The sequence below is a fragment of the Onychomys torridus genome, chromosome 9 (genome assembly GCF_903995425.1).
Source record: "Onychomys torridus chromosome 9, mOncTor1.1, whole genome shotgun sequence".
NCBI lineage: Eukaryota > Metazoa > Chordata > Mammalia > Rodentia > Cricetidae > Onychomys > Onychomys torridus.
The window spans coordinates 53,207,453-54,360,885 of record NC_050451.1 but is presented as its reverse complement, the minus strand read 5'-3'; the positions used below and the strand labels follow the sequence as shown (position 1 = coordinate 54,360,885).

At 45.1% G+C, this 1,153,433-nt stretch overlaps 11 protein-coding genes, 1 long non-coding RNA gene and 1 pseudogene across 33 annotated transcripts; 6 read left to right on the top strand and 7 right to left on the bottom strand.

The window, feature by feature from the left end:
* Positions 1-25,463: 25,463 nt before the first annotated feature.
* Scara5 (scavenger receptor class A member 5) lies at positions 25,464-116,235 on the bottom strand. Its single transcript, XM_036199481.1, has 9 exons — positions 115,907-116,235; positions 111,386-111,503; positions 94,318-94,446; positions 54,854-55,528; positions 49,162-49,242; positions 47,240-47,338; positions 45,915-45,962; positions 29,434-29,628; positions 25,464-27,491 (listed from the first exon to the last, which is right to left on the bottom strand). Exons 2-9 carry the CDS (start codon positions 111,495-111,497, stop codon positions 27,355-27,357), a joined length of 1,476 nt encoding a protein of 491 aa, XP_036055374.1. The 5' UTR covers positions 111,498-111,503; positions 115,907-116,235; the 3' UTR covers positions 25,464-27,354.
* A 17,677-nt stretch (positions 116,236-133,912) lies between these two features.
* On the bottom strand, positions 133,913-179,226 carry Nuggc (nuclear GTPase, germinal center associated). Its single transcript, XM_036198519.1, has 18 exons — positions 179,184-179,226; positions 175,297-175,401; positions 174,625-174,733; positions 171,703-171,925; positions 170,355-170,585; positions 167,329-167,538; positions 163,166-163,341; positions 161,890-161,908; positions 161,208-161,297; positions 152,267-152,372; positions 151,339-151,472; positions 146,501-146,665; positions 142,208-142,365; positions 140,855-140,993; positions 139,540-139,648; positions 138,922-139,058; positions 136,254-136,344; positions 133,913-134,121 (listed from the first exon to the last, which is right to left on the bottom strand). Exons 1-18 carry the CDS (start codon positions 179,224-179,226, stop codon positions 133,976-133,978), a joined length of 2,391 nt encoding a protein of 796 aa, XP_036054412.1. The 3' UTR covers positions 133,913-133,975.
* A 12,245-nt stretch (positions 179,227-191,471) lies between these two features.
* On the top strand, positions 191,472-259,948 carry Elp3 (elongator acetyltransferase complex subunit 3). 2 transcript variants are annotated; one of them, XM_036198955.1, is made up of 15 exons: positions 191,472-191,595; positions 195,667-195,766; positions 201,011-201,149; positions 204,065-204,135; positions 204,796-204,859; positions 206,459-206,527; positions 208,834-208,988; positions 220,818-220,979; positions 222,699-222,825; positions 225,558-225,751; positions 234,581-234,671; positions 236,684-236,749; positions 238,034-238,261; positions 238,990-239,071; positions 258,794-259,948. In XM_036198955.1, the coding sequence occupies exons 1-15, from the start codon at positions 191,577-191,579 to the stop codon at positions 258,868-258,870; spliced, it is 1,644 nt and encodes a 547-aa protein (XP_036054848.1). In that variant the 5' UTR covers positions 191,472-191,576; the 3' UTR covers positions 258,871-259,948. The 2 variants fall into 2 exon arrangements, with proteins under 2 accessions (XP_036054848.1, XP_036054847.1); XM_036198954.1 differs by having other exon boundaries at positions 191,472-191,712.
* A 105,166-nt stretch (positions 259,949-365,114) lies between these two features.
* Pnoc (prepronociceptin) lies at positions 365,115-391,285 on the top strand. 3 transcript variants are annotated; one of them, XM_036199479.1, is made up of 4 exons: positions 365,115-365,238; positions 378,610-378,759; positions 387,283-387,673; positions 390,836-391,210. In XM_036199479.1, the coding sequence occupies exons 2-4, from the start codon at positions 378,634-378,636 to the stop codon at positions 390,919-390,921; spliced, it is 603 nt and encodes a 200-aa protein (XP_036055372.1). In that variant the 5' UTR covers positions 365,115-365,238; positions 378,610-378,633; the 3' UTR covers positions 390,922-391,210. The 3 variants fall into 3 exon arrangements, with proteins under 3 accessions (XP_036055372.1, XP_036055371.1, XP_036055373.1); XM_036199478.1 differs by having other exon boundaries at positions 365,116-365,496; positions 390,836-391,285; XM_036199480.1 differs by having other exon boundaries at positions 365,117-365,496; positions 387,283-387,729; positions 390,836-391,285.
* Positions 391,286-396,197: 4,912 nt separating this feature from the next.
* On the bottom strand, positions 396,198-434,797 carry Znf395 (zinc finger protein 395). Of its 3 annotated transcripts, none has more exons than XM_036198687.1 (10): positions 434,555-434,797; positions 406,772-407,036; positions 405,335-405,540; positions 403,083-403,192; positions 400,525-400,763; positions 399,846-399,946; positions 399,091-399,379; positions 397,463-397,555; positions 396,781-396,884; positions 396,198-396,500 (listed from the first exon to the last, which is right to left on the bottom strand). In XM_036198687.1, the coding sequence occupies exons 2-10, from the start codon at positions 407,012-407,014 to the stop codon at positions 396,389-396,391; spliced, it is 1,497 nt and encodes a 498-aa protein (XP_036054580.1). In that variant the 5' UTR covers positions 407,015-407,036; positions 434,555-434,797; the 3' UTR covers positions 396,198-396,388. The 3 variants fall into 3 exon arrangements, with proteins under 3 accessions (XP_036054580.1, XP_036054577.1, XP_036054579.1); XM_036198684.1 differs by having other exon boundaries at positions 406,772-407,033; positions 434,555-434,607; XM_036198686.1 differs by lacking the exon at positions 434,555-434,797 and adding an exon at positions 429,167-429,185.
* A 13,236-nt stretch (positions 434,798-448,033) lies between these two features.
* LOC118590897 lies at positions 448,034-455,804 on the top strand. The gene is made up of 3 exons (XR_004945870.1): positions 448,034-448,242; positions 453,298-453,558; positions 454,997-455,804. It is a non-coding gene; the product is annotated as an uncharacterized LOC118590897 (long non-coding RNA).
* A 17,758-nt stretch (positions 455,805-473,562) lies between these two features.
* On the bottom strand, positions 473,563-525,604 carry Fbxo16 (F-box protein 16). Of its 10 annotated transcripts, none has more exons than XM_036198688.1 (11): positions 525,343-525,604; positions 520,308-520,443; positions 519,634-519,648; positions 510,573-510,608; positions 504,640-504,846; positions 503,189-503,353; positions 498,095-498,324; positions 493,407-493,509; positions 482,047-482,214; positions 476,217-476,242; positions 475,373-475,440 (listed from the first exon to the last, which is right to left on the bottom strand). In XM_036198688.1, the coding sequence occupies exons 2-11, from the start codon at positions 520,404-520,406 to the stop codon at positions 475,431-475,433; spliced, it is 1,059 nt and encodes a 352-aa protein (XP_036054581.1). In that variant the 5' UTR covers positions 520,407-520,443; positions 525,343-525,604; the 3' UTR covers positions 475,373-475,430. The 10 variants fall into 10 exon arrangements, with proteins under 10 accessions (XP_036054585.1, XP_036054587.1, XP_036054584.1 ...); XM_036198689.1 differs by having other exon boundaries at positions 519,634-519,645; XM_036198692.1 differs by lacking the exons at positions 476,217-476,242; positions 482,047-482,214 and adding an exon at positions 473,563-473,700 and having other exon boundaries at positions 475,238-475,440; positions 525,343-525,601.
* A 3,900-nt stretch (positions 525,605-529,504) lies between these two features.
* On the top strand, positions 529,505-595,515 carry Fzd3 (frizzled class receptor 3). Of its 3 annotated transcripts, XM_036199899.1 has the most exons (8): positions 529,505-529,736; positions 537,746-538,255; positions 552,341-552,537; positions 557,032-558,049; positions 580,881-581,029; positions 583,254-583,487; positions 588,572-588,584; positions 592,539-592,683. In XM_036199899.1, the coding sequence occupies exons 2-8, from the start codon at positions 538,067-538,069 to the stop codon at positions 592,623-592,625; spliced, it is 1,887 nt and encodes a 628-aa protein (XP_036055792.1). In that variant the 5' UTR covers positions 529,505-529,736; positions 537,746-538,066; the 3' UTR covers positions 592,626-592,683. The 3 variants fall into 3 exon arrangements, with proteins under 3 accessions (XP_036055792.1, XP_036055791.1, XP_036055793.1); XM_036199898.1 differs by lacking the exon at positions 588,572-588,584 and having other exon boundaries at positions 592,539-595,515; XM_036199900.1 differs by lacking the exons at positions 529,505-529,736; positions 537,746-538,255; positions 588,572-588,584 and having other exon boundaries at positions 552,480-552,533; positions 592,539-595,515.
* On the bottom strand, positions 566,222-567,002 carry LOC118591524 (annotated as a pseudogene).
* A 40,235-nt stretch (positions 595,516-635,750) lies between the features above and the next one.
* On the top strand, positions 635,751-728,697 carry Extl3 (exostosin like glycosyltransferase 3). Of its 2 annotated transcripts, none has more exons than XM_036199168.1 (7): positions 635,751-635,833; positions 701,600-701,689; positions 703,662-706,273; positions 713,567-713,694; positions 720,945-721,089; positions 723,366-723,494; positions 725,977-728,697. In XM_036199168.1, exons 3-7 carry the CDS (start codon positions 704,126-704,128, stop codon positions 726,184-726,186), a joined length of 2,760 nt encoding a protein of 919 aa, XP_036055061.1. In that variant the 5' UTR covers positions 635,751-635,833; positions 701,600-701,689; positions 703,662-704,125; the 3' UTR covers positions 726,187-728,697. The 2 variants fall into 2 exon arrangements, with proteins under 2 accessions (XP_036055061.1, XP_036055060.1); XM_036199167.1 differs by lacking the exon at positions 635,751-635,833 and adding an exon at positions 685,711-685,995.
* Positions 728,698-736,744: 8,047 nt separating this feature from the next.
* On the bottom strand, positions 736,745-825,202 carry Ints9 (integrator complex subunit 9). Of its 3 annotated transcripts, none has more exons than XM_036199318.1 (17): positions 825,065-825,202; positions 793,374-793,501; positions 786,845-786,905; positions 783,736-783,798; positions 781,052-781,191; positions 778,922-779,008; positions 766,413-766,533; positions 765,609-765,743; positions 758,355-758,466; positions 754,473-754,653; positions 749,209-749,269; positions 747,139-747,310; positions 743,271-743,395; positions 741,543-741,710; positions 739,722-739,820; positions 738,816-738,953; positions 736,745-737,307 (listed from the first exon to the last, which is right to left on the bottom strand). In XM_036199318.1, exons 1-17 carry the CDS (start codon positions 825,071-825,073, stop codon positions 737,131-737,133), a joined length of 1,977 nt encoding a protein of 658 aa, XP_036055211.1. In that variant the 5' UTR covers positions 825,074-825,202; the 3' UTR covers positions 736,745-737,130. The 3 variants fall into 3 exon arrangements, with proteins under 3 accessions (XP_036055211.1, XP_036055212.1, XP_036055213.1); XM_036199319.1 differs by lacking the exon at positions 825,065-825,202 and adding an exon at positions 824,980-825,052; XM_036199320.1 differs by lacking the exons at positions 781,052-781,191; positions 793,374-793,501; positions 825,065-825,202.
* Positions 825,203-825,563: 361 nt separating this feature from the next.
* Hmbox1 (homeobox containing 1) lies at positions 825,564-966,085 on the top strand. The gene is made up of 11 exons (XM_036198652.1): positions 825,564-825,870; positions 875,276-875,355; positions 882,014-882,490; positions 891,685-891,770; positions 921,845-921,955; positions 932,366-932,519; positions 956,430-956,512; positions 958,691-958,786; positions 959,852-959,946; positions 960,163-960,234; positions 961,906-966,085. The coding sequence occupies exons 2-11, from the start codon at positions 875,333-875,335 to the stop codon at positions 962,041-962,043; spliced, it is 1,335 nt and encodes a 444-aa protein (XP_036054545.1). The 5' UTR covers positions 825,564-825,870; positions 875,276-875,332; the 3' UTR covers positions 962,044-966,085.
* Positions 966,086-975,763: 9,678 nt separating this feature from the next.
* On the bottom strand, positions 975,764-1,132,954 carry Kif13b (kinesin family member 13B). 3 transcript variants are annotated; one of them, XM_036198619.1, is made up of 40 exons: positions 1,132,816-1,132,954; positions 1,115,950-1,116,043; positions 1,079,473-1,079,485; positions 1,076,139-1,076,199; positions 1,073,458-1,073,550; positions 1,071,414-1,071,594; positions 1,066,309-1,066,396; positions 1,063,828-1,063,962; positions 1,061,993-1,062,105; positions 1,060,844-1,060,955; positions 1,052,500-1,052,712; positions 1,051,096-1,051,206; positions 1,049,914-1,050,048; positions 1,044,703-1,044,833; positions 1,041,498-1,041,584; positions 1,040,040-1,040,230; positions 1,038,818-1,039,028; positions 1,037,188-1,037,350; positions 1,035,756-1,035,902; positions 1,034,414-1,034,563; positions 1,033,973-1,034,101; positions 1,027,448-1,027,618; positions 1,026,317-1,026,474; positions 1,023,705-1,023,837; positions 1,021,008-1,021,154; positions 1,020,411-1,020,440; positions 1,018,742-1,018,841; positions 1,017,920-1,018,046; positions 1,017,169-1,017,224; positions 1,014,856-1,014,977; positions 1,012,905-1,013,081; positions 1,010,172-1,010,264; positions 1,007,873-1,008,025; positions 1,007,574-1,007,651; positions 1,006,003-1,006,056; positions 999,079-999,190; positions 997,874-998,007; positions 985,267-985,329; positions 982,048-982,807; positions 975,764-979,481 (listed from the first exon to the last, which is right to left on the bottom strand). In XM_036198619.1, the coding sequence occupies exons 1-40, from the start codon at positions 1,132,868-1,132,870 to the stop codon at positions 979,216-979,218; spliced, it is 5,547 nt and encodes a 1,848-aa protein (XP_036054512.1). In that variant the 5' UTR covers positions 1,132,871-1,132,954; the 3' UTR covers positions 975,764-979,215. The 3 variants fall into 3 exon arrangements, with proteins under 3 accessions (XP_036054512.1, XP_036054514.1, XP_036054513.1); XM_036198621.1 differs by lacking the exon at positions 1,132,816-1,132,954 and adding an exon at positions 1,132,505-1,132,525; XM_036198620.1 differs by lacking the exon at positions 1,132,816-1,132,954 and adding an exon at positions 1,116,987-1,117,082.
* Positions 1,132,955-1,153,433: the final 20,479 nt, after the last annotated feature.

The following is a 1,153,433-nucleotide window of genomic DNA, read 5'->3' as shown; positions in this document are numbered from 1 at the left end:
ACAAATGAAGGGGTAGGTCGCAGAGTCTGGCAAAGGTATAGGGTAGTCCGGAGGCGTTCATTGGAGAACTCTGCTCGGTCCATCTCTCGCGTCCCGTGTCCCGGAACCAAGAGAGTGAGTCCTTCCCGATCCTTCGTCTTCTGCTTCCTCCTCTGCCCCGCCTTGTGGGTGTGACCATTACCGAAGCCTCAGTGGGGGTTGGAACTTCCAGGCCAATGCTGGGATGCCTATGTTTTTAAATTCTTGTGAGGTAATGTTGTCAGCCATATTACAAGAATTACTCAAGATTTGTTAGTCAGTTTTAAGGTGTAAAATTATCAAGTACTTTTATTTGAAAGAAGCTTACCTTTCCGTGGTTTTGGGGGGTGCAGTAGCACTTTTCAGCCAGCAGGAGGCGTTGGTATAGCTCCAAAGCAAGGCCTGTTAGTGACCTTGGCTGGCGGCAGCTGAAGGCAGGAGCCACCGGAGTCAAGGTGGCAGGGAGCCGGCATTCAGGGAGGAGTGGGAATGTCTCATTCACAGCGGTTTTCGCTGGTCTGGGGGCTAAGCCAGGAAACTGACACCCGACTTGCTGTTCCCTTTTTTGGGAATGGGACCTTGTAGGCGTCCCCTGGTTAAATGGAACTTTGCAGGCGTTTTTAGGTGCCCGCCAGCCGCCAGCCAGGAGGAGGCTGAGGGAGCGAGCCGCCTGGGCCTTTGGAATTTGCCCCACGTTGGGCGCCAGATATTGGTGAAATTATTAAGGCCACTCTACGTAGTTAAAAGGGAAGTTTATTTTGTGGGGTAACTTACAAATGAAGGGGTAGGTCGCAGAGTCTGGCAAAGGTATAGGGTAGTCCGGAGGCGTTCACTGGAGAACTCTGCTCGGTCCATCTCTCGCGTCCCGTGTCCCGGAACCAAGAGAGTGAGTCCTTCCCGATCCTTCGTCTTCTGCTTCCTCCTCTGCCCCGCCTTGTGGGTGTGACCATTACCGAAGCCTCAGTGGGGGTTGGAACTTCCAGGCCAATGCTGGGATGCCTATCCACTACATGTGTATTTGTGTGTGTGGTTTATGTATGTGTATACATGTTCTCATATGTGTATATGCACATGTTTAAGGGAACTGTATGTGTGCATGCATGCATGCATGCATGCATGTGTGCATGTGTGTGTTTGTGGCCAAAATTTATGTTAGGAGGTCTTCCTCAGTGGCTCTTCACTTTATTTATGGAGGCAGGGTCTCTTGCTGAACCCAATTCAGCAAGTCTAGTCTAGCCTGCCAGCTTTTCCCTGGGAGCCCCTGTCTCTATCGTCCAAGTGCTGGAATCACAGGTGGCTGCCATGTCTGCCCAGGGGATCTGAACTCTGGTGCTCATGCTTTCACAGCAAGCACTCTATCTACTGGGTCATCTCCCCAGGCCTCATCTTAGTCATCTTAATCCATGCGCATGCATTATTACTCCTCAGTAAATATTAGTGGGATAGAATTAGGTTCTCCTGAGCTTTCTTGAGATGAGTTTTCTTTCACACCACTGCCTTTGCCTTGTGTGTTCCTTGGTAATCTCATTACTCCGGCTTCTAAGACCCCAAGCCTGCGTTCCCCTGAACACCCCTAGATTCAACACATCTGCATATGTGGACTTTCTGATCCTGTCCAAGTTAGACTCATGCTGTAGTTTGGTATGATTTAATTGTGTCCATCAAAGGTCTATGTGCTAGGAGTATTGCACATCCCCATCCCCAGCTATTCAGTGCTACAATAATGAAATCTCATCACAGAAGGTATGCTGAATTGGATGAGATATCCTCCATATTCTCAGACATCCAAATATTTAGTACCCAGCTGGTGATACTGTTTGAGTATGTTTAGGAGGTGTGGCTTTCTTGAAGGAAGTATGTCACTGGGCTTTGAGTTTTCAAAAGCCATGTGTTGTTTATAGTGTGCTGGCCGCCACCTGTGGCTAGAGATACAAGCTCTCAGCTGTTCCTGCTGCCATGCTGAGGCTTGCTGAAATGCTTCCACACCTTATGGTGATGGACTCTTACCCTCTGGAACCTTAGGCCCAAAACAAACCCTTCCTCCTATAAATGTCCTTTGTTACAATGTTTTGTTTCAGTAATAGAAAAGTAACAAATACAGAAGGTAACTAGGTCTTCTGCCCCATCCGCAGAAAGGATTAATGCATGCCTCCGGGAACTAGATTAGTTGCTTCAGGAATGGATTGTCATAAGGGAACTTTGTACCTCTCCAGAACGCTTCTCTGCGTATGCCATTTACCATTCTTGTCTGAGCTGTGACCACTGTGGTGTGATTTGCTGTGTTCTCACATCAGAGCTAAGCAGAAGTCACTCCAGGCTCTTGAACCTCCTGAACTGTGAGCCTAATAAACCAAACTATCCAGACTCTGATTCGTTGTAACAACAAGAGAAAATGGATCAACACAAGTCTTTTTGTTGTTATTAACCCTGATGTGGCTTGACTGGTTACCAAAACTATACCCACAGTCATGATTCCTAGGAACTGTTGGGTTTGGCCAGCTGTAAACCACAACAAAGGCCTCAAATCTGCAAAATTCCTGAGATAGCCAGACTCTAAGGCAGGCAAACCTTCTCAAGCAGGAAGAGAATTTCATGAAAGGGCCCTTCTACTCTACGAAACATGGAATAGCATAACCTGGATTCTGGTTTGATCAGGCTATAATCTTGCCTCCACATTCTAAATGTTACAGGAAATCTTTCCAGAATTATGATCTATTTCTTTTCTTCCTTCCTTCCTTCCTTCCTTCCTTCCTTCCTTCTTTCCTTTCTTCCTTCCTTCCTTCCTTCCTTCCTTCCTTTCTTTCTTTCTTTCTTTCTTTATTTATTTATTTTCTTTTTTTTTTTTTTTTGGAGCTGAGGATTGAACCCAGGGCCTTACACTTGCTAGGCAAGCACTCTACCACTGAGCTAAATCCCCAACCCCATAATCTATTTCTAAGCATGTTATAGCCTACAGGAGACTTTTAAGAAAAGGCTTAACACTGTTTGTTGCGGGAGAAATTTTGTTTTGATCCGTTGATCCTCCTACCCCAAATAATTTGCAGGAAGAGTGGATGATTTGATTCCCCTTGCAAAGAAGGAAAGACAGAAGAGAAAATAAAACCTCTTTAGAATTCTTTGGAGGAGCAACATGGAATTAGAGACAGAAAACGAGGCACCAGTGGCAGGCTGTTTACCTCCAGTGAGCACTACGTGGGGGATGCCTTGACCACAGAAGTGGTCACTAGAAAGAGTGCCGACTCCCTTTGACTCTATTTTTCAAGTGCGATGTATTTTCCATGGAACTTGATTCTGCTCTTAGCTCGGCCTGCCTGTGGCCACTTGGTTACTGGAAACCTGCTGTACCAGTTCTCAGCTAAGTGGCTTTGGCAAGGCCTCTGCTGGCATTTAATCACTGTAAGAAGCCTCCAGAGACTTTATTAGATGTAGGAAGGATTGCAGAGCTGTTAGCCTGAGCTGGATGAAGTCCAGTGCAGCTGCAGTGTTCTTCAAGTGTAGAACTTCCCAGAGAGAGATGTTAAACTAGCTGAAAAGCATTCTGGGATTTAGTCTCAAATCATATTACGAAAGATCACGAGTGTCCCATAATTCACAGCATTCTTGGAAACTATTATGTAAATCCTACTTTCCCATTCAATATATTTTGATTTCAGACATGCCTAATGTGCATTCATGGCTAAATGTCAATGTACATACTCTTATCTCTCTTACTGGAGAAACCCCTTTGTATCACAAAGTTCCTATGGCAGCCATTTAAATGTGACAACGTAAACACACCAGGGTCTCTAGTTAAAGGAACATAGTGCATAGTTTCATTCAGTGAATATCCATTTAGTGTTTTGATATTTTATGCATCACAAGAATTAAGTCTTGGCTTCTTCTGAAATGTGTAATTTGGCTCACTTAGCCAGGCTTATTTCACCTTCTATAATGGATGTCATGGTTTGAATCTGGTGTCCCCTGCAGGTTCATGTTTTGATTGCTTGGTCCCGAGGCTTATGGCACTGTTTGGACATCTGTGGGTCACAGAGGAGGTACAGCCTGGCTGACAGAAGCAGGTTGCTGTGGGTTTGCCTTTGAAGTTATACTTTCTTTTCATTCTGCCCTATGTTCTCTGCCTCTTCATCTACAGCCATGTTAACACACTTCTGTCCTATGTTCACACTGCTGTCCTATGTTCACACTGCTGTCCTATGTTCACACTGCTGTCCTATGCTCACACTGCTGTCCTATGCTCACACTGCTGTCCTATGTTCACACTGCTGTCCTATGATGTTCACACTGCTGTCCTATGCTCACACTGCTGTCCTATGATGTTCACACTGGTGTCCTATGTTCACACTGCTGTCCTATGCTCACACTGCTGTCCTATGCTCACACTGCTGTCCTATGTTCACACTGCTGTCCTATGTTCACACTGCTGTCCTATGATGTTCACACTGGTGTCCTATGCTCACACTGCTGTCCTATGATGTTCACACTGCTGTCCTATGTTCACACTGCTGTCCTATGCTCACACTGCTGTCCTATGATGTTCACATTGCTGTCCTATGTTCACACTGCTGTCCTATGTTCACACTGCTGTCCTATGCTCACACTGTTGTCCTATATGTTCACACTGCTGTCCTATGATGTTCACACTGCTGTCCTATGCTCACACTGCTGTCCTATGCTCACACTGCTGTCCTATGTTCACACTGCTGTCCTATGCTCACACTGCTGTCCTATGCTCACACTGCTGTCCTATGTTCACACTGCTGTCCTATGATGTTCACACTGCTGTCCTATGCTCACACTGCTGTCCTATGATGTTCACACGGCTGTCCTATGCTCACACTGCTGTCCTATGATGTTCATACTGCTGTCCTATGCTCACACTGCTGTCCTATGTTCACACTGCTGTCCTATGATGTTCATACTACTGTCCTATGATGTTCACACTGCTGTCCTATGCTCACACTGCTGTCCTATGTTCACACTGCTGTCCTATGATGTTCATACTGCTGTCCTATGCTCACACTGCTGTCCTATGATGTTCACACTGCTGTCCTATGTTCACACTGCTGTCCTATGCTCACACTGCTGTCCTATGCTCACACTGCTGTCCTATGCTCACACTGCTGTCCTATGCTCACACTGCTGTCCTATGCTCACACTGCTGTCCTATGCTCACACTGCTGTCCTATGTTCACACTGCTGTCCTATGCTCACACTGCTGTCCTATGATGTTCACACTGCTGTCCTATGCTCACACTGCTGTCCTATGATGTTCACACTGCTGTCCTATGCTCACACTGCTGTCCTATGCTTGCACTGCCATGGATCAAACCCCTGTTTTTCTTTTCCCTCTAGGAAGGACTCTGACTCTCTGAAAACATGAGCCCAAATAAACCTGTCTTTTCTTGAGTTGTTTCTACCTGGCATTTCGTCACAGTGATGGGAAAAGAAATGAATATAGAATAGTCCTGTCTTAGTTAGGGTATCCATTGCTGTGAAGAGACACCACGACTACAGCAACTCCTATAAAGGAAAACATCTCACTGAGGTGGCTCACTTACAATTTCAGAGATTCAGTCCACCATCATCATGGTAAGACATGGTGATGTGCAGGCAGACATGGTGATGTGCAGGCAGACATGGTGCTGAAGAGGTAGCTGAGAGTTCTCCATCTTGCAGGCAACAGGAAGTGGTCTGTCTCACTGGGCATGGCTTGAGCATATATGAGACCTCAAAGCCTGCCTCCACAGTGGCGTACTTCCACCAACAGGACCACACCTACTCCAACTAGGCCATACCTCCTAATAGTACCATTCTCTTTGAGGGACATTTTCTTTCAAACCACCACAAAGAGACTGGCAGATCTCTGTGAGTTTGAGGGCAGCCTGGTTTACATAGTGAGTTGTAGGTCTGTCAAGGAAAACTCTGTTTCAAAAAAAATAAAAGTGGGGGCTGGCTGTTGATCAAGTTGGCAGCATAACTTGGCATTATTCATGTGGCACTGCTTTGTAGGCAAGCAGAATGTGAAATTCATCAGGTCATGGAGGCTTGCACCAAGATTTAAGAAGCAAAGCCTGGTGAGTTTCAATTGTTTGCATCAAGTCCTTAAATAGGCTACATATGAACTTTTTAGGGTGAATCCGAATTGTAATGGAGACCACAGGATGTTGGAGATGTAGGAATACAGGGTATCTGCAGAGGAAAGCTGTAGGCACCAAGTGGATTTGGCTCAAGAAGGAGGCCAAGTATGCTTTGAGTTGCAGGGCTGCTCCAGCCTGTTTGAGTCCAGATGATGCCACTACATGCCCAGATGCTGGGCTGCAGCTACAGAATCTAATGTTTTCCATGCTGTGCTTACGTCTTGCCTTGGTCCAAAGTTTCCTTGCTATTCTCCTTTGCTCCTCTTTTAGAGTCCGAATGTTTACTCTGGGCCATTGCATACTGGAATTATGTAGCTTCCTTTTTTAATTACAGGGGCTTACAGCTGAGAGACTGCCTTGAGACTTGGTAAACTCTTGGAACTTTGGACTTTTGAAGAGTGTTGGGACTGTTAATGCAATGGGGATTAAAATTTTATTATATTTTAATTGTATGTGTATTATATTTTAACTCACCCCCCCCTCTCTCTCTCTCTCTCTGTGTGTGTGTGTGTGTGTGTGTGTGTGTGTGTGTACAAGTACACACAACCACACAACAGCCAGAAGAAGGTAGCAGATTCCCTGGAGCTAAAGTCACACACTGTGATACACCTGACATGGGTTCTGGGAACTGAACTCCCATCCTCTATAAGAGCAGTAAGTGTTATGATATATACACATGGGGGGACCCCAGCTGGCCAGGGTATCCCACAGTTGCAGGAAAATGTGCCGGCATGCTGGACAGATGCAGTGGTGGGCAGCGGGTAAGACACACCCTGAAGGCATGGCAGCGGCCGTGGCAAGGGACATTCATTCACAAACCAGGCGCTGCATCTGTGTGGAAAGAGTTTATTATAATTTAGAGATAAAGAGACAGAAAGACAGAGAGGAGAGAGAGGAAGAAAAGAGAAGAGAGGAAAAGCAGAGCTCTGCGCACCTCATGGCAGGGAAGAAAGGGAGCAAAAGAGAGAGAGTAAGGGGAGGGGCTTTTCCTTAAAATGAGGCTTTTTCCTCAGGATGCAGTGCAGCGCCAAGGAGTGGGATTTTAAGGGGCGGGGTCAGAATATTAACACTAAGTGCTCTAAACTCCTGAGCCATTATCTCTCCAGCCCCACTCTGGGGACTTTTGAAGTTGGACTGTTGTAGAATATTACTTTAACTCTGTAAAGATGTGTTCCATTTGTTTATGCTGCAGAATATTATTTTAACTATGTAAAAGTGTGCTACATTTATTTATGCTGCATTTGTTTAATTATGAAAAGATGTGTTGCTGTTTTACCTTGTCTGTCTAAGGCACCTGATTGGTCTGATTAAAAAGCTGAACAGGCCGGGCAGTGGTGGCACACGCCTTTACTCCCAGCACTCAGGAGGCAGAGCCAGGCAGATCTCTGTGAGTTCGAGGACAGCCTGGGTTACCAAGTGAGTTCCAGGAAAAAGGCGCAAAGCTACACAGAGAAACCCTGTCTCGAAAAACAAACAAACAAACAAAAAGCTGAATAGGCCAAGCAGGAGAGGGATAGGTGGGGCTGGCAGACAGAGAGAATAAGTAGGAGGAGAAATCTAGGTGAGAGAGAGAGACAGAGACAGAGACAGAGAGACAGAGACAGAGACAGAGGAGAAAGAGGGAGAAAGAGATGGACACGCCTGGGGCCAGAAGCCAGGCAGCTGCCAGGCAGGAGAAACAGTGAAAGTTAGATACACAGATGGAAAGAAAGGTCAAAAGCCCAGAGGCAAAATGTAGATGAAGAGAAACAGGTTAAATATTTTATAATAGCAAACGAGAAAGGAGCATAAGGTCGAGCATTCATGACTAATGTTAAGTCTCCATGTCATGATTTGGGAGGTAGTTATTAGCTCAAAAGAGAAAGCATGTTGCATTGAACTAAATGCATTCTGCATCATGGGATGGACACAGTTCTTTTGGGGCCAGGAGTCAAGTGTGTTAAGTATTTGTTTCCTACCTCAGGAAGCTATTTTGGAGACTGCAGAGCCTCCACAGGATGGCATCTAGCTGGCCGAGATAGGTCACTACAGGCATGCCTTTGAAGGTTATACCTACTTCAGGCTCCAACCTGTTTTCTCGGCCTACTGATCAACAGCTGAGGGAACAAGTTACTACTGCACAGTCTACCGCCAAGGACTGAGGTACTTTGCTATGATGAGTTGGAGCCTGCCGACAGTCAGCTGTGTAGCTGGGTAGAGGCATGCGGATTGTAGAGACAATGAAGAAGACAGAAAAGAGTCGAGAGGACTCCAGTCAATGCCAGACAGCCCTGAGTTTATTTCACAGCCAGCTTACAAACAGTTTTGAAGGACAGAGGTAGAACAATGCACAGCACAGGCATTCAGCCGCTATCTATCCTGCCTTGCGTCAAGGAGCAGGGTGTTTCATTTTCTATCTCCATGTGCCTCCGGCTGGCAACAGCAGCCTACATCTAGCTAGATAGTGTGTTCCTTCCCATGGGCTAATCAGGATTTTCTCACAGCCCTTCAAGGAGACTCTGCAGGCCAATCAGGACTTTCTCACAGCCCTAGAGCAAGCAAGCTTGAATCTATTGACTCAGAATAGACTTCAGATTCAAACTGGGAAACTGAGTCAGTTATGGGCTCCCACAATGATGGACTATGACCTTCTGAACCCATGAGCCAATACGAATCTTTCTTTTCTTAAGTTGTTTCTGTCCTGTATTTTCTCATAGTAAATAGTGCAGCAAATGCAGTACATTTGCCTGCAACTAATGTCTACTCCCAAGAGGTGGCAGTGTTTTCAATACTGACCGTTCTTCCTTCTAAAATCATATTTTAAAATATTTCATTTTCAAAATAAGAGAATCAGGTCCCCCCCCCCTTTTTTGAGACAAGCTCTTATGTAGCAGCCCAAAATGACTGTGTAGCAGATGACCTTGAACTTCGGATCCTCTGAGCACAGCACTGGGGTTACAAGTGTATGTCCCCGGGCTCAGTTTACATGGTGCTGGAGATGGCACTCAGGGTTCTGCGTGCACTGGGCAAGCACTGAGCTACATCCATAGTCCCTTGATTATACATACTGTCACTTTCAGCTAAACCCACTTATCAACTTATTCGACTGCTTGCTTATATCGATTTTTCTTCACTTCTGTCGGGGCTCTAGTCCTCTGCACGATACTTTTCTATGCCACCAAACAAATGGCCACACTCTTATTACCTTAAAACAACAACAAACTTACTGAGCAATAGGCAAGGAGAGCCCCAGTCTCCGACCATGAAAACATGCTGGTGGCGTTCATGAGTCAAACTCAGAACATAGGCTCTGGAAATTATCCTAAGGGCATACAGCAAATCAAGAAGAATTTCTTCAAGAGAGACCAGTAAAACTTGTTTAGAACAGTGGAAGTCTGTGGCATTGAACCCTGATTCCCATCCCCCTCCCCCAACACTCCCTGTTCAGTGTGTCAGAGACTCCACCCTCAACAGTGATGGACAGTCTCCATCCCACCTTCTCAGCTATGTGCTCAAGTTCAGGTGGGTCCAGCGAAAAGGCCAGCTGCTCTCGCCTTTACCCAGCATCCACCTAAAGGGTTAAGATTCTGTACTAGGAAACTCACACTGAAGACAAAGGCTCCAATCATCTGTGCCCCAGCTCTGTTCTCTGTTTGTAGGGAGGAGGTCTCACATGGGAGGCAAGCCAAGGAGGCCAGAGGCTAACACTTCTATCCTGTCATTTGCTTAAAGCGGGTGCTACTCAAAAGAAAAGCAGGCCACTTCTACATCTGCAAGCACCAGGCTTGCGGCTTAGAGATTTCATTAAGGGGAGAGACAAAGTGCCTAGCTTTCCCTCAGAGGACCCACTTAATTCAAAACAGACTGTGAGGAGGTTAAGGTCCCAGCAGCAACTGGAGGTCTGGGTTGTAAGCAATTAACATGAGTATGTTAGCTTCACCACTCTACCAGAGAGAATCAGGGAAAGGGCTAAGAAGAGCATTCTCCTTGTCACGGTAAACCACTGGCATAAAACCCTTGCTAAGGGCCCCACCTTGTTAGCTCAGACTGTGAAGAGGTTTCTAACCCAGAGCATTTTTAGAGAATCATAGAGCGATACACAGAATTGTTGTGCAATACTTTGATTGCATTCTGACAATAAAGCTTGCTTTGAGTCAGTGCTAGTCACCAGCTGGCCCAAATTAACCATAGAGGTTTTGGAGGACTGAGGAGAGATAGGAGACAGGAAGTAGTAAGATGAGGGCTGAGAGAGGATCTCAGCCCTTCTGGATGGAGGGATGGGAGAGATCATTCAGGCCCAAGGCCATATACCTGAGGAAAAACCAGAAGCTTCGTATCTCGAGGAGACATGGGCCCGTCAAAATCCTGGCGTGGTGGGGGAGGGGCTCGTGAAGCAGAGGAGCCCCTGGCATTGCTAGTTGCTGAGGGAGGAAGAATGAGTGTGTGGCTTCTGGTAGGTTGTCCCTGCTCCGTACATGGCCCTACACTCACACATATCCTGGGAGCTTGAAGCTGGGAGACAGCCGTGTCCTTCCAAACTCACAGGGACACTTCTCTAGTCAAGTATTAAGAGGCATGCTTCAAAGAGGGGAATAAGCCATGTGGGCTCCACCTTCACAGTGGGGCTGGGGGGGGCGCTATTTCTTTATAAATAAGCATGAAGCCAAGGTTCGGGCTTCCACCTGCCATCTCTGTGCCTGAGAGGCTGAGGCAGCAGATTACCATGAGTTCTAGGCCAGTCTGGACTGTGAAGGGATGGGAACTTGCCTCACAATTAAAAAGAAAAAAGAAAAAGATAACCACATTAAACAACAGTAGCCTCGGTGGCAGGCGGCGGCTCAGAACAAAAGGCTTAAGAAGTCGAGCTTAGCCTTTCTCTCCCACTGAGGGAGTATACAGTGTGCATCACTATTACCTTCCCAGGTCTCATCCCACGTGAGGATACAGTATCATCCCCTCCCGAGGGCACGGCAACAAAACGCCATGTGCTGTCAGCTCCCTGAGAAGCTGGCTCTGGACGTAGGGTGGACCCTGCCACATCTCAAGTGTCCTTCAAGAACCCTTGTCTGGAGAAGGGCTGGCACCCTTAATTCTGAAACAGGGAGGGAAGAGAAGATTAAAAAAAAAAAATTCCCAAGAGTAAAAGCATTGTGTTCTTAGAAGGAGCAAGAGGGTGAACCACAGATTACAATTGTTTATGCCACAATGTGAAAGTGCCTAAGTGAGAAACAGAAGCGGCATTTCAGCCATGATGGAGCTCCAGCTGACGATCTCAACTTCCCCAGGGGGGTCAGCAGGATGCTATGAGCACTTGGTCTGATGATGGTGGACAACAGAGTTAAATGGTAGCTGTGTCACCAGTGATCTGGCCAGGGCCCCTTTGTCCTACTTGGACAGATATCACTGTAAGCAATGAGTAGCTGTGGTAGCACTGGGCCCTTGAGTGTCAAAGGCTTGTGAATGGATGGAACTGGGAAATGTAGGTGCTCATAGCCTTGAGATCCAGAGACTCAAGTCTAGGTAATCCGATTGGAAGCTTATTGGTTTGGCCTTTGGTTGCCAACGGGTACCTGGCACTTGGCGATGTCAGCAGCAGTCAATAGCAGTTAGTGCCTCCAGTCACAGCTCCTAACCTCAGGTGTCAGGGCCCTTGGCCTCCAAGGCTTATCAGCACCCCCTGGTATTCTTCGGGAATCCAGGGCTCATGGTCTGTTTTTGACTCTGGATCTTCACAGTCTTCTGCTTTCTGCAGTCTTGGGCCACCTTCCTCATTCCGTGCTCCCCCGGCCTTTGTCGCCTCCACCACCTCCACACTTGGCCTTCTCTGCTCCTCACCACACCTATGATGCTGCCATCACCGTCTCCATGGTAACTGTGTCAGTAAAGAATGGGACTCTGCCTCTGGGTGGAGACATGCCCTTGTCTCCTCCAAGTTCAGTTGGTCAGTCACCTGGCCAAGGGACCACCCCTCAGGAGGATGGATCTACCTTGCTGAAGAGAAAAAGATGAATAATCATCCCTTTAATGAGATAATGTGTGTTCCCCACCCCCCTCACCTCCCCATCCCCTCCAGAATTCCTACCCTCTCTTCAGTCATTCCAGGGCTGCCATGGGGTTCTGTTGAGTCTGCCTCAGAAGCTAACTTTTCCTTTTTCTGTCTTCTCATCTACATTTTTCTTTTGGATGTTCTCCAGGGCTTAAGTAGTTTTCCCTAACGCTCCAGGCTTCCATCTTTCTCCAGAGTCCTCTCCTCCAAGCAGCTGCGGAGATAGACAGTGTATCTGCCCTGGCGTTTTTCTTTTAAACTCTGATTAGATTACTCTCGAGCTTTCTTCTGGGTCTCTTTATTTATTTATTGTTTTTTTAAGACAGGGTTCTCTGTGCAACAGCCCTGGCTGTCCTGGAACTCACTCTGTAGACCAGGCTGGCCTCGAACTGACAGAGATCTGCCTACCTCTGCCTCCCGAGTGCTGGGATTAAAGGTATGCACCACCACTGCCGGGCTTTGGTTTTTCGAGACAGGGTTTCTCTGTGTAGCTTTGCGCCTTTCCATCTTGCTCTGCAGACCAGGCTGGCCTTGAACTCACAAAGATCTGCCTGGCTCTGCCTCCCGAGTGCTGGGATTAAAAGGTGTGCGCCACCACTGCCCAGTGGGACACTGATTTCTATGGTAACACGTGGCAACTCCACCAGAAATAGCTTTGAAAAGGGATCCTAAGTGAATTACACTCAGCGAGATGATACTGATAGCAAGTCTGTATGTTATAAGCATTCTGAATAGGTCAGCAAAGTCCTACAGGAGAGGAATATGGGTTTTCCACTTCACCCCACCCCATGCTTCTGCTTGCTCTGACCCCAAGGCAACTGTATTAATATACAAATAAAATCACATTTCAGTACAAATAAAATATCACCATTAGGTCAATTCTAGTAAAGCTGCCACGGAGGCAGGGGCTGCTGCCACTTCTGTGGCTGGACCGTCGACTGCCACCTCTTCATGAACCAGCTCAGCCTGTCCTAATTATGACAAAGTCACAAGTGGGTAAAGAAATGACCCCGGTGCTGTTGACACACCATGGGGCAAACACAGAGGACTGAATCTAGACTGACTCAAAAAATGACCTAAGCGAGCCAGATGCACGCACAGGAGCACGGTATGGAGTTAGTGTGGCGTCCAAACGTGCTGACAGGAACACGGACTTCCAAGCTCTCCCACCTGTCAATCACCATGAGGAGAATGGTCTTCCTCCTCTCATCCCTCCCTGCAAGGCCCAGGGTAGCCACTGGTAGACTCATACAAAGTCTTGCTTGGGCCTAAAGGTTCCTGTCACTAGTGCAGGCTGTGACTGGCACAGGCCTTCTGAAGAGGAAGTCATTTTCAACAGCTCTGTTAACAATGTTCCTTGAAGCTGGAGGCTGTTCTCTCTAAACAGTTCACTGCTCAAGGCTTTCAGGCATGAACGACAGTCCTACTTTTGACAGTTTCAAAGAAAAACATCAAAGATGCTTCTAGGAAAAAAAAATGCCTTAATACCATAAGCAGCATTTAATTCTGCTTGATGAAGCTTAATCCCAGCCCCTGTCCCTAGGGAGAGTTGTCTGGTTTGCCAACACAGTAGTCTCTGGTGAGCTTTGGTGTATCTCAGTGGCCCTGAACAAGAAGATGGATTGGAATCTGCTGGTCGGAAATGGAATGGGACGGGAATGGGCAGATCATTTCATGTGGGGTTTGCTTTGAAGAAGAAACAGGACCATGGCTGGAAGTGCAATCAAGAAAACCATGTTCTTAAGTCATGGCCAACAAGCGAGGACTTCATTCACTCCTTCCCTTCATCATTTACAGGCTCTTGACATGTGCAAAGCCTGTGCTATTTGCTCAGGAGACAAAGCTGATTGGGTCTGCGGCCCCAGGCGAAAGACAGCTAGCTGGATACACAGTTCTCTCAGAAACACTGGACGGGACAAACGGCCTGATGTGTGGCGTACAGAACAGAGGAGGTCGTGCTTGTAACAGCAGATTTTTCTCCTGTACTGGTTTTGGCAGAGTGGGGTGTTTGGATTTTGCTATTGCTGGGTTTTTGTTTTGTTTTGTTGTTGCTCATGTTTGTGGGGTTTTTTTTTTCCTTTCTTTCTGTGTGTGTGTGTGTGTGTGTGTGTGTGTGTGTGTGTGTGTGTGTGTGCCACAGAGTACATGTATTGCTCAGAGGACAACTTGTGTGAGTCAGTTCTTTCTGTCTACCATGAGGGTTGTGGGGATTAAATGCAGGTCACCAGGCTTGTGTGGCAAGTGCTTTCAGCTGCCGAGACATCTTGCCAGCAGGTGAAGAGGTTTTGAGCTAATAAAATACTGGATTCAGAAGAGAAGAGAGATACCATCTAATCCCAGGTCTTCGTCTTATAAACACAGAAATGTGAGTCCCTCGGAGGCTAAGAAGCTTGCCCAAGGACACATCCGGCCAGAGGCCAACTCCGGGAGAAAGCTCTTATCATCTGCTTCCCCACTGCAGAGAATTTTCCACTGCGCTGTGCCAGATTACACACACACACACACACACACCCTGCTTCTACACTCTAACTCCTATACCTTACCACTTCTTTAAATGGTAATGTTAGTGAATTCCACAAGTCAGTACTTATTTTCCACATTCTGCCAATTAATTGTGGTTTGGGGATAATCCATTCCAAGTCCCTTGGTTATAAAGTATGGCATCAGCTAATCTTTCTTCAAGGTAATTCATTCCAAACCTTGGCTCAATTACACCTATTATAGCTGAGGGTTAGCTCATTCTTCAATTACACCTATTATAGCCGATGGTTAGCTCAGTCTTTGAGTTAAAAATCAATAGTGCTATTAGTTTCTTTCTTTCTTTCTTTCTTTTTTTTTTTCCGCCTCCATATTAGTTTCTTTCAAGTCATGATTACTGGAAGGAACAGTTTGTTTCCTGTTTGAAGACAGGATCTTACTCTGTAGCCCTGGCTGGTCTGGAGCTGGTCTTGAACTCACAGCAATCCACCTGCCTCTGTCTCCTAAATGCTGGAATTGAAGGCCTGCACCAGCACACCAGGCTCTGGAATAACTGTACTAGTGGGAGATGCAGGCTCTCCACAGGACATGGTGACATAGAGATCCTGAGGAGTGAAAAGGGTCAGGCTTGAAGGAACTCTGTCCTCACTTGGTGGGTGACAAGAAGGAGCAGTCTGGGGTCTGCTTTCCTTGGTTTCCAGAGGCCATAGGAAGAAGGACTCACTCTTATTTGGAGGCCCTGAGCCTTCCCACCTCTTCCCAGAAGTCTACACTGGGCCACTATCATCTGGAAAGTATGAAGTTTATTTGGAAGCCAGAAGCATCTTCCACTGCCTCTAAAGCGGGCTACTTCCATAGGCAATAGCACATCAAAAAAAAAAAAAAAAAAAAAAAAAAGACCATTGTATAAATAGGCATTTTCTTAGCCAAGGCTCCTGGCTATCAAATTAATCTCTGGTGGCCTCTGCCTCGAAAACCGCTCTCTCAAAGGGTGTACACCTAAGGGAAGAGGTGGCCATATGGGCCAGGATGTGTTTAGAAAACATGGCACTGATACAGCTTTCTGGTGTGGGTCAAGGTGGCCAACATTGGACATGGGGATGGGGGCGGCAAAACAATGGCTGGCACTGGATGTCTGAGGGTCCCCAAAGTGAGCAGTGATGTGATCTTTTATATACCTGTTAGTGGCAGAACCGCTCTTTTGTGTGATTCTCTATAAATCTAGCCTTGATGTTCGAAGCATGCCTTCACTTTCTGTGTTTGTCTGCCAGCCTGTTTAGGTGTGTGTGCTTACCTTATGGCCTGTGAGCCTGTCTACGTGTGTGTGTCTGTGTGTGTACCCAGGTGTCTGCCTGCCCAGTGGCTAGTGGGTGTAATAACAGTAGCTAGTGTGCCGGTAAATGCAGTTTTTCTTAAAGCCTTTCAGGGCACACATGGTTCTAAAGGACAGAAAGGTTGGGCCATAAGGCTTGGGACGTGGAACACTGAATGTGCCTGTTGGCGTACCCGCTTCCTCTCTCTGTTTGCAGCTTTCTCACCTATAAAACAAGAAAGCCGGTTAGGACGAGCTCTGAGAGCCTGTCCACCTCTGACAGCCCACTCTCTGAAAGCTTTGATGAGCCTTGCTGCTCCTCAAATGGCTGTGGGTAAGCGGCTGCAGCAACGTCTAGAGCATCTCAGAGATGCAGAACGCTGAGCCCTGTCTCAGCTCTGTTGACTTTTTAAGGTGATCCCTTGTACTTCGACCTGGCTTTAAAATTGAGGCTGGCCCGACACTCTTTGTAGATGCTTCTCTGACGGTTCCGGTCTGTTTCTCTCGTTAGCCGGTAGATGTCACCAGAGAGCTGACAGCAGACTTGTGGAGGAGGAGGTAAACTTGAAGTTTGATTTGCTCCTTGCCTTTCAGGAATTCAATTTTGCTCTCTGACCCGATGCCCTGAGAAACTATAGACAATGGAGTCCCAGTATGGATTTTGAAACTACCCATACTTGCTGATACTTAAGTGCCTGTCAATTTAGGAAAGAATTGAACCGAAGGGCCTCCCAGCAGACAACATACACGGAATAATTTTAAAACACAAAAATGTTGGTCTGTTCTCTTTGTTTTTGTGTTTCAAGTCAGGATCTCATCAAGTCCGGGCTGGCTGAAGACAAAGCTGAAATCAACCTCGAACTTCTGATCCCTCCTGATTCCTCTTCCCAGGGGCTGGTATGGCAGGTGTGTGTGTGCACCATCCTCACCTGCTTCCAGGCAGTGCTATGCTTGCTGGCAAGCACTCTAGAAACTAAACCACATATCCAGCTCATCCATCCATCCACCCATCCATCCACCCATCCACCCATCCACTCATCCATCCATCTACCCACCCACCCACCCATCCACCCATCCACTCATCCATTCATCTATCCATCCATCCATCCATCTATCCACTTACTTATTTGAAGTTTAGATAAAATTATGTTGGATGTTTCTAATAATGTCATCTAATGAACTGCAACCTATTCTGGTCCTAGAATATTCAAGAAGGTATCTATGTCATACTTCAGTTTTTATTTTTTTAAGTAAGATTTATTTGTTTTATTTGATGTGCATGGATGTTTGGACTGCATTTATGTGCAGTGTGTGTGTGTGTGTGTGTGTGTGTGTGTGTGTGTGTGTGTGTTACTCAAGACCAGAAGAGGGCACCAGATTCCCTGGACCCAGAGTTACAGATGGCTGTGAGTTACTGTGGGTGCAGGGTACTGAACCTGGGTCCTCTACAAGAGCAGCCAGTGCTCTGAACTGCTGAGCCATGTCTCCAGCCTCCATGTTACACTTTATTGCACACCAGTTCCCCATAGCTTTAAATGATAATGGCCACCTCTCCGATAAGCCAGAATCTTCCATGTTGTTCAAACTGTTATTTATATAACACTTCAGAGTTTGCAAACCACTTTCAAATTAACTTTTTTAAAATCTTCATAATTAAAAGTACATAGGATACATCCATTTATAAGGATGGCCCTGAAGCCATTGTCCATTCATGAATTTGTGGAATCAAGATCAGCATCTAGGTCCTTCAATCCCGTATTCCTGTCAAATAAAATTTTATAGGAAACATTGATTTGGCCTACGCCCAACAGCCAAACCAATATGGAATTTAATCACAGTAGCTGGCCTTTATTTAGTTCATGGCAGGAGGCTCTGTAACCAGTTAAATAATTAAGCTGTAACCAATTAAATTGTCTCTTACAGTTCTATTTTCTATAAATGTCAGATTACGTTGTTGGTTGGAGTTCTCAGAATCTGCTCCGGTTTGGGAAGCAGCCTGATCCTTGAACCATTTTTGGCTTTTGTTTTTTCTTTTGCTTACTTTTGTTTGGATTTTCTTGCTCAAACTAATTTTGCTAAATGTAAATGGTCACAGGAATTTTCCTTTCAACGTTCCATAATCTTTCTATTGAACCAACAACCTCCACTAATTATAGTAAAATTTCTGCTCTATAATTATGACAAGGTGTAGTCAACCACCATTGAGAAGTTTCATGTGGGGACTTAACATCTTTTTTTTTTGTCTTAAAATCACTTTATTATTATTATTATTATTATTATTAATTATTATTATTATTATTATCATTATTATTTGTGTGTGTGTGTGTGTGTGTGTGTGTGTGTGTGTGTGTGTGTGTAGACATGTGCATACCACAGTGTATATTTGGAAGTCAGAGGACAACTTGAGAGAGTTGGTTTTCTCCTTCCAACATGAGATCTGTCTGGTTGAACTCAAGTCAAGTTTGGGAGGCAAGCACTTTTACTGACTGATCTATGTTGCCAGCCCTCCATCTTTACGTGCCAATATTTTCTTCAGCAGTAAGGAAAGAAGTAGGTGATCCCATTGTGTCTGCAATCAGGAAGCTGCTTCCAGGTTTGGAAGGGGGTGTTCCAACCAAAAATGGTGACATTGGCCTGGAAAGCAAACCACATCCCTAGTTCCCACCAGGGTCTCTTCTTTCCAAGGCAATGGGGATCCTCTTTGTCCCTCTCCATCTCCTTTCTTTTTTCAGATATGAAATCTGAGTCTCAGACAACATGGGCTGCTCTAACAAACTGCCACAAACTAGTAGCTTATAAAGAAATGGGATTTCTCTCTCACAGATCTGGAGGCTAGGAAGCACAACACCCAGGTGTGGTCAGATTTGATGTTTGGTAAAGTCCCAATTCTGCCTCAGAGAGAGCCATTTTCTTAACACAGATATGACAAAAGAGTAGGCCTCTTAAAGGGAGCCATTAAAGGGAACACTAATCCCTGACCTAGCCACTGCCTGAGGGCTCCAATTTCTACCATCACCTTGGGCGTTAGGGTTTTAATGTATGAATCCAGAGAGCTCGCAGACATTGAGACTATTGCTCTAGTGTTTCTCAGGCCTTGCATCCAGAACTGATGAAACAGTGGGTGACTACTGCCCTGTCCCTGCCCTCATGGAGTTGACTGGGCAAACAGGAGTGGTAATGTGGAGGGAAAGGATGGGGTCACATGACAGCTAACAGTAAGGGGAGCCCGGCCTGGGAACCAGACAAGTGCCTGGTCCCTGAGCTTCAGAGGGGTGAAATGGGTGTCTCATTTACTGCTGAGCCCTCAATAACTGTTTCTTTGTTTTTCCTAAACCTGTAGTTAAGAGTCAATCTGAAATGAGGAGACTTTGAAGTTTGACGTTTAACATCTTAGTTGTGCTCACATGCAACGAAGGCTTCTTCATTCTAGAGATTTCCCATTGATTGTTCTGTTTTGCAAATCAGTCTGTGGGTGTCAGGGGAGGGCAGGGGCAGTTGGGTGTTCTATGTGCACACGCAGTGGGCAGCTTCAGGACAGAGGGAGATCTCATTCACTGCCTCTTCCCTCTGAGATAGGTTCTGGCACTCAGCTGGCAGCCAGCCTATCCTAGCAATCCCCCTAATGCTTCCCCCTACAGTGCTGGGGTGACAAGCACATAAGGCCACACCCAGACATTGACAAGGGTGCTGTACTTGAACTCAGGTCTTCGTGCTTTTCCCTACTGAACAATCTGCTGAGCTCTTACTGGGGAGTATGTGAGCCCCTCCCCTACAAATGCTCAAGTCTGTGTCCTTTCCGGTCCTGTAGCTTTCCTCTCCTGGCCATGCACATAGGGGTCTCTAGACATGGTGGGAAAGCAGCAAAGCCAGCTGGCTGCTTCTCCTTGTTTGTTGCCACATTCACACTTGAAAGGTTTATGTTCACATCTGTTTATTCCATGTTGTTGACAGAGTTCTTAATGGGCAGTCCCCACCTCTCCTTCGCCCATTCAAAGTTTGGATTGTACATAAATATTGAGCTTTCTGTGTTTACTGAGAGGACTGCCTATTTTTCTCCTCGAGTTTGTTAATGCGAAGAATGGCAATTATGGATTTTTATTATGTCAAACCAAGTTTGCATTTCTAGGAAAACTCCACCTCAGCCTGACGTATAAGTCTTGATGCTTGGTGGGTTCTGTCTGCTAAAATGTTGTTTGTGGCTTTGGTATTTGTGTTGGTGGGTGGGACTGGCCTGGAATCTCCCTGCTTTCCCATGCTTTAGTCTCATTTCCTTGTGAAAGTGATTCAAGTGTCACACAAGGAACGTGTTCTCCCCATTGCGGTGCTCCGTGAAGCCGCCTGGACAGAACGCTGGGTTCTGAGAGTGCTGGGTTCACCCTGTAAGTCATCCGGTGCTGCTTCCTCTGTGGAAAGGAGTTCAACAACAGGTTCTAATCTCTTGGACTTACCACGCCATCCAGGGCTTTCTCTTGATTTTATTTCCACATATGTCTTCAACGGTAGCTTCAGCTAATTTCCCAAAATTGCACTGGGCATAAACTTGCTCATAATAGTCTTTTGTCGTGTTCTCCTGTGTGGCTACATCTCTTCTTTGCCCTCATTCACATTCACATACTTTTATTTCCTTTTAAAATATCCCTTTGGATTAGTCATTATTATTGTTAGTTTGTGGTAGTAAGGGCTGAACTCAGGTCTCGCGTGTGCTGCATAAACACTCTGTCGCTGAGCTGCATCCTGGGCCTTGGAGACGTTTATTTTGAAAAGGCCTTGCTAACTTACTCAGGTTAACCTCGAACTTACTTTCTAACCCAGGCAGGCCTTGAACTTTCAGTCCTCCTGCCTCAGCCTCCTGACTAGCTGAGATGACAGATGTGTGTCGCCGTACCCAACTTATTTGTCATTTTAAAGCTCCATGACCAAAAACAAGTTAGGAGGGAAAGGGTTTCTTTGACTTACACTTCCACATCCCAGTCCATTATTGAAGGAGTCGAGGTAGGAACCTGGAGGTGGGCACTGAACCAGAAGCTGTGGAGGAACACTTTTTTTAAAAAAATGTATTTATTTTTATTTTATGTGCCTGCTCATGTGAGGGTTTCAGGTCTCCTGGAATTGGAGTTACAGACAGTTGTGAGCTGCCGTGTAGGTGCTGGGAATTGAACCCGGGTCCTCTCAAAGAGCAGTCAGTGCTCTTAACTGCTGAGCCATCTCTCCAGGCCCCCGGAGGAACACTTTTAATTGTGTACTTACACAATGAGCTGTTGTGTTTTGCAAACAAGCACCTTCACACCACTGTGTATTTCCTGCCAGTGGATAGTATTCCTCCTGGATGGTCAGGGTTATACTGAAAGGTAGTGACAAGAACAGTTTCTGCCATCACAGGGACCAAGTTTGTACACATGTATACTTTTCTCCCTTGTACTTTCATGCAAAGAGTGCAGGCAGGTCCTGTTTACACCTGTGAGTGTGGTAAACAGGCCTCTCACGTGGTAGATAATCTATCAGCACATGATAAGTGAGAACATAAACAAAGGGTGTAAGAACTGTGCCCATGCCACCTCCCTATGAGTTTCTGCAAGGAGAGCATGCTGATTCATGGTGAGTCTGCCTTTGTCCACTGCAGAAGTATGAGGTCTGTCCTCAGGACCACAATGTCTCCAGGAATGGAGCCCGGGTGGATGACTAGGCAACAGATACCGCCTCTGTTTACAGAGAACACAGCTTGGGGAAGAAGAAATTGTCCCTGGTGATAACTCTACAGGGCCTGAGAGGCAAGTGAGCTGGGCGAGGGGCCACCGAACTGTTAGCAGCTCTTTGGAGCCACAGCACAGGCAGCTGTTGTCCAGCCTACTTGGACACCTGTCTGGTTTAAACCTGTTTGTATTTGTACTGAGATGATTTCCTTGTTGCTCGCCCATGGCTTGGTTCTTCAATCCCCAAAGGAGAACTAACTCATGGAGAGCCTGGGGCCTGACCTTGGAAGGGAGTCTAGAGGAGAGGGTCTGGAGGAGGGGAGGAGATGCCATGGGAGAATGCTACAGGAAGCTTTTGCTTCTTCAGTCACCTCTTCCTTCCAGATCTTTCCAGAGCTCATCTTTGCCAAACAGTGCTGTGTTTGAACAAAGATGTTCCCTGGACCAGTATGTAGCCACAGGGAAGACTTCTACTCCTGGCCTTGGGAATAATTACTGAGATTACCCACCTTCTGACACAATTGGAAAATTGCGAATTGCTCAACTTTCTTGAAACCTATCATTTAAGACATTGAACAATATGAAACATGAAGACAGTGATCCCCGAGCGGAGCAAGTGGGCAGCTCGACCTTGGCCTAGATTCTTTCCCCGCAGCATCAGGACCAAGCTGAGTGTAACCACTGTACGGAAGTGAGGAATGATGGCTGGAGCTCAGAGGCTGAGGTCTGCAGAATTTCTCAGTACTTGAGAGGAGAGAACGATACAGAGAATGTTCCAGGAAGGTGCATGGGCATTTCTGTGAAGCCTTGGCAACTCAACATTGATCAGCACAAATGTGAAGCTCACGTGGCTGATAAACTTCTAAAGAAAGATCTCTGATGAGAGCCTATGCTACTGGCTCCTCTTGAACTTGCTCAAGGTCTCCTCCAGGAGATTAAATGTTCTTCCAGAAAGTTCCTTTACTTACTTGGTAGAGAGGGGCAGATAACAAGGCACTAACAGGCAGAACCCATTTGGCTCCACAGAGCCATAGGTGGAGGGAGGAGAAGAGGGTAAAGTTTGGGTGAGGCAGGTTCTACAGATGCTTTCAGGTGGGAAGCTAGTTCACACACAGAACCAAACTGATTCACACTCTGGACCTGTTATGGAATGTTAGCATGACTTTCATTATTTTGTCATCAGAGTTACTGAAGAAACTTGGGGTAGGGGTTCCCAAAACTTGTCCAAAAATATGAGCATGTTTGTCTACTGGAAGTGGCTGTGTTTGACTTCTGGACAGTGGAGAGGACAACACAAAGTGGTGGCCTTCCTCCAGGCCCTGTTTGCACAGCCAGAATTGCTATGACACGTATGGGGAGCAGGCTATCATCTAGACCTTTGGAAAGAAGAGGAAAAGATACTTCCTTGATGGATTTCCAGAGACATCTGTTGTGTTTTAACACACTACAATGGCTTACAGCAAACTTAAGGTGTGAGAATTTCCTTGAGCCACTAACCTGAATATCTGGCAGGATTGTGTTGTGGAATACTACTTCAACTAGGCAAAGATGAATGGCCAATAGGTAAGCAGTAGAGGGATAGGCAGGGCTGGTGAGCAGAGAGAATTAGTAAGAGGAGAGATCTAGGCTTGGGAGAAGAAAGAAGAAGAGAGGAGAGAACAAGGGGAAAAGAGAGGGGGCTGCCCAGGGCCAGCAAAGGAGACACCAGCCAGCAGACACAGAGTAGCATATATAGAAAGAAAGGTAAAAAGCCCGGAGGCAAAATGAAGGTGAAGAGAAAACAGGTCAATTTAAGTTAAAGAAAAAAAGCTAGCCAGAAATGAGCTTAATAAGGCCGAGCATTCATAACTAATAACAAGTCTCTGTATCGTGATTTGGGAGCTGGCTGGTGGACACAAGAAAGCCTGCGACAGGACTGTGATGCTCAGACCTTCCCTCACAGGCTGCTGGCTGCTGTGGTTCTATGCCTGGAACACTCCTCCCTACCTTTAGATGATAGGGTCCAGGAACCGCACACTCAGTACCTAACTGGACCACCTCAGCATCCATGGGACCCCAAGGGAAGCGTGCCCCCAGGGGACATTTTAGAGGTGGGACAGGAAACATAGGTGTCCTTTTGTGGTGGTCTGAATGAAAATGGCCACCACTTCACAGGGAGTGGCACTATTTGAAAAGATTAGGACATGTGGCCTTGTTGGAGGAAGTGTGTCACTAGCGGTGGGCTTTGAGATTTCAGAAGCCCAAGCCAGGCCCAGTGTCTCTCTCTTCCTGCTGCCTGCCAGTCCAGATGTAGAACTCCCAGCTGCTGCTTCAGCACCATGTCTGCCTGCATGCTGCCATGCTTCCCGCCATGAGATAATGGACTAAACCTCTGAGTTATAAGCCAGCTCCAATTAAATGTTTCCCTTTATAAGAGTTCTATGTTCCTGGTGCCTCTTCACACTCTTCAGTAAAACCCTAAGACGCCTTTCCTTTGTCGAGTACAAACATGAACACTTCCTTTTGACTGAGATCAAGCGAAGTTCAAAACTGTTCAGTCATGAAGTTCAAAACTGTTCTGTCATGGATGGGCCCTGAGGGTTGTTCTGCTGCTTGGAATCTGCTTCTTTTGGTGACCACCAAACGGGGCTTAGACACCATGGTTCTGCCGAGATTTGAGTGTGTCCCCGACACACGCATGTGTCGGGACCTTGATTCCCCAATTGGGTACCAGGGGTGGAATCCTCATGGACGGGTGAGTGCCTCTCTCCCCAGAAGTGCCCTAATCACAGGACCTGTTTAGCGATGGTGGTTCTAGTTTCTTCTAAAGCAAGCCTATCCCCATGCTTGGTCTCTGTGACACAGACTCACAGACTCTTCCTTCTGTGGTGAGTTGAAGCAGCATGAATCCCTTGCCAGATGTGTCTGCCCAGTTAGTTTTGGACTTTCAGTACATAGGTAAACCTCTTTTCTTTATTAGTCTACCTTGTCTCAGATATTCTGTTACAGCAACAGAAAATAGTCAAGGTGTTCTATCAGTCCAGACATGTGTGTTGAATGTCTTCTAGAAGCACCAAGGAGCCTTTTAAGGTACAGCGCATGCTAGCAAACCTCTCTGGGAAATAATCAGATTGCCTTACCATTCTTCTCCACGCTCCCTGGGTTTTCAAGAAAAAGACTATGATGGATCACTGTGGTGGCCATTCTTGGCTGCCAGCTTGATTATATGTGGCATGAACTATAATCCAGAAACAGAGAGCACACGTGTGATCCTGATCTTTTTTTTGCGGGGGGAGGGGTTGAGACAGGGTTTCTCTGTGTAGCTTTGCGCCTTTCCTAGAACTTGCTTTGGAGACCAGGCTGGCCTCAAACTCACAGAGATCCGCCTGGCTCTGCCTCCCAAGTGCTGGGATTAAAGGCGTGCGCCACCACCGCCTGGCAGTGATCCTGATCTTGAGGCAGAAAGATAACATGCCTTTGATCTGGACCACACCTTTTGTTGGAATACCATAAAAGGAAGTGGAAAAAGGAACGGTGTTCTTTGTCTGCTTGCCCTCACCTTAGTACATCCATTCCTTCTCTGAGATCCCAGCAGACCAGCTGAGACACCCAGCCTTGTGGGACTGAGCAGCTTCTGATTCTTAGACTTTCCGTTCATAACTAGCCATTGTTGGACTGCAGCCTGTGAGTCATGAGTCATTCCAATAAATCTGTATATATATGTATGGAGAGAGAGAGATTCATTCCACAAGTTCTGTGACTTTAGAGAACCTTGACTAATACAACCACTTGTTAGTGACATCTTTTTCAAATGTTTGCTTTATTGAAATTCTTTCTTACAAAAGATCTGAAGTATTTTAGGCCTAGTTCCCATTGGTCCCTGAAATACAGTCCACGGTCATTTCCATGTCCTCATAAGTAGGTCTGTAAACTAGTCGACTTTATTTTTATGATTAAAATACTTTTCAACACTGCTTTCATAGATATAAAACCAAACTTGTGTTTCCCCCATGTAAAGACCAAGTGAGACAGTTACCTGAGTCTTCATCTTTGGGGTAACCGGGTTCTTTCCCAGAATTATCTAAGTGATGTTTACACACTTTTAAAATATCTTTTTTTAAAAATAACAACCTTTAGTATATCTTTTAAAACATAACTATTGTGATGTGCAGAGCGATGTAATAAAGAGTGCTATGCTTATACAGGTATACATACATGGGCTCCAGAAGATGCATGAGTACATGCATGTTATGTAAACACAACAGTTGGTCAGATCATGAGAACAGTAGTGAGTAACGCATATTGTAAGCAAGATGATCAAGATTGCATATTGGCTTAGTGGCCAGCCAGGATCTTTGGGGGAAACAACACCTGGAGGTATCTAGGTCTTCCTCACCCCAAGCAAGATAATGCTCACCTCACAGGATATGTGAATGTGTCTGTGACTCTACTATAGCCAGACAGGTCTGCACTCAATTGCTGTAGTGTAGCTCTCCCAGTTCTAGAACACATGTGCCATCCTCCTGTGCCAACAGCAGAACATGTTCACTCTGTAACCAGGAGGGGAGTGCAGCTCACAAGCTGAAAGAGGCCCCAGACAACTCATTTCCCATGGGAAGGCTATAGAGGATTCACACTTCTTTCTGCCCTTGGGGAATTTATCAGGTCTGTTTCCCTCTGCTCACAGGACTATATTCAAAGAGGCCTGAAAGGTATAATGTCACCAACTGCCCTGAGACACAGCTTCAGGTTAACGTGGATAGCTCCCATGTCACCCTCCGAATCAGCCTTCCTGTGTGGATGTTTGACTTAGAAACTCTTCCTGTCTGATCTTATACATGCTTGCTATAACATTTGGAATATACAACTTTCTAACAACCAATGTCTACAACCCAAGCTTGTTGCTCAGGCCTAAGAAGGGTATACCAAGGTTCATGGAGGAACCTGGTCTCAGTCTTCTCATTCTTGGTCTTCTAACTTGGAAGCCAGATGAATGGGCCAGGTGAGCACTACCTGGAGGCAGGGTCCTGCCCTGATTAACATGCCTTGTATTAACACAGCAAAGTGGTTAAGTGATTTCAGCACCCGAGATACAATGTAGCACAGAACGGCAGTTGTTCCCTTCTCTTCCCAGCTCCAGCTGAGGTTCTTTTGGTAGCTGGCATTATGTTATGTCTCCTATAGCTGGCTTCTCCTCTGCCCCTTCCCCAAACTAACATACAGTGTGAAGAGACAGAGAAAAAGAAAGGAAACAGAGTCATTAAGGGTTTCTACTTGCTGGGGAGATGGGTGATGAAACTCTGGAATTTAGGAATTATCTGCAAAATAAATGACTCATAACACCCCCCACCTCCATTGCTGCTCTTGCCTATGACATCATATCAGCATCCATCCGTAACATCGATCCCTAGGCCCTGTGGGAAGTCTTCAGATAGCTGAGCATACTGGTGGTTCAGTTGACTGGGGCCCCCCATGTAGAAACCCCAGTGGGGAGGAAAAACAGAATGTAGGTTCCATTGAGCACTTTGGAATAGCTGTCTGGAAAGAAAGTGACAAAGGGTCACCTTGGAACCAGAGTAAGGCCAATCGGCAGCAGGGTGGAGGGTGGTGTTGGCCTGGGCATGAGCCATGGTTAGGTAGCTCCAAGCCATCCTCCTACCCCAGGGATACAGGAATGTGGTCATGTGGGGCCCTGGCTTTGGGCCGTGCCCACTTTCAGAATGTAGTACAGGTCACTCCAGCATCCTCAGCATGCCCACAGTTTGTCACTCCCCATTTGGCGAACTGGCAGTGGAAGATGGAGCTCTCGGTTCCCTTGCAGTTCACGTCGTCCATCCAGATCTTCCCTGTTCCTGTGAAGAGAGGTACACACAGCTGCTTAGCGGTGATTCGGGAAGCAGAAAGGAGGAGAAAAGGGAAGATGCCTGTAAACAACATGACCACGGCCTGGCTGGCCCTGCAGGTGCTTCTCAAATCTGGCGGAGGCCATCTTCCCTCTCTGCTCTACCAAGAATGCATCTTTATGATAGGCTTAGCTGCCTATAGGTAGAATAAGAGTAAGAGATGATATTGGTGTTTGTATCTTCTATGAAGATAGTCTCCACCAGGGAAGATCTGGTACCAGATTACACAGCTTATTGCTGGCAGCCTCTAGTTTCCAACTCACATCCTGCCACCCACCCACCTATCCACGGGCTCACACTTAGTAACAGACTCACCCTGACACTGAGATACAGTATCTTGAAGCCTTTATGAATGAACACTTCGGCAAGGCCTAATCAGAAAGGTAATGTTAGACAGATCCTGGATTATCCAGTGGCCCAAAACTGAATTTGTTAGTACCAACATTGCTAGTACCTACATGGTCTCATCTTGGGAGCCCAAGATCATAGTTCCAGAAAGATAGAAAGTCCCTAAATCTGATATTATAGTCAGACATCCTCAAACCATTAAGTCAATGGGTTAGTTCCTCAAATACAGAGTCCCTACAGCTTGTGGCTAGCCTTGTCCAGCCAGCTGTAATGTGTCAGCCTTCTGGGGACCTGAAACCCTCACACAGAGAGCCTGGTGCTTTAACGGGCTGTCACAGAGTAGCATCAGACCCCCAAATGCTGTGGACTTGGTGCCGATATCTTTCTATGAACGTCAGGGGTTAGGGCAGCGGGGATACCTTCAGAGCAAATGGAGGACTTGCCTGTGGAAGAGAAAAGAGCCTGACCTGTGTTGGTGTCACTGCTTACCCCTTAGCGTCCCCCGGGAGTTTCGCGATACCCCCACCCCCCCCCCCTTACACCCCAGTCTCCCTTGAGTGCTGGTGGGAGCTGGGTTTTCAGTAACTGTCAGAGCTCAGCACAATGCCTCCTGGTGAACAGATGAGAAAACCAAACAACAGGGGTTCTTTTACCATGGGGTGAGACTGAGACTACAGCCTGGGGCTGTCTCGTAAAGCACCAGTGACCATTCATTCTTTAAACAAGTGGTCTGAGGGTCTCTTTTCCGCTCAGCAAGCACTCTCCTGTGTGTTTAGAATACACCAGTGAACAACAGGGGTGACAGAGACATACAGAGTATGCCACAGGAGCTAAAGTGTGTGTGTGTGCATTATGAGCTGAGGTGTCGGAGGGCTTGGAAATCTCCTTGCAGGAGACAAAACTGAGCTGACTTCCAGAGCTGTCAAATAGACCACACTTTCTCCCCATCAAATGGAATGGAAAGCTTAAGCCTTGGGTAAGATGGAGGGCTTGCCTGGCACCTTCCAACCCCCAAAGCCTCTATGGTGGGTAACTGCCACTCACAGGTCACCAGACACACCATACATTGAGTGTGGTATGGTCAGCTCAAATCCTAGTCCCCTGGACACCAGCATGCAGATGTTCATGACAAGTGAGTGGCAACACCTTAGATCCCAGGGGCCTATGCTGGAAAGCAGCCCAGAGTCTGTAAGCCCTTTTCCCAGACAAGCACACCAAGGCTCAGAGTAGAGAGAGGCCAGGCCCAAGTACACACAGCTGAGGAGCAGGGTACACAGAACTAAATGGGCTGGAGACTGCCTGATCCATGCGCTGGGAACTATCGTTTTGGGTTCAAGTCGACCCAAGTTTCTCCATGTTCAAGTTCTATAGAAAGAAAGTGTATGAGACACGTACTGAGAACAGGACTGAGGGTTAGGTGCCCCCAGGAAACAGTTGGCTATATCACATGAAGGTGATATAGGCTTTGGGGGAAAAGGCCAGGCCTCGATTCCATGGTTCTCTACCACAACATCCAATCTGTACCTTATCTTACCACCCTTACCTTGCCCAAAACGAGCTGTCCGGTAGATCTCCTCAACACCATGGAAGCCCAGCATGCGGCACACGACGTTCCCATCCTTCCTGTCCCAGCCATCGTCACACACTGTGCCCCAGCGACGGTCATGAAACACCTCCACTCGGCCCTCGTGTGGTCCAGAGCCATTCACCAGGCGAATCCTTGTGAAATCCGTACCATCTGCCAGGAGAGTCAGTCACCATTACTGCCTGTCTCTGGACACCCCAGGGCCCCACCCAGGCCCTGTCCATGACTCTCCTTCCACACAAGGAAGAGAAAGCTAGGGCTAAAACCATGAGACCACAGTGTGTCCACTCCTGCTTGTTTTGTTTGGTTGGTTTGTTTTGCTTTGTTTTGAGACAGGGTCTCATGTCGCCCAGCTGGCCCTCCCAATGCTTGGCTTATGGCTGTATGCCACCATGCCCAGCTTTAGCCTAACTCTCTGTCAGCTTTCTTCTTGCCAACTGATTTCTACAAGAGTTTTAAGTTCATAGCAAAATTGACTAGAAAAATCTCTTCGCAGTATTAAGTGAGTTTCATTTCACTGGCCCAGGCAATTTCCATTCATTTTATGAACCGGGCACCTAGCCACCCCTGACTGTTACTGAAACCCCAGCCCCCACCAGCACTCAAGGGAAACTAGGGGTGTGGGGGTGGGGAGTATGGCGAAACTCCCTGGGGACGGTAAGGGGTAACCAGTGACACCAACTCAGGTCAGGTTCCTGCCTGAGCTCGACCTCAGACTGGCTTGCCTCTGTCAACACCAGATCACGTGACAGTGTGTGTGTATCATGCTGTGCAGTGAGGCGGAGAACAGAAGCCTGTGTGAGATCAGAGGAGGCAGGAGGAGGCTGTGGGTTCCAGAGCAAGCCAGGCAGCATTGAGGGTCAGGTCAGAGCAAGAGAAAGAGCCGGAATGTGACAAGAAGAGTGGGGCTGATCTTCAGGGAGTCCCTGACTTAGCCTCTGTGCTTTGCTCCGCCTGGCATCATTCTGTTCCCTTAACCACGTGGCCAAACGGATGACCAAGCATCTCTTAGAGTACCATGGACACACCTATGAGCAGAGGATGTACCTTCACGGAGCTCATACTGCTGGCTTCTTCCCAGCAGTTTCTGCCCCAGGTAGAGTTTTCCTATTAAACAATCACTCATCATCCAGAAATGCTCCCGCCCCATCTTTTTTAATATGTCTGCCTCCACTGAACCAGAGCCGGTACCCGAGAGGCAGCCTCAGCCAGTGTAATGGTTTGAACGTGGAATGTTCCTGCAGGCTACTGTGTTTGAAGGTCCTACGCTGGTGGTCCTCTTGGGGAAGTTTTGAACTCTTAAGGGGGTGGGGCCTCTGGAAGAAGTGGGAAACAAGCCTAGCCCAATGTCCTGTTTGCTCTCTGCTTCCTGGTGGCAATGTGACCAGCTTGCTTCTCTCTCCTGCCCCCATGCACTCCCCACCATGGCTTCCCTGCCATGCCCTCCCGTAGCTGGAAAACTTCAGTTGCTTAAGAAATTGTTCCTCATCTGAAACATGGCGGACAAGGGACAGTTATCCCAACTTGACAGCTTGTCCCCAACCTGCAGCTCACAGCTTGTGGGTGGAGCTTTCCCTCTGTAGCCTCCACCTTCCCGAACTTAGCTGAGATACCAAGATGCCCACAGGGCTGGATCTCAGTTCTTTTCCCTTCTGCTCTGGGGTTGGACATTGTGGACCCCACAACGCCTGGAGGTAGAGGTCTTCCCTCTTGTACTACAGTTATCCCAAGGCTTAGCCCAGAAGCATCACTGCGTGGAAGAAACTGGTAAAGTAAGCAGGACAGGATTGGCCCCTTGCAGCCAGGTGGCCTCCTTGCTCTTGCAGGTCAACTGGCCCATTGCTTTACCCACAAGCTTCCCGGGGTGTCAGTGGTTCTGATCTCTGCTTATGGCTTTCTACTCAGCTGCCCCAGCTCCTAGAAACTGCCTCCTGTTCCTTGTCCTGCTGAATTGTCTTTCCCATTACCTAGGCTGCTCCCGGTGCCAACCCTACAGGCCTCACCCATGCTCTGAAAGAAAGCCCCAGGGTTCCTACACCCAGACCTGCCTGAGTAAAAAGGGAAAGGGACACACTTGAGAAAGAGTGGGTCTGGACTAGGGAGTACCGCATTTCCTGAGGCTGTGGCTGGCAGCATCTTGCTGCAGCTTAGCGGTAGGCTTCAGATGTCCCATCACGTAGCACATGGAGCTATTTTAGTTAATGGTTACACAATCATTGGGCTTTTCCAATCATCACAAATGACAGAAAAGCATGGAATTTACCAGCTGGCTAAGACTTTGAGATGGCATAAAGCCTTCATGTGACGCACGAGGGACCAAGAGCCCCAGAGAGGTGATGTGACTTATCCAAGCCATCCCTGTGAGTAGGAGAACTGAGGTCTGCACAGGGTACTTAACCCAGGGCCAGTGCTGTGCTCTTTTCTCTCTCTGAGTCGTCCATTCTTCCTGAGATCTGAGCAGGTCTACTAATCTGCCTTACAACAAAGACGGAGCAGAAGCATGGAAAAGTTATTTTAGTCACCCTGGGACTATCGTGTTGGCTAGAAATTCAGAGAAACATACCAGCTTCCCCTGAGTCTAACGGGTGAACCATGATGACCACAACACCCTTGCAGGGCTCAGATTTGCTGAGTGATGTTCAAGTGGACGTGTTGCTATGTTAGGAGGGGAAGGACAAACCAGCCTCTGCATTGGAGGAAAGCCTGCTGAATCAGCCTAGCTCCTGTGCATTACCTCTTCATTTCTTATAATAGGCCGTTGCATGCACTTCTGTTTCCAATTGCTCACTTAGTTCTCCATCCAGAAGCACCTCTGGAACCCCCAAGCACCCTCCTAGGTTAAAATGGATGCCAAAGGAGCGTGGAAGCAAAAGCATTGTCTTCCACCTTGAGCCACTCAAGTGAACCCAGAAATGAAAAGGAGAGGACCACAGGGTGCCAGCAATGTCAGGGGACTCAGGGACTCCCAGGCCACCCCCACACCCATGCAGAGATGAGGAAACTGATATGGAGGAGGCAGCTGTTTCTGGGAGGTCAGGCCTCCGTCTTTCCAGAGCACGGCTTTTCCTCACTCAAAGCACTGGGTCATCCCACGAAGGGAAGCTGCTGACAGCTAACTCTGGAGGCCCAAGGCAGGGGCTGGCACTCCTCAGAGCAGAGAACTCCACTTGAGGTTGCTCTCTAGGAAGCTCTCGACCTCAGGCTACATGTACCTATTTCCCTTGCAATGACAGTAGTGGATGCGGAGTGTTGATCCAGGCTAGCTTTGAGCACTAAACACCAGCTTGATCCGCACGGGTGGATGCATGTCTTCATGGGTGATTGGGACCAGAAAGCCCCTATGAGCACCTCAGCACTCCTGTCCCTCTCTTGTACCCATCTTAACTTTCAGGGACCGGCAAGCTAGCGACAGGGACACGGGTGTATGACCCCATCATTTTTGGACCCAGCGTTGTGAGGCATCTCTAGGCCATGCCCTGCTAAGCATGGCAGCTGTGCATCTGAGGCAGCAGACCCAGCAGTGAGGAGGGGAGTAAGTCAGGGAAAGGAGCTACATGGGCGGGGCCTACCAAGACATGCAGCTGGTGCTCTCTAGGGTCTGCTATTGGAGACCTTCTGCCTCTCTCCTTCACTGCCACCGTCATCTCCCAGCCTGATGAGAGGATCAGTGGAACAAGGTCTCTTCAACCCAAGCCAGACCCCTAGGAACCCTCCTTCTAACTGGACTTCAACCTTGGCTTCCAAGAAGACAGATATCATTTCCAGCAGCTCAAAGTCAATGCCCCAGAATCGCTGCAACCCTGCTTAATGGTGCTGTTAGAGCCAACAGTGAGTTCCTGGAGCGGCCTCAGAGTCTCCCACGCAAGCACTAACGGCAGGACCTCTGTCCTCAGCATCTTTCGAACAAAAGCAGCCTATTTTGATAATCATCCGTTACCAAGTCCATGTGGGCTGCCCTGGAAGCACCCCACTTCCTTCTTTCTGTAACTTTACTTTCCTGGCCCCTCCAAGCCCTGCACCTCCTTCCCGGCCCCTCTTCATCCTCCACTGCAACACCTCAGTTCAAATCAAGATAGAGTTCACTTCGTGTGGAACTCTTCTCCCAAAGGCAATAGTTCCTGATGTTTGGATCTGTTTAGTACCCCGTCACCAATGCTGATTTGACTTCGCCCAGTTCATGTGGTACAGCTGTGACATTTGATAAACTGGTCAAGGGGTGTGCTGTGCCCACGGCCCGTGGCACTTCCTTATGTGTGGGAAAGGCTCCAGAAGGACCGTTTTAGCTCTGTCCAAGCCACCGTAATGAAAATTCCAGAATCCCTCAGAATCTCTTAAGAATTTGAGCTGGGGACTGTGGAGAGGGGGGTTGGAGACAGGAGCAAAGGAGCTGAGACTCAGGAGTTGGAGTCTCTAGGCCATGTCTGAGATGATGAGACCCTAGACAAACTGACCCCTTACTTATGGCAGTGGGCCCAGAGATGCCTTGGGTTCCAATAACCCCTTCATTCCAGGCTGTACAAGGCTTGCCAAGAGGATGGGCCTTTTCCCAGGCCCCATCACCTAAAGTCACTCAGATGACTTCCAGAAACAGCTGAAGAGAACAGAACAGGAACCAATGCCACACCCATCGAGGGCTGACTGCTAACCTGCCTCTAGGGGCCCCCATTGTGAGTAGAGGTTTGCTTAAAGCCTAGCAGACCTCCTCCTGAGGCCCAGATGAGCAGAAGTGGGCCGCCTCTGCCCTCAGTGGCAGAGTTAGAATGTTGGTGCCGCTGGCCAGTGCCATCTCTGGTCACAAATAGAAAGGTGACTGAGAGCAGCAGTGGGTGTCAGGGATGGATTCCAGCAGACCCATCCAGCAGCACACGAGTTACCTCTGTGCATCTCCGTGCACTGCTGGGGACGGCTTACACAGCAGAGGTCCCAGCAGAGATGGCTTGCAGAAAACCTCTCTGCGCCGCCGATCAGGGGCTGCTCTCTCCAGTTGGATTGGTCTCCTCCTCATTTCCTCTACTCTCCCCAGTTTCTGGCTCCCTTGTAGGCTACAGGGGAGGGAGTCGGGGTGCAGAAGGCTGGCTCCTGCTGTCAGCAACTCTGCACACTAATGCAAACTGGATGTGACTTGCTAAGCAAGGCAGCTCCGGAATGATCCAGGAATTCGGCACCATGGCCCAGGCCGTTCTTGGGCACCTAACACTGCCCTTATAAATCTAACATGTGGGGATTCTTCTCTCAGAGGAAACATTGCTTGGCTCTCCCTGACTTGTAAATACACATGTAGCTGAAGCAGGATCCTGGGGGAAAGAGTCTGGATCTGGGTCATGATTCCCTCAGCACCAGGTTGGGAAGTGGCTTTGGACTTGGGCCCTTCCCCGCTCCAGACTCCAATCTCTGATCTTTCCAAGGCCCTGACAGCTGCTCACCCTGCCTCTGGGCATGGGAGAGAAGGCACAGTATCTCTTGGGAATCCACCTCAGGACTTTCAAACGGGCATCTGGTTTCATTTCTAGGGTGTTGGCGTCTCCGGCTATCCCTGGCATTGCTTCATCCACAGGCTCCTTTACCTTGTTAGCACACCCTGTTTGGGGTTTTTGTGGCTTTCACTGGGGGGGGGGGCAAACTGTGAAATATCTCTCTACTCTCAGTACAACTGAGCAAGTTGCTTCATCCCTCCTCACCTGGGCAGATCGGGAGGGTCACATAAGTGGCCTGTAGCTGCCTCTCTCAGAGCTGGTTTCCAGGCTGAAGTAACCTTGGAACTCCCAGCATGCCTTGGTCAAGAATGGCTCAGAGCTGTCTCCACACCCAACCACATCAAAGCCAAGTCCTGGGCATATCACAGGGGTGGCAGCGGGGCCAGGGGTGGGGCCGGGGATGTTTCGAGTGAAGCAGGAACAGTGCAGGGAATGGAAGCCTGCCCACTGGCTGCCCCGAGTGCCAGGTGCTATGCACAGCGCTCCATACCTGCAGCCTGCTGTCATCCACAACAGCTCCATGAGTCAGCTGTCATAGCTTCTCTCATTCAACAGAGGAAATGGGCCCAGAAGCGTGTCAAGTGATTTGCCTGGGATTGCACAGCTGCCACAGGGGGGGCCCAGAGCCAGAGCCTCTCCTTCGCCACACAGATCGAGTCTCGGGCTGAACACTGGTGGCTGCCTTCCGACAGTAGCTCTCTCCAAATCTAAGGTGCTTTTCTCTCTATTTAGGAGCCCCACGGGGTCTTCGGTGCTCACTGTCCTGAGCTCCAGGGTCTGTGACTCCAACTTCAAGCCATGTCTGACCACACACCAGCTGGGCAGAAAGCCTCCAATACAAGGACAATTTTGAACAGTCTGGGGAATTTTGAATACTTTGATGGTGTCTTCATGCAAAGCCACAGCAATGCTGTGGCAAGCCAGATGTAGCATCAGCTGAGCTATATGCTCACTGCCTGTCCAGCGTTGTAACACACATGGAGGTCACCTCTGGGAAGGCTCCTCTGATGGGTGCTCCCTGTCTTTGGGAATTATTATACTGCAATTTCTTCTCCTGGATCCCTGTGCACCCCCACCCCTCCACTATGTTATGAGAAGATGACAGCCATTCAACATCCGGTTGTGTCTCCATTTACACACAGAGACCCTGGTGAGGCAGGGAAGTAGGTATGGAGGAAGTCATCAAGATGAACATACAGGGTTAGAGAGACGGTTCAACGCTAAAGAGCACTGGCTTCTGCTGCTCTTTCAGAGGACCAAGCTTCTTGGTTTCCAACACTTACATTGGGCTGTGCACAACCAGCTGTAACTCCAGCTCCGGGGGCTCTGACACATTTTTCTGGCCTCTGTGGGCACTATACACACACACACACACACACACACACACACACACACACACACACACACACAAATAATAATAATAATAATAAATAATATCTTTAGAAAAATATTAATACAAGCAAAAAAAATGGTAGAAGGACTGGGAAACAAAACAGAATGCCCATAAAAGTCCCATCTCAGAAGTCAGTGCCGTGTAAATGACTATAAAGGATCATAAATGGGCGTGAGAGGACTCGAGGCTTTTGAGTCTGGGACCTGTCCCAGCTCTCTAGCTTCTTCCACTCTCAGGAGTGCCCCTTTCTCCCTTTATAACTATTCTATCACTATTCATGGTCTATATCTTTGTTCTGGTATTCCAGAATTTAGAAATCTTAGCAGGTACCCTCCGGACTCAACCCCAAGCTTTAACAATGGCACAGCGGAAGTATTCCACACATCGTACTTAGTGAGAGAGTAGATGAGCGAACAGGTGAGTGGAACTCAGGACCACTTTTTAAGGGCTCTAAGAACAGGATAGAGCACTAAGTAACTCAGAACCTTCTGTGGCTATGCATCGGAGGGTCCCAGAACCTGGGGAAATCTGCTTCTAAAGCAAGGGAGCAAGCCCAAGCTCTGGTCAGAATAGTCAAGTTCCTTGATGTGTGTCTTTCCTGCCTTGCAGTCCCCTCTGCCAAAGCCAAACAAGAAGGAAGAAAGGCAGTTGTGGAGGATAGAAATAAACACACAGGGCTGGGAAAATGGGCTCTGTCGTTTCTGCAGCTGCGGAGCGGGGTGGAGGTGGGGGGCCCAGGGATAATTTGGACCATCTGCCCATTAAGAAAGCTGAACTTTCATTCTCTTATAAAGGAAGAGCTCCTCATGGCCTGAGCTGGCCTGGAGAGTCCCTACCCCCTAGGCTGGGGTGACACTTCTCAACAGGAAATGTGATCCATATGGGAGCATGGAAGCCATCCCTGAAGCGAAGGAAGGTTTTTCTGGGGAGGCTCTCCTGGAGGGCATTGCCCATGGGTGTGGATATAGAGAACACCATTTACTGGGGGAGGATCTGCTCTGACCCTAATGGGGGACTTGGTGCCTCTTCAGGGTGTATTATTAGATGTTCTCAGTGGACAATTGCCACCACCCTCCTCCAAGGAGAGTGAAGAAGGGCTCTAGGTCACCCGAAGAAGTGGCCACTCCTGGGTCTTCCCTGTACTGTCTCTTTGGATGAAAGTTACACCCAGATACTAAGGACTTTACTAGGTAGAAGATGCAACAGATATATCCCCTGAGGGGCCCTGATTGCATTGTTATCTGTCTGTCTGTCTGTCTGTCTATCTATCTATCTATCTTATCTATCTATCTATCTATCATTCTATCTATCTATCTATCTCCATCCATCCATCCATCCATCTATCTATCAGTGAGTGCTCTTGTCTTCCTCTATTTTTCTCCATCTTATTTTTTTGAGTCAGGGTCTCTCCCTGAGACTGACTTCACCATTCAACGGGACTAGCTGACTAGGGATTCTCTTGTTACTTGCCCAGCACTAGGATTCCACATGTCTGTCACCATACTGGGGCTTTTGTTGTAGGTTCTGAACTCGGGTCCTCTTGCTCATGTGGCAAACACTCTACCAACAAAGCCACCTCCCCACTCCCCAGTATTGGCCCTTTAAACTGCTGACTCATGCCTTTCTCTCCCCAGCTTGGTCACATAGTCACTGAAACTGAGTACACGACTCTCTGATGCTGCTGTTCCTGGCTGCCTGGTTCCTGGTACTTGTCAATAAAGATGTGTCTAGGGGCTAGTGACATGGCCCCATAGTTTAAGGTGCTACCAAGCCTAACAACCTGAGTTTAATCCCTGGGGCCGACATGGTAGAAGGAGAGGTCAGACTCCTGACCTCCTCAGATATACACAATAAATAAATTCATCTTATTTTTATTTTTTTCCTTTTTTTTATTATTATTATTTTTTAATCTGGAGCTGAGGACCGAACCCAGGGCCTTGTGCTTGCACACTCTACCACTGAGCTAAATCTCCAACCCTCATCTTATTTTTAAAAGGTGTGTCTTGGGGCTAGAGAGATGGCTTAGGGGTTAGGGGAGCATTCTGCTCTTACAGAGGACTTGAGTTTGGCTCCCAGCACCCACACGAGGTGGCTCACACCATCTATAATTCCAGCTGCAGTAACTGATGCTTCCAACTATGGCTGTGGAGAGGGTCGAAGCCCGAAGCTTCTCACAACGACATTTATAAGTATCCACCAGGCAGCTGTGTGGCTAGCTGAGGCTCTTCTCTCTCCTCTTGTTTTCTGGCCTTTCAAACGGCACCGAGACTAGCGAGCCAACAAACCTCTTTTTTATTGTTAGGGCTAGTGAGGAAGTCAGGAGAGCCAGGAGACAGTCAAGAGTGTTGATGCTCCTGTCAGCACGCCTTGAGCCTTCCTTTCTCAAGCCCTCCCAGGAGAGATGCTGACATTTGAAAGACCTCTCTAGCAAAGGCTTTATGGATCTATTGCTTAACCAGCGCCCCATCCCCTCAGGCCCAGTGGCCACTCCTAGGGATGTGTTCTCTCTTTCCACACACTAGTTCCTATGTTAGTGTGGGTCCTTCCAAGTCCAGGGCTAAGCACCCGCAAGTCCATCCTGTAAATCCTCACCTGGAGACCCAGCTTAGCACTAATGCTGCCGCCCTGGGTTGAGGACCTGCCCCTCGGGAGCGTCTGCCTTTGTTTGATGGATGGCGCACTGAGAACTCAGTGACAAGGGTGGTGAGGGTGGTCCGTTTGTGTGGTGAAACTCAGCATGAGCCAGAGTGAAGATCGTAGTGGGGACCGTGGTGTGGTGACAGGTGACAAGTGACCCTCCCAGGCTGAGTCAGCAAGGAAACCAGTGTGCAGCCCTGCCACCACGGCACCCACAAGACCTCCCGGGAGGTCTTCTCCCATTTCCTTCTTTTTCCATCTAAGTATCACTGACCTCTCCTTGAAGAAAAGAAGCTGGTTACCACCCATGTGGGAGGCAAGGCCATCTGAAAGCGACCCTAAGTACCCTCCATGGTGTTTTCCACATCCAAGGATGGGGAGAGTCAGAGGTAGGACGTCAATCAGTGGCGGTCCTCAGTCTTTTCCACTCCATCTGCAGGGTTCTCATCTGACTCTACCATCCAATTTCACAAGGAACGCAAGCTCAGGGTCCCGGGAACTGGGAATCACTCGAGTTTGTTTGAAATGCTTTCTAAACAAACAGTCCAGCCATGCCTAGTTTTCATGTATAACTCAACTTTGCTTCAACTTAAACATTATTTGTACAAAACCCACATCAATGGCCCCAAACTTCAGTTCTTTGGTGGTTTCAAGGCCTTTAAAAAAATTTAGTTTTTTTTTAATGTGTATGTCGTGTATGTGTGTGTGTGTGTGTATAGACCAGAAAAGTGTGTTGGATCTGCTGGAGCTGGAGTTACAGGCATTGTGAGCCACCCCATGTGGGTGCTGGGAGTCAAACCTCAGTCCTCTGGAAGAGCGCCACGTTTGCTTAACTGCTGACCCATCTCTCCAGCACCATCAAGGCATCGTTTGCTCACCTTCTGCCTGAGATTTGGATTGCTAAGAGTTGTCTTTCAGGGCAAATCCCAGAGAGTGGACATCTGAACCCTAAGGGAACTGCCTCCAGGTCCTGGGCAGAAAGATTGACCGGCCCAGAGCCATGGGGATGAGCTAGCACCATGCTGGACCCAGAACAGTAAACTGGTTGGCTTGACTAGCAGGCATGAATACCCTCACAAGAAAAGCTGTTGAAAGCAGCCATCTCTCCCAAATCCTGGCTGCTAACTCTTGCTCAGTACAAATGCCAAACACTCATTTGTTTATTGTTTCCTAACTAGCTGCCCTTCTCAGGCACTGGCCCTTGACTCCTGTATTCATTTAGATGTGTTTAGAATACAGCTATTAGCATTCTGTTAATGACCTCAGCACTGTTGTGTTCCCAAGGGGACTTCCCTTCTTTCAGCACAGACATCAGCCTTTGCTCCTTGCTTGGGCACAGGACCCCATTCCTGCCTCTCTTTAGCCTACCAGGGACGGCAAGAGCATCCTTTATAAGGGAGGAAACAGGAAGAGATGCCGGCTCTGGGGGACATTTTAGCAAATGACTGAAATCAAGGAGGTCATGGGAAACACCAGTTTCAGCAACTGGCTCTAAAGTGGGGACCCTGTGAGTTTGAGCACTGAACCTATGGAGTCCATATTAACTCCAGGCAGATAAAGTAGGACACCTGGCTGGTGCCAGGAAACTTGTGGTACAAGGAAAGCCCCCTTGAGTCATAGCATGTGAAGGAGCTCAGAGGAAAAGCTGCCCCAAGGTGCATACTGTTTGTTTATAGAGTTTCATGGAGTTGGGGTCTTATCTTTGTTTGGGGTGATGTTTCTAGAAAAGATCTTGTTATAGATGGAGCACTTCAAGACCCAAGCAGAAGGTGGAGCAGAGGGGTAACCTGTACTTACAGAGGGGACTGTTCCCAGGGGAGGAAGGGCCCACCAGGCAACCTCAGGTGCTGGGAAGGAGGAGGCCATGAGGGATGACAGAGCCTCTGGCTGGCTCTTCCTCCAGTCACCTCCCAGTGCTCTACGTATGCCCTACTTATGCCCTACTGGTGGCTTCCCAACGTCAGAGAGAGGGTCAAGGCTAACCTCCTGACCACTGCAAAGTTCTGGGCTGGGGGATTCTCACTTGTCCCCTGGACTCAGATTTTGTTTCTAATACCGCAGACTGTCACTCAGCCCAGCTACAGGAGTCCAGTTCCTTGTACGGTCCCCTCGTCTGGAATGCCAACGTTCTCCCCAAGGACCTCCTGGACCTCACCTTCTCCTGAAGGTCACCTGTAACTGTTAACAAATCCTGCTCCCGCTGCTAGATGGAAGTTCCTGGTGTGAACACACAACAGACATTTGCCAAAGGAATGGGCGACTCTTCACTCACAGGCATTCTCTTCATCCACATACCTACCTTCTCATGCTGACAGAGGTAAGGGAGGCCAGTTCCCACTCCCCGAGAATCTCCTCTCTTTCCAAGTCAGTACTGTCCTGGACCCTGTGTCCCGATCCCTGCCTGCTCTGGAGCCGGCTCTGCTCTGTTTCATCTGGATCTTCACACGCCTCATTCATCATTTCTTTGTTATTTCTCTCTGGCATCTTGCATTTTGCTTCAAGCCAATTTTCCTGTGTGAAATGTGGTATCCCTATACATTTTCAGTTATTAGATGTGAGCTTTAGTGTGTGTGTGTGTGTGTGTTCCTTTTCCATTTCCACATTGCTTTCATCAAGCCATTACCAGACACCAGAAGAACAAGGAGAATGAATGAATTGGTGAATAACTACCTTGCATGAATGAGTGAGTAAACACTAGAGATAAATGCAGATGCCTCTGCATCCAGGGTATCAGTCAACCTCCATCATCAGGAAGCATGTCAAGGGCATGAGGCAGAGGGCTTGATTGGCAGACCCAGAGCCTGTCCTGCACAAGTCTGAACCCTGCTCAGTGCCACAGAGACATGTAAGAACAGTCTTGGCCTGGCAAAGTGCAGACCAAACAGCATATTCCTTAAAAGTAACTGGGAAATGCTGAGGAAGGAATTAGCACCTTCCACCCGAACTACTCAGGATGGACATCACGGCCCAGGAAGGCCTGAACTGAGTCAATGACAGCAGCAGAGAGAGAGTTGTGTGGACTCAAGACCAGACAGCCTTACTCATGTCCTGGACTTCTCTTACCAAGAATGCCAGGGACCATTGGCAGGTTCCTCTCAACTTCCAGTCCCTCATCTTCCTACCATGGGTATAACTGTGACTCTTGTAGATCACTGTGGAAACTAAGAAATTGATGCTTCCAGAATCTCTCTAATATTCCAGAATCTTCTTACCAGGAAGAGTAGATATTAGCAGTGTTATGCAAATGGCCCATTTTCCTTAGAACCATGGTTTCCCCTTAATCATATTGTTGCTGAGACATTCGAGTTACACAAGGATTTTAGGTTATATGCATAATTAACAAAGCAATATTCTTTGCTTACCATAGAAGCAACAGCCTCATCTCTTCAGGCCTGAGATAAGAACAGTTTTTGGTGTGACATTATTCTAAATAAATTCTCCAAAGCCCAGGTATGGGAGGACAGCAATCTACACACTTCAAGGAGTCCCTTCCCCTTCCCTATTTTAAGTAGAGGTAGCAACATCTCAGTAGCCATTGGAAAACTATCTGGAATCTCCCTCCTTTGATCCCTCATGTGTTCTGTGTGTGGGGTATGTATGTGTGTGCATACACACATATGTATAGAGGATCCTCCTGTCTCTACCCCCAAAGCATTGGAGTTACAGATGTACACAGTCACACTCAGCCTCTTACATGGGGCCTCCATTCTTAGTCACTGAACCATCCCCTAGCCCTTGTCCATTAATTTTGAGCTCAACATTGCTGTTGCATACGTGTGTGCATGTGCATGCGTGCGTGCGTGCGTGCGTGTGTGTGTGTGTGTGTGTGTGTGTGTGTGTGTGTGTGTGTGTTGGAGGAGGGTCCCCTGGGACCCAGAACCCCTTTACTAAAACAACAAAGCACACACAAAATATTAAGCATTTCCCCAATTTTCTGAACTTCCAATGATAACTATTGACTAACATCACCTCGGAACTCACTCCACATTCAGCTGCACATCCCTGCCCCCATGTGAAACCAAACTAAGGGAAAAAAAAAAAAAACATTTTTAAGCAACCTGAGCTTATATACTGCTTAAAATGCATGCCCCAGGATTTAAACAAAACTTCACCTATACACATATATATTTATCTTGCAAACAGATCCTATACCAAGGTAAAAACAAACGTCTGTCTTCCTTGGAATGTGCTTATGGATCCTGTTATTTCCCCGGCCAAATCGCCAGAAGCCAAATATTTAATGGGATGATCGATGTCTAAGGCCTGAAGGGAAAAATGAAATTCTTTACTTCTCATCAAGAAAAACACCCAGCGATCTGGATTCTAAACCCAATGCAGCCATCATCTATGTGGGTAACCTTGGAGTCCCTCCACTTCCCTGTTCTTGGTCTCTGTTCAATGACCTGCAGGGGTGGAGCAGGGAATGGAACAGGACGAGAGCTGAAATCTATCCAAACCCTCAAATCCCACGACTCCAGCTTCAATACGGGTAAACACTGGCAAGATTTTTGTTCTGAAAAGCATCCTAACGCTGCCTGCAAACATGGTCCCCAGGAATTTTCTCTAATACCACACACTATCCACTAGCCAGTGAGAGGTGTCCACTTGATGTTGTCATGAACACTGTTACTATAGTAACACCTCCTGTAGCAACCTTGGGCATTTGCAATGCAGGTGAACCTGAGGTATTTGGTAAAGGTTTCAAGCCTCTGGCAAAGGCACTACTTGTCAGAACTCAGTCTGGTGAGCTGGCCCCGCACCACCAGTTCAGGGCTTTGAGACTCTCTGGTACTGGGAACTCACACTTCGGACCCCATAGATCCCACAGTGGGTCTGCCCACGGCCAAGGGCATGACTAAGAAAGCCCCAGTAGTAGGCACTGTGTCCGTCACCATTTCCATAGTTTTCTGAAAGATGAGCTGTGGGCCTCTCCTCAGAGCTTGGGTCTCAGGGATATAACTAATACCTCAGGGACAGGAGGGCTGAGGGAAGACAGCAGGCGTCTGCATATGACTTGGCTTGGCCGAAAGCAACCTAGGAAGCGGAGGCTGTGGGAAGGCAACCCTGCTGCATCACAGACTCAGACCTCAGTTCGGAACTGAGGCCAAGGTCCCATCAGCCTGGGCCTTCTATCAGCATCTAGAGCTGTGAGGGTGGAGGAACTGACTAGAAACTTTGGAGAGCCCAGCCCTACCATCCAAGACTCCACTGTCCCAAGACTGTGGTCTGACTTTTCATTCCCGATTCAGGAAGCCAGGGCCCCAGTGTTCAGTGCTGGGCCTCTGACAGTGGGAAAGGAAAATGACAGCTTTCCGATTCATGGTTCTAGAAGCCTTGCCCTTCTTCATGCTGTAAATAGCTTCCAGTCTGCCAAGCCCCTCACTTTCTAGTTCCACAGCACAAGGAGACCATTTCCGGGGTCTTTGAAGAGAAGCTAAGAATTTTGTACAAGCTGTGTCTGCTTTCTGTGTGAGCCCTAGGCTCCAGTCTGGGTGTAGTCTTCTCAAGACAGGAAAGAAACTTTCCCTCCCCTGGGAAACACATCGAGAGCTGATGTCAGTCCCTGGCTGGGCAGTCCATAGACTATAAGGTCAAGTGGATGGGTGCTCTTCCCCAGCCTCTAGCTGGGGAGCCTCACACCATTCAGCTTTATCTTCTACCACCTCAGCCTCAGAGCCCAACCAGCTCTGTCCAGGGAGGTAGTGACCATGCTCATTGTACAGGCTGTGACCTCCTGTTTGGGTTCTCTGGTCAGCTAAGAGAACAGTTGGCAGACAGTTCCTGGTGAGACCCCTCTGGTATGTGGGCAGCATTTCTGATCTCACTCTCAAAGGCCATCTTTCCACACAGTTCCTCCCTTCCTGCCCAACCCCACACGAGCTGCTTATTTCCCAGAACTAAATGTCACACTCCAGTCCTTCTCAGCCACCTCGGCAGCATTCTGCCACAAAGGCTTGAACTACATGCAGGAGCAGGCAGTACCCTAAAGACCACATTTGCCACCCTGTCCTTTAGAGGAGGTCCTCGTTAATGCACCAGATTGTGCTTCCCCAGCACCTCTACTCAGGTCACATCCCTGAGAGCAACACCCAGAACACAGGTGCCCACAGACCTGCTAATTCACCCATGCCCTCCTGAATATAGACTCAGAGCCAATGGCACCATGTGCTGGATGTTCTGTTCTTGTTTGGAACTTGGCTAGAAGGGTCTATGCATTCTTCCCCGACAATCTCCCTGGAGTCTACATGTATCACACTGGGGGAAAATACATCTCATAGAAATGTGGTTCAGCTAGGGCAGTCAGTTTGCAACTGTGACAGGAAGGGTTTCATCAGAGATGCCCATTCCCACATAAAACGACATGGTTGGCCAGGGAATGTCTCTAGCCTCATGGCCCCAGAAGTAGCAAAAAAAGAAAACATAAGGGGTTCCACTTAGCTTCTGCACCCTTCCCTGAGCATCACATGAGCTGTTTCTGCAAAGTCTGAAGCCGAGTTTTGTCAGATATCTCCAGTGATTTTAGGAAGTATACTGAGTGGGTGTATGACATGGAATGTTAATGGCTACTACTTCATGAGCCCTGAATTAGGCATCCAGACTCTGTCATACATGGACCAACTTGGTCAGTTCTCACCATAGCCCTAAGAGGTCAGGACTCTTATACTCTCCACTTTATAGATGACTAAATGGAAGCCCAAAGTTGTGTCCAGGCAGCTAGTGGCGCTGCTGAGAGGAAACCTCTAGATCCACCCAATAACCCCAGGCCAACACCTTAGTGGACCCCCATTGCTGGGCCAGTGGGGCTAAAAGAAAAAGGGGGAAAGGGAGGCTCTTTGATGTTCAAGGCCCACAGCATGGCTCCAGCACTGACCCCTGACCTTCCAGGGCTCCACTATATCCCCACAGCACTCAGTAACCCAGCAGAACTTCCTTACCCTGTATCTCTCCTCTCTCTCCTTTCTCTCCTTTCGGGCCTCGCTCACCTGCAACAGAAGGAAAACAGGCATTAGGAGTGGAGACAAACCCGATTCCTTAAGACATTATCTTTGGATTTGTTAACCCATGGCCAGGGAAACCCTCAGGCAGCATCTAGCAGCCACCAGAGGGCACTGTGGGGAAGTAATTATGACATCTGCTCTGGTCAGGCTGGGAAGGAGTGAGAAAGTCTACTTAGTGGAAGTACAAGAAAGCCCCGTCTACCATACAACATAAGGGATGCCTAGAACAGAGAACGGGGCAAGTGGGTGATGAAGCAAAATCAGTCAAAACCACATCGCACAACTACAGTGAGGAAGGGGACTGAGCTCCAGCTGTCTATGGAGACAGGTTATACATCAGGCTGCGTTTTCTGGTAAGGGAGACTGTAAAACGGCAGTTTCCAAAGACTTGTAGAAGTTCCTTTCCAGGGTTGCATTAAAAGATCAGAGCTTTCAAAGCCGGACAGTGGTGGCACCTGCCTTTAATCCCAGCACTCGGGAGGCAGAGGCAGGCGGATGTCTGTGAGTTCGAGGCCAGCCTGGGCTACCAAGTGAGTTCAAGAAAAGGCGCAAAGCTACACAGAGAAACCTTGTCTCGAAAAACCAAAAATAAAAAATAAAAAAGAAAGAAAGAAAGAAAAAGAAAAAAAGATCAGGACTTTCCCCAGCTTCCTCCTCACCCTCTAAAGAAAGAGAGACTATCCTGGCACTGTGCAGTGGGCAATACAAAGGCAAGGGGGGGTCTATTTTAAGGTTTTCCAGACATACATCTGCAAGTCAAAAGCCCACTACATACTGTGGGTGAAGAAAGCCAGTCAGAAAACGCCAGGAGAGAGTATTTACTGTGACCCGAGGTTTGAAATAAAATAAAGCAAAACAAAACCAGCCACATACATGGTTGAACACATTTAGGGAAACATCCAGCAGCATGTGCTCTGAAGAATTTGCAGTGGTTATTCTGAAGAGTAAGAGTCTAAGGGGCCAAAGAAGAAAGGACTTCCTATTTACTGTACCCTTCCTACGTGTCTGTACTACCTAGCTGTCTTTCAACAAGCATGGACTATCTCTACACCACCTGTAAAAGTCACATGTTTAGAGAGAGAGGGGGAGAGGGAGGGGGAGAGGGAGGGAGCAAGGGGGAGGGGGGGAGGGAAGGAGGGAGGGAGAGCTCTGTTAGATGGCAGAGGCTGAGTGTGACTCCTGGTCCACCCACTCCAGTGTCCTAGGCTGCTCAAGGACTGAAGGTATGTGAAGCTCCAGGGTACAGCAAACTTCAGTATTACCTTTGAACCCACGCATGCCCATGGGGCCTGTGGCCCCTAGTTTCCCATCATCACCCTTGGGACCAGGCAGTCCTGGGGTACCTCTCTCTCCCGGCAGACCTGGGGTGAGAAAAGACAAGGGTGAGCTGCAGACTCAGGCCTGAAAGGTCCATTAGATGCCACTGTCTGGTTTAATGATTAATGTGAGCTTTGTCTTCCATGGCCTTTGCTACCTCTCGCTTCCTCTCAGCTCAGAGCATCCCCGTATGCACCTGTATCACCCCTCCCTGGTCCTTTATCCTTGAAAGGCCTAGTAGTGCTGTGAGTGGATGGTACTGAGTGGGTAGCCAGTCCCATTCAGATACCCACAAGCATGCTGGACTTCTAAATTCTGAAAACATCTTTTGGATTATTTTCTGTGTGCCAGGTATAGAGAATCTCATTTAATCCCCATGACATGCATGAAGGTATTATTTTACCCATACTACAGATAAGGAAACTGAGGCTCACAGATGGTAAGCCACTTGGGCACACACACAGCAGGGCTTTAGAGGCAGGATCTGAGTCTTGTTCTTTCTTACAGGAAGTTCATGATTGGTCAACATCTTGTCATACTTTCGGCTAAGAGGCTCATTGGTCTGTAGGGAGGGGATGCTATGGGGATAGCATTAATAGTGAGAAGAGGGTGAAGTAATGCCTCAATCTATTTAAAGAAAAACAAAACATCCCCTTTCTTTTATAAACAAAGAGCCAACACCAATCAATGGGTACATAGCCTGTCACCCTGTTAGGCCTCGTGCTCCAGGTTCTTGGCCATCAGACCCCGTGGCCACAGCCTGCACTGAATGCACCATGGTGAGCCAGAATCAACAAACAATTTTATGGGGCAAGAGCCCAAGGTCCCCAAGAGTCCTAACCCAAGTCTAGTCATCGCTGCAGAACACAGCTCCCTTAATCAACTGCCTAATTGTTCTTTCCTGCTTGGAGAACAAGCTGGTTTTCATTGGGCTTTTTTTCCACAGTGCAAGAAACCTATCTCCCAGTTACTACCCCGGGGCTACTATCAAAGGACTGGAGGAGGGCAGTGGCCTCCCAAGGGTGTGAGGACCGCAAAGAAACTGATGGAGTGTCTTCATTCCCTTCTTGACAGGATGCATCCTTTCCCAGAGTCTAAGAGTCCTGTGGCAACTGATCTCTGAGCCTAATGTAAGATGTGCCCAAAGCTCCCCACCCTATGATTCATGAGGCAGGAGAAGTGACTCCACAGTCCTGAGAGCCTCAGGACATCCTCAGCCATGGAGCTGAGGATGGAATGGAGGTCCTTCTGGAGATCTCCCCTGCCTTGCCCATCTTCTCTCTATTGTCTGTAATGTACCTAGAGATTGAGCAGGAAAAATTCCTCAAACACATAACCAGAACCTTCCCCAAGAGGCTTCTTCTCCCTACATCATTTTGAAGCCTCTTCACTCAGAGGAATATTGCATGCAACACGGGCTCAGGAATGGGCAGACTCCCATGTTTGACAGAGTCCCTGAGAAGAAACTTCTAAGACTATCAGCCTAAGAAGAATATAATCTTTTTAGAAGGTTCTAAATCCCACCCCACCCACCACCAGCCATGGGGAATCAGACATCAGGAAGTGAGATGCAGCAGGGGAATGTCAGGCCCCTAGCATCATGGAACACCTTCACTTGAAGGTTCTGGCCATGTGAACCCTGATTCCTATGTGGGCAGTGCCTTAGGGGACCTGGGGGACTCTTTACATTCTTCCTTTAAGATCCTGGTACTTCTTAGGAAAAAAGCATGTGGCCTGTTCTATGGTTAGACTGACAACCTCTTAGTTATCCAGTGGAAGAACAATGGAAGTCTCTTATCCCGAGAAAGAGAGGGTCAGGGATGGACTTGAAACACTCCCCCCAGTCCCTCGCAGGGTACCCCATTACCTCGAATTCCAGGGAATCCAGGAATACCTGGCTTTCCATCCTTCCCTTCATTGCCCTGGTCACCTTTGGGTCCTGGTGGCCCTGAAAAATAACAACAAGAAGCCAGTGATGAAAGGAAGAGACAGAATTCTTCTTTGGAAGCACACAGATGTCAGCCACTCAGCTCTGGGGGGCACTAGGGGAGGTTCCATGAAATCTCAAGAAGAAATAGGTGCTAGCTAAGAAGGGTGAAGGGTATTTGGGACTATTACTGCCTCTCTCAAATCCATATGTTGAAATTCTTACCCCCAAGGTTATGGTTTGGAAAGGTGGGGCTGTAGGAGGGGACTGGGTTTATATGAGGTCATGAGGATGGGGCCCTCCTCAATGGGATTAGTGGCTTTATAAAATGAGGCAGAGGTAGAAGGATGGTGAGCTTAGGACTAGCCTGGGCTATATCACAAGCTCCCATCTCCTGTCTGGGGTTAGGGGACACCATTGAGCTTGGTACTAACTAGCACTCACGTATGCCTTTCCTCTCTCTTCATTCCTGTCCCCCTCCCCCCATGCTGCCAGAATACAATAAACAAGTAGTCATATATACACCAAGAAAGGAATCCCTCCACTGAACCCAACTACACGAGTACCCCGAACTCAGCCTTCTAGCTTTCAGAACGGAAAAGAAAGAAATGCCTGTAGTCTAAGTGCCCCAGCCTCCATTTCAGTGGTCAGGGCTGACCAAGACAGAGTGGAGAGTTCTGTGCAGAGGAAGCAATCCCTACAGGAGCTGAAGGCAAAGATGCAGCTGTGTAAGCCCTGGTGAAACTAGCAGGGGGGTTTGGTGGGTTGGGAAAGGGGGGGGCGGGTACTGGGAGCCCAGGTGCTGGATTTGACTCTGACAGGGGAGTACTAGAAGCCTTGGAAGGGGGTCTGGGAGGAGAGCCCCATCAGGTCTGCACACGAAGAAGGGAGGAAGATGGGTGGGCTGTATTTGAGAGAGGGAAGGACAGGAGGAAGGTGAGAGACAGGGAGGCAGTGGCTGTCAGAGGCATGGGGGGATAGCCAGGCTGTTTAGAAAGTAGGACAGCTTTTGGCTTCCCCTGAGGAAGTGGTGGAAAAGGCCAGGCTAAGCTCAGGTTTCCAGCTGGGCACCTGGGTGGAGGATACGTTTCTAATTGCTTGTGAGTGGGGCTTCCTTCCAGGAGAGGCTGCAGTGTGGCCGAGATTCAAGCATACGTGACTGAATTCAGTCTCCACGCCTCTGCCATGTGTTGAAGTTGCTTGTCTGAGGCCGTACAGGCAGCCAGCTGGTGAAGGAGCCAGGCTTTCAGTCCAGGTCTGTCCGGCACTTAGCCTTTCTGCCACACCCATGAGACCAGACATCCCACCCTTCCCACCTTCCTGCCATTCATTTTGGCACCTGCTGTTCCCAGGCTGGCAAGCCTAGACGTACCCCCTGTCAACTTCATATGTCTACAAGCTGGGGTGCTTCTTATCACTTGGTGGGTGACCTTTCTCAGTCCCATGGTTCTTGATGGTACAGGCATAAGCTGGAGAAGCAGACCTGGGGTATTTTGATGCAGCCCTCACACAGCCTTGCCCTGTGTTCTTTTTTTTTTTTTTTTTTTTTTCCTACTTCCCAAAAGCATCCTGTATACCTGGCCCTGCTGTGGGAATCCAGGCTGCAAGCACTCACCTCTTGCTCTACTGGCTGAGTGGTGCTCCCAACTCATCCATCCCCAGAACCTCCTCACCTTTCTTGGGACATTGGGTTTCTACAGATGTGATTAGTTAAGGTCATACTGGAGTGAAATGGACCCTAATATTGTGACTGGAGTCCTGTAAATAGACAGAGACACAGGACAATGGAAGCAGAGATGGGAATAAGGCATCTGAAGACCAAGACTGCCCCGCCACCAGAAGTTCAGAAGACACAGAGTGATGAGACCCTGTGAATGCCTTGGTTAAAGGCTTTCGACCTCTAGACAAACTGCTATTTTTAGCCCCAGTCTGTGGTGTTCTTCCAGGAAACCAAAACATGTAGGCTCACAGCAGACCAGTGTCTTGCACAATCGATATTTGACAAATAAATGAATATCTGAGGTCACAGGGTGTTCATACATACAAAACAACCCAGCTGCCAAGATCGAGATGTACTGATATATTCCAAAAGTTGGCACTGTCCTCAGACCTTAACCAAAGCTGACAGCTACTAACAACTCAATGGCACAAGAGCAAGGGAAAAGTGGTCAACATCTTTTAAACTCACAGGTTACATAAAGCATCGAAGGAAAGCTGGAGTTGTTAGGCATCATCTTATTTTTTATTCCAATTTTCAGATAACAGGATCAAGATAGGAAACCTGTTTTTATCAAGAATTACACTGTCCATGAAAGGCAGGAGTAAGATTCAAATGAGTTCCATCACCCCCACCCTGTACCCCATCTCCATCCCAAATCCAGAAGTCTCCCCTCCAGGTCAAACTCTGCAGCAAAGGAAACCTAGCACAGATCTCTGTTGTTAGATTCCACCCACCCCATGACACTCTTCATCTCTCCCTGCCAGGGACCCTGGGCTCCAAGAACTGAGCCCTCTACAACTGTGCCAACCCACAGCTGGCATTCTGAGGTGACTTCTGGGCAGTATATGCAGTTACAGCCTTAGTTATGGCCAGCCTTGCTCATGTGAGCCTTTTTACTTCTCAGATTTTTACCATCTCGTGTCTTTTCATTTTCTGAGGTAGAGCGCGGTGTGGAGGGGGTTGGGACAAAGTCTGTCTACTATCTGAGCCCACATAGACCCGGCCACTGACTGCTCTGCTTCCATTTCCAAAACTACAGGACCCTGGGCATCTACTCTTTCTACAACATAAGAGCAGGGTTTCTCCTTCCTCATTCAAAACATCCTGAACTAAGAAAAGGACAGGGCAGAGACTGCCTGCTCCATTCCACAGCCAGGAGAACATCACATCCACGAAGTCCAGGGGCATCCCTGCTGGAGAGACCCTCAAGGGCAAAGGAATGGGGACAGGATGTATCCATCTACTCACCTTCTCAGAGTATCCTGCATCCACTTTGGGGAGGGTGGGAGGACAGAGGGTCATATAACCCACCGAGGACATTTACACCTACCCCAATCCTCCTACATCAGATCCACTTGTTTCACAAGTGACTCCATTATACAGCAATGGTCCACTTCTATTAACTGGAAGCCAGAGTCCCCTTGGCAGACCTAGAGCCCAGCCCCCACTCCTTAGCACCACACTCTGAGGAGGACTCCCTCCTCCATCCACTAGATGGTGTTTTCTATCGGAAAATAAAGCAACTGCCAGATAAAACTGCTTCGAAAACTCGTTCCCATTAATCAAGAGGTGTGCTTTCTGCATCTGGGTTGACATTTGACTTGGATAAGTCACTTCCCCTCTCCAGACCCTGTGACTCTCCACTATGATACAGGAGGATTAGAACAGATGATTTTAGAGGCCTAGTTCTATCCCCAAGAACATTAGAAGGCTTGCATTTTAGCCATCTGCCTATGGCTGGGCGGCCCACCTCAAGGCTTGCTGTCCCAATGACTTCTGGCATGTTTTCCCTCTCTGATTTTCCTTCCTCCTCCAGGGATACCTCTCTCTCTCTCTCTGATAGCCTACGTTCTCTGTGCCTATAAATCCCACACACAGACAGATTTTGACAGACCTCATTGATGCTGAAAAATCCAAAGCAGAAAAACAAAACAATGTTCCCGGAAGATGAACGGGGGTCAAAGCCCACAGAAACCCGCACAGCAAAGTGAGAGAATGAAAATGGCGGGGGGGGGGGGGGGGGCAGCTCGAGGACAATGCAAATGCTCTCATCTTTGAAAAAGACATGCACTTGAGTATTTGCGGATTCTGAACTAGAAGAGAGCAAAGGGGAGAGGTGTTGTGTATGTGTCTGCATACATGCATACATGTGAGTTATGCATGTAGGTGTCTGTCTACATGTGCATATGTGTGTACCTATGAATTATGCCTTCATATATATGTATCTGTTCATATGTGTACATATCCATGCGAGTTGTATGCAGGTGTTTGTGCACATGAATGTGTGTATGCTCCTGAATTATGCATGGAGGTGTCTATATGTGTGCTTGTGCATGTATATACCTATGCACGTAGTACATGTGAGTTACATATGTAGTTGTCTGTGTACATATGTATAAACACATGTGAGTTATGTCTGCAGGTACCTGTGTTTGTGAATGTGTCTGTGCATGTGAGCTATACATTCAGGTATAGCTATGTGTCTATACCTGTCTGTATAGGCATGTATGCATATGTGTGTGCATGAGTGTGTATGTGTGTGTATTAGGAATTAGAACTATGACAGGAAGTCCCCTCCAACAGTAGTATAGAAAAGCATGGACACATGCAAGCGCACTCTGGCTATGCGCTGCTGAAGGCCCCAGGGTGATTATAGCCTCCTCTGGTCACCGTGGCAGCTCAGAGGAGGGACTACAGCATGATGAAGAGAGGACACAGGGCTGAAAATGAACTGGAGAGATGCAGGTTCTAGCTACCTCTGTGTGCAAGTGGAAGGCAGACGGGACCAAAGGGGACACTCCAGCGAGCATACCAGGACTCACAGAAGCATGGGTTCCCAAACCTGGCTCCACTCCCACCCACCCTGTAACCTGGGCAGGCTGTTTAAGCTTCCTGGGTCTCGGTGCTTATGTCAACACACAAGGGGACAGTGACACATCCCCAGAGAGGTGCTGCTCTTGAGAGATGCTGTGTGGCATGCCCTCGGCACAGCAACATGCAGCAGGTATACCAAAGAGGACAGTTTCAGCAGTGCTGACTGCCAGACCAATCAGGATTTTACGAATTCCACAGCCCTGACAGGGGAGAGGCTGGTTTCTCAGAAGAGAGTAGAGTGGGGTCTCTAAGCTAGTAGGTGTTGTGTGGGCTGGCTAGTTTTGTCAATTTGACATAGAATCATGGGAGAGAAGGGAGTCTCAATTGAGAAAAATGCCTCCATAAGATCAGGCAAGCCTGTAGGGCTTGCGGGTGGTGCAAGCCCAGTGCTGGTGGTTTTGGGTTCTATAAGAAAGCAGGCTAAGCAAGCCATGGAGAGCAAGTTAATAAGCAGGACCCCTCCATGGCCTCTGCATCAGCTCCTGCCTCCAGGTTCCTGCTCTGTTTAAGTTCCTCCCTCCCCCCTCCCACCCTCACTTCCTTCAATAATGGACTATGATATGAAAGTGTAAGCCAAATCAACTCCTTCCCCAATCTGCTTTTGGTCATGGTGTTTCATCAGAGCAGTAGTAACCCATTCATGAATAACTTCATCCATTCATGCACAGGGTCTTCTGGTCTAGACCAGCCTGGTCTCCATCTGTTGATCTTCCCATCTCCCTCCTGAGTGCTGGCTTACAGGCATGTGCCAGTACACGCAAGTTGTATTCAGGAAAAGAATCAAATGTTCTCTGCCTGGACAAACATATTTTTCTAACGGCCTAGTAGGCCAGGTTCAAGTTTGGAATTCTCCAGTCCTTGGAGCTCCACTCATTTGGGCAGAACATTCCAGGGTCATACAGTGTAAGACTTAAAGATGAAGATGTGAGCTTACTCTATCACTCTGGGGTGGGTCCTTGGGATGAGCTCTGTAGGGGGAGGCCTGAGCAGGAAGGGCAGGCAAGAGGCACTGTGGACTGGATTGGATCCCTCAAGTACCTTTGGCAAGGGTGATGTTCCTCAGGGCAATGGAGTGTTCCCAGTCCTTGAGACGCAGGTCCTCGGTCACCACATTGAGCATGGCCAACTCCTGCTTAAGCTGCATCTCCATGTCCATGTGCACTAGCCTCATGCGGCGGGTGTCTGCGCTGGCATTGCTCACCAGCACCTGCAGGTCCTGCAGCCGAGTGCTGTGCAGGGCCACGTCATAGGACAGGCTGTGGTTGAGGCCACGCAGTGCGCCACCCACATCAGCCAGCTCCTCACTCAGGACGCCCACCCTGTGCGCCAGCCCATCCAGCAGGCCCTTATGCTGCTGCAGCAGCAGCTGGCTGTGATTGTTCTCCACCTGCAGCTGGTAGAGTTCCAGCTGTGCGGAGTCACTTTGCTGTCCTGTGTGGTCACGCAGCAAGGCCACCGCCTGCTCTGTCTGTGCCGCCTGCGCGTGCAGCCCCCACAGTGTACCCTCCAGCCGCTGCACCAAGCCTGCCAGGGCCAGCAGTGAGTCTGTCTGGTTCTGCAGCGCATCCTGAACCTTCCACACCTGTTCTGTCAGGTCCGCCTGCAGTGGAGGCTGCAGCAGCCGCAGCTGCATGTCCCGGAAGCTCTCATTCAGCTGGTTCACACTTCGAGTCAGAGCCTTCAAGTCATCTGGGGAGCTTCGAGGCCTGGACACTGTGGAGAAGGTGAGAAGTGAGAAGGGGTTGGGCAGGGAGGTCCAGATAGCAACAGGCAAACCACTGTATGTATGGCATACAGTATGTGCTCAGTAAAAGATGGATGAAAGGGAGAGATGGCCGATCCTGAGTGCCTCAGTCGATCTCAGACACTAACAGTGGTCCCCAAACCTATCTGCCACTATAATCACCTGCAAATATTGCTGACACTGTGCAGGACGTGGGCTTTGGAACTTTAAAAGATTCCTAGTCACTCTAAGTTAGAGCCTAGTTTGTGCTCTGTTGCACAAATACACACATCATGTATTAGTTGATCCATAGGAAATGGCTGTTTTTTCCCCATTGGATAGATGCTGGATATGGACTGGATAGGTTTTGTGGACTTCAACTTAAGATATTGGTTATTCTCTCCAAAGCTCAGGGAACATCCTGGTAGAGGGGGTGAGAAGAATTGTAAGTGCAGGAGGAAGGGTTAGTGTACAAGCATGTCTTCCAAGTATGGAAGGGCCTTTGTCCTCATGAATTCACAGAACCCACACAAGATTGGTCTGCCAACATTCTGTCCTAGCAGAGAGAGGGCTTCATGAGGCTCCATCCTCCTTGAAGAGCTATTGGCAGTTAATGGCTGCTGGAGGAGGGAGATGTTTTCTTCAATGATGTGGCCTCTGGTTAGCTGCCCATGCTACTCTAAATACTGCTTACCCACGTTCCTGTAAGTAACGCTAATTAAACTTGGTTGCATGTGCACATGCACACACACACACTGAGAAAAAGTGTATGTGTGTTATGATCCCTTCCACCTCAGGAAGCAGGTACCAGCAATCATCTAAAGTTCTCCCCATGCACCTAAGGGAACTTAATAACCTAATGCCCGTGATAACATTAAGAGATGCGGCCTTTTGGGGGTAACTAGTCATGTGGGCAGAATTCGATAGCACAAACACAGTTATGACTTGTCCATGAAGTTCCAGGCAACTGTCCACCCTATCCCCATAGCAGGACATACAAGAGGTGCCATCAGGCCTTGAATCATCTGGGGCCTTGATCCTAGACTTCCAGCCTCCAGAATGAGCAAGAAATTTCTGTTGCTCATAAATTATCCAGTTTAAGGTGTTTCATTATAGTGGCCCAAACAGACTAAGCCAATCCCATTATACCTGCCTCTTTTTACAGCTAGACCTGTTGATGTGGCCCAGGGTAGCACAGAAAATCCTACCCCAGTGAGCTATCCCAGAACTGGGCTTTCCTCTATGCCTTCTCTGGAGCTGCCTAAAGCAATCCTATCAGGCAACAATCTGATCCTTCCCCTTCTCTGCCTCCTTCCACCCCTGTAGGTTCCCTACGTTCGTCCCCAGCAAAACGAGCCACCCCTGCCCCTCCCAACATTCCCTTGTGAATAGAGGTCTTTTCCCTGGTTATGAAATACCCTGAGGAGAAATCTTCATCACTGGATTCTAGCATCATGGTGTCTCCTGGGTGCTGGGGTGTCTAGGGACCATGGCTCTGCTTGGTGGAGTCTGAAAAGGAAACCAGTGGCTATAGTGGGAGTAGGAGCCAGAAGGATGAGATAATTGTGCATTGGAAATTTTGAAAGCCAGAGATCCAGGAACTTGGTACAAAGCTTGGTCAAACAAGAAAACAAGCATACAACTTCTCTGTGAGGAGTCTGCACCGGGAAGTGATAGGAGACAGGAGGGGTGTTGCTAGGCATGCTTATATTCTATATTATAGAGACACGCTTGCACTGCCCGTGGTAAAAGGGAAGCAGCCCGCACACAGATTGCTAGCTCAGCATCTACATACTGTTGGGAGTTTGTTTGTTCTGTGATACCTCCCCACTTCAACCCAGACTCCCTTGGAGGAATACAAAGTTGAAACCAGCAGAAACTAACTTGACTCAGCATTTCTAGAAGTCCTGTGGCCCACGCAGCCACAGAATGAGGGGAATACACATGGAGTAAGCAGAGAGGCACAGACATCACACGTCTCAGGAACATGGCTGACACCTGAGCAGAGCAGTTGACACCTGAGTCCCTGAAGGACTGGCTGGTTCTGCTCTGTTTTCTCCCTGTGAGATCTGCGGACTGGATCTCGTCTGCTCAGATTGCCAGCACTGTGAATAAAGGGCAGTGTGAAGGTCTGATTCCTGTCTCTGATTCTGACATCACAAGTACCATGAACAGAATTCTGGCTGTGGGAGGGAAGGAGGCAAATGGGTGCTGAGGGTTCTTGGGCCACATGATAACCTGCTGCTGTGCTCCGTCTGTGATGTTCCTGGGATCACACAGCATTTGTGGTGACCCGTGGTGATATTTTGTTTGTGTTTCAACAATTCACACTACAGTGACCCTTTTGGAATATGCAAGTCGCTTTAGATACGGTTCTGGGGTGTGGAGCTGAGTGAAGGAAGCCTTGGAGGCCTGCTTCAACGTCCCCCATTGCTCTGGCAGTGAAAGTCACTCTGCCTCTCCACTATCAGTTAGTTCTGACGGAATATTTTGCATTCTTATCCATGGCTCTTTCCCTTTGGTAGAAAGTAGGACCTGTGCATTTCCCAAGGTGGCCCTTCAGAATTTCAAAGAAACACATCATCCCTTTAATATGTAGGATCTTTTCTGCTTAAAAATCCACACTTCCTCATTCATTTTCTCAAGGCTAGGCTTAGCCTCCAGACATGCTGGCTGCCGTCTGTCCTTGCTCTAGTCAATCACACCTTAAAGGATGAACAAAAGTATGGACAGATGGAACCTGGCAGAAGGATCAGTTCCTTTATTTTGGTCATGAGACTTCTGGTGAGGTGGCCCAAGCCAGGCTTGGTCAGCCCCCTCTCGGCTCTGCACAGCCCAGCCACTGAATGATCCTCACAGCCTCTGGTGAACTGGACATTTCCTGTTCTACTGATGAAGAGACTGAGGCCAGGAGGTGGAATGACCATTAACGACATGCCTCCTGACTCTTGTTCCCATGGCCCACACCACTGCCACCCTGAACTAAAGAGCTGTAGATATAAAAGCAGCTTGCAGGGGGATGACCTCATGAGCAGCCACAGCCAGGAGTCCACAGACTGTGAGCTGAAGTGATCACAGCAGGACACTGTGTCTGCATGTCCCACTGACATGGGTGAGAAACCGAGGCAGAGCAGGTGGAGAACAGAGATCCCAACACTTCCCCCTAAGTCTCTGCTCTCGGGACACCCCAGAGCTCGGGCAAACCTCAGTTCATCAGAGGTGGGAAGGCCACCCTGAGGTGTGAGGATTCTGTTTCTGACACTGTGACTGGGAGTGACTGGGAGAAAGAGTGCCAGCCCCTTGGTTGAAGCCACAGGTGGTTTAAGGCCACATTTTCCCACAGACCAGGTGGTGAGATAAGCAACTCCTTCTTCTCCTTCATCCACAGCCCTGAAGGCCCCAGGCCCTGCCCATCTGGCCCTTCTCTCGTCTTTCTCTTTGTCCAGGAAATGGAGCTAAGTCTGTGTCCACATAGGGACAGCTAACAATTAATTACCTTTCCCCCTCCCGGGGAGTCCCCAGGAGTCCTTGATCATTGTATAACAACCTGAATACAAATCCAAATTAGAAAGAAACTCTTCCCCAAGGCCACACCCTCCTTCAGAGCCCCTCCCCAAGGCCACACCCTCCCTCAGAGCCCCTCCCCAAGGCCACACCCTCCTTCAGAGCCCCTCCCCAAGCCCACACCCTCCCTCAGAGCCCCTCCCCAAGCCCACACCCTCCCTCAGAGCCCCTCCCCAAGGCCACACCCTCCCTCAGAGCCCCTCCCCAAGCCCACACCCTCCTTCAGAGCCCCTCCCCAAGCCCACACCCTCCTTCAGAGCCCCTCCCCAAGGCCACACCCTCCTTCAGAGCCCCTCCCCAAGGCCACACCCTCCTTCAGAGCCCCTCCCCAAGGCCACACCCTCCTTCATAGCACTGTTTGCTTTGCTTTCCCAGCTCCACCATTCGCATACCCAGGCTTTACAATGCCATTCCTGCAGTTTAATATTATAATTATTTCACAAGAATTTTATCATCTTTCTCTTAGTCTCTTGCAATTTTGTTGACTGCAAAGAGTTTCTAGGGACACACTATTATCTCAGCAAATAAATGCAGACTTTTTCTTTCTTTTTTCCCCTTTCTTTCTCTCTCTCATTCTTTCTCACTTAAGATTTTTATAACAATAAAGTCTCAGAAGTTGGAATAATAGGCAAAAAATATATAGACATTTTTACGACTTAAAAAAAAATCCCGGGGGTTGGGGATTTAGCTCAGTGGTAGAGCGCTTGCCTAGCAAGCACAAGGCCCTGGGTTCGGTCCTCAGCTCTGGAAAAAAAAAAAATCCCATAACCAGATGTGCTGGCTCGCATCAAATACAAAGGCAGCTGAGGCAAGCGGATTGCCATGAGTTTGAAGCCAGCCTAGGCTACACAGTAAATTATAGGCCAGCCTGACCTACTGAGTAAGACCACCCTCCCCTCTGTCTCAAAAGCCAGAACCAACCGAACAATAAAATCATTTTCAACGACTCTCCCCCAATTATGCTAATTCACACTTATAGCATAGATGTTAAAGAGAGCCAGTTTCAATACACCTTTACTTCACTACGCACCACGGTTTTCTTATTGCTCATTCCACAGATCGAACGTGGCACTGTGTTATTAGGATAATTCTGTTACAGAAGCAGCCTTTTCAAGGTGATGTGCTTGCTCATTGGAATGGCCTAGATAGCTTAGGTCCGTAGACCAATCAGATCACTGTTTGTGAGGTCAAATATTTTTGGGGCCCCATCTCATGCTGGCCAAGCCTAGAGCGATGTCCTTCCTTCGGGACCATTTACGCACAGCAGAGTGAATTATCTCCCTCCAACAGTGTTCTCTGCTCAGGACCCGCCCTCCCCCTCTAATTCCTTCCAGATGGCTGCTGTCCTCAACAGAGAACAATTCTTGCTTGAGTGTGACTCTCTTAATTCGTGTTTATGCTAACAGCTCATTTATCTCCCCGCCTGGCATATCTACTTTTAATGTGCTTTAATGATTCTTCAACTTTTATACTTTCACAAGTGGAAAAGTAAACCATAGACTAACAATAACAACCGGCATCTCCTGAGTCTTCACCGTGTGCCAAACATTCTTCTGTGTGCCTTCCGTGCTAATACGAAGAATCTCAAAGACCCTGCCACATCAGCCTCAGATATCATTAGCATCCGCATGCTCCAAATGAGGAGACTGAGGCAAGCAGAGGGTAAGTCACACACAAGATCGCAGGGCCAGGAGATAGGGGAGACTGACTTTGGACAGTTCATCTCCAGTATGAACACCTCTCTGATGGGGGATTGAATGTGGAGAGCGAACTTTGTAACAGACACACTCAGATGCAGAACAAGTTTGGAAGACAGTGAACTCCCTAACATAAACCCTGGCTGGAGGTAGGGTACTCGGTAGAAATTACAGGGCTATTTAATTTTAGAACCTGACTTGGTATTGATTGCTGGGTCCTACTTGATGAATTTATGGCTATTTTATGACAATGTATAGTCAGTGTGTGAACAAACGCCTGCCTCAGACTGCAGTAGGATTGGGCTCTTGATCCTGGCCTTCCATCCACACTCAGTTCTGAGTCAGCTCCCTGGGCACAGCTGTCCTGTTCATGAATAAACCATCATCTTTAGGCTCAGTCAGGGTGCTCCAGATGTGGCCTGACCAGATAGCTATTCTCCAGCATAGCAAGAGTGCGCTAACAACAGTGAAGGCCTTGTGTGTGACAGGCCGGATGTTTAGTGACACGAACATGGGGCACTGGTGTGGGGGGAGGGGGCGTATGTTCATCAGATGTGTGTGTGTGCATGTGTGTATGTGTGTGTGTGTGTGTATGTATATGTGTGCATGTGTATATGTGTGTGTCTGTGTGTGTGCGTGTATATGTGTGTATATATGTGTGTGCATGTGTGTGTATGTATATGTGTGTATGTATGTGTGTGCATGTATATACGTGTGTGCGCGTGTGTATATGTGTGTATATATGTGTGTGTGTGTGTGTGTGTGTGTGTGTGTGTGTGTGTGTGTGTGTAGGTCAGTTTCAGGTGTCGTTCCTCAAGCACCACATGACTTGTTTTTTGAGACAGAGTCTCTCACTGAAACCTAGGTCTTGCCAATTTGGTGAGGTTGGCTGACCAGTGAGCCCCAGGAATCCTCCTGTGTCCACTCTCTCAGCACTGGGATGACAAATAGATGCCAACAGGTCCTAATTTTTATGTCGTTACCGGGGATCGAACTCAGGTCCTCATGCTTATAAGTCAAGAACTTCACCAATAGAGCCGACCCTTCAGCCCTGTATCCTGCATTTTTGTACAGGACCACACAGCTATCATGCCACTTCATTTTCAACCCACCTTTCCCTGGGAGGTGCAGAGGACAAAATTCATCCTCTTAATTATCTGGGATGGGATGCCAAGAGAGTGTCTGGAGCATAAAGCAAGGGGGAACTTGGGCTGTCTGCCCCATACTAGTTCTCTCCTCTGAATCTGCTGCCAGGGTAGTTAGTCCAGGCAGGAAAGAAGATGGCAGTTGTCACCATCTGCTGTCTGTCAAACAGTCCTGGTGTTTACAAGTTGCTCTTTTGCACTTCTCCATAAGCTTGGAGAGTAGGAATGGCCACACCCATTTCAGGTGAAGCAGATCCTAGAAGGGTGTGGACAGGTCTGGCTGCGGGGCACGGAAGGCCCTAGAACCACAGCTGTCCTCCACCTCACAACGCTGCATGGGGCATCTGCCTTTTTTTTTTTTTTAAGATTTATTTATTATGTATATAGTATTCTGACTGCATGTGTCCCTGCAGGCCAGAAGAGGGCGCCAGATCTCATTCATTACAAGTGGTTGTGAGCCACCCTGTGGTTGCTGGGAATTGAACTCAGGACCTCTGGAAAAGCAGTCAGTGCTCTTAACCACTGAGCCATCTCTCCAGCCACCACCCCCCCCCTTTTTTTTTTAATCTAGAAAAGTCCTGAAGGGAGGCACTTGCCAAGTGTCCTTCAATGTCCCTGTGGTCCTTCCACTCCTGAGGGCTGACAGTGTCATTGTTCACAGCTGGGAAAATCTAAAAACTGGCCTTCCAGACACTAGCTCAAGGCCACCCAGCTAGTAGGAGTCAGGGGTAAGCCTACACTCCTTCAAGGTCCCAGCACAAACCCTGCCTTATCATCAGGCCAGGGACACACAAGACCGGCAGGCAGGTATCAGAATCACAGAACATTATATTCAAGGCAGAGTGTGGGAGAGGGGAGGCTGAAAGGTAATGACCATGCCAGCAGTTCCAAAGAGGTGTCAGGAGTAAGTGGCTTTTCATGCTTTTCAGGTAAGCTGTGGCACTGGACTATGCTACCTGAGGTCATGGTGAGCAATTTAAGTGCAAAAAAAAAAAAAAATCGTTTATAAGCAGAGTTCAGGGGCCAAGGGTGGGAGGTGGGGGTGGGGAGGTGGGGGGAGGCAGCTCACTGGGTCAGGTACTTGCTGTGCAAGCATGTGGACCTGAGTTCCATGCCTACGTAAAAAATCTGAGCATGGTGGCCTGAATTTGCAGATCCAGCACTGGTGAGGCAGAGATAAATGGATGCTGGGGCTTACTGACAGTTCATTTCCAGTCAATTTCAGTCAATTTGAGGCCAGTGAGAGACCTTGCCTCCAAAATAAGGTAGAGAGCACCCAAGGGACACCACCTCCTGGTTGACATTTAGGTCTCCATGTACATTATTGTTTTGTGTTTAGTCCTGCCAAAGACTTTCCGCAACTGGACATCAATTTATCTTTTAGCTTGTGTTTTCCCAGTGAAATACCTTGGGACAAAAGATACAGCTGGGGCTTATGCATTGCTACAGTGTCACATTACCCCCTCAACACCAGGATGTAGTTGGGTCCTCTCACCTCCACCTATCACTTCCACTTTGTCCATGATGGGAATGGTCAGGGTGACTCCAGCACTTGTGACAGGTCCTGCAAGGAACCCAGGCAAGTATGAAAGCTTGCATGGCCCAGTGTGGCCCTATGTCCAAGGAAACACAGCAACGAACCAAATAAAAATTCCTGGCAGCTTTTCCCCATTTGGGGGACAAAATGCGTGCATTTTTGCTGTGTGTTTGGCCCCCACATGATGCAGGAGGGCCTGACCCAAACTTACCACTGTCACTCTGGAGTTCAGAGAGCAAGTCTCACTAAGCTAGTCCTAGGGGTAGGGGGCAGTCATGGAAGTCAGCTCCACTGCCATATGGAAGACCACAGACTGGGAGGCTCACACTGGAGGTTGGCAGTCTGAGTTCAAGTGCCCCCAATGGCAGGTTTCTCCTAAGGCCTCCTACTGGGTCTGCAGGACACTCACATACCTGCTTTCCTGCTATCTCCTTACAAGACCGTGGGAGCATGACCCACCCTTATGACATCACTCCTCCTTAAGTTCCTCCTTTAAATCTCATCTCCAGTTTACGCCTCCTGGGCATGGAGTACAAACGTTCAGTCCGCAACAGAGTTCTAGACTATCCCCAGGGAGCTGGAGACACACAGACCTGGAGCATGGATTTCTGTCACCCTCCTTGTGGGGAGAGAATGCTCTTTCCTACCAGCAGATGGAACCCACACTCACAGCAAGTACCTGACCCAGTGAGCTGCTCCCCCACCCACCCACCACCCACCCCTGGCCCCTGAACTCTGCTTATAAATGATTTTTTTTTTTTTTGCACTTAAATTGCTCACCATGACCTCAGGTAGCATAGTCCAGTGCCACAGCTTACCTGAAAAGCATGAAAAGCCACTTACTCCTGACACCTCTTTGGAACTGCTGGCATGGTCATTACCTTTCAGCCTCCCCTCTCCCACACTCTGCCTTGAATATAATGTTCTGTGATTCTGATACCTGCCTGCCGGTCTTGTGTGTCCCTGGCCTGATGATAAGGCAGGGTTTGTGCTGGGACCTTGAAGGAGTGTAGGCTTACCCCTGACTCCTACTAGCCGGGTGGCCTTGAGCTAGTGCTTGGAAGGCCCGTTTTTTAGATTTTCCCAGCTGTGAACAATGACACTGTCAGCCCTCAGGAGTGGAAGGACCACAGGGACATTGAAGGACACTTGGCAAGTGCCTCCCTCCAGACGTGGTGAGCGCAGGGCAGAATTCTAACAAGAGTGTGGAAACTTGCTCAAAGTCTATAATGTAGTATATATTAGTATAATGCATGGGAATTAATTTGGCTGTTTGTTTGTTTTTTTTTAATTATGTGTATGCATGTGTGTCTGTGTGTGGGTATGAACGAGAAAATACAGGTGCCTATGGAGACCCGAAGAAAATGCTGGCTCCCTTAGAACTGGAGTTAGACAGCTGGGATGCCAGCATGAACTCTGAAGTGTGTAACAGTACTTACAGTATGGAGGGAGCCTGGCGGCCAGCATGTGCTTTGGCTTGTCAATGGCACCACAGATAGCCGTTTGCTCCTTCTGCTGACGATAAAGGAAATGGCTTCTTTTGATGGAGAGGAACTGACTTCACAAGTTCCCAAGGACTTCTGGATTTTGTCTAGCCCCTAGAATTTGGGGAAGTGAAGTTCCCTTGGGACCTGATAGTTGTGAGCTACCTACCGTAGGTGCTAGAAAACAAACCAGGATCCTCTAAGAGCAGGATGTGCCCTTAACTGCTGGGGCATCTCTCCAGCCTCTTGGCTGGGATTTTTTTTAAGAGTTAAAAAAAAAATGTCTACACCATTTGTCCTACTAATCCAACTTCTGGGAACTTACTGTTAGAAAAAGTTTTCAAAAGATGGAGGAAGGTTTCTGTTTATTTACCAAGCTTGAACAGGAGAATTGTGGGGAAGAGACTGGGTCAGTTACAATGTGTCCTTGTGTTATTGCAAAATATGTCTTTGTTCTTCACTCCCTTTCCTGGCACAGGACTGATAACCACTCCAGAAGCTGCACAATACTATCAAAAGTGTCTTCTGGTATGCTAATGAAGTGAATGACGGTTGGCCTCCAGGGACCTCAGGAATGGTGTCTGGTCACTAGAAAAAGCAAGGGACAATTTGGGACAGTTGGGATTTTTTTCAGTCCCAGCATACACACACACACACACACACACACACACACACACACACACACACACACACACACACCAACCTTTAGGAAGGGAGAAGGTGCTGAAGGTTGAGAGGCTGCCACTGGCCATTGATGTGATCAATCATGTCTACATAAGGAATCTTCCAAACCCCAAGGGACTGAGTTTGTAGTGCTTCCGAATATCTAGAGGATGACATGCCAAGGAACTTGGGTGCTCCTGGCACCCACACTGGGCAGCTCACAGGTCCAAAGAAAACTGCCTGCTGTGCCCCAAGCCCATCTTGGTGTCCATCTTTGGTAATTCCCTTTATGATAAATCATTAAGCAGAATTGCTTCCCTGGATTTTCTAGCAAATGAACTAACCCCAAAGACAGGTTTCTGGAAACTCTGATTTGTAGCTCAGCAATCAGAAGCACAGGCAAAACAGACCTGGGCCCGAGGCTGGTAGTGGAGGTGGCACATCTTGGAGACTGAATCCTCAGCCTGCGGGGACTGATGCTACCTTTGGATAGACAGTCAGAAGTAAATTAGAAGACACCCAACTAGTGTCTTGGCAGAACCTGTTGCTTGCCTGGTGTGGGGAGAAGGTTCCGTGACATCGTGTGCCATTTTCTCCTCCGACTGTGGACTGAGAACCAGAGAAGAAAGTTTGTTTGTTTTTTTTTTCTTCTAGGGGTACACTTGTGGGAGTCTTTTTTAGTCATTAAAATTATAAGTGACCGGACAAGGATGGCAAAATTCTCATGAGATCATTATACTAATAATATTAGGTGGAACAGTGCCCCAGAAATGACATTGTAAAATCTCGATATGCAAATGGGTGGATCTGAAGAAGAGACATAACAAACAGTGACTTGATGGAGGGCGTAGACTTCGGGAGGAAGTTTCTTTCTTAATTCGGATTTATGGTCAAATTAGTTGTGCAATGATCAAGGACCCACACAGCCCCTCAGGGAAGCGGATTGTCAATTAATTGTTTCTGCATGAACAGTCTCAGCACCATTTCCTGTTTAGAGAGAGCAACTCGGAGCTGGACGGTTCTGTGAAGGGATGGACCGGCAGGGTCTGGGGCTTCCAGCGGCCTGAGGACCAGTGGGCTGTGGATGAAGGAGAAGAAGGATTTGCTTATCCGGCCACCTGGTCTGTGGGAAAATGTGGCCTTAAACCACCTGTGGCTTCAACCAAGGGGCTGGCACTCTTTCTCCCAGTCACTCCCAGTCACAGTGTCAGAAACAGAATCCTCACACCTCGGGGTGGCCTTCCCACCTCTGATGAACTGAGGTTTGCCCGAGCTCTGGGGTGTCCCGAGAGCAGAGACTTAGGGGGAAGTGTTGGGATCTCTGTTCTCCACCTGCTCTGCCTCGGTTTCTCACCCATGTCAGTGGGACATGCAGACACAGTGTCCTGCTGTGATCTCTTCAGCTCACAGTCTGTGGACTCCTGGCTGTGGCTGCTCATGAGGTCATCCCCCTGCAAGCTGCTTTTATATCTACAGCTCTTTAGTTCAGGGTGGCGGTGGTGTGGGCCATGGGCACAAGAGTCAGGAGGCATGTCGTTAATGGTCATTCCACCTCCTGGCCTCAGTCTCTTCATCAGTAGAACAGGGAAATGTCCAGTTCACCAGAGGCTGTGAAGATCCGTTCAGTGGCTGGGCTCTGCAGAGCCGAGAGGGGGCTGGGCCACCTCACCAGAAGTCTCATGACTGGAATGAGGAGGTAATCCTTCCACCACACTGTGCCCCACTTGTCTTCATCTTCAAAAGTCACCTTTGATCTGCCCATCATCTACAAATAGGTCCTGTCCCTGGCACATTGCTGGTACACAGGCTGGATAGGGGCCACCAGCCAGTCACAGCCACCCATAGTAAGATGCCCTGTCAGAACTTCAAAGGAGGCTAGTCCCACCAATGTGTTTGTTATTATTCTGGGAGGCCAGGCTGGATACATTGTGTATACTGTGTCCTGGAAGAAGGGTTGCCCGATCCTGATCCAAGCACACGCTGTCTCTAATCGTTTCTGCTGATTACTGTGAAAACGAGATCCAAGATGAATTATAAACCAAAAGCCTCCTAACAAGGAGATTAGCCCTGGCTTCCCATTTTGGAGGCTCAAGTGTCTGAAATCATGGCCAACCATACAGAGAGAGAGGGAGAGAGAGAGAGAGAGGGAGAGAGAGAGACAGAGACAGAGAGGCAGAGACAGAGACAGAGATGGAGAGAAGGAGGGAGGGAGGGAAGGAGGGAGAGAGGGAGAGAGGGAGAGAGGGAGAGAGGGAGGGAGGGAAATTTCACTAGGAGTATGTACCTTATAGGAAAGTGATTGATTCTTTCCAAGTGCAAGTCAAGATTGCTTAGACCAGCACGATGCTTGACACAGAGCCTTGAACTTCATAGGCAATGCGTAAACAGTTGTCAGAAGTGTTACTGAATGATTGAAAACGGAGAGTGTCATGAAACACAAGTGTCCTCAGCTCTTCCTGGAAAAAGATGGGCTTGGACTGGCTGTTTTGGCAGGTTGTGGGCTGCGCCTCCCGTCCTCAGCCAGCCTTTCCCTCCAGCTGTGCCTGCAGTGCCCAAGCCCCCCAGTGTGCCACCTGTTGTCCCACAACCCAGCCCACCTCCCCATCACTTGGTATCCAGTGCATCGGGCATCTCAGAAACACAGGGAATGATTTGAGAATTATACTTTCATGCCCTCGGCCCCTGGGAGATCCTGATGGATGGAAGCAGGAGCCAGATGATAATGCTTCCTTGGAACAGACAGCTTGAGGCTTTTGTGACCAGCTCCTTAGAGAGCAGAAAGGGGTGGAGGCCCAATGGAGACCAACTCAGAGCCATGTGCCTCCCTTGGCTTCCCCTATTTCCTGGCTTTATTCTCTATAGCTCCCGCCATTGCTTCTGAGGAACACATCTCACAAACAGCTACGAGGCCTCCGCCTTATACTCTGGTTCCACAGAAATCCCAGGCCAAAACAAGAAGCGCGCCTTCCTCCACCATACCAAGAGTTCATCTCAAATCCTGTCTTTTTTGATGCTCTTAGTTTCTTCCCTTCCTGGATTTCTACTGTCTGGAGAAACAAGCTCTGATTAAGGCTGTAAGCTCCCACACGTTTTAAGTCATCTGATCCATGAATGAGAGGTGCCTACTCACTGTATGGGTCTGGCTTTTGGTGAATCGATAGGCTTAAAATATGAACCCCCTTACTAGCATGGTTTTGGGAGAGAAAACTACACACAAAGAGAGAACCTCCTGGGGCTGGAGAGATTGTTCAGTGGTTAACAGCACTGGCTGCTCTTGTAGAAGACCTGGGTTGGATTCCCAGCAACCACATGGCTGCTCACAACTGTCAGCAATTCGGTTCCAGAGCATCTAAGACCATCTTCTGGCCTCCCAGGGCACTGTACACATATGGTACACACAAGTAAAACACCCATACGCATAAAATTAAATTAAAATTTGAAAACAATTAAAAGAGAAAGAATCCATAACTTCCCTTTGGAGAGGCAAAGCCCAACATGAAGATGAAGAAAGGGTGAACACTGCCTGGACATTCTTCATATATGTGGAGGCAGAGGGCTGCTTCTAAGATGTTTCTATCAGCAATGAGGAGACTGTACTGAAGGGGACTTAGGAACCTGAGGGGGCTCGGGAGGCTGTGGTCCTGATGAGAGAGAAGTACCTGGACCATAGTGCTGTGGTTTAGAAGTGTCTCTCCAAAGCTCATATGTTAAAGACTTGGTCCCTCGCCTATGGCGCTAAACAGGAGTTGGTAGCGCTGTCACGAAGTAGGGTCTAGCGGGAGGAAGTCAGGTCACTGAGGATGCACCCTTGAGGACAGTATTGGGACCCTGGACCCTTCCTTTCTCTCCTTGCTTGCTGGATACTAATGAAGTCAGCAAACCGGTTCCTGCCTTGGCTTCCCTACAATGATGCACTGTAACCTGGGATTGTAAGCTGAATAAACCCTTCCTCCTCTCGGTTGCTTTTTGCTGGATGTTTTATCACAGCAACAGACATGAAATAGAGCACACCCCAGCAGCCCCACTGAAGACTGCTCACCTCTCTAAAGACCCCATCTCAGTGAGTATCATATTCTCAGGTGGCCAGAAGGTGGGATTACACCACCTGACTTTTAGAGAACAAAGTTCAACCTCCAAATGGTAGCTAATGAGGTCCCTTACTAACCTGAACTAGGAAAATCTGGGGAACATATGAGAGACAGATGCCAATTCCCATGTTCATGACGTCAAGCAGATCGACCCAGGATGCTCAGAAGGCTCTACAGCAATGGTTCTCAACCTGTGGGTCGAGACCCCTGAGCTCAAACAGCCCTTTCACAAGGGTTGCCAAGACCATTGGAAAGCACAGATATTTACATTACAATTCACAACAGTAGCAAAACTACACTTATGAAATAGCAGTGGAAATAATTTTATGGTTGGGGGTCACCACAGCACGAGGAGCTGTATTAAAGGGTCGCAGCATTAGGAAGGTTGAGAACCACTGTCCTACAGGACAGCCGTTCTGAGTCTTTTGGAGCCTAGAGTCCTGTCTTCAAACACACACAGAGCACAGGGTCCCACATGGAGAAAAGTGACAAACTCACTGACTTTCCCAGGTATCTCAGCATTTCATTTAGGCAAAAATTCCCAGTTGGCTTGTGAGAAAATAAAGGTTCCACCTGCAGTGATGTAACACACACAGAGGCATGCATGTGGATTGCTTTTGTAGAGCCCAGCACTGATATTCTCTCCAGAGGGTGCATTCCTATTTGAGAAGTTCAGGGTGGAAATGAAGCCTGAGAAGCTGGAGCTCATGTACTACTCAGCCCCTTTCCATAAATGTAGCACCCACCCATCATAAAACAGTTACTCCCTTCTGGAATTTTATTTCATCACTGAATTAGCAAAGTGATCATCTGCACATTTTAAAAACAAATCCATGGCTTAAACTGTATTAAAAAATTGTGACATCATTTTATTGATTTATTTTATGCTATACTCATTTCCCCTCCTTTAAATTTACTCTTTGAGAAATTCAGACAGTATTTTTACTATATTCTTTCCCATTTCCCCAGATCCCTCCCCTACTATCCATCCAACTTTATGTCTTTCTTTCTCCCGAAAAAGAAAAAAGAAAATAATCCACCAGGAAACGTGGAGTCCAATTTATGCTGGCCATATTCCTGACCATAGATAGGGTCTGCCCTGGAGTGTGGTTGATCCACCCAGTATCATTGTGCTGAAGACCACTGATCTTCCCTTTCGAAGCAGCTGTCTGTCATTCATGAAGTTTCTCAGCTAGGGGCGGGACTTTGTGCCCGCTTCTCCTTCCTGCTGGCATTTATGTCTGCTTTGACTTTGTGCGGGGTTTGTGCATGCCGTCAAAGTCTCTTCTATGTGCACCTGGAAAACTGGAAAGACAACTTCAAAATCAACCACCACCTCGGGCCCTTACAGTATTTCTTCCCCTTCTTCTGTATAGATCCCGGAGCCTTGAGGGAGCCTTCAGGCCTGAGCACTCTGAAGTCTCTCGCTTTCTGCACATTTGTGGGCCTCTGCATTAATCACCATCTACTGCAAGAAGCAGCTTTTCTGATGAGGGTTAAATGATGCACTGCTCTGCAAAATTCATTTTGCTTAACAGCTTAATAGTATTCTGTTGTATAAAGGTGCCATATTCCCATTATCCATTTCCGTTGATGGACATCTAGGCTGTTTCCAATTTCTGGCTGGCAGCAAAGAACAAGGGTGAGCAAGTGTCTCTGTAGTGGGATGTGGAGTCCTTGGGCTATATGCCGAAGAGTGGGGCAGCTGGATCTTGTAGCAGATTATTTCTAGCTTCCCAAGGAGCCACCACACTGATTTCATGGTGGTTATACCAGTTTGCACTTCCACCAGCAGTGACTACGTGTTCTCCATTCCCCATGGCTTCGCCAGCATTCGCTGTCCTCTGTTTTATTGATCTTGGCCATTTTAACTGGTGTGAGATGAAATTTCTAATTAGTTTTGATTCACGTTTACCTGGTAGCTAAGGATATTGTTTAAGGGATTCTCAGACATTTGCATTTTGTCTTTTGAGCACTCTCTTTAGTTCTGTACTCCATTTTAAAATTAGGTTATTTGTAGCCGGGCAGTGGTGGTGGCACACGCCTTTAATCCCAGCACTCGGGAGGCAGAGCCAGGTGGATCTCTGTGAGTTCGAGGCCAGCCTGGGCTACCAAGTAAGTTCCAGGAAAGGCGCAAAGCTACACAGAGAAACCCTGTCTCAAAAAACAAAACAAAACAAAAAAAACCCAATAAATTAAAATGAGGTTATTTGTTTTCTTGATGTTCAGTTTGTTTGTGTTCTTTGTATATCTAGATATGAATCCTCTATCAGATACATAATTGGTAAAGATTTTTCTCCCATCCTGTAGGTTGCATATCTGCTCAAATGATGGTGTCCTTTACTGTACAGAAGTTTTTAGCTTCCTGAGGTACCATTTATTAAATGTCGATCTTCATGCCTGTGCTTTTGGGGTCCTGTGCCAGTGAGTTCAACCATGTTCCCCACTTTCTCTTCTGTCAGATTTAGGGTATCTTACATTGAGGTCCTTGATCCATTTGGAGTTGAGTTTTGTGCAGGCGATGGATCTATTTGGATTCTTCTACATGCAGCCATCCAGTGTGACCTTACCACTTGCTGAAGATGCTGTCCTTTCTCTGGTGTGTACTTTTGGCTTGGCACCATTTTAAAACTTACTGTAGAGATACAACAACTGGGCTCTGATCATCAGAAGGGAAACTCTCATTTATTCCTAATTTAAACTGATAGCCAGGCACTGTGCTAGACAGTTTCACACATATGGAATCTCTGATATATGACCAGATCTTTCCATTTTTATTTCTTGTAAAGATCTATTTGTAAATTACATCTAGGTATGTGTGTTTGTGTGTGGGTGTGTGCCCATGACTGCAGGTGATGTAGAGGCCACAAGAGGGTGTCAGATCTCCTTGTGTAGGGTTACAGGTAGGTGTGAATCACCCGTTGTGAGTGTTGGGAACCAACCCGGGGTCCTCCACAAAAACAGTGCACACCCTTTGCTTCTGAGTCATCTCTCCAGCCTGATTTTTTTTATAGCACTCCTCAGAGACAGGTGATATATGAAAGCTAGGGTCTGGCAAGATACTCCAACCATTGGGAAAATGAAATTAAATGTGGGAGAACTGAGCCGTCTTGTGCTCCATTGCCTCAATGTTGTACTCTTTTCGGCTTGCCCCATGAAAAGCTGGATCTACAGTCAGATACTGGGGTGATCTTGGCTTTAAAGGGGGCTTTAGTACAGGTGGCTGTGGCAGAGGTGAGGTCTAGGCTCACACAACAGGGACAGTGTGTCTCTTGATCCAGCATCATGCTTCCAACCCTCAAGCCAGTGGGTATACACTGCTTTTTCATTTCTCCAGGTAGAGCCTCTTGTCTCTGCCCTTTTATTATTATCTGTATGTCTATGTATGGGTACATGTGTGTGTGTGTGTGTGTGTGTGTGTGTGTGTGTGTGTGTGTGTGTGTGTAAGTTTAGGGGACAGAGGTAATGTCAAGTGTCTTCCACTTTCTGTTCTAAGATAGTCATCCACTGAATTGGAGCTCAGTGATTTCACTTGATTGACTGACCAGTGTGTCACAGGAAAAATCCTGTCTCCACCTCCCCAATGTGTGAATTACAGGCCCATGCTGCCATGATAGACAGAAAGATGGGCCGAGGAACCTAGAGGTCTATCTACTTGACTGGAGTGGACAAGAAAGGAAGCTAACACTAATGTGTGTCTGCTCACAGGCAGACAGAGAGTCCCTGAGGTCATTGTTCCCTTGTCTAAATTTACACACCAGGCTTAGGAAGACTGAATGGCTTGTTCAGAATGATTACACTCAAGAACAGCAAATACAGGGCTTAAACTAGCCTGTGTGCCTCATTGTGGTTCACGACCATGCATGATCCCCCCCCTTCCCTCCAGCAGGAACCCACTGAGGCTGAGGGAGTCTCCTCCTGTTTCTCTGGGCTGCTTCCCACAAGGCTGGGATCTAAAATCAACAAGGGCAGCCAGCATGATTTCCCTACTCTATCTTTCTGGACAATTTGTTACAAGGCTGGGATCTGAAATCATCAAGGGCAGCCAGCATGCTTCCCTAGTCTATCATCTTTCTGGACAATTTGTTACAAGGCTGGGATCTGAAATCATCAAGGGCAGCCAGCATGCTTCCCTACTCTATCATCTTTCTGGACAACTTGTCCCATAAGTGCTTCTCTGCAAACTGCTCCACAGCGCTCCCCCAGGGTGTCACACTGCTTCTGGTGGGAGCAATGCTGGCCAGTTTTCTCTGATCCATGTTTCTTCACTTGTTGAGCCTGTTATAAAGTGTTTTAAGGGGGCTAAAAATTATCCTCACTAATAAGCATGTAAGGAATCTGGGGACAGACTTGCCAGGACTGTAGACATTTACTGGGATTTCTCTCTCAGAACTTGAAGTTTGAAGCCTTTGAATTTCTCACATCACTGTTTTCCAATATGTGGACTGAGAAGATGGGAACATGGTGAATGCTCTGAGCTGAGAGTGACTTTTGTTTACTTCTCACTTTTGGATGAAGAAATTGAGACTGAAAAGGAGGTGTGACACGTTTTGGGTCACCTACATCACTGGTGACATAATCAAAGCTCATGCACACACTACTGCTGACAGGATTTCTGTCCCATTCTCCTGAACCACACGCTGTCAAGGAAACCAGAATTGGGTGTCAATCCATGCATCATCTACCTTCCCATTTATTCATCCATCCAACCATCCATCTGCTATCTATCCCCCATCCATCCATAATCTATCCATCTACCCATTATCTATCTATCTATTCACTCATTTGTCCACCTCCTATCCACCCATTCATACATGTGTGCACTCATTGATGAATGCATCCATCCACTCATCTATTACCGACCCACCTACCCATCCATTTATTATCTATCCATCTATCTGCACATCCATTCATCCACCACTTCTTGACCTACCCCTTAACTCATATATGCATACATCTTCCCACACTCACCCACTCATCTGAATCTCTACTGACAGTAACACCAAGGACATTTCTACCTAAACAGTCAGAATCATTCCAATTAAAACCATTAATACAAATAATGATTTGAGAGCATGGATTGGTCCCCAGAGTATTTGACATTATAAAATTGGTGAGATATCTCCAGTATTGCAAAAATATTTCATGTATGAAAGTGTGCCAGCAACAGCCATCACTCACAGCATGGTGTTAGATGGATTCAGAGCCTTTTGAACCAAAGAGAACAAACAATTTTGATGACAACATTTAACACATTGTAATAAAAAAAAACTTACTATATGCATGTCATGTTTACAGTTTCTCAAAGTCTGGCAGCTTTGTGTGCAATGCAGAAGGTTATATAGAGGAAGTGGGTTTAGAATTTTAGAGTTGGATGGGCCATTAGACATAGCTAAGTTAGAAAGGAAGGGATCACTAGCTTGTAATCTGAGTAACTGGGTTCAAATCCTGTCTGCCATTAACCCTGCTATACACTCCTCGGCAAAGGAATTTGTCTTTCTGGGTATCTCATTTTTTCCTAAAAAAGTGGAATTACTAACATCTATCCCGGGGAGTTGTGTGTGAGGCCTCAAGAAGAGAATGAACTAGATGAACGCCTACTATGAGCCAGGTTCTGTGTTTTGTGTTTCATGCAGATTTTCTTCCACTTGAGGAAATCAAACAGAAGATTGATGTGTATTACAAAGCCCCACTCAAACCCAAGTCATGACCATGATCACCATTAGCATCCTTTGATGCTCACCCATGGCCTTTTATGCTCCCCCTTTCCTCATTGTCAAATTTGTTGGTACTGATATGCTAACACAGAGCAAAGGACACTTGGCCAGCATTCAGTATCCACTTATATCAGCTAAAGAACCGAGGCCAATGAAAAGAAATAATAGTCCTACTACTGGTCTGAGACATCCAGGCCTTTAGATGGGATCCAGGTACTCTAGATTTGGATGTGTATGTTCTATGGCCCTGGTCTGAGATCTGTGACTTTTAAAAACCTTGATGCATAGTTCTTTACCCTGTTTACCTAGGTGGCCACAAGGCTAGCTCCCCTAGGGCTTAGTTATCACTTGATGCTTTCCAAAGAGGTCCGGAACACTGTCTTCTCCTTTTAGTCCACCTTTGCTAAAGCTATCATCTCCCCTACCACACCCAAACTGCCCTTTCCTCATGCATGCATGCTCACATCCATCAAATCATCCACCCATCTACCCATCTATCCATCTATCCACACATCCATCCATCCATCCATCTATATATCTAGCCACACACCACTCATTCATTCATTCATTCATCCATTCATCATTCATTTATTTACTCACATATTCATTCATCACCTACGAGTTCACTCATGCAGGTATGCATCCATCCAGAACTCTACCTATCCATACATTGTCTAACTACCTACCCATTTAACACCTATCCATTTAGCCATAGTGGAAAGTTCTATACCTGACATGCTGTGTAATAGGCCAGAGTTGAAACACAGACACTTAAAATGCTGTAAAATCACCTTCAAGTTAAGTGTTCAAGGTGCGTGTGAAACATGAATGGGTAGGTAGATGCAGAAACTTTGACATTCTCTGTTGGTTCTGCTTTGGTAATCACTGTCAGGCCTGGAGTCAGGGTTGTGCTTACATGCCCTTGTCTTCTATGTAACTTCACTCCTTCTAGACCCAGGGATCTTTGGCCATGGGTACCCAACTTCTCTCCCTGCTTTAACTCTTTGGTTACATGGAATCCCTAAAGCATTTTGCTGATGTGACTTTCATATACTCTTTGAACACACCTGGAGCTGAACTGCCTTGAGTGGGAGGGTGAGCATCCTTAGCTGCCACCCCAAACCTACACATTTCCTCAACACCCAGGCTTGCCTTGTCCTCTTGTTCTTAGATGTAATATTACCTGCCTTGCAAAGGGTATGAAAGCCACATAGCATGAACTTTGCCTAGTGTAAACCTTACAGTGTCCGTCTGTATTCACATGGTTTCCATGAGGATCAGAATAAGAAGGGCCCTTTTAGCCGGGTGGTGGTGGTACACACCTGTAATCCCAGCACTCAGGAGGCAGAGGCAGGTGGATCTCTTTGAGTTCAAGACCAGCCTGGTCTACAGAGCTAGTCCAGGACAGGCTTCAAAGCTACAGAGAAACCCTGTCTCAAAAAAACAAAAACAAAAAAACAAATAAACAAACAAAAAAGGGTCCTTTTCCCCTTCTCCAAGTGACCTCATTATGCATATGAAAACATTTCAATTTTTTAAAAAAAATCTGAAATTCTGGTTCCAAGTATTTCAGATAAGAGATATTCAACTTGTAAGTTATTTGGGCAAGAATTATCTATCAATGGATGCTAAAATCATTAAGAGGCGGGTTATTGGGAAGCTATGCATATTTATACAGTATATCAGAGGGTCTCACAACAGATCATTTATTTGTGTATGTGTGCACATGTGTGTGCTTGTGTACATATAAGCCAGTGGTTCCTTAGGAACCACTTACCTTCTTTTTTGAGAGTCCCTCCCTAGGACCTGGGGCATGTTGATTAGGCTAAACTGACCAGGCAGTGAGCTCCAGGAATCTGTCTGTCTCTGTCTCCACCGTGCTGGGATTACAAGCACAGTCCACCATGCCTAGCTTTTAAAGTTGGTGTTGGGGATGCAACTTGTCTCCTTATACTTGCACGGCAAGCCACTGACTAACTGAGTGCTCTCCCTGGATTCAGAATGCTTTGTAATAACAGATAATCAAAGATGTTTTAGCAGTAGATAAATCTAGCTAGTATCATTTTAAAGAAGGATTCCATTACCACCACTCATAAAAGAACAAATTGGGATAATCTGCTTCCTGGGCAGGATGTAGTGTGAATGCCAAGAATGTCTAACCTACATCCGTCATGGGGAAACCAAACAAACCCAAGCTGTAGGAGAGTATGCCCAGCAGCTGATCTGTCTTTTTCAAAAATGCCAGTGTCATGAAATACAGTGAGGGGCCAGGAGCCACTCTAGATGGAAGAACAATGAGGCAAGACACCCACGTGTATGTATTGGATGGTACCCCAGGATCAAAATGATGTTATAGTCGACATTACCGGGGCAACTGAAGAACGTTCACATGGATGATATGTTTAGGATCAAATTCTATCAATGTTTAAATTCCCAAGTTTAACAGTTATATAGAGATGATGGAAGATAATACCTTTGTTTTTATGAATTATTACTAATTTAGGGGGACATTTGTGCCCCACTCTCAAAAGGTTTTACAAAAAATACAAAGGAGGGTGAGAGAAAAGGGATAAAGAACCAAAATGTAGCAAAATATTCACAGTTGATGACCCACATAAAGGACGTGTGGGTGCTGGACACAGTGTCTCCTTTCTCTGTAGGTTTAAAACAAAGGCAGTCACAACTGAGGCTGGTCTGATAGACACAGGGCTGCACAGGATGGTCACACCCTTGATCGATGCACTGTATCTCTATTAATGTAACTTTGGAAACAATAGCGTTAGGTGGTGTCTGTGTCCCCTTTACTTATATTGAATATTAAAAGGCTGGGTCTGAGTTCTCTCTCTCTCTCTCTCTCTCTCTCTCTCTCTCTCTCTCTCTCTCTCTCTCTCTCTCTCTCTCGGATTCAGGCTTATACTAGATTCAGATTCTCCATTCCTTACAGTTCAGAACAGAACTCCAAGAACCACAAGTTATTTGGGATTGAACTACAGAGTCCAAAATAGCATTGCACACATATGACATTTGGAACAACAACAAATAAGTAAGATGTGATGGTCAGCCATCACCTCCTTGGGGAGAAGAGGCAAGCCTTCCTTGGTCACCCCATAGCTGCCTATGATGACAGGCACATCATATTTGAACAACTGACTTCACACTTTACAGTACACATACAAGAGATTTAAAGACTCGATTCCCTTAGGCTATAATTCAATTAATAAACACACAGATTTCAAAACCATTATGAGATCATTATCTAGCAAAAAGAAAGCAAAACAAAACAGGAATTCTCTTGAAATCCTACAGCCGGTGCTACATCATGCTGGCGAGACCACAGTGCAAGCCAACATGTTTACACATGGCTGGTGACTGTGCAAAATTCTCTTGGAGAACAATCTGGCAAACTGCAGCTTGTGCCGGAAAAATTGTTCACATTGTTCATAAACTATTCTCCCTCCTGGGGGTGACCCTCCAAAAGCTCCAAAAACACAGAGATGTGTCTTACATAACAGCACCAAGACACATACGCTGAAGTAGCAAGCAGATGTTATGTGCTCATGAGCACAGGGTTTTAAAAAAGCTGTTGTTAAGGTAACAGACTCGAGAGCATAGGAATGATGAGTGGGTTCTGATGGACCCACATGGTGCTGCTATGTTTGGGCCATATAAGGAATTTGACCTAACCACATATTGACTAAAGGAAGGAAGGAACATGTCAAGCGCTGAACTGTGCCCCTCCCTAATTCATACATCGAAGTCCCAGGGCCCAGCACCGTAGACCACATGCACAGAGAAGACCTTGAGAGAAGTGGGGAAGGATAAGGGAGATAGTGAGAGGTTTTCTGATCCACACATGTGCCCGTACACGTGCAAAACTGTGTACACAGAGCACACACACACACACACACACACACACACACACACACACCCCACATGCCATACACCACACATACCACACATGCAATATATATATATATATATCCTCTCTCACTTGTTCCCTACTTCTCCTTCTCTTACACACACACACACACACACACACACACACACACACACACGTCCCACTCCCTCTGTCTCTCTCACAACACCACATTCATACCATACACACCAAGGATACCACACGCCATACGCAGCATACAACACACACACATTATACACCACACAATAGTACACACACACAACAGATCACACATATACCACACACACTACACATACCACAACACACACACACACACACACACACACACACACACACAGAGACTGTGAAAAATGGATGGCAGAGACTCAAGTGAACTGGTATTATGTTCTCTTATCTACAGCAGTATTCATTAGGAGGCAGAAGCAACCCCACTTGACCATTATACAACCGATGAGCCTTGATGATTTTCATGAAATCAACCCATCACAAACAGGATCCATTGTTTTCCACCTGCAGGTGGTACCTCACACAGCCACAGAAAGCAGATGGAGGTGGCCAGGGACTAACGGGGTGTGTGCGTGTGTGTGTGTGTGTGTGTGTGTGTGTGTGTGTGTGTGTGTGTGTGTGTGAGAGAGAGAGAGAGAGAGAGAGAGAGAGAGAGAGAGAGAGAGATGGAGTGAGTGGTTAATAGCACAGTTCCCCCTTGAGAAGCTGAAGATGATTCCAGAGATTGAGCTGGTGGTAATGGCCCTACAATAACATGAAAACACACAACATTAAACTATGCATTCAAAGGCTGGGTGTGGTGACACATGCCTTTAATCCCAGAACTCAGGAGGCAGAGGCAGGCAGGTCTGTGAGTTCAAGACCAGCCTCATTTACATAGAGTCCAGGCCAGCCAGATCTACATAGTGAGACCCTGTTGGGGGGGGGGGGGAGAATATGAAAGAAAAAAATTGACACACTGAAATGGTTATTAGGGCAGATTCTTCTGTCGTGCATTTTCCCACAATGAAATGATCCCAAAGGGTAGTTTAAGAGGGGTGTTGAGTGGGGTGGAGGGTGGGAAGATGGACTGAATCTCAGTCTGGGTTTCAAGATCCAACTCCAGGGATGATGGAGGCAACTTAAGGGAGAGTCTGGTTAGATTCAGGCAAGCTCTCCAGGCAAGTGATTACTCAGCGTCAGCCAGTCCCACCCAAGTCCACATGATGGATGGGCCAGCTGGGAGGGGCCCATGAAGCCCCAGCTCAGTTTTCACAATTGAAATTTGGGGACCTGGCTCCCAGCCCATCGGCTGGAGCCTTCACTCTGCATTGCCTCTCGCCCCTTCTTGCTTCTAATAAAGAGGTAGAGAGGCCTGGGTTGGGCTTGTTCTATGAGCTTGTCCAGAATAAGGGGCCTAGCCTCTCTGCCTGGAAGGAAGGGCACTCCTTGAGTACTACATGCTTGGGGGGCTTGTGTGACCGGGGATTTGGAGTTCCACAAACTAGCCATTCCCGCAGGCTTTGGTGGGCACCGTTTCCAAGCCCCTCTCCTAGGAAGAAAAACAAACAGCCGAGAGCAAGCAGCTCCAGCTGCTGCACATGTCCCGAAGCTGAGATGGAGAAAGTTATCCCAGCCCCAGATGTCTAGTTAAATGGAAAGCAACAGGCAATGGGAAGGAATGGGAACATTTCCATAAAGCCGTTTTATCAAGGAAATTTGAAAAGCCATCCTCGAGCGCTCGTGTGTTTTGATTGGTAATTTCGATGTGCTACTATGATCCTACAGCACATCTGTGTGTGAGCATGTGCCATAAAGCAGAACTCGTAAAACCCCACACACCCAGGCTGTGTGTGCTGAGCCCAAACGAGGAGAACAGAGAATTGGCTCCATACTTGATTCCTCATGGAAAACTCACCTGCCCCCCCCCCCCTTGTCAATCACTCTGGCTGCCTCATTTCCCCCCCAGTACTTGTTAAGAATCCAGTGTATGATGGAAGACCCGAGGTATGGCTCAGCATGATCACGTCTGAGGAGAGCTCTGTCTGGCCCAGGCTCTAGGTTCAACTGATCTATCTATATTCCCTTTGTGGAGGCCAGGTATAAATCATGAATGGACAATGGGGGCTTGTGAGACAGGCTTTGAACTAGGAACAGGGTGAACCCCAGGCCCCTACCCCAACCACTAGTATCATTTAAATTGGCTGAACTCCTGTGCATCTAATTTTGTTATTGGTGGTGATATGTGTGTGTGTGTGTGTGTTTGTGTGTGTGTGTGTGTGTGTGTGTGTGTGTGTGTGTGTGTGTGTGTGCAGTTGCACGTGCCTGTAGAGGTCAGAGGTCAATGTCAAGTGTCTTCCTCTATTAATCTCCATCTTATTTTTTTGAGACAGGGTCTCTGGCTGGACCTAGAGCTCACTTAATAGCTAGATGTCCGTCAGTGAGCCTACCAAACCTTCTGTCCCTCCTACCCCATTCCAGGGGTTACAGACACACGCTGTCACATCCAGCCTTTTACGTGGGTGTTGGGGAGTTGAACTCGGGTCCTCATGTTTGTGTGGTAGGCACTTTACTCTGAACCACCTCCTCCACTCACCCCTCCCTATGTACCATCTTCTGTGGGAACTATGACCCTCACTAGTCTTCTGTCTTCTAACCTGTGGACAGGATGACACTGTGTCACACTAGGAGGATCCAGTGACCTATCAGTGTGAGACATAATCACTACTGCAACGCAAGGGTGGCACTGGAGAGGCGTTCTCATATATAGGAAGGTCAGGGTGCGTGAGGTACTACAAATTGAGCAGGTTGGAAACCAGCCATTGTTGCCACAGGGTGACATCTCAGAGGAAGGCCAGGTGAGTACAGATTAGCAAGGATCTTCATTCTTCTTCGCCCGACCCCCTCCCTCCTGGCCACATCCCATTCCTGGTTTTGTCCCATGGAAATGCGACTATGGAGACCAGAGCCAGCTAGGAAAGTCCTGCCAGGGTTTCAGATCTGGGGCCCCTTAAAATCTGTTGTGTGTGGAAAGGGCCATGGGTGTGAACCCGGCTCCTGAAAAGACCCCTGTGACTTTGGTGGGTAAGACATGGAAATGATGGCTGAAGAATGTTCCAGATGGTGGGTGGAGAGTGGTTCATGTGGACCAAGTCCTTGAAAGGTAGTGGGCTGTGACCTTGATTTCTACCTTTGCTGCCACCACTAATGCAGTGGTTCTCGACCTTCCTCATGCTGCGACCCTTTAAACACAGTTCCTCATGTGTGGTGACCCCCCCCCACCATACAATTATTTTCATTGCTACTTCATAACTGTAATTTTCTACTGCTATGAATCGCAATGCAAATATTTTTGGAGATAGAGGTTTGCCAAAGGGGTTGAGACCCACAGGTTGAGACCTACATATATAGTGACCTATGGGCACTATATACATTGCAAAGCAGTTTTCCCATAGCTATAACCTCTCTCTTGGTTGCCCAAAGGGTAACTAAGCCATTTGCTGTATTTCCCATGGGTGCCATGAATGACCCTTCTTGTGGACCCAATAATAATAAATCATTTACACAGAGACAGGATGATTCAAAAGTTGGGCCACTCCAACATGGTATAAGCTTCATGTAAAGACATAAAATTATGTCCTTGCCCTCGTTAGAGCACCAGAAAAGGGTCTAGCCTGAGGAAACCATTGGCCATGTTGATGTTGTCTTCCATGCAAGCATGCTCTATGCAGCAAATGGCACACCCCCAGTTCCTTTTGATACCAGGCATAGGCCAAGCTAGAGTTACAGAAGAGGGCTTTTTGTCATAAGCCACAAAGGGAAGGGAAAGGAAGGGATCCTTTTCATCATCACAGTATGGGGCAGGTTCCCTTAGAGTGGGTCATTTCTCAAGTAAAGTATGTTCTGTGTAGACAACTGACCCAGAAGCAGAACTGGAAAGGGCTCTCTCTTCCTACACTTAGAACCCAGGAGAGACACTACAGCTTGAAGATTGACAACCAGGACCAATGGCTAAGGGGACTTGATAGGATGGGAGATAAGGTATCTAAAGCCAGGTATGGAGGAGGGAGTCTTTCTGGGGTTGGGAGAAAGGACTGCCTCTTGTAGAGCCCGAGAGCCCACAGCCAATATGCACAGGCTAGCATATCACAGGAGCCATGGCTTCTCCTCCACCAGAGCCCAGGCTCCAGAGCAATCCTTCCTGGCCTTGGCCTGCTGAAGAACTGCACATCATTAATCTCAGATCTCTCCTGACCCTCAGGGATGAAGTTGGAAGCTTTAGCTCCCAGCAAGTGGGATTTAGTTAAAACAGAACGCTATACTTGTAAAACTGGGTCCCACCCTAGCTGGACTATGTCATTAATGGAGATGAGGAATGGGGATGTGGAGGGGATGTGGAGGGGATGGTGACATTGGGCTTCTCTTGGTAAAGTAGAAGTCCCCAGAGTCTCCATGTGGAACCATCACAGAAAGAAGTAAGGCCCTGGTTAGAACATCCATAATGTGACTCAATTATGATAGCGAACACACTGTGGGCCCACTGAGGATGCCCCTCTGTGCTGGGAAAGTGGACCTCATGGAAGAAGTCACCCAGATAAATAGCATAAAGGACTCATGGCTTAATCAAAAACAGAAAAGGTAGAAGTGGGTTCTGTTTTTGTTTTTGTGTTTTAATTAGCAAAATAACAGGCTCTAAGAACCAAGGAAGGCCCCAGAAGGATGTGTGTGGATCTGGTGGCAACTGAGACCCCCCAAGGAGGAAGGCAGGGCTTCTGAAAACCAGAGCCTGCAAGCAAGGCCCTCTGTTTCATCTCCACCTTGATTTCAGTCCCATTTACAGAGCTGAAGCATGGCTAATGCTCCCTAGCCCCCGCCTTGCCCTGTGTGTACCTGGGGGCCTTTCCAGCTCCATCCCTAGCTCTTCACTCCAGGGTCCTCTGCCAGCCAGAATGTTTAGCCAGATAGAGCAGTGTCTAGACAGAACCTAGAGATCACCCTCCTGCCTACCTCAGGGTGGGGAACTTGCCTGGATACACTCCCTTTGGGCTGTGGAAACTCCACTGGGTGCTGAGCTCTCTCGGTTTGAGAGAGATTCCTGTGGCATTTTAAAGGGGCTGATTGATTACCAGCACCAACAGAGTTAGAGAATGTTGAAAAGGAAAAATGTGTTCCAACAAACCTCCTACCCACCCTACCACTGCGGTTTTCATGGCTCCAAGTTCCCTTCTCTTTATCCTTCTACGTACATATTTACCTAATGGTCCTCTAAGTGTTCACATACAACTAGGGGTTCTCTTTCCCTCTGTATGACTTTGTAAACACTCTCCTTTGTTGCTGACATATATACAGACATATTTTTAAGGCACTACACATTAGACAACATCTTTTATTAGAATCTTACACCTGGAAACGTCCCTGCTTGAGAGTGACAGGATGGTCCCCCAGTGCAACTTCCTTCAGTAACATTCATATATTTCTCAAAAGCTGATATGGACCCCTCCCCCAACAGCCTAGTTTCCCAGGGTGGGTCTGTCTGTCTGATTATGGATAGAGAAATCTCTAATGAAACTCCAAACAACCAAATGATTGGCAAGAGTCACTTCAAGTGACTTCCAGAGATGATCCCACTCATCCTGGTAGCCAGAGACTGGTCCCAGGTCTCTGTATGAATATAAGGATAGTGGCATCCAGGTCATGTGTGGTCAAGGGCTGGCTCTGTATCTACTGTAGCATCTCTTGACCTCAGACCTGATGGTATGAGTCCTGTTTCCCCACTCTCTAGATCATGTCCACCATCCACTGCCTTGTCCTAAGTGGTCCCACCAAAAGGTTGTGAACTCCCTCTCAGGGTATCAGGGTATGGCTGCATACCTCTATGCAGTGAAGTCCTCATGGCCAAATATGTGCTTCTTCTCCTGGTCCTCCTCCAAGTAGAACACCAGGAGGGCATTAGCATGCTTAGACACAGTTCACCATGCCTTCATGCTGACAGCACTCATTCTCACCTCCTGGAGTGCTCCTGTTTGCTTCAGAGCAGAGCCTTTCCAAGTTACTGGCTGTACAATGTGTCGTGCGTGCACCCGTATACACACACACACACACACACACACACACACACACACACACACAATTTGTTTTTCTGACTTTGGCAGCTTTAGATGGAGACTGGGAGGAGCCACGTGAGAGACAAGGATGTGGGTGTACTAATGGAGTGAGTGTGGAACGAGTGTGAGTACTCTGAAACCCACACTTGGGTAGACAATGGGCCATTTAACAGAGATGCAGGATACTGAGGGAGGGAAACAAAAGTCAAGAGCTTTGTCGACATGTTAAGTTTGCTGTGCTTACTAAATAACCGAGTGGTCATAGAATGTACTAGGTTGGATCCAGGAGAAAGGTCAGAGGGGAAGACAGCTGGAATTCGAGGGGACACAATAGTGATGTCGGTCACTAGGAAGACAGGTCAGTAGAGGACACTGAGAAGAGGTCCCAGACTGAGTTCCTTGTTCCCCAAAATGTACAAATGATGCAGGTTAGAACAGGAAGCCAAGAGCACCCAGTGACTGCTTGAACTAACTAGAACTTCTCAGGGTATCTTAGAACCCCCTGTTGAGCTCTTTGAAGAAGCATTCATTGAGTGCCTGGTACAAAGCAGGCGATGCACAGAGCTGCTTTTGATGTGACAGCCTGGAATGTAAGTGATCACTCACACCCACATCTTAATGCTTTTAAAACATGAAGTTCAGAGGAATTTAATTCACTTCCCCAGACTGCAGATCAAGAATGATAAAGTTGGGGCTGGAGAGAGGGCTCAGCTGTTAGAAGCAGGCACTGTTCTGCAGAGGACCTAAGTTCAGTTCCCAGCATCCACATTGGGTCGCTTACAACCCCCTGTAATTCCAACATCCAGGGGGATCGGACACCTTTGACCTCAGCAGGTACCCGCACTCACATGCATGTGCCCTCACATATTCACATAATTTTTTTAAAAACATACATTTTTAAATAGAACCATCAAGCTAAGATGCAAACTTTGGTTTGCTGGACCCAAAAACCTCTCTGCTAGTTCTGTGTGATCCCCTGCTGCCTGTTCCACCACCAGGTCTGATCTCTACAGCCTCCTCTCCTTGTTCTTCTCCTTCCTCGTGTGTCTCCCGCAGTGTGGGGCAAGTGTCTGGCGTTTGGTAAGTGATGAGTTGGTTTGGATGAGGGAAGGCTCTGAGTCCTCGGGTGTGCCCACTAAGCCCTCTTGCCTACAGGATTATCACGGAAATCCCAAGTGTTTATGACTTCTCACCAATAGGGTGGAGACAAAAGCACGCTGGTTACTTGGTTTCAATCCCAGTCCAAACTCAACAGCCTCCAGTTAGTGGCAAAATCTCCTCAACAGCCCTGGGAACCCCTAGCAGAAGGCAGAAAGACAGGTCCATTGCAGAGGTGCATGGCTGGGCCCGGAAGAACAAGGCAGGCCAGAAAAGAAAGGCGCAGGCCCCAGCCTGCCTCCCTTTCTATTTGCTTAGACAATTGTGTTCTCTAGGGAGGTCTGTGCTGGGCACAGTCTCCGGTGTCCTCCTCTTCTGTGCCCTGGCAGAGCCTCACCACACTTGATCATTTCTGTGAAGTGTGGTGAGATAAGAGCTGGGCTCTTAGTTGCAACCACCTCACGAATGCCAATGGACTTGCATGGCACTGAGAGAGGCAACTTATTATAGGATAAGCTAGTGACATCCTGACCACAACAGTGGGAAGTGTACAGAGGACTCCCTTCCTCTTTCTGGATAGGGGAATTAAGAGGGATGTGTCCGTACAGGGGAAGAGTCCTTTCCTCTTGGTGGATCAGACCCTGGAATAACTTGTTCACAGTCAGTAGCTAAGCCAAGATCTGTCCCCCTGCAGACAAACTCCAACATCAATGTGCTTCCCCCACCCCAGGCAGTAGATTCTACCTCACACCAAGTGGCTTAGGTAAAGGAAATACCATGTTCTCCTGGTACCCCATTCTATACTCCAGGCCTGAAGCCCAGCCCTGTGGGACCATGGGTCACAATACGCAGCCCCTGCAATTTCCTCACCTAAATATAAACTGTTCTCTAGAACCCTTTGGCGTTATGGGGATGGATGACAAAATCTACCTGAAAACCTTTGAAGATTGTGCAGCATGAAGTTGAGGGTCTGGGAGCTAGCCGACGAGCAAGTAGGCTGAAAGCAGAGTTGCCAAACCCTTCCTCCCAAGGGTCAGGCAGCATATGTTTTAGGCGCTGTAGGTCACATAATGGCTATTACCACTAACCTGGCTGCCATAGATATATGAAAGCAGCCATAGATATATGTGAATGAACAGATGGAGCAGTGTTCTAATAAAACTTTATTTATAAAAACAGGTGGTGATCAGATATATTCCTTTGCCTTAAAAAAAAAAAAAAAGATTCCAGTGGGATGTGGATGATACCTCCTCTCTACTCTTCATTCTGTATTGTCCAGACAGGACTTGATTGGTGACCCAGACAGAGAACTTAGCCACCACACTGTCACCATGCTGTTTGCCTCTGTCCCTTACCTTTCTCGCCTCAAGGAAAGTCAGAGACATCATCCTGGGTAATAGAATTAGGGCTAGAGGTTATCAGGGTATCATAATTATCCTGGTCCTTCCTTTTCCTGCCACTTAAGACCTAAGAGGGAGTGGGAGATGCTTTGAGAGAGAGATGGGAAACCCAGCAGAGTCAGGTGGGATTCAGGGGAGCAGTGTTGGCCAAATCTAAGGATCCTAGAAGTGACCTGTCCCCCCTTCCTTGCAGGGCACAAGCGGAAAAGGACAAGTGTGGGCTGGTGAGCCCCTGGTCACGTTCTGCAGGGAACTGTGCACGTGGCAGCAGGCTACGGAGTGGGGATTGGGTTGGGACACTGGCACAAGGCTGAAAGGGAAAGCTGAATGACAGATGTCTGCACCCATTGTCAAACTGGCAGATCAGACTGCAATGTTTGGCAGAACCCAGAGTGATGACATCTCATTGGGATCCCTGACAACATCTGCATTTAAGTCAAAACAGCAACAAGACAAATAAAGCTTGTTTTCCTAGCAGAGAATTGAGAACTCTTACCAGGAAGTGTATCTTTTGAAAGAGATCTAGGGTTGGGGCAGGGAATGGCCAGGATTGTTGGGGGCTACATCGTATTCTATAATTAGATCTGCATGGGCCAGACCACAGTTGCCCCAGTCTATTATATGCTGCCCTGGCCACACCACACCATGAGTAGTGTCTATTTATGTTTGTCATTCAAACCTGGGACTTTTTATGAGGACTGGTGTTGAGGGAGAATGGCGTTGTGCTTATTCTATGCATTAATTTAGTATTGGTTGTATAGAGGGAATTAAGAATACAAGAGGTAATGCCTCATCATGAAAAGGTTCTCTTAGAGTAGAAGGGAACAGGGACCCAAACCAATCATTGCAACATGAAAATGTAAAGAGTGAGGTCTCCATGCACAGGGCTCTCCAAACCAGGTCTGTTGTGTTACTGCTATTGGAGGGAATGGGCTTGCTCACTCTGGGGGTTGCACCTGATCAACACTACACACAGCGCAGCAGGAACAGCAAGGGGTAGAAAGATGGCTCTCTCATTTGTGGCTGATCTTCAGGCAAAGACGAATTCTTTATCTGCCTGTAGAGTTAGGAGGGAGGGAGGCTGTGCAAGATGTCCTTGGAGGATCCTTCCAAGGCTGAGCCTCAGTGCCATGGGTGTGGCTGGCACTGTGGATTTGGCATGAGCACCCTCTCAGCTCCAGATCCACAAGTTGGAAGTGCTGTCTGGGGTCTGGACCAGGAGCCCTCAGATGGCATCATGAGGCACCTGTCTGGGTTCATTAGAATCAGGTGGGGCTTGGGCACACACTGCACATGTGCAGTCCTATCTACAGCAGTCATGAGTGCTCAGGCTAAACTAGTGGGTCTGTTAATCCTTTGCTATTGTCAGAGCAAAATCTCTCGGAGTGTGTTAATAATAATAATCTAATGGTCACTGAGTTCTTTTCCTATGCCAAGAACTAAGAGTTTTCACGAATTAATTTGTTTAATTTTTCCAACAGTCATACAGGGGTGTGTACTATTTTACAAATGAGGAAATAACAAATATTAAAGGTTACTCTTTTTACCCCTAAGATGACACAATCATTCAATGATGGAGCCTGGAGTTAAACCACAAGTTTGGCCTCATAGCCCAGAGCCTAGTGGGAACAGAGATCTTTTTACAATACGCAAAAGACACAGAGAAAATAAAACTGTCATTTGACCCAATATTTTTCAGACTATTGGCTGTGTTCCATTCAGAGATAATGAAATGAATGGCTGGGTTGGGACTGTTTTAAAAACTAAAAAGAATTGAGTGGAACAGGATAGAAAACCCTCAGTGGAATCAGACATTTCAATGTCAGGTTTGTATGTGGGTCATCAGGCTGTGATGTAAAATGTACCTATGTCATGGGGGGAGAAAAGGAAGGAAGGAAGGAAGGAAGGAAGGAAGGAAGGAAGGAAGGAAGGAAGGAAGGAAGGGAAAAAAGACATCCTGGTCATGTCCATCCTGATCATGTTACAAACGATAGCCTAATGTCCAGTTAGCAGAGAGATGCTCTGAGAGTACGGGACACCGGCAGATGAGCCCAAACTGGCTTCCGGTCTCCATTATTCCTCTCAGTTGACTGCAAAGGAAACCAAGTCAAAGAAAGAGCAATGGTATCAGGGGCAGCAATAGTACCAGCCCCTCCCCCAACCCCACTTGCTGGGCACCTGCCGCTTTCCTGAGGGATATATATATATATATGCCCTTTAACCCTCACAGCAACCCAGTTTGGTGGGGAGGAATGTCAGTTGCTGGAGGATGTCTTTCAGCCAGCTTCCTCCATTGCAATATAAGGACCTAGTACAGAAAGGTCAGGTCACCATCACATGGCAGTGGAGAAACCAGAGTTCAAGCCCAGATGGGCTGGTTCCAAGGTCCAGACTCACACCCCTTTCTGTCTTAATACTCTCTGAAGACTATAGGGTCAGCATGTACCAAAACGAATATGCATTCATAACCTCAGCTACATAAGTCTCCTAGCCAAATGTTCTTGAAGGCCAATTCCACATTCATAGCCTTTAGATACTTGATTAAAATGAAAATAACCATTTTCCCCCACGTGAATGTTTTTCCAAGGTTGTCTCATTCATTTATTCCCTCATCCATTCACACATTTGAAAATAAGCACTTGACGAACCAAACCAAACAGGCAAAAAATCATAAGGCAAAACCATGTACAACACCCTTCTTTGTTCTAAAGGGGATTAAGGCTGTTGAGGAGGAGACTGAGACACACTGTGATGGAAGGAGATGAGAAGGGGGCTAGGAAGGGCAGGTGTAGAGGCTCCAATGGAGCATGAGTGAGATGCCTTTCCCCCAAACCTTTTCTCTGTGGTCCATGCACTTGCTACGGGTGGACCACAGATCTGTCTCTCAGTTCTCATTTTAATTACCTCCAAATCCCCACAAGGTACAACTGGGTGGTTGATGACTCTGTCCAGGTTAATTACCTCCTCGAAAGTAATTTTAATGACTTAAGATTCATAGCCTCCTCAGGAAGAAAGAGAACTAACTCCTCAAAGATGCATACTTCTTTCTGCCACAGAGGCAGGAAAATTCTCTCTGCTATCCTCAGTCAGGATTCTGCAACACAATGAGCAAAGTCCTTGACCAAAGCTACAGATAAGAGGGGGGATGCCATGGGATTGTCTTCATAAAGATTGATGGCATCACACACAGACCTCCAAGATGCGTGATGGAATCTGAATCTACGGTGTAGATGGATATGTGCTCTGAGCACACTTCCTTGACTATGGGTTCAGGGGCCAACTTGCTTGAAACCAAGAGATTGAAAAAGTAAACACTCAGCTCAAATGACCCCTAAGTAGAGGACTCCACAGCTCTAGCTTTTGGGAATGGGGCATTCTTTTTTGCATAATTTGCTATGTAACATAAGCTACATTGTGTGCATATGTGTACGTGTCAGAGACAGACAAAGACAAGAGAGAGACTTTAAACTCACCCTGAGCAGCAACCACACCTCATTACAGTTTTATTTCCATGATTGAAGGTGATGATGGCCATGGTTAACTGTTGCTATTAAGAAAGAATTAAAGCCAGGTATGGTAGCATATGCCTATAAGCCTAGTACTCAGGAGGCTGAGGCAGAGGACTGCTAAGAATTTGAGGCCAGCTTGGGCTATGTAGTGAATTCCAGTCTAGCCTGGGCTATAATACAGAGAACATGGAGGGTATGGATAGCCAGTTCTGCCTGAGGTGAAGAGAACCCCAAAGGCAGCCAGCCAGGCAAGTTCTGGGTCACACAAACCACCTCCTCCATTTCCCATCATCGGGGTATTTGCTACAAAGGTGCATCCTTGGAGGTATTTAGTCAGGTGATCAAAGAGCCCTCTTCCCTGAGACTGGGAAACGCCTCCTTAAGGAACTTCGCTTAGTACCACATTCTCCTTCTGATGTGAGTGGCTACTGCTGCCTGCATTTCTGTGGGCTTCCCTTATACAACTTTTCCCAGAGGCCAAAATGGTTGTCCAGACAAGAACCTAGGGCATTGACAGAGGCCACAGCCTCCAAGCCAGGAGATTAGTTCCAATGCACTGACATTTTTCATCGCACCCAGGCAATAATATATTACTCCAAAACTTACAGGCTCAAAGGCGGCAGTAATAACCAAAAAAAACCTGCTCAGGTTTGGCCAATTTGAACAGCTAACGAAGCCTGGCAGCATATTCACAAGCTTGGGAAACCACATCCCACCCTCCATTCTGAAGCTTCCAGGATGTCATCATAAATCCCATCCAAGCACTAAGCCAAGAGAGAGAGCCTTTCTGTGTCCTGCCGCACAACATTGCTGCTCAGAGAGCGCTTCTCTGTTCTGAATGGACATCTGTCTTCACAATAGTCACCCTTGGGTCTCAGGTCCACCCTCAGCCAAGTAGAACGTGTCTGCCCTTTTCCATGCAGCAACCCTTCCGACATCAGAAGAGAACTTTCCTCCCCTGCACATTTCTCTTGAGATGAAATGATATCCCCCTGCCCCCACTTCCAGGATCCTATCCCAGGTCTACTCCCACCCTTTTATCCCTCTCCTGGAAACCCCCTTTCGCCACCTAAAAGTTCCTGTTCAGAGCGGTTGTAACACCATGGCTTTCCTGCTGGACCGAGACACTTTCCAAACATTCCAGAAATTTGTTATGGTCCTGGCAGCCAAAACCACAAAACCCAGATCCCAAGAACATGTTCAAATCATCCCCTGGCTGGCTTGGCCCATGGTAGACCTTGCTGGACACTGTCCTTTGGTCGCTGGGGTGAATCATGAGCTTCTCTCAGTGTTACTGTTGGCCACCCCTCAGTGCCGTGCTTGGTGAGACAGGCACCACCCCTGATACCCTGAGTATGGAAACCTGAAGGCACAGGCAACACCAGCTATCCTGTTACAATGCCCAAGTGGCTTGTCCCACTTGATGGGGAGTGAGTCAAGATCAGGGAGGTCCTGAGCATCACTTCAGGATTTCCAGCAAAGGGTCATCTGTAAGGGCTGAACCTCCAGAGTCTTGCCCTCGAGTTAACTCAAGGACCCCACCCTGAGCACTCTGCCTGGTCCAAAGCCTTGCTCCAAACAACCCCACCCTCTTCCATGCAAAAGCCATTTTCTCAGTGCACTACTCCGGCACCATTCTGTACCCTAGGATAGTGTCTACTGCATTTCTCCGTGACAGGGCTCTAGTCAGCTGACCCTGGCTCAGTCTCTAGACTGGAAATCCCTTGAGAGAACCCCCTGGCTCTTGCTCAGCTGTGTCTCGGTGGTATCACAGAGCCTGGCACAAGGCAGGTTCTCATGTGATAGAGAGCTCCGTTGGCCTACTTTGTCAAACTGTCCGTGTCTCCATGAAAAGGTGGTAAATGAGCAGTCTGTCCTCTGGAGAGAGTCAGGGAGAGAGTACCAGAGCCTGGCTTTGCTGTCTTTGTCACGGTGGGATGGCCTGTGGGCGGGAAACTGGGCTGCACACAGTGCAGAGCCACAGACTCCCAATGGATCCCTTCCTTATCTTTCTATATTTTTCCTTCCTTTATTTCTTTCCTCTTTTTCCTTCTTTCTTTCTTTTCTTTTCTTTTTTCTTTTTCTTTTTTTTAAAGGCAATATCTCTTTATATAACCTTGGCTGTCCTGGAACTCACTATGTAGAACTGGCTGGCTTTGAACTCACAAAGATCCATCTGGCTCTGCCTTCCAAGTGCTGGGATTAAAGCTGTACCATCCCCCTCCCCCAGATCCCTTTCTAAATCTGCCAGCTCTGCCTCACCCTGGCTATAGGATATGTCTCCTCCTCTCTCCCCGAATCCTACACATCAAAGGCCCATCTCATAAACAAACATGGAGGAAGAACCATGAGTTGAGATAGAACCAACTCTACCTCCTCATAACTGCAAAGGGAAGCAGGCTTCCCCAACCCTGACTGGCCTCAGCAGCGAAGTGCTATGTGACTGTTTTAATGATACCTCAGGGAAAGAGCCTGCTTGGTATGCACCACACCCCAGAGGTGTAAGGCCTATGTCCCATGATGATGCAGGGACAGTCAAAAGCCACCTGGAGGGGTTGGGGATTTAGCTCAGTGGTAGAGCACTTGCCTTGCAAACATAAGGCCCTGGGTTCGATCCTCAGCTCAAAAAAAAGGAAAAAAAAAAGCCACCCTGGAAAGCTGGCTCTATCCTACTGGCTTCAGAGGTTCCACACCCTCAAACAGCCCCCCTTCCAGTCCCCTCCACACAGAAACACGCAATACTACCAAAGACAGTGTTCAGTCAGAAAGACCAGCCAGCATCTTCCTCTGTGGTTTCCACAGCAAGGGCACGGAGGCTCTGAGTCTTCCTCACTCATCCCCAAAGTTCTGGACACAGAAAGACTGCTCTTACCTGCTAAGATGAAGATACCCACAAGAATCAGGAAGACCAGAAGATAGAGTCCCAGGACGGCATGCTTCAGTGCTGACAGGGAGCCCAGCTGGGTACAGCAGCCACCCACCCGCCGTTTGTGACATGGACCTAGAAAAGGAGACATGGAACAGAAATGATGTTTGAAAACAACCTTTTCATGAGCCCTTTTTCTCTTGAGGTCTCGCCTCTCCCTCTTGTATATGTTTATGCCCTTCTGCATATCCATAATACAGCCACCTCCATCAGGACCATTCCAGGACCACCATAAGCTGCTCAGCTTTGTACTCCACCCACCCTTTGTGAATAACCTGAACAGGTCTGCATGGTCCCCACAAACCCATCTCCAAGTTAACAGAAGCACACTAAGATAGGCTTTACAGTGTGTTCTTTACCAAGCACCATTATCTCATGCAATTTAGGAAACATAGAGAAAGGTTTAAATAACAATTGCTAAGCTCACAAGATGGCACAAGGGATGAAAATGTTGGCTGCACATGCCTGGAGACCTGACTTCGATCCCCACAGAGAGAACTGACTCCATAGAGTTTCTCTCTGGCCTCCACAGTGTATTGTGCCATGCACACCCACACATATACATCGTGTGTGCACGCACGCGTGCACATGTTAATAACAATTTTAAAAGAATAGGACTTGCAAGTTCCAACGCCTGCAGTGGTTAGGAGCAAATGGGAATGAGCACAAGGCTCTGGTAGACTATGGACAGGGGTGCCTGCTCTGGAAGAAGTTGAGGGCTATGTAAGACCTAGAATTTTGAGACATGCTAGAACAGTGTTCTTAACCTTCCTAATGCTGTGACCCTTTAATACAGTTCTTTGTGTTGTGGTGACCCCCCCAACCATAAAATTATTTTAATTTCTACTTTGTAACTGTAATGTTTTCTGGTAGGAATCATAATGTAAATATCTGATACGCAACCCCGTGGGAGTTGTGACCCACAGGTAGAGAAACACTGTGCCAGAAATTGCTGTGTGACTCCTTGTCTTTAATGTTGGCAACTAATGAGAAGCTAAAAGCAGTGACAGCATACGCAAAAACAGTTTGGGAAGCCAAATCTGATCACCAGCTTGCAAGCTTGGGCTTTTTAAATCTACCAAAAGCCATAGTCACCTCATCCTGTGCAGTTAGGCCACTGGCGTCTGCCAGAGATTAAACAGTGATTGTTGTCATGACCTTACAGACGGTGTGTTCCCTTCCTTCGGCTCACACCCCATGTCAGCTAACTAAATCCTGATGCATTGTTTGATTTTCTTGTTGTCGTGATAGAACACCTGACAGAAATGATAAGGAAAGAAGATCAAGACATGGTTTGGTCCAAGCATGTCATCCTCGCACGGTGGCAATCGTGTGACGTCACATGGCATCCACAGTCAGGAAGCAGAGAGAAATAAATGGTGGTGCTCAGCTGGCTTCCTCCTTTTTATTCAGTACTGGGATTCCAGCCCATAAGATGATGCTACCCATATTCAGGGTAGAACTACCCTCTTCAGCTAAACTTTTCTGGAAAGACCCCCATGGTTATACCCAGAGGGGTGTTTTTATGGTGATCCTACAACCTGATGAAGTTGGCAATCAAGATTAACCATTACAGCTGCATGTGGTGGTGCACATCTCTAATCCCAGCATTCGAGAGGCAGGGGCATGTGGATCTCTATGATTTTTTAGGCCAGCCTAGTCTATAAAATGAGTTCTAGGACAGGTAGGATGGGTACACAGAGAAACCTTGTCTCAGGGAGAAAAAAAAAAAAGATTAACCATTATACCTGTCAATACAATTACTTGAGGGACTGAATATTTTTTATTATTAAATATGTTTATTTATTAAAATTTTTTCCATTTTACATACCAGCCCCAGTTCCCCCTCCCTCCCCTTCTCCCGCCTCCTCACCTCCCTCCCACTCTACCCCCATCCACTCCTCAGAGTGGGTAAGGCCTCCCATGGTAGTCAACAAAGTCTGGCATACCAAGTTGAAGGAGAGCCTAGCCCCTCCCCATTGTATTAAGGCTGAGCAAGGTATCCCACCTCAGGGAATGGGTTCCAAAAAGTCAGTTCATGCATCTGGGATAAGTCCTGGTCCTGCTGCCAGGGACCCCACAAACAGATTGAGTCACATAGCTGCCACCCACATTCAGCAGGCCTAGTTCAGTCCCATGAAGGTTCCCGAGCTGTCAGTCCAGAGTCAGTGAGCTCCAACTAGCACCGGTCAGCTGTCTCTGTGGGTTTCCCCATCATGACCTTGTTGACCCCCTCCTCTTTTTTTTTTTTTTTTTGAATGTCCAATGTCATTTATTGAAGGAGGGAGGAGGTCTTAATACAGACTTACTGCACAATGGGAGAACCCCAAGGATGGCAAATTTAAGATGGTCTGGGCTACATGGTAAGTCCAAGGCCAGCCTGGGTAACTTAGTGAGCCCTTGCCTCGAAATAAAAATAAAAGAGTGGTTGGTAGTTCAGTGGTAGAGTGCTTATCTAGCACGCTCTGGGCCCTAGGCCCCATGCTCAGAACTGCCAAGAGCAGCTACTGTTAGGGAGTGATAAACCTTGCATTAGGACTCAGGTGGCCTGTCAACGCAATTTGTCCTTCAAGGCAGTCCTTAAAAGCCCACACAGGGACCAGGAACTTACAATCCTCCCATGTCAATCAAGAGAGGAAGAAAAAAGGGACACCTTTCCATCCCATCTCAGGACAGTTTATAATAATCAGTGTACGACATTCTTGTCAAAGCATGCTGTCTCTATTTCACCTTCGCTTCATGGAGGTGACAGGCCCCTCCAGAGAGACTGTCCTTCCCAATCCAGTGCCACTGACTGGACGGGCACTGGGAAGGAAAGGGTTGGCAGCAGGAGAGGCTGAAGTGGTGAGGCCCTTGCAATCCCTTGGTAGTTTCACTGACTTCGAGAAACTTTGAGAGCGTGGTTTTCTCTCTTGAGCATCCTTACTAACCTCTGCTGGTTTTGTTCCCAGGGGGAAATTGTAGGTGACAATTGAGGCCTTTGGATCCAAACAGTCCTGGATCCTCAGAGGTGTTTTGACTTGAACAACATTTTCACATTCATATAATCTATTTTATTGCAAATACTGCCTTTAAAACACTAAGCAGGATGGTTGCACAATCTCACCATAAAACATCAGGCACAACACAAAGCTAACTGCCAAAGAAATGAAAGTCGACGATCATTCTCCTCAGACCTTAAATGTTAGCAAATTTTGAGAATCGAGCAGGTTTTCCACTAGCAGTTGAACAGAGCACATCTTTTTAATTTACCTGAAATTTTCTTTCTAGAATGTTCCATCTCTTTCCATACTAGGATCCAACTGGCTTTACTCTTGGATATGTAGGCTCTGGGAACACTTCATCTACCTCTTCAGGTGAGAGCCACCAGCTTTCATATTGCCACTTAACAGAGAAAAGCCTGCCCCCTGAAAGAGCCAGGGCAGTAGGCACAGCATTGTATAACAGTATCCACGTGGTCGGTCTCATTTTCACAGTAGGAGTTCCAGCTGCCCTGCTCTGTGTCTCCCATCCCTGAGTCTCAAAACAGACTACGAGCAGGAAAATCACAGCCACACATATTGCTACGTCCAGTCTAAGGTCGCCATCTGTGTGTATAGTGTTAGCTCGCCACAGGAGGGTGTCGCCTTGCGCATTGCATGGTAGCACTCTTTTTTCTTTTCATGAAAAAGAGAGACGCCCCTTTCCTTTTATCTGTGGCTTCCCCTTAATAGTGAGCACCCCACCTGTGACAGTCCCTTTTGTCAACAAACACAAGGAAACTAGACCTTCCTTTGAGATGGTCTAGTCCTTTTAGGAAGTCTTAATTCCTTCCTATACCAAAGAAAACTATTTCCAACGGAGCACAAGAGGGGCTTCAGACATATTTCCACAAATGGCTGGACAAGCAGAGCATGAATACCGTGACAAGAGTCTTACAGATATGACTTTGAGGGGAGGAAGAGGAAATAAGACAAAGACTAAAACATGGAAGATCTTTTGTTACTGTTGATCTGTTTGTGTGAGTGAGTGAGTGAGTGAGTGAGTGAGTGTGTGTGTGTGTGTGTGTGTGTGTGTGTGTGTATGTATGTGTGCCAGAGGTCAACTTTGACTGCCTTAATGCTTTACTTTATTTTATGAGTCTGGTCTCTCACTGAATCTGGAACTCACCCATCTAGTTAGACTGACAGGCCAGTGAGCTGGAGGAGGCTCCCCATCTGTATTGGACTGCAGATGTGCACTGTCAAGTCTGGCTTTTGACGTGGATTGAAGGGGATCGAAGTCAGATCCTCATGCTTCTGAAGCAAGCACCTTACCAACTGAGCCGTCTCCGCAGACCACAGAGAAGCATGATTTTATTGTTGCTTGGCTTTTTTTTTTTCTTTTTGGCTAAGATCAAGTGAGGAGGCATATTTTTTGAGCAAAATCTCTGTCTGAAAAAGATGGCAAATTTGGGACTTTCTTTGCATACCTATGGCTTTCTCAGAAAACATGTGAGGGAGATACACACATCTGTTTGTTTTATTCTGTTAAGTTAAGGGGGGATTAACATATGTAGTAGCTAACTGATAGATTTATGAGCAGCTACAGAAGTGCAAAGACATACATGAGGAAGAGACATGGCCTGGCCCTTCCTTGTCAACTTCCTGGTTCCTAGAGCAGGGCTCAGTACATGTCATTCAACGAGAGTTTGTTGAACGAAGGCAACCAGAGCCCTCCGGTAGCTCCTGCAGGACCAGAAGAAGGCATGTGAAGAGTGATGTGGGCCTCCAGAGTGAGCACTGTGGCTGAAGAGGAGATCCTGATCTGAGGAAGAAACTGCATAGAGGAATCCCATGCCTGTAGGCCTGAAGGACAGACTTGACTATGCACGGGGCTGATGGCCTCCTCTCCCTCCAGCCCCATGGTGACGATAGCAGCTGCTGGAGAGTCGAAAGCTGAGCCTCTGAGAAGAAAATGTTCTTCCCAATGTGAGAACAGTTCTGGCAAAGCTGCTAGTTATTAAATGTTGCTGTTGTTGTTATTTGCAGCTGAGGGGACACTGGTGACCGGAGTGATGGAGAAAACAGTGAATGGAAAGAAAGAGAGGAAGAAGGAAGGAAGAGAGAGAGAAAGAAAGAAAGAAAGAAAGAAAGACAGAAAGAAAGACAGAAAGACAGAAAGAAAGAGAAAGAAAGAAAGAAAGAAAGAAAGAAAGAAAGAAAGAAAAGAAAGAAAGAAAGAAAAACCTTCCAAGCCAGCAGTTCTCAACCTGTGGGTCATGACCCCCCTGGGGAGGTGTCAAATGACCCTTTCCCATGGCTCACCTAAGATATCAGAAAACACAAATATTTATGTTGTGATTCATAACAGTAGCAAAACTCTACAGTTAGGAAGTAGCAACTAAAAATTTTTATGGTTGGGGTCACCACAACGTGGCCATTAGGAAGGTTCAGAACCACTTGAATCCAAGCTCTAAGAGGATTATGGGAAAGTTTTTCCCTCTGACTATGACCTCTGGAAGAGACAGCAGCATTTTGGAGACCAGGAAGTGACCCAAGAGGTCAGCAGAGGGCAAGGCCAACAGCTCTGAGCAAGTTGAAAACTAAACCCACATAAGGTGACTTAAAGAAAGATCTCAGTGTGCCAGCGTAGGAGACAGTGATCTAGGCTCAGTATTTCAGGGTAGGAGACAGTGATCTAGTTGAGGAGCAGGTGGCTGCTGCTAGAGTGTCCCCATCCTTAAACATCTGCATCTCTGTGCTCCCTGTATTATTTACCTATGGCTGGGCACCCCAGGGTCTTACATTCTTGACATCATCCCACTGCTGAAGTTAAATTTGTTTAGGGAGAAAAGGGCATCATCATCACAAGTGGAGAGCGAATATCTTCCCAGTAACTAAAAAATACCTCACTATGAAAATGACAAACACATACTTGCATGTGACTCAGTCACTTAGTGCCGCTGTGTTGAGCATAGTCACCTTCTGGGAAACACTGACTTGGTTGACAATAAGAAAATCACAATTTCTTTAGGTGCTCAAGATTAAGAATGTTCTAGAAGGGACTAGGAAGGATAGCTCAGTCAGGAAAGTGCTTGTCTTTCAAGTATGGGGACCTGAGTTTGATTCCCAGAACATGAATGCACCACCACCCCCGAACACACACACACACACACACACACACACACACACACACACACACACACACATGCCATAGGGGTACAAGTTTATGATCCCAGGACTGGGGAGGTGGAGACAGGAGGATCCCTGGGGTTTGCTGACTAGACAGCCTAGCTTACCTGATGAGTTCCAAACTAGTGAGAGACCCAGTCTCATGGAGAAAAAAAGAAAAAAAAAAGGAAGAAAGAAAGAGGTGGACAGTATTTGAGGAACATCCACGATTGTTCTCTGGTTACTTTTCACATGCACACATGCGTGCGCACACACGAATTCTGGGAGGTAGTACACTGAGGATTACTAACTACACCAAGAGAACTATCTAGAACCTCAAACACATCTTTCTAGCACTTCCCTCATTCTGTGTAACTGTCAGCACCCACTTCTGTCCACCGAACACACCCAGCAGGGCTTCAGGGACAAGACTTCAGGGACAATCACCCTCTTGTTTCTGGGAGCAGCAGGTTTCTGGTGAGGTTCTCTGTAGGAGTGGACACATGTGAGCACATTTATTTTTGCTGGAAAGGTCATCCCTTACATTTGCCTCATACAAATAAATAATTGGCAAATTCTACTTGGCTACAAAACATACCTTGGAGCAAAATTTTGTTCTGAAAGGGCAAACGAAGGCTTGGCTCCCCTCACATACCCAGGATTTCTGAACACCACTTAGTGCCCACGTAGGTAAGCCATGTAATCAAATCCTTGGAACTGAATTAGTTTTCTTTGATCTTCTATAGGCTGAGGTCCACCCTGGACAATCTCATTCTGATCCAGTGATGAAATCACAGATCTGGGGCATAGAAGTCCATGGTTCTAGAGTACAACACTTGTCATATCAAGAGAGGATGTGAAGACACATTCTTGGACAGAAAACGAATTATCTATTGTAAGAATTCAGTTTATTAGGGGAAAAAACATTTGATTTCTTTTTTTGATTGGACATATTCAAAATAAGCTTGTCTTAAAGTATTTTATTATTCCCAGAGGTTAGAAGTGTGGAGTGCTCTTAATAATGGGAGCAAGAGCAGGCCCAAAGAGTATCAGGCAGCCCAGCCCCCCTCCCAGCCCTGCCACGAGGGCAGGCATGGGTGTGGGGCTCTGTGCAGGGAGATTTAAAGCCTGTCGGTCACGTAAGAGCTGTGAGACATGTGAAAGCATCCCAAACTGTCCCTCATCAATATACTCTTTCTCTGAAAACAGAACTTTCAGTTTCTCCAAAAACAATGTTTCAATTTTTCAGTTATAATTTTAGACCCTTTTGGGAGTTATCTGCTTAGAATTTTTTTTCTCTCCATCTACAAGCACACTTGCAAGTTAAGTCTGATAAATCAGTTTTTTATCTCCAAAGTAACCGGGTAGGAACAACAGCACTCAGGGGATGGAATGATTCCGAACCCACCAACTTGACTTTTAACAATCACGACAGTCATGTTCTTTGGGTCTCTTTGGTATTGGTTCCAGGCCCATAAACAGCAGGTGGGGCCCATTTTATTGCTGGGAGGAACCCCAGTGCTCAGCTCATCCAAGGATCTCCATTAAACCTGCCCAAGTCTGACTTCATTAGGACAAGCTTCATTCTCACACTGGTTACTCATCGCTCACGCTGTTTTCATTGTACCATGTGCATGATGAGAGGCAGCCCCAAATGACCTCTGTCTCTGATGCAGCTGCAACTTTTATGCCTTTAGGGGGAACCTCCATTAGGCTTTGTTCATAAAAGTGAAGAGGACACATACGTGGCAGAGACAAAGTCAAGGAAAGCCTCTGACCTGAAGTGACAGTGGTTATGCAGTAAGTCTTACAAGGACCAGGGAAGGTCCTAAACATCGTTGATACAGTGATGCATACAGCGGTCTTCATTGTATATACTAGAGGAATCTCCCCAAACCCTTGAGACCTCAAGAGTGAACAGAAGGTCTTTTGTGCATCAGTAAACTAGTTGGGGGAAGCTATGTAGCTTTGAAATAAGCCTGGCCACCAAAAAGATCAAGGTACACAGGAAGGACCAATGTGCAGGCCACCCCTAAACCACTAAGAAGAGGAAAGGGATGAAGGTTGATCACCAATAGCCAGTGATTACTCAATCATACGAGCTAATACAGTCTCCCTAAAATCCCCAAAATATTGGGTTCTGAGGTCTTTCAAATAGCTGAATTTGTGGACGATGCTGGAAGTGGTGTGTCCAAGGAGGTTATGGGGGTTCTGCAACCCTCTTCTCTACCCCATCCTGCATAATGCTTCCATGCGACTGTCGAGCACTGTCCTTGGTAACACCCATTGTAATAAATGGGGACTCACAATTAAAATGTTTTCCTGAGCTCTGAGCCACTGTAACAAATTAGGCTGGTGGAGGGGCTCATGGGAATACTGGTTCATAGCCAGGGTTAGAAACATATGCCATGATCTAGGCACATGAATGGGCTCTCTAGTGGGTCAGTGTTGTGGTGGGCCCTCCCTCCATGGGATCTGTCTGCAAGAAGATGCTGCCAGAACTGAAGTGAATTGGAAGACAGCCAGCTGGTGTCCAGGTACTTCGGAGCTGGTTACTGGTGGAGAGGATACTCCCCTCCCCCTCCTGCTTTTTGATGGGCTGAGCTAGAGGATTCTGTGTTGATTGTTGAGTGGGAGGGTGGGAGAAGAAAAGCCACCACCACCACTTGGTCTGGTTTTCCTATAAGCACAGCCAATGGGGCTATAGTGTGCAGCAAACACGGTGACCCTGCTTGTCCCCAGGCCTTGTTTAGTCCTTGGGGAAGACAGGCCAGAAGAGGAGGTGCAAGTGGAGGGGTGGATGTAGAAGTGATCACCCCCAACATCCCATGAGTCTGAACCTTTCACATCCATTTTTAAGAAAAGGAGAGAAGATAATTAAAATGGAGGCAGCGTAGCCTGAGATAATTCCATGACAACTTCATGGGGCTCTAGGACATTCCTCCTAGTACTTCCAGACTGTCTTATAATTCTGTCCATTCCTCATAAAGTTTCTGTGTCCCAAGCCCTATCTGTTCCCAAGGTTATTCTGGATAAAGATTCTTTGAAAACAATGGATGGCTTATGCTCATTTCCCACTGATGCAAGAACAGCCTGTGTGTCTGCTTTGAGAGCCAAGGCTCAGAGATGGAGGACAGTCCAGGGGTGGAGAAGAGCAGACAAGGTAGTCAGCTAGCTACTAAGATCCAAGTGGGATGGAGAGGGCCATGGAGTCCTATACAAAGAATGAAATGACTTGTGGGGCCTGGTGGGAGGTACCACTATTTTTGTCCCAAATGGAATCATATTATCTCAGGTTTACTTGAAAATATTTACATAATATATGTTTATACATATGTACGTGTGTGTGTGTGTGTGTGTGTGTGTGTATTGAATATATTGAAGGAACTTATGCCACTTGTGGTGATAATGCTCTACCCAAAGATCCATAGACTAGCTAACAAAATTCCCAGCGTCTGGCACTTTCAAGTTGTTGGTCAGGGGAGTCAAAGAGACTCCCAGAACAATCCAGGCTCTCACCCTTGTTTGTCTCCCAGAACTTGAAGGTTAGACCCTACTGCTGAAGACGCCATGTACATTTGACACAGAACTCAAAGGAATAGACCTGGAACTGACCTGGAAGCCACCTCCCTGAAGAGTAGCTGAATATTCTACACAAGCTGCCAGGAAAGAAAACCAGTCAATAGTCACAACCAGCTGTGAAGCCTACAGACCACCCCAATGACCAGCACAGTGAGATATCCCTAAGGGTGTAGTAGCAACTCCTGTGTCTTGAGGGCAACCAACAGGTATCTAAATTGGACCTTAGGCAAATTCAACAAGAGAGAATTGCTGCCTGGTACATCAAACCTAGTCAGTTACCAACTACCCGTGGCTGGTGAAGATGTCGATCCTAAAGGAGGACTTAGTATACCACTTCCCTAAGCCAGCACAGCTCCTAACAGCATCCTAAATACTTCTCCTTATGTATGCTCACAGTAAATGAGCTCTTGCTTCTTTTTGCAGCAGATGGAAACAATTACAGAAACCTATGGCCGATCAAAATGAAGAGGGCAACTGACCATGGGGTGCCCAGCCCCAAGTGATCCCTCTACAGTACACTTCCTACACACACAGCTCCAAGAACACCATAGAAGAGAAGACAGAAAGACTTCAAGAGTCAGAACGGAGAAGCTACACCCATAAAAATCTCATAAATGTGGTCACGTAAACAGGGCTGGTCCAATGACAATGGGAGTAGGGGTTAGTCTCACAAGGCCCTACCACTAGATGAAGAGCTGTGGCGATCAATGGCAGCTGGAGTGAAGATCAGCTTCTGCTAGAACAAGTGCCCTGTTGAGTAATCAGGTTAGTGGTCAGCCCTAAACAGATGGGACAAGGTGGAGGGAGAGATGAGGGAGGAGGATGTAAATACAGTGCTCACATATGAAATTCTAAAAATTAAAATTAACTTTAAAAAAATAAATGAAAGGCAATGCACATACACACCCCACAACAAACAAAGGAAAAAATCCCAGAAGGTCACCAGCTTGTAGAATAGCCCCAAATGCCAGTAAAGATCCCAAGTTCCTCTCCTGTCCCCTGTCAGATGCCTGAGCTGAAGATGTTTACAAGGTAGAAGTGGGGGACTCAGCCAGGTCTACATCTGCATCATCAATATTTCCAGAACTGTAATGCATCCTCCCTCCACCCTGCTGTGATGGGTGAGCTGACTTCTCTGGGCAGAGAAAATCAAGCTTAACGCCCCTGCCTTCTCTCCCTCAGTTCTGCAGGCAGCTGCAGGCACATGTTGTAAGAGTCACCCGGGTGTCTGCTTTGGAAGAGTGGAGGGTTGGGCCGTTTGAATGCAACTGAGCTTGATGTGTCCCTGACAGCTACAGCTGGACCACCTTGACCCCAAAACAGAGCAGGGTGTGCCGCAGAAGGAAGCGCAGCATATCTAAGCAAAGAATAAACACATTTAATGCTGGGCTTGTCTGTGGTGTTGTGTTTAGCCCCCTCCCTCCCTCCCTCCTCCTCCTCCTTCTCTTCCTCCTCCTCTTACCCCTCCTCTTCCTCCTTCTCCTCTTCCTCCTCCTCCTTCTCCTCTTCCTCCTTCTTCTCCTCAGGACCTCTCTGTCTTTCCCTTTCTCCACCTCCCCAAGAGTTTCAAGGTCTCTCAAACAGGTAAAGGGACACATGAAACCAAGTGTCTCCTGCTGTACATGGTTCTGTCATGTGATCCTCCTCTGGTCCTGGGAGGACAATGACATTACTGTCATTTAAGGATGAGGACTCTGAGAGCAAAGACCCCCCACCCAGGGCAAAAGGTGGCCTTCTCTTACACACAGACTTCTGGGTTTTAAAAAGGTAGTCTATGCCAATGGGTGACAAGGATATGAGACACTCACCAGGAACAGAACAGCGCCCCAGAGCTGCCACCCCCTTGGGTCTGAGGATGTCTCAGGGATGAGACAGAGTAGCTAGAACTCAGAAAGAAAAAAGCTCTCCTAAAGAGGACCCCCAGCCTGAGGTAGCCCTGCAGAACAGGTCTTGGGGAGTAGAATATACCTGAGCCCCATGTCTTCCCTACTCCCATCTCCTGCCAGGGTCCCCCAGTACCTGAACCCAAAGAGACATGAGGCAGGGTACAGAACAGTGGCAAATGGGACGGGGGGGGGGGGGGGCAGTACACAGAGGCTTCTGCACCTAGCCTGAGGTCTGCACCCAAGCTCACAATGCTTGTGTGTGGCCTATGATCTGAAAAACTGCAATTCTGGCCTCTTTTCCCCTCTCTAAGCCTCTTTGTGTTGGGGAAATGACCCCTCGGGTCATGAGGCCACCAGCATCTCTGGTGCTCACACCTCCTCTACCAATGCTTGTTCTTGTTTAACAGGACGTGTGCCCGGGTGTCACAGCACTGAGTGAGTTAACGCCCCTAGTCTGCTCTAACCTATAAAAGGTGGTCATCCTCCATGAGGTAGGTCATAGCCAGACCCTTGTGCAGTCATCCACCCAGCATCCCTCAGCTTCGCCAAATGAAGCAGTGATGCTTGCCCGATGGAAGGTAGATGCAGCAGGTCCCCTGGGAGAACAATGGAATTTTATGGGGAAGGAACGTGGGACCAGAGAGCCCAGGCTGCAGGCATCCTGCCACCACCAGAAGTATGTGTCACTCACTACCTCCCCTGGTTTCCCATGGGCAGCCGTGGAGGACCACGCCACACATGCGGTGGGGCGGGCTGAATCCACGGAGAGAACAGGACTGTTTTCCCGACACTAACACCTCTCTCTGGACCTCACAAACCACTTCAGAGGAGGCGGGCCCAGCCAGGCGCCTTCCATTCCCAGGCTGCCTGAGTCCTAGATCCCGCCTAGAGAGGTCCCCAGTTGGCTGAACAGGCAGGGGAAACTAAGGCTGGAGGGGGGAGGTTGAAGCAAGGCTGAGGCGAGGGATGAGAAGGAGCCTTTCTTTGGGGGGCTTCTCTGGGATCGTTCTTCTAAGCATTTCCGCTATAACGCCTCTTAAGGTATTGCCTAGCAGGTTCTAGTGCCCGCCCTTTGCCTTCTGGTCCACAGTGGGCTCCAGGGAGGCTGCTGAGAAATAAGACACAGAAAGGAAGATGGAACCTCAGAGGTACAGAGGACCGGAACTACTACCAAGGTCACCGTGGCAGGTGGGCAGCTCCATAGATGTAAGGATGAGATGGTGCCAGTGTTTGAAGAGGGGGAGCCTTCCGTGGAGGGGACCAGTGACATGCCACAGTCCCTTCCCACCTGTGAAGTAAAAATCAAAAGGAATGAAGGGGGGAGGGGAGGGGAGGAGAGGGCAGAAGCTGGGAGCAAGCAGAGAGGAAGAGAGAAGGGAGGGGAAGAACCAGAAGAGGCGGGAAGGGAAGGGGGCAACAGTCGCAAGTAATAAACACAGCAAGGTGGCAGGGGAGATGCTGTTGCACTGAGGACACTCCCTGGGCCATGGACCCCCCAATCCAGCACTCAGCGTGAGGCTGTGACCCTCAGACCTGATGCTGCTTCCACGCTCTGGAGTTCTGACCTGAGCCTGCAAAACAGGAACTCTCTCTCGACCCTGCAGCCTGCCCAAGGACGCTGGCTGGTTTGATGAGACAGCCGCCTGTGGCTTTGTCCTTTGTCAGAGAAGGGTAGGGGGCAGCGATCAAGGAAGGGGCAGTACCAGTGCGGCCCCACATGCTGGTTGGCTGTGTGAGCATCCTCTTTCCAGGAGCTCCTGCCTAGGACTCTACTGAGTGAGCCTAACACAAGCCAGTGGCAGGCCTGGGCCACACCCCTGAAGGTAGCCTGGCCAGGTAAAAGGCAGATCCTGTGTTTTAATTCTCACCCCACCTCCCAGTCAATTTCTCTATCAGTTCAGAATCCAGAGATGAGGATCAGTCACTAGGATGGACCATCAGTCCGCTTTTCAATTTCTTTCCCAGGAAGGAACCCTGAATTACAGGCAGGGAGGCCCTGAGTCAGGCTTCAGTCTGTTACTACTTGAGTGGCCTTAGGTGAGTCATGTGCTGTCACTGAGATCTCCTGAGTGTCCACCACCTACACAGTGTCTGGAGAACTCAGAGAAGAGCCTGCCACCTTCCCTGGCTTTGAGTCATACACACACACACACACACACACACACACACACACACACACACACACACATACACACACCACCCAGAGAAGAGCCCAGCCAGCTGGAATACACGATATTTTATGCAATGATTGGTTATGGGTTTGTGCCCCCCCAAAGTCTCAGGTGTTGAAGCCTTGGTCCCCAGACATTGGATTTGATCCTTGAGAACTGAGGGCCCTCGAGTAATTGATGGATTGGCACACAGATGGGCTCATAATTTGATGACATCATTTGTAGGTGATGGAAACTTCCAGAACTTGGAGGAAATAGGTCATTGGAGTCTTGCCCTCAGGGGGCTGTAACTTGCCCTAGACTTGTTCTCTGTTTCCTGGCCACCATGGAGTCAAAAGGAGGCCTCCGCTACCTACACTCCCACAGTCATGATGCTCTGCCTCACCTCAGGCCCAAACAATGGATCCAGTCAACTGTAGGCTAAAATCTCCCAAATGGTGAACCCAAATGAACCCTCCCTCCTGGGAGCTGCGTCTGTCAGGTGTTTCGTAACAGCAGGTGGATACCAATAATACAAGCTCTGAGCCCCAAGCTGGGCTGTGCCTGGGGAAGTGGTCCGTGGGACTTGAGATGATGGATGGGGCACAGGTTGGTGAAGAGTGTGGGGGTGGGAAGGCTGTGGCTGTCCCAGGAAGTGTGTAAGAGCAAGAAGGTACAGACACAACCAATGGACTCTCGTTGGGAGTGATGGGGAAGGAGGCCAAGAGAGAACCCAGAAAGGATGCAGCCAGGGCCAGACCTCTGTCCAACATGAGTATTTACAGCCATGGTTCTCATTTATTTTAATTTTTTCTAGACTTCTCTGAGCAGCTCTGGATGTACTGGAACTCACTCTGTAGATCAGGTTAGCCTCAAACTCAGAGATCTGCCTGGCTCTGCCTCCCTTCCAAATGTTTTTTTTTTTCTTTTTGAATAATTTATTATTCTTATTTTATGTGCATTGATGTTTTGCTTGTATATACTCCTGTGTGAGGGTGTCAGATCCCCTGCACCTGGAGTCAACAGACTATTGTAAGCTGTCCTATGGGTGCTGAGAATTGAACCCCAGTCCTCTGGAAGAGCAGCCAATGCTCTTAACCACTGAGCCATCTCTCCAGCCCCACCCACAGTTCCTAGAGTCCCATCCGCAGTCAAATCTGAGTCACACCTGAACAGCTGGGCTGTGCTTTGAGGGCCTTGCTCCACGCCAAGACCCAAGAGCTGAGGCAGCCTCCAACAAGAGGAACCACAGCCCCCTCCCTCTCCCCTCCCACCCTACATTTTGAGGAAGCAGCCCTAGAAGGGCCTTGGAGTTCATCCAACACTTCTCAGTTTTAATCTACTGAAGGCCTCTGGGATGGGCCTGGCCCGGGCTCCCCGGTCTCCACCAGCTCCTTCCAGTTTCTTCTTCCCTCTCTTGGCCTCACGCCCCCTTGTTCCTCTGTTTTACTCTCCAGAGAGGAAGATCAAAAAAGTATCCAGATCCTTCCAAAACAGATCCAATCTGGCTCAAGTCTTCCCATTTCTGTGTCCCCTCCCAGAACCTACCAGCCAGGGAAAAGAGTGAAGGAATGCAGAGAACTCAGAAGCAGGCTTTTGCTTGGCTGCTTTTCGATTCCAAGGTCCTTATGCTCTTGTCCTTAGTTAGTCAGCTCTTCTGTGAATAGTTGAGAGTGCTTGTCCTGCACGGGGCCTGGGAGGCATCAGCGAACAAAGCAGCCATCCTACTTCGGAAGAGGTGCCAGGCCTCCTCCAGTCCACATGCTTCTCACCACATGAGCAGAGAAGAAACAGTATAATAACTGTACAAACTGCAAAGTGTGTGAAGAGAGAAAAGGTTGTGGATGCAAGGAAAATGGAAGGTGGAAAACAGGTGGGCGGGTAGCAGGACAGGAGGCAAGAAGAGCAAAACCCAGAGCTCCAGGGCCTGATTCAAGGGGCAGTGACCTTTGGTGACTCCATCCACCTACCCTCAACCCCAGTCCTGTCTGGCCAAACCTGGCCTCTTTACTAATGTGCCCATGAGAACCGAACCAAATCAAGAGCATGGATCAGCATCACCCTTGCTGATATCTTGAGTAAGGCAACACACACACACACACACACACACACACACACACACACACACACATGCATGCACTCACTCACCTTCAGGATGGGGTTCCCAGTGTTCTTCTCCCTAGCCTTCCCCAAGGAAGATGCTCTCTCCAGAGCACATACAGACACTGACTGAGGATAAAATGTGGCCTCTGCCACCATACCGTATCTGCCACGACACCCTTAAACTGTGAGTCAAAATAAGCTCTTCCCTCCTTAAGCTGCTTTTGTTGGACATTTTGCCACAGCAGAAGAAAAGTAATACAGTCATTCTTCAGCCTTTTTCCAGAAGCCATTTCCCTACTTGACATCAGAAGCCACACTGAGAGGACTGCTCTCAAGCCTGCTTCTCCTCCCACCAGCAACTGTGAGCTGTCTGCAGGCAGGCGCTGGTCCAGTTTCCCTCCAGAGCACCCCCGACATCCAGCACACCAACTAGACCCCTGAGGAAGAGCTAACTGCTGAATGTCCCCAAGGCGGGACTGAGGACCCCTCACCAGAAGCTCCTTGTCTGTCACTCCTGCTGGGGATGTCCCCTCCCTCCTCTCCCAGACATGTCTCCCTTTCCTACATCTGCTCCCATGAGAAAAAAGACAAGTCGCCATTGCTGAGAGAGGCAATTGGCAGGGTATCGTGTCGCAAAACACAGACCACAGCATGGACAAGGGGCTGTCTCTAGGTAGCCAGCCTGAAGTCTTTCCAAAACAACCCTCTCAGAAGTGGGACAGTGTTCTCCTCTTCCACACAAGCCCCGTGAAGAGTAGATTTGTGCATGAAGAAGCTTTATTAGGTACCTACTCAATGACAGTACAGACATTTATTAGATGCCTGCTTGTTGGTGCACAGGGATCTGGTGCTAGGAAAGCATCCTGGTTCCTCTGTCTCCAGTCTGAGGAAGAAGGCAATTCCATGCAGGCACCTCTCTGAGGGGCTGGTGAGTTATAGAATCTTCAATGTGTTGTTCTCAGTCTCGACAAGCCCACCCAAAAAATGGGTCCTCACCTTGCTGATAACATAGGCTATTAAGATGAATGACAGAAAACCCAGAGAAGAGACCTCCAAAGATAGACTAGTCACTATCTGCTGAGCTCAGCAGGGAGAATGGCAGGCTCTGGGGCCACCAAGGCCGGGTGAACAGCAAGGGTCCCCAAGAGCTAGAAGTACTCACCATCTTCACACAGGTTCAGCTTGGACAGGCTCCTACCATCAAAGGGCTCCTCAAAGACAGAGCTGGTGTCCCGGTCATTCACGGTGTGCATGTACATGGCTTTGTTGTCCATCGTGTCCTGGAGCAGAAGAGACATCAGGTAGCATGAGGGACAGAGGAGGCACCGAGTCAACTATGTGGAAAACAAATGGTGGAACCAGGTGCTCATCCACATGAACCCCAGCCTGTGGGGCCCTTTCTACATCTACAGGAGCTAGGTCCTTGGGACCCCTCCATCTCCAGCCTTTCCCTGTTCAGTGCTACAAGACTGAGCTCTGGAGGGGCTGGAGCCTTAGGCTGGAGACACCAAGGCCGTGCTGGACAGTTCTTGAAGGAAACGTTGCTATCCACATGGTGACTAGTGAGCAGCTTCTGCCGAAGATTCTCAGCCCGTGGGTTACAACCACTTTGGGGTCGGATGACCCTTTCACAAGGGTCACCTAAGATTATTAGAAAATGCAGATATTTACATTATGATTCATAACTAGCAAAATTATAGACATGAAGTAGCAATGAATATAATTTTGTGGTTGGAGCGGGGGTCACCACAACATGAGGGACTGTATTAAAGGTTGATAGTGTCAGGAAGGCTGAGATCCACTGAATAAGCCATCAGCAGCTTAGGAGGATCAGATAATTGGATAAGGGAAACTCGAAGCACAGATACATTGAGAGTTTTAGGCTCAGCTGAGGAGGTGAGATGGCCCCCAAGCTCCACAGTGGGCCATGGCAGGAATTCATCTCCCTGGGAGCCTAGAGGGTGAGTAGTCTCAATGAGTCTTAGTGAGCAACTGCTAGCCAGGGGACTTCTGCCTCCGTGATCCCCCAAGGCTGAAGCAAGGCCTTGAGCTCCTGACGTGGGAAATCCTTTCACTTGAAGTGACCCAGCCATGGTGTTTGCACAATAGTGAGACCCACACCACCACACTCTGTTATGCGTAGTTGTGTGGCTGGAAGGCCATCTCAGAGCCTGCCAGAGCGGCTCCAGGGCAGAAAGACATGATGAGCCCCAGGCTGGAAGGGATTTTCTGAGTTTTTCTAAGATGCATTTGCATTCTTTGTGTAATGAGAAAAATCCTTTTTATAAAACCAAATTACAAAGTGTTTGTTTACACAAAATCCTTTGGCTTTTCCCTCACATATATGCCCTGTCAGCACAGTTCTAACTGGCCATAAGTTCATGTCAACTTGCTTTCCTGATGCTCTTTAGCTGTATGGCTATTTAACCAAACTAAAGAAGGGGGAGGGGAGGGCAGGGGAGGGAAGGGGAGGGGAGGGGAGGGAAAGGTGGTAAAGGAAGAAGAGAAATCAGATGGGGTGGCATCTATTTTTCTTTAAAGTGAATTTTGGAAAAAGAAAGCCCCTAGGAAGATGGGCACCATCCCAGCGTAGAGGAGACCCCATTGGGATCCTGAGAAACAAGCAGGGCCCCACGGCCTGGGTGAGATGGTACAGTGCCTGGAAGGTCCTGGTAGGGAGACCAAGTGGGTCTTAGGAGTCAGCCCTTCCCTCTTTAGAGGCAGGGCATGAAGGAAGCATCAGTAGGGATGGATGAAGGGGAGGCGAGCCCAGAGCAAAAACATGTGCTCTCTTTTCCTGACCTGAACTTGGTCCCCAGAGACTAGGCCTTTAGGACTGAGAAGAGGCTGGGGCTGAGCAGTGACTGCTCAGCTGCCCTTCCAATGACCCAGGGGCGATGGGGTCTTCTGCTCTACCACTCCAAGTAATGAGATGCCACATTCCCCACACATTGGCTCACTCACTTGGGGACGTACACACACACACACACACACACACACACACACACACACATGCATTCAGCTTCTTGGTCTTTCTTCCAGTCTATAGAAGGTTCAGGAGATGAAGATGGTCCTTGGGTCTACCAGAATCTCTCATAGACAGACCCCACCCAGCCTCTCCATGTCTCTCCCCATAGTGTCCAATCTGCTAGCTTCCTAACACTAGTTCTCCATCCAAGCCCTCCACCCAGCAAGGGCCTCTAGGTGGGGCACTGGGTGGCTCCAGCCCTGCTCAGCTCTAGGGGATCCTCCCTGGTCTTCGGATGTGTGTGGTCCCTTCCCCTCTGGCCTCGATCTTGGGGAGCTTTCAAAGCAGAAGGCCACTGTTTCTGCAGCCCTCACTCTGCCAAAGGCAACAGTGTCTACAGCCAGAGGTTCCCAGAACCTACAGGACAGGCAATCCTGCTTCCATGCCACCTTCCTTCTCTCCCAGTTGGCTTCAGACCACTGTGATCTGGAATGTGTCCACAAGGCAACCCCTCCTAACCATCCTCCCCACCTGGTAGCTGGACTGAGCAACAGCCTAGGGGAACTGAGAGAAGGGGGCTGGGGCCAAGCAGGTCCAGATGTGAGAGGGATGAGTTTAGAAATGCTCAAGTCTTCATTACTTGGAAACAAAATGTAAGCATGTTCTGCCTGCCCTGGTTTTATGTGGGGCTGCATTTTCTCCTCAGAGCGGGAACAGGTCCTGGACTCTGAGGCCCCATATGCATTCTCAAGCATGTCACAAATGACCATCTGGAGAACTGATAACAGTGCAAGCTGATAGTGCATTGTAGACACCCCTTGGGCCTCACACAGATTGCGCTCAGGGACCTCCTGGGGGCTCGTCCCGGGAGCACTATGACCTGAGCAGGAAGGCCCATCATTTTATCATTCTCCTTTCAAAGATAACCTACCCAAGACCAAAGAAGCAAGAATGATGATATTGGAAAATTAGAGTGGAAGAGGCAGTAATTAGATCATTCGGGGTCCCCAGGCTCAGCCATGGTTGCTGTATCAATGATATACATGTGTGTCAGTCACTTTCAATGGCCATCTTCAGGGCCACTATAAGGCAGCAGAGATGGGCACACCTTAGAGACACCCCCCCCCCAGCACCTCTGTAAGGGCACGATCAGAGGAGGGAGCTGGAAGGGAAAACTTGGGCAGAGGGGGAGCCATAGGTCCACTGGTGCTCAAGGAGCCTGGACTTCAGCTTGGCTGATCAGAGGGAGGCCACCCTGTAAACAGGGAGGGGCATTCTACTGACCTCCAAGGGGTGTTATGATTCATTCCCCATCAAGTGTGGGCTAGGGCACAAGCACAGCTTCCAGAATCTGTATCTGAGAGCTAAAAAATGCCCAGGGACAGCCTCACATGCTCTCCATAGGTGTGAGACATCCTCCCACCCTCCAATCAGGTGTGGGACATCCTTGCATGCTCCACACAGGTGTGGAACAGCCTCACACACTCCAAGCACGTGTGGGACATCCTTGCATGCTTCACACAGGTGTGGAACAGCCTCACATGCTCTGCACAAGTGTGGGACAGCCTCACACACTCCAAGCAGTTGTGGGACATCCTCACACACTCCACACAGGTGTGGGAGAGAGTCAGTTCACAGCACAAGGGCTCCTTTTTCTACCTATCAGTTTGGGAAGGTGGCCCAATCTGCGGGCCTCATTCAGCCTTCTTTGCATCGCCCCTGTGATGTGAAGTCTACTCTCCTGACCCCCTCCCTGGGGCAGGGGGACAGTGAGCATCATGGGAGCTGATACAGGAAGGAGGACTTTACAAACAGACTCACAAAAAGTAGCTGGGGAACAGGGTCAAAGGAGAATCCACATCCTCATTGGTTTGGGGATTTCAGAGTCCTGAAGACTCCCCATTGCTCAAAAAGTCCTAGAAATGAAGCTGTGTGGAGTTCCCTTTGGGGGAAAAATGTAGCATAAGATTGAGATTTAGAACCCGGTTCTACAAGTTTCTCTGGGAGTACCAAAAGGGGTGAGATGAATCAGAAGCCTCACTTGAAACTCTGAATCAATTTCCATGGGTTCTGGAAACAGGGCTTACAGCTTTTCTTTGGATTGCCAAGTTTCTAAAACACATTTAGACCAAATAAAGTCACTGCAAATATGGCCTCTGAGAAAAAGTTGCTAGGTAGATCTTAAATACTTCCTTCTTCTAACTATACTCAGTTCTCTTGATCCTAACTCACAGCTGGAGAGGTGTAGATGCTCCATTAATAACCTCCTGCATGATACATCCTACACTGGTGTGTGTGTGTGTGTGTGTCCTACATACATACACATGCGTATATACATCCAACACACACACACACACACACACACACACACACACACACACACACACACACACACACACTGGCTGTCTCTGACCCATTTACTCCCTGAATAGGCTCTGGAGCTGTGACATGATGAGACAGCTAGAGATACCATTGAAGCAACAGCATCCCTCTGGCGTCCGGATGCGGGCTCCTACTCTACATCCCTAGCAGCTGGGTCCTGGGGCCCAGGTGTCTACAGGCTCAGATCGCCAGGACCCTCCCACCTGAAGCAGGCAACTCCAACAGGTTCTATGTCTTCCCAGAACTCTGCTTCATCAGCACGCCATTTCCTGCATCTGCCTTTGGGGCATTATCACCCCGTAGCTTCTAGCTCAAAACATAAGTTAGACTCACCTGCGTGCTTGTGCTGAGGCTGGAGCCTGTCTGTGCCTTCAGTTCCCAGCAATTGCCATAGCAGCCAGAAAGCTGACTGCTACCCCACGGAGACCCAAGCAGTCCCTTGAAGCTTGTTCCTACAGTCAGCCAAATCCAGATGGAGTCATAGAAAGAGGCTGCGGGGTCACCCAGTGACTTATCTCAGGTCAGGGCACAGGTTCACTACCGTAGGAGAACCAGTTGGACCTGGAGGCTGAGGGAGGGCTCAGCACCTGGGACACCCTGTCCTGGTTCAGCGGTCAGCCTCGGAACGCGATCCGGAGATGTTCTGTGGAGGCTCCCGCAGCTCTGCTAGGTACTGACTGGGTGGGAGCTGCTCCAACCTCCAGTCTTTATTTAAAAAATAAAAAAAATAAAAAAAAAAAAATCTTAGAGCAAGGCTACAAGGAATCTGGACTACGCTCTCCCTCTTGTGGCCATTCTCGAAATTACAGCTCTGCCCCGAGCTTCCAGCGCCAGCCCGCGCCGCAAATCAGCCTTGACTCTGGGACCCAGCGCTCCTCAAAATACTTTTTGGACAGCTTCTGGGAAAATGGCAGCTAGGCCTGCATTATGACCCACCCAAGGAAACTAGTCTTTTAAATTCATTGTAGGACAGAACTGGCATTTCTCAATTCATTCATTCATTCAGCGAATTTGGCATTGCCTGAAGTCACATCCACTCCCACAGGACTTGGACGTTCGTTCACACTGGAGCTATTTAGAATAATGTCTGGGGGGTTCTGAAAGAACTTCCCCAAGTCAAGTACAAGACGATTCCGTAACAATACCAGTGTCTGTGGAGCGCAAAAACTGTACAAGAGCAAGAGACAAGACTGTGAGAAGCCAGCTAGCTGCCTGGGAGCCTGACGGCACCTCCAAGAGCTGGAAACCTCAGCACAAGGAATTGCATTGTAAAAACAGAGCTGGACCAGGCTGGGAGATAGCCAAGTCTGCCCAGCCCCGACCTCTCAAGCAGGAGGACCTGAGCTGGATCCCCAGAACCCACATTAAAAAAAAATTGTGCGATGGCCCACGATGATGGGGGAGGTGGAGAAAGGTAGATGATAGGCTCAATGGCCAGGTATCCTAGCCTACTTGGTGAGTTCCAGGCAAGTCAGGGACTCTGTCTAAAAACTCCCAAGATAGAGGATCGTCCTTAGATATGGCATCCAAGTTTGACTTCAGTCCCCCACATACATTTGCACAGGCGTACACTCATAGACACATGTACGCGCACACATACAAATAAATAAAAGATAAATACAAATTTAAAAAAGATTTAAAAGGAGAGCCAACCAGATGTTAAAGAAACAATCAAGTAAGAGTACTGGAAAAATGAGATAACATCAGAGAACACCCCCACCCCACCCCCACAAAAAAACAAAAAAAAACAAAAAAAACCCCAGTGTGAGCCATGGACAGAGTTAAATCACACGGTGGATCTGGACCACAGTGCTCAGAAGGTAACATTCATAAGTAAGTTTCTGTTTGTTAGTTAGATGTGAGATTCCCCACTGGCTTCAAGGTCAGGCTTTGAACAGAGAGAGTTTGCCAAACTCAATGCTGTCCACAGCGCAACTGCCAACCCTCACTGGCTCAGAAAACTCTTAGTTGTTTTCAGTGACAACCTTACTAACTATCCCCAGAGGCAGCTGTGGCAGGACGTTGTTCCACAGGAAGAAAACGACAGTAATTGCATAAGGAGGAAGAAGTGGAGGAAAGAGAGGAGGAGGGGGTGGGGAGAAAGGAGGAGATAAGGGGCACTTTATGGTACATATTATATACTATATATATATGTATGTATATGTGCACTATTCCAAATGCTCTTCATATACCAAGCCTCTGAAGCTATGCAGTGGCTTCTTGATATCCCCCTGAGGTTGGCTTCAGGACTCTTCCATGAGTGTCGAAACCTCAGGCGTTAAAGTGCCTGGTAGAAAACAGCATGGTGTTTGCACAAAGCGCCCCCAGCAGCCTGTGCTGTCTAAATCATCTCCAGGTTACATACACTGCCCAACACAATACACAAGCTACATAAGCAGCCACCACACCACATTGGCTTGAGAACTAGGATAAGAATAAATTTTCATATTCAGCACAGACGGCGACTTTTTAAAAAGTGGTTTTGATCTGTAGTCAGCTTGGATCTGCCTATGTGGATGCTGTTAATACAATTCAGGACACTGACTTCCCAGGAGCCATGTGAGGCACTGCTCCTGTAACCATCTACGCAGAGAGATCAAGTGACTTGTCTTGGGTCACTCAGTCTGTAAATGGCAGAGCTGTAATCCAGCCCTAGGTGGTTGGGCTGTGGAGTCTGAGCCTAGAATCCCTGCCCGCCCCCCATCTCACCCCTTACCAAAAGAATGCTTCTGTCACTCACCAACTCACCAACATCCCTGGGATTGGAATCTTCCAACTAGCCATATGTGTGCTCAGAGTGTGACACTCACAAATCTCCGTTGCAGACTCGTATGCATCAGCAAGAAATGCAGTGTGTCAGTTCTATGGCTGGACGTTCGCGTCCTGAAACTGATCGGCAGTGCAGGGAGGTGGGCCCGGTGGGAATGACAGGCGTCAATGCCACTGTAAGAAGGAAGGACTTACAAACTCTCTTGCTCTTGCTTGGCTCTTGACATAGCAAGACTCAACCTTCATTCTCTCCTGCCTCCTACCATGGGATCACACTGTAAGAACACACCAGGGGCTGGCTCCTTCATCTCCAACTTTCAGGTCTCAGGCAGTGAAGAAATACATTTCCGTTTGTTATCGATTCTATTCCCAGGCATCCTGTTATAGAACACTGATGGACGAAGACGGTCACTAAGAGCTGGGGCCATCCTATGGTGTTCTTCACCTCTGATGTCGCTGGCACCACAACAGCTGACCCAAACTAGGGAGGAAAGACTTACTTTGGCTCGTGACTTCAAACCGCCCTGGCAGAGAAGATGTGGTGGATACAAGAGGGGATGGTGGAGGCTTTTCACACATGGCCAGTTGGGAAACAGATAACAAGGCCGGATGTGGAGGCTGGGCATGGCTCCCCAAGGCCTGCCCCAGTGAGCTCCATCAGGCAGGCTCCCCCTTCTAAAGACTCCACAGCACCCCAAAATAACACCAGTGGCTAGGGTACAAGCATTCAAACCATGAACCCTGCGGTGGGAATTTCAGACTCAAACCATCACACCAACTATGTCTAAAACAGACACCATTTCCTTCCCTGTGATCCTGCACTGCCCTGCTTCCAGCAGTAGAGGAAGAAGACAGATGTGAACAAAGAGGAGGAAGAGGAGCTCTAAGCACCGCCCAAGTGTGGTGGCCTGGAAGAAATGTCCCTCAGAGTCGCTGGCGTTTGAATGCGTGGCCCCCAGTTGATGGTGCTGTTTGGGGAGGTGTGGGTGTGGCCTTGCTAGAGGAAGTATGCCGCTGGGGGTGAGCTTTGAAAATAGAGCCTAGCCTGTTTCCAGTGTGTGTGTGTGTGCGTGTGTGTGTGTGTGTGTGTGTGTGTGTCTGTCTCTCTCTCTCTCCCTGCCCCCCCCGGGTGGGGGTGGGGGGCTTTGAGTTCAAATAGATATGAGCCCTCAGCTTCTGCTTCTGCGCCATGTCTGCAGCTTGCTGCTGTGATCTCATAAGGACTCTAAGCCTGTGGAACCGTAAGCCAAAGGAAACCCTTCCTTCCGTTAGTTGTCTTGGTCATGGTGTTTATCGCAACGGCAGAGAAGGGACAAGACACGGGCCAAGCCTCTCCTCCACCATCCATAATTAACGACATTGATTGAGACAAGGTCCAGTTTTGTGCACGAGGTCCACAGCTAGGCACGGGACTGTCAGACTGTGAGGATGCTGGAGGAATCTGTGTTCTGCTTGAACCCAGAGGCTATGGGCCAGGAGACTTTTCTCTTTCCTCTCCCTTATTTCTGGCTCATTCGACTTCTCACAGGACAAGGTTTATCTGTACTAACTCGTTCAATCTTTGTTTTGGGCTGGGCGGTGGTGCATGCCTTTAACCCCAGCACTCGGGAGGCAGAGCCAGGCGGATCTCTGTGAGTTCGAGGCCAGCCTGGGCTACAGAGTGAGTTCCAGGAAAGGCGCAAAGCTACACAGAGAAACCCTGTCTCGAAAAACCAAAAAAAAAAAAACCTCTTTGTTTTGTTTTTCCTTTCATATAACATTATGTGCATGGACCACAGTTTAACTTCTTTATTTAACTTTTCCTGCACATGGATGTGTGGCAGAGTGCATGTATGTGCACCCCATGCATGCAGGAACTCAGAGAAGCCGGAAGAGCCATTGGATACCCTGGAACTGAAGTTACAGATGGTTGTGAGCCACCGCATGGGTGCTGGGAACTGAACCAGGGTCCTTCGCAAAGGCAGCCAGTGGTTAACAGCTAAGTCATCTTTCTGCCCCTGTTTATCCTTCCTTTATGGGCATTTCACTTGTTTACTGTATTTGTTGTGAATAAAAAGCCCCAGGCAGTTAAGGGGCCTCCTGATAATGAAGGAGAGCAGGGGGCAGGCTTTCTTCTTAGTGCCCAGAAGATGCCCATCTCTAGCCTGATGACCCGAGTTTGACCCCTGGAACCCACGTGGTGGAGGAAGAGTTTCACTCTGGCACGTTGTCATTTTACTTCCACACATGCACTGTGATGCACACACATGCACACACATTCGAAATAAACCAACAAATAAGTAAGTAAAAATTGGTTGCTGTTAAAATAGTTTAAAAAAATGTTCAAGACCAATTTGTTTCCATTCAAACCATGAGCTTATGGCAGCTAGTCACATGCACATACACACACAGACATACACACATGTACACACACACCACATGCACATACACATATACACACACACACACACAACATACATATACACACATACACACACAGCACACATACATACACATACACACCACACACACGTACACATATGCACACACAACACACACATGTACACACCACACAAACATGAACACACACAAACCTCACACACATGCACACACACCACACACATATATGCACACACAACACATACACATGTACACACCACACAAACATGAACACATACACACCATACACACATGCACACACACCACACACACACACACACACACACCACATACACGAACACACCACACACACACACACACATGCGCACGCGCACACATACACACGCGCACGCACAAGCATGCACACACCCAAGGTAACAGGAAGCATGATGGAGACTTAACTAGGTTTTGCCCATAGTTAAATCAGTGAAACTAAGGGAAATGGATTCTGAGTGTTAAATATGAAGAGACAACATTTTTTGCACACTTGAGAACTCTCCAAGGCAACCCCATCAGTTCTGCATTCCTGGTGATGAACCACGTCAGACTGTAACACATGCACTCTAGCGCTTCCTGCTTTCTTGGGATTCCGTCTGTCTTGTGTGTGTCCTATTCCAGCATAGAGCTCAGAAATGGGTCCAGGGGAAGCAGAAAGTCAACACTTGCTGTGGACTTCCTGAGCAGCACCCTGCAGAAGGGCTCTGTGAAGACAAGACAGGGTCTTAAGCCAGGCAGCCTCCCCGCTCTGTGGTTGTGGGTAAAGTCATGGGACCTCTTGGAACCCAGGTTTCCTAGTCCAAAAAACCAGGTTCCTAGTTTTGGCTTCCCTGTCTCAGGGGTATTTATGAGAGAGGATCTTTAAAAAAAACATGGTCGGGCTTCCCAAAGGTCAGCCATTGCTATTAGTTTTCAGAGCTGACAGCTTGTGACAAATGGGATACTAATTGTCATGTGGGTCCCCACAGTGTCCAGCTGCTGACAGCTAGTGCTGACTCCAAGTCGGGGAAGCAGGGGCCTCTGCCTTCTGGAACTCCCTACTCTTTGCCCATCGTGGAATCTGCCCAACCACCTGTTTTGTCTCCCTGGCTCATTTTAGCTCTTTCTCCAGAAGGTGTGTGGATGATGAATTGCAGGAGACAGGGTCGGCCTTCCCACACTGGCCCTGAGTCATAGGCTGTAAGGTAGATAAGCATCCCTGGCCTACCTCAAGGGACCAACCTGGAACTTTTTGTATTGTCAAACTCAGGGAGCCAGGTTGCTTCCTAAGGGGTGTATCTCAGAACTCAGATGATCCAAATTTTGCTTGAGAATTAGATAATGAAATGATTGTAATGTGAGCAATTTGTAGTTGGTAGTCAAACATTCAATCCTAAGAAACTAGACAGAACAGAGTGAGATTTTGGGCCAAAACCCTTAAGAAGAAAGTAATGGGATAAATGTAAAACAGACACCACTGTTGGAATGATGTTCCTTCCCATGCACAGGATGTGGGCTGCCAGGCTTCCCAGGCCACATTTTTAAAAAATCTTACTTTACATGACTCTGAGTGAATGTAAGTCATTACAAGTTTAAGATGGGGCAGAAGCGTGGAGGTCACAGAGTCCCTGAACTCTGCATTGACAAATTCATACATGACAACATGTTTGGTTCTAGATATATCTGGTAGAAACTGTGATAAGGATGCTGAAGAGTCCAAGGTGGGCAAGAAAGGGGCAAGTTCAGCTCTGAGAAGAAATCACTCAGAGTAGGTTTGGGTTGCAGATACCTGCAGGGCTGTCACGGGAAGAAAGCTCTGGATTTCTCTGAATTATCTAAGAAGGAGATGCAGAATTCTCTCCACATGCAAAAGGTCTGTGTATTAGTTGTCTTTCTGTTGTTGTGATAAAATACCATGACTAAAGGCCACGTACAGAAGAGTTTGTTTTAGCTTAGGGTTCCAGAGGGAGAGAGTCCGTGATGTAGGAAGGGTTGATCACATTTCATCCACACACCAGAAGCAGAGCAAACAGGGAATAAGACTATAAAACCACAAAGCCCACCCCAAGTGATAGACTTCCTCCAGCAAGACTCTGTGTCCTAAAGGTTCCATAACCTCCCCAAATAGTACCATCAACCAGGGAACTAAGTATTCAGATACTTTGGTCTATAGGGGATATTTCTCATCCAAACCACAGCATCCTGGGTCAGCACTGAGCCATCTAGAACTGGCTGTCAGAATCGAAAAGTCCCACCATGGACTTTGTGTGATCACAGCCTGAGACTCTTTCCCCAACACCAAGGGGCTCCTCCATCACATGGCTTGCTGGACCCGGTGACCTCTGATGCCTCCCCCACTTCTGAAAGGAATGTGTAATAAGCCCCTCCTCAGTGCTGAGTGCCACCTCACACCTAGTTTTGCCTCTTAGTTTGCTGTGGTCAGGGAGAAAAGGAATGTTCCATACATGTGCTCGGTAGTAACTGAGAATGTGGTCAGGGAGAGAAAGAATGTTCCATGCATGTGTTGGGTAATAACTGAGAACTGGAAATGTGGTGTCTAATAAGCCTAGTAGTAAAGACATTTCAGCATCCATCCTTCCAGGAAGAGAGGAAAGGAGAAAAAATCAAAGACTGAGAAAGACTGAAAGAAAGGAAAGGAAGTTGCACAGATAAAATTTTTAAAAAGAAGACGCTGGCATTGGCAGCACACACCTTTAATCCCAACAGTCAGGAGGCAGAGGCAGGTGGATCTCTGAGTTCGAGGCCAGCCTGGTCTACAGAGTGAGATCCAGGACAGCCAGGGCTACACAGTGAAATCCTGTTGTGAAAAACAGACAAAAATCTTTAAAGAAGAGAGGGAAAGAAAGGGTGATGAATTATTGTCCTTCTTTCCTTTTCTGAAGCATAAGTTACAGTTGATACAAAATGGAAGTTTTATCTTTTTTATTTGGATTGTATATTATCAAAGGAAGGCATGCAAACATTCTACTGTTTTGTTTTGGTTTTGGTTTTGTTTAACAAGCAGGTAGTTCTTTAAGACTTACATAAGCAAGAGCTCCCTAAACTCTCAACTATCATGCCAAAATCCTGTTTTCCAACAGCATTCATTCCTGTGATGATATATTGTGTACCCCAATAAAGCTTTCCTGGGGGTCAGGGGACAAAACCAGCCACTATATTAAACATAGATGTCAGGAAGTGGTGGCACACACGCCTTTAATCCTATCACTGGAAGGCAGAGATCTGTCTGGATCTCTCTGAGTTCGAGGCCACACTGAGAACAGAGCCAGGCATGGTGGCACATGCTTTTAATCCCAGTACTGGGAAGGAAGTAAGATGGCAGGGCACAGAAAGGTATATGAGGATTTCATACAGGTAAGAATGAGGCTGCTTGTTCTATTTCTCTGATCTTTCATCTTTCACCTCAATATCTGGCTCTGGGTTTTTTTGTTTGTTTTTTGTTTTGTTTTGTTTTGTTTTGTTTTTTTTAGTAGTAAGACCTTTTAAGATTCATGTTACACATTCTAACCCTTTAACTTTACTTTTTATATTATCTCCTGTATTTCTGGGGAGGGGGCAAAGAAGAGGAAAGAAAGAAAGAAGAGAGAGGGGGGAGGGAGAGAGGAGGAAGGAAGGAAGGAAGGAAGGAAGGAAGGAAGGAAGGAAGGAAGGAAAACTACAGCTTCAGACTGGGGTTGTGGTCTTTTGTCTTCTCTACATTCACAGAAATTGTTTTCAAGTACATCAGTAGGGAGGCTGGGGAAATAGCTCTGCAGTTAAGAGCACTTGCTGTTCTTGCAAAGGACCTGGGTTCTGCTCCTAGCTAGTACCCACATGGTGGCTCACAACTGTCTACAGCCCCATGCCCAGGAGATCCCACAGCTTTTCCAGGCCTCTGCAGGTGCCAGGCACACAAATGGTACACATACATGCATGCTGCTGTATTAGTTACTCTTTTATAGAGTGATAAAACACCATGACCAAGGCAACTTATAAAAATGTGTTTAATTGGGCTTATAATTTCATGATGGTGGAGCAAAGGCATGGTGGCAGAAACTGAAACCTCAAAGCCTTTCACCACTGACACACCTCCTCATAATCCTTCCCAAACAGTTCCACCATCTGGGGGTCAAGCATTCAAATATATGAGCCTATGGAGGCCATTCTAATTCAAACCATCACAAAGGCAAAGCAGTCACACACAAAGAAATAAATAAAGAGAAATATAAAAATCTATCAGTAGAATATCTAAGGAGACAGGAGTCCTTGAAAAGACAATACATTAATTCCTCTTAGTTCTGGAGAGAGAGGGCATGTTGCCTACAGGGGATTCTTTGCATGGCTCCTTCTCTGAGGAGTCCTCTCCCTGCTACATCTCCTACAATGCTCAGCTGCCTGAATCCATAGTAGTATTGCCTTAGCATTTTCTGGAAATTTCTGCCCCTAGTGTGACCCAGAGCCTCTGTCTGTTCTTGTCTGTTCTTTACTTTTTTTTTTGTTTTTGTTTTTGTTTTTGTTTTTGTTTTACTCTGTCACTCCTGCTACAACTGGTACAGAACCAGTTTCACTGCATGACTGGTCTCCAAACTGATGACATTCTCCCAGCAGGCTCTGGGCTCGGTGCAGAGTACTGAAACCCCAGCAGGGGGGCTGACATTCCAGGCCCACACCGGTGGCCACTCTTGAGTCCTGCATGCTTCCAGGACCTCATCATGCTGACATTCCAAGTCTCAGTACAACACAGGCACCCACACAATCTCACGTTACTGTACGAGCCTGGTATTTGTTCCAAGACCACAGCGTGGCTCCCAAGCTCCCCTCCCAGCCCTCAAGCCTTCTTTATGTCCAATCCTTTACGATGAAGAGGCAACAGCACAGCCCAGAGACTGGGGTGGGGCTGCCATTAGCTGATGCTTGCCGAACCTTCAAGGACACAGCAGTTCCCTCCCAGTGGGAACTCTTTTGGGAGTGGAAGAATTAGCAGAGCTGGAAAGGGCTCCCTGGTAGCTCTGGGGCTGCTCAGCTGCATGAGTCTATAGCAGTACTGCCTTAGCATTTTCTGGAAATTGCTGGCCCTAGAGTGACACAGGGCCTCTGTCTGTTCTTTCTTTCTTCCTTCCTTCCTCCCTCCCTCCCTTCCTCCCTCCCTCTCTCTCTCTTTCTCTCTTTCTTTCTTTCTTTCTTTCTTTTTTTATCCAGTTCTAAAAAGAAGACCCTAACCTTCAGCACTCAGCAGCTTAGTCTCTTAGAATGTGAGTCTATAGTTCGACGAGATCCTTTGTCCAGGTGACCAGGCAGAGAGGTAGGCACTGGATCTGGGACTCCTGACTACCTGTATTCATTGTCATGGTCATCATTGTTGTTATCTAGTACCTCACAAAGGGTTTCTTTGGGCTCAGGTTTCAAGGGTACAGTCTGCAAAAGTGGGTAGTCATGGTGGCAGGAAAGCAGGCCGCTTGTCACGTTGTGTCCACAGCCAGGAAACAGCGATTAATGCTGATGCTCAGCTCCCTTTCTCCTCTTTGCTCAGCCCAGAACCCCAGACCATGGAACGCTGCCACCCACGCTTAGGATGGCTCTTCCTTCTTTAGCTAACCCACTCTAGACACCTCTTTGCTGTGGAATAATGCTTTTGTACACTGGTTTGATAAAACACTGATTGGCCAGTAGCCAGGCAGGAAGTCTAGGAGGGATAAGCAGACAAAGAGAGTTCTGGAAAGAGGGAGGCTGAGTCAAGAGATGCCAGCCCACCATCCAGGGAGCAGAGAGTAATGCCATACAGGTAAAGCCATGGAAAATGTGGCAATTTGTAGATTAACAGAAATAGGCTGAGTTTAAGTGTAGGGACTAGTCAGTGGTAGGCCTGAGCTAATGGCCAAGCAGTTATAAATAATATTAAGCCTCTGTGTAATTATTTTATAAGCAGGCCACAGGACTGCAGGGCCAAGGCAGGACTGGAGAAAGTCCTAGCTACACCCCTTCAAGGGTGCCTTTCTCCTGCACAACTCTGGATTCTGTCACAGTGGCAATCAACATAACTAACTGTCACACTAGCCAAAGCCGCGGAGCTGGGAATCGATTGGAATGCTGCATTTCCCTATCCTGCCCAGACCTGCTGAATCAGAATGTGCCCTCAAACGAGACCCCCTGACAACTTACACATGTGGCTAAATGTTGACATGTCAGCTATTCTTCTCTTCCCCGTGACCAAGAAACTGAAGGAAGCAATTAAGGAAGAAGAGGTTGATTTGGCTCATGGTCTGAAAGGATACAGTTCGTCATATTGAGAGGACATGGTGGCAGAACACCCTATGGTGGCCAGAGCTGGTGACAGCTGCGTATGCACATCTCAACAGAACAATAAGCTGAGAAAGGTCAACCCAAAGCAGGGTCAGGCTATCATCCCCAAGGCCCAGACCTCCAATAATCCATTTCCCTCAGATAGGCCCCACCTCTCAAAGGTTCCATAGCCTCCCCAAACGACGTACTTGGCATTCAATCACATCCAAATCCTAACAGTTGATAACTTCACTGTACCCAAGAGTAATTGATAAAGAACCCCTTCACTCTTTCGTGTCTAAATCAAGTTCCCCACAGTGTAAAAAGGATTTATGAGGATTTATGGAGAGAGAGACAGGCAGACAGACAGACAGACTAAAGTCCATCCCCTCTCCAAAGCAGGAGTTCACCCTTCCAGGTAAATGGGTGTGATGGGCACCTTCTTGGGATGTGGGGGTGGTGGGCAGTATGACACTCAAATCTTCTTTTTCACTGTCTTAATGATACAAAGGTTTGTTTTGACTCTTGACTAATCACAGGCACAAGCTCTTCACTCCTCATCCTCTTGACACCGAGAGCATGAAATTCACTGGTCTGATGTTAATAACAACCTTAATAGTAACCAGGGCAATGGCCCCAAGCTACATCCAAGACAGTGAGCCCAAGCTTCACTCAAGACAGTGACTCCCAAGCTAAACTCATATTGCTGTGTCTTCCACTATCATGAACTTACAATGTAGAAAAAAAATCTCTTGATATTTTTACCTTTAACTTATTTGCATCTTTACATTAAAGTGGATTCCTTGTAGACAACAAATTTTTAACATATCTAGTAATCTCTGCCTTTAAATGTTTACAATTAATATGACTATCTATATGATTAAGTTTTAATTATATACCACTTGAATATTTGTTTTTTATTTATGACATTTGTTGTTTTTCTCTATCTCTCCACCTTTGCTGTGCTTTTTGAACATCTTAAAAATTTGTTTTATTTTCTTAACTAGCTTACTACATATATTGCTCTTTTTTCCCTCATGGTTGCTCTGGGGATTATATACGTATGTCTCTAACTTATCATACTCAGCCTTCAAATAATATTACATAACTGCAGTATTATATCACTGTATATAATATATGTGACTGTACTTGTAACACATAGAAGTAAAAACAAAGGTTCAAAGGGAATCTTTTGTCCATTTTTCCAGACCAACACTTTCACCAAAAGTGTACAAAAAAAGGAGGGAAGAGCCGCCTGTACCTTACTAGTGACTAGAGACAGTGACCTCAAGCTACACTCGAGACAGTGACCTCAGCTACATTCATATTGCTTTGTCTTTTACTATCATGAACTTTCAATCTGAAACAAACAGTTTCAAAGAAAACATTCCTTGATGTAATGGACTAACTTGTTAATTCTACTAACCATTGACCCTTACACCGGTGACTTTTTTGTTTTTGTTTTTGTTTGTTTGGGGTTTTTTGTTTGTTTGGGGTTTTTTGTTTTTAGTTTTTTGAGATAGGGTGGCTCTGTGTAGTTTTGGTGCCTGTCCTGGGTCTCGCTCTGTAGACCAGGCTGGCCTCGAACTCACAGAGATCTATCTGGGTCTGCCTCCCAAATGCTAGGATTAAAGGTGTGCACCACCACCGCCCAGCTCACTGCTGCCTTTTTATTACTCTGTGTAGCAAAATAGGGGATACACTTGATACACTTCCGCTACTTCAAAGTACTTATGGGACTGAATTTGACACTGTTCACATGAAGTCTATTTTATCTGGAAATGATAAACAAATTGATTGATCATATGTGGATTGATCATACAATGGAAACTGTCCTAAAAATGAACCTTTCACTTCAAATAACTATCAGTATCTGTGGCCATTGAAGAGAGGTGAGCTTTTAGTAAAAAACTAAAACTGTATCAAATTTGTGCTCACTGCTGAGTGTCTCAGCTTTCCATGACTTCAGGCCTTTTCTGGGGACACTGGTGAAGGTATTAAGAAATATGACTTTGTGATATTATATGATTAAAGGTGTCAACACTTAGAATATCTGCTTAACCTAGTGAACAAGTATCTTCAAATGCATTCACAGTACGTAAGGATAATCCAGATGTGGTACTGTACACATGTAATTCCAGAATTTAGGAGCTGAGGCAGGAGGATTTCGGGGGGGCGGACAGAAAAGTCTGGTGTGTGTGTGTGTGCGTGTGTCAGATAGTACAACAGATTTTAGTGTAACAGAGTTTGAAAACGAAGTTGATTAGTTCAGTTTCAGCTCCTACACTGCAACCAGCCTTTAAGAAAGTACCATTCTTGGGTGCTGAGGCTACGGCTCAGCGCTTAAGAGCACTGACTGCTCTTGAGGAGGATCCAGGTTTGATTCCTAGCACCCAAATCATCTGTGATTCCAATTCTAGGCAATCCAGTGCTCCCTTCTGGCCTCCGTGGGCGTCAGACACATGTGGTGTACCCACATACATGTAGACAAAACACCACATACATTAAAAAATAAAATAGATTTTTAAAAATGAACTACCATCCTTCAGAACTGTAGAATTGAAGAACTAACCCACTGACAAGTTAAAATTGCTATTAAAAACATTTCTCTGTATTCCAGGTATGTATTTGTCTGCATGAAGTGAAATTTTCTTTAAAATACCAATCAGAAAGACCAGAGCACAGTAGGGATCCTGCTGACTTCTGTTTAGGGGAACTGAGCACCAGCGTTCATCACTCTACTTTTGACTGCAGAGGATGTAAGTGGAGCCCCTCACTCCTCAAGCCATGCTGGATTAGACCCGAGACTCTGAGCCAACACAACCCTTCCTCCTCTAAGTTACCTTTGCCAGGGTGTGTTATCATAGCCATAGAAAAGTAGTAACACCCTGGTCTCGGGTTTATTTCCATGGACAGCATGGCCTCTTCCTCAAAAGTCTTGTCACTGTTAAAGTGGAAACTGATAGACAATTACACGGTTGGGCTTGCCCGGCGGACCGCCTAACTATTTCCGGTGTAGAATAGCCATCTCCGGGTCAGACATCTCGCGGGACCGGGACTCTGTGGCCTTACGTGGTTGCGTAAAGCGTGCGCGCAGCCATGTAATCTACACGCATGCGTGGAGTACCCACAGGAGTCCCTGTACGCATGTGCGGCCCAACCTTTAAAAAGCCGGCGCCATCTTGCGCGAGGCTCTCAGTCTCTCTCTGTCTCTCTCTCCCCACGTGTGTTTCACCCAGGCCTGTCACCTCTATCCTCTTTAATAAAACTCTCCAGTGGTTCTGTCGTGTTCGGGACGTGTTCCTAAAGCGCAAATAACTACTAACATTGGTGCTGTGCGAAAACGGGCGCTTCCGGGCGCTCTGCGCCTGGAAACCCTGGAACCGGGACGGGAACTGCGCTACACACACCGGGAACTCTGCTCCGTTCGCGACAGACCACTCTCCATTAGCCTGGTCGCACAAATCCGCATGCAACACCGCTACTGATTGGTGAGTTTTCCCCTTTTCTTTACTGGCCACGGCTGGCCCCCATCGCGGGCCGGATTTCCAGCCACCTCCCACGTCTGCAGCTTGAGATATTTCGTAAAGGGACCACCACCGTCAGGTGCGTCCTGGGGCCTGTGTGAAGCTGGCACGTTCTTCGCACCCGACGGGGTGGCTGGGCGTTGAGGGCTCCTGGGGAGACCTTGCTTCACACAGCGGGGGCCCCCGCTTATCGGCTGACGAGTTGATAAGGTGGCTTGTGCCCGAGATCTGTCCAGACCTCCGGGAGGTCTTGGCTCCGGATCATGTTTATTTTTCGTTTTTGTCTCTCCGCTGCAGACATGGGAAATAAGTTTTCCAACTCGATCAGCCCTACTTACAGATTCCTAAGCTTATCCGTCTCTGTACTGAGAGATGGCCCAAGTATGCTTTAAAAAATAACAAAAAATCCCAATCTTTTATGGGAGTTATCTAATTCTGACCAGCGAACAGGCAAATGGAAAGAGTTGCTCTTTATCTTAGCTTTCTCTCTCTCTAAAAGCTCTAAAAAGGTAACCATGGCTTGTGATTCTTCCGCCAACCAGCACGCACCTCCTGCTGGCCGCCACGGATGGTGGCCAGCCACGAGAAGCGCGGCTTTCCATTATTGATACCGCCACGATTTTTCACAGTGAGTCTGCTGTTCTAATGGCTGAAATCTGAGCTATATGTTTGCAACGGACAATCCCGGGGGTTGTCCAGGCTGTGCTGGCATTGGCAGGCACATTTTTGCTCGGAGCAAAAATGGCGTCTGGGGTCTACTGGGTGGATACACGACAGCACAGTTGCAGCTCCTCCCATCCCTTGACGAAAGTGGGGGACTTTAGCTGAGCTTAGATCTTACTTCATTCTCAGGACGCCTGAGTTGAAGTCTGATCCCGGTTTGTTATTTTAATTTTTTATTTTCCACTCAGTTACAGCCATGGGACAGAGGGCATATACCACCCACTTACTTTGGCGGATGGGGCGGTACCGGTAAATATGGCCGCTTAACAGCTTTGCGATACCGGTAAACCTGACCACATAACAGTGTGGCAGGTACTTCAGCCAGTAAACGTTAAAATAAGAGTTGCTTCATCTCCAAACTTTCTGCTAAAGCTCTAAATCCTTTCTTCCCTTTCCCACTAAGGCGTCTGCCACGTGTAACCTCTGTCTGACTTTCGCGCCATTGGTGGGCGGGCTCAAATGCACAGGCTTGGGCGGTTCCTAAGAATTGCCCTAACTCACCTTAACTCCACCCACTCATTCTCAAACTGCCTTGAGAACCACAGACGTGTCTAAAAGTAGCTGAGATCTAAACAATTAAGTTTACAATAATCGGGATGGCTCCTAAGCCAAAAGAAATCAGCTTATAGCCTCAAGCAAGTCTTCCAAAGGATTGGTTTACAGTCTGCCTACTGGCAGATCCTTCCAAAAGCTGTCCTTAAGCCACCAATCGTCAGGAAAAATTCAGGACATAAAGTAAAATCCATCTCTTGTTCCTGGCTAAAAGTTAAGTATCTGGAGAACAAGGCTCCTGACCCCACGGGCAAAAGAGTCATCTGTGGCATTTAAGGTGTGTCAGGAAAAAAGCCTGAAAACGAAATTGCCAAATGCTGGCACTTGCTGACTCCTGAAAACTGTTGGGTCCCTGTTTTAAATGAAAAAGGCCATGGGCTCCTGAATGCCCTGCCCATCAACAGCCTTGTCCTTGTGCTGCCTAGAAAGACAACCAGTCAGCTGACTGCCCCCAGGCGCCAAGACGCATGGGTACAGCAAGCTAAGACCTCCAGCAAACCTAGGCTTGGCTACAGACACAGCAGGGAACCCAGAACTCAGCAGGGAAGCGATCAATTTCATTCCTTCTGGACACCAGAGCCATTGACTCAGTCCTGGGAGTTTAGGGTGTTACTCCTTTCTATTGTCGGGAACAGAGGACAGCCTTACTTCCCTCACCAGATTTAATTGCACTTTCAGAGTTACTTAATGAAAAAGATTTCCAACTAATATAAGAGCTCATTGTCTCATTTCAAAGTTACCTTCTGTGTTTCTCATATGCATACAGACAGGGCCATGATCTTTGCCTTGTATCTAATAAAAAAAAAAAAAGTTCTCTTCCTCTCTCAAGCTCCAGAGGACACCAGGATCCACTGCCTTGTCACCAATTCCAGAGGAATTTCCCAACTAGGGCCACATAGAGCCGGAGGCAAAAGGGACCGTAAAAATATCCAGGCGGTAAGGATATAACAGTTTGTCACTGTTCAATACTCAGTAACTGATCACCTGTGTTTCCCAAACACTAAACTAGCAAAACAAACAGGTGCCTTAAATAAACCACCTCAAATGAGGCTTGTCTCAGGTAAAAAATTAAGCAGAGTACTTAAACATCACAGCCACCTTTAACATGTCTCCATCCAGACAGGCCAGATCTACCTCAGATAAATGTCAACTCCAAAAACAAAATAATAATGAATCTTTTGTCTAAGCTTTTATGTCACCAGTGTTTTGTCAGATAGAAGGTTCCCAGCCACACCATGGAGGACGGACAGCTGCAGGATCTCATCCTAGGATCAGCCACACCTTGGAAGATGGACACAGCTACAGGATTTCATCCCAGAACTTCAGGAGACGGCTTCCCCATCTCCCCCCAAAACCAATCAACGTCCACCATTCAGCCTGAAGCAGTCTTTGAGAGAAACGGCGTCCCATACCCATCTATCCACATTGTTTTTCTTTTTAAAAAACATGAGAGTCGGGAATGATAGACAATTACACGGTTGGGCTTGCCCGGCGGACCGCCTAACTATTTCCGGTGTAGAATAGCCATCTCCGGGTCAGACATCTCGCGGGACCGGGACTCTGTGGCCTTACGTGGTTGCGTAAAGCGCGCGCGCAGCCATGTAATCTACACGCATGCGTGGAGTACCCACAGGAGTCCCTGTACGCATGTGCGGCCCAACCTTTAAAAAGCCGGCGCCATCTTGCGCGAGGCTCTCAGTCTCTCTCTGTCTCTCTCTCCCCACGTGTGTTTCACCCAGGCCTGTCACCTCTATCCTCTTTAATAAAACTCTCCAGTGGTTCTGTCGTGTTCGGGACGTGTTCCTAGCGCCGCTTATATACTAACAGAAACAATTTGAACAATTTGATAACTTTCTGCTTGACATTTAAGCTTTCTAACATGTAAATATCAGTCCTTGGTGAAGGATGAGGTTCTTATCTCTAGAGCCCAAGAGTCCACTCAGTACTCAGGATGACATGTTTTTTTGCTGTAAAGGGAAATCATACCAGAAATAGTGATGTACTAGTTTTATGTTATATAGAAAGTCCAAGAGATAAGAAATGATCTTTATTCTGTTTCAACAACAACAACAACAACAACAACAAAAAAAAAAACAGTAATAATTCTGGTAATTTGCTCCAGGCTTATTTTCATCTCTTCAGATTTAAGTGCCCCAAACTAAAGTTTTGTTCCATGGGGGCCTGCTTTGCTGGGGGACATTTGCAGGAGGAAATCTTGCATGCTCCTCCGCAGCTGCGTATTCTCGGCAACCTCCCTCAGGCTTCTGTAAAGCTTTTCCATCTCCTTCTGTTCGCTCCTGACATCTACCAAGAAGCAAACACACATGTGCAGTCAATGTCTTCTCAAGAATGCCCCCTCCAGACAAAGCCCTCAGCCACCCTGTCACTTATAAGATCTGGAATAATCAGAGAATCCTGTCTCCTTGTTTCATAAGTAAAAAGCCAGGGAAGCCTGGGTCCAGAAAGGTCACACTTAAAAGGATCCTGCCCCTTAAAACACCCTGGGAGGCTGGCGAGCTGGCTTAGTGGCTAAAGGGGCTTATGCTTGCTCTTGCAGAGTATCCCATTTCAAGTTCCATCATCCACACTGGGCAGTATACAACCTCCAGGGGAATCCCATGCCTCTGGTCTCCAAGGAAACCCGCACTCACGTGTGTACACGTATGTACACACACACACACACACACACACACACACAGAGAGAGAGAGTAAAAATAAATCTTTTGAAAGAAGCCCTGGGAACCTTCTGGGTCCTCACTCAGGCCTCCTCAGAGCCTGGTGAGAGGAGACACAGGCAGAGGACACAGTCGGATCTGCCCACATCACCTCCAGACAGATCTCTCCTGTCCTTGCCCAACCTCGATTCCTAGTGAACTTGCTTTGCTTTCTTTTGGCATAGAAGATTTTCACTTTCCAATCTGCATTCTGATTATGTCCTCCTGTGGTGAGTTTGGTATTTGTTTTATATGTTTCCTTTGTTTTGTTTTGGTTTGGTTTGGTTTTGATTTGTTTGGCTAGATATTTGTGTGTTTTAACATTCTTGTGACTTTATTGTTAAGTGGGGTAAAAATGTGTGCTCTCCAGTCTTGAGGGATCCTTTCTGACAAACCAGGCAATACCTGAACGCAGTTTGCCATTTGACCCCCTTTATAACCTTGGCATCTGGCACAGTCTTCCCTCAGGATGTGCACTTGGTGTTGGTGGGGGAGAGAGAAAAAGGCTTCAACTAGGCAGGTAGAACTTAGATCAAACTCAGAGCAGTACCCTGTCTGCAAGGCCTGGACAGCTGGAAGACCTTCAGCAAGTATGATTTCCTTAAAGGCAATCTGTGACATAGTGAGTATATGAAACTCAAGTCCCCAGGGAGACTTCCTTCACAAATGGCTACATGCCACGCATGCTTTCCCACATGGCTTCCTTCTTCTCCCCAACACATGCTGGAGATTGCTCTTTACGGCCATGCCCTGGGCTGAGGAGCTTCCCAGCTTCCAGCAGTTGCTCCATTGCCCTCAAACCGTGTGTCCACCATAACCTGTGCTGTGCTCACAGAGGCGTGCATTGTCTTGCCTTGCAGTACTACCAACTGTGCTGCTCTCATAACCTTGTCTGTGCCGTTCTGTGCACACATGAGGCTGCTGAGAGGGCCAATGCCTAGATTCCTGGTATACTGAGCCTAAAGACAGGGGTAGTTTTGCTAGAAACTTCTCAATTACTTTTTCCCCACTTGGCCACCACCTCATTTGTATGAGGTAGTTTGATGAAGCTCTGGGCAGGGAAGGAAGGTGGAGCCACCTTCCCAGGGCTCTGGTATATCAGGAGACTCTTTTTCCTCTATCACCAGGAGATTCCTTCTTTTCCAAGGAGGCGGCATCTTGAAGAAAGGCTACGGAGACAGAGAGGAGCTTTGTGGGCTGCTGTTTGCCCGTTGCCATGGAAACTTGGGAGGAAGCATAGCCTAGGCTGTCTCTCTTTTTTTTTTTTCTGCATTGAAAAGACGGAGCAGTGACTAGTATCTCTGAGGACTTGGGAGACTTACATAAGACAGCATTCACCGAGTCCAAGTACTTGTCTTTGCTGAATGGGACAGTTATAATCATCATCTGCATAAGTCGTTCTAGAAATTCTCACTTTGATAGCTGTGCTTTACAATTTTTATTATTTATTTTAATATGTATGTGTGTTTTGCCTGCATACTTGTGTGTTCCATGTGTGTGCAGTACCCAAAGAGGTCAAAAGAGGGCATTGGATCACCTAGGACTAGAGATACAGATAGTTGTGAGTCACCCTGTGGGTGCTGGGAGTTGAACCTAAGTCCCCTGGAAAAGCAGCCAGTGCTCTTAACTGCTGGGCTATTTCTCCAGTCACACTTGGATGTCTTTGAATTCAGCCAGGGGCAACTACACAAATGCCCTCCCTTCAAGAGTTTCCCTACTTACCTGCAAGCTCCTTGTAGAGACCATCTCCTTGTGGGGCAGCAAGGGTCAGCATGGTAGTGATGCTTCCCTTGACCTTCTCAGTGATTCCATGCTACATGACAACAACATCACATCGGTTAGAATGGAGCAGCCTTGGGGGAAGCGAGTTATGAGAAATGAACCTCCCTGGACCCCCACCCCCCACCCCCCGGCTGGCGATGACCCCAGAGGTGTTATCAGCAGAAAAGCATTCCCACTGCTCCCACCTGCCTCTGCATCTCTTTCCCTGCCTGTGAGGACACATGGCAGGCTCTCTTCTGTAGGTGGCCCACTGAATCTGGAGCTAAAGGAGAGATCCAGCATCTCTACGCACAGTCCTCTCCTGCAGGAGTGCTGGGCAGGTATCTATTGGCATCGCTCTGTGCAGGACACCTTGTTTGACAGAATTGACTCTTCTCCCAAAGGCCTGAGAAATGTCTTCTTACTGTTCTCAACCCTCTGAGCACCTAAAACCATTGTCTGCCCTCTTCTGTTTCTTGTCTCCTGTGGCAGACACCAAGACTCTTTCTTCCAGCCTGGTGGACTCTAGTTTTGAACCCAGATCTCCTCAGTTCCTAGCCTTGTACTTCTTCTTCAATGTCGAACAAGGGAACAAGGGCCCCTACCTTGAGCTAGTAAATTAAGCACACTTGGCCTCAGCATCCTTGTCTGCAAGACCAGGGAGGGGAGAGCTACAGCTTCTTAAACCAGATGCAGCTACCTCACTACAGACTGAAGACAAATTAGCAAGCCACAGGTGGTGTTTTGAAGGAAAATGGTCTCCATGGGCTCCTAGTGAGCGCACATTTGGGAGTGTGGCCTTGCTGGAGGAGGTGTGTCACCGGGGGTGGGTTTTGAGGTTTAATAAGGTTCAAGTCAGGCCAGTGTCACTCTCTTCCTGCTGCCTGAGGATCAGGATGTAGAACTCTCAAGCTATCTCTCCTACACCGTGTCTGCCCGCATGCCGCCATGCTACCCCCCATGACGATAATGGACTAAACCTCTGAACCGTAAGCCAGCCCCAATTAAATGCTTTCCTCTATAAGAGTTGCCGTGGTCGTGGTGTCTCTTCACCGCAATGAAACTAAGACACTGCACAACTGATCAGTTTAGCAGAGACTGATTAATTCGGTAGAATAGTCTTCTGCTCTTCAGCTTATAAGAACATGATAAAGGAATCCACTTATTTTTATTTTTAGTTAGTTAGTTGACAGAAGAAGATGGCGCATGCCAAGGCACACAGATGGAACTGGAAGACAACCTGTAGAACTCAGTTCTCTCCTTTCACTATGTAGGTCCTAGGGATTGAACTCAGGCCACCAGGTTAGGCAGCAAGTGCCCAGAGGTCCGTTTTTAAAAACAGGAGTTTTTTCTCACATTAAATATGTGTAAAACAAAATTCCATCCGTTCAGAAGAACAAAAATATTTAAATAACTAAAAGTTGACTAATGTTCTTGATATTGGAAAAGGTCAGAGGATGGAGCACAAGATGATCTTACCCCCTTTGTATCTACATTTCTATGACTTAAGCTATATATGCACATGGTCAGTGTGTCAGTCTCTTCAGCGGCACTGTTTCATTGAGCACTTTAACGATCCAGTTTCTACATACTTGGTGGAGATCGGCTCTATAGCGCGTGGTCAGTTTCATACGTGTATTTCTGGACTATAGGATACAACGGTAACTGAGTGGGATCAAACAGATACTAGTAACCAAGGTAGCTTTCACCTAGTCCAAGGGAAGCTCCCTGCTTTATACAACAGAGACTAAAACTGAAGTGAGGGGAGTCGGGAAGAAGCAGGATCAACCGTCTCAGGGAGGTTCGTGAAGGGTTGGCCTGATGCTGCCACTATCTAGCTTCCTCTGGTGGGTGGAATGGAGGAGCCAGGGAGGGGCTCATGAAACTGTGATGAAGGTTTTCTATCACTCTGGAGGGAGGAGGTGGCAAGCCAAGAGACCTAGAACCAAGACATGTCCATCTGATGCATGCAAGCGACAGATACTTTGGTCCAAGAGGACCCTTAGGAACCACTTCAGAAACAGACAGGCTCAAACTTGAATCTGTGCCAGGTCCAACCACTCACTGACCTACGGTTATATTCTGACATTTACTTACCAAAGGTGTGTGGAGCTGAGCCATCTTCCTTATTAAAAGACACTATAGTTTTCGGATCACGCTACTGTTGGAGATACTGGCACCACGTCACCTGGTCCTGAACTCTATCTAGCTCTGCCTCTCAGTAGCTCTGATCTCTTGACTCATCTCTTCTGCCTGGGTTTGTGAATGCATAGAAGGGATACAGCAATAGTACCCGCCTCACAGACTAGCTGGGCATTTAGAGAGGGAATGTATACAAAGACCCAAGCACTCCCCTAACTATTATGACCCCTGTCCTATGGATGGCTTTGCAGAGAGGCATGACACAGGACAGAGCCGAAGGGGTTGTTTCTAAAGTCACAGCCCCTTGATGGAACCGACAGTAGTGCTTAGCGGCAGGGCAGAAAGGACGTGGAGCACTGTGGGCACTGGCTAGGCCCAGGGCGGAAGGCATCCAGCTCTGCTTGGCCCAGGTGTCTACTGTGTCTCCTGGACCAGCTCCCCACTTCCTCCCCCCCAGGACTGACCTCCCCCTGCAGACATAGAGTACCTTCAGTTGTTGAAACTGGTGCCGCATCCTCTCTTGAGCCCTCTCAAACATGCCCTCGGCCACCTGCCGCTCCACCCCTCTTCTGATGACGTCCTTCATTCTCTCACATGCTTTTTTACCAGTGATCTGAGCTGCCTCTGGGGGAAAGAAAAAAAAGAGAAAAAGCTAGACACAGTCACATGACAGCAGAGACTTGCTGGGAAACTGTGGCTTCAGAAGAAAACCCAGGCACACAAGCAAGCAAGCAAGCAGAAAACACATGTACATACATATAGAGAGAGACATGTCATGGGAAAAAAAAACCACCTGACTGAACTACACAGGTTACAAAATCACTTCCTCAAACAAACTCAAGGGGCCTGAGAGTTGACCCACGAGCATTTAAAGAGGCCACAAGTGAAAAGTGCATCCTAAGCTACAGCCCAGGGGCTCAGGCAATAGAGGGGCCCCTTGCTTCCTTTCCCTGCATCCTGCAACTGTTTCGGTGTGTAGGTTGAGAGTGTCACAAGAACTTAGGTTGGAGAGAGGGGTTCTCATAAAGGTGCCAGCAGAGCAGGAAGCTGATAGGAAATAGGATCCCGGGAAACCAGGAAGAGGAAGTGCCTCCTTGGGCTCCACCTTCATAGCAGGGCTTCAGGTCGCTTTGGATGGAGCTGCTGACAGACTCGTAGATCTTCCTCTTCCTGCGGAGGATGTGGCCCTCCAGGCCTCCCAGGATGGCACTTATCTGAGAAAGCATGTTAACACCAGGCCATTTGGGATGGTTCCTCTGACAGAGGCACTCAGGTGTGCCTATGTGTGTGCCACCCACCCCCCTGCCCTATGTCAGGATTGGCTGTTGTGATGACAAATACTGTCACCTTGACAGAATCTAGAATAACCAAGGAAACAAGCTTCTGTGATGTCTGTGAGGATTATGTAGATCAGGTTAACTGACCTATAGAAATCATACATTAAATGTCAGATTAACTGACCCAAAGAAATCATATATTCAATGTCAGGTCAACTGGTCTATAGAAATCATACATTAATTGTCAGGTTAACCGGTCTACAGAAATCATATACTAAATGTGGGTAACACCACTCCATTTAGTGGGGTCATGTACCAAAAGGAGAAAGCAAGGTTAGCACCGATATTCATCACTTACTGCTTCCTGAATGTGGGTGTGATGTGAGCAGCTGCCGCCATGATTCCCCCTCAGTGATGGCTGATACCCTCAAACTGTGAGCCAAGATAAACCCTTCCTTCTTTAAGAAACTAACACAGCTGCCCACAAGCCATCTCTACTGCTCGGCTGCCAGCTCCCTATGGGCAAGAACTCTATCCAAAGCATTGTTATTCCCTAAAGGAGCCCCACAGTACCCGGACTCTACAAAGTGTGTTCTAAGCAGAGCACAGACCCAGAGAAGGTCTTTGAGAGGCCAGGGGCACCAGCAGAATTCCTAGCACTGCCATGTGATTCCAGTTAGACCTGGAGGAAAGTGAGTCACAGGCGAGAGCCTGGAGTCGTCCACACTAGCAAACAACCTAAAACAATGATGGTAATAGTAATAACAGCAATGATGATGGCGATAATGGCTGACTTCTCCAAGCTTTGCTTCTTTGCCTCCTTCATGAAACTGGCCGAAATGATGGCGAGGTTAGTGACCATCTTATTATGGGATGAACATTTGTATACACTAAGTGTTCTGTGACTATCCTGGGGTGTGTGTCAACTTCACCACCTCAGATGCCCTGACTAATTGCTTCTCCATGGAGCAACGCTCTCCTGAGTGTCCTCTCCCTCCATGGTGGTCTTAGGACCTCTTCCCTCATCCCCATCCTGCCATGTCTTAGATCTCTCAGGGCACTGAAGAGAAGGATCCAGCCCCTCAACAACCCAGGGAGAAGAAAGCCATGGTTCATCTTCTCCACTCTCTTTGAGGAACATACCTCCTGGATTAGGAAGCCTCTCTTGTATCCGTCATATTTCCAGCCGTTTCTTATCCCAATTTCTGCCATCCTCTCTTCTAGGGAATGTTTGAAAGCATCTATGTGCAGCATGAGAGCAGAGCCAGTTGGCTTCCCATCCCTACAGAGGAAAGCAATGTACAGGTTAAGAGACCGCAGCGGTGGCTGTGAAACAAGCTGGTTACTTCTTTTAGTACTTTCAAGAAGAGAAACAAGTGGAAGGTAACAGTTATCGGGTCGCCCACAGTGTGCCAGACACTGAGCTCTTTGAGGCCTTTGGCCTCAGGGTCTATGTGGTCAGTTATGATGGTGCCTATTTTACAGATGAGAAAACTGGGGTACAGAGGTACCCAAGACCACACAACTCTCCTCAAAACTCACTGTCTGTGGACTGCCAGTGCTTGCATTAGGGCGGGTGAGATGTAAGGAAGTAAAAAGAAGTGGGAGGTTATCCCTTCAGCATATCTGAGAAGCAAGAAGCAGCAGGCAGCCAAGAAGAAAGCCTGCCTGAGCTTTGAATCCTGGGTTGTTGTTGTTGTTTTCCATGATCTGGTGACACTGGGGAAGTCTCACAGTCTCACCATGAAGGTCTGCTTGTTCATGTGTAGAGGACCAAAGCCACTCTGTAGAGTTACAGGAAGCATTTGACAATGCAAACAAACGCTGGTGCGCATAGCAGAGGTAGATTATCCTGAATGATGTGCTAAGTCTATCTGACAGGGTGCAGTAGAAGATGGTACGGCATGACCCAACTGTGTTTAAAGAACAGTGGGGACAGAGAAAGGATCCTTGGGGACAGGCTGCTGCACTGGGGATCTGAAGAACCTCTTTCTGATGATGGAGGGAGAGTTAGAGGTCAGGGAACAGGACTGGGGAAGGGATGCTGCCCACAACTCATGTCCGTGAGTATGCATGCACCAGAAGCAGACAGCATCCTCCCCAGGCCACTCTTTCTGTTAACACTTGGGGAAAGTTCTGAAGGCTTTGCGCTTGCTTTATTCCACACTCTCCAATCAAAATACCCTGTCCGAGGGCTCAGATCCCTAAGAAAACGAATCCCCTGCTGCACGTAGGAGATATTTGAAAAATAATGGCAATCATAATATTAGTCTGGAATCAACATCTCCATTTGTACCCCAGGTCACCATGGGAAATTTTTAAGTAAACCAAACCAAGACGGCTTTTGTGTTTTGCCAGAAGCAAAGCTTTCCTTCTCAAATAACCAGCTACTCTTTACACTCCCAGAGCCAAGAAAATAAATTATTAAATCCGAGACTCTGGCTTGATGTCCTGCAGATGTGTATTTATGAGAATGCAAGATGAAAGAGTCTTTACCTAAAAATGCCTCCAAACACAGGGTCGATCTGGTCGTAGATGGGCTGAGAGAGGGCTCCGTTCAGGTCGATTCTGGCCAGAGTCCTGGAGGCATAGACGCCATTTTTCAGGCAAACAGCTTTCAGGGTCTGGTGAAAACCTTGGTTTCCTCTACTCCGCTAGACAATTAAACAATGAATTAGCAAGTTAGTGGGAATTAACTGGAAAGTCACAGGGTCAGATTCTCATTGTCACTGGTCAAAGGTCATTACTAAGAATCCTGAGATGGAAATGGGTAGCTGGAGGGCTTCTCTCCAGGTGCCACCAAGCCCCTGCAGTCCCACAACCCACATATAAAATAACCACACAGACGCTTATATTATTTAAACTGCTTGGCTGTTAGCTCAGGCCTACCACTGTCTAGCTCCTACTCTTATATTTAGCCCATTTTTATTAATCTATAACTTGCCACATGGCTCGTGGCTTACCAGTACCTTACATCTCGCTTGTCATGGCAGCAGCTGGCAGGTCTCTCTCACCCAGCCTTTCATTTCCCATAATTCTCCTCCTCCTTGTCCCGCCTACCCTATCCTTTCTGCCTGGCTACTGGCCAATCAGCACTTTATTTATTTTAACCAATCAGAGCAACACATTTGACATACAAAACATCCCACAGCAGAAATGAGACAGCATGGTCTTTAAATACGTCCTTAATGCATTAATCAATCATGGTCACATCTCTAGGTTGACTGGGAGCCCTGCCTGGGTTTCCAAAGGGTCTTGGGTTCATGTCAATCACAAGCCTTTATGATGATGAATACTGATTGTCAACTTGATAGACTCTAGAATCACTTAGATAGTCTAGGCATGCTCAAGCTAACTCTAGATTAAGTTGACTGAGGTTCGAGGACCAACACTAAGTGTGGATGGCACCATTCTATCACCTGCAGTCCCAGAACGAAAACAAAGGAGAAAGCAAGTAAGTCACCAACATCTCTCTCTGCCACTCAGCTGCCTCACACCCCTGAAACCATGCCATCCCTGTCATGATAGACTGTACCCTCAAACTGTTAGCTAAATCAAGCCCTTCCTTTTTTAAAGTTGTTTTTCACGGGCATTTTGTCACCAATATACTAACTCACCTTTCCAGACAATTTGTGGTTTGTCTGTCTCCTTGCCTGCCAGTCTCTACTGCCTGGGAGTCAGACTGCTGAGTCAGGCCCAGCAGCCCACCCATCTTTATGTTCACATCTGACAATGGCTCAAATGGTGACTGAGAACCATTTGTTTAATGAGCAATTATGGGATAAATGAAAAAAAAAAATGTACTACAGACTAACAGTAAGGATATGTCTTGGAATCCCTGAGGGACAATACAAATTCTGTTGAATATTTAATGAAATACAGTAAGATGTATGCATCTTTAGTATTTTCCCCAGGCTAAAAGTCCAGAAATAAGAGGGAGAAATATTTACTATATAGTGAGAGCTGTAAGAAATATTAATCAATTTATCTAGATAGTGATCAAGTGAGGATGATCAAAATGTGTTTTCTGAAAGGTCAGTAGAGGGCATCATGAGCTCTACACAGTGACTGACTTTAAGAGACTGGCTACACAATAGGAAAATGCATAATACTATACACTACAATCTCTCTCCTTCCCTGTCCCCCCACTTCTAACATTCCAAACACTTGGCCTCCAGCTGGTGGTGTTTTCTGAGCACATCTTCTAGGACATGTGGTTTAACTAACAGAAGGGGGTCACTGGAGCCGGTTCTCAAGAGTGGTATTTGCTTCTGGTTCCTGCACCATCAAGGTGTTGAAAAGGCCATGCTGTAAGTTCCCGCCACCATCATCGAAAGAGATGTCCTAGCTCCATGCCTTCCTTGCCATGGTGGACTGGACCCGCTAAACCGGACGCCAAAACAAGCTCCTCCCCGAATAAGGGGCTTCACAGCCACAGGGGGGGGGGGGGTGGGGGTTATGCATGCAGTCATACGTACAGTTCAGAAAAATCCACTGTACCGCTCTCTTAGTTTCAGACCGTTAGGCTGTTTCATCATGTTACATAAGAGATGACAATAGTGTATAAATGTCCATCTCAACTTCTGACCACAAGGGAACATTGTTTATGTTGGGTGTACCACGAGCATGCTTATGGTGGCAGAGAAATGGGTCACTGCAGGGCCGATGGAGGGGGCAGTGGTAGGTGAAAGGCTGGAGAGGTCTGAGGATGCCTGACCACCCTTCCTTCTCAAGCAAGCTGCCTCAAAGAGCTACCTCTCCTGCAGGTCTATCCCCAGCGTCACTCACTCATTGACCTTTTACGATCTGGCTTATTCTTTTTTTTTTTTTTTTTTTTGAGCTGAGGATAGAACCCAGGGCCTTGCGCTTGCTAGGTAAGCACTCTGCCACTGAGCTAAATCCCCAACCCGATCTGGCTTATTCTACCATGAAGTAGAAACTACTGTCAAGAAACAGAGTCCCTGAACGTAGTGAGACAGGACTTAAAAGGAGAGTAAACACCCACCCTCTGTCACAGACTCTGACTGGGAGGATTTGGGGATGGTTTTGGCTATCACTTCCGACCCAGGGCTTTTCCTGAGGCTAGTCAGGCATGATTGGTGTTACATTCATCTGAATGAAGCTGAAGGACATATTTCCAAGGGTCCTAGCTGGCACAGAATGCAGGCTTTTCACCACATGTGGGAGATGTCACTCCTCTCCACACAGGAGGCTCACAGCCCTGCCACACATTTTCACTGCCAAGGCCCCAACTTTCAAAGTCATTTTAAAAACAGCTACAACATATTACTGGAGGCTTCCACCTCATCCTGCTGTGTGGATAGGTCACCACCTCTCCTTAAGTTAATGGGCATTATAGACTGAATCGCGACCCTTCCAAAGCCTAGGTGTCGGATTTCTAATAACCAATACTGTGTTTAGAGGTGGGACCTTTAAGGAGGTCATTAAGGGTAAGCGAGGTCTCAAAGGTGGAGCCCAAGTTCAATAGGATGGGAGTCCTTATGAGGGAGACACTAGTCATGCAGCATGTACACACACACACACACACACACACACACACACACACACACACACACATAGTGGGTAGCCATTCCAGCTTTGATCTGGAAGTTCCAACCCCCATTGATGCTTCGGTAACTGTCACGCCTACAAGGCAGGGCCGAGAGAGGACCCTGAAGACCTGAGATCCAGATGTACTGACTTTCTTGGTTCATGGACCCTGGACACTGGAGGTAGACTGAGCAGAGTTCTCCAGAGAACACCGCCGGACTGCGCCATCCCTTTCCCAGACCCTGCAACCTACCCCTTCATTTGTAAGTTACCCCACAAAATAAACCTCCCTTTTAACTACGTGGAGTGGCCTTAATAATTTCACCAATAACACACACACACATACACACACACACACACACACACACACACACACACACACAGACAGAGAGAGAGAGAGAGAGAGAGAGAGAGAGAGAGAGAGAGAGAGAGAGACTGTAAGGGCACCATGAGCAGGCCACTGTCTTCATGTCAGGGATATATCTCTCAGCAAACACTGCCAACATCTGACCTCCTGAGCTGTGCCTGTTACTCAAGACACCCTCGTGCCTTGTCACCTCGTCATGGCTGCCTGAGCAAGTGACAGGATGGGGATACTAGGTGTCTGCCCTGAATATCTCCTGGCATTGATGCCATTGTCAGTTATGGTAGACAGAGAAGCATCTTGCTTGGCATAAGTAGTTTTCTGTACCAGTCAGTTGTGTGGGTTCTTTCAAAGATGGAGCTGGGTAGATGCAGGGTAGAATTCTGTGTGCGAATCTATGAGAGTCTGTTAAAAGGGTATCAAGGATTTATTAAGATATAAAATGGGGAGAAAATACACTCATGTATACAGAACAAAGTAAACAGTCACCATGGTCCTCCATTCTGCCTGGGGGTGAACTGCAGCCTTAACCTTCCCCACAAGCCACAAGTGAGTGAACAATCCTCTATGGAGAGGGTTTCCTACATAGAAGTTTCACCCTTTCCCTACTGCTGTCTGTTTGCTTGCTTGCTTGCTTTTGATTTGGAGTTTTTGAGATAGTAGTCCCCCCGAACTAGTTGGGACATTACTCCATAACCCAGGTTAGCCTGGGACTCCCATCAATCCCCCAAAGTGGCAAGACTATGGGTGTGAGCAAACCATGTCTTGCTTTCTTCTAGCTCTTTCTAGAAAGCAAGGTGATAGTGGAAGAGGCATTTGGAGATCAAGGTGACCTTGCTAAAGAGCACAGATGTTCCCTGGAAAAGGCCACTCACCACCAGGCATGTCCTGAGGATACCGCGGTAGGAAGCCCTGGCCACCTGGACCCCTGCCTTCAGGGGCTGCTCCATGAGAGCAAAGCACTGCTCCATAGCCTTCTCCAGCAGCTCCATCTTCTCCTCCACAAATCGCCGCAGGCCACCCATGTTCAGGTGTTCAGTCTAGGGACAAGGTCACAAGGAGCATCAGAGTTCCGAAGCTCTGTTCCCATGGAAACCCGTCACCAGCACAAGCTTTAACTTGCAGTTCACCCAGAGTAGATTTATCCTTATTATCCCCAGAAGGCATCCTCAGTGCACAACCTTGGGTTTCTTAGCATGGAAAACAGAACAAAAATTAGTGTTGCAACTTATTTGGGGTGTAAAATCCAGCAGGCTATGTAGGGAAGTAACTGTCTGAATACTGTCTGTACTCTGGTTTCTCTTCATATTGCAGGAATCTTTCTTCTTGTTACCATATGACAATTCAATTATTATGAAAACAAAATTTGGACACCAGCAGGAGTAGAATCGAGACAAGACAGGGCATCAAGGTTAATATGATCAAAATACATTATATGCATGTATGAAATGTCATAATGAGACTCATTAGCATGTATGACTAATAAATGCTAATATAAAATGTAAAAATATTTTAAAAGAAAAAAGTTTTCTTAATGCCATCTGAATTGACAAGCATTTAATGGTCTTTGGCTTTGCACAAAGCAGTTTTTGAGGTAGTGTTGCTCAGACTTCAATGTGCCTTCAATTTTAAAATCTGAAGGCCAAAGATTCTGTGTTCCTAGTCAGCCTCTAAGTGAACTGTGTTGTGGAATATTAGTTGAAGATGTGTTACATTTGTTTATGCTGTGGAACATTTGTTTAATGATGCAAAGATGTGTTGCATTCTTTTATGTTGCATTTGTTTAACTCTGTGAAGCTGTGATGCTTTGCCTGTCTAAAAAACACTGATTAGTCTAATAAAGAGCTGAACGGCCAGTAAGCAGCAAGGCAGGAGAAAAGATAGGCACGGCTGGTAGGCAGAGAGAATAAATAAGAGGAAGAAGGAGATCTAGGAACAAGAAAAGAAGAGAGAGGACACCAGGGGCCAGCCACCCAGCTACACAGCCAGCCACAGAGTAAGAAGTAAAGAAAGATACACAGAAATAGAAAAGGGTAAAAGTCCAGAGGCAAAAGGTTGATGGGATAATTTAAGAAAAGCTGGTAAGAAATAAGCCAAGCTAAGGCCGAGCATTTGTAAGTCATAATAAGACTCTGCGATTTATTTGGGAGCTGGGTGGCAGGCCCCAAAAGAGTAAAAAAAAAAAAAGCAACCGACAACAGAACTGATCTGGACCTTCAACCAAACTTTGAAGAGCAAAGCTATAAGATCATAGAAATAAAGGCAGGATCCGGTTTTCACAGAAGAAGGCTGCTGATTGAGGAAAACAACACACTCAGCCACGCACTGTATGACAATGTTTTCTGCAACAATGGACTACCTAGGTGGTAGTGCCCTCATGACAGGGTGATAATGACAGGACCTAGGTGTGTGGGAGGCTATCCATCTGGATGAAAAGACCCACTGTGAGGTTGACACAATGATAAGGTTGATAAGGACACACTTCTCAGAACAAATCCCTGTTGCAAAGTACTAGATATAAAGAACCGTAAGAGGGGAAGCCGGACCTTTGTATGAACAAGTCCATTGAAATGTCATGACCAGCTTCTTATTGATCCTACAAATAATTACTTCACCCAAATCTAAACTTTTGCTTAGAAACACAGTCTTGAAAATGGTGATGAAGCACATGCATTATAGGGTTGATTTCTCTCTTTTTCAGGAATCCACGGGCACTGACAGAACTCTTGTCTTCCAACTTTCCATCAAAGAATTGAGACCTATATTGGAGGCCAAGGAACTTTCAGGAAAGCTGCAGCAGTTCCCTGAGACCTCCCTCGGTGACATTCTCATCAGCCTCTGCCCCATGTGTCTTGTGTAGCTTAGGTTTGGAGGCAAGGATGAGCCCCCAAGAGGCTGCACCTCTGACTAAGCAAAGAACAGCAAACAGGGAGAGGCACTTCCGGGTTTGGTCCCAAAATACCCTGTCCTTGTGTTTGTAAAACAAGCCGCCCACACACGGCATCGCATTGGATTTATTTTCCATCGGCACTTCCAAAAGCAATCTTGTGTTGGGCAAAAAGGCAGATTTCACCCTGCAGAAATTTTTTCTGAGAATTGGAAGGTCAGACCCAACCCCAGCCATTTCAGAGGACAATAGTCAAATCAGAAAAGGGAAGGAAAAAAATCTCAGATGCCAGGAGTTTGTTTTTTGTTTTGTCTCATGCAGCTAAAACCAAACAAAGCCTAAGAAGCACGGCAAACAAACAGCTATGTTCGGTCCCCTCTTTTGCAGAGTCTCTCAAATCAGGGCGTCCAGCCAACTTGCGGCTCTGCTTATTTTCACACTGAGGTCAGGTCCCCTGTCTCTGCCTATCCTTGCCACCTGTCAGGCTCACCCAGCCTTCCTTTCCCCAGGCCAGGACCAGCCCCAGGACCTCTCCCAAGAGCCTGCTTAGCCCCTCCCTTTCCCAGACTAGTTGATCTGATGGTCAAACCCAAGAGTAGAAACAGGCCACAGGCAGCTGAGACCAGCAAAGGCTGTGTACTCAGAACTCCTATGGATTCAGTTTGGGGGAGAAGGCCCCGTGTGGTTAGTTAAAGATTCATCATTGGCTTTCTCTGCCTGGTTAAAGGTGAGGGAAACTAATCATCATGCCCTGGCCAGTTGGAGCTGTTGGTCTCATAAGTTGTCCAACTTCCTGGCTTGTGACTAGAGATAGCCATCTGATCTCTGCTGAGTCTTCAGACCCGGAGACAGAAGGTTGGCTTCCTGACTGGTACAGAGGGTAGGGGGCCGGTTTGCTGGCCACCTTACAGTAGGGTGTGAGTCTGGGTTCTGTTTTCACATCCAGTCTGGTTGATGTCTGAACATTCAGTCTCTTAGGAAGAAACAACACAGTTAGTGACTGAGTGAAGGGGCTTTTTCTCCCTAAGTCTCCAAGTTGGGGGGGGGGGGTCATCTATCAAAGAGAAACCTGTCCATTTCTGTAACAAAACACATAATTTTTACCTGGACAATCCAAAGGTCTGCACTCTAGACTGTGAAGATAAATGTCTGAACTTTTGCTGAACACTCCCCTCTCCAGTCTCCTTTCTTTCACGGTATCACTGCACTTCCTGTTACATTCCAATGACGCATGCCCCCCCACAGGCTTGTGTGTTTGTTTGGGAAGGCCGTGGAACCCTTTGGACATGGGGCCTAGCGGAACCACACAGGGCCCTAGGTCTGCAGAGGTGGACCTTAAGGGATATAGGGCAGCCTCCCTTCTACTCAGAGCTCCCTGTCGCCTGTTTGGCCGCCAAACTGTCAGCAAGCTGAGCTGCAAGTGCCCCCCCCACCGTGGCAGACGGTGGCCCTTGAACTGCCAGCCAGAATAGACCTTCCTACCTTCAGTTTTATTTTTTTAGGGGGTTTTTGTCATTGGTGTTTTTCCTACCAGCGACAAGGAAGATAATATAGACTGGGATTCTGAAAGCAAGTTGGAGAAAGAAGCCCCTAAGGGCCAGTTAAGGTTTATACAGCACAACACTGATATGGATATCCTGTATGAGTCAGCTAAAGCGTGGACATCCAGGGGCCTAAGAGTCAGCACAAAATGGCTGATGCCTGGATGTCTGAGGATGCCAAAAGATATAGAATCTGTTATATAACTATTTGGGGACAGAGCTCTTCTTGTCTGTGTATCTGCATGACTCTGACCTTGAGGTTGGAGCCTCCAGCCTTTGCTTTTGTCAGCCTGTATTTGTCGCTCAGCTACCTCCGTGTGGTCTGTGAGCTGGTCTACACATGGGCCTGTGCCCTGCCTTTACATGACCCTGTGTGCCTGTCTGTGCCCGGGTGCCCGCTAGCAGCCTTCACCTGATGTGAATCAAGAGTTCTTATCTGCCTTTGCATCCTCACAAACTCTCCAACCTCCGGAAGCCCTCCTGCTTTCCTGGCATGGGAGCAAGGGCCTCACAGCATACCAAGACACAAAGGGAACAATCCACGGACAGATGAGCCATCGTTCAGACTGCAAGCATCATCTCTAAATCAATAAAGGGTAGATTGTCTGCAAGCCAAGTCACCCAGTCATCATTTAAATACATCCCATCTTGTTTAAATCTCAGGAGAAATGCCAAGTATCTAAGTATTGTGACATGTTCCTTTCAATATGCCTGTCCAGGTAAAGTATTCTTCCGTTCTCTTATACCCCAAAGGTATGATTTTATCCTTTTGTCCTCATTGTCTCCTCTTAGACTCTAAAGCCTCTACATCTTCATCTGACAGGAAAAGAAGAGAGTACCCTAAGTTCATTTCCTGGCATGGCAAAGGGGAGGCCCTGCTGTTCCAGTTTGCCATCTTCCACTGTGAGAAACACTATGACCAGCTAGGGGAGGAGAGGGTTTATTTATGTAAAGGTCCCAGTCCACGGCAATGGAGGGAAGCCAGGAACCACAGCAGAGATCTTGGAGGGATGCTGTGTGCTGGCTGCTCCATCTGGCGTACTCAGCTATGTTTCTCATACAGCCCAGGCCCCCTATCTAGGGGTGGCAATGCCTATAGTAGGCTGGGACTCCCACATCAAGAAAATGTTCCCTCAGACATGCCAACAGGCCAATCTGATGGAGGCAGTTCCTCGCTGAGGTTTCCTCTCCCCAGGTGTGTAAGGTTGACAACTGAGCTAACTACAATGCATGCCTAAGGTGGAGTACAAGACAAGGTATAAGACAGCTCAGGGGTCTTCCTTACCAGCAGGCTTTCCTCCGAGCTGAAAGTGTCTGTGAGGAGCAACAGCCCAAAGGATTCAGTGACAAACTTGGTCACCAGCCTCCTCTTCTTGTCCAGGAGCCTTTTCCTAATATATTCTCTTAACTTGGGGATTTCTGGAATTCACAAGCAACATAAATATTGATGAGACCAGGCATTTATAGCAATAGAATTCATAGAGGTAGTTCATGAAGTAGTTCCCCTGGCTTAGGGAACATGTCACATTTCTGCACCTTAATTAACTACCATACGTTCACCTATGTACACATCCATTAAGACTTGTGTGGACACCACCCCAAAGGCTCAGACTAAGACCCAACTTGTACCCTCCCTCGTTCAGCCTCCATGAGCCCTTGGGTACCCATGGGCCTCAGGAGTCTCTAGCCTTCCTTTGTGCTCATGGCCAACACCGTAAGTCTGGTTTTCCCTCTAATCTTTGCACATGGATGAGTATTAGCTCCTTATTTAGACTCAAATGATGGAAAGAAAGGAGCCATGCCTTCTATTTTCCCTGCCTCACAGACAAACATGCAATACATATTCATTAACTATGTCTGATGCCCACAGCTGGGTAATTAAAGAATCACAAGCCATACACTAGGGAAATGACAACCCAGTGCCTTGACTCTAACTAACTCTGGTAAAATTTGGAAGAGAGAAGAATTCTGGTCTCAGACACACAGCAATACAAGGAGAAAAAAAATTATTACACACACACACACACACACACACACAGCACATAAAGCATGCTAGTAGGTATAGAAACTATGGTAAGTGGGAATAAAACTTTCCTGTGGCATGGAAAATTCTAGAGCAGGATGCTTAGCATGCCAAGCTTATTCTTTCGAATGTTAGTGGTTGAGGTTAAAAAAAAAAAAGAAAGAAAGAAAGAAAGAAAGAAAGAAATTACCACTTTCTTCCTCAGTAAGGAAGGCCCGCTGCCAGTATTCATGAGCGCTGACTGTGTACACCAGATCTGAGGCTTCCAGGACCTTGGAGTCAGCAGGCAGTTTCCTCTGCAGTAAAGGAGACATGTAGAGAGCAGAAGAGGTCAAGTGTGGAGGAAGAAGCACCACAGAGGCCCCAGAGGAGCCCTGGCAACCTCAGCTTATTGACTTTCAGTTCTGCAAGAGTGTTTAGGGAACAGACATGGGCGAATGTGTGTGTGTGTGTGTGTGTGTGTGTGTGTGTGTGTGTGTGTGTGTGTGTGTGTGTTTATAACTGTGTGCACCTACATGTTGAGATCAGGCGTCAATGTTAAGTATTTTCCTTAATTGCTTTCCACATTGTTATTACTATTACAGTTAGGATTACGATAACTATTACTATCAATTACTATCAATATTACTTGAGTCCCAGTCTCTCACTGAACCGGAAGCCTACAGATTCAGATACAATGGCTGCCAGCACGCCTCAGGGCTCCTTCCTGCGCCAGGATTTCAGACACTCACCACCGCGCTCAGCTTTTTATGAGGGTGCCTGGGGTCCAAAGCCAGGTCCTGCTGCTTCCATAGTAAGGGCTTTACCAAGTAAGTCACCTCCCTGCCCATATCATTCCTATGGTAAATTTTGCCAGCTGTCCACTCCTAGCAGGGCCACAAGGAAACTGACGTGTGAACAACATTCTCTTAACTACAAAGTTAAAATTTCAGTTATAGCAGGAAATGCATAGAGAAAAAGGACTCAAATGTAAGCATACAGAGAAGGATCCTGTTTAGGAAAATAAATGTTCCCAAGTAATATGGGACTGGGGGTGGGGCTCAGCAGTGGAGTGTGTGCTTAGCATGTGTGAGGCCCTGGACTAAGTCCCAGAACCAAACACTAAAAGCCCAGAAATATGCATTGTTGGCAGAGGTAAGCTGAAACCAACGTATTCCCGCTTCTGAGCACTGGTTGTCATGTGGCTTCCCACCTCTGTCTGAGTGGCACTGGCGGGTACCCTGGCGATGCTGGGGGTGTTTACAGCACAGGAGTTGGCACATAGTGCAAATCAGGAGGGTGAGGCACTACTGTTTTGTTTCATTTTTTTTAAACATCCAGTTTTTTAAACATTTCCCAGCACAAGACCAGGCACAGAAATATCCTATAAAAACAAAACTTTCTGCATGTCCTTTAAAAGTTGAAGTTTCCTTTTAAAACAAGTTTTCATACAGTCTTTGACAATTTCATGCAATGTGCTGGGTTTGTTTGTTTGTTTTTCAAGACAGGGTTTCTCTAAAGTAATAACCCTGGCTGTCCTGGAACTCTCTTTGTAGATCAGGCTGGCCTGGAACTCAAAGAGATCCGCATCTATCTGCCTCTGCCTCCTGAGTGCTGGGATCAAAGTCCTGCACCACCAGGCCTGGCCATACAATATGTTCTAATCATATTTACCTACAACTCCTAACTCCTCTCAGCTCCCAGATCCACCAAAGTTTCTTACTGAATAATCATCCTTATTTCAATATGAAGTAATTTATTTTTAACGTTGAGATCTATACCTATATCCCTAGATTCTCTGGGATTTTATCATTAAGAGATGGTAGATTTTAAAGACCATTTCTGCATCTAGTGGGATCACGTGGTTTCTGTTCTGGAGTCTCTGAGGTGGTGAATTAAAATACTGGTTTACACATGTGAACTATGCCTGGGTCTCTGGGATGAAGCAACTTAGTCTTGGTGGATGGCTTTGTTGATGTGTTCTTGAAGTTGATTTTAAGTCTTTTACTGGTACCGCTCTAATTCAAAGTCCTTCGACACAATGAGAGGAGTGCCCAGGGGGAAATTCTCAGCACTGAGTGCCTGCATAGAGAAATTAGAGAACTCTCATACCAGTGACTTAACAGCAACTGAAAGCTCTGGAAGCAGACACACCCAACAGGAATAGATGGCAGGAAATAATCAAACTCAGGGCTGAACCAATAAAATAGAAATGAGAACAATACAAAGAATCAATGAGACAAGGAATTGGTTCTTTGAGAAAATCAACAAGATAGATAAACCATTATCCAAACTAACTAAAAGGCAGAGAGAGAATTTCCAAATTAACGAAACCAGAAACAAAAAGGGGGACATTACAACAGACCCCGAGGAAATCCAGAGGATCATGAGGTTATACTTCAGAAACCTGTACTCCACAAACTTGGAAAATCTAAAAGAAATGGACAATTTTCTCAATATACACCATGTATCAAAGTTAAATCAAGATCAGATAAACAATTTAAATAGACCCATAACCCCCAAGGGAATAGAAGCAGTCATTAAGTCTCAAAAAAAAAAAAAAAAGCCCAGGGTCAGATGGTTTTAGAGCAAAATTCTACCAGACCTTCAAAGAAGAGCTATTATCAATAACCCTCAAATTACTCCATAAAATAGAAATAGAAGGAATGTTGCCAAATTCATTTTATGAGGCTACAATCACCCTGATATCCAAACCACACAAAGATTCCACAAAGAAAGAGAACAACAGACTAATTTTCCTCATGAACATAGATGTAAGAATACATAACAAGAGCCAGCGGTGGTGGTGCACGCCTTTAATCCCAGCACTCGGGAGGCAGAGCCAGGCGGATCTTTGTGAGTTCGAGGCCAGCCTGGGCTACCAAGTGAGTTTCGGGAAAGGCGCAAAGCTACACAAAGAAACCCTGTCTCGAAAAAAATATAAAAAATACGTAACAAAATACTCGCAAACCAAATGCAAGAACACATCAAAAAGATCATCCACCATAATCAAGTGCATTTCATCCCAGAGATGCAGGGATGGTTCAACATATGAAAATCTGTCAATGTAATAATTCGCCATGTAAACAAACTGAAAGAAAAAAACAGTATGATCATCTCATTAGATGCTGAAAAAGCCTTTGACAAATCTAGCACTCCTTCATGATAAAGGTCTTGGAGAGATCAGGAATACAGGGAACATACCTAAACATAATAAGAGCAAGCCGATAGCCAACATCAAATTAAATGGAGAGAAACTTAAGGGATCCTACTAAAATCAGGAGCAAAACAAGGCTGTCTCCTCTCTCCATCTCCATTCAATATAGTACTTGAAGTTCTAGCTAGAGCAGTCAGACAGCTAAAGGAGACCAAGGAGATACAAATTGGAAAGGAAGACGTCAAAGTATCACTAATTGCAGATGATACAGTAGCATACATAAATGACCCCAAAAGTTCTATCAGGGAACTCCTAGAGCTGATAAATACCTTCATCAGAGTGACTAGATACAAAATTAACTAAAAAGAAAAAAATCAGTAGCCCTCCTATATACAAACAATAAAGAGTCAGTGAAAGAAATCAGGGAAACAACACTCATCATAATAGCCACAAATAACATAAAAGATCTTGGTGTAATTCTAACCAAGAAAGTAAAAGACCTGTATGGCAAGAACTTCAAGTCTTTGAAGAAAGAAATCAGAAAAGATATCTGAAGAAGGAAAAAGATCTCCCATGCTCATGGGTCAGTAGAATTAGCATAGCAAAAATGGTCATCTTACCAAAAGCAATCTACAGATTCAATGCATTCCCCATCAAAACTCCTTCACAATCCTTTACAGACCTTGAAAGAACAATATTCAACTTCATATAAAAAACAGGATAGCTAAAGCAATCCTATAGAATAAAAGAACTCTTGGAGGTATCACCATCCCTGATTTCAAGCTGAACTACAGAATTATAATAATAAAAACCACTTGGTATTGGCATAAAAACAGACACATCGATCAATGAAATAGAATTGAAGACCCAGAAGTAAATCCACCCACCTATTGACACTTCATTTTTTACAAAGAAGCCAAAACTATACAATGAAAAAAAGAAAGCATCTTCAACAAATGGTGCTGGTCTAACTGGATGTTGAGATGTAGAGGAATGTAAATAGACCTGTGTCTATCACCCTGCATGAAATTTAATTCCAAGTGAATCAAAGACCTCAACATAAAACCATATACATTGAACCTGATAGAAGAGAAAGTGGGGAATAGCCTTGACCACATTGACATAGGAGACAACATCCTAAATGAAACACCTATCACAAAGGCGCTAAAATCAGCAATTAAAAATGGGACCTCATGAAACTGAAAAGCTTTTGTAAGGCAAAGGATACTGTCAATAGGACAAAATGGCAGCCTACAAAATAAGAAAAGATCTTCATCAATCCCACATCTGACAGACAGCTGATCTCCAAAATATATAAAGAACTCAAGAAACCAGACATGGGGTACAGATCTAAACAGACTTCTCAACAGAGAACTCTCAAATGAACAAGAAGTACTTGAAGAAATGTTCAACATCCTTAGGCATCAGGGATATTCAAATCAAAACAACTCTGAGATTCCATCTTACACCTGTCAGAATGCCTAAGATCAAAAAACACAAGTGACAGCTCATGCTGGAGAGAATGTGGAGCAAGGGGAACACTCCTCCATTGCCGGTAGGAGTGCAAACTTGTACAGTCACTGTGGAAATCAATATGGTGGTATCTCAGAAAATTAGGAAATGATCTAGCTAAAGACCCAGCTATATCACTCCTGGGCATAGATCCAAAGGACACTCCATCATACCATAAAGACACTTGCTCAACTATGTTCATAGTATCTTTATTCATAATAGCTAGAAACTGCAAACAACCTAGATGTCCATCAACTGAAGAATGGATAAAGAAAATGTGGAACATATACATAATGGAGCATTACTCGGCTGTTAAAAACAATGACATCAGGAAATTTTCAGGCAAATGAATGGAACTAGAAAAGATAGTCCTGAGTGAGGTAACCCAGACCCAGAAAGACAAACACGGTATGTACTCACTCATAAGTGGATATTAGCCATAAAGTAAAGGAGAACCATGCTACAATCCACAGACTCAGAGAAGCTAAGTAACAAGGAGGGCTGAAGGGGAGGAGGATTCATGAATCCCACTGTGAAGGGGAAATAGAATGAACATTGCCAATAAGGGGAGGGGCTTTAAGAGGGGTGGGAAGAGGAGGGATCAGATGTGGGGGGATAGAGGGAGAGAGTACTAGCAAAGACAACTGGAATGTGGAGGCATCTCTGGGATGATCTAGAAACCTAGAGCAATGGAAACTCCCAGGCATCAAAGAGGGTGACCCTAGCTAACACTCCAAACAATAGGGGACACAGAGCCAGAATAGGCCATCTCCTATAGCCAGTAAAGACTTTCCAATGAAGGAACTGGGACACCAACCCAGCCACAAACCTCTGACCTACAATCTGACCTGCCTACAAGATGTGCTGGGGTAAAGGTGGTGCAGAAATTGCGGAAGTGAACAACCAATCACTAGCCCAGCTGGAGACCCATACCCTGAGACGGAGCTCCCCTCTGAGGGACAGGACCCAGAGGTGGAATACCCCAGAGACCTAGGCTAAAACCAAACAGGACTGGCAAAAAAAAAAAGAGTTAATGAAATGATTCCTAATGATATTCTGCTATATTCATAGATTGGTCCCTAGGCAATTGTCATCAGAGGCTTCATGCATCAACTGATGGCAACAGATGCAGAGACCCACTGCCAAACATTAGGTGGAACCCGGAGAATCCTATGGAAGAAAGGGAGGGAAGGATTGTAGGAGCCAGAAGGGTCAAGGACACCACAAGAAAACTCACAGAACCAACTAACCTGGCCTCTAGGGTCTCACAAAGACTGAACCGACAACCAGGGAGCCTGCATGGGACTGGCGTAGGCTCTCTGCATATATGTTAGCAACTGTGTAGCTTGGTCTTCCTGTGAGATTTCTAACAGTGAGTGCAGGGCTGTCTCTAACACTGTTGCCTACTTTTGAGGCCCGTTCCTCCTACTGGATTGCCTCATCCGGCCTTAATAGAAGAGGAGGTGCCTAGTCTCACTGGAACTTGGTATACCATGGTGGACTGATACCCATGGGAGGCCCACCTGTATCTGAAGAGAAAAAGAGGAGGCGGGGTAGATGTGGTGTGGGGAGCTGAGAGGGAGGAACTGGGAGGAGAAGAGGGATGGGAAACTCTGGTTGGGATGTAAAAAAATAAATAAAAACAAAAAGTCTTTCAAATGTCTTTAAGATTGTATCCACATTTAGCACTAAAAAGACACTTTTGTTTACAAAGAAAGGCCTGGGGACAGAAAACTGAAGTATAAATTTAGTATTAGTGAAAAAGGGAACCTGTAAATTGAAATCCGACTCCCCAGCATGATGGTTTTAGGAGGTACAAGGACTACGAGGTGATTAAGTTATAAGAGTACAGCCCTTATGAATAGGATTGGTACCTTATAAAAGATATTTCAGGCAGCCCACACCCTTCCCATCACATCAGGACACAGGGAGAAAATGGTCATCACACTGTGAGATAGGAAGTGAACACTCCCCAGCCACCACATACGATATCCCCTTGACCTTGGCATTTCCAGCCTCCAGACCTGTGAGAAATACATGCCTGGTGTTTCTAATGGTGTTTTCACCATAGAAGTCCAGTTAGACCAAGACGTGTTGTAAGTCTCAGACGGGTTAGAGGGAGGAAGAAAAGAACAGAATTACCTTACAAAGTACCCATTCTCCTTTTCCCTCTAGTCCTCAAGGAAAGTGATGCTTCAAACAGGATGGAGGGGTGTGTGTATATGTGTGTGTGTGTGTGTGTGTGTGTGTGTGTGTGTGTGTGTGTGTGTTATAGAGATAGATAGATATAGATATATATATAGAGAGAGACAGAGAGAAAGAGAGTGAATATCCCTCCCCTCCTCTTGGCAGCCCAGCTTGAACCAAGAGCTGGTGGGTACACCACGGTCCTGTTTCTCACAGTCTTTCCACTGAAGAATGCCCATGGGGACCTTCTAACCTGTCCCCCAGCATTGTTTTTGTCCTTCAAACCTTCTCTGCCATGTTGAAAGGGCCGTATGTCCTTCTTTCCCAGCTCTCTTCTCCCTAGCTCCTTCTCACTTCTCTTACTTTCTCCTGACACACTCATTCCTAAGTCCTTCATCCCATCTTCTCTGGAGACTTTTGTCTAACTTCTTTCTAATTCTGATTTCTATAACTTAAAATCTATTGGCCCATAGCTATAAAAAGGACTACCTTATTCAACTTCAGCCTCATACTCTCAAGGAGTGAAATGAAATCCACTCCAAAAGTGTGCAGTACAAATGAAGGTTCAGAGTGGTTGGAGAACTGGCCCATCACCTAGCCATCAGTGGGGATATGCATGGGTTGCAGACTCACAAGAGCTTCCATTTCAACACCAAAAAGCACAGCAACCCTTATACTGGCACACTGCTGCCCAGATCCCGACTCATGCAAATCTATTTGCCGAGTTTATTAGCAATAAACATAGTTGTGAATTGAGCCTTTCCAGTTCCCGACCTCATAAAATGCATATTTCTTTCATGCCACCAGGAACAATTCAAGAGATTAAGAACAGCTTTGCTGAGTTATCGCCTCATGGAAACTGGCATCCAATTGTTCAGCAGAAGACTTCAGCTCAAACGGGAGGCCTGATCATCCAGAGCTGGCGACATAAGCTTTGGTGTCTCTGATTCTACTCGGCACAACATGCATTTTCTGCTTCCATGTTATGGAAGTCAAGACACACAAAGCTATTGACTAAACTGGACAGAAACCAAAAGTTGCCATCGACAGTGGAACTGAAGATTTCATTTGGGCAAATCTGTAACATCTATGGCAGTATGCATCCTCTGATACACCATTTGTGCCGTGGTGGTTAGAGTTCATCTTCAAATTGATTACTGTTTTATAGTCATATGAGACTACCAGGATAGGTTTATATTTGCACTATTTTATTGATAAAGTAGTAAAAATAACAGAAGAAAACACTAAGGTCCCCACAGGATAATTATCATACTTCCAGCCTTTCTGTGTATTGTCAAACATGGCCACCTGTTGTCATTGTATTCTTGCCTCTGCTCCATGTACTCCTGTCCTAAAGAATATTGGTTCATCTCCCTCTCTGTCTCTGTCTCTGTGTCTCTGTCTGTCTGTGTTCATCTCCCTCTCTGTCTCTGTCTCTGTGTCTCTGTCTGTCTGTCTGTCTGTCTGTCTCTCTCTCTCTCTCTCTCTCTCTCTCTCTCTCTCGTGTGTGTGTGTGTGTGTGTGTGTGTGTGTGTGTGTGTGTGTGTGTTATACACATGTACGTGAGAGGGGCGCTCACCAGCACACACATATATTGAGGCTGGACGTTAACATGGACTTTCTTCTCTATTGCTCTTCACCCTTTTTTTTAAGGCAGGGTCTCTCACTGAACCTGGAGATTACTGTCTCAGCTAGACTCGCTGACCAGCAAGCCCCTGGGATCTGCCTGTCTTGGCCCTCATAACTGAGGTTACAGCCCACAGCTGCCTGCAGCCAAGTCAGCTTTTATATGGATATGGGGATCCAAACTCATGCTTGCAAAGTAGTGTTTTATGACTGAGCCATCTTCCCAGTCTAAGACTATTGGCTTTTTTTTTTTTTCAGTTATTCCTAAGAAGCTGGGAATTTCCCCTGAACTTTCCCATAGTATTACCTCCTTCTACTGCCGATGGGACTTGGGACACTTGCTCCCACAGAGCACCCCCTGGGAAGCACCCACACACTGTACTTAGTCACCCTGACTTTCCCAGGGTACACTGTCCTCATTTAGTCATTTCAGTAATTATGACGGACACAGCACTAGCCCCCCATTTTGCAGATGAGAAAGTAGAGGCACCAAGGGTTACTACAGCATGCCTGAGGTCACAGAGCTCATCAAGCAGCAGGACTAACTTAAGTCTAACTTGTCTACTCCAAAGCTCTCAATCTTGCTACCACAGAGGGCCAAGTGCACATCTGTTTCCCAGTATCTGGGGATGGAGAAGCAGAAAAACACACAGCAAAACCACAAACTCACCTTCAACTTCTCCTTGAGAATTCTATTCCTTTGTAGTCTGATTATTTCATTTCTTTGCAAAACAGCCTCTCTTTGACTCTGAATTGCTTGCTGGATTAAGAAAGAAAATACAGCAGCCAGAGGCTAGGGTTATCCGCAGTGGTGAGGTGGTCAGTGCGTGTTATTTTAGTTGCCTTCATTTGGCCCAGAAACTCAAGTACTCACACGCTAGGATAATGTATTACCAACCACAAAAGGCATTATGTAAAAATTACTGGTCCAGGCTGGGGGTGGTGGTAGTGCATGCCTTTAATCCCAGCATTCGGGAGGCAGAGGTAGACGGATCTCTGTGAGATCCAGGACAGCCAGGACTGTTACACAGAGAACCCCTGTCTCGATAAAAACCAAAACAATAACAACAAAATTACTGGTCCAGATGCTGAAGAGATGGCTCAGTGGTGGAGAGCACCTGTTGCTCTTCCAGAGGACCTGAGTGTGGTTCCCAGCATCTACTTCTGTGGACCACAACTGCCTGTAATTCAGCTCCAGGGATCCCACACCCTCTTCCAGCCTCCACAGGCTTCTGCACTTAAACAGCACATGCATGCACATGCATGTGCGCGCATGCGCGCGCACACACACACATGTATACGTAATTAATAACAAAAATAAGTCTGTTTTTAAATGACTGGTCCATACTTACATTTCCCATCTTTCTTTCCCTGAAATGAAATAAGAAAAAAAAAAAATGTCACAATGACTAAACTTATTTTGTGTCCTGGCAAGTTTCCAACTTTGCCTGAAAGCAGCACAGACAGACAGACATGCCCCTGCCCTTTGTATAAGCTCTTTTTGACTCAACCCCCCCCCCCCCCCCCCCCCCCCCCCCCATCCTCTCCCAATAGCTTGGAAAGAGGGCCTTTGTTTCTCAATGGTAAGCAATGTCCTGTAAACTCATTCCCTGTCCTGGGCAGAGGCTGGCCCTCTCAGTCCCCATGGCACTTGTCCTCTCCAGCTTAACCCTCCTTTAGACAGTAGTGGTCTCCGAAATGAGGCAGTCCTCAGTGCCTGGTGGAGTTAATGATGCCCCGTTTCAGTGTCGGCACTGGAGAAGGTGAGCTTTGGCCATGGCGGGGAGAAGGGCAGGACTAAGTGTAGGGATGAGGGTGAAGCTAGAATTCTGACCTAGACCATTAGAGAAAAATAAGTCCTGGAGAAAACAGTCAGGCTTGAGTTTTGGTGAGCCTGGGAGGGACGTGGAGGGGCTGGTGAGAAGCTTCGAAGCCAGCTGAGAATTGCCGAGGACCCAATGACATTTACATTGTATCTTGTGACCTCATGCTGTGTGATCGATCGGCACAGTCTGTTTGTATTTGTTCTGCTGGTTCATTTTTCACTCTCAAAGGTATCCCAATATGGAAGGCAAGTCCCACCTCTCCCTAGTTATTGGGAGCCAGAGTCACATGGAAACAAAGACACCTATTAATTTCCACCAAGCTCTGCAACCCAAGATCTCTAATACACACCTTTCATTCTTAGTCATTAGATTGGTATTCTAAAAACCTCTGGGCCAAATTCTCAAGTTTTGAGTTAAAAAATCTTACGTAAACAATACTGAAGTAAAACCTGACGCTTGAAAGCTACACCAGGCTTGATACGGTATGTTCCTCCTAATTGCAGGAAACCTACATTTCCATGTCCCTGAGGACAGGATGCACTCTTAGCATATTGTGCATATGAGTGGCACCTCAGAGATGCATAGAGAACAGTGGCTGAGCACAGAACAAGTGTTCTAAGAGTGTCACATAGCTCAGACTCTTGGGCCAACCCACCCAGGTATCTTGACATCTCAACAAGTCACATAGACTTCTCTCTCATCAACAGTTACTTGGTGAAGCCTGAGATGAAGTTATATTGTCATTTTCATGGCCAGGACCCAGGAAAGAAAGTCCAGGGCTGGATGACCTACAGCACAATACCTTAGATATTCCGGTAAGTGGAGTTTGTCAGTCTTGGTGACCACCAGGGCGATGTCCCTGCAGAAGCCACGCTGGCAGGCTTTGATGCTCTCATTCAGAAGGTCCTCGTGGGCCTTTCCTCCAGACACTCGCTCTACATCGCTGATCACCCAGATCACAGAACACTTATCGATGGTCTGCAGGACATGCCCACAGCAAGGGTCAGAACGTGGATGGCATCTCAGTTACAGAGACTGCAGTTCAGTGATGGATCTTCCACCCTGCCTTCTCCACTCCTGCCCTCACTGAGGACTCCAGTCTGTGCGCCAACCAAGGAAGGGGCTCGTGGACCCTCATATGTGCACTACACTAGCTACACACTTAGCTTGGCCTCCATTTGTTGTTCAAGGCTCTGAACTGGATTGCCACAGATGAGCAGACCACCTCTCCTAGACATCTTACACACCTCAACTCTCTACTACACAGCTTTTCTCAGACTGTTCAGGGCAGTTCTGCTACCTAGAGGAAAGGGGTTCTCTGTGCCTTGCACCTTAGAGTCCACAGAACCTCAAGTACTTGACCCACCAGAACTCCCAGCTTCCTGCAGAATGATTGATAGAGTTCTAAAAATCAGTGCTCTGGGCCCAGACCCATCAGTCACATGTGGCATCTGACTCACCCTCTAGAGGAGGGATCTTCAAAACTACCTTTGGTCAACTAGCAAGAAGCTAGATGCCCTATAATTCATATTTCAAAGGCCAATGAATATAACATTAGTAGCAACAACACTGCTTTATTAAATCCTTGTGTGACAATTATGCATGGTCCTGTGACATGATTCTCACTATACTGTCTGTCTTATCTCTGTATATGTGAAATGCTGACCTGACTCAGAAATCAAGTTGAGTCTCAGTTTTTCAATATAGTACATTGTACATAAAGGTAAGACTGTTTTGTGACTTGAGAATTATTATTTTCATTATTCTGACTCATACAAACTGTACTAACTAATAGAGATTCTATACCCCAGAGGGTACCTGGAAATATCTGAAGATACTTTTTAAATAATGTTTTTATTTGCATGAGTGTGTGTGTGTGTGTGTGTGTGTGTGTGTGTGTGTGTGTGTAGTGTGTATGGGTGCCCACAGAGACAAGAAGGGAGTATCTGATGCTCTGGAGCTGGACTTTCAGGCAGTTGTGAGCCCACTGACATGGATCCTGACCACTGAATTCGGGTCCTTTACAAGAACAGCAGCAAGTGCTCTTAGCCTCTGAACCATCCCTCCAGCCCTTTGAAGATATTTTCAATTGTTACAACTTGGGATGCTGACATCTACAAGCTAAAAACCTTACAATGCCCAGGAGACCTTCCTATAACAAAGTTGTTTTGTGTGTGTGTATGTGTTTGTTTTGGGGTTTTTTGTTTGTTTGTTTGTTTGTTTGTTTGTTGTTTGTTTGTTTTGGTTTTTTGGTTTTTGGAGACAGGGTTTCTCTGTGTAGTTTTGGTGCCTGTCCTGGATCTCACTCTGTAGACCAGGCTGGCCTCGAACTCACAGAGATCCACCTGGCTCTGCCTCCTGAGTGCTGGGATTAAAGGCGTGTGCCACCACCGCCTGGCTATAACAAAGTATTATCTGGCCCCAAATGTTACAAGGTCCAGAGACCTTGAGTCAATAACAGTGAGTTTCAAGTTAGTTTTCCCTAAGGCCACACAGCTGATGAGTGGCAGAATTTGTGGGTAGATCAGTTTCCTAACTTGCCTGCTGTGGCCCCTGTACACTGTTCCCACTGCTCTAAGGCATCCCTTGTGTGAAAAGGCGGCCCCAGCATCTTTCCCTTACTCAGACTCTAGCTCATGGTAAATGCCTTTGAAGGGTCCAGGGCGCTTCATTTTAAACATGGAACTGCTCTGATTGCACTGGGAGTGGAAGATCTGGTGACACCATTTGCTTGTGCCTCCCCCACCTCTCTCTGACCCCAAGTCTTTGGTTCCATGGATCACGGTCTAAAGAATATGTGCTGGGAGTTAGCCAGAGCCCTCTAAAGAGAAGAAGCCAGGTCCTGAGAAGTAAAGGAGCCACCCGAGCCGCACACATCTGGACCCTGACCCTCGTCTTTGGAATGGACCCCCATCTAGACACCAATAGAAAAATGCTTGCTGCCTTCCCCTCCTGGTTCCCAAATTAGAGTCAACTTAGAGATGCTTGGGACCCTTCAGTGTCCACTGTGGATATTGTGTGTTCTTTGGTATGGAAGACTGCAGGCCATAGGCTGGGAGCCCCCTTGAGGACAGGGCCTCTTCCATCCTTTCTTCTCCAGGTCTAAGCAAGCTACAGGTGCTCAACAAGCATACACGAAGAGGGGAAATGAGAGCAATCCTGCGAAGTTGCCACACTCAAATGTCGGGGCCCACACTAAGCTCCTAACGATCAGGATCTGGTGTCGTTCCAGTTGTGGACGCAGGAAAAAAAATTTAAAAAAACCCAACCAGACCTCAGAGGAAGGACGAGGTGGCACGCTGCCAATCCCACCCTCGTCCCACCCAAAGATGAAAATGAGGATCCAAGGGTTAGGTGGCAATGCCCGACATCCCACTAGGACATCTAGGTGGAAGAGCAAGGACATCTAAATTTGCCGTCATCTTTTTAAGCATGGCAGAGTTGGTGGCAGTGAGCCTTGTCCTAAAAGTCTGTTCTTGCTGGGAAGAGGGTGCCTTTAGTTGCTTTCTGTGAGAGGCTGTCAAAAAACAAAAAACAACAACAACAACAACAAAACCCCTCAGGAATGCAGGGGAGCAAGGCCAGCCAGGGAGCCAGCCTGCCCCTCTAGCCAGCCTCCTCAGAGCATGTTCCAGGCCACATCTACTGGCTTTGATAAGCTGCCAGGTCTATCTAAACTAGCTGCGGCCATGTCCACCTGGGGGAAAAGCTAGCCCCTCTTCAGCTGTCTCTCTGCTTGGCCTGAAACTAGCCGGACAAGGTTTCAGGGCTAAGGCCTGGGAGAAACCAAAGCTCACATGACTTGAGCCACTGACCAGAACAAAGGACACGGACAACCTTGTCCTCAAGGACAGATAAAAAGGACAGGGTGGGGGAAGATAGAGTCCCGTGGGTCAGTTAAGAAACCTGATGATCACTGAATTTCTGTCACTCGCAGGCCTTGGACAAGTTACTTTGTTTCTCTGAACTTTCCAGCAGCTTCAGCTGTAGAGTCCGGCCCTCCTTTCACTTGGTATACACTGGCAGAGCTGTAAGAGTTCTTCGTAATAGTTCCACTACTAACAGTCGATGATGACACTGGTCATCCATCCCTGTCCCCATCTAGCTGGGGTCCTGCGCTCCCACCACACCTTAACAGCAAGACCAACGCAGACAGCTCCAGGCTTCCTTTCTGCCTTTTCCCTCCTCCACACACCAATGACCTTCCCTCTGTCCCCAAGGAGCATCATCCTTCCCCACTTTGCCCATACTCTTGCAGACTCTTGGTTCTTCAGTGACTGACTTCTGCTATGGTTTGGATGGCAAATGCCTCCCACAGGCTCATGTGCTCCAACACTTGGTTCCCAGCAGGTGGCGCTGTTTGGGAGAAGTTATGGGACCTTTGTGATAGCTCAGGCCCACTTTCTGGTCTCATTGGTCTCTCTCTCTCTCTCTCTCTCTCTCTGGTCTCACATATCCATATGTCTGTCTGTCTTTCCTGTGTGAGGAGGAAATGCGGCTGATCTGCTTCCTGACTGTCACACAGGCCCCATGGCCCTGCCACCATGCTTTCTCCACCATTATGGACTGTATCCCCTCTGGAACCACAGCCAACAAAACAAACCCTTTCTCCCCTAAGTTGCTTTTTGTCAGGACACTCTATTACAGCAACAGAAAAGTACCTGACGCAGCCTCCTTTGTGCTCCTGGCCTCCTTGTCCCTCTTCTCTGCTTCCCTTTAGGCCTCTCTGTTGCTGTCCTCACACATCATACGCTCTTTCTTGTCCCAGCTACACACACACACACCCTGCAATCCCTTCTTCCCCAGTTTCTGTGGCCATCCACGTACAGCCCCTGCCCTGTTCATCACCAGAACACGGAAAAATGAAAGAATTTAATGTCAGCGAGTGCACAACATCCCAACTTGTTTCTCTGAAGGGGTCGGGGAGCAGAGGCAAGAAGGGTAAGCCCTGTGAGACAGAATCACCTTTTTCCACATCTCATCCCTCTTGCTGTTGAAGTCGCCTGTGCCTGGAATGTCCACCAGGACTACCCCTTCTGGAATCAGTGCAGATTTGGGAAGAATCACTTCCACGTATTTGATCAAGGGCCAGATTTGTGTTTCGGCTGATTCTCCATCCCAGGCTCTCCTCTGAGTGCGGATGTAAGGGTCCAGCTTGACAGACAGCTCTCCTGCCTGAAGAAGGAGGACAGACTGCACATACCAACCATGCTGATGGCTCTTTTTCCTGGGTTGGCTGTGATGCAGAGCCATTGAAGGAATGCTCAGGGAGGGTGAGAAATCCTCAGACAACACACAGCATGGAATGGTCTCTTCAAGGACCTGTGAGCCTATGAAGACTCCGGAGACCGGCAAATTCAAGCTCCTTAACATATCGGGGCTGGAGAGGTGGCTCAGTGGATAAGAGTACTGGATGCTCAGTCATGAAGCCCAGAGTTCAGATCCCAGCATCCATACTGGGCAGCTCAGAGCTGCCTATAACTCCGGCTCTAAGGGATCCCTCTCTCTCTCCCTGTCTCTGTCTGTCAGTCTGTCTCTGTCTGTCTCTGTCTCTGTCTCTCTCTCTGTCTCACATACACACTATAAATAAATAAATAAATAAATAAATAAATAAATATTTAGCGCTCGGTGGGGCTGGGAATGTGGCTCACTTGCTAGAGTGCTGACCTAGCAAGCATAAAGGCCTGAGTCTGGTCACAGCACTGCATAAACTGAGCATGGTGGTGCACACTTGTAATCCTAGCACTTAGGAGATGGAGACTGAATAACCAAAGTTCAAGACCATCTTTGGCTACACAGTGACTTCAAGACAGTTCAGAATATAAGAAAGCTCCCTAACTCACAGATGATGTAGCCCAACTCTACTGGAAGAGGACTCCAGAAAAGTTACAGGATACTAAATTTATCTCCCAGATTCCATTTGCTTCTAAAATTGATGCAATTTTCTAAATTTTGCCTAGAGCATATTTTCTCCACATGGCAGAAGGCAAGTGTAAAGAATTTACTTACTGGGAATCTCATGTATAATTATAGAAAATCAATCATGACATAGTGACCATATTTTCCAAATTAAAAATTGATTTTAAAAAATGACCTTTTAAAAAGTTTTTTAAAAACTTCCAAATATATATATATCCTCCTGTGTGTGTGTGTGTGTGTGTGTGTGTGTGTGTGTGTGTGTGTGTGTTTACTTGATATGTGGGCTTTTTTAGAACATTTCAACAACAGTGAGTGGGACTGGAGGCAGGGGAAGTTTCCAGTCTACTGTTCCTGCTCAGATACATCTGGGAACAATGATACATTCATGTTGGCAGTCAGGGCAGTAGTTCTGAACTGGGACACTTCAGAGAACAGAAAAGCTAGGATCTATGGTGGTCATTGTTGATCAATGTCTACAGAAAGGTCCAGAAAGAGAGAATGACACACACATGTAAGTTCACACACACACACATGCCACAGGGCACATGTGGAGGTCAGAGAACAACTTGCAGGAATCAGTTCTCTCCTTTCACTTCGTGGGTCTCAGGGATCAAATTCAGGTTGTCAGGCTTGCTGGCAAGTGCTGTGGATTATGTTCATTATTAATAAAAACCTGACTGGCCAATAAATAGCATAGCAAGAAGAGATCCGGTGAGACAGCCTGACACAGCAAGAATGATGGGAAGAAGAAGGGTGGAGTCAGGGACTTGAGGGAGACATAAGCCAGCTGCTGGGCAAGCAGGACATGTAGAAAATGAGGTAACAAGCCATGAGCCACACAGCAAATAGAAATATGGGTTAATTTAAGAGTTAGCTAGTAACAAGCCTGAACTATCGACCGATCATTTATAAGCAATACTAAACCTCCAAGTCCATTATTTGAGAAGCAGCTGCCAAGTATTGGGAACAGTTCAGTGGGAGAGAAACGTCCAATTACAGGCAAGTACCTTCACCTGCTGAGCCATTTCCCTTGCTCCCCTCCCACTTAGGAAACCAAGTTTCTTTAATGTACAATGTTTATAAGTTGGTTTCACAGATTATTTTGTCTCAATACACATTCTGAATTTTGGCATAACAGAATGTATTCCAATTCTGAAAGTGGATAAGCCTCCCAGTTTTCATCCGTGCCAGCCTGGGTGTCTATCTGTTTGGGGAGCTAAGGGAGTTAAGTCAGGTTGCTGCTTTTTCTCTGACAGCTAAGAAGATCCACTCAGGCCAGTTCTGAACAAATAAAATCCAAACACAAATTTATCAAGGGTGTTTCTGGGAATGTTTTCACTTCCTAAAATGGGAAATGTGTTTGGTGCCAGAATTTATCTACTTCTTTCCATGAGACTAGCTGCAGTGTCTGGCATCTCAGCAGCAACCTCATAACTAAGACAGCAGGTGCCATGGAAGGCCAAGGAGACCACAGAGATGTTGAATTTGACATGACTGAGTCACTAAACCAATCTAAGACCATATTGCCTCCAAATGAATACATTTCATTTGCTTATGCCTTTATATATATGAAAAATATAATATATCATGAATATATATATATATATATATATATATATTCATTTTCACTTAAAGCCATCCCAAATTAATCCTCAATTGACTGTAATCTTTTCTTTTCTTTTTTTAAAAGATTTATTTATTTATTATGTATACAGTGCTCTGTCTGTATGTATGCCTGCAAGCCAGAAGAGGGCACCAGATCTCATTACAGATGGTTGTGAGCCACCATGTGGTTGCTGGGAATTGAACTCAGGACCTTTAGAAGAGCAGCTAGTGCTCTTAACCGCTGAATGAACCATTTCTCCAGCCCAACTGTAGTCTTTTCTGAGCATAAAACTCCATTTGGAAAGCAAAGATTACCATCTATAAGTATAAACAATGAAAGATAACTTGAATGGTGGCCAATTCTGTTTGGGGTACCAGTTTATTTCCAATAAAAATCACAGTACCTTGGACAATTCCCAACTGTTATGCTTAAGACCAGTCACAAAGGACAATAAATCTGACATTACCTCCTCTGCCTTAAGGGTGATGGTTCTGGAGGTGGGAATCCTCCCTCTGGGCTTCATCTTAAGCAAATCCTCATAGTGCCTCCTTTCTGCCCCGCGGCCATACAGCATCTGTAACTTCTGGGCAGCTTCTTCTGCTGCGTCGTCCCTGGCCCACATATCTACTTCCTCTCCTCTGGGCCCATCTGCCCTGTGCAGGAGCATAGTCAAGTCCTTCAGCTCCGCCTTCCACTCCTGCCAAGGCAGAGCAAGCCACACTGCTCAGGACAGGCAGAGGGAGCGGTAACAGGGAGAAGCGCAGAGCACAGGGCCCTGAGGGGGACCAGGGGCTGCAAGCAGAAACCCAAACCAGCTACCCCAAACCCCTTGCACTGTGATGAATGAATATCCTGTCAACAGCTGGCCTCCTCAACTTGACACAGCCCGAGGTCATCTGAGACAAGAAGCTTCAACTGAGGAACTATCTCACTTAGGCCGGTCTGTGGCCATGTCTGTGAGAGGCTGTCTTGATTTTCTGAATGGATGGAAGAGGGTCAAGTCTACTGTGTGTGATGCTGTTTCAGGGACAATGGTCCTGAGCTGCATAAAAAGCAAGCTGAGGATGAGCCTGTGAGCCAGCCAACAGGCAGCAGTCTTCCGTGGCTCCTGCCTTTGAGTTCTTGTCCTGACTTCCCTCAATGACAGATTGTGACCTAGAAGTACAAGCCAAATAACACACACCCCCCCCCCCAGCCTCAGTTATTCTTTGTCATGATGTTGGTCACAGTAAGGAAAGGAAATTAAAGCAATGGGGAGAGAGGGGCTTAAAGAGGGGAATGGCTGACCCAAGGGTCTCCTATGGAATTGCCTCAGGACCTGGGCCAGAAGCCCCATCTCAGCCTGCAGAGTATTTTCACTGAAGTATGTTTAATTCGATAAATGTCCTCTAAATATCTGTGTATGTGTACATGTTTATGTATGTATGTGTGCACACACATGTGTGAAGGCAGGGGTTGGCATCAGATGTTTTCCTCAATCACCTCTGCACCTTGTTTGTCTGTTTGTTTGAGTCAGCATCTCTCACTGAACCTGGAGCTCCCCAATTCAGCTGGCTAGCAAGTGTCAGTCAGTATCTCTGTCTCTGCAGTGCTGGGATTACAGACAGCTGGCTTTTCCCCCTCCATGGATGATGGAGGTCCAAACTTAAGTCCCCATGCTTACCCTACAAACATTTTACCAACTGAGCCATCTCCCCAGCCCCTGTGCTGCATTTATAATGATATCATTGTAATCTCTGGTGGTGGAAAGAGGAAAAGTTCAGGAAAGAAAGGAAAAGATAAAAAAGAGAGGGCAGGAAGGCAGGCTGGCATACCTGATCAGACAGAAGGTGAATTTTGGCCTCATACTGTTCACAGCAGCCAGAGCTCACTTGTACGATGCATGACGTGCAAATGCTTTCTCCAGACACTGGTAGAAACATTGCTTGCTGGATAAGGGCGTTGATCAGAGAGCTCTTTCCAGCGCCGGTGCTCCCCAAGAACCCAACATAGATGGGCTCCACTGGTGGTTTTTCAATCAAGGCAAGAAGCCGGTTTCTGTGTCCAGTTCAGAATGCACATTAAGTACGAAACAAAGCACATCCGAAGAATACACGAAGAAACTAGGGTCTGACCCTGGGCAACTCACTGTATCCTTCCTTTCTTTGATGAAGGAGTAATATGCCTCCCTGTTTACTATACAGACTTGGTGTGGGGAGTAAATAGGACTAGGTAAAAATGCTTGTTAAAGATAATTCCCCACAGACATTATATTGTCTACATAGATGTGAGACATCCTTGTTTCCATGGAAACTGCACGTTCTCATCTCTAATGAAACTCCTGCAGAAATGTGAACAACAACAGCTGCTGAGAGACGTGGGATTATGGAAGGGACTGCAGAATTAAACCAGCCTATATACTTCAGAGATGTCTTGGCTTCAGAATGGAAGCTCAGAATGGAAACTGTGTTGCCTTGGAGGAGAGGTTGTGCTTTTGTTTCCACAAAACAAAAGCCTGTGGGTTCCTTTCAAGTTAACAGAAATCAGCTTTGACCAGGGGAGACCTCCTGAGTATCTTGGCTGCAGACATGGGGGAGGAACCAAGAAAGAGTACAAGACAGGTGACATGTAAGCTGATCCCTCTTCATGGGAACAACTCTGAGATGAAGATGAGACAAGATAAATCTTGTTGGCTACAGAGTCCTCAAGACTTATTATTACATGCCATCCTTTCATATGACATGGGTAGAGATTTACATTACAGTTTGGTTATGCAGTCCAAATAAACTTTAGTTGACAGGTGCCTTTTACTTGCTCAAACATAGAACAAAAAATCATCTTTAACTGTCTTGTACATACTGCACATTCCATACTTATGTTAATGTAGATGTATGTGTTACCTTTAAAAGTTACATGTTTTCAAAAAAAGGGGGGGGGGCAGACACCAATAAAAACAAATAGCCCAGATGATCCAGCCTCTCAGAGAACCTCGGTTGTAGTTTCCTCAGAGTTTTGCACCCAGAACAGCTTCAAGACTGCTGGCTGAGATGGTCCAGCCTCACAGACTACTCTAGCCAAAACTTCAGATAAGCCCCGCATTTTCCCATCACACCAAAAACTACAGACAACAGCTAGCTCTCCCAGGACTTGACCATTATCCCAATTTTCCCAGGATTCCCTAAAGATGCCAGCACCCCATACAATAGGAAGCAGTCTTGAACACAATGCCCACATTCCCAAGAGGTGGAGCAGATGGTTTTTGGTCATACAAAGATATATTTTAGATAGACAGATGATCTTCAAACACTTTAAAGACCTACAGAATACAGCGTTCTAATGTTTTAACAACAGGGCTTTTCATGACAATGAGACATGTCTACTCCTGGTATCATCAATCTATTTCATAAAAGGATGATGGGCATCAAAGAACCTCCATATAAAGTTTGCTTTCTTTGTGGCAAAAGCTAGCCATTTGGGCAAGAAACTGCCCTTGCCTTGACTGCAGACAGTGTGCTGTCCAAACTAAACAAACAAGACACCAAAGAAAGTGACTGCTGAACCTTGCCAAGACAAGGTAAGACAGTCCTTCAAAATTCCTGCTTCACAGAAAAGTCTGTCAGATGTTCTAGGCCTGTGGGCCAAAGACAGATGCCCCAACATCACAGAGGAACCTTGGGTGACTGTCCAGGCAGCCAGCTGTCTCTGTCATTTCTTAGTTTTGGAAGTTGTTTGCTCTGCACTTCCTGTTTACTCAGGTAATATGTCCTTCTGTGGTCTTTGATGGAGCTGAAGACTAAGTAGTTATGACTGCAGTTTTCCTTAGTTACGATAGAAGGTACAGAGCTTTGGACTCATCAAGACTGAATAAATAATGGAGTATTTTCTCCAAATATGCCAATTACAAGTGGACTAGACATTGTAAATGTAATTCTTACCTGGTAATTGTTCTTGTTGTTTACAGTTTTATTATTTTAGAGTTAAAACCTTTCCTTTTTTATTTGGAAAAAGGGGAGGAAATGTTGTGGAATATTCCTTTACACTGTGCGAGTAAATGTCACTGTGATTGGTTTAATAAAAAGCTAAATGGCCAATATTTCAGGGCACAGAGAATGCTGGGAAGAAGAAGGGAGGAGTCGTGAGGAGAGCAAGCAGCATGGGCATTACGAAGTAAAGGTAACAGAGCCACATTAAAAAATGTAGATTAAAAGATATGGGTTAATTCAAGTTGTAAGAGCTAGTTAGAAACAAGCCTAAGCTATCAGCCAAGTTTTCATAATTAAGTTTCCATGTCACGATTTGGGAGCTGACTGGTAGAACAGAGAAAGACTCGCTATAGAAAAGTCTGAGGATCAGCCCAGACGCCTGTGAGCAAGGTCAGCTATGTCGTTGGCTCATCCTGGGGGCTTTCGAGCCAGTCCTATATGAGCAGTTGATGAACCCAGTGACACACGGCGTGGCTGGGTTTGGAGCATTTGTACTTATCCACAGTGTGACTTTGCTCCATAACTTGGTCTCTCTGAGCATCAGTTTCAGTAAAAACAGGACAATCACAGCAGAGTAGCTGACAACAGTGACCACACACCAATGGTTACTTATCAATGCTTAAAACAAAAAAACCAACCAAAAACAGCCCGAGAGAGGGCCTCCAGCCATAGGGTTTTTTTCCTACCCTTCCATTCTGTTTCTAATTGAAAGAACTTTTTGTTTTTCCTGGGGAGGTGTGGCATCAGATTGGAGGGTGCACACTCCAGACTCACATGAGATACTTGAGTCCACTGGGAATGCTATCATCCAGGAAGACAGACTGAATCATCTTCTGGTAAGTGTTGCTCAAAACCCTCCTGGTCCGAGACTCCAATTTTTCATCTGGAATCAATAGAAATGGATTGTCTGGGGGTGTACCTGGCAGAGAAAGAGAGCCAGGTCCCCAAAGGAGTCTACTGAATACTGCAGGGAAGGAAGAAAATTCAGTGAAATGAGAAGTCAATTAAACCAGCAAACAAGCTATCTGCCACTGGAGATAAGTGTCCATCAACTGGCACTGTCGATTCTGATCACCTCCAGAGAACAGCACACTCTGCACACGCCTTACCACAGAACTTCTCTGTGTGTTTCCACGGACTTTAGCCCTTCTAGAGCCGTCTCCCCTGTGGATTCTGTATAAACACCCACCAAAGCACCTAGCTAACCATCTATATAGACTGTCTTCTCATCCGGAAAAGGCTATTTTGGTAACAACCTCCTCTTCAGAGCAGCCTGGACGTAAATGATCAAGTTACATATCTCTGTGGAGACTCTAAGGAGCAAGTGCATGGTGGGGATGGTCCCTTGCCCTCAGAACTTAACATCTCCCCTCTAAGCATCTGCACCTGTTTGCAAAAGACAGAGTCCTGTTGCCACAAGCCACCCCAGCATTTCCCAACACTCACATTCCTTGAGAGCACTTTGCTCCGCAGACGGAAACGCTTGGAACTGCTGTTCTCGATGTGACCTGCGCCTTTTCTTCACGGCTTCTTTAAACAGATCACAGTCAACTAGGGATAAGCAGAGCATATAGAGAATTACAGGTGGAGGGCGGGCGGAGGATCTTTACCTCACCTCTGCCAAAGCACACAGTCAAAAGGGCTCAGAGCACCCGGGCCAGCTCTGCCTGCTCTGAGCGGCTGTCTCAATTCAGGACCTAATTCTCAGGGTCATTGTACTTGTTCCACCTTTTATCTGGGACTTTTGTGTTATCTGTGACAAACTATCCTGACAAAAAGCACCTAAGGAAGGAAGGACTTATTTGGGCTTGTGTGACAGGAACGCAAGGCAGCCGGTCACACAATATCAGCAGTCAGGAAGCAGGGAGTAATGTATACCAGGGCGCAGCTCACTTTTGTTGTTTTATTCAATCCAGGACCCTGGCATATAGACTGGTGCCACCCATATTCAGGGCAGGTCCTCCCATCCCCATTAACCCAATCTAGGAATTCCTTCAAAGACATGCTCTTAGGCCAGTCTCTAGGTGATTCTGGGTCTGGTCAAGCTGACAAGCATTAACCATCATACATCCTGTTCCGATGCAGATGCAGACTTCTATTTGCATGTCCTTAGAAACCAAAGTAGCTGGATACTGTTCATCAAATGCAACTTTTAGGAAATCCACTGCCTGAGGAGGGGAAATCTCAAAGCAGGGTTAAGTACAAGGAACACACAGGCCTTTCCGATCTCCATCAGACACAGAACAGAAGGGAAAGCAAGCGTGTATCCAAGGCAGTGTCTTCTGCTAAGCCTCGGAGTCCTTCCTCATCTGTCAGCTGAAAGGCTGGTAAAATAAGAAGAACTGAAGCAGTATGAAGGGGTTTCCTATAAAGTGGATGCCTTTCAGCTGGGCCTGCTGGTGCACAACTGTACTCCCAGTTACTTAGGAGGCTAAGGCAGGGAGATCATGGGATCTAGATAGATCAGGCTGGGGCACCTAGTAAAGCTTATCTCAAAATGAAAGGTTAAAATAGGGACTGGGAGATGGCTCAGCAAGTAACCTGCATATGGTATAGCATAAGGACCAGAGCCCAATCGCCAGCACCCACATAAAAACCATGGTGGGCCAGCTTTAATCCCAGCATGTTGGAGGCAGAGATAGGCAGATCTCTGGAGCTCTCTGGCCAGCCTCACTTAACTGGTAAGCTCGAGGTTCAGTGAGAGACTGTCTCAAAAAATAAGGTGGAATGTAATCACCATACATTATGTGTGTGTATGAAATTGAAGACAGCGATGTTTTAAAATAGAAAGTGGTGATGGTATCATGGGCCTATGAGGATGCTGGAGTAAAGTCTATCAAATTGTGCAAACAGGCAAATTGTATACTATGTGAATTATTTGTCAATAAAGATTTTATAAAATGTAAAAATAAAAACAAGGTGAACAACTGAGGAAAACAGCCTACATTTACCTCTGGCTTCCATATGTATATTCAAACATTTGCATACCTACCCACATACATGTGTGCACATGTACAAATGCACCCCCACATGAACACAAGCAAATGCATGCACCATTTCTATATACACAAGTTGAAAATAAAAAAGGGTTGAGGCTATAGCTCAGTGGTAGAGCACTTACCTGGTCTGCACGAGGTCCTGCATTCAACCTCTAGTACCACAAAAAAAGATAACATGAAATAAAAGATGCCTTTTGTAGATTAAATTGGGGAAAGCACCCCTGCCCCATGCTTCTTCACCTACAGACACTAGCTGCTGCTTCTTTAGGCAGGAAGAAATAGAAATCAGGAGGAGAAGGTCACTGAAGTCTGCATTCACTTACATGACGACTTGGTTATGAGGTAGGGCCATAAACCCAAGGAGAGCTGTGCTTTAGATTTAGAAAACACACCTCATTGGTATTGTCTGGCTAGAAAGGGATAACAGCTTGGTCTCTGGGGGCAAAATTTGCTGGAAATGATACTAACCCAGTGTTCCTGGGGCTTGCTGATTACCAGGGAAATAGCCGTGGAGTGACCTGGAACAGCTGGTCCCAAGAGATGCCACTCTGAGCTCACGAAAAGAGTATATAAAGCCCCAAAGCTGAGTGTGGCCTAAGAAGGTCAAGTTCCTTGACGGACTGATGAGGTACTGCAGTGGGGACCCAGGGTAGCATCCTAAGCAGAAGCCCCAGGTGGCATCACTGGGCTCCAGATGTGGGTCTCCCACACATCATGCACAGCCCTCCACCACCACCTCTTCAGTCTTGCATCTTCCAGCACAGATGTGGCTGCTTTCTGGAGCCAGCTCATACACCACAGAAGATTCCAGTGCAGAGCCACACATGTGCCAAGCTTGAGCGGCTGACACCTCACGCTTCTGCTGTGACATATGAAAAGCTCATTCACTAGATCCTTCTATCCCAGGAAGCAATTGATCTCAGCTGCAAACATCCATCCTGGCTCAACTTCAGGACTGCATTGGAACTAAACACCAAGCAGTTGCTGGCTCTGTGGCTTCAGCTAGAGAGGAAGAGGCAGAAATGAGCATGCTACTCAAAAGCCTGGGCCAGGTGTAGGCCAAATGCTGAAGACCAGGAAGTGGCTCAGAATGCCAGGATGCATGCACAGTCATCTGCGAAATAATGTAAAAGGAAGTCTACTATGTAAGTGAGGTGCTCGTGTGTGAACAATGTTCGCACAGTCTCTTAGCCATATACATCAAACAAGGAACAAACCCATCTATCCAGAGCCCTTGCTTCAACTTTGTAAGACTCAGCAATTAATCTGATATGTGTGGGAGCTTGGGGTAAGAACTCAGATAAAATAACAGGTTTAAAAATTCTTTTCTCAGTCCTAAAAAGGAAAAACTACCTGGAAAGGATAAAATATTCCATATTGGTTTTATACCATGAGTGGGTCTATTAAACTAGCTGGAATGAACTGGCCTGAACGTGGACCATAATTCTTATTATCCCCTACAATTGCTTGGCCATCCAGCTACATTGAATCGTTCTAGTAAAGAGCAAGGGGGGTGTATGGAAGTAGGAGGTGTCACTTTTGAAAACTGATCCCCAACATATGCAGCTCTGTGGTCAATTTGGACCATTGCTAAAGCAAAGGGTCCCCTCCTTACCTCTGAACTCAGCCCAAGGGACCCAGAAATTACAGGGTTTTTGTATGTGTTCAGCCAGGCGTCATGTGATGGCTGCTATCCACCCAGACCTGAAAATATTGATTCACTTTCCCCTAAGGAAGTTGTTTCCATAGTGATGAGGATTTTCCTCCTCAGTTCTGAAAACAAGGATGATTTGATAAACCCTTGTTCCAGTTCCTGAGAGCTACGCTGTCTTAACTTCCTCAAAGAGGTACTTGCTGTGGCCTAAGAGACCTTCCACCAGCCCACTGAGGGAGGAGGTTTGCCCACAGTGACTCCAATGCATCTGTCCTTCAACAAGACACTTCTTAGGCCCGTCTCTCCCCTTCTAAGGAAAGCCACCTGCTACTATTCCAAGGGCCTCATCTTGCTTCCTTGGATTTCAGAGAGTCCAAGCTCGTGTTGCAGAAACTATTTTTAAGTCAGGAAACCTCACATACACAACTGATCATCAGACGAGTCACTTTGTTTTGAATAATAATAGTATTATATATAATAATACTTGAATGTTTAATATAATAATAATAGTAATAACTACTTTAGTTATTGCTTTTAAAAATTGACATCCATTTCTTGCTAACTCGTCAGAAAACAATATCCAGCCAAAGAGCAAGGAATGGCAGCTGTGGTTACAGGTTCAGCCTTGGACCAAACCAACAGCAGCCAGGTCCTACTCCAGGTCATTTCGGGGGTGTTACCTGAGTGTGGCACCACAGCCTCCGAAGCCTCTGCGTCTGCCATCTCCTGCTAAGTCAGCTGCTCCTTCTGCCTGCTTAAGAAACCAGCCTGAAGGGACAAAGAACAAAGAGGAAAGACACACACACATTAAAAGTACAAAAACCGGGCTCGGGCATTTAGCTCAGTGGAAGAGCGCTTGCCCAGCAAGCACAAGGCCCTGGGTTCGATCCTCAGCTCTGGAAAAAAAAAAAAAAAAGTACAAAAAACCAGCAGGGGGGTGGGGATAACAATCCCACTACCTGACAGACTGAAACAAGAGAATCACAAGTTCAAGACCAGCCTGGGCTACACAGCAAGACCCTGTGTCTCACTGAAAAATAAAAATACAACCTTTCTAAAGTGAGAATGCACAAATGTGCTGTGTTCTGTGTCTTCCACTAGCTTGCCGTAGTCTAAAGAGAAGGGAGCCCTCTCGGTTCTCTTTGAAGCCCTCACAGTGCCTCACGCTTCACTCATTGACATTAGATGTGACAAAGATCAATATGTGATCATTGGCTCTCCATCACACACATCATCTAGGGTGGTTAATTTGATATTGCCTAAGGTCTTTAGGACAACTCATTCTGAAATGAGAAACGCGCCTCAGGTGACCAGCGCTGTGGATGTCAAGTTCTACACCTTGGCTGCTTTGGGTAAGGTCAGTGCCCCAGTCAGGTGAACTTGAACCTGTGCCAATGACATTTATTTCCAGCAAGAGTCAGCTTGAAGCTGGGATAGCTACACACCATTTCTCAGGACGGAGCTTCGAGGCTGCATACTGAGCAGGGTGGTTTAGTCTTCTGGACCTTCCTCATCCCACCTCAACAGGAAGACACCTGACTGGGGGTTGATTGTGTGCAGCCCTGAAGCATGGGGCCTCTGCAAGGGAAACAGGAAGTAGCAGGAAAGCATCGAAAGGAAGTGTCAGAGCGGGCCCAAGTCTAGGTCATTGGCAAACAAGGCCAGACATGTACATGAAGAAAATTCAGGGCCCTATGGAGGCTCAGAACAGAGAACACCAGGCAGAGCAGACGGACATACACTGCCCTGGAGCCCCTTTCTCTGTCCACACAGATGAGAATCCAGGGAACCCCAGGGGGAGTACCCAGAGTACTTACTCTCCAGAGCCACTGCTTCTGTGGGGGAGCGTTCAGCTGTGCACTTCAAAAACAGAGCCACCAGCCCTTCTGAAATATGCAAAAACTTTCTGATGTGTCAACCTCCATGGCTCTCACGGGCCTTGGTGAGACAGACACACTAAATAAGGCAGACTGTGCCGTATTTGCACAGGACCCCCAACTCATCAGTTGAAATGATCTATTCTTAGTTCAGTCTGCAGATCCGACCAGACTAAACAGCTCTCGTGCTTGGTTCTTGCTGGTTGAATGTGGTGGGATGATGATTCTGTGGGCAAGGTCAGAAGCACTCTAGCTCCCCGCTGCCTCTCCTGCGGCCCTCTCTCAGGCCACCCACCCATGCTTCTCCAGGGAAGGGAGTTCTGGTGAATTTCCACAAACCTGGCACATCACCCCCTTTTTTCCCTGTGAACTCCTACCCTTTATTCAAGATTGTGTCTTTGGAATTTTTTTTCTCTAATAAGGTGTCTGAATTCCTAATCATTCCCTTCTCAGGTCCCTGCTGCTCTGTAAATGGCCCAATTATGATGATTTTCTTTCTTATTTTTCTCTCTCCCTCCCTCTCTCTTTTTCTTTCTCCACCCCCTCCTTCCACAGACTCTTTCTATGCAGCTTAGGCCCAGATTGGTCTCCAACTCATGACTCTCTTTCCTCAAACCCTAGAGTACTAGAATTACAGGTATGTACCACTAGGCTCAGCTCAGTAACCATGGTTTATGTTTCCTCCTCCTATTGAACTAAGGTTTTCTGATACTAGAGAAGTCTAAAAAATGGCACCTATGTGTATGACCATCTGGTAACGGACTCACCTTCAAACATGCTGAGCTTCTGTGTTCTTGTTTGAAGTACATAGCAGAAATGCCAGGAGAGGAAATGCCCAAAGTCACATTTCATGAGATACTTGGGACAGGAGAGATGGTTAAGAGCACTGACTGTTCTTGCAGAGAGGACCAAGGTTGATTCCTAGCACCCACATGGTAGCTCCCAACCATCGATAACTCTGGTCCCAGGGGATCCAATGCCCTCTTCTGGCCTTTGTGGATAGTGCGCACACACACAGTGCATAGGCAAAACACCCATATACATAACATAAACAAATAGTTTGAAAAGCACTGTTAAGGGTTGGGGGTTTAGCTTAGTGGTTTAGCTTAGCAAGGCCCTGGGTTCGATCCTCACCTCAAAAAAAAAAAAAAAAGCACTGTTAAAAACACTAAAAACACTAAACCACATCAGGAACAAAATGAGTAAGGACAGAAAAGGCCAATGAGCTACAACATGGCCATTCTACCATAAGGCCTGACTGACTTCCAGTACAAAATGAGAGGCAGTAACAGGAAGCCCTGCTGTTTTCTAAAGAATGGTGGGTCAGTGAGCCACCAACACACGGAACGGTAGCCATTATGTCGCCACTGTGAACACTGCAGACCAAAGAAAACGTATGGTCCCACTGTCGAACAAAATTCAGTGTTCTAGAATTCAAATTCCAGGGGGAGGGGGACTAGTGAGTCCAAACGAAACTCAAAAGAACAAACGGACCGTGGCCAGAGCATCACTGCCACACCGTCATCAGGCTACATGAACATTTCTCAGGCTCTAGATCTGAAGATGCATTGAGATTCATCTCAAGAGTAACGCCCTTCCATTTCAGAGGGATGTGGATCAAAGCACATTTTCAACAGTAGACGGAGTTGGGAGAAAAAGCAGGCATGCTCACTGGATGCTGGAATACGAGCAGTGGTTTGGGCTTCTTTCAGGGTCAGGGGAAAGTTCAACTGACTTCATTTACTGCATCAACAGCACATGAAAAATCTGTTGGCACATATCTGCCTAGGGTTAGACTGAGTTTATTTTAGCCGCATCAAGGCAGACACCAGACCATGAACCTCTCACCAGAACAGCAGCCACAGTACCAGTACATAAGAAATTTGTGCCCTCTAACTGATGTGGGGAAATAATGGGAATTACTTGAAATGGGGTTATAGGAATTTAGGTTTCAGATTCCTTCTGCCAAGTTCAGAGATTGTGAGGAAAGGAAGGGGCCATTCAGTTGACAGATGAATGAAGACATTAGAAAATGAACAAAAATTCCTAGAGGAAAACCTCTAAGAGGCTAGCTAGCCGATCAATATGGAACTGAATGCTGTAGTGGCTAAGGCCACTCTCTTCTCATTCTGCTACCAACCAAAAGGGTTGTAGAGCTGTGGGACTTGCCACTCTGGGCCTTGGGTTTCCCATCTGTAAGCAGACGGTGTGTTCTCTGGTGTAAAGAGATGCTAAAAGGATGACAATCCTCATTCTGCAATGCCACCAGCAGCGGAACAGTCATTAGGGCTCCAAGTGGAGTAGCATGCCTGAGATGACCTCAGTGCTGAGTTCACAGTCTTAAAAACAACCCCCCCCCCCGGGGGGGGGGGTGCCTGGAGAGATGGCTCAGAGGTTACGAGCACTGGCTGTTCTCCCAGAGGTTCTGAGTTCAATTCCCAGCAACCACATGGTGGCCCACAGCCATCTATAGTTTGATCTGGTGCCCTCTTCTGGCCTGCAGGCAGAACACTGTATACATAATAAATAAATAAATCTTTAAAAAACAAAAACAAACAAACAAAAAAAAAAACCCTGTTCTCAGCTGATGCCAGAATCCACTTCCCCGCAGCGGGAGGTAATAATCCTGAGGTGGGGTTGGGGATTTAGCTCAGTGGTAGAGCTCTTGCCTGGCAAGCACAAGGTCCTGGGTTTGATCCTCAGCTCAAAAAAAAAAAAAAAAAAAAAAAAGCAAAAATAATCCTGAGGTGTGGTGGGGAACTCAGAGTGGTTTCTGTGAAGAACCAATCCAAAGCAGTCCAAACTTCCAGACCCCTTCGAGCACGGCTCATTCTACCTGTGTTTCAGCTTCGTGGCCAGCTCTCTGGTTTCGCTTTTAGGGCTTATTTACATGCCCTGAGGCCAAGAATAGCATCTTTTAAATGATGCACTGCAGGTTATGCTAGTCAGGGGATGGCTGCCTGCTGCTGATTTCCTGTTAAATAACTGACAGTTATTCTTGCCTCTCTCTTACCCTCCCTTTCTTTCGTCTGTGGTGGCTTACGACAGTGTGAGATGTGACACAGACTCATCCCTCCCTAGTGGGGAACAGCTGTGGAGAGCGGAGTTAAAGAAAGAGTATCAGGGCTTTTAGTTTACCGATATGGACTCTGAAACACAGGGAGTCACACAGTCAGGTAATGGGTCACCTGACAGCAGGGTCAAGGGCAGTTAAATGGCATGAGCTCTCAAACCTTCAAATGCCTGGAGGAAAAGATGTGGTTGTCTCGTAACCCATCAGCCAGTGTGTCCAATGTTATGTGCCTGTCAGAGGCAGAAAGGACATGGGGTGACATGCTTTTCTGCCAGTGTCCCCCTAGGTGAATACGTGAGGAGTTAGGCAGGTATCATCCGATTCTGATGAAACAAAATTCAACCTTTTGTTTTCCTTTCCCAAGCTCGTCCCAGTAATGAGATGAAACATTTCTCCTTGTCATGAATCCATATGACCCCAACAGTGCCTGCATTAGCTGTTTTATTTTGTGACAAATGGTCTGGATTACCTAAAATGTATCATTTTTTAAATCAAATTAAATTTGTATTCTTCCGATTTCTAGGGTATTGGTATTTATAAGGCCTTAAAATTCACTCACACAAACAAAAAGACGAAATTCATTTTCTCTTAAGAAATAACTCATCTTGTGCCAGGGAGATGGTTCAGCAGTTACCTGTTTGCTACACAAGCCTGCAGTAAGGTCCACCCTCAGAACATACATCCAATTCTGGCACTCTTACAGAGAGGTGGAAAGTGGAGGCGGGAGACTCAGCTGGAAGCTCCCAGGCTGCCTAGCCTGGAGTTCACTGAGCAGAACACTTCAAGAAGCAAGAGGCCCCCTGCCTCGGCAAGGTGGAAAGCAAGAAACCTGTAACTCACTGTTAGAAAGTCAGTCCACAGAAAAGAGATGAGTGTCCCATACAGAAGAATTCCAGCATTTATGTGGCTACCCCATCCTCATGGGCAGAAAGAAGCACAATCCTCCTTGGGAACATTTTGGGTGCGGACTTTCTTCTGAGGAGTACATTATGGAATTGGAGAAAGGTGTAATCGCCAATACCACCCTAGCCAGGTGATCCAAATCAGCACCAATAGTTATAGCTCAAGGAGATGCTATTTATTCTCCTTGAGGTGTGATGAGAAAGACTTCAGCTCTGTGGTCTTCTTCCCCCAACCCCTAATGCTAATCTAACTATGAAAAAATATCAGAAAATGCCAATAGCAGAGGATCTTACAAAGTACCAGATCAGTACCCTTCAAAACTGTCAGTACCATCAAAAAACAAGAAAGGTCTCAGACGACAGCCAAGAAGAACCTATAGAGACAGAACCGCCAACCAAGTGTGATGATACGGTGTCCTGGATGGGGTCCAGTAGAATATGGACCCTGGATATAAACTCAGAACCTTCATTCACTAAGACATAGGCATTCCTTAGCACTCATGCTCATTCATGACTATGGACTCATTCATGACTAATGTGCCACTCCAGGATAATGAGGATAACTGGAGGGCAGGTTACACAAACTATCTTCTCAAGTCGTCTGCACATCTAAAATGATTCATTTTTAAGCCTCTATTATTTAAAATAATCCCACAAAGCATAGCACAGAATACATAAGAAAAACAACTTACCAGATGTTGCTGAACAGAAAATAAAAGGCAAAAAGATAAAAAAAAATAAATAAAAAAAATAAAAAAAATCCCAAACAGTTTTGCTTCAGTTCCAGGAGTCCACAAGAAAAACAGTAGCTAATAGAGACATCGATACAGATGGTGCACACACTAGGGACCCACTAGATAGGGGTCTGATCACAGTCCTAAAGCCACATCTATAAGCACAGCGGAAATGAAACTAACCACACTGGGCTATTTACCCTAACTTCTTCTCTCAATATGGAGATAAGCTGTTTTCTATTTTCATTTAAATTTCAATTGCATGCGAACTGGAGATCATGCACCTCCCCCTGCTGTCTTCCCACAGTCAGGCAGGATTTGACCACATTTCCTACCAAAACAAATTTCAGCATCTTGCCACAGCACAGTTTCTCTGGGGGTAACTGCTATCCAGATGGATCCAGGGCAGGAGAGACAAAGGGCTGGTTCCCAGATACCCAAAAGTGCATGATTGAGGGAGGTGGAGGAGAATATGGTCAATAAAGCCAATTTTGACACAAACTCAACATTAACCCCAAATACATTCCATCAAAAAAAAAAAAAATGCTATTGGGCTTGATTGTAGAAAAACAAAAGTGGAAAAACAGATTCAAATAATTCTTTTGAGAAATTAAAGTTTAAATCTCTTTTATTTTTTAAAAATTGTATTTTTGTTTTCTTTTAAGATAGGGTCTCACTATGTAGTCTATATGGATCTTAACTTACAAGATCCTTGTTTTTAAAAACAAATCTTTTTAGAGTGCTGCCCAGTAGAGAAGGAGGGAAATAAAAGCTCCTCCTTTGTGAAGGTTGGCTACCCTATCAATCAGACTGGGTACACCAAGAAAGTACATTCTTTCAACCTCCAGCTGTGGACTGTTACCCCTGGGTGTTAGTTTGACCATTACTAGGAAAATGCTCAGGGACTCTAGGTGTGTGTTTAGTCCAAAATGGGGGTCAGAAAGTGACAAAATCCTAATGTGGGCAGGAGTGAAGATAAATATTTATAGAGTATCTCAAAAACTGCTTTGAACTTCTGACAGGATGGGTCCTCCCTACATAAGCAAGATACTAAAATATCAATATAGATTTCAGAGACTTTTCCCCCTCTGGGTTTTTTGTATTTTATTTTTATATTTTTTGCCAATATAAATTTCAAATCAGAAAATCAACATGAATATCACAAGATCACCACTTAAAGCATACAACACGTGCTTAGCTTGCCCCCTACTGATGATTTTCTTGTCTCAATGGCTAACTGTATTCAGAAGTGCTTTTAAAGCACTTTAAAATAAGTTGGGTGAAGCGAGATCCTAATTAGTCTTAATAATAAAAACTGGAGTCAGGTCAGGCGGTGGTGGTGCACCTTTAATCCCAGCACTTGGAGGGCAGAGGCAGGTGGATCTCTGTGAGTTCCAGGCCAGCCTGGTCTACAGAGCTAGTCCAGAATAGGCTCCAAAGCTACAGAGAAACCCTGTCTCGAAAAACCAAAACAACAACCAAAAAAAAAAAAAAAAAAAAACCTGGCCTGGAGTCAGATATCGAGGGTGAAAGCTGAAAGATCAGAGAAGCAGAGCAGCGGCCACTAGGAACTCACCTCTAAGTGTCCTCAGACAGAACGGGAGCATGAATCCTGTCTCCACCTCCCAAGTGCTGGGATTAAAGGCATGCACCACCACCACCCAGCTCTGTTTCTCTTTTAGACTGGTTCAACATTGTGTAGCCCAGGGGTGGCCTTGAACTCTAGATCTTCCTGCTTCCTCCTCTCAATTGTTAACTGGCGTCTAGCTCCACCCTCTGATCTCCAGACAAGCTTTATTTGTCAGAACACAAACAAAATATCATACAACAGTTGGGAAGCTGTTAAAAAATACCTGGGTTCTTTATGGCAGTCCTTAGCACGTGACACTAGACACCCAAATGCTAGGCTGGTTAGAAGTTTGGTTCCCCTCACAGCTGAATTCTCATTGAACTCATCAACATATCAAAGCCAATGACAGAGAACTTGCACATAGCATCATCACACCCAACACCCATCACTGCTCTGTACTCCAGCATGTTAACAGATGAGCGGCCCAAGTGTCCATCAAAAGATAACGAGTCTTCTCTTCTGCATCAGCTCCTACCCATCCCTCAAGTCAAAGGATTAAGTAGAACACTTCCTCTTCCTAATCCATCAAATCCACCCCCCCCAACATTGGATCTACATGCAAACCCACTGCCATTTTGCATCACCCCCTTGATTTCAGATTCCTCGCCAGCTACTACCCCATTTATCTGTACTTCCTTACAACAAATCTCCAAGTTATCTGAACCCCCCACCTCTCTTATGCATCTATTATAAGCTGTCCTACTTTGTGTTCTCTTGCTGTGATAACACCCTAACCAAAGCAACTTCAGGAGGAAACGTTTTATTTGGCTTACACTTCTAAGTCACAGTCCAACAATGAGGAAAGGCAGCGCAGGAGTTTGAGCAGGAAGTAAAGCAGAAACTATGGAGGAATGCTGCTTATGGGCTTGCTCCCAGGCTCACGTTCAGCTGTCTTATACAACCCAAGTCCACCTGCTCAGGGATGGTACTGTGCAAGTGAGCTGGGCCCTCTTCCATAATTGAGCCATCAAGAAAATGCCCCCTAGACCAATCTGATAGAGACAATTTTTTAATGAAGTTCCCTGTTCCAATCGTATCAAGTTGATAGCCAAGACTGGCAATCACATAAACCTACTCCAAACAAGCTGGAACCCTCCCTCTTCCCCCAAAACTGTTCTCCTCACAGACCCCCAATGGTCCTGATCAACTCAATTCTCATCTTCCTTGACTCCTCAGCAGTGTTTGACCCTGCTGATAACTCCCTGTTCCTTGACATTGTTTACTCGGCTCCTAGGTCTCCCATACTCTCCCGGGTGTTCTTCCACCTCCTAGATGTACCCGCCAGTCTCCTTGTTAGTCACTAGTCTTGTCTCTGATCTGTTAATAATAGAATACCCCAGGGCTGGCTTAGACTTAAGTCTCTTCTTTTACCCTGTTTCACATTTTTTTTTTTTTTTGCCATAGCTGAGGACCGAACCCAGGGCCTTGCGCTTGCTAGGCAAGCACGCTACCACTGAGCTAAATCCCCAACCCCTGTTTCACAACTTTTGTTTCACAACTTTGAACTTCAGCATACATCTAAAGCTCTCAACTGGGATCTCAAGCTATAACCTCTTTCATGGTTCATCACTCACCAGGCATTTCAAATACAACAGACCCAAAGCCAGCCCCTCTGAAGCACCTCATATCAGATGATGACAACTACATCATCCCCTTCCTTGATCCAAAAGCTGTGGTCTCACACTTGACAGTTTTTATTATTGATTGATTGATTGATTGTTTTTGTTTTTGCTTTTGCTTTTCGAGACAGGGTTTCCCTGTGTAGCTTTGCACCTTTCCTGGAAATCACTTGGTAGCCCAGGCTGGCCTCGAACTCACAGAGATCCACCTGGCTCTGCTTCCCGAGTGCTGGGATTAAAGGCATGCACCACCACTTCCCGGCAGATATTTTTTAATTAATTAATTTAATTTTTCTATTATCAGCTTGATATAGTATAAATTTTTATCTTTATAGTGAAATGTTTCATTGAGGTTTGCTCAGTAATTGAGTAAAACCAAAACTTACTATAAGCCACAGTCATCCTAGGGTCCCCACTGCTATATATATATATCCTCCATGGATCTGTGGATTGCAGTCTGATTGTTCTTTGTTTTATATCTAGAATCCACTTATGAGTGAGTACATACCATGTTCGTCCTTCTGGGTTTGGGTTTCCTCACTCAGGATGATTTTTTCCTAGTTCCATCCATTTGCCTGCAAATTTCATGCTGTCATTGTTTTTCTCTGCTGAGTAGTACTCCATTGTGTATATGTACCACATTTTATTTATCCATTCTTCAGTTGACAGGCATCTAGGTTGTTTCCAGGTTCTGGCTATTACGAATAGTGCTGTTATGAACATAGTTGAGCATGTATCTTTGTGGTATGATTGAGCATTCCTTGGGTATATGCCCAAGAGTGGTATGGCTGGGTCTTGAGGTAGTTCGATTCCCAGTTTTCTGAGAAACCACCATACTGATTTCCACAGTGGTTGCAATAAGTTTGCATTCCCACCAACAGTGGAGGAGTGTTTCCTTTGCTCTGCATCCTCTCCAACATAGACTGTCATTAGTGTTTTTGATCATAGACATTCTGACAGGTGTAAGGTCACACTTGATATTGATGTCTCTCTTTTTTTTCCCCATTATCTCACACTGAGTGGAAGGTCTATTGAAATCATCAAAACTGTTTTCAGCGTCTTACCACTTCCATGGCTTTCTACCCTGATTTGAGACACAATAATCTTTTGTCTTATTCAGTGCTTCCCAAGCCTTGATGACACTGGAGTCTGTCTTAGTGAGGGTTTCTATTGCTCAGATGAAACACCATACCCAAAGTAAGTTAGGGAGGAAAGGATTCATTTGGTTTATATTTCCCATTGTAGTTCATCACCAAAGGAAGACAGAACAGGAACTCAAACAAGGCAGGAATCTGGAGGCAGGAACTGATGCAGAGGCCATGGAGGGATGCTGCTTACTTGCTTGCTTCCCATGGCTTGCTCAGCCTGCTTTCTTATAGAAGCCAAGACCACCAGCCCAGGAATGGCACCACCCACAAAGGGCTGGGCCCTCCCCCATTGATCAGTAATTAAGAAAATACCATACAGGCTTGCTTACAGCCAGATCTTACGAAGGCATTTCCTCCTTCAGATAACTCTAGTTTGTGTGTCAAGCTGCCTTAAGACCAGCAAGCACAGACTCAATCACAGAGGATTTCTGTTTTATACATGTTAATTTTTTGAGATACATATTGACATCAAAACCTAACACGATGACAAGCAGGAAGAGGTTGGCGTTGAACTATAATCCAGAGAGGTGATACCTAAAACTCTGGAACTCTGGGGAATCACTAGAAAGAGGCAGTATCAAGTGACTCCTGCAGAAGACCAGTCAGTATCTTGACATGAGACAGAGGTATCCACAAGAGCCTGAAAAAAATCATAGAAAATTCTAGAGTAGGGACCCCTATCCTAAAATATTTTCAGGGAAGCTGATTTATTTGTGTTGACAGGAGGGTGATATTAAGATGATTTGAAAAAAAATCTCAATCTTGACCAGAACCGTTTCAGTGTGGTGGTGGCACCAAAATCAGAGCTACCTCAACTCTACTGGGAGGTAAGGAATTGGAAACATCACATCTTCCAGCCTTTATTAATTTTTTATTATGTGAAGAATTCTTAATATCTGGCCCATGGACAAAGGAGATCATGGAAGGGTTTCAAGATAAAGTTATTCCTATCTCCAGACAGGAGATACATGGTGTCTCACCCCATGTTTTCACGAGTTATCAGGAAAGATGTGCCATTTATCCGAGACTCGGGGAAACTATAGGCTGCAAAGCCTGCGAAATCAAGCTGATACCTGCTTCTTGTCTAGTGTTTTTCAGGAAAATCAGAGCTTAGATTTCATCACAGCGAATGTCTATTGCTCATGGTGTGTGGGATTTCTACCCAGTCTCCCTCTATGTGTGATGTGCCTGGGCATCCATGCAAGGGCCACTCACATCCACATTCTTGAAACAGGTACTTGAAAGCTCTTTTGCTGGGGGGTGGGGTGGGGGGAAGCAATGAATCTCCCACCTGAACCCATAAGTACCTTCATTTTGTGACTATCTGTCTCCTTTACTTTGGCTTGATTCCAGAGAAAACAAAGCCTCGGAAGGGCAGACTCCTAACCATATAAGGGCCATTAGCAGTGACACCAGGGCTGCACCCTGGAGCGTTAAGTGGTCGTCGCCTAGGAGCCAGATGGATCCCCTGGAGGCATGATGTCAGCAATAAAAAGACTGAGACAATGATCAACCCGAGAGCACACCTTACCCAGGACTGTTTAAACATACCTCTTGCCTCCTGTCTTCAATTCTTCCATAACCTTTAAAAACTAACGCTTATGTCAACACCCCAAAGGTGTTGGGTGTGGGTGTGTGGGGGGGGGGGGGGGGGGAACCATTGGTCTCCTTTATCTGTTCTTCCCAACATGGTTGGCTGGGCTAGTGACACGTGGCCCAGCCTCGCGGGTGGAAATTGTCCGAGCCCAGGCTTTTGCTTTAAGAACTCTGGCTACATTTCACTCCCGTCCCGCCTCCTCGGAGGGGCTTCTTTAAATAAACTGTCCCGTCAGTACTAGCCAGGTCTGGTTTGCTGATCCTCAAGAATCTCTCTGCATCCACCCACAAGATAAGGACGCACGGCCCCTCCCAGTCCCAGCCAGCCAGAGCCACCACCTAGACTGGGCGGGGCTCCGCGCGCTGCCTTCTGGGAAGAGCTTTGTGGTACAGTCAATGCGCTTTCGCGACAGTCCCGGGGTGCTTTACGGCTGGTAACTTTAGCCGTGGTGTGTACTACAGTAGCGTGGTGGTAGCCTCCTACAACCGCAGAGATGAGACAGAAGAGGAAAGGTGCAAAAAAAAAAGCGGGACGAGGGGCAAGGGAGGCGGTGGATGTCCCGCGATCAGAGGCTGACCCTCCCATCCCCACGGGGATCTGCTGCCTTGTCCGGAACGCTGCGACTTGGGGTGGGCTGGCCTCCTTTTATCTGCGTGCTTTGTGAACCAGTCGTTTGTTCTCTTTTGATTTCTCTTTCAAAATGACTACGTGTTGTCCTTTGTGTGGATGGGTGAATGGTACCGTTATTCGAAGACAGGCCTCACGGGAGTGAAGGTGGGCGGTGGATTTAGCGTTTTGCAGTTTAATTTGTGGCGACTTAATTGAACGTTTTGAACGTGTTTATTTGAGTTGTGTGTTTTTTGTTTTGTGTGTTTTTTGTTTTACTCCTTTTTTTTTCTTTTTTGAGCTGAGGATCGAATCTACCACTGAGCTAAATCCTCAACCCTTGAGTTGTTTTTCAATCTTCGAGTAGGAAAGGCGTTGGTACGACCCTAAAGTAAGAATTATCCATGCAGTTTGGGCAACAGCTTTACGTGAACTTACTCCTATTTATTTTTACCTCCGGGATAGCCTGGAGCAATGCTTTGCAGGTTTTTTCAGCAGAATGAAGTCATTTTTTTTCTCGAGACAGGGTTTCTCTGTGTAGCTTTGGAGCCTGCCCTGGAAATCACTCTGTAGCCCAGGCTGGCCTCGAACTCACAGAGATCCACCTGGCTCTGCCTCCCGAGTGCTGGGATTAAAGGCGTGCGCCACCACCGCTGGCAGAATGAAGTAATTTTTTAAAACTTTTAAAAAGTATTTGGAATACATTCCACTCTTATCTCTGTACTGTCCTTGAGCAATTGGTCAGATAATGCTTGTTGTTTGTCAGAATAATAGCTGGGTACTGAGTCTTTACCAGTCATTTTGAAGTTGTGTCATCTAAATTTACACTTAGTACGTGGAGCTGACTGGTCATGGTGCATATGTAACCCTGAGACGCATCACATGAACACTAAGTGTGTTGTTGGTCACTGCTTCCTTGGCATTAACTGGAATTTCCCTTCCCAACAACACGTCCTATGTCCTTGTCACATCAGATACAACATGCACTAGATTAAGTCAATCTTACATTGCTGTGACTTCACTGTTTTGTGTTTAACTGTCACCAACACCTTAGTTCTTATTTCGATAGCACTTCTTAAATTTGTTTATTAACCCTCATTCCCTCCACCATTTTTGCTGTTGTGGACATTTGTTTTTGTTGACTCTTACATCTATCTGTCTTCTGAGATTTGTCTGTAGGCACTGGTGCCTGTCTCGTTAAAGGTTTCCGTTGAGTCTTGTAGACCGTTTGTTGTTGGATGTGTACAGGAGTGTGGTTTTTGCTGTTTGTTGTTGGATGTGTACAGGTGTGTGGTATTTGCAGTTTGTTGTTGGATGTGTACAGGTGTGTGGTATTTGCAGTTTGTTGTTGGATGTGTACAGGTGTGTGGTATTTGCAGTTTGTTGTTGGATGTGTACAGGTGTGTGGTATTTGCATTCGTGTGAGTGGGTGGGTGAGTGGGTGGGTGAATAAGCCAGAGGAGGAGTTTTGTCCCACACCACCTTACTGCCTTGAGACAAGATCTGTCACTAAACTTGGAGTTAGACCACCAGCAAGCCCTGGCAATCCTCCTGCCGTAATCCCGTATATCATGTCCTCTGTGGCCCCCTCTTTCACACATTCTAGGTTTACAGGCATTAATGCCTAGCTTTTAACATGGGTGCTGGGATTCAAACTCAGGTCTTCACGTGTGGATTTTTTTTTTTTTTTTAAGATTTATTTATGTATTATGTATACAGAAGAGGGAGCCAGATCTCATTACAGATGGTTGTGAGCCACCATGTGGTTGCTGGGAATTGAACTCGGGACCTCTGGAAGAGCAGTCGGTGCTCTTCACCTCTGAGCCATCCCTCCACTTGTGGATTTTTAATGTGCTGTTCACAAGCCTTTTGTTTAGCATCCAAATTGATGTATTTTTTTCCTTTGTGACTTATTCTTTATATTGATAACCTCACTTTCTTTAAAAACTACTTTCATTTTTTAAGTTGCAGAGTTGAGAATGTATAATTGTCTACTGTTGCCTTTAATGCCTTTGCCTAGTGGCCAGTGTTCTGTCTTCTTATTGAACCCCATTTAGACAGCCTGTGTTCAAGTTAGATCTCCTTTCACCAAAATTGGTTGTTCTTAGGCCTGGCATTGGTCCATCCTGCATGTTCCCCGGTAGTTTTTCACGTCTTTGTTTTTACCAGCCCAGCCTCCTGCCACCTCAGTGAAGTCTTATGCAGAAGTCTTATCCACAGAAAGATGAAAGCAGAGTTAGTATCATTTTAATGCACACACATGGGCTGGAGAGGTGGCTCAGCGGTTAAGGGCACTGACTGCTCTTCCAGAGGACCCGGGTTCAAACCTCAGTACCTACATCACGGATAACACACACACATGCACTCAGATGGGGGTATGAGAATATGAATGTGCAAGCTGACAGGATGCTGCCTCATTTTCTGCTCACCCCACACCCCAAGTCCACCTCTGTTCCATGGCTCCTGGGGCACCTTTGTAGAACTGAGATGTGCTGGGAAAGCGTTTACTCTTTGACTGTACGTAGACTTTGCTCTCACTGTTGTGTGTGTGTTAGCTTTGCTGTATTAAGTCAGTGGTACACAGTGCACAGTGTATGAAAAAAACAGGACCTGAGATTTAACCTTGCCATTTGCAATGATGTCTTAACTTGCTTGATCTGTTGTTGTTTTTTTTTAACAGCTATAAAACAGGATCACAATACCAACTTTACAGTGTTACAGTGAGTTTCAAATGGGACTGAATGAAAGGTCTCAGTAACTTCCATGGCTTTCTTACCCACTTCTATGATGACAATTTTATTTTTTTCACACCAGCTGGCAGGAGACATATTTATTGCTATCACCCAAGCTAAGATACCACACCACTGTTGTCAGCTGGTAAAAGATGGGCTCTCCTGACCCTTAAAGCTGAGATTGTTCAGGCGTGGATCGGTGCCCATGCTTGGATGAGCCATTTGTGGTTGATTGTAAGATGATATGACAAACATGTCTTCTGTTTCTGTGGACGAAACGGGGGCTGCCAAGACAGGATCATGCAGGTGTACAGATGGTATCTTAGAAATGCAACTAGATCCTTAGATGGGCCAGGCAAGGTAGTACATGCTGTATGATCTCAGCACGGAAGCAGCTGAGGCAGAAAAATTGTAAGTTCAAGGCCCGTCTGAACAAATAGCAAATTCAAGTCAGCCTGAGCTATATAATGTGAAGAAAACTAAAAGCCTTTAGACACATCTTTACGAAATGGGCAGGTATCTGTTCCAAGATTGAGTTGGTGCATTATGGGACAGGCAAGTTTCTGCTCTGCCTCCCTCACTCAGCGATTGAATTAGTGCATCTGAATGTTCTCTATGCACTTGCCTGTGTTCATCATTGCTACTCTGCAGTGAAGGGCTGGGCATTTAGTTCCTTTGGTCCTTTCCTGGGTTAGTAGGTTTTTGTTTGTAATTGTTTCTACAGTCTTTCCTTTTTGTTTCCTGTGTCTGTCTGCAATATCCTCTGCCTGCCTTGTGCTTCTTTATGGAGCTTCACACACATGAAGGTTGGGTTGTTTGTTTGTTTGTTTATTTTTTGGAGGGGGGCATTAATTGAAAATATGAAAGATATGTTTGGATTGTGAACAATAGAGACAGTGTCTCCTGCTCTTGAGTTAAGTGTTAGGCATGTTTGAAATTATTTTAGAAGCTAGATGCCCCTGAGCTGTTCTTCAGATGATTTTGGAAGGAAAATTACTAAGTGAGATTGTTAAATCTGTACTGAGGGCTGGCAAGATGGCTCTGTGGTAAGGGCCCTTTCCACCAAGCCCGACAACAAGCCAGGAACCCTGTAGTGGAAGGAAAGAACCAACTCCTGACCTGCACACTTAAAATGGCATGTGTGCACACACATATGTGCATGTGTTGCATATGTGCACACATACAAATGAATAAATGTAAACAAATATTGATGAGATTTTCGCTGTTGTTGAAAAATCTTTGCAGGAGATCTCAGCCCTGCTGAGCTGATGATGTTGACTATAGGAGACGTTATCAAGCAGCTGATTGAGGCCCATGAACTGGGGAAAGACATCGATCTAAATAAGTAAGTGCATCTGGAAGAGGCACTCTTGCAGTCTTGTTCTTAGGGAACAGGCTGTCTGTCTGTCTGTCTGTCTGTCTATACATGGTCTCACTCTGTAGCCCAGGCTCCCCTCAGACTCAAGCCAGTCCTCTTGCCTAAGCCTCCCAAGTAGCAGAATTCCCGGCATGCCCCGCTGTGCCTGGCAGAAGAGTCGTTCTGTGAACTGGTCTAACGCTACCTGTTTGCTGTGTAGTGGTTAAGAATCACAGCTTTCTGCCTTGTACTGTCACATACTTCCCGATGATAAAATTGAGTCACAGTCTCTGAATCTAATTGCTTCCATCCTTCATTGGGCACTCCCAGTATTCCAGGCACTGTTTCGAGGGCACTGTAGGTAATAACTGAATTAATCCTCTCAGAAGCTGAATGACAGGTGTCTTAGTTAGGGTCACTATTGCTGTGATGAAACATCGTGACCAGAGCAACTTGGGGAGGAAAGGGTTTGTTTGGCTTACACTTCCAGGTGACCATCTATCAGTGAGGGAAGTCAGGGCAGGAACTCAAACGGGGCAGGAACTGATGAGGAGGCCATGAAGGAGCGCTGCTTACTGGCTTGCTCCCCATGGCTTGCTCAGCCTTTCTTTTGTTTGTTTGTTTCTTTGTTTTGTTTTTGTTTTTTTAAGAGACAGGGTTTCTCTGTGTAGCTTTGCACCTTTCCTGGAACTCACTCTGTATCTGTAGCCCAGGTTGACCTCGAACTCACAGAGATCCGCCTGCCTCTGCCTCCCGAGTGCTGGGATTAAAGACATGCACCACCAATGCCCAGCTTGTTCAGCCTTTCTTATAGAACCCAGGAATGGTACCACCCGCAATAGGCTGGGCCCTCCCTCATCAATAACCAATTAAGGAAATATCCGATAGGCTTGCGTACAACTTGATCTTATGGAGGCATTTCCTCTATTGAGGCCCCCTCTGCTCCAATAACTAGCTTGTGTCAAGTTGACAACTAGCCAGCACACCTGATCCCTTGTCAGCTTGACACATAAACACACTTTTCAGTTAGAACTTTGCCTTTCTCATTTATCCCCGTGATGGCACGTTAATATTAATATCACAATATAAAACATAAATAACTTCAAAGTCCCACAGTCTTTACAATTCAAACAGATTAAAAGTTCAGTCTCTTTAAAAATTCAAAATCCCTTTAAAAGCTCAAAGTCTTTCAACTATGGGCTTCTGTAGAAATCAAAATAAAAGCCAGGTGGTTTAATCCCAGCACTCGGGAGGCAGAGGCAGGCAGATCTCTGTGAGATCGAGGCCAACCTGGGCTATAGAGTGAGTTCCAGGAAAGGCGCAAAGCTACACAGAGAAACCTGGGCTATAGAGTGAGTTCCAGGAAAGGCGCAAAGCTACACAGAGAAACCCTGTCTCAAAAAAACAAAAAACAAACAAACAAAAAAAGAAATCAAAATTAATTTAAATACTTTTTTATTTCAAGAAGGAAGAACCAAGGCATAGTCACAATCCGAACAGAACCAAACCAAACTCCTACAATGTAGATAATTCAATGTCCAGTGTCTGGGATTCACGGGTGATCTTCTGGGTTCCTCCAAGGGACTTGGCCCACTTCTCCAGCTCCGCCCCCTGCAGCACACACTCCAGCTCCGCCCCCTGCAGCACACACAGTTCTTCTTCTGGGCTCTGGCTGCTCCACTCTACGGCTGCTGCTGTGCTTGCTGCTGGCACCTCTAAAATGTCGAGGTCTTCTACTGCAGTTGGGCTGCACTTTGACCAATAGCCTCTCCTCAGCTCTCTTCATGGTGCCAAACCTCAGTTCTTCCATAACCCCTCCATGGCCCCTTCAGTCCTGGGGCCACTGCTATTCTGGGTGCATCTTCACCAATGGCTTCTCAGCAGTGCCAAGCTTCAGTTGCTCTCCATGATTCCTTCATGGCTTTAACACCTGTGCTACTTGGGAGACACATGACCAGGTTTGGCTGCCAGCACAAGGTACAACCTTGGCCACCTCTGAACACAGTTTGCACGTTCTAACTCTGAGGAAACACTTCTGAGAAGATTTTACCTCAACGGTGCTGGTCTCTTCTTAATCACAGCTGATTTTTCAGCTCCAGCTGACCAGCATCAATTGTCCCAACAAAACAAAGGTTTAACTTTAGTGATTTTGGTCTCTTATTAATAGTAGCTGATTTTTTTCAGCTCCAGCTGACTAGATACCACATATTTGTCACACATACGGCCATGTAGTCTTTGCTTCCCTCTGAAACTTCATAAGCCAGACCTCCATCATCTGCACTGTTCTCAACATTCTGATCTTCTAAGCTCCTACAGAACAGTCCACCGAGCTCTCAACACTCAGTGGCTTTTCTAGGCCAGAGTTCCCAAGTCCTTCTACAATTCTCCCCAAAGCAACATGGTCAGCTCTGTCACAGCAATATTCCACTCTCCTGGTACCAATTTCTTAGTTTGGATTACTGTTGTTATGATGAAACACCATGACCAAAAGCAACTTACGGAGGAAAGGATTATTTCATCTTTCAACTCTCAGTTCCCACCCCATCACTGAGGGAAGTCAGGTGGGAACTCAAAGCTGGAACCTGGAGGTAACAGCTGATGCAGAGGTCATGGAAGGGTGCTGCTTACTGGCTTGCTCCCCATGGTGTGCGCAGCGTGCTTTCTTAAAGAACCCCAGATCAACAGCCCAGATGTGGCACTACCCATAATAAGCTAGAGGAAAAGCTATAGAGTGGAATACTTTCATAGCCAAAAGAGGACAATTACCGACTCACTTATTCCTTTAACAAATGCTTTCTAAGCATGGTGTTCAAAGAAGGGGTTGGGTACAGCCATCTTAAGAATCACTAATTAAGAAATACCCTACAGGATTGTCTATGGCCCAATCTTATGGAGGTATTTTCTCAACTGAGGTTCTACCCTATATCAAATTGACATAAAATTAGCCAGCACAAGGGGCCGGCAAGATGGCCTAGTAGGTAAAAGTGTAGTGGATGGAGGAAACCACCTCCCAGAAGCTGTCCTCTATCTTCTACACTGCCACAGTGACATGTGCATAGGCATGTGCACATGTATTTAAAAAACAAAAAACAAAAAACAAAAAACCCTTAAAAACAAATCAAAACAGTATAGGGTGGGTACTGGTGTCATCCTCACCTGACAGATGGGTGATCTGAGTTGTAGAGAGGTTAAGTAAGTCACCCAGGGGTGAGCAGTCATCCAGAGTGGGGGTCTCGAACCCCCAAAGCCCAGTGCTTTCTTTGTGCCATCGTTTCCCATTTTCCCCCTGTCTCCTTGGAAGCACCTCTGCCAGGAGCATTCTGTCTGGAGCCCATAATCTTACCCCAGCCATCTCTACTGTAGAACCTCTTCCACACGTTCACGTTCACGTTGGTCTTCGTTACACCCCCGAATTAGTGGTCCTTCATCTCTGCTTCTCATTTTCTTTACTGCATTTGCTCTTTATATATATCCACAGAGAAAGGGTTCTCCCTATGTTGTCATATAGTCACCACATCCGTGACCTCTTTTTTTTTGGCGGGGGGGTGCCTGTCCTGGTTCTCATTCTGTAGACCAGGCTAGCCTCAAACTCACAGAGATCCGCCTGGCTCTGCCTCCCAAGTGCTGGGATTAAAGAAAGGCGTGCACCATCACTGCCGTGACTTCTTGTAGACCCAGTTCTCTGTTTCTTAAGGTGCCTATACCTGTTTCATGAATCCTAATTTGTCTTATAGTAAAAACTTGGAGCCAGATCTCAGGGTAAATGCTGAAAGATCAGAGGAAACAAGCCACAGCCACTTCTCACCTCACCAACTCCTCAGCCAAAAGGGGTAGATCCTGTCTCCACGAGTCCTCAGACTGAATGCCTGAGTCCTCAGCTGAAAGGGCTGAGTTCCTGTCTCCTCCCACCTTATATTCCTTTCCCTGCCCAGCTATATCGCTTCCTGTCTCAACCTTCCTAGGGCTGGGATTAAAGGTGTGTGCCACCACTGACTGGCATCTGTGTTTAATCTAGTAATTGGCTCTGTCCTCTGATCTTCTAGCAAGTTTCATTTGTTAGAGTACAAACAAAATGTCACCACATGTACCCAACCCCTTTGAAGACCATGCTTAGAAAACATTTGCTAAAGGAATAAGTGAGTCAGTAATTGTCCTTTTTTGACTGTGAAAGAATTCTACTCTATAGCTTTTCCTACAATGTCTTCAGTGACATCCCTGTGTCTGCTGCCAGAGACCTGAGTTTTTGTCTCCCTAACTTCTCCAGCACATGTTAACATCCTTTCTACATTCTGGAAGCATGTGGTAGGTATGTGTGTGGGCTTAGCCACAGCACATCACATGAAAGAACTGTGCCTCATATCTGACACACCACACACATGGGCAGTCGCCTGTGCATGCTAGCTGTTCAGCTATCATTTACTGAAAACACTGAGCAACCCACAGCTATTTCTAGGTAGGCCAGTTAGAAGACAGTGTGACCAGTAGGAAGGATTTGGCTAGTGGGCACAAAGAAAGGGAAAGCTGGTCAAATTGTGAAGAAAAGTAAGGAATAAACTGGACTTGGTGGCACATACCTGTAATCTCAGCATTCAGGGGTAGAGAGGATTTTGAGTTCAAAGCTAACCTGAGCTTAGCAAGACAACTGGGAGAGGGGTTTAGGAATTAAAGTAATTATTTGAGTGAAGGATGCTCTTGGGGTTACAGATAGGGTCATAGTCAGGAGGGGACATGGAGGTTTTTTGTTTTTAATAGTTAAGGTAGGTCCTAGAATTTGTATTCTGGTTTTTGATTTGTGTTGCTGTTGCTTTTGTATATTATATTTTATCCAAGAAAGTGGTTCTTGATCAGGGTGATTTCTTCTCAGGGGACACGTGGCAATGTCTAGACAGTCTTCCACACACATTTCCAAATGTCAGTAGTGAGGCTGAGAAGAGGTAGGTGGTGTCAGGGTAGTTCTTTAGGGTGGAAGCTGGGGTGCTGTTGGGGAAGAGACCTTAACTGGGTCCCACAGTCTTATTTTACCTCCAGGCGTTTGGAGTTAAGAAAAACAAGGAGGTTACTAACAGATTTTGTCCTTTATCTCCTTAATGTTGACGGGTTGTTAAGCTGCTCCTGTCACTCAGTGAAGGGTGGAGGAGTGGCAGGTGTTAACGACCTTATGTACCCATCATCCTTTTAGTAGCTTGTGCTGAAATGCCGTGATCCTGATACCAGTAACTGCTTTGCTTTCAGGGTAAAAACCAAGACAGCTGCCAAGTACGGCCTTTCTACCCAGCCCCGCCTGGTGGATATCATCGCCGCAGTCCCTTCTCACTACCGGAAGGTCTTGGTCCCCAAGTTAAAGGCAAAACCCGTCAGGACTGCCAGTGGGGTGAGTGGCCGCCCTGGTGAAATAGTGGAGGTGGCCAGGCCATGGTGGGGGTCCAGACTCCTGAAGTCTGCCGTGCTGTGTGCTTGAGTGAAGGAGGTCTGCACATGGTGCTCAGAGGGTCCCGGAGGAAGGCAGCTAGTGTGCTTACAGAGCACATGTTCTTAAAGGTCGAGGCTTGGTCATTTAACAGTGTGACAAAGGTGGTTGACCTTCTTATGCTGATAGTTTCCAGTTGGTACTTCTAAAGCACATAAAATGGTGCAGGGTAGGGTATTTTTTTAAATTTGTTTATTTTTATTTTATGTGCATTGATGTTTTGCCTGCATACATGTGTGAAGGTGTCAGATCCCTTGGAGCTATGAGCTGTCATGGGTGCTGGGGATCAAGCCCAGGTTCTCTGGAAGCCAGTGCTCTGATCACTGAGCCATCTCTCCAGGCCCAGCAGGGTAGTTCAACATATGGTGGTTGTAGAGTAAATCTCTTAATAGGGAACACTGTGGGTGTCCAGAGATTGGGGTTCCCCCCAGCAAAAGGAAGAAGTAAAGCCCCAGCAGAAAGCATGGCACTTTCATGACCTGTGAGTATGCTTGTATGGTGAGGCAGGGGACAGGGGATCTCTTCAGAGGATGCTGGGGGCAAGAAAGGAGTGGAAAGGACAGTACAGAGGTAGGAGGGCCGTGAAGGGCGTGGCATTCGCAGACAGGGAGTGCAGCAGGCTGGAGGGAACTCAGTTCATTTGACTGACCATTTTCTTTTTGAGACAGTTTCACTATCTAGGCCATGCTGGCCTTGAACTCACATTGTGTTCATTTGAGAAAATGGGGGGGGGGGGGTTTGTCTAGGATTAGCTTGTAAACAGTCATGTACAACTGGCAAAGAAACCAAATAACAAGAAACCATTTCAGGTGTCTGTGCAGGGTGGTGATGTGACAGATTTTCAGAGAGTTAGTCTAGATATGGCATGCACAGTAGTTCAGAAAAATGAGGCCATATTGGACACTCTGGTTCTAATCTCTGTGAAGCAGTAAGGGGCCAAATTGGGATTGGAGCTCTAAGATCTAAAGGCTGATGTGTGAGGCCAGGGGAAATGGGCAGAATCAGGATCAGATCCCTTGGAAAGGGGTTCCAGAGTTGAAGTCCAGGTTCCTGATGTGACCCAGCATTTTTGTCTGCTGTCTGGATCAGGATGTGATATGGCTACTTTAGTGGCCTGGTCTTCTGGATTCTGACATTTGTGGACAGTTAAACCCCACAATTTTAACATACAATGTGCTGTCAAGTCTGATGCTGTCAGTTCTGATGCGCGTCCATTACTAACAAGTATCTTAAATAAAAATGAAAACCTGGGAATTTCACTTATGTCCCATGCTGCCCTTTCACCACACATTGAGACAATTATCTCAGCGACATCTCAGTTCAGAATCCCTGCTGTCCCTGGTCACCATGGCTCCTCAGAGCACACCTGTCCTGTCTTTCCTTGATCTCACTATCTTCACCCCGAAGATTGTCAGCTGGTCATTTCTTAGCATGTTTTCAGTTTGGTTTAACTAATGCCCCTTTGGTAATCTGCACACGTGTGTACTTACATAAACACACTTCCATCTGTTTCGGGGTGTCTTGACCTGTCAACAACTGTATTTGGAGAGCAGTATTCCAGTTTCTTCAGCCCTGGGCTTCATTCTGGTTCTCTCAGTTGCATGTACAACTTCCTCTCTGTCCATAAGAAATGTAGCTCATGTGAGCCTTAGTGTGGCTCTATCTGGTCACCTACCACCTGTGTTAATATATATATATATTTTTTTTTTCCCTGAGACAGGATTTCTCCGTGTAGCTTTGCACCTTTTCCTGGAAATCACTCTGTAGCCCAGGCTGGCCTCGAACTCACAGAGATCCACCTGCCTCTGCCTCCCGAGTGCTGGGATTAAAGGCGTGTGCTGCCGCAGCCGCCACCGCTCACCCGTGTTAATATCTTAATAGCCTTAAAATCTCTGCTGCCAGCCCTTTTCTCAAGCAGCATTTTCCCCACCCAGCCTGGACTCTGGTGCTCTGAGATTTTGCACATAGACTCTCTGGATCAGTCGGATCCCTGACTTCTTACTCCTGCTATAGATTGAAATCTAGAGTGTACATGGAATTTGAATAATAGTGATTAGGTTAAAACAACCTTTCTTGGCTATTTTAGCAAAGTATTTATCGAGTAAGAATCACTATGACCTTAAAAATTAATTCCCAGGGCTGGACTTACAGCGCACTGGTAGTATGCTAAAGACCCTGGAAGCAGTCTGCAGCACCACAAATTAAAAATAGTTCCTTATTCTGTACTTACTATAAAACCAAATACAAAGCCATATATGCAATTCATATAAATGTTCTAAATATTATCAGTATAAAAGAACATGGTGGCTTTAGGGGAGGAATAGCCCCATCCGTAACTTTTTTTTTTTTTTTTTTTTTTTTTTTTTGGTTTTTCCAAGACAGGGTTTCTCTGTGTAGCTTTGCACCTTTCCTGGATCTCTTTCAGTAGACCAGGCTGGCCTGGCACAACATCCATATCTTGAGGGAGATACTCAGGTTTCTTTTCAGATCACATCAGTCTTTCCCCTTTTCATATCTTGAAGATCCTTACGTGCTTCTCCAATTTCAACCCCTCCCTTTCACTCTTAAGGTAACCACTCTGTAGAATTGTGTTAATTTTTCTTCTTCTTCTTTTTTTTTTTTTTGTTTGGTTTTTCGAGATAGGGTTTCTCTGTGTAGCTTTGCGCCTCTCCTAGAACTCACTTGGTAGCCCAGGCTGGCCTCGAACTCACAGAGATCCGCCTGGCTCTGCCTCCCGAGTGCTGGGATTAAAGGCGTGCACCACCACCGCCCGGCCTAATTTTTCAATGATAGCTTTTTGATTAATCTTTCTTTTATAGATTGCTGTTGTGGCTGTGATGTGCAAACCCCACAGATGTCCACACATCAGTTTCACAGGGAATATATGTGTGTAAGTATGATTTTGATAAGTTGATGTGTGTTTGTTAAACTAGTAGGTAGATTCCCTCATGTCCTGGCCAGTCAGGCTGATGCTTCTAAGATGTTGACTGAACATCTTTGGTACGGTGTTGCAGCACTTTGGAAATGGAACAGACGGTGTGCGATGCTGAAATAATCATTGGTTATGAGCTTGGGACAATGGGCACCTGTTGCCTAGGTAAATTAAACATGGAAATGCAAGCTCCCTGGATCCCAGCATCAAATTCAAGATGAATTTGGACCAGAAAAGTATCAAAAATTTGAATTATTCTTATAAATAGGTTAGACTTCTCTGATTGAGGTATTGGGAAGAATTCATGGATGCAAATGTATTCATGACTCAGGTAGGAAGATTAAATGGGAGGAAAATTTTCCTGAGTATGGGTCCCAGGAAAGCATAGAATCATCCAAACTGGAGAGCTGGGCTCCCACGTTAAGCCTGTAAAGGTGTGTGCCTGCAGTGCTCTGGACGCGAGTGTTGTCGTGTTCCTTGACTTGCTGTCTTGTTCGCTCATTGGTAAGCGGTGCTGTGAGGATGCCTGCTGTTTGGATGGACGGCAGGTCCCACTGCTGCTGCTGCTGCTGCTGGACTGAGCTCCTCACCTGTCCTCTGTTCTGTCATTGTGTCCAGATACTGCCCTGGAGGACCTGACTCAGATTTTGAGTACTCCACCCAGTCTTACACGGGCTATGAGGTAAAGCCTTTGACTTGGTCCTGACAGAGTGCTACGATCCAGAGTGTGATGTGACAAGTACCGACATTCTTAGAAGCTTGGGCTTTTTTTTTTCCTGACTAGAAAGCTTTTTGCCAAACATTTCTGCTGTGTGTCTTTGAGTGCTACATGTGTGCCAAGCCACTGGAGAAATGCCCACATGAGCATTTCGTGTCATTATTTCCACCCACTGTCCCAAGTGCTTTTCCACTGCAATCCCCCAGCAGTATTTGGAAGGTAGACATTATGATTATCGCAGTTTTACAGCGAGGAATTGGAGGTATAGAGGCTTAAAGAGCTGGCCGGGACACACTTAGTGAATAGCTACTCTGACCTGTGTTTCCCATGCTCCAAATTTCTTACTCCTCCTCTTTTTACATGTTAAGTAATAATGTCAAAACATTGTTTGGCACATTGCCCCACATTTATTTTTATATGCATATGTATGTGTTTTGTTTTTTTCTTTTTCAGACATGTCTCATTGTAACTCAGATTGGCTTCAACCTTTTAATAGTATTCCTTTCTCAACCTCCTAACCACAAGGACTTTAAGGTGTCTAGGGTTGACCGTTGGGAATTAGATAATCTATCAGAGGGCTCGTCCCTAGAGAAAACTGATTCTTCCTCTCTCAGCACCGTTGATTGCCTGTAGCTCATTATCTAGTGGTAGGGCCTTAGGAAATGCCCCCATTCATGTTGGCATGTCAGCTGGTGATGTCATTGTGCAGATCTTGTTCAGACCAGTCATTTGTTGGGATCTCATGAGTGTATTATCCCTGTCTTGTCTAGAAGACACGGTCTGGTCTTCTGCCCACCTCTCTGAGCCTTCGGTGTAGATGTTGTCCTGTGAATGTATCATCTGGCGTTGGGCACTTGCTGTCACTTTCTGTATTCTGACCTATTGTGGATCTCTGTAATAGTTTTCACCTGCTGCAAAACAGAAGCTCATCAGAGACCCTTTTATCCTAGGAAACTGCTTTGTCATGGTAGAATGTTCAGTATGGCAGTAGCGGCAAGACCATTTGCTGAGCCATTAGAAACCATGTGTGATTAATTCTAAGGACCTTGTGCACAGATCATTCTGCTACATGACTCTCTTGAGTATGTGTGTCCATCTGTGTGTGCACCTCCACTTTAGATGCCATCACATTTCCACAGAAGGTGATTGTGACCCATTTTGTTACCTAGGTAAATTAAACATGGAAATGTAAGCTTCCTGGATCCCAGCATCAAATTCAAAATGAATTTGGACCAGAAAAGTATCAAAAATTTGAATTATTCTTATAAATAGGTTAGACTTCTGATTGAGGTATTGGGAAGAATTCATGGATGCAAATGCATGCATGACTCAGGTAGGAAGATTAAATGGGAGGGAAATTTAAGATGCCCTGCTGTTGAGGTATACTCGACTGGCCTGATATTCTGAACCTTGCTAAAACTGAGAAAGGAAGGTGGGAATATAAGGTGTGGTTTTAGTATTTAAAACCTTGGAGTAATTTAATTTTAATACAGCCCTTCACTCCAGTATTTTCTTTAATTTGATATGGCTATAACACAATATGTTTTTTCTTTATTTACTTAGCCAACTTCCATGCGAGCTATCCGTGCTAGATATGACCCTTATCTGCAGACGAGACACCGGATAGAGCAGGTAAAGAGGCTTTTTAAGTTGTTTTTTATGCTTCAAAGATTGCCATGCCATTGCTTGATTTAGCATCATTGTGAAACAAGAAGGGCAAGAAGTTTTTGCCCAGGTGAAGGAGAGACTTTCAGCGTTGTGTGTGGTCAGACTTATGCTCCTTAGATACCATTGTCTCCTTTAAGGGTTTTATATTCTTTGTACTCCTTTCAGTTTGAAGGAAGTCACTTAGGAAAGTGCAAAAGTAGCAGTCAACAAGGGCTTGAACTTCAGCATCCAGAGCCCAGTGAAGAAGTGTGACAGGCTTGCTCAGTGAGGACAGGCAGTTCACAGCAAAGTGGTGTGAGTTGCTATTTGGGTCTTATGGACCTGTTCTGTGCCTTTACTGTGGTGGTGCATAACCATCACAGCTCCCCAATTGTGCCTTAAAGGGGGTGGATTTTATTACATATAAATAATACATTAACATAACTGGTTAAAAGCTACTACTGTATAGGTGATCTTGAACTTCTCAAGGAGTCTAAACATATTTTGCAAGGGTTAAAATGTAAGTACCAGCTGTAGTTTTTACAGTAATTAACATGGTAAGATTAAGTAGAAGATCTAAAAATAGAAAGGAATGTATAGTATATAAGCTGCCTCTGGGTTTCTGTGTCTGTTTATTATAGAACACCACCCAGTTCTGATGATCACTTTGCTGTCACCCAGGCATGTGTAGGGCAGAAGTGTTCGCAGTAGGAGAGGACCCCACCTGGGGAGCCCACATAGCTTGGGAAAACATGTTCTGAACCGACTTTGACCTCATTTTTTGTTTTCAGGCATGGTTTGTAACTTGTCTATGATGAGTATTAGAGTTCTCTAGCAGAACATGGAAAGGGAATTTATTAGAATGATTTACAGGCTGTGGTCCAGCTAATCCAACAATAGCTGCCTATGAATGAAAGATCTAAGAATCTAGTAGTTCAGTCCATGAGGCTGGATGTCTCATCTGGTGGTCAGTATATGGGAAACCCCAAAGAAGTAGACTCTGAAGCTAATATGGGATGGACTTGATGGCAAGAGCAAGAGCAAGCAGGTAAAGAGAGAGAGCTTTCTTCTCTCATGTCCTTTATAGCGGCTTCTGGCAGAAGACCCACAGCTCTTCCCACCTCAAAGATCTGGATTAGAAGTAGGTCTTCTACTTCGGATGATTTAATTAAGAAAAAAAAATCTCTCATAGGTGTACCCAGTCGTTTGGGGTTTGGTTAATTCTGGATGAAGTTAAGTTGACAACCAAGAATAGTCATCACAAGATAGAAAACCGTTTTAACAGAGTATGAAATGTTTATATACTAAAAATGTTTGAGGATGCTAGCTTTAGACATTGGGATAGTCACACAGAATAACACTTCTTTTCTAACTAAGTGCAGCAGAGTCATCTAGGAAACAGTGACATGGTGACAACAGGTTGGATCTCCACCTCTGGAGGTGACGTGGAGTTTGGCTTGGAGACCTAGCAGGAGTTTTGTATATGCTACCGGGACAGTTTTGATGTTACCCTTGTATGCAGCCATGGACAGAGGAGTACTCCTGGTGTTGATGGGAAGGCATACGCATGCTCACTCACATACACAGGCGCAGGAATCACAGTTGCTATTTGCTACTTGCAGAAACAACTCTGTTTAAAAGGTTCCATAGAGATAGTCACTACGTGGTATATTCTAGTTCATAATCAGGTGTTTGGTCCTGGCTTCTTGTAGTCGGCATGGTGGACGGTTGTGCCATTCTCCCCTGAAGTAGAGGAGATGGCTTTTTTCATGTTGAGGCAGTCAGTTATGTATTTGGTTTCCGGGAGCAGCTCGAGGGCCTGTTCCCACAATCAGCTTTCGATTGCATCCTGAAGTCTCAATCCAATCCAGTATTCATCTTTCTCTCTGTGCACCAAGTCCGGGTTATGCGGCACTCCCAACGGTGTGTTTTTACCCTGAAGTCAGACATAAAACATACGATGGTAAATTTTGGCAGTGGTTGATACTACATTATGTTGATGTTTCATTTATTTTTGCTCTGTGTTTTCTGTTATATATGTCTTGAACTCTTCCTGTTAAGTTCCTACTTAAGGATCAGCACTGAAGTCTTGATCTCTGTTTTAGTTTTAATTCTCACTTTCCCATCTTTTTTGAGCAGGAATTGTTTTTCTTTCAGACATTTCTTTTTTTAAAACACACAGAATTAGCAAAATGTGTTTTATTATCAACTGTGCTAGTGCGACTGTGAAATGAAACTGGAAATTCTACAGCGTCTCTGGCATAATGCTCTGATGAATGTGTTTCTTCCAGTTAAAGCAGATCGGTCACAGTGTGGATAAGGTGGAATTCATCGTGATGGGTGGAACATTCATGGCCCTTCCAGAAGAATACAGAGATTTTTTTATCCGAAATTTGCATGATGCTTTATCAGGCCACACTTCAAACAATATTTACGAGGCAATCAAGTAAGAAGCCCGATTTTCTCACTCTCTGAATGGATTGTCTGTCTCTTCATCCTCCTAGCAGCTGCCTGTAGGGATTTGATCTCTTCTGTGTATATATTCTGAATTTCTTGTACTCACTCTTTCTTGAATTATTTTCATGGAGCCACACTTCCTAATCCTTCTCATCCTTTCTGAGTTCCACTTCCTGGTGACCAAGCATTCAAATAGATGCGCCCTTGGGGGCCATCCCTACACAAACCACCACACCATCTATGCAGTCACAGGCACTGGGCACAGCACAGTGAACAAGATAGATTGTGTCCTATAGGTTCTGTCCTTTTATGTCAGTGACAGAGTAAAGGTTGTGGTGGAAGGAGATTGCTGTGACAGAGACCTGTTACAGGAAGAGGAGTCTGAGCCCTTCCTTAGGAAGGGCAGAGTGAGGCCGGGTGGTGGCGGCGGCGGCGGCGGCGGCGGCGGCGGCGGCAGCGCACGCCTTTAATCCCAGCACTTGGGAGGCAGAGGCAGGCGGATCTCTGTGAGTTCGAGGCCAGCCTGGTCTACAAAGCAAGTTCCAGGAAAGGCTCCAAAACTACACAGAGAAACCCTGTCTCAAAAACCAAAAAGAAATAAGGGGGGGGGGGGGCAGAATGGGGACACTGAGAAGGGAAACAGCTTTTTCTACAGATGACTGGGTTATACTCCAATGAGCAAGGGAATGTCGGCAGGTGACATTGAAAGGCTGAACATGGGCCAGATTATGTACTCTTTCAAGGAGCTGGAGTTGTTATGAAATGCAAGAAGTATGTTGTTTCAAGCCAAAGGGGTGGCAACACACTCTTGTTAACAAACAGGCAGGGTCATTGGACTATCTATCTTCTGACTGGCAGGTTAAAGGGTTGCCATGGGAAGGGGAGAAGCCTCTAAGCCTCTTTATGACCTTGGTTCATCAAGGTTGGTGGCAGCGGTGATGGAGAAGAGGCTCACTGGGCAGTGAAGGCCAAGCCTTCGTTGGATGTCTTGAGTAGTTGTGTGGGACTGCCATCTACTAAGATGGAAAAGCCATAGGGAAGTTCAGGTTTGAGGGCGTCACACATGTGACTCATCAGAGTGTTGAGAGGGTGTGGTTTCTCTTTTGGACACCCTTAGCACCATCCGACTTTGGCTTTTCTTGGGTGAAAGCGAAGGAGAAGGTCATACAGCTAATTGCAAGGTAGGTGAAATGGTGCTGTCATAGACTTTTGTGTGGTGATAAGTAGGGTCAGGTGGGAACGGACCTGAGGAGGGCAGCTTTGTGACTGAAGCTGAAGCCTCGGCACACAAGAATGGACTTTGAGGGGGTCACCTGAACCACCAGAGATCAGCAGCGGTGACCTCGGTAGGGTTGCCCCCGACCTGAGCTTACGCCTTCCTAAGTCCTTCCTTCCCTTGTTGCTTTCCTTTGGGTTTGTGAAAATTAAAACAAAGAAGGGTTTTCATAAATTTAAATAAAAGTTAGGGATCCTTGAGGGACTACATACAGGATTCATCCTCTGGAAGAATGTAGAGTGAGCAAGTCCTCTTGTTTGATGAAAGCAGGTAAATTCTAGGTCCCTGAATCTAGACTTTTGGGTGTGTGACTTGCCCCACAGGGACCTCGGTGGCTGGATGAGATGACATCTGTTTTTGCTATTCATTCACAGCCTTGGTCATTCATGGATAGTCATGCTAGTGAAGCCCTGCAGTTTCCAAACTTGAGAGGAGCAATGATGCAACTCAACTCAGCCCTCTTCATACTGAGGAGACAAATGTGATCAATTCAGATAAAATGTGATTTGGGGATGTAGCCTCCATTAGCCCAAGGCTCTGAGATGGTGTAGGGGCGACTGCACCTCTGGGTTCCCAGCTGAGCTCATTCATCTCTAAAAATCCCAGCAGTGTTCTCTTCAATACCAGTGAATCTTTTTGTCTTACCTGAGAATGAGCCTGAGATTGTCCTCTGACCTCCTCACATGTGCAGACTCACCAGCACATACATTCATGCGCGCGCGCACGCACACACACACACACACACACACACACACACACACTCACTGTAAATATGGCTGGCAAGATGGTTTATCCGTGCCATGTATCTGCAGTCCCAGCTTTTCTGCCATGAGATGAGAGACCTAGAAACTCAAGGACCAGCTAGCCTGGCCTGGGCAGTGCAGCATGGACTGGAAAGCCGCAGGCTCAGCACGCTAAAGGAGAGGGATGCAGGTCGTCCTCTGACGGCACGTAAGTGCCACGGTAGTATATACCTGTCCGTACTCACGTATGAACTCATCATACACACAATAATACATGTTTAGAAGAAATAAAAAATAATTTAAACGTATCTAATGTAAGTAAATACATCTTCCCAAGCTTAGCTACATATAGCCCCCTTTGCTCAACACAGGTTTCTTATGTTGAAGGGTGTGGGTGTGGGTGTGGGTGTGCGGTGTGTTTATGTTTATATATGTGGCGTTCAGCTATAGCTGTGTTAAGGCACACCTCTCCTGTGAATTTGCTCTGAGCTTTTCCATGTGGAGTTTGAGCCCTGGGCATTTTGGGAGTAGGCCAACTGAGCAAATGCAGAGTTTCTGGGGTGCAGCTGCTTTGACATTTTCATTGAAACGTTGACAATTTTACTACAGTTTTGGTGCTAAATGTTCTCGTGCCTCATAGTATTTGTCCATAAGTCATCTATTTTTGTGATAAAAATGGGGTTTTATGTTCGAACTCACTTGATTCAGATCACGATGCGTTTGTACAAAACCCACAAGGGAACAAGGCCTCTTCTGGTGGGTGCTGCCTCCCAGAGCCCGCATGGGCTTGTTCTGTTCTTTACCTCAAGAGGGCACTCTGCTTTTAGTTTTAAAAAATGTATCTGACTGGCGCCTTCATTGCAGCAAATCTCATGAATGGCTCCTAGGAAATAATAAAAGTGCAAGCCAGGAGCCATAAAGCCACCTCAGTGTGGTGCTCCATTCTGCAGCCCCCTGGGCTGGTGTCTTGCTCTCTCTCCCCTGCTCCCTGTACTTCATGAGTCAGTATGAAAAGTGACAATTTGTGAGCTCTTGTTTGCTTTGTTGAGGTAAATTCTTCATACAACCCCCTATAATAAAGTGTTTGGGGGAAACTTTTGTCATTTGAGGCAGTAGTTTCTGAACTGAGCTAGAAACAAAATTACTTTCAAATGTTAGCATCATTGTGAAGAGCAGCCTTTTGATCTGATGTGTTCTCTCGAAAGAGGATGTTTGGAAAGTAGTTGTTTCCCAGAACAGCCCACATCCCTTCATGAAGTGGGTTCACTACTGAGCCATGGTAGACATTTCCTCATTGCACTAATGTGCCTCTGCTTGGTAGGACAGGGTGTTCTTCAAGGGTTCATTTTAAACTAGGCTAACAGTTCCATGAGGTGGCAAGAGAGCCACCAGTGTGGAAGGTTAAGCAGCCTTAGGACCACACTAAAGGTACAACTGTCCCTCCTTGGTCTCCTGTGTCTAACCTGGGTAGTTAAAGGATTTTTGTTTTATTTTGTTTTGTTTTGTGTGTTTTTGTTTTTGTTTTCTGAAAAGATTAGGATTAGACTTTAACAGATCTTTAACAGCGTGAGCTTGGTTATTATTGTGGCCAGTTGGTAGGCAGAAGTCTGTGAACCCTTTGCATGCAGAAAGTGGAAGAACCCAAGCCTGCCCAAAGACAGTGCAGCCTGGCCCCTGGAAAGGCTGTTGAATCAAGCTGGCACTGGTAATCACTGTCCCATCGACTGAGCCTCTTCAGGTCTCCAGAGACTAACAATTACTGATGACTGTCATCCCATAAAAATCTTCACTTGGGAGAAAAGACCATAGTGCATCTGAGTCACCCATTCGCCAGGGTGCAAATGTTGCCTGATAACTCAGAACAGGCTTTTCAAGGAGTTTTATTCCTTTTTAATCAGCTCTGCCCAGAAGCAGTTTTACATTCAGTGCTACTTGGCTGTTTTCACAAGATGCAATTTAAAAGGGTAGTTACCCATCAGAAGCCAATGAGTCATACCTTCTCCTTGTGGAATTTTAAAGTCATTTCCGTTCCTTCCTCTTTCCCCTCATCAGTGACTTTAAGTCCTCCAACTGTGTCCTTGCATATCTTGGGAAAGCTAGAATGCTAGGTAATGCTGAGTACCAAACCTCAAAGATAATTCCGTGTTCTTGCCTGGGCTGCCAAGGGAACCAAAGCGGCCTCCAGAGGCCTGGAAGCCCTGGCTACCTCGGCAGGCTTCCCCAGGCGCTCTGCCACGTGTCCTATTAACTAGCGTCCAGGTTGCTGTTTTTCCCTTGAAGTGAGTTTATATGCAGCAGAGTGCACAGACTTAACAAACAAACACAGACAAAACATAACTTTGATTTGTTTTGACAGACCTGCGTAACAACACTGTTAAGATTCAGTTCATTGCCAACTGTGGTGTAATCCCAGCAACCAAGAGGCAGAAGCAGGAGGATCTCAAATTTGAGGCCAACCTGGGCTACTTAACAAGACCCTGTGAAAACAGATAAAATATGCAGAATATTTGTGTAATTAGAGCTACTTTGTGCTCCTCCAGAAAAATCCTCACCTTCGCCTCTAGAATTGGCAATTCTTCTGGTGGTTTTTGGTTTTTTTCCTCTTGCAGTAGATAAATTATGCCCATTATAGAACTTCATACGAATGGAACTGTTCATCTCGTAGTCTCCAATGCTCTTTCACTGAGCATTGCTTGAGGTTCACCAGTGTTGGGAGGTGCGTCTGTAGTTGCTCACTTTTAGTGCCAGACAGTATTCTGCTGGGTACACGGACCACACTGTGTGTATCCATTCTTCTGTCTGTGGGTATGGGACAGCTTGTCATTCACAGGGTTACGAATTGAACTTTTGTTCGCGTCGCTGTATGGTTAAATGTATGTGTTGCTCTTGGGTAGTGATGGGAGCTGCTAGGTTTGTTAGTGTTTTCTGAAGAACTGCCAGCCAGAGACGGTGTGCTGTGTGTACCCCCACCACTAATGGTCGAGCACTCGGGGTTCTGCATCCACACCAGTACACGCTGTTGTCAGCCCTTTTCATTTTAGCTGTTCTGGTGGGTGTGGAATGGCATCTATTGTGCTTTTAATTTGCATTTTCCTGATGACTAATGTCATTAAGCACTTGAGTGTACGCTTGTGCTGTCTGATTAAATTTCCTTTGTGAAGTATTTAGTCTTTTTCTTTTTGTTGTTTTGTTTTGTTTTGTTTTTTTGGGAGGCGTTGGGCTGTTGCATGTCCTTGATTCAAGAACACCATCTGTAACTTGACTTTTTATTTGATGACCTCTAAGGGCAGAATTAGTCTGACTAATTTTTTCTTTCTTACCTTTGTGTTCTGTATTGTCACTACTAAACCACCACATGTTCCCAGGACACAAGGTTGGTCTCCTATGCTGACTTCTACTTAAAATTTCAGCATCCGCATTTCGTTCTCTTGATTCCCCTTGAATTAATTTTTATGTGTGCTGTGAGGTGGGAGTCAAGGTTTCCTTTTTTCCAGTATGGAGAGTAAATTGTTTCAGGATGTTTTTTGAGAACTCCTCTTTCCCATTTAGATTTTATCAGTCCTTTGTTAACAGTCAAAGGACTGTACACGTGGGTCACACAGTGCAATGCCACTGGCAGGTTTTGGCTTGTAGACCAGTACCACACTGTTTTTATCACCGTGGCTTCATCGTGTGTCTTCAAGACAGATAATACACATCTTCTGACTTCGTAATTGCTTTGCAAGATTGCTGTAGGTAGTCTGAGCCCTTTGCATGTCTTTGTAAAGTTGAGTATCAGCTGGCACTGGCAAGTTGCCTTACAGAGTGTGATAGAGGTAGAGTATTTTTAAATGGTAGGACACAGACTCTAGGGAGAGAGTTGACAGTGTGGTCAGTCATGAGATGATCTGTCTCCTCGTTTATTTAGATTGCCTTTACTTTCGTTAGCAGTCTTTAGTAAAGACATTTATTGTTTTTACTTATGATTCTTTATTTAATTTTTATTTTATGTGTATGTCTGTGTGGGAGTATGCGTGTGTGCCCACAGAAGCCAAACAAGCAGGTCAGATATCCTGGAATTGGAGTAAGGGGTACTGGGAACTAAATTCAGGTCCTCTGTAAGAGCTGTATGTGCTGTTAACTACTGAGCCATATTTCCAGCCCCTGGGTGGTTCTTTTTCTAGTGACTTAAGTAAGATGTAGAAGCTTGACCATCATTTTTGTAATATAAATATTCAAAGTGGGTTTTTTTAGACTTCTCTTTCCCTTTCTTTCTTTTTTGGTTTTTTTCAAGACAGGGTTTCTCTGTAGCTTTGGAGGCTGTCCTGGAACTCACTTTGTAGACCAGGCTGGCCTTGAACTCACAGAGATCCACCTGTCTCTGCCTCCCGAGCGCTGGGATTACAGGCGTGCACCACCCACCGCCTGTCCTCTTTCTTTTTTTTTTGAGATAGGATCTCACTACATAGATCAAATCTGCCTCAAACTCAGAGATCCACCTGCCCAGTTTCTAGGTATTTTTTATGCAAATACCATGCATTTTCATATTTTGTATTTTAAATTATTATTGTATTATATTTTAATTATTCAGTGTAAATTTTTACATAATAGTTTTTCTATTTGTTCTTCAATTCCAGGGATTATGTGGAAATTGTTTAATTTCTATATTTTGGAACAGTGGGGTTTTATTTGATATTTTACTGATTTCTGATTTTATTTCATTTTGTTCAGAGTGCCTATTCAGTTCAATTTCAGATTTGTTTTTTGTCTTTTTTTAATTTGCTGAGACTTGTTTTATGGCCCGGGGTGTGTGCTCCCCTTGGTGAATCATGGCATGTGTGTTGGAAAGGAAGTAAATTCTGCCGTGACTGATGTTTGTACAAATCAGCCTAGTGTGTCAGCATTGCTCAGATGGTATGTAAGTGAGCTGTGTGGCACCGTACAGCACCCAGCATATCCGCTTTAGACAGAATAGGTCTTTTGTCCTCACTCATGGTTTTGGAGGTTCCAGACTGTAGTTTTAGCACATTAGGAAGAATGTGGCCGAGCAAACCTGTCACCTCACCTTACGGTGGAGAAAGCTAGGTCACACAGCCCTTGGAGGGCAGCCCTCAGGGACCCGACTACCTCTACTAGTCTCTTACTTGGTGTGAGTTCTGTCATATAGCCTCATGTGCTTACTGTCGGCCCTGTGTAACTTTCCGTTCACTTACTTCCCACTCTGTGTGCTTTTATAGACCAACTAGGTTCCTTCCAGACAGAAGCCTGTAGTCCTCGAGTCTTGTGTGGGCAGGGAGTGGGCAGAGTTGCCCATTCTAATAATGTGTGCCATTTAATCGCAGTGTTTGCTGGCATTAGCATTTGGTATAATTAGTGATAATTAGTATATTGGTTGGATTTATGTCTACTGGTTTAGTCACCCCCATACTTTAGTTTTCACCAGCAGAGAATGATCATTCCATTGAATTCCACCCTTTTGTAGTTCTGGGTAGTTGTTTTCTCTGCATCCCTTGATAGAGAACGTCTTAAGAGGAAATAGCAAGGACCCATGTCTGAAGGATAGAGGCACACGGTGGGTATGAAATGCTGTCATTAAGTCTCCACCCTGGGTCGGACTCCTGGCCAGCTCCTGCCTCAGCCTCCCAGGAAGCTGAGGGAAGGAGCCCTTGCCTGTGTGCCGGTAGACCTCTCTCCTCACTCTGCCTCGTCATCGGCTTAGAGCACATAGTTGTTCTGTGCTTTAGTTTCCCGGTGTCATGAAAAGGTAAGAGTGGGGTGAAAATGTCCCCCAGGGACCGTGTCTGACACTTGTGATTTGAAGACTGATTGGAGTGACCTTTACCTAAAGGTGTGTCACACTTTGTTTCTCACTTAGCCGTCACCTTCTGTCAGGGGCAGCTTTTTGGTGATGCTCCTGTGCATTTAACCCCTACGTTTAGATACCTCAGTGTAGGTATGTAGTAAAAGCATGTCATACTGGTGACTTTTTCCTGTTGCTGCTGTGGGGCCCTTGGTCCCTCAACTATCTGATCATGACCATAAAACATTAAGCTGTGGAAGACTCAAAAACAAGAACGTCAAGGGATGTCCTAGTGTGTCATCAGCCTTGCTGACCTGATTTGCTCTTATCTACAGTGTCACCAGCTCAGCTTTTCCTGATGGGGCTCATTTAAAAATCACAATTCTCTTTGGCTTTTTTAATCATATTGGGCAGAGACTGTTGACTTTGAGATCCTATTAACATAACCAGTCTCTAGAAAGAAATTGAATTGTGATCTCCAAAAGGGATGGATAAATCCTCCAAGCCCACTGGCTTAAGTCTAGAGCCTCACTAATTGTGAGAAATATCAGATTTCTTGAGGGAGTTTCCAGGTATGGTAATAGTTTAGAAAGGACCTTTGTCCTGTGGTCATGGTTCTGAAGCATTCAGTGATAACCCAGGTGTCAGCAGTCCAAGCACATCTTCATCAGTCTAAAGAACAACTCATTTGGGACCTGTAGACGATGGGAAGGGTTCGTAGATTATGACTAACAGAAGCTAGTATTTCGTCTCTGGGCCCTCATCTACTTCTCAGTTTAGCTTGAGTGGGTTGAGTTTGGGGTCCCCTAGCTTGACTGTGAAGCAGCTCTGGGATACAAACTAGTAGATTTGTAGTTTGTCCTGAATCTGCCCTAATTCAAGGGACCTCCACTGTTTGCGAGGGAAGCTCGCCAGCATTCATCTAGAGGCTCTGAGCAGGGAGAGAGCCCTCCTTTGTCCCAGCTACAGCAGACGCACTTATTCATTCTCCATGTTCATTTCTTTGTTTTGATTAGAGGAGTTAGTACAGAACTCCTAAGCTATTAGTCACTCAACATTGTTGGGCCTGTTGGGAGCTCCCTGTCTAAAAGGAGAAGCAGACATATCAATAAATAACAGACTAACTTCGTAGAGTGGATGAACGTGGAGCTCTTACCAAAGGTTCTGAGATGTCGTGGAGGAGCAGTGTCTTTGAGGTGAATTGAGGACTGGGTGGCATGGCTTTTGCTTGCTTTTCATTTCTAAGGTGAGGCTCTCCTTGCCCTCCGTCCTGCTCCCTGCCCACTGTGAACAGTTCTGACTGTACATTATTGACTTGGTATGTTTCTAAGAGGTCATGAGCTTCTTACCTAACTGTAACCTGCAGGAATGCATAGGGTTCAGTGCAGCCCTGCAGCCTTCCTCAGACAACCTGTTAGCTGCATTATAAAGCAGTAGTTCCAGCTCTGTCTCCTAGAAGGCAAAACAGCTCTCTCGGCCCCAGAACCTAAGAAGTCTGAAATCCAGGAAGGTAAGGTGTTGACTGCAGTCCTGGGAGAGGCCCGCTTGCTAAGCGGCTGGCTGCATGACGGGGGTTACGGAGCAGACCCTCAAGTGCTCAGACTAAGTAGCATCTTGTCTACACACACTAGCGGATGAGAAAGACTGTTCCATAGACATCCTTACGGCTCTTAAATGAGGCAGCAGGTTTACTAAGGTAGCGGACTACATACAGCAACAGCAGAGTCATCTCAGCTCACGAAAACACTGTTGTTTTGATTGTTCAGATTGGATTTCCACTTCTTTGCTTTGTGGATGGAAATACAATTCTGAAAGGAAATCTAAAATACCAGCCCTTTTGTTTGGTTTTTCAAGATTGAGTTTCTCTGTGTAGCCCAGGCTATTCTGGATCTTGCCCTGTAGACCAGGCTGGCCTCGAACTCACAAGAGTTCTGTCTGCCTCTGCCTCCTGAGCGCTGGGATTAAAATCATGCGCCACCACTGGCTTTTTAAAGTGTGAGTTATTTTCTCTTTCTCCACGTTTCAGTTTTGAAATGGAGATAAGTTTTTGAGAGTAAGATTTGCCTGTGTCCTTACTGTGTTTTGATTCACGAGGTGGCGATGTCATCTTGTCGCCGCAGCCTCTGTATCCTCCGTGGGCCGTGGACGCTCTGAACAGACAGATTAGTTCATAGGTTTTCCTTTCCTCTGGGCAGATCCTCACTGCTGCTGTCGCCAGCTCCCTAGTTTTCCGCAGTGATGGAGCTGTCACCATGCCCAGGCTCTCTAGCCTACGGCCATTGCTTTTGAGAAATACCAATTAATAGGAAGGTCTGTGGTACGTGTTAGAGTCTGGATTCTAGGAGGTTTGCAGTTCCTGTTTTGGAATATACTCAGAGCTTTCTGCCTTCTTTCGTCCATCTATATGCTATGCTTTCTCCACAGTGGTTTCTTTTTTTCTTTCTTCTTCTTCTAATTTTAGATAATTCCCGGAAGCCCATAGTTGCTTTTGGAAGATGAGTTGTGTTTATCGTGTGCCATATTGTGTACTTCCCATCCTCCCTGTTCTGGTGCCCACTATTTGGCAGGCTCGGGACTTTGTGGGAAATTGGAGAGGGAAGAGGAGTTACTGCCCTGTCTCAAACAGCACTTGATAAGCTACGAACCCTCTTTTCTTTTTTTCTTTCTTTCTTTTTTTTTTTTTTTTTTTTTTTTTTTTTGGTTTTTTGAGACAGGGTTTCTCTGTAGCTTTGGAGCTTGTCCTGAATTAGCTCTGTAGACCAGGCTGGTCTTGAACTCACAGAGATCCACCTGCCTCTGCCTCCCGAGTGCTGGGATTACAAATGCGCGCCACCACCGCCCGGCCTCCCTCTTTCCTTAAAATTCACTCCTTAGGTGTTTCCCTTCCTGCGTGTTTTGGCCGATGTCATGTCTCACAAAAGACTTCCAATGTGTTAGATGAGACTGTACAGCCAGTCCTGCAGCTCAGTGATTCTTCACACTCTAGTTCTTATCATTTTGTCAGTTTTAATTGACACAGACGAATGAAGAAATGAAACTAAGTTACAAATCACTACGTTGTCTGCTTTTCAAAACTCCTTTAGAAAGAAGAGAAGAAAATCACTGCAGACGGGTCCCCCGGTCTCCCACCCACCCGATGGGAATAGAATGGAAAGGAGTGAAGAATGGTTACAATTAGGGGCGGAGACGCTGAGGCAGAGGCTGCGACCTGGGTCGACAGACCCACCTTCGGCGCCTAACTTGGATTTTATTTATTCACCTTGAATCCCTTTGAGCTTGAGTGATAGGACCTTTCGGTTGATAGACCACAGTGACCTCCATTACAGTTTCTGCCACCCCACCTCACCAGCCCCCTGATAGATGCTGTGACCTTGGGCTAGCAGTAAGGCCATTGCCTCAGATAACTTAAATTCAAGGTGGTCCTCACTCTCTTGTATCTAGACTTGGTGAGAAAAAAAGAAAAAAAAATGCTCCCTAATTTTGCACATTCCTAGAAGCTAGGCTTCTGGGTGCACAGAAGACATTTCACCCAAATGATGCCTGCAGCCTACGCTGCTCCCTCTCCTCTTTGTCTTCTGTATTTAAAATGGCTCTGTGATGCCGTGAGAAATAAGGAATGCAGATGGCTTTTGCTTATGTGAAATCGGTTGCTAGGAATTGAGAAACAGCTTTTCACAGTTGAAATCACTGTTTTCAAGATGATTATGGCTGCAGCTAACTGCATGTGAATAACAATGATAACGGTAATGACGTGAGGATGCGCCATGCACTTGTGTCAGCTCTGTGAAGTGTGGGTACCATTGTTACCATCGTTTGGTGGATGAAGATGCCAGAGAGGTTAACAGCATTGCTGTTTGTCTGGTGAGGAAGTAGCAGAGCTGGGATTTGAACTGACACTGTCTGGCTCCAGAGCCCACACCCTTAGCTACTGTCTCACCCTGCAAAGACTAAGAGAAGGCAGGCTGGGAAGAAATGACCCCAGACTGTGGCAGGCATAGTCATCCTAGCTCTGCTCTGCAGGCATTCTGAGAGAAGCTTCACAAAGTGCGTTGGGATTACGATTGAAACCAGACCTGATTATTGCATGAAGCGGCACCTAAGCGACATGTTGACGTACGGCTGCACGAGGCTGGAGATCGGGGTGCAGAGTGTCTATGAAGATGTGGCCAGGGATACCAACAGGTGAGATGGTGGCAGGTGGCCAGCCCAGGCCTCCTCTGTCCCCACTGGCTTTTCTCTCTTCGTCCTCGCCCTTCTTCCTTGAGGCCAGTCTCAGAAGAACAGCCTAGAGGAACGGCAGGCCCAGCACTTTGTCCTTTCGGCCACAGACCTGTTGAGTACTCCTAAGCACAGGGAAGTCCAATGGGTATTTATTGTACCTACAGAAGAGGAACCTGAGCAGAGCAAACTCACGTAGGGAAGGCTGCTTGGAGAGCGTGGTAATCACAGGCTGTGCTAGGGAGTCCCCAGTGGAGACGGTCAGGGAAGCTTCCTAAAGAAACGACATCTTAACTGAGGCTAAAAGGAAACTCCGAGTTAATTGCATGCCCCAGAGGAAAGCTGTTTGAGGACGGAAGCACATGGTAACCAGAGGGCTGGGTTATGAGGCCCAGGAATCAGTCCCAAGAGCCTGGCTTTAATCAGGAGGCAGGCTGGGAGCTAAGGCAGGAGCATGCCTGAGTTTAAGTAAGAGCCCTCCACTATAGGCGATGGTTTAGGGGGGGCTGACAGAGACAGACTCGGCCCACAGCTGTTGGAGTAATTTAAGCAGGAAACCCTGGAGTCCTGAAAAGCAGTGGGTGCTGCTTGGTGACTGCTGGAGGGAAGTCCAGGAGCCTTGGAAGGAAGAGGTTTCACTTTGGATACACCTAACGTTACATGCTTTAGACAGGGCTGGCCAGTAGAACGTGCCACTGGGACCACCGCTTTCCATAACTTCACTGTCCCGTGAGGAAATGAGTATTTCTTTGTAGTTTAATTTTTAAAGCCACATACACATAGTCGTGACCATATGTACAGTAACTTTGAAGTAGAATAATTGAGTGCAGAACTCAGAAGAAAGTCCAAGCCTCATCCCATAACTTTGGATGTCACTAGTGAAAACTAATTTGAAATAAGAGTGGGGCCCTGGGAATAAGTGGAGATCCAATGGGAGTCCGATAGAACCATGGCTTCTGAGACCCTAAGTGCTAAGTGGGAGGGAGCATCTTGGTGGGGAAGGAATTGTCACAGGCTTCACTGGTTAGTCACCCAGCTGTCATCCAAGTAGATGCCTGCTTGGATGTGACAGGGAAGGAACACTTGGAGGCTTGATCCAACCCTGTGCCAGCAAAACCTTCCATGACAGACCCTGGAACATACTGGGGATCTGCTTCGGATTGTCCTCCCTCCTCTACTACTATTTCCTAACCCTAAGTGAGATGGTATCTCAAGCCAAAGCTCCTTTGTGGTTTGCTTGGTTGTGGTTGTTGCCCAGTGTGGCTCCAAACCTGGTCTGTAGCCAAGGACCAGCTTGAAGTCTCCTGCTTCCACCTCCCAAGTGCCGAGACTCTGAGTGGGTAGCCGCCCTGCCTGGCTTCTGTATGGACCTTATTTAATGGCGATGCTGCAGTAATAAACTGATTTCACAGGTAGTGCTGAGCTGTGTCATCTGGGGTGCAGTGACCCTTATCTCCCAGCCGCTTCCTCTCAGGCCTTTGAGCAGGTGCAGAAGAGGTTTCCGAACAGGTCTCAGAAGCACAGTGGGTTTCCTCCAGCCTTCCTCGAGCTGTGTCAAAGTGACCTGTTCCCAACCAGGTGACTCGGTCACCACCTACCACCCACCCCACCCTACCCCACCCCACCCCTGTTAACTTGATTTTCTGTTCATTTGTCTAACAGGTTAATATGTTTTCTTCCCAGGGGCCACACTGTGAAGGCAACATGTGAATCATTCCACCTGGCCAAAGATTGTGGTTTCAAAGTGGTGGCTCATATGATGCCTGACCTGCCAAATGTGGGACTAGAAAGAGACATTGAGCAGTTTATAGTAAGTGTGGCCTTGAGCTGGCAGACCCAGATCGCCTCTGCGAGCCTCCTCCTCCTCTCTGCTCTTGCTTCTTTACGTTTGTGCTTTCCATCCTTAAAGCTATAAAACCTGTTCCAAAATACTAGAAACACAATAAAGAAGGGTCACCCACCTCCCTGTTGTCAGACAGAAACTGTATTTTAATATATTCTTGTCAAGCTTGGGGCTGGAGAGATGCCTCAGTGGTTAAGAGCACTACCTACTCTTCCAGAGGACCTGGGTTCTAGTCCCAGCACCCACATGGTAGCTCATAACCGCCTGAAACTCCATTTCCAGGGATCCAACACCTCCTTTTGGCCTCCCTGGGCACTAGACACATGTAGACAAACACTTTTACACATTTTCTTTTTTAACTATAAAATGCTTGGGCTTTGAGGAACTGAGGTTATTTATGCATCTGTAATACAGGCACACTCACATTTACATGTAAATGAGGGAGGTTTTTCTTGATGTAGCTTTTTTTACTTAATAGTAAAACAAGCATTTATGTTATCACAAGAAGTGACATTTCCATGTGGTGGCAGGTGGCATAGGTGAGGCACAGGGCCCATCAGTCGGATGCTGGCTTTTCTGTTCTCATCCATTGTGGCCAGAATCCTATAGTCCCATGACCCCAGAGGGGAAAAAAAAACCTTCTCAGCCGGCACAGGGAGTAGACAAGTCCCTCTGTATACAGATGTGGATCCAGCGTCTGTTTTTACTCCATGTCTGTCCACTCTGCCTGGTTCTTGGGCCTTTTGATATGTGAGCTTTATGGGACTGTGGCGTGATGATCTGGCCTTCATTAGCCTCTTAAAATGCAGTTTTCTCCCCTTTCAACATGTGTGCCAGGCTTCATCTGTTTCCTGTTTTCAAGTCATGGTGCCATCCCACGTGCCCCTCATCTCCTTTCTTGTTCTTTGTTCTAAGTTTACACTTCTTTGAACATATTTCATCTTGCCTTATGATTTTAGAGGAGAAAGAGAGAAACCCATGTTTTAACTCTCCATGTTGAATCATGGGTCCAGGACCAGTTCAGTCTAGCTTCGTCCTTACAAAAGGAGCATAGCAGCCCATGTGTCTCCTGAAACCACAACTTCTCAGACATCATGTGCTCAGTGTAGATTCGGGTAGGCAGAGAAGGGCTTGCCTGCATGTTTTTTTGTGAGTGTCTAAAATGTTGATTAAAGACTCGATGAATCTGTAAAATGTAAATGCTACAAAGGAAATCACACAATTACAAAAGAATGTCTCTAAGACCATGTGATGCAACAAAAATACAGCATTCAAGAAGGTGACAGTCAATGAAATCCAAAACTTACATTTGCTTGAAAAGCAAATTAAACAATGGAAAGTGTGCAAGGATAGTGTAGCTGGAGATTTAAAAGCACATTTAAAGTTGCCTGAGCTAGAGCACTGCTGACTGGGTAGATCCTCTAGAGGTGCAGGGGTGGGAAGGACAGGGCCCTGTCCACTACAGTGATGCATAGTCAACATTAGAGTCAGCGCCATGCAAAGTCCTAGAAAGGACAAAGCCTAGTGTCTTCCTGCTGCCTCCCAGGTAAAGGAGCAGCCGGCGGGACCGTGACAGAATGCATGAGCCAGGAGAATTGCTCAGTGTCCAGATAACAAATGGACTGTGTAGCCCAGGTCAGAAGTGGTGCCAAGTTGGCCCAGGACAAAAGTATGGCATCCTGGGATCAGTGACTTTCTCTGTAAAGGGCCCTATTGTAAACATTGTAGAGATTTGTTAGTTTGTTTGTTGTCTCTTTGTTTACATTGTAGACTTTGATGGGACTTACTTAAAATCTTTTTTTTGTTTGTTTGTTTGTTTTTGTTTTTCAAGGCAGGGTTTCTCTGTGTAGTTTTGCACCTTTCCTGGAACTCACTCTGTAGACCAGGCTGGCCTCGAACTCCCAGAGATCCACCTGCTTCTGACTTTCGAGTGCTGGGATTAAAGACGTGCAACACTACCACCCAGCTTACTTAAAATCCTTTTCCACACTGGGTGGTGGTGCATGCCTTTAATCCCAGAGGGACACTACCACCCAGTTTACTTAAAATCTTTTTCCACACTGGATGGTGGTGCATGCCTTTAATCCCAGAGGCAGAGGCAGGCAGAACTCTGTGAGTACGAGGCCAGCCTGTGCTACCAAGTGAGTTCCAGGAAAAGGCGCAAAGCTACACAGAGAAATCCTGTCTCAAAAAACCCCAATAAAAAAACTTTTTCCACACCAGGTGGTGGCGCAAGCCTTTAATCCCAGCACTCAAGAGTCAGAGGCAGGTGGATCTCTGGGAGTTCGAGGCCAGCCTGGTCTACAGAGTGAGTTCCAGGACAGGCACAAAACTACACAGAGAAACCCTGTCTCGAAGGAAAAAAAATCTTTTTCCGCAATTTTTCAAAAGTTTCAACAGTCGTGTATAATGTTAAAAGATGTTGTCGTCTGGAAGGAAGGAAGGCAGCCTTTCCAAAGAGTAATGCTCAGTGTGAGCCTGGTGGCAGCTGTAGATGGGGCTGTGCAGGAGGGCTGGATAGTGCAGCCCAGGCTGGGGTTGCTCAGCAGTGGCATCTTGTCATCCCAGGGTACATTGTTGACAGAAGGACGGACGGGCAGCTCCAGACCTGCTGCAGCTGGAGAGAAGCTGTCATGGGCGTGAGCCTTCCCTGTGAGACAGAACTAATGGAAGGGTAATTTTTGGTTCTCTGTCTCTAGGAATTTTTTGAGAACCCTGCTTTTCGTCCTGATGGTTTGAAGCTGTACCCTACCCTGGTGATCCGTGGAACAGGGCTGTATGAGCTGTGGAAGTCAGGAAGATACAGGAGCTATTCTCCCAGTGACCTGGTCGAGCTGGTGGCTCGGATCCTCGCCCTCGTGCCCCCGTGGACGCGTGTGTACCGAGTGCAGAGGTGCGTGTTACTTTTCAGCCCCCAGGTAACGGATGCTCTCTAAAGGAGCAGTCTGCTGACATATCGGAGTTTCGGATTCTTTCTTAAATTAGAAATAGAGTATCGGGAATGCCATGTGTATGACTAAGGGGAGTGTGTCCAGGCCTCATGGCCAATATTGTATGTATTCATCATCTACTAACCATGAGCCAGGAAAAGAAGAACAACTTGAAGGGGTCCCATGGGCAAAATCTAGGACAATTTGAACATCAAAATAAATATATTAAGGGTCTGGGTAGATGGGTCAATCAGTAAAGCACTTCCATGCAAGCATAAGGACCTGACTGTGATCCTCAGAACCCAGGTAAAGAAAGCCCAGTGTGGTCACATGCTTGTAATCTCAGCACTGTTGGGGGGAGACAGACAGGCCCTGGGGGCTCAGTGACCATCTGGTGTAGCTTACTTGTTGAGTTCCAGACCACTGAGAGTCTGTCTCAAAAACCAGAGCTTGTTCTCTGGCCTCCAAGTGCATGCACACACATAGACACACTATAGACATGTAGGGGTGTGTGTGTGTGTGTGTGTGTGTGTGTGTGTGTGTGTGTGTGTATTAGTGTTAGTTAATAAATTATAACCAAATCAATAAAGTAGGAGTCCTCTGGTCCAACTGCTAATCTTAATTAGGTCAGTAATTTGTATGCCTCAGAAGCATAATATCAGCAGTCTTCTTTACATGTCGATTCTGTATTTGCAAATTTACCTACTAGAAAATTGTGTGACTCAGACTCTATCCTCGTAACATATTTGCCATAAATCATTCTCAGAAGAGTGAACAATTTGGGTCGCTCATGTACACACTTAACTGAGGTCAGAACAGTGCCTTTCTGCCTCTTTCCAGCCTTCACACTGTAAGCAAGTGGTCTTTTTGCACTCAGCTTAATGCCCCATTTTTCACGTTTTTGTGAGCTAGTTAAGAATTGGCTCTTTAGAACGACCTTCAGACACAGTGCTCATGTGCTGTCTATTGCTCCTAAGTGCTGGAAGGCCGTGAGTGGCTTAGGAGGGAGGAGGTTGTGCTGGGGACCTTTATGGAGAAAGCCCAGAGAGAACCGTCGGCCGTGAGTTCAGTGTCAATCAACTCCATAGATTAAATAAGGCGTCTTCAAACAGAAACGCAGAGGCAGGCACTTACTTACCAATGGTTGACAAAACTCTGGCAGGAGAGGCTCATGGGAACCTAACCCTGTGTGCTCTGTAGGAGCGGTGGGTCTGGCTCAGCTCTGCAGTGTTGGTGAAAGCCTGAAAGAGTGTAATTCCCTACTGACTGCTCACCTACCGAAGAGCTAGAACCGACTAAGCATAGTTGAAGTTCCCCCCCCACAGTATACTACTACAGGGTAGAAGGGAGTCACATGCACGGGAGAAGCCTGGCCACTGACTGCAGTGAGCATTATCCAAAAGCCATGAAGTCAGTTGTGTGCCACCCGCTAGGACCACAGCATCACCTCAGCCAGAGTCTGCAACTGCGTCTCATCATGAGCCAACATTAAACAACCCCAAGTAGACACACGTTCTAGAACATAACTAGCGCTTCCTCTTTTGAAGTGTCAGGGTCAGGGAGTGAGTTCTGTTTGGTGGAGACTGAAGAAATGTGACAACTAAATACAAGATGAGGCCTGGCTCCTCTTGCTGGAAGGACTTCGTTGAGACGCTGCTGGAGCAACAGCAGAGTGTCTGTCGGACAGTTTTGTGGTTGTGATAGAATCTGCTCCTATGAGATGTCTAAGTGTCCCAAGTCTTGCCACGGCGTACTCTCTTCTTAGTCTCTGGTGGGTCAGGACCATAGTTATTTGAACTAATTCTGTGAGTTGGAGATCGTCTCCCAAGAAGTGAATTAGTAGCCCAGGAGAGGAGCACGACAAGAACAGTAACTGAGGCAGAGGCAGCGGTCATGTGTGTCTGCCTGGACAACCCAGTCACAGAAGAGACCAGTCCTGCCCGCACCCACCCCGAGAACCAGGGTCTTCTAATGGAAGAAGCCTCCTGTTTTCTTACTGCGGAGTCAGCGGCAGCAGAGACACTCTTAACACGAGAAGCTTCATGTCAGGAACCTCAGGAAAGAGCGCCCTGGACTGTGGCTCTGCCTGCACCAGCTGAGGCAGTAAGGATTTAGGGGCGACAGCAGCCCCCATTTTTTAAGTATCTGAGGGAAAGGGAGTATGGAGTGTGCAGCCTTCAGGCTTTGGAGGAGGCCCTCTGCTTCACAAACACAAGGGATGGCAAGCTCTCCTGAAGGTGTGCAGTCAGGATTGATTCAACAGTACACACCTAGTGAGGCACCGCCTCAGTGCCAGCGTGGGGTCAGGTTTCCACGATCTGGCTGGTAACTCGCCTAACTTTGAAGAGAATCCTTCACTGGTGTGTTATGGATATCGCTGTATGTAAATAAAGTTCTGATTGGCCAGTGGCCAGGCAGGAAGTATAGGCGGGACAAGGAAGAGGAGAAGGCGGGGAACGGGAAGGCAGGGAGGGGACACTTCCAGCCGCTGCCATGAGAAACAACATGTAAAGATACCAGTAAGCCACAAGCCATGTGGCAAAGTATAGACTAACAGAAATGGGCTAAATAAAAGAGTAAGAGCTAGACAATGGTAGGCCTGAGCTAATGGCCAAGCAGTTTAAGTAATCTAAGTGTCTGTATGATTATTTTATACGTGGGTTATGGGACCGCAGGGGCTTGGTGGAACCTGGAGAGAAGCTCTCCATCAACACTGGTGTAATTCAGAGACAGTCTTTTTAATAATGTTTTCCATTTTATCTTTTAAAATTATTACACAAGTTTTCATCCATAGAGGTTTTGGTTTGTATAGCCTACTATGGTCCAGTAAAACACTGGTTTTGGTAAACATGGGGAGAATTTCTTCAAGATACTTTGATTTTATGTTTTTGGTATATTATTGCTGAAATGTTAGTGTGACTGTCTGCATGGAAATACAAATTTTTTATATTTTGCTACTTGGCTTTTATTATCTTTGTGTGGTATCTACACATAGTTACCACTGTGAGGATATGGAGGTCAGAGGACAGCTTTCAGGAGTCAGTTTGTGTGTGTGTGTAGGGGGGCGTGTCTACACACATGAGGTCAGAGGACAGCTTTCAGGAGTCAGTTTGTGTGTGTGTGTAGGGGGGTTGTCTACACACATGAGGTCAGAGGACAGCTTTCAGGAGTCAGTTTGAGTGTGTGTGTGTATAGTTTTCAGGCATCAGTTCTCCTTCCACCATGGGTTCCAGGAACCAACCTCAAGTCTCAGGCACTCTACCCACTGAGCTGTCCCACCATTCTGCTGTTTGGTGTGTGCTCATTTTTATTTCCAGATCTTCTGTGTACATCTGGCTTTCTATGTTCTTGAGTTCTGCATCCATGGCCTCAACCAACCCCAGATAAAAACTTCCCAAGGAGAAGCTACGTGAGCACACAAACACTCTGCCGTTATTCTCTACAACAGTGTAGCTGTGACTCCCAGGACTTACCTTGTACCACAAAAGATGGGTCTTCTGGAGAGCATCGAAAGCATATGTATATGGCATCATCTTCATAGAAACAAGCATTCCGTGGTGCCTGCAGGTGATCCTGGAATACTGAGGGATGCTGTACTTACTGCACTTAAAAATCACTCAGACTTGATGTAGACTATAGTCCCCTGGCCTTGATAATCACTGGAAGTTTAGCTCTACTATGCCACACTGAGGCAGTGTGTGAGCTGGTCCATGTTTTCACGGTGTGGTTTACTGTCAGGTCAGTGTTTTGCAGCCAGGGGATGTTATGCTTTGGCTTCAGCAATGTGTGCTGTATTAACTTTCCAAATGTATCATGCCTCCATAGCTGGCCACACAGTACTCTGTCCACATGAACACGATAATGGCTTAGAACTTACAGTCCCTTCAGCACATGTGTTAACAATGAGCTTATACTGTTTACAAAAACGTCTTTGCGTGATGGAAATTCATCTTTACAGGGACTGGTAAATATGACAGTGTTTATGTGAAATAAGCCAGATACAGAGAACCAAAGGCCACTTTATCTCACTAGTATATGGAATCTAAACAACCTATCCCACACAAGTAGGAAGTAAAACCCGGCTGGCTCTCATTGGGTGGCCATTCATCAGTTGAAACAAAATTACAGTTAAGTAGGAGGGGCCCCTTCTCCATTGATGCAGTAGGGAGGCTAGAGCTGTAAAGTTGCATATGTCAAGGACATGAGGCTGAAGTACAGCCCCGGCCATATAACATTTGCCCAGCAAGGGTTCAATCCTGGGCCCACTGTCCCCCTCCCCAAAGGCAATTGTGATGAGAAAGAATTTTGAGTGTTCTTGTCACAAAGAATTGATACTATGGGGGATAGATGTGCTAAATAATGCTATAAACCTTCTACAATGTATTGATACATCAGAAGCTTACTCTGGGACCTGTTTACGTATAGATATTAAAAGCTTATATATAGTTAATTAAAAGCTTTCAGATAAAAAGATTAAGATCCTATTCAGGGCTATAATTTAATGGCAGCATAACAATCCTAGGTCAGTTTGTCTGTCTTGTGTTGTGATTGGTCCTGTTAGTAGGCAGACATTTAGGTTGCTTTCAGGTTGTCTTAGTTACTTTTCTGTTACTGTGATTAAAAAACAAACAACAACAAAACCCCGTAAAGGAAAGAGTAGTGTTTTTAGCCCACAGCCTCAGGCTACAGTGACAGGTCAAGAGTCATAGGAGGAGGAGAAATTTGGGGGGAATGGTGCCACCCACAGTGGGCGGGCGGGTATTGCAACCTCAATCTACTAGTCAAGGTAATCTCCCACATAGTTTTAGACCTCATCAGATTGACAGTTGAGATTAACCATCACTCAGGTCTCTTTTCATCTCCCCCCTGCCCCCCCACCTTTGAGATAGGATTTCTCTGTGTGCTTCTTAAGGGCTGTGATTAAAGGTATGTCCACCATGCCAGCCTCCTTTATTATCCTAGTCTCTATAGCTCAAACCAGTGTGTATAGAAATTTTCACTTCTTTTATAGTAGTATAATCCATGGAAAGAATTGCATATGGTAATGGATCTATAAATTTTTTATCATTATTTTAATGCTTTAAGTCTTTTTTTGAAAAAAGAGAACTATAATGGGATGGGCTTTGCTGTGTATATAGATACAGTTAACAAGTGTTTCTAAAGAGATGCCCATTCATGTAAACCATTCGTGTTTTATCTCATCCTCTATAACACTGCATGCCTATAACTCTTTACTTTGAGGGTATGATTTGCATTTCCTGTTAGTGGGGATTAGCACTTGCCTTGTGTCTGATTCTTCCTTGTGTTCTTTCTTACGTGACTTGTTTGTGTCTAATTTACAAGTCATGGGATCCAGAGTTAAAAAGAGGGGGTGCTTTTTCTGGAGATAACCCCCCAAAAGGAGTTCATAAATGTTAACTCGTTTTGAATCCTCTTGCCTGGACAAACAGGAAGCTAGGGAACTGACAGTTCCTGCCAGGCTGGGACACTCGATCAAGTACCAGGACATCTGACGGCAACATTCCTGGTGCGAACTGCATTGAGTGTGTTTAAAACCCTCAAGTTTCATTTCAAGGAGTATTAAAATTTATACTCAGACTGAGGTAGAATTTGTTATGTCTGAACCTCAAGAAAGAAACTTGTATCAAGAGCTGGATGATAAAACTTTAAATGAAAATGTAAATGAGCAGCATAAACCTTATTACAAAAGTGCAGAGGAAAGGCTGGAGAGATGGCTCAGCCATTAAACACAAATACTGCTATTGCAGAGGACCAAGTTCTGATCCCAGCATCCACAGTAGGCATCTCACAGCTACCTGTAACTCCAGCTCCAGGGAATCTGACGCCCTCTTCTGGACTCTGTAGACACCTGCACTCATGTGCACACCTAAACACACACATATACATAGTCAAGTGTGTAAAGGTACAGAGGGAAGGCTAGGCATTCAGCAGGGTTAAGTGGCTGAGACAAGTGGTATTTCACTCAGCCATTTCCTTCTAACTTCAGTCTTCAAGTTTTAGGCTAGTTCTGCTGCTGGTCCAGGCATGTCTTAATCACCTCACTCTAATGTGGAGGCTGGCAGCCAGGCTCGTGGAAAGAAGCCCCTGCTGACCAAGAAAAGCTGCCTCCTGGGGCATGCTGCACCTCCTGTGTTTTTGTTTGAAATCATAGTCACGGGTGTCTTTCTGTCCTGGTCCTGTAGGAACTCAGCCTGTTTCTATGTCGTTCTACCTCCTAACATCTACCCACCCCGGTTGGCTAGCAACTGTTAGAGGCTTTACAGGGTGAAAAGAGTTAGAGACTGTTGTAGGCAGGTCTCTGGAGGAGGTAATGCAAGCGAAAGCACCGTGTTTCCTGTTTTCCTTCTGCTTGTCTGTCTTACTGATGGATCCCTTGATGTTTTCATTGGTGATTTCCTATACCCCACCCTCTGCCTGCCTCTTAACTGTCTCATACTTTTTAGCTTTCTGACAGTTGAGTCAGGAGCATCTTCCTGGGTGTTTTTATGAAGCACATCCTGCTGGAAGGTTCTGTATTCTCACCCCGAGGAGTGTAGTCAGTGACTAAGTGTAAAATTGTGCCCAGGCACATGATGGGCTCTGCATTAGAGCGCCACTGCCCTAGGCTATCTGACAGCCATCTGCCGTGATACGATATTAAATCACTGTGAGGCGTCCGCCTAGGAATACCAGTCTGCAACCAGAGCCTGCTTCTGATGCGTGAGAAACTCAGAAGACAGAAACCGCTCTAAACCTGGCTTGGAAAGGTTTTTGATGAGCAAATTGTAAATATTAGCATCTCTAAGCTTGAAATATTACCCGTTGAGCCAATATTCACATGTGTAGTCCCTGTTCATGCCAGAGACTAGATTGAATTACTTAGAAAAACCTAAAAGGAATTTTTACTCCTGCCTCGATGAGCCAACAAGGTCAACCACTTAGCAGCCCGTCCCAGGTTCTGCTTCTCCAGAGCTGTGATCCAGTCTGAGTGTGGAGTTGCAATCCGTCATGCACTGCTCTGCGTGGAGAAGATGCTTGGCCAGTGCAGCAATGTGCCCCCTCAGTAGGATACTGTCTCGAGTTGTAGCTGCCACATTTCTGTTCCTTAATGACTGAGCACTTCCATCTGCTCTGCTCCAGGCGTGTCACTACCAAGGAATATTCAAGCCGTGTTTCATTTCTCTAGTGACAGACAGTAAGTCAGGACTTAGGAAGTGGTGGCGTTCCAGTAAGGCCCTGTGGTGCCAGGGCCTCTCTGGTAGTTGGCATCGATGAGAACATGCAGCCTGTGTTGTGTGGTCTCAGGGCCTAGCACCTGGCTTGCTACCCCTGTCACCACCTTGACATTGTTAACAATTTTATAATAAGAGGCTACATGTTCTCACTTTGTGCTCGGTCCTACAAATGATATAGCAGCCTTCTCCTGACAAATGTGTCATCGTTATTTTAACGCAGACACACACAAAGCAGGGTTAAGCTTGAATCAGTTGAGCTAGCCTTAGCCCTGCATTTTCTAGGAGCAGTTACTCTAGTTTTGCCTGGTTCGTTGTTCAAAGCAGCCTTATCAGACATAATTACCATGAATAACAAGACACGGAATGTATTTGTCGTTTATAGTTAGCATGGCCTCTACTGATCATCTCAGGTTAATTTCAGACCATGTACAACAAGTGTTTGGAAGTGTATTTCAGATTTTAAAATATTTAGTATGTTAATAATGATAGTTATATATTCCATACACTTACAAATTACTGTAAAATATTTCAGTGTTAAAGGGGCACTTAGAAGATTTTATATTTGGTTTAAGAATTATTTTACTGGCTGGGTGGCGGTGGCGCATACCTTTAATCCCAGCACTCAGGAGGCAGAGGCAGGCAGATCTCTGTGAGTTCGAGGCCAGCCTGGTCTATAGAGCGAGATCCAGGACAGGCACCAAGACTACACAGAGAAACCCTGTCTGGAAAAACCAAAAGAAAAAGAGAATTATTTTACTAAAAACTATACATGAACAGTGTATGCTAACTAATTAGTCAAAAACATACAAGAAGTTTCTTCTGTCGCTCTCACTGTGAGCCTCCTGCTGTGTGTCTCTGTATAGTATCTTCATGCAACCCTCTGGATTCCAGAGCCTGATGGATCTGTGAAATGTTTCTCTGTGCTCATTGATCAGCTTTCTGCAGCCCCTAACTTCAGTGTCTGCTTGGCGTCTCCTTGATGGCTAGCACTCTGCTATACCAATGCAGAAGAGAAGTCTCATTTCCTTGTCCTTAGGCAAGATGCCATTGCCCTAAAGCAGAGTCCCTTCTGGTTTAGATTTGGGGGGAATGAGGTAGGGTCTGTGAGAACAGTTACAGAGAGGCTTTTGACCTTCTTGGAGGCCTTCAGCTCCTGTGTGGGAAAGTGTTTGCAAAGTGGTATGTGAATCAGAATTGTTACTTCTCTCCATTGAGTTGAGGAAGATTTCTTTTCAGTCTTGTCTCAGTTAGTACAGATCCTTCCTAATGGCTCCCAGGCGTTTGCGCAGATGCTGGGCTTTGTTTTCTGATGGGATTTCCATTAGATGTCTTTCACAGACCCCCGAGAGGTGGGCGGAAGTCAGCTTTGAGGATGGAAAGCTGGGGTGTAGGGATGCTCTCAGCCTTGCTTTCTCTCCTCCTTAGGATTCTCTGCCTCTGCTTTCTGCTCCATGGCTTTGTGGCTTTTCACTGTTTCTCATTTTTTAAATTTCCTTTCCGTACTGCTGTGGAGAATGGTTTACATTTTCTACAACTGATTTTTTTTTTCTCTTACAGAGACATTCCGATGCCCCTCGTCAGCTCAGGAGTAGAGCATGGCAACCTGCGGGAACTGGCATTTGCAAGAATGAAAGACCTTGGGATACAGGTTTGAGTAAATGTGGCTGTAGAAAGGTATACTGTAAGAACAAAGAGCCCTCATCACATGTGTCTACAGGCCTGTCACTCTTCGGCGTTGCTGGTAGCATTTGGGTCAGGAAGCTGATGTCTGTTAGAGGTGTTCTGTGTGGCGTGTAGAAGCTGAAGTGAGCGAGACAAAGGTTGCTGCTGTCCCTTTGTCCCTGCTGACTTTTTCTGTGGTCTGTTGGCTTTATATTTACTAAGCAGCTTCTCTCTCTTGACCCTGACAGAATGAAGGGAGCTGTTAGGTTGACGGTCTCTAGAGGTAGTGGTGAGTTTGAAATGAAGCCTCCTAGAAACTTCTTAGGGCTTCTGAAGAGATGAGCCAGGATCGATGCCCGGCCAGGGCATCAGGGGCTAGGCTCTGTCGTCAGAATGCAGTGCTATCAGTTGGGAGAAGCTGGGTGAGGGGATCTATTGACTGTGTGTTTAAGCGTGGACCATGCTCTCAGAGAGATGGTTCCAAGGCTGGAACAGCACACATATGTGGACTTGCCTGTGACTTGCTCAAATTACCATGGAGGAAAAAATTTAGAGTTGTCCAAATTTTTGAATATTATTGATTTATTCAACAAAAAATAATAATAATTAATTAAATGTAATAGACAACTTTTCAGTTTTAGAAATAAGTAAATGGGTGTAAGCAGATTAGCAGCAGCAGCACACAGGACTGTGTGACTGCTCCACTCTCTACTCTCCAGCTGGCCTCGGTCTCCATCTCTGGCCTCCTAAGGACCTGCCTCTAGGGGCCAGCAGGCCTGGCTACTGGCAGTCTCCCTGCCTAGTGGTCTTTTTCAGTCCCGCCCCATCTCACCCTGTTAGCCTCTGCTAAGTGGCCCAGGAGTAAATTCAAAGACCCAAGTCCCGTAGGCAATGTTCTTAGCAGAAAGTACTTATCATCTCTGCCCTATAAAAAACAAAACCATGCCCCAGGCAAAAACCAGAAGTAGAAGCAGCAGGTACCTGTTGACTGGCAGGTAACTCAGCCACACACAGTCTCCTGTATAGAGCTGGACTGGAAGACAGAATGTGCTCTCAGTAGATAAGCTGCAGGATCTAGTGGCCACTTCAGCAGAGTATCCTTCTGGGCAGATTTCTCAAAGCATCGAAATACCTTTGTTTTTGCAAAATTGAATACTGAGCTCTTATAGAAGTATTGTTAGTGAAATTGTTTGCATGATGTCGTCAGATTTTCTAGCATGATCCTGTCTCTCTCGTAGAAAGTATTAGAATACTGAAATTATATTTATGGTTTATTCTGTAGGGGAAGAATGTGCCGTAGGACATATCACTGGATAATGCAAGGATTTTGTACTACTGTGTCAGGCTGTAGGGTGTGCACACTGGGTTGAGGTGTAGGAATGAAGGCTGTTACAGATCCTGGCCGTGCAGATGAGGCATTGCATTGGCATTGTCTCCTGGAAACTGCACAGCCAGGGATGCCCAAGAGCCATCTGTAGGTGGTTCACCTTGTGTCATACATGATTCGAGCTCCTTCTGCATCTCCCCTTCTTTCCTGCTTCCCATTCTTCTAGAGCCTTTCTTTAAAGGGAAACATACCTTTAATATGTATCCTTTTGATACATCTAAAATGATATGACATTAAAAATATTAATGTCAGACACAATGAAGGTTTTAAAAATTTAAGGGATTGTTTTTGCTCTTCTGTGATCATATTTTGGGACGGTATTTTCAATCATATATTGGGGTTGTGTTTTTCCGAACAGTTAAATCTCTTGGGCAAAAGTATTTTCTAACTTTCTTTTCTGTATTCCCCGAGATAATGTATGATCACTTTGAATTCTGAATTCATTTCAAAAGTAAAACTGTACTTCACAAATTCCCATCCTCAAATGGCTTTTTAAAGTTTTCATTCTTTTGTTTCAGTATAAGTTATGTTCAGACTTGATTGTGAGCCCAGGATTTATTTTAAATGAACATTGATTGAGTCACTACTTTGATTTTTTTTTTTTTTTTCAGTGCCGAGATGTGAGAACCAGGGAGGTTGGAATCCAAGAAATTCATCACAAAGTGCGACCATACCAGGTCAGTCTCCTTTAAATCCGTCCCAGTGGACCCCACCTGCTCACAGAAATGAGTGAATAACTCAGCAGAGCAGAGAGTAGCAAGCCAGGCAAGCCAGGCATGAGAGTCCCTGAGAGTTTCAGTCATGTGATTTGAATGTATTCAAGTGTGAGTAGCTGCCCATGACTAGGGACTGCCTTCCTGTGGAGAGCCTTGCTGATCTCTTCTTTGTAACTGTCAAGTTCTTGTCCTTTGGCAGTGACTCAGGGAGTAGATGACAACAGCTAACTGGCTTCCCCAGACCTTCAGCACAGTGCCCTGAGACATTCAGGGTAACTTCACTTTCATACATCTAGAATGTCTAACTTGGTGTGACATTTTCTATGGTAACCCCATGTGAGAGAGGCTAGAATAGATGAGCTCTGTATTAGTGTTTCTGCTCATAGTATGAACTATTGTTGAGATTAAAGGACCTTTCAAGGGAAAAAGTAAACCCAACATATCTAATCATTTTGGCAAGTTCTTAATCTAATTATATACCAAACACTAGGTTGAGGGTTGTTGATTTTGCTTTGAGTGTGTTCTCCCCATTTATAGGGTGTGTCTGTAATATCCTTATCCAAATATGTAGAATTCTGAATGTATACTTGCTCCTTAGTGTGCAGAATCATCTGTACAGCAGGTTGAAGAGTCAGACCTATGTAGATTTCGAACACTGAAGTCCCCATGCAGGGCGTCACGTCACCCTCTTTGAGAAAGTGCACTCCAGCAATTGGACTTTAACATGCTCATTCCTTCACTAGGCGTATTTCACAAGCCCTGCCTATGTTATTCTTTCTTAAATCCCATTGAGAAACAAGAAACAAGTATCCTCACACACATACAAAGTAGGCTTTAGTGGAAGAGTAAGGACTAGAAGGGAAACCATTGACTATCTGACAGTTTGAAAGCAAGATGGGGAGTGGGAAGTGTTCTGAAAGCCACATGTGATTTAATCTGTAGTTTTATCATAGAGACGATACATAGGACATCATAAATTTACATGGAAGCAATCACTGAGCATCTCAAGGTTAATTAAGTTCAAATATTTGTAAAATTGTTCTCCATTTATATTAGTCCATGAACAAGGCATGAACTCTTGTTTAATCCTGTGCTACTTGAGAGGAAGCAAATAAAAACCATAATTAGTGATGATTCATCCTTTGTTCCTAGCTGAACATTAGCCTAAACACATCCGTGCACTTATAAAAATGAACTTGGTTCTCTAATTCTGAATGAGGCTCTTCATGGCTTTTTATCAAACAGGTTGAGTTGGTCCGGAGAGATTATGTTGCCAATGGAGGCTGGGAAACCTTCCTGTCCTACGAAGATCCTGACCAGGACATTCTGATTGGCCTGCTGAGGCTACGGAAGTGCTCTGAGGAAACCTTCCGATTTGAACTGGGCGGAGGCGTTTCCATCGTCCGGGAGCTCCATGTGTATGGGAGTGTAGTCCCTGTCAGCAGCCGGGACCCCTCTAAGTTCCAGCATCAGGTACCCATGTCCTGCCTTCAATGGGCCTGTGGTTAGGAAATTGCCTGAGACAGGAAGAGACGGTGGGCTGAGCAGGGAAGGGAGAGGTAGGGTGGGAAAGAGCATGGGAACAAGGGTTCATTTTGTTCAGGGCATTCCATCTCCATGTTGCTCCCTTGTGGTTCCGTGGGTGCCAGGAGACAACAGGAACATCAGTGTGCCTGCTTAACAAAACTGTCTCACTTCCTGCGGCATCAAATGAGGTAATGGCAGGAGTGTGCTTCGCAGGTGTAAGTTGTGTAATAGTATAAATCCCTGTTCTAACCTCAACCACCTAAAGCTAGAAATCTGTGGTGTTCAGTCTCAGGAAGATGTAGTAACAACAGTAATAGGAGGCTTAAGGTGAACCCAATTGGATGATGCAAGAATTTTGCCACATTCCAAACCCTTTAAAAAGTGGAAGGTGAGTTGAATAAATATGACCTGGAGTTGCCTGGACCTTACCTAAAGAGAAAGACGAGGAGGGGAAGCCAGCCCTACGCCAACCCCAGCACCCAGAATGTCATAGCTGGCTGCCGTCACAGTGCTGGCTTCTTTGCTAAGTCATGGAGTGTGCTTTGGGGAGGGTCCAGGGGCTTCCTTTTCCTTGACCATCAGTAGCTCTTTATCCCTTCTTAAGACATTGTACCAACCTCTCTTGATGGCCTTCCTTCCCTCCTAATCCACAAATTCTTTGGTTCTCCTTCCAGGGCTTTGGCATGCTGCTGATGGAGGAAGCGGAAAGAATAGCCCTGGAAGAGCACGGATCCGGGAAGATCGCCGTTATATCAGGTGACTGGAGAGGAGGTCCCGATGATTCACACTTGACATCACAGTGAGGTCCACTCTGGCCTCTGTGTGGTTACTCTGGTCAGGACTGGGCTGGGCTGACAAGCCACGCTCAGACCTTCGGGAAACTTCTTGGCGTTTGGGTCAACCTGAGCCTCAGCAGCACTCTGCTGTCTGGACCAGTGACTGAGCCTCAGCAGCACTCTGCTGTCCAGGCCAGTGACTGAGCCTCAGCAGCACTCTGCTGTCCGGGCCAGTGACTGAGCCTCAGCAGCACTCTGCTGTCCAGGCCAGTGACTGAGCCTCAGCAGCACTCTGCTGTCCGGGCCACGGCAGCAACTGGTGCGCGTCCTCTGCTCATCTGACCTCTGGTCACTGTGGTCAGCTGCTCTGTCTGTGGAAATGGAGTTTGGTAGTGTGGCCTGAGGAAATGTGAGCGGTGTAGACCTGAGTTGTTGCTGCAGGATGATTGCAGGAGGCAGCGTGTACTTCTTACCCCTTCCAGGATGCTGCTGTGGCCGTTGCTCCTGAGTGACCGCGTTTCCATTTGGAAGTAGGAGGGAGGAAGTTTTCCTCTGCCCTCTTAGGGTCCCAGGCCAGATCCAGACATTAAATGAGCAACGACAAGTTAACAGGAGGAGCATGTACAAATTAACATAAAATGAGTAGGACACAGGAGCCTTCAGAGGAAGTGAATACTGGGAGATGCATGGGCACCTGCGTGTTTTAAAACTAAGTTGATGAAGGGTGGAGAGTCATGGGAAATAGAACAGGAGAAGGGATGTGGCGGGCCAAGAGTAATCAATCAACCAGGGGACTTAGCAAGGCCTGTCGGTTCCTCTTGGTACCTCTCCATCCTTAGAAGGGAGGATGTTCTCCCCTGCAGGATGGGCTGGAGGAGTCTGGGGAAGGTCCGAGCTCTTCCTGAACCTGCTGTGTTCTCAATTCCTCCAGCTTTTGCCAAGGCATCTACGTGGGCTTGTGTATTCCGAATCCTCTGAGAGCCCCCCTCCACCCCTCTGCTGACTAAAGACGTCTTATAGTTGGGGAGGAAACATGGGGGCGGGGCAGGAAATGATGGACAGCCCTTTCTCTCTCACTCCCCGGTGTGGTGTCCCTGTAAGGACAATGACTCACTACTAGTAAGGACTCCAAGGTGGTGGAAGGCAGAATCAAAATTCATGATGTATTTGCCCCTGGAATGTATTTTGTTTTCCTGTTTGACTGCCACATTCCAAAAGCTTACCTGTGACCTGAGAAATACTCTTCTCTGAAAATTAAAGCTGAAATAAGGTTTTTAAAAGAAAAATCAATAAGAAGTTGCCAGTCCGTAAATCAATACTGGTGCTCAGGTCTTCATGATCATAATTATAGAAACATAATCACACAGGTTAACTTAATCATTTAGTCTGGCTGGATTTTTGATGTTACCCAGATAAAGAATGTATTTCTTAGCATATCTAGCTTTCTTTATTTTTCTCCATTACTTTAATCCCACAAAGGAGTACCTGGCTGAGGCTACCTGACTGGCACTGATGAGCAATAGGAAGCGATTCCCTCTCCTGGCTTACCCTGTGCTTGGCCAGGAGTACCAGGAAAGGGCAGCCTGCCTCAGAATGCCTTCTGCCTGTGCATCTGGGTGGGGCTCGAAACACCAGAGCCTTAGGCAGAGAGCTGCCTAGAGTCATTTCGGTACATTCTGGGGGCTGAGAGCCCACAACTGCTCACCAGCCAGTGGGCTGCCTCTGATTATCTCCAGACCACACCAGAGGCTAGACTTTAGTATTCTCCCAACACTATGCTCTCTTCCCAGTCGTTAAGGTGACCTTAACTGTCTGACCTACAGCCCCACACTCCGGGATGGCGTTGAGACACGTGATTTTTCTGGTGTTTAGGGACCCTATCAGGTTTCCATTTTCCATCACTGCCTTCCTGCCACCCTTTTTCCCTCTGAAGTATCCACCCAGGGCCCCTGACTTGCCTGAGGTCAAGTCCAATTGCACATAAGAGCCTCTGTCTGTTTTTTCTGAGCAGGGTGTCTTTCTGAGTAGGAGTCAGCATCTGTCCTCACCAGCTTTTTATCATACTCTAAATGATAGCTCAATTTCATGTCATCTGCATGACAAATTTCTAAAATAACAAGAAGCCACTTGCTTAGAGAAGCAGGCAAGAGAACCTTTGTCTGCTGCGGTGCTCGGTCTCCTCCTTCCCGGCACCCTGCAGAGGGTTCTTCAGCCAGATGGGTTTCTATAGGAACAGCCCTGGAAGGGCTTCTTGGAACGCTAGTTGAGTTCTTTGGGAGAAAGGTTGGTGAGCCCCACCATTGTAGTAAGAAAAATCACATATGGCCTCCCCGACTTCCTGTTTAACTCTGACCAGCCTTCACAAGGGAACACTGAACACATTTGCTAGGTGGCAGGTACCTTTTATTGCTCGTACTTAGTGGATCATGGGCCTGAGAGATCTGTTGTACAGAATTTAGGGAAGGTTGATAGCAAGTGCTTATTACTGTGCCATGTGTTGATGTTACTTTTTCCTTCAATTTTTTTCTAAGTGGGGTGGTGATGGTGTGTGTGTGTGTGTATACATATGCTCACGTGTATTTTTTTAATTTATTTTTATTTCGTGTGCATTAGTACTTTTGCCTGCATTTATGTCTTTGTGATGGTGTCAGATCCCCTGGAACTAGAGTTACAGAAATGTGAGCTGTCATGTGGGTACTGGGAATTGAACTGGGGTCCTCTGGAAGAGCAGCAAGTGCTCGTAACTGCTGAGCAATCCTTCCCATCTCTCTAGCCCCACATGAATGGGGTTTTTTTTTGTTGTTGTTGATTTTTGTTTTTGTTTTTGTTTTGCTGGAGCTGAGGACCGAACCCAGGGCTTTGCCACTGAGCTAAATTCCCAACCCCGTACGTTTTAACTGGTATTTTTTAAAAAAAGTCAAATAGTTGCTCTCTGTACATTGATCCTTAAACAAAACTCTCTAATGATACACAGTACTGCTATTTGTGGGTGCATTTCATGAATGGCACCACTAGATGTGGCATAGAAAATATGTGGCTGGTAAGGAGTTTGCAGGGAGCCAAGGCTCCATTCCTGCCTTGCCAGCCACTCTCCTTGTGAGCTAATGAATTTCATGGTCTTTATTAATTGTTATTAAAATCAGGTCCATCGGGTTATCTTTGACCGTTATAGTCTGGTGTCTTAGTTAGGGTTTTATTGCTGTGAGGAGACACCGTAACCACAGCAGCTCTTATAAAGGAAAACATTTAATTGGGGCTGGCTTACATTACAGAGGCTTAGTCCATTATCATCATGGCAGAAAGTATGACAGTGTGCAGGAAGACATGATTCTGGAGAGGGAGCTGAGAGTTCTACATCTTGATCCACAGGCAGCAGGACAGCTTTGTGCCTGCCACACTGGGCTTAGCTTGAATATATGAGACTTCATAGCCTGCCCCCACAGTGACTCACTTCCTCCAACAAGGCCACACCTCCTATTAGTGCCTCTGCCCATGGGCTAAGCATTTAAACACAAGTCTGTGGGAGCCATTCCTGTTCAAACTACAACATCTGGCCTCTTGGTTCTCAGCGGGACCACTTAGGTTTTACTGATTACACTTTACCAGTCCCTTTTCTGACACCATAAATGACCCTTTCATTTCTTCAGTAATGGATTCCATTCTCGCTCTCAACTGGTATTTGATGGTGAAATTGGTGGTGCTATTTCAGTCCCCATAGGCAGCTGATCCCAGCTGTGGGTTGTGGGCGCGTCATTTGGGTCACCACTGGCACTTCTGTTTTCTCGGATGTTGTTCTCAGCTCGTAACTCTGCTCTCTCTGTGTCCCTGCCTTTCTTCTAAGTCCCACGCTGGTGGCCCAGCTGTTCTGTCTTCACATGATTCGTGAGGAGAGGTGAGAGAGGATCGGTTGTCATTTCCTTGCCCTGGCTATAAGAGTAATGCATTTATGCAGAACTCTGACTCCTTGTGACTTCCCTTTATCTTGACAGGGGTTTTCTCTGTTACTTAGACTTATAATCCGTGCTCTACCTCTAGACAGTATTAGTAACTTCACTCTAGTTCTGATTTGAACCACTAGTCAGAAAGGTTCTGTATATTCCCATTTTCCCTATTTATAAACATTGTTTCTATCTGTTACCTCCGTGTATTTATTGAAAACTGTATGCTGTGTGCTTGGTGAATATAGCTACATGAGAAAAATTAAAAACTGCTTTAAGCAATTAGTCAGATGAAGTACTTTCTAAGAGCCATTCAAGTTCACTCACTTTTCTAAAGTACATAATTGTCTTAGTAAACAGTTTTAAAGTTAACTGTCAACTTTAACTATGAAAATTATTTAAAAAGCAAAAATGAAATATTTAGCTTCATCACCGTCAAAATCACTAGGTGTGTTGAGGGGGAAAAAATAAAAGTATCTGTAATCCCAATACTTGAGAGTCTGAGACAGGTCATCGTGGGCTACTGAGTGAGACTCTTATCTCAGAAGGAGAGGTGTAATGTTGAGCTGCCTTCTGGGACCTGGGTCTCCACCATTGTCCCCATCTGCAGGGGAGGATGAGATGACTGTTCCTTAGGCTCCAGGTCATCTCTCCACCAGGACTGACTGCTGCTTTCTGCCTAGAAAGAACGTGGGCAAATCAGTGTTCTAAAGACGACAGCGAGTTTAGCCAGGCGGTGGGGGCACACGACTTTAATCACAGCACCTGGGAGGCAGAGGCGGGCTTATCTCTGTGAGTTGTAGGTCAGCCTGGTCTACAAAGTGAGTTCTATTAAACAGAGAAACCGTGTCTTAAAAAAAAAAAAAACTAGTTTATAAAATAATGTATGGGTAGGAACTATCTGTTAGCTGTTGCTCAGTTGCAAAGCAATCCCAGTTGTGTTCAAGGGCTTCGGTGTCTTAGCAGTTGACCTGAACGGCTTCTATGTGTGCCCAGCTAGTTAAAATAAGCAAACTGTGTTTACTTAAAAACTGTAGTATTTGCCTATGGTGATCAGCGGTCTGTCCTCCTAACATCAAGAAGCAGTTTATCTTGGCCCGGGCGGTGGTGGCGCATGCCTTTAATCCCAGCACTCGGGAGGCAGAGGCAGGCAGATCTTTGTGAGTTCGAGGCCAGCCTGGGCTACAGAGCGAGATCCAGGAAAGGCGCAAAGCTACACAGAGAAACCCTGTCTCAAAAAACCAAAAAAAAAAGAAAAAAAAGAATCAGTTTATTTCATCCTCCATATATGAGGAAGGACCTCTACTGTGGAAGCTAGCTACAATCTTTCAAATGCCATCACTAATAATCACCATGGAAACCAGAATTCTGATGTCACAATGCCCACACCATTTCTACAAGGGCAAATATAATCATCAATAGTCACTGTTTAAAAAGCCATTTAACACCTTCAACAGAATAAGGGTTTTTTTTTCTCTTCTGGCAATTTTGGCTAGGTATCAGATTTAATCATGTTACTGTTTCAGTTTGCCAAGCTAATTACTATGCGGTAAGATGGACAGCTATTCCCCAAGCTCCCTGACTACCTTCGTCATAAGCAGTATTCTATTTGTGTTCTTTCAAGTAGAAAATTAATATGGCCATTGGCCAAAAGCTGTACAAGCTTGATAGATCACAGTGATGGTGAGAGAGGAGAAAAGGTCTGAATGGTTGATGTCAGAAACCTCAAGTCAGAGCCTGATAGCCATTTTGTTTAAATCTATTACAATGCCAGTGATGATGGCCAGGAGATCTAAATACAGAGTGAGTAAACCAGTCACCATGGATATAAGGTCATTCTTAATCATGTTACTCAAAGCCATGTGAGACTTACCTAAAGCTGTGACTGCAGTCCCCAGTAGTCAAAAATCAATGTGTCTGTGCCTTATATAATCCAATATGGCTTCCTGGGACAGAAATTAATGGTCTTATGCCCCAGAGCCCCTGATTAATAATGTTCTGTGTGGGCAGAAAATAGCAGTTGTTTCCTTTGGCTGTGACCAGCTGAGATTTACTTCCTGAACCTGAGAAACCTCACCTGTATCCCAGGCTCCTCCATGGCTCACCATTTTGGGTCAAGGTTATTTTATTTGCATTATAATCTAGTTGAAAAGCAGAGTCCATTTGTAGCCGGTTGTGCCTGATAATGGACTCATAATCCTACCAGAGTCCCCAGAAGAGCTTCTCTTTATTATGGCAGACTATTTGCTAATGGGCCAGGAAGCCTGCCAAATGCAAACTGGTTTGTACCGCATGTGCATGTGTGTTAATACAGGACTTAGCAAAAAGGAAGAAAAAGAACGCTTCCTCTTTTGTGCTCTCTCCTTCACCCTTTGTATAATTTTCTTTTACCAAAATGCACGTTTTCTGGCTTCCACGTACCTTCTCCCACTTTGGTATTCTAATAGTGATCATGCCTATTGCTTTTTTGATTCATGTGTTCCAATGGGCTTGTTTTTATCATTACTATCATCTTGCTTTTAAAGACAGTAGATACAGCATAAAGTATTGTACTGTTACACGTCCTCTATTAACGTCATTATCATTATTAATCAGACTGGCATTGGTAGCATAGACTGCTATTCAGCTAGATAATAAGTTGACTGCATGTTTGCTAATTGATGTCTCTTGTAGTTCAGCCATGGAGGCATGGTTGCCTGGCTTATCTCAGGAGTACTTGACATTTGTCTCTTGTAGCTGAATCAAGTACCACTTTGTTATAAATGAATGAGGTACTAGTGTGTAGCATTTCGCATTAAACCATCCCACACTAAGCATCATATGACCTCCTTATGCTCATGCTTACAATAGTCCCCAGTAGCCTACCATTTACATCGTGTACGTTTCTGAGTCTTGGGGACATTTCCTCAACAGAAGCAATAGCACTGATGTAGCAGCCTGTCAGAGTAGAACTGCATTTTGGCTTTGACCTGTTAGCCTTCTGTGTTTCAGAAATGCCGCCGCCTTCCAAGGCTAGCCTCGCTCCCATGGCCATGCTGTGGGTTTCTAACCCAGTCCTGTTCCTCCTGGTTTGTGGATTTTGCCAGAAATGGTTGTATGCCTTCGCTTAGAAGGAGAAATGGGCTATACCATGTGGTCTATGCTAATATCTCTGAAAGTTCTGGAAGCTTTGAGGTTATTAGCTGCTTGCCTTTGTTGGGAAGGTGAGTGCTGCTCAGGTGTCTTGCTGGGGAAGCAAGCCTTCTCCAAGAGGCTGCCGTACTTTGGTCTGTCTCAGTGCTTTATTGCAACCTAAACGCCTCAACTCTCCTAGGAACAGTATTGGTTTTTTTCAATATAAACATTTGACATGGCCTTAACCCATTTAATTTAATAATGTTTTATTGTTTATGTCTACTAGAGGCAGTATTATTGATAAATAAGACTGAAGGTATTGCTACAGCCCTCTAAGCCGGGAGTTTGTAGCGCCTTTCAGTTTGGGAATTCCTGCTTCCAACGCTTCCCATCGCATACCTCCACTCTTCTGGCATCCAGCCTGAGCGCTGCACTCGGACAGAAGTTCTCCTCTCTCTGAAGCAATGGAATTAAAGTGGTAGTTGTGGGCTAGTTTGTGGATGCTCCCCCATTCTGCCCCCTGAGCAGGTGGCTGTCTAATGAGCCCACCACCTCAGGAATGTTGGTATACCAGGCCAAGGCCCCAAGATCTGTGAGGCCCATTCCTTCCTCCTGTGAATCGTATACAAGTTCCTGGTTGTTCAGATTATTTGACTAACAGAATCCTCCCCCTGCTTCAGATCTAGAGGTTTAAAACAGAAATTACTTATTTGCTCAGTAATGGTATGTGAGAGCATCAGCAGGACATAGAGGCTTTTCTCTGGTCTGTGCTGTGACAGGCCTTAGAGAGCAGTTTCAGAGCCTGGGTAGCCTGGGCGGGACTGTCAACATGGTCACCTTGGTTCTGAGAGCAAAGAGAAAGGAGTTCTCCACTGGGTGGAAGTACTTAGGAAGAATTGGTACTAATTCTTTTTAAATCTGTTTGATAGAATTTACCCACAGCTATTTAATACTGGCCTCCCTGGTCATTTATGTATTTAAGAATAGGGGGGGATGTCATGTGATTGTGAGCCTGATTCTCCTTGCAGAGTTTGGACTCTTTTCTGTCAGCTTCTGTGTTTCTGAAGAGTTTGTCCATTTCATGTGGGTTGTCCAGTGTTGTAACTGTGTGTCACTACACGGGTGTGTGGATTCATGCGGGTCCGTGGAATGAAGACTCAGAGGCATCTTAAGAATGAATCTAGCCTTTCATGGCTGCAGGGAAGTCCAGCCTCGAAGGACTGAAGCACTTTTCCTTTGCTCAGGGCATTTCTATTTATTCTCTATTTACAGTTTAGCCAGTTAATTTCCATACCTTCAAAGCAACCTAAAAGAAGCTCCCAGAGACCAAATGCCAAGTGCAAATTACTTGATTCCTCAGGTACCATGGTCTTCAGGGTTTCCTGAACCAAGTTTTGCATAGGCCTCTGATCCTTGACTCTCAGACAAGATTCACATAGGTGATAGGAGAAACAAAAGGTGTGGTTAAACAAAGGATTCGGGCAAGGTGCTGCTCTCTGGAGCCAGGCCAGGAGCTCAGCAGGAATGCGCTACAGTGTGTTTGTTCATAATTTTTCTATAGTATGATCTCATAATTATGTTTCTTTCTATAAACACAGTAGTGATGCCTCCTCTTTAATTACGATGTTTTGATACATTTATCTAGTGGGGGGGCAGTTGCATGTGTATGTGTGGAGGTCAGAGGACAACTTTCGAGAGTAGCTTCTCACCTTCCTTTGTGTGAGACCCGGGGGTTGCACTCGGGTCGTCAGGCCTGGTGGCCAGCAAGCACCTTTACCCACTGAGCCGTCTGACCAGATCCTTAGCTGTGGTTGTTGGTTTATTTCTATTTGTTTACTTGTTTATACTTTTGTGTGTGTATGTGTGTGCACGCGTGCGCACACGGCATCTCCAGTTGTTTCTGTTTTATTGATGTGTTCTGATGTGAAGTTGGAGAGCTTTAAGAGTAAACTTATGACTTTTTTTTTTTTTTTTTTGGTTTTTAGAGACAGGGTTTCTCTGTGTAGCTTTGCGCCTGTCCTGGAACTCACTTTGGAGACCAGGCTGGCCTAGAACTCACAGAGATCCACCTGCCTCTGCCTCTGCCTCTGCCTCCTGAGTGCTGGGATCACAGGCGTGCGCCGCCACCACTACCCGGCATGATTTATTTTCTGTTCAGTATTTTACCCCTAGTTTCTGTCACAGCCTTTCTTGTGCTAGCTTTGAGTTTAATATGCTCATTTTTATCCCCCTCATTTCTCGATTTGAGATAATTTTTTTCAATGTAGCCATTTGCACCTATGAATTTTTCTCTGAATACGCCTTTGCTGGACTCTGATTTTGGGGGTGAAGTGTATTCACTTTTTTAACAACAACAACAACAAAAAAGCCTGGGGTCTTTCTCTGAGACCCAGATTGGCCTAGAACTCACTGTGTACTCCAGGCTAGTCTCAAGCATATGGCAGCTCTCCTCCCTCAACCTTGAGAGTCCTGGGACTACAGGAGTGAGCCACCGGCCCGCTTTGCTTCCACATTTGTTACTCATGCTGGTTTCCAACTCCCTGAGATTACTTCTGGGGCCTTTTGGTCATTTAAGAGTAGATTACTTAATTTCTACATATTTATTATGGATTCTGCAGTTTTCATCGTGTGTGTGTGTGTGTGTGTGTGTGTGTGTGTGTGTGTGTGTAAGTAATAAAATGTGTAAACCTCACAAGTAACTGTGCAGGTCTGAACATGGGTACTAATACCTGCTCGAGGCAGAGGGAAAGCTCAACAATTAGAAATGGGTAGAGACCCCGCCCAGAAGCCCGTGTCTTAAGAGGCTTCCAGCTCAGCAGCATGCCTCATGAGTACATGGGTACTGTGGTTTTCTGAGGTGGGTATGAGGGGTGGGTCACCCCAGAACAGCTGCATCACCAAAGTCCCACCCCCTCATAGATAACCACCTCTGGATGCTGTAGCATGAGGCCCCACTTCCAGTTACCCTCTCCCACCGTGTACTCCAGCATCTCCTTCCACCCGTTATTGACTTCAGGTTTCGTTCCACTCTAGTAGGAAAGGGTATTTTGTCTGGCTTCGGTGTTTTTCTGGCCTGACAAGATTTCCCCACAGAATACGCCTTGTGCCCTGTGAAACCGTCTGCTCTGCTGTTGGCAGTGGAACGGTGTCGTTCCAGCCTGGGCCCTAGCCCGTCTGTCCTCCCACTGGGTGCTGTTCTTGCCTCAGAGTCTGTCTTCAGACCTGTGTGTCCATCAACATCGATTTGTAATTGTTGTTATATGAATTTGCCTTTTCAGTTCCATGGGAAGTAAAGAGAAATTGTCAATTCAAACTAATGGCTTTTATGTTTGCTTGTGATTTTTACCAGTGCCCTTCAGTTCCGATTGCTCCAAGTTCCTTCAGCCTTTCTTGTGAGGCAAGCCTAGTAACAAAATGTCTTAGCTTTTGTTTATCTGGGGATGCCTTCCTCCTTTGTCCTTGTCAAAAGTAGAATTCTTGGTTGGCTGGTCATTTTCTTTCAGTGGTTTCATAAGTCATCCACAGTTCAGACTTCTTTGGTTTCTGCTGTCAGCTGTCAGTCACAATGAAAACCCCTTACATGTGACAGTTCATTTCTCTGGCTGCTTTCCGGATTCTCGATCCTCTCAGTTGGCTTCTGGCCAGAGGTCCTGGCCCCTCCCTTCACCAGGTGCCCCCCCCCCCCCCACACACACACACTGTTGCATTTGGCAAGACCTGGTATCACAAGGTCGTCGGTTCCAGTTGGTTTCTTGTGGCTTAGACGCTGCCTTCTTTACCCCACTACTCCACCGTTTCAAGTGTGTGGCCAAGGAGCCATCAGTGGAAGAGAGCTGCTTGCTCCAGGCAGTAGATTCCCCAGTCCTTGGCTTCTTAGAGATAGGCTCGTGGTTTGAGGCAAGAGAAGGTAGTGAGAATGGCTGGTAGCATCGCATACATCTGCTCTGGTGGCAATAGCCACTCTGCTTTCAAATCCGATGACATGTGCCCTCCCGAGTCAGACTGCCTTAAGAAAAGCCTGTAGGACGCTGGACAACATCACTGGCTTGGACATCACCATGGGAAATGATGGAATGTGGGAGATCCAAATTCTGTTTAGTTACCTGCTTTGGGTCTTTGTTCCTTTTACTGTGTAATCTTCAAAGAGCCCTTGCAAATGTGCAGAGGACATTTAGGCTGCTGGGTAGCAGAGTCCCTGCAGGTACCTCTTTGCAGTCAAGAATAGGATTAATGACTTACTATAACCAGGCACCTTGAAGAGCTTGGTTTTATGTGGTAACTAACCTTTATCAATTTTGTAAATTTTTTTTTCTTTTTAACAGAACAGGAGAGAGATTGTCTGAAAGATTTCAGGTCATTGAGTTAATTGGTTCTTTTTCAGATGTTGAGAATAAAAGCTTTTCCCCCTACTTCCATGTCAGTGTGTTTTTGAGTGAAATATTGCCATCCTTTTAGATCAGTGAGATGCAGTAAAGTCTCATTTCAATAGTAAATGGATGAAACGAATGAGTATATTTCCCTGTATTGACACTGCAGCACATATACAGCCCTCGATAAGTAACTGATTCATTGAACCGACTGTAACCGAGACAGTTTCTTTGTCTGTTCCACTGATTTTTATATAAAAATGACATAAATCATCATCTCAGTTTTTTATATCTAATTTCTAAAACTCAGATTTCAGCTTCATGGGATAGATTAGCATATCTTTCTCATTTCAAGTTTGGCTGTGGGAGGAGTATGGTGATGTGGGCTCAATCTTCATTCAATCCAGTTAACATTGCTAATGATAAAGGGCAGCCTCTTACTCTAAGAAAGTGTCGGTGAACAAGAATGCACCTCCAGGTTTCCAACCCTTTCCTTGTCAGCATGAAAATCTCGACATCATTTACCAGTCTTCTTTCCTTGTGGAATACCAGGATACAACATAGGAGCACATGCTCATTCGGGCTCTCGGCTCCTGGCATTATTTCCTCCTCTGTTCTATCACACTTCCGTCCCATGTCTTTTTCCAGCTAGAATCCCAGCCTGCCTTTTCTTATGCTTCGGTCCATGTGAAGGGTTGATTTTCCCATTGAAGTAAGGATTCGTGTAGTTGAAACTCCCCATTTTTATTTCATTTTATAAGCGTGGCTGGAAACTGTCACAGGTAGGAAGGGAAGCCTGCTTTTGTTGGATTGTGACTTGCTGGCCACCCTGTGTGTCTTCGTCTGTCAGGCTGCTGTAAGGGATGCTCTAGGAACAGAGAGATTTGCTCACTGCAGTTCTGATGGTAACATAGGGTCCAGCGCAGCAGCACATGCGGTGTTGTGTGAGGATCCTTCATCTGAGGGGCACCCGTATGTCTTCACATGGCTGAAGGGCAGAAAGACAAACGGACTCCCTCAAATCTTCTGTAGGGGCCTAAATGCCACTCACAGGACTTCACCCCATAACTGGATCACCTCCTAAAGGTCTCACCTCTTATGCTGTTGCTCTGGGGGTGAGATCTTGACACAGGCATTTGGGAGAGAAAGCTGCATGTGACCCCGTGCAGATGAAGACAGCCATATCCAGGGGCCCTGCTGACACTTCCCCATCCCAGGTCCCTTCCCTTCTCAACTTCCTCTTTCCTCCTAGTTTCCTGACTTTGATTTTTTTTTTTTTTTTTTTTGCTACCTAATTATGCATCCCTTAGCTATATAGTTTAAGTATTCTTGATGTTAATTTTCAGTAGGTGGAATTACGTTGCGTGTTTACTCTGGCTGTGTGCTCAGCTTTTGCAGTGAGACTGAGTCAGCGTGTGCTGTGGTCTGTACATCTCTGCTGGTGTCCTTTATACAGGCGTCCCATGGCTCGTCCCAGTCTTGCTGGGTGTTTGGGTGCTAAGAGGCTGCCCGTGGTGGTGTGGAGCTGTTTCCTTTCTGTGCCAAATCTCCCTCTCTTGTCTTCAGGGCTGTGGCACACAGGTCTTTCAGGGTATCCTCTGGGCTGCTCTCATGCTCTTGGTAGTTATATATTGTACTTCTTTTTTCAAACTGTCTATTTCTGTCTGGTTTGCCGTGGTGGTGTCTGGGTAGGGCTTTCCGGCTCCACCTTTGTCTGGCTTCTTCCGTGGTTTTCCTAGTCAGTTCTGAATGCTTTCATCCTCTAGCTAATGTTAGCTTCCAGGACTCTCTCCCCACCTTTCTTAAGGCTCCGGTTACACATATTTTAGACTCTGACATATCCACTGAGTATCATGCCCTCTCCCGAACACATACTGTTTCTCTGTGGTCTGTTGACTGCTTCTGACCAAACCTGCACTGTGCTGATTCTGCCGTGTCTAATATGCCACCAACAGTGCCCCCAGCCTATTCTCTTTCTTTTTTCTCTTCCTTCCTTCCTTCCTTCCTTCCTTCCTTCCTTCCTTCCTTCCTTCCTTTCTTTCCTTTTCTTCTTCCTTTTTTCCCCCCTCTTTAGTTTGGCATGATCTTACTATGTATTTGTAGCTCTGGCTGGCCTGGAACTCACAGAGATCTGCCTTCCCCTGCCTCCCAAGTGCCCTGATACAGCTGGAACTCAACAGAAATCTGCCTTCCTCTGCCTCCCGAGTACCCTGACACACCTGGCCTTCATCCCACTCGTTTTTTTTAACCTGTCTGGATTCCAGTGTTTTGTCAACTCTGTCCTATCATGATTTATGTGTTCCAGTTGATTGGAAAGGTACTTAGATTCAGTGTCTTTCTCCTCACCTGTGGTGAACACGCTCCTTTACAGCTTTGTCAGATGGCTTCCACCTGGAGTGCCTACAGCCTGTGGTCTCTCCTCAGGTTGTCTTAGTGTACTTTGCCTGCTTTGCTAATTGCCAGCAGTGTACACGAGAATTTGCTCTCAGTAATGTTTTAAACATTAGCTGTGTTAGCCACTGTCAAGGAAGACTTCTGCTTCCCTTTGCCCGGCCTCTGGGAGTGCTGGTCAGCCTAGGTCCTGTGGGAGACCCTGCTGAATCTCCATCTTGGCCAGACTCCCAATCCCTGTTCCTTGACCACTTGAGTCTGTGAAGCAACTCCCTCCCTTGGTGGCTCTTGTCCAGCCCTGGCCGGGGCCGGGGGTGGGGAGTGGGGTGGCGGGGGGGGGGGGGGGGGCATTGCAGCTAGCCAGGCCACTCACCTGACCAAGCCATGTGAATCTCCCTGCCCTTTCTGCACTGGCAGCTGCCTGAGTCAGAACAGCCGCCCCACTGTCCACCTCATCATTAGTAACTGCAAGATGCAGACAGCTTTGAGACTGGAGCGTTTTCAATTTTGCTCACGTGTTTTCACCGTCCTCAGCTAACACTTAACCCTGATCATGGGTCTGTGGCAATCAAGCCCAGTTATCTTCTCCATGCAGCATGACTAATGCTCAGCCCTTCCTTCCGCCCTTCCTCAGAGTCTAGTCTCCATCTCTTTTCGCCTCTCTCTTACTCTTTCCACCAGATTGGAGTCGTGGTCCCATCATTTTTCAAGTGGTGATGACCACGGTCTGTCAGGTTTTCCCACGAGTCTGCCGTCTCCAGTGGTCCTCCTGTGTGGGCTGCAGTCTGTTGCCAGCAGCCCACTGCCCGCCAGGGTTATCTGGCCTTCCCTGGGATGTACCTTCTCCAAGCCTTCTATTGAAATGAAAGTTGCTGTCTCTCAGTTCCTCCGGTGCTTTGTCACACAAAAGACCCTGAGACCTGGACACAAATGCAGAAGGTCAAGGTGGTCAGGACAAGCAGAGTCCTCCTGTGCTATCATGGAAGAGTGTGCTCCTCGTGGAGCAGGGTGGGAGTGGCAGGGAGCACCCCCAAGGGTATGAAGTGCCTGGGTCCAAAGCGTAGTTCTTCCTCTTCTTCCTGTGAGCTGACTTAGGGCCTTTTCAGAAAACCCCTCCTGGGGTCTCAGAAAGCCTGGTATGTGAAAGCACGGCGCTGGTTCCATCGCCGGCACCCAGTGCTGAGGAGGCTTTACTCCTCTTCCTCTGTGCTCAGCTCTCACTCTCCTTTACTCTCAGTGGAATTAAAATCACAAGTTTCAGCTCCTGATGGATCTTTTTAAAGGAAAAGTGTAGTTACTTCGGTGTTCTCAGGGATGTCATCGATCCCCTGGGAAACAGATGTCTTCCAGTGGGTGCAGGCATCATGTCAACAGGACCCTCCATTGCCTGCTTCCTCCTTCCTCCTTCCAAAGAATAAGAAAGAGCTGTGGGTGTGGGCAATGGATGTCTGTGTGCATGAGAACGGAGGCCAGAGGAGAATGCTACCCCTGTGAGTGGGAGTCTATCACTAACCTAGAGTGAAGCTGCTGGTCAGCGTAGTCCTTCTCCATCCCAACACACATACACAGCCACACCCTGCTCTTAGCATGGACACTGAGGATCTGCACTAGGGTCCTCTGGCTTGTGCTTAATCCACTGAACCATCATCCCAGTTTGCAGTAGTGCAGAGCTTCAACAACTGGGTTTACTCCATTTGTGTCCTGGTTAACTGTTTGAAAAACACACACACACACACACACACACACACACACACACACACCATGTACTAGACCTCATTATGCACCCGTAATTAACCTTCACACACACACACACACACACACACACACACACACACACACACACCATGTACTAGACCTCATTATGCACCCGTAATTAACCTTCACACACACACACACACACACACACACACACACACACACACAAACACACACACCATGTACTAGACCTCATTATGCACCCGTAATTAACCTTCCCCCGTAGCCAATGGCAGTTAACAAGGACTCTTGAGAGTACTCTCTTCCTCCACAGAGCAGGCGGAGCTGTGTTTTAAGCTAAGTGGTATCACACAAAACCAGGGAGAGAGGATCAGAAAGCAGAGGCTTCTTTCCACATCAGGGGTTTGGAGTCTAAGCACATTCAGCACAGAGAGGGGGCCCAAGATGCAGTACCTGCTGCTTTCCAGGTTACAGGTGCCCTAGGAGGCCAGGGGCTCTTGACAGCCAGACTTGAGATCATCTACCTGTAGAGCAGAGGCTTCCCCACTGCATGCTGAATGGCCCCTCATCACATGGAGCAAGTCACACCCTCTTCCTCAAATTCCCACTTTCCCTTGAAAGAAGACAGCAGAAGCCATTTTCATAACTGCTTGTAGTGTGCACGCTTAAGTCTGTTCACACACAATTCTCCCAAAAGACCTGAGGCAGACAGAGATGGAGGCCAAGGAGATAACTTGGAGGCTGGTCACTGGAGTCACATGGGAACATTGCCGTAGACAGACAGTTTTGTGGTATTCTCTTTCCTCTTGCCTCATTTTGACATCATCACAGCTGACAAAGCAGTGAACGTAGACATTTTCACTCTGCCTACAGTAAAAAGAAGGTCCGTATGACATGGGTAGGTTCTGACTGTGAACCAAGTAACCCTGAGGATAGGCAAAGCCAGACCTTTGTTGCTCCTCTGATAACGGGGGCTTCGATAGTGAGCACCCAAAGACCACAGCCAAGAGTACTTGACCCCTGCTTGTACAGCTGTGTGTTTCTGCTGCAGGGGAGAGGCGGCGGCAGCCAGGCTGATCTAGGACCAAGACAGCCTAGCACGTCAGCACGGTCCAGGAGGCCACTGACGTCAGCTGCAAAGGCTAATTGCTTTCTCCTGGCTGCCTAACACAAGGAAAGTTACCGTGACTGAGGCAGAGAGGAGGCCGGGAGCTAGGGAGGGCCTTTAGGCAGCCAGGTGATGGCACGTTCTCTTTCCATCTGGCCAGTTTGTCTGGCAGATTGGAGAAATAGGCAGTTCTTAACTTCAGGAAACAAGATGCTAAGAAGATGCAGGGGATAAGAAGTTGGAGTTTGGACCAGCCAGAGGCCAGGCTCTCCACAGCACTTGAAGCTTCCCAGAATCCCAGGAACTGTCTGGGGCTGTTGTATGTTCCTGAAAACAAAGCTAAGCTGACCAGAGAGGATCCCAATGCCTTTCTCAACCTAGTCTCAAGGACCCAGTTCTATGCGACGGAGGAGCAGGAGGCTCACTTGGGGTCATTGCTGAGAAATGCTCCCATGAGTTCCAGGGAAGCCCATGTCATAACCACCCACCTGTGAACTCTGGGCTCTCTCCATCACTCAACCTGGTTAATCCAGGCTTATCTAGGCCTGTGATATATCAAAACACTTCTCCCAGCCGTAGATCTTAAAATGAGGCCATTGGCAGGGAGCATACAAATGAGGAGAATTATGTATGTCCAGGGCTTGACCTAAGTAGATCTGGGGATCATTTGGGACACCCCCAAGTAGAAGGTAAGAAACCAAGCCTCGGGGTGACTCACCCACTGTGGGAGCTGCATGATGGTTTACAGGTTCAGTAGACCGGGGTCTCCACTTCTGGATGCTTGAGACCCTTACAGCATAAATAAGTCCATGGGAAATGGTGCCTCTCAGCCAGCAAGGTGGGGATCTAGAGGGTTCCAAAGGATCGCCCCTCCCACCTTCTGTGTGTAGTCCCACCGCCCGGCTCACAATGCCAAGCTAGTTCTCATTTTCTACAGTGCGTCCTGCAGGAGCACATTTCTCTGTGTGTTCACAACATGAAAATAATGAGCGTGTAATGGGTCCCCAGACGTTTACTATATCCTGATTATGTGCTAGTCACTGTAATAACCCCAGTAACAAAAGCCGTGGAAGCCGTGGGCTTAAAGAGCTGACACTCCAGGAGGGAGGCAGGGACACAGTGGAATAGAGCATGGAACTCTAAAACAATGTCTCTGGTTAAAGTGTCCTGCTGGCCAGGAGGGAGAGGTGTGACCCCTGTAACTGGGGCCAGCCTCTGGCTAGAGGAGAGAGACCCAGGTTTCCAGTGCCTGAGCTGGGACCGGAGGGCAAGTGGGCAAGGGCAGCTTAGGGCTGAGCATGACAAATCAGTGGGGTCAGCCTAGTCAGCCAGTTCTGTCCTTTACTATCACAAGGTCCTTTTAGGCAGGAACCAAAGCCAAGGGGTTGGAGTGTGAACCAATTTGTATTCTATTTCAGACAGGAACTCAAGCCTTAGGACCTGCCCTTAGTGAGCCTAGGCTCTGAATCCAGATTTTTTTATGGTTGCCAGTGGGATTCTCTTCCTGTCCTCACACACTCATGTGGGTCACAAGGAAGAACGCTGCTCTGTGACTTCCTGTATAGGTCATGCCAGCTCTGGCTTTCTCCGAGTCACTGCCTCCTACAGAAAGGTCTTTTGTCTCGTGAGAGTGAGTCAGGCATGGAATTTGCTGTTCCGTTGCTGGTGAACGGGTTCTAGAAGGAGCTGGACACAGGTAACTGTCTGTACCTGGAACACATTGGGTTGTCCTGGTCCTAGTTTCTCAGCTGTCTCCTCTCCAGCCCTACTCTGCCTTACTTTTGAACTCTTGAAACTGTTTACAATGTATATTAAATGGCTGTACCCCTTGAGGTTCTGTAATGAGGTGTGACACACTGTAGTGAAGAGAAGTGTGGAGAAGGCAGCTTCAGTAGCAAGTGTGTACCCCGTGTAACAACTGCGGGGATGAGAGGCAGCTTCAGTGGCAAGTGTGTACCCCATGTAACAACTGCTGGGATGAGAGGCAGCTTCAGTAGCAAGTGTGTACCCCGTGTAACAACTGCCGGGATGAGTAACAACATTCTCGCACCAGGGAGGCCCCGAACCCTTGTCATCTTCCAAATGTTACCATTATCTGACTAAATTTTGGAGTCTTTCCCATGTCTGAATTTTGTGTAAATGGAATGTTTCATTATCTGGTTCCATCCACATGGTTCTGGGAAATTTCTCCATACAGGTACAGATAACATAGTTGCTTTTTTTAACCTCTATGTTATACATATATAACATATATATATACTCACCTACTGCCGATAGATATTTGGGTTCTCTCTTATCTTAGGGTGTTAGAGTGTTTTGTCACTTGCTGGGCATAGCATATCTATTCACTGAGGTCATGGAGCATGCCTACAGATCTAGAACTTGGGGAAGGGTAGCCTTTGGGGCTTTAAGCCTTCCTGGTCTCAGAGTCTGAGCTGCTACCTGTGCCTGTTCATATGTCCACCATTTCCTTGCTCTGCACCAAGCCTGTGTTGGACAGAAGTTGTAATAATAACACGACAAGCAGAAGTGTGCAGACAGTGTGGTCCCCTGGTTAGAGTTAGTCCTGGTGAACTGCCGTCCATGCGTGCTGTTCTTCTGTGCCCTGTCATAGAGGCCTCCAGCTGTTTTCTACATTCTGAAGTGGGTAGAAACAAATAATGTGGGAGCTCTGTTCCTTGTTCCTTTAAGATTGGAGTATTTACAACTGATGTCTGTCTGAGGCATTCCTGTATGAACTCTCCTCTCCTGCGTGCCCTCCCACAGTGCTAAACAACACTGGAACACACAGACCCTGAAACATGCTTTAGGCACATCTCTTGTGGCCTACATAAGTGTCTGTGCCACATATACCTGGTCCTGTGTTAGCAGTTGGGGAAGGGCATTTGTCCCACACAGCAGAGTCGGTATGTTCGTAGAGCTAGACGCCAGCTTAATAAAAATGGGACAGTTTGGACAGCAGTGCAGTCTGAATGAGAGACAAGGCATGAGGCTGAGGACCATACTGGCTCCTGAGGGCTACAAAACATGGGCTGACAAGAGCTCTGTTTACTTTTTCTCTCTTGCAGGGGTCGGCACCAGGAATTACTACCGAAAGATCGGCTACAGATTACAAGGCCCGTACATGGTCAAGATGCTAAAATAATGACCACACCAGTCTACCTTTGTGCAGCATCCTCCCTGGCAGAAGACCAATGTAGGGTCTCTTGAATCCCCAGTAGAGGCCAAGCAAGTAGATGGACCTGCATGTCCCTTCTCCCCACCCTCCACCCCCGTGAAATACTTTGCCCTCCCTCCGTGGCTGCTAGCTCCCCGCTCTAGCCTCTGCCTACAGGCCGGAGCCACCCTCCCTGTGTGCCTGCCCCTAGAGTCACTTGTGGTTTTGAGGCTTAAGTGGTTTTTTTCAGTTTCTAATTCTGCATGACGGCTGCAGGTGACCCGTTTGGGCTCAGCACTGTGACAAAAGCAAATCGACTCCTTTAGCCCTCGTCACTTGGTACTGTCATCTGAGGGGCAGCCTTGGGGAAGATTATCTCTATACTCCAAAGACGAAAGCCGGACTGCAGCACACAAGAGCTGTCGACACGGCTCTGGCCTTTAACTCCAGGCCCGTTCGCCCTGGAACTGAGAAAATGAGATTGGTGCCGGAAGTCACTTGGTGGCTGTGCCCATGTCTTGAAATGTGCTGTGTTGGGGGAAAGAAGAGCTGAGCTTGTGGGTCGTGTTGATAAGCTTGGTGCCGGCCATCGCCAGCCATCCTGTCAGGGGCCTGCCCTCCCTGGGCTATTCCAGAAGCCTTGGTCTCACACCATACCCCTGACTCCTGCAGGGCAGTGTGAGCAGCTTCCTCCAGTGTGCTGGGCCTGCTTTGCACCAGCCAGTGCTTCTGTCCTAGCAGACATAGTCCCGTGTGCACAGACCAAGCCTCATGGCCCTGGTCAGGACTAGTCCGTCCTCAGAAGTATCTCTGCATGTTAATTCTGTAAGGTGGGTGTTGACAGTGCTGCATGGAGACAGGGAGTTTGGCTAGTGTGGAGACGCAGGCCTGACTGACCTGCACAGAGAAAGTGGGCTTCCCGAGGCTCCTTCATCCAGCTAGTCCACTGAGGAGACCAGGCTCTGAGAGAGCCTGCCTCGCCTGGGCATCTGCCGTTTCCAGCAGTGTTTAGTGGAAGTTGTTCTCTAAAAGGTCTGAAAAATAAAGTCTTTAGCATAAAAGAGGAGTCGTGTGGAGCTTTTCCCCTCACCCTGTAAATGTGATGGCATTTGTCAGAAATGTGCAGGTAGGTCTCACTCCTCGGCCTGGGTCACCGTGTGCTTCCCCGGTGCATTTGCCAGTTCATTAGCTGCTGAAAGCAAGTGGCCCAGGCTTTCCCGGGGCGTACTGTGCACTCCGGCCACTTTCTGAGACTATAGTTTGGGGGACTTAGAAAAGTATTAAACTAATAAAGCACACCCCCCAGCTCTCACATTTGCATTACAGGAGATGGTGCGTGCTGAGCCAGCAGAGGGCTATGGCTCCCTACCTGCGGTGTGCCAAGGTACCCGTGTGTGCCTGTCTCCACTTGTTCATCTCTCTCATTCACCCAAATGAATCAAAACACAAGGAAGCCACCAGAAGGCAAGCATATACAGTGTGTGTTTTTAAAGGTGGCCACTTAGAGCAAGAATTTAAAACAAGCCTGCCGAGGATCCTCCAGCCCCCTCCCTTTCCCTTGTGAACCTCAGTGTTTGGTCCAGACACTCAGCCCCACAGTCCAAGGTGCCCTTCCCAGCTCACCCTCAGCCCACTTAGGCATGAGTCCCTGGAGCTGCACAAGCCCACAAAGGTGCAAAGCCTCACCAGGTGTCACAGCTCCTGACCTGGCGTCTCGTGACCACCAAAGTGCCTGGCCTGTGTTGCTTGGTGTAGTTGACACCTTGACTGGTCCAGCCTTTCTGAGGCCTGTCTTGTTCAAGCGAGGCCACCTCGTGATGAGCTAGCTGCCTTACTCCTGCTGCCGAGGCTCAGAGACCTGTCAAGTGTGTGACTTGTTTCTGAGCTGCACTGAGCACATTGGCCATGGCCTCAGTGCACTCAGGTGGCTCTGCTGGGTCAGCTTTGGGCTACATCAAGCTACAGGCTAGGGAGATGGCTCAGAGGGTGTCTTAGGTAGTGTTTCGGTTGCTGTGAAGAGACACCACAGCTAAGGCAACTCTTACAAAAGAAAACATTTCCATTGTAGAGGGTGGCTCACTTACAGTTTCAGAGGTTCAATCCATTATCATCATGGCAGGGAGCATGGCAGCATGTAAGCAGTATGGTGCTGGAGAAGTTGCTGAGAGTCCTGCATCTTGCAGGCAACAGGAAGTCAACTGACACGGGGTGGTATCCTGAGCACAGGAAACCTCAAAGCCCACCCCCACAGGGACACAATTCCTCCAATAAGGCCATACTGACTCCAACAAAACCAGAACGCCTAATAGTGCTACTCCCTATGAGATTATGGGAGCCAATTACATTCAGACTGTCACAGAGACACTTGTGCAAACCTGACATCTGAGTTGGTTAAAAGTCATGCGGCAGCCTGCATCTGTAATCCCAGCACTCCCACTGTGTTGGTTAGCTCAGGTTAGCCACTCTGGCGTACACACAACAGCCAAAACAACCAGGGAGACCCTCCCTCACCAAGCCAGGAGATGAGAAACAACTCCAAATTGTCCTCTGACCTCCATACATGCTTGCACGCACTGTGCACACATGCATACTTTTTTAAATCAATCTGTGTCAAAAACATACTGAAATTTATCTGAAGAGAAATATGTTGTCACAGAGCCTGGTACAGCCTAATTTTTAAATTTGGAAAAAAAAAAAATCCCCTTTCTGTTTCCCACCCCTACAGAACAAAGTGTAGACACTTCATCAAAAGTGTTCAGAGTGTTTAAGGTTATCACCCAATTCAAAACACAAACTGTGTGACTCCCAGAGATAGCCTGAGGTAGATTGATGGGAGGAGCTGGGCAGGTCTAGAAACGGCTGAGAGCTGCGGAACTCAGGCGAGGCCCTCTACTTTCTCTGCTCCGGTCATGAACTAAGCAGCCATTGCTGCAGGACAGCCGTAAGGGTCAGATGAGGTCCTGTCTGTCACTGAAGCCGGACGTCATGAGGACAGTCACTGCGCCAATGAAGTGCCTTCCCCACCCTGGGTACCTTGGCCTGGAAACCACCATGGGGATAACTTGCCTCCCTCGAGTCGTACTTGTGAGGTCCAGATGGCCGTGTTAGCCAGCCTCTTAGAACCACATCTGTTTGACAAGGCACCAGGAGCACCAGCTGGTGTTACTGATGTCTAGGAAGGCACACTCAAGCCCATATGTCCAGCAAGAGAATTTCTTACCTGACACTGGGCTCCGACGTTTTGCTGGAAGGGCTCTAAAATTCTCCAAGTGTCACAAAGATAATATCTACATGTGCATCCATCATCCAGGCCACCACCTCTGTCATCCAGATGCACCCTCTCTTACATTCACATGATGCCATAGAGGCCAAGATTCTAGAGGAGCAGCAGAAGCATTTGAAAATGCTCGTTCTGAGGCCTGCCTAGGAAGTTGCCGGGTGTCTGCTGTGGAGCTAACAGGAGTGTCACACTGAGGAGTCCCTTAAGAGTTTGACAGCCTTTTGTGGTTGGAGCATACATATGTCTGTGCAGTGGATGTGGACTGGCCACCTTGGTTGTGGGGAAAAGATTGGTGGTTGTGAATGAATTACCTTGTAAGCCAAACTAGAAAGAAAACCAGCTTTTACTGAGTATACTGCATGGAACGGAGGGAGGGCTGGGTACTGTGTGCGGTATGAGGTACTGGGTCTCCATTTTGAAAAAGTGTTAGGCCTGTTCAGTTGTAGGGAGTTCCTTTCTGGCATGCGATTCCCACCACGCGAATGAGGGCAGGCCACTGTGCATGTAATTTCCATTCAGCAATCTTCACCGTGCCTATGTCACCTGGTTACAGCATTCCCAGGCAGCAGTTCGGTTGGAGTTCAGTTGTCCGTCTGGAAAACCTGAAGTAAGCTTGTGAAAATTCCCTGCCGGGACCCATCCCACTCTCCTGCACGTTTTATGACAGCCTTGCGCCACAGTAGAGTTCTGCACACCACCAGTGTGCACTGGTTGGAAACAGGGTCCCCAGCACAGTAGTGTTGAGAGATGGGGCCTGTGAGCGGTGACTTGTGTGCGGGCTGTCTTTCTGATGGATTAGTGTTCTGTCACAGAAGTGGGTTAGTTATCACACAAAAGGTTCCTGGTCAAACAGATTGGCTGGATCTCTCACACAGGTACTTCCTGCAAGAAGGCCCCTCAGCCAACAGAACCTCAAGAAATCTCTAGGCATGGATGTTTGACTCAGCGCTAGAGCACATAGGTGATGCTCTGGGTTTGATCCCCAGCACCACCAAAAAGAAACAAGCACACAGATCAGTGCTTCTCCCAACCTTCCTAACACTGCAAGCATTTAATACAGTTCCTCATGTTGTGGTGACCCCCAACCGTAAAATGATTTCCTTTGCTTCTTAATAACTCTAATTTTGCTACTGTTATGAATCATCATGTAAATAAGTTTTCCAATGGTCTTAGGTGACCCCTGTAGAAAGGTCATTTGACACACCCCACACCCCACCACCCACCACCACCCACACACACACACAGGGCTGTTCCCCACAGATTGAGAACCACTGACGTGGATCTTTGCTGCTCATAAATTGCCCAGCCTCAGGTCTTCTGTTACAGAACATAGAACGAACTGGGACAGGGTGCCGTGATCTACTTAAGCCGGCCTTATGCAGCTGAAATCCTTTGGATTTTCATTAATGCCTAGAATTGGACGTGAAACATGGGGCTATGCGGTTCCCCGCAGTGGCTCCACCACCGCGCTTTCCCACCCATGAGCCACCCCTCTGAAGGCTGTGGGGGAGACCTGTCTAGAGTTTGGCCTTTTTCATTCTGAGGTAGCGGCACATTCGGTTGTGAACAATCTCATCATACGAAATGTCAAGCCGCATGTTCGCTGGAGGCGCTGGAGCGTGAAGATCCGTTATTGAGGTCGGAGGTGACCGTACCTTGTCTCTCCCACCCCGATGTAAGTAAGGTGCCACGTGGAAGCATAGTCCACACCAGCTGAGGCCCTGCAGAGAAGTTCATCCTCCTGTCTCAAGGCCCCTCTCTTATCTGCATGATTGGAAACTGAGCTCCCGAGAGACTTGACAGCACCGTCAGCCACCTTCAGGGCAAGCAGGACACGGGCTCTCATCACCTGGACCCCCACCCCCACTCTGGGAAGAGCAACCTGGCATGCAAACCACTGGCCCACCCATGTGTACCTACAAAAAGAAATTGGGTGTGTGTAGGGGTGCTGTAGGAAGTGTGTTGGGCAGCTGAATCTGTTTTATAGGAATTGTCTCCCTTACACATGAGAACCTGCCATTCAAAACATGAAGCAAGTTACCTAAGGACCACCCCCCCAACTAGGCATTGAGGAGTTGGGTGTGGGGGCAACAGCCCACACTGTCAGACTTACAGAGTGGTAGGGACACCCACACCTGCGAGCCATCCATCCCCCTTGTCCAAGCCCCACTTGGCACGATCCATGCCATGAATTCTTTGGGGGGAAAAAAGCCTTCATAAAGACTTGCACCAAGAAAAGAGGCTGAATGCAGAAGGTGGGAGGGAAAGAGGCAGAGAGAACCCTCAGCTGTGAGTAGCTGGCCTAGTCAGAACCGGCTCTGAAGCCGTTGTCTTAGGGAGTGAGGGGCATTTCTGGGAACTGAATACACATCACACTTTGTTCCCTCCCAAAGCACACAAGGGGATGGTCTCCACACAGAATCAAGAACCTAGCATGGCTGGGCTTGTTTAAACAGCAGTGACATGCTGTGTGCCTTCCTCAGCCTGCCCAGCGAATAGCATCCATATAAACGCAACTAGACTCCACTTTAAATGGAAAATAACTGGAATCGTATTGAACTTTTCTTGTTTTAACCATGTGTAACCCCATTTGAAGGCACACACGGTCTTCTGTAATCAGGTTTGGGTGCAGATGGGGTTTGATATTTCTTTCTCTGGGGCTTTCTAGAGGGGCTGAAAACAAACCTCTCATCCTTCTTCACCTGGGATTGTACAGTAGGTGACATTCTCAGCCTAGGAAAGTTCAGAATGAATGAAGAGAAAGTCCCAGCGTCACAGAGATCCCCACAATATACAGGGATCATCTGTGTATTGGTGTTTAAAGTATCCCTCAGAGGCTGGGGAGATGGCTCAGTAAATAAAGTGTCTGTGGTGCAAACATGAGGGCCTGGAGTTCAAGCCTCCCAACCTACATTAAAAGGCCAGGAGCAGGGGTGATGTGCATTTGTAATGCCAGCATGGGAAACAGAGGATGGTGGCCCCTGGGGTAGCCAGTACACTAGCCTACTTGGCCTGCCCCGGGGCAGAGAGAGAGAGAGACAGACAGACAGACAGATCCTGTCTCAAAATCAAGGTGAAGGAACAGCTCCTGAAGAACAATACTAGATGTCCTCTGGCTTCCATGTGTACCTCCCACATGTGCGCGCGCGCACACACACACACACACACACACACACACACACACACACACACACACACACAAATACAAACCACCAACAAAGTTCATGACTTTTGATATTTTGGATATTTATTTGCGGGGGGCAGACACCAGCTCACCACACATAGACAGTGCAAACTCACAGACCAAGGAAGGCTCTTTACACTTGGACTTGATGGAAGATGGGGCAGCCATGTAGAGATGTAATTAGACTAGGGGTGTGAGGTTGTGCTGGACCCCCAGAAAACTTGTCCCTCCTGGCTATAACCAAGGTCCCTCCAAAACAAATTCTTCAAGTGGTGAGAGACCGGCTTGCTTGCCTGAGGAAGAAAGGGTGCTAGTGCCTGGCCTGCCTTTGGAGGGCAACTCTGGTGTCTACAGCTTGCTTCTGGGGAGAGAGGGGGCCTGGGCAGGGGAGGTCCACTTCAAGGCTTTCTACTCAGCCTGCCAGTACACTGCGCTTTAGGTTTGGAGTTCTGAGCCCCAACAGCCGACAGATCCACTGTGGCTCCAATTTACAATGCACATCAGTGTGCATATGGATAGGAAAACTCTGAAAGATTTTATCTGTCAACAATCCGGGTGTTAAGGAAACTTGAGATTTTCGTCATATTTAGAATGCTGATATATTGATTTATAAGGCTCAAGAAAAACCACTGAGGAACGGTGTGCTTATTGAAGTCATAAAGGTCCAGTCAAGCGTGATAAGTGCCAGAAACAAAACCATGCATCTAGAATTGAGAGGAATCTCATAGTGTGCTTTCAGCATCCAAGAAAATATGTTAACTAAATTGAAAATGGGGATGATTTTTAACTCATGCCAAGTCTAAGGAGGTATGGGAGCCATAGTACTGTAGGCTCTGGTGAAGTTTGTGTCTCTCTCAGGCTTTGGGAGGCAACCAGCAGGGCTAGCCACCTCTAGGTAAAGTCACATGACTTTAGTCACATGACACACCTGCACGGTGAAGGCTCCTGGACTCCACTCATGTGTTACCCAGAACTGACCACAGCAAGAGTTGGTGCAGAATGGAGATGGTTCACACCGGGTGAAGGACCCAGAAGACCTCTGTGGGGAGAGCCAGAGCTGTGGCTAGCACACCCCAAAGACGAGTGTGCTAACTACTTCAACCCCAGGATGGCAAGGTGAGAAGTGATGTAGCCTCCAAGAGATACAAAACAGGACAGAAAATGGACCAAGGGGGTGGGGTGGTGGTGGAGGGCAGCGGTGCCCTGAAGCGTGGGTTACTAGACCTCAGCACAAGAGTCTGCCATGCCAGGCTACAGAGTGCCACACATGAGAAGGACCCCGGGCCTCCTGTGGCAGCCGCTTCAGCCTGGGCTTCCCCTGCTCCCCTTTGCCCTGGATCCCATCAGGCACTCTGAGAAGGCTTGGAGGAAGACAGCAAGAATGGAAGGATCTCGAGGAAACACCGCGTTCTTCTGTGGTGGGATGCAGAAACACTGCGGTGTGGTGTGTACTGTGGCCCCCTGCTTACGCCGTTTCTCTCACTGTGCGGGTCCCTCTGCCCCACTCTGCATGGTTAGCTTGCCTTGTACGTTTTACCTTAAATGTCCAAATCAGAGAGTTTTCTGTACTTTAAAAACTCCTAACATAGCAACCTGATGCTTAAAAGGCCCAGGGCCTGTCTCGTGGGCCTCTGGACTCAAGTGTCCCAGCTTCTTCTGCCTCCTTCTGGTGTCTGTAACATTACTCATGAGCACTTCGTCTCCTGCTCTTCATCTTCCCCTCCTCCCATCCCTTTCTCATCATCCTCTTCCTCCTACCTACCCCCCCCTCCTCCTGGCCCTCAGCTTTTTTCTCGCCCCTCTCCCCTTCCCCCTTCTCTTCCTCTGTCCCCCCTCCCCCTCTTCCTGCCCCTCCATTTCTTCTAACTCCCCTCTCCCTTCCTCATCTCAACCTCACCAAGAGGTCGCCTTCCTTGCTCCCTAAACGATGCCACCCTGCGATGAATCGTCCATCTATTAGTGACAATTCTGTCCCCTCAGCGTGAGTGCCAGTCACCCATTTCCAATTGCACACTTGACATTTCTACTGTCACCTCAAAGGCATCTAAAATTAAACTCTGCTCCCTCCACCCCCACACACTCACTGCCCTCCATGACTCCCATCGCTGCTAATGGTTTTGACTTGCTCCTCCCACCACCCGATGCCCAAGTTCCAAGACATCTCGGCTCCGCTCCCGTCTCGCCCTTCCCGAGTGGGTGGCCAATTACTAAGCTCACATTTTCTCTGTTTTCCTTCTGGCTTCTCACTTTAGCTTCATATTCCATTAGCTCTGCTCCTCCTAGCTGACCTTGCTCATTTCCTCCCACCTTTAATTGGACTTATAAGAACCATCTTCCGGTAAGAGTAGTGAACGCAGCTTTACAACAGCTAATATCTTTACACACATGCTTACACTCAGTGCTCACCAGTCCTCCCCAACTCTCCCAGTCTCCTGTCCTGTACTGTAATGATGACATGGAGACTTCTTATTAATTATAAAAGATCGGCCTATAGCTTAGGCTTGTTCCTAACTAGTTCTTATAACTTGAATCAACCCATTTTATTCGTCTATGTTCGTGGCTGTTACCTCTCCTACATGTCCTGCTTCCTGTGCATCTGGCTGGCGACTCTGCCTTTCTTCTTCACAGCTTTCCTCTCTGCCTAGAAGTCCCACTTATACCTCCTGACTAGCTATTGGCCATTCAGTTTTTCTGTTTGTTTGTTTGTTTGTTTGTTTGTTTGTTTGTTTTTCAAGACAGGGTTTCTCTGTGTAGCTTTGCGCCTTTTCCTGGAACTCACTTGGTAGTCCAGGCTGGCCTCGAACTCACAGAGATCTGCCTGGCTCTGCCTCCCCAGTGCTGGGATTAAAGGTATGTGCCACCAACGCCCAGCCTCAGTTTTTTTTATTACATCAATCACAGCAATACATCTTCACACACTGTGCAACTATCTCACAACACTGTCCTCTAAGGACAACTCAATCAACCCCATCCAGGCCCTTTGGGGGGCCCAACTGTGCTCACCGTATGGGTGCAACTCTGCGGGTGAAGCTCATAAAGAGGAAAATGGAGGTGTAGAGCATCACTGCTGTCTGGGCTATGGGCTGCCACCAAGTCAAACAAGGACAGTTCAGCTTGGTTCTGTAGTTCACTGGGTCCCTGGGCTGCAGGCAACAGCTTCCTACCTCTTTTTGGTTTTCATCTTGCTTAGCTTAACCATAATGCTTCCATTTCCTGTCCCCTCTTAGCAGGCATGCCCCAAACACTGAGTACCACTGGATCAGAACTAGAGCAATGTTCAAGATCATGGGAAGAGTCTGTGGAGATGGGTTGGACTCCTATTTGGCCAACTCGATGTTGAGATGAGGGGTTCAATTTTACTGCATTCCTCCGGTCCCTTTCCTGTCAGCTGACGAGAGGACCAGACGTGGGGACCTGGGTTCCTTTAGTGCAAACACCCAGAGGCACATCCTCCAGTTGACCGTGTGAGTGACAGAAGCATCGACAACCTCAGTGCCTCCCGGAACCTCGGGCCAGGAATGGAGCCTCTGTCTCTGTGGTCCATGTGGCATTCTGGCATGGCTTCTTTGATGGAGTTCTTGTGGTTGTTGACATAGAAACATACTTTTCACCTCAAAGGGAATAAGAGAGTTTATTCTGAAAGCAAGTTAAGTAACCAAGGCCTAGATATATGGGTTCAGGTTCCCCTAAATACCATGCTCCAGTACAGAAGTGGCTGCATGAGATTTTCATTAGTTATGGGACAAAAAAAGAGTCATACATCTAAGTATTTACCAGATACATGGGTAGAGGCCGCAGGTGGGTGGTTACAGCAAAGTTAGGTCAATACATGGTGACAGCCAGCCAGCAGGCTGCTAAGAATGCATTGTAAGGTTTTCATAGTCATGAGGATGCTGTGTCCGACACACGTATGGCAAGTGGGTAGTTTCCAGACAGACTAACTGTAGCCCAAGATAATCTACTCTGATTTACTCTGATTTCCGTTTTCCCCTACAAACTCAGTCTCTTAGTTTAGTTATTGGCCTTGTAGAATCCTTAACATACATGCCATCTGCCTGCCTACTTTCCCTCTTTCCTTCTTCCAGTCACATGAAGTTGGGACATGTTAGAGTGGCAGGCTGCAGTCATATCAAAATGTAAGTGCATTAATTCTTTCTTATGTCTCATCTTATTCTTAGCTACCCCTGTCACAGTCCCTTGGTTTTCTTTGAACATGATTGATGCTCAGGACCAAGCAGGTCAGTGGCTCATGGGACTTGACCCTTTTATTTCCTTAACTATTTCTTTTACTTAGACATTGTGATTATTTATATAAATTGTCAACTTGACAAGATCTAGAGTCACCTTGGACACAAATCTCTGGGCAGGTCTGTGAGGAATAGTCTAGATTAGAGCAATTAAGGTAGGAAAACACACCTAAACTGTGGAGCAGTGAGGCCATCAGCCTCCTGCTTGCGTGGCCATGCCTCCCCACCACAATAGGCTTCTATTCACACCATAAGCTAAAATGCATCTTTCCTTGATTAAGCTGCTTTGGGTGGGGACTTTGTCGGCAATCAAAAATGAGTGGGCCAGTGGTGGTAGCACATGCCTTTAAACCCAGCACTCAGGAGGCAGAGGCAGGTGGATCTCTGTGAGTTCAAGGCCAGCCTGGTCTACAGAGTGAGTTCTAGGACAGCCAGGGCTATACAGACAAACCCTGTCTTGAAAAACTAACTGAATGAATGAATGAATGAATGAACGAACAAACAAACAAACAAATAAATAGAGTTACTGCCAATCTGCATGCTACAAAATCCCAAAGATACAAAAGCTTGATCATGGAGTATCCCCTTTACACCCGCCCACACACTGTAGCCCCACCGGCTCATCTTCTCAGAACAGTTAAGTTCATGTAAAAACATAGTAACATATGGGCTTGGGATGTGCTTTCTGGCATTGTGCTGATCAGCACATAAATACTGAGGATCAGCCCTCAGGAGGATGGAAGATCTCTCAAGCTGGGGGCCAGTGTGGGCTACACATCCAAATGCTGCCTCAAACCCCCCCCCCCACTTACCCAAGCACCATCCTGATGTCAGAAGTGGCTGTATGGATGTACCATAGGCACCCCTCCCAGCCCCTTGGGAAAAGAGACAATAATCCATTTCTCTCTTTCTCTTTCTGCTCCCTCTTTCTAGGGCCCAGTGCTAATCTGGGGTCCCAGACTCTGCATGAGTACTCAACTGTCTGGTCTAAGGAGGACTGTGGTAAAACCCCAGTCTAGATGGAGAGACCAAGTAAGCACTGGCCAGGATGGAGGAGGTCGAAGACAGGGAAAAGATGGAGAAAGGAGCCTGCAGGAAAAAGTGGGCATGATGAAATAAATTCAGCTGCCTTGCTGGCCAAAGACAGCCCACCGCAGGACAGCTGTGTGCCCTGTGCGAGGCCCACACATCCAAGCCCAAGGAAGGGGCTCTGTCCTGGCCCAGCTGCTTTGTAGAAGTAGGCTCATTTTGACCTTCTAAGTCCTGTTCTCTCCGGAGGCCTCTCCATCTCCAGGAGAACATTGCCTCTGCAGATGACTCATAGGGAAGGAACCACTCAATCACCCAGCCCCGCTCCTGCTGCTGGTGCCTCCTGCTTTCTACTTCCCTTCCAGGGGCCATTTAGGATCTGTTTCCGTGACCCTGCCCCCACCCCCAGTACAGCGGCTAGGCTGGCTGCCACCTACATCAAAACCAACACTAACCTTTTCCCTAACTTGTTGTTTACCTGAAGTGACTGTCACTGATAAATGCCATTCCTTGCCTGGCTACTAACCAAGATGAAGGGAGAAAATGAGATCTGGGCTGGGCTCAGACCCATGCTGTTTCTACAGATAAGTGAGAAGTTCATGCCCCACAACTGAGATGCTCAGGGAAGAAAAACCTTTCTCTGTGTTTGAAAACTGCTTAAGAGTGATAGCTGATGCAAGCTCAAGGCCCTGGGTTTGATCCTCAACTCCAAAAACAAACAAACAAATTAATAAATAAATTAATTAATTAATTAATAAAAAAAAAGAGTGATAGCTGAACAGGTGACTGGGCAAAGGCCCACACAGGGGAAGCTCAAGCCTCCTTGAAGATTTGAATTGCTAAGAATGCCCAGCAATCCACATGCAAACAAACAAATCCAGACCTTCCGCCCTTCACAAAGAGTGAGCTTAAAAACGAACCACAGAACTGAACACAAGACATAAAAGGAAGACTCCTAGGAGATAAAGCAGATAGCCTTGACTATGGCACTGGCTTCCCAAATACGTCAGCAAAAACACAATCCACGGAGGAAATAACTGATAAACTGGTCTTCGCTAAAATTAAAAGCCTCTGGTCTGCAAATGATCATATCCAGATGATAATTCAAGACGGGAGGAAAACATTTTGCAAAAAACTACTTGATCAAGGACTTAGGTCCAAAATCCACAAGCCACGAGAAAGGGAAGAACCTCATTAAAATACAGACGCAGTACTGAACAGGTACCTAACCAAACAGGATGCGCGGCTGATAAGGGCCTGAAAGGATGCTTAACATCCTGTGTCCTCCGGGGACTGCACATCAGAGCAGCAAAGGATGCCACCACAGACCTGTGAGCATGGCCGGAATCCAGAACACCGATAACAGCGATGGGGATGGGAAACAGCAGGAAGCCCATTTGTGGCTGGTGGGAACTGGAAGGGGCCTGTGCCAGAAAATCCCATCACCGAACCTGGGAAGGCTGCCTAAGGTGGCAGGCAGTCTAAGTCCCTGACACACTGAAGACAGCTAGGTCTAAAGAGACAGGAAAAGTTGCTAGGGGTCTGTTAGGGTTGGGAAGATGAATAGAGGATTGGGGGGGGGGGGTTTGGTTGTTGTTGTTGTCCTCTGTGTGGGGGGGAGGGGAACGTGTGCCTCAGTGGTGTGTGTGTGTGTGTGTGTGTGTGTGTGTGTGTGTGTGTGTGTGTGTGAGAGAGAGAGAGAGAGAGAGAGAGAGAGAGAGAGATCCGAGAACAACTTGAAGGAGTTAGTTCTCTCATGCCACCATGTGGGTCCTAGAAATTAACTTCAGATCATCAGGTTTCACAGCAGGCATCTTTACCAGCTGAGCCATCTCACCTGCCCTGTTTGTCTTTCCAAAAACCCCAAGTGTCCATCCCTGGAGGAGGTGGCCACACAGAATCTTCCAACAAGAAGATACATCCCTGTGAATGTGGTCCAGATCCAAAACATTGACAATAACTATTGCTGACAGGCCACAACAGGGAACCAGGGGGATGATTCAGTGGTATAAATGCTACTGAGCAAGTGTGAGGACCTGAGTTCAAATCCCTAGCACCCATGTAAAAAGCTGGCCATAGCTGCACACGCCTGTGACCACAGCACTAAGGTGGGGACAAATAGGTGTCGGGGACAAGGCAGCTGTTCCCCACACAAGTAGGGCATTTTCACTGCCTTGGCCCCGTGAGAATGTGTATGTTCTACCCCAGGCTTTCAAAGCAAACTTTCAACGTGGGGCACTGTCTTGTTTCTGAAAAGTTGGTTCTCTCTTTATATTTCTTCTGTTCTTCTGTCAGGCTCATGAGCATGAACATTTATCACCAGGTTTCTTGTTGTATTAACAAGTGCATTGGCCAGACTGAGGAAAACTCGGGAAACAGGAGAAACTCGGGGAAACATGCTGTGCACCAGAAGCAGGTAGGAGCCGCTCTGCGTTCTGTATTATGAGAACATGCTGGTACAGTCCTTTGTGAAAAAGCACCTGCATGTATACACTGTGAGTAACCCAACATGTACATACTGCTACTATCTGACTATTGTAAGTTAACCTTTGATCTAGATGTAATCCAGACAGGGACTCAGGAATTCAAGAGGCGGCCACCTTGGTTTATGCCAGACAGCCATACACACACAAAGAGAGGTGATTTCAAACAAACAAACAAACAAACAAACAAATAAAATAAAGCTCCACAGTGAATCTCAGAGACAAGACTGACCCCCAGACCAGAGAGGCAAGAGCAGACTAAAGACTGAGAGCTTTTGTATGCCATCCCTAGATAATCTGCTGCTAAGGCTGAGAAGACAGAGCTCTGGTATATGAATCCACTGTCTTCTCAGATGGCCAGTTCTCTAAAACAGCAAGATTCCATTCCTGTCTCTGTTGATAGGCCTCTGCAACAGGTAGTAGGGACTGAATTCTGGTTCCAAAGGCCACATGTCTTGTCATCTTGGACACCTGAGGCCGAGGACTCCAACTCTAACCACACATTTGAATCATCTGGGAGGCTGCGTGTTTCCTCGTGGTCAGATAGATTGCTCCCACAGTTGGGGTGAGTGAAGAGAACAAGGCTGCAGAGGCGAGCGTGTGCATAGGTGAAGTACACACAGGGCCACATATTCATAGGCACATCAGTATGACTCTCAGGCTCTACGCATACACAGCACATGGAGAGACATACTCCTAGGCACACATGGATATAGAAGACCAGAAAACGTCCCCCTGGGTGTGTACCTCCAACCGGAATGCAAATATCTTACATCTCCCCTCATGGTTCTCAGCATCTGAAATTTAATGAGCGAAGAGGCGCAGCACAGCGTCCACTGATGTTTCTTGGGTGACGGTTGGGTGCGCACTGATGCAGAGGTTTTTATTGCTCTGTTTTCTTGAAGAATCTGTGGTTACGTGTAAAATCAGACCAAGGGACGTGTGAATAATTAGCCCGAATCTGTCAATCACTCAGGTTCTGGAATGTAAGCTAAATAGAACTGCATCTGTGTTCATTTTTTTCTTTTGTAAAAACAGCTTTATTAGGGTATCACTTGGCTGCTATACAGCTCAGTTACTTGTCTTGCATAGTCTGCTGGCTTCCATTGTATTCCAAGTGTGTGGCCATCAGCACAATCCACAGCAGAAACCCCGTACTGTTTAGTCCTTGTCCTTGCTGGCTCTCTGTTGCTGTGATAAACACCAGGACGAAACGCACCTTGGGGAGGGAAGGGTTTATTCCATCTTACATTTCCAGGTCACAGTCCATCACTGAGGAGTCGGAGCAGGCACCTGAAGGCGGTAACATGGAGTGGAAATCAGGTATGGAAAAGAAAAACAGGAAAAAGAAACCACAGAGGATGGTGCTTACTGGCTCGCTCCCTGGATCACACTCAGCTGACTTTCTTATTAAGCCCAGGCCCACCTGCCTAAGGATAGAGCCACCCACAGTGGGCTGGGCCTTCCCCATCAATAATAACTCAAGACAATGTCTCACAGACATGGCCACAAGTTGATTGAGACAACTTCTCCGGTGAGGTTCCCTCTTCCCATGTGACTTGAGGTGGTATAAGTTAACAATAAAAACTGATGGAATGTTATTGACACATATCTTCCATGTCCCCTCCAGTCCTAAGGAGACACAAATCTACTTTCTGTCTCTAGGCTTGACTAATCTGGACACTTCCTTTATATGGCATATGCAGCACGTGGTCTTTTGTAACTGAGGTTCATCCACAGTGCATCAGTACATAAGGTTAAATAATATATTCTGTTACATGCATATATTGCTTATCCTTTTACCCTCCCATGAACATTTGGGTTTTTGGTTTTGAGGTTTTTTGTTTGTTTGTTTGTTTGGGGGGGGTTGTTTTTGTTTTTTTGTTTGTTTTTGTTTTTTGAGACAGGGCTTCTCTGTGTAGTTTTGGTGCCTGTCCTGGATCTTGCTCTGCAGACCAGGCTGGCCTCAAACTCACAGAGATCCACCTGCCTCTGCCTCCAGAGTGCTGGGATTAAAGGCGTGAACCACCACTGCCTGGTGAACATTTGATTTTTAGCACCATTTGGCTATTATAAACACTGTTGCTGTGAACATGCGCATACAAGTATGTATTTGAATCTGTGTTTTCAATGTTTCTGGGTATAGACCTGGCAGCAGAATGGCTGGCTTACATGATGATTCTGTAGTTGGCTTTTTGAAGAATCATGAAGCTGTTTTCCACAGTGGCACATCCCTACCAGTGATGAATTCACTTTCTCCTCATCTTCACCAATACTGGTTCCTTCCCTTCTTCAATAGGACAACGGCAGCCATCTTCATGGTTTAAAATCATATCTCCCTTTAGCTTCAGTCTGGATTGCCCTAATATCTAAGATATGGAACATCTCTTGTGTGCTTGTTGGCTTTGGGGAAATAGCTACACACAAGTCCACCCATTTTCAGCGAGGCTCTTTGTCTTTCTTTGGTGGAGTTCATTTGTTTCTTCGGTGTGTACTTTCAACCCAGTTGTCTACACCTGTTAGGAAGGCTCAGCCATTCATGTTTGTCCTAGGGTTACTATTGCTGTGATGAAACACCATGACCACACAACTGGAGGAAGAAAGGATTTATTTAGCTTACACTTTCAATTTGTTGTTCATCTGTTGGAGGAAGTCGGGACAGGAACTGGAGGCAGGTACCTGGAGGCAGGAGCAGATGCATACTCCATGGAAGAGTACTGCTTACTAGCTTGTTCGCCATAGCTTGCTGAGCCTTCTTTTTGTTGTTGTTGTTTGTTGTTGTTGTTGTTGTTGTTGTTTTTCGAGACAGGGTTTCTCTGTGTAGTTTGGTGCCTGTCCTGGTTCTCGCTCTGTAGACCAGGATGGCCTCGAACTCACAGAGATCCACCTGCCTCTGCCTCCTGAGTGGTGGGATTAAAGGCATGTGCCGCCGCCGCCGCTGCCACCACCACCACCACAGGCAAGCCTTCTTTCTTATAGAACCCAGGACTACAGCCCTGGGGTGGCCCAAACCACAGTGGGCTGGGCCCTGCAGCGTCAATCATTAATTAAGAAAATGCCTTACAGGCCTGCCTACAGCCCAGCCTTACGGAGGCATTTTCTTAATTGAGGCTCCCTCTTCTCAGATGACTATGACTTGTGTCAAGCTGACATAAAAACCAGCCAGCACAAAGTTCAGTTTCATATCCGAAATGTTGTAACTTGTAAATGACAAGGACCCATCCAGTTTGGACTGGTGCTGCCACATTGCATTGCACTGCTGTCCCTGACTACAAGCTCTGCCATTCTTAATGCTGTTTGGAAACAGAATATAGATGAATATTCACCCTGTGTGCCAGAGAAGGATGGATCTAGTCAATGCATAATTGCTCCATGAACAGAGGCTCATGCAAGGGAGATTATTAATTTTGTAAAATAAAAGGTCTTAAGCCTCCCCCTTTTAATAAAGCAAACTTTGTTAAAGAGAGGGAGGGGGGAGGAAAGAAATTAAAGATTTATGCCTATCACAGAGGTGGCCAGTAATTTTTAGTGTCATGTACAGCATAATCTTAACAGAAAATATGGGCTCCGTTGAAGTCTGTTTCTGTGGGGAGAGATTGGATTGATTCATTACTGACTGCTAAGACATGGGGGTTGGGGGGCAGAATTGAACTGTCAGGTCTACCCCCACCCACATGGCCTACTATGTAGATCATGTGCCCATTTCAGTGAAGTCACCATGCTCTACTTGTATTAGACACCCTGCACGTGGGCCCAGGAATCTGAATTATGGCACTCACGGGGCGATTTACCTTGATGAAATGAGCAGGGAAGCTTTGATCTGAAAGCCTCTGGAAGATCAGGCAGATTCAGTGCACAGGAAGAACAGTCATTCTGAAAGCCTTTGAGAAGGCAAGTATAGGTGGGTTAAGAGCCTCTTCTTCAAATAGTCTGGAGATGTTTAGGAGTGCTGTCAGGCTAGAATTAGCCTGATTACTTGTTTCTGGTTATTACCTGGTTATTGCAACCAAGTGCAGCTTAGACCCACTGACACCTACCAGTCTCAAAATACTGTTTCCACTGAAGGGGTGTCTTTTCTGGCCCTGTCTTTATCCACGAGGAGCCCAGAGTGTCAGTGAGCATCAACCCCGTCCATCTAGAATTTTCCACCACAATTTTCATTTGTAGGAAGTGTGTCTTACTGAAGGGCATTCTACAGTGAGAGCAGAGACCACTCCTGTGCTCAGCAGGGAGGTTCTCAGCTCTCAGGTCAACATGGTGGCTTATTATGCATTTCAAACTGATACCCATGAAAACTGCAATAACACATGTGATGTCTATAACGTGCTATATATCTATAATATTATAATGTCTATAATATTTGTGTAGAGGCCCCAGTCATGATTTTGCAATATAGGAACTAGAAATTGAAACTCCCGGAAGGAAAGTCCCAAGAGCACAGCACAACTGAGGTGTGATTTGTGTTCTTCCTACTCTCGAAAATATCTGCCTTTAAAGATCATTTGGTATTTTCCTATTGCGTTGTTGTGCAGCTTTTCCTGAGGAGGTGTAAAGAAACATCTGTTTGGCCTGGCGGTGGTGGCACCTGCCTTTCATCCCAGCACTCAGCAGGCAGATCTCTGAATTTGAGGCCAACCTGGTCTACAGAGCAAATTCCAGTACAGCTAGGGTTTTATAGAGAAACCCCGTCTCAATACCAACCATTCCAAAAACAAGAAGGAGGAGGAGGAGGAAGAGGAGAAGAAAGAGAAAGGTCTATTTACTCTAGACAGAGAAAGCAGGGACAGATTAAAGAGAGGACCCCACCCAAATCCAGCTCACTGGGGCTACTTAGAGAAGGAGCATGGGTGAGTCTTGGGAGACCACATCACTGAAGAGTCCCTTTGGGTGAGTTATGGAGCAAGTTACCACAGAGGAGACCCACCTGAGGCAATCTTGGGACTCTCCAGAAGGCTTCATGAGTGTCATGGACGCCGTGAACATACACCTCCTCTCCCATTTCTCCCTCCTTTTCCCTTTTCCCCTTCCTTCCTTCTCCCTCTGTGAGAGAACGCTAACAGGCTCAGTCTCCTGAGGTCTCTAGAAGGCAGTTATAGCCACTCTGATTCAACATGGTGTCGATGAGGTCCAGCCTGGAAGAAATGGCTGCCATGCGTATTACCAAATCTTTGCTCCAGATAAAATGCCATGTTGTTGCTATGAATAATCCCTACTGCTTCTCAGTTCAGCTTCTCTGAACACTGTTTTAATGTCAACCATCTCTCTTAACTGCAGGATAGTTCACCTTGTCCAAAAGACAAGCACACACAAAAGAACTGAAGTCTCCAGGTTTCGTCTTTCATCCGTGGCTGAGTCAGCTTCAGAAGGCAAAATGCTGAGGAGTGGGCATTGATAAGATGTTGGATGTTGGCCTTTGACAAGCCAAAGGATCCAGCCTGGATAAAAATGTAAAACATTCCAGGAAAAAACAAAACAGAACAAAAAACAAAAAACAAACAAACAAACAAACAAACAAAACAACAACAACAAAAACAGCACAGAGCAGGTAGAATTGGTGCATCTGAAAGCACAGTCCGAAAAACTGGTTCTGAGCCATCTCCTGCTGTCACCTGACTATGTTATGTTGGAAAAATCAGCTCCCCTCTAGTGGTCCCTGTTTATCTATAAAAAGAGGAAATTCAACAAGGTCCTTAAGGCCTTTCTCCCATTAACAAGCCACAAACCTCATTTAAAGAGGTTGACAGCCTAAGAAGTAATTGTTCTGTAGAAAGCATCTTCTTTTTAAAAAGATTTATTTCATGTGTATCTGTGTGCCTGCTTGTCTGTGTGCACCATGTGCCTGCAGTGCCAGCAGAATCCAGAAAAGGGCACTGAACAGGAGTTACAGGTGGTTGTAAACTGCCTATTGTAGGTGCTGGGAACTGAACCCAGGTCCTCGGCAAGAGCAGCAAAGTGCTCTTAAGCTCTGAACCATCACTCCAGCCCCTAAAGCATCCCCTTTTGTGTGTGTCTAAGTGTGAGACTATCAAAGGGAGGCCAGGAGAATGTGTCTTCAATAAACATTAGGCATACTCACAAAGTGATATGAGTAAAGATGTTCTATATAGCTTTAAAAATACAAACAATGGAGCCTCCCAATAGAGAGGGAAGGATCAAAGAAATCACGAGATAGCCCCCAAAGCAATGTTCAGCCGTCATTTAAAATAACGCAGCTCTATACCTGTTGATATAGCGATTAATAACATACATAGGACATGTATAAAAATCTACAGGGTACCTTTTGAAATAAGTGTGTCTACACATACCTTTTGGAAAGTTAATAGTAATTATTTTTATGATAGTGAAGTTGCTCTAAGATTTTTCTTTTGCTAATTTGTGATTTTTTAAAAAAATAATAAACACTCCTGTTTCATTTTTTGTTTTTTCTTTTTTAGTGTGTGTGTGTGTGTTCAGGTGCCTCAGAAGACTAGCAGAGGGCATGGAATCCCTGATGTGGGTGCTGGGAACCAAACTCAGGTCCTCTGCGCTCTTAACTGCTGAGCCATCTTCCAGCCCCCTACTTGTAAATTTTAACTTTCTAAAATAAATATGCTTTATTTGAGTAATTAAAACAAAAACATAGGACATAGCAGGTTTCTCAGAGAAACAGGACCAATAGGAGATACACACACATGCAAGCATGTACATATGCAAAACCTGTGTATAAACGTGCACGTGTACATACAGAGACTCCCTAAGAGATGTTAACATATATGTTTGTGTGTGTGTGTGTATATAAATGCATGAGTATAGTAAGATTTATTTTAAGGAACTGACTTATTTGATTGTGTGGCTAACAAGTTCAAAATCCAGAAAACAGGCCAGCAGTCTGGAAGCTCAGATAGGTGGCTTCATTTTATTTTTTTTTCCATTTTTTTAGATTTTATATATTTTTATCGTGTATGTGTTAGTGTTTGCCTGCATGTCTGTGTACCACATGTATGCTGTACCTATAGAGGCTAGAAGAGAATGCACTGGATCCCCTGGGTCTGGTGTTACAGACAGTTGTGATCCACCATGTGGATGCTGGGAATTGAACCTGGGTCCTCTGGCAGAGCAGTCATACTCTGAGGGGCTGAGCCATCTCCCTAGGCCTGGAAACCTTCTTTTGAGGCAGAATTTCTTCTTCTCTGGGAAACCTTGGCTTTGCTCTTAAGGACCTCGGCTGGTTGGCCAAGGCCTGCCCTTTTCCAAGGATAATCACCTTGAAGTCAGCCGACTGCAGTCAGGTCCCTAGCTCAAAGGTAGAGCATTTTGCCTAGCAGGCATGTAGCCCTGGGTTTGATTCCCAGCACCATGAGTAAATCCAGTCAGTTGACCACCCATGTCAGCCAGGCCCTCCAGAATCTCTCCCAGCAGTACCTAGATTCATGACTGATCGAACAATGGGGTGCTATGGACTTCCCACATACAACTAGCTGAGGAGTTCCGACTTTTAGCAGTGAAGGACAGTTACAAGACAGACACTGTAACCCACTGGTAGTCTATTAATGAGGGACAATAACCCGCAAGAGATCCTGCAGGAACGTGGAAGAACGAGCCCCTTAGCATCCCTGCATCCCGGTGGTTGTACTTGTGTGAGGGATGTGGGATCACAGCTGGAATGTCTGAGACGCGGCAGGAAAACATGATGGATGGTGGGAGGAAGCTTAGCCTCCCTGGCTATGGAAAGGAGATTGGTTTACGTTCGGCCAGCTTTCAAGGGGTGCAGGAGTACCCCCATGACATCTGGTGCTTGGGAGCCTGGCTTGAAACGGCTTTGCAGCATTCCTTTGTTCCTGCACACTGGGGGCTGTGGAGTGTCGCCACTGGCTGGCCCACCATCATGGCAGCATTCTCTCCCCCATGGATCCTTAAGTCATTAACAGTTCCAAATTAAACAGCCCAATGATCTCACTGCATGAGAAAGCAGCACACAGTGGGTCCCAGGTGACTGATGGGATGTTCAGTGACAAAAGTGAGGGTAGGCAAGATGGTACAGAAAATGAAATGGTAAGTATGCCAGCGATGGTATATACAGACCCTGGTGAAACCTTGTTGCTCCATATGGGAAAAAGTCATACCAAAAAAACAAAAAACAAAAAACAAAAAACAAACAAACAAACAAACAACGATGCTAGTCTCTCAAACAGTGAACAGGGAGAAACACATTCTTGTGTTTTCTTTCTCAGTTCTGGCTGTTGGGGTACTCAGGGGGTGTAGTCAGTGTTTTCAGCCTTCCCAAAAGCTGACGCAGCTGCACATTTCACACTGTTTCTGCAAGGAGCATGTATTACTTTCATAATGGAGGGGGGGGCATCAAAATCCAAAACTCTATCAGGAGGGCCTGGAGAGGTGGCTCAAGTATGAAGATCATTGACTTCTCTTGTAGAGAACCCAGGATCGATTTCCTCATCCACATGGAGGCTCACAACCATCCATAACTCCAGTCCGAAGGGATCCTTCTTTGGGCACCAGGCATGCACATGATACACAGATAGACATACATGTAGGCAAAATACCCATATACGTAAAATTAAAAGTAAAACAATCAGGAGACTCTTGATCTCAAGATTTTTGTTTAATTTTTAATTGTATGTGTGTGCATGTATGAGTACAGGTGTCCGAAGAGGCCAGAAGATGGCATCAGATCCCTTAAATCTGGAGTTACAGTTGTGAGGCACCCAGGGTGGGTGCTGGCAACCAAATTTGAGTCTTCTGCAAGAGTAACACATGTTCTTAACCACTGAGCCATCTCTTCCAATCCCTAAAAAGAATAGCTTGAGGACATATGCTTTCTCTCTCCCTCCAATTTTGGGGGGGACTCAATAAACAGTAGTGCAGACAGACTATCGAGGGCTGAGCCGGACACTGGAGGAAGAGACTGTAATGGATGAGAAGCTTGAGGACTTCTGGGGACACTGAAGCAGATGGGAACCGGGAAATGGACCAGCAGGGTTTACACAGACGTGATTTCCCAAGGGGCAATATGACAGTTTATTAATTATAAATGCACACACCCAGACTGGCAGCCACCCACGAAACTGGGGGTTTATCCTAAAGGAAGAAAGGACATATGAACAAAGGTCCCTGCTATGACACTTGCAGCATTCCTTCTGGTTTGCATTTCCAAGGCTCTGTAAGTTCCACACCTCTCCTTTAACCTTTTCTAACTCCTATGCTCTCTCTACAAGTGGAAAATCATATGGAAAAATTTGTTACAGTTCTATGTAAATCTTGTCCTGTGCTGGGCCACTGGGATGTCCAAATGGCGTTTACTTCTCCTGGGATCCAGTTTCATGACTCCAAGGCACTTGACAGAGGGCATCTCTGGGACAGACGGGTCCTCTGTTGTTATATACAACTAGTTCCTTAAAATAAGCCATACTTTGTTTACTTGCACCTTTCCTGGCCAGCTTGTCTGTCCTAGTTTCTAATTCCCTTTCCTTTTTTACTTAGCTACCCATCATTCTATTTGTTATTTCTCCAACCTTTTAGTTATGTTCTGTGATTCCGTCCATCCCCTTCCTTCTTTTGTTCTGAAAAAGACACACTCACACACACACACACACACACACACACACACACACACACACACACTCACCCCTCTTCTCCCTCATGGCTGGAATTTCAGTTTTATCATTTTCTTCTTCTTCTTCTTCTTCTTCTTCTTCTTCTTCTTCTTCTTCTTCTTCTTCTTCTCCTTCTCCTCCTCCTCCTCCTCCTCCTCCTCCTCCTCTTCATCATCATCATCATCATCATCATCATCATCATCATTATTATTTGTGTGTGTGATGTGTAGGTGTCAGGGTGTGCCACGGCACGAGTGTGGGGACCACAGAATGACTTTCAGGAGTGAGTTCTCTCCTTTCACATTTAGGTTTCAGTAATCCACTCAGGTCCTTAGTCTTGGAGAGCAAGTGCTTCCCCCCCCCCCCCCTGTAAGCCTTCTCACCAGGGCCCCACAGCTGTCCAGAACTCTGCTGCCCCTCCAGCCAGGGTTAGGATCCATTGTTTGTATGTCTTCTTCCTCTTCCTGGTTTACCCTTTCATTCTTCCAGAGCACACTCCGGAGTAACTTCCTTTTTAAAAAGGTAAACCAATAACGTCAGAGGCAGAACAATGTACTGTTAAGAAACCCTCTGTGAGGCCGGGCGGCGGTGGGTGGCGCACGCCTTTAATCCCAGCACTCAGGAGGCAGAGCCAGGTAGATCTCTGTGAGTTCAAGGCCAGCCTGGTCTACAAAGCGAGGTCCAGGACAGGCATCAAAACTACACAGAGAAACCCTGTCTCAAAAACAAAAACAAAACAAACAAACAAACAAACAAAAAACCCTCTGCGTTTAAAAGCTTCACTAAAGCAAACTAATCCCTTAAAGAAAGTGGGGCCCACTAAACTGATAAGAAAGAAAATGGAAGCATCCTATGCCTAGTAACTGAATCAAGAGAAAAAAGAACATTTTCCAGACAGATAGGGTCAATTAAAAAAAAAAAAAAAATCCACCAAACGATTAAGGAATGGATGCATTTTATCCTATCTAAACACCAAGAAAGGGGGGAAAAGGAGAAGCTCACCTGAATCTTACACTTTTATCGATAGCACAGCCTCGTCTAACCTGAATATCCAACCCCAAAGAAGGAACATGTTAAAAAGGAAAGTCACGGGGTTGGGGATTTAGCTCAGTGGTAGAGCACTTGCCTACAAGTGCAAGGCCCTGGGTTCGGCCCTCAGCTCTGAAAAAAAAAAAAAAGTCACGGCCTCTCTTGCTCTTATAAACACTATGGTAGGACCATGTGCAGCACAGCTTGGCCTCTCTCATGTTGTGTGGCTGGGGAACTGTTCTCTGACCAATGAGACCTGAGCACTAGCTGTGGTAGTGGTGGTGGGGGATGCAAGGCTGAGGGGGAAGGGTATCTGTGTTTCTGAGTTCCTTAGGGCGCGTGTGTGCGTGCGTGCATGCGTGTGCATAGACGGAGGTTGATGTTGATGTCTTCCCCTAGTGCTCTCCCCCATATGTTTTAAGGCAGAGTCTCTCTCTGAATGCAGCATTCACTTATTTTTTTAAGTGGCCAGCACGTCTTAGAGATGCTCCTCCATCACTGGGGCCACCAGCACCTGCCTGGTCTTTCACGTGGATGCGGGGGATCCAAACTTAGGTCTTCATGATGGCGCCAGCACCCTAACCTTCAGATCAAGGCTTTTTATGAGCATTTATTTTCTCTACACTCTCCATCTCTGTCCACTGAATGGAACGGAGAGATCCAAAGTCTCTAGGGGACACATGTGATGTGTGGGTGGGGGAGAGGATCCCAGATTAATAAAACAGAAAGTACATACATGATCACCAAGGACCAGACTGTTACAGAGCAAAAACGGAACGTCTAATTGATTGTTCACACCATGAAAATTTGGGGTGTACCTGTTTCAGCAAGTAGCATAATCCTTAATATGAAATTACTAGTTTGAAGTAGGGACTTGAAGAAATAAAACCAAATTGACAGTTGAGGGGCAATCTGTGAGAAAACAGAAATCGTGGGCCAAGCCAACCTTTAGCAAGTCATCTGGTAAAACTGTCACTTGAGTTACTTGGAAGGTAGGCTGTGTACCCACTCCAGTCTGAAATGGTTGGATGAGCCAGAGTGTCAATTCTGATTTGTTGCCTTTGGCAGGTGTTACAAAGAATTAAGCACAAGACAGAAACACTGGGCTTGAGCACAGACACAAAGAAATAGATAAAGCACCCAAATGAAGGGCGCGAGTTCACCCGAATCACCAGCTCCTCTTAATTGCTCAGAGGGATTCTCGCACACCCTGTTTACCAGGCAGCCCTCATTAAATTGAAGCAGAAACCTTAAGGGAGGAGGCAATGAAGAAGGCAGGCTGATTGCAACTGTGAGATCCAGTTCACAGGTGACCAAGCACCGGGGCTGTGGCTGCTCTGAGTTGAGATGCATGCTAAGAGAGAAACAAACACGTCTTTAAAGACCTGGCACCAAAGTGTAAAATGCCCACCTCGATGATTTGGTAGTGGCCTATCGTCATTTTTGTTACTATGAAAATGGAATTAGAATCGAATTGCCACTAGAAAAAATAATAAGAACCTAATCTCTCTTCCTTTCTTAGTTTCATGTGTAAGTGTGTGGATATGTGAGTTTATGTGCACCAGGTTCATGCAGAATCCCACAGAGGCCAGAAGAGATACACCCCCTCAAATATATACAGACAGATGCACACATACATAAATAATGAAATTAAAAGGAGACAGAGTCTGACTATGTAGTTCTGACTGGCCTGGATCTCACTGTATAGACCAGGTTGGCCTGGAACTCTAAATGTAGACCAGGCTGGCCTTAAACTAAGAGGTTTGCCTGCTTCTGCCTCCTAAGCACCGGAGTTGAAGGCAATGCACCACCACACTGGACTAAAAATTTTAATTTGAAAAGAAATAATATAAAATTCAGAAACTGCACTACAATATCTATGACAAGTCTTGTTTAAGATTTATTTGTGTGTGTGTGTGTGTGTGTGTGTGTGTGTGTGTGTGTGTGTGTGTTACGTGAGTATGGGTGCAGGAGAGGGTATCAGATCATGTAGAACTGGAGTTATAGGAAGTTGTAAGCCACCTGACAGGGGTCCAGGAGTTGAACCCAGGTCCTAAATGCATGCTCTTAATCGCTGAGCCATCTCTTCAGCCCCTCCACTGTGTTGTCCAAAGTATCAGCGAGCAGCTGCTTGATACAGCAAACAATGAACTGTACCAATGAGACAGTTAAAGGGACAGTGGGCCTGCTCTGCGTGCTGTGGTCTTCCTCTTCCTGCACCATGTGTCCTGTCTGCCAAATCTGCCTTCTAACCTTCCAGTCATAAGACTGTAGTAGCAGTAAACCAGGGGTGGCAGTACCCCACCATCGTCCTAGCTATTCGGGAGACTCAAGAAGAAAGATGGCTGGAGTCCAGGAATACAAGCCCCGTGTGTGCCATACGGTAAGACTCTATGGGCTGGGGAGACAGCTCCACGGGTAAGAGCACTTACATCTGGGTCCCAGCACCCACATGAAAAGCCAGGTGTGGTAATGAGTACCCATAACCCCAGCGCTAGTGGAGATGGAGACTGGAGGCTTGCTGAAGCTTGCTGGCCACAAGGCTGGAGGGAAAACGTTGAGGTCTAGGTTCAGTGAGAGACTTGTCTCCATGGAGTAAGGTAGAGAGTTATAGCAGATGCTGGACATACTCCCCTGCCTCCTTCGTGTTAACACGCACACAATAAAAGAAATCTGCCTGGAGGTGGGGGGTTTGGGGGGAAGACAAAGAGACAGACAGAGACAGAGACAGAGAGAAAGAAAGACACAGAAAGAACTAAGCAACCAACTTGTAGTTTGGCTCCACAGGGCCAGCGCAGACATTTCTAAAGTCCTGCCAGGGGTCCACTCTACAGTCGTCAATCCACAGGAGTGTGTTCACATTCTGGTCCAGGAGACAGGAGCACTGAGCCCCTTCATTATGAGGTAGAGCGTTAGTGCCGTTCAGCTCTTTGCATTTTTAAGCTCATTGCCCAGAGATGGAGATATTTTGGAACATTTAATATCACTTTATAAATAGTTTTGAAAGCCCACCTTAAACATTTGATGATCAGGGGTAGATGATCTCTTGTCTAACATGTGCAAGGCTCTGGGTTTGATCCCCAGCAACTGCAATAAATAATTTTTTTTTTAAAGCAAGCATTTAAATGGTTTTCTGATGAACTCAGAACCCTGAAATTACAGCGCCTTCACCAATGAAAAATGAGTCATCAGGGTTATCATTGGGTTGATTAGAAAACCATTTAGGCTTTTCACTAAATATTTAATTTGCAATGATTTTTGGATTTAGAAAAAGGTTTCAAAGAGAGTTTGTGGAGTCCTTGTACGTGCTATCCTACCCTCCCCCAATGGTAGCAGCACACAGCACAACTGTGGCACATTCATCAAAAGCAGAAATCAACACTGGTGTAATACAGTTAATTAAAGCGTAAACCCTCTGTGGATTGCACTACTTTCTCCATTAATATTCCTTTTCAGCCGCCACAGTTCCAGTCTAAAGCTGTGCTTTAAAATCACTCACCCTATCTCTTTGGTCCCCTCCTATGGAGGACAAATACTCAATCCTTTCTTATCTCTGTGGCCTTGGGTGTTCTGAAGAGCACTAAGGAGTCTGAAGAGCATCCCTCAAGTCTTGTGCAGCTAATGTTCTTTGGTCAGCAGATGGAGGTGGGCTTTCACAAGAGCACTGTGGTAGTTTGAATGTAACTGGCCCCCATAATCTCATAGGGAGTGGCACTATTAGGTGTTTTGGTTTTGTTGGAGTGGGTATGGCCTTGTTGGAGGAAGTGTGTCACCATGGGGGCTGTCTTTAAGGTTTCCTATGCTCAGGATACCACTCAGTGTCTCAGTCGACTTCCTGTTGCCTGCACGATGCAGGATTCTCAGCTACTTCTCCAGTACCAATGTCTGCCTGCATGCTGCCATGCTCCCCGCCGTGATGATAATGAATTGAACTTCTGAAACTGTAATCAAGCCACCTCAATTAAATGTTTCCCTTTATAAGAGTTGCCATGGTCATGGTGTCTCTTCACGACAATAAAAACCCTATCTAAGACAAGGACCTAGGGCAAGATGCTCCCCTGATCATTTCCAGTCAAGAGATTTTCCATATTGGAATGATTACTCTCTGATAAGATCAACCCTTAGCCTTAGGGAAGCCTGTGTCTGCCAGTGTTCTCTACTGTAAGGCTATCATTTCCCCAACCCCCACCCCCAGCTTATACTCACTAAGATAAAAGAGGAGCTACAGAGATGGATCAGCAGTTAAGAGCACTTGGCTGCTCTTGTGGAGGACCCAGGTTCAGTATCCAGAACCCACAGTGTCCAGAATCCCCAGCTCTTATTATCCTATAATTTGATTCTTGAAAGGGGTGTGCTGATCCCAGGCAGAGCTGTGGGAGTGTGCTCCATTTCATTCCTAAGAATGATTTAAAGGTACAGTCAAATAAAATCTCTTTCTGGGACTGTCTTAGTTACCACTCTATGTGAAGCGACACCATGACCAAGGTAACTCTTATAAGAGAAACTATTTAATTGGGGGCTTATTTATAGTTTCATAGGGTTAGTCCATGATCATTATGGCATGGTGGCAGGCAGGCAGACACAGTGCTGGAAAAGTAGATGAGGGATATATATCCTGATCTGCAAGCAGGAGAGAGAGAGAGAGAGAGAGAGAGCGAGCAGGCACAGATGGGTCTAGCATGGGCGTTTGAAACCTTCAAGCTCACCCTCATCCAATAAGGCCACATCCCCTAACCCTTCCCAAACAGTTCCACTTCAGTAGAAGCCAAGCATTCAAAACATATGAGCCTATGAGGGCCATTCTCATTCAGACCACTGCAGGGATGAACTACAGTAAAAATATATTGAGAACATCCAACAGAGTTTCCTGTAAGACCTATATCACATGCATGAGCTTAGCACACAGATCCATGGTACCGTGGGTACCCACCAACTCAGCCAGCCCCCAATACAATGAAACATCTCCTACAGTCACTAAATTGGAAATTCTGTTTGTTTGACAACGTGCTGACATTGTTATCAGAGAGAGAAAACAAAGTAATTGAGCATTTTTCCTCCTAGGAGTCTCACAAAGGAACATAGCCTTAGCAGATGTCTTTTTGCTTTCTGGTTCCAAGGCAAGAACTGGTCTGTGTTGGTGTGGTTTTGAACAGCGGTGGCCATATAGCGACTGCTTTAGTATATAAAGGTATTATTCGCTGGATTTAGAAGCTAGATGGCTGTTTGCTTCCTGGACTTCAGTAGCACAGGAGTTTTGTCATCAAAGTAGAAGACAGAATGTCAGGGTTTTACTGCTACCTCTAATTAAAGTACACCTCGGGGTCATCAGCTCAGCATACACAGGGAACTCGTAATTAAACAAACATGAGATTTGAAAATAGATGCCAGGGTTTAAAAGGACTCAATGGTGTGTCTATGAGCTGTCTCACCCAAAGCCAAGCCATGAACTAATGCCTCCTTGGGAAGCAGTTGGCATAGGAAGCCAAGACCTACCAGCCCAAGACTGTCAGTGTCAGGACACCCTAGACATCAAGTCATGAGTGAAAGCGGATGTTAACTGGATGTGGGTTAGAATGGGTTGGTTCTCATCCAGTTAGTTGCAAGGTCACTTAACTAAAGGTTAAGCTGGAAGTGGTTATAATCAGTCTCACTGTACTCAATATTACAGTCATCACTCAGTGATGCTAGCTACTTGTCAGGCTTCCCCAGATAGTATCTTTGGCCATTAAAATTGTGCAGTTGGGCTAGTGGAGGTCAGAGGCCAGTTCTTGGGAGGTGGTTCTCTCCTTCCACCACGTGGGTTCCTAGGATCAAACGTGGGTCATCAGGCTTGACAACGAACACCCTTACCCCATTCAGTCGTCTTGCCAGCCCCAGAATTTATGAGTTTAGTTTCTCTGTTTGCAGTATCTTTGTGTCATCCAGGTGTACATTCAATGTGTAGATATTTTACAGCTGAATATCACATGTCCTTTTGGGGACCTCCAGACGACAGTACCCAAAACCTCTGGACTCACCTACCTTTGGTGTGGGCAGACAGCACGACACTGTTCCAGGAAAAATCCTGCCCCTGTTGAGGAGAACAGCATTCAAGGACTGTGACAACCTCTCCGTATGGGTTCCTTTTGTCAAAGCTGTGGCGAACACATGACAGAAGCAATTTAAGGACAGAGAATTTTATTTCCGTTCACAATTTTGGAGGGAACAGTTCATCAGGGTGGGGACAAAAGCTGGAGCAGCTCCATGTCAGCAGTGTGAGGGGGTTTCTGTGTGCATCTTGGAAGATCAGGACCCAGAGGCAGGCCTGGAAGCAAAATGCACATACAACCTTCACAATCCGGGCTGGAGATTTAGCTCAGTGGTAGAGCGCTTGCCTAGCAAGCGCAAGGCCCTGGGTTTGGTCCTCAACTCTGGGGAAAAAAAATCACCAAACAACCTTCACAATCCACCTCTAGTGGCCTAAATCTACCAGCCTGGAGTCCCGAAGGTCCCACAGCTTCTCTGTGGTTAGTCTTGGAACTTGACAGGATGAAGAACTAAAGAGACAAGCTTCTGGGCTTGTCTGTAAAGGCTTATCTGGGTTAGGTTAACTGAGGGGCAAAGGCTCACCCTAAATGTGTGTAGCGCCGTATCACAGACTAGGGGCCCAGACTGAATGGAGATGGAGACCGGGAACAGAGCACCAGCATTCCCAGCTCCCTGCTTCCTGATGGTGGACATGACGTGACGTGACGTAATGTGACGAGACGTGACGAGACGTGACTCCCTATTTCTCTGGCCACTGTGACCGCCCTCAAACCATGAACCCAAATAAATCTTAAGTTCCTCTTATGAGGGTATTTTATCACAGCGATTAAAGTAATGAACACTCTTCAAAACAACGCCATTCAGTTCGAATCAAGGTTCAAACACAGGAGCTGGGGGCAGGGCAGGTGGGGGGGGGGCGCACTTCACGTGCAAACTGTAGCATGACCCTTGCAATTTCTAGCTAAGAACACTGTGCGTGTGCGGGGCTGCTGTGATGATTAACACAGCAAGGCCTTCTGGGAGAACAAAGAGGTATCCAAAAGGGGAGGTGGATGGGCATGGTGGCAGAAGCCTGCTGACCCAGCTCTTGTGAGGGCTGATGCAGGAAATTGCAAGTTTGAGACCTTGGAGAGAAGGGATGGGGGAGAATATTGCCACCAAAGGAATTCCCCTCTGAAGCCTTAAAATAGCTGATAGGGTGGAATTTTCAAATTACTAATCTAAGACCTGTGATGATGAGAAACCAGACTGGTACAGCTTCAAAGCAGCCCTCCACCCACCCCCCCATGGTAATGAGGCACACATCTAGCTGTTGGTGGCCAGCCTGCCTCACCGGATTCAGCTTCAAGCACAGGAACCTCGGCCAGAGTTATCCTCGCTAAGGACCCGTGACACACATCCGTCACTCTATAAGCACACTTCTAGAGAGGACTTTATGACCCTGGTTCTAGTACATTATTTACAACATAACATCTCACTTCATTAGGACAGCTAGGAAACAAAGCTGATAAATCACAATAGCTCCTGCTTATTTCATTTTTGTATTTTATTCTATTATAGCATAGAATGTGGTTGACTAGGAGCCATGGGATTTATGGGGGAACCTGTCTGAGCATCTTTCTTCTACAGCAACTACAGAGACTGGTGTCTGGCTGCAGAGACCCAGACACCCAAGCAAAACAGAGCCAAGCATGGTGAACGTGTTCCTGGAGAGGAAGGAGCCGCTGGAGTGCCGGGTTCTTGGAGCTGCTTTTTAAAGTTCTTGAAATGGAGCAATTCTCTTTCTCAGAGGACTTGTGTGTGTACTTGGACAATTTCCTCCACCAAATAAAACCAAGATGAATGAATCTGACCCTGACATGACCTTCTGTGTCTCTGCCTTGGTGAAGACAATAAACCTGCCTAAGATGAGGGACACCATGTGCGTAGCATGCTGGGCAGACAGGGGTGGTGTGGAGCCATATTAGGTTTGAGTGTTATCCCTGCCGATCTATAACCCTTTGCTCTTCAGGTAAAGAAATCCCTGACTGGCATTGGAAAGGGGTCCTGGAGAAACAAGAGAAGAAGATTCTGCTTGAAGTTGAGAAAACCTGAGTCAAATTCTGATTCCAAGATTTACCATCTGTGCTGAGACTATTTAAAAACAAACCAAAACAAAACAAAAAAAAAAACAACTGGACAAGGCCTGGGAAGATGATTCAGTCAGTAAAGTGTTTGCCATACACAACAGGCACAAAGACATGAGTCTAGGTATGATAGCATGTAATCCTCACACTGAGAAGGGGGAAACATGCCAATCCCTAGTACTTGTTGGCTAGAAAGCCTAGGCTATCAGTGAGATCCAGGCCAATAAGAGACCCTGTCTCCAAAACCAAGAGGATAGTTCCTGGGGATGACCTCTGGTCTCCTCATGTACATGTACATGTGCACACAACACACACACACAAATCTGAACCACAGCAAAGACTGAATCAGACGGTGAGAAGTGGAAACCAGCATAGCATCCCCATACTTGCCTCAAGCAGCTGGGCAGTTTGTAGGCATGATAGGCAAGATGGGGAACAGGGATCTCCAGGCTCAAGTTGAACACTCACCACAGCCATGTGGCCAGACGGTTCCACTATGATATTCTACCCCTTGTCAACTTTGACACAAAAATGCATAACTTTAAATTATATACTTTTCATTTCTTGTTTCTAAGATGGCAGCATAAAAGACTGCCCAACTTTTATACATGTCCTACAGCCTTTAAGTTTTTTGTTTTATTTTTTGTTTTTCTGGTTTTAGGGGGATTTTTGGTTTTTTGGGTTTTTTTGTTTTTTGGGTTTTTGTTTGTTTGTTTGTTTTTGTTTTTTCAAGACAGGGTTTCTCTGTGTAGTTTTGGTGCCTATCCTAGAACTTGCTTTGTAGACCAGGCTGGCCTGGAACTCACAGAGATCCGTCTACCTCTACCTCCCGAGCGATGGGATTAAAGGCGTGCGCCACCACCACCTGGCTAAGCCTTTAAGTTTTTAACACAGCTGTCCAAGATCTCTTTAAAAATCCCAAGTCTCTTATCTGTGGGCTCCTATAAAATCAAAAACAAGTTATATACTTTCTTATTCCAATAGGGAAGAATCAGGGTATAATTACAATCAGATCAAAGCAAAACCAACCCCCAACTGTGTAAATCAAATTCTTCAACTCAATATTTGGCACCTGAGACTCACTTATGATCTTCTGGGCTTGGGCGGCTCTACTTCTTCGATCTGCCATTCACAGCATTCACAGAATACATCCCATAGGCTCAGGCCAGCTCTACCCACACCAACTGCTGTCCTGGACAGTCATACCATTGTCCTGGCAACTCTAATATACTGGGGTTGAAGGGACTCTAGTCACTCCAGGCCTGGCAAACATGGCTCTGGCAGGCCTTGCCTTTCTCCCTGTTCCCTCTGCCTTGCTAAAAGCCATTAGATTACATTCCTAAAGCAAGCCACCAAGATCCATTCCCTTATTTGGCCACTTCCTCCTCCTGAGGCTGACTACCAAAGTCCAGCGATCAAAAGCCCCCTTTGGTTTACCTAACTAACATGCCCAATTAAAATTAAATACCTCATCACAACATGGGGTTTCCCCCTTTACCTTTATAAACCGTTTTCCTATGTGCCACGTCTGTCTCCCCTATGTCCAGAGGCAGTCCTTTGTCCTCTGGGACAAATTCCCCTTTCCCTTGTCCCCCAGTTCCTTCACCACTGCATCCTAGCCCATTCTCACATAGATGTCCTCTGTTCCTCCTCTTAAAAATCACACCTGTGCTGGGCGGTGGTGGTGCACACCTGTAATCCCAGCACTCAGGAGGCAGAGGCAGGTGGATCTCTGTGAGTTTGAGGCCAGCCTGGTCTACAGAGCTAGTCCAGGACAGGCTCCAAAGCTACAGAGAAACCTTGCCTCCAACAATCAAAAAAAAAAAAAAAAAAAAAAAAAAAAAAAAAATCACACCTGCAAGGGCATTTGCTGCTGGGTTCTGCCTGAGTCAGACAGCAGCTGCTTTAACTTTTCTTCCCACTTAATACAGGATCTCTCGGTGAAAACAAGTGTTTGGGTGTGGTTTGTGCCTAGTACAGGGTCCAGGAAGAAGCCCCAATGTGTGGAGATCTCCTTCAGGGGTCCTCATTGCAACTGAGACCCCACCCTCATAATTGTCCTCTCCCGGCCTCTTCAAGAGGCCACTCCAAGCTTCCCATCTCTTCTCTAACTTCCTCCATAGCATTTATTGGACCTGACACACATACCTGTTCCTTTGTAATGTGAAGGCCACACATTCCTAGGACCTACAAGGGACAAGGCGCTGAATTCACTGGCATATGATAAATATCAACAGAATGGATGTTCTTCAAACATGCGACCACAAGCTCATTTCGTGTATCCACTGCCAGGCAGTTTCACTCAAATCTGTTCCTGACCCCACTGAGAAAATCCTGCACTTGTAGCTGTGACATCAGGCAGTCTCCCAGCTGCCTCCAACTTACCCAAATTCAGGGACTCTGAACCTGCTTCATGGTGCCAAACCTCAGCTTCTCCCCACGACCCCTTCGGTCCTGGGTTTTTACAGTAACTAAGGCTGCACCTTTACCAGTAGCCCCACCTGGCCTATCTTTGGGGACTCCAACACTTCCACACAGTGTCAGGTCTCCATGCTCTCCATGACCCCTTTGTGCCCTCAAAACTAGTACCATATGGGAGACTTTTACATATCATCAAGTTTAGCCGCAAACTTGAGATGTGGTCTTGGTCCACTCTGCCTGCTGACTCTGAGAAAAACACCTCTTAGAAGATGTTGCCTCAATGATGCTGGTCTCTTATTAATCACAACCGATTCTTCAGCCTCAGCTGCCTAGCATCCATTGTAAAGAACAAAAGGCAGCAATTCCTCCTATTTTTAACAGAGAAATCACACAGTTTCAATAGCATCTGCCTCCCTTTGAAACTTTCAAGCCAGGCCTCCAATGTCTGCATTGCTTTCCGAATTCTTATCTTCCAAGATACCACAGAACATCCCCGTCGATCTCTGAGCACTCAACAGTTTTCCCTGCCCAAAGCTCTAAAATCCTTGCACAATTCTTCCCCAAAGCAGCAAGTCAGGTCTGTCACACAACATCTCACTCTGTGGTACCAATTCCGACCTAGTTTTCTTCTCTGCTGCTGTAATAAACATTGACCAAAACCCTTAGGAGAAAAGGGTGTATTTCAGCCCTTAGGTTACAGCCTGTTATCCAGAGAAGCCAAGGCAGGGACTCAAGGCAGGAATCCAGCAGCAGGAACTAAGACAGACCATGCTGCTTGCTGCCATACTCACTCTGTTTACCCAGCCCTCTTTCTCCTATAGCCCAGGCCCACCTGTCTAGGGAGGGCACCACTCATAGTGGACTGGGCCCTCCTACATCAGTTAGCAATCCAGAAAATGTCTCATAGACAAGCCCACAGGCCAATCTGATGGAAGCAATTCCTCAATGGAGACTCCCTCTTCTGTCTATGCTGGAAAATTAGAGCCAGCAGAAAGGAAGGGGAGGGGGAACCCTCAACTAACTTCAAATCCCAAAGGACTGGAGAGTCACTGAATAATGAGAGTCTTTTTTTTTTTTAACTGACTTGTTTCAGTGTCTACTGTTATGTAAATGAAGCTCGAGATAGACAGTACAGGGTGACAATTGGTGTTTTCTCTTTGTGTATTTGAATGCTAGAAATCACCCCTATTAGAAAATACTTAGAATCATCAGTGAGACTCTGCTATTAGATTGACCACAGTGACCAGAGGTAAATCACACACACACACACACACACATACACACACACACACACACCGGCCTGCAGGCGGTTCTGCATTTCCCCGGGAGCTACCTAACCATGGAGCTAAAGAGAAATATCTATAAGTTGTCACCTAGAAGTCACTGCCATCCTTTGTAGTAGGACAGAGAGTGTCTCTGCCCAGGCACAGGGGCCTCAACTCTCTGGAGCTGTGACTGTGTCTTTATTTAGGAAAAGGCTTTTGCAAATTAAGTTGAAGACCTTGGGAGGCGGATTATCCAGGCAGGCTCTGAATTTAATGACAAGTGTCCTTGCAAGAGAGAGGCAGAGGAGGGATGGGAGACAGAAAGGAGGCAGACAGATGCAGAGGAGACAGGGGGACAGAGTGGTTCTTCCACCACAAACCAGGAGAAACTTGAAACAGGAAGGGGAGCCCATAAACCAGGAGAAACTGAAACAGGAAGGGGAGCCCAGCTTAATTTTAGACTTCTAGCTTCCAGAACTATAAAAAACAATAACAGAGCTGGGTGGTTTAAAAACACCAAGTTTGCCATATTTTATTGTCAGGACTGCTGGCTCATCCTCCTACCTCCTTTAGGAAAAAATTGGTTATCTAGTTAGGAGCGGCGGCGGCGGCGGTGGTGGTGGTGGTGGTTGTGCACACCTTTAATCCAGCACTTGGGAGGTAGAGGCAGGCGAGTTGAAGATTAGCCTGCTCTTCATGTTGTGATTAGGCCAGGCAGGGCTACATAGTAAGACCCCTATCTCAAAAATAAATACATAATTTTTTAAATTAAAAATATGATTATTTATAGGGTGCATGACCTCATCTGCACAATTGGCCAAGGACAAAATGGGACCAGCCTTCTCTCAGGCATAAACAGAGGCTATGTCTCCCACATAAATGTTGCCAGTGGCTGACACATAGGAGTATTGATCCACCTGTGAGTGTGAATTATACATTCTCTACTGAGAGTACCCAGGAGAATGGGAGCACATAGATTTTTACATCTCCAGTCCATTTCAAACTGGAGCTATGTTCAAGGTCAAACAGCTTAAAAATCCGCAGACAGTCTTGGATTCAAAGAATTGATCTTACTGGCACCCTAACAATAAAATAAAAAGAAAACTATTTTTTATCCTGTGACATTGCACCTAGTCCTCACCGGGCTAGGGAAAGACCTCTCTTCTCTCCCATTTATTGCTGTAAACGTGTTGATATTGGGGAAGGGGCGTCAGACCAGAAAGGGAACTCTTGGAAAGTCAAGGAGACATTGTCCTTTCCCCGAGAGGGAGAGACTTTGTTTTACAATATAGCATTCTGACAGTTGCATTGTGTGTGGAGCCTGTTGTCCTCTGTCCCCTCTGGGAGCATGCAGAAAAACTCAGCCTTATCTGCGGATGCTCAGGCTCTTTTCGGGGGTTTGTAGAAGCATCTCCTCTCCTGGGTGTTTGGGGGACAAGCAGGGTGGGAGTGAGGAAATTAATGAAGAATGGATTTAAAAGCCTCAGAGAAATCTCCCAAATGGTGGACAGATTACTTAGTGCTAAAGCTGGAACATGAACAAGAAGAAGGGCATACATATGTCATTTACCCCACAAACAGTCCTAAGGGTCAAGTGTTATTGTTCCCAATCACAGATGAGTCGCATGGGCTTCTAAGAGGTCACATGACTTGAAGTTGCAATAAAACATGAAGCCTGGGTTAGAACCCGAAACTTGTCTGCCTCCTAAAGGACTGCCCCTTCCCCCAAAGTCACATGAACTTATCGATATAAAGGGTAAAGGTCACCTCCCTCTGGAGTGGAAAAGCAGCAAGTCTGTAGATGGTGAGTATTGTGGTTTGGACATCATTTTATTCCCTAATTTGAGATCCCACAAGGGTCCACTGGAATTGAAGGCTTGGTCCGCAAGGTGGTGTTATTAGGAGAAAATGGAAAACTGCCACAGCTGGTCCCATGTGAAACAGATGTTTTGAGTAGCTCTAGGCCCACTAATGGAAAATGAATCCGTAGCTTAAAACCTTCTAGGCCTAGATGTTTTGTTGGAAAAAAATTTCCAAAACACATTTTATAAATGTATCAATTTTTCTACAAATCCTTCCAATTAATAGAAAAGGAAATCTTCCCCAATTTGTTTTCTTGCGTTGTTATTTCTAATTAGGATAGTGCAAAAGAAGAAGATGACAAGCTAGTATCCATATGAATGACAGGTTCAAAAATCCCTACTTAAGTAATCCCAGGACTTGGAAGATTAAGACAAAAGGATCCCATGTTTGGGACTAGCAGCAGCTACATGGTGAGCTCAAGGCTAACCTGGGCTACCCTCCTAGACCCTGATCCCAAAAAAGAAGGAAAAGGAAAAAAAGAGAAGAAGAAATAGAATTTATCAATATAAAAGAAAATTAGACACTGTGATACTGTGGTTTATTTCAGGGCTGATGTCCTCTGACATCCTCGTGTACAATGTGACATACATGTGCTCACACACATACACACATGCACGCAAACACACACAAAACAGATGAATCTATGTAAAAATTTAAAGAGGTCTTTGCATGATGTGTGACATTCTCAAAAAAATAATAAAAATATTTTCTTAATTTTTTTTCTTTTTGAGACAGGGTCCTTTTTAGTTCTAGCTATCCTGGAACTCATAGGGATCTGCCTGCCTCTGCCTCCTGAGTGCTGGGATTAAAGGCGTGCACCACCAGACCTATCTAAAAATATAGTGTTAAAACAGACGTCTTTATAGAATGGCTGGGGAGATGGCTCAGCTGGTAAATGATTGTCATGCAAGTGTGAAACCATGAGTTTGGAACCTGTCTGGCCTCTAAGGGCACCAGGCATGTACCTGGTAGACATACATACAGACAGACAGACAGACAGACAGACAGACAGACAGACATACAGACACTAACACATGAGAGAGGGGAGAGAGAGAGAGAGAGAGAGACTCTTATAGGAATGGAAATGCCCGGTGCCCTGACTATATCAACGACCATATCTTGGTTGTTATATTGTATTTCTCTGTATTATTTGCAACTGCCCGTGAATCTAAAATTACATCGAAATGAGGAGGAAAAAAATGAAGTGGAAATACACAATACAAGAAAACAAGCCAACAATTAGAACTATGCAAAAATATAGGCTAAGACCACAAATGAAAGTATCTATATTTTGAGTTGACTCATAGAAAATTAACTTTTATAAAAGGTAAAACTGTTATCATTTCTTTGTCTTCAATAATCTACCTACAGTGTTAGGACTGCATTGTGCTCAATTAGTCAATATTTCTTGCCATTACATGCAAACACTAGGTTTTAGTCCTTTTTGGGAGGACAGCAGATAATCTGCTCATCAGTGAGTCATTTCAAGCCCTCAGCCCCCACTTCTCCCCAAGCTCTATGACATCTCTCTCCTCTGCCTCACCACATTGTTAAATGAGGCTTAAAATGGCAAGCTTCCTCCAATCTACAAATCCACCATAAAGATAAATGTTGGTTTGGTTTTTTTGTTTGTTTGTTTGTTTTTGTTTTTTGTTGGAGACAGGGTTTCTCTGTGTAACAGCCCTGGCTGTCCTGGAACTCACTCTGTAGATCAGGCTGGCCTCAAACTCACAAAGATCCACCTACCTCCTGAGTGCTGGGATTAAAGGCGCGTGCTACCACTGCCCGGCTCGTCATATGCTGTTTTAATGTAGTCTCCATTTCATGTCATCAATTTGCAGGGTTTTATTGGCCAAGATTGACCAGAGTAATGAATTACTCAGCTATGGCTCCGGACTGTTATGTTTCTCTCATACTTACACTAAAACCACACCTCCAGTACCTCAGAATGGGACCTTCATTAGAATCTCTACAGGCCACCCGGTCGGACTAAGAGAGCCTTTGTCCAGCACTCGGGAGGCAGAGGCAGGCAGATCTCTGTGAGTTCGAAGCCAGCCTGGTCTCCAAAGCGAGTTCCAGGAATGACGCAAAGCTACACAGAGAAACCCTGTCTCGAAAAACCAAAAAAAAGAGAGAGAGAGAGAGAGCCTTTGTCCAGTGACTGATGGAGGCAGATGCAAAGATCCATGGCCAGGCATCAGGCTGAGCTCAGGGAGTCCAATTGATGAGAGAGAGGAGGGATTCTGAAGGCGGGGGACGTTGAGATCATGATGGGAAGACGTGCAGGAGATGACCGGCCACGCTAGAGGAAGCCCATGGACTGTAGACTAGTGGCTGTGGAGCCCCCATGGGACAGGACTAGGCCCTCTGGATACAGAAGATGGCTGTTTGATTCTAACCATTTGGGGGGCACCCAGGCAGGCGGATCGGGATCAATCCCTGGTGCATGGGCAGGCTTCTGAGAGTCCCGTGCCTGTGATGTGACACCTTGAGCAGCTTTGGTGCAGTGGGAAGGGGCTTGGACCTGCCTAGGCTCAGTGTGCCAGGCTCTGCTGACTCCCCTGTGGGAGACCTCGATTTGGGAGACGTGGGGATGTGGGGTGGCTTGGGAGAGAGGGCTGCAGGGTGGGAAAAGGGAGCAGGTGGGATCTGTAGGTGATATGTAGAGTGAGTAGAAAATTTCTTAATAAAGAAAAAAAAAGAATCTTTACAGGGGTAACTAACGTAAAATGACATCCTGGGAATGTCGGCTAGTCCAATAGGACCAGGTTCCACTTAAGAAAAGACTAGGACAAACATATAAAAGAAAGCACAGAAGGACACAAGGGGATTAAGGTCACCCACAAGCCAAGGTCTCAAGGGAAGCCAGCTCTGCTGACACCTTGACTTGGGCCCCTAAAGTCCACAATATGGAGAAAACAAATGGTGCCACTGTGGCACTTTACTATGGTGTCCCTAACAAACTAATACAACTCCTTGACTGTGCCAAATATAAAGTCTTCAGGTTAAATTGTTGGTGACTAGAAGCCAACAAATGGTATCACAGGAACCTGACATTCGACATAACCTGGACTGAGAATACAGCCATACTGAGTAATAAACCAGTGCCTGCCCGACCCTAGTTTTCTGCCTTGGAAACTGACTTCTCTTCCAAACCTTAGGTTCTTCCAGTATTAGAGGAAGACTCTCCCCCCTCAGGGTGAACTAAGGCTTGCACAAGGCAGGATTCAATGAGGTGACTTCATGACAAAACTAATATGCACAAAGTAGTGTGGATTTTAGCTTCCTTTACCTTATCATACTTATTGTGTATTCCCAGGTAGATTGATATAACATGAATCTTAAAAGGTCTTATAAAAACAAACAAACAAACAAACAAAAAACAAAAAACAAAAAAAAACAAAAAACAAAACCCAGAGCCAGATATTCGGGTGAAAACTAAGAGATCAGAGAAACAGAAGAAGCCACAACCAACCTCACCTCACCAACTCCTCAGCTTATCCTGTTTCCACAGACTGGAAGCCTCTGAGTCCTCACCCAAAAGTGCCTCAGCTGAACTGCTGCTAAAAAGCTTCTAGTTCCTGGTCCTCATGCCTTATATACCTTTCTGCTTCCTGCCATCACTTCCTGGGATTACAGGAGTGTGTCCTTCCCAAGCAAAGACATGAGATCTCAAGTCCTGGGATTAAAGGTGTGTGCCATCACTGTCTGGCCTCTGCGTCTAATCTAGTGGCTGGCTCTGTCCTCTGATCCCCAGATAAGTTTTATTAGAGCACAAATAAAATATCATCACAGATTGATATCCTTTTCATTTCTAGAGTCCTGAGTACTCTTACATATCTTCACATTTTTATCTGTTTTTTTTTTCTATTTTTAGTTTTGTTTATTGTGTGTGCCTGCTTGTCTGCATATGCACCATGTGTATGCAATACCTTCAGAGGCCAGCAGGGGTATAAGATCCCCTAGAACTGAGGTTACAGATCATTATCATCTGACTGATGAGGGTGCTGGGACCTGAACCCAGGTCTTTTGCAAGAGTAGAAAGTGCTCTGCTGAGCCATCTCTCTGGCTTTTCATCTGAGGTCTTACTTAATGGATATTCAGTAATGCTAGGAAGAGTAGATACAACCTCACTTTATAAAGAAGAAAAAAAGTCCAAATGATGTGGATGAGAAACAGAGCCATTGGGAAGGGAAGACAAAAATCTAGGTTTCTGCCCTTTTTTCTAACTATGAAGTTGCAAGTTACCAGTGTGGAACAAGGCTGCCCCGTTACAGACAAGAATTTCTATCTTTGGGTGAAGAAAGAGGAAGGAAGAAAAGAGAGTGTGACAAGATACTAGAAGTTACAAAGAGCTGTGCAAGCATTCGTATCTGACCTAATTCCTCTTTGGGGAAGAACCTTCCAGGAAACCCAAAGGGAGAAAACAGATTTGTATAGAGAGCTGCACCATGGTTTCACACTGAGAACAAGTCAAACACTGCCCTGCACATGTGCCATCCCTGCCCTCTGAAACTAGGGACGTGGCAGAGGAACTGAGAATAAATCAATACACTCGACGTCTTTCTTACACAATGTTCTATTGCTGTGAAGAGACGCCATGATCATAGCACCTCTTACACAGGAAAGCATATAATTGGGTCTGGCTTACAGGTTCAGAGATTTAGTCCATTATCATCATGGCAGGAAGCACGGTAGCATGCAGACATGGTGCTGGAGGGGGAGTTTGAGAGTTAGTTCTACATCTGGATCTGAAGACAGCAGGAAGAGAGAGACTCTGGGCCTGAATTGAGCATTTGACACCTCAAAGCCCACCCCTAGTGACACACTTCCTCCAACAAGGCCACACCTACTTCAACAGGGCCACACCTCCTAATAGTGCCACTCCCTTGTGACCACACATTCAAATCTATGAGTCTATGGGGGCCACTCTTAATCAAACCACCACATTCCATTCACTGGCCCCTATAGGCTTGTAGCCATATCATAATGCAGTAGTGCATTCAGTCCAACTTCAGAAGTCCCCATAATCTGTAACAGTCGCAACACTGTTTAAAAGTCCAAAGTTCAAAGTCTCTTCTGAGACTTACGGCAATCTCTTAATGGTAATCTCCGAATACAATCAAAATCAAGAAAACAGATCACATACTTCCAACATACAGTGGCACAGAATATATATTACCTTTCCAAAATGGAGAAAAGGGAGCATAGTGAGGAAATACTGGACCAAAGCAAGACTGAAACCCAGCTAGGCAAACTCAAAACTCTGCATCTTCTGGTTCGATGTCAAAGCACTTTTTAGATCACCAGCTCCTTGACCGCAACACACTTATCTCTCTTGGGTTGGTTCCACACCCTGTTAGCAGCTCTCCTTGGCAGGTATCCCATGGCTCTGGCATCCCTAACATTTCAGGGTCTCCAATGCAATCTAGGTTTCACCTTCACAGCTACATGCAATGGCCTTTCTGGGCCTCCATTCAGGGAAAAACCACAACATAGGACCTCTCCAAAGCTACAGAAAATGTCAACACATGGAAATGTGTTTGAAAGAACAAGTATAAAAGCCAGACCCATGTTTATGCTTTCAGGGTCCTGTTCTTTTATTATTTTCCTCCCTTTCTCCCTCCTGCCCTCCTCCCCTCCGTTGTAGGTGCCCATGAATCTGGAGTTACAGGCAATTTGTGAGCTGAGCAACATAGGTGCTGGGAACCAAACTTGGGTCCTCTGGAAGAGCATCAAGTACTCTTTTTTTTTTTAAGGTTTATTTATTTATTATGTATACAGAAGAGGGTGTCAGATCTCATTACAGATGGCTGTGAGCCACCATGTGGTTGCTGGGAATTGAACTCAGGACCTCTGGAAGAGCAGTCAGTGTTCTTAACCTCTGAGCCATCCCTCCAGCCTGCATCAGGCACTCTTAACCACTGAACCACCTCTTCAGCCATGATTCCCAAAACCTAAAATACTCGACTGTGTATCTCCCTCCTCCAAAAAACATCCAAAGGGAATACATTTACACAGAATGGCTAAGTAAAGAGTAAGAATTTTTCTAAATTTGCTCCTTATGCAGAAATAATCAGCCCTGAGAACCTGGGTTCTGAGTCTGAATTCTCTTGGCTTGAGTCACAGCCAAGTTTTACAAGCTATCTCAGACCCAAGTGTTGAAGATTCCATTTCTTCACATGCAAAATGAGGGCATCCACAAGCTGATGGATTTGGTATAAGTGGGGAATGTACTTGGCACAATGGAGAAGAATGTACAGTCCCAGTCTAGTCCTGGCTTTCCTCATTTCATCCTCCATTATTCCTAATCTGGTTTTCAAAAACCCCACTCATCAGCTGTGTTTCCTTCAAGTGACATTTTTGCTTTGGCAAAGGGAAAGAGACCCTGGGCTGAATGGGATATGTAGTAGTTTGAAAGAAAATGGTTCCCAAAGGGAGTGGCACTATTAGGAGGTGTGGCCTTGCTGGAGGAAGTGAATCACTGTGGGGGCGGGCTTTGGGGTCTCTTTTGCTCAAGCTTCACTCAGTGTGAAACTCAGTCTACTCCCTGTTGCCTGCATATCAACATGTAGCAGCTCCTTCTCCAGCAGCACATCTGCCTGCATGCTGCCATGCTACCCACCATGATGATAATGAACTAAACCTCTGAAACTGTAAGCCACTTCAATTAAATATTTTCCTTTATAAGAGTTGCTGTGGTCATGGGTGTATCTTCACAGCAATAGAAACCCTAAGACAGGATATCTACCAGATTTTGCCTTTAATTCTATGAGTAACCCACTTGAAGGGAACCATAGTCTAAAGCTAGGAGGAAATAATACTCCTTATCCACACTTACCTTGCTTAGAGTACTACCTCACCATATACCTTTCCAACCTTCCTACCCTGTAGCTGGAGTTTTCTCCTCCTGCCTGGCCCACAGTCAGGACAAATCTCTCTCACCTGCCAGTCCCACAGCCACTCAGACCCAACCAAGTAAACACACAGAGACTTATATTGATTACAATCTGTATGGCTGTGGCAGTCTTCTTGTTATCTAGTTCTTATATCTTAAATTAACCCATTTCTATTAATCTATAAGCTGCCATGTGGCTTGTAGCTTACCAGTATCTTAACATCTGGGTCTCATCATGGCAGCTGGCAGCGTCTCTCTGTCTCAGCCTTCCACTTCCCAGAATTCTCTTCTCTGCTTGTCCCACCTATACTTCCTGCCTGGCTACCAGCCAATCAGCATTTTATTTATATAGAGCAATATCCACAGCACTACCCTAAATAATACATCTGGAAAACCAGATCAGGAAAGCAAGGTTAGTGCTATTCTAGCCTGGACAGACCTGGGGCATGTCACCAGCAAGACTAGGCAGTCATTATCATAGTCATCAAACTTGGACCCTAGAGTCCCCAACAGGGAGAAAGCAAGTGACTGTCACCTAAGCCACCCCTCCCTGTGGTAGTCAAACTCTTACAGATGTGTGTAACATCCACCACCCCCAAGAAAACTCAACAAGCTCTTTCTTCCCAACTACAGCCTTCATTTTGCTTCATGTCTCAGAACTTTCTCTGAGTCCTTTCCTCCAAGCTTTGGTAGAGACTATGCACAGTTTCTTCTATATGACCTTCGTCTCTCTTCAAGGTCAGTCTTCCACTCCTGGACCACCTTCTCTTAAATTTCATGGTCTCATTTTCCAGCTTTTAGTTCTGACCACATTCACCTCCTCTTCTAAAGCTCCTGTGCTTGCCCTTTCTACTCTCTTCCCTGTAGTTGGTTGTTTTTAATTCTTTGTTCTTTACTCTTTGGGGGGCCTGCCACCAGGTCCCAAATAAATCATGCAGATTACTACTTATTACTACCTATAAATGCCTGGCCTTAACTTGGCTTGTTTATAGCCAGCTTTTCTTAAATTATCCTGTCTATCTTCTTTTTTTTAAATATATTTTATTTTTATGTGCATTTGTGTTTTTGCCATGGGTGTCGGGTCCCCTGAAACTGGAGTTACAGACAGGTGTGAGCTGCCATGTGGGTGCTGGGAATTGAACTCCGGTCCTCTGGAAGAAGAGTCAGCACTCTTAACCCCTGAGCCACCTCTCCAGCCCCTCCTATCTTTTGCCTCTAGGCTTTTATCTTTCTCTATATCTTTCTTTACTTCTTACTTCATGGCTTGCTGTATAACTGGATGGCTGGCTCCTAGAGTCCTCCTCTCCTTCTCTTCTCACCTCTTTATCTTCCCCTCCTAGATTCCTCCTCCTGTTCATTCTCTCTGCATTCCAGCCCTGCGTATTCTTTCTCCTGCCTTGCTATCAGCTGTTCAGCTCTTTATTAGACCAATCAGGTGTTTTAGGCAGGCAAAGTAACCCGGCTTCACAGAGTTAAAGAATTACAACATAAAAAAAAATGCAACACATCTTTGCATCATTAAACAAATGTTCCACAGCATAAGTAAATGTGACATCTTAAAATAATATTATACAACATTTCCTCCTTTTTGTCTAAATAAAAATGAAAGGTATTAACTTTAACATAGTAAAACTACATACAGTAAAAACAGTTATCAAGTAAGAATTATATTTACATTATTCAGCCCATTTGAATCTAGCAAATTCAGAGAAAATACTCTATTATCTATCTTAATGATTCCAAAGTTTTATTTCTAATTTACTTTCTATCATAACTAAGGAAAACTATAACTCTATTTAGCCTTTAACTCCATCAAAGAACCAGAAGGATGTAATATTACCTGACAACAGGTACATTTTGCTGCCTGAACAGTCAGCCAAAGTTCCTCTGCAATGTTGGAGCATCTGTCTTCAGCCTACAGGTCCAGAATATCTGTCAGATTTTTCAGTGAAGCTGGGAATTTGAAGGATTGTCCTGCCTTATATTGGCAAACTTCACCAGTTGCTTTCCTCTGTGTCCTCTAGAATGTCTGGCAGACTCTTTCATGAAGCAGGAGTCTCAAAGGACTGCCCTGCCTTGTCTTGGCCAAGTTCAACAGCCTTTTCCCTGTGTCCTGCTTGTGCAGTCTGTACAACATACTGTTAAACAGTCCAGGCAAGAGCAGTTTCTTTCTTTCTTTCTTTCTTTTTTTTTTTTTTCAAGACAGGGTTTCTCTGTGTAGCTTTGCACCTTTCCTGGATTTCACTCTGTAGACCAGGCTGGCCTCGAACTCACAGAGATCTGCCTGGCTCTGCCTCCTGAGTGCTGGGATTAAAGGCATACGCCACCAAGGCCCGGCTTGCAAGAGCAGTTTCATACCCAAATAGCTAGCTTTGCCACAGTAAAAGCAAACTCCAAATGGAGTTTCTTCAACACCCATCATCCTTTTATGAAGTAAATTGGTGCTGCCGAGAGCAGATGTATCTCATTGCCATGAAAAACCTTTGGTTATTAAACATCTTAAATGCCATATTCTGTAGGTCTTTGAAGTGTTTGAAAATATACCTAATGTGACTACAAATTTGATTATAGATTAACAACTAATCTCATTTCTTAATTATACATTGCATTTTTAAATGAACTGCATAAACACAATACCCCAAAATAAGAGTAGAAACATACATTCAGTATAACAAAAATAAATTTGTATCAACATATCAAAATCCATGCCAATGCAAAATATCTGAGATTAATAGTTGTCTTTTTATCCTATTTTCTTATATACCCCTAAGTGATAACAGACATCTATAACCTGCCAAATAACCAAAGACCACCCAACCCATCTCTTGGGAATGTGGGCATCCTGTTTTCCAAACTGCTTCCTGTTGTCAGTGGTCCCTGAGAAAATTTGAGATAATGGCCAAGTCTTGGGAAGACCAGCTATAACCTTTGTCGATATATATCACCTATCAAGATTCAAAAGGTCTCCCTTGATCAAATGTGAGTCATATTAACCTGGAACAATCCACAGCCTCTTGTTTCCTATGGAAACAAAAGCAAAATCTCTGCTCCAAAGCATTTTTTGACTTGTATTTGACAAGTAAATTTTTTTACTTCTGTTTTAAAGTTAAGACATTCTTAAAATATGTAGGCTGGTTTATTTCAGAAGTCCTTTCAATCCCATATCTCTTAGAAGCTGTAGTTTGCTTATCAACAATCAAAAATTAAAAATCAACACAACAACATAAAGGAATCAGATTCCTTGAATATTTCCCATCTCTACATGGCTTATTTTTTTATATATTACTTTACTTCTCTCTTTAAAGACTTTATTATTTTTAAACTATTCATTTTTTATGACTATTTTTTTTTCTTTTCTTAAGCCTGCACACATTATTAAACACACTGTAATCTGCTTAGAGGTTGTTGGGTTTTTGTTTTTTTGTTTTTTTGTTTTGTTTGTTTATTTGTTTGTTTGTTTCCAATCTAGATCTCTTATACTGCATATCTTTTAGCCTTTCTTGACCGTGTGAGTAAACTTAAAACTGCTAAGCTACATTTGGGGCCTCTGCATGGCTCTATGAACTGGCTCTGCCCGCTTCTGTGTTCATGAGAGCCAAGCCTAAATCTTGTAGCCTGGTTGGAGGTTCATTGGACCAGGAGCTGCATTCAGCACCCCAGCTCTGGAATACCAGTGCCCTGCACTGTGGAAGGCATTTTTAACTTAGTTTTTGTTTCTATTTAGCATGAACAAGCATCTAAGTGCTCTGCTGTACTGCAGAACTTCTTAAACAAAGCCATATCTTTTCTTTTCTTTCCTTTTCTTTTTTCCCCCCCCAGGGCTGAGGACTGAACCCAAGGCCTGAGCTAAATCCCCAACTCCTTTTTCTTTTCTTTTAACATTCTCAAACCCTAAGGATATTTGAGCCTCGTGTTGATATGTCAAAATGTAGTTGGTTGTTTTTCTCTTTGTTCTTTGTTTTTTTACTCTTTGGGGGGCCTGCCACCCAGGTCCCAAATAAATCATACAGAGGCTTATTACTACTTATAAATACCCAACCTTAGCTTAGCTTGTTTCTGGCCAGCTTCTCTTAACGTAAATTATCCTGCCTACCTTTTTCTTTGGACTTTTATCTTCCTCTATTTCTGTATAACTTTCTTTACTTCTCCGTGGCTTGCTGTGTAGCTGGGTGGCTGGACCCTGGAGTCCTCCTCTCCCTCTCTTCTTACTCCTTGATCTTCTTCTCCCAGATTTCTTCTCCTATTTATTCTCGATGCCTGCCAGCCCCACCTATCCTTTCTCCTACCTTGCTATTGACTGTTCAGCTCTTTATTAGACCAATCAGGTGTTTTAGACAGGCAAAGTAACACAGCTTCTCAGAGTTAAACAAATACAACATAGAAGAATGCAACACATCTTTGCATCATTAAACAAATGTTCCACAGCATAAACAAATGTAACACATCTTAAAATAACATTCTATAACACTTCCCTCTATACAAACTAAGTTCCTTGCTCAAGGCCAAGTTTATTTTTCTCTGAATGCATGGCAGTACTGTTCTTCCCCGAGCCTCTATGCCCCATTTCATTGCCCACTGGCCTTTCCCCTCCCTTCAAGTCCCTGACCCATTTCCTACCCTCTTCCTCCAGGACTGAGAAGGTTAAAAATAAAGTAGGAAGGCTTCAGGAGGCCAGATAAGGCTTGCCTCCTGTGTGGAAAGCTTCTTTCAAAACACATTAGAAAAAGGACCCACGGGGCTTTTTTTGAAAGCTGAATTAGAGGATTTGTTCCAAAACTCATTTTCATTTAAAAATGTGTGGCATGTTAGCTTGAGGCTCCTTCAGAACACAAGGCAAACACAAAGCTGGACTTATGAGGCAAACATCCCATCTGCACAGGTTTGATCTGATCCTCAGAATAAACAATGAAAGATCTCTATACTTCTCTCTCTTTATACCAGATGTGACTGGGCATTGGCCCCAAACAGCACCAAGGCCCCGAGGGATGATGACAAAAGATAGACGGATGGGTGGATAGATTTGACCAAGTGAGGCAAAGAGACGTATATCTATCCTACAGAGTGTCTCTGAGAACCCTAACCCATCCTCACCTCAGGCACCAATAGACCCCAGGAGGAAGTAAGCTACACACAGAGTGAGCCTGGATAGCAAAGAAGCTACCACAAGTTAGAGCTGTGACTAAGGGCACCATCTCCCCCACCAACCACCTCACTCTTCCAACTATGCAAAGTGTGTTTGTACCATGGCCCTGGACACCATTCTGTTTAGATTGGTGATCAACGCATCACTATTGACACTGTAGGGAAGTGGGAGCTCTCCTGAGCAGGGTCAAGCAGCTCCCCTCTTGGTTATGAGAAAAGGCAAGGAAAAGCCCTTGTTCTCCACTGTAGAATGGAGCTAAGGCCAACCCTAGGCTGACAGGGTCATTTCAACAGCAAGATCAACTAGCTTATGCTGTATAAGCTGAATTCATGGAAGCGGGAGTCAGCCACTCATCATACCTTAGTCTTTTCTTCGGGACACCGCTGAAGTCATGTCACACGGAGAAAATCATCTCCCTTTGCTATGACAACAAGGACCATGTAGAGGTCCCCCAAATTATAAAAATTTGGTCCCAGTGGGGTAAAGCTGACTGAGAGACAGCGGCCATCAGGAAGGGCCTTCAGGAAGAAGAAATTTGATTCCAGCAGGTGAAGATCAGCAGGACAGGGGTGTCACCACCATGCCCTCCAAACAAGGAGCCCCACAGACCTTACCAGGGGGAGCAGGCTGTAAGAAGCTAGCGGACATCCACCTCATAAGTACTCACTCATTGATTCTCACAGCGATCCCTGCTGCATTGTTAAACTACTTTTGTTTTGTTTTCATTGATACATAAAGAAACCAACCTGAAGTTGAGGCTTAGCCCAGATGCCACAAATTGTAAGGGGGAGGAGGAGGTCCAGGAGGGGTAACATGAATCTACCTGCCCCTTCCCACCCACTGGAGCCCTTGCTTGCAACATCTGAAAGTGACCGCTCTTCTCCAAGGCCATGTGAAGTGCCAGGGGCCTGGGACCAGGGAATAAGCAAAGAGAACAGCAAGCAGGCAATTTTAGTTTATAAAAGGAATAAAAAGTTTCAAGGAATGTTCAAGAATGCATAAATTACAATAAAACACAGTTCGGCCTTGCTACAGCATAGCATGTGAAGATCTGCATGTATTTTGAGCTCAGCGTGAGACATACACACCTCCAAAGGTCTCCAGCTGACAGCTGGACTCTGTGATGAAGTGTCCAACCTCAAACCCATGCCCCCAAATCCTACGACCCCAATCCAAACCAAGCCTTCAGGGTAAACGTAGAGATGCAAGCTCGCCACTGCCCTCTGCTTCCTTTCAAAGAACACAGTCACGGCCTTCATCCCCACTGGAGACAGCACAAAGATTAATGCTTTCAAACATGTCCACGGGCTCAAAGGCTGTGTACGCTCTTGGAGTCTGGCCTGCTCCTCCTCCACATCTTAACAGAGTGTGCAGCCCTGCCTCCGGGGTCTGGAGTCTCACTGGACCCACTGGGATAAGCTTCTGTGAGCACCTGAAGTGAGGACAGAAGAGAGATAAGGAAAAGCCCAAACAGGAGCGGACATTGGTGATCCAATTTGAAAGTCAGTTCTAATTCTGAGTCTACAGAAGCCAGAGCCCACTGGATGTCAGATTGAGCTGATAGATTAAGGGTTCAGTCAGAAAAGCACGGATTTGTTGCTGATTAGAGGAGACCCCCACAATCACTTGCAGAGAGCAATCACAGCAGCTAGGAAAATGCAAATCAAGAGCTCTTCCAGCTGAAGCCCTCCCAGGTACACCTGCTGTACCCAGGAGGCGGGGCTCAAGGCCTCTCTCCCGCTGCAGCAGCAGACTATTCCCCAGGCTCAAACACCACACCATGCTCCTTTCTGCCTCTGAGCATCTGTGCCTCCTGCAGCGTGCTTCCCACACCCGTAGCCTTTGCCTGCCACCCTGTTTAGTTTTCCTGTTCTGTTGTGTGTCTCTTCAGGGGCAGTCTGCTCAGCTTATTTATGATGGTAATGTCACTCAGAGAAATTCCTGCTAAGGGCATTTGTCCCTGGGCCACTCCCTTTCCTGATTGTACACTTTGGGAGGGAAAGGCTGACAGCCCTGAGTTGCAGACGATCTTGTCGAAGCTGTTTGAAAACAGATCATACTGCCCCAGAATAAAGCCAAAGTCATGGGAGCATACTGATCAGTATAATGAAGCCCAGTCACATAAGGGAAGCCTCCTACCCATCACTGATTGAGCACAAAACAAGAAAATCCAGTCAAAAACAGCAAGTGGTATCCGGGATACACATTCACTGAGTAGACTCTGTTTTTAAGAAGTCAGGAGATAGCAAACACAAGCGTCATAGTGCAGCTCTGATTTGGGAGGTGTCCCAACTAAGTCAGTTCCTGACTTCGATGTTCAAACTGATCTCTGCCAGTCAGACTTTCAGCCCCAGTTCAAATGCCACCTTCTTAAAGCCCTCCCCCATGCTCCATGCCATGTTTCAGCTGCCAACAGCTACTGTCTTGCTTGGCATCTCTGCCACCCTTCCATCTTGAGCTACACGGGTCTGACCCCATTGCTGGTTTACAACCTTCTCAAGTCAGGGGTTGTGTCTCATTCATCTTTGTAACCACCACATGCTCTCACTCAGCACCGTGCACATGGTGGACTTTCAACAGGTATTTATCAAACTGAATGTAATTTAACTAGCTCATCATTCAAGTCTATTGATGGGGGGGGGGTTTACATTCACGCAAATAAGCTGGGGGATAGTTGCATTTTTAGTCAGTCCAAACTGGAAGTACCATCAAAAAATAAATACTTTTATACTAAAGCCAATGTAGTAGTATGACTGTAATTGGCCCTCATAATCTCACAGGCAGTGGCACTATTAGGAGATGTGGCTTTGTTGGAGTGGGTATGGCCTCGTTGGAAGACGTGTGTCACTGTGGGGGTGGGCTTTGAGGATTGCTATGACCAGGATACCACCCAGAGTCTCAATCGACTTCCGGTTGCCTGCAAGATATAGCAGTCTCAGCCCCAGCACCGCATCTTCCTGCACACCGCCATGCTCCCCTTCATGATGATAGTGGACTGAACCTCTGAAACTGTAATGGAACCACCGCAACTAAATGTTTTTCTTTATAAGAGTTGCCGTGGTCATAAAAACCCTAAGTAATAAATAGCAATAAAAATCCTAACTAAGGCAGCCGAAGAATAATGGATGTTGTTTGGAAATAAGAATAGGCATAACTTTTCTCTCCTGCTTCTCTATGTTTTCCTAATTTTTATAAATAAATGTATGCTTACTCACAATGAAGTTAACTTTGAGATGCTTAAGTCAGAAAGCAGAAATCATCCATTCATTTGTGACATTCTCTTCCCTGAGTTACTAAGGCTCACATACTGGCTTCTCTGACTCAAAAGAATCATTCACCAGTTTCCTGACACTACCAGCTAAGTATTTCATGCAAAAGAAAAGAATAATGTATTTTTTAACTCTCTGACACACAGAAGTCAAACAACTAATTGCCAGTTGAGATCAGATGAGTAGCTCAGAGGTAGAGCACTAGTGTGCATGAAGTCTTGGGTTCCAACCCCTGAAACACACACACACACACACACACACACACACACACACACACACACACACACACCTAACCAACCTACATGCCCAGCCAGTTAGATTCCCTGTCTACAATATGTCTTCATTTTTTTTTTTTCAAGACAGGGTTTCTCTGTGTAGTTTTGGTGCCTGTCCTGGAACTCACTCTGTAGCCCAGGCTGGCCTCGAACTCACAGAGATCCGCCTGCCTCTGCCTCCCGAGTGCTGGGATTAAAGGCGTGCGCCACCACCGCCTGGCTGTCTTCATGTTTTTTATCTTGGTCCCAGATTTACACATCTTATCTGAACATTTGAATTGCATTAAAAAAACATTTCAAAATTATACTTCCCTAAATCCCTCTACTTTTATCTTGGAAGACTTAATCTTGATCTTTCCTTAAGAGAGTCTAAATTTGTCTTTAAGTTGAAATAAGATACTAACTTAAACCAATGGAACATAAAAATCCTTCCCCTGGTTGAGTGTGCATATAAACCTCATCTCCTGGGGCCCCTGAAATAGTTTCTCGGGGTCAGCTGGAGAGCCCACACTGGAATCATGAGAGTGATGGTGAGCACCGAGGCTCCCAGGACCATGGGCTGATCCAGAATTGAGTACGAATCTCCAGGTGACATTGGGACCCTGGGCCTCTAGAGTTCCCAGGTTATACAATATGGCTCATTGTTTTACATCCTGTTCCTGGAACACTCTTCTTTGCTCTTTTTTGATGTCTGCTTGTTTTTCTAGGTTTGTCTCAGATATCACCTGCCCTCTGAAGTCTTCCCCAACCTCCCAGGCAGAATAAATTAGTTCCTTGAGCAGTTCCAACACTTAGCACTTGACATGGCCACAGGCTGCCTATCTTTCTGCTCCTGAACTCATGTTGAAATGTAAGGCTATTATCACCACGTTAAGAGGTGGGTCTAACGGGGAGGGTTTGAGGTCAGAGAGTTCCACCACTGTGAATGCATTCCTGCCTCTATCCCTGGAGTGGCATAGTCACAGCAGTGGGTGCTATGAAAGATGCCATTAAACATCCTTTTCTCTCCTGCTATGTGGTGTCTTCCACACACAGTCTGTGGATCCAAAGGCTTGGGGTGCTAGCATCACTGACCTGGCCACTGCAGGACAGGAACCTCTAAAGAATGAGACCGAGAATTTTGAAATGCTTCAGACTACGCACCTTCTCTCTGGCTGCAGGACCCAACTCCCCATCTTCCTCCCTTCCTCTGAAGACTGGGGTTAGTGCCATCTACTCCCCAGGTGAATAACCAGAGAGAATTCAGTCTGTTTCATTTGCATTTTCATCCAGACAAGTCATCTTTTTAGTACAGGTATGTACAATGCAATATTTGGGACATGTGTTGTTGTTGTTGTTGTTATTGTTTGGTTTTGTTTTGTTTTTAGAATTTATATGACATTCAAATGTAACTGGGCATGTTATGACTTTCCCCTAAGCCTGGCAACCATACTCAGGAGTGTTGCAAAGATGAAAGGAAATGAAGACAAGGTTCTGTCAGTGACATGCGCACAGTAGGCGCTCAGTAGTGGCACTCACAAAACAACAGGAAATCATTAACATGATTTCAACAAGAGTCCGACAGAACCATCCATCTCCGAGGTGCTAAATTTAGCTTTGGCCAAAAACAATTACTTGAAATTTCTTAACATGCCCGGAAGAAGTAGAAAGTCAAACTCATTGAAAATATATCACATATGTAGCTTTCAATTATAACTTTATCTTTCCCAGGTTCTGCCCCAGCAACTCTGTAATCTAGCATTTTTCAACTGTCTGGAGAATCTGAGCATAATGAATGAGGATAATCATTCTTTCCCAGAATGCCTTGGCTTTGATGATACAGTGTGTCAGACATAAGGTCTGACTCGAATGACAATTGACTAACTCATTGTTTCCGTTCAATTAACTTACAGCCCTCAGTAGCTGAGCCAGGATTCTGAGCTCAGATCTCCTGGCAAGCCCCCTCTCATCAATAAATCTCCCCCACATCTCAACCTAAGCCTCAGCTCCAAGGATGGGATATAGTTTCTGGTCATAGGTGACTCTTAAGCAAATAAAATTTTAAATACGTTAACAGAGGAGTCATTAAAAAAAAAAAAAAGGTGTGTTTCTTTCAGCCTCATGAAATAATAAAATGTGGGGGTTCTGTCTAGTTATAGACAATATTTAGAGATTGGGCTTTAAATGTAGGCTCAGCATGATAGAAGGAGGCTGTTATGGTGAATCCTAATCCAAAATGGCTATATCATCATCAGAAGAGGTTAGAACATAATATAGATATAGATATAGATATAGATATAGATATAGATATAGATATAGATATAGATATAGATGATGGCTGAGTACCCAGAAGCCAGGGGCTCTCAGCAAAGATCAACCTGCTTGATGTGTGCAGTGTTGGAGTGCCCAGGGATGAAAACAATGCCTTCTTAGTGACTGAGATTCAAGTGTATGTCTAGAGACTCAGAGCAGACTAGACAGAAGACAATCTTCAGGCAAGTGGGGAGGATATAGGTGGCCAGAAGGAGAAGAGGTTTGTGGTGGCCAAATTTTTCGGTTAGTTTGACTGGGCCACAAGGGTTTTGGTTAATTATTATACCATTTGTCTGTGGGGATTGCTATGATTTAAACTGATGTATCCCTTCAAAATTCAGATCCCCAAGATGAGCAGTAGGGCCTCTTAGTGGGAGCACTCGGGTTCATTTTGGTTGGTTGCTTTTGCCTCTCAGCCATCCACCATGGAGGATGGAGCAGGAAGCCTCACCCTGGAAACAGTGAACATCCCTTACCAGATGCTGAACCTCCTGGTGCCTTGATTTGGAGCGTCCCAACCTCCGAAAGTGTGGTCAAATAAATTTCTCTTCCTCCAGTCTTGGGTTTTGTTGTTATAGCAGCACAGAGGGACTGAGACATGGATTTTTCTGGATGAGGTTAACATTTCAGTTGGTGAACTGACTGACGAGGGCAGTTTGCCCTCGCAGTGTGGTTGAACCTCATGCAATCCCTTGAGGGCCTGAGTAGAAGGAAAGTCAGAGCAGAGGAGAATTCATGCTCTTCTTCTGTCTGCTTCCCCCTCTCTCTGCCTACTGCCTCCTCCCACCCTGTGTCAAGACCTACACCATCAGCTCTCCTGGACCTCAGCTCCTCAGATTTCGAGCAGGATGAAATCATTGCTTTGGGTTCTCCTGGGTCTCAAGCTCGCTGCCCCCTTTGCTTCTATAACCACATGAGCTAATCAATCAGTAGCCAATCAATACCACAATGGTTATGCTTCCCCGGAGTTACTTTACTAATACAGTTTAGGGAGATGAGCTGAACCCAGAATGGGTGCTAGCTTGAGGGGTAGAAAAGAGAGGATATAGCTTGTCCTCCAAGCCTCCTGAGCCCAGGCACCTTAGTGAGGATTGCATCACCTAGGAGGGTCTGAGATAAACTAGAGTGGCTGCATGATGTGAGTGTGGTCAGCAGTTGCCCTGAGACCCTTCCATCAGTCTTTTGCACTCAGGACAGGACTGAGGCATGAGAGCAGCATTGCCTTCACGTGAGATGGGGAAGGGACCAGCCATCTCTGGCAGAGCTCAGAACAGCATGAATAGAATCCAGCCTAAAGTTATAGACCTATGAGCCACGATTCCACATGGCAGGACACCTCTCTATGCACATAAGAGCCCCTCATATTCTGTGAGGATTCCTGGGAAGCCTGGAGGGAAAGGGCCTCTTCAGGGAGAGCTAACCTGGGTCAGCTGATGAATTATATTCATTTACTCTCCTGGAGACTCAAACCAGGTGAGAGTCCACAAGTACATGTGATGTAAATCTAACCATCGTTTTCACCCATGGCAGCAGAGATTGTAACAAGTCTGCATCACAGACATTAGCCAAAATCCTGTGGAAGAAATAAAGGGAGGCAGGGAACGTTGTTAGGAATAACATTCAGAGTGTTCTGATAGAAAAATACACACTGAATTTCCAGGTGCTAAGGGTGGGTATCCATTGGGCCACAGTGACACCAAATAAGCTCCTTCAAGTGATGAAGACAAGCATTCATTAACAACTGTACCTTGTGTAGTCAAAATACTCCTTACTGCTATAAACTGTGTGCATTTAAATTGTACCTAAGTGGTATTGAGAATGTCTGCATGGCTCAAGAAATTTCACACTTTGTTGAGTCTTCCCACCAAACCCACTTAGGTTGCTACTTCCAATTTAGAGGCCAATCAACCAAACTTTGAGAAGATAGATGTTGACTCAAGCCACAGCTAGTTAAGAGTGAAGATGAAACCAATGGCTGCTTGACTCCAGAGTTCTCTCTACCCTACCGTACAGCTACCCGGGGTCTTGTGCCCCACCATCTCATCCTACCGATGACTCAATGTGGCCCGTGGATGCATAAGCCCACTTCAAAACTCAGACCGCCAGATCAACACTGTCCCAGGTCCTGAACTACCCACCTTAGGCTAGAGTCAGTGTCCTCTAGTCAGAAACCACTAGGACACACCTGTGGCTGAACAACATAAGTTTGTCACATGTTATAGAGAGGAAGCACACACACACACACACACACACACACACACACACACACACACACACACACACTCCATGAGAACTGTGCACATGCCAGTGTGAGGCATTGGTGGGGTTTAAGTGAGGTGCTCTAGGGAAGGTTTAAGCCAGTAGGGCTTTGCTAGGGATGGATGATGCCAAGGTGCAGAAGTGATTTGGGAGTGAGGAAGGGATTCTTAGTAAAGAACTAGATGAGGCTAAAGCTATAAGCAAAACAGAAATTTCTCCTTCTGTGGCTTTATAACAAGTTACCACAAACTTAACTGTAAAATAACCACAAACCTTATTTTTCCGTTTCTATAGGCCAGAAGCCCAGGTACAACACAGGTGGCATTCTCTGAAGTCTCCCAGGCTGGGCTAGAGTCATCTTCTGAAACTCTGGGACTCTTTCCAAGCACACTGACAACCGGTAGAATTCATTTCCATGTAGTCAAGGGTGACTGTCATCTCCTGCCGTGAGAGTCACCTGAGCAGGACTCTCAACACACAGCTTATTTCTTCCAGGGAAGCCAGAGCATGTCCGTGATGGGTAACTGGATGAGGAATCACCTAGAAGGCTGAGGTGTACCTCTGGATTTGCCAGTGACAGTATTCCCAGAGAGACTCACCTTGAATGAGTATGGCATGATCCTGTGGACTGGGGACCTGGACAGAATAAGAATGGGGACAGGAGAAAGCTAATGGAATGTCAGCGGTTCCCATCTCTGCTCTCCAGCCTCCGGGGGCATAAGACTCCACCATGCCCTCATGACCACGATGGAGCAAATCCTCTGAAATCGTAAACCAAGATGTGCTATGTCAAGAGTTCCACCACAGCAACAAGAGGTTGATTAATATACAGTGTCCCTCTTCTGGGACCCAAAAGAGGAAACTCTGCTTCTGAAGGGTTCGTGGAGTAAGGCTGAGCCCACCTGGATCCATCAGATCCTTAGCTCAAAGTCATCTGAAATGCATCTTAATGACACCCCTAAGAGCCTCCCACACTGTACCTAGGGTTGTGTTTGTTGGGTAACTGAGAGGTGGTATGTGTGCACCAGGAGTCTAGGGCTTGGAGTCCGCTTAGAACTTCACCTGCTCCAAGGGGCTATGTGGTGTTCTGTGCCTTGTGCTCTGTTCAGGTGTTTCCCCAGAAATAGTTGTGAAGTGATTCTTGGATCTTATGATGATGGGTCTTCATTGTCAACTCAACAGGGTTTTAAATCACCCCTGGGCAGGTCTGTGAAGAAGGTCCCAGAAAAGTTCAATTAAGAAGAAAAGATCCACCCTGAATAGGAGTGGAACCATCTCACAGATGGGGCTGAACAAAAAAAAAAAAAGGAGAGAGAGAGAGAGAGAAGCATTCATCTTGTCCTGTTCCTGACTGTAGATACAGTGTAACCAGTCACTGCACACTCCTGTATCATGTCTACTCCATGACAGTGGACTATATCCCCTCAAACTTCAGCCCCAAATAAGCCCTTCCTTCCTTTCCTTTGTTTTTTTGTTTTTTGTTTTTTGTTTTTGTTTTCTCCGAGACAGAGTTTCTCTGTGTAGTTTTGGTGCCCATCCTGGATCTCACTCTGTAGCCCAGGCTGGCCTAGAACTCACAGAGATCCACCTGCCTCTGCCTCCCCAGTACTGGGATTAAAGACGTGCGCCACCACTGCCCGGCCTTTGTCAGGTATTTTGTCTCACCAATGAGAAAAGGAACTAACACAGGGCTAACTCCTTCATAGTCCGTCTGAAGCTGATGCTATATGAAACACAAAGGATCCCAAATGCCAGACCTCCCTGGCAGTGTCACACCAGCTCCGGAGTTCGAGGGCTGTTCATCTTTCTTGTGTGGATGATGCCAGGGGCATTAAATAGGGTGAAAAATGAGCTGATATGAAGAACATTCTCAGGAGAGAGAATAAAAGTAGCCAACAGACACACGAAAGGATGCACTGTCTCCAGGCATGAGGAAAATACAAAGGAAATCAACTGTGAGCAGTGCTCACTCGCGTCTGACTGAATACTGAAAACTGAAACAAGCGAAGTTTGGTGAGGATGAAGCACAACAGGAAGTCCCACGGTGCAGAGGAGTTGCTCGAACATCAACTCGACACACCTGGGGATCACCTGGGAAGAGAGTCTCAATGAGGGACTGTCGTTAAGCTGGCTAGCAGGCATGTGGGGGGCATCTTTATTAATGCCACAGTGGGTGGCACCATTCCCTTTTCAAGGGGTCTTGAACTATATAAATAAAGGTGGAGAAATGGAGCTGAGCACAAGCAAGAGAGTGTACCTGCCTGCCCTCAGCTCTCTCTGCTCTTGGCAGGGGCTGGGATGTGACTAGCTGTTTAACATTGCAGTTGCCTTGACATCTCTGCTATTGTGGATTGTAGCGTAAGACTGTGAGCTAAAATAAACCCTTTCTCACCCGGGTTACTTTTCGTCAGGTTGGTTTTATCACAGCAACAGAAATGAAACCAGAACATGGGTCTATGAGGTTATGACGCCCCTACACATATGTGCATGAACACACAAACACACACATGAACACAAAAGTTCTTGCACTTGTACACAAAAAGACATGAGCCAGAATGTTGACTGTGGTGTAATAAAAACAAAACACAAGTTCCCTCCTTACTCCGGGGAAGTAACCCAACGCCCAGCCGCAGGAGGATGGATGAGTACATTGTACCACAATCCAACACTGGAGTACCCTATGGCATTTAAAGATGATGGCCCCAAAGCTGCATCTGCCCACTGTAAATAAATCCCTACAACAATAATGAAAGAGTGGGATGTTCGCAGCAAAATACTGTTTATACAAACATTTAAGAGAGGCAAAACAATGCTTTAGCATTCTTATGGATGCATAGCATATATACCAAAAAAAAAAAAAAAAAAAAAAAAAAAAAAAAGATATATTAAAATGTGGATGGAAGTGATAAAATCTGATGTTTGAACATGCTCCTTTCTGGGGAGGGAGGGAGCTGGGGGGGAAGAAAACTTCACAAAGGGCACACAGGAGACCTAGATAGCATGTCTGTAATGTGTTGTTTCTTTTAAAGAATTCTAAGCCAAGAGTGGCTTAATATTGAGATGATGAAGGCACGCAATGTGTCTGTGGGTGGTTTTTATTATATTGTTCTCCTTTTCATGGCTGTATGATTTGAATCAGTAAAGTTTCTCTTTGGCCAAGAGGGGAGAGATAAGTTGGTTTTCCTAAGCAGAGACATTAGAAACAGCAGGGAAGGGACCAGGAGCGCTAGGTTTGATGTGGCCCTGGAGCAGCTGGGGGAGGGACTAGGAGTAGAGCTATAACGCTTCAGGGCAATGTCCCCTGCCCCAACACACCAAGCAAGCTGTTTGTGATGCTACCCCAGCCTCTGGTCATAGCACTACCTGTGTTACTTGCCTTTCTCTCCATTGTGATCAAGTACCCACAACTCAAAGGAGTAAGGATTTCAGAGGATTAGTTTATCATGATGGAGAAGATTGGGAGGAGCAACGTGTTCAACCCATAGTGGGCAGGAAGCAGATAAAAGGAATACAAGAAGGGCTCAGGGCAAAATATAGTACCCAGGATACAGTTCTTCCATGTAAGTCCCACCTCCCACCTTCCACTGCTTCCCAACAAGGCCACTGTATCATGAACCCATCAAAGGACCAATCCTTTCTTTAATCAGAGCCCTTACAATCTAATCCTCTCTGAAGATGTCATTGCAGACCCACTCAGAGACAGGCTTTACAAGTCTCCTAGGTGATTCCTAGTCAAACCAATGTTTTTGACAGCTGAGATTAACCATCATGTTAACTGTCTCTGGAAGACTTTCTGTTTCAGCACCCATAACAATGTCCTATCTCTACATGTAATTGGTACGTGAAGTGGTTAACCCATGGGAGTAGGACGGCAGATGATTTCTACTTTCTTATTCTTATTCTTTTCTTTTCTTTCAATTTTTAAATACCTCTGTAAAACCTAAAAGTTTACTGAATGGAAAAAGAGAAGTTGTGCTGTGACTGACTGTCCTTGGTTTCTGATTTAGTAGTTTTATGTGGACCCTGATAACTTGCCTCTCTCTCTCTCTCTCTCTGTGTGTGTGTGTGTGTGTGTGTGTGTATGCATGTGTACCCATGGATATGTGCATCATGGTATCACATGGAGGTTAGAGGACAGCTTCTGGAAGATGATTCTCTCCTGCCACCATCTGGGTTCTGGGCACCAAACTCTAGTCATCAGACCTGGCAGTGAACCCCTTCATTGGCTGAGCCACCTCAACGCCTACAGTTAACATCTCTGATGTGATGCTGATACAACTGGCCATGCAACCCTATTTTGAACCTTGATGCCAAGATGTGAAAAAGCCCTTTATTGCTTTCTTTGCTTCCTTCTCAGCACCGATCTCACCATATTCTCAAGCACAGAAGTCCAAACACTGGGTTCTGACACATTTCCATAAGGATCTTATGCTCATTCTTTCCAGAACATTCTTGTCACAATCCCATCTCCCCATCACAACCCCAACTCTCTGACAGTCACATTCAAGATTCATTGCAAATGTACCTTCAGTCTCTCTTTTCACTGTTCTGTACTTTTGATCTCGTTTGAACATTCACAAGTTAAGAAAATACAATATTCAGACCAAACAGAAAAGAATGTTTAAGACGGGCTCTCATGAAGTAGCCCAGGCTGGCTTTATGCTCAGGCAGGACAGCAGGATGGCACTGTCACAGCAGAGTGGTTGGACAGGATCCCCAGTGTGACCTGACAACATGGGGGCTATGAGCAGGGAGCAGCCAGTGTCAAGACAAGTCCGCACGGGAGGAGGGCGAGGCCACTTTCAAAGGGAAGGGACTTGCCCTACACTCTGCATAGAACACATCGCTCTCTCTGCATATGAGAAGGAGAAAGAAAAAGACTTCTTACACAATTAAATCAAAATAAAGATTAACAAACTTTAAACACACACAACTCTGGTGTTAATATCTAACCAAAGCAGGCTAGGGAGATGGCTCAGTTGGTAAACTGTTTGACTTGCAATCACAATGACCTAGTTCAACTCCCCAGAACTCATGTTAAAAAATAAACAAACAGACATAGCTGCACACAATTGTAATTCTAGTATCAGTAAAAGATAGGTGGATCCCTGGGGTTTGGTATCCTGACAGCCTAGTCTACTTGGTGAGTCTCCGGCCTGTGAGAGACCCTGTCTCAAAAAAAACCAAAAAAACAAAAAAAACCCAAGGTGGACAGCTTCCAAAGAACACCTAAGGCTGTCCTTCAGCCTCCACACACATGTGTATGCACATGAATGCATACATGCACCCACCCCAACCCCTACTCACACACACATAGGCACATGCACACACACACACACACACACACACACACACACACACACACACACACTCAACGCCTACCCAGAGACTCACACCTAGTAAGCCAGTCTCTGAGGCTTCTGAGTCCTGAATCCATGGACAAAAAGCATCAGCTCTTCTGGATACCTGGAATGGCCTCATCGACAGCTGCCCTGGAGCATCTCTATTTCCCTCTGGTGCATCTTGGCCCACACCTCTGTCCATGTGGGAGGTGCTGATTGTTCCGCCAGCTTAAGTAAACGCAGTGTTCATTCCCCCAATCCTGCAGAGGAAGCTCAGCCTGGAAACTGACCACACAGACCTTTGGGAGACGTCAACTATTTCTTTCCCCTGCTGTTTATTTTTCTGTTCAATACCATCGGTAGGGATATGTTACAGTAAAAAGTTATGACTGTCTTAAATGAGGATTTTTCTCTCTACTGAACTGCTGCTCTCCAGGTATCCAAAATAGAATCATATCTAAGCTGCAAGGTCATATTGCTCAGCCACTGACTCCTCCAGATTTGCTTCCCTGAAAGGAACTGTCTTAGCTATACCCGGCCTAATCAGCCATGGCCTCTCACTCTGCTGTCTTGTAGAAGTTGGAGTAGCGGCGCTCCCCAAGAAAAGTGAAATATCTCTCTTGCCACACTCAGGACGACATTTGTCCCCTCAGAAAGACAGGGAGGAAGCGCTAATATCAACACTACCCACACGAGCAGCTCTTTCAACAGAGATACTTCCTGTTGTCCCCAGCCCATAGGCATCACGCGGAGAAACACAGAGCAAGGAGAGAAACAGACACAAGGCCGAGAAGCCTAGTCACTAGAGGAAAGAAGAAAATAACACGGTGGGAGGGCAGGGACTGTGTAGACCGCAGCAGAGTGCCAACCATGAAGAAAGAAGGAGAGAAGTTAGGACAGTTACCCCAGGTAGGATGGGGCTGAAGAGATGGCTACCCAAGTGTCTGTGCTGGTCCTGCAGAGGACTCCAGAGAGGTTGTTTGCTTGTAACTCTCTCTCTCTGCCTCAACCACACCCACCAGGTTCAACCATGGCTACCCCAAAGTCAACCATGGCCTTCTATAGCTCAATCGTATCAATAAAGCTTAGGCATTGTCTACTCAACATAATCCCTCATTTGAAGAATTTACAACATGATAAAGTAGTCATTCGTACGCAGAAAATAAAGGGTTTTCCCAGGAACCCTCCAGGAGCAGTAGCTGAAGAAGCTCTTCTCTAGTCCATGGAGGAAAGCCCAGAAGAGGTTGGTGATTCTCACCCAAGGTCTCTATAATCAGCTACGGTGCAGGTGATGCCCAGAAGCCTCTCCACCAGGCTCCATTTCTTCCACTCTAAGACCTTGGCTGTGTCTGCTGAACAACACAGCTCCTGCTCATAGACGTTCCCTCCTTTATTACAGTTCGACATTGCAATAATTGAGTCCCAGCCTAAACTATCGTTTTCCCTATCCTGACTTCAGAATTCGCCATGTGTGTGCGTATTTAGCCATTTGAGGACCTGTGGGCACTCCCTATGAATACCACATGGAGTTATTTTGTAGATTTCAAAATCTCGTTCTACGACTAGCTTTTTTTTTTTAAGATTTATTTATTCATTATGTATACAGTATTTTGCCTATATCATGTTTGCATGCCAGAAGAGGGCACAAGATCTCATTACAGACGGTTGTGAGCCACCATGTAGGTGCTGGGAATTGAACCCGGGACCTCTGGAAGAACAGCCAGTGCTCTTAACCTCTGAGCCATCTCTCCAGCCCACGACTAGCTTTTTGTTCTTTCTGTTGTGGTGCTGAGTTTTGCCATCCCACCCCACCCCCAATAGCTCTGCCCCCCACTAGGATGGTTAGTCTACTCCACAGTCTAGCCTTCGTTCCAACTGCCAGAAGCCTGCACCTTCCTCCCGCTCTCCCCGCTCAGAACTGAGCATCAGTCTTGGAAGCCAGATGGACCCAGCAGTCCCTCTGGTCCCTCTGGTGCTCCAGTGGACCCATCCCCTGCAACATTACAGCCTTGACTCAACTCCATCAGCATTTGTACTGAGTGGTTGGATTAATGAGAATACCGATATAGTCATTTCACTACCATCTTCATAATTAGTTCTCAGTGGAAGTTGTGTTAGTCACGATCCTTCTCGGTAGGAAGAAGGGGAGAGGGAGAAAACATAGGAATGGAACTTTTGGAACAACCCGCAACAGGAAATTTGAAACAGGACCTGACTAATCTAACTCAAAAGACCATGAAGATGAGGTCAATGGAAAGTCGTGTTTTGGGCATATTGGGAACTAGGGGTAGGGAATGTTCATTTTCTCAAAATATTCGATTCAAGTAATTAAGCAGTCATTACCTGAACATTCATTTGTTAAGAAAGCCTTAGGAACTCCACAGTGGCAGATGTCCCGCTCTTGGGACAGACAGCAGGAGAGATGTTTATCTGCACTGAAGCTGTTGGGTTCCTGGATGTCTTACAAGTCTGTTCCTACATCAGCCAGTGCCAGGACAGTAGAATCCATGTCAGTCATCCCTGATGCTGAGCTCACATCTGATATCCCATTTGTTCAATGAATTGTTTCATGAGTGGAAAGCTAGAGACTGAGATGTCCAACTGGCGTGTAAAAATCTCCTGGAGGCTATCTGTGAACAAGAAGGATGGTACCAAGCTGACAGACTTGCCAGTGAGCAAGCTGGACCAATTTGACATCTGCAAACAACACAGGGAAGCCAGGCCCCGACATGGCAAGTGCCTTCTGAGCCCAGGACTGGTGTGTAAGGGACAGAGAGCTTCCAGATAAGGGAAGGATTGAGAGAGAAATATCTACCAAATACCTCAGCTCTACTTCCAGACTTACAGAGGTGTGGCTGTAAGCACCTACTGCTGACCTGGTCAGCTTGGGGGTGCATCCGAATGGCAAAGCACATGCCTGGATCGTTCAGGGTCCTAGTTCAACCCTCAGCCTACCACAAACAGACAGAAACAAATATACATAAGTGAGCAGCTGGAACAGACCCAGGATCAAGGCTTTGTTGCTCCTGGACTTTTCTAGAGAACATGGCATCTTTCCAAGAAAGGGATGGTCCTCCACTTTGAGGAGTTTGTGGTTTAATAAAAAAAAGAGGACTTTTTGGTCTAATAAAAATCATAATAATCAGGAAGTAATTGTGAACACAACAGATTTTAGTGTTCTTTATGCTCAGGAAAAGTTTAGCTCATTTAATTTTCTTCTCCATGCTCCTTCATCCCACCCATGCTCTCAAAAAACTCACTTCAACGCTTTCACGTCGCCTAGTTCTTCTACCTCAGACACCTATTTTGTTTCTTGTGGCCATGTGTCATAAAAGTTTGTCTTGGATATTTTCAGTGTTCAGGATGACACCAAATTGGGACCTTTGCCCAACGTCTGAGTTGCTTCCAGCCTTCTGAATTTTAGTAGTGAGAGTCTGTCTCCCACTTAATAAGCTGAAAGTGCATCCAGTTTTCTCCTCAGTCCCCCACAGGTAGGCCATGACCCAGCCGTGGGAGCTCTTCACGCCTAGCACACCCCTCCTTGCCTTTGAAACAGGAACAAATGGGGCAGATGGCGGAGCAGGACCTGAGAAGCTGCCTGCAGGGTGAAACACCACAGAGCAAGGGAAGGCGTCCATGCTGGGGCATGGCCAGGCGTCCTAGCATGTCACAGAGGGCCCATCCGTCGTACAGAGGTTACTGTTACTGTTACTACACAGTAACAGGACCACTCTGGACTGGAATGCACTGGTGTCCTATCCCTGGCTTGCTAGAACTGTGAGAGAAGGTCAGCGTGTCTCTGGCAGGCCATATCACTTTCTGAAGCTTGAATTTACTGTGCAAAAGTTAAGGCAGAGAGGATTCACAGAAAAGCTTCCAAGCAGTTGAGTGACAAATCCATTAAATCCCCAGAGCGGCAACACTTGGCTGTGTCTCTTTAAATGCTCCACCGCATATGCACGAACCCCTAAGCGACGGTAATCATCTTCCTCTAAGTAGTGGCACAGTGCACATACCCTTCTGGCTTTCCTCACTCAGCACTGTGATTATGAGATTTCCTCGGGATGATGTATATGGCTATTTGTTCACTTGTTTTTTTGTTTGTTTTTTTTCTGGTGGTGTTGTTGTTGTTATTTTTACTGCTGTGATGTTATATACTACTACTAAGCAGAGGCAACACAATTTGTACACACACACACACACACACACCGTAGACATATTCATGAGTTATTTCTAATATTATGTAAATATAAGTAATATTATTATACATGCCTTTGTGCGTGTCTTCTGGTTTCCCTGTGCGAGATTTTCTGAGAAGTAGAACTATTGAGTCCTGTCAATGGACTTTTCCAAGTGGGTTCCATCCTGTACTATATAACTCTGTGAATCTGTTCTGTCAGGCCAGCACCAGTTGCCTCTGTGCTTTGTATCAAGAAATCAAGACATTTCCATGAAGGCCTCCGGAGCCAGCTAACTCCATTGTGATTGGTTCTTTGCTGCTAGGAAGTTCCCATCTCAACAAAACCAGGTGTAGCTGCTGCTTCTTTGTTGCTAAGATAATACACACTGACAAAATGGAAGCTAGAGGAGAAAGGGTTTATTTTGGCTTACCATTCTGGAGGGAGACACTCCGTAAAGGCAAAGAAGGTATGATGGCAGAAACATGAAGGCGAGATATGACATTTCATCCACACACAGGAAGCAGAGAAAACAGAAAACGGGGCAAGTCTACAGCCCTCAAAGTCTTCCCCAAGTGATGTACTGTCTCTAGCAAGGCTCTACCTCACAAAGGTGCCATGACATTTCCAAAGAGCATCAGCAACTGGGGACCAAGTGTTCAAATGTGTGAACAGTGGGGACATCTCTTTTTTTATTTTTACTTTATATTATGTGTATGAGCATTTTACCTGCATGTATGTCTATACGTCATGTGAGTGCCTGGTGCCTGTGGAGGCCGAAAGAGGATGTCAGATTTTGTGGGACTGGAGTTTCAGACAACTGTGAGCTGCTGTGTGTGTGCTAGGATTGAAACCGGGTTCTTTGGGAAAGCATCCAGTGCTCTTAACCACTGAGCCATCTCTCCAGCCCCTGGGGGGAATTTCTCTTTCTGTTGGTTTTTTGTTTTGGGGGGATTGTTGTTGTTTTGGTTTTTGGAGACAGGGTTTCTCTGTGTGGCCCTGGCTGTCCTGGAACTAGCTCTACAGAACAGGCTGGAATCGAACTCACAGAGATCCACCTGTCTCTGCCTCCCAAGTGCTGGGATTAAAGACCACTGCCTGGCCACACCAAGTTTCTGTAACCAATAGAAACAGAAATTTTTATCAGGGACGCAGCAAAGTCTGCCACAGTCCACCCTTGACATTAGATTGTCCCTTTTCTCCAGTCCAGTTACTATACCCAGCTCAAAGTCCACACTGGTGAGTCCAAATGTGCCTTCTCAGGTCTATTTACCTATAAGATAAAATAATACATGGTAAAATTCATCCAGCAAACCATGAGAAAGTAGAAGCAAAGTAATTAAATCAATACTCATAAATGAGAGGAATGACATGTCAATCACCAGCCTAAAACGCACACAAGGTCTCCAGCTGTTTTTATTGGCACAAAAATGATTAGGGTTATAGTACCTTTTCTTGGACAAGTGAATGTCCTTCACCATCAGATTAGAAAAAAAAAAATCACAAACTTGATATTGAATTTGTTGGCAAGGTTGCATGGGTAGGCTCTCCAGTGTCTTGCTGATGGGAGCATAAACTTGAATTACTTCAATGGAGACCAATTTGGCTAAATATATTACTCATGGAGATATGAGTAACTTTGGGATATATATTTAGGTCTCTATCTATACACACTTGGCTATATTCATATGCATTACTCATGTGATGTCTTTGTCTAACTTCACTTCTAGGAACGGATCATACAAATGTTTTCAGATATAAAAATGACATTTCTACAAGATTATTCATTCATTCATTCTTGCAGCTGTGCTTTCAAAGCTCAGAATTGGAAACCCTAAATGTCTGTCAATCAGTAAGGAATGGTTAAATAAAGCATGGTACATCCATACAATGATATTTGACAAACCTAAGAAAAGAAGAATGTTCATGGAGGTGGAGAGATGACTCAGCCATTAAAGGCACGTCCTACTCTTGATGAGGACCTGGGTTGGATTCCAGGCATCCACATCAGGAAGCTCACAAACAACTAGAACTCCAATCCAGGGGATCCTATACCAGTTTCTGGTATCTGCAGGCACCTGCATGTACATGGTGCATATAAATCCTTGTAGGCACACACACATACACATACATTTAGATAAATAAATTATATTTTTTAAAGAATCTCTTAATTTAGACATCCAAGGAGCATTGTTGAATTAAAAAGATCAAAAGCAGATGAATACCAGTGTACAACACTGTGTCACCCATGTCAGAAAGGAAAGGAAGCCACGCTATATCTGGGAGGATAGAGAAGAAACAAAATAGAACTGTGAGTGCAGACAGGAACAGGGGGCTGTGGGAATCCATAGGAGGGAGACTTCTCACAGGGTATCCAAACTTTTATTAAAGTCAAATAAATAGACTCGTATCAGCTATTTAACATTTTAAATGAAAGACTTGGTAGTTCAGGGTTGAAGACAGCATTGTTCCCAGTAGCCAAAGGGAGCCATCCTAAAACAGGTGACTGAGTAAACAAGGCACAGGATAGCGTCTTATTGAACCTTGAAAAGATTCTGTGTTAGAACATGCTCTGAGGGTATGATGCTAAGTGAAATAAGCGATCCACAAGAACACATACTATAGGACTTCACTTAGATGAGGTGGCTGCAGTGGTCAGAACCAAGGCAGATGATAAAGCAGGAGTTTCAGGGGCTAGGAGTAAGAGGGAGAGACGTGAGAGTTCACTGGGTCTGAAGTTTCAGTGGGGGAAATAAAAAGGTCCTGGAGATCAATAGTGGTGATAGTTGTGCATCTGTGTGAATGTCTTAATGCCAATGACCTATACATCAATTTTATGCATATTTTACTGCAGTAAAAAAATTTAGCTCAGCAGCCCACATAAAAATCCATTTAATTGTGCACATTAAGTGGATGAGTTGTATCTCAGGAAGGGCATTAAAATAAAAACCCAGGAGTGAAATTTATCAAAGTATATTATATGCATGTATGAAAAGACCATAACAAAGCCCATTATTTTGTACAATTAATGTATGCTAATTAATGAAGCCTTGGGAGGTGTCTTAGTTAGGATTTCTATTGCTGTGAAGAGACACCATGACTGGGGCATCTCTTATAAAGGAAAACATTTAATTGGGGCTGGCTTACAGTTCAGAGTTTAGTCCATTATCATCATGGCAGGAAGCATGGCAGCATGCGGGCAGACGTGGTACTACAGAAGGAGCTGAGAGGTCTACATCTGGATTGGCATGCTGCAGGAAATGAATGCCACACTAGACCTGGCTTGAGCATTTGAGACTTCAAAGCCTGTCCCTATTGACTTACTTCCTCCAACAAGGCCACACCTCCTAATAGTGCCATCCTCTTCAAGCCTATGGAAGTCATTTTCTTCCAAACCACCACAGGAGGCTTCTAATAAATTCTCCCACAGTCAATTAACAATAGAGAGTTCCCAACTGAGTTCTTATGAAGAGGAAAAAACACTATAGTGTCATGGAAGGACTCCCTTAGACTAGGGCCTCACCTGTCACTATTGTGAATGTATTTGACTTCATCTGACTCCTGAAGGCCTCATCTGTAGATGCAGTCACATTGGTGGTTGGGGCTTCAATGTGGGCATTTTGAAGGGACACAATTCAGTCCATATTACACAGTTATTTTCACTACTTGCTATAACCAAAAGCCTAACAAGAAGCAACTTAACAGAGAAAGGATTTGTAAGAAGAGTACACCCAGCTGGGTGGTGGTGGCACACACCTTTAATCCCAGCACTCGGGAGGCAGAGGCAGGCAGGCAGATATCTGTGAGTATGAGGCCAGCCTGTTCTACAGAGCTAGTTCCAGGATAGCCAAAGCTACATAAAGAAATTCTGTCTCAAAAAAATCTAAAAACAAACAAACAAAAAGAGTACACCCTGTCGTTGCAGGGAAGGTGTGGTGGCAAAAGAGTAAGGCAGCTGGTTGTGGTGGTTTGAATGTAAATGGCTTCCATAAGCTCATAGGGAGTGGCACTATTAGGAGGTGTGGCCTTGTTGGAGTGGGTGTGGCCTTGTTGAAGTAGGTGTGGCCTTGTTGAAGTAGGTGTGGCCTTGTTGGAGAAAGTGTGTCACAGGGGGTCAGGCTTTGAGGGCTCCTATGCTCAAGCTATGTCTAGTTCAGTTCACTTCCTGTTGCCTGTAGGATCAAGATATAGCTCCTTCTCCACTCTCAGCTCCCTCTCCAGCACCCTGGAGATAATGATAATGGACTAAACCTCTGAAACTGTAAGCCACCCAATTAAGTGTCTTCCTTTATAAGAGTTGCTATGGTCATGGTGTCCCTTAACAGCAATTGAAACCCCAACTAAGACACTGGTCACATTACATTAGAAATTAGGAAGCATAGAATTGATGTTAGGCCAAGTTATCAAACCCCAAGGCCCACCCCCATGATTCACTTCCTCCTGCAGGATTTCACCTCCCAAAGGTTCTACCACCTTCCAAAGCTATGAATAGTGTGGTGGTTTGAATAAGAATGGCCATAAGGCCTTGATGTAGGGGGAGGAGCTCGGTCCTACTTCAACTTGATGTGCCATGCTTTATTCAAGCCCATTGGAGGCCTGCCTCTTTCTGAATAGAGATGGAGGAGGAGTGGATGGAGAGGAGGGTAGATGGGAGTAGAGGGGAGGAAATAGAAGGGGAGGGGGAGGGGAAACAGTGTGTAAAATAAATGAAAATATGTTAATTAAATTTTTTAAAAAATTTTAAAAATGGCCGTAGGGAGTGGCACTATTAGGAGGTGTGCCCTTGTTGGAGAAAGTGCATCACTAGAGGGCAGGCTTTGAGAAGTCAGAGATCAAGAGGGACCCAGTGTGTCACTCTTCCTGCTGCCTGCCAATCCCAATGTAGAACTCTCAGCTCCTTCTCCAGCACCACGTATGCCTGCTTGCTGCCATGCTTCCTGCCATAATGATAATGAACTAAACCTCTGAACTGTAAGCCAGCCCCAATTAAATGTTTCCCTTTATAAGAGATGCCCCGGTCACGGTGTCTCTTCCCAGTAATAGAAACCCTAACTAACTAAGACAAATTGTCAGTGATGAGAACTAGATTTCTCAGTGTTACAGAGGAGCATTATAATAAGCCACAGAAAAAAGCTAGAGTGAGCCTGTGGTACTGGATTAGAATCAGAATAGATGCGGGAAAAATTGTCAATATGTATGCACACATGGGTGGAGGTGTGTAGATACATATTTTTTCTAGCTCTGCCTGCTGGAGGGAGACTAGAAACAATGACTCCTGGTAGCACCACCATCCTCAGATCCAGCTCTTACCTGCTAAGTACCATTCTACAGGACCTGGAGCCAATGCTCCTTGGAGAACCAGCTAACTCCAGGGCTGAGGCAACTGCAGGTGAGTCTGATGATGGAAAGAGTCAGCAGACAGAAAGGCCATGGTCAGAAAAGTAAAGGGATGGATCTGAGGAACACAGGAGCTGCTGAAACAACAACTGAAGCTGGAACAATTTGAGCAACAACTTGAATAATACAGAATTAGATTATAACGCAAGGAAATGATAAACAGAAAATAAATAAATAAACAAACAGAAAAGAAGAAACAGGCTTCCTTACAGACTGATTCCATAGTTTATATAGGCAATCCTCTGCCTGCCCTCTACAGTATGTATGCCCTTTACAGTATGTATGTCTGCCCTCTACAGTATGTATGTCTGCCCTTTACAGTATGTATGTCTGCCCTCTACAGTATGAATGTATGTCCTCTACAGTATGCATGCCTGCCCTCTACAGTATGCATGCCTGCCCTCTACAGTATGTATGCCCTCTACAATATGTATGCCTGCTCTCTACAGTATGTATGTCTGCCCTCTACAGTATGTATGTCTGCCCTCTACAGTATGTATGCCTGCCCTCTACAGTATGTATGCCTGCCCTCTACAGTATGTATGCCTGCCCTCTACAGTATGTCTGCCCTCTACAGTATGTATGCCTGCCCTCTACAGTATGTATGTATGCCCTCTACAGTATGTATGCCTGCCCTCTACAGTATGTATGCCCTCTACAGTATGTATGCCTGCCCTCTACAGTATGTATGCCTGCCCTCTACAGTATGTATGCCTGCCCTCTACAGTATGTATGCCTGCCCTCTACAGTATGTATGCCTGCCCTCTACAGTATGTATGCCCTCTACAGTATGTATGCCCTCTACAGTATGTATGCCCTCTACAGTATGTATGCCTGCCCTCTACAGTATGTATGTATGCCCTCTCCAGTATGTATGCCTGCCCTCTACAGTATGTATGCCCTCTACAGTATGTATGCCTGCCCTCTACAGTATGTATGCCTGCCCGCTACAGTATGTATGTCTGCCCTCTACAGTATGTATGTCTGCCCTCTACAGTATGTATGTCTGCCCTCTACAGTATGTATGTCTGCCCTCTACAGTATGTATGCCTGCCCTCTACAGTATGTATGCCCTCTACAGTATGTATGCCTACCCTGTACAGTATACATGTCTGCCCTCTACAGTAAGTATGCCTGCCCTCTACAGTATGTATGCCCTCTACAGTATGTATGCCCTCTACAGTATGTATGCCTGCCCTCTACAGTATGTATGTCTGCCCTCTACAGTATGTATGCCTGCCCTCTACAGTATGTATGCCTGCCCTCTACAGTATGTATGTCTGCCCTCTACAGTATGTATGCCTGCCCTCTACAGTATGTATGCCTGCCCTCTACAGTATGTATGTCTGCCCTCTACAGTATGTCTGCCCTCTACAGTATGTCTGCCCTCTACAGTATGTATGCCCTCTACAGTATGTATGCCTGCCCTCTATAGTATGTATGCCTGCCCTCTACAGTATGTATGCCTGCCCTCTACAGTATGTATGTCTGCCCTCTACAGTATGTATGCCCTCTACAGTATGTATGTCTGCCTTCTACAGTATGCATGCCTGCCCTCTACAGTATGTATGCCCTCTACAGTATGTATGCCTGCCCTCTACAGTATGTATGCCCTCTACAGTATGTATGCCTGCCCTCTACAGTATGTATGTCTGCCCTCTACAGTATGTATGTCTGCCCTCTACAGTACATATGTCTGCCCTCTACAGTATGTATGTCTGCCCTCTACAGTATGTATGCCTGCCCTCTACAGTATGTATGCCCTCTACAGTATGTATGCCTGCCCTCTACAGTATGTATGTCTGCCCTCTACAGTATGTATGCCCTCTACAGTATGTATGCCTGCCCTCTACAGTATGTATGCCCTCTACAGTATGTATGCCTGCCCTCTACAGTATGTATGCCCTCTACAGTATGTATGTCTGCCCTCTACAGTATGCATGCCTGCCCTCTACAGTATGTATGCCCTCTACAGTATGTATGCCTGCCCTCTACAGTATGTATGTCTGCCCTCTACAGTATGTATGCCTGCCCTCTACAGTATGTATGTCTGCCCTCTACAGTATGTATGCCTGCCCTCTACAGTATGTATGTCTGCCCTCTACAGTATGTATGCCTGCCCTCTACAGTATGTATGTCTGCCCTCTACAGTATGTATGCCCTCTACAGTATGTATGCCTGCCCTCTACAGTATGTATGTCTGCCCTCTACAGTATGTATGTCTGCCCTCTACAGTATGTATGTCTGCCCTCTACAGTATGTATATCTGCCCTCTACAGTATTTATGTCTGCCCTCTACAGTATTTATGTCTGCCCTCTACAGTATTTATGTCTGCCCTCTACAGTATGTATGTCTGCCCTCTACAGTATGTATGTCTGCCCTCTACAGTATGTATGTCTGCCCTCTACAGCATGTATGTCTGCCCTTTACAGTATGCCTGCCCTCTGGCGTGCCTACTCCACCTCCAGTGCAAGCTGGTTTTAAGACTTGCTTGAAAGAACAAAGTATGGGGTTACAGCAGGATGAAACATCGCTTTAAAGGAACCTGGCAAATAGTCACCTGTACCAGTCCGTGCTCACAAATCACTTAATGAGCATTTAGAGCACAATTGTAGGTCATTTCTAAAGAGGTTCATCATGGTTTTAACAATAAAATAAAATGGGTTTGTTCTGACTCACCTCTTTCAAGTCTTCGGTTCTTGGTCACTTGGCTTCGTGTTTCCAGGCTTGTGGTGAAAAACCTTATGGCCGAGGGAAGATACTTGTCCGGTGTCAGCCAAGAGACGGGGGAGGGGAGGAGGAAGAAGGGAAGGGGAAAAAAACCAGCACAAGGCATACCTTTCAAAGGTGCATTCCCAGCGGCTTCCTCCAACAAGTCTCCTAGTCATCCACTTAGCTGTGAATTTCTGTGGATTAACCCACTGATGAAGTTCAAACCTACATTAGCCAATCACCTCGAAAAAGACTATTAGCTAACCAATGCACCCTTAACCCACTGTGCTTCAGGGGAAAGCCTTTGGAGTGTGTGTGTGTGTGTGTGTGTGTGTGTGTGTGTGTGTGTGTAGTGATTTGTATGTGGTGTGTGATGTGTGGTGGGTGGGTGTATGTGGTGTGTTATGTGTATGTAGTGTGTGTGTGGTATAATAAGGTGTGTGCATGTGTGTGTAGTGTGGTATGTGTATGGTGTGTGGTATGTGATGTGTATATATGTGTGGGGTATGTGTGTGTGTTGTGTATGTATGTGTGTGGTATGTGTGTAGTGTGTGTGTGGTCTAGGTGGTGTGTGTGTGGTGTGTGTAGTATGGTATATATATGGTGTGGGGTGTGTATTACGCATATGTAGTATGTGGTGTGGGGATGGGGAGGTGGGGTCAGACACATGCCACAGCATGTATGTGGCATTCACAGGACAACCTCAGGTGTTGATGTTACCTTCCACATTTTTTAAGACAGGCTCTTCTTTACTGCTGCATGTGCCAGGCCAGCTGGTCCAAGGGCATCTGATTATTCTTCTGCCTCTGCATCCCATCTTACCACAGGAGAGCTGGGACTGAAGATACAGACTGTCACGTCTGGCTTTCCCTGGATGCTGAACTCAGGTCCTCACACTTCCAAAGCAAGCGCTTTACCCACTGAGCCCTCTCCATCGAGAATGGTTTAAAATGCAAGCAGAGGACAAATCTGAGCTCTTTTAATTCTATGGACTGATGACACAGTCCATGCCACCAGAATGTCACCATATTTGATTGGCTTCAACTATTTCCATCAAGTATGAAATTTGAAGTTATTGAGTAAAGTGGCAGGAGCCCGGCCCTGTTGGATAGTGATGGACACACGGGTTGAGTGGGGACAAGGGAGTCATGGAGAGTGCGTGACTCACCAAAAACACTCTGCCTTCTATCAGATGCTAAGTCGGTAAGTGTAACACACATGGGAGCTGGAAGTCTCAGCCTGATAATCAGTGCTGAGTGGATTTCTAATTTACTCTTTGGGAAGCAGCTTCTCCTGCTCCTTCGCTGCTCTTTGGGGGTAATTCTAAGATATGGCCAATCATCATTGATTTCTTTCTTTCCAAGAAGAAAAATAATCAGATGTTGGAGGAAAGACCAACTTTCTCTAACTGAGCTATTTTGCACCCCAGAGAGATACTGTTGTCTCGTCTTCAGTATTAAAATTCATGACTGTTCAGCCTCAAGGCAGTAGGTTATAAAGACAAGGAACACATGGCTGGATACATGAGTCAAGGAAAATGCACAGTCTCAGAAGTGGAGTTATAACACAACCAGCGTCGTAAGAAATGCTGTTATTGTGTCCTGATTCAAAATCTCTTGATCGCTGCTTGCTCTTTCACAGATGGATTGCCTCCATGTGAAGAAGTCTTGGAAGGAAGCACCCGTTTCTCGACTTAGCCTATTAAAATGATATGCCATCCGTGGTTACCATTTGTATGGCTTCAGATTTCACTGTTCCCACACTGAACTTGAATCGAAATCCAGATGCCTGGTCATTCTCAGCACACAGAGAGCAAACTGTTACCAGTCAAAGCCACCCTGTGACTGTTCATTGTATCATCTTGATTCATCAGGAAAGCCCTAGGATCCTCAGGAGGCACACCTTTAGGCATGTTCATGAGAGTATTCCCAAGGAGGGTTGATGGAAAGGGAGACTTATCCTGGTGGTACATAGCACCATCTCATAGACTGGAGACCCAGACTAACTCAGTTAGAAAAAGGGGGAAGGAGGAAGTCAGCCAAGTGTCAACATCCCCCTCTCTACTTCCTGCTCCATGGAGATCTTAGGAAGCCACAAGGCCAGTTCCAACCAATCCCATCCCAGCTTCTGTCCCTTCTCTGCCATGACAGACTGTGTCCCCTTAAACTGTGAGCCAGTATAAAGCCCTCTTAAGCTGCTTTATCAGACAGTCTGTCCCACATTGAGAAGAGTAACTGATAGAACCCTGACATCTCTCCATATGTATAGAGACAGAAAGGACAATGTCCCTAACACCCGCCTGGGTATCACACACATCCCACCGGGTCATTCATACGCTAAGCACGATGCCTGATGCTAATTGAAGCTTTGTGTTGCCTAAGATGTCCACCATGTTTTAACATCATTTTCCAGTGCCTCCTCGACTCTTCCTTTTCTTTAGCTTTCCTTCAGCACATTTCTCTTCAGCGCTAGGCTGATTCGCTAAGCTTCCTGCTCTGCAAAGCTTCCCGCTCCACAGTGTACCTAGCGCTTCTTTTTCCTCCAGCAACTGCAATCCCGGATGGCATCTCTGTCATCCTGGTGCCTCATCTACCTATGGCGTCAAAATTAGCATGCTGGGAGTTTACTAGGCAGGCGGCTGGGCTAGATGCAGAAATAACACAAGAGCTTGGGCGAATCCATACAGGACTTAGAATCCAGCATATCGATAGGTAGCTAGGAGAAATGATGGCCTGCCATAAAATCCAGTTTCTAACTCATTATCAGACTCACGTGCATCGCTCTTTTAATAAACTTGCGCTCCCTCTTGCCCCACACAGTCGTATTCCTCACGTGCACATTCTGTATTCCATCTGCGGCACGTATTTGTCTTTCTGTTCATGTCTACTACTCCGGAGCCAACGAGCTCTCTTTGTGGACTGGGAAAATAGAACAATACATTTTCAGTCATGAATATGACCAGAAGCGTTGCTTTCAAGTTTCCAAATGGGTTTTGATTAGGAGTATTTTCATCTGCACGTCACTGTTTTCTAGATGTTATGATACAAAGGTGCCAAGAATGGGTACAGATTTCAACCCCTGCAAATGGCGTGTAAATGACGTATAAATGCATTCACCTGAAGAACGGAATTCAGATCACCCAAATGTTGCAGATGGTGGCATTATGAAGTCATGCACAGCTCTCCTTCCAGTACAGACTCAACCTTTGAGAAGAACAGCAAGATGGCTCAGTGAGGAGAGGTGTCTGTGGCCAAGTCTGAAGGCTTGAGTTCAGTCTTGAGAAACCCACATGGAAAGAGAGAATTCATTTCCAAAAGTTGTCCTCTGACCTCCACACACACCATGGCACACACTAAATAGGTAAGTCATGGGAAAATGAGTCATAGTCGGCCTTGCAAATGTGTGACCTATACATGAATACTGTCATTCCTTTGGGCTTGTTTGTTTTCATAATGCCAGTGACTCGCTGATAGCTGCACAAGGGACCTCATCACTCTTGTGGCCCTCCCGATCACTAAATCAATGTTAGTTTCACTTTGCGGCTATTTCAGCTTTTGTAATGGAGACTGCTTTTAGGGGCTGGAAAACAACTCAGTAGGTAAGAGTTCTTGCTATGAGGGCATGAGACCTGAGTTCAAAGTTCAGCGTGTGCCTGTAAGCCCAGCGCTGTGAGGGCACAGAGGCAGGAAGATCATGGGTCTGGTCATCAGCCTAGCTTCAGGTTCAGTGAGAGACCCTGTCTCAAGGGGATAAGGCAGAGAATGATAGAGAGGGGCACCCTACACCTCCTCTGCTCCCCCCTCAGGCAAATGCATGAGCACTTGCATACACATCATCATCATCATCATCATCATCATCATCATCATCATCATGATTTGTTTTTGCCCCTGGATTTGTTTTGTTTTGTTCTATAACCATCCTTTGGCATAATATTCCAGTGCCCAAAGGATGGTTATAGAGCATCCTTAAGATGTAAGAGTTGTAAATTCGCATAATCTTGTTTTTCCTAAATCTAAATCAGAACTCTCAGTTCGGTTTGATTAGGTTTTCCTCCAAGCCGCCAAGTCCAGCTATTTGTATGTCTCTATGTAGGCCAGGTTGGAGGACTCTTATGGGCCCTGGGGACTGCAGCTCCTGTGAGCCAGAGAGACCAACTTCAGTCAGGCGATACCTGGGCTTCCTGACTGAAGCACCTGAAGGTGCGTCCTTCTCCAGCTACATGGGAAGAGGGCCAACCAAACAGAGAAGTTCCTTAAGGGGACAGGAGTCAGTGGAGGCAGAAACCTGTCCTGAGGAAAGTGAGCACGGGTTGACAGGTCCTCTTCCCAGGTCTGAAGGCTTACTTTTCCTCAGCCATACAGAGAACAGGGTTCCTGCCAGCCCACACCCGTGCTTTCTCTTGCACGCAGTGACCCAGACTCCCGCAGGGAACCACGTTGTCACAGGTCCCGTTAACCCAGCAGAGGGAAGGGAACAGGAAGTCACAATGGTATACTTCAGCCAACATCTCAGAGTCCCCAGCATCCTGACTGGCTCCCACAGAAATCATCTTTTAGGTTTGTCTGAAACAGAAAAACATTCCACCCCAGGAGTACTCTGTGCTTCTCCCTAGCAGAAGAGAAAGCCCAAGCTGTGTAATAGGTTGCCCGGCCCTCCACTCCAATCTTCCAGACACACGACAACTAAATAGACAGACTGGGGTCCGGCATCGGTGTGGCACAAGGGTATACCTTCACCCAGCTATGCCTCTCTTCCAATGTCTTCTTACTTAGCTCAGGTTGGCAACTCTATGGGAAGCTGTGCCTAAACCCCTGAGGTTAGGTTAAACGCCCTCCTCAGAGTTCCCACAGCACTTTGTGAGTCCCTAACACAGCGTCTACCATACATGAGTTGACCTTCTGCTGTGCTGTCCTCTACCAAGCTGTCAATGCTCATGGCTGGAAGCTTTGACTTGTTTTTGAGCCCTTGGTGCCCAGCATGATGCCAGGGCACAGTCACATGGAATTAAATCAAACCTATGTCACAGTTTCTAACTCCATTGAAATTCCACCCTGAAAATGTTCTAAAAACGCTTAATGAGTTCAATTAAAATGCGTTATTTTTCATTACTTGACACGCAATATTGCATTTCAGAACCATTTGAAAATCTTTCATCTCAACACACTGGGAGGTTGAGACAAACGGCTGGTGAGTTTAAGGCTAGCCTGGGCTACATAATAAGACCTTGTCACACACACCATTTAAGATGAAAATATTACCTGGCCTCCAGTTTCTACAGAGAAAAAGCCTCTGCCAAGTGATCAGAAACTCTTGCTCATCTAGGCCAGAATAATTTGTTCACATCAAGTTCTTTGAGCTGGTCCTCAGGGTTGGAAAGTCACATAACAGGCTGTGAAGTAGGCCAGTGCACCGCCATCAGCAGAGAACGGTGGCAGCGGCGTTTATCCTGGCAGAGGACCTGGCCACTTTGCCAGCGGGATCCATTCAACCAGACTGGTGTCACTCAGGCTCTGAGTAATGCGGGCTTTCCAGCCCATTGCTATGCATTCCGCCCCAAATCCCTTTTCACCTGGCCTGATTAACAGCTGTCGCCTACCAGTGTGAAATTGCCACCACACACTTAGCCCCAGTTGTCACGGTTCACATACACTGGGGTGAAAGAAGAAGAGAAAACAAACAAACAAACAAACAAAACAGGGTTGGGGATTCAGTGGTAGAGCGCTTGCCTAGCAAGCGCAAAGCCCTGGATTCGATCCTCGGCTCAAAAAAAAAACAAACAAAACAAAAAACAAAACTTTGAGTGCCCAGATAACTAAGTTTGAAGGAAAGGAAAAAAAACTTGCTCAGAGTAAATTTTTACCCTTAGGGGAAAGTGTATGTTATTAATGTGACAAAAAGCCTCCCAAATGGCTCTGTTTCCTAGGTGATGAGAACTGCACTTTTGTGGGCATCTGTCTGTCCATATAGATACCACCACTTCAAGCCATTGTCGGAGAGTAGAGCTGTGATCTGCTCACCCCGGGTTCTCTCAGAAAGCCCCTCTGATGGAAGAGATGCTCAGATGAGAGAGCTAGAGCCCCCTACTTCTGACTTCTGACGTCCCTCCTTAAACACCAGAGCCCACACTCTCTACTCTTGTTCTCTTGCTCTACATAAGGGAGCCTTGTTCATAGAACTCACCAGAATTTTCAACATCAGTTGTCGTTGAGCTTGGAAATATTTCCAAGAGATGCCAGTGAAAGGTGACCCTGTTTCGGTTACAAACCTCATTGTTTAAGGAAATTATTCACTAGGGATAAATGTATAACTAGGTGACTCCGTGACAGAGCACTTGCCTAGCATGTGCAAGACCCTGGGTTCAATCCCCCAGCATAGCACAAAAGATTATGTAACATTTATTATAATAATAATAATAATAATAATAATAATAATAATAATAATAATAAAGCTCCTATATGAAAGGACATCTGAGAGACCCACAAACCAAATTAAACTGGTGAGATCACAGGTCCAAATTCAACAGGGATCTTGGGATAAAGAAGGACATTAGTGTGAAACTGGTGATACCCAAACAAAGTCTGGGGTTTAGTCAAGAATTACCAGGATTGATTTCTTGGGATGGAGAAAGGTTATGTAAGACACATGTAACATTGGGGAATTGGGAAAGGCGCATAGACTTCCCTATGACTAGTGCAGTGTTTCTGTAAATCTGAAATTACTACAAGATAAAACGTTTGTTTCCATTATAAAATGCATAAGAAGCTTGAAGTCCAAAAGAAAATGCCTCTCCTAAGCATCTCCTATGCATTCTCCTTTTTAACAAGTCTCTATAGCTCACTGTCCTTTTCATTGTACTTTTGCTGCCCAGAACCAGAGGCAGCAAGGCGGCTCAGCATGTGCAAGCCTGGCAGCCTGAATTTGATCCCTAGCACCCACATAAAGGTGGGAGGTGAGACCAGACTCCACAAAGTTGTCCTCTGCCCTCTATGACACCCACTGTAGCAGGCACAGCACCGCCCCACCCCCATACACACACATCATTCACACTATAATAACAATTTAAGAATTAGTATTCAAAACAAACAAAAAGAATGCTCAAAGCCAAATCCTATGCTGGAGGGCATCAGTTCCATTATCCTATAGTGTCACCGTGTTTAGTTCCTTGTTTCTCATGATCCCTGTTTCTCTTTTGCATCAGAAACAAAAACCTCACCTTGCTACGTGTCTGCTGCTGTTGTCATAAACCAACTCTAATTCTTTTAGGAAGGAGACTCTGCATTAATCATAGACCTGAAAATTGTCCAAAGGAAGGAAGCGAGATCGTGAAAGGCTCAGGAAACTGTGGGTCACGATGTGCGGCTGGAGGAGTCAGGCTCCTTTAGGCAGAGGGATGACTCAGGGGAGAAACGATAGTTATCTTCAAAGGGCTAAACATTGCCCTTGAGCAGGCAGGAGCGGCTTGCTCGGTGCTGCACCAAAAGGCCGAATCGCAAGTCTGGGTGTGCAGCAAGGGACAGAAGACCTCACCTGGAGGAAGGAATCCCTGAAGAGGCCTGAGGGTCACATGAGTGGGATTCCAGGTGTGCACACAATGTCGTTCAAAATGCAGTTCAAAAGCCTGTACTGATGGCAAACCCCAAGTCCAGACCGTCTGACAGAGAGTCCTCCTTGAAGAGGTTAAAGTACAGGATCGTTGGGCTTTTCCAGCTGCAAATTCTGAGGCAGTCAAGGTACTTCGCCTGACGTGCTGAGTGATGGCCATTAAATGCAGCGCTTCCTCTAGTCAGGAATTGGAGGCCTGGTGCCCCTTGTAGCTGTGACCTCTTTAATCTTTCAACATCTCAGGTTGATCCCACAGGGAAGTTCCTATGCCTTCCCACTGCTCTTGCCTACAGCAGAAGGTCTGTCAGCTGATTGCAGTATGACATCCCAGAGGGAGAGCCTTAGAGCACTTGCTGGGTGTTGATCCTGAGAGAGTAATGGGTGACTGAGCCAGGTGACCCATTTAGTCAACAGCCATAGCCCTTATAACTCACTTAAGTGTGCTTAGAAGATACCAGAAGGAAACCACCTTGCCTGAGTATCCTAGCTTCAAGACCATCCTCTCCTCTGGGTTTGGGTTAGAGCTGTGTCCTATACCAATGCCACAGTGTGGTCCCCACTAGTTAGATGACCTAACCTTTGAGTCATCAAGTATGTCTACACTTTGCGTTATCCAGGGAAATTCATGGGTATTCCTGAGGACTCTAAGTTAATGCTGTCTATTATAAATGAAGTTGAATCCATACTCTAACATCTTAAACTCATTAATGAGTCAAGGATCATTTAAATGCTTCTGAAGTGGAGAAGAGAAATAGGGGGGGGGCATGAGGTTTAAGTGGGGGAGGAGAATGTGAAGGTAAGGAAGAGGAGAGATGATTACCACTAAAGATGTTTTGAAAAGGCTATATGGAAACCTACTATTGTATAAACTTCCTCTGTGTGTGTGTGTGTGTGTGTGTGTGTGTGTGTGTGTGTGTGTGTGGTGTGTGTGTGTGTGTGTGTGTGTGTGTGTGAAGCTATATGAGGTACCCTACATGAGAGACAATGCTCCTCTCAGAAGCCATGGAGAGCCAAATATAAAGCCCAGTGCTCCAGTGACAGGTGTAGGGGGTCTGAGAGATCCCCAAAACAGGGCAGACTATTGCCTAGCCTCTTGGTTTCCCCCTAGAACCTGATGGTAAGAGTCTACTGCTGAAGTACTTCCTACTTTGATTACAGGACTGAAACCAAGCTACTACTAATCTGGAAGCTTCCTACCTGCTGGCTAATCTTCATAGTACCAGAAGGAACAACACAGGCTGCGGAGAGGAGAAAAATCACTGGTAATCTTATCCTGCTATGAACTCTTTGACCTGCATTAATGACCTCCCTGGGAAGACAGACCAATGGAGGCCACAGTGGCATGATGTTATGGGAATAACCAAGTCATTTCTGATTGGCTTTTAATCCCACAGCACAGGAGGAAACTCATTCCTGGTACCGTGAATTTGGCAAAGAAGTCATGGCTGGGAAGCTCAGAGACTTGAAGGGTGAACCTGCGACTACAATTTTAATAAATGGACTCTCTATCATGAGCTTCAAGTCCCCTTTATGAAGTCTTCTGTCACCAGAGGTCTTATTTTTATCCTTGATATCTCCTGAGAAGCGATTTTTGATTCCCATGTTTAACATCTGCAAAATGCTTCTGCGGAATTCACCCAGTGATCTACTCTTGGGATCTGGGTGGGTCACCATGCTCAGCTTCAGCAGAGAGGAAAACAGCCATGTGTGATCACAATCCCTGCAGCATTTTGAAAAGGGGATGATGTCATCGACTGTTTGAACAGGTGGAGGGGGAGAGGTCTTGATCCTATGAAGAATCACAGAGTTTCGGAGAAATGGATGTCAGTCACCAAGAGGAACATACACAGTAGCAAAAAGTAACTGATGTTTGCACTTCAGCCAAGAGAGTGATAAGAGGGTTGGCAGTTTGTCCCAGAATGTTCAAGTACCATGTACAAGCTGTTGATGGAGAAGACAAGAAAAAAGCAATAAACGAAACACCAGGATTACATGTTATTATAGCATTCCAAAGAAATGCATTCTGCTCACAGAACTGTGGGTAAGTTTATTAGACTAGACCTTCAAGACGACAGCGAGCGTTTTATCAATGAGGCCACAGGGGAAGGACGGGAAAAGGAGGAGATCGGAATCAGGATGGTGAGTTATAAATAAAGACACAGAAGCAGCAAAATTGGAACTGACTTTCTGAAGGATTAGATGTAAGGGATCAGAGTGAGAAGGAGGGCACAATACTTGCTAAGGAATTTCTGTCTGGCGTGGGGACACAGAAGGGATGGGGATGGTTCTTCATCCTGAGCAGAAGTCTCCAGGAGCACCGAGGGGGCACCAGAGACACAGAAAGGAAACTCTTTACAACTGAATTCACAGTGTTAGGGATCCCCAGGCTACAACAGTGTCCCTGGAGTGTCAATACCAGCCAGTCTCTTCCCTGCCATCAGCCACTCCCCAGCCTCCCTTTCTTCCCAGGCTCAAGGACTTTGTGTCGTTCCTGCTTCAGTTCTTCAGGTTCCAGACAGACAAAGAGGAAGTTCATCTGATTACTAACCACTGTTCCATTCCATCAATCCCCTTTTCCATGTGGGCTGTCTTGCCAACCATGTCCTGGTCGACAACACAGATAAGCCCTGGCTGGATACTGGCCCTGGTGTCTCCTTGTCTTAATCTGTCCTGTTCCTCTGCAGCCTTTCAGGGACCCTCACATTCCTCAAAATGCCCCACTATGATTTGAAGTAGGTCCAGGTTTAACTTTTGTTCCCTGACTGGTGGCCCTCTATCAGAAGGCCATGGAACCTTGAAGTAGGGCCTATCTGGCAGAAGGGTGGGCTTTTTAAAGGTTATGGACTGGGGACTGGAGAGATGGCTCTGCAGCTAAGAGCTTGTTGACACTACTCACCTTTGTGGGCACCAGCACTAATGTACACATACCCCCACACAGATACACACACATACACATAACTATGAATAAAAGTGGATCTTGAAGGTTGTTGACGGCCTTCTGGTCTACTACCCTGCTAACAGTTTCATCTACTGTGTACTCAGCAACTTTACCAATTGCTGGGATGGACTGCAATTCCCTGAAACGTCGAGCTGAAAGCGATCTCTCCTCCATTACATCATCTGTGTCAGGTATTTTGTTGGTGCAATGCTAAAGTAATTAACAGGCCTACCTTGAAACTCGCCTCTGGGAACAGCACATTGGGGGTTGCCGCCACTCTAGCACACAGATGATACGCATGACCTAGATGTAAGCTCCCAGTTTGGACTCCCTAGACCCCTTCTCACTGCTGAAAGCTAACAGCCTTAGCGTTGGTCCTGCTTCCCCAGAAGCTTTCTTCTAGCTGGTATGTTCACAGCTCTGTCAGTCATTTGCCCTGCAAATGGTGGAAAATGAAACTGCCTACTAAAGCAGAGACTTCCACCTCCCCAAGTCTCTGACTCCATCTTCCTACCCATCCTCCAAGCAGCTAGCAGAATGATCGGAGATGCAGCCTGGCTGCCCGGAAGCGCCAGAGTAACCCGCTATCCTTGATAGCCACAGACTGCCAGAAACAGTGAAGGCCTAGATTTCACCAGCAATGCAGAGCAAGATAAATCCTGCCGATAAGTGAAGCCTTGAAACTCCTCCGTGGCAGCCCCTGTTAATGACCTTGGGACCAGGAGATAAGAGGAATCAAAGCTACAGATAACCTCTTAGTTTAATGATTTTTTTTAAGAAGACTTTGCACATCAAATCTGCCACTCCAAGCTGGCAAGACACAAAGCAGGCCAGCAAAGGGTTTTCAAGAAGAAAGTAAAACTCAAAGGATAGGAAAGACACAATAGATTCTTGGCAAATGCTTAGGATGGCCCTAGGCAGTTATTAGCCATAGTTCTGTACATATTTGCTCCCATTAGTGGTGCGGCTCAACTGACATCCCATCACTCCCCAGACAGGCTCTGTTCTTTAGCCACTTAACAGTCATCATACATTTTTCTTCAGTTCCCTTTAAAACATTATCCCCTAGGGGGTATTCTAGTTTACTTTGAGCACACTATAACAAATACTCCCAGCCAAGAACTAAAATGGCAGAGAGAAGAGTCTGCCCAGCCTGAGTGACTCGAGACACAATGGTGGGGTGGGGTGGGGTGGGGAGCCAGGCTGGCTCCAGCTCTGACTCCACCCCCTCACACTTTGAGATGAGCACAGAGAGTTCCAAGTTCTCACACCCACTCAATATGCCAGACTGGGTTCCTTAAGTCTCAGACCACACCTAATGTAAATGATATTCTCTTCCTGTTTTCCATGTGCTTCTGGAGCAGCCCGAGTAGTTGGAAGCTGTGGCTTCTCCACCAGAAGGGTTTATATTCATCTGTGGGCAGCGTGGCTGACTTTGGCTGCCAGTGATGAGCTGTTTTGTGTTCTGTCTGAACAAGAGGAGTCTGTGCTACTAAGGCCACATCTTTCCCACACACCCCGCAGTCACAGGCAGTGAAGCATGGGTACAAGGTGAATCGTTTCTTCCCCTGCAAGGGCTACCGAGATCCCTCTGGCCCATCTCCTAGGGAGCAGCTTCCTATCTCCTTAGCCCATGATGCAACCCACCATGGAAGGAGGCTTGGATGCCTAGGACAGCAGGACATCTTCTCACAGTCTTCTACCCATTTGCCCACAGCTGTACACAGTCCCCAGACAATGAGCTGAGTTCCAGAAGTCACTAAGCGATTGCCTGTGAGAACACTGGGAAGCAATGGTCTTCTCTATCCTAAGGCGTAGTGAACATGTATGTGTGTGTGTGTGTGTGTGTGTGTGTGTGTGTGTGTGTGTGTAGTAAGACAGAAAGACAGAGCACCTGTGTAGCATTTGCAAGTCCTGGGTCTCATTCCCAGCCCAGCAAACATACATACAAACTAGAGAGGGAAAAAGTTTGAACATTAAGAACCTGGTATACTGGAAAGTTAGAAAATATTTGGGTTCCAGGCAAGTCTGGCTACCAGTGGGGAGGATGTCCATAGGTTGAGAGTGCCTGTAACAGTCTTAACTGGTTCCTGTCACCCTCGGGTCAAGATTAACAGCATTGCCTTTTGCCATGGCTGTCTGTCTGTCTATCACCCTCCATCTTAACATACATTAAGAGTGAGATGGTGGCTCTTGGTGATGAGTGGAAGGCACACTGTCTTGGGCCAGCCTGGAGTTTGACTGACCTCTGGGCCAGCCACCAGCTTGGGGCCTGTGGATGATGTTCTGGGACTTTTATTGCTTCAACTGAAAGATGGAAGTGATAAAACATACCCAGCCCCTCATGTGTATTGTTGAGAATACCAATTAAAATAATGGAAAAGCATTCACTGGCTCCCCTTGGTTCAGGATGCCTCCCAAGGGTGTAGGAAGGTAAGCCTGTATCCTCAGGCACCTGGGAATGAATGGCCCTGACCACAGCCTCTGCAGGCAGGCCACCAAGAGCACGCAGGTTCTCTTTATGGCCAATTATAACTGTCATCTCTACCCACATCTTAACGTGAGAAATTCATTTTGCAGGCTCTGCCTGCCACCTCTTGGGATAATGGTTCTGGAAGCATCCTCCTACGAAAGTCCTTCCAGGATCTGCAAAACAAATGTGTGTCCTCTTGATCCCCTGCGCTTACCAGTTCCACACAATGACCAACCGCATTGGTGCTTCCACTTCAGCTTTGCAGCCTATCCTGCAACTAATGGCAAACCGGCATGGTCCTAAACCATCAAGCCCTGCTCAGTCAGTGCTAACGTCCAGTGATATAGTTTAACCAAGTCGTTTATGTATGAATATGGAGCAGGTTTTACCCAGCATTGAAGACAGAATGTGGGTTTTAATTTGTGTTGTTGAATGCAAGGCCTATTGATGAAATTATTAAGGCCACTCCATGTAGTCAAAAGGGAGGTTTATTGTGTGGGGTAACTTACAAGTGAAGGGATAGGTAATAGGGTCTGGGAAAGGTGTAGCACAGTCGGGCAGTGTTTTCTGGAGAACTCTGCATGGTCCACCTCCAGCATCCAGGATCCAGAAACCAAGAGAGCCGGAGCATCCGTCTCTCAGTCTTCAGGGTCCTCTCTCAGCCCTGCCTTGTAGGCGTGACAGTTACTGAAGTCTCAATGGGGGTTGGAACTTCCAGATCAAAGCTGGAAGGGCCACCCACTACAAAGGCCCACTGAAGTACTTTTAAATAAATTTGTTCCGCTCTGACTGAATGTTGAAGTTATTGCACCTGATTTCTGTTACACATTCTAAACTAACTTTTCACCCATCGGAATAAGTGTCATAATTATAGCAGAAAGAGGCCAGAAAACGTCTGCATAAATCAATGCACCATGCAACCCCTGCTTAAGACCCTTCAGGGATGCTGTAGGGTACCTGCACAGTAGAGTTTATGGCATTGGATTGACATGTGACCCTTAATCAGACCCCAGACCTGATGCCCCCACTCTCTACAAAGCACCAGTTATGAGGACTCTGAGTCACCTGCTCACTCCCATCCAAGCATGCCATGTTGCATGTCCCTGCTGCACACATTTGCCAGCCCTGCCTGCCACAACTGTGTGCTCATCTGTCCACTCACTCTGGCAAGTCTCCCAGTTGTGTCTCTCTTTGAGTTCTAACTCTTCATAAGGAGTGGTATTTATGAGGGTTTTTTTTTTTTGTGGGAGATCTTCCAAAGAAAACAATATTTGCACACATTTTCATTGAATCAAACTTTCATCTTGCAATGACCCTACCATTCCACTGAAACCCATTTCATCCAAGGACAATAGATCTAAGAAATAATAGGCTCACACTGGTCCCTCTTCTCCTATGTCTTGAAACATCTTACTACTTGGTATTCCTGGAGATTATCATCTTTTACTGTTACAGCTGTGCCAGATGTGGCAAAAGTAACTTTTTAATGGAAGAATGATGGCATCACTTGGAAAGATGGCAACATGAGGAGGGAGAACATACCTTGCGTTTTTCCAAGAGTGTGTTGTGTGCGTGTGCGTGCGTGCGTGTGCGTGCGTGCGTGCGTGCGTGTGTGTGTGTGTGTGTGTGTGTGTGTGTTTATGTATGTGAAGGTGCACATTTGCACACATGAGAAGGCCAGAGGACAACGTCAGGTGTCTTCCCTCAGGTGACATCTACTTTATTTTCTTTTGAGACAGAGTTCTCACTGGCCCAGAATTCACCTCACAGGCTAAGTACAATGGCCAGTGAGCACCAGGGATCTGCCCATCTGTATCTCTCCAGTGCTGAGATCAAATTCAGGTCCTCACGTTTGCCCTGTAAAACTTTAGCAACTGAGCTACCTCCCCAGCTCACCCTCCTGCTTTCCCATTGCCAATAGAATGACGTCATCTTTCATGGAGGTGTGAAAGAAGGCAGGAGATACTATCTTTGTGGTCTACTTTTAGCCTTCATGGAACACAATTAACAATTCAGAATTTTTCATTTTCTACCTTGAAAGGCCAAAGAAAGAAAGAAAGAAAGAAAATGGACAGAGAAAGGCTTCTCAAATTATTAGATGAGCCAGAAGATAAGAGGAACGGCACTCTCCATTCTAATTATGGTGGTAAAATGTACTTTATAAGTGAAACCTCAGGCGATGATTCTCAGGTGACTCTACCCTGAGTGAATTTCTCAAGCAAAAGAATTAGTGCATGAATAATACATATTTGTGGAGAAGGAGAGAATATAGGATATTTTGTCCTGCTAGACAACAGGAAGGGCTTCATCATGCTATAATTTGGGACAATAACATGGACCATCTCATCTTGCTGAAAGTCCACGTGACCATTTTACTTTGTATGCTTTTTTCACATGGAAGTTCACTTGATGTGAAGAAGCCTGGGACACTTGAATTCCTACCAACATTTCTAATGGGTTTGTGTGCAATACCCTGTGTTCTCAGTTCTGTATAATAGTCATAGAATGACTTGAAATATAAAAAGGAGGAAATTATCCAGTGGTCTCTGATGATAGAATGAATAGCGGTTCTCTGAGGGTTGAAGTCCTGGTATAGTGCCATCTACCTTCTGGAACTTTCTGTTGCTGTTCCGGTCCACCTAGAACTTCTATTGTTCCAAGAACCTCCAACAAAACAAAGACTTCAGGTGAGCTATGTTCTCTCTCCATCTCCTGTGCTCTCGCTCTCTCTCTTTCTCCCTGGCTCTTAGTCTAGCTCCCTCACCGTGTGTGTGTGTGTGTGTGTGTGTGTGTGTGTGTGTGTGTGTGTGTGTGTGTGTGTTGTACATGCAGAAGCCAGGGGAGGATATTGGGTTTCCTGCTCTCTTTTTCTCTAGCTTATTCCCTTGAGACAGGGTCTCAGACTGGCAGCTCCTGGACTGTCTCTATCCCACTCTGGGGTCAAAGGGCCATATGGAACCATGCCTGTGTCATGGGTTATGGAGATTTGAACTCAAGTCCTTATGCTTACAGAGTAAATGCTCTTACCCACTGAGCCATCTTCCCAGCCTTTAACATCTTGGTTTCTTAATCTAAGCCAAATCATAAGGCTCTTTAGGGTAAAGATACTCATTCAACAAACATTTAGGGCTGTGACCATCCATAGAGACACAATGGTGGGAAAATTAAATATCATCTCCACCCTTGAACCTCTTTCAAAAAAAAAAACAAAACTCAGCCTCAGTGTGGTAGACTTATTTCTACACTCTGACTTCCTACTTCCCCTCTGCAAGATCTTGGAAATTTTCTTCAACTCTCTGGCCTGTGTTCTCTTCTCTGATCAGCGGGGGGTCCTGCTTGATTTTTTGGAGGATGTGTACTGGTTTGCAAGGTCTGCCATTACAGAACACTACAGACTTGGGGAGTGAAACAGCAGACCTTTGCTCTCACAGCTACAGAGTCTGAAAGTTCAAGATCAAGGGGCCAGCAGAGTGCAGCATCCCTCTTCCGGCCTCGAGGACTCTTGGTGTATCCTCATGGCCTTTGCACAGTGTGTGTCCCTTCCTCTTTGTATAAACACACCAGCTGCATTGCATGCACTAGGGCACACCTCCATGAATTTTTGTTTTTTCAATTTGCCTTAGTCACAATTTAAAATAACCATTTCCAATTATAGCCATATCAGGAGCTAAGACTTCAGTGTGCATGAATTGACACATGGACGGGGGAGGGGAGGTTAAACTCAGTGCACAATAGAGCATATATATTACATATTTACATATATTAATGTATATTACATTCATTATACCTTATATAATGTTCTTAGTGCACCACAGATGCTCAATCTGAAAGTATCTAATTATCACTTGTATTGATGTCCAAACCAACATTCCTTTTGCAAAATTCTTTGCACAAATGGAAAGAACAAAACGTATTCCATTGCCATGCTTGTGAGACCTCCCATTCTCCAAGCTAACTGCAGCCATTTCTTCACTTAACGTCTTTTCCTCTTGCCCCTCACTCACAAATGAGATCATAAAGTTCTGAAACAATGTGAAGTTGGTTTTTCATTCATTGGCTAGATCAGCAAATTTATCATTATTGGCTCATGGTCAGTGCTTGCCAACTATATCTTTGAATTCCTTATACAGCAGTGAACACATAGTAGGTACTTATAGATGTCTGGTGATGGACTCAGGAAAACAGGTTGTTTTTACACCCAGACGTGGAAGGAATTGAAGAGAAATTGCCAGATTTGGGGTCTGGCATGTTGCATTTAAATAATAACTCAGCTGCTTAACTGGCTATGAACAGGTTATTCAGTCTGAAACCCCTTTCTCTATCCTTGTAGACAAATATCAGCACCTGTTGAGCACAGCTGTTCTGAAGCCCCTGTCTTTGAAATCCACTATTCTGGCATGCAGTAGGAGGTCAGTTTTGGCCAAATGTGTAAGATTTATCCAAATCTCTTGGGAGGTGAGGGCCAAAAGAAATAACTTTGTGCTGTGTTTTGACTGGATTCAAATGAACAGTAGATGCGAACTTGAAATAGGAAGATGAGGTGTTCTAAAGAGTGATATGATAAAGGATTGGACCAGACACTTTGTCCTTGTCTTGGTGTCCTGGGGTACTAAACCCTGCACATTTTTCTAGCATCCACGGAGCACACACACATAAACACACACAAGCAGGAACATCTATTCTGTGAGGCCCTTTTCCTCAGCCATCCTTTACCACATTCTTTGGAATAATGGGAGTGATGGGGGAATAGATTCCTGGTGAATCATTCGGGTCCTCTCTTGCAGTTGCCCTCTGATCTGTGGCACTAAAGGTCATGGTAATTCTGGGATATCTTGTGCCAGAAAAACACAACGTTCCATCTAAGACTAATAGAGTAAGTCTGAGGCACAGGAGTAACTGTAAAATTTGGGGCAATTTGAACATCAAAAATTAATATTTACTACGTGTGTATGATCCATCAAGGATCTAGGGGTGGGGTTCATTGCTGGAAATCAAACCCAGGGCTTCATGCACTCTTCCACTGAACTACATTCTTAGACTGTTGTTGTAAGATCTATACATCTCAGGCCCCATAAAAGTCTGGAGATCTGGCCAGGCATTGGTGGCGCATGCCTTTAATCCCAGCACTCGGGAGGCAGAGCCAGGCGGATCTCCATGAGTTCGAGGCCAGCCTGGGCTATCAAGTGAGTTCCAGGAAAGGTGCAAAGCCACACAGAGAAACTCTGACTCGGAAAAACAAAACAAAAGTCTGGAGATCATAGCTTGCCTCTAATATGCACAACAATGTATCAAATAAATAAAAACAAACCAACGAATAAATGTACTCATAGAGAGAGAGAAAGAAAGAAGAAATGGGGCTGGAGAGATGGCTCAGAGGTTAAGAGCATTGGCTGCTCTTCCAGAGGTCCTGAGTTCGATTCCCAGCAACCACATGGTGGCTCACAACCATCTGTAATGAGATCTGGCGCCCTCTTCTAGTGTGCAGGCATACATGCAAGCAGAATACTGTGTACATAATAAATAAATAAGTATTTTTTAAAAAAGAAAGAAGAAACGAAAACCAGAAGAGAAACCATTAAGAAACAAGAAAGGAACCAGAAAAATTATCATTTTGCAAATCCCAAGAAAAACCTCTGATTCAGATGAAGATCCTCTACCTTTTTTTTTTTTTTTAATGCTGAATAAAATGTTATATAATAAGAGATGGCTCTGCAGTTAAGACCACATACTCTTCAGATCCCAACACCCATGTCGGGTGGTTCACAACTGCCTGTAACTCCAGCTCCCAAAGGATCTGAAGCCTTCTTCTAGAAAAAGAACACTTTGAAAGTTATACAGAAACAAAAGATGCTCGAGATCTCCAGGCTATATTCTCACGGTCTCTAAATGACTAGAAAGACCTTGCGCTCCGTCACACTGGCCAGTCAGCTGCTCCCTCCACTAAAGAATCCTAATAGTGGTTGTTTACTGCACAACGATGTAAGAAACACACAGTGTCACCCACACAATTGTTTTTGCAAGGGAAGAGTTTAATATGAATCGAATCAAAATGGGGAAGCACCAGTAAAATGGGTTTTTTTAATTCTTATTTTATAAGTGTGTGTAGTTTGAGCTTCTTCTCACAACAAGTAGGTATTAGTGATGAGCGTTCAATAAGACAGCTGAGCAGAGAACTTCAGAAGGTCCCTGTCAAGCCCCAAGTCAGACATGATGACTGCTCTCGATTTTGATGATTTAAGAAGTGGCCCCATAGCCAGGCGGTGGTGGCGCACGCCTTTAATCCCAGCACTCGGGAGGCAGAGCCAGGCGGATCTCTGTGAGTTCGAGGCCAGTCTGGTCTACAGAGTGAGTTTCAGGAAAGGCACAAAGCTACACAGAGAAACCCTGTCTCGAAAAACAAACACAACAACAAAAGTGGCCCCAAAACACAATCTATAACAATTGGATCCTGGATTTTCTTTTAAGTTTTGAAAGAAATATTGGAGACTCTTGGGAAGCTTTGCCTATATATCGGATCTTAGATGACGTTGAATTGTGATTGATGAGGGTGTGAGGTTGAGAAATAAAGTGTGTTAATCTTAGTTGGTACCTGACAAGGAAATCCCACAAGAAATGTGAAAACGCATAACTCAACCATCAAATGGTTCCACTAGCAGTGAGTGGAGGGCGAGGGGAAGTTGGGAGCTGCTGTGATCACGTAACATTGTATATGGGAATGGATTGTCAAAGGATAATTTTAAAATATTAATAATGATAATAATTATGCAGTGACCATGGGGCTTAAAGATGTATACTTTTTTTTTAAAGTTTAAATTGATACTACCGATAGCAATCGACAGCCTCTGAGGAATCCAAATGATATGTTTTAATTTTCATTTTATAATTGTGTATGCTTTGAAGTTCTTCTCACAATACATATGTATTGGTTGTATAGTTGGAGACAGGGGGACATTCTTACTTGGGAAGAAAATACCATTTTCTGTTCCGTGAGTGATCTTTCCAGCTGAGGATGCTCCTGGGGCAGTTGTTCTGTGGTGGAATGCTTATTCACTCAGCAAGCATTTCAGCACAAGGGAACATCATATTGCTTGCAAAGACTAGCTGTATTTTTTAAGTCCTTGCTTCCCCTTGGCATGTTCCAATTTTACTGCATAAGTATCACGTGAAACAAAATTATGCAAAAAGAGACCACCACACATGCTTGTATGCGCATCTCCTACCAGTCCACATCTGCAAATCCTTCTCCAGTCCTTTTCTGAATCTATGGCTCATTAATTTAAAACCATCTGGATACTGCTCACATTGGGATGTGTCCTGCTTTATGTCCCTACAAACTGCTCAGAGGGACAAGCTTTGACCAGCTCAGAGGGGTCCAGAATGTCATCAAATGGCTGGTGTCTCAGTTTGTGTGCACAGCCCTGGACACAGTGCCTGGCACCCAGAAGCCTTGTTGCATATGTATTGATGAGCAAATAAAAATACACAGAATTATGCTGGCAGAGGAGGCTTGCTTGTAGCCTTGTTGAAAGTATACACAGGCAAGAAGCTACGGAATACAAATCAGAATGCTCCCATGCCACCCCTGAGCCCCACACAGAGCCCTCTAGTGCCTTTTGTCTCCAGGCAGCAGGGAATTCAAGCAGAAAATTCACTATTAATGGTTCCATAAAACATTCAGGTCCCAGATGCAGCCCCATGGAGGCCGTGTGACAGCCTAGAATACAGATGTGTTTCCTCAGTGGGGAGCCTGTTCTCAGTCAGTCCTCTGTGTGTTATGGTAGAAGTCTGGCTTCCCAGGGCCGGGCCTGGGGGACTCTGGCCTCTTTAGTGGGCAATGGCTATGAAGAGATGGAACCAAGGGACTCTGGAAAAGTTCTTGTCCTGGAGCAGGTGCTGGGCTGTATGACATTCAACACAAGAGATTAATCACCTTCCTTCCCTTTGATAAACAACCCTGTCGTCTCACCGGCCCATTTGGCTGTGTGTGGATCTTTGGTGGTGTGCTTGTGTGTTTCCACAAGTAAATTCTAAAGATGTCAGCTTGTATGCATGAGCGGTAAATGCCTTGGAATAACGTGCCCACGTGCCCATGTGTGCAAGTCTATCTAAAGCCTGCAGGGTCCCACAGTGAGAAGAGACCATGGAGGGCTAAGAAGGCTGCTATCAGATGCTTAAACCATTGACTTTCATTGAAACAGGAAAAAAAACATTGACTTCAAAAGCTGTTGTTTTATATTACAAAGGACTGAAACTACTTTGTCTCTTCTTCCCCAAAAATTGTTTTTTGTATTTTCCTCTTCAGAACCAGGAAATAGCTTGGGGAAGATAGTCATCTCACATAAGAACACAATTTTGTGAAATGGCACCATCCCAGCTTTCAGCCAGCCACGGTCTGATGTGAGGCAGGGGGAAGGAGGATGAGGATTCTTCCCCACTGAAGCACGGTGGGTGCTGTCACACCTCTGGTGGGGGTTAAGGGTAAATTGGAGAGCAGAGATTGCCTGATGTAGAAATAGGAAATGTCAAGAGATTCGGAGATGTTTTTTCACGGCAAACTGTTTTCAGGAGGCATAGCTAGCTTTCCTTGTAGTCGGTGACTGTTAGTTGTAGAGAAAGTCTAAAACTGCAGGCAGCCCCTCAGAGCCAGCCACAAACACAGGAACACTTCCCCACTCTCTCCTGCTCTTTCCAGACAGTAAGTATTGTGTGCCTAGCTGAATGCTCTAATATGTAGAGCGAATACTTACCATGTTTCCTATGGCCCAGGAGAAGCCTGAGCTCCCGAGGCCACCCCTCCAGGCGTCTGCTGCCTTATTAACACTCTGTGGAGTCCACACCTGTCTGCTCAGGTCTCACTTGCCCTTTCAGACCCTATTCACTTCTTCCGCATCCATGATCCCTACAAGAAGGGATCCAAGTCGTTCCAGGACTCAAGTATCTTTGCAGACACTTTCACTGCCTCACATTCCTCTGTTACTTCTAGGCCACCGTCCAAGCCAGACCATGAGCTCTATACCGCATTTTACTGAGGCCCCCCACCCCCATCTATTGACTTTTTCTGTATCAAGAAATATTTGGTGGGGCTGAGGGTATAGCTCAGTTGGGAGAGCACTTGCCTAGCACCTGTGAAGCCATATTCAGAATCCCCGACACCACACAAACCAGGTGTGGTGGTGCAGGCTCATGATCCCAGCACTCAAGGAAAAATGGGAAGGTGGGAAATTCAAGACCACCCTTCATTACATAATAGGTCCTAGGAGAGAATGGGATACTAGAAGATCTGACAAATGACAATAAAGGTAAATTAATGCACTAGATAATATCTGGAAACAAGAATGAAGGAAAGTGACATATATATAAAAGATTTATTTATTTATTATGCATACAGAAGTGGGTGCCAAATCTCATTACTGATGGTTGTGAGCCACCATGTGGGTGCTGGGAATTGAACTCAGGACCTCTGGAAGAGCAGTCGGTGCTCTTAACCTCTGAGCCACCTGTCCAGCCCCTATATTTTTTTAATAGCATATGGGGCTGGAGCAATTGTTGAGTGGTTAAGAGCACTTACTGCTCTTGCAAAGAACCTAGGTTCCATGCCCAGCACCCACATGGCAGGTCACAGCTGTCCATAACTGCAATTCCAGGGGACCTGATACCCTCTTCTGGCTGCTGCAGGTATAAGGCTCATACACAGTGCACATACACATACTCAGGCAAAATACTCAAACACATAAAATAAATCTTTTTTTAAACCTACTATAAACTTAGGCTGTGAGGATGCAACTGTGGAGCAGAAAATTCGGACAGGGGCTCATGGGGGGGGCGGGGGGTATGACATCATTGTGAACATCAACACTGAGAGCGTCCTGAAGGCACAGGGAAATTTGTAAAGAAGAGACTTGGGATGCCGGGAGAATGCAAAAGTGGGTGCCGTATAAAACTTTCTACTAGCAAAGGAACAGGAGGAAGTAAGGCTCCTGTGAACAAGGGGAACATGTGGATATTTCTGGAAATATATAAAACACAAGGATATCAGAAACTCCTCCCTGCCTTCCAACCAACGACATTCCACAGTTTTCCCGGGACCATGCTCAGGCTCTCACATGGCCAGATGCCATCTTACTCTAAACACCACCAATTCTAATGCTCTTATGGTCTTAGCAGTCAAGGTTCAGTGTAGGGAGTGAGGCTGGAAACCGAGCTTAGTACTGCAAAGTTCAGGGTACAGCTCTTGTAGTGACAAGATCACTAATCCAGAGCCACAAGAACTATATGAAGGGCTCCAGGTGCACTCTGATAGAGGCAACCAGGGGACCATTGACATTGTCATCTTAGGGCCAGCAGCCCCCAGCTCCTGTGGACAGCAGTGTGGGAGGCGTGGCAGGGCAAGCAATAGGAACATCACTCTGATCTCCATTCAGCCTGTGTCCCACAGTGAACTTCCATTTCCTCCAGTGACCATATCACCATTCTCTGGTGGGCACAGTTTCATTTTTCCCCATTACAGGATGAACTATATACTACCCCTCCTCCAAATTCCTGCATTGATCTAGCCCCAGTATTCAGAATATCTTCGAAGTCAAGACCTTTGGAGATGTAGTTAAGAGCAAATGCAATCTTTAAAATGGACCTTAGGACCATATAGCTGGGGTTGTTGAGAGGAGATTAAGACAGACAAAAAGGGCAACCATGTGAAGAGTCAGGGAGAAGAAGGTGCCCAGTCAACTCCAGAGGCTCTAGAGCAAACCAACCTGACCTCTAGAACAGTAGGATACTAAATGCCTATGGTGGAAGCCACTCAGGCAGCAGGCCTCTGCTCCAGCAGCCCAAACAAACAACTACAGCCCCTGATCCTGAGCCTTGGCTGCGTTGAAGGCAAGCTGACACTTTTCAGCCCACTGAGAACCTGTGATTTATCTTTAGCGTCTTAACATTTGGTTCAGAGATGATAAACATGGTGCCATTTCTCTCCTGAACCTCTGTTTCATCTCCATCCTGAACTACAATCAGAGCCAATTGTGGGCCTTGTAACTCTCGACATCTGAGCCACGGCAGCACAGCTGTGTGGATCGGCATTTATTAGTGTAGTTGTTGTAGCCCAGGTGAGCCTCTCGGGGTAGGATCCCTTCTGCTCTCCCAGCACCGAGCACTGCTCCCACTCCCATGGTCAATTCCACACTTTCAAAGGCAATCACTGGCTCTTTGCATGAAAGTTCTACTCACTTAAAGTCTAGCGTTTATGTCCTCTATCCCAGTTAAAAATGTCACCAAAGGAGGTGGGGATAAAGGAGAATTAATTCACCTGACACTATTGGTAGGAGTATAAATTAGTAAAGCCCTTACAGAGCACAGTATTGAGTTTCCTCAACAACAACAACAACAACAAAAAAAAAAAAAAAATGAGAAACAGAATGAACATATGACCCAGCTATCCATTACCAGACATACATCCAATGACACTAGAATCAGTATGTCAAAGAGATAAGGAGACTTCCACATTCAGTGTTCGCTATTCACAGTAGCTAAGATATGGGATATACGGAAATGTCAGTGGACCCATGAAGATGTTTCTTAAAGTGATCTAACTCTAGAAGAAAGCAATGGAATCCTATTGTATGCAGCATCGTGTACAGGACCGCAGGGCATTGTGTTAAGTGAAACAAGCTAAGCACCGGAAAAACAAGCACCAAATGCTCTGCTTCACATTAAAAGGAGCTTTAAGTGTTGAACCTAAGGACTGTCAGAGGCTCGGGGGATGAAAGCATCGGCAATGCAGACCTAACCACCCAAGCCTGATCCCTGATTCCATGATGGAAGAAGAGAGCCAGCTCCCGAAAGTAGTCCTATGAGCTCCACACGTACACACGTACTACTAATAAATAACGAAGAAACACTTTTTAGAAAACTGCTATGTGGAACTTAGCCTGCTGCGGTGGTGCATGCCCACACTCCTTGATACTTGGCCAACTGATGCAGGAAGGTCACTTAAGCCTAAGAGTTTGCGACCAGCCTCAGCAACATAGCAAGACCCCATCTCCACAGCAGAAATAACACCCCAGTAGTAGAAAGCAGAATAGAGATTACCCGAGTGAGGAAGGAAGTGGAGGGGACACGGAAGTTGGTTAAGAGTTACAAAAACACTGATAAGAGGACTACGTTCTAGTGTCCTGTGACACCATTGGCAATGATGTAGTATGTGATCTAAAATAGCTGGAGCAGAGGACTGGGGTGTCCACCACAGAGTAACGATAAGTGTTTGAAGTAGCAAAGATGACAGCATCGTTCCACATCATAGACATGAATCATGATCACATGATGCTGTGATGAAGTTGCTAACTACCCATGAATCTCAACCACTCAGAATTATTTTTTTTTTTTTTTTTTTTTTTTTGGTGTTTTGAGACAGGGTTTCTCTGTGTAGTTTTGGAGCCTGTCCTGGATCTCACTCTGTAAGCCCAGGCTGGCCTCAAACTCACAGAGATCCACCTGGCTCTGCCTCCCAAGTGCTGGGATTAAAGGAGTGTACCACCGCCACCTGGCAGCAGAAATCTTAAATTTGGACAATTCTTATACATTAATTTAAAAAAAATAAAAACATTTGGGGCTAGAGATGTGGTTCAGTAGTTCAGCACCTTCCCTGCATGTGCAAGGCCTTGGGTCCCATCCTTAGCACCTGCCTTAATAAACAAAAACAAACAAGCAAATGAATGAATCCAATGGGGGGAACCTATTTCTTAGACATCTCTGGCATTCACCTTGCCCTCAATACTTCAAAAGCCCATCCTTATTTTGACACAGATTTGTGGAGAGATGTGTCTATTTTTAATGTCCTCTTATGTTATAACTTGAAAGAGTCTTAAAATGTGAAGCCGGGTTGCCCTCTTTGGAAAAACAGTAACAGCTTTTCCAGCCGGGACCCTGCTGCTGTGGTTACTAAGGAGACCAATTGGCTGGAGGCGCCTTAATCCATCAATAACTCCCAGACAGCCATATACCTGGGAGGAAGGTGCTTTTGGCCTTCAGAGGAGGAAACAGCTGGGTGGGTGGAGGTTAGTGGAGTCATCCATAAGAATTAGCAAGGTTCTGAGCTCTTGCTCCCCCAGCGGATCCTCTCTAGGGTGAGTCCGGTGCCTGTTCTAGAAGTTTTCTCCATCTGCCCCAAGACATACCTGTGGGGACCGCTGGAGTCCGCTCCCTAGTTACACCTCCTACAGCCCTCGGCTTCTCCTGTAAGAGGAAAATCAGCTGCAGAAGCAGGAGAGATGGGGTGAGGTGACCTCCCTCACCAAGTGCCTTGGTTACTTTCTCATTTATACTGCTATAAACAGCTGGCAGAACCGTCTTAAGGGGAGATGGGCTGGCTCTTCACAGGGTAGCAGTCCATCATGGTGAAGTCCATGTCAGCAGCAGCAGTAGGTGGTGAGCATTCCTCACAAAGATGGTCAAGAACCAGCCCCACCTCACAAAATCTCCACAGCTTTCCAAATAGCAGGGGACTGAATATTCAAATAGCCTATGGGGGGACATTTCAGACTCAAAACTAGAATATGAATGTGTGTGCGTGTGTGCACGGATGTGTGTAGAACAAAGGACAACCACGGCATCCATCCTCAGTTGCCCACCACCTTGTTTTTGAGACATAGTCTCTCATTGGCCTGGTATTAGTGCTTGCCAAGTAGGCCAAGCTGACTGGCTGACCAGCCCCAGGATCTACCTGACTCTACTCCCCAAGGCTGGGATTATAAGTGTATGCCACTATGGCTGGCTTTTTTTTTTTTTTTAATATTGGTTCTGGGGTGTCAAATCTAAGTCATCACGCTCACAAGGTAAGCACTTTACTCAGTTATTCTCCCAGGACGTCTGTTCAGTCAGGAAAACCAAGGACAGCTTGTGTCTCTCTAACTAGTCACTGTGTTTGTGCAAGAGGAAAGACAAGGACCTCACAGCGTGACGAGTCTGTCACCAGGAACACAGGAGAAAGCCGAGGTGGAGTGACAAACGCATACTCTGCTCTCTGAGGGGCGTGTTCCCTCCCCAGGCTCACTCTCTCCCTCTGCTCTGTCTTAGAAATAGCCTGATGTGACGCGCATCTCCATTGACTCCCAGGGAACCTCCAGGCACTGGCTCCGCCTCTCCCTTGTGATAAACTAAAAAGAAAGTGTTCAGAGGTGGTGACTCTCCACTCTCGCTTTTTCTTTCCTTGGCTGTGGGGTAGGAAAGTGTTCAACTCTCTCAACATCCTTTTTGTTTGGTTTGGTTTAGCTTGGTTTTCTGAGGCAGAGTTTCTCTGTATAGCCTCTGGCTGTCTTGGAACTCCCTCTGTAGACCAGGCTGGCCTCGAACTCAGAGCTCCACCTGCTTCTGCTTCTGCTGGGATTAAAGGCGTGCGCCACCACCGACCAGCATCTCTTAGCATTCTAAGAATGAATGGCAGGTATGTTATTCAAGACTCTCCCCTGGGTATAGCATGAAATCCAAATCAATGGCGTAAACAACAGTGTTGGCTGGCTCTTAACGGCTGTCCTCTTTGTGTCTGTGACTGGAGTGTCTAGCCTCCCCGGCCCTGGACAGCCAAGACATAAGGCAAATCCATGGAATGCCAGCTCCTCAGTGAGGCCGCCCTTATCTGGTTGGTTTTGCTTACAATGGCATTTCAGTCTGGCTGTGAGATGGTGTGAGCTGGGGCCTGTGGAGGGTACTGTAAAGAAAGAATTCAGCAGGAGAACTGAGACAGTCTCTGAACGACTGGCAGCTGGGTGCTGATGAGTGAGAGCGCCACGCTGAGACCGGAAGACCTTCCCTGCTGAGCCAAGCCTGAATCCCTAGAGACAAGCACGGGTTCTGTTGTGTGAAGCCTCTGTCTTTGGCATTAAACGGAACAGCAACGTATAACTGAACTCTGGATGACATTGGAAATGAAGGTTTGAGGGGTTTTTTTTCCCTTAAAAAAAAAAAAAAAAACAAAACAGCAGTCTGATGGTTGGAAGTCTAGGATCATTACGGCAGGTTCATGGCCATGGGGAACCCAGAACCTTCTGTATTTATGTTGAACCACCTTTAGCCTATGAATTTTGTGATGGATAGACAATATTGATTGTCAACTTAATGGGATTTGGAGTCACCATAGAAACAAACCTCTGGGTATATCTGTGAGTGTTTCTCAACTAGATGAACTGAGGCAAAAAGACCCAGCCCAAGTGTGGGTAACGACATTCCTTTGGCTGGGATCCCAGACTGAGCAAAAAGGAGAAATTGAGATGAGTACCAGCATGCATTGCTCCCTGCTTGCTGACTATGGCTGCAATATGACCAGCTGCATCAGACTCCATCCTGTTGCTTCCCACATGGAAGACTGTACCCTCAAATTGTGAGCCAAAATATACCCTTCCCCCTTAGGTTGTTTTTGTTGGATATTTGTTTCCCAGCAACAAGAAAAGTAGCCATACAGCTTTTAACTTCCAAGTTGCCTCAAGATCCAGGATAGCTGCTAAAGCTCCAGCAATTGTATGTGTCTTCCAGGAAAGGAGGAACAGGGGAGAGAGAAAAAGCCTCCACTCACTGGCTGAGTGGACACCTTAAAAAGAACTTCCTCAAAATTCCACCTAAAAACCAGTGGTTTGACTTTCACCTGCTACCTCAGCTGCACCAAAAGCCAGGAAAGTACAGGGTTTTAGCCTAGCAGGCTGTCACTCTGAATAAAATCAAAGCCCCTGCTCAATAAGGAATAACAAGGAGATGGGAAAATAGTGGGCAGGCAGCCAGCAACATCTGCCACAGCACATATGAGATGAGGCTGCATACCCAGGACCCCAAGGTACAGCATGATGCAAAACTGTCTCCCCCCTGCCCATGCCCTATGTCATACGGAGGGCATGCTGATTTCCCAAAGAAATTGTACTGGCTGCTTGGACCCGTGGCGAGCAAATGGACTTCAGAGACCTCAGTGCTGAGTGGGCATGCTGGTTCCCTGGACCTTTTCACTGGGAACATGCATGAGTGGGAATTTTATTCTCAGGACTTGTCTTAACCTGGGCAAGTGATGGCTGTTTGCTCTTGGTTGAGATATAATTTCAATCGGACAAAATTCAGCCCTTCTAAAGCACGTTTCCATCACACTTAGAAGAAACTCTGTGCCCATGTATGGTCAGGGCAGGCGCTTCCCTCAACCCTTGTCTGCCAAGCCCCTAGTCCACCAAGAGCTAGACTTGCCACTTGAGTGGGTGCAAAAGTCTTGCATCCTGGAATATTTTAAATCTTCTTAGGAAAATGATGAACGGGGTCTCGGTGCAGTCCTCCCTGAGCAAGGAGAGGGAGTCCACGGGGTTAGGGTAGACTGAGCTGCCTGTGAGTCACCTGTCTGCAGGCTGCTCCTGCCCGAGCTAAGAGAAAAACTGGGCCTCTGCAACAAGGGCTAGGGTGTCTTCAGCAGAAGCTTGGAAAGCCCCTGGATGCTGATGTAAGACTTCAGGTCGTACCCATTAGAGTGAAAAGTCAATGAGATGGGAGAGAACAGGACACTAACATTTACTAAAGGCCTGCGTGTCCCAGATACAAACAGAATCTCATCAGTCTGCTCCCGTCTTGCAAGCCGGTGCACCCATTCTACAGAAGGGAACCTGAGGCTCCTAGGAGACACACCTGCTCCAAGGGAGAAAACTGAGCTTGTGCTCTGTGGTGTGTCCTGTGTCATGCCATGGGCACCTGTGGAAAATGCCTCCAGAACCACCCTGGTGTGGCCTAGAGCTTGCCAGCCCAGTAGGGCTAGGACATTAGGAGGGGGTTTGGCTCAGCCCTTCTCTGAGCCAGTGGGAGGTGGGCGTGAGCTCCCCCTACTCCACGCTGCCTGAGTCTCACTCCTCAGGCAGAGAGGTTACGAAAGAAGACTCCAGGATTTGGGGTCTGCCTCATCCCTTGTCACAGGGAGTCTGTTTTTTCTGAGTGACTTGCCAGCTCTCCCTGGCTGGCCATCCTCACAGTGGCTCTGAAAGCAACCGGAGAGGCAGCTGAGGGATCCTGGCTGATCCGGAGTCCAGGTGAAGCAGGCTAGAGGCTGGATTGATGGGGAGGTTGGCATGTCACCAGTCTGAATGCAGAGCAGGGGAGGGGGCCAGCCAGGCAGGACTGTAGTTGGGTTGTTTGGTTGATGAAGGGGGTCAGCGTAGGCATGTGTCATCGTCGAGGTAGGCAGGGAAGGGGAGGGCTGTGCGTGGGGAGAGGATATATATGCTGGTGTGGCTGACACAGAGGAACAAGCCTCACATCTGAGAGAACCCTGTGACAGACAGCGTCAGGTAGGCACTGCATGTGACCCCAGCACCAGCCGGCCGGCACTATCTGTCCGCAGCCCCTCGGGAAAGCAGGGCAGCCTGGCCGGCTCCTCCACCTCTGTCTTTTGTCCACTGGGGCTGCTTGCTGGCCTCTTGTGAGATTATGGCTTCATTCATCTTATTCTCAGTGTTCCGATGGTGGAGGAGGGGGAGGGCTGAGGGCTGGCTAATCTCAAAGAGAAATGCGAAAGAAAGCTGAACTTGGAAATGAGGAAAAGTTTTGCTTTCCCAGTTGTGGCCCCTACTGGGTGACAGATACACACGGAACGGAAGAGGTGGCTACAGGAGACAGGGCAGACACCGGGAAGAGGCTTGCATTCAGACCAGCCCTAGGAAGCCCCTGGCACACCTTATGGGGATTTTTCCATCTGTGGCTTCCTGCCCTTTGTGCAAGCTGCTGCTTTGGTATCACTGAATCTGATGTCATTCTGGTTTGAGTTTTTAATACACCTTAGTGGAAATTGCTAACGATATGGGGGGAAGACAGGTTTGAGCTTCACCTGTGTGCATGGCTGAACGCAGTCAGTCGCTGGCTGGGTGGATTTCATGGGCGTTTCTGAAGGCATGACCTTGGTCCTCCAGATCCTGGGTTGTCTCGAGTTGTCCTTTCTTTCTTGACATCTTTCTCTCCACTGCCCACCCAAGGTCTCTCTGCCCGGGTCGCATGGAACTCTCGCACACGTCAGAGCTTCTGAACTCTCTCTGCCCTCTTGCAGCTTCTCTTCCTCCTCCTCTCTCTTTGTGAGTCTTTTCCCTCCCTTCTCTACCCATCCTCTCCTCTCCCCCATCTCCCTTTGAACACAAGTTCAGAGGGGGATTTCAAGTAAGGCAGGATGATTCGGAAAGGGGGCTATTTAAAGCATGCTGCTTTGGACTTGAATACCCCAAGCCTGGGCTTAAACATCTGTGTTTAGCTTCCTCCAGCAGCTCATAATTGCCCCAATTATAACCAATAACATTGTTCAGCAGACTAACAAAAGCTGAGCTCCACACGGCATTTGCCAGCAAGCCCAAACGAGAGTTTTCATCGCAGGGAGAGAAAAGTAGCTGCCCGGCTTCGTATCCAAACCTCCCAAAGAGAATGCTGTGGTTCCTTGCTGCCTGTGGGTGGACGCCGTGCACACCCTCCTTTTTCTCATTTATGCAGCCTAGCAGGGAAATATTCCACAAGCTTCCATCAGTGCCACAATCCCTTAACAGAAAGGATTCGCTTTCCTTGGGCTTGCTGAGTCTTCTGCAGGGGCAACTGCCCCCAGACGTCACCTGAGTAAAAGAAACAGCCGCACTTTTCCAGGTGACACCCAGCGCTGTCCGTGGAAGGTGCTCTGTGCAGCTGAGGGTCATCGTCTCCAGGTGCAGCCACCCTGCCTTATCAGCTGAAGTCTGAGGGCACTTAGGGCTGCAGGAAACTCAGCAGGTTTTGCATCGCCAGTGAAGGGAGTAATTGCAGGATTAGACGTTAGTGGAGCCTGAGAACGGAGCTGTCACCAAGCAATTCCATCTTCAATCAATCAGGTATTTATCAGCTACACCCCACCAGGCAAAGGAGGCATGGGGCTCTATAGATTTAGCAGAGGAGCTAATAACAGCATTTTACTTTGTGCAATGATTTACGCACTTCGCACCCATTATCTCCAGCAACAACCCTGGAAGGCAAAAAATCATTATCTCAGAGTTGCAGGAACAAGACCCTGTGCAGCAAGCAAGCACAGCCGCGGGCAGCCGTCCTGGGGCTGGTGCTTGCTCCCCTTAAGGTCTGTGGTGCTGGTAAACGAGTAGCAGGCACACATCACAGACAGACAGGAAGCAATTTGAGATAATGGGATGATACGGGGCTGGGTGTGATCAGTCCTACCCTTGTGGTCCAGAGAGTTGATGCTGGAGGGACTTGAGGAAGGGTACCTCCTCCAGGGATTGAGGACAGTTGGGAAGAGGGATAGAATCAGGATGGATGGGGGTTTGAAGGCAGCTAGGACAATAGCACAAAAGAAAGGCAAAGGGATTAATATTTCTTGAAGTCAAGAACGGCAGGTAGTAAGCTAAATTGGCTATGTGCTTACACACACACACACACACACACACACACACACACACACACAGTGATAATGAGAGAGAGGTTTGGTCCTGTTTTGTGTACCTGCAACGATATGGTTCAAAGACCCTTCCTTCCCCCAACTCCTCGGTTCACACAAACCATAAGAAAAAAATTTAAGTCTCCTGTGCTCCGGGTTATCAGGTATTTTAGAAAAGGATGAAGACATCTCAGAAAATGAGAGGCATCATAACCTCAGCTTTTGGAGGTCTGAGTTCTTGGGAACTCACAAAATAAATGGGATCTTTGAAACACTTCTCTTTCAGTGCCTATAGTTACACTCACCATCTCATGGAGACCTTGCTTTCTAACCACAAACTCTAGTTGTGAGGTTTGGGGCACACCAATGTTTTTTTTTGGGGGGGGCAAGTTGATTTTTTAGAGCATCATCCCTCTCAATAGGCTACAACCACTTTAATCATCACATTTCCATGGTCCTGGGTCTGTCAAAATCCTGGCAGCTGCTCAGTTAGGCGTTGCAGACTAGCCGAGTGGGAAAAGCTGGACTTGCCTCCCTGCCCAGCAGCCAAAGCTCTGCAGCCTGCGGTGTCACGGTCAGCCTCCCTTCTCCTCGTGCTGGTCCTGTGATCTTCCCCCATCCCGTCACCCCATTCATCCAACAGAGAACGTGCCTGGTATCCTGATAGGAGCCGGACAGTGCTCATGCCGAAAGCGGAGAGCCGGCTGTCATCAGCTTTCTCCCAACTCACAGCCAAAGTCTCAAAATGTGAATGAGCCCAGACCAGCGGTCTCCAAAAGGGCTTACCTACCCAGACACCTACTAGGTTACTAGAAATTGGGATGTTAAAATTTTTTTTTTATTTTAGCACATACAACACACACACATACACACATGCACATAATCACACACTCTTCTGCAGGCACATGTGTAAGCCAGAGGTCAACATGAGGCATCTTCCTCCATTGTTCTCCACCTTACCTATTTGAGCAGAATCTCTCACCACACCTGGAGATCCTGGTTTAGCTAGACTGACAGAAAGCAAGACAGCAGGATACACCTGTCTCTGCTCCTAACCTCAGCACTGGGGTTTCAGGCATGCAATACTATTCCTGGCTTTTTATATGGGTTCTGGGGACCTGAACTCAGGTCTTCATGGTTGAGCAACAAGTATTTTATATACTGAGTCATCTCCCCACCCCTAAATCTTACCTTTCTTAATTTGCACATTAGTGGAGTTTACATAATATATATAATATTCATAAAAAGGTTGGAAATGTATTTTCTTTTTTTTTCTTTTTTTTTTTTTTTTGGAGCTGAGGCTCGAACCCAGGGCCTTGCGCTTGCTAGGCAAGCACTCTACCACTGAGCTAAATCCCCAACCCCGGGAATATATTTTCAAAACTGATTCCTAGAGTAACTGTGGTTAATGACAATTAATTATTTATTTCAAAATAACTACTGTAGAGGATTTAGGATGTTTGCTACACAAAGGAATGGTAAATATTCAAGGCAATGTACTGTACCAACTACCCCAATCTGATTGTCACACAATGCACACATGTGCAGAAATAACACACTGTACCTCCATAAATATGTATAATTATGGCAATTAAAACTTTCTTTAAAACTGGTTGCTAGAGATGCAAAATTAAAGAAGTTGAAAGATTATGTGAGTCTAGATTTGTCATTCTCTTCCTATCTGGGTTTTCTGATCATTTTAAAAAGAACATAGAGTGATTTTATTAAAGTAAATAAAAGCTTTTAAAAGTCCATTTAAGCTATCTTGACAGTGTATGTGACAGCATTTGCCAGAATCAGGAAGATGAACATTAAGAGCATTCCTTGGAGATGTGCCACAGCCAAAAGGACCTGTGTCTGGCTTCCCTTGTGGCCCTTGGTGAAACCCAGACGCACCTTCACGGCTTCATCTGGGGCTGTCTGAAGCCACTTCTCTGTGGTCAGCCCCTTTTTTCTCTTCCTGGCAGAGAACAATCCTGGCCATTCACAAAATCAAAGAATACTATCAACCATCTGGCTCAACTGCCTATTTTATAGGAAGAGAAATTGAGGGCCAGGAAAAGACAGTATCAGGCCCACAAGTAACAACAGAACCAGATCTAGAACCCAGGACCTTGTCTCCCAAGCACAGGGCTCTTTCTCATTCACAGCTCTGCCTGGGCACCCTTGGTCCACACAGGGTAGACAGGTGCCTTGGTCCACACAGGGTAGACAGGTACCTTGGTCTACACAGGGTAGACAGGTACCTTGGTCCACACAGGGTAGACAGGTGCCTTGGTCCACACAGGGTAGACAGGTGCCTTGGTCCACACAGGGTAGACAGGTACCTTGGTCTACACAGGGTAGACAGGTGCCTTGGTCCACACAGGGTAGACAGGTACCTTGGTCCACACAGGGTAGACAGGTGCCTTGGTCCACACAGGGTAGGCAGGTGCCTTGGTCCACACAGGGTAGACAGGTGCCTTGGTCCACACAGGGTAGGCAGGTGCCTTGGTCCACACAGGGTAGACAGGTGCCTTGGTCCACACAGGGTAGACAGGTGCCTTGGTCCACACAGGGTAGACAGGTGCCTTGGTCCACACAGGGTAGACAGGTGCCTTGGTCCACACAGGGTAGACAGGTGCCTTGGTCCACACAGGGTAGACAGGTGCTTTGTGCCCTAGCCTCCTAGCCCTTCCCCTTCTCTCTGACTGGGAATTGAGAGCAGGAGAGAAACCTTTAAAGAGTAAATGTATCCATCAAAGGAAAGAAAGCAAGCAGTCTCCCTGGGTAAGAGCAAGCCATAGTCTATGTGGAAGCGTTAGCTGCTGCTATTCCAGAGTTTAGTTCCCCGGGCTAGAGAAAGCCTGTGATTCTTGGGTGCTTCTACCAGAGGATGAAGATGAGACTCTTTCCTCCTGAGGCATGCATGGCCACTTCCTTTTCATCAGCACCATACATAGAATACCGTTCTTTACATGTCATAGATGACCTTTATATTCATCTATAACCCTGTACTCTGAAGGTAACTTAATCTACCTTTCTGGGGTAAATACAAATTCATGGGGGTTAAGCAGCTTGCCTGGTTAATAAATAGCAGAGCCCTGCCTGTGACGGATCAGAGACCAGGATGTGAGGAACCCCCTGCGCCCCTGATGATGCAGAGCCGGTAGTCTGTGGGTGCCGCTTGCTGAACCAGGGAAAGGGACTGAACCAGTCCTCCAAATGAGTTCCCATGAAGACAGATCATCAGAGCTTAGGCTTGAGGGTCCAGTCCCAGCTCCGCCCCTTCACAGTGCATCCCTCTCTGCCTCAGTCTCCTCAACTATAAAGTGAAGTGGGCAGCAATTAGCCCATGGGGTTAGACTGCACAAAGCCGCTGGCTCTCAACGGCTTTCAGTCATTGGAATTCCTTCCCAACAAGATCCCATCACAGTGTGCTACCCTTCTCGAAGCATAATCCTTGTATTGCGTTTATGGGCAGTCAGAACACAGGTTCTAATACCCAAGTTTAAGTCTTAACTCTGCTACTTATCATCTGGATTGTTTTAGGCAAATTGCTTAACCTTTGTGAATTGGTGTTTATTTATCCCAGAAAGGAGGGTAAAATTACCCCCAAATGATAGAGTTGTAGATAAAAATGAGCATCATCTGTAGCCTGGAAGGAACAATGTTCCATGTGTGTCACTGATGGAAAGAGAGCCCCTTCCCTTCTTCGCCGATAGCATCTGGGTCACAGGCTTTCTCCTAGGTCAGGAAACGAAACAGGAGTCTCTCTCTTCAGCCTCTCTTGCACATGTTCTCATCCAACAGAAAAGCAGCTCATTATGTTGCCCCTGGAGGCAAGAGTACATGCAAGTAGATTAAGACTAAATCACAGTGGTATCTTATCTTTATAAACAGCAAGATGCAATCAAATTTATAAGGTGCCATTACCTAAATAAAAGGTAATTAAACCTTTCTTTATTCAATACAAAACAGCCTGATTATAGAATTGCCACTGTGAATGGCTAAGAGTGCTGGGCTCCTTTATGAAATGGAAGCCATTAAAAACTCAAATATCCTCAGGTACATCGTGTGACTGATGGAAGGTCAGTCACTATTTCTGGATAATAAACACATGGTGGGGGAGAGGTGCATCATCTTCAAATAAGGGCCTATTCATCATCTTTACCCTGCAGTTGAGAAGACCAAGGCTCTGGGGAGTAGATTAAGTTGCCCCAAATCACACAGTTACAAAGTATACAGTTTAAGCATAATTATGACCCCAGAATTATCTAAGTACTTGGTTCCCTTCTACTAAACACCAGTGTGTGTGCTCAGCTCCAAGCCGGCACACAGGTGATGATCAGGTTTCTTTTATCTGTTGTTATTGGGGAGGGGACTTTCTGGGAAAGAGTCTTATCTGTAATCTAGACTAGCCTCAGACTTGCAATCCTCCTGCTTCAGCTCCCCAAGTGCTAGGGTTATAGGCATGTGCCACCATGCCAGACATGTTGTTCAGACTTCTTAAAAACTGAAAAAACTTTCGGAGTTGGGGATGTGGCTCAGGTGGTAGGGTGCTTGCCTACCATGCCCAAATCCCTGGGTTAGGTCCCCAGTACCACATAAACTGGGTTATAGTGGCACACACCTGTAATGCCAGCACTTGAGAGGTGGGGGTAGAAGGGTCAAAAGGTCAAAGTCATTCTCATAATAAACTCAAGGGCAAACTGAACTATATTACATACTGCCTCGAAAATAAAAATAAATCATTACTTTAAAAAATGTAAAACTTAGGGCTGAAGAGATGGCTCAGTGGTTAAGAGTACTGGCTGCTCCTCCAGAAGTCCTGAGTTCAATTCCCAGCAACCACATGATGGCTCACAACCATCTGTAATGAGATCTGGTACCCTCTTTTGGCTTGCAAGGACACATGCAGGCAGAACACTGTATATATCACAAATAAATAAATCTTTTAAAAAAATGTAAAACTTCTACTAGGCTTTCTATTTTTTAATATAATTTTATACAGCTCATAACTGGACTTGGTACCACAAGGAGTACAAAAGGACAAGATGTCTACTTCATGATGTAGTTCCATAGTTCTTGGCACATTTGTTTCCGTTGATCAGACTTACAACTGGCAAACCACCTCTGAGATGGGGTCCTGCTATCATCCGTATCTTGTGGCTTCTTGGACTTGCAAAAAGGAATGGATGCCGCCCAGTATGGAAGGATTTCATTTCGTGGCTGGAGCTGCTTGTTAAAGTGGGGAGGTGCAGGGGTAAGGTGGCCCCCATCTGTGATCCCAAATGATGAGAACTGAGGCAGGAAGAATGTGAGTTGGAAGCCAGCAGGGCTACACAGTGAGACCATCTCACAAGGGAGGTGCTGCACGCCTTCAATCCCCGTACTCAAGATGCAGAGGCAGGAGGATCTCTATGAATTTGAGGCCAGCCTGGTCTCCAAAGTGAGCTCCGAGCCAGCCAAAGCTACATAGTAAGACCTTGTCTCAAAAAAAAAAAAAATGAAAAATGAAAAAAGGAAGAGAAAGGAGGTGAAGGAAAAGAAGAAGAATGGAAGAGAGGAGGAAGAAGGGGAGGAGGAGGAGGAGGAAATGGAGGGCGGGAAGCAAGGCCGTCAAGTACAGACAGAGGGAGAGCCTGACTAAAGCCAGGTCGATCTGAGACATCCTCACCAAACGCCAACCCAAAGGGCTTGTGTTTCACATGGAGCCAGCAGCAGAGGCTAATTGTCCCAGGACTGCACCCCTAAATTCCATTTACTACAAACTAAATGACAAATGTCAGGCAAACTTGCCAACACTTCCTGCACATCGAGTTGCTGATGAAGTCCGTGAGTAGCCTCAGCAAGGGCTTCTCATTAATATTATCTGTCACTGCTTATCAACTGGGCAAAGACTTGTAACAAACATTCTAGGCAGGACCTAAAAGAAATGTCACGGACCCTTTCTTCTGTGACATATATGGCCACTGCCATCGTGTGGCGATAAAGGAAACAGCTGTGCTGTTCTGAATAGATCCTATCCCAACCCAAAAAAAAGTTTCCTAACTAGAAATGCAAAAACTTAGCTGAGGACCGAACCCAGGGCTTTGTGCTTGCTAGGCAAGCGCTCTACCACTGAGCTAAATCCCTAGCCCCCTAGAAATGGAGTAAGACTGCCTTGTGTTCTGGAATATTTATTGTGTATAATAGCTAATGAGCTGCGTTTTGACTTCAAAGAAGCATTCCCGTTACTGGTCTACCAACTCCTATTTAAACCTCGCAGACCTAGCGTGGGATACAACCCCAGCCGTGACCCTTATGACCAGTAATCTAGCCAACACGCATCAGGGTGTCTGATTAGGAGAACATCTTACCGTACTAGGATGGCATAAAACTAACCTCCTCTTCACCCTGCTCAAACAGGTCGATTTGCTAACAGAGCCTCTGTGGGCAGTTCAGGTCCTGAGGCAGAGCCTGTGCCATGAGCACACTGGACACCTAGTGAGGCTGTGGCTCCAGAATATTCCTCAGCCCTGAGTTTGCAGAGAAAAAGGAAGGGGGCCCCTGAGATCTCCCACTGTTCTTTTGTCAGTTTTTCACTGAGCAGATCCTAAAGTTTGTGTCTTAGCCTGGGTACCTGGCAGACAGAGAGAATGATGATGGGACTGGATCTCTGTCCCCCAGGCCAGTGGGAGAAACAGACACAGAAGTGCAAGGATACAATTGATTGATTCCCAAGTGCAGAGATGAGACAGTGAGGACAGAGTGTCATTTCAAGGTAAGGGCTATGCTCTAGCTTTATTGTATAAAGTGTTTGCCATATGCTGGGGGCTGTTTTAACTGTTTCCCAACATAAATCCACTGATGCTAGTTTGATCTAGTTCCTAAGATGGTCCTCTTTTTATAAGGAGGAACTCTGAGATTGAGTACAGCCAGCAAGTTACAGATCCAATGATCTGAACCCAGGACTCCTCTTCCAAGACAATCAGATAAGAAAACTTGCATTACACAACTCTACAGGACCATTCTGGTTTGTCCGTGTGACATATGGGGCCCTGAGTCCCGCTTACTTCACACGGTAGGTAGCACATTGCCTTGGGATGCCACAGTAATAGCCAAGAATGGTCTAGCTCAGGCCGGTCCAGTGATGGCTTTCTGGAGGGGGGCATCCCTGACATGGGGATGTGGTATTCAAACGGAGGTATAAAAACATGAGCAACCTGGTATAGGTGAGAGTTGCGCTCGCTGGGTCTGGATATGATACTAGGATGAGTGACAGGGGACGAGGCAAGAGCCAGTGGCCAGCTAAGTCCTTGGACCATCTGACAGCCATGGGCATTATGGAATTATTTTAAGAATGAAGTTGTATCATCCAATGGCTTGGAGGGAGGCCAGATCATTAGGTGGACTAATTAGGAGACAATTACAATAATAAGGTGATAAATCTCAACTAGACACTGGCTGTTGGGATAAAGAAGGAAAAAAATGCATTTGGGAGATGCTCATGGGTGCTTTATTTATTAGTCCAAGACATCCTACCTTCTGAAGATAAAGCACAAGCCTCCTAAGAGAGCAGATAAGACCTGCTCCATCTGGACCCAGTCCCCTTTCAGCAAGTGCTAACCTTGAAGAATGTGTGCAGGTTCCCTAGGCTACCTGTCTGCTCCCCACACTTACAGGCTATGATCCTATGATCCTGAGTCTCTTGGGGTCCCTGTTACCAAACACTTGTTTGTTTGTTTGTTTGTTTGTTTTTTGAGACAGGGTTTCTCTGTGTAGTTTTGGTGCCTGTCCTGGATCTCACACTGTAGCCCAAGCTGGCCTTGAACTCACAGAGATCCGCCTGGCTCTGCCTCCAGAGTGCTGGGATTAAAGGCGTGCACTGCTGCCGCCGCCACCAGCCTGGATACCCTTCCTTTTTTTTTTTTTTTTTAAAGATGTATTTATTATGTATACAGTGTTCTGTCTGTATGCATGTCTGCACACCAGAAGAGGGCACCAGATCTCATCATAGATGGTTGTGAGCCACCATGTGGTTGCTGGGAATTGAACTCAGGACCTCGGGAAGAGCCATCAATGCTCTTAACCTCTGAGCCATCTCTCTAGCCCCTGAATACCCTTCCAATCATCATTCCCTAGATCTGAAATGCTTCCCTCAGTACACAAGAACCCAGTGGTCTTCCAATGTGGCTCCTTGGTAGCTTCTCTTGCATGTGTCCTCCTTACTCCTGCGGACTGGCCCCTTCTCACCCACACCTCTCCAACTTGGTCATGCAGACAAGTCACCTAGGAATATTGATAATGACATGAATCCTGAGGTGATGGTTGTGGGTAGGGCCCAAGACTTGGTGTTTCTCAGAAGACCCCAGCAGACAGCATTAGAAAGGCAAACACATAGATTCCTCAGAATCATCTAATGAAAGAGCAACGAAACTGTTGGTTTTTATTCTCCATGAAGAAAATTTACATATAGTAAAATGCAGACTCTAAATCTATAATTTGATGGATTTTGGGAAATATATACACACTCTGCTGGGCGGTGGTAGCATGTACCTTTAATCCTAACACTTTCGAAGCAGAGGCAGATGGATCTCTGAGTTCAAGGCTAGCCTGGTCTACAGAGTGAGTTCCAGGACAGCCAAGGCTACACAGAGAAATTCTGAATTGTCAATATTCTAGAAAGTCTCCACTTGGCCTTCATTTCTTTATGTATGTGTATATATGTATATGTGTGTATATGTATATATTATGTATGTGTATGCATTTATAATATACACACACAACATACACACACATACACATCCCTATTGCCCCAATAAAGAATGTCAATATTTCTAGAAAGTTTCCATTCAACCTTCATTTCTGTTGCTATGACAAAATACCCTGACAAAAAAAATTTAGAGAGTTGTAGAATTATCTCAGTGCTTAAGATCACTTGCTACTCTGCTTCTTAGCATCCATGTCAAGGAGCTCACAACTGCCTGTAATTCTAGCTCCAGGAGATCCATTGCCCTCTTTTAGCCTCTGAAGGCACCACCATACATGTGGAATACACACACATAGATGAAAAAAAAATTTAAAAGCAACTTCTTTAAGCTTACAATTCTAGGTTGCAGTCTATCATAAAGGAGAAGCCACAGTGACAGGGGTTTGCAGCAGCTAGCTACATCCCATTCACATCTAGAGTGGAGGGAGACAAATGCAGCCTTGTTACTTGCTTGCTTTCAGCCGACTTTCTCCTCTCTTATATTGTTCAAGACCTCTTGCCCAGGGAATAGTGCCACCCACAGTGGGCTGAGTCTTCCTACATCAATTATCAATCAAGGCAATCCCACAGACATGCTCCTGGACCAACCTGATCTAGACAATCCCTCATTAAGATTCTCTGCCCAGGTGACTCTAGATGTCAACTTAACTGTTGAAACTAGTTTCCTGTTTCTCTTTCCATTCAATCCCAAGTAAAGATGGTTCAACCCAAAATTACATAGTCCAAGAAAGTAGTTTTCTGATTCAAGAGGTTTGATCTAAGGATGTTGTATTAGTCAAGTCCTCTAGAAGAACAGAACTGATCGGATTAATATATGTTTGAATATATATTCATATGTAATATATATATGGGAATTATTAAAGTGGCTTGCAGGCTGTGGTCCAGCTAGTCCAATAATGGCTATTTACCAATGAAATGTCCAAGAATTCAATAGTTGTTCAGTCCATGAGGCTGGACATTCCAGTTGGTCTTCAGTATATAAACCAGGGGGCATGTGACCTACTTCTTCCAAGTAGACCCCACCTTCTACCCTTCACTAGCTCCCAATAATGTTATCATCTTATGCATTTGCCAAGGGATTAGCCTATTCATTATTTCAGCACCCTCATGACCTCAATGTTTCTAGAGACGTCGTCACACATGAACCAGAAGAGTAATTTACTAATATTCTACATGAATTGTGTGTGTGTGTGTGTGTGTGTATAGTGTGTGGGTGTGTTTGCATAGTGTGGGGGTGTGCTGATTGTGTGTATGGAGGCCTAAGGTTGCCTTTAGATATATTCCTTAATTATTAACTAGATTATATATGGAAAAGCAGGTTCTCCCACTTAGGCCTGGAGTTCACTGATTCTACCACTTATTTATCCGCCTTTTTCTGGTGACTCCCTGTCTCCACCTCTGGCTGCACTGGCATTGCAGGTGGCCCACCAACCCCACTCAGCTGAGTGCGATCTGAACACCAGTGTCCACTTGCACAGCAAGCGATTTACCCACTGAGCCGTTCCCCCACCTCCTCCTACTCATTTTTTAATTTATCCAAGCTGTCTGCCAAGATTTACCATCATAGATTTCAACCTACAGACTCTGAGAAGACACCAACACCCAGACCAGAGCAGTGGCTTAGTTCTGAGGCGACAGACAGGGAACACATGGAAGCCTCCTGGAAGAGAGAACTGAGGGGCAGGCATTCCTGGGCAGGCCAGAGAGGATAAGAGGAAGCATTTTAGTTTTTCATCCACCTGCCTCTGCCTCCCGAGAAATGGGATGAGAGGCATCTACTGCCACACTCAGCTGCTCAGCTGCTCCTTAAAAACCTTGGCCCTAACAGTCACATCTCCTCTTCCTAACAGCCCTTCCTAAAGCATGGTAAGGCACGTCTCATGCTTTCTCTTTTACGGCCATGGAAACTGAGGTTTGAAGAGGTTGACTTAAAGGCACACATTGGTCAGCTAGGAAGCAAATGCCTCTGGCCTCCAGGAAAGCTGTTTCCCACACCACAGCTCTTCCCGGAAGGGCAGAAGCCAGCCAAATGGCAGGAATCACGCGTGCTCTCCAGGAATCCAGACTACAGGGCCTGTGAATGAAAGCAGTCCTGGAGGCAGGACGGAAGCACCAGCACTCTCTACAATCTGTTCCTTTGCAGGTGAACCTCAGACCTGAGGAATCTCCTCACTGAGGAATGATGCTTGTCTCCCTAGGTCGTGGTCCCCAGGGCTGACTAACCTTCTCCCCAGACTGTACTAATTGGCTTGTGTCCTCTGTGTGTTTCAGCCTCTTGCTTCCCACTGCTGCACGATGAAAATCCTGTTTAGTGATGTTCTGCTGCTCAGCCTGCTCTCCAGTGTGTTCAGCAGCTGTCCCAGGGACTGTCTCACCTGCCAGCAGAAGCTCCACCTGGACCCAGACAGCTTCAACTTGAAGGTATGTCCAGAAGGTCAATGGACTATCCTCTTCCTTGCCATCTCCTCCCCCTGACTTCAAAGCAGATGCTAAATGAGGCGTTCAGGTCTCTCCCAGGACTTGTGCAGTGTCATGTTACCAAGATGAAACAGGTGGAGCTGAGCTGCATCTTCCTACTATGAACCCTGTGGTCCTCCTTCTTTCCTGCCAGACCCCTATAGTCCTCCCTCTTTTCCACCAGACTCCTGTGTGGTCCTCCCTCTCTACCACCAGACTCCTGTGTGGTCCTCCCTCTCTACCACCAGACTCCTGTGTGGTCCTCCCTCTCTACCACCAGACTCCTGTGTGGTCCTCCCTCTCTACCACCAGACTCCTGTGGTCCTCCCTCTCTACCACCAGACTCCTGTGTGGTCCTCCCTCTTTTCCACCAGACTCCTGTGTGGTCCTCCCTCTCTACCACCAGACTCCTGTGATCCTCCCTCTTAATCTTCCAATAAATATCTGTTCATGATGCCCTTGTCCCAGCGTTATGCATAACACATGTATTATGTATAAAGAAAAGTAAAGTCTTCATCAACCCCATGAATTAGTTACTTTTCACTGTAACAAAAACCCTGAAACTTAAGGAAGGGCTTGTTTTGGCTGACAGTCTCAGAGCACAGGCCATCATGGGAGGGACAGCCTGGGGCAAGAACTTGAGGCAGGCTGGGTGGTGGTAGCGCACACCTTTAGTCCCAGCACTCGGGAGGCAGAGGCAAGCGGATCTCTGTGAGTTTGAGGCCAGCCTGGACTACAGAGTGAGTTCCAGGAAAGGCACAAAAAGCTACACAGAGAAACCCTGTCTGGGGGGGGACAACTTGAGGCACCTGGTCACATTGTATCCACAGTCGGGAAGCACAGAGAGATGAATGGTGCAGCTCACATCTTTCCTCAATCTTGAACTCCAGCTCTTGGGGCGGAGCTACCCACACTCAGGGTGGGGTTCTCATCTTTAATAACCCTCTTGAAACGCCCTCATCAACTGTGTCTCCTACACAATCCTAAAGCCCTCAAGTTGGCAAGGAAGATCGACTGTTATACTCCAGGAATCAGAGAGAATCTCCCTTTTCTTACTTTCCGAGGTGTCACGGGATTAATATTCTCACGTTATTACACACTATTTCAAGTGATTTCTCTCTACGAATACATAACTTATTCGCCATTCCCCCATCTGCTGAACATGGATATTGTCATCCATTTTTTATATTGCAAATAATTCTACAATGAGCCTCCCAAATGCTCTCTTGTGTTTTAAATTTCCAGCTTGAAGTACCAAACATTAAATTATTATTCATTAGATGAACTGCTTTCTTACTCCTTTAATTTCAGCTTAGATAGCTATTCTCTCCTGTATAATTCAATTATTTATTTTTCCTTTGAAGTCAGTAAAGCTGCTTTCAAGGCACTCTGCTTCAAACCCTCTGCCTTTCAAAACAAGCAAGCGGGTAATGGCTGTTGCTCAAGGCAAATAAATATGCAGACACAAAAGCCAGTGTAGCTGTGCCCAGTACACCTTGCTCTCTCCCGGCTCCAGGTAGAAATGTGACCTCAACCCCAAGAGATAAGCACTACACTCTTGCAGGCCTGGGCACACCTGTCTTCTCGGCTGGAAGGCACAGTCATGAAATCAGGAAGGGCAGCCCAGATGATCCCTCGAAGAGATGTGTTTCTGATGCCCATCCATCTTGTTTTCTTCTAGGGATCTGTCTGCCTAGAGGATATCTCATCCTTCAAGAAGCATCTCTTGCTTCTCTTGCCTAGCTAATGGGTCTCTTCCCTCTCTGTCTACCCTTTCCCAGCCTTTTATATTGACCTCTGTTCCTCTGCCCAATCCTTAAACAGGGATGGCAAGATGCCTGCTTCTTGCCCCTCTGTCCCTCTCCTTCTGAGATGTCGCTACATTGCTGGCTTTTCTCTCCCAGGCTGCAGGTAACTGGTCAAAGGGACTCCTGACCTTCTCTCTTGGGCTCAAGCCTAGATCCAAGGCACCCTTTACAGCTCCCAGGGGAACCCTGACGATCTTTGCTGTCCAGCTGCCTCCTACCTGCCTTTCTCTTCCTCCACCCACTAACACCACTCCAAGGCCAAGGTTAAGCTTCACCTCCTAACAAACACGCTGTTCACTCACAAAGGCAAAAGTGAGGTTCGAGTGGAGCTTTGATCTGAAAATTCACAGGAGAATCAGAGTTAAAGCTAAGCAGCACACAGGAAAAAGGAAATAAGAGGCTTCTAGGAGACCTAAACCAAGACAGGAAATTCGGGAGGGTGAGGCCAAGGTCAGGACCAGCCGGGAAGAGCTAGAGAGATGGCATGGTCAAGCTGATGGTCCCCACTAGACACCGTGGTGCTTGGGGAAACAGAGCAGCCGCAGAGAGTTTCTGGCACTCTAGGGTCTGGTTTGGGTATGAAAATGAACTCCCACAGGGTAGATTACACGTTTAGCCTCACGTGCCCAACCTGCCTATGTTCCAGGCCATTGCTGTAGACCACACACAAATAGGAACGGCCACTGTACCTGTACGTAGGAAGAAAATTAACACCACCCAGATTTGTTCTCTTCACAGTGACCTTTATTTTCAATATACACGCAGACTTAACCACCTACTCTCCCACCCCCAGTTTCTTTAACCAATCTGACCTTGAGGAAATGAAATAAAATTCTTCTTCCTGGGTTATACTCGTGGGTTGTACTTATTCTGGCTCTTGGTGCCATGGCTAGCTCTCCCCCTCACCCTCTCTCTCTCCTTCCCTCTCTCCCCCTCCCTCTCTCTCCCCACTCTCCACCCACCTTCTCTCTTTCTGGCTAAGGTCTGAGTTCCTTTGCTGACCTATCTAGGTATCCCAGCATGGGGCCCAGTGTGTGGCCCATAACAGGGCTCAGGCAGCCTGCCTTATGGAAATCATAAGACTCTCAGAACATCAGGCTCCTTGCTGCGAACATCCTGGGCAGTCACTGTAAGGTCTTACATTTGGTTCTTTCTGGGGTGGTGAAGAATTGGAATAGAGCTTCTATCTCTCCATTAGCATCTCAAACCTTTGGGGTTCGGACAACACTCACTTTATTTCCTAGAAACAAGTCAGAAAATGGATTAGTAAAAGCCTCACAGTCAGAGATAAACACTTGCAGTGCTGCCCCCCTCTTCTTCCCCCCCCACCCCCCTGCCCCCCACCACCACGTACCCTGTTGCTTGCTTGTTTTTCTGTTTCTAGTTCCTATTTTCCCTTTTAACCTATTTTAAAGAGAACAAAATGCCAAGGACGTAAGCAATTATGTCTCATTTTCTGAGACTGCAAACCTTGCCCAGGTCTGCTTTGAAGAGGGGAATGATGGGGGGTGAGGTGGGGGGAGACTCACATTTCAGCCAGAGTCACCTAACAGTCTCTCTCCCAGATTATGTAATCCTGACTTGTTCCCAGGATCCTTGGGACACTTGGCTCCACCAGAAATGTTTCTACTTCTACTCCTGGTAGGTGGCCCAAGTGTGGTTGGCTCTTTGTTAGATTATAATTTTGGTCAGCAAATGACTCACCCATTGCAGCGTCCTCTGGTTCTTCAGGCAGTTGTCAGCGGCACTTATTCCGTCGGTCCAAGTAGAAGAATCTAAATTCACAGAGTTATTTCAGAGTCCGAGACAAAGACAACACACTCTCCAAAAACATTTCAGGGAGATGCATTTAGAAGTCCTAAAACTGTGGCAACAGGAGCTGCTGCTTCCTGGTATCTCTCCCTGCAGCTAGTGAAAAGTCTTTGCAGGTGATTGGCAGCAGAAGCTCTTCTAATGGATTTTTCCCATGCTATTTATTCATCTGCTGCCCTGGATAGTGTCTGCCTTTGAATACACACACACACACACACACACACACACACACACACACACACACACACACACACATACACACACACACACACATCCAATATATTATGTATATTCAATATATATATATACATATATATGGGAAGTATATACACACGAGTGCAGTTGCCCATAGAGACTGAAAGAGGGTGTCAGATTCCATGCAGCTGGAGGTACAGGTCGCTGTGAGCCACCCATAAGTGCTAGGAACTAAAGTTGGGTCATCTATGAGAGCAGTATGTGCTCTTAACCACTGTACCATCCCTCCAGCCTCCGAATTTATTTCCATGAATTTTGCAGTGGTTAGGATTGAACCTGCGTCTCTGTGAATGACCAGGCAGGTGTGTTATAGCTGAGTTATATCCCTAGCCATGCCTTTGAATGTTCTGGCAAGACCTCCTGGAACAAAGAGCTCCTAAGCATAACTCAGCCTGAAACAGGAACCAAACCACATAGTGGCTGTCTTCACACCCCTCAAAGGACTCATGTGTTTGTGTGATAGACAGAGAGAGCTAGAAGGCAGGCCTGACCTCTATGGCTAGGTCACACCCTCCGCCTGTACCCTAATCTTTGATCCAGACATCCAAATGGCCTTTTGAGCAGTCTCCTCAGAAGCCCGGCTTGACTAATCAGTTTGGCACAATTCTAGAGTCCAGATGCTCCCGCAAACTCTGGCTTAATATAGCAATGTCATCATCATGACTGAGAAAATGTGTCCAGCTCACTTAATAAGCCACTAGCCCATCCCTGTGAAGCAGCTGATGAGGACCCCAGACCAGAGGCTTAAGCATTAGTCTCATATGCCCATATGGCTCTAAAATGTGGTTGTACATTTAGATACCCTGGATTTGCCTCAAACCTTATTCTAAACCAACCATTGGTGATGATTTGGTCAGTATCTAATTTATCTGGCAGTGTGTTGAATCTCAGTAAAGACTGCGGCATCTGGTTTGATCACAAAATTTCATTTTCTCTCACTGACACAAAATCCAATTACCATCTAGCATTAGAAGCCCAGGAGTGCTCAGTTCTAGTGGCCTCTAGATGTGTCTCTTCCACCTGTAAACCAAAGCAGCAGAAAGTTCAGCAAGCATTGAGGGGTCCTTCTCTGTGAAGGAAACAAGGGTACCCAAAGACTGAGCTGCCCCCAGTCCCAGCGGTCTAGTGACCTGACCAGCATTCCCATACCTCTATGTGCCCCTGTTGACTCTGGAGAATGCTGTTTAAGTGAATTGCCACCATGGACATGAGGAGCTAGACAACTATTTGTTGCTGGCATCAGTTCTGTGTATCAAAGGGATTTTACTAACATCTTCAGCTTCTACATAGTATTAGAAAACACACGTGGACTCAGTTTGTTAAGGAATCCACCTTGCAAGAAGGAGGACCTGAGTTCACACTCCAGAATCTGGATTGGAACAATGCACATACACATGTTACAGAAATTATTTTCACACTAAATTATTTTTTTAAGGTTTATTTATGCCGGGCAGTGGTGGCGCACGCCTTTAACCCCAGCACTCAGGAGGCAGAGGCAGGCGGATCTCTGTAAGTTTCGAGGCCAGCCTGGTCTACAAAGTGAGTTCCAGGAAAGGTGCAAAGCTACACAGAGAAACCCTGTCTCAAAAAAAAAACAAAAACAAGATTTATTTATTATGTATACAGCATGTATGACTGCAGGCCAGAAGAGGGCACCAGCTCTTATTACAGATGGTTGTGTGGTTGCTGGGAATTGAACTCAGGACCTCTGGAAGAGCAGTCGGTGCTCTTAACCTCTGAGCCATCTCTCCAGCCCCACATACTAAATTATTTATCAGAATTAAAGCTTACAATGTTTCATTTAACATTAATACTTATGATATAATAGTTGCAATACATTTTATAATTAAACTTATTTTGGAATGAAGAAAAAAAGGCAGGGCATGGTGGCATGTGCTTATACTCCCAGCATGGGGAGACAGGAGACTCCATGGGATTCAATGACCAGACAGTCTAGCCTATGGCTTCAGCTTCGTGCTAACTCGCTCTTTTATCTTAAATTAACCCATTTCTATAAATCCATATGTTGCCATGTGGCTGCGGCGTTACCGGTCTGCTGACATCCTGTTGCTCCTTGGGTGGTGGGCACGAGTCTCCCCCGACTCCACTCTTTCATTTCATCTTCAATTTGGATGTACCACCTGACCTCATCCTGCCCTGCCCTAGGCCAATTCAGCTTTATTTATTATTCAGTGAGAGCCACACATATTCATAGCATACAGAAAGACATCTCACAGCAGTCGGGGGTGAAGCCAAAATGCACACAGTAGGAAAAGTCAGTAGAGACCTCCAGGAAAGCCAAACAGAGATAGGAGAGCAGGAGGATGAGGCCAAGGTCAGGACCAGCAAGAGGGTGCTGGTAAGATGGCATGATCCAACGACTGGTCTCCACTAGAGGATGTGGTGCTTGGGGAGGCTGGCCAGCAGCAGAGAGTTCCTGGAGCACTGTCTGGCTTGGATCTAAGAAGATACAGGTCCAGTAGATTGCAGGTTTAACTCCACATGCCCAGCCTGCCTACATCCGGAGTCTCTCGGACATCACTTGCTATAAAGGATGTACGAATAGGAGTAGCTAGAATAAGTAGAATGAAAATTAGTGACCCTAGGGTTGGTCTTTACATAGTGGCTTTTGTTTAGTTCCCATTTGTCTGTGTACACACATGTGTGGTATATGTGAAGGTTTGTGCACCTGTGTGCATCTGTGTCTTCCTCTGCCACTCTCTACCTTGTTTCTTGAGACAGTCTTTCTCAGGGCATCCAGAGCTCATCAACTGATGACTGTGGCTGACTGTGGATGCTCCAGGGAGCTGCCTGTCTCCACCCTCTCACCCCCCACTCTAGGGTTATAAACAAGTACCACCATGTCCCAGCTTTTACATGGGTGCTGGGGAGCTGAACTCAGGTCCTCATGCTTACACAGCAGGCATTTTACCAAGCAAGCCATCTCCCCAGTTAAAGAATAACCTTAAGATATTCTTTATGCCTGCAGATATAATCTCATGCCCCCCCCCCCAACCTGTCTGTCCTTCCCTGGCCCAATGGGAGAAATGGAATTCTTCTATCTGAGTGACATTCATGAGCTAATGCTAGGCTCCAAAAGCTTAAGGCTATAGCAGGGTATAATTTGGAATGCCTCCATCCTGTGTTAACTCCCAGGATTGCCTGAAGATAAATGAACTACAGCTCCGAAGCCTGGTTTCTTTGTTGGTAAGATAATGGAGCAGAGTCAGGGCGTTCTCTGTTTCCAACTCTGAAACTGTGCAAATTTGGGGGAGGAAGGGTAACTATATGTAAAACTGCTGCACAAAGGTTGGGGAGATGGCTCATCAGTAGTACTGGCTAGTTTTATGTCAACTTGGCACAAGCTAAAGTCATCTTGAAAGGAGGGAACCTCAATTAAGAAAATACCTCCATAAGGTCAGGCTGTAGGCAAGCCTGTAGGGCATTTTCTTAATTAGTGATTGTTGTGGGAGGGCCCAGCCCATTATGGGTGGTGTCATCTCTGGGGTGATGGTCCTGAGTTCTTTAAGAAAGCAGGCTGAGCAAGCCATGAGGAACAAGCCTGTAAGCAGCACTCCTCCATGGGCTCTGCATTAGCGCCTGCCTCCATGATCCTGGCCTGTTCGAGTTCCCGTCCTGACTTCCTTCAATGATAGTCTGTGATGTAGAAGTGTAAAACCAAATAAACCCTTTCCTCTCCAAGTTGCTTTGGTCACGGTGTTTCATCACAGCAATAGTAACCTAACCTAGACATCAGTAAAATGCTTGCTACACAGGCATGAGGATCTGTGTTCGATTCCCAGCACCCACGTAAAAATCAAGCGTGGAAGCATGTTCTCGTGATCCCAGCACTAGGGAAGCAGGAAGAGGAGGATCCCTGCGGCTTGTTGACCAGCCAGTATAGCCCAACTGGCTCAGGTCATCCAGGTCAATAAGAGATCCTATCTCAAAAAAATATATAAAGTGGAGGGTCCAGTGAGATGGTTCAGTGGGTAAAGGTGCTTCTACTCAAATCCAGTGACCTGAATTTGATTCCTGGAAGCCATAAAAGTAGAAGAAGACTCCATATAAGTGTCCCCTGATCTCCACACTCACACACAACAATATTATAATAATTATTACTAATTAATAATAACATTATATATATATATATATATACATATATATATTAGGTTTTTTTCAAGACAGGGTTTCCCTGTGTAGCTTTGCGACTTCCTGGAACTCACTTGGTAGCCCAGGCTGTCCTCGAACTCACAGAGATCTGCCTGGCTCTGCCTCCCAAGTGCTGGGATTAAAGGCGTGCACCACCACCACCCGGCAACATTTCATTATTATAAAAGAAAATTATATTGAAAGTCAAGCGGAGAGTGATAGAGGAATAAAATCAATCTCGACCTCTGGTTTACACACACACACACACACACACACACACACACACACACACACACATACATACATGTGCATCCCCACGGATACATAAACTGCTGCCCAATACTCGAGAACTGGCACTTCAGAAGCACGTGACTTGGAACAACTGCTTTAGGCGATTCCCTGTCTTGGCTCATCCCTGGCTTTGTCCCCTTTTCTCTCCCTCCCGCCTGTGTCTTTGCAGGTGTGCATCCTCCAGTGTGAAGAAAAGGTCTTGCCCAGTCCTCTCTGGACTGCATGCGCCAAAGTCATGACCAGTGGCTCTGGGCAGCTCAGCGCTGCTGACCCGGAGCTCGTGTCAGCGGCTCTTTACCAGCCAAAAGCCTCGGAGATGCAGCATCTGAAGCGAATGCCCCGGGTCAGGAGCTTGGTGCAAGCGACAGATACAGAGCCCAGCCCAGATGATGCCGAGCAGGTGGAGCAGAAGCAGCTGCAGAAGAGGTTTGGGGGCTTCACTGGGGCCCGGAAGTCAGCCCGGAAGTTGGCCAACCAGAAGCGGTTCAGTGAGTTTATGAGGCAGTACCTGGTCCTGAGCATGCAATCGAGCCAGCGCCGGCGCACTCTGCACCAGAATGGTAATGTGTAGCCAGAAGGAGTCCCTCCCAGCCGCACCGGCCACTGCAACCCATGAGTGAGTTGGGCGCCAATTAGCAGGGGGCAAGACATGACCTCATATACCCAACTGTCCCAGGCCTAAAAACATATTGGCCGGCCCCAAACACACACACACACACACACACACACACACACACACACACACACACACACCACACCACCCAATCCCTCTCCCTTCCCCCCCCCCCCCCCCCCCCCCCCCCCCACGTCTCAAGGACTCCAGCCCTCAGGAGGCTTGGTTAGTGAAGAAATTCACATCTCTGCCTCCTACCCATTTCTCGAGGGAGAAAGATTTTCCCACCATTCTCCTAGAGGCTGACCACTCCCATTTAGAGACTGGTTACCATGGGGATAATAGTAGTATGTTAAGATAACTAATTCCTCTATAGCTCTCCAGGAGCTTAGTTACTATGGGGACAGTTAAGTGGACCAATTCTAACAGCCAGTTACCATAGCAACCATTCAGCTCACCTTTCCTCAGAGACTTTATCTGCAAAAAAAACCCAATAGCCAGCCCTCCTCTTAGCCATTTGCAAAAGGCTGATTACTGCTCTACTTCAAAGACAGTTTATCCATTTCACCCTACATCTCAAGGTGGCTAAACTCCATGGAAACCATTAATATTTCCCATTTCCCCCTGCCAAAGACTTTGTGTTGGGACCCAGAGTTACGCTTTTTGCTCTAATTTCTTCCATTAACAATTTGGTCATCCTCACACTTTTCCAAGGAAAGACCAATTCTTTATCATTAATGGCATCCTTGCTGAACCAGGCCTCCAGAATCTGGCCCAATGGAGCTAGTAGGTTTTTAGAATATGTACTAAGGAAGAATGAGTCTTTCTTCTTTTTTGCCTCTTCCCAGGATGCCACTTGTGATCTCTTCCTTTGCTTCATTCCCACCCTCGGGTACACACACAATCGTATAAAGCCTCAGAAAACACACAGCAAAGACCAAGTTACTGCCAGCTGATTCCAAATCCAGCTCTCTCCAGCCATCACCAGTATATAACTAGGGAATGGCTTTAGGAATTAGCACAATGGATTTAAGAGAATGTCCAACCGTTAAATCCGTGTCCCTTCATCCATACACGCCTATGAACAGAGTCCCACACATCTCCTGAGACAGCTTGGCAACACAGCCTCAGACAAAGCACAAATTAGTCTGACCATATCATATTGCCCCAACAGAAGCCACTTCCCAACTCTGACAGAGAAAAGAAAAGCGCGTGTATCCTCTCTCTCTCTCTCTCTCTCTCTCTCTCTCTCTCTCTCTCTCTCTGTTTGTTTTTCGAGACAGGGTTTCTCTGTAGCTTTGGAGCCTGTCCTGGACTAGCTCTGTAGACCAAGCTGGCCTCAAACTCACAGAGATCCACCTGCCTCTGCCTCCCGAGTGCTGGGATTACAGGCGTGCGCCGCCACAACCGCCCAGCCGCATCCTCTCTTTTTGCTTCCCACAAATCCAAGGTAGCCATGTTGTTTCATGGTCCTCTTTTGAGATAGAGTCACCATATGCTAACCTTTGGTGCCCACACCCGGCACAGGGCCATCGCACAGGGCCCAAGCTGATAGGCCACTTGTTTGCAGCAAGTTTATCACCAAAGATGAATATATTTGGGGGGGGGGGGCTGCTGCATTTGTCTTAACAGAATGGTTCATCTCCAAAGGTCCTGAGTGAACTTGCACTCTGTTCTTGACAAGCATTCTATTTCTTTCTAAGCCAGACCGGTCTGATAGCCAGTAGTAAATCTTCCAGAAGTGGCAGGAATTCTTCTAAGTCTTAATGGCATTCTTTACAGGGACCCTTAAGGGACACCAAAGCCCATATCTAATTTTAAACCACAACAATATTCTTTACCTAAAGACAGCTTAAGATCAGCCCCATTAGCAAGAATCAATTTATTTGGGAAAAAAAAAAAACTATTTGAGCCAGACAATTGGCTTTTCTGATTTTCTATTATACTTCCAGCTGAGAGGTACTGTAACAGGGCTGATAACTGGTTTCTGTCTGCTGCTTTGCTCAACATGCAGAGTTCTTGATGGAAACATTAGCCAGCTCATTTGCGTATTATTAATAGCTGTGCTGTCGCCATGTAACCCGCCCTCTCCCTCCCTCCCTCCCTCCTCCCCCCCCATCTCTCTCATCTGCACATGCATGGTGGTGAGTTCCAGAGTGGATGTGTTAATGAGCCAGTCCCAGCCAGCTGAGACCTTGTGCTTATCTGCATTCACACAACCCAAGTTGCCTTGTGCCATGTTAGAAATCCTTCCACTCTGGCCAGTCCCCATTGCTGAAGTTGTTCCTAGCATCTTAAGATGTCAGTGCCAATCTGAAGATTGGAGTTGGGGGAGGGAGGCACCCAACACTGGAGTGGAAGAAAGAACCTGTTCAAAAGTGTAATGACTGGGCTGGAGAGATGGCTCAGAAGTTAAGAGCACCAACTGCTCTTCCAGAGGTCCTGAGTTTAATTCCCAGCAACCACATGGTGGCTCACAACCATCTGTAATGAGATCTAGCGCCCTCTTCCGTGTACATTAAATAAATAAATAAATCTTAAAAAAAAAAAAAATGTGTAATGGCAGCCTAGGAAGACAGGGCACTGCAGTGCAGACCCTGCCCTAGACAGTGCAATGAGAAGGGCACGGTGAAACTCTCCATTTGCTGTGGTGGCCCAGCCTTGGGGTCAGCCTCTCCTGCTCTGACCTATGCTTCCGATACTTTCTGCTGTGTCCAGCCTTGAGACATCAGCAGCACATTCACGATCCCGTATTCCCAGCTTAGAGAGCCTGTGTCACATGAGAGACCTTTAAAGACACTGTTTTAACATAGATGCTGAGAGCTAGGGAGGGGATGGGTGTTACCAGAAAAGGCTTGTCACGGGGCCTTTTATGTCACAGCCCATCGGCCTCCCTTTTCTCAAATGCATCACCCCTGCCCACAGTAGGCAAAAGCAGCAGGTAAGTGGCGGGCATCAAGTGAGGACCCCTTCTGGTCACTTGGGAAATTCTTCCTTTCACTTGCTGTGGTGGCGGCCCACTTTGGGTTGCTTTAGTCACCTGGGCAAACAGGATGATGGCTCCGCAGACCAATTGGATTTGACAGTGTAATCCTTTCTGTCTCCCCAGGCATCCAGGTGATCCCCCGAACAGCATGTGTCCACGCCCAGACCTGCCGGCCGGGAGTCAGGATTCCTTCTTCCCTGAGGCACTGAGTACCCACAACACCTCCCTGCCCAGTCGTTACCCTCTTGCCCACGGCATGTTTCACCACAACCCGGTTGCTACATCAGAGTGTATTTTTGTAATTCCTCCAGCTAACATTTTAACAGCCCCATCTCCTGGCTCATCTTCTGCCCTCTCGTGGGGCCAGGTGAGAGGAACATGAAATCAGACCTGGGGTTTTGCCTCGTCACTGCCATAATCTGTTTGTAAAAGAGCTGTTCTTTTTGACCGGCCTTTTGAAACAGCTCTCTCCATTAAACTTCTACTGAGCAAATGGTTAATAAACCGCGTTGGCTGTTTTTTGTTTTTGTTTTTTAATATATTTTATTTTATCTTTATGTGCATTTGTGTTTTATGCCATGGGTGTGGGGGTCCCCTGCAACTGGAGTTACAGACAGCTGTGAGCTGCCATGTGGGTGCTGGGAATTGAACTCTGGGTCCTCTGGAAGAAGAGTCAGCGCTCTTAACCCTTGAGCCATCTCTCCAGCCCGCGTTGGCTGTTTTTAAGTGATATGATGAAGCATGGGGCTCTGCAAACACACACAGTCAGAGCTACCTCTCCCAGAGGCACAGGCTGGAAACTCACAGCTATGTGGGCCATAAATCGGGCACAAGGAGATGCTGGGACATGACCACACCAAGGGCAACAGACGAGGGCACGGTGATGCCAGATGCAAACGGCTGTGTGAATGTGTGAGCAGGGGTCGGAGCGGGAGACAGGAGTTCTCAACTTTTGAGTCGACCCAACTGCTCTCGGGCCCCACTCCCAGCTCTGGACCCAGAGGAAACTTTATTTTTAACAGCTTCCAGGTGATGCAAAGAGCCTGTTTGTTTGGTGCCCATGGGTTGTCACAGAAGCAAGGAAGTAGCGCATTGGCCCACCCACTTTTTTCTCATGTAACACTAAACATGGTAAGGTGTGTGACGGTTGAGGTCCAGCGGGAAACATATGGAGAACCAAACTGGAGTAACTGACCAGTTCAATGTCTATGCGGTAGACAGCTGTCACGGTCAATTTGCTCCTGCCTAAATGACAGAATACAACTGTTTTTCTATAACCTCAGGGAACAAGTTCCAGAACCCGCTGTGAGCAGCAAAATCATCCTTTGCACCAAATAGCACATTTGTATATAACCTACATACAAGCCTCTGTATATCAAAATTATTTCTATCTATTCTATCTAATACAAGCATAAATAGCATGCACACAGTTGTTTTATTATACTGCTTAGGGAATAATGAGAAAGGTCGGGACAGATGCAATTTGTGTTTTTAAGGTTCTCAGTCTGCCGTTGGTTGAACCTGCTGATGCGGAACCCAGTGGACTTCTTGAGGTCAAAAAGCAAAAGATCAAGGGGCCTTCACTGTCCAGTCATGTTGGGGAGCCTAGGAACCCACCCCAGGAGACAGCTGCTAGGCTTAGAAGCAGCCTTCCACTCCTCTGGGTCTCTCTCTCAGCAGCCCCTCACTCCTCCAGCTCCTGCCTTTCCTGAACGGGATGTCAGCTTAATGCACAAAAGATCCCAGGTCTCCTTCCTGCATTCCACCCACCCCTAGAGTCTTCTAAGAGCCCAGCAGGGTGGTGCACTCCTGGAATCTCAGCCTCAAGAGGCAAGAGGCAGCCATGCTGGACCACATAGAGAAATCCTGGGGGAGGGGGAAGGAGGCAGGGGGAGATAATTCTTACAAGGGCAACAATCCCCTTCATACTCCAAATGTCCTTTGAACATGTACACCCCCCCAACTTCCTGCAGCCTGGTTTGACAAGCTCTTGGGATGATTAAAGTTGAATAAGCCAATGTGAGTGTGGGGGGGTGCTTTCTGCTTCTAGGGCCCTGCCCACAGAGGCCAGCTCAGCTATCACCTATCCACAACCTGTGAAAGTCAAAGCTCTCAGGAGCAGACTATACTGAGAACCTTTTCTGTAGACACTACACTATGGTTTGGACATGTTTCAGGAGGTCCCCAACCTTCATGTGCTTGAGGCAGGGTGGCAGTGGGAGCTGGTGCCTGAGGAAGGGGTCCCAGCCTCTCTGACTTCCTATTTCCACACTGTGACCCCTCCCTTGGTATGAGTTCCCAACACTGCCACCTGTTTGGGAGGTGATGTGTACAAGACGTCCCTTGCAAGAGTCTGCACCAAGTCGTGTGGTCTCTCAGCCTCTAAACCTCTTTCTTTAAAAGTTAGCCCGCCACAGGTTATTTTATTATAGCTATGAAAAGCTGATGAATATGTAGAATGTGATTTTCTCTTAACTTCCCAGCCCATTCCCCATCAGTATGCCTAAAATATGGCCTCCTTTGAAAATGAATATAAGCCACAGAAAATACTCACTGCCCAGATTACAATACCATCACCCCACCAACTTACCCCAGTTCATACCCTCACTACCCTCATCTGTTAAAGCAGCAGTTCTCAACCTGTGGGTCGCATATCAGACTTTTACAGTAAAATTCATAACAGTAGCAAAAGTACAGTTAGGAAGTAGCAACGAAAATAATTTTACGGCTGGGGGTCACCACAGCATGTGGAACTGTGTTGAAGGGTCTCGGCGTCAGGAAGGTTTGAGAGCCACTGCTCCACGCACTAGGCCTCATCCGTGGTCCACATGATCTCCTCGAGTCTGTTTCAGCACTGAACCTAGAACCAGTCACGTGCTCCTCCGCTGAGCGACAGTCCCAACCAACCCACTAAACCATAAACAAATGGGCCCCTTCGACAGTGTCACAGGAAAGAACTCAGTGCAGGCACACACGAGGTCAGACAATGTACCATTTTATTCCTTATAAAATATATTTCATATCATTGCGGTAAAAACATTACATTTCATTTCACATTTAAAAAAAATCTTAACAGTAAAAATAATACTTGGAAGACAGCGGGGCCGGGGTGGGGGGCGGGGGGGGGGGGTGGGGGAAGCGTCTACAGGACAAATTCACGGATGGGATTCTTCTCCCTTCTTGTTTTGCTTTCTTCTTTCTTAAATGTTTTTTTTTTTTCTTTCTTTTTTTGCCCCTGGTAAAGTCCGAACCTGGGGTGAGCGGAAAGTAACAGCTATCTGCCACCCCATCAGTTTCCACATCCAATTTCACAGGGTCCGCTAAGGCATGGAGCTTTGCACTCACTGGGACAAGGCAGCCATGGCTCCCGGGGCCAGGTTAAAAGCCTCATCCTTGATCCCAGCCTGTTACCCGAGGCTTTTGCACCTGAGACAGCGGCTGGCCAGACAGTACCCACAGGCTCGCAGCACCGAGTTGAGAACGAACGGACTCAGTCGAGGCTGCTCCCCCGTCCCCCAACAAGGCGCCAGGTCTGAAGGTAACCCCGGGAGCGCTCTGAATAACGGGAACATGGCTAGACAGTTCCCCAAGATACCTGTCCGCAAGCTAGGTCCTGTTGCTTTCCACAGCACACCTGTGGCACCTTCACCCAGTCAGATTCCGAACCCCTGGGGCTGGGAAGCAGGGAGATACGAGAGAGGAAGGGAGCGGGCCCGACGGCTAGGTGTGCTCACAAGCCACCCTGGCCCTTCAAACCCAAAGCCGGACCGTGTGTCGGGAAGCAATACGAAAGCATTGAGACAAGGGGCCGTGGGGGGCCGCGACAGCGGGCGGGAGGCTACCAAGGCCAGAAGAAAGAGAGAGAGAATGCAGACATGATGAAAGGCTGCCCAGAAATGGAATACAGAAATGAACAAAACCAAAACTCCCTCAGTTTTTAAACCATCCATCAGTTCTTTTTTGTTGTTGTTGTTGTTGTTTGTTTTGTTTTTCCCTCTTATCTGCCCGGCACGCCAACGGCATAGGAGGCCTGCTTCGAATGGAAAAAAATTATAGTCAGTTACACCCGCAAGCTCCACACCACGGCTGGGATTACGATGCCTCTGCTGAAGTGGAGGCTTAGTCCACACTGGGATTAAAAAGGGGAAAGGAGAGCTTCCTGGTGGGGTCCCTACCTGTCCAGAAACTCTCTCTCTCTGTCTCTATATTCCCCCTCCCTTCTCCAGGAAGACTGGAAGCTGAGCATCATGGGAAGCAAAGAGAGAAAACTAACTTCTGCTGGCAGTTTTTATATATCCATGAGGTTGGAGGGGCAAAAGGGCCCAGGGTCACCTCTGGCTGGCCTGGGTTATTATAAAAACACACCCCTACCAAAGACACTAGTGTCTCTCCCCTCCATCAGCAGCCCAGGCTACCACTACACCCTTCACACACATCACACATCACACATCACACATCACACACACACACACACACACACACACACACACACACACACACACAATCTCTTAGGTGCCTGTGTGTCCTTAGTGTGTCTCAGACTGACAAGCAGACGTTGTGTTTCCCATGTAAGGCCACCAGTGGGGCCGCAGTGGTCAGGAGAATGGTCTCCGTGACAACTACTGAGTCAGTACTGCTCAGTCCCTGGAGAGGTGGGTGGCCTGGTGGCCCTCCCTGAGCCTGGGACACCTGGGACTCCAGTCCAAGACAGCTGGGTCCTGGCAGTCATGTTCAGCAGGTGCAGAGGCAAGAGTCTGCTAGGATCTCCCAGAGAACCCCTAGGGAAAGAGGGCTTCATCCTCAAAGACTTCCACATCAGAACAGAGGACAAGAACTCTGGGCACTCCGGAGGGAAGAGACCTCAGGAAGGGCTTTACTTAGGGGGAGCCAAGTTTCTGTGGAGACCTCTACATCTCCTCTCAGCGCTGGAAGGATGCTCAGGGTAGTGTTTCAAGGCCACATTCACAGACTGAATTCATATTAGCCTTTTGGCTCAGCAAATTTGGGGGACAGGCTTTGAGAAGAAGCCATATATTGTTTACTGGCATGCAACCCAACATCTGAGGGGACTCAGATCCCAAAGTTGCCACCGAAGAAGGGTGTCCCTCTTCCATCCCCAGCAGCTGCTCCAACAGAAGTAACACTGTACCTGGCCACCTGCTCTTCCCAGACTCCTGCTACTGCTCCCTGGGGCATCCACCTGCCAGAAAGGTCTTCTTCCCACCCTCCCCCAAAGAAAAGGAAATTCATTTTGCTCACAGTCCATTCTGGATTAGCTAAAGGAGCAAAGGATTTACCAGCTCAGCACACAAAAAAAAAAAAAAAAAAAAAAAAAAAAGGCATCCTGTCCTACTTTTGATGCGTACAAACTAGTCCTCAAGAGAGTGGGGGAAGGGGGTAATTCTTTGGTCTCTGGTTCGCTGCAGAATACCCTTGGTCAATTTTGGCTCTCTTCTATTTTAGGGGGAAAAATATTTTCATTTTGTTTTTTTTCTCTTAAAAATAAAACATTCCCACAAGGGGGGAGAAAGTGTTTTTAAGTGTTAAATCTTAGCCAATGGCGCCCCCGCTGCCCACGTCCACACTCCACGTCGCTCTGTGTTCTGCTGATGGCGGCAGGCCTGGAGACCCCGTGGCTGCCAGGCAGGGGGAGGAGCGGGGCTGGGACGGGCAGGCTCAGTCCAGGAAGCGCTGGCAGGCCTTCTTCCACCGGCAGGCTGTGCACCACTGGTCCCGGTGCTCCACGCCGTACACCTTACGGCACTTCTTGGCTTCTCCACGGGCTTTCCTGACAAGGAGTGAAAACGAGGGGTAGCATCATGCAACGGAGGTTAAACCCCCATAACAGCCAAGCACGAGCAGGCAAACTGCGCCGGCGCTGGGAGGGGTGGCTTCTGGCAGAAGCCAGTGAACCTCACAGCTGCTCACAGCAGGAGACTCAAGGCAGAGAAGCCAGCGCTGCTGAGTGTGGCCTCCCTCTAGGGACTAACCTTGGAGACTACAGTAGGGTAGACTGACTCAAAGTCTACATCCCCAGAAACCCGAAGGCTAAGGACGAGATGGCTCACCTGGAGCTGCTCTGCGCCCGGGGTGGGGAGGTGACGATCAAGTGAGATTTCACGGTGGGTGGAGGCTGCTGGGGCTCGCTGAAGCTGAGTGACCGGCTCCGGACCTGGGTGTGAGGGGGTATAAGCACAGCCTTGAGCATGAGACCCGCCCCGCTCAGGACTGTGAGGCATCCTGGGCTCTGCCATGCTCCCTGAGCCCCAGAGCAGGTGCTGGAGCGGGGGACCATGCAGCCTCCCCTAGAAGAACAAACATTCTCAGCAGATGGGGTCAGGTCAGGCAGACAGGAGCCACCCTTAAGGCGGAGTTACCATACAAAGGGTAAACGGAAGCATTGTTATTGCCTTAGTGACATCTTCTGTCAAGTAGGTTCTGCTGTCTGTGATACTTCTCTGTGGCAGACACTTGAAACTAGAGCCACCCCTCTGTGGTTCTAAGGACTTCCAGTTTCTCTCAGTTCACATTTCTAAGGAAGAAACTGCTCCTTCCTGACTCCCCCTGAAGTGCCTGCCCTTCTAGCTGCTGAGAGGAGCTACAGCCAGGCAGAGGAAGACATACAGTGATCTTCATGAAGTATGGCGGCAGAGACAAGCAGCACCAGCCACGTACTATGTACAAGAGACACAGGCCCCCAGCCCTGGGGGTGTATGCAAGAGCTTTGGGGGTACTGGAGTCCACACTCACCGGAGAGAGCGGGGAGGTGGTGGTAGGGGCAGCAGCCCAGCTGATGCTGGTGTAGATGTGGGGAGAGACGGGGATCTGGAAGGAGGGCAGAGCCTGCAGAGACAAGAGTGTGTCAGCCTGTGCTCCAATTCAGGAAGCATCTGCCTCAGGTCCCAGGAACTTCCCATATGCAACAGAAGGCATATCTCTGCCTAGCCAAGAGCCTGGAAAATACCAACACAGCTAAACAGGTTTCCCATGAGCAGCCTCAAGGCATCTAACCCATCATCGGCACAGCCTCTTTCTTCCAGAGAGGCTCCTATTTTACTCTGTAACCCTCCCCTTGGGGATGCATATGTGCCAGCCTCAAGATTTAGACCTTTTGGGGTGTTATTCAGTGGCTGGATCATCTATTGAGAACATGCTTCAGGCAAAAAAGTCTGAGTCTGAGCAGTATTAAGGACAGAGAACTGCCAGGCAATTCCTCAGGGGTGGGGATACAGGCAGGGATGCCTGGCTTAGGTCTATCTCTAACGGTACTGGCCACAGTGCCCAGATGCCACAGGGTCAGCTAAGGCTGACCCTTCGCCAGACACAAACTAAGTGGCCACTAACTCTAATGAGGAGAGCCTGCTCATTTTGTAGTTTTTCTTACTGAAAGTACTACTGGTTTGGGTTTTGTTTGCCCTTACTCTGTAGCCTAAGCTGACCTTGACCTCCCAGGTGCCAGCATTACAAGCATGTACAAGCACACCTGGTTGGAATCACTACTTTTTATTTATGAACTTGCAAATCAGCTAAGTCTGCTCAAGTCCAACTATAAACTCAGAAAAGGTTTTTAAACCAGCAGGAATGTGAACCTAGCTTGCAGGGCGAGGGTCATTCTCAACCACACTGTCCTCCTCAACATGACAACTTTTCCCAGGCCCATGAGAGTAATGGAGTTGTCTCCCTCGGGCCTAGGTCGTGTCTTCAGGAAACGGTACTTTGACAACTTACAGTTAGCCCTAGCCAAATCCTCACTGCTAACCCCAGCTCCACTGTGCACTTCACGAGAGCAGAGGCCTTGGCCTACTCTAACTGGAAGGCTTACCTAAGCCAACATGGACACTTAGTAGGTGCTCGGAGCAGCACCATTCAGTGTAACACTCCTCGGTGCTAAGGAGTTTACCTGGGCAGCCCTGCACCATCCCACCGATTCTTCCAGCCAGTCCTGGAAGCGACAGCCCTCTCTGCACACTGCACACCTGACATGGTTAGACTTCTCATTTGCACTGAGTGTCACAGCGTTGGCTGTTGCTGCTTTTGCGACAGGGCTTACATGCAGCCCAAGCTGGCTCTAAACACCCCCACATAGGTGAGGAGGACCCTGAACTCCTGGCTCCACCCTGATTGCTGGGATCGCAACTGTGTGCCCCTCCCTGCACTGGGTTTCTGCCGTGTTCAGGTTCAACCCAGAGCCCTGTGCATGTTCAGTAAGCAGCTCTACCAACTGGCCTACACCCCAGCCTTTCCTTCTCTGTGAAGTAAGATTAGCAACTCAGCCAAAAGGCTCAGTCTTCAACCAAGGTGTTCAGAGGCCTGGGCTCTGACAGCCAGTGACCACTGAGGTCCCAGGCTAAGCCCCCACACATCCGCCTGCTCCAAACCTGGTATGCGTGGTCAGCCTGAATGTGCCAGAAAGAGCCAGGAGCTGACTTGCTGAGTGTAACCGAATCCAGGCCAGCGTGTTCCGGGCCAGAGGACTGGCCTCTGGGTGGAGGCAAGGAAGGAGTAGCAAGGGACGGGCTGGTCACACGGGAGGTGGGGGCTGGCTCGCCGCTGGGTGTCCCAGGGGCAGGGGGGGCAGCCACAGCCAGAGCGGATTCTTCCTTCAGCTGCATCTCTGTATAGTAAAAGTCTTCTTCCCGCTTGAACTGATCGGAGTCCACGGTGTCCCTGTGTGGAACAGACATTTGGCCATCGTCAAGGATATGCTGCCTCGGTTTGAAGCCAGGGGAAAAAAAGGTACAAGGAGGACCGGGCGGCAGTGGAGCACGCCTTTAATCCCAGCACAGGGGAGGCAGAGCCGGGCAGGATCTCTGTGAGTTCGAGGCCAGCCTGGTCTACAAAGTGAGCTCCAGGAAAGGCTCCAAAGCTACACAGAGAAACCCTGTCTCGGAAAAAGAAAAAAAAAAAAGAAAGGTACAAGGAGGAAATGAATGCTTGTGTGCATCCAGGAAGTTGGAGGTGGTACCCAGGAGCCCTGCTCTCAGAGGCTACCATAAGGGATTAGAACATGCCCACTATGGAAGCTGTTCTTCCCGGCATGAGGGCTCACACCATGGCAACCATATATGAGTACAGCCCCAGTCCTGGCACGAGCCCTCTTGGGGCCCACCTCATCTACAGCCTCTGCACCTACCCCAGGTGGAGGGCTTTGACATGTCGTTTGATGCCCACGATTGAGCGCAGAACTTTGCCACAGCTGGGCCACAGGCACTTGTACATCACCTTCACAGAGTTCTAGGGGGAAAAGAAGTCTTTGTTACTGGTGCGTGTGAATCCTCTCCCCGGCCTCTCTCGCCACTTGATGAGGACTTCATCTGGCTACCATCCTCAGACCTCCAGACCCCAAAGAAAAACCTCTAGGGAAGGGATTCCCAGAGAGCATAGAAACATGCACAAGAGGACCTGAGAGGTGACCTGGTGGCCACAGAAACAAACAAAAAGACACAGTGGCACACACTTGTGACATCAAGGAGTGGCAGAAACGGTAGATCCTGGACTCATGGGCCACCCAGCCTAGCCTATGTGGTGAGCTCCAGAGAAAGGGGCTATCTCAGAAACTAGGATGGGGTGAGATGAGAGAAATGAACAGCACCTCAAGATACTCCCTGAGGTTGGCCTTCGGCCTCCGTGTGCAGGCTCACCCACAAACGTACACACACCCCCAAAAAACAAAAAGGAAAAGGAAGCAGCCTCCGTCTAGGGACTTCACAAGAGGTGCAGCAAAGGAAAACTGGCCACCCCTGGGACCCGTGGAGTCCCTGCTCCTCTGGGGATGGCCGTCTCCACATGCTCACCAGTCACCAGTCACCTACCTTCCTCTTGCGTGGGGCTGGCTCGTCCAACAGGAATGGGTCCGAATCAGTCTCAAAGCCATGATCAGTTTGGGGGGACCCAAAGGCGTCACCCAGGTACTTGGGGCTGGCCTGAGGGTGGGGAGGCGAGGGGGTGGAGATGCCACTGCTCCCGCTCCAGTGCCCGCTGGTGGTACTACTGCCACTGTCCGACACGTCACCGCTCTCCTTCCAGGGGTCACCGCAAGCTGCACGGGAGACTGGCCAGAGAGGTGAGAGGACACTCAGGGGGCTGAACCCCAGGAACAAAGGGGAAAGAGGAGTACGTAAATGATAAAAATTAAAGTATAGTGAAATTTTAATTAAGAAAAGTCCTTCCTGAGCCACGAGATGAGGGAGGGCAGGTGCTAACACTATGGTAGTTTTTGATGCTTCAACTGCTCTGCCTGGTGGACATTCGGCCACACGGGTCATCACCGACCACCACACGCACCCTGCAACTATGTTTCACTGAGGATCAATACAAAGAATGCAATTAAAATCTAGTTCATGCTGTACATGCCAAAAGGAGGACCCTTCCTAGTTCCAGCCTGGCTGAGAACATCCACAGGGCGGTGGCCACACAGGATTCCTTCTTGATGAATTTCCTGAAAAGTGCTTTTCAATCATTTCAACTTGGACAAGTGCAAAGAACCTTCTCAGAACTTTCAGAGGCCCGGGTCTCTGGCCTGTCATTGCAGTGGCCACCTGCCCCCTCAATCTCAAACGTCTAAGAAGGAAGAATACAAACAACAAGCAGAATTCTTATGCGTAGTTCTTTGACTAATTCAAAAAATATTTTAAATTGTTAATATTAAACAATATTTTACTTTGTTCTTTCTTGTGTGGAATCGTGAGGATGAAACTGGGGGGTCTTGTTCATACTAGGCAAGCACTCTAGCACTGAGTGAAACCTCAAGCCTAGTGGGGTTTTTTTTTTGTTTTTGTTTTTGTTTTTTTACTTTTTTGCTTGATAGATCTGTAGGCTGCTTCAGGCTCAAGCTGGACTCTCGTGCCTTGCCTTCAAATCCAAGCCAACTGATGGCATAAGATGATCTGAAAGTCTAATACATGAGAACAGCAAGAGAGATAGAAGAAACTTACGCTCCCAGCAGCCCCAGCTTCCTATCCAGACATACAGTCTCCTGACCCGAGGCTTGAAGAGACACAGCCACGCCCCAAGTGATCAGGACAGATCTGAAGGCTGGGCCAACTCTGAGGTCCCATGTTTCCAAACAAGGCTCTCTTTACTTCTAGAAGACCCTTGCCCAAACAGGATGCTGGAAAAAGAACCCCCTCCTCCCTAGATGCCCCTGACCAGTCTTCAAACTCTCATCGCTTATTTTTCCTGGAAACCGAGAGGTCACCAGGGCTACACACAGAGTTTAAAAGAGCAGAACTCAAGAAGCAACTTGATCTTCGATGCATGCACATGGGCCCAAGAGGGAACTCCTGCCATGTGATCTTCCCTTCAGCGCCTTTCCTGAATCCGCTGACTCAACATCTTGGACTTCTTAAACCTATTGAGAATTTGGCATCCCTCCTCTGGGTCTTCCTTGGTGCACAATAAAGCAGGCCGCACTTCTGAGATTGACCACTAGGTGTCCCCAGGTGCAGTGACAGCCTCTGGGTGGTATAATTAAATTTGCTTTCACTCCAAGGAGCTTACTTGTGAGGGACATTGTAAAGGCCACTTTCCTCTCAGTATGAATTAGAATTAGCTCCATATTCTCCTACACACTTGTAAATGGCTTTTAGGACTGGCAGATAAGGAATTCCAGTAAAATAACTTAAGTCACTACGGATCCTGCCAGAAGACTTACTCTGTAATCCTTCTCTAATCCTTGCCCCCCAAGTACTGGTAAAGCATTTTGGGATTATAACCAGAAGACTTCTGTTTGCATCCATAAATTTGAAATCATACTATTAGGGACTTTTTTTTATTAGAGAGAGAGAGAGAGAGAGAGAGTGTGTGTGTGTGTGTGTGTCATGGTGCATAAGTAGAGGGTCAGAAGACAACTTAAGTGAGTCAGTTCTTTAATCCCACCATGTGGGTCCCAGGCACCAAACACAGGATGTCAGGCTCAGCAGCAAGCACCTTTACCCAGAGTCTTTTCAATGGCCTATACTATTGGTTTGTATAAAACAACCAGATCTGAGACTTCAGCTCAGGTATTTGGCCTGTAAGCCCACGCTAATTTATGAGGCTGCCTTGGGATCTTAGAAGTGAGTACTGATAATGGGAAGCCCCTAGGGGACTGCCGAGCACAGTTCTGCTTTTGTGAACTAAATACATGTTCCTGGAGGCCTTGCCCAGGTTCCCACAGACCTCGCTTGAGTGGCCGCCATCTTGGCTGAGTTCAACCCCTGTCACAGAGTACCGAGGAGTTTCTGCTCAGAGGAGGAAACTGAGCTTCTGATCAATAGCCCTGAGAGCCTCCAGAACCCTATGGCCAAGCCTACACTGGTGATTAGAAGCTGGAGAGAGAGTGCATCATTGGGCTCTGCACCCAGGAACCAGTCCAACCCCACTTGCTCACCAGAGAAGATGGGCTCAGCCCCGGGCGGACTCTGCACCACCGGACTGCAAGACAGAGACGTCAGCACCATTGCAGCCATCATTTCATCCATCTCCACTGCATCCGACTTCCTGGATTCAAACAAGGGGGAGAGGGGTGTGCTTACTTGCCAGGCCTGGCTGGGAAGATGAAGCTACCACATCCGCTTGCTTTCCTGGGATCGCCTTACACTGCTGTGGCGTCAGCCCAGAGCCCCCCCCCCCCCAAGCAACCAGCAGGAAAGCAAAGCACCAGTCTGTGAAAAGTGCTTGTTCTGGGCGGGGTTTCAGTGAGCCCAGGATGAGCAGGTGGGGCCCCTGCTTCAACCGGGGCTCACACCTGAGATAGCCGCTCTCCCCAAACTCTCCTTCCAACCCTACAACTTCAAATGGAACGTTTTATTTGGGGGCAGCAGAGAAGAGTCAAAGCGATAAGCTGAAGCATGGGAACAAATGGTGCCCACTGGAATCTAAACACTAAAATTACCTCCTTCCCCTGTCTTATATCCAAATTTAAGAGGAAACAATTACACTAATGGATTTTTCTCTCCCCTCTGCCAAAATAAACACGGCATTCTGTTAGCTTCTGAACGTCAACAGAACCTATTACATAAGCCAGTGAGCAAACAAACCAGGATAAAATAAATAACCAGATGAAACCACCTCCCACTGCTAAGCTCCATGCTTTAAACAGGCTGCATAGAATTTTACATGTGCTTTTTTTCCTCCTTTAAATCCATATAGTTATATGGTTTGGAAGTAAAATATGCACTATCTGAAATCTAAAGTATTTGGGGGAAATTAGAATATAATAAACTGCCAGTGGCCTGCCTATTTCAAAGGACTGTATTCACCCATTATTTATACACCAGGTCTACCAAACTGTGCAGCTGGGTTAGAAGCAGAAGGACCAAGGCCATCAACCCATTAAGTAGTACTTTACATGATCTTTGTGTTTTCACTTCCCCAGAATAGAAAAATAAGAATTTTTTTCTGGCCTTTCACTGGATCCACGGTCAGCAATGCTGCTCCTCTGGTCTTAAAACATCGGGTCTGCTGGGCCAGCAGGGTGATTCAGTGGGTAAAAGTACCTGCTGCCAAGCCTGACTAGCTGAGGTCAGTGCACAGCACCCACAGAGCAGAAGAGAGCTGGCTCCTGAGAGCTGTCCTCTGGCATCCACAGGTGCACCACAGCATGCACACATACCCCATACATAATAAATAAATAAATGAATATAATTTAAAAAAATTTATGCCACCTGGTCTACCAACAGCCCCCGTACCCACAAAAGGGGTGGAATAGAGTTTAGCCATTTGCATATCTTACATGCAAAATCATCTCAGCTGGCCAAGTTTCTTGTTTTTTATTTTGTATTATTATTATGTTTGTGCATGCTGTCTGTGTGAGCATTAGTACACTCATGCCACAGCACACACATGGAGGTCAGAGAGCAGCTCTGTGGAGTAGGCTCCTCTTTCCAACTTTCCGTGGGTTCCAGGCACTGAACTCAGGTTGCTGGACTTGCACAGAAAGGGCTTTAGACACACTGAGCCATCTCCCAGCTCCAAATTTCCCTTTTAAATCTTAAAAGAACAGTACAGATAGACCATAAGGTCTACATCGGGATCTAGAGTCCCAGGGTGACATCATATCACTAAGCTCAAAAGCAGAATATCCATTCTTACCCAATGGTTCTTAGCACCCAAGTGAAGAATCAGACCAGCCTGCTCCAGACACAAGCTGCTGCTGCCTGTGTCTCCAGTTTTGAGCCAAGAAAAGATGGCTTTACCTTTTTAAATGCTATTTCAGAATCAAACGCATTTTCCTTCTTGATAGATGATACATACAAATGGTATTGAATCACACTAAAATGTGGGGGCCATGGTTAGTTCCCACTGAAGCACGGTGTGCCTACAGGCTTTTATGTCTACAGCTGCTGCAGCAAGTAGCAATGACAGAGTCTGCTTGGCCCACAAGGCTGAACTCATTTCTCTCTGCCCTAAACAGAACCAGCGCTGGCATTTGAATCTCATCTGTTCCTGTCTCTTCTCACGAGAAATTAGGAGCTGAGTTTAAACCTTCAGCAAACCCAATAGCTGTAACCCCTAAGAGAGTTTTGGAGAAGAAAGGATGTTACCTCAGCTTCCTTCCATAGTTAGCTTTTCTATCCCAGCAAGTAGGTATCTAAGACCCATTCCCAGCCCCTATCTGTAACCCTCGCCACTCCTACAAACCTCTTTGGGACATCGATGTTCCTAGACACGGGCCGATAGGCTGGCACCTGGGATGTGGTACCCTGCAGCTCCGCCAGCCACACCTCTTCCACTTTACAGCAAATCTGTAACTTCTGGTCCAGCAGCCGGACTGTCACCTTGTCCTCAGCCCAGCTGTGCTGCTCCACCAGGCCCTTGCACTCCCGACCCCCATACCACACACAGACCTGCAGGGGAATGACGGCCAATGGTCAACACTCGGGAGTTTCCACACCAAAGCCCCTTAGAGATCCCAGGTCCAGGGATCAAGCGATCTGCTGCAGTCTTCTGTGCTTTGACACACTCATCTTTAATCTGCACATGCTGAGATCTGGTAGACCCCCCCCCCCCCAGTGTTCACAGTGTCAGGAAGTGGAGTCTGGTACGTGTGAATATGTCATGGGAACTGCTACTCTCTCAAATGGCCTGTCCTCACAGGAGAGAATTATCCAGTGAGTGGGGCAGGCAGAGAGCCTGTGGAGTGTTAGGAAGGTGAGTGAGGAACCTCATAGTCTCCTGTCCTCATTCCTCCTCTCAGACTTCCCAGTTTCCAGAAGTTTGAGCAGAAGAAACTACTGTCTACACATTTCCCCACCTTGGGTATTCCATTACAGCAGCCCAAACAGACCAGAAGAAAGCAGGTGTTCCCAGGCCCCTGCTGCTGTCCACCCCAACACTCGGGCTAGCCACACGGGATCAAATCTCCCTCTTAGAGCTCCTACACACTTTCCATCCTAGAGGATACTGAGCAGGCCAGCAACTTCAGTTACTCACTACCACCCCTCCTTGCCTCTGAACTCGTAAACACCTCTTACTCAATGCTTGTCTTCTGGAGAGTTCTAAGTCCCATTCTCCCCAGTACGTACTGGAAAGGGAGAGGCAGACTGCTCTCTCGTCGGGGTACCTGAAGTTGGAAGGCTACCTTATCTCATGAGGACAAAGGTCTAGGGGGCACCAAGCCTCATGGGAAGCCCTGGAGAAGGCAATGGCAGGAGCCCATGAATCTGGATCTAATGATAAATCAGGCCTAGGTGACCATGGGCCCATGGCAAGGAGATGCAAGAAAAAAAAAAAAATCAGTTCTTATCGTTCTCATCAGATTTGGACTACACCTCCATCTGCAGCTTCTGCAAATCTCTTCTCTGGTGCCTACAGTCTAAGGTCCTTCTCCTTGCTGCCTAAATTTGTGAAGTGAAGCAGACAAAAGGCCACTGAGTTGAGGCCATGCTTTGATCTGAGGTTCTGAGCCACTTTCTCTTCCACCTGACAATCATGGAGATGCCTTGGTCTGAAATCATAGTACATTCTCTGCCAAAAGCCCCAGTTTATAGGACTTCCAGCCTATCACTTGGGTACTGCTAGTCTGCCAATCCCAACACTCAAGAGACAGGGTACCCGTCCATGTAAGGATCAACTTACCTTCTGTCCAGGCTGAAAGGCCACCTGTGGGTGGCCTGAGGTACCCAGAGCCTTGAGGACCTCCTTGGGCTGTTCCTGGCACATAGGGTCCTTAGAGGTAAGTGAGGGCTTGGGCGTGGCTCCTTCGGGCACTTCTATCTGTGGTTCCAAGGGTAGGCTGGCCCCTAGTGGCACCTCAGAGGCACTAGGTCCCAGTACCCGGGCTCCCAAGAGGGAGCGCTTACCAAGGCGTCGGGACAGCATGCTGGATACTCTGTTACGTCTGCTGAGAAGACAAAAGTGGCAGTGAGTAGACACTCTCTCTCTCTCTCTCTCTCTCTCTCTCTCTCTCTCTCTCTCTCTCACACACACACACATTAATTTCTGTGCATGTATGCCCCAGCACATGTGTGAAAATCAGAGAACTTGCAGGAATCTGTTCTCTCTTTGCCATGTAGGTTGTGAGGATAAACTCAGGACATCGGGCTTGTTGGCAGGCTGCTCTACTTGCTGAGCCACCTTCTGGCTCAGTCTTTCCTTTCTACAGAAAACTGATACCTATTCCTAGGAGGTCATCTAAAAAATATTAACAAACTCATCCGGGTAATGGTGGCTCATGCCTGTAATTCCAGCACTCGGGAGGCAGAGGCAGGTGGATCTCGGTGAGTTCGAAGCCAGCCTGGTCTACAAAGCGAGTTCCAGGACAGCCTCCAAAGCTACAGAGAAACCCTGTCTTGGGGGAAATTATACACACACACACACACACACACACACAGACAAACTCAAAAAAATAAAATCACTTGTGAACCTGCCTCCCAAAGATACCCACTCCTCCTCATTTCTGTGTCCTTATTTTTATTGTTTTTTTAAGACCCCCCCCCATTCCAAGCCAGGCGGTGGTGTCACACATGCCTTTAATCCCAACACTCAAGAGGCAGAGCCAGGCAGACCTCTGTTAGTTCGAGGCCAGCCTGGGCCACCGAGTGAGTTCCAGGAAAGGCACAAAGCTACACAGAGAAACCCTGTCTCGAAAAACCAAAACTTAAAAAAAAAAAAAAAAAAAAAGACTCCCATTCCATGTAGCTCAGGCTGATGCTTCCTATGCAGCTGAGGATGAGGATGACCTTGAATTTCTGATCCCCCTGCCCCCAGTGGTGCTGGAGGACAAATAGAGGGCTCCAGGCACACTAGGCAAGTCCTTTACCAACTGAGCGACACCCCCAGCCCTGACTCCCACTTTCCCCCCTAAAAACATCCCACTCCTTCTTTTACAACTGCACTCAAACTTTCTGTTCTTGTTTTGTTTTATTGTTGAGACAAGGTCTTGCTAGGTAGCTACGGCTGGCCTGGAACTTACCACACAAGTCAAGCAAGCCTTGGCCTGTGGCAATCCTCCTGCCTTAGCGTCCTCTAAGTGCGAGGATCACAGGTATGAGCTGATTCCCCCAGTTCTGCCACACTTTATTTCTATAAAAATTAAATCATTTCTGATAAGCTGGTTTTCACTTAATACGACAGCTAAGTTGTTCCTACATCACTGAGTGTTGATCTGTACAAATGGCCACCAGCCCCTCCTTTCTCAGGCAGGTGTGACACTGCTGCTTTAACAAACTCCCCATTACTTCCTGAAGTCCAAGTCCCGGGTTCCGCTGTCTCAACTACTCTGCCTCCATCAGGCACTCCTGGGCCAACCCCCACGTCCCAGCTACCATTGCTTCTTTCCTGAGGTCCTTTCACGTGACTGCCGGATGAGCGCCCCGAGGGCGTCTGTTAGATACACCGACTACCAAGCTGGGTTCGCTTCAAAGCTGCAGACAACTTTGGATACCCACCATGAAGCCAACAACACCAGGACTGGACAGGTAGCTCCATGGTTAAAAGCACTGGCTTTTCTTCCAGAAGACCACGTCTGTCTGGTTCCAGTACCCACGTGGTTGCTCAAAACCATAACTCTAGTTATGCCAGCACAAAACAGTTACACAGACAGAAAGACATGCAAGCAAAGCACTCATATGCACAAAGTAAAAATAATAAATCATCAAACAGATGAAGTACCAGTCTCTGGCAACTCCCACTGCCCTCCTCCCCCCCAGTCGTCCTGTGCCTCTCAGCCCCTCGGTCTCCACGCATACTTTGGTCTCTGCCGTTCAAGGTCTATTTGTCCATTCGGTTGGTATCTAGCTGAAGAATAGCTGGGCGTGAAGCACATTCCAGTTGTGGTGGGGCCAGGGTAGGCATCAAAACTCCAGGGCTGCTTCCCCAGCCCAGAACACCATCGGGCTAACTGCACACCGGCTGAATGTCTCAAAAAGGTATTCCAGAACATTCATCCTCCTCTCCCTCCCCTTTCTCCTTCCTTCCCAATCCATCAAGATAACTCACTGGATAAAGTCACTTTCTATCAAGTCTAATGACCTGAGTTCAATCCGCAGGACCCACACGGTAGACCAACTCCTGCAAGTTGTCCTCTGAGACACACACACACACACACACACACACACACACACACACACACACACACACTGTAGTGAACTGCATCTCCTAATACCCTTCAAACACTTGTTAGCATCCTCTGTCTTTGAACAGGTCTATAAGCCTTTACTTTCTGCTCTGGTCCAGGAGCAGCTGGGGCTGATTTGCCTGGGTCTCACCCCTTCCCTGCCCCCATCTTGCTTCTTTTCCCAACTAGCCAGACAAGTTCTACTAGCGACCATGTCTACAACCACCAACAACTAAGACAGGGAAAAACCAGCTATGAAAGAGGAGGCGGAGACAGTGTAAGAGCCAGAGGGGACAGAAGGACACCAAGGAAACAAAGCCTCTAACTCAACAGGATCAATGCTCATATGAGCTCACAGAGACTGAGGCAGCATGCACAGGACCTGCACGGGTCTGCACCACATCGTCTCCATATATATGACGGCTCCCAGTTTAGTGTTTTATAAGATTCCTGGGTGTTGGAACAAGCGGGTCTCTGGCTCTTATGCTTTCTCTTGGGCTCTTTCCTGTCCGTAAGTCTGTCCTCTCCAATTTCAATGTGATGGTTTTGTTTTATCTTACTGTATTTTATTTTGTTATATTTTTTAAATGAACGAATAAAAACCTAGCCACTAGGGTAAAGGCTAACAACTGAACCTTACCTGCTGGGAGAGGGAAAAGTCAGTTTTCTCCGATGGAGTGATATTGGGTGTATCAACTACTCCAGAGTAGCCTACGTTCAGCAGCTGAGCAACATACAATGGACTCAAGTTTGGTTTTTGCTTTTTTTTAAAATATTTTATTTGATTACAGGTATTTTTTCTGTTTTGATGTTGTTTTGTTTTCTTGGTTCGGAAGCGTTGTTTTATTGAGTTTTTATTTATTTTTAGAAAGGACTTGGGGGGGGAAGAACATAATCAAACATTTAAACTTAGAAATAGTTTTAAATAATAAAAACATAATAAAAAAGAAAAAAAACACAATAACAAAAGGATAATAATAAAAAAAAAAGGGGCAGCTGAGCTGGGCGGTGGTGCACGTCTTTAATCCCAGCACTCAGGAGGCAGAGGCAGGTGGATCTGTAAAACCTGAGTCCAGCCTGGGCTACAGAGAGTTCCAGGAAAGCCAGGGCTGTTACACAGAGAAACCCTGTCACAGGAAGAAAAAGAGAAGGAAAAGAAAAAAAAGGGGGAAAAAATGGCAAATACTGAGCCAAGTGGAATGGCCGGTTCTCAGCAGGCACTGACCACAGGCTGCAATCTGATATCTTCGCCAGGAGCCCCCAAGAAACACAGAAAGATGTGGCATGCAGAGTCCCCAAGTTAGGTGGCTGGTGCCTCCACGCTCGCATATTGTAGTCACTCTTTGTGACTACAATTTTAAAAGATAAATGGCTTTTAAACTGCAGCCACTGGACCAGGTGTGGCTAGGTGTAGAGTGCATGCCTGGTGTAAGAGAGGCCCTGGGTTCAATCCCAGGCACGCACAGGAAAGACTGGAGCACAGAGTGAAGGGAAGCTAGAGTGCAATACCACTTACTGACAACAGATGGAAGCACTAACACAGAGAAACCCTTGGCTTGGCAAATAAATAAATAAATAAAAATAAATAGATGAAAAAATCCCGAGCCACCCCCACTTTCCTGAGCCGGAAGTTTGGGGTTTCTAGTACTGAAAATGAAGGCAGCGGTGTTTCCAAACCTCCTCGGTTCCTGGTCTTCAGAAAGAATCTGAGATGTTTGGGCAACAGACAACGATGATGTTTTTGGAAGCCTGTCTTCTTTTTAAAGAATGCTCTTCTGTTGGTTGGTAAGGCCGTACCTTCCAGAGGCCAGAGGCCCAAATAGGCAACTCGCCTACTTCTGGCCTGTTTCCACAGGCTGGCTACTTTCTCCCAAGATCCACTAAAAAACACGCATTATGCATTCAGGATTCAGAAGTAATGAGGCACTAACAACAGAAGCTGGCTGGAAAGATGGGTAGAGGAGCAAGGTCACACCTACTCTGGGGATGCTAGCTGGTCACCCGGCATGGCACGGAGGATCTCACCCTTGCCCCTAGCATGCATGCATGCCCCCTTCCCACTGGTCTCTTTCAGGTCTCTCTTCCTCAGCCCCTACTTCTATCTACGCCCCCCTGGATGCTTTCTGGGGTGCTACCGATGGTTCCTAGAGTAGCCATCCCCCAGTTTGCCATGTGGTTCTGAAACAGCAGAGAAAAATGAGGAAACCCATTCTGTAGAGAAACGAGGACTGGACTTCAGCGTGTGGCCAAATGCTGCTTCCCAGTTTCACAGTCTCCACTTTCAGGGTTCCTGCAGAGGCATCAACTCATGCCAAAGTGGTCTCAGAACATAAGTAAGGGGTATCTGGAACCCCAAGGGCTGTCACCAATAGGAAAGGGATGGCTTGTGTACTCTGGCCAATGTCTGGAGACAGTTAGCTCTCGTCCACTCTCAGCAACTACAACCTGATGTGCTAATGGCCTTTAATGCAGACATCTGCCATCAGTTACATAACTGGAACTGACAGGAACAATAAACCCTATGGTCCAGAGTCACCACCTGCCATTCATCACATGACATGCCTCGGCACACGTCTGCATGTTCGCGGAGCTGCACACAAAGGTTGCGCCTCTCACTACCCAGGGGCATCGCACACCACCTACCCGCACTTCTAGGACACAGGTCATAAGCCATGATTTATTACACAACTCATGGAACTTCTGTCAAAGGTGAGGAGGGTGAAGTCTGGAGTGAGGCTCCTAATTGCAAAAGGTCTGGTGTTCGCTCCGTCGTCATCGTCGCTGATGAGTAGAGTCACAGTGAGGATAAGAAGCGTCGGCTACACCCCGGTTTTTGTGCCTTTACAGATCTGACAGCCCGTGAGTCCACAGGAACCTGCATTTTCAGTCCTTAATACCCTGTGTGCTGTCTCCATCCTTTACTAGAGAATTACTAGGGTCTTTTTCTTTTCCTTTAAATCCTTAATGTTTTAATTCAAGTTGTTTTTCAACGTTATGTTCTAAATTCAACCAGAGGACAAAGGTTATCAGAAAACCGTGTCTCTTATTTCCAGTAGCTCTCCACGGGGATCTATTTCCAATAATGACTACCTAGTATCTCGGCTGATAGGTGCCGTGTGCACTCGTGTGTTACAGTGATGATGAGCAAATACATTCCTGATCATTCCGGTTCACAGGCCACCACGTGCACTTGCCACATCCCATCGCCACTAGCTGGTGGTTCTCAAGCGTTTGGAGGAAGAAAAAAACAAAAACAAAACTTAACATACTTAGGCTTTTTCTGAGACCACAGACAGGAGGAAACCCTACCTGGTTTCAGTTAGAAAGCTCCGTGAAGGAGCTGGAGAGAAGGCTCAGCAGGCAATAGCAGGAATGGTTCTCACAGAAGACCAAAGTTTGGCTCCCACAACCCACGTCAGATGACACGAACCACCTGCAGCTCTAGTTCCAGGAGAATTCACAGCATTCTCTGGCCTCTCTAGACAGCTGCACTCCACTGACATGCACATATGGAGCCATACACACATAATTAGAAATAATAAAAATAAATTTAAAAAACAAAAAATAGAAACTAAATCCCAGTGAAGGCATTCAAGGCCCCAACCCAAAGCCTCCCATATCCAATATTCAAAAGTCCTTTTATGACAGCGATGTTCTAAAAAAGGAAGTGGTGATGGTGTCATGGGCCTATGAGGATGCTGCACTAAAGTCTATCAAATTGTGCAAACAAGAAAATTGTATACTATGTGAATTATCTGTCAATAAAGATCATATATATATATATATATATATATATATATATATTTTTTTTTTTTTTTTTTAAGTCCTTTTATGTGTGTGTATACTGTGGGGACACGTGTAGGTCAGACAGCACACTCGGGTGTCAGCCCTCAACAGGCTAGCTGGCCTACAAGCACCACTGCCCATCTCAATGGAGGATCTGCGGTTACAGATGCATGCTGCCATGTTCTGTCTTACTTTGGTTCTTGGGATTTGCACACAGGCCTCCATGCTTATATACAGAGAACTTTCTATCCATCTCCCCAGCTCCTATGTCTCATCTGTTTTAGGGTGAGGGCATACATATATTTAAGAACTGAACATGTTTGTGTTTTTCTATGTGGTATTTCTTTTTTTTTCTTTTCTTTTTTTGTTTTTGTTTGTTTGTTTTTCAAGACAGGGTTTCTCTGTGTAGCTTTGCACCTTTCCTGGAACTCACTTGGTAGCCCAGGTTGGCCTCGAACTCAGAGATCTGCCTGGCTCTGCCTCCCAAGTGCCAAGATTACAGGCGTGCGCCGCCGCCACCACCACCCGGCTAATGTTTGTGTTTTTCTATATGGTATTTCTAAATCCACTGGCTGGTGAGTGGGCAGAGGCACTTGCCTCCAAGCCTAACAACCTGCATTTGATCCCCTGGACCCACCTGGTAGAAAGAGAGAACCAACTCCTGCAAGTTGCCCTCTGACCTGAACACCTGTATTGTGACATGCACACCCACACCCAAAACTTAGATAAAACATCATTTTTAAAATTTCAAATCAGCTGTCCAGACAGTAAAAGTTTGGGTTCTTGGGGTATTCTAATTGTCTTTTTCTGAAGGTGTTTGTTTGTTTGTTTGTTTGTTTGTTTGTTTGTTTTAAATCCAGTTACATTATATCAGAGTCCCATAATTTGGAGGATCAGGGAAATTTAAATAAGGTCAGCCAACCCGGAATCAGGGCTGGAACCCTCTCCAGAGCATCCTGGTAACAGAGCACGCAGCCTCTTACTGTTGTGGGTGATAGATGTAATAGGATAATGGGAGGGAAGAATAATGGTCTCAAATAACAGAGCCATTTTCATATTCCAGCGGATGGGCCAGAGAAACAGGTCATCTGATCCGGTTTCCAGCAAATAATAAATGAACCTGGTCAACAAATATGCCTGTGGGTCTCACGGCCCGGCTGTCACTCAGCAGGATGACAGAGGCCGCTCTGTTTGCCTACAGCAGGCTACAGCAGGAAAGGAAGGAGTTCACAGCTCTCCCCAGCAACCCACTCTCCCCGCCTCACACCTACCTCCTCCTCCCTCTTTCAGAAACACAGCACTCTTTGTTCCTCCCCTGCATGCCCGACCCAAACGTGACAATGCTCGGGCACCCAGTGAGGGCTCTCCTCTGAAAACTCAAACTTGGCATACTCTACCCACACACGCCCTCGGATGACAGGTCACAGTGAAAACACAGGCACATTAAAAATTGTACGCAAGGAGCTCCAGAGAGTACTTGGCAGCGAAGGGCACTTGCCGCTCTTACAAAGGACCAGATTCACTCAGTTCCCAGCATCCACAGGGCAGTTTGCAACCATCTGTAACGCTGGGTCCAGGGGATCCACCACTCTCTTCTGGCCTCAGAGGGCACCAGTCATACATGTGAGGTCCACATACCTGCAAGCACTCATATATACATATATACACATCGGAATAAATAAATAAGTAAAAAATAAATTACCTTCATGGTATGTGTCTAAGGTATGATGAAGCAAATGACTTCTGTGTTTGGACAGGGGTTTCCTATCCAGGATATGTTGTTATGCATTTGCAGATATTCCCAATTTGGGGGCAGGGTGCAAGATCTGACACACTTCTGTCCCCAGACACTTCTGCTGAGGAATACTCAACCTGCAGCAGGAGGACTACAGAGCCGCTTGCAGACTATATTTTGCTTGTCAGCCCAGGTTTGATATTGTAAACAAGGCTTCCCAGGGTCCCAGGATCAAGAACAGTCAGTTTAGGGCCTGGAAAGATGGCTCAGCGGTTAAGAGCACTTGCTCTAACAGAGGATCCTGATTGGGTTCCCAGCACCCACATAGTAACGCACAATCATGCAACTCCAGTTTTAGGGGATTTGATGCCCTCTGCTGGCCTCCGTGGGCATTGCATGCAAATAATACACATACACACAGGCAAAACACTTCCTACTCATAAAATAAATTTTAAAATGAAACAAAACATAGTTCTAAAAAAAGACCTGCTGTTTCCCCTGACATGCAGACATCAAAGCAAGGCAAAGGGCTATAGAGATGGTCCAATTGTTAAGAACATTTGCTGCTCTTGCAGAGGACCCGAGTTCAATTCCCAGCATCCACACGGCAGCTCTCAACCCCAATTCAAAGGGCTCTGGTGCCTTCTTATGGCCTCTGTGGGTATTGCACACATGTAGTAGACAAGACAGACAGACAGGCAGGCAGGCAAAACACTCATACACATTTATAGAAAAAGTAAAGCAGTGTTGTTTCGTTTGTTTAGATTTATGTGTCTGAGTGTTTTAGATGTGCCTGGTTCCTACAGAAATCAGGTCCCCTAGAACTGAATCCAGGTTCTCTGCAAGAGCAACAAGTGCCCTTAACCACTGAGTCATCTCTCCAACACAAGGCAGGGTCTCATAGCACTCAAACTCAGTTCTTAGACTGTTTTCATAAAAGCAGGCACTGGGACAGGTACAGGACTGTGATTCCCAGCTAGTCAGGAAGCAGATTCAAGAGGATCACAGGTTCAAGGCCTGTCTAGGCTACAGAGTAAGTTCAAGGTAAGCCTGGAAAACTTAGTGAGACTCAGTCTCAAAACTTTTAAAAAGGTGAAAAGGTTAGGGGTAGTAGAGTCCTTGCCTAGCATGCACCAAAGCCCTGGCTTCAATTCCTAGCTCTGTAAACATATGCAAACACACACACACACACACACACACACACACACACACACACACACACACGGCAGTGCACACCTGCAATTCCTATAGTCTTGTGTACTTGGGAGACAGAAGCACACAGACCTTTAGAACCTAGGAGAACAGCTTGGGCAACAAAGTAAGACCCTGTTTCAACTAGCAAATAAAAACCAGAGAGGAAATGGCATGGTTAAACCTGACTGAAACTGGGCTGAAACTCCTCCGTGAGCCTCCCCGAAAGGAGGCAGGGAGATAAAGAAGTGCTGACTTGGCATTCTCCCCAGAGCCAGGTCTCATGGGAGGGAACTAGGAGCTGAGATTCCCCAGGGAGACGGGCCCCAGACACTGAAGGTTCTGTAGCTTTTCAAGGTAAGTTTGGGAGCCTGGTGCTGGAGCTCAGTGAACGGAAGAGGAACACTCAGGTGGCTCCTTGTCTCCTCTCAACTGAACGGACATTTTCCAGGCTGCTTTACTTTCCTGACCCCCTACCCCACCCCAACAACTCAATAAACTACGGAGGATGGCTCAAGGGTAAAGGTGCCTGTCAGGTTGCCTGGCAACCTGAATTCAATCACTGGGACCCACATGGCAGGAGGCTCGAACCAACTCTTGCAAGCTGTTCTCTGACAGAACACACACACACACACACACACACACACACACACACAAATGTAAAACTATTCTTTTTATTTGTAAAATAATTTTTGATATGAAGGGACAAATAGTACCCCTACTTTTATGTCTGAGAAAACAAGGTTCCTCACACTACTGAGGGGCGGGGGCAGAGGGTAGGGGTGGGAGGGTGGGGATTGCATTTACAGCTTTCCTGGCTCCTCCTGGTCTGGTTCTCCCTGCTCCAGGAAGAAGGGTCTACATGAAGCACTGGCAGGGCAGGCAAGATGGGCACCCCAAAACATACAGCAGAGACACGAGAGCCCTAAAAACCTAACAAGCCTGTGGCACAGCACCCAAGGTCCCCTCCTGACACTCAGTCAGGGTGATGTTTTTACTCCTTGAAGAAGGAAGCGGGGCACAGGATATAGAATTCATGTATTTTTTTCAGAGATGTGGTTGAAGTAAACTTACTTGGGAACTGGGCCATCATTTGAATGAATTAACCTCAGACCCACGCGATGCCAAATGAATGGGAACGGTTGATGACCATGAACCCATTAGAGGCTGCAGGATTCTGACATCACTCCTGTGAAGTACCACATTTCCAGACAAGGCCAAATAAACAAGCAGAGCAGGTCTTGGAGGAAGAGCCCAAGTACCTGGAGATGCCCCTGGCTGGAATCAGCAGGTCATCCCACAGCCCTGCCACTTCCCTGTGGTGGAGAACCAGGGCACCCAGAGCTCCAGGTGGCCAGTGAATGTACCACCAATTCAGGCACCAGGCTGGAGTGCCAGATTTAAAACCAAAGATGACAGACACAGGAGACACTGTGCCTGCAAAGACACTCAACAGTGAGGGCAGAATCAAGGTACCATACAAGTGCCCCTCAGGAATCCCTGTCCACTCCAGAAGCTACCAGCAGCCACCACCTTCGAGCCTGCAGCTCCTCACCTCATCTGTGGAGGCAAGAGAATGCATCCGCCTCGCTGAGCCGATGCCAGCACACTGCCCCAAATCAGGAAGGAACATGTTCCTGTCACTGCCGTAAGGCCCATGAGCAGCCACTGTCCATCCAGCAGCCATCTAGGAACTGGAACTGCCCGCAAGGTACCACACCAGAACCTGAAATACGACTACCCACTCTCAAGGGAATCCAGAAGCCTACAATGGATGAGCCACTAATTAACTGAAATCCCAACAAAGCTGACTTCAGCAAGATGGGGGAAAAGAAATCCAACCTCTTGCTGTTAGAGAGGCCTCCTGGCCAACACCCCCCCCCCTGGGTTCAGCACTCAGACCATGCTCAATGCCAACCTAGATATTCAGGGAGCCCGGAGCGAGGCCCCGCCTCTCTTCCACATGACAGGCCGCCTGTCACCTCTCTTCAGCCTTGGGTTGCTCCCCTGCTCGGCTCCCCTATGCCTACATCTGTCTTGGGGCCCTGCCCAGGGTGTTCAAGGCTGACTGCCAAACTTCCCTGGGGTGTGGCCTGGCCAGCCTCGTGGAGCAGATCCAGCTCACACTGGTGCTAAGACGCGCTTAAGCACTGACTCACCAGAAACCTGGGGACAGGGGCACCACAGAGCAAAGGCCCAGCCCCTAGCCATCTGCTGACTTAGCTATACCAGGGCCTAGCTCCTAAAGACAATGCTAAGTTGGCGGTTCCAATCCTGCCTTGAAAAGAATGTGTGGCCTGGCCAGAGTAGAGGCACATATCAAGGATCCCAGAGCACAGCTGCTCATGTCCACTTCATTAGAACGGTTGGTCACAGCAAAAAAAAAAAAAAAAAAAAAAAAAAAAACAGACAATCACAGAACAGGAAACTTGACACACAAGCCAGAGCCTTTCAGAAGCTGTGCTCCAGACCAGTCCAATAGCTGGGCTGATCAAATACCAAAGCACCAGCCACCAGCAGGGCATTTCACAACCTGTACCTCATTTAATCCTCCCAAAGAATTCACAAGATAAGCACTCTGGTCATCCCCATTTTCCAGATAAGCGAACTGAGTCCCAGGGAGGTTGTACAATTTTCTAGAACCACAGATGACAGAACTCAGCCGGGAGCTCAGATGATCTGAGTCCAAGAGCCCGGCACTCTCCTCAGTACAGGCAGGATGGTCGTGCGCGAGTGGAGGGCTGGCTAGGCTGGATGACTCTTCGGGCTCCTAGTTAAAGATCTTAAGTCACATCGGGGTCAAAGTGGTACAGTGTGGTAGGAAAGGGGAAATGGGCCCTGGGGCAGATCCAGGAAGGGGCTCCCCCCCACACACACACACACCAACACACACTGGGGCCACCCACAGAGAAGGCACAACCCAACAGCCCAGGGGCTGCCACAAATGAGTTCAGACTTCCCAACTATGTGACCTCAGGGGGAGAAAAGCCTCTCGTCTTATTCCTCAATTACTACACCTGTAAAATGTACACATGCCAAGTTCTATCCTACAGGACAATGTGAAGCTTTTGTCTGGTTGGTTGGTTTGGGGTTTTCAGGACAGGGTTTTTCTGTGTAGCCCTGGCTGTCCTGGAACTCACTCTGTAGACCAGGCTGGCCTCGAACTCTGAGATCCTCCTGCCTCTGCCTCCCAAGTGCTGGGATTAAAGAGAAGCGCCACCACCCAATTTGAGGCTTTGATGAGACAATAAAGTGTTGGAGCTATTTGGTTTGTTTTTCAAAACTGCCTTAGGGCCTGGAGAAATGGGTCCGTAAATAATGTGCTCACAGTGCAACTGTGAGGATCAAACTTTGGATCCCTAGAGCCAACGTAAATACCAGCTAGCCGTGTCAGCCCACTTGTAAATCCAGCTACTGGGAGAGAGGGGAACGATCAGAGCGATCTGGCTAGCTGGACTTGGGGTTATCAGCTAGGTAGCTGTAGGTTCGGTTGTGACCCTGCTGTCTGGATGAGTAAGGCAGAGAGCAAGAAAGGAAGGCTCCCAACGTCGGGTCTCCACCAACACAGGCACCACAAGCACTCACACCCACACACAAGAAACACATATACACATCACACACTCGTACACATGGAGAGGGGAGCCTTGGCTTTTTGGAGTCACGGAGATCCTCTTCCTAGCTACTGATTCCCCAGGTGTGAGAGAGACAATAATGAGAAAGTGTGTGTCACACAAAAGAGCTCAGCTATACCACATGCACACACTGCCCCCATGTAAAAACAGGTATAATTCTGTTGGTCAATTGAAAATAAAGAAAAAAAGATCTTTCTAACAGAATGAAAGAAAGGGGGTATGTGTGTGTGAGAGAGATGTCTGTGCATTAATGAGTAGACATGCATGCTACAGAGCACATGGAGATCAGAGGACGACCTGAGGTCTCTTGCCCTCGGCCAGGTTTGTGCAAACACCAGGCTGGCTGGCCCACAAGCTTCAGGCATCCTCCTGTCACCGTCTACCGGCCCACCGGAGAAGCACTGGGATTGTAGATGTGTTACTGCACCCATTGGATCTGGGTTCTGGAGGGCCAAAGGTCTTCATGCTCATACCATCCCCCCAAAAGAGACTTCTAACGAAAGAAATGGGGTTGAGCGAGTCTGTATCAGGTCTACACATGAGGTCCTCAATTCAGTCCCCCAATACAAGGGCCAAATAATCGACATCATACTGTAGGCAGTGGTGAGGAGCCAAATTTACAAGCAGATCATTAGGTAGCACCACAGTGGAGAAAACAATAAATTGTAATACTGGTCCAGCGAGATGGCTCAGCAGGTAAAGGTGCTTGTCACCAAGTGAACCAGACAACCTGAGTTTGATACCCGAGGACCCACACAGTGGAGAGAGTGGACTAACTCCTTCAGGCTGTCCACTGACCTCCACTTATGCACTACTGCATACATGCACTCTCTCCACACGCAATAAATAATCACTAAAAGTTTAAAAGAGGGAAACAGAATTTACCACTGACAAGGACAGTGGAGAGCATCTCAAAAAATAAAACAATCAAAATCCTGTAAGGTGCAGTAAGTAACATTCGCAGACCAGGATATGTACATCTTTGTGGGTCAGACTGACATTCTACTCCAGCCACAAAGGCCAAAAGCAAAAAAAGAAAAAAAGCCTCCTATGCTGGGCACACACCTGTAACCTCAGCACGTGGGAGGAGGCTGAGGAGAAGGGCAAGAGTTCAAGGATGGCTTTGGCTCACATAGTAAGATCTCATCTCAACAAAACAAAACAATAACGATGGCTCAGGGGCTGGAGAGATGGCTCAGAGGTTAAGAGCACCGACTGCTCTTCCAGAGGTCCTGAGTTCAATTCCCAGCACCCACACGGTGGCTCACAACCATCTGTAATGAGATCTGGTGCCCTCTTCTGGTGTGCAAGCATGCATACAGACACTGTATACATAATAAATAAATAAATCTTAACAAGAAAAAAAAAAAAGCCAGGTGGTGGTGGGACAAGCCTTAAATCCCAGCACTCGGGAGGCAGAGCCAAGCGGATCTCTGTGAGTTCAAGGCCATCCTGGTCTATAGAAGGAGATCCAGGGCAGGCACTAAAACTGCACAGAGAAACCCTGTCTCAAAAGGCAAAAAAAAAAAAAAAAAAAAAAAAAGATAGCTTAGCAAATAAGAGTGCTTGCTGGTCTTCCAGAAGACCTGAGTTCAGTTCCCAGTATCCATTTGGGGCAGCTCATGACTACCTGGAACTCTAGCTTCAGCCTCAAAGGCTCCAATCCCTTCTTCTGGCCTCCATGGGCACGTGCTCACACTTGGAAGACACATCCACACAAGTAAATCCTCTTTTCCCCCCTCCTTGGTTTTTCAAGACAAATAACCCTTTTTTATAAAGACATTCACTCTGCCTAATGTAGTGCAAATAAAAAAGTTAACTAATTTAAAAAAAAAAAAAACAGGAAGAAAGAAAAGAAAGGACACAGCCCCCACAAATTTAAAAGGCTACCCACCCTGGGAACAGAGGCCACTCCCCTGACAAAAAGACACTTGTAAATTAGCTCTGTGCTCTGTGGTGGACAGGGAAGACTGAAGGGTCAAAGCCAAGAGGGTTCTGGGAAAAACTACCAAGTGGGGGGGGGGGTGGGGTGGGGTGTGTGGCTGATCTGGCCTCAAGTCCTGAAGGGACAGAAAAGGTAGGGCCTGCAAACACCTGTGGGAGACCAGAGGGAAAACCACCCTCTGAGTACCCCAAGCAAGAACGGAAATGCTTTCCTAGGTTTGCACAAACGCAAGACTAGGTGTCCCAGGGTCCCCATAGAAACTGCCTCCACCACCTGTGGAAGGAAGGACCTGAAGGTAAGGCCCAGCAGACCACAAAGGGTTTTTGTATGGGTCACTGGTCATATCAGCACACTGGAAGCCTTGAGACATGAACACGGCCATACACAGTCTCCATGGCAACTCCATTGGCTCCAAAGTCCATCACTGGGACCTGATTAACACACTTGCCTTCTAGGAGTTCTGCAGAGGGCAGGCATTCCATGGCTGAAGGGCAAAAAGGAGAAAGACACGCAGCTTCTTTCTCCAACATAAACCACCATGTGGCCGGGGTCTAGACACTGGAAGACCACTAAAAACACTTCCCAGTGTCCCACCCAAGCTTGAACAGTGAAACTATGCCTTGTGTTCAACAGAGGGCAAGGAGAAAACCCTCAGGGGAGTTGAGTCTCCTGTGAAAGAGTAGAGAGCTTAGAATTGCCCATTCTGTGTCCACGGTACCGCTCACCCACCCTGTGACTCTTCTTCACACAAGCACTATCAACATACAGACCAAAGTCCTCAGGGCTTGGGACCCCAGACATCAACTACCCGGCCCTAAGGGGCCTTTCTCAACACCAGCCTTTCTCACCTACCATCACTTGCTCTGCATGGTCAATGAGATCCATAGAACACACATCTTGCATGTGCTAAATCCTGCTCTCAATGCACAATGCAAGCACCCTTCTAAATTCAGAAGTGCTCCCAACCCATGTCTTATCAGGATGTAAAATCCCGACCTTACCCTTATCACCCAAGAACTCCACCTCTCCAGTGCCTAAGGGAGAAGCTTCCCAAGAGCCGCAAGGGCTGCAACAATGTTTTCTCTAAGGACACTGGTAACAGAAAAAGATGAGAAGTAACTCCTGTGCCCATCAATTAGGAAAGAATGAAACAATTGTTCACCCTTCTAAATCTAAGCAGGAAAAAATTCAAGGCCACTTTCACACACTGACAAGACATGCTGGTAAGGTCTACCCACATGCTATACAGTGCATTTGACTCTTAAATCCTAGAGGCACAGCTCTAAGTATGCAAAGCATCCAAAGAATATCAACAACACTAGGACAGTGGTTAACCTCTAGGGGGGAAAAAGCTAAGATTAGGAGGATTGTCAAGGAAGCCTTTTTTTTTTTCCTGCTTTAAGTCTGAATTTTTCTTCCCTTATAGAGTATGTTCATATATTATTTATGCAATGAAACTCTCACTCATTTCTTTTTTTTTTTAAAGGAGAGATTGGGACCCTGCTCAATACATTTTAACAGCGTGTTTAGCTAAGAGTGATTTCCACTGGAATCCGGCCCCTGCCTGCCCAGAAGGCTGCAAGCTCAGCAGTGCACAGGCTGTGCGCGCTGGAAGCCAGCAACTCGGATCTTATTTCAGTCTCTCAGGCACAACTCAGTTAACTCTGTGGAAACTCTGCAGATGGTTAAATTTTATGTCGGTGGAGGTGGGGGGGGGGGCGGGGGGAGTATGTCATGGGGACTTTGGTAATCCAAAGGGACCTCCCTGGAGCCACTCCCGTTCTAACCCATCCTGCAGGGCTCCAACGCAACAAGCTAAAACACACCCTAGGCACACAGGCATGCACACGGAACACACGCACACACGCAGCACGCACGCACACACGCGGCAATAAGACAGTTCCTGCCCCATCGAGCTTCCTCTGACTCTTCCAGCTGGGAATCAGTCTAGATCCCTTGGGCTAATGAAGAGGAAGAACCTAAACAACCCATAAGAAAAACACTACCGCATTACAACTTACTCCGGCCACCCAGTTACAAGGGAAACGGAATGATTAACTGATTGACTGTCATACAAGAGGATCCAACCCAGAGCCTTATGCATGCTAGAAAATCTCACCCCAGTGATTAACATCCTCAGCCCCGGGCAGTGTTATTTACACACACACACACACACACACTCACACCTATAACCTCATCTTCAGATACCACTTACTGAATCCTCAAGAACATAAAAACTAAGAACTAAGTAAAACTAACCTACAAGAATAGAAATCAAACTTATGGTACTTTCATTAGAATGAGAATAAGGATTACCTTGAAATGGTCACACACACTATCCATACACACACACACACACACACACACATACACAAATTCTGGGGTAAAAGATGTTTTTGTCAAAACTGATTAAATAAAGGACACTGAGATCTGAAAATTTCACTGCACTTAATTATACCAAAAAACAAAAACAAAACAAACAAACAAAAACTCAGCTGAGGTGGCACACACCTGTAATTCTACTCAAGAGGCGGGGTTAAATGGATCTCTGTGAGTTCAAGGCCAGCCTGGTCTACAGAGTGAGTTTCAAGACAGCCAGGACTATGTGGAGACCCCGTGCTTAAAAAAAAAAAAAAAGCCAGGCGGTGGTGGCGCACGCCTTTAATCCCAGCACTCGAGAGGCAGAGCCAGGCGGATCTTTGTGAGTTTGAGGCCAGCCTGGTCTGGTCTACCAAGTGAGATCCAGAAAAGGTGCAAAGCTACACAGAGAAACCCTGTCTCGGGGGGAAAAAAAAAATCAAACACAGCTAAAGGATGGGACTCTGAACTGTTTTACAGGACACTAGAAACATCTGTTAAACTATATAAAGTGTGTGCACAGCATAGTGATAGTCACATAAAAACAGATGACAAGGAGCCAGAGAGGTGGCTTAGTGGCCAGGAGCACTTTCTACTCTTGCAGAAGACTCAGGTTCCCAGCACCCACATGGTGACTCAAAACTATCGTGGAACTCCAACCTGGAGACCCGATGCCCCCTTCTGGCCTCTACAGCACCAGACACACACATGGTGCACAGACATACATTCAGGCAAAACTCATACACATAAAAATAAATAAATCTTTTTAAAAAGCAAAAAACAAAAAGAGGAAATTTTTTTGTATTTTTAATTTAATTTTATTTTTTAAGATTTATTTATCATGTATACAGTGTTCTGTCTGTGTGTTCGCCTGCCAGAAGGCACCAGATCTCATTACAGATGATTGTGAGCCACCATGTGGTTGCTGGGAATTGAACTCGGAGCCTTTGGAAGAGCAGCCAGTGCTCTTAACCGCTGAGCCATCTCTCCAGCTAGAAAGTTTTATTACTGACTGCATTTAGCCACTGGCTGGCTGTTTTTAACCAAGAGTTTTATGACTTCCCAGTAGTCAGAGAACAAAATAAAACCAACAACTGCTGATTCTTACCAGTCGCTGTTAAGGGGGGGGGAAAGTACCTGGGTATGACTATCCACATCTGCAACCCCAGCACCTGAGAGGCTGAGGCAGGAAGCTGGGGTGTTCAGGGTAAGTCTGGGATACAAAGTGAGATATCTCAGGCCAACTGCAACTACATACTTTGTCTCCAATGAAGGTAAAGACTAAGGGGCTGGGAAGATGATAGGTCAGGGCCTGAGTTTGATCCCCACAATCCACATTAAAAAAACAAACAAACAAAAAAATTTTAAGCCAAGTATTCTGCACTTACAGCAGGCAGATCTCTGGCAAGTTCTAGGCCAAGAAGACCCTGTTTCCAGAAGTTTAAAAAAAGGTGTGGGGGGGACAATACCTGAGGAATAACACCTGAGGTTGTCTTATGGGCCAGCTCGCTCTCTCTCTCTCTCTCTCTCTCTCTCTCTCTCTCTCTCTCTCACACACACACACACACACACACACACACACACACACACAAAACAACTAAGAATGCAGCCCTTATCTAGCATGTATAAAGCCTCGGGTTCCATCCCCAACATCACACACACAAAAATTACATGTTCGTCTAACTTTTCTCCATACCCACAAATGTGGACCAAAGAACCAGCTTCCAGCAGCTAGGCAAGTACAGACTCCAGGTAAAGCACAGACAACATGGAAACAGAGGCCAGCTGGTCCATCATCTCACATGGGCAACAGCCAGCCTCAGTGGTCCACACCTGTAATCCCAGCCAGGCTTAGCAGTCAGCCCGTAATCCCAGAACTCAGCAGACGGACACAGGAGGACACGAGTTCAAAGCCATCAAAAACACAAAGGGGTCAAAGCAAAAACAAACAAGAGCTCAAAGATTCCTGTTCCAGTTCTGCACGATCCAATTCTTCCTATTCTTTTTACACACGTCTCAACCGCCAGCCATTAGGTTGCTGTGCTCCCAAACACCTGACCCATAGGAATACTTCTTGTCAAATAATGATTTTTTTCAAATGCCAAACTAGGAGCATGAATGGCATGGGGACAGAAATCAGCTTGTGATAGTCCTGAAAGATAAGATCCACAATGACAGCCCTTACGGAGCGGAAAGTGCCCTGCTCCAAGTTCACCCAAGCAGCATCCACAACGGCAAGTCACCCCAAAACATCCAGAGCTGGGTGTGGTGGGCCATAGCTGTACTTCTAAGACTGAGGCAAGAAGGTAGCTGGGAGTGTGAGAGGGTGTCTCAAAAAAAGAAAAGAAGGTAAGGTGCCCCATGCCTTTCATCCCAGCACTGAGGAGGCAGAGGCAGGTGAATCTATGAGTTCAAAACCAGCCTGCTCTACATAGTGAGCTCCATGCCAACCAAAGTTTCACATTAAGACCTTGTCTCAAAAAAAAAAAAAAAAAAAAAATTCAGAGGAGACAGCTCAGTGGATAAAGAGCATGTCTTGAGGACAGGTCTTCAGACCCATATAAAATCTGGGCAAACATGCTGGTCACCTGTAATTCTAGCACTCAAGAAATAGAGGATCCCTAGAGCAAACTCACTAACTAAACTAGCTACTCAGTGAGCTCTGGGTCCTTGTAAGAGACCCTGCCTCAATAACCAGCTAACGTGAAGAATGGTTAAGAAGATACCGGATGGCCACTTCTGGTCTCTACATACATACATGCTTACACACACATACCCATATACATGCAAACACACACACACACACACACACACACACACACACACACACACACACACACAATCAACAGAGGAGAGGGTGGAGTGCTCATGTTGATCGGCCATCTTCCCCATTTCCCTAGCCTTTCTTGAGGACCAAATTCAATTTCAACAACCACAAACCAAATCCTAAACCATCTCCAAATGCTAGGATGAGGCTGGATGTGGCTCAGTGGCCCAGAGCTTGTCTTTATGTGAGGTCCCAGGTTCCATCCCCAGGACTGAGAAAAACAACAGAGTAGAAACTTTCTTTGAAACTTACACAGTGATCTTGGCTCAAGAAGTACAGCCACTATTCCATGTCATCTTTCAGCTGTGACAAAATAATAACTGAATAACTGAACATTGAAACAGGCTCTAAAGCTCACCTTTAGACCTTCCTTCTTTCTAAACATCCCCCCAGTCCATAGCTTGAATCCTACTTGAATGCACCCCAACGCTGGAAAGCTCACTACCGCACGGGCAGTCATGTCCACCACTGGACAGCCTACCAACTGGAAAAACCACCTATGTGCTGAACTGCCATCTGTTCACCCAGTCTTTGGAGTTAGAGGTGGCCTGAAAGCCCATCAACTTCCGAGGCAGAATCAGTGTGTGTTGGTATTAGTGTCATGAGTGCACGTCACATCCTTCATCTTCTACCCGCTGCTTTTTATTAAACATTTGAGTTCATCTTATAAATGAACCTTTGGGCAGAAACATCTTTGATATTATTTTTTAAACTATTCCTAAACATTACTTTCCGTAACCTTGTAGTATTACATCATCACAATTTACAGTTGCACATACTTATAATCCCATCATTTAGGAGACAGAGGCAAGAGGGCGGTTATGAGCTTGAGGCCATCTTGGACTACACAACCAGATAATTTTTCACTATATATTTTCTCCAATCTCTGGGTAATCTGGGTATAAAACACCATTTACATTTTGGATATAGTCTCAGTTATACCCCCTGAAGAGGAACTTCCAACCAAAATGCACAAACATCTCAATACACCACAGTTTCAATTTTGTTCTAATTTTCCAAGCAGTATTATACCGTATGTGCATGCCTGGTGGGTCACGAATATGTGCCATGGCCTGTGTATCGAACACTTTGTGAAGAGGACAACTATGTGAAGTCAGCCCTCTCCTTCCTCCTTCAAATGGGTCCACGGTCATACTTGCTAGGCTAGAGTGAGCGTCTTTCCCTCTAAGCCATCTTACCAACCCACAGTTCAAAATGTTTAAAGTCACTCTTGACATTTATTCATTACTGAATTCCTTTCTAAATCATCCTCGTTCTAGATGATCCTGAACCTTGATTTGCTGTGAAATACGTAGTCCCTTCCACTCCTGTGACTCTTAAAACTGGGTAAACACTGACACCCCTAACACTGGGAAAATGTTGAACACATCAAAAGCAGAATCACATATCCCTTACTTTCAGACCTCCCTCGAGGCAGATTCAGTGCCAATAATTACGTTTTTGCATGTGATTGTCAAATTAAATTAATAACACTACCCAGCCCACCACACTTTACCACCTATGACTTAATATGAACAATTATGTCTTTTTCAAAGGGGTTAAATACTTTACTAATTGAGTCTAAAAACCCAGGAAAGCAGCCCAGAGATGGCAACATTAGGTGATGAGGAAAAATGGAGAGGGAGAGTCGAGGACACGTGGGACATGAGAGAGAGTAATCCTGGAGACCGAGGATGCCACAAAGGAAGGGTGGGATAGATAGCAGGGGTGAGGATATGTGGAAAGGAGAGCCGCAAAGACACACTTGGCTCAAAAATGGCATAATGGTATCTAACACACTATATGCTGGTTTAAAAGCAATAAAAATAAATTTTAAAAACATTTACTAAAGCCAAAATGTAGTATAGCCACTACCCCTCACCCATGATGTAAAACAGGAAATGGATTTAATTTGATAGGACTCAGCTGACTTCTGGCTACCCCTGCACCTACAGACATATTTTCTAAGCAGAATATAGTTAAATAACAACAAAAAAAAAAAAAAAAAAATGCTAGGATTACAGGTATAAACCACCAAACCTAGCTTCTAACTCCTTTGTTTTTTCATGCTATCAAAACAATTTTCTTTCTTTTTTTGTTTTTGGGGTTTTTTGTTTGCTTGTTTGTTTTGTTTTTCGAGACAGGGTTTCTCTGTGTAGCTTTGCACCTTTTCCTGGAACTCACTTGGTAGCCCAGGCTGGCCTCGAACTCACAGAGATCCGCCTGCCTCTGCCTCCCGAGTGCTGGGATTAAAGCCGTGCGCCACCACCGCCCAGCTTCAAAACAATGTTTTTAAATAATTGAATTTTGTCCTACTTATACAAAAACAAGGTGACTATTGGTCTCACCTGTCGCTCATGAGGGAATGCCTCTAAATCACAGGTGACTATGGATTCTTCAGAGTAAACTAGAATGTTCTAGATTACAAAAACATGAACTTACCTCTGCTGGTCACCAAATCAGACGAGTATTTCTGGATTCACTTCCTTTACCACCTAGACTTGAACCAGCTGTTCTGTAGTCTCCCTGAATCCTGGGCTGCCCACGGGTAGAAACCAGAGAGAGATGCTCGGCCCTCCTTACCCCTTCCTCAGCACTCTCTCACAGAGACACAGCACCTGAGAAGCCACTTTCTCATGGCACTGGACAGTGGTGACTCACTCACATCTCACAAGTTATCACCAGACATCATCCTTAGATGATAAGCCTGGAGTCACCATCTAAGCACGGGAACCAAAAACCCACAGTGAAGATGCTGGAGAGACCCTGGTATCCGGAGAAACAAGTCTTACCCTAATTTAACCAGTGCAAGTTTGTCTTAAAGAGTACCATTCTAGCCGGGCAGTGGTAGCACACGCCTTTAATCCAGCACTGGGGAGGCAGAGGTAGGCGGATCTCGGTGAGTTCTAAGCCAGCCTGGGCTACAGAATGAGTTCCAGGAAAGAAACCCTTTCTCAAAAAACCAAATATATATAGAGATAGAGATAGAGATAGAGATAGATAGATATATAGATATAGATATAGATATAGATATATCACATAAAAATATTTCCAGACTCCATCTTCCTCAAGAGCAGCCTCTGGTTTGCATAACACAAATTCATTGCACACAAATATCCCAGATTCCATGTCACACCCTTACCAGAACCTTCCAGTGGCCAGCCAGAGCCAGCGCATTCAAGGTCTTGAAACCTAAGGTCGTAAGGTCCCAAAGCCAAATGCCTATAGGCCTCTGCAAAGATGTCAAGTGACTGGTTCAAAGCACCAGGGGACAATGACACCACCACAACTGGGGACTAGAAGGTCTTTCTTTTGCTCTCAGCAGACTGCCAACCCTCAACTTGAGAAGGCAGCCATGTTTGACGCCTCAAAGCCCCATATCCAGAGGTTTTTCAGGATTACACCCAATTTCTTAAAACTTTGGTGCTCAGGCATGGTGATGCACACCTTTAGTCCTCTGCAGAGTTAGAGTCCAGCCTGGTCTATAAGCTAGCCAGGGCTTCCTAGTGAGCTCCTGTCTAAACAAACAAACAAACAAACAAACAACCCTCTAGCATTTTGCTGTTGCCGAACCTGCCACACATGCACAGGCTCTACACTACACATGCCCTAAACCACCTTTCCAGTTCTTCTTCACAAAAATCTTCTGTCCACTCTCTCACACAAACACGGTATCCATTCCTAGGCCCCGCCCTCACCCATTATGTGCCTTCCCCATGCGGCACTGAGATGCCCCAAATTTCCTCCCAGACTAGATTATTCCAAAGAACCCTTCCTTCTCAGTCCCATCAGCACACACCACTGCCCTCCCTCCTCTTTTCGGCCCTCCCTCATCCTGCCCGCTTCTCTTGCCCTTTCAAGTACTAACTTTTCATCCGGGCCTTCAACACTCTGCTCCTTCTCCAAGGTATATCTTATCTCTCCCACTCGACCATAAACCCCCTCCTCTCTGTTGGGCTTGCAGCTACCTTCAGCCCTGGGAGGTGTAGCTCTGCACACAGGGAGCTTCATAAATACTTGAGGAATGTGAAAGTCTCCCAGTGCATTCAAACTGTGATCGGGTTATGATCTATTGGAGAGTGGTTGGATCCACTTGGTAGGAAACAAGTAACAGAACAGACAATAAAAAATAGACAAAAGGGCTGGAGAGATGGCTCAGAGGTTAAGAGCACTGATTGTTCTTCCAGAGGTCCTGAGTTCAATTCCCAGCAACCACATGGTGGCTCACAACCATCTGTAATGAGATCTGGTGCCCTCTTCTTCTGCATACTAAATAAATAAATAAATCTTTAAAAATGTGTACACCACCATGCCCAGCTTATTACAAGATTTCTAATAATAATGTTCTTATGGAATACTTAAAATACGATTTATTTCTCCTAAATAATTTAGAAATAACATCCAATAACATGTTGTACATAATGTTCATGTGTCCATGAACATCATCTAGAAAAAAAAATAGACAAAATAGTCTACTAAAAAAAATCCAAGGCTACACCAAGAAAGGAGGCTAAGACTTCACAAAATTTTTACATACATGGTTAGGTGTATAATATGATATGTTTCCTTTCATTGTTCTACACCAAGAGAGAGAGAGAGACTATCAGTGCCTACACTTGCAGGAGTGATTCTCTCCTTCCACCAGCTGAATTCTGGGAATCAAGTCAGGTCACCAGGCTTGGTGGCAAGCACCCTTACCCACCGAGCCATCTTGTCAGCCCTCAACTTTATTTCCTAATGTAGGTCATGGTCACAGCTTTGTATAAACCCTGCCCTACAATAAACCAAAGAACTCAACTTCTGTCTGCTCTGTACAATTAATTTTTTTTTTTTTGGATAGTCTGATGGTCACTGTAAGGAAAAAAAAAATCTGTGAAAGCTCAGGCCTGCCGAGGCAAGAGGGCTGTGGGGAATCCAAGGCTTCTGAGTTATACAGAGCAAGAAGGACTGGAGAGAAGAATGGACAGAGGGAAGGAAGAAAGAAAAAGAGGGAGAAAGAGGAAGGGGGAAGAAAAATAAGAGGGGAGGGGAGAGGAGGGACCAAATGACAGAAGAAAAGGTAAGAGAAGACATGGCCTGATGGCCTTGGTCCCTATCCCTCAGCTCACCGATCCTGAATCTCAGAGAAATAAGCAACTGAAATGACCGTCCCAGCTCACTCCACAACCTTTTGCAATCATCCTTCAAATGCAGATGTTGCAAGCTGAGGCTTGGGGAATTTGTCCAGCAAATCACCCTGTCACTCTTGCAAAAAGACAGCAGAATTTAGAGCTCAGAAAAAGGAGAGCCAACTCCCTTCTACTTGTCCTGGTCTCCAGAATCCTGGGAAGAGGTAACTGGATGGGACTGGGATAAGCCAGGCCCTACAAAAGGTCCCACATTCCTGTCTCCCTTTCGGTTGCCTTGCTGTTTGTCCCTCCCCTGCACAAACAGCTCAGGAGACTTCCCTTAATATCTCTGTCAAGAGTAAAGTTCAGCAAGCATCAAAGCCTAGTAACTTACTCCCTCAGCAAAGCCCACTCCACTTCCCTCTAACCCCACCCTCATGGCTGTAAATAAATGGCCCCTTCCTCCTAGAAGCCCACTCCCCAGCACTGCTCCTCCACCTTCAGGGTCAACTCCAGGCAATGCCAAGGCAAAGGAGCACAAAACAGAAGCCCTGAGGGTCAGACCCTCCGTCCCACATGAATGCTCTGCTGCCCCTATGACCAAGACAACTCCCCACTTGCTCCCCAAGTTCCCCCTCTACTACCCTCCAGGGTTCCCACCTATCAGAGCCAGAGTTGCCAGCACCTGCATCCCTCCAGCACCTGCATCCCTCCATCATCTGCATCCCTCCAGCACCTGCATCCCTCCAGGACCTGCATCCCTCCATCGGATAGCCTGGCAAACGCAAGAGACTTCTCTAGAGCCCAAGTGTCAATTACCCTCTCTCCAGAACACACATTTCCGATTCCGCTCACCAAGCACAGCAACTCCCAGGCCCTAGTGTGTAATCAGCTTCCACCAGGAATTAATTCCTATTCAAAACTTCTCTTCGCCCTGCCTCTGTCAACAGATTATTTCAACAGTAAAGTCTTCCAATAAAACCAAGTCCAAACCCACAGCACTCCAAAAGCGCAACAGGCTACTTACTGGTCTGTCTCCTGACATCAGAAATCTTTACAAGCACCCTTGTTACATCCCTCCCCAGCCTAACGTCTCCCCAGTACACCCAAGATAAAAGTCTAACCCCTCAGTCTGACTTTCTAAGGCTTTCATGATCTCAGTCATTGTCCCCCTCTATCTGTATGTCTTACTGTTCAGGAAACATTCCAAGAGAGCCAAGGCCATCTCCTGGTCTCTGGAGAAACCCAGACTCATTCCCCACTTGGGTGTCCCATCTCCAGAGCGTCTCATCCTGCAAGGACACAACACAGGCCTGGCAATCCCTGTCCGGAGCTCCTTCCCTTGACCTCCAACAGCACCCATTTCTGCATCTGGCATGTTGACAACGAACTGTGCTCCATCTGGAGTCTTATTTCACATGCTCAAGTCTTCCTGTGTCTGCCAAGGAATTGTAAGCCCTGGACAGAATTATCTGTGTATCTTCTGTAGCCTTTCTCAGGGAGACAACCAAGCCACTGGACAGCCTTTTGCAAGCCTGTCACCAAGAACTCTTCCTTCTGACTTTTGAGTCTAGCCAGGGAATTGTCCACAGGTGGAAATTATTCCAAAATGAGTGCTGAGTGCCCTTCCCCACTTTTAACTGCCATGTTTCCTGTGCCCCAACATTTACATTGACTTCGCAGCCACAGCACATTAATTTAAACTTGAGCTCTTAAATCGCCTCTCTAGTCTTGTAGCTTCCTAAGACCTTTGACTTTTCACTGCCTCTAAGCATCACCCAGAAAGCTTGGCGGTGGGAAGAGAGCAGAGTTAGTTCTCAGAGGTACCTCTGGGTTAACCAATTTCCTTCTGCTCCATTCTTCCAAAGCAAGAACCTCTGTTTACACAGCCCCTTAGAAGGGTGTCCCCAGGCTACAATACCTGTTGATCGCTCACTTTGAAACCAACTGCCCCACTGTACACCCTTCTCTTAAGGGAGAGTCAAGGAAGCAGTGAAGGACTGTAGATAGCCCCTGTGCCATGGCCTGGCATCATGGGAACCCATGCCTAGTGGAAGTCCTCCAGAACCACAGGAAAGGGAGGGATGGAAAACAGGGCTTGCGCAGGATTGCTGGCAGGTGGGTCTCTTTAGACCTCCAAGTGGGCCCTAAAGTGAGGACGCAGAGCCTTCACTCCCAGGCAGGAAGGGGGAAACCCTGCCTCGGAATTGTCCATGACAAACTCCCTTTCTAGGCCCCCATAGGCCACTCCAGAGGCCCACGGTGCCACGGCCAGGGAGGGACCCGGGATGAGCCCGGCAGGCTTAGAGCCAAGGGAGCGGCGAAGGGGGCCCCCGCAAGAAGGGGGTTGAGAGAGGGTGTGTCGCGAGGCCAGTCCCGCAGCACCGCGCTCTCTGGATCTGGAGAGGGCAGGGGCGCGCGGAGCGCCGGGCTGACGGCCCAGCCGGAAAGGGGGCAGGTTAACAGGTCAGTGTGGGCCCGCGAGGCCACTCCCGGCCGCTGCTCAAAGTTGGGAGGGAGATCCGGCCGTAGGACCCGCGACATAAACAAGGCGACGCGCGAGAAAGCGAGCGGCCACCCCCACCGGGCCACCCCGCCACCACCGCAGCAGCCCTGGTCCCGCCCGGGCCGCGCGAGCCTCTTGCCCACCCCGCTCCCCCGCCGCCCGATGCCGTCTCCAATTCCGGGCTGCAGCCCCCGCGAGGTCCCGCGCGCAGCTCACCTCGGCCGGCCACTGGCCCGGACAGCTCGGCTCCCTGCAGCGGCCGCGGCCCTGCCCGCCACCGGCGCGGCCCCTGCACTGCGCCGCCTCCCGCCGTCGCCGCCTTCGCGCCCACCTGGCCGGCCTGCCCTCCCTCTCCGGGACACTGCGCTCACGTACGCGGCCGCGGCCACAACCCGGCCCGGATTCCCCCGCCCGGGAAGGGAGCGCACCGAGCCGCTCGCAGCCAGTCGGCCCGCGAGCCAGCCAGCTAGACGCGGGGACACACCCCCGGCCACGCGCGCGCACGGCCCGCGCGCCCCCAGCCCCGGCCGCGCGCGCGCGCGCTCCGCACACCCCCTAGCTGGCGGTACACAGTGGGTGCTCAATAAATGCTGGAGCGACTCCTCTCACACATGCGCACTTGAACCTGACCCAGTTCTGACCCCCCCTCCCCCAGCCCCTACCCCTAAATCGGGACGTTCAGCTCTGTCCGGAACCGAACTAGAGTATCTGCTCCCCCCCCACACCTCCTTTTTTTTTTTTTTTTTTTTTTGGCTTTTTTTTTTCCCCTCACTGAACTGCAAACCCAGCCAAAGTTTCTGGCTGTTGTTTTTCCAGCGCGCCCCAGGGCGGGAAAGGAAGCCAGAAGCTCTAGGCGCCAGGGACGGGAGTTTGGCTAGGGCGACAGGGACCCAGGCCGGGTAGCCGGGGGCGGCGCGCGAGGGCGGAAGCGCTTGAAAACCCAACCTTTCCATTTTGCTTTGGACCCAGGGTTTTCTTCCCCGGTTTTATGACATTTATTCGTTTGTAGTTGTAACGCGAGGCGGTGTTTACTGTTTCTAGAATTAAATGGGAGAAAGTTAACTATTAGCCTTCAACCCTTCTGTAAACAATACTGGTTGCTTTTTGGCACCGTTAGGCTCTGGCTTTTGGATAATTTGTAACAGGGAGAATCGAAGCTGTTCCATTGTGTAGTTCTGTGTTTTTCCTAGATAAGGCCAAGGACAGTGGAGAGGGGCGTGTGCGCGTGTGTGTGTGCATATGTATGTGTGTGTGTGTGTGTGTGTGTGTGTGTGTGCTTACAATCAAACAAATTTAATGAGTAAGAGAGTCATAGTACCCTCCCTTCTCAAAAAATAAAGTTTTAGAATATTTTGAAGTTGCAGTTCACCTCCAGTTCGGAGCTCGCTGCCTTTCTAAGAGGCAGTAGAGTGTTGGGGAATCGTGTGTAATCCTGTTTCAAGCGCTGAACGAGCACCGGCATCTTCAACAGGTTAATTCTGAACATCACCTTCTTGGTCTATAAAATCAAGCTGAGTAACTAGAGATGGTGCCTAGCTCACAGCAAATAAAAAGTAGTATGTCCTGGGGACTGGCAAGATGGCTCAGTGGGTAACAGTGCTTGTGGCCAAGCCTGATGTCCCAAGTTAGAGCCCCAGCATGCACAAGGTGGCAGAGAGAATCAATCCCAGCAAGTTATCCTTAGACCTGCACACACACAATAAATAAATTAAATTTAAAAAAAAATAGTATGTCCCTTCCCCTGCCCCCAACTACTTGTTGAAATAAAATTATCCAACTGGAATCAAAATTCCCATGGGAAATGGTTCACTATTAGGGATGATTTTTGTCTCCTGGGACACTTGATACTATCTGGAGACATTTGTCATTGGTGTTAGGTGAGGGCTGTTCCCTACTGACATCTAAGCTGCTGAAGGTCAAGGATGCCACCAGTATCCTGCTGTGTACAAGACAACCCCGTATGGATGAATTAATTAGTTTAAAATGCCACCTGTAGTGCTTACTCTAGGACAATCCTGCTAGGGGCTGATTCACCCAAGACTGCTTCTCCCTTTTAATTCTCAACCTCAGGAAAGAGTTCTGTTTCGAATTAAGAACAAAGCATTGTAGGGACTCACATCAATGACTTTAATACACAAAGCCTTCCCTTAACATGAAAACGTAGGTTGCAATTGTATATTTTATTAGTAAAGGAACATATAGTTCATGCATGGTTTTTTGTTCTTGTTTCCAGGTGTCCTAAAATGCTTCTGTATATTCACCCCTCTCATGCCTTTCTTGATCAACCTGAAGTCTGCAATGTAGTCCCTACCCCAATGAACACTTGGCCTCCTTGGGAGCAGACTGTTATTCACTAACAATTGAGGAGCAATACCAAAAAACAAAAACAAAAACAAGAACAAAAAACAATAATTAAGTGTTGATTGCAGTCCAGGGACTAAGGTGTCTGAGAGGAGAGGAAATGAGTCTTCACAGTAAAACCTAGGGCTCCAGAATGCTTGTTGAGCCAAATGAAAGTTTCGGGCACAGAGTAGGTCCTCAGCCAGAATACGAGCTGCACCACGGGGATTTACACTGTGAGGCCTGGTAAAAAGGTGAGCGTGTCTGGCTTCGGGTTTCCGTTTTATTGTGATTTTTGAGATAGGGGTCCTGTAGCCCAGGCCTACCTTGAACTTGTTAGATTGCAAAGAAGAAACTTCTGATTCTCCTTCTTCCACTTCCCAAAGGCTGGGGTCACAGGCATGTGCCAACACACACCATTTATGTTGCACTGGGGACCAGATGCATGACGTCATGCATACCAGGCAATCACTCTGTCAACTGAGCTACATCTCCTGCCCTATTTTCCTTTTTTTATAATTTTTATTTATTTACTTAAAAAAAAAAAGGGGGGGGGTCTCTGTATAGCCCTGACTGGCCTTGAACTCAAAGAAATCCACCTGCCTCTGCATTCTTGGTGCTGGGATTACAAGGTATGTACCACCAGTACTGGCTATTTACTTACTCATTTATTTTTGCAATACTAAAGATTGAACCCAGGGCTTTGTGCCTGCCAGGCCAGCATTCTACCACTGGTTTAAATACCCAGACTGAATTTGTTTTTCTTAAACTATTTCATATAAACTTTTAACCAAACATACGCCCCCTGCTTCCTAAAACGACTGAGTTTAGATAAAACTGAAATGCTCATTCAGTTGACAAAACATATGCCCCCACTGTGTGCAAAGCAAGCCCATCCTCTCTGAATATGAACAGAGCCCATAGTTTGTTCTGGTTGAAATCTCTTCTTGGAATCAGACTGTTAGGGGACATATGTCCTCTCCCAGCATATGTTAGATACAAATTCCTTTTTTTTTTTTTTTTAACTGCAGGCAGTAGGATGTACATTCCAGAGTTCTGCACATTAGCCCCAACTCAGAATATCCCTTCACAAACAACACCTGGTCCAAACACACGGACACCCAGCATGAAGAACCTTCCCTCAGAAGCCAACCGCTGGCCCTGAATACTCACAACACACAACATGCCAAGCAGAGTGTGCTTGGAAAGACTGTCATTTTGAATATGCAGTTCTGTTCGCCTGCCTGTTTCCTCCATGTTAAAGGGCTTGCCCTTCCTGGGGGCTGTCTCATTTTCGGCCTATCTTCCTTCCTCTCTCACCCTAGCTCCCTACCAGAATGCTAGCACCTTGTACCCCCTTTCCATTAAAGTATCTCCCATCAGTTGAGATTAAGCAAGCACACCCTGCCTGCTTCTTCCTCTCGCCTACCTAATGTTCTGTGGACACACTCTACGTCTAAAATGTCCACCTTCCTCAGACTCTTACAGGTGTGGCTTCTCCAACCTACCCTTCCCCTGGCCTCTTTCCTCTACCTAAAGCTCCCCAGAGGCTGCCTGTAGCTTTTCTAATACAGTCCCAGCGCTGCCCATAGAACCCTCCTGGCGAGCCTGCAGCGTCCACCTGCCTCTCATGCTGCACCCCAGACACCCTCAGTCATTCGTCAGAATGCATGTCTTCCTGTGTCCCCTGCTACATTCTATGCTTAAAACACTGTTCCTCCTCTCTGGTCTACATGGCTCTCCCTACTCACCCCTAAGCAGGAAAGTTAGGGGAGCATGTTCCCTGAGATGTTTTCTCTGGCTTCTGAGACAAGATGAGGTGCCTCTTCCATGGTCCCCACACCCTCAACTTACTCCCTCCTCACTGTGCTGAAATCTCCATTCTTTCTTCTTAATCTCCCACAAGACTAAAGATTTACAGGCCAGTCTCGTTGTCCATGATGTCTTATGTCCAATACATAATACAACTGTGCCTTATGTCCAATACAGCACAGTATCTTAAGCATTTGTTGATGAATGAACTGCTGTCTGGGGAAAGAGTAACAGTGTTCTATTGTCCAAGTGACCCTCAGTTCAAAGATGCTTTAAATGTTGTGTGGGTTCCTGGTTTCTTTTTTTGTTTTGTTTTGTTTTGTTTTTGTTTTTTGTTTGTTTGTTTTTGGGGTGTTATTTTGGTTTTTTTTCGAGACAGGGTTTCTCTGTGTAGTTTTGGTGCCTATCCTGGAACTCAATTTGTAGCCCAGGCTGGCCTTGAACTCACAGAGATCCGCCTGGCTCTGCCTCCCGAGTGCTGGGATTGAAGGCATGTGCCACCACCACCGCCCGGTTATGAACACCAAACTCTTTTTTTTTTTTTTTTTTTTTTTTTGTGGAGCTGAGGTTCGAACCCAGGGCCTTGCACTTGCTAGGCAAGCACTCTACCACTGAGCTAAATCCCCAACCCCAAACTCTTATCACCAATTTTCCGATTGGCATCCCAACACTAAACCTCCAGGGTTTGGTGTCCAAAAACAGACTTCTGATGGCCCTTGACAAGTTCACTCCCTCGCAGCTCAGTAAAGGACAACATTCTTCTAGTTCTCTTCCCAGAGCACACATCCTTGGAAGCATCCTTAACTAATTTTCTTCCTCCCTTCCTCCCTTCCTTCTTCCCTTCCTTTCTTCTTTCATTCCTTCCTCCTTTCCTCCCTCCATGTCTTCCTTTCTCCCTTCTTTCCTACCTCAAATCCTGTAATACACTTTTTTTTTTTTTTTTTTTGCCAGAGCTGAGGACCGAACCCTCTGAACTAAATCCCCAACTCCGTAATACACTTTTTTAAACACTCTATTGGTACTATCTGCCGAATGTCCTATTTCCAGTACGCTTCCCTGAACCAGCCACCACCTCTACTTCCTGCCTCCCACCTGTCTTTGTGGCCTCTCCATAGTCTATGCAACACCCCAGAAAGTACAAAGATCCTTCAGATCCTGTCGCTCTTCTGCTCAAAACCTCCAAGGCCTCCTCCATCCACTCACTACAAGGCCATGTGATCTTGGCCCCAAGGAGTTCTGACCTACCTCAATAACATTGGCCCCTTGCTGTTTCTCAAATCAGCCCCCACCTTGGCCTTTCTGAGACTGCTTATTTAGACTCTAGAATGATCTTCCTCTAGACATCTAGTATTTAATTGCATCTCTGCTCACACGCATGAGACATTTTTCCTTCTAACATATCTGAAACTCCACCCATCACCACCCCATCCCTTAACCGAGGAGCAATCTCTGGTCTTCGCACTTGTTACCACTGACAATCTGTCTCCATCTGCTTGGCTACAACTTCAATGAGAACAAAGGTTTTCTTTGTGCTATGTCCTCAGCTTCTAGGACAGCGTTCAGCATCTCATAGATACCTGCTAAATAATCAGAAATCAAAGATCTGCATAGTCCATCAAAAAGGTACTCATGAGCTGGGGAGATAGTTCAGTAGTTAAAACACAGGCTCAGCAAGCATGCAGGCTAGGGTCTGGATCCCCAGCACCTATATGAATGCCAAGTGGAATTGGTGGCCTGCCTATAATTCCAGCCTCTGAAGTTTGCAACAGATTTCCCAGAACAAGAGAGTTAGGAAAACTAGCCATATTGGCTAGTTCTGGGTTTGATTGAGAGAGCTTCCCTCAGTGAACAAAGTGGAAGAGAGAGGGGAGATGATTCCTGATCGACCCAACTTCAACCTAAGGCCTCCATACTCACGTCCACACACATACATGTGTATTCATGTGCACATGTGTGCCAAAATATACAAATGTACATATATACACATGGGTACTTCACACATACATGAAAATGAAAACAAGTGTGTGGCAGAATACTCATGAGTCAAGCCCATCTATAACTTTGATTCCCTGAACACCCTCCAGAATTTAGCTACCTTAAAGCAGGGCATCTATCAGCTCAGTTGTTTGGGCTTCGATTCTTATTTAGTCAAAGTAGGAGCCACTACCGCTTCTTCAATACACACTTCTCTCAATACACACTTCTGAACACAGCTTCCTTTGCGGTCCTTTCAAAACCAGGCTGTGAGTTTCAGATGGAAAGAATAAGATGCTATTTTTGCAATTGTAGCATTTTCGGTGCTTTTCTCTAGCAGAGAAAAGTCACAATGTATCTTAGTGGACACAAGAAAAAAAAAAAAATGGCCCAGCCCCTATCCCAAACATTTTTCTCTCTAAGAAGCACAAGAGTCAGAGATTCTAAAGGAGAGCGGTTTGCAGAGCAGTTTGCAAATGCACCCAGGGGCAAATGGCGGTTCTCTCGGACTTGTCTTAAGGCTTTTCTGGAGGAAGTAGGCTTCGCATTCCATCGCTGGAGGACTGATAGGTTGTGAGGTTGTTCAAAGCTTCGGGGTATCCCTGAAGTACCTGGCTTAGATGTGCTATACACTTTCACTCAGACAAACTCCCACACATGTAGACAGCTGGAGACACTCCGGTGCACAAACTCTCAGCTCTATGCCTACTTCCTCTAATCTTTGCAACCAGATCTCAGCAAGAATCCATACTCACTAAAGGAGGGGGGGAAAATGAACACAAGGCCTAAGAACTCTGGGTAGAAGAGAATGTGTAAGCCCAGGCAGGCTATATATGCACATATGGTTTTGTCATTTTATGCTTCTGCGGTTTCTATGACACAGGAAATTCATTCTGGACAACCCTGCCTGCTTTCTAGTGAGGGCAGAAAACAGAGATGGAAAGTGGAAAGTCTGTTTATCTCGGCGCTTGAAGCACAGTGATAAGATCTAGAACAGGACCGTTTTGAAGGTGGCTGATCTGTGGCTCTCCCAGGCACATCAAGTCCCTAGGGAAGTAGAGAAGACCAACAAGCTTCTGGCTATCTGGATGGCTCTCACCCTGGAGCCTCCCAGATACAGGCAAGTTACTCAGAACAAAAAACACTGATTGAATTCAACTTAATGAATGCCACTGTGTACTTCCCAATGTCACCAGGGGCTTCTCTGTTACAGCCCCTGAAGGAAGAGTCTTCTCAGAGAAGATCTTAGCGAGGCCTAGGGCAGCTTTTCCCACCCACAAGGGAAATAAGTCAGAGTTGTGTGAGGTATCACAACATAAAACAAGATGCCTTGGCCAAGATAGTTCAGCAGGTAAAGGCGCTTACTGCCAATCCTGATGACCTCAAATTTAATCCCTGGAACCCAAATAATGGGACATAAGAGAAATGACTCCATCAAATTGTCCTCTGACTTCCACTAACAGGCCAGGCCACACATAGGAACACACATACAAGGTTAATTGGCTTTTGGTTTTGTTTTATTTTTAAGGTGGCTGCATTGTTTTTGGAGGTGGTTTGTCTCCCAAACCCGGTGTGCTAGAACTGAGTTCCCAGTTTGACAATAATAAGAGGTGGGAGAACTTTTAAGGGGTGGAGACTCCCCTGAAGAAATTTATCCTGATCTAACTACAAAAAGGGTAGAAACTTTTTCCAATAAATTATTTAATCTTTAAAAATTGCATTTGAGGAGAATCTAAGTTTTAGACAACAGTGTTTATGCTTAAACTCAAAATTTAGGTAAGAAAACTGGGTCTTACTTTAGGATTGTTTAAAGATTTTATTTTAGGGGTTGGGGATTTAGCTCAGTGGTAGAGCACTTGCCTAGCAAGTGCAAGGCCCTGGGTTCGGTCCTCAGCTCCGGCAAAAAAAAAAAAAAAAAGATTTTATTTCACTTTTAAGTGTGTGTGTGTGTGTGTGTGTGTGTGTGTGTGTGTGTGTAGTGCCCTTAGAGGCCAGAAGAGGGCGTCAGATCCCTTGGAGCTGGAGTTTGGAGTTACAGGTAGTTGTGAGCTGCCCAACATGGATGTTGAGAACTAATCTCAGATCATCTAGGAAAGTAATAAGCACTCTTAACCACTGAACCTTCTCTCCAGCCTGTTTGTTTGTTCGTTCGTTTGTTTGTTTGTTTGTTTGTTTTTGAGAGTCAAACACTTTCCCAGAAAGCTAAGTCTTAGCCTCCTAAGATAGCTATCACCACACTGATTCTCTTAAACTGCAATTCATTAGACATTAAACCACATCCTGCTTTAGTAAACCATCTAATACACTGAGATAGAGGCCCTATGAATTATTAAAGTCCTATTCAATTACCCATTCGTATTATCCAATTGGGAGCACTCTGATTTTCCAGAGCTTGTCTCCAGCATGGCCAATCTCACAACGTTCTCACTTATAAACTGTTGATTTACCAAATCCCAACCCTCCCTCTCTCTGGGCGTAATGAACTGCCTCAGTGCCTCCTGGGGAACAAGAGCAATGGCTAATAAGGAAGTATTCTCTGCTTTAGCACTTCAGGGTAGGGGTGAGGACTTTAGTCCATTCCAGACAGTTGGAGGGTGTTATCCCTCTCATATTTCCTATTGTCCTACTTAATTCATGACCAGAGCTAGTCACCCAAAGGCAACCTCTAAGGCTCACGAGCCAGCTAGTTTACACCAAATACTAAAAGCCAGGAAATGCCTAGCATATACTTTAGCATCAGCTAGCCCATTTCCAACGAACAAACCCACCACTTGGTAACTTCAAGTTATTAATGTCTTCCTATGTGTCTCGGCGTGGTAGAGCATAATTCTCCCAGCACAGGATCATCATCTTCTGGAGCTGGAGAGATGACACTGCAGCTCCGAGTGCTTTACTGTTCTTCATTTTCCCACCATCATGGTATATACCTGACCCCACTGGACTAGTCCCAGGTTTCTCTCACGGAGTTTCTGGAGCTGGGTGGTGGCGGCGCACGCCTTTAATCTCAGCACTCAGGAGGCAGAGGCAGGCGGATCTCTGTGAGTTTGAGGCCAGCCTGGGCTACAGAGTGAGTTCCAGGAAAGTGTCCAAAGCTATATAGAGAAACCCTGTCAAAAACAAAACAAAACCAAAAAACAAAAAGTTTCGGAGTCAAAGGACTGATTCAAGCCAAGACAAAAAAGCAAACTGCCCCATTCCTCAATGGATTCAGATGAGAACTGGTAATAAAACCAGGTACACTTCCAAGAGCAGACACTGGAAAAATAAGCTGGGTCTATAAGAACTCCCCATGAGCTGACAAAATAATCGTGATTTACCAGTTATGACCGTCGGACCCCATCACACTGAAAATGTCACCACTATTCTAACAGCTGACATATTTGGGAACCTGATGTTTCTTTTTCTTTGATCTGCTCTAATTGGTTGGCTCAATAATAACTATGTGAGGCCTTCTTAAAAGACCGTAAGATAACACACTATTGCATCCTCTTTTTAAATCTGTATTTGTTACTGTGTGTGTGCATGTGTATGTGTGTGTGTGTGTGTGTGTGTGTGTGTGTGTGTGTGTGTATTCAGGCATGCACACATGCACCACATGAGTATGCAGGTCAGAGTTCAACTCTCACTAATCAGTTCTCTCCTTCTACCCTGGGGTTGTCAGACTTGCTGGGCAAGTGCTTTCTTTTATTTGCTCATCCATCATGCCCACCTGTTATTCCCCACCCCTTTTGCTATACAAGGTTTCATCTATTGTCATGGTTGTCCTTCATCTCCCTATGTAACCAAGGATGGCTTTGAACCTCTGTTCGTCCGGCCTCCACTTTGCAGAATGCTGAGATTACAGACATGCAACATCCCACCTGGCATATGCAGGCCTAGAGCTAGAACTCCGGGCTTAGGGCCAATCGGGCAGGAGCTCCACCAAGTGAGCTACATCCCTGGCCTCTCTGTTGACTCTTTGATGGGAAGAAGCCAAGGAGCAATTCTATTGCACAACACACAACAACGCTTCCAAACACCCTCTTTCCAAATTCCTCTCCTCAAAATTAAATCCCCACATCTGCTGTTTCTCTCTTGCTTTCTCTCTCCTGCTGTCCTCAGCCTTTCTCTTCTCACTTGCCTTCTGCAGAGAAGCTTTTTTCAGGGACCTCCTCTCAGCAGGCAGAGGAGGCTTCTCCCCCAGAGGAGTCAAGGAGGAGACAGGGCTTAGCATTTCAGACATCTCAGGTGTTCAAATTATTCATTAATTTTAGATTGACTGATTGACTGACTGATGTGTTCGACCATTTTGCCTGCATGCGTGTATGAGGTTTTGGCCGGTTGTGGACCATCATGTAGGTACTAGAAACTGAACCCCTGTTCTTTGCAAGAGCATAAGTGCTCGTGACCACGGAGCCATCTCTCTAAAGCCATCATTTCAGCTTTATTGTCTCTTATAAACTTTCATGCCAATGGCAGATTAATGGGTTTCCAAGGAGTACGTACACACAGCCCCTTTCCCCCCACTGGCCCTCAGAATGGCCTTGCTGACAAAGAATATGGACAAGACTATCCTCGACCCATGCTCTTTATGGATCACTGACACCCTTTTCCTTGGTGACCTGCCCAGCTCTTCCTCACTGGAACTATTCAGGACTGAGAACAACACATCAGGGACTCTTGGTGTCTAAGATTTAGTGATTGCAAATGTCCATGTTTCTATCTATCCTTCAGCTCTAACCGACTAATAATTATCAGACTTCCTCCCTCCCTTCCTTACTCTCTCTTGTCTTCCTTTTTTTATGTCCTTAAAAACCAAGTAGTCTCATCTCACAAACCTATCTTTGACTGGAGACAGAGCTCAGTTGGCAAAGTGCTTGCCTAGCATCCATGAAGCCATGAAGTTTGATCTCCAATGCCACAGAACCAACTAAGATGGTGCTCACCCATGGCACATGGAAGATGGAAGCAGGTCATCATCTGTGGCCATGAATCCAGTTCAAGGTCAGCCTGAGATACACGAGAGGCTGTGTCAATCAAATAAGATGAATGATGAATATAATAAATAAATAAACTTGGCCTTAGCAGCACTGGGAAAGCTGAGGTGGAAGGTCATGCATTTCAGGTCAGCATCAGACTGAGCTGTTTAGCAAGACTCTTTAAGAAATACATAATTGGCCAGGAAGTTTCCGGTGGCCCTCTCCTTTCATCTCAGCACTCAGGAGGCAGAGACAAGCAGATCGCTGAGTTTGAGGCCAGCCTGATCTACAGAATGAGTTCCAGGACAGCCAGGGTTACAGAGAGAAACAAGAACAAAAACAAACAAAATACATAAATGAAAATAGTCTAGAATTTCAGTCTATATTCTATTCACAATTCAGACAATTACAGGATCTCAGGGTTAAGTGTTATCTATATAAACCTTAATTTGGGCCTGTTAAAGTATATCCTGTTTGCAATGGCAGTAATAATACTGAAGGATTGGACTTGCTTCTTTCTGTCTAACCCACATCCATGGGACACACACACACTTGGCATGACTCATTACGGGGAAGTAGAACACTTAAGAAGTGATAGTTGTGGCCAGCACCCAACTTCCATTATTCTCGGAGGGAAAAATAAACTCCGTGCCAAACTTATTAGTCAGACTTCTTTTTAGAGCTAAGTAAGAGGAACTCGGTTTATGCTAGCTTAAGCAAAAAAACGCAAACTTGCCTGCTTTACTGAGAAATATAATGTGCCAGGGATTGAATTCAGGGCCTTGCCCATGCTGGTCAAGTACTCTAACATGGAGCCAGACCCATCCCCAGCCCCTGAGAGCCCAAATTTAAACAACCTTGTAATGATTGAGTTTTCCAAATTTCTCATGTCTGTTTGCTCTATCTTAGTAGTTCCGTTTATTTTTCCTACCTCAAAAGAGCCTCCCTTCCCCCAAAGGACTTCCCTCATATACTTGGGAACAAGGTTTGTTGGCAACTCCAGCCGAAAACAATCTTTTCTCTCCCAACCACCTCCTGTTGGTCACGGGGAAAGACTGTAATTGACTGCTGAGATAAAAAGTCCCACCCTCTTGGCCACGGATCCCAGAAAGGGTAGGATTCTATGATCATGGAGCCAAATAAAACCACAGGGAGAGCTGGCTCAGGGGGCAAGAGGGCTTGCTGCTCTTCCAGAGGACTAGAGTTCAGTACCCTGCACCCACATGGCCGCTCACCACAGCCTATAGCTTGAGCTCCAAAAGATCTCACATCTCTGGTCTCCGCCAGAACCTGTACTCACATGCACATAACCCACACGCAAGCACACATACAATCTAAAATGATAATAAATATTTAATAACTAACCCCAGGGAACAGAGGAGTGATGTCCCAAATGCAGACACCCCAGTGACAGAACATCACACATCCTCATACAATGGAGTCAGCGCCTTTAGGGAGTCAAAGGCCTCCTGTTCCCGCTTGTTCCTTTGCTTTTTTTCTGGTATCTTAAAGATACCAACTAGTATCTTTAAGAGTTTCAAGTCCTCAGGTATAAAATAGCTATATGGTGGTTATGAATACAGTATCAAATGACATTCGCTACAGTTTCTCTGTGCTCTGTATTTTTCAGATGAGAGGAAACTCAGTTGAGGAAGGCATTTGTCCGATGCTCGCTAATTTTTACAAATTCTTCGGTGGAGCCCTTGGGTTGGGTGAGCAGCCCTTTTGACTCATCCCATGAATTAGAAAAACCAAGCGCGACGAGACTGAACTGCCTAGAACAATTCCAAAAGAACTTATTTGTGGGACTGGCTACATGCAGGCATGCAAACGACGTGAGGACGAGCAAAGGAATCATTTCCTGGATTAAGAAAAGTGGCAGAGACCCACTCAGGAACAGCACGCAGCGGGTGTCCACCTCTCAGGGTAGCAACGCTAAGGAACACAGCTTTACAACCCTACCCGAAAGGATCCAAGCATTTCAGGGCCTAAAAAACGGTGTGCATGCACCCTTCACCAACTACAGTAATGTGTGTGCATGAAGGGTGGAAGGCGCACAGGCGAGGAGCTGAGCCGCCGCTAGGAATTCGTTTGAAGACTGCGCTGGGGCCCGACCCTACAGCTCCTTTCCAGGCCTGCCGCGGAGCCCCCAGCCCCAGCCCGCTCCGCTCCCTCAGCGCATAACTCCGGGCCGCGTTTTCGCGCTCGCTCTCCCGCTGCCCCCTCCTTTACCCACACCGGGTTACTGCTCCCCCGCCAGGAGTAAACAAGCAGCCGGAGCCCGCAGCCAGTAGGCCGGGCCCCTGAGCCCAGTTTCCTGCCCCAACCCTAGCAACAGGCTCCGCCCCCCACGACAGGCCCCGCCCCGCGCGCCTCCGCCCCTCCCTCCATTCCTTCTCTCGCCGGGTCGCGGAGCCGAAGAGGCCCCCAGCCTTCAGCGAGCCTCCTCCCGAGGGACCGCCCCGCCCACGCGCACGCGCCCACGTGACTCGCGCTATGGGCGGGAGGGAAAAAGGCGGGCTGGGGGCGTGGCCAAGACCCGCCCCGCCCCGCCCCGCCCTGCGGCCTGCGCTGCCTGGCTCTGCTCCAGCCCGCTAAGCGCGCTGGGACTCGGAGCGGCTGCGTGAGTACCAGAGCGGTTTCTGCAGACGCAGCGCGCTCCCCCATCTCCATCTTCCCTGTCTCCCTGGCCCGGCTGAACCTCTTAAATTTTCTGCCTGAGCCCCACAGTCGCCCTTCGGTTTTTGAACGTATGCATTCCGGCTACGTAAACATGCCTCCTGCGCGGTTAGGGGGGCTCTGGCTGCTCTTTCCTCGAAGGTGAGCGAACTTGAGATTCAGGACTGAGAAAGGAGATCCCAAGTCAGACACGGCCTCCTGTTGCTTCTCTGTCTGGTCTCTTAACGGCAGTTCAGGGTCAAAAAAGTGACCACTCCAAACCCACAGGCCAGGCCAGTCAGCACCCTCTCAGCCTCCACCTCACCCAGGGACAGCCCTTCTGCCAGTCACCTTCAAGGTAGCTCCGGGAGCTAGACGCAGCTGGCAGAGAGTGGGAAGTGGGAACCTTCCCAGCAGTACTTTCTTGTGCCTGTTAAAAGAGAAAGGACCGGGCAGGCCAGAATTCCATGGCCTGCTTCTCCACCTACTCGTTATCTTGGGCAAGTCATTTGACTTCTCTCTGCCGCATTCCAGAGATGACTTGTAACCTGGATGAGTTGACAGTAACTACCTAACAGAGATGTCGCATAGATTAATGGGGTAGGTCAGGTGTTCAGCAGAAAAGGGCTTGGCATCCAAGCTAATCAAAGAAATCACTAAGGACATTGTGTATGTTGCCTTTTGTTTTTTGTTTTTTTTTTTTTTTTTTTGGTTTTTCCAGACAGGCTTTCTCTGTGTATCTTTGCGCCTTTCCTGGAACTCACTTGGTAGCCCAGGCTGACCTTGAACTCACAGAGATACCCCTGGCTCTGCCTCCCGAGTGCTGGGACTAAAGGCATGTGCCACCACCGCCTGGCTGTATGTTGCCTTCTTAACGCGCTTCTGGATGCCTGCCAGTAGGGGCCGCATCCAGATGAGGCTTTGGGGGCCTGATCCAAAGTTACCACACGCAGGGGTGGGGTGTGATGGAGGGACAAACATAAGGTCGCTATAATGACAAGCAAATACAGTTTATGACTAGTAATCTTGAAAATCTTGTGGGATTGCACCCAGATCTTGTGCCAGCTACAGCGACCTTCCGCCACTGAGCTACATCCCCATTCTCTTCTTACAGATTACTTTGAGACAAACTTTCACTCAGGTCGCCACTTAATATAGCCCAGGCAGGCCTTGAACTTGTGACCCTCCTGCCTCAGCCTCCTGAACAGCTGAGATTAGGCTGAACTCCCAGACCCAGCACCAACAAATTAGAAGGACTGTCCTGTGCGACATGAACCAAATGTGGTACGGAGGACAGAGGTGTGAGTGGTGGGATGCTGGAACAGGAAAAAGATGGGGTGCTGAGAAAGAAGTTGGCCACAGGGCCCAGACAGTAGGAGACTCATTGGTCCCTGCTATTTTGACTCTTGACCCTTGGTTCAGTGAATTCCACAAGAGAGTGTTTGCTCAGGTTCCTTCAGAACAGAGCCTTTTGCTCTCCTCTGTCCAGCCTCTTTATATTCAGCCCCCAACTCTATCAATGTTTGTTAAATGTAATTTTACCCCAGGGGCTCATCTTAAAAGGAATTTTAGCTGACAGTTTTAATTCCGGTACTTGGCACGTGGATCTCTTTTGAGCTTGAGACCAGCCTGGTCTACATGGTGAGTTCAGGGACATCAAGGTCTACATGAGAGAGAGACCCTGTTTCACAAGTAGGAGGAGGAAGAAGAAAAGGAGTCTTAGGGGCTGAAAAGCACTTGCTGCTCTTTCAGAAGGACTGCGTTCAGTTTCTAGCATGCATATATGTGGCTTACATGTAACTCTAGTCCCAGGAGATATGATGCTCTCTCCTGGCCTCTGTGGTCTCCTGCATACACGTGATACACATATACACTCATGGAGTCTCACACATACACATAACATAAAGATAAATCTTTTTTTTTTTTTTTTTTTTCCAGACAGGGTTTCTCTGTGTAGCTTTGCGCCTTTCCTGGATCTCACTCTATAGACCAGGCTGGCCTTGAACTCACAGAGATCTGCCTGCCTCTGCCTCCCAAGTGCTGGGATTAAAGGCGTATGCAGCCACTGCCCAACATAAAGATAAATCTTAAACATGTTTAAAGGAACTTTCATTTTCTTACTCAACGCTAGAAGTATAGGAAGCCAGAAAGGGTATTTGTCGAGGTAAACAGCAAATAAGACGCAGAACTGAGTTTTTATTTTTCTGCTGTTATTGCCATCCTACAGGAGTTGAGAGGGAGGATAGTACAAAGGGTAGGATTTGGGGCTGGAGAGGTAGCTCAGTAGGTAAGAGCTTGCTGTACAAGCAGAGGACCTGAGTTCAGATCCCAGTAACTGCCCCTGTGGACACCCGTAAGCTAGGGTAGGGGGTGGAGGTGGAGACAAGAGGATCACGGGGCTTACTTCTAACCTTAGCTTCAGGTACAAGGAGAGATCCTATCTCAAGGGAATAAAGCAGAGAATGATAAAACAGGACATCCTGTGTCCTTTGAATGGCCTCCATGCCCATGTATGGACACATACACACCACACACACACACATACACACCACACACAAAACACACATCACACACACACACACACACACACACACACACACAGCACATAGGACTTGCAAGAGCTGAGAGCATTCCGACATTAGAAATAATGCAAGAGAGGACCTGGATGGTCCCCATGGATGAGTAAGATTTGGATGTATGGAAAGAAGTCTTTAGGGAGGAGGTGGCTCTTCAGCTAAGGCTACGACAGATGTTTCTAGGGGTGAGCAAAGAAACCAGTTGGATAAGAAGAGAGATTTATGTTGGATCTTAGTAAGACAAGGTGTTGGAGGGCTGTTGAGGCCAAATTTGGAGAAATCCCAACTAATGGGATAAGTTTTGACCTTTGTCTGAGTGGCAAAGACCTCCGGAAATTCGTGAACAGGGTGCTGAACCAAGCCTGGGTACCAGGAGGAGATATGCCAGCCTAATCTGATTTGCATCTTTTGCAGACAGTTACTTGCTGTATGTCCCTCCTCCACTCACAGGAAACTCTATCAACTAGTTTGCATCTCTTTCATCTCCAAACGAACGTGATATTTGTCCGGGAGCAGAGAAGGGAGAGGGTGATCAAGAGAAGCAGTATGTCTGCTGAAGACAAGCTACTTTGTGTTATCTCAGTTAATCCCACCTTCTGGAGGGGTGTGTTACTCCTCATTCACTCCCAGAAAGCCAGTCTCCTGCTTGCCAGTCTATTGATTTTTTTATTGGTAATCATCTTCATTCTCTTTTTAATATTTATGTGTATCTACCTAAGTGTATGTGATAGAAAAATCACAACAAGTCCACACGGTTGGGCTTGCCCAGCAGACCACCTAATTATTTCCGGTTCAAAATAGCCATTTCCAGGTCAGAACATCTCGCGTGTCTAGGACTCCGTGGCTTTACATGATTGCGTAAAGCGCAAGCGGCCATGTAATCTCTGCATATGCGTGGAGTAGTCACATGTCCTGTATGCATGCGTGGCCCACTCTTTAAAAAGCCAGTGCCATTTTGCACAGGTCTCTCTTCTCTCCTCTCCTCACTCATGTTTGTGCTTCACACAGGCCTGTCACCTCTATCCTCTATCCTCTATTAATAAACAGCTCTTCTGTGGATTTGTTGTGTTCGGGACGTGTTCCTCGTGGGGTAAGAGCACATAAATAACTAACAGTATGTATGTGTACTACATGCATGGAAGAGCTTGGAGAGGTCAGAAGAGGGAGTCAGATCCCCTGGAACTGGAGTTAACAGATGGTTGTGAGCCACCATGTGAGTGCTAGGAACTGAATTTGGGTCCTCTATGAGAGCAGCAAATGCTCCTAAACACTGAGTGCTCTCTCCAGTCCCTCACTTTCATTCTTGCTAAGAGAAAATGGGCAGGTTGAAAACTGAGTTCACCAATTCCATAGCTGTCTCTCCTGATGAAAAATTGGTTATGACATGCTACTCAGGGGTTGCAGCTGCTCAGAGTCATTAAAAAGGCATTGCTTGAGTTAGAAGTGTTGGTGTGTGTATAATCCCAGTACTTGAGAGTCAGGAAAAGGGCTGAAAATTCAAGGCCAGACTGGGTTACACATTGTCAACAAACCAGGGCTAGGGCTTATCTCACTAGTAGAGTATCCTGGGTCTAAGTGTTGCTCAAGGGAAAACTGTTCAACTCTATACTTAAGCACTTGTAAATGGTTCCATTATTACTGGAATTTTTCTATCTGTGAAATGCATGTCAGCAGCTGTACGAATGGAGGGCACGTCTCAAAGCTTGCTTCCCATAGCTGTTCCAGTGGCAGAATGTACAACAGAAATGGGAAGTAAGTTCCACAGTCATAGATCTAGGAGGTAGGGGAGCTAGAATTCAAACCAATGTATCATCCATTCATTTGTGCTTTCATTCATGCACTGGTAGTTTTGTTTGCTTATTTGTTTTTGTTTGGAGAATCTTTTTTCTTTCTTTTTTTCTTTTCTTCCCCCCCCCCCCCCACGGTTTCTCTGTGTAGCTTTGCGCCTTTCCTGGATCTCGCTCTGTAGATCAGGCTGGCCTCAAACTCACAGACATCCACCTGCCTCTGCCTCCCGAGTGCTGGGATTAAAGGCGTGCTCCACCACTGCCCGGCTTTGTTTGGAGAATCTTGCTATATAAACCCAGGCTAGCTTTAGACTCAGAGGTACTCCTGCCTCAACCTCTCAATGCTAGGATTACAGGAATGTGCCAGTGTCCAGCTTCAAACCTATGTTTGATGCCAAAGCCCACACCTGCTGCTTCTCACAAACCTAATCAGAAGACACAGGCATCCCCACTCCCAGATCCATTAGGAGTGACCTTGCTAGGCTCTCAGTTTTAGAAATATTTGTACAACCCCGACTTTTCTCTTTTGTTATGTTTAGTAAGAGGAAATCCACATCTTGTATCTTGAGAGTCAGAAAAGACTGAGTTGGAATTCTGTTTCTGCTTTTTACCAGCTAGTCCCAGAGGCTAATTAAATGCAGCAATCTTAAGCTTCAGGGCCCTTCACGTGCAAGCTGCCTGCCCAGTCTCAGACCTCTCGTTTTTTTTGCATTATTGTCTTTAAAGAAGTCTCCAACAGGGGTTGGGGATTTAGCTCAGTGGTAGAGTGCTTGCCTAGCAAGTGCAAGGCTCTGGGTTCGATCCTCAGCTCAAAAAAAAAAAAAGAAAGTCTCCAACAATTGTGTGTGCTTCAGACCCCAGACATCTGGACCAGCCCCAAGTGGATGGCCTCCATTGAGTCCTGCCCAACCCTGTTTTCACATCCTGGACTCTGGTCTACCGGTGGAACATCCAGTCAGTGAGGAGTGCTAGAGATGCTGCCAATAGCCTGAGGAACTGGATCTCTGAGAGCTGGAGGCCTGGGCAAAGGTCACACAGCCCCAAGGACAAGAGAAACTTCTGAATTATCTCTTAGCAGTTAAGTCCAAAGCACTGAAGTATTTCTGCTCTGAAAGGTAAGTAATTCCTTATAAAAATGATGTATGCACATGAAAATAAGTCAGTCTTTTTATTTTGCTTCTCAGTAACTGCTATTACTTTCTAATGGGATGTGTTACACCTGTTGAACATTACACAGTTTCCCAAACCTTACCATCAGATTGCACAGTACTGCTGTCATTTCCTGTTCCCCAACAGGCTTTACATGGTGCTTGCATTTTTAATACAGCATCTACCAAGACCTAACTCTGTGAAGACTTGACATCATCCAAATGAACTTAATGCAGGCTAATTTGGAAACTGCTCTTCCTTTACTAGGCCATGCTCATTATGACAGATACCCGATATCATTGTGTTTTCCTAAGTATTTATAAAATACCCTAGGCGGCAGGCGGTGGTGACACACACCTTTAATCCCAGCACTGGGGAGGCAGAGACAGGCGGATCTCTGTGAGTTCGAGGCCAGCCTGGTCTACAGAGCGAGATGCAGTACAGGCACCAAAACTACACAGAGAAACCCTGTTTCGAAAAACAAAAATAAAATAAAATACCCCAGGCTTGGTAAAGACAAAATGATCAGGAATTCAAAGTTATCCTCCACTATAGATGAACTTTTGAGCCAAGCAAAGCTACATAAGACTGTGTGTCTAAAAGAAATTACAATTCTTTTTTCAGGCAAAAGGACACAAGCCATAAAAGAGGGTATAAACCATTGTTGATCTAGTTTCAAGTCAGTCATGGTGTGTGTGTGTGTGTGTGTGTGTGTGTGTGTGTGTGTGTGTGTGTTGGATAAGTGAATACAATGTGATTAACAGTGTATGAAACCCTACGTGAAGTTCTATGGCTTCTCAATAGCCATTCTGACAGCAGAGAAATTAACTGAGATAAGAACTGGACAAGTGTTTGAATGGCTTCCCAAAACCAGTTGTGTGGTGTTTTAATTTTTGAGTTAATTGGAATAAATAGTTAATTTTATTTATTAATAGAATAAAATACAAGGCCAGGTGTGGTGGTGGTGGTGGTGGTGGTGGTGGTGGTGGTGGTGGTGGTGCAGCACACCTTTGATCCCAGCACTCAGGAGGCAGAGGCAGGCAGATCTCTACGATCAAGGCCAACCTGGTCTACAGAGTGAGTTCCAGGACAGCCAGGAATACACAGAGAAACCCTGTCTTGAAAAAGCCAAATCCGCAAATAAATAAAATAAAATGAGCTGAGTGTGGTGGTACAGAGGCAAGCAGATCTCTTTGAGTTCAGGGCCAGCTTGGTCTACATAGCAAGTTCCAAGCTAGCCAGGTTTACATGGTAAGACCCTGTCTCAATAAATTAAAACATTTTGAGGTACCTCTGTAACTTTGTTGTAGGGCCCTAAGGTATCTCACAATTGGGGGAAGATTGAGTCAGAAACTGTTAGAGAGGATTTCAAAAACAACTAAAGGACAGCTTGGTTATCTCCAGCAGGATGGATCAGAAGAGGATACTGCCATATTGCCCTGAGCATGCTCCATCTCCTCTGGTCCTGGAAATGACCAGGTCTGGACCAGGTCTGGGACTTGGATGGGAGAGTGGAGGAGAGATACAACTGTATACACCTTTGTTCATGGCCTGCCACAATGTCCATGCTCAACCAAACACAGGAAATCTTCCTGAAGTCTCTTTTCCTGGTACACCCTGCTCCCCCTGCTTGGGTTATAGTTACATAAAACATCCACAAAGCCAAAAACAACGATGGATTATTTGGAGGTCTGCACTTGTTACTGGATCTGTTACTTAGGTTGTTTGACACCTTGGTTATTGCCTCTTTCCAAAGTCTCTCCCAGCCTTGAATATCTCTGGGTCTAGGCATCTGCCCTCAGACTCTCCTCCCTAGCCCAGGTTTCTGCCTCTGACTTCACCTCGGCAAGAGACATGGAACTGTTTTTTCTGGGGTGCAACCAGGCAAAATTCTGACTCACGGCAGGCTCGTCTCTGAAAAGAAGGAAGAAATAGCAGTGACAAGAACAGCTACTGAGGGGAGCTGGAAATACTTGCTGATCTGAGGTGACTTGAGGAGATTCAGTCTGGGAAGGCCATCAAACCGTACCTCTGTGATAAGCACATTTCTTCATATGTACCCTACACATTAGTGTTTTCAAAGATCCAGAAGCCACCGCTAGTGGTTCACACCTGTATTGCCAACACGCCAGAGCCCAAGGCAAGAAGATGGCAAGGCTGAGATCAGCCTCAGCTATACAGCAAGCACCAAGTCAGCCTGGGCTTTATAGCAAGACCCTATTTTAAGGGTTCTGTCCTTAATTGTGTCATCAGCCTGGGACCTGGGCGAGCCTAAAAGGAGGGTGGGCCCTCTGTGTGTCTCCCTTTTCTCTTTCCGCTCTCTTCCCTCGGCTCTGTCTCTCTGTCTCTCTGTCTCTCTCTCTCTCTCTCCCTCTCTCTCTCTCTCTCCCTCTCTCTGTCAATAAAGCTCTAGAAAGGTAACCATAGCTCGTGACTTTCCTCCAGCAGCTCCTCCATCGGCATGGCTGCCGTGGGCGGCGGCCAGCCAAGAGCAGCGCCGATTTAACCAACACCTATCCCAAACAAAACAAAATCAACCATTTGTTAAAGTCAAGAAAGCAAATTGTAGAATTGAAGTAATATTGAAATTATAAAACACCACATTGTACAATATTTATTTATTTACATTTATTGGTTTTTCGAGGCAGGGTTTCTCTTTGTAGTTTTGCGCCTTTCCTGGATCTCGAACTGTAGACCAGGCTGGCCTCAAACTCACAGAGATCCACCTGCCTCTGCCTCCGAGTGCTGGGATTAAAGGCGTGCTCCACCACCGCCCGGCTACAATATTTGTGTTTTAAGATTTGTTTTTATTTTATGTGTATGAGTGTTTGCCTGCCTGTATGTCTGTGCACCGTGTGTGTGTGTGTGTGTGTGTGTGTGTGTGTGTGTGTGTGTGTAATGAGATTCTTTGGCACTGGAGTTAACAGGCAGTTTCGAGCTGCCACCTGAGTGCTGACAGTGAAACCCAGGTCCTCTGAGCCAGTATTAGTTTTGAAGCCCTGTGGAGGATACCTTTCCACTTATGACCTTGAAGTACCAGCCCCTGGGGCATGGCCTCAGGGTCACCCTTAAGACCTCAGAGGCTTGTATTCGACTCTTCTCTCCCTCATGGGCTAATCAGCCAGCAGAATAGCATGAGACGGGACCTCAGCCTTCCAGGACCCTGTGACGATTCGGATGACTCGCCTATTCTGTTTAGTGAGTTGTCTTTTCCAATTTATGTCCTAATAAATTCGTTATACCCCTTAAGCAGACTCCCTTGGATTTCTCACTATAAAGCCCTGACAATAAACTCCAGCAGTGTGAGCATGCTATATGCTTGCAATAATGTCTTAAAATAAAATTTAAATCACTTGGGAAAAAAATTAAGATACTAGTTATATGTAAGCTTTGAGTCTGAGCAGGAAGGAAGAGGCGATTTCTCTCTGCCTGGTTTTTTTAAAGTATTATTTCTTTGAAAGATGTCATTTGTGACACTGCCCTCCCCCTGTCTCCCAGTCAAGGGTCAGGTGATTAGCCAATCCACAGCCATAAAAAAAGTCAGTTTATCAGGAAAGTTTGCAAGTTAAAGGCAGAATCTAGCAGGGTGGTGGTGGCACACGCCTTTAATCCCAGCACTCGGGAGGCAGAGGCAGGTGGATCTCTGTGAGTTAGAGGCCAGCCTGGTCTACAGAGCAAGTTCCAGGACAGGCCCCAAAGCTACACAGAGAAACCCTGCCTCGAAGGAAAAACAAACAAACAAACAAACAAAAAACCCAAAGCAACAACAACAACAACAAAAGAGGCAGAATCTGCATTACTCAAGATTCCTGATCCCCACCCCACTTCCAATAAGCATTCTGAATGTAGGAGGTATCTGTCCCTGCCTAGCCTAGGGCTCCAGAAACCTATCTGCTTAGATCAGGAAGTCAACTGCAGGATTGCCCAGAGCCCAGGAAATAGCCAGATCCCTAGGCTGCATATTCTAGCAGACGAAGCTCAGGGCTGCCGGTGGTCTAGCCTCGGGCATAACTAGCTCAGGGCTGCCAGTGGTCTAGCTTCAGTGACATAAGTAGCTGGGTGACCAGATGGCTTCTTCTGCAATATGAGTAGGCAGTAGACGGTGCTTATAGCTTGGAAAGGCCACTATTTCCTAATTTGACAAGCACGGAGAAAGACTCTGAAAGAAGGAACAGCAGGCCCACCTAGAAGGGTTGGCCAAGGTCATCTTTTTCCTTCCTAATTATGCAGGGGTGGGGGCATGTGCCCATGAGTGCAGGTGCCCAAAGAGGTTCGAGGTGCCAGGTGCCCTGGAGCTGCCGTTACACATGGTTGTGAGCCACACGTGATGTGGGTATGTCCTGGGAACTGAACTCAGGTCTTTAGAGCATCAAGCAGTCTTAACCAGTTAGCCCTTTCTCTAGCTCCAGAGCAGTCCTGAAAAGCACCAGAGGGCTAGGGACCCAGACAGGAGCTGCCTTTCCAGGACATGAATGTAACTGATTTCAAGATCAAGGCAAAATGGGGCTCCACGTGCAGCCAGGGAGCTGTATTTATGGTTTTGAGCAAGCAGGTCTGATCCTGGAGTCACTTGAGAGAAAACCTTGGGGTGTTGCGTGTGCAGCCAACCAGGAAAGTGAGTACTTTGAAGTAAGTTGTGCTGTGGTCATTTGCCCACAGTGTATAAGGGTTTCCCTGAGACCAGCCCCCTCCACAGAAGCCAAGCGGAGAAACTAGCACATGCTGCCAGTGACAGAGCAGGTAGGCAATTACCCACCAGCCTCAGTTCCTACAAGTGTAAAAAGAAAGCCAGTGCCCCTGCCGCCCAGGGTTGGTACGACCCCCGTTAGCGACCAGGAGTGTGCAGGCTAGTTCTCACGAGAATAACCTCATGCAACGCTAGGCCAGCATGCTGGCATAGTCCTGTGACCCCGCCGTAGAGAGACTGAGATAAAAGGATTTTATGAATTCCAGGCCAACCTGGGCTTACATAGTACCAGGCTAGGCAGAACTACACAGCAAGATTGGGTCTCAAGAAACTAAAAAAGCCAAGACAACAACAAAATCCCCCCAAAAGCATAAAAACAAACAAACAAAAAACTTAAAGACAAACAGCCCTTAAAAAACAAAGAAAAACATCTTAAAGGCAATGCTGCAACTTCAGGGTGTTACCCGGAGTCCTTTTGACCACTCAGGTTTGGATAACAGATTCTGCACCACGATTTTCAACGGGCCTGCACCAAATGGCAGTCTGGGACTATCTTCCTAAGGGACCCTTTTTGAGCTGGTTTCACGATGTACCTTGGTCTGTCCTTGAACTTGTCCTTCTGTCTCAACCTTCCAAGGGTTAGGATTATAGACCTGTGCCACCACATGACTCTAAGGGGCTCTTTGTGATTTTTGTTCCTGTTTTTTGAGACAAGGTCTCCCTACACAGCCCTGGGAGTCCTGAAACTCTACCTAGCCCAGGCTGGCCTCAAACTCATGAGAGATCCACCTGCCCCTGCCTACCGAGTGCTGAGACTAAAGGGACACCCGGCTCCAAGGGACTTTTACTAAGGTAATTATTAGGATTATTCAGCATGTAATCCATGACTTCTTTTTGAGACTGACCCCGTGGGAGCTGCTGAACCTATTAGCCCAGCTGGCCGGTCTACTGGGAACCTGGGAGGGCCGAACTGGAACCAAGGCCTGCACTTGGGGGCCTTGGGAAACACTGTGTACTGACTCTTCCTTGCGCTCTTTAAAGTACTGATTTGGTGATACCATTTTAAAGCTCGAGAGAAATAGATAATGCCCGGAAAACTGAAAAACAAGAACTTGTCAAAGGTCACCATAGTCAGAAACCATGAATTTAACTGTTTCCTTCTTTCCTTCCTCCCTCCCTCCTTTCTTCTTTCCCTTCTTCCTTCTTTTTCTTTCTTTTTAACTGAGGCAAAGAAGGAAATGTTTGGGGACTACAAAAGGCCAGGTCCCTTTCCCTTATCAGTATCCACAGGGACACAACCACAGAACAATAAATTCTCGCAGCTTCCTGTACAATAATCTTAGCATAGAACCATTTACACATATTTAGGATGTGTTTAAAGACTTGGAAGATGTAAGAGAGTAAACACAAAACACAAAGTTAGGTGTGGGGTGCTACAGTCATGCTGGTGGTGATCCTAGTACTAAGGAAGTTGAGGCAGGAGAATGGCTACAAAGTCAAGGGAGGGGAGGAAGCATGGGATGTCTCCGCCAGTAAAGGTGCTTGCCCCCAAGGCCGGTGAACAGTCTGATTTCCCGAGCCCACGTAGTGAAAGGGGGCACTGACTCCTGCAAGTCACCCTATCACCACCACACAAGCCACCTCCCTCGATAAACTAATTAAAAGTATTTTAAAAGCAAAAGAGAATAAAAAAGCAAGGTACTAAATGGTTTATGCAGTTATCAAATATGTGAAAAACAAAAACAAAAAAACCAGACACGTCAAAACATGAAACATTCCAGTAAATAAATTTGATTTGGGGAAGAAAGATTCTCGGTGCTTTATTTGAGGAGGAATCTAATTATTCACACATTTCCGTGTTTTCCAGTTTATACCCTAAGCTATCTATTACTTTGTAAGGTGGTGGGCGAGGTTGAAAATGTCCCAAACCTCCTGCTTCCTTCCCAGTTCACTGAATCAGGAGAATTCTCCCCACTAGGGCCTATCTGAAAAGTTGTGAAGGTTGCGCGGGACTTTTGGGCACACAGACCCTCTTGGGGCTGCAGTTGGAGAAGAGGTTGGACCGTGGGGGAGGCAGGCGGGATCGCGCGGGTCTCCAGCGTTCCTCTGCACACAGGGGGCCAGCGAGCCTCGTCCCACTGGCTGGGGTCCGTTACACCGGGCCGCGCGAGGCTCCCTTAATGAGTTGCAGCCACATTGGGGCAGCAGCCTTTGCTCCCGCCCAGCCACGAAAGGCTCGGGCCAGACTTGCAACGCGATCGCCCCCATCATGATCCTGGCATAAGGAGCCTCCTGGAGTCCCTTCCCGTTCCAGCCCAGTCTTGGTGCGCCGAGAAGACGCGGAACGCGGACGTGCCTGGGCCCACGGAGGCCCCTGCGCTACCCCGGGGCCCGCCCTGCCGGGGTGAGTGGGTGGGGGTGGGGAGGACATCGGGCCAACACCGGGTTCCAGAGGCGGACTGCACGTTCCTGCCGCGCGACTGTGGCGCCGCCCTGTGCCCACATGTGGGCGTCTGTGCCAACCGCCAGGGATACCCAAGGCCCCCAGAGCGCAATCGCCCAAGGCGGCCTTGGGCCTGGGCACCACGCCAGCTTTCCTTCAGTGCCTTGCCTCTCATGGGCCGCCGCCCTGCCCCCTTCCCCCTTGCCTGGCCAGTTTCTGTCTCCACTTTGTTTCCAGCCCAAGGCTAAATATGCCTTCTGGAGGCCTTGAACCCATCCTTCACTGCTATCTGCAATCCACCCCCTCTTACTGGAACATTCAGCACCTCCCCACCGGGCTGCCCTCTCAGTGTCAGCCAGAAACATTCCCAAGACCAAGAATAGTCCACACCTGTGCCTTCACCCCAGCCAGCTGTGTAACTTGCAGGGCCCGGTGCAAAATGCAAGGCAGGGCCTCTGGCTCAGAACCTGAGTTCCTAGCAGGAGACAGCGGAGCATTGACCCAAACCCAGGATCCTTCAAGGGGACCGCTTGAACCTGCTTCGGAGCCAGCCAGTCAGCCTGGCCATGAGGTCTTCCGCTCTGCTCTGCTCCCAAAGAGTCTTATTCTCATTCTCATTCTCTCTCTCTCTCTCTCTCTCTCTCTCTCTCTCTCTCTCTCTCTCTCTCTCTCTCTCTTCCCCTCTCTCTCCCTGGCTCTCCTCTCTCCTATCCCCTTCCCTCCTTCCAATAAAGCTCTCTGTAACTCTGGTAGTCGTGGCCATGGCTGGTAGTCGTGGCCATGGCTCATGACTTTTCCCGCCAGTAACCAGCACTGTTCATCCCTTCACTACCTTTTTCTTTCTTTCCTTTCTTCTTTGAGCAGAAAGCAGACAGAGGTCCAGGGCCCTCCTAATCACGAGTGCTTTGCAAATATAGAGGAAAATGCACCGGTGAGGCCAGCCTCCCCAGAGCCTTTTAAAGTGCTGCCTCACAGCTGGTGGTGGCGGCGCATGCCTTTAATCCCAGCACTCAGGAGGCAGAGCCAGGCGGATCTCTGTGAGTTCGAGGCCAGCCTGGGCTACCAAGTGAGTTCCAGGAAAGGTGCAAAGCTACACAGAGAAACCCTGTCTCGGGAAAAAAAAATGCTGCCTCACAAGTTACTTCAGTCCTTCCTTGTGGGGAGTGACCTGGCAGACACCACCTTAGTCAAACCATGGAAACCACAGGTCCTGAGATGAGTGGCCCTTGTATGCCACTTGACAGGACACAGTGAGAAATGACAGTATAAACACTGTGATGCTTCGTCTCAAAGAAGCATAGCCTGGGTTAACCACAATGAAATCAAGCAACTCCAAACTGAAGAGAGCATGAAAAACCAACACATCCAGCCTGTGAACATCAATGTAACTTGAGGAACTGCTCAAGATGGACACATATGACAACTGGGTGCAACATGTGACCTCAGGAAGAACCCTATTGAGACCACAGGCAACACTTGAATGGAGCCAAGTGTGGGGGTGCATACCTATAATCACAACACTTCCGAAGTGGAGATGGGGAGAACAGGAACTCAGGATCAGCCTCAGGGATGTATCAATTTCCAGGCTAGACTAGAGTATGAGATAAGCAAACAAAAAAAATAAAAAAAAACAACCCAACAAATCTTGACTAGGCTCAGGACAAAAAGAATAGAGGCTAGAGAAATGACTCAGTGGTTGAGCGCACTGGCTGCTCTGACAAAGGACCTGGGTTTTATTTCTAGCACCCACATAGTGGCTCACAACCATCTGTAATTCCAGTTTCAGAGGATATGCCGCCACCTTCTGGCCTTTGTGAGCACTGCAGGCAAAACATTCATACACATTAAAAAAAAGAAAGAAAAGAAAGCCTGGAGTGGGTGGCGCACACCTTTAATCCCAGCACTTGGCAGGCAGCCTGGTCTACAGAGCGAGATCCAGGACAGGCACCAAAACTACACAGAGAAACCCTGTCTCGAAAAACCAAAAAAGAAAAAAAAGAAAGAAAGAAAAAAAGAAAAGAAAAAGAAAGAAGAAAGCAAGAAAGACAACGGAATCCTTTTTTAAAAAAAGTAAAATTTGCCACCACAGACTCCCATTAGTTTCTCCTCTAGCTCATGTCAGAAGAGAACAGTGTTCTATTCATCTGCACTTAAACACCGGGGGTGGTCTTTCATGTTTCTCTGGTCCTTCTCAGCCCAGCCCCTGAATCCTGCCAATTCTGGGTTTGTAAACTCTCTCTTCCATACCTGCCTTTTAAATGAAACCTCCAACTCTTAAAATAGGATTCAGCCTAGCTCGCATAATTGTCTTAAGGAGGCTCTATAGAGGAGTGTGTAGGCATTGTGTAAATACAAGGTCTGATTGCTGTGTCTCCAGTTTGGATCACAGCTGTTTACCACTGTTACCTCCTAGTTGGTTTTCCCAGCGCCCATCACCAACCTGTCCTGTATTCAGTTACCAGAGTCGTTTGCCTAAAGACACTCATCATCCTTTGGGGACCTTGCTTCCTATGGTCCATGCCCAGACTTAATCTGTGACTTCTGGGAATGTTGTGTTCTTTGAGTTGAGCGAGGTGGTCTGCTCTTCTATCAAATGACTACAAATTTGTGTGCCCATTTCTAGAGTAAGCAAAAGTTAATGGATAAAACTTGCTGGTTTTGCCGGGCGGTGGTGGCACATACCTTTAATCTCAGCACTCGGGAGGAAGAGGCAGGTGAATCTCTGTGAGTTCGAGGCCAGCCTGGTCTATAGAGCGAGATCCAAGACAGACACCACAGAGAAACCCTGTCTTGAAAAACCAAAAAAAAAAAAAAAAAAAAAAAAAAAAAAAAAGAAAAGAAAAGAAAAAAACCACAACAACAAACCCGAAACTTGCTGGATTTGAAGATGCCCCCACAGTCTTGTTTTTTTTGTTTTTGTTTTTGTTTTGTTTTGTTTTAGTAGTGAGGACCCACCCTTTGATCCACTAGCATTCATGGATGACTAAAGGAATGAGCCAGCAGTGTATAAATAATACATATTTGGCAATAGCAGATGAAGCTTTATTTGGAGGCTTGGGTTTTTTCTGGGCATGCATGTGTTAGTAGTTGTGATTTGTGTAACTCACGTCAATTTTATGGCCAGTTTATTGCTGGTTTTTGAAGATGAAATGAAACACATCAAAATTTCATCGTGAACAATTACAGAAAACATGTATTCCAAATAAACACCAGAATCACAGTTCCAGGGTCCCCAACGTTTCCATCACCACTTCCATTGACTTCAAAGTGTTTCAATCCCTGCTCATGTTTGCTGGGGTGTTTTTGTTGGGAATTGCTGAGATACGGTCTTACCTTGTAGCCCTTGCTGGTCTGGAACTCTTTATGTAGACCATGCTGGACGTATTAAAAATATAGATGCATGGGGCTGGAGAGATGGCTTAGCAGTTAAGAGCACTGACTGAGGACCTAGATTCAATTCCCAGCATCCACAGGGCGGCTCACAACTATCTGTAACTCCAATTCCAGGGAACTCGACACCCTCACACAGACATACATGCAGGCAAAACACCAATGCACATGAAATAAAAATAAATACGTTACTTTAAAAATATAGATGTTAGCCAAGTGTGGTGGCACAGAACTTTAATCCCAGCCCTGATGGGGCAGATGCAGGTGAAATTCTGAATTCAAGGCCGTGTGTGTGTGTGTGTGTGTGTGTGTGTGTGTGTGTGTGTGTGTATGCTAAGGGCAGATGAGGTGAGATGGCTCAGCCTGTTAAGATGCTTGCCATGTGAGCCTGGTGACCTCAGTTCAGCTCCTGGAACTGCTATGGAATAATCCTCTTGTACACTGTAAAGATTTGTCACTCGAATTGATCTAATAAAATGCTGATTGGCCAGTAGCCAGGCAGGAAGTATAGGCAGGGAGAGCAAACTGAGAATGCTGGGAAGAGAAGGGCAGAGTCACCAACCTGACAACGAGGCAAGATGAGAATGTCATATTGAGAAAAGGTACCAAGCCACATGGCTAAACATAGGTAAAAATTATGGGTTAATTGAAGTGTAAGAGCTAGTTAGTAATGAGCCTGAGTTACTGGTTGAGGATTTATAATTGATATAAGCCTCTGTGTGGTAATTTGGGAAGCAGCTGCGGGCATTTGGGAGTTGCTGGCAGTACAGAAACTTCTGCCTACATGGAACCTATGGTGTAAGGAGGGAACCAACTTCCAAAAGTTGTCCGCTGACTTCTAGTCATGTGGACACACTGTGACATGTGCATGCATACACACACACACACACACACACACACACACACACACACACACACACACTGTTTTAATCGTTATGAGGCAATAATATCTCATTATGTGTCCCTGACTACCTGGAACTTGTTAGATACATCAAGGCTGGCCTCAGACTGACAAGAGACCCACAGTCTATGCCCCTGGAGTGCTGAGGTTAAAGGTGTGCACTGCCACGCCTGGGTAAGAACTTATGTAGTGAAGTGGAGTATGCCAGATTTTTTATGTTGTCTCTTAAAGGCCCATATGTTAAAGGTGTGGTCCCCACAATGGTATAGTTTGAAGGAGGAGCCTGGGGGGGAGGTATTTGGGTTATTTGGATCTCTTTCTTATCCTCAGTTTTTAAATTAGTGCAGAGGCTCAATCCTAGGACCTCACATACGCTAGCTAGGAGCTCTGCTTAGGCTACCCTTCCAGTCCTCCTTTTCTGCTGCCCTTCCAAGCCACAAGGTGAGTGTTTTGTGCTGCCATGTGCTTCGACCATAATGTGTACCCGCACCACAGGCCCAGAGCAAGCTGGATCATCTTATTCATGAACTAGAATTTCTAAAGCTCAAGCAAAAACAAACCTTTTCCTTTTATAAGCTAATTACTTCAGGCATTTCATCATAATGATGACAGGCTGACTAACATGGGAACAACTTAGAAAATAAAATGATCAAGACTAGAATCTGTGTGTATGTGTAGGTGTGCGCACGTAAGTAGGCACATACGGACAGGACAGAGGAGAAGGGTGGGCATCCTCTATCCCTCTCTGCCTCATTCCTTTGAGGAAGGATCTTTCACTAAACCTGGAGCTTGCCATTTTCCAGCAAGGCTGGCAGCCAGCGAGCCCCAGCATCCTGCTGCCTGCATGGCTCCCCACCCAGCCCTGGCATTACAGGAATGCACACTCTTGCCCAGCTTTTTATGTGGGTGCTGAAGATCCAAACTCAGGCCCTCAAGCTGCTGCGGTGAACACTCCTGTTCACCGAGCCATCTCCCTGGTCCAAACACAGTCACTTGTGTGATTGTCTGAGAAGCTCGTCCAGTTTTCTTTGCTCTGCTTGTATTCGTTCCTTTCCACTGTGGCAAAATACAGGACAGAAACAGCCTGAAGGAGGAAGGATTTATTTTAACTCATGGATTCAAAGGGCTCAGTCCACCATGGGAGGGAAGGCACCGTGGAACAGGAATCAGAGAGCAAAGCCACAGAGGAGGCTGAGAAGGAAGATCATGAATTTGAGACCAGCCTGGCTTACACAAGGAGTTCTAGGCCAACCTGGGCTACACAGTGAATTCTAGGCCAGCCTGGGCTACACAGTGAATTCTAGGCCAGCCTGGGCTACACAGTGAATTCTAGGCCAGCCTGGGCTACACAATGAATTCTAGGCCAACCTGGGCTACACAGTGATTCTAGGTCAGCCTGGGCTACACAGTGAATTCTAGGTCAGCCTGGGCTACACAGTGAATTCTAGGCCAACCTGGGCTACACAGTGAATTCTAGGCCAGCCTGGGGCTACACAGTGAATTCTAGGCCAGCCTGGGCTGCATAGCAAGACTTTGTCTTGGAGTCTAAATCAGGATCCAAGCAATGGCCCAGTGGGTAAAGGCACTTGCTATTAAGTCTGAACTCTATGCCCAGAGCCCACAGAGTACTAGGGAACCTGCACTCACAGGTTGTCCTCTGACTTTCGCATACACACCATGGTGCACACACCAATGTAATTAAAGACCAACAAGAAAAAAAAATCCAAACAAATAAAAAATTCCATTTAGTCCCAGTATTATCCATCCCCAGACCACCCTGAGCCCTCCCTGCCCATTCTCTGCCAGGTGTGCTACCTCACTGCAGTGAAGGTAGGCCAGCCGTATGCAGATGATATACAAATACTTGGGCACTTGCTGGGCAGTGGTAGCATATGCCTTTAATCCCAGCACTCAGGAGACAGAGCCAGGCAGATCTCTGTGAGTTTGAGGCCAGCCTGGTCTACAGAGCAAGATTCAGGACAGGCTCCAAAGCTACACAGAGAAACCCTGTCTCAGAAAACCAAACAAAACAACACTCGGGCACTCTATACAGAAGGGCATGTGTATCCTTGACCCCCAGAAGGTACCAAAACCAATGAATAATGGTGTTTTTCTTCTTACGGTATATGTATACCTAATAGGCCCCAGAGATTCACATGAACATTTGGCACGTGTGAAACCTCCCTCTGTCATCCAGGCTCTGAAGGCATAGTCATGGGATGTTCATGACTTCACAGGTGTGTTCTCGCACACATGCACATTAATCTACACATAAGCAAAGAAACATGCATACATTCTCATGCAACACACACACACACACACACACACACACACACACACACACACACAAATGGGATGAAGGAGAAAGAAATGAAGGTCCCCGAAGATCCCTGATTGCTGAGTTGGAGGTCTTGACTGCTTATCCCAGAGTGGAAACGACTGGGGCGGGGGGGGGGGGGGGGGGGTGAGGAGAGGGTGAACACTGGAGCTGGACCTGGGAATCACCGAAGCCTCTCAGAGCCAACAGAGAAGGCAGAGGAGAGCCCATAGAGGAAGCAGAGGGTCCCTATGGATCAAGGGTAAATCCCCAGTGGCAGGATGGGAGAGGAATCTGGCTTAGAGCCTCTGTGATGCACAGGTGGAAACCAAGGGAGCCGATGGAGCAAGACATGGCTTCTGACTCAGCAACAGCAGATGCTGCAGGAAGATCAAATAGGATGAGAATGGAGGAGAGGCCACTGGAGGTGGCCCAAGGAGCCCCCCACCACCAGAGGAAATTATTCTCGAAAGAGGTAAGAGGAGGGCTTCCCTGCAGTGAAGTTTCCTAGTTATGGAGGAGGGTAGATGCTCACAACGGGAAGCTAACGGTCTGACTCACAAGAAAGGGGAGGAACACATAGTATTTTTCAGGGAAGATAAAGGATAGCCTGTCACTGAGTGTGGTGGCACACCTCTGAAATCCCAGAATTTGGGATGTTAGAGGCAGGATGGTCAGTTCAAGGACAGCCTCAGCATCATAGGAAGTCGGGCAGCAGCGTAGGTCACATTAGATTGTCTCATCCATGCTCATCTGCCCCCAGAATGATAGGATCTGGGATGTAAGACACATACATGAAAGAGGCCTAACAGAGAAAGCAGGCCCTGAGATGCACAAAGGAGGTGAGGTCAGGGATGGTCTTTGCTTTGTCTGCAACCGCAACCACCCCGCTTCCCCTTTCCCTACTGACTTGGAGCTGCGTGGTTGGGAGGTTTTCTGAACTTCAGCGGGGCACTGTGGGAAAAGATGAGTCTGTGTCTAAAACTGGCTTTAGGGACAGGAGAAATGGTTCAGCGGTTAAGAGCACTCACTGCTCTTCCAGGGGACCCAAATCTGATTTCCAGTACCCACAAGGCAGCGCGAAACTATCTCTAACTCCAGTTCCCGGGGATCTGACGCCCTCTTCTGACCTCGGTGGGCATTGCATGCACACGGTGGGCAGACATAAGCAGGCAAAACTCTCATACACATAAAAATAAATAAAATTTTTTTAAAATTTAAAAACTGACATTAAAAAAGGTAATTTGAATGGAATAAAAGACTTGAATCAATGAGCATTTTCCAAGGTGCTGGCATACGTAGTCAAAACTGAAAAACCTCTTTCTGGATGCTGGTGTAAAGTGTGCAAACGAGTGATGGAAGAGAGGGCAAGGAGCGCCCTCTAGTGTCCCTTCTCTGCTGGAGCCCGAAACTAAAGAAGCCGCTGAGAAATGCCAATTTCTCAACTTCCCCTGACATTCAGATGACAGCATCACCGTCAAACACCGGGTCATGGGCCTGCCCAGTAAAAAATAAATGTGGAAGCAGGGAGTGAATCTTGGATCCTGTGAAGGACTCCCATCCCAGAGGGTGGAAAGATGAGGTTCCTACAGGAATTCCTTCAATACAAGATGGACGAAGAGAAATGGTTGGAATGTCACAAACGGACGAATCAAAACTGGAAAGGACAAACATCGAGGTCGGTGTGGGAATGGAAATGTGTCTGGTTAAGATACTTGAGATGGTACCCGGCTCCAGTTTCATTGCTGGTTTTTTGTTGTTGTTTGTTTGTTTTTGTTTTTTTGTTTTGTTTTGTTTTTGCTCTTTAAGACAGTCTTACTATGTAGTCCAGAGCTGGCCTTCTTACAACAATCCCCCTGCACGTACCATAAGTAGGATATTTTAAAATATGAAAAAGAGGAGAAGGAAGAAGAAGAAATTATCTGACAATTCCATTTTTTTGTTTGTTTTATTTTTGTTGTTGTTGTTTTCTTTGAGACAGGGTCTCACTATGCATCTCTGACTGGCCTAGAACTCAGCCATGTAGCCCAGGCTGGCCTCAGACTCACAGAGATCTACCCGCCTCTGCCTCTCAAGTTCTGGGATCAAAGGTGTGCACCTCCATGCCCAGCTAATTCCATGCTTGCCAGCAGCCTTCGGCCGCTCTCTGAGGGCCCATGGGAACACTACCCTAACCTTCTCTGCCAGCATCTTCTCCACTCTCTATCCTAGGAAGACCCTCTTTCCAGCGCAACTACATGGCAGGAGAAGTGAGGACATATCCACTCAAGGAGGTGCTTGTACAGGCTGTGCGGGGCAACTTCGCGGTGGGAGAGCTGTTCTTTGGAGTCAAACCCACGACAGTCACATCCCAAGCCTGCTGATTCAGAGTCATTGCTTGCTTCTCCATCCTAAATTTCCCCTCTGTAACATGAGGGCGCCAGCCCTTCCCTCCTCCCTCCCTCCCTGCCTCCCTCCCCGTCTGCCTCCCACTAAGGGTCTTCTGGAAGCTGCACACAAGTAGGCAAGTGGCTTCCGAAGTCTTCAGCTTCCCCCTCAGGCCCCAGACGAACCTCCCCACTTACCCTGCAGTTCTCACAGGCTTCCCTTGTCCCTGGAATGTCCAACACAGTTGCACACCCAGCACGAGGCCGGTCAGAGCAACACAAGCTGCCAGGGAAGGAACTGTTTGTTTGCATTCCAGGGCAGGGTGGTGTGTGTGGGAAGGCCTTTCCAAAGGGCCCTCATTGCTTCCCCAGACTTTTCCAATCGCCCGTGCCAGGCATCGAGAGTCGCTCTCACCAAGCTCTGTATCTCTAAGTCCTGCTGTTGCTGTGTCTATCTCCTCTGGTCCCCTCCCACCACTGCAGTTCAACTCACTGTCCTCTCCGGAGACAGGCAGGGGCTCTGGGTCGGGCAGTCTTCTGCCCAGCGCCTCTCCCCGGGTCCCCAGGTACCAGAGCCCTCTACATGCAAGCCTCCCCAGGTCACTTTCCTATTTATCCCTTATCCATTCAGTACCTAGATGACGCCTTGACTTCCTAGCAGGGCTCAGTTTCCTGTTTGGACCTTTGACTAATTTTCCAGCCCTCTCCCCAACCTCACGGCAGCTCAGGCCAACTCCTGTGGGCTTCCGCCTTCACGGACTGTCCAGTCTCCAGAATGACCCATGGTGACTGAAGCGTTCCTGAAAGTGGTTTGGGGGTTTGTTTTTTTGTTTTTCATTTCCTCCTTCTCTTCCTCCTCTTTTTCTTCTCCCCCCTCTCCTCCTCTTTATCTCCTCCTTTATACCCCCCACTCCTTTCCTTCTCTCTTTCTCCTTCCCTCTGCTCCGGAGAAGCTGGCAATCATACCCAGGGCTCACACTTGCTCACACTAAGCTACATATCCCAGCCCCTTGGATGTGGGCCTTTAGTACCAAAGCCAAGACAGGCCTGGGCACACCACCATGACTGACGACCTGGTTTCGCCCTGGGTCTCTGGTTTCTTGCTTGGAAATGATCCCCCTGGCATATCCCCCCGTCACTTCTATTGATTGGCCCCTGGCTTTCTGCTTGGGCATCCCTTCTGCAGCTCCTCGTAGAGTGGTTTATTTGTCCTCTCTTTGAGCTCTGTTCAAGGCCCTCTGTTCAAGGAGCCCTGCATTGCAATGGCTGCTTTCTCAATCTCTTCAGCTTCTTGGGCTCCTTAGCCTAAGAACGAACAGGTTTATTTCTTACAATCACAACAGGTTCTGTGTTCTCAGGCTCTACCAACCACACACACACACACACACACACACAACACACACAAACACACACAATGCTAGGAAAAGTTATCACAATATTACTGACATACATGTAGCATGCAGCCATGGTTATATCTGTATTGAGCATCTGTACTGTCCTTTTAAATCACTGTACAAGGACCACAGTATAACAACTACTCACATTGTGTTAGGAATTACAGTCATTTAGAAATGATTTAATGTATGGAAGGACTGGAGACATAGCTAGCTTCCTAGTACCTGCTTGTGTATGAGATATTGGGTTTGGGTGGTGGTGGCACACGCCTTTAATCCCAGCACTCAGGAGGCAGAGCCAGGCGGATCTCTGTGAGTTAGAGGCCAGCCTGGTCTACAGAGCGAGACCCAGGAAAGGCACCAAAACTACACAGAAAAACCCTGTCTTGATAAAAACAAAAAAAGGGTTGGGGATTTAGCTCAGTGGTAGAGCGCTTGCCTAGCAAGCTCAAGGTCCTGGGTTCGATCCTCAGCTAAAAAAAAAAAAAGAGAGGGATTTGGGGTTCAATCCCCAGCACCTAAAGAGATTAATGAGTGGGAGGGGCTAGGGTTATTAAGAAGTTGGTAGAGTGCTTATCCAGTATTTACAAAGCTCTGGGTTTGATCCTCAGTGTCTCATAAACTGAGCATGGTAGTCCACCACGCCAGTAATAGCAGCATCAAGAGGTGGAGATAGAAAGATCAGTAGTTCAAGATCATCCTCAGCTACATAGTAAGTTCAAGGCCAGCCTGGGATACATGAGACTGTCTCAAATACAGGTAGATCAACAGAAATAAATGGGAGGCTATTTGGAATATGGTATATGAAAACAGTAGGTTATTTGCACATGGGACACCTCTACAAGCTCCATTTTGGTGTTTGTCCTAGAAACCAGTATGTTTGTCCAGAGCCTTGCAACCCTCCAGAGTCTGAATCCCCTTTTTAAAAACCGCAGAACAACCGTCTGGCCAACTACTTAAACAGAAGTGATACCATGAACCTCCATGATTGGAACCTCAAAGGTGACTCAGCCCACCTGGCTCACCCTCATGCTTCAGAACCCCAGGCTCTGTGAAGGGAACAAAGACTCTGCCTTCAGCCCTCACTGAGCCCCTAGTAGATGGCCCACACCAAATTGGCAGCCACGGCCCTCCGCCATCTTGGAAATAGATCCTCTATTGGGAGGGCCAAGGGCTTTGTAAGGGAGCAGAGGCAAGTCTTCCACAGAGAGCCCTGCCCAAACTTCAGGTTCATGAAGAAAATAATCAACTGCTCACCATAGCAAATAAGTCTGGAGTAGTTTGACAGATGGGAATAAACAGCTGAAAAACAACCACAGACACCATGCAGTGGCTGGTATAGATAAGCCCTTCTTCACCTTGATAATTCTTGGTCCAGGCAATTCTGGTTCACATTCCAAGAGGGAATAGTGGCAGACTCTGGCCTGACCCATTCAAACAGGCCCAGAGTGTAACTGGCTTCTGACATGATTAAAAGGTTCCCTGGGAAAAAGAGAGAGGCAGGCACAGCTGCAGACCACGCAGGGTCTCCATCTGCTCATGGCTGCTGGGGGCTGACCATGAGGACACACGATCCAGGAAGAGGACACTTTTCCTGTGGGAAAGACACAAGATCTCAATGGGGAACGATGCTTTTGTGGCACCCGAGGTGGTAAAAGGGAGGTGATTCTTTTTTCTTTGGGGGGGGTTTCAAGAGACGGGGTTTCTCTGTGTAGTTTTGGTGCCTGTCCTGGATCTCACTCTGTAGACCAGGCTGGCCTCGAACTCACAGAGATCCGCCTGGCTCTGCCTCCTGAGTGCTGGGATTAAAGGTGTGAGCTACCATTAAAGGCATGAGCCACCACCACCCTGCGAGGTAATTAGATTGGTTTGACCCTCCCCATCATTGGGACACACACCACTTCATTCTGTACCATCAGTCTGGGCCATTGTTCTAAATCGTGTGTGTGTGTGTGTGTGTGTGTGTGTGTGTGTGTGTGTGTGTGTAAAGAATTGTCTGGCATCACAATTGATGGCTGTGTTTGCCGTTCTTTTCAATTCTGCACAACATAGTTAAAATAAACAGCTTGCAGAGGAAGGGCTTATTTTGACTGCTGGCATCAGAGTTTCAGTCCCTGGCCACTTGGCTGCATTGATTCTGGGCCCATGAATGACAAGGCAGAATAGCATGGGGAAAGCCAAACAAAGCCTCTCCTTTTGTAGCAAACAGGACAGAGAGTAAGACAGGAAGGGGCCAAAGACAAGACAGACCCTTTAAGGTATGGCCTCTGGGACCTACTCCCTCCAACCGGTCCCCACCTCCTAACAGCACATTTGGTATAAACTCCTCAATGAATTAACTCACGGATGATGTCAGACCCTAACGACGCAATCACTTCCCAGTGATTGGATTTGCCACCTGAAGACCACACCTTCAACGCATGAGCCTCTTGGGGGGCTACTTCATACTCAAACTACAACAGCAAACCCTGCTTTTCCATTTTCTGTTTTACTTAGGTAACTTTGCATCACAGAACAGCAATTTCCGGAACACTGAGATGGGGACATGGGTTTTAGTGTAGAAGGTAGTGTTGCGAGGTAAGTTCACCAGAGATGATCACACGGTGGACACTAAAAAAGAAAGTCATTATTGCTGGCTGGTGGCTGCATAGGGAACTTGCCCAAATCATGCAGCCCTGAGCTTTAACAGCCCTTTCTTTGTCTTTCATGAAAAAAACCACATCCTGGTTGTCACACTTCAGTTGGCGAGAAGCAGAACTACAGAAGCCAAAAATCAAGGTCAGCACATTTGAGGACTTTCCTGGAACTATGGACTAGGTCTTTGATGGGTTAGGTCTCTGTTTCCATGGTGGCAGGCATTGGGGCCTATGCACTGGGTTCTAAGGTTGGATTGATGCCTTTAACATGGTATCAGCTGTGATAAGGTCTGGGGACCTGTTACAGTACACTCAAGTCTTTGTGACCAGGCAACTTTGTTTCATTTTCCAGTTACTCCCAAGCTCTTTTCAATTGCTTAAATGCCAATTGTAACTTCTCCAGACATGTATTCTATTGGTGGGGTGGTGGGGGGGGGGGTGGGGCTGATGTGTGTGGAGGCCAGAGGACACTTTTTAGGAGTCAGTTTTCTCCCTTCTACCGTGGGTTCCAAGGACTGAACTTAGGTCATGAGGCTTGGACAAGAAATGCTTTCAACCTGCTGAGATCTCACGGGTCCCAGACCTGTATTCTGTTCCTCCATGATACTGGCTATTTTCCATTGACCTACCCAGACTTACTGCTCAGCCTTGCCAGCTCTCTTCTCTTGCCTCAGGAGGCTGGCAGCTAAGGGCTGAACCACAAGGATCTTTGCCTCCACTTCCAGATGGGGTTTGCCGGGAGTGTGGAAGGGTGTTAAGAGAGAAGAGTTGGCTATCGGCCGCCTCCCTCCCTGCATTCCTCTGCCACCTCGAACACTCCGTGTCTGCCAGCCTCTCTTCCAAGGCCACAGCAGAAGCTGGATTCCAAGACTTCCACTCTCCCTTCTCCCTTGGTCTCTTTCACTGCTGCCCCTCAATAGCATCCTATCTCCTAATCCTGACCACAGCATGGGTTACTGGTTGAACCACGCCCCCTACAGATCCACATGCTGAACTCCCAACTCCCAGTGTCTAGAATGAGCCTGCGTTTGGAGACAGAGATGAATGGGGTTAAGTGAGCCATTGGAATGGTCCAACAGGACCTAGAAGAAGAGGGTCACGTAAAGACAGGGAGAGGATGGCCAGTGGAGAGAGGAGACCTTGGCGTTACCTGCTGACATATCATCTCAGACTTCCGGTGTTCAGACTGTGAGCAAACACATTTCTGTTGTCGAAACCTCTCGGTCTGTGCTACACCCCAACATTCTAAGCATCTCCTTTACCAACGACTCAAGGAGGCTTGGGGGTGTCATTTCCTTCTGGGACCCTGACTTGCCCAGTATTACCCATGAGGCCATCTGACATCCCCTCATCAAACCCAACCTATCTATTGGCACTTGCTACTATTTTGCCACTCATTCTTTCTTCTTGAGATACAGTAGACCCACAGGACCATTCACAACAAGACACTTAAACCAAAGGAGTTTAATGGAGGGACAAGTTAGAATCCTCCTCTCATCTGTGAAGAATACCTTGTCATTCCTAGAAAAGTCCTTTTCCATCCTTAAGTCAGCTTCAACTCTGGCGCCTCAGAGGGGGATGACTGAAGCCTGGGGTGTTTCGGAAAGTGCTCCACGAGAATCATAGCTGCTGCTTCAGGATCTGAGGGTCCCGCTGGCAGATGAAGAGGCCAGGCGAGACGAACTGGAACTTTTGGATGGGAACTCAGGGACATCTAGGGAAGAGAAAGAACCATCAGAGGGAAGGCTGTTAAAGCGGCAAAGGAGCCATACAATTAAACTTCTTGTAATGATATGATGCGACGTAATGCAGTCACGAGGTAGATGAAGATTTCTAAAATTTCCTACATCACTCCCATGCAGATTTCACTATATAACTAGTAAGTTTGCACCCTCAAAATAGCTTTCACACACACACACACACACACACACACACACACACACACACACACAGGCACTGAGTTCATTCTTCAAGAGCCACCCACCTTGGTTTTTTGAGACAGGGTCTCTCAGTAGGCTGGGGCTCATCAGTTAAGCTAGGCTGGCTAGCCAGTGAGCCCCAGGGATCCACCTGTCTTGACCTCCTAAGTGCTGAGATTTTAAGTACACACTACTTACTATACCTTGCTTTTTACCTGGGTGCTGGGGGTCAAATTCAGGTCCTCATGATTGTAAGACAAACACTTTATAGACTAAGCTATCTCCCCAGTCCCTACCACATTTTATTCGATCCTCAAGAAAATCGTGAGATAGAAAGGGAAGGAGGAAGAGGGGTATTCCCAATCTCCATTTTACCAGCAAATGAAAGGAGGAACAGGCATGATAGCTACAACCCACAGCCACACAGTTCAGTGTCACAGCTGGCTCCAGAGGCTTCTGCAGCTTAGGCCAGGGAACACCAGCACGGCCCCCTGCTTTTCATTCTCCTCATCTGCATGCACACTTGGGAACAAGGCAAATGGCCCAGGTTGACATCCCAACCCACACTCACAGTGACAACAGATCTCTCCTTGACATCTGGTGGTGTGCAGGAAATGAAAGCGGGAGGAACAGAGAATAAGAAGATAAGACAATCTCAGCTTGAGGCCATACAGAGTGAAGTGCTTTATAAAGTCGGCCTTCGAAGGCAGGCACTCGGGAGGCAGAAGCAGGTATGTTTCTGTGGATTTGTTTGTTTGTCTGTTTTGTTTTTTGAGACAGGGTTTCTCTGTGTAGCTTTGCGCCTTTCCTGGAACTCGCTTTGGAGACCAGGCTGGCCTCGAACTCCCGAGTGCTGGGATTAAAGGTGTGCGCCACCACCGCCGGGCTTGTTTCTGTGGATTTGAAGCCAGACTGGTCGACATAGTGAGACCCATTCTCAAATAATAAATTAAATTTAAAAAGTTTGCCCTGAAGCCAAACATGATAGGATACATCTATAATCCTGGCTGTCTGAATTTAGAGGAAGTTCAAGGCCAGCCTGAGCTATACTAGACTACCTGACTCAAAACAAACAAACAAATAAACAAACAAAAGGTAAATAGTGTGCCTTTCCCTTGGCTCCAACTGCTAAATGATGAAAGATGAGTCCCGTGGTGGCAGCCCCGCCCACCCCCCAATCTTGGCAGGTCACTGTGGAATCACTAATCCATCTTACACCCTGAAAGATATGTGCAGGCTTCCTCTGAATGTTGGGAAACCTCACTCTTTATTTTCATTGACTCAGAAGCCAGTGATTGGTGTTACTTGCTGTCCCCCTCCAGCTAACTTGCCCCTTTACTGTCCCTCAAGGATGAATCATGTAGCATGGTCTTGCTCCACACCTCTGACCTGCCTGAATTCCTTACAGCTAACTCATCCTTCAAGGTCCACCTTCTCCTAGAAGCTTGAATGTCTTTTTTTTTTTTTTTTTTGAGACAAGGTCTCATGTATAACCCAGGTTGGCCACTTTGAACTCTTGATCCTTCTGCCTCTGCCTCCTGAGTGCTAGGATTATAGGCGTGCATGACTACAGCTGGAGATGCAAATGGATTATATACGTGTTCACACACATGTACATGTGGAGGCCAAAAGTTGACATCGGCTAGTTTCCTCAATTGTTCTCCACCTTGATGTCTGAGGCATGGTCTCTTATTGGCCTGGAGCTTGCTGATTCAGCTAGATTGGCTGGCCAGGAAGCACTGCCCACGTCTGTCTCCCTAGAGCTGGGGTTATGGGTATGATGGATGTCTTAGTTAGGGTTCCTATTGTCACAACCATGACAACTATTATAAAGAGAAAAACATTTAAATGGGAGATTTACAGTTTCAGAGGTTTAGTCTATTATCATCATGGTGTGACATGGTGGCATGCAGGCAGACATGGTGCTGGAGAAGTAGCTCAGTGTCCTATATCTTGATTTGCAGGCAACAGGAAGTGAACTGAGACACTGGATGTGGCTTGAGCATATTTGAGACCTCAAAGCCCACCTCCACAGTGACACACTTCCTCCAATAAGGCCATACCCACTCTAACAAAGCCACACCTCCTAATAGTGTCACTACCTTTGGGGGCCATTTTTTTTTTCAAACCACCACACTGGGATTGCAGACACAGGCCGGCCACCATTGTCAACTTGTATGTGGGCACTGGCTGGGTATCAAACTCAGGTCCCCATGCTTGCACAGAGAACATTCTACTGACTGAGCCATCTCCTCAGCCCTGTCATTGTGTTTTGGGACTAACATTTCTCTGTATAGACCAAGCTGGCCTTGAATTTATAGCAATCCTCCTGTTTCTGCCTCTCAAATGCTGGGATTACAAGTGTGCATGAGCCTGCCTATCTTTTGTTTGTTAGTTTGTTTTTTGTTTTTTTAAGACATGGTTTCTGTATGTAGTTTTGGTGCCTGTCCTGGATCTCACTCTGTAGAACAGGCTGGCCTCGAACTCACAGAAATCCTTCTGGCTCTGCCTCCCGAGTGCTGGGATTAAAGGTGTGCGCCACCACCACCCAGCAAGCCTGCCTATCTTGAATGCTTTCACCTTCTGGTGTTCCTCCATCAGTGGGTTCCTAGAACATTACTGAGTACTCTATCTTCTCCTTGACTGCTTGCTCTTGCACATCAGTATTTATCTCTTTGAGTCTTGGTCTCCCTGCCTGCAAAGCTGGGGTCCTGCACTTCATGGGTCCCCCAGGGGCTACCTACAGAGGTGCAAAACATATTGGATGGTGGTTTTTTTTCCCCCCAGAAAAGTAGCAAGTAGCTAAGTTCAAAGGGTCAAAAGGCCAATGTTAAGAGTGGGAGCAGGGGGATGAGAGCATATAACCTTCTCCCGTCTGACATTTTCAGTATTGTCTTAAGATTCCTATAGAGGCCAGTCTGCTCATGATTCACGATCCTTAGTTCAAAGCCTACCTGGCTACATAAAGAGTTTTAGGTCAGCCTGGGCAACTTAACTAAATCTTGTCTCAAAATCAGAGACAAGAGAGTTGGGGGCACAGCTCAATGGTAGAACACTTGCCTAGCACATGGGAGGCCTTGGGTTCAATCTTTAACCCCACAGAGAGAAAACCAGCCAACCAATGATAGAGCCATTGTTTCCAGCTGTTTGCAGATCCACCCAAGGCAAGGGAACAAACTCCAGTGTTCCTTTGTGCCCTGTCGGGAACAGTAAAGACAAAGTTCTGCCTGCTGGATGAGGCCGAGGCCGGCTCTCTCCATAACAAGAATGGGCTCGCCCCAGTCACAGGAACACTTGCAGTTTAATCCTATTATCGAGCCCTGCTTATCTGTCACTGAATTTGAGGAACCCTTTGCTCCTGAGCCCGGGGCAGCCACAGGCCTGGGCAGGCTCTTCGCCACTCTCTTTCTTTATGGTGGCAGGTCCCCGGAGCTCCCCTGCCTTGTTCCTCCAGTAGCTGTCACCACTGTCCAGACTTCTCTTTCCTGCGGAGAGCAGTTCTGGGAAGCTGCTTTCTTATGTCTATTCTCCTTCTTGTCCCAGAAAACATACAGACATCCTCCAGTTTGAGATCGGTTATTTTGTCTGCTTTGGTTTTGGGGTGTGCGTATATAGGCACACACCGGGTGTGCATGCTTTGTGTGCACACGTGTGTGCATGCAGGTGTGTGGATGCACATGTGGAAGCCAGAGGACAACCTCCAGGGTCATTTTGCAGGTGCCACACATCTTGGTTTTTTGAGACAAGGTATCTCAGTGGCCTAGAACTTGCCTAGTGAGAGAGGCCGGGAAGCCCCAGCAGCCTGCTTGTGTTCACCCTCCCAGCTCTGGGATTACAAGAGTCCACCACCATGATCAGCTTCCCCAACAAACATACCTTACATAGGTGTTGAGAATCAAACTCAGGTCCTTGCATCTGCAAGGCAAGCATTTTACAAATGGCACCATCTCCCCAGACCCAGTTTAAAACTTTAATGTCTGCTTTTTGCTGTGTGTGTGTGTGTGTGTGTGCGTGTGTGTGTGTGTGTGTGTGTGTGTGTGTGTCTTAGAGACAGAGTCATATACACGGTAGCCCAGGCTAGCATGGAACTTAGTAATATAGTGCAGGCTAGTCCTAAACTCATAGCAATCCTCCTGCCTCAGCTTCTCAGGGGATTACAGGCATGAGCCATAGATTTAAGAGAAAAACAGGGAAGATAAATAGAAGAATCAAAACCTTAGAGTGCTGGATCTTGGTTTGCAACATCTGACTGTGGTTGAAATAACTAGAAATGTCCCTCATCCCAACCCCAGGACTCCTCAATCCTTTCCCTTCCTACTGATCTTGACTACCTCCCCCCGAGACCCCTGAAGTGTCTACCTTCTCAAACATAAACTTAGCAACAAGGACAATTTTAGGAAGGTGACAGAAGTCCTGATTTCACGTGGTTCATCTGACCCCTGAGTACCTTAGGTCAAATCTGCTTGAACTAACCCTCCCTCCTCCATGGAGCTTCTTTCTTAACAGGCGTCTCCAACTGGGCCTCTGAGGTTTCTTTAAAAATAGAACTTATTTATTGTTTGCATAGGCTACATTTCTGCATAATTTAACACTCAAAAGATGAGAGAGGGCTCAATGAGATCCCTCCATCCATTCCCCTCTCTTCCCTCTTACAAGGCCAACCAAGGTTATCTGTTGCTTTATAGCCTCCTACAGATACTGTGTGCATTGTATCACAATGTCCACAATAAATACAGGTACAAATGCACACATAAAATACAAGCATTGCCCACGGGAACACAAGTGCACATACCGCCGCACACATGTCAGCACAAAACCACAAGGTTAAGTTATTGTTCCTCTCTCTTTAAAAAATATTTTTGCTTACCCTTCGATAATCTCATAATTCATATAATTTATTTTGATCATAGTTACCCTATTGCCCTCTCTAACCCCTTCCTCCTTCCTCTGAACCCTTTCTTCTCCTCCTCTTGTGGCTTTTCAATTTTTATTATTATAACTCTCTAATGAGTTTAATGAGTGTTTACTGAACATGGGTAACTCACCAGTGGCCACACCACTGAAGAAAAATGACTCCTGTTCCCCCACCCCACCCCAGCAGCCATCAATGCCAACAGCTCCTTAGCTAAACCTGCGACTTCACCAGCCCATCCCCCACTCACAATGCAACCATGAATGGCCCTACTTATGCAGCTAACCGCAGCTGCTGGAAGTCCAGGCTTTCAACACGGAATCACTGGAACTGGCCTGCTTCCTGGGCAGCTGGTGCCTACATCATCATGGCTGGATCTGCTTCTCCATCTGCTCTTCCCCCTGAGTCTGGCTCTTCCGTTCAGGCCTCCTCTGAATGGTTCACTGGGAGACCCACAGGTTCCTCACGCCTACCATGTCTGCTGAGTTTCCAGCCTCAGTGAATGAACAATGACCTACCCCAGATACCTAGTTATTTCTTCCCCAGTTGGGAGCTTTCCCCTCTAGCCTATGAACCACCCGAGGGCAGGAACTGTGTCTCTATCCTAGTGGTGTCTCTAGTGCCTCGTCCAATCCCTGCAAAACACTTGTTGAATCGACGAGACTCCTCCTAGTGTCTCCTCTTACTGCCCAGCAATGGCCGCAGCAGGGAGACTCTGAAATAAACACAGAAAATGCTGGTGCTAGGCTAGATGCTGGGAAAGTGGGTGAGAGGACCCAGAGACTGCTGAAGCGGAGAGACCCAAGAAATAACAGTGCCCCCGAAAAGCGACAAGCAGGAGACATTTTTTATCCTGTAGCTATTTTTAAAAATTTTTTTTCATGTATGTGCAGCCACTTGGAAATGATCAGCCATCCGAACACCACCATCAGAGAAGCCCATGGACCCATGAGGAGATTGACAGCGCTTAGTGAGTATGGAGAATGAGGAAATACAGCGCTAAGCATAGTATGTAAGGTGTATTCTTCCAGAAGCTCTTCCAGAAAACTAACGGCCAATCGACATTCATTTGTTCACTTAATCTTCCCAGCACTCTGTAATGTTTGTGTGTGGGGGGGGGTGGGTGGGGAGTATAGAGAGTGGCGGAGCCAAGCACAGGCCTGCACCTGCAGTCCTGACTGCTCCAGAAGCTGAAGCAGGAAAATCATCAGAGTTCATTGGTTCGAGGCCAGTAATGAGATTCCGTGTCAGAGGGACAGCGGGGAGATGGCCGATCTTCACTTTGTAGACATCACCACCCCCTTCAATGTTTGGGAATGATATTCCTTGCATATTGTACTATGACTCCTAGTTCAGGGTGATAGGTAATTCTGTGTCTAAATGTGGATTATTATTATTATTTGAAAGTTATGAAAGCAGAAGGTTTTGTGTGCGTCACGTAAACCAGGATGATCATCAGCGGTGACCATCCGTGGAGATGAAAACTCACGGAGGGAGGAGTCCTCACTGAGGAGGTGCTCCTTCTGGGGCAGGATCCGTGAGGGGTGATGGTTCGGCTGCCCTCCCTGCTCTTCTGGAAGGAAGACCCCTGCCCTGTCTCAGCTCTGGGCAGGCCCCTGCTTTGATCAGCACCATGAGAGGGCATCCTCTTCCTGCCCTGTGTCGGGGAAACAGGACGTATTAGGGAGAAACTATCAGCACCTCCTGAACATGCCTCAAGCACAGCTTTGTCTGGTTGTCTTGAGGCAAAACCATCAGCTGCAGAGGGAGATGAGGCAACTTAGCCAGGGTTTTGAAATTTTAACTCAAGACTCCAAGTCTATGCCACTGGGCCATCCAAGTAGGTGAAATAAAGCAGACATGTTGCAAAACATGCATGGGCCATACAACCCAGACAGGGTGCCGACTCCTTCAAAAGAGTCATATCTAGGCACACTGACTTCCAGATTTTCAGTGAAGCCTCATATTACCAAATGCTGCACACACACACACACACACACACACACACACACAGAGACACATATACACAGACACACACACACATACAGACACATATACACAGACAAACACACAGAGACACATAGGTGGTATACACATATAGACAAGATATACACACAGACACATACAGATACACACAGACAAGCTAGACACACACACAGACACATACACACAGACACACATATATGCACATACTTACTGACACACACACAGACAGACACACACATACACACACAAATACATAGGTATACATGCACAAATACATAATATACACATCCATATACAAATACACATTCACATCCACATGTGTAATACATGTGCATACACATAAATACACATATACAAACATAAATTCTCAAAATTCATAGTACACACAATACACACATACACAAATCCACATATATGCATACATACAAACATACATACACACACATATATAAATACAAACATATACACATTCATTAACACAATACATATACATACATACACATGTATGAATGCTTCATGAATGCTAGGCAAGCACATGAGTGACTGAGCCACAGCCGCCCACTTCACAAGGCAAAGCAAAGAGGAAAGGAAACTGGGGTATAGCCAGAACATACATACATACATAGATATACATACATGCACACATACACACAAATATACATATTCACACACATTCACACATATATATGAACACATGCATACACATACATATACACACACACAAAAACGCATATACAAACACATATCCATGGATGCACATATACACATGCACATACCTGTGTACACAAATACATACATACATACACAAACTACATAAACACAGATGCACACACACATGCATTCTTGTCTCTATCTATATTCATATATAAACACTGTGGTAGCAGTGATTCAAACCTGTCATCATAGATACGCCTATAATCATAACATATAATTCACAAGCAAAGTTCTTTTCTGGTGGATCCTAAGTGGATGCTACTTTGTTTTGGTTTAAATAGCCATTTGGCATCTGTCTAAATGTTTGGTGACAGAGAAGCAGGAAGCCCCTTGAGTGGAAGATGCCAAGGCCATTCATCATATGTAGTATGACAAAGCTGAAACAGGATGGGACGTGCAGTGAGCTCTCTTAGCAGCAAAGGAGAAATGCAGGCTCTAGATGGGGTTCCCAGGCTTGTACTTTTATTTATTTTTTTATTTTTTGGTTTCTTTGAGACAGGGTTTCTCTGTGTAGTTTTGGTGCCTGTCCTGGCTCTCACTCTGTAGCCCAGGCTGGCCTCGAACTCACAGAGATCCACCTGCCTCTGCCTCCCGAGTGCTGGGATTAAAGGCATGTGCCACCACTGCCTGGCCCAGGCTTGTTCTTTTAGGCATCAACCAGCGGTGGTGAATTCAGTGTACTTCAGCTTGGAAGGGCAGAGTGAAGCATGTGACCCGCCAAGAAGCCAGTGCAGGGAAGGTACATAGACACATAATATAGATACAGACATATCCAAACACACAGTGGGGCAAAGGCCATACGGACACAGAAAACATATGGCTTGCACTTCACTTTTACTTTGTTTTGAGACAGGGCTTCTAGCCCAGGCTGGCCTTGAACTCATGTAGTCAAGGTTGATGCTCAACTTCTGATTCTCCCCTCTCCATCCCCTGACTGTTGGGATTACAGATGTGGCCCCCAAGCTCAGCTTAGGTGGCACTGGGGATTGAACCCACGGCCTCATGGATGCAAGGCAAGCACATCACATGACTGAGCACAGCCCCGCCCACTTCAGAAGGCAGAGCAAAGAGGAAAGGAAACTGGGGCAAGATGGGGATAGCCTGAACATTCACGACACTGCTTGGAGTCCCTGGCCACCACCCTCTGGCTGCAAGGCTGGTCTCTCCTCCAGTTCCTCCTCTGTCTGCTCCTCAGTAGCTGTCTCTCACACCTGCTTTGTGGTCCCAGGTGTGATTCCATATTTAACCGCTGCTGTTAGTTCAGGCATCATCATCTGAAACGCTTGGGAGCAAAGGATTTGGGTTTGCAATATTTGCATAAGGGTGATGAGATACCTTAGGGATGGGCTCTGACTCCACAAAGGGAATTTATTGATGTTTTGTATACACTTTATACATGTATCCCGAAGGTGATTTTATGGGACGTTTCCCATGCACTTTAATTTTTTTACTGTGACCTGCGCTGGGAGGTCAGGTATAGAAGTCTCTCTGGTGTCACTCAGAAAGTGTGATGTTTAGTTTAGTTGTCAGCTTGACACAATCTGAAATCTCCTGGAAAAAGGGTCTCAGTGAGAGACTGTCCAGATCAGGTTGGCCCACGGACATGTCTATGGGGGTCTGTTTTTATTGCCTTCATTGATGTGGAAAGACCTAGCCTGAAAAAACAAAAAACAAAACAAAATGAAACAAAAAAACGACAGTGGGTGGCATTGCTTTTGGGTTCTGGCCCATGTAAGTGTAGAGAGGTGCTGAGCACCACCGAGCATGCACGCTTCCATTCTCTCTGACTGTGGATGTGACTAGCTGCTTCTAATTTCTGCCTTGGCTTTACTGCAATGATGGACTGTAACTGTTCCTCCCTTAAGCTGCTTAATGTCAGGATACAGAAAACAGAAACAAAATGGAGACACAGAGCATTTCAGATTTGGGCTTTTCAGATTAGGGATGTGACGTGCATATTACCATGACTGGCAACTACTGGCCGGTGCCCACTTTGAGCTAAGAACTATGCTAAATGTCTCACCTCCTCCCAGCCCTGTATCAGTCCTGTTAACTGTCTCCATTTTTCCAGATGAGGAAATAGTCCCCAGAGAGCTTAAGTACCCTGGGTTAAATTTCCAAGCTACTAAAATAGTGATACCGGGCATTGAGCCTAGACCATGTGAGTCCTTCTCTGTTCTTAGACAGCAAAGTAAACACAAAAGATGGCCTGTAATGGAGGAGGAGCTGCTGCTACTGTAGGTGCTTGTGTTAGTTGGTCAACTGGACAAAATCTAGAGTCACCTGGGACCTGGGTCTCTGAGTCTATCTGTGAGGAATTGTCTTAATTAATGTGGGAAGATGAATCTTGACTCTGGGTGGGGCCATTCCAAGCAGGGAATGCTGGACTGTATAGAATGGAGAGGGTAAGCAGAGTGCTAGCATGCTCTCATTCATTTATTGTTTTCTGCTCTTGATGGTGGATACAATGTAACCAGCTGTTTCAAGTTCCCGGGGGCCTTGATTTCCCCCACAAGGATGAACTATAACCCAGAACTGCTACCTAAATAAACCTTTCCCCCCATAAGTTGCTTTGGTCAGACTACTTTATCACAACATCAGAAAAAAAACAAAGACAGGCTGGGCGTGGTGGCGCACACGCCTTTAATCCCAGCACTTGGGAGGCAGAGGCAGGCAGATCTCTGTGAGTTCGAGGCCAGCCTGGGCTACAGAGCAAGTTCCAGGACAGGCTCTAAAGCTACACAGAAAAACCCTGTCTTGAAAAACCAAAAAACCAAAGACAGAAATCAGTATCATATGTTTTGCTGCTGTGTAAACCTGATCCTGTGGCTCTTAGGCCTTTGGAACCGTTTTGTGGGAGGAATATGGAAGACTTTGAAACACTGGGCTAAAAAACCACTGAATGCTGTGAGCTCTGCCATGATGTACCTGTAACCTGGAATAGGGAGCCAAATAAATCCATTCTTCCTTAAATTGCCTTTGTGAGAGTATTTTACCACAACAACAGTGAAAGAAACTAACACGGTCCTTGACTTATACCTTATATTTATGTGCCAACAACAACCCAGCAAGATAAACCATGATTCCCATTTTGCAGATGGAGAAGATGAGGCTTAGAGAAACTAAGTACCTCACCCACAGTCACACCATTTAGGAAAAGAACCCAATGCCATGTCCATGTATAGGCACATTCTTTCTGCTTCTTTCCAAATGAACTCCCCAGGTGTTTCCTTGGTGGAGAAAGGATTTAAAAATCTCTCCTGTGGAAATGGTAGCTTTGTAAATCCAAACCAAATAGACATCATTAAAACAAAAACAAAAAACAGGGAGAGTTTGCCGGAATTTGAAAATAGTTATTGAAGACTGTCAGCAAGGAAACCACTTTGAATTCTCTTTTATAACGTCTTCATTCTTAGTGAATCATATTTTCCCAAGTTCAAAGAAAAAGATGAGAGCGTAAATGAGAATTATTGGCTTAAAATTTGGATTCACAAATGGAATGGCTTACCTTTGGTATTCTATCTAATTGTCACTTAAATCCCAGTTGTGGCCTCCAGGAAAGGAAAAAGAGAAGCCTGGAGACACTCAGTAGAAACCTGGTGGACCCTAACAGAGTCAGGATTCAGCCCGGAATGTTGCATGTACACACCCATATGCATTTGCAGGAGGTGGCTGGATAACCGCCGGTGTGGTTCCTCAGGTGTCATCTACCCTGTTTTTTTGAGACAGGGTCTCTCACTGGCCGAGGATTCAGCAATTTGGCCATGCTGGCTAGCCAGCGAGCATCAAGTATCTACTCATCTTTGCCTACCCAGCACTGAGGTTGCAAACACACACCACCACTCCTGGCTCTTCCCACCTGTCTCTGCCCCATGGGTTCTAGGGATTGAACTGTGGTCCACATTTCAAGGTAAGTGCCCAAGAATTATCTCCCTACCCTCTATGCTAGAATATTCTTTAACAATGTTGTCATGCAAATGCCCGCTTTAGACACAGGAAGACGTAAACCCCAAGAGATTGACCGTTAAGAGTTGAAACTGTAGCCGGGTGGTGGTGGCACAGGCCTGTAAACCCAGCACTCGGGAGGCAGAGGCAGGTGGATCTCTATGAATTCGAGGCCAGCCTGGGATACAAAGTGAGTTCCAGGACAGCCTCTGAAGCTACAGAGAAACCCTGTCTCGAAAAACAAAACAAAACAAAAAAGTTGAAACTGGACCCTGGGTTGTTCCATTCTTTCTTTCACACCATCCCAGAATCGCTTTAGAGTACATTATTTTTTCTTTTTTTTTTTTTTCTCCCTCTTGATTCAGCAAGGCAAAAAGAAAATGCTCAAAGAAACATTAAAAAAAAAAAAAAAGTCAGGATACTAAGAGTAAAGTGATCTTGAAAAGAGGTGAGGAAGGTAATTGCCTTCTGGAGGCTGGAATTAGCATCGGGTCTTATCTAAGGCAATTAGAGAGTATAAGCAGGTAATTAAAGGCTCAACAGCTTTCTGAAATCGCAGCCCAGACAGGACCTGAAAAGCAAGGACTAACTTCCAAGGAAAAGTCCAACAGAGACAAAGGTGTGTGTGTTTTATACTCGACCCTGGTGGGAAGGAAAGATCAAAACTAGGTGTCAGCTGGGGGTTTGTGGGAGTTTGTGGAGGCGCAGCTAGAGAGATGGCTCAGTGGTTAGGAGCACTGGCTGCTCTTCAGAGAACCCAGGTTCGAGTCCCACATAGTTAACAACCACCTGTAACTCCAGTTCCAGACGCTCTGAGGCCATCTTCTGGCCCCTGTAGATACTACACAATGTGGAGTGCAGGCATACACACAGGCAAAACATACAAATATTAAAATAAATAAAATCTCAAAAAAATTTTTTAAAAGATGTCATCTGTTCTTCTCTGAGTTCAGGTCCAGGAAATCTGACACCCACATCCTGGATTTTTTTTTTGGTCGTCTCAAGAGGCTTTTGTTTTCTTGGACTTCGAGACTTGCAAGATCTTATTTGTATGTATGAAATGAACAGAGTTTACCACAGAGGTAGAAGGAGGTTTACATCCCATAGCAGCAAACATACTTACTTGAAATGGGATAAGGGGTCACTCATGTCCTGATGACCTCCATGACCTATCTCAACTCCCCTTTCTTTCTCCTTTCACCTCCCACTCTCTGCCTCCATCCTTCCTTGCCTTCCCCTCCCCTCCTTTCCCCGCCTCTCCCCTGCCCAGACAGAAGTAACAAAGGAGATTCTTCCCCTGATCTCAAGAACTGTAGGTTTAGGCTGCCTCTCCTCTGCATCCAGGCGTCTGCTAACACTGTGCCCCTGGTACGCTGTTCCTCTCTACAAACTCACCAAAGCCTCCCTGCAAGGAGCCAGCTCCCTCCTTCTCTCTATGGATTTTGGAGGTCATCCATCTGTTAAGATGTGGGGGAAAAAAAGGTGTGTGTGTGTGTGTGTGTGTGTGTGTGTGTGTGTGTGTTGATACCAGACTGGGAAATCTTTGAAGTTTAAATCAGATGAGAGCATTATGGCATTTGTGCTTTTCAACCTGATCTGTTTGATATGGAATATTGTCACTACTAATAGTAATGGGGATTTCTTGATATGTCTGAAAGTTTTCTAAGAAGTATTGGAAATTTCAAAGCATCCCCAACCAGATCTAAACTTGATTGCCATCTCCTAACAAATGTTCACACCAAAAAGTGGTTAGGGAATCAGCTACGTCTCAGGCAGCCCCTGAGATCTCCCTACACGTGAGGACACAAGAAAAAGCAAACTTCCAAACTCACACCGGTTAAGCAGGAATTGGGCAAGCTCACAGCACTGCCTGTGCAAATTAGAAGAAGCTGATGCCCTGGGGACGCTTCTCTTCAGACAGAGCCCCATCTCAGCTTGCTCTCAGGAGTGACAGGCAGAGGAGAAGCTAGTCTCCCTGGCAGGCCTACGCAATATTCCTTGTATTCTTTCGCCATATTCCTTGTATTCTTTCGCCATATTCCTTGTATTCTTTCGTACTTACATGCTTCCTTCTTCCCCAAACCTCTCCATTCCACACTTCACCTTCTCCAACTACCACATACCGCTCTCTCACAGGAGAGGAACAACACGTCTTCAATTATCATAGTCTCAGATAGTCCTCTGGTTAGGTGAAGGAGGCATGCCACTGTCAGTCGTTAGTTAGCACAGGTTCCCCCCTCCACAACACCCACCCGTTTCTCCCCCACCCCCCATAAACCTGTTGAAAGGATCCTGGAACTTCCTCTCAAAGTCCCTCATTGGAGTCATCTGGGGAGTGGTCACGCGTGTCACGGTGTTGCCCCTCCATAGGAGGGGGAATATCTTCACGCCTCTCCCTCCCCTCTCTAGGCTCCCCCAGCATCTTTTCATTGTCACAAGAGTCCTACATTACCAGCATGGCTTTTTCCTTCGGGGGCCTGTGACCCGGAGTGCAAACTGTCACTCTGTGGAGAGGGGTCCTGAACTGCTACCTAACCGCCAGGCTGGTGACAGGCCAGCGTATCCAAAGGCATGAGTCAAAGACCACAGCATAGTTCTGGTCGAGGGTTAATTATACTCCATGTTCTTTATCAAAACTACCAAATGTACGTAGTAATTATAATTAGTATACTTACAAAACCAAAACAAGTAGATGTAATAATCATGTGTTTAGCAATAGCTAATTGTTCTCTATCATTAATTCATCTGGATTTCCCTCTTAGCCCTAATTAGCACAACTTCTTCATGGTTTATTATTTATGTATTTACCTATGCTTTTGAGGCAGTGTCTTACTTTGGTCTAGCTCTGGCTGGCCTGGAACTTGTACTGATCCTTCTCATGCCTCAACCTCCCCAGTGCTGGGATTACAGGGTGTATCACTGTGCCTAAACACTTTTTTGTTTGTTTGGTTTTTGGTTTTTCGAGATAGGGTTTCTCTGTGTAGCTTTGGTGCCTGTCCTGGATCTCTCTCTGTAGAGATCTGCCTGGCTCTGCCTCCCGAGTGCTGGGATTAAAGGCGTGCGCTGCCGCCACCACCACCAGGCACCTAACCACTTTCTAATGTCTTCATTTTGTTTGTTTGGGTTGGGTTTCTTGTTTGTTTGTTTTGGCACAGGGTCTCACACAGCTCAGGCTGGACTTGAACTTGCTATGTAGCTAAGGATAACCTTGAAGTTCTGATCCTCTGGCCTCCACCTCTCCAGTACTGGGATTATAGGTGTGAGCCAGCATGACCAGGTTGTGCAGTGCTCAGGATTGAACCCAGGACTTCATGCCTGCTGGATAAGCACTCCACCAGCTGAGTTACATCTCCGTCCTTCCACTTTTGAATTTTTTTAAATTTAGTATGTTTATTTTATGTGCATTGGTGTTTCACCTGCATGTATGTCTGTGTGAGGGTGCCAGATCCTCTGGAACTGGAGTTACAGACAGTTGTGAGCTGCCATGTTGGTGCTGGGAATTGAACCCAGGCCCTCTGGAATAGCAACCAGAGCTCTTAACCACTGAGCCATTTCTCCAGCCCCCACTTTTGAATTCTAATGAATACTTTAAGAAATCTCTGCTAGTGTTTGATAGATAGTTAACGTCAAAAGCCACAGAGTTTTGTGCTTTTTTTAAACAGGGGAAACATTCAATTGCATTGATAATTTCTAAGTATACATTGCCACCAACCCTTATCTTCAGATTCATATTTTCTCCCCTCTCTCTTCTTCTCCCTATCTCTGTCACTCTGGTATTTTGAGTCCGGTCTCAGATCCACAGCTGTCCTCCTGCCTCAGCTTCCTGAATGTTGGAATTCAGGAGTGGGCCACTACATCTGGCTCAGATTCTGTTTGGCTGCTTTCCTCCTCTTCCTCCTCCTCCTCCTCCTCCTCCTCCTCTTCCTCCTCCTCACTTAGTGAGATGGAAACTAGGCAGAATGCCTCATAATGGCCTGTGCAATAAGGTGGAGAATGTTATCTGTCTATCTATCTATCTATCTATCTATCTATCTATCTATCTATCTATCTATCTATCTATCTATGTATGGATCTATCTAGCATCTCTCTATCATCTCTCAATATCTACCTATCTATTTCTCTTTAGAGATTTAAATTTCTTATCAAACAGGACCTTAACTTGTTTAGTTAGTGTTATCCCAAGGTATTTTATATTATTTGTGGCTATTGTAAAGGGTGATGTTTCTCTGATTTCTTTCTCAGCCCTTTTATCATTTGTGTATAGAAGGGCTACTGATTTTTTTTTTTTTTTTTTTTTTTGAGTTGATCTTGTATCCTGCCACTTTACTGAAGGAGTATATCAGTTGTAGGAGTTCCCTGGTAGAATTTTTGGGGTCACTTATGTATACTATCATATCATCTACAAATAGTGAAAGTTTGACTTCTTCCTTTCCAATTTGTATCCCTTTGATCTCCGTTTGTTGTCTTATTGTTCTAGTTAGAACTTCAAGTACTATATTGAATAAATATGGGGAAAGTGGGCAGCCTTGTCTTGTTCCTGATTTTAGTGGAATTGGTTTGAGTTTCTCTCTGTTTAATTTGATGGTGGCTGTTGGCGTGCTGTTAATCACCTTTATATGTTTAGGAATGTTCCTTGTATTCCTGATCTCTCTAAGATCTTTATCATGAAGGGGTGTTGGATTTTGTCAAAGGCTTTTTCAGCATCCAGTGAGAGATCCATGTGGTTTTTTTTCTTTCAGTTTGTTTATATGGTGTATTACATTGACAGATTTTCATATGTTGAACCATCCTTGCATCTCTGGGATGAAACTTACTTGGTCATGGTGAATAATATTTTTGAGGTGTTCTTGGATTCGGTTTGCCAATATTTTGTTGAGTATTTTTGCATCAATGTTCATGAGGGAGATTGGTCTGTAATTCTCTTTCTTTGTTGCATCTTTGTGTGGTTTGGGTATCAGGATAGTTGTAGCCTCATAAAGAGTTTGGTAATGTTCTTTTTGTTTCTATTGTGTGGAACAATTTGAAGAGTATTGGAATTAGTTCTTCTTTGAAAATCTTATAGAATTCTGCATTGAAACCATCTGGTCCTGGGCTTTTTTTGGTTGGGCCTATCTATCTATCTATCTATCTATCTATCTATCTATCTATCTATCTATCTACCTACCTACCTACCTACCTATCTATTTATCTATGCATCTATGTATGTATGTATGTATTCATGTATCTATCTATCTATCTATCTATCTATCTATCTATCTATCTATCTATCTTTTCAATTCAGCAGATTCATGGACAACTTTGGTCCAAGCTTCACAGGCTGTACATATCTACAAGAAGCCTCCTCCAGTGCAGAAGAACTGGTCTTTAGCACACAGGCGGGTCTATTTTAAGAAGCTTATCTCTCACTCTCTCTTTTTTTAATATAACACTTGAAAATACATTTCAGCAGAAAGTAACAGGTTCTTAAGCAGAGCTGTGGAAGAGATTTACTCCCAAGTGGGTGCAGATTGTCCTGCCAATTGACATCCATTCTCTATTAATTTTCCTGGAGTGTGTCCTCAGCATCTCAATTCTCAATACATGCACTTTTAATCCTACCCAAACTCCTTCCTACTTGGCTCCAAAACCTCTCATAATGTGATAAAAAGGGAATTCTCCCGTGGTACAAATTATAATTCGAGAAAATCTGCTACAAATTAATTGTGTTCCCTAGTCACCATTACTGACATTATTATGTTGCCGATTAACTACTTTTTAACTGGAGACAGAAAAATTCTTAATTCAGTTTTTTTTTTGGGGGGGGGGGTTTACTTCATCCACCTATTTATTTATTTATTTGTCTTTCTATTCATTCATTCATTTTTTTTCATTCATTAATTTATTTGTAGCCCAGGCTGGCTTTGAGCTTGCTGTGTAGCCAAAGATGACCAGGAATTTATAATCCTTCTGCCTCTGTCTCCCAAGAGCTGAGATTACAGGCATTCCCCACTGTGAGGTTTTTGCTGTACTGGGGGTGGAAGTCAGGGCTTCCCGTATGCTGCCAATTGCTCTAGAAACTGAGCTACATCTCTAGCCCCAGAGACCAAGGTTTAAACAACCACTTGATGATTCTGATTTAGCAAACAAATTCAATTTCACAAATAGGATTAGGGATCAGGGTAATTTCCACCAGTTATGGGGGGAGTGTTTCGGAAGCAAACTTACCAGTGACTGTGTTTTCCTGAGCCTGGCTCTCTCCTCAAGCCTGTTTCTCTTCTCTCTCAACTGCCGCTTGAAGTCTGGGGTCACCTCGTTTCTTTTTCTTCTTCTGCAAAATTGCAAAGTGATGGGAAAATTATAACTGATCGTTTTAAGTCTTCAGCAGTTCACATAGCTATCTTTTTATTCGACTTCTGATGCCTGTGATTTAAAGACTGCCTGCACTCCACTGGAAATAAGTCAGATGTCTGTCTACAGAGAGCCAGTCAATCAGCCCTGGCACAGGAACACAGTGGAGAGCTATGAGCTGTGGAAAGGAAGTCAGAATAGTTCTATAGCCCACTGTAGCGTGAGTCCCAGGATACAATGACACACAAAAAGAAAACCAGGTAAAGAGAAGCGAATATATCGTATGCTGCCATTTATCTCAGAAGGAGACATCTAAAAACATAACACGTCTGCTGTTTGCCAGTACTTTTTAAGACATAATTTATATTTTAGGTGTTTGTGTTTTGCCTCCATGTATGTATAAGCAGTGCCTGTGGAAGCCAGAAGAGGGCATCAGATCCCCCAGAATTAGAGTTACAGGCAATTATGAGCTGCCTGTTTGGGGGGCTGGGAACTGAACTCAGGTCCTCTGCAAGAACAATAGCTCCTGTACTTTCTATTTGTCAAATCATTTTATACTTAAAAAAAAATTTATTTATTTGTTATGAACACAGAAGAGGGTGCCAGATCTAATTACAGATGGTTGTGAGCCACCATGTGGGTGCTGGGAATCAAACTCGGGACCTCTTGAAGAGCAGTGGGTGCTCTTAACCTCTGAGCCATCTTTCCAGCCCTTATTTTATACTTTTGAGGCAGGATCTTACTATACAACCCTTATTGACTGCTCCTGAAACTTGCTATGTAGACAGAATGCCTCAAAACCCCCACTGATCATCCTGCCTCTGACTCCTGAACTTGGATCACAGGCAGGCACCACCACATCCAGCTCTTCGGACTTTTTAAAATGGGAGAATAATACAAAAATTTGAAAAACCGTTATTTATAGGAAGGATTCCCATATGAATCCCTCAGAAACAATATGGAGACATAGGGGCAATACTCCCTCAAATATAACCTTGTCTTGTACACTTGACTTTGGAACTATCTAAAATGTTCTCCAGAGTATAAGCTGAGACAAAAGAGAGGAAATAATGAAGAGCAAATAAAACAAGTTTGATCTCTTCCATACAGCTGGTGGTACTGCCATACACAAAGCAGTTTCCCCTTGGGCCTTTAATGCTGTTATTTATCTGGATACTCTGTCTTTTCTTCCTTTCTGTCTGTCTTTTTTTAGACAAGGTCTATTTATGTAGTCCTGGCTGGCCTGGAACTCACTATGTAGGCCACGCTGACTTCAAACTCACAGAGACTGCCCCTGCCTTCTGCCCCTCTGCCCCTCTGCCCCTCTGCCCCTCTGCCCCTCTGCCCCTCTGCCCCTCTGCCCCTCTGCCCCTCTGCCCCTCTGCCCCTCTGCCCCTCTGCCCCTCTGCCCCTCTGCCTCCAGAGTGTTGGGATTAAAGGTACACACCACTATGCCCAGCCTATCTGAATATTTCTTTTTCTTTTTCTTTTCTTCTTCTTTTTTTTAACCCCGAGACAGGGTTTCTCTGTGTAACAGTCCTGACTGGCTATCCTGGAACTAGCTTTGTAGCCCAGGCTGGCCTCGAACTCACAGAGATCTGCTTGCCCCTGCTTCCAAGTGCTGGGATTAAAGGCATGCACCACCACCATCCAGCTTCTATCTGAATATTCTTGGTAGGGTATCTTCCAAATATAAAAGTACGGACTGGGAAATCTGACGCTATTTTCAGTAATCATGTGTATGTTAGTATTAACACTTGTTTGCTATCACACATGCTAGGAGAAGGCAGAGGCCATCAATCCGTGGGCCACAGGAAAGTCCTGTCTGCTGCCTACTTTTGTTCCTAAAGTGGTATTAGAAACGGTGGTTTTTGTGTGTGGAATGTCTAGGCAATTTTTCAGGCTATCTATCAGAGCTGAGCAGTTGTACTGTGGAGCCTAAGTCTTACAGAGTCTAAAATATCTTCCTTCTGGCCCTTTCTAGACTAAGTTTGCCTGAAAGAGTGGATCGAGGTAATGTGTTGTGCTTCCATGGTTACCAACAACACAGAGAGAACCAGAAATGGAGGGGTACGTGTCTTTGTTCATATACACTAGAGCCTCTGGTTCTGACTATTGGTGTGGCCAGGGTCAGAGGACATGAGAGGATGCACGGTGGTGGGGCACTCCACAGAGTCATGCGAAGAGGATGACAAACAGCCCCAGTTCTACAACAAACTTCAAGGGATGGGGACAAGGAGGAGGAAGGCGGGAAGGGAAGGAACAACAGACGAGGAGGAGGCGGCGGAACAGAAGGTTAATTTATAATCCAGGGCAAGAAAGGACACGTGAGTCAAATACAACCTGTATTTTAGACCGTATCTGGAACCTTATTAAACAAAGCATTCATTACAAAGCCAAACATCTGTGTGACATTCAAGGAACCCTGAGCGCTGATGACTCTTAATTGTATTAAGGAGTTATTCATTGAGTTAGATGAAGATGGTGTCAGATTATGATTTTTATAAAGGGTCCTTACCACTTAAGAATACAGATAGAATCAGTCACTTGGGAGGCAGAGGCAGAGGCAGGTGGATCTCTGTGAGTTCAAGGCCAGCCTGGTCTACAAAGCAAGTTCCAGGAAAGGTGCAAAACTACACAGAGAAACCCTGTCTCGAAAAACCTAAATAAATAAATAAATAAACAAACAAACAAACAAATAAATAATAAATAAATAAAAAATAAAATAAAAAAACTGTGTCTGCCCAAACATCACCTGCCCCTTCATTTTCAAGACATCTCCCAGGTTTTAATTGAGGAATTTCAAATGGACAGAAGAGCTGGCAGGCAAGGGCAATGATCTCAGCCTCAAGTAGATATTAATAACACTTGGCTGTTCTTGGCTTCACTGCACCCTCCACATATATATGGCTGGGTTGTGTGGTGGTGGTGGTTGTTTGATTAGCTGCAGAAATGACACACCTCTTATTAATACTTCAACACCCATCTCCTAAGATGAAGACACTTGTCTCCCCACTCACACGAGCATCATTATGTCTTAGGAAATATACATTATTTAATATCATTTAATAATGGTCCATATTCTGCCGGGCGGTGGTGGCGCACGCCTTTAATCCCAGCACTTGGGAGGCAGAGCCAGGCTGATCTCTGTGAGTTCGAGGCCAGCCTGGGCTACAGAGTGAGTTCCAGGACAGGCACCAAAACTACACAGAGAAACCCTGTCTCAAAAGACCAAAAAAAAAAAGTAATAATAATAATAATAATAATAATAATAATGTCCATATTTAAATTTCTGCAGTTGTTCCAAGGATGCCTTTTGTCATTTCTTTTTCCCCTCCCTCCCTCCTTCCTTCCCTTCCTCCCTCCGTCTCTCCCTTCCTCTTTTCTCCCTCTCTCCCTTCTGTCAACTAGGATCCCCTCTAGATTCAAGCTGCACTTGGCTACAGATCCTAGAACTTTCTCCCACCTCCTCCTTTCCTCAACACACAGGCTTTTGTTGTTGGTGAGATAGGGTTTCTTAGTGTAACAGCCTTACCTGTCCTGGAACTCAATTTGTAGACCAAACTGGCCTCGAACCCATAGAGATCTACCTGCCTCTGCCTCACGAGTGTTGGGATCAAAGGCCACCACCGCCAGCTTTAATAGACAGATTTTTTTTTTAAAGACAAGATCCCAGAGAATTTAGCACATGCTTACAATCCTGTGTGTGCCCCTAGATGAGCTACACACTGTGGACCCTGACTGCCCAGTCTCATCCTCCATTCACTCTATTTTAGGCGCAGGACTAGCAGAAGTTAACTTCCAGACCATGTTTAATCCTAAAACTGGCTTAAATTGGCTTTGTCAGCCTGACTTTTCCACCTTATCGGAAAAATGGATAGCCATCAAATTACAATTTGAAAGGAAAAAAAAAATCTAGGATGAACCGCACAATGCTGGCTTGGAATTCATATTGAAATAAGACAGCTGGGGCTGGAGCGATGGCCTACAGTTAAGTGCTCTTCCTGCTTTTTCACAGGACCCGAGTCCAGTTCCCAGGATCCACACTGAACAGCACACAACCACCTGTAACTCCAGTTCAAAGGCCTTCTTCTGGCCTCCACAGGCACCCCTCCAACACACACGTGCATGCACACACATACATACAAATAATTAAGTAAAAATTTAAATGTTTTACAATGGGCTGGCCAGATGGCTCAGCGTGTAATAGTTCTTGCTACACATGCCTAATGATCTGCGTTGGATCCCCTGAACCCAGGGAGGAAGGAGAAAATTGACTCCTGGAAGTCATCCTCTGACCTCCTCACACGGGTGCCGTGGCATGCACACACAGTATTTAAAATATCAAGGAAGTTGCACTGCTAAGTTATTACAGCTGTAAGAAGCAGAGGGATGATGAAGAAAAGCACAAGCTTGTTGAGAATGGTTAGTCCACATCGACCTACTGAAAGGCTTCTGAAGTTCACAGTGAGGCCTGGGATCGCTTTTTTTTCATCTACTCAAATGTCAATCAATTATTTTGAAAAAAAAAAAAAAAAGTCTGAGGGGTGCATGGAGCTTCTCACCCTTTCCAGAAGTGCTCAGGGTCACAGTTGTCTAGATAATTAAAGCGGATGATGTCAGTGGGATGCTTATCCGATGAGCGCCACGGTGGAAGCTCTTTCTCCCCTGGGTTAGTCTTCTTTCTTAAGGCGGAGGAGGACCGCAAAGCTAATGAAGGCGATGGCTTTTCCTCTAGAGAACTGCCGGAAATGGGCTGAACATCGGCAATGATGAACCCATCCTTTGGAGGTGTCTGGAGGAAGAAAATGTATTATTTCTACTTCCGGAGTACCAGAATATCACCACTGCTCACCTCAAACTCCCTGTATAGCTCAATATGATCTTGAACTCTTGATCTTCCTGCCTCCTTGCCTCCTGAATACTGAAGTTACAGGCCTATTACACCAGGTGTATATAGTGCTGGGAAATGAATTTAGGACTTTGAGACCTACAGGCAAACACTGTACCAGCTGAGCTATAGCACCAGCCTTACTTGGTTTTCTTTTCTTTCTCTCTTTCTCTCTTTCTTCCCTTTCTTCCCTTCCTTCCTTCCTTCCTTCCTCCCTCCCTCCCTCCCTCCCTCCCTCCCTCCCTCCCTCCCTTCTTTCTTTCTTTCTTTCTTTCTTTCTTTCTTTTCCCTGAGACAGGGTTTCTCTGTGTAGTTTTGGTGCCTGTCCTGTATCTGTAGACCAGCTGGCCTTGAACTCACCAAGATCCACCTGGCTCTGCCTATCGAGTGCTGGGATTAAAGGCATGTACCACCACTGCCCAGCTTATTTGGTTTTCGAAGATAGTGTCTCAGTCTGTGACCCAGGCTAGGCTGGCTTTGGGCTCACTGCCATCCTCCCTCCCCAGCCTCAGAAGTGCCGGGATTATAGGTGTGAGCACCACTCCCAACTTTCACAGTAATTCAAAGCGAGCTCATCGTTGCTTCATTTTACAGAGGCAGAATCTGAAGCTAGAAGAAACTATTTCATTGATCCATAAGGACATAAGTAGAATTTCAGTTTGAACACAGGATTCAAATCCAAGTCTTCTGTGCTTCAAGTCTGCACGTCAAACCTTTTTATCCTATCCTGTAGCTCTATACCCCATGAGCCAGCTTGTCACACTGCAGCTAATATATTCATAAAAGAGTACACCCTCACACAGCACCCTACCCTTAATGAACTGACAGACAAGTTCAAGTTGCACAGGGGGTAGACTGTAGCTGTGTCAGTTATCTGAAGCGAAGCCACTCCCAAAGAATAACTCTATTTCATTTCCAAAATTAGAAGTTTGTCTTTTGTGCACTTGGTTCGTAAAGTGTTTTCAATCTGGGTTTAGCCTAAGGGAAGTGGTACTGGTATGTTGGGAAGCCATTAAGAGCTCAATTTTTGTTCATTAAGAGATTAGGGAGGCTTTGCTCGGTAAATCAACTTGCTTCAATTGTGAGTGAAAAATCAAGAATTTCCCCAGTTGGGACTGGGATGTCGCTCTCTGGTAGAGACTTTGCTAGGGTCTTATATTCCATACCCAGCTCCACCACCAAGAAATAAAGAAGGAAGGGAGAAAGAAAAGAAAGCAGGAAGGAGAGAGAAACAATCCCTCTAGATCCCAAGCATAACAAGGCCCATTGTTTGACCACTCCTTGTTTGTTGTGTTCATGTCTACTCCAAGATTATCCTCAGTATTAAGAGTTTCGATTACAGTGTTTATTTGGGTATGCCATGGTTACTGGACTGAGTTTTGTGGAAACCAGGTTAGGATCTCTGTACTGTTAGCACCGAGCACATACCAGTGTTTGATAAATATTTACTCACTTAATGAATGATTATGGCTGTATCAGTTTGCTATCTGCTGCTATGATAAACTCTGTGACCAAAAGCAGCTTTGGGACGAAAGGGGTCATTCCATCACACAGGTTACTGCTGTAGAATGTTATTTTAAGGTGTGTTACACTGGTTTATACTGTGGAACATTTGTTTTAATAATGCAAAGATGTGTTGCATTCTTTTATGTTGCATTTGTTTAACTCTGTGAAGCTGTGTTACTGTGCCTATCTAAAACACCTGATAGTCTAATAAAAGAGCTGACTGGCCAATAGTGAGGTAGGAGAAAGGATAGGCAGGGCTGACAGGCAGAGAGAATAAATAGAAGGAGAAATCTGGGAAGAGGAGAAGAAAGAGCAAGAGAACAGGGAGAGGATGATGCTAGGGGGTCAGCTGCCCAGCCAGCCACAGAGTAAGAGAGAAAGATAAACAGAAGTAAGAGAAAGGTAAAAGTCCAGAGGCAAAAGGTAGATGGGGTAATTTAAAGTTAAGAAAAGCTGGCTAGAAACAAGCCAAGCTAAGGCTAGGCATTCATAATTAAGACTAAGCCTCCATGTGTGATTTATTTGGGAGCTGGATGGCAGGCCCCCCAAAAAAGCAAAAACAAACAACAACAGGTACAGTCCATCATCAAGGGAAAGCAGGGAAGGAACTTGAAGCAGAAACCATGGAGGAACGCTGCTTGCTGGCTTGCTTCCAGGCTCATGCCCAGTTACTTTCTTATCTAGCTTAGGGCCACCTGACTAGGGTTAGCACCACCCGTAGTGGACTGGCACCTCCTACATCAGTTAGCAATCAAGACAATGGCTCACACACATGGCAAGAGGTCAATCCTAGGCAAGTTGACAGTCAAGATTACCAGTCACTGTAGCCCAGTAGCCAACTTAGAAGACATTTAATATTTGTATAATTCTGTATGTTGTACAGGTCCCATCTAGAGTGGATGTTCATTTCTATTAGCTTACTTAGAAATAAGCCCTTGTCTTTTTGCTTCTTTATTCCTTGTAATGGCTGATATTGTCAATTTGACAAGATCTAGAATCACTTAGGAGACAAACCTCCAGGCACATCTGTGAGGGAGTTTCTAGACTGGGTTAATTGAAGTGAGAAGAGATGCTAACTGGGACAGCATCATTCTGTGCACTGAGGTTCCAGACTGGATAAAAGGGAGACAGTGACTAGGCACCGGCATTCAACTCTTAGCTTCTTCTTTAAAAAAAAAAAAATTTATTTATTTACCATGTATATAGTATGCCTATACACCAGAAGAAGGCCCAGATCTCATTATAGACAGCTGTGAGCCATCATGTGGGTGCTGGGAATTGAACCTGGGTCCTCTGGAAGAGCAACCAGTGCTCTTAACCCCTGAGCCATCTCTCCAGCCCCCTCAACTCTTAGCTTCTTGGCTGCGGATGCAATATGTGACCAGCTGCGGTAGGAATTTAGCAAAGGTGTCTTATCTGGGGTAGACATTAGAATAAACAGTTTTCACGGTATCCAGGTTAGACATTAGAGTGAATAGTTGCTTTCTAGAAGTACTTTGATCTTGAGGAATCATTGTGGAAAACAGTAAAGAATCTTTGTGGCGATTGTTGTCCATGATTTGTAGTGTTGTTTTTCTGAAGGGGTGTTGCAGCCTTTGCATGACTTTGGTCACAAGACATCTCTGGCACACCTGAGGCTCTTGGATTACTGTGTATTTACACAGTAAAGGACTAAAGTCATGAGGGTATGTGATGCTTTCTTTTAGAGAGACCTATAGATTAGATTAGGGATCTTGGTGTGAGGAAATACTTTACCCCCCCAAAAAAAACAACTTTGTGTAACAATCAATAAATACACCTTTGTATGGCTGTTCGAGGTTCAGTTCATCAGAGGCTGGACCTTCCTGATACCACACAGGTCTTACGATTTCATCTTGGAGTGGCCTCTTTCTTTGACTGACCCATGTGACACAGGACATCCTGACAATCAGCCTCTTCAAGATCCTTCAGCCATGACTCCCCACCATTGAGGACCATGAGCCAAAATAAACCTTTCTTTCTGAATTGCCTTTGCCAGCAATGCTAAAAGCAATTAATGCAATACTATTAAAAATAAAATAGTATGGGATAATTTTGAAAACCTGGGAAGTATTTAATTATAAGTAATAGTAAAATATAGAAAAAAACTCATTAATTCTGAATAGCACAAAATGCTTGGTACTCTAACAAACTGGCAATAATGAAATCCACACTGATGAAGTAAACAAGTTTTGCTCTTACCATTTCAAATGTTTTGTGCTGGTGCTGGGGTTAAACCCTAGGCCTGACACAAGCTAGGCAAGCACTGAGCCTACTGCTGAGCTATATTCCCAGCCTGAATGAAGTCTTTATGGAATTCTGTCATCATGAATGGATGTTGTTGAATCTTGTGAGACAGCTTGCTTGCATATCTGTATTAAAATGATCCTATTATTTCTTTATTTTTTATTCTGTGAATATTCACATCCAATGAGTACGTGTGCATGTGTCTGTGAACATATGTGTGAGCATAAGTATGTGAAGGACAGAGTTAAACCTTGGGTGTCAGGGTCTCTCACTGAGACTGGGAGCTCTCCTATTTGTCTCAGCTGAGCCCAAGGAATCGTCCTCTCTCCACATCCCCAGTGCTGGGATTACAAGTGTGTTCCACAATTTCTAGCTTTTTTATATAGGTGCTGGAGATCCAAACTCAGACCATCATGCTTGCATGAGGCCCTAGTGTAGATCCCCATGACAGCTGATAATGCATGTGGACCCTACGATGAATTGTGGTCCATATCTATAGTAACAGCATCCCTAATTCTGAGGCAGGAGGCTCTTGAGATCAAAGCCGGCCTAGGCTACACAAGGAGATGCTGTCTCAAACAATGAACTAATTAACCCACTGACTGACCAACCAACAAACTTCAGCTCATTGTATAGAATCATCGCAAATCTGAATATGTAAATTCTAATGGCCCATGCTGACAATTACTGAATATAATGCAGAATTCCCACGTCAGAACTGTCCGGTGATTGAGGGAGAGGTACATAAATCAAGGTGGGGATACAGAGGTGAGCTCCCCAGCCCTGGCCTCTACAGGTAGCTGTGGTTGGAGGGTAGCAGGTGAGAGCACTCTGTGACATGAATATCCTAAAAAAAAAAGATCTATGAAGCCTCAGACAAGAAGTAGTTTGAAGTCATGGGGTATGTCCTTTGACCCATTCCCATCATTAACTCACAGTTCTAGAATTTGCTACAGCTGATGTTTTCTAAGTGTGCTGCTTTCTGTCTCAAACTTGCCTTGGGTTTGCTGATGTGAAGCTCTCTCACCATTTGAATGTAGTGCTTTTTCCAGACGCCCTGCTCAAATGGCGTCGGGGAGAAGCTGATGTACCAGTTAAAACGCAGACACTTGAGCATCCATAGCTGGTCCAACTCGGCCAGGCTCTTCCAGTACCAGCTCACCTGGGAAAACAAAGCAGCCTATTCACTTCACGGCCTTGTCTCTGCTAGTACTTGAGCTGTGCTGTGGGACCTCAGATAACTTCTGTCGGCCTCCTCAAAGGCACAGCTGGTAACGGAACACTTCTGATCCTCCTGTGGGGTGCTGGAATTACAGGTATGCCCCACCAAGCCTGCTTTGCAGGTTTCTATCTTAATTTAACTCCAGTTTATTTATTTTTATTATTATTTAAACACTTATTTTTTACTTTTATGTGTATCGATATTTGCCTGTGTGTATGTATAGGCATGTAATCCAGAAGAGGGGGTCAGATGCCCTGGAACTGGAATTATAGACAAGTTGTAAGCTTGCTGGGATGTGGGTGCTGGGAACTGACCTGGATCCCCTGCAAGAGCAACCAGTGCTCTTAACTCTGAATCATCTCTCCAGCCCCCTAACTTCAGTTTAATACAGTAAAGAATTATTTGTAAGAAATAGTGGCTCCCCTCCCCAAGTCCTCTGAGGGTATACCGGCACACACAATCTCCCTATCTTTCTTTCTGTTTTGTTTTTGAGAAAGAACTCACTCTGTTGTGCAGGGTAACCCTGAACTCACAATGGTCCTACCTGCCTTAGCTCTCCAAGTGCTGGGTTCACAGGCATGCAGCTTAGCTTAGACATCCTTCATTCTTGTCCTCTTAGTACATAGTTTATAAATGCCCTCTTTTGAGCTTTTCTATTTACAGGTGACCTGCACTGCACAGTCTACGCCAGTGGTTCTCAACCCGTGGGTCAGGACCCTATGGGGAGTGTTGAATGACCTTTTCACAAGGGCTGCATATCAGATATTTACATTACGATTCATAACAGCAAAATTACAGTTATGAAATAGCAATGAACTAATTTTGTGGTTGGGGATCACCACAACATGAAGAGCTGTATTAAAGGGTCATAATTAGGAAGGTTGAAAGCCATTGGTCTAGGATGTTATTGTAGCTGTGTGATAGGTGGTAATGCTGTGCTGCCGAGGAACCACTTATATGCGTATAACTGCTAGTCATTTTTGTCATCTGATACTCATGGTGTCACACACACACACACACACACACACACACACACACCCTTAACTCTGAGTCTACATAGTTGGCATAAAAAAAGGTCAAGGGCCATTCATCCAAACTTTGCAGACTAAAACCCATTGCTTGGTTTTATGCACATGTGTGTGGGGTTCATCTTGAGGTTATTACACCTTCAGATTTTCCTAAGGCTTGCCCCAACAAACTGTCATGTGCCATTCCATTGCCTTTACCTGTGCACAGCGACAAAGGCTCCGGGGGTCCAAGAAGGAAAAGATATAGACAGATAACACCCGGGGGAGCTTGGTAGTAAAATCCAGGGCCTCTGCTGGAATTTTCTCCTGCAGCTTTCGACAACAGAACTTCTGCTGGGACAGGGAGCAGCGCTCTAGCAGGCCTGTAAGAATTCGTCTCCTTTGAGAGTCTGTCCATTTGTCGAACTGAGGAAACAGAACAAAAGAATCCCATGCTTCTTCTGATCCATTGTGAGGAAGAGAAAGGCACAAAAAGTGAATTTAATGAGTTCCTGCTAATGCATGGCATGCATTTGTTACTATACCAGCTCGGTAAATCCCACATTTCACCACTGACTTATCCTTTCTCACATTTCCATGCGCATGACCCGGCTGCATCTCCAGACGTGCATCTGACCTAGACCTTCAGTACACAGGTAATAGCCAACCCAACTGACACAGCCTAGAACCACCTGAAAAGAATGTCTCATTGAGGGTTTGTTGGTATTTGGGTATGTCCCTGGGGAAGATTGTCTTGATTGTGTTAATTGAGGTGGGATGATCCAGCCTATATTGGGAGGCACCATTCCCTAGGCAGGGGATGCTGAGCGAAAGCTGAGCACATGTGCATGTACGCACTTGCTTTTCTCTGCTCTCGGCTGTAGATGTGACTAGCTGTTTTAATATTGCTTTGATGTCCCTGCTGTGGCAGACGCTAACTGGAATTGTGGACTAAGATGAACCCTTTTTTCCCATGGACTGCTTTTTGTTGAAGTGTTTTATCCTAGTAACAGACATGACACTAGGAAGATATATAAAAATAAGTGTGTAGAGCAGAGAGAAATGAATGATCCTTGCTTGCTCTCAGTTAGCTTTCTCCTGTCTGATATAGTTCAGAAGCTCATGTTCAGGAAATGGTACGACCGACAAAACCATCCCCCACAGACATGCCCAGAGGTCAGTCTAGTCCAGGTAGTTCTTCGGTTGAAACTCCCTGCTCAGATGAGTCTAGTTTGTGGCAAGTTGGCAGTTAAAACTTTCCTTCACGGTATGTGTGTGAATTCATTTTTTGGGGGGTACAGAGAAGAGAAACACCACTTTAGGGTGTGCCCCTCTGGCCCTCAGACTCGTTTCCAGCTTCAAAAGGAGTCTGTCTTTCAACGACATCCATTGGCTTGTGATGATTTCAGAACTTGTTGGCTGTAAAGGTCCCACTTTCTCTACCTGCCTCCAAACACTGATTCAGAGCTATTAGAATGTGTGTCTCCTGGATTCCGGTTTCCCAGGCCCCACATCAAATTTTTTATACATTCTGAGTTTAGATTGTTTGACATGAGTGAATCCTCAGTGTCTCACTCGCTATCAATTTTCTACTGTTTGTAATATTCAAAATGTCCTCATTTATACACTGGGGTCATTATAGTACGTTGTAGGGATTATTGTGAGGATGTATGTGTGTGTGTACATTGCACAAAGGACACCTATCATTCTAAAATGCCATGGAGGTCTTAAAAACAATACGTAAGTGGTTAAATCTATGTAAAAAAAGGTAGGCAAGAAACTTTAAAAGCATCAAGCGGTCATGTTTGTGCCTTGACAAAGACCGGTCCAGGTAAGCTCACCAGATTTCCTTAGTGCCACAAAGGAGATGAACTCACATTATAGTGTGACTTAAGATAAATATAAAAGAACATTAGGATCATAAAAACCCATAAAGGAAAACACTGAAACACTCTCTCGGAGATTAAAAAGATAATTACATGGAGTCTTCATTTGTCTCCTCAATCGAGAAAGTCCAGGATAATTTACTTTTGGCTCGGATAGGTGTTTTTTGCCTCAGGGATTTTCCTTTCTAATTGTGTTTGTTTAAGCTAATAGAAAATGAATTTACATTCCTTGAACCCCTACCAATTCAAGGTGGGGGTGATGACTCAGAATACTGAGCGGCAGGGGGAAAAATCCCTTTGGAGTTTAGAAGGTGTTAGGATCAACCAGGAAGTAGATAATCCATGCAGAGTTCACGGTGCAGAAATTTAGCAATCTTCCTCATTTCCTGCATCAATTCTTCAGTAAAATCCACAGCACAAAAGTAAGGGACCAGCGTGTGAGGCCGGGGAGTCATTAGAGTTCTCTTATTCTCCTGTCATACAGTGTTGGGGTTCACTCCTAAGGACGCTCTTCTGTGGGTATCCTTGGGAGCTGTGAGCTGGCTATTTTTAGAGTCACTGTAGCTTGAGCTAGTTCACCAATCTCACGATGAATGGTAAGGACAAGGGGATGATTTAGGGGGGCTTCCCTGGACACGTGTGTGTGTGTGTGTGTGTGTGTGTGTGTGTGTGTGTGTGTGCGTGCGCAGGGAATCATCACCTATCACTTTATGCATCAAGGCAGGGTCTCAATCAGATCCAGAGCTCACAGGGTTATCTTGCTAGTGAGCTTGCTCTGGGGATCCTAGCTCTGCTTTCAAAGACTAGACTTATAGGCAGGTACAACATCCATCGGGAATTTATCTGGGTTCTGGGGACCCAAACTCCTATCCCCGCACTTCTGAGGCAAGTACTTTAACCACTGGGCTATCTCCCTAACCCTATAGAGAATTTTTTCTTTTTGAAGATAGGGTCTCATTGCATACTCAGACTGCCCTTGAACTCACAATCCTCCTGCCTCAACCTCTGGAGTGCTGGGATTACAGGTGTGTACCACCACACAATGCAATGCCACACACAGCTTCAGTTTCTCATTATTTTGCTTGTTGCTATTCTAAATATCCAACAGAACCATGCGTACACGCATGAACAAAAATGAAGTTATTTACAGGGCTGGAGAGATTGCTCAGCAGTTAAGAGAGCTTACTGTTCCTGTAAAGGACCCGACTTTGATTCCATGTACCCATGTCAGGCAGTTCACAATTGTCTGTAACTCCAGCTCCAGGGGACCTGACACCCTATTCTGAATTCCTTAAGTACCTGCACTCAAGTGCACATACTGAAGGGACTCTAGCCAGCTGGAACATCACAAATATGGCTCTGGCAGCCTTGTCCTTCTCCCCCATTCCCTCTGTCTTGCTAAAATTGTTAGATTACATTAAAAAAACTAACCATCAAGATCTAGTCCCTTATTTGGTCACTTCCTCCTCCCAAGGCTGACTCCAAAGGTCCAGCTATCAAACTATTGAAGTCCAGCAATCAAAAGTCCCCTTTGGCCAAGTAGTGGTGGCACATTCCTTTAATCCTAGGACTTGGGAGGCAGAAACAGGAAGATCTCTGTGAGCTCAAGGCCAGCCTTGGCTCACCTAATTAACATGCCCAATTAAAATTAAACACCTTATCCTAACACTGGGCTTCCCCCTCCCCTTACCTCATAAACCTCCATTTTCCTATAGGCCACATCTCTCTGCTCTCTATCCAGAGGCAGTCCTTTGTCCCTCCAGGGCAATTATCCCTTCCTGCTCTCTCTTGTTCCCTTCCCCTTCTCCCTTATCCTCTGTCTCCTGTCTTTGTCTCCTAATCCCAGCCTTCTGTCCTTCTGGGGCAAATAAATCTTCTTTGTGTTGAGAACTTGGTCTTTGGGGTCCTGAGATGAAACATATCCATTACACATACCTTACCCCCTCACATACACATATAATTAAAAATAAATATTTTAAAGACTTATTTACTTATTATGTATACAGAAGAGGGCACCAGATCTCATTACAGATGGTTGTGAGCCACCATGTGGGTGCTGGGAATTGAACTCAGGACCTCTGGGAGAACAGCCAGTACTCTTAACCACTGAGCCATCTCTCCAGCCCCTCATCACTTTTTAAACTGCTTTTGGGGGTGGGGTAGGGGGAGATTGATTTATGGAAACAAGGTATCAGGAGCCCAGGCTGGCCTTGAACTTGGTATGAAGCCTGAGACTGTCCTTGAGTTGATTCTCCCACCTTTGCTTCGCACGTGCTGGAATTATAGGCTTTTAAGTGAACAGTGACATTAAATAAATTCACATTATAGTGCAACTACCACTACCACCTTCCTCCAGCACTTTCTCAAACCAAGAGTCTGTACCCATCAAACTCTAGTGCCCCAGCACCTGGTCACCTCTATTCTACTTCCTGTCTTCATGAATTTGCCCATTCTAAGTACCTCATATAAAGTGGAGTTATACAATATTTGTCTTTGAAACTGGCTTATCTCACTTAGCACATAATGCCTTCAAAGTTCATCCACATTATAGCATGTATCAGAAATACTTTCCTTTTATGGAGGAATAATATCCCATTGTATGGACACAACACGTTTTGTTTATTCATTTACCTGTGGATGGATATTTGGATTGTTTGTGCTTTTGACGATTCTGAATACTGTTGCTATAAACATTAATGTGCAAGTTTTTGTATGTCCATATGTTTTCAATTCTCTTGAGTAGCAGAAAATATTGAGTTGAGACTATAGAGTAACTCAACAAGTAATTTGTTGCCCAGAAACACATAACTTGACATTATTCAGTAATGGATAATGACCTTTGGGACTCTGTCTCCTCATTAGAGGAACAGATGAGAAAGTTCTCATTGATGATGAAGGGTAGCTGCAGCTTGCTAGGCAAAAGCATGAAGTCGTTAGTGTTCTCATGCGGAAGTTCAAGTATATGCAGAAGAATGTCCCTGGTACCCGGATGCTGGGGCCCAGTGTAACTACACCAGTTACAAAGGCATCCTCTCTCAGATCCAAACCCATGCCACTACCCTCTGTGAGTCTAGGTGGCTGGAACTCTGTCGCCATATTTCTCCTTTGACAGTTAGCTCTCTGCTAAACTCTGCCTGTGAAGAGGGAGGCACTAGAGGGGAAGCCGAGGAAGAAGAGACACACTCCTTTCTGTGTGCCTGCTCTCCCTGTCAGGACCACCATGACTCTTCACCCTGGTTCCTGGCTCCAGTTTTTCCCCAGATGACCTAGAATCCTCATGATTCCTTGGATATACCAGAACCAGCTGGCTGTGATGCCTACTTTCCCCCCTCAGGAGCGTGGGTCTCTTGCTGGGCTGGCAAGTAAGGTTGGCAATGGCCCAGTACTCCACACACCCAAGTCTTTTTTTTTCAATATTTGTTTGCCAATCCCTTTGATTAAATTCCGTCTGTTAAAATGGATGAGCTCCGTTTTCCAGGTAGAATCTAAATGGAAACAAACCATCAGTCATACTTCTCAGACAGGAGCTGGCACTGCCTTAGATAAACGTGGTACCAACACAATGCTACAGACTGAATGTTTGTGTCCTGAAACATTCACATGTGGAAATCTTTCTTGATTCATTCATTCATTGATTCATTCATTTGGGTTTTCATGATAGGATTTCCCTGTGTAGCCCTGACTGTCCCGGAACTAGCTCTGTAGACCAGGCTGGCCTTAAACTCAAAGATCCTTCTCCTTCTGCTTCCTGAGTGCTGGGATTAAAGACATGTGCCCCTTTTCCGGCCTCCATGGTGCATATACATGCATGCATGCAAAACACTTGTACACATAAAATAAACCTAAACAAAAATTAAAACCAACATGAAATCTTAACCGCAGATTTGGAGGTGGGAAGTAGGTAGGACCTTCGGGAGGTGGAGCCCTCAACAGGACCAAAACAGATCCCAGAGAACCCTTTTCCCCCTTTCTGCCATTTTAGGAGACAGTAAGATGGCTGCTCAAGAGGGCTTTCACCAGATACCCATCACCAGCACGTTGATCTTGAGACTTTCCAAACCCCAGAACTAAGAAAAAATAAATAGCCACTTGGCCTATGGTTTCCATTATAGTGACTTGAATAGACTAAAACAGATAATATACCATGATGCAGAAACAGGCATATTTTATCTATCTATCTATCTATCTATCTATCTATCTATCTATCTATCTAAGTTCTCTGCAACTAGGATATCCCAGCAGCCCTGTATATTTTAAATAATTTACCCATTTTCCAAGCAGAGCTCTTCGTTCTTCAAACACCTACAACAAACAGAAGAAACAGGGTCACTTTGGGCATCATGGTTCAAGATAACCATTATAAACAAAACCGTTAAAGGATCAGTGAGTAAGGATTCACCATCTCACCTGAGAATGAAGAGACAGCTTGCATTTCTGAGAGGTCACTTTATTTGTTTATTAAATGGCCTTGAACTCTCTATAGAGGCCAAGGATGACCTTGAAATTCGGTTTTCCTGTCTCTACTTCCAGAGTGCTTGGATTACAAACTGTACCACCATGTCTGGTTTATGCAGAGCCAGGGATCAAACCCAGGGCTCTGTGCATGCTGGGCAAGCACTCTACCACTGAACTACACTACCAGCCCACTTTACTTACTTTTAACCTAGGCAAGGCCTCTTTTTTAGTTTCTGTGTATGGGATAATTCATATGAAAGAAGTAGCCTATCCTCTCTTCTTTCTTTCTTCCTAGCCCCCTTCATTTTTCCATTTAGACAGAGTCTCTCTCTGTAGCCCAGGTGGACCTGGAACTCACTTTAGAGCCCAAGCTAGCCCAACCAACTTGATCTTCCTGCCTCTGTCTCCCAAGTGCTGGGGTTACAAGTGTGTACCACCATGACTCACTGGGAAATTGTTCTTTAAGGGAAATGAAATTGGGAAGAGAAAGGACACAGACAAATAAGAAAATGGGGCTCCTGAAAAATTTCAATGTTAATCACATAAGAACTTGTAAAATATATGAATAAGCAGTTCTGTTTTCATGTGTGTGTGTGTATGTGTGTGTGTGTGTGTGGTGTGCGTGTGTGTGTGTGTGTGTGTGTGTGTGTGTGTGTGTAGAGGCCAAACAATATCAGGTATCTTCCCTAATCTTTTTCCAACTTAGTTTTTGAGACAGGGCCTCTCACTGAACCAGAAGCTCATCTGCTTGGCTAGGCTGGCTGGCCAGCAAAAACCCTAGGTATCCTGTTGTTTCTGTGTCCTGGACACCGAGATATAAATGCATGCCACTGTATCCAGCTTTTTTTGCAGGCTCTGGACATTGAACTCAGGTCCTCATGCTTGCCAAGCAAGTACTTCAGTAACCAAGCAATCTCGCCAGCCCTGCTTTTGTCCTTCAGTGTATACCCATCTACATGAATATCCATGGACTTACTAATTATAAAATTAGTAATTTCTGTATGTGTGCCTCTGGGTTTACAACTTTGTGTCTGCATAGGTTTGCTCTTATATACTGTTTTGGATAGAAACCATGTCATACTTGTTTGACACATCCAAGCAGAGTGCTGGTATAGCATATCACAAGTTCCCCAGATAGTACATTCCAATGGATGTGACTGTAAGAATCGATGGCCTTATGGGTGTTGCAGTACAGTGTGAGTGAATGTATGTGTTGATATTTTTCTGAGCCTCAGAGCATATGTGGATTTGAGCATGGGAAGGAGAGAAGACCAATATGGGTATATTTGGCAGAGGCGGGGTTAGGAAGAGAGGAAGAGAGAATAATGAACATATGTGACTGTGTCTCCCGCACCAACCCAGACACCCTCTGTCAGCTTTCAAATGGGGATCGATGTTACAGCTCTTGAGTCCTGCAGCAATGTGCCAGCTAGGAGAGGCTGTGCAGACCTTGCTCCTTCCTGATTGTGGAGGATGAGAAGTTGGCTTTACGCTGCCAGCAGGTCAACCTTTCCGTTCCCAGACTCTCACACTCTGGTCGTCAAGGGCACATTGACATGGGGGCTGAAATAGCGGCTTCAACAAGTGCCATGAGAGGTCTCACTCTCCTGTCCAAGGAATCTCATACACCACATGTAGATACTTCTTGCATACTAGAGAAGGAAAAAACAAAGACTCTTGCCTCTTCCCACCCCAGTCACTGCCACTGGGATGCTATGGCCCTACAACAACGACAACAGATAAATTCAGGATTTCACATGCAAATAGAAAAGAATGCAAAAAACACAGAAGAGACAAAACTAAATCTGCATTCAAATATTTTTGGAACTCTTTCCTACCGACACCTCCTCAAGCCAAGTCACCAATGCCTATGCATTTCTGATACCCAGGGTCTCTCCCTTTTCTGCTGTACTCCTGCTCCACGGGGGCTGGAGAGGATCTGGTTTTTGTGTTTTGTTTTTCTGAGACAGGGTTTCTCTCTGGAGCCCCTGGCTAACCTGGATGTAGACTAAGTTGGCTGCAAAGTCACAGAGATCCACTTGCTTCTGCCTCTCGTGCTCTAGAATTAAAGGCATGCTCCACTGTGCCAAGTGTGAGTGTCTGGTTGTGTCTCTAGTAGTTTCTGTTCACTTCACCTCCCCATGTAGATGAGAGGCCCTTTCTCTTACGTGCTCCTCAGAACCAGCAAGAACAGGTTTCATGGCAGACTCTCAGCGACACTGCAGGTCAAACAATTACAATGAAAAGGTTTCTGAAGGCACAGGAGGTCAGAGCAGAAAGAAATCCTAAAGAGGGGCTGGAGAGATAGTTCAGGGGTTAAGAGCGCTTGACAGCTTCCAACAACCTGTAACTCCAACTCCAGGAGATCTGACACCCTCTTCTGGACCCCGTAGGCTCCCATGTGAACATACCCATACACACATATTATTAAATATTATTTAATATAATATTAAATAAATAACATATATAAATAAATATATTTATATAAATAAAAGTATTAAAATAAATAATAAAAAACCCTAAAGAGCTTTCTCTTCAACTTCCTTATTTTTAGATAGGACAGATAGACTCCCATAGAAGTGACTTTGTTCACATTTAAAAAAAATATAAACAAACCACTGGGTCTAGCTGGGCAGGGTGGTACAGGACGGTAGTCTCTGTACTCGGGAGGCAGAAGTAGGAAGACAGTAAGTTTGGGGCACGATTGGGCTAACTAACAAAAAGAACAAAGGCCAAGCATGGCTTCACTCCCCACTCTTGGAAAGCAGAGACACAGGAGGATCAGTGCAAGTTTATCCTCAACTACATAGTAAGTTCAAGGCTAATCTGGCTTACAAGAGACCCTGTATCCAAAAAACAAAACAAAAAAAGAAAAGGAAATGACTGGAAGGGAAAAAGAAAGGAATGAGGGGAGGGAGGGACTCTGGCACTACACTACCTAGTCAGCTTACCTCTGCATCTTGGTTTTTCACTATAATCATAGTCTTCTCCATCCTGGCTGCCTGGAACTTATTACAGAGCCTAGATGACCTGGAACCAATGCTTCTGCCTCAGCATCCTGAGTTCTAGGATTGTAGAATCCCACCAACCCTGCAGCCCTAATGTCCTGTGGAACTTCTTCCAGTGTTCTGCCTGGCGTGGGAAGAAGACTGGGTCTTGAATTCATCAGTACATTTCATAAGGGCTGTACCATCCTATTGTTCCCGGAGGGTGTGGCCCCTGGTAACAAAGGGACACCCACAGGAGAAGCGCAGTCCACAGAAAGGTGTCAGGAAAGGAATGAGGTGGGAAGTGGGTTCAGTCATGTAGCAGGCTAACGCAAACACAATGTCTCAGTCAGACCCGGTGGTGCAGGCTTGTCATCCCCACTACTCAGGGGGCTGAGGCAGGAGGGTCACAAGTTCAAGACCTGTCTAGGCTACAGAGTGAGTTTACATCAGCTTAGGTAATTTTGTGAGACCATGTCTTAAAAAGTAAGAAAAAGGGTGCGGGGTGAGGGTGGGGGTGGGGAGACACTGCTCAGTGACAGTGTGTTTGCTAAGCATCTGTGAGGCCCTGGGTTTGAACCCAAGCATTGGAAAGAAAAGGAAAAACCAACATCTATTCAGACTCCAAGCAAGCCCAGGCATTCACAGACAGTATCTCCACCAAGCAGAAATTGACCACCAAAGAGAGGAGGAGGAGAATAATGACCAAATGTCTCATTCTCTCCTGCTTGACACATCCTGACTCAAGATGGACTCCGAACTGGTTGAGTCTGCTCTTAACAACCGTGTGTGTGTGTGTGTGTGTGTGTGTGTGTGTGTGTGTGTGTGTGTGTATTGTTTGGGATGAATCATTTTGCTGTCAGCCCTCAATTGGATTTACACTCTTATATTCCCTGAATTAGAGTGAATTATCATTCCAAAGATGTGCAACCAGGGTCTTCATTTTTTAAGAAGCTGGAAAACAGAATGTCTCTTCAAAATGGGGATATTAAAATGGCTCTTCTCACACAGACGGCTGCAGTCTGTTTATATCACAGTTTACCCACAGCCTGCTGTTAAGTCAAAATCCCTTGGTTGTTATTTCAGTCTGTTGACACTGCAATTACATATTTCCTCATGTGACATCACTGCAGTGGAGGAGGGAGCTATTTTGGAAATCCTAAGTTATGATCGACGGATGGCAACAAGGTGCTGCCTCCCAGAACACCCTTTTTACAGGCATCATGGGACATGTGCAAATCACGCACCAAAGAAATGGGGATGTGCACTTCTCATGTTTTTCAATTATATATACTTAAGGTGTGCAATATGATGTTTTGGATGTATATACAGGAGAGAAATAATCGCTAGAGTCAAGGCAGTTATCCTGCCCATTCCTGTCCATGGTTAACTTTGCGTGTGGGGGAACGTGATCCTTCTAATTACAACACTGGCTGGCAACATAGGTACTATTACAATACTCTCCCCTAGGAATCCTCAGTGCCCAAATTACTCTGTAATCTGCTGCATTTGCCTACCTTGATGAGGCTTTTATTTCTATTTTTTTTAAGTTATCTAAATTGAACTCAGTCTCCCAGCTGGAAACCTGCTGTGAAGGTAAAATCCCGAGTCTCTTATTTTAGGCTGAGTTGGTTATTATGTATTTCACATTCTACTACAGAACGGAGGAAAGACACAAATTAAAAAACAAAATAGAAGGCTGGAGATGAAGCTCAGCAGGTAGACTGCTAACTTAGCATGTATGATGCCCTGGGTCCAACCTCCAGCTCCTCATAAGTGGGGCTTCGAGCCCCGAGCCTGGAACTCTTGAACTAGGGAGGTAAATTCAGGAAGATTAAAAGTACAGGCTTGGGCTGGAGAGATGGCTCAGTGGTTAAGAGCACTGGCTGTTCTTCCAGAGGTCCTGAGTTCAATTCCCAGCAACCACATGGTGGCTCACAACCATCCATAATGAGATCTGGCGCCCTCTTCTGACCAGCAAGCATAAATGTAGGCAGAACACTGTATACATAATAAATAAATAAATCTTTTTTTTTTTTTTTTTTTTTTAAAGGAAGTACAGGCTTATCTATAGCTTTTTATTGAGTTCAAGGCCATCTGGACCTACATGATACCCTGTCCCCAAAGAAGGGGGATGGGTGCTAAAAAGATGGCACAGTGCTTAAGATCATGTGCTACTCTTACAGGGAACCCAGGGTTCATCTCCCAGTACCCCAGTAGGGCAGGGCATAACTATCTGTAACTCCAGGTCCAGGGACTCTGATGACCTCTTCTGGACTCCATGGTTACCTGTGCTTGCTCTCTCTCTCTCTCTCTCTCTCTCTCTCTCTCTCTTTCTATCTATCTAACTCTCATATAAACACACACTCCTCCCAACAAACATACATTAAAAATAAATAGGAGTTCACAATGGCACATATGTCTTTTTAAAAATTCTTTTGAAACAAGATGCCAACTAAATGATATTTTTGAATATGGGAGTTATAAATGATGAGTGTTTTCTCTAACAATTATCATTAAATGTGACAAAAGCCATTAAGGAACAAGGATAAGACCATGCCATGTTTGCTTGGTTGTATCCATCCTCTCTAGAACTGGGGGATTTATTTAGTATCCATTGGGAGGCAGCTGGTTGACAACCAGGAGCTCCGAGAAGCTGCCTTGGCCAAGGTCATGACCTTGGAGGGGAGAGCAGCTGGTCACTGAAGGGCGGTGTCAACTATAAAGGCCAGGCCTCCTGGCTGAACAGTGAGACAACTTGGAGGGGATCCGACAGCTGGTGTCCTGGGGGGCCAGTGGAGACATCATGAAGTTGCATCGAAGTCCCCTTCACTCTTGGCCCCAAGCCTCCACCCTTCCCTTCTGTATTCGTCAGAGTTCTCTAGAGGAACAGAACTTACATATGTACATACAGGATTCGTAAGAATGGAATACAGGCTACGGTCCAACTAGTTCAACAATGGCTGTCTACCAACGGAAGGTCAAAGAATCCAGTAGTGGTTCAGTACACTAGGCTGAACTAGCTGGTCTTCAGTACACACTGGAATCCGGAAGAAGTAGCCTCTTATGCCAGTGAAGGAGCGGACTTGCCAGTGAGAGCAAGCAGGCAAAGAGAGCAAGCTTCCTTCTGTGTCCTTTATGTTATTCTGGCTGCCACCAGAAGGTATGGCCCAGATTAAAGGATGGATCTTCCCATCCTTAATGATTTAATTAAGGGCAAATGCCTTGCAGGTGTTCCCAGCCACTTAGGTTTTAGTTAATTCCAGATGTAGTCAAATTGAGAAGCAAGAATGGCCAGTACACTTTCTCTTCCCTTCTTTAGGGTTAATTCCTATATGCTCATCTCAAAACCTGCCTCTCAAGGCTGGGAATGTACATCAGTGGGAGAAGTCTTGTTTCACATGTGCAAGGACCTGTGTTCAAGCCCCAGCACAGCCAAATAAAGGATCTTTCTTTATCACCCTACCTACAAGCACTCGGGTACTTCTGGGACCCTGAAAGTACTTTCTAAAAATTTATTTTTTATTTTAATTATATTTGTGTGTCAGTATGTGCACATGACTTCAAGTGCTCCAAGAAGACAAATGTATCAGATCTCCCTGGGACTGGGGGTACAGGAAGTTGTGAGCCACCCCATGTGGATGCTAGGAATTGAACCATGGTTTTCTAAAAGAGTAATATGCTCTTAACTGTGGAGCATCTCTCCTGCTGCCAATTTTAAAAAATAACAGAGACAGTGTCTTGCTATGCAGCACTGGCTAGTCTAGAACTCACTATGTAAATCAGATTGGTCCTGAACTCACAGACATGCTCCTGCCTCTGCCTCTGAGATCCAGGATTAAAAGCACATGCCACCATGCCTAGCTTAAGATACTTTTTTTTCTTCACAGCGGCCAAATTGATCAAGACTTTCCTAGGCAAATTTCTGAAAATCAAGACATTCCACAACTTTGTATTTCAACTCAGGTCACTTTTTCACATATGTGCAAAGCCTTCACAATTCAATGAGAAAACAGATTTCCAAATTTGACACCGAAGTTGGAGGGATAAACTGTTATATAAACTGTTGGAGAGCTACGAGCATCACAACAGGTGCTCAATAATAATTGTTGTGCTGAAAGAAAACGATTTCCATACGTTCATTTGGCACCATGAGGCCAGGCTCCATCTGCCTCTGCCTGTCCTTGTGTTCCCGGGGCCTCCTTCCTTCCATCTCTCTCTCCTCTTAGGTCAGTTTTGTATCTTTTTTTCTTTTAGCATCTCTCCGCTTTACTTCTCAGGATTCCAATTCCTTACACACCCCCTTCTTCCTTTACTCCTGATTCACATCAGAATAGGTGAAAGTTCCTAGTTCTCAGATTAGCCAGGTTTGACTACAGGCTTTGCCAGGAGGGACCAACACTTTGTTAGGATTACAGAAACAATGGGCCAACTCCAGTCACGGAAGGCGCTAGAAGGGCCCAAATACAAAAGTCAATACATGTCTAAGAAAGGGCTCAGTTGGTGAAACCTGTGGTTGCAAATACAAGGACCTCAACTGCATCCTCCAGAACTCACACTACAAAACCACAAGGAGTTGTCGTGTGTTTAAAACTCAGTGCTGGAGAGTCAGAGACCGGTGGATCCCTGGGGCTCAGCCTGCCTTGCCTGCTTGGTAAGAGCGAAGCCAAGGAGAGATCCTGTCTCAAAAAAACCCAGGTAGATCACAGCTGAAGAATAACAGCTGAAGTCCTTTGGCCTCCGCACACAGGCATGCACATGTACACTTGTAGTTGCACAGATGAAAGTGCACACACACACACACACACACACACACACACACACAGAAAGAACAGTGTGAGGACTGGACTTGTGTTCTGGAAGCCACACCCAGACCTGTGTATTCAACATGTCGGTCTTGATGGGCTAAAGTTGAACAGGAAAGGAGAAGCAGCCGTGAGAGCAAAGAGGAGGCAGGAAGCGGCGACGGTGCTACAGAGGGACTTGAAGTTGGCTCACAGGTAATGAGGGCAGGAGCTGTGGCACTGTGGACTTGATCTGGCTGGCCTCAAGTGCTAGGGGGTATCGGTAGGGAGGTTGGCTGGGGGTCAGGATCTTGAAGGGGCCTCAAGGATGCGTGGGAGGTTGGAATTTGCCCTTTGGAGTAGATCCCGTTTTCAGTCTCGCCTAATAGGATTGGTATTTCAGAAAGATCTTTCTGGGGCCTTAGTAGAGGATAAGTGAGTGGGTCAGAGGTGGTGACAACAGCCGGGGGGTTACTGTACTGTGCCTGGCAAGGGGTGGTGGTGAGCAAGTGACCTGAGAACACGAAGCTGGGTTAACTAGATCTAGAGAGAAGACTCAAAGACCCAGAGAACAAATGGGATATGGAGGCGAGGGTGTGCAGATAGATAGTCCTCCACAGGTCTCCCTATTTGAAGAGTCTGGGCATACTGAGAAGTGAAGGCCCTGAGCACTCTTCACTTGGATCTGTTTTCCAAGTTACATTGCAGGAAGGCAGCCAAGAGGGAGTAGTTTATATTTACCGTTTACTACGAAGTATTAGATTCCCTGCGCTCACGGGTCTTCGGCTGCCAGGAAACCCACTGTGTGCCAGGTGCTTATCTGGGTGATGGGCCATCACTCAAACTGGTCGAGGTCAACCAGGTCAGCGGTTAGGCTTGATGCCGAATGCTCACCCTGAGAGCTCTGCTGTGAGCGGAAGTTCTTTGTCCCTGCCCAGATCCCCGTGTCTTTTACCGTGAGATAGTAAGTACTGTCTTTTGTTCTATCACCAACAGACTCACTTATTAGCCTGTAAATTGGGGTGAAGAATCCAACCCCACACCTGACAGGGAAAGGGAAGGTTTTATGGCCCCGTGATGGAATAAAGTGGGGTTTCTCACCTGGAGGAAGGTCTGCTGTGGAGAGGAAAGACAGTGAGGTCAGTTTTACACAATGAAACTGATTGTGTTTCGTGGCCGGGTAGGTGTGGTCCTGATATTCAGGGGCTGATCGGAGTTCTGCAACTCGCAGAAGCAGGACTACAATACCCCAGAGCTCTGCCGTTCTCACACCCCAGCCACTGGCTGCAATCCCTTATTGGGTGTATTTTACTTGTGTCTCCCCAGGATTCAACTGGGAAATAGACTTCTTCGGAGAATGTCCATACCATGAGTACTTGGCTGATACGTATTCACCAAGTGACCTCAACTTCATCCAGAAACTCGGGGATTGGGTTTTTTGGGAGGAACCCCTCCTAGACATCTTTCCCCCCTTCCTCAAATTCTGTTGGCTCTAAGGGGAACCAGCAATGGGAGAAAGAAGACACACTGGGATAGATAATGCAGGAAAGAACAACAGCTTTTCCTTGGGCAGTACTCCGATTTGTTTTTAGTCTTGCCCACATAGCAAAGACACAAAAAGGTGTTTTTAAATAAACCTCTTGTTTTGTCTTTTGTTCATAGATGGAGCCATCTAAAATAATTCCTGCTCTTAGTATGACTATCAGAATTTTACACACACACACACCCCCTTCCTCTTCATGGACCCAAATGACCAAACACCTCTGACAACTCACCTGGTCGTTCAGCAGCTGATGGTTTAGGGGTGTCCAGGTGCTCATCTTTGTCTGCATTTTGGAACCATCAGAGCTTTTTGGAGGTGCAAATGCCATCATGAAATGACCTGGTATTCTTCCATCAGAAAGATTACACCTATCAGAAGAAAGGAATCATTGAATCTTCTGGAAAAAAATTCATACCTTTTTATATGTTGAGAGAGGGTATGGGTGGGTAGAATATTTACTGAGAGCCTTGTTTATGTCAAAGACTTTATGGCATACATTCAGCACAAGCTTACAGTGAGCTGCTGGTGAAATTGTGGGTTTTAGTTACTTAGACTGTTGAAAAAAAATGAGGTTCATGGAAGTTACCCACCCTGCCAAAGACCATATAGACAGTGAGTGGAACAGGAATCAGACCACTGGATTATGAGGGAAGTTCAGAGTCATTCTTAGCTAAGAACAACGTTTACTAGCCAGAAAGAGAAATGCTTCAAATTTAGAGTCACCGTACAACAAAAAACACACCCTTTGCCATGCAATGGTAGTGCATACCTCTAATCTTAGCGCTTGGGAGGCAGAGGCAGGAGGATCTCTGAGTTGGAGGCCAGCCTGGTCTAAAGAGCTAGTTCCAGGATAGCCAGGGCTACACAGAAAAAGCCTGTCTGGAAAAACCAAAACAACCAACCAAATAACAAAAAAAAAAAAAGCCCACACCCTTCATCCCAGCATTTGGGAGGCAGAAGTTGGTGAATTTCTTTGAATTTAAGGCCACACTGGTCTTCATAGAGAGTTCCAGGCAAGCTATGGCTACCCTATGAGATTCTATTTTAAAACAAAGACCTAATTTTTGTCTTGTCAAATTAATTTTCCTCCTCTACTCTTAGCATTGAGAAAAAAAAGAGTTCCAGTCTAATATATTCAAGGAGTAGGCAAGGCAACACCTTTGGAGATGGACAGATTTATTTATTGTTTAATGGGGAGATATCTGCTGTTTTTAGTTATCTGATATACAGTCTGCCTACTTTTAATTAAGGTACTTTAGTTTTCCTTGAGGAATTATTATTCCTCACTGGTTGGCTGATTTTAGAGGTGTCCAGATGCTGGTTTTTTTTTTCTTCATTTGGGAACCACCAGCGGTCCCTTCCTTGACAACAGATGCTGATTGGATCAATTCACAGACAGACTTACCCTTTTCTGCATGAGGTGGTCATTGAGGGTAATAATAGTGGCCTGAGCAGATTGCAGTTCTGTCCCCTAGAAGCAACCTATCCTTTTCCTTTTCACATTTGTGAGCTGGAATGTTTCTGCTTTTGAAACCTTTTTTTAATCAGTCTTGTGCAATTATTTTAAAAAATACTGGCTCTGCAATTAAAACAATTTTCTTAGATTTATTCATTTTATTGTTGTGTGTGAGTGTTTTGCCTGCATGTGTGTATGTTTGGTGCCTTAGGAGATCAGAAGAGGGCAGTGGATCCTCTGGAACTGGAGTCATGGATCGTTGTGAACCATCATGTGAGTGCTGGGACTCTACAAGAGCACCAAGAACCCTTACTTCTTAGCCATCTCTCCAGCCCCACTTAGTGCAGTTTTTAAAATCCTATGTGTGTGTACCTCCAAAACAATACTTGGAAGAGAGACAAGGTCTTGACAAGGTGGCTGATGGGCAGGTGGCTAGAGTAACTAGTTACTTACTTCATTCTTTCTGAGCACTTGTCACTTATAGAGTGTCCAAAACCTGGTGAGCCACAATGGCATATTTTATAATGGACAGGAGTTTCAGTACCTGCCCTCAGTGTTTCTACCCTCCCTTCTCTCTGAAGATGAGTTTGCTGCACACACAGGTAGAACTGTGGTGGAGATGACTCTCCAAATGCCTGATCTGGAGTTGGGGATTTAGCTCAGTAGTAGAGCGCTTGCCTAGAAAGCACAAGGCCCTGGGTTCGATCCTCAGCTCCCCACAAAAAAAAGAAAAAAAAAAAAAAAGCCTGATCTGGGCCTCCACATATGACCCTACAGCATTAAATATTGAACAAATTAAAAACCTATTGGAGGCCAGGTGGTGGTGGTACGCGCCTTTGATCCCAGCACTCGGGAAGCAAGGGCAGATAGATCTCTGTGAGTCTGAGGTCAGCTGGTCTACAGAGTAAGTTCCAGGACAGCCAGAACTACACAGAGAAATTGTGTCTTAAAAAACCAAATCAACCAACCAAACAAACAAACAAACACAACTTGAAAAACCAAACCAACCAAACAAACAGAAAACCCAACTGGGCTGGATGTAACTCTGTTAGAAGAGTGCTTTCATATAGTGTGCACAATGCCCTGGGTTTAACCCACTAACACATAAACCAGGTACGGTGTCACATGCCTGTAATACCAGTGCTCAGGAGATAGAGATGGGAGGCCAAAAGTTCAAAGTCATCCTCATAGGGAAGTCAGCCTGGGCTAATGAGGCTTTGCCTTAAAAACAAATATAAAAAATGTGAATGCATTACTTTTCAGCTGAGATGGGATTTCCCCATTCACCACATCTGAAATCTCTGAGGTCCTCACTTGACATGTAATATTCATTCAAGTTAAAGTTACAGCTGAAGATGAAACCTGTGTTTTATACCCTGGTAGGTTCATTAGTCTACACCTTCCCTCGGTGGCATCCTGCCACCGTAGCCTGGGCTCGGATCAGCCTTTGGGCCCTTCCTGGCTCCTAATGTTTAATTATCGAAGTCACTACAGTTTTAGCTAGGTTTCAGAAGGCACAGGAAATAGTTTCATTGCAGCATCGTTAACTAGCAGCCAGAAATACAGGCACAGGTGAGCAGGCAAGCAACAGACATAAAGCACCACCAAGTTCAGATAAGCCCAGGTAAAAATTGTATACTGCTTGGTTTTTATCTTGAGACAGGGACTTGGTATATAGTTCAAGCTGCCCTCAATCTCAAAATCCCCCCTCCTCCCTCTTCCCAGTGCTGGGATTACTGGTATTTGTCATTGTGCCCAGTACTCCCCCCCCCTTTTTTTTTTAAAGACAGCAGCTATTTTATAAATCTTTGAGAGTCCCGAAGCCTCTGGGATAAAGACTATGAATCTTTTTCCTAGATAAAAATACACAGGAAGCTAAAATTCTGCTTCCTCCAGGTTAAAAAAATCTCCACATTAAACTGAGAAGCTCCCTTGCTTCCTAGTGTGTGTGGAAAGCCATCTGTGGTATTATAGGTAGCATATCTGAATGAAGATAAAGTAGCTTTTCTCAAAGACACCCTAAGGGTCTGCATGGGCTGTTTTCTTTTCGCTGGTTCTTCGGGTCCAAACACCACTTTGGACTAGATTTTCTTCAAAGCATCTCTAATTTCCAGGAGGTGGGCTTGGCCGGGAGGCACAGATCTTGGTGATAGTTATGCAGAAGCATGCTAACGGAGGTGTCTTACCTCGTCTTTTGTGATTATCCCTTTTCAATTTCCCCCTCTCCCCTCCAGCCCAGGAGATGAGCAGTGTACACAGTTTGCATGCACATACAAGTTCACAGAATAGACAACTGGCTACTACTCAAAAGACAGAAGTTTCCATACAACACACACAAGAAAAAAATTGACTCTGTCTACCAAGACAAAGTAGATTGTCTCACCCTCTTCCAGAGATACAAGTTGCTGGTACTTCCGAATGACTTCTTTGCCTATCATTACACTTGTGTTCCTTGGGATAAAAATGTAGAAAGAAGGCCCAGGACCCCCATCCCCTACATATGGCCCCAGGCTCAGGTTCAACAGTCAAGCAGGGGTCCCAGTGATTATGCATTTCTGGTCTGGCCTTCTAAATCTCCTAAGCCATTGTTCACACCGTCACCATTACACAATAACTTTACTAAGGACTTATTCCAGGCAGACCTCTAACAGGCTTATGCAGCCAAGGCCGACCTTAAACTTCTGATCCTCTTGCCTCCACATCCCAAGTTCTAGATTACAGATGTGCACCACACACCTGATTTATGCAGTGCTGGATTCGGGCTTCATACATGCTAGACAAGCACTCTACCAGTGGAACTATATTCCCAGCCCTGAGATTTGTTTTGTTTTGTTTAGTCTTGTTTTGTTTTTGTTTTGAGACAGTCTTGAGTCATATCCTTAGTTCACCTGGAGCTTGCTATATAGACCAGGCTGGCCTCAGATTCACAAAGATCCACAGGCTCTCCATCCCGGGTGCTGGGATTAAAAGCCTGTGCTACCACACCCAGCAGTTTTTTGTTTGTTTGTTTGTTTGTTTGTTTATTTGTTTGTTTTTAAAGGGCAGGTCAGTGAGGTTACTTTTCAACTCAAAAATTTTTGAATCTCACTAACGGCTGTGGAATCCCAACTCCTCAACATGAAGTCTGGGTCAACTCCCTGTAACTGTTTCAGCCTGGTTCTGTCATTCCCTGGAGTCTGTCCAGATCCACCGACAGTCTGACCACTGTAAGGACGATAGCATGAAACCCTTTGGGCTTGTGTGTTCCTCTGACTCTGCTCATCTCAATTCCAATCACATTGGTGCAAACAAGATGTTCAATAAATATTTGTTACTCAAGGGAAGGAAGAAATGCCGGGCTGGAGAAGGGGGAGGGGGCAGTTTGAGGATTAAACCTTGTGGGATTGCACCCTAAAACTCAGAACATAATGAACCTGGCACAGAGGAAATACTCAGGACAGGTTTTTATTTGGAGGTTACAATGAAAACTAGGATTGAGTTTCTCTGCCAACACACAATTCACCCACAGTACACTATAATAACATCAGACATGGGGAATCTCTCACAGTATCGGGAATTAGAGGATGGGTAGATTTAAATACGAATTCACCGTATAGTCAACGAGTTAAAAACTAAACAAGTGCTGTAATGCATGGTTTTAAAAGCTAATGCTTGACCTGCACGTAATTGTTGGTTGTTAATTTCATAGGTTGGAAGCAACCACTGAAACTGCAGCCAGACTGCAATCCCCAAGAGCCCCGGCAAGGCTTGTGGGAAGCTAGGGAGCTCTCTGAGAAGCTCCATCTTTTCCTGCCCTGCCCACTGTTCTCACCTCAGTAGCTGGCCTCCTCCTTCAAGCCTCTGGCTCTGGGGTTGCCATCGTTGCACTAGGACTGACTCCTTCCAGCCCCCACCTCACCGCTTCCAGCAGTCCAATCACCACCTATAAATCCTGTCGCTGGCATCCGGGGTCTCTTAGGCAACAATGTGTGGTCTCTTGATTGGCCGGGGCATCTAAGGAGGGCTGGTTCCAAAACTGGGCACAGAGATAAAAAAGGAGAAAGTGTGGCTGTAGGGTGAGTGGGAGGAGCTGTAACATCTTGATAGACTGCTGGCAGGAAAGCTGTATCCAATCCTGAAACCAGAAGCCTTGAAAAATCTTCCTTCAAGGCTCACTACGTTTGTGTTCCCAAACAGCCCTTCCCTACGGAGCATGCCCAGTAAAGCTGCTCTGGTCACTCGGGAGCTCCGAAACGCAAACTCCATTGTGACAGATTTTAAGACTGCCCAGAAGGTGGAAGAGGGTTGGAAGACATAACAATCTGTAATTGGTTGGATGAAAGAAAAGCACCTGCAGAGAAAAAGGGAGGTCGTGGAGGACCGGTCCCAAGCTGAGTGACAGATAGGACAGATACACCAGGGAACCAGCAGATGGCACGCCGTCGTAAGAATAACTCTTAATTTGGGCTTTTAAAATCCAGTCACATTTAATTAGTTAAATGCACTGAGGGCCCACCTTGTAGAGAGAACCAGAGAATGCAAGGATTGAAAAGGAAAGGAAGGGCGGTAAGAAGGCAGGAAGGCGAAGCCCGGTGTGGTGGCTCAAGCCTGTAATCCTAGCACTCAGGAGGTGGAGGCAAAGGGATCAAGGATCCTAGGACAGCTTCGGCTACATAGGGAATTAGTTGGAGACCAGCCTGTGCTCCAAAACCCTGTCTAAAACACAGGAGAAATCTAATGAGAAAAACTGAACAGAGCAATGTGCAAACAACCAACGGAAAGCTCAGGGATCTAGCAGCTATGATAGCAAGTTCTGGAGAATTCCAGGAAGTTCGAAATTCCATGCCCGCAGCCACAGTGCAAGGCAATTTTGATGACTATCAAGTAACCAAAAATGAACCCCAGGACCTAAAACAAAAACAAAAATAGCAGCTTTCCACACTGTCTTTCTTGCTAAAACAATGGACTCTCCTTCAACTTAAGCAGTCCTACAAATCCGACATGTTTCATCATCTTTATTTTTTAATAGTGTATTTTTATATTTACATTTATTTATTTGTGTGTGTCTATGTCTTTGTGTGGGCATGTGTGTGCCATGGGTGGAGGTCAGAGAACAACTTTTGGGAGTCAATTCTGCCCATCATGTAGGTCCAGGGGTCAAACTGAGGTGATAAGACTTGGCAGCAACTGCCTTTACCTACTCGGCCATTGTGCCAGCCTCACATTTCAGAACTTTTAAATAGGCAGCATTTGCATATCTCCAATTTAAATGAAAAGGGGAAGGTGGGTCTCATGGAGGTTAGCGCTTTGCCTATGTTAACAATGGATCAATAAGTGGCCAAGATGAAATTAGAACCTAGGTTGTCTGGATTCCAACCTAGTGGTTTTTTTCCAAATGACCAGCTTGTATGTAAATGAATAAACAAAGCCTTTGGGGATGTGAGGGGGTGGCCTGGGGGAGGCAGGTAGAGATGTCATACTAAATTACCATGCATTACCAGTTAACATTTATGGCTTCAAAACGGGTTCATCCAGAAAAGGACCAGTTTTAACAATGCCTAGGTGGCTGAGTTTCTCTGTGAAGTTCCCGCTTGTTAAAAGCGTTCTATTAGTGGTTACAACGTGGAAGGAAAGGGAGATGGGACAGAGAAAGCATCTCACACTATCCCTGTGGGATTTGAATGTTTTTATTCCTGATAGACGATCCCTTTCTCTGCTCTTCACAGCACCTTCTGGGTCTCCTGGCCTACAGTTCCTCCAACTGACTGTTCCCTACAGCAGAATGAGTCACCCTATTCCCACTGTGTACCTTGTGAGTCACCCCATTCCCGCTGTGTTCCTAGGGAGCATGCACACATAGCCTAGTGTCTGATTATTTTGACGTTACTTTCGTGTGGAACATATCAAACATAAAGAAAAGCTTAGAGACTTTCATAATACCTGTATCTCCATGGAGATTTTTCAGAATGTTACTGTTCTCTCTCTCTCTCTCTCTCTCTCTCTCTCTCTCTCTCTCTCTCTGTGTGTGTGTGTGTGTGTGTGTGTGTGTGAGTCTGTCTGTCTGTCTCTCTCTCTCTCTCTGTTTACCAGACACATTGTAGCTCTTTCCTTTTTTTTTTTTTCTTCTGAGACAGGGCTTCTCTGTGTAGTTTTACACCTTTCCTGGAACTCACAATGTAGACCAGGCTGGCCTCGAACTCACAGAGATCCACCTGCCTCTGCCTCCCAAGTGCTGGGATTAAAGGCTGTACCACCACTGCAGGGCTATAGTAGCTCTTTCTGCACACAGATCCCACTGTCCTCCCATTGTCTAGAAAGCCATTTGCCACCTTGCCACAGAATGAGCGTGCAGCCTTCTTGCTCCTTTTTGATATTTTCATCGGCTCTATGTTCACTCTTACAAGCAATTTATTCTTGCCAATGTTTAAAGATACACCGCCACTTACACCTGTGGTCGTCCCGCTCTCTGCTAAGGACTGCATTTATGGGACTTGATCATGTTGATATATTTGTGATTGTATTTGTGTCATTCCCACTTCCCATGTGAGCAGCGGTGTGGCCTGGGTCTGTTTTTACAGGATGATGTGCCCATTGACTAAGAATGCTCCCCGTGAGCACATTTCCAGTGCTTTAGCTACGGGGACCTGGCAATACATAAAGCTAGCATAGTTTCCCCCATATACCACCTGCTTCTTTACTCACTCACCAAGAGGCACCACTGACTCCCTAGGCACACTGACTTGCCTGGAATGGCCCTAAAAATCAATGTTACTGTCCTAAAACGTTACGGCACAAGTGTCAATAAGGAAAAAGGGAACTGTTGTTTCAGATTTTATTTATCATGGTGGTTCATCGAGGCCATCTCCTGATGTGAGACTGTATGTCCAAACACAAGTCTTTTCAATATTCACTACATTATTTGAGAACCTTTTAAAAATTACATGTCTCTCTGTCTCTGTCTGTCTGTCTCTCTCTGTACCTATAGGCCAGAGGTCAACCACAGGTGTGTTCATCGGTTGCTCTCCACCTTGGTTTTTGAGACAAATCTCTCAGTGGACTGTGGATTCATTGCATGGGCTAGGCTTCGTGGCCACCTAGACCCAGGAATCTCCCTTTCTCCGCTTCCCCAGCCCTGGGGATTACAAGTTCCTGCTATCAGGACTGGATGTTTGTCGGTCCTGGGGTTGTAGTTCAGGATCTTCTGCTGTACAGCAAGTGCTTTACCAACAGAACCATATCTCTAGCCCATACCTCACCATCTTAACAACTTATAAACATACACGTCAGTAGTGTTAAGTACATTCACTTGCAGCAGGACCAATGTTGCTGTGTAAATCCTGTGAGCTACCAACAATGATGCCCCGAACTCTAAGCTGAAGATGGACAAAAAGAAAGATAGGTAAAACGCTGTAGCAAAGAGAAAGCAATCACATTGTAGCAATCACGGTTGAACTCTCTCATCAAAACGCTGTGTGGCTTTAAGTAAGGCATCCAACCTTTCTGAGCGTTTTTCTCCCTTGTTGGGAAAAAACCAAAATTGTGTTTAGATGACCTCTAAAGATTCCTTCGGCTCTCAAGTTGTGCATGTAGCAAAGGGAGAGGGAAGCCTTTTCTAAAGAGAAGATGAGGCATGCCGCCAGTGAGCACAAGCTCCATCTGTTTATAGTAAGGTCTTGGCGGAGAGGACAAACGGTGTGCACCTGCTTCGCGGCTCCGTGTGCAGCGTTTGCAACAGGCCGGGTGTCCCTTGCTGCTGCTTGTACACGGTACTACCCTCTGCCACGGGTGATCGCTCCCTGACGTATCCCGGGAGGTCCCGAAATTGGCACACTGGCTCTCAGAGCAGGGGTTGGAGGACCCGCACTGAGAGCTAGGCTCGGGAGGGCTTTGCAAAGAGGACCCGGCACATTTCAGATGAACGCCTCCAGCGCTGGGAACCACTAAGCCGACGCGCGCCAGCTCAAGGCGTCACCATCACCTAGGACGCCGAGCCGAGAACAACGAAGCGCGAGTCAGCCCCGCACGGCCGGGCTCCGGCTGGGAGTCTGGGCGCAGCGCGCATGCGCGGCACGTGCGCGCGCACCTCCCTCCCCGGGGCTGCGCGCCCCGACACTCGCGAAGGCTCGGCGCACCGGCTGTCCTCGGCCGCTCGGGGGACCTGCGGGACGCGCGGCCGCCTGCGGGGCCGGCGGTGCAGCGCGAGAGAGCTCGGAGGCCGCTGGGGAGGTGAGTCCCGCGGCCGACGCTTCCACCGGAGCCGGGAGGGCGGGAGCGGAGCGGAGCGTGCGGAGAGCGTTGAGGCTGCCGCCCCAGCCCGGCCGCCCCTCGTCAGGCGGCGCTCGCCGCTCGCGTCGCGGCCGAACAAAAGCCCGAGGCCGGCGCTGCTGAAGCGGGCGCGGAGCGGCGGCTGGCGAGCGACCGGGCCCGAGCAGGGTCGGGGTGGGCGGCGCGGAGTTCGGGGCCGCAGCCGTGCCGGGGAGGGATGCCCCTGGAAGGTGGCGGGGCCGGCACGTCCCGCCCGCGCCGGGCAACCTGTGCGAGTGTGGACGCGGCGGGTCTCCGCGCCGGCCGCCTGCGGGGAACGAGGCCAGCCCGAGCCGGTTTCTGCGCTCGGCGCCGCGGGGGCGTGGGCGGGAGGACGATGCGCCAGGCACCGGCGCCGCTGCTTCCCAGCAGCCCCCGGCCGACCCCTGCCATCCAACGCCCAAAAGTTGTCCCCCTGCTGCCCATCACTTTGCAAAGTCGGCGGCTCCCCTGCTCCGTGCACTCCCCCGCCTGCCCCGGTGGCGGTGACTCCGGGTCCGCGAATTTGCCCTGGGATGCCGCGGCTGGATGATGAACAGTTGGTGGCCTCTGGAATAAAGGCGCTGCGATGAGGGTAACGTTAAAGACTGTAAACATCTTCCATCTTCTTACATCTTGGGACTCTTGGAGGTAGATACGGCTTCCTCAAGGGAAGAGAAGAGGGCTTTTTCGTGTTTCTTTCCTCCTCCCTTTTTCTTATCCTTTTCCCCTTTTCTTTTGTGGGTCGAAAAAGAACAAAAGCGCGTGCCATTAATTAGGCAGAAGAGACTTAAAGTTGAAAAATACCACGACTCGAGAGGTCCCGGGTTTTCGCCCAGTGTAAATGAAAAATGCGATTTTTTTTTTTTTTAAAGCTCCCCTCCGAATTTTTCAGGCTGCCGAACAGACGCACCAGCTCAAAATCTCACCGTAGAAAAGTCCTTTTAGTGTATCTGGAATGTTTGTCGATGGGAATTGGGTTACTTTGCAAAGCCAGTACTTGAAAGTCAGCAAACAAAGACCCAGCTGGGCTTAAGGATGTTCCTCCCTCCTCAGCCTTCCCATTCCGCGGAGATAGGCATAATAGGCTGGAAGAGGACCAGATACATCCTGAGTTCTGTATTAAGAAGCAGGTACACTAGTCATGCATGATGGTTCACGCCTGTAATTCCAGCAGTCAGGAACTGAAGCAGGAGGATCACCACAAGCTCTAGGACAGAATAGGCTACACAGTGAATTCCTCAAAAAGGAAGGTGGGGAAGTCCTCCGGACGGTGCTTCCCATTCCATCTGAACTTTTAAACATTGGTGTCTCCTGCCCCTGGGAAGCAGAACACATGTACTTGAGCTGTATCAAACTACAGACCGCATAGTAAAAGGATTCAGAGTTAAGGAGCCAATGAAAGAAGTGTAGACATTTGGAAGGATGAAACCAAAGATACACTATAACCCAGTTGCAGCTCTTACCATGGTATAAAAGATGTATAGTGTTGGTCTCTGCCCCCAAATGCTTTGAAACTATTAGGAAAATAGGTTTGTTTTTGATAAAGTCTAGTACTCTATTCCATCTTTCCTACCCTGCCCCCCATCTAGTACTAATGTGCATCTCATCTCCTAGAAAGCTAACAAGGTTCCATTAATGAAAGAAAAGGGGGCCGTGGCCTTCTCGTCCCTTTAATTCTTTCCTCATGATTCTTTGAACTTTATTTTCTGTTTTGGGTATTCAGGTTAATTTTTCTTGGGAGTTTCATGCTTGAGCTATTTGAGTAGAAAGGGTCGAGAGGGATTGAATAGTGAAGTGCACATTCTTTGTATAGTGCAGTGTGAAACCTTTATCATCTAAGGCGGCTGGAGGTGTTGTTTTGTTTTTGCTTACAAAAGATTGTCTGTTTCCCTGCTTTGCCTCTGGGGTTTGGGAATCCACCCAGACTGTTTCATATTAGTTTGCTGCTAAAACTCTGCAGTGATTTTGTACGTAAAACTTCCAAGTGTGAGATCAGGTGTGGTGGTGCACACCTACAACCCCAGCACTTGGAAAGCAGAGGCAGGAGAATTTGAGGCTAGCCTGGTTTACATAGCAGATTCCAGGACAGCCATGACTACATAGAGAGACCTTGTCTCAAAAACAAAACAAAACAAAACAAACAAAAAACCTCAAAACAACAACAACAACAACGAAACCACTGAATATATTAGTATGTGATGCTAGGCTTCTGTGGACTTTATTTTTTCCTTAGAAGCCAGGTGGTAGGCAGCAGTTATCAGCATGTTGTTACCTTCTTTCACTCAGTAGAGGTTAGTAAGGAAGATATAGTTAAGATTCTGAGGAAAGAAAAGGAGAGTTTTCCATGATGGTGGTTTTGTAAGGCAGGGTAACAACTCTTCATTAGTGTGCAGACTTAACTGCTGTGCAGAAATGGACTTCCTCCTGGCTTTACAGTTTATCGTCCTGGGAACCACTGACTTTGGTGGATCCAGGGAATGCACTGTAAATGAAGCTTTTGAAGACTGTAACTCAGGGTGTGAGCTTAACACATTCCAGTCTCCCCCTCATTATGTCTCAAAATAATACTTTAGTCAAAGCATATGAAGCGTATAGTCTTGTGAGGGGAAACACGGGGACTTGCTCTTTTCTCACAAAAGTTCAACATTTCCTGATGAACAGACTTTAATTGAAGAGGGAAGCTGGTTGGAATTTCACCTTCACTTATTTTACTTACCTTTTGCTAGAATCTGTGCATCTTCAAGATTGGGAATGTAACTCAACTTGGCTGGCCCGTGCAAGACTCTGAGTACTGTCTCTAGTACTGGGGGGGAGGCAAACAGATCTGTCTTTGAACTTTCAGTTTTATTTACAGGTTCATTTTGAAAGATTATTTGCTTCTCCTAATTTCAGAATTTAGTAACTTGTAAATCTGAAATTTGATGCCTACCATTCTTCATCTAGAAGTACTTTTTGGTTTATTTCTTTAAGAAATACCACTTAGCACATTAATAGAGTACTCATTGTAATTAGTAGATGGCAGAAATTGAAAAATTAGAGAAGTTGTAGACACTATGGCACACACCTGTGATCACAGCACTTGAGAAACAAAGGCAGGAGGGTCAGGGGTTGGATGATAACCTTGGCTATAGGAAATGCTGTCTCATCCCTTGCCCCGGGTTAAAATTAGATTGACACAGTCATAAAGGCCAGAAAAAAATAACTCTGAGATTAGTAGAAATGTAGGTTCTATGAATTAAATATGATATATAAACTTTTTTTGCAATAGCCAAGAGGCAGTTTGGTGAGGATGAATTTTTTTTTTTTTTTTTTTTTTTTTGTAATTGTATGATTTGGAGGGCTGAGGAGGTGCTTCCTTGATAAAGTGTTTACCATGTGTGCATGAGAACCTGGATTTGGATTCTCCACACCCAGATAAAAAGATCTATGTGGCGATGGTGCTTGTCACCCATTGTTGACCAGAGTGGAAACAGGAAGCCCTTGCTTGCAGGTCATATAATCTAGCCAGTCGGTGAGCTTAGGTTCAGTGAGAGAACCTGTCTCGAAAGAAAGAAAGAAAGGAAGGAAGGAAGGGAAGGAAGGAAGGAAGGAAGGAAGGAAGGAAGGAAGGAAGGAAGGAAGAAAAGGTAGTTGAGGAAGACCCCTGACACACGCAGGCACACGTGGGAGCACATCCGCACACATAATCCCCAATAAGAAATGGAAATGAAGGGACAGTGAGCGGGCCTTAGGAGAAGAGAAGTGACACTGGAATGGATCGTAGGAATATTTTTCTAGTAAGACAATGCTCTCCTTCAGAGAGACTGACTTAGAGGAACCCATTGCTGATCTTTGTGATGTGTTCTTGAAAACCGTGTCTGAAAGATGAGAATATCCTACCTTTCCACGTTGTAGCCAGTGTATCCTGCATTCACAACTTGCAGGTGATATTTCTGAATGTAAACTAAGAATGAAGAGAGGGGGCCTGTCTGTGGAGAAAGTGATGGAAAGTATTTCTGAACAGTCTTTTGTTGCTGTACTTTCTTGACAAGGCCTTGGGGTTCACTTTTCTCATGGCTGCTTCTGGGATCAGCTAGCATTTTCTACCTGAGTTCTTTGCAGGCAACCTGGGAAGACTAGCTTTCAACATTTCAGTCATCTTTTTTCTCCTTGTCCTTCAGGTGATATGCTCAGCTAAATTTATTTTTAGTGCTTTTTATCATAAAAACTGACAATAATTGGAAAATATCAAATTCCCAATGAGGTACATTCATAAAACTGGAAATATATAAATTTCAAATATTTCCTATGTCCCACTTAGTACAGGAACTCAAATCAGGGATTCCCACATGGTAGGAAAGCGTTTTACCAAGCTATGTCCTTAGCCCTAGTCTAGAATGTTACCAAGCACTTGCAATCAATTTTCCAAATATTTTGTATTGTTTTGTGGACAGGCGAAAGTGCCTCTTTCCTCACAGATAGTGCATGAACTGTCATAGCATTCAGTTTTGCCCCTGGTGCCCCAAACTGCTACTCCTTCTGTTAGCTCAATAGGCCCCTTTATTCTGTTGCAATCCTGCAGATTCCTGCAAAAAAAGGAAAAAAAAAAGTAATGCTTCAAACAACTGTTACCCTTTATTTAATAGATTACTGTATTTTGTTAAGCTCCTTTTAAGTCCAGAATCACCTGTTTCCTGCAGGTCTGAAACTTCAGCTTAGAACTTTTCCATGGATGAGCCCACCTTGAGAAAAGTGTCACCTTCTCGTGATTCTCAGTAGAAACAGATATTTCAGAGGCTATGGAGATGGCTTATTTGATAAAGTGCTTGCCATGTATGAGGCCTGATCCCTGGCACCTACATAAAAGAGATTCCCTGTATAAGGTGCATGCATGTAATCCTAGCTCCAGAGACAGGTGGATCCTTGAGACCGGCTCTCCAGACAGCCTAGCTGAATCAGAAAGCCCTTGGTGAGAGACCTGGTTGTCTCAGCAAAACAATGTGTCCTGAGAAAGACACTGGAGATTGACCTCCAGCCCTCATGTACATGTCTGTGTACATGCCCACATGTATAGGTAATTCATTGTTCGAGGGTTATGTGGCGTGTGTACAAGGTGCTTTAAAGTCCACACAACATTTAATTGAGCTAACAGGTAACCTGAATTATTTTAGTGTTAAAAAAATCAAGTTTAAAAAAATGAAGTTCTTGTTTTGTTTGGTGGTGTGTGCACACTTGAGTGTGCACGCACACTCACGTGCCACAGCATGCATGTGGATGTGAGAGGATAACTTTTTGGAGGTCCATCCGCCTGGCTCTGCCTCCTGAGTCCTGGGATTGAAGGCGTGCTCCACCACCACCCGGCCGGTACTGTTTTCTTTACTGATTTAAAAAACATCTTTGTGTTAGGTTGTATGTGGTAATGCAGGCCTTTAATCCCAGTCCTTGGGAAGCACAGGCAGGTGGATTTCTGTGAGTTCAAGGATAGTTAGGGTTACATAGTGAGACCTTACCTCAAAAAAATTTTTTTGTTTCTTTGTTTGGTTTTTGTGTGTGTGTGTGTGTGTGTGTGTGTGTGTGTGTGTGTGTGTGTGTATTTGTAAATGTAAGAGCACTCATGTAGTGGTGCATGTGTGGCAGTCAGGACAACTTTGGATGCCAGTTTCTGCCTTCCATCTTGTTTAAGGCAGTCTTTTGCCTACTGCTGTATATGCCAGGCTTGCTGGCCCTCAGGCTTCCAGGAATTCTCCTCTATATGCCTCCCATCTCCATGTAGGTATGCTGGGATTAGAGATATGTGCTATCACATGTGCTTTATGTGGGTTCTGGAAATTTGAACTAGATCTTGATGCTTGCAACACAAGCACTTACCTACTGAGCCATTTCCCCATTCGTAATTGTTGTGCTTATCATTGTTACGTTCTTATGTCAGTAAATGCAATCCATGCTCATCTTTTGGGAGGGAGGAACAGTGTTGGGGACTGAACACAGGACTTTGTGCATGCTAAGTATACATGCCCACTGTAGTGTGCTCTAAATCATATTGTTTTTAGTGTCTGTACAATATTCCATTATGTGTTTATACCACATTATTTAGCAAAACCCCTCTTGTTAATTTTTTAGGTTTTCAGTTTTTTTTAATTGTTATAAATTACCTATGCTAATATTTCAGTTGTATACCATATGCACATGTATACTTCTGGAATAAATTATGAATGGATATATGCTGGACCAAATTATGTGTGCATTTGAGGGCTTTTGGTATAAAGAGCCATTAAAATCACTTATTTTTATTTTATGTGTATGGGTGGTTTGCCTATGTGTACCATGTGCCTGCAGACTCTGCAGAAGCCAGAAGAGGGTGTTGAATCCCCTGGAACAGGAGTTACAAATGGTTGTGAGCCACCTGCAGGTGCTGGGAATTGAACTGAGGTCCTTTGGAAGAACAGCCTGTGCTTTTAATCAGGGCCATCTCACCATCTCTCTGGCCCCATAACTAGCCTTTTTTTTTTTTTTTTTTTTTTTTTAAAGTATCAACTAGTTTACATTTTTATCCAGAGTATTTCAAAATGCTGAAAATAATCTTTCCCTGTAATCCATGCCATACTTTGTTCTATCATTGTTATTTTGTACATATGACTGGCAAATGTATTATGTTTGTCTTTTTCATTTGCATTTTTAAAGTGAAGCTAAACATCATGTCATGTGTTTATTGGCCTTTTGTATTTTGTCTTTGAAATGTTTTCTATTACTTTTTTAAAAATATTTTTTATTTTATGTGTATGAGTGATTGCCTACATGTATGTCCTTGTGCCTTCATGCCTCCATGTGCATGCCTGGTGCCTTCAGAAGATGGCACTGGATCCCATGGAACTGGGTTCTCGATGGCTGTGAGCCACTATGTGGGTGCTGGGAACCAAGCCTGAGTCCTCTGCAAGAGCAACAAGTGCTCTTAAGCCCTAAGCATCTCTTTAGCCCTATTATTCTTTATATTCATTTATTAAATTAATTTTATGTAGATTATTATATATAAGTATGCCTTTTCTTTTAATTGTTCTGTTTTAGCATAGTTCTCAAGACCTGACTTATAGGACACTTGTAACTACGGGGAATCCTTAGAAGATAGTCCTTAGGAAATCTGTCTCTCTTCAGAGGAGTTGTGTAGCTCAGTGGAAGTGGTCATTTGAAATCATTCCTAGCCCTACTCTGGCTTGTCTACACAGCCAGGCTGTGTGGTGATCATTTATTGGTCATGTGTTCGAGATTCCAGGGCAATATATGTGGCTTTAAATTTTTGTGCTATCTAAAATAATGTAACATTGACAAAACTGGCTGGTGATACTTTTAGAACCATCCATTTTTAGTTCAGTGTTAGTTGACAGAGGTAGCCTTGTCAGCTGCAATTGAATGCCCCAAACACCTAATGTTTGGTGCTACTCTTTTTCATATATTATCTCATAATTGACTCATAGATTCCCATGTTCAAATCATTTTCAGAAAAAAAAAATATGGTTAAGTGATAGTGTTTTTACAGTGTTGAATTAGTAAGAGGTCTGATCTCATCCAAGACCTTTCACAGATACTTTCTACCAAGTCAGTTAATATAAAAATGTACTGCTAATAACCAAAACACATATAATAAATTTTGAAATTCCATAATCTATTTTATAACAAATATCATTTAAATAGAGTTTGGGGCAAAGGAAAAAGTATTCAAAATGGATCAATTACATCTTGTGACAGAATTCTCCACCATGTGTTAGATATGCAACTTAGGATATAAAATTAGCCTTTAAATGTTATTTGAGAACTATTTTTAGTGAATATATCATATGATAAGATAGAAAAACTATTACTTTGTGACTACCCCTGTATTTTCTCTACTAGATCTGTATGATGGCTCATCATATTTTAATGTCAAGTCTTCAACATTTTGAGAAGTGATTAACTTTCCCATTTTCAATACTTTTCAGATATTTCAACAAGGAAGAAATCACTCTGCTCCTAAGATGGAATCTGTGATTTGGGAATGTGGCTGATCATCTTGATATGCTGGCCAGATGTGCCCTATGTAATAAAATGAAAAGAAGATACAAGATGATGTCATTTTCCAATATTGTGAAACCAAAAACAAATGCCTTTTGTGAGACCAGGCTAACAAACCTCTGACAGTACAAGGAGTTTTTAACTGTTTGAAGAACCTAACAGATACAGAAGGGGTGCTTTCAAGCTGAGACCTGCAGGCACATCTTGAGTAAATCTGATCATCCAAGTCTCATCCAGATCCAGGAAGAATGGCTATGAGTTGGATTGTCTTTTATCTTTGGCTCTTGACTGTGTTTGTGGGGCATATAGGTGGGCACAGTTTGTTTTCTTGTGAACCTATTACCTTGAGGATGTGCCAAGATTTGCCTTATAATACTACCTTCATGCCTAATCTTCTGAACCATTATGACCAACAGACAGCAGCTTTAGCAATGGAGGTAAGACTTGAGTTACCATTTAACATTCCAGAAAATAACCTTCAGTGCTCTGATACACACCTAATGTGTTCGATGTAAACAAGAGGAAAATATTGCTATTTTTAACTATAACTTACACATTTGGAAATTTATGTAGTTTGGCTCGTACTACAACAGACTGAAGAATTTGCATTTGGAGAAATTCTACTCTTGCATTTATTTTTAGACATATTTTTATAAAGAAATTTGAAACACTGAAACGTGATGATACCTCTTTGGAGATTACAACTTGCTTATTTAACTAATAAATAACTTTATATAGATAACATAGTATAATAATGTTACATGTAGTTCAGTAGCTGTCTTAGTTAGGGTTCTATTGCTGTGAAGGATCACCATGACCACAGCAACTCCTTTTTGGTTTTTCAAGACAGGGTTTCTCCATGTAGTTTTGGTGCCTGTTCTGGATCTCCTCTGTAGACCAGGCTGACTGTGCCTCCCAAGTGCTGGGATTAAAGGTGTGCACCACCATGGCAACTCTTATAAAGGAAAGCATTTAATTGGGGCTGGCTTACAGTTTCAAAGGTTTAGTCCATTATCGTCATGGTGAGAAGCATGGCAGCATACAGGCAGACATGGTGCTGGAAGGAGCTGAGGATTCTACATCTTGATCTGCAGGCAACAGGAAGTGAACTGTGTTCCATGCTGGACATAGCTTGAGCATATGAGACCTTAAAGCCTGCCCCCACAGTGACATACCTCCTCCACCAAGGCCACACCTCCTAACAGTGCCTCTCTATAGGCCAAGCATTCAAACACATGAGTCTGTGGGGGACATACCTATTCAAACCACATTAGCTGAGTATGGAATATAATGTGATTTTTTAATTTAAGACTAAATTCTTCTTTAGGTTTAATTTTTTTTTTTTTTTTTAATATCCAAGATGATTTCCTGGTAATGTCATGCTCACATCAATTTAGGAATACCTTTCAAGCAATGAAAAATGTTTTGTTATGTGAATTCTATTCTTGGTGGTTCAGAATTTTATGAAAGTTTGTTTCCTTGTGTGAATTTTTGTTATGATAATTCTTCAGGTGCTTTTCATTTTTTTTTTTTTTTTTTTTTTTTTTCGAGACAGGGTAGGTACTTACTATATTTGCTTCAAAAATTATGTCCAGTTAGTGGATAGTGGATATGGTTGTTCCTAGGTTTAAATGTGTCTGTAATGGTCTTAGATTTGAGGACAAAGATATATTTACTAGACAGAAATGGGGAAGCAGTCAACAGTCAGATGAGGACTATGGGCTTTAGAGCTGGACAGCCCAGGGTGTTTGAACTCTAGCAGTGTCACTGTGGCTATTTGTGTGAACTTTGCCACCCTAGTTCCTTTGATTTTAGTAACATCAATAGCCAGGTGTAGTGGTGGTATAAGCCCATCATCCCAGCACTTGGAAGTAGAGGCAGGAGGATTAGGAATTCATGACAGTTCTCTTTTACAGGATGAGGTGGAGGCCAGCCTGGGCTATGTATAACCCTGCTTCAAAAAAACACAATAAAATAAAGCTAATAATAATTCCACAGTCTTTCATAGTACAGAATTAAAATATACCTATATAGTACTTAGTACATAGTAAACACCCTCTACTGATGGTTTTTGCTACTCATTTATTTAAAACAATGTTTCACTATGTAGCCCTGGCTGGCCTGGAATTCACTATATAGATCAGGCTGGCTTGGACCTCAGTAGAGCTCCATCTGCCTCTGCCTTCTGAATTCTGGGATTAAAGTCATGCATCACTACATCCTTGATATCCATATTCTTACATTAACATGGTCATGTAATATAATTTGGACAATGTCATATATATATATATATGTATATATATATAGTTTTAAAGATTTATTTATTTATTATGTATACAGAAGAGGGCACCAGATCTGATTACAGATGGTTGTGAGCCACCATGTGGTTGCTGGGAATTGAACTCTGGAAGAGCAGTCGGTGCTCTTCAGCCATCTCTCCAGCCCAGACAATGTCTTATATTTTAATCAGTTTGACAGTGCTTTCAGAGCCTGCATTTGGAGTTCTTTGTTTTACAGCGAAACATATTCATTGCTTCAATCTGGTGAAATTTCTAGAAAGATCATTATTCATAGATTTCTAAGTATGTTGGGCATGTTATAATTTTCTGAATTATTTGGTGATGCTATAGAAATTGAACAAAACATTTTCTGCTCTTCCTATGACTATACAAGGTCTAACTAATAAAGAGAAGATTTGTCCTAGACTATCAGACTAGGATATATGAAAGGGGGTATTGTCTGCTGGCAGTAAGTTGGGTCCTGACGTGATAGTTGTAGTGGTTTTTGCTGTATGCTGAAGATTGAATTAGAACTACCCTAATATCTGGTATCATTGTAAAGTCATAAAGATGCTCATACGTGCTAGGCGGTGGTGGCGTATGCCTTTAATCCCAGCACTGGAAGGCAGAGGCAGGCGGATCTCTCTGAGTTTGAGGCCAGCTTGGGCCACAGAGTGAGTTCCAGGAACAGTGTCAAAGCTATACAGAGAAACCCTGAATCAAAAAAGAAAGAAAAAAAAAAAAAAGATGCTGATACTTAGGTTCTGCTTTTAACTCTGTCATGCAGTAGGTGTAGTACCTTAGACAAATTGTCTAACATTCCTACATCTTGTTGTCTTATCTAAGGCAACAATAATGAAAAAAGCTCATATGGGCTTGTTAAGATTAAATGAAAGATTTGTAAGTAGCTGCACAATGCATGGTGTACAGATTTTAATTCTGTTCCAGATTCTGTTTCTAAACTGTCTAGAGAAGAGTCGCTAGGAAGACGATGGACTTGGCCCCAATGAGCTTGTATCATTTTTCACATGCTCATGGGACATTCAAAATGATAACATGGCAGACTTTCTCTGCCGCCTTCTCAATATGCCCACATAATCTATATAGTTTATTGTCAGTGAGTTTGGAATTTCTGACAGCCTAAGAAGAGTCCATAAGTGGGAAGTAGTTTCTAAGAGACGACTTCAGAGATTGGACAAAACCCTGTGGAAGTTGCTTATTGCATGGTTGTCATAGCAGGACAAGGATGCTACTTACACTCTCCTGAGATCGAAAATAGTTTGGTGGGATAGTGATGCTGATCCCAATTCCAAAGCTACCACCTGCCAGTGAACACTGGTGTGATACTTCTTTTTCTCTTTTAGGTTGTTCAAAGTGATTTGAAGCATTCAGCATTATGTGTTTGCATTTTATAAATAATGTAATTAGCAAAAGAATGAAACAACATAGCTTTCCTTTTTCTAGGATCTTGTGTTGCTTCTGCTTAAGTATACCTTTGCTTGTTCAAATTCTGTTGTTCTTGATCTATTGTCAAGTTAAAAAAAAAAGTGTAGGAGGATGTGTGGCTTAGCTAAAACATGTATGATGCAGTGCAGGCTAGTTTTATGCCCACTTGACATAAGACATAGTCATCTGAGAAGAGGAAACCTCAATTAAGAAAATGCCTCCTTAAGATCAGGCTGTACATAAGCCTATAGAATGTTTTCTTAATTAGTGATTGATGGGGGAGGGCCCAGGCCATTGTGGATGGTGCCATCCCTGGGCTGTGGTCCTGGGTTCTATAAGAAAGCAGGCTGAGCAAGCCATGAGGAACAAGCCAGTAAGCAGCACCCCTCCCTGGCCTCTGCATCAGCTCCTGCTCCAGGTTCCTGCCCTGTTTGGGTTCCTGTCCTGATTTCCTCCAATGATGAACAATGATATGGAAGTGTAAGCCAAATAAACCTTTTCCTCCCCAAGTTGCTTTGGTCATGGTGTTTCTCACAGCAATAGTAGCCCTAATTAGGACAGAGAAATATAAGAACTTTCTTCTAAATTAAAAACAAAAAAGAGAAATGCTTTCTCTTCTGCTGTCTTTGGCGTTGGTGGAAGAAGCAAGATGACAAAAGGAATATCATCCTTTGAAAAATGTCCCAATAAGATACACACATTGTGCCCCTGCTGTGGCTCTACGCCCTACCACCTTCAGAAGTCAACCTGTGACAAATGTGGCTATACTGCCAAGCGATAGAGAAAGTATAACTAGAGTGCCAAGGCTGAGCTACGAAACACTACCAGGACTGGGTGGGTAGGCATCTAAAATTGTCTATCGAAGATTCATACATGGATTCCGTGAGGGAAGTACCCAGTTCATCTTGAAGGTTTCAATCAGTCATAAATGTTCTGGTTTCAAAAACAACAACAACACTCTATATACAAATAGTGGAGAATTATTTGCAGTTTTTTCTAATTTTTAGGAACAAAAGTAATAGCTTTTGAAATCTTGAATGTACCCCAATGTAACAATACTGATCCACATTTATGGATAGGCATTTTAGAAAATAAAGTTTCTTTTTGAGTTCATGGTTTTTTTGTTCTTGTTTGTTTGTTTGTTTGTTTTCTGAGACAGGGTTTCTCTGTGTAGCCCTGGTTGTCCTGGAACTCTATATAGCCCAGGCTTGTCTCAAACTCACAGAGATTGCCTGCTTCTGCCTCCCGAGGGCTGGGATTAAAGGCGTGCGCCACCACCGCTTGGCCGAGTTCAGGTTTTAGATCTCTAGAACACAGTCACTGTCCACCATATTTACTTTCCTTACTACCTTTTGTTTAGGCTAGCGTTTAAAAGATTTTTCTCTAAACAATGTAGTGAAATTATTATTTTATTATTACATTGACCTATATCCCCAGCCCTGATAGGTATGGCTTTAGGAACCAGTTTTATGACTAGGGTAAGCCAAACAGAATTAAGAAGCTTTTAAATTAAAACAACTATACATGCAGGTAGTAGAGAATTATTTGCAGTTATTTCTGATTTTAGGAACAAAAATAATGGGTTTTAGACATTTTGAATTGATTTACGTATGATAAATTGCATTAAAGGACTCCCTTAAAATTCTTGCTTTAAATCAGATTATTAAATGGAGTAGAATTTGACTTGTGAAGTATTATTTTTTAAATATGTCATAATCCAGAACTTTCCATGATAGTGGAAATATTAAAAGTGTACTCACTAAAGACGAGTCAACCCTATGAACTGTTTTAGGAACTCCACTTTGACTTAAGAAAGTAAATGGATTCCTATGATAATGGCGAATTTCGGAACAGATTATTCAATTTCCCAAGCTATTAGCAGTGTGTAGACTACCATGGTACTTTTTTTTTTTTTTAAATTAAGTTTTGAAAAAGAAAAAGTTGTTACTGAATTAAAGGTGTTTTTAAAAACCTAGAGGTTTTTTCATTTGGTTTATTTTTTCAAGACAAAAAAATAATTCTCGAGAGTTTTGGGCCTTGCATCATCAGGAACTATTGTCCAGAAAGGGAGCTTGGGCTTTGGGTTTGTTTTGCTTTGCTTTGTTTTGTTTTTTAGATTCTATGGTTCTACTTACATAAAATTATTTTTATAAGTTGTTTGGAATAACTTCTTATTCTAGTTGGTTCTAAAGTAGCTATGAATAGTGATTTTGAATTTTCAAGGCTGTTCCACGTTGGTTCACATTTAGTGAATTTAGTCATGCTATTCCCAAACCCAGTATGGCACAGTTTCTATGGTTACCAGGCCCTTTGTATAGGGACAAAGATTGGAATTCTGATTCTCCTGAGTCAGATTTTGGCCTTTGACACTGTCCCCTTTTCACACCCTTGCTAAGCTTGGACTGTTGCTATGCTTGAAGGCTTGTCAGTTAGCAGGTTGCTATGGTAACGAATGGAAATTTGAGAGAAGAAAGAATGGGAACACAAAGGCTTGGTTGATTTGAATTTAAACAAAGAATGTAAGGTTCCATGTAGTGCACCTTTGTTGTAGAAATCAGAAATCTAGTTTTAGAAAGTTACTTTCCAGTTTGTAAACTTCCTACACTCTAGTCTTGATTTAGGGAATAAAAACATCACTGCTTAGAGAAACACTCAAGAATCATTTAGAATTCAGTCAGCCAAGTACCTTTCTCTATTTCCTAGATTGTGAGTAATGTTCCTTATGTTATATATGTTTTCTCAACCTAAGTATCCAGGCCACATCATTTAATTTTTATTTTGTTGAGGTTAAAACATGTTAAGGTTAAGATCAAGGTGATTTGCTTATTTTAAAAGTACTAGTACTTCCTTTTTAGAACATCTTTATTGAGTTGTACCACGTCCAACAAACTACACTTAAAGTGTTCCCTTTGATGAGTTTTAACAGTTCCTAAGACACCATTGTCATTATCGAAGAGTAGAACATTTCTGCCCCATCAGAATTCTTACAGCCCTTTGTGGTACCCCGTATGTTCGTGCCTCCAGCCATTGCAGATGTGCTTTGTCCTTATGGATTAGTGTGCACACTAATGTTTTATAGACATGGGCTCATACAGCATCTACTTTGTTAGACTTTAGTTTTAGTTTCAGTTATGTGTGTGTGTGTTTACTGATTGTGGGTTCATGCACATAGGTACAGTGCCCATGGAGGTAAGAAGTGGTCATCAGATCCCCTGGTGCTGGACTTGAAGGTGGTTGTGAGCCGCCTGATGTTGGTGGTGGAAACTGAACTCTATCCTCTGCAGCAGCAGTTTGTGCTCTTAACTGCTGAGCTGTCGCTCCAGATGCACACTATCTACTTTTTATATTGGTTTCTTTCACCAAGCCTCACAAGTTTGATGTCATCTACTTGGTTTGGCATCTTAAAAATAATCCAGTTGAGTTCTCCATTTGACATTTGAGAACAGGGAACCAAACCACCCTGCTGTAGCCCTACTGTACTTGAAATTATTCCTTATCTTGTTTTTTTAAGATTTATTTATTTATTATATATATAGTGTTCTGCCTACATGCCAGAAGAGGGCACCAGATCAAATTATAGATGGCTGTGAGCCACCATGTTGTTGCTGGGAATTGAACTCAGGACCTCTGGGAAAGCAGCCAGTGCTCTTAATCTCTGATCTATCTCTCTAGCCCCTACCTATCTTATTTATAAGTATTATTTATTAGTTATGTTCTATATGTGTTAAGACCATTTGTAAAAGGGGAAATCTAAAGCGTAGAGGTTAAATGAAACAAATTGGTTAAGTACAAGGGATATAGCTAAAAACGTCAAGGTTTGACTGGACTTGGATTCATGTTCATAGTTGTATGACTTTGGACAAGTTAGCATTCTGTGTTTACTGTGTGGAATTGTGTGATTGAAATGAAATAATGTATGTGAGGCACTTTGAATAGTGCCTGTCATACTGTGCTAATATCAGCTAAACTCTAGCTCAAGGTATTTGTAGTTCAGTGCAAACACACAAAATAGTCATTAAGTTACATTTTATAACTTATGATAGTATACTCAGGTGGAGGATTTGATAATATTTATAAACAATGATACTTCATCACATGGTATTTTACATTTTGCTTATTATCATACATACATGTGTATGTTTGTCATATGTGTATATATATCAGGAGCATGTGAGTGTAATTCCTTACTCAATTTTTTTTTTTTTTTTTTTTTTGAGACAGCGTCACACTGTGTAGTCTAGGCTGACTTGGACCTTGTTGTGTAGACTAGTCTGACCTCACACTCACAGATTGCATGCCTCTGCCTCCCAAGTGCTGTTAACTTTGCCTTTAGTTTTTAAATAATTATAGGCTCTTAGGAAGTTGCCAGAACAGTACACAGAGATTACATATATCTTTTTCTATTTCCTTCCCTAATCTTACTGTTTTATAAACTTGTGATACCTAGTTAACATTGGAAGATGTATGCTTTTTTCCAGGTCTTTGCTATTACAATTAAAACTCAGGTAAACATTTCTGACACGTTTTTGTATGGACATAACTTTTCATTTCTCTGGGATAAAGGACCAGGAATATGATTGGGTTTTAAGACACCACAGTGATTGTAAACTTATTTTTCATTCCTTCCTGTAGGATATGTATAGTGTATCTGTTTTCGTGTTCCTGCCACTATTTGGTATTACAACTGTTTTTGTCTTTAGCAGTGTAGGCATATAGGTAGTACTATTTCATGTGCATTTTATTTGTTGAAATAACTGTTTAAGCTTTATTCTTATTTTCTGATTATATTTTTCCACTTTGTTAAAAAAAGTTTAAATTAGCTATAAAGTAACAGGTTTCATTGTTTTTGCTGAACCTCCTGTTCATCTCCCTTGCCATGTCCTTCTACCCCCCAGTATTCACCTTTCAACTTTAATGACTCATGTGTTCTGTTATCTACCCCGGTAATCATTTTCCATTCTTATGGTTCCTTTATATTTTACTTTGGAGTCTTGAGTTAAACTTTTACTTATTATTAATAAGTGTGTGGAGGGGGTGTGCCACAGCATGATTGTGAAGACCAAAGAATGATATTTAGGAGTCAATTCTCCTTTTTTTTTGGGGGGGGGTTTCTTTCTTTCTTCAAGACAGGGTTTCTGTGTAGCTTTGGTACCTGTCCTGGATCTTGCTCTGTAGACCAGGCTGGCCTCGAACTCACAGAGATCCACCTGGCTCTGCCTCCTGAGTGCTGGAATTAAAGGTGTACACCACCACCACCCAGCTATGAAGTACAATTTAACACACCCCCCCCAAACACACATGGATATTTTTAGTTTTATTTCTAAGAATGTATCACCTTGTGCTAGTTCTGAAAAATACATTATCATTTTCTCTGTCTCTCTCCCTCTCCCTTCCTCTCTCCCTCCAGTCTTAATGTTATATAGTTATGCTCTTAGTTAACATTGGCTTAGTGTATGTGTAAACCTTGTCATTTTTCACTAGTTTTTTGTTTTGTTTTTTAATGGTTGTATGTGTGCAGGATATATGCCATAGCACAGGTATAGAGGTCAGAGGACAACTTTCAAGAATCAGTTCTTACCTTCTATCTTGTTGAGATAGGGTCTCTCTTGCTGATCTGCTTCTGTGCTGTGTATTCCAGGCTAGCTGGCTCTTGAGCTTCCAGGTGGTTCTTTTGTCTTGGTGTCCATCACTCTGTAGGAAAGTTGGGATTACAGATGGAATGCTACAGCATCTAGCTTTTTATGTGCTTCTGGGTATCTAACTCAGGTTGTTAAGCTTACACAGCTATCATTTGTACTTTCTGAGCTTTCTTAGTTAGGGTTTCTGTTGCTGTGAAGAGACACCATGACCACAGCAACTCTTATAAAGGAAAACATTTAATTGCATCTGGCTTACAGTTTCAGAGGTTTAGTCCATTATCATCATGACAGGAAACATGGCAGCATGTAGGCAGTCATGGTGCTGGAGAGGTAGCTAAGAGTTCTATATCTTGACCCACAGGCATCAGGAAGTAAACTGTGTTCCACACTGGGCATAGCTTGAACATAGGAGACCCCAAAGCCCACCCCCACAGTAACACTTCCTCCAAAAAGGCCACACCTTCCAAAAGTGCCACTCTCTATAGGTCAAGCATTCAAACACATGAGTCTATGGGAGCCATATCTATCCAAACCACCACATTCCATTCCCTGGTCTCCATCGGCTTATAAATTGTAACATAATACAAAATGCATTTAGTCCAAATTCAAAAGTCCCCACACTCTATCACAGTCTCAACAACGTTAAAAGTCCAAAGTTAAAAAGTCTCTTCTGAGATTCCTGTGGTCTCTTAACTGTAATCCCCTATAAAGTCAAAATAAAAAAAGCAAGTATCATACTTAAACATATATGGCACAGGATATACATTACCATTCCAAAATGTAGGGCAGGGAGGATAGTGAAGGAATACTGAGCCAAAGCAAGACCAAAAACCAGCTGGGAAAACTCCAAACTGCATCTCTGTGTCTGATGTCAAAATGCTCTTCAGATTTCCAACTCCTTTTGTCTTTGTTGACTATAACACACTTCTTTTTCTTGGGCTGGTTCCACTCCCTGTTAGCAGCTCTCCTCAACAGGTATCCCACGACTCTGGCATCTCCAACATCTTGAAGTCTCCAAGGCAATATACAGGCTTCAACTTCACAGCTTCACACAGTGACCTCTCTAGGCCTCCATTCAGGGAAACCCCTGATACATGCGTGGCCTCAGTAGCTTTTCTTAATTGCAGAGGGAGATTCTATAACTCCTTTCTTCTATCCTTGACTCTAAAGCCAGAACCACATGGCCTAAGCTGCCAAGTTCTGCTGCTTGCTGGAGCTGGAACATAGTCCCCATGTTCAATTACATTTTCACCAGCTTTCTGTTTTCAATGGTTTACTTCACTGCCTAAACTTGGCTGTTGTGGAATTTGTTCTGTAGACCAGGCTGGCCTCAACACCAACCTCTGCATTCTGGGTATTGGGATTAAAGGTGTTCACCCCCATGCCTAGACCTTGTAGGAGGAAGTTTAGGGTGAGCTTTGAGATCTCATTTGCTCAAGCTATGCTCAGTGTGACATACAGTTGCTTCTACCCTTGGATCAAAATGTAGAGCTCTCAGCTCCTTCTCCAGCACCATTTCTGCCTGCATGCCACCATGATAATGATGGACTAAACATCTGAAACTGTAAACCAGCACCAATTAAATGTTTTCCTTTATAAGAGTTGCCATGGTCCTGGTGTCTCTTCTCAGCAATAGAAACTCTAGCTAAGTCACACCCTCAGCACCACTGTCTTCCATGTTCCTACTAGGATGGCCCATTAAGCTCCACTTAAAACATTCAACTACTTTTCTAATCCAAACTCACAAAGTGCACAGTCCTCTGAACAAAAGCATGGTCAGGCCTGTAACAGCAATACCTTAGTTCCTGATACCAGCTTTTCTGTCTTAGTGTCTTAGTTAGGGTTTTTCCTTTACCAGTTTTTATATGTCTCACTTGTCTTATACAAGAGTGTACATAGGCTTTGTCATTATCTTCTTATTGTGTTTTGCATTGTTCTATGTTTTACATTGAAATCAATGATAAATTTTGAGGTAATTTTTGTACTAGGGTAGGGCTAATTTTTTGGCTTATGAGTATTCATTAATTGAAGTGCAATTTGTTTAAAACAGTATACTCTTTGTCTTAAAATTTAGAAAAAATCTTGCTTTTGCTGCTAAAAGTCATGCTAAGTTTGTAAGTATGTAAATATTTGGTGGGCTGAAGATCAAACCCAGAGCCTCATACATAAAAAAGATTTCATTAAATTTTAGAGATGATTTGTGGGAAGAGTTGGCATTTTTACATGAACTTTCTAGTCCATGAACAGTTAGTTACATTATGGGTTTGTGTCTCTGAAATGCATCTTATGTTGGAGTCTTAAACCTAGTGCCTCACATTGTGACTACAAAAATAGGATCATTCCAGATGTAATTAGGATGAAGTAATACTGAAGTACAGGGCCTCTTAATGTGATATGACTAGTCCCCTTAGATAAAAGGGAAATTTGGGCATAGAGAAAGACACACCTCCAAGGAAAATGATAAGTCTTAGGGTTTCTATTGTTGTGATGAAACATCATGACCATAAAGCAAGTTGGAAAGGAAAGGATTTATTCAGCTTACACTTCAGCATTGCTGTTCATCACTGAAGAAATTCAGAACAAGTAAGTCAGAACTAAAACAGGACAGGATCCTGGAGGCAGGAGCTGATGTGCAGGCCATGAAGGGATGTTGTTTATTGGCTTGCTTCCTCTGACTACTCAGCCTGCTTTCCTACAGAACCCAGGGCCACCAGCCCAGGGATTACACCACCCACCATGGCCTGGGCCCTCCCAAATTGATCATTAATTGAGAAAATGCCTTACAGCTGGATCTCATGGAGGCATTTCCTCAACTGAGGCTCCTTCCTCTCTGATGACTCCAGCTTGTGTCAAGCTGACACACAAAACCAGCCAGTACAGTAGCCATGGGGAGAGTGCTGAGTGAAGTGACCCTGCCACACTGATAAAACTACCGAAGTAGAGAGCTCTCTGTGCCTTCAATGTGGTCCCACTAACACCCTAATCTCAGACTAAGGGTTCCAGAACCAGAGATAGGGAAATTCTGTTGCTTAAGCCATTCTATATGTAGAGAGCTCTCTGTGCCTGCAATGTGGTCCCACTAACACCCTAATCTCAGACTAAGGGTTCCAGAACCAGAGATAGGGAAATTCTGTTGCTTAAGCCATTCTATATCTCCATATATTTGGATCATCTTAGTTTCTCTCAGCATTTAATTTTCAATTAACAAATACTATGCATGTGTTGTGGACTTATACTCAATATTTTATTCATTGTTTTTGAGACAGTGTCTTAAACTGACCTTGAACTCATCTTCCTGCCTTAGTCTCTCACGTGCTGTAATTCTAGGCTTCTATCACACCTGGCATTTTTGTGTGTGTGTGTGTGGTTGTAAATACATTGTTTTTATTTGAGGTTCTATTCACACTGTGCTTTCCTCTCCCATCTTGCCTTCTGTGTTCTTTTTTCCATTTCTGGACTTTGTTGTTGTTTATTCTTACATTGCTTACCTTAAAAATTACAGCAAGTCTTTTGATTTACAATATCCTAATAAAATAATTACTTCAACTACTCCTGACTCAACTTTTCCATTTTATTGTTATACATACTTATGTTAAATAGATATATATTTTGGTCAGGATAGAGTATTTGTTAATGTATTTCCATACGTTTGTTCCTTTTGTTGCTCTTTCTTTTACATATTCATTTTTCTCGGTTCCTTAGCACCAAGGTTGATTCTCAACCTTTTACCTTACTCCCACATCCAGCCTTCATGGGAACATGGCTGCCCTCTCATGCCATGTGGCCGCACCCCCTGTTCTTTGAGCTCATGGTCCTCAGTACTTTTCCATGAGGAGTTCTTCAGCAGCTTAAAGGGGTAGCTTAAAACTTTCTCTTTTAAGTTCTTCATGGAAGCTATCATATTGGAAGTGATTGTTGATTGTTACATATTAGTTACATATGTTTTATAGTTAGTTTCTTTAGCACTGATTTAGCTGACTCTTGGTTCTGATTATACTGTATATTGAAATAATCATTCTTACTCATTATGTAAGCCAGTGGTGAGAGTATAACCAGTCCACAATCTACTTTAGCTCAATTTATTTGACAAACAACTGAAAAATATTAATAGTCGGAAATCTAGGTGTACTTTTGGGGGAATATTTAATCAATTCCTCTGGTTCCAGTAGGTATCTTAAACTAGTTCTATGTTTGGGACCATGAGTTTTCTTTTCATTAACTTAGTATCAAATTACAGCATTAGCTGTATTTACAACATTTGATTGTAGTTTCAATAGTTGTGTGGAAGTTTTTTGTTTTTGTTTTTTTAAATGTTTAGGGAAAAAAAAAGAATTGATCAGCAGAGAGTGAGAGACCTTTTCTCAACCAGAACACTCTTTACTGTGTACAATTATGGAGAGGCCTTTCCTACTTCCATCCTTACAGTGTAACTACCTGTCTTCTCTCTTCTACCCTTCCCAGAACCCCTTGCTGCTGCTAATTCACTCTTTTTGATGGGTGTTAATTGAAATACATAAAAGGAAATTAAAACCCTTACAGTCCTACCACCAAATAATAAAACTGTAATCATTCTTGAGCTTTAGTGAGTATCTTGTATATTTTTTCTTTTTCCTATATTAAATGGATTATATTATTAGTAATTCCCAACCTGCTTCTTCTTCATTATTATTACCTATAAAACTTAAATATGTACAGGATTTATCAGTTTTGTCATAGTCCTTGGATTTAACCAAATTAGACTCTTAAGAAGTAGCTCAGGGAGCTTATTTATTTATTTATTTACTTACTTAATTTATTTATTTATTTAGAGACAGGGTTTCTCTGTGTAGCTTGCATTTATTTTTTAAAAAAATTTTAGAAATATTAATAGCCTTGAAATGTTTTTAAAAGATTAGTAAAGAAAGAAACTCAGGCCGGGCGGTGGTGGCGCACACCTGTAATCCCAGCACTTGGGAGGCAGAGGCAGGAGGATCTCTGTGAGTTCAAGCCCAGCCTGGTCTACAGAGCTAGTCCAGGACAGGCTCCAAAGCTACAGAGAAACCCTGTCTCCAAAAACAAAAACAAAAACAAAACAAAAAAAAAGAAATTCAGGTTATTAACAAACACTCAACTTATTTAAAGCCCTTTATCTAATTATTCAATTTTAACTTTTTCCTAGCCATTCCACCCTATGGTGAATCTGGACTGTTCTCGGGATTTTCGGCCATTTCTTTGTGCACTCTATGCCCCTATTTGTATGGAATATGGACGTGTCACACTGCCATGTCGTAGGCTATGTCAGCGTGCCTATAGCGAGTGTTCAAAGCTCATGGAGATGTTTGGTGTTCCTTGGCCTGAAGATATGGAATGCAGTAGGTATGGGTCCTTTTTATGCTAACATGTGTCTTCTCTTTCATCTATTTTAAAGAACAGGGTTGTTGGGCTTTTTTTTTTTTTTATGTATGGATGTGTATACAAATATTGAGCACTGTTTGATGGTCTTAATTTTTTGTGGGAAGAAGTAAATGAAAATGATAGGAAAAAGATATGAAGAAATTTAAAAGGATTAAGAATTACATAAACTAGACATTTGGTTGATTTATTTTTCTACCTTTAAGACACATTTCTGTTTTTATAAGTAATGCTATTCATGAAAAATTAGAAGCTGGGCGGTGGTGGCACACACCTTTAATCCAATCACTTAGGAGACAGAGGCAGGTGGATCTCTAAGGCCAGCCTAGTCTACAGAATGAGTTCCAGGACAGCCAGGACTACAGAGATAAATCCTGCCTCAAAAAAAAAAAAAAAAGAAAAGAAAGAAGGAAGGAAAGAAGGAAGGAAGGAAGGAAGGAAGGAAGAAAGAAAGAAAACAAACATAGATAATAATTATGCTGGGCAGTAGTGGCACACACCTTTAGTCCCAGCACCTGGGAGGCAGAGGCAGGTGGATGTCTGTGAGTTCAAGGCCAGCCTGGTCTATAGAGAGAGTTCCAGGACAGGCTCCAAAGCTACATAGAGAAACCTGTCTCAAAAAAAAAAAAAGAAAAGAAAAGAAAATTCTTACTCATGACTATCATTATAGCAGCCTAAATGCCTTTGATATAGATGTGCTGATATCTGAAGCTGTTGTTTCAATTTTTTTTTTATTTTTTATTTTTTTTCCTATCACATAACTCCCAGTTGAGAAAATGTTGGGTGTTTTTCAAGTCTCATCTAACACACAGATTGTGAGCTGTTACAGAAGATTGAAAGATTTGTTTAGCAGACATTCCTGTAGTTTTGTAGGAGTGAGCACCATTAATAGTAATAATACAGTATGTTATATAATATGCCTTTTTTTTTCTGAAATATTCCAGAGATGAAGAATAAGGGAATACTTAGGTACTCATAATGATCTGCCTTTTTCTTGTCTCAACATTTTATAATGTTTGTCTTCAGATCTTCTTTTAAGAAATAAAACACTGTAGATACTAGCTGAGCTTGGTATCCCAGCATTTGGGAAGCTGAAGCAGGAGGATTGTGAGTTTGAGGCCAGCCTAGGCTACATATTAAGACCCTGTCTGGAGTGAGGTAGGGTGGGGTTGGGAGGGCTCTAAAGTACAGCTGCATGTTTTGTTGTTCCTTATCTTGTTCGAATTCCCTTCTTTGTTCCCAAGGTGAGGTAAATATCATGGTAAATTATTATTAATTATGTCATGCTTGATTTTATATATATATATATATATATATATATATATATATATATATATATTCCATAAACAATGTTTTCCCTTATCTCTGTGTGTGTGTGTGTGTGTGTGTGTGTGTGTGTGTGTGTTGCTTGGTTAATTTTTTTTATTACTGATTAAAATTTAATGTCTGATAGTTAATTGTGTTAATATCCTATAATTATTTAGCTGTCTCATATTGTTAATCATTTAGGTTGCTCCATGGTTTTCATTAGAAACTATTTATTTCTCCTTTAAAGTACTTATGACTGTGATCTGGCAGTTGTTGGTAGAGGAATATACCATGTCTGCACATGACAGAAGGGATAAAAAGCAAAAGGTCAATCTCTCTCTGAAGCCCAATTCATATGGGCTTTTTGCCTTCGTAACTAATACTACCACAGTAAAGACTGAGTTTCAGCACATGAGATTTGGGGCATTCAGACCATAGCATTCATTCCTCAACTTCATGGACATCCTTGGTTTCTTCCCTAGCCTGTTTAATTTTTTTTTCATCATTTAGTATAAACTTTGTTATCTATCACTTGAAATAATATGTTTGTTGATAATTTCATTTTATTCTTTCTTTTGTACTTGTTCAGATCTCCAAATAGATTGCTCTAACCCATTTCTTATAAATTAATTGTCAAGCCATAGCTATTCTTTTTGTTATTTGTAGCTACTTGTCCTGGTAAAGAAATTTTCTCTTGTTCCCCTCTGCACCTTTACTGATAGAATTTTAGATCCAAAAGAATAGGGACTTTGTTCTATTCACTACTTGTCTTCAGCATCTCGAATGGTCTGGCACTCTGAAGACACTCATTATTTGTTGAACTTATGCCTGTTTAATATATTCATATAGTTCAGCCTAAGTAATCTAAGGTAGCAGAGAGTACTTCAAGCTGAGCAAAAATGCATACAGAGAGATCAGTTGAACATGATTAATACACTTTAAAAATCAAAGCAGAGCCAGATGAGGTAGTGAGACCGGGACAGACCTGAAGGTGGTCAGAGGACAGCGGCAGAGTTCCTAATAATTGGATGTAGGGATTGAGTTCATGGAAGCTGAACAAAGATAACTTGCAGAGAACTAAGAAAACAAAAGAAATTGTAGACATGTTGAAATTGAGACAGATGTAAGGGTTAAGATTCTGGTATCTATTTAAACTTCCATCTCACCTTTATTTCCTTCCCCGTCAGGATGCCCTTCTTGCCGTGCGTCTTTAGAACATCGTATCTGAGCTATACGTAGCTCAGCTATACTGAGTGCTCTGCTGTATCAGACCAGTCAGTCTTGTTTCCTTCTCAGATCCTCCTCCTGGGTGTCTCCTGTGTTAAGGTTCTCCACAGAGTTCAGTTCTTGCTTTCTTTGATATTTTCTCTGGAGCCTCACAAAGCAAATCTCAGCAAAATAGGAAAATTGAAATAATACCTTGTGTTCTATCTAATTACAATGAATAAAGCTGGAAGTCAGCACCTTAGAGAGACTACGAAATACAGACTCAGGCAGATTAAACAACAACACATTATAGAAAGATGAATGGGTCATTGAAGAAATCAAGAAGGAATTTATTTATTTATTTATCTGTCTATTTGTTTGTTTGTTTGTTTGTTTGTTTGAGACAGGGTTTCTCTGTATAGCTCTGGCTGTCCTGGAACCTGCTTTATAGACCAGGCTGGGCTTGAACTCACAGAGATCCACCTGCCTCTGCCTCCTGAGTGTTGGGATTAAAGATGTGCATCACTGTCCAGCAAAAAGGAAACTATTTTTTAATGTCTGGAGTCAAATGAAAATGAAAAGACAGCATACCCAAATCTATGGAATACAATGAAAGCATTCCTAAGAGGGACATTTATAGCTTTCTGAAATATGATTTGTGGTGATCGGAAAATAGAATTTTTTTTTTTTTTTTTTTTTTTTGAGCTGAGGATTGAACCCAGGGCCTTGCACTTGCTAGGCAAGCGCTCTACCACTGAGCTAAATCCCCAACTCTAGAATTTTCTTTTTAAAATGTTCTTAATTTTATGCACATCTATGTTCTGAAATAACTAAATTACAAAATACAGTGGGCTGGAAAGAAGTTGTCAGGATGGTGGGAAAAGCTAGGTGACATTAAAGACTTCAGATGCCCTTTAGTTACCCAGTAACATAAGCAGAGACTGGGCTAGGGGAGTCCAGAGTGTTTGCTCAGCAGCCATAAAAGCCCTAGGTTCTAAACCCAGCATTGCCTCCCCCGAAGATAGAGAGTGCACATGAGACTTAAATGTCATTTGTGAGGTTATTACTAACCAGGCTCACGGTGCCTTGGACCATTCATTTAAGGAAGAGTTTTAAATCTTAAGTTTGAACTTTTATCTACTGTTCTTCTGACACAGTGTAATTACGTGTACACACACACACACACACACACACACACTCACACACACACTCACTCACATACTTCACATTTGGAAACCATAAAGATTGTACTAAATAAATAGTCCACACATATGTTGTTTATTGTTGATGGCTGGTTTGACTGTTTTAATGGAGTGCTGATTTTGAAGGTAAAACAAATTTAATTTTAAGATTGTCATTTAAAATCTGCTTGAAGCCTCCCCATAAAATGTTTTGTTTTTTGTTTTTTAAGATTTTTAAAAAATATATAATTTATTTTTATTTTATGTTCATTGGTGTTTTGCTTGCATGTATGTCTGTGTGATGATGTCAGAAACCCTGGAACTGGAGTTACAGACAGTTGTGAGTTGCCATGTGGGTCCTGGATATTGAACACGTGTGCTCTGGAAGTGCAGCCAATGCTCTTAATTGCTGAGCTATCTCTCCAGCCCCCCATTTTATTTTATTTTATTTTTATTAATATTATTTTGTTTATTTTGTTTTGTTTTTTTCGAGACAAGGTTTCTCTGTAGCTTTGGAGCCTGTCCTGGCCTACCTCTGTAGATCAGGCTGGCCTTGAACTCACAGAGATCCACCTGCCTCTGCCTCCCGAGTGCTGGGATTACAGACATGCGCCACCACCGCCCGGCAATTTTTTTTTTTTTTAATTTTTATTTATCCCCAGTGATAGAAATAGATGCGGTCACAGGTACTAAATTCAGAATTTGAAATTGCTAAGTAACAGCAGACTTACCTGGACATAAATATAAATCTTTTATTTTTTAGGTTTCCAGATTGTGATGAGCCATATCCCCGACTTGTGGATTTGAATTTGGTTGGAGATCCCACTGAAGGCGCCCCAGTTGCAGTGCAGAGGGATTATGGCTTTTGGTGTCCTCGAGAGTTGAAAATTGATCCTGACCTTGGCTATTCCTTTTTGCACGTGCGAGATTGTTCACCACCATGTCCCAATATGTACTTTAGGAGAGAAGAACTATCATTTGCTCGCTATTTCATAGGACTGATTTCAATCATTTGCCTCTCTGCCACGTTGTTTACTTTTTTAACCTTTTTGATTGACGTCACAAGATTCCGTTACCCTGAAAGGCCTATCATATTTTATGCAGTCTGCTACATGATGGTGTCATTGATTTTCTTCATTGGCTTTTTGCTTGAGGACCGAGTAGCCTGCAATGCATCTAGTCCTGCACAGTATAAGGCTTCCACAGTAACACAAGGATCTCACAATAAAGCCTGTACCATGCTTTTTATGGTACTCTACTTTTTCACTATGGCTGGCAGTGTATGGTGGGTAATTCTTACCATCACATGGTTTTTAGCAGCTGTGCCAAAGTGGGGTAGTGAAGCTATTGAGAAGAAAGCATTGCTGTTTCATGCCAGTGCCTGGGGCATCCCTGGAACTCTAACTATCATCCTATTAGCGATGAATAAAATTGAAGGTGACAATATTAGTGGCGTGTGTTTTGTCGGCCTCTACGATGTTGATGCATTAAGATATTTCGTTCTCGCTCCCCTCTGCCTATATGTGGTAGTTGGGGTTTCTCTCCTCTTAGCCGGCATTATATCCCTAAACAGAGTTCGGATTGAGATCCCATTAGAAAAGGAAAATCAAGATAAGTTAGTGAAGTTCATGATCCGGATTGGTGTTTTCAGCATTCTTTACCTTGTACCACTCTTGGTTGTAATTGGATGTTACTTTTATGAGCAAGCTTACCGTGGCATCTGGGAAACAACATGGATACAGGAACGCTGCAGAGAATATCATATTCCATGTCCATACCAGGTAAGGGAACCCTTGTTATAATTCTCAGAATGTATGATAGTTAAAGAAGTAATCTTATCTGTTGTTTTCTTTCCAATTCTTCATAAACTTTAAGCATGTACATTAAAGTTTTAAGTGAAGATAATTGATAAATATATTGCTGTAAATACACAATACACATATTTGTGTAGACATTCATTTTAAAAGATGATTTACATTTCTATACTATGAGCTTAAAGCAACTTATTCCCATTACTAAAAATATTGATTCTTTGAAAGTCAAGGTTTATAGAGGAGGAAACTGTTCCAGCTCTGAGAGAAGGGTCTTGTCTTCTATGGACATTTCACTGGTGGTCAGATTAGTAATTATTTGAATAGTTATACAGAAATAGCAGAATTCAATTGTGTAAACTTGCTTGGCATTGTTTTTTCTTGTTTGTATACAGAATATTTTGTGATGTATCTTTGAGCTTGAAGAGTCATAGAATCAGAATTTTAGATCTAGAAAGAAGCTTTAGAGATCATTTATTTGAATTTTGTCCATAAGTTAAATTTTCATACATCTGTTTTGTTTGAATATTTGAAATACTGAGTGACTTGCCCATGTTTAGTGTGTGACCAGCTGGTATTTAGTTTTAGGAGAGTAACTGGGAACAGCTCAGAGGACCCCATCCTCTAGATGTACCTAATCTAACTTTGAAAAGGAGTTTTCTAATTCTTAAGGTTCATTTATTTTATATGCATTTGCCAGCATATATGAACATATACCACATGCATGCCTAGTGCCGGTGGAGTACAGAAAAGGGTGTTGGATCCTCTGGAACTGGGGTTATGGATGGTTGTGAGCCATCATGTAGGTGTTGGGAACCAATCCTGGATTCTCTCCAAGAACAGTAAGTGTTCTTAACTGCTAAGCAGTCTCTCAGCCCCTCAAAAGGTGTTTTCTTAGAGTATTCTGACATTGCATCTGTTCACTGTCTTCTAAGTGTACCAGTCACCTGACAGCCCCCTGATGTGTCTCAGACCTCTAAACACCATTGAAGCACTTACATCTCAGATTACAGGGCTTGTGTTCATGTATCTTTTCTTCCTACTAGATAGTGAACTCTTTGAGAGCAAGAACTTTTTCTTTTATTGAATATAGATTTGCTGGTTAAGCTTTTAGGCGTTTGAGCAGCACAGTTCAGCTGAGAGGCATCCAGTCTGAAGAAACAGGATCAGCTGAGGAACTGGCAAGCAGTTCAACTGAGGGGTGAGGACTCAGAGGCTTAAAGTCTGAGGATTCGTGTAAACAGTATCGGCTGAGGAATTGGCAAGTTCACGCCTGTAATCCCAAGAGAATTGAAACTCCAAGGTCATCCTGGACTCCATATCAGGTTCCATGACAGCCTGAGCCATAAAAAAAACTCTGTCTCAAAACAAAAACGGAGGGCAGAAGCAGGCAGAGCAGCAGCAGAGGCAGATGGAGCGGCAGCAAAGGTAGGCAGAGCTGCGGCAGAGACAGGCTGAGCGGTGGCAGAGACATGGTCAGTCATGATAAAGACCAGAACTGAACTATTTACACACTGAGGAGTTAGTGAAAACAAGGAGAATAAGAACCTGGAACAGGGACACCTTTAGCCCCAGCACCCGGAGAAGGAGCCCTCTCTGTGAGACGTGACCAGAACAGATACGAACACTCAGTCTGAAGCTAACCCAGGGCCCAGCTGCCGATCCTGTGAAACCCAACAACTTGGAAGTGTTGTTGAAATTACCCTACTAAATAATGTGCTCAGCTGGGATACATTCGGGAGAGGATTCAGAATCCCAGTCTGAGGAAACAAAATCAGCTGAGGAGTTGACAAATGAGCAAAATATGACCTGAGAACACAAAAGAAGGCACCACCCAGCCACCGAACCAGATCACCGAATCATAAGCCTATACTACACCGACTGGGAACAAGTAAGCCCCCATCTCCACACCGGCAGATCAGATCTCTAGCTCCTACCCATCGGAGTCCCAGGAACCATACAGCTACCTTTCCCTGCTCCCCCACAAAACAAACAAAACCAAAACCAAAACAAACAAACAAAACAAAACAAAACAAACCCAAAAAACCAACTCCTACAAATAAGTACACCCTGCACCAACTGAGAACAACTGATTCCTGAGACAGAACCCATTAACACTGATTGGACTACGCTGCTCCCGAAGAAACAGAGCCCAACAGCACCAATTTAACCAAGAACTCCTAGTGTACCAAGACTAACAATTAGAACAAGAGAGACACCTTCAGACACAGACACCGCCTACACAGAGCAGAAGAGATGAGTAGATACCAGTGCAAAAATACAGGCAACAACATGAAGAACTATATGACAACATCAGAACCTAGTGATTCTATACCTACAATACCTGAACGTACCAAGGCAGAAGAAGCAGAAGAAATCAATCCTAAAAATAACTTCAAGAAGATGAGAGAGACCCTTAAAGAGGAAATGGAAAACTCCATTAAAGAGGAAATAAAAAATTCTCTTAAAGAAATGGAAGAAAAAACAAACAAAAAATTGGAAGAAATCAAAGAAAGCCAAGAAAAAGTAATTAAACAAATGAAGGAAACAATTTAAGATTTGAAAATTGAAATTGAGACAATAAAGAAAACACAAACTAAGGGCATGCTGGAAATAGAAATCCTGACTAAAGGAACAGGAGCTACAGAAGCAAGCATAACCAACCAAATGCAAGAGATGGAACAGAGAATCTCTGACACTGAAGACACAATAGAGAAAATAGATTCGCCATTCAAAGAAAACACTAAAGCCAAAAAAGTTGTAACACAAAACGTCCAAGAAATTTGGGACACCATGAAAAGACCAAACCTAAGAATAATAGGGATAGAAGAAGGAAAAGAATACCAACTCAAAGGCACAGAAAATATATTCAGCAAAATCATAGAAGAAAACTTTCCTAACCTAAAGAAAGAAATACCTATGAAGATACAAGAAGCTTCCAGAACACCGAATAGGCTGGATCCAAAAATAAAGTCCCCTCAGTACATAATAATCAAAACACTAAACATACAGAACAAAGGAAAAATATTAAGAGCCACAAAGGAAAAAGACCAAGTAACATATAAAGGCAGACCCATCAGAATAACACCAGACTTCTCAATAGAGACTATGAAAGCTAGAAAGTCCTGGACAAATGTTATGCTGACACTAAGAGACCACAGATGCCAACCCAGACTATTATACCTAGCAAAACTCTCAGTCACCATAGACGGAGTAAACAAAATATTCCATGAACATAGATTCTATTTTCACACAATACATCCTGATTATAGTTTCTCCTCCCTCTACTCTTCCCAGTTCCTCCCCATCTCCTCTTCCCTCTGGATCTACTCTATCTCTCATTAGAAAAGAACGGGCTTTTAAGAGATAACAATCAAACACAACAAAATAAAATACAATAAAATAGAGCAAAAACTATCAAATTGACATGGAAATCTAACAGGAGGAAACGAGTCCCAAGAGCAGGTACAAGAGTCAGAGACCTACTTGTTCTCACATTGAGAAGTCCCATAAAATACTAATAGCTAGTAGCTATAATATATATGTAGAGGATCTGATGCAGACCCATGCAGGCCCTGTGCTTGCTGCTTCAGTCTCTGTGTGCTCATATACACTTTGTTTAGTTGCTCCAGAGGACCTTGTTTTCCTGGTGTCCTCCATCCCTTCTGGCTCTTGAGATCTTTCCACCTCCATTTCTGTGTGATTCCCCCTGTGTGATTGGGGGGCAGGGGTTTGATGGAGAACTCCAGTTTAGACTTCCTTTCTACCTAATGTCTGGCTATGGGTCTCTGCCTCTGTTCCCATCTACTGCCAGTGGATACCTAGCTGATGATGACTGGATAAGGCACTGATCTATGAGTATAGCATAATATCATTAGGAATTATTTTATTGATTCTTTTAGACTGATAGTGTTTGGTTTTACACTAGGCTATCTAGTCTCTGACTCTTGGTTACCCACGCAATGTTGGGTATGTGTTCCTTTTTATGGAATGGGCCATACATTAAATCACACATCAGTTGGCTACTCCCACAAGTTCTATCCTAACATATTTTGCAGTCAATATAGACTATAGGTCAAAGATTTTGTGGCTGGGTCAGTGTCTATGTTTCTCTTTCAGTATTGCAGAGTACCTTCCCACACTAAAGAGACTAGAGCATAGGGGTAAAATCTCCCTGTAGGCATCAGCTCAACTATTCCAGGTTCAATGAGTTCTGTGGGTGTTGTCCTCAGCAATGGGGCCCCACTGTCAATTTGTGGAGAACAATCCTTTGTCTTAGCAACAGCCTGGGTTGTTTGGGGATTTTCATGGGATCTCTCTTGACAAAGCATCCTTTAGATCAAGGACTGTGTAGCATTGCCAATCAGCAGGTAGGGAGCTGAGCAAAGAATAAGGGGTTGGGACTGTTGAGTGGATGTCAGTCACCCTTTTATTGACCTCCCTCAGGTCTTAGAGTGGTCTATAGTCATTAGTATGATGCTTCTTAACAGGCAGCAAGGGTGTGTTCCAGGCTGATTGCACAGACCGGAGAATTCCCAGATCCAGCAGTCACCTTGTATGTGGAGTGATGCCCGTTTTGGCCTCTGAGGGCATAGGATACTGTCGGATTTTTACTGGGTCTGCCCCTGACTTGATTTGCACATAGACTAGGGGTGATGTGCTGCCAGTCCCATCCCCCCAGTCTCAGCCCAGGCTGATGGAAACTCCTGGAGCCACTCCTCCAGTCGGAGGTCAGGTACAGGAGCTACTTGGTATAATCTATATTCCTCAGTCATATCACTGGTTAGCAACTCATGAACAGGTTTTCTGATCTCATTGAGCAGTTTAGCTCCTTTCTCAGACCATTCATTTTGGTCAGTAAGTCTTGCCCTAACAGGGGGTATGGACATTCTGGAATCAACAGAAAGGAGTGGGTTACCTGGCCTGCTCCTAAGTCGGTTGTTCTTCAAGTAGTCCATGAATAGGGCCTAGTCCCTGTGGCCCCTTAGACCCAAGTTCGTTTGTTTGCCATGGGCCTGTCAGCCTTTAATAACACTGAATTCTGAGTTCCTATGTCCACCATGAAATCAGTCTTTTCCCCCTCCACTTTAAGGGTTACCCTAGGTTCAGGGAGGGGGGCTGAACCCCGCCTCTCCTAATCACTGTCCATGTCTCTCTGATGAAAGACTTTGGCATCGCCGTTAGTGGACATCGCCATTAGTCACTTTTTCAGAGCATTCTCTTGCCCAGAGCCCTTCCTTTTTACAATAAGCACACTGATTCCTCTCCAGCCAGGGTCTTCCTTTACCTTTTGGCCTTTTTTCTTCTCCAGCTGCTGGCTGCTGCAGTTTTCTCTGGTGTTCGTCCAGACTGGCAGTAGCAGCTAGTAATACTTTAGCCAGATACTGGTTTTGTTGCTTTTCTTTTTTTTTTATTATGTACACAGAAGAGGGTGCCAGATCTCATTACAGCTGGTTGTGAGCCACCATGTGGGTGCTGGGAATTGAACTCAGGACCTTTGGAAGAGCAGTTGGCGCTCTTAACCCCTGAGCCATCTCTCCAGCCCCTGCTTTTCTTTTTTTAAATCTCCTTTTCCTCAACACTTTCCCTTCCATTGCACACTTTCTCGGCCACTGTAACTAAGTCTCTAATGCTTTTTTTCTCCTAGGCGTTCTAACTTCTGTATTTTTCTTTTAATATCTGGGGCTGCCTGATGGATGAAAGCCAGAATCAAGGCGGCTGCATTTTCTTGTGACTCTGGATCATATGAGGTGTATCTCCTGAAAGTTTCCTTCTCTTGCTCTTAGGAATGCAGCTGGACTTTCATCCTGGCCCTGTGTAACATCATAGACCTTACTCAAATTTGCAGGCTAAATGCAACCCTATCCTGCCACTAGAAGCCTTGTCTGCCTACAAGAGATGGCCAGTTGAGACTCCATTATTAAGAGTCCTCATTAGAATCACCATCATAGATGCCAGAAAGTTTTCACTGCACTAGGTTTCCACAACACTCCCCAAATGCCCCCCAGTTTCAGCTGTCTCTCCTTACACTCCCTCTATCCCATCTCCCAACCACCTGACCCTCCCCTCCCATTCTTTTCTCCCAGTCCGCTCATAAAATCTATTTTCCCCTCCCAGAGAGATCCATGTGTGTCCCTCCTGAATTCCTCCTCTTTACCTAACCTCTATGGGTCTGTGGATTGTAGCTTGGTTGTCATTTACTTAATAGCTAATAACCACTTATATGTGAATACATACCATATTTGTCTTTCTGGGTCTGGGTTACCTCACTTAGAATGCTTCTTTTCTAGTTCCATTTGCCTGCAAATTTCATGATGTCAGTTTTTTAGCAGCTAAGTAATATTCCATGGTGTAAATATACTACATTTTCTTTATCCATTCTTTTGTTGAGGGACATCTAGGTTGTTTCTAGTTTTTGGCTATTATGAATAAAGCCACAGTGAACATGGTTGAGCAAGTGTCCTTGTTGTAGGATGGACTGTCCTTTGGATATATGCCCAAGAGTGGTATAGCTGGGTCTTGAGGTAGGTTGATTCCCAATTTTCTGAGGAACTACCATATTGGTTTGCATAGTGCCTGTATAAGTTTGCACTCCCACCAGCAGTGGAGAAATGTTCCCCTTGCTCCATATCCTCACCAGCATGAACTATCACTGCATTGCTAATATTAGTCATTCTGACAGGTATAAGATGGAATCTCAAGTAGTTTTGATTTGTGTTTCTCTGATGGCTAAGGATGTTGAACATTTCTTTAAGTGTTTTTCAGCTATTTGAGATTCCTCTATTGAGAATTCTCTGTTCAGATTTGCACCCTGTTTTTTAATTGAGTTACTTGGTTTTTTGATGCCTAGTTTCTTGAGTTCTTTATGTATTTTGGATATTAGCTGTCTGTTGGATGTGGAGTTGGTAAAATTTTTTCCCATTCTGTAAGCTGCTGCTTTGTCCCATTGACGGTGTCCTTTGTCTTACAGAAGCTTTATAGTTTCATGAGGTCCCATTTATTAATTGTTGATCTTAGTGCCTGTGCTAATGATGTTCTGGTCAATAAGTCCTCTCCAGTGCCAATGAGTTCAAGGATATTTCCCACTTCTTTCAGGCTCAGTGTATTTGGTTTTATATTGAAGTTTTTGATTCACTTGGACTCGAGTTTTGTGCAGAGTGATAGATAAGGATCTGTTTGCATTCTTCTACATGCTGACGTTGAGTTAGACCAGTACCATTTGATGAAGATTCTGTCTTCTTTCCAGTGTGTATTTCTGGCTTCTTTATCAAAAGTTGGGTGTCACTGGGTGTGTAGATTTATGTCTGGACCTTCAATTTGATTCTATTGATCAATGTGTCTGTTTTTATGCCAATACCACGTGGTTTTTATTACTGTAGACATCAGAAGATGGGAGAATCTCCTGTGTTCATGGATTGGTAGGATTAACATAGTAAAAATGGCTATCCTACCAAAAGTAATCTATAGATTCAACTCAATCCTCATCAAAATTCCAACACAATTATTTAACAGGCCTTGAAAGGCCAATTCTCAACTTCAAAAACAAAACCCAGGACACCTAAAACAACCCTAAACAATAAAAGAACTGCTGAAGGTCCCACAATTCCCCATTTTAAGTTGTACTATAGAGCTACCCCAGTTCTTTAGTGTTTACATTCCCTTATTAGTAATAACTCGATGTTCCCATGTACATATTGGCCTTGTGGCTTCTCCTCTTTTACTTGCCTATTTGTTACATTTGTTCACTGCTCTGATAGGTTGCTGTTTGTTGTTGATGTCCAGTTATTTGCATCACAAGTATCTTGTCTGGATTATTATTTGTGATTTGGGGTTTTTGTTTGTGTTTTTTGGTTTGGTTTTGTTTTTGAGTTGTTTTTTTTTTTTTAAATAAGTTTTTATTCAGGTTGAATTTGGCCATTTTCTTCTCTTCCTTTCTTTCTGTTTTTGCTTTTTCAAGCCAGGTTTCTCTGTGTAGCCCTGACTGTCCTGGAACTTGATGTGTAGACCAGGCTGGCCTTGAACTCACAGAGATCTGCCTGCCTCTGCCTCCTGAGTGCTGGAATTAAAGGTGTGTGCCACCACCGCCTGGCTTACAAATGTTTTATTAATGTAGCGTATACAAACTGTAAAGGATTAAGAAGTCTAAATATCTGCATCATAACAAACAGGTGGCAGTTCAACATCCAGGGTGGAGAGAGCACTGGAAGGAGGCTGCTCCATGGGAGAAGAGGCATCTTCACAGGCTAAGGGGGGGTCCAGGTTCTGCACCTGCTCAAGCTCGCTCTTCTTGTTTACAATCATGAGAGGTACTCCATTCATGGGAGGTGTTTGATCTGATGCTCCTTAGGAAGGTCAGAACTTTAGTCTTGAGAAGTGGTCTTCAAACTTCCTAAAGCTATGATCCTTTAATACAGTTCCTCTTGTTGTGGTGACTGAAAACCATAAAATTATTTTCGTTGCTACTTCATAACTGTAATTTTGCTACTGTTTTTAATTGTAAATATCTGATATGCAACCCCTATGAAAGGGGTCATTTGTCTTCCTATGGGGTCATGACCCACAGCTTGAGGACCATTGGTCTAGAAGATTGAAAGGGAAGAATTATTCTATTTCTGGTGTCATCAGAAGCAGGAACAGAACTTTGTACTTTAACAGTCTCCTTGGTAAACTTTTTCACAGTGGAAGTTAGTTGTTTTGTTTGAGGGGATATTAGTCTTCACTGACCTTTCTGTAGTTCTTAACCAGCCTTTCTGCCAGTGTTGTGTAAGGCTGATGGAGCACCGAACACTTTGCCAACTTGTGGTTTTAAAACCTGCTGTTTCCCATCTAAGGTTTTGACCCCAGATCCCAGCCTCGACCCATCCTTAGCCAAATGGTGTCCACATTCTCCATTATCCTCATCTACAGAGACCAGAGTAGCCATCCCAGATTACTCCAAGATTCCAAATTTTCTAAAACTCGATGAGAACATTTTTCACATTCACATCTCATGGTTAAGAACACTTGTATGCATACATTTAAATTTTTTCTGTTAATTTTTTCTTCATAATTAATATTAACCTTTCTCTTTAAATAATAATAATGTGATCTAATGAATTCCTTTGTGATTCCTTTGTGATTTCATGGTTTGGTTTTTGTTGTTGTTTTACAAGACAGGGTTCTCTGTGTAGCCTTGGCTGTCCTGGAACTCACTCTGTAGGAACTCAATCTGTAAACCAGGATAGCCTTGAACTCACAGAGATCCACCTGCCTCTGTCTCCCAAGTGCTGGGATTAAAGGCATGTGCCACCACTGCCCTGCTGATTTCATGGTTTTTAATCTCACTTGAGTAAATGGATATTGAATTGAACCTGGCATATTCAAAAGAATGAGTACTGTGAAGAGTTCACTAGTTTTATTGATTTGATGGTGGGTATAAGCCTATACCATTTGATATGCAAAGTAACTTTGTAAGTATGTAGTGGCTTCATTCTAAAGCACATGAAGTTATGTGGCTTACACAGTGTAGTAGTTTGAATGTAACAGGCCCCCATAAGATCGTAGGGAGTGGCACTATTAGGAGGTGTGGTTTTGTTGGAGTAGATAGAGCCTTGTTGGAGGAAGTGTGTCACTGGGGGCAGGCTTTGAGCTCTCCTACGCTCGAGATACCACCCAGTTCATTTCCTGTTGCCAGCACAAAACAAAGAACTCTCAGCTACCTCTCCAGCACTGTGTCTGCTTGCACACTGCCATGTCCCACAAGATGATAATGGACTGAACCTCTGAACTGTAAGCCACCCAATTAAATGTTTTCCTTTATAAGCATTACCTCTTCATAGCAATAGAAACCCTAACTAAGACACAGTCATATTAGCTAAGAGATCAACAAAAGTAACCTATACAAACTACATTTCAGTGACTATAAGGCTGGCTACCTGTGCAGGTAAAAATATATATCATAGGGTTGGAGAGATGGCTCAGAGGTTAACAGAACTGGATGCTCTTCCAGAGGTCCTGAGTTCAATTCCCAGCAACCACATGATGGCTCACAACCATCTGTAATGAGATTTGGTGCCCTCTTCTCACGTGCAGGCAGAACACTGCATAATAAATAAATAAATAAATAAATAAACAAACAAACAAATAAATAAATAAATAAATATTTTTAAAAAAATTTAAAAATACATATCATGATATGCACCCTTTTACTTATATATTTATTTATTTTTAAGACAGTATTTTATGTAGGCCAAGTTTGCCTTGAACTCACTATGTAGCCAAGCATGACCTAGTTTCTAAAGGATGGAATGCAGGGCTTTGTACTTGCTAGAGGACTGAAGGGGAAAGAGAAGCTCTACCTACTGAGCTATACTTCCAATCCCATTTAAGCGTCTTTCATGTATGTCATCCAAGTATATTTACAGTTAGCAACCCTCCCTCCCTAGCATTTTTTTTCCCCAGAAATGTTTTCATTTTCTCAAACAGGCTAAACATTTAACAGTGACCCCACCTTACTTCCTTTGTATAACTACTCTTGTACCTTATATAAGTGAAATCATATAACATCTGTCCTACTTTCTGGCTTTTAATATGCAAATATTAGGACATGAGTTTTCATTCAGAATTTCATTAGGATCTTGAGTACCAATGGTACTGTATTCTCATTTTGAAGTAATATTGAGCGTACCTAAAGGAACATGCAGGAAGCTCTTAACGATAATTCCTAATGGAAGTTTTAAAGTGGTTTAAGCTGCTGCTGCCTCGGATAACTTAGAAAGACTAAATAGCATTTGAATGTGTTTGATTAAACGTAATTAAGGTTGCAAGCCAGGTAGGGTGGCTCACACCCATAATCCAAGTACCACTAGCAATTAAGTACAGCCTGGGTTACATAGTGAGACCCTAAATAACAGAGAATGCAAAGTAGCTTGTGAGAAAAAAAGATACTTGGCTTCTGACAAAAATAGTAAAGTTGACCTCTAAGAGCTAAAAAATCAGTTTGTGAAGCAATTTACCACGTTGTTTAAAATACCAGTTGGATTTAATGCAAACCACATGTATATAAGCTTTTGATTTGAGCAAAATGAGCTAAATATGTTAGTTTGAAAATCTTTGAAATGAATGTTCTTCCTGAAAATGGAATTTCACTGCCTACACTTGTACCAACTGTTTTTTTTTTTTAAGAATGTTCACTTTTTTAAATATATATTCAGTCACACTGTAAAAAATATTATTTAGGGCCAAGGATATGTATCTAGAGTTTATCTGGGAAGCACGGAACCGTGGGCTTCATCCCCAACAGCATGTAAACCCACTGCTGGTGCATGTGTGTGATCCCAGCACTCTGGAAGTAGAAGCAGGATGGTCAGAAGTTCGAGGTCATTCTTGACTATATAGAATTAAAGGCTAGGCTGTGATATGTGGCATACTGTCTCTAAGGATTCTGTCCTTAATTACCATCAGCCTAAAAAGTGGGCGGGCCCTCTGTGTGTCTCCCTTTTCTCTTTCCACTCTCTCTGTTTCTCTGGTCCTCCCTCTCCCTCTCTCCCTCCCTCCCTCTCTTTCCCAATAAAGCTCTAAAAGGTAACTATGGCTCCTCGCGACTTTCCTCCAGCACTCTCCTCCGTCGGCATGGCCGCCATGGGTGCCGGCCAGCCATGAGCAGCACCAATTTAACCAACACTGTCTCCAATAATTTTTTTACAGAAAAGAATATTTAGTGCTAAATTTACTCAGTAATGCTTACTTCACAGTTGAAAAAGAGCAAAGGGCTAGAGAGATGGCTGGGTGGTTAGATGTGTGTTCTGCTCTTGTGGAGGATCTGATTTCAGTTCCTAGCTCCCAGACTATCTGTTGCCCTTCAGTGATCTGACGACTCCTCTGTCCTCTATGAGGAATGTACATAATTAAAAATATCTTTCAAAGCAGTGACATTTACTTCTAGAGCAGGTGTCATGTTAGTAATTCCTAGGTACTTAGGTGGGTTGGTTTGTTTTATTTATTTTTTAAATGTATGTTGGTATTTTGCCTGCATGTATGTCTGTGTGAGGGTGTAGGATTCCCTGCACTGGAGTTACAGACAGTTGTGATCTGCCATGTGAGTGCTGGGAATTGATTCTGGGTCCTTTGGAAGAGCAATCAGTGCTTTTTAATTAACTGCTAAGCCATCTCTTCGGCCTCTCCCCCTTTTTTTTCTTAAATAGCAATTCCATTTATTTTTGTTTGTCTATTTATTTAGTATGCCTTAAGAGATTTGAAGCACTTTATGAAAGTTTTTACTTCCTTATATGTATACATGTAAAAACTTGATATGAACTCAACCCATTTGCTTTGTTCCAGTTTTAAACTAATATGTCCTGTTACATTCAAAATCTATTCTAGGATTATCAGCAGCTTTTGAGAAATATAACTTTCCTATGAAAGTTAAACAAGATAAATTTTAATCTCTAACCTGAGTGTCTTGTATATCGTATAATTTCACTGTTAGGATAAGTACATAATTCTCCCTGTGTTCTACTGTAATCATCAGATTTTCTTCTAAACATTAATTTTCAAAAGCATACTTTTTTCATTTTCCTCATGTCTTTGATCCCTCTACCTAGTGCCATGTGTCCCAAGGCATCTGACATTAGAGCTCTTGCTTTGGTCATAGAAAGTATGTTTCATAGCCCAGTCTATCGAGTTCACATTAGAACCATTTGCAGAATCTAAAAAAAGTACATTATTATAGGAAAACAAACATCATTTACCCTTCCAGACACACAAGGCAAGCCATCTGTTGTTTATCTAGTCTTGATTCAGAAAAATATAAAAATAGCAGAATGACATTAAATCTAATGTGTTGATTTTAGCTTCTTTTTTTGATAGGAGTGCTCCCTTTGCTAGACAGTTTCAGAAGAATCAGCCATTTAGAAAGGACTGTGAAGGAAATGGTATTTTTCTTCTTGAACCACGAATGACATGTCAGTAAATGTTATTCTTAGCTGTCTTTGTGAGTTTCACTGCACCAATTAAGGGAAATAATTTTTGTAGTTTGTGTGTGTGTGTGTGTGTGTGTGTGTGTGTGTGTGTGTGTGTGTGTGAGAGAGAGAGAGAGAGAGAGAGAGAGAGAGAGAGAGACAGACATGTGGGGATGCATTTTTGTTTTCAAGTATGTGCTCATGCGTGTGGAAGCCAGAGGACAATCTCTGATGTTGACTGACTGACAGTGGAGCTCAAGAATAATTTTACAAAATAAGGAAACTAAGTGTGAAACAGTTTAACCAAAGTCATACACTTAGTGACAGAATTTAGATGTAAACTGCTTGGTTCCAAAACCTGTGGTCTTAATATTTTATGCTTTTTTTCTATGCAAGAAAACTGATGTATTTGAAGGGGCATTTTTCTACTTTTGGCTATTTCACTCAGAAGTTGTATCTTTAGTTAATCACTTAATTTATAATTTCTTTAGCTCTAATTTTTTTTTTGTTTGAGACCAGATCTTATGTAGCCCAAACTGACCTCAGATCTACTGTGTGATGGAGGATGACCTTGAATTTGCGATCCTCCTGCCTCTACCTCCTAAGTGCTGATATTCGGATGTGTGCTTCCATACCCAGTTTATGTGCTTCTGGGGTTCAGCCCCAGGCTTTCTTGCATGCTAGGCAAGCATTCTGTCAAGTGAGCTACATCACTAGCCTGAGCTCTCAAATCTTACAAGATATTTAAAGTTCTTCTCACATGTAGAATTAAATGAATCTAGAAACTGCTTTCCCATAAACCACATCTTACTTTCTCTTCTTTTAAAAATCTTATTAATTCAAAATTACCATGTCTCTACTCTTCTGGCATATTGAGGTTGCTGTAGAAGTGGGAGTGATTAAGATGCAACCATTGTCTTGAAGGAGTTCCTAGCCTAGTGGAAGAGAGTCAATTGTGAGTTAGATGACACCATGACTGAAGCAGAGTTATTGTGTGAATTCTTCCTATCTTCCTTAGAAAATGAACACTTTTTTAGCATGCACCAGAAAAACTAGATAGTCACTGTACCAGATTTCCAGACAAGTGTTTTATTAGCTCTATCTTAAAATAAAACATGGCATTTAAGGGGCTGGAGAGATGGCTCAGCAGTTATGAGCACTTGCTGCTCTTAGAGAGGACCCAGGTTCGATTCTCAGCACTCACATTGTGGCTCACAGCTGATAGGATTTTTTGCTTGCTTGCTTGCTTGCTTGCTTGCTTGCTTTTTAAATCATGAAGTTGCAAACAATTTGGAGAAGTTTTAAAGATCTCTTTATTGAGTACAAGGCTGAGAATGCATCATTTATAACATTACTGTGTAAAGAAGAGCCCTTGTTTATTATTCTGTAAAAACTGATTTCCCTTTTCTGATTATTGTTTAATCTACATTTGAAAGACAAAACCTTCCAAAATAATTTACTTTTTGTGTGATTTGCTTTAAGAAGAAAACAGGAGTTCTTTTTTTTTTTTTTTAATCCACTAGAGAAATTATACTCTCCACCTGTGTGAGGTCAGTGTTACACTATGCATAAGAGTTATCATTCCTTCTGCTCACCAAGGTTAAGATAATTCTGTACTTTTCACTTGTTTCCCACTTACTGCATCTATCATTTTGTAGTCTATGTGGATAGTGTTGTTTTTCTACTTTCTAGCTATTCCCTCTTGTAACACAGACAATAACATCAATGATGATCAACACTTGTCATGTGGAATTGGATGTTGCCCTTTGCTTAATCAAATATAACTTCTTCATAATGCCAGCAAGGCAAAGAATGACAAAATAGAGATGATTATTGTTTCTATTTTCATTTTGAGCTCCTGAGTAAGTTTGACTTGTGGAACTTTTCTGTGGGGTTAGCTAACTAACAGGTGCAGTATGTATTGATACATGCATGACGGATCTGTCAGATAGCAGTAATATTTCGTGGTAACGTCTGAACATTTGCGTTCTGCTTGGGCAATTCATTTGGAATCAGACAAGTTCTGCTCTCCTTTGTCTCTTTGCTCTCTGATCTCTCCCTTGTAGTTACAAGCTTGAATAATGAGAGACAAATTTGTTCTTGAATTATTAAATTTCACTTTTTATTTACTTAAAGGTTGACAGTGAATAGTTATACAGCAATCATTGGTAAAACTCAAATTGTTGAACTCTGTTACAGTTGGCCACAATTGCTGCTCTTAATTTTATAAGAAGTAATTATCTTCAGAAGGCAATCTCTCTGTTTAGAAGACAAAGATTATCTATAAAATGTTTGAACAGTGAATTTATATTGATTTCCTTCCAGTGATCAAAGGAAAATCTGGGGACTAAAATCCTACTTTATTACACATTTTTCACTGTGGCACAAATAAACTGAGGTTTGGAGAGGAAGAGAAATAAAAAGATGCAAGAGTGAACTGCTAACAGCTCTTTACTTGCCCAGCCTTATGTTGCTTTACTTTAAAGCCAGTGCTTTTGTGAGAGGAACAAATTATAGTTTATAAGCCATGCCTGCTTCGTGTAGCGGTCAGCATTCCCTGACTGCTTCATCCTTGCTCCACTGCTCTGGGTGCTTCCTCACTCAGACATAAAGAGCTCACAGTGAAACTTGCTGCCACCCAGTTCCATGGCTGGCTTGTCTCTCTGTGCTACATTATCTTAATTACTATAGTATTATAATAGGCTTTTATGTCGATAGGGCAAGTAATTGACTTTTCAAAGTGTAATAAAAGTAAAGGCTGATAAAGCAGCATAATGTAATTAAGAAGTATATAAAAGTTGTAACTCAAAGCTTCAGTTCAAGAACTGGTGGCTGAGAGTGTGGCTCAGTGGTAGAACATTTGTCTAAGCACACAGAAGGTTCTGGGTTCTGTCGTCAGCTCCCAAGAAAACAACAAAAATCCTACTCTGTGTTACTTGTATGACAGGCTGACTGAACCTGATTAATGGTTTATTTTCATGTGACTTTACATGATTACGGGCTTGATATAAGTCAGTGTTTTATGATTAACAACATATTTTTAAAAATAAAAGCTAATCTAACACAATATGTATCCCCATTAGAAAAATACAGATTTTGCTTGGTAAGGAAAAAGAGTCAAGAGCCAAAGACTCTCTCTGCCAACCTGAGTCAAAGCAAAAATCTCAACAACAGTTTAGGCTACCAAATAATGTGTGAAAGGATGACCGGCACTGGTTGATCGCGGAAAAGTCATGGGCCAGCCACTACTACCAGAGTTATAAAGAGCTGTATTAGAAAGAAATAGGGGGTAGGAGGGAGGAGCCAGGCCTGGGAGGGGAGGGAAGCAGAGAGCAGAGAAGAAACAGAAAGAAGGGGGTGGGGAGTCTGCGTTCCGCTTTTTAAGGTGGAGACTGTGTGGTGACCACACTGCGGTACACAGTCACCTGTGCCCACTGATGAGGTAAGACTTTAGATACAGGACCCCAAGCCGTGCATGTACAGAATTCTAACAATGTGAATATACCTTAGGTGGTTTTCTTTTTATGCAAGGCTTTCCTTCCCTAACATGAGTCATTTTTTTCCATTTACTTAAAATTTAAACTTCAGGGCTTTGTTAGATTATGAGTCTAAATAGGAAAAATAAGATATAGGTGAATGTTTTCCAGATGATGCTTCAATAAAGCCATCTAGCAGTACTATTAGCTAAAATTAGAATGATTGTAGAGATCAGGGGTTTAGAAGATAATGTCATACAGGTTGTTTATAGCTAGCCAGGCTTTTATTTAAAAATAAAAAAAGACAGTAATCAAATAGATGTAGGTGTCTTCTTTGTCTAGGATTCTCCTTGGTTTCCTAGATGACAAGCCAAAGAAATACATAGGATGAATTGAGTTAGGATTATGTGATCACTAGTTTTGACTATCAGCCTGGTGCAATCTGTTCTAGACCGCTAGGGAAAGAGAATCTCAATGAGGGATGGTCTAGATCCGGTTGGCCTCTGGCTATGTTGGTGGGGAATTATCTTAATTACAGGAAATGAAGTGGCTTCAAAGACCCAGTCTCCTATGGATAACACCATGGATTTGGGTCCTAGACTGTGTAAAAGGAAAGAAAAGTAGCTGAGCACCAAACATGGATACATTCATTGTGTCCCTGCCCTGACACGGCCACTTGTCTCCCGGCCCTGCTGCTGTGGCTTCCCTGGAGTGGTTAGGCTGTAACCTGGAACTGTGAACTAAAGTAAACCCTCTGTCCCAAAGGTTTGTTGGTTCTTGGTTTGTTTCGTTGGTTGGTTGGTTGGTTGGTTTAGTTTGGTTTGGTTTTTGGTCAGAGTATTTTATCACTGCACCAGAAACAAATCTTAAGACAGGTTACATTTTATAACATCAGAAAGATTCTGTTGTTTTCAAGAACTTTTATAAAAGATAAAACAATGTAGTGCTTCTCATTTGTCCCCTTTACTATATAAGGATCGATTTATTTTTCAAGTTTTTTTTCTTTAAACTATTAATTCACTTCATTATAGGGTTATTTTAAGTAAAACTGAACATATATTCCTTTTCCCTTATTTAGATCCATTTATTTGATGGGCTTTGCCCAGTGTGTCTGTTTATATACTACCCACACTCAGTATTTTTGTGTTCTCTGTGACATATAACCAGACAATGCATTCTCCAAGCTCTTTTTCTCAGAAGCTCCTTCTACAGCAGACACTTGACCATTCTCCCCTTGGTGTCCTGGACTTCTGCTCCAACACTCACAAAGCACATTTCTTGAGTCACTGTCTTGCCATCCCCAGCGCTCTCTTCTTTCCCCTGGAATCTTGGGTTTAATCAGAATCTTGTAACACACTGTTCAGTGCTCCTTCCCTGCTCTCCTTCAGATCTCCTGTGTGCTGCTTGCATGACTGCAGGTTTCTGTGGTTTCTTTGGGTATTACCAATTTTGTTTTTAGCACTCCTTCCCTTTCATTTAAACATTTCTGTTATGTGAGCAATGTTGATTTAGGAAAGACAGTAAGTAGTACTATACAGCGTGTAAAACACTGGAGGAAATAACTTGGAAAGTAGGACTTCTCGTCTACGCGCTCTCCACCTCCCCTTTCTGGGTAGTCTTAATCTCCCCATGTTTTAGACATGTGTCTAAGCTCCAGAATGCTCATTTGCATGATGTTTCCAAGCTTAATTTAGAACTCCTAATATTTCTCCTAAAACCTGCTTCCTACATCTCACCCCCAGTTTCCCCCGTTCTCTGATTGGTATTTGTGTTCCCCAGTTGCTTAGACACTTAATTGGGAGGCATCTTCGAGCCTTGTCTCCTCTCATACTTTGTATTCAACCCATTAGCTTTGTACAGCCTCCACTTCCGCCCTTGACCAAGCATACATCTACTTGCACAGTGGCCTTCTACTTGCATCTTGCTCTTTCACAGTTTATTTCAGTGTGGTAGCCATATTAATGTTTTGAAAACATACGTGAACTTGGTTACTCTGTTGAACAAAGCCCTTTAATGGCTTCCTGTTGTTTTGGAATAAAATTTGTATTCTTGCCGGGCGTCGGTGGCGCAGGCCTTTAATACCAGCACTCTGGAGGCAGAGCCAGGAGGATCTCTGAGTTCGAGGCCAGCCTGGGCTACAGAGTGAGGTCCAGGACAGGCACCAAAGCTACACAGAGAAACCCTGTCTTGATTTTTTTGTTTGTTTTTTGGTTTTTGTTTTTTTGTTTTTTGGTTTTTTTTTTTTTGGTTTTTCGAGACAGGGTTTCTCTGTGTAGCTTTGCGCCTTTCCTGGAACTCACTTGGTAACCCAGGCTGGCCTCGAACTCACAGAGATCCACCTGGCTCTGCCTCCCGAGTCCTGGGATTACAGGCGTGCACCACCACCCAGTGAAACCCTGTCTTGAAAAACAAAACAAAACAAAAACTTTGTATTCTTATCATTGCCTGCAGGACCAGACATCATGCTCTTCTACTTCCACATTCCTGCTACTTCTCTGTGTCTCCCGCCATTCTCCTCCTTGCATGCTCAGCTCTAGCTGGCTCTAGCTTTACTGGCCACTTTGCTTTTTCTTCAGGAGTAACAAATTTTCTTTAGGATTATCATTATCAGTGTTTGTTTGAAATACTTGCACTCCAAAATATACCCTCAACCCCTACTTAATGTGTCATGTGTGTGGAGAGACCTTGACCGCTCGGATAGTATCTAATCCTTCTCTATCATTTCATACCCCAAATACTCTTCTCTCCTTTGCTCCTTGCCTTGCTTTAGTTACTTTACTGCTCCCTGAAAGCCTAAGATTTCCTCATTCCCTGTGTATCCGCATTCTACCTTACCTCTCCCTAGAATGGAAATTCAACAAGGGCACAGAACTTTCTGACTCATCTGCTGCAGAACATAGTAACACTCAAAATTTAAATGACTGAAAGTCCAAATAAATTTCACTTTAAGGTGTATCATTTTGATCCTTATCTACAAAATAAAGGGCTTACACAAAGTCCATGAGTATTCCAACCTCATACAATCATTGCCTTGTAGGCACAAGTTCAAGGCACTTCACTTTTCAAGGGATCTTTGGAGACACATTGCTCAGGCCAGTACTTGACAGCTGCAACACTTCCTCAGTGTATTATTCATGTAGATGAGTGTTTTGGTGCATATGTGTCTGTGTGTATGCCTAGTGCCCAGGGAGGCCAGAAAAGGGGCATCTGATCCCCAAGAACTAGAGTTAGAGATTGTTGTGAGCCACCATGTGGATGCTAGGAATCAAACCCAGGCCCTTTGGAATAACATCCAGTGCTCTTAACTTCTGAGGTATCTCTCTAGCCCCTCTTTGTATTACAGAATTAAATCACCTCTACAGTTAAATATCTTTTTCTGGTCAGTCCTCATTTGATCACTCATTGGATATAAACAAATGTGATTTGAAGCATATTTCTTAGCCCCTTCATTCTTGCTGTACTCTACCTCTGTAGGGATTCCCCTTCCCATCCCTCTCTCTGGATACATAACAACCATGGTTAATGTATATGTTCATTGGTTTGGTGGATTTTTAGATCATGGAGAAGACAACAAAATTAGAAGTAAAAATTAGTGTCCTCGTTAACTGCGGTTTTTCCAGCCAGGATGTGGTGGCACACACCTCTAATCTTAGTACTTGGGAAGTTAAGGCAGGAGAAGCAGTAGTTCAAAGCCAAGCTTGTGTGGTAGCTCACCCATGTAGTGTGCACTCAGGTGTCAGAGGAGGATTGCCACAAGTTCAAGGCCAGCCTGGGGGTTCAGAGTGAAACCTTGTCTTAAAAAAAAAAAAAAAACCAGGCTGTGGAGCCAGAGGGAGAATGAATGTGCTAGTTCAAGGGTATCCCATGTAGAAGGACATTATCTCAGAATAGAAACAATAAATAAAAAGCAGATTTTCTGAGATGAACAGGCTCATAGACTGTAGGACAGTGCCTAGAATCTGCCCTTTCCGACTCTTCAGTGTCTTATCAGCTTAGGAGAAAAATGAGTAAATAGCTTTCTTACTCCAGGACCTTTCAGGAATTCCAGCATACTAATGTAAAAAACCCTTCAAGAGGGGCTTATGAGCCGGGCGGCGGTGGTGCACGCCTGTAATCCCAGCACTCGGGAGGCAGAGGCAGGCGGATCTCTGTGAGTTCGAGGCCAGCCTGGTCTACAAAGCGAGTTCCAGGACAGCCTCCAAAGCTACAGAGAAACCCTGTCTCGAAAAAAAACCAAAAAAAAAAAAAAAAAAAAAAGAGGGGCTTATGGTCTCCATGTTTTATTTCACCACAGAGTATCTTTTTTAGGCTTTATTATTGTATGTTTGAGCGAGTATATGACATGTGTGTGGGTGCTTGAGACCAGAAGAGGGTGTCAGATCCTCTGCAGCTAAAGTTACAGGCATTTATAACCACCCCCTCCCCAGTATGGGTGCTAGGAGCTGAAATCAGCAAGTGCTCTTAACTGCTGAGGCATCTCTCCAGCCTCACACGTGAGACAGCAGTACTCCAGGAGACGTGCTTTTGAACATTTGTTAGGTACAAACATTGTTGTAACTGTGTGTTGTGGGTTTTTGTTGTTGTTGTTGTTTTTGTAATGAAACATACCTTTGTTCCTTAGTATTTTAAGAAAATATTCCATTGAAAAATATGTTGTGGGGCTCAGAGAAATGGCTAAAAGCATTTGGTGCTTTTGCCACGGACCTGGGTTCAGTTCCCAGCACCTGCATGACAGCCTACAGTCCAGTTCCCAGATATCCAGTGCCATCCTCTGGTCTGTGTAGGAACCAGGCATGTAGATGGCACACAGACATACACACAGGAAAAACACTATACACATAAAACAAGTAAATATTTTAAGAACATATGTTGAAGCTGGGCATGGTGGTGTACAACTTTAATTCCAGGCCTTGGATCTCTGAGTTCAGCATAGTCTGTAGAGTGAGTTCCAGGACACCCAGAACTACACAGGGAAAAAACAACAATAAAATTGGTTAAAACAACAATCAGAATGCTAGTGATAAGTAAAAGACAATAAGGAGTATTGAATGCAAAATTAAAGACTACTAGAGGCAAAAGTCTCCAGAGTAAAAGCCAGGGTCTCCCCAGCAGCAGGACTTTGCAGACAGTGGGCATTAAGATAGTAACAAATATTAGCATGGCTGTACCCTACCCAGGAGAGCATGCAAGAGCATTGTGTCAGTGGGAAAAGAAGGGAACCTGAAGGGAGAAATCTTAAGTAGCTCTAGGCAGAGTTAGTAATGAAAAAATAATATTTTTTTGTGAAAATTACTCTGAATACTTCAAATGCTAGGTAGCTATGGAAGGGAGCACTGTCTGGTGAAGACGATGTGGTGATGAATAATTTTAACTGTAATATTTTTCCCATTTTTCTTTTCTTCCCCCACCCCCCTTTTTGGTTTTTTGAGACAGGGTTTCTCTGTATAACAAACAGTCCTAACTGTCCTGGAACTTGCTTTGTAGACTAGGCTAGCCTTGAATTCACAGAGATCCACTTGCCTCGGCCTCCTGAATGCTGGGATCAAAGGCATGTGCCAACACTATCAAGCTTTTGACTAATTTCTTTCTGATAAAACCAAGCATAAGTAGCCGGGTGTCCTGGCTCATGCCCTTGTTCCCAGCACTCAGGAGGCAGAGGCAGGTGGATTTCTGTGGGTTTGAGTCCAGCCTGGCCTGCATAGGGAGTTCTGCATCAGCCAGGGATACACAGTGAGACCCTATCTAAAAAGTTTTAGAAGTAAAAGTTATATTTAAATACATATGTATTTATGAGTATCAGTCATGTGTTGAACACTGCTTATGGCCCTGGAAATAAAACACTTGGAGATTAAGTGAACCTTCTTTATCTTTGTGCAGTTTACATTTTAGTGGTGAACTACCCATTGCTTTTAAAGGGCACAGCTAGCACAAATATAGGACTTGGGGGAAACAGTCTATGAAAAGGTGTTGGGGAATCCTTGAAAACATACTGGTGTGGGTAAGAAGATAGCTAATGAACAGTGTTAGACAAAATGTCAGGTGAAAGAACATTAATAAGGGAAGACAAATAGCTAGAGCATCTGCCTTTACTAGCAAAGTAAAAGTGACAGTTGATAGGATAATTGGCAGGGTCACAGTCATGTAAGTGTTTAGTGTATCTCTGCTAACACTAAAAGGAAGACAGTGGAGAATATAAAAGATTTAGGGTCGGAGAGATGGCTCAGTTAAGAGTACTCGCTGCTCTTTTGAGGATCCAAGAAAATTATCCATAGAACTTTAGAAATGAAGATGCTAAATTTGTAACATGTTGTCTATTGTGTTTATAATTCCTATCCTTGCCTTTAATAGAGGAACATATTTACGGTGATTTTCTTTACCTCCCTGTAGGTGACTCAGATGAGTCGTCCGGACCTGATCCTCTTTCTCATGAAGTATCTGATGGCTCTCATAGTCGGGATTCCCTCTATATTTTGGGTTGGAAGCAAAAAGACATGCTTTGAATGGGCCAGTTTCTTCCACGGTCGTAGAAAAAAAGAGTAAGTTAATGAGTTCTCCTAGTTGTAACAGCCCTCGTGTGTGTGTGTGTGTGTGTGTGTGTGTGTGCGTGTGTGCATGCCTCCTGTTGGATTTGGAGAAGTATGAAAAACTAGGAGGACACAGTGGCTCATGCCTGTAATCCTAGTTGTTGATTAGGCTGAGGCAGGAGGATTAGGAGTTTGAGGTCACACTGGGATAGGAAGACTCTGTTTTAAAAACTAATAAATAAATAAATAAACAACTGAAAATCTGATTCTGAGAAAATGGCTGAGTAGAGCCGTACAGATGCTTCTCTGCTCTAGTCTTTAGGAAGGAAGGAAGACTAAGCATTGCAGAACATTCACATGGTTTGGTGTTCTCTTCCTGTATACATGGCCTTCCTGACTTCTGTGTGAAGGTTGGTGTGTACTCTCATCTCTTTTCAGAGGAGAAAACTAAGCAGCTTAAATGCCTGGCCACAGCCACATAGCTGCTCAGTGTAAGAAGTAACTTCAACTTCTATTTGAAGTTTTCCATTGTTTTTCATGGTCTGCCACACATGTGAAAAGATAGACTATTGCTCCATTTCTAATTTAGTGCATATTGAAGGTTTATAACCTTACTTTCTTTCCTTTGTTTAATTGTAATCTGAAGCTATTGAAAGAGTTAATTAAGAGTGATGGTAGTAGATAGATAGTATCACATTCCTGATTTTAATGAAAATATTTCTGGTTAGCCAAGTGGTGGTGGCACACACCTTTAATTCAGGAGGCAGAAGCAGGCAGATCTGTGTGAGTGCAAGGCCAGCCTGGTCTACAGAGTGGGTTCCAGGACAGCCAGGGTTACACAGAGAAACCTTGTCTTAGAAGAAAGGTAATATTTTTAGTGGTTTCATTAAGTATGATGCTGCTTTTAGAGGTGACATATTTTCTCTTTGTAAGAACTTACTTATCTATTGGTACTCTATTGTACATATCAAGAATACACTAAGTGAATGAAAGGACTAGGTGTAAAGGACTCATCAAATACCTGCCTCCATCCTGTCAACCCAGTACGAAGAACAACAGAGACTCACAACCCTGTTAATTTGAGAACTTACACATACTTTCTCAATAAATGATCACACTTTTACATGTTGGGTTGACTTTTTTTAATTATGTCATGTAATTTTAACTTTAGCTGATCCTCACAGTGATTTAATTCGATTTTATGTTAATTCAGTTATTGCTTTGTTCATCATAATGCACACCTATCTACTGTCCATCCTGCCATAACATTTAAAACTTTTACTTTTGATAATTTGTCCCTTTAAATTGTTTAGGACTTCATTGAATATTTGCTTAATTTAATTTTCATGTTACTTTGTTCTAATGTTGACTGCTCAGGCTTCTTCTACCACTAGACAGCAGTTCCACTGCAGAGTCAAGATGGAGCGGGCCTTAAACTGCTCTTGCGAATTAAAACTGTATCCAGTTATCACAAAGTCACTATTACTTCTGCAGAGCATGAAATAAAACTTTTTCCTGTCTTGTAATTATTTTTAAAAGTATTTTGGGACCATGGGGGCTGGAGAGACGGCTCAGGGGTTAAGAGTACTGACTGCTTTTCTAGAGGACCCGAGTTCAATTCCCAGCACCCACATGGCAACTCACAGCTGTCTGTAACTCCAGTTTCAGGATACCCTGACACCCATGGCAAAAACACAAATGCACATAAAAACAAAATTTAAAAAAAAAATGTTTTGGGACCTAAAGGGTCACAGGTGTCTTTAGCTAAAAGGGACTTCTTAGAAATAATGAATTTATCAGCCTTCATTTCATAAATAAAATGAAGAAAAGACAGGATAGTTACTTGCTGAGATTGCCTATGTGCTCATAAAATTGAAACTACAGTCTTGATTTTCTTACTCTGTCACAGCACTTTAGGGCAGAATGGCATTAGGTTTATTTTGTTGTTGTGTTTTGACACAAGGTCTTATGTAGGTTAGGCTGGCTTTGAACATGAAGATAACCTTGAACTTCTGATTCTTCTAGCTCAACATCCCAGATGCTAGGATTTCTGACATCAGGCCCAGTTTTTGACAGAGATTTTGTTACAGTCTGTCCTCTGTCAAAAATGTTACCTCAGGTTGACCCCAAAGACTTAAATTTGGGGAGCAATTCATTTCAAGACTATCACCAACCAGTATTGTTTTGTTGGTCTATAGGATTGTTTGCATCTTAAACTTCCTGTTGTATTGTGTAGGATAGTGAATGAGAGCCGGCAGGTGCTCCAGGAACCTGACTTTGCTCAGTCGCTCCTGAGGGACCCAAATACTCCTATTATACGAAAATCAAGAGGAACTTCCACACAAGGAACATCCACACATGCTTCTTCAACTCAGCTGGCCATGGTGGATGACCAAAGGAGCAAAGCAGGGAGTGTCCACAGCAAAGTGAGCAGCTACCATGGCAGCCTCCACAGGTCACGTGATGGCAGGTAAGTTCTGGGAACACCTTAGTTTACTATATGTATTCAATTAGGATCACAAAGCTTAACAAACAGGAGCCAATTCTGAAATAGAAGTGGAACATTATTAAGCTTTCTTAACATTCTGGTTATAATTGTCCCAGATTAGGGGACTTAAAGCCAACCAAAGGACTTTGGGGTTTAGACAGACAGTATGATGTTACTGTAGGGCACTGAGTGGGAAGAAGGAGGACCGGTCACTTTAGAAAGATGACTTTAGCCAGGCAGTGGTGTGGTGATATATTGTGTACCCTAATAAACTTTTTGTTTGTTTGTTTTTGTTTTTCAAGACAGGGTTTTTCTGTGTAGCTTTGCGCCTTTCCTGTATCACGATCTGTAGACCAGGCTGGCCTCAAACTCACAGAGATCCACCTGCCTCTGCCTCCCGAGTGCTGGGATTAAGGCTGTGCACTAATAAACTACCCAGCTAATAAACTTTTTTGAAAGATCAGAGAAACAGAACAAGCAATAGCCAACCTCACCTCGCCAACTCCTCAGCCAATCCTGTTTCCATGAATCCTTAGACTAAAATCCTCTGAGTCCTCACCCCTGAGGTTCTCAGTTGAACTGCTGCTTAGTTCCTGTCTCCTCACATCTTATGTACTGTTCTACACCCAGCCATGTTATTTCCTGAGATTAAAGGCATGTGTGCTTTCCAAGCAAAGGCATGAGATCTCAAGTGCTGGGATTAAAAGTGTGTGCCTCTACTGCCTGGCTCTGTTTCCAGTGTGGCCTTGAACTCATAGAGATCCAGATGGATCTCTGCCTCCAGAATGATAGGATTAAGGGTGTGTGCCACCACTCTCTGGCCTCTGTCTAATCTAGTGGCTGGCTCTGTCCTCTGATCCTCTGATAAGTTTATTAGGGTACACAATATATTGGGGTACACAATATATCACACACAGTGGTGGTGCACACCTTGGGAAGCAGAAGCAGGTGGATGTCTGTGAGTTCAAGGCCAGCTTGGTCACAAAGCGAGTTCTAGGATGGCCAGAGTTATTACATAGAGAAATCCTGGGGTTGGGGATTTAGCTCAGTGGTAGAGCACTTGCCTAGCAAGCGCAAGGCCCTGGGTTCAGTCCTCAGCTCTGGAAAAAAAAAAGAGAGAGAGAGAAATCCTGACTTGAACCCTCCCACCCCCAAAATAATGTGGATCTGAGGAGCTGTAGAGATGGTTTAGCAACTAAAAGTACTCGTTGTTTCAAAGGACCTGAGCTTAGTTCCCAGCACCCACATCAGACAGCTTCAAACCATCTGCATCTCCAGCTCCAGAGGATCCAACACCTTCACAGGAACCTGTACTCACATGCACATACCTACATGCAGGCATGCACACATATATATAATTAGAAATAATAAAAGTTAATCTTAAAGAGTGTAGATCTAGAATGATAAAACTTAGTTTCCTTGCCTATAAAGGTGAAATAGTAATTCTGTAATGTCATAAAAATTCAGTGAGATAATGTGCCGATTTACTAGAAACAGAGCCTGTGTCAGTGTCAAGTATGTTGCAGTTATTAATGTTAATAAGCACATAAAGTAAAATATAAACATAAAGCAAAATATATTCCAGGGCTATGGAAGTGTTTCTTAAGGAGCCAGATACTAAACACTTTAGGCTTTTTAATTAAAGTGGCAACTACTGCTTAGACCTCCTGTGGCAGTGTGTACTCAGATGAGCTTCATCTCAGAAGCCTTAGTTATTACCAGGAGTTAGCAGATGTGGCATTAAGTCCCTTTGTCAGCCTGCTATTTTGTGGGATGCTGGGGTTTAAACCCAAGGTTGAGAATGCTAAGTAAGGATTTTACCACTGAGCTACATCCTAGCACCCTGTACCAAGCCCTTGTTTACTAGGTGCAGTGGAAGCAGAGACTAAGAGTGACTATGATACCATGGAGACAGTTCAGAAAATGCTTCAGAGAGATGGCTGGAAGGAAGCCTGGATGTAGGGTTCGCATTAAATTTGAGGTTGGGATACTAGAGCTAGAAATTGCTTACAAGTTGTCACATTAAGTCATTTGAGAGATAATGAGGGTTTATCAGAGAGTAGAGAGGCAGTGGGGAGAGAGGGACAGCTGACTTGAAAGCTAGATTTTTGTTCTTTAAGAAAACAAACGTAAATGTTGGAAGGATTGGGAGGAGATGGGATGAGTGTTACTTGGGAGGATGTAAATTATTCCAGCCACTGTGGAAATCAGATTTGGAGTTCCCTCAGAACACTAAAAATAGAGCTTCCTTATGACTCACCATTTGATTCCTGAGAAGATACCCAAAGCAATCAAAGTCAGCATACTGTAGAGACACCCCTCTGCCTTAGTTAGGGTTTTACTTGCTGTAAAGAGATACCATGACCATGGCAGCTCTTATAAATGAAAACCTTGAATTAGGACTGGCTTACAGTTTCAGAGGTTTAATCTGTTGTCATGGCGGGAAACGTGCAGGCAGACATAGTTCTAGAGAAGGAGCTGAGAGTCCTACATCTTGCAGGCCACAAGAAATAGACTGTGACATTGAATGAAGCTTAAGCAAAAGAGACCTCAAAGCCCGCCCCCACAGTGACACACTTCCTCCAACAAGGCCACACCTACTTCAACAAGGCCAGAGCTCCCAATAGTGCCACTCCCTGTTAGATTAGGAGAGCCAATTACATTCAAAGCATCACACCCCTCTACCTATTCTTACTGCACCACTGTTCAGAATAGCCAAGTTGTAGAATCAGCTTCGATTTTCATTAACAGATGAACATATAAACAAAATGTAGCACATGTGCACAGTGAGATTTTATTTAGCTACAAAGAAGGAAAAAAATCACTGTTTTGCAGGAAAATGAGTGGAACTGCAGATCATCAAATTAAATGGAATAAGCTAGATAGCAAAAGACAACTCTTTTTTCCCTTCTTATGTAGAACCTGGAGAGAGAGAGAGAGAGAGGGAGGGAGGGAGATCAAATTGTGTATGAGATCTACCTCATCGTGGACAGTCAGAAACAGCTTCCCAACAGATGGCACTTCTACTTTAAATAGAATTCAGAGGAGACACTTGGGAATGAATGACAAGGGAACAGTGTGCACAGAGACAAGAACAGGCAGGCAAGTTTCAGTGCCTAGGTGTGACCAGAGCATAGTGTATGTTGGGACTTCTAGAAGATGCAGCCGTGCTGAGGATTTGGGTTTCTCTGACATTGAGAGGCTATTGCAGGACTTTGAGTACTAGGAAAATAAAGTCTGACTTGAACTTTAAAACAGCCTGAGAAAGGAGAGTATAATGAAGCCATTGATTTGGGGTCTTAATTTAAGATGCTGATAAGGAGATACAGTATAGGCAGAGTTTCTCTGTGTCCTGGCAGCCGCTCCCAAATAAGCACACAGAAACTTACTACTAATTATAAATACCAGGCCAATAGCTCAGGCTTGTTACTAGCAAACTCTTACATTTTAAATTAAGCCATATTTCTTATTTATACTCTGCCATGTGGTTTGGTACCTTTTCTCAGCATAGCAAGTTCATCTTCTCTCCACATCTCGCAATTTTTGAGATGCCTCCCCTTCCTCTTTGCGCTCTCTCGCTCTCTCTCTCTCTCTCTCTCTCTCTCTCTCTCTCTCTCTCTCTCTTTGTGTTTTTGGAATGTACTTTATCTATAAACTCTTAGTGATGATATTTGACATCCTAGTCTCATCCTTTTCAGTGGTGAATAGACATTATTATTATTAGTATTATGTTTGTATATAACATTCTGTGCATAAATATATAGAAAAGAAAGGTTTTTAATTTCTATATTCTAGGAGCATAGAGCATTATAGAAAAGGCACAATACATACATATGAAGCAAAATGATGTGGGTGCAATCTGTTGAAGGCATCCTGTATCTGGGTGAGTGAATATGTACATAGGACTCTCTTCCATACCCAGAACTGTAGGGCAGATGTGAAAGGTTTCTAGACTACATTGAAACTAAAAGTCTGAACAAGGATTTCCATAATCCAAAAAGCCATCTTATGAAGACTTCCTTCTGCTTCAGTCAGGCTTCAACTGCACATTAGTGCTGTCTTCAAGCCATCTTATTATCTCAAGGTATCCTGGCCATGGGTCACAGATTCCCAGAACTCACTTTGATTCACTACTTGAATAATTATTGATCTCCATACTACGTACACCTACATGTAAACATTACTTCAAAGAGTAGGTAATTGGTAGTTAGATGAGAGGACAGCTAGAAAAGAAAGTAGGTAGAAGTTTAGGAACAAGTGACCAGTCACATAAGTGACCTGGCAAAGGAAAGTTGTGGAGTGAATAGTAGCGCACTACTGGAACTGCAGTTGATTTAATTATTTAGATGAATGGTAGCAAATAGTAAAGAGAATCAAAATGTGAATCATCGCTTTTTCACCAACTCTGGAGTGCCCTTACTATGTTTTTAACAGCAAAGTGGCAATCCTAATATTTTGTCTAAACATATATTAAAACTGTTTTATATGCAGTACTATATAAAATATGTATTTACATATTGTATGGTATATAATCACATTGGTTTAAATGGCTTTTGAAAGGTTCAGAAATTTGACAATTCCTTCATATATAATTTATATTAAACACTGTAATTAAATTTGCTTTCTTTATAGTTCCTATTTATTCATGGACAGAATATTTGTATTTTAGAATTCTGTGATAGTCATGTTTCTCAGATGTAATTATACAATGTAATTTTTCCTCTGAAAATGTATTCTTTGGAGGTGGGGGCAGGAGTTCAGTCCAAACAGCACACATAAGAATGTCAGGCACAAATGGCACATGCTTGTAATCTCAACACGAGGGAAAGACTTCATCTGTGTGTGTATCTGTGTGTATGTGGGGCAGAAGAGGGCATCCGATCTGGAGCTGGAGTTGCAGGCAGTTATGAGCTGCCTGATGTGGGTGCTGGGAACTAAGCTGCAGTCCTCTGGAAGCCCTTATGTATTTTAAATGACTTGAGTGTTCTCTGCTCTTCTCCCTTCCACCCTTTGCCCTCTTTCCTCTCTTCCCTCCTCTCCTCCCTTCCCATTCCTGCTTAAACCAGGGCCTTGCACATGGTAAGCAAGTACTTTACTATTAAATTTCTTTTCGCAGCCCTTTGTAGTGTGTGTGTGGTGTGTGTACTTGTCTGTGCATGTGTATGTATGTATATGTATGTATACAGTGTGTCAGCATTGGATGTCCTTATTCTTCTTGAGAACCTGGAGCTCACTGACTTGGTTAGTCTAGCTGCTGGTGACCTCCAGGAACCTGTGTGTCTCTTCCTTCCCAGCAGTAGGGTACAGGTGTGTACAGCCATGCCAGCTTTTAGGAGGTTTCTGGACGTGAACTCAGGCCCTCCTGCTTGCACAGCAGACTCTTTACCTACTGAGCCATTTCCCCAGCCTCCCTGTCCTTATTTTTTTGGAGATGGTGTCTTGCTACATTGCCCAGGCATGACTCAGACTTGCCAATCCTCCTGCCTGAATCCCCCAAGTAGGATTACAGACATGCACCACCACACAGGACTTGGTTTGTTTGTTAGTTTTTTAAATTACTTTCTTTACTAAATGCTTTCTTTATTTGCCCTATTTATTTGAAATTGATACTTAGGAAGCCATTGAAAGGTAAAAGTTGGCAAATCATACTTGGAAATTAGGAAATCTATTTAGTTTGAAGAACAATAATCATTATGCAAAGTAATAATTTTAAAATAGATTCTAACAAGTCCATTGTAATGTATTTACATTTGCAAGCATTCCAGTTATTTTACCAAAACATGTAGCAAAAATGTAAATGTCTCTAGGTTCTAAATGTAAATTTAAGTGTTTGGAAACAGGGTAGGGTCTATTGTAGCCCAGGCTGGCTTTGAAATTACTGTGTAGCCAAAGCTGGGTTGCTCTTCTTCCCGTCACCTTCCATTCTCTGGGGTTACAGACATGTGCACCATGCCTGGCTGAAGTGTTTCATCAATAGGAGAAAATTTAAGAACATTTATATATACATCTGTCCTGGTTAGTTTTATGTCATTTTGACATAAGCTAGAGACATTTGGGAAGAGAGACTCTCAATAGGGAAGATACCTCCCTCCATAAGATTGGACTACAGGCAAGCCTGTCAGGCATTTTCTTGATTAGTAATTGACAGGAGAAGGCCTAGCCCACTTTCAGTGGTGCCACCCCAGGCAGGTAGATGTTGTATAAGAAAGCAGGCTGAGCAAAGCATGAGGAATAAACCAGGAAGCAGTGTTCCTCTATGACCCCTGCACCAGTCCCTAACAGTTCCTGCTTTGAGGTCCTGCCCTGAGTTCTCTGGATGGTGAACTAACTACAAACTGTAAGCTGAAATAACTCCCTGACCATGGTGTTTTATCACAGCAGTAGAAATCCGAGATAGCCTCTTTATTATTTTTTCTTTATTTAAATTTTAAACAAAGATAGTGTTGGGTTTTTGGGTTTTTTTTTTTTTTTTGAGGAGGGGGCTGTTTTCTTTAGGTTTTGTTTTGTTTTGTTTTGTTTTGTTTTGTTTTGTTTTGTTTTGTTTTGTTTTGTTTTGTTTTGTTTTTGAACTGAGGACCGAACCCAGGGACTTGCGCTTGCTAGGCAAGCTCTCTACCACTGAGCTAAATCCCCAACCCCAAACAGGGTCTCACTATGTAGCTTGGCTGGCCTCAAACTTACAAAGATCTGCCTGTCTCTGCCTCCTCTTTGAGTGATGGAACTAAAGGTGTGTACCATTGTGCCTGGTCCCTAAGATAGGTTTTTTGGGTTTTTTTTTTTTTGTTGTTGTTTTTTGTTTTTTTTTTTTTCCAAGACAGGGTTTCTCTGTGTAGCTTTTGGAGCCTGTCCTGAATCTCACTTTGTAGATCAGGCTGGACTCGAACTCACAAATCTTTGCCTGGCTCTGCCTCCCGAGTGCTGGGATTAAAGGTGTGCACCACCACCACTCGGCTCCTAAGATAGATTTTAAAAGACTGTTTTTCAAAGGACTTCTCAAATTTAAACTCTGTAATTGAATGAAAAAGTCCATTGACAAGCACTGCTATAAAACTAGATGGCTACTTCAGTAGTGTTCATGAATCTTTCTTTCAAATCTTTTAATTTTACAAATGATTGACCTTAAGTCATGGTATTTTTTATAGTTATGATTAAAGAATGGTAGGTGAATGATTTTTAAAGCAGTAGCTCTTCAGCTACTTTTGATAACTGTTCTGTTGGCATGGTGGTGCTTACCTTTAAGCCTAACTTTTGGGAAGCTTAGGTGGGAAGATTTCTAGATCAAGGCCAACCTAGTCTACATAGTGAGCTCTGGAACATTCGAGACTACTTAGAGGCCTTGTCTCAAAAAGAAAGGAAGGAGAAAAGGGGAGGGGTGGAGTGAGACTGGGCTCACTGCTCCATGGCAGGTCCCTTGCCCAACATGCCCAAGGCCTTGCTTTAATCCCCAGCACTACAAGCAGACAGACAGACAAAACCCAAAATAGATTGCAGTGTTCTGAGATGGTTTTTTCTTTCCTTTGCAGTTCTGGGGACGAAACCTGTGAACTTTTATCTAGGCTAGCGTTATACAACTGTGCTACGTCTATCCTTGTCCTTCGCATTTGAGACAGGGTCTCACTATGTTGCTCAGGCTGGCCTTGAGCTCTCAATTCTCTTGTCTCCTCATCCTGAGTGCTGGGATTATAGACCTAACAGACATTCCTGGCCCTGTTTACTTTCAGAAACATTATATTGAGGCAGGGCTTGTAGTCCAGGGCCTCTTACCCCCATGCTATAAAAACAAACAAAAGCAACATGTTCATTAAAGTCATCAAGTATGTATATTCAGTTCTCTTTGAATTTTATTATCCTAAATTATGTTTTCCAAAAGAGTGTGTGAGTATATGAACAGAAATTATTTTAGAAAAGGCCTGTGGTGGCCCACACCATTAATCCCAGCACTCGGGAGGCAGAGGCAGGGGGATCTCTGTGAGTTTGAGGCCAGCCTGGTCTACAGAGTTCCAGGATAGCCAGGGCTACATAGAGAAACCCTGTCTTGAACCCCCACCCCCCAAAAAAGATATGAAATATGGTACTTATTCTGAAAGAACTCACTGTTTAGCCAGAAAGATTGATAAATACCATATGAACTTTATAAATGGACCAATAAAAAGTCTAATTGGTTCTCCTGACCTTGACTGGCCTAGCACTAATAACTTCTCATTCCAGTGGCTGAGGTTAGTTTTTTCATTGTCATTGGTTTTTTTTTATTTTTATTTTTATATTCTTGCCTCTGATGTGGTTTGTTGAGTTGGGGTTGTGACAAAAGAAAATTTGATCAGCCTATGGTTGCATTTCTGGGTAGGAAAGCCAGCTGTGTGCAGAGCCCAGCTAGAGGACAAGGATTTGCTGATGAGAGAACTGGTTATAGTGTATCAGCATGCAACTTCTAAGTAGATATGATTTCTACAAATTACCATCTTCACAGCTTTAAACCCTGAGGGAAAGAAGGAAGATCATATACAGATGACTGATCAGCTGGTAACTAGCCCGTCCAGATGTTATGGGCACAGGTACCACCAGTGTTAGCAGCTCATTCCCTGGTGCTTCAGTCACTCTTCATTCCCTCCTCCAACCCTTGTCTTTTAGTGAAACTGGAGTCTGCATACTGTTGACTATACCTAGAAGTACGGTCTGAGGGCAGTGCCTCGTTCCCTTTCCTAATGTCTCCGAGCCCACTGTATTTGATACATATGTGAGTAAGAAAATGATCTGTAGTTAACATAGTTCCAAATGGGTGAGCTTTACTTATCTACTGTTTGCCCTTTTGCAGGGAATAGGACCTTCATCCTGACCTACATGGATTCTCTCTGTTAGCCATGTCAGATAATTCTACAGCATAATGAAATTACTCTAAATAATCATGTCACTTACTGCTTCCTCGCTGTTGATTTACCTCAGTAACTTCACTTACTAAGGCATTTTAGTGAAAATTATTAGCTTTACTTTCTGGTGTGTTCAGCTACTCACTTCAAAATCCACTCTACTATGCAGGTACACTCCCTGCAGCTACCGAGGAATGGAGGAGAGACTACCTCACGGCAGCATGTCACGCCTGACGGATCACTCCAGGCACAGTAGTTCTCATCGGCTCAATGAGCAGTCACGACACAGCAGCATCCGAGACCTCAGTAACAACCCCATGACTCACATTACACACGGCACCAGCATGAACCGTGTTATTGAAGAGGATGGGACCAGTGCTTAGTCTCATCTAAAGTGAAACGTGTGCTGTTGAAAGCGGGTTTTAGTCTTGGCCTTCACATGGCTGGCTGCTGTAACTTGCTGTCATCCTGCTTTTAATCAGGCAGAGTGTGCCCACTGAGAAGGTAGATCTTTGCTTTTTGTATCACATCAAACTTGGCGTGTAAACACATCCCAAACACTAAGAATCATGTCATCACAAAAATAATTCTTTCTAGGTTGTGAAGAGATGATTGTCTGGTAAGCATTTTTATAAACACACTTATTTTATATTTAGAAAAATCCTATATGTGTGGTGACTGCTTTGTAGTGAACTTTCAGATAATATGAACTTGTGGTGAAATGACATTCTGGTAGCTCTGTTAATAAAACAAAGTTTCAGAATTAAAGAAAATTTCTATGCAAGGCTTATTTCTCAGATGAATACTAGGACTTTGTAGGTTTATTTCCACTGAGTGCAAAAAAAGGAACTGTTTTTAAACTGTAGAAGATTGTGATAAGCCAGCAAGGGTATTAGCTAATAGGATCAAAGTGCCAGAAGAGTCCAGTTGGCCTGTGGGAGGTTCTCTCGAAGTCCATAGTCTTCCCCACAGATATTCAGGATGTGGATGAGTTAGCATTGGAGTAAAGGCAGAGATGAGCATTTCCCCTGCAGTTGTATTGTTTTTTACTTTTGTAAATATTACTTTTATGGGCTATGTTTTTATAATATCCATATGCATGATAGAAAAAATTTAATTTGTGGCCATCTTTTCCTAGGTAATTGTATTGATTCATAGACAACTTCATGTTCAGATATGTTCTGTGGAGGCATGCAGTAAGATAAGCATCACACATTATAAGGGTTTTTAAGTGGTAAACAAATTACAAAATGGCAAAATATTTTCTCTGTATTTGTTGTTGTATTTTTCTACAGTGAGATGTGACCTTGCCAAAGCCATCAGACATTGATATACAGGCCCTCCTATAGTGAGCTGATTGTCTGCTCTCAAATTCCCCAGTAGCCAGTTGGCTACTGCTTGTGCCCCACATTCCTATTTTCAGTTTCTGAATCATTGTTTACATCTGAAATATGTAATCTAAGTCCAAAGTGGTGATTCATTTGGGTTCTTGAAAACCATTGTAGCTAAGTGGAGCATGGTTACTCTTTCTGTGAATACCTTTAATCTAAAAAACATCAAGTGAAAAACACTTGACATTTTATCTTATAAAGCTTAAATGATTTAGGATATGAACTGTGAACTTTATTGGGTATGAAACTGATCAGAAAGAAAAATTCTGGAAAATGCTAATGTGTTATTCAGAAAACCCAGTGATTCCCAGCCCTGACTGCAGGTAAGACTCACTCTGGGAGCTCTTGTTAGCCAACATCTCTCTCTCAGGTGAGAGTTGGTGCTTTAAAAACAAACAGAAGCTTTCCAGGTGATATTAGCTAGCCAGACTTGAAGCCCATTCTTTTAAGCTCACTTTCTCCTAATGATGGGCTGATGGTATCACTTTTGATCATGGGAAGATCTAGCCAGACTCAGTGATACACTTTACATTGTTACCTAATATATTGTTGTTTCCTACTTTATTATCCATTATAAAATGCAGAATTCTCAACTCTCATCTCTGGAGAGTCTTACTCAATAAGTCAAAGGCAGTATGATTTCACAGATCTATGTTTCTAAAAACACAGAAGATTCTTAGCAGGCTATCCAAGAATCACACTCAGAAAAAATTATTCTAGACTCTGGGAGGGAGGCCTGGCTTTGCCATATGCTAGTTTTCAACTTTGAACAAGTCAGCCTCCTTGAGCCTAGCTCCCCTTGTTTGAAAATGAAGATTGGAGATGAATATCCACTCTACCTACCTCACAATGTTGTCAAATTAAGATCAAATGGAAACAACCATATGGAAGCTCTTGGAAACTGTGAAGCATTATGAAATATGAGAGACTAAGGTTCTTGAGGACTTAAGAGCTTTATTAGAGGTGTACTGTAGTACATTTCTTGACACTTGCTTATTCATGTGTATGCTTCTTTCATCCTTTAAAATTAAGAGCTCCTACCTGACAGAAGAGCCAGTTTTCTGGTAGTCATGATTTATTTGTCATGTTGCTTCTTCAAAGTATGTACCAGTAGAGATTACCCATTCTGCATAAGACACATTTGAGCATTTAGCCCCAAATTTTTTCTCTTCCTCTGTCCTATCTTTCTCCTCAGAACTGGAGTTACCACTCAGAGAGGCCTGAAGTCCCTTATAACTGATAGTTGGTAAACCCTTCCTTATGCCTTACAAGGCACCACTGATAACTTGTCTATAAATAAACCAGTAACTCAGGAAGCTTCTGTTTGAGAAGCTCCATAGAACAGCATGGGCAAACCAAACAAACATCCACAAAGAATCATAGGAAGTTAAGATAGAAATACCAGTTTGAGCTCAAAGATGTCGTCTGTTACCATCTGCATCACTACCAATTGCCAAGTGTTCATTGGTTGTCTTTAAAGTGGGCCATGTGCAAACAGTGAAGTGAGCATTGCCGTGAAAGTCTCACCTGTGTGCTTCCAGATTCTGGGCGTGTACTCGCACCTCCTCTAAGCTGGTGGTGATGTGTATGTGAATGTTGTTGGCCTGCAGTCACTTTCAACAGGGACCATCATTCACTTGTTCTGCACAATCTTCATGATAGTGTTTGTTTCAAGTAGCACTGTTCAGTTTGGGCCGTGTTCTTTATTTATCATACTAGTGCTATAGGTTAAGAACTTTCTTTCTTCCATTTTTTGTTTGGTTTTTTTGTTTGTTTGTTTGTTTGTTTTTTTTTTTTTTTTTTGAAGAGACCATTGAAGAACTATAGCAGAACATGATTTCAAATCTTAATCTGCTTAAATTGACTTAACAAGTCTGGACAGTTTTCTCACCATATGAGTAACTTTAATTTCTGTTGTGATTGGCATATGTTAATACTTAGTGTTTTCTTTGTTCAGTTGACAACCAAGAAAATGATAGTTCCCCCTAAAGTATTAATATGTTATCAAAAGGGTTTTGAAAAGTACTTTGATTTTAGCAATATTGTTCTATTCATAATTAGGCAAGAGATCCAAGGCAATAGTAAGCTCAAAACAGTAATTTGTTTCAGAGACAGTTGATGAATAACAATTAGCACAGGGCTTAGTGTAGCATAAGCTTTTCAGTAAATGTTTAATGAACAACTGAGCACTCAACTTAGACCGTGAGAATTGTTTATGTGTGTGTGTGTGTGTGTGTGTGTGTGTGTGTGTGTGTGTGTGTGTGTGTGTGTTTGTGAATGTTTTTTTTTAATCTGTGTAAAGTAAGAATTTTTTTATTTCACATAAAAACACAGGGAACAGAAGTTATCTGGAACCTAGGTTTAAAAATAAACTCATGATTCTTTTAAACTTCTTTTATGCCTTTTTGTGGCCAGTTAAAATGCGAACAGCTTGGGTTTAGAGAATTGGTTCATTGGTTAAGTGTGCTTGCTGCTCTTCCCAAGATCACTTTCTAGCACCCTTGCTGCATGTAACTCCAGCTCCAGGGCATCTAAGCCTTTCCTCTAGCCTCCTCTGAACACCAGCACACTGTAGCAGATACACATGTACGCATAAATTCAAAATAAAGTAATTCTTTTTCCAAGACAGAGTTTCTCTGTCTATCCCTGACTTCAGTGTCCTGGAACTGGTCTCAAGGCTGGTCTCAAACTCACAGAGCTCTGCGTGCATCTGCCTCCTGAGTGCTGGGGTTAAAAGCGTGCACCACCACCGCCCATCTTAAAGTAAATCTTTTTAAAAATATGAAAAACATTTATTTAACTCAACTATATAGCCTAAAGTTTATATACCTGTACATAAATTTGATTATTTATGGAAATGCATTGGCATTTGTGCATCTCTTCATATTTTTTTCTTTTTCATTTTTTTGTTGTTTAAGTCATGTGAGTACTGGGAAAAAAGGAAAACCAGACATCCCTCACTGGTTCACCAGACTATAATTGCTTTCTCCAATTCTAATCTTATTTATCTTTATTTAATAACTAAATTGGTACAAGATAATGCTTTTTTTTCAATATCCAAATCTTCTTGGAAAAGACAATGTTAAAAGTCTGCCTAGAGCCAGCCATCTTAATAGACATGGGGTGTTTGGTTGACCTACAAAAAAACAGTGTATGTCAATGTGTTTATTCCTGTGTTCTCTAAGTAGAAAATCTGTGTATGAAGTTTTGTTGTTGTTGTTTTTTTCTTTTTCTTTCTTTTTTTTTTTTTTGAAGTTTTTCCCTAATATTTTGGTCAAAGGCCAAGCCAGTACAAAATACATTAAGTTCAATCTATTTAAATGTATTGAAGGATAATTATCTTTAGCTTTTATTTAAATAGCCACCTAGAAACCTATCTTGTCCTTTCCATGGATGTTTTTGTTGGTATGGTAGAATTGTTCATAATTTATTCTCTGCATCATTTTCCCTTGGTTAAAAAAGTTTGTTGCTTTTTAATAATTCAAAAGTTTAAAATTTGCCAGATGTGGTGGCGTATACCTTTAATTTTAGCACTTGGGAGGTAGATGCAGGAGGAGCTCTGTGAGGTTCAGACTAGTCTGGTCTACATAGTAAGCTCTAGGATGTCCAGGACTACATAGGAAGACCTTTTTTAAAAGATTAATGAATTAATAAAGGTTCTGTGTCTGTTATTCTGTTCATTACCACTCACTATTGAATTCGTACTTTTAAGGCCTTTTTTTTTTCAAGCTTGTTATATTTCTTGAATCAGATAAATATCTAAGCAAGCTTGCTCATATTTGTAAATTACAGATGTTTCTTTGTTTTATGCTAACTGGCTTTTCAAAATTTAGAACTCAGTGGTTTTGTTTTGGCCAGGTTGTATTTAATAACTAGTAAGAATGCATTGTTATTTTTAAAATATCCTAGGATTTTAAGTCAGGAAAGCTGATATCTAGTCTTGCCTCCCTTTCAATGAGCTGTGTAACTTCAGACCAAGCATTTTTGTTTGCAGTTGAAGGGAATGCAGGGTTTAGATTAGGAGTCTCATTTTCCCCTGAACTCTCATTTGTTCCCCCCTTGACCATTTGATAGTCATTGTTGTGAGCTCGCTTGCCTTCTCTTCCCATAAACTGTGTGTACTTGATCAGCTTACACAGCTAAGGCACCTTGAACTTACGGTGGATGTTATGAGAGGCATCTGAGTTCTGTTTGGTTCTGTTGCTGCAGTGTGAGGGCTTAGACTCCTGGACTCCCAGTGCTGGAAAAGTGTTCTGCCTCTGAGCTACATTTCCAACACCATTCATGTGCTGATCTCCAAGTCTTAGGTGTATATCCCGGGCTGGCTTTGAACTTGTGGTTCTCCCACCTCTGCCAGCCAAGTGCTGAGATTTCAGCTGTGCCACCATGCCCCAGCTTAAGTGATTTTTAAAAGAGAAAAATTGTGTTATATATAATAAAAGTGAAAGAAGTTACAAATACCAGACATAGACTAATTAATGGGAAAAAAAACCTTCTTAAACATCAGCATAAACATATTAAATTGATAAACATAAAAGAAATGACATATTTTGTGGCCTTTGTTCTCTTAGTTATGAATATTGATATTTAGTTAAGACCTCTTACCAGATGCATTCTGTAGCGCTGTAGTGTAGTTAGTGTAGTTCATTGGGAGAGCTCCTCCCCAGTGTGTTCAAAATAAAAATGAATGAACAGATCAGTTGCAGTACTGGCTCCTTTGCTAATTAAAAGACTTTCAGGTTTAACCAATGTTCAGTTGGTTATAAAAATCTATTATTATTGTTGTTTGTTTTGTTTTTTAAGGCAGGATTTCTCCATGTAGCTCTAGATGTCCTGGAACTTTCTCTCTCTCTTTGTAGACCAGGCTGGTCTCGAAATTCAGAGTCCCGCCTGCCTCTGCCTCCTGAGTGCTGGAATTAAAGGTGTATATCACCACCACTCAACTTGATTATAAAATCTAAAAGAACATAGAGAAATCAAATAGAATTTTTCCCTGTAGTCATTACTTTTTAACTGCCTCCTCACATCCATTGAATAAGTAGCTGTCAGGTTGCCACAGAAAAGTGATGGCCTGATTTAAAATATTAGCAGGGTTGGGATTTAGCTCAGCAATAGACAGGACCCTGGGTTCATTGCCAACCTTGAAAACACAACTCACAAAATATTGTTAGAGATAAATGTGATTTGTTATTGTTAATTTGTCCTGGCTTGGCAGAAAATATTACCATAAAGATTCCTTAATTATCTCTAGTAGGGCCAGTGAGATGACTCAGCAGGTACAGGCACTTGCTGCCAAGCCTGACGTTGAGTTCCATCTGAGATCCATATGGTGGAAAGAGAGAACAGACTCCCACAACTTGTCCTCTGACCTCCACATGTGAGCTGTGGCGTGCATGTGCATGTAGAGTGTAGGTGCATGAGCACACACACGTGTGGGTGTGTGTGTGTGTGTGTGTGTGTGTGTGTGTGTGTGTGTGTAAGTATGAACACACATACATACCATCAATAAATATAACAAAAATTTTAAGTATTATTTAATAAAACATAGAGATTCCAGTAGCTCCATCCTGTCAACATTTTGTAAATTAGTGATGCTTTCCAAGAACTGGATCAAGGAAATCCCAATGACTTTTTTTGTTTTAAATCTGTTTTATGTGTGTGGATGTTTTGCCTACATCTGTGTTTGTGCACCACTTACATGCCTGGTACTCAAGGATGCCAGGAAAGGGTCCTGGATCCCTGAAAGTGGAGTTACGGAGGGTTGTGAGCCACTCTGGGGGTGCTGGGAATCTAACCCCAGTCCTCTGAAAGATCAACCAGTGCTCCTAACCACTGAGCCATCCTTCCCACCCACCCATTTACTTTTAAAGATCATTTTTCTTTGCTCAGACTATCTATATCAGTTAATATAATGTCTTGAATGCTTTGTACTGTAGACTTACAGCGTACAATTGGGTTTGAAATCTGGTGAGTACATAACATTAGAAAGTAGATATAGGTTGGTGTACTGGTTTCTAGTTGGTTTTTGTTTGTTTGTTTGTTTGTTTGTTTGTTTGTTTTTCTAAATGTGTCAACTTTGTAGCCCCCCACCTCCCACCCCATTTTGGTTCTGGTGAACAAGAAAGGCCTCTCATATGCTAGGCAGTCATTCTACCACTGAGCTATATCCATCCTCAGCTTCTAGTAGGATTTCCTGAGCCGTACTTGACTCCTTGTCTTAGGTCTTTCACTGACTTCCGGTAATTAAATTAGATGCTTAGCCTCTCACTCAGAGATTTCTGTATGGCCATATGCTGCATAATGACAATTTAGTTCATTTTAGTTAAGAACCACAAGGCAGCCCAAGGCAGAAGGATCACAAGTTTAAGACCTGTTTTAGACCTCCTGCTCTACAGCAGTGGTCCCTAGGGTCATATCACTTAGTAACAAAATAGGCATGTGATTTGGTGAGTGCATGCTCCAATGCTGCAAAGTGACCCAGTTGCCTAGCAACACGTTTCTCAAATGTATCCTGTCATTAACCATGACTGTTATAAATTTTAAATTGTCTCTAAAAACAACACATTTATTTTCAGTTTTCCTTCTCTCCAAGTCCTTGTTGTTGCAGATATTGAGTCTCAAGTCTAGTTTTGGTGAATGTTTGGAGGATTGGTGATAAGGAGGATATGTAAGGAAAGCAAGTGACCCTAGAGTGATTTCGAGTTATCCATCTTAGATTTTTCTGATTGTTTAGCTATTCCTTCCACCCTCAGTTTTGGAATTGCTTCCCTCAGCCCTGTCTCAGATCATTTCCCAGAACTAATCCTGTCAGCAGAAACATTGAATATGAAATCTTTTTTTTTTTTGTAAGAGAAAATCAACACAGTAGGTTTTTACATTGAGCTGAGATGAATATGCCTTGAAAATAATGTAAGTGTGAAATTGTTTAAATAATAAAAAGGACTCTCTAGTGTGAAAATGTTTGTCTAAGTTAAGTATGGGAACACACACTGGAATCCCAGTCTTTGAGAGGCTAAGACAGAAGGGTTATAAATTTAAGGCCATCCTCAGCTGCGTGGTAAAATCTAGGCCAACCTGAGATACTAAGTGAGGCTGTGTCTCAAAAACTAAGTAGAGTGGAAGAGAAAGGTATTCAGCATCTGGAAATTCTCTTGTCAGTGAGTATTATTTCTTGTATATCTTAGCCATGAATTGGAATAAATCTGAATTCTTTATCATTTCTCTTTTTATAGTATTCCACCTTCCCCAAACTATCCAGCTTCTCATGTCTTGTGTTTGTTTTATTATTTCCACTTGAATGAGAACATTGTCTGCTACTAGGGCCTTGCATATACTGGTCAAGTACTCTGACTCAGTTTGGCCTTTTGTATCAAGTGTCAAGGCCTTGAACTTGACGTGTAGTCCAGGCTAGCCTAAAGCTTGCAGTCCTCCTGTCTGGGCCTCCTGAGTGCCAAGATTGCAGGCATGAGCTGCTCGTCATGTAAGACTTCTTATTTTTATTTTTCCCTCCCTCCCTCCCTCCCTCCCTCCCTCCCTCCCTCCCTCCCTCCCTCCCTCCCTCCCTCCTCCCTTCCTGATGTCTGTGTGTCTGTGTGTGTTACTAATGATTGAACTGGGCCTTTCACACACTGTCCAAGCCTTCTGCCACTGAACTGTATCCCCAGTTTTATCAACTTCCAATACCAACTTCAAACAACTTTTCTGCTTTTATTTTCAACTTCTGGATTTTGTTTTCGAGTTTTATTTTCTCACTGAAGTGAAATTTTGTTTCATCATGATGAAGTTATATATTGTCACCAGACCTCCTCCCTCATCCAGCTTCCAAAGAAAAGTTCATCACATTGGCTCATTTTGTTTGTAGGAACTAGTATAAAAGCTGATTCTCAAAAGTTAAAATTTTACATTAAGAAATTATTGTTATCAAGCCCAGCGTGTTGATACATGTCTATCATCCCGGCATTTAGGAAGCTAAGGCCAGAGGATTGCAAGGAGTTCATGGCAAGCCTGAGCCACATGACAAGACCCTGTCTCCGAAACAGGAAGAGGCTTGTGATATTTAATCTGATGGTCAGTTTGGAGGATTGCTAAAGGAAGAGTTATCGATGGTTAATGTGAGTTCATTTTCTGTAGTACAGAATATCTAAACCCCATATTTGTTTCATGAGCTGGCTCTCACTCCCTTGTCTCAGCAGACAGTCCTTGTTGATCAGGGATTTCCTGACAGCCATCCATCTCAAGCTCCTTGCTGTCTGAATAGTTGGAAAATATTCTTCTAAACATATGAAGTTACTGGCTTAGGGGTGAAAAATAACCACATTGTTAGCAATTTCGTGGTGTATATTAAAGGAACAACCAAACAACAAGGTGTTTAAAGAGATGGGTTCTTTTCATCCCTGCCCTTGCAGGCTGTCACAGGAGGAGATTACGTAAGCTCTGAGGTTATCTCAAGAGCCGCTTCTTTGTCTTGTTGAATTCACGTTCTTAAAGATATTTTATCAATTTGAAGCAAATGCTTTGGAGAATACTTAAGTTACATAAACTTCACTAGGTCTCTGTTTGCTTTCAAGCTTTTCTAAGCTGACATACTGTCATAATATCAAAGGAATAATCAATAAATACCATTTGGAGGCAGAATAATCCCCTAGAGTGATATGTACTCTATTTTTGCTAACTACTGAGTTTTATGTCCCTGATAGACACTCTGAAATAATGAATACCATGCTATACTATAGTCAACACATTTTCCATAAGCTCTCATTTAAAGATTTTCTTTATACTTACGTTTCTGGTTATAAGAACAAAACCAAAAGTATATGGATATAAACACACATGTAAGAATATGAAGCCCTCACACAGGAAATCCCCAATTTTATGATCCAAAAGGTACAAATTAGGTTGTTTCAAACTCATTGTGAATAATTAAGATGACTGGTAGAAATTGTTGTTCAGTACCCAGCATACTCTAGAGTTGCCTGGGTGCCTTTTGATGCAGTCTTACGCTAGAGAAAGGTACTTTGATTTCAGTAGAGATTTAGTACACTTCTGCCCAGATGATCCACTCAAGTGATGCCCTGGGTGAGCCCACTCTGTCTCATCTGTCCCCAAATGCACAGCCTGAAACCTTTCTACTTCTCTCCTAGTCCCAGCTGTCCCAGTCAACATGTCTAAAGTATGACCCACTTCAAGTGTCAGGAATAAGGAAACTTAGACAATTCATACTAAATCATTAGTGAGTATAATCTTATTGCTTCAAGAGGAATCTGCATTAACAACACACATCTACTTGGGCAGCTCTGCTCAATGATGGGAAATTTACAGATGAACACTGTCCATGCCTGCTCAGAAAAAGACTCCCTATTTTCTGTTAGCAGTTTTCCAAGAGATATGAAGGCAGGAAAAATACTCCTTTTTCATTATTCTGAAGCTTATTTTTAAATAACTGGTACTTAGCAATTTAGTTTTTTAAATGGTGTTCTGAATTAAATTGCTGAGATGATTCTAAATTCTAAAACTAACCTTGTTTTATCACATAAACATCTAGTTAGAAAGTGTTTGTGATGAAGACTTGTATCTTGTGGCATTAGTTCTTCATGTTTCTTCTCCATGCGATGGCTAAAACTGTTGATGTCCAGATGAACGGACAGTCGCTGTTGTTGGGGTCTGTGTAAGCAAGCACACCCAGTTAGAGCATGGACTGTACTTCACAGTAGCTGGATGTGCTTTGCACTCTGCTGTTGTAGATTTATTTTGTTTACAGTAGACTGATGTCAGTTTTGTAAATGTTTTTCTTAGCACTTTAACTGTGAGTGTAAAAACTGATTTTAAATGTAGTGGCTGTATATTTTGGTTATAAACTGGAAATTTTTAATAAAACTAAATAATTTGTTCTCTTTTCTGTCATTAGTATATTATTGAATATAATTTCCTATGTCATTGTCCAGACTCAGTCTAACAGATTACACTACTTCTTTAAAAGTTAGGTTTCAGGGAGCTGGAGAGATGACTCAGCGGGTAAGAGCACTGGCTGCTCTTCCAGAAGACCCAGCTTCAATTCCCAGCACCCCATGGACCACACATTTGTAACTCTAGTTTCCGAGGACCCAACCCTCTCTTCTGACCTCTGGGCAGTAAGTATGCCTATGGTACACAGGCATACATGCAGGCAGAACACCCATACACACACAATTAAATTTAACTTGAAAAAATAAGTTTCTTGGGCCAGGTGGTGGTGGCATACGCCTTTAATCCCAGCCCTTGGGAGCAGAGGCAGGCAGATCTCTGTGAGTTTGAGGCCAGCCCGGGCTACAGATGAGTTTCAGGAAAGGCTCCAAAGCTACACAGAAACCCTGTCTCAAAAAAACCAATCAATCAATAAACAAATAAGTTTCATATTTCATTTTTTACAGTATTTCTAATTATATAAGAAACATTAACCTGGGATTTAGAAATATATAAACACATATCATCTATTGGGAGAATGATCTATGATAACCATTCAGTTCCGAATAAGTGAATTTAGGTATTTAGCAAACAGAAGTAAGAGAACAAATAGTAAGCAGAGAGACATCTGTGTGGCAGCTTGCAGCATCCAGTAGAAATGACAGGGGAGGTTTCCAATTGAGAGAATTCACAGCAGAACTGTCTGCCCACGGCAGCCCGGGAGTTCACTAATGCAGTTTATATTACACTATCCTCTATTGTATTTTCTCTCTCATTTTTATCAATATAGGCAAGATATTATCTTTGCCCATTGTTGTATCTCTATTGCAATATAATAGAAGCTCAGTAAACACTAGCTGAAAAACATACCCAACAGTTTTCTCATAAGCAGATAATTTCTTGTGTGAATTTTTTTTCAAACACAGGAAGGCAGACCAGGACTTAAGGTACCATTAGTAGTTAGAAGAAACCTTAGAAATCGTAAGGTCCGATCCCAGCACTCAGGAGGCAGAGGTGGGTAAATCTCTGTGAATTTGATGCTAGCCTGGTCGACATGGTTCCAGGCCACCTAAGGCTACATACACAGTACCAGTCTTGAAAAGAAATCACAAGATCTGTGCTCACTTCAGTAACACACACTAAAATTGGAATAATAAAGAGATTATCATGGCTCCTGCCCAACGGTAACATGTAAATTCTATTTAAAAATGAAATCCTAAGTTCAACTGCCTCCCAATGCAAAAACTCAGCATCTTCTGCTCGCCTTAGGTTGGATGATGTCAGTAGCCTACTGCTCCACAAGGCCTTGGTGCCACCTTGTGATGAAAACCTTCCTGTAAATTGAGTGTAAAATGTCCCTTTGCTGTTGGTTCTGTTTTAGAGCTACAGGATAATTCTTTCCTAGGTACTTCCTCCAATGTTTCTGCAAGCAAGACATGTCCTGTTCTCCCTGCAACATCCTATGAGGCTGTGGTTGTCCTTTTCCAAAATACGTCTAGTACGAATATCCACAGAATATCCACCCACCTCTGGTTTCATTAATCAGTGAAGGGCTGGACACTGTCTTCTCTTCACCGTCCTTTTAATTCTAAATTTACCTTGCAACTGTTTCCAGCGATTGGAGGATCTAACCACCCATACCATGAACTCTGTAGGTACATATGTTCACCAGTTGTTGAAACTCTGTATTTTCAACAGGCACCAAGTGACTCCCTGCTGTGCACCAGGCACGTGAAACAAGTACTCCCTAATATCCCGTCAGTTCACTTCTAAACAAAATACTTAAGATGGAAAAACAGACTAAATCATGTTTGCCGAATTGAAGGTGTTCACATTCAAGGGGAAGTGGGAAGGTTTAGTTTTATTACATGTTTGGTGTTGTTTGCTGGTTAACTTTGCCAGTGCTGGTCACGAGTGGGTTGAGTGCTACCATAATGCACACGGGTACATATAAGTTTCTTCTTTCCAAAATGAAAACACTGGGCTAAGCCGGTGGTTTTTAACTGTGGGATCCTTTCATCAAATAATACAGTTTTTAAAATTAACTCAGGGTCTGGAGATAATGGCTCAGAGGTTAAGAGCATGTACCATTCCAGAGGACCTAAGTTTAATTCCCAGTGCCCACACCAGGCAGCTCACGACCACTTGTAACTCAAGCTCTCACTTCCCACCCTCCCTCTCTCTCTCCAATAAACATATTTAAAAATTACTAAATCCAGCCGTTGGTGGTCGTACACATCTATTGGATACATAGCAAGGCCCTATCTCCAGGAAAACGGGATTGTTTGTACCTTGACTGTGATGGTACCCTACATATGAGAACACTATATAGTTATGTATATATACACGAGAGAGTGATTCTATAAGGAAGAAATCTGAGTAGGACAGATTGTAGCTACCAAACCAGTTTCCTGGTTGGGTATTGTATTGTGTTTACAGGGAACTGTTGCCATTGGGAGAAACTGGGTGTAGGTATGTGGTGGTCTGAATGAAGATGGCCCCATAGGCTCAGGGAGTGGTACTGTTAGGAGGTGTGGTCTTGCTGGAGGAAGTGTGTCACTGGGGGTGGGCTTTGAGGTCTGAAATGCTCAAGCCAGGCCCAGTGGCCTGCTCTTCCTGCTGCCTGCAGATCCAGATGTAGATCCCTCAGCAACTCTCCAGCATCATGTCTGCCTGCACGCTGCCAGGGTTCCTGCCATGATGAGAATGGACTGAAAAAGTAAGCCAGCCCCAATCAAATGTTTTCATTTGTAAGGGTTGCCTTGGTCATGGTGTCTCTTCACAGCAATAGAAACCCCAACTAAGGTAAGTATTATTTCTTAAATTGCCTTTAAGTCTATAATTGTCTCAAAATGAATACTTCAGCAACATTGTTTTCTGTTGTTGTTGTTTTAGAGTTTCTTGCTATGTACCCTGGACTGTCCTCCTGATCCTTCCAAGTATTGAGATTACAGACATGAAATGCCACACTTGTCGATAAAATTTTTTTTTTTCGAGACAGGGTTTCTCTGTGTAGCTTTGGAGCCTTTCCTGGAACTTGCTCTGTAGACCAGGCTGGCCTTGAACTCACAGAGATCCGCCTGCCTCTGCCTCCCCAGCGCTGGGATGATTTTTTTTTTTTTTTTGGTATGTGGAGCTGAGGACCGAACCCAGGGCCTTGCGCTTGCTAGGCAAGTGCTCTACCACTGAGCTAAATCCCCAACCCCCCATTTATTTTCTATCTGCTTTTTCCCTTCATTTGATTTAAAGAATGCATTAGCAATTGTTATATAGAGATTTGATCCATTCTTACTTGACCTTCCAAATTTAATATTCTGAAAAGAAAATTTGACTCTGCTAATGTATTTGCGCAGAGAAAAGTAGCCCTCAACAGCACATGCCAGGCTCCTGCTTCCTCTAAGTCTCTGAGAAAGAACAATTCAGAATTCAAACTGCACAGCAGTCTCTCCTCTTGTGTCAGACGGCCGCCCCATACACACTCAAAAGATGCCTGGTCTGTAGTCCCCAGGACCTGTGACATTCCACCTTATTTGGCAAAGGACTGTTCTGGTTTGCTTTGCTGCTGCTGCGATAAACACCCTAACCAAAGCAACCTGAAGTGGAAAGAGTTCATTTCTGCTTACAGGTCCCTCATCGCACAGCAGGGCAGGGCAGGAATTTCACACAGAAACCGTGGAGAAGTGGTGCTTACTGGCTTGTTCCCATCCTAAACTCACATTCATCAATTTTTTTTTTTTAAATGCAGCCTAAGCCCACCTGCCTCAGGATGGTATGATTCACAGGGCTGGATCCTCGTACATCAATTAGCAGTAATAATAATAATAATAATAATAATAATAATAATAATAATAAATTTTTAATTAAAAAAAAAAAAAAGACCTACAGACATGCCATAGGCCATTCTGATGGAGGCATTTCCTCCATTGAGGTTTCTCTTTCCCGGGTCTATCACATTGACAACCAAGATTAGCTGTCCCAGAGGCTTTGTAGATGTGTATAGGGAGACTGTCCTGGGTTATCCATGGGTCCCAATCTAGTCACATGATTTGATAAAAAAAAATCAAAATGTTCTTGGCCTTGATTATAAAGAGGGTAAGAAAGATGCCACATTGCAAGGACTTACTCTACTGTCTCTGGCTTTAAAGATTGAAGAAAGATGCCACAATGGATACAGTGGCCACTCAAGAGCTGAGGGCAGCTTTCAGTGACAGTCAACAAGAATGAGGAACAAAGTCATCCCCATCCTCCTCTCCAGAAAGGAAGTGCTGGTACCTTAAGTTTAAGCCCTTGAGACCTTGAGCTTCAGAGCTATAGAACTGTAGGGTAGCTGACATGTGGTGTTCAACCCCTGTAGTGGGAATTACTTGTTAGAAGAGCAATAAAAAATGAGTATGCTGATCCTCACACTTGCATGTCTGCAAACTGTAGGCAGTTACACGCATGAGTGATGGGAAGTGGCCCAAGGAATTCATGAAGAGTCGAACAGTTCATAGAGCTGGCCAGTTGCGGTGATGTTGGCTGTTGACAGGATGGAGATTTGGTAAGAGCAGCCAGTCCCCTGAGCCTTTCAGTAAGAGGGGAGGACTTTCCACCATTTCTTTTTGTTTGGTTTTCAAGACAGGGTTTCTCTGGTAACAGCCCTGGCTGTCCTGGAACTCGCTTTGTAGACCAGGCTGGCCTCAAACTCACAGAGATCTGCCTGCCTCTGCCTCCCAAGTGCTGGGATTAAAGGTGTGCGCCACCATTACCTTGCTCCCCCCCCCATTTCTAAATCAACTTTCTTCCCATTTTCATAGCTTGAGACTCCTGTTCTTTATGCTCTCCTCCTCCAAAACTGCTCCATTTTCTCTGCTCATCTAATCAAGCACGTGTTTACATCAACCCTGCGTTGCCACCAGCAAATGTGGCCATGTAGGAAGGATGTCAGGCCTTAGGAAAATACTGAGATTTTTCAAGTATGTTGAGGATTGGAATAAGTAGAGAACACAGCACTGTTACCTGGTCTCTGTGAACTCCTGGGCAGTAGTCACAAAAGAGAATTATATGTGAAGCCATTTATTTTAACAGGCAGAATCCCCAATGTCAGGCACTCGAAAGTGTTTTTGAAATATTTGGACATGGGAAGCTCTTGGCTAAGGTTCCTAATGAGTCACTGTCATCTGCTCTGCAACCAGAGACTTAACAGTGAATCCTTTTCATGCCTTTGTAGATTGCTCAAGTCTAACATCGCACAGGACTGCTGGGCAGTCTTCTACACCCACATGCATCAGATGAACTGCTGTGTAATAAATACACTAGGAATATCCAAACACTGCGCATGAGGTGGATCAACGGATCATATATATTTTAGGAATTTTTTAACACAGACTTGTTGGAAAAGTGTTTGATAAATATGGGAAATGAATGCGTGTGCTAAGTCTGTAGGCAGCTTCTGCTTTCCCATATGTCCAGGAGAGAAGTTGTTCTCTGCCAACAGATTGGACACGGTTGAGCCTGTTTTAGAGGAACTGTTGATGCACGTGCCCCTCTGCCACCAGTGGAGTACAGTCCGAATGAGCCTTGGTCATAGTGACCGAGACAAGTCCCAGGGTAAGGATGAGCATTTCTGAAAATCCCCAAGGCCACATGGCTACGGGAAATTGCTTTCTTCCTGGAGCCATGGCTACAGTATTAAAGTTACTTAATAAATCCAGAGGTCCTCGAGCAAATGAAATCCTTTCCATCTAAAAACCCTTCCTTCTCTTGTTCATTGAGAGGAGGTATTTTGCAGAGACAAGACTTAATTGAGTGGGAGTCTGTTTTAGATGTCATAGTTGTAATTTTTTAGAGTGAAGGGTCATATTTATACTGGTTTTTTTCCTCATCTATTGGTGAAAGGTATTTTAAGGAAATGTTTCAAGGCTTTATGACAATTCAGATGCATCCATCCATTCATTCAATACCTATTTGTTTACCTACTCCTTACCCCAGTAGTAAAAACTGGTTTGAAAAAGAAAATGACAGTTTCTGCTCTTGCAAAGCTTACGCTGTGGTGACTAAGCATTCGACACTTAGTGCTATATGCCACCTTACACAAAGCATGATGAGAGCACAAATGTGGAAGAAGTTACCTCTGCCATAAGAAATGAATGTACAAAGACTCTTATATGAATGATGGGAGATTAAATCAGCAATTATTTCTTGATTATGTTCTATTTGCTAGGATTATGGTGTCTTAGCTGTGTTCTGTTATTTTAACAGAACACTTGATACTGGATAATTTATAGAGGTTTGTTTAGGATATAGTTCTGGAAGCTGGAAGTCCAAAATTGTGTGGCTGTATCTGCCTGGCTCTTAGATGAGGGTCCAATGTTGCTCCATCTATGGAAATAAAGCAGATGGGCAAGTGGGCACCTGCAAAGAAATCTCTGTTTTTGTTTTTTCGAGACAGGGTTTCTCTATGTAGCTCTGGCTGTCCTGGAACTCACTCTGTAGACCAGGCTGGCCTCGAACTCACAGAGATCCGCCTGGCTCTGTCTCCCAAGTGCTGGGATTAAAGGTGTACACCATTGCTGCCTGGCTGAAATCTCTTTTTAATATCAATTTTATGTGCATGAGAGTTTTGCCTGTCTGTGTGTGAGTATACCTGGTGCCCGTGGAGATCAGAAAAAGAGACCCTCCGATGCTCTGTAGAGTTGCAGCTGCCATGTGCTGGGAATCCAATCAGTGTGTCTGTGTGTGCACACATGCACGTGTGATTTATGCCTCTGCCATTCTTCAGAATACACCTATCTCTCACCTTGGGAGTCCTGGGGTTACAGATGCACAACACTGCATTCCCCTTTTAATGTGGGTTCTGGGGATCAAACTCAAGTCTTCAGGCTTGCTCAGCAAGTACCTCTGCCCACTGACCCATCTCTCTAGCCCCCAGATAATCTTACATTGTGTTTAGGCCTGGTAGGGGAAGTGAAGCACACTCTAGGGCGGGGAAAGGCAGCCATGGCAGAGCCAGGTAAATCACAGAGGAATAGTGATTCCACAGAAGGCTTCGCAGCCACAGAAGACAGAAATACATCTTCATTGGCTAAGAGAAAAGTACACTGTAAATAAGAATTGTAAGCCAGCAAAGGTGTCTCTTAATGAGAGAGACAATCTGTCTGAATATTCAAGGAGCTGTGGCCACCTACTCCAGACCCTTCTATCTTCATACTTCTTTCTATGCAACTGGAAGAATATAGCTGTACCGATCCTACCATTAGCATAACAAGAACACAAACGCCTGACAAAGAGAAGTGAACAGTATTTTGTAGAAGACATTTCTGTTGAGGTCTCGCTACCAAGCTCCGTAGAACCAGAGAGTCCAAAGGAGTCAAGGATGGGAAATTGGGGACTTGAAAAATGAGGAGAATGGAATCGTCCATAACAGACGTGACAAGGCTCCAGTTAGAGCTGTTAGAGACTGGAGGGCAGCGTTTGCTATGCCACATGTACTGTCCATCTGACATCTAAGTAGCAGGGAGATGCTTGTCTAGGTGTTCATGAGGGAGGTCCAAGCTAGAGACACCAGTTTGGACCACATGCACGAACAGATGCTATGTAATAACCAATAAAGTCAAATAGAGGAAGAAGCGTCCAGAAACTCATTTCTGGGCACCCCAGCATTTGGAAAGATGAGACCAGCAAGGCTGAAGAGTGGGAGAAGGGTCATCCACATGTCCAGGAAATTGGATGGTGACAGTTCGTCACACAGGACTCCATGACACCTGCTGACGGCCAGACAGGTAAACTGACTCTGTCTAACCAACTCTTAATGAAGTTGGTGGGAAAGGAAACACGCATAGGGTGGGACTAAGAGACATTGAGATTCAATTATTATTATTATTATTATTATTATTATTATTATTATTATTATTACATTTATTTAGTGGGTTGAGTGGGTGTAGGCATGCCACTGTGTATGTGGAGGACAGCTTGTGGGCATCAGTTCTTCTCCATTCTGTGGGTCCCAGAGTTCAAACTCAGGTCATCAAACTTGGCGGCAAGCAACCTTACCCCAGCCTGACATTCATTCACTCATTTTTTTGAAACAGGTTTCTCTATATAGCACTGTCTGTCCTAAAACTCACTGTGTAGACCAAGGTGATCTCAAACTCAGATATCTGCCTACCTCTGCCACCCAAGTGCTGGAATTAACGATGTATTATGCCCAGCTTGACATTTTTGTTTTGTTTTGTTTTGTTTTTTTGAGACAGGGTTTCTCTGTGTAGCTTTGGAGCCTGTCTTGGAACTCACTCTGTAGCCCAGGCTGGCCTTGAACTCACAGAGATCCGCCTGCCTCTGCCTCCCAGTGCTGGGATTAAAGGCGTGTGCCACCACCGCCCGGCAACAGAAAGCCAGCTTGACATTTTAAAAAACATATATATGGAGAATAGTGTCCTGATGAGAACAAGCTAATAGAGGAAGTGCCCTCTCCTGCAGTGTCCTGAGCAGACTCCTGTACACCAGCACAGGGATTGCTCATCCATCGTAACAGGACATAGGTGTAGTAGTGGTTACTACAGGAGGGGCGAGGGTGGGCCTTGAAATTGTCTCCTGTGAGTTGTCAGAGTGAAGCAGGAAGACAGGTCATTAAGAATGGGTCTGCCGAGAAGAGGTTGGCATCTAAGGAGCTAGGAGGAAGTGTGAAGTCATCACCCCAGAGGATGGGAGAAAAGAGCCAACCAGGAATATGCAGTTTGCTTGCCAGGCAGTATTAAAGCCCCAGCAGAAATTAGCAATCAGCCGAAACAAGGGTGGGGCTTCTCTCTTAGACACGTGGGCGCCCAGGCTTCTGCACTTCTCTGGAGTTTAGCCAGTTTTGGTGAGCTAGTGATTAAAGTCATTATACATCTTTTTATGGGAGGGTTGTTTGTTTGTTTTAAGGCAAGAGTCTCAAGTAGCTCAGTCTGGCCTCAGACTCACTGTGTAGCCAAGGGTGGCCTTGAACTCCTGATCCTCCTGCCTCCACTTCCCAAGTGCTGAGATTCTGACTTTGTTATACATCTTACAGTCGATTCTAAGATGATCTGTAATTTGATGAAGGTGTGATTTCTTACAGATTAGCCTATTTGCCTTCAAAATACCATCCAAACTTAAATGTAAGAATACATTTTATATATAAAAAAATACATTTTATTGCTAGTGCTACTCATTCGGTGCCCAGCATGACCAGCAGCTCTCCAATGGCCTCCTGTAATGGCAATTTAGAATCATGTGGAAACGCACCTCTAGGTGTGTCTGTGACAGTGTTTCCAGGGTCTTTATCTAAGGAGGAAAGACTGGCCATAAAAGTGGGCAACATCAGCCAACAGGCTGGGACCCTAGACTGAATTAAAGTAGAAATGGGCTTGAGCACCAGCATTCATCTCCCCGTGCGTCCTGGCTGTGGACACGGTGTGGCCAGCTGCCTCACACTCCACCACCGTCTCTTCCCTGCCACGATGAACTGCAGCCTCAACGGGTTAATAAACTTGTACGTCAGTGCCTCTCAACCCAGTGCCTCTCAACCCAAACGACCCTTTCACAGGGGTCCATATAAGATATCCTGCATATCAGATATTTCCATTATGATTCATGACAGTAGTGAAATTACAGTTACGAAATAGCAACAAAAATAATTTTGTGCTTGGGGAGTCACCACAAAATCAAGAACAGTATTAAAGGGTTGCAGCGTTAGGAAAGTTGAGAACCACTGCTCTATGTGATGGTTAATCTTTATTGTAAACTTGATCTGAAAAGACAGAACCTGAGTTGAAGAACTGCCTCCATCAGATTGGCCTCTTGGGCGTGTTTGTAGAAAATGGTGTTGATTGATCACTGTAGAAGAGAGCCCAGCCCACTGTGGGTGGTGCCATCCCTAGGCAGGTAGGCCTGGATATATAGGAAAGAAAGCCGGCTGAACAGGATCAGGGGAGCAAGGCAGGAAGCAGTGTTCCTCCATGGTCTCTGCTTCAGTTCCTGCCTCGAGTCCATGTCTTGACACCCCCGGATGATGGGCTGTAAAGTGTAAGATGAAATAAACCCTTTGCTCCCCCAAGTTGCTTTTGGTCAGTGTTTGATCAGGGAGGCAAACTGGAGCGCCTTCCCTCCTGACACTTCAGAGTCCTCATGCTGCTGACTGTGCCTTGTCTCTTGATGTCCCTTATGTCTTGATCCACTGTCTCTAGGCTCTAGTTTCCCGGGGCTGGTAGCTCCCAACAAGCTGTTGTCCTCGGGAGAGTTCATAACAGTTTTGTAAAGTGTGTGGTGGGGATTGAGGGCAGCAGTCAGTGAGGGGACACTCCAGGGTTTTATTTTAATTTGGATCCGTTTCTAGAGATGGCGAGTTGGGGATCCAGATGGAGGGCGGACTGGTCAAGGTGGAACAGAGGAGGTGGACATTGAAGATGAGGCTGTCAGTAGACCCCGAGGTGCTGAGAACAAGGATGGGAGCTGTTGGTGGAAGAAAGCAGAACCAGGTGCTAGAGTCTCTGGTGAGCAAAGGAGGGTGGCCGAGGGAGGAGTAAGGAATGGTGGGTGCAGCAGGAGGGGAAGAGGATGTACTGGAAGAACGGTGCAGGAACAGGGCGCATGGCCATGCTCTCAACTGGTAGATGCTCAGGAATTTATTTTATTGAAATTCTCAATATTAGAGAGACTAATGCATTAAAATCCTTCTATTAGATAAGAGGTGCAGGGAAAATGTCCCTTTCTACTTGAGAAAGGGCCTTCCCCCCTCTTCTCTGTTAGCTTATCAGCCTGGGCTAATTCACAGATCAGCATCAGTGTTGCTAAGTGGGCGAGGTACAGGCGGGCATTTCTAAAGCCCATGAATCCATGTTACAGCCTGGGAGCTTGAAATGGGGCAGTGCCTTGATAAGACGCTTAGTCTACCTGAGTTTGAGGCTAGATCACCCTGGTCTAACTTAATACAGACTCTGAGCAGGGATCCTGCCCTCTCTCCCTTCCTCCTCTGGTTTGCTTTTCTGTGATACTCATTGCAATCACTTAGTTCTCTGTCCGTGAACATCATAGTATTGTTCCTTCCCTCACCCTAGCCATCCCTACAGCCGAAGAGATGACTGATACAGCCGCGGTGTCAGGTCTCTAGAGGCACAATGAATTCTCTTCTAAAGACGTCCAACACTGGGAGAGTCCTTATACCACTGAGTCCAGGTGTAGGAGTTAATCTCATGGGAAAACTAGTGTCCCAGAGACACGTGCCAGGAGAAAGAGGCTGTGATGTGTCCAGTGACCAAAGAGCAAAGGGGCAGACCTTCTGCTTCTGTATAACTTCAGGAGCAGAAGAGAGTGGGGGATTGCAGATAGAGTGTAGGAATAATGAAGATAATGAATAATGAGATAGGCTAAGAAAAAGGAGGGATTTTCACGTCTTCCCTGGGAATAGGCAGTAGTAATCAGGAACTAGGTTATTATCGATTTTTCACACTTCTTATGTCTATCCATGGCTGCTGGTAGATATCTTAGCCTTGGAGCAGGGAGTAGAGAAGCCAGGTCAAGTTCACAGTGTATTATAGTTCCAGAAAAGATATATTTCTTGAATGATCAGCATGTCTACATGAAGAACTGAATAGAATGTGGCCTAGTGGTTAAGATAGGTACAAGCTGAAGACAGAGAAGTCAAGCTTTTTCATTCCAGTCTGGTGACCCATTGGATGTCTGCAGGCCCAATGAAGACGTAGTATTCTCAGCAAAAGCAGCCTTATGGACTCTGGAAATAAACCAGTTGACCATGGTCATAACCCACATGTCAGATGTCCCATCACAGCAAAGTCAGAGGGAGACCGAGTATTGCCCACGTGGTGTGACTAAGTCAACTGGGAGCCAGTGAAATGAGAGGGTATACTTACATTCTTCACATAACACTTAGAAATCATCTAACTTAGGGACAGGCCAAGTTTGTGAGGGGCAAGACAGGAAATACTTGAAGCTTAGTAATAAAACCAAATGCTCACAGCTCCTCAACTCTGCCCATGTAGCCCAGAAGCTACTCTTACATATTTCATTATAATAATACATGACAAAGGGTGGGGCTGGAGCCAATAAAACTTTATTTATAAAGCAAGCAATGGGCCAGATTTGGTTCCTAGGCCGCAATTTACCACTCCCTGAGCCCACCAACAGATGATAGAAACACGGCCCATAGGTTGACAGAAAACAATTAGAAAAACACCTGCCAGGAGTCTCAGAGAAACACTCCTTTTGCTAAAATAGATTCTCGAATTTTACCTGTCTAAAAACCACCTGGAGCGGGGGTGTTATAGAACAGGTTGGAGATTCTTATTCAGTAAACCTGGAGTGAGAATTGGGATTCTAAATGTGGACATGAGTCTGCTGCCTGTGGCCCAGGAACCACCCTTTGCAATGCTCCATGTGTTTCCAGGCAACAAATGAACCCTGTTTCACAGCTGGACAGATAAGCAGGTGCTGAGGAGCTGTTCTGGAAACTTCCCCAGATTAGTTTTCTTGTCTTCTTTGTTCCAGAAACCCTCAGAGGGCATCAGCTTGCCTGCACATGGTGGGCCGGCACAAAGTATGCAGGTACCTGCGGCAGGCTCGTGGGTGGAGCCTGCTAATGAGCATCCCTTGCTGACTGACTAGAGGGGAGGCGTTCATTCCAGGCCTCTGGCCAGGAGCCTCCTCTTGTAGGCTTGTCTGAGAGCCAGTGCGCAGGCTTCGGGTTCTCCTCAGTGGAACGTGGCATCAGAGTCACAGCCCAGGCCACACATCTCTCTGAAAAGGGTCAGGACACAGGAAGGAAGCTTGTTGTTTGGTACAGAATTGCCACACTTGAGCTGTTCCTTTTATCCTTACTAAGTTACTCCTGCCCGGCCCTCCTTGATCCCCTGAATGTGGACATTGTCTGTTCTAAGTCACCCAAAATGAAGCCTCTGTTCTCTGAGGAAGTCTGTCCTCCACCCTCCAGATACTTAGGAAATATAACCCCTAAGAAAACAACACTGGCTTAAGAAATGTCAGGAGCCCTGATTCCTGCAAAAGAGCCGGCCTAGTCCAGAAACTCCATTTCTTCTGTTAGCCTTGCTTCAGACTCAACAGTACCTTTTGCTTATAGCTCTTTGTCTCCCTGCTGGCTTCAAGCCCTTCTCGTTCCCCCCCCCCCCCCCGTTCTATTCTTCCACGCCTTCTCTTTGCCTCCCATCTTTGGCTTTCTGCCCCATGATATCCTCCTTTTCCATGTGATCGATTAGTCACAGTGTGAAACTGAAGATCAGTAACTGTTAGGTGTTGGTAAGGATTCAGTAGGCAAAGCTTCCAACTTTCAAAGCTACCTAGTTGGATGAGGTGTGGGGAAATTTGCACAGAATATACTCGTAGCTGAATGCCGAGCTTTGTGTTTGCATTGTTATTGCATTGTGTGTTCTCCCTAAAGAATTCCCGTGGTGGGTCGCCACACTTGCCTCTGACAACTGTTCGCGGCCCCTGCTGGAAGTGGTAGAGTGCCCACAGGGTGGTCTAGTTAAGCGTCTGGAGTGTAATGGCACCCCCTCGTGTCACATCTTTAGATTGCATGCTGGTTGGATGTGGGAGACAATGGATAGAGGCAAGGGCTGGGATCCAGGAGCAGACTCTGCAGGTTCCTGGGCCATCTGGCGGCTACTGAGATGACATGGAAGGACTCATGGTGTCCTGTGAGCAATATGAAGCTCTTCGTGAATCACCCCAGAAACATCATGAGCCGACCTTCAGAGCTCTAGAGTATGGATCCCAACCCTATCTTGGCTGGTGCTTTGTTGTTTTAATATTACAGTGTGTTGTTACCTGTCAGGGTCCAGCCACTTGGCACTTGCTGGCACTTGCTGGCGTAATGCTACCATTATGGTATTTAGAAAATCTGAATGAGCAGGCTTTTTGGAGCCCACTACCTATGATAGGACACTCCACCCAGCCTTGGGGGGGGGGAGGGATTGGACTTGCCTATACTAAATGTACCTCCCCATGGGAGGCCTTACCTTCTTGTAGGAAGGGATAGGGTTGGGAGGGAGGAGCCTGAAGGAGGGAAGAGGTTAGTCTTTGATTAGTATATACAATGAATAAAAAGATTTCAATAAAGAAAATCTGAACATTTATGTCTTGAATTGTTCTTAGAGGGCTGGACACTACTTTAGATTTCATATGAGGAAAGGGTTCAGAAAGTCATGTCTCACAATTCTGAGAAGATGCTCGAGAGGAAAAAGGAAGAGCAATGGTAAGAATGTCTGGCCATGGGGCTGGAGAGATGGCTCAGCGCTTAAGAGCACTGACTGCTCTTCAATTCCCAGCACCCACACAGTAGCTCACAACTGTCTATAATTCTAAGATTGGACACAGACATGTAGGCAAAACACCAATACACATAAAAATAAAAATAAATAAATTATTATAAAAAGAAATATCGCCAGGCAGTGGTGGCACACGCCTTTAATCCCAGCACTGGGGAAGCAGAGCCAGGTGGATCTCTGTGAGTTCGAGGCCAGCCTGGGCTACCAAGTGAGCTCCAGGAAAAGGCGCAAAGCTACACAGGGAAACTATGTCTCGAAAAACCAAAAAAAAAAAAAAAAAAAAAAAAAGAAAAAGAAAAAGAAAAAGAAAAGAAAGAAAAAAAGAAAGAAAGAAAGAAAGAAAGAAAAGAAAAAGAAAGAAAGAAAGATCTTGTTATATGCCTGAACAAGTCTTGGAGGACCATGGCAGTGCCGCACCTGGAGCTGGTGACCATGTTGGACTCTGCACTGTCTTGACAACAGTGAAGAAGATGCCAGGGGTGTGGCTCAGTGTCGAGCACTGGCACAAGGCTGTGACTTCAAGCCTCAGCACAGCAGACCAAAACCCTGACTACATCAGAAATAAGGAAGATATAAATGACCAGGAAAAAAATCTCTAATGGAGTCAGCAACACGACCACAGCGCCTAGGAAAGGAAGTACTACAAAGAAGGCTCTGAGCAAAGCCATCAGATTTGAAAAAGCCATCCAGAAGAATGTGTTCAGAAGAGAATTTCCCACTTTCCTACTGTTCCTACCGTGAGCGCAGTTAGAAAAGGCCTTTTCAGCACCTCCGGAAATTTGTGAAAAGCATACTCATAACTGACTAGCTAGAGCATTAAAGCATTTTGCTTCTTTGTGTTTTACTTTTTTTTTTTTTTTTAAAGACAGAGTCTCACTATGTAGTCCTGACTTGTCTAGAACTCATCATCCTCCTGCCTCAGCTTCTCAAGTACTAGGATTAAGATTACAGAAGTATGTTGCCACACCTCATGTTCCAAGTTTTCAATGCTAAAATTGTGCAGAATGGAGGGATGGCTCAGCAGTTAAGAGTACATTCTGCTCTTCCAGGGACCCTGAGTTCAGTTCCCAGCTCTCAAGTCAGGCAGCTCACAGCCAACAGTTTCAGGGAACGTGGCGCCCTCTTTTGGCTCTGTACACACCTACAACACAGCATGCACACACAGAGACATACACACACCTGCACACATAGCATGCACACACAGATACAAACACATAAATACAAATCAAAAAGCTGAAATTGTGGAGCAGGGCATGGTGGCCACAGCCCTGTGACAGCAGCACCCAGGAGGTGGAGGCAGGAGGGTCAGAAGTTCACTGTCATCCTCTGCTGAATAGTAATGTTGAAGCCAGCCTATGAAAGGCTCAATAAATAAACAAGCTGAAATTCTGTGATTTCACATTTAATTTTTCATGGTTACTCTCCTTTTGTTACTTTAGCATGGTCAAATGCTATTTGTGAATATTATACTTGATGATTTTATGTGTTTATGATGTTTAACTTCAAGTGTGGTAAAGTTTTATTTCACTGTTTAAGTTAATACATTCTGAAGTTTCCGAAGTTTATATCATGTGCTAAGTCAGAGGTCCTCAACGTGTGGTCACAGGGGTCACATATCAGATATTTACATTACAATTCATAACTGAAGTAGCAGTAACTTCATGAGCGGTTGGCTGGGAGTGTAGCTCAGTGGTAGAGCACTCCTCCAGTTTGAACAAGGCTCTGGCTTCGATTGCAGCACACACACACACACACACACACACACACACACACACACACACTGGCACAGATAGATACATACAGGACTTTTCTTTGGACAAATTTAGCTGGCTTTGTAAAGCAGCTACACAGGAAAGTAAGGCTGACACAGAAAACGCAGACATGAGTAGGTGCAGAGAAGTTCAGAGCGCACCTGCTGGGCACCCACACCGGGCTGCTGAAAAGAAAGCACATGGATATGTGCATGCTTACAGTTGAGAAACCAACCAAGAATGGATTTTTTTAAAAATTGGATCAAAAGTATGTTTTTTTTTTAATTTAAAAATTCCTATAACTGCCAAATAGTTTTTAAAAATTAAGGAAGTAAACGAATGTTTAAGGAAAACAATATAAATAGTGTAAGATAAAAACATCCTCTCCCCTTCCCTGAGAGGTTCCTTGGGTTGCCTATGACGGTGTCTAGACTCTATTGTCTACAATACTGAAGAGTTGCCATCTTAATTAGGGGAAATTCCGGGTGATGCAGTGCTTAAGAGCAAACACTCCGAGGCTGATGGCGTTGGACAAACCCTCCCTCTGCCCCCTGCTGGCTGAGGGGCAGGTGGTCTGCACTGTCAAGGTGACAGGACGTCGAACACATGGGAACACAATTCCGGGTGTATCCGTGAGGACACTGCCTCAAAAGGTCTCTCGGGCAGGAAACCCCACCGTGTGTGTGTGTGGGCTCAGCCCTTCCAGGGGGCGGCGTCCCAGACTGAATAAAAAGGGGAAGGTGGGCTGAGCACACTTCTGCTTCCTGACTTCACAATCCTGGTTCCATGACTTTCCTGCCATGATGGACTATCCCCTCAACCGGAAAGCCAATGTAAACCCTTCCTTCCTTAAGCTGTCTTTGCCAGGTGTTTTTATCACAGTAATAGGAAAGTAGTTATTGTGGGAGTATAGCCTTGGAAAACACACTGAACCCTCCTCTACTTTCCCATCTGTGAAATGGAAGCCTTCTCTGTCAGACTTCTCATTGTCATGGCACATACATGAGAAACCAATGGACCAACAGGAAAAATCCATTTTGGCTTAAATGTATTTGGACTGGTTGTGAGGCAGAGCATCATGGCGGGGAGCATGTGGCCCGGCTTACCTCATGGTACCTAGGAAGGACAGAGATGGGAGAGGGAGAAAGATAAAATGGCTCTCGGGGGGAGAGGGGGGCAATGAGAATGCTTGGGCTAGCAAGTTTCTCCTTCTTCCCTTCGTAATCCATGTGAGTCCCCAGCCTAGTGGGTGGTGTGACCCATATTCAGGGAATGTCCTCCCTCCACCCCCAATTAATCTTCTGTGGAAGCGCCCTCACAGACACTCCACAGTATGTCTGCTGATTTGCTAGGTTCTTTACAGTCCAATCAAGATGGACCATCCCAGAGCTAATCATAGCATATGATGGTCACATGAATAAATCGGCACCAGGCATCTGTGACATTACCTAGCCCATCAGGTCTCAACCTTCCTAATGCTGTGACCCTTCACTACAACCCCTCAGGTTGTGCTGACCAGTGGTGGTGGCGCAGGCCTGTAATCCCAGCACTTGGGAGGCAGAGGCAGGTGGATCTCTATGAGTTCGAGGCCAGCCTGGTCTACAGAGCTAGTCCAGGACAGGCTCCAAAGCTACAGAGAAACCTTGTCTCGAAAAACAAAAACAAAACAAAACAAAAATCCACCATTGCTTATACTGTTTCCAGATCTGCCTGCAATGCTGAACTTGAGTGTTGGCAGCTCTTCAAAAAAGTTCCTTCCCAGAACTCACTTAGCAGCTGTTTCTTAGTCCATTACATGAGGTTATTAGACCAGGGGTGGGGGGGTGTTGGGAATTGCACATACCGATTCCTCTTCTCAACTGCATTGCCAGGAACAAGGCGTTGTGGCACCAAAAGTCCCCATGTTGATACAAATATAAAATGCAGACAGCTAGGGGGTGGAATCCAAGTGTCATCCAACTTGAACATTAACATTAGACAACCTCTTCTCTCCAGCATTTCCAGAGCGCTGAATTTCTGATCTTGGAGAGTTCAACCTAGCTCTTTCTTCTGGGTTGGACAAAATCGTTGCTGTCTTGAAGCAAAACAGCTGTGATCACCCACAAACCCCTCAGGAGATGGAGCCCAGTGACATTGTCTCCTGGAGCTGTGTGGTAGCTTGAATAAGAATGCACCCCCCCCACACACACACACACAGGCTTATATAGTTGAGAATTAAGAGGTGTGGCCTTGTTGGAGGAGGTGTGTCACTAGGGGTGGGCTTTGAGATTTCAAAAGCTCCCACCATTCCCATTGGCTCGCTCTCTGCCTCCTGCTTGTTGATCAGATGTAAGCTCTCAGCTGCTGCTCCAGCACCATGTCTGACTGTCGACCACCATGCTCACCACCGTGATGGTTATGGACTCGCCCTCTGAAACCGTAAGCAAGCCCCCCAATTAAATGCTTCCTTTTATAAATTGCTTTGGTTATGGTGTCTTTTCACAGCGATAGAACAGTAGCTAAGACCAGTGGGGGAAGGGGGGAGCTCATGAGATCCTTACAAGGAATCCACCTCCTTGGACAACTGGTTCTCTTATCCACATTCTCAGAAGATTGCAGTTTTCTCTTGCATGCAGAAACCTGGAACCTGTCGGGTGAGCCAGGCTCCTGGGGACTGTGCTCTAGGGATCATGTGATGCCTCTTTTCTTTTCTTCTTCCAGGCTTATAATTTATTGTACAAAAGGGATATTGCATGATGAGTGGACATGAGCTTCTTCTCTAAGCATAGGACTTGACAAGTGAGGTCAGGTATTTTAGAACCCGTTTGTGTTGCTTTCATGACTGGAGTACTTTTAGACCTGAACTTGAAGTAGAAGACCATCAAAGCAATTGTATCCATATGTGGCCAGTACACAATGCCTTCTATCTAGGAGAGTATGGGTTGAATTTTTTTTTTTTTAAATTCTAGTGAATGAGAATTAGACATCAGTTTCTGCATCTTCTCTGACTTTGTCCAAGTCAGAAATTCTACAGCCAACATTCTTCAAACCCAATACCAGTTAAGCCCAGCCAGAAGACACCATCTCCCCATCCATGCTTCTTAAAAAGATTAAAAAAAAAAAAAAAATGGTGGTATTTGGGGTGGATCAGAATGCCCCTGCATCAGAACAGCTGCTACTACTATTCCAAATCTCTAAGATGCAGAGTTGTGGGGACACCAGCCAGAAGGAGCCAGATGGCCTTGCTCACATTAGGGATGGCTATTCTAGCTGCAGCCTGAGCTGTCTGGAGGAAGTGACTCCCAACCCATCCCTGTGAGGGGCATGAGGTGGGGTGAAGTGGGTAGCAGAGGAAAGCAGCAAACCTCATCTAATCTATGAAGGCCTCACATCAAGGCAAGCCTGTGTGCTAGGTAGGATGGGCCTCATTTTAAAACACCGGAAACCCGAGTGTTCAGGTTAAATGCCCAGTGAGTTTTGTAAATGTAGACTTCTTAAGTAGCCCAGCTATAGCTTAGAGCAGAGCTGAATCAAAGGCTGGGCTGGCTGTCCTCAATCTCTTAAGGATGCTGGAAATGTAATGAAGTAGACGCCATTCCATTCCCAGGACTTCTCTTGGAAAAAGCAGGGTGAGTGACTACAAGAAAGAGTTGAAGCAACTGTGGCATGATGGAGGGGGGCGGGATTTAAAGCCCTGGCTCCGAGGTGGCTGGGAAGGGTCTGACTAACATGGGCTTTGGACTGATGGATTGCTATGCAAGGATGAATGGAAAACTGGTCCTTTGGGACCACAGGAAAAGCTAGGCCGTTGCTAAGTAGTACATGGTTCTCTTCTCCCTGCAGCCCCTCTTCCTCCACTCCAGGTAACACTTGGCCTCCCTTCCGAATGCTGAGCAGTTAAACACCATTGGCTTGAGCGGGAGGAGAATCATTAGCCTTTGATGTTCCATCAGCATCTCCCAGAGACACATACCAACATTCCTGCCCCCTGGCCCGGCAGGCACCTTCCCCAGCCCAGTTCCCCAGAGTGTTCCTGCTCTCTCCTGGAGCTTTCTACTCTGTGCTGGGGGGGTCAATGAAAGTGGATCACATCTGCACTGCATCCTTCTACCTCCAAACATTTTGCAAGTGACTGTATCCAAAAGGAAGTCCTTTCCAGATTTCATGTGACTCTTTGCAGAACTCAATAGCACTGATACTAATTTTCCTGTAAATGATTTTCCTGGGGATGAAACAACAACCAAGCTGTTCTACAAAATCAACTGGCTTTGGCTTTTTAAAAACTTTTACAGGCTGCTGGTGGTGGTGGCGCACACCTTTCATCCCAGCTCTTGAGAGGCAGAGACAGTCAGATCACTTGTGAGTTTGAGGCCAGCCTGGTCTACAGAGTGAGTTCCAGGACAGCCAAGGCTACATAGAGAAATCCTGTCTCAAAAACAAACAAACAAACAAGACCAAAAACAAAACAACAACCTCTGTGTGTGCCTGCGTGCATGTTACATGCTTTAAAAATTACGTTTCCATGTCACAATATAGGACATGATCCTATGTTGAGGTATTTTGTAAAACAAAATCAAGCATTTCTCCAATGTAGAATGCTACAGAAAATAGTGTTGTCTTCTCTCAGTGCAAGCCTAGAGGAAGGGAGGAGTCGGAGACAGGGTTAGAGGGAGTCACAGAGAACTGGAGAGGCAGAGTGGGGAGATAAAAGAGGGTGGAGCGGACATGGAGAGTAGCATGGAGAAAATGTGATAAAAATCTATGATGGCGCTATGGTTGTCAGATCACATGACTTTGGAGAATTAAACCCTTGAATAAGCCGGTGGGCATTGGCACTTGTAGCACCAACCTGAGGTAAATGTGAGGATGCAAGCACAGAGAAACTAGCATTCTACCATCGGCCCCAGCCAAGCCTCGTCTTCTATTTTTACTGCGGAGGACTCTGCAGAAGGCTGGGGCAGATGCCTCCTCTCCCAAGGTGCCGGGCACTCGACCTGCCAGACTGTCAGATTGTCCAGTACATTTCCAGGCGTCCCGAGCTCCCGGGACCACTCACATGCAGCTTGGAGTAGGCTGTGTCAGAAGCACAGATGGACACGTCTGTGTCTTTCCACAATGTCAGAATTGTTTACTGCTACTGAATTCACAAACTGCGTGAGTCCGTTTGGCTGCAGTTTGCCGAGTAGTCTCAATTCCCCTTGATAGCCGGCTGTTGGCAAACACGGGCTCTTCTATTCCAGCCTTAATTACTGCTGTGAACTCTCAGATCCACATCACACACCGCATGGTAATTAATCTATAAATATGAAAATATGTAGGTCACAGAGTGGCTACAAGAATTACAGAGGCTACAGCAGATTTAAGGGGTTCCGAGTGGCCTTCCTCAAGGTAGAAGGTGACCCATGCAGAGTCACTGTGATGTTTAGATGAGACATTAAGGAACGGGGTTGGAGAAATGGCTTAGCAGTTAAGAGCACTGGCTGCTCTCCCAAGGGCCCCTGGTTCAACTCTCAGCACCCACATCGTTGCTGACAACAATCTGTAATTCTAATAATCCCAGAGGATCTGACACCCTCTTGTGCCTCCAGTGGGCACTGCACACATAGGATACACATACATACATGCAGGCAAACATCCATACACACGCAATAAAAATAAATAAATTTTTTTTAAAAATGAACAAAGACAATTAAGGAACCCAACTGGAGAGCCTGTGGTCACTGCAACAGAACAAGGCTGCAAAGTCACAGGGTTGATGTGGTGATATATTGCCTGGGGATCAGAGAACAAAGCCAGCCACTATATTAAACATAGAGGTCAGGCAGTGGTAGCTCATGCCTTCAATCCTAGCATTCGGGAGGCAGAGATCCATTCGGATCTCTGTGAGTTCAAGGCCACACTGGGAACAGAGCCAGGTATGGTGGCACACACCTTTAGTCCCAGTACTAGGAAGGAAGGAAGATGTCAGGGCACAGAAAGGTACATAAGCTGTGAGTAAACAGGAAGTCTCTCTCTTGAGGCTGAGGATTTCGTAGAGGTAAGAATGTGGCTGATTGTTCTGTTTCTCTGATCTTTCAGCTTTCACCCCAATATCTGGCTCCCGGTTTTTGGTTGCTTTTTATTGTTATTGTTATTATTATTATTATTATTATTATTATTATTATTAAGACCTTTTAAGATTCGTGTTACAGGTTGAGCCAGGCCTCAGGGTTGAGTTGAATTGCAGAGACCAAGTCCAGGATCTGACAGACAAAGCCAAGGATGAGTGAATGTGTAGAAATTTGAGTAGCCACATCAGCAGTGGGGACCAAACTGGGCTGAACTCCAGGGACAGTCCTCTATCACACTAGGTGCTCAGATGTTGTTGGATAGGTACCGTTGCCTACCCTTTCCTCCTTGTGTTCAGTAAGTTCTTGGGTCTGGTTTTTCTGATACATTTTTAATAGACCCACTGTGTAGCAGTTCTCTGAGCCAAACTGCCACCATCTTTAGGAGTCTGGCTGGGCCTGTTCACTGAAGATCATCACAGCAGGGCTTGTTGACTTTTGGGAGGAGGGGGCAGGGAGTGTCAGGGGACCCTCCCCTGGGTAGCCAGCCACTCCTCCTAACCAGCTGTATGCATGTGATTCTACCCTAATTGCAGCAGCCGTGGGGGTCTCTGGGAAGGGCTCAATGGTATAGGTAAGGAAGGGTGAAGGGAGAGGCTCCAACTACACACCATGCATGCTGGGTTCAAACTCTCCAATGTGACTTCTTTACCCATGGCTCCTAGCTGGAGTCCCCCATCTGTAAGTAATTCTAACAAACTAAGAAGGTCTCCTGTAGCCCAATTGGCCTTGAACTCTCTATGTGGCTGAGAACTACCTTCAAGCTATGAACCTCCTGCCCTTGCCTCCCAAGTGATGGGATTATAGATGTACAATCACAATTGGTTTACGCAGTGCCAGGAATCCAACCCTGGACTTTGTGCACGCCTGGCAAGCCCTCTACCAGCTGGGCCACATGCCCAGCCCGTTTTCTTTTTTCTCCTTCTCTTCTTTCTGTTTTTGTTGCTGGTGCTAGTGGTTTTGTTTTCTAAGTGAGAGTTTTAAATTCTACTGTAATAGAATGTGTTTCAGCTCTGAGGGAGACAGGAGAATGACCTTGCATTTGGAGCTGTCTGCCTTAGGGACTTATCCTGATGTGGACCTCAAGGCCAAAGTCCTCTCAAAAGAAAGAAGGACACTACCATGGCTTCTTTGTCCATAGCTCTTTCCTTTATTTTTCCTTTTCTTTTCTTTTCTTATCTTTGTGTGTGTGTGTGTGTGTGTGTGTGTGTTGTTGTTGTTGTTGTTGTTGTTGTTGTTGTTGTTGTTTTTGGTTTTTCGAGACAGGGTTTCTCTGTGTAGTTTTGGTGCCTTTCCTGGAACTCACTTGGTAGCCCAGGCTGGCCTCGAACTCACAGAGATCCTCCTGCCTCTACCTCCCAAGTGCTGGGATTAAAGGCATGCACCACCACCGCCTGGCTGTTCTTTCTTTTCTGTCTCTGGAAAATGCTTCTCATGTTAAAAATCCTTCTGCTTTGATTCAGGGTACAGGGGCGAGTCCAAGGGGACCATCCTGTTAACTGCCAGCCCTAGAACCTGCTGCATTCACCCCTACAGAACTTCTCTGGCCCTGCCATGGAAGCAGGGGCTCAGTGTCCCTTTTCTTTTAGCTTTGTTGAGAGCATGGGACAAGAGGCTCTTGGCTGATTCACGCTTGACCACCTAGATTCACAAGTGCACCCTGGTGGTGGGAAGAAAATGCAGCCCCAGGTTAGTAGTAGCCATGGCATGTTTCGGTCAAAACCCACCCAGTGCAAATGTTATCTGGGGGCTCTTACTTCATACCATACTATTTTTTGTGCATGTGTGCATGTCTGTGTGGGTGCCGTTTGTGTACATGTGTACACAGATGCACTTGGAGACCAATCTCATCCTTTGAAATAGGATCTCTCTATGTAATCCTGGCTGGTGGGGAAGCCCAGGTTGGCCATGTATTTGAAGTGGTCCTCCTGCTTTTTCTGCTTCCCAACTGAGGGAAGATTGTAGAGTCACACCACCTGTCCAGGCTCCTCTTGGTATCCTTGACTGATTATCAATGTAGATAAAATGTCTTATCTTATTCATCTTGTTTTCTTTTAATGACAGATCCAACCTAAATTTTAAAAAATGTTTTTATTTTTGGGCTGATGCATAGTAGCTGCCTTGCACACATTCATGGAGTGCAGGCTTGGCTTTTTAGTACATGTATGTAGTGCATAACAAACTGATTAGCATAACCAGCATTACCCGAGTCAGTCGGTATTTTCAGTGCTGGGGATGAAACCCAGAGCCTCACCCAGGCTAGAGACATGCTCTCCCACTGGCCCATTTATCACTTCTTTGTTAACATGGATTTTTAGGAAGAACTCATGAATTGGGGCCTGGAGAGAGAACTCAGAGGCCAAGCGCACGCACTGCTCTCCCGAGGACCCAGGATCAAGGACCCAGGATCAGTTCCCAGCACCCAGGTCTAGTGATTCACAGCTATGAGTAATACCAGCTCCAAGAAGGATCCCAGACCTCTGGCCTCCACGGGTACCTGCACTCACACGTACATGTGCAGACACTCACACATATATGTCATTTTTTAATATCTTGAATGGATGTCAGGTTTAGGTTAGTATTCTTGGGCTGGAGCGATGGCTCGGTGGTGAAGAGTGCCAGCCACCCTTGCAGAGTACCCAGGTTAGATTCTCAGTATCAACATGAGGATTCACAACCATCTGTAACTCCAGCCCGGGACTTATTATTCTCCTATTCTGCCTGCCAATCTTAGAAAATGCCACTACATCTGGCTTTGGACTTTTAAAATTTGCATAAAATTGTTACTTTGGGAGCTGGAGAGATGGTTCAACAGAGGACCCAGGTTCTGTTCCCAGCACCCACATGGTGGCTCACAACTATCCATAACTCTAGTTTCAGGAGATCCAATGCCTTCTTCTGGCCTCTGGAGCCAAATGTATGTGGTACACAGACATACATGCAGGCAAAGCACCCAACCACAAAGTAATAAAATAGAATATTTTTTAAATTGGCATTTTGGAAAATATAATTACGCTTATAAAAAGCAGCTTATGGGCTGGAGAGATGGCTCAGAGGTTAAGAGCACAGGCTGTTCTTCCAGAGGTCCTGAGTTCAATTCCCAGCAACCACATGGTGGCTCACAACCATCTGTAATGAGATCTGGGGCCCTCTTCTTGCCTGCAGGGATACATGCGGGCAGAACATTATATATCATTAATTAATTAATTAATTAATTATTTAATTTTTTAAAAGGCAGCTTATGAGCTGGAGAGCTGGCCCAGTGGCTAAGAGCACTGGCTACTTTTTCAGATGACCCAGAGTTGATGCCCAGCACCTATATGGTGGCTTACAACCATCTATAACTCCAGTTCCAGGGGATCCAATGCTCTCACCAGACATGCACATGGTGCACATATATAAATGCAAGCAAAACACACATACACATAAAAAGATAATAAAAAAACAACTTAATAAGCTGTTTCCAGCCATTTATTCTTGAATATAAATTAATATGGCAGATCCTTTCAGGAAACGGGTAAAGGTGTATGTGGTGCTAAGGGGGAGCTGTGAGATTGGGAGTCAGTAGGTGAAACTGAGTGACAGAAGCCATACAACAGAGGGAGAGGGAGGCAGAAGGAAAAGCCAAATGTCTGCAGCACAGGTATTGGCAGAACACTTGAGAGCCTTCTCCCTGCACCCATCCTCTTGGACAGTGAATCTTCCTGTGGAGCCAGGCTGGTCTCGAACTTGTGACCTCCTATTTGAGCACCCCGAGTGCTGGGGTTATATGTGACAGCATGCTCAGCAGACAGCTATCCTTTCTAAGGAAATTCAGTGGGTGCATATGCACTGAGTGTGAACTTGGATAGTGGAGGGTGACCCAGGAATGCAGGGGAGCATGGTCTGAAAGAGTCTTGTGTAACGTAGGCTGTGCTCAAACTTACTCTGGCTGGAGAGATGGCTCAGAGGTTAAAAACACTGCTTGCTCTTCCAAAGGTCCTGAGTTCAATTCCCAGCACCCGCATGGTAGCTCACAACCACCTGTAATGAGATCTGATTCCCTCTTCTGGCCTGCAGGGATACATGCAGACAGAATACTGTATACATAATAAATAAATCTTTAAAAAAAAAATAGCTGGGCAATAATCATTAAGAGTAACACTGCACGTCGGTGGTGGCGCACACCTTTAATCCCAGCACTCAGAATCCCAGCACTCAGGAGGCAGAGGCAGGTGGATCTTTGTGAGTTCAAGGCCAGCCTGGTCTACAAAGTGAGATCCAGGAAAGGAGCAAAGCTACACAGAGAAACCCTGTCTCAAAAACAAAACAAAACAAAAAACAAACAAACAAACAAAAAACCTAAAAAACAAAAACAAAAAAACCCCACAACTTACTCTGGCTGAAGAACATGTTGAACATCGATTGGATCCTCCTGCCTCCCACTCAGTGCTGGGTTACAGGTGTATACCACCATTATGAGTTGCAGGGGGATCAAACCCATGGCTTTGTGCATGCTAGGCAAGAACTCCAGCTAAGCTACAGCTCTGGACCCCAGAGGCTAATTTTTGAATTCTGCTTGGTGATGACCCATGACTAGGGTCATAGGGAAACTTCTGAGCCTACTAACTGAATGTCATCACCCAGACAAAGTGACCAAATCCAGTTCAGGGCCTTGGGGCTTTGGCACAGGGAGAGGAAATGAAAGAGGCTTTCAAGTGAGTGTCCTTGGGGGCAGACTCACAGCGACAAGCTGGTTCTGACCCAATTCAGGTTTAGGTCACAGCATTTCCCAGCACTCAATGGGGTCCTTGTTGGTATTCTATAGTCTATTTATGTTCATGTGAAGCATGAAATAGAATCGCATGCTGGCATCTCTCTATTTCATCTTTTGTGGTTTTGTGGATGTAGGGGGTGGGAGTAACATGGGGAGAGGGAGTTGTGCCTGTGCTCGAGAGTGTATGTGTGTGTGTGTGTGGTTGTGTGTGTGTGTGTGGTTGTGTGTGTGTGTGTGTGTGTGTGTGTGTATGTGTGGTTGTGTATGTGTGTGTGGTTGTGTGTGTGGTTGTGTGTGTATGTGTGGTTGTGTGTGTATATGTGTGTGTATGTGTGTGTGTGTGGTTGTGTGTGTGTGTGTGTATGTGTGTGTATGTGTGGTTGTGTGTGTGTGTATATGTGTGTGTGTGTGTGTGTGTGTGTGTGTATGTGTGTAATGAGGATTAGAACTCAGGTCATCTTGCTATCACTGCATGAATTCTTTCTCAGTGAGGCATCTCCTCAGCCCTCATTACTCCGTTCTTGAAGCAAGTTGATTGTTACTACTTAACGCAGTGACTTAAGGGCTTTGCCAGAGTTCTGCTGACCGTCCCCTGGTGACTAGCAAGCCAGCAAGCTCTAGTTGGCCATTCACTCCAGTCCCTCATCTACCTACCCATCTATCTCCTGGTCTTCTCAACTCTCCCCTGTCCACTGCCCTGTGTGCAAGTGCCCCACAGCCAGCCACGCACTGCGTTACCTTCTGAGAACAGCCCCGGGAGCCCTATATGAATATCAAGTGCGGACTCGGTGTTACTGCCCTTGCACTAATGTAACTTCCTGTCACTTTCCAGTTACTGGGGCCTCTGAGTCAGTGGCTTCAGTCTTCCCACTGCCACAAGACAGCCCGTGTGGGGAAAGCCTGCAGAACAGAGGGGCGGCGTGAGAATACGCAGGGGCCCCGTGGGAAGGGGTGGGCTGCGACTCTATTTTATCATGTTCTGTTTACTACTTGTGAAGTTGTTTTTGTTTTGTTTTGTTTTTTCTTCTTGAGAGGCTACACTGTGTAGCCCTGGGTAGTTTGGAACTCATTATGTAAACCAGGCTGGCCTCAAATTCACAGAGATCCACCTACCTCTGCCTCCTGAGTGCTGGATTAAAGGCATGTAATGCTATATTAGCTATTTGTGAAGGTTGTTTTTTTTTTCCTTTTCTTTTCCATACTTCTCTTTCCTTCATTCTTTCTCTATTCTCCCTCCCTTCTCTCTTCCCCTCCTGGGATTGCAGGTGTGTGCCACCACACTGACCTTTGTGAAGGGTTCTGGAAGATCAGTAGAAGTCAGCTAGGTCCACAGTGGAAACAGGATCTTACCACAGGGGAGAAAAAATATGCTTCAAATGTATTCCAGGGTCCTGAGCAGACCCTCATGTGATTGCTCAAATGTGGAAAGAGGAGAATGGATAAATGGGGTGCACCATGCCAAGGGGACCACTCAGCCATGAAACAATGAAGATCTGCAACATGCCCCCCATGGATGGAGTTTGGAGATGTTTGCTGAGTGAAAGAGGCCAGACTCAAAAGCAGCATCGAATGACTCCATTTACAGGAAGTTTCTAGATCAGCTAAATTCACAGAGAAAGTAGATTGGGGTCACCAGGTTAAGACTTGTTGGGAATTAGGGCTTGATTGGATATGGAGCTTCACTGGGGGAAAGGAACATTTTTGCGAAGTCTTGATGGTTGCCTAACAGTGTGAATGTGATTAAAATGCTATTGAATTCTAGGCTGAAAAAGGTTAGTTAGGCTACGTTTATTTTATTACAATAAAAATAGTTTAAAATGTTCATAATAATGACAATACTATAGGTGTATCTCAAGAGTCCTGGTATGAGTATTCAAATAGGGAAGCAAGAAAAATATGAAGTGATGTTCCAAGGGTGGGGTAGGGTGGGGTGGGGTGGGGTGGGGGAAGGGCAGGATGGCAAACACGGCTGGAGAACCCAGTGGGCATCACCCAGGAAAGGTTCCAAGCAGGAAGAAACACTCAGGAACAGGTTTGTCTGTGGGAAAATCACTCGTGCATGTGTGCATGTCACAGTGTGCTTGGGACAGAGTCTAAAAATACTATGAGAGTCTGAATATACAGGGACTGAGCTAGGCAAGGGGTCCTTAGTTCTAGGGTCCCACAGGGCATCTTTAAGAGCCATAAAGAAAAGGAGTCTCATCTAACTCTAAGTATTGTGACCTGTTTAGTACAAGCATCACCTGCTGTAATGGAGCCCAGAGTGAGTGCTCTTGGGTACAGCTGGAGAAACAGGAGAAAGCCACATGGCCATGAGCTCAGTGATGAAGGTCATCTGTGTGAGGACTGGACCTGCTGCCCTAGCCACCTGTGTTCCCAACACTTTCTTCTCAGGGACTGTGCCCTCTTGAGCTGGATGGGGGTGTTGCCTTTAATCTGGGAAAATCTGCGTTGCCTCACTGTTGTTCCCAACTGGTGAGCAGCAGACCTGTCAGAGTGAGCTCTGGAGGCAAGCACTGCCTCCTGGTAGCTGCCCTCACTGTTCCTTCCAGACTCCTGCTCTCCTGCTTCCCACTGAGGCCTGCTTCCCACTGGCTGCTCACTGTCCACTGCTCCCCTCCAGCACTGCTGTCCAGCTGAACTCTGCCTTTCTCACAAGAGCAGTGGCTTCTGTCTGCTTTCCACTGCAGGGCTCCCAGACGTGACTGACGCTTTGAGAATCATTGGTAAGTCAGTGGCTCCACCTCAGTGGTGTGCTGGAGTCCCCAACACTGTGTTGTGTGTCCTCTTGTGGGTAGGCTGAAATCAGCAGGGAATGTTTGACATTGGTTGCCAGACACACCACAAACCAGAGAGTGTACATGTTCGGTTTGGGGTTCTCCTAGATACTGGCAAGAAAACACATCTCTGACAGGTCAGGGCTTTGTTTCCTGTAGACAGTCCAGAGCTTCCAACAGTAGTATGGTTTGTATAGTCAGGCTACCTGGGAGGCACAGCTTGGCTCTGGAAGACATTTTGCACCTGTGAGGCATCCTCTCCAACCTGGGGAATCTGGTCAGACTGTTACTTCTAAACTTAGAGTTCTTCAGTAGGAGGACTTGCCATGCCCTCTCTGCCCAAGAACCCCAGGTTCAAATGCAAGAGATGGGCACTTCGCACAGACCAGGCATTTGGATGGTGTCCAGGCACATCAATACACAAAGCAGGTTTCTGAAGTCTCTGGGGCTAGCTTAGCTCATCCACAGTGCCAGCTTCATCTTGAAAGGCTAGGAAGTGTTACAGAAAAGAAGAGTAGTCGGTTTGGTCTTATTGTGTTTGAGCTGTCGGGACTTTGACACATTTAGGGCTATTTACAGTATTTTTGTCTTTCATTGTGTGTTTTTCATAAAAAATGCCCCAAGACAATTCTGTGAATTTCCAACTTTGACTCCCAGTTTTGGGGTGAGTTGTCATCCCCTCTTCTGTCGTGTGCTGAAGTTTAAACCCCCAGCACCCCAGAAGGAATCTGGTCTGTAAGTAGGGTCACTGTAGATGCAGCGTGTTTAGAATGAGGCATGCTGGAGCAGGGCAAGCCCCTTACCAAGTATGGCTGGTCCTAGAGCAGGGAAAATTTGGAAACACTGGAACCGTGAAGACACTGTCTGTAAAACCAGGAAGAGGGGGCAGGCACAAGTCCCATCCTCTGCTTTGGAGGAACCCACTTTGCTAGGGGTAGTCTTTGCTCACAGCCTGCTAGCTTCTGGAGCATGATCCTGCTGTCATTTTAACCACCTAGTCTGAGATCTTAGAGAAGCCTGCCAGGATAATACACTCCCAAAAAAATAGTTTCCTTATGGTATTGTGCCACAATTTGCAGACAAATAAAATTGTCATGGTTCTCTAAGGCCTCAGAAACATTTTTTGTGTATAGATATCTGAAAAAAAAAATCACTTAGATGAGCTGGGTGCGATGGTGCATGCCCCCAATCCCTTAAACCCAGCACTCAGAGGCAGAGGCAGAGGCAGAGGCAGAGGCAGAGGCAGAAGCAGGCTTCTCTCTGAGCTTCAGGCCAGCCTGGTATACAGTGAGTTCATGATAGCCAGGCCTATATGGGGGTGGGACGACTAATCACTGAGCATGGGGAAACTGAAATCCTGCTGTGCTAAGGGAAGTCAGAACTAGTCCCAACAGCCTATAAACATTAAATAAATTATTTAATAAACATTAAAAACGGAGCCGGGCGATGGTGGACCACGCCTGTAATCCTAGCACTAGGGAGGCAGAGGCAGGTGGATCTCTGTGAGTTCGATGCCACCCTGGTCTACAGAGCTAGTCCAGGACAGGCTCCAAAGCTACAGAGAAATCCTGTCTCGAAAACAAAAAACAAACAAAAAAATTAAAAACTGGATATGGCAGCATACTCCTGGAATCCTAGTGCTTTGGGAGACTGAGGCAGAGGGTGGTTCAAGACTAGCCTGAGATATATAAAAGAGACCCCTATCTCAAAAAGCCAGAAAATAAAAAGAAAAGAAATGCAAGGCACACGAAATGGCTTTTCCTGATAGTTTATAGTTTGCGCCCCACTGCATAGCATGCTGTTCCTATTTATCGAGAACTTTGCCAAGCTCTGTTCCATTGGATCTGTGTCTCTCATTTTGTTATCATTTCTCGGTTTTAATTGTTCTTCCCTGGTTTCAGTAGGTTTTCTAATGTTTGAGGTGCTTTAGTTTTCGTTTATGGTATTCTGAGAGAAGGGGCTCCGGCTGGTTTACAGGTTTCCGTTTTATTCTGGACTTTTACTGAATGAGCAATTGGCAACAACAAAAGGCTGAGCCCCGAAGTCGCGCTCCTGGTGTTGTTACAGAAGTGCCCACCAGGGGTCAGCACAGACCCGGCGTTGGCCTGATGTGTCCCACAATGCACCGGGCTTCGGCACGCTAGGCGGACCTGTCAGAACTGCCCATGCGCCTGTGCGGCAGACCCTCAAGCGGTGGGGCGGGGCATCCCCATCGGGGGCGCGGCCTGGACGTTTGGGCAGGGTCTGGTTCTATAGGGCGTGGTCTTTAGGACTAGAGGGCGTGGCTAGTTGGGAGGTGGAACCTAACTGGGGCGGGGCCTGACCTGCGGGGCGGGGCTTAGCTGATAAAGGCGTGGTCTGGAGGCAGGGGAAGGGTCTGGCCGTCGGGGGCGGGGCCGGGACGAAGTCCTCTGCCTCCGTGGTGCTCCGCTGGTGTTGCAGACCCTGCTGCGGGTGCTGTGGTGAGGTAGGGGCTCCGGAGGCTCATCTCTTGAGGGAGGGAAGTCCTGGAGCAGTGCGGGCGTGGCCGCGGGGCTTTGGCTGCAGAAACGCTTTGCCTGGATCCCCCGCACTGCCTTTCCCAGGGTCCCGGACACGGACTAAGGGGCATCTGGAGCCTGGTGTGGTGTTTTGTGCAGCTCCAGGCCGTCCGTCCGGTGGGAATCGATGCGACTTTGGGCTCAGGCGACTGGTGGGAAGTTGGAATCGTGGATTCGCGCGCACGCAGTAGAGGCTAGGGTGAGTGGCAGCTGCCACACGCGGGCCATCCTCTGTGGGGGCGCTGTCCCTTGGGCTGAGCCGGTGGGGTCCTGGTGGCCCAGCAGCCCTAGACGCCACTTAGGACGGCCCCTGGGGCTTCTTGATGCCTCGTCCAGCTCCTAAGTTATTAGCACTTTGCAAAAAGTAAGGTTCGGTAGCTAGAAAAGCACTGAAATGTCTGGCGGTTTGGGCTTGAGGGTATCTTCCCCATCAGCCTGTTTCTGTTTCAGTCTCACTTCCTGTTACCTCGTTTCCTTGGCAATCATGTCACAACCTGGAGGCTTCAAGTCCAAAGCTGAGTGGAGTGACTCCGCCCACTTTTCAATGCCCTGCAAAATTTTGTTCTCAGATCCCCATGCCCAATATAAAATAAATCATTTTTTAGTTTTTTTCTTTTTAATTTTATTTTATGTCTGTGAGTGTTTGGCCTGCGTGTTTGTATATACACACGTGTGTGCCGGGAGGCCAGAGGGAGTCGTGGATCCTCAGACCTGGAGTTATGGGTGATAGTGAGCCACCATGTGTGTGCTGAGAACAGAACCCCGTCCTCTGCGAGAATAACGCATGCTTTTAACCACTGAGTCATCTCTCCAGCCCCATAAACCGTATTTTAAAGGCATGTTTCATCCTATGTTATATCCATTGTCATAAGCCAAATTTGATTTGCTTTTACTTCAACTCCAAGCAATTTCTCTTATTACTTAGTAATGTTTGTAATTAGGAAAACTACAGCAAAGAGATAATCCAGATGAACACAATTTAGCCAGCAAATAAGCCGTTGGTGGGAGGCAGTGGATGGGAAATCAGGCAATCCTGGCTCTCAGACATTTCTGCCACCAAGAAGGTTGAAGTATGAAAATTATCTTTATGGTGTCTTCCAAACCTAAAATGCAAAATATGAGCACACATTCCTTTTTTAGTTGACAGAACTCTTGACTTGATAATGGAAAAAAGAAAATTCTGTGTAAAAAGTTATTGGGTTTTTTTGTTTTGTTTGTTTGTTTTGAGACAGGGTCTCTCTATGTAGTAGTGTCTGTCCAGGAACTCACTATATAGACCAGGTTGACCTTGAACTCACAGAGATCCACCTGCCGATGCCTCCCAAATGCTGGGATTAAAGGTGTGTGTGTGTGTGTGTGTGTGTGTGTGTGTGTGTGTGTGTGTGTCCATGCCAAACTAAGAATTCTTTCAACAGTTACTCAGTTACATCTACTCAAGGGAAGGAGGTGACTAATAACAGTTTGGCTTCTCTATCTTTGTAAAGCAGAAACTTGTCTTAATGGTTATCCTGAATGACTTCATTACATGGCAATGAGCCTGTTTTGTAAAACAGAACACCACCCTAGTTATTCAGACACAGATTCTGTCCAGTGCATCATATCACTGTGCTAGAGTGGGAAATGCAGAGATAATTGAAACCCTGGCTTCTGAAGCTGATCTAGGTGGATAAATCAACCCAGACAGCATGTATTAGAGCACATATTTGCCAGGGTGGATGGTGTAGCATGTGTTTGCTCTGGTGATGAACAGCATGGCACTGCTGCTCTGCTCATGATGGCCAGGGCTTTGTCTCGTCTGTCTGTCTCCCTGTCAGTTGTGAGGAAAAGACCTCAGGAAAAGCTAGCACTCGAAATAAGTATTAAGGATGTCTGGGAGGAGGGGTCAATAAATAACAGAATCACAGAGGGCAAGAAGGGAATGTGAAAATCAGGAGAGATGAACAGTATGATAGACATTATACTAAGTGATACAAGCCAGTCCCAAAGGATAAATAATGTGTGACCCTACTTGAACACAGACCTTAGTGTAAATAGATAGAGATAAAGACAGAATGCTGGTTGCCAGGAACTCTGGGAAGAAGGAATGCAGAGTTGGTGTCAAATGGATAAGGATTTGAGAAGATGAAGTCCTGGAAAAGCACATTGATAGTTACACAACAAAGTGACCATACCAAATGCCATAGAACTTCATGCTTAAATTGCTTAATCCTAGGGCTGGGGGAATGGTGGATCACTGGATAAGCATGAAGACCAGAGTTCAAATCCCCAACACCCAGTGAAAAAGCTATGTATGTGCCTACATGTATGTCTGTAACCCCAGGACTCTGGGTGAAGGTGGGGCAGACCCAAGATTTCTGGGGCATGCTGGCTACCAGCCTAGCTCTAGGTTCAGAGAGAGAGACTATTCCTTGAGGAAAAGTGATAGAGCAGAACGCCCAGCATCCTTCTCTGCCTCATACTTACCATGCACTCCTCTGAGCACATATTCACCATACACACACACACACACACACACACACACACACACACACACACACTCTTATGGTTAATCCCCTTTTCACTGTTTCCTATCAACATGAAGAATCTCCTCCCACCAACCTCTGCCCACGAAGCCTAGAAACAGAATCAAGTAGCCATGCACACTTTGAATCCCAGCACTGGGAAGACAGATCTATGGATCTCCGTAAGTTCAAGGCCAGCCTGGTCTGCAGAGTAAGTTACAGGCTAGCCGAAAGCTACTTAGTGAAACCTTGTTTTTTGTTTGTTTGTTTGTTTGTTTTTTAAGTAATGCTAACATTGTATATCTTATTGAATACAGAAAGAAATCCCATTGGCCACCATATTGTGGTCAGATTACCAAGGTCTAGGAGCTTGTGACAAATCTGTGTGAGGAAGACAGAAAATGCAGCTCCCCGCAAAAAGGTAAAAGGTGTTTCGTAGGACCCAGCCCAAGAAAAGAACGCTGGGCAGTTCATAGATGACAGATCACCAGAGCACAGAGCTGTGAGACAGCAGATGTGGCTAACTCTCTTTAACCCACTTTGCAGCTGACAAAGAGGGAAGTCCGGGTTACCCAGGGATTGGCCCAGGGGCACTGCACAAGTCCAGGCATAGTGAGAATGAGAAACCAAAACTCATCCTCCGTGATAGCTTGATACCCACAAGGACTCAGCTGATGAAGTTGCTCCGTCCACCTGAGCAGGCACTTGACTTTCTTCTCTGTCAGCCTTGCAGCAGCAAATTATAAAAATACAGTTATTAAGGAGACTTGGATGCTTAGGATTGGGTGTGTCAGGCTGCTGGGTCCATCTAGGTATCAAGGTGGTAAAATGAAGCCAGCCATGGAGATGCCTGCTTGTAATCCCAGTACTCGGAAGGTAGAAGTATGATCAGGAGTTCAAGACCAGCGTCAGCTATAAAATGACCTCAAGGTCAGCCTGACATACCTGAGAGACCCTGTGCTAAAACAACAACAAAAATGAAAAACAGAAGGTCATAAGTCTGCACGAGCATCAAAAATGTGAAGCTGGAGAGCTGGGTCCATGGTTAAGAGCACATAAAGACATGCTTGGTGTGTATGTCTCTAATTCCTGTAGCAGGAATCTTAGAAGGCCTTATTAATAAAAACAAACCTGAGGCCAGTTATTGGGGTGAATGCTGGAAGATCAAAGAAGTAGAACAAGCCACAGCTACCTCACCTCACCAATTCCTCAGCTGGTCCTATTTCCTCAGACTGGAAACCTCTGAGTCCTCATCTGAATGGGTCTCAGCTGAACTGTGCTGCTAGAAGCCTAAAAGATTAACCAGCCAAATGCTGCTAGTTTCTGATCTTCACGCCTTGTATACCTTTCTGCTATCTGCCATCACTCCCTGGGATTAAAGGCTCACTTCTTGGGATTAAAGGCGTGTATCACCATGCGTGGCTGTTTCCAATGTGGCCTTGAACTCACACAGATCCAGAGGGATTTCTGCCTCTGGAATGCTAGGATTTAAGGTGTGAGTGCCACCATTTTCTAGCCTCTGTATCTAGGGCTGTTCTGTTCTTTGACCCTACATAAGTTTATTAGGTTATTAGGGTGATCAATATTTTGAGGAACACAATACCACCACAAATTCCTGCACTTGGGAGGCAGAGGCAGGAGGATATCTCTGAATTTGAGGCCAGTCTGGTCTACATATTGAGCTCCAGGACAGCTAGGATTACATTAGAGAGATCCTGTCTCAAAAAAAAAAAAAAAAAGTTTGCTTATACTCAGCCTCTTCTGGTTCCCATTTGCTGTGGTTTGAGTGTGTGGTCCCCAAGGGTTCACAGTGTGGGCTGTGGGGGTGATGGAGGTGGAGGCAGGGTGGGCTGAAGAGGAAAGCTTTAGGTCATCCATCACACTCTTACTCTGAGAAGGGATTCCTGGGCTACAGACAGACAAACAGTATTTGAATCAAGTCTTCTTGTGATTCAGATATTCTTGTGGCTGTTTCAGGATGGGTGGACCAATGTAGACAGCTTTTGGAAAGTGCAGATGGCCGTGGCTGTTAGCTGTCTCCTCTGTGGTGTCTCACGTGAACTGTCATCTCCTCAACTGAATCTCTGGGTCCTCATACGGAAGGGCCTTATCTAGCGTCTAGCATCGCTTGGTGTTTGCTCTGGCCAAGCATTATGTCTGCTCTTGAGAGGATTGTGACCTTATTATATAGGCACAGATGGTGGAGGGTGTTTGTGTGTATGTGACAGAGGCCACAGGACAAACTTGGGTATCATTTCTCAGGAGCCACCCACCTTGTTTTTTAGACAGGGTTTCTCACTATGCTGAGGCTCTTCTGATTTCACTAGGCTGGTTGTTCAAGGCACCCCAAAGAATTCCTTTGTTTCTACCCTCCCAATGCTAGAGTACAAAAGTACCCCTGGATTTTATGTGGGTTTTGGGGGATCCTTACGCTCACGAGGCAAGCACCTTACTGACTAAGCCATTCTTTCCAGCACCTCTTTAAAAAAAAATGTGTGTGTGTGTGTGTGTGTGTGTGTGTGTGTGTGTACATGCACGTGCATGCGTTATTTTCCTCTAGCCTCCCGTCTTTTCTTTCTTTCCCTCTTTGCCAGGCTAGGCTCTAGCCCAGGCTGGTCTAGAACTTGCAATGTAGCTCAAGCTATCCTTGAGCAGTAGTACAGCAATCCTCAGCTAACTTCCTGCGTCAGTTTTGTGACAGGAACCACCATAACCAGTCAGTCTGCTGCCTGTTACCACCCACTCTGTCAGGTTATTTTGTGATGCCTTCCAGAGGCTCATCGCCATCAGCTTGGCAGCTTACTGTGTAGAAAACGGAGTAGTCGTGTCAACACCCTGGAAAGTCCCTCTTTCATATCATTAAAGGGTTCAAACATGGACTTCTGGGTGCTATGCTTTCTGTCATCCAGATCTTGGTAACACTGAAATGGTTTCTGTTACCCAAGGGGGCCTGAAGGCACACCACCTGTTTTCTAGCTGCTGCTGCTTTCTCATCCTGTTCTCCCAGGCTCCTCCCACTCTCAGCCAAGGACCTACTGTGGCTTTAGAGATAAAATCAAGGCTGTCAGAATAGCTGCGCTGCCGTGCCCTACCTTGATCAACTTTACACGTGCCCCATTCTTTTCCTGTCCCTTGTGGTGCCCAGCCCTTGAATTAGAGCCTAGCTTCCCGCCACTGCCTTCTCTGAAAGTCGGATCTTGCTACAGAGACTAAATCCTCTTGCCTCCGTTTCCCAAGTGATGGAATTACAGATGTGCCTTACCTACCAGGTAGGGCCAGCCTTGAACTCAGGGCTCAGCTTGTGTTCCAGTCTTGCCCTCTAAGCTCCACATCTGTCTCACGCTCCTATCCTACCATCAAAACTCACTCTTCCAGCACACTCCGCTCCACATGCCAGCTTTTTGCTTTAGACTTGCCTGCATTCACTGGCTCTCCCGTCCATCCTCCGTCTCCCTTCTTCTTGCTCTGTTCCCATCATGCCACTGAAACTTCACTGGAGTCACCAATGGCGTCCTGGCTGCTCAGGTGCCAGAGGCTTCTCTGCACTCACCGGCTTGCTCTCCTGCTTTGCTCCTTGGCCTCACACGCTGTGCTTGCCCCAGGCTCCTCAATTTGTGGCTGCTCCCCTGGGCTCCCCACTCACCCTCCTGGAATTCTTTCCTTCTAAGTGACAGAGTGAACTACCAGCCACTCAAATGATCTGTCTCGGAAACCCCAGCCGAGGAAATGTGTTGATTTCTGTCCCCAAAAAATCCAGGGGTGGATCCAGCATACAGCCCGGGCCTGTCTCTGGCTGTTCCCCCTGTGTTCCCTGGACAGCCTGCTCCCAAGAGGTAGCACTGCCACCAACATTTACTTCAGACCTCAGAACCCCAAGGAGTGACCCCGGCTTGACTTCCCAAGCTGGAAGTTTAAGGTGGTGCGATGCCTCTTCCTCACGGCTGCTTGCTCACCTCCTTGTCCAGGCCTGCTACTCCATCTCCGGCCATGTCTCCTGGTGGTTCCCGCTCAGTTGGACACCTAGCCTGTCTACGCTTCACATTGTGGTCAGGAATAGTTTTGGAAAATGCTCACCCTATACCACTCTTCCCATAAGCAAATCCCCATTATAGAAAGATGACTTCCGCTCATGTCCCAAGAGGCCCTGTCCGATGGGTGCTGTTTGCTCCACAGGCTCCCCCTTCCTTCCTCTCGGTTCCTTTAGCTCTGTGGAGATGCTACTGAAACTACAGCTGGTCCTTTGAGCTCTGGGGTCGGAAGCAGCTTCCCCCAGGACAGCCTCTGCACTGTATTCCTCTTAGGGGACTCTGCTTCTGGCCAGGCCTGTCAGCCCAACTGCTACAGAGGCCGAGGCAGGGGGATTGCAAATTCAAGGTCTATCATCTTGGAAAACCATAAGACTTTGTCTTAAAATGTGAAAAAGAGGCCAGATGGTAGTGGCGCATGCCTTTAATCCCAGCACTCGGGAGGCAGAGCCAGGCGGATCTCTGTGAGTTTGAGGCCAGCCTGGTCTACAGAGCGAGATCCAGGATAGGCACCAAAACTACACAGAGAAACCCTGTCTCAAAAAAATAAAACAAAACAAACAATAAAATAAAATAAAAAAAAAATTGAAAAGAAGCCTGGCAGTGGTGGCACACGCCTTTAATTCCAGGAGAGGCAACGAATCTCTGTGAGTTCCAGGCCAGCCTGGTCTACAGAGCAAGTTCCAGGACAGCTAAGGCTACACAGAGAAACCCTATTTCAAAAAACTTTAAAAAAGAAAAAGTGAAAAGAGAGCTGGGGGACTAATGTTCATGTATCTCAATGAGGACTTGGATTCAATATGAAATGTCTCTGTGTCTGTCACTCTGTCTCTCTCTTTCTCTCTGTTGCTATGACAAAACACCATGACCAAGACACTTACAGGAGCACTTATCTGGGCTTCAAGTTCCAGAGGGCCATGACAGGGAGGTATGGCAGCAAGCAGCAGGCATGTCGGGAGGAGCAGGGAGCCAAGAACTTAAATCTTCAAATGCGAGCACAAAGCAGAGGGAGTGAACTGCAAGGGGCTTGGCTTTTTAATCTCAAAGCCCACCCCCAGGGACATCCTTCTGGCACCAAGGTAGAACCTCCTAAATCTCCCCAAATAGCGCCACCGTCTGGGGAGCAAGTGTTCAAATGCAGGAGACTGTGGGGAACATTTCTCCTTCAAACCAACTAACCAATACACGCACACACACACACACACACACACACAAAGAGAGAGACAGAGAGACAGAGGGAGAAACAGGGAAGAGAAAGGGAGGGAGGCAAAGAGAGGTAAAGAGATGGAGGGTGAAGAGTGAAAGGGAGTGGGAGAGAAGTTTCTCATCTCTTTTTTTTCCATTTTTCTTTATTAAGAAATTTTCTACTCACTCTACATACCACCCACAGATCCCACCTCCTCCCATCTCCCAGCCCTCCCTCCCAAGCCACCGCACATCCCCACATCCCACTTCCGTATCCAGAGGGACTGGACTAGGCCCTCTGGAGAGGAAGTTTCTCATCTTAGCACTTACCACACGTTGTTAAATTGCGCCTCGATTGACTTTAAAGGGCTCTGCAGGTTTAGGCCTAAGCACCCCATGTACCTCCCCACCCCCTTCCCTTGTTGAGCCTTGCTTTTCAGCCTCCCTGCCCCCACCCCATGTGAAGTTGTCATTGGCCTTATATCTAATGTCATTATAACTCCTTGACATTCTTGCGGCGTGGTAAGTGCAGTGACGGGAAGAAATTGGAGAGTTCCTCACTGGATACAGAAAATACTTCATTATCTCTGCAGGAGCTGATGGGAGTAAGAGACAGCCCGGCTTGGAGGTGTGTCTTCATATCGGAGGGGCACTGCAGCTACAGTCTGTAGAGAAGGGGTCCCCTAAGGGTGAGAGGGGAGGCCCTGCCGCAGCTGGAGAGGTCACTGGGTGGGAGTGGGGAGATGGCCTGGGGCATTCCTTAATGCTGGCCGTGTTCCCTGTGAAGTGAAGCAAACAATTGATACCTCCTGTATACATGCCCGTGTCACATCATCTCCGTTCTCCGACTGCGAGGCTTGGGACAAACATGGCTGCCCATCTTGCCTTCCTCCGTAGCTCTGCACCAGCACCAGCTGTCTGAAATGTTTGGGTTCACCAGAGTAGTGCTGAATTAAGTCCTGCTGGAGCTGACAGTTCTTACTAAGACATACTCCAAGTATGAAAAGAGAGAAAGAATGAGATCATGTATGCCACTTAGCTGGTTGCGTGGGTTTTTTGTTTGTTTTTAGTGCCGGAAACTAAGTATACAATCTGCAACTTCACCTGTGCTACACCAAGCATGCTCACCCTCCCCCCTCACCCCACTTTTTTTTTTTTGAGAGTCTCTCTATGTAGCCCCAGCTGTCCTATAACTCACTAGATAGACCAGGCTGGCCTCAAACTCAGCTATCCACCTGCCTCTTCCTCTGTAGTGCTGGGATTAAAGGTGTGCACCACCATGCCTGGTTCCCACTTTTCTTGTAACAGGATCTTGTTATGGCCATGCGGTCTTGAACTTGTTCCAAAGCATGGACTGATCTCAATCTCTAGACCTCTGGCTTCAGGCTCCTGAAGGTCAGTGGTATACTACACCTGACACCACTTAGCTTTCACACGTCTTTGCATCTTGCCTTTTTTAATAATGAAGATGTATTTATTTATTATGTATATAGTGTTCTGTCTGCATATCAGAGGAGGGCACCAGATCTCATTATGGATGGTTGTGAGCCACCATGTGGTTGCTGGGAACTGAACCCAGGACCTCTGGAAGAACGGCCAGTGCTCTTAACCTCTGAGCCATCTCTCCAGCCCCTGCATCTTGCCTTTTCCATCTAGACCCCTTTAAAGAACAGCTGACATCCCCATGTACCTCTCCCTTTTTGCTCTTGTCCTCCCTCTCTTCCAGAAGCCTCCAGTATCCTGGACGAGGTATATTTCCTTACAGCACATGCTGTCGGTCACTCACACACCGGTATGCATGGGAAGTCAGCATGGTCTTGTACCCTTACCTTTTAGATGTCGAAGGTGTTTATCTAGGGCTCTAGTTATAGTGCATGCTGACAGGGCAGTATTCCTCTCCATAACAATGTGCCGGTGATGGGGCACAGTGCCATGCTCTGTGTAGATCCAGTGACTGGGGTAGGATGGTGTGGGTTCTCGTTTGGAAAAATTGCAGCACCCCATCAGCTCTTCATGTTTATCATACAAGGAAGGCAGAGTTGTTATACACAACTGAACCAGGAGGCAAGCTTAGCTAGTCTGGGAAGGAGCAGTCTCTATAGAGGAGCAGGCTTCAAGCTGTGAACATGGGCAAGGGAGAAAGCTATGGTGAATATTGTCTACAGACGCTGTCCACATTTGCACTTGGACGTGGCTATGCCCACATCAACAGTCCATGTCACTCAGGACTTCATTCACTCGGGGCTTCCTCTGCTGCCTACAGTGTAGGGCAGCTTCTGCTTCTGCTGACCTCAGTGTGTTTTCTGGCTTTGACCAGCTTTTCCCAATCCATGTGTGAAATGATGTCTCCCGATTGTGTGTGCCTCAGTACAGTTTTTTCTCTTACCTTTATCGTGTGTGTGTGTGTGTGTGTGTGTGTGTGTGTGTGTGTGTGTGTACACATGCCATAGTGCACATACAGAGGTCAGAGGACAACTTTTGGGAGCTGGTCAGTTTCTCTCCTGCCATTTGGTTTCCAGGGATTGAACTCGGGTCGTCAAGCTTGGCGGCAGGTGCCTTTTCTCACTGAGCCACACGCACAGGTTCCACGATTGCCGTCTTTCCATGTGTGTTGTGCCTTTTGGTATCTTCTCTCCACTGGACTGTCTGTTTATCCCTTTTGTTGTGTCTATGATGTGGCTGTTTGTTGTTTTTCTTAGTAGCTCCTTTGCCTTCTGGTACAGCCATAAGCAATGGAGATACCCGTCTTCAAGCCTCTTTTTTTCCTTATCATTTTGTTTTGATATTTTATCTTATGTGATGGGCGTTTTGTCTACATGTATGTCTGTGCACCATGTGCATGCCTGGTGCCTGTGGGGGACAGGAGAGGGCATCAGATCCCCCAGAACTGGGGTTGCAGATGGTTGTGAACTACCATGTAGATGCTGGGACTCAAGCCCAGGTCCCTGGAAAAGCCACAAGTGCTCTTTACTGCTGAATTTTTATTTAATTTAAAGTTTTTATTTTTCACATGCTCAAAGTGAGAAATTCACACACACACTTTTTGAAATCTCCTCTGTATCTCCCTTAAATTTAAAAATTTATTTTGTGATTGATGGTATAGAACTATTACCTTGTTTCTTTATATTTATTTTACATGATTTTTTTTAATGTAAAATTGGTCATTTTCATCCCTGTGTGGGCCTTGGAAGTATTGGTTGCATTGGTGCTGGTTCTCGGGCATCCCCTCTGTGATAAAGCTCCTTTCCCTGGCTGTCCTGGAACCCACTCTGTAGACCAGGCTGGCCTAGAACTCACCCAACTAGGACTCATCTCTTGACAGGGTCATCATTTGATGAGCAATTTGGAAGTGATAGTTTAGTAGGTGCTGACTGTATCCACTCCTAAGAGAGAATGACTCTCGACCTCTGTGTCAAGTAACAGTTCTATGTCACAGCAAAGCTTCATAGGGAGAGCAGAGGCCTATTGTGTGGTCTGGTTTTTTTTAGGCTTAGAGAAAAAAAAAAAAACAGACCTTTGGGAGTCAAAGAACATTAGACAGAAGTGGGTTTCCCAACCTCTTGTTATCTTGAATTTGTTTATTGGCTTTTGGAAGGTTAGTACAGAGCCTCTGATATTAACAGCATGCACAAGTGAGCACACCCAGTCCAAAGATTGACTCCAAAATCTAAAACTTGACCATTGACGCAATTCTTGGAAAGTTTTGAATTTTGGAGCATTTTCAGATTAGGGATGTTTGACCTATGAAAATTACTCATAAATCTGAAAAACTCTAAATATGAAACACCCTAATTATAAATTTAGATAAGAGATACCATGTGGAAAATAATCTTTATAAGTCTTTGAGGTAAATATTATGTCTTTTGTTTAAAAAATAAAAAAAAGATGGATTGACTAATTTTCTATGATTACCCAGAGATAAGTGGTGGAGCATATTTTACTAATTTTGAAATACCATGTTTTTGTGTGTGAATATGTGTGGTGTGCATATGTGTATGCATGGTCACATGTGTGTACTTATGTGTCCGGGTATGCATGCACGTGTGTATTTGTGTTGGTGGAGGCTCAAAGTTGGGAATTTTCCTCGATCAAGCTCCACTTTCTTTAGTGAGACAGGGCCTCATGCTAAACCTAGACCTTGCCAGTTCTTTGCAGTCTGTATAGCTAGCCAGCTTGCTCTGCAGATCTCCTGTCTTCTTCACCTCCAGTGAAGAAGCCATTACAGCCACATGGGTGCTGTGGGTTCAAACTCCTGGTCTTCACAACAAACATGTTACCCACAGAGCCATCTCCCTAGCCTCCATGTGTTTGTGTGTGTGTGGTACTAGACACTGAATCCAGGCTCCTTTACACTTTCAGGCAAGCGTTGTATCCCCAAGCTCCATCCCCAGCGCTAATCATTCCTTTTCAATATGTACTTGCTTAATAAGGGCTAGGGTATCCTATTTCTCAACTCTAGTGTCTACAGGATGATCCAGCCTGGCCATGAGGGGCCCTGAACCAGGAGAGCAGTGGGCCGGGAGCTCCGGACTGATTGGAGGCTTGTTATCAATGCAGAAACAATGATAGGAGGTAGCTGCTGGTCACGTGGGTGGGAAAGAGCAGGTGGTGTCAGGAGTCAGGACATGGAAACCGTCCCGTCTTTTTATACACTAACTCTGTTCACTTCAGAGAAGCACTGGCCATTAAAGATACTTCTCTCTGAGGCATACTATACTGTCTCTTCAGCTTTGCTGAGGAAAATATGCCTTCCAAAGAAGTCCGAAGTATCCCTTTGCAGTGTTCCTTTTTATTTTGTGTGGTAGATCTATGCCTTAGTCTGCATTCTGTTGTGCTAATGGGATACCACAGAGTGAGTAGCTGCCAGAGGCTTATCGGGGCTCATAGCTGGGCTTGGCCATTGAGACTGGGTGTCTAACCATGTATGGTGAGAGCTCTGAATTGCTTCAACTCAGGACAGAAAGTAGAAGGACAGGTATCCTGTCTGAAGACCGGCTGTGCGAGGTGGACAGGTAACCACCCACCCTCGAGGTAACTAAGCCAGCTCCAGAGCTCCTCCGGAAAGAAAGCGTTAATCCATTCCTGAGGGCTTCGCTCCCAGGACCCAAACACCAGCCACTGGACCCCACATCCCAATACTGATGCACACTGAGGAATTAAGCCTCAACATAAGAGCTTCCGAGGGACAAACAATGTCAATTTCCACTTGCTTGTGTGACACTGCTTTGGTCCAGCACTCTGTATTCTGAGCACCGTTCCCTCCCTCTGGCCATTTGATTCTGGCGGCAGCTGCTACAAAGCTTATACATCCCACTGATCTGACCTGGGCTGACTGAAGATTCCTCTTAGGATTTTTAAACACAGGACTCGCAAAAGCTTGAGGGATGACAATGGTAACTTCTGACCTCTTGGTGTTCTAATTTCCTGCCCCATGGAAGTGTCTCACAGTGAGAAGCATCAGCACAGGACAAGGGCCTGGTTCCCAGGTTTTGTGGGAGATGGTGACAGCCGTCTTTTCCAAGGCTTCGTACAGTCAAGACTTCTGACTAAAGCTGGGCAGGCTGTTTGCCATCGTGCTATCTCCCATCTCGGGATTCAGGAGGGTTTTAGGATCGGGACCTTGGAAGTGCCTAGGTCTGCTGTATTGTTTTTCAATCACTGAGAGGTTTGATTTTTGCATCTAATTTTATTCGTACGAACTTTGTGTTAAAGGGTAAGAGACTTTGCTACCTTCCCATGCCCAAACCAACCCACTCATTTAAATATTCGCTTATTTTACCCATAATCATGAAGGACCGGGGCGGGGTGTGGAAGGTTTGAATGTAGAGTGATTAAGCTGTGAAGGTGAATGGCATCAGCATCACTTGGTTTAGAGAGCGGAGAGAGGAAGATGGCGTGGAGGGCAACTGAGTCTCAAACCCAGTGAGGAGAGGGCTGTCAGGAGGAGGAAGCTGCTAGCCTGGAAGCATCCCAGATACCTCAGTTACCAACTGCACTTCCTCATCTTGTCCTTTCTGCTCTGCCCTTCAGGTCAGCTGGTCACATTGGCCTACAGCCCATTGGTATCTTTGACATTATAGAGACTTTAAAAAAAAAAAAAAAAAAAAAAAAGAATGTTCACTTTTGTCTTTTGTGGATCTGGGGACTGAACCCAGGGCTCATACATGCAAAGGAAGTGGTCACCACTGCGCTACCAGCTACCACCCTGGGACACTTATGCCGCCCAGCTGAGCTTCCTCTGTCCCACTCTTCTTTCTTTGGACTTAGGACATGAGATCATGTCACCCAACCTAAGATAGTCTTAGGTTCACTATATGGCTGAAGATGACCTTGAACTCCCAATTTTACCTCCATCTCTCAAGTGCTGGCATCACAGGTGTGCACCCCCACGCCTGGTTATGTAGGGCTGGGGCTCAAAACCAGGGCTTCACACATGATAGGCAAGAATGCTGCCCACTGAACTATACTCCAACCGCCATCCTTCATCTTTCTTTTCTTTTTTCTTTTTAGACAGTCTGTGTAGCCCTAGCTGGCCTGGAGCTCACAACCAGGCTGGCCTCCAACCTCCAGCTCACAGAGATCCATTTGCCTCTGCCTCCTGAGTACTGGGATTAAAGGTGTGCACCACCACACAAGGCCTCCTTCATCTTTAAAGGCTTCAGGCTACTTAAGGATCTTGGCGTGGCTGTGTCTTTAATGCATACGTCTTTGTTGTTTTCTTGTCTTACACTGTACTTTTTTTGGTTTGTAAGAATGATGTATACTCATGAAAGCAATTGGAAAGCACATCAAAGTAATTCAGAGAAGCAGCCACCACCCATTACTCTCCAATCAGGAGCCAGCAGCATTGGCATGGGGCACATGTCTCTGTGGTATCTGCGAGGAGTGTTCTAAGCCTGGCCTGGCTGGCAGCCATCTATCCATCCCAGTCTCTTTGACCTCCCAGGCTTTGTTCCTCTGTTAATAGCACTCACTTAATCGACCCTCCTGCCCCTGTCTGTCCTACATAATAAGAACTCAAGCTGTCGAGGGTGGGGGATGGATTCTGGTAACTGGCAAGGAGAGCCGATCACAAGCGTTGGGAATGGGGTGGGGGGTGAGGTTGGGGCCGGGGTCGTTCCAGGAGCTCTGCAGCCTGGCTGAGGCAGATGCACCTGCAGGGAAGCCTGGCAGCTGGGCAGGGCTTCGGTACACAGGCTTGGTCCGGAAGCAACACACTTGCCATTCTCATAGTCCTGACTGGTCATGGAGCCCACGCCTGACATGGGCAAGTCCAGTAGCAGCCAGCTTTTTTCCTCGGCACACCAGACCACAGTAGGGGATGGCTTCCTCAGTCTCTTCTTGTTTTCCTTGTTCTGAATGAGCAGGCCTCTGTGCTTTACACTCTGTCCGAGCTGGTTTTCTGTGCTAATAACCCTATACCACAGACTGGGTGAGTTATAAAGAAAGGTGGTCTGTTGTGGCTACAATTCTTGTCTAAGGTCAAGGAGCCACATCTGTTGTGCAGAATCCTCATTCTATACAGTCCAGCCTACAAGCTAGAGACAGAGACATAGGAGAGACCAAGCCATGTTGGCCTTTATAAAAGACTTTCTTAAAAATTTTTTTTTTATTATTTAAAATTATGTGTAGTTATATGTGTGGGGATGTGCATTTGTATATGTGTGTATGAGGCCAGAGGCATCAGATCCCCCTGGAACTGGATTTACAGGCTATTGTGCACCATCTGACATGAATGCTAAGTTCTGGGACTCAACTTGGGTCCTCTTTAAGAGCAGACCCACTTTCAAGATCTCCTGTTAGCCCATTAATAAGGAGAATGTATTAATCCATTCATGAGGGCAGGCTCTAATCATCTAGTCCCACCTCAGATAGCTCATAATGGATATTGAATTTCAGCTTGAGTTTCAGAAAGGATAAGCCATATTCAAACCATAGCACTATCTTTCAACCCTCCCCAGTAGCCAGGGCATTCATATAGCTTATAAATATTAAGACATATGCAAATAGTTTACATTCTTGGTTTTTCCCTCCTTACAAATAAAGCATCACATATATATTTCTGTACCTTGCTGGGCCTTTTTGGTCATATATGATATCTTGGAGAGTTTTAAAATCCCTGTATATGAGGGCTGGAGAGATGGCTCAGAGGTTAAGAGCACTGGCTACTCTCCCAGAGGTTCTGAGTTCAATTCCCAACAACCACATGGTGGCTCACAACCATCTGTAATGAGATCTGGTGCCCTCTTCTGGCCTGCAGGCAGAATACTGTATACATAATTAAAAATAAATAAATCTTTAAAAAAAAAAAAAACCTGTACATGAAAACTTCCTCATGCATGTTTATTCCTTCAGAGTCTTACGTTGTATGTATGTGAAGCGATATAGTTAGCCAGTCCCCTAGTCAAAGGCATTTGAATTCTCCCTATCTTTCATTATACAATGAATTGGTTTAGATATATGCTATTTCTTAAGTAGTATAGCTTTTGGATAAATTCCCTGAAGTCAAGTTGGGGTCAAAGATGATTCTCCACTTTGATTCTGATCCCTGAAACCGGGTTCCTTTCACAGAGGGGCGTCTCAGTCTACACATCTATTAGGATAAGAGTGTTTGTTTCTCACATGTGGCCCTATATTTCTTGTCATTTTGACTCAGCTATTGTCCATCCAATTAGAGGGCAGATGTGCGGAAAACAAGGACTAAGATAGAGATTTTCCTGCTGGTGAATCCTCTGTATTCACAAATCATGACACCACACCCTAGGAGCACAATAATTTTTTTTTTCAGTGTAAGTGGGAGGCCAGCCAGCCAGCCAGCCACACCAGAAGGAGAGGAGTCTCACACTTAGGGAGAGTTTATGGAAAGCTGCTTCTCTCTCTCTCTTTAGAGAAAGATGTTTTGAATTCTTGCTCCAAGCCCAGTGGTCACGGAGTGGCTCCTGAGAGCTGACCCTTGACTCAGGCCAACAGCAGGTCTGTTTATTTGCTTGTCGCTTCTGTCCTGGAGCCTCAGCCTGTCCCATGGCTCATTTTCCTCAGCATGTGCCAGCACCTGCCCCAGAGTCAGCAGCAGAACAAAGAGGTTTTTGAACACTTTTCCTATGTGCTGTGTATGCAAACATTACATCACTTCAGGTTCCTTTGCCTGTATCCCTGCAGCAAAATGCATTCATTGTTGCTTTGCTGTCTCGGTTTCCATGACGTTACATCACCTCATAGTTCTGCTCCTGCATGGAACTACAGCAGGCTTCACCCTAGCTTATAAGACTGAGGCCCCTTGCCTATCAACCATCAACACTGAAGCTGTAAGCTGAAGTTGCAAGGGATAGGTATCTCACAAATGCTGTCAATATTGCCTCCAGGAAATAAGGTTGTTGAATATACAGACACATGCAAATATAGAGACATGTTGATGCCTTGCATAAATGTACACACACAATATATATATATTTCCTCAGTGAACATGTAGATGATTTTTCTTGTAGAAGAGCACGCACAACGTAACATTTTACCCTTTCAAATGTGTGACCAGGGCTGGAGATGGAGCTCAATTAGATTGCTTGCCTACCATGAACCATTCCCAGTACCACATAAAAGAAAGGTACTTGTACATACTTATGACTTCAGCACTTTGAAGGTGGAAAGCTGGAGGATCAGGAGTTCAAGGTCATCCCTGACTAACAGGGAGTTTGAAGCCCCACTAACAGGGCTGGAAACCCTTTCTCAAAAATAAAACCAGGGCTTTTGTTTGTTTGTTTGTGTTTTGTTTTGTTTGATTTTTCAAAACAAGATTTCTCTGTGTAGCTCTGGCTATCCTAGAATTCACTTTGTAGACCAGGCCAGCCTGAAACTCACAGAGATCCACCTGCCCGGGATCAAAGACATGCACCACCACTGCCTGGTTTTATTGTTTTGTATTAAAATACATATAACAGAAAATTGACCGTGTACAGCTGAGCATGAAGGCAGTACTTGAGAGGCTGATTCAGGAAGATAGCCATGTGTTCAAGGCTAGCCTGGGCTATATAGTAAATGTGAAACCAACCTTTTGTTTGAGGCCCACTTTACAGTTTACCTGTATAGTACACTGATTAAATACGTTTATAATGAGAAGTCATCACTGGGTCCTCTAGAACTCCACTTGCTGTGGTCTGAATATGGGTTCAGTGTGTTGCTGAGCTCATGTGTTGGAAACTTGCCTCCAGGGTATGATAGGTGGTGTAAGACCCCGAAGAGGGGCCCAGTGGGAGACCACAAGGCCATTAGGGAACCACACTTAGAAGAAGGGAGTGGGATTCTCTCAGAACTCTGATTTGTGCCCCCAAAAGCTACAGAGAGCAAGCTCCATCTAAGAATTTCTCCAGCTTCATATCACGCCATGTGCTCGCTCCTTCTCACATATCTACCTGCCGTTTACTATGTTGTGGTGTAGCCAGATAGCACCTACCAGAGGCTGACCTGCTGGGTGGATTGATCTTGGACTTCAGATTTGAGCTTTCCAAACGGTGAACTCACATGAACAGCTCCTCTCTCTGTATGTTAACCTGCCTCGGGTATTTTAATATAGCAACAGAAAATAGACCAGGGTCAGAACGGAGCCCAGGTTTTCTCGGGTGGTCGTCACTCTCATTTTAAAGCTTTCTGACTCAGGGAGCTCTTCCGATGCCTAGGGTGTAGAGGGGCAGCCATTCTTATTTTTGTACTGCTGTCAATATTTCATTCTTTTTCAGAGTGTCTGTCTCTCAATTTTAACGGGTCCTAGACTGAGAAAGGAGAGAGAGGTTTTGTACTCAGCCATCAGCTTAAAGATTTTATTTCTATTGATGTGTGTGTGTGTGTGTGTGTGTGTGTGTGTGTGTGTGTGTGTGGATGTAGGTGATGATGGAGGCCAGAAGAGGGTGTTGGGTCCCCAGGAGCTAGAATAGTAAGTGGATGTGAACCACCTGACATGGGTGCTGGGAACTGAACTCGGGTCTTCTGCAAGAATGGTATGTGCACATATCAGCACTGAGCCATCTCTCCCTCTCACCCATCACTCATTGATGTCAAATGGGAGGGCTTTGAGGATGAGAGGATGTGGTTGTGCTGGGGGCTCTCGGGCTTAACCTGGGCCCTTTCAGAGAAACGTAAGGAGGCAGCGACCACTCTCCCAGGATGACTAAAGTTAGGTTTGGTCGGCTGCGAATACAGTGGGGTGGGCTGGGCTTTGTATCTGACAAGCCAAATGGTGGGGGGTCAGTGGGTGGAAAATAAACACAAGGGACCTGGTTAGGCATCAAGGGTGGGAGGATTCTTGTTGAACTGGATTTAGCAGGCCAAGGGTAGCAGGCCAAAAAGGAGGCCTAGCAGCAGGTGCTCTCAGAGGAGCTGACTAAAGTTTGGCCTAGGAAGGGGGTCCTCCTCAGCTCCTGCCTCGTTCTATGTAGAAGGTAGCGTGACTACCACTGTTCAGTGCTGGGCTCCTGGCCAAGTGGCCACCATCCTTATTGAACTGGTAGTCCAGGTCTTGGATGTTTCTTTACTGTGCACAGTCTTTTTTTTTTTTTTTTTTAAGATTTATTTATTTATTATGCAGTGTTCTGCCTGCATGCATGCCTGCGTGCCAGAAGAGGGCACCAGATCTCATTATAGATGGTTGTGGTTGCTGGGAATTGAACTCAGGACCTCTGGAAGAGCAGCCTGTGCTCTTAACCTCTGAGCCATCTCTCCACCCCTGTGCACTGTCTTTATTGCAAATGTTTCCCTAGGGATTACCTGTTCCTAACATTTTGGGAGACAGGGTTGCTCTGTAGTTATGAGTACAAGTTTTGGAGTCAGATCCCATCTCCGACACCTTTCTTAAACGTTGGGAGAGCACTGAATAATGCCTCCTTCCAGGAATAGTTAACTACTGTTAAAATATTAGAGTTATTTTGACATACTCCATCTTGGTCTCCTGAGGCCAGCCCAATATGACTCTGAAATATGGCTGATATATAATATAGATATATAGGTACGAATTTACCTAGACTTGGTGGATCAGTGAGCATTTAGCAGCCTCAGTAGCCAATAGCACAGCCCTGCTTCTTTCCATAGAAGCAGAACCTCTGAGGCTTTCTATGATAATTTTATCTTAGAAAAGAATTCTGCAGACTTTTACTATACCCTGTATTCTAGCCGGGCGGCAGTGGTGCATGCCTTTAATCCCAGCACTGGGAGATAGAGCCAGGCAGATCTCTGTGAGTTCAAGGCTAGCCCAGGCTATAGCCTGAGTTCCAGGAAAGGCGCAAAGCTACACAGAGAAACCCTGTCTCGAAAAACCAAAAAATAAAAATAAAAATAAAAGAGAGAGAGAGAGAGAGAGAGAGAGAGAGAGAGAACACTTTAAAATATATATTTTTAAAAATATTTATTTTGCCGGGTAGTGGTGGCACACGCCTTTAATCCCAGCACTCGGGAAGCAGAGCTAGGCAGATCTCTGTGAGTTTGAGGCCAGCCTGGTCTACAGAGTGAGATCCAGAACAGGCTTCAAAGCTACACAGAGAAACCCTGTCTCAAAAATAAAAATTAAAAAAAATTATTTTATGCATGTATGTCCATGTTTGTGTGTATGTGCATTTATGAATGCAGGTTCTTTTGAAGGCCAGAAGAAAGTATTAGAGCTCCTGGAACTAGAGTTACAGGTGGTTGTGAGTTGCCAAGTGGGTGCTGGGATCTGAACTCAGGTCCTTTTAAAGAGCAGCCCTGGGAACACTAATGATGATGATGATGATGATGATGATGAATGTGCAGGAATGTGAATATTGAGATCAGAGGACAACTTTCATGAGTTGGTTCTCTCCTGTAACTATGGCTCTGAGGATAGAACTCTGGTCCTTAGGTTTGGGTGGCAAATGCCTTTACTGACTGAGCTGTCTCAGTGACCCTGGAACACTCCTTTTAAGGGTATAATTACTGGAATGGTTCCCTCCCTCCCTCCCTTGGTACTTAACATGAAGTGTTAGCTGGGGCTTATCTGATCTTTCTTGCCCATCAAATTCTCTTAAAGCTGTCAACTACATTAACACTGTCAATCTTATGAATGGATGGGTCCTCCATAGCCTATTCACCTTCTGAAGTATGTCTGAGAGCTCTCGGCAGTCTGTGAGTGTGGGTGGGTAGATGGGTGCAATTACGGGAAGATTGAGAGGAGAAAATGTTGTGATTCTTATAGTAACTCATACAAAACAGTCCACACAAAGTCAGAAGGGCTGGAGAGATGGCGGCTCAGCAGTTCAGAGCACTGGCTGATCTTCAGAGGACCTGGCATCCCCACAGCCACTCAAAAGCATCTGTAATTTTAGTTCCAGGGGATCTGAGTGGGGGCACTCCTCTTCTGGCCTCCATGGTCTCCTTGCCTGCACATGGTACACAGAAATACAGGTGGCAAAACTTTCATTTTGATAAATCAATAAATCTTAAATCTTAAAAAGACAAAGGATGGTTAAGCTGGGTGGTGGTGGTGATCGCCTTTAATTTGAGCATTTGGGAGGCAGAGGCAGGTGGACCTCTGAGTTTGAAATCAGCCTGGTCTACAGAATAAGCTCCAGGACAGCCAGAGCTATACTGAGAAACCATGTCTTAAAATACTTCAGAGGACAGAAGGATAGAAATAGAGCCAGGATCCTTGAAGTTCATGGGGTGTACAAATTTTCTCTCGACTTCTCTACTTTCAGAAAGCTGCAGAGGGACATCATTGTTACCCAGTGGGTGTCTCAGTGAGCATAACTACTCTGAGCATGTCTCAACCTTGACTTCACTTCCAGGACCAGTAATAGCACAAGAGGGCTGACATCAGTATTGAGTCATTGAATTGGGGTCTCTTTGAGATACCAAGTTTTGGACAAGATGTCCTCCAAAGGGACTTGGGAGGAGGTTACTAGCAATGGTGCTGATTCTTAGTGATGTGGCAGTTAAGGCAGAATTGAGGGGACTTGGAGGAGAGTATTTGTTCATTGTTAGACTTCTCCAGAGAAACAAGAAATATACACACTGAACTAAGATATGTATAGATATATACATACATATGCTATACAGTGAAACAGAGACAAGGAAAGAGATTACCATTGGCAAGAGGAAACTGAAAGGCTCAGAGGTGTGCAATTGGCCAGCTGGAGGCCTGAGAGAGCAGTATCTATTCTAATCAGAAAGCTAGGGCCAAGGTTTCTATCTGAGTCTCAAGGCAACAAATAGCCAGTGTTGTGGGGGGACTGGAGATGTTTCCTCTCGGCCCTTCCATTCACTCCTGAGTTGATTGAATGAACACACATCTAGAGGAAATATCTAGTCAACCTCGGGCCTCCATGTGCACACATGTGCAGGCAACACCTCCCACACATACACATACATACACCACATACAGACACACACACACACACACACACACACACACACACACACACACACAAAGTAACTATGCAAGACTTTCAAACATTTTCAGACACTAACACACATAACCATGCTTGTCAGTTGGTTCTGATGTTGCTGGAAAAACATGGGCCTCAGGGATTAAATTCCCAGCTTAAGCACTAGTTAAGACCTAGGACATTTTTTTGTTTTTGTTTTTTGTTTTTTTGGTTGTTTTTCAAGACAGGCTTTCTCTGTGTAGCTTTGCGCCTTTCCTGGAACTCACTCGGTAGCCCAGGCTGGCCTCGAACTCACAGAGATCCGCCTGGCTCTGCCTCCCGAGTGCTGGGATTAAAGGCGTGCGCCACCGCCGCCTGGCTCCTAGGACACTTTCTATGTGCACCTTGGAGAGGGAGTGTCCTGTGTTCCCTAGGGCAGAGATTGCTAACAGCTGGATAGAGGACCCCTGCAACTGGCCAGGCGGGTCGCCTTGCTGTCCACTGTTAAAGCAAGAACAGTTACTGGGACAGATGACATCTGGAAGTTGGGGTGGGACGTAGAACCCCTACATTCTAATGCATTCTTTACCAGTGACAAAAGTCCCCGTTTTCACCCTCAGGGGATTTGACCCCTTTGCTCAAGCTGAAGTGACCTCTCTACTCTCAACCCAGCAGGGCTTGGAGATTAACCCTGTGTTGCTCAAATTAATGATCTTGTTCTCCACCGAGGAGGTTACTGACCATGCTCACCCTCCCCAGGGAGTGAGGAGAGCCCTTTTTGTGGCTCATCATGTCACTAGACTCAAATCTCGGCAGGTCCCGAAACTGAGATACAAGGTGTTACTAATCCCTTCCTTTGGTGAGATGTAAACAATGCCTACCTACTCCTCTTCCTATCCCAGCAATAAACAAATATGAAATGCTACCATAGTTTGCTCTGCGGAACTAGTTAGTTTATTTAATTTTTGCTTTTTGAGACAGGGTTTCTCTGTGTAGCCCTGGCTGTCCTGGATCTTGCTCTATAGGCCAAGCTGGCCTCGAACTCACAGAGATCCACCTGCCTCTGCCTCCTCTGACTAAAGGCATGCCACCACCCCCTGGGTGATTAGTTTTTTAAGCTTATTAACAGAGAGCAGTGGGTGAGGGGACAGACAGAAGCCTGAGAGACCCCACAGCAGTCACAATAGAAGAAGGTCTACACCCAGCATGCATGATGACTCCCCTATGGTTGTGTGGGTAGAGTCCCCTCACTTCATCCTCCTCACCTATAGACTCTAGCCCGGCGGCTCTCAATCTTCCTAATGCTATGACCCTTTAATGCAGTTCCTCGTGTTGTGATCCCCAACCATAAAATTATCCTCGTTGGACCTTAATAGCTGTAAGTTTGCTGCTGCTATGAATCATAACGTACATTCTGTGTTTTCTGATGGTCTTAGGTAACCCCTATGCAAAAAGGGTCATTCGACTCCCAAAAGGGTTGAGACCCACAGTTTGAGAACAATTGTTCTAGACCCTTCCCAGAGAACTAGAGGGCGTGTACAGTTAGGAAAGAATTGCATACAGCTGGTTGGGAGACACATCTGGATACTCAGGTGAGGGTCCCATGACCTCCCCGCCCCTGACTGCCAAGAGAGAAAGTCAATAGTCAGCCAGACTAACTGATGGTCTCTGGTGAGCAGGCTGAGTCACACTCCTGAGCATGGAAGCAGTTTGGCTCAGAGGAAAGCCCCATACCACCCAAGATTTATCCTGTGACTAGGTCATCCACTGCATTCCGAAGAGCTACCGAGTTCTGTAATTTACATAGGCAGAAACCCTGAGAACGTGTGTGGGAGCAGGCTCCCAGGGTGTGGGGTGATGGGGTGACAGAGGGAAGAAGATAAAGTTGGATCAGGCTGGGCTTGCTGGCATGCATTAAGTGAAAGGTCCTCCTTTCATGCTGCGGTGCGGAGCTGGAAGGGTCTCCGGTGGTGCCCTTGTTTGACTGAAATGTGAGCTGAAAGAAGGTTCGCCCCAGTGGATGGGAAATGACAGACAGATGTTGACTTAGTGTGGAGGAAGAAAATCGGAGCCTTAGGGAGATCTTGGGAGTAAGAGCAGGCTTGGACCAGTTCACCCACACTGGGACTGTCGAGAAAGACAGATCTTTTACAAAGACTGTGAGAAATAAATTTGTGAGGGGGTCCCACATCCTTAAAGAGGACTGTGATGGCTCTCATCTGAGCATCAGGCCTCACACTATGAGCTGTCGTCTGTGACCTTCAAAACTTGAAGGTGGTGGGAGGTGTTGGCTCCTGGGATGGCAGAGGCCAGGTGGTTGCCAGTACCACCATGAAATCCAGATTGTCAACACAGATGCAGAGTGGGCTAGGAGATGCTGAGTTCATTACAGTTTAGAAAGCCATGTAATATTTTGTTAGAAAGATCCAGAAAGCAACCAAATATCCCAGGGGCTCAGAGAAGAGGCCAGACATGGAGACACACACTCTTGAGAATATCTGGTGTAGACTCATCTATGTGAAAATAGACACCAACTTGGTCTTTGGTGACTGAGTTCATTGGAGAAAAGAACACAAGGAAACCTGAGGCCTAGGTCAGAGCCCTAGGCAATGAATTTGGTGAATGGACAGAGGAAGACAAATCCAGAGTCGGCACAGAGAGGGACAGCTGGTATCAACAGTGATTTTCAGTCTCTAGGGAGCTCAAGAGTCACCTGGGAGTTTGTTAGAATATAGATGTGGGGATAGTGGGCTGGGGTGCTTGAGCCCAAGTGTAAGCATATTGAAGCCAGAGGGTGATGGTGAGTGTCTTCCTTTGTTTTTTGAGGCAGGGTCTCCCCCTGAGCCTGGAACTCACTTGCTTCAGCTGGACTGGCTGGCCCATGAGCCTCCAGGATGCTCTCTGTGTTTCTTAGCACTGGGGTTACAGACGTCCATCTCCATGTTCAGTTTTCATGTGGGTGCTGGGGATTAGAACTCAGGTCCTAATGCTTGCCCAGTAAGCATGAGCCATGCCCCTCACTCACCTCCCACCGCTCACCCTTTTGAGGTCTTTCTGTATAGCCCTGGTGACCTCAGACTCAAGGGTGATCCTTCTGTCTCTTCCTCCCAAGTGCCGAGATTTCAGGGCCATCATACACGGTTCTAGAATGCAGATCCTTCCAGCCCAGAGACTTTGGATTCAGTAGGTCTGGACAGCAGTGGAGCTGCTGGTCTTCAGTCCACGCCCAGGGAACATGGAGAAAGGCCCTCTGAGAACAGGGCATCCAAGGGCATAGGACGTTTCTGGGGATGGTGATGCTCATAGGTGACGGGAGCAGAGGAGACAGGAGATGTAGATCATCCTGGAGCTCTAATGGATAATTAATGGAGGGAATCAATGCCAAAGGATAACAGTGGGACAAAGAGGATGGAAGAGTCAGAGATGGCCGTGGTAAAAAATGTTAAGAGGGCTACAGGGGGCCATCCTCAAAAACCAAAGGCCCTTTAGAGGAGATGTTTCATATTGCTCTTTCCTCTTTTGTTGGTTTTTAAAGAGCTCCTTAGTCTTTGGAGTGACTGTTTATCTTTCTGGCCCTCCCTCTAAGCCTAGGAGCTTTTGTCTCAAGCGATGTCCTCAGAGCCCTGTGACTTGTGTGTACAGATCCGTAGAGATGACTCGCTCCAGATGAATAAGCGGGAATGAATAGATCCGAGGCGACACCAGGCATTTCAGGGATAAAGGGGGGAATTCAAAGACTGTTTGATCATTATTGCTAAAAACCGCGTTGCTGCCCGCTTCCTGTTAGCCATGCTGTCTGCTGTTAGACAGCTCCCCTGGGATGCCACTCTCTGGCAGAGCAATCACAGGGAAGCACAAAGGCACTGCTTTCTCTCCTCTGCTCACCAAAGCCTGCTCCCTCCTAGCTGCAGAACCCGGTGACAAACAAGAGACACTTCAAAAACCACTTTGCGTCCTTACAGAGCAAAAACAGCCCTGAGAATAGCTGAGCGGCTGAATGTCTGTGTTCCGCACACCCTGAGTTCAAGACAATAGAATCCTCTGGCGGGCTTGTAAGAGCAAGGACTATGCATGCGGAGACAGAGTGAAATTCTGCTGAGGGTCTAGAGGGGTGGGACCCTTCATGACGCTTGTGACTGAATTAGATGCTGCGGCTGGGGAAACTTAAGCTGCCTTGGAGAGGGGGCTTAGGCTCAAGACCACAAGACACTTGTTTCTTTCTCCATGAGCTGAGCGGTCCCCCTGGACAGGTATCTGGAGACTGCATGACAGGTATCTTCCCAAGGGGAATTCAGAGGGGCCTGGGCCCCCGGTGTGGTGGGACCCTGTAAGCCAGGATTGTTGGTTACAGAAATGATGTTAGGGTTCTTTTGTGAGGAGGAGCAGCAGTGTGTGTCACTTGGCTTCCTGTCCTGTCATGAAATACCCGAGCTAACTAACTTAGAAGCAGGAAAGGTGTATTTTGGTTCACAGTTTTTGGAGTCAGAACTACATGACCCGATGGAGCTATTGCTTAGGCCTCTAGAGGTTATTGTAAGGAGCAAGCTTCTCACCTCATGACCAAGCAGCCAGAGAAGGAACTAGGACCATCCCACTCACTTCAGGGGCATAACCCCCAGTGACCTAAGGGCCTCACACAAGACTGTTCTCATCTTTTTTTAATTTTTATTATGTCTGTGTGTCTGTATGCCACGTGTATATGGGTACCCTTGGAGGCCAGAAGAGGGTTTGGGATATATACTAGAAATGGAGTTAGAGGTGATTGTGAGTGGCCCTGTGTGGGTGCTGGGAACCAAACTTGGGTCGTTTGGAAGAGCAGTCTTAACTACTGAGCCACCTCACCAGCCCCAAGATCTCTTCTTAAAGGTTCATAGTATCTCTAAGTAGTAACACTCTGAAGAACAGGCCTTCAACAAGCGGGCTGTCGAGGGGCGTTCAACATCCAAACAATAGCCTGGAAGGACAGAGTGAAGGACAGAAGTTACAGAGAAGATGAAGCTTGTAGACCCCCAATGAGAATAAGCCAGGGAAGGGAAGAACATGGTATCTCTGTATTCTCCAGTGGGTTGACCTCTTAGCCCAGGGCTTGAAAAACTTCTTTTAATTTTATGTGTGTGGGTGTTTGGCCTGCATGTATGTCTGTGTGTGTACCACATGTGTGCTGTGTCCACTCAGGCCGGAAGAAGGCTTTGGATCTCCTGGGACTGGAGTTACAGTAGATTATGAACCACCATGTGGGTGCTGGGACTTGAACCCAGGGTCTCTAGAAGAGTGTAGCAAGTGTTCTTAACCTCGGAATTGTCTCTCCAGCCCCTCACCCCAGGGATTTTATCGTGGGGCCACCTCCTTCAATGGTGCTAGAAGCTGGAATTATTGGAAGGCCAGATAGAGGCAGGGAGGGCCGTCAGCTCCGACTTTCACACACACACTCTGTTGTCTCCATAGACGGGGCCTGCGGCTGCTTTGCATATCTACCAGGAAACAGCTGTGGCCAGTGTTGCTTGCCCGAGGTTCTTAAGAGAGCAGAAGCACACAGTGATGATGTGAATGGCAGTACCACACTAAGCTCAAACCACTTTCTGTTCCAGTTCTCATTTCAAGAATATCTAGCCATGCTTCCAGGGAGCTCAGGTCGTAGCATAAATCCCCCCTTCCTTCTCCCCCCCCCCCCCCCGCCCCGCCCCGAGTAACACCACTGCAGCAATTAAAACTGTCCTGGGTTAGAATTCTCCTTCTGCTGTTCCCAAAAGACAACTTAGATTCTTGCCTCCAGAATCCTTAGGTCTAAGTACAAGAAGGTAAAAATCAATCCTAACATCCCAACTGGGGCATTTTATAGTTAGATTAAAAACATTTACAACAGTATAGACTGCAGCACTAATTCCCTTTTTATGTTTTGAAAAGCTCTAGCTACAGGTTCACATTTTGGGGGCTGGAGAGATGCTCGACACTTTTGCAGAGGATATATGATGTTTTACAACCACCCGTGACTCCAGGGGACCCCAGGGGACCTGATGCCCCTCTTCTAGCACCGGCCAGCACTGCAGGCATGTGAATCACATATGTACACAAAGGCACTCATGCACATAAAATTTTTTAAAAAGAGCTACTGGATTGGGGACATAGCTCAATGGTAGAACTCTTGCCTAGCATGTGCAAAGTTCTAGGTTCGAGCCCCACATCCACCATAAACAACAAATAAACACAAAGTATTATCTGATTTAGGCTGGATGTGGTGGCACAGACCTGTAATCCCAACACTCAGGAAGCTGAAGCAGAAGAATCGTGAGTTCAAGGGCAGCCTCATCTACTTAGCACTACCCTGCCTTAAAACACAAAATCAAAAACTATACCTAGTTATAATATATATGATATTTAAGTATATGTACATTTATTTATGAGATAATTAAATCAGGGTAATTAACTTATACATTACCTCATGTACTTAATTTTCATGGGTGCATATGGTTAGAACATTTACTATCTTTTTTTCTTATTGTTTTCAAGATAGGGTTTTTCCATGTAGCCTTGCCTGTCAGACAAGGCTGGCCTCAAACTCACAGAGATCTGCCTCCCTCTACCATCTGAGTGCTGGGACTAAAGACATGCACCACCACCACCCGGTTTACTATCCTTCTCTTCACAATCTTCAAATATACTACTGTACATCCTTATTTAGTCTTTTGTCATATGGGTTTGGCTGTTTTGTTTGCTCATATGTCTCTGAACCCCATGAATGGAGTGTCCATGGAAGCCAGAAGAGAGCATTGGATCCTCTGGAACTAGAGTTATGACCACTGTGAGCCTCTTTGTGGGTGCTGGGAATTGAATCCAGGTCCTTTGGAAGAACAGCCCTAATCCTTAACCTTTAACCACTGAGCCACAAGCTAAGTACATCCTAAATGGTGGACACCAGGGTGTTCAATAAATCCCCTTGAACTTGCCCTAACTGACTGAAACTCTGTTCTTTGCTCTGCTCCCTGAGCCCCAGCCCTGGAAACCAGTTTTCTGTGCTTTGCTCCTGAATTTATTCAGACTGATTCAGATCCCACATCTTTGTGACATTGTGTAGTATCTGTATTTACGGTCCTGGTCCACTTCACTTGGTGTACTCCCCTTTAGGTTCCTCCGTGTTGACACAAATGACAAGATGCCCTTCTCTTCTTAAGGCTGGAGAAAATTTTTCTATGTGTGTACATTTCTTTTCCTTCACCTGTTCCTCAGCCAGTGGACATACCAGTATGTGGGTGGGAAGTCACATCTCCTGGCTGTTGTCAATAGTGCTTATTACTTGGTCATAAGGCCATTCTGCTTTTGGTGGTTTTTTATTTTTGTTTTTTTTTGTTTTTTTTTTTTACTTTTTATTTTGTGTCTTTCACATCATGCATCTTGTTCCCATTTATTTTCTGTCCATTCATATCCACCCTCTGCCCTTGCAACCTCCCCCCCCCACAAAATAAAATAAAGTAAAATATAAGAGAAAAAAAAATCTCTTCATGAAAGCTGCAGTGTGACACAGTGAGCCACACAGTAAACCCTTTGTCCATATATCTTTATGTTCAGGTGTTCATTGCAAAGACTCATTGGTCTGGTTCGAGGCCTCTGGTTTCTTCGACACTATCGATGTTGGGTCCTCACTGGGACTCCTCTTGGATATCCTGTTGTTGTCCTGTGTCATGGAGATCCTTCAGCTTTGTGTCTGCAGGACTGGCCACTTAACATGCTCCAGCAAATCTCAGATGGGGTGGATGTTGGGGTGGGCCAACACATAACCCTGGTTCTGGGCCTGGGTAGTTGGTCAGCTCACCAAGCACTGCCCTGGCTCATTCACCCCTTGCAGCAACGAGCAAGGGGTGGGGCCAGTTCTCCTGCTTTCATACCTTTGGGATCAGCTCTCCCATACCAACACCTTCAGGGCCAGCTCTACTGTGTTGCCCAAGTGGAGGTGCACCCCAAGTGCTTCAGCTGGTGAGGGCAGGGACAGCTCTCCTGCTCTTATGATCTCAGGGCCAGCTTTTCTACTTGCTACAGGCAGTGAGCAGTAGGGCAGGGGCATCTCTCCCCACCCATACCACCATATGGCAGATGAGGGGCGGGGCCAGATCTCCCATGCTCATGTTCTTGGGGTGATTCACCTGCACCCTGTCAATAGGGTCAGCTCTCCTGTGCTGCCCAGATGAGGTGCAGGGTCCACTTTCCCAAGTGCTGCAGCTGATAAAGGGGAGGATCAGCTCCCTCGCCATCTGGAGGTGGTAGGGGCAAGGGGGGAGGGCATCTTTCCCCCCACCCACACCCCCAATACACCACAGACAAGGGAGGTGGTACCAGCTATGCCCCTCTCACATCCTCAGGGCTGGTTCACCCATGCTCCTGTCTACAGGTCAACTCTACTGTGCTGCCAGGGTGAGGATCAGAGCCTAATCTCCTGAGTGCTGTGGCTGGTGAGGGGTTGGGTCAGGTCCCCCACCTGCTACAGGTGGCAGGGGGCAAGGGGAAGAGGGAATCTTCCCCTCACCCATGCTACTACATGGCAAATGAGGGGGACATAACCTGTTCTTCCATTCTTTTTTTTTTTTTCTTCCATTCTCTTTTTGTTTTTTGTTTTGTTTTGTTTTTGTTTTTTTTGGGGGAGGGGGAGGGTGTTTGGAACTGAGGCTCAAACCCAGGGCCTTGCACTTGTTTTTGGTTTGTTTGTTTGTTTTGTTTTTGTTTTTCCAGACAGGGTTTCTCTGTGTAGCTTTGCACCTTTCCTGGATCTCACTCTATAGACCAGGCTGGCCTCGAACTCACAAAGATCCACCTGCCTCTGCCTCCAGAGTGCTGGGGTTAAAGGTGTGCTCCACCACCGCCTGGCTCTGTTCTTCCATTCTTATACCTTCAGGACCAGCTCACCCATGTCCCTTCGAACAGGGTCAGCTGTATTGTGCTGCCCAGGTGATGTATGAGACACTCTCTCCTGAGAGCTTCAGCTGATGAGGGGCAGGACCAGTTCTCCCTAGGGTTGCAACCAGTGAGGGGCGGGGCCAACTCTGTACAGCCCTACCTTCTTGGCCTTTGGTGCCTTGAACACCAACATAGACCATGGCTACTTTAGGGCCAAGAACATAGACATGGGCCCTGCAACAGCACAGACCCAGACATCACCATGACCGTGGGTGACAATCAAGCCACCCACCTCGGCCGCTCCTCATTGCTTTCACCTCTTCGGATATGCCTCTGTCCACCAGACATGAACTATTCTCTCTGTCTCTGTCTCTCTCCCTCTCTTTCCCCCTCCATAACACACCTGTACATTTGCTCATCACAATAGCGCCCCCCTTGAGGCTACGGGCAGGCCCATGTTTTCTCCTCGAAGCCCAGGGCGGGCCTGTGTGTGGGTCTCTTGGCCCCGCTCGGTCCGTCATGGCCCTGGGCAGGAACATGCCTTCTCCGTGGAGCCCAGGAGACTCTTGTTTGTTTAAGTTTAGTGTGTGTGTGTGTGTGTGTGTGTGTGTGTGTGTGTGTGTGTGTGTCTATTTGAGTGCGCCACATGAGCCCATGGAGGGCGCCAGAAGAGAGCAACAGATCTTTATTTATGGATGGTTGTAAACCATCAAGTGGGTGCTGGGGACCGAGGCTGAGCCCCTGCCTGCTGTGTAGTCCTGGCTGGCCTGGAAATTGCTATGCAAACCTGTCTGGCCTTGAACCTCATAGAGATCCACCTGCTTCTGCCTCCCCAGTGCTAGGATTCAAGGTTTGTGCCACCATGCCTAGCCCACTGGCCCTTTTTAAAAGATGTTTTTTTTTTTTTTTTCATGTCATTAAATTCTTTGTAGAGTTTGGATAATTAACCTGTTCAGATACATGGTTTGCAAACATTTCCTTGTATTCCCCTGGGTGACATCTTCATTTTGTTGGTTATGTCTTCTGCTGTGTGGAAGCCTCTTAAACATAACATAACCTTATTTGTCTACTTGTGTGTATCGCCTTATGCAATTTGGGGCATATCCTAAACTTAAGTTCCCAAGCCAATGTCAAGGAACTTTCACCCTGTATTTTCTTCTACTAGTTTTAAACGTCCAGGTCTTATGTTTAAATCTTACTCTATTAGAATAAGCTTTTGTAGATGGTGTGACATGTGTCCTTCCTTCTCCTGCACATGGATTTCAGTCTGTGCCTCGTGAAGAGACCATCCTTCCCTGCTGCGTGAGCTCATTATTCCAGTTTAGTTGTCTGAAGGTGTATGGATTTCTTCTGCACCCTCTGTTCTGTTCCATTGTTCTTTGTGTTCTTTGTATCTTTATACCAGTGCTGGGCTGTTTGGATTACTATAGATTCATAGTGTATTTTAATATCAGGTAGTGTAATGCCTCCAGCTTTTTATTTTTGCCCTAGATTGTGCTATTTATTTGGAGTCTTGTGGTTCCCTATGAATTTCAGGATTGATTCTTTTTCTATGAAAATTGTCATTTTGGCATTTTAACAACATTCATTATTCCCACCAGCACAGAAAATCTTCCCATTTATTTGTATCATCTTCAGTGTTGGTAATGAACATTTACATTCTTGTCTGTCTCTGTCTCGATGGATAGGGACAGCTTTCAAACTAGACATAGTGCTTTGTTTTTCTTTGTTGATACATACCACATTAGCACGAGCACGTGCACGTATGCACACACACACACACACACACACACACACACACACACACACACACGGCGAGGGTGAAGGGGGAGAAGGGGACTACACTATTAGATATTAAAACATCTGCCCTTATGTATTTTAAATATTTTCCCATGAATTAATTCCTCCCTTCTTCCTGTCCCCTTTCCTCCCTCCATCCCTCCCTTTTTCCTTTCCCTTCTTTTCTCATTTTTGGTGATATGGGGTAGAAATCCAGAACCTCGAACCTCCTAGGCCATTGCTCTGGCACTGAGCCACACCCCAGGCTGTAGCATGCATTTTGTAAACACAATGGCATTCTTGGACCTAACCATAGGAAATCAATACTGCTATAATGCTATTAAATAATGGAGCCCATTTTCAAATGTCAACATTTGTGCCAATCATACCCGTCATAACTTTTCTGTCAGTGTGATCCAGCTCGAGTTTACCCATTGCATTGTTCATTTCGGATTTCACACCCCTGCCCTCCTTCAGTTCTCTCTCCCTCCTCCCTTCCCCCTCTTCCCCTCCCCCTTCCCTCCCCCCCCCTCTTCCCCTCCCCCTTCCCCTCCCTCCCTCTCTTGCTTCCCCCTCCCAGTCCCTCTAATACGTTGACATTCTGAGAATGTAGGTCAGTTTGGTAAAATGTTCAACTTGGGTTAGTTTGTTTCCTTGTGGTTTGCTTGCATAATGCTCTTTATTTTTAAACTTATTTGTCTTGTGAAGTCACTTCAAACTTAACAACAGTTTTCAGGGTTATCTAGCATTTTATTACTTTAAGTTTGCAGTTACTCTTAACCAGATTCACCAGCTTTTGATAACTTTACCTAAATCCACAATTCATTCTCATTTCATATTCTTTCTCTCTCCCCTCACTTTCCCTCTCCCCCTCCTTTCTCTCATCCCCCTCTCTCCCTCATCCCCCTCATTCCCCTCACCCCCCTCTCCCTCATCCCCCTCTCCCCCTCATCCCCCTCTCCCCCTCATCCCCCTCTCCTGCCCCTCATCCCCCTCTCTCCCTCATCCCCCTCATCCCCCTCATTCCCCTCTCTCCCTCATCTCCCCTCTCCCTCATCCCCCTCCTCCCCCCTCATCCCCCTCTCTCCCTCATCCCCCTCTCTCCCTCATCCCCCTCCTCCCTCTATCCCCCCTCCTCTCACCCATCCCCCTCTCTCCCTCATCCCCCATGCTCTCCCCTTCCCCGTGTCCTCCTCTTTGAGCTTTTATGTTTTGAACAGTTGAGAGAATGTGTGTTACCCTTAAGTAACAATTTTGGAACCGATGCTGTGGGCCAGGAAGTGACCACCCGAGGGTCAGCATGTGTAGACAGGAAGCCAGTGTGGACAGGAAGTGGCCTGTGGGGAGCTCACGGTTTGGACCAACTAGACTTAGGAAGAGGGAAGGGCAGTAGCACTCACCGCTTATCATGCTTAAGAACTGGGACTTAATGCCCTGGGCAAAAGTCCAGGCAGGTGTGATGTATGCTGTGACCCCAGCCCTTGGGAGGTGGAGGCGGGAGGATCAGGCTTTGACGGCCATCCTCTGGTGAAGAGTGAGTTTGAGGCCAGTCTGTACTAAGTCAGACTGGGGGTGGGGGGTGGTGTGGAAGAATCAAAACGAAACAAGATGCCAAGAAATCAAAACCAAGGAGAAAACAAAAGGCTTTATGCAAAGGGGATGTCATTACCTCTTATTTTCAAGAAAAATTAACTCTAGGGTGGTTCTGAAGAGGAAGGGTAAGATGAGCCACATACGTAGAAATCTCGGCTTGCCAGCTGGCAGAGACTAGGAAAAGCGAGATCCAGGGGGACATTTTTTATTTCCTACTGTGTGTGACCAGTTTGCATATTTGTTATCACAAAACCCCCCCAAAGCAATACAAGTGGGTTACTTGGCCAGGAACAGTCATAGGAAGTTTATGAAGCCCTTAAGATGCAGACCCACTCTGAAATCCAGTGGGGTTAAGAAGCAGTAGGATTAGATTCTAGAAGCTTCGTTATCAGGCTCCAATTGCCAGTTGGACATGGTGGATGAAGGCTGCAGGAAAGTAATAGCCTATGTTTCCACCTTGGGCTACTGGCTGGGTTGTGACAGTGTTAACCGGGGCTGTGGTACCTAGAGAAGGGAAAAAGACCTGGCCAGGTAGAGAGAAGGATTTTGTTCATGATCTCCACAAAACTTGACTTGAACAACTGGATTTGTGCAAAACAGGACCAGATACTTAGTGGGTAGTGTGGCCCAAGAGCTTGGAGGAAGAGTCCAGAAAAGACATGTTTGACTGCTGACATCATAGTTACGTTTACCCATCCAGGGAAAAATGAGGGGGTGGCTCAAAGGAAGTGGGAGGCTGGGCATGGTGACTCACACCTGTAGCTCCAGCACGTGGGAGGCTGAGGCAGGAGAATGACCCTGAAGACACCCTTGGCTGCAAGGATAGCGAAGCCTTTTCTGGGATTTGCCTTGTAGCACAGGCAGGCCTCAGACTCACAGAGATCCTCCAGCCTCTGTCTTCCAACAGCTAGGGTTATATGCATGTCCCACCATACCCAGCATATGGATGCTTTTATTCCTTGGCTCCACAGTGACCCAGTTTTCAACTCATCTCCCATCCCTTTCTCTTAAATTTTAAAAACTACTGATGTTATGTATGTATGTGTGTGTGGGGTGGGTGGGTGGGTATGGGTGTGTGGGTGTTTTGCTTGCATGCGTATCTGCATACTACACATGTGCCTCGTGCTCACAGAAGCCAGAATAGGACACTGGGTCCCTTGGAGTTACAGATGGTTGCAAGCCACCACGTGGGTGCTGGGAAATCGAACCGGGGCACTCTGCAAGAACAGTCAGTGCTCTAAACTATCTCGCCTCCCATCCCCTTTTCTCTTGATTTTCTCCCCAGTTCCTCACACACACAGCATTTGCACTTGTGACAGATATTAATGAAGGCTTGGGCAATTTTATATCCTTAGCAACATAAATAACTTGAAGTCCAAAAATAGATGTTGCCATTTTAAATAGCCATCCCTGGGGCTCTTTGCCCAAGCCCCAGCCTCTCTGCCAATGTTATGTGAGCCTCATCTCACTTAGCTCCAGAATCCATATTCTCCCCCCGCACCCAAGACAGAGTTTCTCTGTGTAGCTTTAGAGTCTGTCCTGAAACTCACTCTAAGGACCAGACTGTCCTTGAACTCACAGAGATCCTCCTGGCTCTGCCTCCCGAGTGCTGGGATTAAAGGTGCGTACCACCACTGCTGGGCTCAGAATCCATATTCTTGGACCTTTTTGTTTTGTTTTGTTTTGTTTTTGAGACAGGGTTTCTCTGTGTAGCTTTGCGCCTTTCCTGGAACTCACTTGGTAGCCCAGGCTGGCCTTGAACTCACATAGATCCGCCTGGCTCTGCCTCCTGAGTGCTGGGATTAAAGGTGTGCGCCACCATCGCCCAGCATCTTGGACCCTTTCTAGTTCGATCTTTTTAGCCATCTCTGTTTCATGGTTTGTTCTAAGCTATGGTCTCTCCATCCATACTGAATGCCATACTTAGGTAGTTCCCTACACAGACATCTTTGCATCCCTCAGAGGAACCCTGGCGCTGACTGTATATTATTGTTTTTGATTCTAGTACTAATACGTAACTGTAAAGGTGGGAGGGATGGTATTTAAAAGAGATCACATCTGCTGCCTTCTATTTTCCTGGTGAAACATGAGGTTTGTTCCTCTGTGGAGCTGGTCATGGGCAGGTGATGATGTCACAGCTGGGTCAGAGAGCCAGTCAACCGAAATAAACAGGAAGATTTCCAAAACTTCACAAAAATGACATATTTACACAGACCAATTCCTCTCACAAACCCTACAGATTTGTGGAACTGATTTGCTTCTGGAGATGGAGGACTTCATTTACTGAGCACAATGGTCAACAGAAGAAATTGAAGGAGCAACGGATGGCAGAGGAGCTGGATTAGGCAAACTGAAGCCTGGGTAGTGGAAACGAACCCTGTGGATTCCCCCTTCCCCACCACCACAGGCACAGAACATGCTAGAAGCTTCTGACAGTGATGCTGGGGATAAAGGCGTTACATTCATTACCCATTGCCCCCTAACAAATGATCCCAAATGGGGTGGTTTAAAACGCTGTGTTTATTATCTCACAGTTTTGAAAGGTTAGGGATTCAGGAATGGTGTGGTTTGGGTCTCTGGTGAGGCAGCATCTACAGAGGCTGGACTTGTGTTGGTTCCTTTCCACAAGGGTCTCTCCATGGCATGCTTTTGACCTCATGGTAAGGTCTTTTATTAACTTTTTTATTTTAAACATTTTAGATTTTGTATATATGTTGAGTCCATGAACCACTGTGTGTGTGTGTGTGTGTGTGTGTGTGTGTGTGTGTGTGTGTGTGTGTGTAGAGGACAACTTGTAGGAGTTGGCTATCTCCTTCTACTATGTGTGTCCTGGAGATTGAACTCAAGTCATCGGGCTTGGGCAAGATGCCTTTACCTGCTGAGCTATCATGCCAGCCCCTGATGGTGAGTTTTCATGAAACTGGGTGGTACAAGGGAGAACAATCAACCTGAAGTGGTCCCTGAAGGCTAAAAGAAGTCTAGATGGGCAGTGGTGGTGCATTGCCTTTAATCCTACACTCTGGAGGCAGAGGTAGGTGGATCTCTGTGAGTTTGAGGCCAGTCTGGTCTACAGAGCAAGTTCTAGGACAGCCAGCATTGTTACACAGAGAAAGCCTGTCTCAATAAACCAAAAAAGAAAGACAAAACAAAACAAAAAACAAAAACAAAAAACAAAAAAAAAGTCTAGCTAACAAAGTATTATTTTCAGCGATATATGCCATTGCATGCATGCACAGACGCACATGCGTGTGTGTGTGTGTGTGTGTGTGTGTGTGTGTGTGTGTATGTATGTGTGTATATGTGTGTGTGCACATGCTGCTGCATACCTTAAAAGGCCAAGGAGAGAATAATTGAGCAGACTAGTAGTGACCATACACCTAGACTATGGATTAGTATGTTAAAAACTGGGTGGTGAGTACCAAAGTAAGAATGTTGCCATCTACCAGCAATGTCACTTCATAAAAGCACATTTTGACATTAAAATCAAAAGGACACAATCTTGGAAGGAAAGACACCCTCTTAAGGATAATCAGATAGGCTTCGCTTTATTTAAAACCTATTAATAAAGGGACTAAGGCAATGGCTCATTGGTTAGGAGCACTTGCTGCTCTTGCAGAGGACTCAGATTCAGTTCCCAGAATCCACATGGCAGCTCACAACCATCTATCTGTAACTTCAGTTCCAGGGGATCTGGTGCCCTCTTCTGGTCTCCTTCGACACTGCACACATGTGGTACACCACCTAGGTACATGCAGACAAATAATCATACACATAAAATAAAAACTTAAAAGAAAAGCCATACTAACATGCATTCTCATGTATCTGTGAGTGATGAAAACTTCACACACTTGGCGGTGGTGGTGCCCACCTTTAGTCCCAGCACTCAGGAAGCAGAGGTAGGTGGCTCTCTGAGTTTGAGGGCAGCCTGGTCTACAGAGTGAGATCCAGGAGAGCCAGGACTACACAGAGAAACCCTGTCTCAAAAAAAAAAAACAAAATAAAACTAAAAAACAAAAACAACAACAACAAAAACAAAAACAAAATAAAACTAAAAAAAAAAAAAGAAAGAAAAAAAAAAAGAAAGAAGGAAGGAAAGAAAAAGAAAACTGCATCCTATCTTAGACTTCAGCCTGTGCTGGTCCACAAACTGTCATTGGGAACTACTCAGTAGCTTTTGAGATGACTGAGAATCGTAATGTAAGTCAAGAAACAAATAAAGCCTTGAGATGATTGGCACACAGAGATAGCAATAAGCATATGCCCCTGACCTGGATCCACTAACTAAATGTGAAATGCAAATGATACATCACTGTTTCAGCATATTTACCTGTAGTCTTAGTTTCTTTTCTGTTATTGTGAGAAAATTCTGATAAAAGCAACTTCATGGTGAAAGGACTCCTTTCAGCTCACAGTTCAAGGTTCAGTCCATCTTGGCGGAGAGGTCAAGGCTGCAGGAGTGGGAAGCAGCTCGTCACGTTGTAGCCACAGTCAGGAACCGGGAGCAGTGAATGCTTGCACACCTCTGCTCAGCCCTCTCTCTCCACTCACAACAGTCTAGGATCCCCTACTCGAGACATTGTCCTGCTCACCTTAAGATGAGTCTTCCCACAACCACAAACCCAATCAAGATAACCCTCCGCAGGCATGTCCAGGAGCCCATTTTCCAGGTGATTCTGTCAAATTGACAACACGAATCATCATCATAATCATCATCCATATATAATATATAGGAACAACACACATGCATAATGGCTTTTCACAGAATTTCCATATGTACTTTATATGTCACGTGAAGTTGATGTATTTCTGATGTATTTTTTGGTGTGTCATTTCTGTCAAGTGTTCTGTTTATGAGTGGTCACCTCATCACCTTAGGGATAAACGTCTCTTAATATGATGTAATCATGCATAGACATGATGTAATTACGCATGTCTATGAGTGAACATTCTCCATAAGAGATGAACTTCGGATAGTTGTATTTTTGTTCCTCAAAGTGGTGAATTTGTAGAAATACGGTCACATATGGTTCAGATGTACCATGAAACTGTGACCATATTTCTGGCTGGTGCCTTGGGTTGGGGGAGGGATGGGGATTATTTTGTTCTGAGAGTAGTTACTTGGCTTCTACATAGTCATGTTCCCACTACTGAGATTGAGAATTAATGTTAGTGATATTAATGAAAATGGAAACTTTCTCCAAAAGAATCTTGCTGCAAGCCTTTATGAACTAGTTTAATACCTACACATTGGTTTTTTTTCTTTTTGGAATTCTGGTTGGTAGAAACGATTGGTTTTTTTACCCCATATAGAAGCTCCAGATGTTAACAAACAACTCATCTTTTGATAGTGTGCAGTGTGAGTACTTTTGGAAGTTGTGCATTGAACTTTGATTTTCTAGCCACATTGGTTAAGAAAAACATTGATGTGGCTGGAGAGATGCTCAGTGGTTATGAGTACTTTATGCTCTTGCAGAGGACTTGAGTTCAATTTCCAGTACCCATATCAGGTGGCTCACAACCACCTATGGCTCCAACTCCAGGGATCCCATGCCCTCTTCTTCTGGCCTCAATGGCCATCTTCACACATGAGGCATATGCTCACACAGACACACACACAAATATACCCATAAATAATAACACTCTCTCTCTCTCTCTCTCTCTCTATATATATATATATATATATACATACATATATGTGTATGTATGTATGTATGTATGTGTTTGTTAAAAACAAGGTGTTTTGTGTTCTAGACTGGCCTCAAACTTGCTAGGTAGCTGGGGCTAGCTTTGACTTTCTGATCCTCTTTCCTTTTATTCCCAAGTGCTGGGAATATAGGCAAGAATCTCCAGGTCCAGCTTCATCGATGTTCCTTAAGAACCTCCGTGTTGGAGCACTCAGTCCTAAATGGGATATCTTCACTAACCCTTCCCCTCAGGGCTCAGGGAGCTATTTAGAAGAGGGGGGAGAAAAATTGTAAGAGCCAGAGCGGATGGAGGACTCCCAGGAACTGGTACCCTCCAAACACAGCAGGACTCATGCAAATATGAATTCACAGGGACTGTATAGTAGCATGCATAGGACCCTCAGAGGTTCAAGCCAGGTGGGGTTCCATCTCAAGAACCTATGTGCAAATGATACTCGCTTGCAAAGGAAAAATTAATTTTCTTCAATGGAGTCTCACGGGGTATATTAACCTCTCTTCAGGGCAGACCCCATGCCTGGCAATAGATAGCCAACACAAAATGAACCCAAGGGTGTCTTTGTAGACTTGGTCTCAAATTGCTTTCTTTGGGCATGTTTTGTCTTATTGGTCTTGCCTGCCTGTATATTTTGTTTTCTCTCTGTGTGTGCTCACGCTCACATTGTGTGCATTTTTGCTTTGTTTTTGTCATTTGCTTGTGTTTTAAAGAGAGAGAAAGGATGTGCAGTTGGGTGGGTGGGTAGGATCTGGGAAGAGTTGGGGCAGGGAAAAAGTGTGATCAGAATATATGTTATGAAAAAAATTTTTTTTTCAATTAAAAACAAAACCTCTGTGACATTTTGCCAACTGGAAGGCCTTTTCCACAGATGTTTGTAGGTGAAAGGTATCAGCAGTTGACTTTTTCAATCTGTGGGTGACTTCCTGGTGTAAGCACAGGCTTAGAACTGCATACAAATGTGACTCTGGAACGCAGCCACCACCCTGCCTAATTTTACTGCTTTTCTCTGGTTATGGCTATCATTACATTAAGTCCCTCAAACGGAGGGTGTTGTGGTGTGTTTTGTCTGACCATCTTTGCTATTCAATGATGTAATTTAGGATGAGTTTTTAGTGTCTTCATGTTTGCTGTGGGGGTGGGGTGGGGAGCTTTGTATCATCAGACAGAATTCCTGTCAGTGGCACACGCCTTTAATCCCAGCACTTGGGAGGCAGAGGCAGGCGGATCTCTGTGAGTTCGAGGCCAGCCTGGTCTATGGAGCGAGATCCAGGAAAGGCACAAAGCTACGCAGAGAAATCCTGTCTCGAAAAACCAAAAAATTAAAAAAAAAAAAAATATATATATATACTATTGACCCTTGCTAATGGGAATTTTTTACTTTTTTGAGGTGCTGAGAATGAAACTTAGGATCTTGCCCATGTTAGGCAAGCCCTCTACCACTGAGCTACATGTTGAGCTCCAGTATTAGGACTATTTGTCCAGCTCAGGTTAGCTGTCTTAATGCAGATAAGGATTGAATTAGGCTAAGGTTCCTGGAAGGAACCTAGAACAGCTATTTATGTTTTCACAGCCATAAGGCAATGCTATGACATGGTGACATGGTGTTAACAACTTAACAAAATAGCATTTTTTAGTGTGTGTGTGTGTGTGTGTGTGTGTGTGTGTGTGTGTGTGTGTGTGTTTTGCAGTGTTGAGGACCAAACCCAGGGCCTCCTACTTCCCTTGGCAAAGTGTTTTACTAGCCGCGCCCCACCCCAATCTACAAATGGGTTTGTTTTTTTCTTTAAACAATGAAATGTGCTTTGGCTTGAAGCTGATGTTAACTTGGTGTTCTTGCCATAAATTATCTGTTCACCACCCCAAATGCTCCGCCAATTTTGGCAGACAAAAGCCAGCCACTCTTAAAAGGTAACATCAAAGCCAGGACTTTGAAAATGAGCCATTTAGCTGTGGACTGAGCGCTGCCCATAGAGCCTGGGGACCAACCTTTCTCTCTTTTGGCTCTGACAGTCGGGGAATGGGAAGAGTGACCTTGAGCCATAATCTAGAAATTGTCATGCATTGTTCTAATTATAAGCCACAACATTGCCCAGTCACTTATATATAGAAAAGATCTTCAACGGCGGTTTTCAGCATTTTTTTTAAATCTGAATATTACAGATAGAACAAGAGCTTGTCTCACTAAAACTCACCGACAGCTCCTGAATCTCCCTTTTAGAAGGTTGGTGAGGTCACCAATGGCATCTTTGCTGAGTGGCTTGTGGGTCTGGCAGCTGTCCTTGTGGGAAGTGACTATGGGTGCCTCCTTCCCTAAAACTTGAGGCATTCTGATATTAATTTCTCATCCATTGGACTGACATCCAGGTTTCCCTTGGGTAGTCACCAGTTGGGAAGAATAAGTCACCAGCAGGGACTTCCTCCCTGAGGGAACATGTTTGATGAAACCTATAAATACTTTTCTTGGTGAAAGAACACAGTTGTTGTTGTTGTTGTTTGTGTGTGTGTGTGTGTGTGTGTGTGTGTGGCTTAAAAATAATGTTTTAGGTTTTATTATGTGTATGAGTGTTTTGTCTGCATGTGTGGATATGCATCATGTGCCTGCTCCCAGGGAGGTCAGAAGAGGCATTGGATCTCTTATAACTGGAAGTACGGATGGATGGCTGTGAGCTGACATGTGGGTGCTGGGAAGTGAACCTAGGTCCTTTGTGAGATGCATCCCTCCGGCATCCAGTTTTGTTTCATATAGTTGTGCCGTATAGCTTTTCCTGTTTCTCTAACTCCAACTGTCAACCCCTGTGAAGGAAAGAGATGCTTACCGACTTCGCCAGCCAGCCAGCCTTTCTTAAAGTTTCTGCACTTGAACTCACTTAATAAGCCAGAGGACTTAGTCCAATCCACAGATGCAGGCCACAGCTTGCCTTGCTGTCCTTAGTGTTCTTCTTCATGCTAAGATGTCAGGCTTTGGGTCGGGCTGCCTGAGTCTCACACCTGGCGCTACCACTTCCCAGGTTATAAGGTTTGAACAAGTAAGTTAACCCCTCTGGGCCTCCGTTTCCTCATCTGGGAGGTAGGAATAATCACGATGCTGACTGTGCTGTGTTGCTCAAGTATTAAATGAGATGATTCCTGACAAGCGCTCAGAGACGTGTCAGCATGTAACCACCACTCAGTTATTTCAGAGTATTAATGATGTCAGGTGAGGTGTGCTTGGTTGCCAGGAACAGAAGGCTCTTCGTGTTAATGCAGATGACTTGAAGGTTTTCTTGGTAATAACTCAAGCAATTGCATCCAGCCCCCAGGCCAGCTGGGGCAGGTGGAAAATCTCAGAACTCAGTGCTGGCCTCGCAGGCTGTTTCCTCCATCTCTCCTGGTGGTGTCTACTTCCTTCCAGTGTTGGCTCTATTTTGCTTTCTGTGGAGCAGATTTTTTGGTGTACCACCCTGTATGTGTCTAGAAACACCCCCAAGTCTATGTAAAACATTAGTTGAGCGGGCCTTGTCATGTGACTGCCTCCCAGCATGCTGCTGCCACCTTTGCAAGCCAGATGGGATAAGGTTGTGCGGTATGTCGGCCTTCTCTCAGGACTTCTGAAACAGGCTGGCAATTGGCAGCTCTGGAGTAACCACATGGCAGTACCCCAATTATATATTAAAAGGATGATATATGTTAATAAAAGGGCACCTGGATGCCGGGCGGTGGTGGCGCATGCCTTTAATCCCAGCACTCGGGAGGCAGAGGCAGGCAGATCTCTGTGAGTTCAAGGCCAGCCTGGGCTACCAAGTGAGTTCCAGGAAAGGCACAAAGCTACACAGAGAAACCCTGTCTCGAAAAACCAAAAAAAAAAAAGGCATCTGGATGAATTTTGACAAATTGAACAACACATCTATGTTCAGAGGGTAACCTAAAAACATAAACCTGTAGCTGCATGCCTACACCCCTCTCCACTCGGAACTATCGGATTAGCTTTTGTATGTTCTTATACTTCAAATTTGGGAATTATGGACTATATCCTTATTTTGTGTCTGGATTTTTTTTTTTTTTTTTTTTTTTTGGTTTCTCGAGACAGGGTTTCTTTGCGTAGCTTTGTGCCTTTCCTGGATCTCGCTCTGTAGACCAGGCTGGCCTCGAACTCACAGAGATCTGCCTGACTCTGCCTTGAAAAGTAGATTTTTATTGTATGCATTTGAATGCTTGACCTGCAGATGTGTTTGTGTGCTGTGTGCTTGCCTGTACCTGTGGAGGTTGGGAGAGTGTGGGGGGGGGGTTCCTCTGGAACTGGAGTTACATAGGGATGGTTGTGACTCGCCATGTGGGTACCAGGAGCTGAACCCAGGTCCTCTTCAAGAGCAGCCAGTGCTTGTACCGCTGAGCCACCTCTCCAGCCCCAGTTCCTTTTCCTGAGCATTATGTGAAGCACAGAATTCACAGCGGTGTCTGATGCAGAGCTGCACAGCCTTACTCATATTCTGTGCGACTACGCCATGCTTTTAGCTGGTCCTCTGCTGCCGGTCATTTGTGTAAGTTTTCTATTTTGTTAAATCTTTTTTTTTTTTTTTTAAACAAGGAATCATATATCCCAGGTTATAGCCGAGAAAGCCCTTTAACTGTAGATCCTCCTGCCTCCACCTCTCCATTTTGAGATTACAGTCCTGCATCACCACATGCTCTATATGTGCTAGCCAAGCGCTCTATCCACTGAGCTGCCTCCCCAGCCCTGTAAGCCCTTTTGTCTATTCTTTTTTTTTGCCAAGACAGGTTTTTTTTTTTTTTTTTTTTCTGTGTAGCCCTGGCTGTCCTGGAACTCACTCTGTAGACCAGGCTGACCTTGAACTCAGAGATCTGCCTGCCTCTGCCTCCCGAGTGCTGGGATTAAAAATATATGCCATTCTTTTATAGTGACACTGTGAACTTCTGTTGAACTTGTACTTGTTAATGTTGACTGTTTCCCACCAGGAGCTTACGGATTATGTGTTGAATTCTCTTCATCACGTGTAGTTGAACTGATACTCCTCCTATGAGAACACTGTTTGACTTTCTCTGGGCCTCTTCTCTTCTTCAGGTGACTGTCGTGGTGTGAGGGCACAGCCGTGTTGTCAACACTAGGTAACTCTGATAGGTGCTCACCTATTCAACTTGTCTCTGTCCTTTGAACATAAGTTCTATTTATAGGTCAGTCTGCGGTGGTCTGTTGTGTAGGCTAAGTTGAGTTGGTCTAGGGGTGGACATATGATCCAAATGGAAGCAATCACATTAGTCTTCTGGATCACTGTTGGGGACCAGAGGCATAATGGATCAATCCTCTTTTCCCTGACTCCTAATTTCCTATCCTAATCCCTTAGGACAGACAGGGATCTCTTTACGTGGTTGTTAAATCACAGTGTAAACCTATTTCTGAATAAGTTCCATAATGTAAAGTAGAGACAATATGTGTTGTAACAGCTCCGTCCATGGTGAGGCCAATGAAGGGTAGCTTTGTTGTGTGCATTGTAACTTCAGCTCCTTTCTAGAAGAAAGACTACACTGTGATTATGATAAAGTTTTTTGAGCCAGAAATTTTGGTAATGAGGAATAAAGGGGACTTAATCCAGGAAAGGTATTAGGATTTCAAAAGATGGTGGTGGTCTTGGTTAGGGTCTATCGCTGTGAAGAGACACCATGAACATGGCAACTCTTATAAGGAAAACATTTAATTGGGGTGGTTTGTGTATAGTTTCAGAGGTTTTAGTCCATTATCATTATGGTGGGGAGCATGGCAGCATGCAGACAGACATGGGGCCGGAAGAGTAGCTGAGAGTCCTATATCTTGAAGGCTACAGGAAGTTGACTGAGGCACTGGTTAGTATATTGAGCATAGGAAACCTCAAAGCCCGCCCCCACAGTGACACACTTCCTCCAGTAAGGCCATACCCACCCCAACAAAGCCACACCCCCTAATAGTGCCTCTCCCTAAGAGATTGTGGGGGCCGATTACATTCAAATGACCACACAAGGCTTTAGGTCTTAGAGATTGACTGAATGTAGGTATAAAGAGATGTTGAAGATTATGTCTGTTTTGTGGTTTCTATCTTAGGAAAGATGGAGGTAAAGTCTCTATAAACTAGGACATTCTGGGAGAGCAAGGAGGAAGGGATAGAGATAAATTCACGGTGGGAAATGGTAAATTTAATATCGTGGTGACATAAACTAGATTGTTCTGGTCAAGAAAGTGGGGTTCAGAGTTAGGACAGCTTGGAGTCTGGGCTGTGCCCTGTACTCTATGGCCCCAAGCACCTGCTTCCTGGAACTTCCTGAAGTTTCACTTCCTCTCCATAGAGTGGTATCTCCTAGCCAGACTTAAAAAAAGAGAGAGAGAGAGAGAGTCAGCAGGCATGGAAAGGGTGTAACCCACTGCCTGGCAATTAAGTATTCATAAAATATGCATTCACGGGATGTTGTGGCTGTGGAGGAATCTAGGGCACCACCGCCAAACAAGGAGCGGAGTCCTGCAGCGAGGAAACTGTTGCCGGTGCCACTGATATTCAAGCAACCACTTAAAGCGGCAAGAAAAGAGGTGTTAGGAAAAGCCAGAGTCACATGGCTGGTATGGCACACCTTTCAGAAGGAGCAGGAGCTGGGGCAGGAGACTGATGGGTTGTTGGAGAGGAGGGAAGAGGAGGAGGAGCAGAAGAGCGGGCTTACTGACTCTTGAGGATGAGAGGTGCTGGGAGCAGCCGCCAAGCCTCATGTCCAATAAGTTTCAGGTGAATCTTTTTTTTTTTCTCCCTAAAGCTTAGGTACAGTTACAATCAAGGAAGTCAAAGTGAGAAACAGCGATGTGTTATGTATTCAAATCCACAGGATGACTAAGTCCTCCAGGCAGCTGGTATCTGCAAGTTGGCTCTTGCCAATATGGAGATGAACCAACCCCTGGAAATTCTGACCTTGTCTCCTATCCTGTCCCATGGCACACTGGGCTCTTCCTGCCTGCTGCCGATACAGATCTCTGGAAGGAAGCCACGTAGATGAACTGTTAAAGGAACTTCCAAGTGGACAAAGCTTTCCCCATTTTCAGTTCTTCCCTTTATAAAATTTGCTCCTGCTTCCCCGATTTTCCTCAACAAATGGGAAGAAGTTATATTTTGATACGTCATTTCAGCAGTGGTCGTGAGGCTTTTGGATGTGTATGTTTGTTTCTAGGAAAAGGAAGAGGCTGGTGTCAGTGACAAAGAAAACAGTGATACAGGAATATCTTGGCCATCTTTGATGGCAGTGGAGCCTTTCTTAGCTCTGTTGTGCTTAGCTTAAGAGGTTAGGGTCCTGAAAGCCCAGTGGCCATTAGAAGTCACCTTCAGCCCAGGGTGGTGGTGGCACACACCTTTAATCCCAGCACTTGGGAGGCAGAGCCAGGCAGATCTCTGTGAGTTCCAGCCTACAAGAGCGAGATCCAAGGCAGGCACCAAAGCTACACAGAGAAACCCTGTCTCAAAAAAACAAAAAAAAACCAAAAGTTACCTGCAAGCCAGAGACATTCCAATTCTTGTCTCTCAAATTCAAAGAATAAAAATCATGGACCACAGAGGGTTAGTTTTTTGGGGGGGGGTGGAGTGGGGTGGGTGGGTGGGAGTAATTATAGGTGGCTGAAGGGAGCAAAAGAAGGCTGAGTTCCAGGGCAGTGGGAGGGGTCCTGAAGATGGAGTGGGGTTCCAACGAGCTTCCCTGGGACTTAATGGGGCTTTGGTGGATGGAGGAAGAGCTGGTCAGTCCAGTTTTCATTACAAGTGTCAAGATCCTTACGGTTTGGGTCACAGCCTCAATATGGTTTCCAGGAAAGGGTACTCTTTTGGTGGGGAGAGAAACAGAGACCCCCTTCCTGGCATCTTCAGCTTCAGGCCATGGTAAAACCAGAGACACTAGGCTTAGGCACTTGTGGCATCTTTGGCCCCTGGCAAGGACAAAGTTAAGGACATTGCCAAGGGCATTTCCAGCCTTAGCCAAGAAAGGAGCTGGTCACCACTCCCCTCCCCCCACAACTGCCTAGGCAGTTTCTGCCTCCTGTTCTCAACCATAAGAGAGAAGAGAGAAACATATCCTCAGCAAGGAAAGGAAGAAGGTTGGTGCATTTGCTAGTGGGTTTTTTTTGTTGTTGTTGTTTGTTTGTTTTTTAACGAAGTAAGCTAGAGTCCTCTGAGAAGAGGGAACCTCAGGTGTGGGTGTGGTGACCCACGCCTTTAATCTCAGCAGAAGCAGGCAGATCTCTGAATTTCAGGTCAGTGACTTCTAGAACAGTCATGGCTATGTAGAGAGAGAGCCTTTCTCAAAATGCTCTCCCCCGAGTGGAGAGAGAGGGACAGGGGGAAGGAGGGGAGGAGAAGAGAGGTGGAAAGGGGGAGAAAGGGAAGGGGGGGGGAGAAACTCCTGTCTTACTGGCCAGTGGGGGGGGGGGTTTCTTGATTAATGATTGATGTTAGAGGGCCCAGCCCATTGTGGGCGGTGCCACCCTTGGGCAGGTGGTCTGTAATTGTATAAAAAAAAAGCACACTGAGCCAGCCATGGGGGGCAAGCCAGTAAAGAGCAATCCTCCATGGCCTCTGCTTCAGTTTCTACCTCGCAGGGTCCTGCCCTGCTTCTACGTTTCTGCTTTAGTTCCTCTCAGTGACAGGAAGGAAAAGATGATTGGGATGTATAAGCTCATAAACCCTCTCCTCCCTGAGTTGCTTTTGGTGGTGGTGTTTTATCACCGTGACAGAAAAGTAAAATAGGGCACACGGGAAAGAGCCGAACCTGACTTGGAGACGCATGGAGAGACCAGGAGGATGAGGAAAGGATTCCAGAAAATAAAGTTGCTGGAGTTTTTAAAAGTTGTTTTGGAAAAAGAATGGTTAACTCAAACCTTCCAGCGTGGGAGTGGAATCCTGTTTTCTCTTCCCTGCTCTGAGCAGTGGGCACTGCTCTCCCAAGAGGGCCAGGTGGAAGGGTCAGCAGCTGTGAAACTATCTCCGGGGTGCAGTTCTCCTTAAAGGAACAGACCACCCAAGCACAGGGATGGCTGTGAGCCAACCTGGCTGGGTGTGTCTGGGCTCCACTGAGGAAGGCCTGGGGTAATAATAGCTTTGTTTCGGAGGATTAAAATAAGTATGTTGAAGAAGTCTGATTTTAGATTATATTGCAACTGTGAATTTTAAAAGACAATTTTAAACCGGGCAGTGGTGGTACATGCCCTTAATCCGAGCACTTGGGAGGCAGAGGCAGGTGGATCTCTGTGAGTTCGAGGCCAGCCTGGTCTACAGAGTGAGTTCCAAGACAGACAGGGGTACCCAGAGGAACCCTGTCTCAACACCCACCCCCACCACCAAAAAAAAAAAAAAAAAGTAAAAATATTTAAAACTATTTTCTAAATTAGTTCTGGTGACCCCGAGCTGCTTTTAGGATTGCTATCCTCATCCTCCATCTCTTTTGGGTCTGTGAGGGGGTCTTGCCAATTCCCAAATTACAGGGACTGGCTTTAAAGTATTTAAAAGACATTCTTTTTAGTCTTCAGTTCTCAATAGATCAACCTGTTGTTTTTGCAAAGCCCGGGTTTTTGTTTATTTTTGTTTCCTAAGCATCAGCCCTGCCCTTTATTTGCAGCTAAATATTTAAAAGTGTTTCAGAACTGTGGGTCATAGCTAGCGCGGGCATGGGTTTATTTTTGGGCTGAGGAGTTACCCGGATTAGTGGGGCCGCTCCTCAAGCCCACATGCTTGGCCCTTCAAACAGTCACCCGCACTCAACTCAGCCTGCGCCTAGGACCCGGGAGGGCAGAGCCCATCACCTCCTCCGTCTCCACCTCCGGGTGCCTCCGGAAAGTCACGAACACCTCTGCATTCTTTTCTCCTCGGCAAACGCAGGTTCGGCCATTTCCGTCCCTGGTCTTCGGCAAGTTCCGCCGCTGCCGGTCGGAAATGGCCGCCGGCCGGCAGGGGGAGCGGAGGATCCGGCGCGGCCTGGGAGGCGCGCAGCGCGCAGCCCGCAGCCGGAGCGGCTTGTGGGAAGCGGAGTTTTGTGCAGGGGACGGCGGTGGCTCGTCCCTAACTGGAAGCTGGTAAGAGTCTGGGTGGCGTGGGAGCCTGAGGCCCCGGGCAGGGCAGGAAGGGCCGGCGGGAAGGACCCGGCAGCCTGGAGCGCGCGGCCGTGGCGGGCAGGAGCGAGAGTGGCTGTGCCCGGGAGCTGTTGTGGCGGCACAGCCGAGTAGGCCTGCCTGCCCCGCGCCCCGGGGGCCTCGCTCCGCTGGGGCCGGGCACTAGCGACCCTCGGGAGCATCTCCGGTGGAAGCGCAGCCCCCACCTCCCCGTGCTCATTCCCACATCTGGCTGGCTCTCCCGGCACAGCTGCGCGCTGCTGTCCATCGGGCTCTTCTCTCCAGGTGGCCACTTCCTGCCAGGGGTCCAGGTGCCTGCTGTGCTCTGTGTCCGCCCGGGGGCCTGGGTGTGCCGCAGCACAGGGCTGAGGGATGCAGGTCTGTGCGCCCCGAATGGGGTGACTGCTCTGTAGGCGACTGCTTCCAGATCAGAGCCTCCGAGATGAGCCGGGCAGCGCCGGGTGCTTTCCCTAGCCCCACAGCGAGCCCGCTGCTTAGCCCCCTGTTGATATGGCCCTCAGCCCATTGAAACTCAGTGGGTGTCAGCTCCTCCCAGCCCGGATGGTTGCTCTTTAAATTCGCAAGGCCTTTATCAGGTCCTGTGCTTTTGGGGGAGGAGGCAACGCGATGTGTGATTTAAGAGGTGGCTGCGGTGTTGCTTCTTTTCACTTTGTCTTTCGGTTTGGAGAGTCTGGCGTTTCAACGCTGGTCTCCTTGATTCCCCCTCATCTCCTGCCCGTCCGTCCGTCCGTCCGTCCATCCATCCATCCAATGTTCCAACCACGGAGTTTCCTGACTATTGCTTAACAGTTAGTCTTCCCCTCTGGCCCGATGACGATAACCCTGTAGAATCTGGAGGGTGGTTCCCCCTGGGGGATTGATAACCTTGAGTGAAACGAGGCTTTCTCAGCAACTTACTCCAGTGGAGGACTTTGAAATAATTTGTGATGAAAGAAAAGCCACTTTCTTTAAGCTCTCATTTGGTGTGTTAAACATACCCTTTCCTGTGAGAATTTCCTGCCCCTTGCCTGTGGGGAGCCTGAGCGTTGAAGTTAGCGAATTTGCTTTCTGGAGACTTCCAATTGTGGAGCTTCAGAATTGTGCGGGGGTTTGTTTTGTTTGGTTGTTTGGGACAGGGTGACACGGTAGCCCAGGATGGCCCGGAGTTCTTGGTGGAGCCCGTTGCTTCAGCCTCTGTGGTGTTGGGATTGCAGGCTGGAGCCATGGCGCTCAGACCTTGCATCTTCAGAATCCTTGAGACGAGTGTTTGGTCACCAGAGGTGAGGGGTAGAACTAACAGTTTGTGGGTGTGTGTGTGTGTGTGTGTGTGTCTGTCTGTCTGTCTGTCTTCATTCTCACCCCCTCATTTTTCTAGAAGAAAACCCATTATTAAATATTTGGTGTATGTTGGGATCTCTTAGTGACTAGGTCAGAGAGTTTTTGCCTTTGAGTGAAAAGACTCAGTGACCAGATAGGAGGAAAAAACGGGTTCAAGGAGAAGGGAAGGTCCAAAGTCTGCTAGAAACTTTGAGAAGAAAGTGTGCTGGCTGGAAAAGGCTGTGCTGTGTGAAGGTGCTAGGTTAGGGTGTGGTGGTTTGCACCTATAATCTGAACACTGGGAAGGCTAAGACAAGAGGCTCACTAGGAATGAGTCCCAGACCAATATAGGTTGTGAGCTCTAGCCTCGTGGTCAAGAAAGTCAAGGAGCGAAGCTGTTCTTGTCACCTGAAAAGTGACTAAATTTGTTTTTTACTTACAGAACTCAGGGTGACACACATGTCATAGTGGGAAGCAGTGTACCATTGAGCTACAGCTCTGGCTTTGGTGGCGACTCTGTGGAGGGGTTAAAGGTATTGTTGGGCCAGGCGGTGGTGGCTCACGCCTGTAATCCCAGCACTCAGGAAGCAGAGGCAGGTGGATCTCTGTGAGTTTGAGGCCAGCCTGGTCTATAGAGCTAGTCCAGGACAGGCTCCAAAGCTACAGAGAAACCCTGTCTCAAAAAACCAGAAAAAAAAAAAAAAGAAGAATCAGGGATTAGATGTAAGAGCGTCTCCTAGGATGTAGCCTTGAGGAGGCTGTAACTTTCTTTGTGTAGAGTGCAGAGAAACAAGGGCTGAGAAGCAAGGACCTTTAATTAAACCTTCAGAAGTTACCCACTAATCTTTGCTGGAGAACTAAGTTTAGTTGAGAAAGTTTGGGGTAAGTGTGAAGTAAGCTCTTGCTGGGTGGTCAGGAGCATCAGGAGCCCGCAGGTCATCCTTAGCTACCAGGCCAACCTGGTCTACCTGTGTCAAAAACAAAACAAAACAACCCAAGCAAACCAATATATATTTTATTTATTTTTGTTTACTGTTGGTATCTGTTTCCTTTGAAAATCTGTAGTAAACGAGGCAGCTGGCATGTAGGTTCCATGAAGTAGCAAATCGTGGGCAGATAAATGGAGAACTTAAGGACAGAGGTCAGCTCACCTTTGATCATGGTCCTCTCCTGCCTGAACCAGTCATATGTTCCTTTCACGTGTTAGTCTTTTAGGAGTCTTGTATAAGAGAAGCAGGATCTATAGCTGGGCGTTGGTGGCGCATGCCTTTAATCCCAGCACTCGGGAGGCAGAGGTAGTCGGATCTCTGTGAGTTCAAGGCCAGCCTGGTCTCCAAAGCGAGTTCCAGGAAAGGCGCAAAGTTACACCGAGAAACCCTGTCTCGAAAAACCAAAATAATAAAATAAAATAAAATAAAATAAAAGGAGAAGCAGGATCTAAAAAACAAAAGCAAACACACAAACCTGTAACCTTGAAGTACAGAGGGATGCAGAAACTCATTTAGTATCATGTTTCTCTACATAGGCCATAATGTGTGGTGCAGAGTATTGCTCAGAGGCATCCACATGACCCATTAAAGTCCCAGGGATGGAGCCATAGAAAGGAGGATGGTAGAGTCTATTGAAGAAGGAGACCTACATAATATAGAGCAGAATCTAATGTATCCAGTAATTAATACCTGCATGGATCCATCGGCCAGTGAGCACAGCTGTGTTTGCAGTAATGTGTGGGAGAGCAGGCGGTCTAGTAAGCTCCTGTGCCTGCCTTAAACCATCACCGCTGACTAGCTTACTATGGCTTTTGTATGTTCTTCCGTTTGGCTGGCCCAGTACCTAGATAGGCCATGATGTTAATGATTTACACCCTGACGGTTGTTTTGTGGACGCTTTACCCTGTTACCCCATTATCTTACATGTCATCATTTTAAGTGTTTTCAACACCTTTTAAATATTTTCCCTTTCAATGGAAATATTACATATCCCGAGGGAGGAATATAAAATAGAAATAGGTTGGGAATATGCCCTCAGCATATGTAACAAGACAGTTAAAATATGTAAACTCATGGGTCTGGAGAAATGGTTCCATGTTTAAGAGCACATTGTTTTGTAGAGGGCCTGAAGTTCGATTCTAGCACCCACATCAGGCAGCTCACAACTGCCTGGATCTCCAGGTTCAGGCAGCCAACACCCCTGTTGCCTCCTTGGGCACATACGTAGGCACCCACGTGTGCACACACAGATACACACACACACACACACACACACACACACACACACTAATAAATAGTAAATGTTTAAAAAATAAATTAAAAAGTATAAGTACAATGTGATGGTGGATTATAATAGTGTCTTTAATTGCTGTATAAGTTCTTTGCCATCTTTGTGGGGTTTTTTTCTTCCATAGAATTTATTTATTTATTTATTTATTTTGGTTTTTTGAGACAGGGTTTCTCTGTGTAGCTTTGTGCCTTTCCTAGAACTCACTCTGTAGACCAGGCTGGCCTCAAACTCACAGAGATCCGCCTGGCTCTGCCTCCCAAGTGCCGGGATTACAGGCATGCACCACCACCGCCCGGCTTAGAATTTATTCTTTGGGGGCTGGAGAAAGGGCTCAGCTGTTAAGAGTACTGGCTGCTCTTCCGGAGGACCCAGGTTCAGTTCCCATTATCCACATCACAGCTCACAATTGTCTGTAACTCTAGTTCCAGGGGATCCGAGACCCTCACACAGATGTACATACAGGCAAAACACCAATGCACATACAATAAAAATAAGTAAAAATCATTAAAAGAAAAAAAAAGAATTTATTTTTAACCCTGGCTGTCCTGGAACTCATTCTGTAGATCCATCTGCCTCTGCCTCCCGAGTGCTGGGGTTAAGGGCATGCGCCACTGTCACCAATGCCACCACCACCACTGCTGCCACCAGCTTAAGAATTTATTCTCTGAAGTCACCGAGGGGCTGGAGAGATGGCTCAGCCAAGAGTACTTGTTGCTCTTGCATCGGACCTGGGCTTGGTTCTCAGCACCCACATGCTGGCTCTCAGCCCTCTGTAACTCCAGTTTCAGGGGATCTGATGCCCTCTTCGGACCGCCACAAGCACCGGGCATGTATGTGGTGCACATACATACTTTCAGGCAAAACACTCAAACACATAAAAACCAATTTAAAAGACAAGTTACTGATAGATTAGAGGCCAGATGTTAACAGATTGCTGGGTGGGGGTGGGGTGAGGAGGGGCTATGTAGCAGAGAAGACTGAGAGCCTGGGAGACCTGGCTGGTAGTAAGTGGTAGGGTCCTTAAAGTGTCCCCTCTGAAGCCTTACAGGATGTCACCATCCCAGCTGGTAGACTCAGTCCTGAAGGGGTTTCCTTAGCTGTGGTTTCGTCTCCTCCGAGTGTCACCACTTTGGACTACGTAGATGTAGAGAAATCCCACATGTGGGGAACATGACAGTCGCCATGTTCTTCTTCGCTTTCACACAGGCTGCACACTGGTGTTTGCTTAAATCAGAGAAGGCTTGCCCAACTTAGAAACGTTTAGAAATAGGGAGAGTTCGTGTTAAAAAATCACTACTTTTGTCTTCTTGTGAGGAAAATATTGTAGGGTCTGTGCTACATATTGATGACCGTGAATGGCCCAGGTGTTGACGGACTGCGTTTTGCTGTCCTTACTGGCCAGCTTCACTTGTCTGCCTGACTCCTAAGGCCTCAGAGTATTCCCGATTCCACCAGCGGTTTCTTATTGGCGGTTTTCATCCCTTTGCCAGCCTTTGCCGGGTTAATGACCTCCTTCAGTGTGGCTCTCCTCACAGATCACACAACTCCCCACACCATGCTGAGGACACAGACGCCGCCTTTCAGCCTCCACTTTGTTGGGGGTGGGCAGGGACTGGTGGGAGCGTCGGCGGCCCAAGACCAAATTCAAGGTGATGGGCTTTTCATAAATAGTTGTATTTCCTTGCCACACTGATGACAATAGCTGTAATCCCAGCCCCTCCAGTGCCTGTGCTCAGTTAAGGACACTCATTCTCACACGGTTTGAGATCAAAGGGTTTGCTTTGTCTTTATCTCTATTGGATTTCCTCTGCAGAAATCCAGCTGATAGCATTTTGTGTCTTGGGTTTTCTCCCAGTCTTGACTGACTCCTCCCATTGTGACTTCCTTTATTTCTTAGTTGTAAACTACTAAAAGCACTGTGGCTTTGAATGAACTGTTGATAAGGCCCCAAAGTTGTTGTTAATGGGCTCTCTGGAAAATGGAGGTGGGCTGGGCTGGGGGAGGGGTGCTTAAAGGTAAGTGCCATGCACAGGGCATGGAGCGGAGGTCAGGAGCCTCAAAGCCTTGGCCTGACACAGTGGTGTTTGTCCTTCCAATAAAAAGCACATGAGCATCCGGGCATTTCCTGGGCAAGATGCTTGTAGGTCAGTGAAGTCCTAGAGTCCTGAGGGTCTTTGAGGGTGGTTGCTCTAGCCTTTTCCTTTTAGGAGTTCAAAAGGGACTAAGCAGGGTGCGGTGGCCCCTGGCTTGATCCCAGGGTCATCAGGAGTTTGAGGCTAGCCTGGGTTACGTAGACTCTGCCTCAAAAACAGAAAGTGCCCAGAGCTTGTGAGTCGGGAAGGAGAGGCATTGTGAAGGACCGGGAATCAGAAGGTGGCAGCCGTAAAACAAGGGTAGAACTCTGTTCTCAGTAGTCACAGGCTGCTTTACAAACTGGCCAGCCAGCTTTTGCTTCAGTTCTGCATCTCACTGGGAGGGAGGCCCAGGGTGCTAATGCTACCAGTTAGTTACTCAGGCCACAGAACAAAGGAAAGGTCCTGCAGTCCTGAGAAATGGAAGCCCGAGGAAGACCAGTTCCGCCTCTGTCACACCACAGCTTGACTCTTCCAGAAAATGCGCTAGGAAGATGTGCCTGGAGACCTTATTAAACTGTTCCCACACTTCTCTCGATTCAGAAATATGCTTGGCAAAAAAGCCAGCCATAAGTAGTCTGTAATTCCACTGTTCAGGAGGTAAAGGCAGAGGCAGGAGGATTGTCACAAGTTTGGGGCAAGCCTGGTTCACATAGCATTTTCAAAAAAAACATTTTTTTTTTAAATATTTTTTGACACAGGGTCTTAAGTCTGGCCGCCCTGGATCTCGCTCTATAGACCAGGCTGACCTCAAACTCACAGAGATCTGCCTGGCTCTGCCCCTCAAGTGCTGGGATCTTAGAGAGAGACAGGAAAAAAAATATGAAGAATGAAAAACTGTATAACTTTGTAATATAGAAGTTGGTGTTTTGTTTATGTGTCTTTTTCTACCCAGGTACATGGTTTTGAATGTTATTCACTAATATATCATCGTAACATGTTTCCATCTTATTTGAAATCATTGAAAAGTTTGCAGCCTGATGTCCATATAAGTAACATCATATTTTACATTTAGCCATACTTTACTTCTTGAGTGTTTTGTTGTATATATTGTAGAAAGAACGCTGAGGCATTTACATCTTGTGTCTAGGTCTTTAATCACACAGCAATTTCATTTTCTAGGAATATATTCCAAGTCAAAGATGGGAGAGGCTAACTAAGGCTTTCATCACAGATGACCTCCATTTACACAGCATAAAGGCACCTGTCATACCTGCTGCCTGCGCGGCCCAGGGTGCGCTGAATGTCGCCACCTGTCCTAAGTGTTTTAGTGCGAACGTTCTTGCAGGTCATTTTCTTCCCATTCATCATTCTGACTTTTTGGAAGTGGAGTTGCAGGTCAGGACAGCCTCTGTTTGTCTATCTGTATTTCAGAAAGGTATGTGACCTTGGCTTCTGATAACCACCAGCTATTCTCCACTGACTCATTGGTGGAAAGCATCACTATGTTTTGTGTGTTTCTTTGCCTGGAAGGCATACATTGAAACATGCTTATCTGATTCCCCGCAACCCTTTCAGTAACTTCTTGTCTTTATCTTTGGGCTACCCTTAATGTTTTTGCCTATTGATCACCACCCTAATAGTGAGTGAAGTGAGCTGAAGTGACTTGTATGTTTTCCTTTTCTTCTTATGGTTCATTTGTGACAATTTTTTAATCTCTGGGACTTTTTATTCTGGCTTATCATAGAAAGCTCCCCCTCCATTACCTCCCCTCACCCCCCAATAAGTAATCATCACATTATTTACTGAACTATCAAGCATGTTCTTTAAAAGACCACAACAACATATTTCCCTCTCTCCACCTTTCCCTCCTTCCTTGTTTGTTAAGTTGTTCAGGCTGCCTTCACACTCGCCCCTGAGTGCGAGGATTACAGGAGCGCACTGCCAGGCCCTGTTCGGGGTTTTTTTTTTTTTTTTTTTTTTTTCATTACAAAGACAGTACATATTTATTGAAAGGAATTGAGACAAAGCGGTTCTTGTCAGTAAACAGATAGTAGACAAGTGAGAAGCTGTGCACAGGGTGCTAGGCCGCCCAGGCCTGAGCTTGTGTCTGCTCCTCAGCTTGTTTGCTGGTTTTTTGGTTTTTCAAGACAGGGTTTCTCTTTGCGCCTGTAAGGTTGCTGGAAGATTGGGGTGGTGTACTGAGGACTGTCATAGACCTCACCTGGTACATAAAATAAAAATGCTGGCTCACAATTAAGTTGAGAGACATAGTAAAGCACATGGAGGACCTCAGTTGGAAGCACCTGGAAAGGGCCTAGATTAGATGGGAGCCCAAGAGGAACCAGCCATTCCTTTGTGCTTTTCTATCTGAGTATTTTGGCATAATTTTCTCTACTTCCTCCTTGTCTCCCCTCTCTTTGACTTCTTTGGATATAACCATTGAAAGACACTAAAGAAGCCCTAAGTACACAGGGGTTCCAAATTTATGGTGGGAAATCTCAGAGCTTTATTCTTTTTATTTTTTTATTATTATTTCTTTATTTTTTGGTTTTTGAGATAGGGTTTCTCTATGTAGCTTTGGAACCTGTCCTGGAACTTACTCTGTAGACCAGGCTGGCCTCGAACTCACAGAGATCCGCCTGCCTCTGCCTCCCAAGTGCTGGGATTAAAGGCATGTGCTACCACCACCACCTGGCCTCAGAGCTTAGTTAAGTAGGATGGTTTTGATGTGAATATGTCCATAAACTCTTGAAAGCAAGGTCTGGGAGAGCAGAATATATTCTGCTGGCTGTGTGTTAAGGAATGCTAGAGAAGGTAGCTATGGAGGAGGAGATGACTGACAGAGAGGTGATAGAGGGGGGAGGAGGGGACAGAGGGGAGGAGAAACAGGTGACGGGAGCAGGAGTTGGGAGCAGGAGTTGGCGAGAGAAGGAAGTGAGAGGGGAGCAGGCTCTAAATTTCAGAACTGTCTGGAGATGGAAATGGCGGCTGAGAGTCTGAGTAGTCTTTTGGTGACAGCTACCACCCCTAAGGGAGATGTAAAAACTAGAGAAAAAGAATTGTTTCTCTATGGAGGTTTCAATCTGGTTGAAGAATCAGTTGAAATGATGCACTAAGTTTTGACCCATACGATACTAAATGGAGTCCAGTGGGATCTTAGGGAGTTGGCAGTCCCTTGTAGTTTGAGAACCTTTATGGAAGCTGTTAAGACTTAAAGGGCACAGAGGGCAGTGGCTATAGCGTTTGGGTTGGTGGCAGGAGGACTGTCTTCTGGGGAGTGAGACTTGAGAGAGAACACAGCCTGAGCCCTCCTCTCCACGTGGGGTGGGACTGTGAGAGTCCTGAAGGCGACCCTGAGAGGCGATGAACAGGGAGACTAGATAGAGCACCATGCATGACCCCGAGAGTGGATAGACCTGGTGAAAAGCCATCTCAGATTAGGCACATTGGACTGTTGGCATGTGGCTGCAGAGAGCTCTGGTAAACAGACAGGAATGAATGGTGGCCTATTGGATGGTATTCAACTACTGATGTCTGTGTATGGGTGGTATTCAACTACTAGTGCCTTTGTAGTAGGATGTCATGGTTGGAGAGCAGAGAGGTTTTTATTTTCATTTTTAAAAAAATTCTTACTGACCTTAAACTGACTGTGTAGCTAAGGGTGACCTTAAACTCTTTTTAAATTGTGTCCATGCACACGAGAGTGCCTGCGAATGCAGTCCCCTCAGAGTGCAAGAGGACATCACATCCTCTGGACCTAGAGTTCTAGGCCGGGTGAGCCACTGACACGGGGGACCAAGCTCAGGTCCTCCACTGAACTGTCTTCAGACCCAACCTGGAATTCTTGATTCTTCTGCTTCCACCTCTGGAGTAGAGGCATGTGCCACCATGTCTGCCTTAACAGCTCTTTTTTGTTTGTTTGTTTGTTTGTTTTTGTTTTTCGAGACAGGGTTTCTCTGTGTAGCTTTGTGCCTTTCCTGGAACTCACTTGGTAGCCCAGGCTGGCCTTGAATTTACAGAGATCCACCTGGCTCTGTCTCCCGAGTGCTGGGATTAAAGGCGTGCGCCACCAACGCCCGGCACAGCTCTTAATATAAGTGAAAAAAAAAAAAAAAAATCAGGTTGCAAAAGAGACCATATGGTGTCCTAGTTTTGTAAGCATGTATGTGTGGATAAAGGATGCCTCTCTGCCTTTGGCCAAATAGCATTTGTGTTTCCCTCCAGAATGCATATTATGTAGTCAAGAAGGAGAGATAACTTCTCATTAAAACAGACAAGTGAAGGGTAGGAAGCAGGGCTTGGAATCCAAGAATCTGGCCAGTATGCTGAGGCAACCACACCGGAGGTGTTACCCTCGAGTTTGTGAGCAGTGGGACTGAGACACCCTTCAAAGGGCCGAGTATCCAGGGAAGCAGTAGGGGACAGAGCGCCTCTGCCACAGGCACACAGATGCCCCTCTGAGCCTAGACTGTGGGTTGTCAAGAAGAGGAAACAGCCACCAAGAAAGCATGGCTGTGGTTTCCTGTCTGTGGATTTTGTGTTCACATTTATCATTGCTGTGTGGTGGGGAGAGTCTCCAGGTTGAGAAATTGACATAAAACAGAAGGCTGATAATAAGGCCGGGCTATCTATGCAACAGACTGTTCTAGAGGGGTGCGTGGAGGCTTCTCAGAAAGAAGCACCCCCAAAGAGACTGAGTACAGGATTACAAAGGAAGCATCTGCCATCCAATGAGCAAGAGTCAGCAGCTAGAACAAGGTGAGCCAGGGAAGACAAGGAGTAGGTACTGTTACAGAATGGGGCTTCTGGAGACTTGAAATACTTGTCGGAACGAATCCCAGAGGCAGGCCGAGTAGTGGCGCTGGCAGCGGGAGCTGACTACTTAGAGCTGCAGACCGTGGCCTATGGGCTGCAGCTGACTCCCGGCTTGCTTTTGCTCTTTTTTTTTTTTTTTTTAAGGTAGGGTCTTACTATAGACCAGGCTGGCCTTGAATTCATGGAGCTCCACCTGTCCCTGTCTCTCAGTCCTGGGATTAATGGTGAGGTTCAGGGAGTGTCTGGTTTTCATAGTTTGCAGTGTAAGAATGAACATTTTAAAAGAGTTGTCTTAAGTTTTTTAAAGCTTTGTTTTACTTTATGGGTGTGTGTACTTTGCTTCTATATATGTGCGTGTACCACATGCATGCACAGCTGGTGTCATGGAGGGCAAAAGAAGACATCAGATCCCTGCAGCTGGAGTCACGGATGGTTGTGAGCCACCATGTGGTACTAGGAGCTGAACCGGGGTCCTCCACAAGAGCAACAAGTGCTCTCAACCACTGGGCCATTGCCCCATATCCTCCTCCCCTTTTAAAAGACTACAATATGCTGCAGATATTTTATGTGACCCCCACACATACTAAAATATTAGTTGTCTGGCCTGCTGCTGCAAGTTTCCCAATTCCTAAACTAGACAGATGTGGAGAAACTGCCAGAAGGCAGTACAAAGGGCAAAGTTATGAAAGAGCTGAGGTGTGGAGGCCGGAATAGGCTCTGACAGGTATCAGATAGAAACTCAGGTGGGAGAGAGAGGAGAGGCGGGCTATATTCAGAGACTGGGATAATAGATTTCTGGGCTAGTGAGCGACAGGAGCCCCGAGATTCAGAACGTTAATAAAACTTGCGCATGTAAACAGCAGAGCATGGGGCTGGGGAGAATGCTCAGTTGGTGACGTACTTTCTACACAAGCAGGAGAGTCTGTGTTTGATCTCAGCACTCATGTAAAAGCCAGGTGCAGTGATGTGCTGGCATGCATCCATGCTGGGGAGGCAGAGGTTTGAGGGGCCTTGGGAGCTTGCTGGTCAGCCAGTATAGCTTAATGGTAAGCTTCAGGTTTGGTAAGAAACCTCTTAAAAAGTAAGGTCAGAGCTGGGTGGTGGCGCACGCCTTTAATCCCAGCACTCGGGAGGCAGAAGCAGGCAGATCTCTGTCAGTTGGAGGCCAGCCTGGTCTACAGAAAGAGTTCTAGGACAGCCAGAGCTTTTATACAAAGAAACCCTGTCTCAAAAACAAAACTGCCCCCCCCCCCAAAAAAAAAAACCCAAAGTAAGATCAGCTTGAGGAACACACTCAAGGTCAACTTCTGACCCCTGAATATGCATGTGCACTGTACCCCACACCCCATGCAGAAAAAACCCACATACAGAACCCAAACCCAATCAGACCGTGGGGGCCAAACTGTCCACAAGGTGCGCATACAAATGGCCTGACATCTCACTTTGTAATGACAATGATAAATCCAGAGGGTTCTCCACAGCGTGTGGGGAAGGAAAATTGTGTGTCAGGAAGAAAGCAAGAACCAGAAGGAAGGTAAAGTCTGAAGAGGACCAGAATATGATGAACACAGAAACTGGGAAGGATGGATCTGAGCAAACCCAAACCAGCGTGAGCTCTGTTGAGGACTGTGAGGCTAGAACTGAAGTGGGCCACTGGATGCCTGATGCAGGTTAACCCAGGCAGTGCTCTGAGTGGAGGAAACTTCAGCTTGGTTAGGGCAAGATGATGCTCTACATTTTAAGGGTAACCACGAAGGAAGACAGCTAGAATACAGTTGATCTTAGTGTGAGAGGGGGCTGTGCTAGATTCTGTAGTTCCTTATATAGAATGGTATAGTGTTTGCATATACTGGCACATCCTGCTAGATCACTGGTTCTCAACCTTCCTGATGCCAAGACCCTTTAATACAGTTCCTCATGCTGTGGTGACCTCAACATAAAATTATTTTCGTTTGCTATTTTATAACTGTAATTTTGCGACTGTTATGAACGGTAATATAAATACTGTGGTTTCCGATGGTCTTAGGTGACCCCTGTGAAAGGGTCATTTGACTCTCAAAGGGGTCGCAATCCACAGGTTGAGAACCTCTGTGCTATGCGCCTTAAACCACCTCTAGGTTACTCACAATACCGTATCAGTGTCTTTCCTGCAGTTGCCCCAAAGTACTTGCGGTTGAGTAATGTAGAAATAGAGGTTTAGGTAGCTCACAGTTTTTTGTTCATTGGGAATTTCACACCTAAGTCCAGTGTATTTGACCTTACCAGCCCCCACATCCTTCCAACTTACGTGTCTTCTCTTCGTCCCAGGGCCCGTCAGTGCTGTTCCCCTGTGCATGGGGGTAGGGCCAGCCACCAGAGCATGGGCCGCTTCATAGCGACATTTTCCTGATCTCGGCCTATCACCTCCGCAGGGGGCGGGGCTTCATGAGGTCCGTGCTGGTCCTCCTGGAGTTTTGAACTGCTTCATCTCGCTCATAGTTTTTGAGGTTGAGCATTCAAAAACCATAGTGCTGGCTTTGGCAAATGCCCTTCGGCTGTGTTGCCTTCATGGTGGAAATTAAGACCACAGGTGGTTTAGTTGTTGGGATTATATTAAAATTTTAATTTATTTTTAATTTAATTTTTTTTTTTTTTGTATTTCGAGACAGGGTTTCTCCGTGTAGTTTTGGTGCCTGTCCTGGATCTCTCTCTGTAGACCAGGCTGGCCTCGAACTCACAGAGATCCGCCTGGCTCTGCCTCCTGAGTCCTGGGATTAAAGGCGTGTGTCACCACCGCCCAGCAACTTTATCTTTAGATGAGAGTCTGCATACATTGTCCATGTTGGTCTTGAACTCCTAAGTGGTCCTCCTTCCTCTGCCTCCCAAGTAGCAGGCACCTGCCATCCTTCCAGGTTAATAGTTTAATTCTTACAAATATACTAAATAAGAAAGTTTCATGGGCCTGAAAAAAATCCTGTTTCTGAAATCAGTGCATGAGCTGCAGTCATCAGTAAACTGGATGTAGTAGAAGAGAGGACTGGAGAACTGAAGGATGGGCCAGGCACATTCAAGCTACAGCACCCTAATGAGATTTAAAAATAACGAATTCGTTAATACGCGGGATAAGCTGGTAGACTGTGGTTGTTGTGGGCTAGAACTAGGGTGAAGGCAGAATAATAATTAAAAGGGGAAAGTGTAAGAAGGATTGCAAGTTGCTATTGCGAATGTATCATTGCAATAAAAATGGCAAGGTTGGCAGGAGACCACATGTAGACATAGGAGCTGGAGATTGAAAAGTAACTGATGCTCGTAGCCAGCCTGTGACCTTTTATGTGACAAACTCAGAAGGGTAGTGTTTTCAGGCTGTCTCTGAGTTTTGTAATACTTCTACCAAAGGCACTGTTGCTTTTCTGATGGGAAAACTGTCTCTCTAATGGTAAAATGGGCATCTAGCTGTGGGGTTCCATCCAAGGCTGGCTGCCCGGAGGAGGTCTCTGTCTTTCCTGAATATAGCACATTGTTTCTGGCAGGCGGGACTAAAAGATACTTGGAAAATGAAGTCCTGGAAGTGACTGATGACCTCAGGAGAGGCAGGGTACAGAGCAGCAAGGCAGGTGTTGAAGGTGTAGCTTCTAGGAAGATCTGAGCATAGGTGATGCTTGACATCATGAAAGCAGATGGATTCATTAACAGATGATGCTGAGAGCCTTCCAAAATACTTTCAAGTATGAGGTAGGAGGAAGACTGGATGTCCCCAAGACAGAAAAAGAACATGAGTCAAAGATGTGGGCGGGACACTAAAAATGTCCTTCCATAGAAGTTAGGGAAAGAGCCTGAGGAAGTGATCGGTGACACAGCTCATTCATTAACTCACAGTGGACACAGTGGTGGGTGACATGGCAAGGCCTGAGCAGACTAGGGTCCTGCTCTCAGGGAGCAGGGTTTAGTGTGGGAGGCGGGAGAGAAGAAAAGGGGGGGGGGACGGGGAGGAGAGGAGGAGAGAGGAGGAAGGAGAAAGAAGGAAAAGAGAAAGTCAGTAGGTTAATGCCGGAAAGGCACTCTAAAGTGAGAGAGAGCATCAAGAAAGCGGGCCTGAGGCATGAGAATTAACCAGGAGAAGCAGACTGTTTCAGAGAACAGCAGGGATGGGGTGGTCAGGTAGTATAGAACTTGGTGTGGGTGAACTGAAAGCTCAGTTTGAATGAGGGGGTGGGGTGGGGATGGCTAAATTGGGTATTGGGGGCAGTGCAGTGAGAGGCCACACAGCATTCCTAAGGGGGAGTTTGCAGTGTAGGGGTGGGGCGGGGCAGGCAGGGATGGGGAAGTCGGCAGGCACTAGGGCTGTGGTGAGTGAGGATAAGGAGGATGCATGGTGTATTTGCACTGAGAACCGCTGGAGATCACTTTGCCTTAGTGTTGTGTTGGCATTTACTTCTGGATGAGGGAGTAACAGAAGAAAGTTAAGTGTTTCTCTTCTTTTTTTGCTAGAAAACTGTAAGTCGATGTTTAGGAGGCAGAGCCCACGCTATTGGCCCTTGATTGCTTGTTTGGCTCATGCTGGTGGATGAGATGGAACTTAGTGGATGAAATTCTTTAGAATCAGCGTTGGTTTCCGTTAGAACATTTATTTCCATTGTCAACTCTGCTTGTATGTTGGGTGCACTGGGAGGACTGTTGTCCAGATGCATGGAACCCGAGGTTCTCCTGCCTTTGCTTATTCCGAGTGGGATGACAGGTGTGCCATTTATGCCTCCAGATGCTCATCACCTGCCTCCTATTTGTCCTGAGCTCTATTCTAGGAGTAAACGTCATCTCACCTACAAAGAGCTCAGTGCAAGCTTCTGAAAGTCCTTTTATACGGCCCACCTTTTACAGCATTCTGCTTTACACTCTCCAGCACGTCAGCAAGCAACAACTGCCCAAGTAGTTCGCCTGTGAACAAATTCCCCATTGTCTTGGTGGTTGTCGGGGTAGTACCTTCTGACCCTGAAGAGCTCTGCCTGGTAGTCTGCTCTGTGACTGCTGAATCTGCAAGGGAAGCCCTTTTAGAAAGACTAAAGAAAGTCCTTAACAGTCACTTTCTTTTTTTCTCTTTAAATCAGGAGAGCAAGCTCTGCTGTCAACTATTTCAAGAATCATATATTGAAGCATAATGCTACTACAGAAACCAGAGAAAGGAAGAACTGAGTAAGGTGAGCAGGGGAGGCACTGGCTGCAGGGCCTGGATTCTGTCTTTTCTTCTCTGTTCTTATTTACTCAGCATTACAGCAGGAGCACAAACATTTAAGTAAAAGGATAAATGTGTGCGCTTTGGAAATTGGGATCATGAGTTGGGCATAGTGGTGCACGCCTTTAATCCCATCACTCAGGAGGCAGAGGCAGGCAGATCTCTGTGAGTTTGAGGCCAGCCTGGTTTACAGAGCAAGTTCTAGGACAGCCAGGGCAACAGTGAATCCCTGTCTTCAAGACAAACAAGAAATGCAGGTCTTGATGTGGGATGCTTGACTAGATGTTATTTATCTGAGTTTGAAGATTTGTTTTCATTTTTATTTTTTGAGACAGGGCCTCACTATATAGTCCTATCTGGCCTAAAACTCACTATGTAGACTACGGTAGTTTCAAGGCCAGAGAGATCTGCCTACCTCTGCCTCATGAATGCTAGTATTAAAGATGTGTGCTACCACCTGGCCTTACCTAAAGATTTATTTTTATTTTAAATTATGTGTTTGTGTGTGGATTTGTGCACAAAAGTATGGGTGCTTGTGGAGGCCAGAGGCTTTGCATACCCTGGAGCTGGAGTCGCAGGCGGTTGTGAGCCGCCCCATGTGAGTGCTGGAAACCAAGCTTGGGTCCTCTGCAAGCGCTGGAAGCACTCTTAACTGCTGAGCCATTGTTTCAGCCCCTGTCTATCAAGTTTAAATTTTCCAAGTTTAGTATTTCAAGGGTAGATTTTTGTTTTACTCTTTGTTATCCTGATCAATTGTTCTCCTTAAACCTTAGTAAAACTGTCATCAACTTTTTGTTTTAACCTAAGAGTAGAAAAGACCTTATCAGACTTTAACAGTTGCACATCTGGAGCAAAGATGGGAGCTGGGGTGGCTGAGCCTCTGTGAGACAGTGCACTGCCTTGTAGATGTGCTCCTGCTGAGGTTGGTTTGTGTCTTCCCAGCCCCCTTCCGGGCATTGAATTCACAGATTTGACAAGATAGACAGATGCGCTACAGCTGTTTATACCTTAGACCACTCTTAGAGTCTGTAAAGTTTGATGAGGTCAAGGGTCATTACACAAGCCATGCAATTCTTCTTGACATATGTTAGATGTATCAAGAGTACATGGTAGCCACATACACTTTTGTTTTCTTTTTTGAGGCAGGGCCTCAAAAAAAGAAACCATGTAGCCCAGGCTGGCCTTGAACTCAATGTTCTCCTGCTTCAGCCCAGGTGCTACCTACACCCACCCTCCCTGGCTGTGAATGTGTTTTTGTGTGTATGAAGGAGTGACTGAATGAATTAGAGTATTTTTTTGGCATAGAGTAGTATGACTTGAATTCTGGGTCTGTAGTTTGAAGGGAAGGTAGGTAGGAAGCTTCTATATGTTGGGCTTGTAGAGCTGGTGAGGGAACTGGGGTGCTGTGTCAGAATGCAGAGTCTCTTCTTAGTTTCATAGCATGAAAAACCTTGTTCTCTGCATGCACTCATCTCGATTTTGCAAGATCAGGTCACTGAATATGAGGGCCGACAGCAGGCCCATCCCTGAAGGGTGAAGGATGATGCCTCTCATTTTAAGTATACTGTTCTCTCTGAAAGACCAAGTTACTGTTTCTATTTTAAGAAGGAGTGCTTGATGTCTGCTAATGGGAGATAAATGGAGGCAAACTAGGGAATTTATCTTTTATCTATTCCTGGTGAAGTTCAAAGAGCCCTCAATGCTTTTCAAGTCTAAATTTAACAAATTGAACTTCTCAGGGCTGTTTGTGTTGAAAAGTTCACAAGGAGACTTTCATGTCAGGTGAGGACCAAGGTTAGATGGACGTTGCTTCCCCTCATCTCCTGAGGTGCCCAGGTCTCGGGTAGTCACCATTGTGCAGGGGCTGGCGTGTGGGATGGGAATGGAGCTTTGAATATAATCGTCTCAAGACTGACAAGATTCCCCTTCCCTTGCAGGCCCTGATTGTTGGTAGTGACGTGGAGGACAGGGCTGGCATTTCCAACTGCCAGCTGTTTTTACCAGTCACTGCATAACTTGAATAGAAGCTATGCATACTGGCTGGTCAGCAAAGCCAAGGAACAAACACTATGGCAGTTAAAACGGTCTCTCCGAGCCCGGGGCCTTTCCCCTGGAATTTAACACCATGGATCTCTTCCTTTTCATCCCATCAACCATGTGGTACCTTTTTCTGTTTGATGACAACAGCCAATACTTAGGATCTGCCTGACTAGGGTTTGAGACCGTCTGAGTCACAGCTGAGGAAAATGAAATTTCCGTTTTATTTGGTGCCTTGTGCAGGGAGCACACTGACTCTTCCAGGAACTTGTGAGTGAAAAAGAGGTTGAGTTTTGTCAAACAAACTCATGGTTATGGCGAGTGATCCAACGTGATCAGAGTGGGCAAGAGCCACGGAGAACTCATGACAGGCTATACCATGTTGCGGAATGGGGGAGTGGGGAATGGTGGTCAGACCTGTATGCTGCGCTGGTCCAACCGCATCCGGCTGACGTGGCTGAGTTTTACACTCTTCATCATCCTGGTCTTCTTCCCGCTCATCGCTCACTATTACCTCACCACTCTAGATGAGGCAGATGAGGCCGGCAAGCGCATCTTCGGGCCTCGGGCTGGCAACGAGCTCTGTGAGGTAAAGCATGTTCTAGATCTTTGTCGGATCCGTGAGTCCGTGAGTGAAGAGCTCCTACAGCTAGAGGCCAAGCGGCAAGAGCTGAACAGTGAGATCGCCAAACTGAACCTCAAGATTGAAGCCTGTAAGAAGAGCATCGAGAATGCCAAGCAGGACCTGCTGCAGCTCAAGAACGTCATTAGCCAGACAGAGCACTCCTACAAGGAGCTGATGGCCCAGAACCAGCCCAAACTGTCCCTGCCCATCCGACTGCTCCCCGAGAAGGAGGATGCTGGCCTCCCGCCCCCCAAGGTCCCTCGGGGTTGCCGGCTACACAACTGCTTTGATTACTCTCGCTGCCCTCTGACCTCTGGCTTTCCCGTCTATGTCTATGACAGTGACCAGTTTGCCTTTGGGAGCTACCTGGACCCTTTGGTCAAGCAGGCCTTTCAGGCTACAGCAAGAGCCAACGTTTATGTTACAGAAAACGCAGCCATTGCCTGCCTGTATGTGGTGTTGGTGGGAGAAATGCAGGAGCCTGCCGCGCTGCGGCCCGCCGACCTCGAGAAGCAGTTGTATTCTCTGCCGCACTGGAGGACGGATGGACACAACCACATCATCATCAACCTGTCCCGGAAGTCAGACACCCAGAATTTACTGTACAATGTCAGTACAGGCCGGGCCATGGTGGCCCAATCCACGTTCTATGCTGCCCAGTACAGGCCCGGCTTTGATTTGGTGGTGTCACCCCTTGTCCATGCCATGTCTGAGCCCAACTTCATGGAAATCCCACCGCAGGTGCCAGTTAAGCGGAAGTATCTCTTCACTTTCCAGGGTGAGAAGATTGAGTCCCTGAGATCTAGCCTTCAGGAGGCCCGTTCCTTTGAGGAGGAGATGGAGGGCGACCCGCCAGCGGACTATGACGACCGGATCATCGCCACCCTGAAGGCTGTACAGGACAGCAAGTTAGATCAGGTGCTGGTAGAATTTACCTGCAAAAACCAGCCGAAGGCCAGCCTGCCTACTGAGTGGGCGCTCTGTGGGGAGCGGGAAGACCGCCTGGAGTTACTGAAGCTCTCCACCTTCGCCCTCATCATTACTCCTGGGGACCCGCACTTGGTTATTTCATCCGGGTGTGCAACACGGCTCTTCGAAGCCCTGGAAGTGGGAGCTGTGCCAGTTGTACTGGGGGAGCAGGTACAGCTCCCGTACCATGACATGCTGGCGTGGAATGAGGCCGCCCTGGTGGTGCCCAAGCCGCGAGTCACAGAGGTTCACTTCCTGTTACGAAGTCTTTCGGACAGTGACCTGTTGGCTATGAGGCGGCAAGGCCGCTTTCTCTGGGAGACCTACTTCTCCACTGCTGACAGTATCTTTAATACCGTGCTGGCCATGATTAGGACTCGCATCCAGATCCCAGCTGCCCCCATCCGGGAGGAGGTAGCCGCCGAGATCCCCCATCGATCAGGAAAAGCAGCAGGAACTGACCCCAGCATGGCTGACAATGGGGACCTGGACCTGGGCCCCGTAGAGACAGAACCGCCCTACGCCTCACCTAAATACCTCCGAAACTTTACCCGGACCGTCACAGACTGTTACCGTAGCTGGAACGCTGCACCCGGGCCTTTCCATCTTTTCCCACACACACCCTTTGACCCCGTGTTGCCCTCTGAGGCCAAATTCCTGGGCTCAGGGACTGGATTTCGGCCCATCGGTGGTGGGGCTGGGGGCTCTGGCAAGGAGTTCCAGGCGGCACTCGGAGGCAACGTCCCGCGGGAGCAGTTCACAGTGGTGATGCTGACTTATGAGCGGGAGGAAGTGCTCATGAACTCCCTGGAGAGACTCAACGGCCTCCCCTACCTGAACAAGGTAGTGGTGGTGTGGAACTCTCCCAAGCTGCCCTCGGAGGACCTTTTGTGGCCAGACATTGGTGTCCCCATCATGGTAATAGAAATGGGCAGTACGTTTTACTGCGCGGACTAGTACCACACTCTTAAATGCCTTTTCTAGCTTTTATCAGTTTTGCTCCCTCACTAGTAGCAGAGGTGAATATATATGCACCCCTGTGTGTGTGTGTGTGTGTGTGTGTGTGTGTGTGTGTGTGTCTGTGTCTGTGTGTTTGTGTGTCTGTGTGTGTGTGTTGCTGGGGATTGAGCCAGGGCCTTTTCCATGCTGGTTTAGCGCATTTATCTATTTATTTATTAACCCTTAGGGTTCCTTTCCCTGTGAAGTTTCTGCTTGCTGCCTTTCAGGCTTTGCTGGTTTCATTACTGCCCAGCATGTCCTAAGACTCCCTGGTGCCTCCACTATAGAAACTGACGCTGGAGCCATGCAGGTTCACAAAGCTCCTCCCTCCGTTACCCTTCGGGCATCTTCCATATTGATGAGTAGTGAGAGGAAGCTCTCAGGCACAGTAGGCACCGTGTTTAGTCTCTCCGTCTCCCTTCTCCAGCTCTCGCCAAGACCGAGGAGTAACAGGAACTGTGCTGAGCATGTTCGAGTCCAGAACCTTCCATTTCAGTGCTCCCAAAAGGACTGGGAAATGACTTCTCCCAGGGTACAGTGGAAGCTTCTGGAAGTCTGGCATTGGGGTTTTTGATATTTTAGAGTTGAAGACTTTGAACCTTCTTTTCTAGAGTATTTTGCCAGCTGTACTAACGCTTTACTGTGTCTGAGTCCTGGGTACAGGGGACACATTAGTGTGTAGGAGAGAGTGTGGTGTCTCAGGACTCCTTATGTCTGCCTACAGTACTACACTTAGCCATCTGGGAGAGAGATGCACTCCATTTCTTTTGTCTTAAGACCACCAAGCACTTAGCTGCACCGTGATTACTCTCTAGAAAAAGGAACAAAGAAGGAAAAAAAAAATGTCTGGTGGGCTGTGCATTACTAGATGCTTGCTTGAGAAAATTCAGAGCTTCTTGGGGATGATTTGTCTAGAAAGGGGTTCTGGATCTAGTCCAGTTTTTAAAAGTTTATGCTGTTGGGAAAGTCATTCTTTTAAAAGGTTTTCTTTCTTTCTTTTTTTTAAACATGTTTCACTGTAGTTTGCTCTGGCTGACCTGGAACTCACTCTGTAGACCAGGCTAGCCTTGAACTCATAGAGATCCACCTGTCTTTGCCTCCGAGTGCTGAAATTAAAGGTGTGCACAGCATGCCCGGCTACCTTTGCAATGTTTTCAGAGCAGCAGTAGCATGATGTGATTAAAAAACCAAGTGTATGTTCTGTAAATGGGGAGATTTCTCTGAGAGACTTCCCCGAGTAAAGTTTGCATTTTCTCTGGTTTTTTGGTGACAGGCTGTGGAGGTTTGAGAGTGGTCCCCATAGTTTTATACATTTGTATGTTCGGTCCCCAACTGTCGAACTGTTTGGGAAGGATTTAGAGGTGGAACCTTTTTGGATGAGGTGTATCTTAGGCTTGGACTTTGAGGTTTCAAAGCCCACAACAGGCCCAGTGTCTTGTTCTCTGCCTGTGGATCAGGATATAACTCTCAGCTACTTCTCCAGCACCATGCCTGCCCGTCTACCATCGTGCTCCCCACCATGACGATAATGGCTTTAACCCTGTGCAACTTTAAGCAGGTCCCAGTTAAACGCTTTCTCTTACAACAGTTGCTTTGGTCATGGTGTCTTTTTCAGCCGGAGAGCAGTGACTGAGATGGGTGTTGTTGTTGAGTTGTTCTAAAGTGTGCTGTTTGTGAGACACGTTTCCTCACACGGCTTCCTACTTCCAGTAAGTGATGACTGAAATCCACCGGAGAACTTGCCAGAACTAATCTTTTCTTTGATCTGGTGGGAAATGAGTTAGTCCCCTGTGATTTCTGGGCAGCCCATTGCTGTAATACGATACTACCTAGCTAGAAGTGCCAGAAACTCTCCAAATGGGCCATTCGAACACACTGTCTGTAGTAGCATGCTGTCTTTCCTAGTTATTTTAAAAAGGAAGAGTTTCAAGTTAGAGGATTTCAATCTAGTTGGCTGAATATTGTGACTGTGCTTCCTGCTTGAGGGAAGCAGGCATTTAGAGCAGCAGTTGGGATTGCTGACCCTGATGGGGGCAGGTGCCCGATAATGCTTCTCAAAGTGTTAGGATTTCCAGCTGTAATTTAATGCATAGCCTTTCTTTTGTACCAAGCCCAAATTTCCCGGAGAGGCATAAGATTGCTTGTGAGTAAATGGTATAAATCTATAATGCATAAAGTTGAAACTGTAAAATCACTATGTGTAAAGCATGTAGCAAGCTAGGCGAGGCTGTGCTAGTCTCCAGATGCAGTGACTCTGAGCAGTATTACTGGTTGGAAAGCAGAGGCTTCCTGTTAGGCCTGGAACTTGCCATTTGTAACCCTGGCTGGTCCTGACTTTGTGTTCCTCCTGCCTCTGTCTTCTGAATACCGGGACAGAGATGCACACCAAGCCCAGCTCGCTTGACCGTTGAGCGTTTGCTCGGTGCTGTGTGGTTTTTGTGTGCATCAACTCCCTGGAGGCCAACCCTCTAATTTCTGCTGTTTCACTGGGGCTCGTGGACACGGCTTTAAAAGTTCAAGCAGACTTGTCTCATAAGGTAAAACGTGCGTCTTTGTGCCACATTAGCCTCTGTAAGGGTATGAATGAAAACCAGTTCACAGTTACTCTTAACTCCCATCCCCTGCTTTCCTTCCTTGCGGCTCCTCCCATTTGTTCAGTGAGCCAGTGAGCGAGCCAGTGCCCTATGGCCTCAAATTCTTTGATGTTGGTGCTCATCTGATAGAGACACAAGGGGCGCGCCTCATGCCTTTCATTCCTGAGCTGTGTGGTTTGCTGTAAGTTAGAGGAAGCAGCTCTTGCCATCTCTCCTCCGTATGATGACTGAGATCAGGTTGGCTACAGAAATGCACTGTGCATGCAACATTGGGAGAGGCTGGAGGCCGTTAGGCTGGGCTGAGCCAGGGTAACCTTAGTGACGGAAAGACAGCTGTGCGGTGGCAGGGTCTAGGCTAGGAATGCCATCTTGGCCCACTGCTCTGTGTTGCGAAGAAAGGTGATGGGAGTCGAGACTTCTGGGAGGGATGGTAACATGACCTGGGAGTGTGCTGTGTGAAGCAAGCAAGCAGATGTTACTGAGAGCTGCTCACCTTGACTGGTGTGTCAGTAGGGTGTTTTGTTTGTTTGTTTTGTTTTTTTGCTTTGGAAAGCGAGATGAGAAGTCAAATGTGGTGGCACATACAAGGAATCCCAGCAGTGTCGAGAGGTGGGGGCAGGGGGGCTGCAAGATGAGGGCCAGACTGGACAACATATCGAGAAGAAAAAATTAAACAGAACAAATACTGAGGGGTTCCTAATTCGACTCATTATCGTTCTTTAGTATTATTTAGTATGTTGAGGGTTCGATCTGTAAATGTGACAAATCTTTTTCCATATTCCGGAAACGGCAGGGCTGGCTTGTTCCCGTTGCCCTTACCCACACGTTAGTCATCCACACGTTTGTATGACATGGGCTGGCCATCTCCGTGCTGGCCATCTCTGTGCGGGCACTGTGTGCTGGTCTTCCTGCTCAGTGCCGGCCTCGTGATTAAAGCGGTAACTTAGGTAGTCTTTGGAGTTACCCAAGAGTAAACACAAAGTCTGGAACACACATTTTGGGAGGGGGATAGGGTGGAGGATTACTGTTGTAATTGAAACCAAACATCAACAGAAATGGGAATGTTACTAAGTTCTTCTAGTTGCCTATTTTACATTTGCTAGAGGCCAGTGCTCATCTGTATGCACATGGCTTGAGGAATGACTGGGTCTTTCTGTCAGGATTTTGTTGCCCAGACAGACAATGGGTAGTTGCTGAGCAGCAGTCTAGTGATGAAGCCCTGTAGCTTTGAAGCCAGAATCCATTGGGTTTTGAGGCAGGGTCTCACATAGCCTGCTGGCTGGCCTGGGACTTGCTATGTAGCCTTGAATTTACATTCCTGGAGCTCCCACCTCCCATGTGCTGGAGTTAAAGGTGAAACCTCCCCCTTAAGTTTCTGAGTCAGAACTTCCCCCTTTCTTCCTCCTCGGGCTTCTTAACAGACATCCCAGGGATGGACTTCAGTGAACTTTTATGCACAAGCCTGTTTGTGAATCCGTGTCAGATCTTGTTTGCTGTTGGAGTCCCAGCTTTGTGGTCTGCCCGGCTCTGGACTCTTAAGGAATAGGAGGGAGCTAGGTGTGATATGATAGCACACACCTTTAATCCCAGCATTTGGAAGGTGAGGCAGGTCAAGCTCTGTGAGTTTGAGGCCAGCCTGGTCCACATAGTGAGTTCCAGGACAACGTAGAGAGACCCTGTCTAAGGTAGGGTTGGGAAGGGAGAAGGAAGGAGTCCCCTGTGAACTGCAGTTTACAGATGAAGCCTTCTGTCTTCGCTCTGGGCCCCAGACCATCCTCTGCACCTCAGTTTCCCTTGTTCTTGTTTTTGGACTCAGAGAGTGGCTGTTTGCCGGGTAGTTGACCCCAGCTTCTGCAGATAATACGGTGTTGTAGTGATTCAATAGTGGACTCACCAGATCCACACTACCAGAGGCTGAGTGGATCGCTCTGCTTTCAGATAGGCTCGCTAGCCATGATGCTTTCTTTGCACACGTGCAGCGCCATCTCCTGGGGCTCTTGGGAAATGCAGCTTTGGCTGGTGGCTTGGAGGTCTATTTCCAATAGCCCAGGCAGTGTCCTTGCAGCTAGGCTTGGAGTCCCACCAAGTGCTCAGGCTGTGTAGATAATCCTGCTGGAAATTAATTCACAGAACTGATAGTCCTAAAGAGCAGCTTGAGGAAGCGAATTTCTCTGTGTATATCTTCTGAGTCTGAGGAGGGACTGTGTTCTGCAGGACTGGCTGAACTACAGTGCTGTGAGTGGATGCAAGGTATGTTAGGAAAGCGAATGAATGATGGGACAGTTTGAGTGGACAGTCACCCTGTTCCGTCCTCTCAGGTGATCACATGATCTTACCTGATAATATCTTAACATGGATGGGATTCTACCATCACTAAACTTGCATTTGGGACCTGCCACTTCTGGCCACCTTCCCGCTCCCTGGGGAACAAAGGCTACTGAACTATAGGGCGGTGGTGGGTTCCCTCCTGGCTGTGTGTGTCCCCGTTGATGTGACTGAGGACCCAATTCAGGATGTCCCAGTCTAAGCGAGTGTTGTGTTCTCTCTCCCTCTCTGAGTGTAGTTTTGTCTCCCTTTGCTTTTCTGTAACCCAGTTTGACAGTCTCTGCCTGGTAAATAGCCATTCTGTTTCCTGACCTAGAACTTGGCCTCTTTGTTCTGTTACCACTGAACCTGAGCTTAGGAGATCCTTGGCTACAAACCAGAGCTGGTTTGTTGTTTTTTAAATGGTTAAATATGCTCAGGGCAAGGCGGATTTCCGAGTCTGTTGCTGGGCTCTGACATCTGGAGTAGTGTAGTTAGGATTCTTTGTGTTGATGGGGCTGGACTGCCTGTTGATTGCGGCCTGTCTAAAGCAACCTCCAGCTAATCTGTCAGTTCATGTACGTTTGTGATTGATGTCATTTTCTGTGATGCAACAGGAATTAATGATACATTTCCCACAGGAATTAATGATACATTTCCCACGGTGGCTTTGGTTTGAAGACATTTGCAAAGTAAGCAGCAGTTTAGCAGACAAGAGACTGGGAAAGTGAAGAGCTGGGTCTTCCGCTAATCCCGACTCAAAGACCATCTTCCAAATATACAGATGTGCAAAGCAGTGTCCTCTCCAGAACTGACGGCAGTGTCCCACACAGAACTATCTTAACTCCTCCCTCAGGTCAACAGTCCACCTTTGGCATGGCTGGGAGCAAGTCACAGCGATGTCCCTGTTGGTACTTGGATAATTCCCTTTGTTTATAGTAGTGCAGTACTGACTTTTCTGTTGCTGTGATAAACAGTATGGCCAAGCTTACAGAATGAAGGGTTTGCTTGGGCTTTATGGTTCCAGAGGGACAAGAGTCTGTCATGGCAGGGAAACGAGACAGGAGCAGGCATGGCAGCTGGGGAGAAGCCAAGCGATCACATCCTGGTCCACAAGCAGGAAGCAGAGAGTAAACTCAAAATAGCTCAAGTCTAAACTTTTTTTATGTGGTTTCTCCAGACAGGGTTTCTCTTTGCAACAACCTTGGCTGTCCTGGAACTCACTTTGTAGCCCAGGCTGGCCTTGAACTCACAGAGATCTGCCTGTCTCTGCCTCTTGAGTGCTGGGATGAAAGGCGTGCGTCACCATGCCCATTAACTCTTAAAGCGCATGCTGGTGACACACTTCCTCTAGCCAAACACACCTCCTAAACTACTCAAACAGCTGCCAACCGGGAATCAGACCTATGCGGACATCTCATTCAAACCACAGGTTCCTAACTACTAGTCCAACTAATGAGGAATTTTACCCTAAGAAAGCAAGGAGGATCTCATGGGGCTTCAGAAAGCCAGAGTGGTTGTCTCACTTCCATCACCGTCTACGCTGCACTGAGGATAACCTCCTCCTGATACCAAGTATCAAGTGTATCCCCAGGTCTAGAAGTCTAAATACCCGTGATCTCAGCCAAGGGCTGCCTGAAAACATCTTCTCTATCCTTCTACCAAAATTACTCCTCCTCCGAAGACCCAGCACAGATGCCTCCCTGATCATCAAAACAAATCAACCCTGCGCGCGCGCACACACACACACACACACACACACACACACACACACACACACACACCTAGCGAAGAAAGGAAAGGCTTTTGTATGCATAGTGATCCCTGTAGATGTCAACACTGTGGATGGGCTCCACAGAGGTGAACTGATAACACTTTTCTCAAAAGGTTTATTTCAAATTTTGTGTGTGTGTGTGTGTGTGTGTGTGTGTGTGTGTGTGTGTCCAGAAATGAGGTAAACTCAAAAGTATTTCCAAGTGTCGTTTTAAAGTTTGTGAGCAGTTGGGTGGGTTCGAGCTCGGACTGGGCTTAGTGTGCGCTGCCACTTTGTGTTGTCTCGGGAAACATGTTTAATCTTCTAGACTGTTGTCTAAAATAATCCTCAGTGATTGTTTCATGAGAAAGTCAGTTTGCAATGACTGATGGTCAGTGTGAGATCCTCTCCAGTGGGAGGCAGCTTCATCGGGAGGCACATGCTAATGTCACAAGTGAGTGGCAGGCCACCAGGCCAGTTTGCTGTAAGAGTTGGACTAAAGTCACTTTGAGAATTCTTTCATGTAGCATTGATTTCTTGTGTTTTTCTCTCTCATTTCAGGTTGTCCGTACTGAGAAAAACAGTTTGAACAATCGATTCTTGCCCTGGAATGAGATTGAGACAGAGGCCATACTGTCTATTGATGACGATGCTCACCTCCGCCATGATGAAATCATGTTTGGGTTTCGGTGAGGGACAGATTTTCCAACACTTTAGTGTGAAAGTGATCAAAACCAATTGAATGACAGAGGAGAAACTCTAGGAGGCTGTCAGGGCATCGTAGGATGGGGTTGGTCCCAGGTCTCAGAGGTTTGGCTGGCTCTTACTGATCCTCTCTGGGGCTCCTCTCATCCTGGCAGGCTCTTCTTCTGGGGCCAGGGAGATGGGAGTCTGTAAATAGCTGGGCCGGGGTTCCTTGCCTCTCTTGGACCTGCAGGTCTGTCATCTTAAACCCGACCTTCTTTGCTGAGAATAGAGATGAGGAAATTGGGTTTGTGTTATAGGAAGGGTGGAGGAACAAAGGAGTGTTTTTTGAGGAATAGAACCATGCCAGAGTATTGGTCCCCAAGATGTAAGTGGGGCAGAGAACAAGGGTCCGACAGGAAAAGGGGGAGGAGAAGGAGGTGGAACAGTGGTGGTGGTGACACTGTCATCTGTTAAGTGCATGCTGTGTGCTGGGGACCACCTGAGAACCCTGGTTTTTCTCACTCATGCCCGTGAATTAGTTAATTTCTGCTCTGACGAAGTAGCTGGAAGAAGCAGCACAGGGGAAAGCGAATGGCCTCGGGTTTTGAAGCATCCTGTCATGGGTTTGGCTCGTGCTCGGCTCCTCCTTCAGTGGGTGCTCGGCTCCACACACACTGACACAACAGCATGGCAAGGAGAACGTGTGCCGAGAAGGTTCTCTGTCATGGCAGACAGGACGCAGAGAATGGATGACTATGGGAAGGGACCAGGGCAGGGTGTCCTCCAGAGACATGCCCACAGTAAGCTTGCCCTTCCAACTAGGATTCCACCATCTCCCAATAAAGCCATCACATTGTACATCCGTCCAGGGATGAGTCCCCTTATGAGGTCAGAGCAGTCACATACACAACCCAGGGCTGTGTCTCATCAAATTAATGAGCAGAGTGAGCCAGTCAGCCCTAGGGCCTGATGATGGAGGTTGTAGTTTGCATCTGTGATCTATAGGTGGGAGTTGAGAGACCAGCAAGCAAAGCATAAGCAGTGGCGGATGGCTGATGAATTTGCAGGCCCGTTTATCTCTCCCTCCCTCTTGTGCTGGACTGCTCTCTCAAATTCATCGTACAGGTGCTCTGGGGGCTTAGGTGGCCCAGTGAGGCACACTGCCTATAAGGGAATGAAGAAGAGGATTGGGGGTTCTGAGTGGCCATCACTGGTGTGTGGGCTCAGGTCAGTAAAACACCTCACTGAACATTTAGAACCCTTTCAAGAAGTTGGCATTTACTGTGGCACCCAAGGGTCACTGTGGAAAATGTATCATTCCATCCCAAAGAACAATGTCAGTTACAGTGTATGTGAATTAATGGATTAGTTGGGGTGCTGCTTTAGACTTGCCTCAGTGAAAACACCCAAGGGTGAACATTTGCTTGAAATTAAATTTTCAGTGACATTTATTGAACTAATTTATGTACAGTCCCATTCACACATCCAGGTATAGAGTTGGGTAGATTTTTATACAGTTATCACAGTCCATTTCAGAAAAACATTATCACCAAAAGAAACAGTATCCATCGACCACCCTCTGTCATCTTCCAGCCTGGTAAGTTCTAGCAAACACTAAACATCACGTCTCTGAAGGTTTTCCTATTGGGGACATAAGTGGCCTCCTGTGGCTGGTTTCTCCACTCTGCCTTATGTTTCTAGGGCCATCTGTCTCCTAGCACGCAACAGCGCTTCATTCCCTTTGTATGGGTGTGCCACATTTTCTTTTCTATTTTATGTCCTTAAAGACAGGATCTCGGAGCTGGCTGGAGAGATGGCTCAATGGTTAAGACTTGAGTTCAAGTCCTAGCCCCCACATGGCAGCTCACAACTGTCTCTAGCTCAGTTCCAGGGGATCTGACACTCTCAGACATACATCCAGGCAAAACACTAATCAATGCACATAAATCATTTTAAAAAGCCTGGGTGGGGGTGGGGGTGGGGGAAGGCTCCTCACTATGTAGCTCTGGTTGGCCTGAAACTTGCAATGTAGATCTGGTTGGTCTTGAACTCAGAGATTTGCCTGCCTCTGCCTCCTGAGTGCTGAGATTAAGGGTGCATACCACCAGGCCTGTGTTGTCTTTCTTAATTATACTAATGGACTTTTGGGTCTCTACTACTTGGCAGTGAGGCACAGTGCTATACTGTGCCCATTCATGTGCATGTCTGGATAGGAACGTTTCTCTTGGGTACATACCCAGCTGTGGGGTGACTAGGCCAGAGCATAGATGTTTTGAGGACTTGCTAAATGGCTTTTCAAAGTAGCTGCCCCATTTTACATTCCAGCAGTTAGTGAGCATGTCACTTTATTTACCTATATCCTAGTCAATGCATATGTGTACTTTTTTATTTTATGGCTACCCTAAGTGGCTGTGAAGTAGTGTAGTTCAAGATAGATTTGTGTGTGTGCGCACATCAGGGGTGTGTGTGTGTGTGTGTGTGTGTGCGCGCACACGTTTGGAGGCCAGAAGTCAGCTTTGACTTTATGGATTGAGCCATCCCCAGTTCCCCTTTATAGTTTTGTCTTCTCTAATGACTGTGATGTTGGGCATATGTGGTGATATTGTGTCCCCCAGTATTTTGCACCCTAATAAACTTATCTGGGGTCAGAGGACAGAACAGCCACTAGATAGACATAGAGGCCAGAAAATGTTGGCATACACACCTTTAATCCTAGCATTCTGAAAGCAGAGATCCATCCGGATATCTGTGAGTTCAAAGCCACACTGGAAACAGCCAGGCATGGTGACACATGCCTTTAATCCCAGGAAATGATGGCAAGAAGCAGGAAGGAATATAAGGCATGAGGACCAGGAACTAGAGGCTTTTTAAGCTTTTGGCTTTTAGCAGCAGTTCAGCTGAGATCCATTTGGATGAGGACTCAGAGGCTTCCAGTCTGAAGAAACAAGATCAGCTGAGGAATTGGCGAGGTGAGGTTGGATGTGGCTTGTTCTGCTTCTCTGATCTTTCAGAATTCACCCCAGTACCTTGCTCCTGAGTGTTTTTTTTTATTTTTTATTTTTATTTTATTTTATTAATAAGACCTTTTAAGATTTGTGCTATAGGCATCTTTTCAAGTGTTTATGAATTAGTTGACCATTTGTATGCCTTTATTGGAGAAATATGGATTCAGATGATTCAGAAATTTTGCCAATTTTTGTTTGTCAGCATTCTCCAGAGAATCATAATTCATAGAATGAATTCCTATATGTGTGTGTATATATATATATATATATATATATATATATATATATATATATATATATATATATATATAAAGGGGATTTATTAGAATGACTTACAGGCTGTGGTCCAGCTAGTCCAACAATGGCTACCTATCAACAGAAGGTCCAAGAATCCAGTAATTCAGTCACGATTCTGTAGACACTGGAATCCCAAAGAAGTAGGCTCTAATGCCAGTGAAGGAATGGATTTGCTAGCGAGGAGAAGGCCAGCATGCACAGAGCAAAGCTTCCTTCTTCCAGGTCCTTATATAGGCTGCCCGCAGAAGGTGTGGTCTGGGTTAGAGGTGGGGTTTCCCTGCTCAAAAGATCCAGATTAAAGGTGTGTCTTTAAGATTCAGGTCAGAAGTGGATCTTCCCACTTCAAATTAAGCAAAAATCCCTCACAGGTGTGCCCCTCCATTTTTGGATTTGGTTAATTCCAGATGTAATTATATTGGCAACCAAGAATGGCCACCACAGATTATCTATCTCTTTATTGCTGAGTTATCAGAGTTCTTTATTCTAGATATAAGATGTGTATACGTGTTGCATGTCAGAGAGGTGATCAGAGACTCCAACTCAGGGAGCTGTCTTTGCATTTCCTTGTGGCATTCTTTGAAGCACAACATTTTAAATGTTGATGAATTCTAATTTATCTGTTCACTTTCTGTTTTAGTAGCATTTACAAAACCATTTTTACTGTATTTTGTCAGTTTTAGTCCATATAAATTGGGGAAAAAGTAGTTTATCTTGGTCAGTTTACTGTGGGAAGGAGTCCACTGCCTTGGATTTCCTGCCTTTCATTCTGTACCCCAAACCACCTGGATCTTAGGTTTCCTTTTGCTTCTGAGGCCACAGAAGTGACAGGTGACAGAAATAGAACAGCATCTTTACTCCTGACAGTCAGTCTGCCTCCCCCCACACCCCCACCCCCGCGTGCCCCCAATCTGTGGTGGATTACTGAAGCAAGTCTGTGTGCTAGCTGAGATTGAAAAAGGAGAGTCCTGCTAACTGGGCCATTGTCCATGGTCATCAACAGCTGTTGCTCTCCCTGTCAGGGAAGGAGAAAAGCCTAGAAGAGCTCCACAATGGTCTTTGCCACTGCAGGTGTTGGTGGTGGCAAGCCAGGCTGACGGGCCGGGAGCTGTGGATGCCACCGTGAGGTGTTAAGAGGGCTTCAGTCACTCGAGGATCCTTCCCGAGGAGTTTGAACCCACAGAGGCTGAAGGTGGCAGCCTCCTTTGTCACCTGCGGCTTTCTGACCTTTTCTGAATGGTGAGGAAGTGGAGGACTCCTTCCGGTGTGTCTCCTAGCAGTCATCCAGAATGTGGGGTTTGGCCTTGAAGAACTGAACTGGCACACTGTCTCTAGGGGTAGATCCCAACCGACCTCTGTAGGCAGGGGAGGGGCACACACAGCGTGGAAGACGCGCGCTCAGCACCGTGTGCCCTGTTTAGGTTTTTTCACTTATATCAGAGGCTGTGGACGTCATTGTGACATTCCTGTGCCTCCATGGGTTGTAATTTGCGTACTCGTCCTTTTCACGTCCTCCTCCTCCTTTCTCCCCGTTTACTTCTTCTAATTTCATGGCCTTTCCTCCTTAGCTTCTGTCCGTGTTAGAAAACATTTGTCTGCCTGAGTCCGGCTTGTTTCACATCACACGATGATGAACTTCAGCTCCATCCATGTTCCTAAAAGGGACATGATTTCATTCTTTGGACCTGTGTCTGTGTGCCACCCAGTTTTTGGTTTTTCGAGACAGTGTTTCTCTGTGTAGCTTTGCATCTTTCCTGGAACTCACTTGGTAGCCCAGGCTAGCCTTGAACTCACAGAGATCTGCCTGGCTCTGCCTCCCGAGTGCTGGGATTAAAGGCGTGCGCCACCACTGGCCTTTTACTACTTTTTGTTTGTTTGTTTGTTTTTGTTTTTGTTTTTCGAGACAGGGTTTCTCTATGTAGCTTTGCGGCTTTGCGCCTTTCGTGGATCTCGCTCTGTAGCCCAGGCTGGCCTTGAACTCACAAAGATCCGCCTACCTCTGCCTCCTGAGTGCTGGGATTAAAGGCGTGTGCCACTAACACCTGTGCCACCCAGTTTTTATCGACTTACAAATGGATGGGCACCTGGGCCACTGTGGAATACCACAGTAAACGTGTCTCTGTAGGAAGCTGACTTGGATTCTTTTTGGTAGAGGTTGTACTTTATCTCCGTGGGGGCCTCCACGCCGATTTTCCAAGTGGCTGGACTAATTTAGACCCCTGCCTGTGTGTCAGAGCCCTGTGTATCCACACCTCCTTACTAGAATTTCTGTTTGTTTCCTTGATGACAGCCATTCTTACTGGGTAACATGAAATCTCAAGGTAATTTCGGTTGCGTTTTCCTGATAACGAGGGGGCGCTGAACAGTTTTTCATGCGTTTATTGACCATTCTTACTTTGCCCGTTTTTTGTAATTTCAGTTTTTGAGGTCTTTATATTCTAGTTGCCGGCTCCCTGTTGGGAGGGTACCGGGCAGTGCGCTGTCCTTCGGTCCCTTCCCTCGCTGCTCCCTCTGTGTGGAGCTTTTGTATTGGCAGCAGAATCACTGGTAATAGAAGTGGGAACAGAGAGCTGCTGTGCACTTCCCTCACACGGGGCAGCTGGAAGTCCCATTCAGAGGGACAGGAAGGGCGGTTTGAGCCAGGCCGAGGAAGGCAAGCAGCAGCTTAGATTTCTGGTGCAGGAGAGTTGGCAGTCCTGGAGGCGGGTGTTGGTGACAGTGACAGCTTGTGTGTCTTTAATGCCACTGGAGAGTATACCCTTCGGAAAGACGACGATGGTGTTTGGCCACAGTAAAAAATCCCATTGTTTGAAAAAGGAAACCTTGTAAGACACCTATTTTGTGGTGGAAGTTGTTAGATCTGAGGCTCGCAACTCTGTTTCAGGGAGGGAAATGCTCTGACGAGGCTCAGGAGTTCTCCTGAGGCCCTTTAGTGGCTGCCAGCTCCATTTCAGCCAGTGAAACTGCCTACTGATCGTTTTGACTTAGCCAGAGGTTTGGGGGTGATACAAGAGTTTCTCCTGGGCCAGCAGGTGGCTCAGCAGCAGGTAAAGGTCCTTGCCCGCTAAGCCTAGTGACCTGAGTTTGATCCTGGACCCCACGTAAAGGTAGAACCAATGCCATAAAGCTGTCCTCTGACCTCTACATGTATTTCATGCACACACGCATGCACACACACACACACACACACACACATCTTCAGATTTTTCAAAGCTGGGCTTAGTTCTCTCTCTCTCTCTCTCTCTCTCTCTCTCTCTGCATTTAACAGATGCTCCCATTTGATGGTCTGTGGACAACTTTACACAGTAGTTTCTCTCTAGATTTTGCTCAGTTTAGGAAATGGGTTCTCCTCACCACAGTGATTGCCTGTGGTATCTGAGTGCTTCTTCCATGTTCCCTCTGGAGCAGGAAGAACAGAAACTCAGCGTAGAGAAATTACGTACATGTTCTGTGGAATTAAGGTGTCATGTTCGTTAAAAACAAAACTTTAAAGAATTAAAGAAACAGGGATTGGTGTCTCCCACTTCTTAGCAGATTGTCACCTTCTGGTATGCCTCACCGCTTGACCTTCCCATTAGACACTGGAGAGACACTTGTGGGTTGATAAACAGATACTGTTGATGACACTGTGTAGGTTTTTTTTTTTTTTTTTTTTTTTTTTTTTTTTTTTTGGTTTTTTGAGACAGGGTTTCTCTGTGTAGCTTTGCCTGAAATTCACTTTGGAGACCGGGCTGGCCTCACAAACTCACAAAGATCTGCCTGTCTCTGCTGGGATTAAAGGCGTGCACCATCACCGCCAGCCACTGTGTAGTTTTTAATCTGATTTGCTTGTCTGATATTTTTTAAAAAGGAAGGAAAAAAAGAAGAAACTGAAATAAAAGGAAAAATGCAAAAGTCTAAGGGTCACAGCAGGCCAGGTAAGAGCTCTTATTTTAAGTGTGTGTGTTTTCAAGGGTATGGAGAGAGGCACGTGATCGAATTGTGGGTTTCCCTGGCCGGTACCATGCATGGGACATCCCTCACCAGTCCTGGCTCTACAACTCCAACTACTCCTGTGAGCTGTCCATGGTGCTGACAGGCGCTGCCTTCTTTCACAAGGTAAGCAAACGCTGGGTTTGCTGGTCCGAGCTTAGTAAGGGTGAGCTTGTGTGAGAAGGAATTCTGCCTTCACACCAGAGGCCAGCTCTTCCTGCCTTTGAAGAAACTGAGTGACGTGCTTAGAGAAGCAAGCCGAGCATGGTGGCCCACGCCCGGAATCCCAATGGTCTATAGCGAAGTAGGAGGATCACAGGTTTGAGGGTAGGCTAGGTCATACAGTGAGACCCCATCTCAAGACAAGAGAAGAAAACAAAACCATGCATATAGTAACTGAAAATCAAGACCAGGACTTCCCGAGGACCACGAGGACTGCCTGTAGACCATTGGCTCTCACTGGACAGCTGAGGGCACTAGACCAAACGACCTGTTGAATATCCAAGTCTGCTTCCAGCACTGCCACCCCAGGTGTGGCTCAGTCAGGCTGGAGCCTGGCACTCTTCTGGCTCTGACTGATTGCCAGTGTACAAGGTTCACTGTGGGCCTCTGTCCAAGGGCTCTGCCACTTCTGCCCAGAGACGTTTTCACATTAGGGTTTCGACTCACTCAGTACCTGCCGTGCAGGTACCTTCGGCCGCCACGCCTCTCCTGCACTGTTACGCTGGTTTTTGCTCCATTTCCTATATTTCTTCTGATCTGCAACATAACCACTGGCCTCTTGTGGCTTCTGAGATTTTAATGGGTGTCTGGTTAGAGCTGCAGTGTGCTGGGATATATAAAGAACACCAAAGTATGAAAACATGAATGAGAGAAATTATGCAATACCTTAGATTTGTATGTTTTTTGTATGTGGAGCTGAGGATTGAACCCAGGGCCTTGTGCTTGCGCGCTCTACCACTGAGCTAAATCCCCAACCCCAGATTTGTATGTTTACATGTTGAAATGCAGTCATTTTTGGATAAATGGAGTAAGGAAGGTATTCTACTTTTATTTTATTTTTAAAGATTTATTTATTTTATTATGTATACTGTCTTCTGCCTGCATGTATCCCTGCAGGCCAGAAGAGGGCACCAGATCTCATTACAGATGGTTGTGAGCCACCATGTGGGTGCTGGGAATTGAACTCAGGACCTCTGGAAGAGCAAGCAGTGCTCTTAACCTCTGAGCCATCTCTCCAGCCCAGTATTCTACTTTTATTTTTCCTTTTTGGAGACAGGGTCTCTTTACATAGCCTTGGCTGTCCTGGAACTCACTCTGTAGACCAGCGTGGCCTCAACCCAAACTCGGAGATCTGCCAGCCTCTGCCTCCCAAGTGCTGGAACTTGTGTACCACCACTGGCCTTTTCTTTTGTGGGTGCTCCTCGGGATCAAAGCTAAGCTGGAGTGTGCAAAGGGCTGTGCTGCTAAGTGACAATCCAGCTCTTCTTGAGTTTTAAGATTGTGGTTATAAGGACATTTACAATGCCACAAAGGCTCACACTACATTTATTTTTAAAAAATTTTAAATTTGTTATTTTCTTCCAGATGTGTGTGTGTGTGGTGGTGGGGGGATATGTATGTAGGATTTGTTTGCATGTCTATGTGCAGGTTCAAGGTTGATGTCAGGGGTCATCCCTGATATTTTCTACCTTATTCATTGAGGCAGGGTCTCAGTGAAACCCAGAGCTTACAGATATGTCTGGTCTTGGCAGCCAGCTTGCTCTGGAGGTCCTCTGCCTCTACCTTCCCCGGCTGCAATTACAGGCGGGCTGCCACACCCATCTGGCATTTATGTGGGTTCTAGGGAGCCAAACTTGAGTTCTTAGCTTTGCAAAGCGCTTTTAACCACCGAGTCATTACCCCAGCCCCTGTATCCCATTTCTTTTGAGTGATGGCGGCATATACTTTCCCTTTTGAAGTCTTCAGGTGGGTTCTAAGAATCCCTGTTCTGGAGGTGGTGGGCACTGCCCTAGTGTTCAAGGGGCTTGGGTTCCATTCCCAGTACCACAGAACCCCTATTCTGAGATGAGCAAGTCATTTCTACTGCCCCTCACAGAACGCCTTTGCCAGCTCCTCAGCCCATTGAACCAGCTTCTGTGAGGGTACTACCTTCCATTTGGTACTTTCTTATAGACTGGAAAGATGCAAGCTGATACGTGAGATGTTCTCACAGTGAAGATCTGCATAGCAAACTGCTCATCATTCCTGCTCTGAGTCTCTAAATTCTGACAGTGTGTCTCCACTGTGACTACCTCCTGGGCACCTTCCCACGCATGTCCCAACAGCCCCTAGAGCCATGCATATTTTGCGGAACGTGAAAGAACTTCTAACAGTGTTTTTGATCCTTTCTTCCCTGACAGTATTATGCCTACCTGTATTCTTATGTGATGCCCCAGGCCATCCGAGACATGGTGGATGAGTACATCAACTGTGAGGATATCGCTATGAACTTCCTGGTCTCCCACATCACACGGAAGCCCCCCATCAAGGTAGGCCCGTTACCTGTGGAAGGCGTGTGCTGTGCACTTCACCCCTCCATCCTGTTCTAATGCAGCTTGTGACAGCGCCACACCACAGAACATTTCTGTGAAGTGCACCCCTCACATAACTGATGGTAGGCTGTAAGGCAGGGCCTTGCACGGAGGCCGCTGGGTAGAGCTGAGGGAGTTGGGACTCGTGAGGTGTGAGGGATGGGACAGCTTCACTCCCGTCTCTCCTTCACCTCTGAAGCAGGCTGCGGCTTCCAAGGGTAGATGCACTAACTGCTTTGTTACTGCAAGGGATCTTCCCATCACCTCAGAGTAGCTGCGCACGTGAAAACAGTGTTGCTGGTCACTGATGTGAAGTGGTGGCCACAGCTTCTTTTTGTCCCAGTTCAGTTCCCAGCGTGCATGTTGGGTAGCTCACGACCTCCTGTTAGTGTCTCCTGGACTCTGCAAGCACTGCACTCATGGGCACATCCACTCACAGACAGACACACACCTGTGCACATAATTAAAAGTAAAAATGTAAAGAAACCACTGCTCCAGTGAAGACAGTGATCATATGATGCAAGTGCGTGGTGTGGGTTTGTGGCTTCAGTGAGAGTTGCTGGAGCCGTGGGTGAGTGAAGTGAAGAGGCTGGGCTGATAGGGCTGTGTCTCTGTGTGTGTACCCTAAACACTGCAGCTTACTCTTACGATAAATGTCTCTTTTAAACTATCTCATTGGAGAGTGTATAGACACCTGCCTCGCTCCGTTCTCCTGGGCAGACATGTTAGTGTGAGCCTGTACTGAGGCAGGTACACCGGAAGGCCTCCGTCTGCCCTGATTTGCCTGTCCTGTTTCTGTTCCAGGACCAGGGTTGCCTGTTCTGAGAGTCCATGAATGACCTTACACCTTTCCTCCATGTCACTTAATCATAATCATCTTGCTTCCATAGTTTTGTCGTCTTGTTTCCCATTCTCGGTTCTAATTTCAGTACCCTTCACTTGCTGATTTTTCTCTTCCTGCTCATTGGTTGAAGGTCTGTATGATTTCTGAGTGTCTCTGGAAAGTTCCTTGTGCACACACACTTTCACCACGGCACCTGTCACCCTGCTGCCTCTGTCTTGGGTTTCCGTAGGTCCCCCTCCTGCGCTCGCTCGCTCCTGTGTATGACTTGTTTGGATGCTGCACAGGGCTTTGCCCTTCCTCCTGTGTCCGGGCTCACAGCCTGTTTAAGACCAGCGTAGGCTTCATGAGCATCTTGGGGGTGTGCAGGGCACACAAGTAGCTTAAATTCTTGCCTCAGTCCCACAGGCGACGTCTTCAGATGCAACTAGAAGTGTGCCATTCTCCTTGATCAGAGCTGAGCTTGAGAAGAAAACCTTTGTCCACCATCTTTGTTGGTTTCCTCCACCCAGGCCTCATCCTGCCGGGTCCCAGGCTCTGATCTCTAGCAGAACTTTGTGAAGGGTTGTTATCTTGCTTAAGGGACATCATGACTATGGAAACTCTTTTTGTTGTTGTTGTTGTTGTTCGTTTGTTTTTTGAGAGAGGGTTTTTCTGTGTAGCCTTGACTGTCCTAGAACTAGCTCCATAGACCAGGCTGGCTTTGAACTCACAGAGATCCACCTGCCTCTGCCTCCTGAGTGCTGGGATTAAAGGGATGTGCCACCACTGCCCAGCCAATGGCAACTCTTATAAAGGAAAGCATTTCATTGGGGCTGGCTTACAGTTTCAGAGGTTTAGTCCATTATTGTCATGGTGAGAAGCATGCAGGCAGACATGGTGCTGGAGAAGGAGCTGAGAGTTCTATATCTTGATCCACGGGCAACAGGAAGTGAACTGTGTACCACGCTGGACATAGCTTGAGCATATGAGACCTTAAAGCCTGCCCCCACAGTGACACACCTCCTCCAGCAAGGCCACACCTCCTAATAGTGCCACTCCATAGAGTCCAAGCATTCAAACACATGAGTCTATGGGGCCATACCTATTCAAACCACTAGTTACCTATGTTAATGGTTGACCATGTGGTGTGTGACACCATCATGTTACTTACATGTTTCTAATTGTTGGAAATCTTAATAATATAGACTTAACTATTTTCTCATGTTTTAAAATGTAATTTTCTTAACTATCTTTTTCATGGCTATGTAATATTCTAGAATTATTTGTTTCTGTTTTGACTGGTTTTCCAGTATTTCGCTGTGTAAAACATGGTTGAAACAAATAAGTGTGGACCAATGTCTTGCTCTGCCACCCAGATAAACACCGCAGGTAGACTTGTTTGGACCGGTAGCACTGGACACACTAAGACTTTGTGTCTGTTAAGTATAGGGACCTGGAAAGACCCTGTGAGTGCTGTGGATACGTACATGCTGGGCTGTGTAGATGTAGCTGTTGGCTCAGTGGCTTCACTGTGGATAGGGCCTTGGCTTGGCCTTGCTATCGGGTTCTGTCAGCAGTCACGCCATGTTCTCACCCTGCCCTTTCTCCTGTCTCCAGGTGACATCGAGGTGGACTTTCCGATGCCCAGGGTGCCCTCAGGCCCTGTCCCATGATGACTCTCACTTTCACGAGCGGCACAAGTGTATCAACTTCTTTGTCAAGGTGTACGGCTATATGCCCCTCTTGTACACACAGTTCAGGGTGGACTCCGTGCTCTTCAAGACCCGCCTGCCCCACGACAAGACCAAGTGCTTCAAGTTCATCTAGGGCCTTGCCAGTTCTGAAGAGACCATGAGCCGAGTGAGGGGAGTCGCTCCCAAGGTTCCCAGGCATTGAAGGACCTTGGGGACATCTGTGGGGCGGGGCCCAGACCCTTTGCTGGGGGAGGCAGCAGGAGAGTGGAAAGAGAAGCTGTCTTTACCCTGAAGTCAGCCACACTGGGCCCAGAACCCTGGTCAGCAGACTCAGGGCTTCTGCCCAGGGCACTGACTGATAGTGAACACTGAGGACTGTGGGGACTCAGGAGAGTCACTAGTTCATAAGCCCAGGACGGCTGGTTCGTGGTGTTTTAAATTCAGTAACAACTATTATTATTTAAAGAGAGTTTTCACATCTGCCATTCAAGACTTATTTATATGTGTGCGTATATGTACACACATACGTGTACACACACACACACACACACACACACACACACACACACACACACGTATAATTTGGTGGGGTGAGGGTACACCTGAAATTTCTGCCAATCTCTCCAAGGGCGGGTCCTAGCTGGCTGTGTATTTAGTGGAGAGGGTCCTGACCCTGTGCTACCTGGACTGTCATTTACAGCCCCACCCCCAGTGGCACTAGCTGCGGAGATAAGCAGGATGGACTTGGCCTAGGCAAGCTCTCCTGATCTGCCTGACCCCTTCTGTCACCTCAGTGATGCTAGCACGGCTTCTTCTCCTGCTGGAGGCTGAACAGTGGGGACCAGGAGGCATGACCCCCGGCTTGGAGGGCGGGTGCCAGGAGGCACTTCCCTGTCACTGGGCTTATTGCTGCTCTCCCATTCCTTCCTGTGTTGGAGAGAGAATAAGGAGGCCCCCTAAGGCAGGGATGAGGCCTGCCCAGTGGCTCTTTAGCTCACCCTCCTGGTAACACTGGTGCAGGGCGCTGTTGGGGGGGTCCTGTAGTACTTGCTTCTCTAGAGGAGACAACAGGAAAGTGGCAGGCTGGAAGGCCTTGGCTGGGAGCTTGTGTGGTGTAGAACTAGCCTGTGTCCTTTTGAGGATCCCAGAGTCTCTTGCGGCAGGGCACGTGACTTGGAATGAACACCCAGGTGAGTTCACCTTCCCATTCCGTCTGGATTCTATCCTGTACCCATGGGGTTTCGGTCCCTGATGCCCTGTTGGCTGTAGGAAGCCCCCTCTGTCAAGGTCTGGGATGTTCTAGAACCTGGAGGCTGGGATTTGCTAGGAGAGTTCTAGTCTGGTCTTGGAAGTTAACAGGCGTTCACCCTACATTACCACTCTCCTCCACTCCTTGTTAGGGTTCTGTTCCCAGGGCCGAAAGTGAAATAAGCTAATTTCGGGTATGGCGGCAGCTGGAAACTGGAAGCGTTGTGTTGTGTCAGGGCTTCAGCCTGTGACTGTCACCCCAGCCCCAGGTGGTTGAGGTGGGACCGAGTGTTTCCAGCACTGAACCGGAGCTCAGGTCTGCCCTGGCCATGCACCTGCCTTAAGCCAGTCCCGTCTTCCTAGGCCCTGATGCCTGCTGCTGTTTGGGGTCCTTTCCTGCCTGCTGCCCTGACTTCTCTGTAGAGCCTTCTGCTGTCGGGCTGGCGTGGCCCTGGGAGGCAGCTGCAGAGCTTCTGCAGGTGTCTTCTCGAACCTGACAGCCAGGCCGCCTGGGACACGGAGACTCCTCAGCCCAGCTTCCTGTCCTCCTGCCCTTCCTTGTAACAGTAGCCCTCTTCCCTCAGGGGAGCCAAAGAGCGTGGTGTTTTTTTGCTAAATATGTGGCTGCTATTTTTTTCTTTTTTCTTTTTTTTTTACTTCCCAGTATTGCCATGAGTCCCACCCTATCCGCCTTGTTTCTTTTCATGTGAGAACTTGTAAATCGATGCCGTGGCACCTGATGAGAAAGTCAGTCTCTATGGTAGAACCCCTGAGTAGGGCGCTGAAAGTTGTTTTGGTCACTCATGGCTATCATCGCAGTGTCTTTCAGGGATAGTCATGTCAGAGCATCCTATGGGATGGCATCCCTGGGCCTGGTGGGAACACTAACTGGAGGACCCCAGCAGCAAGTGTGGACAGTGACTGTGTATCTGGGGGACTCTTTCAGAGGCAAGAGGCAGACAAAGCGGTTGGACACTGCTTGTCAGTTGGGTTGGGGAGCTGGGGAAGTGCTTGGAAATGATTTTCCCAAGTGTCAGGAGCCTGCCTGCTGCTGATGCAGCTCACCATGGGTCACCTCCTAGTGCAGACTCCTAACAGGGGCACACCTGGCCACCTAGTTTCAGCTCCCAGGGCCGGGACAGCTTTGTTTTTCAGTTGCTCTTTATCTTGAGGGCAAGGGCCACCCACAGAGTGACAGTCCCCCAGGGTGCCTCAGGCCAGTGGACCACCTACAATGCTCCTGTTTGGGGTGGCCTTGTTAGTGACCGTGGAGCTGGAGGGTGGGGCAGCTCTGATAACATAATTTGTCCATCTGTCTGCCCCTTTCAAACCGTGAGCACAAAGGTCTTACGTTGGATTTTTGTAAAAAACGAAATAAATGGAGACTTTAACTCAAGCTTGGAGGTGTTTGGTTATTCTCAACGGGGACAGATGAGTTACCTGAGCTAAAGTACCGTCTGCCTCACCGAAGTGGCCTCTGCATGGCCAGATGGGAGCACTCCAAAGTCAGCCAGGGAGCGATAGGGGAGCCAGACAAGTGTGAGCCCAGGCGGTCAGCCAGTGTCCATTTTGCACACCAGCCAAGCTTTTTCACTGTGGGGATTTTAAAAGATTTCTTTTTATTGTGTGCATGTATGTGTGACTGTGTGTGTTTATACAAGTACACTTGTGCAGCTGCCTGCTGAGGCCAAAAGAGTTAGGGACAGTTGTGAGCCACCAATGTGTGTGCTAATGGAGGTCCAGTCCTCGGCAAGAGCAACGGGTCTTTTAACCACAAGAGCCATCTCTGGCTCCTCCCACCAGCCTTTAAAAATGTGCTGTGATGTCCTCTGCTGACCTGGTAGGGGTGGCCTCTGGGTGTCACTGCACATCAGATCATAGGCCTTTGGTGTCTGCATCTGAGAATTTCTGCATGGGTTGAGAGCAAGTGCTGTCCTGGGCTGTTGATGATGGAACCCTGGGAAGGCCTCGGCTGGCCCTCTTCTGGCTCTGCAGGTGGGAGCCCACGGCCCTGACATCGAAGATTGATGGGACTTAAAAGTGTCCCCTTGTGGGGCCAACAGTGGGGGACTCATGCATGGTTAGACTTCTTGCTCGGAATACTGAGGAGGGTGAAGGAGGCTGTGATATAAAAAAAATTCTCACTGCCTACACAGAGAATGCCTGTTTAGAATTTCTGGCTTAGCTCTGTCTCAGGCCCACCTATCCAGAGTGGAATCCAGAGTGTCAGCGGCGTCTGTCTGTCTGTCTGTCTGTGGCGCTGTCAGTCAAGTGTTAGAGCTGGTTACAGATGGTGAGGTGTGGGGTATGGGCACTGCTGTGGAGTATGTGCTCAGGCCCTGGGGTGCCCGCAGCACTGGTGGGGTCACAGCCATCGGCTAGAGGTGTAATCTCATAAAATGGCAAAAACTGCCAGGCATAGGCCTTTCGTAAGAACGCAAGTCGGCTTTGGCCACATGAGCAAACACGATGCTTGCTTGGCTCTTTCAGCAGGCCTTGCTCCCCTGCTGCAGCTGCCCTTGGGGTGTGTGCTGAGAAGTGGCTGCCGTCCTGTCTCCTGGCAGAGCAGCCCTGCTGGCTGGCTGTGGCCTCCTGTGTGCTCTACGTCAGCCACTGAAGAAGGAGCATCCTCGAGGAAAGCATCAAGCCATTAGTGGGCTCCTGACGGGAGAGCGTGGCAGGCTGAGCCCAAGGCCTTGCAAATTTTGGGGAGAGGTGGCAGAGTGAACTGGATTGCTTCCAAGGTACCCAGGCATTGAATGACCTTGGGGATATTTGTAGGGTGGGGTTTAGACTCCGCTGGGGCAGGAAGGGTGGAAAGGGGGTAGCTGTCTTGCTAACAGCCATCTGTGCATTCCAATGGTGAGTGAGGCAGATGTGGTGGTGCAGACCTGTAGTCCCAGTGCTCAGGAGGCAGGAGGACTGGCCGGAGTCGGAGGCATCTTGGGCCATTTCCCAAACTGAGCTATCGGAATTAAGCTGCTGTGAACACTGACGAGCAAGCCCACGCTGGACCCAGCTTTCTCCCTGCAGTGGGTACCTGTGAGCAGGGGTGTCAGGTGATACACACTTGTACTGTTTGCTCAAGTGATCGCTGCATGTTGTCCTCACAGTGATGCAGGGTGTGTTCAGCGTTGCACGCTCAGCAGCCTGTGGCGCTGCCAGTCTTGGGTTCGAAGTTCAGGCCACATTTCGTAGTGGCTAATGATGGGGAAGCGTTGTCTCAACTTAACATGCTGCCTTTCTTAGTACATTTGTTGACACTTTCACACACATGTATAATTCATCTGATCACTTCTCTGCCTCTCTCACACCTGCCTCACTCCTATCAGCCCCCTTGTCCCCGTGTATGCCTGTTCACACCCCCTACCCTGTTTTGTTTTGTGGTCCAGCTGAGTTTTACCAGGGTTGGACGGTACGTCCTTTAAACATAGTAAGGCTTGCTCTCTGCCTGGCACATGGTCTCCATGATAAAAAACACCACGTTCTTATGGACGACTGTGTGGTCTGCAGCTGGAGTGCAGCACCTCTGTGCCCAAGGGGTGCAATCTGGGTGAAGGCTGTTGAGTGCTGCCCTGCTCATTTATAAATGGGCTGCTCTGGCTGTTTTCATAACCAATGTCCTCAGATTTCCAGCTCTGTACCTTGCCCCTCGGCACTGCTGAAACACAGCTGTGGTCATATCCCCCTGATAAACTGTCATCTCTGGCAACGCTGCCTTCCAGTCTATTTTGCTGGCACATGGCTGTCCACATGGTGTGTCTTCCCCACAGCTAACAGTTTTAATCCTGTTCTTAATGTGCACTTGGAGGCAGTATATAGTTTTTTTTTTTTGTTGTTTTCTTTTTCCAATACCGGGTTTCTCTGTGTAGCCCTGGCTGTCCTGGAACTTGTTTTGTAGACCAGGCTGGCCTCGAACTCACAGAGATCTGCCTGACTGTGCCTCCTGAGTGCTGGGATTAAAGGTGTATGCCACCACCGCCTGGCTAGTTGTTTTCACTGTTGAAATCGGCCATAACAGTCTCTCCCTTTCAGCTCTCCCGGGGCTTGCTGCCCTGCTCACCACCGTCCACCCACGATGGAGACTTGTCATCCCTCCCTGTCAGCTGAGTGTCTCCTCTGGTGGGCCGCCCTTCCCTCATTCCCCAATTCCTCTGGGTTTTGAGTGTGTGTGGTTACCATTCAATCTACCTCTCTACCAGTCTATCATCTTACTCCTCTACATGCTTTGTCTGAAGTTTAAACCTGAGGTTGTGCCTGGTGGGAGCTATTAGGGGCTTCCTGCTGTTTATTCTTGTCCAGCATGAGGAATCACAGATAGTCCAACAACACACTGCATGAACAGGAACTGATTTTTTTTTTCTTCTAATGTATCATAAAGCTCAAGCTTTGCGGGTCATGTGAGCTCTCTAAATCATAAACTGTTTTTAGTTCATGGCCAGTTTTCATTTGTAGGCAACTGACCAACCTCTTGCATCTGATCAGTAAGGCCTCTGCTGAATCAGGAAATCCTTTTAGAGCATAGGTGAATGGCAGTGAGTTTAACAGTGATGATATTTGTTAAGAAACTGACCACCAGGAATCCCAGGAGGCAAAGGCAGGGAGATCTGAGTTTGAGGACAGCCTGGTCTACAAAGCAAGTTCCAGAACAGCCAGGACTACACAGTAACAGCCTGTCTCAAAAAAAAAAGAAACAAAAAACCAACAAAAACAAAACAAGGTGGGCTGGGCCTGTGATTCTTTAAAGAAGTTACATGTTTACTTATGGTGGGAGGACACAGGCCACACGAACACGTGGAGGTCAGGGGGCAGCTTCCAGGAACTGGTTTCCTCCACCCACCATGAGCTTCCCAAGGACTGAATGCATCGGTTAGGTTTGGCCAGTCTTTAGTCTTGGTCTTCACATCCTCCGGTGCTCACCAGAGGTCTTGGGAATGTGTTCCTCTTTGTCCTGGAGTTCAGGGGAGATCTTGGCTCTTCTGAGCTGAAGTAAGCAGAGAAAGTGCACAGCACAAAATCCAGCAGCAGCTGTACCCAGGCTCACGGGTGACTGCGGGGCTTGGGCTTACAGGCTGGGAAGGCCAGTATTTTCAAAGTATAAAAGCACCAATTAGTCAATCAGGAAGTATATTTTTAAATTATTATTTTTGAGGTATGGTCACACCTTGTAGTACAGGTGAGCCTGGAAAACACTAGGTACCCCAGGCTGGCCTTGAACTTGAGCAATCCTTTTGCCTTGATCTCCTGAGTGCTGGGGTTGCAGGTGTAAGCTGCTCCTGACTAGTACATTAGAACGATTGCGTTGCTGTTCACTGTGCTGTATTCACAGTTGTGTATCAGGAAGACAGCAGAGTTAGGAATTGATACTGTGGTTGCTAGAGGGTCAAGGGGCGGAATCCTGTGAACACAGTAACTTGACCCCCACACCCCATGGCCTCTAATTCCTGTGTGAGAGACAAGCAAGGTTACTGGTGCCTAACTGTTGTAGGAATTGGGCAGAGTCACTGTACATTAGAGTGAACAGCTGTTTTCTAGGAGCACTTTGACCTTGAAGAGTCATCGTGGAAAACACTGATTGTTTTCTGTGATTTGTAGAATTGTCTTTCTGCAGGGGGGAGGGGCGGTATTGCAGCCTTTGCATGACTTTGGTCACAAGACACCAGAAGCTCTTGGATTACTGTGTGTTTACACAGTGAAGGACTAAAGTCATGAGGGCCTGTGATGTTTTCCTCTAGAGAGACATATAGATTAGATAGGACCTTGGTATGAGGAAATACTTTACCTAAAAACAACTTTGTGTAACAATAAATAAATATGCCTCTGTATGGCTGTTCCAGGTTCAGTTCACCATAGGCTGGTCCTTCCTCTGCCACACAAGGCCTTACAATTTCATCTTGCAGTGACCTCTTTCTTTGACCGACCCATGTGGCCCAGGACACCCTGACACCTAATGACAAGACCTAGGTAAAGACCCCACTCAGACACCATGGTGCTAAGCTGCAAATGCTCAAATACACATAAAGCCATTTGACGGCGGGACTGAATCCTGGGGCACACGAAGCTGTGGAGACTGTAGTATAAACCCCCCAGGATTTAAGCTCATGATCTGGCTGGAGCCCATGGTACTAGCCATCTTTGGTTCAGTTCTATATTGTCTGTCTCCAGGTTCAGCTGTGTCCTCCTCCTGAACCAGAGCTCATTACTTATACCCTACCCCAGGTTCAAAATAACCATCCATGTGTCATCCCACTGTGGAGGGCCTGAAAACAGGTACCATCTACCTCCCTGTAGGGGGCAGCCTGTTGTCCTGGTGCCTGAGTTGGGGAGGGAGAAGCAGCCAGTTTCCGTACTAGCTGCTTAACTCTTCAGTGCACCATCCATCACATAGTGATGGTTCCTGTTGGTCCTACATCATCTGGAAAAGCCAACTCCTGCCTTTCTAGGATGTCAGGGAGGGCTGTGGGCTGGAAGCTGCGGAGTGAGATGGAGAACGGCGTGCCCTTGGCAGATATAGAGGGCAGGAGCCACAAACTGGCCACTTTTGGGGCACTCACTCAAACTCTGTATTTCAGGCCCCACATCCGGGGGCTGTGAGGAAAGAGGAGCGGGGGCCTGGGAGCTCCAGCTGAGTGGGGCCAGGAAGCTCTGACTAAGCCACAACAGGTTCCTGAGCCACAGAACCGTAAGGGAAGAAACGTCTGCAGTTTTGATGCAGTTAGGTTTGAGGTCACTTGGTATAGCAGTAGATCCATGCTTTACTCCTTTGGGGAAAGACTTGTTAAAAGACAGACAGACAGACATGGGGGTGAGGTCAGCCTGGGCTACGTACGTCAGGACCCTGTCTTGAAACAGGCCGACAGTGAGCTACAGAAGACTATGCAAAATAAATGGGATCAGTTACTCTAGCAAAGGAACAGTTTGTCACTTAGGTTGTGCTCTGCGTCTGAAGCACTGCCCGACACTCCTGCTCCTGTGGCGCAGTGTGAGTGGACGGAGAAAGACCAGAAGGTGGGTACTCACTGTTACACGCTGGAAAGGCCCAGATCACAGGTGAGCAGTGGCTCCGTGACCTAGTCTCTGGGCTGCACCTGGAGAACCAGGCTATCTTAACTGGGTGGGCTCCCTCTAATACCACAGAAAATAGACGGAATTGTTCCTCAGGCTCCACTTAGTCATTGGTACCTCGGCTTGGGAGGAGTTCTTGAGTGCTGGTGGGTACCATTACAGGCTGTGTTCCTGGGCCAGGGCCAGTCACAGAGGCTTTCATTAGTTCTGTGGGTTCTAGTAACCAACCTAGTGTGGCTTCCAAATACCTAACCCTAGTCAGTCAATTGGCTCTCTCCCTGTACCTGGGACAGCAGTGCCACTCTCTTAGCTGAAGAATGCACTTTGCTTTGTTTCCATCTAGCTTCTGTGGCCAAGAGGGTGCTGATGACTTTTTTTTTTTTTTGAGCTGAGAATCGAACCCAGGGCCTTGCACTTGCTGGGCAAGCGCTCTACCACTGAGCCAAATTCCCAACCCCAACTTTTTTTTTTTTAAAGATTTATTTAAAAAAAAAAAAAGAAAGAAAAAAAAAAGGGGTTGGGGATTTAGCTCCGTGGTAGAACGCTTGCCCAGCAAGTGCAAGGCACTGGGTTCGATCCTTATCTCCAAAAAAAGAAAAGAAGATTTATTTATTTATTATGTATAGTGTTCTGTCTGCATGTGTCCCTGCATGCTAGAAGAGGGCACCAGATCTCATTACAAATGGTTGTGAGCCACCATGTGGTTGCTGGGAATTGAACTCAGGACCTCTGGAAGGGCAGCCAGTGCTTTTAACCACTGAGCCATCTCTCCGGCCCAGCTGCTGCTGACTTAATTACTCTCTCTAACTTCTGTCATTCTACCTGCCAGGCATCAGTCTCTTGGCAATCAGTCCTTGGAGGATCATTGCCTTGGGCCCTCTGATCAGACTTAAACAAAGTCAGGCAGACTGTCCCCAAGGCACTTCTGGATGCATACCTGGTAGTCAGTGTAATTAAATGTATGTTTGGGTCTTTTGAGCTTTATTAATACATTTTCATTTTTCCAAGAATTTTTTTTTTCAATACAAGGTGTCTCTGTAGTTTTGGTGCCTGTCCTGGATCTCGCTCTGTAGACCAGGCTGGCCTCAAACTCAGAGATCTGCATGGCTCTGCCTCCCGAGTGCTGGGATTAAAGGCGTGTGCCCCCACCGCCCAGCTTTCCAAGATGTTTAAAGTTTAGTTTGATCTCTCAGAAGTTTCATGAGAAAGAAGGGGATGCACCTACACAATCCTCCTGAAACAGCACCAGCTTGCGGAGCAGGCCCACCGGTCCTGCCCCTCCCAGGTGGGCTCACGTAGTGGAGTCTGAGGTTCATTCCAGGACCCTGGGCAAATGTAACCAAGGTGAAGATGGGAAAGTGAAATCCCTTTCCTCTGCCAGTCTTGAGCTCACCCCAGATACAATTCCAGGAGAGCGATCACCAGCTCTTCCCATCGCCCGTGCCATCCCTTCTTCACCACTTCTACAGCTCCCACGTCATTGAAACCCTGGTGGCATTCAGCTGTTAGTAGACCAGTTTTACTTCTTCATTGTTGGGACCTAATCCAGGGCCTCATACATGCTAGGATACACCACTGAGCTGCACCCCCAGCCCTCTTTGAGACAGGATCTCATTAAATTGCTTAGGCTGGCCTTGGACTTGGGATCTTCCCATCTCTAGAGAAACTGGGCACCCTGGCCTGCAACACCAGACCTGGCTGATAGACTTCCAGCTGTCCCCGACCAGTGCTCGCCAGGTCCAAGGTATTGCCATTTATTTGCAAATCTGGCATTCTTAGCCGTGGGCCCAGTGTGATCCACAAGCAGCTAACTCTGTGAAGGGTCTTTCTGAAACCACCCTTCCTCCTGCAGAGTGGGCAGGGGCTGGAGAACATGTCTGTCAGCTAGTAGGGCGGAGCAGCAGGCCACGCGCCACCAAACCGGATACGTACTCTAAGAGATGCACGCTGTTAGGCTGTTTTGCTGGTGTCTTTAGAGAAGGCTTCACTGCACTCTTGGATTGTACTGCTTGGGGTCTCCCTACAAGGTGTAGCCTTGGAGCCTGTCTTGGAACTCACTCTGTAGCCCAGGCTGGCCTCAAACTCACAGACATTTGCCTACCTCTGCCTCCCGAGTGCTGGGATTAAAGGCATGTGCTACCACCACCCGGCTGTGTTTCTGCTTCTTGAGACAGTCTGAAGAGCCCAGGTTGGCCTTGAACTTGCTGTGTATCAGAGGATGACTGAATTCTCCAGCACTGGGATTATAGCTGCATTTTTGTAAACAGGGCTGGGTTATGATTAAGGCAGAGGTTAGACAGATGGGCTGTGGCATTTTCACTGTTGGGTGTAGTTTCAGACCCTCCCCCCCAGATATTAAATCATTATTTAGACTGTAGTTGAACAGAACAGGGTACTTCTATAAAAATAATGTTTATTTTAGCAGAATGGGCCACAGAACAGAGCTGCAGGCTTGCTTTCTGATTTGGGCGACATCCTTTATCAGGTGTAGTACTGTAGGCAGGGAAGTCAAGAGTTGCCCCCTTGGAACCCTCAAACACAGCCAGTCGTGTTTACACTTCCCTTAGGAAAGGGCGTCTAGCATACTGTCGTCGCCCAAGCTGCTCAAGGGCTCCGGAACTGCAAAGGGTAGGATTCCCAAAGTTCTTGGCTTCAGCAGTACAAGGACATGCAGGTTCCTGGCCCAGAGATACCTCTCCTCTCTGGAAGTCGGAGGACACCCCCGGACTGAAGTGAAAGGCCTTGGAGTCCGTGGACGCCCCACTCAGAACTCCTGTAGGAACCTGAGGACGAGGTCCCGCAACCGTATCCTCAGCGTCTCGTCATTGTCGCAGATGATGTGAGTCGAGTCCTCTTCAATCTGGATGAGTGTCTCGGCTTCCTGCAGCAGGACAATATGGCCCTTGGCCGTGTCTTCCACCTTAATGTCACTGAAGCCATGCTGTTCAAGAGAAAAGGGGACGGTCACTCTGAGGCAAGGCCCGACTGAGCCCGAGACTGGCATTGCTCTCCACACGTCTCTTTCTGTGACTACCAGGGTGGGTCAGGATCCACCCGGAGTTTCTATTTATAGAAGACCCCCCACACGAAAAGTCAGGAAAGTAGCCGAATCCCCCACTGTTTAGGAGTGTATGAGGGACCTGAGCACATCCAGACTCTGAGGTTCAGGGGGGAACACCAGGTTGTTGACATTGGCCCACGTTGGGTCTCCACAGTTCTGAGCCCTAGGGAAAACCTCACTCCTCACAGCAAGGTACCACTAACCTGGGGTCTGGCAGCATCTCTCCAGCCACCATTACTGCTAACTGCAGCATTTGCTTAGAAACCAGAACGACCACTAAAGCAGAGTTGCCCGGGTGGGACATCAAACAGGTGAAGAGCCCAGTGCAGGGACTGCTTGTCCCTGGCTGCAGACAACACCCACTCGGCTTTGGGAAGGAAGGAGGTGAGGTACGCAGGGCCCATGCAATTAAAGAGGCTTGCTCCTGGACGAGCCAGGCAGGAGCAAAAGGTAAGGTCATTGTGGAAAAGCAAGTTATTTTGAGGAATAATACCAGGAGCCCTGTCAGGCCAGAAGGGAGATGGGGTCCTTTGCTCATCTGCAGGATTGTGAGCAGTTTGGGAATATCAAAAGATGAGGACCAAGCCTACTGAGACAGGAAGCCGTGGGCAGCTGAGACACTGGTTGTTAATAGCTCAGTAGCAGAGTGTCGTCGTCCCACCTCCCCCTCCCCCCATGTGCTGGAGCTAGCCCAGTCCTCTCAAGCATGCCCCATGCCACCTTCAACCCATCCCCCTCTTCCTAGCCAGGGCGACAATGTGGAAACAGTGACCATTCCAATCCTGTGACTGAAGACACAATTATAAAAATCTTTAAGGTAATGTGCCACCCCCGCCCCTTCCCAGCACCAGTGCAGTCAAGAGATCTCCCCTTTCAGGGCTGGGAGGTGGCTCCATGGTTAAGAGCACTGGCTGTTCTTCCAGAGAACCTGGGCCCTGGTTCAATTCCTAGCACCCAATGGCAGCTCATAACTGTAACTCTAGTTTCAGGGGATCCAACCTCTTCTGGCTTCCTTGGGCACTAGGCATGTACATGACACACAGATACGCAGGCAGAACACCCGTACACAAAACCACGTCTCGTTTCTGACTGAATCACTGACCATCCAGCCATGCTGGCACTAGCCCTCCTGGAAGGCAGACCACTTCCTGGTGGTCTTCCTGTGAAAATCATGGCTCCAGTGAGGACAGGCAGTCTTTAATGTGCCACACCTGTCTCTGGAGTTCTGCTCCCTAGTCCTGAACTGAAGGTAAGGCTGGTGCTGAGTCTGACGCTGTCTTGGGGAAGCCTGGGAAGGAAGTCGTCCTTTGCCTTAGCCCATTCTGAGCCTTGCCTTGTTCTGTGACCCGCTGGTATATCCTAGGAGCAGATCAGGCCAGTGAGCTCACCTTTTCCAGGGTCTGCACAAACTGCTCCACTGGGATGGAGCCGCTCAGCAGAGGCTTCAGCACTTTGCAGTCAGGAACATCCTCATTCACCCGCTTCCTCTTCTTACTGCTGGTGGGCTGGGTGGGCCTGGGAGGGGGCTAGGCAGAATCAAAGTGCAGCTTTCAGTGAGAGATCACTGACTTGAGATCATGACCCTGCTGGTCTGCAGTCCCCCGTGGCATGAAAAGCCAAGCTCATCCTCACTTGGGTTCCATGTGGGTTAATGCAAACCATGTGCTTGGGATCATTTTATCTGCCCTTCAACAAGAGCCATGTTTACATCTTGAGGGGTCCCACTACTTGCTGATGAATCCCTCCTTACACACTGGCAGCCACGGCAAGGCATGATGGCCAAGAACACACTGCAGCGTCTAGCAGGGAAAGCAGACAGCTGTGGAAACATCAGGACACTGAGGGCAGAGAAAGCCTGGGCTCGGGGCTCTGTGAGGATTGGCAAGGAGAAGGCTCGGTAGCACCAGCACAGTGCCTGGTACTCTAAGCGCTAGCTGTAGGGCACACAGGCCACTCGGTCCAAGTGGGGAAGGAATTCTTCAGCAGCAAGTGCTGCCCACCATGTATCAGGCTCCGTGCTGAGCTTGTTCCCAGGCCTCATCCCGTAGTGCTCGGGTTTGGGGCTCCCAAGGAATGTGCCCGTGACTTCCAGAGTGGGGCCACGGGACACTCCTCAGATTGGCGTGTGTGGTTTGAGGCATGTGGCTGAGAATCTGTGTGAAGTGCCTTCTATGTTTCAAGAACACACACTCATCCTGACCTCCAGTGACTGGGATATGGGGAACTGGGAGCTGGCTGGGGGCCAGAGCTTTCCTGAGAGAGGGGTCTCCTGGGCTCCCACATGCCCTCGGTACCTGAAGAACATGTTTGTTGTCCTTCGTGTGCAGCACAGCCGAGACAGTTGCCAGAGAGATGCCAGGCTTGATCTCCATGGGCACCAGGGAGTCTGCCAGCTGAAAGCGAACGCAGGGTTCAGATGGGCTCCCTGAGGGGGAGGGGGGAGCTGGGGGGGGGACAGTGGCCCAGGGCAAGTGGACCCTGCTTTTCTGATCTCTGGCAGGACAAGTGGCTCCTCCTGGAGGACTGTCCTTTCCAATGATCTCAGCCCAAGGGGGGCCTCTCCTGTGCAGCTCTAGTGCACACACTGCAGCGAGCTTGGACCACTGGGGTCCTGCTGCTCAGCCTGGCTATGTGCTGTCCTCAGCTCTACAGATCGCCACAAAGCCAGGGTGCCTTCGTTTAAAAACAAAAATAGGGCTGGAGAGACGGCTCAGAGATTAAAAGCACTGCTTGCTCCTCCAAAGGTCCTGAGTTCAATTCCCAGCAACCACATGGTAGCTCACAACCATCTATAATGAGGTCTGGTGCCCTCTTCTGGCCTGCGGGGATATGTGCAGATAGAACACTGTATACATAATAAATAAATAGATCTTAAAAACAAAAAGGTTCAAGATGCCATGCCATAAGCAGTGGCATTCAGTGTCAGTTGGGTAGAGGAAGTCGCTTATAGCATTTAAACATCAACAAGATGGGAGAGCTTTCCCAGGAACTAAGAAAGCATGGGGAATGGGAGCTGTGCCAGCCTGGCGCAGTTACCAACACCTGACTGCCAAGGTCAGGCTGGCATGGGAGGCCTGAGGATGGTATCACAGGGACCAAGTTGGTGAGAGGTTCCCTGGTAAGCTACCTCCAAAGCCTCAAGGTGGGGCTTCTGAGAGAGGACAAGTGACCAGCCACAGCTCTGAGCCTAGAGCCCCAAATCACCACCACTCAGGCCAGCACTCTAGGAGGGCGGCAGACCCATGCCCCTAAGGGGCCAGGCCTAAGGACTGACAGCTCAGTGTGTAAATCCTCCTTCCTATAAGACTAGATCAAAGAGGCTGGAGACTGCTGCTGTCTGGGGAGACACATTGCTAATTGCAGTAGATGTTAACCCTTTTGTCTTCCACATGCACTTGCCATGCCTGAGGCTACACAACACGTCGATTCTGTCTTACATCGTTGTCCTGTGTGTCGACAACCTTGACCCACCTGAAGCTGAAAGGACAGTGGTGGAGTTGTAGGCGGAGGGGAGCAGAGCATGGTTGGAGAACCTCCTCACTGCCGAGCCAGCCATCTGTCTTCTGGAACTTTTCCCCAGGGAAAGCCATTTATTCAAATCAAAGACATTCAAAGGTCTCTGACAGACACTGAGAAACCTGAGTGCTGGCCCCTGGGCAGCAGCCCTACATTGCTCTATGGTCACCTGGTCTTCCTTGCCATTGTCCATAGCTGACGACTAGACACATCACTACTTGACTGTTCCTAAGTACAATGTACCTTTTATACGTCTTTGTGGTAAAACCTAAGATGGTACTTAGCAGAATGTAAACCAGTCACTTTCAGAAAAAAACCCTTAAATGACGCTGAAGTGGATACAAGTGATTAAGTTTACACTTCTCCTTTCTCAAACATGAGTTCCAGGAAGGATGGGAAACCCTCAGAAGGCATTAGCATCCTTGTGGTAGAGACCCAGGATGTTGCCTGCAGGGCCACACCACTGAAGGCTAACAACAGAAGGAGCAGTCACCTATCTGAGGGTCTGTGCTCTTTCCTCCATTTCTGACAGACTGGCTGGGTCCCTCAGGGCACTTTGGCACTAACTTGAGTTTAAGGGCGAAAGGACAGCAGCTCACCTCTGGCATGATTTCAATTTTCTCATAGCGTCGTTTGAAGGGCAAGGCAAGGACCTCAGCCCGTCGATAGGACATGGCTGGTGGCTGGCAGTCGATCATAAGGTCCATTCTGTGAGACTGGGCTGGGGGTGGCTGGGTGTACTGCTCAGGACAGACCACGTGCAGGGGCTGAGGAGCAATGGGACAAGGTCGTCACAAGAAAGGGCAGAGCTGGGTGCAGAGCAGCGCCCCAGGCCTCTTCCTGACCCCTGTAGCATCCTGAATGCCCAAGCCCACTAAATCAGGCCACTAGAGCGCATTCTCTCAAACCCAGCTAACCCTGATAGGAGATGAGTACTGCGTGAGGAACCTAGGTTGAGGGAAAGATCTGCGACCTCTGCACTAGCTTTCACCTTTCACTACATCTAAGTAACTTCAGTGGTGACATCCATTGTGTCTACCCCCTAAGCTAACTGAGCTCTGCTCCTCCAGGGCAGTCTTCCTGTGATACTTGCCTTGTCCGCTATTACAAGCACTTGACTAGCAGGAACTGCAGCTTTGTGCTAGCTCAGTATTCTGGGTCTGGTGTATCTTAGGTTATCCTTAGGTCAGTGGAAACTTGCAGGTCACATGCCTACCTGAGTATGACAGCAAACTGGGATAAATATTTGTACGAACATCACCCAGCTGAACGCTAATGCTGGCAATCCATAGGTCAGTGAATTGTCCCTGCTCTGACTTAAGAGTTAGGTTTCCAGTGTCGAGGCCTGGCTGGATCTAATACGCTATTCTTTTGAGCTAGTACTTCTTCCAGGGCCTTGTGTTGTTTCTAACCTGGCTAGCATCTGGCAGCTCTGTGTCCCCTGCCTCAGTCTGAGCCTCCTCTGGAACGTTACTCGGTTAAGATGGGAATCAGACAGCTCTGATTTCAGGATTAGCACGTGACACAGGAGTGTGAAACTGGCTTAGGGCCCTGGACTTCAGTGGCTCAGTGATGAAAAGCACGAAGTCCCTAGCCATTCCCTCTGCAGGCTGATAAGCACAGAGCAAGCTCTGTGTCCGTCCAAGGGGACAAGCTGGGCACTGGCATCAATCTTTCTTGCCCCTCTGGGGGTTCTTTGGCTTCCTGTCTCTTGTCACCCTGCCCTAGCCTTTTATAAAGGGGCACCTCATCATGATGGCAGGGTCTGTGAAGAGGAAGAAAGAGCTAGGAGATGAAGGAAGCAACCACACCCGAGAATGACCAGGTGAAGGAGCAGGCCCCTCAGCAGGCCCCCCAGCCCTGGAGATTGTGGTCAAGGCATCAGAACCTCCCTCTCACTATCTGAGCCAAGGTCTTCCTCGCCGGCTCTAATGGCCTCCCCGACTCCCACTTGCCATCTCCTGCCACCCCGAGCAGAAATCCTCCCTTTCTTTACTGCAACCACTTTCTGTACAACGGACTAGCCATGAACCCACCGTGCCACTCAGCCCGAGAATTAGCTGAGGGACGGACTTGGAGGAGAGGGGCAACCATGTGCTGCTTCTCAGTGGCCACAACTGGTCCTCACCAAAAGAACCTGTTTATGCCTTCTTTCCCCTCCCCGTTTCTTTGGAGGGAAACTTTCAGGGAGTGAAGATCATTTCCTTCCGTCTGAAGGGTAACAGGCAGTACTCTAGAGAGCCCAGGACAGGCATCTTCACACTGGGGCTGTGCAGAGCTGATTCACCAAGAGCCACACCCAGACCCTGGCCACAGAGGAGACATACCTGCACTTCTTTAAGCAGCTTCGCCACCTGGATGAAATTCAGGCGAGTGTCAATCGGGCAGTAGATGCACTTCATGGCCAGTGGTTGGTAAGGAGCCAGGGCCTCGAGGTAGGAGAAATCAGGCTCTAGGAAAGTGTAAACTGGACTTTAACACACAGTTGACAGAGACACTGCCAAGCCAGTTGGCATCTGAGATGGTCAGTGCTAAGCAGGCAGTCCTTTGGGGGAAGAATGAGCAGGACACAGAATATGGGCCATGGAAGGAAGGGGAGAGGCTGGGTAGACCCCTCAGATGACTACTTGGACCAGGAGGCATGGGTGTAGGCTCTCCCGCTTACAGATCAGACAGATGAGACAGATACAGGGTAAATAAGTAAATGAGCTTTTCTCTAAACAGAGCGACAGTTCACAAGAAGAAGGAAAAGGAACCATGTGTGGCAGTACACACCTCAATGTCAGCACCCTGAAGACTGAGGCAGGAGACTGCTAGTTTAAGGCCAGCCTGGGCTACTTAGCGAGACCCTGTCCCAAAGAGAAGGGGCGGGGGGGGGGGGGAGGAAAAGTATATGAACTTGCCATTTGGTAAGCATCACAGTGACAGTTTATTCAACCTGGAATCTATGCTTAAGTAGTTCCAGAAACAAAGGTGGGATTGAATGGGATATTTGTTCTTGTGTCCCCTCTAAGAGACAAAGGTAAGTTCACAGTGGCAAGACCTGGTAAGGTCCCAGGAATACCAATCAGCTGCTCAAAATTAACACCCAGGCGGGAACAAAGCACTACCCAGCCTACCTGACACCATACACCTCACAGGGCACAAAGCCCGAGGCCCTGTCAGTAGGCTCCTGCTGAGACTATCACTCAGGAGTCGAGGCCCCAGTTTTTCTCTCAAGGGTCACCAGTGTTTGCATGGCCAGGACTGTGCATACCAGTGAGCTGCTCACCAAGAGAACAATAGATCATGCTCACCCCACCCATATGGGTGATACCCAAGGGGACAAGTACAAGCTAGGACACTGAGTCCCTCCTCTCAGCTTATCCAGTAACTGAAGCAATGGTCCTCAAAGAATTAAAACTTCTCCATGAGCCCCATGCTGGGGCCAGGAAAGGGCTGAAATGCTAGTACCAGCCAGGAGGACCCCACCCCCAGCTCCCAGGAAGAGAGTTCACAGTCCAACAACTTACAGGACCACTTTGCAGATGACTATGATGGGTCAGCGATAGGAGAACCACATCTTGACCAGGAATGCTAACAAGGCATACTGCTAGATCTCTATTCAAATCTTATGTTGCTACCCCAACATAAGATCTAGGGGTGGTCACTGGATCCCTTTAACTGTTCTTCATAATACGGCCACATTGAGGAAATCTTTCTCTGCTCTTCACTATATTTTGTCTTTAATTGGCGCATCAGGGATGGGTGGCTATGCCTAGCTTCTTAGGGATGCCAGAGCCCAGGCCTTCATTCTAGAACTCTGGTAACATGGTCGGTCACCCAGGAAGGAAAACTGTACAGCAGTCATAATAGAAGCAGAAAAGGTGGACAAAATTCCCCCTCACTTGAGCAGGAATTAGAAACTCAACAAACCAGGATAAATGTCAGCACAATGCCCAGTGCAACTGGGCATCTCACAGCCACTGATTTCTTAGCTGGCTCTCTCATGGTGCCCATGGAACCCTGTAACTTCAGTCATAGTTCATCAGAGAGCAGAGGAGACAAGTTCCTGCCTCACTACACAGTGCTGTCTTGAACAACCTCAGCAGCAAAATCCTGGTGATAGGCAAGCTTTAGGCTTTGTGGAGAACAGCAAAGCAGTCCTTGAGGGTCATGAGTGCTCCTGGTACAGCTGAGCCGCTGTGTCTTCCTGTTGGCTGTATACTGCACAGAGCACCAATGTGAGACAGGGCTATTCAGGGACCAAAGAATCCACAGAAACCTTCAAATATCCAGCACAAACACAAAACTCAACACTGTACCAAGCCCAACATGAGCAACCATTACCCTAGTCTGGCTATCTTCTTGCCTTCTACATAGGACATTGAGGTGACTAACTAGAACTCTTGTGAAGGCACCCGATACAGAAGGAGCCCAACATGTATGCATCAGTCTGTCACCCTGTCCCTGCTGAGATCTCACAAGAAGCTTTTCCTCATGCTTTTACCCTGTGTGTGCCCCTTCCTGTAACAGTTGTAAGGAATCCAACAGCCAAGTTCCTGGTGGTCCTGTCTGGGGCTGCCGATAGTTCTGAGGCCGAGCACAGGGCAGGGCCTATGTGCTCTGACCCAGAGGCTGTTGGTGTAATTACACTCTCTAACCCCAAACCCAAGTCCTAAAATCATTTTTATTAGGCTATTTTTATTATCTGGTGTGTGTACATCAGAAGACAACTTGGGTGTCTCCTTCCACCAGAGAGCTACCTCAGACCTCCATGCTCTCTTACCCAGTCAGCCACCTTGCTAGCAACAATCTAGTTCTTCAAAGGAATTATGAAGTTATAAGAAAGAAGAGGTTGAAGGACATTGTGTGGACACCCACTGTTGGCCAGTGCTACTCCGAGGTGCCAATCTACTTTTCCCTAAGGCTTGCAGCTGCCCAGACAGGAGTTACCAATGATCCATGTAGAGTGAACAGAGGGAGGCTGGCGAAGGTGTACTGGCTAGTCTTGGTTATCAGCTTGACTACAGCTGAAATGAATTACAATCCAGAACTGGAGGGCACACCTGTGAGAGATTATTTTTGTTTTGAAGTGGGTGAATCTACTTCTATTCTGGACCTTTTCGGCGGGAAGACACACTTTTAATCTGGGTCATACCTTCTGCTGGAAGTCTAAATAATGACACAGAAGGAAGCTTTTGTTCTTTGCCTGATTGCCCTTGACTTGATATCACATTGATTCCTGGCATTAGAGCCTACTGTTTTGGGACAGAGCATATACTGAAGACCAGCTGAGACATCCAGCCATGTAGACTAAGGAACTGCTTAGACTTTCCGTTCACAGCCAGCCATTGTTGGATTAGCTGGATTGCAGCCTGTAAGGCATGCCAATAAATCCCATCATATAGATCCTATATGAATGAATGACTATATATTCAGTCACTCCAATAAATCCCATCATATAGATTCTATATGAATGATTGACTATATATTCAGTCACTCCAATAAATCCCATCATATGGATCCTATATGAATGAATGAATATATATTCAGTCACTCCAATAAATCCCATCATATAGACCCTATATGAATGAATGTATATAAATTCTGCTGCTCTAGAGCCCTGACTAATACAGGTGGGCAGGGCTGAGGGGACAAGAAGCTTTCAAGATTCTGAATTCACAGCTTGTGAGATTTCTAAACTTCAAGGCAGTATGGAGACCTTATGCTGATAACACAGGGAGATTCCCACGTCACCTCTGCCTGGCCTCATCTTACTCAAGGCTTGCTCCTTCCTGAGGAGAACAGACCATGGTCAAAGACCCAAGGTCCAGCTAAGCAAACAATCCCCAGCCAGTGAAACCAGTCCAACTACTGGAATCGTTGAGGTTCTCAACACCTTACAAAATCCCACCAAAAAGCAGCTCGGCAGATTTCAGTATTAAAAAACAATCGAAAAGAGCAGAAACAAAAGTTGTGCTTGACACAGTTCCCAACACACCTTTACTCCCATTCCTTCCTATCTATTTTATTCCTGTTTATTTTATTTTTAGAGACCGGTTACCCTGGAATTTCATCCTCCTGACTCAGCCTGTTCAGTGCTGAGATTACATGTGTGCAAGGCTGATGGGTCACAATTATGCTTTCCTCTCTATCCTGGAGGCTCATATACTGTCAGCCCAATAGAAAGGATAGGAATCTGTTTACTCTTACCTGTGAATATGACAGTGTTGAGACTAGACTTTCCCCAGAGCTCCATGAAGTGGACGACGTCCCCAAACCGGAGGGAAGGATGCCCAGTGAACACCACGCACGGCTGTCTGAAGTCATTGCTGAAGTCTCCATGGATGCTGGGGTAGTGCTTCAGCTTATTGGTCTGAATGAGCTAAAACATGTAAAAACCCAAGAGCTATCAGCTGAAGAACCCAGCTGTGCCGCAGAACTGACTGAAAAATACAGTTGAAGATGACAGGCCCCAAACTAGGAAAGATACATACAGAAGCCACACCTGCCTGGGGACTGCTCTTAACACTGAACAACCTGGCTTATGCCAAAGGTCTTCGGACACAACTCCCCAAAGAGGGTGCAGTGAGCATCTGGAGGCGCTAGCATCAGGCACCATCAGGGAGATGCCAATCAAAGTAGCAGATCCTGCTCCTTATCCAGTGCAATGGCCGGAGGCCAGACCCACCATATCTGGCTGGTGAAAAGAGCATGGTACAGCATCCTTGCTGGTGGGGTGAGAAATGGCACAGCCACTGTATGAGGCTTTGTTATTGTTTGTTAAACGAATGTATATATACACTCACCAGAGGACCTAGTCATCATTCTCCTTTGGTGTTTAACTTAAAGGAGCTCAAAGCTTAAGGTCCACAAAATCCTGCCCACAGACATCTTCAGCAGTTTTATTCATAATTGCCAAAACTTGAAAACAACTAAAATGTCCTACAGTTGGTAAATGGATAAATGGGTACATCAAGACAATGGAATATTAATTCAGGGCTGAAGAAGGTAAGAGAAGATGGTGATGAATGTATTACTAAGCAAAAGATGGAAATATGAAAGGGCTGTGAACTTCTTTACTTGAACTAAATGGCATTCTGGAAAAGACAATGTGTGCACAAAGTACACTTGAGTCTGGACAGACCTTTGAGTGCGGAGTAGGGCTATCAGAGTTCTTGTGCATTTTTGGCAATATTCTCATGTGATATGGTCTACAGGAACAAAGGCACCAAGTGTGCTTATGGCTGTGCCAGACATTGCTGTTTCTGAAGGGGTGATATCAGCTGAGCATTCTTTAATAAAAACATAATGAAAACTGAGGAAGAACCTGTCCAATAACAGGAGAGCTGTCTAAACTCACTGTAGTGTACCTGTGGTGCGGTATAGTTGATTGAGCAGTAATAACACAGTAATGATACCACGAGTCACACAGAGAAATGTGCATGAGATGCCACTCAGTGAGCAGAGGATGGAAACCAAACAGTGGCACACAGACACTCCTTGGATCTGTGAGGAAGGGACTTCCCATCTTGCTAACTGCCATGTTATCTTCACTACTGGACTTCCCATGTGGACCAGGGGATACTCAGTTGGTAAAGTGCTTGCTGTATAAGCATGAGGACCTGAGTTTGGATCCGGTCATCCACATAAAAAGCTTGTGTGCCTATGTGTGTCCAGTGCTGGGGAGGTGGAGTCAGGAGGACTCCTGAGGCTTGAAAGCTAAGCAGCCTGGCTGAATTAATAAGCTCCAGGTTCAGTAAGAGAACCTGTCTCAAAAAAATAAGGTTTGTGTGGGGAAATTAAGGTTGATAAGTGGTGCACACACCGGACACATAGACAAATAGTTTAAAAATTAAAGAAATTTTACATATGTGATTGACATGACTAGAAAGAACATTTTGATAATAGATCTGCTCCTTAAAATATTGGGAACAGATATTAGAATGAAAGTCCCTCGCACAGACTATAACAGAAATGGGCTGTGAACTGTCCAGACTTTGTAATGATATGTTAATTAGAGGAAGCAAACAAATTATGAGCTGGAGTACTTATCATCTTTAAAAAAAAATTGTTTTTGAAACAGCATCTCTTTGTGTAGCCCTGGCTGGCCTGGAACTCAGAACCTGTCTGCTTCTGTAGTGCTGGGTTTACAGATGTGTGGATGTGCATCATTGTACCTGGCTCCACATAGGGATATTTTAGATATAGAGATTGATATCCTGAGTCATCCCCTCATCCACATTTCTTCTGTGCCTTAGCTCACTGGCTTCATTGTCTTACCTCTGCATGTGGGAAAGGCGGTTCTGGGAGATACACTTTGCTCTGTTTGTTGTGACAAAGCCTTTAAAGAGGAAGACAAGCAAGGTGTTAGTGGTGCACTGGCATCTACTGCCACCTAGTGGCAGCAGTACAAACACTAAATACACAAGTTCTTTTAAGCAGTGGTTCTGCACTTGCAGGTCAGGACCCTTTGGGAGGTGACCCTCTCACAGGGGTCACCTAAGACCATCGGAAAACACAGATGTTTACTTATGATTCATAACAGTAGCAAAATTAAAGTTTGAAGTAGCAAGGAAAAGAATTGTATGGTTGGGGTCAGCACAGCATGAGGAACTGTTTGAAGGGGTCACAGCATCAGGAAGGCTGAGAAGCGCTGATTGAAGCGTCTGGCACTGAGTCAAGTGAATAAAAGCAGGCCTACGCTCATTCAGGAGCCCGTCTCTTGCAAGCACCGTTTTTCTAAGGAAACAGACTACTTGTTTGGAATCATCTTCGATTCCGAAAAAAGTTGAGAGCACAATTTAACAATGTACACACTTGTGATGCATTCTCTCTATACCCAGCTCCTCTGTGTCCCAGGGTGGCCTGGAACTCATAAGGGCTGGTGTGACAGGTCTACACTGCTATGCTCAGGTGAGCACATTAGACACTCGGGTTTTGGAGCGATCATTATTATACCTGTTTTTATGTTTGCTCTGTGCATGGTAGACAAGAACTCTGCCACTGCATGATGGCCCAGACTAGATGTGGATTCAGCTGTTTTCTACTCAGGGTTCTTTTCCTGATCCAGGATCCAGTCTGAGACACCACGTTATGTTAGCAGAGCTTGGGGAGAAGAGCACTTGCCTTTTCGGAGACATGGCTTTCTGCTGGTACACATGCCCTATCCACTACAGCAGCACTGCTCATCCCAGTTGTAAGGGAGCTGAGACAGGAGGGTTTGAGTTTAAGGCCAGCGTGGGTTACACAGTAAGACTTTGGCTTGGGCTCAAACAAAAAAATTACAGAGGAGCCTGGAAAACTGCAATGTGACAAACAAAACAAAAAAACCCCTTAAAACTGACCAACTGACCAGAAGTGACCAGGTTGGTCAACATGCACGCATGCACACACATGCACGCACATATGCATGGACAGGCACCATTCCATATGTTCTAGGAACTCTCTTTTAAGAACCCTGTCAAAATATTGTAAAACAAGGAGTTCAAGGGTAAGGTTTTATACTGTCCCCACAATGTACTAAGGTTTCCTTATCCAGTTTCTTTAACCTTCTTTTACAAATATGGCTCCTTGTGGGAAGACAAAAACATGGGAAATACTTTTAGGAGACCACTCATACCTCTGAATGGACACTAGCTCTGTCCTCATTTCAGACTCGGGAGAGAGAAATCTGAGAGCTTAGTTCAGTAGCTGAGCTACTCCACCTGTATGGACCGCCCCTGTCTATTAGAAAGGACCACAGTCTGATTAGGGGCTGGGAGGCAGCAGGAAAGCACCTGTGGCCAGTTCTGCTGAGGCACACCCTCCCTCATCAGAGGATCTGCGCGTAGGTACAACAGACAGACTTCCACACCCTGCTGAGAGACTAAAGGGTTTGCTTCTTCTGGGGGCTGCAGCAGCTGGAGCTCAAAGGATAACCCATGTTTATTGGGTTGTCAGGGAAAGTAACAACAGCCGCTTTCAGAATCAGGTCTGTGAGTAGATACTACACACACCCCTCCCACCCCCACCATGCAGCAGACCTGCACTCTGGAGGGCACTGTGGCTCAGGAAGAGTCTGTGAGACTTTCCCTTCCACGCTCTCCTCTAAAAGGAAATCAAACCCACAACCAAGCAAACCAATGGACTCTTAGTCTGGAGCTGGGGCTTTTGCAGGCTGCTGCGGAAGCCTGAGATCAGGAACCACAGAGTGGCTTCTAGCAGACCCAAGTAAGCAGTTGGGCCTGGGGTTGTCCCCCAGAGCAAGAAAGAGGGGCGGCAGCAAGCCCGAGTGGATGGACGGCGGTCCTGGGTCGGGATGACCAGGCCTAACTTGGTGCCACCACAATCCCTTGCTGAGTTATTCCAGTCTATAGCTCCAGAGTTAGCACTTGTCCATGTAAGCAACTGAGTTCCTATTCGAGAAAAAGTGCTTTGCAGGTACGCTGCATGGAGGGGGCCAGCAAAGCGAAACAGGCAGTCTTGGGGACTTTGATCCTGCCTGGGGAAAGGTCCTGGAGCAGTGGTTGTTGGGCTCCAGGCCACACTGGAATGGCGACATTTTCAAAATCCCAGTAGCTCTCAGATGGTTACCAGCTGTCTAGAGGACCCCCACAGGGAGCTCAGGATGAGAATGGCAGTTGGGTAGGAGGGAGGGCAGTGACCTAATGCTGGGAGAGTGTACAGAAACTTTGACTCCGTGCTCTCTTTCTGGTAACCCATGATTCATCAATCACAGGGAAGAACCTGTGTCCTAACCTTACTTACTCCTCTTCACACTATTCCTTCTCCCTCTTTTCCTGACGTCCCCACATCACCCCTTGAGGAGCTGGTGTTCCATCCCTTACCAGCTGCTTGCTGAACATTACTCCTCTCCCTAGGCAAGCACACTCCCTCTGTGGCTTCCGCCACCCCAACACCAAGGACATCCCAACCTGTAATGCCTGCCCTGGCTCCCAGATCTCTAGACTGGTCGTGTTTCACATACTCAGACACACTACTTTCTTTTTTGAAACAGGGTTTTATGTTGCTAAGGCTAGTTTCAAACTCACTGCACAGCTGAGGCTGGCTTTGAACTCTGGATTTTCCTTCCTCCAGGCTCCCAACTGCTGAGATTACAAGCATGTGCCACTACCCACTGGCTCTATTAATAGTTCTTGCACTTTCCTTTTTTTTTTTTTTTAAGATTTACTCATTTTTATTTTACGTGTATGGGTGTTTTGGTTGCATGTATGTTTGTGCTTTGAATGTGTGCAGTACCTGCACAGGCTGAAGAGGACCTAGGATCTACCCTTGGGAATGGAGTCTCAGATACTTGGGAGCTGCCATGTGGTCCTGGGACTTGAAGCCAGGTCTTCTGGAAGAACATCCAGGGCTCTCAACCACAAAAACAGTTCTCCAGTGACCCTGACATTTTAGTTTTGATAAATATGTTTGCTCATGAGTGACATTAACATCAGGGAAAATTGGGTGAAAGGTGTACAGGAACTCTATTATCATTATGCTTTCCCGTAAATCTAAAATTATTCTAAAGTACAAATTTATTAAACAGAAAAAATTCAAGATAAAATTCAAAAAGTATCAAAATGAGAAAAATGGCTAGAGAATATTATCAAAAAGTTAATATCTTTACTATATATAGAGTTCAAATATATAAGAGATGTAAAACCTCTAAGAAGTAAATGGACAAGAAAAAGGAATAATTTACATAAAAATTTTTTTGGCAAGTAATTTAGTGTCAGATAATGAACATTAAAAAATATTTCTACTCTTTATTCCAGTAATTCAACTTTTTGTAACTTACCTAAGGCAAATGCTATATCATCATACATATATAGAATAGCATCAATTTATGATTTATTCCTAAAAGGAAAAGCCCTGCCAGCCAATAACAAGATAATAAGATAAATTATACAGATAAGAGTGATGTAAAAAGGAGACATATTGCAGCCACGTGTTCTCATTTTTCTGAGACAAGGTCTGGCTTATAACTGAGTCTGGCCTTGAACCTGTGATCCTCCTGCTTCAGCCACCTGAGTGCTGGGAATACAATGTTAGTCTTCCCAAAGGCTTCATAATAGTTTAATGTAATTAAATGTTTTCTGCTTATACAAGCACTGCACTACTGAGCTACAACCCCCTTAGGAAAACAAAATCAGCATTTAGTCACACTTGGTAAGGTACTGTCTCAAAATTGTTAACTATTCAACATGATTTCTAGGTCAGAAGCTAACAGGGGGTTTATTCTGACAGTGGGGTTGTAGGCTCAGGGTCTCTATTGTTTTATATAATTTTTTTTCCCTACAGTAAACATAGATTACCCACTTACGAGCTAACAAAGCCACAGAAACCCTAGGGCACTCTCATCCTTCTGTTCTGCGTGACAGCCATCCTTGCAACCAGACTTGGAGAGGTGGCTGCACTGTCTATTGGGTCTACAGGGCTGGACCCAGGGGTGTGTTGCAATATTTTTATGGGGGATCTGGGTGAAAACACATTTCTAGCATCCTGATTCAATCTACAAAGAATGCTTAGGGCATCCTACGTGGGGAAGATACCTTGTGTGTAAAGGACTAACAACAAGGAATCGTCTTACCCACCAAGATGAGCAGTCTCAATTCAGGAAGAAGAAGCCCACAATTCGGTGGGAAGGAAAATCCCCATACCAAAGCCAGGGGTGGAGCAAGGGGCATTAATGCTGGGATATGTTATGACAGAGTAATGTAAAAATTCTGTTCCCAGCTAGCAGTGGTGGCGCATGCCTTTAATCCCAGCACTTGGGAAGCAGAGGCAGGCAGATCTCTGTGAGTTTGAGGCCAGCCTTGTCTACAGAGAGAGAGATCCAGGGCTATACAGAGAAACCCTACCTTGAAAAACCAAAACCAAACCAAACTAAATAAGAAAATAATTCTGTTTTCAGTGAGTAACTTATGTCCATTGGGCCACCATCTTACTAAAAATGATTGGACATACTCTAGTGTGTGTCTCACGGCTCCTGAATGTTTAGAAATACTAAGTACATTGTACATTAACATTTACTTCCATCTCCCCCCGCCCCTTTTTTTTTGCCAAGGAGTTAAGACTCAAACTCACTGTACATGATCAGGGTTCAGTAACCTCATGATGGCTATGTATCTGGCCTAGGATTTGATCAAATTCCCAATATAAAAAGAAACAAACACATGAGTTTGATAAACAGGCTATGGAAATAAAAATCTAGCTTTTCTTATCAGATATAGTTAATTATAACAAGTTGAGCTTGGGGCTGAGACCTTTTAGAATCGAACTTTTCTTTGTAACAATGGGTAGGTAGGAAAACAAACAATGATTTTTTGAGAATAGACTAATTTAAGCCTCTTTTATCCTCTCCTTGGTACCTATGCTTCTAAACTCTAGCAGTATATGGGATTTGACTTTCAGTAGTTCAGTCTTTTGATCAGGAAGGCAGGCAGGCATACGTGCACACACACACACAAAGTTTCAAGTACTCTAAGAAATCACAATTATTTTCATTCCTACTGACTGAATACACAGAAGTACAACTCAGAGACAGGACACTGACATACCACTCAGCAAAAATCTGGGAAAACTCCAGTGAACTATTGGCCACTGGGGAGATGAAGTAGAAAGGGATGTTGGAGAGGCCAGCAGAGTCGATGTACTGATACAAGCACTCTAGGAGGTCATAGATCACTCCCGATGGATAGCAGGGAACCAACACGTTTCCTCCATTCCGCACTGTCAGAGCTAGAAAAGTTGGGGAAAGAGAGGATGGTAACAAAAGGACAGTGTTAGTGAGAAAGGGCAAATGCAATTGCATTTCTTCTGTGTCCCCCCCCCCCCCCCCCCCCCGAGACAGGGTTTCTCTGGTGCCAGGCTGGCCTCGAACTCACAGAGATGAGATCTGCCTGGCTCTGCCTCCCGAGTGCTGGGATTAAAGGCGTGCGCCGCCGCCACCACCACCACCACCCGGCTTCTTCTGGTTTCTTATGTCTGATTTTGTTTATTTTTGAGACAGGGTCTTGTTATGCAACTTTTGTCAGATCAAAAGGAAACTCCAATTCCCCAAACTCCAAAAGGCAGTCCAAATCTCTAGAAATGAGCTCAACCAGGACTGTAGGAGGACTTCTGACAGATAAAAGCCAGCATTCCTCAGGGACTCGTGAAACCAGTTCCCATCCACCAAAAGGAGTCATTCCCACCTGTGGACCCAGGCTCCTTGAGAACCACTCGTACCTACTATATATTTCAGTCCATGCTAGTAGCATCCCAGCCCTTCTACCTCCTCCCTTCTCTAAACTTCCTCCGATCACAGGCTTCTTTCCCCTGCACAGCTACTCGTTCTCCTTACAACCCTGCTATTCTCGCTGTGTTTCCTCTTTCTTTCTCAACCTCCCTGCCACAGCCTGTTCTTAGGACCATGTGTTTACAACTGTCTATTTCTTCTGCAGAGGAGCACACATTAGGGTAATGCAGGGCTGAAGGCTGATCTCCTCATCACCGTCTCTGGGCAGATGAGGTGGGTTTTAACGACTCCAGGGAACCTGCTGAGCTTGAGGCAGCTCCTTCTCTTTAAATCCCGTTTATGGTTTGCAGGCTGTCTCTGCTCAGGGCTGTTCATGGCTGAGTGGTCAGAGGGAAGTGAACTGTTTCTCCACTTAAGTGCTTTTCATTGCACTTCCTCTCACTAGTGTTTGTCTGTAAGACACCATCTCTGAAACACTAAAAACCAGTTATGGAATGCAGAATTAATCACAGCTTACGGGCTGTAATGTGTTAAAAGTATGAATGGCGGAGGTTGGGGGTTTAGCTCAGTGGTAGAGCACTTGCCTAGCAAGTGCAAGGCCCTGGGTTTGATCCTCAGCTTTAAAAAAAAAAAAAAAGTCCAGTCTACCTATTTTTTTTTTTTTTTTCTGTTTGTTTTTTCGAGACAGGGTTTCTCTGTGTAGCTTTTGTGCCTTTCCTGGAACTCACTTGGTAGCCCAGGCTGGCTTCGAACTCACAGAGATCCGCCTGGCTCTGCCTCCCGAGTGCTGGGATTAAAGGCGTGCGCAGCTGCTGCCATCACCACCCGGCCAGTCTACTTTTGTTTTGTTTATAAATCTACGGAAGCAGGTGGATTTGGGAGTAGGATCTGAAGGAAGTCTGGTGCCATGAGTCCTGCCCACTCCTGCTGTGATGGACAGGTCTCCTGGAGGCTGTGAATTGCTGCTATTAGAGCATGGGATGAAGGAAACACTTCAGAGAGGCTGGCTCTAGTCTGCTCCTGCACAGAGACACAAGGGTCACATGTCTGCCACTCCAACCTGGCTGGACCTCAGTTTCCTCACTAATTATGTGAGAGGAATGCATAAGACCAGTGCTTTTCAAGCTTTAGTTTGCATAAAAATTGCCTAGTCGACATGCTGAATACACAGTGTTTCTCCAAGGTCCTTCTCTCCCCAGCCTAGTGGCTCTGTGGCAGGATCTTCAAGTTTGCATTTTTTATTAGATGACCTCGATCTTAAGGAGAGTGGTTAGTGGACCCCTTTGACACAGTACATTAGATGCTGGATTTCCCCTGAATCCCAAGTTCCTTGAGTCAGTGGTTCTAGTTTATTAACAAATACACAAAACTCAGAAGCTCTCTAAGACCAGTCCAACCATTTCCACAGCAACAATAAATTTCCTTTGGCTTTACGCAGCAAAGAATAAAAACAGAGCACGGCTCAGGAGATTTCAAAGGACAGTGCCCTCCATGCAGATGAATGCTTCTTCTTGGAGCCAGAGCAATACCACTTAAAGTTGCTGGAAGGTGAAGGTCAGCCCCTCAACCCCTCTTGGGTAGCTAGCTCAGACTTAATGTTTTGTGCCTCTTGCCCCACCAAGTTTATATGTGGCATCCAGATGGCCACTATGATGATATTCAGTAGGGACTTGAGGAGGAGGTTATCACATTAGGATGAGCTCATGGAGGCAGAGACCCTATGACGAGAATAGTGCCGCTGTAAGAGGAGAAATGGAGATGAGCTTCCTTTGCTCCATGTGAGGATGCAGGAAAAGGTGGCTATCTGGGTCTCAAAGTTCTGTCTCAGGACTGAGGCAAATGCTCACTGCCTTAGCCACCCAACTGCCAGGTCCAAAGGAAACTCCAATTCCCCCAACTCCAAAGGCAGTCCAAATATCCAGAAATGAGCTTGACCTGGACTATAGGAGGACTTCTGGTGGTTGTGAAACTGGTTCCTATCTACCAAATGGAGTCAATTCTTTTAACTTCTGGCAGAAGGGACATATGGCTACTGTGGTGCCTATTAGCATATCAAAGCTCATGCTGGCCTCCAGGCTCCCTCAGTATCACAAGTACCCGTTACACATTTCAAAGTCCAGGCTAGTATCCAGGCCCTTCTCCCCCGCTCTTCTACCTTAAACTCCCTCCAGCTCCACCCTCCTGCTCTGCTCCTGCTTCTCCCCAATGTTCTCTCTGTCCTCTGCTATTCTCCACTCTAACAGAGAGTTCTGGCCATGACCAGTTGGCTGGCCATGTTCAGTCTATTTCTTTCTCTTTCTGCTCCGGACTTTTCCACATGCCTCTGGCTGTTCTTTCTCTCATACCTACAATAAAAACCACCCCCTTAGCCATACCATGGGGTGGTCATGTCGTCAGTTTATACACCAATGATGATACTTTGTCATAGCAGCCTGCATGTACAAAGACAGGGGCCAGCCTACTTTCCTAAAATAAGGATGGGGTTACAAGATTTCACTGAAAATTTTACATCGCTGCAGGCTATCAATTTAGTCTTTTCCCAAAAGAAAAGCAACCAAATATTAGTGAGAACAATTCCATGTATCCATCTTCACTGCTGTGAATTTCAAGTGTGAGTCATCTCTGTGCTAGTATTTGAAAGCAGAGTGAAGGGGTGTGACTCTTCTGCTGTTACCTGTATGCATACTTCTCCTGCCATACCCAGGATGGTAAGGGGTTAATCCACATGCTCTGTGAGAGAAAGCTGATTACCTTTCTAGAAATTGCTAACAATTCTGATGTGTGACTGTACAATTCTTAGCACACTTGAGATTTACATTCCTTAAGAATGGCTCCTTTGGTGGCTGAAGAGATGGCTCAGCAGTTAAGAGTACTGGTTGTTCCTCCAGAGGACCCGGGTTCAATTCCCAGCACCCACATGGCAGCTCACAACTGTCTGTAACTCCAGTTCCAGGGGGATCTGACACCTTCACACCAATGCACATAAAATAAATTTAAGTAAATTAAAAAAAAAAAAAAAAGAAAGAATGGCTCCTTTGGACAGCAGTGCATTTTGAGGAGGAACCTAAGGGGGAAGTCAGTGTGGGCAGGGAAGCTTCACAGAGACACCAATGAGCAGGACTGGAAGGAAGGGGCAAGGCCTCAAGTGAGAGCAATGAACTTAGGATGCAGAACCCAAGTTCAGCCTTGAGAAGTCCCTTACCCAGGTTGCTGCAGAACTCGCCCACCATGCCGTCGGGGTTGGCAGTGGGGATCTGCGTGAGCCCTGTGAGAACCAGAACATCGCTGTTTTTGAGAGAAGCTTGGTCCATGGGCTGAAAGACAAAAGAAAGCTCTAATTAACAACTTACAAAGGACTGTTGCCAATAAACAGTGAAGGGACAAGAGCAAATGCCTCTCTTGCTGGGTCTAGTCCAGCAGCAAGTTCTCCCACAGTGGTGGCTTAGCAACTCTGGAGTGAGCAACAGTTCTCTGTCATGACTGGCTGGCCTCACATCATATCTACCTTCATAGAACTAGACTTTTAAGATCACTGTTTCCCTGTCAATCACAGGAAAGGCTTCCTATTTCCAGTACTTCCCTCTTTAGAATGTCATGCATTCTACATGTTTTTATTTTTATTTTTAAAAATTTTTTATTTATTTATTCTTTTCAAGACAGGGTTTCTCTGTGTAGTTTTGGTGACTGTCCTGGATCTTGCTATGTAGACCAGGCTGGCCTTGAACTCACAGAGATCCACCTGGCTGTGCCTCCTGAGTGCTGGGATTAAAAGGTGTGTGCCACCCTGCCTGGCTCTACATGTTTTTAAACTTCAGCATGGATCAAGGTCACCCAGAAGGTGTGCTAGACAAGGGTCACTCCCATAGCTCACTCCCATAGTTTCTGATTTGTTCCAAGACAGGGCCTGAGCACCTGCATTTCTAGCAAGTTTCTAGGGAATGCCCTTGCCTGGGAATCACACCTGAACTGAATAACTGCATTCTTTTAGTAACTGTTAAGTGTAGGAGACAAGCACATGTTATGGGAAGACAGAGGCAAGGTGACTTACCTGTGTAGCAAGGGTTGGAGGAATCAGAAGGAACACTGGATTAGAAACTCATGCCTATTCCCAATTCCTAACTGGCCCTATAACCTTGGGCAAGCTTTGAGCCAGGTTTCCTATGAAATGGCCGGTCCTGACCTACCTCCTTCAGTTGACTTTTTTGTGAGTCTTGGAGGCTCACACACTCTGTGTGTGAACTGTGAACCCCACTGGCATATGATAAGGAGTTCTTTATGATGTTAGTATTTATTTTTACCCAGCATGATTTAAACTGTGATTATTTTCAGAGCACTTAAAAAGATTCTGCTTTTTGGCATAAATTAGGATTTGACTGGAAATGAAGGTACAAGAACTGAGAGGCTGGAGAGTCTACAAATGTTTTCATCTTGTGACTATCTGTCCCAAAAAAGCCCAGACCACACACTTTATGAAGACGTCTCATTCCTTTTGGTGCCACTGGTATACTCCCCAGTATAGAATGAACATTTAAGTAGAGCAGCCCAGCAAAGCCCCAAATCTAAATTGTCAACTCTGAGTATCTGTACCTCTTGAGAGATTCTCCTTTGAGTGTCCAAGTATGGAGACACAGGCTTCATTATTTTATTAAATAACAAGGCCAGCCTGCTGTGATCCTCGCCTCCTTTCTGGGGCCCATTAAGTGTGCCAGAGGCACCAACAGATGAAGGGCCTATTTGTAGCTCAGCTTTCTTGTGGCCCTTGTCCCAACTATATGACATTTGACTTTCACCATGGAGCATCCACATCAAAATACTGCATCACAACAACAACAAACCAAAACCAAAACCAAAACCAAAACCAAAAACCAAACAACAAAACTGTCAACAATACAAAATCAAACCCACAAATGAAGTGGCTACCTTAGATCTGAACAATGGTTTTAAGGGCTTCAAAACTGAACATACTTTCTTTAGGTTTATGGGAGGAATGCACATTTATGAAAGCATGGACAACCAGACTTCCAGAAAACAAAGCAAAGATGTGAACTCTGTCCAAGTGCTCACAGGACATGAACTGAGGAGGGAATATAGCAGACGTCCACACAATGTAGCCCATTCAGCTACAACAACAACAGAAATCTTGTCACATGCAGCAGAATGGATGCAACTGGGAACAGTACATTAAGAAATTATCAGCTATAGGAACACGGAAAGCAAAGTACTGCATGTTCTCTCTCATGTGCAGAAAGGAAAAAAAATTCCACAACCCCCACCTCAAAGAAAAGAGGTCCGTGATTAGAAAGCACTGGAGAGGGGTGGCGAGAAGGACGAACAATGGCTGGATGTGATCAATATGCACTGCATGCATGTGTGCAGACAGCACAGTGAAGTACATTAGTATGTACAATTAACTGTGATAACAGCTACAAAACCAGGAATTAAAAAAACAAAAACAAAAACATCTGTCTAACCCATGTCTAACCAGACAGAACGGACTAAAACAAAACTGCAGTAAAATACCATTGGGCTACTCATGGAGTAACACTGTGGGGACAGCATAACCTACTTCAGATGAATCAAAAGCACTGCACACCAAAACCTAACCATTAAATGACAACAGGAGAGGCAAACGGGGCAGAGCAACAGAGTCAACCCTAAGATACAAGGAGGGAAATAAAGAGAAGAATAGAAAACAGTATTCACTTATAGTCTACAGATCACACGGTTATCTCAGACTCAGAGAAAACATCCTATAATGGGCCAGGTCTAAAAAAATACCAGAAAATAAAAACTAGAAGAGAAAGTCCTTGATTAGTAGGTGTGGATCATGAGCACATTTCATCTAAGGGACTGCAAAGCGTCATCTAAGGGATTATAAAGGCACCCTCTTTAAAATCTAGTACAAAACATCAGCTATCAACACGCTACTGGAGATTTTGTCCAGAAGATGAAGGAGAAGATCTGAGGGGAAGCAAGTGACACAATGGCGGTGTCCTTGCAGACAATGCCATCACAGGGCGCACTGGAGTCACAGAGCTGGGCATGGTAGCCGAGTGGCAGTGCCAGCAGAGTTGGCCCTGCGAACCTGGGCTCTTCCTTCTCGCTCAGGAGCCTCTTCCTTGCCGCGGTCTCCATTTTCTTCTCTTTCCAGCCAGACTTACACAAGCTTGCTTTTCCTCCTTTCACAGTCCACTGGTAAACATTTTCCTGCAGGTCAATCTTGGCCTTGGCCTTTTATTTATATAATTAAAAAGGTATGTTGATTGTCCAGTTTGTCTCTATACCTGCCTTCAACCCAGGTTCTGGCATCCATCATTACCTACAACTTACTTCTGAGACAAATGCATTATCCTTATTCTCAATGCTACTCATGCACAGAATCTTTGACTTCCATTTTTCCTTTCCTGAAGACAGTGGCCATCAATAAATGCTCTACATTGTAAAAAATCATACTGAAATTTGTAATTATTCTGTGAGTGTGTGTGCACTTGTGACATCGTGAGAGACCAACCTGTGGAAGTCCATTTTCTCCTTTTACCATGTGGGTTCCAGTACTGGACTCAGGTCACCAGGCTTGGCAATAGGTGCCATTACCCGGTGAGCTGTCTTGCTGGGCCAGAGTAAAGGCAGCTTGAATTAAAGACTTGTCTGTTTTCTTTTTTTCTTTTTTGGTTTTTCAAGACAGGGTTTCTTTGTGTAACCCTGGCTGTGCTGGAACTTGCTCTGTAGCCCAGGCTGGCCTCGAACTCAGAGATCTACCTGCCTCTGCCTCCCGAGTACTGGGATCAAAGGCACGTGCTACCACCGTCCAGCTCAGCCTATATTTTCTTTCTTTCTTTCTTTTTTTAAGATTTATTTATTTATTTTATGTATTTGAGTGTTCTGTCTGCATGCATGCCTACATGCCAGCAGAAGGCACCAGATCTCATTATAGGTGGTTGTGAGCCACCATGGTTGCTGGGAATTGAACTTTAAATTTAATTAATAAATTGAATAAATTTAAATAAATTGAAGTTTAACTTTAACCCTGCCCTCATGGCAGACTGAACTAGAAACGATCCATAAACAGGTATATCTGTAACCCAATAAAACCTGGTTTAATTAATCAATTACTTTCCCCAGAGTAAGTGGTGGGTAAGATATAGCTTTGGGCAGTTTCTTTACCTCTACAGTAGACTATCATGGTTTTTCAAACTAAAACGTCTTTATTCCCACTTATTCAATACAAAACCAACAATATGGGTGAAGGGGAAAAAAAAAATCTATTTTTTTCCTTTGTTACTGCTGTGGATATCGCTCTGTGTAAATAAAGTTCTGATTGGCCAGTGGCCAGGCAGGAAGTATAGGTGGGACAAGAGAGTAGAGAATTCTGGGAAGTAGAAGACTGGAGGGAGACACCGCCAGCCGCCGCCATGGAAAGCAACATGTAAAGACACTGGTAAGCCACAAGCCATGTGGCAAAGTATAGATAAGCAGAAATGGGTTAATTTAAGATAGAAGAAGTAGATAACAAGAAGCCTGCTACGGCCATACAGTTTCTAAACAATGTAAGTTTCTGTGTGCTTACTTGGTTGGGTCTGAGTGACTGTGGGACTGGCGGGTAAGAGAGATTTGTCCTGACTGTGGGCCAGGCAGGAAAACTCTAACTACATGTTACCTATAGTACAGGTTGTCAACTAGAAATTAAAACCAATTATTTAGATATGTTGCTCATTATTCTCAAGACCTTATTTTCCCTTTAAATTTATAGTCCTTGTAAAGACAATTTACTGGAAATTACGTCAACAGTACTGTAAAGGTTTTGATCCAAGCAGGACAAATCAGAGCAGTTGGCAGCCAAGTCATCCTCCTGTCTTTTAGGGCAGAATACATCAAGAATGAAAGAAGCTGCCAATAAAAAAATTTGATTCAATGAGGCAGATTATAATGACATTGATGGGATTTTGATCTCAATAATCGGGAAGGGTCCAGGATTCTGCTAGCTACAGGAAAACACAGGAACTTGTCTTCTCTAGACCTTGAGATAAAACTTGGTTGTAAAAGAAAGTATGAGTCAGGGGTGGTGGTGTACCTGTAATGAATAGCACTTTGGAGGGAGAGGCAGGAGGACAGAGTTCAAGGTCATCCTTAGCTAGATACCACATTTGAGGCCAGCGTGGGTCACATGAGAGCCTGTCCCTACCCTGAGAGAAAACATGAATAAACACTGCAGACTGGCATCAGTACCTACTGTTTCAAACAGAACAGAGTTATTTTTTCCTATTCGCAAATGGGGTATGCTAATTAGCTTGAGTTAGCCATTCTGTAAAGTATATATGTATACATACACATACAAATGTTTAAGTCATACATTTATCTGTCACAAATAGAGCAAATATTTCTAAAACATGAGGACTTTCTGTAAGAATTGTGGCAAGCACTAACCCCGCAAAGGAACAGAGCACAGGGATGAGGATTCTCTACGTAGGAAAGAAAGCAAATCTGCCACAGGAGGAGGTAGCTGTGGTAGAGACCAAAGCAATTGTCAGGGAAAGGGCAGAGCTACAAGGAAGCAGAAGGGCCCTGGCTCCTGGTCTAAGCCTTAACTTCCATTTTATTATGAAGACAGTAACATCTTAAGGTTACATTCATAAAGTATTTCAAATTTCAAAGAAATAATGTGACAGGGATCCCACAAGTTATCTATATGTTCAGCAACTGATTACCTAATCTTGACCACTCTTCCCTTACAAACACAAAAAAATTGGGATTTATAAAATAAACAGCAAGTTCTCTACAAATACCCAAGGATTAAATATTAGATTCATAACAATGTTTATGTGTAACTTATTGCCAAATGTAACTATAATGCATGACTAACTTAAATCTGCTAATAGCTTTCCCTCTACATTAAAATGGGAAAGGGTGGTGGGTGGTGCAAGCCTTTGAGCCTAGTACTTGGGAGGCAGAGGAAGGTCAATCTCTGTCCCTTGGAAGCCAGCCTGGTCTAGACAGTGAGTTCCAGGCTGGCCAGGGCTACAAAGTAAGACCCTGTCTCAATAAAACAAAACAACACATACAACAGGGCAGGGCTTGGGAAGTGGCTCAGTGGGTAAAGTGCCTGCAGCATAAGCATGAGGACCTGAGTTCGGATCCCGAGCACCCACTTAAAAAGCTGAGTCTGGGCGCTGGAGAGATGGCTCAGTGGTTAAGAGCACTGGCTGCTCTTCTGGAAGTCCTGAGTTCAATTCCCAGCACCCACGTGGTGGCTCACAACCATCTGTAATGAGATCTGATTCTCTCTTCTGGTGTGCATGAAGACAGGTCATTCATATACATAAAATAAATAAATATCCAAAAAAAAAAAAAAAAAAAAAAGCCGAGTCTGACTGCACATGCCTGTAACCTATCTGAGTTGGGGGTGGAGACAGGGGGATCCATGAGGCTTATTGGCCAGCCAGTCTAGCAGAACAGTGAGCTTGAAGTTTAGTGAGAGATCCTGCCTCACAGAGTCCTGGTAGAGATGCATCAAGAAAAGATGACTTTTTTTCTCATGCATATGTATACACATGTACATACCCACCACAATTACACCACAAAATAAACAAAACCCAACCAGAACTCAATCATGGTCTACAAAGGCCTGTGGGAGCTGGCCTTGCTCCTTTCCTGGCTGTGTAGTACCCTGCAGTCTCTCGGGCTTTCTCTGCTCTTCACACGCCCTGCCTGCTCGGTTCCAGGGACTCCAGCCATCGCTGTAGGCGCTGCCTCACAGCTTCACACGGCTCTTCAATCTTTTTTTCAGACAGACCACCCAGTTTAGAGTATCTTCACTCCTCTAGAAATAAACCTTCTGTGCTGTTCCCAGAACTCCTACCTCAGTCTGAAATACCACAGCTCATTTCTTTACTCATCTTTTTTTTTTTTTTTTTTTCCCCGAGACAAGGTTTCTCTGTGCAGCTTCGCGCCTTTCCTGGAACTCACTTGGTAGCCCAGGCTGGCCTCGAACTCACAGAGATCCGCCTGGCTCTGCCTCCCAGTGCTGGGATTAAAGGAGTGTGCCACCACCCGGCTTTTACTCATCTTTGTCCTAGTTATTATCAACTGCAGATAAGATGTACAAGCAGAGACCTTGCCTGGTGGTCACTCAATCCTGACACTGAGATCAGTGTTAGATACCTGCCTTTGGTAAGTATTTAGCAGTTAGTATGTGCTGAGAGAATCAACAATCTCTGTGTTCTACATCAGGCCATCTACATCAGCAGGGTCTTGGAAGGACCAAGAAACATCAACCTTGAACACAACAGAATTCCTTCCAAAGAAAGCACAACCCTGAATGTAGGGAATTAAACAGGCTAACTCTCCCAGAGTATCTAAGTCACAGATATTATGAAGGTTTAAAAATTGCCCATAGTACACTGGAGACATTCTGAATTTAAATTAAATAAGCATAGGTTGGTGATGAAAATTAATTTACCTGAGGGTGTGTGGTAAGCAAGGAGGATCCGGAGACGTAAGATACTTTCTCATAATGGGACTGGATAATCCAGTTGGAGCTTCCTAGTGCATAGCCAGAGCTTAGAGGGGTCACCTGAACAGCACCAAAAAGCTCCTAAAAAGAACCACACAGAGAGCATGCCAGTCATCAACAACTCAAGTCAGTTTAAGGGAAAGAGCAAGAAATGTCCTTATTTTAAAGCCAACTGAAGATCAAAGGGAACAGTACAGTCTGTGCAGTGGACAACAGAAGCAAGCCTGGGGTGTCTGCCACCTCAGTCTCTGCTCATGTTTTGTCGTCAGGTACACAGGGCCCAGGCACTAAAGAACATGGGTGACAAGTTACCCAAGAGAACCAGGAGTCAGAGACCACTTTTCCTTTTCCACTGTAGGTAAGGTTCCAGTTCTGAGTGGCTCCAGCTGCAGGGCAACACCAGAGCAGGAATCCTCATCATTTAGGTCAGCTCTCAAATCCCCCTTGGGAAACTGCTTCTCTTTCCTATTGCCTATGTCTCAGATGGGTAAAGTTGTGTCTGGTTTCTCAGGTAACAGGATGGGATAGACCTCCAGACTCAGCCAACCCAGCTCGAGCTGGTGTCAGGAACCGGGGGTGATGAATGAGTACCACTGAAAAGCAAGGAGGGTGGGCAGATCCACCTACAGTCTTTTTTCTTGGAACTAGGACAAAGGTGACAGAGCAGCTTGAAGAAGAGCCACAAGAGCCCCCAGGGACTCAACACAGGGACAGCACTCCTGACACCCTCCCAGAGACACCAACACTCACAATTTTCTGAGAATATCCCACCAGCTGGATTTTACTCAGGGCAGAGTTCACCTCCTGCATTGTGTAGCATCTTCTCCAGGTGGATACTTCCACTGCGTCCTTGAGAGGAGAAGGCAGCAGCCTGCAAACACATCACAATGTCCATCACGAGGAGAACATGTCATCAACTAATAGACACTTCTAATAATGTGACCACTTTACTTAAGTGGTCAGTTTATTGGTGTAGGGCTATTCATGGAGTCTTTCATGATCATTATTTACATAATTTTAGCATTACTGTTGCCTCTTCCAGAGTCTAATAATTTGAGTCCTTTTTTTCTCCTGTCAATCCAGGAAAAGACTGTCAATTTTACTGTTGAAAAAAAAAAAAGTGTGTGTGTTGGCTCAGTGGGTAATAGTACTTCTTGAACAAGCTTGATGACCTGAGCTCAATCCCTGGAATCTAGGTAAAAATCTGGATGCGGTGGTGAGCATCTCTAATCCCAGGACTCTCACTGTGAGATGAAGGAGACAGGAAGACAGGAGCATCTGCAGGAAGCTCACGGGCCAGCTGGCTGGGAGCATGCAGTGTAGTGGCAGAATGGAGAGACCCAGCCTTAACAGGGTGCAAGGTGAGAACCAACTTCCAAAGCTGTCCTGACCTCCACACAAGCACCATGGTACCCCCACCCCCACAATTTTAAGTCTTTTGATTTTGTTAATTTTTTTTCCTATTATGTTTCTATTTCCATTTTATTTATACAGCATATATTTTTTCCCCTGAGACAAGGTTTCTCTGTGTAACAGCTCTAGCTGTCCTGGAACTCGCTTTGTAGACCAGACTAGCCTCGAACTCACTGAGATCTACCTGCCTCTGTCTCCTGAGTGCTGGGATTAAAGGCGTGTACAACCTCCACCTGGCTAGTTACTATGTTTTTTGAACCTAGGCTGATAATCCCTACAGTCCAATTGGACTGTTCCACCCACTCACATTTATTTTCTATCACTGACAGAGCTGGACTGTCTTTTCCACCTTAACTTTTCTGTTTGTCCCACTTCTTTTTTGTCCCTCTATCCTTTTTTTTTTTTTAATATTATTTTTTTTAAAGATTTATTTATTATGTATACAGTATTCTGTCTGCATGTGTGCCAGATCTCATTACAGATGGCTGTGAGCCACCATGTGGTTGCTGGGAATTGAACTCAGGACCTCTGGAAGAACAGCCAGTGCTCTTAACTGCTGAGCCATCTCTCCATTTTAAATACTTATTTATTTATATAATGTACATTGGGGTTTTGCCTGCATGTATATCTGTATATGAGGGTATCAGATCCCCTAGAACTGGTTTTACAGACAGTTGTGAACTGCTATGTGGGTGCTGGGAATTGAACCAGGGTCTTCTGGAAGAGCAGCCAGCCCATGCTCTTAACCCCCACCACTTTACTACTTTCTTTTGTACTATTTTCTGAGGGAGCTTTTAAGTTGATCATTTTCCATCATTTTTGAATTACTTTATTAATAGTGTCTGAAGGTTTACCATATACACCTTAAAAATGACTTATTTCAGCTAGGCAGTGGTGGTGTATGCCTTTAATCCCAGCACTTAGGAGGCAAAGGCAGGCGGATCTCTTTGAGTTCAAGGCCAACCTGGGCTACAGAGTGAGTTCCAGGTCAGTCAGGGCTACACACAGAAACCCTGCCTTGAAAAAACACAAAACAAAAAAAATCTCTTTTATTTTTCATGTGTATGTGTGAACGGGTGGGTGATACCATACCAATAAGACCATACATAAGAGGGAGCCAGATGCCCTGAAACTGGAGTTACAGGCAGTTCCAAACTGCTATGTGGATACTCTTAACCCCTGAGCTGCCTCTCCAGCCCTTTATACACACTCGAACACAGAACAGTTCTATTTGAGCTATCACCATGTTCTGTTGTTTCCTTTCCACAGTGCTGGGATGAACCCAGGCCCTTGTACATTAGATTATGCTCTGTCTCTGAGCTATACCCCAGACCAGGCATTTCTACCTAACGTCTCATATTCTCTTTCCTGTTCACAAAAGATGAATGTGACCATTAATACCACCATCAAAAACATCTGTTTGATGAACAAACATTCTTGTTCTAAAATGTATGAGGAATAATCTGGAAGACTGACCTGTGTGAAACTGACTGTACAATCTAGGTCAAAGTACTTCTGGTGAACTGAATGCATTCATGAGGCTCCACTCTCCCCCCAAACACACTGAACATCAGAGGGTTTCACTCTCTCATACCCCCATCCTCATCTGTATTCTAATGGTTCCCCCATACTCAGTTAAAACTCAAGGGTTCCGCTGTATTCTGTCTTCCAGTGCCAGGTTTCCCAAGCTGGAAACCCATCTTCTCATTACCTGTCTTTCACATTTTAGATGGGTAACACACTGCTACTCCAAACCTAGACCACTGTTCCACTTTTAGGTCTCATGACAGCGTCTGGGCCAAGTGCTCTATTACATGCTGGGGGAAAATGTCTGGCCTGCTTATGAGGGAGCAGGGAAGTGGTCAGGAAGCATCTTGGACAAGGCCATGGAGAGCATGCTGTTATAGCTTCTCTACTTCAGGTAGCCCAGAAACTGCTGCTTTGAGGAAGTGGTACTGTGAAAGGATGGAAAGCCGGGAGTGACATCCACAGAAACCTAGATTTCAATCCAAGGTCACCACTCACCTCTGAGCTGCATTCTTCATTTATAAAAGGGGGACACCGGGAGTTTTCTTTAGAAGGGTGAGCGACACAACGGATGCACAGTGTCTGCTGCAGCCACACTAACACCCATCCTCTGTACCTCCTCTAAGTTCCCACCACCAGGGTTCAGTGCTTGGACCGCCCAGCACTACCCTCCAGGAAAAATAATGACTTCTCCCTTGGGCTGCAGGGGAGCCCCATTCCTTGACTTCAGGCCAGAGCTGGAAGGCTATTGCGGGAGTGGATAGAGGAGCCGAGTGCAGCCCTAAGCACATCACTCCCTTCTGGTGAGTGTTTCACACGGCTCCTCTGTGACTGGCTCCTTTCTCTAGGAGACTGACTAAAGTCACACACAAATACTATTGTAGTTTTGGAGCCTGTCCTGGATCTCGCTCTGTAGCCCAGGCTGGCCTCGAACTCTCACAAAGATCCGCCTGGCTCTGCCTCCCAAGTGCTGGGATTAATGGGGTGCGCCACAACAGGGTCTGAATCTTAAGGGAACGTTGTGAGCATGACTATGGGAAATATCCACTGTTTTTGTCTTTGGTAATTCAGGGTCTATTTCTAGAGAAGGTACTGGGGGTCTTTTTAGGTAGGAAAGCAATCCATTCAAGTCATGTAAAGCCTAGAACTTACAAACATAGTGTCAAGAGAAGCTGAAGACAGCACTCTTTACACAGAAACCTCCCCCGCTCCATGTTTCTGACAGCAGTTCAGTGGAGCACTGCTGTTTTACTAATATACACTGAAATATCAACACAGCTTTTTATCCAGTTCTGTGACGTCACGAGAGCACTAACTTCGTTCTCATTTTTGTATACGCTGCACTGAATACTCTATACTAATAACACAGATGCACACATGCTAATGGCTACCCCAAGGAAAGAAAGGACCAGCAATCCTGACTGGCTCCTATCTGAACTGCACTAGCAGGTGAGATCAGAGGTGACTCTAAAACAGAGTGAAACAATGGGAGGCAGCAGAGTGAGCAGTCCAACTAACTCTGGCCTCAGGTCTGACCTCCTGGATTTGGGTTTTGTGTTAGGTCACTTTAGACAGGACTCCCCATGACACCCCTATCCTTTATTTGCCACGTTGGATAGGCCCCTCCCCGAGCGTGCACCAAGTACTTGCTTCTCACAAGTACAATAATGGGCTTATCCCTCTGCTTAGATTCTAAGAGAGAGGGACTTCAGAATGCCTGCTTTCTCTGGCCCGTTTTCACACACTGATGAAATCAGCTGCCATGTAAAAGTTCAGTTGATGGGCACACGGGGGAAGGACTTGAGGGAGGCCTTAGTTCAACAACTAGACAGGTGAGCCTGCAAGCGGTCATTTCCAGCTAGACCTGAGTTTACTGGCAGCCTGCTGAGAGACGCAGAAATGGAGAAGCTATACAGTATCGGAGCCATGATGGTTTCACACACCTACAGGCCCAGCAATTCAGGAGTTCAAGACTGGCCCGAGGAATGTAGTGAGAATCCATTCCCAAAACATACAAAGTGCTGCGTTTGTGATCTATTATAGAGGCAGCATTGTAACACTCAACTACGTTTAGCTTTTCTCAGGCATCCTTGGGTAATTTTAATAAACCCCATTGTACAGAACAATTAGGAGATTTCCATGTCTAATTTAATGTTGATTTTTTCCTTCTTTTAATTGAAATATTAAGCATTTACTTAACCTCCTTTCTCCTATCTCTAAATTGAGGGAAAAATTTCTTCCTTATAAACAACAGCAAATGAATGACATATAGTGAGTATATTAAGCCCCCTCCTCCACCTGCGAGACAGGGTTTGTAGCTTTGGCTGTCCTAGAAGTAGCTCTGTAGACCAGGCTGGCCTTAAACTAACAGAGATCTGCTGTCTCTGACTCCTGAGTTCTGGGTTAAAGGTATGGGCCACCACCAACGGCCAAATCTATTTTCTTTTTTTTTTTTTTTTTTGAGCTGAGGATCGAACCTAGGGCCTTATGCTTGCTAGGCAATTGCTCTACCACTGAGCTAAATTCCCAACCCTCAAATCTATTTTCTTAAGAAATATAAAATTGTTCCTCAGGCTCCATAAGGGACTGGTTCCAGGAATCCCTGGCACATACCAAAATCTGTGGATGCTCAATCCCTTCTACAAAACAGCACAGTGCTTATACAGTCTTTAAAAAATTAGAGGTAAGCCTTCCCATGTAACTGACAGTAGGCCAGACCGTCTGGGCTCAATAAAACAATTCTCCTGTCTTAGCAGTGTGTGCCACTATGTTGGACAGGTCTACTACACTTTAGGTCATCTCTAGGTTACTGATCATACACAGTGCATGGTCACAGTGTAATAATGTAAATGCACTATAAATGGCTTTAGTGTTCAGGGAATAATGTTCAGTACAGAAGTGATATTTTCCTGAACAGTTTTCACCAGCAGTTGGTTGAGTTCATGAGTACAAAGCCACCAGATACACAGGACCAATTGTGTACAGTAATATATAGTATATACGTATGTAATATACACATGTGTGTATGTATATTTACACAGACACACACACAACAGTGCTTAAATTCTTTGGATAGATTTTTTTTTTTTTATGCTAGACAAAAGTCTTAAATTAGGGCCAGTTAAATGTACTGTTAGCTTTTTCAAAAGAACTTCACTACTCTTTGGCATTAAATGCTAAGGCTTAGAGCTTCTGTCTTTTCCTTGGTGTACACTGGCTGAGTTTCATCAAGCCAGTTAGTTTTGTTTACCCCATCACTTGTTCCAGAATGGCTTCTTGCTACTTTTGTACTGGCCTCGCCTACAAAGTCTTACTCTTGGCAGTATGTACGCTCAAGTGCAAGGGCTCTATGCCTTAAGATTTGGGGGAACTTTTCCCAGGGGTATCACAGTGCCAGGCACTCGGTTGCTCGTCAAGTCTGGTTTCTCACCTACACCACTCTTGCTAGCACTTTCTTTACTCCCCTGCCATACAGACCTATCTCCTAACATCTTGTCGGACTGAGCTTTCCCTAAAACTCCTACGTGTATGTGAGGTCACACTTACAGCAGGGCACTTACAGGCCCACTTAAGGCCATTAGGATTATTAGCTGATTTAGGATAAGTAGGATAAGGAAACCCAGAGGGAACCGGTTCTGTTTCTGGCTTTCTAATTTATCAAAGTCAAATTTTCATAGTCTAAATTTTTCATAAGTACTTTCTAAAAGATTTCATCGTTTCAGTCTTTTCTTATCGCACTTGAGTGCCTAATAAACTTCTTTCCCAGGCCGTTGACATTGAGCCAGAGTTCTGCTGCTGCCTCTTCCCGCATCTTCCCAGCTCAACCAGCAACCGAAGACCATGGGGTCTTGTTAAAGAGTTAAGACCTTTAGGCCTACAGGGACCACTCAGAGGCAGACAATGAACATGGATCGAGTTCTGAGTGTTTGTTGAACAAATGGACAGAATATAAGAGCAGAATACAAAGACTACAAGAAGCAGAAACTGTGTCTACCTCAGTAATGACCATGTGACAGCCGTGCTACAGGGATGGGTTAGAGGATGGCTGGCTGGATGCTCTAGCCTCAAAACCAGACATTTCTCAAGAGTAACTGGTAACACTATACTCCCGCATTTTGTTTCAGACCCTACTGTCTCTAGGAAAAACAAAGGCAGTTACTATGGCCAGCAAAGTATGGTCCACACTATTTGAGAGGGTGTCTGGATGATCTTTGCCTTAACTCTATGGTCACTGAAAACAAAACAAAACAAACTCTTCTCTATGTTTTGCCTTTTTAGTGGGTTTGCTGACCAGAATAGACTCATGGACAAATGAACCACACTAATTCTGAGTCTCAGTAGGAAATAATAGAAAGGTATTTTTCCCATCAACATCCTTGGAGTTTGGGTACCATGAATTGGTCCTTTGAAGGCTAACTTATTGACTTAAAATGAACAAAGGATCTAGGATCACAAGGTTCATATTCTGTGACTCCATCAAAGTACAGCCATTCTGTGAAGACCTACTTTAAAGAGCCCTTTCCAAGGATATCTTCGAAAACTGCAATATATGTGTTCTTAGAGATAATTCAATTCAATTCTATGTGTTTTACAGAAAAGGTCATCAAATCTCAAAAAGTGTGACTGACAATGTAAAAGCAGAGGCAAGTGTGGGCTTAGAAACAGTTTCCTTTGTTCACTTGCTCTCTACAAGAAAGGTGGCATCTAAGATGAATTAGGCTTGGAAGGCAGGTGTGTTCTGGTTGCCATAAGTGGATTAGTTACTTTTTTATCACTGTGATAAAACACCACAACCAAAAGCAACATAAGGAAGAAAAAGTTAATTTTGGCTTATTGTTGGTTCCAGAGGGTTAGAGGTTAGAGTTTGTAATGGTGGGAGAGGCACAGCAGCAGAAGCAGGAAGCAGAGACACCAAGCAGGAAATAGGGAGAGGCAAGAAACCCTCAAAGCCTGCCTCCAGAGGTGGGCAGCAAGACTGTACCCTGTAATGGTCTATACCAAAATGATGTACTTCCTCCAACAATGCTGTACCTTCCTAAAGGTCCCATAGCCACTCAAACAGCATCACCAACTGGGGACCCAATGTTCAAATACATGAGCCTATGGGGGACATTTCTCATGCAAACCACAACACCAAATGTTCTGCTAAAGTGGGTAAGGACTATTTTAAGAACTTCACGCAGTACTCATTTGCTCCATTCGATACCCTGCAAAGTGGTTAATGTCCATCTCAATTTAATGAGGAAATAGAGCCTGGAAGAAATGAATTGATTCAGCTACCAAGAAATACAGCTGAAATTCAATCTCTAGTCTGTGTGACCTCTAAGCCCATACTTTCCAAATTTCTTCCTATTATATAGTTAGGCCTGATAAATTCCTCAGCAAATAGCCAAGGAATGTCAGAGCAAAAGAACAACACCTTTAATATGCATTTTAAAGCCTCTTGCAAGGAGAACCTTCCTCTTACGTTCTTGATTCCTTAATGCTTATAAGAAGATTGGGACAATATCTTATGGTTTTTACCATATTTTAAAAATGCAAAATCTCACTAGTTTCCCAGCTTGCCCTTAAACTTTTCTTCTGCCTCTAGTTCCTATCTCCTAGGTGCTAGAATTACAGGTGTGCCCCTTCACGCCTAGCAATGCCTTATAATGACTTATTCTTAATTATGACTATGGATTCTAGTCATTAAATATTTACATTAAAAATACCAGACACAAGAGCAGTTTCTGAGGTGGAATATTTTGTTTTTAAATTGCTCATTAAGGGTTAGGGATTTAGCTCAGTGGTAGAGCGCTTGCCTAGCAAGCGCAAGGCCCTGGGTTCGATCCTCAGCTTAAAAAAAAAATTGTTCATTAAAATTCAGCTTTAAGGTTTATGTAAGAAAATTCTACTGTGTGAGTTTTATTCCCTTCAAAACTCCATCTCTTTTTTCAGGAAGAGTACGCTGTAGTGTCAAAATTAGGAAGAAGGATGGCTAATGTCTTCTAAATAAATCTCAGGGACATGTCAACTGAGGCAAGAAGTCATGCAACTGTCAAAAAGCAAGAGTAATAGAATTTTTGAATATACATCCTAATAATAAATCAAATGCTAATTCAAACCAACTCCAAATGATTTAAGAGAATTTGTCAGATGTTTTTTGACCAATGAGCTTGAGAAATTTTAATTTATTGTTTTCTTTACTTGATGGCCTTATTACTAACTCAAGTTACTTAGATGCATTAATTCCAGGCACTTGACCAAGATCTATTTTGAGAATCCCTGTGTAGTTTGAAGTAAAATTAGGGGCCTCAAGTTTCAAATCCGACACCCAGTGATTTGCTTGAATCACACAGGATTTTATTTTAATGTGAAAGCCAACACTTAAAAAAAGATTTAAAAAATCACTCATAAAGCAGCCAGATTTGAGCTTCTTAAAGAAAAAAAAAAGAAAAAGAAAAGAAAAAAGGGTGGATTTGGCAGCTCATATCCCTAAACAGCCAAGACACACTCACTGTGCCCCAGCTGCTTAAGTACAGGAGTGTGACAAGTGGTCCAGGCCCTATCTCATGCCTCTATTTGAGAGAAGTCATGGAGTGCTTCACCTGGGGAAACATTCAATAAACCAGACCATAAGTACCCCGTTCTCAATGCAGCATGCCTTAGAACACTAGCTACCAGAGGAGCCTAAAGGCAGCAGGCATCCTCCAGCAGCCAATCCTTCAGGTGACTAGTACCTAGTCCAAGGTCAAACCCCAGAGCTCTGCTATCTGATGCCAACTAAAGAATAAAGAGCCCTTTTAAAAACTCTACTTCCTTTTAAAGAAGTAGTTATTTTTTTTTTTTTTTCTGGGATATAACAGCAGCCCCCACAGACACACAGACACACACACACAGACACACATACACAGACACACACACAGACACACACACACACACACACACACACACACACACACACACACACACACACACGTGCTCATCCATGAGTGGGAGGGGAGAGCCACAGACTGATACCAGATGTCCTTTATTATTTTCTTTTTTTTTTCCTTTTGGTTTTTTTGAGACAGAGTTTCTTTGTGCAGCTTTGGAGCCTGTCCTGGACCTCACTCTGTAGAGCAGGGTAGCCTCTGCCTCCCGAGTGCTGGGATTAAAGGTGTGCACCACTACTGCCTGGCTCCTCTATTATTTTGTATCTTATTTTTGGGACACAATCTCACTGAACTTGGAGCTGGCTCTCTATTTAGGCTAGACTTGCAGGTAGCCAGCCCCTGGGATCTGCCTGTCCCTGTTTACCCATCCCCCAGCACCAGGTCACAGATGCACACCCACTGCCTGGCTTGAAGGAAGGTGCTGAGGTGGGAACTCACGCTTGCAGGGAAGGTGCTTTCCTTAATGAGCCATCACCAGCCTCAAAGAGTGCTCCAATTTGAATGCCAGTTCTAATATTTATGCTGAGTTAATCCAAAGAGAAAAAAGACAAAGCTGGGGGTTTTGCTTTATCATTTCAGCACATTCTTTCCAATAAGCCTCTCCCCTTTGCCATCAGTAACTAAAGTCCATCATGTATTCCTAAGCCAAAGTGCAAGACCTGATCCGGGCCAGAATGCACATCCGTCTTTTCTCCTCTTCCAAGGTGCCTTTTCCTTTTCTCTTTCTGCCCACCAGGTGGTGAGATGAGAGACTGGTGGTTCTGCTTCAACTAACACTTCTTGCTGAGCATCTCCTGAACACCCTCCAGGCCCCTGCTCCTACCCTCTCTTCTTTCAAGCCCCACTCTTCCTAGTACATAGCAACATTACTCTAGGAGTGAGTTATTTTGTCATGTTTTTACAAAGAATGGGTGGCAAAGGGAAAAAAAGGGACTTGGCTCAAGATTACAGAGGAGGCAAAGTGAGACTAAGAACTTCCCAAGACATGGCCCAGGGCTCAGGAAGTCAGGGACAATAATGACCTTTGAATATTACTTATGATGTGCCAAAACTATTTACAGCTAAGTACATAGGACATAAACTTAACAAGAGGAAGTAAGGGAGGCCAAGGTACATGCAGTCTACTACAGGGAAAGAAACACAGCCCTAAGATTTTTAACAAGGGAGGTTATCGGGACCTGGGGTCCCATGTGGTCCAGTGTGCTCAAGGCAGACTGTGGCACAGTAAGGGCTGGAAAAAAGGGGAACTGAGACTTTAAATGAAACACAAAGAGGGGCAGGGACCATGTATCACTGTGTGGGAGTGGCCAGATAAAGGACACCATTTAAACAGAAACAAGATAGCTTGGCTATGGGCACATCCAGATGATGTGAAGACACCCACACATTGTCCTACCAACCAAGGAGACATCCAGAAGATCCATGTAAGACAGGAGAAAGGGTGTAGAACTTCCCTTTCCACCACACAGGGGGACAGCAGGACATGCCCTCAAAGAGTGACTCAAGAGAGGAGGTGGGAGTGTGGACTCTGTAGCTCGAGTCACATAAAGGAATCAGAACCCATAACTCACTAGCTGGATGACCTTGGGGGAAGTTACTAACCCTGTCTGTGGCACTTCTCTCCTGTAAACTGGTAATAATGGCACTACTCACCTCATTAAATTGTTAGCTCACTCCTTGGTAACACATTTGGAACAATGTCTGGCAGAAAAAGCGACTCATAGGTTAAATAAGCAGTACATATACAAGAACACACAGAGGAGACTTGTGCCTAAACTCTAGAACACAACAACAGGATAGATAACCTAGCTACACGTACACATTCTTACAGAAAGACTGGCAAAATCCGAGATATTCTGAAGCCAAGGTGACTGCCACTATCATTGATCTGGGGGGAAGAGGGGAGAAGGTCAGGGCAACTGGAAAAGGATCAGGAATTCTCAGGAAGTCCAGACTAGTTTGAACTCCAGGCTCTCCATGCTAAGAGCAGAAGGTGGGGGTGGGGAGTGAAGACAGCAGTGGCTGGGCTTAAACCGAGTCCAAGGCAAGGCTGCTGGATTATAGGCACTGGTCCCCACCACCCACAGCCTGTGTTCTGGGAAACATCCTTTGTCCTTAGGCTTCCACTCACCTTCCTGTTTACTGTTTTGCAGTCCCTTTACATTTACTGATCTCTTTAAATCCCAGCTCAGAAGCTTCTCTGAAGCTGTAGCTTTCTTCATGCTCACCACGACCACTCTAATTCAGACTTTTGTCATGTTTCTGAAACAGTCCCTCTGCTGGTCTCCCTGTGTCCATCTCTGCATGCCACCTCACTCCCATGTGTTTCCAGAGTTCCTTTATTTATTTATTCTCCTTACAGGCTCCTGACCTGCATATACTCAATGGTGGCATCTCAACCTCACAACCTCACCTCTTTAAACCTCATTAGACCTGCCTCTCCCCTTTCTCCTCTCTACCCACACTCATCAACATTGAATTTCTCACCATCCCATGACATGAAACCTGGGCTCCTCTTCACAACTAGTGTGTGTGTGCATGTTGGTGGGTGTGGTGTGTGTACATACACGTGTTCACATGTGTGTGGACATTTTGGTGTACATAAGTGTGGAGACCCAAAGCTGATGGCATGTCTTCCGTGATGGCTTTCACTTTATTTACGGAGGCAGGGCCTCTTGCTGAACCCAGAGCTCACCAATTCAACAGTCTAGCCAGTTTGCTCCAGGCAGCCTTGTCTCTGCCTAAGTGCTGGGATAACCTGCTCACTCTTATATGGATTCTGGGGATCTCAACTATGATCCTCATGAATGTGGAGAAAATACCTCATACACTGAGCTATCACCCCAGCCCCCATACTTTATATAAAAAAGTCCTTTCTTCCAGTTGGCTGACTTCTAAGAAATGTCCACCTCAGCTTCCTTAAGCGGCAAACATTGTTTTCTTACTCTAAAAAACTGCTCATTGTGTGAATTTATGTGCATGATGTATGTGCATGGGCACATATGGGATAAGACACATGTGTAGAAGTCAGAGGTCAACCTGTTTGGTTCTCTCCTACTATGTGGGTTTTGGGGGATCAAATTCAGGTCTTCAAGCCTGGTGGCAAGCCCCTTTACCCGGGGAACCATCTTGCCATCCCTATCTTTTTACTTTCTGAGTGTCAACAGCGCTGTGAAGCTCTCTTTACAGTCCTGGCAAGACCTAAGTGACCTGAATCGTGAGACCCAGAACCTCCATGGTAGAGCCATATGCTGTCAAAGCTCCCACACCCAGCATGGGGCCTGACTGTATGAATTAAATAAAGCCCTTCATCTTTCAACCTAACAAGGTCTGTGCTGAAGCACAAAATAAGACCCAAAGAGGCTCATGAAACTCTGTAGCCAATCAGGAGAGGGCTGTTCTCACCGCTGTATATCCTTATTCTTCCACAGGGAGGCAGACTGGGCCTTTGGCACTCTTTCGATGAAATTCACCAGCTCTTCCATGAGAAGCCTAAGTTTAAACAAAGCAAGAAGATATTGGAGAACAATTTGCTGCTAACACTGTAGCCTGTTTCATGAGACAGACATCTTGAACTGATACAAGAAAGTGACCCTTGCTCTGGAAATCAGAAGTGCTCCACTCAGAGGGAGACCTGCCCAAAGACCAGTAGCGGGACAGACCTCTGCCATCCTGATCGAGGACAGACACCAAAACAATACAGAGAAACCCTGTCTTGAAAAACAAAAATCAAAAAAAACAAACAAAAAAAAAAGAAAGAAAAAAAGGAAAACGAAAACAAAAACAAACCAAAAACCAAACAAGAAAAGAAACCCAAGCAAGTGGCGTCACATCCATCTGTTTCCCTAACCACTTCTGTCTCCTCCTTGGTGTGGTGTTGGCCCCAGAACCTGAAGCTCGGAGGCCCAGGCTCATTAGTGCTCTGGGATGCTCCACAGAGCCCATCCTCAAGCACCGCCGTTCTTGGACTACAGCCTAACGCTCCAGCAGCTCTTCCTCTCACCCCACTACTGTCTTGTTTTCCTGTGACGGCCTTTTCTGCTCCCCGGAGTCCCTCGCTGTGTTTTATACACTGCGGGTGATATTTTCACACTGACAATTCTGTTTGATTTCTCGTCACTAGTTCATCTTGTTGGACATCTGGAAGACACTAGAATATAACCTAACAGTTTTTGTTTGTTTGTTTGTTTTTCGAGGCAGGGTTTCTCCGTGTAGCTTTGTGCCTTTCCTGGATCTCACTGGGTAGCCCAGGTTGGCCTCGAACTCACAGAGATCTGCCTGGCTCTGCTTCCCAAGTGCTGGGATTAAAGGCATGCGCCACCACCGCCCGGCAACCTAACAGTTTATACCCCTCCTCCATCCTGTATATTGGATCCTGAAAGTTTTAACTTACTTGGTTACTTCAAAGCAATATATTGTGGGTTTTTATTCCCCCAGTAATAAGTTTCTTTACTGTTCTTTTTTCTGATTCTGTGGTGACTTGCAGCACTTACACAGTGAAGGATAGGTTGGGGAGAGAAGAAAGCATGACCTTGGTTAACCAAAGACTATAATTAAGATTATATATATATATATATATATTTCAAGACAGGGTTTTTCTTGGCTGTCTTGGAACACACTCTGTAGATCAGGCTGGCCTTGAACTCAGAACCCACCTCTCTCTGCTTTCCCAAGTGCTGGGATTAAAGGAATGTGCTGTAATTTTTTTATTTTTAAGGTTTATTTATTGTTGTGGCTGGTTTAGAGTACTTGTTGCTTTTGTAGAGGGCCTGGGTTCGGTGCCCAGCACCCACACACATGGTGGTTCACAAGTATCTGGACTCCAGTTCCAGGAAATCCAATGCCTTTCAACAACCTCTCCAAGGGCCCAGCACAGGAGTGGAGCAGAGGTATACACACAGGCAAAACACTCAGTAGCCAGGAGCAAGATCCCCTGGAACAGGAGTTATAGGTGGTTGTAAGCTGCCTGGTGTGGGTGCTGGGGACTGAGCCTAGGCCTTCTTTAAGAGCAGCAAGTCTTCTAACTTCTGAGCTATCTCTCCAGGCACAAGACTGCTTAGTCTTAAATCCTTAGAGTACTATATTTCATTCTGTCACCAGGGAAGGACAACTGAACTGCTTAATTACTCTTCTTCCCTTGTTTTCTACAAGCTGTCTCTATTTATAGCCCTTAGTAAATCATGAAAAGGGGATATTTTCAAAGCAAAGCAATAAAGTTTCTTCTTTTCTTCTTCATTTAAATATGCGAAGTTCCTTTGCTCTGAAGCTCTTTGCTCTGGATCTTTGTGGCATCTTCCTAGGCCTCTGTCCTATCTAGCATCATCTACAGAGGGGTTGCCTAGGGACACTCTTTTCAACTATACTAAAACAAAGACTGGGGCTGCCAGGGGCACCAGCTCTAGGGATCTCCAGTAAGCAGCACTCTTGTGTCTAGAGAGCAGCCTCCCTTCCTTGTTCCTGGGAAAGAAATCAAAACCTTTCTGATACACACTCAACAGTGGCACGGAAGGAGCTTGGCAGCCACATTCCTCTCACCTGCCGATCTGCATGGTAGGTTCTGTGGCATACACTGTGCCTGTGAATCCTGTGTGCTCGGTGATGTAGGGCAGCGCCATCATGCAGTGATAGTTAGAGATGAGAATCACATCGACTGTAGACAGGTCTATTAGCTCGGTCTGAAGAGAAAGGGAGGGGTGATATGTGTCTGTGCCAGGGCATAGATCAGCAGGATGGGACTGACAGATGATGCTGTCAGAATGTAGAGTAGCAGTTTTGGTTCTTCAGAATAATGAAGCCTTTCCCGCAACACCGCCCTTCCCTCACTGTGGATGTGTCCTAATACAGACAGCATATAGCAGCAGGGCAGAAGGGCTAGCTGTGGCAATGTGGCTGGCTCACCACTATCACTCTGTAAGTTTACCAAATAGAGGGGCAACAAAATTCTTTTCCATTATTGTTGTTTTTTAAGTTTTTGACTTTTCAATGTTTGGCTACCGTATTCATAGGGGAGGAAACAGAATGGCAGTCACTTCTTAGAACTCCAATGGGGCTTTTTATGTATCCTTCTTTGACAGTGCTCAGCATGGGAGCATCTTGTGTGCTTTTCCTACAACTCCTCTGCCTTCCCACCTAACAAGCCTCTGCATACTAGTGGAGGGTGGGGTGGCCTCAAGCCCCGGCTGTGGGAAAAGTCAGCCACTGCAGCTCGTAATTGGCAACTCCTTGTCACAGAGGAGTTAACCCCCAACCACGTGATACACCCAGGATGAGCATAGCTGGGTCATCAGAGTGTGTGAGGTAGGAGAAGGGAGGGGATCTGGAGTTGCTGTGTCCTGCTCAGAGAAGAAGTACCAAAGATACTGATGACATAAGCAATAAGAAGCAGTGTGCCATCTGGAATGTGGGTATTTTCTGGGTGAGTGACTTAACACAGAAATAATTTAACAAAACTGCCAGCATCATCAGCATGTGGGTAAAGGACATAAGTACCTTATTGCTAGGAGAATGCATCTCTGGTGCTGTGTAGCAGTTTTCTCTAAGGCAAAATATTCCATCTCAGATGAGATGCAGTGTTGTCAAGGGAGGTGAAACATTCCATCCTGCAGGGGAGCTCATTAAAAGTCAGGAAGTAAGCAACCCAAAGGCTTCAGGAAGTCCCTGAACCTGACCTGATTCAGCAGGCCTCTTCTTCCTCGAATATCTAAGCAGGGAGGATTGCTGAGGACATGCTCACACTAGCAGGGCTGCCTGAAAGAGGGTTAGACCACCTGAGCTTTCCAGAGGAGACACCCCTGGACTTGTCCAGCTGCCTGTGAGCTGTGCAGTACACTCCAGGGTTCTATCTTTTGCGGACCATCACCCACGCTGGGTGGGATTTTAGTAAAGTAACTGTCTTTGAGCCATTTCTGTCCTGTAAGTAACCCCTCACCCATAGTCCATGTCCTTCATGTAGAACCAGTAAAATTCACTGGTTCACCAAGTTGTACTTTGGTGGCGTTCTCTCTTTGGGTTATTATTGGTCCCTGTCTGGGGTGAGACAGTTGTTCACATCTCCCAGGAATAGTGTCACACAGCATATGGAAACAACAAATGTACAGCAATATCCCACACCCATCAGCCTTAACACCACACTCTGCCCTGTACTTGCCAGACAATATCCTCATGGTGGAGGTGGTTCTACTCTCTGCTACCTCTAGAAGCACTTTTAAAAAAGGAAATGAAAACAGTAGCAGAGGGACAAACACAGAAGAAAACCATAGGAGCGGTTGCTAAAGCAACAGTGAGACTCAAGAGCAGACCCTTTCCTCCATGTCAGGACACGGAAGGGAAACCTGACTGTTCTCTTTCAAATGCAACAGTCAGCCCAGAGTCCAGAATCGTGGAAAAATCTGCCGAGGACAGTCAGAAGGAAAAAAATATCCTTAATTTATGTATCTAAGACACATCATCACATAAGCATTTTCCCCCAAATAATTTAATATTGGAATCATATTTATACACCGGCATTTACGTATTTAGTTACATACTTTAGCGGGATAAAAGATATTTTATTTTTAAAAGTGTTGTGTGCAACATTTGGTTCTGCACACTGCAAACAGGGCCACACAGTCACAATGCACAGGCTGCTTACTCGACTGTACTGGACCATCCATCACACAGGGAGATCAGAGGGAAACAGACAAGGTGGTTTTATGGGCCTCTGATTGGTCTGTCAGGCTCACTGGACTAGAGTTGGTGCCTCTCCTCTTTCTACCCTACTCACGTTTTCTCCAAGTCTTAACAGCAATATGGCTCAACCTTAAAACAATGACTATTACCATTTAAATCATATAATCTTGCTTGAAAATGATCTATGGCTTTAGAACCCTCCATGTATGAATAGCACAACCAAAGGTGCACTGTGAAATGAAAGTGTCTTACTGAGAACTTCCGTACTCTGGAGCAAGTCACAAAGTCCTCAGAGCGCTAATCCACATGCTCCACATTCTTGGCCATAAAGTCAAGGTTGCAACAGTCAGTGCCATCTGGGGTATGCTGAAATAAATGCAGCACTGGGATACGGAATCTCCGACCAGATGGGGAACTGCCCCAGCAATTGTTAAGTGACAAATGCAGTAACTAGTGAGGGAGGGCTCAGGGTCAGGACACTTTAACTGCCTTGACTCCACAGTGCTGATTACAAGATGCTTTGCTTCCATTAAAGATTGCTTTTGTCTTACCTCTGGTAGGCAGAATTCAGGCACAGAATCCACAAATACATGACCTGAGCATTCTTTTAGCTCCTAAAAAGAGATGGGGAGGAAAAATACTAAGAGATACTTAATAGATACAGTACCAAGGAAATTCAACCTCCACACCTAACTTGGAGAGTGGGATGTTATTTTTAGAGAAACTGTTTCTTATTTAGGCTCACGTTGGCTAGGTGCCCCACCCAGGGTGGAAATGCTGCTTGGTGGCAGACTGGGGTTTGCAATTGCATTCCCTGCGGCCTCTTTAAGAGGTTAGGAAGAACACAAGCTGCTGCTAGAATCTGCAATCCAGTGGTTTCCAAGAACTAGTTACCAAGTCAAAGCTCTCTGGGCCTGGTCTAATAGCTAAAGGACCAGAACCTGGATAGCGGGCCAGGGACCCTGTATTTATGACAAGGACCTCTGGTGATTCTGCTCTGTCGGGTCAGGAGTCCAGTCCCAGACAGATTACTTGTAGGAACCTTTTCTTCCACGTACCAAGAGCTGAAGAGAAGGGGCCTAGTAAGGAGGGAGCTCAAGAGTGGGGGGCAGGGATCCAAGTACTGCCGCCGCCACCACCACCACCACCACCAGTGTGTGCACCGCCTGCTGCCCAGAACACAGGCTTACTTAGGATTCTAAGTAATTAGAATAAACCTTTTATTCAAAAGAAAGAAGGCTCACACCTTTAATCCCAGCACTTGAGAGGCAGAGACAGGCAGATCTCTGTGAGTTCAAGGCCAGCCTGGTCTACATAGCAAGGTCTAGGACAGGCACCAAAACTACACAGAGAAACTCTGTCTCGAAAAAACAAAACAAAACAAAACAAAAAGACCAAAAAAGAAGGAAGGCTTATGTCTTAAATATGGGGTCATATAACCTCCTACCTCAGATGCTACTGCCCGTATTTATATGCACACCTGAGTTTGGATTCTCCCAAAGGCTGGCTGTGAGAAAAGAGTCTCAGAGCAGTAGCTCAGACAAGGTGCTGTTTTTCTGGCAGTTTTTCCCTGCAATGGGGGTGGTAAACAGAAGGCACGGTGTCTGGAGATGGACATGGAGCCACATTCCACCCGAGCAGCTGCATTTACTTCATGTGGCAACTCAGAAGCATGTCAGACAGTCCGGAGTCCACTGAGAAGCAAGAGGTCTAGAAGCTCAACCTGCCAGTTCCCATGTAAGAGTAGCATCAAAACAACTCCCAGAGCCACACAGGTAAGAGTGGCTGAAGTTATGCCAGAGCACACTGAACTGGAAAGGCTGGCGACCTGGGTGAGCCACCGACAGGCTGGCTGCAATGCCCCCAGAAAGCCACAGGCACTTTTACACAAGTGGTTGAGTTTCTGGATCATCAAGCACATGTCTATGATTTTTTTTTTTTTTAAAGACAGGGTTTCTCTGTGTAGCCTTGCCTTTCCTGGAACTCTGTAGACCAGGCTGGCCTCAAACTCACAGAGATGCGCCTACCTCTGCCATCCCAGTGCTGGGATCAAAGGTGTGCACCACCACCAGCCAACACATGTCTACTTTACAGTCAAATCAGTTAGGATTTGACGGTGACCTTTGCTGTCAAAGGGAAATACGTAACTTTAGTTCTACCATGTTTCCAGAAACCACCCACCAAATATTTCTATGTATTCACACATACATATCTAAATTTACCACAATCTGAATTACTGAGTCTTTATTTGAAAACAGGGTGTCAACTACATTACTATCCTTAGGAATCTTAAAGTCTTTTTGGAGTCTTGAACACTTCTTCCCTTGAATGTGCTCTTGTGAGCACTATTAAACCACTGATAGGATGAGCCAAAAAAAGGAGATGAACAATTCTTAATTACAATGGACTTGCTAGCTAAAAACAAATGGGCAATTAATTATGTTTAATGGGGGGAATTCCCAGCTCCTTCAAGATGAGGCTAAAATGGAGGTGTTGGAGAGGTGGGAAAGAAGAGGAGGTTTTGTTCTTGTTTGTTTGTTTGCTTTGTTTTGATTTTTAAAAATTTTCTTTTGTGTGTAGGGTGCTGCAGGGGTGAAGGGAGGATATGGGGGGACCAGAAAGTGAGCAGTGGGGTACATGTCATGAAACTCCCAAAGAATCAACAAATAAATTATATTAAAAACAAAACAAAAGACCAGATGAGCCACACCACGGACTGTTTGAAACCTTTACATGATCTTAAGAGGGCACTGTAATCTTCCTATCACCAGAGCATGTGATAACGACTCTGGATTCTCAGCCACCAGGCCTGCAGGAGACTCATTGCCATTCCAAACACTTGCAATGTCACTGTCTTTCACTTACCACTCCCTTTTAATGAAACACTCCCATATACACATGCAAGTCATTTCACTCACAATGCAATGGTAATGCAATGCTTTTGAGTCTTTCTCGGGGATAATGATTTATAGTCAGCAGGAGACCCAGGCTGAAATCAGGTACACAGGTTCCTGAATGTCACATAATTTTATAGTCAGCTATGAGGGAAGTCTAGTTTCAAATTATGCATCTGGGTTGCACATGAGTTTGGGGTGCAGCTACAGGAATTAATTCTGAAAAAAGCCCACGCACCAGCAGTGTCCATTAAAAGGAGTAACTGTCTTACTCAGATGAATCATGTGAAAGATCTTTAAACTCATTCAGCTTTTTAATTTTGAAGCTCAGACAAGGATGAATGATTTAGAGGAGCACGGAGTGGTGTAGAGACGCTCTGCACGTTTTAATCTTCGACCACTGGCAAAGTGTGCCTATGTCACAGTTTTAGTTTCTTTCAGCATTGGGACCTCATTTAATAAGCTGACCAAACTCTAATAAGTATCACCTTTGGGACCCTAATTACAACTGTAGACAGCTTTCTTTCTTTGGTGATAAATTTGCAAAGTATTTAAGATTGTCACAGACACAAATGTGACCTGAGGCCAAACACAGAGAGTCTGTAAAGGCACTTATCAAGTATTGAGAACTTAACATAAATCTTAGGGTTTGGAAGAGAATACACAGGAAAAAATACAATGAGTCTGGGTAATCAGCATGGCTCTGGCAGGACAGGACAGCTTCCACTGTGTATAGACAGGATTCAGTTTGTATTTTAGATATTACCTTGTCCAAAAAAGCATTTCCATCTTTTAGAGACCATCCAGGAAGATTAGACAGCCTGGGACTGCAAAACAAAAATTGAATTATCCTAAATACATTATAATTGTCAGTGAATTCAAGATGACTTTACATTCACCATACAATTAAACACAGTGAGCAGTTACTGGCGGTGATTCTTACCCGTATTAATGGAGAAGATAAAAACTAACCATGTTGTACTAACCCTATGAACCTGTTTTACAGCTGGCTTTCGTGGTCCTCACTTATAACCCCACAACTGTGAGGATGAAGCATGAGGATCTCAAGTTTGAGGATGGCCTAGACTACACAGTAAAACCCTGTCTGAAGAGAATTAAAAAGCTGGGCATCACGGTATGTGCCTGTGATCAGAGCTCTCAGGAAGCTGTGACAGCATAGTGACTCAGGGGTCAGCCTAGGCTGTTCAGTGAGCTGCTATCTCAAAAGTACCCAGGGCTGGGAATACAGCTGGGTGACAGAATGCTTGTTTATCATGGGTATGGCCCCAGGTTTAATCCCTAACACCACCCAAACCAAAACAAAGGGTGGTCATGTGGCAAAAGAACAGGTCAGCATAAACTGGGGAAATTAAAGGAATTTATGAAGAACAGAAAAGTGCAGATGAAATACTGAGAGCATTTTGGAGCTTCTAATCACTAACTACCTTGGCTTTATCTTGTGTTCAACAGCCATTATGAGTGGAGGCAGAATGAGTGGGTGGCTTCATAGACTCTGAGAAAGCAAACTTAGGTTAGGTGCTGGGCTGTGAATTCAGTGCTGACAAGTGGATTACACCAGGTCACCTAGAACTCTACTTGTGATCTCCTTTTGCCCAAAAAATTTTTATGTGATCCTAAGAATATACAGGTATATAAAATAAGTATACAGGGGCTGGAGAGATAGCTCAGAAGTTAAGTGAGTACTGCTCTTGCAGGACCCAGGTTTGGTTCCCAGCACCCACACTGGGTATCTCAAAACCACCTGTAAACTACATTTCCAGGTTACCCAATGTCCTCTTCTGGACCCTGAGGGTACTTGCACATACAACGTACATAAAAAACAAAACAAAACAAACAAACAAACAAACAAAAAACAACAAAAACAAAAACAAAAAACCCCTCATACACATGCACTAAAAGTATATAGGTAACTCTTAAACCAAACATTTACTAATAGTCATAAAGAAACAATCCTTTGGCATACATATTACCTTACCATCTACTAAAGATCAGAGTAAATCTGTATACTAATGAAATAGATGTGCTTATTTGGTTTTACATACATCAATAAATCTTGGCTGAATATTGGATTTCCATAGTAATCAGACATCTTCAATATTTTTTCAGAGTTGATAAACATTTTGATTTTGTAATCATCAATGTTAAGAATGCCATCATGGGCTGGAGAGATGGTAAAGAGGTTAAGAGCACCAACTGCTGTTCCAGAGGTCCTGAGTTCAATACCCAGCAACCACATGGTGGCTCACAACCATCTGTAATGAGATCTGGCTCTCTCTTCTGTATACATAATAAGTAAATAAATCTTTCTTTTTTAAAAAAGAATGCCATCACACATGAATATATGATTTTTTAAAAAATGACAGAAGTAGGGTCATTTCAGAAATTGTTGGGCATTCTATCCTACTCCAAGCCAGAATTCATCTAACAATTTATGAAACTCGAGTCAGCAATTCAAACAGCAATGTAAAATATTAAAATGTGTTATTGTGTATGTGTCAGGGGCTGTATATGTATCATGGCATTTGTGTGGTCAAAGAATAACTTTCAGAAGTGGGTTCTCTCTTTTTCTCAGGTAGGGCCTTGGGATCAAATCCAAGGCATCAGCTTTGCCAGCAAGTACTTTTATCCTCTGAGCCATCCTACTGGCTCAGAAATAGCAATTTTTAAAACCAAACATTTTAAAACAGTACAACCCAAAGTTATATCCAGAATTACTAACTTTACTCTTGTACTAATCTGATACTTGTACACAGGAATGGTAGGAAAACACTGTCTTTGTTTTTTGTAATTAAACCATTATGTTTTTATAGGAATGGGAAAATCATGTATGTACAGTAAAAGCATTGCAGTTCATGACATGCAGTAGTCTGGAGTGGAGATGACGCAGGCAGTGTGTACCAGCACTGCAGAACATGATGCTGTGCATTCAGAACCCTGACTGCAGTGTAGGCACATGATGCAACACAGGTGAGCGCAGAGGGAAACTCTTGGATTCATTTGACTGTGAATTAATTGTTAGTCACTGTGCATTCAGAAACCCTTTACTGTGCCAAATCTACTGCAGCCCTCACAATCAATATGTAGGGTTCCAACCTACAATTTAAGAAGCTGGGCATTTGGCACCCATGGCTTAAGTTGCCGATTATGGAAAATGAAGCTACTTTCTCTAAGAGTTATGAAGTGACTCTCTGTCCAGGCGAATGGTTTCTAGAAGGTGAGACTAATTTCATGTACATTAAGAAGGCTGAATCAAAACAAAACAAAAACAAACAAAACAACAAAAGACACTTCTGGGCCAACAAGAGGGCTTTGCAGTAAAAGTATGTGACAAGCAAACCTGAACCTGAGTTCAACCCCACATTCCATGGTAGAACCACGTTCTGAAAGGTGTTTCCTGACCTTCACACGTGTGTTGTGTGTATGTACACACACACACACACACACACACACACACACACACACACACCCTACACGCATAATAACAAATTAAAAATCAAATAACTATTTAATTATAGTAATCTGACTTAGTTTTATATACTAGAGACCTGAAATGCCAGCAATTCAGGAGAAAATGCTAGAAAACTAATGACTGGAGAAAATATGTTATTATTGCATTTAACTATTTTAGAACCATTTCTTTGACACAAAGGATACAATTAAATTTTTTTGTCAAGAAATCACATGTATAAGATCTGTTTTTCTAATGATTATTTATCTTGGAAAATGTGAAAATTAGTCCCATAATGAAATAACCTAAAGCATTATAAAACATTTGCCTAGAAAAATAGTGAAAGGCAAGTTGAATATGATAGGCAGTTTTTAAAAACACATTTTTACAATTTTCTAGTATGAAATGTATTATACTTTTAAATCCGAAGATAAATATAAAAAAAGACATGATGTATTAACTTATTTATTCAAAAATATTTATTAATAGCTCAATACTCTACTCTGATCAAAGTGTAGAAAACAGGAGAAGAGCCTTAGCATTTGGTCCAGTGCTGCAGAAAGCCAGGTGTTCACTCAGTCACTTAGCATCTTTATGTCAAGCACCCAGGCAGGTCCTAGATCCATCTGCGAATGAAACACACATGTTCCTCCCAAAGACAGGCAAGACAATACGTACCCACACAAACAGCCAGAGAACAAACAAGCTGCTCAGAGGATGGGGTGCCACAGAGCACCAAGTACCACAGACGATGCCTAACAAGGACCAGGCTAGGCAGCATCAAAGGACTTCCCTAGGCCTAGAACTAAACTGAGGTCTGAAACACCAGGGTTCAGGGGGAACTCAATTGAGGGTCTAGGTCTGGAGAGCACAGGGAAGGCTGCAGGCATTTTCATCATGCTAGCAGGAACACTAAGTCCCACATGATCTCCCAGGCCTTCATCTGGCTAGTGTCATCTGCACATCCTTCTAGCACAGACACTGCCACTGTAGATGATCTGAGAGAGGACTTTCTGTTGTGCTGGCCAGGAGAAAGATAGGATCCAGAGAGGGTGAGGAGCTGAAGGTATGTACAATAAGTGCAGTAAGACAAAATACTGAGAGTCTAGAGTGCTAGACAAGCCCTGGCTTGTACTTCTACAAGATGATTCTGGGGTGGATGATAAGAGAATAATAATTCTAACCTAGTATGAGTAACATCAAATACACCCACATTAAAAGACAATATAAAATAATTAACCCATATGTCTAAAAATGTCAAGGTCATTAAAACAGATAGATTGAGAAACTCTTCCAGATTAAATGAGACTTAAAACCAGGTAACTGAATACAATGTGTGGTCAACAAAGGATACTAAATTACAAATTCTCCTTTGATTTTGTTATAAAGTACTGTATAAAAAAAGCTGAACTGGTGAAATGGAGAAATACTAACAGGTACATAGATAAGGACTAAAGATAGAAAGTCAGTCAGGTCTGGTGATGTACTCCTGTAATCCTAGCATTGGGAGGTGGAGGCAGGAGGATTAAGAGTTTGAGGCCTGTCTAGTCTCAGTAAGGGATGCTTGACTAGCATTTACAAGGCCCTGAGTTTGATTCCAGCACTACACAGACACAGACACTCCTATCTCTACCCCAAGTTTGCACTAAAGCAAAGATACAATGATTTAACACTGACACTTTTAATAATGAAAAGACTCTGAGAAGGTAAGGCAGGATAGGCTCCAAGGAGGACAGTGATTTACTCAGAAAGCCAAATATTTACTGAGCTGCTATTACAGGCCAAGAATTGGTCTAAGTGCTGGGAATGCAGTGGAAAACAAAATTCCCGTCCTTATAAAACATCTTCAGTGGAGAAGAAAGATAATAAATATGTATATATGAAGTAATGTAATAGGAAGAGCTGCAAAGACAAAGCAGGGTAAGGGGTCAGGGAGAGAAAGATGGATATACTTATTTTAAGCAAATGTGTCCTTAAGTGTCTGGCTTGAATGACAAGAGGCACTTTTTAAAAACATGTATTTGTGTAGTGTGCCATGCATTCCTGTGTGTGGAGGCCAGAGGTTGAGGTTGTCTTCTCTGATCCCTTTCTACTTTACTTACTGGCCCAAAACTCACTGATTGAGCTAGTCTAGCTGGCCAGGATACCCCAGGGAGTCCCTGGCTCTGCCTCCCCTGCACCAAAATTAAAAGCGGGTGGGTAGGCCTCCTGCCTGGCTTTGATGTGGGTGCCGGACATATGAATTCTAGTCCTCATACGTGCACAGCAAGAGCTTTATCCAGTGAGCCATCTCCCTAGTCCTAAGAGACACTTTTTATAAGGAACTCTAGGAACTGCCAACCATCCCAATCAGTATCACTTCCCTCTGAAGTAAGAATAATAATTAAAAAACAAAAAGGCAGGAGAGGAAGGGTGTGAATTTCCCTCCTTACCAGTGCTGGTGACAGAGGAGTTACCTAAAGAGAATTAGCAGGAAAGACAACATGAAGCTGATACTGTCTGACCAATTCTGGTTTTGGTAGTCAAGAACATTCATGAGCCTACAGAGCAGGCACATTCTCTTTAGAAACTTTCATAGTATCTAAAAAAAGTGATTATATCATAGAATGTAGGTGATTGTTCATCTCATCAAATATAGGCAGTCTCCAGCTGGGCACCGTCTCTGCTGAAGGACTTCATGCTCTTTGGGGGTAAGAAATCAGTTTTGTGATTATCAGTATCCCTAGTCCCACATAGGGCAGATTTTTAATAAACATCAAAATAAGGAATATTTTATTCTTTATGGGGAGAAAGACAATAGCATCTAGCTCTTTAAACAGGAAGCAATCTGCCAACTATGTAAATACCATCTTCCCCCAGTCTTGGATAATATCTATATTTTAAAGTGCTGAGTATAGTTATCAGTGAATCCCATCAACTTTGCATAAAATGTAATCTGAAATTATCTGTGACCTTGTCCCCGTGGTCCTTAGCTATATCCTTTATCTCAGAAAAAGATCAATGGCTGATTATAATTTTTCTAGATGGTTCATGGGGTTATCATTGTGGATAGTCACTGTGCTTGGTGCTGTCTTCAGGAAGGACTGAGATGAATTAGATGGTTTACTCAGTTCACACTATTCTTTTAAGCTCTTCAATTTGTCTCAGATAGCTTTTCCATCTCATCTCTGAAATGTGGTTATCATTTTATTTTTGCTACTGTGGGCATATTTGATTTTAAAAGTCACTTTTCTTATAAACTGCCCTGTCTAAGTAGAAGCAAATGAAGAAGCAGCTTCTTAAAATCTTAGTTTAGTATCAACAATACTGACTGTAAGGTCAAGGCAATCTAGATGACTTAGGACATGGACTTAGGAGATTTACATACATACACACACACACACACACACACACACACACACACACACACACCCCATGATCTAAAGTTGACTAAAATAAAAACAATGCACAGAAAAGAACAGCATTTACTTTGTTGAGCCCCTGAAAAGGCAGTTAAATGATCCTAAAATTCAGTTCTGGAGCTCATCAGTTAGTCATTGATTACCTCTTACATGAATTGAGAAGACAGATGAAATATACATGACCTCAGTTGCACTGAGCAGTTACAGAAACATTTTACAGAGGCCCTGAAGAAGTTGGAATAAAGGAGTCAATCAATAAATCAATAGAGCACTTTCCACCAACACAACCAAAGGAAATTATTTGGATAGAACAGTTTTAAAGCAAATGTATGAGACAACACAAGGTACAAGTAATGTTCATACTAATGGGTCCCATTTTTCAGGGAACTAAAGCTCATGTTACCTCAGGATGCATTGGCACATACCTTTGAACAAGAGGCAAAGGAAGGAAATTGAGGGTGGAAGTCATGTCCAGTCCGCAGTCCAACATAATAGTGGTGGATTTGAATTTGAGCACATTGCATGGTAAAGTTGGGTGCCCTGACAGGCAATACTGGGAAAAAAAAAAATCAAGTTATAGAAACAGCATAGGAAATGAAGTAAAAGCAGTCATCTTCTCCTGTAAGAATAATGTGTGACTCAGCTAGTCTTCTAAGTGACGTCATCTTCTCCTGTAAGAATAATGTGTGACTCAGCTAGTTTTCTATGTGATGTCATCTTCCAGGACAGTGTGTGAGCTCAGCTAGTCTTCTATGTGATGTCATCTTCTCCCAGAAGGGCAGTGTGTGAGCTCAGCTAGTCTTCTATGTGATGTCATCTTCTCTCAGGAGGACAGCTTGTGAGTTCAGCTAGCTTTATATCTGATGTCATCTTCTCCCAGAAAGGCAGTGTGTGGGCTCAGCTAGCTTTCTATGTGACATCTTCCATAACAACAGTGTGTGAGATCAACTAACTTCTTATCTGAAGTCCTCTTCTTCCATAAGGACAGTGTGTGAGCTTGGCTAACTTTCTATGTGACATCCTTTTCTCTGGTTGAACTCTTAACTACTTATAATGTACAGATCTCCTACTGTCCTATCTTCACCTGAGTACTGCTTGAAGCTGGAAAGAGCCAATGGAACTCACTGAGTCCTCAAATTATGTTTGATGTTTGAGTCTCTCCGCTGATAAACACTGGCTTTTCTGGAAGAAGAAACTGTTGTAGACTATATGTCAGACAGGAGATTCATATCTAGAATCTATATGAACAGCAAAAATTAAACATCAAATAATTTAACTTATCAATGGGCTAATAAACTAATCAGAGACTTGTAAAAAGAAGAAATACAAATGACCAATACACATTTGAAAGAGTGTTCAATATATTGAGCTATCAGGGAAATGCAAATTGAAACTGCTTCTAGATTCTATCACACTCTGGTCATGACTGTCATTAAGAAAACAAGCCAAGAATAGTGGTATCTGCCTGCAATGCCAGCACTCAAGAGGCAGAAGCATGAGGAGCAACACAAATTTGAGGCCAGTTAGGCTTCTTATCATGATGACCCTAGCCAAAGAGACAAAATAAAAGCCCAACAAAGATGACAACAAGTGATGGTGATAGTGTGAGGCAGGAGGAACCCTACACACTCTGAGGGATGTAAACTGGTACAGGCAGTGTGGAGAGTTCAAAAACTGAAAAGAGACCACTGGAGGAGTCAGCTATTTTACTCCTGGGCATATACCTGAAGGACTCAAAGTCAATGGTAACTGCCACAGAGATACTTACACACCCATTTTTATCGCTGCCCTATTCACAACAGCTAAAAAGCTAGAACCAGCCTAAATGTCCAACAACAGATGAATGATTAAAGAAAACGTGGTACAAATGTGCCATGATTATTTTGCTGTGAAGGAAAAAGAAATCATGGAATTTACAGGAAAATGGACAGACTTGGAGATCATTATGTTAATGAAACAAGCCAGACTTAAGATCTTCAGGGAGCAGAAGAGGCCAGTGGAGTATGTTATATGAAAGTGGAATGGGGTACCATTTGGTGAAAAGAAGGGAGCCAATCAGAGGGAAAGAGAATTGGAGTAGGGAAGGGGAAGAGGTGTGAATAACAAAATATAAAAACATTTACATATGAAAACATCCAAATGAAATCTATTGCCTTAAAAAATAACTTTTAAAAAGGGACATGGTTTAAAAGGTTAATAAGCACAGTAAAGGTCATGGCTCAGCCTTGTCAGCAGAAACGGCTCCAAAGCATGCATGCATTCTTGATGTGCACACTTGAATCAGAAAGGTGAGATATTCACTCTCAGCCAATCAGAAGTCAGTCTCTAGCCTAAGGCAGCAAAGATACAAGCGTGTATTACAGAAGAACTTTGACAAGACAATGCTCTGACCTAAACATTTCTTACGCTCTTCTGAATGTAAGGGAAGAATGCCTGCGACACGCTGAAGCTTTTCTCTCCGGGGTTCCCTGTCACTGTGTCTGTGTATGACTGTGTAGGCTAACGGGTGACTCTGGGTGTTTCCTCAGTTGCTCTCCATTTTATTTAATGAGACAAAGTCTCTCAATGAAGCCGAAGCTCATGGATTTGGCTAGGCTGGCTAGTCAACAAGCTGATCTAGCCAGGGATCGCCCATGTTTGTTTGCTCAGCACTCAGATTGCAGGTGGATGCTGCCATGCCCAGCTTTTTATGTGGGTGCTGGGGATATGAGTGAAAGTGAGGTAGGTCCCTTATGCTTGGTGGGGAAATATTTGATGGGCTAAATCATTTCCCCAGATCCATCTGCCATCTTTAAGAAGGAGCAAAAAGACCTTTTCCTTGACTGATTCAAGTCATTCTGGGGAAGTTTCCAATGACCTGTTAGCCCAGAAGATGAAGCAAGCCATACTCTTAATTCCTGAAAAGTCCACTGCTTCTCATTTAACACAAAGACCAGGTAAGTCAGAGCAATGTCACATCAAGCTTCCCACAGCCAACCACTGCTTAAGATAAGTCTTTTAGGTGTCTACTGCTCTGTGTGGTCTCTGTACATGGTAGGAATTTTCTACTTCTCCTCAGAGGTTTTATGAGAAATGGTCACTTCTTTTAAACTGTTTGCATTATCTAAAACTATTACCGTCAAGAACCAAGAAACTGAGTGCTCTGTAAGCTTCCTTTGGGACAGGCAATGGAAATCTGGGAGGAGAGGCAGTGGAGATATTCTATTGCTGACCTTTCAGCCAGCAACCAACCCTCAAGCTAGGCACTACGTGGTTGCAAATGAACCAGAAGAGCAGCCTGTGGCTTGTAACTGTTATGTTAAAGATGAGCCAAAGTCAGGAACATTAAACGAGCTGCAGACTTGAAGGCTAAAATGATGACAGCAGGCATTATTTCAATTAGTTAATTACTTTTTAGCCCACAGCTAATGAAAGCTAAAAGGTATAATAAATACAGTTAGCCATCTCCTGTCTCAAACAGCCATCCTGAATTTTGGGTCACACCGAACAACTTTTACTTGAAACAACAGAGTGTTTCTTTCTCAGTTGGTCTAGGAAGGTGGAGCACATGTTTTATGGCCATGGTCCTCATCATCCTGAGCAGAATAGTTTCATGCCACACCAATAAATGCTACGGTGAGCCCAAGACTTGAAGCAGCCAGTTTGTCCTTGTCCTAGTCAGCTTGCTTTGTTCACAAGGTGTCTTTTTTATTTTTCCAGTCATGACAACACACCATGACGAAGGTAACTTATAAAAGAAAGCATTTAATTGGAATTTACAGTTTTGGAGGATTAGAGTCCACAACCATCATGGTGGGGGGCAGGGCAGCAAGCAGACAGCAGAGGCCCTGCAGCATAGGTGAGGGCTCACATCTTGGGACACAACCAGTAGGCAGCTAGAGCTAGCTGGGAATGGTGTGGGCTTTTGAAACCTCAAGGACCCCCCCCCCCAACAAGGCCACACCTCCTAATCCTTCCCAAACAGTTCAAAAAACTGTTGAGCTCATGGGGGTCACTGTCATTCAAACCACACAAGGTACACTTTATTTCCTTACTTTCATTTCTTTTCTTTCTTTCTTTTTCTTTCCTTTTTTTTTTTTTTTTTTTTTTTTTGAGACAGGGTTTCTCTGTGTAGCTTTGTGCCTTTCCTGGAACTCACTCTGTAGCCCTGGCTGGCCTCAAACTTACAGAGATCCATCTGACTCTGCCTCCTGAGTGCTGTGATTAAAGGCATGCGCCACCCCTGCCCAGCTCTTACTTTCACTTCAATAAAAGGTTTCTTTAACTTCTTTGGTGTCTGCTTCATTATTTGGAATGGCACTCTAGGAGAGGCACCATTTATTAGAGTCATCAAAGGACAAAGAGCTAAATGTGAATGCAAAATATGTTTAGAGTACCTATTAAAGGAGACAGACCCTGTTCCCATTTGCCTAATTTGCAGGGACAAGGAAACCACATATTTTGGTTTGGTTTGGAAGAGCCAACATATGTGGAAGTCCTCCTGTCTCCCAGGATCTCAGTCCTGTCTCCCAGAATGTACTGATCACTGTGGGTCTTCTGCATAGAGAGATATAGAGTGCTGGCCAAAGGTTCCTCCAACGAATAAAAGAGGCATACCCCATATCACTCAGAGATGCTCACTACAAGCCTCTAATGGGCTCTCTGATCACAGTGCAGCTTTAAGAGCAAGCCAACAAAAACCCAAGTCAGCAAGGAATTTCAATTTTAAAAATAGAAACACACATCTATGTTATAAAAATCTTCAAAGATAGAGGAAAGAGAAATATTAAAGTCATACCTGTCTAATTATTTGAGTATTTCCTTTCACTTTATGTGAAAGATGTAATTTTTGTGCATAGGTGGAGGGTATTAGAAAGATGGCTAAGTGGTTAAGAAAACTGCCTCCTCAGGTTCCATTCCCAGCACCCACATGGCAGCTCACATGGACATACTCTTCTGGCCTCTGAGAGCACTGTATGCATGTTACACAAATATACATGTAGGCAAAACACCCATGCACATAAAATAAAAATTTTTAAAAGGTGCAATTTATTATAAAGTTTGGGTCCTGCTTTTAAAACTCATGATGACTGTTTTCCTTGTCTTGGTCACATGACACTTCATGTTCATTGGCTGAGCAAATATCTTATCACTCATCAGCCAATCATTCCCTTATATTGAACACAAAGATTTGCAGAGTATTCAGTTACAGACATGGCTGTGCTGATCACATGGTGCTGGAGGATTTTTTTTCCATTCTGGACTGCTTCTTTCCTGCATTCTCAGAAGTGGTATTAACTAGGTCAAAAAGTATGAGCATTCTGCGGCTCTTAAAAATCTGCTGCCAAATGCTTTTCATAAAATGCTGTGCCTATTTACATCACTGCTTAACAACTTAGATTTGCTCTGCTGATACATTACAGTCTACACCATCTAGATCCTACAGTCTCACCAAAATGTCCCCTAAAACCACTGTAGTAGCCATCTAAATGACCCCAACCAAGAAAAGTCAACTATTTGATCAAATTATGTAAGTCTGGGGTTTTGTATGGTATATTACCTCAACTCAAATCTTGCTCAATCTCGTTATTAATGTGTAATTTTCTGAAGACTGAGTTCCCTCATCTATAATAGAGTTGTAAGAATTAAGTGAGTGGAAGGCATACCTGTCACATTCATTCTTAGTTGTATGGTTACAGCAGCATTAAAAGGTGGTGTAGGGAACCTTAAACATTTGCAAATCTCCTAAGACTAGGTAGTCTTACTGGTTTATGATTTTAAAATACAAAGACTCAGGACTTTCATGACTATTTGGAATCAAAACAAAACCGTCAGTCACTCTCCCTTTGAGTACTGTATCCATCCCATTCTCTGTACTTCTCTTTCTGAAACACCTACTGAAGGTATGCTGCAACATTTCATTTTACCCCATGACCCTCACAACTGAACTGCTTTGATTTTTATTTCCATACAGTATACTTTTTGTCTTTTCCTCAGATTTATTCTGTTAATTTCAGTGTTATCAAATCATCTGTTAACCAATGGGTTTATTAACTGATAACGTTCACATTCTCTCTCTCTCTCTCTCTCTCTCTCTCTCTCTCTCTCTCTCTCTCTCACACACACACACACACACACACACACACACACACACACACACTTTCCATCCCTTGCTTGGGCTGTAAATGTCCTTCTCAGTGACCACTGTTTCATTTCTACACCTCTCCTTCTGTTTACATCATGGCCTTTTAGTCTTTTTAGAGGTTTGATACATTCACAGCTAACATTAACATTAATTTCAATGTCTCTGCTGTTGGCACAACTGTCTGAAGTTCCTGGGAATCCTGCAATGTCTGCTGATTCTAACTCGAGAAAGACTTCATTGTTTCTTACTGTCTTAACATTTTGATAGTGAGTTCAATTGGTGGGGCTTTATCTACATGTGTTCCATAGCAATGGGCCAGGGCAGGTCACTGTTTTGAGAACAATTTTCATATTGATTTCGTAGCTTAAATGTCTGTATCATGTATGGGAACATCCAAATCAGACTTTCTTTGCTCTCAAAGCAGTGGTCCAAGTCCTCACAAGACAATGTTCCTTAATGGCCCAAAGATTAAGTGAACAGAAGTTTCCAGCAGTCCTTTTGTTGGGAATACAACAGGAGGTCTCTGTTACTAGTTTTAAAACGTGTTTGTAATATTATATCTACTAATAAGACTAAATCCCATTATGGCCTGAAGTGTCAGCAGATGTAATGCTTTCAAACTGACAAACAGGTAGCTTTACCTCCTCATCCCCAAGGTAACCTCACACAAGTCTTCCAGAATGGTAGGAAATACTTAGAATTGCATTGAAAACAAAACAAAACAAAACACAAAACAAAACAAAAAACAACAACAAAAAAACCCACTACTAACAAATTTGGCAGCTGTGAGTATATGGCAAGTTGAATTTCAGCTAACTGGCTTTGGGGAAGTGTGTCATTTGCAAAATGAACAAAGCACAAAGTATCACGTGGTTTCTTTTCTCCTAGTCTTGCTGAAAGTTTTGTTTGGCATGCAGTTATTGTGAGCTAGTGTTTGTTAGGTACCAGACTACCTGTAAATAATTTACATTTAACTCCTTTAATCCTTCTTAAAAGGTTCTGAGTAGGAGATATTTTCCTATTATACAGATGAAGACAATGAAGCTCAGGCATGAAGTGTGCACACGGTACCAAAGCAGTAGGAAGCTGGCAGTGAGCTCTAGAGTCAGCACACTGAGCCAGTGCAGTGTCCATTCTCGCTAGATTCAGAGAGCAGATCACCAAAAGATCAGCCTTTTAAACAGTGATATGTCCTACAAAGCCTCATTTTGAGTTGATAAAGATGTTGGGTTGGGAAGTTACGAAGACGTGGATCAGTGGAGTGGGAGGGGACAAAACAGGGAAAGCAGGTTAATATGATTGAAATATTGTGTACATGTATGAAAATGTCATGATGAATTCATCATGCATATTTAATACATGCTAACCAAAAAAAGAGAAGAAAAAATCAAATTTTTTGTTTGGTGTGGTGGCACCTGTAATCTAAGCACTGGAGAGATGGAGGTGGGAGAGTCCCAAGTTGAAAGGCTTGGGCTACAATAAATAGTGTTTTATGCCTGTCTAGACTTTACCAAGACCCTGACCCAATCAACTACACACTTCTTGTAACTCACCAAGGTACAAACTACACAAAGGGGTGAACAAATATTTGAACAGGCATTCACTGAAGATGACACTAGGCAGTAAATAAAATGTCAATCAATAGTAATCCTTAGAAAGAATCGGTTGCACCAGTATTAGAAGGGGCAAAATTTAAAAGACCAAGTGCTGGTCAGAATGCAGGGCAACAACTGGAAATCTACACACATACCTCCACAGTACTGCTGACTCATCCTCATTGCATGTACACAGCTCACCCCTTTTCACTGGATGGATGTACCAGAATTAGCTCATGCACTCAGAGTGGTGGATATTTAGCTTGTACTTAAGTACACTGTGGTAGAGAAAAGTCTACACATTTTGTATGGTTATGAATAAATGATGATGGACATGTTTACCTACAATTTCTGAAGCAGCACACATCTTCATATAATGCCTCTATGGCAAATAGGTAAGGACTGTTGGGGTGATATGATAAATCCATGTTTAGCTTTTTTTCCCTTTTTTTCCGAGACAGGGTTTCTCTGTGCAGCTTTGCGCCTTTCCTGGAACTCACTCTGTAGCCCAGGCTGGCCTCGAACTCACAGAGATCCGCCTGACTCTGCCTCCCGAGTGCTGGGATTAAAGGCGTACACCACCACCGCCCGGCTCATGTTTAGCTTTTTAAACTATCTTCCAAAGTGAAATATTATTTTTGGCTTAAAAAAAAAAGGGCAAGTTTTTATTGCTGTGCTGTGTACCACAGGTCCAGTACTGCATGTGACCTGAGCATAAGTACTGGTTCTTCCTTTGTCTCTAGGGTGGTACTGCCCTGAGCAGAAGCTGAAAATCTTTAGGCTTCAGATTTCTCAGTGGACAAATGAGATTTAACTAACTCATTTCTCAGCTTTCTTTTAACACAAAGATGAAGCTTTTTATTATTCCATCGATGTGCTTACACAATGAACACACTGGGAGGAATTACGCCTTACTTTTTTAAAGAGGAACCTGGTTCTGTAAGGGCTTATACGCTTTCCTCCACTCCAACAATGTACCAGTCAGAGCCCTCAGGAACAGCAGTTCACTAGGAGACGCTCTATGCCCTAACAAGGATACACTGAATTCCTGCTGTAGCAGGGAAAGGGGGAGAAACCCCAGCCTTCTTTCTCACCATCCTGAGCCACTGGGCCAAATGCAATGAATCTGCAATGGTGACTACCCCCACTAAGATTTTTTTGGGCCAGGCCCTCTAATAGCCAGAGACTTCTTTAACTATATTGCAATTTATTTGTTAATCTTTTATTTTTTTTCCCATTTTTTTAAAGCAAGATTCTACGTTATACAAAGGCTGTTAAACGTGCCATTCATGTTCAAAGTCAAACTAACTACACAGATAGGTAAGATAAGAGGGGGAATTTTCCACTTGTGTAGAAATCGGTAGCATGCATGTAAAAAATCTATAGCATACACAGTAAAGGCGCTTTCAGGCTGGAGGGTGACTAGTCACCACACACAGCTGAGGAACCCAGGGCTCTCACTCCTTTGGACCCTAGTCCTGTGCCTTGAAAACAAGATCAATTGCAGAGGAAAGTCGTATAAGGCAATGCCCTGGCCAATGGAAGCTCAGAAGGGTGAAAATGTTCACAGTGAACAATTACGGACAAGAGAAGTCTGACAGGTCAGGGTTGGCTGGGGATTGTAGGCTGCCTGGCACCAGCAAGTGATAAATGTGAAGAAGCAATTAGAGTAGATGAGAAAAGTTTGCAGACCTATTTATGTGACTGTTTATGTAAAAGGAAGCCAATTACCCCATTTACCCCTAATCTCTAGGTTTTAAATAATCCCCCATCCTACACACCCATCTTCCCCCCCCTTTTCCATTTGTCTCACTGACATAATCTAAGAGACAATGCTTCATTCAGTAAACTATCTTAATTTGTAGAGAAGAAAAAAATCAAAATGTGGTCCATGCTAAAGCTTTTCAAACTCAAGCTAAAGCACACTAACTATGCATGACTGACAGTTGGCTGCTCAAAGCACTGTCTCTTTCCCAAGAGGATAGCGACTCTTCCTGTTTCCTTTTTCCATGTGAGCACCACGGTTTCTCAAGCAATGAAGGCATAGGTTCCAACTTCAAAGGACTACAGCCTGGGGGCTGAAGACATACCAGTAAGTACGCTCATTTTAGACACTGGACGTCAAGCTTCTACCAATTTCCACAGCTACAATACTTTATTTCTGTGACACAGAAATGATCTCCCAGTAAATCCTTGCTACTTCAGTACAAAACAAAATAACAACCCCCCATGGAAAACAAAACAAAACAAAACAAAAAAACAAAAAAACCCCACAAACCTAACAAAGCACTTCAAACCGTCACCGCAACATCAACCACCAGGTACCCCTCACTTCTGTACTCCTGACTATGCCTTTTAAACATTGCCCAGGTTTTTTTGTTGGCTTGTCTATAAAGGAGGAAAAAAGAGCAGGCATTGGGGCTTGTGCCTGTAATTCATGCACTTGGAAAGCTGAAGCAGAACTGCAGTGAATGAGTCTTCATAGTAAGACCTTCCTCAGACAGACAAACAGACAAACAAACAAACAAACAAGCAAACAGTGGGCAAGACACACCTGATACTAAGTCTGATGAATTGAGTTAAATTCCCAGAATCCACACACTGGGAAGGGAACTGACTTCTGGGTGTTGTTCCCTGGCCTCCACATGTGTGCAGTAGCATGTAGGCAAACACACACTCTCTCTTCTCTCTCTCTCTCTCTCATACAAAAATTCACATTAAAAAAAAAAAAAGACTTGGGACTCTTACTTGAGGTGTCTGTACCCACATGTGGGTGTGACTTTTTTTGAGTGCATCTTTTCCTCTAACCCTCATGTTTAAGCCTATATTAAAATATCCTTTAAAGATTTCCATCTCTGCTTCAAAAAGATTTTTTTGTTTCTATAACTAATTATTACCACAAAGTTCTACTGGCAAATAAAAAATTAAAGACAATAGGTTTATTCAGGAGGATCTGGAATGAGTTGGGGAGGGGAAGAATATGAGTATAATACATTGTATGATATTCTCAAAGAACAAAAACATTACTTAAAAAAGACAGGCTTGCAGGGGGATGGGAGTGGTGGCAGCGGTGCACGCCTATAATCACAGCACTCAGGAGGCAGAGCCAGGTGGATCTCTGTGAGTTCGAGGCCAGCCTGGTCTACAGAGTGAGTTCCAGGACAGGCAACAAAACTACACAGAGAAACCCTGTCTCAGGGAGGAAAAAAAAAAAAAAAAAAAAAGACAACATAGCTTAAGAAACTAGAGAAGAGGGTGCTCGTGTAAAATAACCTGGTTTGGATTTTTTTTCCCTTACTGTTTTTTCTCTTGCCTTTAAGTTAAGCGTGCAGCACAAAAAAGCAGGAGAGCAGCCTGCATAAGGCACAGGGCTGAAGTTTCCACAGCTCTTGGTTCAAAATTGTTAGGGAGGCATGTCCTTCCTTCTCCTCTTGCCCTGGTTACCAACCCTTGTTCTCTCCTATGTGACATCCTTCAAAAACCTAGAGTGTAGAGAGTCCCAGAAGGTCGCTGACAAACACTACTGTAAGTAGTCCTCTGTGGAGAGACGGTGCCCATGTGTCCATACGTAAGCACGCAGAGCAGCTCGCCTGTTCTATTCCTAGAGAATGACACAGCGGCCCCGAGCCTGCTACTTACTGTCCCTACAGAATGACACAGTGGCCCCGAGCCTGCTACTTACCGTCCCTACAGAATGACACAGTGGCCCCGAGCCTGCTACTTACTGTCCCTACAGAATGACACAGTGGCCCCGAGCCTGCTACTTACTGTCCCTACAGAATGACACAGCGGCCCCGAGCCTGCTACTTACCGTCTGCATTCACTCAGCAGGGATAAGGGATCAGTAAACCCGCTCAAGCCAGCACAAGCAATGCCACTTCTCCCACAGCTTCATCCAGTAACCAGATAAATGTGACATGGGGTATCACAGAGGCCAAGACTGGGCTTTGGAATTCAACAGCCTGGTCTGAATCCTGTCTACCTCTTGCTATGCCACCTGGGCAGCTACTCCACAGTTAAGAGCACTAACTACTCTATCAAAAATCAAAATTTGCCGGGCGGTAGTGGCGCACGCCTGTAATCCCAGCACTCGGGAGGCAGAGGCAGGTGGATCTCTGTGAGTTCGAGGCCAACCTGGTCTACAGAGCTAGTCCAGGGCAGGCTCCAAAGCTACAGAGAAACCCTGTCTCGAAAAACCAACCAACCAACCAAACAAAAAAGACAGGCTTAAGCTGGGTGATGGTGCATGCCTTTAATCCCAGTCCTTGGGAGGCAGAGGCAGGAGGATCTGAGACTAGGCTGGCCTACAGAGTGAATTCCAGGACAGCCATGGCTACAAAAACCTTGTCTCAAAAAGCAAAAAACAAAACAAAACAAAACCCAAACCAAACCAACATCCAAAAGACAGGCTTATTTATACAAATTTTAGAAACTGTGCATCAACGATGAAGTGCAAGAAAGAAGGAAACTGGGGAACAAATAGTGAGTCTTCTAAGTGGTCCGGGAGTGGAGTCAGCAAGAATCGGCGAGGGAGAGACTACAGTGGAGTATCACGTCTCGACTGTTTGGTTCTGAGTGCAGCAGGGTCAGAGGTGGGGCTTCTGGGAAGCTATTACAATGAACCCAATTTCACCAGTGGATTAATCCATATTCATAATCTGATGGCATTATTGCATGGGTGGTGGTAAAAATTAGGAAGTGGGTCCTTGCTAGAAGAAGTAGGTCACCACAGAGAAGAGAACGCTTGTCTCCTGCCCCCTTCCTCTCTCTTCTTCCTGGCCATCAGGAGACGAGCAGCCTGCATAAACAACTCTGCCTGATGTTCTTTCTACCTTGTCACCTCCAAAGCAACGATCAAGCCAACCTTCAATGAAAACTTCTGACATCATAAGCTGAGACAAAAATTTTATCTTTTAAATTGTTTCCCTTGGGTATTTGGCACAGATGAATTCTTTTTCTTTTTTGTTTATATTTTTAGACAGGATTTTTCTGTTGTCATCCTGGCTGTCCTGGAACTTGCTCTGTAGCCCAGGCTGGCCTCAAACTCACAGAGATCCGCTTGCCTCTGCCTCCCGAGTGCTGGGATTAAAGGTGTGCGATACCACCAACCCACTAGCAATGAAAATCTTGCTAGTACATGTCAGGGTCTCTTCTTAAGCCACAGTCAAATGCAGTTAATGTTCAAAGTCAGGAAAAACCTGGACATCAGAGTCAACCAGAGACCAGAGACTGCATGGTTACTAGGGATCCCAGTCACACTTGTGAAAATCGGAAGAGAGTTATCCAAGTCACTAGGATTCTGAGTGGACAGTTTGCCTATCAGCAAGAAGGGTGTGCCATGGCCTGGAGAGTTGGAAAAACTAACATGTTTTAGCAGCTTCAGAGTTCAGAGAAACAGATTCACAGCTTTGGATTGAGAGAATCTTTCTTTCTTTTTTTTTTTTTTTGAGCTGAGGATCGAACCCCGGGCCTTACGCTCGCTAGGCAAGCGCTCTACCACTGAGCTAAATGCCCAACCCGAGAGGATATTTCTAAATACAGTCACTAATCACTTAAATCAGGCTGTGTCCTTCACCTGAATGTATGTAGGGACAATGACTAAGCTGAATGACAATGTTCTAGAGCCTAGGCACACACACAAATTATTTTATTACATATTTTTTTTAAACTATGATATATATGTGTATCTGTGTGTTTGTGAATAACACCAATGAAGGAGTTACAAACAATTTTGAGCTGCCAGACCTGGGAGCTGAATTAAACTTGGGTCCAAGTCCTTAGGAAGGGCAATGTGTGCTCTCTCTCTCTCTTCCTTCCTTCCTTCCTTCCTTCCTTCCTTCCTTCCTTCCTTCCTTCCTTCCTTTTTTTTTAAGACAGGGTTTCTCCGTGTAGCTTTGGAGCCTGTCCTGGAACTCATTCTGTAGACCAGGCTGTCCTGAACTCACAGAGAACCACCTGCCTCTGTTTCCCAAATGCTGGGATTAAAGGCGTGCGCCACCACCGCCCAGCTGCAAAGTGTGCTCTTAATCACTGAGAAAGTGTCTTCCTGATCACACCAATGGCAAATTGGGGATCAATAAAGGAAAGTGTTCATTCCCCTCTAACATCTATCTGAGACCTTGATGGAGAACCTAGAAGCACCATCCTTGCAATCACTGCTGATGGGGAGAGCCATCTTTACTAGGGGAATGAGTAATTTCTATCTTCAGTTTTCCGTGGGCCATAATAAAGACTTCTTTGAAAATTATTTTTTAAGGAACATGAGCAAGAAAATTCTAAAGTTTTGGGAAGTTTGATATAGAAACCTTGGAGTAAAAAAGATTTTAAAAAGAACATTCATAAAGCCATAATCCAGGGTTGGGAATTTAGCTTAGTGGTAGAGTACTTGCCTAGCAAGTGCAAGGTCCTGGGTTCGATCCTCAGCTCCAAGAAAAAAAAAAAAAAAAAAAAAAAAAAAGACAAAAGACCATAAAGCCATAATCCTGGAAAAATGCCAATAGATTAATTTATACTAATAACTCTTATATGACAGACATTACTTCAAACAATATGAAGATACACTGGAGAAATACTTATAAAACTAGGACAAAAATCTGACATCCTGAAGACTTAAAGAGCTCTATCAAACCAGTAAGATGTAGAGTCCAATATAAACTGGAGTTCTGTTCTCAGCACACACACCAGGCAAGGCAGCTCACAACCACCTGTAACTCCAGTTCCAGGAGAGCAGACATTTTCTGACCTCCTTGGGCATTGCACAAAGGTTCATAAACCCACACTCACACACATACACAATTAAAAAGGGTAAGACCAGACAAACAAGCAGGTAACTCATGAAATAATATAAGCTAATAAAAAACTATATATTAACATGGAAATTTTATTTCTACAAAGTATGTTTTAAAACATTAAAAAAATACATACACAAAGATATAAGAGAAATGAAGGATAGAAAATAAGTAAAAATGAATGCAAAATAAAGATACACTGAGTCCAAGTGCTCAGTGCCTACAGCGGCAAGGACTTGAAAACTAGCTGTGAGCGTGGGAAATAGGACTACCACCTACATTTAGTGAAGAGAATGCAAGCACTGTGACGAGCGCACCCATTCACAATTTAGAACATGCACAGTCTCTGAACTAGCGGGCTTTAGTGAGTACAGTCAGCAGCTGTCCAGTGAGTGGAAGGATGAATGAAAACCTAAGTGTTTAGTGGTGGAGTGGACAGTGTCACACTGTGAAATACTCAGAGTGAACTATAAAAATACTCAAAATGAAAACCTTTCCAGAGTGACACCTGTCACCTTGTCATGGTTAAATCTTGATCATCAGCTTGAAGGACTTTAGAATCACCTAGAAGACACACTGCTGGGATGTCTGTAAGGGTGTTTCCCGAAAGACCTACCTTTTGAGAGCAGCATTATCTCCCTGCTAGTGTTCTGGACTGAATAAAAAGGAGATAGCAACCAGCAGTCACTCTCTGTTTCCTGAAGGGGACACAGTGTCAGGAGCCAGTTGCCTCACGTCCTGCCATCACATCCCAGCCAAAGTAAACCCTTCTCTTACATCGCTTCTGTCAGGGACGTTGGCACAGCTACAAGAAAAGCAACATGGCTCATGCCTTTAATCCCAGTACTGGGGAGGCAGAGGAAGGTGGATCTCTGAGTTCGGGGCCAGCCTTGTCTACATAGAGTTTCCAGGACAGCCATGGCTGTGAAGAGAAATGCTGTCTTGAAAACAAACAAAACCAAAAGAATAAAAAAAAGAAAGAAAGAAAGAAAGAAAGAAAGAAAGAAAGAAAAGAAAGAAAGAAAAGAAAAGAAAAGCAACTAGAGATCTTTCTACACCAGAATCCCAGATCTAAGGTGTAATTGTGGCTATCTGGAATAGACTAGATTTGATAGTCTCACTTGCAACTGGAAGTAGCCATGAAAGTAGGTCTCAGTCAAGGTGAGTCTAAGTGGTCCTGCACTTTGAGAATTCATCCAAGGGAGAGAGAGAGCATGCCTTTCTTTGCCTGCCTCCCCGCTAAAAACTCATCCTACTGTATGCATGATTGAAATTGATGCTAGTTTTACTGCATGACGTTTTTAGCTAAAAACAATGGAGTGTGGTGGCACTTGCCTGTAACTGCAATCCTAAGGTGGCTGAGTCAGGAGCACAAGTTCAAGGCCAGGCTTTGAACATAGTGAGTTCAAAACACTGTGTCACAAAACCAAACCAGGAACTGAACATTAGTGGTGCATGCCTTTAATCCCAGCACTCGGGAGGCAGAGCCAGGCGGATCTCTGTGAGTTCGAGGCCAGCCTAGTCTACAGAGTGAGTTCTAGGAAAGAATCCAAAGCTACACAGAGAAACTCTATCTTGAAAAACCAAAAGAAAGAAAAAAAAAAAAGAACAAAACAAAACCAGGAGCCAGTGAGCATGGCTCAGTGGGTAAAGACACTTGCCATATAAGGCTGGCAACCTGAGTTCTATGTCTGAAACCCACAAAAGGTGGAAGGAGAACCAATTCCATAAAGTTATCTTCTCACCTTCACATGTATGCCATGGCACATGCGCCATTCTCCACACCCATCCACCCCATGTAATAATAACAGTAAATAATAATAGTAAACTGAGTCATACACAGCATCATACTGTCTAGTGATTCATCTGTTGATGGTTCTGATGATACTCAAGCTATTTATTAAAGCTGGAGGAATGGGGTCTTCCCACCCATCCCTGCCTTTCTCAATGATGACCAAATGCTCTCTCCCTTTCAGATCTGGACCTCTTCTCAAGAGTCTAGCCATCAACTGGTCCCACTGTTTCTCAGGATGCCTTTGTCTTCTGCTTCTGCGGCCCTCTGTCAATTGGCTGGCACAAGCCTCTGTTCTAGACAAGTAGTTCTGACTTTGGACATGCTTCCATGCATTTGCTAAGCTCCTTAGCTCTTCATGTTTTGGTTATATGCCAGTTTTCAGAACATTTTCTGTACCTGCAGCCAAGTCATACTTTTTCTTTTGCACTCCAAAGTTTTTAATTGTGCACAATGTGGTTCTTATTTCTGTCTCAGATTTCCAAAGAGATGAGTTTAAAATTTTCACATGTTCAAAATTGGTACTTTTAAGACTTCTCTGAAACTTCCCATAGAAAAGAAAAACCCTTATTCTGTAGGTATTTAGACCACTGAGTGTATGTAAAAGCCCTACAGCGACTGCTATACCTCCCTGTTAGCCCTCTTCCAAGAGCTCCTGGGTCCTCAATCTGCTCAGTCTCATTACCGCAACTGCTGTTCCCCAAACTCACAGCCTTTCAGATGTTAGTATCCTCATGGGGTGGACATGATATCCCACAATAATGAAGTATAAGTACTACACACACTGCCCTCAGTAGTAAGAACCAGTTGCTCATACTTGCCCATCACTGGGGAAAAGGACACCTGACTTTTTATTTCCTTTTCACTGTTTTCTCCATCCAGAATAAGACACAACCCTCCTATTCAGACATATTTGCCAATCAAAGTACTTTGGTGTAAGTGGTGCTGAGGATGGAACCCAGGGCCTAGCAACATGCTGGGTAAGCAAGCGCCCTACCATGGAGCTGCAATCCTCTGCTCCAAGAGGTTTGTAAAGGCCAGCTCAGCTCTTACTTCTGGAAGAAGCTGTGATTCTCTAGATGGAATTCATCCTTTACAATCTTACACAGGGCACTACTGCCTTTATCACAGTCTGTCACCAAAAGCCCATTAATCACATGCTCCAATACATGGTGTCTGCAGACTGATAGGCACGTCCTACACCACTGACAGTGCTGCTTACACAACAGGCTCAATATTCAGTTAGTAACACTCAATGGACTGTACTAGACAACCAGACAATGGGGTTTTGCTACTGCCTTTCTTACTGGTGGTTACAGATCATTATTCTGCAACACTTTCTTCTTCCTACTGGACTATGCAGCTTGAATCAAATAACCTTTAAAATAAATAAGCTTCCAGGTGGGTCTGGCTCTGAGCCCCCTTTGTTCCTATACCCTTTTTTCTTTGGCATGTAAGATGTAAATGGTAATTATGTTTATTTTAACAGACTATCTGTTCACATTTCTTGCCTTGATAGGGCCTGTCTCTGGAGACAGAACTATTTCTGGCTGCTATTTTTTTGAGGAAACTTTGCCATTTCTTTTGAGGTCACAGAAGTGTTATTATTTGTGAGTCTGCACCTAAGATTTCAAAAGTTATAAAATCCATTGTTTACTTAAAACTTTGGAAATGACATACAAGTTATAATTAACTGCCTAGGACAAACATCCAAACACAAAAGATTTTCCTGTAGAAAAATAACATATTGTTGGACCATGTGAAAGAATTTCACTTTAGTAACTACTAGAAAATTCTGGAACAGGAAAGTACCTAGCTATAGGACATAAATTCTTCAGGAAATTCAATCCAAAGTCAGCATCAAGGTGTTATGTTAACAAGGCACAACCACCCTCACCAGAAACAGACTGGAGATGCCCACTACCATCACCACTCCAACCCAAATTACTGCACATGTGCACAACTACACATGATGTCAAGAAGTCTGAAAAAAATGAGCTACAAAGATACACACCTGGAAATTTCATAAAATCCAACTGGACAAATGAAATAGTAAAATAAATTTAACAGGGGTGCTATGTGTCTTAAATATGTAGAAAAAGATTCCAATTCAGTGACAACAACAACAACAACAACAAAATCATACAGTAGTTAGGGCTGGGGAGACGGCTCAGTGGGGAAAAGAGCTTGCTGTAGCTGGAGTTTTCTCCAATCCTGCCCAGCCCCACAGACCCCGCAATCACTTGTAAATCAGGTACATTTTGGATTTACCAAAATAGGGTTGATAATGGAATATTTTCTCTGAGTTTGTCAAATGCAAATGAACTAGGCATTGTTTAGGTATTTATTGCTTGTATATACTGTATATAGTTTTTCTTATATTAGTTATATTTTTTTCCTTTTTTCTTTTTATTAGAATAGAAGGGGGAAATATGGTGATATTTTATTTGTGCTGAAATGTGATTTTATTTGTATGCTAATAAATAAAGTTGCCTGGGGATCAGAGCTAAAAGTGAGCCATTTAGCAGAAGTCTGGTGGCGGTGGCACACACTCTTCATCTGACCACATGGCAGGCAGAGTCTGTGGACACAGCCAAGCGTGGTGACGGGAACCTTTAATCCCAGTACCAACCATAGAGACCTGCAGGTCTGTATAGACAGGTAGTGACTTGTCATGTGGTTGGGTTTACAGCCAATGAGAAGGCAAAACAGAAAGGCAATAAAAAGACAGGATACAGGAAGAAGGTCTCTCAGGGGAAGGGCAGCAGCGAGTGGTAAGCTAAAGGTTATTCACTAGTGCTCTGAACTCGTGGGCTTTTAACTCTGTATTTGGCTCTGTGTTTCTTATTTAATAAGACCGTTTAGAATTTCATCTACAGCTTGCTGTACAGGCATGAGGATCTGAGTTCAGATCCTCAGCACCCATATAGAAAGCTGGCTGTGTCTCTATGAGTGGAGCAGAGACTGAAGAATTGCTGGGGCTGGCTGCCAGCCTAGCTCCAGGTTCAGTGAGAGACCCTGTCTCAAGGGGATAAGGTGGAAAGTGAGAAAGCAGGATGTCCAATGTCCTCTTCTGGTCTCTCACAAGTATGTATGAGCACATGCACCTCTTATACACACATGTAAACAAATACTCCCCCCTCCCACGAGACAGGAAGTACTTAGATTTATTTAAAAGGAATTATCTATTAGGAGGAAGGTTTTTTTGTTTTTGTTTTGTTTGTTTTGTTTTGTTTTGTTTTCGAGACAGGGTTTCTCTGTGTAGTTTTGGTGCCTGTCCTGGATCTTGCTCTGTAGACCAGGCTGGCCTTGAACTCACAGAGATCCTCCTGGCTCTGCCTTCTGAGTGCTTGTATTAAAGGTGTACACCACCACTGCCCAGCAGGAGTAAGTTTTAAAATGCAATAAAGTGGAAGTAAAATGATTTAAGTAAAAGAAAAGGTTTATTTTTCTCAAAGAAATATTAAGCCAGGCAGTGGTGGTGCACACCTTTATTCCCAGCACTGGGGAGGCAGAGGCAGGCAGATCTATGTGAGTTTGAGGCCAGCGTGGTCTACAGAGCAAGTTACAGGACAGCCAGGGGTACAAAGGGAAATTCTGTCTCAAAAATGTTTTTATGTATAAATTTTCCTCCTTTCTCCAATTATCTCTTTAAATTTTAATAAATTAACCTGGTTCCAAAAGACACACACATTTTTAATGGAAACAAATAATTCTAAGTTTTGTTATATTATTTATTTATTATTTATTAATTTGTTTATTTATGAGCTGAGGATCGTATGTATGTATGTATGTATGTACTTATTTATGAGCTGAGGATTGAATCCAGGGCCTTGCCTAGCAAGCGCTCTACCACTGAGCTAAATCCCCAACCCTAATTCTAAGTTTATGAGAAAGTGAAAGGTCTGGATTTTATAGAACATGTAATGTTCTGGCATGCTCTAGAGTCCTGGCTTGAAGAGGAAGATGAGGAAGTAAGATACAGAGTATCGCCAAAGCTCCACTCCTCAAATAGTGTAGAGCTGGGGTGTGACTAGACTTGGAGGGGAATGGAAATGAAGAGCTTGCAAATACACACACGATGCCCTATCCACACACGAGAGAGAAACAGAATTATAATCATGTTGACACACCATATTTTCACTTTTCAGCCAGGAAAAAACCAATTTTGATGCTAACACTGAAGTGGTGTATAGGAGGGGAGCTACTGGCAATCCTAATCTGATGAACCACTCACTATGGGGAATCGTGTGTGTGTGTGTGTGTGTGTGTGTGTGTGTGTGTGTGTGTGTGTACACGCATAGCCTCTGAACTATCAATTTCACAATGAGAAATGTATTTCAGATACACTCTCAGATGCCAGCAAAGGCCACTGTGAAATACAATTCACTTGCAAATGATGGGGTGTAACCTAGCACTGTGTACACAAGTTTGGTTAGATAAATTCAGCTATATTTAAACAACAGATGCTGTGAAGTGATTTCCTGGAAATAGTGTGAGTGTAATTTGAGGTACAGTGATAGTAGCCTCATGAACCACACTTTATATCAGCAACATACTCCACATCTTCAACTTGAATATTTTCACAATAACTGAGAGTGGTGGAGACAGGGATAGCAGAACTCTATTTTCTAGGCTAAGAGCGACAGTTCTACTGTCCCTTCAGGAAACCAAAATACAGAGTGCTTGTTAAAAATAGTTCTAAAAATACTTGAAAGGCACACTGGAAACATTTCACAGTTTAGAATGAAAGTATGTAGAAAACAAAGAGTCTTGGATTTTGTTACATGCAGGTTCTTATTTAATAGGTATGAACATTCAGTTTTAAAAATTGAGGCAGTTTTAGATTTCTTTTTAAAACAGGGTCTCATGTAGCCCAAGCTGGTCTCAAACTCACTATGAAGCAGAGGATGAACCTCTGATCCTCCTGCCTCCACCTTCAGAATGCTGGAATCAAAAGTGTGTGCCACCATGCCCCATAATTCTAGAAACTGACAGGAAAAAAAGTTGTACATTTCAAGACAAAGCAATGTGCCACAAAATATCAATATTATCACTACTTATGCAAAAAATAAAAAGGGGATGTTAATTACATTTATGTATATAAGCCCACAGGCTACCTCCAAGGACAGACGGACGGACGGACTGACGGATGGACACACACACACACAATGAAGTTATTCTGGGGAACAGGATAAAGAGTAGAAGGGAGGGGCTGGAGAGATGGCTCAGTGGTTAAGAGCACTGGCTGCTCCTCCAGAGGTCCTGAGTTCAATTCCTAGCTTCCTAGCAACCACATGATGGCTCACAACCATCTGTAATAGAATCTGAAGCCCTCTTCTGGCATGCAGGAATACATGTAGAACACTCATACATAAAATATAAATTTAAAAAAAAAAATCGAAAAAAAAAGGTAGGAGGGAATGCACACACACACACACAGAGGGAGAGGGAGAGGGGAAGAGGGGGAGGGGAGAGAGAGAGAGAGAGAGAGAGAGAGAGAGAGAGAGATGGATTGATTTATGTTTATGCTATATGTATGAGTGTTTTGCCTGCATGTATGTCTCTGTACACCATGTGTATGCCTGGTGTCCACAGAGGCCAGAAGAAGGTCTTGGATTCCCTTGAACTGGGTTAGTCTGATGTGGGTGCTGGAAATTGAACTCTGTGAGAGTACCAGCTATTCTTCGGTAAGCCAGCTCTTCAGCCTCAGGGGTATTAGTTTTTGTTTGCGTTTTTTGAGATAGGGTTTTATGCAGCCCAGGCTGGACTGAAAATGACTATAAAGCTCAGAATGACTTTGAACTCCTAAGCCTCCTGTCTCCATCTTCTAAATCCTGGATTATATTGTGCCACCACACCAGTCCAAGACAGAACCTTTTCAGTTTTTGTTACTGTTTATAATTTTTACACATTCAGTTTGTTTTCAAAAATAAAAACAAAATTATCAGATATAGGATGGCTATCACTAAAGTAACAATCCAAATAAAGCATAAGTATTAGCAAGAATGTAGAGAAATCAGAAGCCTGCGAATTTCTGGTGAGATTATAAAATGGTGCAGGGACAGCCACTCTGGAGCATACTCGGGAGGCGCCACAATAAATTAAGTTCAGAATTTTGGGCGATTTAACCATTTCATTTCTGAGTACATGCTAAAAACAAAAATCACACACAAGCAAACTGAAAACAAGGGCATGAACAGGTATTTGTACTCACAGTATCTGAAGCAGGCAAAGGTCTGATTAAACAGAATATGGTCTAGACCACAGAACATTACTCAACCTTTGAGAAGGGAATTCTGACGCATGTGACAACATGGCTGAATCTGGTAATCATTGCTAAGTGAAATAAGCCAGTCAGAAAGGGCACACTAGGCTTCTGATGGGAGGGACCTGGAGTAGCCAATTTCACAGTGGCAAAAAGGACAATGGCTGACAACCAGAGGCTTAGGGGAGTGGGAAATCAGTAATGTTTAATGTGTAAACCTAAGAACACTCTAAAAAATGTATGGCCATGGTTACGTAACAATGTGAATTTACTTAATGCCATTGAAGTGTTTGCTTAAAAGTGGTCAAATGGCAAATTTAACACTGTGCATGCTTTGCCACATCTTTGACAACAATGCACAAAGACTTACAGCAAGTGAAGATGAAGATGTCAATTAAAATCTTCTGACAGCCGTGCATGACAGACATAAAAGAATGTACAGAATATGAGCCAATTCATATAAAAAGACCAGAAAGGGCAGGTCTCCAGTGACAAAAAGTACATTAGAGGCTGCATGGGCCCATTACCTTGATAAGAGGCGGAAGGGAGAAACGAATTATGATGATAGCTGAATAACTGTAAATGTACTAAGAACCCAGTATATTTGATCCTCTAAATGTGTGTTTTATAATACACAATACCTCAATAAAGCTGTTGAAAATATTTTTAAAAATCAGTAAATACTATAATATCCTTTGTTAAAACTACTACTTTATATACATATTTCTACATACTGGGAAAAAAAAGTAGGAAGGAAGCCTTAACTAGAAGGCCTAACCATGTTGCCTTAGCGTCTCTCTTGTTACTGAGGTAAACACCCTTACAAAAGCAACTTAAAGGAGATATGGGCTTATTTTAGGCACTCTTCAAGGTACAAACCATTATAGCAGGTAATTTATGACAACAGAAGCTTAAAATAGCTGTTATATTATACCAACATCGGGAACAGAGAGGGACAAATGCATGCTTGCTAGTGCTCAGCTGGCTTTCCCTATTTTATACAGCTCATGATCCATGGTCCACCCAGAGTGGGCAATTCTTCCCTCCACAATTAACACAATACAATCCCTCACAGGCATGGCCAGAGGCTCATCTTGAAGAACCAGGCTTCCTCCATCTCAGGCTTAAAAGTCATCTTAAAAGACTTACTAGGTTCATTCCTGTTTACTGCCTGTTCTAGGAATGGCAATCATGTCTTTGTTTCAAAAAGTTAGTAAACATCTTGCAATCTGACTTTTGTTTCAAAAGGGTTGTTATGGTTACCTTGTTATGACTACCTGTTGTTTCCATTGTTTTAGGAAGTCATTATGACTAACTTGTTATGCTTATGTTCTGCACCTGTAACCCCAACTATTTTGCCCACCAAATCCCCCATTTAGAAACCCCTTCCTTACATCCCATGCTGACCTCTTGAACCCTGACTTGGGGGACCAGCCCGTGTAGGTGAATAAAAAAACCTTGCTTTAATTAATTTGGCTATGATAATTTGGGTTGGTGGTCTTTTTCCTCTCTTCTTTAGGATTAACAATTTCCCAGATGATTCTAGACTCTATTAAGCTGACAATGAAGAAAGGAAAAATGTAGATAAATTGTACTTATAAAAAGACAATTACTGCCTAAGTCTTAAGTCTGAAAATTTGATTATGCTAGACAGCCTGTTACAAACTTTCTCCGTCCCTTTTAAACATGAATGATTAAAAAATTGAACTACCTTAAGAGCAAAATGGGGCACTCATTCCACAGTTTGTATTGAAGAGATGCTTCCTGACTATGCATCCTCGAGAAAGCAAAAGTTCACTTAAGTTATACTTTCAATAAACTTAAACATTCAGATCTTTAAGGCATGGGTGTATATATGGCCAACATGGGACAAGTTACTACATTTCTCACAGTAAGTTCTTCATCGTGGTCACTGAACATCCTGGGCTCTGAAGCTGACTCTTCCCTTAAAAGTTTTCTCCAGGGGCTGCAGAGACGGCTCAGTATAGTTAAGAGCACCTGTTATTGCAGAGGACCTGGGTTCAATTCCCCAAACTCACAACCGTCTGAACTCCAGTTCCAGCGGATCCGATGTCCTCTTCTGACCTCCATGGGCACTACTCATGCACTTAGTCCACATACATGCATGCTAAGCACTCATACACATAAATAACACTTACAGGTCTAAAAAAGCTTTCTCTGTCCTTTTCCCATCTTTATTGTGTCCTTCCTACTTCTTCTCAGAACCTCTGGCTTCTACCCTCTTCATAGTCCTACCTGGTATGCTAGTACCTGGCTTCTAGATGGCCCTTCTTTTAGAGGCTGGGAGGACCTTTGCTGCTCACATCCCTTGCCTACCTGTCTGATCCCCTAATTCCATCCACCTTAATGCCCTAATGTTCACACACTGGCATTTTCAAAGCAATACCAGAGATCTTTTGAAAATATCCTTTAAAGATTGCTATGGTACCATGCTATTTATTGACTTGTTTGTTTGTTAATGGAGGTGGGGCACAGTCTTGCTAGATAGCTCTTGCAAGCCTTGAACTATGTCTATTGGGCTAGCCTTACATTTGCATTATTCCTCTTGCCTCTGCTTCCCAATGGCTGGGATATAGGTGCTAGCCCTCCTGCCCAGAGGCGCTAGTTTTAACTGATGAAAGCTCCCCTTTCTGAGATGTCTTTCCATATCCATAACCACTACTAGAGGTATGTTTTGCTCAATATGAAGAAAGTCTGCAGAAGGTGGATAAGGGGTGAGGCCAGAGGGAAAGAGATAGTTATATTAGTAAGAAACAGGCAAAAGCTTTCTCAAATACTGCCAGAATAGTAGAAAGCTAGTGGCAGCGAGACATTATTAAAATTTTAAGGAGGTTTATTACTGGCTACAACTACCAACTAGAATCTCTGCTATTTTATTACAAGAATACTTAAGCCAGTGATCAACAATCTATCTCTATCATGACACTCATTGTCACACTGTCTGAATCCTATCGCAAACCCAGCAAGCTTCCATAAAGGCAGGAAATACATATATTCTGCTCACTGTAGTACACCAGAACCTCGAGCAATGCCTAGTACAAAGGCAGTGTCCAAGTAGATTTGTTGAGTGAATAAATGAGCAAAGATGGAGACGTGAGGGACAGTTTATTCCTAGATCTTTGTTGATACATAGCAAGCCAGGAACATTTCCACCAGGAATGGCTAGGTTTCCCTGAGTCTGGAGGCCAGAGTTTGCACTTTCCCTGCTTGTGAGCCGTCATATACACACTGCAGACCATCTGGGAAAATGGGAAAGGGCTATGAGCACTCAGGGGAAGCCACTCAGGCGTGGTGTGTTAAGATTAGAGGGGTCACCTTTGTCGGAGCAGCACTGGCTTAGCTGAGGAATCACAGTGGCAGATGCCCCCACCCCAACCCCAATTCAACTATTGCTTCCTGGGAGCGGGGGGGACCTCTGCCATCTATATAGTTTTTGCTTTGGTAACAACAGAAGATCAGTTCTTTAGGGAAACAGTTTAGAATTCTGAAATGTAAAATGTCCATTTTTATTACAGAGCATTACTGTACAAGGTGTGCCGGAAGGCTATATGCAACACGGGGCTTTTTCAGAGCTCGAGGAAATTAAGAAAGGAAAACAGTTATCTTACTGATGCTGTGGCATGACACTACATCAGAGGGACACAGGGGGGCGCACTAATCAACCGGAGAGGAGAAACAGAAATGCCCCAAATCAGGTTGACATTTTCACAGTCAAACTGAAACACACGCAGCGAATTCCGGGGAAACTGAAGGACTATCATTCACTGAAAAAGATGTTCTGTTCCTGACTCAAGTTCAAGGAAGCCAAAAGAATTTGTCATTCTGTCAAGGAGAAGCCTAGCACTTTCACATACAAGGTGAGGACCAACCACACCCACAGCCTCTAATGTTTGTTAATGACCTTGGAGCAGGAGTCACTGTTTTCAACAAAGACCTTGTGTATATCCCACCACTGCACTTAGTTCTGCTTATCCTCCACCGAACCGGTGTGTCAACCTATTGCTTTGTTCCATCTGTTTCCCGGGAGTAATGGTGAGATAAGATTGAACAGGTAAAAATGAAACAGTTTTGAATAAAGAACAGCCTAGAACTTAGATGTGGTCTGTGGCCTTTCCGAGTTTTAAATTTGTAAATACAATAGTAGTATACAATCCCTTCTTGGGATTCAGTGAGTACAGTATAATGGAGAGCAAAATGAGTTTCCCTCAGGCCTTTAACAAGACAGTGACAACAGCTGACAAGAGCCAGGGACCCAGAGGCGAGGCGCCTCACTCACAAGAAAGAGTGCCTGCCGTTAATCCCAAAGTCACATTCAAGTTTGTGGTTCAGCAAAATAAGTTAATTCCCATGCATAGCTCTCTGGGGTCAAAGGTAATGGTTAAAATGGAATGTGCTGAAACTCTGAATGTTAAGGGTATACTGTGGCTGCATAATAAATATCTATGGACTGGATAAGCTAGAGGATTCTGCCAGTCACGGGAACTATCTCAGAAGGATGCTGCATTCATTCACCTTAATCTTCACTGACTTGAATGACTAGATTCCTGGCCATTGAGTTTCAAGCTCACTGGATGGCAGTGTGCTCAGTCTATTTTGTGGCCATCTGCTAAGGACTTTGGTGACTTCTTCCCACGATTAGCTGAACTGACCACTAGGGTGTGCCTGTAGGCTCAACCTATACTAACAAGTAACTGTGCTCTAAAGTATGCTAATTCAGAAGCTATACTTCCAATTTTCTTATCTCTTCTAAAATAATTAAATGGAAATATCAATGAATTTATTTGGTTAAACACAGCTGCCAGAATAGTGTATAAATATAGGCAGTCATTAAATCCTTCGAGTTAGTATCTAACTAGGAACTCTTCAAATATTATAAGGGCATTCAATGTCTTAAATGTGAGTGTGAAAAGCCATCAAGAAAGTGATGTGCAAGGAGCTAGAGAGATGCTCAGTGGTTAGAGCACGGCTACTCTTCCAGAAAACCTGACCTGGGTTTGACTCTCAGCATCCACATGGCAGCTAGCAACTGTCTATAAACCCAGTTTCAATACTCTCCTCTGTCCTGCTCAGAACCAGGCATGCACATGGAGCAGACATGTATGGGGGAAAACACTCTACACACAAAATAACATACATTTTTAAAAAGTACTTTTTAAATTTTAAAATATAGTTTTAAAAAGAAAGTGATGTGCAAGAGGCTTAGTGGTTAAGAGCACTAACCACTGCTCTTGAAAAGGACTGGGGTTTAGTTCCCAGTACCCACATTGGGTGGCTTATAACTCTAATTTCAGAGGATCCAACATCCTTTTCTGGACATCCTGGGCTCCTGAATACACATGGTATATGTAAATTTAGAAAAAGAAAGTGATGTGCAAAGTTAGAAAAGTATGGATCCTATCATAGAAGCTATTTCAACACATAAAAAACAAACAAAAAGCCAACTGAGCTGAAGTGTCAGCTGACACCCTGGATCCCAGCTCCAGAGGCTGAAATCAGGAGGACCACCGAATAGCTAACATCAGCTGAGCCAGGTAGTGAGTTCCAGGCCAGCATGGGCTTCAGAGCTCCTGTTTCAAAAGAAAAACAAAACCAAGAGAATATTAGTTTTATTCAGTTGGTATGCCATGGGGCCTGTTAGATTACAAACGAGGTTTTGTCGTAGATTTTAGAGATAAGATTTCTCTGTGTAGCTCTGGCTGTCCTGGAACTCACTCTGTAGACCAGGCTGGCCTTGAACTCAGAGATCCACCTGCTTCTGCCTTCTGAGTGTTGGGATTAAAGGCGTGCACCATCACAGCCTGGCTTACAAAGGAGGTTTTAAAACCTTAATTCTTTTTGTGTGTGTGTGTGGTTTTTCGAGACAGGGTTTCTCTGTAGCTTTCGAGGCTGTCCTGGAACTCGCTTTGTAGACCTGGCTGGTGTTGAATTCACAGAGATCCACCTGCCTCTGCCTCCCGAGTGCTGGGATTACAGATGTATGGTACTTTGCTCAACACCAATAATGCTTTTAAAGACTGCAACCAAAACCAAACTCCAATTTAAATTTAAGGTATCTTGGTTTGCACTTCTCTAAGAGTTGATGTAACACTGTGATGTCACTGTGCTTCTGACTCTGTCCTCACCAAGCAGCGAACTCCTAAGCCAGGGAGACATGGATTCAGACCCTGCTTTTTCAATTTTAATTTGTTTAACTTGGAGGCTCTTCTTTTGCTTCCCAGAAACTCACATTTCTAATTTGCAAAATGGAGTACTATCACCTAGATCAAAGTATGTATTGTGTCAACACTTAGTTCACTGCCTGTCACACGGTGCCTGTTCTGTAAAAGGCAGAGAGGAGGCTCAGGAGTTAAGAGCACTTCTAACTCTTGAAGAGGACCTGGGCTCAGCTCCCAGAACCTATGAGGTGGTTCACAACCACAAGTAGCCCCAGCTCCAGGGATCCAGTGCCCTCTTCTGGCTTCTATGGGGACTGCATGCATCTGGTGAGCAGGTTTACAAGCAATACATCCCCCCACACAAAATAAAAATATTCTTTTTAAACAGTAGAACTTATCATTTTTACTCAGGTTACTGTTTACTATAATCTCAAATTCACCCTTTAACCTTTTCCCAACATTCCCACAGACTCTGGCAGTCTTTGGGAAATTATTCATGTAGTAGTAAAGTCAAACTGTGTTAAGTCTCTGGGAGAACAATGTCTACATTAATGAGGACCAATAAAGAAATAGCTGTAATTCCAACAAACAGGAGGTATGCCATGAAAACACATACCAGGGTTGTCTAATTCAAGAAACCTTTGAAAAACTGTTATTCAAACAGTGTCCTGAAATATGTGAAGACATTAAATAAGAAAAGACAAAATAGGTAATTAAACATACTTATAGTCTCTACGACAAAAGAAAACAGTGAACTCAAAGAACTGGAAAATGACCTACATGATCTGAATAAAGACATCCACGGCAAAGGCTCGTTAGACTACCAAGAGATATAAGCAGGACCATATTCTCCAGGCTAAGTCAACCAAGTTAAAGAATATAAGTTTTCCTGAAGGGCAAACGATGCCACTAAGGTTCCTTCTTCTTCTTCTTCTTTTTTTTTTTTTTTTCCGAGACAGGTTTCTCTGTGTAGGTCTGGAACTCACTCTGTAGACCAGGCTGGCCTCAAACTCACAGAGATCTGCCTGCCTCTGCCTTCCGAGTGCTGGGATTAAAGGCGTGTGCCTCTGCTGCCCAGGTAAGGTGGTTCTTAGGGGATTCTGCAATTGAAATACAATGTTGAGATTCCCTAGAAAAGAGTAAACTCAAGAAGTCAAGACTGATCGTAGGGAGGCCGTTTAGAAGGTGTTCTAGTTTGCTTTCCATTGCTGTGATAAAACACCATGACCAAGCTAAATGTAGTGGCATATACTAATCCCAGAACTTAGGAGGCAGAGGCAGGTGGATCTCTGTGAAACCAGCCTGATCTATAGAGTGAGTTCCAAGATAGCCAGAGCTACATAGTGAGACCCTGTCTCAAAACAAGACAAAACAAACAAACAACAAACAACAAAACAACAAAACACCCACCATGCCAAAAGGAAGGAAAGGGTTTAATCGCCTTACACATTCTGATCACAGTCCATCATGAAGGGAAGTCAGGGCAGGAATTCAAAACAGGACCCTGGAGGCAGGAACTGAAAGAGAGGCTAGGGAGGAGCACTACTCACTGCTTGCTCCCTATGGCTTGCTGAGCTTGATTTCTCATCAGCTTTAGGAACATGTGCACAGGAATAATACCACAGCTATGGGCTGGGCCCATCCACATCAGTCAGGAAAATGTTCTACAGACTTAACAGAGGTGTTCTCTCAATTGAGGTCCCTCTTGCCAGATTAAAAACAACAACAACAAACCGACCAGGACAGAAGGTCTTATTGATTCCAAGTTCTAAGTGAAACAAGCCACGACAAAGCAATCTTAGTAAGAAGACAGAAAAACAGACCCATTCAAGAAATTTTCATTAATGGAAAAGAATCATATTGAGAGGAAAGAATCAATGAGATGTGGCTATACCTCATGAAAGCCTCATCTCAAAAACAAGAATTTGCCCAATAACATGTGCATGTATCTATTTCATGATAATGTTTTCATTATCCCCATGCTGAAGATCAAACCCAGTGCACTGTGCATGCTAGGCAAGCATGTAGCCCCTGACCTACATCCCTAGCCCCTATAATATTAAAAAAAAAAAAAAACCTCCACAGCCAACTTCATATTCCTGAAGCAGTGCACAGAGTTAAAAGTTAAGGGCATGAAAAATTTATTAAAAGCCTTTGGTAGGCACAGCACACAAATTTAACCTACTGGGAAATTATTTTGGAAACCACACTGGATTATGAACAGGAATTCTGTACTAAAGATCACTTATCTTTTAACTATTGGACTAGTTATGGGATCTACACTTGGTTTGAATTGGAAGAGAGAGAGAGTGTTAATTAGAACACTTCCTTTTCTTGGTGTCGTCACCTTTTGATTCTGAAAGGAAAGGGCTAATTTTTCATCTGTTCCTTTCCCTTTTTAATCTTGTATATAAACCAAGCAAGAGGATTTTATAAGTAAAGCAAAAAAAATACGTAAGCTCTGATACCCTCATAAGGGTTGTTCTGGAATAAACACTTGCACATCACTTCCTTCTTAAACAGAACCTACCAAATATGCTTCACTCTTCTTTGAGGACATTTACCTCCATGTAGCAATTATGAAGGTTCTACCTTAAGTGGGCAGTGGGAATGTGAGGGTCTAAGAAGGTGAGAGCAAGTATTTCACACCTGCTTTCAATTCTCCTTATTACTCCATCACTTATCCCATTACACTCGAATAAACAACTTGTTAGAACGGTGTGCTCAGTAAAACGGCTCAAAGCAAAGATCTGAGAAGTCTGCATATACGCCAGGTCTTTGAGCTTTGGCACACAGCGACTTCTCCAGGAAGCATATTTCACCTAGCGCTGTTTATTTCACGCAGGTTCTAAACTGGAATGCTTCAACGCTGCTCTGGCTAAATCCTTCACGAGCAGCCTTTAGCACCGCTTTCTCTTAATTCGAAAGGCAGTTAGCAGTAACAGGACATGTAATGAGCAATGACCTTCCGTCTGATAGCGCCCGCTCTCTGCTCAGATCGAATTCGGCTTTGCAACATCAGTAGGGAGTCCACTCAAGGGCTCTCTAAGTGGAAAGAGGCTGAGGACCTATTATAACTCTGAGGTTTTAGAGTCTATCCTTAGCTCGAGGGTGAAGAAATGTAACACTCAACTTCATGGTTGGCCAAAGGGACCTACCAAACAGTAATGAAGACATCCTGACAGGTGCAGGGACTGTGGGGTGTATGCTAGAGGGGATTCAAATCTCAACTGCAAAATCCAGCTTGCCACAGTCCACCTCACTTTAGTTTTCTATCTGCTGACCTACCTCCGCCACAAGTCATGGTGGAGGCGACAGAGTCCAAAGGGATACAGCCGTATCTTTGCCCTCCGACTTAGGAGCGGAAACTCACCAGTTTCATATTGGACTTTTGGTTGTGCAGTACCAGTCTCTTCACTTCTCAAAGCAAGGGAGCGTCTTCCGGTTCAATCTCCGTCGCCGAGAGCATCGCGGGACTTGGAGTTTTCCCTTCTTACCCACTTTCCAGGAGCTTCATGGGAAATGTAGTTTTACTGCGGGCATTATGGGAACTGTGGGCGTCTTTCCTTTTCCTCTCTTTCCTCTCTAAAACGCCTCCTTCCGTCTGCTTAAATGCATCGCCGCCGCCAATTCATCCTTCCTTTCCATCACAGAATGATATCATGACCCTCATCCCGGTCTGGAATCCATGGTATTCTGGGATATGTAGTCCGCACGGCTCCAGTTCCCGGCTCCCCTCCTCCCTGTGGGAAGGCGTATGGGCGCAGTGCCTGATGGAACCTGTAGTTCCCTGGGGCCTCAGACCCTGAGCTCTGTGCTTTTCCTCTAGGGAGCCAGAAACTACAACTCCCAGGGATGCCCGGCGGCAGCAGGTGGGAGCGGGGCTGTTGCTATCAATATGGCGGTTGTCAGCCAGACAAAGACAGTCAGTCTGATGTGATTGAGACAAGGGAGGTTTTCAGGGGGAGACTGGGAGATAGGGGGCTCCCCTCCCCCCTCTGCTCTTCCTGCGCGGGCCTGGAGCCCTCCTCAGCCCCTCCCGCCGGGCGCCCCGCGGTGAAGATCCCCTCCCCCTCCCGTCTTCCTCCTCCTCCTCCTCCTCCTCCCTCCCTCAGCCTTGCTCTGGGACGCTGGGGAGGGGGCTGAGCCGGGTGCAGAGAACTCAGCCGGGTTTCCGAGGTGAGTGGGGTCGTTTGCGATCCGGACTGCCTTAAGTCTCTTTCCTCACTTCTTTCATTACTTTAAGGGAGAAGGAAAAAATGTTTTGGAAGGGTTGTGGGGGAGAGAAAGTCAGTAGGCGCCACAGATGGGTCTCTGGAGTGGCCAGGCTGGGGGTGGGGGGCAGCCCGCGAAGGGGGGGCTCCCGAGGGGGCGGCGGTGCGCCGGCTGTGGGGTGGGGCAGTGTGTGAGGGGCGGGCGTAAAAGAGGCGACGGCGGCTCCCTAACTTCTCTCTGGTCTCCAAGACCGGCGGAAGGTTTGAATTCTGGAGGTGGGGTCTTCCTGCTTGCGAGTTTGCGAAAGTGAGAGGTGATTTCGAGGTGGGCTGGTTTGTTTGGGGAGTGTCTGGCTGTGTTTTAAACTGTGACGTGTACCTGGGTGCTGGGCTCGTCTTGAAGGAATGTCTGTAGATGGTAAGTTAGATAGCTGCAGTCGAAGATAAGCGGCCTGGGCTTGGGAAGCATGCGTGAGTCCCGGGCTGGACTTTTGCTCCGTGGACCTTGTGCAGGGTCGGGGGGGAATTCAGCAACTCCTAAGTGCCTGGTGGCCGGCTCACACTCTGTGCCCTCCTCCGGGCCAGTCTCCACCCCAGACTCCCGGCGGGAGGACTGTACAGATGAGGTGCTGTGGAGATGCATCTTTGCCTCCTCAAGCCCGCAGCTAAAGGTGGGAAAGGAAAAAGTGTCTCTTAATATTGTATTCCGGAACCGTGTTTTGGTTACACTATTGGGGCTACTTTGAAAGGAGTCCTCCGCCCACTTTCACCCCGAAACAGTAAGTAAAGGTAGCTTGCCATCTTCATGCTCGGTGGCTTGCCAGTTATTTAAAATTCGGGAACGTGGGCTTGGAAGTCTGGAGTGCTAAACGGCATACTCATCTCCGTCTACCAGTGAGACAGAATGTCTGCTGTGTGCCCTGAGGTAGAGAGGGCGACTTATTTTCGTAGTTGAAAAAACTGTTGGAAATTATTTTCGGGGAGGAGGCTTGGTGGTGCGCCGAGAGGCGCTGTACGTATTTTGCTTCTACCCCACCCTGTTGTAGCTCACATTGGCTTGAGAACTGGTGTGGAAGAGTGGGGAGCGTCGGGTGAGGGAAGAAGCAAGGAGTGCGCTTAGCAGTGAGGATGCACGCTATGCAAAGTTGAATGACAAAGGTGCTGGCTATGCTGTCTGAAGCTCCAGAAAAAGACCTCGTGTGTTAGAGAGGGTACAGTCACGTGCTCCTTTTTCTGGGGACCTACCGAGGATGGAAATCTTTGCCTTCTCCTTTCCTATCTTTTCTTCCCTTCCTTCCTCCTCCCCCTCCCTCCTTCCTTCCTGCCTGGGCACAGAACATTTCTCTCCCTGATGGTCATAATACCTCCTGTGCTTTTTTTTTTTTTTTTTTTTTTTTTTTTTTTTTTGCTTAGTTTGTGCTAAAATGGGTTGTGCTTTTTGTGGTTTCACTATAAAATGCATCATTAAGTGAAAAGGACCCGAATTTGTTGTTATTTTGCATTTATGCCATAAGTAATTATCACATCAGGTTTACAGTGTTTTGCATTAGACTTCTTAAATTGCACAACTAAGTTGCTAGGTCTGGTTGAATTATGCTTATAAATCAAGTTTAGGGAATCTGATTTTATTTTTCAATTTTCAATTAGAGTTGAGATGAAACATCTCTTGTTTCTCACAGTCTTGAATATTTAATGACGTTACACCAGGAGAATTTAAGATCATGCATTTTGTACTCCCTCAATCCAAAATACAACTTCTTCAATCACTCTCTGACAATTTTGTGGTATCACAGACTTTTAAAAGCCCAAAGAGTGATTGGCATCATTTCTATTTCTACTTGAGAATTTAACGTATTTATATATTTAGTCAAAATGTATTAGTTCTTGAATGTTTCACCTATCAGGAAGGGGCTTTTAGATTCCATAACATCTGAAAGTCACATGGATACACTGGGATTTTATGGTAGCTTCAGCTTTTGGTTGAAATTTCTGCTGTTGATCATTCATACAGATAAGGGGACTGTTAGCATGAACTTGAGCATTACATATTTAAATTGGCCTGAATAGAATTTCATATACAGAATGTGCTGTTCCAAGCTGAGCCTTTGGTTTGTTGAAGACCAGGATTTTCAGAATTACTTGTTTTAAGCTTTATCTTAACCCAAAACATTAATTTTCAAAAATTGGAAGAAAATTCCATGTAACGATATTGCTTACTTGTGTTTTTCTGAAATGCATTGTAATAATCATGGAATTCTTAACTGTTTAATAATCATTTTAGACATGACAAGCTGAAACTCTCCAGTCTAGAAAAATGAGTGGTTTTTTTTAATCTACTTTTTCCTCAAATTTTCTTTTTGTTTATTTTCATCAATGGAAATGTGAAGTTATTTATGAGAAAAGCATTTGTTAAACTTTTTCTGACTAGTAGTCTGGTTAAAAAAATGGCTCCATGTACAGCAAATATTCCTTGAATTCATTGGGCTGATTCTGTTGCATTTTGAGCACTGGGGCATTAAAATGATGTAAAGCCTTTACTGCAGGCTAAAGCATAAAACATTCTCAGCATGTGGAAGTCATATGGTTTACGAAAAAGAGTAGAGAACCAGGGCATTGGTGCCTGTCCAGCTTAAAATTTCATCCTGTAACTGTAAAGACATATTTATTTTAATATGATCATTTCTAAAATATGTGGCCTTTATTACGGGAAGTTGAAAATGCAAGCTGTTTTTTAACCAATCTGCTGCTAGTTCTGTGCACAGCATATACGGAACACTGTTTTAGTAAGGAAAATGCATTAAGGAAAGGAACCCTTAGCAATGTGTTGAATGCTTTTCCAGAGGCTTCATTTGCACTGCTGGGTGCATTTCATCTTCTAGCCCAAGTAGAAACCTAATATCTCTATTTTTCTAAGTTATAACACACATTGTAACAAAGATCTCATTCTTCTCTTCTGGCATTTTTTTTTTTTTTAACTAAGTGTTGGTGGATATTCTTGCTTGCTTCATTGTATCTTGTATATTAATTTGTTCTTTTTTGGGTCTTCCTGTATGTCATATTAGTTCTATCTCTAGTTTCAAAGTTCATTTGGCTACCTTGTTTCTATCAAAAGCAGGTTTACAGTTGGGTTCATCTATTGCAGCTTTTCTGTTTTTCATATTCTGTTCTTTAAACTTGGGTTATTTCTCTTGGAAATTACAAATTTATCATAGAATGTTAATTTTCATAAATAGAAGTTGGTGTACTTCTCAGCTCTATAAAATGATGAACATTTATAGATCACTCTTAAAAGCACCTGGTAAAAATGTGCTGGGTTTTGTTTGTTTGTTCCTGCTTTATGTAGGTATTTTGGCTTCCAGAATCTTAATATTGTGTACTTCGACTATATTTTTCTGTTAACTATGGGTTTTTCTTCTTTTCAATTTAGTACAACTTTATACTGTTATGAATAAAAAGCATAGCATATTCGTATCATATATGAGTATGTTATATGTGCATATTCATATATGCAGTCAAATTTATATGATGTGTGTGTGTGTATGTGTATCAAACCTAAACAAATCTGACCCACAAAAGGAGACCAAACAGTAACCACCATTCATACTGTCTACATTATAGAAACTTTGGCAGTTTCCTTATCATTGTAAACCATCATTTTAACAGATTCTGCCAAAATATAGTTCTCTCAAATGTCAGCCTGTCAATCTGACATTTTTCTCCAGCTAGTACTAAATAATTAGTGTGTGACTCAGATTCCTAGACACAGCTGTGCCCAAGATGGCCTTCACTTAGACTGAGAACCTATCCATCATAGGTGCAGAGTAGAGACTCTCAGTGATTATCTGATGTAAAACTTGTAGGTTTTAGTTACTCTCTGTTTGTGGACTCTTGTGATGTAGGGATGCTTTGTGGGTTTATTTTAAAAATATTTGTGAACAAAAGATAAAAAAACTTGTAATTTAAGTGATTTATGAAGAAGTGGGTTAGCTTTGTTATGGGCTTTTTTTTTTTTTTTTCCTATTAAGACAGGTCCACCTGACTCTTTCTTTTTTAGTGATAAAATGATTCTAGTCCATTCTGAGGCCATTTAGATTTCATTGGGCTGTTGATTATGGTTAAAATATTAACTGGATATATGTGCTGGCTAGGTTTTTTGTCACTGTGACAGAGGTTGTGGTTAAATGGGAAGAGGAACCCCAATTGAGAAAATACCTCAATCATATTGCTTGTAGGGCATTTTCTTGACTGCTAATTGATAAGAGGAGGATCCAGTTTACTGTGTGGGTAATTCCATCTCTGGGCAGGTGGTCCTCCAAAGCCTAGAAAGCATACTGAGCAAGCCATGAGGAGCAAGCCAGCAATCAGACCCCTCTGTGGTCTTAACTTAGTTTTCTGCCTCCAACTTCCTGTTCTACTTGTGTGCCTGCCTTAGTTTCCCTGAATGATGGACTGTGATGAGGGAATGTAAGCCAAATAAACCCTTTCTTCCCCAAGTTGCTTTTAGTCATGGTGTCTTTATCACAGCAATCAAAAGCAAACTAAGGCAATATACTTGGTAGTTCTTTCCATCTTTTGTACAGAGGCCCATAGGTGATGTATTAGAAACATGAGTAAATTTCGTGTTTAAGGAGCAGTATGGAGGTACAAAGGAAGAGTGACTTTAATGAATATAGTCACATTCTTTTTGTTTTATTTATTTATTATGTGTAAGTAAAGACACCTGCCACAGTGCACACATGGATTTTAGAAGACAACTCACAGGAGTTGGTTCTCTCTTCCTCCAGCATGTGGGTTTTGGGGATTGAACTCAGGTCCTCGGGCTTGCTAGCAGATGTCTTTACTTGCTGGCCCAAGATTCAATTTTGTTTTGTTTTTTAATGCCGGCGCCTTTTAAAAAAATTTTTTTAAAATTTTTTTTTAAGATTCAGTTTTTATATAGGGAAAAGTCATATGTTTGTGGGTTCTGCTGAAATGAGGATGATGTAATACTGAAATTTTCTGCCTTGTGATTTTGATAAGGCGTAGTAATAGTGTTAAATCCTGAAGCTCTTGGCTTGGCTGGTCAAGCCTTGCAGTCATGAGATGGAGCTGATCTTGCTGTCTGTGTAAACGTCCTCCATTCTCTTGCTGTTCTCTTAATTCATAGTTTCTGACTCATTACATCAATCTCTTAACTAATCTTGTTGCATGCAGTCATTTTTTCATTAGTCATTCTACACTGGTACCTGAGGGATCTTGCCAAAGTAAAATGTGAATTTGATTGTCAGCCATACTTTTCCTGTAATCCTTCAGTGGCTCTGTCGCCTTTCACATCATTCTACCGGTGTCAAAACTGGCTTTCACCACTGTAACCTTGAGCAAGTGTTTAAAATGTCTGTGCCTCAGTGTCCTCATCTGCAGAGTGGGAATGAGAAGAGGACCTCCTTTGTAGGATTGGCTCGCATGAGCCCTTAGAGTGTTTTTGCTGTGTTGTGTCATTCACAGAAGTGCTGCAAAGCTAGAAGAGGACACTGTGCCCTTCATTCAGCTTCCCTATTGGTTGTGCCATTCATAACTTTAGTATGGTACAGAAAGAGGAGGGTATGTAACTTAGCGGTGTGGCGCTTGCCTAACATGTGCAAGGCCCTGACATCAACAAACACTAAAAGCAAACAACAAAACAGAGAACCCAAACCTAGAAACTGATATTGGTACTATGTGTGTGTATACTTCTATGCCATTTTACCGTGTTCCGTTCATATAACCACCACCAAAACTTAGGCACGGAAGTAATCCATCACCACATGTAAGGAATATGTGTCCTCTTTGTTCAGGTCTGTTCTGTGGTATAACTGACCAGAAAGACTCTGTGTTAGTTGCTTTACTATTGCTGAGATAAGACACCATGGCCAAGGCAACTCACAGAAAGAAGAATTTATTTGGGTTTATGGTTCCAGAGAGGTAAGAGTCCATCATGGCGGGAGGCATGCCTGCAGGATGGCTGCTGGAGCAGGATGCTGAGAACTCACATCCTTTCCCATAAGCTCAAAGCACAAAGAGCAAACTGGAAATGGCTGAAGTTTTAAAACTCTCAAAGCCACATCTAGTGGCTTACTTCTCCCCAAACAGCACCATTAACTGGTAATAAGTGTTCACATACATGAGCCTGAGGGGGACGTTTTCTTTTAAACCACCACAAGTATCGACTGTTGAACCAAGAATTTCACTCTTTTGCCTCTGTAGAATTTCAGAAATTCTTTGGTACAGATAGAAAGTTTTATGAAAAATCCCAATTAAGTTTTTTTGTTATAAGAATTTGAGCTGGACAGTGGTGGTGCATATCTTTAATCCCAGCACTTGGGAGGCAGAGCATGTGGATCTGGTCTACACAGAGACAGGGCTACTCTGTCTCTAAAAACCAAAAACAAACAAGAAGAAGTTGAAAACAATAACACAACACAGAACAAACCCTAGGACATAATACCAACAGTGAGGAAGCTTAGGAGTTCAGGATCATCTGCCTTAACATAGTGAGTTTGAGGCCAGCCTGGGCTACAAGAGGCCCTGGTTCACAAAACCAAAACAACAACAAAATATGAATAAACTTCGCTTAAATAAGGAATTATGGTATTAGAGTCGGCCATTAAACTTTGCTAGTGAAATTTAACAATGATAGTGAGGTTTTCTGTAAATGTGTAAAATTGAGATGAGTCCCTCCCTTCCCTCCTCCCTCTCTTAACTCTTTTGAAACAGGGCCTTGTTCTGTAGCCCAGGTTGGCTTGAACTCTTTTTGATTCTCTTTCCTTGCCTTCTGACTACCAGGATTAGAGGTGCTTGCCATACACCCAGCAGATACATATCTCACCAAAGCAGAATGGTGCCAGCTTCTGCGGTAGATGACCAAAGTCATACCTATAGTCAGTGTCATATCGGTTGTGGTTGGTGTTAGCGCTGACTTGCCAGCTGGATCGGAGCTCATGGCAGTCTTATTTTGGACTAAGAAGGAAATTAGCTTCAAAGAAAGTACTTTTGAAATTATTTCTGGAGAAATAAATGAGAGATTTAAAGAATAAGAGAGGGAGAGATTTAGGTACTGTTACCTTTATTTTGGGTAACAAAGTTATGGGGCTGCTTATCTTTAGCTGTGTGGTAGAGAATTTTTAAATGTCACAGCTCTGTGGTATTAACACAAGATAGATCATGTGATTTTGTCTTTGAAATTTGAGGTGTTTTTAATTGTCAGCATTGATAATTTGCTTTGGAAAAAACTGAAAACTGAACTGAGGTCGTTTCATTGGCAGGAATAAGATAAGTATCAGTGGAGTTTCCTGGTAGGCCAGGTTCATCCGTTCAGGGCTTTGGCTACCCGTGGTTTCAGCTGCTTCCTGGTACAATTTTTTTTTTTTTTCATTGTATTTATCTGGTTTCAGCATTCCTTTTCTTGGTGTATACTCTAAAATAAATGTTTTAATTAGAACTTATTTAGTCTCAAAGAGAAATTGTTATAGGGTACAGCTGTTTCGGACTGATGAAACCAGATTTATCTGTGTGTGTGTGTGTGTGTGTGTGTGTGTGTGTGTGTCTGTGTCTGTGTCTGTGTCTGTACACACATGCACTTACATATACACTTGCCAGGGTGCATGGGTAGAGGTCAGAGGAAACTAGCACTTACATGAAGCTAGTCTCTGCCTCCTAGTCTAGAGTATGTGGTCTCTTGTCTCAGGTATATTATATACGCCTGCTTTCTCTTTCTCACTTCCCCTCTACTCTGTCTGGCCTGCTGAGTTCTGTTGCTCTCTTTCCCCATTACCCTGACTTGTGGATGGGTGCAGTATATCATGGTGCTGTTGGAACTGATTCTTCAACTGAAGCTTACCTCAGTGGAGATAGTGTTTCTTTTAGTTCTGTGACCAGAGAGAAGTCTGAATGCACTGGCAATGACTATTCCATGTCTGTCCCTATCCCGTGAGGTAAGAGAGCAAGTGCAACACAAGAGGGAATCATCTATAAAGTGAGGACTTGGATGCTGTGTGCATGGGGTTCCTTGAAGGGAATGAACAGGGCATTCAAAAACACCGAGTCTGGGAGTGTATGCTGAGCTCCTCGGTGATACAGAAATGAGTTCAAGGATCAATTTGTAAGAAGTGGCAAAAGACCCACACTATAATTTAGTATTGTTTTTTTAATCCTAGTCACCTCAGACAAACCAGAGAGATGGTAGAATAGCATTGTGGAAGTAAGCTTTAATTAAAGCAGTTCTTCCTTTGCTCTTGCTCATCAAGTCCAAAGGGAATGAGGGATGTTAGGTGATTTCCTAACTATTATAGCAACTAGAGCCTATCTCATACTTAGCTTCTACTATGGCAACTGTTTCCTTATAAAATCCCTATGAGTCTGGAGAGATAGATAGCTCAGGGGTTAAAAGCACTGGCTGTTCTTCCAGAGGACCTGGGTTCAATTCCCAGCATCTACATGGGAGTTCACAATTGTCTGTAACTCCAGTCTCAGAGGATCTGACACCTTCTTTTGGCCTCCTTAGGTACTACACATATGTGGTGCAGACATATATCAGGCAAAGCATTCATACACATAAAATAAAATAAACTATTTAAAAATGAGCACTGGCTGCTCATTAGAGAACCTGGGTTCAACTCCCAGCACCCACATGGCTCACAATCTGTAACTCCGGTCTCAGGATCTGATTCCCTTTTCTAGCTTCTGTAGATACTGCATGCATTTGGTGCATAGACATACATGCAGGCAAAACACCTGTATGCATAAAATAAAAATAAAGAAGAAAGATAAGCTTTTATGATAGATCAAAACAAAACTAGTATACTTGTGCCTTCTATTTGAGAAGCAATCAACAAGACTTGAGCTAGTAAATACACCATATAAACCTTGTGCTGTAGAGATTCAGCGGTGGAAGAATTGGCATGTTTTGTTCAGCCCAGTATCCATCAACCTTACGTTACATTTAACAGAGAATCATAATGCCTAGGAAAGGAGCTAGAGCTTTTTGAAGTTCCTCTGTCAATATTGTTGTTAATATGAATTTCAACACTGAAAACTATAAAGCTAAGTTTAGATTATTACAAATCAGCCTGAGAATTTTAGACATAAACAGAAATCAAGCATAGTCAGCTAAGAGTCTAGAAGAACTCAGTCCAATTACAAAGGAAAAGAGCTAAAGCAATTGGGAGTCAAAGTGATGTAAGCACATGGACTGCACCAAAGGAAGCAGACCTCAGCTTTTTTTGCAGAAAAATTGTCCAGAAAGAGTATTAAAGTGCTATTTGCCTGAGTCCTACCTCCAGATTTTTAGAATCTGGCATGGGCTCAGGAATGTGCTTCTTGTGTAAACATACTAGATAATTCTAATTGATAGAGGACACTCCTCCAAAATCACACTAAATAATTCTAATTGATATAGTACATTTGGAAGATGCAGACAGTGTAATGCTTGGATATGAGTTAGTCATTAAGATCTGTAGTATATTAAAATGTCTCCTCCTGATACGTTCTTGCCTGTTCTAAATAATGTGTGTCATCTTCTCTAGTTGCTTATGCTCTTAAGTTCTGACATGAAGAAGGCTTTGAGTGAGCATGGTTATTTTTCTAGGTATTACCCTTAACAGTATTATGCCTCAGGCAGTTATTCTTCAATGGCTACTTCATCAGCTCTTTTTCTTAAGCGTGTGTATGTATGTACATGTATGTGTGTGTAAAAAAAAAAAAGACCTTTAGATTATCGAGCATCTTGAAACTTTGCCCTCAAAAATTAATTCCTTAGCACCACCCCCCCTTTAGGTATATCACTGTTTCTTCTCAGAATCTTGATTATTTCTAGACCATTGAGCTGCAGAGAAACATGAACTTCAGAATTGGATTGTTCTAATACCCCTCTGATCTTTACAACTTACTCTTTTTTTCTTTTCTTTTCTTTTTCTGTTATTTGAGACAGGGTTTCTCTGTGTAGCTTTGGAGCCTGTCCTGGAACTCACTCTGTAGCCCAGGCTGGCCTCAAACTCACAGAGATCCGCCTGACTCTGCCTCCCGAGTGCTGGGATTAAAGGCGTGCGCCACCACTGCCTGGCCACAACTTACTCTTTGTATAGACTTCCGTGTGTTTCAGTATCTCCACTGGTAACCTAAGGGTAAATAACAGTATCTCTCTGGGGCCAGTGAGATGGCTCAGCAAGTAAAGGTGCTTGCTTCCAAGGCTGACTTGAGTTTAGTCTCTAGTACCCACACGGTGAAAAGAGAGAACCAACTTCTGAAAGTTGTCTTTTAACCTCTACATGTGTGCTATGTCATATGTGTGCATGTGTGTGTGTGCACACACCTGTAAAATAAACAAGTAAATGCACTTAAAACAATATCAACATAATAGAATTCTTGGGCTTATGAAAACATTTGTACTGTGCTTATGACAGTGGTTGGCACAAACAATGCTTCATTATTGGTGGGTCTGTGCTTCTCTTTCCAAGTTCTGCATGCCCTCCTTAAACCTTAGGATTCTTCTGTGGTACACATAATACCTCTCTAGCTAATATTTTTTCATTGTGTGTGTAGTCTCATCTCAGTTTTTATTATGTGTAGGACTTAATTACATTTCACATAAATAAATGTCTACAGAGATCATTGCAGCATAAATCTAGCCTTCCTGCCTCTTCTCTACTCTATTCCATGGTGCATGAAATGCATGATTTTCATCGGACTATTGATAGCCCTGTAAGTATGGATTCTACCTAAGTTGACGATGTACTTTTTTGATCCCTGTGCTTTTTAGAGCTTCTAATATTTTCTTTTCCCCTTGAATAGTATGCTACTCTCTAATCCCTAAAGATGTTTTCTGTGTTACATTTAGGTGAGTTATCCCTCCTTCCATGTTTCCAACATTTCCCCTCTTAGTATTTGCCATGTTACTTAGTTAACATGTTTACATATATATCCTTGTCTTACCAGTTAAGATCTTCTTTAATAAACCCAGTTAAATCCTTCCTCCTGAGGAGACATTTCCCAGTGGATCTTGACACACTCATGCTAGTCCGTGATCTTCTTTAATAAACCCAGTTAAATCCTTCCTCCTGAGGAGACATTTCCCAGTGGATCTTGACACACTCATGCTAGTCCGTGTACTTCTAAGCCCTGCTTACAGACTTACAATCCTAACTTTCTGTACTCACTTTAAGGCATGTTGCATTTTCAATGGTTTGGTCTGTGTTCCTGGTCTGAACTGGATTCCTATCCAAGGGCTGGGGTTTTGATTTCCCTGTGGACAGAACCCTCTGTACTCTTTGCTTTCTGAATCATTTGTATCAGCTCTCAGTTGTCTAGCCACTGCTGGATGTGTTACTATGTGTCCTTACTTCAGTTGCGTTTTTACATTTTTAATTTTTGTACATCATAAATAAATCAACAGTCACTTACTTTGACCACTCGCTAGTAAGCATTAAGACTTCTGGAATTTACAGTGGTAGCCTCTTTTGTATGTTGCTGTGGACCTGCAGTGGACTTACCTGGGAATGAGACCTAGTGGGCCAGGAATGATAACACTTGTGTTAAATGTTATCCTTGCCTGCTTCTCCTCCCTGCTGGGAAGTGTTTCTTCTGTTTACTTTTATCCTTTGTTCTTTCAACCTTTGCTCCCTGGGCTGACCTAGTTGGTCATTCTGTGCCTCTGTTGTTATATCAGAAAAAGATAGGGAAAAGTTGAGAATCACTGAAAATCAAGTTAAGCTATCTTCCTTGGCAGTTTACATGTTGAATAGTTGTGTTTTTGCTTCCTGATAAGTGTACAAAAGTCATCTTCAATGACTTCATTTGAACAAAGAGTAGTCAGGTAATGAAAACAGTTAATATAGCAAAAAAAAAAAAAATCATTAAGAAGTGATTCCCTAAGTATTTCATTTTAATCAAAATATATGGCTGTTTGTTCACATTAGCTGATACAGAGCTATAATGCGAGAAATCCACAGGAGTCTGCTTAAAGAGTATTAGGGAAATTTATTAGGATAAACTGAGGAAATACACTCAACGAGTACAGAATGGAAAAGACATTGTCCTCTGATCTGACCAGGAGTGAGTCCACCTGGCAGTTCGACCACACCAGGGAACAGGGAGAGGGGTCACGAGTCCTATCCCTTTCCTTTTAAGAGGTCATTCGGGCTGTACAGTCCTAGGTCATGTTGGCAGAGCAAATATCACTACAAAGCTGTGGCTCTCAACTGGAATAATTGGACAGTGCTTATAGGCCATTTTGATTGTCACTACTGGAGTAAAGGTGTTCTGGTCATCTAGTGGGCAAACAGTAGCAGTATCTCCCCATCCCAACAGAGAATTCTCCCATCCAAACTAACAGTAGTATCAGGGTCCAAAATCTTGATCTTGAGCCACAGTCTGATATTACTGGAATGCATTGATTGTCTCTGTATATCAGATTGTCTTGTACACACCATACATTTATGATGTCAGGTTTGATTTTTCTTGACATGAAGGAAGATCTTTTATTTTCTTTTACATTTTTACTTTATTTTATGTGTATGCCTCTATGCATGTCTGTGTACCAAGTGAATGCAGTACTCATAGAGGCTAGAAAAGGGTGTTGGATCCTCTGGAACTGTAGTTACCATTGGACAGCTCTTATCTGCTATGTGGGTGATAGAACTGAACCTGAACCTTCAGTAAGAGCTGCCAATGCTCTTAGCCCTGGAGCCATCTCTCCAGCCCTAAAATGAAGGGAGATCTTAAAGACACAATCTGTGAGTCATAGTTTAATGTCTTACTTCCTTCAAGTCTTTTACAGTAGTCTCACATTGACTTTTCTTTCTTTCTTTCCTTTCTTTTCTTTTTTTTTTTTAATTTTCGAGACAGGGTTTCTCTGTAGCTTTGGAGGCTGTCCTGGAACTCGCTTTGTAGACCATGCTGGCCTCGAACTCACAGAGATCCACCTGCCTCTGCCTCCCGAGTGTTGGGATTACAGGCATGCACCACCACTGCCTGGCGACTTTTCTTGTTTGTAGTAAACCATCTTAAATTGTACCAAAACATTTAACCTTTTTTTTTTTTTTTTTTGTAATTTATTTTTTTATATAAACAAGTGCTCAAACTTGTATTTTAACAGCTAAGACAATGTATAATTACATCCCACTACTGCAAGGTCAGCTGGGATATGTAGAGTAAGTTCTACCCTTGGCACACAGTGGATTGTGTGAGGTGCTTGTGTTGTGTAAGTCAGGGTTCTCCAAAGGAACAACTGATAGAACGAAGATGTATATTAAAGGGAGTTAGTTGTTAGAGTGGCTTACAGAGCGTAGGCCAGGCCAGGTAGTCCAACAATGACTGTTAGGCTGGAGAGGCTGAGAAGTCACTTGCTAGATGCCTCAATGGTACCAGTCTTGTGCCAGAGGTTTGGGGAATTCCTGGGGAGCTACTGGTCTTCATTCTGTGTTGGAGGACTGAAGAAGTTGGTTCTAATATCATTGAAGGAATGCAGGAGCAACAGGATAGATGAACTTACCAGCAAGAATGAAAGCAAGCAGGCAAATAGCAAAAGCTTCCCTCCTCCATGTCCTTTTTTTCTGGGTGGGTCTACCCCTTACAGGTGTGCCCAGTGGGCTGCATTTTACCAGAGTCCTGATATAGTCAACCTGAAAACCAAGATTAGCTAATACACTTAGCTTCCCTTCCCTGGTCAGCTGTTTTAGGAGGAGTACCTAGATAGCGCCGTTATTAAATGGAGGTTAGCCAGGAGCTTATGAGTGAAAAACAAGGAACCAAACTTTTTTTTGTAAATTGTTCTTAAAGTAAGTTCATTGATAGGTTTTTTTCTTACCTAATGAACACTCCCCCCCCCCCCCCCGCCCCAGACAAAACAAATAAAGCCCTCTGTAAGCATGCAGTCATTTTAAATTGCAAGTGAAGTGCTTTGGCTCAGATTGATAGAATTCATGAGGGCATCAGGGAGGAAAAAGAACAGAGAAGTTGCCAGTTATCTCTTTAAAAAAGAATAGGGGCTGGAGAGATGGCTTAGAGGTTAAGAGTACCGACTGTTCTTCCAGAGGTCCTGAGTTCAATTCCCAGCAACCACATGGTGGCTCACAACCATCTGTAATGAGATCTGGTGCCCTCTTCTGTATACATAAAAAAAAAAAAAAGCTAAAAAAGAATAATGCTCTTTGCTTTTGGTGATAGGGATATCAGGGAATCTCTGATTATTTGAGGTAGCTGGGAGCCTTGTCTGTTTTAGAGGTTATTAAATTATTTGTTTCCTGAGTTCTAGTGTTAAACCTGAAAATTGAGAGGAGAGAGACCAAATCCACGATTGTCCTATTAATGCAAGCTGTATTTTGGGGACCACCCAGGACTGACCAGTCCCAACTGCTTGTCTCTAAGGCCTGCTGGCTTCTTGAGGTCCCTTTTGTGTGTATGTGTGTGTGTGTGTGTGTGTGTGTGTGTGTGTGGGGTGTGTGTGAGAGAGAGAGAGAGGGGGGGAGGGAGGGAAGGAGGGAGGGAGGGAGGGAGAGAGAGAGAGAGAGAGAGAGAGAGAGAGAGAGAGAGAGAGAGAGAGAGATATGGCTGTTACACATTGTTAGAAAGATACAATGAAGAGGAAGGAACAACCTGAGGATTGTGAATGCCGTCACAAGGTTAGTGTAGGTTGGAAAACATGCTTTGCAGTTTACATGGGACCTAAGAAACAGGAACTTACTCTTAATTACAAATAGAAACCTTAACTTGCAAGAACTTAACACAAGACAAACAGGAACTTGTGCTTTAACTACAAACAGAAAGCTTAACCTGCCCAGGACAAACAGGAGCTTTGTTAGCTATCTTAACTGCAAACAGAAACATTAACTTGCAAGGTATAGTATCCTGTTTTGGTCTCACACTAGTTGCTTTTGTGAGGGTTTATTTATTTAGTTACTTCTTTTCCTGATGCTTGGGATGGAATCCAGTGCTAAGAACACACTCTTGTCTTGAAGAACATTTACCTGTGTTTCACAGGGTGCTACTAGCTGGCCTTGTAGCCTATGGAACAAGTCTATTTTTAAACCCAGGCAAACCTCTATGATTTTTTGTATTACCTTCATTTAGACCTTTGTATGTTGAATATCATCAGCTATTTTTCTGCCTTTTACCAAAGCATTTTTTCTTTTTATCTTTTTTTTTTTTTATGACAGTACCTGATTATAGTCCAGGTTGCCCTCAAACTCCCAATCCCCCTGTCTAAACCTATTGTTGGAATTATAGATATGTATTGCCATTTCTGACTGTGTTTTCATATTCTCTCCCTTTTCCTCCCCCTCCCTCTCTCTCCCTCATCCTTTTCCTCCCCGCTCCTGCCCTCCCTCTCTCCCTTCCTCCCTCTCTCTCCCTTCCCTCCCTTCATGCTGGAGATTGAACCCAGAATTTGAATATATAAGCACACACTCTAACACTGAACTATAGTCTTAGTTCCCAATAAATTAAACTCAGAACCAGCAGTGGATAGCTTGTGGTCTTTTGTCTTATCACTTCAACTTAGCGTAAGTTGTTGAAGTTCATCCATATTGTAGCATGTATTGCTATTCCTTTCCTTTTTATTGCTTAATAATATTGCATTGTTTATCAATTGAATTCATTCAGTATCTAATGGATAATTTGAGGACATCAAGAATAATGCTTATGTGAAATTTGCCAAACTACCAAACTGTCTTATTTTATTTTTAGGTTTTTTTGAGATAGGATCTCAATATGTAGCTCTGGCTGTCTTGGAACTCGTTATGTAGACAAGACCAGCCTCGAACACACAAGAGATCCACCTGCCTCTGCCTCCAAGTGCTGGGACTAAAGGTGTGTATCACCATGCCCAGCTTTTGGCTTATTTTCTAATTTGGTGAATTGGGCTGCAGTGTCTCTGTCTGTGTTGTCACAGTCTATCTTTGTGTTTGTGTATTGTTGCAGATTTTGCTGTATTCTTGTTAGTACTTGTTTGTTTATAATGTAGGGATGCGGTTCTTCCACACCCTTGCTGATACTTGTAATTGTCTCCCATTTTCTTTTGGGCCATTCTCATGGGAGTGATGTTAATTTGATTTTTGGATAGCTAATGATGGGCATCTTTTCAAAGATTTACACATATTTCTGGGTGAGATTCCTGCTCAGGTTATTGTTCATCTTACAGTTTCAGCACCATCATGATTGAGTTATAAGAGTTCTTTATGTTTTCAGTGTATTTTTGTTTGTTCTTAGAAACAGATAATTGACATGCACCTTTTAAAAAATCTGTATTATTACTCTTCTCTCTTGCTTTCTTTTTTTCTTTCTTTAATGAAATTTTAAGGGGGACTCTTTTAATTCTCAGTAAAATTGATGCTCATTTCAAAGATTACAGGGGACAGTGAATTGATAGACTAATGACAAGGTACCTTACCCTGTTCTTCAACTTTCCTTTAAAAAGTACTTAAATAGATCCTGTCATGGTGACCCATATTCATGGTCTCAGTACTCAAGAGGCAGAGGCTGGAGGATTCAGAGCTAGAGCCAGCCTGATACACACACACACACACACACACACACACACACACACACACACCATGTCTAGAGCCTGTCTGACACACACACACAAACATTTAGAACTCCTGTTTAAATAAAAACAAAACAAAAGTCCTTGCGTAGTCCCACAGCTGCTTTCTTAATGATACTAATGATATCACAATTTCAAACCTCATGTCTCAGTAGCCACTTCAACTGTACATTATCTTTTTGTCATAGTTACTTGAGTGTGGATGGAACAACAGACACTGACTATCCTACATAAGCTGAAAATGTATTTACTGGACTAGGGATATTGCTCAATTTGTAGAGTTCTTGTGAAACATGCATAAAACCCTGGGTTCTATATCCAGTGTCACATAAGTCTGGCATGGTGGCACATTCCTGTCATTCCAGCTTGGAGGAGTTGGGAGGCAGGAGGATCAGAAGTTCAGGGTCATTTTAACTATAGAGAGCATTTGAGGACAGCCTGAGATACATGAGATGCTGTCACAAAGGTAAAGAGAGCAATTTTTTTGCATGATGCTAGGACTCTCAGAATTGTTAGTGAGACTACAGAACAAATCTCATACAATGGGAAGACTATGGGAGGCAGCTCCTGGCAGAAACCACAGCCAGAACCACCCCATAGGTGTGGTCTGGCTAAGACAGCATCACTGTTGCTTACAAGCAGCTGCTGGCAGTGAGGATGGCCCTCATTGTGGTCATCATACTTGGTCTTGGAGCAGCAGTTGGAAGAGGTTTCTTTCTGGCTTTTGGGACACCAGTTCTCAGAGCCTGGCCCACACATTCGCCTGTACTCCATATTCAAAGGACATTGAGGTTTCTGTGTCTTACATTTTTTAAGCTTGATATGAGGTAGATTCCATCTTACTTTAGTGCTAAAAGAAATTTAGGTATGCATCCAACTTAAATTGTAAACAACATAAAGTTCATGGACGTTAGTTTCACATCTATCTCCATTTCAGGTCCTGCTGTATTCCCCTTCTCCTTCACAGGCAATATTGATTATTCTCACTTGTGTTTCCTGATGCAAGTTACCAGCATCTGGTGTACATGCTTGCTTACTCATCCTCAAAACTTGCACACAGTGTCACTAAAGTCCATGAACAAGTTTCATTCTTTCAGCTTGATCTCTCAGCAATTTTGCCATTAATAACATCTTCCTACTTCAAAGACTTCCTTCTTTGGCTTCTTTATCCCCCACTTTTGTTTTTTCTTCTTTGTCTCTCATAGGCAGCTGCTTGTCTGTGCAGGCCTCAAAGCTTCACTCCAGCCCTGACTTCCTTATCCACACGTACTTCTTAAGCATGCTCATCTAATCCCATGGTCTTATTTCCCAGTAGACTAGACTAGCCCAGGGCTCTGAGCATCCAACTGAATGTTTCCTTTCGGGTGTTTCAAAGGCATCTCAGCACTTCAGAAATCATACTTGAGTTTTCTCTTCTTCTGCCATTGCTCTACAACAGTGGTTCTCAACCTTCTAATTCTGCAACCCTTTTTTTTTCTTTTTCTTTTTTCTTTTCTTTTTTTTTTTGAGACAGGGTTTCTCTGTGTAGCTTTGGAGCTGGATCTTGCTCTGTAGACCAGGCTGGCCTCAAACTCACAGAGATCCGCCTGCCTCTGCCTCCCGAGTGCTGGGATTAAAGGCGTGCGCCGCCACCGTCATCACCGCCCGGCCATATTGCAACCCTTTAATACAGTTCCTCATATTGAGGTGACCCCCAACCTTAAAATTATTTTGTTGCTACTCCATAACCGTGATTCTGTGCTGTTATGAATCCTAATGTAAATATCTGATATGCGACCCCCCCCAAAGGGGTCACAACCCACAGGTTGAGAACTGCTATTCTACAAGAAGTGACACCAACAGTCACACTTGTTTCTGCTAGCAAACTGGCGTCTTTGATTCTTAACTCCCTCACATCTTCTCAGTTGTGTTTCCAGACAGCTCCTGGTTGCCACCATTTCTCTTTTCCTCTTACATGTCACCCATGCTCAAGCCACCGTCAGTGATAGCCTGAAATAGTTACCCGACAGGAGAGTCGTGTGGATAATGTTATTCTTCAATTTTTAAACACCCGCCCTTAGGAGGAAGCCTGAACAATCTCCTGTGTCTCTTGTTCTCTCTGATCTCCAGCTTTCATTGCCTCTGTTTTCCTTCTTGATTTTGATATTTTTGTTTTATTAAAGAGCTTGCAAACCTCTTCCTACCTTAGTTCTCCCTCATATGTGGGAAGTGAGAAGTTCAACCTACTTAACTGTTTATAGAATATAGATTCTTAGAATGTTTTAAACATTTCCAATAGAATCCTCTTTTCAGGAGAAGTGGGCATGTGAATATGTCTTTTCCTGCTCCATGATGGCACACATCTGCCCAGAAGGTTAACTTAGCATCTGTGAACCAGCACCACAGTCAGCTGCCGCAGTGCGAGACAGCATTGAAACCTCCTTGACATCTTAGCCCAAGTAAGCCCTCAGCAGCAGTAAATAAGTGGATTTCTGGTTTCAGCATAGCGAAACACATTTTTTCTTGATTATTTCAGCGAGAAACTCCCTTGTTAAAGTGTACTCTACTTTATTTGAGAACAATGTTACGTGTGTGATATCTGTGTAAAACAGAATGAAGTAGTTTCTAAAAACCAGCAAGTGTATAAAGAAAGGAAAAGAGTGACAATGATAATTCTAGTGAACATGTTTTTATTTTATGTTTTCAAAGATGGGATTAGAAATGCTGCTGGAATAGAGTATGAGTTGGGATACTTTCAGTTGGAAAATCACGAATTCTTTGAAAAATAATTTTATAAATGTATTCATTTTAAGGTATCAGAAAAATCCAGAGCAGGCAAGTTTCTGGCAACAGCTGACCTAGCCACACCAATATCCTCTGTAATCTAATTTGTTGTTGTGTTTTGCTTCTTTTGGTATGACTTACGTTCTCAGCTTCCTACAGCAGCTCTGTCGAATAGAAACAGAATGGAAGGGGTAGAGAGATGTTTCAGTGGTTAAGAGCACTGGCTGCCCTTCAGAGGATCCAGGTTCGATTCCTAGAACCCACATAGTGGCTCACAGCCATTTGCAACTGTAGTTCCAGGGCATCTTTGTCCTTTTCAGGCTTCTGAAGGCACCAGGCACACAGTGGCACAAGCATACATGCAGACAATCGATTACTCATGCAGATAAAATGAAAATTTTGAATCATTTTTAAGGGAAATATAATAGAAGGCAGCATTTTAAATTTAAACCTTCTAGTGACTACATTTCAGCAAATAAAAAGAAACATTTGAAATTAAGTTTAATAATGTCTTCCATTTAACTTAGCTGTCCAGCACATTACTATTTCAGCATGTTCTTGGTGTGAAAATGACTAGGGAAATATTTTGTATTCCTTTCTTACATTAAGTTTTCAGAATTAGTATTTTACCTTGAGAATACATTTCTTTTGTGTTGAGCACATTTCCAAAGCACAGCAGCAGGGCACTTTCAGTGACTTCTGAGTGGAGCCATTCAGATGACCACACCACGAATCTGTTTGGCAGCCTTGTGGATGAAATGCTCTAAATGATGCAGTGCAGTCAAGATTTGCTCTGGGAGAATAATGCCAAAACCAAGGTTCCTTTTTGGGTTTTCTTCTAGAAGTTTTGTAATTTTGCATGTAACGTTTAGGTCTGTGATGCATTTTGAGTTAGTTAAAGCTTGAAATATTCCTCAAGGTTCTACTTTTTACATAGAAATTTCTTACGTTCTCTATTTGGGTGTTGAAAACGCTGTCCCATCTATCTTGATTTGCCTTGGCACCTTTGGCAGGACTGTGATGGTCTTCTTTTGTGTAGCCTCACAGAGTTTAGAATCAGAGTTTAGCTTGCTGATGTGTGTCACAAGCCCTTCAGGAATTCTGAGCAACTCTTAGCAGTTAGTAGAGGAGCATCTTAGTAACACTAAGTCTCCTGGCTGCTCTGTTTACTTAGAAGATCCTTGATCTTTTTCCCCCTTAAATTTTTTTTATTTAATTTTTTTCTTTATTATTATGTGTTTTAAATTTTATACATCAGCCATGGGTTCCCTTGTCCTCCCCCCTCCCGCCCCCACCCCCACCTTCTCTCCAGCCCCTCCCCTTCATTCCCATGTCCTCCAGGATCAAGGCACCCCTGGGGATTCATTTAAACCTGGTGGATTCAGTACAGGCAGGTCCTGTCACCTCCTTCCAGACTGAGCAAAGTGTCCCTGTGTAAGCCCAAGGTTTTAAACAGCCAGCTCATGCACTAAGGACAGGTCCTGGTCCCACAGACTGGGTGCCTCCCAAACAGATCAAGCTATTCAATTGCCTCACTTATCCAGAGGGCCTGATCCAGCTGGGGGCTCCACAGCCTTTGGTTCATAATTCATGTGCTTCCATTCGTTTGGCTATTTGTCCCTGTGCTTTTTGCAATCTTGGATTCAACAATTCACGCTCTTGCAGACCCTCCTCTTTCTCGCCTGTTGGACACCTGGAGCTCCATCTGGGGCCTGGCTGAGGATCTCTGCATCCACTTCCATCAGTTATTGGATGAGAGTTCCAAGACGACTGTTAGGGTGTTTGGCCATCTGATCACCAGACTAGGTCAGATCAGGCTTTCTCTCGACCATTGCCAGCAGACTACAGAGGATATATCATTGTGGATTTCTGGGGACCTCTCGAGCACTCTGCCTATTCCTGGTCTCATGTGGTCTTCTTTTATCATGGTCTGTTATTCCTCATTCTCCCTTTCAGTTCTTGATCCAGCTGGGATCTCCTGCTCCCCTAAGCTTTCTTTCCCTCAAATCTTGCCCTTCATTACTCCCACTGTCGTCCAGGTTGTTTATGTAGATGAGATCTACATTTCCCCCTTAAATTTTTAATTTGTTGCTATACAGATTCTGAATCTATGTGTTAGATTTACAACAGTATTTTATGGTTTGGTGCTCTTGTAAATGCTACTTAATTTTTTAAAAAAAATTTGTTTTATCTATGTAGATGGTTTGCCTTCATGTATGTATGTGTACCACATGCATGGTGCCTGAGTTGGTCAGCTTGGATCCTTTGCAACTGGTGGTTATGAGCCAACATGTGGGTGCTGGAAACTGAACCTGGATCCTCTGCAATTGCAATAAGTGCTCTTTAACCCCTGAACCACCTCTCTATCCCTGTAAATGGTACTTTTTAAGAAAAGCAGGCAAATCACTTTGATTCTAGATCATTCCTAGTGTGTAGAAATGCAGTTGATTTTTTTTTTTTTTTCAAATCCTTGAGTCTGGCAGCTTTGCTGAATTCATGTTAATAGAAAAGTTGATCTCTCTCTCTCTCTCTCTCTCTCTCTCTCTAGGTAGAAACCTTGAGTTTTTTCTGTATTATATCATCTGTGGATAAATGTTTTTATTGTTTTCCATTTATTGTATTTGCTTAGATTTTGGGTATGATGCTGCCAAACAACTGTTAGAGCCACAGAATTTGTCCTGTTTCAGTGTTGATGAAAAGCATTCACCTTTCATTATTAAATATGATGTCATTTGCCATTCATCAGTGGCAGGATACCTATTCTATTTCTAATTCACTCCAACTTTTGGACATGAGTAAGATGATCAGTTTCATTAGGTGCTGTTTTGTAGTTATTAGTTCTTATTTAGTCTGCTATGATGGTAGTTGGAATTGATTTGTTTTTAGACACCACTTACACTTTCCATGGTGTAGTATCTGTTCACATATTGCTAAGGATCCTTTTTGCCTCTATTCATGAGGAATACTCCTATGTACTTCTCTTACCTTGTAATTTGATTTTCTGTCTTCTTCATTAGGATAATTTTTGACCTTATTCAAACAGTTTGGGGAATGTTTTCTTCTAGTTCAGGTTCTGAAGTAAATTGAGAAAAACTGGCATTGTTTACTCTTGTAATAGTTAATCAAGAAGCCATCCAGGCATAGAATTTTCTCTAACATATTTGTAAGTGCAAACCTAATTTCTTAAGTAGCTACTTGACTATTTAGGCTATTTTGGAGAAAGTCTATTTATCTAAGTTTTGGGGTTTGTGTGTGTGTGTGTGTGTGTGTGTGTGTGTGTGTGTGTGTGTGTGTGTGTGTGTGTGTGTATGATACAGATGTCCCATTTGCGGCTTAGCACTTCGAAGTCACTTCTCTGCTTTTTCCAGTTTCAAGTTTCTGCATTAACCACACCCACTGTATAAACTTCTCTGGAGAGATCTGAGAGCTGCACTAATCTATCTGTGAGTGTAGACAGGGATTTAGAAGTCAGTTTGAGGCTGTGTCCAATCAGCAAAGTAATAGTAGTAGGTTCATACTTGGGGCCTGTGAGCTCCTCCTCAGCCATGAGTTCTTGGCACATGTGTCCTCCATGAGGCCTCATGCCCCTTGTTTTACCTGGTGCCAGGAATCGAAACACATATCCCTGTTCATGCACGGCAAGCAGTTTAGCAAGTGCATGATGTCCCTTGCCCCTCATCTAAGTTCTTCAGTTTGTGGATGTAGAATTGTTTGTAATAATAGCTGGTCTTTGTAGTTTATGTAGGTTCTTAAACAATACCTTCTTGCATTTTCAAACGTCCTTAACTGATGAGTTGTTTGTGCTTCGTTTGAACATATATACTTTTTGTTTCCACGCCCATGCAAGCAAATACTTCTAATCTTTCATTTATGTGTCTAAAAGTAGTAGTTGATTCTCATTCAAAAAGAAGAGTTCTCTTCTACTTTAATGAATAAATAAAGCTGCTGATATGTATGTTCTTCTATCAAAGTTGCATGCCTGCATTTGGTAAAGACTGCTGAAGTTGTCATCTCCTTAGAAACCTCAGTAACGTCTTCTCAAATGTGATTCACGTACTGTTTCATTCTTTTAAGCATTTATTGTTGGACATCATGGTTTATTATCACTCTAGAGGCTGAGGCTGGAGAGTTGTGAGTTTCAATCCAGTCTGGACTATAAAGCGAGAACAGGTTTTAAAAGAAGGAAAAGTCTTTATACTGTCAATTCTTAATTGAAAAACAGGAGAATGAATACGAGCTAAAGGATAGTGATGGGATATTGTTGCTCAAGTTCCTGGGTATCCGAGTTTTGTTTTTAACTGAAACTAACCTTGGTAGCAGAAGCAGTATACTCACTCTCAGATCACCTGTTTATAACTGGATGCCCAAGTAACCCATGTGTGTGTGTTAAGATGGGTCTTACTATATAGCCCAAGCTGACTCTAACTTAGGATCCATGCCCCTGTGCCTCCCAAGTGCTAGGATTATATGTGCCACTGTACCCAGCTGCATTTTTAACTTTTTTTTTTTTTCAGGAAAAAAGAAAGAAAAGAGGGAAGAACATTCCTAAAAAGATAGGCCATACTTTGAAGTTTTGTAAGTCATGTTTGTTTCTTGTTCTATTTGCTTGTAGAATAGAAAAAAACTAAAAACAAAACAAAAAAAAAAACACTTTAAATTTTTTAACAAAATGAATACTTGGATCACTGTTTTAAAGATGTAGGCTTTGTTAATCCTTTTTAAAATATAAAGGTAATTATGAATTTTACTTGACAGGTAGATACTTTAATTAAAAAGTAACCTTAAAATGTTTAATATTGCAAAAAGTATACAAAGGTTTTCTTCAACAGCACAGGGAGCCATGTATTGCAAACAAAAACTAGAGTTTTGTTGGAAAGGCATAAATGAGAATTACCAACAAGTAGTTAGTGTTTATGCCATTGCTATTTCTGTCAAGTAATTTTTCTTCTCTTGTTTTTATACCATGCATTAGGAACTTCCTTTTTAAGCAAAACAGTAAAGAAATGACATAAAAATTGAAAATTACTATTTCCATGTAAATGTCATGTACCACATACCATCTTTGTGTAGCCTGTAAATGGCATACAGATGCTGTGTTTATATAGAAATTTTATTAGCTCCTTTGTTCCAGACATTGTCTGACCTTGACTCCAATGACATTTTAGGCTTTATCTAGAGAAGGAGGCTGATTTGAGTCCATCCTATTCTTGTTCTTGAATATGAGCAAAAACATGCTCGTTGGAACTCCTTGACTTTATCCTCTTCCTCTTTCGCTAGCATAATACAAAGATATAGCTGCTGCAGCATGATAGTACATGGCTAGGTTATGTTATGTTTAATAAGTGTGTGCAAGCATGTGGTGCCTCACACCATGACGACTGGAACCCTTATTAGCTGTGGTTGAGCATTCCTAACTAGTACCCCTGTTAGTAGCTTCCTCATGCCTTAGTGATAGAGTGATCTGTCTTAGACACTGCTGCTGCCACACAGAGCCTTCTCCAGAATCCTTTCTCCCAAGGTGGTTTCAGTGACCAAATAAGATCATGTCAGTGTGATAAAGTACAAGCACCACCATTCTTGTTGCTGTCAGACTTCATCTGTCTTCTTCCCTGTTACCTATGCCAGCCTTAGCTTCAGCCACACTCGCCTAGCCTATTCCTGAGGTATTTTGTGGTTTCTCATTCCCTAGTTCCTTTGGTACAGTACTCCTGATTCTCTGGACTGCTCTGCTCCCCTCTTCTTACCTAACTTCATGGCCTTTTTAAGTCTTCATTTATTTGAGTTGGGGGATCATTCCCTTCAATGAAGCAGTTGTGACATGTGTTATAGGTACCATTTGGTATTTAGCCTTTTCTTCCTGAAATGGTTGGTTCCTTGTTTTTGAGATGGGTCTCACTTTGTCTCCCAGGCTTGTTTTAAATTTTTAGACTCAGTGGTCCTTCTGCTTTGGCCTCCGGTGTGGCTAGGACCACAAATGTATGCCACAGAGAGAGGGAGGGAGGGGGGAAGGGGGGAGGGGGGGGAGGGAAAGTGTGTGTGTGTGTGTGTGTGTGTGTGTGTGTGTGTGTGTGTGTGTGGTGTTTGAATGCTCATGTGTGCAAAGTAAAGATTGATCATAGAACAGCACTCTACTACTGAGCTGTGCCCGGCCCAGATCTTCATTTTTTATTCATCATGTATTTGTGTATGTTCAATAATCCTGGAGCACTTAGAGTTCATAGTGTCAACCAGAGTTGACATGAAGGGCCCTAGAACATAGCAGTTCTCAATCAAGAATCAGACCAAGAAGCCATAGTAATCTCTAGCTTTTCTGCACCCTGATGTTCATCACTCATGTAATAGGATCTGTTACTGGAGAACTGGGAAATTGCCCAGGTACTTGGGTGAGGCAACATAAGGTTAGAAACACCTTCTCTAGGGCACCTCCAGACAGAATATAAACAGATCACCAGAGAGAGCTATTGAGTAAGTTTTGAATGAAATGATGATAAGAAAATAAAGTCCATTTTGAGAGAATAGCAAGGAGAGCTGATGAAAACAAGAACAGAACTGGCTGCCTTGAGTCTTGGCTGATTTTAACATTCTTTGTTTTTTTGTTTTGTTCTTGAGACAGGGTTTCTCTGTGTAGTTTTGGCACCTTTCCTGGAACTCTATAGCCCAGGCTGGCCTTGAACTCACAGAGATCCGCCTGCCTCTGCCTCTCAAGTGCTGAGATTAAAGGCGTGCACCACACCGCCCAGCTTGATTTTAACATTTTTAAAGTGGCTATGAACATCTCTTTCTGCCCAGGATGACATAAGCCCTGGGTGTGAGAATGCACAGCCTAAGAAGAAACCCTACTACTTTGGTTGTTGATTTGGCTTTGTAGTCCAAGGCTGCTCTGTAGGACCCAGAACTTGGAACAGGTGCTTAACACGAGAGAGAGCAAACTGTGTTTACTACTCCAAGTGGACAGTTTTAGCTTTTGTTAGCTTTAGGCCAGGAAGGAATAGCTAATAGTATTATTACTTAATGTCATCACTTTATCCTTCAGGTCTGCAGCTGGCTTAAAGTTCTGCCCTTGGCTCATCTTTAACCCAACAGTCATAAGCCCAAGCTGCTCTTCTGGTTCATTTGTAACCAAGCAGATTGGAGGTTGATGGCCAAAAGGTTAAGTGTTGGAAGGTGTTAATAAACTGCCTCTGATAATCTGCCCCATCTCCCAATTCCCGTACTTCCTGCCTACCCCACCAGAACTACAGGCCTGCCTCCATCTCACCCACATTTACAGGCGCTTCCTCTATGCTGATATGAATGACTACCTTAAAATACTGAAATGCTCCAATGGCTGTTTTACCAAATATGATGATGATGATGATGATGATGATGATGGTGGTGGTGATTCTGTTGCTTAGCTAAAATGCCCTAGGACACAAGAAGCTACATTTTAAAAATGAATTTCTCTTTATTATTTTTAAATTGTGTAAACTTGTGTAGGAGTATGTCTGTCAGTAGTTATGTGTACATGAATGCAGGTACCCACAGAAGCCAGGGGGTCAGAGCTTCTGGAGCTGGAGTCATTGTGAGTTACCTGATAGGCGCTGGAAGTTCTCTATAAGAGTAGTACTGGCTCTCAACTGCTGAGCCAACCCTTCAGCCCAAGAGCTACAATGTGATAGCAGTAGTAAGTATAATAAGGTTATTTAGTAGTAATAAGTATATACTTAAATAAGTAAGTAAGTATAAGTAGTAATACGTATAATAAGGTTATTTAGTAGGTCATTTCAAATGGGTACCACTTGGCTTAGCACCTGACTAACAAGAAAGAACCAGGTGGGAAAAGCATGTTCTAGGTGGACAGTGCACAATGTCTCACAAACAGCAATGACCTTGATAAACAAGCTGCCTGAGCCTAGGGCACAATGAGTAAAGAATAGAAGCCAAATCTTGTAAGGCAGTGTATATACACCACATAAGGGATTACATTTTATTTTATGTATAGTGGAACCACTATGGGACTTTAAGTAGGGGGATGACACTATATAGATGAAAAATAGTGGCTGCCCTTGAGAACTGCTGCTAAGCTCTGTTTCCTAAGTCCTTTACTTTCTTCCTCACTGCACTGCCCAGGAGCTCTAGCAGACGCTGCTCTTGTAGAAATCTGCACCTACCTCCAACCACACAAGAAAGCTTTCAGTCTTCCATCATAATTGTGATCAAATTTTAAGGTATTGGTAAATACTTCATTATTTTGATGAAATTTTTCATTCATATTTTGCCAAGTGTTTTTGTTTTTAAATCATGAGTTGAGATTTTTCTGTGTTTATTAAATTGGTCATAGTTAGCTTGTTAATATGGTAAACCACATTGAGGGGGTTAGAGTGTTAAACCATCTTATACCATCATTATATTAGTCAGGATTGTAGGAACCTTTTCTATTACTGGGCTCAGCATGTCAGTTTATCATTTCCTAATATTTTATTAAGGCTCTGTACATGTTCCCAAGGGACACTAGCACATGGATTGCTTTGCCCTTAATGTATTTGACTTGGTGTTACAGTGATACCAGCCCTGTCTGTTGAGTTGAAAAATGCTTGCTTGCCTGCTGTTTTCTGAAATAGCTTATATGAATTGACATTATTTCTAACTTTAATGCTTGGGAGAATTCACTGTGAAGCCACAAAGCTGGACAATAAAAAGAATTGGTAAGTTTTATTTAATCAGAGCCTTTTCTTCTAAAAGCATGATTGAATAGCAACAAGGTCGCATTACAAATGGATGTGTGTTGAGATAGGTGTGATTTCTAGCCTTCTTTTGTGATGTGTTCTCCAGTAGAGTATAGAAAAGCCAGTGCTGAGCTTAACTCAAGAGCCTCTTGTATGCAGTTCTATAACTCTGACACTTGTGAAAGATACTGTTAAATTACTCAAGTTTTTTTTTTTTCTCTTCAAGCCTCAATTCTTCTTTGTTGTGAGATAAAAATACTAACATTGCACAGTAGGATCTCCATGACAGTTAAATGAAGAAACAGACACTAATAGTATACAAAGTGTTATTGCCGTTAGTGTATTCTCATTAGTTACTGTCATTTATACATGGTTGATCCTTAATAGTTTCCCCTTTTCAGAAAACAAACTAATTACTGTCTTAAGAAAAGTCTAAAATATTTTTATTCTTTCAATAGAAGTATAAATTCCAATTTAGTCTTCTGATTCTTGATAACTGTGGAAATCAAAAGTGGGTGTAGCCAAATTATTTTCATGCTCTCTTTAAGGAAAATGCAATCATACTATTGTCTCATGCGCTCAGTAGTTTATGCCAAGCTAGTCCCTGTTACCAGTGTTAGTTTTATGAGCAATTGAAATGCAGACACAGTAAGTGGTAAATCTCTGCTATTGTATGTGTTAATATTATGATGTTTTAAGGACATGCTATATGTTATGTAATTGAACCAGAACAACAAACTAACCAATCATTAGTGCACTTTTTACCTGAAAATTTCTTCTTCTGAAGTGTGGTAGTATTGTGTTCCCCACAATATTGTGCACCCTAATAAACTTATCTGGGGTCAGAGAACAAGATGGCCACAATATTAAACATGAGAATAGGCAGTGGTAGCACATGCCTTTAATCCTAGTATTTCAGAGACAGAAATACCTCTGGATCTCTGAGCTCAAGGCCACAGTAGAAACAGCCAAGCATGGTGGCACAAGCCTTTTAATCCCAGAAATCCAGCCTTTAATCCCAGGGAGTGACAGCAGAAAGTAGAAAGATATATAAGGCATGAAGACCAGAAACTAGAAGCTTTGGCTGGTTAAGCATTCAGGCTTTGGAGCAGCACAGTTCAGCTGAGACCCATTCGGATGAGGACTTAGAAGCTTGCAGTCTGAGGAAATAAGACCAGCTGACAAACTGGTGAGGTGAGGAAACTGTCGCTTGTTCTGATTCTCTGATCTTCTAGCATTCACCCCAATAACTGGCCTCAGGTTTGATTTCATTAATAAGACCATTTAAGATTCCTGCTACACTGAAGTTTTAATAAGATTTTACCAACATACAAAGCATAACTATTCACTGTGCAAAATGAAAGATAGTTACGTGGTTCTCAAGAAATTATCAGGCACTTTGAGCTACAAAGAGAATAATTTCATGTCAAATAAGAAAACCCTCTGGCTTCACAAACCCACTTGTCTTTGGCACAGAGAAGAATGATTATTTTCAGTATCTGAGAGCTGGATAACAGAGACTCAGCCATGCATCACAACTTTAAACTTTATATAGTGTAGATTTCTTTCCACTTATATGTTTGCCTGCATCCATGTATGTGCACATGCATGTCTGGTGCCTTTGAAGGTCAGGAGAGGGAGTTACAACCCCTGGAAGTGGAGCCACAGTAAATAGTGTGAGCTGCTGGGAACTCTGCAATAACAGCAAGTACTCTTAACTGCTGAGCTGTCTCTCCAGCCCAAGAATCTTTTCTTCTATAATGCATCAGTGAACCACAAAGTTATAAACAACAGCTCTGGAGATGCAACTCCATATTGATTTAAAACTGTGACTTAACAGAAGTGAAAACAGCACAACTCACTTATTACACCTTTTCCCCTCCTGTCTCAGTAGCTATGGAGTGTAATTTTATGTTTGATTACCTCTACATTTTTCAGACACCTTCATGTTTTCATTTGATGTTCAAATGCCCCACAATGTAGGTAATGTGGTTTTTACAGCTATTTAAACATAGGAAAATTAAAAGCAAAATAACAAGACCGAGATAGAATCCAATGATCCAGAACTCCTGGTTCAACACTTGTTGAAATGATATTTACAGATTATTATTCATCTACTTACTCACTGTTTATTATGTAACAACCATGTTCCAGGAACTATCTTGGCCAAGAAAAACAGAGACATACATGTTTTCTACCTTCCCTAAGCTTCCAATGTAGTGAGGATCATCATTGAAGTACCAATACAAACCCAAAGCTGCACTCTGGTGAATACTGTATGAGAACTTAGAATGTGGAGAGCTGACCGTGTCAGATTAAGAGGAAAGGGGTCCCTTGGGAAATGATAAAGTCCAGGTCTGAGGGCTAGGCATCACAGAAAGAAAGGACTGTCAAGGCTAGTCAAGTGGGACATTTTGTGCAAAAGAGCCACCTCTGCAGGAGGGGACATGCAAACTGCAAGAGACTTGGAGAAGAGCAGGAGTTGACACAGAGATCACAGTTTACTGGATTCTGACCACCCAAAGCTGAGGACAGGCAGTTTGTTTTAGTAAGTTCCTGGGGTCATGTAGACATGTTCAAATCTGAGTGACTCCTGCTTTATTTTACCAATTGCTTCCTAGTTCACTTCGACGGTTCACAAAACTAAGGAACTGCCAACTCCATTCACAGATCATCAGATTAACTCATTCCCTTTTAGAGAATAACAGAAGAATTCACGCTGGTGACCTTCGGCCTGGGTGTTATTATCATGCATTGAATTAACAAAGAAGCTACTCTATAAAAAAATAAAGGGAGAATGAAATGTTGCCCCTTGCTGCTTCAGGAGTGTAAATACTTTCTTTTACTGTAGCCCTTCTAGATGACATTTGTTTCTAGAATATCATTCCCACGCTGTCTTAAGGTACAGAAGTCTGGTAGCTTAAAAAGCTTTCTTTACATAGTCGCATTTCAATACAGCTCTCCATTTCCCAACCATTGCAGTGAAGAATCAGTATCAAAGTCTGTTGTCTGGAATATGGGAAACTGATGGGGTTCTAGGGACGAAGAGCTTGCTAATAATTTGAGACAAAAGCAGCTACCTTAGCTCTGACGAAATGAAGATAAACAGGCAGTTAGAGGTATTCTCCGAGACAGTAGAAGTCGGCATGTGGAGAAACAGAGGTGGATAAAATGTCTCTAGTGACACATTATCTTGCTTTCAATTTTCCTATGTATAAATATCTGTACAACTTGCCTTGCCTCCATGTGGGGCATTTGAAGTCAAAGTGAAAAGGCTGAAGGTACTCTGAAAGATACAGAAGGAAATATCAAACACAATGACACTCCATAGCTACTGAGATAGGTAGAAGAGCTAACGGGGGCATAACAGAGGAGTGTGCTGTTTTCACTCTGTTAACCATGGTTTTATGTCAACATGGAGTTTCATCTCCACAGCCTCTGAAGTGACTCCCTTCTAATCTTAGGAATGCCTCTTCCTGCCATTGTGTGAGACAGCATTGTTCATCTTCACATAGGAATCCAAATTACCTAGGGATGGCCTTCAGGTTCTTTCCTTTTTTATGCTTTGTGTGTGTGTGTGTGTGTGTGTGTGTGTGTGTGTGTGTGTGTGTGTGTGCAAGTGTTATGGTTTTAGTGTAAACTCTATCTCTTGAACATTGCACATCTGTGTATTTAAAACTATTATTTTTGTGCTGTAGGGCATAAACGGATTGTATATATTACTTTATCTCTGGATAAAATTGAAAAATGAAAACTAAATTGAATTAAGATAAATACTTGGTTTTATTTTTAGAGTAGGGCAAGATGTTTTTAACTTCTAAAAAAGAAAGCAACTCTCTATTTTGTTATTCTGTAATTTTCTGCTAATAGGATATTAGGACATGCTTATGTACCGGTTTGTGTTCCCCAACTCTCCTTTCTCATTCTTTTAATTTCCCTTCTTTTTAATGTGAACAATCTAGGATGCAGGGGTAAACACTGACACCTAATCCAGAATTTACGTCATCCCCTCAATGATTATTAGCAAAGCAGCAATTTAACGCAGCTGAAAGACTGCACTTTGCAGAGTAGGTTTGAACCCCAGTAGAACTTGAGCAACCTCTTTGCTGGTCTCAGCAGTTCCCTGACTTCCGGTGTGGTGAGCAGTAGGCCATGTTTTAAGATACCCTGAATTCCTTTTGGCTTTCTTACAGGAATGTTGCTTTCTGTTTCTTTATTCCTCATATCACATATTAAGAGATTTGCAGTGAAAGTGTATCTAGGCTTCATGACCTGGAGAGGTGGAATGTAATAGCTTCCTCCTGCTTGTACAAAAACCAAGCTTTTTGGAGCCTGATAAGGATTTGGGAGAACCCCTTGAGTGGAATATCACATGAATTTGAGTACAGAAGTGAAGAGTTTGTTGTTCTTGTGTTGTTTTTGTTTTTGTTTTTTGAGACAAGGTTTCTTTGTGTAACCCTGGCTGTCCTGGAACTTGCTCTGTAGACCAGGCTGTCTTCAAACTCAGAGATCCACCTGGCTCTGCCTCCCAAGTGCTGGGATTAAAGGCGTGCGCCACCACATCCACCATGGTGCGCCACCACACCCACCATGAAGTGAATTTTTTTCTCAAAGCCTTCTTTAGGCTGCTCCTATGTGGTACCTCATCACAGTTACTGCACTTGCATCCCCTGTAAGGACAGCCCTGCCCTGCCAGGAATGTATGTTCAGAGCTTCACCCTTTCAGCATCAGAAGCCCCGGCTAGAGGCAGAGCCCTTCTTCCTGCTCCATTGCCGTCTGCCCACGTCTCGAAAAGATCCTTTATCTTTGGATCTACCCTTTACTTCTTCAGAGCTAACAGCCAGTTCAAAGAGCCAGATGGCAAAGGATAGCATTTCTTTCATTGTCTTGTTTCCTGCTCCCTACTCCACCCCAGGTTCCTGTTTAATCAGCACTGTGAACTTTAAGGCAAAAATGCCCTAGATATGGAGGGGGTGTTACAGTCTCCCTCCTTCTGAATTTTGTTTTCCTGGAAGTACTAAGGCTTGAACCTAGGACCTAGTGAATGCTAGGCAAGCACTTTATCTCTTGAGTTATATCTCTGCCTCCTGTGGGAAATTCTTACTTATACTTGGAATGAGCTCTGCCAACTTGTGACATGTACTTAATGAAAAAATCCTTTAATAGGTATTCCTTCATTTCCATTTTGAAAATTCAGAAGGTACAAAAAGGTAGACTATTGAAGTCTCCTTACTATTTCCATCTCTCAGTTCTCTCCCCTAAAAAGATAGAATTACAGGTTTCTTCTACACCATTCTGCAATTATTTAATGTGTGTATAGAGACAAGACCATATATGGATCATTTTTCTTTTTTCCTCTTTTTCCTCCACAACGGACAAAAATACTTGGTCCTTTCTTGTTCTTTTCAATTGAAATCTATTTCATGATAGTACGTAAGGAATTTAATTTTTATGCCTGTATTGTGTGGTTATCCCTTAACTTAGTCCTCCAGTCCTATGGTGCCGATGTAGATTATTTCTGATCTTTTGTTCTTATGAACAGTGCTCAAGGACTAACCTTACTGAAGTCACCTGGCCCTGTGTGACTGTGTGTTTTTGGGTCAGTCTCCAGAACTGGAATTGCTAGGGAAGGTTATGGGCATTATCATTTTGGCCCCACCACTTTTTCTTCGTAACAACTCTGAAGGGTTTATTTGTTGTTGCCATAGTGTATTCCTAGCCCTGGTGTGTCTGGCTTTTTGGTGAACTAGCTTTGTCACTGTTGGATCTTGTTTGATGACTGTTCCAGCAATGCTCAGGCAACAGAAAATAAATCAGGGAGAAGAGAAAAAAAGTAGATGGCTTTCTCTCACGGTGTGGGGAAGATAAATATCTCTTCCGTCCTCTTCAAACCTTAGAACTAAACTAACATATTAGTTAGAGAAAAGCACACAATTTTTATTTGTTTTTTTTTTTTTTTTTTCCACGGGAGCCCTCCAAAAAAGAACGAGAGCCCCCAGAAGCAGTTAGGACCAAAAGCTGGTTTAAACAAATACAACGCTTTCAGTCAGGGCAGTTAATCTTGGAAGAGTGACTAAGCAGATAAGGTTAGTTGAACAGGGTTTGTTTGTGTAGATTTCTTCCATCCTGGACGCCTGATAAGAATGTCTTCCTTCCTCCGATACAGGGAGGGCTACCTTTCTCATGGGAGTTCTATCCCCTGTTCTCATGAAAGTGTCCTTCTTGAAATGCTGCCTTCAGAGTGCTTTTAACTAAAATAACTCACATGAAAAATCAGTGTGTTTTTGGCATGCTGTAAACCATGGCAGCGTTTTTTCATAGGGAGAGGACAATGTAAAGCATTAATTTTCGTTCATGAGAAATCAGTGTTAAGCTTGGTGGTCAAAAGTGGCAGATCTGTGGTGTCTGGAGACCTTGAGGGATGCTGTTACCTGCCTGTGGTGACTGCCCTGTGTGCAGAGATTACATGAGGAATTAACAGAGTGTGGTGACAGCTGCAGAGGATCTTATCTCTGTTAAAAACAAAAGCACTGATACATACGTAGTCTCAAAATTGTAGATCCTGTGGAGGGTAAACAGTGTGCATTCACAGGATTAACTCAACTACCCTCAAAGAACAAAATTGTTGAGAATTTAAGAGCCTAGGGAGATGGCTCAATTGGTAAAGTGCTTGCCACCCAAGCCTGAGGATCTGAGTTAGATTCCCAGTAGGCACATGAAAAGTCAGGAATGGTAGCACACACCTAACTCCAGCCATGGGAAGGTAAAAACAGACTACCCCTGGGTGAGATTCAGTGAGGGACTGCCTCAAAAATGATAAGGCCAAGGGTGATTGAGGAAGACACCCAAAGCCAATGTCTGGCCTCTACTGGCATCTATACTCAAATGTGCACATTCAAAAATATTTGCTGCTGGGCGGTGGTGGTGCACGCCTTTAATCCCAGCACTCGGGAGGCAGAGCCAGGTGGATCTCTGTGAGTTCGAGGCCAGCCTGGGCTACAGAGTGAGTTCCAGGAAAGGCGCAAAGCTGCACAGAGAAACCCTGTCTCAAAACAACAACAACAACAACAACAACAACAAAAAGGGTTGGGGGTTTAGCTCACTGGTAGAGCACTTGCTTAGCAAGCACAAGGCCCTGGGTTCAATCCTCAGCTTAAAAAAAAAATTGCCACAAGTTAGTTTGGAGGAAGCTAGCTTTTGTGAGAGCAGAACTTCTTTGGCCCTATCTTGGTCCTTAGATTTGTGTTTTGTGGAAGTTGTAATTATATACAAGGAAAAGTATAAGACAAAATTGAGAGAGCAGTTAGCTGCATTAATACAAGAGAAAAGGTCTTAAATAGAACAGTAACATTAGAACAACCTGCAGTGAAAGGTAATTGGCAACACTTTGCTTAGCACGTGAGTGGTTTGTGCAGTTCATTATATAGAGAATAAGCTTTCCTAGCAGTGAATTTCAGGTTAAAATAATGACCTGTCATCATTCCCTTAGAAGCAGTATTTATGAGTCTACCACCAGTTCATATGAGTGTGAACAGAAGGTTAAGAATTCAGCATTCTCTTAGTCCTTCACAGAGGATATTTTATTCCACTTTTTAAAATAAATTTACTAAGATACAAATTCACCTACTTAAGGTAAATTCACTTATGTTTAACATCATCATCTAAAACCCACAGAAGATACTCTTTTTAGTATTTTTTTAAGACTCATTCTGTAGCTCTAGGTAGCCTGGAATTCACAGTATCCTACCTCAGCCTCCTGAGTTCTGAGGTGCTATTGTGAGTCACATGTCTGCCTCATGGGAGATACTTTGTTTTTCTCTTGTTTTAAAATCTCTTCTGTGATGATTATATATCTGCTCACTCTCTTATCGCCACCTTCTCCTCCTTACAAGTTCCTGTCCCACATTCATGTCCTTTTGTTTTGTGAGCACCGACTCTAACCAGGATGTCTGTGTGTCCAAAGGGTAGAACTATCCAGTGGAGCCTGGTGGGCTCACCTTTGGGTCCATAACCGAAAATAGTGACTGTTCCTCCCTCAGAATCCATCAGTATACAGTAGTTTAGCAGGGATGGGTCGGGCACCATGAGCTCCTTCCTGGTCTACAATTGGCTATTGACAGGTCCAGTGCTGTGCAGGCCTAGTAGATATTCTTAAACATTGTATAAAATAGTTATTTTCACATTTTTATTTATAGATGGACACAATAAGTAGTGAAGACCAAGGGTACATATTTAGTGTATTTATTATGTTGGTTAGAAACAAAGTAAAAGAATTCAATATTGATTTGAATCTGAAAATTGTTCCAAAAATTTAAGAATTCTTGTGGGGTTAGAGAGATGCTTCAGTGGTTAGTAGTACTTAGCTGCTCAGTTAAGAGGACCAGAGTTTGTCTCTTTTAGCACCCACAGTAGGTGGCTTACAACCTCCTTTAACTCGAGGCCCAGGGAATCTGAAGCCCTCTTCTGGCCTTTTCAGGTACTCACACACAGACATACCCATACACATAAATAAAAACAATAAAAATAAATCTTTAAGGAACTCTGTCCATCTATAATTCATAGCACAAAGATTTTTTTGAGAGCTGGTGTTATATCTAGTTGCATACAATAAATAAAAAGACTATATTTGTATGGTGTTAGCTTATAGTTATAAAATTCAAGGATCTTTGAGCTTATCAGTAGGTAACTGAAGGAAATAATTCAGAGTAAGGGGTCTGGAATCCATGAAAACTATAGCAAATAAAGACAAGCTAAATTCTTACCATTCTGAAGTAGAATATATGCTCCTTCTGGGACTGGAAGGTCATGGAGGAACATAAAAGTAGAGATACTTAGCTCTTGAACTCTGTTTTTAAGAATGGGTATTTAGAAAAGCTGAGTGCCCCCTGTGGTGGTTCAATGAGAATGGCCTGTAAGACTCAAATATTTGAATGCTTTGTCTCCAGTTAGTGGAACTGTTTGGGAAGGATTAGGAGGCTTGGCCTTGTTGGAGGACATGTGTCACTTTGAGGTTTCAAAAGCCAGTGGGAGGCCCAGTTAGGCTGTCTCTCTGCGTGGCCATTGTTGTCGCCACATGTAAACTCTCAGCTACTACTCCAGTGCCTTGCTTGCCTGTGTGCTGCCCTGCTTCCTGCCATGATGGTCATGGACTCTACAGCCCTCTGAATGATGAGCCCCAAATTAAATGCTTTCTTTTATAAGTTGCCTTGGCCATGGAGTCCCTTCACGTCAACAGAAAAGTAACTAAGACTCTCCCTATCTCAGCTACATAAACTTGGAAGCTGTACACTAACTCTGTAGGAGGTAGTGTCTGTGTTCTGTGTAGTACTTGCCTATGAATGGGATAAAGCTTAGGGCAGCTCTCTGGAACACTGCTAATTTTGACTTGTGGTTATTGTGATCTCTTTATTTCAAGTTATCTTTTTGCAAAGCTTTTCCCTTCCCTATCTCTTTTTCTGTTTTTAAACAGGAGTTTGTATAGCCTAGGCTGGTCCTGGATTCATGATCCACTTGCCTTCTGAATCCTGCAATTACAGGTGTGTACTATCTTGCCTGGCCAGCTGATCCTTTCCCTTGCAGTTTGTGGAGAGCTAAATTCCCTGGTCCCCTGCCTTCAGTCCTCACCTAGTAAATGGATAGCAGTGCTTTAAAGCTAGTCCAAGGGTAGTGGATGATGCTCTCTAAAGTGCTGGGCATATACGAAAGTAAGTTCTCTGCTACCCTGTTGGTATTAGAAATTCTGCCCTTAGCAATCCATACTAGGTTTCCTGCTGAGTTACCCCTTAAGGTGATTAGCTAAGGAGGTATTTTGTTCTTGTAAGTAGAAACTATAGGTTCCCTTTGATCTTACACGGTTAGAAGGGCTTCCTGCTTAGTCTGTATTCTAATACTTACCCCTTGTTCTCATACATCCTTGTGCTTGTCATTCCTGAACCTGATAGGCTATTTCTGGACTCCAGATCTTGAAATGCCCTCTCCCCCTTATCTGTATGGTTGCTCCCTGCCTCAAGTCTTCAGTTTAATTTCCTCAGTGAGCCTTTCTGAGCATGCTGTTTAAAACTGGAAACTAAGTCCTGTAGCCCTCAAGCCCTCCCTCTTTCCCAGCTTTCTTTTTCTCTTTTATGTTTACTGCGATGTAGAGTCTACATTGACCCTTTTCTGTCTTTCACTAATAAAGCTCTATGTGAGCAGGGCTGTGTCTTTATGACCATGCTTCTCCCGGCTTTGCTTGTTTTCTGCCCTCTCTAAATGTCTGTTGAAGTCGTGAGTAACAGATGGACACAAGGTATGTGGGACTTGAGCATAAAGATAAACTTTTAGGTAAAAAGGAGGCCAAATGTTGGCCTGTTGTACAGTTTTTCTTAGCATAGTATTTCAGAAAATATATTAGCAATTAACAGAATTTATTGCTTAATGAAGCAAGAGAAGGCTTCTCTCTGCACATTGGTAATACTCTAAACTCAGTAAAATCTACAACTGATGCTGTTTAAAGTCCTTATGTTTCCAGACATCTGTATTTCTTTTTTCTTTTATCTGTTGTGTAGATCATTGTAAACACTAACCTAGGAACTAGGTTTCTGGCTTCTAGTGTTAATGATCAGACCAGTTTTGTCCACCACTCAGTATACATGTCACTGAACCAAGTTTTGAAAAAAAAAAAGTCCTCTGTGGGCCAGTGGCTCAGTGAGTAAAGTTGCCTGTCACCAGGCTTTGTGACCTGAGTGTAATCCTCAAGACCTATATGGTAAGTTGTCCTCTGCCCTCCACATATGCATGTAAACAAATAAGAATAAATAAATAAATAAATAAATAAATAAATGTGTAACGAAGACTTTTTAAACTCTTTCCTTCACTAGGTAGCCAGGCATGGAGATGGGAAACCTGAGTCTCAAATCTGCCTCACTGGAGGTAGGGTTTAGGGCTAATTGTCCAAAAAGAACAGGAGAGTTAAGATGTGGGGAAATGATGGGAGGTGAAATAGTCAGTCACCATTCTCTTCAGGGGATGTATGGTGTTTTCTGCCTCCTGAAATCAGAAGGTCACGCTCCACATGCATGCATACAGACAGACAGACATGTGCACACTCACACAGGCTCAATTGAAGCACCATTGATTTTAGCAGAAATGGCCTTTAAGTCTGTGAAAAGTAATGTAGGCAGTTGTTATAACTTTCATGTTGGATATGATCTACAGTGAAGCTAGTGAGGACCACACAATATACAACTCAGCAGCATTACTTAAGAACTAGTGATTTCAAGTCACTTGTAGGGGTGGGGTCTGGCTGTGTAGCCCAGGCTGGTCTTGAACTTGCTGTCCTCTTATGTCAGCTGTCTGAATGCTAGAATTATAAGCATGAGCCACCACACCAGTAACCCAGAATTACCGATGGCTTGTTTTATTTATAGTTTGTGGATGGAGGATATCAGGATTGAGTGCAGGCATGCGTGTGCCACACTTCATATGTGTGGAGGTTAGAGACAACTTTTCCAGAGTCAGCTCTCTCTCAGGTCTTTGGGCTATACAACCTGCTGAGCCATCTCACTGGTATCAACTTAGTGAATTTTAAGGCTAACTAAAAGCAAGCAATGAGGTGGAAATGGGTGCTGAGAGTCAGAAGTTTAAAAAAAAAAATCAAAGGACTGGTTAGATAAGTGAAGGTCAGCGGTGTTTGCTGGTGATGATCAAATTTAGGATTTTGTCCTCCTTTGAGTCTTGGAGACTGGAGTTTTAACTCTTGATGGTAACATTCTTAAGAATGCACCTGGGTTCTACTGAGGTGCTTCAGACATGCAAAAGATAGGTATTTATGATTGCAGGGCCTTGTTTCTATCAATGCCTGATGGATGCTGGGCTCATCTAGGAAGGAGTAAGGGCTCTGTGTGGTGTATCAGAATTTTTTTGTTGTCATTTATTTATAAACTGAGGTGGTTGGAAAATACAGTCTGCTCATTAGCACCAGTTAACCTAAGATGTTATGATTTGCCCTGTTATAGCTTAATGAGTCCACTTCCTTTAATTCTGCAATTATTTCTGTGAGTAAGCATTAGGAAACTGCTGGGTTGAGGGAAGTGCAAAATGAAGGGGACATTTGGCTCTTCCAGTTGTCCGGGCGACAAGTTGTGCTCTGGTCACTTTTGTCGCTTTATCCTGCCTGTGAAGGTGAGCAGTGGAGGCTTCAAACGAGTGAAGGAGCGGCAGAGAGCGATTGGTTTCCTGAATAAACTATTGTATTGCACTATCAGAATATTCCAGATGTATGTCAAACAGGAACGGATTCTGTTTTAGATCCGAGGAGAGTCTTTTAAAAGATGAGTGACTGTAAAGACTGATCACAGCGGCCGGGGCGCTGCTCTCATGGTTTTCCGTTTGCCTACGGTAGGAAATGCCAGGGACTGTTGCCGTTTAAACAGCGTGAGGCTGTTTTGTTTCTAAATTCTAGTTTAGTGTTCTAGCTACCTCAGGGGCCTCTGATATTACCACAGTTTGCTTCTAAATGTAGTGTAGATGTAGATTATAAATTGTTGGTAACATACACTCTTCACCTTTCAAGAATAAAACTCATTTATTTCTATAATGTGTAATTAATACATGCTTATCAATTGTCTGAAAAATGGTCAGTTACATATTTTAAATTTTAGTATTGCAGACTCTTTGTGCTTTCCAAATTAGAAATTTAAGACTATCTTATATGATTGAGACTTGAAAATAGGTATTTTTGCCGGGCGGTGATGGCACATGTCTTTAATCCCAGTGGTAGATCTCTGTGAGTTGGAGGCCAGCCTGAGTGAGTTCCAGGCCAGACAAGGCTACACAGAAAAACCCTGTCTCAAAACCACACCCCACCACAAAAGAAAGAAAATAAATAGGTATTTCTGTAATGTCTGCACTAAACAAAGGTTTGTTTACTGCTTGCGAGGTCAGCACACTGTTAGGGAACGAGACTACAAAGCTGATAGGAAATAGGCCTTGCTGTTAAACTCCCACTCTAGTAGGGAGACAATTACATGTTGTATACTGTAGCAGCACAGTAGAGGAATATTGTAACAGGCATTAGCTGTCTCTACATAGGAATTCACTCCGGCTGGAGGGAGGTGGTGTATTTCAGAAGGGCCAGGGGAGCTTGTTGGCCAGGGCAGGTACTCACGATGTGAGATGAGAAGTAGAGGCTAGAGACTAGTGGGGGACATAAAGGCAACTGGTGCAATATCTGATAGGAACTCCTTTGACATGCATATATTTTAGGGGCTATCAAATTTACCTTTAATGATGGGTAACTATTTTGTTAAGTATTCAGCTTGAAATTATTGATATTGCAGCATAGATACACAAACCTATATATTAATGCATTTTAATGCTCATATTTGAACCCAGGGCCTTGAGCATGCTAGGCAAAAACACTAAGACTGAGCTACTTCTTCAGATCCAGAAGAATTATTTTTGATAATACTAGGCTTGGCCGGGTGGTGGTGGTGCACGCCTTTAATCCCAGCACTCGGGAGGCAGAGGCAGGCATATCCCTGGGAGTTCGAGGCCAGACTGGGCTACAGAGTGAGTTCCAAGAAAGGCAAAAAGCTACACAGAGAAACCCTGTCTCGAAAAACCAAAAAAAAAAAAAAAAAAGATAATACTAGGCTCAACTTTCCTTTATACCGAGGCAACATTATATTTCACCTAAGATACATGACATTGGGTTAGTGTATAGTTTTCATTGTCCTTTAAGCCAGTAGTTTCCAAGTAAGGGGGCTATTTAAAAAGCTTGGACTTCCTCCTACCTCGAATTTTCTCCTGTAAAAGGTGTTCATATGTTTATGATACACAACTGCTCTAGGAGAGATATTCTACCTGCTAATACAGACTTTTATGGTAATTCAGTAAGAATGGAAAGGGGTCATGTGTAGCTTAACAGTAATAAGCCCGTGGGATTGGAATACCCTGAGACCTCCGTAGAAAGGACTCTGGTGTAATAATACATTATAAACAGAGCTGCTCCATTCATGGATTTTTTTTTTTTCGAGACAGGGTTTCTCTATGTAGTTTTGGTACCTGTCCTGGATCTTGATCTGTAGACCAGGCTGACCTCAAACTCACAGAGATCTGCCTCGCTCTGCCTCCCAAGTGCTGGGATTAAAGGCGTGCCACCACCACCCTGCTCATAGATTTTGAATTTGAGTGTACCCGATGTCAAAACAGAGCATATAGCTACAAATCTTTCAGAAACAATGAAGCCACAAAGAAGTGACCTCTATGCTAACGATGCTGTTGAAGGTGCTAATGCTGTCAGTGTATTAGCTCTGTGCACAGGGAGAGATGCAGGCTCAACTCTGACTAGGGGTAAGTGTTCCTTGAATTCACAGCATAGTTTAGTTACCAGATACACACTATTAATAGCAGCGAAATTATAAAGTATGCAATGAATGATTAATGACCATATTTACCATGTTTTAAGGTAATCACGACCAGTAATTTCTGTAGTATTAGACTGTCATAGAGACTGTGGCAGTTGTGTGGCAATTCTGGGACTCTTCTGACTGTATGCATTGATATACCTGGGGATTATCAAGTAATGAGGTACATAGCCTAGGGACTCCTTCCCAGGAGCCATATAGATGTGGATGTTTTACTTTCTTCTTTCTGTTAATAAATGTGTGCCTTTTATGTTCCAAATACTATTTTAAGAGCAGGTGTAGCTACTAGGCAGTGGTGACACAAAGAATAGATAGTAATAAGTACTTGGTATGTGATTAGAAAAAAAGCAAATATGTGACTGTTTTGCCTTTTTTTTTTTTTAAAGCAGAGTTTAAAGAAAGCAGAGAAAAAGTATAATTGTTCCCTGGGCATTTGATCAATGACTGTGCAAACAAACTATCAATTATCTGAAGCATACACAAAAAGACTCATGATGGGGCACAGCATCTAAAGTGTTCTTCTAGGACCAGGGAACCTAATTCCCTGATGCTACTGATGAGAACCAGCTCTCAGCAGGTCAGGAACTGAAGAGGAGGTTTGGAGTCAGCAGCAAATCATCCAATTGACTTTTTTCTCTGAGGGAGCAAAACTTAATTCTCTGGGGCTGGTGAAAAAGGGGAAAACACACACACACATGCACGCACGCACGCACGCACGCACTCACTCACTCACTCATGCACGCACATGCCCATGCATACAAACAGACCCTCACCAACATGTCAGGGTCTCTCTTATTTTTTCCCGTAACTCTTTCCTGATGTTTTTCTTCTACATATAGTTGCACACACACACAGGAGACCTTTCTGAGGGCCAAAGCTTAGTTCTTCTTTTCTTTTTCTTTCTGTTGCTTGCTCTGTTCTATTCTTTGTCTGTTCTTCTACCTTGATGTTTCTTCCTTCTTCCCAGGCATTCTGTATGTATTCCTTCTATTTTTTTCCGTACGGCTTATATACCCCAGCAAGATTTTTCAAGCAATATACAAATTACAATGTAGTTATATTCTACTTTTCTTCATGTAAATGATTACAATGAATACAAGCAAAAAACAACATGTTTCTCATTTCCCTTATGTAATTAAACATTTTACATATTACAGGTGAAAAACAAATTATTCACAAAGACCCACATACATTCATATCTAAACAACTTCTTGTAGATTACCAGTGTAAGCAAGCAAGGTATTTTTCTCAGCCAGTTCTTTATCTGGCAGGCTGCATTTTGAGGTTACAAATTAAGGATCAATGATTTTATTGTTTATCTCAAAAGGCAATCTTATAAAAAAAATCTTAAAATAATCACAAATCTAAATTTTATATATATAAGGAACAATAATTTCTATCTTAAATCCTCAGGGTGCACACCCAATCATAAACAGTTTTTTTTTTTAATTAAATTATATCAGGAAGCTGGAGGCAGAAATGGATACAGGGAATTAATCATCGCCTTTGATCACCAACCCATCTTTAGCAAGAAAGACACGTTGGCTATTAACTGGGCTGCCTTTGTTCTTGTTCTTTGACTTCAACAAGTCCCTTGCTCAACTATTAAAAGTGTGCCTTTCTTAACTTTAAATTATTTCCCAAGATTTTCTACTTCAAAGCTATTAACAAAAACATCTTAATCTAACTTTACTAACACTCTACATGTCTAAATTCTTCCAAGGATCGTGGTTGAATCATTAATCTGCTTAGCACCAATGCTTGGAAAAAGTCAATCACCATTATTTATGTACCAGTAACTGCCCAGTGAGGGACTAGAAACCCCCTGAGAGTTTTCATACAACTCATAGATGATGAGGGACATGGTGACCTCTAGGGCAATAAGCAGAGCTATGTTCAATAACAGCATGAGGTCCTCAGGACACATAGTCCTTGGGGCTCTGCCTCTCCAAGGCTCACCCAATGTGATTGTGCTGACCGCCTGGTCATATTCCATGAGTTCCAAAGCTATTTGCTATTCCTCTCACACGGCCCCTGAACACTACACTCATTGCACTACAGAAGTCTTGTGTCGGAGCTGAGGAGCCATGCTCCCTAGGGAAGCCCTACCACCATAATGAAAGAAGGTCCTGCAGGGGTAAATGAGAAAGCCATAGGAATGCCTAGTCTGGAAGCTGCAAACATTATGCTGATATTTTAAAAGTTGTGTGAATAAAAGAAAAAAAGGACAGAAATTTAGTCAGTATCTGTCAAGCCAGGTGAGTTGAAGTGACAAGAAATAACCTTAGAATCTAGAAAAGCAAGATCTTTATCGGTAAAGCTCTCCATGAATTTTTCCCAGCACTGGGAATGTAGAAGTAGCAGAGGTATCTGCAGGGCTGTGAGATCTTAAAGGTAGTGTGTATAATAATTCTTCCAGAGTAAAAGTCTCCATGGTATGTGACCAGCCTGTTTAATCATGAATGCTGAACATACTCAGTGCATCTCACAGCACCTATCACAGTGAAATATTTGCTCCAGAGAAACAATGCAGAAATAATATTGGCATCATTAACCCTACAGTTTGAAGATGAAGCCTGTAATTCTGTAAGAAAAGCTGATTGACCTTGGGCAGCTAGTGTCTTAATGTTTCTCAGGTGATTATGAACTTTAAGAAATTGGTCACATAAAGCCCAGTGAATCTGGCTGAGAGAATAGTCATTAAATTTATAGTCTGAAACTACCTGGAGGACTTATTTGAAAAATTAGTTTTAGTATTTTCTATCTTTTTGGTAGTGGTGGTGGTAGGAGGGCACACAGGGTCTCAGGTTAGTCTTACTTTGTGGCAGGCTGGTCTTCCCAGGTGCTAGGATGGATTGAATGGGCCACCTGGATAGCTCTAATCCTCTTCCTCCTTTTCTTCCTTTTTTTTTTTTAACCCTTTGGAGCTGAGGACCAAACCCAAGGCCTTGCACTTCATAGGCAAGCACCCTACTACTGAGCTAAATCCCCAACCCCCAACCCCTAATATTCTAACCATGATGCTTTTTAAATTTCTATATGTGTGAATCTGTCTTCGCACATGTCACCAACCACTCTTCACCCCACATTTACCATCTGCCTCTCAGATAGATGCTAAATATAGAAGGCAGTACTTATTTGGAACTGTTCAAAGGAAAAAATGTTTGACATGAGTGAAACACCTCTGATTAATGTCCCAAAGCATAAGCTTTTAATTGTTTTGTCTTTAACAAAAAATTGCTTCAGGCTGGGGATGTGCAGTGGTGGTGTGGGGCCTAGCATGTTGGAGCCCCAGATTCTGTCCTCAGCTCTGCCAAAACAAAACAACCTGAAAGTACACTCATGTCATAGTCTTCTTCCTTTTTAAACACAGATCATAAACAATGACAATTTTGAGGATCGGCTTTGTTCTGTGTATCTGTAAATAAATAGTTCTCTTTTCTTTCTTCAGATAACTGGCCTTTAATTTTCATTCTTACGGACTGTTTTTTTTTTTTTTTTCCTTTTTGAGACAGGGTTTCTCTGTGTAGCTTTGGTGCCTGTCCTTGATCTCACTCTGTAGACCAGGCTGGCCTCGAACTCACAAAGATCTGCCTGACTCTGCCTCCCGAGTGCTGGGATTAAAGGTGTGAGTCACCACCGCCCAGCAGTATTTTTAATTCTTAAGCCTTTTTATATACTTAATTACTTCAAAGTTTTTATGGCTAATCTATTCTAGATTTGGAAAGCAGATATTGAAAGTTGCTAGGAATTATTTTTGACAATGATGAGACTTGGAATCTGAGTAAAAACAACCTTAGGCACAGGGTGGGAGGGTGCTGTGGTGTCTGACTTGTTAACTGTCCAGACTGTGTTGGATGTATTAAGCAGTTAGTTCCAGATTCTTTCTGTGTTGCAAAATGTTTGCAAATTTTCATCTTGTCTTTTCTTCATCTCTGTATCTGTATGTTTGTGCGTGGAGGCCAGAGATGAATGTCATGTCTTCCTCTTTTGCACTTCCCCTTATTTTTTAAAGTCAAGGTCTCTCACTGAACCTGGACCCCACTGATTAGCTAGCCCTGCAGGCTCCAGAGATCCTCCCATCTCCACTTCTTCAGAACACCTCTGTGCCTGACTTGTTTTAACTAATTGTTTTTTTATTCATAAATTATTTTTGTTTCTTTGTTTTAAAATAATTTATTAATTTTGTTGCTGTTGTTTTTAACGTGGGTGCTGGGAATCAAGCTGTTCTTCATGCTTATGTGACAAGCACTTTTCCTTGAGCTGCCTCCCCAGGCCCAGTCTTTGTTTTATTGAGACAGGATCTCTATGCAGCTCTCAACTGATCTGGCACTCACTGGGTAAACCAGGCTGGCCTTGAATTTGCATTGACCCTCTGTCTGCTTCCTGAGTGCTAGGTTAAAGGCCTATACCACCATGCTGGCTTAGGGGTTTTTTTTTTTGTTAATTTGTTTATTTATTACTGTGTGTCTATATGTGCATGGTGAAGGGAGGGTGGCAGTCTCAGGTGTCTGTCACAGTGCACTCTTGAAGGTCAGAGGACATCATGGTATTGGTTCTTTTTTACTTTTACTTGGGTTTGGAGCATTGAACTCAGCTCACCAAGCTGGTATAGCAAGTGTCTTTACCAATTGAGCCATCTTGCTGGGCCAGGGTATAGCCTAGGCTATTCTCTAACTCATTATCCTCCTGCCTCAGCCTCCAGCACATCCTGCTGACCTTTGCCACCACAACCTGCCTTTTGTTTTTTGGGTTTTTTTTTTTAGGTTTTTGTTTGTTTGTTTTAAGTTTGCAATTAAAAAAGAAAGTTTGTCAGATATATAAAGGGTTATGCATAGTTCATTTTCTTAATTTTTAATTTTTTAATGTGCTTTAGTGTTTTACCATGGAACTGGAATTACAGACAATTGTGAGCTGCCATGTGGGTGCTGGGAATTGAACCCGGGTCCTCTGAAAGAGCATTCAGTACTCTTAACCTCTGAGCTGTCCATTCAGCCTCCACAGTTCCTTCCTTCCTTCCTTCCTTCCTTCCTTTCTTTTTTTCTTTCTTTCTTCCCTCCCTCCCTCCATCCATCCCTCCCTTCTTCTCTCTCTCCCTCCCTCCATCTCCCCCTTCCTTCCTTCCTTTTATTTTTTTATTTTTATTTTTTGGTTTTTTGAGACAGGGTTTCTCTGTGTAGTTTTGGTGCCTGTCCTGGATCTCATTCTGTAAAACAGGCTGTCCTGGAACTCAGAGAGATCCAACTGCCTCTGCCTCTGCTTCCCGAGTGCTGGGATTAAAGGTGTGTGCCACTACCACCCGGCCATAGTTCATTTCAACAGGAAACTTAATAGTATTTACCTCTGGGCAGAAATCCTGAGAGCTATTAGATCTGTTTTTTGTTTGGGTGCTCTTATTATTTGTTTTTGCAAGCTATTGAAGACCTGTTTCCGTCCTTTGTTAAAGTGTGTAGAAGGTCTACCATCTTCTAATTTTGTCATTACGTGTGTTGCTGTGCTTTAGTTTTAACATTGCCTTTTTCTGCCTGGAATATATATTTTTGTATCTAATGTAAGAAAAAAAATTGTTACTTTAACTGAGAAAGCAATTGGCAGTATTTTTAAAAGTAGATTTTCTTTGTACTTTACACTTATTTTAAAGATGGGTATTTGTTTTATTTTGTTTTGTTTTGTTTTTCGAGACAGGGTTTCTCTGTGTAATTTTGTGCCTTTCCTGGATATTTCTCTGTAGACCAGGCTGGCCTCGAACTCACAAAGATCTGCCTGGTTCTGCCTCCCCAGTGCTGGGATTAAAGGCGTGCGCCACCACCGCCCGGCTTGGTATTTGTTTTTTAATTAGCAAGAAAATTAGCTGTAGCAGTAACTTCATTAACACTGCAGTTTAGGGTATGTGGCTGAGCAGAGTTTCTGACTTTACTGTGCACCCTCGGGCATCAGTCATAGGTAGACACTTGGGTCTTGCTTAAAATAGTTAAATGACGGTGTGTATTTCAGTGTGAGTCTTTCATGTCAGCATTTTTACTAATTAGCTTCTTAACCTGCAATTTATGAAAATAGTTGTCTCTATAGTTAAGGTTTGAAATGGCTGATAAATTCAGTCTTTGGTTTTGATTCCTGTGTGTGTGTGTGTGTGTGTGTGTGTGTGTGTGTGTGTGTGTGCGTGCGCATGGGAAATTGAAGACGGTGGAAGTGTCTCAGTAGTCACTCTGTCACTCATTTGTGCAGTGTTGGTCATCTGAGTCAGCAGAATATGTATCCCTTTTTTAAGTTGGTAGTAGTAGCTCCTACCAGTGCTTGTTTGTGGAGTCCTTCATCACTCCCACTTAAAAACTAATATCATTCTTGAATAGCTCTCTGAAGTTGCTATGTTACCCCCTTTTTATTGTTATGATAGTTGAGACTCAGAGAAATCGAGTCCACCTAGCTGCAAGGTAAGCATTGCACTTAGCAGTAGACCCCCAAACTCACCTGCAGCTAAGCTATGCTGGGGCTTGCTTTGTTATAAGAGTCTTCATAAGTGTCTGGTATTATGGAAAAGATGGCTGAAAGCTGGGGAGAGTGGAGCTCGGTGGCAGAGCACTGGCCTGGCATGGATGCGGGCCAAGGCTTACTTTCCAGTTAAGGGTGGGTTGAGTGCCATTACAATGTGTGCATCTCATTGCAAGTTTAGATCCACTTCTGTGGTGGTTCTTGATAACAAGTTAAATTTGGTGGCTTTTTTTATTGCTCCCCCCACCAGGAGAATCATTTGGAAATCTATTAATGCGATTTTTCTGTGTTTTTTAAGTTTTGCTCCAATTCAGTATTTCATTTCAAAATTACAAAATAAATTTGGAAAAAAAGATTGTCTAATATTAACTCTTAATACCCCAAAGTTGCATAATTAAACTTTTTGTTCAATGCTGAGTTGCATAACGGTTTCTCAATTTTCTGTCTCTGTTCTACAGAATGGTAAATAAGGCTGGCCGTCTCTGGAAAGGCCATTGATCCGCCTCATGTAAAGTATGCTCAGTTCCTTTCCAGTGGTGTAAGTATCCTTCTCAGCTCTTCCTGTCAGTCCCTCTAGGAATGTTAGGTGATTAGAATTGAGATAACAAATGCTCTTAGAATTCGAAGAATTGGTTTCAATGACATTTATCTCTTTATGTGTGGGGTGGATATTTAGTTGCTTCGGCTTGTGTGTGGAGGTCAGGACAGGTTGGTGGAAGGTGGTACTTAAACGCAGGTTTAACGGCAAGCACTTTTACCCTCTGACTCATTTTGCCAGCCCAAGGTCAAATAAGTTTTTAGGAAACTATTCAAATGGTGCATGTTCTTTGACATCAAGGTAAAGGAGTGTAATCCTGTGGGGAGAATGAGGTTTCAGACCTGTCAGGGTTTTTTTTTGTTTTTGTTTTCTTCTTCTTTTTTTTTTTTTTTTTTTTTTTTACCATTTTTACTTTCAACATTGTATTTTAACACTTTTTCATTTAAACATAAAGTTTTCATATTTTTTATTTCATTAAAAATTATTTTAGCCAGGAAGTGGTGGCGCACGCCTGTAATCCCAGCACTCAGGAGGCAGAGCCAGGCGGATCTCTGTGAGTTCGAGGACAGTCTGGTCTAAAGAGTGAGATCCAGGAAAGGCGCAAAGCTACACAGAGAAACCGTTCTTGAAAAAACAAAAAAAGAAAGAATTATTTTATTTTACTTATATGCAAATGTGGGTGTGCACAAGCGAGTACACGTGCTCAAGGAGGACAGAGGCCTCCAGAACTGGAGTCCTGAGTGGTTGTTAGCTGTTGAATGTGAGTGCTAGGTCCAAGCTCAGGACTTCTGTAAGAACAGCAAGTGCCCTTAACTGCCGAGCCTCCTCTCCAGCCCCATAGTCACGATTTTTAACTGTTTAATAGTCTAGAAGCTGGTCACATAGGTGGCTAAGTGTTGGTGAGAGCCCCAGTTGCATTCTTAGGAACAAGCAGGATATAAAAAGCACGCTCACTTAATGCTTGATTTGCATGCAAACTCCTGAGGATGCCATGGCCGTCTCTCTTTCGCTACCGCAGATAGGAACGCAGTTCTGCCTGTTAGCTAATGTTGCTAGCTGGTCTTTGGAGTCAAGGCAGAGATACAAATGGAGATGGTGGTGGTGTGTCAAGAATGTTTTTGTGCTGGAATATGAACTGTAACCACCAGTTCATATAAAGTAGGCCTCGGAATAAAAGTATTCCCGGAATTTCAGAAATTAGAGAAGATAAAGGGCCTATTAGCTCATTAAGTGCATCTTTAGCGTCTAGTTGCAGAGTGCCTTGAGCCTAAGTAATTTCTGAAATTTGCTGGAGTCTGTTTCACTTAAATTTCTTCTGTTTTGGTTGACAGTTCTATAATCTAATAAGTAGACATTAAGATTGGTTTTATTTATTATTTAGGTTTTTCTTTGAAACCCCTCCTCCACCCCTCAACACACACATACATTGATTCTGTGATTTAGTGCAGTCTCTGGAGGAGATCCAGATGATAAGACTGTCGCCTGCATTTCTGCTGAGTAGCTCTGCCCTAGCAAAGGCACTTTATCTTGGGGACTTTGCCCCTCCCGCCCACCCGCTTGCTTGCTTGCCTGCTTGCTGCTGTCTTTGTCTTTTGCTGTTTCATTTCTTTTTCTCCACCCCCACATCTTTGTTTTTTGAGAATGGAGTCTCCTATGTCTAAAATAGCCTGGAACTTGCTCTGTATCTCAGGTTAGCCTTAAACTCACAAACATGCTGCCTGAGTGCTGGGATTGTAGGTGTGTACCAACACCTCTCTCTGGCTCTTTGACACCAAATTTTTATTTCTCTGTCTATAAACTTTAAGTGTGTTTAACTCAGTCTTTCTTGTATATAGTGGAAATAAAGAGATGACCAAAATAGAATTTCATAAATCACACAATTCATTGGCACACAAAGAAACCCCTCTGCTTAGGTTCTCAGTCCTGTTTTGTTTTTTGAGACAGGGTCTTGTGTATCCCAGACAGCCCTCAAACTTGCTACATGGCCAAGAATAACCCTGAACTAATCCCCCTGCCTCAGTCTCCTGTGTCACCACACCTGGAAAGGTTTATAGTTCTTGAGGAGTGGGTAAGTAAAATGAACAAACCTCAGACAGAGGACTGTACTTGAAGTACAGTTGTGGTACATCTCAACTACACAGTGAGTTTCTAAATTATTGAAGCTTACTTGTTCAGTTGGTGGAGAAATAAAGCCTATGACCTAGGTGTACATTACAGGAGTGATAACTTCACTTGATCTTCACAGTAGAGATCTGTGAAGTCACGAAGGGACACATAGAGACCACCCTGAGTGACTGCTGATGGCTCAGCCCCAAAGCGAACCTCTGTGTCATCCTCTCCAGCCTTCCAAGGCCCAGAACTCTGAACAGAGGAAGTAGAAGGACTTTGGGAGCCACAGGATAGAGAGGAGTGCAGTGGGATGCTGTGACAGGAACGCAGTAATTAAAGAATATATTGCCACATGAAAACAGCAACAAGGGATTTTTGTTTCCTGTGTTTTCTTTTCTTTTTTTCTTTTTTTTTTTTTTTTTAACACTTGATGCTGGAGGGCACTGCAAAGTATTGGCAGGTGAAGCTACAAAGCTTTCAAAATGTCTGTCAAACTTAAATTTTTTGAAGGCTAGTACTTCTAGTCAGCAACTTACTACAGGGTCTGGGAAGGTTTAATGTAACTTGCCTAAAAGTAGGGAGAGTTCTCAAGTGGACAGGTGTTGACTCCAGATTCTTATGTGTAGGACTCTGGTGATAATCTCAGTACTTGGGACGGGAAGGCAGAAAGAGCATGTGTCCGAGAACAGCCTGAGCTATGTAGCAAGGCTGTGTCTCAGACATGCCGAAACAGCAAAGTACCTTACCCTCCAAGAGTGAAAGGAGGAGCTTCCTGAGCTGCATCCTTACATGATGAACATCAGCTCTGCTGTGCCTTATAGATGTATCTGTCATGTGTGGTAGTGTCGGAGATCATTTTAAAGCTGCACAACAGATTATCCTCCAAACTGCACAAAATAGAGCTTAATCCGTGCTAATTTAAAAAATACTAAAGTGTAATTGACACGCTGGAATATAACTATACTTTTTATAAAATCCGTTTATTAGGAAAGGGAAATTTACACATGGTCTATAGTCATAGACTCTTCTTAGGCTCTAGTCAGTTTACCTAGTAGTTTGAATTACAGGATCATTTTACTGTGAAGCTCAGTTCCCTGTATAGCATTATTTCTTACCTACTCTTACATGTCATTTTCTTATTTTGAAGCCACTTCTTTGATGGTAGCAATAATCAAGAAAGGGAGCAATGTATATAAATTGTAAGAAGGGCCTGGAAAGTTTGAATCATCCTACAGTGACCACACAGGACAAAGTGGGTTCTGCCTAGTCATTCTGGACAAGATAAAAACAGCAGAAATAATCGGAGAGAAAACTTGGTTTGCCAAAAAACTTAACTATCGATGCTTTACAGTGCATGTTACTTTTGCCCCTATGATTTCAGTGCTCATTCAGCATTTCTGAATGCCTTAGCCAGACTCTTCTGTTGTCCATCTTTGGAATATCATTTAAAAAGGTTTCTCCCAGGCCTTGTGGCTTATCTAGAAAGATTTTAGGAATTATTGCAAAATACGGTTAATATCTCAAAATGTTCTGTGGTCTTACAGTGTCAGTTTAGGATTTAAGCCATAAGTCCTGAACTGAATTGTTCTTTTCTATTTTAATCTTTGTCTATATTATTTGAGTGTCAAAATTCCTATGTTATTTTCAAATACTGTTAGCTGGAGCCTGCTTCAAATTAGTAACTTAAAGCAGAACTGCCCCCTCTCCTGTGAATGATCTTCGTGCATGAGAAAAGTAACTTAGCCCCTCCATGTCATCTTCTTTTGTCATGTAAGGATTGCTGGCATTATGGTCCTAGATTACCTGTACAGGTCACTTGCTACTGTTATTTTATGAAGCTGTGCTTGCAGTAGGTAAATTATGAGAAGTACAAATAGAAAATGGCATAATATATCCCACCATATATTGATGCACATCGGCATAGTGTTCTTAATATCCACGAAAGCTTCTAATCGTGTGTGGGTGGGTGGGTGGGTGTGTGTGGGTGGGTGTGTGTTTTCGGTGTCATGTGCATGGTGTGATCCTGCTCAGGACGTTGCTGTCCTTCTCTTCTATGTTACTCATTTGACCCTGGCAACTGTGACCTCTGCTTTAGCTCCCTTGGCAGCAGGGGCTGCTCTTGGTACAAGTTACAGACATCCACTTAAACACAGTGAAGTGTAAAGGGAAGTTGATTGTCCCACCAAACGAAAGAAGAGCAGGGCTCTAAGCACTGAAGAATTCCAGGGACGGCAATAGGATGGATGCTGCAGGGCTTTCCCCTTGTTCCCTGCATGTTTGCGTTATCTGCTTTATTCCCCCCAGCTCCTGCTTCACGAAAGTCTTCCTGTGGCTTAGCACAGTTACACTTATTGTCCACCCTACCATAGTGTAAGTAGAATGTTTTGAAGAGAGCCAAGTTTTCATTCCTGTGGTTGCCTGTTCACCAGAAGCTGGGAAGAGCTGACCCAAGAACATGTGCTTAGAAATGATTAGGTGTTCTGGACAATCCAAGTAAGGGTGGACCCTATTTCCCTCTTTATGATATTGGAATAAAAGTGGTTTCCTATTGTTAATGGATCCTAAGTGATGTAAAATATTTTGGATACTGTGAAATTTTATGCTAATAGATAGTGTTGTGTCATATTAGAGGGAGGCTTGAAGAACAGAGCATGACTTAATGATCTGCACTGACTGAACAGGATAGGAAAATATGGTTAACTTTGCTGCACATAGATAAAAATAGTTCCTAAAGTTAAGTATCTAAGGGAAGAACAGTTTATGAAATTGATTGGATGAGGACTGGAGATACCAAAACAAGCCTTTTATTTTCAAGGGAAAGTACCTATGAAGATGAAAAAATAATTATGAGAAGAAACTGAAATTTGCCAAGCCAGTAAATTCAGGGGTAAATTATTTTGGTTGGCAATCATTGAAAAAAACAATAGAGCCAGAGAGGTAGCTCAGTGGTTAAGAATATAAACTGCTCTTAAAGAGTACTGGAGTTTTATGTTAAGACAGGTCTCACAAGTTGGGGATTTAGCTCAGTGGTAGAGCACTTGCCTAGCAATCGCAAGGTCCTCAGCTCCAAAAATAAAAAAAAAAAAAAAAAAAGGACAGGTCTCACTAAGTGACAAGATGTCCTTGAACTCAGTCTGTTGCCCAGATCGTCTTAGACTTTCTGAAAGGTACAAATGTATCCTAAGCCTCAATTTCCTTAACAGTTCATAATGTGACATTTAAAAAAAAAACAAAACAAATAAATTGTATCTACCATAGAGACTTGCTAAGCGGATTAGGTGAGGTTATATGAAATTCTTGCCCAATTTCTTAGTAAAAGAGATTCAATTGGATTTTTCTACAGTATGGGTGAAGGTCAGGGGGAAGAAATAGTAAGCTCTACAACAGGTTTAGGGTACTGGCCTACAGCACATTTGTCTTTAATAGATAAGAAAATTTCTTGACTTTGTTTCTCTTAGCAATTGTTTATTTCAAGGCTACTCTGCTACTTATCATATCTGTCACTAGAAAATACAAATTAAAATAGAGATGGTTATCACTTTCAAAACTCCTGAATTCAGAAGTCAGGTTTTAGGGGTCAGAGAGATGGCACGGCAGTTGAGAGCACTTGTGTTTGCAGAAGACCCAGGTTGGATTTCAGCCTCCACATGGCAACTTCCAAAACTCCAGTTTCAGGACATACATTGCCCTCTTCTGGCCGATTCTGGCCCTGCGTGTATGTGGTGCCCATACATTCATGCAGTCTAACACTCAATACAAAATTACAAATATATAAAATCTTTTTTAAAGTCGGTTTTTTTGTTTTTTGTTTTCGGTTTTTGTTTGTTTGTTTGTTTGTTTTTTTCTGAGACAGGGTTTCTCTGTGTAGCTTTGTGCCTTTCCTGGAACTCACTTGGTAGCCCAGGCTGGCCTCGAACTCACAGAGATCCGCCTGCCTCTGCCTCCCAAGTGCTGGGATTAAAGGTGTGCACCACCACCGCCCAGTCTATAAGTTGGGTTTTATGTTATAACTGATACACTTCTACTAAACTCAGAATCTGTACCAATCCAAGTCACAACAAAAACATCTATTAGGACTCATTTCTTGTCTTTGTCGTTGTTGTTTTTGTCTGTGTGTTACTAATATGTGTGTGAATGCATATGGAGGCCAGAAGTGGACATTGGGTATCTTCATCGGTTGTGCTCCATTTTATTTTTTGAGACAGAGGCTCTCACTGAAACCACAGCTCACTGATTAGCTTGACTGGGCTGGTCAGCAAGTCCCAAAGATCTTACCTCTACTTCTCCAGTGCTAGAACTCCTGTCCTGTGCTGCTGCACTCAGCTTTTGCATTGGTGCAGGAGGTTGAACTTAGACACCCCTGTTTACACAACAGATCTGTCACATGACTGAGCCATCACCCTATCCCTTACAATTTTATACTCAGTGAAGTGAGCTGGTGCTGAGATCAAGCCTCTTCTGCTGAGGATTCTTGATGGTGAAATGTTTTTGTTAGTTAACAATGAAGGCACTTCATTTTTGTCCTTTTCTTCCCCCCTCCCCTCCCCAGTTTGCTGGAAACCATGTCTCACTATACAGATGAACCCAGATTTACCATAGAACAGATAGATCTGCTCCAACGTCTTCGGCGTACTGGGATGACCAAACATGAAATTCTCCATGCATTAGAAACTTTGGACCGTCTTGATCAAGAGCATAGTGATAAGTTTGGAAGGAGGTCCAGCTACGGGGGAAGCTCATATGGAAACAGTACCAACAATGTTCCAGCATCTTCCTCTACAGCCACAGCTTCCACGCAGACCCAGCACTCTGGAATGTCCCCTTCACCCAGCAACAGTTATGATACCTCCCCACAGCCTTGCACTACCAATCAAAATGGGAGAGAGAACAACGATCGATTGTCCACATCCAATGGGAAGATGTCGCCATCTCGATACCATGCAAACAGCATGGGTCAGAGGTCATATAGCTTTGAAGCCTCAGAAGAGGACCTTGATGTAGATGATAAAGTGGAGGAATTAATGAGGTTAGTTACTTTGCCTATTCTGAATTTCCCCAAACATCTATGTTTTTAAGATTGTTTTAAAATAATTGCCTGTATTTCAGAAACTTTCCAATAAGAACAATGGTTTTTCCCTCCCTTCTTTGGAATTGAAAGTAAAACTTGAAACTGTGGTTTTAGATCAGATTTTTTTTTCTTCTCTGCTTCAGCTCTTTCCCTGTGTGATGAGGCTTTTCTAGTCTCTTGATTTGTCAGAGGGCTTTCTCTATTTATGGCTTTAGCAGACAATTTTTGACTGACAGAAGGTCATATAATCCAATCCTTAATCCTTCATTGTAAATATTTTTTCTGAGTGATAAGATAAATTCACCATGATGTAGAATACATACATTCTTCAATTTTCCTTGCATCATTTCAATCAGTGCAATAATTTGAACAACCATAGATACCATCCTGCCTCTAAAAAAAGCTGAAGTTTTAATTTTAGCAGTGGGTTCAACACCCACATGCACTCCATACCTCAACAGTTGCCAAGTAAGCATATGCACTTAGAGTTTAAACACAAAGAAAAGCCTCCTTTCAACCAAGGTAATGAGGACTTTGTAGCAGACCTGGTTCACTTTGAGGGTAACAGACATGTGTTTTCCATCCTGTGTCCAGAACTAGGAATTTCCTTTAACACATGGTGTGGGCTTAGTGTGTTAGCTGAGTAGATAAATTTGGCCTAACCCATAAGGATATTCTCTTTTAAAATAAGGATTTGGACCTGGTTCAGGGGATAAAGGTGTTTGCTGCCAAGCCAGAGGACATGAGTTCCATCCCAAGAACCCACACAGTGGAAGGAAAGATCCAGCTCCCCAAAGTTGTCCTCTGACTACAAGTATGCCATGCACAGGTACTCCTGCACACATGTACATACACATATAGCCAGTAAGTGAATAATTTTTAATTTTTTAAAATAAAAATTGAGATACACATATTTTATTTAAAGTTAGGGAACCAGGAAATGGTATCAAAAAAGGCATGTCTTTAATCTGGTTAAGAATATAAGCTGGGTGTGGTCACTTATGCCTGTAACCCCAACGTTTAGAGGGCTGAGGCAGGAAGATTGTTGTAAGTTCAAGACTAGCATGGTAACTTCTAGGCTTGTCTGGCCTACAGGCTGTGGATCTTTCTAAAAAGCATCAAAAGAAAAACAATACAGATGAGGCGGACTTTGGCAAACATAGTAATACCTTAGCTTAGGGTGCAGCACACTTTTTCAAAGGCTTCACATTCTACACTGTATGGTTAGAATCAGAGAGTTTTTACAGATCTTTACAAACAGAAATGACAAAAGCATTGTTTTCGGTAGAGTTAGGCTGTGGTGTAAAAAATGATTACTTTGGGCTGGAGAGATGGACTCATTAGTTCAGAGCACTTGTTCTTGCAGAGAACCCGAGTTTGGTTCCCAGCACCGACTTGGCAGTTCACAGCCATCCATAACTCTCATTCTAGGAGATTTGAAACCCTCTTCTGACCTCTGCAGGCCCCAGACATACATGTGGTACACATACATATGTGCAAGCGAAACACTCATGCATGTAAAATAACCAAAATTTTTTTAAAAGGTGAGAGGCTGCAGATAAATTAGTTACAGTTGATAATGAACAGAATTGTAGACTTACTGGAAGTAAAAACAAAAGTTGTAATTGAGTTTTAACTGGTCCTGAAGATTTTCTGACATCAAGACAGAATGAGGGTGGCTTGACAGAGCTGTGTGAAGACCCATCCTGTGACACCTCTGTGGGAAGACAGCCTTACACACAGCCTCTTCGGAGTTTGTATTCAGGGCAGAGTTTTCACACATGGAATCCCTGGCTGCAGGGACCATGGGTACATGTAATGAAGAGCATCCTACCTCAACCACTGTCAGTGTTGTCAAGCTTTTAGCTCTCTGAATGAAATACAAGAGATCAGCGAGACTTGTAGTTCATCAGTTATTAATATAGGTGCCCAAAGCTCTGCTGTTGCTGGAGACTTTCTTAGCGCTGAAGCTTGAACCCAGGCTTTATCTTTCACTGAGTCACAGCCTTGGCCATAGGTGGTTTTGGAAACTTAGCATCTAAGTTCAGTTTAAAAAGGAGAACCATTTGGGCAAATAAGTTACTTTATTTGTTGAAGTTTCATGAGATTTTAATTATCCTGAGTAGGGAAGATAGCAAAATAGCATTGATTTGTTGAGGTGCTGGCTTATTTTGTTGTGCACGCTCACATGGGTGCAGTCTCACAGGTGTAGTGTGTGTTTCATCTGTGTGCTCTTAATTGTTATGTAGCTATTAGGACACTTTCTTCTTCCCTTCCTCTGCTTCTTGCTCAGAACAGCTCCTTTGACATTTGGTCAGCTAGAGTCCTCTAGACCTCTGGTCCCCTGGTCCTCCACAATTGAGCTTTCTCCCACTCCAGCTTTGCTCAAATGTGCCCCTTCTCACCACTTTCAAGTCTGCAGAGGGCACTCCTCCTTAGGACACAGGGAGAAGGTGATTGAATGGTGCTCACATGATGTTTGCAGTCCCAACACCCATGCTGGGTGCATGATCAGAGAAGCTGAGTTCATGAAAATTAATTTGCTCAAGAAATTTGATTATTGGGCAACTGAGCCTAATTATATCCCATGGCTTTATTATCATTGTCTTGCTGGTATATTTTATCACTGATATTATTTATGCTTATATATTAAATAAGGCTTTAGGAAAGGAAATACATTTAATTCTTCCAAACAGTGTTGCTTTACTGGGCTTGCTCTCCTCCTTCCCTGACATGATATCTGCTACTTCCAATGAGTTATTTACTGAACAATGAATTTTTATTGGTGAGATATTAGAGAATTTTTCAAACAGTAGCTCTTTCTGAGTGTTCTGTGTCTGTCTAGTGATATACTGTCCTTGCTGCTTACTCAGTACTGGTAACATGACAGTGACCTGGAATTGGTGGGCTCTAGTAGGAAGCATGGATACCTGAGGGCCTTCCTGCCTCCTCTGCTGTGTGTAAAATCCTCCTCCTACTTTCCCACAGCCCCAACCTGTCGGTTCTTCACCCTAAGACGTGCTTTGCAGACTTTATAACTCAGTGAATCTATATTACAGTATTTAATTTGAAGGCATATAATGGAAATTGTGTGTGTGTGTGTGTGTGTGTGTGTAGCTTCATCAGATTATAACTGTACCCTTGATCATTTGGTAAAGAGTAAGAAACTATCTTTTCTAGTTTGAATTGGGGTCAAAAAAAGGAAGAAGAAAGCCACACTAGCATAAATTCTCAGTAAATGGTTGAATGTCCCACTTTAGGAAGGACTGAAAGCCAACTCATTTTACATTAGGACATCTTAAAAGGCCTATTAGTACGTAAGTATATGCATAAGAATGTGTGCCTGCCTCTGTTAATACATTAGAATATAGCAGTGTTTTCCTGCAGTCATGTGTGTATTATGAGATAATGTAAATGAGGCTTATTGGAATTAGTAATGCTGTACGTTAAGCATGTTGCTCTATACCACCCAGACACAACATTTTGTTAGTATTTCGTACAAAATTCTGCAAGTTCATTCCAAGTTGGTTATATATATGCCTAACGCTAAAAGCATATGTCGAGCATCCTTGAGCCATGGTGTTTTAAAGTTCAAAACTTCTGAGCACTCTGTATCACAAGTGAAAAATTCCATAATACAACATATTCCTAGGTACAGTTATTTCCCAAGTTATATTTAGTTTCTCTATATAATTATGTAAATCATAATTGAATTTTGTGTTTATACTTGATTTCTGCCCCTAAAATACTTCATTATAAATTTGAAAATAGTCCCAAATTAAAAAGAAAATCTGAAAAGGCTTTGGGTCCGATAACCTCAGTGGGAGCTCTCAGCCTGTATTTACTTGTGCAGGCAGGATGTTTATGCTCTATAAGAACGTAACAGCACTAAGTGGTGGCGCTCTCCCTGGTCTTCTGCATATAGAACAGCTCTCCTTTAATGTTCTCTCTTAAAACTGTGCTTTGTATCTGCACAGGGAGAAGGTCATGAGTGTCTTTCAACTGTGAAATACACTGTGATGGCTTCATCTTGGGGTGACTTTGAGCTAGCTCCCTTTACAACATGCAGAGAAATGCTGAGGGTGTGTTAACTCGGGGAGTATGAGTCATCTTAAAGTGTGTCATTATAAAATAGGAGCTCTTTAATATGCTTTCTTCCAGAAAACAAATCAGTGTCATTTTGAATCACCATAAATAATCTCCCCACCCTGATGTGGAAAGCATAAATGTACTTGAAAATAAGAATTTAAAGCTGTTATGTAAATTATTTAGATCAGGTTTTCCACTTTACAGCCTTTAATTTCTAGAAAATTTTCACTCATTAAACAAATTAAGTTTTATTATATGAAAAATCCAAGCTGAATATGACAGATACTTTTTACTAAAGACCTTTCCGGGCTAGTAGGCTAGATGGGCTATAAAGCATTGTGTCCACCATACTACAATTGAAATGTTAAGAGTTAGCTTTGTTAAAAGAGATCTTTCTTTGTAAGCTATGATAATCAGAACTCTCCAGATAGATGACAATTACTTTGTGTCTTTTGAAAAGGTAATCAGAAAGCCAGGTGTGGTGGTACTCCTCTGGAATCTGAATACTTGGGAGATGGAGGCGGGGGAGGCTTGCTGTGAGTTTAAAACAGCTATGTAGCAAGACCAGGCTCAAAACAAAACAAAAAGCAAGGAGCATTAGAATCAGGACAGGGTGGTGGTGCCACTTAGATCCCAGCACTCCAGAGACTGAGGCAGACAAACCTCTGGTTCAGAGTGATCCTGGGTTAAAGCAAGTCTGCTGCCTCATGGTCCTAGTCTCATGTTTTTAAAAGTGGCTTGTCAAAAAGGCATTCCTGATGATCATGTTCTTTCATATGTATTAGGGAGGACGATAGTGGAGAGTTTTACTAGTTTAAACAACAAGGCAGTGGGCAGAGATGGTTAGGAAGGGAGCACTCCAGAAGGGAGCACTCTGTCCTGCTGTGGAGGTCCACCGGATGAACACAGTGACAACAATTTGAAAATAGGAGCAGGAAGAAGTGGTGTGCACTTTAAGTGCTCAGTTGAGATCAAGTGGTTGCTTATGTTGGAAGTTAGAGTGAAACCAGAGAAATAATTGCCTTGCTCCTTATTGTAATTCACTAAGATGTAAGGAGTCTTGAGGCATGTGAGGTATTGTGGTGGAGTGGCAGAAGAGACTCATTCTCTTTAGGTAAAATGTCAAATTTTCAACAAAGGGAGGAATATGGAATAGAAGACAGAAAGAGGGGACGGAGACAAAGAGCCAAGCAGCTCAGTAGAATAAACTGGATGGTGAAGGCGAGTGATGTTACTGTTTTTGCAAATACCCAGTGAACCCAAGCAAACCGGCCCTCTCCTACTGTGACTTCAGAGCACTTTGTCCATGGTGCTTTGAAGTACTTGGTCTAACAGTTACAGTTGATCATTTGTTTCTTCTTTCCTTTGGTCCCGTCTGACAGTTTCATAGAAATAATAGTGTGTGTTTATATGATACACTTACAATTTCAAAACTTTCTCCTTCAAAGAAAATTTCTTTTGCACATATTATATGCATGCATATGTATGTATTTATATCATTCAGTTTTTTTATTTTATTACCTGGAGGAACATTTTAAAGACCTTTTTTGTCAATGCTGGAGATTTTACACATGGTCTTGTACATGCTAGGGAAGCATACTGCCACAAGCTATTTCTTAAAACCCTTTGAATTTGGGGATAGGAGGGGGACCAGCAGGAATGGAGAAGAGGAGACAGGGGCCAACAAGAGTAGAGAAGGGGAATGGGGAAAGGACCAGCAGGAGTTGAGAAGGGAAGAGGGAGGGGGTCAGAGAGAGTGGAGAGAGAATGGGGGGCGGGGGTCATGGCAGCCAAGTGACTGGATCAAAGTGCATTGTACACACGTGGGGAAATGCCATAGTGAGACTCATTATTTTGCACAGTTAATGCACAATAATTATAGAAATGAAAACCTTTGGAAGGAATGTGTTAATGTTCTTATTTTAACACATGGTGAAACCAGAGCACAGTTTTATTAAGTGGCTTTCCCTCACATATTTTGTCTTTTAAGGAGTGAAGGGGCTGGAGATTGAGACCATAAGAGTCTTAGGATGTTGGCCAGGCATTTAGGCTTTTAGCCACACCCCAGTCTTTTTTTTTTTTTTTTAATTGTTTTTCAAAATCTATCTATGGTAAAGCAGTAAAGATTGTGTGCTTAAACTTATTGTGGATACTTTAGAGACCTGCATAATATATAAGAATGTATTCTTGGCAGTGGTGAGTGGGTTGCTGCTCTCTACACATTGGGGACTCCTGTCCTTTAGTAATGCCATACTGCAAGGCTATGAGTAATTCACATGCTGATTACGTAGTTGAGTGTTATGTGTTCTGTATGATTTAGTGTCTGCTGTAGGTGCATTTGATTTAAAATGAGTTGGTTTAAATTTGATTTTAAATTATTAGTCAAAAAAATACCATTAGCTCATTTTTGCCTACAAAAGTACATTTTAAAATTTAATCTGAACAGTTATTCTCAAATGTAGTTTCTTTTTCCAAGATCATTTGGTATGTTGAAATGCAATAGTTTATATAAAATGTTCAACTTGATTTTGTAGTTGTCAGAAGACAAATGATTAGGTTTGTGTACAAAAGCCATCTGAAGTAGCTCCTGCTAAAGTTGCCTCTTGCTCATAATCACTACAGAGACAGGCATTTTGAGAGAAATGTAGTCAACATGCAGAATGGAATCTAAATAAGTTTGTGAAATTTTAAATATTACATTAGGCAGCTAAAGTTTTATTTTCTTACTGCTTGATTAGGCTTTCTAATCAATAACTCAGAGATATGGTAGAGCTATGTATTAGGTACTCACTATCCCATCTCTATTTTTTTCCAAAATTCCCCACAGCAGGGACATGGCCCAGACAGTGCTGAGCCTGCTGCACAGGAATGAGGAACTAAGTTCACTTCTTCAGCACCCACATAAAAAGTCAGGCACTGGTGGTACGTGCCTTTAGCCCTGAGGGGATCCCTGCAGCTCATTCCAGCCAGTCAAGCAAACTGGTGAACTCTGGGCTCAGAGACAAATAGGGACTCACACATGTACACAGGCTATGTGTACAGGTACAGCTCCACAGGGAGCATGGCACCCCCCCAGCAGAATGCAGAACCCTTCCAGGTGAGGGGGCTGAAAGACCTGTCTAAATTATTAAATCACAGGTTAGTACCATGTTCTGATAGGATTCTTTTGTTTCTTCTCCAATCCATAGTGAGACTTGAGCCCCTATGAAATTTGTGGTTCGTTCACAAAACAGGTTTTAAAGATTTGTGATGCTTTTGTCTTAGATCAAGGGTCAAAGGTTTAATTGTGAATAGCTAGTGGTTAACGTTTTTAGACTTTGCCAAGAGGCAAAGTTGAGGGTGTAGTAGAGACACTCTGTACAAGAGAGAAAACTGGGACCAGCAGCACACAGCTACAATCCCAGTACTCAGGAAGCTGAGACTAGGTGACCAGTAAACTCAAGGCCAGCATGGACTAAGTAGACTGTGTCTCAGAAAACTAAACATGTGAGAGAGAGAGAGAGAGAGAGAGAGAGAGAGAGAGAGAGCGAGCGCGCGCCACAGCTTTTCTTGAGACAAATCCAACATGGAACTTGTAAACTTAGCACGAAGAGACTGAGATGGGAGGATTGCCTCGAGTGTAAGCACCACCTGGACCAAATAGTTTCAGGCTAGCCCAGCAAGTGAGTCCCAGTCAGTCAGGCAGTGGTGCATGCATTTAATCCCAGCAGATTAAATCTCAGGGGCAGAGGCAGAGGCAGAGGCAGGAAGGTCATCAGAGCTAGCCTGGTCTGTAGAGTAAGTTCGGGACAGCAATGGCTACTCTGAGAAAGCCTGTCTCAGTAAAGGGGTGGGGAGAGGGAGGGAGAGAGGGGGAGAGGGAGAGGGGGAGAGAGGGGAGAGGGAGAGAGAGAGGGGGAGAGGGAGAGAGGGAGAGAGAGAGATGAATCCCTGCCTCAAAAACTGGAAAAAATTCAATATAGAATTGAAATAATTGTATACAGTTTGGGGGGGTTATACAGTATTTGTAACAATAAAAGGAAGGATGCTTTTTAAAAAATATATTTGCAATGGTCCATCTGAGAAAGATTATGTTTGTGGTTTATAAGAGAGCAGATGGCAGATTGACTTCAGCTGAGGCCCTTAATCTGTTGACCTTGTTTAGATAATAAGATACCATGATTCTATCTCAGTTTTCATCTTGAACAAGAAATAGTGTTCTGGTTTTATAGTCTTATAGCTCTGGTTTAATTTTTATTTATTGTTTGTTTTAGTGAAAAAGAATGAGTTGTTCTTTGTCATACTTATGGATGTCTGGTCTATGAAGGTGTGATGATTTTTCAAATAAAGTTTATAATGGGCCAAGAATATATAATACCAAGGTTGAATAATATAGTTTTTAGTATTAACTCTTCTATATACTTATTATATGTAATTGGAAATTAATAAATACTTTTAATATGAAACTGTTAATATTTCAAACCACCCCACATTCTTTTGTGTGTGTGTGTGGGGGGGTCTTATAAGAAGGGAGGGAGAGGAAGCAACTGAGAGTGTTTCTTACAATGCTAATTATTTCAGTTGTGAGAATGGTGTTGATTTCTGCCCCGGAAGCATTTCCAAGGTTTTAAGATGAGTGTCACGTCTACAGTTCCTCCATTAACCTGCAAACCCACAATCTACTTACAGCTGATTTTCATTGCTGTTGCCTTTTATTTTTCCAGGGTTTCTATGTACGATTTATTCCCCAATAATGAGAACACACATACCGCATATGGCAGCTTTGTTCCTAATTTAAATTATACACAGCATGCAATTAATGGTCCTCCTACATGAGACTTGTATCCACAGTGGCATTCACTGAGGTGTCTGTCTGATGGTGTGACGTTTCAGGACTGGAGTATTTGGTGTTTCTTGCTTTGTTGTAATTTCATATTTTCACCCAAGTTTAGTCTGTTTCCCTTTTATTTTTGTGTCCTTCCTTTCTGTGTTCTCCCCACCTCTTGGCTTCACCTTTCTTTTAGCAAAGATGAGGATTTCTACCTTCAACATACATTGTTGGTCTTGTCTTCTGTTTTTGTTAGGAGGGACAGCAGTGTGATAAAAGAGGAAATCAAAGCCTTTCTTGCCAATCGGAGGATTTCCCAAGCAGTTGTTGCACAGGTAACAGGTAAGAGCCGGAGAGCCCTTTATTCTAGAATCATGTCTCGTCTCTGCCATCTGTGCAGGTGTTGGGATATTGCTTACATTTCCATGCTGCAGCCCTGTCAGCTTGGGCATGGTGACGGAAGGAAGCCTGGGTTTTAAACCAGTGTCTCTGTTACTGGGACATGCTCCACTGATCTTTTTTAAACTTATGGTAGTAAATTTTGTAATGTTAGTAATAAGAAAAAAAAAAATCCCTGTTTTGTAATTGAAAGGGAGAGGTTTCCTTTTGATTATGATAGTGCCTGTGAGACATGCACATCAGCTGCTGTCTGCAGTCCTCTAAATCAAACCCAGGACATCACCCATAAAAAGTGACTCATGAGGAGAAAGCAAGTTGTGGGAGTCTTTGTTTTCCTTTTTTATTTGGGGGGTTTGTTGTTGTTGGGGCTTTGGTTTTGTTGTTGTTTGTTGTTTTTCGTTTTTTCTTGAGACAGGGTGGCATGCAGTTGAGGCTGGCCTCAAACTCACTCCGTGGCTGATAATGACCTTGACCTCCTGATCCTTTTGCAGCCACCTCCCAAGCACTGGGATATATGCACCACCATCCCCTACTGAAAGTTCTCTTTTGAATGACCTTCTCTGTATGTGCAAGCTTTGCTCCCCCCCTCCTGAGAAGATGAGGATCAGCATTGTCTTTTTGTTGCTGTTCTTTATATACCATCCCATTCTCCACCAACCCAGACCTCACTCTGACATGTGGTACATGTGTGTCATTCTCTATCCAGATCACATTTTTAAAATGGAACTCTTGAATCAGGGTGTAGGTGTGTCATCACTGTTGGCGTGTGCTCTTCCTTAGTTCTAGAGATTGTAGAGGAACCAGAAATTCTTCCTGTATGTTTACGTTTGCTGTGTTGTTACACTTTCTGCACTGACAGTTACAATAATTACCACCACCACCACCCCTTTTAGCACACGGATGCAAACTTAGGCCTTGGGGCTTCTCTGGCCCCTGCCTCAGTTTTCATACCTTGTGGTTTCAGGTTGGCACCTGAACTACTCCAGCTCTGATGTTCCTTCTGTGGTGGAAATGCTGGTACATACTGAAGCAAATGTGCTTAAGAGGTTGTTCCTGCTCATTAATTGGATTAAAAATGTAACTTCAGAGCTAAAAGTATTAAATTCCATTCCCTATACCTAATGTCAGCCAACCTTTTATGATATGTATGCATACATGCAGGTGTATATATTTTATCAATAATGTACTTTTATAAACAATGTCTTTATTACGGGTAAAAGACTTTTGAACATGTCCTTCTGTGTAGAAATCTTAATGGTAAAGAAAGGTGTGTGGGTTTAATTATTTAACTTTTTAGGTATTTGCCAGTAGGATGTGTATGATAAATTACAAATCTTTATCTTTAAAAAACTGAGTTACAATGTTTAACACACTGTGAGGGCAAATTGCACAGGTGTTACTGAACCTCATGATGTGGTAGATTATGCCATGGTTGGATGGGTTTTCTTTTTGTGCCTTTGCTTTAGCCTCTAGGACTAAAAGCAATATATGTTCTAGTTTGCAAACCTGGGCGGGGTGGCGGGGGCAGACAGATTTGTAACATGATATAATTGCAAGGTTGATTTTGTTCAGAAGAGACTATTTCTGAGTACTGAATATACTGAATCTTGAATCATCTTATACATGTGTGCGTGTGTGGTAGGGTGCGTGCGTGCGTGCATGTGCCTGTGTGACTTGAGACAGCTTGAGGAAATCAATTCTCTCCTTCTACTATGTGAATCCTGGGATCAAACTCACCTTGTCAGGTTTTATGACAAATTCCCTTACTTTCTGAGCCAGTCCTCATCTTGGATTTGTAAAATAGTAGTTTTGGATGAGTGTCCAGCATTGTTACAAATTGTAGAAAGATACCCTTAAAGGTCTTTCTTACGCCAGACATGAGCATTGTACCATAATGAGTTAAACACAGTATATAAAATATTTCCATTAATACAGTCCAGGAAACAACAGTTTTGGTGTTAGCTGAAAACTTGTTAGACATGTAGGAATACACAATATCACCTCTGAATTTACCGAAATAGAATTTACATTTCAGCCAGATCCCCCGAGTGATTTAGGTTGGAGAAGACCTGTTCTAGGAAACTGGTAAACTTTCCAAACAGTAATACCGGTTGGTAATCATTGATTATCATTGCCTCACTCAATAATACCCATTTAAAAAAGGAAGAGGTTTAAAAAAAAAAGAAGAAGAAGAGGAGCTGAGATACACGTAGACATTTGTTACCTGTTATACATGGTCTTCCTTTCACCACCATAATAATGATGGGATATTGTTAAAAATGTCTTCCCACTTCAGCTTCACCTCAAAGAGGTTTTCCTCTTGTTTCTGTTCCAAAGGATTAAGTTCACATTTCTGTAAACCTGCCTTTGGCCCTTCATTGTCTAAAAGAAGAAATTAAAAAAAAAAAAATCATTGACATTTTGTGTGTGTTCTTGCATGCCTGTCACCGTGTATGTGCTGGAGTGAGAGTTTCTTTTTCCTTCTGCCATGTGTGTTCCAGGGATTGAACTCAGGACATAGGTCTTGGCAGCAAGCACCTTTATTCACTGAGCCATCCTGTCAGTCCAGTAAATTCTTATAATGCAATCCCCATGTCCATTTTTATTGCTATCTTCTATTATGTATATTCACACAGCTGAATTTAACTACTTATAGTTTTGAGAGTCCTGCTCATTTGCATGCTCCCAAATTCTTGGTTTACCAGGAGGCCTTTACCTCCTCAGCATAGCTCTATCCACTCCTACTAACCACAGCTCATTCTGTTAGGGTGCCATTCTGGCATTTACATGGTGGCTATCACTAGATTTATTCCTCACATGAGGGATGCAGTTTCTTCCTAGAGTCTCTCACTGTCTGTCCTCTTGAAATATTTCACACCTACCTCGCTACCTGGTAGAGCTGGTTGAGGCATAAAGGAGCTAGCTGGTTGTGTTTACCTCAAACCACATGTCAAAAGGTACACTGAAGCACTGTTTCTGGGATGGTTGCTTGCTCAACAATCTCATACATTTTTGTGTGTAAGAAAGTTGTAGGTTTTTTAGTTTTTGTTTGTTTGTTTTAATCTACAAAGAATGAGAAAATAAGCAGGCTAATTTTTTTTTTTATTTATTGGCTAACTTACTGAGTTGTGTTTCTCATGTTATTATGAATTAATCACATTTGTGTCCCAACCTGTCCAGCCAGGAAGCTAACAGAAACAGCACTTTTCATGTCTGGGAAGAACAATGGGTTAGGTTAGTAAATCCCTCATGTTTGACCCACTTAGGGCAGGGTGAGCCTGGTTAGGAAGCCTTTCCATCCCTGATATCTGGCCATTACCTAGACATGCTTTTCTGTTGTTCTAGTGCAAATTCTCAGAAAGTCATTTGAGTTCAACTCTAATATGTGAAATCAACCTTAAGATAAAAATCAGAGCGGATGGTGCCTAACAACAGAAAATGCTAAATAAAAAGTGTAGCAAGGTGCAAAATTCCAACACATGTGCTGTTCCAGAAGCAAATGCAGAGGCTGCTTTTTATAGATTTGGAGGGCTTCTATAATAAGATAAACAAGAAGTGCAGGGGTGGGGTCTGTATAAACAATATCCTGCTGATAGGAGAAATGACAGTGTAAACAGGATATAATAACAGTGCCTGCTGAATTCCCAGCATGCTATTTGTAGATTCCGTCACAGTCGCAGCTGCTCCCCCAGGGTGGATTTTTACCTCTGTGAGAGGCCGGCCAAGAGTCTAGCTTCTCACTACAGCGATAGGGTGGTGGGCATAGCCTTGGTTCTAGTCATAAACACATGCATTTCATATTCACTGTTGGTAAAATGTTTCCTTAGGCATTTAAGAATTTCTAAGACAAACAAAAAATGTAATGACCTCTGGGAACAATTGGGCACACACAGAATAAATGAGTAAATATAGAGAGGTTGATGCATGTTACCAGCTGATGAAATATACTAATTGGTGTCATGTCTTCTGGGAAAAAAAATGAATACATGGAGAAGAAAAGAGTTAGCATCTCTGAATTTTAAGAACTTTATTACAATTGTGTTGATTTGTTGGGGTAAGTTGATATTGAGTTTGTTCTTTCTGTCAATCATCTTGTGACCCACAACCTTGTTTTTCCTGACTTACAGGATGTGGGACTTTGACCAAATAATTGTTCTCTTAGCCCTTGTAACAAAATGTCATAAACTGGGTAGTATACAAACACAGAAATATATTTCTCATAGTTCTGGGGACCAGGAAACCCTGAGCTAAGGCAGGTTCAATACTTGGGGACTGTCTGCTTTTCTGGCTCATACACTACTCCTTCTTATGTGTCTTCTCATGGTGGAAGGCGTGAAGGTGCTAATCTTGTTCATGAAGGTCTGCCCCACGTGACTTAGCCCACTTAAAGGCCCCCACATGTGAACATCATCACCTTGAAGACGAAGACCTCAATAAAAGGCTTGGGGTGGGTATAGACAGTCACACTATAGCAGCTCCACCCCCACCCCCAGTTGTCCAGTTCTAGTCTGCTTTTAAACTACATTTGATACTTGGATCTAGCAATTGCACTCCTAGCTATATTCAAACGTCCCTAGTTATTTATCTCTAAAATGAGGAATGAAGATATTATATATGTGTCAACTATTTTGCAGTTGTAAAAACAAATTGTATTGCTCTTTTTCTTAATCATAGAACTTTAGACCAGGTGTTATAAACCAACTAAGATATCAGTTTATATTTTTAAAACTAAACTTTATTCTCTAGAGCAGTTTCTAGCTCACAGCAAGATGGAACATAAAGTTGAGAGACTTCCAAAATACCTTCTGGTCCACCATGCAGACCTAGTCTCCTCCACTGTCACTGCCCACAGTGGCCCATTGGTTGCAGTCAGTGAACCTATGTTGATATGTCATATGCTAGGAACTAGCATCCCTATATGCTAGGAGGTCCCCTCTTGATATTGCACATGCCATGGGGTTTTGACAAAGGTCAACAATATATGTCCACAATTAAAATACCACACTGGATGATTTCACAGCCCTCAAAGTTATCTGTGCCCTGCTTGTTTGTTCTCTGCTCTTCCCAACTCCTGCAACCATGGATCTTTGCCAAAGTGTCTTGTCATTAGAGTCAAATCTTGATAGCTTCCAACTGCATTCTGTAGTTACTAACTGCATTTAAGGTTCCTCTGTGTCGCTTCATAGCTCAAGCACTCATTTTCTTTTACTGATGAGTAATATCTGGTTTTCTGGATACCACATTTTATTAATTTTCAACTAGTGGATGTATTGCTTTGAAATGTTGTCAATTATGAATAAAGTTGTTAATAAAAAGTAGAATTTATATCTAAATTAGAAAGCAGTGTTGCTAGAGCATAAATCAGACTGTAGAATTGTCCTGTTATAATAGTCAGAAATAATTCATTTGCTCATTTGGCAAGACTTTATCAGGATTTCCCTGGCTTTAAGTAGACATCTAGTTTGAAAGCTGTCTGTTATCTCTCTATACAAGCAGGCTTCGAGGTGGGAGGTAATGACTGTCTCCAAATTAAATGTTTGGAGTTACAGTTTCTATCCAGAGCCTTTCACACACTCATTCTGAGCAGGCTGTACCAGCGCTGAAAGTGTTTGGGCTCTCTCTTGTTTTGCAGCTCCTGAGGACTGAGTTTTCTTCTGTCTTCCTCTTCAAATTCTGGGCAAACCTTTTGTTTGTAAAGCCAGCACATGAGGGCATACTGTTTTCCTTCATGTGAAGAAGCCCACCTCTTGCATGTGATGCCCATATCGCTCTGGTGGTGGCTGAGAAGCTCAAATGCAGAGATTCCTGAGGAAGCTGTTTTAAACCAGCTCTGTGTAGTCACTGCAACCTACGTGTCCCTCTGGGCTTCCATAGTCTCAAGACCAGTGTGGAGGGTCACAGGTTTCAATGTGGAAGTTACGTTGGTGGCCAATCTTACAATGAGAACATCTTTCCATTTGAACTTAAATCAGAAACCACACTAAACCATAAGGCTTGCCAGAGACTGCTGGAGATGGTACCCAGGTGTGCTCTCCATGTCACACTCAGCAATTCTCATTTCTATTTCCTTCATCACCTAAGATTGAAAATCCAGCTAACAAACCCATACCTAAAATATCCCTTTGTGAGATAAATAATTTCTTATCAGAATATAATTTTACTTTTTCTTACCACTAAGTAATAGAAAATTGAGGTGGTGGGGTGGGAGCAATGATGGCTCCCTGAGCAAAGCCTAACAACTTGGAGGTTCCATACTTGGAGTTCACATGGTGGAAGGGAGAGCTGACTCCTAAAGATGTCCTCTGGCTGCCACATGCATGTGTGGTATGCACCTCACATACACAAAAGGCAAAGTGTGGTGATATATTGTGTCTCCCAATATACTGTGCACCCTAATAAACTTATCTGGGGCCAGAGAACAGAACAGCCACTAAATTAGACACAGAGGCCAGACAGTGATGGCATACGCCTTTAATCCTATCATTCGGAAAGCAGAGATCCATCTGGATGTCTGTGACTTCAAGACTACAAAGGAAACAGAGCCAGGCATTGTGACAAACGCCTTTAATCCCAGGAAGTGATGGCAGGAAGCAGAAAGGTATATAAGGCGTGAGCACCAGGAACTAGGGTTTTTAAGCTTTTAGGCTTTTAGCAGCAGTTCAGCTGAGATTCATTCTGATGAGGACTCAGAAGCTTTTAGTCAGAGGATTCGTGGAAACAGAACCGGATAAGGGGTTGTCGAGGTGAGGTTAGCTGTGGCTTGGTCTGCTTCTCTGATCTTTCAGAATTCACCCCACTATCGGGCTCAGGGTTTTTTGTTTTTTGTTTGTTTTATTAATATAACCGTTTAACAATTCATCTTGGTTGAGGATTTAGCTCAGTGGTTTAAAAAAAAAAAAAAAAAAAAGCACTTGCCTAGCAAGCACAAGGCCCTGGGTTCGGTCCTCAGCTCCGGCCAAAAACAAAACAACAACAACAACAAAAAACCCAGTTCATCTTACAGTAACTAAATAAATACATGTAATTTTTCTTTAAAGCTAGGCCCGGAGACAGGAGAAATGGCTCAGCAATTAAGAGTACTGGCTACTCTTCCAGAGGACCTGGGTTCAATTCTTGGCATGCATATATCAGCTCACAGCTGTCTGTAACTCCAGTTCAGGGGACCCAACGCCCTCATACAGACATGAATGCAGGCAAAACAGCAGTGCACATTAAAGGAGAAAAAGCTAGGCCTGGTGACACAGGCCTGTCATCCTAGCACTAACAAGGTGGAGGCCATAGACTCAGGAATTCAGAATTATCCTTGGTCGAATTCAAGATCAGCCTGAACTATGTGAGGTCAAGCCATAAACAAACAGTAAGTACATAAAAAACAAAACAGTAATAAATGTCTAAAGGGCGACACCAAAAAAAGTAAGTAAGGTAGCTAACCCAAGGCTAAGCTATACCCATGTGACTGTCCCTAGGTCTCTCGGGCAGACGTGTGGACAGTGTCCTGCTTTTGAGCACATTCTAAAGGGCCTATCCAAGGTAACATTACCATAGACTTGTCATTGTTCTTTATGAGGAACTTTTAGAAACTGATGTTTTTGATTCTGTATTTAAAATGCAGGGAGAGTCTTGCTATGTCACCCTGGCTAACCTGGAATTCACTATATAGCTCAATGTCCTCAATCCCAGATCCTCCTGCCTCAGCCTTCCAAATGCTGTGACTTTATAGGTAAGTGCTACTATGGTCTTTATTTTTTCAAGGCAGGGTTTCTCTGTGTAGCCCTGGCTGTCCTGGAACTCACTCTATAGACCAGACTGTCCTCGAACTCACAGAGACCCACCTGTCTCTGCCTCCTACCTGCTGGGATTAAAGGTGTGTGTCACCACTGCCCAGCTGTAACAGATCTATTCTCATGTTTTTGTTTTTTGGTTTTTAATTTTTGTTTGGTTTTTGGTTTTTCATGGTTTCTTGTTTGTTTGTTTGTTTGTTTGTTTGTTTGAGGTAAAACAATTTTTATTTTAATATTTTGAGTTTGTGTCCTTTTAAAAACTAGAATATGCTTTTCTAATTGTTTTCTTTTGACAGTTTTTAACAGAAAGATTGCCTTTTACTCCCAATCTCTTCCACTATTTAGATGACTTTTGAAGGCTGTTACACCAGTTTGCCTTGATTTTCTAGGGAGATATAGTGTCTTTGAAATTTTTGTGTGTGATAACCTTAAGACTAATATCTGGTCATTTTTGTTGGTCCATGTGTTCAGTCTGTGGTTCAGTCTTGTCATTAGGCAAGAGGCTGACATAAGTTCTAGAGCCAGTTCTGCTTGGTAGCGGTATGCACCCTCTATGCCAAACCTCTTTTTAAGAGTATTTATTTTTAGCTATAATTGATGTGACACTTAGCAAGTGCTAGATGCTATGCTAACTGCTTTATATAATTGAGAAACAGGTGTGAAGTTCCACAGTTACAGATGAGAAAACCAAGGTGAGGAAATGGCTGGCTAACCCATCGTGTAGCTTCTTACTCTATGTAGTCAGGGTTCTTCAGCATAGTCAGGTCAATGCAGAGAGGATTTGTGTAGTCTAGGGCCAAGGATATCATTATAGCTGTGCTGGGCCTGGGTTAAGAACAAGCTTCATGTAGCTTATCATCTGCTGTCCAGAGAGTAACTTGTCCAGTTCCATATCGAGTAAGGGGCTGAATCACAACTTTGAATCCAGGCTCTGCTTAATTCTCACCAGCATTTATTGCTCATTTATGTCTCCAGATTGACCTTTATGGAGCTAGGCTATTCAAGACTATATATGTTAATCACAGTTTTAATAGTCTTCAACTATATAACATGATCTTAGAGAAAGAATCAATTAAAGAATAAATTTACTCCCTCCCCCCTTTTTGACAGTGGCTTCACTGTTATCAGTGCTGGCTTTGAACTTCTGTGCAGTCTAGGTTTGTGCCATCTCTCCTGGCCTAAGTTAATTTTCTAAGTTAGCAAATATATTCATGTGGTTTGGATTTCAGAAGGGGTTGTGGTGTGAAAACTCTTTTCTTCCTGTCATTTTGCTATTGTCCTCCCTGAAGAGGTAAATATTAGTTACTTTAGAGATATTTTATGCATTTTAAGCAAATGAATATATTTGTAAATTTTTTTTTCTTTTTGTGCCAAGTAGATGACATGCCATATATATAGTGTTAGCTGTCTATGCTGTTTAACTTGGGAATTATCCTGTATTAGTGTGCAAAGAATATTATATTTATTAATCAAAAATGTAGTATACCGTCATCTAGATAGCATAATTTCAACCAGCTAGTAACATTTAACAATTTGATGTTTTTACCTTTATTCCATGTACAGTAAATGTTAACTAAATACAAGAGGGGGTATAGGCAGGGGTGGGGGAGTGGGCGGGAGGAGGGATGATAGGGAGATCTGTGCTTAGTATGTAAAGTGAATTTAAAAAAGAATGAAACTTCTACTTGGAGTGTGTGTGTTTGTGCACGCCCTGGGGAGTAAGCCCGGTCCTTAATGTGTGCTAGACAAGCGCTGTACCACTGAGCTGTAATAGCTCCGCTGTGTAACTGTTCTACTTTATTCTTTACATACAACTCCTGTATTAGTAACATGGTTTTTGTTTTTTGTTTTAAGTTTAAATTCCCTGGTTTTGACTATGTAATTTATCTTCTTGGAGTTTGATCTACTGAAATACTTGCTTATATCTCTAAAGATGACGCTATAAGAATGTTTATTGTGTGTGATATAGTAGCAAAAGGCTGTACATAACTTAAGTGTCCATCAGAAGGATGCTAATAGGTAAATCATGACACATTTGCATTGTGTGTAACTGTCAGTCCAGAAAAGAATAAGGGAACTCTGTCTTAAGCAAATTGAGTGAGTAAGAGTTAGCTGGAGGGTGTGAGGAAAATGATTTACTACCTTTACTTCTTTATTTTATATGACATGCATGCATTCTGTGTTTTATAAAAAGAAACACAGACCCAATTTTTAAAACATACACCCTTTTATAAGTTTAAAAGGAGTATGTCTTGGCAAGAGTCAGTCTAAGTTACAGCTTGTTTATGCACTGTCTAGCATCAGAATCACAATAGGATTTTGTTGTTTTGATAACAGGATTCTAAAGTTCTTCTGTAAGAAAAAACATACATAGAGCCAGGCGTTGGTGGCGCACGCCTTTAATCCCAGCACTCGGGAGGCAGAGGCAGGTGGATCTTTGTGAGTTCGAGGCCAGCCTGGTCTCCAAAGTGAGTTCTAGGAAAGGCACAAAGCTACACAAAGAAACCCTGTCTTGAGAAAAAAAAACAACAACAACATACATAAAATAAGAGACTCTTCAGGGGAGCAGAGGAAGAGTTGGAACAAATTTATTTTACCAGATGTTAAAATATAGCTTATCTAGAATAAGCTAGAGTAGTGATATAGTGTCATGTTGCTAGATAGGTGCATCAGATCTAAAGAACAGAGTTCATTAATAGATTTAGGAAATAAGAAAATCCTACTTTTATAAGGGAAGTATTTCAAATACTTCCTTAGAAAATGATTACCCATTATTTTTTCTCTTCAAAATTGAAAAAAATAAAAATATATGCAAAATACAAACCAGAAGCATTTTCCATGACATTGAGCTATATCTGTACTTACACCTGTACTAAATGTATTTTATATATAAACTGAATAATAGGTCTCACATTACTTTTAGAATACAGAGATCCATAGTATGGGCTTCTGATATACAAGACCATGCCATATGTGAAAAGAGGTGATTTTATTCCTTTCTTTGTAATTTAGATGCCCCTGTGGCTTGACATTTGTCCTTTGTAATATTGATGCCCCCTGTGTCTTGACATTTGTCTATATAGAACCTTGGGTCGAATGTTAAAAAGTGGAAAGACTGACATCCCTTCATTATTTCAAATCTGAGGGGTAGAACTTTCCTCTGTTTTCCATGAAGTGTGATGTCAGCTGTATCCAGGTCATTAGGTTGCTGCTTTCTCTAGTTTGTTGGATAGTCAATATTAGGCCAATCCAATGCTTTGTTGTTTCTAAGATAGTGGTCAGTTTTCTTCTATACTCTGTAGACTAGTAAAAATGGTTACTTTGGTTGACTTTGATTTATTGAATGAACAAACGCTATTTTTCCTAGATAAATCCCATGTAGTCATGGTATATTTTTTTATGTTGGTTCAGTTTTCTGGTATTTTGTTGAGGATTTTTGTTTGTTTGTTTGTTTTTGTTTTTGTTTTTGGAGACAGGGTTTCTCTGTAGCTTTGGAGCCTGTCCTGGACTAGCTCTGTAGATCAGGTTGGCCTCGAACTCACAGAGATCCGCCTGGCTCTGCCTCCCGAGTGCTGGGATTAAAGGTGTGCGCCACCACCGCCCAGCCTGAGGATTTTTACATATGCATTTATATGGGATATTGAACCCCAGTCATCTTTGCTGTGGTCTTGTTGGGGCAGCACCGCTTTCACGGATTGAGTTGGGAGTAGTTGGTAGTTTGTTTTTTGTTTTGTTTTTTTCCTTAGAATTTTGTTTGCTCATTTTGATTACAGATCTGGTTGACATATCATTGTTCACAGACTTTCCTTAGGACCCTTTTTTACCTCTGCAGCAATAAGCTCCACCTCACTCATGCATTAATAATTGAGTCATCTTTTCCTTGGTTAGGGTATTTACAACTTAAGTTTCCATCTAAGCACTGCCTTGGTCGTCCTTTATTACAAAAATGTGTGTGTGTGTGTGTGTGTGTGTGTGTGTGTGTGTGTGTGTGTGTGTGTTAGATTCTTTGTTTCTAATCATCTCAGAGTATTTTGTAATTTCTTTATGGTTTCTTTCTTGACTCATTGGTTAGGATTTCTTGACTCATTGGTTAGGAAAGTATTGTTTAATTTCCATATGTTGTTGAATTTCCTAAGGTTTTTTCCTTGTGTTTTCTTTTTCTCATTGAACTCAGGATCTCATGCATATTAGGCATGCACTCCACCACTGTTGCTTATTCCAGATTTCATGGCAATTGGGGAACATGCTCTGTTTATTTCTTCTGGAATAGTGTCACCCCTTTTGGATACTGTTACATGCACACTTCCCCTGTAGTTTGAGGACTGAGGCCCTAAAGAAGAGTAAATGTCACCTTAATAAACATTTGAGAATGATGTGTTTTCCTCATGTATTGGGTAGAATGTTAGGCTTTGTTTCTTGCTCATGTGTTGTTTTCTTATTGCTCTATAATCATTTTATTTCTGGAAAGTGGGGTATTACATCACCATGTGTTGCTGTGTGTCACAGTCTTATCTGTTTCTCCCTTCAGTTCTTATTAGTTTTTTGAGGTTCTGTTTGATGTGTATATGTTTTTAGTTATAGCTTCTTTTTTTCTTTTTCTTTTTCTTTTTTTTAAGTTGAGGACTGAACCCAGGGCCTTGCACTTGGAGGCAAGTGCTCTACCACTGAGCTAAATCCCCAATCCTTAGTTATAGCCTCTTATGCATTAATTGTGTGATTGTGTTCAAGACAGTCTCACTGTGTAGCCCAGGCTTACCTGGAACACTTGATTATCCTGTCCTGACCTCTAAAGTTCCAAGATTACAGGCATGTGCTACATATAGTCCAGCTCTGTGAATTCTCCCAACATTAGAAGATGCTCTTCTTTTTTCTGTAATATTAAGATTTCTATTACAGTTTATTTTGTCTGGTGGTAGCTGCTGTCTACATGATCTGCCTTATCCAATCTTGCTTTCAACTTATTTGTCTTTGAATATGAAACCTGTGTCTTATAGACAGCATATAGCTGAACATATATTTATTCTTCTTTCATACAATACATCCTAACTGCAGCTTTCCTTCCCTCCACTCTTCCAATTGTCCCTCACATATCCCCAGAAATGAGCAGGCCTCCCAGTGATATCAGCCGAATGAACATGACACGGCAAGATACAATAAGACCAGGCACAAACCCTCATATCAAGGCTGGCGAAGCAACTCACCAGGAGGAAAAGGGTCCCAAGAGCAGGCAAAAGAGTCAGAGAAACCCCCCACTCTAACTGTCGATAGTCCCTCCAAAACCCCAAGCCCACAACCATAACATATATGCAGAGGACCCAGTGTAGACCTATGCAGGCTCCAGGACTGCTGTTTCAGTCTCTGTGAGCCCTCATGAACTCTGCTTAGTTGACTACATCGGCTGTGCTTTCCCATTGTCCTCAGCTCCTATGTCTCCCTCTCTTCCATAGGGTTCCCTGAGCTCCAAGAAGCAGGACCCAGTGGTGATCTCCAACCTGGGTGCGCTCGCGCTCTCTCTCTCTCTCTCTCTCTCTCTCTCTCTCTCTCTCTCTCTCTCTCTCTCTCTCTCTGTTTCTGTCTCTGTCTTTGTCTTTGTCTTTGTCTCTCTGTCATTCATATATATATAATGTATGGCTGTGGGACTCTGCATCTGCTTCCATCAGTTGCCAGAGGCAGCCTCTCTGATGATGACTGTACTAGGCACTGATCTATGAGTAGCAGAATATCATTGGGAATCATTTCATTGATTCTGTTTATTTATTATTTTTTTCAGTTGTATTTGGTTCTACCCTAGGTCTCTGGCTCTCTAACCTCTGGTTTCTGGTCATCCAGACTGTGTTGGGCATGGGCTCCCTCTCTTGGTGTGGGTCTCAAATTAAACTTGTTGTTGGTTGGCCACTTCCACAAGTTCTGTGCCACTGTGACAGACTATTTATGTAGAAAGTTTTGTGGATGGGTTGGTGTCCCAGTTCCACCACTGAGAGCCTTGCCTAGTTACATAAGGTGGACAGTTCAGGCTCTATATTCTCAATTATTAGGAGTCTTCACTAGGATCACCTTTGTAGATTCCAGGGAGTTTCCACTGTACTAGGTTTTCACATTGTTCCCCAAATGCGCTCCAATTCCAATGTTTCCCTTTACTCTCTCTTCACCCACCACCCCCACTAAGTCCTTCCTACTCCCATTCGTGCTCTCCCCAAGTCCACCCACATAATTTACTCTATTTCCCTTCTCAGGGAGATTCATGTGTCTCCCCTGTACCCCTCCTTTCTGGAGCTGTGGATTGTAGCATGGCTATCAATTACTTAGCAGCTAATATCCAACAATAAGGGAGTACCTACCATCCTACAATTTTTTTCTAATTCCATCCATTTGCCTGCAAATTTCATGATGTCTTTTTTTGTTTGTTTTTGTTTTTTTAACTGCTGAGTAATACTCCCTTGTGTAAATGTATCACATTTTCTTTATTCTTTGGTTGAGGGACATCTAGATTGTTTCCAGTTTCTGGCTATTATGAATAAAACCACTATGAACATAGTTGAGCAAGTGTCTTTTGGGTATATGCCTAAGAGGTGGGTCTTGAAATAGATTGATTCCCAATTTCTGAGGAACTGCCGTATTGATTTTTCTTAGTGACTGTGCAAGTTTGCACTCCCACCAGCAATGGAGGAGTGTTCCCCTTGTTCCATAGTCTCACCAGCATGAGGTGTCACTTGTGTTACTGATCTTAGCCATTCTGACAGGTGTAAGATGGAATCTCAAAATTCACATTTCCCTGCTGGGTGGTGACATATGCCTTCAATCTCAGCACCCTGGAGGCAGGGGCAGGTGGATCTTTGTGAGTTCAAGGCCAGCCTGGGCTACAGAGTGAGTTCCAGGACAGCCAGGTTTACACAGAGAAGCCCTGTCTTGAAAACCAATCAACCAACCAAACAAAAACTCTTAATTCAAAATTTGCATTTCCCTGATGGCTAAGGATGTTGAATATTTGTTAAATGTTTCTTAGCCATTTGAGATTCCCCTATTGAAAATTCTCAATTTAGATCTATACCCCATTTCTTAATTGGATTACTTGGTTTGTTGATGTTTAGTTTCTTGAGTTCTTTATATATTTTGGATATTAGCCTTCTGTTGGATGTAGAGTTGGTGAAAATCTTTTCCCATTTCTGTAGGCTACCATTTTGTCCTATTGATGGTGTCCTATGCCTTACAGAAGCTTTTCAGTTTCATGAGGTCCCGTTTATTAATTATTGATCTTAGTGCCTGCACTATTGCTATTTAGGATGTTGTCTCCTGTGTCAATGCATTCAGGGCTATTCTCTGCTTTCTCTTTTATCAGGTTCATTATCTAGTTTTATGTTGAGGTCTTTGATCCACTCGGACTTTAGTTTTGTTCAAGGTGATAGATATGGATCTGTAGCCATAGTTTTCTCAGGTCCCAGCTGGCACCATGATCCCTCAGCCGCTTATAAAATAAACATTTAATTATCAACTGTATGGCCTATGGCTCAAGCTTCTTCCTAGCTAGCTCTTATAACTTAACCCATTTCTATTAATCTATATGTTGCCATGTGGCTGTGGCATTACCAGTCTGCTGGCATCTTGCTGCTCCTTGGGTGATGGCTAGCATCTCCCCTTTCTCTCCTTTCTCCTTTCACTATCTCTCTTGGATTTTCCTGCCTGGCTCCATCCTGCCCTGCCGTAGGCCAATGTAGGTTTATTTATAAACCAGTCAAAGCAACACCTTCACAGCGTACAGAAAGATATCCCACAGCATGGATCTATTTGCATTCTTTTACACACAGACACCTAGTTAGTTCAGCATCATTTGTTGAAGATGCTTTCTGTTTTCTGTTGTGTCTTTCTGGGTTCTTTATCAAAACTCAGGTGTCTGTAGGTGGGTTTTTCAATATGAAGTTAAGTATTGTCCTTTCAAGGTCTGTAAAGAATTGTGTCGGAGTTTTGATGGGAATTGCGTTGAATCTGTAGATTGCTTTTGGTAGGATGGCCATTTTTATTTTGTTAATCTTACCAGTCCATGAGCATGGGAGATCTTTCCATCTTCTGGTATCTTGTTCAGTTTTTTTTTTCAACAACTTCTTAAAGTTTTTATCATACAAGTATTTCTCCTGCTTGGTTAGAGTTACCACAAGATGTTTTATATTATTTGCAGCTATTGTGAAGAGTTTCCCTGATTTCTTTCTCAATCTATTTGTCACTTGTGCATAGTAGGGCTGCAGATTATTTTGAGTTAATCTTAAATCCAGCCACATTGCTGAAGGTGTTTATCAGCTGTAGAAATTCCCTGGTTGAGTTTTTGTGGTCACTTATGTATACTATGGTATCATCTGCAAATAATGATACTTTGACTTCTTCTTTTCCTATTTGTGTCCCTTTGATCTCCACCAGTTGTCTTATTGTTCTAGTGAGAACTTCAAGTACTATATTGAGTAGATACAGGGAGAGTAGGCAGTCTTGTCTTGTTCCTGATTTCAGTGGAATTGCTTTGAGATATTGGCTATTGGCTTGCTGTAAATTGCCTTTATTATATTTAGGTATATTCTATGTATCCCTAATCTCTCCAAAACTTTTATCATGAAAGGGATGTTGGGATTTTTGTCAAAGGCTTTTTTGGGCATCTAATTAGATGATCATATGTTTTCTTTCAATTTTTTTTAATATAGTGGATTACATTGACTGATTTTCCTATGTTGAACCATTCTTGTATCTCTTGGATAAATCCCACTTGACCATGATGGATGATCTTTTTGATGTGTTCTTGGATTCAGTTTGCAAGTACTTTGTTGAGTATTTTTGCATCTATGTTCACAAGGAAAATTGGTCTGTAATTTTCTTTCTTTGTTGAATCTTTGTGTGGTTTGGGTGTCTGGGTGACTGTGGCCTCAAATGAATTTGACCATATTCCTTCCATTTCTGTTTTGTGAAATAATTTGAGAGGTATTGGTATTAGCTCTTCTCTGAAAGTCTGATAGAATTCTGCACTAAAACCATCTGGCCTTAGGCTTTTTTTGGTTGGGAGACTTTTAATGACTGTTTCTATTTCCTTAGGGGTTATAGGTCTATTAAGTTGTTTATCTGATCTTGATTTAACTTTGGTAAGTGGTATCTATTGAGAAAGTTATCCATTTCTTTTAGATTTTCCAAGTTTGTAGAGTACAGATTTTTAAAATATGACCTAATAATTCTTTGGATTTTCTTGGTATCTGCTATTATATCCCCCTTTTGTTTCTGATTTTGTATATAAAGAATTTTGGATATTCTCTGTCTTTTAGTTAGTTTGGGTGAGGGTTTGTCTATTTTACTGATTTTTCTCAAAAACTGACTCTTTGTTTCATTGTTCTTTGTATTGTTCTGTTTCTATTTGATTGATTTCAGCTTTCAGTTTATTTCCTGCCATCTACTCCTCTTGTGTGTGCTTACTTCTAGAGCTTTCAGATGTACTTTTTTGTTTGTTCGTTCATTTGTTTGTTTTTCGAGACAGGGTTTCTCTGCGTAGCTTTGCGCCTAGCCTTGAACTCACAGAGATCCGCCCACCTCTGCCTCCCAAGTGCTGGGATTAAAGGCGTGCAACACCAACGCCTGGCTCCTCTCTCTCTCTCTCTCTCAAATTTATTTTATATGTATTGCTGTGAAGATGTCAAATCCCCTAGAACTATAGTTACAGACAGTTGTAAGCTGCCATGTGGGTGCTGGGAATTGAACCTGAGTCCTCTGGAAGAGCAACCAGTTCTCTTAACCACTGAGCCATCCCTCTAGCCTCCCAGATGTACTCTTAAACTGCTAGTATGAGATCTCTCCAATTTTTTAATGTAGGCATTTAATGTTATGAACTTTCCTCTTAGCACCACTTTCATTGTGTCCCGTAAGTTTAGGTATGTTGTGTATTTTCATTCAATTTTAGAAAGTTCTTAATTTCTCCCTTTATTTCTGTCTTGACTCAGTTTTCATTCAGTAGAGAAGTATCCAGTTTCCATGAGTTTGTATGTTTTCTGTTGTTTCTGCTGTTGGAATCTGGCTTTAATCCCTGGTGGTCTCGTAGATGCAGAGGGTTATTTCCATTTTCTTGTATCTGTTGACACTTGCTTTGTGACCGAGTATGTGGTACATTTTGTAGAAAGTTCAATGAGGTGCGGAGAAGGTATATTCTTTTGTGATTATTCTTTTGGGTGAAAAGTTCTGTAGATATTTGTTGATGAAAGTAGGATATTCAAGTCTCCCCCTATCAATGTGTGAAGGTTAATGTGTGATTTAAGCTTTAGTAGTGTTTCCTTTACAAATAGAGGTGCCCTTGCATTTGGGGCATAGATGTTGAGAATTGAAATGTCATCTTGGTGAATTTTTCCTTTGATAGTGTGAAATATCCTTCTCCATCTCTTTTGATTAATTTTGGTTTGAAGTCTGTTTTGTTAGATATTAGAATAGCTAAACCAGCTTGCTTCTTAGGTCCATTTGCTTAGAAAATCCTTTTCCAGCCCTTTATTCTGAGGTAATGTCTGTCATCTTTGATGTTGAAGTGTGTTTTTTTGTGTGTGCAGCAGAAGGATGGATCCTGTTTTCACATTCATTCTGTTAGTCTATGTCTTTTTTGGTTTTTTGGGACAGGGTTTCTCTGTAGTTTTTTGGTGCCTTTCTTGGATCTTGCTCTGTAGACCAGGCTGGCCTCAAACTCACAAAGATCCACCTGGCTCTGCTTCCTGAGTGCTGGGATTAAAGGCGTCGATGTCTTTTTATTGGGGAATGAGTCTATTGATATTGAGAGATAACAATGACCAATGATTGTTAATTCCTGTTTTATTGGTGGTGGGGGTGGGTGTGTGTGTGTGTGTGTGTGTGTGTGTGTGTGTGTGTGTGTGTGTGCGCGCGCGCGCGCGCGTGAGATTCCCTTCTTTTGGTTTTGCTTGTGTGCAGTTATTTATTTCCTGTATTTTCATGGGTCCTTGGGCTGGACTCTTCCTTCTAGTACCTTCTGTAGGGCTGGCTTTGTAGATAGATGCTGTTTCAATATGACTTTATCATGGGATATAAAGTTTTCTACACCTATGGTGATGGAAAGTTTTGCTAGTTATAGTAGTCTGGGCTGGCATCTGTGGTCTCTTAGAGTCTGCAGGACATCTGTCTAAGCCTTTCTGGTTTTTAGAGTCTCCATTGAAAAGTTGGATGTAATTCTAATAGGTCTGCCTTGTTATATTACTTGCTCGTTTTTCCTTGTAGCTTGTAATATTCTTTCTTGGTTTTATAAAGAAATCTCCCCAGGTGCCTGCCCTGAGGAGATTTCTGTCAGGGTCCAGAACAGATGCTACAAGCGGCTAAGGATTCTAATCTGAGGGATATCAGATGAATCTAAGCACACTGAGTTCGTTAGTCTGTTCACTTTATTCTTCTCAGTCAATTCTATCTGCACAGTTTCTTTTCTGTTCTCATACTTAGCTCCTCTCAGTCCCTTTTGCTGTTCTCTCATCTCTAATTCTTCCCATCTCCATCAATCCCGCCAGTGCTCTCAGAGAACCAGTATATATACACAAGCCGTAATTCTTTGGCAAAGCAATGTAAGGCTTGAAGTTTTCAGGGTCGCAGAGAGAGGTGATAAGGATCCACATATAAAGCAATAATTGTCAGCTTCCAATTACAACCCAAAAAGAGGAGTGACTGAAGGGGAATTCTCTGGTAGGGTCAACTAAAGGCTAAGATCAATTAGGACATTCTAAAAAGTAATTTATGTGCTCAAACTATAATCTAGAAGTGGTTAGGTAAAGTGTTAGGAGTTTGTATATGTCAGTATAAGTTACTAGTCAAGTAAAACGTTTTTGCACAAGAAACAAAGCACCTATCTGCCTGGCTTTGTCAGAAATCTCCTTGGGTCAGTGGGAAATAACTACCTTAACTCAGTAGCTAGCAAGTGGCTACAACATCATCCGAGGAATGTGAGCAGTAAATCTCTTAAGTTAGGGTCTTGTGTAAATAACCCAGGGTGAGGGTAAGGAGTTGAGGATTTAATTGCTAGTGGTTCTTTTCTCTATCTGTAAGTGAGATGAGCTAATGTTTATCTATGTGCAGTTTTGTCCTTGAAAAAAGGTATCTTTGCTGAACTACTTTTGTCCAGAGAATGGCCCTAGCCAGATGTATGTTAATGAAAATTAAACACAGCTGGGGATAGTTGTCCAATTACCCCAAATGTATAGGGAAAGTTGTGCCCAAGACTGAGATGCAATCATGAGATTACATGTACACATAATATGGAAATGCACAGTAAATGGGGAGAATCATAGCTGTTACTGTACAAGAAGTTTACAACAAGAAACAGCCAGTTCATTCAAAAGGCAGTAATTCCATGACACCTTGCGTGATGCTTTCCTCTAACAGAACCCTTAGTTCTGATAGGTTGACCTTCTGAACTCTAGTTGTCACCTGCTTTATACTTCTATGATCTTTTGCTACCAGCAACTCTCAATAGTTTTATATGTTCAGTGTTTTGATTATTATGTGGTAAGGGGACTTTCTTTTTTGGTCTAATTTATTGGGTGTTCTATAAGCTTCTTATACCTTTATAGGCATCTCCTTCTTTAAGGTAGGGAAATGTTCTTCTTAGAGTTTTGTTGAGAATATACTCTGGGTCTTTGAGCTGGGTTTTTTCTCTTTCTTCTATTCCTATTAATCTTAAGTTTGATCTTTTCATAGTGTCCCAGATTTCCTAGATATCTTTGTGTTAAGAATTTTTTAGATTTACCATTTTCTTTGACTGATACATCCATTTCTTCTGTCACATCTTCAGTGCCTGAGAGTCTGTCTTCTGACTCTTGTTTTCTGTTGGTGAAGCTTGCCTCTGTAGTTCCTGTTGGCTTATCTAGATTTTCCATTTCCAGAATTCCTTCAATTTGTGTTTTCTTTATTGCTTCTGTTTCCAGTTTCAGGTCTTAAACAGTTTTATTCATTTCCTTCAACTGTTCGTTTTCTCTTGGCTTTTTGTTTGTTTGTTGTTTGTTTGTTTCTTTGTTGTTTTTGTTTTTTGAGACAGGGTTTCTTTGTGAAGCCTTGTCCTAGAATTCACTCTGTAGACCAGGCTGGCCTCAAACTCACAGAGATCCACCCTCCTCTGCCTCCCAAGTGCTGAGATTAAAGGCATGTGCTACCACCACCTGGCTTTTTCTTGGCTTTCCTTAAGAGATTTATTTATTTCCTCCAATTTTTTTGTTCTTTTCTTCCATTTCTTTAAGGGATTTATTCATTTCTTCGTAAGGGCCTCTATCATCTTTATAAAGTTTTAAAGTCTTTTTCTTGTGCTTTAGCTGTGTTGGAATATTCAGAGTTTGTTGTAATAAGAAAGCTGGACTCTGCTGACAACATACTGCCTTGGCTGTTGTTGATTTTTGTTTTTACATTGGTGTTTAGACATCTGGGTTTGGGGTGATTATAGGTCTAGGTGCTGATTTCTGAGTTTGTCTTGTTGGATGGATTTCTTCTTGGTTTCTGTTTCCTCATGATCTTGTGGCCAGTGTAGCCTGTGAGTGAGTGGGGATCTCCACCCAAGTTGGAGTCTGGGACAGGGTGACAAGAAGGGGTAAGGAGGGCAATTGGGGATAGGTTGAGGGGGCACTGAGAGAGTAGGAGGGGTTTGCAGGCGGGCAACCTACCTGGAGTTCTGGCGGCCAGTGTGGCCTCTGGTTGAGCAGGCCATACTTGAATATATAGTGTTTTTTTTTATCTGTTCTGCCAGCTGCTGTCTTCTTTTAGAGTGTTTAATCATTAAGATTTAATGTAAGTTCATGATAGTCATGATTTGTATCTGCCTTGTTCTCTGTACATCTTGTGCTTTTTAGTTCCCCCTTTTTTTTTTTTGATTACTTCCTCTTTTTGTTAAGTGGATATGTTCTAGTGTATAACTTTAAATCCTTTGTTATTTGTTATAAAGTGTGAGTTATCCTTTCGGTAATTGCACTAAGAATTTCTATTGGCATGTTAATCTATAATAATACAGTCCAGATAAATATCAACTTAATTTCAGTACAAGTTTGCTCTTACATAGCTTCATTTTCTTCTTGTTTTGTGCCATCGATGTCCTATACACTGCATACTGATTAATACATGTGTTCATTTTTTTAAATATGTAATTATTTGTTATACTTTTCAATAAAATTGGAGCACTGGGGACTAGAAAAATACCTTTGTCTTTTCTGTTTAAGTATGCAGTTTCTCTCTTGTCTGTGTTAATTTGCGGTCACTTGTTACATCACAGCAGTAGCAGGAGGCATGACAAGCAGAGCCACTCACCTCATGGCAACCAGGAAGCAGGGAGACCACAGGACTAGGGACATAGACCCTTCCAGTGTGTACTCTTAGAGACCTGATTCTTCCAAGTAGGCCTCACCTCTCAAAAACCATCTACTGGGGACATTTTTAGCTGTGTCTGGTACCATCATTACCTTTTCTGTCTTCAGTGCATCCAAGCTCCTGTCTAATGTCCTTTTATTATACCTTAGTAAATCCTTTATATATCCATTTCAGGAAAGCACTGTGGCATTACTTTTGTCCCTCAAGCAATATCCTAAGTTTCCTTCCCATGGCTTCTCTGAGAAGCCCACTTCTTCTAGCCCTAGTGAGCATGCTTTGTACATAATGTTTCTTTTGCTTTCATCTTTTTATCTTTGATTTAAAAAAAATTTTATTACAGTTTTGTTAATTTTGTGTTCATGGGTGGAGGCACAGGTGTGCCATGGCTCCTTGGTGGAGGTCAGAAGGCAACTTGTGGGAATTGGTTCTCTCCTTCCAACATGTGAGAACTCAGGATGCCAGACTTGGATGGAAGTACCTTTATGTGCTGAGACATCTCACCAGCCCTGTTTTGGGGTTTGAGAAATTTATGATGGTTGTAGGTTTAAGTTTTTAGGTTAGCATAGTTGAAGATCACTGGGCACCTTTAAAATGTTAAGGGTTTTTTTCATCCAGTTTTCAGTTATTTTAGTCATTATGTTCTCAGTGTTCTCTATTTACTTTTGTGTATCCTAAGAGTCTTGTGTGTGTTTGTATGTGTGGTGGTATTTCTCGTGTCTGTGAAGCTTTGCTCATGGTGCTCGTTCCTGTGTCCAGTTCCCACAGTATGTCATCTCAGTTGACCTTTGCAGTACAATGATGACTGCCTCTGCTACTTCCTGTTGGCTGTGGAACCTGCCAGTGAACTTTTCATTTCATTTATACTTCTCAACTCCAAATTTTCTGTCGGGTTCTTCCATATAATTACTGTCTCTGTTGATAGTTTTTGTAGGATAAGACATTTTTCTCCTCCTTTCCTGTAGTTCTTTTGACTGTTCCTTTTAGTTCTGTACATATATTTAAAACAGTTGGTATAAATGTTTGTGAAAAGAAGTCCACCATCTCAGTTTCTCTACGGACACTTTTTTCTGTTGTTGAATTGTGTTCTGTTCTGTTGTGTTGTTGTTTGGGTTTTGATTGATCTGATTGATTGGTGTCTCACTCTGTATATAGCCTGAATTGGTTTTGAACAAACACTTGGTAATCTTTCTGCCTCAGCTTCCTGAGTGCTGGGATTGGATTAGAGCATGAGTCACCACGACCAGCTTTAGGGTCCCTTTTTATTGAGTGTTTGTTGTTGTTGTTGTTGTTGTTGTTGCTTTTTAAACGTACTTATTTTTATTATGTGTGTGAATGATGTGCACCCACATATGTGCCTGGTGCCCATGGAGGCTACCAGAGGGTGTTGGGTCCCCTGGAACTGGAGTTACAGATGATTGTGAGCTGCCTTATAGATGCTAAGAACCAAACCTGAATTGTATGCCTTTGATAATTTGCACAGCTTTGAAAAGGGTGACTTTGAGAACGTTTGTCAGTGCCTGTGTGGAAGCTGTCTTGCTTTCTTTCCTTTCACAGAGGAAAGAGACTTCACTGGTAGAGATTCTTGCTGTACTATTTCCACTGACTTTACTCGAACAGATCCTGAAGGAATGGTGACCCCATTTTATCGCTAAACATTGTCCTCCAAGTAGGAAACTGGGCACAGACACTCAAGTAGATAAGGCCTGGCTAATACAGCACCAATCAGCTGGTACTAGTAAGAACTCCAAGTGAGCTCAGCTGAAAATGTGAAATTTATATATTGAGTCGAAAACAGAACCAGTGGAGGCAAAAAGAAATCTGTATTTTGAATTACAACAGACACAAAGGGCTTTAGAATTGGAAAATTGGGAGATGAGAAAATCTCAATCCATTTAAACCTAGACCTGAGTAAGCAACGGTGGGAAGTCTGGGTCAGGACAGAGTGAATATGCTGAGTAAAGATCAGAAGATGGGTGTGAAGGTCATGGTGAAGGTGAAGGTCACAGAGCCAAAGTGAGCATCTTAGTCATCTACTGCTGCATAAACCTTTATCCCAGAATTTATTAGCATCTTGAAACATAAGCCTTTAGTATTCCAGACAGTAATATAGGTAATATTACTAGTAATAATTAGTAATCGTAATACAGCAGCAGCTTAGCCAAGTTGTTTAAGCTTTAGCTTAAAAACTGAATCTGACATCCTCTTGTAGCCTCCATGGGCAGCAGGCACACATGTGGGTGCACATCACTCACACACACAATAGAAATAAGTAAGTCTTAAAAAGCTGTCAATAAAAAGGGACCCTGAAGCTGATCCTGGTGACTTATGCCCTAATCCCAGCACTCAGGCTGAGGTAGACAGATTAACTGTTCAAAGCCAACTCAGGCTACAGAGTAAGACACTGTCTCCAGTCAATCAAAAACCAAACAACAAAACATAACAAAGCATAATACAACAGAAAGAAGTCCTTACAAAACATAGCTAGAGGTCTCATGAGGTCTGTCACCTGGGTTAAGTGAGAGTTAGATATATAATGTAGAAGATTGGAGAAAATTCTAAGACATGAGACAAAGGTAAGTCCCTTAATATGTATAGAAACCTAAATGTATGCTCTTTAAAACTAGATATATGCATGAGTTTATGTGTTACATGTATTGAGAAAGTCATATGTATTCATACCAAATAAACAAGGATGATTGATTCTAAGGTAGAAAATAAGAAAGTGGTGGGAAAAGAAGTATTTTTTGTTTTGTTTTGTTTTGTTTTTAAAGAAGTGTTTTTCTATGTGTGTTCAATACACTTGAATTTTTATAGAGAATTGTGTTTTAGCTTAGAAATTGAATCATGAGCTTGGTAGTGACACACACTTTATTTTTTGTTTTGTTTTGTTTTGTTCCAAGACAGGGTTTCTCTGTGTAGTTTTGGTGCCTGTCCTGGATCTTGCTCTGTAGACCAGGCTGGCCTCGAACTCACAGAGATCTGCCTGGCTTTGCCTCCCTGGTGCTGTGATTAAAGGCGTGCGCCACTGCCACCCAACTGACACAACAATTATTATAATCTATCACTCAATAGGGCTAAGTAGGAAGATTGTAACACGAATCTTAAAAGGTCTTATAATAATTAAAAAAACAAAAACAAAAAACCAGAGCCAGATATTGGGGTAAAAGCTGAAAGATCAGAGAAACAGAACAACCAGCCACTAGCTTGCCTCTACGAAATCATCAGCCTCAAGAGAGGGAGTTCCTGTTTCCTCATGCCTATATACCTTTCTGTGTCCTGCCATGCTACTTCCTGGGATTAAAGGCATGTGTCACCACTGCCTGGTTTTGTTTCTCTCATGTAGCCCAGTGTGACCTTGAACTCACAGAGATCCAGATGGATCTCTACCTCCCAGTGATAAGATTAAAGGTGTGTGTCACCACTGCCTGACCTCTATGTCTAATTTAGTGACTGGCTCTGTCCTCCGATCCCCAGGAAAGCTTTATTGGGGTACAAAATATATCACCACAGAAGATTATTGTTCAAGACAGGCTTGAGACACATAGTAACTTCTAGGCCGGCCTGGGCTATCTAATGAGACTCTGACTCAAATATAACAAAATATATTTAAACTTCTCTGATTGCATTATGAAAGTAAATTAGAGAGGTGGTAGCAGTTCTGCAGTAGAAAATTGCTGAGGGATATGCAGCGGTCTAATTTAAGAGGAACTTTCATGAGGATTTTATATTTTATGGTTTTGAGGTAGCTTATTCTTGTCATCAGAGTTATTGCAGTTGTCCAGGTAAAAGAGGCTTAGATTCCAAAATGCAGGAATGATGACTCGAAGGAGGAGATTTGGCAAAAATGTAAGAGTTAGGGGAGAGAGTGGGTAAAACTGAGCTAGCTCATCTAGGAAGGCAAGCAGATGAGGGGTGTGGCTAAAGAATTAGGCTACTGTGTCCATCTATGAGAAATTCTCATTGAGGCTGCCTAGCCGGTGGTTTTCAAAAACAGTCTGTGCCCTGAGAGTCTCTTACATTTACATTTTAAATCATTATTGTTGGTAATTATGATAATCAAAGGAAGAAGCTTCAACAAGGAATCCCAGGGGCCACTAATGTGTAGGGAGCTAACATAGCACCTGGAACCAGAAGATGCTCTGGAGGAGCTACGTCCCTCATTCCAAGGATGATGCTGATATGAATGGTCAGTTGTTTCATATTCCATAAATTATGGCAGGACACAGAACATGGAAAGGTAGAGTCCAGCACTTAGATTTAGGAGACTGGATTATGGTTGAGAGCCCTCTAGTGGAAGGGAGCAGGGTGTTTAAGCGTCTGATAGTAGCCAATAAAGCTGAAGTTTAGAAGATGGTGTGAATGGAGTCTCAAGACTGTTTCCACTTCCTTTGGATACGAGGGGCTTACTTTCAGGGGTTGTTTTGGTCATTGTATGTAAATTATATGTAAATTTGTCATTGCTTCTGCCCTACCAGAGGTAGAAAAGAGGAGGGTTTGAAAAGCTGAAACTTTTACAGAGATTTTCTTCCACAGCAGGGAGGGGAGTGTCAGGGAATTTTCCTCCCAAGGGAAGTGGCAGAGCTGACAAGCAGTAAAGAGCAGCTCCTAGGACCTGTCCCACGGAGATTTAAACCGGCCTGTAAGGTGGGTCAAGGACCCTGGAGGAAAACCATTTCCAAGTGTGACCTTTGCTGTTTATCCTGTTTTGCAATACCCCCTTTGGAAAGTGGCTTGCTTCACTGGATCATTTTCTGCGTTATTGTCTGAATCTGAGGTGAGTCAGGAAGAGCCTGTATCACTTGCTCCTCCCTTTGTTTTATTGAATTCATAATTTCACAGAGAGAAAATTGTGCCGACATGTTTTTCAGTTGGTCACATGAATTGCAGACAAGAGGCAGAAGTGACCTTCTTTTTATAAGTCTTCATTCACTGTAATTGCAGCATTTCTAAAAGAATCAACAGAAGCTATGATAGTCAGTGTCAGAATCCAGAAACTACAGCATGTGTACAAAGATCAAGGAAGCTGGAGAGGTGGAAATATAGGAAAAGTTTATAATTTTAGATTTATAGTGTGTGCCTGTAAGCTTTTGATTATATAAATATAAATATAATACAGACCATATAAGATTATATATTCATAAAAGTATATACTTTCTGATTTATATCAAGGGTATATTTACATATTAATATATATTCTATCTACTTTTAAATTTTAAAAACTTGTTTTTAAATTTTATGTACAGTATGTGACAACTTGACTTTTATAAACCCACCTTCTACATCAGTAAAGGGTGACACTGGCCGCTTCATAAACAAACCTTCATCCTCAGCCTTTTCTTTTCCTGCATGGGTACCAGTATGTTGATTTGTATCCCTATAGATAGTATAGTATATAGCTTTTGGGTGTCTGCTGTTTGGGAAACAGCATTGTTTCTGTGAAGTCTACCCAGTGGGTACAAATACTAGTAGTTTATCCTCTTCCTGTTGCTATGGCAGTCTGAAGTAGAAGACACGGATATCATAGTGTATGCATTCTGTAACTGATGCATTCGGCTTTTGAGCCAGGGACTGCTCTGTGTAAATGCATATTTATGAGGCTTCTGGTGCATGTCTTTTGAGTAGATTTGTGCTGGATAAGTACTCATTCCTGTGGGCTGTATATCCAGAGTTCATCTTTTGTGGATACTGTCGATTTGTTTCTGAAAATAGCTGTCATAGATGAAACCCATGGTCATGCTAACACTAAATATTAATGGTTTATTGTTGTTAGGTTAGTTTGGGGGTTTTTGTAGCTTTTAAAAAAACATTGAATATTTAAATTTAAGCATGGCAGTATTTTGTCGTGAAAACAAATATACTGTAACTTGATATCCTTTGGATGGGCTTTTGCCTTCTGACATAGCATGGCCACCCAGCACTCCTACCTTGTGGGTTCTATGGTTCAGTCTGTGTGTGCTCTAATGTGAGGAAGATTCAATGCTGGAGCAAGCTAACAGATCTCATACATACTTTTTCCAACTATTTCTAACTAACAATATTTTTTAACTTCCCTGTTTGTTTGTTTGTTTGTTTGTTTTAACAATAGTAACAGCTGAAAATCCATAATTTTATTTGGTTGGCAAGAAAATGGATTTTGATTTCATGGAAACAGGGTTTCTCTATGTAGCCCTGGCTATCCTGGAACTCACCTGGTAGTAGACCAGGCTGGCATTGAACTCAGAGATCTGCCTGCCTCTGCCTCCCAAGGTCTAGGATTAAAGGCGGACACCACCACTGCCCAGCCATTTTCTTCACTCTTATTTTTAAGAGTAGTATAAAAAAAGATACCATGATGCCTGAAACTAGACTTTGTTGAAAAAATTGCCAAACACAGCTAATTTAATTATCCAGAATACTCAGCGCTCTTTTCTAGCAAGCGCTCAGCACTGGCTGCTAGCGCCTGCGTCACATGGACCATCTACCACTGGGAAACATCTCTGGGAATTACTTGGGAACGTTTTCAAAAAGAGAGGCTAGAGAAGAACCGACTCCCACAAGTTGTCCTCTGACCTTGTGCTCTGGACATGGACACACACACACACACACACTCACACGTGCACATAAGAAGAAAAGTAAAAGTTTTTAGTCAGAGAACTTTCCTTGATAGTCTACCTTTTAGCTTCTCCTCCCATGTTCTCAATGGTCGTCTTCTAATAGGAGTTGGTGAGTGTCTGAAAAGCCCCAAGGCCTTGCTTTTAGTTAACATTTGATAATGTCATGGTAGCCTGCCTGCTGTTGAGCACCAAAGCTTTAAACAGCTGTTGGCACAGTGGTGTTTGGCTGTGTCCCATTGCCACAGTGAGTATGTTAACCCTTTGGAGCAGTGCTTCTCGACCTTCCTAATGCTGCCACCCTTTAATACAGTTCCTCATGTTGTCGTGACCCTCAACCATAAATTTTATTGCTACTTCATAACTGGAATTTTGCTACTGTTATGAATCATAATGTAAATATCTGATAAGCAGCATATTAGGATCATGGTCCACAGGGTGAGAACCACTGCTTGTCATAGCCAGATGATCTTTTGGAAATGTCTTGTTTCTTTTTTTTTTTTTCTTTTTTTTCTCCCTGATTTCTCTGCTTTTGCCAGTTGCATATTGGATTTTTAAGAATATAATGACCAGAATAAGTGTGTGATTCTTGAAAGTTTTGAAACATTCTTTTGACTTTCATAGTGTAAATCATCCACATCTCTAAGTAATTACTAACAAGAAGCTTCTAGCAAGAACATAGCACTGCCGTTGTGTAGTCTGTTCTGTATGGAAGGGAAGTCATGTCTGGAAACTGGTTTTAGCTACTGATCTTTCTTGTGAGATCATGTTGTAACTTAAGTCCACAGGTCTGCCAACTCTTGCTTCTAATGGAGATGAGTCTAAGATGCTGAAATGAATTAGCAAGTAGCCAGAAAGCTTATTGAAGACAGTGTGTTCAGTGACCTTTCCTTTCCTAGCCCCTAAATCTTTGTATTAGTGTCAAAATTGAGAAATAAAACTTGTTGACTAGATCTTTCTCTCTCTCAGTATCTGTTCTTAACCAGATGTAGCATGTAGATTAGATCTGACAAGTGATGTTACTTGAGCATCTTCTCAATATCTCATATTTATGGACTCAGTTTGCAGATTAATTCTAGAAGCCACTACAAGGTCTTTGTTAATAAATTGTTTTGACTTCTCTTAGGTAATTGCTGCATATGTCCTAGTCATGGTGGTCAGGCTAGTGTTAGGAGTTTTCTCAGGTTGTAGCTTCCTCACACAGTCATGTAGAATCAGCACTGAGTAACTGAAACCCCCAGAGCCCTCATTAACTTGACTGTGATTTCAGTGCCCCACCAAGAGCTGTTTTCTTTCCCTGTAGGTATCAGCCAGAGCCGGATCTCTCATTGGCTGTTGCAGCAGGGATCAGACCTGAGTGAGCAGAAAAAAAGAGCATTTTACCGATGGTATCAACTTGAGAAGACAAACCCTGGTGAGTATTTCTTTTTATTTATTGTGCCTCAATGAAAAGCATAATTAATTGCATTGACTCCATGTGTTAATTTGTTCAGAGAAACTATCTCATGCTTTAATGTCTTCCTTTATGCAAGGAGGCAACTGTAAAACCTAAGCCCTGGTTGTAATTATGTTTAGGATTCTGTTTCCTGGGCTGGTTCACCTTTTCCTCTCAATCACCTCTTGACTTTCAGATCAGGTGATTTTCTAGGCTCAGTTTGGAAGGATGGTCATGATATCAGTGGCTGGCTCTCTCTTCAACTGTGCACAAATAAAATTTACCTTTTTTTCAATTTTTTTGAAAAACATTATGTTAATTGGTGTGTATTTAGTATTTTTATTGAGTTCATTCTGTACCAGTCCAATGACCTTTCCTAATGGTTTTGTGTTTTTATGCTTGTGGCCTGGGTAATAAATTCATTTTGGAGTTTTAAGATGAAGCTGTTCACATAACTCCCAGCAGCAGCACTAGATTGGAAAATAGGATGGAATCTTAAGGAACAAGACCATGAAAGTCTTGGTGTTTGAAGTTGCCAAGAATAGACAACATTTCTTCCAAGATACTTTGAACAGGTGATAGATCAAGAAAAATACGGTGTCATGGGAATGGCTGTCCAGGGTGCATGTTAGCCAGGTCATGGTAATGAGCCCAGTCTCAAGAATATCGTTTCCATTTGGGTACCTTCTGCAGTGCCACTGCAGAGAAAGCCTTCACGCAGGCCAGGTGAGGTGTTGCATGCAACAGTGCTACCCTGAGCTGCAGATATAGAGTGCTGCATGGAAGTACCTTTGAGGGTGTGTGTACGGTAAGTTTTGTTGCTTTTTCTCAAACCAAAATGGCCTGGTAAACAAAGCAAAACAGAAAATATCAGTCTATACAAAGAATTTCTAGAATCTATTCCCCCTCATTTTCTTTTTTGAAGTATTACAGATACACAAACATTTAAAAAGACCAACAAGGTCTCTAGTTACTTATTGGATACAAAAGTTATGAATGTTTTGCTATGTTTGCTAATAATTTTTAAGATTTACTTGTGAGTCATGTGCTAATAATGAGGGCAGTTTCCTACAAAACCACAATCTCCATTATTGTACCTAAGAAAATGAATACTTCCATAGTTACCTAGTCCTTTATCACATCTCTCTGTTACAAGACTGTCTTATATAGCTCAATATCTGTTTTCTCCTTCTCTCTCTCTTTTAATAAGCAGTATCAGTTTTAGGTCAGCAAATTAGAATGCTTCCCTAGACTCTTAAATTGCCTAAACTTTTTACTTTGTAATGATACAAACTTTTAAAATCTTGTTATTTTACAGAATGTACCACATTATAGATATTTCTAAATTGTTCAATTTTACTCTTACAGGCCTAGTACTTATCTTCTGTATTGCCTTATACTGTAGGAGTCCAGATTAAGGGCTCTATTAAATCCAGGTTGAATGTTTTTGTCAAGAACAGTGCATAGATTTTTTTTTAAGGGGTTCCCTGTTGTAATTACATCAATTTACGTTAAGATGCAACGAAAAATAAAATAGATTGATAGGGAATTGTGTGGTAGGATCGGGGAATATTAAGTAGTACAAGTATGGTTTTGCTGTGATATTTTTCTCAATCAAGCATTAGGTGAAAATACTGTGAATAATATGAATTTCCTGTGCCACTTGTCATGAGGCGTTGTCAAGTGGCAGCACTATTCATGTGCTGTATTTAACGGTGCTGTTAAGGTGGAGCTAGATCTGTGCTTTGCATTTTTAAGTAGTCTGTGTTGCTACTTTCGCTATGGGGTGAGTACTCTGTCCTGTGCTAGGTGGTCTCAGCATTTCTTGAAGATCCTTGCTCTGTCAGTTCTTCTGGTGACATTTATAAAAATTAGATATCTTATCCATCCTTCCTTCAACATTTATCAGCTTAAATTTTTGTGCACAAAAATTTCGTGCTTTCTGGTAACATCTAGAAGGGTAAACAAATCTTTTGAAAAACTACCTCTGTACTTATTACTATTACATATTGCAAGGCAACACCTTTCAAAGGGGAGATGAAATGCAAATGACATGTAGTTTCATATTTTCTAGCAGCCATATTTCAGAAAGAAACAGTGAAAATTCAGAGTAATGATGTATGTTAGCACATGTCACTTCAGTGTTTAATTTCCATTTTGAAAATGAAACATCTCCACTCCCTGCTTATTGTCCAGATTCTTTAGAAATCAGTATGTGTTTTACACTTACAACACAATTTCCAATCGACTACATTTCAAGTGTCTAGTTGTCACATGTGGCTGGTGCTTCCATATGAGGCCAACACTAGTCTAAGATATTCTTGAAGCAGCCTGTCAGACGTGATGCTAAGCAGTCTCCCAAAGTTGAGTCACAGCAAAGCCAGTGATTGACAGCAATGCTAGGTGGGTGGAGAGGGAAGGACACTTGGTGTGTGGTGTGCGTTAATAGAGCAGCATAGGATGATAGCAGGAGTTGAACTGTGAGATTCCCAGGATTTGGTACCTAGGACCGAGCTGGCATAGAGACTGATCATGGTTTTGTTTTTTTTTGTTGTTGTTGTTTGTTTTTTTTTGTTTTTTCCGGAGCTGAAGACCAAACCCAGGGCAAGTGCTCTACCATTGAGCTAAATCCCTAACTCCTGATCATGGTTCTTAGGGCTGAATTCCCACACTGGGGATTTAGGCTTTACCCCAGTTTGGGGCATGGTGGAAGCTGTTGACATAATTACTTCACTAGAAAAGGAAGGGGAGCTGCAGCAACATTATTAGGCTGAGCTGCTGGTTCTGTTCACTTCAAACTCCTATCGTAAGAGTCCAGTTTGCAACCTTGGAATGATTTTTCTTTTGTTTTTAATCTTAATTCCCATGTAAATGTATGTTGGAACCTGGGCTAGGCCCACCCAGCACTGAGACATTGAAGCAAGTTGGAATAGAGGGCACCGAAATAGGAGGCATGGGGAAGACTCACACTTGCAGGATCCCATTTGAAGAATGAGTGCTTCTATGTGCATACGTGGGCTTTTCATTGATGGTGGGTCACTGCCTCCTTTTTAGGAACTCTTTGTTTAAAACCCCAGTCTGTACTTTTTTTGTTTAAAACCCCATTATGTATGTCATAATGTACAAGTAGCTTTAAAAAAAAAAAAAGGTAAGTTGCTAAATGTCAAATGGTAGTTTTGTTATGATTGCAGTAGTTGAATATTATTCATCAGAATTTAAGTTTCTTCTTTGTCTTTTCACCTTTAATATAAGAGGTAATGTAGCATGGGATCCTTCCTGGATATATCTTTGCTGACTTTAAAATAACCTTTGATTTTGCCTAAAGGATGATATTTCTTCTTCGGTGGATACTTCAGAGTTGCTGTTATCTTTGAATATAGTGTTGCAGTTAAGACTAGTTTTTCTTCTCTCTGCCTATTAAATACTTGCTTGGAGTGACTCACGTTCTTTGCAAGTCACTAGAATCACCTGATTGAGAACTGGTTAAATTCTCTACAAGAGAATATTGTAGGCCGGGCAGTGGTGACACACGCCTTTAATCCTCAAGAGAATATTGTAGAAGTATATAGTTATTTTTAATGTGTCTTGTGTGAATTATATTTGCATACAGTGAAACAACATTCAGAAGTTTAAAATACAATATATACGAAACAATATATACTACATTTCTATCTGTATTCAAAGAACATGCACACACACACATAGGCAGTTTAGATTTCTGTAAGTATGGAAGTTGTCAGGAATTCTCGCTTAAGAACTGATAAGAACAGCTCTGAAGAGGGACGCTGGTAATAAGGGAAGCAGTAGAAAGATCTATCACCTCTGGGTCTCTGTTTGTTTTGCAGTGCTTGGGATTGAACCCAGGGCCTTGTGCCTGCTAGACAGGCATTTTACCATTGAACTGTGGCCTTCTGAATTTTAGACCATGTAGTCTGTTTGGAAAATGCATAAATGTGTGAAGGATGGAGGGAGAAAAAGATATGATAATCAATTTGTTCACATCGCGATAACAAGAGAAGAGCTTGGTTCCTAAGATGTGGTTTGCAGCTTATCTGAAGCAGTTTGTAGAAAATAAGTCATGGGTAGGTTTATTAGGATACCATACCCTTTCTTCTGCCCAGAAGACAGGAGAAATGTAAATAGCATCATGTTTTCACATACATTCTGAGAAGAAATACAAAATTAAGGCAAACCACAAAATGAAAAGCTGGCTTTTCTGTTCTCTGATACAGAAATATTTGGCAAACAAGCGGCTGTATTTGTAGATTCTTTGACTACTCTTGGCCTTAGTGGACTTCTGGGTGCGTTCCTCAAATGGAGTTCTCCTTTCAGCCCCGTCCATTCGGATTTTTTATAAGGTCTCCTTTTACAAGGTTCTCTTTACATGAACTTGTCAAGGAAAAAAATAGGGTTATTTTGACTGATAATCCAGTATCTATAGACACCATGCAATTCTCTGATAAATAGAATTTCCTAGCATACCCAAAACCTGCTAAGAGTTCTCAATAAAACAAGTTGATGAGAACTAATCATGTGTACTAAAGCTTGTTTCTTATGACAACATTTACAAGAAAATGCCTGTTTTCCTAATGAACAGAGTGCTAAATTCAGCGTGTTTGCTGTAAGAAATTCCTTTATTAATTCAAATTAAGCTCCACAGTCTTTTCTCTTGTCTGACTCAGCCATTGCTATGGCAGGCAGGGTTTGAGGGCACCTGCAGGCTCCAGATCCTGATCCTGCAGACTTCACATTAAACACAGTCTAATGAGAGGCTTGTGTATAGTGCACATGAAGTCGATGTCAAATCAGAAGAAAACACCCATGCTTTGCATGTAGCATGCCAGAACTCTGGGAAGTGTGTGGGTGACATGGGAGAGGATGAGAAAGACTTGGGAGAGCCATTTCCCATTTCCGTGGATAGAGTACTAATGGCCGCCTTCTACTAGCTGATTAATAGGGGCTCACCCAATTCTAACCTGGTACACAAGATAATCATATCTATAGGAGAATACTCACTGAAAATTTAAAATCCAAGAGTAAATTATAAAAGTTTTTTCTCATGGGTTGAGATTTGCCAAATAAGAGTACAAACTTTTCTTTTAATGTGAACTAAGGTATAATGTGGAAAAGTATTACTATAAAAGAAGTAAGTCACTCATCAGGGAGTCCCTGGGCCTTTCTCCAGCCCAGAACTCCTGTATTGCTGCAGGGAAGTTTTAAGGCTTGTCCTCACTATTCCCGCATTCTAGTTTCTTTGCATTGTTCTGTCCAAGTCAGTAATTTTCATCCTATTCTTGTATAATTCACTGCTCCCCGTCTGTCTGAAACAAAACAAAGTAGACTGTGCTTTCTACAGGACATCTGTATTTATTCCAGAATAAATGTTCCATTTACTTGTTTTTTTCCTTTTAACCATGTGTGGGAGTGTGCGAGTGTGTGCTTGGCGGGGGTACACATATATGTGGGTATATGTGCACCTGAGGGTTTGAGGCTGATGTCAAGAATCATCTTCAATCTCTCTCCTCCCTCCACCTTATTCACTGAGGCAAGGTCTCTCAGCCAGACCCTGAGCTCACAGATATAGTCTTGCTACCTGGTTTGCTATGGGGACCCGCAACTCCACATTCACAGGCTGGGTTACAGGTAGCTAGCTACGATGCCTACCTGGCTTCTTGTGCTGTTTTGGATGACTGCTACATTGAAAAAGAAATGGAACAACAACAACAAAAAAACCAAAAAACCCACCTCAATTAATGTGATATTTATTTTTAAAATTAAGAGTCTTTACAGATTTAAAATTGCCCAATTTTATCTTCTGTATAAATAGTCTTGATTTCTTTCAAAGTCACCAGGTCACTACTTCCTTCTCTCGGTTTTATCCCCATTTTCTTCCCTCTTAATCTAAATTCCTTTTTCACAGGAAGTCTAGACAATGCAGAGTATCTTTAAATGACCAAAACTATTAACAGTAAATCCCAATAACAAGAGAGCAGTTCTATTGTACATTGGCTGTCCACTTCCTTCAGCCTCTTAGGATTCTGCAGTCTGTTAATATGCGTGCTGGACCACATTGCCTACCTACAAGAACATGCCACAGTTCTAGCAGCATATTGGAGCTCACTGATTTGTTGTTCACTTCTCCCCTTTCCCCTCCACTCTGAAACTCTTCATCCCTTCACCAGATCAAACCTGGGGTAAGAAAACCCATGGCCTTATCTAGTCTATTTCTGTCTTCATCTGACCAGCTATGATGTTAGTTAGCTTGGCTATTTGGAGCATTTTCTTTCTGGAACAAAATTTGTATAATTTTAATTAGTTAGAGTTTTACCCTAAACTCTTGCCATGCTGTAATCTTTTCTTGTTTTGAAAAAAAAAAAAAATAGGAGACTTTCAACCAGGCCCACGTTATTCTGACAAATGTGTACAAGTGTTTTGCCAGCATGTATGTCTGTGCACCATTTACAAGCTTGATGTCCCCAGAGGCCAAAAGAGGCCATCAGATCTCCTGGAACTGAAGTTACAGACAGTTGTGAGTCATCAGTGGGGGCTTGGAATTAAACCTGGGACCTCTGGAAGAGCAGCCAGAGCACTTAACCACTGAGTTCTCCAAGCCCTTTTCTCAAACCCGCTGGCCATAATATAGAAGATCCAAACTCACTGGTGAGTGGCCTTGATATAAAAGATTCACACTAATTGGCTGCTTGGGAAAAGCTTACAAACTTAACTACATGTAAATTAAGATAAAAAATATACCATAAATAAAGATATAGCAGATGACAAATGAAAGATTACAGCTATGAGACTACTAATTGATGTTGCGTCTCCACTCATATAAAATCTATAGCTCAATAGGAAAAGGACCATAAACTAACAAAAGATAGATAATCGTCAATAAACAAGAAAGGTGCTCATTTTTACTATTAATAAGGCATTTTATCTTAAAGCTATTTTTTCTGCCAAATTGGTGCATTTTAATAAGTAATATGTAGAGTATTTGGAGGATGTGATGAAATAATAGCTGGAGATGGTTGTGATGATTTGTATTAATTATCTGCTGTGATACAAATCATGCTATATCTTTTTTTCAGCTTAGCACAACAAAGATTTAAATTCTGTTTCTATAGACCAGGAATCCAGGAGCAGCATCCTCATGAGCTTTTAGTCAAGTTATCAGCCAGGGCTGCAGTCACTGGAACTGGATGGTCCACTTGCAAGGCCACTCACATGGATGTTGGCTGTCCCTGTTCTTTACTGCCTCATGGACAGAGACAGCAGTTCCTCAAGAGCCCCATCATCCATTCTCACCTAGCACCTCCTCCCTTGAGCAAGTGATCTGAGAAAGAGAGATGCCCTAGTGTCTTAGTTCTGGACGAGACATGCTCTCACTGCCACATGCTGTTGCTCACACAGTCTAGTCCTGAGTAGAGAATGGGAAAGCACCACACAAAGGCACAGCTGTCTGGCACTCGGGTAGAGTGGCAGAAGCATCTGGAGATCAGGTGAACAACTTTCACTCTATGCAGACTTTCCACATGGCTAGTGAGTAGGGTTGATCTTACTTCTTAAATGGCAGCTGAGACAGCATCCCAGGGGACAGAGTGAAGGTGCAGTGCTCCCTGTGATCTAGCCTTGGACTTTCTCCATGTCATAGACCGGCCCAGATCTAAGACACAATGACCAGGAGACAGAGCTTGTTGTGAAGGTCCATCTTTAGACCTGCCCTGGGCAGTTATGGTTGTGAGAAATGATGCTTACCTGTTGTAAAGCAGCAATGCATTTAAAAGAAATTAGTCTATTGGATTTGTTTGAATATAAACTTAATGAAATTTGTGTATGGACTGGCTTCATAATATGTGGGGGAAAATAGAGAAATTAATAATGAGATGAATCTGAGACATTTTAGCTTTCAATTTGAAGAAGAGATTTACTAAGAAGGGAGAAATAGAAAAACAGTTATGTTTAAAAAGGAGAAGGGTTGGGGATTTAGTTCAGTGGTAGAGCACTTGCCTAGCAAGCACAAGGCCCTGGGTTTGGTCCTCAGCTCCAAAAAAAAAAAAAAGGAGAATCTGGATTGTTTAAACCATTGGTCTTCGTCCAAGAAAATACAAGTACAGATGTTCCCATTAGGAAGGGAGTTTAGCTGGTCACTTTTATGTCCCAGTGGTTCCAGCTATGACAGGAGAAACTAGTGAAGCCAAGAGCTAAAGGCCAGCCTAAGCAACATAGAGTGACCCTGTCTCAGAAAGTGTGTGTGTGTGTGTGTGTGTGTGTGAAATAGAGACATTATCCATGGTGTGCTGCTTGATATTATGACAGAAACCAGTTCCTATCATGAAGAAATGAGTGTTCGTTGTATGAGATTAATGTATTCATATTCGTATGTACATAAACCCCTTAAATTCTGACCTGCCTTTCTAGGACTATGTAAGAGTTGATTACCCGGGCTTGGTGAAGCATGCCCATACTACCAGTACTTGAGAGGTGGTGGTGGCAGGAATTCTGTGCTTACCCCTGTCTCAAAAGAAAGAAGGAAAAAGATGGGATTGAACTACAGTCAGGAAACTTTTTGGGGGCTTTAATCAAAAGCATGACGTAACTGTAATTGTGTTTGGGAAGGGTGAACTTAGCAGTCCAAGGAGTAGAAGAAGAGGGGAGGCAGAGCCTTCCGTGGAAGCTTGTCTAGCTGTGTGCACACCTGTGAGCTCAGTCCACAGAAGCCGCAGACAGTGTGGCTTCTGGTTTGAGTCTAGTGTCAAGTCTAGGACAAGCCACGGGAAAAGATGTGATAAATCGAGAATTAGTGAGTTATAACTGGCTGAAGCTGTTTGACTAAAGCTGGTCTAAATTAGTGAGCCTCACAGATTGAAGTCGTTATAGTCAGAGGTGAAAGAATGTGGTATTAGTAGGTGATAGACCTGTAGAGACTGGATCCTGCTCACTATAAAGGCTTGTAAAATGACATCTTATTTTCTTTGCTGCTATATTCGACATATTTCTTTTTGAGAGGGGGATCTCATGTAGCTGGGACTAGCCTTAACTCCTGAACCTCCTGCCTCTGACTTCCAAGTGGTGGGATTACAGATGTGCACCACATCTGGCCTAGTGTAGGAATTTCAAAAAAGGCTCAACAGGGAAAAGTCCAGTGCAGAATTCTTGTGAAGGGATAGGTCTCATGCTTTGTGTGAAATGCACTGAAGGAGCTCATGGAAACATGGGCTGATGGAAAGATGTTAGAATGACCTTTACAGACTTTAGAAGGAAGAGGCTTTTGCCTATTTGTGTTTTTCTTTTGGTCATTTTTTAAAATTTTATGTGTGTATGTCTGTGAACCATGTGTGTGCAGTGCTTGCAGAGGCCAGAAGAGGGCACTGGATCCCCTGGAACTGGAGTTACAGATGGTTGTTAGCTGCTATTTAGGTGCTGAGAATTGAACCCATGTCCTCTGGAAGAATAGTCAATGCTCTTTTTTTTTTTCCCAACAGTCATCCTAGGGTCCTCCATGCCATATATATAGCCTTATAGTTCTATGGGTTGCAGTCTGATTGTTCTTTGCTTTCTATCTAGTATCCACTTATGAGTGAGTACATACCATGTTTGTCCTTCTGGGTTTGGGTTACCTCACTCAGGATGATTTTTTCTAGTTCCATCCGTTTGCCTGCAAATTTCATGCTGTCACTGTTTTTCTCTGCTGAGAAGTATTCCATTGTGTATATGTACCACATTTTCTTAATCCATCCTTCAGTTGACGGGCATCTAGGTTGTTTCCAGGTTTTAGCTATTACGAATAGTGCTGTTATGAACATAGTTGAGCATGTATCTTTGTGGTATGGTTGAGCATTCCTTAGGTATATGCCCAAGAGTGGTATGGCTGGGTCTTGAGGTAGTTCGATTCCCAATTTTCTGAGAAACCGCCATACTGACTTCCACAGTGGTTGTACAAGTTTGCATTCCCACCCACAGTGGAGGAGTGTTCCACTTGCTCCACATCCTCCCCAACATTGACTGTCCTTAGTGTTTTTGATCATAGCCATTCTGACAGGTGTAAGGTGGTATCTCAGAGTCGTTTTGATTTGCATTTCTCTGATGATTAGTCAATGCTCTTAATCATTAAGCAATCTCTACAGCTCTTTGAATCTTTTTTTTTTTTTTTTCCGGAGCTGAGGACTGAACCCAGGGCCTTGTGCTTGCTAGGCAAGTGCTCTACCACTGAGCTAAATCCCAAACCCCTTGATCATGTTTTTAAAAATAAAGTATTAAATATATTGGCCTTCAAATCTCAGTGAACAAAAAGCTTATACTCAGACCTCATTGTCATGTTTTCATGGTAATACTGATTTTTTTTTTTAATTGCAAGAAATTTGCTTTAAAAAAATGTATTGTTTATTCTAGGGGCTACGTTAAGTATGAGACCTGCCCCCATTCCAATAGAGGACCCTGAATGGAGACAAACACCTCCCCCAGTCTCTGCCACACCTGGAACCTTCCGACTCCGACGAGGGAGCAGATTTACCTGGAGGAAGGAGTGCCTAGCTGTCATGGAAAGGTACGTTTCCTGTTCCTGGGAGATGCTTCCCAGACAGGCTGCATAGCCAGCAAATAATCTGAGGTCTAGACTATTAGGATTGCTCTGTTGTTGAAATAAGAGAACTCACAGAGCTGGGATTAGCATCGGTCGGCCTATTTTACTTACGTACAATTTAATCTTGTCATCGGTTGTATAACAGTTTTTAGAGTTAATATTTTTTATTGGATTTTTCTATTGTTTTGAAAAACTTTGTGAAGTCTTTATTTTCATCAGTGTTGAACTGTAAAGGAGGGAACTGAGAGTCACTTTTCTGCAACAGGGGGATGATCTCAGTGAACGGATCTCCAAAGGTTTAAAATGTATTTAATAGAACCTGATCCATACCTGATTTAGTACTTTTTGACAGCTTCATTTTCCCCATCTGACATGGTATAAATACATGCTTATAACACATTGCTGTATTTAGTGTGTGTGTGTGTGTGTGTGTGTGTGTGTGTGTGTGTGTGTATAAACTGTCCTTTAAGTACCCCTCCCCCTCCAACACACACACCTTCCGAAAGTGATATCTCTAGGACTCTGATTTGGTGGAGAGGTTGACAGGCAGCAGGATCATTCTTACCTAATCTGACCACTAGTGTGTCATCCCGGACAAAACACCTGATGCAGGTTCAGAAGTACTGAAACCTGGGCAGACTCTGATCAAGTCAGAGACCAAAACTGTATTTTCTTGTCTCTAAAATGAAAATGTCAGTAGCCAGCAACATGTTATCCAGGATGTTTGCCATTTCCCAGTGCACTGACTGAGGACAAGCTTCACAGTGTTGAAGTTCAAATGACATAGAAGTGAATAGGTAGCCACAATGGAACAGTCAGTTTCCCATTGCTCTGAAGTACTCTTTCTCGCTCTTGACCGTGGCTAAGGGTAGAGCCGTGTGTTTAATAACGAGCCCATTTCTTCCTGATGGACGAAAGTGAGGGGCTCACGTTCTGGGGTCTGATTGCAATCTGCTCCATTTCCCTCACCTAGAAAGTTCGAGTCTTTCTGAAAGTTTGTTTCAAATTTTCCACAAAGCTGATGGGAATGAAAATAATGCCTAGCTTAAATTATTTACAGCATTCATATTTTCCTCTGGGAAACATGATAAATTTTGATATATTTTGTGCCTAGTATAGGTTCTAATTATACTGATGATAACAGTCAGTTAAATTTTTCATTAAGATATTAAAGTACATTTGTCACATAAAGTCAATATGAGAAAGGATTAAACATTGAGGAAACAGTGGATGACATTCTTCATGTGTTTTAAGAATCAAACCTCAGGGACTCAGAGACTGGGTTTCCCTTTCCTTCTGAATTTCTCTTCCAAGGCAGCAACATCCGTCCATAGAATCATACTGACTAAATTTTAAACATAAAGATATACAACATTTTGTCTTTTTGTAAGGTTCCTATTTAGTTCTAACATTTTAACCTTAATTTTAATTAATAAATATCTTCACCCTAGAACTTGGTTTTCTCTGGCCTCATTTTGTCCTGTCCTGGTGCAGCTAGAGAGGGCATGGCTTAGGCCTGAGTTCTCAGAAATGCTGAAAACCTTTCAAAGCACCGAGTAGCAATTGTTTAGATGATCTGCCTCCTCCAAAAATGGAGTTCTGTATTCTCAAAAGTGGAACATGAACTCCTCTGGCCTTAGAGTAGTGTATCATACTTTTTGGCATAGACTGTTTGGATAAATACATAGCCCAGCCAAGTCAGCCTTATTCAAATATGTTAGTATAGAATAAAAGTAAAAACTATTCCATTCCTCACTCCATACAGGAAGATAAATTTCAAATCAATTAGAGAAGTGAATTCATATACATAGAAGAAGAAAGCATAGGGTACCCTTCCTATTCTGGAAATGGGAGAGATGTTTTCTCACTGAGCCTCATAACCCAGAAGAGAAAGGAAATGATGGATTAATACAAATGGAAAGAACTGTTGGGGTAAAACTAAGCAAAGTAGTAAAGAAAACTAGAATAAAATATTTGCAACTTTTATTACCCTTAATATGTAGAGTCCCTAAATGAGGTGAGACCAACAGCTCTACAGAAAGATGGGCTAAAGGGAGCAGCACAAAAATGATGCACAAGCCTTTGAAGCACATACAAAAGCCCTAAAGTTATTGTCATTACTACTTGTTTTGGGTTTTCTTGAGACAGTCTCACTTTAGCCCTGGCTAGCCTTCAACACATGGCAGTTCTCCAGTACCAGCCTCCAGATGCTGATTTACAGATGTAAACCACTGTATCCCAGCGAAGATGCTAACCTTGAATCAAGAGTGATTCAAATTAAAACTCCATTGAGATACTATTCTTCACCTGTCACCCTGGCAAAAATCACAAAGTATGGCCAAGTTTTTTTTCTCTTGATTATGCTCTATAAAAATGGCATTCTTATCCTTTGTTGTGAAAATGCAAAGTAGAGCAGCTTCCATGGAACAGAGCTAGGCAGTGTCGGGGTAGTTACTAATGGACTCACCGTTTGGAACAGCAGTCCTGTTTCCAGAAAAATTATGTCAAAGATATGCTGACAGAAATACAAAAAAACACTGTTACGTAGTATCAGAACGCCTACAAGAACCTAAATGTTGTCAGTAAAACCCAAAAAGGCCATCGACATAGCTCAGCAAGTAAAGCACTTACTGTGCTAGCCTGGCAGCCTGAGTTCAGTCCCTGGGCCCTACATAAAGGTGGAAGGAGAGAGCCACCTCCACAAAGTTGTCATATGACCTCCACATACAAGTGTAAATGCCCTTAAAACAAACAAACAAACAAAAATAACTGTTATCGAGAGAGACTTGTTTGAAGTGTATAGTTTTTTTCATTTTTAAAAAAGACTTATTTAGTTATATTTTATTTATATGGGTGTTTTTGCATATATATATACCATATGTGTGGAGGCCGTGCCCTTGGAGGCTAGAAGAGGGCATCAGAAACCCTGGAATTGGAATTACAGGAGGTTGTGAAAAGCCATGTGGGTGCTGGGAACTGAACCTGGGTCCTCTGTAAGAGCAGACAGTGTTCTTAACAACTGAACCATCTCTCCGATCTCTATTCTTCTTACTTTCAATGTAACAGTGATTTCTAAGATTGCTGCAGTCATAGTCTTGATTCAGAGTCAATTTCTGGTGGAACAGAAACTGAAAGAGAGCCCTAGTCAGAGTCTGTGTTCTTTATCATTGTGATATGCTACCTATTTTCCAAAATCTAGTGCATATGTTGCAAAAAATATCTCAAGAAATGACAGGAAGAATCTTTGTCCCCACACGATATAACTTCTTGCCAAGATCCATGAACAATCTGAACTTTCCTTCTCATTGTCTATATTGGTTATTTTTCTTTGTGTTGTGATAAAACACCCAACAGAAGTAATCCAAGGAAAGATGGGTTTATTCTAACCTCCAGTTCAAGGGTACAGTCCATCTTGGTGGGTGAGGTGTAGCATCAGGAGCATTAAGGGGCAGTTCACATCACATCTGCAGTCAGGAAGCAGAGATAGATGAATGCTGGTCATTGTCTTCTTCTCCTCCTCTTCCTCCTCCTCCTCCTTCTTCTCCCCTCTCCCTTCCTCTTCCTCCTCCTTCTCTCTCTCTCTCTTTTTTTTTTTTTTTAGATTTATTTTTACCATTTCCTATTGTGTGTGTCTGTGTGTGGCATATTTGTGCAGGTGTATATTTTAAAGCATTGAATGTTTATCTGTAGTCACACAGCTGTCACCACATTTGCTTCTATGATGTCCCTAGAACCTTGGGGTCTAACAGAAGTTACTCTCTTTTTCTCCCATTCCTTTTTAATTTTGTGTAAACATTAATCTGTGTACAAATTTGCCTGCTTTGGACATTTTAATATTAGGAGTGAATCCTAGGAAGCCAGATTAGGAGGTTGTTAGAATAACCTGGACCTGAGTGATGAGGGCCTAAATGATAAAGAAGACAAAGGGATAAGATAGGAAAGGAATCTGAGGAAAGACATAATAGAACTAGCTGTTGGTTGAGCATGGGAATGACAGCATCCAGAGCATAAAAGGAGCTTGGCTTGGTGATGGTCAGGGCACTCACTGAGGAGACAGCGTCTGTACCATTAGAAAATGGACTGGCCTTGGAAAAATCATTCAGCATTCCTAGACTCTAGTTCTTATGTTTATAAAATGAAGATTTAGATGTAATGAGAGAATAAAGGGAGAGAAACTTCAGAATTAGACAAGGTTTGATCCTAGTCCCTCACCAAACCCTTATATTGAATTGTTGGGAACTTAGGGCCTTGGTAAGTTGAGATGTGGAGGTCAGTGGAGGCGAGTATGAAGCAATAGAGTGCCACGCCCACGGCCCTCCCCCACTGTTGCTGAGAGCATTTGTTTTCAAGGTAAGCCTGTTCCAGCATTAAGTATGAAGTTACCTGAGAAGACTCTCAGAAAGCACTGGAAAAGGGAACGCCATCATGAAGTTATTTACTACAGGCGATGTCTGCTTACATCTTTTAACTTACACAGTTGCTGTGGTTTTTTGTTTGTTTGTTTGTTTGTTTGTTTGTTTGTAGCTAAACGTAGCTAGGGGAAAAAAAAAAAAAACCTTTAAACCCTGCTGATTTACCTCATTTTAAATTCATGACCATAAACCTCAGATCTTTAATTCTGTCAGGCACTCATACTGTTTTCCTGGCTTGCCCTTTTTTCTTAAAATTATTTTACACTTTGTTTTCTCTCTGAAAACTCCTCAACCTCCTTATCTTGTAGTAACCTTGCCTCACATTTGACTGAGAAAAATAGAGCACTCAAAGGAGAATGTCCACAGACTATGGCCTGCTGGCATGCACATGCATATGCAGAGACTTTGTGTGTGTGTGTGTGTGTGTGTGTGTGTGTGTGTGTGTGTGTGTGTGTGTGCAGGTGCAGTTTTCCTATGCCTTCCCACACCCAAAGCACCTTGGTGATGTATCGCCAAGTACTTATCACCAGTACTTATCAGATCATTTTGCATGTAGTAGATGGTCATTATATGTTAACATGTTATCAATGTTGCTTTTTATTTTTTGCTGACCTTAGTACATTCTCTATCCTATGTACACGACTTTTCCAATATTGACTCCCAGAAACATTTGATTATCACAAGGGCAATATTAATGTGGTTCTAATTATAGAAATATTCAGAATAATCAAATTTGTAGAAAAAGAACATACTTGGTATTTGCTCAGACTGGGGAGGATACAAGTCTGGGGGCCAGGAAACAACACATCACTTTATGAATATACTAAAAGCACATTTCAGATATGTAAATTGCTCCACATGTGAGTCATACCTCAACAGAGCTGCACATGAAAAAGGAAAATGCCATTAGGAGTATCCCCCATTTAACCTCCACATTTGATCCCCACTGCCCTCCTTTTCCAAATGAGGCAACTGAGACTCAGGGGGTTAGATGACTTCCTAAGGCCATAAATCCAGTGAACAGCAGAGCTCTATGTGTCTCTTTAGACAGTGCTGTTTGCATACAAGTCCTATTCCTTGACAAGAAAGCCATTTTCTAGGGTGTATACAGTACTCTTAGCACATGAAGTAGGTCTTGGTTAGCCCAAGTCGTATGCCCTGAATTAACATCTCTTCTAGCCTTCTGTTTGGCTAAGAACATCTAAGGGTTTTAATAGGGAAAAGAGGCAGCACAAATGTTAAGAATATTATTGATGTTGGGCCACAGGAACATGAGGAATCACAAGTTTATTCTCTTTGTATAGTTGTCATGTTTCCTATTTAGAATGGTATTTGTTGTCTTAAAGAAGATGTGACTATTTTAATAGAGGATTTAGAATGACACTATTAGATAATCTTAGATCAGTTACTTACTAAACTTCTGCTATATATTAGCACTAAGACAGGCTTATCTCACTGGTTTCTATATTCACAAGATGGAAAATGTTAACTATGTTGTATACTTGGAAGGCCTATGTTTGCAGAGAATGTGAGGCACAGACTGGGATTCTATTCCAGGAACCCACCCCTTCACTCATCCAGTCAGTCACCTGCTTCCTGGTGGCAGAGAGATCAGAAACAGCTCACAGTGGAAGAAGGTCATGGATTTGAAGACTGGATTTGGATTCTGGAGGGTTGCAGCCAGACCCCCAGTTTTCCCTTCCTATGCCTCTGTCAGGAATCTGGCTCTGGTGTTCTTTAGCTTTGGAAACAAGTGTATCTCTGGAGTATTAGGGTCTATGGCTGGGATACAGAGAATGAGAGCTGGTTATTGCTCCTATTCCTGTTTCCTCTCAAGGGAGGAAGGTAAAAGAAGCTTCTAAGTCAGGTCACAGTTAGGGAGATGGGAAGAAAGCACCAGCTTGGGGAGCCTTGACCAGACTCAGGAATCAATGTAAGAAGCCTGGTAGTGTCCAGTGGATGCAGTGACTGGTCACAGCTCTGAGCTCAGAGCTGTGAGAAAGTGTCTCCTACTGTTCTTTCTAGTCCAGTGATTGGATGACTGTGTGTCGTTGTGTCCAAGAAGATACAAATGAATGTGTCTGTGTGCATTTGGAGTTAGTTCTACTACATGTAATATGCTTTTGTTTTTGTCATGTTCCTCTTCTTTAAGTAATTGGGGGGGGGGGGGACACACCAGTAAACATAGAGCCCTGGAGTTATAAGGAAAATGGCTTTTGTTCTTTTGACCTTTGAAACTGACATAACAACTTTAAGAAATTAATCTCAAATCCTCTCCCCAGAAGCCAAGGAAGCAGCACTGAACACAAGCTTGAGAGTGAGTGTCTCCTTCCCCCAAAATTCAAGTATCCAAAAATAGGTTCTTAGAATAACTGCTGTCGTGAGCGAAAATAGCATTGCAGCCACAGTACTTCGGCAAACACAAATTAAATCAAAGCTCTAAACTTGGTGTCCCTGCCCTTAACCTGACGTGTGTATAATCTGTGCTTGAGACGTGTCTGACACACAGATGCATTTTACACAAGTGTATTATTGCTTCCTGGGAGAATTAGTATGGAAGAGACGAATCGGCTTATAAAGCATGTTTCTAGAGTGGTGTTCGAGGGTTCTGTAATTTAATTCCCTTGGTCTTCAGCATTTTGGAATTCTTCCCAGGACAGTTTGTTAGTGCTTGGGTTTTGGTGTCAGTCTCGTCCCTGTCTCTTTTGAACTTGTAGTTTCAGTGAATTTCTCGCCGGGAGGGTTCAGGAGCGCAGCATCTACAGAAACTAAGATCTAGCTGCAGGCTAGCATGGCCTAGGTACCCTGAGCAGACCAACCCTGGGCTGCAGAGTCATCCCTGACTGGGCTCTGTTAGAAGATCGTTTTCCAAAGATGCAGTTTTCATGCGTCTCCTGATAGTTAGTTGGTTAATGCCTCCTTCAGCAATTGGCTTGTAGAAAGGTTCTCTCAATTTCAGTGTTTACAGATGTAGAATAATGAAATATCTCGAGAGTGTTATGATCTGAATGTGGCAAAGAAAGTTATTGTTCACCTCCTATTTCATTGAGGTTGTTAGAATTTCTCCTTATAAAACTGCAAACTCATGTCTAAGTAGTAATGTAGACAAAAACTGACTTCTCTTATTTTTCATTTTGTCCCTAAACTTACTTTACAGTTCCAAGAATATTTCATTTTCTTCTGTATTATACTGTTACTGAATTGAATGAGCCTGCTGAGGAAAGTAGCCCTTAGCTCCTAGATCTCAGGCAAGTTAGTAACACCAAGAAGAAAATGGAGTGTGTTTCTTAGTTCTTTGCATTTAAGTGTGGCCAAGTCAGTGATGTTGAATTTATTAAGTGGAATGCCACAGCAAAGGACAGATATGGATTAGTAAATGAGGGTAAATGGAAATGAAATGATGTGAAGCAGATGTGTTATCATAATAAAGCATAAGGCAAGGTGAGTCATGATGGCTCAAGCCTATCATCCTAGCACTCAGGAGGCTGAGACAGGAGGATCGCCTCTGAGTTTGAAGCCAGGCTGGGAAGCATGATGAGTCTGGACTAGCCTGGGCTGCTGAGTGAGACTCTCAAACACTGACAGCAACTGTAAGTGATGGTAAAATAAAGCAACAGATGTAAGTGTAGAAAGGTAAAGACTGAGAGGCTTAATAACTCTTAAGTTCTTTGCTTTAAATATGAAGAGTTTATGTTTTTGTGTTATTTTCTTTTTGCTTGATTTCTGATGATATAGTGATTAAGAATACATTGTTGTAGGTATCCTTAGGCAAGTCACATGCCATAAAATGACTATTGTAATGGCTGTGGGGCTAGGGGGATGGCTTAGTGGTTAAAAACTGCTCTTCAGAGGACTGAGGTTCCATTCTCAGCACCCATATGGCAGCTCACAACTGTCTGTAACTCCAGTCCAAGGGAGCCACCCTTTTTTGGCCTCTGCAGCACTGGGCACACATGTGGTACGCAGGCAAAATACTCATACAGGTAAAAATAAAAATTAAAAGAAAAGAAAGAAAGATGATGTTACCTATCTGTAGAAATGCTGTGATTTCATGGTTACTAAATGTTTACATGGCATACATGCTATGTGTTTAATAGTTCATAATCTTCCTTTCACAACAGGGTCAAGATTAAAAAAAACAACATAGGACCAATGAGATGGCTCAGTGATCTAAGGCCTCTATCACCAAGCCTGACAACCTGAGTTAGGTCCCTGGTATTCACATGTTGAAAGGAGAGCTGACTCGTACAGGTTGACCTCTGACCTCCACATGTACCCTCCCCTAAAAGAAATAAATAAAAACTAAGTAACAATCATAATATATATTAACAACTTTCATGGTGGTGTGGTTTGAATAAAAATGATCCCCATTGGCCCATAAGGTGTGGCTATTAGGAGGTGTGGCCTTGTTGGAGGAAGTGTATGGGGGGGCGCAGGCTTTGAGGGCTCATACTCAAGCCCCGCCCGGGTGGCTTTTGTGGCCTTCCCTTCTTGCTGCCTGTGGTTCCAGATGTAAAACTCTCAGCTCCTTTTTCAGCACCATGACTGCCTGCATGCCGACATGCTTCCTGCCATGATGATAGTGGACTAAACCTCTGAAACTGCAAGCCAGCCCCAATTAAATGTTTTCCTTTATAAGAGGTGCCATGGTCATGATGTCTCTTCACAGCAATAGAAACCCTAAGTAAGACACAGAGTAGTTTTGTTGAATTGGAAATTTCTGAAGTTACCACTTTTAGTATTCCTCAATCAGTTAAAGTCTGCTTTGCCTTTCTTGTAAAATGAAAGCAATCCAAACAGGACATTTGTGGTGCCTAGAAGTTATTCCAAGTGCTTGTCGAGCTGAGACAGGAAGGTCACCTGAGCCCAGAGTTTAAATCTAGTCTGGGAAACAGAGTTCATCTCATTTTTTTTAGAGGGAGGCAGGGAGAAGAGGTTACCTTTCACTTTTCTCCAGAATACTGCATAGTGCTGAGGCCTATTGAATAGCTCTGGTCCTGTAGGAACAGTGGATGATGGTCGGGAGTGTGGCTACTAGGCTACTGTCACACAAGAGATTGGCAACCAAAAGTGGGATGCCTAAAGTAATGCCAGGAGAGGAGACACTGCAGAAACACAGAAGCTGCCTCCTGTGGTTGTAAACAGGACGTTTCAGTGGGTTGAGAGGAGGCAGGACATGCCAACGGCAGGGATGAAGGGCTGTGAGCATTTGTTCATTCGGGCTGGCATGGCCAGTGATCTTGCATCCTACAAACTTGGCTTTCTCTGCATTTGGATTTGCATTCATGCCTCGGTGGGTTCCAATCACACTCTTTTCCTGCTCCATTTCCAGGTTGTCTGTGCTGCCACTTCCCTCCCACATGTAAACCAAGTGGAGTGCTTTGTTTTCTCATTGCCGGTTATTCCTGAGTAGACTTGATGTAGGACAGCGTAGGAATGGAAAGACGGAAACTGGTTTGAAGTCTTCCCAGACTTCCTTTCTGAAGTCATAGCCTGACCAGATTCCTTTTCCTAGACATGAAAGAAATAACTTGACATTCTAGCCATGGTGACTCTTTAAAATCTTCTGGACCCCCACCTCCTGTATTACCCGGCACGTCCGTGGCATGTTTAATATGCTACAGGCAAGCATTTTGTTAGACTCAGCAGGCATCTGAGGTACATGGTGCTAGGCATGAAGGCTAACGGTTCTAAGTGTAGCTTGAATGTGATTGAATGAGTGTGTAAGAAGACCCCATAACTTCAGCAGGGTTAGCAACTGTTATCTCAGGTCTGCTCCTCCAGACATGTCTGCCGCAGAGGAGGGACAGAGGATTATAGCATTTTTTAAATTTTGTTCAAAATTTTAAGGCCTTTAAGCTCAATTCAAATGTAAGTAATAATAGAAGGATTTAAAATTAGCTACTTAAAATGATTCAAAAATCACTTCATTCCCTTAGTGTTGTCTTCCTTTGCTTGATCCTTGTACTATTGTTTTCTGTCCTTCGCCCATAAAAATGACTCTGTGCTGGCAGAGTTGAGTCTCCTGCACTCTGCTCTGTAGTGAATGAGACCTGGTGCATGCCCTCTGCCTCCCTGAGATGGTTTTGCCATCAGCTGGTCTCCCCTCCCCCCTCCTGATGTCATTGCTGTTCTAGAATAGGAAGTGCTGGGGGACTAAACGATACTTTTGGAATTAATAGGTGCTGGAAGTTGAAATTGAAAATGAGTTTCTCCTCTTCCATACTGTTGTGGACTTACTCAAGTGGAACGTGATGAGCTGCACCTCCTGTCCCTCTGCAGAGAAGGAAGTTCTTAGCATTTATATGAGACAGCAGGAGCCTGGACATGACCTCATTTCAATCCATTAGACTATTTGAGGAAAAAAACAACAAAACTTTGCCACTTATTGACAAGTAAAGTTATCCCAATCCATTTCTCATAGCCAATAAGAAGATGAACTGTCCTTAAATGCATTTTAAAATTGGCAAATTATACTTCCTGGTTCCTTTCTGGTCAAACAGAAATAGCTAAAAGAGAAATTGTCGTGATGCTTTTGAGGTGGATTGAAAGTTCCCCCGTTCGCTTGTGGATACTTTGCCAGCAGTTGTTATTTTTAACAAACAATGTTTGTACCCTATTTCTCTAGTCTCTGGGCCAATTAAGTAGAACAGACAACCCCTGCCCCTCGTGCCATTCTGTAGCCATAGTCTACAAAGAAACAAAGCACAGTTAGGTGACAGTATCATATTCAAGAGTCACCGTGAAATAGAATGGCTTCATAAGAACCCGAACTTTAGGTGTGTGTAAACTAACTGAACTTACTGAAACTCTGTGGGAAACAAGTGAGCTTTTCTTCTTACAGTTCAAATATGCCAACTTCTACTTTGTATCAATTCTTGTGGGAGATTTTAGGGGACTCTATATAATCCGCATGATCCAAGGAAATCTTGGCTCCTGTTAACAGTGTGGGAAAGAGTTGTTAGACCCTAAGATCGCAGCTTACATAAAGCTTTCTTGTGGATGTGGTAGGATGTAGACTTGTGAGTCAGTGTTCTACGTGGATGTCTCTTGGTTGAGGAAGCTTGAATGTACTGCTAAGTTTTGTGGTACAAAATCCCTGGATGTGCTCTTTGAAATGTGCTTGGAAGATCTGTGTACCCCAGCAATCCTGGTCATGATACAGTGCCTCATACAAATCATTCTATTCTGTTGCTTTGGTGACATGGCATATATTAAAAGTTTAGGGCTGGAGAGTTGACTCAGCTCTTGCAGAAGACCTGGGTTTGATTCCCAGCTCACAGCCACTTCTAACTCCAATTCCAGGGGATCAGATGCCCTCTTCCTGTCTCCGCTGGCATTATACACATGCATGTAAAATTAGATAAATGTATATAGTTTTCAAAAGCCCAGACTCTGTTCCTGTCTTGAGATTGTCATATAGCCATCAGCATTTTGCTGACTTGTCATCAAAATAGCCTTTCTGTTTAGTTATCTCTTGGAAGTTCACTAATCCTCTATACAGTTACTACACAGTCTTTTAGCTGTGATGTTGATAGTAATGTATATTCTGTCAGGTATTTTCAGAATTATTTTGACTTTTTTTTTTTTTTTTTTTTTTTTTAAAAGACAGGATCTCCTTACAGTAGCCCAGGCTGTCTTGGAACTAACTGGTTTGTAGACCAGGATGGCCTCAAAATCAGAGAGATCTACCTGCCTCTACTTCCTGAGAGCTAGGATTTAAGGAGTGCTCTACCATACCCTGCCTTTTGTGTTGTTTTTAAGAAAAAGTTTTTTAGTGGAGGGTTTTGTTTTTTATTTTGTTTTGAGACAAGGTTCTCTGTAAGTAGACTTTTGGTTTTTCAAGACAGGGTTTCTCTTTGTAGCTTTGGAGCCTGTCCTGGAATTTACTTTGTAGACCAGGCTTTCCTCAAACTCACAGTGATTCACCTGCCTCTGCCTCCTGAGTGCTGGGATCAAAGGCGTGCACCATACTGCCTAGCCTATAATTTGACCTTTAAAAGGCAGCTGAAGGCCCATTACCTACACTCTGATAGTTTGACTGTCACTGAAAATGGTCATGAACCTAAGACACAGGAAGTGGAAAGCTAGGCTTCAGAAAGTACCTGGGTAACTGCAGACCAGTGCATCCTGATTCTTCACTCAGTCTTGGCCAAGGGCTGAGACGTTATTGCAATCCTGATTCTTAAGAGTTTATATACTTGGTGTGCTACTTATTGAGATGAGAAAAAAAAAAAATAAGATTGATTCCCCAGGAAAATCAGTTCTCATTTTAGGCTCAGACATTATCCTTTTGGCATGAATGTACATTTTGCAAAAGCTTGGTATTGATCCTAAGGAAAAAACATCCAGGAGACAATGAGTTGATCTGTATCAATCCTGTTTTGTTGATCTTTGTATTATGATACATTATTGGTCTGCCAAGTATGAGAAACTTAATTCTAGATCACCTTCCAGTTCTGTCTTGCAAACTGAATTCCTGTCAGTAAAGCAGGACAAAAGCCAAAGGTACAACACAGCCTGTTCTGTAGGTGAAGCAGATTCAAGAGGAACTCACCAGCCCCAATGCCCAAGAGTATGTCGCTTTCTTTCGGATGGCTTGATTATCACTCACATTTGGTAGTTTCTCTAGAAAGTTCATGAACGGGCAGACCCAAACACCACCTTTTATACATACCCTTCTCTTTATTGTTGAAATGGAGAGTTGACCAAATGCTTGGTAATTTCATGAAATTCAGTCAAGCCATTTGTCTCAGGCAGTTGCTTTCTTACTTTTTTCTTTTCTTTTCTTTCCTTTTCTTCGAGACAGGGTTTCTCTGCGAAACAGTCCTGGCTGACCTGGAACTCACATTGTAGACCAGGCTGGCCTCAAATTCACAAAGATCTGCCTGTTCTGCCTCCTGAGTGCTATTAGTTGTTTTTCTTTAATATGGTGGGAACTTGCCAGGTTTAATATTTGTTTGGTTTTGTTGTTGTTTTTCCTGAGAACTCCACAAGTGTCTCCATCTATAATGACTTGGATGTAAAATGTCCCTTGGGTTCGTGTGTTTGAAAACTGGGCCCCAGCTTCTGGTGGTGTTTTGGAAAGCTGTGGAACTCTTAGGAGATTTCTGGAGAGTGAGTTTTGGAGTCTAGAACTTGGCCTGGCTCGCTGTCCTCCCTTTTGACTGGTCTGCTGGAATGTGAGTAAGCTCCCATCATGCTTTGCCACCATGCCAAACTACCATATCCTCAAACCATGAACCAGAATAAATCTTTTCTTTTAAGTTCCCTCTTCCAGATAACTTATGACAGTAAAAGGTGACTAATGCCTGGCTACCAAGGAGCAGATGGCCCGGTGACAGCAGTGTGCTGTGAGTCCACGGAACATCTAAATGGATCTACAGTGAAGGGCTTTGCAAGATGAAAACTGTGGAAGACCACATACATTGGGATCCATAATTCTCAGCCTTGAGGTTTTTTTGGTTTTGTTTTCAAACAAATAAGAAAGGGCATCTTACTATCCTGGTAAGGAGTTAGTTGGAAGCCTATACTTTCTAGTGTCTGCAGAGGTATTGATGCATGTAGGTTCAGTGAACCGTACTGTAAACACAGACTGGTAATGTGTACTGATGGTTTTCTCCAGAGTTACTTAATCTTCTACTGCCCAGGGAAGAAAGGTGGGTCAGTATTATGGTTGTCCCCTGAGATTTCCTTTTTCAAGGAAGCAAAGCCCTTAGGTGAGATGCGGCTGTGGACTTGCAGGTAGCATGCATGGGTCTCTCACTGATGCCATCACATTGTCGCTTCCAGGAACTCCTATGAGATTAGCAGGACCTTGGGCTAGTTGATTCATCTTTAGGGATTTGCATTGTATATCTTAAATGAAGTCAGAAACAGTAGCCTGTCTTTAACCAACAATGACCGTTCCTGTTAGGCCTTTGAGCAAATGAGCTGAGTCAGGAAACTTGAGCTCCAGGCCATGTGACCTTGAGTAAGGCAGTTCTTTCTCCTTCCTGGCTCCATCTATGAAATTCATGTCCTTACTACAGGTGGAAGAAGCTGACCTGGTAATGTTTCCTTCCAACTTAAAGGTTTTTGAGTCCTTGTCAGGGTCTGCTCTACAGTCTTTCTAAATCTGCATACAATGGGCCATGTTATGGGCTTCCATGGGCATTTTATGAACCAGGATTTGAAAATTCATCTTCGTATGTCTTTGATCTGTCCATAGGCCAAAACTAATTTTTCTACTTAAAACTTATTTTCACAAGCTTTTCTTTTCTAAAACTTCGAAGATGCTGCCAAGCTGTGAAAAACAGCCAGCTTCCTCTGGAGGAGAACTCATTTATATTTTAGCTTTTCTCTTCACGTACACCTTTTAAAGGGTTGATGTGGGGAGAGCCGTTATTTATTTTGTTCTGTCCGTAGAATTAAAAATGAGCTCATCTGTAAAAAGGCATTAGTGTAGGATGCCTTTTGCTTGCCATACTCTAGTGCGTTTGCAAAACACTCTTAAATGTTGCTAAAAGGCATAGGGCAAGCTAAGAAACTTATTATTTAATAATAATTATGTAAAATTCCACTTCTCACATCATAAGATAGCATACTTTGTTTTCAAATATTGCATTTTGCATTATAAAGTTATTATATGGTTAATGTATAAAATGTGAGGAAATACAAGAAAATCTGAAGTAGAAAATGAGATCCTTTTATGATATCACCAGGTGATAATCATTAACACTTGTTGTGTTTTTCAGTCTTATCTGTATCTTATATACATATCTTTTTAAAGAAGAGACTTATACTGGATGTGTAATTTCATATAAGCTATCATTACATGACCTTTTAAACATAATTTTGTTATGAGTGCTACCTTGAGAGTATGCTGTAATTTATGGACATTTAAGGTAGCAACTGTCTTTCTCTTCTGGACCTAACTTAGGATAAGATCAGATGGATTTAGGACATTATGACTATGGTGGCCTTACTGCATAGCCAGTTATGCCCCCCGTTTGTATACAGAGGCTGGTGGCTGAAGTATATGGAGAAGCAGGTAGGTTGGATTTGAGAGAAGCCTCCTTACTTGCTTTCTTGTTTTGAGATAGCAATTCACTGCCTAGGCCAGGCTAGCCTTGAAGTGACACCCTGCCTTTCGCTCACAGTTGAATGTGACCTTGACCTCCTTTTCCTCCTACCTCCACCTGCTGAGAGCAGGCTTACCAGGCTCTACATGCCTGGCTCTCTCTGTTTCCTTTTTTTTTTTTTTTTTTTTTTTTTTTTTTTTTTTTGTGTGTGTGTGTGTGTGTGTGTGTGCGTGCGCGCGTTGGTGTTTTGCCTGCATGTATGTCTGTGTGAGGGTGTTGGTCCCCTGGAAATGGAGTTATAGACAGTTGTGAGCTGCCATGTGGGTGCTGGGAATTGAACTCAGGACTTCTGGAAGAGCAGTCAGGGCTCTTAACTGCTGAGCCATCTCTCCAGCCCCTCTGCTTTTCTTGTTAGACATTTTATTTATCTTGCTCTTATAAATACATAGATACTTTTTTTTTTTTTTTGGAGCTGAGGATCGAACCTAATAGATACTTCTGTGTTAACTTATCTAACTGGCTACTGTTTGTAGGTGGGAAATTCTGATTTTTTAAAATGGTTTATATGCATTTACCATGAACAGTATGATTTTTTTATTAGGCCTTTAGCAAAGACAGATCCCTCCTAATGGGCTTTCCCATCTGTGCCATCTCTGCCTTTGCCCCATTGTATAACAACAAAGAGAAGAAATGAAAACATTTTAATTGTTTTATTGCTCAAGATCATTTCACACATAGATGCTCTCATAAATAGGAGGTGGGACGATTATACATCATAGCATGAAGGCTGGTTTAATGTTCATATCGTCTGAAGAAATTTGCACAGAATTGTGGGTAGTAAGAAACAACCCTGAAAGCTTATTGTAGATAACGAAAACAGTGAGGTTGCAGATCTCTTCTGCAGTGGTAGCTTGCATTGGGGACACAGAGGGAAATGTCTGTGCATGTGGCTTTAGCATTCTCACCAAGACACAAAGCGGGGGATTGTCTGGCTTCAGTTTTCAGAGACTGAGGTGTTAGTGAAATGGCAGTGCTTCAAGGGCATTGCCATTTGTTCCTGGCTCATGGCTTCTCATCTCATTATTTTGCCACTTTTCATTCTAATTCTTTCCCATCATCCTATAGCAGAACAATCGTTTGGCTTCCCTATATGTAGTGGTCACTCACTGGTGATGTCCTTTGTGATGTGCAGCGTCCTCAGAATTTGCGGTCACTTTAGGCGTGTGCATACATTTCTTTCCCTTTTGTATATTTCAGAATGTCTAGGGCTGTAAGCATTTCCAAAAGAAAGAAGAGTGTTTGAGGTTCTGGGGTTTAATTTCAAGTCTCCTTGAGAAATGGCCAGCCAAGATCTCCTGCAGCAGAAATGCTTTCTGTTTTGTTTTGTTTAAAAAAAAAAAAAAGAAACAAACAAACAAACCAAAAACAAAGTTCAAGTGCTAAGAGGTGACTAATGAAAATCATTCTATAGGACTGTCATAAGGGCATGTGAGTACCACTCCGGAGGGTCCTACCTCCTCTGTCGCCATGCCTGACCCTGCCTCGTGCCTTCTCCTTAGTTACTGCCACAGTTACAAACCTGGCTTCTGTTGCTCTGCAAAATAGCTTTGACACTCAGATGTCCCTACTGTAAACATGGCTCCAAATGCCTGAAGAGTCGGGTCCACTCTTCACAGTGCGGACTCAGTCTTTCCTCCACTTTGGCCTGCTGCCCCATCTCAGCAGCATGCGCTCAGACTGTCTTGCATTCCCTTCCAATGCTGCAGGCTCCCTTAGGGTTCCTTTACTTGGCTTCTCATTCTTTCACTGTGCTCAGACCTCTGCCCTGAAGCTCTTCCTCCTCACTGAGACCTGTACCACTGTCAGTTAGTTCTCATCTTGTAGCAGGAATCTTAAAGAGTCTTATTAATAAGAACAAACCTGAGGCCAGGTATTGGGGTGAACGCTGGAAGATCAGAGAAGCAGAACAAGCCACAGCTACCTCACCTTGCTAGTTCCTCAGGTGATCCTGTTTCCTCAGGCTGGAAGCTTCTGAGTCCTCATGAGATTGAATCTCAGCTGAACTGTGCTGCTCCAAAGCCTGAACGCTTAACCAGCCAAAAGCTTAACTAACTGCATGTTTTACTCACTACATCATCTGCTACAGAAGGGCTTACTGTGCCTACAGCCACTGTGTTTCCTTTTACAGTTTCCTGTTTACCTCTGTCTGCTCCGACCACACTGGGCAGTTTGGTCTGTTTCATCTTTGCCACCGATAGGCAGCCAGCCGATAAGTAGAAATTAGGACGCTGTTTTGGGTGATTAAATGAGTGATTAAGAAATTATAGACATTAGTCTATTTGCTGACTTCTTTGATAGTCCAATTTGGTCACATATTATTAAAAAGAAACACTATTCTGATATAATTATATTCATCTATGTCTCCATTGCTAAAACCACCAATATACCTGAAGGAAGAAATATGTGGAGCATGCTGGGACCCTGAAACTCTTTCTGCTCAAAGAAATGATGCTGGTTCCACCATAAACCTTGCTCGGAGCCTCTGCTTTCTGTTCACCCCAGATTCCTTCTTACATTCCTTAATGTGTTTCTTATTCACACATCTGTTGAGTAAACAGATACACATTTGTTGTCTCTGCTGTGGCCAAGCAGTCTCCCTTTGTGAGTGATTAGAAATATGGTCATTTTCTTCTTTGATGCTTCCCTTTTCTCTAAGAACATCCCCTCTCACCGAGCACATAAGGGCAGACCCGGGGCTTTTGTTATATTAGACTAGTCAACATAATGTGATCCTAGGCATGAACCTTACTGCCCACGCAGGAGGGATGAGGTTCAGTTCCTCATTGTTTTAGAGTTGATCCTTTGTCGTATGTGTTCTCGAATTCTGTAGCTCGTCTCTTCACTCTGTTGTTACTTCCTGTAATATTGGGGGTCTTGTCCAGGAAATCCTTGTTCATGCTGGTGCCCCCAATGCACTTTATAATTTTCCTTCTAGTGGTCTTTTGGCTTCAAGTCTTATATTTAATTTTGATTTGAATGTTCTTTTAACTGGTAAGAGTGGTGTCCAGTTCATTCTTCTGCTTACAACCAAGGCTTTGTTGGACTGGATGGAATACGGTGGTTGCTAGCTAAGACCTAAGATCCCCATTGAAGAAGTGATGGGTAAAACCTGATCCATCATCCCAGGCTTACCTCATTTCCTGTTGAAGAAATGATAAGTAGCAGACATGAAAGGGTATTGGAATCTTACCAGATTTCTTTCATGCATCCAATAAGATGGTCAAACAACTTTTGTCCTTCACACTCTGAGAGGCTGTGTCATGCTTAGGGGTTTGTACGTGTTGAACCTCTTCTCCCTGGGATGTCTCCCACTTGGTTGTGATAGTCTTTTTAATGTGCTCCCAGGTTCCGTTTACTGGATGTTAGCTAGCTGAAGATTTTTTTACTTTGTTTCTTCCTTCCTTCCTTCCTTCCTTCCTTCCTTCCTTCCTTCCTTCCTTCCTTCCTTCTTTCTTTCTTTCTTTTTCTTGGCATCTGTGGTCACCAGGGTATTGGGACAGTGCAAGTCTTGTAAAATGAATTTAGAAAGACTCTTTTCTGTTCCGATTTTGAAATGATTTATGGAGAATTAGTGTCAATTCTTCAGATGTTAGCCAGAGCTCAGCAGTGAGGCTGAGCAGAACATTTCTTAATCATAAACAATAGGGTCTGGAGTTAGGACTCAGCAGTTAAGAGCACTGGCTGCTCTTCCAGGGGGCCCGGCTCAATTCCCAGCCCCAACATGGCAGCTCACAACCATCTGTAACTCTGGTTCCAGGAGACCCACCACCTTCTTCTGACCTTTGTAGGCACTGCACATATGTGGTTCACAGACTTACGTGTAGGGCAAACGTTCATACACATAATTTAAAAAACCTCAACAACGGTTTTTTAATAGAGGGAAAAAAGATTACCTTTTTAAAAATAAGGCTTAAACTCCATGAGTAAATTCTCCTTTTCCTGAGATCTTGATTTGAGGGAAGTTACTGGGGTCTTCTTTACTAATCCTGGAAATATGATATAAAAGTGAACTCTAAAACTTTGACTTCATAGAAAACATTATGCCATGAATAACTGAAAATTTTAATTTAGCTTCCAAAACCAGTATGGCTTTTTTCTATTAGTCACTGCAGTCACAACAGTAATGCCTTCTACCTGATCCCAATCCACTTTTAGAGCATAAATTGTTTACAGAATTGTATTAATCATCAGACTAGTTCTTAATTATTTCAGTGTTTCCCTACGGCCCTTTTATTGTAAGAGTGGCGTCTGTTCATTCCGAAAGCCCTGCCGAGAACTCCTCGGTGAAGCAAACTGTGGGAGGCCGCCGTGTCACCAGCGTTTAGTTCCTGCTCTGTGCATCAGTCTTGCTCAGCAGAGATAAAGGCCTCTGACAGCTGCATGTGTTCTCTGTTGGCCTTAGCCATACACGCCTGCGACCCCAGCCTCTACGAGAGGCTGAGGTAGAGTCTGACCTGCACCCTGGTTCTGGTGCATTTCTGTGGAGGAAGAGGTACAAGATGGAAGAGCTGTGAGGAGGGAGTAAATGAGCTCCTGTAGGACTCAATGGTTAAAGAAAATCATTTCTCGGGCCAGTGTGTCCTGGGGGATAGACCAGATTGGCATTGGAGGAGGGCAGGTGTTCTGGCAGGAGACAGGCACAGGCTTCCTCTCTTACCTATATGGCAGTCTCGGGGTGGGGGGTAAAGGGGAGTGCTGTGGATATCGCTCTGTGTAAATAAAGTTCTGATTGGCCAGTGGCCAGGCAGGAAGTATAGGCGGGACAAGAGAGTAGAGAATTCTGGGAAGTAGAAGGCTGGAGAGAGACACCGCCAGCCGCCACCATGAGAAGCAACATGTAAAGACACTGGTAAGCCACAAGCCATGTGGCAAAGTATAGACTAACAGAAATAGGTTAATTTAAGATAGAAAAAGTAGATAGCAAGAAGCCTGCCACAGCCATACAGTTTGTAAACAATGTAAGTTTCTATATGCTTTCTTGGTTGGGTCTGAATGACTGTGGGACTGGCGGGTAAGAGAGATTTGTCCTGAATGGGCCAGGCAGGAAAACTCTAACTACAGGGGAGTATGTAGGGGAGGTAGGGGGAGTATGGACATCCAGAGCATCCATAGTAAACCTTTGAAAATGTTTGAACAGGACACTGATGTAACCTAAGTAATGTGTCAGGAATATCAATCAGTCGATGGTTTTCAGGTCATTTGGCCAAAAATTATAATAGAGTTGTCACTCAAATGGGACCTCAGGCCTTAGCAGCCACTGTATTCCATCCTGTCTGACAAAGCCTTGATTGTAAGGCACACCTTATTGTACATGCCAGTGAGAAAGGAAAAAGCAAAACACTACCATTTACTTTCAAGATACTACTAGTTGGGAAGTGTGTCCTGATTTCAGAGATCACGATAAAAAGAAATGAGCATCATAAAGTCAGTGAAATAGGTCTTTACATTGGTACAGAGAAAAGCTGAGAAATGCAAGGAAGGATTTGAGGAAATGAAAAGGAGAGGGCATACAATCAAGGATGAGTGGAGAAGTTGACCTTGAAAAGGAGGATGATTTATGTTTTCTTGGCTATGAGAAAAGATATGAATAATGGCCTAGAGAAGTTTAGCAGTTCAGAAGCTAAGAAATCTAGCAAACCAATAACCACGAAGGCAAGGTCATCTGCAGAGAGGGTGACAATGGTAGCTTTGAGGGCTTGAGACTTCAAAGTGGAAAGGTTTCCGGGGAGCAAGGCATGAAAGAATTCTCATCAGAAACAAAGGGACCAGTTCAGATTGCAGAGGAAGGAAACCACTTGACTCTGTTTTGTGGTGTTCAGGAACACTTGGTACTTTGAGAAGGATGGGATTAAAAATGGAAGGTGCTGTCTGCAGCGTGGGAGATTGGCAGAACAGAAAAACTCACCAGTGCAAGTTCCTCTCAGACGAGTTTGGATTGTCCGTCATTCGGGCAAGAAGTAAGGGATGTGGCTGGACGTAGTAGACATTGATTTTTTACTTAGGGGAAGAGAAACAATTACAGGTTAGTGATTGCTGAGAAGATAAAGAATAAAGTTTGAAGAGATGGAGATACATAGGAAGTTGACTAGAGAATTCAGAATTTAAAGTTATGGAGGTAGAATTCAGAGCAGTATGTTTGAAGATGTGTTAGCTTCCTGTAAAGCATGGGTGGAATTACATTTCTGTTGTATGGAAACCTCTCAGGCTCTCCACTGCTTTCAAAGGATGACCCTTCATACCTAGAGGACAGAGCAAGTGCATGGCAAGCTTGTTCCCTCTCCCTCTGAAGAAGTGACAGGTACCAGCACTGATCTTATCACATCATCCTCTGAAGCCCATGATCTTAACACACTGTACTCCTCTTGGTGCCCCAGACTTCTCATGGCTTCATCTGCCATCTCCTCTTGACAGTGCCCGTCCTCAAGACCTAGCTCGGACTTCCCTGTGACATCTTTGCAGACTTCTCCCATGACCATGAGCACACGGAACTGTCCACAAATCCTGTAGCCTTTCACCACAAGTATACTTACTTATATCTCTCTCTCTCAAGTACATTGTGAGCTCCTTGATGCCAGAAACCAGTTCTTTACCTGCAGTGCCAAGCACTTATTAGGTAATTCATAGCTACTTGGTGAATTTGGGGTAAGTGAATCAGTTGGATAACATTTCAGATGTTAGTGTGCCTTCTGGTCACCTGGCTGTCATTGAAGTTGGGTTCTAGTTACCAAGTCTACTCCAGGTGAAGCTAGGCTGCTGCCATGGCCTAACCAAAAGTTAGTTCAAGTAAACACAGAGGCCAAGGCGGCATGGACACAGGGCAGCTGTGGCTTGGAAGACTCTTAGAGTGAACACCAGCACTCCAAGGACCATGCAGGAGGAGATACTTACACCAAGGGAAACAGCAAGTAGAATATGGTCAAAGACAGGAGTAGGAACGTGTGGTTGGGAGGCTTGGATTTTAGAAATGAAGATGAAGAAGCGAGGTAGCAGCTTCTCCTGGACTGAAGTGAGGTGTGCCTTCCTCCATTCAAACCTCAAGGGAGGAGAAGGCAGCAGGGGTCAGGTTGGGGCTCTTAGGAGGAGAGGGGCTCTGAGGCATTTGTGCCATGACTGGTCTTTCTGCCATTGCTGACTGGCTGATTTTCAGGAAAAGGACAGTCCTGAAGTAATGGTAGGTACTAGAATCCAAGAAGGTCATTGCCTGTTTGTCAATTTCCAGGCTCAAGGCATGAAAGTTCTCTTTTTCTTTAAGTTCATCAATGTTAGAAAAAGTAGCACTAATAATAGCATTCTGTTTCCACCTACATTTTATGAGTGTGCTTAATCTAACAACGGATTTAGCAAGCCTCATGTCTTAAATACTGTTGGACCAAGGTAATACCTACTTCCTAACATATAAAAACGAACGTGTTAGTATCCCACTAAGCCCCTTCTTCAACAGTGAATGCTCAGTATTCTCAGCCTGATGTGTATTCTCCTCTTTTACCCATGTGAACCAGCACACATGCAGACAGGAATCTTCTAATTCTTAGCATTTTTGCTTGTACATTATTTTGTAGATTATTTTTCTCACTTAGGAATATGCTATAAACATCCATTCAGGTCAGTGGACAGAGTGCTAACTTATTTTTTTCCTAATTATTTTAAAATAGCTGTGTATAAATATAGAAACCCCATAATTTGTTCTGTCATCCCTTGTTCGTGGATAATTGGTTAATTTCCAGTTTTTGCTGCTAATAAAAAAAAATGACCAAAAAAGGAAAAGCTGTGTTGGTGGCAGTGCTTAGTAGCGGGACTCTTGTGGCTCTGTGACTTCAGTCGGTCATGCACACCAAAGTAACTTGTGATGTTCCCCTGCATGTATGTATGGTATACTGACCATACCCCTTACCTCTCCCCTCCCTGTCCTAAGCTTTCCCCACCCATTATTCCTCTTGTTTCCCCTGATTTCTTCTAAGGTCTTGTCATACACACATCCATAATTTTAAATATCTATATAAAGTCTGAGAACCACTCATGAGAATAGGCATAATATTATGTTTCTAAGCCTAGCTTAACATGATCATCACCAGGTGGATTCAAGCACGGCAGCATGTAGCCACTAGTCATATACAGTAATTTCAATTAAGTAAAAGGTAAATCTATTCCTTATATTGGCGTTCTTTCAGGTGCACAGTGGGCACATAGGTGGTGGTTACCATATTGAACACATTAAAGACCATTTCTATCTGCCAGAAAGTTCCTGTGGACATCCTGGACTATACCAAGTTACATCTTAAAGAAGACATTTTAATGAGCACATTTTAAAGTAAAATGTGTCTTTGTTGGTTGCCCCACAGTTACTTCAATGAGAATCAATACCCAGATGAAGCAAAGAGAGAAGAGATTGCCAACGCTTGCAATGCAGTCATACAGAAGCCAGGTAAGGAGATGAGCTCAGAGGGCAAGGCTCAGTTAGATTCAGTGGTCTGGTCACTCACCCTCCTGATGCAGGTCCCAGCCCAGTGTTCTCCAAATAACACTTGGGATGTTAATGTGACCTGAGTGAAGTACTCTCACACACGATGACTCTCCATGAGACTTGAGGCCTTGAAAGTTCTTTTAAATTATGAATTTGCCTTTCCAAAATCTAGCATAAACTTATCAGTTCTGAAGTAATGATAAAGTGTGAAAATTCAAGCAAGTTTTGTTAATAAAAGTATGTGTAGCTGGAATTTTTCTGGTCCTGCCTGGCCCACGGTCAGGACAAATCTCTCTCACCTGCCAGACCTGTAGCTGCTCAGACCCAACCGAGTAAACACACAGAGACTTATATTGCTTACAAACTGTATGGCTGTGGCAGGCTTCTTGTTATTTAGTTCTTTTATCTTAAATTAACCCATTTCTGTTATTCTATACTTTGCCATGTGGCTTGTGGCATACCAGTACCTTACATCTTGCTTGTCATGGCGGCGGCGGCGGCGGCTGGCAGTGTCTCCCTGCCTCAGCTTTCCACTTCCCAAAATTCTCTTCTCTGCTTCTCCCGCCTATCCATCCTGCCTGGCTACTGGCTAATCAGTGTTTTAACCAATCAGAGCAACACATTTAACATATAAAACATCTCACAACGAGTATGTAAATCCATTTTTTTCACAGTTGTGTGACCTGTGTGGCTGCATTCATGCTGACTACTCCTGGCCTGCCCCCAGAGAGTAGCACCTAGCCCTAATCCATCTTTTGTTCAGCAGACACCTTTGGTTTCTCTTGTTGCCCTATGTGACTCTTGTCTTCCAAGGATACAAAGGCTTATGCAAAACTTGGTTCAGGAAGCCCAGAAAACTGGTACCAGATGACTCCAGGAATTTGCACTTGGCATTGTATTTTTGGGAGCTTCTTCAGGTTGTTTTGAACATATGGAAATCTACTGGCTAAACTGTAAATACAGAGAAAAATTAAAATGTCCTGGGCAAGGGAAAAGGATGCAGTCCTTAGAGACTGTATTTCCCTGCAGCTGCTAAAGGCTAAATTCATTCTTAAGGTACCTCTGAGTTTTCTTTTCATGTATCTGCATGAACCCACACACCAGTGCCATGACACTTCATGACAGATCTGTATTCCTTTGTGAGGCAGCTTTTGGGGGTTAGACTCTGCTTCCCACATTGGGATGACTTCTGCCTAGCTAAGGGAACATGATGGCTCCCTTTTGAAGTCTCCCATGGGGGTCCACAGACACTCTGGTACTGCCTATGTATCTTATTCCCAGCGTACTTCGGAGACTTGGCCCAAGCAGCTAGTTTCTGCGTGGCAACTTGTTTTGATGGCTTAAACACTATGTGAATATCAGTCTATACAGTGAGGGGGTTTAATCTCCTTTATTTAGAGCGCCAACTTATAGTGATATCTACCCTACACACTCAGCGCCACCCTCGGGTGAAGGAGTCTGTACCTTGAGTGCACAGGTCTACAGTCCCAGTGCATGGATTTGCTCCCTCTGGAAAACACATACAGATTCAAGGCTGAAAAGAAGAGGACAGGAGAGAAGGAGACAGTGCTAATGGCTGCTTACAAGTTAGCATGGGATCCCCGTAAGAATTAACTGTGATGGCCAAGAAGACAATAAATCTGAAATCTGACCCGAGTGGTACTGTGTGACCCAAAACAGTCACAATAGTGGATGGCTACATGGCCATTAGCCTTCAGTGCAACATGTATTTCCTATCCTACATAATATATAACATACCAGGAAACCAGATATAAGTCATTTTATGTTATCTGTATACTTCCATAAAGAATTACATCCCTCTCAATGATGTAATTAAGTGATACCTCCACAGTACTAAATGGAAACTACATAAACAGATTTTGTGGATTTTTTTAATACTGAATATGTCTTCCTGAGTTGTGGCTAGCTGTGTATTCATTTATGTGTTTGTTGACGCAGTAATAATTTTAGTGGGTTCTTAGTACTAAGCAATGCTAAAAAAGAATCCACTCCATTTGTTATTTTGGCAATAAATAGAATCAAAAGCAACTTTTAGCAGAGACATATTTCTTAAGAACAGTTCAGTCTTGGTTGGATCCAAGATACAGATTATTTGAATTTTGTTGCGTGCATTCACAGGCAAAAAGCTGTCTGACCTGGAACGAGTTACCTCTCTGAAAGTGTATAATTGGTTCGCTAATAGACGGAAGGAGATCAAGAGGAGAGCAAATATCGGTAATGTATCAGAGAGACTGCCTTCTCTCATGAGAAGTTTAGAAATGGATAAGAGTGGCCAGTTGATGAGCTGCTGCTGCAGGTCTAAGTATCGTACCACTTAGGTCTGATGAGAAGAAGCGGTGCTTCTTCTCTTCTTTGCCTTTTTAATCCCAAGGTCAGTGTTACCTGCACTATTTTATCTATATCTTAATAACATCTTTGTTATTTATAAAGCTGATTGTTCTTAACCCCTGAGCAATGGGTTACTCATGTGGCTTATGTTAAGGATATCTATGGGGGTTTTAAGAGAGGAATTATGATGCTCCCAGCCTTCTGGTTACTGCTGCAACTATGCCCTAGACACTGAGAACATCTGATCAGTAGCTGGAATGCAAGAGATTTCATCAGACTGGAAGTAAAAGCAGCAATAGAGGGTATTTCGGAATCTGCCGTTGGAGATAGGGTTAGAACCCTAACCCTAATTTTGTCAGTTCACAGTGTATACTTATTGCTGCACACTGAGCTGTATACTCTAAACAGTTGCCACTGGCCAACCAGATCTTAATAAAGCTGGAGGATGGGAGACCATGTGAAAATGTGCGTTCAGCTAAAAAAAGAAAAAAATACAGGATTGTTGTCCTATCCAGAGCTGGTAAAAGTGAGATTTGAGTGGACGAGATAGGAGTAAAAGGTTCATTTAAACTTCTGAAGTTGTATTTCAGGGGCTGGGGTAGCACAGTGACAGAAAGCCCTGGCTTTGGTACCCAGCACCACAAGAAGTACAGTTGTATTTCATTGTGAATAGACTTCTTACTGGTCATCCCGATTCTGTACTTTGTACAGCCCCACCAGGACAGCTGTTGACTTAATAAGTTTTGTGAAGTGCCCAACAGTCCAGGTTGGTAGTCTAATGTGTATGGAAGCCAGGCCTCTACACTGAGTTACACAGAGTTGAATCTCTCCCATTTACAGCTCATTAGAAACAGATTAACTATGTTCTGACATTCCGCACCATAAAAGTCATGGTTCAGCCACTGTGATGAGGCAGCAGATAATTTAGGGATCTATTTGCTTTTTTCGAAGAAGCAGCAATCCTGGAGAGTCATGGGATAGATGTACAGAGTCCAGGAGGCCATTCCAACAGTGATGACGTGGACGGGAATGACTACTCCGAGCAGGTGGGTGGCTGAGCTGAGGCTTGTTGTTACAGAGTGGTGGGGCGTATGGTAACTCAAGGCCATGGGTGTGGTCGTGTGGGGAGGTGGGGGGAGCAGTCAGTGTCCCTCCACTCTGCTCATGTGTCTAGTTAGATTTTCATGTGGTAAGATTCTGTTGTCCTGTTAAATCTGTGAGTAATCTCTATCCACCCCTATGGGTTTATTGTCACACAACAGGACACTTGGCAAGCACGCAATGGGGAGGAGGAGGAGGGAAGAAGTTCAGAGGGAGGCAGAGAAGCAGAGAAGGTAGAAGAAGAGAGAAGGATCTGACCCAAACAAGCAAGTTAACCACTTACCACACACACAGTGTTTGAGAAGCACTTAGGGGCACGCGGGCAGCGGTGATGGTGCCTACATATGGACCATGCGGGACACAACAGAAGGCCCCACCCACTCCAGCCCCATTACAGTGGGAACCCTCATGCCCAGAGGAATGGTTAACCAGAGTCTCTCTGGACACTGACGCACTCATCTTGTCATAAATGCAACCCCCGCATGTCTTCTCATCTCATCCTGGTGTGCTCTGCATTGCTTGGGGAAAGTGTATTTAAATGTGGCCACTGCATGGAATAAGTCAATGACTACAGTTGGGGAGGTTCCCCTACCCACAAACGTGTGGACAGACTTCATTAAGATTTTCTATAGGATCTAATTCCATTTCCATTTGAGAAATTCAAAGAACCCACGGCCCCTTCCCTAGACTCTGGCGAGGAAGCATTGCTCTTTCTTCTGGTGGTTTCCTTGTCCCTCGGTCTGCCATGCTCTTCATTCTCTCTGTGTTTCATTACCTCTGTGTACCCCAATACTCCAGACTGGCATGTGATTCTCTGCAGATTCCTTCTTAACTCCTAAAGGCTGGTGTCTAAAAGCCAGAAAGAAACAGTAGCACCCATGTGTCCCAGAAGATTATCTCCTCACAAGAGTTGGTTCTCCAAGCACAGCTCCAGCTTTGGCTCAGGAGATTGCTCTTTCCTTCCTTGTCGGAAACGTTCCTGTTATTTTTCAGCTGACCCACATAGATGGATCATTTCCATCTTTTTTTGCAGATGCCCTGAGGGCAGCACATCCTATGCTTTTTCCCCCAAGGGACTTCCCCTTTCAAAAGCTCTTTGGTACAGAGTCCCCTGAAGATGTGACAGGTGAGAAACGCCCCTTCTCTCTGATAGCACCTTCAGTGCCCAGCACACACCCTGTAAGGACAGCTTCCTCCACGGCCTCGTTTCTCTGATGTCTGGGTTTGGTTTGGTTTGGTTTGGTTTGGTTTGGTTTGGTTTGGTTTGGTTTTGGAACTTGCAGTCTCCTGCCTCAGCCTGGGAGTGCTGGAGTTACAGACATGTACCACTAAGCCTGTCAGCAGCTTTACTGTTTATTATGTGGAGCGTAGAGGGTGGAGAGCTTCACTTAGCTCTAAATGGGATCCTGTACTTGTGGTTTGTGTAACTGAGGACCCCTCCCTGACTTGTCAGACTTCTACATTTTCTGTACTGTTCTCAACAGTGACACACCACGGATTCCAGTAGCCACTCAATAGCTCTGTGGGTTTAGGAGTGGGCTAGTTTGGGCTCGGTAATTACTGTTGTCAAAAGAAGACCCAGATTACTAGTTTATTTCATCACTTCAGGTTTGATCACCACTAGCAATTTTTTTATAGAATAAATAAATTCTCAGTGAAAAAAAGAACAAAACAAACCATTTTTGTCCTTTTTATTTGTTGAGTCACAAAAAGCATTGAAAGTCTTTGGACCCATGTCCATTCAGTGTCTACTTAAATACAGTTCACTCCACCATGAGATGCACTGGGCCGTTTCCTCCGCAGATGCTCTGTCCCCTGCACGGCACCCCTGCATGCCTTCTTGTAAGCTTGAGAACTGTTCCCGGCCAACGAATAACATTCATTTCTTATTTCTACACGTCTAGGATGACAGCACGAGCCATAGTGACCACCAAGACCCCATCTCACTAGCTGTGGAGATGGCAGCCGTCAACCACACTATCTTGGCACTGGCCCGGCAGGGGGCCAGTGAGATCAAGACCGAGGCCCTGGACGATGACTGATAAGGAGGGTCGCAGTTCACTTAGTTTAGACGTAGCACCTTAGCAGACTTTCCTCGGTCCTTAACATGTGTTCTTACAGTATAACTTACAGTTTCTTGTATGTCAGGTAGCCGTTAGGGTCTTGTTCTGTGAAGATGGCATGGTGCCCTCAGCCTTTGCATATACTCTCTCAGTATTAAAATCCCAGTAAGTAATAACCAACCAAACAAACGTTCCTCTCCCAGCCCCTGAGGCTAAACAATCTCGCTGCTCCGTCTTAGCATTCCAAGAAAGTGCTTCCAGGTATTTAGATAACCCTCAGTTCTCAAATACTAGGCTCTGTGTAAAATCTTGGGTACCTTTAGATTCATGTAACACTAGGCTGTACCCCGTTCCTGCCCCAAGACTGACAGGATGCAAGCTGAGGTAGTGGCACAGGACCGACAGACACCATCCGGGAAGTATCCACGGAGCGCAAGGAACACTAGAGCCCCGCCTCAGCCGGAGATTCGTTGATTCAGCTGCAATAAGCCGTGCCTCCTAGTCACAGCGTGGCTAGACTCTACTTCTTTGGGTGCTGTGCTAAGAATGTCATTGGAATCCCGAGCTCAGATCCTGGTTAATGTTAACATGCCCAACACAGACATCCTTTCCTCTTACAAGCTGTGTGACTTAGTAGATAACATACTGCCTTCTGCCTTTGGGACCACGATCCTAAAACTAAAACGACAAAAAAAACCCCAAGTTCTGAAAAGCAAAACTCCAGCTTGAGAGCAGTGGTGGGAGGGGGGGGGTATGATCTGAATGTCGGATGGATGCTAAGCCCAGTTCTCAGAGCCACTATACATTCCACACACGGTACCAGCACCTGCCTGGGAAAGTGCTGGAGATACCATGGAAGTTGCTTTGCCTCCTATTGGTGCCCCCTCCTTGCTGCCAAAAGAGTCTCTAAGGATAGAGCTGAGATCAAAAGTGAGTGAAAGAGCAGGCTTTGTACCCATCACCTGAAGCCTGCCCAGAGTTGCTAGGACTCTGTCGGGGACTGTCACGGATGCAGACCCTTGCCTAGCTAGGGGCAGAAAAAGCAGGGGACATTCACTTGTATTGTGGGTGTGTGGGACACAGCAGGACATGTCTGCTTTTGTTCCCTCTACTCTGTCCTTGTGGAGATGTGAAAGCTATATTGCTATAGGCAATTTATTTAATAATTGGAAGCCATATTGATAATGGATGTGGTAATATTTGTAGTTTAATCTACTTTAAGCGGCAGTAACTAATGGAATTTTTTTCCTTGATCACATATGTAGCACTTTTGTTACTTTTTAAAGATATTTATATTTGATAAATCTTTTTTTCATTTTGAGAACTCAAAATACCAAACAGTGAACTTGCGTTATAAAGTCACCCTGTGATCACCTTGTCATCTAGTAGCAAAATGATGAACTATTCATGCATCAAAGAAAATTACATCTGCTGGCCTTGTATGAAAATGATCCTGGCAACCTGATTAAATGACACACTGTCACTGTGGGTAAGAAGAAGCGGCCGTCAGTGTGTTGGCACGGTGTGTGTCTGAGAGAGGCTAAGTGTTTTCTGCCTCATCCCATCTCTCCTTTGTGTGTCTGATGAAGCCTTGTTAGGAGGGCGTTGTGGAGTGGGCCATTAAGCAGGGCTTCCATCTTTTTGTCCATTACCTGAACCAATTTCTAAGATAGAAAGTAGGTACCATCTCCTTACCTCCTCCTTCCTCAGCAGATGTGTTGGACTTCAAAGCTGTTGAGAGGAGAGCACCCCACCCTTGTTCTCCCCTTCTGGCTGGCCGGATACTCGGTATCCACAGCATGTAGCTGGTCTTACTGGGGCACACTCTGACTGCATTATCCCTTTAGGTGTAAGTCTTGGTCACTCGAATGTGAGGAGTCGACTGTCTTTGAGGGCCCTGAGGATGCTACCCCACCTACGTCTGTGACTTTGAAGAGCTCTAGGTAGGGTCTGGTCCTGCTCCTGTTCATGGATTTCAGGGGGAAATATACGTTCTTCCCAGCTCCAAAAACTGAAGTAAAATGGAGCCATCTTCTCTTACTGTAGTACTTGAACCCACAAATTTAAGAGTAGCATTTCTTATTCTCAGGAACCCCCACACCTACTTAGAATCTTCCATCATTTATTTGATTTTTTTTTTTTTCATTTCACTTAGGAGATTGCATTGTCTTTCTTTCCTTTTGTTTACTAAGAAGAAATATACCTATTGTGTCTTTCCTCCTTGGTCGAGTTTTGTCTGCTTATTCTCAGTTGGATCAGAAAGAACGAGGGGGGACCATATTTTTCTGACAAGCCACATCCATGATTGACCATGAGGTGATTATGATTGACGGCTTCTTTCTTGTTATTTGTTCTTGCTTGCCTTTTTAAAGGAACAGACTCAGGCTGCTTATACAGCTCCAGTTTCTGAGAGAACTCTGACTGCATCAGAAAAGCAAAATGTTCTGTTGTCCTAAGACCTTTGAGAGGGAGAAATGCAGCGGAGGCTACCAAGCCCCGGCTGCTGCAGGCAGTGCCAGCTCTGTGTGGTAGTATGGTGGCACCAGAAGAGCGTACTGGCCACAGAGGCCGCCTCTGCTGAGCTAGCTCGAGGGCTCACTAGTCCTTCTGCTGGAGGAGCTGCCGCATGCCCACGGACACAGAGCCTTACAGGAAGCTGTGCTATCTGACCCACAGTATGAATTTGCTTCTTTGGGATCGAGGTTCAAATGTACCATCAGGTAGTTTTCTAGGGAGTCACCAGGTCAGAGTCTCCCTTTGTGTCCAGGTCCCCAAGCTCTTGGGATAGCTGCACACTCGTTCTCCTTCCTGTGGACGGTAAATCTTTCCTTGAGTTTTTCCAGCTTTTAGGTGTGGTATGAAATCCGAAACTTCAACTCCCCATGCTGAAAGGAAATGAACTGGGCCTCTAGACTCCTAGTCCTGTGTGCTCCTTGCATGCCTGTCTCTGCTCCCACCACCAGTACCTCTGGTGGCCCTGGAGATCTCTTTAGGAGTTGTGCCTTCCTGACCAGGGAAGATGCCGAAAGGGCCGCGGGAGGGCACAGCCGTAGTAGTGTGTGCTGTGATTGTTGAGTTTTCAAGTCCTCAGAGTTACTGTTGCCGGGTAGGACGGTAGCTTCCCACCTTCTAATACCTTACATGGCGACTGTTAACAAAGGCCCATCTTAAGATATCCCTGCCTAGCTGAAGACAACCGCAGCAGCAGCAGAGGATGGCCAGGAAGGGCAATACCGTGCTTTCCTGTGTGTGACTCCACAGTGCCCTCAGAACCCAGGAGACACTTGAGTTCACAGCAGCCAAGTTTGTATCGAATACCACATGAGGCAGGCTGCAGGAGGGGACCTGGGATGGGGTGGCAGACAGCCCTCGGTTCCTTTCACTCTAGCCCGGTAGGTGATCTTACAAAGACTTGAGGGAGTTAGAAGCCTGTTTGGACTACTGTACTGCACTCCAGAGCTCTGGTTCCTGGGAGGTTTATCATTCAGCTACACCTATTTTTTCAGGAGCAGATATCTGGATTTCTTTTTACCTCATAGGGACAGCACACGGAGGGTTCTGATACAGTCATCTCAGCTCTCTCCCTTTAGGAACTCTTCTTGGCTACCAGTCGTCAGGCACTAGCGATAGCAGACCCTAGTCCATCAGGATGCCCCCATCTCTCTTTCCATCTCGGAATGGCTCCCCTTCCATTTTGTATTTCAGCACTGCATCTCTGTCTTGAGCTGACTTCACGGGACGTTTTTCTCTCTTCTGACCACAGGCTTAATGGGTAGCATTTAGTCTGCCTTGGAATTTGGACCTTCCTTCCTGTTTTGGGGAGCCAGAACTCCATCTGCCAAGCCTGTAACCTTTTTCTGTATACTCAGATAATCCCCTTTCCACAGTGACTTCTCTAGCCTGTTCTAAAAGTGTTCCCTTCAAGTCCTTACTCTCCCTGGCCCCAAAAAGGATTTGGTGAGAAGCAGCTTCAACCCCACCCCCACCCTCTGGTTTTTTTGTAATTTTTCAAGACAAGGTTTCTCTGTGTAATCCTGGCAGTCCTGGAACTCACTCTGTAGCCCAGGCTGGCTTAAACTCACAGAGATCCACCTGCCTCTGCCTCCCGAGTGCTGGGATTAAAGACAACATTCCCGTTTAACTCAGCTCTGCTGTTAAAGCCAGAGAACAGGCTGGATTTTTCCTGTGAGCCTCACCAAGTTCTTAGGCAATAACTTTTCTTGTGGTTGGTGGTCTTGGGCTCAGTGGCTCTCTGCCTCCTGCAGGGCGTCAGTCTCTGGCCATCTCTGTGATGTCATCTGTTGCTATGATTATCAGCTCTGTTTCACTACTGTATTCATTGAGGCTGCACTGAGACCAGCCAAATCCACTTACAGCTTTACTGAGCCAAACTTATTTTTTAAGATTTCTCAAGTGAAGGTTGGGCACATCGACCAGTAATGCGTAGGTTTGAGTGGGACTTGGGTGGGGGTACACTGGGGCAGGGGTAGGAATTACACACGCACAACATTCCTCTGTGTGTGTGTGTGTGTGTGTGTGTGTGTGTGTGTGTGTGTGTGTGTGTGTATGCGCGTGCGCGCGCCAGCATGCTTACTCAGGATTGGGCAGCCAGTTGTCATCCATACTGAATTTAGCAAACTGAGCTACAGCTCTGAAGACCCTTTACCACTGTCTCCATAGTGTGCGTTATGACTGTAACAGTGAGCACCCAGACAGCAGTGAGACTTTCCAAGGAGGTAGCCACAGATGGCCAGCGCTTTCTAAGGCTGTCATGGTAGCATCTGCTCAGAACAGGGCCCTGTAGTGCCTAGTCTCCTTCATCACACACCCTCCATGTCAGAGATGACCATCACTTGAGAAGAGTGATTTCCTTATTGTGCTAGAGAACTGACATCCAAAGGCAGTAGGGAAGGCTTAGGGACCCGTCACATCATCAGACTCGTGTTCTGGTTTTAAAAGCTCCTCTCTTACCCAGTGTGTGCCGTTTGTTTCTAAACTGAAGAGGAGACACACTGCACCTCATGGCAGCACGCGGGACTGACAGGTGCTCAGAAGTGAAGCCTTGTGCCTATCTGTGGACTGTGAGAAGCTGGGAGTTTGCAAACTGAAAGGTTTCTGTAGCTACTTCATTACAGTGTCTTGAGGGTGGGAAAGAGAACAAATCAGCCGGAGCCACCTAGACTCCACAGCACTGGTTTTCTTTAACCAAGAGAGGCTGAGGCTGAGGGAAGGTTCATCTGTCCCTGTCATCTTGTCATCAAGGTGTTTGCATTGGGATTCCAGATGTCCCCAAGCTGCTTTGCCATTCTTGACATCCAGAACTAAATCTAGTTGGTTCCGTTCAGGGGAGATGTGAGCAGCCTTCTCCCACTGGTGGAGTTCCCTCCCGAGCTCTTCCCACCCTTTACCTCGAGCCCTTGCTGGGTAGCAGGGACTTTGCTGCCATCCTTGGCTGACAAGCCCTTTCTGTCTCTAGTGTTCAGGCTGTACAGCTCCAAGCACTGTTGCTGAAGAACTTGGTGCCCCACTTAGAACACCCAAGAGGCCAGCTCCCCTGACTCCATGTCCATCTTCTCTCTTTAAATAAGACTGGCTCCATACAGCCATAATTAACTCGCAAATTCATGATGGTGTACTGTGATCAAATGAAGGTTTGGCTGAATCTTTTTTCAAATTGTAACCATGGTAATTGAGGGGGGTGGCATAGAATGAATATATAAAAGTATAATGGCAATTGTTCCGAATGACTGAGTGTCTTCCTGACATGTAATTAGCTGTTTTAGCGGGATGTAGATTGGCATGGTCATAATTAAGAAGATTTCTGTCCTTTATGTGGTTGAGAACAGCAGGGCCCCCATCCTTGTTCCCTTTGAGCACCAGTGCTCCCAAGAACATTTGGGAACAGCAGTTCAGTAAACCAAATAATGACATAGGATTCATGTTCCACCCAAGTGAGAGAGGATTGGGAAACAGTTCAGGTCCAGAAGGGGTTGCTATTGCCTGCAGCTGACTTGTAAATTCTCTGAAACCTCTGTCCAGTTTCAACCTACGCTACTTGGGGCAGAAACTAGGCAGCAAACTCAGGCAGCCCCTGGCAGGGCCTCCCTGTCCTCACCCTCTCACTGGAGGCTGGAACACCTCCCCTGGGGACACCTGCTGCTTTGCTGGGCTTCCAGGATTTTTAGGCTCTTCCTTGGGAACTTGATTATTTCTAGAGCAGACAATATGACAAGAACAGGTACCAGTGGACCTCACACCGGAATGTGTGGACTCAGGCCTCAGGAGCAGGAAGCTGTGTCTGCATACCCGACTCGCACATAGCAGACTTGTTTGGTTATTGCATGCCTCCTGTGCTGTCAGTACTGAGTTCAGTACTGCTGTCAGTACTGGGTTCTTGGCTCTTCTAAAGCCATGTTTTCACCAACCCCCACTTGTTTTTCTTTGTGCACCTGTGCCTTCAGGCAGCAGCATGTAATCCTCATAGCCTGCAGTGTCCTCAGGACTAGGAGATGCAGGCACTGGCTAGTCCTCCAGTTGATGCTTAGTCTGGCTTTTTTTTTTCTTTCTAGTCATCCTTTGCAGGAGCCTTGATTCAGTTAGAGGATCAGAAGGGTCCACAGGAATGCCAGCAGCTACCAGTGCTAAGTGGCCTTTTATAAGCTCTCTCCTGCCATGAGACCTGTCCTTTCTCAGGCTGGACACTGTGGGTGTGGTTATAGCCTTGTGTGTCTTCACCCTTTTACTGAATGTGTCCCCTCTCACCCAGAACACTACTCAACCAAGATGCTGGTTTTAGCTTTGTCGTGTGGAATGGCTGGTGGAGCACTTGCCTAGAAGGGTCTAGAGAGCCCTCTTCCCTCAGCACGCAGACGCACAGAGGCGAGGAAAAGATTCTGTTCCTGGAGATGCTCCGGTGTGATCCCTCCCACATACCTTCAGTGACGTGCACACAGGACGGTGGTCCTAGAAGGGCGGCCAATGCTGCTGCTTCTGTCAAAGTCACCTTGTGTCCCTTCCCCTGCCTGCAGGTCAGAGGTGTGAGCCTTGCTGAGGACTGGGTTTTTAAGCCTGCTTCCTTTCCAGCTGCTGAGCAGTAGCTGTCTGTCTCCAGTAGTTTCAGTTTTGCCGCCTTCTGATTCGAGTCTGAAAAGTCACTAGTTGAGCTAATTTTGTGGTTTGTGTGATGCGTACAGCACAGCAGTGATTACCTGTGAGCATCTGGACAGACAGAATTGACATTCAACCAGAAGCCCGAATGTTATCTGCCTGGGTGCTCCAGGGGGCCACTCTGATTAAAAACACCCTATCCAGGGTAAATATTCCTGCATTCCCACAGATACCCCCACCTCAAAACACAAAACTGGCTTCGTCATCAAGGACAGTGTAGGTAGTATTTGCCTCTGAATAGCTTTTTTTTTTTTCTTTTTCTTTTTCTTTTTTTTTTAAACTAATCCCAGAAATGATTATTGTAAGAGTTGGATGATAGTGGCATTGGGGGAATGTGTTGTCTTGTTCTGCTGAGGTCACTGCCAACCTGCTTGCTGTTCTCCAGCAGCTCTGGGTCACCCCCGTGCCACAGGCACTAGTTGTGTTGTCTTCTCTGCAGCTGATTTTCAAGCCCTGCCTCAGCCTGCTAGACCCCAGCCCTCCCACCCGGCCGGCCGGGACGACCCGAGCCTGTTCTTTTAGTTCCTGCAGCACTTAACTCCTGGGACTTTGAGGCCTCTCATACTGGAGTTCCCAAGGGTTTGGTGAACCCTGCCCTCCCTCTCCCACAATCAGAAAGGAAGGTGGGGGCATTGTGGAATCCAAGGTTCTGGTGTTCTGGTATTATTCTGCTATTAGTGCCACCCTGCCCCCTCAACACTGACCAGCCCATAAATAGATGCCTGAAGACACCCAAATTTAGGTCTAGAATAAGAACTTCTTAATATCCAGAATGCAGGAACAGAGCAAGCTGCCCCTGGGTCATATGGAAGCTAAGTGACTATTGGTCAGGCACTGATGACCTGCTGGGCCCCTCCCACCTTCTTTTCTTACTTTCTCCCAAAATTAGGTTCTCCAAGAGTTGGCTGGGTCACTGTCCTTTTCTGATCGCTTGTCACATCATGGGTAGCTTACAGCCCAAGAGAATGAGAAGCACTGAGGAACAAAGTTGAAGGACCCAGCAGGCCGGTTAGACTAGCTGGCCAGTGGGGTCTTAACATCGTCCTCATTCTGCCCCAAAACACCTTGAGTTGGAGAGAAAGCGTGCCTTTCATTTTGGTATGATCAAGATTTTGCATCTCTGTTGGCAGCCAAAGGTGCCATGGAAATTGTGGAGTAAAGTCAGTGCCTGCCGCCTACCCAGGGCTCGAGACAGGCGGGTCCCAGGGACTCCTTTGAAGGTCCCTTGCTCCTCCAGGATTTAGCTTCCCAGCACTTCCAGGTCAAATCTCTCCCCAGTCTTGTTTTGAACCTTCCTGAGCCCAGAATCCCCTCCCACTTTGCTTCACCGGAACTCACCTGGGAGACGCTCTGTCCACTCCATGGCTTGCTGAGGCTATGACATGAGAAGACCAAATGGCTTTAGGGTTGTAGGGACGCAAACAGCCACTGTGCAGATGCTTCCTGGGCCCTGTCTGCAGGCAGGGAGGTGCCTGTGTGAGCTCTGTGTGCTGAGTGGAGGTGAGTGCTCATGGCTGCTTTCAGAAAGCAATCCCTTTATCATTTGCCTTGATGCCTATGTTGACTGTACTGAAATCTGTGGGGACCTCATCACGCATCTCTGAAAATGGGCACCAGAAAAAAACCAAAGTTCTCGGGGTCGGTAGAGCTTTTTCTTTGCAAACACTGGCCATTCTGGCAAGCTTTCTCCTTCCTGCTCTTGGGTTCGACCACAACACCACTATGAAAGCTCCCTTCTTCTCTTAGTGGTTCTCACAAGGACCCTGAACAGTGTGTCAGGGTAGTCTGCACCTCATCGGATGCAGACCAGGGACCACAGTGGCCAAGCTGGCCCCTGAGCCACCATGTAACTTCACTGGCTGTAAGGTAGGACATACTCTGCTGGAAGGTGCCGAGAGTATGGCAGTTGTCTCCCCTGGAAGAGCCTCCAGGCTTCTCTGAGATCATGGGCTCAGCCTCCCCTCCATGGCCAGGGTCATGTTGAGTCTGCAGTACCGTCCAGGATAAAATTCATATTTATGTTTTAAGTGCCTAAGCAAGTAACAAACCTCAGGGGCCTGCCTGGGAGTTGGCCTCTGCCCTGTCCTTCCCACCATATACCCAGCCTCAGGGTGGGTGCTGTGCGCCCCCACCTACCCGGTGCCCCTGCCATCCTGCAGGCAGAATGGTCACGAGGGCAAGCAAGGGGAGAGGGCTGGCTCTGTCACTGTTCGCTGTGTCCCTTCTGTGGATGTGACTGTGGTCTTGGATCATAGGGGGTTCTAAGGAGTCTACTTAGCTATAGCTCAGTGGCTGCTGAGTGAAGCAGAGAGAGATGACCTCTGAGCAGAATTCTGTCTGTCAGCACTGGGAGAAGGCAGGGGTCATAGCTGATAAACCTGGCCACATCTACAGCCCAGATACCAGGGAGCCAGGAACCAAGGGTCATCATCGGTAGAGTTGTAGAAAGATCCAGTGTGCATTTTTAAAAAGGAGTTGTTTTGTTTTGAGAATAATTTAAGTCTGAACTAGATCCAGGCCTTTATTTACATGGGGTATAGGACAGATGAGTGGAAAGGAACAATCCACACACAGGCACCTTATTTTCATTAATAACCCAGGATTTCTTGTGCTCAGACTATGGAGTCATGCAAACACTGGGCATTCACGTGTAACAGGCATGGACGACCTTACCAGTAGAGCTGCTTCACCTAGAGAAGGGGAAGCTGTGGGGGAGCGGCCCACCAGGGGACGGAAGTGAGGCTGTGTGGAACATGCCAGCCATGCCGCCCCTGAGGAGTGCTGTTCCCCTCCTCTAGATGGCGCACTCACGGTCTGCCAAGCAGCTGCCAGGCCCGGTGTAACTGAGGAATGTCAGCCAGATGCGTGATTGGTGGAGGACAGCTCTGAGTCAGAGCATCAAGAGGACCAGGGTTCTGGGCTCTGACTGGACTTGAACATTTTAGCAAGAGCCGAATGCTAAGGAGTGACAGCCACTCCTGTTAGACGCAGCCTGTGTAGTTCACTGGGCTGGGAACGCAGCTCACGTGTTTGGACCAGGGACCAGATGTCTTGAGGTTGCCTGCAGGTATTCATTGTGATGGCTGTGTAGGATCCTGCCAGATGAGTGGGGGCGGGAGGCAGAGCGCCCTCCTGGCCTCGGCCGTTGTGTGTCTTAGTCTCTGTGTTTCCCTTTGGTGTCTCCTCTGGTCTCTGTTCCCATCTTGTGTGCCATGTATCCCTGAGGGTGTCACACCTGTGTCTGAGTCTGCTGTAAGGTGTTCAGTCTACCTCAAGGGGTCATCATGGCAAGCTCTGTCCACATGGAATCCTCCTTACATGCCACACACACTGGAATGTATACCGTCCCATCCCCATAACCTCCTGACCCCATCTTTCCCCGTAATCACCACAGACTCCTAGTGCAAATTGGATGCTGCTTTAAATGTGAAAAAATTGTTCAAAAGCTATAAAATCTGAATGAAAGCTAAAGCTGAATTTATAAGCCTTGTTGCATATGAGCCAAAAGTGCAAAAAGCTCTATATAATGAACTAACCTGCCACTCGTATAAATATAAATATATATAAATATATTAAAACCAGACTGTTCTACAAATTGTGTATTTGTATTTTTGTGTACGTACAATTTTCTGCTAAGCAGAAGGAGGGTGTAGTATAGGGCGCTGTGAGAAGAGATTCGGTTAACCCCACTTCTTTGTTACTTATTTTTGTTACCATCAATGCCTGTCTTCGTCTTCTCTGTGTAACACTGTTTGGAAAGCTGCAGTATCCTTCTTCCTTAGGCCAGTCTGTGATGATAAACCTGGGCTCAGAGAGGTGTCTTGGCCGTGAACAGAGAGGGAGCAGGGCTTAACTCCGATCACGCCCCTTAGGGAGGGAAGTGGCTTGCACCCTGAGACCCGGCATGGCATTCCAACTTGTCTCTGGGAAGCAAACTCCCCTTTTAGAAACCGACTTCCCAGACAAGATCGCTGGATGCTCGAGACCCAGGGAGTAGGGGGAAGTCTGTCTGCTGCCCAGGTAGCTCTGCCCGGCTGTCACTGGGCCATACCCCACCCCCTTCCAGGTAGCTGCTGCCTTTTCAGACAGGGTTACCAGATGCCTCCCTCTTGGAGCTGTCACCAGACCTCCTGCTTGACCTGGAGCATCTCAGAACCCGCTGTGCTGGTGCTAAACAGGAGAGGGGTTAGAGTGGCTGCCAGTAATGGCCAGAGCCAAGACAAGCTTGGGTGCCCACCTCTGCCCACATCCTCCCAGCCCCCTCCTGGGCCCCTGGTGGAGCCTGCTCTCTAGGAAGTGATACTGCACCTTCCCAGTAGGACTCGGATTATAACCATGTGTGATGACTGTAGCAAGAGGCTCTTGTTTCTGGATGTAAATGGTCAAAGAAACAAGTGCTCTACTGTATTGATTAAATAGTTCCGATGAGTCCTGGTTCATTGTATCTCCTATTCTGGATTAGTGCCTTTTGGACAGTAGACTGTTCTGTAATTAAAATGTAGTATACTGCTTTTTTGTACAGTTTTGTTTTAATAAAACTTTTTTTTTAATTTGTGTTTATTTTAGTATTGTACCTATTAGAGAATAAAATGTATAACTGAGCAAAGGCTGTCTGTGATTTCTTTGGATCCAAATATTTAATGGGGGAGGGGACGGGGACAGTGTGCCTGGTTGTCTGAAGTAGGTACAGGTATCTGTTCTATGCACCCCCCCCCTCATGCATTTTTAGGGTTTTGGCTTTGTTTTCCAGTTCTGGGGATCAAACGTGAGGCCTCTCACATTCCAGGCACGTGCCCTGCCCCCAGCTTTGCCTTTCAGGCTTTCCAAAGGGACTGGGGAGCTGGGAGATCATAGCACCAAGGCCCAAATAGGAGAAGCCCTGCCCCTTCTGACCCTGTGCCCCAAACCCCCAACCACAGTGACCCAGTAGGAGCTTAGACTGCCCGCATTCCCATTATGTGCCTGTGTTTGGGGAGGGGCACCCAGTAAGGCTCCACCCCAGGATCACAGCCAGGCTTAAGGTGCTATGCCTTTTTGATCTCTCTTCATTTCCTGTTGCAGCTAGCCCCACCCTGGGCCTCTTAAAGGAGCCAGCTCCAAAAGCTGCATCTGGAACAGCAGAAATAGAAAGCAGGAGCTTTGTTCTCTGTGTTCTGGTTTTCAGTGGTGAGCAGAGCGAGGACCAGGTCCCAGCCTTCCTGACCCTCCCCTCAGGAGACTGAGATCAACCATTCTCCCTTCATGATATGGCATACAGAGGGCTGCAGACTCTGAAGCTGCCATCTGGAGTGTGATGGCACGGCTCAGGCAATCAGGACACAGGCTAGATAGAACAGGCCTATCCCTGCCTCATGGGGCTGCAGTTTGGCCCCAAACTCCTATTTCAACCTATGCCCGAGTCTCCTCATCCTGGGCACATGCACTATAAGGCTAAGCATCTCCCTGGGGTACCCCCTCCTCTCTGCATCCAAGAGATGGTGCTGGCTACACTCCAGGCTTAGGATCAGTGCACATGTTCCTTGAGTAACTTGGTAAGCCAAGAATGAGCCAAGTGTGGCACCCACTAGAGCCCATGCCAGGGCTTGGTATGGACAAGACATCTCCTGGAGCTGCCTGGTAACAGCAGCCTGGAAAAGATGATGTATCCACCCCCGACACACACACACCCTGTGCTGGATCACTTCCATTCAAAACCCTGCCTCATCTCTCATGGGGCTGCCCCGGGCTGCCACACTTCTGTCCCTGCTTGGCAGAGCTTATCTCTGAGGAAAACTCTGCAGCACTTGGGAATACAAACAAGTCCTGTGGAGACAGAAGCTGCCTGTGGCTGATGGCACCTTCCCCAGGCCTCCAGGTGGCCTTGACCCTGCATTCCCAGGCTATTCTATTGATGAGACGTGGGCAGAATGATGCCTAGGTGCAGGGAGAAAACCCTGAGCAAGTCCTGAAGCCTGGAAATGGTACTTTGCTGTGGCAGGGTGGCTAGGAGTGGGGCTCCAGGGGAAGCAAAGGAGGTCTGGTCCCTTCCCTAGCACAGACCAGGAAGGGCAGGCTTCCTGGTAAGCAGGCCAAAGTCGGGTTCCACAGCCCAGGGCATGTCTATTTCTGCAGCAGTAGAAAGGTTTTTTGCTCTCTGGTTGAGTCCAGAGTGGGGCCTATCTCACAGGCTGAAGTAGACGGTGAAACCCCTGCCTGAAGGCGGGGGACCCACACATACACACTGCTACGTGTTCTTAGCTAGCCCTGAAGCCCCAGTTTCTTTTGAGTCTAAGAGCCCAGGAGTTTCCTCTTGCTGCCTGGCTTCTGTAAGGGCTCATGTGAGTGAGGAACTGGAGACAGGCCAAGATGCCAAGGGGGCCGCCCAGGGTCTCTGGTCCAAACCTGTGGGCCACAGAAATTTGTGCCCTGGGACCTACTGCTCTCTCTGAACTCCTTTTGTTCATCTTGAAAAGCCCTAGGACCACCATCAAGGAATCACAGTAAGCTCAAGTCCAAAGTGAGGGTAGGGAAGACAAGTTAGACTGACCTTGGATATAAGCAAGAAACCATGTGGCTTTATTTAGAAGCTGTTGGTCACTTCATGGAAAGGCATTTATGGTACAAAATTACAGTAGTTTGGTTCATCGTACAACATAGATCATCATCTCTACTATTCATTACAGGGTCTTTGGATTTTTAATTCCCATTTAATATGTACCAGATCACTGTAATCCTGGAATCAACATCACTTCATGTGAGCTCATATTTACATGATCCACACACCTGTGCTGTCCCAGCTCTCCCAACACTGTGAGTGTCCACAGCCTGACAGGAAGGCACCACAGACTTTAAAAAAAGATGCTTTGGGTAGTTAGTGTCTGGGGCTGGAAGCACAGGCCAGACACTGGCCCAGGGAAGGCACTAGAGATGGCCCTATAGTCACCGACCTGAGGTGGCCTGGGCCTTGAGGCACAAGAAGCTCCACATTACCCTCCATGGGCAACACACAGCACAGGCAGGTCGATGCTACCTGAGCCATTCACTGCTTCCCACAGGGAACCGCTAAGGCATGAGGTGGTGGGGAAGACCACAGACGTGGAAACATCATCTACACCTCTCCACTCAAGGAGCACATCATTAAACACAGCCCAGAAACAATGGCTCTCTGCCCCTTAGGCCTGGGACCCAACTATACACCCACTACCTGCCTACCACTACCTGATATTTTAACGACCATGACCCTATATATGTCTTCACTTCCAGCTGCAAGTAGTGTTAGTCTGCCCCAAAAAGCATTAAGGAATGGACAGAGGCTGCAGCCAGCCCTGTCTGGCCTCATCTAGTGTAGCAGCCCAGGAAGAGCAAAGCTTACTCTCTTCAGTCCACAGGGGACATGTGGGTCACAGTGCAACACAGGTGCAGTAAGCCCTACAGGCCTGCAAGGACTTAAGACCTCTTCAGACCTGGCCCAAAGTGCCAGCTTTCCTGAGGTCACCTCTCTGCCCTCATAGCAGACACACAGGGTCCCCTCAGCCATAGGGACGGCTCATAAGAAACACCCATGAAGATAAACTTACCAGTATGAGGCCCCAAACTTCACTCCCATTAAATCCCATCCATCCTGAGCACCAACGTACAAGAACACCAGAGCCTTCTGTGAAGACAGACTGCCCTTACAAAAACACAGCCCCAAAGCTGGGCTCACCGGAGACCACGGGCGGAGCTGTCCTGGACCGGTGCTCTGGCCAGTTGCCTACGAAGCTGGAGCACTTCACCTGAAGGGTGTCCTGCAGGGCTCGGTGGAAATGGTACTTTTTGGAGGCAAGGGGAACTTTATGGCAGCCTGGGGGTGAGAAGGACTGGGGTAACCTCAAGTCCAAGGAACCAAGAGGAAGGAGAGAGAAGGTGGTCCCAGAACCACCAGACAACAGCTGGCCAACCTACATCACTCAGGACTTGCACTGCTCTGGAGTGCTCCAGCTAACAAGGTATCAGACCACCCCAAAGGGCACATGGCACAATGTTCCTTCCCCAGCATAACAATCCTGGCCTTATACCTACAGGGACTTCTCGCCTTAGCACACATTGCATGGCCATCCCCCAGGAGGTACTCTGGGGCTCTGGCCCCTTCAGAGAATGACTGCACTGCTCTCTAGGGGACACGTGGATGCTGACAGAACAAAACCTCTACCTGAAACGCAATCAAGAGAACATCTGTGCTGGCCAGGAGAACAAGCCAGGCGGCCCTGGCAGTGCTAACTCAGTACCACTCACTCGGAGGGTATCCCCCAAATGCCAGCCGAAGGAGCTAGACGGTTAGTGCCCGCCTCCAGCTGGCAGCTCCAGACATCTGTACTGTTCCAGAAGGGGATGGAGGCAGGTCTCTCTTGGTAGACCCTCTGCCAGCCCAGACCCCTGCTGACAAGAACAGACCACCTCTCAACTCCCCGTCTGGGGCTTCTGTGCAGCACAAGGCAGAGTCTGTACCTCTGCCAGAGAGACCATCCATCCTTCTGGCTCTAAGCCAGCCTCTGGACAAGGTGTGGGCAAGTAGATGTAGTCACGTTTATACTGGGCTAATCAGACAACAGACTGTCCAGACCGAGAGCCAGCAATACTAGCACGGAGGCCACAGGGCCAGGGGAGGCTGAGGACCTGGCAGGAGCCTGGGAGCCTGCTGCTATTTCCTTAAGAGGCTTAAATCCTCACCAAACCAATTCCTCACCAAAGCTTTCTGGGTGTGGTTCTTAAGAGTCACAGAGGCAGGCAGATCTCTGTGAGTTTGAGGCCAGCCTGTTCTACAAAGTGAGTTCCAGGACAGCCAGGACTGTTAAAAAATCAAAGATTCCGAGAGTCAAAACTTTCAACAAGCTGCCATATAACAAGAATACCTGGTGTAAATTCTGACATAGGGCAGGGCCTGGGACAACAGGAACTGGGGTGACTTCGACCTGCCCGCTCAGCCCCCTACACACACTCTGAGACTCAGAGGCCACATATCCCAGCATGTTGGTAATGCCCTGGGATAGACCATGGCTGCAGCACATATCCAAGGAAGGAAAATGGAGGACAGTTCCCTCCTCACTGCCTACCTGCCCAGCTACTGGCCCCAGGTATAGGCAGGGTTACGGAATTACGGAGTCAAACACTGTCCAGTTGTTCCCTGAATCACGGCAGATCCAAACAAGGTGTTAATGGCCTGAGCTTTGTCAAACCAGTAAGGTCACGGTGTATCTGCAGCCATCAACACAGGGTGGCTTCATCTGCTAGCCACCTCCCGCAGCCACCTCGAGGCTGCAGCTCCAGGCAGCCAGAGGCCAGGAAGTGCAGGCAGGCCCCAGGCAAACACTGACAGACAGCAGTTGTGGTTCATGAGTCATTTCAGCTTTGAAAAGAATAAATTAAATAAATAGAGTTCAGGCATCCTGTTAGGAAATGAAGAGCCAACAGAAAAGACTTTCTGCTGTGAAGACTGGACACTGCGGAGATGCCCCCCAGAAGCCCCGTGTGCCACGCAGAAGGATGGGGCATGGTTGGGGACTGAGGAAGCACCCGGCGCACAGAGAGGGTGGTGTGGGTGCTGTCCCCGGGCAGGAGAATGAATTCCTGTGTGTGAAGGGCAAGACGCAAACTAAGACATTAGTAAAGTCAGCAGAACAAGGAAACGGGAAACCCAACGAACCTGGCTGGGACCCCCTCATTTCAAGCAGACAGAGGGGAGCTGGCCTGATTCCATCCCTGCTACCCAGCTACCATCAGACAAGTTTCTGGGCTCCCAGAACCTTCCATCCCCAACCGGAGGAGCACAGCTGAGGAGCCTCTGCCTTCTTCAAGTAGAGGAAGAAGTGCGGCTTCCAGATTCCCCGGGAGGACAGAGAACCAGGCTGGCCACCATCCCTGCACCGTGCAAAAAGCATTCATGGCCCTGCTCCCATGGAAGGGGTGTCCTCTAGGGAGCTGCCAGCTCTTTCCCTTCCCATCAGTGTCCACCAGAGGAGGTGAAATTCAGCTGGCCCAGGACTTCCGGTTCTCAGGGTTCTTGTGACTCCGGTCGCCTTTGGCCAAAGCAGCTGTCAGTGAGGCCAGGTTGGTGGTGGAGCCGGAGATGGTAGCACTCCTGCGGGCCTCTGGGGCTCCCTGAGGCTGGAGCCCTGCACTGCGCCTGCGCCCAGGGCCTGTAGCCCTGCGGACTCGGCTTGGCCTCACCAGCAGCCCGTAGCCAGGGTTGCATCTGAAATACTGCTTCCCGCCAATGGAGCCGTCATTCTTTCCTGCAGGGAAAGGAGGAACCATCATGGAGGAGCCTATGTTGCACGCACAGTCACCGTCCCTACCATGCCCATCATATTCCACCTCAGTGCCACCACCCAACACAGTCACTGCCGTGGTTCAAAAGGGTCCTGGTGAACCAGTGAGCCTACCGCTCAAGATGGCAAACAGTGGTCACCAGGGACAGACAAGCCCGTAGCCCTGCGGTCTCAAGTAGAACAAGCCTTGCACTAAGACCGGCTGAGGAGCGGGGAGGCCATCAGGGCAGAGCTGGCTCTTGCTCCTCCAGGGCACCAGTCCCTATCATGAGAATGCAAATGTGAGCCTAGGGCAGGTGACCCGGGTTCACCCAAGAGGAAGCTGGCAAAACCGCCGCAGAGTGTGTCAGTAGATGCCACACAGTAGGCTGGTAGACACCTCACTGGGGTGTCACCAACCTCCTCTGAGAGGTGAACAGGGGATGTGAAAGAGAGATGGAGTAGACAGGAAGAACCCACCTGGAAGCCATGGAGACCAGGTGGTCTTTTAGCGTCCACCCTGCCTGCTCGTCTCTGGGAAGTAGGCCAGGGCTACAGCGGTGGCTCTGCCTCTCTGCTTCTCAATCATCCTGACAAATAGCTGTTTGGGTCACTGCCACAACTCTCCTAACTGGCTACCTCTCTCCCCAGCTCCACATCATCGGGTCTCAGCAAACCAAGGTCCGGCTGTAAGCACATCACAGCTCAGTCCAGGTATGACTTCCCCCAGCGTGCCCCTCAGGGCACTTGGCATTTCCGTGTCTCGGAATCACTTGACAGTGACCCTTCCCTGGCATGTAGCTCTCCTGCCTTTCCAACTCAGAGACCTGCCTTCATGACCTGTTCTGATGCCACACGCTATCTGTCACCTTGACATTCCTCCCTAATGGTCCCCCTCCAACCATTGGTCCCCGGCTGCAGCTGCTCCAAGCCTGACCACTGTTCCCCACACCTCCCACAACCTTAACCACAATCCTCTCCAGCCCACACAGCTGCCACCTCTCAAGTGAACTTCCTGTTCCCATCACTCCTGTGTGTGTTCTACAAAGGGTGATCTTTGCAAGCCCTGACTGAAGTGCACTAACTCCCATAAGCCCTTGGGTGCAGGCCCCAGTGCCCCTCCGGCCTCCCAGCCCGCCTTCCTGCTGGCCATCAAACAGCACGCTGGGCCCCACCGGGAGCACTGCCATGCTGCCCTGCCTGACCCCGGGGGCAGCCGCTTTCCCAGCTCTGCTCCGGACCCCTTTCTTTCTCTGCTGCAGAGCTTGTGTATTGCTGCCCCCAGCACACGTTTCCTTCACAGCACTCACTCCTATCAAAACAGATTTACTCACTCACTTCCAACAACTAGAAGTCAAGTGGGGGCGTGGCTCACCAGAGTGTATTTGAACCCAGCACAGTGATGTGAACAAAGGCACGTGCTTAGTTCCTGCTGGTGAATTAAATTATTTGTTAATTCTCTTTAATTCTTGAGTTCAACTGCAGACACACAATTCTTCCTGAATCTCCCTTTGCACTTTGTGAAAAGCAGACCTGAAATTTTTTTTCCAGCCTGTGCTGCAGCTAACATCTTGAGCCACTTCCAATCAAGGCACCCTCTGTCAGATGATTTTTCAAGATAGTGACTTCACAGGAAGCACTCGGCTCAGGACGAGGGTGTCATTTTGGCCTGTGCCTGTAGCCAGGGATGACTGAGCCTGTGAGGTCACAGGCTGACTGAGAGACAGACACAGGAGCCTAGTGCTGGGCTCCGAGGGTTCCCTCCTAGAGGCCGGAGTCCACCCTGGCAACAAGCTGCTAGCTCTGGCTGGTGTCCTCCCATAAACTTGGGGGCACAAAGCAGATTAACTGTAACCCAGGGCTGGGCAGGGCACAGCTATCAATGGATGTGAGACATCCCTGTGAGGTGACAAGTGTGTAACAATAGAGTCCAGTGACAGCTGGCAGCTCGGTAAGTACGCTCAAAACCACCGAACCGTATGCTCCAGGTGGCCCAGGTTGGAAATGGATACCCAATAAAACCATTTTGGCCTGCGCCTACAACCAGGAATGAAAGAGAAGCCAGGGTGCTGGGCCACCTGCTCCTACAGGATAAAGCAACGAGGCAAATGTGAGGAGAAACCTGCACTGTGGTTCTTTAGGGCCCCCTGCTTTCTGACCTGGGACTCAAGAGCCTGCCACAACAATACCATCTCTCCTCACCTCAAGCCAAGTGTCCTGGAGTCTCAAGAGCACCGAATGCAGCCTGAGGTGGTGGTGCTGCTACAAATTTACAAAGCACCCTGTGTGTGGTGGCTACCGGCTGTAGTCCCGGGCACTGGCGAGGCTACACAAGAGGGTCCCTGGGCCCAGTCATTCCAGTTAAAATTATTACCAAGTTCATAGCAGTTTGCAGTGACTACCTTGGCTCTCTGATGGATTCTGAGACTTTAGATGCTCGCATCTGGTTTATGAAGGGTCAGGAGGCTCACTGGGCTCATCCCAGCTTCCCTTTCTGCCAGTCCACATTCAGCAGGGTCGTGTTCAGCAGGGGCACCCACAGCCCACTCACCTGAAGGCAGGTCCAGCTCCACACCAATCCACGTTCCCTCCTGGAAATCAGTGGGTCCAATGTACCTCACAATGCCCGTCTTGTTGGTGCCCACAACAACATACTCTCCCTCTCTGAGCCACTCAGGGACTTCACTAGCCTCCTCAGAGTCGGAGGTCACTTCCAGCCTCCCCAGGGCTTGTCCCCCAGCATTGCTGAGCTCTTCTGAAGCCAGTGGGTCTTCCTCGGTGCTAGAGGAGGCACCCCCCAGCATGCCTGTGAAGGACTTAAGCTCTGAGGTCCGCACTTTCCGGATCCGGAATGGGGATGTGGGCACAGCAGATGTGGGTTCAGAAAGAAGAGGTGGTCTGGGAACCTCCAGCTCTGTGCTTTGACTAGGTGTGGCAGGCAGTAGCTGGGGCTCCTCCGGGGCAGGTGGATGGCTCTGTGTACAGGAGAGGAAAGCCAGCTCAGGCTCTGTGGCGCCCTGACTCAGGGCAGGGGGGGACCCAGGTGTCTGGTTGCCAGGGCCTGAGGTGTCCAGGCCTAGAGTTAACGTCTCTGATAAGGTGGCAGTGGAGACACTGTGAGAGAAGTAGCCACTGGAAGCTTCGCTCAAGGGGCTGGGGGGTCCATCCTGCCCTTCTGGGGCTTGAGTAACCACCACGGTAGACGGAGAGGAAGGCACTTTGACAGGCCTGTCGCAGATCTTTACCGCAGGGCCCACCGTCGGCACCATGGACTCCAAAGCCCCACCAGGCCCAGGGCTGCCTCGGTGAACCTGCACAAGGTATACCAAGGAGAGTTAGGAAAGGCCTTCCCACCCAATCAAAGCCATGGCGCTAGCTCTACCAGCTCTACACTGAAGCCTGGGAAGGAGCTGCTCCTGGCTGAGGAACACACCTGGAGCAAACATGGCCAGAGCTTGCCTTGGCCCTGTACCCAATGCCAGGTGAGCACTGGCTGTACCTGTGTTCAGGAGTGGCTGAGCGGCACCAGCCCTCTGTATCTGCAGCTCACCTTCCAGAGATGCTCATCCTGTACTGGGGACAGGCCGGGAGGACACGAGGCAAGGCCCCTTGCTCCAGGTAGCATGAAGCACACTAGCCTCCCTGTGCCCATCCCGGCTCCCCTGGTCTCGGGGAACTGTTCCCACGGAGACAGACACCCTCACCTACCACTGTCTCACAGGGAAACTGAAACCCACACTGAAGAGGGCAGAGAGTACTTTTCTCTGGCCAAATCCAAAGAATGACCTCACTTTCAGAGGGTCTTAAGGCGCTCTAGCAAGCAGTGCAGGCAGGCACCAGGAGGCACTGACCCCAGACAGTGCTCTGTGGGGGCTCAGGCTGGAAGTCAAGGAGGAGACCCAGGCTTCCTGTAGCTATGCATCTTTCTCTAGGAGCTTACTTTTCTGGCTGCTGGTGTCATGTCAGGGCTGGGGGCCTCTAATCCTGGGACATGAGCCAGGAGTTGTCACTAAGCAAGGACAGAGCCAGTGGCAATGGCCTTTCACATCACTGTCCGAGTTACCAGACAGAAGACACAGACACAGCTGGCATGTCCCGACGATGGCAGGGCACCCACTAGTCCCAGTGTTTGGGGCGTTTGCACAGATGTTCTTTCAGATAGCTGAAGCTGCCTGAGGGAGTCGAGCAGTATCTCCCAGTTCTGCCCCCACAGTGCCAGGGAAGGAGGAGATGGGATGGGACACGGGGAGGGTTGTGCAGAACGGGAAAGCTGCAGCTCAATATTTACGTACAGGAATGGTCACTTTCCACTTGAAACACAGGATTTATTTGAACTGGGAAGCAGCTAAGATCTATAAGTCTCTTCCAGTTTCTTGGCTTAACTCAGCAGCTTGATAAATCACACATTTTCCCGTGAATTGTCATTTATATTCCTGCTTCCTGAAGCCTTTGCTGCCCACAAGGCCCACTTTCTGGGGAGGGAGTGAACAGCACCTCTTGAGATTAACAGCCCATTTTTGTGATGGGGCTCTCACTGAAAACTTACTCAATCTAGCAGATCAATAACTGTCATCGCAATAAATATGCTGAAAGATTAGGCAATCCTTCAATCATTTTTCTTCTACAACTTGGACATGCTTTATGTATTCTTTCCTACTCTAGTTAGCTATCGATGGATGGGGGGGGGGGGCGCGACACACAGAGAAACTGGACATGACCTGCGGCCTTGAGAGAGGGTCCTTTCCACACTCACCCACCAGTGACATTTAGTCAGCCCGGTTCCATCCAGGCTGCTCCGGCCATAGAGGAGCATGAAGGGGAGGCAGAGACAGCCTCTGGTGTCAGGTGCTCCACTGTCCCACGAACCACTGGTGGGAGGCCGGCTGCAGGGACTATACACAGGGACTCTTACAGCAGGGCCCAGGGGCGTTGAAGGGCTTGCCCACGTTCCCATGGAAGGGACAAGCCAGGTACAGTGACGGCACAGACCACAGACAGTGGAAGGAAAGACAACACACCCTCCACTTGCTCCCATGCCAGCACCCTGCAAGCAGTTCCTCATGGCTGGAGTTAACCTGTCACTTGAAAACCAACTGTTGCCTCTGGACTGTCCAAAGGTTGTGAGGCCACAGGACAGGTGCTCCCAGGGGAGGGGACACCTTGGGGATGCTAGGATACCAGGAAGGCACTGGAGTCAAAGGGCATTTTCGAGATGGGGTGCTACCCAAAGGGGAAATTGTCCTTCAAATCATTGGGCCCTGTCTGCTGTTGTCTAAATGAATAAACTTTTCCTGTGAAGATAGGGCATCTCCAGAGAATGGAGGCATGGGGGCCAAGGGAGGTCTACTGTTCACGAGATGATGCGTGCTGCTGAGCTGTGGGAGATCATGAGAGATGGATTCTCCCAGCTTAGCATTGATCTTTTCACGCTGATATCATGAACCAGAATGAAATGTAAAACTGAGAATTAAGCAGACGCTCCCAAGGAGGAGATGGTTCTGTTTATAGAAATCCCCTCTGCCTAGCAGTGAGCTATTAAAGCACAGACTACATTAGCAGTCAAGCACCAAAGACTTTAGCAATCATATGATTAGCAGGTTGAAAATAGCAGAGTGTAACAAGGAGCCTGTGCAGGGAGAAGACAGTGACCTACATTGTAGTTAACTGTCAAAGTGGGAAGCAAAGGGGGGAAGGTAGGTGTGGACGAAAGGACCCCAGCTAGTGTCAGGGCCTCCTCTGCAAGTGGGACAGCCCCAACCTGGGGACTCACCTCCTCTGTCCTTGCTGCCCGGGCATCTGAGAAGGTAGGCTGCACCAAGATTCGGGGCACGGGCTGAGGAGACAAGGGCATGAGTGAGGACCCACAGAAGCACAGGGGCGCAGAGCAGAAGGCGGCCAGGGGCTACTAGGAGACCATGACAACACTCATGAATGCCAACACGCTCCTACCAACTAGGCTTGTGGGTACAGGGGTTCCATACCGCAAGAGCAAGGAGCCTAGTAAAAGCTCATCCCAGCCGGGGACAAGACACACATCCAAGTGTCAGGCTGCTCTGCAGTCACGAACACGTGCTGATCAAGGATCGACTGAGTGTAAGTTTTTACATGAAGTAACTGAGATAAGAGGCAGGAGCTGCGGGATGACCTGAGCCTGGGTGGTCAGGAAGCACTCAGAGCACGCAACATGTCGCAGGACTGAGAAGGAGGCAGGTTGCCCTGGCTGGAGCACCAAGCAGACAAGGGCATATGGGCAGCCTTGGGCATCCCAGACTACTGAGCTAGGGAGAGAAGGAGAAGTCACTTGACTCCTGATCAAAGCAAGCAGGAGGCAGCCAAGAACCAGAAAGCCGGACTGCCAGTGCAGTGCAGACCGACAGCAGACACGGCCAGTGCAGTGCAGACCGACAGCAGACACGGCCAGTGCAGTGCAGACCGACAGCAGACACGGCCAGTGCAGTGCAGACCGACAGCAGACACGGCCAGTGCAGTGCAGACTCACAGCAGACACGACCAGTGCAGTGAAGACCGACAGCAGACACGACCAGTGCAGTGCAGACTCACAGCAGACACGACCAGTGCAGTGCAGACTCACAGCAGACACGACCAGTGCAGTGCAGACTCACAGCAGACACGACCAGTGCAGTGCAGACTCACAGCAGACACGACCAGTGCAGTGCAGACTCACAGCAGACACAACCAGTGCAGTGCAGACTCACAGCAGACACAACCAGTGCAGTGCAGACTCACAGCAGACACGGCCAGTGCAGTGAAGACCGACAGCAGACACGGCCAGTGCAATGCAGACTCACAGCAGACACGGCCAGTGCAGTGCAGACTCACAGCAGACACAGCCAGTGCAGTGCAGACCGACAGCAGACACAGCCAGTGCAGTGCAGACTGCCAGCAGACACGGCCAGTGCAATGCAGACTCACAGCAGACATGGCCAGTGCAGTGCAGACTCACAGCAGACATGGCCAGTGCAGTGCAGACTCACAGCAGACACGGCCAGTGCAATGCAGACTCACAGCAGACATGGCCAGTGCAGTGCAGACTCACAGCAGACACAGCCAGTGCAGTGCAGACCGACAGCAGACACAGCCAGTGCAGTGCAGACTCACAGCAGACACAGCCAGTGCAGTGCAGACTCACAGCAGACACGGCCAGTGCAGTGCAGACTCACAGCAGACACAGCCAGTGCAGTGCAGACTGCCAGCAGACACGGCCAGTGCAGTGCAGACTGCCAGCAGACACGGCCAGTGCAGTGCAGACTGCCAGCAGACACGGCCAGTGCAGTGCAGACTGCCAGCAGACACAACCAGTACAGTGCAGACTGCCAGCAGACACGGCCAGTGCAGTGCAGACTGCCAGCAGACACAGCCGAAGGCAAACAGACTCATCAGTGAGGAAATGCCAGCTCCAGAGCAGGGGAGGGGAGAAGCACCCAGAGGAGTGGGGAACATCACAGCAGAAGACTTCTTGACTTACAGACATGTGATTCAAGGAGCCTTAGAGGAAAGCTGAGGATCTGGGTAAGAGCGTGAAGTCAGAAGGAGGAAGCAGAAGCTAAGTTCATCTTACGGTGAGTTCAGCAGTAGCAGGACACAGAGGCAGACAGCGCTGGGAAGGTCTCTGGAAGAAACCAGGAGCCCACCATTTCTGCCTCCAGCTCTTCCAAGTCTGGCTTCAGGTGTCCCCTTCCCTCACTCTGCTCTCCACACTAGAGACTGACATCAGGCAGAGCAGGCACAGCCTGGGCTTCCCTTTCCCCGTCCAGATGGAGGGAATGAATGCTGGCCACAGCTCTATACCAACCCCATATCACCATTCTGACCTAGAAAGGCTGAAGTATTTACCAAAGGGCTCCAGGGAAGAAGAGCCAGAGATTATGTCCAGTTGCTCAGGCAGTGGAAACTAAGTGAACTAAACAAGCCTCCATTCAGTTCGTTCTGGTTCTCAGGATTGTAGGCCCTGAGAATTCACATAGTTCTGACAGTTTAGACAGGGCCCTCAGGCCTAAGCATGACTGCTCACCTTCCCTCCACTGCAAATAACGTACACACATATTTTGGCAGAGGTAACACCATAGCCACATGGGCCACAGGGCTGCCTTTGGAAACCAAGTACCACCATAGACCCACTCTACTGAAAGTGATGGGATGGCTCAGAAGGTGCTGAGGAGAACGCAGAAAGGAGCAGAAACAAGGACCAGAGCAAGCAGAGGACTAGACATTCACCCTGCAAACTGGGGGTAAAAGCCAGGGGAGCTAGGAGCACGTGTGGAGAAGGGAGGGCCACCTCCTCCACGCCTTGACCACAAAACTGTTCTTGGTCCCCCCACACCCAGGCCAGCTGACACTCTGAAAATGGAGCCATCTTCTGTATGTACCTACACTCCACCTCCAAGTCCAGGGACCTGATACTGCCTCTATTCTTGTCCCCACAGATCCAAAGTCCCCGAACAGGAAAGTTTTCAGAGTGTATTTCTTAATCAAGGCAGTATAAGGTTTATTTCTCATGCTCAGACATCAAGTTTCATTCTTCAGTTAGGTCTGACTGAAAATACATGAGTGAAAACCGCCACCATCAGGGCATGAAAACCTAGCAGCCTAGCAGAGGAGTGGTGGCCACCTAGCGTGGACATTTGCTGACATGATGATGAGCACGGACGCATGCTCACACTCCTTCTCATGACTCAACTGTAAACTCCAGGGGCTCCCTAACAAAACAGCGGCAGGAATTAACTGAGGGCGCAAAGAGAACAATCCTGGCTCGACATGAAACCATCCAAGGTCTCAATGTCCGCACGACCTTTCTCACTGGGGACTGGCAATCTGGTCATGTAAGCAAGTAACTAATATCAAGTGTGTGGAATGGATACCAAATGGAAGGTTCTAAGGCAGAGGGGACACAGAGGAGAAGAGATGACTGACAGACCATGTGGGGCCAGCCTGAGCAGCATGGCAGGCAGCAGAGAAGGGACTGGGCGTAAGGCACCACCTATTCATAGCTCCCCAGGAAAAACTACTCTTGGGTCTTGAGTAGCCCCAACAGAGGAAGAGGGTCAGTGCTGTAGGGGGAGCCTTATGAGTCCACAAATAGCTGCTGCTGGTTCTGAACATGGCACCGGTGAGGAGGATGCTTCAGGAGACTAACTAGAAAGAGAAGACAATAGATGTGAGGAGATCAATTAAGATATCATTTCAGTGGTTCCATGGAGAGCTCCTAAGTGTGGTGGATATTGTGTTCCCTGAAATATTGTGTGTTCCCCGAAATAAACTTATCTGGGGTCAGAGAGCAGGACGGCCACAAGATTAAACATAAGGATAGGCAGTGGTAGCACACGGCTTTAATCCTAGCATTCCAGAGACAGAAATACCTATGGATCTCTGAGTTCAAGGCCACTTTAGAAATAGCTAGGCATGGTGACACAGCCTTTAATCCCAGAAAGTGAGTCTTTAATCCCAGGGAGTGGGGGCAGAAAAAGAAAGATATACAAGGCATAAAAACCAGGAACCAGAGTGAGTTAGGCATTTAGACTGGTTGAGCATTCAGGCTTTGGAGCAGCACAGTTCAGCTGAGAGCCATTGGGATGAGGATTCAGAAGCTTGCAGTCTGAGGAAGCAGGATCACCTGAGCAAGGTGAGATAGCTGTGGCTTGTTCTGCTTCTCTGATCTTCCAGCATTCACCCCAATAACTGGCCTCAGGTTTGTTCTTATTGATAAGACCTGTTAAGATTCCTGCTAAACCTAAGGGCCTGAACATGGACAAGAAGAGAAAGACACAGAAATGACATTGAGGCACAGGGGGAGATGAATGTTTGGAGGCTGGAAAATTAAAAACAACACCTAGGCTAAGAGGAAACAGGCAGAGTATCCCACAAGCTGTGTGCATCCACACATATAGGCATGCTGGGCAGGGCTGAGCCTCCCATCTTTAACAATGGCCTGATGAATTCAGCGTTCACTGTAAGGGTACCAGGTACATCTACAAACTACACTGGACCTTATGTGAGCCACTGCTCCTTCATACCCAACAGCTTCACCCTCCAACTCAACTGTTTGCATTTTAATGCTCTTTTCCATATTCCCTGCACAGACATTGCCTCTATTCAAGAGCTCCAAACATTTCAGATCGTAAGTTCATTAATCCTTATGACACATCTGGTAACTATTAATAAAAACGACTGCAAAGTATTTCACAACCATAAATATTAAGAAGTCCCATGAGAAGGGTGAGTACAATCATCTGTTTCCCGCTCCAGAACCAGGGTTCATGGAGCAGAGCCTACTGTCGAAGCACTGTGGCTGGACTGAGTCGGTGACGCACAGGAGCCTCTGTATGGTCTGCTGCACACTGCTGAGGCCCAACAGGCCCCTGTTCAGTCGCCACAGCCTGGCATAGTGTTTCCGGGAAATGGTACCAGTCATTTCTAAGATCACAGCTTGCCCTCAAAGTGTTGATCCTGGCTTTCATGAACACCCACTCCCTTCCCCATCACACACACACACACACACACACACACACACACACACACACACACACACACCCCTGCCTACCAGGAGCCTGCACTGCCTGTACCTCTGTCCGGGAAATGGTACCAGTCATTTCTAAGATCACAGCTTGCCCTCAAAGTGTTGATCCTGGCTTTCGTGAACACCCACTCCCTTCCCCATCTCTCTCTCTCTCTCTCTCTCTCTCTCTCTCTCTCTCTCTCTCTCTCTCTCTCACACACACACACACACACACACACACACACACACACACACACACACACCTGCCTACCAGGAGCCTGCACTGCCTGTACCTCTGTCTATGGAGCTTGGAAGGCACATCTCGCCCTCTACTCTTAGAAGGGCATCATCAATGAGTTTGCTGTCTTGGTGTTTTCTGAATGAATAAACACATACATCAGTTACTCAACAAACAGCACAGAGAATGAAACAGATGGTGGGAAAAGACAGATCCTCATAAAATTAGCCTAAGGCCAGGGAAAGGGAACAAGAGGTTGGCCAACAGAAAAATTAACTGCTTTTAAACTTATCAAATATAGAACTTTCAGATGTACTTTCCTTATTTATAAACCTTTTCTAACATTTGCCTACTACTCTGAATTTGATCAAAATGGTGCCTAAATATAATTCAGCTTGTATTCTAATAAATATTAATCAATGATTTAAGTCCAAGTAGGGGAAATTAGTTTTATAAGAGTTCTAAGTTTTATTTTTTGCTGCAAATAATCAGAAGTCAACATCTCACCTTCCTGATAACATGAGGAAAACGTAAACAAGAAGGCCTAGATGTGGGGCATTAGAAACATCTAGCTATAGACCCTCTGATGAAAGCAGTGCCTGCCTACAGACACATGCGCTCCTGCAGACCAAGCCGCAGCTGACCTCAATGGCCACCGTCTAAGGGCTATGCTCATGAGGGAGGGGCTCTGTCTGCAGGATGGGGAAACAATCGGGGCAGAAGTATGTCAGGGAAGGCTCCACCTGGCCGAGGGCTATCTGAAACCATGGCGGTGTTGATGCCTTCAGTGCCTGGTGTCTGCCACGTCCATGTTCCCATAACTACCTTCCACTTTACACATGTGTGTCAGCCATGATGATGCCAGTGTTTCACCCATCTGGTGGCTCTATTTCAAACAGAGAAGTGGGTGTTCTGACAGACATGACAGTGCCCTTGAATTACCCTGTCACTGGCACAAGGTACACATATGAAGGTGGTGATCCAACCACATTCGTTCTCTAGGCCACCACGGGGGGGGGGGGGGGGGGGGGCGGATATGATCACTCCAGGTCCTTGTCAAAGGCACTATTACCCTGCCTGCCACATGGCTCTGCCAATCACAGGAGGTGACGAGATTTCTGACAAACACAGCAATCCTGTGAGGGCTTTATGCATACTTGAATAGTCTTCCCATTTCCTTCTGGACTCGGCCTTGCGGACCCAGCTAAGGGGAGCAATCCAACACATGGACTTGACTTTCTATGTCTTCTTCTGAAGCAGCCCACAAATCCCCCTGCCCGTGGTCATCTTTTAAAACAGGAATGAGCAGGACAAGGAAATATGAGCCGAAGAGGCTCTTTTCTTTCCAGATTTGTCTAGTTCCTTCAAATACTTTTCTGATTCAGTGATTCGATAAACACTATTACTTGGTTATTTTTAATCAAACTCAGCGGCAATCTATTCAGCTCATGCTGTGTACTAAAGCTCCAAGCCTGATGGAGGGGCTGAGCCTACCCGGGTCTTGAGTTTCCTCAACAAGGTGGAACAAGGAAGCACTATCTGACAGTGGCCGGCTGCACGGGAGGCTATGCTGGCCCCTGTGTAGAAGCAGCCAAACTCCCTGCAGCCACACTACCCAAGGGACAGAAACAGGAAAGTAAAGTCAATCTGACATTAATTAACCCTTTCGTTCCCTAATCAACGCTGCCACTTGGTGTCTCAAACTCTGAAGCATGCCAACAGCTTCACGGGAACACATACTTCCAGATATATGAAGAAAGCTATCATGGCAAATTAATTCAATCTGACTAATTAGAGAGCAGGAAGTCCTTTCAATTACTGTATGTGCTGTCTGGGAAACACACTTGAACACGGGTGCGGGTTTCATTAATTGTAGTTCATTATTTTCCAGATTCGTTACTAAATGTGCCTCCGAAGGTCAAAGACAGCAATTTTGTCAGCTGCCACCTCTTTCTGTGTGGTATCTTTGCATTTCTGGAACTCAGACAGGAACTGATTACAAGCAGAACTGCACTCCATGAAAATGAGGAGCCCAACTCTGTGAACACACTCACACAAAGAAGACTGCCCTGACTTACAAGCTGTAAAAAGGAGCTACGAATTTCCATCATAAAAGGAAAGATCCTGAGCCACAAAGCCAGGGACCAAAGGCACCTGGCCCATTCTCTGGAAGCAGAAGCAGTGACCAGACATCTTTTACCAGTGTTGTGACCTGCATGGGGCAGGGCAGAACACTCCTGCCTGCAAAGGCCAAGGACACTGACGAGGATTTCGGGCAGTATTTATTCACTCATGACAAACCTACATTTCTCCCCTAACTGATCCGCCCTGCTGATGGAGCCATGGAAATGTGAGGAGGAGACTCGGGCCTCTTCTATCCGCAGACATCTGTCACCTGGGCTAGTGTCTTCTCAGAATCACTGCTGTAAAAGCCAGGAATGCCAGGAGTCTGGGTTCTGTCTCAGTGAGCACCAGCTGCCTGTGCCTACACTCCAGAGCCGTCACTGTTCTCTGTTCATTTCAGCCCCATTTCCGGGTGACAGTGCTTCAGCAACATCAGCCTGTCACAGTGCTGGCACACGGCACCCCCAATCCTTCCTCACAGAGCATTTCACTTTACTCTCAAGCATGTCACCTTGTGCTGCTGTCCCCAGCAAGCTCAGAGGCTCCAATGTTCTTTGTCTGACAATGGCTCCGAAGAACCCACAGTGATGGGACTGTCTCAAAGGAAGTGAGAGGCCTCCAAACTAAACTATGATCATCACAAAGGAAGCCATTGGATTCCTCTTAGGAAAGGAAGTGAAAAGGCGGGCTCTGATGATGAAAGGCCTGTGTCCCTGAACATGGTATGCACACTGCAAGCCTCTCTCTCTACCTGTGCTGCTCCCTACCTGTGCTGCTCTCTACCTGTGTCTCTAAGTCCCAGCAACAGCAGCAGCAGGACCACCCTTCCTACCCTGCAGAGCTGGTGCCAATGGCTGAGGTAGGTCACTCCTTCCTACCCTGCAGAGCTGGTGCCAATGGCTGAGGTAGGTCACTCCTTCCTACCCTGCAGAGCTGGTGCTGATCCACTGAGGCAGGTCCCTGATGGGCTTTTTGTGAGTTTCATCTTGGGTAACATTATAAACATCTCAACATCGATAGTGCTTATTTAAGAAACATTTGTATAGGCATTAGAAGCAAATTAAATCTCAGGGTGCTTGTACCTAGCTAAGCTGTTGCCAACATCAGGTGCCTGCACAGACAATAAAGCCAGGCACCAAGCAGGGTCATCCAGCATTAGTCATGGAGATCATTTTGTTAGACTGGTGACACAAAGCAGGTGACAGGTATCCAGTCCCTTCAGCTCCATGGTGCCACTAAGACTTCTTTATAAAGGGAAAGTGTGGGTGGCAGCTACTAATATGGAGCTGCACTGTCTAACCTGGTGCTTGGTGGCCCAAGAGTGGCTTCTTTTGATGTCAAGACTCTGCCTTAGGCCTTATACAGTCAATATTTTGTGCCCTAAATGCTGACACCCTATAATTAAGAAGTGTGCAGAGAAGAGCTAAAATGTGAATTTTAAAAAAGAAACTACTCAAAAATAATCTTGAGAATTTTAAAATAAATTTTTAGAAATGAAGCTTGAAGTCCCCCATTCAAGTGTTTTTGTGTATTGATTAGTTAACACAGTAATAAAGAGAGAACTACATTGACAAGGATGGAAACAGAACAAAAATATCCAATGGCAGTGGCACTGTAGGTTAATCCTGGTTGGTGATTGTACTGCCTGGTTTTCTGTCAACCTGACACAGCTGGCGTCATCAGAGGAGGAGCCTCGACTGAGAACATGCTTCCCTCAACCTGTCTGTAGGCAAGCCTGTGGGGCAGTGGTTCTCTACTTCCTAATGCTGCAACCTTCATTAGAGTTCCTTATGTGGTGACCTCCCCCAAACATAAAATTATTTTTGTTGCTGCTTCGTAACTGTAATTTTACTAATGTTATGAACTGTAATGTAAATATTTGTGTTTTCCAATGGTGTTTGGTGATCCCTGTGAAAAGGTTGCTTGACACCCCCCACAAAAGGGTCATGACCCACGGGTTGGAAACCACTGACGTAGGGCATTTTTTTAGTGACTGATGTGGGAGGGCTCAGCCCATAGTGGGCGATGCCAGCCCTGTGCTGGTAGGCCTAAGTGCTATAAGAAAGCAGGCTAAGCAAGCCATGTGGAGCAAGCCAGTAAACAACACTCTCCTCCACGGCCTCTGCATCAGCTCCTGCCTCTAGGTTCCTGCCCTGCTTGAGTTCCTGTCCTGGCTTCCTTCAATGATGAACTACAATGCAGAAGTGTAAGCCAAACAAAAACAAAAACAAAAACCCTTTCCTCTCCAATTTGCTTTTGGTCATGGTGTTTCATCACAACAACAGTAACCTTAACTACAACTGTGGTTCTCTGGTACAAACGCATCACATAAATGAGGTAAGGCAGTTCCATACTGGGAGGCTCAGGACATTGCTATCCCACCCACTCCCCTGCAGACCCTGTGAGACAACACAAAGATGAACACACTGCACAGGAAGTAGGGCAGACTAACCCAGAACTGCTGAGGCTGCCTTCGAGAACAGGGACCCATCTTGTCCTGGCTTCCACCGCAGAGCAGAGAAAGCCAGAGGCCAAATCTACAAACAATGTGTCCCCATTTTCGGGGAACCCACAAGGAAGAACTGCATTTAAGTCAAAATCCCGGCCACCGGCATTCACAATCGTCAAGAGACTGGAGTAATGGAAGGAGCAGGGAGAGTCCACAGGAGCTCAGAGACCTCACTTCCACGGTGGGCATCCAACAAGCAGCAGCACACAGCATATTTCAAGTGACCCAAGTTGAGAGAATACTCATGTTGACACTGTCACTTGCAATTATAATTTACATCCCACAGAGCTTTAGCAGACAGGCAGGAAAGCGAGTGGCTGAGGTAGTGGTTCAGGGATGGAGGGAGAAACAAGGCGGGGGTGTGCACTTTGAGTAACTGAATCGCAGTGAAAAACCCAGGGCTTCGGGGATTTGTCTTAGGACCTAGGACAAGGCCCACAAGTATGTCCTGACACCTCGGTTGTCTCACCTCTAACCTATAAACGGTGCTCTCTACACAAATTACGGGGCCGCATCTCCATGTGCACACAAGCAGACAGTGAGACAACTTTGTATCTCCAACTTGCCAGGCACATTCGGAGCAAGTGAGCCCTGCCCCTGGAGTTATACTGCAGGGGGAGATAGTCAACAAACAGAAACCTGGCAATTCCCAGGAGAAGGACGTGTGTCTGGCGGGCTGCTGGCTTTATTTGGCTCACAGACATGACACTCATGACAACATGGCTCCAACCCAATGCAGGACAGACCGAAGAGCCCTGGAAGGGCTGAAATGGGCTCTGGGTGTCCTAAGATAAACAGTAGTGGGATGTCTGAGGATGGCACAGAGCGGGGAGAGGGGCATCCAGACTAAAAGGAAGACACTCAGTCCTGGAGAATGCTGTGAGCCACAGTAAGAATGCAGATTTGATTTTGTTTCCAGAAGGTTTCAAACCACAGACTTATGTAAGGTCCAGCTGCTTCATATGAATAGTTAGAGCATGGAATGAAGTGGGCTATCCAGAGGAAACAAGCTGCTTAAAGGTGAATAAATTCAGAGATAGCTGGACACCCAGCCTTGAGAGGCCACCAAGGGGGACATGCTGTTAGTGACAGCAAGGCTGATATCTTTATGCAGATGAGGACAGAGACTTGACCTTGAGGACATGGAGACACCTTCCCCAGAGAGGTGTCTTCACAAATCACAGCTAATGTTTTAGCTGTATCACCAGGTATTGTCACTAAGTCCAATGTTAATTTATATTTTCATACATTCATGGAGTATTTGTACAAGGTCAGCCTCAGCATCTTTGCTCATGTGTGCTCAAAACGTAAGAACACTTAAGTGAACAGAAACTGCCCAGAAAACCTTCCAAAATCTCCAGGACACCATCCCGTCACCTGGATATGTCAGGCTGCCTTCCTGCTCCCATCAAGGCTTTGTCTCTCTAACAGGCTGCTGCTCGTCCCTTCCTATCCAGAGCTCACGGCTTAGTGCAGCAAGTATGAGCAGGGGCCAGTGCTCTTATACAGCCAGTGCTCTGACTTGCTCTGTTAAGAACTGAAACTAGGGCGGTGGTGGCGGCGCACGCCTTTAATCCCAGCACTCGGGAGGCAGAGGCAGGCGGATTTCTGTGAGTTCGAGGCCAGCCTGGTCTACAGTGCGAGATCCAGGACAGGCACCAAAGCTACACAGAGAAACTCTGTCTCGGAAACCCCCCTCCCCCCCCCCCCCCCCCCCCCCCCCCCGCCGCCAAAAAAAACAACCTAAAAGCTGAAACTAGCTGAACAAAAGCCCCTCATCTTCAACGTAACTGCCATTTCCTTCCATTAGACCACTGCCTGTACTGAACAACAGCTGAGAAGCCAGGGTCATCGAACTTGACGTAAACTCACCACGCTGCTTACAAATCCATGTGAAATGGTGGTTGTCCCCAGTGGGCTCCGGGGATGTGTGATTTTTTTTCTTTTTGAAGTTACTTTAGTAATCAGACAGACCCTCAAATCACACTTTACAAAACAATGACAAGTTGAAAACAGCATAGTGTGTACAGTAACAAACCACTGGGAAGTCAGCTTTGCCTCCTGAGCCCTCCATTCCCAGATGTGTCTCCATAACTGTCATGCAACCTGGACCTGCTTGGCTCAGTTCAGTTTAAACATTTTCAAAATTGCTGTGTTTCATTTTGCCATCTGCTCCATGTACTGATGTGCAAGCTTGGGTCACACAGAGCAGAAGCTCTCTCCACATACATACCAGCTTATTGACACCAACACTACCTCTCCTGAAGATGCCTCCACAGCCTTTATGAGTTTCTCTGCCTCTTGCAGCTACTGGCCTACATTCCTGCCGCTCGGACATTTGAATATGGAGGAGCTGATGTGATGTCAGAAGACCCATTTCAACAACTGTGCCTGCACGGTTTGTGCTTCCTCCTTTGTGATTTCTGATGAGCTAATGCCCACATGACTAGAAGCTGCATCTCCACATGGGTTCCTTTCACCACTGCAGAAAAACAGCCTCCTGGTAGTTTGGGAACCCTAGAACACTTTCTCTAATACTTACTCCATTGCTAGGCAAGGTTTTCAAAAAGGAAGACAGGTAACCACTTTGAGTCAAAGAACTGATTGTCCACTGAGGAGGAGAGGCCCTGGGGGGGAGCCATGATTCAAGATTGTTTGAAAAGAAAAATGAAATCAAGAATTAAAAATAGAATTACATTTTCTACTTGGCAACACTAACAACACTAAGTGCACCTTCATACATCTGACTATTGTTGCACTAAGTGATATCACCATAAATCACATTAGTAGCAGACTTGGCGTTTTGTTTTGGAGCAGAAAGGATAGAGTATCAACGCGGTCAAACAGCTCTGTTATCTGAAGAGAGGGGAGGAGACATTATCACAGGCTTTCCTAGGGCTAGAAGCTGCTCTAATGCCCTCACCGGGCTGTTCCTCTCCCACCAGCGTTGGAACAGCCACACACCAGGGAAACGTTCACTGTGGCTTCCTTACCTGATGTGCAAGAGGAGACGACTGTCTGGCTCTTCTGTCATCACGGACAGGGAAGAGCGACTTCAGCAGCTTTGGCATCTGTGGCACCAGGGACTTCACTGGGTTCAAGTACGAGGCTGCTAAGCCACCCAGTCCTGTCAACAAAACAGAAGGACAGGACAAAATAAAAAACGGTGACAGGTAACATTTTCTCTGTGCATTTGCAAGTGTTGTTTGTAAGCAAATCTAGCAGTATAAACTGATAATGGCATCTTTAAAATTATTAGTAGAAAAAGATGATCATAGCCACCCCAACCAATGAACAACAGTAACTAAGCACCCTCCTCCAGATGCTCTAACGTGCAGGGCTCCTGCCAGAGTTGGAGGGACCTACCCTCACTCCTTGTCAAGAGCTAACACAAGACTACCTTCTGCTCTAAAGGAAAGAGGACCAGGTTTTTGTTTGTTTAGTTTACTTAGTTTGCTAGCTTGTGCTGTTTTAAGGGTTGGTTTATTTTTGAGACAGGGTCTCATTCCACTGTAGACCAGGCTGGTTTGAACTCAAGAGATCCCCACCCCCCCCCCCACACCTCCACCTCCCCACTGCTGGGATTAAGGTGTGCGCCTCCACACCTGGCTACAAATCTTAAAAAGAACAGTTAGAATAACACTGTAACATTTATGAAATAAACAATCTAGACAATATCAAAATTTCCTTGAAAACTAGGACTTATGAAGGCAGTCTCATAAGGAACACAAAAGTCTAAAGCACTCAAGAAACCCAAGTCATAATTCAAAATCTTCTCCACAAAGAAAACGCCAGGTTCAGACAACTTCACTGGGCAATCCTGTCAAACATTCAAGGAGTGAGTATTACCAATCGCACAGAAACCCACGCAGAAGAGATGAGAAGAACTGCTTCCCAAGTCATGGTGTGAGGCCAACACAATCATGACACCAAAACCTAACCCATACCAGGAAGTAAAAACTGAGTCATCAAGGAAAACATATGTAAAAATCCCTAAGTATTAACAAACAAGTTAAGAGGGTTACAGGGCGATTTATCAGGGAAATGCAAGGTAAAGTCACCTACCTTCCAAATCAATGCCACCCAACAAACTAAGACAAAGGTAATACTCTGACCACCAGGACATCCGGACGTAACCTTTTTTTTCTGAAAAATGCTCAAATTTTATGACAGAGACCGGAGGATGAAGAACACTTACCAGGATCAGGAGACTGGTTATTTTGGGGAGAAGCAGGGCGAGCTGAAGGCCCTGAAGCTACTCTGCTGGAAGCTAGTGTTTGGGATACATCCTGTTGACTTTCCCACCGGCCCTGTTAAGCACAAGGACAAAAGTAAGTCATTTTGTTTCAAATTAATACATTTATATAAAAAAAAATTATGCAATGTCCCAGAAAAAACAATTAGCATTACTAAAGCTATTCTCTCTAGGATGGAAATCTGATTGTGTCAGCCTCCTTCATGCTTATCACTTGCTTATGGGGCTAATCCCTTCCTGGTGAGTTTTCACTGCAGACTCCTCCCCACTTTACAACCTGTGGCTCCCAGCAAGCCCATCCCAACATTGACCCACTGCATCCTGCCACCTCCTCAACACAGCCTTGTGGGTGGACTCTAACTGCTCCTTAGAAAGAAATGCCCCTTAAATTCTGCCTTGGCTCCTGTGGCTGGAGATGACATGCTCATTCCTATGTCACTACCGGAGCTCAGGAGTGGGGTGGGACCTCCTCTTCCCAGGGTTCTGGGAAGCAGACTCTGGGCAGCATGGTAGTGTGAGCAGATCTTAAGTTCCCTTTGGTCTTGTGATAACAACTCACGTCTTCCTCACTGAGGTTAAATGGCAGTTTTACTATTATTTTAACCTCAAGTAAGCTGACAAATGACCCAGGGTTAACTAGGATATCCTGAGAACTGCTAAGAAGCACAGTAGAAATGGGGAGTCCTCCGGAGGCTCAAGATGGATTGAAGGGGCAGCCCCACAGGTTCCTACATAGATTAGGAATCTATCTGCTTTTAGCAGCAACCTAAGGACTGATCATAAAATCAATAAGCCCTAAGTGATCTGGATCGTGTTCACTGCTGAGAACTCACTCAGCACTTGATGGCATATTAAAAAAAAAAAAAAAAAATGTTCTCTCTCTGGGCACTCATTAGGAATCAGAAAACAAAACAGACTCCAGGCACATGATCAGGGCAGTAAGAAAAACAGCCCCAGCTGAGTGTCTGCACACCTACGGATTGCATGCTTACAGATCTAATCTTCTGTTATTTTTTTATTTTTATTTTTTTGCACTCTAACTTAATTATCCTTCTCAGGAGGCTGCCCGTTTTAGGTGCCCTGGGGTGTCACGGTCGGGCATCTCAATACTAGATCGGTAGCTTCAGAAGGTCTCAGTGGAAGAGACACCATGAGCTCTGTTCATGGTGTCAAGTTCATACAAGGCTGTTCTGAAGACAACTGTCTTCATTCAGAGGAAACTGAGTCTAATATCTTTGGCTCTCTCGTCTGGCAGCTGACATGGCCACACTGTGTCCCTTAGGAAACCGAGCAGCTGATCTGCAGTCAGCACCAGGCTGTGACACAGTTGTCCAGTAACAACTGGAGGGGTGTCACTTCCCCGAGGCTGGCACACGGTACACAATGTCCCCGCCGAGATGAGCAGCAGCAGTGGCTCTTCCTGCCTCACACCCCTAGACTCTGAGTGTAAATAAATGACAGGTTCAGACATCACTCAGCGTACCAACAGCAGGCCTGTGATAATGGCAGAGAGAGACCATGGCACCCCAACACAGGGCAGACAAGGAAGCTCACAGTCACCTCACTGCCCAGAGTCAGGATCCCAGCACCCTGGCAGATCAGGCTCTACTTACTTCCTAGGGACAGACCTGGTAAGGAAGAGGTCAAGTACCCACTTCTCTGCCAGCACCCAGCCACTAAGTGGCTCTCCTCCCCCTACACAGCTCACTGGAGATGAATGGAATATCCAGGGTGGGGCTGCCCAAGGTCGTGTGTCCCCCTCCACCCCCCAGGGACAGGGCAAGTCCTTTCCTGAAATGTTGGAGGAGAGAACAAAAACAAACCAAACAGAATCGGCCACCACTCAAATGTCCTTCAGAGGGAATGAACTTGGGGACTGGGAAGAGAAGGGAGTTTTCTGGTCTCTCAAACAGCTCTGACCTACAGGTTTTGAAAAGGCAGGCACCTCCCTACTTCTGTCCTGTACACCTGGCACCGCCTGGCTCCTCCCAAGACTGACCGCTCTATTCCTACTGATCTGCTCCCTTGCTGAACTTCAGAATCAACCATGAAGATACTGGAGAAATGACCCTGGCTTCATTTGGATCCCCACACAGAGACTCTTTGTTCTAAGAGGCAGAACTCAAAAACAAAACAAAACCCCTCAAGATTTTGGAATGGGTCCCAGGCCCAGAGGCACAGCCAACCCAGCAGTCTCTGTGTCCACCTGTGGTCTTCCGGCCTGCCCCTGCTCCTCCACCAAATACAATTCCTTGGCTTTCTGTAAAAGACTCTGACTCTGATGAGGAAAGTGACAAAGAAGTAAATAAAGAGATGCCATGTCATTTCCGGCCACCAGGCAGCTCTAATGTAGCTGAAGGATGACTCATGCTTGGCATCTCTAGAACCAAAGCTGAGCTGATGGCAATTCCAGGAAGCTTTGTTAACTCCATAAGCTCCAGGTACCAGCTGACTTGAACTTCATCAGGAACTCCTGAGGGCTGGGAATACAGCTCAGTGCAGAGCACTTCCCTGGCATGCATCAGGTCCCACAGTCCATCACCAGGACCTCAAAAAGCACCACAAAACAAAATCCACTTTGGAGGACAACAAGCTGCCCTACCTAGTGCAAGGGGTCTCCTCTAAAATGGCGTTAGGAATGATAACAGGCTGTAGACAGGTGTCCTTGCACCACAGCGGTCTCTCTGCGGTGCAGGGGCCAGTAACAGCAGAAATTAGTTCTGCAGAGAGCTACCCAGTGGTCGGTGGTCATAAAGACTCCATTTTCAATACACCTATTAAAAGTCTCCTTAGAACAGAGGCAGAGCATCCACTAACTGTAAGCAGAAACACCACTTCAATATGGTCACATTTCATATTTTCTTTTCCCAGAGCTGAGGACTGAACCCAGGGCCTTGTGCTTGCTAGGCAAGCGCTCTACCACTGAGCTAAATCCCCAAGCCCACATTTCATATTTTTAATTGGAAGACATCCCAAGAGTGATTTCCTTTAGGCTCTAAAGTGACAATCAAGCTCTTTAATTAATTACTTTATCAGTTCAATTTTGGTGAAGCAATTCTGATTTTATGATGTGAAGAAGTTCTTCAGTAAATAAGGGCACACACACGAGCACTACCGCATTAGCTGAACTCTTGGGGTCAGCCCTGTCGGCCCCTCCACTCCTCCCTTCTTGGTACTCTCAGTTCCACCCCGCTCCCATGGGCGGTCTCTGCTCTGATGAGAAGAGGCCACAAACACCAGAGAGACTGCAGCTGGCTGGTGGGTACTCTTCTTTGACAAGCCAGTGCTCTGGTGAGCCTGTGATGTCTGGGATTCCACACCTCACATTCCAACCTATTGTGCCGATCTACAGAATAATCTAGAGTGCTGATCTGCAGCATGGAGCTGAGAGCAGCAAACAGATTAAGAGAAAACCAGAGCTGACTTCATACAAGACTGACAGACATAACTAACATGAGTATAATTTTCAATGATTTCAAAATGCATTTTCTAGCATTTTTAGCATCACCAAGTCTGGTTGAAATCTGTAGGACTCAACTCCTCAACTCCCTGGACATTAAATACTACTTCCTTGTAGAGAATCAAGATGGTCTGTTTGTGTGAGGGTCTAGGGCAAAAGAAGGCTTGGATTATTCCTGCCCAGGTGCCTGTGCATGTGTGTAGTACTTAACCACAGCACAGGTATGCAGTTTGTTTCCTCTGCCACTGTGGTGCAGAGCTCACCCTAGTACCCATGCCACGTCACTGTGTGTAAGCACCGCTGTTGGCAACAGTTTGACTACTAGTTTAAACACTGTCCAGCTTAAGGAATGCCCCTGTAAACATTCATAACCGATTTTATATAGACGTAATGACACCGGTAATGATGTCCTTAATGGGCCAGACGGTGACCTTGTCCTTTACTTCTGGAGGAAGTATGGTTCTTTTCTCTCTAGTGAGAAGGTATGACTTAAAACATACTTGGAGTTAACCATCTTTACAGTGCTCTACTTTAGATCATACTACTGTGGGGCCCAACACAGGAAACTGAGGAGCTATTCATTCTGTGACATGCCCCCATTCATGTTGACTGGAATACTCTTGTCTGCTGCCATCTGTCTGTCTTGTCTACAGCCATCTGTGACAGAGCAGTTCTCCTCCTGACCCAAGGCCAAAGCAAAGCCAAAAGTGGTACTCAAGGGTGGTTACAGCCAGGTTCATGGGAGGATGCAAAGGTGTCTCCACCGTGGAACTGGCAGCCAGGGAAACCAGGTTTCCTGATGCCACAGCACAGAGATTGTTCCAAGGCCCAGGCAGGAGCCACGCCTCTCTGAGGTCTATAGGAAAGACGGAGGAGCCCAAGTCACCAAGACAGAACCATCACATGAGCCAAATCTGAGCAAGTGGAAACAAGAGCACCATTTCTCCAAGTTATTCAGGAACCTCAAGAAATCCAGAACAAGGGGTTGGGGATTTAGCTCAGTGGTAGAGCGCTTGCCTAGTAAGTGCAAGGCCCTGGGTTCGATCCTCAGCTCCACATACAAAAAAAAAAAAAAAAAAAAAGAAAAGAAAAAAGAAAAAAGAAATCCAGAGAAGCTCCTAGGACAGCAACGAGAACATGTAATATTCCTTCAACTCAAGCAATAAACACAACATAGGTAGACTGCCAAAGACTCTGTCAGTTCTCTCCCAAAGCTTAGAAGAAACAGCCGGGAAAGGTGCAGTCATCCAGTATCATCCCAAGCAACCCTACTGGTCCTCATCCTAAATGCTGTCTCAAAAGAGTCTGAAAGGATCCAACATGATCGATCCATCTATCTATCTATCTATCTATCTATCTATCTATCTATTTATCTATCTATCATCCATCCATCTATCTATCATCTATCAATCTATCATCTATCTATCATCTATCTATCATCTATCATCTATCTATCATCCATCCATCTATCCATCTATCTATCTATCATCTATCATCCATCCATCCATCTATCTATCATCTATCATCCATCCATCCATCCATCTATCTATCTCCCTCTCTCTGTACACACAAACACACACACACACACACCACACAGCCTGCTTCTCAGTAATCTACTCTGTCACAAAGCCTGAATGGCACCTAGTCCTCTCCTGCCCCAGCCACTTCTCCTCTCCACGGGATCCTAGAATCCATCTCCTTGGTGTAACTGTCTCTTCCCGTTCCTCCCCAAGGGTAGCTCTTTCCCCTCCATAGTCTTTCCAACCCAAACAAGCTTCCCCCTTTGCACTGACAATGCAGCACAGCACTCCACTCGAGACTACACACCAAGGCCAACAGTGGATGGCTGGGGCTCAGACAGACCACCCAGCTAGACTGTCCAGTCCAAGCCTGACAACCCTCTGCTCCACTGTTCCTCACATACAGTGACTCAGGATTTCCAAACAGGGCCCCTCCTCCCTGGCTCCACTCCACTCTGCTCACACTGTGCCTTCGGTCATGTAGCGACTTCTGCCCAGAAAGCAGGCTCTGGCTCTGCACCTGCCTGTGTGCACCACAAGGTCACCACCTCACTGCGACCCTTGCAGGATGTCTGGAGAGCAGCATCTATGTCCCTTCGTCCTCTTTCATGGTGCAGAGGAAGCATGGCCCTGCTCACTGATGCAGACGCTGTTGCCGGCTGTCACTACCTCCAGTTTAAAATAAGGAAAGCAAGAGGATATAGAAAAGCAGAGATCTCAGACACTGTTTATGAAGAACTTGTAACCGAGGCTTTGGGTTACATGCACCACCCCAAAACACATAAAGTCAGGGGGGGTTTCTACTATACATATTTCCCTTAATAGTTCTATATCCACTCAAGTTTCTAAAAGTTCTGCTTCGCCAGGCAGTGGTGGCACATGCCTTTAATCCCAGCACTCGGGAGGCAGAGCCAGGTGGATCTCTGTGAGTTCGAGGCCAGCCTGGTCTACCAAGTGAGTTCCAGGAAAGGCACAAAGAAACCCTGTCTTGAAAAAACAAAACAAACAAACAAACAAAAAAGCTCTGCTTCTTCCACTGGATTGATGCAAGTACTAAGGCACAGTCTGTCCAAGTGCAAATCATCCACTAGCTGAGCAGCTCCACTGTCTGTGTGCACGTGCACGTGTGTAAGTTTGCAAGTGTGGGTTGTTACGGTTTCAGGCATGGCCTTAGTCATCAACTTCATCTTCACTGTTTCTTACACTTTCATAAAGAAAACATCCAACACGAGTACAGAATAATTAACAGGAACAGAAATAGACACGTGAACATCATTTGGCCTTAATGATTACTGTCAACCAGTCAATCTTTATTTGCCCACACCCCACCCCAGTCATTCTGAAGCAACTCCCTCACGTCAGACTGCTACCATGACAACGACCTACTCTAGGGTCATCCTGTCCACACAGTACCAACACTTAGCCAGGCACCTCAGAGTGACAGGAACAAACTGTGAGGCTCACCCAGGTCAGGTAGCTGCAAGGAGCACTGACCTTTTAAAGCAAACAATAGTTTCTGTTTCAGAAAAACTCTCTTACTGGGATTTACACATTCTTTCTAACAACAAAAATTATAAATATATGTTTCTTATTCCTTGTAAGTGCTCAATCATTATATCTATATAGTTTCACTACTAGAAATCCAATTTGAAGGTTTTCTTCAGAAATAAAAGGAATATATATTACAAGCAGAAAGATAAACTTTAGCAAAACAAACTTTTTAATTCTCATAATTAGAGGTTTAGTGGATCTCAACTGCAGGATCGGAGAAACAAATGTGCAACTCTCTCCAATAAACACAGCATAGCTCAGATGTACAGAGAGTGCGGACAAAGGCAGGTACAGAGGTGTGAGGGGATCAAAGACAAGAAGTGAAATGTAACTCACCTTGTGGCTGCCCAGACTGTGGGACGGGCTAAGCTCCTGCCGGCTCCCAGACAACTGCGGGGAGAGAACGGAGGATTGTGTAAAAGCAGAGAACATCTAGAAAGTTCCTGCTCTGAAAATCAAATCAACCTGTGCCTAGCAGCACATGCCTGTAATCCCAGCATTTGGGAGGCAGAGGCAGGAGGATTACAGTGAGTCTGAGGCCAGCCTAATTCCAACTTGGAGAGACATAATGAGACATAATCTCAACCAACCAACCAACCAACCAACCAACCAAGCAAGCAAGCAAGCAAACAAGCAAACAAACAGACAAACAAACAAAGCAAGATGGGGAGAGAGGGGCCATGAAGACCAAGACTGCAGACCAGTGTCTCTGAGAAGTGAAAACCACTGGGCAGTTCCCAGCAACTCCCGTGGAGGTTTACCTAGGCTGCAGTGACTGCTATACACTGAGGTAACACCTCACTGGGCCTGAACAGAAGACATTTCGCCCCTTCCGTTTAATGCCACTGGATCTTGCCATGGCCTAAGCCTTTTGTCTAAGAAGTAAACTATTCGGATTATAGTGTCCCAAATACCAAGTCTCTGCAGATGCCAGGATGTTAATGACTTACGGAAGTGACTTGGAGCTAGTTATTTCTATATACCTGAGAGTGGCATTGTGGTAATCAGACGTGTCTCCAGCATGGCTGTACTGGCAGGCTCTCTCTCCAGTGGGAAACTTGTCCTTCCTGTCACTCACAAACACTGACAGGTTTGAGGCAGCTGCTCTTTGCTACAAAGCTGAGCAGCTGAGGACAAAGTGCACCTACTCTTCATACCCACATCTTCAGGGAAATAAGGAGCAGATAAGGAGCCACTGGTACATTTCTTTGTCAATAATTATCTCCATATTCAATATGCGTTAAATTATACTTTTAGAGATTTATTTACTTATTTTATGTCTATGAGTACTCTATTTGCATGTATGCCTGCACACCAAAAAAGGACATCAGATCTCATTACAGATGGTTGTGAGCCACCATGTGGTTGCTGGGAATTGAACTCAGGACCTCTGGAAGAGCATCCAATGCTTTTAACATCTAAGCCATCTCTCCAGCCTTATACCTTTTTCTTTTAATCAACAAATCTCAGCCATAGTTTGAAACACATGTAACTTGTTTTACATATCCATTCTACCCTAAATGGCCTTCAATCAACTGGTCTGCAAGCATACTACTAACTTTCTAATTTAAAAACAATGAATTAAAGCCCAGAAAATGACTTCCATGCCCTGACCAGGCAGCTAGCTGTATTCAGCTCCACACACAGCTGTGGCCTCCCAACGTGTGCTGGACAGATGGCAAGAACAAATGAGCACTGTGTGCCCACAACACTCAAGGCAGCCTCCTGACTGCAGTGGCAGGAACAGTGGCAAAGGGGGCAGAGATGTGACGAGGGAAGGGGCAGGCACTTCAGCCAGTACGGGGCAGTCAGAGACAGCTGAGCTCCCTGGAAAGGAGACAGAGAGGCAGCCAAGCAAGAGGCCTGCAGGGCGCCTCTCTCCGGAGGAGGCGGCAGGAGGGACTCACTCTGTTCATGCTGGGAGAGCTAATACTCCTCCGGTTCAGCTTCCCTTTCCCTGTCAGCTGTTCCTTCACGGCCACTTCCTGGGGATTGGAAAACACGCCAAGAAGAGGTACACGTGAGAGATGCACTCCACATGCTTCAAGGTTTTCCACATTCCTCAAATGCCAGCCATGACTTGACAAGAGAGCACAACCCCACGGCAATCACTGGATTGTGTGTGAGAGTGAACTCTTCAAACGCCAGAAAGTCAAGTACAGGAGCAGGATGGCTCTCCACCGTGGCACTGTTGACCACCACTAACCTGACGAAGGCGATCTAAAGTCAGGAGGTTTTCCACAGCCAGCACACTCCTCAAGTACTTCTCAATATAGGCCTCGGAGTCGGCAGAAGCTGGGTTTTCCACGTTAGCTGCCATCCTTGCCAGTGCCTCTCGCTCCTCCACTCCCTGGGCATCCTGAAGAATGATGCATGATAAAGAAAGTATTGGCTGATGTTTCAAGCGCACGCATGCACACTTCATGAGAGCGGACTGAAAACATCATTACAGATGCTTTGCATACACATGCTACACATGTACATGCTCACAAACACTCAAAAACATGCTTACACATACTGAGACATGCAGTCACACATATACACGCATATATCCACAGAGCCTAAATTGACAAAATTCGATGGAATCCAAAGTTCCATTTTAACATCTGCTTTTAGAACTCAAAATGCACTTTCTGCAGAAATCATAAACCATCATTAAGTACCGGGATAACCAGGAAGGCTGGTTAAACAGCAGTTGTTCCCATTCACAAACGAACATTCACTACAATTACCAATTGGAAAGGATTCTGTAGGTGATTGGAAATACAACCACCAAGACAACAGTTCTGTGAGAAGGTAGCATCCCTGAGACTCATGGGAGCTGGATCCGTCCGCTAGACAAAGTGGAGACCTGATGACCCTGGTACCCAAGTGGGATGCTAACGCAGTTAGAGAAGGGAGTGGAAGAGGACAGGGCAAGGCCCTAGCTGCTGCTGAGCGGCCCGACACAGACACTCAGACTGCAGAGCTTCTAGCACTGCCTGAGGCCTCTCTGGGGAGTAGCAGTGGCCAAAGACTCTGGAGAACAGATGTGAAGTCCCACCCTGTTCCACTGACTGAGTGAGTCAGAAGGGGATGAGGAAACAATGTTTGCAGCCTCTGAAAGCCTGGCCAGTTACCAACCATCCTATCACACAAGGTGCTTAGTTACAAGCTGATTCGCCTACAAACCTTTCCTTTATGAATGAAGCATAGAGCAATCTTCCTGAGTCCAAGATTTCATAATCAATCTGCTGCTGCCCACAGCTTCCTTGCTGACTGGCTGGCTGGTGACTGCTGGGGACTGAATGCAGGGCCCCACACAGGCTATATATACAAGGGCAATGTCAGAGTTACACCTCAGTCCTTGGCTGGGGGCTTTGTGTTTATCATAGGGTCTCACTAAGTAGCCCAGACCAGCTTCACACTCATGACCCTCCTACCTCAGCCTCCCAAGTCTAGATTATAAACATGTAACACCTGGCAACAGCCTAGTTTCCAAATGTCGAAGAGGCTTCACTTCATGTTAAATACTTAAATAGTTAATGTTTATGTATAAGACTCACTGAAAACGCAGGAAAGAAGGAATTACTATTGGATGTTTTAAGAGACAAGAATTTTGCAACATAATGTGACAGGGCAAGACCATGCAGAGGTTCCTCCATCCTGTGTTCTTGCTGAGGCCATTCCAGGTTTAACTAGAATTTGGTCTCCTTGATGGAGAAGCTCATGGAAAATTTCCCAACTCAATTCTAGTGGCCTGAGGTCCAGATGGCCTACCTAACTTAGCCTGTGTATGCAGAATTCCCTACAGCTAACCATTTATCTTACTTTCTATTAAACTGCTTGCTTCTGTGAAGTTTCCAGTAGCTGTGGAGTGAGATATCAAGATGTGGTTTTTGCCTTCAAAAATCTAGATCCCCAAATGCCTGGATATGGTCCTAGCTGGCTGGAATAAAGACAAAGTTGGTTATAAACTGTGTCTAGTGGTCACCTCTGGTGTGCTCCCTGTAACAGTAAGAAATCTAAAATAAAGCCTAGGTGCCAGCAGCTGCTTGCCTCCGTTTCAGACTGTGTTAATCAGGTGTTGATCACCTACTATTCCAAAACTCAACAGAATCAATCCACAGACTCTAGTGGAGACCAGGAGGCAGTGCTGAGAGTGTGTGGGGAGGCCCCAGGTCTCCAGGACCTGTGTACCCTCCCTGAGAAGACATCATTCTCTCGTTCAGGTAAAGCATGCAAGCTCACTTTGCTAGCAAGGGGCAGAAACTGGACAGAAACTGGCCGCCTTCTGGTTCCACATCAGTCTCTACACTGGATTGCTTCTGCCCTCTGTGACAAACACAACATTACTACTATCTATTGTGTTTTAAAATAAGAAGCTTTTCAAAATGGAGTTCTTGGCTAGAGGAGATGGCTCAGCAGGTAGCTGCATCTGCAGCCCAAATCTTGGGTGGGTAACTCTTCAAGGAGTTAGCTCTTTAAGTGTTTATTTCCAGTTCAAACATCGTAGAATCCTTTACCTCTGGGATATTGGAGACAATTTCAAAGGTCACTCCACAGCCAGGAATAGAGCTCCGATGAGACATCTTTTTTAGCAGACTTTGAGCAAAGCCCTAGGGGAAAAATAAAATATAGACCATTATTTCCCTCGCCAGCTGATTACTGTAACAATGAGGCACAAAGGGTACTACTGTTCACTCAGAGCCCATGTAAGAGCCGGCTTCCAACATGCATGAGAGCCTTAGCACCAAACCCAGCTCTCCACTTCAGCACAGAACCAATGGACTGGCACCTAGTGTGCCTCGGGTCCTGCACCTGACGAGGGAGAGGTCAGACCTGGGGTCTGGAAGCTGCCACCAGACATCTGGACAAACTCAGAAGAAAGAAGATACAACAAAATGACCTTCTAAGTAAGATGGAGGCAAGGACTTGTGGCGCTTAGACTCTCCTCCTTCAGCACGATAGACGTCTTGTACCATGAATATTGACAAGTTCAGGCATTAAATTCTTGACCAAAGCAGGATCGTTATGAAGGATGATTTAAGAGTGCCTGGTCATTGTTTATGCTGACTGCGCTCTTTGCACAGTTAGGAATTGAACTGTTGAATTAATGCATAGATGACTCATTTGGAGATGCTGCGAAGATTGAACATTCTGCAGAGGTTGAAGAGAGCAGCCATGAGGGCGGAATACAATTGAATAAAGATAAGGGGAGAGAACAGTGAATAGGCAGGAGGCAAAAGGTGATGCAGAAACATGCAAACCCAAAGGAAGGAAGAAAACCAGCTGGTGTTAAAAATATGTAATTTTACAATCCTACCTAAAAATGATTTAGTTCCCATTTGGTGATTGCTAACTAATTTTTAAGAGTCTCTCAGCTGGGCAGTGGTGGCATACGCCTTTGATCCCAGAAATGAGGAGGCAGAAGCTGGCCGACCTCTGTGAGTTCAAGGCCAGCTTGGTCTATAAAGTGAGTTCCAGGACAGCCAGTGCTACACAGAAAAACTGTCTCATAAAAACAACAACAACAATAATAATAAGAACAACAACAACAATAAAATAAAAGAGTCTCTCAGAACACCTGAGGTTGACCTCTGATCCTCCCCAACACCTGCCACCCACCTCCTCCCTGACACAGCATCTTGAAATGGAAGAGGTCATGCACTTCTTCATCACTTTAGGACCTCAGTGATGCCTTGTAGCATTCAAACAGAGACAGATGTGTGGTACAGGCATGCCCTGGCTCCTCACTTGTGGTAGAGGATGTTGTCACCTGACTGTGGCACCGCCCTGCCCTGCCAAGTGTTTACCACTGTTCTATGAAGAAGCAATTTAAAGGAACTAAAGGGTGGAGAAGTGGCATGGCTTAAGATCCTTCTACCAAATCACTCCAACCAGGAAGAAAGAAACACATTTCTGCTACCCCAAAATACATGGTCGCTCCACTGTGCCCTCTCTGTTGGGAATACTGCAGGCCAGCTGAATTAGGAATGGAAAGTCACTCTTCAAGAAGCTCCCCAGAGCAGCAGGCCTCTCTCCATCCCTTTAGACGTCTCAGAAGAGAGACCCAGGAGTTGAGTTGGAGACACGCAAATACTCTACAGCTAACCCCTGACCTGGATTTTATTGATGTTGGACCAGAGAGCTAAGGAGCTGCGATTTTAACAGCATTATGCCAGTCTTCATTTCAAAGATTGATATCAGTGTGACATTTAGAACTAAAGATTAATTTTTAGGGGTGGAGATTATATCTCAGAGTCTGTCAACTATGACTATGTTCTTTCAAATGAGAAGATTTATTTCCATCTGTGCCTATCTGTTCAGAATATCCCACAAAAAGGAGGTGACTGAATGAATGAGGAGCCCCAGAACCCACCTTCTAAATCCTCACAAATCCAGTAAGACAGGGTTTAAATCTTACCTAGATCACTTCTAGAAAACTCTTCTATATGTCAGGGTTCCTCCCTCCCTTTCCACCTCTTCTGTAGGGAACAGCCACCTGCTCTGCTGCCTACCCAGCTTCTATGAAGTGCCAGCTCAAAGCCACCCTCCCCTCCAAGGCTATTCCTCATCACTCTGTTTGCAAGATGCTAGCCAACCCTGCACCCCAGCACCCCATATAATAAAAGGAGGCCTGCTTAGGAACTCTGGAATGCAAATGGATTTTGGCTCTTTAAAGATCCTCACTGAGCCAGGTGGTGGTGGCAGCTGTGGTAATCCCAGCACTCAGGAGGCAGAGACAAGTGGGTCTCAGAGTTCGAAGACAACCTGGTCTACAAAGGGAGTTCCAGGACAGCCAGGGCTACACAAAGAAACCGTGTTTCACAAACAAAACAAAAACAAAGATCTATTTAAAATAATAATAATAAAAATAAAAACATAACGACCCAGACTGTTTCCTATGTTTTACAACCAAAGTCAAACTAGGAATCAAAGACTTCTGGGAAGAGAGGAGCCTGCATTCCCAGACAGCATACAACTGATCCACCAGGGAACCTCCTCCAGTTGCTTGATCCAGAAGAACCCACAACAACAAAGCCCCTGAACTGCCCCATGACAGGGCTCCTTTATGAATCACCCTGAGTCCTGTGAGAACACTGTGTGTGTTTAGAGACTGACAGCATGGTGAATGAGAGCAGGAACCTGGGAAAGGTAGGCCCAGAGCTCCATAGACCATGTATGGAGAGTTCCTAGTGTTAGTGACACAGTCAGCCTGTGGTCACTCATCTCTCCCACTGGGGCTGAAGCCTCACCTGGCGCCCATGAACATGGACACAAATCCTCTTGCGTAGGACCAGCTGCATGTCGGCAGGATGGCTGAGCTGGACGGTCACTCGAAGGATGAGGAAGACTCGCTCGTCAGCAGGAGTGCCTTTACTGAGCTGAGGACAGCTGTGCACTGCGGAGTCCCAGGAGGCCTCTGCCTTTGCCTGCAGAGGAGGCAGGGACAGACTTCACTTGCCTCACCATGGCCACACATCTCTTGAGAATACCACGTAGCTTGGGTAAAGGTTCTCTTTTGATAACTGCCCTGAAGACTTGTCAGAACGGGAGCATGTGGCTGCTGCCATGTGAGGCTGCAAAGTATTGGGCATGGTACCTGTGTTGGTACCTAGGCTCATATATTTGAATGCCTGGTTCCCAGCTGGTAGACTGCTAAGGAAGGATTAGGAGGTGTGGCCTTCTTGGAGGTGTGTCACTAGAGGTGGGCCTTGAGGTTTCCAAAGCCTAGACCAGGCTCAGTCTCTGTCTCTGTCTCTGTCTCTCCCCCCCCCTCTCCCCTTTCTCTCTGTCTCCCCCCTCTTCCCCTTCTCCCCCCTCCCTCTTTCTCCTCCCCTCTCCCTCCCCTCTCTCCCTACCCCATCAGGATGTAAGCTCTCAGCTACTGCTCCAGTGTCATGCCTGCCTGTCTGTCTGTCTGTCTGCCTGTCTGCTGCCACACTCCCCACCATGATAACGATGGACTAACCTCTAAAACTGTAAGCAAACCCTCAATTACAAGCTGCTTTGGGCAAGCTCCTTCACAGTGACAGAACAGTAACAAAAAGAGTAACTTATTAGCCTGTTTGCTACTGAATTATGTTTTTAAAATGTTTCAACATCAAGAAAGACTGAAATTTTTCAGTACTGTGGACTTTGTGTACTGTTCCTTGATCTTCACTTACTGAGACCAATTGTCTGTTTAGCCACATCCAATCACTTTCAAGCACATTGCAGGTAAGTGTCACACCTAGGAAATCGACAGGATGCTATGCTATTTGGATTTGTCCATGTTCTCAGTCCAAGATTACAAACTGCAGTAATGTCATGGCTCCATAGTCCACTTTAACATGGAGTGTTGCCAAACCTGTCACATCACATCTGACACAAGCAGGTTCAGGACTAAGGAAGGGTATAGATAGTGTGATTGAGGGAAAAGGGCTAATGTCCAACAGCAGGTATCTCAAGTCACCTGTGAGTCCCTTAGATACTCTACTGCTGGTACCATTTGCAAGCATATTCAAAACCAGGGAATAACCCCTCAGGATTGTGCCCATCACACAGATTCAACCATGAGTTTCAATCATTCAACAACAATTCTGCCTCACTGCCTTCATTTATTCTTTTGTTCTTTTTATGCCGAGACATGGTCTCAATACATAGCTCACGCTGATTTTGAACTTATGATCCTCATACCTCAGTCTCCCAAATGCTAGTACCACAGGTGTGTACCACCAGGACTGGCTTCCCTTTTCTCCTCTTTACAGAGGTTTTAGATCAGGCATGGTGTCCCATACCTTTAACCTCAGCACTTGGGAGGCAGAGGCAGTAGATCTCTGAGTTTAAGGTCAGTCTGCTCTACCTAGCCAGTTGCAGGCCAGCCAGGGTTACATAATGAGGCCCTATAATGAAAGTTCTTATGAAGGAACTGCAGAACAGACCAATCCATGTCCTTCCAGCCTGTAGCTCCCTACACTTCAGAGGAACCAACCACCTCTTCCCTCCTCTCAGGGCAGAAACAGAGATGCTGTCCACACTGACATGGTCCCTCACCAAGAAAGGAAGGGAGAAGGCGGATGGAGTGGGGTGTGAGGGTCAAGCTTCACTCTAACTACTAATAAAGAGTTTTCGCTTATACTGTGGAGGCCACTATCTCACTGACATCAAAGGCTCCTGTCAGGACTGGTAGCTCCTTATCTGCTTCTCCAGGGTATGCTGACTTACCTCCCCATCTTGCTGTTTCACAATCTGCAGCTCAAAGAACTCCTCCTCCTCTTCCCCAGTCAGGGTAGCATCCCATCCGGCTTCTGGGTCATCGAGATTATCCTGAGAGCTGAAATCATCCGCTGAAAGCAGGCTTTCACTCAACACCAGATCGTGTTCAGAGGCCCCTCCTCCCGCCCTGGCTAGTTGAACCAACGTGCTTATCATGGAAACTCTGCTGCCTCAAACCTCACTTGCTTTCTGCACTGCAGTCTTCAATGACACTGATGATGACCACTTAATGGGTCACAGATCCAAGAGCCAGAAAGTGCTTCGAGAGATAACCCAAGCTGCTCCCCATGTGTCATATTTTACATGGGAGGCAGAGGAAGCCAAGATACCCAAGAGGGTTCTAGGGGTCAGCTCATAAATGGTAATGATGGGATCACAGCCCAATTTCCCCACCCTTTAGTGCACGTAAGGAAGAAGAAGAGAGCGAGAGCAATTCCTAACAGTTAAGCCTAACAAAAGCGCAGACTGGCTAATGGACCTGGCAAGTGCACAGGGCCCTGTGGTCACTGGGTCCCCAGCCTGGCTTCCCAGTGCCCCATCCACCTAAGGCTCGTGCCTAAACAGCAAAGTAAGTACACTTGTGTGGAGCACTAATGTGGAGTGCTGGACAAAGTTCTGACTGTCGCTTCAGACCCCCAGGCTAATGTGGTACATCTACACAATGGACTTTTATTCAGCCATAAGGAAGAATGATTATTCTTCTTCACTGCAAGAAAATGGATGGAACCGGAGATCACCATGTTAAGTGAAAGAGTCCGAATGTCCAAGTCATGTACCCCACATGGTATGAAAGTAAAAGAGGGGCTACCGGGGGCCAGGGAGCTGTCTACAGGGAAGGAGGATGCCACAGGAAGGAGGGCGGCCTCGGGAAGGGGGGGGTACCACAAATACTGCCTTTTCGCTCATACGCAAATCTAGATCAGTCTCCATCCATCCATCCATCCATCCATCATCCATCCATCCATCCATCATCCATCTATCTGCCCTACCTACCCATGAGACAGGAAAGCAGGAGAATGACTTGGTGGAAGGAAGGGACCTGTGGAAGGGGAGCAGGAAGGACAGGAGAATAATGGGAGAGGGTGCCTATGAGCAAAGCATAGTGTATGTACATATGAGAATGTCATGGGGTTGGGGATTTAGCTCAGCAAGCGTGAGGCCCTTCGTTCGATCCTCAGCTCAAAAAAAAAAAAAAGAGAATGTCATGTAAAATTCATTATTTCATATGCTAACAAAAAAGTTTAACTTGGAAGAAAACAAACACACAGCTGTTTTGTGCGTTTTCCTAAACCTCAATCCTTCCCAATCTCTTAAAGCTTCTTCAGCTGCCTCCATAGGAAGTCCAGCTCCAGAGCAGGCTCACGAGCTCCAGGTAAACAGTCCCCTGTGACAGCTCTCACACAGCTCCCAGCCCACAACGGACAGGTGCTGTGAATGCCCCGTCTCTAACCTGTGCACGGGTGAGCTCAGGCATCCTAACACACGTCCACTCAGTGAAGGGACCACTGAGGACACCCAGGCTTTTCTATTTAGGGAAGTTCGTGTTAATACACACTTCTGCAGGTGTTTCATGGAGCTTAGCTGCTGACTTCTTATTTTTAGCTCCCTAACCTACCTTTGCATTTTCTATTTTCCCTCCTATAGGCAGAGACTAGTGGGAAGGGTGTGGGGGGGTTGGGCAGAACAGTTATGTAAAAAGGAAAATAAGCAAGCAGGGTTAAGTTCACAGGAACTCACAGAAAAGCTGAGAAATTCATTAAATGATGCTAAGAAAACATAGGATCCCTAGTTGCTGGTCCCTTCCAGACCGAAGTTTTCTTCTGAGCACTGAAGTCAGAACATAGTTTCACTGTAGAGGAGAAACACAGCATTCTCACAGGAGCAGGGCTGCACCACAGAGACACGCCCATTACCGCCATCGCTGCTACGCTGGCGGAGCTCAGTGGGAGCACACTTGTCCAGCATGTGTGAGGCCCTAGATTCAACCCCCAGCTCCAGGGACAGAAATGGAATGAAAGGGAGGGAGAGAGAGAGGAAGGGGAGAGGGGGAGAAAGAAGGAGTGGGGAGAGAGAGAGAGCTCACCACAGCAACAGCGATTTTGACTTCACACAACTGGTCTCTGTCCAGCATGGGACACGGAACCCAGAACGCTGGTCCTCAATCAGGGTGACTACAAACCCACAACACAGTGGCTAGACCCACAGAGTCTCACTCTGTCGCCACTTCATCACGGTAAGCTCCAGGAGCCACCTCCAACTTACCGTTTAAGTCCAGGAATATGACAGGAATGTGGGTCTCCATTCCAGGCACTGGGGTCCTAAATCAGGAAGGACAGGTTATATCCAGTATCCGAGACACAAAAGACTCATGTCACTCAGGTGACAATGGCCTGGCCACTTATCTCACTCTAAGTTGGTGTAACAAGGTTCACGGTTGACTGTACGAGTGGCCTCCTATGCTGGGACATGGGAGCTCACTCTTACAGATCCACCCCCCAACCCCCCACCCCATTTCACCATCAGCCTGTTTAAAGCTTGTTTAAAGCTTTCTTCCTTGCCAAATGACATACTTAAGGGCTCCTTGTAGCTTAATTTGCTATTTTAATTTCTGTCAAGTGTCAGAGAACATTTACTGACAGCCGAGCTTAAGCACCTAAACCAAAAACTGGTTGAGATGCAGTTTTCTTATGACCTAACATTCTTTTAAGGGAATGAATGATTCAAGTAATTAACATATTAACTATTTTTTAATGCTAAGTGCAGTGGTACTAAATATTGATTTAAGTTCTCAGAAATCCTAATTACCTTGGCCAATAACAATATTATTTAATAAAACAGTTTCAGGCCATAGTCATATCCAACTCATGAAAATAATTTAACAGTCCTTCAATACAAATAGCTCTGTTCTCACACACCATGATGAACTATCTATTAAATGCAGCATTGCCTTAAAAAGAAAAAAAAAAAAAAGGTCGCCCCTGGGGGTTTCAGAAGACACACTGTAGGACCTTACCATTCTGCTGGTGCCCCTGGAATGCCACTGCCAGCAGAGGGCACCATCACTGCATTTCTCTCCTCTGTGAGCGTCAGCCGCATCTCCAGGAGCTGTGCCTCTCGGTCGGCATCATCCTCAGTTTTGTCTAGAAGGGAATCAGGGTTAGGTCTAGCAATCCTGCCTGCTCTTCCCACATATTTCATAGATCTACTAGATTTATTCATTTGTTTGTTGTTTGTTTAGTGTGTGTGTGTGTGTGTGTGTGTGTGTGTGTGTGTGTGTGTGTGTATAAGGGGGAGGGAGAGACTGTGAGCATGTGTGCACCTTGTGCAAGCAAGAACCCCAAGAGGACCAAAGAGGGCATCATACCCCTGGAACATGAGTTACAAACTGTTGTGAGCTGCTTCAGGTGGGAGCTGAGACTGAACCCAGGTCCCCTGTAAGAGCTGTAAGTGTTCTTAACCACTAAGCCATTTCTCCAGCCTGTTTCCACATTGTCTTTGAGTGAACATGGCCTCCCGAGGTCAATGGGAACTCACAGAGGCTTCTCACAGCTCACAGACCTCTGGTACAGGGTCTGATAGTCTCCCTCAGCTTCCAAGCTCCCAGACCTCCAGCAAGAAATATCAGCACCTCTCCCCCAGTCACTTTTCAATGTGTATGGATGTTTTGCCCACATGTATGTCTGTGCCCCATCTCCAAATGGAACTACAAAAAGATATCATTACAACCAAATAAAAGCTATGCCCCAAGCCAAGAACAAGGCATCCACCCTCACTACCATATTCATTGGGCCACCAACAAGATGCCCTGGCCCAATGTCCAACTTGTTCTTCCTACCATGTTTACTGACAAGCTTCTGCAGTTGCTGATCCAAGTATTCTTGACGCTTGGTCAATGCATTGAGCCATTTTCTACGCAGCCTCTCTAAATCCCTATCCTGTAAGAAAAAAACGGGGGAAGCCAAACTCAATACAATATCCAGGCAACATGTCCGAGCCAGACCCTCCCTGACTAGCCTCACACTCTTTTAACTCCATACCCAAGCAGCAGGCGACAACTGCCTTTCTTCCTTCTCTTCTTTTTTAAAGACAAGGTGTAAAAAAACCCAGATTGGCCTGGAATTCATTCACTACGTGTAGCTGAAGATGACCTTGAACTTCCCAAGTCTCTGTTCCCACCTCTGAATGCTGGGGTCCTAGACCTCTGTCGCAATGGCCAGCATCAGCGGGGTAATGGAAAGTGAGTCTAGGATTTCGCGTTTGCTAGGCAAGCACTTCACCAACTGTGCCAGCCCAACATGTAGCACCAACAGCGAGTCTATCTACAACTCAGATCAGAACTCCCAGAGCAGACAGCATTCGGGTACTCAAGAGTAGACAGGCCCTGAAGAAGTGCTTCTCTTTGCACTTGCTGAGAAACAACACCTTCTATGAAGTTGCCTCGCTGGACAAGACTCACAAATTGTACTTAACAAGCCTCAAACTTCTACTCCTCAGAACCACCAGGAAGAATCCTCCAGGTCTCGCCACTGCCTATCATTGTATCATACTAGCCTCCCCAGGACGACAGCACCTAAGTGCTTCTCCTCCTTGACTTTGTGTATTGGGGAGGTAGTGGTGGGCAAGATGACAGGGGTTGTTATTGACAGCCTGAACTCCACCAGTCAACACCTGCCAGCATGCCAACCTGACCTCATTTCCTTCAGTAACATGGTTAGGGGGCTGGGTGGTTCAGAGGAATGCTGCAGATGTCGAGTATCTGGATTTCACCAGGGCACTTAACCAAATAGCCCATGACATTCCTGTGGACAAGCTGGAGAAACGTGCTATGCATCTACTCTAAGTGGCACCACATCCAGAGAGCAGTGACGAATGGGGTGATGTCTATTTAAAAGAAGACTCCATGGCGGTACCATGGAGTTCAACCCCAGCAGAACGATGAGGTGTTTTTGTTTTCTTTTTCTTTTTTAATCAGTGACTTATAGGAAGGCAGACGTTTCTATCAAATTAGGATGATGCAAAGCCAGGAGAGTGACTACAGTGGATGACATAATCAGGCTCCAAAGAGCCCGGGCAGTCTTAAATGATGACTAACAAGATGCAACTTCACAGACATAAACAAAATCTGGCACATTAGGAAAAGAAAAGACAGGAGAAACAAAAGCTCCCAAAACTAATGAACAAGTCAAGGAAGTGGGCATTCAGGATGACCCGGCTCCACACACATCTGTGCCCCCAACCGCCAACCATGGCTGACTCAGTTCAAGGTGAGCCCAGGTAAAGTATCTGGGAGGTGGTTGTAAATCAGTCCAATGCAGAGGCCCTGACTAGGAAAGGATTTCCTAGCTCTCCAACCCCCCTCCATGATACCCAGCATGCCATACTTTGTTTGACTTTTGGGAAAAGCAGAATTGTTTAATTATCAAGTAGCAGTGCGAAGATCCTGGCCTGTGTAATTAAGCACTTGAATCAAGCTGATTTGATGAGGCCAACAGGTGCTCAATTACCTGGTAGCTGTCCATGTCCTCCTCTTCCTCCTAAAAGAAAACAGCATATTATGTAGAACCAAAACAATTATTTACCACAAATCAGGCTCCATACACAAGCACAAGCTTCTCCCACAGTCCCCACAGTCTTCTCGTGTAGTTGATACATCTCGCCGTGGCCGCCCACCCAGCCTCCCGCCAGCCCTCCATTGTCAGGAAGCGGGAAGACTAGGAGCTTGGGGAGGAAAGTGAAGAGGCTCCCCTGACCTTTTCCAAGTCAGCACAATGCTCTCCCTGCTGGGCTTACAACCCCCAACACCAGGGGAAATCAAACACCTGCTGGCAAAGAGTCTTTACCAGCCAGTGGGGGGTTCTATAGAGGGGTGGGCCGCGGGAGGAAGTTAATCACTGTTAGGCTTGGTGGTTTGCCAGGCTGAGAGGTTTTAACTCTCAGTTCACCACACAGCATGACAACACCCAGCACCAGCCGGGGGCAAGGGCCTCTTGTTAAGGCAATGCGCTGAAGAAGACACTAATAGCAGAGAGAAGGCTGGAGCAGCGATGTCTCAAAAGGTTCTGGTCCACTGCTGTCTTTCCAAAGCAGGCACAGAAACTTACATGGGGGGTCTCGTGGGTCTTGGGGGACCTGAGTGGTCTGACTTTCACACACCCGATGCCGACTGACACTATGCACTCTTCCATCAGTGGTAAGGTCCCTGACTCCTGCACAGACTTCACTTCCACTTGAACTCGCCGGGACTGCCCCTGCAGCACAGAGAGATTTGGGAACACACACACACACACAAAATCAGTTTCCTGACTTTCAAAACTCTGGTTTAGAGAGACCCCTACAGCCTGATAAAAGAAATGCAGTTGGTTTGTGAGACGTTCCTCTATCTCATAACTGTTAAATACTAAAGCACAAATTCAAACTTCGTCAGGAAAATGTAGTTTCCTTCAAGCAGACAGAAGACGAAATGAACATAATTTTTATAATTCCTAAATAAGAAACTAGAGGAAAACTTGTGTGTTTTGTTTAATGAAAGGTAGCAGCTCGCTCTGTACCTCTGGCAGGTATATCACTCACTATGTACCCTGGCCTAACCCTGATTTCAAGGCAATCCTCCTAGCTCACCTGCCAAATGCTGGCATGTGACAGAACACACAGGTAAATGAAAACTCACAAGCAAAGGAAATGTAAAAGTTCCAGGCCAGCATAGTCCATAACAGTGTTCTGGGGCTCCATAGGGAGGCCTTGACTAAAAAAGAAAAAGACCAACTTTCTGATAAGGTAACTATGAGAGCCTTCATTTCCACCTGCTAAGCTGTGGGACAGGGATTTAAACTGGTCAAGCGTGCTCTAGGGCCAAGTAACTTCAAACTGAGTAACACTTGCCACAGAATTCAACAGTCAAGCACATGGATAGGAGATCTGGAAGCATGGTCAAGAACAAAGTAGCAGATCTCTATTAAATGCACAACACTGACAACTGTTTAAAGTGTGGCGCCCTGTGCAGTCACTTAACACTGACGGCCTAAGTTAAAGTGCAGGATACAAAAGTCAGCATTCAGTCTGGTTTTAAAGGTAAGAATTTCAAGGAGGTGGTGACACATGCCTTTAATCCCAGCACTCAAGCAGTGGCAGGTGGATCTCTGTGAGTTCGAGGCCAGTCTGTTCTACAGAGCAAGTTTCAGGACAGCCAAGGCTACACAGAAAATCCCTGCCTCAAAACCCCTCCCCCTGCCCCACAAAAAGAATTCAGCTGTGTGTTCCCACAGCACCGTGTCTCTGCCTGGCACTGTGGCTGAAAAGCCTCTCCTTTGGCTCTAAGTTTCTCATTTATATATGAATGCATCTGAGAAAACTCATTTGCTTCTACCTTCTAGAACAATTAGAAATTTAAATATTTAAGCAAACATTCTCTTTCTTCAACCTTTTCTCATGTTTTTCTTTGAATACTTTTAACATTCATCTCTATAGAAGTTCTAATAATACAGGTTTTTAAAGATTTCTTTAAAATTTATGTACATGTGTGTGTCTTTGTGAATATATGCCATGTGACTGTTACAGGCCTCAGATCTCCTAGGGCTGGAGGTACAGGAGATTGAGAGCCATGCAACCTGGGTGCTGAGAACCAACCTTGAGTCCATTGGCAGAGCAGAAAGTATTCTTAATCACTGAGCCATCTCTCCAGCCCCCTAATGTTGTATTTTAAAGTATGGAAACTCTAGAGAATAGCCTACTAGATTTTGGAATGATGTTTACATTTTGTGTGGTACAAAGAGTATTTCCAAATTATTTATGCCAATTATACTGAGATTTTCCACTCTCTGGAATACATGTCACATGAAAGCAGGAGAGGATATTATTTAGGGAAGAGGAAGAACCAGCAAGAGGGGGTGTGAAGGAGGGAGTCTGGGGACTGGTATGAATAAACACTAAGTATGTGAGCATATTCAGGAAACTGTCATAATGAAGACTTATTTTTTGCTAACCCAGCAAATTATGAATGGAGACCCTCCCCGTCACTGTCAGTAAGCAGTGCCTGTTCCACGTCTCTCTCTGCTGCATGGACTTAGCCACACACACTCAACATCTGCCACGTGTCAAGCAAATGGCTTTACACAGCACTGTCCTAACTGTCACCCAAACCCATGCCCCTGGTGCCAGCCTTCTCTCCATGTTCCAGGTGAAGGAGTTCACGGGTACACAGCTGGGAACTGGCAGCTCAGCCCCTGCACACTCAGTCCTTTCTGCCACCTTGAATGGCTTCTGCAAACTGTCCTCTGACCTCCACTGTGTCCTGTGGCATATACACTCATACACAAACACATATACAAAGTCATAAAATGTTTTCCAAAAAAGCCTAGTTTTTAACCCTTTTAGAAACTACTTTTAAAATACCATAAGTAGCAAGACTCTTGGTAATAAAAGAAAATGTACATAACATAGGAAATAATTTTAATGTAAGAAATGGGTTTGAAAAAAATTAAAAATTAAAAGAGGGCCAATGAGATAGTTAAGTAAGTAAAGGAGCTTGCTCTCATGCCTAACAACCTGAGTTCAAACCCCAGGACTATGTGAAAAAAGAAGAAAACAATGTCCTCTGACTTCTACATGCACATCTACCCACAATCATACACAATAAAAAAATGCCAATAAATTTAAATTTTTCAAAGAAATGGGCTTGACCACAGTATATTTCATCATCATCATCATCATCATCACCATCATCATCAAGGGTTCTGTTCAAAGGACTCCACTGTAAGCCTTCTGGTATCAAGGCATATACTATGACATCGCAATCTTGGTACCTGCCGGAGCTGGAAGATCCCTCCTGTTGAAACATCTTTTGCGGCAATCACTTCCACGGGGCAGTATTCACCATTCTCATTCTGTTCCAAGATCTGAACCCAGAATTCCAACTTCCTGGTGACTTCACTCCACCTAGGAAATACATGGAGTTCTTGGGAAGTTACACCTCTTTCCAGGGGGCAGGATTTCATGTGTAGCAGATTGTACTCAAACTCGAAACACAGTCGAAGGTAATCTTTAAGTTCCAATCTTCCCTGCCTCCTCCTCCTGAGGTTACAGGGATGTGCCAACATACCAGTTTATGCAGCAAAACCCAGGGCTTCATGCATACTGGTTAAGCTCCCTACCAACTGAGCCACCTCGGCAGCTCCCAAACTGTGCCTCCCTACTTCAATGCAGACAGCTTAGGATCTTACATTTGACTTAACAGTGAGAATGACCTTAAACAGAGGAGCCCAGGGAAACGATCTTCAGATTAGGGGAAAAAAATGCACAGCACATAATGCCAAACAGCATGAAAAGAAAGTCAAACTCACAGCGTCAGATACAGGATGGCTCCTTGGTTTTCTGTTGTGGTTTTTGAGGACTGAATCCAGGTGGCCTTCATGTGATAAGCAAATGCCCTACCACTAAGCTACAGCTTAATCATAGGCACTTTTATTTTGTTTCAAAAATTTCAATGTGGGGTGAGAATAATGGCTCAGAGTTCAAACCCACATAAACAGTGGGTGCAGTGGCCCACAGTAATCTCAGTAAACAGAAGACACAAACATAGGGCTCCACAGAGTAAGGTGGACAGCTAGACTAGCTGAACTGGGCAGGTCTGGGTTCAAGAGAGAGACCCTGCCTTGATATATAAAGTGGAGGAAGTAATTTTACATCAACCCCTGGTGCTGTGAATATCGCTCTGGGTAAATAAAATGCTGATTGGCCAGTAACCAGGCAGGAAGTATAGATGGAACAAGCAGAGAAGAGAATTCGGGGAACAGGAAGATGGGGAGAGAGAGCTGCCAGCCACCACCATGACAAGCGAGCCACGTGGCAAAGTACAGATTAATAGAAATGGGCTAAATATAAGAGTAAGAGCTACACAATGGTAGGCCTGAGCTAAGCAGTTTAAATAATACAAACATCTGTGTATTTATTTTATAAGTGGGTTGTGGGACCATGGGGGCTTGGTGGCACCTGAAGAGAAGCTCTCCAACTACACTCTGGCCCCTACATGCATACACACATGTGCCTAGACACCTTGTGAACATGAGTGTGTGCGTGTATACATACACATACACACACACACACACACACACACACACACACACACACACACACAGAGCATACTCACAGGATGGAGTCATGACAAATACATTTGAAAATGACTGTCCAATGACTGACTTACTCTATTCGGTACACAAAAGCCAAGCACAGGATGCTCTTCTCATAGGAAGATGTCTATGACTTGAGGATGTGCTCTCACATCAGTAAGAAAATGCAGACAATAAATCTCACCTCTAATTTAGGATTTGATGATAAGAGAAAATCTGTTTATAAACACCCCCTCTTTAGTCATTCCCTTTTAACTCTTTCATGTTACCCAATGCCTACCCTCCTCCCACCACTGACACTACTCAAAACTGGAAAGGTCTAGTGGTGCTGAACTGTGCAGTGCTGGCCTAGTATGTGTGAGGCCCTGGGTTCAAACCCCAGCAGCACAAAAACAAGCAACCACCACCAACAAACATCTATCAATCTATGAGCTAGAGATAGGGTCAACATGAATGCTGCAGCAGATTGCCATCTATCTCTCCACAGCTGGTCAATCAGACAAAACTCACTGTGGTGGTAAGTGACCTTTCTCTTGAACTTCATTTCACTGTTGCTTCTTCTTCTTCTTCTTTTTTTTTTTTTTTATTCGAGACAGGGTTTCTCTGTGTAGCTTTGCACCTTTCCTGGAACTCACTTTGGAGACCAGGCTGGCTCGAACTCACAGAGATCCGCCCGCCTCTGCCTCCCAAGTGCTGGGATTAAAGGCGTGCGCCACCACTGCCCGGCCACTGTTGCTTCTTAAACATCCATGTGCTTTTTCCATCATTCTCTAAAGTTCACTGCTTTAAGGAAATTGTACTGGGAGACTGACACCCTAGAGACAAAGCTCAGGAAAAGGTGCCCATTTGTTTACAACAGTGATGGCTCAACAGTTCAAGTGCTCACTGCACAAGCATGAGGACCCACTAGAGTCCAGAGCTCCAGAGCACACATTGATGCTGGTGAATCAATGTCTGCCTGTAATTCCAGCTCTGAGCATGCCGACACACTGGGGCTCTGAAGCAGCCTGGCTAGCCAGCTCAGCCCTGCTGGTGAGCTCTGGTTTTGAATGAGGGACCTTGTACTTCAATGAATAAGGTGGGGAGTGACTGAGGAAAACTTCCCATGTCCATTTTGACCCCCACAGGCTAGCACACACCCGCACTCCCACTCATGCAAGTATGTATACACGCATGTACATACCACACATACACAAGGGAAAGAAAAGTAATTTATAAATAAGTAATGGTCATCTCCAGCAATTTTTCTAAAACTAGAAATGGGAATCCAGTGAAAAACAAAAACTCACCTGTCCCGAAGACTCCTTGTTTTTGCTTGGATGATTCCCAAATCCCACAGGGCTGGGTTTTTCCGAGGATCATTCATTTTATGTCCATATACTTCAATGGCCAGTGCCCCATCTGAGAGATACTCAATGAAGTCTTCTGTGATGTTCACATTGAACTCCTGAAACACAACAGCTCATTGCGGGGCAGCACGCACTGGCTTGGTATTTTGACCACTTAAGCCAGGCTTCACATCCTTCCTGACATCAGGGAGGAAAGAGGGACAAAGACCACTTTCCTCAGAACAGAATGGTCATTTAATACCAACAGTGATGTGCACACAGACTAACACTCTTGCTTTCAAATCCAATATGGCACTGAAGTGGGCTGGAGAGATGGCTCTGTGCATAAGACTGAGTACTGCTTTTCCAGGACCCACATCTGGTGACTCACAACTACCTATAATACCAGATCCAGGGGACTGATACCTCTGGTCTTTGTGGGTCCCTGCACTCATGTGCACACACCCACAAAGAAACACACTGATTTAAAAAAATTAATCTTTTAAAATTAAAAATACATAAACATAGCCATGACTTTAAAACTCATTTTGAAAGACTAATCTATAAGAATAGCAAATTATTTTGTTAGCAATATTTTAGGAGCCTGTTTTCATTTTTGTTGGGGGTCAAGTGTGGGGTAAATAGCAGAAGCCAGTCCAAACCCTGATGGTCACCAGCCAAAGGAAGTGACGGTCACTACTTTGAGTTTATTCAGCCCACAAAAACATCGTTGTTAGTGATAACTGGTCAGGACCCATGGAAAGAGTGATCAATCAACAGGGCAGAACACGGGGTGCCCAGCAGGTTTCTGATCTTGTTACCTTCAGGTTCACTAAAACACTAGTTTCTTAACCTTTTCATAGGCTCCCTCTGGAAAAGAGTGCTCATGTCTACATCTACACAGCTTGTTTTCCTTTGTACAGAAGTTAACTCTTGATTCTGGATATGCTGAATGAACTAACCCTTTGGTCTAGGACTACAGAATGCCCCAAGACAACAGTGGTACAGTCATCCAAAGATGCAGCAGCACGCACTCCTTAGCTGTGTTTACATGAATGACTTAGGCACCGAGGTGGGCTAGAAGGGACTCACACTGCAATGATCGAACACAACCATACACTGTGGCTCCTTGCTGGTGGGAGATGAAGAGGTGTCCACTTCCGGGGCAACGGTCACTGGCTCCTGCTGGTCCCAGAAGTCGTATTTGCAGAACACAAAGTGGCACAGATGCTGCGGCAACCCTGTGGCTTGGAGTATTTTAACCTGAAGGGAAAGAAGGCTCCATCTGTCTCGACCAGCAGGATCCAAGAAGTACTTAACTCAGAGATTGGGGGTGGGGAGGAGAGGGGTCCTGCCCCGGCTCTGTCACCAAACATGCACACCTACTTTAGACTATATCATTCAGTGTTGGTCCAGGACTAGCATACAGGCCTGACACAGGGTGATGACAACCAGATACCCAGGTGGGTGCTGGGCAGCACTTAGAAGCTGACAAGAGCATCTGAATCCTAGTTTGTCAGAATGTAGGATACCATCATCATCACTTCCAGAAAGTTCTGGAAATCAACATCACCCAGCATTTTGTAAGGAAAGCACAAAATGTTTAGCACAATGAGCAAAGCACAGAACTGTGTCTGAGTCAATGAGCAGCAAATCTTCAGGAAAGGACAGACTCACTCAGTTATCTCAAGAATACGGAGGAACTGAGCTCTGGAAAGAATGCTACGTGCTACGATCATATTACTTTATTCTTATTTTATTCCTCCTTGAGAACCTCACTGAGTGTTGCAGTTGCCCATCTTGTCTGGAGGGGAGAATGGAGGAGGTGCAGACTACAGAGTTGCTGTTCTCTGCGCTCACTACCTTTGCCTGAGAGTCATGGCAAACACCCAAAGGAAGCTCTGGATGAGGACCCTGGAGTCTGTGATTACACAGGACGGTCAGAAGCACACGCCCAGTAGGACCAATGCCCCAGAGAAAATGCCTGCAACAGAGTCTTTAAAAAAAAAAAAAAATGCTGCTGGAGGCAGAGGCAGGTGGATCTCTGTGAGTTCGAGGCCAGCCTGGTCTACAGAGCGAGATCCAGGACAGGCTCCAAAACTACATGGAGAAACTCCATCTCAAAAAACGAAAAAAATTGTTTTTAGTATTTTTTTAACTATATGGATGTGTGTATTGTGTGTGGGTATATGCCTGTGAATACAGGTTCTTGTAGAGTCCAAACAAGGGTGTCTGATCCCTGCTGAAGTTATAGGTAGTCATGAGCTGCCTGACCTGGTGCTAGGAACTTACCTCCAGTCCTTTACAAGAGAAGCTAGTACTCCTAACCATCTCTCGAGCCCCATTTATTTATATATATTCATATACAGGTCTGTGTGGCTGTATCAGTGAGCATGATGTATGTGCAGGTGCCCTCAGAAGAAGCCGTCAGACCCCTTGGAGTTACAAGCAGTTGTGAGCTGCTACAAGTTGATGGTAGAAACAGAACCCAGGTCCTCTGGAAGAGCAGCACCCTTAACCACTGAGCCATCCCTCCAGCTGCCCCTACCAGATCTTAAAGCAGCCAAACACTCTGCCTACTTCCGGCAGCAGCACTTGGATTTCAGTTTAGAGTCTCTAAGACAGTTCCTGATGGTGTCAAAACCATGCAGTTAGGAAATAAATCCAGAATTCTTCACTATCCTGCATGGTATGTGTGATGACTACTGCTGGTGTCAACGTGACTGCACCTGGATTTTACTAAAACCCAAAAAGCTAGGCACACCTGTGATGAATTTTTTTTCTTTTGTTAAAAATTTGTTTATTTTTATTTTATGTGTATTAGTGTTTTGCCTAGATGTATGTCTGTCGTATGAGGGTGCCAAATCTCCTGGAGCTGGAGTTACAGACAGTTGTGAGCTGCCATGTGAGTGCTGAGAACTGAACCCGGATCCTCTGGAACTCCAGCCCCACGATTTTTTTCTTAATTAAATCCTTTGAAATGGGAAGACCCACTTCTCACCTGGGCCTCGCCTCCTGCTGGCAGTCTATGTGAAGGGTATGGAGGGAAGCTGGTGCTCTCTGCCTGCTTGCTCTCTCTCCCTCTCAAGTCCACTCCTTTAGTGACATTAGAGCCTGTTTCTCTGGGATTCTGCTGTATACCATCCTGAAGACCATCTGAGATATCCAGTCTCATGGACTGAACAACTACTGGATTCCTGGATCTCCCACTCATAGGCAGACATTGTTGGACTAGCAGGACCACAGCCTGCAAGCCATTCTAATAAAACCCCTTTAAATGACTGACTGACAGACAGATTCATTCATTTGTTCGTTCATTCATTCATTCATTCATTCTGTAAGTTCTGTTCCTCTAGAGAACCCTGTATGAGCAAGATGATTTTCACACAACTGAATTCACCACAAATTACACTATCCAGCTGCTCTCTTTCCCTAAGTTGTCTGATACACTCTGTATCTAGTAAATAAATTTAATGAGAATAAATTGGACTATGTGGTGTAAGTTCTCATGGTTCAACAAGCTCAACTATAACCGTGGCATTCAGGGACTCTGAGGATACACACAATTATGCAAAGCAGATTTCCTGTGTAACATGTACAAAACAGGTCAGCAACAAACAGCGATCGACTTCATTTTATGCCATTTCTTCCTGAGATGTCAATGAGCCTGGACCACCCAGGCAGCAAGGCTCTGAAAACCTGATGTGTTTTCTCTCTCCACATCAAATACTGACTGACCATCAGTATTCTAAGATACATTTTACAGGAAAGCTTTTCGAAGTTTCTCTACATGTTTAAAAATGTTTACTATATACCTCAAAGGAGGCAATGTGCTGTGGGGGATGATTACAAGGTCTTGGCATTACACAGATCTAAAAGAATCCTTGCCACTTGCTAGCCTATGTAAATTAGTCTTAAGCTTAGCTCTCCCCTGGCAGAAAGGGGAGGATTTATGCCTACCCTCACACAGGTGAGGCCAGCCACATCAATAAAACAATGAGGTGAATGACAGCAAGGCCAGGCCCTGCTGAGCAGATGTTGCACACATACTGATTGTAAAAGAATTCCATCTGAAAGCCACTGCGTTCCTACAGAAAAGAATCTCAATCTAAGGCTGAAATAAACAAGAAACAAGAGAGGGGGTTTGCTGACTTGCCCTCTGCAGGAACTTCTGACAATTAAGACTTTTTCAGGAATGAAAAGCAACAGGAATGAGCAATAGACACACTAAGAACATAGGCTGTTTGGAGTTTTTCACTGTTGTTGTTTTTAAAATTTAGCTACAAAAATCGAAATGACCACAAGGTGTCAGGATAACACCCAACTTTCAGCTCAATATGAAAAAGTCAAAGTGTATTGGCAGGAATCAATGTTATTTGGGGCTTTTAATTTAATGTTTCTGAAAATATGAATAAGGGCATACTCTTTCATTGTGGAAAAAAAATGAATGCAGATGTCTTGTAGGGCCAGTGATCCCCAGGGTTGACTTCCCACAGGACCTTCACTCACTGTGGTGCATTACCTGCTCTTGTCTTACACAATGGGCTCCCACAGCGGGGGCATGGTCTCTAAGAAGTATGCCCCACTTAAATGAACACTGCTTCTTTTTTTTTTTTTTTTTGGAGCTGAGGATCGAACCCAGGGCCTTGCACTTGCTAGGCAAGTGCTCTACCATTGAGCTATATCCCCAACCTCAAACACTGTTTCTTAAGAAGTAGTAGGTTCTGAATCCAGAAAAGGAAATGTCTACCATATCCAAAAGCTACCAGTCAACAAGGGTCAGGCTCATGTCTGCAGGACTCAAGAGCCAACTGAAGAAGCTGCCACTACTCAAATTTGGAAACATTGGAGATTTGACACAAGTAATGAATACCCAGGATTAAAAGACATTTATGTTAAGTCTAAGAGTTCATTATGACATGAAATAACCAATTATAACCAATAATTTTAACAGAAAACACACCACTACCTATCGCACACCCTTGTTTTCCTATTACACGGTGCATTGTTTTGCTGCTGACCTCCATCTGATGCCTCTGAGCATGCAATGACAACCAACAGATCAGCAGGGCAACATACAGGTTCAAAACCAAACAAATTTCAAGGTGAGAAAGAGTGCAGAATCCAGAAATAAAAGAAACCTGGGGATAGCCGGGTGGCAGCAGCGGCGCACGCCTGTAATCCCAGCACTCGGGAGGCAGAGGCAGGTGGATCTCCGTGAGTTCGAGGCCAGCCTGGGCTACAGAGCTAGTCCAGGACAGGCACCAAAGCTACACAGAGAAACCCTGTCTCGAAGAAAAAGAAGAAAGAAATCTGGGTGACACTGACAAAGACACCAGTTGCTCAAGTTCTAAAAGGTCTTTTGATAGAAACCTGGAGCCCGGTATTGGGGTAAATGCTGAAAGATCAGAGAGACAGAAGAACAAGCCACAGCCACGTCTCACCTCACCAACTCCACGAACCCTCTAACTCAAAGCCTTTGGGTCTTCAGCTGAAAGGCCGAGGCAAAAAAAGGCTTCTGCCATAAGGGCTTCAGGTGAAAAAGCTTTAGTTCCTGTCTCCTGATGCCTTAGATACCTTTCTCCGCCCAGCCATATTCCCTCCTTCCTAGTGCTGGGATTAAAGGTGTGTGCCACCACTGCCCGGCTGTTTCTCTCCTAGACTAAATCAATCTCATGTAGTCCAGGGTGGCTTTGAACTCACCTTCCGAGTGCTAGGATTACAGGCGTGTGCCACCACTGCCTAGCATCTATGTTTAATCTAGTGGCTTGTTCTGTTCTCTGATCTTCAAGCAAATTTTATTAGGATACACAATATATCATCACAGACACTTAGAAGGCTGATTATATAGTTTAGGACCTTAAGGAGTTACTATTTTGATCCTTTTTTTGGAGACACATACTGCTTCCGGGTGAAATATGATGCCTGTGTGTCTATCATAAAGCTACTCCTAAGGGGAGTGTCAGCATGAAGTGTGTGACGGAGCCACGCTAGCCTGTGAGGACGGGGTGGAGCAGGGTGGATGGGGACTGACTACAGTTTCCTTACTATTTTCATGCTGGGTATCTGCCATTAAATCTTAACGTACTTTGTCGTTTTTTAAAAAGCCATGTTATCTCAGACACATCATTCTAGTTTTGTTGTTATTCTTTTTTGTTTTGTTTTGTTTGTTTTTTGAGACAGGGTTTCTCTGTGTTGCCCTGGCTGTCCTGGAACTCACGCTGTAGACCAGCCTGGCCTTGAACTCACAGTTCTCTTGCCCCTGCTTCCTGAATTCTGGGATTAAAGGCGTGTGCCAGCACCACCTGGCCTGTCATTATTTTACACTGTGAACGCTGACCTTCCAGAGAGGCAATCATTGTCTGTCATCTCGAGTCAGAAAGCCTACATGGCGATGGTAACCCGGCATGTGAGCTCCAGGAAGAGGTTCTGAAGTCAAGTACAAATCAGCAAGAGTGAGACTGTGAGTTAAGAACGTCCCGTCCCCTCCCACTGAAGCAGCTCCTGTCTCAGAGCACTGCAGTCCTCTTCAGTAGCTGCCTGCAGAAAGCAGCCGTCCCCCAGCAGCACTAGCTTCCCCTACCTACGGTTGTGTGTAACTTACTCCTTTCAACAACTTCAATTCCACAAATATTTCCTGAGGAAGAAGCCTGACCGAGGACGAGTTAAGAACCAAGAGCCTGAGCTAGGCTTCTTCACAGTCTGTTAATCATCTCTTTTAAGCACTACAGGTTCTGGCTGGTCTCCTGTCACCAAAATCCTGCCAGGATCTGAGCCACTATCAGTACTGGTCCACTAGGGGGCACTGGAGATTCAGGCCAGGACTGTACCATACAGAGGGAAGAGCACACAGCCCTCCATTCCACTCATCCACGAAAACACCTCAGCACCTGCAGATCTGATTTTAGCTGACATCCTCTCCTGCAGTCTCAATCTCCCAGAATCTCCCTCAGAACCTACCATCTGAATCACAACTTTCCTGTGTGCCTGGATAGCTGATGCCAGCTCCATGAGAGCCTTCTGCTCATACCCGCATATCCCTAGCTATCAGACAGTGGGAACTGGCATTTTCATCTTTACCCTGGTACCTGCCATGAACAGCACACACAGCGAGATCAGACAGAAAGGGTCGGGAACCGATGGGCTGGAACGGCACATGCAAAGAAACTGGGTAACCAGAGAGAACCACATAGAGGCTGGGCAGGCTGAAACTGGGTAACCAGAGAGAACCACATAGAGGCTGGCAGGCTGAAACTGGCAGCAGCTAAGGGGCAGGGCCACAGAGAGGCAAACATTCATTTTCAGTAGAACTCAGAAGCTCCAGTAATACAACACTCATGGGAATTCTGGGCTGCTATGCAAGCAGGCTCACTCACCCTGATTGCTGAGTGGCAGGGAAGAGAGGTGACTTGTCCAAGGCCACAAAGAGAAAGTGCTGGAAGTGTTGAGTGAGTCTCTCCAGAAGTATAATAAAACATAATCTCTAAGAGACTGAACACTAAAAGACTTTGAAGACAGGCATTTACCAGTTGTTGGAAAATAAGTTTATTGTGTAAATACCTACAATCTCATAGATGCTCCCACCTGGGCTCCTTCAAGAATGGGTCTGGGGCTTACCATGCAGACCAGCCTGTTCTCCTGGGCTTCCTTGTCAGAGTTGACCTCTGTAGCATCATCGCCTCCTACAATCCTCTCCCCGATGGCCCCGCTGAGCCGCATCACCTCCACATGCAGTCGACCTGCCACCTGAAGGAAGGAAGCCAAACAAACACTGGTTTCAAAGTTGAGTTTTCTCCCTGCCAGGACCTGTCTTCCTTGATAAAGCCAGGGGGTAAAAAAACGTGTGAAAAACTAATGTCATTTTCTAACAGCTGCTCTGCAGTCTAAGCAAAATAGGGGTAGCCTGCTTACAGACCCATGGAAGTACAAGGTATCCATAACACAAATACTGATCATTAGTCAGGACTGGTTAAAAAATAAAGGTATTAATGACAAGCGTCACCACCCACTCACTGTTCCCCTGACTGCTCTGCAGAATGAGGCAGAGTGAAAGCCAACCTCTCCCTTCTGGTTGATGATTGGCACAGCATACTGTAACTTCACATCATAAAACAGGGTCTCCAGGAAGACATTGGCCACACCAATTAGACTGTGATTTTCCTGCTCATCATAGAATGGGTCAGCACGCTTGAAGTAGGACCGGATGACCTGAAAGAGATTTCAAACATACAACCTCGAGAGAAAAAGAAAATCACATAAAATAAACTCATTTGACCAATAACTTTACCACTATATCCTGACTCCTCCTTTTTTTTTTTTTTTTTTTAATGGTCTCTCTGTGTAGCCTTGGCTGGTCTGTAGCACACTATACAGACCAGCCTAGCTTTGAATTCAGAGAGTTTTGACACAGAAACAGAGAAACACAGACTAGCTGAAGAAAAAAAAGCTGAGAGCACTACACCTCTTCACTGTTCTTTTAGGCAGGAAGACCCTACCAAACAGTTAACACACTGCTGCGAATCAGCACAGTGAGGAGGTATATTCTGCATTTGTTTTAACACCTATTTCTAAGTCAAAAAAAAGGAGAGGAATACAGAAGAAAATTGCAAATTTAAGCTAAAATATCATCTAATCATAAAAAGCTATTTGTATTGATGGCAATCTGAAAAAAAGAATAAACATTAAAAAAAAAAAAAAAAAGCAAAAGGAAGAAAAGAAGTCCACATGGAAACAGGACCAGCAGAACTGCAAACACCGGTACAGGCAGCCAGGTGTGGTGGTGCACTCCATAATCCTGGCACTCAGGAGGCTGAGGCAGGAAGACAAGCTGGGCTCCAGGGGGCCCTCTCAAAAGAACAAATGTCTAGAAGAAAACAATGAAGTACACCGGGTGCATTTCTATTTTAAGCATGTACAACTAATGGCTGACCCAACAAGGAAACCTGGCAATAGAGGAGCCATGGCCAGCATAGGTCTCGGGCACTTACTCTGGGATCAAAATGCCTTCAAAACCCTTCCTAGCAGGGAAAATACCAGGGTGCACTGATGACTGTGAGACCATGGACTGTGGCGTAGCTGTCTGCAGTGTGCTGGGATGGCCTGCTTCCTGCCTCTAAGAGGACCCCAGAACAATCCGAGACAGATGCTGACAACTCACTAACAGACAGAAAGAGGAGATTCTGCTAGAACCCAAAAAGAAAAGAGGAGATCAGAAAGAAAACATGCAAATGACCAATTATTAAAATTCTTACTTAGCTCAACAACTCAGGGATTAAAATAAACTTCACTTTAAAATTAGAGCAACGATTTTGGAAAAGCATTCAATGTCCCTGAGCCAGCAGATTGGCGAGGATGTGGCCCCGTCTCAGCGCGGCAGGTTAGCAACTCTGGAGTGACTCACCGGGCTGTCTTCCTCACACTCTTTCCACTCCTGGTAGAGGTCCCTCATATCCAGAAGCCTATTGTCCAGCTTTTCCAAAGACCAAATCTGCTTTCCTTTGCCTTTCCTTCTCACCTGGATGGCAGGTTCACTGAGGAGAGAGCCCCGCTGCAGAGACGGCAACAAGGCAAAGTTAGCCGAGATAGTTAGGAAACTTCTTTTTTCTCTTTCAAGATAAAGCTTCATGTAGCACAGGCAGGCCACAAACTCCTGATCTTCCTGTTTCTACCTCCTAAAGCAGGAGCTCTCAACCTGCGGCTTGTAACTGCTTTGTGGGGCGAACAGGTTACCTAAGACCATCAAAAAACACAGATATTTACATTATGATTCATAACAGTTGCAAAATCACAGTTATGAAGTAGCAACAAAAATAATTTTATGGCTGGGATCCCTCACCACAACATGAGGAACTGTATTAAAGGATCACAGCATTAGAAAGGTTGAGAATCACTGTCTTAAAGGCTGGGATTACAAGAGTATACCACCATTCTCGTCTAACAAACATTTATCTTCTGAAGTGTGAGGGTTTTTATATTTATTCTATATTGTGTGTGTGTGTGTGTGTGTGTGTGTGTGTGTGTACCCATGTGTTCATGTATCATGGCACACGAGGAGGTCATAGGTCATCTTTCAGGAGTTGGTAGTCTCCTTCCAACATGTGGGATCAAACTCAGATCATCAAGCTCACTGGCAGGCACCTTTACCCTGAGAGCCATCCCGCCAGCCCCCAAAAACTTTAATTTTTCATTTGTTTAAATCAATAGTATCTTAATGCTTAATAAAGTAGACTTTTAAAAGAGTAGCCACATAGAGTAGCTTACAAGAATAAATTATCTAGGGTACCCCAGGCACTCATTTGAGGGCAAAAAATATATCAGTTTCCTACTTAAAACAACTAAAAAAGCAAAGAATCAGGCAAAGCCAGTGGTTGCACAACACTGCATATGTACTAAGTACCACTGAAGCACTCTTTCTAGAACAGTAACGTTTCCAGGTGTGGTGGTGCATGCTTTTAATCCTACACTCAGGAGGCTGAGGAAAGAAGACAGAGAGTTTAAAGCCAGCCTAAACTGTTATAACCACAAGATATAATCCAAAAATCTAAGAAACTCATACCCGTACCTCAGAACTTGGGAGGCTGAGGCAGGAGACTTGCCTTGAATTTGAGGCCTTGTCTCAAAGAACAAAAAAGCAGGTCTGAAGGAAAGATGAATGGGAAAGAAATGATAGGTCCAAGGGAAGCAAGGAATACAGGCCTAGTGGCTAGCAGTCACACAAGCATGCACACACAGACACATACACTCAGGAAATGAGAAAGGATTAATTCCCCACTGATCCAATCACTGGCTAGAGCCAGTGCAACCTCAGCTGTGGCATTTCTGCCATGCCTTACCTTCCTGTTGGCATCCAGGCTGGAGGCTGGAATTTGCAGGGTGACTTTATACTCAGTTCTTTTATCCAGCTCCTCTGCAATGTAACTAGCTTCTCGTACCAGCAGGTTGGCCTTTACAATCTGCTCCCTCAGCCTCATCAAGCTGTTATTCAATGTTGCTTCTCTTTAAGATAAAATAAAGTAGGGCTGGTGGGTACAGGTAGAAACAACACACAAAACAACATACGGAACACAAGGTCACAGTCTGCTCATTCAAACTCTTCTGTACACAGGAACATGGCGCTAACACACACTGGTCTCTGGACCTCGTCACAGCACTGCACTCCTTGCATAGCAAGCTGGCCACAGGTAGGTGCAGGGCTCTGCACACTCAACTATGTATGAAACACCAAGCATCCTCATCAGTTCAAGATCCACTCAGTAGGACTGGAGACTCTACATGCCTCACTCTCCAGTCAACAGGGATGATGCCTGTATGCAGATCAGAGTAGCAGGAGGTTCGTGCTGCACTCTAGAACTGTGGGAGATGGCATTGAGTGCTATGCTAATTAGCCCATACAGAGATCAAGCTGGTACTCTGCTTGTTATTAGCATCATGCTTTACCTACCTCACCTCATCAGTCCAGACTATCAATTTTCTTTCCCCCTTTCTTAAAAAGGGCCATTTACCAAGCTTCATAACCTAAAGCATGACACAATGGTAAAGTAGACTTCTCTATTCAAAGTCAGAGGTCACACAGACTGAAAATGAGCAGCATGGAACACAGCATTTTATTGGTGATGGTGGTGGTATTTTCTTGAGACAGGCTTTCTCTGTGTAGCTCTGGCTGACCTGGAACTTGCCCTGAGACCAGGCTGGTCTTGAAAAAACCAGGGATCTGCCTGCCTCTGCCTCCAGAATGTTGAGATTAGAGGCATGTGTCACACACCCAGCTAACATAGGCTATTTTAAAGAAAGCTGAATTTACCAGCAATTCCCATCTTCCCAAAACAGAAAAATAAGAGCTGGAGGGGTTGGGGATTTAGCTCAGTGGTAGAGTGTTTGCCTAGCAAGCGCAAGGCCCTGGGTTCGATCCTCAGCTCCACATACAAAAAACAAACAAAAAAAAAAAAAGAAGGGGAAAAAAAAAATAAGAGCTGGAATGCAGCTTGGTGGTAGAGTGCCTGCCTGGCAAGCACTAGGGCATGGGTTCAATCCTCAGTGCTGTGAAAGGAAAACAGAGAGAAGAACAAAGACGAATATAGGCAGCGTGTGAGCACAGACCTGCAACCCTGCTCAGGGTGTGGAGGCAGGGTGTGGAGGCAGGAGGATTCTAAGTTCCAAGCCAGCCTATGCTACAGAGTGATTTCGAGACCAACTTGGGAGATAGATATGCATAAAACTCTATCTCAAAGTAACAACAAAAGGAAAATGGAAGAGGAAAAAGGGAGAGGAAATAACGAGATGGGGAGAGATGGGAAAGAAGCAAAGGAGGCGAAAGGGGGAGAGAGAGACACACAAAGTGACTCTTGGCTCTAACACTGTCTTGACATGTTATCCTTGTGCAAGCATCGCCCGGTGTTCCCATCCAGATCCTTCCCAGGTGGGGAGCACAAGCGCTACCCAAATCAGGCTGTCCTGTGTACCTACCTCTCCTCAGCCCACTGTCTCAGGCGCTGCTGGGCACTGGGCGAGTGGAAGGAGAGCCGGTCCACACCTCGGCAGTTGTGCCTCTCAGGAGACAGCCTTCTTCGGAGCTGTTCCAGCTCATGTTCGTACATGAGCCTCTGGCGCTCCAGAGCAGACCGCTTTTCCTCCTCATGTTGCTGTTCTAGGCTGTTCAATATGGACTGCATTGGATCTGAACATGTCAGAGTTAAAAAAAAAAAAGAAGCATAATGAATAAGAAATTATGGTGTGGTGGTGTGAATGGAATTGGCCACCATTAGCTAATAGGAAGTAGCACTATTAGGAGGTGTGGCTTTGTTGGAGTGGGTGTGGCCTTGTTAGAAGTGTGTCACTGTGGGGGTGGGCTCTGAGGTTTCCTAAGCTCAGGATACTGCCCAGACCTCAGACCATTTCCTACTGCCTGCAGGATGTAGGACTCTTAGCTACTGCTCCAGCACCACAGCTGCCTGCACGCTGCCATGGTCCCTGTGCCATGATGATAATGGACTGAACCTCTGAACTGTAAGCAAACCCCTCTCCCTCAATTAAATGTTTTCCTTTATAAGAGTTGCACATGGGGGCTGGAGAGATGGCTCAGAGGTTAAGAGCACCAACTGCTCTTCCAGAGGTCCTGAGTTCAATTCCCAGCAACCACATGGTGGCTCACAACTATCTGTAATGAGATCTGGCACCCTCTTCTGTATACATAATAAATTAATTAATTTTAAAAAATAAAAAAAAAAGAGTTGCACATGGTCATGATGTCTCTTCACATCAACAGAAACTCTAACTAAGACTTACGGTATACTTCAGACATTCATCATTTGAACTGCCATGACCTGATGTATTTCAGATAATTTGGAATAAGTGCGGCTTTCTCACTGCCAGTTACTTGTGTTACATAGTTAGATAGATTCCACACTCTCTACAAAGCAGCAAAAGAGAAGGCTAAACTATGTTCTATGCAGAACCTAGGTCGTGGCAAATGCTCCAGAAAATAAGAAGAAGCCAAAGGCAGTCACACTTCAAACCTGGGCAATTCCACCCATAAGGGCAAGTTTGCAGTGATTTCTCTATCACAGCAGAGAGAGTGGACGATCTGTAAGTACAATCAATTATACCTGCAACTCTGATACAAACAGAGTTCAGAGGTCATCAAGGGAAGGGTGTCATCAGAAACATGCTCAGCACCTCCCGTGCTCACCGTTGCTGCCTAGGGCCTTCATGGTCACTTCCATCTGTGCATATTCAAAGTTGAAGTTGACCTCGCTGGACACCTCACTGGAGGAGTCCCCGTCAGCATCCAGGTGCTCACAACTGCTGTCGTTCTTCAGGGAGGCCTCATGCTCCTCATCCTCTCGCTCAGCTTTCTTTTTCTTTTTTGGCAGGTTGAGTCTTGGGGTGAAAAAAGGGTCATTACTTTTTAAATTTCTAAGAAGGATGCTTCTTTATTCCATCCCTTACACACTGGCATTTGCTAGAGGCAAAGGGAACACCTCAGCAGTACCAAGAAGCTGCTGCAATTAGGAACTTCGTACTCTAGAAGGAGAAGTAAAACATCCTCATGTGTACAAGTGATTACAGCAAAGTCCACACAACTTCCGCAAACCAGGTGAGAGAGAAAAGCTCAGGACCACATCAGGACAAGAACTAGACATGCTGACAAGTCTCAGGAGACTTTATATGTAAAACACCACAGTGCACACAAAAGCCATATGGAACCATCTGAGGGTCTGGGAGACTAGTCAGCAACACTTTACTGTGGAAGAGAAAAAAATAAAAAGCATTTCCCATGAGCTTGTATCCTTCTAATCTTTCCTGTAAGATCAAGACAGCAAGTAACATACAAGTAAAGATCAGCATCAGTTATGAGCAAAGTCCGTTAGCCAGCAGGACATTGGCCAGGGACAGAAAGATAGGACCAGCGTCTGAACGCTACAGCAGCTCACCTGCCCATACAATAAAACACCCACCGTGTTTGGGGCACAGTGTTGCAGTCACAGATGAGAGCCTTCCTTTGCAGACTTCCTTGCAACTAATAGACAGAGTCCATTCAAGGGGACTCAAAGGAAGATTTCTGGTACCCTGACAAGAGGACAGCAAGGCTGTCCTTCGCTGCCCTTTTGTCCTTGTGAGCTGAATGCTTCTTTCATGGCTGCAGGGACACAGCTAATCCATGGGGAAATGCCAAGAAAATGGTAGACCACAGCCATGGCCTTTCAGAGAAACACAGCCCACTCTAGCAGCCTTCTCCCTGAGGGCTTTTCACTGTCTGGGAAATATATGACCTGCTTAAGCCATCAGTGCCCAGTGTGCTGGGACTCGTTGAAAGTGTAGTCAGAGAAACCACCAACCTCCTCGTGAGGATAAAGAAACTACATCCAGTGTTTCTACTACTGCTTTTCAGACAAAAGAAAAGAGGAACAGTGTGTAGACAGATGACTGATGGACAGACGGACAGCAAACCCAACAGGAAAAAAGTGAATTAATTCTGACACCAGATATTGATACATACAAGCCATGCATACAACATATACACACAAGCATGAGCACACATATAACAAGGTGTCATTTTTATGCCATTCACACTTAAAATGACTCTTCTGTTTCAGAACACAGTCTTTAATGGCCTCCACCTTCAGGAATGTGAGCAATGCCATACCTGAAGAAATGATTGTTTCCCCATAGTATCCTGTCCCCATGGTGCAGCTGGATGGGGCTGGAGACAGAAGACCCATTTACAAATGTTCTGTGGGGGGAAAGGGCAGCGTGAGTAGGATGACCATACTCTCGGCTTCCACCATCTCCTACTACAGTTATGAGTATTAATTTCCTCAAACAAAACCTGACTTTGGTGAAGTTAAATATTTGTAGTTACATCTCTATACTTACTTCAAATGCTGAGGACATTAAGCATTGTTATTTTACAGTCTTCAAAGTTCTAAGCATTATATAGCCCACTTTCCACACTGATGGCGCTGTTGGAGATCAACCTCTGTTTCTCAAAGCTCTGAACATCTTAGACAGTAGTGGGGAGTAAATATGGAGCTGTGACAGGTAAGAATGAAAGACAGAGCAAGGAAACAAAGCAGAGCCAACCCAGATGGGATAAAGAGCCCGCCAAGTGGCCAGATTCTAGAAACAGTGGCAGGTACCAGGGATGCAACAGGAGATCTACAGGGAATTCTGAATCTGCCCACGGTGGAAAGCATCACCCATGTCCTTTCAATCCAGAAGTCTCATCAGTTCAGCTGACTGTTTAGTTCAGTAGCAGACTTCAGTAGTAGACATGGTGGGTAGAACACTGGGGGTGGGGGGGTGTTTGGAAGGATGGGAACAAGTGGAAACAACGCCTGTGCATATTCCCTGGATACCAGCCCCACGCCTCTCTCCTGCCAAGTGACTCACTGGCTAAGAAACAGGACATCAAGTACAAATTCTTTAACTGGACATGGAAGGCCTTTCCTTCCTTCCACAAGGAGGTCCTCTGTATTTCCTTCCTTCCCTCTTCCAGTGAGCCTTCAGCTCCTCTGAAAACATTTCTTTTCTGTACATTAAGCACAAAAAACTCCTCCTCCACTGGGGAGCTATCAGTCCCTGGAATCATTTATTGCTTCATCAAGAAACAGGGTCCTGCCCCTCTCCAGCCTCTGGAAGAAGGTCCCACCCTCCCCAGCCTCCAGAATCTTTCTCACAGTCCAAATCCATTTTGGATTCCATTTCCTCTGCAGAGCCTGCTGAGCACTCTGGTCTCTGAGTGTCTTTTTTTTTTTTTGGTTTTTCGAGACAGGGTTTCTCTGTAGCTTTGGAGCCTGTCCTGGACTAGCTCTGTAGACTAGGCTGGCCTTGAACTCACAGAGATCCGCCTGCCTCTGCCTCCCGAGTGCTGGGATTAAAGGTGTGCGCCACCACTGCCCGGCTTCTGTGTGTCTTTAAATTCTGTAAAGCTATAACATTGCTGTTTGGTATTGGTTTGAGACAGGTTCTTACTATATAGATCTTGAGCGCAAGATCCTTCTGCCTCAGCCTCCTTGGTTCTATGCTTATGAGCACATGCCACCACATGACTAAGCCATGGCCTTACCTGGCTTTATGTGTCCATGATTTTCTATGCATTTCCATCTGCACAAACTCACTCCCACTCAAACCTTGCTCCCCATGTGGATTCTTAAACATTAACACTGACCCTTTTGCTTCTGTCTGAATGGACATTCAAAGTACAAGATCAAATATAAAGTTGTGATGTGCTAAACTTCGCACACCTAAGGCTTTATGCTACCATTCTTCAAATACAATGAGTTAAGAAAGAAAAGCAGGAGGCTGGGGATGGGGGCACACGCCTTTAATCCCAGCATTTGGCAGAAGCAGGAGGACCTCTTGTGTTCAAGGCCAGCCCTGTCTATAGATCAAGTTCCAGGACAGCCAGGGCTATACAGAGGAATTTTGCATCAGGAAAAGAAACAAAGAAAGTGGGGCAGGGGAGAAAGAGAGAGTGAACACAGGCTTACTTTGGGAAAGCACTGCAGTTACATCATGATTTAAGAAACTATAAACCAGTTCTTAAAGGTCACTACTCTACATGAGGTCCCCATGACAGAAACTGCTTCCACTGCAGCAATGGCCCGTCTCCTATGCTGTCACTCACACAGACCATGCCAGTCATCAGCCTGTCTGACACACATATAGATCATGCTGGTCACCGGCCTGTCCCCTGTGCTACACTCATAGACATGAGCCACTCTGCTGAAGCTGTACACACAGCGAGGCTTCGACAGCAAATGCAGTCTTGTGAGAGAGAAGTGTTCCACTGGACTATCCTAGGATCAAGCAGTACAGCACTGAGTAAACCCTGACCCTGACCATATAGCACCTTTACTATCTCAACTGACAAGATGAGAAGCTTCCAGAAAGCACTACTGCATTGTGCCAAAAACAGTGACGCCTTAACACACACAAAGCAGCACTCAATCTTCCAGGTGAGCGGTGAGCAGAGGGAGCCTGCTGCCAAGGAAAACAACTGGCAGCATCCAGTGCCAGCAGCAACAAAACTGCACCTTTTGACAAGAACTTTGAGTTCTGGAAAATTTTTGCCCATATCCTCCACCCAAAGACCACTGGGAAGCTCTCCCAAGTTGAACTACATGGACTTGTCATTCAGACTTGGGGGCAGTATGTGGAATGTCTGCCCGTGGCAGTGCCAGGGTGCCAGAAAGGACCTAGAACTGGGCTTTGGCTGGATGAGGAGAGGGTTTAGGAATTACTTCCACCATTAAAAATGTAGCTAACAGGGAACTCCCTCAAGCAAACATTGGCAGAGCTTAGCCCTAAAAGTCAAACGGGAGCTGACAAGCAAAAGAACAGCAGCACAGAAGGAGATAAATGGAGGGGTTTAGGGACTTCCTCCAACCAGAGGAGAGCCTGCCAGCTGAGCAGTAAATGGAAGCAGCCTATGGTGGTAGAGAAGATTCCAATCAAGACACAGTGAAAGGGGCTGGAGAGATGGCTCAGTGGTTAAGAGCATACTGCTCTTCCAGAGGACCTGAGTTCGATTCCTAGCACCCCTGTCAGGTGGTTGTGAGCTTCAGGGAATCTGATGACTCTGGCCTCCTTAAATACTTGCACCCATGTGCATATCCCCTGACACACATATACATACACATAATTTAAAAGTAAATAAGTGTTTTTTTAAAATGAGGCCATGTGAATGGGCAGTGGGAATGTGAGAGGTGCTAAGATTAAACAGAAAGAGCCTGACACATAACAGGGCGTCTTAAGTGAACTGAAAATAAAAGCAGGCCCAATGTCCCTCATACCCCCCCCCCCCCGCCCTGCACCTAGTGTAATTCACGCTAACTTAAGCATGTTACCTGGTGTTCTTCTGAGGGGTCAGCATGACCTGGCCTTCAGGCGTGATGTCTATGATACAGTGCTCGGGAAGAATGCCCATCCCGCAGAGCTGGATGTCCTGGGAATTTGCTGACCCTATCAGTGTGTGCTCCTAGGAAAGAGGCAGAGTTCCCTATGAATTAAGACCAGCTTCATTCAGCTCCCTCAGGCACAAGACTCTGAAAGCAAATGAATGGTGGCCCCTGACATTCATTCCATGAGTTCTGGATTCTTAAAATATGAGATGTCCCTCCAGTTGTTGTCCAAACACAATCTAACATTCATGTCTGTCTAAATTTGTTATTTCTCTTACCATCTTGATTCTAAATATTTTATACCACTCTCAGAGCATAAGCCATGTATCAACAATATATCAAATATGGTCTAACAACTACAGTTACAGAGCTGGCCCTGATAGACAGAGCTGAAGGATCGGGAACTGCACAGTAAGTTCAAGGCCAGCTTTAGCTACCAGAGACTTTGTTTCAGGAGAGAAGAGAAAAAGAGAGGGGGAGAGAGAGAGGAAGGGAGGGAGGGAGGGAGGGAGGGAGGGAGGGAGGGAGGGAAGTAATTACAATGAGACCAAGGATAAAAGCTGCTTAGAGACAGTATCTGGAGCCAGCAAAATGGCTCAGCAGGTTAGGGCACTTGCTGCTAAGCCTAACAAACTGTGTTCAATCCCCAGAAGAAACATGGAAGAAAGAGAGCTGACTTCCACAAGTTTTCTGATGACCTCCACATATGTGCCTCATTTCAGACACTTTTTTTTTTTTCTAAGATATTTTCCCCTTAATTTTTAAGTGTTTGAGTGTTTTGTCTGTGTGTATGTCTGCACCATGGGCAGGCTGTGCCTGTGAAGACCAAAAGAAGATGCAGATCCTGAGGGACTAAGGTCACAGATAGTTGTGAGCAGGCATCTGGGTGCTGGGAATTGAACCCAGGTCCTCTGGAAGAGCAGCCAGTGTTCTTAACCACTGAGCCATCTCTGCTGCCATTCTATCTTGGACTTTAATATCATATCATCAGAATTGGACCAGCTACCTACTCACTGTCACACTGCCCCAGGTCAATTCCTTACCAGACACTGACTGGAGCTTCTGGCCCACCACAACAACTAGCATGGGAACTGTACAGGCTGGTATAACCTGATTTCTCCCTCCTCTGAGCCTCTATGGCACTTAAGAACCAGTAATTACTGAGTTACTGTTTTGCAAATGCTGTTTTCCTCCTTGTTTGACTGTAAACTACCGAAGACTCCTGAACCAACACAAGACAGTCTGCAATGGTGCTGGTTTCCGTAGACAGCAAATTACAAGTCAACAGAAACAGGAGACACCAGGTCAAACAGGAAAAATACAATCCAAGTTCTAGAAAAAGACATTCCTTTCTAGTCCTGGGTATTCTGGAACCTGCTCCGTAGACCAGGCTGGCCTCGAACTCAGAGATCCACCTTCCTCTGCCTCCCAAGTGCTGAGACTAAAGGTGTACACCACCACCACCCAGCTAGAAATCCATTTTTTTTCACCAGAAACTTTGCATATCAAATATGTGAGAAGCACTGGATCCCTAGAGACACAAGAAACTGTCAAGTCCCAATTAGAATTTATATCATAAAGGATAATCTCAGTCTCTCACTTGAGGTTAATCGATTATGATTTGGAAGGTACACTAGGATCCCAGACACTAAATTCAAAAGACTCAGCTCTGCCAACTCTTTACTGCTCAATGTTTAAGTCAACAGTACACTCTAAGCAACAGGGGGAAAAAAAACAGATGAAGAAATTTCTCACAGAGCTGTAATCCCAGCATTTAGGTTGAGGCAGGAAGACAGTTAAATTCAAGGTCAGCCTGAGACTTAGTCTCAGAAACATGCTCCACCCTACTTCACTCAAAGAAATTATCTAATGAGTACCTGCAGCTGGGATGGGATGATAAATGGTAAGCAAAACAGGATGAGTTAAGAAGGAACTGTATTGAGGTAGCTGTGAAGGTTAGAATCTCAGAAACTTTTTTCTTTTTTCTTTTTTTTAGCTGAGGATCGAACCGAGGGCCTTGCTCTTGCTAGGCAAGCGCTCTACCACTGAGCTAAATCCCCAACATATCAGCCGGGCAGTGGTGGCACACACCTTTATCCCAGCACTCGGGAGGCAGAGGAGGCAGATCTCTGTGAGTTCGAGGCCAGCCTGAGTTCCAGGAAAAGGCACAAAGCTACACAGAGAAACCCTGTCTCGAAAAACCAAAAAAAAAAAAAAAAAAAAAAAAAAAGTGCAGCCTCCAAATTCCCTCATCCCACATGGTGGCATTTTCTAAAGAGAGACCATTCTTGGACTGTGCTCACCCTCCTGAATGTGCCTTGTCATGAGTATGGACTTGCCATTGGAGCCTGGCACTGCCTCAGACTGGGCCCAAAAGGGGCTGACCATTCTGGCAGAGAACCAGTTTCCTCCACACAAGGGACCAGAAATGTTCTTAGTCCTCCAAAAGTCCCTAATCAAACAGCTGCTGCTGACTTAACATTTTTACTTACAGCACAGACATCCGTCGGGTTGCTTTTTGTGGGTGATTTTGTTTTTCTGTGTATCCTGTAATTTGGACTGCACCACCTCTGAAGGAAAAGGAATTCCTAACGCTGGGAACCCCAAAGAGGCAGTGTGCCTCAGTCCTACTTTACTGTGCATATTCCCTGAGTCCATGAGTGTCTGTGGCCTCTGTTCTAACTCAGGATGCTGGGCTGGGAGAGAAAGCATGCCTTGCCTTGTAAGCATGAGGACTTGAGTTTGATTCCAGAACTCACTTACAAATGTCAAGCATACTTGTTATCCCAGTCCTGAGGAGGGAGAAACAGGAGGGTTCCTGGGGCTCACCTGCCAGGCAATCTGACCATTGAGAAATGCTGTCTCAAAGGGGTAGATGTCCTTCATGAGCAGGACACCCAAGGTTGTTTCCTGATCGTCACATGCATGCCCACACACGTCTGTGTGCACATGTGCACACACACAGAGATACACGGCATATTTTTAAAAAGATGCTGCCAACACTGTTCAAAAGTGCCAGGAGAATTGTGACGCCATATTATCTTTAATTTTTTATTTACTTTATGTGTATGGGCACTTGGGCTGCAAGTATGTCTATGTACCACTTGCATGCCTGGTACCATTGGAAGCCAGAAGAAGGCACTGGATCCCCTAGAACTGGTGTTACAGACAGTTGGGTTTTTTTGGTTGTTAGTTGGTTTTACTTTGAGAGAGGGTTTCACTATGTAGCTCTGGTTGTCCTGGAACCCTCTATGTAGAAAAGGCTGGCCTTGAATTTAGAGATCCTCCTCTTGCCTCTGCCTCCCAAGTGCTGGAATTAAAGGTCTGCACCACAACACCTAGCTGTAGTTATAGACTACAGTTGTGAGCCACCATGTGGGTGCTGGGAATCAAACCCAGGTCCTCCGGAAGAGCAGCCAGTGCTCTTAACCACTGAGCCATCTCTGCAGCCCAACACAGTATTTTTAATAGGCAAAAATAGCATGTGTGGAAGAAAAGAGAATAGAGAATACAGTATAGTTGTATAGTGTTTCTGTCTATAAAATCTGCCCATATATACAGTCTTCATATGAGCCTAGGAAGCTAGCCAGAGGCAACCTCCTCCAGTGTGTAAAGACAGAACCAGAAAAGCCTTGATTCTGCACTAGATATGCACTCATTCATGTAGGTGTCAAAGATATTATTTAACTCAAAGCATTGCCAAACACTACATGAGATATTTAGTTAAAAAAAAAAAAAAGTGAGGGTACTTATCCAAATGACACTAAGCAATTATTCTAGTGTATCCTCAATGAAAAGGGAGAAAGTAGGGCTGGAGAGATGGCTCATCAGTTAAGAGCACTGGCTATTCTTCCAGAGGTTCTGAGTTCAATTCCCAGCAACCACATGGTGGCTCACAACCATCTGTAATGAGATCTGGTACCCTCTTCTGGCCTGCAAGCATGCATGTAGGCAGAACACTGTATAAATAATAAATAAATAAATCTTTAAAAAAGAAAAAGAAAGAAAGGAAGAAAGACAGACAGAAAGAAAGAAAGAAAAGGGAGAAAGTAGCTGTGCTGGTTGGATTGTGTCAATTGTTCACTTGACACAACTAGAGTCCTTTGGGAAGAAGGAACCTAACTAGAGAAGATGCCTCCATCAAATTGCCTGGGGGCAGGTCTATGGGCATGTCCTTGATTAATGATTGATGTGGAAGGGCCCAGCCCACCAAGGGCACTTCTGATCAGGTAGTCCTGGGTGCTAATAAAACAAACATGGGAGCAAAGCAGTAAGCAGCACTCCTCCATGGCCTCTGCTTCAACTTCTGCCTCAGGTTCCTGTCTGTAGTTCCTGTCCTGGTTTTTCTTCATGATGGACTGTAAGTTGAAATAAACCCTTTCCTCACCAATTTGCTTTGGTCATGGTTTTTAATCACAGTACTAGAAAGCAAAAGGACACTAGCTAATGTGAGTGTTCTTAGAAGTGAAATTACACCATCTTTACAACTGTCTCCAACTTTATCAAAGTCATCTCTGCCTTCCTAGCCACATTAATCCATGTATCTGATGGGAAGAACCTGTACCTGGTTGTATTGACCCTGGGCTAGACTCTAAGTGTAAGTAACTCAGGCTCTGGGATAGGTGAGGGAAATGTGAGGGCCTCCTCAAATCTTACTGTGTCAGGCTCAAGGACTTTCCTGGCTCTCCCATTGGGGATGTTCAGATTTCAATGTGTTCTGGATTTTCCTTTCTGCTTCATGTGCTGATCCTCCCAATGTCTGGGTGATCAGCTCTTTCCCCCCTGCCCCCCCTTTTTTTTCCCAAATAGGTTAATAATTTGAACTTTTAAATTTTTCCTAAAAGTTATTGGAAACATCAATCTCCATTCAAGTGGCCCTATGTAAGAACTTAAAATATTTCCTCTCATGTTTAAGAAAGTATTCCCTATAAATTATATTAAATAATGGTGGGTACATTACTTAACTTCTGGAGATAATATCAGAATATTCTTTTTATATAAGTAGTTCAATGACATCACTCAAAGACAGAAAAATGGAAACTGTTTCCAAAAACCCAAGATTGCCCTCCCTCCAATTGATGAAATAAAAGCAATCGGTACCGACCAAGCACAGTTCCCCACATCTCACAGAGTGCTCCATGAAGGCAGTGCATTCACCTTTAAGTAGTACACCAGGAGCTCATTCAGGGCAGGGTCAGCGTTCAAGTTAACCAGGAAGCACTTGTCATCCCCAACTTTGATTCCAGAAGTCTGAAGAGATATCCCAAGGCTCTCAAGCTGCTTCTGCCGCTCCTGCAAACAAATACACCAGAGAAGTGGTGATTCCCAGCCACAGAGGCAGTACAACACAAAGGATCTGACAGTATCAGAAGACTGTCCCACACCTTTATCATTCAATGAAAATAAAGAATTCTTGGAAAAATAAAGACAATCATATTTTTCTCTTTCCAAATGTATAAAAGTTTCACTTTGCCAGCATGAAGGTAAAAGCATCCCTATAAGGTTCACAGGGCCCTTCAACCTGTCCTCTCTTCCACATCTTACCACACTCACTTTCCCACCCTGTACCACCATGAGCTACATAGAACTTAATGTCTCCTCTCAGGTCTCAGTCATCAGAGTCACTGACCAGTTTCACAACAGTGTAAATTAAAAACATAAAATAAATTTAGAAGTTAAAAATTAGGGCTTGGCAAAAATAGACATCTGTATCAACCCCTCCCCCAACACAGGCTCAGTGTCTATCAAGGAAGAAGAGACAGAAAGTCTGTAAGAGCCAGAGGTTGGAAAGGAGCAAGGTGAAACAGCATCCTCTGGTCATAGCAAGACCACTGCAGTCCTGAACTCTGCCAGTCACCATTCCAGAATGGAGGGGGTAGGGCCTCAGGAGTCGCCACCTTAAATTAATGACAGTAGACAGCTGCTGGTGGAGGGAAGGCCAGTTTTCTAAGGGTATGGCACCTGTTAGGTCAACCATGCCCCAGTGAATGGCCACACACCCATGAGTATATGAACAATACAGAGTTAGGAGGAAGGAGTGGGAGGTGACTGTGATCACAATACAATGTACGCATGTATGAAATTCTTAATAAACTTGTGTAGCTCAGTAGTGGGGTACCTGCTTAGCATGTATGGGGCCTTGAGTTCAATCCCAGCACAAATAATAAATAACTACTAATACAAAAAACTAATCATTTAGAAACACGCTACTGAAGCTATGAAATCTTTACCTTCAGATCAGTTCTCTGAAGTACAGCCCTAGGGGACCTGCAGGCCCATCAATGTACTAGCTTTGCCACAGCACCACCGAGCCCCACAGTGAACGGCCCCCACACAAACCTGTGCGATCTCCTCAGTCTTCCTTAGCTTCTCCTCCCAGGTCACAGTCATTTCCTGGATGAGCTTCTCGGATTCTTCCAGACGGTCTTTCAGCTCCGGAGATTTCATTGCCTAAAAACAGAATGTTAATTCATGAAATGTCTGTTTGGCGGCAGGAAAGAACAATCAGTTGGCTGTGAAAGGACAGGGTGACTGCCTGCCACTGAGTTCTCCACCTGCCTATGGCAAGGCAGTGGCATCAGGGACCACAATGCCTATAACCGGAAGACTACCAACCTAAGAATCAGCTATGACACATTCATGAAGACAACTTAACTCTTCCCTTTCTTCCAGTGAGGATTTCACTGTTTCAGGAGATAAACGTGCCAGGCTCCTTATGGAGGGCTAATGATTTTAATTCCAATAGGTTGTACATCTAGACTCATAGGCATTGCTTCATCTCAATCTTCCTAATGATGATGTCAGGAATGTGCTCAAGGCTACACAAGTTACATGTGTGCATGCTGCAAACTGGACAATGTTAATAACACTTCATCTAAGCTGTAAGGCAGAGAAGGGACCAGATGGTGTTATTAATAAAGAGAAGACCGAAACCATATCCCCAAGGTTCTTGAAGAACTATAAAATCAGGATAAAATTCAATAGGAAAAAAACAAACCAAATCCATGACCATGTGGCTTCTTGATTTCTACCACAGCTAGAGTAATGAGGCAGGAGAGGGCTGTGGTGCCAGCTCCAGAGACAAGTCCCTGGGACAGACTCACTAACCACAGCAGGAACCCTGAGTATCACACTTCACGCTAACACAGGAAAGCGCTTGCATCTAGACAACCCCGTCACAGAACCTAAGCATCACCTGACACAGAGTGAACGAGACAGCTGCACAGAACACCTCCAAGCTCTGGCTACAGCTGTCCTGAGACGCTTTACAGTATTACTCTACAAACATAACTCACCCATAACAGGGAAGAGCGCATTATAAAGGTGAGGGTGTCTTCTGTTCTAACTGCAGGCTACAAATGAAAAACAAATCCATCCAGTTCCGTTCCCCACAGCTGTAAGCCAGTCAGTTCCTACCCAAAATTAAATCACTTATCTTGTCCCTACTGTCCCCCTTTCTCTCCTCCTATTCCAGTCTGTCAGCTTCCTGGGCAGAAATGGGAAGAAACATTTTTCCTACTCCCCAGATTCTCTCTTATCCAATACTTTACAACAGTCATAAAAATCTAAACATGACAGACAACCTGCTTTTATCACCCTATTCAAACTTCTCTTCCCCTAGGGAATTCCAGAGTTGCTAGCAGAGTGCTGCTCAAGAACAGAACAGAATCAGGAGAAGAAAATTCACATTCCAGTTTGCCATGGCCCTCAGTGACACACAGCCCGTCCAGCTGCGCCTCACACCTCTGCCTTGGTCAGCTGCTCCCGGAGCTTCTCCACCTCTTCCCGGAGATCTCGGATAATTCTCGCGTTCGGATCCTCGTTCACCACAGCATGGTTGACGATGTGCTTTGCTCGATCTGCATACCTCAGGGTCGAGAGGGTCTCGTCATAGTTGTCAGCGGCTGGACTCACAGTGGCCACCATGGCGGTCTTGCTGTTGCCCCCCAGACTGTCCTACCGGGAAGAACACAGCGAGGAGTCTTTGAGAGTAGGAAGACGACATCACATAAGAGAGCTGAAATCTGAAAGACTAACACAGCCCAAGGCCAAGCACGGAAAGGACAAAATGGAGGCTAACCTGTAGACCCTCACGAGGCTCAAGCCTGGGGCTCTCTCTTCTCTGCCAATTACTTTCCTTTTTTGGGGGGGAAGGGATGGAGAGGGGAGGAGGGTTTCCTCTATGTAGTCCTGGCTGTCCTGGAACTCACTGTGTTGACCAGGCTGGCCTCAAACTCAGAGATCCACCTGCCTCTGTCTGCCTCCCCAGTGCTGGGACTTAAGGCATGAAAATGGAAGCAGATGGAAGCAGGTCCTTGAGTTCTGCCTGTCAGCATGGAAATGAGCAACACTCTCACTCGGGGTCAGGCCTCCAGATGACTACAGCCTTGCCTCACACTTGGACTACAGCACATACGGCCCAAGCATGTAAGACCGCCTGTGGACTCCTGACCTACAGAAACTGTCAGATGATGATTGCTGGTCCCACTATCCAGTTAGGGAGTAAGGTGTTACAAGACAGCAGATAACTGCAGACATTACCATACCATGCAAGGCTTGGGAGCATCATCAAAGAAATGAAACTAGCCTGGCAGTCGTGCACTCGGGAGGCAGAGGCCGGTCTCTGGGTTCTAGGTCAGCCTGGTCTACAGAACAAGTTCCAGGATAGCCAGGGCTACACAGAGAGACCTTGTCTGGGGAAGGGTGGGGCCTCCCTAAATAAAAGAAAGAGTCAGAGCTGGGATGATGGCTCAGTGGGGAAAGCACTTGCCATACAAGAATCAGGATCAGAGCAGATTTCAGCACCAGTGTAAAAGCCAAGTAGACAGTAGCCCACCTGTTATCCCAGAGCATGGAAGCCAAGACAGGTTCCTTGGAGCATGTTAGCTAGCTAGACTAGCTAAATCAGTAAGTTCTGGGTTCAAATGAGAGACTCTGTCTCAATGTATAAAGTAGAGAACAATAAAGGAAGATATCCCCATATCCTTGGACCAACACATGCACACATACAAAGTGCATGCACACCCATACACACACACCACATACACACACATAAAAATATATTCAGGACTTAAAGAAAGATCAGTCACTAAAGTACTTGCCTTGCAAATGCAAGGACTTAAATTCAGTGCCCCAAAACCATGCAAAAAGCTAAGTATGTGCCAGGCAGTGGTGGTGCAGGCTTTAATCCCAGCACTCAGGAGGCAGAGGCAGGCGGATCTCTGTGAGTTCAGTCACAGATGGAGTTCCAGGACAGCGAGGGCTACACAGGAAAAGAAAAGAAAAAAAAAAACCAGCTAAACATGATAGTGTACACTTGCAATCCCAGTGCTAGGCAGGTGGAGAAAAGGCAGATCCCTGGGACTTGCTGGCCAGCCTGACTATTAGATGAGCTCCAAGCCAGTGAGAGACCCTGTCTTGAAAACAGGTAAGAATCTAGGGAGATCGCTCAGCAGAGTGTGCTCTCACAGAAAACCTGGGTTCAAGCCAGGCAGTGGTGGTGCACGCCTGTAATCCCAGCACTCGGGAGGCAGAGGTAGGTGGATCTCTGTGAGTTCAAGGCCAGCCTGGTCTACAAAGTGAGTTCCAGGACAGCCTCCAAAGCTACAGAGAAACCCTGTGTCAAAAAAAAAAAAAAAAACCCTGGGTTCAGTTCCCAGCACCCACAATGTGGGTTCACAACTGCCAATAATTCCAATTTCAGGGTTTCTGATGCCTTTTCCTGCCTCTACACGTCTGTGATGCATATAAGCTCACACGGGCAAACATTATATATATATATATATATTTATATTTATATTTATATATATATTTATATATATATATATATATATATATACACACACACACAAATAAAACTTTAAAAATGTTTTTAAATGTATACAGAGTTTGAGTAACACCGCCCAAGGTTCATCTTGCCTCCACATGCATACATGCATGCACATGGACCCATACATATATGAACACATAAAGATTCAATATCCCCTTTCAGAAATGCAATCTCAATGAATGACAGATTCTCAAAATCAGAGAAACATTCACTACATCACAAGAAAGCTGACCTGACTTTGGCCAATATTCATCTTTAGAAAACTCTTAATTTTGAAATAAAGTTTTTCCAATTTTAATACATATAAAATTTGTTAGAAATTTTTGTACTTTTACATAGTTCTCTGCCTTTTTTAAATTCAATTAGTACCCCTGCTTTACTAGTGAGAAAACAAGTTTATTCTAAAAAGGAAAACAGACACAAACAAGCAAACAAGAAAAAACCACCGCCAGCCTGCCTAACACTCTAGAACGATCAGACTGAGCAACACTCTACCCCAGGTGTTCCCCACCTTCACTTCCAGCCTGACCTCTCCTCCCCACAGCCGCCCACAACAAGCTCTTGGCAACCACGGCAACCTCAGGCCTGAGGGCTGACACGGCACCAAATTATTCAGTCCTGCTATTAGAAACAAAATTAATTTCCGAGGCATCAACAGCTCAGTACAATCACAGACGTGTATGCTTACTCATCCATTACTGAAAATTTAGTTTTCAAAGGAAACAGAGATAATTATATTGAAGAAAGTAAGTTCTCGTGTATAGAAAGGTGGGAAATGGAACCAGTCTGTACTTTAGGGAGTATAAGCCAGGACCACTAGATTCTCTTTTCACTCCTAGACGCTGATGTCACATTGTCAACACTCCATTTTGTCTGAGGAGTCCTATGCAGATTAATGACATTCAGATGTGACAGGAAAGTCTCAGGGCCTGCAGTTCTACCCAACAGCAATGCCACACACACCCCTAAGGGCTACTGCAAGCTGTCTATGGGCACAGCAAACAGGGACAACAAATGGGACTTGTAGCCGTAACCACCGGGGCAAAGCAAGCTGCCACTGTGCTTAGGCTGAGAAAAGGAAACTGGTATCCCATGCTTGATTTACTAAATGACCATGGAGCAGTAATATGCTCATATTGCCTTGAACAAAAAGGAAACTGTAACAAAAGAATGGGCAGGCATCCAAGAGAGAGTTTACAGTTTATTCTTTACTCTTTAATTAAGCAAATCAGACCAGCTTTGTTTCAAATGTGGCAATGCACATTAAATGGACACTGGGAAGAAATTTCATTTTAGAAGTCAATTTTTCTTTGCAAGCTGAAAGAACTCTGAAGTCATCTAATCAAATTACTTCATTGTTCCGCTAAGAGGCTGAGTCCCAGAAAGGCGGAGAGACTTAGGGAAGGTCAGAGTGCTAGTTCAGAGTAGAGCGGGGATTGTTTGCTCCTCGCCTCTCGTGGGCTTTGCCATCTAATGGAAGAGGCAGTGCTGTAGAAGAGCTGACCCAGGATCTTTCCAAAGAGAGAAAAGAACCCAGAACAGAAGAGACCGCAGAGCTCCAGGTGAACCAACACTGGCAGGCACAGGAGCAAGAAGCAAGAGAAGTAGACTACGGTGCACACCTTTAATCCCAGCACTCAGGAGAAAGAGGCAGGTGGTTCTCCATGAGTTCAAGGCCAGGCTGGTCTACAGAGTAAGTTCCAAGACAGCCAGGGCTACACGGAGAAACTACCTCGAATGGATGGATGGATGGATGAATGGATGGATGGATGGATGGATGGAGCCCTAACATAAGAAAAGTAAGACAGCCATCTTCACTTACCTACAATTTACCATGCCAGAGGGCACAAGATGAAAGCTAGAAGGAAAGGTCAGCTACAGCAGACCTTTGGAAGCCACTCACTAAAGAACTTGGCCTTGGATTGGGGATTTAGCTCAGTGGGTTCGGTCCTCAGCTCTGGCAACAACAACAACAAAAAAAAGAACTTGGCCTTGATTCTAAGGGCCTGGAGGACAGTTACTGCAGAGATTTAATGTTCTGGTGAATTTAGAAATTGTAGAGAGTGGATTAGACAAAGAAAGTCCAAGGAAAATGGCTATCAGCTAGGTGAGAGATCCATACAACATCTACTAGGGAGCTGACATTAAGAATAAAAGTGGGGGTTGGCTCTCACAAAGTGTCAGCAAAGCACACTTTAGCAGACTTGGGGTTAAGAGACCCACACTCAGACGGGGATAGACATCAAGTGCACAGCACAAATATTACATAAATGTCGTTCAAACACAAACTAAGCATGCAAATCTTGTCAAAAAACGAGCAGTTTGGTGCTGGAGAGAGAGCTCAATCTGTAAAAGGTGTAACTCCCAAGCATGGGGACCTGAGTGTGCCCCCAGAACCTACACAGAAAGCCTGGTGAGGTGGTACATGCCTATGATCACTGTGGGAGACCGACAAATCTCCGGAGCACACTGGCCACTCAGCCTATCCTAATCGCCTCACCCCAGATCCCACGGAGAGACCCTGGCTCAAAGGTCAAGGCGGATAGTCCCTGAGAATAAGATAGTCCCTGAGAATAACAACCAAGGCCGACCCAGGCACATCCCTATACACATCCGTTTCTTTAAAAGCTAAGCCATCTCAAAAGGGTAGACTGGGTGGCACACCGTGAGTGACACACTATTTGCATTCTTACTATTTAATTTTTTATCTTTTATTACATTGTTTTCTTTGAAGAGGTTGCAAGGGTGAAGGCAGATAACAGGGGTACAAGGAGATGAGTGGGGTTGGGGTGCATAATATGAAATTCTCAAAGAATCAACAAAAAGTTAAACAAAATTTTAAAAAAAGGTGGGGCTGATGAGGTGGCTCAGAGGTTAAGAGCCTGGCCACTCTTCCAGAGGTTCTGAGTTCAATTCCCAGCAACCACATGTTGGCTCACAACCATCTATATAATAAGATCTGATGCTCTCTTCTGGCCTACAGACATGCATACAGAAGGAACGCTGTATACATAATAAATAAATCTGTTTTTGTTTGTTTTTTTTTTGTTTTTTTTTTTTTTGGTTTTTTTGAGACAGGGTTTCTCTGTGTAGCTTTGCGCCTTTCCTGGAACTCACTCTGTTGCCCAGGCTGGCCTCAAACTCACAGAGATCCACCTAGCTCTGCCTCCCAAGTGCTGGGATAAAAGGCGTGCGCCACCCCACCCCCACCTCCCACCATAGCTCATAATAAATAAATCTTTAAAAAATGCAAAAGCACTAATTTAAAAAAAGGTGAGGGGGTTGGGGATTTAGCTCAGTGGTAGAGTGCTTGCCTAGCAAGCGCAAGGCCCTGGGTTCAAGCCTCAGCTCCACAAAAAAAAAAAAAAAGTAAGTCATTTTATGGGCTCAGTGGATGCTGGGGGATGTGCTAATCTCACCCCAACACTGGAAGAGAACCAGTGGGTGGGGGTGGGGTGGACTAGGAGTTAAGGAAGGACAGGTAACAAGCTATGTTGCTTACAGATGAACTGAGAACTCAGGCTCTGGGTGGGGGTGAAAGGGCAAACTGTTACAGCTCTGCAGGAAGTTTTTAAATCCCTACTTAGGTTCTTGGTGCACAAGTCAAATCTGACACAGTAAAGAAAGCCTTTAAGGAGAAAACAAATGATGGAAACCGGACAAATATGCCTTGTTTTTAATCTGAAGCACCACAAAGAAGTTGCAATTACAGACTAAATTGAATGACAAAACAGGTTCATTCTTCACATATTTTGAATATTTCCTTACTTTCCACCAAGAATAGGAAAGTCAATGACGGCCTCTCAATGATCTTTACTAAGGAGCACAATCTCACACAAACCAGCCAGAGAAAACATGGCTGCCTGTGCCCTGAGTCCCCTGAAACAGGGTGACAGCCACTTGGTAATTAACGGGGACCAACTGAACCAACAAGAGGAGACAGCCAGTTGTCTTAACTCAAGTCACAGAGACCATGTAGATTAGTTTTATTTTTTTAATTAATAATAGTTTTATTGCCTCTTAAATTTACGTTTCTCAATTCTTTCTATTTAATGTTCTAATCATGAAATAGAGCATGGACATCAGAACATTTTGATTTTAAATCAGGCACATTGAAGGAATGGCCATGCATGAGTGGAAACACCTCTGTGGAGGTCTGAGGGAGAAGAACCTTCTCAGATTTTCTTTCTGAAGCCCTGAGCAATGCAGGTTAATTACTGACATGCTCCCTGGTAGAAAAATGTCTATAGTACTCATTCAAAAGTAATTCTTGGGGAATCAGGAGAGATAAGATCTTGTTATGTAGCACAGACTGGCCTAAAACTAGAAGCAATTCTTCTGCCTCAGCCTCCTTAGTGCTGAGATTACAGGTATGTCCAGTTTACAAGTGATTTTTTAAAAAAATTATTTATTACATATACAGTGTTCTGCCTGCATGTGTCCTTGCAGGCCAGAAGAGAGTACCAGATCTCATTACAGATGGTTGTGAGGCACCATGTGGTTGCTGGGAATTGAACTCAGGTCCCCTGGAAGAGCAGTCAGTGCTCTTAACCACCGAGCCATCTCTCCAGCCCTACAAGTGATTTTTTAAATTATCAAAATTTTTTCTTGCCTCCTGTTTAAAATTTCACATTTTATTGCATTTTGGCCAAAGGAAGCCATCTTCTTTATTTTCTATTATAGCAATATATCCAGTTTTAGCATTAGCCTTCTGCCAAACTTACTGCAGTTATGTAAACAATATTTCAAAGGTATGCAGAGATGTAGAAAGGATGCTAAGAACCACAGCGTAGCTGGGCAGTGGTAGTGCACACCTTTAATACCAGCAACTTGGGAGGCAGAGGCAGGCAGATCTCTGAGTTCAAGGCCAGCCTGGTCTACAGAGAGAGTTCCAAGACAGCCAGGGCTACACAGAGAAACCCTGTCTCAGGGGGAAAAAAGAAGAAGAGGAGGAAGAAGAGGAGAAGGACTCTGAGTATGTACAGTCGGAAGGAAGTATTTTCCCTTGGCAAAGGCTGATCTCTACACACAGCAACTCAGTCAGCAGTGACATCCTTTTCTAAGCTCCCTGGGGCCCCATTTCACTGTAGTAAGAAATAGTGAGTACAGTACATTCTTACCAATGAGAAAATGAGCCGGGAAGTGGTGGCGCACACCTTTAATCCCAGCACTCGGGAGGCAGAGGCAGGCAGATCTGAGTTCTAGGCCAGCCTGGACTACCAAGTGAGTTCCAGGAAAAGGCGCAATGCTACACAGAGAAACCCTGTCTTTAAAAACCAAAAAGAAAAAAAAGAAAACGAGCCATCACTAAACTAAGCCAGGCACCAAAAGTTATTTCCATTTCCTTGTGTTGTTATTGTTGTTTTTAATTGTGTATCTCTATGTGGACTTATGTAGGTGAGTTCAGCACCTCTGGGGGCCAGAAGAGGGTGTCAGATCCCCTGGAGGTGGAGTTACAGGCAGCTCTGAGCTGTGCTTTATGAGCTAGGAACTGAACTTACATCCTCTAGAAAAGTAGAACTCGTTCTTAACCATGTGCCATCTCTCCTACTTCTGTTTTCAATGGACCATGGAGAGTACTAGAAAAGCCAGTCAGCCACGCGGTGGTGGCGCACGCCTTTAATCCCAGCACTCAGGAGGCAGAGGCAGGAGGATCTCTGTGAGTTTGAGGCCAGCCTGGTCTACAAAGCAAGTTCCAGGACAGCCAGGACTCTGTTACACAGAGAAGCCCTGTCACAAAAAAACCCAAAGAAAAAAGAAAAGGAAAGCCACCGTGACACCTTTATAAAGTTGTCACCTAGTTTACACACTCTAATACCCAGCCTGATGTCCACTTCTGCACAGCACCCCAGTGGACCTGTCTCCTGTGAAATCCCCAACAAACCTGTAAGCTAACCCTCCATGCTTGCCTCTCACTGAGGGGAGGGTCTCCATTTCCTCCTGTTTCCTCAGGGCACTTCATGGAGGTCTTCCCCGCTCATTTCTGTGCCTCTTCACGCTAATGGAGGCCCACCTCCAGGGACCACAGTGAATCCAACAACCCCTCCCCCTGCAGATTCTGGAGGACAAGAACAGCAAACACTAGGAAGATAACCACACGAGCTGCTTAAACTGAAGCTGTCCAAACAGCCTGAAAGCTACAGATCTGAACACAGGCTGGGAAAAAGTACCTGGAAGAGATGAACTTATTCTTTATTCTTCCTTTCTGCCAACCACTGAAAGTATGCTAATGAAGGAGGAAGAAAGAAAATAACTCACCTTGAGCAGCCATGTGAGAACGGAGTCCCGATAAGGAACAAATTTATTTTTGTTTTTACCAGCACCCTGATCGGCTAGGGCCGAGATAACCAGACCCAAGGTTGTAAGAGACCTGCATGGAACAAAAACCACAATTATCTAAATCAAAACATATCAAATGTCACATTAGTCACAAGGATGGACAGCAAGGTGCCCTTGAGCCTGCATGTGAGGAGCACTGTGGTCAGCACTTTGCTGTCTGATCTGAAGACTGAGCTCCTAAGGGCTCCTGTCTACCTGCTACTTGAAGCAATAAAAATGCTTAGCACTATTTGTCTTTCATTTTTGCAGATAAAATATATAAACTGTAAAAGTTCAGACCAAAATAATAATATACACAACAGACATCTTCAAGAATACCCAAGGTAAAATAGTTAACTATTGCTATAGTGCTAACAAGTGGACATCTGCACAAGTCGGTCAGATCCCAGTACTGGAGAAGTGTTCCACAGCCCCCATTTGCTGTCTGACTCCTGGCTGTAGGAACCCTGAGGAGAGGGAAGAATTTGAACCCATGAAGAGGTAATGATTTAGCCTGAGGGAGAACCATATATGTAATACAGCTGGCAAGTGAAGCATCATTTCATGAAATCTTGCTTCTGACACTTTAACAAACACACCATGTGGCTGGCACTCACTCAGAGATGGATGGTGACTGGTTTTGTCTACAATAAAGGCCAGTGGTTCTCAAAGTGGAGGATGACTATGCTCCATGGTAACACTAAGTCACAGACTGGGTTGCCATAACTAGGGGTCAGTGGGTACTAACATCACTTGGCAAGTGGATGCCAGGAATTCTATCAAACGTCCCACAATGCACAGCATCCACCACCCGAAAGGACAAGGAGTCATCTAAGCCCCAGTGTCAATAGGGCCATTGTTAAGAAGCCCTTACTTGACTGAGGACTATGCTCCTCAGTTCCATCAAACAACTCCACAGATGAGAAAATGAGCCTGGGCTCATGGGAAACACTAGAAAAACAAATCCAAACTGCTTATTCATCACTGCCTCAGTCGTTCCAGAATCATCTTACTCCAGTACCCACAGATGTTCCCGTTTTTCTATCAACTCTGTAAAGCAATTCAAGAATGTGACTCTGGAAAGCTTACTTGTTGATGTTGCTGCCTTCCTTCAGCCTGTCGCCCGCAGCTCCAGTTTTTGTGGCTCGTTCACTGCCAGCTAAATCCACTAAGCTTAGCTTGCCCACTTTCTCTCCAGATGTCTGCAAAGAAAATTGACACATGCTAGCAAATGGCCAATGAACACTGAAAACAGGATGACTCTTTTGAATGGCTTATCGTCTCAAGCCTTTATAAAGTTATCTGTGGTTACTGCAGAACCATTTTGTGCTGCTACTAAACACTACAGAAAAACACCACCTAGCAAAAAACCTATTGCAAACTGACAGAATTTGCAGACCCAGTTGCTAGCAAACAAGGAAGTTGAGGACCTCAGGAAAAATGCTTCAAAATGGGACATTTTGGAGAGATTAGTAAAATTTTCAGAAATGTAAACAAAAATGCTTTTAAGATCAAAAGATTAATGATTTGAAACTGTATTTGAAATTTCATAAATATTAACCAGTAATATGCAACAAAATAGTCACATTTCTTGGTTAATATTTTTAAAAAGCTGACTTTTGTGTAACAGAATTGTTCAAAAAGTCAAAAACATTTTCTAAACGTTCTCTCCTTGAAGCTGATCAGCTTTAGTTTTCTGCCATTAGCTGTGGTCTGAGACAGTGATGTTTTCCTCCATCATATCACAAACATGTGACAAGTTTTCTATTCCACCTCGTCATCAAAACAGAAACATGATACAACAATGTCAGAATCTGCAGATCTGACCATTTTGAAAACTTCCCTTTAGAATCTGTGTGATATTCTGGCTGGGAATGTGGCTCGGTGGCAGAATGCTTATCTAACATGCAGAAGGCCTTGGGTTCTGTTCTCAGCACTGCAAAAAATACATTTATACAGCTCCATAAAATAAACATAATGAAAGAATATTTTGCTTCCCAAATCAAAAATACTTTTAAGAAAAGATAGTCTTCAGTATGGTATTTACTTTGTTTTGCTTTACTCTAAAAAAGGAAATCTAAAACAAAGAACTTTTTGTTTTTAACATTGATCTTGATGTGATGGAGGAAAAAAAGTGATTTTTTTTCAGTAAAGGAAAACACTGCCAACATGGAGCACCTTGCCAGGAGGCTCTTTTGGTTTCCAGTATTCGAAACTGAGGTCCTGAGGGATGGACACTGTAATCAATCTTCACACGAAGGGAGAGAACAAAGGGAGTGAGTTATCAAAGATGTTCCCAATATGCAGAGGCCCAGAATCTTCACAAGGTTCCAAACAAATGCTCCAAGGATGCCCTACCCAGTCTAATGATGTTATGGCATGCTTCCCCAATGCACGCTGCAACAGGTATCCCCAGCAAAGGTGCCTGCTGCAATCAGCCATGGGGTATAAATGTACTGCTGCTGTGGCAGGACCCGGTCACTGCTCTCTCTCTGGACTGCCTTGCAGCCAGGCCTCAGGATATGACTCAAGTTCTTTCAGACCCTCTTGCTAAAGACTGGAAAGCAGAAGTCAAGTGTCTTCCCTGGCTTTTTTTCCACCATCAGGCAGGTCATGAAATCTGAGGTTTTCCAGGACATTCTACAACTTCTGGGGTACTAAGAGTCAGCTGCCCTGACAGAAGCAATTTCTTGATTTCTGATTGCAGCTGTGGGTGTCCCTTGTGGTTTTAGAAGTGACTCCTGGAGCTGCTGTAGACCCCAGCCCTCTTGGGGTGTTCCAACAGCACTGCAGCTTCCTTACAGCAGCTTCTACTCTACTCGGGACCTTTGGTCCCTCGTCCTGACCGACAGTCTGGACTAGGCCTTCAATTCAGCAGCATCAAGAGAACAAGTTAAGCCATGATCACTTCAGAAGCTGCTTACCCCAGACTTCACATCATACAGAGTGTGTGTCAGGGTGATTTTGAAGACTGCGTGGGACCGGCTACTCTCTTCATTCATGTTGGTTGCTGCAACTGTCCGAGACTTGTTGCCCTCAGACATCAGGGACTCAATATCCTAAGTGGAAACAGGTTACAGGCACAGATTTTGTTATTTGTGAATAAACATGACCACTCTCCCACACTATCATAAGCACCCAAGCTTTTAGAAGTTACATTTTGTTTTTCAGCAAGAATACAATAGCCCATACTGTCTCTGAGAAACAACTAAAGAACATTATTTACGGCAGACACAGAAGCAAATGGCAGCTTTGACATAGAAAAGTTTCGAAGTTAGATTCCCTCAACCCATAGATGGGCTCTTACAAGGTAGCTCAGGCTGTTCTCACATTTATTATGTGGCCCAGGCTGGTCTCAAAGTTGTGATCCTCCTGCCTCTGCTTCCACAGTATCATATCACAGATGTGCCATGCACATTAGAAACAATACTTTTGAGTGACATGAGATGCTGATATTCACCTACTCCAGAAATTAAAAAAAAAAAACTAAGTACATTTAATTGTAAAAGCAATACAAGTTTATTTTATTTAAACAAATTATCTAAAAATCAAAAAATAAAAAAGATTTTAACCTTTCACCCAAACACATTAAGTATATATTTGATAGTACTGCTTTAAAAATTAGCATAAAGCCAGGAATACTAGAAAAATTGTTATGGATTGGGGGGGGGGGGACACACGACACGACGGACAGTTCTGGGAGTTGAACCCAAGGCCTCAAACATGTTACACAAATGCTCTCCCATTGAGCTATCTCTAGCTCTATTTTTACGTTTTTGAGACAGGACTTAAATAAGTTACTCAGACCTTGAACTGTCCATCCCACTACAGCTGCAGCCTCCTAAAGAGCTGGGGTTACAGGACTGCGCCACCAGGACTGGCTCAGCTTTTCCAAATGTTATAAGCTCTGGGGCCAGACCTGGTGGCACATACCTTTAATCTCAGCACTCTGGAAGCAAAGCAAGTGGATCTCTGAGAGTGAGAGGCCATCCAGGAGTTCCAGGTCATCCAAGACGACACAGTAAGTGAGACCCTGTCTTTCCCTTGCTCCCAAAAGCCACAAGCTCTGAAACAGTGCCTGAAGCAATCTGACCTTAGCTTCACTAATTACAACACAATTATCATCTTCTGGGCTGGGAATGGAGCCCACAAGCGATGAGCTTGCTTAGCCTGACAATATCCTGGGTCTAAACCCTGGTATCACAAACAATAATGAATAAATAAATACGCATAGCAAAGTCATCTACAAGGATTTGTGAAATGAGAAATCAGAGATGGACTATCTGAAAATGCTACCCAGCTGCCTCTCACCACCCGGCATTCTTTCCAGTGAAGGAGCCCTCTCTTCCTCTAAGTCTGCTGTGGCAGAACCAAGAGGCTGCATTTCCCAGATGTCTTTGCAGCCCAGGCTGGCCACATGATTAACTAAAGTGTAACACAGACCATCTGGGTGATCCTCCTTAATGGAAGTAAGCATGCCATCATAATAGCTCTGTTGTAAGAGGCATTAGGAGAGTCTGGGCATTATAGCATCTCTCTGTGGAGTGGGGAAGGACCTGAGGTCCCTACCAACAGCTAAGAGCCACGACACCAGCCTCAGAGTACCTATTTCAGACTTTTTTTTTTTTTACAAGAAGGCATTGTTTAAATCACTGCTTATTCTTGATTCATTCAGTCATATGTATATTAAAAACATCTACCATATGCCAGGTACTTCCTAGACACTAAAGATACATAACAACAGAACATGGACATCCACAAAGAAACATTACTAAAATCCTGTTATGTTTTTATGATGTACATACTTCAACACAATCTTAAAACTGCCAAACATATATGAAAAATTTCATGTCATACAATTACACTTCTGCTATATAAATCAAAAAGAACGCTATTTAGTAAAAATTTCAACACAATAAATACTCTCAAAGTAAATCATTAGCTGCAAAAATATCACCACAGGTAAAACATTTTCCAGAACTTCCCAAACCCATTTTGGATCCATTAGTTCTGACAACCCAGGGGCTCTGTCATATTTAGTTGACATTTACTGACTAGCCTCTATCTTGCTTTGAAATTTTTTGCAGAAAGTAAGTTACTAAATAATGGTATTGTAAATTTAATTTTAAAAATACAACCCAGGGCTGAAGAGATGGCTCCAAAAACCAAGTTCCATTCCCAGCACCTACATAACAGCTCACAAAACTGTTTGTAACTCTAGTTCCAGGAGGTCTGATGCCCTCTTCTGGCCTCAGAGGCACCAGGCACACACACGGTGCACAGGCATACATGCAGGCAAACCCTCATGCACATAAATAAAAATAAGAAAAGTTTTAGAAAATAAAGATATGTAACAAGCCAAAATGAGAGTAAATTGAAGCAGCTTATATAAAGAATGCTCTTACCTTGTAGCTTGTGACAGCCAGTTTAGAAAGTCCATCCACATAGGGTCCCAACACACTGTGCTCTCTCACTTTCAATGTCTGACGGCTTCTGTTCATGACAGAGACACGGTGATCCATTAGTGACTACCTTTTTAGAAGGACTCAGCTTGCTTCACAGAAACATACACTTCCTTCAAGAAAACCCCTAAAAGAGAAGAGCTGCGACTGGACCGCTCAAGGATTTAAACCTAACTTTAAAACCCTTGCTGGGAAGAAAAACTGGATAATGTGGTCAAATACCACACGGCTCAAAAGGGTAAGCGTGGGAAGTCTATTTACTACCACAAAGAATGCAGAGTCGAATAAATACCAACGATCTCCTTGTCATATCACAGAACCGGCCCCAAGACAGAAGCTCTGTAAGTGTTAACTGCACAAGAAAGACAAACCACAGGCCAGCTCAGCCGTGAACAAAGAAACAAGGACAACAAGCAGCTCTCACAGTCATTTAAAGACACAATACTGAGCTTATCTACGGTTCTTCTAACAAGGGGAGCCGGCACACTTTATCACGCTGGCACACTAGAGGAAAGGGGTGAAGTACGATCATTCCATAAGTGCACAAGAGATTCAATAAAACAGGAAGTAAACGTTCACTAGTTTCTAAAACAAACCTCCCAGCATGCTTGCAGCTGTGGCACTCTCAATGCTTTAAGCAAAATACAAGGAACATCTGTCCAGATGCCTGCAAGTTTCTGTAAGGAGGGGTGGAGCCTGAGACCCACAAACAGCATGGTGACCACGGTCAGTCATCGTGTAGCTCATAATTCAAAACTGCTGGGGCTGGGTTTCACATCACACCAGCAAAGAAAGAAAGATGACAACTGGGCTAACATAAATTAATTAGACTGAGGAAGCCATTCCATAGTGTTTACATATCCCAAAATATCCCACTGTCTCTATAGATCAATTAATTAGACTGAGGAAGCCATTCCATAGTGTTTACATATCCCAAAATATCCCACTGTCTCTATAGATCAATTAATTAGACTGAGGAAGCCATTCCATAGTGTTTACATATCCCAAAATATCCCACTGTACTCTATAGATCAAAGTATTATTTCTTAATTAAAATTATTTTTCAAAAGAGTATTTACTAATAATGAAATCCCAGATGATTATGTTTTGTTTTTGTTTGTTTATCTGTATTATGTGTTCATATGGCCACTGAAAGATATTGTTTTGTTTTGTTCTGTTTTCAAAATAAATGATGAGTTCAAATGTTTAAACTCCTATGGTAGTTTTTGGTGCCTACAACTTAAGGTCCATGCTCCTCAGTCTACACCCACACTCCTGTACAATCTGTTCCTGTCTGCTGTCTTGTCTCAGTCAGCTCAGCCCTACCATGGCTTAGAAGAGCAAAAATGCCTTGTATTAACAATAGTTTTGGGGTCTATGGTTCCTAGTACAATCTATGGTACCTATGAGTCACTCAGAGAATTAACACACTTGGCTAACGAAGTAAAACCAGAACTAAGGTGCCAACAAGGCATAGGCTGCAGGGCCTGGGGACAGAGTACAGGTAACAGTGGGGCCTGGGGACAGCACAGGTAACAGTGGGGCCTGGGGACAGCACAGGTAACAGTGGGCTTGGGGACAGCACAGGTAACAGTGGGCTTGGGGACAGCACAGGTAACAGTGGGGCCTGGGGACAGCACAGGTAACAGTGGGGCCTGGGGACAGCACAGGTAACAGTGGGGCCTGGGGACAGCACAGGTAACAGTGGGGCCTGGGGACAGCAACATGGTAAAGTGGGGCCTGGGGAAGCAACAGGTAAGTGGGCTTGGGGACAGCACAGGTAACAGTGGGCTTGGGGACAGCACAGGTAACAGTGGGGCCTGGGGACAGCACAGGTAACAGTGGGGCCTGGGGACAGCACAGGTAACAGTGGGGCCTGGGGACAGCACAGGTAACAGTGGGGCCTGGGGACAGCACAGGTAACAAAGAACAGCAGCGAGGGAGAACAAAAGGAATGGTGGTGAACACATGGGCTGAGATCCCAGGGAACCTGGAACCATAGCCACTTCATCTACCATATGGGAAGTGAACAGAGATACTAAGGGAGTGGGAGAACCAGGAATGGCTTGGCCACCTAAAAGCTTTACTGTCTTTCAGTATATGGATCACAGCACAGTATTTCCTAACAATTCAGACTCTTCTAGCATCCTATATTCAACTTACAATGTTACATGAATACAGATGAATCCAAGAGAGTCCAATTAAAGTAGACACAGCACAAGATTTGAACTGCTGCTCACCTCTTACACCAGGACACAGTCTGTGATTAACTTTTAGCCTTTTCCTTTTCCTTTTTGTTCTTATGTCTATGTGTATGGATGTGGGTGGGTATATGTGCATGTTCATTTGTGTGTAGGCATGCATGTGAACAGGTGTGTACCTATGGAGGAGAGAGGTCAACCTCAGGTGTCATTCTTTGGATGTGCTCTGTCTTATTTTTTGAGAGAAGGTCTCTCACTAGGACCTGGAACTTGATGATTAGCTAGGCTAGCAGCCTGTTAGCCTCAGGGATATGCCTGTTTCTGCCTCCTCAATACTGGATTACAAGCACATACTGTCACTCATGGATTTCTTTTTAAACATGGGTTCTAGGGATCCAGTTCAGGTTCCCATGCCTTCACAGCAAGCACTTTACAAGCTAAGCTGTCCCCTCAGCAATAACCCCTCCTCCCCTTTTTGTATGTACGGGTGTTGTGTCAGCACCTGTATCTGTTAACCATGTGTATGCCTGGTGTTCACAGAGGCCAGAAGAGGACACTGGGTCCCTGGATCTGGAGTTACAGATGATGTGAGCCACCATGTGGGTACTAGGAACTGAACTCATGTTCTTTGAAAGAGCAACTCGTACCTTTAACCATTAAGCCATCTCTCCAGCCTTCCTGTCCCCTTTTTCTTGAAGACAATATATATACTATATTATGCCTCAAGCAAAACCAACAGGATTACATTATTGCTGGATACATGGTAGTCACTGAATTAATAAAATCTGTACTTGAATTTTAAAAATGAATTTTTCTTAAATACTCTGGTTAAAATGAAATCTGATTTTAGACTTTTAATCCAATTACTTTGACTTTTCAGAAACAGAAATGTTTGTAGGGTTTGGAGAGATGGCTTAGCTGTTAAGAGTATTGCTGTTCTTGCAGACCGCTGGAGTTCAACTCTCAACACAGACATTAGACTGCTCACTACTTGTAACTCCAACACCAGGGATCCCATACCCTCTTCTGACTTCCACAGGCACCGCACATGTACACACACACATACACACACACACACACATACACACACACACAAATAGTTTTTACATTAAGAAAAAGGAAACCCTTTTTTTAAATCTTCAAGGAACTTTAATAGAAAAAAAAAAAAAAAACCATAGCCAGCACATGTTGAGCCCTTTCTGTATGTCAGAAGTCCTGAGACCTCAGGTGTATCACACTCTGAATCTTCACAACAGCCCTCTGAGATGCTGTGGGTGCTGTGTGATAACACCAATCATTCCCTGTGTAGTTCGCCTAGGAAGTGTTAGGAACTTGTTCAACCAGTAACAAGAGGCTGGATCCTGGGCTGTGTGGCTCCAAAGCCCATGTGCTGAGCACTAAGCCACATGCAAAACAAACAAGAAACCAATAAAGACGAAACACATCTGACTGGCAGGCTTCCAGCCAGTCCACTAGGGCTACAAAACACAGGGATGAAGAGCTAGAGGCCAGCCAGTGGACTGCCCCTGGGACGAGCAGGTCTGAGCTCCATCTCAAAGAAACCGGCCATCTTCACAGGTCAGAGTTCAAGAAAAGCAAGCAGGCAGAATCAAAAGTGCACAGGGACAAAGTGTGAGAGCCAGAGCCATGGCCGCCCATCTCTGCCCTCCTTCTGTGACTTCTGGCTTCCACACTCCATACCCTCCAGCTGCACTGCATCTTTATCATCCTGGAAGTGGGTGATGCCCATACACTTCCACAAGGCTGTGCCTAGACATGAATGGTTCCACCTCACTTCTCAGTGGACAACTGCTACTCAGCATCTAAACCATCAAGCACCTCTGTGGAATCCTCTCTCGGCCTCCTTCCCTTTTTGCACTCTATTTGTGTTAACATCCCTCACCAGCAAAAAGCAGGCTGCGTGCCACTCTGGCTTGTCTGAAAAACTCTTCTTTCCCTACTATGGGCTCTTCCTCTGAACTGCATGGTGCCTGGCGGATAAGAATGACCTGATAAACAATGGGTAGGTGAGGTATGGACAGACTATCAAGTGTCAGCTCACACTCCAGCCTGAAGATCATTATCAGCCAAAGAAAGATGCCTGTGAGGTACTGAGATCCATCTGCTCTTGACTGAGCCTCACTGGATTCTGCCCCTCCATCCTCTTTCCTGGACCACCTTCCTCATCCAAACATAGCTCACCATCTGATCCTGGGCTGTAAACCCTGCTACCCACATGGCTCTCTGCTTCCCTCTCCTCCTCCCCCACCAACAATGCAGTGCACAAGTTCCCCTCTCCTCATTCGGCTTCATGTGGCCGCAGAGTGAGCAAAGCGATTCTGAGGGCGTCCTTACGCTCTGAAGCAGTTCTCTTTCAAAGTCAACTCCATGAAATCAGGGGCATTTCCTACCCTCTTGGGGGTATGTGGCTTTCAGATGAACTACCCTAAGACCAGGTTCCAAGCTCCAGTTTACTCCCCGCTCACTTCACACCGAAACCAACCACAGAAATCCACCAGAAATTTATTGCCTAAAAAAAAGCTGAATCACTGAAGGCCGCAGTCACACTCATTTTAAATGATTGCCTCTCGCCACCTCTGTTTCGTCTGTGGCTTTGAGTGAGGAGAGAAGGAGAGGCAGCGAGGCACACGTACAGATCTGCATCATCACTCGGCCTGCTCTAACGACCCAGAACTGGCTGTGGGAAGCGGATCCATGTAAACATAAATCACAAACAGCATGGCCAGATCACTCTCCACCACAGTTCAATTACAGCCTTCTCTAAAGCTAATCTATTATGTCTGTTTCAAGAAAGCCACAGCACTCAAGCCTCCAAGTCTTTTTTACCCTTTGGGGTCAAGAAGGTCTCGGACTTTTTCATTATAAATCTCCATGTAGGACACCTCGACTTTAAAGCTCTGCTCTTCATTTTCCTCCTTCTGGGTTCGTTCGAAGAGTCCACTGCAGAGTCTGGGGATTAGTCCAGGCTGGTCGGCTGTGCCCATCATGGTATAAGACTTTCCAGACCCTGAAAAAAACGAAAAGGAGCCATCACTACCTCTTGGAGAAGTTTAAAGGCATTTAACCCTATTTCTACTACTTATAATAAACTTTTAGGATTTAGCAAAATGCACAAAATATAGTAAATACATATAGATGAAAAGAATAAGAAATGCGATCAGACATAGTGAGAATGGAACACACAGAAGATTCTATTATGTAAACAGCAATAAACTGGTTTAGAAAAATTATCTAAACTACAGCAAGGTTTTTAAAGTTTTCTAAGTAAGCTAGGAATCATCTATGTAATACTGTTCTCATAGATATTCCTAACTGCTGAAATCAAAGCACAAAAGACATGGTGCCATGGGCTTACTGCCTCCTGTAGCAGTATACTGAACAAACAATCGTCTTCCTCTAATAGACAAGCATTTTCTCCACTGTAACAGAATACACACTCATTAAAGAAGACTCAGAATCCTGTTATGACGGTACACATCTTTAATACCAGCACTCCAGAGGCTGAGGCAGGAGGATAGCAAGGTCAAAGCCAGGCTGGTTACTCCCATCAAAAGAAAGAAGTAAAGGAAGGAAGGATAGATGCCAGACAGACCAGAAAACACAGACAAATGAAAAGGGAGAAATGAAATCACCTCAGTCCTATCACCCAAAACCAACACATGACACTGAGGTGCAATCTGCCTCTCCTAGTACCAAATGGCTTTGTGACATTTGTGTGCTTTCAACCTCACAAGCTGCTGCTATATCACCCGTCACAACACCTAAAACGAATGCTCTACTTCCAACATTCAGGTCCTTCCTAAAGTGAGCACAGATAATTCACCATGCCAATCCTATGGAAGGGTCTAAAGTGTAAACATTTTACTAAGAGGAAAGGATGAGGCAGAAAGCCCTTCTGGTGAGAGGCAGGGGCAAGACGGGAACTCGCTGCCTCTCCTTCTCTCCTCACTCACTGTTCCTGTTCTTTTGGACACAGCACATGATGCCCAAACCCACCATAAACACTGTTCTATGAAGAGCAATATCCAGTTGGACAGGTCACATGATGAACTGTTTTAAAAGCAATGAGTTTCACTTTAAATTGGTTATCTTTCTTTAACTACAAAGGATAGAAGCCTAAAGTCCTTCTGACCAGTTATGACCAGTAAGATATTAACAAGTGTGTTCTTTTAAAAATACATTTTCTTGCCAGGCAGTGGTAGCACACGCCTGTAATCCCAGCACTCTGCAGGCAGAGGCAGGCGGATCTCTGTGAGTTCGAGGCCAGCCTGGTCTACAGCGTGAGACCTAGGACAGCCTCCAAAGCTACACAGAGAAACCCTGTCTCAAAAAAAAAAAAAAAAAAAAAAAAAAATTCTTTAATTTTTACTTTATGTGTATGGGTGTTTTACCCACATGTCTGTGCACCATTTGCATGCCTGGGGTCTGCAGAGACCAGAAGAAGGTATCATGTCCCCTGGAACTGGAGTAGTTACAGATGACTGTGAGTCACCATGTAGGTGCTGGGAATCGGTCCCAGGTTCTCTGGAGAAGCAACACTGAGCCATCTTTTCTGCACCACAAGTGGGTTTTTTCTTTGTGATATTCTCTCTATTATAATCCTTAAAGAACTACAATATACAGACACAGCCAATAATAAACTCAATGGTTGTAACTCTGCAAATTATTAAGAAGAAAATCAATAAGGAAAAGGAATTTTAATCCTAATTTTATTGTACTGTTTTAGAAACATGCCACTGCCCAATTTAATCACCTGTGAGACAAACTAACACAGGATAAGGAAACACAGGATAAGCAAGCACCCCAGTAAACATGGCTTCATCTTCATGGAAGGACGCTCAAATGTGGAGTAGCTGTTAGTTCATGTTACCTGTCTGCCCATAGGCAAAGATACAGGCATTGTAGCCGTCAAATGCGTTCTGAAGGATGCTCTCCCCAAGGCACTTGAAAACATCATCTTGACCTAAGGATGGGAAAATGGCATTTTATTTTTTTATTAAATATGTTTATTTATTAAAATTTTTTCCATTTTACATACCAAACCCAGTTCCCCCTCCCTCCCCTTCTTCTGCCTCCTCACCTCCCTCCCACTCTACCCCCATCCACTCCTCAGAGTGGGTAAGGCCTCCCATGGTAGTCAACAAAGTCTGGCATACCAAGTTGAAGGAGAGCCTAGCCCCTCTCCATTGTATCAAGGCTGAGCAAGGTATCCCACCTCAGGGAATGGGCTCCGAAAAGCCAGTTCATGCACCTGGGATAAGTCCTGGTCTACTACCAGGGACCCCACAAACAGATCAAGCCACACAACTGTCACCCACATTCAGCGGGCCTAGTTCGGTCCCATGCAGGTTCCTGAGCTGTCAGTCTAGAGTCAGTGAGTTCCAACTAGCACCAGCCAGCTGTGTCTGTGGGGAGGAGGTCTTAAATACAGGCTTACAGCACAATGGGAGAACCCCAATGGCAGAAGTTCGCTTCTGATGTTTTTTGTTGTTGTTGTTGTTTTTGGAAAATGGTATTTTAAAGGCAAAGAACACATGAACAAATAAGAATTCAAACAAGGTTGGGGATTTAGCTCAGTGGTAGAGCACTTGCCTAGCAAGCACAAGGCCCTGGGTTTCGTCCTCAGCTCAAAAAAAAAGAAAAAAAAAAAGCCGGGCGGTGGTAGCACAGCCTGTAATCCCAACACTCGGGAGGCAGAGGCAAGTGGATCTCTGTGAGTTCGAGGCCAGCCTGGTCTACAAAGCAAGTTCCAGGACAACCTCCAAAGCTACAGAGAAACCCTGTGTCAAAAAACCAAAAAAAAAAAAAAAAAAAAAAAAGAATTCAAACAAAACAAAAAATCTGCTTATTTATCCCCAAACAAGATTTTTAAGCTTGAAAGCTTCTGTCCCACAGGTTATTTCTAGTTAGAGTGGAAAGAAGAGTCAGGAAAGGGTTCCCTGTAACATATGCTTGAACAAGGCCACCCAAATCAAGCCATGAAATGCAGAGAGCTCAAGCACTGTTTATTTTACAGTCCACGATAAGATTCAATAATCTCTATTTATTGTATGTGTGTGTCATGTGTGTACACGTGTCACCACCTGTGTGGAGATCAGAGGACACCCTGTAGCAGAAGGTTCTCTCTTTCCACTGTGTGGGTCTTGGAGATTGAACTTAGAGCATCAGGCTTGGTACAAGCACCTTTACCATCTGAGCTGTCTCACTGGCCCTAAACATCTGAAATTTAAACTTAAGACCTAGATGTGCCTGAATTCAACTACATACCATACTTTTATTCAAAGTGTACTAGAGTTCAGAAAAATCATGCACGTCGACTCCCTTCTTTCCTTTCCCTCATGAAAATTTCAGGTTACATGATTTACAATTCACAATAGTTAAAACAGGGAATGAGATCCTGGAAACAGGGGCTGGAGAGATTGTTCCTAAGTTAAGAGCATTTGCTGTTCTTGCAGAGGGCCTAGGTTCAACTCTCAGCATCCACACAGCAGCTCACAACCATCTATAACCCTAATTCCAGGGATCCAACACCTCTTCTAGCTAGCTTCCATGGGCATCAGGCACATATGTGGCACACATGCATGCAGGCAAAACAATCATGCACATAAAATACTGGAAGAACCAGAGATGCTGCTGTGTCTAGCAAAAGTGTTCCATCTACCTCACTTTGTAGTCAATTTATAGTTCGGTTATCACACTTCTGAATTGGGTGATCCTTGGAGTCACCACTAGGCCAATGAGACCAAAGGAACCTTAATTGTTTTTTGTTAACCATGATCTTTCTTATAACAGAAGCCAATAAAATACATTCAGTGTGTAAAAGCACTGCTTAGAAACATTCGACCTTGACATTCAGGGATGCAAGGAACAAAGGGCTGTCACACAATCCTAAGCTTGTTGAGAAAGGGGGATGAGACAGTTGTCTTTGGGCAGGTAGTAGAACAGGGCAAAAGGTACAGAGGAAAGACAGACAGATAGTCCTGCAGGCCTGGAGAACTAGTGAGCACCACAGCACTTTTAAGGACTAGACCTTGGGCTACCATGTGGGGCTCCTCCCCCCTTATGCTAGGCCCCTCTAGACCACATCACCAATTTCATGAGGGTCTGCATGCCTATAATGTAGCTCCTGGCCCCATTAGATAGATACATGTGAGATGATCTCATGAGATCCCATAGTCATATTATTTATCATCTCACATTCAAAACATCTCACTGAAGTCTCTCGGTCCCCAGACAGCACAAAATCTTTCACAGCAAATGCTGAAAGCAGCTTCCTGGACAATGTTTAAAAGTTACACCAGGCCGGGAGGTGGTAGCACACACCTGTAATCCCAGCACTCAGGAGGCAGAGGCAGGTGGATCTCTGTGAGTTTGAGGCCAGCCTGGTCTACAGAGCTAATCCAGGACAGGCTCCAAAGCTACAGAGAAACCCTGTCTCGGAAAACCAAAAAAAAAAAAAAAAGTTACACCAAATAATACCATGGTAGTGGGTGGAAAACACACCAAAACACCTCCACATTACTAACTACACAGGACAGTGTGCTCAGTTACCTGCATACTTCTCTCGGACAGATTCATCCATGGACCAGAAACAGTGATCATAAGCAAATATCTGTTGCAGAGGGAACATAAAGGGAGTGCATTAAGAACAAAACCTTAATATCACAATTGCATTATAATAATGCATAGCACTGTCAACCAACCTACTAGCCAGTTATGGCACAAACCTGTAATCCCATCACCTGAGAGACTAAGGCAAGAGAATAGCCAAGTTTCAGGGCAGCTTGGGCTACACTGTGATCATGTTTCAGCTGCCCAACCCCTCAGACAAACACCATCACGTGATGTCAGAGAGTAGGGGGTGGTGATGCATATAAGCCCACGGTGACTACACAGTGAGACAGATTTACCTTACATGAAAACATCTGCAATGGTAAATCAAAAGGAAGCTTCTGAGATGATGCGCACAATAGCAATGATGTGTGTGCAGCTATAAAATCAAAGTTTTTACTGTTTGGTTAGTTGGATTTCTAAAGCAGGGTCTTACAGTAATTAACTAATATTCTTGGTCATATCCTCTCTTTCTTCTCTCCTCTCCTCTTCTCTTCCACTTAAAGTATCTACCCAAGTTTGCCAGTACTTACCTAGCACAACTTAAATCAAAGAAAGCAAACTTCATAAAAGTTTGAGACTCTTGTTTACAGAACTGAAAACTAAGAAATAATAGTTTTGGGGGTTTTTTGTTGTTGTTTGTTTGTTTGTTTTTGTTTTTGTTTTTCGAGACAGGGTTTCTCTGTAGCCTTGGAGCCTGTCCTGGACTAGCCTGTAGACCAGGCTGGCCTCCAACTCACAGAGATCCACCTGCCTCTGCCTCCCAAGTGCTGGGATTACAGGCGTGTGCCACCACCACCCGGCTTCAATAGTTCTTATTTACCAAAAAACACCAAGTGGCTCCATTTTCAGTTTTGGCAATTTTGTAAATGACTACAAATACCTTCTAAGCCAAAGCTACATAAAGTCAGTGATAATCACACTGTGCATGGTCCATTTGCAGATACAAATTAATGAACCAGCAACTGTCAAGTATGTCCTGATAACAACTCTTTCCATAGCTATTATCTTCTTACTGTTTGTTTTAGAGCCCTCCCACCTTGCCAAACGCTGTACAGTGGACTCTGGCTTCCAGAGACTATGTTTGATTCTCTTGCTAAAGAAATGCTTTGCTTCCTTATAAAACAGTATGTTGAATAGTTAGGAATGGGTTTGGATATAGCTTAGTGGTAAAGCAATTGTCTAACATGTACAAGGTAGCAGGTTTGAGCCCCAACAATCAAGCAGATTAATTGCACTAATTTGTGGATGTTAAAGTGGGAAGTTAGATTTGGCACAGAGCAGGCCTTCCATCTGAATGGTTTTCATGCTTCCCACCATAAGCACCAAATACTATACTACACTATTTCTTGAGTTTGAGCTTTTTTGGTTTGTCTGTCTGTTTGTTTGTTTGAGACCAAGTTGTCCTCAAACTCCCAGAGATCCACACCTGCCTTTGCCTCCCAACTGCTGGGATTAAAGGTGTACAGCACCCCATACCCATCTCCATTCCTTTTTTGATTATAAATTATTTAAATGAACACACAAAGCAGTGGGCTTCTTTTTGGCATTTGTGCCATTTCAAGCATATGCTGTCTTAATTTCCCTTTCCCCACTGTCTTCCCTTGTTCCTTAAATCAAAAAGGTTTTCAATAAACAGAGAAGAAATACATATTCACACTAACAAATTTCACAGAAAAATATAAAATAAAAATAGAGCTGGTGAGATGGTTTAGAGAGGTGCTGGCCACCAAGCCTGATGACCTGAGCTTGATTTCTTAGGACTCAAGTGGTAAAAGAAAAAACTGATCCCCAAAAGTTGTCCTTTGACCCCTAAGTGCTTGACATAGCATGCACATAGCAGGGTAAGCATGCGAGAGTGCGCACACACAATAAAGTAATGATTTAAAATAAATAAATGAAGGTCTCCCATTTTCCGACTCCACTTCTCCTCCAGAGGTAGCAATCTGATGTGGGCTTCCCTTCCAGGCTTTTGTCTACAAAGCATTTTCTCTAGGCAGTGAGAACAGTTCACTAAATGAAACACAGCAACTTTCTAATGCTGTGAAGTAGTTCCTCACATCTTTACTGGTCTCCAGCTTCTGTTCTAATAAAAAGCAAAATTAACCGAGTACCTTTTCATAGAGAAAATGAGACAAAGTTCACAAACATAAGGAGACCAGTGTCATATTCAAGCACTGTTTAAAACGTCACTGGGGATCCTAAAAGGCATGTCTACACATATTTGCGCAACAACAACAGCATAGTGTTACAGCTCAACCACAGGCTGTAAAACAAAACAAGTCCAAGAATGTAGACAAACAGAAGTTCCTGGAAGTTCTAAGGAACTTCAGAGACTTGTCCACTTAAAAGCAGGCTCCATGCTGACTCAGGACCTATAAGAATAAGACCTACAAGAACTCAGTGGTTAAGAGCATTTGCTGCTCTTGCAGAGGGCAGAGTTCCCAGCACCTACATGGTAGCTTACAACCATCTGTAACTCCAGCCCCAGGGGATCCTATAGCTTCTCAATTCCATGAGCACCAGGCATGCACATGGTATACATACATGCATGAAGGCAAAACACTCAGACATGTAAAATAAAATAAAGAAATCTTTTTTAAAAATTAAAGACCCTTGGAAGACAAAGAAGTCAATACTTCCACATAAAAGTTGGCTAGGGGGGTCAAGGAGTCTGCCACCAAGCCTGAGTTCAATCCCTGGCACCCACGTGTGTAAGAAAAGAACCAATGCCTGAAAGTTGTCCTCTGACCTCTACACAGGTGCTGAGGATGTGCAACACACACACACACACACACACACACACACACACACACTGAATTTAAAAATGTAATTAAAAATTCAAGGGTGGTGTCAGAATTTGGATCCAATGTGGGATGTAAGCAGAGCCCTTGGAAGAATCTGGAGCTCAACATCAGGGTCCCATCAGGACCCCAGGGTCTGGAAAAGCACCCCATTGCCTAGGAGCCAGATGAGTTGGATTGGCCCAGAGTGAGCACAGTATGGAACAATCAGTTTCATGCTAATCTATGGCACACAAGGAATCTGTGTTGGGTTGCTAGGAGACTGGGCAGAGCTGGCCAAAGTGCACTGCTCTCCACAGCCCTCCAGCCCTGTCTGTGCCAATGAGCAGCTTTGGAATCATGAGACAGCCAAAGGCTTATACTGCTTTTATAAACCAGCAAGGGAGAGTTTTCAGTTTTGAGAAGAAAATGCCTAGAACTTCAGGGATACGCGCAGGAATCTCTACAAGCATCATGTGAAGAACTCTTACCTTTGGCTGGCTCCTGAGTTCCAGAGAGTGGTGTCGCCATGAACATGAAAGAAAGAGGACACGTGTTAGCAAAGAAGTGTAGTTTAGAAAAACTCTTCTTGAACAGTAAAAGACAATAAATGTAAGCAAATCTGCAATAAGAAACAAAATATTAGCCAGGCACACACGCCTATAACCTACCTGTAGAGAAGCTGGAGGCAGGAGGATCAGGAGTTTAAAAGGTCAGTCTGAGCTACATAGTAAGTTCAAGATCAGTCTAGGCTACACAAGATTCTGTCTCAAAGGGGGGGGGGGGGGAGGGGCAAAGAGGAGGTAGAGAAGGAAAGGGGATTTAAAAAAAAAAAAAAAGAGCCGGGCAGTGGTGGCGCACGCCTGTAATCCCAGCACTCGGGAGGCACAGGCAGGCAGATCTCTGGGAGTTCGAGGCCAGCCTGGTCTACAGAGCTAGTCCAGGACAGGCTCCAAAGCTACAGAGAAACCCTGTCTCGGAAAAAAACAAAAAAGAAAGAAAGAGAGAAAATATTACTTCTGAAACCAAATAGTAAATGATAGGTAAATTAACACCAATGAGGGGAGGGAACAGATTACAGGCAGCTAACCTGTCTCTCTCCAGCAAGCAGGAAGAAGGATCTGAGCACTGGGGGAACCTTAGGAGAGGGTCTTAAAAGTCCTAATGGCTCTGCCTCTGTGTTTGTGCTCACCCTGTATACATCTTATAAATAATCCTTTTCAAAAGCTTGACTTCTGAGTCAGGTGCAGTGGCACTCCCTGTAATCCCAGACACTAGGGAGGGTAAATAAGAAGACTGTGGGTCTGATGCCAGCCTGGGCTTCATTAGTTAAATCCCGTCTCGGGCTGGAGAGATGGCTCAGTAGTTAAAAATACTGACTGTTCTTCCAGAGGATTGGGGTTCAATTACCAATACCCACATGGCAGCTCACAACTGTCTGTAACTCCAGTTCGACAGTTCAATACCCTCTTTTGGCCTCCTCAAGCACCAGGTATGGCATGTAGTGTATAGATGTACATGCAGGAAAAATAGCCATACAAATAAAATAATAAATTTTTTTATTTATTTTTTATTTTTATTTTTGGGGGGTTTTCAAGACACGGTTTCTCTGTGTAGCTTTGCGCCTTTCCTGGAACTCGCTTTGGAGCAGAGGCTGGCCTCGAAATCACAGAGATTCGCCTGCCTCTGTCTCCTGTGTAGTTAGAGTTTTCCTGCCTGGCCCACAGTCAGGACAAATCTCTCTCACCCGCCAGTCCCACAGTCGCTCAGACCCAACCAAGTAAACCATAGAAACTTATATTGTTTACAAACTGTATGGCCATTAGCTCAGGCCTACCATTGTCTAGCTCTTACTCTTACATTTAGCCCATTTCTGTTCATCTATACTTTGTCACGTGGCTTGTGGCTTACCGGCACCTCACATCTTCCTTGTCATGGCCATGGCTGGCGGTGTCTCTCTCGCTCCAGCCTTCACTTCCCAGAATTCTCTTCTCCTTGTCCCGCCTACCCTATCCTTCCTGCCTGGCTACTGGCCAATCAGCACTTTATTTATTTTACCCAATCAGAGTAACACATTTGACATACAGATTCCTGGAACTTGCTTTGGAGCCGAGGCTGGCCTCGAACTCAGAGATTCGCCTGGCTCTGCCTCCCGAGTGCTGGGATTAAAGGCGTGCGCCACCACTGCCCGGCAAAATAATAATATTTTTAAACCCTGTCTCAACTACCATCCCCTCCAGCAGAAACAGCCTGTCTTCTGATTTCACTTCTGGAACTTTCCTGAGCTTTTAAACATAGCTTATGCTCTTATCTATCTCGATTTTTTCATTCCAGTAGGACTTCTGTTCTAGCTCCGGAAAAAAAGGTTACATTTAAAGGAACAATTGCTTTCTTGCCAGTGAGCTCCTATCCACTGGGTCACTCAGTATACGCCCTCTTCACTTGCCAGGCATGTCAACCTCCCCTACATCCTTCTGTCTGAATCTGCCAAGAAAATAACGAAGGCCTGAGATCCAATGAAGAACTCCCACGGACCCCTCACTCCAGATCACCAGTGGTTACTCTTGAACCGGGCTGCTTTCACATGCTCCCTCATCACAGACATAAATACACATGCACACTTCTTTTTTCCTGGACCAACTGAAAGCAGGCATGCCTTCCCCCCTGAGCACTCAAGTGCAGAATTTAAATAACAGCCATGCTCACTTAAGTTCACACAGCAAACTCAAAATCGATTTAAGGATAAAACAAAGTATGTCCTTGTGGTTTTTTGTTTGTTTTAAGATGAGTTCTCACTATGCCTCTCCAGGCTAGCCTAGAACTTACTATGTAGGTCCAGCTGACCTCAAATTTGCAGCACTCCTGCATTGGGGCCACAGCAGTGCTGTTGTTAACTGCAGGAACCACTCCTGACTTAAGCAAAGCCCTCCTGATTCTGGAGGGAAACAAGAAGAGTAGTGATACCTGGTCCTTCTCAGAGAATCCAGACATCCAGCCTGAGCCTGAACAGACACTAAATACAAATGCCCCCACTAGTTGTCCACATGCTGTCTTGTCCCACTGTCTCATAAGATTTTCTTCTAAAAGAAATCTGATATTTATTTGTACCAAATGACTTGAGATGAAGACAATAAATGTCTAATAAATGGTGGTAAGTATCTGGTAGATTAAGATAACACATCCAATAGGACTAAGATCTTAAAAGAAAATCTGTTTTTCTGGACTAACAAGATGTGGGGGAACTTCCTGACAAAAAGCCCTAGGCTGGTGAGATGGCTCAGAAGGTAAAGGCACTTGCCACCAAGCTGAGGACCTGAGTCTGACCCCAGGACCCACATGGCGGAAGAAGAGAACCAACTCCCACTAGGCGTCCCCTGACCACCACACATGTTCCACGACATATGCACCCCCCTCACAAGCACGTAGTAAATAGATGTAAAAAACCATTTTAAAACCTTAGGATCTATAACACAGGTCACTGACAAATGTTACCATTGTTAGAGATATTTGTAAGCAAAGCAGATTCTCACCTGTGGACAGAGTGGTTAAAAATGCAGCCATGTATCTGAGGTGTCTGCAGGCCAAAGGACACTTCACAGATATGCTAATGAGTCTGGACTTAGAAATGAGAAATTTAAGATTCAGATAAGTTAAAGGGCCATCTAAGTCAGTCCTGGGTCTTCTGAGCCCCAAGTCCACCATTTTCCTCCATGCTGTTCAAAATGGCTGGGATTTAAGGACCCATGAGCCACACACTAACCAACACTCATGTGAAGAGTGGTACCTGCCAATGTGTTCATTCCCTCCACTCTGTTATCTATAACTGGATGTTTTTTTGACAACTTGACACAAGCTAGAATTATCTAGGAAGAAGACCCTCAATTGAGAAATGCCTCTATCAGATGGCCAGTAGTCAAGTTTGTGTGGGAATTTTCTTGATTAATGGATATGTGGAAGGGCCAAGCCTACTGTGGATAGTACCTTCCCTGGGCAGGTGTTCCTGAGCTGTATAAGAAAGCTGATCGAGCAAGCCATGAGAAGCAAGCCAGTGAGTAAGCAGCAGTCCTCCGCTTCTGCTTCAGTGCCTGCCTCCAGGTTCCTGCCTTGAGCTTCTGCCTTCCCTCAGTGCTGGACAACTTTAAACTGTCAGGTAAAATAAACTCTTTCCTCCCAAGTTGCTTCCGGTCATGGTCTTTATCACAGAAAAAGAAATCTATCTAAGACAGCATACTATAGGGCTCCCAGGTGGGAATTAGGCCAGTATTTTATTATTTAATATTTATATGAAAATTCTTGTCTTTTCTGATATCAAAAACATACATCTAGTATAATATTTCAAGCTTAAGTAAAATAATTTTAAAAAAACTTTTAAAATCACTTCTTCCTAAGAGACAATCAATAAATACCTGAATTCAAAGCAGCCCAATAAAAGCAGAAGCAAACCAACAAGTCAATACAGTGCTACATTTCCAGCTAGGGAGTCTAGGAGCCACAACAAAGCTCAGGCAGCCTGCATGGTCACAGGACACCCCAATACATAATTACAGCTCCTTATAAAAGGAAGTAGATTAATTAAATAAACCAGACCCTGTCAACAGGGAGCTGAAATCCCATACAGCCACAGCTGACCAATCCCAGGATCCTTGAAACCTCAGTGGGCCTCATCGCTACAGATACTCCTGAAGCAAAGAAAAGCAGCCAGTTCCTGACCCTTCCAAAGTGCTGGCACAAAGCATGTCAGCCATGACCTTTACTTCCCAGCTCTGCTGAATTAATTTTCTCGTTGCTTAACTTCATTTTTAAGTACTTTCAAACTTACAAAAATAGTGCAAAGAATTTCCACACAGACTTGCTCAAGCTTTCCCTACATGCTAAGGACTTATAGAACCCAGTTACAGTAACCAAAGTCAGGACAGATCTATCAACATACAACCTATTAAGTAACAGCCAGTCCTATGCAAAGCTTGCCAGCTGCCATCACTGGTGTGCTTTTCCTGCTCCAGGTCTGTTGTCAAGTGTCTTCTCCATCCCAGGCCAGTTTGGCTATGATGGACATCTGGAAATGCAGATGCATGCAGACCACCCCTCAGACCAGTTGCCTAATGTTCCCTCATAACTCAAGTCAGCCTGTGTGCTTAGCAAGTATCAACACAAACAGCAGACGATCCTGTGCACTCAGCCCACCAGGAGACATGAGATGTCCAGGGCTTACTCTGCCTTGCTGACTAGGGTGTGACGCTCTCCACACTCTAAGGTTACCATTCCTCCCTTTGACCTTGACATTCATGTAGCAGGAAAAGGCTTGGAGACCATGCAGAACCTCTCTCTCTCTCTCTCTCTCTCTCTCTCTCTCTCTCTCTCATCACACTTCCAACCATGAACTTCACCATCCAAATGTAACTCTTGCCTGCAGTGACAGTATCTCCCAAGTAGTGAGCAGACAGCCATAGCACTGGAGATGAAAATGCTAATGATCCAGTGGATCAACATGGAAGTCGCTGCTGTTTTGGAAAAGGTCAGTTTGGAAAACAACACATGATGTGGCTGCAGTGGGGGCTCCTGTCTAACATGTGCAAGGAAGGCTCTGGATTCCATTGCCAGCAGTGCCTAAACCCCACGTGCGAAGGCTGAGTATTTCGGAAAGAAACTGGTGTCTAGGATAAACTACTATCTTACTCTTTTCTACTGCTCTTGTTAAGGGGCCTATGCTCAAATAATAAATCATACCATGAAAATAAATCAAATTACACTCCTTATCTCTAGGCTGGTAAATATGAAGACATTCATTGATGATTTTTATGTATACTGATAATCTCTGGGAATGTTTCATTAATACCTTTGACAATGACAAAATAAAATTGATACATGATCTAAAAGTAATTCACACAATATTACATATACTTAAGACATAAACAAAGTTAGGCAGTGGTGGCGCACACCTTTAATCCCAGCACTCGGGAGGCAGAAGCAAATGGATCTCTGAGTTCGAGGCCAGCCTGGTTTATAGAATGAGTTCCAGGACAGCTAGGGCTACACAGAGAAACCCTGTCTCAAAAAACCAAATTTAAAAAAAAAACAAAACAAAGACATAAACATGTCAGAATGAGTTATAAACCAACCAATTACCACTGTCAACCAATAAAATCCAAGTACTATCACCTCTTCTGTTCTCCACTGGGGTGTGTGTGTGTGTGTGTGTGTGTGTGTGTGTGTGTGTGTAAGAGAGAGAGAGACAGACAGACAGACAGACAGACTCACTCACTCACTCACTCACTATATATGCCTGGTTTGCCCAGACTTGCTTCTGTCCTCCACTATTCTGTGTGTATGTGCATGTGCGTGTGCGTGTGCGTGTGTGTCTCACTATATATTCCTGGTTAACCTGGACTTGTTATATAGGCCAGTTTGGCCTGGAACTTGGAGAAATCCTCCTGCCTCTGCCTCCTGGTGGCTAAGGTTAATTAAAGGCCATACCACCATCCTCTCCATAATCATCTTTCAATTCTAAAGGTTTAAGCTACTGAAATAATCATTATTAGGAATATGCAGAATCTTTGATTTACAAGATCCCACTCTGACACACTCTGAAAAGCATACAAGGAGCCTATAGAATGCTTGTCTAGCATATATGACACCTTGGATTCCATCCTAACACAGCCCTTTAGGCCTGTAACACATCCCTAAACCACTCCCAGTACTCAGGAGGTGGAGGCAGGATCAAGGTCATCCTTGGCTACTTAGGGAATCAGAGGCCTGTCCCTTAGGAGAGCCCATTTGAAGAAACAAAGAAAGAACAAAGAGCTCATTTCAATCCAGCCACCATCAGTAATGATGTTGTTTCCTCTCTGGGACTCACTGGCAGTACCAGCAACCAAGCACAGTCTATGATGACAGTGAGCTTTCTCTTGTCACCCCTCCCCCACCTCCTTTCTACACACAGACTAAAGCTGATAGGACTAAAACCCTGTACTGAATGAACTCACAGGTACTTCTCAACCTTCGCAGCCAGGTCTCTGTAAGACGTTTGGGCCGGGCGGTGGCGGTGCACACCTTTAATCCCAGCACTCGGGAGGCAAAGGCAGGTGCATCTCTGTGAGTTCGAGGCCAGCCTGGTCTATCGAGCGAGTTCTCGGAAAGGCACAAAGCTACACAGAGAAACCCTGTCTCGAAAAAACCAAAAAAAAAAAAAAAGTTTGGATATCATTACAATCCCAGTCCACTTCTTCCCCAGCATCTGGAATATTCCAATATTCCATTCAACTGATGAATATTGAGCATCACTGATAAAGCTTTGAGAATGGGATGCAAGAGGCCTCATACCACCAGCAATATAACCAAACTACTGGGACTCCACAGGACATACTGGGGAAAACTACAAGAAGAAAGACTTTACTGGGTTGGGGATTTAGCTCAGTGGTAGAGTGCTTGCCTAGCAACCACAAGGCCCTGGGTTCAGTCCTCAGCTCTGGAAAAACAAAACAAAAAACAAACAAAAAGAGAAAGACTTTTCTTTAATGTACAAACAGCCAACACTGTTCCAAACAGCCTGGTTCCAGCAATGGATTATCTAAGGAGAGCAGAAAAGCTAGTTAGGATAACACATAGGAATGAGATGCTTCACTGGGTTACTTGTTCAGCTATGTACAACTCCTCAGTGTGTGTGCACATGTGTGTACATGTGTGTAATGCAGGGAATTGAACTCAGGGTCACATACATGTACCTTAAGCAAGTATTCTACCACTGAGCTACATTCCCAGGCCTGGACAACCCTTCTTATTTACAGTAATGATGAACAGTAAACATCAATAAGATCCATTGCAACTCCCTATCAGTGCCGCCTGCAAAGCACCAGACCCACAGTTTCCCCAGAGTGTCCCTCTACTCAGGCTACCTCAGCACTTTTGGATTCCATGTTCCCACACCTAGACAAGGCCATGCTGCCAATGCTGCCACTGCTGCCGCCATCTGACCTCTCTGCCTACTTAAGGCCTCCTACAGAGCAGAGAAGTGAAACCGAACCACCTCCCTCAAGAATCCATCACCCACACCAGACCAATGACACAAACTACCTCCACTGCACCCTGGCCATCTGTCTCTTTTTAAAATTAATTAATTAATCAGTTAATCAATCAATAAACCAATCAATCAATTATGTATACAGTGTTCTGGCTGCACATATGTCTGCATGCCAGAAGAGGGCGCCAGATCTCATTACAGATGGTTGTGAGTCTCCATGTGGTTGCTGGGAATTGAACTCAGGACCTCTGGAAGAGCAGTCAGTGCTCTTAACCTCTGAGCCATCTCCTAGTCCCCAGCCATCTGTCTCTTAACAGCAGCTCTGACCAGTGTCATTTGAGGCAGCCTGTGAACCTCTAGAGAACAAGCTACTTCTTTCATCAGAGACCAACACAAGCTTCTGCTTGCTCAGTAAATACCTCCTGTACTCTGTAGACAACCTGGCCCCTGCCAACATTTCAGTACTCAGCTTTCCTTCAGGCACACAGTGCACACACTGCCTGCTCTGGGATGTATGCATGGCTTTGCCTACCTTGAACCTGAGAGGCACTTTACTCATTTGATTCTCAACTTGATTAAATTTCCCCTAGTCATAACTATTCCTTAAACATCCCTGATTCGACCCTCTCAACACATCACAACGTCTATGCAGAGCAGACCTTTCGCCACCATCCTCCTTCCTCAAGCCACCCAGAAAAGTAAGGCAAATGAGAAACACAAATACAAATTGTTGGTTTGAAAGGCTTGGGCAAAGCCCTCCTGGCTCCAGGTCACCACATCTAACACACAGTCCTTGAAGAAACTTCTTTAACTCAAGAAGACTGTTCAACAACCTTCTAATCGAATCTTTTACCTATACAAACCACACTGGCTCAGAGCAGAACAGCCAAGACAATGACTACGGACCCCGGGTTGTGTACTTTGTAATGAGAAGACTTTGGACCCAAGGAAACTTTGATCTATAAACTCCATAATTTCAAACTCATGCATCTAAGAATACAATCACTAATTAACTGAACAAATCACTGACAAATCACCATGCCAGCAGAAGGGGTATACATTCATTACCAAGGGCTGGAAAGACAACTCAAGAGCACTTGCTGCTCAATCAGGAAGACAAAAGTTCAGAACCAGCACCTACATCAGGTGGATCACAAACACCTGCAACTCCAGCGCTGAAGGATCTGATGCCCTCCTCTGGCCTCCATGGGCACCTACACATAAGTGCATATATATTCACAAATATATACATAAAATAAATAAAAACTTTTTTAAAAATAGCCATGGTCTGCCTTCATTACAAGAAGGTATACATTTGTCCAAAGAATATTGATCAATTTTCGGTGCCTTTTATAAAGCAGATAATGAGTGATGCACATTCACTTGAGTAACTACAAAATCAAATGACATCACAGGTTTATACAGACATTACTGGAACTTTTTGAACTCTAAGTAGAGGAAACTTATGACTTTTACTTCTCTGAGGGCTCGTGGTGTCCAACTGTCTGAGTCTGTGCTTCCCTCCTTAAATGGACTAATGTGACTAAACTTCTTGACGGGACTGGAAAAAAAACTTTTCACCAAGTGACATTAACTAACTCTTCCAACCTCTCAACTCACCCTGAACCTCAATTTCCAACACAGCCCACAATGCACTGTGTCTAACCCTTACAGTACCAACCATGAGTAGGAAATTGGAAGGTTTCACATTGGAAAATTGGAGTTTCTAAATTCTCTTGACATTGAAAACATCTAGCCAGGTTCCCCCACAGAAGCCACAGCTAACACATCCACCAGGTCCTGTAGGAGACAGGCTCCAGTCCTGCCTCAGAAAACAAGAAGTTTCCTTTTTCTCAGATAGCAAGAAAGCATACGCAATTCACTCATTTATACCCATGAAAAGGATGACCCTAGAGCTCCCACATGCCCAGGAAATAATTTGATACTCTTTAAAGCTTGGCTAGGGCTCTGGGTGGTGGCACACATCCCAGCACTCAGGAGGCAGAGCCAGGCAGATCTCTGCGAGTTCAAGACCAGCCTGGTCTACAAAGCGAGATCCAGGACAGGCACCAAAATACCACAGAGAAACCCTATCTAGAAGAAAAAAAAAAAAGCTTGGCTAGGGATGTAGCTCAGCTGGTAGAGTACTCGCCTGGCGTGCACTAAGCTCTACTACATTCAATCCTAAACATCACATAAATCAAGCATGGTGCCACATACCTGTAATCCCAACACTTGGGAGGCAAAGGCAGGAAGATCAGTTAGTTAGTTGAAGGTCATCCTCAGCTACAAAGCAAATTTGGGGCCAAACTGGGCTACACGAAACTTTGTCTCAAAAATAAATAAACAAGTAAGTAAGTAAATCACTCTAGGCTGGCCTGGAGCTCCAGATCCACCTGCCTCTGCCTCCTTTAGCAAATCCTACCGGCCTGCACCACCAGAACCGATAGTGAATCTCTCTAAACAAGGGACTCCCAAAACAAGTGTCACCCACAGAGGTAATGTCATCAAAGTTAGTTGCTATCAAATTGAAGTAATGAGCAGTAGCAGGTCTAGAATTCAGACTGAAGTCAGGAAGCTTGGGGACCTCAAAGACAATGCAACAAAATATGTGAGGTATATGCCATACATGTGTCCATACATGCTGATACATGAGAGATGGTTCATATTTCATGATGCAAGGTTGTCGTAATTGTCTATAGTTCAAATTGGCTAGCAGATGGAGAAAAGTTGAAATTTCTAGTGCATTACCATAATCACTCCCCCCAAATCTATTGCTTAGCAAGTCTCCTTAGCTCCCTTGGGTTCAACTAAAGATTCAACTCCCAAGTGTGTCCAACCTCGTGACTCTCAAGAAAATCAACCACTCAATTCAGTAAAGACTGCTGATGGCGGTTTTCACCTTTGTAATGTCTCTCAAGCCCGTGGGCTCTTTTCCCTCCTCACTGTCATCCAGACAGAAAATACATGCTCAGTCCCTGTGGGCCATGGCTTTTGTTTCATTTTGGTGGGGGAAGGAAGCAGTGGAGTTTTAGCTTCTAAGCTCTCATCTGCAACCTGAATCAGTGGGCTATGGGCTACAGGGGATTCGTGAAGAGTTCTGTCCTGGCCTCTGTCTGGCAGGAAAGACTGAAGATGGGACAGAACACAGCTAGTCATGAACTCTGACCCTGAAGCTCTGCAGCCCTCTGCCCAGAACAGTCAAGCCTTGGTGAAGGACACCCAGCTTCCCTAAATTTGCCCCATTTATTACTCAATATCAACAAAAGAAACCGGGTGTGTACACCCAACTTCTAGTTGGCCTGTGGTATTGTGTTCCCCACAATATTGTGCACCGAAATAAATTTATCTGGGGTCAGAGAACAGACAGCCACTAAAACAGAGCCAGAAATGGTGGCTAGAAAATGGGTCAGACCAAGCCATAGCAGAAGTTGGGTGGTGGTGGTGCACGCCTTTACTCCCAGCACTTGGGAGGCAGAGCCAGGTGGATCTCTGTGTGTTCAAGACCACGTTAGAAACGGCTAAGCATGGTGACCCATGCCTTTAATCCCAGAAATCCAGCCTTTAATCCCAGGGAGTGATGCAGAAAGTACAAAGATATATAAGACGTGAAAACCAGGCACCAGAATAAGTTAAGCATTTAGTTAGTTAAGCATTTGGCTGGTTTAGCATTCAGGTTTTGGAGCAGCACAGTTCAGCTGAGAGCCATTGGGATGAGGACACAGAAGCTTGCAGTCTGAGGAACAGGCAAGGTAAGATAGCTGTGGCTTGTTCTGTGTCTCTGATCTTCCAGCATTCACCCCAATAACTGGCCTCAGGTTTTATTTCATTAATAAGAACCTTTAAGATTCATGCTACATTGCTCTACTTCCAACAACCCCAATTCTGAACACCCTGTTGCAGCACTCTAAACAGATGGCCTCTATGCTCCTTTGGGTAGTCTCCATTTAGAAGTCAGAGGCTGGCCAGCTAACACTTGAGATGTTAAAAATGGAGCTACCAAGCCCCAAATATAAATGGAAGGTGATCAACAAAGTAGTAGTAAGTTATGAATGTGTCTCTCTATCATGAGATATGTTCAAAAAAGACTGGAAAGGAATGAACATGAGAAGGAAAAGTGGGTAGGGGAAGCATCACTGAGAGTTAAGAAGGAAGTTGTGTAATCCCAGCTCTGGAGGAGAAGGCAGGAGGATCCAGAGTTCAAGGCCGGGGCAACAACATCTGAGACTCACTTAGCAGAGGTGAGCACCAATTCCTGTTAGCCCCTAATCTCCACATATGCCTTAGCACATCCATGCACAGACACATACACACTAAACAAATAAATGTAATAATTTTTTTTAAAAAGTGCAGCCGGGCAGTGGTGGCGCACACCTTTAACCCCAGCACTCGGGAAGCAGAGCCAGGTGGATCTCTGTGAGTTCCAGGCCAGCCTGGTCCCCAAAGCGAGTTCCAGGAAAGGCACAAAGCTACACAGAGAAACCCTGTCTCAGAAAAAAAAAAAAAAAGGTCAAGGACAGTCTCTGCCACATACCAAGTTCAGGAACAGCTTGGGCTACATGAACCTGTGTCTAATTAATTAATAAAAGTGAAAGATACATCCATAACATCAAGCACTATGGAAAAAACTAGAAGGCACCTTTTGTCTATGACTCCATTTTCTGTATTTTGAAGTGAGGTCTCCCTGTGTTGCATTCTGGCCTCAATCCCCTGGGCTCAATCTATCTTCCTGCTTCTACCTCTTGGAAAGCTGGGTCTATAGGTATGAGCTACTGGACTAGGCTGCTCCCCTTTCCATGTGGGCTCAGTCCTCTCTCCTTGACTCTCTGCCATTCTGCATGTCCAACCTCAAAAATTCAAGGAATGAGCCCCCACCTTGCGTGCATCCCTGATGGGCATGAATGAACCAAATGTCGGTGAAATGGGGCAGGCTAGGTTGACGCATCAACTTATTATACCAACATTCCATCCATCCTAACTGTACATAAATCAATGGCAGTTAGCAAATGGCTAAATATCACCTCCACAATGGGTGCATGAACAGAAGTGCACACAACATTGTCTTTTACATCAGGTGTCTTTGACCAAGCACATTTGTGAAGCTCATTCCTGTGAAGTGTGTTATCAGCACCAGGCTCCTTTTTATTGCCATATTGTATTTTGTTTATTCATTCTCGGCTGGGCCTTTGAACTGCTTCCAGCTTGGGGTCACTAGAAAGTGCACTGGTAGGAACATTCAACAGTAAGTCCTTGTGCACACATTTCTTTTAATTCTTCTTGAAGAGATACTTAAGAATGTAACTGTTAAGTCACATGGTGTGGGTGTTTATACCAGAATTATACTTACATTTTAGAAAAGTCAAATACCAAGTATATGTAACTGACTGATGTGTCACCAGCAGTACATGACAGTTGGCACTGTCTTTCTGATAACAGTCATTCAAGTTAAGACACAGGGACATCTCACTGCAACTTTTGTTTCTTCTGAGACAGTGTGGCTATGTAATCCAATCCTCCCGCCACAGCCTCCAGAGTGCTAGGATTATGTATGCCACCATGCTCAGCTACTGAATTCTAATGTTTTAATTTCTTTTTAACTAACATGTATACATGTGCATCTATGTGTACACAGGAGGGTGGATGCCTCAAAAACCAGAGGAAGGCATCAGATCTCCTTGGAACTGAAGCTACAGGTGTCTGTGAGCTGCCCGATATGGATGTTAGGAGCCCATCTTGGGTCCTTTGCAAGAGCAGTATGTATTCTTAACTGCTCAGCCATCTCTTCAATGCCCTGAATTCTAACTTTAAAACTATATTATGGGTCTGGAGGGATGGCTCAATGGTTAAGAACACTGGCTACTCTTCCAGAGGACCTGAGTTTGATTCCCAGCACCCACATGCTCACTCACAACTGTCTATAACTCCAGTCCCAGGAGATTCAACGCCCCCTTCTGACTCAGTGAGCAATCCATACACACGATGCAGACACACATATAAGCAAAATACCCAAACACATCAAATAAAAATAAAGTTCAAAAAAATTAAAAACTAAATTGTAGCCAGCATGTATATAGCTGAATACAGGAGCTTACGAATTACTTTTGCGTATTCCTCTTCACATGTTGCGTTATGTGCACACAGACAGAAAACTCCCTCATCCGTACTCCTGTTTCAGAACACGTTGCTATAGAAGAACTTGTTGCCAAAAGCAGACAATGCCTAGAGACCAAAGAATGAGGCAGACAAAGCCAAGCTTGGGTGGCACACTTTATCACAGAGCACATCTCTGTCAGCATCAAGACAGAAGTGTCCCTGCATGTCATGGTAGGGGCAGGGGCTTCTACGCTAAGCTACATTATGATGGTTGCAGGCATCCACTATACCTGAATTTCCCAAAAACAGAAAAGCTATTGATATATCAATTATGAAATGGAGTGGGCTTTGGCAGCTGGCAGTGGAATGCTCTACTGGCTCTCTTCATCACTCTGTTTATCAAACAGGACTTGGAATGAGTACCAGGGTCAAGAGGTATGCAAGATGGTGGCCACAATCAGAATGGCTAGGGTTACTGTCAGGCTGGCCGGCTACCATTCTCCTCTCACAGCAGTGACAAAGGGAGAGGTACCTAAGGCACTGTCTAAGTACTTGTGGAAAGGCAGTTAGGTCTCTTTTTTTAATTTATTAAGAATAATAAAATCCTAGCTGGGTGGTGTGGTGGCGCACACCTTTAATCCCAGCACTGGGGAGGCAGAGGCAGGTGGATCTCTTTAAGTTCAAGGCCAGCCTGGTCTACAGAGCAAGTTCCAGGACAGCCAGGGCTAAACAAAGAAACCCCTGCCTCGAAAAACCAAAAAGAAGAGGAGGAGAAGAATCCAAGCTGGGGATATAAGTTAGTGGTATAACATCTGCCTAGGATGCACAGGGCCTGGGTTTGATTCCCAGCACACACAGACATACACATACATACCATACATACACACACACACACACACACACACACACACACACACACACACATACGACTGCTTTTCATCACTGCTACATGTCAGATGCCTGCCATTCTTTAGTTCTCATGACCTACAAAGCAGGCCTTGAGCTGTCTCCCAGCACTAAAGAAAGACTAGAAAGTCAATAACTCGGCCAGGTGGTGGTAGCACACGCCTGTAATCCCAGCACTCGGGAGGCAGAGGCAGGTGGATCTCTGTGAGTTCGAGGCCAGCCTGGTCTACAGAGCTAGTCCAGGACAGGCTCCAAAGCTACAGAGAAACCCTGTCTCGAAAAACCAAAAGCAAAAAAAAAAAAAAAAAAAAAAGAGAGAGAGAGAGAGTCAATAACTCATTCAACAACAATGCTAGGATTCAGAAATACCCAGGATTCCATTTGAAACTATGTTCTTTCCACTTTAACATTTGATGTCAGTCCTTCCCCAACACCCCACTTCCTTTTACCACCCAGTCCCCAGCCATGGCCACAAGTCATGAGAAGACAAATTAAAGTCAATGTAGTGTCGGGTGGTGCACGCCTTTAATCCCAGCACTCGGGAGGCAGAACCAGGTGGATCTCTGTGAGTTCGAGGCCAGCCTGGTCTACAGAGTGAGTTCCAGGACAGGCAACAAAACTACACAGAGAAACCCTGTCTCAGGGAAAAAAAAAAAAAAAAAAAAAAAAGACAACATAGCTTAAGAAACTAGAGAAGAGGGTGCTCGTGTAAAATAACCTGGTTTGGATTTTTTTCCCTTACTGTTTTTTCTCTTGCCTTTAAGTTAAGCGTGCAGCACAAAAAAGAAGGAGAGCAGCCTGCATGAGGCACAGGGCTGAAGTTTCCACAGCTCTTGGTTCAAAATTGTTAGGGAGGCATGTCCTTCCTTCTCCTCTTGCCCTGGTTACCAACCCTTGTTCTCTCCTATGTGACAGCCTTCAAAAACCTAGAGTGTAGAGAGTCCCAGAAGGTCGCTGACAAACACTACTGTAAGTAGTCCTCTGTGGAGAGACGGTGCCCATGTGTCCATACGTAAGCACGCAGAGCAGCTCGCCTGTTCTATTCCTACAGAATGACACAGTGGCCCCGAGCCTGCTACTTACTGTCCCTACAGAATGACACAGTGGCCCCGAGCCTGCTACTTACCGTCTGCATTCACTCAGCAGGGATAAGGGATCAGTAAACCCGCTCAAGCCAGCACAAGCAAAGCCACTTCTCCCACAGCTTCATCCAGTAACCAGATAAATGTGACATGGGGTAGTCACAGAGGCCAAGACTGGGCTTTGGAATTCAACAGCCTGGTCTGAATCCTGTCTACCTCTTGCTATGCCACCTGGACAGCTACTCCACAGTTAAGAGCACTAACTACTCTATCAAAAATCAAAATTTGCCGGGCGGTAGTGGCGTGTGCCTGTAATCCCAGCACTCGGAAGGCAGAGGCAGGTGGATCTCTGTGAGTTCCAGCCTGGTCTACAGAGCTAGTCCAGGACAGGCTCCAAAGCTACAGAGAAACCCCGTCTCAAAAAAAAAAAAAAAAAAAAAAATCAAAATATAAATCCTAGAACCAATGTCTGGCCTCTCACAAACACCTATAAAACACCAGCTGCAAGGGATCCAATGCCACCCTTCTAAACTAAATGGTCACCTGCACACACACACACACACACACACACACACACACACACACACACACCTCTTTTAAATTATGTCATTAGGGGCTGGAGTGATAGTCCAATGGCTAAAAGTCATTGCTGCTCATGTAGAGGACTCAGGTTTGGTTCTCAGCACCTACATGGTGGCTCACAACCAATCAATATAACTCTAGCTCCAAGGGGACCCAATGCATTCTTCTGGCCTCCACAAGATGTGCATACACATGTGCATACACACACACATACATAAATAAAAGTAAATCTTTCTTTAAAAAAGAAAATAAACACCTTGCAGAGTCCCCTAAATAAATTCCCTTGCAATATGCACTACACTGCAGCAGGTAACTACAGGTGATCTTGCTACCAGCCACTGCCACATCAGCTTCTTCATCTGCTATCCTTGGTAACCAGCCACCCGCCCAACGCCTGCCAAGTTTGAGGCATTTGATGAATGTTTATTGAAATCAGAAACTAGTCACAAGGCACAGTGAATTCTGTCTAAGTTGAAAACTGAGATGTATAGATTTCTGGATTGGAAAATCCTTCACCTATTCTTAAAGCTTGGCATTCAGGGAACCTTTCCATTTCTGTCCAGTATCATGTTAGCAGCCTCTGACCTGACGTCACATCTATGGTCGCACACCACCTAGCTTGTGCTCCACACTGTCATCAGGAGACTCGTGCTGAGTGAGTAGTCTGGAGTCAAAGGAGCCAGACAGACCTAGTTTTGACTTTGGGCAAGTTACTTAATCTCTCTGTGCCTGTTTCTCATCTGCAAACAGCAGATAATAATGGAGATTAGAAAAGTCAATACATGGGAAGTGCTCGCAGCCAAGCCAGGCTTCTGACCACTACCCCAAGGTCACACTGTCCTCTGCATTCTAAAGAGTTTGACCTCTGAACCCCAAGCACAATACCCTCATCCAATATAAAGAAATGATGGGAATACATTCACGCATTTGATCAACACAGAGATAATGGTTGGTGTGTGATCTGAAAGCCCAACCAAGGAGGCTTGCTCTAGGAACATGGATCTTAACCACAGAGACTGAATGGGAGGCTCTGTGAACCCAGAGAAGAGTTACACTGCCACTTCTTAAGACCTTACCACCAAAACTCAGTGTTTCCTTCAACTATTGGTGTAGCGATGACCTATGGGATAAGCAGAGCCTGTGACTCTATCACCAACAGACCCAGCTGCTTTCCTATCTCATTCTACTTGTTGCAAATAGTTTTGGGGTCTTTCGGGGTGCATGGGTAGGGGGTGCGTATGTGTGCAATGCACCTAAGTATAGTGCCTGCAGAAACCAGAAGAGGGCATGTGATCCCCCAGAGCAATACAGGGGTTGTGAATCTGCCTGGCATGGGTATTAAGAACTGAACTGAAGTCCCCTGCAAGAGCAGTACATGCTCTTAACAACTGAACCATCTCTCCAGCCCTGTTGTACATATCTTGTTAGTATCTTACATACCCAACACAATTTCAAAGCCTAAGCAAATATTGCCAACACTAGATCTGGCTAGTTAGCACAGCATTAAGTGCATATCACTGCTATTACACATTTCTAATAATTTTTCTGATAATTATATTTCAGTACACATCTGGTCTCCTTTCTAACCCTATGCATTTTCAAGAGGTGTCCACAGGCTGTGTCTGACAGCCGAACGGGTTCATGGCAAGAGAACAGTTAAGAAGTTCTGCTCTGAAGCAATTTTTGCATGCCCCAAGTTATCTCTTTTTCTGATCAGCACTAACGGGCTTATTCACCAGCAAAGAAAATGTTAGAACTAACTTTTCACTGGGAAAATGCATGGTGTTAAAAGTAGATCAACCAAAACTGAATGCAGACACCTCTGTCCTGGGAAAGCAACTCACGAAGAGCAGCTAGCTTCCTATCCTTTTCCCTTGGGAGCAGTGCTCTTGGCTAGGGCCCTCCCTAAGCCCCAGTTCAGATCTAGCCAGAGAATACCTGAATCCTGCTACATGTGTCTCGAGAGAAACTTTCCAGCCAGGTACTTATCTGAGAGCTGTGACCTCACTGGGCCTCTAGCAACAGCTTTGCATGACTCAAGCTGTGGCTGTCTGCTAATAAACATGGTGCAGGATTCATCAAGGTTATATTGTAACCTACCTTCTTGTGGTGTGGTTGGGAGGGAAATGGCCCATGCCCTTTCACCTAAGTGTAATGGCAGAAAGTTACTATAATATCTCATGATAAATGGCCACAGGGCTTAGATCAGTCTACAACATCCTATGCTAGCAAGCTCCACGAAGCCTGGAAAACCTCCATTGTTTAACCACTATTTTCTTCACGGCAACACTCCTGAAACACAATCAACAGCCATTGAGTACATCAGGGAAAACAATATTCTTAGCTGTGGATGGGTTTCTCTGACTCCAGATTGTGATTTCTTTTCTCTCTTTCTCAAGCACCTTGCCAAGATCACAAACATTAGGTGTCATCAGTAGCCTGAACCAGGACTGGTGGCATACACATGTACTCCTAGCACTCAGGGATTCTAGTCCTGGCAGCAGGGTTCTGAGGGATAGCATGTCTCAAAAATCCAAAACTAGTACAAACAGCTGTAAATAAATGTTGCTTGCCATCAGTGGGAATATCCAAAACCTACAGTCTGTATTCAGCACTTGCATTTCCAAGGACTCTAAAGTGCCTGTCGATACTACAGACAGCTCCTAAACCTGTCAATCAGGACCAGAGTCCTTCTAGTCTGAGAATTAGGGTTTTTTTGTGTGTGCAACTGTAATCAATTCTAGGCAATATTATGCCAGTTGATGCTCTTCAGGATGGTTAATCCTGCCATCTGGAGATTAACACACTAGCTCCTATTAACTCATCTGTGATACTGTCAATGTAAAGAAACCTGATGTAGCTACTGCATGTTCAACCCAATCAACACTTATTCACTGCCCAGCATGCACGTGTTTGAAAAGAATGTCTCTTAAAACACAACACAGTCCAACAAATGATCAAAATAAGTCTACTGGAGCATAACAGCAGCCACTGTCTACTAAGCATCTATCTAGCATGGGCCAGACCCTTACATAAAGAGATGGCACCCCTGCAGTGTCCATCCATCCGTGTGATGTGTAGAGCCAGCACCTCTACCTCACAGAGAAAGCAACTGAAGCTCCAGGAGGGAATGTGAGCTTCCAGACTGACACAGATGACAGTGGGCCCAGAGCCCATGAACCAGTCTAAGCTCTACCGCTTTCCATCGACACTACCTCTTCCCGTCCCACAGCTAGGAGGATGACTAAATGCCAGTCTTCCCAGTGCTTGTGGGGTTAACGAGCGAGCCACTCTAGGAAGAACAGGCCCAACCTCTTCCTATAAAGTCGGTTCTCTGTAATGATCAGTACCAAGTCCTAGGAGGCCAAGGGTAACAGGAAGCTAAACCAGCAGCCGGTGAGGCATGGGCAGGAGATCTGGCACACAGACAGGCTGCCTCACACTGAGTGTTCAGCAAGCTGAGCTGGGTGCACCCAAGGAGCAGGAGAGGCGGCGAGGCATAAGGCTGTCTCAGTGAGACTGGTCAGAGTTCAGGCTGAGCTGGCAGCAGCCAGGACTGACAAGTGATCAAAGGCTCTGAGGAGAGGTGAGGAGGGGATCTGAAGCAGCACTGAGGTGTCTGATGCAAGTGACAAGGAGAAAATCAGAGCCTGGAGATACATGTGAGGCTTCTGGAAATGGCAAGGCCCAAAGTCCTTACCATTCAACACTGAAGCATATCTCTGGCCCAGTACCCCGCTCCATAAAAATGGATGAAGGCTGGCATGCAGGCTCAGCAGGCTCAGCAGGCTCAGCCAGTGCATCTCACACTCAAGAAGCGCTTTCCTAGACTACAGAGAAGGCTGAGAACAGCTTAGTGATAGGACACTTGCCTGTAGTGACTTTCATGAACCAGCACCACAAACAACTTGGAGGTGTTGGTGAGACTGCCCTACTGCACAACCTGCTCAGCTGAGATCCATTCAGGAGAGGTTTCAGAAGTTTGCAGTCTGAGGAAATAAGACCAGCTGAGGAGTTAATGAACAAGCAAAAACACGACCTAAGGGTTGGGGATTTAGCTCAGTGGTAGAGCACTTGCCTAGCAAGCACAAGGCCCTGGGTTCGATCCTCAGCTCAAAAAAAAAAAAAAAACGCTCCACCTGAGAACACAAAAGAAGGCACTGCCCAGCCACCAAATCAGATCACCAGAATCAAAAGCCCACCCTGCACCAACTGGGAACAGGTAAGCCCCCATCTCCAGACTGGCAGACCAGGTAGGTCTCTAGCCCTTATCCCCTAGGCCCCAGCCATCGGAGTCCCAGGGATCAGACAGCTACCTTTCCCTGCTCCCCCACCAAAAAACAAAAAACAACAACAACAAAAAAAAAAAAAAAAAAAACCCTACGAATCCAACAGCCACTGGAACCATAAGCACACCCTGCACCAACTGGGAACAACTGCTCCCTGAGACAGAACCCACTAACACTGATTGGACTAAGCTGCTCCCTGAGAAACAGAGCCCAACAACACTGATTCAACCAAGAACTCCTAGTGGAGTCCACGACTATCAATTAGAACAAGAGAGGCACCTTCAGACACAGACACTGCCTGCACCGAGCAGAGGAAGAGATGAGTAGACACCAGTGAAAAAGTACAGGAACAGCATAAAGACCTATATGACAATATCAGAACCTAGTGATTCTATACCTGCAAGACCTGAACCAAGGCAGAAGAAATCAATCATAAAAATGACTTCAAGAAGATGATAGAGCCCCTTAAAGAAGAAATGGAAAACTCCCTTAAAGAGGAAATAAAAAATTCCCTTAAAGAAATGGAAGAGAAATCAAACAAGCCGGGCGGTGGTGGCGCACACCTTTAATCCCAGCACTCGGGAGGCAGAGCCAGGAGGATCTCTGTGAGTTCGAGGCCAGCCTGGGCTACCAAGTGAGTTCCAGGAAAGGCACAAAGCTACACAGAGAGACCCTGTCTCGAAAAACCAAAAAAGAAAAAGAAAAAACAAACAAACAAACAAAAAATTGGAAGAAATTAAAGAAAGCCAAGAAAAAGTAATTAAACAGATGAAGGAAACAGTTCAAAATTTGAAAATTGAAATTGAGACAGTAAAGAAAACACAAACTGAGGGCATGCTGGAAATAGAAATCCTGACTAAAGGAACAGGAGCTACAGAAACAAGCATAACCAACCGAATGCAAGAGATGGAACAGAGAATCTCTGACACTGAAGACACAATAGAGAAAACAGATTCGCCATTCAAAGAAAACACTAAAACCAAAAAAGGCGTAACACAAAACGTCCAAGAAATTTGGGACACCATGAAAAGACCAAATCTAGAATAATAGGGATAGAAGGGCAAGAATACCAACTCAAAGGCACAAAAAATATATTCAACAAAATCATAGATGAACCAGCACTACAAAATCAAAATAAAATCCATTCTTCAAAAACAAACTAGAAGCCAGGTGGTGGTAGCAAATGCCTTTAATCTCAGCACTCAGGAGGCAGAAGCAGGTGATCTCAAGAGTTTGAGGCCAGCCTGGTCTACAGAGCAAGTTCTAGGACAGCCAGAGCTACACAGAGAAACCCTTTCTTGAAAAGTCAGAAAGAAAAAAATTAGAACAGGACTGGAAAGTTGTCTCAGCAGTTAAGAACACTGGCTGTTCCGGCTGCTGCAAGAGATCCTGGTTTCAGCTGCCAGCACCAGTTCAGAGGTTCCAAATGTCTTCTTCTGCCCTCTGTGGGCACCAGGCATGCACATGGTACCCAGACACATATGCAAGCAAAACACTCATACACATGAAATAAAAAATTAAAATTTAAAAAAATTAGAATGGTTAATAAAATAGTGCCAGACATATACATAGTGACCATGTTCTGATGACATTCAAAATCTTTATACTGATCTGTCTTTTCACTAAGAAATACTTCTAATTTTTTGTTAAATTACATTCTGATATATTTAGAATCAAATCAGTCCATCTTGACAACAGAATATTGGTCTGTCAGGATCCAGGTAAGCCCAGCTTCTCCCTCTTCTGTCTTCTTTACAATACAGAAAGACACAAGGACTTCATATAACCCATGTGACTCCCTTCCCTGCAGCATCTGAACCTCATTCAAAAGCCCCCTAAAAATATCTCACATCACACCAAAATTCCCTCTCAGTTCTGCACACTTCTGACCCACACACCTCTCTGTAAACAGGGAACTGTTAGCAGGCTCAGAACCAGGGAATCCTTGCCCATTGCCCAAAGAGGCCTATAATAAATGCTCACAACTGCTCACTTGTCATGCTTTGGTGAACAGTGCCATGAGCTTCACAAGTATCACAGGTTGAGTCTGGGGATGTGGCTCAGTGGGTAAACTTGCAAACATGAGGACCTCAGTTTGATGCCCAGAACCCACATAAAAAGCTGCAGGTGGTGGCATATGTCCACACTGCAGAGGCAAACAGGTGGATCCTTGGTGCTCTCCCTGGTGCTCTATGGCCAGCCAGCCTAGCCTAGAGGTACACAGTGAGTTCCAGCCAGTGAGAGAGACTGTCACACATATATACATGCTCTCTGTCTCTGTCTCTCTCTCTCTCAGCCAATAGCACTTAAGGAAGACACTTAGAATCAGCCTCTGGACTCCAAAAGCACATAAAAGCACACACTAAATAAATAAGTAAAATAAATAAATCAAATAGCACAGGTTAAATAAGATTCTGCAGCAACCCAGAAATGCTCTTTTAAATGACACTTAAAAAGGAAATCATGGTATTTTGGGGGGGAGGTGTCTCACAGTGTATACAAGGCAGGCCTCAAACTCTCTGTGTCACCTATCCTTTCTGTGAAACCCCTGCCTTCTTGCCTCAGCTCCTGAGTATTGAGATTCTGTAATTCTGTACATTAAAAAAAAAGGGGGGTGGTGGAATTAATGAGCCTCAAAGCCCAGGGCCAAAGTCAAGAAGAATAATCTTTGTCATAGAAGCCAGAAAGAATCTCCACTCCTGGATTGGTCATAGTGGTACATACCTTTAATTCCAGCATTCAAGAGGCAGAGGCAGAGATAGAAGCAGGCGGATCTCTAGGAGTTCAAGGCTAGCCTGGTCTACATAGTGAATTCCAAGCCAGCCAGGGCTACATAGTAAGACCCTGTCTCAAACAAACAAACCAAAAATAAAAAATAAAAAAAAAGAAAGATAGTCTATAACAAATAAATAGATTAGATTTGGGACTAGAGAGAGGTTCATCGGTTACAAGCACTTTCTGCTTATATAGAGGACGAGGGTTCAATTCCTAGAACCCATATGTGGCTCACAATTGTCTGTAACTTCAGTTCTAAGGGATCTGATGCTTCTTCTGGCTTCCAAGTGCATGGTGCACAGCCATACACGCAGACAAAACACTCATACACATAAAATAAAAATGATGTTTTAAATGAAGCTACACAGCTGGTTGGAAAGGGAGAGACATACAGGAGCAGTGACAATAACAAATGAAGGAACTGGCCTGAAGAGGTCAAGGCCTAGTCACAGGGACAACAAACCCAGCACTGTCCCAGCACTGTCAGCTCTCCCGGCTGTTTAAACGTATGACGAATTTGGGTTTGTACATGAAGCCTCCTAATTTTTAAACACTGAAGCTGTAGGCCAAACCAAGCACTCTTCTGGGTGAGGCAGGCCCATGTCCCCAGTCTATATCTCACAAGCAGGGCTTCATCTTCAGAAAACAGGTTCATCATCCAGTAACTAAGACCCTAACATTAGATCCCTGGAAAGCAGTAGATTTCAAACACCGCCAGAGCCACACACAGAAACCAGCTGGTCAGAATGACAGCAGAACAGAGCTGTGTGCTATGGGCATCTAAAGGTTCTAGCAATGAGACTGTCACCCTGAGAACATGCCTAGTGAACCAAGATCATCCACTCCGGGGAAAGGGCACTGGTACAGGGTGTGGATAGGAGGGTACACTGGCTCCACCCATCATTAGGAACTGGAAGGACACCCTGTGGTGGGTATTGTGTTCCCAACAATATTGTGTACCCTAATAAATTTATCTGGGGTCAGGGAACAGACAGCCACTAAAACAGAGCCAGAAATGGTGGCTAGAAAATGGGTCAGACCAAGCTATAGCAGAAGTTGGGCGGTGGTGGCGCACGCCTTTAATCCCAGCACTTGGGAGGCAGAGTCAGGTGGATCTCTGTGTGTGTTCAAGACCACTTTAGAAACGGCTAAGCATGGTGACCCAGCCTTTAGTCCCAGAAACCCAGTCTTTAATCCCAGGGAGTGGGGGCAGAAAGAGAAAGGTATATAAGTTAAGCATTTGGTTGGTTAAGCGTTCAGGCTTTGGAGCAACACAGTTCAGCTGAGATTCATGTGGAGGACTCAGAAGCTTCCAGCCTGAGGAAAAAGGATCACCTGAGGAACTAGCAAGGTGAAATAGCTGTGGCTTGTTCTGTGTCTCTGATAGTCCAGCAATCACCCCAATAACTGGCGTCGGGTTTGTTTTATTAACAAGTACCTTTAAGATTCATCCTACAACTCTCAGACTCAGACTGACCTTCAAAACATGATCTTAGAGGCAACATTAAACAGGGGCCTTAAGAATAAGCCCAATCTGAACAACGGTAACCAGCAGGCATTGTAGGAGCAGCTCAGGTCCAAACATGCATTCATCTGCGGTTCATGCACATCTTACTCACAAACCACAAAGGCAAACACATGGGATTGTTAGTGCACCTGCATTTTGACTGCAGCCCATCATATGAGGTCAGGTGCAGAACGTTCTATCTTGGGCATCATGTCATGCTCAGAAAGTTTTGAGATTATTAGAGCAGTTCTGATTCTAGACTTTCAGATTAGGGATACTGTGTGCATTATCTAACTAATTTTATGGCAAAATTACAGCATTATAGGCCCAGAGGTGGTGGCACTTGGGAGGCAGAGGCAGAGGCAGAGGCAGATGGATCTCTGTGAGTTTGAAGCCAGCTTGGTCTACAGAGCAAATCCCAGGATAGCTGAGGCTACACAGAGAAACTATCTCAAAAAATGACAACAAAATTACAATATTATGATTATGCTAATGGCATTCAAATGCTTCTGGGTAAATGGAATTTCCTTCCAAACAATATAGGAATGCAGAAAGGGAGGGAGCAATCATAGGACATTGTTGGCCACGGATAATGGTTTTATATTATGCCAAGTTTTCTATAACAAAATTCTTAAAATTAAATGGCAAATGTAACTTCTACATCCTTTCTGATCCTTATCTAAATTTCATTTCAGTTTTCCTAAAGGTGGGCCAAAAGCATTACTGGCTTTATATATCTATCAAAACACGAAGATACATGCAGTGTTACTTTTTTTCTTTCTTTTTTTTTTTTTTTGCTTTTCGAGACAGGGTTCTCTGTGTAGCTTTGCACCTTTCCTGGAACTCACTTTGGAGAGCAGGCTGGCCTCGAACTCACGGAGATCCGCCTGGCTCTGCCTCCCGAGTGCTGGGATTGAAGGCGTGCGCCACCACCGCCCGGTGCAGTGTTACTCTTAATGATTATGACTCATCCTCTAAGTTTTAAGCTGGGTTGGGGGTGGAGCTCAGTGGCAATCTTGGCCCTGGGTCCAATTCCCAGGACCACAAAACAAATTGATTTTATTATAAGCTTATGTAAATTAGGCTTGATAAATGTGAAGCAAAGGTGAAATTTACTACAAGATACCTGTGATTTGGGCTTTTTATTATTTATTTATTATTTATGTGCATTGGTGTTTCGCCTGCATTAATGTCTTTATGAAAGTATCAAATCACTTGGAACTAGATTATAGACAGGTGTTAGCTGCCATGTGAGTGCTGGGAATTGAACCTGTGTCCTCTGAAGAGCAGCCAGTGCTCTTGTCCATTGAGCCATCTCTCCAGCCCTGATACCTGTGTTTTCTAAAAGAGCTCAGTGTATGAAAGTTAAGGACTCCAAGTCTCTAAAGAACTAATTTGCAAAAGAAACTTCTCCCAGGAAACCAGACAATGCTCAGAATAAAGCCACACTACTTCACTCTGAGTCTGCAAAGCCATGGAGAACATGTGACTGCTCTCCACTTTCCAACTTTGCTGTCCAATGACTGACAACATGACTACATGTAGCTAAAGGCTAACAGATCATCCTAACTCTTGGCTCAGTGTGGGGACACTGGATGCACAACTGTTGGGCTGATGAGAAAATCTTCCACGAGTACTATGAACTGATTGCGTTTTCACATCACATTTCTACCTGAGTGCCTCTGCCTTGTCTTGAAACGTAACTGCACCAGGGGTAGTGCAATAGTCCTTCTACTCTGGAGCCTATGACAGGAGGACAAAGAGCCTCAGGGGGTGAGGGAGACATGCTGTGGTGGTTGGAATCATGTGGGAGACACCCCAGCACCTCTGGAAAGGTTAAACTGGGGAAGAAGACCCACTCTGATTGTAGGCAGCATTACTGCAGCGGCTTGGGTCCTGGACTGAATAAAAAGGAAAAAGGAAGAAATCAGCTGAGCACCAGCATGCCTCTCTCTCTGCCTCGTGAGGATACCAGTTGCCTCATGCCCCTGTCATAGCTAGAGTACTGTAGAATAGTCTTTCTGTACACTGTGAATATGTATTACTCTCAGTGGTTAATAAAAAGCTGGCAGGCCAGTAGCAAGGCAGGAAGTATAGGTGGGTCAGCCAGACACAGAGGACTCTGGGAGGAGGAAGGGCAGAGTCAAGAGTTGTTGCCAGCCAGACGCAGAGGGAGCAAGAGATGAACATGCAATGCTAAGAAAGGTACTGCCATGTGGTAGCACGTAAATAAGGAATATGGGTTAACTTAAAATGTAAGAGCTAGTTAGTAATAAGCCTGAGCTACTGGTTCAGCATTTACAACTAATATAAGTCTCGGTGTGGTAATTTGGAAGCAGCTCCCAGAACAGGAAAACTCTGCCTACACTAGAGCCATGTTGCCTACACCTTCCCTACCATGATGGACTGTGCCCACAAATGGTGAGCCAAAATAAGCCCTTTCTCCCTTAAGTTGTTTTTGTTATAGCAATAAGAAAGTAATCGATACAGATGCCAAAAAAAGAACAAAACAAAGCAACAAGGCTCTAACGTCAGGGCGTAGGAGCTGCTCAAGCTTTATTTATAATTAAGTAAATCAATCTACTTTTTTCTAGTAGGTCATACACTTACCATTTTATGCTGAATTCAGAATTCAGGGATTCCCAACAGCTGTAACTTACTTGTTGTAGACTTACTATCTGCTCACATGATATGTTGTCCTCGTTTTATCAAATGTAAGCATCCTTACTGCATTTTCTAAAGTTTATTCCTTTTTACTACCACTGAAAGTCATAAAAGCATGAGCAAGACAATACTCATACATCCAACAACCATGATAAAATGTAAATAAATTTTAATCCAAGCCTGTGGACAGGTAGACAGAAGGATCAGAAGTTCAAGGCCATCCTCAGCTATATATTGAATACATGAGACCCTGTCTCAAGCATAAATAAATGTATATACATACATCAAGTATTGATTCTGTGGCAGCTACTCTTCATACTCTTTATTCAGAAAGCTTTACTAACAAGCTATCAAATAGATCAGTTTAACAGCCTGCTAGGCTGTGCTGGTCAAACTTGGCAAAACCTATACTTACTGCAATTTGATTATATGTTTCCATTAACAACAAAATGAGCTGCGTTCAACTATAAATATTTTCTTTACAATTTTCCCTTACTCTTCTTCATAGCCGTATTCAAACATACATGATTTACATGCTCAGCCATCACAGTATTTCTGCAAATGGGAGGATGTACAGAGCCATCTACAACTTCTTGAGCACAAAATCATGCTCCAGCCCTCCCCCACATAATTAGGGTAGACAGCCTCCCAGGGGAAAGTCTCTTATGAAATTAAATCAGACATGTATGAGTCTCTAGAGGATCACTTTCTATGCAGGCAGAACTGTTAGCCTCAAACAGGCCATTTCACAGTAGAGAGAACAGTCATGTCCATTGTGCATGCCATAATTACATTTTGCATGACTTCCTTCAATTAAAATCTCCGTTTAAATGATCATCCATCTAGCAACAGAGAAATTTTAAAAAGTCATTATCTAATATGACCTAATGACGCCTTCCACTAATAAGGTATTAGTCGGAAAATGACTTCATATGTTTCAAAGAAATTACCAGCATAAGCCCTCCCCCAGTACATTGTGCAAGAGAAAGCCAACAGCCAACTCACTTCTCAGTGTGTTTTACAAGCTCCAATCTGCACACCCGCCACGATCAGAGTGAAATGGGGTTGGGTATGCTTTGCTTGTATTAGATATTCATTAATTGCCTAATGAGCTTGACTAAACTGATGCCTCTTAACACATCAGAGGAACAAAGAGCTTTCTAATGACTTTACTAAGTGGACTGAGATCCACATCTCAGACACACCCCTCGTTAGACCAGCAGTTCTAACCTCCACACTGTTCTCTGATTATTAGTTTCAAGCATGGAGGACAGGGGATTCAAGCATGGAGGACAGGAGAGCACACTATGTCTACTACAGAAGCAGAGACACCCCTGTGCCATCCTTCTTGGAGTCTGCCCCAATGTACAAGAACAGTTCATCAGTGGGACACTAGAGAAATCAGTGTCTGGGTGAATCAAGATCTTGAAGTATTGGCAAAGGGTGCTTTCAACTTTAGAAAGTTCTACTCACAAGTTCTGACACTTGGTATGGAAGAGTCACAAAGGAAGAATGGCACTTTACCAAGCAAGCACGGCATTAACAAACAGCCATGCACACACAGCTGCACACAACACACAGTTGGAACAGAAACAGAGGGCTAAACAAGAAACCGGAGGGACTGGCTGAGCAACTAGAAATGCAGCTGACACGAGAGAGCTCTTTCCTTTTCAAGATTCAGAGCTGATGCTTAAAGTGGCCCCATCTGAGAGATGCAATCTCTTCAGTCAGCGGTACACTAAAACATTCCCACAGCCACACTGGATAGAAAGTCACTGCCAACAAGACACAGAAGGGGGACTTTAAAAGGAAAAAAAAAAAAAGGACAAACAGGATTTGATAAAATAATACCAAGTTATCACTCTCCTCCCCACAAAAAGACAGTAATATTATGATTATATCCTTTTAGCCTTTTGCCTTTAGAAACCAGACATTAGCTTTTATAAGGTGGCCAATCTTTTCCAAGTCACACTTCAGGCTTTTCACGGAAAAAGGCATTCATGAACACCTGATATTGTGGACATGATCTACAAACACATACACAGTGAAACAGCAGAGAAATTCAAGGGGAAGACAAAAAACAAACTGAGGAAGTCGGACGGTGATGGCGCATGCTTTTAATCCCAGCACTCGGGAGGCAGAGCCAGGTGGATCTCTGTGAGTTCGAGGCCAGCCTGGGCTACCAAGTGAGTTCCAGGGAAGGCACAAAGCTACACAGAGAAACCCTATCTCGAAAAACCAAAAACAAACAAACAAACAAACTGAGGAAACCAAGGTGCAGAGGATAAGGGTTAAAACGAGGGAAAGATGAGGCGAGGTTAGAGCGAACAGAGGAGACTTCCCGAACTGAGGTGACAGGTACATAAAACTTCATTCTTTAGACCTTCCTTCATGCTAGTCTTCAAGTTTTGCTCAACCTTTAAAAACCTTTCCAAAAAGTTCTGCTTCATAGAAGTAACCAGATTCCAGTTTACCAGAACATGGGATTCAGATCGGTAGCCAAAGGCTGAAGCTGGCCAGACTTGTTTTGTTTGGACAGCACAATGGTTTATTTTGCTTTTTCATTGTAGCTTCAGGCAAGACACGCACTCCCCAATTAGCCAGAGGTACCACCATTACCCTCATGGTGACCCAAAGAAACCACCCCTCCTGAACCTAATGAGGACATGACACAGTGCACGGACTTTGGCAGTTTCTGAAAGGTTAAGCACAGAGTTTCCATATGAGCCAACAATTCTATGCCTAGAGAAATGAAAACACGTGTCCACGTAATCAGTACTCAGGCAGCACTGTTCCCAAAGCTGCAGGAACCAAAAACAACCCAATGTCCATCAGCAGCCGAATGGTGTGCAAAACATAGTCCACTCTAAAACAAAGTACTAGACAAAGCCACAGCAGGGATGAACTTCAAATGGCACCTGAGTAAAGAAGCCAGTCACAGACCATGCAGTGGCAATTCATTTACAGATGCCCTTGAGAACTGGCCTCTAACTAGGAGTTAGGGTTGTTAGTCACATACCAACCTTTCCACCTTTGGTGGAAGGCCAAGGATTAGGGACAGTTCAACCATTTGACTAGTAATCTAACTACACCTTTCTACTGAAAACCCTGATTTAAAAAGAATCTCACTGGCTCAGTAGGTAAAAGTACTTGTTGTATAAACCTGGCAACCTAACCCATGTAAAGGTGAAGAAAACTGACTCCATAAGGCTGTCCTCTGACCTCCACACACACCATGGCATAGGTGTACACACATGTACACACACACAGGCACATACACATACACACACACCGTGTACACATATACACAGTGATATTCAATTTAACATATTTACGACACAGAGCCCTCACTGGCCCCTCCCTGGCTGGTGAAAACATGAGTGTGCTGGGATCATGGCATACACTGACTACGTGTGAAAAGGTAGAGAATTCCCCATTTCCACGCAGACCTGGCCCAATGTCTCTGCAGATCCTCATCTTTCTGATTTGGATCTTGTACACAGCAGTCTCACTGTATTTCTATGTTCTGGCTCTGCAGACTGAACCCAGAGCCTCCTGTACACATTCTACCTCTGAGCTGCCCCAGCACCAAAAGAGCAGTTTCAGACTGACTGCTTTCCTGCATTCTGTGAGCATCACACCAGAAAGGAACATGGGGGCTACCGATCAACATCCACCTGGAAAGTGGACATGCTGAGGATCCACAGTTAGGCTAGGGTGTTATGCAATCTTGTGAAGAACTGTGGCCTTTAACCCGTAAAGTCTGAGCTGACTCTAGGTGGCCAGTGGAAGAACCGAGCTGCAGTACACTCAGCTGTAGGTCAAGCAGAAGTGGCTGCCGTGGAGGGGGAAATGACACCTAAAGGGAAGGCAGGCTCAAGAAGAAGCCGTGTTAGTAACAGGGACACACGGGAAACAAAAGCCATAAGACAAAATCTAGACAAGAACAAAAGATTGGAGGACACTGAGAAGGGATAAGATAGCCATCTTTTTTTATTTTATTTTTTTCAGTAAAATAAATTGGAAATTAAACTGAGATACTTACACAGTTGATGCTAACACAAAATCAAAGGTCCTGTCTGGTGTGTGTACATACGTGTGTACAGGTATATATGTATATAGGGTCAAAGGACAATCTTGGGTGCTTTCTGAGATTCTGTTCACCTTGTGTTTGGAACAAGGTCTCTCCCTGACTTGGAGCTTGACAAGGAGGCTGGGCTGGCTGTCCAGCAAGCCCCAGGGATCTGCCCATTGCTGTCTCCCCAGTGCTGGGATAACGAATGTGTGACAGCACCCCCATTTCTTTATGTGGGTTCTTAGGACTGAATGTAGGTCTTCAGGACTGCATGACAAGCACTTACCGACTGAGCTCACTCTCCTGCCCAGGGGAGCTGTCTGGTTCAGAGAAGGCAAATTAGTCATTAAGTGCCCAATCAGCTTTGGGAACACTCAATCAAGTTTTTAGATCCTGGGCCAGTGAAATGACTCAGAAGGTAAAAGCACTTGTGGAGAAGCCTGATGACCTGAATTTGATCCTCTGAACTCCTGTAAAGGTAGGAAAGAACCAACCCCATAAAGTTATACTCTGACCGACCACACACACACACACACACACACACACACACACACACACACACACACACACCTTTTTTTTTTTTTTTGAGCTGAGGATCGAACCCAGGGTTCTTGTGCTTGCTAGGCAAGTAAGTGCTCTACCACTGAGCTAAATCCCCAACACCCCCCCACACACACCTTTTTAAAGACTTATTTATTATTCTGTTTGTTTGTTTGTTTGTTTGTTTTTCAAGACAGGGTTTCTCCATGTAGTTTTGGTGCCTGTCCTGGATCTCACTCTATAGACCAGGCTGGCCTTGAACTCACAAAGATTCATCTGGCTCTGCCTCCTGAGTTCTGGGATTAAAGGAGTACCACCACCACTGCCTGGCCCTATTTGTTTCCAAATTTAAGAAGTTAGCACATGCAACTGACTCCTACATTTGAATTTTCTATTTTCACTTTTCAACTTCATATTATGAATGGAAAGAAGGGAGGGAGAGAGGGAGGGAGAGAGGGAAGGAGAGAGGGAGGGAGGGAGGGAGGGAGGGAGAGAGGGAGGGAGGGACGGACGGACGGATGGACGGACGGACAGAGGGGACGAACCAGCCAGCCAGCCAGCCAGCCAGCTAGCCATGATGGAACATGCCCAACAAACAAAAGGCAGAGGCAAGAGGGTCACCACAAATTCAAGGCCAGCCTGGTCTAGTTCCAGGGAAGAAATAGTGAGATCCTGTGGAAGAAAGGGAAGGAGGTCAAAAGGGAGGTCTCACCGAGTGACTTTTGCACACTAGCAATGTTCTGTTTCTTTTTCTCATTGTTATTTTGATTACTGCTCTTGCATGGGTCAGAGGACATCATTCAGGATTCGGTTCTCTCCTTCCACAGTGGGTTTCAGGTCACCAGGCTTGGTGTTAAGCACTTACTGACTGAGCAATCCACTGGCTTTTTTCCTTTACATGGTACCAGTTGTAGAAGGATATCCAATTTATAAAATCTCCACAAGCTATGCACTTCTCTGCACATGTATACACTCCAATAAAAATTTGTTCTCTACAAGTCTATGTTTCAAGACTATAGGCATATGCAAGAAAGCAGAGGCAGGAAGGTCACTAACTAGTTCAAGGCGAGCCTGGGAAGCATAGTTACATAGGGATACCCTGTATCAAAAGTCAAGTTGCTTAACTTTACTTGACCAAAAACTATCACATATAATTACATTTAATCCTTCTTGGACCTTTTAATAGTAGCATATTCTACAAAAGTAAATAATATCCAAATTTCTATTCTTACTATATCACAGAGAAAATAATCTATATAATTAGAAAGTGTTGCTTCTTTCACAGACCTCCAAGATTGGAGGACCTCAATGAACAAGCACACTGTTTTAAGTCCTATGTGCTCACTCCATTCAATCACCTTCTCAGGCAGCTACACACCACAATCTGACAGACTGCACCCAAAGAGGTGGTGGCCATATCTACCTGTCCCCTTATCAACGCTATCCTTTGAACCTAAGGTTTGAGGGCTGAAATACTTCCTTCTCTAAACCAGAAATGCTCATTGGGTAAAAGCATCTGTCTGATTTCAGCCTGAGTTCAACCCTGGGAATCACATGGAAGAAAGAGAAAACCAACTCCTGTTGGTTGCTGACTTCTGATCTCCATTTATATGCACACACGTACGCACATGCACACACACTAAAAACCTAATAAACTATAGAGCTTTACACTAGCCTTGAGCAGGAAAATGGGACAGAACTGACCTATGTGACCCACACAATGGACACACAAGGTAGACACACTTCCTCCTGGCATGGTCTCCTTTGGGACACTCAGCTTGGAACTAGTCACCAGATTATGAATTTCTGTCCTGCACACATCCTCAGAGACACCACTATTCAACAGAGGATATGAACTACCTGGCCTGATGACCATAGCCCTTCTAGATGATTCCAAACCCTGTCTTCAAGTCTTCCAGCCATATCCCACATAACATGGAGCAGAGCAAACCATCCCACTGTGCCCTGACTGGTCTCTTTGAACCACAAAAACTGGTAGCTGATGTTTTAAGGGGCTGTACTTTTGAGGTAACAACAAATAACAGAAACAATTGATGAACAAGGAGCAAGAGTGGGCTGACATGCTTTGGGAAAGCAAAGTCAGAATTCTGAGTGCAGTCACTGCATTCAGATTTATACAAAGTTGCCCATGTGTCCAAATAAGGCATCTCCTCTCCAAGTCCCAGAAGTGAAAACAAACAAAAGCAATTCCCCTCAGAGCCATGGTGCATTTTACTGGCCAGCCTGAAATCTCAGCAGCCTCTTTTGGTAGCCCAGGCTAGCCTCTAACTCACTATGAGCCCAAAGACAGACTTAAATTTCTGATCCTTTTGCCTCCACCTCCTGAGTGCTAAGATTACAATGTCCACCATGCCTGGTTTATATGGTGCTAGGCATTCAACACAGGGCCCTGTATGTGTGAGGCAAGCACTCTACCAACTGAGCTATCTCCCCAGACTCCTGGTATCATGTTTTACAAGACTATATACACCTTTAACATGTCATTAACAACATAACCCATAATCCTTATCACTAGAGATACTTAGATCTCTACTATCAGTACAATAAACATTTGCAAAGCACTTTACAAAACGTTTGACCAAACATTAATTTGATCTTTGAAGGAAAAAAATTATTATATGAAATAGGTAAATCTGGCATCATAGAGGATTTGGTTCAAATAAATTAAAAATAACTAGCTATAAGCCAGGCAGGGTGGCTCACACCTATAATCTAACCACTCAGGAGGCTGAGGCAAAAGAATTTCTATGAGTTCCAGGCTAGCTTTGACAACAAGGCTCTATCTAGGAGCGGTGGGGGACTAGCTACATGACAACTATGGAAGGATTCAATTCAGAATCTCTGGCCCCAAGTCCAGCAATTGCTGGAACTCAAATCAAAAGATCACCATGAAGTGCCACAAGCCACACCATCCACAATGTTTACAGAGTACCATCTACTTTGCCTAGGGCACCAGGGCAGAAAGTCTCCCCTCCCGACTTCTCCAAGTCACCATACAGATGATCCCCATAAAACCCTTCTTCCCTGTTTTACCCTGCTTCCTACAGTACCAACTTCTCCTAATTCACCTCCTGCTCCTAATTCTCAAAAAAATGCATAACAAAACCACAAACCAGAGATAGGTGTGTATGGTGATATATTGTGTACCCTAATAAAATTTGCCTGAAGATCAGAGAACAGAACAAGCCACTAGATTAAACACAGATGCTAGGTAGTGGTAGTACACACCTTTAATCCTAGCACTTGGGAGGCAGAGATCCATCTGGATCTCTGTGAGTTCAAAGCCACCCTGGACTATGTGAGATTGATTCAGTCTAGGAGAGAAACAGAGCCAGGCAGTGATGGCACACACCTTTAATCCCAGCACTTGAGATCTCATGCCTCTGCTACCTGTATTTGAGAAGCACACACTCCTTTAATCCCAGCACTAGGAAGAAAGTTATATGGCTGGGCAGAGAAAGGTATACAAGGCATGAGGAGACAGGAACTAAGGCTTCTTCAGCTGGAGGCTCTTCAGCAGGAGCCCTTTTCGGCTGAGGACTCAGAGACACTCAGAGGATCTCTGGAGTTGTCGAGGTGAGAAGTAGCCGTGGCTTGTTCCTGTGTCTCTCTGATCTTTCAGCATTTACCCCCAATATCTGGCTCTGGGTTTTTTACTGTAAGACCTATTAGATTTCATGCAACAAGTGTGGTGGTGTACACCTTAATCCAGCACTCAGGAAGCTGGAAGCAGAAAACTGTGAGTTCAAGGCCAGCCTGGGCTACAAGGTAAATCTCCTTGTCTGCTTCCTGGTGTTTCTATGTTCTGAGCCTAGCTTAGTTGATCTAATTAATTTCACTCCATTTTTTGAGAAAAAGACCGTCTCATTTGTTCTTTCCCCACTCACCCCTCCCTCTTTTCTTCTGTTCATACATTTGCCTAAACCCACAAGTGATGCTGAAATATCTGTCCTCAGCACGACAGAATCAGTTAGCAATGTGCATGCAGTAATTAAATCCGGTGGTCTCCAGCTCGCCTGTGTTTAGAGGAGACAACCCTCTGAGGGCTGCAGGAAAGCCTTCAAGAAGGTAGCACTTGGAACTGGCCCCAACAGATGACAGGATTTGGGCAGGCCTAAGGAGAAGCCTCCTCACCAAGGAATCAGCAGTGCACAGGCTCCCTCTCTGCCGCACGCCTGCCTGGACCTTCAGCCAGCACCACCTGCTTGAGGCCTGCTTCAATCACTTCAGCCCACAGTGCTCACAATTCTCTGAGTTTCCACTGTCCAGAGCTCAGTCTGAAACCTCCTGACATTCTCTCACTACTCATCTGCAGCCTGGGGACAGCCTCCTGGTGGGCAGCCATGTATCTACAGAGAGCACCCCAAGTGTGTCCAGGAACCATTGATGAGTTCAGTGAACATGTTTCTTAACTTACCGGGCGTCTCCTTTGGAAAGATTTGTATTTAAAGGATTCAGAATGACTTTGTTTGCTTCGACATCCACCACACATTTGGTATGTAAGTCAATTTCTGCAGATAAAGTAAGAAAAGAAAAGCCATCATGTTTAAGAAATGAATAATTTGGGGAAAAGTATTTAACAGAAATCCCACAGTGTTTCATGAGAAACATACCAAGAATAGAAGGGCGCTTTCTCAATCTAATAAAGCTAACATCATACTTGATGGCGAGGGACTAGACCGCTTCACTTCCAGCATCAGAACAAGGATGTTTACTGCTCACACTCTACTCACCACTACACTAGACATTCTAGGCAGGGCAGTCAGGCAAGAAAGACGAACACAGGCATTCAGACTAGGAAGGAAGGCAGGCATGATCTCTCTATTTGCAGATGGTTCTGCCTTGTGTACAGAAAAGTCCTACAGGACCCACTAGGAAAACACCAAGCAGTGTGTGTGTGTGTGTGTGTGTGTGTGTGTGTGTGTGTGTGTGCACATATGATATGCTTTCAAATATAGCAGCACCAGTTGTGTTTCTATACACCCACCAGCAATGGAAATATGAAAATGTAATTAAAAAATAACTGCACTTAAAATAGCATCAAAAATTTTTAATTAAGAATAAATTGAAAAGAAACTCAAGATTTGTATACTAAAAACTAAAACACAGTTGAAAAGAATTAAAGACGAATAAATGGAAAGACATTCTAGGTTCATAAATGAAATCTTTATACTGCTTCATACTGTCGGCAGTAAAGCCCCAAGCACAGGGGCACTCAAGGCAGGGACTGAGGCTAGAGCTCAGTGGAGAGACTTCAGGAGGCCTAAGTTAAATCCCTAGATTCTCAGCAACATGGGCAGGAGTGGGGGTCAGACAGACAGAGAAAAGACCACACAGAGAACTGAAAAGAAGTTTGCCAATGGCACATATATTCTAATGGACTTCCATTAGAATATGTGGAGAACTTCCATTAGAATATGTGGAGAACTCTTAGTTGCACATGGAGGTACAGACCTGGAATCCAGCACTGGGGAAATGGAGGCAGAATGATCAGGAGTTGAAGAAGACCCTCAGATGTATAGGAATGTGAAGGCCAGTCTAAAGTAGAAATACTGTCTCAAAAACAACAAAAGTCTTACACTTACACTTCAATAATAAAAATGATGAATAATCAATTTTCAAACGGGCAAAGTATCAGAATAGACAACTCTCCAAAAAAGTACAAAAATGCCCAGTAAGCACAGGAAGACATGCAGCAGCACTAGACACCAGAGAGAGACAAACCAAACCACAATGAGATGCCCCTTCACACCCACTCAGAGAACTATAATCAACAAGACAAAAACAAAGGTTGGCAAGGAGATGCAGAAGGCACATGACTGGCATGGAAATGGGGCAGTCACTTGGGAAAACAGTTCCTAAAAAGGCTAAGCAGGGTCATCATACAACCCAGCAATTCTGTTCCTAGATACATGTCCAAGAGGAACACAGAAAACTGCAGCCAGGGTTGGGGATTTAGCTCAGTGGTAGAGCGCTTGCCTACCAAGTGCAAGCAAGGCCCTGGGTTCAATCCTCAGCTCAAAAAAAAGAAAGAAAACTGCATCCAGACAAGATGTTCATGGCCATATATTTTGCATAAAGTAGGAAAAGAAACAACCCCAAAGTCCATCAAGCAAAACACAGATAATGTAAACTGCCACAGAATGGAACGTTATTCAATAATTAAAATGAATGAATGAGGCCAGAGAGATGGCTTAGCAGGGAAAGGGCTTGATGGGCAAACCTGATGACCTGCATTCTGCCCTTGAAACTCACAGTGGAAAAAAAGAATCAACTCCCCAAAGCTGTTCTCTCATCCCCACATAGGCAGATTAGTACACACAACAATACTTTTTTTTTTTTTTTTTGAGCTGAGGACCGAACCCAGGGCTTTGCACTTAGCTAGGCAAGCGCTCTACCACTGAGCTAAATCCCCAACCCAACAATAAATTTTAAAGTAATGAAATGAAATGAATGAACTACTGATACAAGCTACTACTTGGCTGGGGCTTACACTGAGTGAAAACAGACACAGGCCAGTAAGATGGCTCGATAGGCCAAGGCACTTATAACACAAGCCTGCAACCTGAGTTCCATCCCTGTTACCCATGTAAAGATGGAAGGAGAGAACCAATCTGACCTCCACGCATACACCATGGCATGCTCACACCTGCACATACACATCATATACACACACACAATAATAATAGTAATAGTTCAAACATTTTAATAGTCACAAAAGACGACCTATTATGAGATCCATTCGATCTAAACACCCAAGTGGAGAACTGTGCAAACAAAAAGTAAACAAACAAGCCGGGTGGTGGCGGTGGCGGTGGCGGTGGCGGCGGCGGCGGCGGCGGCGGCGGCGGCAGCGGCAGCGCACGCCTTTAATCCCAGCACTCAGGAGGCAGAGCCAGGCGATCTCTGTGAGTTCAAGGCCAGCCTGGTCTACAGAGTGAGATCCAGGAAAGGCACCAAAGCTACACAGAGAAACCCTGTCTCGGAAAAAAAAAAAAAAAAAAAAAAAAAAGTAAACAAACAATGGCTGTCTGGTGCAAAGGAGCAACAGCTACTGGTCTAGTTTTCTTCTGAGAGTGACAAAATGTGTTCAGGAGTGTACAGTCGAGTGAACTACAAATTACAAAGCTGGCTACATCGTCTGAATGCGAATTATGTCTGAACACAGCTGTATAAAAAAGAACAGTCTGTCATGTGTTTATGTTCTCTTATTTTCATTTTCTTCTATTTGTCTGACCCAAAGAATGAAATTGCTTCAGCCTGCCTTACTCCCCACTGGCAAAAGATAAGCTCTCAGGAAAGGGACTGTGCCCTAAGGACTCAGTTGTATTTCCCAAATAATCTTGGCCAAATGTCTACATCATGTTTGTGATAAAGTATTTCCATGTCAAAGAAGCCAAGCTTTTACTCATTTTAGCTTACATAACAAATACAAAATAAGACAAGTCCCTCTTTTGCCAGTCCTAAGTTAACTTTCACATATCAACTATTCGATTTTTCTTCAGCTTTACCTAGATGTAAAAGATTAATTCCTAAAGAGGCGGTTGTGTTCTGTGGTGGCCAGTCAGCCTTGAAGTCTACTTGCAGTGCTCTATCATTCAACTAGCTCTAGACAGTCCCTGGAAAGAGGCAAGAAAGGCCAGGCACTGGGGGCAATTTTTCAAACACTCTGGCACTTCTTTGCTTCTGTGGGTGAGCTAGAGCATGTACACCATGGGGATTTGCTAATAAGCTTGCCCAGTGGTATCTGACCACACTGCATTAGCTGGTCCCTCACACGGATCTTTATTACACAAACACACCAGTAAAGCTCCGGAAACACTGACTCAGCCTACGATCTCACCACCCACCACAAAGTCAGTGTCGCTTTGAGTCTGCGAAGAATGCCTCCTGCCTCCTGCAAACCCGGGTTTTCCCTAAGAATGTGTGACCACATTTTCTTGAATTAAGAGGATTCAAGGGATCTAGACATCTTCCTTCAACATCCATACATCTGGATGCTTCTGCCCTGCTTGGCACCTCCACCCTGCTTCTTCTTCACAGACAGGGCATTGCTTTCTCCCAGGCTGGACTCAAACCATGATCCTCTTACCTCCATTTGCCATGTTCTGGGGTTACAGGTGTGTGCCTAAACCCCTGGCAACAGCTTTTCCCTCTGCAGCATTCCCACATGCACCATGTAGGTCATCAGATCCAATTAATAGTTTGGGAGCATTAGATGGTATGACTAAGAAGCTGGAAACTGTCATCACCAAATATCACTTAATAATTAAAACATCAAATATAAATTCATTTATCCTAAAGACATATACATTAATAAATACCCCTACAAGCTCCTCAAAGGCAGCCTTTAACACATAAACAGTTACCTGAAGTTCTTCATTAGCTTGGGGTTTTTTGCTTATTTATTTGATTAAAACAATCAAATGTTGTGGTGGGTAATGGTTTTCTTGAGACAGCATTTTACACTATAACCCAGAACAGAAGGCAAAGCCATCCTCCTGTCTCTTGCCTCTGGAATATTGGATTACAGGAGTGAGAAGCCACATCCATAGCTCAATATTTACCAAATAAACTTCCCACCCCAGTTCTGTCAACTGGTGGACAGATACTAAGGAAAGCTTTTCACGGGCTGTTTAGAATGTGTCAGAGCTTACACACCCACACAAGCAGTGAGGTCTGGAGAGCTTGAAGGCTAGTTTTCTGAAAACAGCATTTTAGAGGCTAGAGAGATGGCCCCATGGGTCAGAGTACTTTACTCAGCATGAGAATCTGAGTTCAATCCCTAACACCCACCTAAAAAGTTTTGCATGGCTGCAGCAAAATGACAAGCTCATTGAGACTTCATCTCAAAAAATAAGGAAGACATCTGACATCTCCCTCTAGCCTCTGTGCACACACTGATGTACATATGTGCATATATACCATGGGAGGGGGGCGGGGGGGGGCGCACCACGCTCGTGGCAGCTATGTACTGCCTCTGTAAAAATAAGCTAAGGAGTTCATTCATAGCAGCATTATTCATATTTTCTAAAAATGGAAGAAACCAAAGAATCCATTACTGAATGACTGGATAGACAATGTGTATAATACATACTCGTGTGCACACATGCACACACACATATAACATTAATAAGCTTTTTTTTTTTTTTTTTTTTTTTTTTTTGGTTTTTCGAGACAGGGTCTCTCTGTGTAGCTTTGGAGCCTGGCCTGGAACTCACTCTGTAGACCAGGCTGGCCTCCAACTTACAGAGATCCACCTGCCTCTGCCTCCCAACTGCTGGGATTAAAGGCGTGTGCCCCCACAGCCCAGCTTTATTCAGCTTTTAAAAAGAAATTCTAGTACATGCTATATTTGTTTTAGAGACAGAGTACTACATAACCCAGGCTACGCTTTTACTCTCTATATATGTAGCTGAGGCGGTCCTTGAACTCCTGATCCTTGTGTCTCTACTCCCAAGTGCTGGAGTCACAGGTATGGGACACCACGCCCACTTCAGGGATGACCCTTGGCGTCACTGTGCTGAGTGAACTGAATGAAGCGTCACAAAAGGAAAAGACCATATGTGAGATCCCACTTAGGGGCTGGAAAGATGGCTCAGAGGTTAAGAGCACTGACCGTTCTTCCAGAGGATCTGAGTTCAATCCCAGCAATCACATGGTGGCTCACAACCATCTGTAATGAGATCTGGTGCCCTCTTCTCTCTTCTGGCCTGTAGTCATACATGATATATCATGCTGTATACATAATAAATAAATAAATCTTAAAAACAAAAAGATCCCGCTTACACACTCACATGAGGTCCCAGAGTCAGATTCACAGAGGCAGAAAGGAGAACGGCGGGCGCCGGGGGCGGCAGGACAGACAGGGCGTTAAGCAGATAGTAGTTATTCAGTTTCAAAGCTTGGGAGTGGAGGGGTAAGGCAGGGTCCCACAATGTAGCCCAAGCTGGCCAAAAAACTTGCAGCAATCCCCCAGCCTCTGCCTCTGCTCCCTACCTCCCAAGTGCTCGGATTAGTTATATGTTACCACACCTACCATTTTATAATGTGAAAGGCTCTGCTCATGGATGGTGGTAATGGTGATTCAGTGTGAAATATCCTTAATGCCTCTGACCAATCCACTTACAATGGTTACAATATTACCAAATACTGGTCGTTGTTACAATAAGTAACATGGGCATGTTTATTCAAAATGAAACCTAAAGTAACAAGATTTAAATAACACTATATCCAACAACCAACTAGAAACCATCAGTAATATATTATGTTATGACTAAGCAGACTTTAAGAGACTTTATAATCCTCAGGACTATGGGTGCTTTGATATACTTGTAAGACTTTTTAAAGGGGCAGGTAATGTTCCGTATTAGCATCAAAGGCTCCCAAACTATTACAGGCCAGTATCCCCAAGTAGGATGCCTTTCCATGTCGAATTATTCATAGTATTAAGTATCAACAATTAACACCTCTGCTTATTCAGCCAGTGTATTAGTCACCATGTAAGAGTGAGCAATGATTTGAAACAAGTCTTTCTTCGATGTACAAATCGGTCATGGCTTGCACCCCAATGACTTCATAGTAAAATATGGGCAGGGCCTGGGACACTCCCCTTATGTAACTCATGTTCTGTCTGTGGAAATGGATCGTTCACTTATGAGTGAAGTATCAGAGATGCCCATCTGGTAATCTGCCTTTCTAATTTCCAAACCAGATTGCCCATGCCCTCCCTCTACTTACCAATTATGTCACTAAAAAGGCTAGCCCTAAGTGACTCTTCAACACCTCTAGGGTCCATTTGGTAAAGGGAGATAATAAATTACTTATGAGATTCAGTTTTTAATTATAAAGTCTGCAGGTAATGTGTGGTCCTGTTTTCAAGTCATCTATGTTACAAGCCCAACCCTTCATTTACCTACACTGCTTATGGAAGTGGCTTACACTTTTTACTTGCAGGTTTCTGGACCCTTCTTATTGTGGTCCATGTTCCAGGTTGGGGCAGGGGGGACTGGCAACACCATGTAAGTAAAAAGCAAACTGGGAGCTGGAGGACGGCTCAGTGGGAAAAGGCACCTGCGCCTAGCCTGAGTTTAATGCCCAGGATGCACGTGACAGAAGACAATTCCTAGTGGTTGTCCTCTGACCTCCACATGTGCTGCTCCCTGATAAATACATGTAATACTTTTCAAAGAAAGCAAAATGGCCTTCCATACATTAACATGTAAATACATATTAGAAGTAATCTCTACCTTTATATATTAGTGGATATCAAACTCTACTCAACTAATAAATGATGGCAACGGAATTGAGCTCTACTATGGGGGAGCACTAAAAAGATGAAATGAAGAGGTGATGTGGGCTAAGGGGAAGAGGGGACAGAATGAAAAGTTACAATAACTTTATGTGGTCCCAAACACTCAAAACAAACAAACCTCAGGATTTGCAAAGGGGTGATTAAAACCCTCTAAGGCAGGGCTGGAAGAAAAGCTCAATAGCAGAGCAGTGCAAGGCCCTGGGGTCAGTCCTAGAACTGCATACTGAGTGTGAGCATCGCTGGGAAGGACTTGGAGCCTCCATGCACTGACGAGGGGTTATAGAGTGATGCAGGAACATTACTGTATAGATCAGCGGTTCCCAAAAGTAAGAACTGTTGTATGCCAGAGCAACTCCACTTCTGTATCCACGCATACACAAAATAGATGAATACACACCTCCATACAAAACTTGGACACAAGCCGGGCAAAGTGACACAGCCTATGATGTCAGCACCAGAGAGGAGGGAGGTAGAGATGGAGGTAGAGACAGGTTGAATAAGAGTTCAAGGACTAGCTGGGCCACATAAGAACCTGAGTCAAAAAGCTGAACTTATGCCAGGCATGGTGGGACATACCTTTAGTCCCAGCATCCTGGAGGCAGAGGCAGGCAGAACTCTGTAAGTTCAAGGCTAGCCTGGTATACAAAGTGAGTTCCAGGCAAGCCTGAGCTACATAGTGACCCTTATCTTAAAAAACAATCAATCAATCAATAAACTTACACTCAAATGTTCATAGCAGCTTGACTCATAATAGCCAAAAGGTGGGAACAAGTCAAATGCCCATCAACTAGTCAACGAATAAACTAAATGAGGCATAATCAAATATTATTCAGACATAAAAAAGAATGGAGTTTTGGTTCATGCTATACAGCACAGACAAGCCCTGAACTCATTATGCCAACTGGAAGAAGTCTATTCCATGTCGTATGACATTTACAAAATGCCTGAACAGGTAAATCCTCCAAAATGAAAAGGGATCCAGGAATGGGGAGTGGCTGCTGCTTGGAGGAAGCTCTGAGTGTCCCAAGACACTGAAGAGTACAGTTTTGGTACGTAAACCTTATCTACATTTTAAAAGGAGGAGGAAGAGCCAGGCATGGTGGCACACAGCTGCAGTCCTAACTACTCAGGAGGCTAAGGCCAGCCTGGGCAAGATAAAAAGGGAGGGAGGGAGGGAAGGAGGGAGGGAAGGAAGGAAGGAGGGAGGAGGGAGGAAAGGAAGGAGGGAGGGAGAGAAAGAGGGAAGGAGAGAGGGAGGGAGGGAAGGAAGGAGAGAGGAGGGAGGGAAGGAAGGAGGAAAGGAGGGAGGGAGGGAGGGAGGGAGGGAGGAAGAGAGGGAGAGAGGGAGGGGAGGGAACTTAAAAAGTCCTATATATAGCTCTACTACCCTCAATAGATATAAAATACTGCTGGAGTCCTTCAAGTGCTTACGTTTCATTTCAGACAGGATTTATTGTGTTCCAGGTGGCTGCCAAGGGATGACCTTGAGCTCCTCCTCCTTTGGGGACTACAGGCGTGCACCACCACACCTATTTTATATGGTGTTGGGGGTGGAAGCCAGGCTCCATGCTTGCTAAGCAAACATTCTACCAACTAAGCTACATCCACAGCCCCCTTCAGGCACATTTCTCCACACTGTCTCTGATCCTTTCAGCTCACCCAATTCTCCTCACTTTCAACTCTTCACATTTTAATCTTGCCAAGAAAATGAAGCTTTCCAGGACCTCCTGGTTGGAGGAACCATTCTCTTCCTCTCACATTTCAAAGCTTTCCCTCTGTCTGCTTTCTGTGTATAAGTGGCCCAAATATCTCTCAGACTTTAAGAAGAAATTAAACCAGTAAGAGGCTGGAAAGTCCTGGCAGTAGCTGCCTGGTCCTCTAGACACCACTCCTACCTTCCTGTCCCCGGGGATCTAGAGAATATTCATGGAGACTCTCAATCTCAATACTGGCATGCCCACTAACTCCTCAACACACTGCCCACACCCACCACCAATGTTACTCTGAAAATTACCATTGATGCCATGAGGTCAAAGCCACTGGCCACTCCTGTGACATCTGACTGCAGGCCAATTATTCTGTGACACATTTTGTCTCCCTGGTCTTACTCAGCATTACTGCCACCTCATGCTCTTGGGTCCCCTCATCTTGGCCTCTGTGACCTCCTTCACACAGGCCCTAACATAAATTCTCTTTTCTACGGTATGACTCCAGGTCTCTACGGACCCCCAGTCCCTAAGCTGAAACAACTGCCTTTGTCCGTTTAGCTACGGGTAACCACTGAGTTTCTTCCCAGCACCAGCAACAGCTAACTCACGGGTGTAGACATAATTCCTAGCATATGAGCATTGACTCAAGTTGGCTAACAATTCAAAGCAGCGCTCATCATCTCCACCATCTCCCTAAAACCTGCCTCTGCTGCACTTCTCGGCTACTGCTGCCAGCACGCACCCAGTCCTCTAAAGCAGAAGCTGCAGAGGACTCCACGGGCTCAGAGCTCCTCAGATGGAGAGCTCCTGAACTCACTTCCCTTGTAGCATTCATTTGAATTCCTCCACATCACTTCTGTGGGGCTTGGAGGCAAGGATGACGGCCAGTGCTGCTGACAAGGCATTTTCGAACCCAAGCCCCATTGCTTTGCATCATAACTCACTGTCATTGCCGCACATGCATATGTGGCCTGATAAAGAATTGGTCTGTGCCACCTGCTGTAACCTGAGTTCCTTTGGTAGGAAGATGGTAACTTACTCTCATTGTGCCTGTGTGCACTCTCATCACTCAGGAGACCCAGGCAGAGGGACTGTGGTGAATTTGAGGCCAGCCTGGGCTACACAGTGATACCCTGTGCAAAGAGAAGCAAGAGAGCGTGCCTCTCAGAACTGTCAGGTTCCTCTGACCACCATCTGTCTTAGGTCTAACTAGTTCCTGAGAGGCCCAATGAAAGCATGGCTTTAATGGCAGGCTCCCAAAATACTAGTCTGATTATCCAACAACACTAAGCTCCTTCTCTGTGATTGGAATATACAGAAATTCTACAAAGGCATTTCCAAGTTCAGTTTGAAGAATACATTAAAATTATGTATTTTTTTAAAAAACCTTTAGGTGAGCCAGGTGTGATGGTGCACACACTTAATCCCAGCAGTTAGGAGGCAGAAGCAGGCAGATCTTTATGAGTTCAAGGCCAGCCTGGTCTGCATAACAAGTACCAGGACAGGCACGCTATACACTAAGAGTCTGTCTAAAAACAAAATAAAACTAGACCTGCACCAGGAGCATGCCAGCACTCAGGAAGCTGAGGCAGGACAATGGCAAGTCTGCAACCATCCTGGCTAGTTTGTAAGAGTTTACTTTGAAGGGGAAAAACAAAACACAGTAAACTCTGTAATTCACAAATAGAAAGCCCTGGAACTGGGTTAATGATGAAGCCTCATACAATGTGAAAGGCCCTGGGCTCAAGCCCCAGCAACAAGCAAGAACTCAGAACAACTACTAGAGAGAGCAGTGTTTGACAGATGACTATCGGAGGGCCAGCAAGATGGCTGGCTCAGTGGGTAAAGGTGCTTACAGCCTGAGTTGGAGCCCCCGATCTACACAATTTGTCCTTTGCCCTCCACACATGTACTAGTGGGGCATGCCCACACGCATACACACTCAGGGTTCAATCCCTAGCCCACCAAAGGGAAAATAGAAAAGGTAGTTATAGTTTTTCTTCTATCAAGACTTAAACTGGCAGGCGGTGGTGGCACAGGCATTTAAAGTCCACGGCCAGCCTCATCTACAGAGCTAGTTCCAGGACAGCCAGGGCTACACAGAGAAACCCGATCTCGAAAAACCTAAAAAGACTTGGAACTGGATAGGCTAATGAATACCACTTCCTAAAGCTACCTACAGCTTGCATGAGTGAAAGCCTAGCACCATTCAGTCACAGATCTTTGTCTTGGTAAGCCAACTTCATACTTCCCCAGGAGGCACTACCTAGCTCTGCCAAGTTTCTGCAAAGAACATGTCCTGCCATCAGTGAGCAGAGATCAATAAATCTGTGTCCACTCAATAAATGCCTCAATTCATCTCCTTAAGTAATAGCTTTGTCAGTGGTTCCTCCCACATTCAGAACTGAAGAAGGGGAAAACTGGAGGGTTAGTCATGGTTTCACAGAGGTGACAGGAAAACAGTAACACAGGTTGTAACAAAGTCATGTGTCACAGACATGCACCTTCAGCAAAGGGCCCCGGTCCTCTGTGTACAAACCCAAGCTTCGCAGCTCTGTCCCTGGACTGATGGCAGGAACAATGTTGTAATGGTTGGGGTGTCTCACTGGATATTGGCACATCAGGCGGATTACAGCAAACAAGTACCTTCTGTTTCAGTAAACCCTGTCAGAAATTTCCAGCCTCAGCCACCCAAGGCTCCACACTTGCCAGGTGTCTTTCTGAATGATCCAAAGCCTCCCTCTGGCCATCTTCGAGGTCAAAAACCTTGCTTCCTAAAAACACCCTCCTATCTCTTTCTTGATGGGAAGGGTCTTCTAAGTTTCCCATTTCCTGTTTCCCCATGTCTTAAGAATGAAGGCTGCCGGGCGGTGGTGGCGCACACCTGTAATCCCAGCACTCGGGAGGCCGAGGCAGGAGGATCTCTGTGAGTTCGAGGCCAGCCTGGTCTACAGAGCTAGAGCTAGTCCAGGACAGGCTCCAAAGCTATGGAGAAACCCTGTCTCAAAAAACAAAAAAAAAAAAAAAAAAAAAAAAAAAAAGAATCAAGGCTACTGAGTAAGGCCAGCCTCCTCTGACTTCTTATTCACCTGATTACATTTCTATCAAGTGGGTTTAGGGTCATCTATTTAGTCTTCTGAACTTTCCTTGCAGTCTTTCTCCTTCATGACTGTGGCCACATGACATTCTAAAAATCTAAAGACACCAGCCACCTAAGCTGACTCCTGGCCCAGCTGTCAGAAGAGGTCCCATGCTTCACCCAGCCCTCCTCATCCCCTCCTCCAGTCAACCTGTGGAATCCTCCTTTGGGACAGGCCAAGCCTGTCTCCGCTGCCTAAACAAGCCTTGCACATTCTTGTCCTTTGTGCTTGGCTCCCAGGCCATACTTCCTCCTTAGAGAACTAAGGCCTTCCCTCCGCACCCGTGGAAATCATAGGCCTCCTGCTGGGAATGTTTTGTAACCGAGATCTGCCCTCCACAGTGAAGATTTCTCTTCATCACCAGGCATGCAGAAGTCTTTCAACTCCCCTAAATTCCTCCCTGTCCCTGTCACTCACCTGGCACTTAATAAGTAGCAGTCGGCTATACCTGTTTATCTTTTCATCTCCTCACATAACAGGCATTTCCTCATACAGAAACTATAGAGCACACTTGAAGACACAGACAACACTGGGCAACACAAACAATGTCTTTGGCAAAATCCTCTCCACCAGAGCAGTCCATTTCCTTTCCCAGCTTCTTCTAGCTCTGGCCCCTATACTACATGGTTTCTACTCAGCCACAGCCACACTAATAGATTCCTTCTTACACACACACACACACACACACACACACACACACACACACACACACACACCGGTTTAAAGTTCTGTTCTTCCCATTCAGAGCATGTCTGCCTTGGCTGATACGGCTTTCAAGGGCTATGCCATGGTCTTTCCACTCATCCCTTAAGACCGTGAATTATGAAAGCGCTGATTCTTCTGGATATCATTTCTTCCTTTCTTGTGTTTTCCCTGCATGAAACACTGCAGAAGTGCACATTTTAAACTCACTGGAAATACCTTCTGAAAGAGACATATCACCTTTGCTCAGGAATACCTGAGATAATCCCTTCTGGCTCAACTTTTAACATAATTTTCTGTTCCATTCCCTTAGGCAAAGGTATTTTCCAAGCACTTTATACTTTATTTCTCTTCCTGGATAATCTTGCACATATTCTAAAATTGGCAGTTCCTTGATTGAGGCTCTCCTGCAATCTAGTATGAGCTAGAGACTTGGGAAGTAGTCAATATTCATTTACCTATTTTTTTTTTTATTTTAAACTACCCAACTATATAAAATGTCAAATTCCTGAAAAGGAGTGTGTACCTGATATAATAATGGAAATTATGCTTAGAAAATGTCCAGAGAAGCTGAAGAGATGGTTCAGTGGTTACAAGCACTAGCTACTTTAGCAGAGGACCAAGATTCAGTTCCCAGAACCCATATGAAAATTTACAACACCTCTAACTCCAACTCCAGGGGATCCAACCCCCTCCTCTGGCCTCTTGGGATACTCCACCCATATGGTGCATATACATATATGCAGGTGAAACACTCATGCACATAAATCAAAATAAATAGCTGGGCAAGAAGTGGTGGTGCATGCCTTTAATCCCAGCACTCGAGAGGCACAGGCATGTAAGTCTCTGTGAGTTCAAGGCCAGCTTGGTCTACAGAGTGAGTTCCAGGACAACCAAAGGCTACACAGAGAAACCCTGTCTCAAAAGACAAAAATAATAAATAATTACCTTTCAGGTTATTTAATTATTAGATTGATTAATAATATATGAAAAGGTCTTCTGTGCAGCATGTGGAAGGGCGTAAAACTTACCTGCTGAGTTGTACAGTCTAAAAGAATAGACCAAAGCTGAGCATGATAGAGCAAGTCTGTAATCTCAGTACTTAAAGGCAGAAGGATCGGTTCAAGGATAGCCTCAGCTACACAGCAAGTCTGAGGCCAGCCTCAGTGAGTCACCTGAGAACAATTCTCAAAACAATAACAACAAAAAAAAAAAAGACATCATCTGTAAATACAACTTTAAGATCTTTTAAGAAACTAAAGTTACTCCTTTCCTTTAGCAGTTTGTTTTTTGTTTGTTTGTTTTGTTTTGTTGTTGTTTTGTTTTTCAAGACAGTGTTTCTCTGTGTAGCTTTGCCCCTTTCCTGGAATTCACTCTGGAGCCCAGGCTGGCCTCGAACTCACAGAGATCCGCCTGGCTCTGCCTCCCAAGTGCTGGGATTAGCGGCCGCCGCCGCCGGCACCTTTAGCAGTTTAGCTTACTATTTCAGAGGACCAAAAGCTGTAATGTTTAGACTATGTAAGACTACACATGCCTGTGAGCATAACACTAGAATGGAAGTATTAGTATACGCAAGGCCTTGGTTAAGTTCCCAGTACCACCAAAGAAAAAAACGATGAAAAACAGGCCAGGAGGAAGAAGGTTAGTTGGCTAGCAGAGAAGATAGGGAATGTTCTACCTTTTTAAAAAGCAATTTCACTATGTATACAACCCAGACTCACCTCAAGCTAAAATCTTCCTGCCTCTACCTTCCAAGTGCTGAGATAACAGACACTGACATACACACACACACACACACACACACACACACACACACACACACTCCTCCTTCTTTATCTCGACAAATTAGCCATTATAAATCTAGTTATTATTGCAGGTGGGTCTCCTGCATGATGTTCAACCAAGTTTGCCAAACCCATGGACAACTGAGCAGAAAAGCTGAAGCCCCTAAACACAACCAGCCTCTGAGTTACACAAAGAACTGAAGCCTACACCAAAGGGTTCTGGCCATCTCCAGACTTCTCTCAAAAGACATTAACGTCATTTCAAACAGCAGAGTCTATGAGTACATCCCAGTGACCCATTCCCAGCCTGTCTCCATGTCAATCCTCAGGATGCTTCCTGCACACGCACCCTAAGTCAGGAGCACCCAGGACCAGACCCAACTACTTGACAGCCACATGCTATCACTTAAAACATTAATTGTCCCAGAAGTAATGTTTGAAGCAGTAAGATTCTTTCAAACTCAGCAAAAAGGAGCTCAATTCTGTTACTGCCTTTTCACAGTAACTTTCAAGATGCCAACTCAGAAATCACGGGCTTTAAAATTCCTCTCTCTTATATTGCATAATAATGTTGATGAAGAAATTACCCATGATGATCACTGGAAAGGCAAGCCCCGGTGCATATCAGACAACAGAAGACAGAAGACAGAGTAAGCCAAGAGACTAGGGGGCAGTGTGTCATCAGACAACGGAGCCAAACTGTAAACACTCATTTTAAAGTGTGTTCAGCCAGGAGTGGTTGGTGCACCCCTGAAGTCCCAACACTCAGGAGGCTGAGGCAGGAGGATGACCCCAAGTTCCAGGTCAACCAGGTCGACTTATGGAAACTGTCTATAAATAAATAAATAATGGAAAAAGAATGGGAGGGGTGGGGTGGCACAGTGGACAAAACATATGCTACACAAGTGAGGACCAGGGTTCAGATCCGTAGCACCTACATCTAAAAAAAGAAAGGAAGCGTCAAGCTTGGTGGCCCACGCCTTTAATCCCAGCACTTGAGAAGCAGAGAAAGGCAGATTTCTGTGAGTTCGTGGCCAGCCCGGGGCTACAGAGTGAGTTCCAGGGCAGCCAGGGGTAGGTAGAAAGACCCAAGAAAAAGTCTCAAGAAAAGGGGAAGGAAGGAGAGAAGGAGGGGGGTAGGAAGATAATCCAAGAACGGCTCACACGCACTCCATGCCTAAAATCATTCCATAGGTGTCTCAAAACTCTGAGCATTATTAACAACCACTGTCAGAATTACAACCACGGTAAATGAAGAGAGCAGCTTCCTCCCTGTAACAGAAAACCAGGAAGAGGAGTCCCGCTCCAGCTCTCTGCACCAAGCCCTGCTGAGGTGGCCGGTGAGCGGCCTCCTTTCAGCACTGACATTTCCAAGTGTGTTGCAAGAAGGAAATTTTAAGAATGTGCTGAACCCATCCTTTCTGAATCATTCCCAGATAAGTCGGGTTTCATCTGGCCTGTTTTGCTTTTTGTTTTTGTTTTTTCTTAATCATGGTGATGATCACAGTAAGGTTGAATTGAACTTAAAATAAAGGAGGTGTCTGAGTACTCAAAAAATGGAAGCTTTTGAAAACTTTCAGAGTTCTGTGTTACTCTGTTGTGTGAGAGCCTGGACGCAAGAAGGCAATTAGCTGAAAGCTTAAAAAGTTAAGTCTCCAGGGGAAAACTTGCTTCATAGACTTAGGCAGGTTCTGGTGGGCAAACCAACACCAAGAAACAGAAAAACCAACTAACTTCCCACAGAACAACCAACCAGAAAAATCTCTGTCAACTGTTTCACCTGCTTACCTCACTAGATACACAAAAGGGCAAGGAGACAGAAAAACTGTATCTCCTACACACTAGATTTTGAACCCAGTAAAACAAACAAGAAACCTTAGAAAGTGATCCCGGCACTTGAAAACGATTCTAGCTAGTCAGTAGTCTAATCAATTAACTGCAATTCCATGTCCGAGGAGCGAAACAGCAACCTCAGTAACAAGACTTGAACATAAAGTGTTTTCAAACACATCACCTCATTTAAAGCACCCTGCCCCGGCAGCCTCTGGTGAAACCGCAACGGCAAAATCCAGCTACTCTGGGGACTTGAGTTGGGCTTTAGTCCGTCCAACTTGGAAAGATGACTTACGTGTCCTGGGGTTTATCTACTTTCTCTACCCTCCCTACGGACTTCAGAACATGTTTAAAAGATACAATTTCCCAAGAATCTTGGCACCGAGACAATTTATTGTTGAGTTGATGACTATCACTTCAAGCAAAAGGAAAAAAAAGAAAGAAAGAAAGAAAAAACCACCAACAACAACAACTCTCCACAATCACAAACCAGAAGACTCTAAGAATGCACGTCCTTCCTTTTCGGCAAACGGCCACAAGGAGCAGGTTCAAGTAATGGAACGTGGAAAATCGAAAAGTGGGGCTGTCCGCCCGGAGAGCTGCGTGCACAGGCGGGCTGCGAGGCCAGAGCGGCCCAAGGCCTGGCCAGCGCGATGACAGCTGGCGGGGCGGAGGGCTAAGGGCCCGGCCGCGCCGTCGAGGGCGCACGCGCGGTGAGGGCTGCCCGCCTGGGACCCCCCGGGACGCCGAGGCGCTAGCACCACAGGCACCTGTCGCCCCCGACCCGGGACGAGCGCTCACCTCGTCGGTTCATTGGCCGGACCCGCACCGCCACTTTCACTTTGGAGTCACCCATCGTGCCGCTGCTGGAGTTCTCGTTGCACCTCCGTCGGCCACGGCCACCGAACAAACTCTCCGAGACCAGCCCGGCGGGCGGGGGCTGTGGGGAAAGGGGGCGGAACCGGCGAGGGGCGAGGACCGGTGCATCCCCGGGCATGCTGGGATTTGTAGTTCTCGAAAGGCGGGCCAAGGAGCTGGCGGGAAAATTCGCGCGTCGCTCTCTGGAACTTGTAGTCAGCTGTACCGGTTCTGCACCTCCCTCTCCCTTCTTTCTTTCTTTGCTTCTTTCTTTCTTTTTTTGAGGGGAGAGGAAGAGTGGCGGGGCTCTGGAGATTGAAATTAAGGTTCTATGCATGTCAGGCAAGCGTTCTACCCTTGAATTACATTCCCAGCCTTACTTTTATTATTTTTTTAGATAAATAGAGATAGTTTATTTAAAAAGAGAAAGGCAGCTGGGCGTGGTGGTGCATGCCTTTAGTCCCAGTACTCCAGAGGCAAAGGTAGGCCAATCGCTGTGAGTTCAAGGCCTGCTCTGTCTTTAGAGTGAGTTCCAGTATAGCCAGGGATCCATAGAGAAACTCTGTCTCAAAACACAAAAGAAAAAAAAAGAAAGAAAGTCACTTCTGAGAACGGGAACGGGCTAGTGAGCTGGAAAGATACATATACCCCAAAGCTCCTTTTTTGTGTTGGGCTTTTCCCCCTATTCATTTATTTATTTGTTTGTTTATTTATTTATTGTATGTGTGTGTCTACACACCTGTAGAAGCATTTGTCAAAAGACAACATTCAGGAGTCAATTCTCTCCTTCTATGTAGGTCCTAGGGATGGAATCCAGGTCATCAGGCTTGCCACCCAGAGCCTTTTCCCACTGAACCATCTCTATGGCCATGTTTGGAGTTTTCTTGTAGTTTTTCATTTGGTGGGTGAGTGTTTTTTTTAATGTGTGTGTTTTTGTTTGTTTGTTTTTTACTTTGGTTTTTTGGGTTATTTGTTTGTTTTTGTGTGTAGGGGTGTTTGCCTGAAAGTATGTCTGTGACCAAGTGCATGCAGTGCCAGATGAGCTCAGAAGAAGGTGTCAGATCCCCTGGAACTGGAGTTACAGACAGTTGTGAGCTATCTCATAGGTACCTAGAATCGAACCCAGGTCCTTTGGAATAACAACCAGTGTGGTTACCCACTGAACCATCTCTCCAGCCCCTGTGTTTGGAGTTTTGACACTGGTCCACACAGAGTTGCTCAAATTGGCTTTGAACTTGCAGTCTTCCTGTCTCAACCTCTCAAGTAGTTGGAATAAGAGGCCTGTGCCCCCTGGCCCGCCTCTGTACCTAGCCCTGGCTGTCCTGTAAACTCAACTCGGTAGACCAGGCTGGTCTCCAACTCAGAGACCCACTCTGACTCCCCAGTGCTGGGTGGGGCTAAAGGCCTGTGCCTCACCACATTGGCTTCTGTGCTACTCTTAACTCTCAAAATTTGTATTGAGACCAAGCTGCCCAGGGCCTGACCCTCCATCTGAAAACCTCCTCTCTCATTTTTAAGACCTCAGCATTTGATCCTTGGTTCTAATGATTTTCTCGGACCGACTTGCCCCTCTCTGTTTGTTTGCTGACTCGTCCTTCAAGATAAGCAGATGCACTCAACCTTCACCACGGCCTCTGTCCTTTAAGTCCTAACCTTGAGATCTGGAAGCAAACTAAACTCAAATCTCACTCATTTCCCAACCCGTGGCCATGGTCAACTTATTTGGTGGTGCAAACTTCATCTTTTTCTGTGTAAAATGGAGACAGTAATTAGGCATATTTCAAAAGCTGTGTCACCTAAATCTGCAGTAAAAAAAACAAAAAACAAAACATGGGTACATTTATTGTATGTGTTAATGAAACCAAAGTGAAAATATTGTTTATCAGCCTAGCAGAGACTGCTAATTGGTGGCTTGTGAGGCAAGTCTATCCTGCAAACATGTTCTATTTAGCCAACACAAAAATCAAATTTAGGAATGTGTCAATGGCCTTACTGCATGTTAGGAATACTAGGTCCGAACTGAATAGCACAGGACATGTAATCCCAAGACTGAACAAGCCAAAGAGGAAGATTACCATAGTTTGAGAGCAATCTAGACTGCCTCAGCCTCCCTTAGCTACCTTCATTACAGGTGTGAGCTACAGTGGCCAGCTCCAATCTAACTTCTTAAACAGGGGCAGCGAGGTAAGAAAAATGAAGGTTAGGCGGTTTCAATTGGAGATTATATTTACGTGGAAATCCGGGACAAAGCCCCTGAGGAAGTGTGGCCCGTCTCCCTTGGGATTCTAGGTCTCCTTTGAGTTCTTAGCGAAGATGCAGAAAAGGATTCTTAGCAGCCTGGAAGTCATCCAGTGACAGGTGAGAGAGGAAAGGCAGCTGCGGGTTGTAACCTGCAGCCTGGAGAGCCCCAGGGGCTCCACAGCCAGCCTGGCCGAAACTGGAGCTTGTCAAGTCAGCATGCTCTGGGGTGCAGTGGGTTGCAAGAAGAGGGGATGTCCTGGTTCGTGTCTTGTCACCTTTGAGGGGAATGGGAAAAGAGCAAGAAAGAAAAGCCCTCTCTTCTGTGCCGCTGTTCTGTTCATCCAAAGCCCTGGATGGTGTAGGTTGTTCTGCAGAGGCTCAGCATAGAGCTCTGCCATATTCTTGGATAACTAGCTCTAGGAAAGCCTCACCTCCCTCCCTGGTGTTTTGCAAACATCCATTCTGAAACAGATTTCTTGTTTTCTTTTTGTTCTGTTGATTTGGAAGCTTCCTTGTCTGTTTCTTTCTTTTGTTTTCCAACAGGGTCTTATTATGTAACTCTGGCTGTCTTGGAACTCACTGAGTAGACCAGGCTGGCCTTGAACTCACTGACATTAAAGGCATGTGCCACTATACCTGGCTCCCTGTCTGTTTTGGTCATCTTTGACCTGATAATGGTACCTAATGGAACACGTACTCATGCAAGACACTACCTTAAGCCCTTCACATCTTTGAACCTGTTTAATTCTCACAGAGTGGGATGGAGCAGTTAATGTTATTATTTCTACACAAAGGATGTAAGACAGAGTAACTTCCTCAGGCTGAAGATACACTGCCAGCATCCACTCTCTCTCTACACACACACACACACACACACACACACACAGAGGCACACAGGCACACACACACATGCATGTTGTTATAGGTGTATATATTGGGGGGGAGGGTGTGACCACTTGAACAAACGTGATGGTTTAAATGAAAATGTCCCCTACAAGCTCATGTATTTGAACACCTACCTGGTCCCTCAGTTGATGGTGCTGTTTCTGGAAGGTTTAGGAGTTGCTGCTTTGTTGCAGGAAGTGTGTCACTGGAGGCAGGCCTTAAGACGCAAGTCATTTTCCAGGTTGTTCTCTCTGCATCATGCTTGCAGTTCAAGATGTTCAATTAGCTAGCTTCCTGCTCCAGATAGGGTCACATGCAGGTAACCATACTGTTGAGAGTTCATATCCAGAAGACATTAGCTCACATAAGTCCTGGTCCTCTGGACTTTACAGTATTTTCCGAAACCCTTTGGTGTAGATATTGTGTTAAAAATGTCCCATTCGTGGATGGGAACTTCATGGCCACTTATTTTCTACACTCTGACAAAGCTGTAGTTCTCTAGAATAGATTCCATCTGCTCAAAAAGAAGCTTCTTCGATGAGAGGTGAGCGCTGCACTTATCTATGGGTATAAGGATCAATATTTAGAAGACAGTTTATGTTTATAATCAGTTTAGCAAAATGGTAGTCTTAGGCTGTCCTTAGGGCCTATGACCTGCCCAGTCATGGATCCTTGATTAGTTTTACAATAGCAGATCTTAGTTCCCTCCTACTGAGTGGGCCTGAAGTCCAATCTTACAGCTCTTGGTTACCCTCAAGATATTAGTGCCACCATTGCCCAGCAAGTTGTTGTAATTTGCAGGATTTACATCAGGGTAGGAATGTTGATAACTGTTCCTTATCGCCACCCTGCCACCCCCATACCCCACACCCCCACACCCCCACCCCAGCAGCTTGCATAGCATCTTCCAACATTTTGAAAGCTAGCTACCAAGGAGGAGACTTCCAGGCAGTAATTTGATGTCTCCAAGTCCTGTGAGCAAAGAATAATTCTTGACTGAAAATCAAAGGGTCATTTCCTTTAACCAGGAATCCATATCTGGTTACCTGTCTGGACATCTGGTTACACTCTCTGCCTGCTGCACAACCAAGCTACCCAAATAATAGTCTACAGTATCTTCCCTTCCTCACCTGTCATTAGTCATCCAACTATTAATTTAATCACGCTTTCGCCTGTCCTCAACCCTCCAATAAAACCATCATGGTAACATGTACAATTGACCTTCTCATTCCAAACCTAATAAGGTAGACTTTGCTCCTTATTTTTCTTGACATGTCTGTCATATCTGGTGTTGACCATTCCCTTCTGGAAGCTCTGGGTTCCCTTGGTTTCTGTGACATCATTCTCTGTCCCCCTAGTCTTAATTATCTTATTAGTCTAGACAACAAATAGCCCTAGACTATGTTCATCTTATCTAGAATACCAATTTTAAAACAAGAAAAGGTAGCTAGGGATGCAACTCAGATGGTAGACTGCTTACCTAGCATTGGTGAGGTCCTGGGTTTGAGCCTCCCAATGTACATAAACTGACTGTGGTGGCACATGCTTGTAATCCCAGCACTTGGGAGGCAGAGGCAGGCGGATCTCTGAGTTCCAGGCCAGTCTACAAAGTGAGTTCCAGGACATCTACAACTGTTACACAGAGAAAACCTGTCTTGAAAAACCAGAGCCAAAACCAAAAACAAACAAACAAACCCCACTGCCCTCAAGCCATATGTGGTGACACACCCCTTTAGACCCATGCCATTTAGGGAGGCAGAGGCAGGTGAATCTCTGAGTTCTAGGCCAGCCTGGTCTACAGAGCAAGTTCCAGGACAGCCAGGGCTATACAGAGAAACCCTGTCTCGAAAAACAAAAACAAAAACCCACGGCCCTGGAACTGGAGGTTTGGGTGGGGCTGGCTTTGGGAACAGCAAAGAAAGTGGAGGCTTCTCCCCTGGGTCTCACGGGAGACAGAGCAGCAAGCGGTGAAGTAGGCCGCTAAGAGAAAGCAGTCAGAGAAGAACGGCCATCTAGGTCAGAGAACAGCTCTGAGGTCAAAACCAAGGTCCCCAGGAAGCAAGTCAAGCTCTGGGGCTGAGCCTCCCAGCCCACCAGTCCTTCACTAAGCTTTCAGGGTTTGCTTTAAAGCGTGTACGTAATTGCCTTAAACAGAAAGTGTCGCCCCTTGCTGTGTGTGTACGGGTGTCCCTTGATGATTTTTCCAGCTGTGTCTTTCCTGAAATGATAAAGCCACCACGCTGAGGGTTTAGGCAGCTGAGTGGAACTAACTACTGTTTCGGAGGATTAAGTGTTCAGAGGATCCTTGTGGGTGTTGGAGGTTAAGATATCTCCTGAGATGGGCTAGGCTGAGATGGACCCCAGCAATGACCTCTTTTTCTGGGATTCCACTTGGAATGAAGCAGGGTTTACAAGCCCCAAAACAAGGTATGCTTTGTAAACTACTTTGATGATGTGGCTCTCTGTGTTTTGTAAACATTTCTTTTGATGTTTTTTTTTTGTTGTTATCATTTTGTGGTTGTTGTCATTAATGGTTATTAATTAGATAACTTCATTCTCTAACCCAGCCAGTTTGAGCCCTCTGAAATCCTCCTGCCTCAGCCTCCTGAGTGCTGGCATTACAATTGTGGTAGCCACCACACCAGCTGGCTATACACACACATACATGAGTGGAATTCTAAGCAATCCTCCTGCCTCTGCCTCTCAAGTGCTGGAACAGCAGGCATGAGCTATCATACTTGCTAGCTTCTCTTAAATTTGTGTTTATTTGACTGGGCGGTGGTGGCACACACCTGTAATCCCAGCACTCGGGAGGCAGAGGCAGGTGGATCTCTGTGAGTTCAAGGCCAGCCTGGTCTACAGAGCTAGTCCAGGACAGGCTCCAAAGCTACAGAGAAACCCTGTCTCGAAAAACAAAAACAAAACAAACAAAAAAAATTGTGTTTATTTGACCTATGCTAAGGGAAAACCAAAGAGACTTTTGTCTACACCAGGGACAGTTGTTGAGAAGGGAGAAAGTGTCCAGCCTCTGAGTGGAGGAGGCTCCTGGTGTGTGTGTGTGTGTGTGTGTGTGTGTGTGTGTGTGTGTGTGTGTGTGTGTCAGGGCACACAGCATGGACAGAAACCACAGCCTGTGTCAAATTAGAAGAGATAGAAATGTTGTGTCAGGCCTCAGTGAAGATCTCCCTCCGTCCTGGCCTCGTGGCTCTGGTTCCACTCAAGTTATGGATGGCGACACTCCCTGGAGTCTCCCAAGCATGTCTACCCTCTCTTCTCTGTCATCCTGCATGTTGGCTCTGGCTGCTGGTACTCCAGTTCCACCCTCCCTAGGGAGCCTGTCCTCTGCCAATTAAAGTCTAACTATTTCAGCTTCATTTTCCTCATAAAATCATGCCATACTGCCCAGCCACTTCCATGTTTTCCTTCTGGAAACTTCTCAGTACATAGTAGCATTTGGTTACCGGCTGATTTAAATAATATATGGAGGTCTTGTTATCTCCTGTTAGACTCGGGACTTAACAGCAGGAATGGGGGCTTCTCCGGTATCACTCCAAGAAGAGCACCCAGCTCTTCTCTGATAAATACCGAGTGGATGAATTGTGTTGATGCAATTCAAACGGTACAGAGAGGGCCAGTGAGATGGACCGGGAGAGAAAAGTGCTTTTCCTGCATCCTGATGATCGGAGTCGCATACACCGTGGAAGCAGACAGATAATCAACCCCTAAAACCTGTGCTCTGACTTTGACATGCATGTGCCCACTTGAGTGTGGGTACACATACACTAATAATACAGTTTTAAAAACTTAAGACTGCATGGGGATGGAGAGATGGCTCAGCAGTTAAGAGTGCTTGCTGGTCACCTCGAGGACCTCAGTTCTGTTCCTAGCAATCATGTTGGGCTTCAACATATCCAACACCGGTTCCTGGCCTCCATGGGAACCGGAACACATGTGGCTGGAGCACAAACACACACACACACACACACACACACACACACTCACACTCATACACACTCAAATAAAACAGCATGAACAACAATAATAAACACAGAGAAACCAGGTGTTGTGGCACATGCCTATGATCCCACTGTTGAGGAGGTGGAGATAGGGGCATCAGAAGTTCAAGGTCATCCTTAGCTACAGAGTAGCTTGGAGGATAGCCTAGGATACGTGAGACCCTATCTCCAAGCAAAACAAACAAAAACAGCACAGAAATTGGACAACCAGGAGAGAGAGAAAGGGCTTTGAGTTAACTATTTTACCTCATCATCTATAATGGCAGGAATCAGAGTAAGAAGCTCTGACACTAGGAGGCAATCTCCTTTCCTGTATTTTTTAGATAAAGTCTCTCCCTATGGCCCTAGCTGGCTTGGAACTCTCAATGTGGACCAGGCTGGCCTTGAACTCACACAGAGATCCACCTGCCTCGGCCTCCCTAGTGCTAGTGTTAAAGGGATGCACCATCACACACTGCTACAATGTGTAGTCTCAGCCAGCCTTGGACCTGGTGATGTTCTTACCTCTTCTTCATCATATCTACCAGTGTGTGCCACCACAGCCAATCGGTCTCTTTATTGAGAGACTTTAAGTCCCTTCTGACCTCTAAAGAACCAGATCATCCTTGTGGTCAGAACTTTTTAAAAATCCTTCCAATATGCATAGGCATCACAGCACACCCCGCTAAGAGCTCACCATCTACGTGAACATCAACTTCCTTCCCTTGGAAAGAAGGCTCTCTGAAAAACATCAATAATGAATCTCCAGTGGGTCTGGTTGGCTTCCATAAATCATTCAGGGACCGAGGCTGAGGTTGGGAGAGGGCAGCCTTTCCCTGTTACTCAAGGCAGATTGTACGTTTCAGGCCCCATTAGTAAGCACAAAGGGACATCCATAAAGTGCTCATGGGTTGTGGCACAAACGCATTGGCAGCCCTGGGGACTGCCCCCTCCAAAGGGATTCGATTAGGAAGGCCTGCGGTTGCACAGAACCCCCTTAAGCTCAGAGGTTTCTGTAGCTCATCTGCAAATCTTCTGTAGAATTTACAGGGATTTATTGAAACCTCAGGCAAAAGGGTGAGGTAAGATGGGAGTGAGCTATGGAACCAGGGCTCACACCCTAATGAGAAGCAATGGGCGTTGTTCCCCAAGGACAAAAATTTAGAGAGATCTGGGTAAATAAAGGGTAGGGATGTAGCTCCGTGGTAGAATGCTTGCCTGGGAATACTGGCTCAACTGAGGCCAACAAGCCTGAGGAATAGTTTAGCAGCTTGGGACTGTATTGGTTTGGGTTACGTACACACCTCTCTTCAAATAATGCTTTTAGCAGCCTGGATCCTTTACCTACCGAACTATGCACACCATTCTTTGAGCAATGCACCTAGCAACCTTGGACCCCAACCTGCACTGGGCTACGCACACACCCCTCTCTGAACAATGGGATATATTTCTCCCCTTAGTGGCCATCAAACTTGGACAGTTTCTATTCAAACACATGTGAGGGAAGGGTATGATCCAGCCTGAGCTGGTTTGGGGCACATGTATAGTAAAATAAAACCTTGCACTCAAGTAAACTTTCAGAGAGAATCTATTTATCATCTTATGCCTTTTTATAATTGGGTGTTCATATAATTAAAATCCAGCATTGCGGGAAAGTTAGGCCAGGCAGATAGAAGATTCTATTACAATCTGTCAGTCAAAACAGGGAGCCGGCTAGGAGGTGGTGGCGCATGCCTTTAATGCCAGCACTCTGGAGGCAGAGCCAGGCAAACCTTTGTGAGTTCGAGTCCAGCCTGGTCTACAACGTGAGATCCAGGACATGCTCCAAAGCTACACAGAGAAACCCTGTCTCGGAAAAACAAAACAAAACAAAACCAGGGAATGGGGCTGGAGAGATGACTCAGAGACTAGAAGCACTGGCTGTTCTTCCAGAGGTCCTGAGTTCAATTCCCAGCAACCACATGGTGGCTCACAATCATCTGTAATGAGATCTGGTGCCTTCTTCTTAGGTGTGTATAAATAATAAATAAAGAAATCTTGGGTTTTGGGGATTTAGCTCAGTGGTAGAGCGCTTGCTCTAAGGCCCTGGGTTTGGTCCTCAGCTCTGACAAAAAAAAGAAAGAAAGAAAGAAAGAAAGAAAGAAAGAAAGAAAGAAAGAAAGAAAGAAAAGAAAAGAAATCTTAAAAACAAACAAATAAACAAATAACCCCCCCCCCCCAGAACTACTATCACTCTGTCCCTTAGCAACCAAGCTCCTCCTTCCCTTGAACTTCATAAAAGGAAGCCCTGAACAATCAGGGCCCTGGAGTATTCTCACATGGTCATGCTCCCTTGTGGTATATTATTCTGGTCTTCTCTATTGCTTTGCTTTAAATAACGTTTCCTTAATCCTTTTGCAGTTCTTCGTGAGCTTTTATTTTAATTGCTTGAATAAAGGGCCTAGAACCTGGAAACACTCACCCCTGACCACCATTGACGAAGTCAACCATGGAAAGTGGGGAAATGACAAAATTCTGAATGGGACTGAAAGACTAAACCAACTGTGGTGGCACACTCCTTTAATCCCAGCTCTTCGGAGGCAGAGGCAGGCAGATCTCCAAGTTCAAGGCCAGCCTGGTCTACAGAGCCAGTTCCAGGACAGCCAGGGCTACACAGAGAAACCCTGTCTCAAAAAGTACGAAATAATAAATCTGGGAGGAAATTCTTGTTGATGAAGATGTTCTCATCCCTGCGTTCATTACTGGCATTTTCAGACAAAAATCGTCAATCTAAGTAGTATTTGGTTGCATATATATGTATATATATATATATATATATATATATATAATTAGTCAATGCAAGGTTTTTGCTTAGTCAAGAATCACAAAACAAGTAAGCCATGCTCTACATTCTGAAATGTAGTAGCAGGCCATGGAGGTGGCTCACTGGGTAAAGGCACTTGCTGCCAAGCCTGATGACCTGAATTTGACCCCACAAACCCACACAATGGGAAGAAAGAACGGACTTCTGTAAATTGTACTGTTCTCTGACCTCTACCCTCATGCTGTGGCATGATGCACCCCACCCCACAATAAATAAATAAGTAAAGGGGGGCAGAAACACACCTCAGTGATAAAACATGTGCTTAGCATGTGTGAGTCCTTGGGTTTGAGGCCCAGAATAGAAGGGGGAAAAAAGACATTTAGAAGATTAGGAGCTAGGGACGCTCAGTTGGCAGGGAGCTTGCCTAGCATGCACAAAGACCTCAAATAAAACCAGGCTTAGCCTAGGCACATCTGTAATCCTACCACTTGAAAGATGGAGAGAGAAGAGCAGAGGTCTAACTCCAGCCTGGGCTACATAGCAAGATCTTGTCTCAAAATACAGAAAATAATGTGTTGTTATTGTTTCAAGATAATTAAGCCTCTAAAAGGAAGCCTGTAGAATCCTTCCCATGATACTGGGCCAGTAATTAAGAGCCTGTTTTCCCAGGGACTGTGTCACCTATGGTGGCAGGTGGGTGGGGGTGAGGCCTGAACTGAGGAGGGAGAAAGAAGATCCATTCTTAGTCACTATAATGGAAGAGGTGTCATCGTTCAGAATCATGAAGGTAGGGTTCCAGAGCCTTAGTACAAAAGGCAAGGCAAGGCAGAGGGAATGGTCCAGGCCTGGATGGAAACCACATGAGGGTACAATCTTCTAGCCAGGGGATGTGAAACAGTTAAAGAAAAACCCAAGACAGCTGAGGTCGGGGTGGGGGTGGCGGGGCTGTGTAATAGCCACACACAGGAAGTGTCACGGGGTTCATTTGTCTGTGCCATGAAGGGAGGGAGACTGGTTTCAGCTGGGCCCCAGTCTGCAAGCTGTTCTCTCTACCAGAAAGTCAGGAGCAGGGGAACCTCCCTATGCCACGCATGACTCATTCCCAGGCAGCTGAGGCAGTCCCGGAACAGGGGGGCAGCTGTGGCCTGTTCACACCCTGCAGCTTCCATGGCCTGCATGGGAGGCATGTTCCGAGTTCCATGGGAGGGACGAAGGCATCCTGAGGAGAGACAGAGCAAGCCAGGAATCAGCAGTACAGATTCCTGGCAGACCCGAGGCTTGTGTGGGAAACTAGAGAAAAACAGAAGAGATTCTCCAGCTGATCTCAAGCAAATACGGCCTCGTGGATGGAAGTTTTAAGAAACTTGCCCTAAGTCTGTGTTGGGAGATTGAGGACTCAACCCAGGGACAGATAGAGAGGAAACTTCACTCTTTTATTTTAGTTTTCAATTCCATTTATTTATTTTTTATTTATTTATTTATTTATTTATTTATTTGAGCTAGGCATAGTGGCTCTCGTTTCTTTAATCTTAGCACTTGAGAGTCAGAGACAGGTACATTATTGTGTGTTTAAAACCCTATTTCCAAAACAAAACATTTTTCTTTTTTCTTCCTTACTTTGTTTCTTTTCCCTTTCTTTCTTTCTTTCTTTCTTTCTTTCTTTCTTTCTTTCTTTCTTTCTTTCCCACCAAGTCATCTGACCAGCCCAGACTTTTCTCTTTAACCCTGTATGGAACTGGCTCCTGCAGAACAAATTAAAAACAGTTCATTCAAAAAACATAGATGAAACAGGGGTTCAAGGCCAGCTGGATGCTATGTTCAAGACTAGCCTGTGTTATATAAGTCACTATCTCAAAAGCAAGACAAGAAAAAGAAGAAAAAAAAAAGAAAGAAAGAAAAAAAAAGCACCCAAAACTTTCAAAGTGTCTATATACCATTATAATCCACAAACTGGGACTAGTTTGCAGTTAACTCAGGGATAAAATCCTAAAGGCGTCTTAACAAACCAAGAAACAAAGAAGTCAAGAGGAATTTTGGCAGAGGTTACTCATAGACTGTTTCTAAAGGAAGTACTGTACAGGCCGATAATCATGTGAAAATGATCAGTCTGCCCAAGAAAGGCATAATCAGCAAGAGCCTCTTCAAATCATATTCAACATGGCTTATCAAGCCATTGTTTAAACACAACATTGACATATCATTTTTTTCATCTAACAACTTGGCAAACTTTTGTTTTCGTTTTAGGGTGTTTTGTTTGTTTGTTTTTTTTAGTCAGCCCCCCCCCCCCCAGGGTTTCTCTGTGTAGTTTTGGTGCCTGTCCTGGATCTCGCTCTGTAGACCAGGCTGGCCTCAAACTCACAGAGATCTGTCTGGCTCTGCCTCCCGAGTGCTGGCATTAAAGGTGTGCACCACCACCACCTGGCTCAACTTGGCAAACTTTTAAAAAGTTATTTTACATGCATTAATCTGGGGGGATGCACATATGAAGATCAGAAGACAACCTGTAGAAGCCAGTTCTCTCTTTCCACCATATGGACTTAGGGGATCAAACTCAGATCCTCTGTCTAGCTTGGCAGCAAAGTAATCCTAAGCAATCTTGCAGCCTTGGCTTTAGTTTGAGTAAGGTGACTATTTTTTTTTAGAGGGATAACCAGGGACACAATTGTACTAGACAAAAATGATACATACAATCTATAACAATTACACAAGTTACTATTAAATATGAAAAATACTATTACTTTATGTCTTTTATTCTGTTATTTACCTTTCTGTTATGTACATACTGCTACTTAAACAAAGGCACATACATCTAGTTGACAGAGGCAATTAGTGGTAATAAGGAAAGTAATTTTAAAATAGCATGTAGAGCTAGATGTCATCTGCCTACCTGTAATCACAGTAGTTGGGGGAGGGGTATAAAGGCAGGAGAGTTACAAGTTCAAGGCCAGTCTAGATCATAAAGAGTTCTAGGCCAGCCAGAACCATACAGTGAAACTTTGTCTTAAGAAGACAAAACATAGACTGGCACCTTTAATGCCAGTACTCAGGAGGCAGAGGCAGGTGGATCTCTATGAACTTGAGGCTAGCCTGCTCTACAGAGCCAGTACAGGGTCAGCCAGGGCTCCATAGCAAACAACAATAACAAAAATAAAACAAAATATGTAAGATACAAATTCATTTTCTTCAGGATGAGGATGTAGCTCGAGGCTACAGAACTTGCCTAGTGTGTGTAAGGACCTGAGTTCAATCCCCAGCAATGCAAAACCATGTATTCAGGCTAAAACCTTGTGCCAGTGAGTTGACTTAGCAAGATAAGGAACTTGCTACCAAGGCTAAGGACCTGAACTTGTTCCCAAAGCCCTACGTAGGTGAAGGAGAAACGTGACTTCTCAAAGTTTGTTCTCTGACTTCCCAGGCTTTCAGACTGCATGCATGTCCGCCCCCACACTCACAAATAAATGAATTATGTGAATAATTTAAAAACAATTCCCTCTAATATTCTGTATACTGAACCCAGAGCCAGTACATAGTAAATACTGGGCTACATTCTATAACCTCTGTCTGTCTGTCTATCTTGTGCTGCTGGGGATGGAATCTAGAGTCTTGTATATGTTACTCACACGTGTTCTACCACTGAGCTTCATCCTCCATGTCAATCTTTTTGTAATGCTTTTTGTGGTTTTCCATTTTGTTGTTGTTGTTTGGTGGTGGTGGTGGGGGGGATGTTTACTTGTGTTTGTTTTGATTTAGGATCTCTTGTAGCCCAGACAGATCTTGAAATCACTATAAAGATGAGGGTGACATTGGATTACTAATTTTCCTGTCTCCAGTGCCCACGTTAATGCTGCTCCTTCTGGTTTCATGATACAACCATTTTTTTCTTTTTCTTTCTTTTTTTTTTTTTTTTTTTTTTTTGAGCTGAGGATCGAACCCAGGGCCTTGCTCTTGCTTGGCAAGCGCTCTACCACTGAGCTAAATCCCCAACCTACAACCATTTTTTAAAAAGATTAATTTAAAATTTTTGAACGATGTGTATATGTATGTGGATAGTGCACATGTGAGTTCAGGTGCCTAGGAAGTTATAAAGAGGGCCTCAGATCTCATGGAGCTGAAGTCAGAGATGGTTGTGAGCTGCCAATGTGGATGCTGGGGTCTGAATTTGAGTCCTCTGCTGGATCACTACACATTCAATGGCTGAGCCTTCTCCCCAGCCCTGATACTGCCATTCAAAAAACAAAAACAAAACAACTTTTGGTTACAAACTTAAATTTTGTAGCCTATGTGGTTATATTGTTTTAAATGATTTTTAGATTTGTTTTATTTTATGTGTATGAGTATTTTGGTTATACATATGTCTGTGTACCACACGTATACCCGGTGTCCTCAGAGGTCAGAAGTAGGCTCCATATCCTCTGGAAATGGAATATGATGAGCCACACCCATAGGTGGTTGAAAACTACCGTGTGAGTGCTAAAAGGTGAACCCAGGTCCTCTGCAAGAGTGTTGAGTCGGGGTTGGGGATTTATCTCAGTGGTAGTAGAGTGCTTGCCTAGCAAGTGCAAGGCCCTGGGTTTGAGCCTCAGCTCAAAAAAAAAAACCAAAAAACATGTTTTGGCTGGGTGGTGGTGGTGCATGCCTTTAATCCCAGCACTTGGGAGGCAGAGGCAGAGGCAGAGGCAGGCGGATCTTTTTTTTTTTTTTTTCCATTCAGTTCTTTATTAAAACAAGTCAGAAGGTGTCTTGGCAAAGACACATCTTCATAGTGTACAAAAAGATTATCCCACGACAGGATAGCATAGATGAGCTATCAGGTCCGAGTTTCTACCAAACTCCAAAAAGCATTCCCTAGGAAGAAAACATGGGTTTCCCCTTTATCTGACTACAGCCACAGGATAGTAGATTTGTACGGCTAATCAAAATTGCTTGCAACCTGATGCCACAGAAATGCTCTTATTTACATAGCAAGAATTGCTTCCTGGGAAGAGGCAGGTGGATCTTTGTGAGTTCGAGGCCAGCCTGGTCTACCAAGTGAGTTCCAGGAAACGCACAAAGCTACACAGAGAAATCCTGTCTCGAAAAACCAAAAAAAAAAAAAAAAAAAAAAAAAAAAAGTCCTGTTCTGTCCTACGATATTGTGGGGTATTTTCACTCTTTTCTCTTACCAGAAAGGTCATTTGTGTCACCAGGGAAGGGAGCTGAGACTTAGAAGTGTTTGCAGAAATAGACTTTACTAAAATAACCTTTGTTTACATTTGTTCCATTATATATTTCCTAGTTCCTTGCATTAATCAGGTTCCTCCAGCAGACTACACAAACTTATGGGGGGATTTATTAGATGCCTTACAGGATCAGACTCTAAATAGTCCCACAATAGCTGATTGTACCGCAGAGAAACCAGAAACCAAGACCACTTATCCAAGGACCATGATTCAGGCTTAGTCACGGGCTTAATGCCCCTGGAGAGCTGTTGGAGAAAGTCAATATTCAGAGATTAGAGAATCTGGAGTCAGATGCCCACAGTCAATGGCAGCAGCAAAGAGTGTCCTGGGGGCCTGGTGGGATGGTTCAGCCATTAACAGTCCTATTGTTTTTGAAAAAGACATGGGTTCAGTTTCCAGCATCCACATGGGAGATCATAACTACCCTATTTCTAGGGAACCCAGTGCCTGCCCTCTGGCTTTGGCAGACATCCACGTGCATTTGGTGGAAATAAACTCATTCAGGCACACAAACATGCCTATAAAAACAAACAAATGAGCTGAGGGGTGGTGGTGCACACCTTTGATCCCAACACTTGGGAGACAGAGGCAGACAGATCTCTGTGAGTTCGAGGCCAGCCTGGTCTACAAAGTGAGTTCCAGGACAGCTAGGACTACACAGAGAAACCCTGTCTCGAAAAACAAAAGCAAACAAACAAACAAAGAACAAATAAATAAGTCTTTAGCTGGTTGTGGTACACCTTTAATCCCCAAATTTGGGAAACAGACAGGCAGATTTCAATGAGTTCAAAGTAGCTTGGTCTACATAGCGACTTCCAGACCATCCAGGATTATATAGTGAGAGACTGTCTCAAAAATAAAAATAAAAATAAAAAAAAAAAAAAAAAAAGGGGCTGAGCAGTGGTGGTACACGCCTTTAATCCCAGCATTTGGGAGGCAGAGATAAATGAATCTCTGTGAGTTCAGGCTACCCTGGACTACAAAGGGAGTTCTAGGACAGCCAAGGCTACATAGAGAAACCCTGTCTTGAAAAGCGGGGGTGGGGGTGATGGGGGTGATGGGGGGGGGGGGGGGAGAATGAATGAATGAATGAATGCTGGTTCCAGCAGAATTTAATGCATGTATGTCCAAACCTCCCTTCTCAAGGGAAGATAAGCATCCTGTTCTTGGGCATGGAGAACACAGAGCTCCTCCTGCACCTGCCATTTCTTGAAATAACCAATATGCACAAATGACATCTTTTGGGGCGGCATCCTCTAGGTCTCCCCATTGTGACTACTGTTGCTGTGGTGCAACCCGTCAATCAAAGCACTCCTCAGATCTCACAGAATCTGCTTCACTGCTAAGGGTTCTGGAACACGTGTTAGCAAAATGTCTTTTTTTTTTTGGCTGTTGGTGTTGTTTTGTTTGTTTGTTTTCTTTTTCAAGACAGGGTTTCTCTGTGTAGCCCTGGCTGTCCTAGAACTCACTCTGTAGAGCAGTCTGGCCTCGAACTTAAGAGATGTGCCTGCCTCTGTCTCCTGAAGGCTGGGATTAAAGACGTGCACCACCTTTGCCTGGCTTCGTTTGTTTTGTTGTTGCAAAATGTCTTAAATAGTTTTCTCACAGGACACTTTGGTTGGAATCTCTGAATTGAGAAATAAACTCACTCTGTGGCCCAGACTGACCTCAAACTCACAGTGATTCCCCTGTCTTAATCTTTTAGCATTGTGATTTCAAGTGTGCTCCCCCACGTCAGCTTTAAAACAAAAACAAAAGACATGGCCTCACATGCTTCAGCTGGACTCAAACTTGCTCTGTACTAGAGGCTTGTCTTGAACTCTTGATCCTTCTGTTTCTGCTCCCCCCCCCCCAAAAAAAAATGGGATTAGTGGCTTCTTTAGAGAAACACTTGGCTGTCTAGTCTGGGATTTGTGAGAGCCGGCCTCCATATGTGGTCTTAACCTCCTTCTCCACCAAGCCTAAGCCAAAATTATGGTCCAAGTAATCTGCTCTTCTTTGGTTGTCGGTCTTCTTAATTGGGTCCCTGTGTCCATCCAACTGTCATTAAGATAGCACAGTCACATAGTGCCAACTGAATCATGCTGATGTTGGTATATAATCTGAACCCTTTAAAGCCACGGTCAGAATATTCACAATGTTAAAAATTAAACAAATGCCATCCAAGTTCAAACAGACAGCAGAGGAGTCCACAGGCAAAGTCCAAGACTGACTGCTAACACTTGCTGTTGGAAGGCACTTTGGTTGTGTCCTTAGGTCATATCCTGTTCAGTCACAGTGGCTGTGGGCAACCTGTGAGTGGGGAATGAAGAGCCAGAGAGCCAACATGCATGGATGTGAACATGGACTAGGAACCGTCCGGGCACTCTCCATCAGACACTAAAGGCAGGACTACCTTCAGCCTTGTGTTTTGGTCCCTGTGTGGGGTGTGTATTTGTCCCGTGGTCTTCCACATTCCTCAGTATAAACTAGGGCTCCCCAGTGTGGCTATGGGAACTCCTGAAATGCGGAACGTTTGGTCCTAAACCTTGGGACACAATCCCTGTGAAAAGGGCACCTTCAGATCACCCTGGTAGAAACGTATGCTGGTGGCACTCTTGGAGAGAGAACCCTGGGTGTGAATCTCAAGAGGGAGTCTTACACATGTTTATACTTCCACGTCTCAGAGACTTGACTTAAAGAAATGAGGAAGCCAATGAAATGGCTAAGGAGGTAAAGACCTGGCCAACCCGAGCTCAGTTCCAGAAACCTACATGAAGACTGCACTTATTCTCTCAATCTCTCTCTCTCTCTCTCTCTCTCTCTCTCTCTCTCTCTCTCTCTCTCTCTCACACACACACACACACACACACACACACACACACACACACACACACATCAACAGGAGAAAATAAATGGCAGAAAACAAATACTGAAACAGTGAGAATTGTGGGCTTATGTTTACCATGGCAAGACTGACTGACAGCCTCCCACTTTCTTGGATTAATTTATCCAAATTCTCTCTCTTCCCTGTTATGTTATGAACTTCCTTATTAGAGCAGAAACTGGCAATGACCCATAAAAGGCACTGATGGTGGAGGCCGGGGTATGGTTGGGGCTAGGAATGGCAAGGTAGATGATTAAAGTTGAGAAGCTCCGGAGCTGGAATCCATCTTTCGGACAGCCTGGAGGCTAAGTGTTGACAGCCAAAGACTAATGATGGCTGGCTGGCTGGAGCAGTCAGTAGAGGAGACCAGAAAACTAGAAACCGCCACAGCAGCTGAGAGGCCAAGAGGTCATAGTGAGTCTGAGAAACTGGTTCTCCTTCCGGGATGTTATCTGTAAACCATGAACCAGATTAGGAGCCCGGGGAAGCCGGGAGGGTGAGTCAAGGTGTGTTTGTGACCTGATTTGAAGACAAGGCTTGTTTGCCTTTCTGAATCCTTCAGGGCAGGGACTGGGGTCATGGGCTATCCCAGGCACCCGGGGAGCAAGTGCTAAGAACTGCATGGCTGTGGGTGAGTCCTGGGCATGAGCCAGAGGAGGTGCTGGTAGCACCGCTGAACCGGTGACTGGGCTAGACTGGACTCACCGCAGGGAGCTTTTAAACAAATCCCAGAGTTCGGCCCCACCCTGGGCCAATTAGATCGGAATGTCTGGGGGTTGGGCTCAGAGTCAGTTGTTAATGTTTCCTAGGTAATTTAAAAGTTCAGCCAGAGAACCTGGAAGACGCAGGTGGGGAATTGGGTGAACTTATTTTCTTGTGACCAAAACAAACAATAAAAACAGTATCTCAATAAACACTTAAGCCATTGTAAATATGTGGGGAGATTTATTTATTTATTTATTGTTTGTTTGTTTGTTTGTTTGTTTGAGACACGGCCTCACTGTGTAGATCTGCCTGGTCTGGAACTCACTATGTAGTCGAGGCTAGTCCAGGCTAGCCTCAACTCACAGAGGTCTTCCTGCCTCAGTCTCCCAAGTGTTGGGATTACAAGGGTGCACCGATCTGTTCGATGATGTGGTGCTAGGGCTGGCACCCAGGACTTTGTACAGGCAAGCACTCTCCCAACTGAGCTACACCCCAACCTGGTCCTGGGGTTGGGTCTAGGACATAATGTAAGAAGTGACTGGCCCCTGACAAACAGGTCAGTCTCCCTCAGCACACATTTACTAACCCTTGCAGTTGGGATCCACCTCAGTGAGCACTGTCTTATTCAACACTGCTAAAGGACCTATGAGGCCAGCAGTTGTCAGCCTGGCTTTGCAGGTGCGGTGTCTAAGGGGCAGACGGTGAAATGGCTTCCTAAGGACACCGGTGAGCACAGGGAATCAGAGGTGACTCCAGGCTCTCTGATGCAAACGGCCCTTTAGAACCACTCCGCTGACATCAATGCCCTCTACCGAATGACTGGGCTCTGATTACCCAGAGAGACACGAAGATGTATGGCCGCAGTTCCTGCCTTTAAGAGATGGGCAGCTGTCTCCATATATAAGCACAGTGAGGCAGGGTAGGAAGGCTCACGCCTGTAATCACAGCACTCAGGAGGCTGAGGCAGGGGCAGTGCCACAAATTAGAGGCCAGTGTAGGGTCCTGGGGAGAGACTGGTAATAGGCTCAGTTGGTAAGGCGTTTGCCTAGCAAGCCTGAAGCCCGGGATCTGATCCCCAGAACTGGTCAATAACCCAGGAGCAGGCCTAAAACCTCACTGTTGGAGAGGTGGAGGCAGGAGGATCAGAAATTCAAGGTCATCCTTGGGCCAGTCTGAACTACCCGAGACCCCGTCTTAAATATAAAATCACCAAGACAAATCCCCCAGACCTCAGGAATGACAAGGCCGTGCCGGAGGACTTGGGTTTGATCTCCAGGACTCACAGGGTGGGAGCAGAGAGGTGACTCAAAACATGACCCCCACATGTGCACCATGGCACATACACCCCAAATAAAATTGTAAAGCAATAAAATCCTAAGCCTTAGGTAAACTTTAAAAAATAAAGCCGATTAGTAAGGAATCAAAGTGAAGGTTAATGAATTCCCAGGAAAAGTCCCTCCTATGCTGGTGGACACATCCTGTCACCCTTTCTCACCTCCAGCTGAGACCCACCTGGAATGTTGCCCTCTTGCCCTCCTGCCTCACCTAAGGGCAGAAGAGACCAGAAACTGTCCACACGGCTGGGCTCTTGACGGAGACCGGCTTTCAAGGTTAATTTTCCTTCCCCAACTGGAATGTTTCTCTCCCTTCTTGTTTTATACCATCCTGAATCTCCCTCTCCATTTGAAGTCTTGGTGACTCATGCTGTGACACTTGCCACATTCTCGCTAGGCACAGGACATTTCTGCAGTGGTACTTATTATCTCTCCCTTCCCCTCTGTCCCTCTCTCCTTCCTTCTCTCTGTCTTTCTCATCTCTCCAACAGGGTCTTACCTAGCCCAGGCTAG

Coding starts and splice junctions, on each gene's coding strand:
- Scara5 (XM_036199481.1), bottom strand. CDS start 111,497: ATGGACAACAAAGCCATGTACATGCACACCGTGAATGACCGGGACACC. Junction 55,529..94,317: donor GGGTATCTTCATCTTAGCAG/GTAAGAGCAGTC, acceptor CCTTCTCCACAG/TGTCCAGGCCTCGAAGCTCC. Junction 29,629..45,914: donor AGAGAGAGGAGAGATACAGG/GTAAGGAAGTTC, acceptor CTCTCCTGGCAG/ATGGTACGGATTTCACAAGG.
- Nuggc (XM_036198519.1), bottom strand. CDS start 179,226: ATGGCAGACGCAGAGGCTTCGGAGGCTGTGGTGCCACACTCAG. Junction 174,734..175,296: donor GCAAAGTGCTCTCAAGGAAT/GTGAGTGTTGGG, acceptor TATTGATTCCAG/ATGAAAAATTGGAGTCTCGG. Junction 170,586..171,702: donor TTCACCTTCTGTCTGATCAG/GTATGCCAGCCT, acceptor CTGCCTTGGCAG/GAGTGGAAGGCGGAGCTGAA.
- Elp3 (XM_036198954.1), top strand. CDS start 191,577: ATGAGACAGAAGAGGAAAGGTGCAAAAAAAAAAGCGGGACGAGGGGCA. Junction 195,767..201,010: donor AAAGACATCGATCTAAATAA/GTAAGTGCATCT, acceptor CTTTGCTTTCAG/GGTAAAAACCAAGACAGCTG. Junction 201,150..204,064: donor CCGTCAGGACTGCCAGTGGG/GTGAGTGGCCGC, acceptor TTTCTTTTATAG/ATTGCTGTTGTGGCTGTGAT.
- Pnoc (XM_036199478.1), top strand. CDS start 378,634: ATGAAAATCCTGTTTAGTGATGTTCTGCTGCTCAGCCTGCTCTCCAGT. Junction 378,760..387,282: donor CAGACAGCTTCAACTTGAAG/GTATGTCCAGAA, acceptor GTGTCTTTGCAG/GTGTGCATCCTCCAGTGTGA. Junction 387,674..390,835: donor GCGCACTCTGCACCAGAATG/GTAATGTGTAGC, acceptor CTGTCTCCCCAG/GCATCCAGGTGATCCCCCGA.
- Znf395 (XM_036198687.1), bottom strand. CDS start 407,014: ATGCTGTCCCGACGCCTTGGTAAGCGCTCCCTCTTGGGAGCCCGGGTA. Junction 405,541..406,771: donor CCTTTCAGCCTGGACAGAAG/GTAAGTTGATCC, acceptor ATTCCCCTGCAG/GTCTGTGTGTGGTATGGGGG. Junction 397,556..399,090: donor AGGCTGACCACGCATACCAG/GTTTGGAGCAGG, acceptor TTGTCTCTGCAG/GCTCTGCCCTCCTTCCAGAT.
- Fbxo16 (XM_036198688.1), bottom strand. CDS start 520,406: ATGATGGCATTTGCACCTCCAAAAAGCTCTGATGGTTCCAAAATGCAG. Junction 504,847..510,572: donor GAGCTCTGCTTGGAAAATGG/GTAAATTATTTA, acceptor CTGTTTCCTCAG/TTCGACAAATGGACAGACTC. Junction 503,354..504,639: donor GCCTTTGTCGCTGTGCACAG/GTAAAGGCAATG, acceptor TTGTTTTCCCAG/GTGAGCTGGTACTGGAAGAG.
- Fzd3 (XM_036199898.1), top strand. CDS start 538,067: ATGGCTATGAGTTGGATTGTCTTTTATCTTTGGCTCTTGACTGTGTTT. Junction 581,030..583,253: donor CACGGTCGTAGAAAAAAAGA/GTAAGTTAATGA, acceptor TGTATTGTGTAG/GATAGTGAATGAGAGCCGGC. Junction 583,488..592,538: donor CACAGGTCACGTGATGGCAG/GTAAGTTCTGGG, acceptor TCTACTATGCAG/GTACACTCCCTGCAGCTACC.
- Extl3 (XM_036199168.1), top strand. CDS start 704,126: ATGACAGGCTATACCATGTTGCGGAATGGGGGAGTGGGGAATGGTGGT. Junction 706,274..713,566: donor ACATTGGTGTCCCCATCATG/GTAATAGAAATG, acceptor CTCTCATTTCAG/GTTGTCCGTACTGAGAAAAA. Junction 723,495..725,976: donor CACGGAAGCCCCCCATCAAG/GTAGGCCCGTTA, acceptor TCCTGTCTCCAG/GTGACATCGAGGTGGACTTT.
- Ints9 (XM_036199318.1), bottom strand. Junction 765,744..766,412: donor TGGGATATTCTCAGAAAATT/GTGAGTGTTGGT, acceptor GGTTCTTTTTAG/GAGCTTTTTGGTGCTGTTCA. Junction 739,821..741,542: donor AAATTGAAATCATGCCAGAG/GTGAGCTGCTGT, acceptor GTTCGCTTTCAG/CTGGCAGACTCCCTGGTGCC.
- Hmbox1 (XM_036198652.1), top strand. CDS start 875,333: ATGCTCAGTTCCTTTCCAGTGGT. Junction 875,356..882,013: donor CTCAGTTCCTTTCCAGTGGT/GTAAGTATCCTT, acceptor TCCCCTCCCCAG/TTTGCTGGAAACCATGTCTC. Junction 956,513..958,690: donor TGCAGTCATACAGAAGCCAG/GTAAGGAGATGA, acceptor GTGCATTCACAG/GCAAAAAGCTGTCTGACCTG.
- Kif13b (XM_036198619.1), bottom strand. CDS start 1,132,870: ATGGGTGACTCCAAAGTGAAAGTGGCGGTGCGGGTCCGGCCAATGAAC. Junction 1,062,106..1,063,827: donor TGTATGATGTGAAGTCTGGG/GTAAGCAGCTTC, acceptor TTTTCTTTGCAG/ACATCTGGAGAGAAAGTGGG. Junction 1,018,842..1,020,410: donor AGGACATGGACAGCTACCAG/GTAATTGAGCAC, acceptor TTTTTCTTACAG/GATAGGGATTTAGAGAGGCT.